We start from the raw sequence: 1,103,596 nt of genomic DNA, 5'->3' as shown, positions 1-1,103,596 counted from the left end.
CACTGGGATTTGCTCTCACAAGAGGCAGCGATGACCACCAGCTTGGGTGGCTGTAAGTAGTTTCAGCCAAACAAGCTCTGTTTCCCCTCCACAGTCAGACACAGGACGGCTCTGACCAGGAACTGCAAGTGGGGAACATTGCTGTTGCGCTCACGTCCTGCTTTTGAGCTTCCCAGAAGAGGCATCTGGTTGGCCACTGTGAGAACAGGATGCTGGACTAGATGGGCCCCCTTTGGCCTGAGCTATCAGCAGAGCTCTCCTTACATTCTTGATAGCACTTTTTTCAGCATTCCCAACTGATGCAAGGCTCAGTTTTAGTTTAATGAGAGGGGGGGGGACCTCAAAATTTTACACTCAGCCAGAAATTACCTAGAAAATTGTTTGGGGGGACATTAGTTTGCTAAAGAGTTCCGTAAAATCCTTCTAGGTGTAAATATTTCCAGAAGTGGATGTCCCTATAAAGTTCAGAGCTGAGTAAGGATTCAATCTGGGATTAACCATTAATTTTTCTGGGGTTGGTGGGTGGAGGGTGGGAATAGCGTAGAGCAATGAAGACTGGGGGGAAGGACCTCTTCACATATTGGAAAGGAAGCCATGTACGAGAGAGGAAAGGGTTGTTCTCTGCTGGTCCCAGGGAATAAATCTGGTAGATTTAAGTTGAACAGCAGGAAAAACTCTTCTCCCCCCCCTTTATTAGATACATAGAAAAATTACATCATGCCATATACAATCCAAAGATCCAAAAATAGTTATACATCACTTTGAGCTAACCACACATTACAAAAATATTTTTCATCATGCTTCAGCTCTGTGCTATTCATAATTCAAGTCATTATGAAATTTCAATGTCTCATCTTCTCTAGTATTTCTCAGATTTATACTGAGTTTGGTAAAACATGGTTGAGCCACATGCTGTAACTTCTTACTCCAGTATACATAAAATAAACACAATTTTTCTACACACAGGTTGGTGCCCGCCCTTCTCTGACTGATTAGATTTGCCAGCTTCAATGTGTAAGCTGTGTCCTATATTTTAAGAAGCCACTCGTCGATTCTACGGGATCTAACTTCTTTCCAGTTGGTTTTCTGGCAGCTATGAAAATGAATTATTAATTCCTGATCTTCAAGTAACAGCAGTTTAACAATGGGACCAATTTCCTATGAAATTAATCTGAGCTTTGAAAAGCACATAGAGCTGAAAAAGTGGAAAGAGTGTCCCTCTTTCAACTTCCTCTTTCAGCACTATGTATTTCTCAGGGGAGAAAACAATGGCCAAGGGAGCAATGAGAGGCTCGGAGGCTGTGTGGGTGTCAGCGGAAGGGGATCTGACAGGCACTGTTCTTGTGCCCATGAGCACCACATTGGTGACCCATGACCTAGAGAGTAGGTGGGCTGTCCCTTTGTTGGAGGACTCAGAGGATGGGTCACCATCCGTTACTGGGGATTCTCTAGCTCTGCGTGTCCTGGATCAAGCAATGGATTGGATGCGACGGGCCTTCAAGGACCACTCCTCCCCAGGTCTGTGGTTCCACCACAGAGTTCCTTTGGGAGGAAGGGTGGGATATAAATGTAATTAATAAATACATGAAAATATCTATATGGATATTGGATTTGTATCATCATCATCATCATCACTATAGCATTTGTGTTTTTACTTTTCCTCCAAGTAGCTCAAGGCACCATACACAGATCTCTTCCTGACTATTTTATCATCACAACAACCCTGCAAGGCAGGTTGATGGATGGATGGATGGATGGATGGACTGCCTTCAAGTAGATCCCGACTTATGGTGACCCTACGAATAGGGTTTTCATGGTAAGCGGTATTCAGAGGGGGTTTACCATTGCTGAGAGACAGTGACTGGCCCAAGGTCACCCAGTGAGCTTCCTGGCTGTGTGGGGATTCAAACCCTGGTCTCCCAGGTCGTAGTCCAGCACCTTAACCACTACACCACCACAAGGCAGGTTAGGTCGGCTATATAGTGAGTGACTAGCACATGTTCTCACTCAGTGAGCTGAAGAATGTAAGAATGCACCCGGTCGGATCAGGCCGATGGCCCATCTAGTCCAGCATCTTGTTCTCATGGTGGCCCACCAGATGCCCCAAACGGAAGCCGAAAATCGGGGCCTCAGTGCAACAGCGTTCTCCCCTCCTGCGGTTTCCAGCAACTGGCATTCAGAGGCGTTTGACAGCGGAGGCAGAACACGGCCATCAAGGTTAGCTTCAGGGCTGAGCAGGGACTTGATCCCAGGCCTACCTTGAGACTTCAACCATCATCCCCCAAAGGCTGCTCCTTCTACCTTCTATAGGAAGTTCGCCAGGAAGAGACTGGTCCCTCCTGCCCTGCCCCAGACATTTCCTCCCCTGGACTCTGCGGCTGTGGCGCACCTGAGATCCTGCCTCCTCACCCCGCTGAGATTCCAGCTCCAGTCTGATCCTGAAACGAATGCTGAAGAGGCTTGCACGGTTTCGCCTCTGTGCAGGGATGACCAGTCTGCATGACTAAGCAAGCTTATTGCAGCAGCTCCCCCCCTCTGCTGACCGGCACAGGACTTCAGTGGGTAGAGAGCACAGAGCAACAGACAGGGCGGCTGGTCCAGAAAAGTGGGAGATGCGACCTGCCCCTCCCCCACCGTCCTGTCTCTCCTAACCGCCCAAATATTCCATCTACATGCGCAAAACCTTTGGTGTACCCCCAATGCCACCCACCCCGAGTAGCCGATCACACAGCACCCCACAAATAACCTAGGATGGTGGGGTGAGAGAAGGATGTCGGCAAAGCCTGATCTATATGTGCCCTACAAGCCCATCACCAGGGCTTCTGGTCTGGAGTGTTCAAGATCCCCTTGCCTACACTGAAGCTTGCTGTGGGCTGTAGCTCAGAGGCAGAGCATCTGCTTTGCATGCAGGAGGTCCCAGTTTCAATCCCCGAGGGCATCTCCAGGCAGGGCTAGGAATGATTCCTCTGAAATCCTTGAGAGCTGCTGCCAGTCTGTGTAAGCAGCACTGAGCAAGGTGGACCAATGGCCTGACTTGATATAAGGCAGCTTCTGATGTTCCTAGCTAATTCCGCCCTTTATTCAGACCCATGAGGACTGGAAACTTACTTTATTTTTTAGAAAAAAGGGCCCTACTGGTCTGACTCAGTATGAAGCAACTTCCTGTATTTCTATGTACTGTCTGGCTAGATAAACTGATCTAACCACCGCAGGCTGCAGATATTCAGTCAGGGGAGGGGTGCCCACAAGAGAGGAAAGATGAATATATAGCAGGGGCAGAGAAAGTGTGGCCCTCCGCAGGTTGTTGGACTCAGACTCCCGTCAGCCCCAGCTAGCATGGTCAGTTGTCAACAACAGTATCCAGAGCGGCCTCAGCTTCCTCACCCACAAGTTATATGAAGGGAAGCTTTTAACAGACGGTTGAAGCCGAGCATGGCCAACACAGCAGTGGTTCCGTGTCAGTGGGGCAGTGGAATCCACTCCGGGCTTTAGTCCAAACTCTCCAAGGAGCTGTCCAAGGTGCACCAGCTGCCACTGTCACATAGGAACTAGAGCAGCCTTTGGGCATGATCCAGCTGCAGGACTCTTCGGGAGAGGCCTCTCTGTGCCTGAGAGATCCCAGAGTCACAGCTGGTGAGAGCCGTCAGTCCTAGACAAAATGGGCCAACATTTGACCCTGAACCGAGGCAGGGGGTGGCCATCACCTGGGAACCACACCAATGGGCCCACATGGCTTCAAGGAACATCAGAGAGCCCCGTCACTCGGTCTTGCTCAGGACTGTCGACACTGACGGGCAGCGCCTCCCCAGGATTTCAGATAGCGGTCTCTCCCAGCCCTATCTAAAGATGCTGCCATTGAGGACTGATTCTAGGACCGTTTGCATGCACTAAACTGCGGCCCTCACCCTTAGGAATATAGGAATCTGCCTTCCACAGAGTCAGACCATCGGTCCGTCTAGCTCAGGACTGTCAACACGGGCTGGCAGCTGCTCTCCAGGGTTTCAGGCAGGGTTTCCCCTCCTCCTCCTCCACCACCATCCCTAGCTGGAGATGCCTTTAGGGATTGCTGCTGGGCCCTTTTGCAGCAGGCCAAGCAGGGGCTCTACCGATGAACTGCAGCCCTTTCCCAAAAATGTGGAGCCAGCCGGATGGGATGAGCTGGAGAGATGTCTTGGAAGAGAGAGAGAGAGAGAGAGAGAGACACCCACGGGTGTGTGTGTGGGGGAATGGATGGACCGCTGTGCATGAGGGAGGAGCGCAAAAGGTCTCCCCCCCTCCAAACACACCCCAATAGCTCCCTTTGCCAGCCCCCCTCGGAAGACTACAAGTCCCATGGTGCCCTTCTGCTGGCTTTGCGCCCCCCCCGCAGCTGGGGCGAGGCAGGAGCTTCCCCTCTCCTTTGCAGCTGCGGGGGGGGTTAGGAGGAGGGGGGATACCCGTCCCCCTCCCTCCCTCCCCCGCGAGCCACCATCGCGCCTCCCCCTGCATTTCCTCCTCCCTCCCGCCTTGCCTCCCTTTGCTGCTGCTGCTGCTCGGGAAGGCCCGCATCGCCGGCGGCTCCCCCTCCCTGCCTCCCATGCGGCTGCAGCCCCCCCGACGGCCTCGCCCCGGTGCCAAAAGGATGCTGGCCGCCTCCCCTCGCGGCAAGAAGGGCGCCGAGGCCAGCTTTTCCCTCCATGCCTTGGTGTGGCACAACCAGCCCCGCGAGCTGGAGAAGGAGCTCAGCTCCAAGCAGGTGGGTGCCCCCCCGCAGGCAGGCAGGCAGGGCTCCCACCCTAACAATAGAGACGGGGGGGGCTGACGCAAGACGAGGGTCCCTGTCGGCAGCCCCGCGGAGGCGTCCCCTAACCCTCCGTCCGTCCAGGGAAGGGGTTTCTCACTGTTCCCTGCTGCAACGATAGAGCCACCTGCCCTCCCCCAGGATGCGTGACTGGGGGGCTAAGGGAGGGGAGGCAGCTCAGAAACCATGATGGGGGGCAGGGAGGGGGAGGAGGCAGAGGAGGAGAGGAACTGGGGGGGGTTGGAAGAGAGGGTGCTCCGGGTGCAAGATGCAACCCCCTCCGTGCACACAGGATGTTCCCAAGGCATTGTTGGCACATTTTGGCATTATACAGGATGGAAGGGGGTGTCGTGGGCCGCTGTGGGTTCTGTGGGCGCTCAGGATCCCTCCCCCCCCCAGTGCTGACACCAGGAGGAGGTCTCCTTCCAGGGTTTGGCAGGGGCGGTGATGGTTTGGCACCCTCAAGGTTCTTTCCTCCCGTTTCCTCCGCCCCCCCCCCGCGGCCATAACCCTCTGGCCGCAAACGGCCTTCAGACTCCTCCAGGAGGTGGCTGCCTCTGAGCCGGCCTTAGAAAAGGAAGGTGAGCATGATGCCTGGGGAGGGGGGGTGAGCACGTGCAGAGAGCCTTTTGTTTGCTGCTGCTGCTGCAGAGGTGCAATGAGACCCAAGTCTTTGGAGGTTGTTTGGGGGGAGGTGTCAAGGTGGCCAAAGGTGCGGTGAGCCCCCACAGTCCAATTTTTCAAACGTTCAGCAAGACCTTGATGAGGTCTCGCAGCATGCAGAGGCTGAGGTAAATTCTAGGCTCAGATGCTGACCCATTTCCACCACAAGTGTTGCAAGCTGCTCCCTCTACCACAGGAAAAGCTCAGTGGGGGCGGGGGGGGGACGTTTATCCAATGTTTGTTGGCACTGTTCTTTGGAGCTTTTTAGTATAATTTTATTAGCCACCTAATTTATTGTTTTTGGGAGGCTCACTCAGGAAATTAACCACGTCGAGTCACCAGGCTGTTGTAGTTGTCTCTGGTTTGCTGCCACAGAGGCCATCATGGGCCCAATGGCTCTGTGTTGTGACTTGCAAGTGCACATCTGTCCTAGTCATTGGGCTTCCCAACGGGCCAGAACTGGGACTCAAGTAGCCACTAAGCCGGTGCTTTGTGTGCAGAAGGTCCTGTGTTCAGTCCCTGGCATCTGCGGGCAGGGCTGGGAGAGAATCCTATCTCAAATCTGGAAGAACTGGGCATGTTTAGCCTGGAGAAGAGAAGACTGAGGGGAGATATGATAGCACTCTTCGAGCACTTGAAAGGTTGCCATTCAGAGGAGGGCCAGGATCTCTTCTCGATCGTCCCAGAGTGCAGAACACAGAATAATGGGCTCAACTTACAGGAAGTCAGATTTCAACTGGACATCAGGAAAAACTTCCTGTTAGAGCCATACGACAATGGAGCCAATTACCTAGAGAGGTAGTGGGCTTTCTGACACTGGAAGCATTCAGGAAGTAGCTGGACAGCCATCTGTCGGGAATGCTTTGATTTGGATTCCCGCATTGAGCAGGGGGTTGGACTTGATGGCCTTAGAGGCCCCTTCCAACTCTACTATTCTATTATTCTATTAAATCTTGGAGAGCTGCTGCCAGTCAGTGTAGGCAATAGTGAGCTAGATGGCTCAATGGTCTGAGGTGGTATAAGGCGGCTTCTGGTGTCCAAAATGTTTTGGACTCACATCAGCCCCAGCCAGTCTGGCCAATGGTAGCCCACAAAATCTGAAGGGCAAATGGCCCCCCTTAAGAGAACTCTGCCAAAATGCCTTTCCTGGAGTAGATTTTTTTCAGAAAATTATTTTCTTACAGTTAAATCCCACCTTTCTTCCATCGTGAGACACCAGGCAGCATACATGTCATTCTCAGAGGGTCACCCATCTGAGCACTGACCAGACCCAGACCAGACAATGATTAGCCTGCTGCATAGCCAATCAGGAATCCCAGTTTGTGATGGATAAGGCTATCAGTTGCTCCTAGGTGCAATAGCTTCAGTATTCAGCATCTATCTTTAGATGCAGTCTACCTCCTCAGTACCAGGTGCTAGGATGAAAGCCTTCATCTTCTGCTTGTGAGCTTCTCACAGGCTTCTAACTGGTGCTGAAAACAGAGTGTTGGATGAGATGGACCCTGTGGATCCGACAAGACAATTCTTGCATTGTCATTTTATAAATCTCTCAGGCCGCGTCAACCTGAGACAGAAGGGCAGGGTGACTGTTTTGGTGAACGGTAGCAATCAAGTTCCAAGTAATGACTTCCACCTGCTAGCGCTCGTGATGTCCAAAGGTGGAACCTCCACAGTCGGAGTCAGTATACCTGCAAGAACCAGAACCAAGGGTTCCTGGAGGACATCGAATGCAAGTGCAGGGTCTGTGATGCAGAATACATAGCTGTGCTGACTAGGGCTGACAGGCGTTGTCCGAAACATCAGGAGAGCACCAGGTTGGGGAAGGCTGAAATAGCTGTCTCTTACGCGCGCCCCCGCCACCCATAGCATCAAAGAAACCCCACCGTTCCCCATATTTGCAGACACCTTTGCTGCTAGATAGATAGATACATCGAAGCCGAAGAGGGGGAAAATCAGGGTGCAAACTGTCAGTAACGGGGCTCGCTTCCACAGTGTATGTAGGATCGCAGCCTTGAACTTCCTGACGGGATCAGGTGCAGGAACGTCGGCCTCTAACCTCCCAGCTCCAGCAACTGGGGCCAAGTGTGGGAAGCGTGGAGGTGAAATGACAAGGGCACCATTTGGCTCTGGAGAGGAGGCTGCTCTCAGGGGCGTCGCCGGCTCCTGCAAGGACTCTGGGAACCGGTGGCCCGCTGCCGGTTGGGGCCGGGCGGGCGGAAGGCAGAGAGCCCACGAATAGGCAACTCAGCCCAGGTTGGTCCCCATCCTCTTCTCCAAGGGCTGGGAAGAGCTGGCAGGCAGTGCCACCCCCGGGACCCGCTGCCAGTAAGCGGCCGGGCAGGTGGAGGTCGGCTGAGGTGGGGGGCGCGCTGCCCCCTCTGCCGGGCAAATGACCAGGGCACGTGGCTGGAGTCTCAACAGCAGCCCTCTGCTTTGTAGTGCAACACACACACACACACACACACACACACACAAGCCGGGTTTTTTTCTGTCTCTCTTCCAGTGTAAATGCAAAAAGGCAGGATGCCGTTGCGAGGTGCGCACCCTCCCGGATCCCGGGGGAGAGATTTGCAGGAACTGGCTCTGCCACGCCCGCTGCCCTCCCCCCCCCGCACACCCTTCTTTCCTCTGAACAATGAAGAGCCCTGCGGCTTGGCTGGGGATTCGCATGTCAACAAACAAGATCACGCGTGAGCCTTTGAGGGGGGGGTTGATGATATTGACTATCGGGGCAGTCCCTGGGCTGGTGCGGGTGGGCGGGCCGACTTTTCGGATCCTGCTTGGTTTCCGAGAGGCCTCAGATGACTTGTTTGCGCTGGGAGGGACCAGTCGAAGCATAAGCGCGTCAGGTATGGCTCTAGAGCAGCCTTCGCCAACCTAGCGCTTTGACTGCGACTCTGATGGGACTTGCAGTCCAAAACAGCTGGGGTGCACCAGGTTGGCAAAGGCTGCTAGACACTCAGACCTTTGGGGACCTGGGCATCTGACTATCCAATGCTGGCCACTAAGAATCTGACATACGCCTTGCGATCAGGGCCGCTGTTTACAACTGCACTTCGCACGGGCTCAGAGACACACCCTTGCTCTGTTCGTTTTCAAGGTCTTAATTCAGATTATGCTTTGTTTACCCGGCCTCTCTGTTTACCCTGATGAAGTCTGACTTCAGAATGATTTCCGCTTTGCCCGTCGTGCTTCTCCTGAAAGGCTCGTAGTCCACAGATCCAATTTCCTGGTGTTTAAAAGGAAAAGTTTTTCAGGACAATTATGGATTAATGCGTCCCTCCTCCTCCTCCTCCTCCTCCTCCCTTCCTGGCGCTTTGTTATGTCTGGCCTCCCCAGAGGATCAGTTCAAATTTGCATAAATGCAAATTTAGCTGCAATCAGGCGTTGCTGTTGTTTTGCTTCTTGTTGGATAGAGATGGATTGGCCCCCTTCGCATCCTTGGAGTCCAGTCCCTCCATCAAAGAGTGCCTGGGGTGATGGTGTCCCAAAGTCTAGCTCACCTACACCCTGGGGAGCTGCTGCCAGCCAGTGTAGACAGAACTGGGCTAGATGGGCCAATCATCGATTCATCATGAAGCAGCTTCCTTTGGGTGGCTTTCCTACACAGAGCAGACCTATTGAAGCTGACAGACATGACTAACTCAGGTTCATTAATTTCAACGGGGTCTACTCTGAGTAGGAATTAGTTGAAGATAACCCTATGTTCTTCTGCACCTGGTCCTCGTTGGATCTGGACTTTCTACATGTGCCTCCGCCACAGAATTACAGTCCTCTTCCCCCCCTACGAAGTGTGCACTGTGGAGAGGATCATACCGGTCTACCTCTCTTGGCTGTCGTGAAGATTAGGACAACGTACGTGAAGTGGTTTTGGATGCCTTCAAATGGGCCTTGGGTTACTTCTGCAGCTCGAGCGAGTGAGCCAAGCTGCATGGTGGAGGTCCAAAAGGCTTTGGCTTGCCAAATATTGGGGAGGAGGGATTTTTTCCTGGCTCCAAAGCATAGCTCACCCCTGACTTCAGCACCTCTTGGCCTCATTTCCATCAGCTGCCACACATATTTCACTCTTTCTGCGCCAGCAGCTGGCATGATCCCTGGTGCCCTCCGTTCCCTGCAGCCACTGTGGGAAGATGGGTTGTTTTCCTTTAATTATACACCTTTTCATTAGAGCAATTAAAAAGAGACAGGCATTGAGAGAGAGTCTTTCTTTTGAGTCTTAATTAACTCTCCTTGCTCTGCAGACAAAATGAAATTTTGCACCTTGACTGCACTTTTCATTTTGCAAAATGAAATTTGCACCCTGACTGATTTGTCTTTTTGCAAAGCAGTTGTGCCAAGAGTGTTCGGTAGCGAGGGATGGGCACTCTGTACATGCTCAGAAGCTTTCCTTTTAATGTGAGTCTGCTTCCCAAAGTCAGGGCTGAGTACTACCAGTCAGAACTAACATCCTTGCTGGATATAGCTCGGTCTCAAACAGCATATTCCAAATATTCCTCCAAAGTTACTAGCCCCTTTGATTGGGGAAAATATTCCCCCACCCCACCCTTAGATATGTGTACTGGTGAGATCTTTCCTCAAACAAAATTTTACCAAAGTGTAGAACTCTGCAATGAAAGACACAGAACAAATAAACATATTGGAGGGGGAAATAGATGGTTGCCCTTCCGGGTCCACCCCTTGGCAACTGTCTGTTGAACACCTCATGCCCTGAACTTTGCAAACTGTTTTTTTCCATGAGACAACCCTGAATCGTAGCGCCTATTATATGCAATTAGCACAGGAGTCCTGGGGGAGAGATTATGAAGCGGGATGGGGGGGCAGGGAGAGGAGAGGCAGTTCTGAAGAAAAAGCATTAAGAAAACGTTCGGGAATATATATCCTCCTCACCTCTTTGCAACTCCCGTCATGAGGGAACTGTATCTCTGACACTTCCCCTTGCAGAATTTGAGGCTTGATAGATGGAGGGAAAGAGGCACCTCAACCTCTGGAGCCTCAGATTAGTTGGCAGCTAATTTTTTTTTAAACAGGGATGGTATTTTGAGCTGCAAGCCACTACAGTATTACCTCAGTTAACAAAGTAGACACGTTCCTGGACATTATTTCTTTAACAGAAACTTTTGTACCAGAGGTAGTCATAACATGGAAAGAACAGGGATAGGTTCCTACACCCACTCAGAGATGGTGGGGGCATCTCCAACAGGGGCTTTAAAGGGTGCCTACTCAGCACCCCCTCTCCCCCTCCCCCTCTGAATTGTAATGGATCCTTCCCTCCCCAGCCCTGGGAGAAAGCAAAGACAGAGGCTGGTCAGATTCCCCTTAAGGCAAAGGCACAGGCTTGAAAGTTTAGCATAGCAAAACAAAGCTGGTCAGTTTCACCTTTTTAAAAAAAGCCTTCCTTAAAAGGAGCTTCCTTCCTGGAGGATTCGTTAACTGAGGTATTATCATATTTTGCACCAGGCTCTGGTTGGCAGTTTCTGAGTTAAAAGATCAAAGTAGATCATCCTGGACTAACTCCCATAATCCCAGAGTCCACCAACATCTGGAGGGGGGCAGCCAGGCTCCCCAGCAGTAGGGTCAATGGAAAGGGACCGGAACACAGAAACGTCTTGGGTATTGCAGCATCTATTCTGTGGGGCACCAAGGCAAGGAGGAACTGGGCAGATGCACAGGGCCCTCTCTGCCCCGCGGGTCCCACCAAGAGTACTGAATCAATTCCTCCTTGCTCCCGGCAGGTGGATATCGAACAGCTGGACCCCCGAGGCCGCACCCCTTTACACCTGGCTACCACCCTGGGGCACCTGGAGTGCGCCCGAGTCCTGCTGAGGCACGGGGCTGACACAGCCAAAGAAAATCGAAGCGGCTGGACAGGTGCGTCCCACCTCTTCCATTTGAACACTGAAACCGGTGTTGTGGCTTTAGAAGGCTGCATGGCACCGGGTCTGCCCAGCCCCAGTATTATCTACTCTGGCTGGCAGCAGCTGTCCAGGGGAGGAGCCAGAGTGGATCCAGCCACAGTTAAGTACCTAATTCCCATTATTACAATGGGAGCGTTAAGCCCACTCCGAATTCTCTCCCACTGGAACGACGCACAGAGCTCAGAAGTGGCTGGATTGTGCTCTTAAGGCACAAGCATGCATGTGCTTGCTCAGAAGTACGCCCAGCTGTGTTCAGAGGCATTTTCTCACTAGAAAATGTGCTCCAGACTATAGCCTTAGGTTACAATTCTGTACACCAAGCAGTGGAGACTGGTGGCTCCGATGTCAGCGGGGCAGTGAATCCGCTCTGGGTTTTAGTCCGAACTGTCAAGATGCCCTTGGACAGTTCCTTGAAAATACAGATGAAAACCCGGACCAGATTCACTGCCCCAGAGCAGTTGCACCTTGGACAGCTCCTTGAAAGTTTAGCTCTTCCAGGCCTCTCTGTAGGGCCCTAGGGTCTCTTCCGAGGCCACCCCCCCTCTTGGATGGAGGGTGGAGAGGGGTGTGTGAGAGTGTGGAGAAAGTAGCCTACTGTACAAAGGTAAATATATATATATCAGAAGAAGGCTAGGACTGGGGAGGGCAGCTGTGAGAGAACTAGAAAAGGTCCTCAAATGTAAAGATGTATCACTGAACACTAAAGTCAGGATCATTCAGACCATGGTATTTCCGATTTCTATGTATGGATGTGAAAGTTGGACAGTGAAAAAAGCGGGTAAGAGAAAAATCAACTCATTTGAAATGTGGTGTTGGAGGAGAGCTTTGCGGATACCGTGGACTGCAAAAAAGACAAATAATTGGGTGTTAGAACAAATTAAACCAGAACTGTCACTAGAAGCTAAAATGATGAAACTGAGGTTATCATACTTTGGACACATCATGAGAAGACACGATTCACTAGAAAAGACAATAATGCTTGGAAAAACAGGAGTAGAAAAAGAGGAAGGCCAAACAAGAGATGGATTGATTCCGTGAAGGAAGCCACAGACCTGAACGTACAAGATCTAAACAGGGTGGCTCATGACAGATGCTCTTGGAGGTCCCTGATTCATAGGGTTGCCATAAGTTGTAATTGGCTTGAAGACACATAACAACAAACAAGACACACACACACACACACATATATTAATTGTTCCACCCACTTTTGTGTGTGGCTCTGGAAAGTGGCCTAACAGGGAATGTTGGGCTGCAAAGGTTTGCGAGGGAGCAAGTCCCATAGAACACAGTGGGGTTACTTCTGAGTAAATTTACACAGGGCTGCAGTGATCCTGCCTTCATCTGCTGATGCAGGCTCACTGCCCTAATTAACGTGTCTTCTGTTTTGAATGGGTTCCTCCTTTGATATCTTCACCCCTGCGCAGCAATAAATATTTGATTCATCGCTTTTAGGAATTTATTAAGTGGCTTTTTTCCTTAACCACTCATAATTCTGTGGTTTTATTGGTGTTTTTTTTTTTTAAAAACTGCTTTGAAAAAATTCTGTTGTAAAGTTGCTGTATAAATCATCAAAACCGCTGAGCCATCCTCTGAATGAATGATGGGACCCAACATGCATCCTTCCAGGGATTTGGCATCCTAAAATTACTTTCAGTTCAGTTTTGAGCGTGCTGAACCAATTACGAAATTAAGGCTGTGTTCAGCTCAGTGACAAGCATTGAAACCCACAGGCAAAGATGCCTTTATTCAGTCCTTTTGGCCTCATTAGATGTCATCTCACGGCAACAGTAAATGTCCTGTTTGTTTTTAACTCACTGGTTTTTAAAACTGGGTTTATCGTTTTCTTTATGTTTTACCTGCCCATTTTTATGGGTTGTAGCCTACTAATGGGTATAGTCGTCCAGGGTCTCGGGGTGGTGGTGGTCTTAGACCCCTTACTCTTTTGAGAGCAGGGTCCCTATGTCTTCAGCATCCTGCAAGCCAATCATAATGAAAGGGGAGTGTGCTAGCCACTGAGAAAATTTTCTAGTATGCTTCCTTGTCCTTTCCTGCTGACCAGAGCCAATCAGATTGAAAGGAGATGAGTCAGCCACTGAGAAGGCTCTTCTCAGTAGCTAACACACTGCCCTTTCATGTTCATGGAAGGCTGTATAAGGGTGTAGCTATGAGAGGGCATAGTGGTGACTATCATAAAGGGACCCTGCACTTCTGAATTTGCTGCTACACTACTGCCAACTAAGGTCTACTCTGAGTAGGATTGGCATTGCATACAACTCTAGGTTTCGATTGTTGCTTTGCATTTTACTGCCGAATACCTCCTTGAGTACTATTGCATGACATAAGCTTGGAGGAAAAGCAAACAAACTTCTTTTTCCTTTATTCCAGGGGCAGGGAACCTTTATGAGGCCAAGGGCCACATTCCACCATGGGCAACCTTAGAGGGCAAGGCACATGCCAGTGTGGGGCAGGGCCAGAGGCAAAAGGGGTGAGGCAATAAATAGACATTTTACTTTCATACAGTACAAGTCTGAAGAGTCTCCATATCCCCTATGTTCGCCTCTCCATCCTCCATTCAGACAAGCATCATCACGATTCAAGGACCTGTTCCAGACAGGCAAAAGCAACTGAGGAGGGGGTGGAGCAGGGCCGCTGAGGGGTGTGGCTTAGTGAGAGTTCTGAGGGCCAGATGGAGAGCTGTGAAGGGCCGGCAGATATATTGTGGTGTTGGCTTCATCAGCTCAGTTTGCAGGATGGAGGTGCAAAGTTATTAATAAGCGGACAGCGATTCCCTCACCCCTCCCGATCAAAGCAGTCACGGATGCAGATCTGCTGGCAAGCATCCGCCTGCTCACTACCTTCCAGCCCCCAGTGACAGTCCTGACTCTTCCTCGCTCCCCCTCCCACAGTGTTGCAGGAAGCTGTGAGCACCCACGACCTGGAGCTCGTTCAACTGGTGCTGCGTTACCGCGACTACCAACGGGCCATCAAGCGCCTGGCCGGCATCCCTATCCTGCTGGAGAGGCTGTGCAAGGTGATGTGTTGTGTACAAAGCAACGTCCTAGAACTCTTGTGTCCTCTTATCATTCCCCACCCCCGCAAAAAAGCAGCTGTGTCTAGTTTCCCCTGTCTGTTGCTTTTTCATAGATTGTACCCCCTCAGGGGCAGGGACCTGTAGTCTTTTATTGAAGACAAATGCACAGCCTCCCCGTGTTCATCCTCTCACTTTGATTCCCCCCGTTATTTTTCTGTTGCAGCTTTTGCCAACCCTGTGCTCTCGTCATGTTTTGGACTCCCATCACCCCAGCGAGCAGAGCTGGAGTCCCAAACAGGGTTGGCGGGTTACAAGCATAAACATTGTCATCTGCTAATGCCTTGTGAGATCAAGCTGTTGTTGAAGGCAGTGGAGCAAGCAGTGGTACAAAAGTTGGCAACCCTGGTTATGCATTTAAATAAATGGCCCTGCCTGCCTTTCTCCACCTCCCAATATGGCATAAGAGAGGTACTGCGGTCCCATGTAGCTTAATTCTCCAGTTCCCACCCAGATCCATTTTTAAAACCTCATACCTAGAATGTTGGGCCAAGGCCAAGGGTGAAGTTAGGCATCCGGTGCCCTTGACCCTGTCTTCTTTTTTTGTTCCAGGCTCAAGATTTCTATGTGGAGATGAAATGGGAATTTACTAGCTGGGGTATGTTTGCATGCAGCTTAAATAATAATAATAATAACAACAACAACAACAACAACAGAATCATAGAGTTGGAAGGGGCCTTGTAGGCCATCGAGTCCAACCCCCTGCTCACAGCAGGAAATCCACAGCTAGAGCATCTCCCGCAGATAGCTGTCCAGCCGTCCACTATGTGGGGATGGGATTCTGGGCTCCACCTCCCGTTCTTGAAGCAGAACACCCTCCCTCTTTAAGCAACATCCCCATGCTCTAATGCAAGGGTGTCTCTGAACATGCACAGAGTGCTTTCCCCCCCCCCCAGGTTTTCAGCAGCTGCCAGGGGTGGGAAACCTTTGTAGCACAACGGGCCAGAGCTTTAACTCCCACCACCAGCACAGGCCAACTCTGACAGGTGAGCAGGACCACCCACCTGTCCATCATTTGATGTCATTGTAACACCAGGTGATTGCTCAGTCCTGGGCACAGTGCTTCTCAAATGCCCAACAGCCAGGAAAGCACTTTGCAAACTCTGGCGTCTCTCACTTTTCCCAGCAGCAAGCAGGGCCCGTTCCCTAATTGTCCTGTTGATAAATTCCTCTGCCACTCAAACCTTGCAACCTCCCATCAGCTCCCCTGTGCAGAATAAAGGAAGATGTGGTTCCCCGTGGCAAGGGAGAGCCACCCGACCATAACCTGCCTCTCCTCTCCTTCCCCACTGGCAGTCCCCTTGGTCTCCAAGATCTGCCCCAGCGACACTTACAAGGTGTGGAAGTGCGGGCAGAACCTGCGGGTGGACACGACCTTGCTGGGCTTTGACCACATGACGTGGCAGCGTGGCAGTCGCAGTTTCATCTTCAAAGGACAAGGTGGGTGGGGCGTGTCAGGAGAGGAAGTCCTGTGGGAAGGCGCCTGGGGGTACCTCCTGCCCCAGAACCCCTCAGGGAAGGGAATGTGAGGAACGGGCAGAGAGAGAGATCTAGTGGGCAGATTTTCCAGTTATGGAGAAAGGGTGGAGAGGCCATACTTTCAGGGACCACCAGAAAGTGAGAGGTGAGCCCGTGGTTGTGGAAGAGGGCAAGATTTAGATGCTTATTTCTATCCCACTCTTCCTCCAGGGGCCTCATGGCAGCGTACATAAGTCTGTTCCCTCCCCTGTTAGCTGTGCCACAACAACCCTGTGAGGTAGGTTAAGCTAGGGGATAGTGACTGAGCATGATCAGTGACTAGTCCTCATTGGGAAGGTTCTACCCAGTGATGGCCCAGCAGCATGCCGATCAAATGAAGTGCCGCAGAGATAGAAAATTCACAAATATATTTGGTTGTAGACCAAAAAAACAAGTGAAATCATCATAAGCACTGTTCCCAAATGTTATCTGGAAGTGTCTTGGTTTCTTTCTTTCTTTTAGTTACAATTGTTTTGAAATGTTGTGAAATATAGCCACCTCGAGGACTTTTAGTGGAAAATCGGAGTAAAAAAATATTTTCCCCCTCTAAATAAATGTTGAACTTCCAGTGTTTGGTGAAGACTTTTATTGTTATTATTTCTGCAGATATTTTAAGTGAGTTTTTCTGCTTTCAGGGTTAATTTGAACCGATTGTTTGTTGTATATTGGGGCCCCTCTCCATTGCATCCCTCTTGTAAGCCCTTTGTACACCGCTTAGAAACTGCAGGATTAAGCGGCATACAGATTATCAAGATAGCAAACTAGCAAACAAATAAATAGACCAGGTTTGGGTTGCACCAAGAGATAATGTCAGCTTACACCCTGCGCAAGAGTGCATCGCTCATTCTCTCTCTTTCTCTTTGTCCCACAGACAGCAGTGCAGTTGTGATGGAAATTAACCATGACCGTCGGGTGGTTTACACCGAAACGCTCACTCTCGCTGCCCACGACCAGGAGGGACTCCTGGCCACGGTGCAACCCACAGAAGAGCAAGTGATGGGCCGCCTCTTGGCTCCCGTCGTCACCACACAGCTGGACATGCGCAACATTGCCTTTGAGAGGTGAGCCAGGATCACACCCGTTTCCGGGAGTGTCAATGATGGGGGACTTCTTTGTGTGTGTGAGTGGGTTGGGGGTCGCTCTAGCGACGACACGTTGCACGTGGCAAATCTCTGCTGTAAGAGATCTCCCCGCTGTTTGAATTTGAGCCATTGCAGGATTGAAGGAAAGCAACAGAGGTGAAAACGGTGCCAGCAAACAGAGCCGGCTCTGGGTTATCTTGTCATTATTACCAGAAGCTACTCCGAGGATCGCTTTGACTCAAAGTGCCAGGCACCGAATTCCTAAACAATTCCTAAACAAATAAAACAAGGCCACCGTGGTCATTCTCCTTGTCTGGGAGGCCAGAGGGGGAAGACTGGGGTGACTCCGACTGCCAGCCACCACTGTGGCCAGGGAAGATAGGAGTGGTAGTCCAGCAACATCTGGACGGCCCTGGCTTAGAAGCCGGAAATAGTTTCCCAGCTGTGCCAATCCTCTTTGGAAGCTGCCTTATGCCAAGTCAGACCAATGGTCCATCTAGATTGCCTACTCTGACTGGCAGAGGCTGGGCCCCCTGTGTTCAAAGCAGGGGCTCTGCCACTGAGCTGGCATCCCACTAGAGCACGGGTGGAGAAAAGCAGCCCTTCAGGTCTCTTTATGTGGCCCTTGGAACTCTTCCCTGGCCACCATCACCCCCTCTACTTGTGCCACCCCCTTCACTGCTTCACACCCTGTTTTTGCCTGGCTGGAGATGCGTCCTTGAACTCTGACTGATTGAGACTGTTGAGAGCCAGTGTGGCCTAGTGGTTAGAGTGTTGGACTGGGACCTGGGAGACCAGGGTTCGAATCCCCTCTCGTCAAAGGCTCTCCAAAAGGTCTGTGGGACCTGGGTGGGTGGTGGGAATCTCCCGCATAAACATCTCTGGCCATCCTCTCTTCCAACTAACGGGTTCCATGTTTGATGCCCTGCAAAGGGGGTGCTTCTGCGGCAGCGTCGCTCTCGGCATCCGAACTGTGTCCAGGGCTGGGCTTCCTCCAGCCTCCGCTGTTTTGAAAACAGACCTCAACCAGCAGGCTCTCATGTTTTGTATGTTGAGTGGTAATTTTTTCTGTGGCTGGCAGCAGTATAGTGGCAAATTCAGAAGTTCAGGGTCCCTTCATATTAGTCACAGCCATGCTCCCCCCCTTTTTTGCTGCTGGGTTCAGAATGTTAATGCCTTCTCCCACAACAACAGATATTCCTAGGAGCCAATCAGCATGGAAGGGGAGTGTGTTGGCTACTGAGAAGAGTCTTCTCAGTGGCTCTCTGACCTCCTTTCACTCTGATTGGCTCCAATCAGCGGGAAAGGACAAGGAAGTATGTTAGAAGACTCTTCTCAGTGGCTAACACACTCCCTTTTCATGCTGATTATCTCATAGGATGCTGAAGAGATAGGGACCCTGCTGGGACCCTGCTCTCGAAAAAGTAAAGGGCCTTAGACCCCCTGAGACCCTGGATGACTATACCCCTGGAGGCTGGGCAAGACAGTGAAGCTTAACTCTGACTGTTGTTTCCCCTCTTGCTGCCAGGAACAAGACGGGTATTTTGGGATGGAAGAGTGAGAAGACCGAGGTGGTGAACGGGTATGAGGCTAAGGTGAGAGTCCCGAGAGGTGGGCTGCCTTCGGAGGAGAAGGGTCTTTGAGCAGAGAGAGTAAGGATGTGGAGGTTGGCAATACAGCTGGGGCAAGGGACGTGGCTTTAATGCTGAGGAATGGAAGCATGAAGCTGAGGTGGAGAGATGATTGGGAGCCACAGGAAACAGCACTTTCCGAGGACCACCACCTGTAACCTGCGGTGTTTTTCTCTCTGTCAACAGGTGTATGGGGCTTCCAATGTGGAACTTATAACCCGAACGCGAACGGAGCATCTCTCAGACCAGCACAAAGGCAAAACCAAAGGTAACCAAAGGCAACAAAAGTCTGCATCGTTCTCCCAAAATCACACCCGTTAATCCTGCTCCCCAACTGCCATGCCACCTCTGCCCAAAGCTAAAATGAGGGGCAATTTAAAGGGTTTTTAGCAGATGAGCTATCTGCTTTTCAAACTGATTGTCGGTCTGGTGTAAAAGTAAAGGGCTGTCGACTCAGCGGCAGAGCATCTGGTTTGCATGCAGAAGGTCCCAGATTTGATCCCCAATGGTGTCTCCAGGTATGGCTGGGAGAGACCCCCCTGCCTGAAACCCCAGAGAGCTGCTGCCAGTCAGTGCAGGCAGTACTGACCTAGAGGGCTCGATAGTCTGATAGAGTCTAAGGCAGCTTCCTGTTTGCAGATGCCGTAGCACTGCGCTGCGGCCTTTCCCCGCGTCTCCTGGCCGTGATGAAGGGCCACAGGCTCCCTGTCCTGGAGAAATCTCTATCGGCTGTGTCTCTTGCAGGCAGTAAAACGCCACTCCAGTCGTTCCTGGGCATTGCCGAACAACACGTGGGCCCCAACAACGGGGTGAGTGATCAGCGAGGGCAGGGGTGCCCGAGAGGCTGTTCGAAGCACCCTTTTCTCTTACAGTTGTTTTACAGAGCAGATGGGGAACCTCAGGCCTGGGGTCCACATTTGGCCCTCCAGGCCTCCCTGTCTGGCCCTCAGGACTCTCCCCAGCCTGCCTTTGTACCCTTGAGTGGGTCCTTTTAGTTTTTTTCTTTTGCTTGGGTAGGATGTGCCCCTAACTTTCGCTTGCCTGGATCGAGGATAAAGAAGTGTGCGTGATAGTATGAAAAGTTTAATAAAAAGTTGAAGTTTTAAAAAAAGAAAAGCGTGCATGAACAAAGGAGCCTACTGCGCCAAGGCAACATGTGCAAAATTGTTGCCCCGCCCATGTTTGCCTCTGGCCCCGCCCACCATTGGCGTGTGGCCTCTGAAAGGTTGTCCAGAAGGCAGTGTGACCCTCAGGCCAGAAAAAGTCCCCCACCCATTTTTTACAGGTAAATAAACTCATCTTGGGATACTCCCCCCCCCAAAAAAAACCCTGCCTCAGTTTCCCAAGCGCTCCCCTACCAAAAGGGTATGGAGTGCTGGCGCCCACTCCAGCTTCTCTGTCTCCTCCACCCCCTTTGCAGGCTCTCATCACGCAGACGCTGAGCCACGCCAACCCCACCGCCATCACGCCAGAGGAGTACTTCAACCCCAGTTTCGAGCTGGGGAGCCGCGACATGGGACGGCCCATCGAACTCACCACCAAGACGCAGAAGTGAGCCTTGGGCGGGTGGCAGGGAGGCATGTCCTTCCTTGGAGGCGAAGGCGACATCAACATCTCCCCTCCCTCCTGCAGGTTCAAAGCCAAGTTGTGGCTGTGCGAAGACCACCCGCTGTCTCTGGCTGAGCAGGTGGCCCCCATCATCGACCTGATGGCCGTCAGCAACGCCCTTTTTGCCAAGCTGAGGGACTTCATCACGCTGCACCTGCCTCCTGGCTTCCCTGTGAAGATCGGTGAGGAGCCTTGCACGGACCCCCCTGTGCAGAATCAGGCTTGTTTGTTCTCGTGCAAGCGTTCATGGCCATTGCTTACATTTATGTTATGCATTTATGCTATGAAATGCTTCCTTCTCTGTTGTTGTTTTGTTAATGTAAGCCTTAGCCTTTCCAGTAGGGCAGATCTACATGGATCCCTGATTGGTTGTACCCCAGTTTAGCTGTCATGGGGAAGGGCTGTAGCTCATGTTAGAGCACCTGCTTTGCATGCAGAACTTCCCAGGTTCGATCCCTGATGGCATATCCAGGTAGGGCTGGGAATGTCCCTTGCCTGAAACCCTGGACAGCCTCTGCCAGTCAGTGTAGACAACACTGAGATAAATGGACCAATGGTCTGACTCAGTTCAAGGCAGCTGCCTGTGTTACCTCTATCTCCTTTCTTCCCCACCAGGCCAGGGATGATGGGAGTTGTAGTCCAACAACATCTGGAGGGCTACAGGTATATATTAGGGGAAAGGGTGCATTAAAAAATATTGGTGGAAACAATATACAAAAATGCATTGGGGGAAATTGCTTGCAAAAAATGGCTTATTAGGGAACACAGCATCCAAAAACGTGGATATTTAGGAGAAATATACTTTTCCTGAGGACTCTTTTGTTTTTTAAAAAAATTGCAAACTGAGGTGGCAGGCTGAAGGAGAAACCAAAATGGATAGGCTGACTGTACCCCTTCTCAATCTCTTTCTGCCCCTAGAAATTCCCATTTTCCATATCCTCAATGCCCGTATCACCTTTGGAAACCTCAATGGTTGCGACGAACCCGTGGTCTCCATCCGTGGGGCCGGCAGCCCCGGAAGCAATGCCCCCTCGCCTGGCAGCGACCGCTCTAGTATAAGCAGTTCCAGCTCTCTCGGTATGTTGGGGGAAACTGTAGAGGGATTGGAAGGAGAGAAACAGCTGAGAGACATTTGAGGGGAAGGGGGATCCCCCCCGAAGGTTCGAGGCAGGAGGGAATTCAATGCAGACAAGGGGTGGGGGACTTTTAATGGGAAGGGAATCAAGCAACAGGCAAAATCCTTGGTGCACCCAAGAGGATAAATAGCATCACTAGCAGTCTCATACCTGGCGTTGCCCTGGAATTTTAAGAAACCAAACAACAACAGGGCAGTTTTGAAACGAGTGGTTAAAATCAGTGCAGTTTTTCATGGGTCAGACCACCATCTTTAATCAAAATGGTGTCCAATTGTCTCCAAACATAAGCAGAAACCTGCTCCTTGATCTCAAGAACCATCATGCAAAATTTGGTTACAGTATGAAATCATAGAATCATAGAATAGTAGACTTGGAAGGGGCCTCTAAGGCCATCAAGTCCAACCCCCTGCTCATGCAGGAATCCAAATCAAAGCATTCCCGACAGATGGCTGTCCAGCGGCCTCTTGAATGCCTCCAGTGTCGCCCACTGCCTCTCTAGGTCATTGGTTCCACTGTCATATGGCTCTAACAGTTAGGTTTTCCTGATGTCCAGTCGAAATCTGGCTTCCTGTGGTTAATATAAGCGGTTAATATAAGTGCACTTTTGAAAGGTTTAGCCCACCATCTTGATTCAAAATGTTATCCACTTATCTCCAAGCGTAGACGAAAGCCTGCTCCTTGATCGCAGGAACCAGCATGCAAAATTTGGTTGCAATATCTTAAGGCGTGTCCAAACGCACAGCACTTCCAAACTATTATCTAGTGGATTCAAGGTGGTGCCATCAGGGTTGGACTTTAGGGCAGATGTCCAAGGCCCAGTTCAGCAGAATGAGCAGAAGGGCCGCCGCCCCCACCAAAAAAAACATCAGATACATTTGGGGGGAGTGGGTTGGAAACAGAGCAAAGGGTGACAGAGCGAGACCTCTCCACTGGGGTAGCTGGCAGGGCAGGGAAGCGGCAGGGGTGGTGTATTGGTGGGTTGTCCCTTCCCCTCCTGCCCAGGTTCCTGCCGGTGCTGCGAGATGGACCCATCTCTGTTTGAGGTCCCACGAGGCTACAGCGTTGTTGGGAGCCACCCGGAGCCCTTGCGGGAAGATGATGACGATCTTCTGCAATTTGCCATCCAGCAGAGCTTGCTAGAAGCTGGCAGCGAATATGACCAGGTAGGGCCTCCACCTCTCTGTCCCTCTCCTTTCCCCCGAGGCTGGAGGGGTAGGGAAGGCCTGCAGAGCTCAGAGTTGGATTTGGGCACAGAAGATTCACAGGTGAAGCCCCTGGCATCGCTGGTCTTGAAGGACCTTCAGGTGCCAGGCCGGTGGAAAGAGCTTTGCCTGGGAGAGGTCTTGCAAATCAGCAGAGAGAGTGTCACTTGCTTAATTAACCCCAGTGGTTCAGGCATTGGGAACTTCAAGACTGGACTACTGCAATGCACTCTGCACGGGGCTTCCCTTGTGCTCGGTCCGGAAACTGCAGTTGGTGCAGAATGCTGTAGCACACTGGCTGACAGGAGGGAGGCCTGTCAGCGTGCTAACACCTCTGCTCAGAGATCTGCACTGGCTGTTTGCCACCAGACTGAGTTTAAGGTGGCATTACTGATATTTAAAGCCCTTAGCGTCTTGGGACCAGTTTACTTGCGGGGTCGCCTTACCCCATACGTGCATCTCTTCGATCTGCAGAACTTGTAAGAGCCAAGCCATGTCCATTTTGCGTTTGTAAGGACCCACGCCTTTAGTGTGGCAGCACTTGTAAGTTTGGAACTCCCTGCCTCTTGACATTCCTGCCTATTGACAGGCATCACCATTACATTATTTTAGACTCCTTTGGAAGGAAGGGCAGGATGTAAATTTAACAAATAAAAGGAAGAAAGAATAAAATAAATCAAGGATGGGGAGCCTTTTCTGGTTAGAGGGCCACATTCCCTAGTGGGCAACCTTTTGGGGACACCATGCTATTGGTGGGCAGGGCAGCAGAGGTGACTCTTTGTGTCTCCTTTGTGTTGCAGGCCAGCGCCCAGTCACACAAAAACCATCTCTCTGTCCAGGCAAGCATTATTAAAGTTCAAAACGACAGGAGGATGGGGTGGAACAGGAACAGTGAGTGGGTGTGGCAAGTCCTGAGAACCACATACGAGAGGTGTGGAGGGCCACATGTGGCCCCTGGGCCTGAGGCTTTCCACCTGTTGATCCAAACAAGGCAGCATCTGGAGTGACCCAGATCTGGCTAGCCAAAGAACAGGGATGTAAACATGCCTTGGTTACAGGAAATCCAAAAGCTGTTTCTGAGTTTTCAAGCAGCTGGTGGCCCCCAGTGGGGCAGTGGAATCCGCTCCGGGTTTTAGTCCTTGAAAGTTCGGACAAAAACCCAGAGTGGATTCCACTGTTCCACTGACATGGAGCCACCGGACTGTTTTTAAGCTTTTGTGCGTGGCTCCGGTTCCTTCCTCCGAGCTTCCAGGTGTGTCCGTGAACTGTGCAAGTGACCGCTGCCTCCGAAACAGGCCATTTCTCACCCACTGCAGGTTACCATTTGGGAAGCCCTGACTAACAGCAAACCCGGCACCCTCCCCATGCCCCAAGATGGGCGCAGAGTGGACAGGTGAGTGCAGGACGCTTTTGATGATATCCCTTAGCCTTTAAAGTCAAGGTCTAATCAGACATGATATGATTCTAAATATATATATATATATAGAAACGAATAGTGGGGAAAATAGTCTCGGCTAATAGCCGACAGAATACACAATAATGCCCAATTTCAAACGCACATGCACTTTACTATACAGGACGTGATACGAATTGTGAGCCCCATAGACAAACTATACATATACTCCCAATGGCAAAACGGCAATAAAATGGAGAGGTATACACATACAGAGATATAAAATGCAAAGGTAAACTGCACGTTATAATTTGTTCAGGTAACGGAGCGCAGCTTTCCCGGGGCCGCCGTGATTACCTCTCTGTCCTTTACTCCCAGGACGCCCCAGCACACCCCGACGCCGACGCCACCCCCCTGCCCCGCCACCCCCCAGCCGCCGCCGCCCTCCTCTGCAGGGAGGGGGCCCATTCCCAGCTACGCCGAGCAACTCCGCCTGGCCATGGAGCTGTCCGCCAAGGAGCAAGAGGAGGCGGAGAGGCGCTCGCGCCAGGAAGAGGAAGAGTTTGAGCGGATCCTCCGCCTCTCGCTCACCGAACAGTAGCGAAGGGGTGACGGGGGGCGATGGGGGGGGGAAGCCAGCTGCTCTCATGCACAAGCCCCTGGCCAGCCTCCAGGGGGCGCCAAAGCTCAATGGACACTGACTTCTCTCTCTCAGCCGTGCAGTGACTGATCAGCCGCGATGCCGGGAAGGGGGCGGTGTGGGGAGGGGCGAGGGGGGGAGAAATAACGACGCGATGGGGGAGGCACGACACGCGGGCCGCCTCCCTGACACTGAGCCATTTTAGCAGCCATCCCCCTCGACGGAGCGGCAGGTAAGTCTTGGCGAGCCAGGACAGGGGCGCGGGGCAGAAGCAGAAATCCATTCCCCCCCCCACACACGTTCTTCTTCCCCATCTCTGTGGAGCTAGCTGGGTGCCTCTGGGCTCATCCCTGCGGTGCAAGGGCCCATCCTCAGGAATGAAAGGCATCCCATCGTGCCCAGGGCAGGGGGGCTGTGTGTATATTTCTGCAATTCTGTGCAACTGCAGGGGCAAGAATAGAGCAGGGTGTGTGAGTGAAGAATTCAATATCGTGTGTTAAATTGGACCTCTTGAGGTTATTTAGCAGGCTCCTGCTTAGGAGAGGGTGTGTACATTCCCTGAGCTAACGTAACCCCCCTGAGTGCCGCCAACTGCTGTTAGGATCTGGGGGGGGGAAGCTTTGGCGCGGTTGGAGGGGAGGATTAAAATTAGGGACAGAGAAAGGTTTAAACACCCTCTCCCCAAGCACCTCTGGCCACCCCTAACCTTGAAAGCACGTGGGGCTGCTCGTTATTTAAATAAATTTGAAAAACCAACAGAACCAGGGGATCATGTTTAGCTTAGCTTTCATTGTCAACCTATCAAGGCTCTAGCCCTCATTGGCACTGAGTGGGGAAGGTGTGGCGTTGTCTTGCGTGGCTGGAAATAAAACCCCAAAGCTGGGCAGAGATCTGGTTTTAGCGCCATCCAAAATGTCTTATTCTCCTCTGAGGAGAAACAATCCTTGCCATGGAATTGTTTCTCAAAGTACACACAGCCCCTGACCCACCCCTTCCCTCTTCTTCAATGCCTTGCCTTGCTCAACGCTTAAAATTAGGGTGTGGATCAGTGCACACTTGTGGGTGCAACCAGGAGATGGTAGGCCGGGGTGGGGGAGCCCCTTTCAGACTGAAGCCCACATTTCCTTGGGGGGCCCCCACATGCCAATGGTGGGTGGAGCCAGAGGCAAAAGTGGGCGGAGCAACAAATGCAAATCAGAGTTCAAGGAAATCTGGCAGCCAGGAAAACATGCTCAAGGAAGGTGCACTGCAGGACCTGTTGGGGGAGAGTCCTGAGGGCTAGCTGGAGAGGCCTGGAGGGCCACATTCCGCCCCAGGGGCTGCGTTGCTGCAGCCCTGAGATAGCCCGCCCCGGCTCATTTAACACAGCCAGGCGGCAGACCCTGACAACAGCCGTTAATTCTGGATTAATTTAACACAGGAATACAGTGGTGCAGTTTCGCATGTGGCCTCTGCGCTCTTGCACCAAGTGCACTTACAACAACCCCCTCCCCCCCAAAAAACCCCAAGTCTTTTGCCTGCCTCTTGACCCTTCCTGTTGGGCCTCAACGCTGTGACACTGTCCACCTGATCCTGGCACATGGCCGCCTAATGCCAAAGGCAAGCAGGGGATCTTTACCCAGCTCTGCCTCAGTGCCAGGCCAGTGGGGTGGGGTGTCGGGCAGTGCCCCCAGCACAAAAAAATGCAGTAACCCAAAGTGGCACGGGTGGGTGGAATGGCTTGCCTTGGCCAGTCAAGGGCTGCTTCCTACAACTGTGCCAAAATACTTGACCTGGGTGATTTTTTGGGGGGGGGAGATGTGTGACGCTTGGGACCCCAAATCTACACCCCTCTTCTCCACCCTCCCAAAATCCCCCCAGGTTCCTTTGCTGACCCCCCCCATACTGGCTTCAATGGGGGGGTCATTGAGGATGGAGGAAATTGGATTGCTCTAACTCTGATTCTGCCTGCCCTCCACCCCTCGCCTGATGTCTGCCCCACTGTTGCTGCAGGAGCATCTTCGATGCCCCCAGGTCATCACAACCCCACTGTTCAATGGTGCTAACCTACACACAAAACACACTCCTGCAAAGACATTCTGCCAGGCAGGGGGTGGTGGATCTGCCCCTCCCCTCCATTCCTAATCCCCCCCCCCATGCAAACAAGACAGGACAAATGTGTCATGCACAGTTGGGGGGGACTGGAAAAGGGGGACTGGAAAAAGGTTCTTGAAAAGCTGACATGCACCGGGGGGGGGGAGCATCATGACCAGCCGGCTCAGGTGTGTTACCTGCACAGAAACACCAATAAAACCTCGTGAACCTTCACTGCCTCCTGCCTCGTTCATTTTTTGCACCTTCTGCGTGCGCCGTCCAATGCTGGTTTTGATTTTCTCCAGATGAACTTATGGAACGCCAGTTGCCACTGTGTTTTATTCCGGGAGGGACTGTGCCTCAGTGGTAGAGCCCCCCCACCCACTCCCTGCTTTGCATGCAGAACGTCTCAGGCTCAGTCGCCAATGTCGGCATCTCAGGCAGGGCTGGGAAGGACTCCTGCCTGAAACCCTGGGAAGCCGCTGCCGGTCCGTGCAGACACAACTGAGCTGGATGGAGCAACAGGCCTGACTCTATATCAGGCCGCTTCCTAATGAAATCAGCCCTTTATTCAGAACCATGAGGACAAGAATCTTGCTTTATTTTAAGGCGGAGAACTGTAGCTCAGTGGTACAGCCCTGGCTCAATCCCAGGCATGCTCTAGGGAAGGCGCTGGAGACCCATTGCTGCCAGTCAGGTGTTGACCACTCCTCCACAACCTGGTGCTCTCCAGAAATTTCGGACTACAACTCCCTTCATACCTGAGCACTGGCCAATGCGGCTGGGGTCTGACTGGCAGCAGCTGTCCAGGATTTCAGGTAGGGGTCTGAGTTGCCATTGGGGGCTGAATCTTCTGCATGCACAGCAGGGGCTCTCCTGCTGCTCTGTGGTTAAAAAAGCCTCTTTAGTCTTATTACATGTTTAAAATCCTGCCCATCCTATCCACAGAGCTGTCTCGTGGCCTCCTTTTATCATCACAACAACCCTGCAAAGTAGGTTAGGCTGAGTGCAACCGGTCTGGCCTGAGCTTGGTGGCCGAGTGGGGATTTGAATCCAGTTCTCCCAGTCCTCTCCAACCACTACACACTACTGTCTTTTGGATGGACGCCGACTTAGAACACAACAGTTTTTCATTTGTCCACCTCCCCCCCCCGTCCCAAACAGAAGAGAGGAAATGTCTGATGAGCACCTTTAACTGCACTTATATTTTAATCAGCATTTGCAAATGAGCGATGGACCTTCTGCCTCGGTTTCCTCAGCACCAGAGAGGCTGCAGCCTTGCAATGCAAGCGTTGGGGGGGGGTCCTCTGCCTGCTCAAATCCAGGGATTCCCCCAATTCCTTGGCATATTGTTACAAGCCTGAGCAATATCCCATGAGGGACTTTGTCCAGTCTAGGTGTGTGTGTGTGTAGAATACATACAGCTCCCCCCCACACCTCCCCACAGGCAGGAGACAGATACCCCCCTGTATTGCTCTCTTGCACTCCCCCTTCCACAAAGGAGCGAGCGCACCCACCATCACGGCTCCAAGAGAACATCTTGCCCTTTCCAGCACGGCGACTTCCCCCCAGCCAACGTTTTCCCCTGCCTGCAGGGTCTTGCTCCCCTCCAAGAATACTTGCCCCTTTCCCTTACCCACCCACCGCCTCCACCTTCATTAGAACTGGACTAGTCTGCAATGGCGCCAAACCTCAAGGTTCAGCTGTCCTACTCACTGCACCCCAAAACATACACACCCCAAGCATGTGGCATGAAACACTCCCACCCATCCCCAAAAAATAATGTGTCCATTCCTTGCAAGGAGAGGGAAGGCTGAGGTAGAAAGGGTGGTGGGCAGGTCCACTCTGGGGTCCCTGGATGCCAAGAGGAGCGGAATGACCTCTGGAGGGGTCAAAGCATCGCCCCTCTGGCACGCCTCTCTGGGGCAGGGGCCCAAGAGATGTCTTCTGCGCCTGCTCTTCTCCCTGAAAAGGCCCTGCTTGTCACTCCAAAGCGACTGAGATTAAAGTCCAAGCTAACAGAGGGGGGGTGTCCGGGCAGAGGGCTGTTTCCAGTAGGTGCTCCCTCCACACACACACACACACTGCAAAGTCTGCTGACCCACAAGAGAAAGATGCAGAACGAGGCAGAATCTGGGTCTCTGGAGGAGGAGGGGGCAGGTATCCTAGGCAAGGCCGATGTGGCGGGGGGGGGGGAACGACACACGCTAGTCCGTCCCATTGGTGAACTGGCACAGTTTGTTTTCTAGGTCAGAGATGCGCTTCTCGTGGGCTCGGACAGTTTGCCGCAGGGACTGGATCTCTTCCAGGAGCTCCTCCAGGGTGGAGTGCTTTTTGAGGGGCAAAGGGAGACAGGGGAGAAGGCAGGGGGAGAAAGAGAGAAGTAAGAGGACTGACAGAAGCTCTCCCCCACTCCCCACCCCCCTGATCTACTCGCTGTCTGGAAAGGCTACACTCTTCATTTCTTCTTTTTTGGGGGAAATAAGTTTCTAGACCTGGTGGAGGTAGCAGTGGCAGAAGCTTGCATAAAAGTTTAGTTCTAGCTTTTCTAGTCTTACATCCTTCCCCCCTAAACACTTGGGCCAACTGCTGTCTCCCAGGACGCCTCCAGCACCCTTTTCAACCATGTATTGGTCTTCTAGTACAAATAACCTATTGCAACTACACTGAAGTACTTCTAACTGCAACAATAATAGTTAGTCACACCTGCAATTTTTCCAACATGAAGCTTTGGAAATAAAATTTAAAAGATCCCGCAAAATTTGTGCAAAATGCTCTCTTCAACTTTGCGTTTCCCCAGCGAGGCCTGTCCACGCACATAAGACCACAGTCTTTGGGGAAGAGTCCATATGCAGCCATTCAGTCCCTCTCAGCTGCCACTTAAAACTTCCCTCCAGGACCATCAACACCTCATTATCCACTACAATGCTTTAGGGTAAACTGAACAGCATCAAAGTGCCTTGAAGGGCATTTTGTGGTTATTTCTTTAACTGCCACCAGGTGGCGCTAACTCTGGTGCAGAGAGAACTCCAGATATAAGAGAGTCACTTTTAATTTTCACCACGCTTATACCTCTCCCCTGCAACACGCAGATGGGATGAGCAGAGACAAACTCACCGAAAAATTAGAGTCGCAAGTAGATCGGCTTCGTCGTGGCCCCGTGGGAGGTCTGCTGTCTAGGATATTCTTTCTGGTGACCTTGAGTTCCCGGTTCTTGACAGGGACGTAGCCATCCCGTAACGACACTAGGATGGGCTCCGCGTCCTTTCCTGCCAGCCACTCATCAGCCTCCAGCGCTGGCTCAGGACCGGGCGTGTCAGGGTATAAGTCATCTTGGAAGAGGTCGGACTGCCCGGAACAGGCAGAGGAGAGACAGAAGTATGAGAGAATCAATACTACACCGTTCCTCCTGCGGGAAGGGCTGTAGCTTCGTGGCAGAACATCTGCCTTGCACGCCGAAGATCCCGGGTTCAAGTCCCCAATGGCATCTTCAGGTAGGGCAGGGAGAAACCTCTGACAAACTGGAGAGCTGCTGCCAGTCAGTGTAGACAATGCTGAGGTAAATAGGATTCAACATCCTACATACTTGCATTCCTGTCCAGCCTAGAAATCGAGCGACATTGGACGCGGCCTTATTCCAGATCCACTTATTAGCCTGTCTTAACGTGATGCAGTCCTCTCTGACTGGCAGCAGCTCTCTCAGGCAGGGTGGGGTGGGGGTTGTTTTTCATCATCTGCTCCCTAATCCTTTAACCTTCCTCAGTCCTGTCAGTCACAGCCAGCACAGCCAACAGTCAGGGGTGTTGGGATTCCAAAATATTTTGAGGCCCCTCAGTTGGGGAAGGGTGCTTTAAAATGGAAAGGAACTCTGAGCTCAGGGGCTGAGTCCTGGCTTTGCACGCAGAAGGCCCTGGGTTCAATCCCTGACAGCATCTCCACAGGAGCCTTCTCTGCTGCCAGTCAGAGCAGGCAATACCAGGCTAAATGGAGAGGGCTGGAGGGCTGCAGTTGGCCCAGCTCTAAAGGATGCTGGACTGTCCTGCTAGATTCAATGGGGCTTTTTCTTTGGACTCTTGCAAAGAGCAGAGGAGGGCCTTTCCTCAGAGTCGCAGGCAGAATGGGATACCTGGAAGTACGCCGTGCAAATGTACTTAAGGGAAAAGGAGGCAGAACACACACATGTACAGTCCCCAGATAACTCACCTTTCGTGGAACAGTCATCACAATGGGCTCACACTTGCGTTCGTGCAGCTTGTAAAACCTGTTTTGGGGGGGAGAGGGGAAGAAGAAAAGGGGTTCACAAAGTCAGAATGTGGCAGGGGTGGGGGACTTTTCTCAGCCCGAGTGCCGCATTCCCTGCTGGACAACGTTCCAAGGGCCACATGCCAGTGGTGGGCGAGACCAGGGGCAAAAAAAAGTGGTCAGAGCAATTAGTGTAAAATTTCCCTTTTGTACAACAGGCTGGTTTCTACACACATACGCAAAAACACTCAAGGAAGGTGTGAAGTGAGGCTAGCGGGGAGGGGCTGACCTGGGGAGAATCCCGAGGGCCAGATAGGCTTGGAGGGCCAGATTCAGTCTCAGGGCCTCACACTTCCCATCCCTCAGTTATGGGATGGGTGCAATCAATGCTTGGTGCTTGCACCTTCGTCACCTAAAGCATCGTTGACCTTTCCATCAGCCTGCCCCGTACACAGAGGTCATTGTTGGGGGCTTTTTTCCAGATCCTCCCCACTGAACAAGATGTGAGGAGTGACAATTGGCCTTCTCTATGGCTATCTCCTCCCCCGCCATCAGCACAGTCCTCTCCCCAGGGAAGCTCACACGGTGCCTTCGTTGTTTTCTTTGCATCTTCAGGCAAATGCCGTTTAATTTTTCCACTCTTTTTAACGTAGCTGGAAATCCAGTCACACTTATCTGCCATTTTCAAGTCTTAGCCGGTTTTTAGGCCAGTACTTTGATTATGATTAAGCCCACCCCGGTTTTTTTTAAAAAAGAAAACAATAATAAACATTTAAACTTACCTTTATTCATAAATCCACACTCAGGAAATAACACATGGGATCTGTTCCTGTTCAGGGTTCCAGCCCTTTTCTAGGACACTCCATTCCACCCCCCCTTCCTCCGTTTGCCATTAGTTTCCCCTAACAGCTGCTCTCTGCAGGATGTTTTTCTACTTCTTTAGATCTTGGCTTTCCCCTGAGCATGCCAAAATCTCCCCGTTTCACTATAATCCATCGGCACTCACCAGAGTTTGTCTCCTTTCCGAAAGTGAAGCCTTGCCCAGTTCAAAGGGATTCCAGATAACCCACAGAGGTGTGCCTGCCTCCCCCCCCATATCTCTAGTGGGGTTCAAACATGCCAGCCATTCCCCCCCCCAGTAGCCATCCTCCATCTCTTGCACCTTGAGCCATACCTAGCAATTTCGCATTTGCTGACATCCAGCCCTCTCTTTGGCATGAAACCCATTCCTCGTTGGGGTTCTTTGCTGCTGTAAGTGCTCAGGTAATGGACATAGGGGGCCTCGTCTGTAATCTCAAAGTACCGGATGCTGCTGTCCCCCTGCACGGAAGCACGAGATTTAGGAGGGAAGGCAGCATTTGGTTGCCTTGTTTGAAAAAAAACATTAATTAGCATGAATCTTACACATTTTAGGGCACAAGGAAAGGCTCACTGCATGCCGTCCTTTTTATCAACAAGGAGGTATTGCAAAGCAGAGCATGGAGAAATATATTAGGCATTCCTCTTACTTTCCTGAAAGGTTAAATGTTTCCTTTGGATATAAGCCCTGGAGGCATCTTATTATCGATGCCTTTCCTCCAAGTAGTTCAGGGCAATGTACGCAGTTCCATCGCTTCCCCACCCTTCCTGTTTTATCCTCATAATAACCCTGCAAGGTAGTTAAGCTGAGAGAGCACATGACTGGCACAAGGTCACCGAAGGAGCTTCATTGGCAAGAGTGGAGAGCTGAACCTCAGGATCCAGGACACTCTAGCTACCACCGGGCCACATGGGCAGATGCTGACCCTCAGACACGTCCTTTGCAAATATGCAAGCCGGAGATGTGTTGGTGCCAAAGGAAAAAGGGACAGGCAGGGCAGAGGAAAGCAAAAAACCCAGGCACCAATTCTGAAAGTAGCGCTTAGGATGCCCAGCACCAATGGACACTGTTCAGGGAATGGGAGGGGGCAGGGGATCTCTCAGTTGAGTTGGTAGGGCGAGGTTTCCACCGCCAAATGCCACCCCTCCCACTTTTACCTTGCCACACAGGTAGACTATGCTGGAATCGGGGTCATAGAAGGGGAGGAGAACTCCATTGCTCGTGTCCATCTCCTGGAGGGCTATGGGCTCCTCGAAGTTCTTCTGTGGGATGGAGGGAGGGAGGGTTCAGGGAACAGGGGGCTCTCACCAGGCTGGGTGCAACGGCACAACAATCACGCACATGCCCAATGGGTGTGGCTTCTCCCTGCCAGTAGCCCAGAAGTACCCAATCAAGGATGGGTCAGATCTCCCCACCCCGAGGCACACTGCCAATATGGAGGGGGGCTGCAACTCTGTAGCAGAGTGCTTGCTTTGCATGTACAAGGGCCCACTTTCAACCCCTTCCAGCATCTGCAGTTTCAAAAGGATTTGCGGCAAGTGAATAGGAATAGGAGTGATAGGAAAAGACTTTTCTAAGCCAGAGAAATCAGCTGCCAGTCAGAGTTGACAACGCAGGACCTTCTGTATGCAAAGCAGGTGCTCTTCCACCCCAAAGGCCATCTAGTCTGACCCTCTGATCAAACTCCTTAAACTAGAGAGACACCTAATTTCCTTGCTCTTAATGTTAGCTATTGGGGGGGGGACACCCTCCATCGTTTTGCCTCAAAGGATTCCAATCCTCAGTCCTCAGAAGGGGCAGAGTGAGGAGAGAGTGCCTCTGAGCATGTGCTGAAGTCCAGGTCATCCTCCAAGCGCAAAGCAGGAATTCTAGGCAAGCTACAGGAAATACCAGCTGTGGAAGGACATGGCAATGCTGCCCCCTGTGGCAACTCTGGGATTAACACCCCTCCTCTTGGGGGGAAATACCCCTTACTTAACTTCCCCGCTCCCCCCGCAGGTCATGAAGGTCCTTTGCTTTCTTCCAACACCCTTTCCAAATTCCTATGCGTTGCCCCCTTAGAACCACACCACTCCCAGCATGCATTGCTACTCCCCCTCCCCCATACACACACACACCACTGCAAATTCACACCACTGCAAGATTTTGGGGATTTAGCATCACCTGTTGAGGGGTGGGTGTGTTGATCAGAATCCAACAGTCCTTATATTCAGGGGAATGCAGTAAAACTGGCCTCCTCCCACAATGCATGATGGGGAATAAAGTCCCCAATGCCATCCTAGCCTATGCAGACTACAGCACTGGAGGACTACATCTCCCAGATAACATCTAAGTATGGCATACCATAAAGCACTCTTTATCAGGGCATTTACCATATTTATCTTAACAGGGGAGGAAAAAAGATCAATGTGTTGTATCCAGCTTAAATTCTACTCAGAGCAGACCCTGTGCCCCACCCCTGAGGGGCATCCCCAAGTGGCAAAACAGAGAAAAAACTACAGGTGAAAATCATGGGCCTATAGCCGTGTCCATTAATTTCAGTGGGTTTACTCTGAGTGTGACTAATGTTAGACACAACCTAGAGTGGCGTGCCTCTGTGATTTAATTTTAAGCTCTTTCCTCTTTCCTGGTTAAGAACCAGTGACATGGAGCCAGGTCTCAGCGGCACGGCGGTGTTCACAGCCTTCCTCTGCAGAGAGCTCTGGGTCCACCTTGCTCTGGGTTTCCTACACCCCTTTCCTGAGACTTGGCATCTTCCTTGAGTATACATGCGGGTTAGACAAATTAATGGCAGATAAGGCTATCAGTGGCTACTAGCCACAGTGGCTACGTTCTCCCTCTACTGTTGGGGGTGGAATGTCTCTGAATGCCAGTTTGCTGGGAATCCCATGCAGGGAGAGTGCTGCTGTTGTGCTCAGGTCCTGCTTGCAGGCTTCCCATTGGGGCATCTGGTTGGCCACTGTGAGAACAGGATCCTGATCCAGCAGCAGCAGAAGGGTCTTATAGGCATTTATATCACCCTGCTCTCACTCTCCATTTGACTTCGCTTGCCATCAGTGACGGCAGCATGTAGTCAAATCTGGCATCTGGTTGGCCACTGTGAGAACAGGAGACTGGACTAGGATGGGGCCCTGTTTGGCCCGATCCAGCAGCAGAAGGGCTCTGATGATGTCTGTGAATGCCTCTGATGACATGTGCCCTGGGTACATCATTCGGGGCTGGGCCCCTGTCTGAACTTTGCAGCTGCTTTTTCCTGGCCTGTCTCCAAAACACGTGCATGCCTGGAGAGGTAGCCACGTTGGTGGAAATGTCCACGTTCCCAGAGATGAGGGTTGGGGTTTTTTTTGAGAAAACACTCCACACCATGCAGCCCAGCTACCGGATCCCAGAGGCCCAACTCCCGTTGGCTCATGCGAGTGAAGCCAGTGGTGAAGACAAGTCCATCATGGGTGAAGACGGCCCGCATGGGCCTCATCCCTTCGTGGGGCGCAAACCTCTCCTGGGTGAGCAGCGGAGAGAAAGGGTTAAGCGTCTCAAGAGGAAGGCAGGACGGGAGAGGAGGAGGAAAGGAGAGAAGGGTGAAGAGACTGTGCTTTGTTTTACAGTGGGGAAAAAACTCACCACCAGATGGAAAAACCCTAGAATTCTGAGGTGATTCTTTTCCCTTAGAAGTGCGCCCCCAAGTGGTAGGACAGGGAAACAACCACAGGTGCAACATTGCTAGTTGATGCAACATTGCAAGTTTTTCCCCTCCACCAGTGGTGGATGGTGGCTCCATGTCAGTGAGGCAGTGGAATCCGCTCCGGGTTTTAGTCTGAACTTTCAAGGAGCTGTCCAAGGTTCAGCACCTTGGACAGCTTCCTGAAAGTTCAGACCAAAACCTGGAGCAGATTGCAATACCCCATTGCCTACAGCATCCTTGTTGCTGAATCTCTGGCTGTGCACACAGCATAGGTTTAAAGCACATTATTTCCCCCAAAGAATCTTGGGAACTGTAGTTTATTCCTCACAGAGCTACAGTTCCCAGCACCCTTAACCAAGTACAGCTCCCAGGATTCTCTGGGGGAAATTATGTGGTTTAAAAGTATGGTGTGTATCCAACTGGCGTCTCCCCAGGTGGAGGCAATGCATATAGGACCAAGAAACCACGGAGGAAATGTCTTTTGCTGAAAAAGCCCAAAAAGTGAACTCAGGCTAAGGACCAGAAGTACCACCAAAATCAGAGTGTTTTTAAAAAAAAGAAAGGAAAAACCAGAGGCTTCCAACCCTTCTCACTTATCTCCGTTCATATCCACATCTCATTGGGAAGCTAGGTGCAGAGCATGGAATGGAAACCAGGGTGAGCCCTGGCAGATTTGCCTGTTCACCTGTGGCGAGTTACAATTGGCTCCAGGGGCCCAGTTCAGGGAAAGTTTTCTGCACAACGGTTGCAGGGGGAAGAGTTGGCTGTTTTTGTTTTTGCCCCTTGATGGCCCATTTTTCCTTTCAGTGTTCAGTACATGTCTCTTTTAGGTGTTAAAACAGAGGTAATGCCTTGGCACCCCTCGCTAAGTACTGGGATATGGGTTCCAGGGTGCTCTCTTTCACTCTCTTCTCCTTCTGCGGACAGAAAAGCCAGGATGGCACACACACACACACATACACACAACACCCACAACACTTTCCCACCGCCCACCACGCCCTGCAGCATCAGTGCACCGGGGGTCCTATTGCCATACCAAGTCCCACAGGGCCAACTGCCGCTCGCTCATCTTGCTAAACCCGGTGGTGAAGACTTTGCCATCGGCCATAAAGATGGCCCGGACGGGGCGGGCGCCTTCGTGGGGCTTGAATTTCTCCTGGCGACGACGGGTTAGCGGGTTAGGACCAAACAGAGACATACACACACAAGACAAACTGTTAGTACAGGTCAAAGAACCAACACTGCGGAGGGAAGGGTCAGCCCCAGCAAAATGGGAACGGAAGGATCATATCCCCGCTGGCTCAGTTCCCACATGGAGTGCTTGCACCCCTTTAAGGGAAAGGTTCACATTTATGTGTGTTGAGAGCGTAAAACTGGGCATGGACTCCGGGCACAAATGAACATCCGAGGGAGGATGCTTTGGGTCTGAGGCAGAGTCAGATCTCATTTTGCAAACTATTTCCCAGTTCACAGATTGCGATAAACTATAGTTAATTGCCATGGATACACTGACAGGGACTGTTTTGCTCTTCCCCCAAGGTAAGGACTGTAGCTCAGTGGCAGAGCATTTGCCTTGCATGCCAAAGGTCCCCGGTTCAATCCTTGGCGTCTCCCAGTAAGGGCTGGGAAAAGCTCCTGCCTGGAACCCCAGAGAGCTGCTGCCAGTCAATGTAGACAATACTGAGCTAGATGGACCAATCGTCTGGCTCTGTGTAAGGCAGCTTCCTATGTTACTATGTAAATCAGCCCTTTCTTGAGAATCATAAGGACTACAGTCTTAGTTTCTTTTTAGGGGAAGAGTCATAGCTTGGGGGTAGAGGATCCGCATGTAGAAATCTCTGGTGGATGCGTGTGTTCAGCCTAATGCTTGGCTTGAGGAGGGTCACACAGGTTGGCGCATGTGCAAAGCCACGCTGTGCTTATCTGTTAATGCCCTTTTGCCATCCCATTTTCATCACAGTTCGAGTGCCTCCCTAACCTGCTAAGGGACATCCACGCTCACCCTTGAAACACAGAATTATTCTTTAGAAAGCATTGTAGAACAGGATGGGGAGAACAGTACCTCTGAGCATGTACAAAGAGAAGGTCTTTGCACACGAACAAAGTTCACCGACTGCAAGCAAGCATCCACTGCCAGCTCCTCTCACACATCTGGAATCTGGGCCACAGCAAGAGGTGTGACGCTTTTAAGTCAGGGATGCGGAACATGAGCATTCCGGCTCCAGATGTTGCTGGACTCCAACTCCCATCGTCCCTGACCATTGGCCATGCTGGCTGGCAAAGGCTACTGGGAGTTGAGAGGCCGGTAACACTGAAGCCCCTTGGACAGCTCCTTGAAAGTTCGGACAAAAACCCGGAGCGGATCCCACTGCCCCACTGACACAGAGCCACCAGCCACCACTGCTGTCCACTCATGCTCAGTGGCAGACAGAGGTCTGGGAAGGTACCAGCTCACGAGTAGCGATTACTCACTGCCACAACCAGGCGCTGCCGGGGGTCGATGATCCGCAGGTGCTTGTCTTTGCAGGTGGTCACAATCAGGCTGCCGTTGTAGTTCCAGCAGATGTTATAGATGAGGTCGGTGTGCAGGTCCTCCAGAGACAGGAGTGCCTCCCCGGTGCCAACGTTCCAGAGGATGATCACGTTATCGCCCCCTGCAGGAGGGAAAGGGGGAATTCATAAATGGCCCAAAGGCGGCAATCGGCCGGCCTCGCATGGCCAGTGGTCAGGGATGATGGCAGCTGGAGACCGAAACATTGGGAGGGCACCAGAAAAGCCCTTCAGCAGTTGGGTGAGGCCACAGGGGGCCCATCGTAGTCCAGCATCCTGTTCTCCCAGTGGCCAACCAGACACCCACAAGCAGGACCTGAGCGCAAGAGCAACTCTCCTCCCCTGTGATTCCCAGCAACTCTAATGAATTTGTCTAATAATCCTCTTTTAAAGCCATCCAAGTCAGCGGCCCTCTTGGAGGAGCGAATTCCATAGTGCTGTAGAAGAAATCCTCCCTGTCCCCATCCTGAATCTTCTAACATTCAGGTTGGGGAAGGCTAATCTAGAGGGAGATGTAGACAGAGGTTTGCTTTGCTTGATTTTTAAAAATCTATATCCCGCCTTTCCTCCAAGGAGCTCAAAGGGAAACGCTTCCCCCAGCCTGGGGCCCTCCCTATGGTTTGGACTACGGGTCCCACCAATCCTAGCTGGCATAGCCAATGGACTGGGATGATGTGGGGCTTGCAAACGATAGCAATCGCGGGGGCAGCAACGAGCCTGAATTTGGGGAGAGGGTCTCACCTGCACTCAGGAGGATGTTGCGTGCCGTGGGATGCCAAGAAAGGATTCCCACACGCTTGGAATGCCCTTCGAGGGTGACGACTGGCTCCGTCATGTTGCGCACAGGGATATAGTCCGGGATCTGCCAGACCTAGCAGGACCGAGAGGTGGTGATAAGAAGGTTCAGTGACTCTGTTTAAGGCATCCTCTGATGTCCCTATGATTCTGATAAAGGAAGGGGTGAAAACAACTGTAGCTCTGGGAGTGGAAGAGGGGTCTCCTAAAAACTATCAGCACCTTTCACAAACTACATTTCCCAGGATTCTTTGGGAGGAAGCCATGACTGTTCAAAGTGCTATGATACTGCTTTAAACGCACTGTGCAAAGGAAGAGGAGGAGGAATTGGGGGGGGGCGGGAGGATAAGAGGAAGCAATCTCCCTCTATCCTTCCCTCCAGCCAACGCCAGGCAACCAACTATTCTTAGTTGCCAAGTCATCATGCGCAGACCTATTCTTAGCCCAAAATGCTGCATCATACTCAGCATGGCAGAAGCCAGGCTGAAGCCCCAGCGCCTTAGCTATAAACAGCCCGGCGGCCTTTTCCAGTGATTTAAAGGGGAACCTTCACACGCTCCGGCTCCCAAAGGAGAAGGTGGCAGCCAACCTGATCTCGCCAGGCGGCCGAGAGAATCAGCAGCCTTAAAACACCACCTAATCCGAAACATCTGAAGAGCCTCGGAAACGATCCTTTCTTTTAATGATTTCTAAATGACACTTCCTAGTCAGTGTCCGAGTGCACGGCCACGGTCCGGGTGAGATCAGGACGCGTGAGCAGGGCCCAGCAACTTAGGAAGCAACCTGGGTCAAAAAATATTTTATACACCTGATGGTTCGGTTCATGATAGCAGTCAATCAAGGATGGGGAGCCCTTTTCAGCCTCATTTCCCTTTTGGGATTCCTGCCGGTGGTGGGCGGGGCAAGCGGCAAATGTGGGCGGAGCAACACATGCACATTTCATCTTTTATACAATAGGCTAGTTTCTACGCACACTCACACAACCTTCTCCATCCAGGTAACTAACAGGCACTATCAAGACACATTCTGGCCTGGCGAAAAAAGACATTCGAGGGTGCGCAGCAAGGCCAGTGAGGGGTATGGCCTGGGGAGAGTCCCAAGGGCCAGACAGAGAGGCCTGGGGGCCACTTTTGACCCTCAGGGCTGAGGTTCCCCCTCCTCCCTGAAGAAAAATCATGAAATTATGTATTAAGTATTATTATAGTATAGTACAGTATTTAAGATTAATTTTATGATGTATTATATTAGTGTTATAAGGTATTCTGAATATTTGATAAGCTTAATTTTAAGCAACATTATATATTATTTAATATATGTAGGTGACACAGTTCCAAATAATCTATTTTACCACTTCCCCTCCCTTTTTATTCTCTATAAGCAAAAGTTATCTCCAGCTTCCTTCTCCACCTTGAGTCTTGTTGTAGAGAGGTAGAAATTATTATTATTATTGTTATTATTATTATTATTATTACCACCACCACCACCACTACTACTACTACTTACTTAAAGTAGTTCAGGATATCCCAGTCTCCAAATCTGATGCTATTGCTCCACTAAGGCCATCACTTACCATGGCCATCACTTACCATGGCCATCACTTACCATGACTGTCGTGTCCTCAGAAGCACTGGCGATGACATTGTCATTGTGGGGGCACCAGTCGATGTCCAGCACAGGGGCCGTATGCCCTGTTACCAAGGGGATGTTCTTGTCCACACGGCCTGTCTGCAAACACACAAGAGAGACGGGCAGCTTCCGGAAAGAGTATCCTTCCTGCCCCTCTGCTGTGAAGCCACCCAGCAAAAGCAGGCCAAACTATCAAAGGTTTCCTGCCCTGTTGAGCAGGTTATGTCCGGCCACAGAACATTACTCAGCAGGGAATAAATAAAGCGCATTCTACATTCAAGTAATGCTAGAGTTGACGAGGGATCAGTCTAATCCACTCTGCTGTTCAGTGCAGGAAAGCCAAAGCATCTCCGAGATATGCCTGTCCACCCTCTCCTTGAGGTCCCTCCAGCAGAACCACTCTTAGGAACGCCCGAAGCAGCCTTATCCTGAGTCAGACCAGTGGTCCATCTAGCGCAGTGTTGCCTTTGCACTGACCGGCAGCGGCTCTCCAGGATTTCAGGCATGGCTCTCTCTCCCAGCCCTCCCAGGAGATGTCATCGGGGACTGAAGCTGGGGGCCTTCTGAATGCAAAGCAGATGCTCTGCCATTGAGCTGTGCTCCTTTTTCTTACAGTCAAGAAGTTCCCCCTTAAATTACATGCCTGTTATATGGGACAACAAGAATGGACTTCATGTGCCCTAACGGTCGCTAAGAATATCATACTGCGAGCCTGGAAAGACAAATACCCGCCAACTAATATGCATTGGTTTGGTGACCTCATAGAATAGTAGAGTTGGAAGGGGCCTATAAGACCATCAAGTCCAACCCTCTGCTCAATGCAGGAATCCAAATGAAAGCATTCCTGACAGATAGCTGTCCAGCTGCCACTTGAATCCCTCCAGTGTCAGAGAGCCCACTACCTCTCTAGGTAATTGGTTCCATTGTCGTATGGCTCTAACAGTTAGGAAGTTTTTTCTGATGTCCAGTCGAAATTTGGCTTCCTGAAACTTGAGCCCCTTATTCTGTGTCCTGAACTCTGGGACGATTGAGAAGAGATCCCGGCCCTTCCCTATGTGACAACCTTTCATGTACTTGAAGTGTGCTATCATACCTCCCTCAGTCTTCTCTTCTCCAGGCTAAACAAGCCCAGGCTAAACATGACCTAAACGCCCTGCCTGCATTTGAACATACTTTCTATAAACGCCAACTTCATTTGGATATGTATTTGGACATTTGGATGGCATATATCGATCCATCAGGCCCTACACATCCATACATTGTAATATTTTAGACCCAGAGACGCGTCATCACCTTTTCTTCCTGCAAGGGTTACAGTGCTGGGCTGGGACCTGGGTGGCCTAGGTTCAAATCCCCACATAGCCCCCTGAACCTTGAGCCAGTCACAGCACCCCTCTCAGCCTAGTCTACCTTGTAAGGATGTTTGGAGGATAAGGGGAAGAATCTAGTATGCTGCCCTGAGTTTGGAGTAACAGAGGGCAAAAATAATAAAATAAGTAAGAACATAAGAAGATCAGAAAAGACCTGCAGCTAGATCAGGCCACAAGGGGCCCATCTGGTCCAGCGTCCCCCCAGTGGCCCAGTCAGATGCTCCAATGGGAAGTCCCCAAACCGGCCCTGAGCAGAGCGGTAGAAGCTCTCCCCACTTGTGATTTCTACCAACTGGTATTGCTGGAACAATGGGCAGCAAAGTCTTCTATGAGCCTCGCTTACAATTTCACAGGGTCTGTCTGCCGTGTGCTTTGAGGCTGCCTAGGCAAGCAAGGGCTGGAAAGTTAAAATCTACCTTTACAAAAAAGCAGAATGCTCAAGAAAGGAGTTAAGGTGCACGTACAGAACACAAAATAAAGTATCATACTAGTGGTTTTATGTTGGTTCTATAATATTTGTGCATTAAATGTTTATTATACTTTCTTTTGCGTATCATGCATGCACCTTAACTCCTTTCTGGATTGCCTGAGTAAGCATATGGAGATGCTCACCAATCTCGTGGGGACAGCATTTTGAAAAGTGATGCTGGCTAACCCTGTGTGCTTCAGGGCTGTGGGAGCATCTGAACAGGTTCTGATAACGCAGGGCCACATGCCCTCCTGGGAAACCTTCTGGGGGCCATATACCAGTATTGGGTGTGGCCAGAAGCAAAAGTGGGCGGAGCAATGGATGTAAATTTTGCCTTTGTACAGGAGGCTAGTTCCTACAAGCACCCCTCTCTGTCCTCCACGCAGGCAAGAAAGGGCCGGGATCAGAGTTCGAGGACGCATCCCAGCCAGGCAAAAATTCCCTAGGAGGATGTGATGCAGGGCCAGTAAGGGGGTGGGGCCTGGTTAGGGTTCTGAGGGCCAGACAGAGACGCCTGGGGGGCCACATTTGGTTTCCCAGCAGCAGCACTGCGTTGTCTTCACTGGGGGCTGGAGGGTGGTCCTGGGTCTCTGGGACTTGAATCACAGCAGCCCAGAGAAAGCCAAGGACGCTTGGTGACCCCCATCCTAGCCACATAACCTTGAGAGCCAGCCACGTCCTAGAGCCATTCTCCCGCGATGAGCTGCGCCGCACAGTAAACAGCCCAGCTGGAAACCTGAGCTGTGGAAAAAATGACCCCCCCACCCCAACTTCCTGCCATCATTTTAATTGTTCCCGAAGTGAGTCATTCATTATTGTGAGCGGAGGAGCTGTCCTCTGACGGGCCAACTGCTCAAGTCTGTCTCTCATCTGCTGCTTGCCATGGCCAGGGAGTGGTAGGAACACTGCGGGCCCGGGCAAGGGTGTTGAGAGGCTGGCGCTTGCGACTGGGCAGCTGAAGAAGAGGGCACCAGTGGGCACCAGTGTGGAAAAGAGAGGGGGGCAATGGAGAGAGCGGGATGTGTTGGGGCAGGATGGCCCACAAAGAAGCAGCTGAAAAATACACACTTTAAAAAAATTAATTGGCATTTTGTACTTTCAAAATGCCCTTTTCATTGAAGACTGCTGCATAAGCCCGCCCTGAAAATCTTTATTTATTACATTTATATCCCACCTTTTCCTCCCCCAAGGTGGCATACAGGGTTGCCTCTCTCCTCCTCGTTAAAAGGTAAAGGTGTCCCCGCACTTGTTGTGTGAGTCGTTTCCGACTCTTAGGGTGACGTCTTGCGACGTTTACTAGGCAGACCGTATATATGGGGTGGGATTGCCAGTTCCTTCCCTGGCCTTTCTTTACCCCCCAGCGTATGCCAAGTACTCATTTTACCGACCACGGATAGATGGAAGGCTGAGTGGACCTCGACCCCTTTTATTCGACTTCTTCCGTTGGAATCGAACTCCGGCTGTGAGCAGAGCTTTCGGCTGAGTTACTGCCGCTTACTACTCTGCACCTCCTCGTTAGCCCTGCAAAAACCCTGTGAGGTAGGTTTGACTAAGACAGTGACTGGCCCAGGGTGACCCTGAGAGCTTCCTGGCTGAGCGGGGATCTGAACCCAGATCTCCCAGGTCCTAGTCTACCCAATGAAGCTGAGGAGTACTTAAGGCGAAAAGATGCCCATTTCTTTGACCCAACAGAAGCAACACAACAGATCAGTACCCAACTGGAGAGAGGTTTATCAGGTGGGGTTGATACCAGTCAACGCCTACATTAAGGTTTTGGCTGGCATGGAACCATGCCAGTCAGGGGTAAGAAATCTCAATCGCAGGCTCAGGGGCCAGATGTGGCTCTCCAGATCTCTCTAACCGGCCCTCAAGACTCTCCCTGAGCCCCCCTACCTTCTGTTACCCGCCCTGTTGCAAACTCTCCTCAAGTGCTTTTGCCTGGCTGGAATATGCCTCTGAACTGTGATAACACTTGTTGCTTGCCTGGCTGAAGGTGCGTCATCTCTCTCTCTGTGTGTACAGAAACATCTGACTTCGCATGGCTGGACAGTCATTCGTTCATTGGCGATCACTCATGGCCGAGTAAGATTGTCTTCCAAGATAAGGTCTTCAGCAGTGGGTCCGTAAGTGATTGTGGAGGCCAATTCAGGATCCACACAGTGAGGACGTAGGTTTCCAGACGGAACTGGTTTGGTTGGAAGATGCCTGTGCGTGAATTTGTTTTGTGTGGGGAGATTGGCGCATGACGATCAACACACAATCTTGACAGGAAAAGGCTTTGATCCAATGGCATGGATTACCACGACGATTGGAAGTCCTTTATCTGCTGCAGCCTTCATCCGCCATCACAGCTGTTGCAACATACACATTGCTATCCTCCGCCTGTTCTGCCGTTGAGGACATTCTTGGATCGTTCTTTGTCTGGTTCCTCTCCCTTGACCTGACAGCCATGGGTGACCCTGCTGGGAGTACATGACTCCTGACGGCATCGCTCACAGGGTTCATTGGAACACGGAAGCCCACTCACCACCACAAGGTGACAATCCAGAGAGGGGAGACTGGACAGTAGCTGAATGTACAAAGGTGAAAGCCACATCCGTTGCCCCGCCCACTTTTTGCCTCTGGCCGCACCCATCACTGACATTCCCCCACCCTTGCAGTAAGTAATTCATGGGTGATTGAAAAGCAGAAGGGATTGCAAATGCTTTAGAGGATGAAGGCAAAAAAACAACCCTAAAGAACTCCACATTAAGAAGTTCAATTCAACCAGACAGCCATGCCAATAAAATAAATTAATGTTAAGTAGATAGCAGACCAACAGAACTCAACAGACAGGAACAAGAATTTGGAAGCAAGAATTAGCACTATATATACTTTACTGCAGGTATGGGTACTCTCTGTAGCCCTCCAAAGTTGCTGGACTCCAACTCCTAGCAGCTCCAACAGTGAGCATGGCCAAAGGTCAGGGGTGATGGGAGTTGGAGTCCAGCAACAATCACAGAGGGCCACATCTATACCCCCATCCCTGATGGAAATGATGATGAAGTTATCCAGGTGACAAAAACCATTGTCCAGAAATTTTGGGTTTGGCCATCATCTTAAATGATGCAAACTAAACAACATTTACCTACATTCACTAGCTTGCATGATCCAAGCTGTGTCTGCAAGTTACTGGGGGTAAAATCTGCCCCTGTTTATATCCATCCCCCTTTCACTTGGCCTGGATTCTGAGTTTTTAACTATTTCCCCAATATACTTCCACGCTTGCCTTTACAGTCTTCACAAATCAAAATCTGGGTTTTGTTTTTTTAAATAAGATTCTCAGGATTCTGAATCTGGGTCTCAAACACCTCTCCACCCCTGGATGCAAAAGAGAATAAGGGGCTCCTGCACCTTTAATATATGTTTATAAGAAGGCATTTCCTGCACAATTAAAGGTACAGGAGTCCCATTGTCTTTTGCATCCAGGCACTTGATAGCTGCCGTGGAGTGACAGGATCCAGAGTGCTGTTGCTACAAGCTTATTTTCAGGGTGCTTCCAGAGAGGGGCTTAATATTGCAAAAAGGTCATTCAGACATTGCAAATGGGTTTCTGGCAACAGTGGTTATTTTAAAAAATAGTAATTGGATTTTCTGTGAAATGGGAAATGGGGGTGGGGAATATGCGCTGGGTTTTTGATACTGAAGATTTTGTGCAGACATCAACAGAAGAACGTAGGAAGAGCCTGACTGCTGGATCAGGCCCAAAGGGGCCCATCTAGTCCAGCATCCTGTTCTCACGGTGGCCAACCAGAGGCCCCAATGGGAGACCCACAAGCAGGGCATGACACACCTCTTTACCCCGACCTGTGCAACAGCAACTCTCCCTCCTTGTGATTTCCAGCAATTGGTATGATTCAGAGGCACACTGCTTGTGGCAGTGGAGGTCAAGAGAGAAGCTGAAAGTTGGACAGGATTCAGACAAGCAAACAAGCAAGCAAAAAAGTAATAAAGAAAAAAGGACAGACAGGTGTTGGATCAAGCTTAGGACCAGAAGTCACAAACCACATAGGGAAAGACTTAGGGGCAAATCTTCACAACAAACTTATATCGGTGTAATCCTAGTTTAAGTGTAGCAGTTTCACCAAAGGATTGTGGGACTGGTAATTAGGTTCTCCAAAGTGCCCACTCCAAAGCTACAGTTCCCAAGGACTGGGCCTTTAATGAGGTGGGGGGGCAGGCGGGCGGATGCTGTGATGTTGTTATTAAAATCTGCTGGTTTTGTCTGCTCTAAGTTTTCCTTGCTGATTTCAGGATGCTTGTTTGTTTTTTCAAGCATTTCCTTCTGTTTCCAAATTTTCTCATCAGTGGCCTGGAATACCCCCTGGTATGAAACTGGGATATAAATCAATAAACAGCAGCAACAAAATAGCAACATGATAAATAGCATAAGTATGTTGTTGTCATATGCCTTCAAGTCAATTACGACTTATGGTGACCCCATGAATCAGCGACCTCCAACAGCATCTGTCATAAACCACCCTGTTCAGATCTTGTAAATTCAGGTCTGGGCTTCCTTTATGGAATCAATCCATCTCTTGTTTGGCCTTCCTCTTTTTCTACTCCCTTCTGTTTTTCCAAGCATTATTGTCTTTTCTAGTGAATCAGGTCTTCTCATGATGTGTCCAAAGTATGATAACCTCAGTTTCATCATTTTAGCTTCTAGTGATAGTTCTGGTTTAATTTGTTAATTATTTTGCTTTCTCATGGTCCATAGTATGCGCAAAGCTGTCCTCCAGCACCACATTTCAAATGAGTTGATTTTTCTCTTATCCGCTTTTCCCACTGTCCAACTTTCATATCCATACATAGAGATCGGGAATACCATGGTCTGAATGATCCTGACTTTAGTGGTCAGTGATACACCTTTGCATTTGAGGACCTTTTCTAGTTCTCTCATGCTGTCAGGAGTCTAGACCAAGAGGCTAGACTCCTAGCAGGGGCACCCAAGGTGGAATGGTCAAAGCTGAGACACCAGACTAAGACGCATCCAAACTCAGAGGAAGGCAATGGTAAACCACCTCTGAATACCTCTTACCACGAAATCCCTATGAATAGAGTATCCAAAAAGCACAAGTATACTTAACACCAATGGCAATAGCAACACGATTAGGGATGGTATCCAGTGTTAGCCATGCTCAGAGTAAACCCATTCAGATTAATGGGCATAATTTAGCCATGTCCATTAACTTCAGTGGGTCTCCTCTGAGTAGCACTGACATGGGAGACAAACCTAGAAGATATTCCTCAAAATCCACTTTGTCCATGAAGCGTCTGGAACAACTTTCCTAGTCCCCTAGCGACTCTTGGTTCCAGGGCAGAAAGCAGGATTTAAATGTAAGAAAATCAATTAAATAAAAGTATCTCTAAGCACGTGTAACTGAAACAATGGAATATTGCTTCCCTGTTTTATAGCCCTGCCTTCATTTCCTTTCCTCTGTTGCTTTTTCCCCACTGTGTCAAATTTTAGGCTGTAGCCTCCTCGGGGCAGAGACCTATTCTGTTGTAAAATACCATGCACACTGATTATGTAAGTAAATAATTATAGCAACTACTACAAGGCCATCAGCTGCTTTAGCCTTCCAGATCACCTGACCTGGATGGGAACTGGGGAGACTATTTTATTCTGACAGATCAGGTGAATATAAGTTTGATAATGCCCACTTAGCACCTTGGCCTACCTGGTGTCAACACAGGTTTCTACCACGCCCCTCAACCCATTTTAACATATCCATTAAACCAGTGAGATGACCTTTTTTATTTAAAAAAAAGTTTTCCAATGTTTTTAATAGGTTTTAAGTTCATTTTTAACTATATTGTTTTAACATTTCGTGTGTTTGCCAACCACCAAGGAAACTGCCAAGGAAACATGGGTGGTTTGCAACTTGCACAGTTCAAGTCGTAACTAGAAATGTAAGATATAAAAATATAATTAAGAAAATATGTCCAATGCTGATTCTACTCAGAACCACTGAAAATAATGGAGATGATTAATTTGGGTCCATTAATTTCAACGGGTCTACCACTCGTAATAAATATTTCCTCTTTGCATGCCCTAAAAGCTACTATGTGAAGTCGCAACATTTAAGTGGTAGATTTATGACTGGAAACTTCAGCTGATTCACTGGAAACAATCAAGCAGGTGACAGCTAACCATACTGGCTATCTTTTTCTTTCTGCAAAGCTATTTTTGTTCTTGTGTCTTCTTGAAAGAAGGAAATGTGTGTGTGTGTACATATTAATTTAAACAATCAGTATTCAACCTCCCATTAAAAAAAAGGCTATCACACACACAAACGCAAATCTCAAAAAAAAAAAATTAGCCCAATATACCCTCTGCTCAAGGACTCGAGGACCTGAACATGTCTTCAACCAGTTCACCCATGAACTGATTGATCAACTGTGATTGCAATCAACTGCAATTAATCAACTGGCAAATCCCTTTAAATCAGTTGGTAGCCTCCACGTTGCAAAGATTTACCAAGGAATAATGCGGCTGGTGTAACACACAGACACAATCCTAATTTCCCCTGGGACCTCACATTTTTAACCTCCCTTTTTCTCTGCCCCCCCTCCCCGCTTACCCCTAACCAACTTTATAGGCACAAAGAGGTTGATTTCCTTCCCAATTAAAGGACATCTCCAGATCTCCTGATAAGCCCTGGGCCTACCCATTCTTATGATAACAGCTCTACTCTCCCCACTTCCACAATGTGGTGGAAACAATCCCCCTGGGAACAGGAAGCGGGCGAGGGGGGGGAGGACTGCCAGGTGCTTGCCTTTCTCTTCCTTCAACCACACACGGCCCCCACAACAGAGGCAGCTGGGACCCACCCTGGGGTGCAGTCATCCTGGGTACTGGGGGGGGAGGTCTTAGACCCCTGACTTTTTTGGGAGCCAGGTCACAGCAGAGTCCCTATGTCTCCAGTGCCCTACGAGCCAATCAACATGAATGGAGAGTGGGTTGGAGACTGAGAAGAGTCCCAAGCCAGCCAGCCTTTGTTAGTTCCTACTTCGAAAAGCCAAGGCCAGTTCTAGAGAGGGAGAACTCATTCTCAGCATGGCCAACGGTCAGGGATGATGGGAACTGGAGTCCAGCAACAACTGGAGAGCCATTGAGTTCAGAACCATGGACAGCTCCTTGGGAGTTCAGACTAAAACCAGGAGTGGATTCAATGCCCCACTGACATCGGACATGCCAGTCTCCATTGTGTACAAGTCATCATGAGTATAGCAACTGCCAACAGCCTCCTCCTCCAAACTTTTGACCCCCTCCCGGCAGAGAGCAGGGAGGCTGTCCACGCAAAACCCAACGTACCTTGGCCAAGGGTAACACCATAAAGGCACCCCCACCGCCTGACTCCACAATGATGGCCAGGAACTTGGGGTTGACGGCGCAGAAGGAGCTGTCCCACGTCACCTTGGAGACCCGGATGTCTTCATACATCTGGTTGGCCTTGACCGGCTGCCCGAACACATGCCGGAATTTGCTCTGACGCACCACCCGTCGGCTCATGGTGGACAGATACTTTTTCTTTGATGAGCAGCAGAAAGAAAGGGTGGAAGCGGGAGAAGACAGAAGGAGAACAAAGGATCAGCAAAGGGCACAGAACAAAAGGCCTGCATAGTATACAATTTTTGTTTTTAAAAGTAGGACCTGCAACAAAATGTTGCAGAATATCCTCACCTCCTAAAGGAAGGGCTCCTGTTCAGGGATCCTGCAGCCCGTGATTTCCTCCAGGTTAATCTATTCCAGTGGCTCCCCAACTTTCCCCCCCTACGGAGCACTTCATTATTTTTCTGTGACCAAGTAAAGTCTGGGGCGGGCTGAGACTTCGTAGCTCAGTTCTTTGAGCCATGAACTCTTAAAACTTGTTTTATTTTTTATTTTTCTTGTGTTTTATATTGGTTTTAATCTTTTTATTGTAGGTCACTTTGGGTTCATTTTGATTAATTTAATTAAATAATAATAATAATAGTACTATGTCCTTAATTAGCGGTATATGCAATTTGTCCTCCACCCGGGAGTTCCGGAAAGAGCTTTGCTGGACTGGACAGAGATCCATCTAGGCCAGCATTGTGTGTCAACAGTAGTCAGACCAGATATATTGTGGAAAAGCAGGGCTAGCTCCTCTTTATTCTCAACACCTGGCATTCAGAGGTAGGTTGCTCCTGCACAGGGAGGTTCTATTAAGTTGTCAAAACTAATAGTCTCTTCCATTCATTTGTCCAGCACTTTTGAAAACCCATCTAAGGCTAGTAGTCATCACCACAACTTCTGGCTCTAAAATGTTATTATTACATTTATATCCCGCCTTTTCTCCAAGGAGCTCAAAGTTGGCGTACATAGTTCTCTCCCTCATTTAGTCCCCACAACAGCCCTGTGAGGTAGGCTAGGCTGAGAGGCAGCGACTGGCCCGAGAGCTTCATGGCTGAGTGGGGATTTGAACCCTCGTTTCCCAGGTCTGAGTCCAACACTCTAGCCACTAGATCACGCTGGCTATAACATGTGTTCACTGTGCCAAGGCTTCCTTTTGTCTGCTTGGCATCTCCTCCCAGTTTCATTGGATGACCCCAAGTTTCAGTATTGGGAAAGAAGGAGATTTATTTTATTAAATTTATATCCCACCCTTCCTCCCACATGGAGTTCAGGGCCCATGGCTGCATTTAAGTTCAATTTGACCAACACAAAAAGGCCTCCCTTGAGACCTATCCCAGGCCGTCATCCTCTGGGAATGTGGACACTCAAGACGCAAGCAAACCCAGAGTCCTTGTCGCAAAGAGGCATGCATGGCCACAATTATTTAGACCAGCGGTCCCCAAAAATCCCCTCCCCCACGAATCCTTTGAAGACCGCTGAGGGTCTTGACAAACCACTTCCCCATTTTGCATCGCAACAAAATGCAAGAGGAGACACAGAAGAAGCAACAAAAGTGCAATTAAAAATAAGTGTGAATGCTGAATGTGGAAGTGCCGCAGACCACCCGGGTGAAGTTCACGGACCACCGGTGACCCACAGACCACACTTTGGGGGCTTAGAGAGGGCCATCCTAGGCTAAAGGCTCCAAGAGGGCTGGTTCCCTGCCCTGAAGGGTTCACAATCTCAAATTCTACATGGGGAGGGAGCGTTAAACAGGGAATGGATATGCACCGGCTTAGGGTTATTAGTTACAACGGGGCAGGAATGGAAACATTTGTGCAAGTCCCTGATGTTGGAGGTGCCTGTCCCTCCATCGCCTCTGACCTCTCAAAAGGCCACGGATGTCCCCCATCCTGCACTCGGGCATGAAGACGAAGGGCTGCATCCAACTCCATTGTGAGCTCCATTGGGTCCAGTGGGACTTACTCTCAGGTAAGTATGTGTTGGATTGCACCCTAAGTCATACACAGAGGAGACCCGTTGAGATCAGTGAGCAGGACTAACTAACTTTTATTATCCAGTGAAATGTACTTACCCATTGAAATCAATGGGCAGGGCTAAATTTACTTTCTTGAGCTATTTAGATACTGCTTAATCACCTGTGTGTTTTTTAAAATGTTTTTATATATCTTTAAATAAAGTGGGGGGGGAAGACATTTACTTGAGGCTCATGTAGCCTCTGTGGCACGGAATGCGTTCTACCAACTTCGATTGGTAGCCCAGTTACGTCCCTACCTGAGTAAGGAGGATCTTACATCAGTAGTACATGCTCTGGTAACCTCACGTTTGGATTACTGTAATGCGCTCTATGTAGGGCTACCTCTGAAGACGGTTCTTCGGAAGCTACAGCTGGTGCAAAATGCGGCAGCCAGACTGCTAACAAGAACGAAGCGGTCTGACCATATAACACCTGTTTTGGCCCACTTGCACTGGCTTCCAATACGCTTCCGGGCCAAATTCAAAGTGTTGGTATTAACCTATAAAGCCTTATACGGCGCGGGACCTCGAACCGGCTCGTACACTACGGTCTGCTACGAAGGCCCTCCTCCGGGTCCCGACTCATAGGAAGGCCCGGAGGGCAGTGACAAGATCAAGGGCCTTCTCAGTGGTGGCCCCTGAACTATGGAATAGTCTCCCCGAGGAGGTTCGCCTGGTGCCGACACTATCATCCTTTCGGCGCCAGGTTAAAACCTTTCTCTACTCTGAGGCATTTTAATTTTTTGTTAATGATTGTAATGTTTGTAATTTGATTTTAGCCTTTGCTGTTTTTAGATTGTGAAATTTGATTTTAGACTGATGTTTTTGTATTATATTGTATTTTATTGTATCTATGTTCACCGCCCAGAGAGCTATTGCTAGTCGGGCGGTATATAAGTTTTAAAAATAAAATAAAATAATTTAAAGTTGGGTTTTCAAAAGATTACAAAGAACAGAATTATCAATGATACAAGAATAATGCAGCAGAAAATATATATAATTCATCACCGCTGTTTCCATGGGGTGTATAATAAGGCACTAAAAGGCAGCCAGCAGTGGTTAAATTCAATTAATCATAAAACCACAATGGGTCTACTCTGAGTAGGATTTAGGTCTGGGTGCAAGATTACATATAATCCTAAAGAGTTATACACACTCACGCACACACGGTGGTTCATGCAAGGCGCACACCCCGGGATAACCCCGCGCCAGCCCGGGCTCATGCACTGAACGCGCACGCATTCACCTGATCGTATGAACGCGGAGGGGGACAGCCCAGAACCTCTTTGCGCGAAGACGAGACCCCCTCCGGGGATCCAGATTCTGCTTTGCGAGAATGGAGAGGGGGGAGGGAAAGGAAGGTCCAAAAAGAAAAATTCTCAATGGGCCCGAGGAGGAGAAGGGGGGGGCGGCAGAAGAGAGGCCGAGGCCGGAGCTCCTCCTCGGCTCTGCGGCGGCTATAGAAGGCGAGGCGCTGCAATGCAACCCCGGAGGTCACTTTCCTAATATAGCCCTGCTTCTGCGGCAGCTCTGGATTTTTTTTTGAGGGGGGGAGGAGACAGGGAGGGGGCTAGCTGGGGGGGAGGAGAGAAAGAAAAGCCTTCTTCCAGGTTGCCGCTGAGCTGACTGTAGTCTTTTTTGGGGGGGAGAAGGACCCCCTTCCCCTCTCCATTTTACGCACCTGCGCCCGCTCTCCAAGGGCGCACGGTGGCAGGGCCAGGGAGCTGTGCCTCACCTAGATTTCCCGGGATCGGAGAAGAGGGGGCGCACCGTCCCGTGGCCTGGGGGCTCCGCTCGCTCTGGCCGGCCCTCCGCAGGCGCTGCCAAGCTGGGTGGCGTCCGGCGGGGCGGGCTGGCACGCAGCGCCTGGCGCAGGGGCCTCAATGCGGCTGGAGGTGCAGCTGCCGCCGCCACCATCTCAGATCTCCAGCGCTCCCCCCATTGAGGGAGGGGGTAACAGCTGCAAGGGGGCCGCCACGCCCCCCTTAGGGAATGGGCGGACACCTCCTGAGGCCAAAGCCAGGCGCTGGAAAGGGGCCTAGGCAAAGGAGAGGAGGAAGGACCCCCTTTAAGGGGGGGGCTAAGATTTCCCCCCCCCCAAGCGCTGCTGGGTGAGCAACCTATAGAGGCCAACTTCTCCTGTTCCTAACAGAGCCCGAAGGCCCAAGTGTCCTCTCTGGGGCCTTGTGTATCCCCACGGATAGATTGCGCCTGGATGGGGAGGTTCCACAAAGCAATCAACAAGGATTTGAAGCATAGGCACCCTGAACAAGCAGGGTGGCTGGGATGAAGCCTCATAGACAGGCAGGAAGAGAGACACATAGGATAGGTCTTCAGCTACATTTTTAAAAAATTGATTAGAAACCTTTTAAAATCCACCCTTCATTGGAGACTTTAAATATGCTCAGGATCACCCTAACCTTGGGCCACATTGCCTATCTGCATGGGGGTAGTGCAGTTTTGGCTACATAAAGCAGGCACACAGGAAGGCTGTAATCTGTGTTAGAATGGATTCTGTCTCTTTCAGAAATAACTGAGCCCCTCTGGAACAAGATAAGACTGCTTGACAGGCCCATGGGGGCCCACCTAGCCCCATATTACTTACTCTGACTTGCAGTGGCTCTTCTAGACCTCAGGGAAAGAGGAGACTTGCCTACTCCTTGTTACCTGATTCTTGAACAGCAGCAGCTGGTGATGTTGTGGCTTGAACCCAGGACATGAAACAAATACATCCAATAATGGACATTGCACTTTAAGAATTTTATTGTATTTTTAAAAGGAATTTTAAAGTGCTTGATCTTTACGTTGCATACCGCCTTGATGATTCCCAGGTGTATGAAAAACAGTTATGAGATGGGAGATACTTGGCTCAGCAATATTTCATGCAAGAAGGATCTTGGGATTGTTGTTGATCACAAGCTGAATATGAGCCAACAGTGCGATGTGGCTGCAAAAAAGGCAAATGTTATTTTAGGCTGCATTAACAGAAGTATAGTTTCCAAATCATGTGAAGTACTAGTTCCTCTCTATTCGGCACTGGTTAGGCCTCATCTTGAGTACTGCGTCCAGTTTTGGACACCACACTTTAAGAAGGATGGAGACAAACTGGAATGGGCAGGAGGGCAATGAGGATGATCAGGGGACTGGAAGCAAATCCCTATGAGGAGAGACTGAAAGAACTGGACAGAAAGAGAAGACTGAGAGGAAACAGGATCACACTCTTCAAGTTCCTGAAAGGCTGCCACACAGAGGAGGGCCAGGTTCTCTTCTCGATCACCCCAGAGTGCAGGACACGGAATAAGGGGCTCAAGTTGCAAGAAACCAGGTTTTGGCTGAACATCAGGAAAAACTTCCTGTTAGAGCAGTGCGACTATGGAACCAATGACCTACAGAGCTGGTGGGTTCTCCAACACTGGAGGCCTTCAAGAGGCAACTGGACAAGCACCTGTTGGGGATGCTTTAATTTGGATTCGTGCATTGAGCAGGGGGTTGGACTGGATGGCCTCATAGACCCCTTCCAACTCTATAATTCTATGATTCTATGCTCTTCCACTGAACAATGGCCCCTTCCTTAAGGCAAGATGCTGTTAGTTGCAGCAACTAATTGAACCTCCATGTTCAGAGGCAGCGTACTTCCAGGAAATGCATGCTGCCATCAACATAGGAAGCTGTCTTATATGCCAGGGCAGGGTATTTGCCCATTCAGCAGTGTCCACTCTGACTAGCAGCAGCTCTCCAGTACCTCAGCCAGGGAAGGGTCATCCTCATCGCCAGCTACCCGAGATCCTTTTAACTGGAGGTGCTGGTGATCAAATCCGGGACCTTCTGCATGCAAAGGTAGGGCAAGGGCATCCAACCCAAATACTCAACAGGAAGGAAATATTTTTTGTCAAATGGGCAAACGCCTGGGATTTAGCTTGAAAGCTCCGATTACACTGCAATTGAATGAACTGTCCGCAAATGTTAAAAATAACCAATGAGTTGCACATAGAAGATTTGCTGCTTTGCAGACTTGCAATGGCTTCCATGTAGCCACCACAGGCACCCCATAAACACCAAAGATAAGATCGTTGTTATGTGCCTTCAAGTCGATCACAACTTATGGCAACCCTATGAATCAGTGACCTCCAAGAGCATCTGTCATGAACCACCTTGTTCAGATCTTGTAAGTTCAGGTCTGTGGCTTCCTTGATGGAATCAATCCATCTCTTGTTTGGCCTTCCTCTTTTTCTACTCCCTTCTGTTTTTCCAAGCATTATTGTCTTTTCTAGTGAATCAGGTCTTCTCATTACGTGTCCAAAGTATCATAATCTCAGTTTCATCATTTTAGCTTCTAGTGACAGCTCTGGTTTAATTTGTTCTAACACCCAATTATTTGTCTTTTTCACGGTCCATGGTATGTGCAAAGCTGTCCTCCAGCACCACATTTCAAATGAGCTGATTTTTCTCTTACCCACTTTTTTCACCATCCAACTTTTACATCCATACATAATGATGATGCTGGACTGCCTTCAAGTCGATTCCGACTTATGGTGACTCCATGAATATTCATAGGGTTTTCATGGTAAGCAGTATTCAGAGGGGGCTTACTATTGTCTTCCTCTGAGTCTGAGAGGCAGTGACTGGCCCAAGGTCACCCAGTGAGCTTCGTGGCTGTGTGGGGATTCAAACCCTGGTCTCCCAGGTTGTAGTCGAACACCTTAACCACTACACCACACTGGCTCTCACATCCATATATAGAGATTGGGAATACCACGGTCTGAATGATCCTGACTTTGGTGTTCAGCGATACATCTCCGCATTTGAAGACCTTTTCTAGTTCTCTCATAGCTGCCCTCCCCAGTCCTAGCCGCCTTCTGATTTCTTGACTATTATCTTCATTTTGGTTAGTGACTGCACCAAGGTATTGATAATGACAAGTCCAATGTCGTCATTGTCAACTTTAAAGTTACATAAATCTTCTGTTATCATTACATCTTCTTGATATTCAGCTGTAGGGTCATAGAGCCCAAATTCTAGAATCCTGTTTGCACAGCCCCCTGCTGGACATTCTTGGGTATTGCTCTAATCGGGATTTGCACACTATAGACATCGTAACTTATTGACCTCTCAGCAACTTTAAAAAAAGGACTTGCTTTTTAAAAAAAATCCTACACAATAAAGATTTACCTTCCTTTATGCTTTTGTTGTTGTCATCATTGCATGTTTAGGTAGAGTAATATGCAGAATCACCTGATAGCTCAGCTTTACATCTGTTACATTTGATTCAGTTTCTAGACCAGTGCCTAGACAGGTTGGTTGGTTGGACGAGGGCTGTTAGGTTGAAGCTGAACCCAGACAAGTTGGAGGCCCTGACAGTGGGTGGCTGCCAAGACTGGGAATTAGGTAAATGCCCTGTTCTGGATGCGGCTTCATTCTCCCCTTAAGGAACAAGTGCTTAGTCTAGAGCAGCCTTTCCCAACCAGTGTGCCTCCAGATGTTGTTGGACCACAACTCCCATCAGCCTCAGCCAGCATTGTCAATGGTCAGGAAAGATGGGAATTGTGGTCCAACATCTGGAGGCACACTGGTTGGGAAAGGCTGGTCTAGAGCCATCACGGGTTACTGGAAGCCCCAAATTGCTGCAGTATCTAGAAGCATCTTTTACCAGCTGTCATGCCAGCCGTGACAGTTCCTGGATTAGAATAGCTTCCCCACAGTGATCTGTGCATTGGTAACTTCAAGGCTGGACTACTGTAGTGTGTTCCACATGGGGCTACCGTTGGCTCAGAATGCTGCTGTAAGGGAGGTCCAGAGGGTGGCAATTACAGAATGGGTTGTCTCTGTAGTAGTGCTGGGGCCGACAGATGGGCAGAAAAGGTCCATTTCTACTGGGCCCAGGGGCCTCAGGGACCCCAAACTCTTAGCTTTCTTTCCTTTTTAAAAAAAGGTTTCTAAGTGTTATTGCTTTTTTAAAACTTTGATTGCAAATTGCTTTGGGACTTTCTTAGGTGAGGAGCAACGTACAAATTTAATAAACTTAACAGGATCAGCCTACCACATTTATTTATTGTTAATTTCTACACTGCCATATCATAAAATATTGAGTTGGTGTACAGAACATAGAACACTATTTAAAACAATGTGTGCAGGTGATGCATGCCTCTCCTGAAGGAGCTGTGCTGGTTGTATGTTTTTATTATTATTATTATTATTATTAAATTAAATTTATATCCCGCCCTTCCTCCCAGAAGGAGCCCAGGGTGGCAAACAAACACTAAAAACACCTTTAAAAATCTTAAAAACAAAAGACTTTAAAACATCTTAAAACATCGCATCTTAAAAACATCTTTAAAAAACAACTTTAAAAACATCTTAAAAAGCAGTTCAAACACAGACACAGACTGGGATAAGGTCTCTACTTAAAAGGCTTGTTGAAAGAGGAAGGTCTTCAGTAGGAACTGAAAAGATAACAGTGATGGCGCCTGTCTAATATTTAAGGGGAGGGAATTCCAAAGGGTTGGTGCCACTATACTAAAGGTCCGTTTCCTATGTTGTGTGGAACAGACCTCCTGATAAGATGGTACCTACCTGCAGGAGACCCTCACCTGCAGAGTGCAGTGATCAAAAGGGAATATAAGGGCTAAGATGATCTTTCAAGTATCCTGGTCCCAAGCTGTATAGGCTTTGTACAACAAAACTAGAACCTTAAACGTGGCCCAGAAGCTAACGGGCATCCAGTGTAATTCTTTCAGCAGGAGGGTAACATGCTGGCGATACCCTGCCCCAGTGAGCAGTCTCACCACTGCATTTTGCACCAGCTGCAGCTTCTGGACCAACCTCAAGGGCAGCCCCACATACAGCACATTACAGCAATCCAGCCTGGAGGTTACCAGTGCATGGACAACAGTGGCCAGGCTATTCTGATCCAGAAATGGCCGCAGCTGTCTTATCAGCCAAAGCTGGTAAAAGGCACTCATAGCCACTGAGGTCACCTGGGCCTATAGCGAGAAATATGGATCTAGGAGCACCCCCAGACTACAGACCTGCTCCTTCAGAGGGAGTACGACCCCATCCAAAGCAGGCAACTGACCAATTATCCAAACTCCAGTCCCACCAACCCACAGTGCTTCCGTCTTGCTAGGATTCAGACTCAGTCTACTGGTCCTCATCCAGGCACTGGTCCAAGGTTTGCATGAGCTCTCCTGATTCAGATGTTACAGAGAAATAAGAGTTTTGGTACTGAGCCTAGTTCAACGTGTTCAGCAGTTACAGTTTTGCCATTAAAAATATTTATGCTCACCTGAAGAATTTACTGCATCTTAATTTTACTGTTCCGTGACCCCCCGTCTGCTGTTTTATTGTACTTTTTAAAGGGAATTTCAACGTGCTTGATGTTTATGTTACATCAGGAAAAATGTCCTAGCTGTTAGAGTGGTACGACAATGGAGCCAATGACCTAGGGAGGAGGTGGGCTCTTCAACAATGGAGGCCTTCAACAGGCAGCTGGGCAGCCACCTGTTGGGGATGCTTTAAGTCAGATTCCTGCATTGAGCAGGGGGTTGGACTGGATGGCCTTATAGGCCCCTTCCAACTCTATGATAAGTAAGAATAAGCAAACCTTTCCTCACTGGGGAGCTGCTCCAGGCCCTTGATAATTTTGGCTGCACATTTGCTGGCTGTACAGTGCTTTTTTGCGGTGTGGCAAGCTTGACAGAATTCCCATAGATGTGCATAAGAGCATGATGCTTTTTATTCTTGCGCCCTTTCCTAATCATCCCAAGGATGGAATCCACCTTTTCTTACACTCTTAAAGTCATTCCCATTCGGTGAGCAAAAGTATTTGGGTCCATCCATACCTAACCACAAAATCCACATTTTCCATATTCATTTGGTGGCTTTTGAGATCCATACATGCCCTGTTTGTGGTCGGATTATTGTGAAAACCCAATTAGCAAGCATCCATGGTGTGGACACTGGCTACTCCCCCTAAGTCCACTCCTTTTCAGTGATTGGTCTATAACGATTGTTTGCTTTTCGCATGCGTTTTTGGAAGAGCGCAGAAATGTGTATTTTTTTAAAAAACCCACACATGCACCGGTTTCTGGATGTGCCATTGGGCGAGGAGCCAAGGGGCTTGACATACGTCAGAGGAGCACCCATGGACTGCCTATTGCAGGAAAGTCTGCAGCATTGCACCCAGACCCACAGACCTTAAGGAAATCTGATTATCAGTTTAGGAAAGCAGTACCTTGTGGAATGCCTCTCCCGCTAGGAACCTACCTGCTCACTTCGTTCAGTATCCAAGGCCCTCCTCCGGGTACCAACTCACCAGGATGCCCGGAGGATTGTTATTAGATCTAGGGCCTTTTCTGTGGTGGCCCCCGAACTCTGTAACAGCCTACCTGAGGAGATACGCCTGGCACCTACGGTACTTTCTTTTAGGCGCCAGGTTAAGACCTGGCCATACTCCCAGGCATTTTAATGTTATTATAATGTTCAATTTTAATGTCAATATGTTCTATTTAATGTTTTTGTTTAATTTGCTGTTGTTCGTCACTGATTTTATTGTATATTGTATTTTAATCCTGTTTTGTTCACCGCCCAGAGAGCTACTCGCTATGGGCGGTTTAAAAATGAAACAAAATAAATAAAATAAAATAAATAAAATAAAATCATCTTGGTGGCATTTCTACTGTGGATTTGTTAATGCAAAAATCTGTACTAGCTCGCAACGTCATATGGACGATGGTGAATGAATGAGGGCACACAGCCGATGATACATTAGTATGGACAAGCTCTTTGTGTCGCTACTCAAGTCTCATTTTCAAGATCTACCTCCCTCCCATCACACCTACCCTGGTGCAGTCTTCCTAACTTTGATTTCCTGCTGATGAATCCCCTCCCCTCCAAAAAAAATCCCCAACTCCGCACACTGCCAATTTAGACAAGACGCACTCAATTCTCAAAATAAAAATTTATTCGGTAACAAGAACATTGAATCCGCACCTGAATGCGAGAGTTCACATTTAAAAACAGCCAAACATCATGTCGGGCAAAAGTCTATGGTACAAGCCACTATTTGGGTGAGTGACAAAAAGAAAGCATTCAAGACTTGCAGCTCCCCAAGCTGTCACTGGGGGGGCTCCAGATTTGCCAAAGAGACACACAAACCCCAACCCCTCAGGGAGAGTGCTGTTTAGAGACAGACACAGATTGAGACAGCTGGCCACAATACGCCTGCCAAACTTGGGTACCAAAATGGACAAAATACCCCCGGAGACACCTCCCCAAAAGACTTGCAATCCGTGCCAAATAGACATCCGGAACCCAAAACGGGGTCTTTCCAGTAGGCAGGTAGCCAGACATGACCCCCGGTTCCTCCCACCCCCAAGCCCATTACAACAGCCTCTGGAAGGGCAGCTTGACCTGGGCTAGGAACACAAGACAGCTGCAGGTGGGCCTTCCCTGTTTGGTCACTCCTTTCTTTACGGGTTTGAAGGTTGCTAGGGAAAAAAAAACTAGCATCAGGCCAGAGGTAGGACCCTAAGACGTAGCTCGGGGAGTTAATACAGGGCGGTTTCCCACCGTTTTTGCATTCTTCCCTTTTGGCTCTGGCCAAGCGGGTCAAGATGGTATTAAACAGGAGTGCCGCATAGTGGGGAGAATCACCCATGGCTGAGTTGTTCTTTATATAAAGAAAAAAGAGCCCCCAGGAAGAGTCTTACGGGGAGAGGCATCAAGGGGCACAGAACTCCATCCTCCCGATTTAAAAATAAAAGCGAATGGACTAGCCAGCTTGCTACTTTGTGCTGTTTTTGGGTGGTGGTGGTGAGAGAATGATTTTACAGGGAAAGTGAACTGACAGCCTTTTGATACCAAGAGAGATTTTGTTGAATGCATGATATAGAAATTATATATCACTGCTTTGTGTACATACAGTTGGCAAGGACCCAACACACACACACATACACCTCTTTGTGCAAGGCTCAACATAAACTTACAGTACAGCTAGGAATTTCCAGAGGTTTGAAATTGGGGGTGGGAGAGGGAGAAGGTTACTTGTTGCCGAGATGGTTGTATGCTTTTGACATCCACAGTGCAAAAAGGAGTTCTGCATAACAGTAACTCTGTACATGGGGAAGAAAAGACAATGCCCTTTTAAAAAACCAGTGATGCTTTGAACCAGCATTATAGTTTTCATAAATAGATATACATAAGAGATAAATTTTTAAAAAAACCTTTGCCAACAGTCACAATACTTTTAAGCAATCCAGTTTTGGGTTTTGAGGCTTTTGGAAAAAGAAATTGCCCACAAAGGATTCTGCGTCAGTTTCTGATCAGTCACTGAGTGCAACGTTGAACACCAGCCTGTGGCTCTAAACAGTTAATGGAAGCTGAGGGTTTAATTCAAGAGGGGGACAGAAGTGGTTAATACTGTTCCCACCTCACCCCCACAACAAAAATTGCTGGCAGAGATGAGATAAAAGGCACAGATTTGGCTTCCAGAAGAGGCCCCGATGGCAACCCTGGTTTCTCAAGCGACGGATGGTAAAATGTTTAATAGGAGTTTCCCGCCCCTGCTAGGCTCCTGGCAGAGAAGCTATCAAGACAATTTGCAGAAATAAAAATAAAGTAAAACACACCATAATTTCTTGAAGAATTCTTAAATTCAGGATGGCAACAGATCAGGGCAAGACATCCACATGAAGCATGCAAAGCATGTCAAGTTCACAAGATGTAACCCTGAATGGGGAAAGGGACCCACAAGCCACTGGATCGCCCCTCCCACCCTCCAAAAAAGTTTTAGACAGAAATGTAAAACAAAATAAAAAAGGAACAAAAAAACCCAATGAATGCAATGAATAATGCATCGTTTGCGCCATGCTCACAAGAAGCCTGGTGAACAGCTAGACGTCCCTACAGATGATTTGCACTCCCAATTCCCTTCAGTGCCAGCCGGCACAGCCGAAAGACCTGGAGGACACCAGGTTGAAACTGTGGCGACGGCGCCTTCACTTCTAGACTCCCTTAATGACGGCAGAAATCCAGTTTCAACTCTCTATGAAAGCGCCCTGAAAAAGTCTTCAAACCAAACGGAAAGGTGGTGGTGGGGAGCGGGGGTGTCCCCCGTTTTCATGCCAGCTGTCCAGTTCTGAAGCTTGGCTCGTTTGACTGAAAAGCAGGTCGCTTCTCAAGGGCCAACCCAGGACCCAGACATTGCTGATCCAACGAGGGGCACGCAGAGCAAGAGCGATAGCCAGGAACAAAAATTGTAACAACAAAAAAAATCCAGTCAGGAACTAGTTCCAGTGGATAAGTGTGAGATGTTGGTGGTACCACAGGAGGGTTATTCTGGCCCCTATTTGTCAGGGCACCCTGGAACTGCCCATCACATAAGGGTTTTTTTTTGGGGGGGGTGACAGTATTTCTTTGCACAACATATTTGGTCTCTTGGGAAGAACAGCTGGCTGAGGCATATGGGAAATAGACTTTTGAGGTGGGGGGGAGAAATGGGAAAAAGTTCTGAGTAGGCTTCTACCTCTCCAGGGAAGCCCCTCGATGGACTATCCAACACCCTAAAAGAAGATGCTTCTCGTTTAAGGGTGGTTTTTTGTGTGCAGGATGCAGAACTGAGATAGTTGTGTATCTGGGGATTTTTTATTTTGCGGGAGGGGGCAGTGCTTCTGCAAATTGTCACAGAGACCAATATGCATCTACAGGGGGAAGGTGGTGGCAAAAAGACCCAAGATGGAGACGGTGGATGAAGAAGTCTGTGAGGGAAGGAACAGACAATCTCCCCTACACCCCAGAAAGGAATAAAGAAAATCCAAAATCTGTCTGGAATTTTGTGACATTTGAAAAGCATCTTTTTGCTAAAAAAAAACAAGGAAAACTTCAATACGGTGCACCCACACGTACAATGCCGTCAGCATCTGCCTTCCAATTTGAAAGGGACCCTAGATTTGTGGTAAGCCCCACCAGGCCAGTTTTGGGAAACTCCTTTCTCCCTTCCCTGTGGCAGGCTTGCAGAGAGCTCCTCACACACGCACAGTCAGTCTTCATGATGCAATACTGTATTGCAGCCTTGCCCATTCTGGGGCCTCTCACATCAGCATGGGGCTGATGGGAGCTGTAGTCCAGGACAGCTGGCAGGGCCCCAGGATGGACAAGGCTGCTGTATCTTAACAGAAGGGGCATAAAAGTAGCCTATGCTTTTCTCAGTAGGAAGGAGGATTTTTTAAAAAAAGATTTCTGGTGCATCAGAAAACAGGTGATGTAAAAAAACAACACACACACACACACACACATGCAAGTGACTGGCTCTTTATCAAAACATGGAAATGTAGGTATGGTTCTTTGGACTGCAGTTTGACGGCGAAGGTCTCAGTGTGCCACAAACACAGCTCAGCTGGGGAGTGTTACTGAGAACCTTAAAAAGAAACAAACAAACCCTGATCTCCAGAAAAATAAAATAGCACACAAGTGTGCCCAGCAGGAGAGCGCGTTAGCATGCACGGTGCCAACAGCTAAAGAGGTCCTTCCTAATGCACTGGAGAGTTGCGCAGTGTAGACAATACAGTGGAAACAAGGGTTGTGCAAAGAGAAGGTTTGGGATTTTTTTAGGAGAAAACATGTATACATTTGGCACGAGGTGGCAAAAAGAATCACCCTTTAAAAAAAAAAAAAAAAGAAATTGAAGAGAGACAAGTGTTGGGGAGGAGGAAAAGGGAGTTAAAGCCGCTCCAGGACACATTTGCAGATTTGCACTAGTCACCACAGAGAGCTGCATTTTTTTAAAAAAGGTGAATCTCACAGCTTACAGAAGAGATGCCAAAGTGTCCCCTCTTTTCCTCTAGAAACAAATGAAAAGCCGACAGAGAGCCTCACCCCAACAATGAGTTACTTACATAAGCGTTGTTATGTACAATGTACGAGACGCAAATATTTTTTCCCATCTTGAGGGGGGCGGAAGAGGGGGGGACAGGAGTGCACAGGACAGGGGAGGTGGGAAGGCAAAAAACATCTCTCCAAGAAGTGTCAGGGAATGACAGAGAACACAAAGGGGTGTGTGTGCATATATATATATATAAATGATATGGCCATATTGTTGAAAAGGCCCACAGCTTTATTCAAGTAATGAAAGGGTTTAAACCCTTAAAAAAAGAGAGGAAGTTTGTTTTAAGAGAACACCCTTTCCTTCTAAGGTTCCTCCTATATTCCTTTCCGCCTTTTGCATCCTGATCTGTCAAAATTGCCTTTTTCTTTTCTTTTTTAAAAAAGTATCTCTTTTCAAACCATTGCTGTGGTCAAAACGGTTTTGGGTGTCCCCAACCAAAGAAAAGGTGCACCTTCCAGAATGTTCATATTACATATTACAGTATTCAACAGGAACATGGAAAATTTGGCACGACGTTTTCAGTGTGCATCTCTCCTCACCAATCGTGCTGACAGGCACTGTGAGGGCTCTGCAGCCCTTCTCAGGAGCAGATGAAACAGGACCAGCCTGCTCGCTATCTGTTTGCCATCCGGTTCACTCACCTGTCAGCATGTGAAGGTGAGTTTGTTTGTTTTTAAGTGAAAAGACGGACAGATTTCAGTGAGCGCAGACTGGGGAGTGCCTTGATGCTGGCTTTGCCACTGGTCCAGTTCAAATGCTGGGAGCCCTCAGCTTCACCTTGGAACATGCATATCCAACCCTAGAGCCCTTCCAAACTCTCAAGGAAGGAAAACGACTCTGACCAAGTGAAAAAGAGCAAGCCAGATTTCCCCCACCTCTCTTCCTTTCTTTTTTGTCTAAAGGAGGGGTGTTCTTTTAAGACAAAGCAAAAAAAGGTTGAGGTTTATTAAGAGTTTAAAATATTGTTTTTTATTAAGAAAAAAAAACACGATCTTGCAGTCACTCGCACAGGGGGGTGGGAAACTATGAAAAACAGCCACCTCAAAACCCACATGCCACAGGAACAGTAAAAATAAACAAACATATAAAAATTAAACCAATAAAGTGCATGTTTCAATATATATTACATCTGCCCCATTTGAAGAACACAAGGGTGTTGCAAAATAAGTCAAGTTGTGGGGGGGGGGAGGAAATGGGAGAAGAAAGGGGCTGAAGATCACATGGTATTGTACAATGGATTGGTTGTTCGTTTCCTGTCATTTGCCTTTTTCAGTCTTCTGGGCGGTCGAGTTCTATCGTGTTGGTACCGGGGGAGTACAGCCAGCCAATGGGGTGTCGCCCACCCTGGCGGCACGACTGCTTGGGCACTAGTCAATTTTGCATCCGGAAGCTGCCGGGCCAGGTTGAACTCTTTGGCATACTGCGCCAGAGGCCTCTCCACTGGCCTGCTCAGAGCAATGCACTCTGTCATCTTAAGCTGCTCCACTAAATGCACCGTGGGCTGAGGAGTCGGGAGGACAAGTGAGGGGGCGGCTGGATCGGGCGTCGGCAAAGCTGGGCCGCCCTGTGAGCTGGTTTCCCTCCGGCTGAGGGTGGCCCGAAGCGGATGCAGACTCCCCGGGTCGGGTAAGTCGTCCTTCGACAAGTCCAGGCGATCCAGCTTGGCCAGTGATGCTGAACGCTTCATCTGGGAAGGGGTGGTGAGGCCCGCTTGCCGGATCTGTGTCTCCAGCAACTTTGCACGCCGCTTCACCAAACTGGTGTCCCTGTCCAAGTCTCTGATGATGTCACTGCTGGAGCTGTGTGGACGGGTGCAGCAAAGGGAAGAGGCGACGGCAGTCCCTGGTGGCCTGGCTGTGTTCACACCTGGCTTATTATGGAGTAGCTCAAAGTCCTCTTGGCTCCAGTGTGACAAGGCGCCCTCACTCCTCCTGCGCAGGGCACCTCCCCTCTCCTCAAAGGCAAACTGTCTGTTTCCAGCATAACCCTCTAGAGGGGCCAGCTCAGGGTCAGTACTTGTACTGTCCTGAGTGACCCCCTCCAGGCAAACAAGCTGCTGGTGATCCAAGGGTGACCAAGGCGGACATCTCACCCGGCTCGCAGAAGGAGAGGTGACTGCGCTGGTCGAACTCTCAAGGGCATCCTCCTCAGGGCCGCCCAAAGAAAAGACTGCCTTCTTAGAGTCTTTGCTCTCCAGCCCTGAAGGCCTTAGCGAGGGCAATGTTCCCACGGAGTTCTCAGAACACATAGCAGCGTTGCAGTTTTCATCGACTGCCAAAGAGGCAGCCGCCATCTTGGTTTTCTCCAGCGCCTCTTGTGCGAGACTCCTTTCTGCCACTGCCTCGTCCGTTCCAACGAGGCTGGGCAACCTGACTGCATGGGTGTACTCTATTATCTCAATCCTTTTTGGGAGGAGGCAAGGGGTAGGGAGCTGGTCGTGACTGTCCAACACAAGCACCATTTGCTGCTCTTTGGCTAACCCTGCCAGCTCTGCCAAAAGGCCGTCTTGCGGGGGAGCTGGTGGTGACAATGATGGCGGTGGTGGTTCAGAGGGCTGTTCCGTACTGGCCCCAGTCTCTGCGTTCCCAACTATCGAAGCCTCCTTATCCCTGGAGAGCTGGGTCAGCTCATGAGACGGTTCTTCACACTTGCCCTTCGCAGAGAGGTCAGCTCCTGAGGAGTCCATCTTGGAGTTCTTTCGGATGGGTAACAGGACAACAGGAAGAGGGTGCTGCAGCTCCTGCTCTTGCCGCAGGCGCTCCTCAAACTCCAAGGTGGCGCGGCGTACAGATCCCGGGCACCATTTTGGCCCAGGGTTCAGATGGTCTTCCGAGGGGTCTTCTGCCAAATCTCCACCTTCTTCCATGTCCAGCTTACAGGAAGGTGCCTGCTGAGCCAAGGCAGCTTCTCGATCCAGTTTCAAAGGCTCACCGGCTGCCTCCTTCGGGACAGAGCTACCCCCTTCGCCCTGCTCGGCTTTCCCGGGCTTGCTTTCCCAGGCCAACTCGGCGGGGAGCTCGTGGATGGTGTTCCTCTTTGACACCAGAACTGGATTGTTCAAGGCATCCATCTTTACCTGTCCCTGCCCTGCTCCCTGGTGGATCGATTCAATCTCTGTGACAATATCCTTAACGGAGATGGCGTTTTCAGAGTGAGACCGCGTCAGGCCACTTGAATGGTTTGGTTCAGAGAGCTTTTAAGGAAAGGGGAGAAGGAGGAAGGAAGAAAAAAAGGTGTTAAAATTATGTCTCAAATGTGGTGTTTCACAAATAAAACACTTCCAACATTCAGCAGCCCAAATTCTGGACGCTTTGACAGATGGGGGATGGAATATTCTGTTCCAAAGGGCCATCCAAACTTGGATCGACACAAAGGGAGGACAAAAAAAGTTTCATGGAATCTGGAGGGAGAAAAAACTTATTGCTTCTTAAGGAACACTGTGTTGGTTTATCAAAGAAAGATCCAGACAGATAGATTGCCTTTGGTGAGGCCTACAAGCGGGCCACAAAGGATCCAGATGTCCTTACACGGACTGGTATTCTGCTGCACCTTTATCATGCCCAGTTGTCAGTCTTACTTTAATCCTCTGTACATTTCTCTTTCACTCTTTTCTTAAAGTAACACGTCTAGCATATTGGTTGTCATTATTACCCTGGGGTGGTGAGAAAGAGAGAAAGAATATGAGAGTGAGTGAGTACGTGTGCGTTGCTGGGCTGAATTTTCAGAAATGTTAAAGTTGGTCCAAAGTTGTATTTGCCAAAATGGGGGGTGGGGAGGAGACACACGAATTGAGCTGCTTCCTCCCTTTCTGAGATAGCGAGTCAGGGGATTTTGAGCGCAGGGGCACAACTTCATCAGTGCACCCCAAATTCCTGACACTGCCAGCTGCCCCATTTCAAAGCCTTTCAAATGAGGCTGTGGCATGGCATTCTGGGGGCATGGTGGACGTTTTAAAACATGGTGGCCAGCAGTATGAGGAGTGGGGGGGGGGGGGAAGCACAAGTGAGTTTTGTGCCCCACCTCCCTCCCCACTTTCATGGCCTCTGGATGGGTCCACCTCAGCCTCCCATCCTCCTGCCCCAGAAATATTCCTGTCTTTCCTGCAGCATCCCTCTGTTGTTCCCGGTCTCTTCCCCCTCCTGCATTCTCAACAATCTATTGTTCTGGCAAGGACTCCAGTTGACAAAGCATCAGGCAGAGAAATGTTCTTGTTTGCCTTCCATACCTTCAGCCGCTCCTCCTCCACCGAGGATCCCTCCGACGCCTGCGGGGAGTTGCCTACAGAGCTGTTTCCCTGAGAGTCTTCTGCAGGGTCAGAAGGCAGCAGTTCCAGTGCCGACACTTTGGAGAGACCATTTCTCCCACCTCCCTGATCCTCCGTCCTGGAATGGGCACAAGTCCGTGTCCTGGTGTCCTGAGAGAGTTCCACAAACTTCTCCAAGGCGCTGAAGAAGTCGATCCTGTCCGTACCAAAGTCTGCCTGCTCAGGCAGGGACGTTACAGGTGGCGGGCTGTGTGAGCTGTGGTTCAAAACGTTTTCCAAACAAGATTCCAGCTCTTCCATCGGCATCAAGTGGATATTCCCATCTCCTTGCTTGAGGGCATCATTCTCTAAATCATCCACCGTCAAATCCGGAAATGCCGCAGCCACCTCCAAGGCTTCTCCCTGCTGCAGTAAGGCATCCGACGTGTTGCAGTTGTCCAGAGGAAATTTCGAGGCATCTAAACAACAGCCGGAGGAACACCCGTTGATGTTGTTCAAGTTCAACGTGTCCTCCATTTGCTCGGTGCCGAAGTCTCTTGGGGTAATCTCAAGTTGGACTACCCTCTCCTTGTGGCCTAAGTTCCCAACAGCATCAGCACCCAGATGGCACAAGTGTTCCATGGGCTGACTGGCAGGCAGCCCCGGAGACATTGGTGGGTGGTGGCTGCAGCTAGAGGTCTTGTTCTCCGAGATCTGGTCTGCCGAGGTGGTTATTTCCTTCTTGCTGACCTCCATCCCGGACTTGCCCATGGGCTCGTGGTGGTCCGAGAGGTCGCTGTCAGAGTGCGATCGCCACAGCTTGTTATGCCGCTGCTTACTGTAGGGAAAGGAAAGTAGAGGGAGAGAGAGAGAGAGAGAGAGAGAGAGAGAAAGAGAGAGAGAGAAAGAGAGAGAGAGAGAGAGAGAGAGAGAGAGAGAGAGAATTAACAATGACTTGGAAAATCGCTCAAAGACAGAATGAGAAGAATGCAGCAGGGGGCTGGTGGGGTGGAAGGCAGGGAATCGAAGCAGAATTTAATTTAATTTAATTTATTGGATTTCGTAGTCGCCCATCTGGCTGGCCATCCAGCCACTCTGGGCGACGTACAAAATGAACAAAATAGCACACAATGACACACCAATACAATAACATTAAAATCTAAAAGCTATGATGTTAAAATCTAGCCCACCCCAAAGGCCTGCCTGAAGAGCCCGGTCTTCACGGCCCGGCGGAAACTCATTGTAGAGGGGGCCCGGCGGAGATCATTTGGGAGGGAGTTCCAGAGGGTGGGGGCCACAATTGAAAAAGCCCTCTCTCTGGTCCTCACCAGTCTAGCTGTTTTGACTGGTGGGATGGAGAGAAGGCCTTTTGAGGCCGATCTTGTTAGGCGGCATAGCTGAAGGTGGAGCCGGAGCCAATGAAAGGCGGAACCAACTAATTTCGCCCCATAAGTTCTACAAGGTCAACCCCGAGACTAATCTGACAGGCAGTGCTGCTGCTTGGGCTGGACTCACCTTCGAGCAACAGGTAAAATTGCAGCAATACAAAAGCCAGGTCTCTCCCCTGCCCCCTTCATCCAGGTAAGCATGAGACACCACCACAGTTCTCAGCCAGGCAAAAGCACTTGAGGAGGGTGCAAAGCAGGGCTGGTGAGGGATGCGGTCTGGGGACAGTCCCCAGGGCTGGACGAAGAGCCCTAAAGGGCTTCCTGCTCCGGCTTTAAGGCAACAAATCATAAGCGGGAGGAGAAATATATTAAGCAAGCTTTCTTGGCACCAAGCGAGGGCAGCCGGAGGTGAGAAGCAGAGAAGTGGCACGATCCCTGTTGGAACCAGGTTCGCGATCTAAATATAGAAATGCTGGCTGGAGGGGGGGAGCTTGTTTTTCGCCCCGAGAGAAGGGACTTCACAGCCACAACACTCAAGTCATGCGCTTTTTGTCTCCAGTCAGATGTTGTGGTGCTGTTCATGCTTAGCCACCTGTTCCCAAAGTCACCTCATTACCCCTGGGGGCAAGGAGGGCACCTCCCGGGAAGGAAAGAAAGACAGGCAATCCGACTGTGTTGTTGTTGATGGGGAGGGCTGCAGCCTGGCCATCGTGGGTGCTTTCCCCAGTTTGCCCCACAGCCGCACTTCCAAACTCTTGCCCCTAGAGGGAGTGTAGACTCCATCTCGAAGCCGGACAGCATGGGAAGGAAGGGAGATGCCTTTGTCTTTGCATCCCTGCAACCCTGAGTGCAGAGATCGTGATAAAAGTCACTTATCTCATGTGCGCTTAAGAGAGGGACAACAGCCCCTCTCGCGGGGAAAAAAGCAAGCCATGCAAAAGCCCACAAAAGACGACACATCAAGCTGCTCAGCCCCTTCAGGGTTGCCACTGAAATGGGGTGCATTCCTAAAGGCGCCTGGATTGGTGTGTGTGTGTATGCCCAACTTCTACTCTCCCTTTCCATGCGATCTAACTCTTAAGCGTTGCAGGGTTGTTGAGGGACACAAAGGTTGCAACATCTGGGGTTTTCCAGTTTACGGAAAAGGAGAGCAAGGGACACGACAGAGGTGAACAAAATCACACACGGTTTGGATAGAGAGAAGTTTTCCTCCCTCTCTCATAATACTAGGCCTCACTGGGGTCATCCAATGACGCTGAATGGTGGAGGGCTCAGCAGGGAGAACATGCTTCTTCATGCAGGGAATAGTTAAGGTATGGAATTTGCTGCTATGAAATACAGTGACGGCCACCAGCTGGGATGGCTTTGCAATTCATGGAGGACTGGCTACCAGTCACAGTGGCCCTGTTCTCCCTCCAATGTGGGAGGCAGCGTGCCTTGGAATACCAACTTCTGGAAATGGCGGGAGGGGAGAGTGTTCTTGCGCTCAGATCTTGGCTGAAGGCTTCCTGTTGGGGCACCCGGTTGGCTACTGTCAGAACAGGGTGGTGGACTGGATGGGCCGCTTTGGCCTGACGCACCTAAACAGCTCTTCTTACGTTTTTCCAAAGGATTAGGCAAATTCATGGAGGAGAAGGCTACCAACCACGATAACCATGTTCTCCCTCCACTGCTGGAGAGTTACACGGAGGACACGTGCACTAATGGCAATTGGTGGCTTCATGTCAGTGGGGCTTTGGAATCCTATCCAGGTTTTAGTCTGAAATTTCAAGGAAGGAGCTCAGGCTAAAACCCAGAGCAGATTCCACTTCCCCACTTACAAGGGGCCACCAGCCGCCACTGATGTGGAGATCACACTGGGATGTGCCCCTGCCTGGACGTTGTGGCTGCATTACTCTGCTCCACCTCCAAACACCTACATGCTTGGACAGGAGTAAATGTTGGAGAAAATGCTCAGGGTTCCTGGGGTGGGGGGAGAGAAGAGAGAAACACTCCATGCGGTTCAGCTAAGCTACTGGATCCCAGTTCATGGGAACTGCAAGCGGGGACAGCTCAGGTCCTGCTCAAGGGCTCCCCATAACGAGCATCCAACTGGCCACTGAGAGAACAAAGGCCTACCTGGGCCTTTAGCCTGATGCAGCAAATGGGCTCTTCTAACGTTAGATTTCTAGGGGGAAACCCACAAGTAGCACATGGGGGGAGGAGGAGAGAGAGAGGGAGAGAGCAATGGGAGAGTGGGAGGAAGGAGGTTCAGCTGAACAGGACTTTGGCGACAGAATGCAACAGGGCCGGATGGGGCATTACAGCCATCATGGTTGGAATGCTGTGGCCCACAATCCCTCTTCTGAAAAGCTGTAACCGGAGAACCAAAGCCCCCCCCAACTTACATAATCAGCGGGCTCTGAAACCCAAGTCCCAATCATATGAACGTGAATCAGCGTTTGACTGCCGGGGGGGGGGGAGGCAGGGTTGGTAAACAAAGCTGCAAGACAGGAGGCAAACAACTTTAGCCAGACTGCGCTCCTTATGCTCATCACGAGAGGCATGTGTTATCTCCAGTACAAGCATGCCTCTGAATGCCATGAGGCTGCTGTGCTCGTGCCCTACCTGTGGGTTTCCTAGAGGCATCTGGTTGGACAATGCGAGAGCAGGACGCTGGACTAGGTGGCCTAGCTCAGATTTCAAAAGCACAAGTTGATAAGCCCCTTGCGCACATCAGGCTTCTGCCATGAACTCACTCAGGTGGACTCCGGTGAGCCTCACTCTCTCCCCCAGCCTCAGTACACACAGACACACCAGATTTGCTGTATGGCAATATTAAGTTGTATCCATCGTTAGACATACCCAGAGTAGACCGGCTGAAATGAATGGGCACGGCTAACTTAGGTCCGTTAATTCTCTGAGTAGAGCTGAGTTGGATGCAACCCTAAGCTCCTGATCCACTTCGCAGGCTTGTTGTGAGGATTACTGGAGAATAAATGAATGCAAAAGGCTTCGAACATTTGAAATGTGGTTTATAATAAATGTGTTGGGGTTTTGTATCATTGTTTTGGCCAGGACTTTGCAGCGGCCCTTGTAGGCTTTGAGTCACAAGCGCCTCCCAAAAGTTAAAAAGTTCAGGCCAGACCAGATAAAACTCCGCCAGCCTTTTCACGCATTTTTGACAGATGCCACCCCAAAACACACACACACACACACACACTTTTCAAAAGGCCCGACATCACAGTGACACCGCCTGGGAGCCACGTGGCAGCAAACTGGGATTTCTTTGGCAGGACAGAAAGTCTCTCTCTCTTTCCGTTCTCTGGAGGTCAGACAGGGACACACGCGCATGGGTAAGCGTTGGAAAGTTTGGGGGGGGGGGGAGAAGAGAGAAGGAAAAACACAGATGTACACACGCAAGACATATTGAGACATTTTTTTTCCCAATCGGATGATGGGATCTCGCATTACAAAAAACAACCCCATCGCTTTTGCACAAGAAAAGGAACTGGAATCCACAACACACAGATACAAGCAAAGACACAGGCGCTCGAAAGCTAGCCAGAAAGCCAAGTTGTTTTGCTGCTTTGGGGAAGAAGGTTGGAGGGGGGGAACACACACACAAAGCGTGCAAAACTAAAGGGCCTTTTAAAGGCTGACCTACGTTGTAATTTGTTCCCACTGCATTTGCATTTTTCCCCATTGCCGTCCATTTTGATACTGACTTTATTTTCACCTTGTTTGATTTTACCGTGAACCAACGTATTTTCTGTTGCATTCTGTAAGATGCTTTCATTGCCCCCTTTTTTCTGCAGGAGAGCAGTTCGAAGATATTCAACTAAAGACTATGCATTTGGGTTCTCCAACAACTCCCTCTCTTTTTAAGTAGGGCTGTTCTATAAAATTAGCTTCGCATCAAAACAATCGAAGTTTCTTTTGTCAAAGCTGAAATGCTGAAGAAGGCGGACGCTGACAACCCATGCAATACCCTGCTGGCTTTTCTACTCTGGACTAACCTACCTCACAGGGCTGTTGAGAGGAAACAAAAAAAAAGTGGGGGGGGCGGGAAAAAATAGGCACCATATTCACAGCTCCTTGGAGGAAGGGCAGGATGAAAATGGCGCAGTTGATTTCATGTAGGTAAATGATGCAGTTAATTTCCATAATGTAACATAATCCCCCTGCAGTGCTTGCCTTCCTGGTGTAAGTCATCCTTATATGCATAGAAGCAAGCCAGCACCCCTCAGAAACCAAAGATGGGAGGGCATGGTGTGAAGTGGGTTCTCCAAACCACAGTTACAAGGGATTCAAGAAAGCAATACATTAATTAGTTTATTATAGAATTGGAAGGGATCTTGAAGGTCATCTAATCCAACCCTCTGCTCAGTGGAAGGGTCTGCAACGCAGCAAGCAAATACAGCATCCCAGACAGATGTCCCTACAGCCCCTGCTTAAATACCTCCTGCGAAAGAGACTCCACCATGTCCCAAGGCACCCCAATCCCCTCTCAAACAGCTCTTTACTGGTAGGTAGCTTCTCTTTAATTTTTAGCCGAAATCTGCTTCCCTGCAGATTCCCACCCAATGGAAAGCATTCCCCTTATTTCCTGGAACTCATGGATACAAGATATTGCAGTGACTGTTAGTACAGATGCCTTCCTACTTTTCTTTTAATAAAAAGGGGGGTTGCATAAATTAATGGAATTACAGCCAATGGCTATTAGCCACAACAGTTAAACAGGACATCCATTGTCAGAAAGAGTGTGCCAGATACTGGGAATAAGCAAAAGGGACGGGTTTATCACTTTTGTGCCCTGCTTGTCACCTGGCTGTCCACTATTAGAGACAGAATGCTGGGCCAGAGGGCCGTTTTGGCCAGCTCAGACTCACCTGGCCAGGAGGATGCCCTGATACTCCTCTAGCTGCCGCATGAAGCTGGGGTTGGGCTTGGTGACCGTGCGGCGGTCCTTCACGTAGTCGTAGGCCCGGTTGAGGTTCCAGCCGTACTCCTTCATGGCATACGCAATCACTGTGGAGGCTGACCGGCTGACCCCCATCTTGCAGTGAACCAGGCACTTGGATCCATTCTTCCTACAAGACGATCATTGCAAGGGGAGAAAGGTATGTGAAAAGTTAGAACGGCCGCTAGCCACGATGGGTAGGCGCTACCCTCCACTGTCTGAGGCAGCTGCCCTCAGAATACCAGTTGTTGGGATTCACAAGTGGGGAGGGTTGCTGTTTCACTCATATCTTGCTTGCAGGCTTCCCATAAACATAATTATTCATTTATTTGTTGCCTAACACAAACATCTCTAGGCTGTTTACATCCATAAAAACCCATCAAATTTAACCATCAGACAGTTACACCCCCCTTCAAAATATAACAGAAGCAGAAATAAGGATCCTAATCATATTCCCTCAGAAGCCTGTGAGAAGAGGTACATCTTAATCTGACACCGAAAGGGTGATAATGCTGGTGCCAGGCGGGCTTCGCTGGGGAGAGCATGCTGGAGACAGAATAAGTAAAAGCTGCATATCAGCTCTTGCCAACCTGGTGCCCTCCAGATGATTTGGACTACTGCTCCCTTCAGCTTCAAGATGGCAATAGGGCAGCCTTTCCCAACTAGCGGGCCACCAGATGTTGTTGGACCACAACTCCCATCAGCCTCAGCCAGCATTGCCAATGGTCAGGAAAGATGGGAATTGTGGTCCAACAACATCTGGAGGCACACTGGTTGGGAAAGGCTGTACTAGGGGCTGCCGCCACTGCTCGCTTCGTTCCCCCACAGGTTGCCAAGCCTCCCCATCCAGGTCACAAAAGCTTTCCCTGTTGTCCATCCCCACAGGTCAGTTGTATGAGAGCATCATTTGAGTGTATCACATCTGGGCACCTCCGTTGACTGCCGTATGGCTGGGCGTCTAGTTCACCCTACTCAGTCGCTCAGCTGCCTCTTTGCTCACCCGGCCGCCCACCTCCCTCTCTTATGGCCTCACTCGCTCGCTTGCTCTGCACCTCGCCCACCATCGTCACCTCCCTTCCCGCTGTAGCCTGCAGTGCCACCTGCCTGTGGCAAAGCAAACTGCAGCATGATTACTTTTCACCTTTTTATGTATATACGAAGATACACACACGTTAAGCACGTGTGAGAGAGAATGTGTGTGTATATGTACACCCACACATGCATAGATAGACAGATGGATAGATAGATACACACACGTGGATATCTATCTCTACAATTCTCTACACATCTTTATATCTCTACACACATACAAGCAGGGGTTCCCACTTTATCATTAAAGTAACACGCTTCATTATTTTTTATATAAGGACTTGCTTTGCTTTGGAGATGAATTTGTAGGTGTCATTCCAGTAAGCCAACAGATCTGTTGCCTCTTCATCGTAAACACGGATGTTGTGGTACTCGAAAACTCCAGGGAAGAAGTTATCAATCTCTCGGGTGACGTTCAAAATGTACCGCACCCTAAGCGGAAACAGAAAGGATGATACTGCTGGGTTAAGAGGAGGAAAGAGAGAGAGACACACACACATTTCCAAAGCAGGGGGAAGAAGATGGCAAGGAAGAAGCTACCCCCCCCCAAAAGCTCCATCTGCTTTGATTTGACACAAGGGCACACAACTGGGATCACATAAGCCTTGTGATGCCAATTTTAACACGCACACACGCCCTTGAACTACTAAAACTGACAGGTGAAGCGAGGTAGAACAGTAGATTCCTTGTACCTTAAAGGTACAAGAGGAAAGGCAATCCTCATTCACTTATGAACTGCATGCATATTAGGGGATGGAGGGGCTCCTAACTGAAGATCACTTTAAGATAGGTTAGATGCCTCTTGCAACAGGGATGGGGAGCCTGTGGCCCTCTGCACGCTGCAGGCCTCTCACCCCTGGGTTAAAGTAACAGAAGTGGGTTCCTAGAGTTGAGAAACAGGCCGTAGAGAAGGAAATGGCTAAGGCAGCCTTCCCCAACCTGTCCCTCCTCTGCCCCAGATGTTGTTGGACTTCCAATTCCCAGCTGATGTAGAAGAGCCCAGTGGTCAGGGATGATGGGAGTTCTAGCCCAACAAGATCTGAAGGGCACATGGGTTGGCTACTCCTGCTTTGAGAGCAACCACTTGGGGACAGGGGTGCTGTCCCTGTCTGCAAAGTAGGGAAGGTCTCAGCAAGGCTGGAGCTAAGCTGTTTGCCCGGGGGGCTTACCCTCGATTCTGCAGATCTTCCAGATTGGAGGCATTCCACTCTGAACCCTGCACAGAGAAGGGAGAAGATATTTGGGGGGCGGGGTGGGTGGAGAGTGGGAAAAAACATACATCAGTCAAGAACAGGGCTGGTTGTACAAATACAGGACAACCACAACAACAACGGGGGTGGAAAGAGTTCCCCAGTTGAAGGCGGTGCAGGCGTTTTTAATTTTTCTGCAAATTTTAAGAGGAGCCCGCTTGGGAGAAGAGAGAGTGCGGGCACGACAAGTGAAGCCATTGAGAGAAGAGATCCTGTTCCCTCGCTGGTGGGTCCTAGCGGCAGAGTCCCCACTTCCCATGCTGAAGGGCCCAGGCTCAGCCATTACTGTAGTGGCAAATCCAGAAGTGCAAGGTCCCTTCACGATACTCACAACCACAGCCACCCCCCCATGTTGGCTGCTGGGTTGAGAATGAGATTCTTGTTAATGCCTTCTCCAACAACAACAGACGCCCCTAGGAGCCATTAAGCACAACTGTTAGCTGTTGTTAGCGGCTGAAAAGAGTCTTTCCAGTGGCCGACTCATCTCCTTTCACTCTGACTGACTCCAGACAGCAGGAAAGGACAAGGAAGCATGTTAGAAGACTCTTCTCAGTGACTAACACACTGCCCTTTCATGCTGATTGGCTTGTTGGATGCTTGGAGACATAGGGACCCTGATCCCAAAAAAGCAAGGGGACTAAGACCCCCTGAGACCCTGGACAACTTCACCTCTGGGTTCAACTCCTGGCAGCATCTCCAGGAAGGGCTGGGTGGGGGGGGGGAGAAGACTCCTGCCTGCAACCCTGGAGAGCTACTGCCAAGCTAGATGGACTGAGAGTCATAGAACAGTAGAGTTGGAAGGGGCCTATAAGGCCATCAAGTCCAACCCCCTGCTCAATGCAGGGATCCAAATCAAAGCATTCCTGACAGATGGCTGTCAATACCAAGCTAAGTAGGCCAGCGGACTGGCTCAGTGTAAGGCCCAGCTTCTTAAGTCTGTTCTGTGGAGAAGGGAACCACAAGGCACCTTGTGCAGTCCTTCCGGCGTCAAGCAAAGACTTTCCTATTTCAACAAGCTTTTGGTACTGATGGATATTAAAGTTAGGACTGCCGGGACCTGCACTGCTAATGCCAAATATCATTACTTTAAATTGGCTTTGATCCTCTTTTAGCTATCAGTTTGAATGGTTTTAATATTGGATATCGTTTAATTCTATTTTAATGTAGATTTGGTATGTTTTAATTATATGTGTTTTTATCTGGACGCCGCCGTGAGTTCCAGTGTTGGAAGGATGGCGGGATATAAAGAAAGAATTGTAATAAAAAAGGATCTTGGCATGCAGGAGAGGTCCCAAGTCTGATCTCTGGCACCTCCAGTCCAAAAAGGGAGGCACGCGATGGGGAAGATCCTTCGCAGCCCAAGACCCTGGAGAGCTGCTGCCTGATAACAGCAGGCCTGGCATGAGCCAACTTTCTGGGTCTTCTCCCCCCACCTTCCTGGCAATGCTTAACAGGGAATCCCAAGCCTTCAAAGTTAACTTGAAAACAGCAGATGGTGAGCGAGGGTCCCTTCCCCCAAAACAAGTGCTGGTGGGTTGGGATGAGTAACAAAGGATTTTTTTTTAAAAAAGGAGAGAAGCAGCAAGGGCTCCGACCCATAGCAGGTTTTGTTGTTGGCTTTAAAATAGCAAGGAGCAGGTTAAGAAATTATTAAAAGGTGAACTGTCTCCCTGCCGACTGATATGAACAGGCCTCCAGGTCCAGAGAGCGGGAAACACTCCGCAGAGCTGCCGATTCATCCGCAGGCGCGGCATCGGGAGACGTGCCTTGGCAGCAGGCAAACTTGGGCGTTGCAAGAGCCCGGAGTTTACACTGCTGGGAAAGGGGACGATGACTGACGGCTCTATCGCCGTTTCCACCCGCAGCATCGCCATCCGCACCGTTGGAAGCGAAGTCCCACCTGCCAGACTGACGCAAGCCCTTCCTGTGTTTGTGCTCAAGCTTTCCCCAGGACCATTCTTCCCGTTGCCTCCTCCCAAAAGAGCGGGAAGGGGGGGGAGGACGCTCCAACAACTTCAGGAATCCGAGTCCCGGCACAGCCAGAGGCATCCGTGAACACAGACTGAACACCTGCCTTGTGGGGAAGCGAGCCGCTGCAGGGACACTCGCGCCTGTCCCTTGTTAAGATGGGCCTATCCACTCCCCCTGGCCTTTGTATTTTGCTTATGTAACGCACCACATTTAACAACAATACACGTACATCAAGTTATTATCTCAGTCTCTGTAGATAAAAGATAATTTGTGCCACTCAGTCATGGTTAACTGTGACCAAGCAGCGGAAGTGGAGGTATGTAGATGACGGGGATGGCGCTATATATGGTAGGGCCAATCAGGCTTGGTTTCTCAGCAAGGAGCAGGTTAAGCTCCTCAAGAACATTCTAGCTGCTGCCAGCAATGGAACGTTGGCAAACATTATGGTTTCTGCAAGGGACATGGAAAAGTCAGTTTGGCTGGGCAGAGAAAGTGTTACAGAAAGCTTAGGGACAGGAAAGGCTGTGTGTAGCTGGCATGATCTGTCTGCATCGGAGAGAGAGAGTGAGAAATGGGACTGGCACAGCCTTTTAATCCACTCTGCCAAACAACCAGCAAATCTTGGCACCTCCTTTCCAAGCCTTTCAATTCCAGCAGGTCATTACAAAAATTCTGTAACTCAAACAATGTCAGTTTTCCTTATTCCTCCTCCCTCCCCCATCCCTCTTCCTTTTGTGTTGCATCTTTCAGATAGGAAGCCTGAGAAGCAGGGCTACCTTGTCCCTTGAATTTATAAGCTACTCTGGAAGCCTTGTTTTTTTGACTGAAGTGCAGAGATTTTTTAAAAAAGGAAGGAAGTACAGAGGCAAGGAAGCTGACAGGGTTCATTCAAGTTTCACAGAGCTCTTCACAAAAAGAGTCAGAGGTGCAGAACAGAATCTAAGAACTATGAAATCAGGAGGTCCCCAGTTCGAATCTCATCTCTGCCACAAATGAATAGGTGGACCCATCAGCAAGTCACACTCCCCCCCTCCCAGTCTCATTTTCAATGTGGGGTGATAAAAGGAGCCTTGCCTCACACCGAGGGTTTAGAAAGGGTTACAACAAGGCAGTGCACAAGAAGCACACACGAAACCGTTATAAACACGGTTCAGCGCTCTCAGTAAGAGAAGACGTATGGAAGACGCGCTCTCTCATGCTGCTTGCCAGACCCTTACCAGAAAGACGTGATCGAAGATCTGCGTGGGGCTGTCCATCTGGCCGAGGATGACGATCATCTCATTATCGATGAACTCCTTGAACTCCCGCAGGTTGCACGCCATCTGCATCTCCAGCTCTGTTCGGATCTTGGGGAGGGGGAGGAGCACAGAGGCTGCCTTGAGACTGGGCGTTACATCCCTCGACCCCCCTCCCCTTGATTTGCCCTCCACTCATACCCTTCTGCCGACCCCCTCCTTTATTTTATGACACATATACCCCCCAGATGTCCAAAGCAAGCTGAAACTGAATGACAGGGAGGCAAAACTCTTAGGAGGTCCCAGGTTTGACCCCTTGAATCTCCAGGCAGGGCTGGGAAAAACCTCCTGCCTGAAACCCTGGGGAGCTGCTGCCAGCCGGTGTCGACAGTACTGAGCTAGATAGACCAATAAAGCGGCTTCCTGCATTCCTATATAATGCAGCCCTTTATTCAGAAGTACAAGGACTAGAATCTTGCTTTGTTTTTAGGGGATGGGCCACAGCTCACTGGCAGAGCATCTCCTTTGTATGCAGGAGGTCCCCAGTGGCATCTCCAGGTAGGGCTGGAACCATGGACAGCCGCTACCAGTCCGTGTCGACCGCACTGAGCTAGATGGACCAAGGGCCTGACCAGTGCATGAGGCACTTTTCTACGTCCTATGCCAGTTGCCCTCTGTTTCCCAGCAGGGAGCTGCAGACTGGGATTAGGAATGAAGGGTGGGATGGGGGTGGTGGTGGGGGCAACCAGGTGTGTGTCCTCCCCCTGCCCATCAGAACACCCAGGAGGTGGCAAAAGTAGCTTCCCCCTCTCTCCTGCCATCCGGGTGCTCCAGGGCCAGCTTTGCTGCCCTGCTTCCCCCTTCAGCTGGGCTTGATGGTGCGCAGCTGGCCGGCTCACCTCCTTGGACGTGATGTTCTCCAGGTCTTTCTGCATCATGATCTCCCTCAGTTTGGTCTTTATTAACCTCTCTGTGCGTTCACGTTCTGTTGGGCTGCAGGGGGGTGGGTGGGGGGAGGAAGGGAAGAAAGAATAGTTTTTGGGCATCTGTTTACTGGGTGGGGGCTGTGGCATCATACGGTCATTTGCCTCGAGACACACTGCAGGAATGGCAATTCTCAAACTGGGGTTGGGAGCCTTTTTCAGACCATTCTGGGCAACCTTCCAGGGTGGGCAGGGCCACAGGCAAAAATGGGCGGAGCAATGCACGTAAATTTTACCTTTGCAGAGTAGGCTAGTTTCGACACTTGCACGCCTCTCTCTGTTCTTCATCCAGACAAGCAAGGGGCATTTCCCAAGTTCAAAGACAGGCAGAGACATGCAAAGCAGGGCTGGCGAGGGATGAGGCTTGGGTAGGAGTCTGAGGGCCACATCAAGAGGCCTGCAAGGCCACGTTTGGCCCCCGTACCTGAGGTTCCCGCACCTGTTCGAAATGACCTCAAAGCACAGCAAGCCACACCGGGGGCAGGAGTTTCAACCCTCGTCTGCCCACATTCATTCTTACATTCATTCATTCTTTCTCCCACCCTTCCCCCCAAGTAGGAGCTCAGGGCAGTGTGAAGACTTAATTTATCAAATCAAGGCACACGGTTCTTTAGAGCACAGGTTGGGAACTTGTGGCCCTCCAAATGCTGCTGGACCCCAGCTCCCATCAATCATCATCCCTGACCTTTGACCATGCTGGCTGGGGCTGATGGGAGTTGCCGTCCCACAGCATCAGGAGGGCCACAGGTTCCCCACCTCTGTAATACAGCCTCAGGACAATACCGAAATAGATGGACCATTGGCCTGACTCTATATAAAGCAGCTTCCCACGTTCCTGGAGTTACTGGGGCCAAGGTCAGCCAGGGAGCCTGGCAGAAGAGCAGGGATCCAAACTTGGACCTCTCCACTCAGACAAGCTAACCAGGCTCTCCCACCCAGATTCCATTCTACAGTCTCCTGGCCCTGCAGAGTTATGCTGCTGCCTCCCTCCCCCCCTGCTGTGGCACCTTCCTTGGAAAGGTAACAGGCTCCACGCTTCCTTATAGGGAATGCACAACCCAGCCAGCACCCGTGGGCACATTCCAGCACCCTCTGCGGCCTTATCACTGGCTGTAAAAATAGCTGAGGCTAATCAGCAAGGATGATGGTACTCTGGGACTGGGAAGCCTGTTAAAAAAATGTCTCACACATATGCCGTTGTTCTGTTCCCAAGAAGCCTCTGGCTGGATCAGACAAAAGTGGGCCCATTTAGGCCAGACGGATGCCTCTGGGAAGCCCACCAACAGGGACTGGAGGCAGCCAGGCTCCCTAGCTGTTTGTCCTCACCATTTGTTGCTCAGATGAAGACTGCCTCTGAATGTGGAAGTCTGATTAAAGCCAGCATTCTCAAAACCTGGTGACCTCCAGATGTTCCCTGTAGTTTGTGCCTATGCCACAGCTCATCAACCCCTAAGTGTATGCGAGAGTTCATAACTGAACAAACGAACCCATCAGTAATAAAAAGTTAACCTCAACATCTGGCTGAGGGGTAATCCTTGCTAAACAAGCCCAGCTGACAGGCGGGACAGGCCGCCAGAGGAAGGGGCATGGCCGCGGATCTACTCACACATCAGTGAAGAGGGCAGGGGAATCTGGCCGGTGGGACTGGACATCTTGCATGGCATTCCATTCGTTGACCGAGGACTGGTCCGAGTTGATGCGGCTCTCGTAGTAACTGACCCAAGTGAGGAAGAGGCTCCCCGGGTAGTAGTTGTTGATCCGAGCCACTTCGCAGGCCTTGTGAAGGCTCTGTAGGGCAGACCTGGGGCCAAGGAGGAAGAAGAGGAGGAGCACAGATATAAGCCTGGTGATGAGAAACAGCCATCATGCGGACACAGATGAGCGATGACTGAATATGTTTTACACCCTCCCCTTATGCACCCAGAGCATCTCCGAGGCAGACCTTAAGAGTCTGTAGGGCAGGTCTGCAAGAAGGTAGCCCCAAGTGCAATAACCTGGCATCTCCAGTGAAACACATTAACACACACAATGTACTCTTTCTATTCCACTGATTGTAGTAACTTTAAAAACACCTATTTTTAAAAATCTGTAGCGAATGTGGCTTGGTTCTGCATTATCTCCTCATAAGCTTCCGGGGTACCTTCCTCTCTCACACCCCAGAGTTCTCCAGAGTACAGTTTGAATGCCAATGCATCTCTCTCTCTCTCTCCCTCCCCCCCCCCACACACACATGCAAAGCTCAATCTCACATTGTGCCAAATTCTTCTCTCTGCACGGAGGATAAGGCTACCAATGGCTATGTTCTCCCTCTACCATCGGAGGCAGGATGCTGGGAATCACAGGTGGGAAGAGTTGCTGTTGTGCTCAGGTCCAGTTTGTGGGCTTCTCAGAAGAGGCACAGAATCATAGAATGGTAGAGTTGGAAGGGGCCTGTAAGGCCATCGAGTCCAACGCCCTGCTCAGTGCAGGAATCCAAGTTAAAGCATATCCAACAGGTAGCATCTGCCTGGCCACTGTAAGAACAGGATACTGGGCTATAATTGGCCCCCTCTGGCCTGTTCCGGCTTTAAGGCTCTTCTGATTTGCCTCATGTTTTTATTCCAAACCATTCTGGAGAAACAGGAATCGTGGGAACCAGCCACACCCATTCCAGCCACCTGACGGGCTAAAGCCCATCATGGGTTGTGCTCTTGTTTAGAAATGTCCCCAGATGCTTTCTAAGAAGGAACAGCCCCCACCGCACTCCACCTATTTTGAGATGACGCTCTAACTTTGCTTTTAACCTAGATCTCTCAGGTCACAGGCAAAGACACACAGTCTCCACACACACACACATTTCAAACTCAATGGGTGACACATTTCGAAAGAGTGAAAGCGATCCCGACTCAGTGAATCCACAAATCTGGAAGGAGGGGCAGGCACGGAGGAGAGGAAGAATCCCAATGAGAACTGGCCTATAAAGGAAAAGGGTTATGCTGCCAGTGAAGGAGATGCAAACTGGACTTAAAAAGCACTGCTTGGTCTTCAGATGCCGAAGAGGAGCCCTTTATTAACATCACCAGCAATTTAAGTGCGCCTGAGACGCCGGGCTCATTTCACCAGCTCTTCTGAAAGGCTTCCTGTCCCTGAGCTGTTCTTGTTCCAGCTGTTGCTTTTAGGAATTGGTGCCCAAGTATACTTTTCGCCCCTCTTCCCTCCCTCTCCCTATTTCCTTATGTGTCATGTCTTTTTTTTTAGGTTGTAAGCCTGCAGGCAGGGGATTGTTTAGTTTTAACTGGTTGTATGTAAAGTGTTCAAGGAGCCTTCTTGGGAGAAGAGCGGGATACAAAGGCTCTGAAATGAATAAACAGGCAGCAGAGGGCTCTCTACTATGGAGGTCCAAGGCTCACTCTAGCCTCCAAGGGCTTCTCATCAGGTACTCAAGAGTAGGCCACGTTTTGAAGAACACCTCTCCCACACCCCGCAAACCTTCTCTACGAAGCTGCATGTAAAAACATATAGGAGCAGAGGCTCTCCTCACCACATGGCTTGCACAGACACCGGCTTGAAGATGTGCAGTCGGTTATCTGTCGAGACGCTGAAGCCCCTGAAAAGAAGGGAAAGAGTGACAGCAGTCAATCAGCAAAATGACTGTGAGGACGCTCAGCGCCAGTCAGAAGAGGCCCGAGTGCTCTTCCTGGTGGGGAAGCGAGGAGGCTGTAGGGCAGCCCTGGCTAACCTAGAGCCCTTCCAGATGATGGCTGGGGCTGATGTGGGGGAGTCGTAGTTCAGGCAGGCTTTTGGGGTGGGCTAGATTTCATCATCATTGTTTTCAGATTTTTAATGTCTATTATATTTGTATGCCTATTTTGTACGTCGCCCAGAGTGGCTGGATAGCCAGCCAGATGGGTGACTAAGAAATTAATTAAATAAATAAATAAATAAAACATCTAGAGGGCACCAGGTTGGCCAAGGCTGTCCTACTGCCTCCTGAAAGGCAATGGGGGGGTGGAGGCGGAGGGAGGCAAGGGCCTACAGGAGATGGTTTGATGGGGGGGGGAAGACTCTTCTTACCCATCGCCGTCCAGATGGATGAGGGCATCGCTCCAGAGTGGCAGGACCAGCCCCATTGTACAAACACTACTGTGGAAAAAAAGAGAGAGATAAGGATGACCCTGTTTTTCACTGCAAGGGAATCCTTTATTTTTTTAAAAAAGGCCATGGAGGAGGGAGGGGCATTTTAATACACCAGCACAGACTTCAGCAGATCCCACTTATTGAGGGGGAGCTAGGCTGTTCCCTAAAAGGTGAGGCGGGTACTCACTGGTGCCAAGGACGTCTCCTGCCCCCACCCAAAGTGGCCTGATGACTTTTGGTGCAATGTGATGCGACGTTATGTGCCTGTTTCAAGCAGCCAAGTCTCAACACAAGTTCAGCATGCTGATCGCCTCTAGGCTGCTTCCCCAGTCAAGCTGAGGCATTGCCTTTCTCCCATGAAAAGTGCACAGAGCAGAAGGAGGAAGTTGGAAAGAGTGACACTCTTTCCTGTTTCCTCTTTCAGCTCTATGTGCTTCTTGCGGCTCAGATTAGTTCTACTGGATCTGACTTTTTGAATCCTTTGGAATTCGAAATCTTTTGGAAAAGCAGAGAGAGAGAGAGAGAGAATGTGATGTCTATGTGTGTACACTTTCTTTCTGTGGGAGGAATGGGGGGCGCACTGTTCTGAGGGAGAGAAGTGACCAGAGGGGCGGCGCCATGAGATTAACTCAAAACTCCAAATGTGCCCACGGGCCTACAAAGCACAGCAACCCCCTATGTAGCACATTATCCACCAATGCCCTTCCCCATGGCCAAGATCCCCCTGTAACATTTGCTCGCACGTAAGGCACATCCCATAATTATTCTCAGCAATGTTACAGTCTTTCGCCCTGGTACATTCTCAACCTGCTTTGTTTCATGATAAGCTTGGTGTGTGTGTGTGTGAGAGAGACAGAGGTGGGAAGGAGAACTGGCGATGGCGAGTTTATTAATTGCCCCTTGAGTGGCCTCTCTTAATTCTTCAGTGTCAGTTTCTGTTCCCACAAAGGAGAGAAAGAGGAAGACTTAATTACTGATCCATTCTCTCTCTCCCTGTGCCCCCCAGTATTAAGGAGTTCATAGCAAAATAGCTATAAAACCCTGCAGAACTTTTTCTGACCAGGGGAAAACAGACAGAGGGCAGGGGGAAAGAAAGAGAGCGCTGGCGGATCACATTCCTTTCATGATGGTATTGTTTTGACTGTCAGTTTGGATGGCTCTTTCCTGCAAGGCACCCTTGGACAGCTTGTTGGAAAGGAGCCACATTCCTATTTTTTATTTTTTTATTTATAATCAACAGAGAAAGCATCACACAGACACACACACCCCCAACACACAGCGAAACACCAGCAGCCAGAAGAGGGCTGCTTAAAGCCATGTGCATGTGGGGGAAATGAGATGAGCTCATGGAAAAAGGGGGGTGGGGTGGGAGAGAAGAGAAAAAGGGCACCTCTGAACGGCCTCCCAAGAGACTGTGGAGATATTTTTAGGGATCTTCTCCACCCTCCGCTTCTACCAAAGACCCCAGCAACAAGGCTAAATTGAGTTTGTAAATACTAAACGGGTCAGAGGGGAGGGATATTTAGTGTCCGAGCAAGGCAGAGAAACCTGAGCAAGGCTGTGAGTGACAGGCAAACTTCTTCCACCGGACCCACACAAACTGAAACAGCATCAAGCCAAACCACTTTGCAGCCAAACTGGAATGAGAGTCAAGAGCAAAGCCGGTGTGTGGTTGGAGCGTTGAGCCAGGAGCTGGGAGAACAGGGATCAAATCCCTGCACAGCCAGGCAGCTCACTGCAGCGACCGGTCCTCACAGCCTACACTACCTTGCAGGGCTGATGTGGGGATAGAGCTTAGAACCCTGTATGCCCCACCCTTGAGCACCTTGGAGGGAAGGTGGGATGCATACGTAATAAACAATTTTTATCCTTCAAGGACATTTTTGAAAGAAGCAGCCCAAAGCCAGACATTTTCACTCACGCCGATTAAGGCTCCGTCTCCGTCATGTGATCTAGGGTATTGTCAGAAGAGCGACAGAGCCCGGGATTATCCCAGTCACTGACCCAATGTGCCTTCAAGCCAGGCCTCACCTAGGCAAGGGGGTCGTGGCTGTGTGCGCCCCACGTTTAAGGCCCGGCTGCTGCCAGGATGATCTGCAGCAATCCCCGCCATCAGCTGGAAGGGGTCCAGCGGCTGTCTCTCTGCGACACGGCTGCTCACCCGGGCAAGCGCTGGAGAGGGGTTTTAAGGCGAAGGGAGTGGGCGTCCCACTCAGCTGCCCTCGTTTCTGACTTGGTCTGCATTCCGACATTCCTTCTCCAAGGAGTGTAAAGTGGCCTGCCTGGTTTCCCCCTCCATTTTACCCCACAATAATAACTCTTCTAGCAAGGTGTTAATGGCTTTTAAGGAAGAGGGAGGCAGCCAAGATGCATTTATCTTGAACTTTTTGGTAACGTTGCTGTACACCGCCCTGAAGTCTTCTGAGAGGGCAGTGTTTAAATACTTTCAATAAATAAATAAATAAATACTTTTTTTTTTTAATGACGACTTGGCATCCAGGTAGTTAGGGATCTTATATCACATGCACATTTATGTGTCTATTTCATACAACACAATCCGCTTCAGCTAGTTGTGGGGAGGGCTGGTTGGCACCAATACCCTATTCCTCCCAGCCCCACTGCCCCCTCAGTACTGCAAAGAGCAGTCCGTCATCCCGCACACACCTACTTTGAGATTTGCACTGTCAACACGCTTCACAGCCTTGAGGAAGAGAAACTTATGCTTTGTGATAACACCACTTTTTGGGGGGAGGGAGAAGAGGGAAGGAAATAGGAGGAAGGAGAAGGACTCCAGCATGCTCATTTAGGACCTAATTCTCAGTTCCCCATCTCAAAAGCTATTGGGAGACCTCTCTTCCTTGATTAATTGCCCAATCCTTCTCAAAAGCCATATTGGCTAGTGGTCATCACCTCTTTGCAAGCTAGTTATGCATCATGTCTGAAAAAGCAGCGCTGTGGAGTCAGAGTCGTGGAGTCAGAAGCCATTTTGGGTGGAGTCGGTAGAAATGTACCGACTGCGACTCCTTCCTAAATGGCAAATGTATATTAACTAGTAATAACACATTTACTGTAGTAAAATGGTAGCACAAGGCATTTCATCACCACCATGTGAATCCAGAGCTTGGAAAAGTTACTTTTTAAAACTACAACTCCCATCATCCCCAGGGATTGGGCTCGTGGGAGTTGTAGTTCAAAAAAGTAACTTTTCCAAGCTCTGGATTCACGTGGTGGGGATGAAATGCCTTGTGCTACCATGTTACTACAGTAAATGTGTTATTACTAGTTAATACACATTTGCCATTTAGGAAGGAGTCGGAGTCGGAAAGTAGAAAAATAGAAGTGTTGGAGTCGAAGGTCTGGCGTACCGACTCCACAGCCCTGTGAAAAAGTACTTTGTTTGTTCTGAATCAATGGTTGAATCTGTTTTATTGGGTGATCCTAATACGATGAGGAGAGAGGCAGAAAATGTTCACTATCCGCCATGAAGAGAAGACGAAGGGGAGATACGATAGCACTCTTTAAATATTCGAAAGTTTCCCACACAGAGGAGAGCCAGGATTTCTTCTCGATCAATCCAGAGTGCAGGACACGGAATAATGGGTTCAAGTTGCAGGAAGCCAGATCTTGGCTGAACATCAGGAAAAACCTCCTGTTACAGTGGTACAACAATGAAACCAGTTACCCGGTGGGCTCTCCCACACAGGAGGCCTTCAAGAGGCAGCTGGACAGCCACCTGTCAGGTATGCTTAACTTGGATTCCTGCATTTTATTGATTGATTGATTGATTGATTTATAACCTGCCCTTCCTCCCAGCAGGAGCAAGGGGTTGGACTGGATGACCTCATAGGCCCCGTCCAACTCTACGATACTATGATTTCCACAACTTCCATATCTTATTTTTTTTAAAAAGCACCTTCCATCGTGCCTTTGCTTAAGCACCCTTTGTTGTCTGGGCTACAGTCCCCAAATGTTTCCACCTTTTCCTCAAGGGGCAGTGGGTCAGGAGGTGGGGGTGGGTAGCTCTTAACTACCAATATCCTTCTCTGAGAACTTGGAAGAACAAAATAAAATGTAAATATACTGCCTTCAAGTCGCTTCCAACTTATGGCGACCCTATGAATAGGGTTTTCATGAGGCTGAGAGGCAGTGACTGGCCCAAGGTCACCCAGTGAGCTTCATGGCTATGTGGGGATTCGAACCCTGGTGTCCCAGGTCGTAGTCCAACACTTGGAAGAACAAGATGCCAAAAATGGCCGGGGAGGGGGAAGCCCACACGTCTTGGTCAACTCTCCCATTCTGACCGACCGCCATACCTGTCGTTACAAGAGAAGTCCATGCCCAGGACAATGCTTTCCTCCGTGTCTTGCCGCCCGTTCGTGGAGACCACAACCAGGTACCGTGTCCGGTTCTGGTACGTGCTTTCCAGTCTTACCGCCTGGGAGAAGGAGGGGAAAAGCTGAGCAGCTGTGCACAGAGAGAACACCCCCCACATTCTAGAGCAGGGGTGGGAACCTTGAAGAGCCACTGACCCACGGGGAGTGTCAACCAGGGGATAGAGCCAAGGGTGTGTGGAGCCAGAACCTATGGTGGCGATGGTGGGGCTTGCAGCGATGCATGATCGTACAGCCCTTCCCCTTCTCTTTCCCCCTCAGCGACGTCACACCTCTGCTGGCTGCATGGAATTAGTCCCAAGGGCCGCACAAGGACCCCGGTTTCCCCATTCAAGGTCTAGGATTGCCCCTCCCCCTTCAGCTAATGTAACGAGGCAGGCAGAAAATCAACAGGGGGACGTTTCCCCACCCCCCACAGCTCCCTGTTGGGAAAAAGCTGCTCTGGTTAACAACCCTGCAATATCACTTCCTGAACAGCAAGCAGCCAAAGGCAGGTCATGCGGGACGGTCCTCCGCCCTCTTCTGGGTCCGGCTCTGGCTGGGTTTAGTACAGATGCAAAGGAATTAGGCAGTAAAAGAGACCCTACTCTGTAGATGCCATTTGTGAATGCTCCTCCATGTCCAATCTCTCTCCCGGCCACCTGAAAACCAGCAACGCTGAGAAAGCTCCTCGAGAATCTATTTCCCTGCTGGGCTAGCTTTTTGCTTATGGGGAGTTTTGGGTTTGTTTGTTTTATCATGAGGTACAAGCTAGCCCAGCAAGGAAATGGCTATTCTAGAACCTTTCTCCCTGATGTGCTTGTTTTCTGCTTGCAGGGAGTTTGTACACAGAGGAGCAGTCGCAAATGGTTTCCAATATCTGCAAGACATTCTACCACCTTGGCTTTTTTACCACCTTGTAAGAATATAGGAACAGCCCAGCTGGAACAGGCCACAGACCCACCTAGTGCAGCCTCCTGGCACAAGAGGCAACAGTTCCCTCTCGGTGTTGTTCTAGGGTATTCAGTGGTATACTGCCTCTGAATCTGGAGGTTCCATGTACCCATCAATAGCCTTGTCCTCCATGGATCTGTCTAACTCCCCTTTAAAGCCATCCAAGTTGGTGTTTGTCCCCACATCTAATGGCAGCATATCCCATATTCTAACTTTATTAATTTATTTACGCATGTATAACCAGCATTTTCATAAGAATGTATCAAGGCAGAGTACAACACATATAAAAATAAAATCAGTAAAAGCAACCATTTAAAAAAAAAAGCATCACTAAAAACAGATCAGTTAAAAAGAAAAAAAAATCAAATTACAGAGGCCTGTCTAACCAACATCCTTCTCACAAGACGTCTGAAAGAAGGGAGAGATGGCTCCTGCCAAACATCTACTGGCAGGGAGTTCCACAGAGCCTGCCACGCTGAAGGCTCAGTCCTAGGTAAGGGCTGGCCAAACCTGAGGGGCCACGTGGGGAACCACCGAGAGAGCCCCATCAGTGATCAAGGTGCAGCTTAAGGAATCAGATGGTCCTTAAAATACTTCGGGCCCAAGCTGTTCAGGGATTTGTGAATTAATGTAAACACCAGTGCCGCTCTCCCTGAGCAGTGGAGTGCTGTTGTGCGTGGAGGCCTTGACCCCGAGGCCTGCCATGCTTTCCCACTTCCCTAGCCACTCTCATCTTGCTCACAGGGCCTTCCAGGAGGGGTTGGGTCTCATCCTGTGGAGGAAGCTGTGCCCAAACCTACTTTAGGAACATGGGCAGCTGCCTTCAACTGAGTCAGACCACTGGCCCACTTTGCTTAGCACTGTCTACACTGGCTGGCAGCAGCTCTCCGGGGTTTCAGACAGTGGACATTCCAGGGATTGAACCTGGGACCTTCTCCGTGCAAAGCAGGTGCTCTTATCACTGAACTGCAGCTTCCCCCTTAAAAATAAGGTAAGATTCTAGTCCTCATGGTTCTGAATAAAGCGCCGATTTAAACAGGAACGTAGGAATCTGCCTGATGACTACTGAGACCATTGGTCCATCTTGCATAACATTGTCTACACTGACTAGCAGTGGCTTCAGGCAGAAGGCATTCAGACAGAGGGTACTCCCAACTCTACCTGGAGATGCCATTGGAGACTGAACCTGAGACCTTCTGCATGCAAAGCAGGGGGTCTACCACTGAGCTATGGCCCTTCCCCGTAGCTCTGTCAACCTGAGGGGGGGGATGCATCTGCCAGTGGGCTCCCAACAGGCTATAAGCCAAAGCCCCCAGAAAGGGGGTCTGGAAGGCCAGTAGGAAGCATTTGGCAGAACATGCATGCCACCTTAAAGTAAAACATGTATTCAACAGCAGCAATTCTGCACTCAGTGTTAACCAAAGTCTAGGCCAGGAGCAGGCAGAATCCAGCAAATATCTAAATTGTGCATTTACAACAGCCAAGAACCACTACCAACAGCACCACTTACGTATTTTGAATGTCTTAACCTTCTAGTCCCAATGCAGGAACAAAGATCTGTGCTGGCACTGAAAATCCCTCAGCACCAGCTGCTGATTAAGATGGTGTCAAACCCACACCCTTTTTCAAACCTTTCTCTGCAGCCATGAGGGCCAGAAACTTGCCTTTTCTTTCCTTTTTTTTTAAAAAAAGAAACATGTGATTTATCTCAGGATATTAGATGTGAGATGTCAAACTTGTCCCTCCACCTCCCAACCCCCTCTCCTGCTGAATCAAGGGAACCACTTCAGCCAGCGTGTGTGTACATATACCTGGACTGAACCTCCACAAGCGCCTTGGAGAATCCCTCCATCCTTCAAGAAAACTGGAGCTCCTCCTTGATTTGAGAAAAACATCTGCTTTGTATACTTCGCAAGAGGCGGAGGGGGAGATAAAAAGCCCCAGTCTGCAGGACAGGAAACGAGGCTGCCTATAAACAGCGCAGGCGGACGCATGGTCCCTGTATGGACCGAGAATAGCCGGCGAGGGTCAGCCAGCCTCAAGCCTCTGGAGGAGCTGACTCAGCACAGGAAAGGCTATATATGCCAGCTCCTGCCCCGGCCCCAGTTCCCCCCGATGCCAAGTTGGCAAGGTACGTACCAGTGCTGACGCGGCATGCCAGGAAGCCAGCGTCACGCAGCGCAAGCAGATTACAAGAAGCCAAGAGGAACTTGCCTCGCATGGCCGATGGATGCCCCCGGGGGGAAGAGGCCACCAGGGCGGGGCAGAGAGTGGGTTACCAGCGGGTGCTCACCTCATCCCCCCCACTTTTTTACAACATACTAGCTTTTCTCCTGGGACAGTCACAATCCCCCTCACCACCCCAGATCATCACAGAATGCTTATTAAAGATGAATTCTGCCGCTGCCACAGGTGGGATGTCTTGATTACGGTGTCTGGCAAAATCGAGGGGCATGAACTTTATTTTGCTTTGCCGTGAGCAGCCAAGCCACAGGAAGAACCACTTCTGTTAATTGGTCGGAACTTCCTGAATGGAGAGCCCCGTGGGTGGCAAGAGGCCTCAGAAGCCCTCTTCTGCAGGCTCAAGATGGCGGAAAGCGGCATTCTTGCACCTGTGCAAATCATGCAAGCCAAACACACCTTTCAACACACGCTCTTATTTTCGTATGATATATTTGGGGGAGGGGACAGGAGGAGACACACCCACCCACCTCAGGAACGTCATCCATCCTCTTCCTTGGATTCTGAGACTGACCATCCGCAACCCGCATGTGCCCAAGTGCGATTTGCAAGCACAGAGAGCTAGAAAATGCAGTTTCCCCAAGAAGATGTGAATTCCGCACCAGCACAACCCCCGGTGGCTTTTCTCTACGGATCTGTGGTCAAAAAGGAACCACGTCTCCAGTTACGACTGGGTACGTGGTTCCTGCACAAGACTCAGCACAGATGCGCAACTCTCACCCTTCCTTCAACTTGCCTGTGGCTAGGTCTGGGCTGATCCCTGCCACAGGAGCTATAATGGAGCATACATGTCCACAGGCAGTGTACCTCTAGATATCAGGTGCCAAACGGGAAGGCCTTGTTCCCCCTTCACCTTGTTGGGCCTCTCAGAGGCACTCATCTATTCACTGGTGGACAGAACACCGGCCTAGGCAGAGACCTTTTAGCCAAGCTGTGGTTGCCAAACTTTAGGGGTCCAGTGGGCACATGGGGGCAAGGGTTAGTGGCTAAAAGAAGAGACAGGACCACTGAATGGTGCGGGCATGCCTCCCCCACATCAGCCACCCCATCAAAGGCGGCAAAAAAGGCACCCACATATTTGCCGTTTTCTTCCATTCAGAATGGACGGGGGTGGGTGTCCAATCCTGGCACCCAATCAAATGGGGGCATGCTTGAGGGGGCATGTTCAACATAGGAGAGGCCAAGCCAGTGCACGCAGGAACTGAGCAGGACGAGCAAGCTGTCTCTCTCGTGCATTATGCATTTTTAAGGGGATATATACTGAGACATCTCACAGGCGCACAGGAGGTACTGGCAGGCACCCTGGCGCCCATGGGCACCACATTGGTAACCCATTGCTTTAATGCGATCCCCTGGGGCTATCTATCCTGCTATGAAGCCAGCAGACACTAAAATGGGAAACGTGGCCCCCTCCCCACCTTTCTTTCCCTCTTTCTCCATTGGCTCCCGCTCACTGCTAGCTCTCCAGAGGCCTGTCTGGCAGCAAGTGGATTAGCATAATCTAATTTGCTTTGCTAAACCAATTTGGGCAGCAATGATTAGCAGGGTGGTTTTGACATAAGTTCACTGTTGAACAGAGCCGGGAGGCCAAAGGGGACAGCCTGGCCTCAAGCCGCTGAAATGGGATATGATGAGTGGCAAGAGTAGGGATGGGAGCAAATGTCTAGGAATGGCAGGAGAAGTTCCCTCCCCGCTTGCTGACCTGGCCTCTTGCGGGCCCTTCCAAGGGGGGGACACACCGTTTGGAACCCAGTCCCTCCAATTCAGGCAGGCGGAGGGGGGATGCTACAGAGGTTTGAGGTGCTGTTTGAGCAAGGTCTGCCTGCCTGCTCTTCCCCTCACGCATCACGTAGATATGTTCTGCAAACGTACGCGGCTAACACTTCTGAAACTCATCCGAGTACCTGCATTTCCCTCAGGGGCTTATTTCTGGCGTCTTAAGCCACGCCACAGTCTACAATCCTTCCTTCCTCTTCTTCAAAAAAACTCTCTCTGCTAGTCAAAACTATTGACCAGTCAGGTGAAAAACACACGGTCTGTTTTATCCAATTTATGCACTCACTGGAACCTTTCTCCGTTGCTTCATACCCCACGCTACTTGCCGTAACATCTAAAACAGGGTCGGCGACTCTCAAGCCCAGGGGCCAAATGTGCCCCTCCAGGCTTCTCTATCCGGCCTTTGGGACTCTCCCCAGGCCATGCCTCCTCACTGGCCCTGCTCCACATCCTCTGAGCGTTTTTCGCCTGGCTGGAAATGTGTCCTTGAACTCCAACTGTGACTCTTGCTTGCCTAGATGGAGCATGCGTGTCTCTGTAGAGAAACCACCCCACTGTGCGAAGGTAAAATGTACATCCCTTGCTCTGCTTCCGCCAAACTGGCGAGTGGCCCCCAAGAAGCTGCCTGAAGGGAACACGGCCCTCAGGCTTAAAAATTGTCTCCCCCATCTCTGAGCTAAACAGATCTCAGCCGCCGTGACCGAGTCCCGCGCAGACAACGGATTTTGTGACACAGCCACCGCCATGCTGCCCTGGCAAAGTACAAATGGCATTTGAGCAATAGTTGGGAAAATTCCAATTCTTTGGGTATTTTTACACCTTGCTACACAAAATAGTCTCTCTCTCTCTCTCCACCCCATGAAGATCCAAAACCAATTCTGCATATTGTGATTAAGCTCTCCAAAGACCCCAGGTCAAAGGCCTTTCCCGGCCTCGACACCCGGCGTCCCCTTAAACTGAAGATGAACCCAGGACCTTTTGCGCACAAAGCATGTGCCACGATCACTCAGTGACAGTTGTCAAGAGGTCTGCACTTTGCTGTCATTGTTCTCGCCCAGCCAGGGGAGTCTTCCTAAGCAGACTGGTTTTCTTCCCCACACGCCCAGACGACTGAAAACTCCGCTGCCCGAAGGACCAAAGTGTGCAAGTGTTTTTATTGACCCTTCAGAGAACGCAGGCACAAAGTCTAGCAGCCACTCTCTCAATGCCCCCCCGTCAAGTTGGGAAGCCAAATAAGGTGTAAATAAGAGCCATTCTTTAGAAATAAAATACTAACAAGCACAACTTAAGTTGCTTCTTTGGGCATCTAAAGAAGAAAGGCCTTCCTTGGCCCAGGAACTGACCACTATTTCTTGCTACCCCAACAGCTCAGAGTATCAATCCAAGTGGATGATCAAAGGGTGACTCCTGCGCAACCTCAGTGCTCCGAATTGGGCGCCGCACAAAGGGGCCCCATTGTCCTGGCCCACGGCACCTCTCGTTGTGCTTGCTTGAACATATAATTTATCAAAATCAGCCCGAAGGAACTGCCCACAGGAAAGAGACAATGCGGCCAGTGATTGCGTAGAACAATGATTTGCTGATCGGCTGGGGGCCGGCGGCAATGCTGAGCACCCACCAAGCGAGACCAGTACAGGCTGTCAAGAGACTGGGGGTTGGGGGAAAGAGACGGGCTCATAATTTGCTCATAGGGACATAAACTGGCTCCAGGATTTGGAGAAGACTTCTGGGAAAGAACATCAGAAGAGCCCTGAAACTGGATCAGGCCAAGGGGGCCGCATCTCGTGCAGCCACCTTTTCTCACAATGGCAAAGGGAAGCCCCCAAGCAGGACCTCTCCCCACTTACGCAACTGCTGATCAAAACATCCGAGACACATCCATTGGCTCCTGTTAGCCAGCAAGAGGCAGGCCCAGGAGCACAGGAAGCTGCGGTACACAGAGTCAGACCATCGGTCCATCTAGCCCAGTACTGTCTGCACTGACTGGCAGCAGCGGCTCTCCAGGGTTTCAGGCAAGGGGTATTCCCAGCCCTCCCTGGAGATGCCGTCGGGGATTGAACCCGGGATCTGCTGCACGCAAAGCAGGTGCTCTGTCAACTGGGGTGAACAGCCCATCCCTGAGGCCGCATGAAGCAAGAGAGCTTCAAGAGTCCTCGGCCAGACGACTTTTCCTTCCAACTCTCAGCGGCGTTTGTAAGCATACTGAGGTTTTGCAACTCGTTGGGCTGCTCTGCATCATTTCAGGCTGATTTTGCTTGCCCTTAAGGGGCCAGGGTTCCCCCTCCTTCTGCAGTGCCAGGACTCCATCACTGGTAGCATCTGAGGTGGAAATGACCACACATACTTGCCAAACCAATCATAAGGACCAGAAACTTTAAAAACGAGATTCTCCAGGTTCTGCATTCTGAGCTCCGCAGCCCACAAAGGCGTTAACGGAGTGCACACAGCGCTGTGTATAAATTACCCAGGCAGATCCATAGGGGGGACACAGAGAGAGAAAGAGGAAGAATGAGATGCCAAGAGCACTTTACTATAGCAAGGGAGAGGAGATGTCCACTGTCGGAGGCAGTATACTTCTGAAAACCAGTTGCTGGGAATCACAAGTGGGAAGAAGGCTCAGGTCCTACCTGGGGCTTCCCTTTGGGGCATCTGGTTGGCTACTGTGAGAACAGGATGCTGGACTAGATGGGCCATTGGCCTGCTTACCAGCAGGCTCATCTGAGAAGACTTAAGGCTTCACACATGAAAGCAAGGAAAGGGGTGCGAGTGCGAGACTTACCAGCCTGATATTGTCTTCTGGACGGAGCAGCATGAACATGGCTTGCAGGTGCTGCTGGAGATCACCTGGGAGAGGGAAAAAAGGATCAAGAACTGGCACAGACCACACGCATACAAACACGCATGCACACACGCTCATGCACACTCAACCCCAAGGCTATCCTCACCTTGTCCCAAGCATTTCCATCTTTAGGGTTCCAGGCCCATGGACAAGGGTCCACCAAATCTCAACACATTTGTCCCTTCAAAAAAGAACCCTGGGAACTGTAGTTGTTAAGGACGCTGTGAACTGAAGGTCTGGAGTAAACTACAGTTCCCAGGATTCTTGGAGCAGAATAGGGGGATGTGCTTCAGTGCATGGTGTATACACAACCTTCAAGAACACATTCAGTCCAGGCAACAGCATCCAAGGAAGGGGCACAGCAGAGTATGGCACAGGGAGAATTCTGAGGGCCGGAGACAGAGGCCCAGAGGGCCACATTGAGGCTCTCCACCTCTTTTACAGGAAGATGCAAGAATGCTCATAATGGTTCGGGACAATAAAATGCAGCGTTAACATACAACCTTTTGTGGTTTGGGGAAATGTTTTCAAGGAAGAGTTCCATTTTGGTAAACACTTTTGAAACATGTTATAATATTTAAAAGCATGTTTACTGACTTGAACCGTATGCAGAAAGTATATAATTATATATAAGGTATAATTACAATAATGAGTTGAGTTTTAATTTTATTTTTGGATTATGGTTTGTTTATGGGTTAAGTATAATTTCTGGACATTAATTACAGTAAAAGGTTAGAATTTACAAAGGTTAAGCGTAACGCTGGATCTTACTTTTTACAATATAGAGGGGAAACAGCGTTTCTGAATGCTTTATTCTCAATTATCTCTTTGCAAACTGCAGTATGTAAATAAAATTTGAAAATACGTTAACATCGCTTAAGACAGCCTTCCCCGACCTGGTGCCAGTGGAGACTGTTACTTCAGCACCTTGGACAACTCCTTGAAAGTTGGGACTAAAACCCAGAGTGGATTCCGCTGCCCCTCTGACATGCAGCCACCAGCTGCCACTGCTTGGGGCCCTCCAGCCGTTTTGGACTACAACTCTTACAGCTGCGGTGGCTGGGGCTGCTGGGAGCTGGGGTACAAAATGGCTGGAGGGCACCAGGTTGGGGAAAGGCTCCCACAAGACGCAGTAATGGCCACCAGCTTGGACGGCTTTAAAAGAAGATTAGACCAATTCATGGAGGACAGGGCTATCAGTGGCTACTAGCCGTGATGGCTGTGCTCTGCCACCCTAGTCAGAGGCAGCATGCTTCTGAAAACCAGTTGCCGGAAGCCTCAGGAGGGGAGAGTGTTCTTGCACTCGGGTCCTGCTTGCGGGCTTCCCCCAGGCACCTGGTTGGCCACTGTGAGAACAGGATGCTGGACTAGATGGGCCACTGGCCTGATCCAGCAGGCTCTTCTTATGTTCTTATGTTCTTAAAGGCTGGTTTAAAACATAAGGCCGTTTTCTGGGGGAGTGTAAAACAGTCAGGACAGCCAATGAGTGATCTGGGTCTTGGGGTGGTGGTGGTGGAGGGGAGAGCAAAATGGAGAGGGCGCGTTACCTGCATGCTTGTTGCGCCGGTGGCTGATCCTGGGGGTCGATGACCCATTTCCACGTGGCAGGAAGAGGGCAGCGCCTTTTACCGTGAGAAAGCTTTCGCTGATGCTGCAATGGAGAGAAAGGGAGGCAGACACAAATGAAGAATGAACCAAAAAGGGGTGTGTGAGAAACCCTCATATATATTGCCAGTCAAGGGACGGGGGGGGGGGAGGGCAGGGAAGGTCCTGGAGCCATCACCTTCTTCCATTCTGTCCAAGGAAAGGAAGGTCGGAGCCAAAACAACAGCCGCTTTTGTTGCCAAAGGGGGAAAGAATGCAGCGTGGAATCAGCCTCTGACTTTTTGTCCGTCTGCCAATCCCTGAATCAGTGGGAGAGCATCTGCTCTGCATGCAAAAGGTCCCTAGTTCAGTCCCTGCCATCTCCAGGTAGAGCTGGGAGAAAACCCTGTCCGAAATCCTGGAGAGCTGCTGCCAGTCAGGGTAGACATTACTGAGCTAGATGGTCTGACGCAGCGCAAGGCAGCTTCCTACGAATGAGCCAAACTGTGGTTCAGAGGCTGTGACTCTGCCGTGGACCTCGCTCCACTCCTCCTCGCCAGTCGCACCCCTAGACCATTTGTGTCTTGCTCTAATCGTAGCGCCGTAACCACACTGAAGAGACGGCGCTGTGTAATGCTAGTAGACCAGGAGGACTGGAGAGACCCAAGTTCAGATCCTCAACTCAGGTGTGAAGCTGGCTGGGGGGCCTCGGGCACACAACCACATATGAACATCAAAAGAAGCCGGCTGCTGGATCAGGCCAAAAGGGGTGTCTGGTCTGAGATTATGCTCTCACGGTGGACACCCAAATGCAGGGCCTGAGCACAACAGCAGCTCTCCCCAACTGGGATTATTCAGAGGCATGCTGTCTCTGACAGTGGAGGTAGAACATCGCCATGCACTAAGCCAACAAAGATCTTTGACGCTGAGGCAGCCCAGGAAAGTTCTGCTGCAAGCCTGCCTTTTGAAAACAATTAAAAAAAAATGAAATACTAAAACAAAAACCACACACACATTTAATGTGGGTGGCTTCTCAAATACACTATCTATGCTTCATTTTGTAGGAAAGACATCTGCAATCTGTTGTGAGATTCATCACAGCTGTCTTGTCTGTGGTTACGAGTCTCACTCCTTCTCTTCCGCAAAATCCGAGGCCCACGCTCTCGTCTCGCAGAGGGCTTTTTTTAAAAGAGTGAATGAGAAACCACAGCACTAAGTGATTCAGACACACCCTGAGCACTGCCAAAAGAGCTCCCTCTGTCCTGTGCTTTTAAAAAAACAACGAGGAGAACTCAACTCGCCAATGTTAAATGCCCCCAAGAGACAGGGAACATCTTTTTAAACTTTCCTTCGCAAGTTAAATGAACCGGGCAAGTCTATTTGGCATCTTGTGCAAGGTTTATTTAAAGAAAAGGAAGTTTAATTAAAGCACCAGGCCACTGCAAAAATGAACCCTATAAATTTACTTATTTATTTTTATAACAGAAAAGATAAAGAGCAGGCCAACTTCACAAACCCTTCTTGGATAGATGCCTGGAAGACAAAATTCTTTGTTTTGTAATCTGTCGTAAGCTGCCCGGAAAACCATCTGATCAAAAAGTGGGGGCATGGCAGGTCCAAAATAAATACATTTAGAACCCCTTAGGAAGTTCAGGAAAGGAAACATTTAGCTTTAAAGTACGCAAGTCAATTTTTAAAAAAGTAATTAGGAAAGTGATTGAAACACACACACAAAAAGTTACCACGAATTGCATGGCCAATCCCATTTAGCGGCCTTGGTTAATAGCTACTGATAGACCCTTTCCCTCCACTAATCGTTCTTTAATTGCCTTCGAAAGCCATCTAAGCCAAGGGCCGCCACCACATCTCCTGGCTATGAGTCCCACAAGTTAATGACTCGTTGCATCTGTCTCTAAACCATAGATGGAGAATCTTTTTCAGAACAAGGGCCACATTCCTGCCTGAGCAGCCTTCTGGGGGGCCACATGCCAATGGTGGGCAGAGCCAGAGGCAAAAGTGGGAGGAACAATGGATGCAAATTTTACCGTTTGTACCATAAGCGAGTTTCTAAACACACTTGCACACCCCTCCGTCCTCCATCCAGGCAAACGAACACTCAAGGAGGGTGCGAAACATGTTTGGTGAGGGGGGTGGCCTGGGGAGAGTGGGCCCAACAGAGACCCCAGAGGTTCTACACCTATGGCCTCCATCAACTTTGTTGCAGTCTAGTACTGTCCCACTAACTCCACATCATATTTAAAATTATACCTAGTCTTTTCCCCATCTTCTGATCCTTAGCTGAAAATCCACATGCTCTTATATTCAACCAGAGTTTAATTTGAATCCAGGATTCACAACAGGGTGGATAAAACGATTCAGACCGGCGGTTCCCAAACCTTTCCAGCAGTCCCTACACTTTTTTTCTCTAGGGATCACTTGGAAATTGCTGAGGATATTGGCGGACCACTTAATTGGGGGGGGGGGCTGTTGTAGCGATTCTAACGTGCTCTGCTAGATGAAGTATGGTTTTAAATTGTATTTTTACAGACATGCCGTGGGGAGCACCTGAATGACGCTTCAGGGGCCCCTGGTGCATACCGCAGACCACAGCTTGGGAACCCCTAACCTTAAGAATGCCTTTAAAATGTTTTTTAAAACATTCGTTAGAATAAAGTGTCTTTACAAAAATAGTAACTTGGTTCAAAATGCAATTTGAGTCGCATAGTGCAACCCCACGTGTTGCCTACTCAGAAGAAATCCCCAGTGAGTTCAATAGGAGTTACTCCCAGGTTAAGCATGGGCAACATGGATCGCAGCCTAATCCGAAGATCCACGATCTCTTAAAACTGAACTATTTCTCTGTTTCATTTATTTTACGAATGTATATCCTGGCCTTTAAGGTGAACACACGTTTCCTGCCAGCTGATTGAATTCAACCACAATAAAGACGAAGGGGAATAAACACAGAAGTTAGCAAAACACAGTGAAATAAAGGCCGCTTCGCCATTTACAAAACCCTTGAGACAGGATGGTGAACCTGACTTCTGAGGGTCAAGCATTAGAACACCAGAAGAGCCTGGCTGCAGTTGGAACAGGCCAAAGGGGCCCTGCCATAGCCCAGTACCCTACTCTCAAAGAGGCCCACCAGATGCCCTCAAGGAAGCCTGCAAGCAGGACCAGAGTGCAGCAGCAACTCTCCCCACTTGTGATCCCCAGCAACTGGCATTCAGGGACATGGCTGCCTCTGACAGTGGAGGGAGAACGCAGCCATTGTGGCTAGTGGCCACTGAGAGCCTTCTCCTCCTCCATGAATGAGTCCAATCCTCTTTTAAAGAGATCTTCCTTACTGGCCGTCACTGCTTACTGTGGGAGCCAATGCCATCGCTTATGCACTCTGTGAAGAAGCCATTTCTTTTGTTTCTTTAGAAATCTTTATCGATTTGCTCATATTTATGGTTATGCCCAATACCTGTTGCTGGGAATCCCAAGGCAGAGGAAGAGCGCTCCCCTCAGTTCCTGCTTGTGGGCTTCCCACTGGCCACTGTGGGAACAGGTGGCTGGACTAAGCGGGATGGGACTCTTTTGGCCTGATCCAGCAGCCCAGGCGCTTCTGCTGTTCTTAAGGGCCCTTTCAACAGCTTGCAATTAAAACTACAGAGCCAGAAACACAACAAAAGCAGAAACCAGCTAACACAGCACAATAAGGACATGAATCACCTTTATCGTGGCGGCCAAATAGTCAATATTGATGACCTTATTCAACCATTCTGCTTCCCACGTCACGGAATAAACCGTGCCCTGCCCAGGATGTTATCAAGGCCTGGCTTCTGAAAGGTTCTGGGCATTAAGCCCACAATCCAGCGCACCTGAACTCATCTCCAGGTGAGAAGCTTTTGAATTCCAAGGGAGCAATCTCACTCAGCATTCCATGCACGGGGATAGAGAAGAGCAGGCCAAACTCAAAGCTACTGGTTTCTCTGTTGGTCCCCTCCCACCGCAGTTTCCACACCAGCTTTCCCTAACCTGGTGCCCTCTGGATTTATTATTATTATTATTATTATTATTATTATGGTACTCCACAAGCTTGGTAATAATTTTGCAGCGGACCACATGATCACACATTTTCGGACTCTGCTCTCAAGTAGTACGAAGTATAAATATAAAGTTTTAGTTGTGAACAGATTATGCTTCTATCGTTATGGCAACCAGTTAACATATGGAACGTTTGCTCAGGGAAACATATGCATTAAAAGTTGACTTTAAGCCAACAACTGGATTCTGCAATTAGACGGTTTCGTTTGGGAATTGAAAGACCAACGCAGCCTGCAGCCTGCCTTCCAACCCACGCAGCTGCAGGAATACCGGGACACAGGAAGTGGCCTCAGACTGAGTCAGACCGCTGGTCCATCCAGCTCAGTGTTACCTACACTGACTGGCAGCGGCTCTCCAAGATTTCAGACAGGAGCATCTTCCCCAGCCCTACCTGGAGATGCCATGGATTGAACTGGGGACCTTCTACATGCAAAGCAGGTGCTCTGCCACCAAGGTATGGCCCTCTACCATCATGCCCATCAGTCCTCAGCGATCATGCTGAAAATGTATGCTTAAAACATCCCCTCTCGGAATACTCTGGGAACAGATGGAGCCACGAGGTCAAACCACAGACCTAACCAGTGCTGTCTACTCTGACAGGCAGCAGCTCTCCGGGGGACTCAAGCAGGGAAGGGTCTGCCCCCATCACCTGCTGTCTGAGGGCCTTTCAACTGGAGGTGCTCAGGTCCCGCTTGTGGGGATCTTTCCAGCTATTGTGAGAACAGGATGTGGGAGCAGATGAGGCCCTTTGACCTGATCTAGCAGCTAGGCTCTTCTGATGTCCTTGTGGGATCGAACCAGAGGCCATCTTGCATACTAAGCCCCTGCTCTGCCTCTGAGCTGCAGTCCTTATCCTACTTGATGCCTCTCATCTTCAAAATCTTCTGCAAAGCTTGACACTTCATCTCCAGCAGAAACAAAGTTAAGTTTCAAAAGCAACAGAGCTTGCTCACATTTGCCTCTTTCTCCCCCGGCCATTCTCTTTCCTCTTGCCTTCTCCGGTGCCAAAAGGTAGAGTGTATGCTCCTCGGGGCGGAGACCTGCCTTTGTTGTTTATGCTGCTCTGCAAGGCACCAAACACACACATATGCCACCAACACCAACTTTGGAAGCTGCCACACTTTCTGCGGCTCCCACCAACTTCAGAACTGGGTGCTTTCTTATCAGAAAGCATTCAAGTATCTAACTGGCTAACCAAGTATCTGAGGCAGGACCTACTGGAGAGGCGAAGTGCAATTTTGCTCTGAAGAATGCGGAAAAACAGAACATTCGTGCACAACTGGGGGGAGAGAGAGAGAAAGAGAGGAAGATTGAAGCCCCAAGAAGGTAAAGTACAAGAACAAGCAAGAAAAGCCGCAATTGTATTCAATACAAAAACAAGAACCCAAAACCGTAAAGAAAAAACAAGCAAACAGGGAAGAAGGTCCAACTTCAAGTGGATTATTACGGGGAGGAGTTGGATAAATACAACCCAAAGGCGCTCCTTGCCTGGAGAGAGGTCAAGCAGAACACACACCTTTGCTTCAACTATGCAAATCTGAGCACCCTACACTCCCGAGATAAGCCCTAGATTACAACTCTGGCACAGATCACTTATTATTTGAAAGGAGAGGCGACAAAGGGGCCATGGATACATACCGTTGCAAATCCACAAAAACAGGATGCTGCACTGGTTGTGGAACTCTTCCACCCCCTCCCACACTGAGCTTTCTCTTTTGCGCTTTTGAAAACGTTTCTAGCCCTCATGATGTGCTTACAAAACATGTAAGTTGTCTCAGTTGTCTTTTCGGCACATGCTGAAGACCCTTCCGCTTTCAGCCAGCCTTTTAAGTCGAGAGATTTATCCCAGTCTGCAACTAGATCGGAACTACTTTTAAAAAACTGTTTTGCATATAGAACTGTTTTTAAACGTTTGCACTGATTTTACATACAGATTTTTTTTTCAATTGAAGATTGTTTCTGCACTTTCCTTGCTTTATGGTTTGTTTGTTTTTTAGAATGGCTTATTTTATTGCTGTAACCACTCAGGGACGTTGAGCTAAAGGGTGGGTAAGAAATCCTGGTGAACTCCAAAAAGAGAGGAGGTGACTAATGAGGCCAGGGGGCCTCGCAAAGCTCTCTTTCCCCTGTCCGTGAAATTATCTGAAAAGGTGAACGTTGACATAAGTAGGTCACTGCTGCAGACAAAAACTAGAAGAGGAACTTGCTTCATTTTCCATGATGTATGCAGATCACAGCTTTCACTCTCTTCCTCTCCCTTCTTGGCATCGAATTTCAGCTGGATTTGCAGGGCAAACACACCTCTGCGAATGCACAGACAGCCAAAGTCCTCGGAGAGAATGGGAATGGGGCAAGCGATGGCCGGAGGAGGACGTTGAAGGGGAAGAGCGAGAGAAACACGCCACGCGTCAGTACCAATCCAGCAAGTGAGACACAGAACAGGGAAGTGGAGTCTTCCGAGAAGGGAAGTCTAGCCTCCCCAAGCGTGGGAAAGTTGCGCCGGCTTACAGCTGCTTGACGCAAACATCTGCATGACCGCAGGTGCATCAAACACACACACACACATTTGTTGATTGGAGACGCTGCCTTCGCTCAAATGAGCCAGAAGTCCTTTGGGGGGCAGGGAAATGCAGCATGCACACCCCATCACCCGGTGGTCAGCACTCGCTTTGGCAGAGATGTGCAACCCAAGAGGTTTATGATGCAGCCTTCAGGTCCAGGTGCTAAGCCAAGCTGGTGCCCTCCAGAGGTTTGGGACTACAACTCCCAGCAGCCCCAGCCAGCGTGCTCTGGAGGGCAACCAGGTTGGCAATGGCTGCTCTGGTCCCTGCCGCTGGGTTACCCGTTGCTGGATAACGTGCCGGGGGACAAAACAGGGAACTGCATTAAATGCATTTTGCCTTCCACGGATTTACGGTTAATCCCGGTTAATCTCAGGGCAGTTGACGGAAGAGAAGGGTTTGTGGGAGTTGGGGAGGTGATTTTGACTGCCAACCCTGGACACAGGTTCTTGCAAGTAGCGGTATAATACATCTGTCAACATGCAAAAAACAAAGGTATAGGCTGGTTACATAAGAAATCTCCGCCACCTGGTTGAACTGAAGCCAGCTTGCTGACTCCAGGTGGAAAAGCTGAAGGGGAGGCCTGCAGGTATTTCTGCCACGGCATGCCAATCGAAGGGCAGCCTTGTAGAGGCACCCAGGAGCTGAGGAACACTTTCTGGTTTTTCACAAACGGGGACATGAGGTGAGCTTCACTCCTGCAGAAGGAAAAGGCTGCTTTTGGAATGCGACACAGTGGTTGTTATTTCATAGAATCCTAGAGTTGGAAGGGGCCTTGTAGGCCATCAGTCCAACCCCCTGCTCACAGCAGGAAATCCACAGCTAGAGCATCTCCCGCAGATAGCTGTCCAGCCTCTGCTTGAAGACATCCAGCGAAGGGGATCCCACCACCTCCCTAGGCAGTCGGTTCCATTGCCGAACCGCCCTTACTGTCAAGAAGTTCCTTCTAATGGCCAATCTGAATCTACGCTCCTGCAACTTAAAACCATTAGACCTTAGTCCTACCCTCTGGGGCAGCAGAGAACAAATCTGTACCCTCCTCTATGTGACAGCCCTTCAGGTACTTGACGAGTGCAATCATGTCACCCCTCAGCCTTCTCTTCACCAGACTGAACATGCCAAGTTCCTTCAACTTTTCCTCATAAGACTTGTTCTCCATACCGGCTATCATCCTCGTCACCCTCTTCTGGACCCGCTCTAACTTGTCTATATCTTTCTTAAAATGAGGCACCCAGAACTGAACGCAGTATTCCAGATGAGGCCTGACCAATGCAGAATATAGTGGGACTATTACTTTCCTCGACCTGGAAACTATAGCTCTGTTTATGCAGCCCAAAACCGCGTTTGCCTTTTTTGCCGCAGCATCACACTGCTGGGTCATGTTCAACTTGCGATCCACTACAATTCCAAGGTCCTTCTCAAATGCACTACTGCTAAGCCGGGTATTTCCCATCCTGTACCCATGCATTTTGTTTTTGTGGCCTAAATGCAGAATCCTGCATTTGTCTTTATTGAATGTATTAATTTCAGCCCAATTTTCTAGTCTATCCAGGTCCCTTTGGATTTTATTCCTGTCTTCCATTGTGTTAGCTATCCCTCCCAGTTTCGTATCATCCGCAAACTTCATAAGGCTTCCCTCCACTCCATCATCTAAGTCATTGATAAAAATGTTGAAGAGTATCGGCCCCAGGACAGAACCCTGTGGCACTCCACTCGAGACCTCCTTCCAGTCCGAAGCAGAGCCACCGACGGCCACTTCTTGAGTATGGTTTTCCAACCAGTTGTGAATCCACCTGACAGTATTTCCATGTAGTCCGCATTTGACGAGTTTGCTAATCAAAGGGTCGTGGGGGACTTTGTCAAACGCCTTGCTGAAATCTAGATAGATGACATCTACAGCATTTCCACCATCTACTAAGCTAGTGACCCAATCAAAAAGAGATGAGATTAGTTTGACAGGATTTTTTCTTGACAAACCCATGCTGGCTCCAATTTGTAAAGGGCTTCATGGCCTGAGGCCATCCAAGCAGTGTACCAACATTTAAAACTGTTCCTACAAACTCTAAAAAAATGATTAAAAACCATTCCTACAGATGTGCAGTAAATATTTTGTAAGTGACAGGGCTGCACCTCAGGGAAAGCCTCCTTAAACAGGTTAAGTTATTATTTATCACCTGCCTCAGAAGAACTCAAGGCTGTGTCAAAATATAGTTAGACAATGCTAAAAATATGCTAACTATTCGAAAACAAAAAGACTGAAATGGATTAATTAAAACAGAAATACACACACCTCTTATTTATTATTTATGAAGCTGAAAAGGGCTGCGATAAATAAAACTGTTTTCAACCCAATAATGTGGTAGACAAGTCACAGAACCAAAAGCTCGCCCCCTGCATTTCTTCACGAACCACCATGATCCGGGTGCGAGTGAGGGACAACTACTCACACAACAGGCAGCTCTCTTTGAGGATGGGCAGTACCCACCTCGCCAAGACATAGAAAAATTCCCCATCCCAAAGGCAGGCAAATGAGAAATGGTGTGTCCAGAGAGCAATGACTCATACAGAGTTAGAGTGGGCAGCCTCAGTACTTTGGGAAAGACCCTCCTCTGCCTGAGATTCCCATCTGCCCTGGCTGGTGGGAGTTGATGTCCCATACTTCTGGAGGGCACCAAGTTGGTGAAGGCTGCAATAGTCAGCTAGATGGACAAATGGTCTGATCTGGTATAAGGCTGCTTCCTGCATAAGTTACAAAACCCCAGCATTTGCACCAGTCTGTCATCCCTGCTAAATTACACACAAAAAAGGGGGTTTTTTTGGGGGGGGGCTGAACAAACACACATTACAAGCACTTCTTTTTTAGCACGGTTGCCTAGAGGCCATTTTTACTCACCAAAGGCAACCAGGCAAGTGCCCAACTCAAAACCCTGTTAAGAAAGGTAACATAACAAAGTTAACTCAAATGTGGACAGGCAGCTTAGTCACTGGACTGGATGTGGCAGATTGCATTTAAAAAAAAACAACAAGAAAAGAGGCAAACGCAATCCCAGCTGCCAACTGGGCCCTTTCAACTGGATTTAAAAACAGGACCCTCAGCCAGCAACATAACCCGGAGTCCAGCTGTTCAGAAGTGCAGACAAAAATAAGGGGCTTGTGAAAATGCCTTTGGCCATGCATTGCTAAGCGAGTCTGAGAGAGATCCTGCAGTCACTCTGAATAGGACGGCGAGTCAACGAGGTCAGGGTCCCACCCCGCTCCATATTAGTCAGGGGGACTCAGACTAGCTATATTTAGGCGAAGCACACAGGAGAGAAAGAGATCAGGGGACTCCTGCCCTCTCTCGAATTAAACCCATCTGGTGTGGAAGCCACTTTCGGGGGGAACGAAACGGGCTGTACTATTCAGCAGCACAGGCACAGAAATGGGGGGGGAGGGAGAGGCGTGCAGAACTCCGGGGGACGGTGGATCAAGAAGCACCTCTGTAAACCTCCCACCGTGGGCTTGACATCACAACCACTCTGGGAACATGGGCAAGCAAGCTGCAGGCTGGGCGAACAAGACAAGGTTTGAGGACTAGAGCTGAATAGCCTCAAAGCGGAGGAAGAAGCCAGCCAAGAGGAACAGGGAGAAGGGATGTTGCTAATGTTTAAAAAAAAAATGAGGAAGGGCCATAGCTCAACGGCGGAGCACCTGCTTTGCATGCAGGTTCAACCCCCGGCATTTCCAGGTAGGACTGAGGATGTCCCCTGTCAGAAACCCTTTAGAGCTGCTGTCAGTCAGTGTAAGCAGTACTGAGCTAGGTGGACCTTCTCGGTATAAGGGCGGCTTCCCATCTTTCCGGCTGGGAAGGGCCGTGGCTTGGTGGCAGACCATCTGCTATGCAAGCAAGAGGCCCCAGGTTGAGTCCCCAACAGCATCTCCAGGTAGGACTGGGAAAAGACCCTCCCTCTGAGACCCCTGGAGAGCGGCTGCCAGTCAGTACAGGCAATACTGGACTAGATGGAGCAATGGTCTGACTCTGTAAATGGCAGCTTCCTACGTTCCACCAACCAGACAGACACACCCACACCAAATTGCTCAGAGGGCTGGACCCATGCAGTGAATCATTCAGCATGGTGTCTTCAAGCCCACACACAGCCTGCAGAACCGAACTCTGTCTTTTCATCAAAAAACAGACTCTTGGCTTTGATCCTGCCTCCCTGGCAAGGTCTCAAGTTCAGTTCCCTTGTGGGTGGGAGGTCCCTTTTTGTTGCTGGGAGACGGAAACCCTTGCTTATTTGACTGCAAAAATCACTCAAAGATACCAGGAGATCCTGATCTAGCTTTCTACTACTCCTTTTCTATACAAACCAGATACCACGGGAAGATGGATCCTGCAAGCTAGATGCTGCAAGCAGTATGAACTATTCATGTTAGCAGAATGCACCTGTAATATATACTTAAAAAAAAAACAACCCTACCAGATTATTACTTTCCAAAAAAGTGTTCCTCTGTTTTTTGATGGCTGGGGATACTTAACATTTATTACCCTCCCCAACCCCTTAGGATGGGGCAAGGTTTACAAGTCCAATGAGAAAAATGCTAAGTACATCAGTTTATTCCACTTGTCATAGTCACAGAGATCTGAGCAGGGCACTGAAGCCGCTGGAAATGCTACTCAGCAACCAAGGAGCTTTTGAAACTTCAGGAGAAGCGTGAAGGCTAGAAACTTGCTTGAAATAGAGAGATTAGATGGTAGAGGATACTGCCAATAACAAAAGGACTTTGTCAAAGAGACATGCCCACCCAGGCTCCTGTGATGCCATCAACGCTACAAAGAGGTTTGCTAACAGCCACCTACCTGGTCAGCTATGGTGAGCAAGGACTGCCTGCAAGTGACCAAGGAGGGACACTTTTGCAAAGTAGCTACCTGGCTCTTTCCTCCTAACTATCTGTGCGCTTACAAATGACAAACATGGGGATGTGTGGGCAGGTACGCATTTGCCAAATTTGGATATTAAACAGTGATGCACACCTTAATAGCAGGGTGAGGACATACCCAGAGGACAACAGCCTACTGTAAAGGGCAATTTCTGCCCTGCGTCACACCAAGACACATTGTCCAAACGGCAGGCATGAAGGACGCATGTCTGAGCGCCGCCCCCAAAGACATTTCCATCGGAAACCCTCAAGACCTATTAAGCGCACCAGCTATGTCTGCTGTAACCAGGCTACCAGCTCGGTTGTCCCTCAGAGTTGCCATGGAGGGCACTTCAGCCGGCCAAAAAATGCCAAATGCCAGCAGTGATCACTGGCTCTCCACAAAAGGGAAATGCATTTCAGACACAAATGTTGCTCTTTATGTTTCGAAGGGGGGCAAAGAATAAATAAAAAAGCCCTGAACAGTAGCAACGGTAGAATTTCAGCAAGGTCACATCAACCCACGAACCTCGCCTAACCCCTTTGAAAACGACAAACCTACGTTCTTTATGAGGCTTTCTTAGAGCTTTGTTCCAAGAACCACCTCGAAACAGGGCTGTCTGCTGCTGCTCTGTGACAAGGTGGGAAACTGAGGCAGAGAGGGGCCCCTGACTGACCCTGTCGCCAAGGAGGGGTCCAAACAGCAGTCTTCCAGGACCGACAGCAGAGTACGATGCAACAATTGTAGCCGTACTATGAACTGATTGCATTGACTAATAAATAGTAAACTGATTGCACTGATTAGCTTGAACCGTCAAGGCTTCATAACATAGGACGCTGCCTCACACCAGCTTGGGCTACCTTGTCTACCTAGCCGGCGGATGGAGAAGCTGTTTTCAGCGCGAGGGCCACATTCCCTTGTGGGGAACCTTCCAAGGGCCACACACCAGTGTCAGGCAGGCAAAAGAGGGAGGAGCAACAGATGCTACTCTTAGCGTTGCAGAGTAGGGTACATTCTAGCTACACAAAAGCCAGAGGTCTTTGACAGAAATAACGGATGCTGGACACCTCACTTGAAGAAGGATGCAGACAAACTGGAACAGGTTCAGAGGAGGGCAACGAGAATGGTCAGGCGACTGGGAACAAAGCCCTCTGAGGAGACACTTAACTGCATGTTTAGAAGAGGGGAGGCATGATAGCACTCTTCCAAGTACTAGAAAGGTTGTCCCACAGAGGTGGGCCAGGATCTCTTCTCGATCGTCCCAGAGTGCAGGACACTGAATAATGGGCTCAAGTTGCAGGAAGCCTGGATGTTGCTGAACATCCAGGAAAAACTTTGCAACTGTTAGAGCCGTACGACAATGGAACCCATGACCTCGGGAGGTGGTGGGCTCTCCGACCCTGGAGGCCTTCAAGAGGCAGCTGGAGAGCCACCTGTCGGGGTCAGCTCAATCCACACACAACAAGGTTGATGATGGTGGGGGTCTCTGTGGCTTCCCCAGTCTGGTGCCTCCAGATGTTGTTGGACTTCAATGTCCATCTTTGTCTCTCTCTCTCTCTCACACACACACACCTCCATCCAGGCAGGCAAGAGGCATCATCACAACTCAAGGGCTGATTCCAGCTAGGCAAAAGGACTTGAGTAGGGTGCACAGCAGGACCAGTGAGGGGTGTGGCCTGAGATGGGGGCAGGGCCTTGGGAGGGTCCTGAGGGCCACGCAGAGAGGCTTGGAGGGCTCCGTTAGGACCTCAGGGCTGAGAATGGGGAAGGGTCGTAGCTCAGGGGCAGAGAATTTGCTTTGCATGCAGAAGGTCCCCGGTTCAATCCCCAAACTGAAAATGTCCCTTGCCTGAATCCCTGGGGAGCCGCTGCCAACCAGTGAAAGCAGTGCTGAGAAAGATGGACCAATGATCTGACTTAGTATAAGGTAGCTTCTGATATTCCCAGCTAATCCAGCCCTTTATTCAGAACCATGAGGACTAGAATCTTAGGGGAAGGGCTGCAACTCAGTGGTAGAGCATCTGCCTTGCATGCAGAAGGTCCCTAGTTCAATCCCAGGCATCTCCAAGAAGGGCTGGGGAAGAGTCCCTGCCTGAAACCCCAGAGAGCTGTTGCCAATCAGTGTAGACAATACTAAGCTAGATGGACCAATGGTTCAGGCCGATTCTATCTACTTCTGATAGGCAGTGGATCACCAAGTCACTTGCAACCTGATCCCCCTCACTTTTTCATAAACCAACTGGAGATGCCAGGAATTGAACCTTAAAGTGTTCTTTTGGGGGGGGGATTTTGAAACCTGTGCCTCTCCAGAGGTTCAAGACTACACTTCCCATCAGCACCGGCCAGTGTGGCCAATTATCACGGGTGGTGGGAAGGTGTCATGTTGGTGAAGACTGTTCTACAGTTCTCTCCATCAGAGCTCTGCCAAGGTTCTTATGAAGAACGTTTACTGCTAACACCCATAAGCCAAAATGCTTATTTGAAAAAGCACTGCGCGAGCACCAGGGGGGTAAAGCGTCAAGCGCCAACGTTTAAAAAAAATAAAGAAATTATACAGCCTCCACAACCCAGCAGGGTTCTGCCAGCTGAAATGCATCTTCTAATCCCCCACACATGCCAAAAAACCCCATAAAGAGCCTCCCGTAAAGAGCCATCTGATGCCAAGATTCAATAGAATTGGTGCTTAAATTGGAAATGCCTTTTCTTCAGCATTGGCTCCCTGGACAGGGATCGGTTTACCAGGAGCACTTTATTCCCAGGATAAATTTCCATCCATCATTCAATGCAGGCTGTTTTCGACAAAAGCACGACAAACGGCAGGACGGGGAACGTCGCCATCGCCGGCGCATTTCGCGGCTCATTCAACGAGGGCAGGTGCGCCATGTCAGCCCTGGTGAGCACAAGAGCTTTGGGCAGTGCGGCCAGGAGTTTGGTTACAAACTGTGTCCGGCTTCGGCTACTGAAGGACCGTCCAAGCAAAAGGGGGGAAAGGCTGAGTTCCTAGGGCAAGGTTCATCCACTCTCAGCACTCAGCCAGGCTACTTATATCACCTGGCTGCAAGGACATGGGCAGCTGTCCACTATCACTTTTAGGAGAAGGGCCATAGGCTCAGTGGGTACAGCACCTGCTTTGCATGCAGAAGGTTCCTGGTTCAATCCCCGGCATCTCCAAGAAGGGTTGGGGACGACCCGTTGCCTGAATCCCCACAGAGCCGCTGCCAATCAGTGTAGACAAAACTGAGCTAGATGGATCAACAGTCTGACTCAGCGGCAGATGCCTATGTTCCTATTTCATCCCTTTATTCAGAACCATGAGGACTAGAATCTTACCTTATTTTTAGGGGAAGGATCACGGCTCTATGCCAGATTACCTGCTTTGCACGCAGGAGGTCCCAGGTTCCAGTTCTGGTATCACAAGTTGAAAGCAAACAGGTGACAGGAAAGACCATTCTCTGCTAGGGATTCCAGGAGAACTGCTGCCAACCAGAGTTGACAATACTGGGGCAAGGCAGACAAATAAGTCTTGACCTGGTCTTCCTGAGCTCCTTAAGAAGGTGATGGCCTTAGGTCTAGGATTCAAATGCAGACTGCCTCTGAAAGTGGAAGCTCCATTTAACTATTTCAGGCTAGTACCAATTCTCATTATCTAACCCTTTTAAAAAAGTGGCCATCCCTGCTATCTTTGTTCATTCCCCCCCCCCAATTTCCTCCTTTATGGTTCCCAGGGGGTCTTGGTCAGGCAGCCAGGGCAAGTCAGCCTTTGTGAAACTCATTTAAAAATCTGCCGTGCAAATGCACCCCAAGATAATGCCTTCTTTAAAAAGGGACTTCCACTGTGGTCCCATGCAGAGTCGTCCGTCGTCCCACCTCCCACGCACAAAATACTACTTATTTGCCTGGCACCTAAATGACATCTTAGATAGGAGAAACACACTTTTTTTTTTTTTTGCAAGGATGTTTGTAGTCCAGCATTTAACAAAAAGCAGAGTCAAGACGAAGCTGGTCATCTTGAGAAAAGAGCATGCAGAGAAGAACGGGAAGAGGGGAGCGATGGGTAGAACAGCATTATAGCGAAATGTTTTCAGTGTTTATTTTCCTTCTCAGCCAGGGACGGGGACAGCCCTGTAGTCCTCACAGTGGCCAACCAGATGGGAACGCAGGACCTGAGTGCAACCAGCACTCCTCTCCTGACTCACAGTTCCCAGCAATGGGGAATTCAAAGGCAGTGGAGGGAGAACTTAGCCATTGTGGCTAGTAGCCACTGACAGCCTTCCGCTTCACGAAAAGGGACAAGTGCATGAAAACACAGAAAGAGAGAGAGAGACACACACAAAGCACTGTTGGCCTTTTGCTTACTGGGATTTTCTGCCTGCTTCCGTCCTGCAAGGAGAGCTGCCTTGCAAAAGCAAACAGGTAGATTCTTTTCTCTCCCCTCTCTTTCTCTTTTGAAGCCACAATCACGCACTCATCAGTCGGCTTAAGGGGCTTTTGTTCCTCTTTTCATTAAACTCACCCGGACAGAGAGGAGGAGGGATTAAAACCTCAGCGCAGGCTGCTCTTGCGGAACAGGCCAACTTTATACAACTCAGAACACCCCTCTTGTCGAAACCGCCACAAGTCAGGGCTAGGGAAGAAAAAATATGTCTTTTTTTTTTACAAAGCGACCTCGTTCCAAGTCAGGCCACTGGTCCATCTGCCTCAGGACTGCCTGCATTGACCAGAAGCAGCTCGCCAGGGTTTCCAGCCTATCAGGAGATGCCAAAGACTGCACCTGGGACCTTCTGGATGCAAGGGAGAGAGGCTCTACCACTGAGCTCCCTCTAAAATTAACACAAGTTTCCAGTCCTCACCGTTCTGAACGAAGGGCCGATTTGCTACGAACACAGGGACCTGTCGTAATCCCAGCTATGACCCTACTACTGAGCTGTGGCCTTTCCTCATAGGAAGCTGACCGACTTGCACAGAGTCGGACCAACAGGTCCATCTAGCTCAGTGCTCTCTACGCTGACTGGCCGCGGCTCTCTAGGGTTGCAAGCAGAGTGTCTTTCCCAGCCCTACCTGGAAATGCCGCTGAGGACTGGACCTGGGACCTGCTGCACGCATGGCAGGGGCTCTATCACTGAGCTACGGCCCCCCTCAATGTAAGCCAGGGGGGCCACTCGGACACACAAAAGACCCGCCATAAACACACACTGGGCACCTCATCGTTTTCCCTCCAGAGGCTTTTCACGTAGGGCTCGGCTGTTCCGATCTTCGTTTCCGCCTCCACCCACCCAGGTCATTGGGACTCGGCGTTCTCCTGAGAGAACCGAGGCAGATTGTGATGTCATCAAGCCCTACCTGGTATCCTCCAGATGTACCAGACTACAACTGCCATCAGCCCCAGCTGGCATAGAGGTGGAGGAGAGTGGCTGCCATCAGCCCCAGCCCCGCCCCATCGAACCCTGAAAAAGTCTTTTGTCTAAATCAAGGATGGGGTACCCTGTGGCTCTCCAGATGTTGCAGGGCTCCAACTCTCCATCACCTGGCATCTTCACACGGGGCTGGGGCAGACCCCCTCTCTGAAACCCTACGGCACCCTTTGCCAGCCAGCTTGGGGTGCCTCGAAGAGTATTGGACGACAACTTCTTGCTGATGGGAGTTACAGTCCAAAACGTCAAGAGGGCCTTTCAACAAAAGTATCGTTCCCAAGATTCCTTGTGGCGAGCCAATCCCTGCCAACCCACTTTGTACCGAACAAACCCTCACCACTCCCCATCTCCCCCCCCCCAATATATTGAACATTACAGTATGGGTCACACATACATTCAGCACTGCCTTGGCCCCTTTTTTCTTCCAAGGAGAATCCCAGACCCTCTCCCCCCCCCCCCGATTCCCTCTGCCTCTGTGCGGCTCAAGACCACCACCACCACCACCCTGGCAACTCTCAAAGCCTGCTCCAAATTGCTTGGGCAGAGCTGCGACATGCAAAAATGCAGCACTGAGCAAACAGGAGCCTGGCTGTGTGTTGTGGCAACGGCGGGAAGGCAACAAGAAAGGCAAGGCGAGTGCGGAGCCAAGGCCAGCCCGCAAGCTCAGACTCACAGGTGGAGGCCAAGAATAGAGCGGCTGCCTTTACATAAGAGGGGGAAGGAAGAGCAGAATTAAGCGGGGGGGGGGTGAGGTTGCAGTGGACAGGCAGTGTCTTGCTAAAGGCAACGGTGACCGTTTTGAAACCCTCCAAACTGAGCCAGCAGTCAGAACTGCAAGAGGACCAGTAACCGGTAACCGAAACCTGGCACAAAACCACCCACAACGCCCTTTGGAACATGCATAAGCTGAATTAGGTTTCCTCGGAAATAATCATCGCAATTTTTTCTTCTTAAACCACACAAGGTCCTAGTCCACTTGAGTGCAGAGAAACACTAAACAGCAGAGACGGGGATCCTCCGGCCCATGGGCCAAATCAGTTTAAACTCCACCCAGGAGCAATCCAATCCCTGCTGAAAGTAGCGAGGGTTGCATTCAGTGCTGAATTTAGACAGCCCTGCTGCTTTAGGTGGACAAGGGTCCCAATGGCCACTAGCCATGATGGCTATGCTCTGCCTCCATAGTTGGAGGTGGGATGCTTCCAAATACCAGATACTGCAAGAGAGGAGAGTTGCTGTTGCGCTCAGGTCCTGCCTGTGGGATTCCCGTTGAGGCATCTGGTTGGCCGCTGTGAGAACAGGAGGCTGGACTAGATGAGCTCCCTTTGGCCTGCCCTAGCAGCAGGGCTCCTCTTACGCCCCCAGTGGGCTCACAACCACCTGGTGCCATGCGATGGCGGGTGACGGACTGGGGGGGGGGGAGACTCACCCACCTGTCAAAAGTGACCTGGAGAGGGGTGGCTGCTTGTTGATCCTGCCTTTTTTGTCAGACAAAAAGAGATTCCCCAGCCCTGCTAAACGGGACAGACTCTGAAACACGAGGAGGTGGTAGGGGGCAGGGAGGGTGGCACGGCCCCTTTGGATGCAGGGGCTGTTATTACAATAAGAGGCCAGAAAACAGTCGTATTCTGGACCTTCACACTCCATCAAACCCTCTCCCTCTAGACAAGGGATGGGGAAACGTGGGTCCCTCCAGATGTTGCTGGACTCTAGCTGCCAGCAGCCTGCATGGCCATCACTGAGGGATGATTGCTGGGAGCTGGGAGTCCAGTAGCATTGAGGGCCATAGATTTCCCCGTGCTTATTTTATTTGCTTATAAGATTGCCTCCCCGCCCTTCACCACAAGGTCCCAAGGTGGTTTGCAATAATATAATATCATTATAAAAAATCAGGTAAGACACTTAAAATGGATTAAAAACCGTTCCAGCTGGAACAGAAGGGTATAAATTCAGCAGAAGTGTGGGTCCCACAAAACAAACACCTTAACTGTCAAAGGCCAGGGTGAAGAGGATTGGAGATAGCCTTGTTCAGGGCATGATGGGATATGTGTGGGGAAGAATAAGGCAATTAGTCCCCTCCAGGAAGGTCATACTTGTATGTGATTTTAAGGTGCATCTTTGCAGGAGAGCAAACAGGAAATTCAGTGGCCGGGGGCAGGCGTCGGTGTTAAGGAAACAGTGGGGAGGAAAAAGACAGAAATAGAAACGGGGAGAACCCTCATCGTTTGCCAGATCAATGATTAACGGACCAACGGTTGCTCAACGCTCCTGAAACGATTCCCGGGAACTAGCTCTGAAAAAGAGCAAGCAATGAGCCCTGCCAGTTGGGCAGAGCAGGAAGTTGCAGTGGCAGGAAGTAGCTGTGGGGCAAAGGTCTCTGGGGTGGGGGAGATGACTGAAGGAACCTGGCCAGGGTGGCACAGGGAGGCAGGAGGGCAAGAACCAAGGATCAAAGCAACTCTCCACCAATCAGCGCCTCCCACTTGGGGAGAGCAAACCACGCACAGCAACTCACACAGAGGTGCGGCAGGCCGATCTGCCAAGTCTGGATCCCAAGGTGAAGCTGCCAGCCCTGAGGGAGAAGGCCAACTGGAAGGCGGCAAAGTGAGAGCACAGGACTGTATAGGCACAGCGGGCAGCCTCTCCTGCAAGATGGTTACTTTGGGGGAGGGGTGGGGGATTTATTACCAACAAGCTATTCATGCACAGTTCAGCCGCCCTACAATTTGATAATTACTAGTATTAATACTGCCAGATTTATTTATTTTTTGTAAATGGAGGAGGGTACAACAGGCAATGCCAAGTGATTTTAAAACAGCCATCCCCAACTCGGCACCCTCTGGAGGTTTTTAGGCTACCAATCTCATCAGCTCCAGCCAGCAAGGCTTGAAAAGCAACGCCAGACAACCCCTGCCAGCCTTCAGGGTCTGCCCCATTCCACCCAGCTGCCCAGAGGCCGAGATTCTTGTCCTGCATGTGACCTGTGGGCTGCGTGCTCCCGGCCCAGGCCTTAGACCCATCCAGCTGCAGGGAAGAACAAGAGGCGACTGTTTCTGCTACTGCTGCCACCGCCCACGGAAGGACAAAATTGTAGCCGGCGTCGTCCACCGCCGCTCAAAGAGGCCTCAGCCTCTTTGTGTCTTTCCCCTTTGTTTTTCTCCACTCCCCTTTTTAAACGGGATCCCAGGTCAATTTTCAGCCAGCTTCCACAGCCGCCTTGGCTCGGGGCTGCCTCTGCAAGCTCACGTTCCTGCTCAGGCCCCACAAAGCTGGGTCAAGAGTTTTGTCACCAGAGAAATGGACGCAGCACGTGGAAGCAATGAAAGGCTTTCCAAGTCAGGCTCCAGGCTGGACAGGTGGTTTGAGGGTGGGGTGAGAAGAGGCACTGAGGAGATCTGGAGCCTTCTGGGGGCACAGCACGAGGCCCGTCGAATCCAGCAGAACTGACACCTCCAAAATTCTCTGGAAGAAGAGGCTAGAGCCCTCCTCACCCCGCTCTTGCCCCCTACCCCCAGCAATCCACTTTCAGAGGTACTCTAACTCTGAACATTATTTGTTTATTGACAGATTATTGCATTTATATCCCACCTTTCTCCCCAAGGAGCTCAAGGTGGCATACATGGTTCTTCCCCCCTTCCCCATCTTATCCTCACAACAGCCCTGTGAGGTGGGTTAGGCTGAGAGACAAGTGAGTGACCCAAGGTGGGTCGGTCAATAATTTTATTACAATCATAAGACGTGTTCAGATTAAAATATGGAGCACAAACAACAGTGCACAGAAGATACCATTTCTCTAATTTAGCTAATACAGCCTGGGCCAAGATCACTCACTGAGCGTCATGGCTGAGTGAGGATTTGAACCCAAAGCCAACACTCCAGCCGCTATACCGCAACTGACCTATGCATCATACATGCCACGACAGAGCCAATGTTTCAGATTGGTTAGAGCTAAAGAGAGTTTATGTTCTGCAGCAAAGGTACACACATCTTCCTCCTGCTCTCTAAAGAGATTAGATAAATAGACAGACAGACAGACAACAACTTAATGGAGGTTGCTCAGGAGAGAATCCTGATAAACTTCACTCCAAAAAAAGCCCTCTGACAGTGAAATTCACCAGGAATCTCTCTCCTGCAAGATTCACCATAAGGAACATGATCAGCACCCTTTGATCCACAAAAACTTCCTTCCCAGGTCGAAAACAACTTTTATCCCACAGTTGAGATCTTAGCATCTTGCAACAGGAGAGGATTAGTCAAGCTAGCATTAAGCAAATCAAAGTGTACGCGCTGTTCCTGAAATTTTAGTAAGGAGTGAGCGCTGTTAAGAGGAAGAGTGTGGATTTCAGTTCTTCAAAGTTCTGGTGGCTCAGGGCAGTAAAATAAGCCACAGCAAGAACATCTCACACACATATACACACGCACACCCCACACACACTGTGTGCGGAAATACACACTGAATGACTGGCAATCCCCAACGCTCACCCCCACGGCTGATTTAACATTACAAGGAGGGGGGAACAGAGAAGGCAAAGAGCTAAGGAAAGAGGTGCAAATTACAGCAATATTTGCCAACCGGGTGCCCCCCAGATGTTTTGGACTGCAACTCCCATCAGCCCCACAAGCAAGGCGCAAAGGCCCTCCCCAGCCTCCAATATATCCTGAGGTACACTGCCTCAGAACATGGAGGATCCATTCAGCTAACATACTGTGGCATCTGAGCAGCAAATTGCCCAAAAGGTGTAGCCCACTCTGTGGCTTGTATCCAATGTTAGACCTGTTCAGAAGTGGACACACTGAAATTAATTGACATGGCTCACTTAGGTCCATCAGTTTCAGTAGGTTTACTCCAAGTAAAACACAGCTGGAAACAGCCCTCTGTTTTATTTTAAAGATCACTTACTGTGGATTTGGGTTTTAATTTTGATTAATGACTTGGATGAGGAGGTGCAGGGAATGCTTATCAAATTTGCAGATGATACAAAATTGAGAGGGATAGCTAATAACCTGGAGGACTGAAACAAAACTCAAAGGGATCTTGATAGGCTGGAGCATTGGGCTGAAAACAAGAGAATGACATTTAACAGGGATAAGTGCAAAGTTCCACACCTAGGAAAAAGAAACCAAATGCACAGTTATAAGATGAGGGATACTTGGCTCAGCAATATTTCATGCAAGAAGGATCTTGGGATTGTTGTTGATCACAAGCTGAACATGAGCCAACAGTGCAATGTGGCTGCAAAAAAGGCAAATGCAATTTTAGGCTGCATTAAAAGAAATAGTTTCCAAATCAAGTGAAGTACTAGTTCCCCTCTTTTCGGCACTGCTTAGGCCTCAGTTTGAGTACTGCGTCCAGTTCTGGGCACCACACTTTAAGAAGGATGCAGACAAACTGGAACAGGTTCAGAGAAGGGCAATGAGGATGATCAGGGGACTAGAAACAAAGCCCTATGAGGAGAGACTCAAAGAACTGGGCATGTTTAGCCTTGAGAAGAGAAGACTGAGGGGATATGTTAGTATTCTTCAAGTACATGAAAGGCTGCCAAGGAGGGCCAAGAATAATGGGCTCAAGTTGCAGAAAGACCGATTTTGACTGAACATCAGGAAAAACTTCCTAACTGTTAGAGCCATACGACAATGGAACCAATTACCTAAGATTCGGATTCCTGCATGGAGCAGGGGGTTGGACTTGATGGCCTTTTAGGCTCCTTCCAGGTATACTATTCTATGATTCTAGTTGTGTTGGTTTTACCTGCTCATGTTTGGAACTCGCTGCCTACTAGCATCAGGCAGGTGCCTTCACTATGCTCTTTCCAGTGCCTCATTAAAAAATTTTGTTTAGGCAAGCCTACCTAGACATGTAGAAGGTGGCATATGCTTTAATCTCTCTTTAGTTTATTGTTGATTATAATTACTTTTTGAATGTTTTTAAATACCTGTTTCTAATGGTCTTTTACTTTTGATGTTCAATCAATCAATCAATCGATTGATACTTTTGATGTTGTATTTTATGCTTTTTGTAAACCACTTTGAGGTTTTATTACAATCAAGCGGTATCTAAGTTTTGTTAAATAAAAATAAATGTTATTTTATTTAGTAAGATTTACAAACCGCTTAGCCAAAGAGCTCTCTAAGTGATGTGCATAGTAAAATTGTAGTAGATTAAAAACAATGACAATACACAGTTGAAATCCACAAAACCATTAAAAAAACAAATATACTAAAATAATGACACACTAAAAACACAGATAAAAATCAGTAAAAACAAATATTGGTTAACTATATGTCGTAACTGACTTGAAGGCACATAACTACAACAAATATGTCTGGGTAGGCTTGCCAAAACATTTTTTTTAAAAAATCAGCAGGCATCTATTTAGTAGATTTTTTAAATTTGTGATTTGTATGAATTGACTGTGTTTTTAATTGTATTGGATCCCGCCCTGAGACTGGCTGCGATAAAGGGCGGGTTAGAGATTTCCTAAATAAATAAATACAGATTATTTATAGCGTGAATTGGTGCACCACAAAACCTAGAAAACGCCTCTCTTTGGAAGGACCCTTAATTTTGCTTCCCTGGACAGAAAAAGCTGAGACAGGCATATTTCAGAGGCAACCCACCCCCAACATACACCCCCCCCCCAGACAAGCAGGCCAAAGGGAATCTGAAGCTACTTGGAGAGATAACTGCCAGTTTCTGACCAAGCAAAGCTTGCAAGCATTAATCTTTTTACAGTGGTTGTAAAATTTTAACATGTCAGATCAACAACAGAGAGGCGCTCACTCGCTCTTTCACAGCCGGCCCAGACGCCACAGTAAATGTGAACAAGATGCGAAACTCAGAATCTTCTTCCCCCCTCCTCTCTTTCTCTCTCTCTCTCACACACACAAATTTGGGGAAATGTCTTTAACATGCTCACCAAAATTTACATGTACAAATCAAAGTAAAATATATAAGAAGTGTTTTAAGGGGGATGGGAGATTTTTCCCACTTGTGCACACTGGGATGCATCCAAATTTAGTTCTGCTCATAGAAGATCCACTGAAACTGAGGGACCTAAGTTAATCATTCCCATTAATTTCAGTGGTTCTACTCTGAGTACGACCAGCGTTGGATACAACCCACTGTGAGTTTTTGTGCGTGTGTGTGAGAGAGAAAGGCACCTTGAGGACTAGTGTGGCTGAAAGGAAGCCTAGACCCTTGGAGAGAGCATGTCTGTTTCACTAGGCAAACACACATAACCACCCTTCTTGTTTGCCTCTCTCTCTGTTTCTGAAAGCGGAAAGGAAAATTACAAGTAATTTTAAACATGAAAACCAGGAACCTGCCTCACACTTTTTCTACAACAGCAAGACAGAAATGCGTAAAGATCACAATGTGAAAGCCAGCAACTGGGCCTCGCAGCGGACCCTCTCACACACTTGGTCACGGCTGCTAATCTCCGAAGAGGATGCGGCAGAACCTGTTCCTGATAACCACAAGCGTTTATCTCCCCGTTCCAGGAGAGGAAAGGGTGGGTACCCCACAGCTGGTCGTAAGCAAAGGGATTTGCACTCCCTGTTCCTCTACTATCAGGACCTCACCAAGCCACTAGAGGAGGAACACTTTGCAACTTAATCACTCTGCCCTCCTCTGCAGGCGCCTTGGTCTAAGTATCTTATCTGTACAACAAACCTGATTTTAAAAAAATATGTTTTAAGTCAATGGTCAGAATCTCCTAAAACTGTGGCTATGCTACTATAGAATATATCAACTAGCCGTGCCAGGCAGATTTGCCTTTTGAAGTTGCCTGGCTGCTGGATCAGTCCAAAGGGGGCCAACATAGTCCAGCTTCCTGTTCTCTGTGGCCAACCAGATGCCTCGATGGGAAGCCTGCAAGCAACACCAATTCTCCCTGCCTGCGATTCCCAGCAACTGGTATTCAGAGCGCACAGATTGGTAGCCTTATCGCCCACAAATTTGCCTAATCCCCTTTTAAAGCCATTTGAGTTAGTGGCCATCCCTAAAACTTATTTTATTTGTTTATCACATTTATACCCCGCCTTTTCTTTTTCACGATAAAAACTCAAGGCGCCTTCCATATGGTTCCCAGGCGGTCTCCCATCCAGGCACTGACCAGACCTGACCTTCAGCAGGGAGCTGGCCTCATATGCCTTCAGACCACAGCCTGGGACTTGTGAGAGCAAATTCCATAGTTTTAACTATCTGCCTTGCGTGAAGAAGCCCCTCATTTTGCCTGCCCCAAATCTCCCACCAACCAGTTTCAACATTCAGCTTTTGAAGTCAGGCGTTACAAAGAAAGACACAAAAGGGTCACATACTGTATTTGTTATAATGCCTTCTTGATCCTGTTCCATTCCCCCACCCAGATATCAAGATCTCCCTCTGCAAGCACGTGGGCAAAGAACTCACTTATCAAGTCAAGTTTCTAACACATTAGGATCGCAAAAGGCACCACAATTTAGGGCTACCGCAGTCCTCTAGCTTCATAACCTGGTCCACGAATCAGTCCTCTGCCTTTGAAGTTCTGCAGCAGAGTTTATCCACTACCTTTGGAATTGCGTAGAGGAGTTTATCAAGTAACTATTATTACTGTTATTATCACTATTTATTTAGATGCTATTTTAAGCCCCCAGGCCCCCAACTAGTACATTAAAAACATTCAAGAGCAGTTGTATGGGATCGGACCATAGATCCAGTATGGGGAGCCTTTGGCCCTTCAGATGCTGTTGAACTACAACTCCCATAAGCCCCAGCAAGTATGGTCAATGGTAAAATTCAGCAACATCTGGAGGGCAAAGGTTACCCCCAGCACCTGTCAAAGATCCATCAAGTCCAGCAACTGAGTCCCAAGGCTGGGTGCCTGTGGACTCCAACAAAATAAGATATGAAGGCGATTCCCATCCTGGTATTTGTCACCTAATGCCTGACACTCAAAGAGGAAGACTGCCTTGGAACATGGAAGCTCTTCTCCACGATCAAGGCTAATGTCTCCTTGCATTTTCCTAGCTCTACTTGAAAGCCATCTAGGCTAGTCCTCGGCGCCATGACCTAGGGCCCTGCACTCCCAAAGTTAATGGTGCTGCGCAAAGATGACATCTGTTTTTCTCCATCTGGCAGATCGCACTGGATGACCCTGAGTGCTATTGTTGTCGTAAAGGGAGAAAAATGTCTTGAGGTGGGGAAAAACCTGTCAGTGACCGAGGCTCTCATACGTCACTCGGTTATGGCTTTCTGTCCATCTTCCCCCATCTCAAATAGGCAGCTCTTGTTTGAGAGGTGCCAGAGGCCGGCAACTGCTGTTGGGAGAGGGGACAGCAAAGGCCTTGATTTCTTGAGCCAGGCAAGCCATCAAAGGGGAAGTCAAGAGGCAACTTTGGGAGCCCTGAAACACAGTAACTAACTGCAACTCATTTTGGGTCAAGGGTGCCCACTTGGAAGGGCCTCCTTAAAAGGCACAACGCTAGCAAATGTCCTGGGATGAAGATGCAAGAGGAAACCAGTGCCGCCAGGACTGGATTCCTGAAATAGGTACAAATAATAAAAAGAGCCACAGTTCAAGGCCGCGGGCAGAAGGAGCATTTGTTACTGGGCTGTGTTCTGGGGTTTCAACTCTGCACTGTCCGCACAAGCCATGCTTAGGGCTGTAGCTGAGAGCTCAGGGGCAGAACCCCTGCTTTGCATGCAGAAGGTCCTGGGTTCAATTCCCAATGGCATCTCCAGGTAGGGCTGGTAAACACCTCCTTGCCTGAAACTCTGGAGGGCCGCTGCCTGTCAGTGCAGACAATACTGAGCTAGACAGAGCAATGGCATAATTCAATATAAGGCACCTTCCTATGTTCCTACAGCAGTAATCCATTGATTCAGAACTTGTGCTAGAATCTTACTTTATTTTTTAGAAGAAGGGACTGCAGCTCGTAATAGTGCACCTTAATCCGAGAGAGCGTCTCCAGGTAGGCTTGGAAATTCGCCTCCCTGAAAAACTGGAGAGCAGCTGCCAGTTGTGTTGATAATACTGAGCTAAGGTAGACCAATGGCCTGATTTGGTATACAGGAGCCTCTTATGCTTTTATGTTCTCAGGGCAAGGCCCTGGAGATGCCAAGTGTGTTTGCTTCTTCTCGGCAGGGCCCAGGAGCTTTCAACAGCCTCACAGCAGGCAGAAATTCAACATGTGTAGCTTCCCCCCAGCACAGAGATATAGCAATGGCGAACACTACATCTGCTGAATTGCAGTATCTGCTGAAGTTGGGGTGGGGAGGAAGAGATGGAAGTGAAACCCCCCATCTCTGGTAGTGGGGCTGATAAGTGCACCTAAAGTTGTCTTTAGAGGCCTACAGCATTTCACTTGCTTCTCCTAGACATTAATCTCAGAAGGCAAAATTCCACTGGCTAATTATTTAACGTGATTGCTCAATTAAAACAAAACAAAAAACAGAACTTCAGCCATTCTAGGAAAGGGCTCCCAGCACACACAAACAGCAATCCTCTCCCTGGATACATCTTGATGCAGACCTCAGCAACACACAGATATCTGCTGCCAGTTACTGACAAATTAATATGCCTGTGCCCCATTTCCGTCCCCCTCCCGAAACAACGGAAAAGCTGCAATGTCAGAGACCAGAGTCTGCTGTTCTGCAGAAGGCAAGAGGCAGAAGCAGAGGCAGAGAGAGAGAGAGAGAGAGAGAGAGAGAGAGAGAGAGAGAGAGAGAGAGAGAGAGCTGGCACACAACATCCTGATTTATCATGAACAGTGACTTTTAATAAAGTCAAAAAGACAAACAAAGCTTATATTCCTGAGCAACACATTTTTTTTGTTCTTCACAAAAGCTCATTCTTTTTGGTATGGTATCCCTTGCCATCTTCATAAGTATCTTAGAACAAGTGACAAGACACCTTCTATTTGAAGCTGGAGGTGCCCAAAATGCTGTGTACAGGACTCTCTTTCCTTCCTAACCAGGATAGACTAGTTCTGTGAGAGCCAGAAGCTTGCTGGTTGCATTTTTGGATACTAGCTGATCCAACCGGGGGGGACGCGGACCTCTCTTGCACATTCAGTCTGTGGAATCAACAGCACTGCCAGGATTTTGAAGGAAATCACGGATGCAGATGGGACCCTACGATGAACTCTGGATTTTGGAATTTCTGCCTGTGGGGGTCCTTTCCTGCATGAAGCCTCGGGGGGACGGGACATGCCAGCTTCTGCTTCCTTCCCCTTTCCTCTGCTGATTCCGTCATGACAGAAGTTTAGATTGCAACCTCCTGGGCGGGGGACCTGATCCCTTGTACTCCGTAAAGCACCAGGCACACCAAGGGCACGATATAAATAAAAGCAACCGCCGATTCTGTCACTAATGAATCTCCCAAGCAAGCATCGCAAGATTCACAAGGCTCCTTAAGAAGGATGTTTCAGAACACAACGGTGCTTGGAGAAGGGGGTCGGCCCAGTTCCTGCATCTGAAAGCAACACGCCTGCCAGGAAAGGCTCTTGGCCTCCCTTGTGTTCTCCAGGCAATCTCAAGAGACACCCGTCCAAAGGAGGAGGCCTCCTGTGCTGGCTAGCATGGGGGAAGTCCGCAGCTCAGTGGAGGAGGGTCTGCCTTGCATGCAGAAGGTTCAATCCCCCCACAGGGAAAATGTCTTGCCTGAAACCCTGGGGAGCGGCTGCCAGTCAGTGTAGACAATACTGGGTTAGATGGACCAGTGCGACTGATTCGGTATATGGCGGGTTCTTGGCTTCCTAAGCATTAAACATCATCCGAAGCAGCTAACCCAGAACTTAAGAGCCTCAGAAGAGCCCTGCAGCCGGATCAGGCCGAAGGAGTTGCTACTTAGTCCAGCAACCTGTTCTCGCAGGGGCTAGCCAGATGCCCCAATGGGAAGAAGCTCACAAGCAGGACCGGAGCAAAACAGCAACACTCCCCACTTGCAATTCCCAGGAACTGGCAATCAACGGCATACAGCCGCCCCAAAGCTTGTTTTCCAGACACTAGTGTTTTAATCGCCAAGGCTTTGTTTGAGGAAGAGGTTGAACTGATGGGGTTTTGCATGGGGGGGAAGAACGGTATTAAAAGGCATCCCCGCTAAGGCTGGCAACGGTCCCATTGTTGTTCAGAGACCGCTCTGCAAGGCCCTGCAACTGTACAAGCTCATTTAGCTGACTTGGAACTTCTTCTGTAGCTATTCCCGGAGAGTCGACAGCAGGAGCCCATCGCTCCGCTTCCCCACCCCTCGCACTGCAGGGGTGGAAGACCATTTGAGAAGCAGGCTAGAAAAGGACCCCTGGAGTTATAGGTGCAGGGAGAGAGTTACAGGGCCCTCTTGTGAGTCCGGGAAAGGGCGTGTGCTGGGACGCAGTAAAGGGAAACCACAGTACCTTTTACCAAATCAAGTGGAAAAAGGAAAGAACGAATGAAAGAAAGGGTGCGCGCTCCCCCCAGCACAGGAAATTAAGAGCACGGAAATAAGACAGGCAGACCAAACATAACTCAAATTAACAACAAGCCTGGATATTTGATATAGGGCTGAAGAACAGCCAGGCCAGCCCAGAAGAGAGAACTCCAAACCTGCTTAAAGGGGGTCAGGCAAGATGAGCCAAAAGGAGAAATAATTCTCTAAGATGCCAAACCTTATAACCAATGTTTAACTGTTGCATGATTATGCTTTAGATAAGCTATTGATAAAGGCCATTTGGCCAAAAAGTGTTGGGCAATTTGTCAAAATCAAGATTTTTTTTTGTATCTTTGAGAATTATTTCTCCTTTTGGCCCATCTATCATTGGATGCTTCCCATTTCTGGTGTGGTTTCAAAAAATTTGCAAGCAAAATTGCAAATTATTATCAGTCATAATGGGCAAATCATTTGCAAGCAAGATTACAAAACATTACTATTATTATTAACTGCCCACTCTTCACTCTTCCAGGGAACTCTGGGAATTGTAGCTCTGTGAGGGGTCATCTAACAACTCTCAGCACCCTTAACAAACTACAGTCCCCAGGATTCTTTGAGGGAAGCCATGACTATTTAAAAGTGGTATGATAGCGCTTTAAATGTATCGTGCAGATGAGGCCTCAAGCATCAGGTCTGCTTAAGTTCTGGTCAACACACAGAGGAATCAGACTAGATCAGCCTAGGCTAGGGGTGGTGGCCCTCTTCCGGCCCAAGGGCCACATCCCTTCGGGGGCCCTGTACCAGTTAAGGGGGGGCAGAGGCAAAAGGGACAGAGCAACAAGTGTAAATTTTATCTTTGTACAACTCACTAGTTCCCACACGTACCTCTCTATTCAAACAAGCAAGAATCACTATCAGAGTGCAAGGGCACATTTCAGCCAGGCAAAGACATTAAAGGCAGGTGCAAAGCAGGACTGTGGAAAGGTGTGGCCTAGGAAGAGGGGGTGTGGCTCCGGGAGAGTCTCCAGGGCCAGACAGAGAGAGACATGGAGGGCTATCTGTGGCCCTATGGTATACGCTAACCTGGTGTCCTCCAGATGTTTTGGATGACAAATCCCACCAGCCCCTGCCATGATCGCTTTAGGGACATAGGACGCTTCCCTACACCAGGTAAGTATTTGACCAGCTAGCCTAATATTGTCAGCTCTGCCTAGCAGTGGCCCTCCAGGGTCACAGGAAGGCTCTTTCCCATCACCTACTAGCCAATCCTTTTTAAGAAATGAAGATGCCAGGGATGGGATCAGGCACCTTCTGCGTATAAAGCCCGTGCTCTTCCCCTCGAGGAAGCCTCTCAGATGCCATCCAACCTGCCCTCTGGATTGTTTTGGGGAAATGATAAATCCTCAAGCAACTGTCTGAGAGCAGGAAATAACCCTCCTCTTCTCTTGCCAGGGCTACAGTCCTGACCATGCTTCCGTGAGGTTAATCCCCAGGGCCCACTGGGCCTTCGACTGGGCTCCAAGCACAAACCTTTGGAACCACGCAGGTTACAGTCCAAAAAAGCACAGGGTTGTATTCAGCCAAATCCTACTCAGTGTAGACCCATCAACATTAATGAACCTCAGTCAGTCGTGCCTATTAATATCAAGGGCTCTACTCTGAGCAGAGCCAGCACTGAATGCCACCCATTGGTGCTTAGGCAGCTACGGCCCATTCAGCTAAGGCAGACTCACTCAGAAGCAGGATCGCTCAGGGGGAAAACTAAAATCGCCAAAGAGCGCTCCTGAGGAGGGGTTTGCTTGACAGCCACCCTTGGTAGCTCTCTCTCTCTTTTTGGTCAGGAGAAAAATCCTCCAGACCAGCCTTTGCCAATGTGGCGCCCTCCAGATGCTTTGGACTTACAGTTCCAGCCAGCAGAGTTTCATTCCAAAACATCTGGGAGGGCACCAGGTTGGCAAAGGCAAGTCGAGACAACACACGGCTGAGCAAACTCGCTTCCAAACTCCCCGTCACGAAGTCGCCTGTCTCAAACCCATTCCCCCTCTCTCCTGCCTTTTGCCCCATCCCCAGGGCGCACGAATTTTCGCTGGGGCGGCGGCGGCACTTTCAACCGATCAGAGAATCCAGTTTCTTCTCCCTCCCCCCAAACAGGAATGGGGGGGAAGAGAGAATCATCAGAGGCTCGACTTCCCGGAGTATCCTCTACTCTTTTGGTTTTTTCTTTACCCGAGACGACTTCTGAAAAAGCTGGCAAAAAAGGTAGGAGGGAAGGAATCAACAGGTTTCCCCCTTGCCGTTCCCGGAGGCACCGCTGGGGCTGGCCCGCGGGAAGGAGAGGAAAAAGTGCGAGAGAGAGGGACAGAGAAGCCGCCCTCGATCGGTGCCTGGAACCAGAACGCAGCGACCCAATCCGCATCAGCCCCCCGGGGGCCAACTTCCTCCCCGCCGCGGCCGGTACTCACAGCTGGTTGATGGCGTTCTGGGAGATGACGGCGTCGTCGGAGAAGTAGGGGATCATCGTGCACGGGGGGCGGCGGCGGCGGCGGCGGCAGCAGAGAGGGCAGGCCGGGGCAGCGGATGGGGAGCTGCTGCTGCTGCCTCCGCCGCCGCCTTGCTGTCTCCGCCGGAGACCGCGCAGGGTCATAGGGGGCTGCCCGGAGCCGGCCGGAGAGCGCGGCGCATGGCCAAGGCGGGCAGCGCCACGGCGCACGCCGGGAGTGGAAGGGCAAGAGGCGAGGCGGAGGCTATAGGCGCTGGCTGGCAAAGCTGCTTGTGCTCCGGCGCCGGCAGCGGCTTCTGGTGTCCCCGGAGCGCCCGCCCTCCTTCCCTCCCCGCGGGCCGGACGCGTCGCGCAGTGCGCAAGAGCAAGTCGGCCCAACCTCGCCTCTTGGCCGGCCCCGAGGCGGGGCGGGGCTCAGCGGGGGTCTCTCGCCGGCCACGAGGAGCAGGAGACGCCGGGGGCGGGCACCTGGCCGAGCCCGAGAGGCCCGACAGCGGAGGCGGCTTTCCTCCCCTCGGCTCTTGAAGGCGACAAAAGGCCGCGGCGTCCTCGGGAGCAAAAGTGTCGCCCGACTCTAAGGGGCGCGGCTGGGGCGCCCCCCGGAAGGGCCTGCCCGGGGTAGCGAGGACAGAGTGATAGCCCTCCTGGATCAGACCCCCGCCCCCAAGAGTCCCTACCCCAACGCATCCGCTTCCCCGCAGTGGCCAACCGCATGCGTTTGGGAAGCCCACGAGCAGCGCTGGTATGCAGAGGCAGCAGATGGGCACCGCGGCTACTAGCCACGGGGAGGGGGGTAGTAGCCGCCGCCATGAATGAGTCTACCCCCCCCCGCTCAAAGCCGTCCAAGTGGCGGCCCCCGCTACATGCTGTGGGGAGCGCAATCCAGTCTAGGAGGATGATGATGCGCCATGTACGTTAAGCCCCCTCCCGGGTCAAAGGGCGGCGTTGCTTCACTGGCAGAGCCTCTGCTTGGCATACGAGAGGCGCTGCCTTCAACCCCCAAGGGCATCTCCAGGGAGGGCTGCGGATGTCCCGTCTGAAACCTTGGAGAGGCGCTGCCGGTCAGTGCAGACATCACGGAGCTAGATGGATCCATGGCCTGACCCGGCATAACGCGGCTTTCTAGGTTGGCTGCTCTGAATCTCCCACCATCCACTTTCATGGGATGACTCAGGTTTTTGGGGGGGAGGGGGGAGAGAACTTAATATCCCGCTACAAGCCAAGGTCACCCAGTGAAATTAACTAGCAGAGGCTTCAAAACAGGCAAAAAGGACTGATTTCTTCACACAGCTAGTTTACAGAACGCACTCCCCGAGAATGTGGCTTTAAAGGGGGATTAGGCAAATCCTTGAAGGAGGAGGAGTTGTAGTCTATAGGTGGCACAACACCTGTCGCGAGCCTCCATGTGTAAAAGCAGTCTACCTTCTGGTAAGTTTGTTAGCCTCCCTGTGGGTTTCTTAGAAGTGGCTGGCTGCTGCTGTAAGCAAGTCCCTGGGATAGCTGGACCTTGCTCTGTCTTGAGACAGCGGCACTCCTCTTACCTTATGAGGACAGCGGGACAGCTGAGGGCCTCCAGCACAGCCAGCAGGGCCGGCGGCCAGGGATAACGGATGAGTGCTGGAGTCCAACAACATCTGGAGGGCCACAGCTGTCCCCCAGCATGCCCCTGCTGCATGCAAGAGATGGAGAGAGGCCTTTATGTAGAAGAGGCACCTCCCCAAGAGAGAGGGGGTATGCCTCTTGGATCTTCCACCAGTGGCTGGACTCCCCCTTCCCAGCAGCCAGCATGGCCAGTGCTCACGGATGGCGAGAGCTGTAGTCCAGCAACATCTGGGGAGGGGCCCCACAGGCTCCGCTTCCACCTCCTATCAGCCCTGACCCATTGGCTGTGCTGGCCACTGAGAGTTAGGAGTCTAACATCAGAGGGACCACACAGGCACCCCCACCCTGCATTAAGGTATGGCCACAAAAACCAGCTGCACTCCTCTCGCTCTCTCCCCCCCCCCCAGCTTCTTAAACATCTAACTTCCAAGAAGAGTCTTCTGTGTCACAGGTGGGGAAAGGAAGAGCGTCCGTTTGTTTGCACAGCATCTGTTAGGACCCAAGGCAAAAAGGGAGGGCTGTGAGGAGGAGGAGGAGGAGGTCACCACAGTTGCGCTCAAGCCCTGTCAGAAGACTTGCAAGGCATTAGCCACTTGCACCTGATAGGCTCCTGCTGCAAAAAAAGGGAGGCGGTTGCCAAGGAGGGTGCATCGCTGAGAAAAAGCAGCTTGCCTGCTGGGTGGGTAGCTGAGAAAGTGGATGTGCGGGCCCTTCCTGGCTTTAATTCAGTCCCGGGGAAATCTTTGTGGCCCTCCAGCCGGGGAAAGGCTCAGTGACACAGAAGTATAATCTCCAGGTAGAGCACCCAGCCTGGAGCGCCACTGCCGGTCAGTGTGGCCAATACTGAACTAGATGTCCTGACTCAGTACCAGGCGGCTTCCTAGATTCCTGTGACTCCATCTCCCATGGTCAAGGATGACGATAGGAGTTGGGAGTCCAGCAACAGCGGAAGGGCCACAGATGGACCCCAGCCCTGCTCGAAGCAGCAGCAGCAGCATCCTCTGCCTCGTGCCAGAGATGGAGGAATGCCTCTTAAGTAGAAGAGGCATCCTGGCCTGGAAAAGGGGCAATGCCGCCTCTTAGATCAGGGATAGGGAACCTGTGGGACCCTCCCAGATGCTGTTGGACTCCAACTCCCAGCAGCCAGCATGGCCAGTGGTCAGGGATGATGGGATCCCACCAACATCCGAAAGGAAGGCCACGCAGGTCTGCCATGCTGCTTTAGTTCATAAGTGCTTGGGAATCAGTATATTAATAAGTCTTTATTAATATTAACGGAAGCGGTGCTGGCAAACTTGTGTGGCCTTCTGGATGCTGGTGGGCTCCCATCATCCCTGACCATTGGCCATGCTGGCTGCTGGGAGTCCAGCAACCTCTGGAGGGCGACACAGCCCCTCTACGTCTGCTTTAAACCAAACCCTGCACTCTGCCTAGCTGGTGATTTCCTTCCTGCCCAGCAAAGAGTCCTGAAAGATGATGTTTCCCTGCGCGCCAGCAATACCGGTCTGGTATTTTAAGAGGGTGCGACATTTCCTAGTTCCCAGCTTCATCTTTTCCAGCAGAGCCTGAGCCCAGGCCCAGCCCTCAAATCGTGTTCTCAGTGGTAGGCGGTAGGGCTAAGTGGCCAGAGACTGCCTTTAGGCATGGACAGAGTGTCCTTCCCTTACCACACAAGATGGGGGAGGGCAGCCAAGCAAGACTGAAATTCTGTCACTTTTTTTTACTTTAAGAAGTCAAGAACTGAATTTTCCAGCATGCTATGCCTCTCCTTGGTACCTCCCTGCCATGAAGAGAGAGCAAGCAGATGGTGGGACTGGCTAGCCCACTCCCCACATACACACTACACAACAAGATGGCAAAAGGTCATAGGAAACCAGGGAGGGGGAGAGAGCCAGCAGGCAAATTCTTGCTTTGGCTCAAACTTGCAGCTAGAAAAGATCACCTCTCCTGTTTCCCTCCCTTCCAAGGATAAATTGTGTGTGTTGTGGTGGTTTTCTTCTTCCCAATTTAACTATTTTATTTTCATTTGGAATTTGAGGAAGATCTCAAAATTTATTTATTTAAAAACCCCAATACACAAGAGATTTTTACTGAAATTACCCCACGTAATTTTTTTAGTAAACACCCTCCTCCCAACTTCTGGGGGGAAAAATCCAGACATCAGATGTGCCCCCTCATGTGTAAATATTTTATGGAAGTCAGTAATGGCTGCTAAGATGGCTATCACATCAAGCTGTCTTGGAAACTGGCCAGAGATCTGCTGTTTAGGAACGACAAGTGTAACAGCCGCCCTGCCTAACTCCCCAAAAGTGATATGAGACACATAGCCTACCAGCTACTTCCTAAGTCACCCACATTTTTTCCCTCTCACTATTAGGCTGTGCACAAATCAACAAACCAACAGATGCTTTTAAAATACTTTGCTGTCAGCGAGCACTTTAATATTTATTTATTTATTTATTAAACTTATATACCGCCCCATAGTCGAAGCTCTCTATTGAATATTGAAGGTTTTTAACCAGTAGTGCAAATGCGATTCTTTGGCAAGAGGACCGGGGCATTATCTGAGGACTGTCAAGTCCACTTTCCCTTTAAGAGGGGGCAACCTCTGCCTCCCCCCCCCCCAATCCCGAGGATGCTGCTGGACTCCCAACTCTCATCAGTTCCAGCAGACAAAATAACTAATGGTCAGAGACAATGGGAGCTGGGAGCCCAGCAACATCTGGAAGGTCGCAGGCTCTCCATCCCTGCTTTAAGGTAACTCAGATCTCAGCCCAACTATACTGCCAGGAAGGGGGGAAAAGCCAGTTTTGCCAGGCAGAAGTCCATCTGTGCAGCATCCCCCCAAATTACACAGCTTCCAGAGATAAGGGCAGAATGAACTATAGTTAATTGCAATTCTCTGCTGGGCTTTAAAAAAAACCCAGCCACTACGTAATGGCACACACTTCTCCATAACAATTAAATCAAAACCAGCACCTGCCACCTGCTCCGGCTAATTAACATTCTAGCCGATGCCTGCGAACAGCCCTGAAGACGTCGCACCCGATTTATTAAGATGCCATCCGGCCACTGGAACGAATACAGCTTCATATCTCCAGCCAACATTCACAATAGGTGAGCCTCTAACTCCGAGGCAAAAACCCAGCGCTGCGGTGACGCATCATCCCAGCGCAGGCACTTGCTCCAGACTGGGGTGGGCAAGCGGCCAGGTCTAGTTGCTGAGGCTGCCAGTTAAAGGATATATCGGCCATTGGGCTGGAAACGACCTTCTTCTCTGCCCAAGACCTCGCGGCTGGGCAGTTTTAGGCCAAGTGGTCTTACGGAAAAGGAGAAGGGGGGCTTTAATGAGTCCTGCGCACAGCTTCCGTTGTGAAGCACGCAAGTAATCCTTTTTTTCTCACTCAATCGCTGGCACCTCCAGGTAAGCCTGAGAGAGACTGCTTGTCTGAAGGCCTGGAGAGCTGCTGCCAGTCAGTGCAGACAATACTGAGCTAAGTGGACCAATGGTCTGACTCGGTACAAGGCAACTTTATATTTTGCTGTATTATTATTACTAATCCTCCTACATTTAGATCCCTCCTTTCCTCCAAGAAGCTTATACGTGGTTCTCCATTTTATCCTCACAACAAGCCTGTGGGGTAGGTTTGGCTGAGAGACAGTGGCTGGCCCAAGGTCCCTCGGTGAGCTTCATGACCAAGAAGAGATTTGAACCCTGGTCTCCCAGGTCCCAGCCCAGTATTCTAACCATTACACCAGACTGTTCCTATGAGAATGGCATCGATCACAAAGCCAACACAGCTCTGCCCCGGGTTCTGTCCCCAGTCACGCTAGAGTGTGACAGAATGTTGACCATGGACATTTAAGATCAGACCAACAAATATTTATTGCTGTTTCTGACTGGATATCAATTCCTGTTTTATATTTCATTTTTAAAAATTATTATTCCTGTCACACACCCATTTGGATAATATAAAAGCTGTTTTTGAAAGTTCAGCTATCTGTAGCGTGAGCAGAGTCCCCTGAATCCATCTTGCATTTGTATGGTCAAGTGAGGGAGTCTGCTAAGGAGCGATACTGGGGCCTCTATATAGACAGCCTAATTGGAAACGGTTAATTTGCCCAAAAGATGATTTTGGGCTTGGAGGTACAGTGCGGTGTTGTAGAATTTCAAGATTTTAAAGAAATTCCAGTCTTATTGCCTTGAATTTCATTTGCAAACTTTCCTCCAGAAAGTATAAGCAATGCTATTGAGGCCAATCCATTCTGAGTCTCACAAGCCATTAACCAGGCAGTGTGACATAGCAGTTAGAGTGTCAGACTGTGACCTGGGAGACCTGGGTTCAAATCCCTATTTGGCCATGAAGCTCACTGAGTGATCTTGGGCCTGCCGTTGTTCCTCAGCCTAACCTACCTCACAGGGCTGTTGGGAGGATAAAATTGGGAGGGGGAAGAACCATGTTTGTATGCCACTTTTGAGCTCCTTGGAGGAAAGGTGGGACATCAATGTAATAATTAAAATAAATTACAATACAGTTTTTTTCATATGGAGAGGGTGTAGCTCAGTGGGAGAGTACCCAATTCGGTCCTCTGACACCTCCAGGTAGGGCTGTGAGAGGCTCCTGCTGAAGACTCTGGAGACCCGCTGCCTGAGCTAAATCAGGACAGGGAACCATTTTTCAGCCTGGGGGCCGCATCCCCTCATAAGCAACCATCTGGGAGCCGCATGCCAACGGTAGGCAGGCCCAGAGGCAAAAGAAGGCACAGCAACAGACAGGACCCTCACCTTGGGCCCCCTCTCCATCCTTCACCCAGGCAAGCAAGAGGACACATGCCAGCCATGGGAAAGCAGTCACAAAGGGTGCACAGCAGGGCCAGGAAGGGGCGTAGCCTGGGGGGAGTCCTGAGGGCCGGGCAGAGAGTACTAGAGGGCCATGTTCGGTTTCCCATTCCTAACCTAGACGGCCTGACTCGGTATCAGGTGGCTTCCTACGTTCCGTATATATAAAGGAAGAGGGTCTAGCTTGGGTCCAGAGCTCCTGATTTGCATGAAGTAGGTTCCTGGTGCAATCCCTGCCCTCTCCAGGCAATATATATATATATCTGGGCCATGGATCATTCCTTTTTCTGTGCAAGCCCTGGAGAGCTGCTGCCACTCAGATGAGTAATGCTGGGTTGGACTGACAAACAGCCTGGTGTGGTGGAAGGGGCCACCTTGCCCTATAAATCCCTGCTCAGCGGCTCCACTCCTCAGACGGCACCACTGAGGGTTAGGCACAGATGTAAGGATGGGCCAATGGGTCAGCGTTAGTTTCTTGTCTTTCCCTTCTGCAGTTTAGTCTTCCACAGTGCAGTCTGCAAAGGTTCTCATGAAAATTCAACATTTTGCATTTTGGTGCAAGTTCCTCCTGATATGCACATCCAGTGTTGCCTGACAGACGCCCTTTTGCAAAACCATTTCCCATAATGCACTGTTGTATGTTATTTTCACTCATGGATACTTTGCATGCACATATTCCCTGAGTCTGTGCCTTTTTGTACACAGGACCTGGCTGGAGAGCTTCACTGCAGAAACCGGAGAGGTGCGAATTTTGCAGGACAGCTGCATTCCGCGTATCATTCTGGGAAGTGCGAATTAGGTAAGTTTGCCTTTACGTGCAAACTCCACTGAATTTCTCCACCATCCCTGTGAGCAGGAACTAGAAACTGGGCTTTTGGTTTTGCAAGCTCCAGCCCTCTGCTGGAAGTGTATTGCATCGTGACGTTTAGGCAGCTACTGGAAGCATTTTTGCTTAAGGAAGCTTTCCCTGAAGTGTGTGGCCCAGTCATTTTAGGGAATATTAACCGTACAATTGCAGAAATGTTTGTAATGCTTTTTTAGTTTACCAAGTCCATAATATTTTGTTGTCATTTTATCATATCTGGTTTTTACCTTATCGCCCACCACTTCGGAAGCTGCTGGGCTTGAAGCAGTTTAATAAATCTAAAACAAACAAGGTGAACCCCTACTGTTCCCAACTGCTGTTTCCCTAGCTGGAATGGCTCTGGGCATGTGCAAAGTGCATGCACTCTCCTTACGCCCAAGTAGTGAAAAATTAGCACCAGCGACTTGAGGAGGACGCAATCAATAGGACGCAACACGGTGCTGGAAAGATGGGTTTCTCAGAGATAGCCTGAATATTTTGAAGGGAATGTGTGTTGTCTTTTCTGCTTGAAGCAAGATGAGTTTCTGACTCGCCATTGCTCTTGGAGGGGGGCGCTAGTATAATTTCCTGGACAGCAGCAAGGTTGGAGGGGATCAGAAATGCTCACAGATGTCTTGTCCTGATAAGAGGCGCAGAAGGGAATGCAAATGAACAGAGATAAGTGGCCTTGCCAACTCAGAGATGGGGAAGGAATCCACTCCAAGGTACATTCTCCAACCAGAGGGGGGGAGCATACCATCTTTCTACACCACACAAGAGGATGGAGGAAATGGCCCCCCAGGTCCTCTTGCCCTCTGTCTGCCTTGGCTAATCATGAAACTAGACACAGACCAGAACTCTGAAGCATCCTGAGATTGTCAAAGTGGTTTAGTCTCTTCCCACCCCCAACTCAAGCAGGCCCCTTGCTTGGCATGCAAAATCCCCAGCAGCATCTCCAGGTAGGGCTGGGAAAGACCCCTTGCCTGAAGCCCTGGAGAGCTGCTGCCAGTCAGTGTAGACAACACTGGGCTAGATGGACCGAGGGTCTGACTCGGTATAAAGGCAGCTTCCTACGTTCACCCAGGGAGGGCCGTAGCTCAGTGCAAAGTCATTTAAATTGCACGCAGAAGGCCCCAGGTTCAATCCCTGGCCGGTCCAGGTAGGGCTGGGAAAGACCCCTTGCTTGGAACCCTGGAGAGCTGTTGCCAGTCAGTGTAGGCAATACTGAGCTAGATGGGCCAAAGGTCTGACTCTGCATAATAATAAATAATAAATTTAGTTGCCAGAAGCAAGGACAAGATGGGGCTCCTCCTCTACATCCAGAGGCCAGCCAGACCGGCAGCTGTCTTACTTCGATGCCAGCAAAAGGGTGGCATCTTCCACCACAGGGCTGTGAGCAGGGAGTTATCTTCTAGCAAGGGCGGTCAAGGTGCTGCCCTCTGGCTGTTGCTGGGCTCCTGACTCCCACCCTCCCTGGCCATTGGCCGTGTTGGCTGATGGGAGCTGGGAAATGTCAACGGTCAGATAACTTGGGAGGTGCCCAGAATGCCTTATGGGACACACACACACAGCGCTGTTTTCCCAGACCTCTCTCTGCTCCTGCCTGTTCCCCTCCTCGCACCCCCCCAACAGCATAAGATGTGCGAGTCAAGCTTTCATTCAGATTTACAGAACAAACTCTTTGACTCTGCAAAAAAAGAAAGATTAAAAAAACCCTCCGCAGTACTTTGCTTTTATCTTTCCAGCCCCCCCTTCTCTCTCTCCCCACCCCCACCCCTGCAGGATCGGAAGAGGAAATCCCAGGACAGAGGTCGGGCCCAGCAGTGGCGGCCAGTCATTTCCGTGGCAAGAAAGTATTTTAAATATGCCAGAATCGTTATCTCACAAGCGCACATGTCAAGATTCAGCCCAGCACATAATCTTGCAACGTAAACGGAGGTGGGGTAACAATACATGAATCTCTCCCCCCCCCCCGCCCAGATTGGGCAGCCACACCATCTTGTAAAACAGCACAAGCAGGGCAGACGTCCTGCCGTGCAACTTAGAGATAGGCAAATCTGTCCGTTTTCAGTTCTCATTTTTCTAGTCTTGAGTCTAGTTCTCCCTATTTTCACAGCAGTTTGAGAAGTTTTTTTTTTAAAAAAAAGTCTCCATGAAAATTCATCAATATATTAGTGTGAATTTCTCCTAATATATACAGGTTTTTTTAAAACACACACGTTTTTACATAGCAATTTCCCCTAATATATTGCATTTTTCTGTTATTTTCACGAATGCACGCAGTTTTATGCAGACCTTACACAAGCACATGCCTTTTTCGTAGACATTACTTGGACGGAAAACTGCACTGCAGAATTCGGAGAAATGGCTGCATTTTGGCTTGTGCATTGTTGCAGAAAGTATGAATTAGGCGAGTTCGCCTTTAATTGTGAACTGGACTGATTTTCTCCCTCTTCCCTCTCTGTATTTCATGTGAACGAATGACCACACACACACACACATATATTGTTTGTTCTTGTATGCCTTCAAGTCAGTTACAACTTATGGCAACCCTATGAATCTTTTTTGGATATATTCATAGGGTTTTCATGGTAAGAGGTATTCAGAGGTGGTTGACCAATTCCTTCCTCTAAGCCTACGGCAACTGGTATTCCCAGGCGGTCTCCCACCCAAGTACTAACCAGGCCTGACCCTGCTTAGCTTCCGAAATCAGAAAAGATCGGGCGTGTTCAGGGTATTATGGCCACACATATATAGGGGGGTCTTTGTCACAACAGCTGCTATAGCACAGTGAGGAGGAGAGCCTGGCTGGGAGTCCAGAGTCTGTGAATTCAAATTCCCGCTCGTATCTCCTGGGTGTCAAGGGCCAGCTAAAGATCACCCCTCAGTGAGTGGCTCAGGGGTGACGTGTCCTGCCACCTGTGCAGCCGTGGGCAAGCGGCATAGTCCCAAGGAGCCCAGTTGCCCCCCAGCTGGCAGTTGTGGACAAGGAAGGGGCTGGCTTGTGCAGCTGTGGCAAGCTGAGCAGGCCCTAGCCAGCTGGGGAGGACCAGCCTCAGAGGGACACAATGGTAAACCCCCTCTGAATACCACTTACCATGAAATCCCTATTCATAGGGTCACCATAAGTCGACTCGAAGGCAGTCCATTTCCATTTCCATTTATCACAACCCTGTTGCCCGGTCAGCACTGCAGAGTATAAATTCATTTAGACAATAATGGGCGAGATCACAGGTGGGAAGCTGAGGCCCTCCCGACGTTGTTGGGACTACATCACTCCTGACCACTGGCCATGCTGGCTGCTGGGAGCTGTACCCCAAAGACTTCTGGAGGGCCACAGGTTCCCCATCCCTGGTCTACAAAAACAAAACAGCAGAGAATCCAGAGTTAAAACAAACCCCTACAAACTCGGGGGGGGGGGAGGATAAAACCATAAGCTGGAGAATGAACCAAGGATTTTCTGCTGGGTTCCTCCAGGAAAGAGTCCCTGCCTGAAGCCCTGGAATGCCGCTGCCTGCCCATCAGCATAGACAGTACTGAGCTAGATGGGCCCAGTGGTCTCACTCCGCATAAGGCGAGTTCCCGAGTTTCTTGTTAAAACCAGCCCCTTTATTAGGAATCATGAGGACTGGAATCTTGCTTTATTTTTAGGGGCAGGGCTGTATGCCGAATGGCGGGGGAGCACTTCCTTTGTGTTCAGAAGGCCCCAGGTTCAACCCCCAACATCTCCAAGGTGTGTATGCTTCCTGTGTAGAGGACAACAGTGATCAAGAGCAGCCAAAATGTACAGAAATGCACAGACACGTACCTCCTGGGCTGGAACCGGCAGTCGTCCTCCCCGCTGTCCGCCTCCTGCATACACAAGAGGGGGAAAAAGGAAATTAAGATGCTTATTAAGAGGCAGTGTGGTGCAGCAGTTAGAGTGTCAGACTAGGATCTGGGGAAACCAGGGTTCAAATCCCTAGTCAGTCATGAAGCCCACTGGGTGGCCTTGACCCAGTCATCCTCTCTCTTTCAGTCTACCCTACCTCACAGGGTTGTTGTGAGGATAAAATCGAGAGGTGGGGAGGAAGAGAAATGCATATGCCACCTTGAACTGCTTGGAGAAAGAGGTGGGATACATATAATACATAAATAAATATTGTAGTTCTTTTAAAAACACATATTTTAAACATTTTCTGCCAACACTTCATCACAAGCAATCCCAGGGTGGAATACAGCAGTTTAAAGAATAATATCCATTAGTGTAATAATATTCAATGAGAAAAAACATCTAAGGGTTGTATCCAGCTACATTGTACTCAGAGTAAACCCACTGGAATGAATGGACCCAAATTAGTCATGTCCATTATTTTCAGTGGGGTTTACTCTGAGTAGGACTACCCGGGAAGCAACCTTATACTGAGTCAGGCCCTTGATCCATCTAGCTCAGTATTGTCTACACTGACTGGCAGCGGCTCTCCAGGGTTTCAGGCAGGGAGCTTTTCCCAGCTCTGCCTGAAGATGCTGCCAAGGGACTGAACCTTCTGCATGCAGAGCACCTGCTCTGCCACTGAGCCGTGGCCTTCCCTAGCACTGGACGCAACCCTAAAAGCAGCCTCTTAAACAGCAAAAACATTTCTCCTTCCTACCGAGCATTAACAGCAATTAAGCACATCTTACGAGGCATAACATTTCTCCGGTGAGGCTGCTTTTACAGACGCGCAGGAAGGAGCTAACGTTGATCACGCTGTAACATCACTGCAACGTGGGCTGCCCTCCCAGGCATCGCTGGACTACAACTCCCTGTTCCCGTGGCCCAAGTGCACGGTGGGCCACAGACGTCCCCACCCCACCCCCAATCCCTGCTGTAAAGACTCCGCTTCAGTCCTTGACATCCCGTTAAAGGGTCTGAGGTAGAAAGACTCGTCAAAACATCTGTCCCTCTGTCTTTTCATTCTTGATGCAGAGCACTCATACACGTCGTACGACCTGGGAGACCAGGGTTCGAATCCCCACAGCCGTGGAGCTCAGTGGGTGACCTTGGGCCCTAGCCAGCTGGGGAGGACCAGCCTCAGAGGGAGGCAATGGTAAACCCCCTCTGAATACCGCTTACCATGAAAACCCTATTCATAGGGTCGCCATAAGTCAGGATCTTGCTGCATTTAGCAAGAGGACATTATATTATTTTAGTTATATAGTCCCACCTGTGTGCCTGGCGCTTTATAAAAAGAGACCAAGCAAATGTTACCCCACAATTTCCTGGTCACAAAAAGTGTGTGTGTGTAGGGGGAGCAGGATTGTTGCACAAGAGCAGCCAATCATCTTTAATTGTTCCCAAGGAAGGGTTGTAGCTCAGTGGTAGAGTATCCTGCTTTGCATGCAGAAGGTCCCAGGTTCAGCCCCTGGCGGCATCTTCCGGTAGGGCTGGGAATGCCCCCTCCCTGAAACCCTGGGAGTCAGTGCAAAGGCAAAATTGAGCTAGATGGACTGACTCTGCTTAAGGCAGCTGCCTATGTTCCTATGTCAATTGTGCAACTGGTTTGTTGTTGCTGAATCCCATCCCAAAACGGTGATAGTCTAGAAGCACCCAAAGGTACCGTTTTCGTTGAGCCGTTTTTAAAAAAAACATGAAACGTTCTCCCTTCCTAGGGCTCACTCACATGGAAGAGATTTGATCAGCTGGATGAAAAAAAAAAAAAGGGCGAACTGTTTTGTATTCTCCTGCAAATGTTTTAATGCCACCTCCTGGCGACTTCCGGAAGAGTAAGGGTGGGAAAAAGGGACGCGCACGCATTCGTGAGGAAGCAATAGAAAACATGTCAGAGAAGGTCAGGAGCGCCGCACACCAGAAGACAAAGCCACGACATGCTGAAGCATCTTCTGTGCACAGTTGGCAAGGAACGGACTTCCGTTTTTCCTCCCTGAGCAGAGTCGAGTGCAAGAGTAGTTCTGTAGTGAAAGAAAATGCCTTCCATCCCAGACAGTGCTGAAACCAGGGTCGAGGATGCTTTGGCAGTCCGAGGGCCACATTCCCTCATGGGCAACTTTCTGAGGGCCACATGTTAGTAGCGGGCAGGGCCAGAGACAAAACAGTGTGTGTGTGTGGGGTGGGAACCGAGTGGGATTGTCAGCCTTGTACAGTAGAAGCCTGAGGTCTCTGCAGGCACCCACACTCATCCAGATGCCATTGGGCTCCAACCCCCATTATGCCTCCCCATTGGCCACGCTGAGTGGGGCTGATGGGAGTCCGCAGGTTCCCCATCCCTGCCTTAAGCTGTGCAGGGCTTTATTTAGAAATAAACAAACGAAAAGCCAACAGCTACCTTTCTTTCTGAGCTCAGTTCCAACTAACAGCCAACAAGGAGCAACGTGCTCCTAAGGGGCCTGCACCCGGTCAAATTCCAGCCACATGTTTGCACCAACTGCAGGTTATCCAAAGTTGACCCAGCCTTCCAGGCACCAGCTTGTGGATCTAACGTGCATTTCGCATGTTCCCAAAAGGCCAAGAACAGCCAGGCACATCTGGTGAGGGTTTCTCCCACACACACACACTCTAGCCCTCCCTCTCGCAAGGGAAAAGCAGTGAAGCACGTCCCAGATATAAAAAAAAACGCCATTCCCCCCCCCCCCCAAAAATTAGGGCAGCACTCCCTACTAGGCCTCACACTTGGCAGGGTAAGCGTCTTCCCCTCCGCCAGCCGCCAAGCCCCAGCTACCACAACGAGGTGTCAAAATGTTCCACCAGCTGAGCGCATGCCCAGTGGCACAAAGCATTCTGGGCTGCATGAGAGGCAGAAAAGGCAAGGCTTTTTCTTCCATCATCCCAAAAAGCGCAGAAGGGAAGGTATGACTCCCACTATGCTCACATCACTGGCCTTCCACTTTTAAGAACATAAGAACCCTTTAAGTGGATCAGGCCCCCTAGTCCAGCATCTTGTTCTCACAGCGGTCAATGATATGCCTCTCTGGAAACTCACAGATACCCCACTGGGAGCGTGCAGGTAGGGCCTAAGTGCAGCAATGTGACTCCCAGCAACTGGTACTCGGGGACGTACCTCTTTCAACACCAGAGGTAGAACGTAGCCCTTTCCTCGCTGAATTGGTCCGATCTTCCTCTAAAGCCATCCAAGCTGGTAGCCAAATACAGGTGGGCTGAGAGAATAGGGGTTTGCTTAAGATTGTAGCAGAAGCAAGATTATCTGGAAATTGTACGGGTTGCCATTTATTGATTTTAAAAGTTTTGTGAACTGCTTTGCGATTTGTAACTTTTATAAGTGAAAAGCAACATACAAGCTTTTTAAATAAATGAAAGGTTGGACCTGGGGCCAGCTCATCCCAGCCCAAAACTGCCTGTCCAAAAGCACCTCCAACTGCCCCTTTCCCAGATGCAAATGAAGAGATTTACACTCTTAAATTTTTGATTTCATTGCCTGCCATATGGGGCGGATGGGAGCCAGGGTCCAAACAGCTGGAGGGCACCAGGTTGGCAAAGGCCGCTTTACTGCACTCCTACAAATTTGTTTTAAATTTGAACACATCCCAATCTTTATCTTCAAAAGGAGGGTTAAGACACAATGACTTTTTAAAATATGGGGTTGTCTTCAACTAAGTCCTAACCTGGGTAGACCTTCTGAAATTACTGAACCTAAGCTAGCCATGTCTATTAACATTGTTATGTGCCTTCAAGCTGATTATGACTTATGGCGACCCTATGAATCAGTGACCTCCAAGAGCATCTGTCATGAACCACCCAACTTTAATGGGTCTATTCTGAGTAGGCCTAGCGTTGAACCTACTTGCCCATCCTTGAATCCTTTTAAAGACACAAACGTCTGGATCAACCAACAGCACATGGAGGAGGACACAGCCCCCCGCGCAAGTCATGTCGAGAGGCTGTCGGAGTCCAGCATGCCTCTCTCAGTCAACCCAGGAATGTGGATCTCATCATTTCTGCCTTGGACCAAGCAAGCAGCAGCACGAGCAGGACGTTGCAACAAACCCTCCAGCCAGAGAAAGGAGCAACCAGGAGAGGCCAAAGAAAAATTACGGGAGTATGCAGAGCATTTTAATTATCTGGGTCCTACACGCTCTCAAAATGCAGGCATGGCCAGGAAGGACTCTCTATCACACACACATCACCAGAGATAGGCATCAGCTACAGGAGAGGTCATGGAAAGATAAGGCAGAGCGCTCCATTTTCCCACGCAAAGCCCCGAGGAACGGAGATATTTGGAAACTTGACCATTTCAGGTCAGGAAGAAGTAGCTGAAGAGCCCTGGCTCACTGGCAGAGCATCTGCTTTGTGCGCAGGAGGAGGAGCTCCCCGGTTCAACCTCCAGTGGCATCTCCAGGTAGGGCTGGGAGAGACTTTCTGTCGGAAACCCTGGAGAGCTGCTGCCAGTCAGAGCAGGCAATTCTGAGCCAATTGGGCCAATAGTCTGACTCAGTAATGAGGCAATTTCCTTAGCGTCTTAATCAGCTTTTTGGGAGGGAGGTGGGGGGCTCGTGCATCTTTTTTTAAAAAAATATATGGTTTTGCTTTCAAGTAAACAGAGAAACAAACAAACAGTGGTGGAGCCCCTGCGTTGCATGCAGAAGGCTCCAGGTTCAACCCCCGGCAGCAGGAACGAAGGTCAGGACACAAAAGTGCCTACAAAATCCAGAATGGAATCAGAACGAGACCTGCTCTCTAGTCCAGGCCTCCGCAGTGCTCCATGGGGACATGCACATCTTCAGATGGAGCGCATACTGCATGGAAGCTTCTGCGGGGTGTGTGTGGGAAACATCTTTCCCTTGGAATTTCCTTGGGACTCGTCCCAGTCTGTATAATTCACAGACCGTGCAGGAAACAGCAGCCGATGTGATCCAACAACTCCCCAGCCATAGCCACAGTGTGCAATTTTAGGGTATGCCTCTAGAGGGAAGCAGACACAAGGCGGAGGACAGAGGTGGCTCCAGATGGTTGCTGGGGGTCCACAGAGGACTGAAAGGCTCTCTCGCTGGTCTGGGCTGGTTTTAGTGACCAGAGAGAGCAAGTATAGCAGGGAAATGAATCCCTCTCACCTATTTTCCTGTTCAGTGGGTATGGGGCATTAAAGTAGATGCCCTTGATTTTAAAACAAAAGTCAGAGGAACATAGCAAGCTGCCTTTTATACCAAGTCAGACCATGGGTCCATCTAGCTCAGTGTTGTCTGCATTGACTGGCAGCAACTATCCAGAGTTTCAGGCAGAAGGTCTTCCCCAGCCCCACCTGGAGATGTCATGGGGGATTTAGTCTGGAGCCTTTTGCAAAGATGCAGCTCTACTGTTGAGGTATGACCCTTTCCCTAAAAAGGGGGGGTATTTGCTACCCACTGCTCCCCAATTGAAAAAGGTAGTGCTGCCTAACAGGCAATGCCAACCATTAAACGGCCACAGTCACCCCTGCTGAAAAAGAGCCACTTAGAAAGCAGTGCTCACGTCAAATTCATGCTCGCCAGGACAATACCAAAAGAAAAATAAGGGAGGGACGAAAAAGGATTTGAAACAAAAAATAAACTTTTTTTTTTAATGTGGAAAGTAGATACTTTGGCTAGTGATTACACGGGATGTCTAGGAAACCACCGGGTTGACTGGAAGCCTTCAGGAGGTCCTCACCTCTGGATGTAAAACATAAACCGCCATGCCCCCCCCCCTTGAGTTCACGCCCTAGCCACAGAGCCAGCCCATGAGAAGGGCAGCCAAGGGACCGAGCTAAGCCCAGACTCACTCCCTGCCAGGCCAAAGAAACTGCAGAAAGGTCACCCAAGTGTCTTGAGAGCATGTCATGGAATCCACAGCTGGACCGTTTGTGCTGGTGTGTGTAAGGCAGCCTTTTGCTAAGCGGGTGCCTTCCAGATGTTTTGGACTACAACTCCCATCAGCCCCAGCCAGCGCAGTGTTCTCTCAGCTTGGGCATAAAATACATTGCACAGGCCTTGACTCAGTGGCAGAGCCCCTGCTTTGCATGCAGAAGGTTCCGTCCCCGACAGCATCTCCAGGCAGGGCTGGGAAAAGAGTCCTGCCTGGAATCCAGAGAGCTGCTGCCAGTCAGTGTAGACAGTCCTGAGCTAGGTGGGCCAATGATCTGACGACAGGGTAGGGCAGCTTCCTATGTCCCTAAACATGCAGGCGCCTGGCTAGCCTCACTAGGCTCTGTTCAGACCATCTTTTGAAGTTTTACGCAAGAGAATGACAAGCTGCATCTCAGAATTAGGACAGCATATGTAAGCCTGCACCAAAGCAGCATTTAGCACCTTGATGTCTAACAAAGTGGCAGAGGGATCCAGGCCAGGGGTTAGGAACTGGTGTCTCTCCAGGTGTTGCTGGATGACAACATACGGCCAGTGGTTCAGAGGATGACTGGCGTTGTAACATGGGGGGCACCAGGTTCTAGTCCCCCACCCCTGGGCTAGGTGCATGATTTGATGATCCCTCCCCATTGGCAGTTTCACACGAGTTCAACCACCAGTCCACTACATCTGCGCACCAATTTGCAATTTTTTAATTTTTTAATTTAAAACTGCTTGAAACTCAGCATTGAAATCCCTCTGCTAGCAGACTCCTCCTGATTCCAAAAAAGAAGTCGTCATTCTCCAATGAAGGAATTTCAAAGGGGTGAGTCCAGGGTGAAGGGAACTTGTTTTATTAAAACTTAAAGAGATTTGATTCCACACATCAGGGGCATGAAGGGGGATGAGGGTTTCGTGCCCTGTTACATGAATTAATTAGCTTAACAATTGTATTGCTAAACCTTATTCTCTCTCAGAATGCAAATTCACAAACATATTTTGGTGCTTTCTTTCGAGCTGAAAACGGCATCAGGGCATTTGGGAGTTGGGACACTCTAAAGCTGGTGGAAAACCAAGCCCTGCATATAGTTCCAGGAGGTAGGAAGGTCAGTTTGCAATGGAATTTGCAAAGATCAAATTCCTCAAGCATGCCTATTACATATTGAGAGAGAAAGAGAGAGAGAGAGAGAGAGAGAGAGAGAGAGATTGCCAACAATGAGCAGGGTGTCAAATGCCAATTCAGTTCAATGAACATCCACAGCAGCAGCTAAGGGAGTGACTGACAGCACCAGCCTAGTGTCATTAATGCCTGGAGTTATGGGAGAAGAAACCCTCATCCCGATTCATGCCCTAAGCGGATAGAATCAAATCTTTTGATAAGCATAAATGTATTCTATTTTTATTTATTTATTAATTAAATTTATATCCCGCCCTTCCTCCTAGTAGGAGCCCCGGGCATAGATTCACAATGGACTCTCCCTCCTTGAAATTCCTCTGATGGAGAACGGCAACTTCCTTTCTGGCTGGGTGCTTTGCCTCTTTTGATAGTCTGCAGAGAAACCAAGCAACTGCGGATGCTCAATAAGTAGCACTATGCCCAAGCCGACCTAACCCTCCCCCCCACTGACATACTTTATTAACACCCTATATAGGTCACAAATGTCTTTTTTTAAAAAGCAACAGCTGGCATCACTCGTTGACTGCCAACACACTCTTTGTGATTCTTTTGCGCCATAAATTAGCACATTCAGGTCAATGATGCAGGGTCCTGCCTGTCGCAGAATTGTAACAGAGAAGACTACTCTGCGGATAGGGCCATGTTTTCCTAATGCAGGGACTGCGCTGACTTTTGTGTGTGTTTTAAAATCCCATTGGGACTGAAAAGTTTGAAACAACAGAAGAAGCTTTTATGACCTTAATGACTTCTCTCTCTCTCACACACACACTGTAAATTCCAGGAAGCAGGACCCTGTTTAGGAAGTGAAACATGAAGACAATCCTTCCTAAACCCACTTCCCTGGGAGTAAGCCCCATTGAATTAAAAAAGGGCTTACTTCCAAGTAGACAGGGGTAGGAGGACTGCGCTGCAAGGGCACCTGCAGACTGACAGCATTTTGCGGAAGGGGGTCAAGCACATGCTGGGAGAGTTAGGCTTCCTCAGCAAAAGTGCAACAAATCTACTTTCCAAAAAAGAAAAATGCATTTAAAAATGCAAAACAGACAAATAATGAACGGGAAGACAGACCAGTAGTCTGACTCCGAACAAGGCACCTTTCTCTGTTTTGATGACGTTTTGGGGAACTGATGGTAAAGTGCCCAATTCCATCAGGTATGGGATTTTGGGAGGGGGGGGAAGGACTTACATTGCAACATTTTACCTGTGGGGTGTAGAAGCCAACAAACCTTAAGAGGTGTGAGAACGCCACGTGTTGTTATTCTAGTGGTTAAAATCTCACCCAGTCCAACCCCCGGTGCTTCTAACGGTGTAATTAAAGGGAGCAAATTACTACCTAGCTCTGCTGGGTTAACAAAGAGAGGCAGGTATCCAAGCAACGGCAGGGTACAGAACGGTCTAGATGTATTTGCAGAGAGCCGAAGGTATTTAAAGAAAGGAGAGAGAGAGAGAAAGGAATATGTTCAGAGAGCCCAACCTCTTCTTGATTGAACCAGGTACCCGGGCGAGCAAGGAGGTGGCAATCAAACAAGAGGCTATCTACACAGCCTGACAACAGGCTTTTTATTTGCATGGCAACAGCCAGGGGCTAGCTTCATGGCCCTTGAAAGCACATCAAAATGACCAGCCCGTAATGTATCGATGGGAGGAGCCCATTGAGGATTTTGCCACATGCCTCACACTCCGGATCATGACCCGTGGGTAGTCCTAGCCTTGCTAAATGAACCACACAAGGGAGATGCAGGCAAGGATGCAGATAAGAGCACACCCATCTTGAAGGAAAGGGGCCGGAGCCCAGTAAGAGAACACCTGCTTTGCACGCAGAAGTTCCCCAGGTTCAGTCCTTGGTGGCATCTCCAGAGAGAGACCTCCACCCCAAACCCGGAGAGCCTTTGCTGCCAGTCAGTGCAGAACATGTGTGGGGAGCCCTTTTTGGCAAGAGGGCCGCATTCTTTTCTGGGCAACCTTCTGGGGGCCGGTTGCCACTGGTGGGTGGGGCCAGAGGCAAAAGCGGGCAGAGCAATTAATGTAAATTTCCTTTCTCTGTCCTCCACTCAGGCAAGCACTGTCAAGAGTTCAAGGACACATTTCCAGACAGGCAAAAACAGTTTGAGAGTGAGGGAGGGCCTGTGATGGGTGTGGCCTGGGGAGAGTTCCAGGGGCCAAACAGAGAGGCCTGGAGGGCCACATCTGGCCCCCAGGCCTGAGGTTCCCCACCCCTGGTGTAGAGAATGCTGAGCTGGATAGACTGATGGCCTGACTCGGTATAAGGAAGCTTCCTATGTTATGCCATTATTACTGCACCAGCAACATACAAAGGCCAGGTAAAGAGCTTATGATCCAGCCCAGACAGCGGAGGAAAATAACAGTGGGAGGGAGGAGGAATGGTGCTGCAGAGAGATGCTTGGCAAAGTGTTTCTCTCCAACCACATCTAAAGCAGAACAATTTATTATTTCCTCTGCAGAAGCCACATTTTTCTACGAAGCTCTTGCTTAACCCTTCCGGCCGTCGTCCTCAATTGCATCCGAGCCTTACACCAGCATTTCTCGAACTTTGATAGGGATGTGCGGCCTCATCTTTCTTCCCCACCTACCTCACCTGAGCTATTTTAACATTTATCCATAAGCATCCACAGAAAGGCTGCAAGACTGACCAGCGGAAGCGCTTGAAATAATCCAACAACCCCACCCCCACAGCTGCTTAAAGCCATTCAGCCTCCCCAGTGGCTTCTCTCCCCACAGGATTCAGTATCTTTTTCTTCCGTGGGGGAAAAGCATTGGGAGGGGAGGGGGGAGATTGTGAGTGACACACACAGTCACAAGGGAAGAGGGGTTATTTTTCCCACCCCAACATATCATATCCTGACTTTTTCTTTAAAAAAAACACCAAGAGCCAGAGGAAAGACCCACACAACCATGTTTCATGCCTAGCCTTTCCCAGAACTAAACTTGCGAGGTGCGCTTTATATTCTTTTACACTCCAAAAGTGAACTCTCCCTCCTTTTGGGGGAGGGGAGCTCAAAATAAGAGGAAGAATGGTCTGCTTCAAGTGAAGCCAACTGCTTTCCTTTTCTGCATGTGCCTGAAAGAAGAAAGCCCAGGGCACCGACTCACACAGAGGAGCAATGAGCACCTTCTTCTGAAGGGCTGCAAATCTCCCATCCCTCTGCACTAGGAGTGAATGAGCCAGTCCCACAACCAGAGATCTTCCTTCCTTTTTTTTTTTTTTGCTTCTTATGCTATAAGCCACCAGGTGTATCAACGGCACTAAAGTTAAATAGTTTCATGGCAAGGACAGTTATGTGAGTGCAGGAGAGGCAGATCGGCGACCCACAGGCTGCCTTGGCAGAACCAGTTTAGATTCTAGCAAAGGGGCCACCTGATCAGAGTTGCAATCATTTAAGAACATAAGAAGAGCCTGCTGGATCAGGCCAGTGGCCCATCTAGTCCAGCATCCTGTTCTCACAGTGGCCAACCAGGTGCCTGGGGGAAGCCCGCAAGCAGGACCCGAGTGCAAGAACACTCTCCCCTCCTGAGGCTTCCGGCAACTGGTTTTCAGAAGCATGCTGCCTCTGACTAGGGTGGCACAGCACAGCCATCACGGCTAGTAGCCATTGATAGCCCTGTCCTCCATGAATTTGTCTAATCTTCTTTTAAAGCCGTCCAAGCTGGTGGCCATTACTGCATCTTATGGAAGCAAATTTGCTGAGTCTTTACTGTGCGCTGAGTAAAGAAGCACTTCCTTTTGTCTGTCCTGAATCTTCCAACATTCAGCTTCTTTGAATGTCCACGAGTTCTAGTATTATGAGAGAGGGAGAAGAACTTTTCTCTATCCACTTTCTCAATGCCATGCATAATTTTATACACTTCTATCATGTCTCCTCTGACCCGCCTTTTCTCTAAACTAAAAAGCCCCAAATGCTGCAACCTTTCCTCTTAAGGGAGTCGCTCCATCCCCTTGATCATTCTGGTTGCCCTCTTCTGAACCTTTTCCAACTTTATAATATCGTTTTAGAGATGAGGCGACCAGAACTGTACACAGTATTCTTTGAGAACTCTTGGGTGGATGCCATCCGCGCCTGGTGATTTGTCAGTCCATTTGTCAGATTTGTCAGATTTGTCAGTCCATTAAGCCTAGAACTTCCTCTCTCGTTACCACTATTTGTCTCGTTCCTCAGAATCCCTTCCTGCAAATGTTAGTTCAGGTTCAGGGATCTGCCCTATATCTTCCACTGTGAAGACAGATGCAAAGAATTCATTGAGCTTCTCTGCAATCTCCTTATCGTTCTTTAGTACACCTTTGACTCCCTTATCATCCAAGGGTGCAATCACCTCCCTAGATGGTCTCCTGCTTTGAATGTATTTATAGAATTTTTTGTTGTTGGTTTTTATGTTCTTAGCAATGTGCTCCTCAAATTCTTTTTTAGCATCCCTTATTGTCTTCTTGCATTTCTTTTGCCAGAGTTTGTGTTCTTTTTTATTTTCTTCATTTAGTTGTCCCATCGAAGTAATGCTTCATACGACATTATTCGTCCTCTAGGATGCACACCTTAATGTGTGAGGGGAGTTGAGAGTGTTGAAGAAGCTGAGAGCAATGCCGTCAGGAGTCTAGAGCAAGAGGCTAGGCTCCTAGCAGGGGCACCCAAGGCGGAATGGTCAAAGCTGAGACACCAGACTAAGATGCATTCAGACTCAGAGGAAGGCAGCAGTAAACCACCTCTGAATACCTCTTACCAAGAAAACCCTATGAACAGAGTATCCAAAATGCAACATGAGATAGTGCTGGAAGATGAGACCCTCCCGCAAGGTCAGAAGGCACTCACGGAACTACTGGGGGAGAACAACGGACAAGTATGAGTAGCGCTGTGAGTAATGTCGCAGCTGGGTCAAAGCCAAAAGGAAGCCCAGAGGCTGATGCGCACAGATGCGAAAGGAGAGTCCGGAGTTGTACGACACACACAATAGGAACATGGAATATGAGAAGCATGAACCAGGGAAAGTTAGAAATTGTCAAGCAAGAAATGGAACGTATCAACATTACAATACTTGGTGTGAGTGAATTAAAATGGACAGGAATGGGACATTTTCAATCAGGCAACTACAAAATATTTTATGCAGGAAATGATAATAATAAATAAAATAATAATAATACATTTTATTTTTCAGCCACCTATCTGTCCGGGTTAGGGACACTCTAGGCGACGAACAACAGAATAAAAGCAATACATATACATCAACATAATCAAATTTTAAGCTAAAAAACCATCCGTTAATTCAATTATAACATAAATTAATCTGTCCCAATCTTGTAGGCCTGCCTGAACAGCCGGGTCTTCAAGGCTCGGCGATAGCTGGACAGGGAGGGAGCATGTCTGAGATCGAAAGGGAGGGAGTTCCAGAGGGTGGGGGCCACAACAGAGAAGGCCCTCTCTCTGGTCCGTACCAGCCTAGCTGTTCTCACCGGTGGGACCGAGAGAAGGTCTTGCGAGGCTGATCTCGTCAGGCGGCACAATCGGTGATTCTGGAGGCGTTCCTTCAGATAGACTGGGCCGAAACCGTAGAGGGTTTTAAAGGTCAACACCAACACCTTGAATTGGGCCCGGTAGACAACTGGTAACCAGTGAAGATCTAATAACACTGGGGTGATATGCTCCCAGCGACGGCTATGCGTAATCAAGCGTGCCGCCGCATTCTGTACCAGCTGTAATTTCCGGACCGTTTTCAAGGGTAACCCCACGTAGAGCGCATTGCAGTAGTCTAGGCGAGAGGAGACCAGGGCATGTATCACCTGAGGGAGCAGATGAACAGGAAGATAGGGACGCAGTCTCCGTATCAGATGTAATTGATACCAAGCTGCCCGGCTCACTGCTGTAATCTGAGCCTCCATGGACAGCTGGGAGTCAAGTATGACCCCAAGACTGCGGACCTGGTCCTTCAGGGGTAAACTTACCCCATCAAGCATCAGGTCAGTAATTCCTAATTTCCTTTTATCTCCCACAAGTAATACCTCAGTCTTGTCGGGGTTCAGCTTCAGCCTATTCTCTCCCATCCATCCACTTACGGATTCTAGGCACTTGGACATGGTGTTCACAGCCAACTCCAGTGAGGACTTGAATGAGAGATAGAGCTGAGTGTCATCTGCGTACTGATGGCACTGCAACCCAAAACTCCTGATGATTGCTCCCAGCGGTTTCACATAGATGTTGAATAGCATGGGAGAGAGGATAGAACCCTGTGGCACTCCACAATGAAGAGGCCAAGGGTCTGAAACCTCATCTCCCAATGCCACCCGTTGCTGCCTATCTGAGAGATAGGAACGGAACCACTGCAGGACAGTGAGAAATGAGAAATCAAGAAGAAACGGGGTTGCTTTAATAGTGAGAAGTGATGTAGCAAAAGCAATTAAGAGCTATTGCCTTAATATCCCATCCAAGTAAAGTAATGCTCAAGATTCTACAACAAAGGCTCTTACCATATATGGAGCGAGAAATGCCAGATGTCCAAGCTGGATTTAGAAAGGGAAGAGGTACCAGAGATCATATCGCAAACATACGTTGCACAATGGAACGGACCAAGGAATTTCAGAAGGAAATCACCCTGTGCTTTATAGATTACAGCAAAGCCTTTGAATGTGTAGATCGTGAAAAACTATGGAATGCTTTAAAAGAAATGGGGGTGCCACAGCATCTGATTGTCCTGATGCACAACCTATACTCTGCACAAGAGGCTACTGTAAGGACAGAATATGGAGAAACCGATTGGTTCCCCATCGGAAAGGGGGTGAGACAGGGGTGTATTTTATCACCCTATTTGTTTAGTCTATATGCAGAACATATACGGAAAGCAGGATTGGACCAAGATGAAGGAGATGTAAAAATTGGAGGAGAAATATCAATAATTTAAGATATGCAGACGGTACCATACTACTAGCAGAAACCAGTCATGATTTGAAACGAATGCTGATGAAAGTTCAAGAGGAAAGCACAAAAGCAGGACTACAGCTGAACATTAAGAAGACTAAAGTAATGACAACAGAAGATTTATGTAACTTTAAAGTTGACAACGAGCACATTGAACTTGTCAAGGATTATCAATACCTTGGCACAGTCATTAACCAAAATGGAGGCAATAGTCAAGAAATCAGAAGGCAGCTAGGACTGGGGAGGGCAGCTATGACAGAACTAGAAAAGGTCCTCAAATGCAAAGATGTATCACTGAACACTAAAGTCAGGATCATTCAGACCATGGTATTCCCGATCTCCATGTATGGATGTGAAAGTTGGACAGTGAAAAAAGTGGATAAGAGAAAAATAAAGTCATTTGAAATGTGGTGTTGGAGGAGAGCTTTGCGGATACCGTGAAAGACGATAGAACAAATTAAACCAGAACTGTCACTAGAAGCTAAAATGATGTAACTGAGGTTATCATACTTTGGACACATCATGAGAAGACATGATTCACTAGAAAAGACTATAATGCTGGGAAAAACAGAAGGGAATAGAAAAAGAGGAAGGTCAAACAAGAAATAGGTTGATTCCATAAAGGAAGCCACAGACCTGAACTTACAAGATCTGAACAGGGTGGTTCACGACAGATGCTGTTGGAGGTTGCTGATTCATAGGGTTGCCATAAGTCAAAATCTACTTGAAGGCACATAACATGGCATTATTTTCTCAGTTCTCAGCAATTTTGCACATATGATCTTGGTACTCTCTGCAACCCCACCTGTAAGGCAGGCCTGTATTACCCCCATATTTCAGCCAGGACAACTGACACTCAGGAGGGGAAAAATTTTATTTATTTATTTATTTAATTAAGCTTATATACCGCCCGACTAGCAACAGCTCTCTGGGCAGTGAACATTAAAAATACAATAAAAATAACACAACACAGTATATCACAATACAAAACTGTACAAAAAACTGTACAGTCTAAAATCAAAATATAATAATTTAGAATTAACAGGAATTAAAATGCCTCAGAGAAGAGAAAGGTTTTAACCTGGCGCCGAAAAGACGATAGTGTCGGCGCCAGGCGCACCTCCTCGGGGAGACCATTCCATAGTTCGGGGGCCACCACTGAGAAGGCCCTAGATCTTGTCACCACTCTCCGGGCTTCCCTATGAGTCAGAACCCGGAGGAGGGCCTTCGCAGTAGACCGTGGTGTACGGGCCGGTTCATATCGGGAGAGGCGTTCCGACAGATATCGTGGTCCCGCGCCGTATAAGGCTTTATAGGTAAGTACCAACACTTTGAATCTGGCCCGGAAGCATATTGGAAGCCAGTGCAAACGGGCTAGCACAGGTGTTATATGCTCAGACCGCTTAGTTCTTGTTAGCACTTTGGCCGCCGCATTTTGCACTAGCTGTAGCTTCCGAATCGTCTTCAAAGGTAGCCCTACGTAAAGCGCATTGCAGTAGTCCAGACGCGAGGTTACCATAGCATGTACCACTGATGTGAGGTCCTCCTTACTCAGATAGGGACGTAGCTGGGCTACCAACCGAAGTTGGTAGAACGCATTCCGGGCCACCGAGGCTACATGAGCCTCAAGTGTGAGGGAAGAGTCTAAGATGACTCCCAGACTACGCACCTGTTCCTTTAGGGGGAGTGTAACCCCATCCAGGACAGGGTATATATCCACCATCCGATCAGAGAAACCATCAGAGAAAAAGAGAGACTTGCCTTCCAAGCTAGCGGCCATCACTTCAGCTTATGGAACTTGCTGCTACAAGACGTTTTTAACAGGCAGGCAGTCAAGTTTATTTATTTAAATGTTTATAAACAGTGCTTTCATATAAAATATAACAAGGTGGTTTACAGACTAAAAATGCAATTATTACAATAAAAATGTCAAAGACATCAATAGGAACTGGTTGGCAAAGAATCTCAGGGTTGAACGGCTTGCCTGAATAATACAGTTTTTAGAAGAGATCTAAAAACAAAGCAGGAATCGCTCCTGCCAAACCTCTATCAGGAAGGAGTTCCACAGGGCAGGCCCTGCCACACTTCAGGCTCGGCTGCTGGAAAAGGCCAGCCAAACCTCAGAGGTGCAGGGGCAGGCCCCAAAATGCCCCTTAGACGACAGCAGCGATCAAGGCGGAACATAAGGAATCAGGCGGTCTTTAAGGTACTTCGGGTTAGGGTTATTTAGGGCTTGGTGAATTAACACAAGAACCTTGAACTGGGCCCATTAGCAAACTGATAACCAGAGCACCTCTCTCAGCAGCGGAGTAATGCGTGTGAGCAGCCTGGCAGCTGCATTCTGCACTAGCTGCAGCTTCCGGACAGGATAACAAGGGCAGCCCCACATAAAGCGTGTTACAGTTAGTGAGACTTGAGGTTACCAAGTTCCCCGGGGTTCAAGCAGCAGCTATGAATCATTTTTCCCTGCTTGTGGGCTTCCCGGAAGTATCCGGCTGGCCACTGTGGAAAGCAGGATGCTGGATCAGACTGACCTTTGGCCAGATCCAGCAAGGCTTCCTAGGCTTATGGCCACCTCCTGAGTTCACAGCAGAGGCTCCATTTCTTTCCAGCCTACAGCACTCCCTCGAATGCCGAACGTGGGTGGCATGTGCCGACAGAAATAGAACCAAATGGGGTCAACTGAGAAAACAAGGAGGAGGTTATCAGCATGTTCTGGGGAAACCTGAGATTTGCGGAAGTATCTTTTTTAAACACACACACACGCACAGTAACAAGGTAATAAACCCACACACTAGTGCAGCAGGATAGGTGGGAAAGACAGTATAAGGAACACTGGAAGCTGCCTTGCACAGAGTGAGAACATTGGTCCATCTAACTCAATATTATCTACTCTGACCGGCAGCACCCCTTGAAAGTTTTCCCAGCCCTTTCTGGAGACACCAGGGATTGAACTTGGGACCTTCCGCATGCATGGCAGATCCCTCCCCACAGAATCCCCTGCTTCTATACAGCTTGTTGTGTCATGGAGGAGGGCATTACATGGCAGGCTGGCAGGAACTCTGAACAGGAACCTTCCTGCTGGGTGGGTGGCGACGCAGAGCTTGGAAAAGTTTTTTTTGAACTACAACTCCCATCAGCCCAACCCAGTGGCCATGCTGGCTGGGGCTGATGGGAGTTGTAGTTCAAAAAAAGTAACTTTTCCAAGCTCTTGATGCGCTGCAACTTGTTCCTGCAGATTCTACTTGTCTTTGTCACCTGACCATTCTCCAAACTTAAAGCGAAACTATGAAAAGCAGCAGAAGCTAGAGGGGAGGGGGGCAACTGTTCCTGAAGTGGGTAGGCCAATTCCCGATCCCACACACATTTGGTGTCAGAAGTGACAAAATGCCGTCTACTTTCCCTAGAGCACAACTCCTCAGTGCTGAGGCAGTATCCCATTGTTCCAACTGCAGAATGAAGCTCGATTCAGACATCCCTCTGGACTCACCAAAAGCCTTCTTAAATCTCTTCCAAAAGTCCCTGGGGGAGTTGCAGGGTGGGGGAGAACCACTCTCCTAATCCCACCTGCCTTGGCACCATCTGTTCTCCCTCCCCCTTTCCCTGCCGCCCTGTCAGTCTGACCAATCCAAAACTCAGGTTCACAGGCCTTGCATCTCCTTAGTAACAGATCTCTGATGGCGGAGTCCTCCCTCAACCAACCCCATAATCTACGTGGTATTTGAGTGCTTTGCAAAGGGGGAAGAGTTTTCTGACAACAGCACAGCAGAGCAGACGGAAAGGGCTCTGGGGCGCGGGGAGGGGGGAAGGAAAGGGGAGAACAGGAAGATGCCCACTGAAACCAGGTGTTCTCATGATGTCACCAAGCGGCTGCCGGGCTGCCCCTCCGCCTCCCTGACTTACGATCTAGCAAGCAGGAGGAAATCAAAGGACGTGCAGAAGGACTTTTAAAAACAGCAAAAGTATAAAAGGTTTTGCAATTTGGAAAGTCACAGGAACATGCACTGAAAAGTGTGGGATGCATGAATGAATGACTAACACCCAGCAAGCAAATCAGGATACAAGCATGACGAAGGCTCGCCTAACTACCCCAAGAACAAATCGGAACGAATGCTAAATAAAGACCAGATACGTGGCTCGTCCAGACTGGTGGGGGTTTTTTTTTTGGGGGGGAGGTTTATTCCGCAACATGTCATTGACACAATAAGGGACCATCAACACCTCATCCCTCTTTATTAATTGTTCTGTGATGATTCCCCAATGTTACCATATTATTGCCATCTGGAGGGGCCATCTTGTGCTATAGCGCAACAAAAAAGGGACAAGAACACCCCAGGACATTTGTGGTATGAGAAGTTGCAGGAAGTTCTGGGACACCTATTGGAAATGAAGCCATATGACTGCCCCAAAACTTTTGCAGGCACAAACATTATTGAAACCAGGATTATGTGTAACTACAATAACAATGCCACCATGAGTACAAATCATCCTTTTTATTGTGCATTCATGACATCTGGAAGGGCCTATAATCTAACTTCTGCAGAAGTTTTGTGCAAGAAAATCAGGATGGAAGCTGAATAAACAGGTCAGCTGGAGGAGAAGAAGAGCCATCTTACTAACACAGCTGATAAAAAGTCCAAAAGAAACAAAAAAAATCTCTTGACAACACTGACGCAGGCCAATCAACACTGAAACAAGGTGAGCCTCCAAAGAGAGAGTGTTCAAAAGCTTGAGTCCAACCTCCAAGTTACAGTTTATAAACAGAAGTTCAGCCCTGCTGGATCAAGCCGGATACCTCTGGGATGAACAGCTCCTTCACCTGGTGCTCTGAGATAAACTGCTGCTGTGCATGGAAGTTCCACTTAGCTATTGTGGCTTAAAAAGCCCTCCCTCCTCCTCTGTAAATTTGCTCAGTCCTTCCAAAAGCCAACTGCTGCATCATGGTGCATAATTAGGAAGTGATTGAAGGAGTGCTTCCTTTCGTATGGTTAAAACTGAACGGCCGAAATGAGTTTATGGGGGCCGGAGGAAGGACATAGCAAGCATCAATGCACGTGCAGGCTCTTTCGTCCTGATCGGAGAGCCACACAGTCCTCGCTTTTAAAATCCAGGCAGCTTAGACGGGTATCTTTGCTGTCAAGCCTTTAATCAGCCTGTGCTCAGCGCCTCTAGTTTCTTCCTTCTGCACGTGCTTTTACTTTCCCTGTGTGGTTAACCCACTTAACCCCCCCCCAGGACTACACAACACACACACGCATATATTTATTAAAAATATTTATATACTGCCCCACACTCAAAGGGTACCTAGACGGGGTACCAAAATAAAAAAAGAAAGCTAAATAGAAAACACGGTTTGGCTTCAATAAAATACTCGTATAGAGTAAATACTCATATGCAGGTCTTTTATCGAACTGAAATGGCATTCTGCACAGTTTTATATTTGTATACATTTATAATACATTGGAAGCTGCTTTATACCGAGTCAGTGTAAAGTCCATCTAGCTCAGTATCGTCTACACTGACCGGCAGTAGCTCTCTAGGGTTTCAGATGGGGGGGCTCTTCCTGCCCTACTTGGAGATGCTGGCGGTTGACACCTCGGACCTTCTGCGTGTAAAGCAGGGGCTCCACCACTAAGCTACGGCCCTTCCCCAATAATTCTTGATTTAAGGCATTTATATACTGCTTAATATTTTGCATTTCTAAGCACACTATACACACGTGCCCACACAAGAATGCCATTGCAGGCCACTAACCGGGCAATGCCTGTAGTCTGGGAAAGAACTCTACAAGGCTGTTTGTGACCAAGTCAAATAGTGACAACCACAGCCTGACAGGGGCTTCCAGGCAAGGAATGCCCTGAGACCTCCTTGGGTGGAGGATATGTTTGACACTCTAACCACTACACCACACTGCCATAGCAGAAAAAGTGGGCTGTGGGGGGGGGAGGAGAATGGCAACAAAAGGATGTCATTTGGGGGGTGTGCCTAACCTGGTGCCTTCTGCCACCAAGCTGTTGTTTTTTTAAAATTGAGTTCAAGGATCTAGTCCCAGAGAAGCGCTAGAACTAAATGAGCGTTGGGGTGGCACCTTCTGCTGCCAAGCTGTTGTTTTTTAAAACCCAATTCAAGGATCTAGTCCCAGGGAAGCACTGGAGCCAACTGAGCGTACCATGCAGAGCTGGCCAATGTTCCGCCGCCAAGAAATTATGCTAACGAGTCACATTATGCAAATCAACACTCAATTATGCACAAGCTGCAGTTCCTTCCAATTATGAGCCATTTTTGAAAGCCCTTAATTCTTGGAGCAGCCAAAGTCATATGTGGGGGGCTGATATGCAACAGTTTGCTTGGACAGAAGAGGCCATTCAGGATGACACTCGCATGGCACATGTAAGGAATGCAGGAAACTGCTTTAGACACCAGGCTATTTCTACATCTAGCCTGGTACTGTCTGTTCTGACTGGCAACAACTCTCCAGGGTGTCTGGCAAAGAGGGGGCCTTCTCCATCAACTGCTACATCTGGGACCCCATGAGGCCCTCCAGATGCTGTCAGACTCCCAAACTCAGGTCACCCAAAATGCTTTCAAAATTCACACTCTTCTGAATTTCACAATGCAGTTTCTCTAGCCATGTAATGTGTGCAAAAGTGCACATAATAGGACAGAGCGTGCCATTAAAAAAAATGCACCCATTAGTGAAACTAACATGCAAGAATGCGTTACATTAGGGGAAACCACTGTGCAAAAACCGTGCAGATGAGGCAAAACTGCATAACAAACATGTGCATGTTAGCAGAAGTACGCACGAGGAAGCTGATGAAATTTTCAGGAGGACTTTTTTTTTAAATGCAACCTGACGTGGAAAGATGGGGAACCGAACTGAAGACTAGAAAAAGCAAAGAAACTAAGAGAAACTGAAATGGACAGACTCACCTATCCCGACTTCCGGCCGAGGCTGTTTAGCTGTAAGCGAGACTTTCAGAGGTGAACAACGCAGGGAAAGAAACAAAAACTCAGAGGAGGAGGAGGAAGTTTGCACCCCTTGCCTCTCCGATTCAGCACAGCCACAGTTTACTCCTGTGTGCGAACATGACTGAGAAGCAGCCACACACACGGCTGCTACCAGGAGCTGGGATGGTCCTGGCTGCTGGCCCATTCTGGGTGCTTGCCTTTAAAGCCCCCAAACGGGGACACCTTTTGAAGGAAGGGTGGGATAGAATTATAGGGTGGTCTCCTACCTACCTCTGCTTAGAGTAGACCCATTGAAATCAATGGACCTGTTTTAGTCCTGCTCATTGATTTCAACATGTCCACTCTGAACAGGACAAGCACTGGACACATCCTGTCATTTTCATCATTGTTGCCTTGGACACTTCCTGAAATAGAGAGACAGGGCACGCATTGATTTATTTATTAAATGTATATCCCACCCTTCCTCCCAGAAGGAGCCCAGGGGGCGGCATTTACTTGAGAACAAGCCATAGAAACAAGCCCATGCCCTGTGGAAGACACTGCAATTTAATAAGCAGGTGGTTTTAAAAAAGATTTAGCATTCACCTCATTCATCCTTCTTCTTTAAAAAAATGAACCTCCCATCCATAAGCATGTCACTGCTTTCAAAAATAAAGCATCAAAGAGAGGAGAGATAGCCACGCATGGCCAAGAGCCAAGTAGGTCGCGTGAGAGTCAATCATGCACTCGATGTCGGGTGTTTCCAGCACCAGTTGCCAGGGACGAACAATCAGGGTGTGCATTTGGGGAGGTGGGGGCGGGGGAAGCACTAAGCGTTCTTTGACTTCATTCACCCACAATCATCTCTAGGCCGGGTCCAAAGGTCCAAAGATGGAAAACACATCTGGCAAGCCAGCCACCGGCGCATAAAACACTCACTGCCCAAAACGTAAGCAAACAAAAACCTATACCCCATGATCCCAAGAAGCTCCAAAGGCCAGTGGAAGACTAGATTTACGTATTTATTTTGTACTTCCCAAGCAAACTTTTTAAAAAGTATTTTGTTTATTTATTTTGATCCCACCCTTTCTTCCAAAAGGGCCCAGGGTGGCAAAGTTCAAAATGTTAAAACAATACAATTTAAAACAAAACATATCTAAAACAATCAAAACCATCTAGAAATGTTTAAAAACAACCCCATACCCTCACAGTTAATAACTGCAGGGTTGCTGTGGCCAATGCCTATCAGCCATCAAATGCCTAGGTAAATGGGAATGTCTTTGAAATTTATCCTGAAAGCCAGTAGTGGGGAAGTTCCACTAATGGGGAACTACTACTGGGAAGGCCCTGCCACGGGTCAATGCCAGCTGGTCTGCAGCCAGGCAGTACTTCCATCGAAGCTTCAAAAGCAACATGTTTTGAACATTGTTTTGTTTTAACTTGCAATGCTTTGAACATTTAAGAGCTCATGTTGTGTAGCGGTTAAGAGTGTGGAGCCAGGACTTGGGAGGTCAGCACTGAAATCCCCATTCAGCACGAAACTTACCAAATGACCCTAGGGCCAGCCACAAGCTCTCAACCCAACCCACCTCACAAGACTGTTGTAAAGATAAGGAGCGGGGGGGTGGAGAAGAGAGGAGAAAACAATGTGTGTCACCTATAGCTATTTGGAGGATTGGTGGGGGATATAATTTGCCATAAACAAATACGGGGGAAAGTAGTGGATGAGGCCACACAAGGTGGGCCAAGGTTTGAAGTTGAAACCAGGATTTGTAACACCACCAACTCTCTATTCCAGGGGCAGCCATTGTGGTGCCCTCCAGATGTTGCTGGACTGCAACTCGCAGCAGCCTGCACAGCCAATGGACAAGGAAGGTGTGAGTTGTAACCACACAACTTCTGGAGGGCCCCACGTTGATTATTCCTGCACTATCCACTAGATTAAATCACCTGCCAGATATTAGCCATGACAGTCAAATGAAATCTCCTTGTGCACAGGCAAGATAACATACTCTGGGCCCAACCAACAAGGGGACACCATCATCCCAACATAGTCATTCTCATGCCTTGCTTATGGACATCCAGAGGTATCCAGAGGGCCACTGACGGGAACACCACCTGACTGGAAGGATCTTCCAGCACATTTCCATTCTCCTTAAGATGCATTTGTTTCGATAGCAGGATTGCTAACCAATTTCATCACCAACGGGAATCCCTCCAACAGAAGAACTCCCCCATACCCCCTGATTTACCTACCCACCTCCTAAGCTGCCCCTCCTTCATCTGAGCCCTGCTGCTTCCCAAACGCTCAAGGACCTCACTCTTTTACCTTACAGCCTCCACTTAGGGAAGTTTCCTACCACGTCCACAGCGCCAACAATGGCATGGCGATCACCAGCAAGTCAGCACAAGCGCGGCAGGGAGGAGCCCTGCCCTGCTCACCTCCAAGTTCAGACAGAGAAAGCGAGCAGGTAAGAAGAGAGGAAAAAGTGAGTGGCGTCATTGCCATCTGTCAAGAAACCGGCCTCAGTTCCGCCAAGGTTCGTTCCACCACCGCCCTGGTCAAGACAGGTCACTCGTTAGGAAGTTACTTCATGTTTAAGACGGAAAGGCAAGAGAAACTCTGACACAGAAATACACAGAAGGAGGTGAGGATCGCTGGGCAATTTCCAACCCATGCATATCCTGCAGCTTCCTGCAGAAATCCCCTACCTTTTCGTACCACAAATACTCTGGGGGTGCATTCTGTGCTGCTTTTGTTGCCCTATAGACCCTCCTGAGAGCCATAAGGTGGAAGCATTGCAGAGCAACTAATAAACCCACCACTAACACACTATTATTGCGTCAAGAGCGTGTTGCAGAATACACCTGCAATTAAAGACACCAGGCTGGAAGGGGTGCTCAGACTGGCTGGAATGTGTCCTTGATAATGCCCCATGCTCACCTGGTGGGAGATGGAGAGAGTGCGCACAAGCACACACACATATATGCACACAAACATAGAAATCTCTGGCTTTTGCAGCCATTTTAGAAAGGTGATAGTCATAGCCCCCCAGACGTTTGTCCACAAGGAAATATGGATCTTGGCCTGGGGAAAAAAGCCACCCTCAGTTCTGCTGTAATGCCTGTCACTATAGGACTGTAGGTCACCCCACTGAGTCTCATTGCTAGGTGAGGATTGAACCTGGATCTCGATAGCCTTGCATAAGCCTCTTTCAACAAGCCTTTTAAGTAGAGACCTTATCCCAGTCTGCATCTGCATTGGAATTGTTTTAAGATTTTTTAAAAGATTTTTTATTTTTAAGATGCTTTTATGATATTATTATTTATTAGATTGATTAGTCGCTTAATACCTGAAGGTCCCCAAGTGACTTACACAATATTAAAACAATAACAAATCAAACACACTATAAAAACATAACAGTAAGCAGCAAGACAATAGAAATAGCACCCCCCAAGCAGCCCCAGCAAGGTTTGGCAGCATATTAAAAGAAATCATCATCTCAATCTAGCAAATGCCTGTGAGAAAAGTCCTGTCTCTGCCTGGCAACGAAAAGATGTCGATGAAGGCACCAGGCAGACCTCCCTGGGGAGAATATTCCACAGATGGGGAGCCACCACTGAAAAGGTCCTCTCCTTTGTCACAACCTTCCCAGCCTCCCTCAGAGGGGAGACCTGGAGAAGGGCCTCAGAGGAAGAGGGTTTGTTTTGTTTTTATGATGTTTTATAGATGTTTTTAGTATTTTGTCATTTGTTTGCTGCCCTGGGCTCCTTCTGGGAGGATGATGATGGTGATGGTGATGATGATGATGATTAACAACACATTCTGCATACAGGTTCAGTTCCTTGGCATTTCTCCAGGTAGGGCTGGGAGAGGCCCTCCTGCCTGGAACCCTAAGGAGCTGCTGCCAGTCAGTGTAGGCAATACTGAGCTACATGGATCAACGGTCTGACTCAGTACAAGGTGGCTTCCTAGGTTCCCAATTCTGAGTTTCCAAATGCTTCAGATCCTGCGCTTCCCAAAAGAGAGGGAAAACTGATGGGGATGAAGGGACTCATCCCCAAGGTCAACAACCGCTTTATGTCTGGGAGCAAAGCCCTTGCTGTTTCTTTTGAGGAAGTACATCTGTTTATTTTCTACTCTGCCTTCCTCTGCAAGCAGCTACTGTTCTTCCCCCCCCCCCAAAAAAGGAGCCTTCCTTGTTAAAAATAAATTTTGGACAACATAGGAGGAACTCCCTCAGAGGGAAGGCTGACAAAGCTGGCTCTTGTTGCCCGCTTTTCTCCAGCTGGGCTGAGTCTACGCAGTGATCAATGATCTTTCAAAAGCAGCTGAACAAAGTTCTTATATATGACAAGATGATTTCAGACACTGCAGTGCACAAGGAGGCAACGGAAGGATTGACAGCTCGATAATTGGGTTTCTAAACAGGATGCTTTAACAAAGAGGCCCTCCAGAGTGGTTTGTGCGTGTGTCTGTTTTTGCAGACATGTTCTGCCACATGCAACTGATGCAATCATAGTGCATTAGGGGTGGATTTATACTGGACTGTCCACACACCTCACTCCGCTTTATTAGTTGTTCTGTGACACTTCCCCAATATTGCCATACTCTTGCCATCTGGAGGGGCAATCACACACTATAGCACAGCGAAGGTGGGACAAAAATGTCCCAGCACATTTGTGCTATGAAAAGTTTCAGCAGGAAACTAAGGGACACACATCAACTGGAAATGACACCGTATGTCTGCCCTAAACCTTTTGCAGGCACCAACAGTACTGAGATCCAGTTTAGTGCAGGGTTTATTTATTTATTTATTTATAGTGCAGGGTTGATTTGATTTAAATTGCTTATCTGAAGGACTCAATTTTAATTATTTAAATCACAGTTTAAATCACTAGTGATAAAGATTCTGTTTAATCCTTTTTCAGGAGACGTACATTATATTTTAGTATAAGCGTAATATTCAGAGATGTAGGTTTCATTATTTATTTATTTATTAAATTTATATCCCGCCCTTCCTCCCAGCAGGAGCCCAGGGCAGCATGAGAAGGTAGGCACACACCTACACCTAATTCAGGCAGTTACTCTGAATCGTTTTCAGATTTTCATAAAGAAATAGAATGATAATTTGGTCATTTTAGTACGAAAGCAGAACGAACTGGTGAAGTCATTCAGGAGATGAACCAGTTCAATTTATCATATTTTTGTCACAATGTGCCAGAATCACCACCACCAAACAGGCTTTTAAATTGTACCAATATGATTGTTTACTCTTCTAGTTTGTTTTTTTCTTCAACAAACAACATTAACAAAACATGGACATGCATTTCCCTTCTACAGCGGAGGAGACATGCAACCATCGTTTCTTCAGACTTCACGACTGCATGAATATGTTTGGTTTTGGTTTCACTTTCTATTTCCCGCCCCCATCCCTTGCATTTATATCCAGACTCCTCCTCCTCGTTCAAATCTATCTCCCCATATTCTCTATTCATTGACCTCTATCTCTGCACTTAGAGAGAGTCAAGGCCGAGAGCGAGCGAGCGCACTTTATGTACACCACCTGTAGAATTGCACTGATCAGGTTATCTCCCATTTCCATAAACTGCTGTTAACATATTCATAGAATATAATCAGAAGTTGTAGAATTAGTATTCATTATATCTTTGACCTAAGCCTTTTAAAATAATTGTTTCAAGAAAATTTTGAAGTCCGATTTAAATTTTAAAAATCCAATTTAAAAAAACATTAATTTTTTATCAGCCCTGGTTTGGTGTAGTGACTAGAATTGTCGGATGAGGACCTGGGAGTGCAGAGTTCAAATCCCTGCTTGGCCATGAATTTCACTCGGTGACCTTGGGCCTGTCACTGTCTCTCAGCCTAACCTACCTCACAGGGTTGTTGCGAGGATAAAATGGAGAGGGAGGAGAACCATGTTTGTACGCCACCTTAACTAAATTAATAATAATTTTAAAGGTTCTCCTGTTTAAAGAGTCATTCGACTCAAGATATCATAAACAGGCAAAGGACAGCAGTTTTCAAACCTGCTGGCCTCATCAAAACTACAAGGAAACCCTCATCCAACACGCCACCCCTGCATATTGCAAAGGATTCTGGGTACGCCCACAAGGCCCCGGGAGACACCAATATATGACGTCCATGCTATAAAGGGCTGCGACGATGCCAACAGGCTGCCAAGACAGCTGGAAAGACCCGAAATTATAAACTGGTCAGCTTGCTTGTTCCAGCCATAAACTGCCACAACACATCGGTCCATCACAGCAAGGATCAGAGAGAGAAAACAAAAGGAAGGAAACGGCACAGAGGAATGTATAATCATAGAACATGGGCAGACAGCCGCAAACAATAAAAATGAAAATGGGAAGCTTCATTTGCTCTCGGGACAACAACCGCCGCAAGAGACTGTAAACAAGCAGCATGTGCTTTGCATGCAGAAGGTCCCGGGTTCAATCCCCAACAGCATCTCCATGGCCATGCTGGCTGGGGGCTGATGGGAGCTGTAGTCCAAAGCCTCTGGTGTAGGACTACAGAATTACTGGTCAAGTGACCAACCAAACATCGTCAACTGAGTTCATTGGAACTTTTCAGTGTTGCATTCACATCCTCCAAAGAGCCCAAGGAGGTGTCCTCTCCCCCTCCTCATTTCATCCTCACCAAAAGTGGGCAGGACCCCAGGCAAAAGCCAGCACAGCCACAGATGTGACTCTTACCTATGCACCATGCAAAAGCCAGAGGTTTATAGAAACACACATACGCACACACACCCTTAGCTCCAACCATCCAAGAAAGCAAGGGGCATTATGAAAATTTAAAGACATGTTCCAGCCAGGCAAAAGCACTTGAGGAGGGCCTGCAGCAAGGCTTTTGTTGTTATTGCTATGTGCCTGCAAGTCGACTACGACTTATGGCGACCCTATGAATGAGTGACCTCCAAGAGCATCTGTCATGAACCACCCTGTTCAGATCTTGTAAGTTCAGGTCTGTGGCTTCCTTTATGGAATCAATCCATCTCTTGTTTGGTCTTCCTCTTTTTCTACTCCCTTCTGTTTTTCCCAGCATTATTGTCTTTTCTAGTGAATCATGTCTTCACATGATGTGTCCAAAGTATGATAATCTTAGTTTTATCATTTTGGCTTCTAGTGACAGTTCTGGTTTAATTTGTTCTAACACCCAATTATTTGTCTTTTTCACAGACCATGGTATGCACAAAGCTCTCCTCCAACACCACATTTCAAATGAGTTGATTTGGAGCAAGGCTAGTGAGAAGAAACATGGCCCAGAGCGTGTCCTGAGGCCACACAGAGAGGGATGGCCATATTTAGCCCCCAGTCCTAAGTTTCCTCACTCTTGCTTTCAATGAACAAATCTGGCAACAGCGACTTGCACTGCATTGTCCAGCTACTGAAAAGTCAATTCTGCCACAAGGAATTTTTAAAAACAAAGCAGAATATCAAAACTCTTGTAACTCCTACAGCTTAAAACTAGGCCAAGAGTACTGCTTAGATGGGAGTCCAACCCCAGCATGCAATGCATCAAAGCCAAAGGGGTGCCACAGAGCACACCACGGAGAGGTACGAAACTGGGATTCAACTCTCGTCAGTGAGTGCTGTGTCACTCAAACCCAACAGTTTCACCCCATGCATCGTAAGGGCAATGATTTTACCCACAATGTGTGTGTGTGGCCATTATTCGATTACAATCCTGGTTTGGGGGGGGGAAAGGTTCAAGGCTGTTAACCTCCACACTGGCACAATCTCAGGGCAGATTTATGCCCTTGCCAAGATAAGCACTCTTTAAAAACAGGGTCTCATAATATTTAAATCTGCTCAGCTGTTCTACAGGAAATCCATGCACCCATCAGTCAGTTATGCCTCTGTGGGGCTCTTGCCAAACACCCCCCCCTTCAATGTTTTGTTCTCATTGATAGCTAAGTGTTTTGGAGTGGGGCGGTGGGGAGACAGAGAAAAACATTGCATATGTTTGTAACCATCGTCTGTACTCCAATCTTGAGAGAGGAGAGGAAAGATGTACTGTGGGCATATAAGCAAAAGCAATTTCAAGAGTCTGTAAACCCATAAGCGCAAAGATGTCCATTTATAGCCAGGGTTGTACACCACCATCTCTTAGAGCCGCACAGATTCTTACTTTTTTGCCGCAGAATTTCAACTGTTTGTTTTAAGTACGCACAGCCTCAATTATGATGTTCAGCAAGCACCCAATTATGATGTTAACTGTGGCCAGATACACACCATACATTTAAAGGACATTCGAAACAACTTATTCCCCCCTCCAAAGAATCCTGGGAACTGTAGTTCACCCCTCACAGAGCTACAATTCCCAGCAACCTTTTAAAAAACTATGGTAAAAAAAACACTAAACCTCCATAGGGGCCCTAGTAAAACCAAAATTATGCAACAGAAAAATGCATGGAAATATATTACATTTCCATGGTCATAGGACTGTAAGAAGAGCAGGTCAGTGGCCCATGTAGTCCGGCATCTGGTTCTCACGTGGCCAGCCAAATACCCCAAGGAAAAGCCCACAAGCAGGACCTGAGCTCAACAACAACTCTCCCCACTTGTGATTTCCACCAACTGACACTCAGAGGCACCCTGCTCAACAGTGGAGGGAGAACACAGCCATCTTGGCTAGTAGCCTTGGTCGATACAGGTCCCAGAATTCCAGCTTTTCTGATGCAGAATTTTGAAACTGTGTGTTTGTTTTTAAGCATGCACAACGTCAATTATGAACACAAGAACTAAAGGAAATCCGTTCACCACCACACAGAACAACACAGTCTCTCTCCCCCACCTCACCCGAGAGGTGTGCCTGACTGACGGAGGGGTGAGTGGGAGAGGAGAGTTTCTTTCTGATTCAGTTGCCATGTGCAAATCATTAGTCACAGGCTCAAGTCAAAACATACTCCACCCTGCAGGAAATTAAAAAAAAAAAAAAAGACATGTGCGTGCACAGAGACACAAACATACACACCCTTTTGGCAAGCCCATTCAGCGTCACCGTAGCTGAACCTTTGGGAGTTTTCATTCTCAATAGCGTCAAGAGCAAAAAAAGCCACAAGTACCAGCCGGAAGCCATGAACCGTCAGAAAGAATCAAAACGGGACATGTCCAGTTTCAGCAAACACTTTTGAGATCATGTCCTTTACTAGTTTCTTCTAAATGCCAAAACACACTTACAAACAGCCCCCAGCTGTATTCTAAAATTCCATGCATAGTTTTGGAGAAGCTTAAAAAAAACCCAACCCTTCGGTTTGCTGGTAAAATTGGACCAGTGCTCAGATACGTGCAGTTTATATTTTAAAGGTGAAGAGCTTGAGAAGTATTCAGTCACCTGACAAGGCACCTCAGTGTTAAACTGGTGGGACTCTGAAACCAGATTTGCTGTCCTGACTTTGGCAGTAACACCCTGGAAATTGCAACATGGCCATGGTGAATGGGAATCACACTGTTTTCACAGGTTCCTAGTTCCTTCAGCGACAGCAAGTACACCAGGTTCCATGTATGACCCTTAAACAGACCTGAAACTGGTTTGAAGACCCATTTTTTCTGTTTTCCCAAAAAGATTTTCCTGAAAAATTGGAGGAAACAGGAAAAGAGGGGGGAACCATTCCCCCACCCAGGCCTTTCCATCTCTATAGTATAGAAATACTTTTACAAATAAATTGATACAGACCCATCAATATGCATGATGCTTTATGGAGTTTTAACGCAGGGTCTCTGCCCCAAGGCACTTACAGTCTAAATGTGGAAGTAGAAAAGAGTGTCAGCTCCATGTTTTTTTTTGGGGGGGGGGCGGGAGGTTTGGACAAGACCCCTTCATCATAACTCAGTGGGAGGGGCTCCCCTATTAGAGATAGAGGGAATACATTTTTCTCTGCCTATTTAACAGGGCTTTTTAAAAAAGTATTACTGAGAAAGCACGAAGTGCTCTGAAGAACCCTTGAAATATAAGGGGCAGCGAGATGGAGGAGACGGAAGCTGAGAGGAGAACGGCGTTTCCCTTGCAAAGTCACTCCCAAGTCCTGACTGCCAACTGGAGAGACGACGGTGGCAAGCTGCCCTGCTGAAGCCAAGCATCAAGGGTGCTTCCTTACAAAGCCAGATTATTGTGCATCCCTTAATGGAATTAGCCAATTGCGAGGTGAGGTTTAAGTGCAAGAAGCCACTGAACTTGGACCAGGAAGCATCCTCCAGACATGGAGGCTCCAGCTGGGTGTGTAAGGGCCGCATCGGGAACCCACTCTGGACATTCTCTTGCACAAGCCCCATTGTGCACAAGGATGGCAGGGGCGGAAAAGCACCGGCCCAGATTGCCTTGTTGCTTGCCATGGGGGCTCCAGTCCTGGGGGTTCTACTTGGGAAAAGGCCGTTGGTGTAAGGATAAAATCCCTACCTCAGTTTTATCCTCACACCAACCCTGCGAGGGAGGGTAGACTGAGGGATAGTGAAGGACCATAGCTCAGTGGTAAAGCACCTGCTTTGCATGCAAAAGGTCCTGGGTTCAACCCCTGGCATCTCCAGGTGGAGCTGGGAGAGACTCCTGCCTGAAATCCTGGAGAGCCTCTGCCAATCAGTGTAGACAATACTGAGCTAGATGGACCAACGGTCTGACTCAGTAGAAGGCAGCATCCAATGTTCCCCTGTTTTGCATGCGTACGGTCCCCGGTTCATCCCCTGCCATCTCCCATTTATTTATTTTTTATTACATTTATATCCCACTTTTCCTCCAAACAGCTCAAGATGGCGTCCAAACATGGTCCTCCTATTGGCCATGCAAGGTGGGTCTGCTGGGAGCTACAGCCCATCTCCGTTTCCTGCTCTGGGTGAAAGAGACTGATACCGGAAAGGGTGCAATTCACATCCAGGTCACCAAAGCTGGCCAGGTTGTCTTTTTTTAAAAAAAGAATCCCTTAAAGCTCTCTGCTGCCCCAAGCATACGTACTCGCGACTCCAGAGAAAACGTCATCGTGCACGTCTCATTAGCATCAGATGCAGCAAGACAAACGCCAGCAGAAGCCAAGTCTAACCATCTACTCCAACGTTATCCAGACCTTCAGCACCTTTCACATCCAGCATAAACCTCTGCCTGGCCGCTCCAGGATTTTCCTCTCAGGTAACGCTCTCTCCCCAACATCCACCGTCAAGGCGTTTTGCTTGGCTCACAAAGTCCCCTTGCGTGTTTTGAGGAACGCAGGAAGCCGCCTTATACTGAATCGGAGCATCGGCCCACCTAGCTCAATATTCCCTACACTGACTGGCAGCTGCTCTCCGGGATTTCAGGCAGGAAATACTAGCTAGAGATGCCATCAGAGACTGAACCTGGGACCTTCTGTGTGCAAAGTGGGGGCTCTACCCACTGAGCGATGACCCTTTCCGAGAGAGACAGCTGAGTGGGACTCAACGAGCATGCTCAGGTCAACATGGACTTATTCTGAAGTCACTTTTGGCCTTAAACATGTCCTCCCCTCATAACGTACAACAATAATAATAAATTAGCCTTGGGTGAATGCTCTCAAGTGCTAGACAAATGTTAAGAGGGCATCGTGGTAACCATTAGCCCCGCAAAAGAGGCCAGCATAATCCCTTTGGGCTGCTTATAAGGGAGAGAGGTTGAAACCCTTGCCCTCCACCCGCCCACCCCTGGTCTCGTACTGAGCTGCAAAGGAGGTATCGGTCACGTCCACACCATACATTTAAAGCACATGGCTTCCCCCAAAGAATCCTGGGAACAGTAATTCCACCCCCCAGGGCTACAATTCCCAGCACCCTTAACAAACTACAGTTCCCAGGATTCTTTGGGGGGAAAGCCATGTGCGTTAAATGTATGACATGGATGTGACCATTCACACAAGGGATTCTCCTGTTTGCAACTCATTTCCCCAGCCACTATACTAGGTAGGGAAGCCTTTGCCAACCTGGTGTCCTCCACAGGTTTTGGACTACAAATCCCATCAGCCCCAGCCAGCACAGCCACTGACAGATCTATCGTTCTTCAAAGGTTTCTCTAACCCCTTTTAAGGTCACTTAAGCCAGTGGCTACCACAACACTTCATGGCAGCAAATCCCATCAGTTAGTTCTGCACTGTTTGAAGGGCTTCTTTCCGTTGGTTCTAAATCAGGGGTGGAGGGACCTTTTTAAGCCTGAGGGCCGCACTCCCTTCTCGGCAGCCTCCCAAGGGCCACATGCCAGTCATGGGCAGCGAGAGACAAAAGTGGGCAGAGCAATGAATGCAAAATTTACCTTTGTACAATAGACTATTTCGTATCCAGGCGAGCAAGAGGCATTAGTAGACTTCATGGACGCATTCCTACCAGTTACAAACACTTGAGGAGGGTGTGAAGCAGGAGCAATGAGGGGGGAGGCCTGGGGAGAGTCCCAAAGGCCAGAAAGCGAGGCCTGGAGCGCCTGAGGTTCCCCACCCCTGTCCTAAATCTTCTGCCAATCAACTTCACCAGAGGACCTTGAAAGTTTAATCTGGAGAGAAAGAGGGACACTCTTTCTCCCCTTCTGCTACATATAAACCCCTCTCATGCCCCCCATTGCCTCCCCCCCTGCAAAACCTAAAAGCCCCAAACGTTGTCTCTGGCATCCTTGACTGTCCCACGCAGGGGCCTCTTGGCAGGTGTCGGGGGCCCTGGCAAACCCTGAACTCACCTCCCTTTCCAGAGCCCTGGAAAAAAAATGCCTTTTGACCACCCTTTCCTCACCGTTGGGTCTCCAGACTTTGCTGGACGAGAGTTCCCATCATTCCCGACCACTGGCCACGCTGGCTGGGGCTGATGGGGAGTTGCAGTCCAGCAACATCTGGGGACCCAAAGGTTGGGCAAGGCTGCTGAATTATCTCCTCCCATGACCAGCAAGGAAGCAGATGGCGGTGCTCCTAACTGTAATCTTTTTAAATTCCCTAATTTTAGCCAGGGGGAGGGGCGGGAAGAGGAGAGAAGAAGGCAAAGGAAGATGCCCTTGCAACAAGGAAAGCAGGCATCTTTTCTGGGTCAGCCGCCTTCTCTGCCCTTTGGGGAAACAATAGGGCCGCTTACTGGGACAAACAGGCTATGGAGGGTGCAGCTGAGGTCTAGACATCCCGCCCAGAAGAACCGTCCTCCGCCTTCAAAAAGGCAGTGGGGAGGTGTGGATGCATTGTGTGTAAACAAAGGCCAGATGCCCTTTTCACAACATGCAGGCAAGACAGGAGAGGTAGCTTTGCTTCTCATTCTTAGCTTCCCTGGCTCTGCCTTTACAGCAGCTTCTAAGTCACCGCAAGCCAAGTCGAGCACAACTCATACGAAACCGTTTGGTAACAGAGGCACGAAAACAGTGGCCTGACACAAACCGGCACCTTGAATCCACCCGGCACTCAGACTTTCTGCCTGGAGGATTCAGGATGGGGTTACTGTACAACAGGAAGGGAAGGGGGGAGTGCAGCCCTCCTGATCTTGTCAGAGGACATCTCCCAGCGTGCTAGCATGGCCAACAGTCAGAGATGATGGGAGCTGGAGTCTGGCAACATTTGGAGAGCCAGAGGCTCCTCCCCCTCCCCCCCCACATCCCTGCTGCATTGGATAGACTAGCGAGACCTGGGTTTGAATTTGTACATAGCCATGTGTGACCAGCTGGTCTCTTGCCTCAGTCTGATCTACCTCACATAGCTGTTGTTGAGATAAATATGATGTGACGATATGATGATAAATGTGATGTGGCCCTCCAGATGTTTGCTGGCCTGTAAGAGCCATCAGCCCCAGCAAGAGAGAGAGAGAGATGCTCAATGAGGTTTTCATGGAAAGCGGTATTCAGAGGTGGTTTACCATTGCCTCCCTCTGAGGCTGAGAGGCAGTGACTGGCCCAAGGTCGCCCAGCAGTTAGCTTCATGGCTGTGTAGGGATTCGAACCCTGGTCTCCCAGGTTGTAGTCCAACACTCTAACCACTATGCTACACTGGCTCTTGAGCTCCTTGGAAGAAGGGTGGAATAAAATAATTAGCAACAATAGGTCGAAGCAGCTTCCTTTGCAACTGCAAAAGCCTGGTCCGCTCACATGCTAGCTGGGGCTGATGGGAGCTGAAGCCCAACACAAAGGACTCAATTTGGCAAAAGCTGGCTTAAGCGTTGGCAACACATTTCTAGGCACAGGTATGCACGCAAGTGTAATGTCTGTTTCTGCAGTCGTGTAGTGTAAGACCTCTCCTTTCATGCCCTTCAGCAAAACATAAGAAGAGCCTGCTGGATCAGGCCAACGGCCCATCCAGCCCAACATGCTGTTCTTACAGGTTGCAGGCTGGACCCGAGTGCAGCAGCAATGCTCTTCCCACTTGCAATTCCCAGGAACTGGTATTCGGAGGCATACCGCCTCCAACATCGGCAGCAGAACAGAGCCATCGCAAAAAAGGAACATACAAGCATACTTTTTCGGTACTAACAGCGACTGAAAAAGGCCCTTTAGCAAACTACAGATTTAACTAGCTACTCCCATTAACGATCTCCTGTAGGAACAAGCTTTTTGGAATGCACTGCCATGAAAAGCACTTACTATCTGTCAAACATCTTAAGGACTAGAAACTTAGATTTCATGCATCACGTGCCACGCGTGGGAGAACAGGGCTAGATAAAACATTGCAGCTGCCCTTAAGGAAAGGCAGACCCGCACAACTAAGGTGTGACCCACCAGGTTGAATGCAGACGGCCAACTGCAGACTCTGTAAGTCTTGCTGCCCGAAAAGGGAGGGGGGAGTTGACAACAACAATTTATGGCAGATGGGCTACATTTGGCACAGCTGATCACAAAATATGCAGGCCAGGAACAAAAAAGAGGCTTTTTAAAACAAAAAACAAATCCACTTTGTCCTCCAAGACATATGCCTACGTTGTTTTCCAGGACAAGAGAAGCCTCAGCCCCCAAAGCAGCCCCAGGCTGCCGAGTTGCTCTGAGCCTGGGTCCAAGTGCTTCAAGGATTCCCCAGTGGCGCCCGACAGCCTTTTTGCCCACCCAGAGCACCCGCAAGGTTCAAATCAAATTCAGCAGAGCAACTCAGCAGCTGGAATTCCCATTCCAAGGGTGTGCTGGTTGGGCTGACCATTTCCTGACAGTGGCTCTCAAAGTCAAAACAAAAGAAGCGCCTGCTGGATCAACCCCATCTAGTCCACCATCCTCTTCTCACAGTGGCCAACCAGATCTTTGTTGTTGTTATGTGCCTTCAAGTCGATTACAACTTATGGCGACCCCATGAATCAGCGACCTCCAATAGCATCTATTATAAACCACCCTGTTCAGAGCTTGTAAGTTCAGGTCTGTGGCTTCCTTTATGGAATCAATCCATCTCTTGTTTGCCCTTCCTCTTTTTCTACTCCCTTCTGTTTTTCCCAGCATTATTGTCTTTTCTAGTGAATCATGTCTTCTCATTATGTTTCCAAAGTATAATAACCTCAGTTGCAGCATTTTAGCTTCTAGCGATAGTCCTGGTTTAGTTTGTTCTAACACCCAATTATTTGTCTTTTTTGCAGTCCATGGTATGCGCAAAGCTCTCCTCCAACACCACATTTCAACCAAATATACCCCCCATGACTGTGGGCGCTTCCAAACAGTTGCTAATTTGGGGTCACATTCAGTCACACACCAGCAAACACAGGTCACTCAGTTATAGATGATTGAGAGGTCTTGGCACACGAGACCCACTTCCCAAAAATATTAGAACTTTTTGTGGTGAGGAAAGCAATGGGAAAGTGCAGTGGAAAGTGTGGGCTAATGCGTGCTCTGACACAGCGTCGTCTAACCTCCCTGCAAACAAATCGGGATGAGAGTTCATTAAACAGCCAACATTTTCTAATCTCCCTGCACAAACAAATCAGGGTGATCACTCACAGGTCGCTTCTTTAGCAAGCCAGCCGGCCTTGCTTGCGCCTGCATTTTAGGACGCTGATAAAGCTCTGTGGCTCTTTCACAGTGTGGCTAAAGATGCTTTGGACTAGCAATTTAGTAATATTTATTGTGATCTTTATTGCCTCGTTTCATTGCTTCGTTTTATTTGCAAAATGCCTGGAGAGCCTTCGGGCAATAAAAGCCCAGATAGGAGTTTTTAAAATGGAAAGGGAGGGGAGAGAAAGCTCTCTAATAGGCCAGCCTCTGAGTGCATCTCAAAGTGACCCTGCGCGGCTCGAACAAAACAAAAAGTGAGGATAAGCAGAAACCTGAGCACCCTTCAGAAAAAATTGTGTAAAGAGAAGCTTCCCCCACATCTCTTTAGCATATTAATTTGCACAGACCCAGCCAGGCATGGTCCATCCCTCAGTTAGCAACTAGGTCGTGGATGGGGAATCTCAGGCCCAGGGACCAAATGTGGCCCTCCAGGCCTCTCTGTCTCACCCTCAGAACTCTCCCCAGGCAACAATCCTTACTGGCCCTGCTCTGCATCTTGCCTGGATGGATGTGTCATGCAGGGCTGTTGGTTGCCTGGATGGACAGAAGACAGAGCGGGCTGTGCGAATGCGAATAGGAAGCAGACGACTGTACAAAGGTAAAATTTACATTCGGTGCGCCACCTACTTTTGCCTCTGACACCGCCCACCACTGGCATGTGGCCCTTGGAAAGTTGCCCAGAAGGGAACATGGCCCTTGGGCTGAAAAAGGTGCCCCACCCCTGCAAGGGTAGTAACAAGATAATAAAGCATAAGAGCATGCTCAATCCTCCTGCCCATCCCCTGTTAAAATGGAAGGCTCCCCATCCAAGGGCAGCAGATGGTACTGCACTGTGGAGCAGATTTGGCCCAAGGGCTGCCGGCTGCCAATTCTGATCATAAAGAGAGGCCGGCTTTGAGGCCAGTAGAAGCACTCATTCTGCATGAACCAAAAGCCTCCTAGAGTCCTCTGCAATCATTTTTTGTGTGGGAGTGGATATGGACAGCGCAATATTTTTATTTTTAAAAGAACAGTCATTGAACAATACAGAAATACAAGAGGAGGGAACAAGAACTCACAGAGGCAGCACAAAACGAGAGGCTGAGGCTGAAACTAGGGATGGGGAGAAATTTGGTTTGATTCTCGTGTTAATGCACTTCTCTGAATTTTGCAATGCACTTTGTCAACTAACCAACCAACCAAAAGCCTACCAAAATTATATTATATTAGGGAAAGGATGCATGAAAATGCACATGTCAGTGAAAAATAAATATACAAAAATGCACTAGGGAAAACTGTTTGCAAAAAAAAAGTATATTAGGCAAAACTGCGTACAAAAATGTGTATATTACAAGAAAAGCACACTAAGACTAATTTCTATGAGGGTTTTTACAACATAAATATATCGCAAACTGTTATGGAAATGTGGCAAACTGAGCTTAATGATTGTAATGTTTGTAATTTGATCTTAGCTTATCCATTTTTTTAGATTGTGAAATTTGATTTTAGATTGTGATGTTTTTGTATTTTATTGTATTTTATTGTATTTATGTTCACCGCCCAGAGAGCTATTGCTAGTCGGGCGGTATATAAGTTTTAAAAATAAATAAAATAAAAATAAAAGATGGGGAAAATGAGAGAAACCGAAATGGTCAGATTTACCCATCAATAGCTACAACACAGGGGAGTAAGACCCATAGAAATGAGGCTTTTGAGTAAACACACATAGGATGATGCTCCTGGTGAAATGTTTTGGTATGTTACGAATGACAGATAGATATCTGTGGTGACAAAGACCAATCGCTTTAGATACAAGTATATCCTTCCTCAAGGCAGAACCTCAAGTAGACAAGATAACACAACTAAAATGGAGGAAAAGCTTCAAATTTTTTACACACCGTTTGTTCCAAAATAAAGAGACTGCTGTCCTTGTTTCTACTAGCATGCACACAAATATACACATCCTGAATTAATAGATGCCGGGGTGGGGGGGAAATCAAATCATAATATTGATATTGAACATGCTAAGTTTTAGTTTCCTTTCTGACATATTATACTGAACTATGTTTATCTCTCTTTTGTGGAAGTAGGTAATCTTGTGTTTTTGTTGCATTTTTCTCAATTATTTCATGTACTGTATTGTACGTATTTTTAATGGAAAGGCAGAATGCCAGTGCAATCCCAGGCGTGTCTGCTCTGAAGTAAGCCCAAGTTGTATGGGACTTATTTCCAGATAATGATGAACAGGAAAGCAGACAAACTATATATTTTAGTAATAAATCAAATGCAGTGGTAGTTTGTGTTTAGAATACAGCAAAAAAAGTGTGTGGTGTTGTAGACAAAAAAGTCTACAACACAACATACTTGGGGGGGTGGAATAAGGGTAAACAGAATATTTGGCACATGTCCACTATCGAGAGTAATCAGGCTAGCAGGTATGAAGAAGGAGGCCTTTTCTGTCATGGCCCCATGTTTTTGGAATGAATTGCCAACTCAGCTCCAACAGGCCCCTTCAGGTGCTTAGGAAAACCATAAAGAACCACTTGTCTTTGTTGACTGTTTTGAGAGATGTTTTTTATTCTCCTGCTACCAAACCTGGTAACTGGAATGTCCTGTATTTTAGTATTTTTGGACCGGATGTTTTTGTCTTATTCTTAGGAACATAGGAAGCTGCCTTATGCTGAGTCAGACCATTGGTCCACCTACCTCAGTGTTGTCCACACTGGCTGGCAACAGCAATCCAGGATTTCAGACAGACAGGGGTCTCTCCCAGCCCTACCTACAGGTGCTGCGGATTTAACCTGAGACTTTCTGCATGGAAAGCAGATGCCCTACCACTGAGCTATTGGCCCTTCTTGCTGGTTTCGAAAACTGGTTTGATTGTTAGAGTTTGTTTGTTTACTTATTAAAGTTATTTATATCCTGCCTTTCAAGAAACAAATCGTTCCAACACATTTAAAAAACCACAACAAACAATACCAACATATGAAAAAGTAATCAGGATCCTTCCCCAGAGGACAGTTGGTGGCAAATTCTTAAGTACATATTTAGTTGTCCTTTATAGTGAAGGTTTTTTGTTATATTTTTACCCTGAACTACCCTTGAGCAGATGTATCCTCAAAGAAAGCCATATATACGTATATGTATGTATGCACATATACACACTCAAAAATTCCCCTCTTCAAAAAATCTTTCTAAGATGTGCATCTTTGCAAAATGAGAAATTAAGCAAAAGGATAAGTAGAAAATTGGTAAATTGAACAGGGAAGACTTACAGCTCAGCAGCGTAGAGCCCATGCTTTGCCTAAGGAAGGTCCCAGGTTCAGTCCCCAGCATCTCCAGGTAGGGCTGGGAAAGTCTGAAACCCTAGAAAGTTGCTGCCAACCAGTGTAGGCAATACTAAGCAAGATGGACCAGTAATCTGACTTGGAATAAGGCAGTTTCCTATTGAAACCAGCTCTTTGTTTAAACCACAAATGCTAGAATCTTACTCTGTTTTTAGGGGAAAGGTGACAGGGCCCTTGTTTTGCATGCAGAATGTGTCGGGTTCAATCCCCAGGAACTCCAGGTAGGGAGCTAGGGAAAAAAGGACTCCTTCCTGCGACCTTGGAAAGCAGCTGCCTGTGTAAACAACATGTACACACCATGCATTTATAGCACACTTAAAGGACATGTCTTCCCCCAAAGAATCCCAGGAACGGTAGCTTACCCCGCACCTAGCTACAATTCCCAGCATCCTTAAACTAGAGGTCCCAGGTTTCCTTGGGGGAAGCAATGCTCTTTAAATGAATGATGGGTATACGGCCCTAGATAGACCAAGAGTCTGGCTCCAAACAGGGCCCCTCCCTATGTTCCTAATTTTGTCTATGTACCTCTGAATACTGTTGGCCATGCTGGCTGGGGCTGATGGGAGTTGGAGGCCAGTGACATCCCAGGAGTGCCACAGATGGCCCATCCCTGCTCTAAGAGGTATTCCCCTTTCGCAGGAGATGGAACGCCTCTCTGAAATGGAGGCATTCCCTCATCTCTTGCAATGCAGTAGGGAACGCTAGCCTACGGCCATAGTACCTTGAACACGCCTGGTCCTGTCTGATCTCGGAAGCTAACCAGGGTCAGGCCTGGTTAGTACTTGGATAGGAGACCGCCTGGGAATATCGGGTGCCATAGGCTTAGAGAAAGGCAATGGTCAGCCACCTCTGAATACCTCTTACCATGAAAACCCTATGAATATTTTCAAAAAAGATTCATAGGGTTGCCATAAGTCATAATCGACTTGAAGGCATATAACAAGAACAAATATAAAGATGTTTTGCTTTAATATGGATGTAAACATGTTTTGCTTTTAAAAAAATATGTTTTAGAGTGCTTTTAGTGTTTTTGTTTGCCTCCTTCTGGAAGGAAGGGTGAGATATAAATTTACCAAGAAAGAAAGAACGCTTTACAGGTGTTTTTTTAAGAAGCACAGCTTTGGCCAAATTGTAAGCCACAGGCTCCCCAGTGCCAGGCCCCATTCTGAAATTTAATAAGGAATAAATACACAAATAATCCTTTACATTTTCTTTAAAAGAGCACCGCTTTGGCCAAATTATCAGCCACAGTCTCCTCAGTGACAGCCCCCATTTTGAAATTTAATAAAGAAATATTAAATAAATAAAAAGGGCCCTTTTTAAAAAGCACAGCTTTGGCCAGTCACAGATTCCTCAGTGACAGCTCCCCCAACACACACACACTTTTGTTGGGAAGGAAGGAGGGGAGTAAGGGGAATGGTGGCAAAGGTTTGAATGAATGAATGAATGAATGAATGGGCTGCAGCTGTCAATGCAGGCCCGGGGGGGGGGATACAGAAGGAGGAGGAAGACGGAGGCGGGAGGGAGACAAAACACTTAAAAGAGAAAAAGGAGCGCAGAGTGGAACGGGGAGGGGGGGGAAGAAGAGAGGGGGAGAGCGCGAGGACGGCGCGCATGCGCAGAGGCGTTCGCCGGACCCTGTGTGTAGCGCCTTCCCCTCACGACGGAGCGAGACTCACCGAGGCGCAGGGGCTGGAGGTGGCGCTCGGGGTAGGCGACCGCTGCACCGTCACCAGAGCCATCAGGGCGCGGCTGGGCCGCCCCGGCCGGCCGGCCTGCCGGGAGCCTTTTACTCCATGGCGGGGCGGCGGCGTCGAGGTTCGGAAGGGGTGAAGCGGCGGCGGCTGAGGCGACCGAGGGGCGGGGGGAAGGGAAGGAGGGCGCGTCAACGGCGGCGGCGGTAACTCCTGACCCGCCAACGGTCCGTCGCCGACTGAGGCGCGGCGGGGCTGGGCCGGCCGGGCACAATGAGGCGCCAGCGCGCATGCGCCACCTGTCAAGCCGGGAGTCCCCGCCCCTCTGTCGCCCCGCCCACACGCCGCCGCTCCTCCCCCTCCTGCAGGCCTTAACCCTCGCGCTTCCGCCTTCTCTGTAGTTGCTGCTGCTGCTGCTGCAAGAGGCCCTTTTCCCTCTCTACGTATGAAACAAGGGCAAGAGTGTCCGCAGGAGAGGGTGGGGCGAGGGGGCGCTTCCACTCCCCCCCACCGAATTCTAAATGTAATCGTGGGTTTTGTCAATGACCTGCAGCAGCAATTCATAGACATTCCCCCCTCACAGGGGTGTAGTGGTCCAGGGTCTCAGGGGATTTAGACCCTTAACTTTTTTGGGAGCAGGGTCCCTATGTCTCCAGCATCCTATGAGCCAATCAGCATGAAAGGGGAGTGTGTTGGCCACTGGGAAGAGTCTTCTAACATGCTTCTTCGTCCTTTCCTGATGATCGGAACCAATCAGAGTGAAAGGAGGTGAGTCAGCCACTGGGAAGACTCTTCTCAGTGGCTAACACACTCCCCTTTCATGCTGATTGGCTCCTAGGGACATCTGTTGTTGTGGGAGAAGTTGTGTGTGGGAAGAACTGAGGAGTGTGGAGATCATAACGGAGAGCAAGCAAGTGAATGAGGGGGCTTGGCTGTGAGGCAACATGGCATGACTATCATGAAGGGACCCTGAACTTCTGAATTTGTCACTACACTACTGCCCCCTTCCCAATATTTCTGTGGATGCTCTTGAGGGAGGGAGGGAGGGTGGATTGGTTACTGGGCTCCAACTCCCATCCTCAGCCCCAGTAGCCAGCATGGCCAATGGTTAGCGGGGACAATAGAAGTTGGAGCCCAGCAAGCTCCCAGCAAGTTGTGGAGAGCAAGAGTTCCGTAACTGCAGAAAAAGAGACAGTGAATCCTGAGGATAGCATCCCATCAACATCATCAAGCGGTTTGGTAGCAGCAGGAGAAAACCGTGCAGAGACTGAATTTGATAATCCAAGCCATATCTCTGACAGTGAGAAAGAAGCAGACAGCAGCATTCAAGCCCGGCCAGATTATTTGATAATCTTAGAAGGGGGTGACTATAATGAAGGGACCCTGCTCTTCTGAATCTGCCACGACGCTGCTGCTCTGCACCATTTCGCCAGGTCTCCATCCGCAGCTGTAGGACTCTGTTGTACCTTTGCCTCCTAGTGGCCAGATGCGGGAATAACGTCATTTATTATCAAGGGAAGGGAGCCCAGGTAAAAGGTAAAGGTGTCTCCGCACTTGTAGTGCAAGTCATTTCCGACTCTTAGGGTGACCTCTTGCGACATTTACTAGGCAGACCGTATATATGGGGTGGGATTGCCAGTCCCTTCCCCGGCCTTTCTTTACCCCCCAGCGTATGCCGGGTACTCATTCTACTGACCACGGATGGATGGAAGGCTGAGTGGACCTTGACCCCTTTTACCGGAGATTCGACTTCCTCCTTCCATTGGAATCGAACTCCGGCCGTGAGCAGAGCTTCGGCTGCGTTACCGCCTCTTACCACTCTGCAGAAAACGTTTAAACACAATCGCCTTGTAGAGTTCTGAGAGCAGAACCAAAGAAATAAACTGGAAAGGAAGGATCTGTACAGGAAGGGCTGCTGCTCAATGGGAGAGTATCTGCACTGCATGCAGAAGGTCCCAGGTTTGTTTGTTTATTATTTGATTTATATTCCCCCCTTCCTCCTAGCAGGAGCCCAGGGCGACAGACAAAAGCACTAAAAACACCTTTAAAACATCATAAAAACAGACCTTAAAATACATTAAAGCAAAACAACTTTAAAAACATTTTTTAAAAGCTTTAAAGACATCTTTAAAAAAGGGTTAAAAAAACATATTGTTAAAAAAAAGGTTTTTTTAAAAAGCATATTAAAAAGCAATTCCAACACAGACGTGTTGCACCTGAAACTCTGGACCAGGGCCGGCACCAGGCGTGACTGGGCCCTTGGGCACCAGCCTGCCCCAAGCTTGCAGTGCTGAAGCCCAACCCCCCTTAAGGCGGTGCGGGGCAGATATGCGCGCCTGCGCATCCCACCTGCCTCTCCTGTCCCTGTGCATATCATGCATGCTGCACACACATACCTGACATCAACCAAGATGGCGGTGGGGGCATCAGTCCCTTAGGGAAGCCTCTGCCACCATTTTGGTTGATGGCAGGCACGTGCACACATCATTCACAGGGATGGGAGAGGTAGGTAAGGCGTGTGCACTTTTTGAGGCCCATGCTGACTGTATTGGGGGGGATGTCTGGGAGCTCCCTTTCTGCTGTCTGCTGCAGGGTCAGGGGCTGACAGCGCCGCAGATTGCAGATCAGGAACACTGCCCTCCCACCCTAAGGAGGGGCCCCTCTGGGTTGCAGAGCCCCTGGCCAGGGCCCGACCTGACCACCCTCTAGCACCGGCCCTGCCCTGGAGAGCTGCTGCCAGTCATTGTGCACAATACGGAGCTAAATGGACCAGTTTGATCTGACTTGGTATAAGGCAGCATCCTATACTCCCATGATCCCCCTTTCCGCTAGGCCAGGAATAGGCAAGCTTGGAGTACGGGACAGACTCCTGACAGCTCACCTGTGTTACGTTTTCATCTTTATTTCACCCCGGAATTAAAACTGGAGGCCCAGCATCACTCCTGAAGAGGTTCACATTTAAAGCAGCCTTTGCCAACCTGGTGCCCTCCAGATGTTTTGGACTGCAGCTCCCATCAGCCCCAGCCAACACAGCCATTGTAGTCCAGATCATCTGGAGGGCAGCAAGTTGGTGAAGGCCAATGTAAGACACCTCTTTCTCAGGCCTCATAAGCTGCTCATTTGAGGCTCACCGTTTGGGGAATTGCTTGCATGGTCTGATGTGACCCGTGGCCTCTCCTGCTCCTTTCCTGATGTGTCCGTAGAGTTTTTCTTTTTGGCCTTGTGTTTAGCAGTAGCCAGGTGCACGGGAAGGTAGCAGGGGCTTTTCTCAGCCCTACCTAGAGAGTGGAGAGCCAGTGTGGTGTAGTGGTTAAGGTGTTGGACTAGGACCTGGGAGACCAGGGTTCGAATCCCCACATAGCCCTGAAGCTCCCTGGGTGACCTTGGGCCAGTCGCTGCCTCTCAGCCTCATGAAAACCTTATTCATAGGGTCGCCATAAGTCGGAATCGACTTGAAGGCAGTGCATTTACATTTTCTACCTAGAGAGTGAACATGGGACCTTTTGCTTGCCAGTCACTTGTTCTGCTACTGAGCTATGGCCCACCCCAGCATAGGAAGCTGCCTCATACCCAATGGTGGCTGGTGGCTCCATGTCAGTGGGGCAGTGGAATTGCTCTGGGTTTTAGTACAGGTTTTCAAGCACCCTGGACAGCTTGAATGTTCAGACTAAAACCTGGAGTGGATTCTTCTGCCCCATTGTCATGGAGCCGCCAGCTACCACTGCTCATTCGAGTTCAGACCACTGGCCTGTTTAGCTCAGTATTGCCAACACTGACTGGCAGCAGCTGTCCAGGGTTTCAGACAGGGGGTCCCTCCCAGTCCTACCTGGGACTTTTTGCATGCAAAGGCAGTGCTCTACCACTGACCTATGGCTCTTTTCCCAAAAGCATCCTAAGTTCTAAGGCATGGGAGCAGTAAATTAGTGTTGACAAACATAGATTCCTCTCTACTCCAGTGGCATATAAATAATCCCATCAAAGTTTGGAAAACATTCACTTTTTGTCCAAGAGGGACAAATAATAAGTTGCAATAATGTTCGGTTTCCAAGGCGTTCAGTCAGCACTATAAGCGTAAATCTGCGCTCTGCTTAAGTCTGTGGCAGTTTTGGTGTGGACACAAGCAAGCCTCAGCTTTCATGCCAAGTTCCTTTCCCGGCAAAAAGTGGCTGCGAAAATGTCCTCCCTCTCCTGCTGCTTGGCCACAAACAAATACCATTCAAGCCGAGCCAGTGACAACATATACAGTACATGTCTTGGGCCTTGCGGCCAGCAGGATTCCAGTGATATTTGAGAACATTCTGTATTTAAAACAACAACAAAAATGCGGAAAGCCATTAAAATGTACAGAAGGAACAGCCAAAAGCAGCACAAGAAGTTTCAAGTGTGCACATTATTTTTTTTTAAAGGGGGGAACACGTAGGGGAAAAGTAAACAGGGAAGGAGGAAACCAGGTGTGTGCCAATGTTGCCCAGAATCCTTTGCAGCCTCAAGGCACATGGGAGCCGTGTTTGCTTTCCAGGTTTTCCATCCCGTGGAGGGAGACTTGGAGGCACATCAAAACCCAGAACCTAAATTGGGTCTGGAGCCAGTTTAATCCTCGAAACTTCCCTGCCAATGATCCTTGGGAATTGTCGTTTTGTGAGGGTGTTGAAAGTTGCCTACTTGGCCACTAATGCCTTTATTTATTTATTCATTTTAAATAAACCATATTTTTAATTGAGCCAGCGCCCAAAGAGCCAGCAGCCATGCCTGAGCCCCTTCACTCCCATGGAAGGACAGACCACCTGAGCAAGGAGGTCTTTAATCTCGGAGTGGCAAAGCTGTGGCTTTCCAGATGTTGCTGATCCACAACTCCCCATCATCCCTGACCGTTGGCCATGCTGGCTAGTGTGGGTGGGAGTTAGAAGCCCGACAACATCTGGAAGGCTCTAGGTTGCTTTAATCTAGTGTGGTGTAGTGATTAGAGTCTCAGACTAGGACATGGAGGACTAGGACTCAGCCATGATGTCCGCTGGGTGACCTTGGGCCGGTCGGTGCCTCTTAGCCTAACCTACCTAACAGGATTGTTGTGAGGATAAAATGGAGGGCACCGGGTTGGGGAAAGTCTACCCTACGGGGCACAGCCTCAGTGCCTATTCCCTGCATTTTCAACAAGTGTACGTTTCATGGTAGAAGGACACAGAGCAAAGCCTCCCCTGAAGACCTGACAGAGGCACAGCAGGGAACGGCCATAGGGCAGTGGCAGACCCCCTGCTTTCCCTGCAGCAGGTCCCAGGTTCAATCCCCCACATACACCAGTAGGGCTTGGAGAGACCTCCTGTCTGAAACCGAGGAGAGCTGCTGCCAGTCAGTGTGGTTAATACTGAACTAGATGCACTGGTGGTCTGACTCTGTATATGGCAGTTTACTATGGTAGAAGACATGGCAGTTCGGGTTTGAGACAAGCTTGAATTTGTAATTAGAGGTGTGCCCTGAGATAAGGATGACTAAAATGAGGCCATGTCTGCCTTGTTGGTTGTATAATGTCTTTACAGGGCAAGCCCGAAGCGTGTATCCTCAGAAGTAAGCCCCACTGAGTTCAGTAGGTTTTATTCACTAGTGTGCTTAGGACTGTAGCTTTAATATACACCTGTTATTCATTTGTAGTGCAAAACAGTTTTCTCTCAGTCCCGTCACCTTGCCTCCCCTCCCAGAGGCTACTTGGCCGTTACTCTGATCTCTTCCCTCCCTCTCTCTGTCTCTTTAATTCTAACAGCCCGGTGATGTAACTGCAGCGAGGCACAACATGAACGCGCTCCCCCTCCTCTCCCCCAGCCGCCTGAGATGGGAGATGACCCACCCCAGTTGCGAGCAATCAGTTGGAAGCCCAGCAAGCCCTGGGGACTGTTGCTTAGCAACATCAAACACACACACACAGGAGTAAAATTCTGCAAGAGCAAAAGACCTCTGGATTCCCGGGTAAGTTTCTTGATGGTTGAAGTTTGGCGGCTCTTTCCTGAATTCCCAGGCACCTCCCTTTCTCCTCGCTAGCTCTACAAAGGTAAGGAAAGACATGTCATGTCCTTGGCATTTCCATGCTGCTCAAGGCAAACTTTCGGAAGAGTCAGAGTTGGGTCTTAGACAGGAGCTGGGGCATTCGGACCCTGCTAGCCGCCGTTTTGTCACGCTGCCCCTGCCAGTGGTAGGAGGGCCCCTGTTTTGCGTGCCAAAGGTCCCAGGTGCAACTTTGGGCATCTCCAGGTAGGCCAAGGAAGGACCGTTGTCTGACACCTTGGAGAGCTGCTGCCAGGAAGTGTAGCCAGTACTGAGCTAGGTGGAGCAGTGGTCTGACTCAGTACAAGACAGCTTCCTATGTGCTGTAAATTGGTCCTTTATTCAGAACCATGAGGACTGGAATCTTTTTTTGGGGGGGAAGGGCTAAGTGGCAGGCACCTGCTTAGCACGCAGGAGGACAGCAGCTTCAGTCCCCAGTCCAGATAGAGCTGGGAAAGACTCCTGCCCGTGGCCCTGGAGTCACTGCCAATCCATGTAGCAGACCAAGGGTGCTGCTGGTGAACTCATGGCCAAAAAAACTGCATAACTGAGGAAGGTTGAAGCTCACCTCATGTGATCACTGGGGGGTGGGGAGGAGAGACAGCTCAAAAGGTTGTCACACAGCCCAGATCCAGCCTTTTCCGTTCCCCTTGCCTCATGCCTTAAGGAGAGACTGTGATCACCTCTCTTCGTGCCCACTCCCTTTGCAGCCCCTACATGTCCACCTCCCCATCCTCGCCCTTGGTGGAAAGCAGGTATCCAGGTGTTCTGCAAAGTAGGTGAGGGCAGAAGGCTGACAACAGGATCATGGAGGGAACAGAGAGAAGTTTAAATGTATGTCCAAATACAGAGTGCGAGATAGCAATCCTACAGCCAAATCTTGTGGCTGCAGGCCTCTAGCGATTTTGTAGTCTCTGAAATGGTCCTCTTCTGGGTCTCCAGAAACCCCTGTTGTCTTGAGAGTGAAACTGAAATTGGCAGCCCGAAAGTGACCTTGGTGGATCTTGAGCCCCATCTATAACGGGACCACGTGGGGGGGGGGAATGTTACATCCACTAGAATCATACCACGCATGAGGAAGGGCTATAGCTCAGTGGCATGGCAGAGCTTCCATTTTGCATGCAGAAGGTCCCTGGTTCAATCCCCGACATCTCCAGGTAGGGCTGGGAATGTCCCCTGCCTGAAACCCTGGAGAGCCACGGCCCATCAGTGTGGACAATACAGAGCTAGATGGACCGATGGTCTGACTCAATATGAGCCAGTTTCCTATATTCCTATTTAAATTAGCTCTTAATTCAGAGACACGAGGACTGGGATCTTGCTTCATTTTTAGGGGAAGAATTGTAGATCAGCGGCAGAGCTCAGACAAAGGTTTCAGGTTCAGTCCTCAGCATCTCCAGAAAAGATCCCTAGTCTGAAACCTTAAAGAGCTGCTGTCAGTCAGGGTAGACAATACTGAGCTAGATGGACCAACGGTCTGACTTGGAATTCCTTTGTCTCTTTTTTAATATGCAGGTTAAAACATGGATGCAGACCCAGAAAAGAGTGAGGAAAGTTCTGAGAGGAGCCCCATCAGGGACGCACCTCCAGAAGCAGACGAAACCAGCCCACAGGTTGCGGTTAGACTGCTGTCTCCAGGGACTGATGCTCAATGGAAGGCCATTTTCTATGACACCATACAACCAAGGGCTTTGGATCTGCAGGAAGTGAGGGTGGACAAAATCCACAAGAGCAAGATGCTAGAAAAAAAGGCGGAGAGGAAAGATCCCCCTGACAGTCAGACCCGCGACTGGTTCAGCGAGGAGATGATGACCCTGGAGACTCGGGCGTACCTGCTCGATAAGCTGCTCCCCACGCTAATCCCCGGTGTGGAGAAACTGCTCATGGTCGCAGAGCGGAAGAAGGTTGTAGAAATGGAGGAGTCTGAGCCCTGCACGTTTAACCCGCTTATTTTCCTGGGAGAGTACCTGATGAGGCACAACCCAGCCTATGATATTCCTGCAATACCAAATCCCTATGTGCGTGGAATGAAAGTCGTTGCAGACGAGATGAAGACCCACGTGCCCGAGACGACGATGCACAAGTGAGTGTCTTCAGCCTACAAATCCAGGGGCAGCTGGTGGGTCCGAGTCAGTGGGGCGGTGGAATCTGCTCCGGGTTTTCATCTGAACTTTCACGGAGCTGTCCAAGGTACTTCATCACCTTGGACAGTTCCTTGAACGTTTGGACTAAAACCTGGAGTGGGTCCCACTGCCCCGCTGACACGGAGCCACCACTGCTACAATCTCCCTTTCGCAAAATGCAGCCAGCAGTCTGGAACAAAGGCTGCTGGTGGGAGAGGGTAGGCAGGGTACAGCTTGTGACCCTCTGAGGTGTTGACTTCCATCAACATGTGATAACATTGAGGCAAAAGTTGTGGATGAATTATGACCCTCAAGAGGAGGCATGCTCAGAACAGGGACTCATGCAGAGTCACAGAGGGTGGGTTCTTTTTTATGTGTACACACTCCAAAAGGCCAGCCTTTTAAGGGCATGAGAAGGCAAGTATGACAAAACAACAAAATGTTTCAGTACATCCTCCTCAAGAATCCCTATAAAAGAAAGGTGCTTGGGGAGACCCTTCTGCTTCTCCCTTCCTTCCCAATATTCCATTTTTTGCTTCCCAACTGACACTCAACATTCCACGGCCCCTGCTCTGTCTTTGTTTTGGGGGAGGGGGTTGTCCCCTTTCAGTTTTGTTTCAATTTTTAAATATGTTCTTCTGCACACCTGAGGATTCACCCAAGCATGCTGATTCCCTCCTGTTGTTTCATCGCAGCCTGTTTTGGCTCCAGTCCTGTTGGCGTTTGCCACACGTGTTTGCTATTAGAGGGAGCCATCCGTCCAAGGGCCCATTTGGTCCAGTATCCTGCTCACTCTTTTTGGTGCTGAGAGAGTGAAAGGACTCCCTCAGTTTTCATGTGGGCATGGGGAAGAAGTGCCCCTCAGCTGTAAGAAATGCAGCGGCAGGGGCAGCGGGGGGGACGGGACGGGACAGGAGTCTGCTTTAAGCCCTGGTGTCCCTGTCCCCTGCAGGCTAGCCCAGATGAAGACGCTGGTCAAAGAAAAACGCGGGCAAAGGGAGCAAGTGGAGAAGATCAAGGCTCACGTGAAAGACATGCGCAAGGAGGCTCTGTCCATGCAGTTCAAAGAATGGACGATGGATTTCACCAGGCAGATACCGCTTATGCTGGTAAGATTGGCAGAAAACCTAGCTGGGACCACTGGTTGGTTTGGAAGTCCCTCTCCTGCCATCTCCTTGGAAGCCAATGAAAGACTGGCCTGAAGGTGGCTGCTGAGGGTCTTGGGGAGGGGGCAGAGAAGTGCACTTGAGGGCCACATCAGACCCTTTGCCGGGGAGGGGGTGGGGAGTAGCAATGCCCTGGTGTTGACAGCACTGAGCTACATGGTCCAATAGCCTGATTTTCCTCTGTAAGCCCATGTTCACACCACACATTTATTCCCCCAAAGAATCCTGGGAAGTGTAGTTTGTGAAGGGTGCTCAGAATGGTGAGGAGACTCCTTTTCTCCTCACAGAGTCACAATTGCTAGAGTGGTTTACCTGTCAGTCCCTCTTCCCAGAGAACTCTGGGAATTCTGGCTCTCTGAGGGGACTAGGGGTTCCTTCACAACTCTCAGCACCCTTCACAAACTGCACTTCCCAGGATTCTTTGGGGGAAGCTGTGGCTGTGTAAATTTATTTATTATTTGTTTATTATTTGATTTATATCCCGCCCTTCCTCCCTGCAGGAGCCCAGGGCGGCAAACAGAAGCACTAAAAACACTTTAAAACATCATAAAAACAGACTTGAAAATACATTAAAACGAAACATCTTTAGAAACATTTTTAAAAAGATTTCAAGACATGTTTAAAAAAAGGTTAACACATATTGTTAAAAAAAGGTTAAAAACATATTAAAAAGCAATTCCAACACAGACGCAGACTGGGATAAGGTCTCACCTTAGCAGGCTTGTTGAAAGAGGAAGGTAAAGTGGAATAATAATAGTGGAATCAATGTCTGGCGTGAAGGTGGCCTAAGTGGCAGGTGCTCTGCTGGTGAGCAATGGCCTCGCCCCTTGCGATGCCCCCTCCAGGCAGACTCTCCTGAGCAATCCAAGTCACAGGCAAGTGGTGGGAGTGAGTAGTCTGTAAGCACAAGGAGAAAATGTCACCAGAGGCTCTGCTGCTGTGGCTGCTGTTTCTCACACTGGGAAAGCAGGGTGAAAGATCCTTGCAGCCCTAGACTAGGCACTGCTCTTCAGACGTAACTCATGCAGAGCTCAATGGGATTTCCCAAATAGAGCAGGGACCCGCTTTTCGGCTGCCCGCTAATACGCCGGTTTTCAATTAGTGTAAGGCTCCACTCATACGGCGCTTGTTCCACTTTCAAAGCGTTTTTCGGCATGACACGCTCAGCAGCTGAGGGTGGGGCGCCATATTATTGATGGCGTTCCACTTTTCGGCGCTTTTAGCTTTTCGGTGGGGGTCTAGAACGTAACCTGCTGTATGAGTGGGGCCCTACTGTACACCCTTTTACAACATAACCCTCTGCTTGGTTGCTTGGCAGCAAGTGCCGTTTTGCTCAGTGGGGCTTGCACCCAGGTAAGTGCACATCTGTAGGCTATATAGGCCTGCAGCCTCGGTCTGAGGACACTTGTTGAGTCAGGGATGGGGGGGGGAAGAAACCTGATACCATTTGCATTTAAAGATAAACATACTTAATTTGCACTTTCCGAAACAATACACAAACTGAAACAAACCCTCCTTTGCCCTTCTCTGCATTTTTCATTGCGGTTCTCCAGCCAAGAAGTGTGGACAGAAGTGCAGATATTAGTGAAAACAACATTAAAAATGCATTTTGCCAGGGGAAATTGCCTTGCAAAAATGAGTATATGAGGCAAAACTGCATACAAACATGTACATTAGGAGGAATTTGCTGATGTATTTTCATAAGGACTTTTTTTAACAAAAAAGAATGCAAATGTTGAGAGTTGAAGACTGGAAAAATTAGAATGTGAGAGAAATCAAAATGGAGAGACGCGCCCATCCTTAAGCAGATCCATATTTTATTACAAATAAATCAAATAGAACAGATGTTGTATAATGCTGCAGTCACACCACCGTTTCTATTCTGTACCTGCAACTCATAGATAACCTATTGTCAAGAAGCCATCTCCAGATATGTGCGTGATCCAGCTTTTGATGTTTCTGTCTTGGAGGGGTCCCACCCTGCAAAGGTGTCCTCCTCCCAACCCAACACAGCAGCATCTGAAGGGCAAAAGGGGCCTCTTGTTGAACCAGCCCTTGAAACAGGTCCTTTCCTTTGCAGATCCAAAGTGCCCTGAAGTCATTCCTGGAGACTGTCTCTTCAGTACCCAATGATGATGGGACAGGTAAAGCCACGTCCATCTTCCCTTGTTTCCACAGGCTCTGGTCCAAAGAACTCCAGTCAGATGGGTTGTTCCTGATTGGCTGGGGCAAGGAAACGATGTATGCACTGCTCTCAGGGACATGGACATGCAATTGGGCACATGGAGACAGGGATGCTGTAAGACCATTTCCTATAGCAGCAGAGGGCTGGACTAGATGGCCTTTGAGATCTCTTCCAACTCTCTGTTTCTATGCATTTGAAGTAGCCCTTTTGATCCCAGCCACAGAGCTTAATTCAAGGACAGGTCCTTTTACCTCGCAGTCTCCTACCCGCAACCCTAAACAACCTACCTCAACTTTCAACAACCTGGTGCCCTCCAGATGTTTTGGACCACAGCTCCCATCAGTCCCAGCCGGCATGGCCAACGGTCAGGGCTGATGTGAGCTGTAAAGTGCAAAAGATCTGGAGGATCCCTGTCTGGCCAAGGAGAACCAATTTCCCCTTCCAGCCAGGCTGTGGCCCTCCATTGCAATGAGCCGTGGTCAGAGGGGTTGGCCTCCAGCAGGATCCTTCCACCAAGGGCTACATTGGAGTTCTGTGGTTGCAACGTCCAATGCAGTGGCTGCTGGTGGCTCTGAAGTCAGTGGGGCAGTGGAATCCGCTCTGGATTTTAGTCTGAGCTTTCAAGGAGCTGCCCAAGGTGCTTCAGCTCCTTGGAAGTCTGGACGTAAACCCAGAGTGGACTGACGTGGAGCCGCCACTGGTCCAACGTAATGTTTTTCTTTGAGAAGCAGAGGAATGACTGGGGTGAAGGTACAAGAGAGAGAGGTCCAGCCCTTTCTCTCCATGCTGTGACCCTGATCCAAATTAGCACCCCGCCCTGAAGGCACAGACATGCAGGCATATTATCCCTATGTTTCCCCCATGAGTAGCTGATAGCCACTTCCGAGGTTAAGTCACAGAGGTAGGAGAGGGGCCTGAGCTCAGTGGCAGATGACTTGCATCGTGTGCAGAAGGCCCAAACGTCGGTCCTTGGCATATCCAGGTAAAGTTGGGAGAGACTCTGAAACCCTGGAGAGCCCCTGCCAGTCAGTGCAGGCAGTCCTGAGTTAGATGGATCCATAGTCTGACTTGGTATATAACGCAGATTCCTAGATGGGGGCAAAGGGTTAAATCTCTCCTCCTCCCACGCTGTTGTCTTGATCCAAACCCTCCTTCCCACAGCTGCTTTTTGAAGACGAAGATTACGTCAGGAGTCCCAGAACTCCCAATGTCAAGTGTAGTTTGGCCTCGCAATTGGAGTTTTCCCAAGGACTGAGGCGCTGCAGCCGCAGCTCACTCAGCGGGACAAACCACGGGTTTTTAAGGGAAGGCTGAAAGCAGGTGGGGGGGGGAATCAGAAAACCAGGGCCATTGCCAGTCTGCCCTAGGGGGATTTGTAAACATTGATTGGCAAACCATATTGCCCGCAGGTCATCAGTTGCCTGCTCTTTAGTGGGAGGCCTGTTCTTCAGGCTTTGCTTCCTGGAGCCGTCCATTTAGCAGAGCCCAATGCACTGAGCGAGCATTAAGCTGTGGTTTATGGGGTCATGAAAATAATTTACTGCCCGTGAATGTCTTTGGGAGCAAGCAGTAAATGGAGTCCACGGGGTGTTCCCTCATTAGTCTCTTGACCCGATGGTAAAAGTGAGAGCAAGCACAGGGCAAGCCCCTGTGGTGGGAACATCTCTCTCTCTCTTCCTCTCTCTCTCTCTTTCTCTCATGTGACATCCCAGGGAAATGCTCCTCTCCAGACCTGCCAGGTCCTTCTCCATGTTCTTCTGCTCAGTCTGAAAAGCAACTCGAAGATCTGGCAATTCGGGATTGAGGAGAAATTGGGCTCAAATCAGATCTGAATACAGACCTACTTAACTGGCACTTTCTGAAGCAACATGCAAATCCAAACACAGAAATATGCGCTTCTCTGAATTTTGGGATGCAAAATTTGATCCCCCAACCAAATAACGCGTACTACAAAAATGTGTACGCTAGGGGACAGATGCACATTCGTGAAAATAATGTATGCATTATATTAGGGGAAACTGCTTATAAAATGTCTATATTAGGAGAAATTTGCACTAGAACGTTGACAAATTTTCATGAGGACTTTTCTAAAAAAAATAATCCACAAACGATGCAGAAATGTGGAGAACGCAACTTAAGACTGGGAAATGAGAAGCTAAGGGAAACCAATATTGACAAATTCATCCATCCCTACAGGCAACTCAAGCCTATGCATGTTTATTTGGAAGTAAGACCCTTTGCATTCAGTAGGGCTTATCCCCAAGTCAAAATTGCAAGCTTCCAAGACACTGTAGAGCTGTACACCAGCTTGCATGTTTACCAAACCCATTTTACCGAACTGAAAGAGGAGAGATCCATCAGGACAGGGTTGCACAAATGTTCTTCAGCCGCCGCTTGCTTGCGGTACAGCAAAAGGAAGAAAAATGCTGCTTAATCTGGACGTACTATTTGGCATCGTCCAACAACGCTAGTAGGCTGGTGGAAGCCAATTTTTCTGGCGCGTGTGCTCCAAGGCAAAGGCAAGGTGGGGTCACTCTTAACAGGTCAGTGTGGTGTAGTGGAGAGAGGCCCTAGTGGCAGACGTGCCCCAGGCTGGCCACCCACCCTGTGATTGTGTCATTCAGGGATGGGGAGCCTCTGGCAAGAGGTAGATGTGGCCCTCCCGGCCTCTGTATCTGACCCTCGGGACTCTCGCTCCAGGCCGCTCCCTTCCCAGCCTCCTTAGGTGCGTCTGCCTATATCCTTGAGCTGTGACCTTGGAGGATGGAGTGATGGGGATGTGTAGAAGCCTTTAACTTTGGTCTGACCCACTGGGCAAAGGAAGAGTCACACGTACTGCTCCACCCACTTTTAGCTCTGGCCCCACCCACTCTGCCACCCGTAGGAGGTTACCCATCAGGGAATGCAGCCCTCAGGCGGATAAAGATTCTCCCCCTGCAGTGGAGACTGGTGGCTCCATTGTCAGTGGGGCAGTGAAATCTGCTCTTAGTCCAAACTTTCAGGGAGCTTCCCAAGGTGCTGAAAGTTCAGATTAAAACCTGGAGTGGATTCACTGCCCCACTGACATTGGAGCCACCAGTCTCCACTGACCCCCTCTACAATTCCTCTTCAGTCATGACGGCTGTCCTAGGGGGTGTGGGGCTCTTCCTCCCACTTGCTTCAGAGGCGGGGCCAAGCAAATGACTTTGTGCTTGGTACCCTTTGGAAGGAGGAGCCTCCCACTGTTCCCATCCTCTCTGATTCGAGACCATGGGGCTTTCACAGAGCTCCAGCTGGGAAGGGTGAGCATAGGAGCCAGGCATCTCTCACCCCTGCACCACTAATGCTGCAGGCCAAAAAGTACTGGTTTCCTAACACAAGTTGTGTGTCAGTTTGAGTCCGCATGGAAAGTACAACGCCCAGCCTATTTAACTCCATCTGCAAATTAGCAGTGAGCCCCTCATCACATAATGCATGGCACTGCTGTAAAGGATGCAGGCTGGAACTGAGCCCACCCACAGTAGGAGAGCCTCCCGTGCTGGAGAGGCCCAGGGCGCAGGCCACTTCTTCCACTTCTGGGCGCGGCCTCTCACACCTCTTTCCTCTTTTGTTAGGAATCTATGCCAGGCCCCTGGAAGCTGTAGGTTCGCTGACGGTGAAGCTGAACGAAGAGGAGTTTGCAGAGGTGAGGAACGGCCTTGCTTTCTCGGATCAAGGGCTGCTACAGAAGAAGGATGTATATCCAGGGCTGGCACCCGAGGGCGGCCAGGTTGGGCCCTGGCTGAGGGCCCCTATGGACCAGAGGGGGCCCTGAAGGACCCCTCCTTAGGGTGGGAGGGTAGCACTCCCGTTCCACAATCTGTGGCAGCGTCTGGTTCCAACCCTGCTGAGGATCACAAAGGGGAAGTTCCTTAGCAGCCCCCCAATACAGACAGTGCAGGCTTCAATAAGCCTGCCCGCACGCCCCACCTACCTCACCAGTCCCTGAGAATGCTGGGCACCTACCTCATCTCGTGTTGTGTCACGTGAATGACATGTGCGCATAGTGTGCATGCTGGCCATCAACCAAGATGGAGGCAGGGGCTTCTCTTAGCGGCTAACGCCCCTTCCACCATCTTGGTTGATGACTGGCATGCATGCTATGCGAACATGTCATTCATGTGACACAACACCAGATGAGGTAGGTGGGACATGCGGGCAGACGCTGCTGGCCCAGGGCAGGCTGGTGCCCAAGGGCCCAGTCATGCCAGCTCCCACTTGAGTGCCGTGAGGGCTAGGAGCCTGAGAGCCCCCCCAAGATATCTAACCGCACTGCTCAAAAGCCATTCTTCACCCCCTCATCAGGGGGGTGACCCTGGAGATGTCAGCCTTGTGTATGCTTTTAGATTGTCCCATGCCCGGCACTAGTTCCATTTTGCAGCCCCTAGTACTGTGGCCCCATTTGCAGGCTGTGGACTTTGGGGGAGGGATTTCTCCAATTTGGGAGGGGGGCAGGTGTTGCAGGCGTTGTGTGTGTCAGGGTGGCCAGCATGGCAACCTCCAGAGTTTGCTGTACTACAACTGCTATCATCATCCCTGAGCATTGGGTCATGCTGGCTGTGGCGGATGAGAGCTGAAACCTAACAACAGCTGAAGTGCACCACATTGGCTGCCCTTGGTGTGTGTGTGTGTGTGTATCTCACACACACATCCCAATACAGCTCCAGTTTCAGTGGACCAGCCTCTATTCCCTTCATCCCCAAAGGACCTGCATGCATCATAATTCCAGGGCATTTTTCATAGGAAAACATGGTGTCAGAGACATTAGGGACAGGCACCATTGGGTAGCTGCTGAGACCCACATCCCTGCCTGGTCCTTCTGCTCTTTGTAGTCACCATGGCCATCTGCCCTCCAAGCAGTGACAGGAAGCAGGAGTCGGAGCATCCTTCTTCATTTCCCTTGTGCTCCCTCCCTCCTCAAGGCAGTTGTGCAGACTGGACCCAGAGGGAGATGGCAAATGAGCAGGTTCCACTGCCTTGGAGAGGAGGAGGAGGGAAGCCCACAGAGAGAGGGACCCACTGAGGGCACCCCAAAATCTGAAGTCGGCAGTGCATGGCAGCCACCAGTAGAGGTGATCAAGGGCTGTAGTCTTAAATATTAGGCAGGTGCTGTTTCTGTCGTCTTTTCGGTGCCTACTGAAGACCTTCCTCTTTCAACAAGCCTTTTAAGTAGAGACCTTATCCCAGTCTGCATCTGTGGTGGAATTATTCTTTCATATGTTTTTTAAAACTGTTTTGTTCTTAAGATGTTTTTAAAGATTTTTTTAAAAAGTTTAAAGATTTTTGTTTTTAAAATTTGTTAAAAAGATGTTACCATGTTTTATCACTTGTTTGCTACTCTGGGCTCCCTTTGGGGGAAAAGGGTGGGATATAAATGTAAACAAATAAATAGAACTGATTTCTACTCAGAGTAGACCCACTGAAATTAATGGACATGACTACCACGGGTTCATTAATTTCAGTGGGTCTACTGTCAGTAGAAATTAGTTGGATAGTATATTAAACCAAAAAGAAAATGGAAGAAGCTGCCTCCGTCACCCAAAGACAGGCAGAGCTCGGCATGAAATGCCCCCACCTGCCAAATACTGGATCCTGCCCCATTCCTGGGCCTGAATTCACCTCCATACATCTGTATCAATCACACCAATGCTACATCCCAGGAGGTCTTCTTCCCACCCACCCCAACACACAGCCACCCCGCCGCCCTCTCCTTTCTTCTCTGCAACTGTCGCTGAGATCCCCCCCATCACCACCGCCTGCTTCTTTCCAGGGTGAATCAGCAGGGAAAATGGAGAGAGACAAGGTCTAGGGAGGAGGAGGAGGAGGAGAGAGGGCTCCAGGTCAATGATGAATTCAGATTTGATGAATTCCGATCTTCCAGTAGCAGCGCTCCTGGGGAGACCGTGTTCTATTGGCATCGTCATGATCACACCATTAGCATTGTTCCTAGAGCATCTGTTGCTGCTCTTGAAATTCTATTAGCCAGCTTACATGGGAGGCTCAGAATATCCCAGAGCACTCTGCAGGCCCCTTGATGGCTATATACCCAGCCTTGGCAAGAGAAGGTGAGAACTTGGCAAGAGAAGGTATATATATATATACCTTCTCTTGCCAAGGTCTAACCTCCAGCGGAGATGAATTGTATTGTGGATGGAGTCACGCTTAGAAAAGCTATGAGTACGAGACTATGGACTAGAAACATGAGCAGCATTTTGGCTTTAGCCACGCCAGTTAGGTATGCATAATCATTACCAAAACTGAGAATGGAGCATATTAAGGCAGCTGGAGTGCGACTCATAACAAGCGGCAACATGTCATCGTTACTCAGCCATCTGCTCTTGAAAGCCATCCATTGAGCATTCTGAAGAGAAACCTTTTAAAAAAAAGATCATTTGTCACATCTTGTTTTAGGCCTGTGATGGGATATTTAACCTCAGAGTGACTGTGTCTACTTCAGGGAATTATCAGCAGTAACTGGCACGCCAAGAACCCCTTTTGTGTCATTACAATCCATCAAGCGCATCAAGTATCTGCAGTTCACAACTGAATTCTAGATTCCTTTCTACGCCATGGGTGAAGAGCCTTTTTCAACCTGAGGGCCACATTGCCTTGTGGGCAACCTTCTGGGGGCCACATGCCAGCAGTGGGCAGGGCCAGAGGCAAAAGAATGTGTGGGCAAAGTATGTGACTTTTACCCTTGTACAGTAGGCTACATTGCCACCACACAAAAACCAGGCAGCAAACAGATGATAAAGCACTCAAAACATCTTAAAAAGAAAACATCCTGAAAACATCTTAAAAACATCTTTAAATATATCTTAAGAAACTATTCCAATACAGATGCAGACTGGGATAAAGTCTCTACTTAAAAAGCTTGTTGAAAGAGGAAAGTCTTCAGTAAGTGCTGAAAAGACAAGAGAGACGGCACCTGCCTAATATTTCAGGGGAGGGAATTCCAAAGGGTGGGTGCCACCACACTAAAAGTCTGCTTCCTATGTTGTGCAGAACGGACCTCCTGCTGAGGTGGTATCTGCTGGAGGCCCTCACCTGCAGAACACAGGGATTGATTGGGTATATAAGGGGTAAGATGATCTTTCAGGGATCAGATTTGTACACACACCTCTCTCCTTCCTCGAGTCAGACAAGCAAGCAAAAGGCATGATTGCAGCTCAATGCACTTGAGAAGAATGCAGGGCGGGGGCAGTGAGAGGTGTGGCCTAGGGAAAGAAGGTGTGGCCTGGGAAAAAAGACCAGATAAGCAGATCTGGAGAGCCACATTCAGCCCCCCCCCTTCCCTGTACATGAGGTTCTGCTCCCTTGGACCAGGAAGCTGCTTTAGAATTAGATAAAGACAAAGGGCCATACTCCAGTACAGATGCAACAAGGTTGCTTCCATGCAGCCAGTTGACGATTCAGTTTAGAAAACCTTGTAAACAGAATGAATGTTTCAGCTGACCCACTCACTAGCAATTCAGGCTGAAGCCTAGAAATAAAACTCCGAAGACCAAACTGGAATTAACCAAATCAACCTAAATGAATTAAACAATTAAACCTAAATGAACCAATGACCTAGAGAGGTGATGGGCTCTCCGATACGGGAGGCATTCAAGAGGCAGCTGGACAGCCACTTGTCGGGGATGTTTTAAGTTGGATTCCTACACTGGGTTGGATTCGATGGCGTTAGAGGCCCCTTCCAACTCTATGATTCTATGAGTCCATTAAAAAATAACGTGAGGCACTGAATTGTACTAATCTAGTCTTACTCAGAGTAGACCCATTGAAATTAATGGCCATAACTTTATTTCCAATGGGTCTACTCTGAGTAGAATTTAGTTAAATGGGGAGCGTTCTTTCCTACGTGTCATGTGCGCACACTGCACACACACCCTGCCCCATCCAGCCACAACAGCAGCAGGCTGAGAAAAAGAAAAAACCGTGCAATAATTCAGCCCAAAGACCAGGATTACGGTTGCTTCCAACAGCCTGTATTGTTTACACTGTGCAGACCACATTTCTTGAACGGCCTTTTTTCTTTTCTTTTTTTTATGCATTAAAAACTCACTGGGTGATAAATCAGAAGTGTTAAAAGTGTCTCTGAGACCTCGGCTTCAAATAAATTACAAGTCAGTAGCTTTAGCAAAGTCAGAGGATTGAGGTGAATGAAGGTGGTCTCCAGAGTTTCACCCTTTCTTCCTCTTCTTTGGCGTCTTCCTTGTTGTTTTTGTGTATTTTTTTGTAAAATAAAATAATGCACAGTTCCAATCAACTCTGGAACCGTTTGCTGCCAGCTTTCTCAGGGCGAGTGAGAATTGTGCAGAATGTTTCCTCGGGGATCATATTATCTGAGGGTTCACCACCTATATGTTTATTTTACTTTTCTGGCCTGCTGTGAGGCTCATATTCTGCGTTCAGAGCTGGCTGCAGTCAAGGGGAGGCCTTCTCTCTTATGTGGCATGGAAACGCAGAATAGCGTGGGAGGGGATATGCTACATCTGGCTGTCACTTTTTTAAAAAATACAGTAGGGCCCCGCTTTACGGCGTTCCGCTTTACGCCGCTTCGTTCATGCGGCGGTTTTCAATTAGGGAAAGGCCCCGCTCTTACGGCGCTTATTCTGCTAATACGGCAGGTTTTTTCCGTCGCGCGCCATTTTGATGTCATTTTCGCGCAACGCTGCGCATTATAGTCTATGGGGCCCCGCTTTACGGCGATTTCCGCTTTACGGCGGGGGCCTGGTCCCTAACCCGCCGTATTAGCAGGGCCCTACTGTAAAGAGGGTTTTATGAATGTGCCGATAATGTTGCTGAATCTTTTTTATTGTTGATGGTGAGCCTCTTTGAAAGGACCTTGGTCCTGAAAAGCAGCCCAAAAATACCTTAAAATAAAATAAATACCACACTGAGAGGAAATATAGCAGGAACAAGTAAGCACAAGGGCCCAGCCCAACTCTTTGAGCGGATAAGTGGCTCCACAATGGCCGGCTGAAGTTTGCTACTTTGAGCAGGAGGAAAGAAACAGCTGTGTTAAGCTTGGTGCTACGTGGCCTCAGTTCTGACAAGGGTGCAAAACGGTCCTCCGCAGTGGACACACGGATAGGTGGCAGCTGTGCAGAAATAGTTCCCAGGTCTTGCGATCATTTCTCCTGATCCAGCTGGCACTTCTTATGTTCTTATTAAAAGGGGATTAGACAAATTCATAGAGAAAGATAAGGCCATCAATGGCTACTAGCCATGTTGGCTATGTTCTTCCTCCACATTTGGAGGCAGAATGCTTCTGAATACCAGTTGCTGGAAACTGCAGGAGGGGAGAGTGCTCTTGCACTCAGGTCCTGCTTGTGGGCTTCCCATTGGGGCATCTGGTTGGCCACAATGACAACAGAATGCTGGACTAGAGAGGTCGCTGGTCTGATCCAGTAGGCGCTTCTTTTGCCCTTATGATGTTCCCATAAAATTGCAGATTCATCCCTTGCTGAAAAGCTCTGATGTTCTAGTCTCCGCCTATGGGTGTAATCATGCAGCATAGCTGCTTCTGCATGGGCTCTGCATTCTCCATTGTGTGCTTCTGCTTTTCCAAATTAGAGCTGCGGGGAGAGGTTCTTACCCCAGAGCTCCATCTGCCTCAGTTTGGATGTCTTATACGTTGCACCAGGAAGGCCTGGCTTTGAATCCTCACCTGGACAATGGAGCTGCCTGGGTGCAGCTCTTGAAGCAGTTGCTCTCTCTCTCTCTCTCTCTCTCTCTCTCTCTCTCTCTCTCCCCAACCTACCTCACAGGGTTGTGGTGAGGATAAAATGGGAGGTGGCCTCAACTATGTACATCCCATCCTGAGTTCCTTGGGGCAGGTCCACACACCATACATTTAAAGCACATCCAGCAACCATTTAAAGCACATGACTTCCCTCAAAGAATCGTGGGAACTGGAGTTTGTGAAGGGAGCCAAGACATTGTAGCTCTGTGAGGGGAAAACCAGGATTCTTGGGGGGGAAGATAGGATACAAATACAAGCAAGGATAATATGGGGGGAATTCAGAGCTAAGGGCGACTTCATTGTTAACGATCTACTGGACAAGGAATGCTGAGAGATGGGAGAAGGGAATTAAATGTGGCTTTATCTCTCTCTCTTTATCTCTCCCCCCTCCCCTCCCTAGTATCTCCTTTCTTACATCAAAAATTTCAGCAGCGACATGTTCCAGCAACTGCTGCAACACCTCCTACAGTGCGCCAACAATGCACGAAACACAATCAGGCACGATGTCTGGAGGCAGATGTTTCTCCAGCTGTTCTTTGACTGCGACCATGGAAAGGTACCTTGATAGAATATTCCCTTTGAAAGTTCACAATGACTCTGGCCTGCCCTCTTCTCCTTGTTGCAAGTAGGGCTGTTGGGACTCAGAAACCCCCTCCCCTTCCCCTGTATATATCTATACTAAGGAAACCCAAATACTGCACAAGGAAAAGATACGTGAACCAGCACACACAATCCCTGTGTTTTTCAAGCTGATCTCTGCAGCCATCAGGACTAGAAACCTGAGGAAAACTCTTTTTCCTCTGGTGATGAGATCAGCAGCGGGGAGCCTCCAGCCTATGGGCCTAATTTGGCCCACCAGGCTGATCATGCCTTTGCCCGCGCTGTTTGATTTCAAACTGCGCAGATTAAAAGGGATCACCCGTCAAACCTGGCCAGTGGGGGAGAGGAGGATTCAGCCTGCTGCCTGGATCCAGTTCTCCAACCCCTGGACTAGATTAAGAATGACAAGTGCAAGGCCCAGGAGATACGCCGGCCTCTTTGGGGCATCCTCAATGTGGGCCGCAGCAACCCTCCCCCAGTCCAAGCAAACTGTTGAACCATCTTCATAGCTATGGAAGCCACACATCCTTTGTAAAGGCAAAGGGGCTGACTTGCCAAGACCTGCTATGATGAGCTGCAGTAGCCACCGTTAGAGCCACCCAAAATGGCTCATCTAATCTCACGCTCCAGTTCCCAAGTGACGGAACCGGGAGGAGAGCATTTTGGTTATATTTGGGGTGGGTATGGAACCTGGCCCACACTGGCAGTGATAATGTACCTTCTGTGTGGCTGGCCGCCACCATTTTTAATTCCCACAAGTCCCGTGGATATGACCCTATATCATTGTCATTGAGCATTTGGGGATTGTGGCAAGTAGAAACAGGGACAGCTGCCAGTCACATGGGGGCTGCCGCGTTCAGCAGGAGGAGCGTCATTGTGGCGAAAGTTGGCTAGGAGCAAACCTGAAACATTTCTTCAGTCCTACAAAGAAGCACCTACAATCCTAGCAGATTGTCAATAGCGTCACAAGCAGGCAAGCGGGCTTGGATCATCCCCCAAAACACTGTGTATACTTAATGCCGTTCCTTAGGCTTTGACCTGGTTTCCTGCCCAGCGCTGTAATCAGTTCCTGCTGAATCCTGACCTCAAGGGAAAGCAGAAAACGCACAGCAAATCTATATGAGACCTCTGTGGTTGCTGAATTTGTCTGTTACTCCACTCTGTCGCTCTCGCTCTTTGGTGCAGCACAGGAGGCTTGTTGTTCCCATTTCCTGTCTTTCATTGGCTTGGTGGCCGGCCTTTCTTTCATGGCACTGAGTGGCGTCCTCTCTCTCTCTCTCTCTCTCGTGATTTCATAGGAACAGAGGGAGAACACAGAAAGGTAGGAAGCTGCCTTATACTGAGTCAGACCACTGGTCCATCTAGCTCAGTAGTGAACTACACGGACTGGCAGGAGCCCTCCAGGGTTTCAGACATTCCCAGCCCTACCTGGAGATGCCATTGGGGATTGCACCTGGGACCTTCTGCGCGCAGAGCAGATGCTCTGCCACTGAGCCACAGCCCTTCCCTAATTTTATGCATCCATATCCTCAAGGCTCTAAACCAGATGTGGGGAACCTCCAGCCCATGGGTCAAATTCGGCAGGGGTCCCAATTTGGCCTGCAAGCCATTTCCCCCAATCCGCTTAGTGGTTCTATTTATAATCAAGTGGTATATATATATTGTCCAATTAATAAAAATTAAAAAACCACACCCATCTGCCTCTCATCTGATGTCATATGTGACACCAAGTGTGGGCAGGTAGCGAAGCGGAACAGACTGTTATAGGATTGGGGGATTAGCCTGGATGATGCCTTTGGGTCCCCCTCCAAGCCTGTGATTCTGTAGCTATAAGGCTGGGATTTGTAAAGGAATTTGCTGAACTGGTCAGACCAGTTCCTTTGTTAGGATAATGGATCTAGCCAAATCTGTCAAGTGTCCCCATTAACTTGTCGAAATACTTGGTCAAGAACAGATGTGTTGCCATAGGAACAGATGGCCAGTGATGCTCTTTCAGGAAGGGGGTAGGCCTTCTCACCCAACCTTATTGGAAGGCCAGGAGGTAGCTTGTGTATTTTAGTCTGCTCTGGAGCTGGGAAGCTGAAAAGAAACGGGGAGGCTTGACTGCTCTGTGTGCTGGACCCCAAGCCATGGCTTTGGAGAGCCCCTCTAGAAAGATCTGTTGAAGTGTTAATGCTGTGAGCCCCTTCCACATGTTTTGCTCAGGTTGTATATATGTGTAAATAAAACCATACATGCTAAAGACACCACAGTCTCCAATCACCGTCATTCCAAGGAAACCGAACCGTGGGTAAGTGCTGGAACCCCTGGAAGTCTCTCACTGCTCGGTGATTGAGGTGCTTGCAACAAGACAATAGCAGCTATATTCCAACAAATCTCTTCCTGTCAGGCTCACAGTATAAGTAGGTCCCATTTCCATCCCAACATTGTTGACCAGTTGATCAGAGCAACCTATAGAGAGAGGTGCTTTACACTTGGGTCAGCTTATCTGTCAAACTAGCCCAGTATTGTCGACTCTGGCTGGGTCTGTCGACTCTCCAGGGTCTCGGGCAGAGAAGGGTCTTTACCGTTACCTGCCACCTGATCGCTTGAACTGGAGATGCTGTCGGGGAGTGAAACTGGGGCCTTGTTTCAACGAGGAATGTGCGGAAAATAGCGACTCTGTTGACCAGGCACAGGCAGGAGACCAGGTCCTTAGGTCTTTTATACAGTGGAAGCTCGTTATAACGGGGCAGGGGACAATACGCATTTTTGCAAGCATTTTTGCCTAAAATCATACCTTTTGTACATTCGTTTCACTCTCATAAGCTTTTTCTGCGTGTGTCTGCACTTTATGCATTATTTGGTTGGAGGGCTGCATCATAACATTCAGAGAACTGTGGACTTCGAAGGATTCTTGCATTTCAGTTTGTGTAGCGGTTTGGGAAGCCGAAACAAATTTCTCCTCCATCCCTTCTTCCAGTGCCCTACATGTCCTGCCCACGATTCAAAAGCGCCCATTCTGAGCCACAGGCAGCTGCCTGGGAGTTTTGGCAACCCAAAACCTCTGGAGAGCACCAGGTTGGCAAAGGCTGGGCTAGAGCAAGGAAGACAACTGCCTCTCACCATTTCCAGCCCCCCCCCCGAGCCCCTCCTTCCCCAGGCACTTCTGTTTGCAGTGCATAAGGAGCTTGGCTCCCATCCAGCCGTCTTGGGCCCCTGCCAGCTCAACTGCCATTTCAGCCGGCCGTCTGGCAGGCAACCCAGGAAGGAGTTCTGAGATGCAAAAGTGCAGAGTTGGTCATTGTCACGCAGGATGGGTCCAGGCTGCTTTTGCTGCCGTTGTTTTAATTGCACTAGGTGGACCACGGTGGTTTTCTAATGGGAAAAAAGATGGCAGAAGGAGACCCATAAAGCAGCGGCAAAAAACATCCACTCATTATACACTTGAAAAACCGCGTTCCTTTGGGGTCGCTTTCCTTTCCTTTCTGCGTGGGCTTCCCCTCCACCTTCCGTTCCAGTCTCCTCCTGAGTTTTCCTGCCTTTGTCATCCCTTTCGCCCTCTCCCTGGGAGAGAAGGGCTGCTGTGTGCTGTTCCCAGGCTCACAAGGCAGGGAGACGTGCGGATTATTTTCCTGTCCCTCTGAGATGAAAGGCCCACTGCTTCCAGGGGGGCCTGGGATCTGTTTGAGATGAGGACAATGACACACCCAGAATGTTTTAAGAGGGCAGGACCCATGGAGGGTGGGAACCCTTTGAGAGCACAGAGGTGACTCTACAGATCAGATAAATTCATGGGGGATTGGCCTATCAAGTGCTATCAACCGTGACAAGTTATGTGGTGTGGTGTAGTGGTTAGCATTGGAGTAAGACATGGGAGATCCGAGTTCAAATCCCCACTCAGCCATGAAGCTCACTTGGGCCAGTTACCATCTCTCCCAGCCTAGCCTACCTCTCAGGGTTGCTCTGAGAATAGGATGCGAAGGGGGAGAACCATTAATGCCCCCATGAGCTCCTTGGAGGAAAGGCAGGATATAAATGTAATAAATAAATAACCCTCCATGCTCAGAAGCAGTATATCTGCCAGTATTAGATGCTGGGGGCAAACAACAGAAGGAAGCCATCTCCTTTATTTTTTCTTTTTTACTGGTATTAATTGAAGTAGTGCATTTAACATTGTATCTAGTTAAGCCCAGAACTGTAGATTTCCTGATTGTTAACATTTTGTGGAGTTGCTGCAAGGCCCTTGGATTTGGCCATCTAGTAGCCTGGGCGGTATCATTTAAAATATGTAGGGTTTTAAATATGTATTCCAAATGTTTTATGTTGGGTGTTCTGTTTCCATAAGGTTGTTACCTGCCCTTGAACCTCCTTTGCAGTTCCTCACACTCTGGTGTTCCAGCTTCAGTGCTCCACTTTTCATCACCCTCTCTGTAAAATGGACAATCCCTCCCCAGGTTTGGGAACACCCTGATTTCACAGGCCATGATCTAATGCGTTTTTACAGTGCTTGGGACCACCCAGAACTCAATGGGAAGTGGCAAAGTTTGAAGTTATGACTGTGTTCCTCTTTCCATCCTAGGTGGGGCTCTTGGACAGACTGAGGATACTATATTTACTGGAGATCGTCTATGACAACTGCCCACTGCTTTACAAGACAGGATTCCTTGACCCAAGGAAATGTAAGGGTGCTGTGAGTGGTCAAAACCAGGGCCGGCATTAGCAGGTGCTGTGAGTCCTATGTGCTTGCTGGGATGGAAGATAATTTTGTTTGGTCTGTATGTTTCAGTAAATGGACTTATTTTGAAGTTCCTGGACTAATATATGGATCAGAACATAATTATCTTTTCGATTTTACACTTCTCTGAATTCTGCAATGCAGTTCTCTGCTCAGAAACATGTACCAAAATGTGTTTAAAAGGCATAATTTAGCATAAGGAATGTGCACATTGAGATAAAATAAGTTTTTAATACATAGGTTATCTTGAAACACGTATTGAAGTATGCTTTGCATGGAATCATGTTCCACGATGGGTCCACGGTGCTGTTCCTCTCTGCAGCCTATGGCACTCTAAATCTCCCAGCTCGTGTTACCTCATCATGGCTGGGATGTCTTTGCCTGTGGGATCTACAGAGGAGAGGGAGAGAAAATATTTAATGTACTTGTTGGTGTTGGTGTTCATTCTCTGTTCCTATACAACATTTCCTGTTTCAGACCAAATCAACAGCGTTGCTCTTTATTATCCTAGGGCCAATTATTGAACTGGACGATATTGAGTTTATTGAGTTTTGGGGGAATATGGAAGACGACGAGCCAGTTATTTCAGAGCAGCCTAGTCTCCAGGTACCAACCCATGAACTTGGATTATCTGAGGAAGCCATTGCCCTCAAGTTGATCCTGAAGGAGATACTGTCTGATGTGGATATGGCTGCATCCGAAACAAGCAATGCCCCAGTGGAGTCAATGGCTGTTGGCCAAGAGGAAGCTGAGTTGGAGCAAAAGGTCAGCAGCGTAGGAAAGGGGAGTGAAGTTGTTCCGGCAACAGCCTCACGGGATCAGACAGAAATCCCGGCTGCAGAGCTGGGACCTGGCAGACCAGCGGTTCAGGAGGAACAAGATCCACCTGCCACAACCGTAGTTGTATTGGCTGCCGAAGAAGCTGCTGTACCTGCCAACGGAGAAGCAGTACCTGCCGATGGAGAAGCCGTACCAGTAACCATCCAGGCCAAACCACTGCAGCCGATTGCGGAAATGGAGGAGGCTGACAGGGATCCGATGCCCAAAAGTTCTGCTCCCGTTTCCCTTGCGAAGATGCCATCTGGTCTACAGCAGGCACCAGACCAAGAACTGGGCCCTGGCAAAGAGGCTGACTCAGAGGGCCATGATGCTGCTGCTGCTGTGAAGGAAAGCAATGCAGAAGGGGCAGCTACACAGGAGGAGCCAAGGAAGGAAGGAGAACCAGGCAGTCGGGCGCAGCTGCACAGGAGCAGTGAAGGAGTGCCGGGCCCAAGCAAACTGCTAGGAGACAAGCCGACAGGTAGGGCCTGTTTCCCTCTGAAGCAGGGTCGGATTCGTATGCTGGCTCTTACGGGTTAACAGATGGCTCTGTCTTCAGTAGAAATGAAGCCAATGTCTGGAGAATGGGAGGGCAACAGCACTGTCATGCAATCTCGTCCAGTCAAACCTAGGAACATAGAAAGCTGCCCTAGAGCAAGTCAGACTCGTTGCCCCTCTCTCTAGTCCATCACTGCCAGGGTCTCTAGCAGCTTGTGGTTAGTGGGGAGGAGAGATTAGCCACGAGCCCGAGTTTGAACAACACACTAGGCTTGGCTTAGCTCAGTGGGGCACAGGAGCCTGAAGGAACCAGGCAAAGTGGCTGCACGCACCTCTCTGGGAACCTGCACATTGGTGCAGTCCCGGTAAACCATAGTTTGGCTCACTGTATTGTGCGAACCAGGCCATTGTCCGTGCCGTGGACTAGGAAACGGCAGTTACCTTGATTTCTAAGATCTGACGAGCTTCCATTTAAAAAAAAAATCAAAACCAAATCTTAACACACTATTTGTACACTGTAGCTAGCAAAGCGAGTTCCAGCTGGCTGGTATGTGTACGTGTGTGCGTTCCATTCCTTTGTGTGAAATCCTGTTTACCGCAAGTTTGCCCTGACCCTAATCCTCTCAGGAAGTTTTTTGTGGATTCTGCTTCTTGGCCTTCCTTTCATAGAATTCCCCCAGTTGAAGTGCCTCTGTTGCTAGGCAGACTTCCCCTACTCAGGGGTAAGGCAGCATGCCTGCCGCACCCAACACTAGGGAACTCGGTTCAGTTCACATTTAAAGACAGCTTTGTCAAATTCTCACTTTCCAAAACTATGTGAGACCTGAACCACAGCCATCTTTTCAAATTCGCCCTTATCCAAAGATTGTGATGCGATTCTTCAACCAAGCAATATTTACAAGAAATGGGAAAATGTGCATGAAAATGAATGTATTGGTAAAAATAATATATGCAAATGCATTATATTAGGATAAATTCCTTGCGGAAAAAAGTGTACATTAGTCAAAACTGTACAAAAATGTATTTATTGGGAGAAATTCTCATGAAAATGCTGAAGAATTCTCGTGAGGATTTTTAAAAACAAAAATTCACAAGTTGCTGTAGAAATGTGGAGAACCTAATTTAAACTGAGGCACAGAGAGAACCGAAATGGACAGCTCCTTCCATCCCTCCCAGCACTGGTCGGCTTCCTGCAAGCCTGGCCTCCTGCTGCCCTCTCCCAGGGCAACCTCCCTAGTGCTCCGCTTGGGCCCGAAGGGGAAGGGCCCTAGCTCAGTGGCCAAGCGTCTGCGTTGCATGCAGCAGGCCCCAGGTCCAGTCCTTGGCATCTCCAGGTACAGATGGGAGAGAGACCCTTAAACCCTGGAGAGCCGCAGCCAGTCAGCGTAGACAGCACTGAGCTAGACAGACCAATGGTCTGGCTCAGTGTAGGGCAGCTTCCTTGATGGAGGTGATCAGCTGGCCTTCTGGGCAGGGGTGTTGCTAGTTACTTAAAAGCCTAATGGCATAGGCCCAGGATAAAAATTTGCTTTTGGGCAAATGAAGATGGCAGATGGCTGGGATCTCACTGGCACTGCTCTTTTGTGGCAGCCCAGCCACCCTGTAAGCAATTTTTAAATATGGTTTAAAAAGGTAAGAAGTGGTGCAAGAATCTGGATCCCAATGCAAAACTCTGACGGGGTGGGGCTGGACCACATCCTAACAATGCCCCTGCTTTTCTAGGCTCTCTAGACAGATCAGAAAATGGATTGTTAATGCATGTTGTAACCGCACTCATTTGTGAGCCTGGCCTCTTTTCCCATCCAGAGACAAAGAGACAGATTTTTAAGTTGGGGGTGGTGGGGGGGGACATAGCTCATTGGCAGGGCACTTGCTTTGCATGCAGAAGGTTCTACTTTCAATCCCCAATGGCATCACAGGAAGGACAGGATATAAATATAATAAATAAATAAATAATGGTTAAACCAAAGGGATCAGGTAGGAGGTGATGGGAAGGCGACAAGAAACCAGTCAGAGGACGCAATACCAGGCATGGCCATGTACCAACCATATCAATGTGTGCATGGGGTACAATAATCTGTGTGTACCCGCCGTAAGGATGGGGGAGAAATTCGATTCAGCTCATGCTTAAAGGAGAACTTACCAAATCCACGCTGTCCAAAACAATACGCGGTAAGCGAAAGACAGCCCTCCTTTGAAATTCACGCTTCTCTGGATTTTGCGGTGCAGCTCTCCAGCCAAGGAGTATGTATGTACAGACATGCACATAAGAGGATGTCGGGTTCCTAAAAGTGCGTATATTGGTGAAAATAACATACAAAAATGTGTTCCGTTAGGGGAGAATGGTTGTGTAGGCATGTGTATGAGGCAAAATTGCATACAAAACTGTGTGTATCTGGAGAAATTTGCACTAAAATGCTGTTGCGTTTTTAAAAATTTGCAAACTGATGTGGAAATGTGGAGAACTGAATTTAAGATTGTAAAATTGTAAAAATGAGAAATTGGAGAGAACCGAAATGGGCAGATTTGCCCATCCCTCACCCACACTCTAGACGCTTGGTTGTGCTCCTGGTATTGGCTAATGGATACATTTGGGGTTCTTTTAAGGTCAGCAGAGGTGGCTTCAAATACTTGGAAAATTTGGGTTGATGGTGTCTGATAATGACCACTTTTTGTGAGCTTTTGGATTTGTATGGGAACTGGCTGAGGATGCAAGAGGTTCACTTAACCCCCCCCCGCTTGACCTCACTGTCTCTTCACATTGTACACCTGCAACCCACATTTAAATCTAGTTTCAAAGCTTCATTTTGGCCAGTTGCCAGAGTTGGGTCATGCGTGTCTAACTAAAGGTGTGACTCATCAGTTGAATTTGTTCAACCAGAATGTTTTATTCAACAAGAGTGCCTACACTCAGGCAGTTAACGAAGATATACATATTCATTATATATATATTCGTAGATACATATATATATATACACACACACTTCTACTTAGAAGTAAGCCCTGTTGAAGTCAGTAAGTAGTGTACGGATGCAGCCTTAGTTACGTTAAGGCTGGACTACTGTAACACGTTCTACCTGGCACTGTCTTCAAAAAGCATCGGGAAACTTAGGTATGTTCAAAATGCAGCTGCAAGAGTTCAGAGCAACTTTTTTTTTAAGCGTGTGACTCCGGCTTTTCTGTACCAGCTGCACTGGCTTCTGGGTCATTACTGAGCTAGTTCAGAATGTTTAACATCCCGAATGGAAAATGAGAATAAAGAACCATGTGCACTTATGTGAGCCTGCCCGTTTATGATGATCAGAAAGAGAGGCCCTCTTACATATCCTGACATCACCTGCATTTTGGTTGGCAGGACCACATGAGAAGGCGTCCTCTGTCACCATGCTTAGTGGTACTCCTTGTCTTGGGAAACTCACCTGGCTCCATCCCTGATGACTTTTCATCACAAACTGACGCATGCCTTGTTCCTTTGGCCTGCTGGATGCCCAATTTGATTTTAGATGGCTCTTGCTTAAGAATGTAAGAAGAGCCCTGTGGGATCAGGCCAGTGGCCCATCTAGTCCAGCATCCTGTACTCATAGTGGTCAACCAGATGCCCCAAAGGGAAGCCGGCAAGCAGGACCTGAGTGCAAACAGCACTATCCAGTCCTGCAGGTATTCAGAAGCATATTTCCTCTGACACTGCTTGATTGTATCTTGTTTTTAATCCACTGACTCATGCCTATTTTGTGTTTTTTTAAAAACTTTTTAGGTGTTTTTAATCCAAGCCTTCTGGGGCACTTCAAACTAGGAAAGGTGGAGTGTAAATGCTGTAAATAAAAAAAAACATATATAAAAAAGTGTTTCATCACACACCAGGGCAGCTCAAAGCAACTTTGAGGCTCCTGTTTGCTCCAAAATATTACAAGCGAAAAGAAACTTGGAATCACTAGCTAGGGACGAAGGCTTTAATAATGATTAGCTAGATTAAACTAGGGCCCTGAAGGTGGCAGATTGCAATATCAGATAGCAAGAATCACTTGTGATCATTTCCTTTTAGGTTTCCAGCAGAGTGATCATGACTCATGCCTTTCATTTATTTAGAAGAGCATGTCTTGGTCAGGGAAAACCTGTTGCTGGGCTTCCCGGAGGGCTGCTAAACACTTCCTAAGCTGGAGTATTCACACTGCTGGTCTCATTGACCTTTCCCTGCTGCTCCCAGATAGGTGCCACACGCTGCCACAGAAGGTTTGCCATGCCACCTTGCTGGGGCTCATCAAGCTTCAGGGCAAATGGATCCAAGCTGTGATAGATCCGGGTAGGGGGCAAACGTGTGGCAAATCCCAGGAGGCAAGGGACATTGGAGTTTGGGAGCTCAGAAATGCTCATATTTTCAAACAGGAGCCCGAGACAGGAGGCTATGAAAGCCGAACTGAAAGCTATTTGAAACCCTAAAGAGAGGGGAAGAAATTAAGATGCTGGGAACCTGGCCCCATCCCTTTCCTGAAACAGCTCAGAAATGCTAGAAAGTGAGAAGAAAATATACTCCGCTATGCTGGGCATATGCCTAGAGTAACACACATCAGTGCAGCCACTGACCTCTTAGTTAGAACTGCCAGGCATGTATGTTGAAAGCTAAAGTAGCTTGGCTTCTGCTTTTTGGTTAGACCTTGTGGCTGTCCATCCTTTCCTATTCACAAACATTGTCATCATCTCCTCCTCCTGTTTTTCAGATCTACTGTCATCACCCATTGGACAAGGCAGCGAGATGTCTGAAAATGCACCTCAGATGATATACGGGAAGATGTGGCCAGGTGATTGCAGCCATCAGCATTGTTCAATATCCAGGGTCTGTAGTTTGCAGGTAACTGTCCTAGACAGTAGTGGCTGGTGGCTCCATATCAGTGGGGCAGCGGAATCCACTCTGTGTTTTACTCCAAACTTTCAAGGAGCTGTCCTAGGGGCTTCAGCCGCCAGCCGCCACTCGTCCTAGGACTGAAGCGCTGCCTCTTGAGCAGTCTGTTTTGTGCTTCTCCCCTACCTCCCAGGTGACCTTCAGACGGCTGATCTGTCCTTCAAGTATACCGACTATGGCAAGGAAATCCGGGAGGACTGGAACAACGAAAACACCAGGTTTCCAGGTGCAGTGTTTTATTAGAACACCATAAAGCAATCTGCTTCAGGTTACACATCTGTTCATTCACAGGAATGTCCCCGTAGTGATGAAAAGGACTTTGCTTCCGAGGTGGGCATGGCCTCCTGGGTCTCTTGAGGCAATCTGGTTGAGGCAAGAGCAAACCCAGAGGCCAGTCCTTCTGCAGTTGCTTCTCGCTGCACCCTTGTGAGTGGAAAGAGTAACACTGGAAGGAGCCACTGGAAGGAGACAGCCAGGGCAGTCTGTGGTTTGGAAAGAGCAGTGTCCGCTTTCATGGGAAGCACTTATCAGGCACCTCCTTGGCATAACTTAGCAGGAGGAGCCTTTATCTAACGTGGAGCAAAATGCTATGGGTTTACTCAGAAGTAACTCCTGCCAAATTCAGTTGGACTTACTCGTGATGTGTGTGTGAGGGTTAGGATTGGGGTCTCAAGCCTAATTGCGCACCACCTCCTGGAACGGGTGGGCAGACTGTGGCCTAGGGGCTCTGCCTAGCCCATAAAAGGGTGTCATCCTCAGACACCTCCCCCGCCAGCTGACCCTGGCAGCTCACATAGCCACAGAGGCAAGGAAAAGCAGCTTGGGTCTGTTTGGAGCCCTGGGCGTGGTTACGGAGGATTCGTGGCAGGGAGAGCAAGGAGAGCATCTGCCTTGGCTACAGGTCCAGTGCCACCCTTGCCAAGGAGCCCAGATGCCTCAAAAGAAGTCATGCCCACGGCCTTGCCTGGTTCAAACGAACCCAGCACCTGGACTAGGCCAGAGGGGGGTGGGCATCCAGTCCAGCATCCTGTCCTCAGGGCGGCCAGCCAGATGCCCCTTATGAGAAGCCCACAGGCAGGAACTGAGCACAACAGCAACGCTCCCTGCCTGCGATTCTCAGGGACTGGGATGCAGAGGCATAGCACCTGCCAACAGCGGACGGAGAAAAGTAGCCACTGTGGCCAGTAGCTGCCGATCACTTTCTCCTCCATGCATTTGTCAAATTTTGTTTCAAAGGCATCCGCGCTGGTAGCCATTACTACCCCTTGTAGTGTGACCATGTGCTGTGTGGAGAAGTCCTTTCTTCTGGAGGCAGCTAGGAGACTGGCCTTCAGTTTCTGAGGGCTGACTAGAAGTGGCCAGCCACTGAGCAGGCTGAGGAAAGGGGTAAGTGCACAGGAACTCAAACAGGAGGCAACTTTGCCCCAGTGCTCACTCTATAGTTTCTATAACCTACCTCACAGGGTTGTTGTGAAGAGGAATTCAGGAGGGGAGAACCATGTACCCCACCTTGAGCTCCTTTGAGGAAAGGCTGAATGTAAATGTAAGAAAGAAAGAAGATACTCTGAAAATGGCCTTCAAGCCAAAACCTTTGCCCACCTACGTTCTAGAAGGACCTGTTCGCACTTGTAACAGAAGTGCCCCATTCTTCCCCATCTCTCTTGTTTCCCCAAAAGCCGGACAATCACGCACCCCTAGCAGACGAGACCCCTTGCCTAAGACAAGCACAACTATAGGAAAAACAGTATTGAGGGCGTTCTTTGGTAAAAACCTAGCGTCAAGGACTGAGCATCAGAACAGTAGGTGGCCACTGAGGCCATGTTGAGGGGAGAATAATGATTGCCCTGTTGCCCCCAGTTTTCCTCCCCCAGCTGCAAAATAGACTCCCCACCCCCTTCACATACTTGTAGATCTTCTCAGTGACTTTTGGTGGGTTACAAAATGACAGCTGTGAGCAGTACAGGGGAAGATTACTTTGACATAGTGCTTGGCCTGCAAAGTTACTGGTTTATAGTCTCACATGATGGAGTGTCTGGCGAGACAGGAGACAACACGTTTCTACCCTGCTCTGCCCGGAGTAACTGAACTGTTGCAGTGGGACAACAGCACAGGGATTGCAAAGCAGCTAACACACCAAAATGCCCCCTTGGAATCCTCCCCTCTCTGCACACAACCAAACGTCCTTTTTATTGGGCATTCATGATGACTCGTGATGGCACTGGGTGGTTATATGTGATCCGGCTTCCAACCCTGTCTCCGCTTGCAAATGATGCAGGGCAGACTTACTGATTCATTTCCAATCAGTGCATGCCCTGTCACTTCCTGCTGAAATCCTGTCACATTTAATGCCATGATTGTTCCGGGTTGTTTGGGGGCGGGGGGTTGTCTCACTTTGGTTGTGCCATAGCACAAGAGCACCCCTCCATTCATCAATAGCAACAACAATTCATTAGATTTATTAGTCACTTGATACCCGAAGGTCTCCAAGCGATTAACGATCGATGCAATAACACTGGAGAAGCACTGCAGGACAACTAATAAAGTAGAGTGATGTGTGGACGGTCTCGTATAAATCCACCACTAATACATCATTATTGCACCTGGAGGGGGCCATAGATTCCTCCCCTCATTCATCTTCACTTGTCAAGGTCCCAGAACACCCACAGCTTCAAATGAGCATTGCACTCTTGCACAGCATGCTTTTTAAAAAAACACATTTCCCCCTTCACTTCTAGACCTGCGCATGAATATGATAGAACTCCAGGCCCGTGGACCTCCTTTTTCCACAAGTACCTTTGATAAGACATCCCTCAACCTGCCACAGTTTGTGCAGCTCATGGAGACCTTTGTTGGTGAAGAAACATCTCTGCCAAACCTGAAAAGGCTTGTGGCGTTTGTGAAGGAAGGTTACGTGCAGACGGAGAAAGAAAAGATCACTCAGCTGGAAAGAGTACATTTATCATTTATTCGATTTATATCCCACCCTTTCTTCCAGTAGGAGCCCAGGACGGCAAACAAAAGCACTAAAAACACTCTATAACATCATAAAAACAGAACTTTAACATATATTACAACAAAACATCTTTAATACATATTGAAACAAAACATCTTTAAAAACATTTTTAAAAGTTTTAAAAACATCTTAAGAAACAAATTCCAACAGAGACGTAGACTGGGTTGTAGAGTCTCTACTTAGTCTCTGTGCAGTCTCTACTTAAAAGGCTTGTTGAAAGAGGAAGGTCTTCAGCAGGCACTGAAAAGATAACAGATGGCACCTGTCTAATATTTAAGGGGAGGGAATTCCAAAGGGAAGGTGCCACTACATGAAAGGTCCATTTCCTATGTTGTGAGGAACAGACCTCCTGATAAGATGGTATCTGCAGGAGGCCCTCACCTGCAGAGCCCAGTGATCAACTGGGTATATAAGGGGTGAGACAATCTTTCAGGTATCCCAGTCCCAGCAAAATCATTTTCCAAACAGCAAAATCATTTTCCAAAACTTTTTCTCAGCTTCTTGTTCACAGAAGCTCCTGAACACACATTACCCATGTGAAGTTTGGTGAAAATCTGTACAGCAAAACAAAACTCCCTCTCATTATGTTTCTGTGGGGCTGGGGAGGGGTGGGTTTTTTGTTTCTGTAAGTACCTTTATGCAAATCCATAAGCCAGGAATGGGCAGCACGTGGCCCTCCAGAGGGTGTTGGACTCCAGCTCCCATCAGCCCAAGCTGGCAGGGCAAATGGTTAGGGATGATGGGAGTCGGAGTCCAGCACCACCTGAAGGGCTGCAGGTCGCCAATCCTTGCCCTAAGTCATATATTACCTGAGCTCAGCCCACCCCAATCCACCCATCTCCATTTTAATTCTGCTTCTCGTAAGGCATCCCAAAGCAATTAACAATGCATATGTAGAATAACTACATATATAAAAACAGTTTTTAAAAACAGTTGTGCCTGTGTCATATACGCGCCCCAAATTTAAAACAACACTTAGGTAAAATCAATTCAGATCCAATGCAGGTATCAACTTTCTTTTAAAAACAACCAAGCTTTGTGCGTTTGTTATTTCTGCTGTTAGTGCTGAGCTTGTGCCCATGAACCACTGCAACTGGTGATCTGGGTTCCCGTCCATCGGCCTCCTTTCTCCCTCAGATCCACCACAATTCATTCTTGGTCCGGCAACAACTCCTTTTGGCTGCACTCTTTGAGAAGTGGGATAATGAATGCTCTGGGTTCTTAGACATGGAGGAGGTGGATGCTGTTCTGTCGACCTTTAAGGAAGGGATGGAGGAAGAGGCTTTGAACAAAGGTAAGGGAAAGACTCTTTGCTACCTCACTGAACCAACTCAAAAAGTAGCCATCTTCTTTGTCAGTTGCCCTTGCAGCAAAAACAACAAAGAGTCTTGTGGCACTTTAAAGGACTACAGTTCCCAACACCCTTAACAAACTACAGTTCCCAGCACTCTTTGAGGGAAGGCAGGTGCTTTGAATGTACGGTGTGTATAGTCTATGCAGTGAAAGGCTGAACTGGAGGAGCAACTTCTTTATCTATATGAACTGCCTTTAAAGTCTGCCAGGGAGAGCGTGCTCTCCGCTGTCTAGTCAGAAAACAAAACGACTAAGGCTACTTCAAGACGGTTGCTATTTTGTGGGAGAGATTCAGTCTCAGAATGGAAATTCAGATTGGACAATTAGAGTGGATTTGACTCTCTTGTGCAAAAATACCCACTTTCAAAAATAAAAAGTCACACTTTTTGCAATTAGGAAAGTAATGGGAAAATGTACCAGAACGCGTAGGATAACCTTCCCGCAAACAAATCAGAACAAATCAATAAATAGCTGGCGGTGTCTAACCTCCCCACAAACTTTGTGCAAACGAATGATGAAGGCTCAATAAACAGGTCTCTATCAGAAGCGACCCCTGCCATGAACGCTGAGCTGGGCAGAGTCTTCACAACTGTGACACCTCAGTTGTAGAACTCATTCCCCAGGGAGTTCTGCCAGAGCCTGACACTTGTAAGATTTTTATTCAGCTAGGCAGACATTTGATCAGATCAGCTCTTGAATTGTGTTCAGTGTGGGTTTAACAGAAATTCTGCTCTATTTTTGTTACAGATTTTACAACTGTTGTTTTGGTATTGTCGAACACCTTGAGCTTTCTTTGGGAAAGGACAATGGGATGTAAACTGACAAAACAGATCAATCCTCATCAGAAAGCTCCTTGCAATGGATACGAGACAGCTGATGATGAGGAAATATGATGTTTTGTCCAGTGATATTGACTTAAATGGGATAATTAGCTATCAGATAAGTCTAGCAAATCCTGAAGCTGAGAGACTTTTGCATGCCATGTGATATTGTGACGGACAGGTGTGTTCAGCTGCCCTTTACCCCAAGAGGCACAGAAACAGGAGAGTTGCCCTGATCCGGCCCTTTAGGCCTCCCCTCCCACACAAGTGACAAGAGCTTCCTTGAGTCTTTGAAGAGGCCTTTTATGTTGGTCAAATACTTTGTTCTCCTAAAAGTTTTTTCCCCCTTATCATCTTGCCCTTTAACCCCATTATAAATATTGATCACAAACGTATGCCATTAACAACAGATTTCACACTTCCATTTATTCTGTATTGATCACCTGTTCACTTGACACACAGAACTCCTGAAAGTGTGTCTTTCCATTGCTAGGATCCCCGCAAATTACCTTTGTGCATGAACTCAAAATCTGAAGACCAGAAATTTTCAAAGTAGAAGAGCGCAGGTGGAAAGAGGGAATAATGAGATGTTTATTTTTATTATCTCTTTTTCTGCTCTTCCTGTTGCTATTAAATATTAGGGAACTTTTTTTAAAAGGATAGCTTTTAAAAACTGTACAAGAGCTCCCTCTTCTGTGCAAAAATATATTAGGATCTTACCTGCTGATGAACATATCAAGCTGCTATTGGGTCAGACTATTGAATTATCCAGCTCAGGGTTTCTACTCTAACTAGCAAAGACTTTCCAAGGTCTCAGGCAGGAAAGGGCCTTTCCCTCTCTGGCTTTCTGAGGTGCTTTAACTGGAGATGTGTGGACTGAATCCCGGACCCTCTGCATGCAAAGAGGGTGCTCTTGTCACTGAGTTACAGTGCCTCCCAAATTTGTGAAATGTGAGATATTAAGATTCCCTCTTTTTTTTGTAAAAGTAAACTCGCGGATCAAATTGTGCCCAACAACCTATCAAAACAGGAATATTGAAATCTATGGCTATTTTCCAAGGCCTCAAAATAAGATATAACCCCCCCAATAGACCCCAATTCACTAGAAAAGACAATAACACTGGGAAAAACAGGAGTAGAAAAAGAGGAAGACCAAATAAGAGACGGATTGATTCCGTAAAGGAAGCCACAACCTGAGCTTACAAGGTCTGAACAGGGTGGTTTATAACAGACGCTATTGGCGGTCACTGATTCATAAGGTCGCCATAAATCGTAATCAACTTGGAGGCACATAACAATAAACCCCATATTGTGTGAACCAAATTTGGAGGGAAGGAACGATGGCCACAAGATGTAGCTGGCCATTGTTGTAGTCATCCTAACAATATGAGTGAAGTGCAGGGTATACATTTTTCATAATGAACAAATAAATGAACAAAGGAGAGCAAGCATCTGCTCACAAAAACTATCGGACGTATTTCTCCTTGACAGCTGAAGGACACTGGTGTGAAGACTGGGATTAGGGGAAAGATGTGCCTCTCACCTGGGACTGCGCTTGTAAAGCATGTGGGGTTGGTTGCTCTCCTGCCTGCCTGACCTGGCCTTCATTTTCTTCTTGCCCATGTAGCCAAGCTACAGCTCCCCATACCCCAGTGGCATCCCAGCGGGATTGTGAAGTTATCCCAAAGAGACTTCCAAACCTACATCGAGCTGGTGGTCTCTGAGCTCACTGGCAACGAAGATGAAGTCCTGGATAACGTCGTGGAGTTTCTCATGATGACGGTGGAGCGGACCCACACAGAGCGGCTGCGAGGCAGCGCACGGCGGAAATGGCTGCTTGCAATCGAGAACTCAGCCCTGACCAACGGAGGGCGCATCGAACCGGTGTACGACGCTGTCTTCAAGGCTCTTTGTCGGGTTGGTGTTTAGGAACATAGCAAGCTGCCTTGTATCATCAGACTGAGCTGTCTAGCTCGGTGCCATTTACAATGAAGGGCCGTGGCTCTCCAGGGTTTCAGACAAGGTCCTCTCCCAGCCCTGCCTGGAGATACCAGGGATTGAGCCTGGGGCCTTCTTAATGCAAAGCAGGTGCTCTGCCACAGAGCCACTGCCCTTTCTCTACCTGGAAATGCTAGTGTGCTGTGGGGCTTTTCAGTTTGGGAAACAAGATTAGATGCATTCATGGAGGAGAGGTTAATCAGTGACTAAATCAGCCATGGTAGAAAACCATGTTCCAATTAGCTATCAATTGACTTACATAACCAGATGCTGGGGAACAAGAAATGTATTCCACTTGCAAGATTCGAGATGCATCTGGCGGGGATGGATGGATCTTGGTCTGATCCAGCAAGGACATTCTCATGTGTGAGGCAAACTCCTTGCTGGAGGTCCTTGAGCAGAGACTGGAGAGCCATGTATTGGGGATGTGCTAGCGCAGAGTATTGGCACCAGATGGCCTACAAGGGCAGTGTGTCTGATGTCTGATCCCATGGAGAATGTGTCAAAGGTTGCTAGACCATGGATAGCTCTGAGTGAGCAACTCGCTCCAACAAGGGTTAGGAGCAGACTGAGGCCTTTTATGCCTGTGTCTCCAGACTACCTTGTCCAGGCTCCACCCCCTTGTATAGAACTTCACAGCCTTAAAGTGCCAACCCTCTAGCCTGAAAACAGGTACTCCTCCTGTTCCATAGCCTCCCTGCTAGTGCACTTCTGGCATCATCAAACTGGAGATGTGCAGTGGGAGACATCTGGTTCCACAGGGGAAGGCACCTCTGAGGGTCCTGGCTCTGGCCCCACAGGGCCTAATGGTATGGGAAGTTCCTCTGGAGCTCCTGCCAGCAGCCTCAGGTGCAATGGTGTCTCTATGTTCCGTAGTCTGAGCCCCGAATCTGACCTGGCTCCCCATCTGGTGCCCCTAAAACCTCCAATTCCATATTCAGATGGCTGCTAGATTAAGAGCGATCATGACAGGCAGCCCTCTCTAACTCTTACAGCTTCTATGAAATTGTGAGATGGTCCCCAAGGGCCATTTGCCTGCTGGTTTCCATGGTTGTCAGGACCTCAAACTTGCACATACGTTAATCCCACAAAAAAGCAATGGGGTCTGTATGCCTGTGAAATGGTTTCAAATGGATAGGCACACGGGTGTGGAGAATGAGGTTCCAAGTAAACGAGGGACATCCAGAAGCCTGTGGCTTGTGTATAAGGGCCATTGGCTAAGGCATCTGCCTTTTGTCTCCAGGACGCAGATAACCATGGAGACTGCAAGAAGATCAGTGCATACATCGCCCTTTTGGAGTATAACCTCGCTTCCCCAGAGCGAGGAGATATTCTCCTCCACTATGTAGCTTGCACAGAAGATGATGTTCCGTGTGTCCTAAACCGATCACTTTTCATGGATATGAAAGGGGTCAGGTAAGACAACACCCACAGAGCTGTTTCCTTTCCCTGGGGGATGTTTTGGTTCCTGGACAAAAATGGCACTCTGTATGGGAAAGATTGCACGTTCAGAATGGGTGACTTTCTGTGACTGGCATAGCATACATTTCTGGTTTTGTGTTTTTATCATGTAGAATCTCTGTATGAGAAAATTGGGTTTTTAAGAAAATCTGAACTCAGCATTCAGGAATATAAAGTTCTTTAATAGCCATATAGTGCCACCTAGTGACAGAACCTAGTATTGCATAACATAAACATCATTAGCTGCATAAAAGCAAAACAGAAGCCGCTTGCCTCCTGCGATGTCAGAGAGAGCAAAGAGACTCCCTGTCCAGTCTCCTTCAAAAACCATAAATGAGAAAGTGGGGCAAACTTCTTCAAACTTTCCCATTAGGGATGGAGGAGAAATTTAGTTCTGTTCACATTTAAAGGCAAACCTACCCTATTTCACACTTCCAAAAGCAATACGCAAAACAAAACGGAGCTTTCTTTTTAAGTTTGCACTTCTCTGAATTTTGCAGTGCAGTTCCCCAGCCAAGTGCAACGCATACAAAATGCACACATTGGGGTAAGCTGCACATAACAATGTATATATGAGTGATAATTACATCCAAAATGCATTATATTAGGGGAAATTGCTGACAGACGTGCATGTTAGGCAAAATTGCATACACAATGTATATTATAATATGCTGATGAATTCTCATAAGGATACTTTTAAAAAAAAAAAATCACAAACTGAAGTGGAAATGTGGACAACTTAACAAGATTGGAAAAATGCAGAAGTGAGAGAAACTGGAAACTGACCGATTCAGCCATCCCTAGTCTTCACTCAATAAACACAAATGGGGGTCAATGCAGAAGAGACCAACCACGCTGGGTAACCTTCCCAGAGAAAGGACGGCTTCAGACAGCAGCGAGATTCATTTCGTCTGACGAGGGGAAGGCCCCCTTGTTAAATTCAAAGGAGAGAAACAGAAGGCCGCAGCAGCAAAATGGAGGTGTAAATTTACTCTCCGTTTATGTGGTAAGATTAGAATATGAAGGCAATGGCTTTAGCACTCTTAGTGAAGGGTTCCTTATGTCCCCTTCTGACATGACACGAGACATGTTTTGTTCAGCAGGTTGCTCTTTCCAGTGATGAGAATGTAGGGAGCATTCCTCTCCATGCCAGCTGCTGCCGTGACGTTTTCTACCTAGACGCTTGGTTCCTCAAAGCCTCTTCCTCCTCCCTGTTTGTCCTTTTCTCTTAGCTTTGCAGCAGCATTAGATGACAAGCCAGTCCACGTCCCCAGAGTTCAGCTGCATGGGAACATCCACTTTTGGAACGAGGACCGCCTCCCAGATGAGAGGAAGGGCTCCTTCTTGGTGCTGCCGCTTGAGGATATCCGAAGGCGAGTCTTTGGCGTTCTTGGACTGGACACACTCCGGGACAAGAATGAGAAGACCATCTTTGTACCCCACGAAATCCGTTTCTATCAGGTGGGGGCCACAAGAAAGCTGTGTGAAGACCTGGCAACATTGTCCAGCCCCCTTGGGAGTGTGACTGGTTGCAGGGGTGTTGCTTTTGGAAGTCCGCAGCTTCAAGAGCCCGTCTTGATATGCTTAGTGTTGCTAATGTTCCATGCTTTGGAATGCTGCATTATTTCCAAATTAATTGTGAGGTTTGTTCTTTCCCAGGCGATTGCAAACTCATTCAGCATAGCCTACCACCACATCCGCACCAAGGAAAGCATCATGCAGGTGATCATCACTGCTGTGGGATGGGTCTCCGCCCGCGTGGGGCATCTCCACACCATCACTGCATACTTTATGGAGCCTGGCGAGAGCAGGGTAAACAGCTAGCAGTTACAAAAGTATGTGGACACTTAGGAAAAACACAAAAGTGTGGTGGGGTAGGGGGTTCTGTTCATATTTTTGCATTTTTTTTTCCTTTTAGGAAGCTGCTTCATACCAGGTCAGACTATTGGTCCATATAGCTCACTGTTGTCTACACTGACTGGCAGCGGCTCTCCAGATTTGCAGACATTCTTAGGCCTACCTGGAGATGCTGAGGACTGATCCTGGGACCTTTTGCGCTCAAAGCAAATGCCCTACCACTGAGCTACAGCCATTCCCAAACCTTTTAACAAGTTGTACATCCTTAATCTCACTCCCCCCACCAGTTGCCAATATTTTTCTGGCAGGGCTCTGGTGCCTCATAACAACTGCCTGATAGGCAGATATTTAGCAGGTAAAGATTTCCCCATGGCTTTGATAACTTGGGAGGCAAAAGCTTCAACGGCTACATTTCTGCCTGTCAAGGGGCTGTAAAAGGCACTGGAGACCTGCCCGAGAAAGGTCTGACAGCTCTGTTCCCCCCACCATGCACATTTGTCTCCCCAGGTCTTATGTGCAGGGTACAGAATAATCAAGGTGGGAGACTGTCCAAGAAGGGAGACCAAGAAAACATAAACCAGAAAGTAAACTCTGTTATCCTGTCCATTCTGTGGTCTTTTCAAAGACAGGATAGATCACTGTGATGCCAAAGTGGACATAGCTTAGACCGAAGTCATCAGCTTCTGACCCTTGGGTGGAGTTTGGTTTAACACAGTGAACTATGGATCATGGATGGTTAATCAGTGCTCCTCCCAGAATCCAGATGTTGCTGGACTCTCCGCTCCCATTGGCTATGCTGGTTGCAGGGGCTGCTGGGAGTTGGGAGCCCCAGCAACATCTGGAGAGCAACAGATCCCCCAGTTCTACTATAGATGAACACACATTTCTTCTTTGCTATGCAGTGCCTTTAGTAAACACCTCGATTAGCCTCAAGACCACTCGGTGAAATAGGCCATTCACGTCATTTTACAGATGTGGGGGAACAGAGGCTGAGAGGCAGCAACTCGCTGAAGAACCCCCAGCGACTCAGTGGGTGAGGAGGGGTTTCAGCCCCAGTCCCTCAGCTCACTAGACCATCCTACTGACTCTGCGTCTTGGAACAGTTGCTCTGGTAAAAGGAATTTCATTTGGCCTGTTCCCATTCCTGTCTGCAGTATGAAACGTGGCCATTAGTCTTTATGACCTCTTTCGCAGCCGTATATGCACTTCTCCTGAAAACTTTAAAAGAGGAACAACAAACGTATTCATTTGTGTTCTATGATCCCTACCGAAAGTATCATGCAAAAAGAAAGGAAAAAGGCAGAGCTGATGCAAAGGCTCTCTGCCGTTCTTCCTTGAACAACCAGCAGGAGGCGCTGGTGCATTACTTGACTCTTCTTTAAAGGCAAGTTCCTACTTTGCAAGAGGCATACTTTGGTGCCAAGATGATCCACCTTTTGACATTAGTCTGCCTTAGCCTTTCCCAACCTGGTGCTCCTCCCAATGTTTAGGATGACAACCCGTCAGACCCGGTTTTCCAGTCTTGCTCAACACCTTTACGTGAAAGAGTGAAATGAGATGTTTCCACAAGGCAGTATTCGACTTTCACTCCTGTCACTCATGCCAGCAGCAATAGGTGTAGGTATATTCGCTATAGGCTAAACATGAAGTCCATTTAATGCTTCTAATTCCAGACAACACCTGGAGTGGGGTGGGGTGGGGAAGAGCCAGGGAAACAGAAGGGAAAAGCAACACAACACTATCACTCAGCAGCTGGTTACTAAAAATGTGTCACTAACTAGAGTTTGGGGGGTGGGATCTTATTTGATTTAATTTGCAGTGTGCAGTCTCGTGAATTAAGAACATTTATGGAATAAGAATAAGCAGGCTGTGCGCTGCGGCCCAGTCAGTGTCATCGTAGCTTAGCAGCAGAGCACATGCTCTGCATGTCTGCGGGAAGCTCCAGATCTGGTCCCTGGCACCTTCCATTAAAAGGAACAAGTAGCAAGCGATGGGAAAGAGGCCTTCTGTCCACTTGAGACCCCAGAGAGCTGCTGCCAGTCAGAGTAGACAGGACTGGGCTGGAAAGGCAAACAGTCTGACCTGGTAAGAGGCAGCTTCGTATGACTCACCTGCCAAAAACTTGCATTGTCCCTCAATTTTTTTTAGTCTTCCTCCCCTCCCAAAGCGTGGTATTTGATGCTGGTCCTACTCAGAGTAGACCCACCCCTTAAATTCAAATTAGGACTACTCCAAGTAGGACTTGGTTTAATACAGTCCAAAATGTTTACCCATCTATTGTGGTGTTTTTTTCCTCTTGGCAAGCTCTTTCCCCTTTCTCTTTTCAAGATGCATGACTACACCTTGCGTAAAGTAATGGCTTCGGATCTGAAAGGGCAGGTGGAGATCCAGCCCCCTCCAGGTCCTGTGCTCAGCAGAAAAGATAACATCTTCAGGTGAGTTTAAGAGTCTAATGACATTAATGATGTGACTAGCAGGTAGAATGCAAGCTTGTAAAAGTTGCATGTGTGTGATAGCGATTGTCCTCAGGAACACAGCACGCAAGGAGGTGTAAGCATTCCCTCCCCAGCCACAATATTGGGGAAACACCCCCCTTCACCAAGCAATGACATACATTTAGGTTAATGTTAGCAGAATCTGGATTGTGTGTGTGAGCGTACTGTCTTTAAGTCGATTCCAACTTATGGCGACCCTATGAAGAGGGTTTTCATGAGGCTGAGAGGCAGTGACTGGCCCAAGGTCACCCAGGGAGCTTCATGGCTGTGTGGGGATTCGAACACTGGTCTCCCAGGTCGTAGTCCTTAACCACTACACCACAGTGGCTCTCTAAGGATTGTGGCCTGCTAATAAACACACTGGCTGCCATCTAGGTCCTGCTGTTGCTCATGTTGTCAGGTGCAACTCTACATGGGCATAGGGCTGTGTCTCCATTCATAACTGGCGCTGGGGAAGTTGCGCTTTCGTGTTTAGGGCTTCCCCACTGGCTCACAGCTACAGTGACAGAGTCAGCTGATTTCCATAGGGGCTTCCACATCCTGTGCTTAGTAACAGGATACAGTAATTACTCAACAACAGTTGCTGTGGAGTTGTCTGGACTTCAGCAGAGCTGCTCCAAGTCTCCTTTGAAGTAAGGAAGGTCTGGAGGCTAAGAGCACGTGGCTGGTTTTCTGGAGGCAACATACTTGTCTTCCAAAGTACTCCATGTTGCTGCTTCAGTCTTTATCATGTCTTCTTAATTTCCTTCTCTCTCCAAACCCTACAGGCTTATCTGTTCAATGCAGCTTTCCAAAGAGGATGCACTTAGCCAAAGAGCTGCCTGCATTCCTTTAGAGCTCTCTGCTTTTTGTTAAATTCAGCAGTTCTTGCCTCGCAGCCTAGCGCTGCTGACCAAGCCCAAAGAAGATTGTGGTCCCACGCCAGCAGGGGGAGTTAGGCTGGGGGTCTCCTTTCTGCACCGGCCAGGCTCCAGAATGCCATGCAACAAGCTTTGCATACTCTAGTGGGCTTGTGTTTCTCAAGCAGCTGCCTCCTCAGCAGCAGGTTGGCTGGGGCAAAGGTCATTGCAGAGCTGGGAAAGGTTCACAACAGGGAAACCAAAATTATCAAGGGGGTTGAGTAACATTTGGGTTTTTTTAAATTAGGAAAAAAGGTGACAGGATTGAAGTGCATAAAATTGTGTATGGTATGGAGAAGGTGAGTAGGGAAGAGTTATTTCATAACAGTAGAACCCAATGGGGCCATCCAGTGAAGCTGAATGTTGTAAGGGGCAGGAAAGTCAAAAGATCACACTCTGGAATTCACTCCCACATGATGCAATGATGGTCACCAACTTGGATGGCTGTGAAAGGGGATTAGACAAATTCATGGAGGCGGGTAAGGTTATCTATGGCTACTAAACACAATTGCTATGTTTTGCCTCTGCTGTCACAGGGAGGATGCCTCTGAATAAGAGCTGCTGGGGAGAGTGCTGTTGCACTCAGGTTGGGGTCGTGGGCTTCCCATTGGGGCATCTTATGTTTTTGTTGCTTCAGGATGCAAACACAGAGTCTGTGATATTGTCATTAGTCTTCTCTTTAATTGTAGAGATTACCTGTTCAAGTGCATAGACTGTTCTGAAGTGGTTACCATGTATGTGTATGAAGAGCATCATATTGCCGTTCCACTGAGAAATCAAATGGGCCAGGCCATTGTGGTGCTTGACCTCAACCTTGGAAACCACCAAAGGCTGCCATCTTTTGAGCACAAGGACCTGCAGAAGATGCTCAAGATAATGCAAGCTGCCACTTGTGAGATACTGAAAGAAGATTCTGGAGAGAAAGATCCACTCTACGTCTTGGGTACTGTGCACCTTAGGCAGCAGAATAGTTCTGCTAGTGCTGCTGGTGGTTGAAGAGATTCAGGGTATTCATGTTAGTCTCCTAAGCATATTAAAAGAAGCAGGAGGGATAGAAAGCCAGACAGCCCTAGAGATAATACGTTATAGCTGGCTGAAACTTGGGGATTAAGAATCTTGAAATAAAACTTCCAGGTTATAGATCTACTTTATGGTTGGGCCGCCACCACCACCAAAAACTGCTTTAGTTAATTTCTAAAAAGAGGCTACCAGAAAAGTTAATCCTCTAAGACCTGGAAGCCCTGTTTGATAATCTCAGATGCATAGAGACAAGCTGTGGTTACTTAATGGCAAAAAATGCACTCTGCACATGCTCAGAACCCCCTTTTTTACTCTACAACATCTTTTACCACTGGTTTGCACAATTAAAGTGGATTAAAGCACTCTGTTGTCCTAGTGCTACAAATCCACTTTTTAAAAAAAAATATAGCAGACTTCCTGCAGTTAAGAAAGTGATACAGAAATGCACTGAAAAGTGAAGTAGGAACAAATTACTAAGGTTAAGATGTATCAACACCAGGTAAGCAAATCAGGATGAATTCTGGATGAAAGCTTATTGTATAACTTCCCTGCAAACAAATCTAAACAAACGCTCAGTAAACACTGGACACTGTATAACCTCACATGCAAGCAAATTAGAATGAATGCTCAATAAACAGGTCATTTGGAGGAACCCTATGTTTCAACAAAAGGGAGCAGTTTCCTCAGGAGAATCTTTGCTTTGTTTCCCAGAGTATAGTCTCAAGGCACATGAGGCCACCATCTTGCTGATGTTAAGCAGGTCTGTGTCTTCTCAGTGCCTAGATGAGAGAGACCACCTGGGAACAACATGCACACTGCTCTGGATTCCATCATGTGAGAAGAAAGGCAGGATATCAGTATAAGAAAACAAATGTAAATCACTGCATATAACAAATGTAAATTAATGCATATATACATGGACTTAAAGGTTGCACTAGAAGACTCAGAAACAAATAATTCTTCAACTATTTGGCTTGTCATCCCAGAGGCAGAGTATGTTGGGGACTGGCGGCGTGGGGGAGTCCTCTTCTACCGATTCATGCTTCAGGACTTGCAGAACTGCATCTGGAATCTCGACCCTTGGTTTTCCTTCGGCGAAATAAGGTGCTTTGAACAGCCTCCGGCCCTCGTGCATACAATACTGAAGTGTGTACTGCTGATTTTGTACCCTCAGTGGGCTGGTACACAGGAGGTTGAGGACTGGAATTGTTGCATACAGGTGAGAAACTGAAAAAAAAGCATTAATTGGGGGGGGGGGAAAGTAGTTTTGCTCCCAGAAAAGATTATGCGCCTTTGGATTATTACTGGGCGAGGTTAATTAGTGGAAGAGGAAGGAATGAAAAGCTAAAGAGCATGCTCCTTCCCATAGGATTCTGGTTGGCCGCTGTGAGAACTGGATGCTGAACTAGATGGGCCACTGGCCTCATCCAGCAGGCTCTTCTTAGGTTCTTAAACAGGAATCTGGGGGGAGGAGGAAACTGGGTGAAAATGTGTCTGGTTCTAGCTGCAGAGGTTCACAAGAAGGACCCAAGTCTACGAATGTCAAGTAAGATATTATACTCCCCGCATCTGCATGTACATTTTTCTTGTTTTCTGTGCTCAAACCATAAGATCTTAGAACACTTCTGAAAAATGCCCAGGCCTGAAATCTGATGAATCTCCAAGGGCAGGGAGTTCTGAAGTGGGGGGGTAACTACCAACTGTCCTTCCCCAGTTTCCTTCTCTTTTCTGTTTTTCATAATCTCAAACTAGGAACTGTTGCAGCCTTTGCCAGCCTGGTGCTTGCAGTCCAAAACATCCAGAGGGCACTGGCTTGGTGAAGGCTGTGCCACTGTATGAAATCAGCTCCCCTACCATCACTAGTCCATGAGTGCAACCTTAGTTTTGTTGGACAGGTTTGTTAAGATCTGCAAGAATGTCAGTTCTGAGTGGTTTGCTGCATGAGGCATGACTTGGACCTTTCTTGAGAGTAAAAACAAGTGTGTCTTTGAGCACCTTAAAGACTAACCATTTTATTATGGCATACTGTTTTTGTGAACCCAGAATCTATTTAATCAGATGCATTTGATTAAATTGATAAATTAGCTAGCATTTAACTACATTCTTTACTATTTTTGCTATAAGAGACTAAGACTGCAATCTGATACATAACTACTCAGAAGTAAGCTCCATTGGGTTCAGTGAGACTTACTTCCAGATAAGTATGTGTTAGATCGCAGCCTAACTCAACTACTGCAAGCCTCTGGAAATTTTATTGGGAATAAAATTGACATGGACACAACTCCTAACTATTTGGAAATGGCACTGTTGATCTTGTGGCTACAAAAAAAACCCCAAAACCCAGAAGAAACTGTCCTTTCTTTTCTTACATCTTCCAGCCCCCCCAGACTTGACACAGCAGCTTCCCTTCTCCTTTGCATCCTGTTAGCATTTTCAGACTAGCCTAGATATCCCAATTGTTCATGATTTTCTTATAATCTTCTAATGCTTTTGTTCTTTGCACCACAGAAAATGGATGGAGAACTTATTGAAAACATTTGCTACTTTGATCCCACTGCTGCCTATGTGGAGATTCGACCAGAGACTCTGTATAGCTGCCTCCTTGGTAATTACACAATGTTTTACATAACTGCAGAACTGTCTAATTGTATTTATTTGTTTATAAAAATAGTTATATACGGCTATTCATAAAAAAATCAAAGCGGTTTACAACATATATAAATACTGTACATGATTAAAACCATATAAAATTTTAAAATCAGATATCATTAGCTAATGATGGCAGAAAGATGTCTTCTCAATTGCCTGCATAAGCCTGGTGACATGATGAGAACAGCATAAGGACGTTAGAACCGCAGCAGAGCAGACCAAAGACAATTGTAGCCCAGCATCTTGTCCCCCACCCTGGGCAGCCAGGAGTCCCAAAGGGAAGCCTGCAAGCAGGACATGACGGCCCGTAGCTCTCTCCCACTGTTGTTCACCAGCAGCCAGTATTCAGAGGCACTCGGCTTCTTCACAGAGAAGATAAAGAACACAGCCATGGTGACTAGCAGTCATTGGTAGTCTTATCTTCCATGAATTTGTTTAATCTCCTTTTAAGTCTATCTAAGCTAGTGACCGTCACCACTACATCTTGTGGCAGTGAATTCCATAAATTAACTATGCTTGGTTTGGACAAGAGGGTAGCAGATAGAAGAGGCCGCACAGACAGAACATAACAGGAAAGCACAGTTTCTAATTCACACGTAAGCCACTGCATAACGTATCCTTTGCCCTCTGTATTCTTTACACCTATTATCCATATGGCTAACTTTGTTCTGAATTTCAAATGTGGATGACAGCATTCCCTTTATTTCCCATTAAAACGATTTTTCTCCCAGCCTGGCTTTGCTACTTGCTAGTGGGCTGCATTAAAGGACATGACTTCCCCCAAAGAATCCTGGGAACTGAAGTTTGTTAAGGGTGCTGGGAATTGTAGCTCTGTGAGGGGTACACTATAGTTCCCAGGATTCTTTGCAACTGTACATTAGGAATAGCCTGAGATGCAAACTCTACCCCTGTTGAGGGGAAAAGTCAAATTTCCAGTCGGTATTCTGTCTATACGGACATTAATATATAACTCAAGAGTTGATTCAATGTGCAACCATAAATCACAGGAGAGACCTGACAATTATCCACTCCAAAGGACTTACTGATGAGGAACTCACTAGCTGCCATCTGAATGTCCACGTACCAGCTTTTGTGCATGCACCAACAGGTCTTAGGAACCATCCCTTCCCACAGCAGTCCTTTATGCCCCAGAAAAGCACTGTTAAGTGAGACATCCTAGTTGTAAGGTGCAATCTTTGAAGTACAGCTGTGTGAACACTGTTGATAAATTTCAGTGGTGATCTCCACAAATGGAATAGCACGTGACACCAGATATCTTCGCTGAATTGTGCAACAGAGGACCTGGAATATGTAGGCTAACTAGCACTTTTTGTTTTTGGTTTTTAAATAGGTACACACAGAAAAGCTGTGTGGAAGTTTGGCTCAGCTCCTGTGGAGTATCTCTACAACTGGGTGAACACCTGTCTGTCATTAATAGAGCTGGCAAAGAAACTTCAGCATCGCCCGAGTATGGGAACATCATCTTCAGTTCTAATCACTCCCACCCTGTCTCGGTCGATTAGGTCATCCCAGATTTCAGCGAACACAACCCAAAATTTAGCTGTTTCTTCAGTTTAAACTTGTTATGTTTAAAGCAAATATTTGATGTTTAAATGTCTCTCTCCTCCTCCCTCCCTTATTGATAGCAGCTCTCACTTAGTGTGTGCGAGTGATTTAAAAGGTGAAATTATACTTCATGACAGCGTCTTTACAAATGTTCAGAGGTAGATGTTCTGATAAAAAAGGTGGGATATGGTGACCTTAAGGGACCAGGTGGATTGCTGCCAACTTCCATTTAATCCTGACAGTAGAAAGGAGGGGATTAAAGGGAAGAGGAATTGCAATGGTACCTCTTTACATGGTTCACAAATGATTAAAAAGAACAGCAGACAGAAGGAGAGAAGAGCATCGGAATTAAACTATTTATTTACCAAAGCTCTGCTTTCTGAAGTGGCTTTTTAGAAGTCATTTTAAGCTTGATATGATGGAGAGTTTGTGTTTCATTTCTTCTGGGGGGGGGGAAACACACCTACACTCTCATTTTAAGGCAACAGGGAGCTTTTTGATTGGCTAGAGCCTGAGATGATGACACACTTCAGTGTTCTGATGCAAGATTTCATCTTTGCAATAATTTATCTTTCAGTAGAATCTTTTTTAAATAAAATTTGGGGAAATTAAAAGTTTTTTTCCCATTCTCCAGCTGACAAAAAACAATGGCATATCTACCAAATATTTTGTAATTTTATATTATAGGTTGCTTTTAACGTTCCCTGATAAATTGATTACAGTGTTATTACAATTTGTGATTCCTCTGATTATCTGATGCTTCAATAACAGCAAGTGAATATCTGGAGGGGGCAGGGCAGGGGGTGGGGTGGAAGGAAGGGGGAGACATTTCAAGTACTTTGCAATTATGCTCCCTGGGAACAGTGTCCTTAGCAAAATGCTGATACCAAAAGGTCTTTGTCACCTCTGCATGTGCTCACAGGCAATTCTGCAAGAATACAAATAGCTTTTTCTAATGAAAAAAAAAAGAGGGGGGTGCCTGTTTATCCCTGCATGGCGCATCTTTAAATGCTGTGTGACAGACAAGGCGATGGACTACTTTGGGGGCACATTGATAGACATCCAAATGAATCCATATACCACCATGGACAGTGGCGGTCCTGTGTTGGTTCTTGCTTCCTCATGAATCTCACTGTGAGGTCCAAAACAAGGCACAGTGAGCAAAATGTATTAGGCTTGCAACCCAGAAATCTTAAAATCGATGACTGAAACCCATGATTCAATCAGTTGATTGTTCTGTGAGTTAAATTTGCATGTGGGTAAAAACAGTATTTCTGAAGCAAGAAGCATATTATGTTTGTTGTTGGATGAAGCACAAATTTGTTGAAGGTAACGCCTTTTGCTTCCCTGGATGGAGAGGAGACTCCCGCGGCTTTTGCATGGCCAGAATGTAGCAGACCACCATGCACTGCGGTCACGTCTATTGCACTTTTTGCCACTTGTCCTGGCTGCTGCTAGCAGGTGGCCCCCTAGAAGGTTGCCCACAAGGCAATGCGGCCCTCGGGCTGAAAAAGTTTCTTCACCGTCTTTCAACAAAAAGTTACCCGACTCAATTTTTTTGCTGAGCCTATGTGGAAATTTCTTCTATATGAAGATAAAAAGAGGGGTCCTTTTTAAAAACCTAAGGCCAGAGCAACTTCAGGCATGTGCAGTGTTACTTGTCCTCATGAAGAAAAAGGAGTTTTTAAAAAAGTTAAAAAGAAGACATAAGACCATATCTAGGACTAGTGATTATTAACATGTTTTGTCTTAATGCTTAATGTCGCTCCTCTGGTCCCAGGTTCATGTGTTCGTACCCCCCAAATTTAAATGAAAATCATGTTAAACAAAAGTTGGCCTGTGATTGCAGAGTTGAAGGGATGCTTATTCCGGCCTCTGCCACCAACCAGGGAATCTAGAGGTATTGGGAGGCCTCCCAGGAAGAGTGTAACAGCTGGGAAAAGATCATCCTGGCCCCATCCATTAGAAGGCGCAGTTGTTCTAATGCGCCCTCACCTCTCCTCTTCCCCTGCCATTCCTTTTTCCTTTGGTATTGTGTCTGACTAGATTGTGAGCTTGCAGATGTAGCCCTGTCTTCTAACATACACATAGTGTTGCCTCAGAACATTGTTGGGTAACATCCTGCCTGATGAAGAGCTCTGGAGAACTCAAAAGCCTGCCACTCTTTTGTGATATTTTGGTTGGTCCAAATCACAATATTGCCCAACCCAACTGTGGATTGTAGACATTTTTAAATAAGTGTTTAATAATGATAATAATGATAATAATGCACACTTAAGTTTCTGCAAAAAATATTTGATTACAAAAGTTCCTTTCTTTTTTTAAATATTATTAAATTATAATAATCACCCTTAATCTTCTGCAGAATTATTTCCCTCATTATAGAAAAGGGGTGTTTTAAATAATAATACACCTTTAATCTTGTGCAGAACTCTTTGCCTCATGACAAAAAGGTCCGTTTTAAGCTTTCCGGTTCTGCAGAGAGTCCCTTCCCATAAAGAAAAAAGAGTGTTATTTTTGTTTTCTAAAATAAATGATGACGATGTCAGGGCAAAGCCCTCTGAGCAAGTGCAGAGTGCCTTTGTCCTCCCCCTGTGGCTGTCAGGTGTGTTTCCATGCTACGCTGAGGGGGCAGAATCTTAGGGAATTTCTAGCTTGTCATAATAAAGACTTAAAAAAAAATAAAGTTGGAAATAACAGAAATATTACTGAAGACCCAGAGCACTTAGCGATTTTTCTGCCTGTTGTAGCCATTGTAATGTACTAGGTAGGTGCTGTATGACTTTTGTGGGTATTTTAATTGCTTCTTTTATTTTCTTAATACACAATCTCATTGTATAATAATAATAATATAATATTTAATTTGTTTGTCGCCTATCTGGCAATTAGCCACTCTAGGCAACGTACATTAAAATGATATAAAATACAAAAATTTCAAATGCAATCACATAATAACAATAAATAAAATATTGGACAGTCATCGATACATATAAAAACAGTTATATTAGCAGCATACGATAGATGACAAAATCATGGAGATTTACCCGTCCCAAGGACCTCATAGGCCTGTTGGAATAGCCACGTCTTCAGGGCCTTGCGAAATACGTCTAGGGAAGGGGCATGCCGAAGATCACATGGGAAGGAGTTCCAGAGAGTGGGGGCCACCACAGAAAAGGCTCTCTCCCTAGTACCCACCAACCTAACTGTTTTGGTTGGCGGGATTGGGAGAAGGCCTTGTGTGGCTGATCTAGTTGGGCGGCATAGTTGGTGGCGGTGGAGGCGCTCTTTCAGGTAAGCAGGGCCGAAACCGTTTAGTGTTTTAAAGGTTAATACCAACACCTTGAATCGGGCCCGGAAGACAACCGGCAGCCAGTGTAGATCAAGTAATACTGGCGTGATGTGGTCGCGGCGGCAGCTGTTGGTGAGTAAGCGCGCTGCTGCATTCTGTATAAGTTGTAATTTCCGGGTTGTTTTCAAGGGTAACCCCACATAAAGCGCATTACAGTAGTCTAATCGAGAGGTGACCAGGGCATGTACCACGAGCGGGAGCTGTTGAACAGGGAGGTAGGGTTGCAGCTTACGTATAAGATGTAATTGATACCAAGCTGCCCGGCTCACAGCCGAAATCTGAGCCTCCATGGACAGCCTGGAATCAAGAACAACTCAGAGGCTGCGGACCTGGTCCTGTAGGGGCAACCTCACCCCATCAAACACCAGGTCAACATCTCCTAACCCTCCCTTGTCTCCCACAAGTAGTACCTCGGTCTTATCAGGGTTCAACTTCAACCTGTTCCTGCCCATCCATCCACTCACGGATTCCAGGCACTTGGACATGGTCTCCACAGCCCTCTCCGGTGAAGATTTAAACGATAGAGCTGAGTGTCATCCGCATATTGGTGACACTGCAGCCCAAATCTCCTGATGATCTCTCCCAACGGCTTTACATAGATGTTAAATAGCATGGGAGAGAGGATAGAGCCCTGTGGCACACCACAATTGAGAGGCCAAGGGTCTGAAACAGGTAGTTGATGCCTATCGGAGAGAAAGGAATGGAACCACCGTAATACAGTGCCTCCTATTCCCAATCCCTCCAGGCGATGTAAAAGGATACTGTGGTCAACAGTATCAAAAGCCGCTGAAAGATCAAGGAGGACAAGAAAGGTGAATTCTCCCCTATCTAATGCCCTCCTCATATCATCAACCAGAGCGACCAAGGCTGTTTCAGTTCCATGTCCAGTCCTGAAGCCTGATTGGTATGGATCTAGATAATCCGTTTCATCCAAGTGTGTCTGCAACTGATTTGCCACCGCTCTCTCAATGACCTTGCCCAAGAATGGTAAGTTTGAAATTGGGCGGAAGTTGTTTAAGATCTGGGGATCCAAGGAGGACTTCTTTAAGATGGGTTTTATAATAGCCTCCTTGAAGGCTAGTGGCATAACACCCTCTTGCATGGATGCATTAACCATTGCCTTGATCCCCTCTCCCAATTTCTCTTTACAGCTCATAAGGAGCCATGATGGGCAAGGGTCATTTAGACAAGAGGTAGGCCTTACAGATGAGAGCATCTTAATTCCACAGAATCCCAACTGTAACATAAGAAATAAAAGCAGCAGCGAAATATAATTAAAAAAATGCAATTACGGATCCATTTTGACGCCTGACATGCGTATTTTTAGCACCCACCCTATTTTGGAATTTTAAGTTTTTCAAATTATTCTTAACGTCGCATTTTAACGCGGTTGTAACCCACCCTGGGTCCTTTGGGTCAAGGGTGGGCAATTAATAATAGTAACTTTAGGACCAACCCTATTGTTGTGAGTTTAGGTTGTGTGTTTTAACTGTTTCTAATGATGTTGTAACCCGCCTTGCGACCTTCGGGTGAAGGGCAGCTACTAAATGTAAATATAAACGTTAATAATAATAATAATAATGGAATCTCAGCCGGGCCGCCACACAGCAGCTGCCGCAGCCTGACGAGGCCCCGAGGAGAGGCGGGGGAAAGAGGCGGGAAAAAGCACGAAGCCGCCGCCGCCGCCGCCGCCGGCCTCCCTCCTCCCCCTCCCCTCCGCCTCCTCCGACGTCGCCAAGATGGCGGCTCCGAACAAGCAGTGAGTGTCGGGGAGGGGCGGGGAAAGCGCCGTCGAGCTGTGGGAGAAGCATAACGCGGGGAGGGGGAAGAAGGGGCACCCCCCAAAAAAGGAGGGGTGAGGGAAGATGGAGGGTGTGCGCGCGCGAGAGGGGCGCCCGAAGATGCCGCTACCGGGTGTGTGCGTGCGAGGCGAAATGGAGGCTCAGGGGCTGAGGGGATGTTGGGGGAGCTGGAGGAGGCGGGGCTTGAGGCGGAGGGGGAGGAGAAGATGGGGGGCTGAGGTGATATGAGGGGCGGGAGGCGATGGGGGACTAAGGGGGAGTTTGTGAGGTGCAGTAGGGCGGGGGGCTTTAAATGGGGGCAGCGAAGAGGGGCGCCCTGACGTGGGAGTGGGGGGGCTGAGGGGGGAGGGAGGAGACCAGGCCTGCTTTGAGTGACCCCCCCAAAATGGCGTGTGATTGCTTGTTTTTCCCCCTCCCAGAGCTCACCTCACCAGGAGCGTCGGCGGTATCCAGTGCTAGGCCTACTCAGAGAAGACTCCTTGGGACTGAGTCGTGGCCATGCACATCTGAGTAGGATTAACGCTGGATACAAAAAGCACAGGATTTAAAAAACCGGGCCTCTGAGCATGTACAGACTCCTCTCTCTCCCGCCACGGCCTTCGTTGGGTTGAGAGGCGGGGAGAGCTTTTTCCTCCTGCAGGGCCGGGACCTGTCTTGGCTTGGACAACATTTTATTTTGAATTTTCTTTGAAAGCGTTGCGAGTCTGACTTGGTCAGGTCAGCAAATAAGGAATTGTCAGTCTAAAAGTGTAATGAAAACAACAAAAAATCCAGTATTTAGATATGAAAGAGAGCAGGCGGCTCCTCCAGGAATGAATAGGTTAAAACAAACAAACAGCAGAGTGGATAAATAAAACCATTTCAGACTTTACTACTGCAGTGCCTGGACAAATAATTGGGGAATTACTTGGAAGGGCCTTGCTCAGTGGCAGAGCAGCCGTTTGGCATGCTGAAGGTCCCAGATTCAATCCAGGTAGGGCTGGGAGACACTCTGTGTCTGATGCCCTGGAGAGCCGCTGCCAGTCAGTGTAGGCAGCGCTGAGCAAGATGGAGTGTTGGCCTGACACTGTATTATAAGGCGGCTTCCTATTTGGGGGAAGGGAAGGAGCTCAGGATTTAAAACTAAGGAGGTGAAAATGGGGTGGGGGAGCAAAAAGATGACCCAGAAGACAGTCTGTGGGATTATATACTGTGCAGTTTGACCCTGTAGAGACAGAGAAAGGGAACTGGGGGTGATGGATGGATTTGTGGAGAAGCTAACCAGTGCAAAAATAAACAGGAGTTCAACATTTCCTTTTTTTAATATGCTGCCATTTACTCCATTTATGTACTGCCGTGACATATGTTTTCCTTCTTTCCCCCACCCAATTTTATCCTCTCAACAACCCTGCAAGGCAGGAATGGGGAACCTGTGGCTGTCCGGGTGTTGTTAGACTACAGCTCTCATAATCTCTAGCCACTGGCCCTGTTGGCTTGGGCTGATGGGAGTTGGAGTACAGCAACATTTGGAGGACCGCATGTTCCCCATCCTTGCCATAATGGAGATTAGGGTCAGAGTGTGACTGGCTCAAGGGTGCACAGTGAGCTTTATGGATGAGTGAGGATTTGACCGGGTCTCCCCAGTCCTAATCGGACTCTTTAACCCGTCCTTCAGCCACCTGATGCCCTCCAGGTATTTTGAACGACAACTTCCATCTGCCCCAGCGTCATATAGCTATGCTGACTGGGGCTGATTGGAATTACAGTACAAAACACCGAGACTGTGCCCGGGTGGAAAGGTTGCCTTCATCACTACATCACACGGTCTCTAGTTTGAAGAAGAAAAAAAGCTGCAGCGCCTATTAATAGCAATTCTTAAAAGCACACACACACCTTAATTATTTTTCATGCAAGCACGTAAACTGCAAGTAGCAGGCATCATTTTAGAAGAGGCATTGTTCTTACTTCTCTCATGCATAGGAGAGGATTCCTCTTTTAAGATGGCACCTCTTGTAAATCTTTCATGGATCATTTAAAAATAAAGTCAGCTGACTGCTTCGCAGACACTGTTTTATTAATATGTGGATTTAATTGAACTCAATTATTGTATTTATTTTTTACAACAAATATAAAAACTATTTAAAAAGAAAATAGTGGCACAGCAAATTAACAGCAGCAGATGCAAAAATCCAGATTACTTGATGGATTGTCCTTTCCAAAAAGCATATTTTGACCTGACATACAAAAACAGAAAGAGTAGATGCTCAACCTTGCTGGTTAATTTCTTTAATTGAGTGATATTATGTTGTTATGCAAATTGGATGGAGAATAACCAGAACTATACAGAAATGTGTTTGATGCTTTAAAAAGTTTTAAAAGAGGATTATACAAATACATGGAAGATAAGGCTATAAATGGCTACTAGCTATGATGACTATGCTCTCCATGGTCGGAGACAGTATGCTTCCGAATACAGTACCAGTTGCTGGAAAATGCAGGAGGGGAGAGTGCTCTTGTGCTGAGGTTGTTTGCAAACTTCCCATAGGCATCTGGTTGGCCACGAGAACAGAATGCCGCACTAGATGGGCCACTAGCCTGATCCAGCAGGGCTGTTATGTGCTTTGTAGTGTAATCGTGATTTAACATAGGGTAACAAAGCCAGCTTTGGATATTCCAGATACTAACTTTCCCTGCTCCCCTCCCTCCCCACATTCTGCAATTCACCACCCCATCCTGGCCCTCTTGTTTCCCACTCTTATCAGCAAATCTAAAGCTCTGTTCCTTTCCCCCCCTGTACATTTCAGGCATAACTACAGCTGGAAAAAAACAACTGGGACTATGGAACACATACTCATTTTTGTTTTTCTCTCCACAGGTATGGACTTATATTTCCCAAAAAAGCGCAACAGAAAACCTTTGTCAAACATGCGGTGTTTATGGATGACTCGGATGACGAGGTTAGTTTCTTTGTGCACTTTTTTTCATCTGTTGTGTTTAAGAGGACAAAAGGTGGGAAATATATTGTAATTATAATTCTAAAAACCTATCTTTTAAGCCATGGAAGCCCCAAATACAGTTTGCAAAAATTCCAAGTGAAAACTAATTTAAAATGGATGTAAACCAACTAAATAGAGATACAGAGTCACTCTGGCAGCAGATCAGTAAATTACGCAGCAATCCTATGCCCGGTTTCTTGGAATTAATCCCATATAAACTCAGCTGGACCTACTTTTGAATTGATCTGTATAGGTGTATGCTGTTTGTCAAGAACAGCCCAGACAGACAACTGAATTCTTTCTGAATTAGGAAGGGTTTAACTATCTTCTTCAAGGCCTGAAAACAGGGATATTCAGGTGTCTCTTGGGATGGAGTTCAACATAGATTTATTTATTTATTTATTTTTAAAACTTATATACCGCCCGACTAGCAATAGCTCTCTGGGCGGTGAACATAGATACAATAAAATACAATATAATACAAAAACATCAGTCTAAAATCAAATTTCACAATCTAACAACAGCAAAGGCTAAAATCAAATTACAAACATTACAATCATTAACAAAAAATTAAAATGCCTCGGAGTAGAGAAAGGTTTTAACCTGGCGCCGAAAGGATGATAGTGGCCAGGCGAACCTCCTTGGGGAGACTATTCCACAGTTCGGGGGCCACCACTGAGAAGGCCCTTGATCTTGTCACTGCCCTCCGGGCCTCCCTATGAGTCGGGACCCGGAGGAGGGCCTTCGTAGCAGACCGTAGTGTACGAGCCGGTTCATAGCGGGAGAGGCGTTCCGACAGATATCGAGGTCCTGCGCCGTATAAGGCTTTATAGGTTAATACCAACACTTTGAATTTGGCCCGGAAGCGTATTGGAAGCCAGTGCAAGCGGGCCAAAACAGGTGTTATATGGTCAGACCGCTTCGTTCTTGTTAGCAGTCTGGCTGCCGCATTTTGCACCAGCTGTAGCTTCCGAACCGTCTTCAGAGGTAGCCCTACGTAGAGCGCATTACAGTAATCCAAACGTGAGGTTACCAGAGCATGTACTACTGATGTAAGATCCTCCTTACTCAGGTAGGGACGTAGCTGGGCTACCAATCGAAGTTGGTAGAACGCATTCCGTGCCACCGAGGCTACATGAGCGCAACCAGAAAGAAAGTGCAGCTCCTCACTTCTGCCAGCCAAATCTGAGAATGCCAGGGCATCTGGCATGGGGGTCTCATCTAATCATGTGGGGGAAAGGCATTTACAAGTTCCCTAGGTAGCGTTTAGGGCAGGATGGCCCTCCAGATGTTGTTGGACTCAATCTCTCATCCCCCCCCCAGCCAGTAGGACCAATGGCTAGGGATGATGGGGGTTGTACTCCAACAATACCTGGAGGACCACAGGTTCCCCATGCCTGGTCTAGGGTCTTCATAATAAGTGGGAGCACTTGAAAATGTTTCCAGAAACTGAAAGGGAAGCCAATGGGGCTTTTTCAAACAGTGTTGTGTGCATCCCTGAAGACAGTACTAGCTAATAATCAGACTACCATATTCTGGGTCAGCTGGAGTTCTTGAATGGTGATGGCTTTTACTGTGCCTCGTTCAAAATGAGCACAAGAGAGAGTCTCCTCAGTAGTGGCGCCCCAGTTTTAGAATTCCTTCCCTCTGAGATACAACTTGCACCAGCTTGTTAAGCTTTTGGCACCAGGTAGAAGCCTGGCTATTCATCCAGGCATTTGTTGGGAGTTTAATTAGTCAGGTTGGATTGTTGCGTATTACTATCTAGTTGCAATTTTGTTTGGTCATGTTTTCTATTGCTGTTTTTATGTATATAAATGTTACTTTCAACTGTTACTTGCTCATGAGTGGAATAGAAATGTTTTAAATGAATAAACATTAAAAAAATTGTTTTCATAGACGGTGCCTTGTAAAGTACACTGCAGTAATTTAATCTGGAGGTTACTAAAGCATGTATAGTAGCATGTATATTTATTCTCTTTGTTCACCCTTCCCACCATATGTGTTTACAGTCCGTCACAGTTTTTGCTGTATTAACAATTAAGGTATGTTATTTTTCTTGTTTGCTGCTTGACTACCTTGAGTATTTGTTTGCGTTATTTGTGTGGAAAGGAACCTATGCTGTACCATTAACATAAAAACTCTTTCTGACATGGAAGAGTCTTCTTTTTTTCTTTTTTGGGGAGGCAGTTGACAAGATAAAAAAAGGAGTATCCTTAATTAAGAACAGCACACAACATTCTTCATATACTTATTAATCTAAAAACCTAGTTTGGTTTTGCTTACCTCTAATTGTGTGAGAAGGCAGGATTATTCCAGTGGATCTGTCTCTACAAAGAAATAAAAGGGTATGGATAATTGCTTTTAGGAGCTGCAAATCAGAAGGCATATTCACAATTAACATTTCACCTTTAAAATTATTACAACCTGAAATCATTACTCGCCACCAGAGTAAAATCAGTTGTTTTTACTACGAGTGCAGATCATTCAGAGTTTATTCTTTTGGCGAGTATTCTCTACTCGCTTAAGTGAGGCTGCAGTCATAAGAACATCAGAAAAGCCTGGCTGCTGGATCAGGCCAAGGGGGCTGGCCTAGTCTAGCATTCTGTTCTCACAGTGGCCAACCAGATGCCCACAAGCAGGACCTGAGTGCAACAGCAACTCTCCCAAGATGTGATTCCCAGCAACTGGGATTCAGAGGTTTACTGCCTCTGACATTGGAGGTAGTATGCTGCTGTTGTGGCTATTAGCCATTGATAGCCATCCAATTTGATGGCCATCACAGTCCTTCCTTTGTATACTAGAGAGTAAGTCCTGTGGAACCCATGAGATTTCTTAGTGGTGTACAGAAATAGGCTGCAGGATAAGGAAGTAAAGCATGTATGAAGCTCTGATGTAATTTAATTCCTTGATGGCATTTCAGCTAGATCACTAGGCCAGTGTTCCTTATTGCTAGCAGAAAACTTTCCTGATTGACTGTTCACAGAAAACTTGACTGTAAACTTGCCCTGTTTAAAAACAAAAATAATTTGTTTCATAGCGATGGTGAGGCTTCCTAATATTACATAAAGCACTGGTAATAATACTTTGTACAATCAATCCGAATCCTCTGGAGTTTTCTGTTAACTCGAAGAAGAAGCTTGGGGTATGGGAGGGGTTTGCATTTAAAGGCTTAATCTTAGGCATATTTACTTTGAAGTAATCCCTTTCACTGTAGGATACAGTGAAAGTTACGATTTAACAGCTACTTTACAAGCTGATTTGAGACCACATTTGACTGAAGAACAAAATAAAAATACTTAATCAAATTTTAAAAATAATTTAACACAATTAAACTACAGATATTTTTCTCTTTCTTCATAAGAATGCAAAAATGTTTGGTTTCTGTGTAACTGTTATTACCACTACATAATCTTTAATATTTCAAGAGAATGGAGAACTGTATTATCTTTCATCTGAAAGTATGCCAGCTTAAGTGCATAAAGGTCAGCACACAGCCTAAAAAACAGCATAGAACAAGTCTGATGCTTTAAGGAAAGTAGTCCTAATCACTAATTTGTATATATGCACATGCAATTAAAATGCCAATCAATTGTTGTAGCTGGTTGACATGAAAATAGCAGGGGAGTGGGACTAGTTTGTAAATTGTACAAGAAAACATGACCCCAGTACACACTGAGGATGTGAGTTTACCTTTTAATTTTAAAAAATCTGTAGTACCCTGTATAGAATCTGTTTTTCCAGTAGAGGGTGCTGCCTGCCATTGAACCTTTATTTAAATACCTGTTACTGTTACTGTTACTGTTACTATTTGCAAGCAGTGTGTAAGAGCTACATATTTTATAAATAGGCTTGATTTTCACAAACGTAGGCTTACTATTGCTTCTTTCAGGAAGCTTCGCAGTCAGAGTTACCAATACATTAAATGTATAGCTGACTCAATATAAACTTTTGGCTGATGCCTAACAATTAGAATTATAATACATAAAAAGGAAAGTGGGGTCATGTCATGCTTTTCTGGTAAAAAAACCTGGTGCTGTTTCTCATATCTTGATTAAAGTGCATGGGTGCCTCTGCAGTATGGTTGCCATGGGCAGCAAACAAAGCGATGCCAGTGCTGGTGAGTGCTGTTTTTAGAAAAAGCCTTGTCTATGAAAAGCAAGGTATTGAATTCAGTTTCCTTTGTCACATTCTGATATGACCTAGAAGAGTCTTGCGGAAGAAACGTGACTCCACAGCAGCTCGCATACTTTTCATGTGAAAGGTGCCAGGACTGGGAAAGACCCTCTGTTTGAAATCCTGGAGAGCTGCTGGCAGTCAGTGTTGACAGTGTTGGCCTAGATGGACCAATGGTCTGACTCGGGTTAAGGCAGTTCCCTTTGTTGGAGAAACAGAGCCCAGGGCAAGGCTATGTAGATGGGATGGTCTCTGAGTTCTGTGGGACAAAGAAAGCCAGCTGCTCATTTGGCAGCCTTAGGGATACCTAGGGCAGGTGTGGGGAACCTTTGCCCTCCAGATGTGGCTGAACTGCAACTTATATCATCCCCGGCCATTGGCCACGCTTGCTGCTGGGGCTGATGAGAGTTGTGGGTCAGCAATGTCTGGAGGGTTAAAGGTTCCCAACACTTGCCCTCGGCCTTTCCCGTGTTTTCAACTTTAATTGAAATAGGTCTCTAACGCTTTTCTTACATTATGTCCTTCTAAGCATTCACAGGTAGTGTGAATGCTCAGAGGTGAGGCAGGTAGTGATGGTGGCGGCAGCAGTGAGAGATGTGGCAGTGGTGGTGAGAGGGGCAGTGGTGGAGGCTGCAGTGGCTGAGAGGGTTGTGGCCTAGGCAGGAGACCCATAGGGGGGAGAAGGGGGGAGCACTGGTGACCTGTGGGGGGAGAAGGGGGAGTGCTGGTCATCATTTAGTGTTGAGTCGTTTCCAACAGACTCAGTACCAAAAATTACAAATCCTCCATTTGTTGACTATAATGCATGCATTCCTTGGTGAATTCTGACTTTTATACTGTGATTATGTATATGTTTATGTATATGGATATTGTTTATATATTTTGTTTTGTAATTTAATTTGATACGGTTTTTTATTGTACCTTGTGTATTCTATTGAAAACCGCTTTGAGATCTTTTAGATAGTAAGCAGTCTATAAATGGAAATAATATAACATATATAATATCTATGGGGCAAGGCAGTAGGTGGGGTTGGCGAGCGAAGCGAGCAGGGACGGAGCCCCTAGTAATAATTAAAAATCTCTATCCTTTTTAAATTATGGATATCTAAGGAAAGTGTGCAGGTAGTATTTAAAAATGTTAGACAAGTTGTTTAGAGATTTACTGTTCCATGTTGACATTCAATGCGCTCCCATTGTATCCTTAGGTCCTCCCTCTTTTCTTCCTGCACACTTTATTTCTGCTCTAGTCCTTACCTGATCTTCTTTTGACTAATGAGAAATAACCAATGATTTACTAACTTCTAGTCTAATGTATTAATTTAAGAGAAGAAGAAACTGTTCTAATGAATCTGCACCATCATTGGTTTTAATGGGATTAGGTGGTTGACCATTGTCTTTTAATAAAATAAAAACTTGATGATGGTAGTTCTGACAGGTTCCCTTGTCTGCAAAGAGTGTGCAGAGGAGGATGACAGCCTCTTAATATTGTCCCTTTCATCAGGTGTGGCCAGGGGTAGGAGGGAGGGAGTAGCTTCCCATGATATTTCACAGCCTACAAAGTAGGTAATAAATGCAGCCACTGCCTTTATCATCAACAACAAAAAATCATTTTTAAAAAACAAAATTCCTTTATTAGTTCAGTAATAATTTTAGGCCTTTCCAAGATAAGGAGCTGCGTTTGGGAGGGGTTTCATTTCCTGGCTGCTGCCTTATCAGCAAAAACTACGCCTTGCATGTCTGAAGATGGTGTATTTATAACTAAACTCTAATAAAGTCCATGGTGGCAAATCTACACACCTGACTTGGCTGTAGTGATCATATATTAGATAGAAAACTTTTGTTCCGTTTAAAAAAATGTTACTATGCATATTTCATTAAGGTTTTCTTTGCAACCTGACTGTATTGAGAGGTAGTCTAGTCTTTCTCTTATAATTCCCAAGTTCTATAGTGAAGCGTAGCGTGTATGGGTATGAACTGTCGGAGAACACAGCAGATTTCAGGGTGGATGCAAGATGCTGTATTAGTCCCAAAGGAGGTAAAATAATGTTTTGAGTTTTAAAAATTATTTATTTGCCCCCATCAGCAGGTCTGGCACTTTACATAGTACAAGAGGGCAGGTCCCTGCCCCAAGAAGCTTCCAATCTAAAATTTGACACAGAGGAAACCACAGAAGAATGGGAAGGAAGAGGAGGCAGGTGTAATTAAGTGGGAGAAATTATGTGATTCTTTCTGTTACGCATACGTATTTACTAGCGTAATTGCAGTAGGGCATGCAAACTAGGAGGTGGAGCCCAGGGCTTAATTGAGAAAAAATAGTTTCAAGGAAAGATTCAAAGGAAGTAAGAGATATAGCACCGCTCAGGTGTTCACAGAGGCAATTCCAATCATCGAAGGCAGCAAGGGAGACAAGGCAGGGAGCGGTTTTGGGCAGAAGTGTTTCAGGTGTAGAAAATCCTGTTTGGTCAAACAGAATTAGGTGATTCAATGTACTACTTAAATTTTTATAATTCTGTAAATTAAAAGGAACTCAGTGACACTTTCATTCACAAATAATGTTGTGAATCTCTTGTGACAAAACTTGTCCTTCAGTTGCTAAATAAGTTAGGTAGTAATAAAGACAGTAAGTGGGATTTCTCCCACCCATTTACTACAGAGTTTAGCTCATAAAAAAGAAGAAGCAAGGATGGTTAAAGCCTGCTGCTCTGCATACCTTGAATAGAAGGGAGATCGGAATAGCCAGCAGTTCTGTCACCCCTCACTTCTTTCCCTCTAAAATCCAAAAACTTTGATGCGTTGCCAATCTGTTTCATAGGACAGTTCGAATCCAGGATGGTCTGTTTGGTCCAATTGCTTAGACTGGGATTATGGTGTTCCATGATATATAAATAGTTGAAACAATTAAAAAAATCTATATAGTCCTCCTTGCTTTGGAAGCAGAACAACCCTATATCCTTATCTCACCCCCAAGAAAAAGAGTTAAGAGGGAGTGATGATTCTCATCCATACTAGTGGCTCTATAGGCAGGGAGTGAGAGAGCTTGTGAAGCTGTTGGAGTGCTTTATAATTTTTAATTTGAAAGGATACTCTGCATCAAGAAGAAAAAGGTAGTTTGGCAGTCTCATAAAAGGCTGTACCAGGGTCAGCAGAGGCATGAAAGAAGGATAGGAATCAAAGAGGGAGAATGAAAAGGTAGAGAATAAAGTAACATTTGGAAAGATTTGGAGCCTTGGGAGCAAACTCTGCAGTTTCATTTCTTTCCCTTTTAGGGACCAACATGTTTCCTGGTGTTTTCAGTGCAGGGTTGAGTGTTTCCCTTTTCAGAGAATATGAGAACTCCAAGCTTTGTGCCTCCAAAGAATACCATGATTGGGGGCAAACAGAAATCCTGTGCCAGACTGCTGACTTCGTACGGTTCTTTAATAAACGACCTGTTGATAAGTAGAAATAATACAAAAGAACAGGAAGTTCCCATCTATCAATCCTCTCAGCACAACAGGAAATTGTCACCCATAAAGCACTGCAAGAGGTGTTTGTGCTGGCGCTGTTTTCCTTAAACTTCCTGGCACGCTGGCCAAACAAACGGCAGGTGGACCTCCTTAGAATTTTATGTACCAAAATTGAGGCCTCTATATTACTTTTATTGTTTGTATAATCTCCAGACACCATGCACACTTAACGCCTACAGGCAGGTCTTATGGGGGAGAGAAAACTATTGTGAATTTGAAATATTTTGATGGAGTGAGAAGATTTATGCATGAATAGAGTGTTTTTCTCTTCTCTTCTCTCCAACATTTCTGGTTGGGTTGTTTGGGGTCCTTTCCTCATGATAAACCTTGCCATCAGATATCCTCCGGATAGACAGCCTACCTTCCTTCAGAGCCAGTAAGCAATACTACTTAATCGGTCATGGGGAGGGCAACCGGCATCTTCCAAAGGTCTGTTCTTCTTTCATGGATGCCAGTGAGGTCTCCATGTGGGTTACAGTCCCCAATCAGCTCGAGACAGGAACCTGTCATAATTTTCTTCTGGCTCCTCCCCTTCTTACTGAGGTGATGCTAGTTCTGTTCCTGTCTCAGCTCGGGCAACAACCTTTGGCTGTTTTCTCTAACTCCTATGACTATCAGCCTTCGGCTCCTCTTTTTCCTTCGTTCTTTCTATACTTGATTTTGTACACTCTGTATTAATTAGTTTAAAAAAGGGGGGGATTACTATCTCTATTCTTCCTTTCTTATCCCTATTTTCTCTCTCGTCTGAGATATGGAAACAGCACCATCTTCTCAGACCACCAGGACAAAAACCCTTAGAGGAACAGGGCAGCACACAGTGGCTACTGTGGTCGGATCCCTGCAAGGCCATAAGGGGTTAGGGCAGCACTCAGCTCCTGCTGCAGTTAGTTCCCGGCTGCCGTCTGTCCCGCCATCCGAGAAAAAGAAGGGACACAAAAAATCAGGGCCGCACCCAGCTCCTGCTGCGGTCAGTTCCCTGCAGACATTGGATATGGCGGAGCATAGGCAAGAAGCCTCGCGTCAGAGCGTGAATTTCACTACTACATTGCGGCATAGCTCTCATCGCCCTTCCGATTCGAACACTCGAGGCGGAGGCCTGCTGCGAGAGGTGAGGCATTCGCCAGTGCCTACTGCCTCCTCAAGCTCCCCAATAAGTTTTCCCGCCGAAAATGCGGCGGCAGCCATTTTGAGTGGCACACAAGAGGCGTGCTCGATAGAGCCCGCAGTCCAGCGCCATCTACTGGAGTAGCTGGAGGACAGCAGGCCGGAGGATGACGAAGTGATGGAAGCCCAGGCGCAGTATGGCCCCCCCGCTTCTCCACCCCAGCTCTCTCCTCAGCCTATGCCAGCTTCCTTAATAACCTCTTCGATGACGCTGGCACAATTATTTTCACCTGATGTAATCCGACAACTTAAGCAGGGGCTATTAGAGGAGGTCCCACCACTTAAAGTGATGCCCCACAGCGCCCACAGTCTCCGCCAGTAGCCGCCCCCCCATGTAAGAGGCCACGCCACGTTGTCAGACAGCCTTCCCCTGACCCGACTTTGGTGGCCGTGGGTAGGGGGTATTATGAGCAGGATCACCAGGATCCCTTATCAGAAACCAATTCTATGGGGTCCAGGGATGACGGAGAATGGACCGACGCCTCAGATACAGAGGCTCAAACTTCGGTCAGACTATTTTTGGAAGTTCATTTTGAACCATTGTTAAAAAAGGTGATAGCTTCCCTGGAGCTGACTGCTCCTTCTGAGGAACAACCTACATCCTCCAGACAGGCTATGGAGCTGCCTACTGTAAAGATTGGGCCCAAGGGCATTCCGTGCCCACCTATGCTGTTGACTAATATTCAACAGGAGTGGGAACTAACACTATACCCCAAAAGGGGGACTAACTGGGCTAATAGACTGTATACCTTAGAACCCAGTGTCATGGAGCAGTTGCGAGCCCCAGACATAGATGGGCCTATTACTGCTCTCCTATCACATTCCATCTTGCCACGGGATGGGGATGCTCATCTCAAAGATCCGATGCAGCGTAAGTCAGATCTGGCACTTAAGCGAGTGCATGAGGCGACGGCGATGTCCATAAGAGCCTCGGTGGCAGCCTCGGTATTCTCTAGGGCATCACTGCTGTGGATTGAGGACCTAGCCCAAAATCAAGACCTAGAGGTTTCCAAGTTACGAAAGTCCATTTTGAAACTCTCACGCTGCATCGCTTTCGTAGCAGATGCTACCATGGACTCCTCACAATTTGCAGCCAGGGCTATGGCCACGGCAGTGGTAGCCAGACGCCTAGTATGGCTTTCGCACTGGGATGCGGACAATGCATCCAGATTTAATCTAGCCACGGCTAAATATACAGGTGGAAAATTGTGTGGGGAAGACAATCTGGCAGAAGATTTGGTGGACAATAAAGATAAAAAGAAAGTGATGCCCTCACAGGGTAAAGACGAAAAAAGGCCATTTCGACGCTATACCCCCACTTTTCAGATGCGCTCCTTTCGTGGCTCAAGGCCCTTCTTTAGTAACAGACAGAGGGATTTCAGAGGCTCCCGTTTTCCTTGGCAAAACCAGAAGCCTCCCCAGAGATTCCACCAGAATAGACAACAATCCTACCAGACTAGGCAGCAGCGTCAACCACAACAACACTTCTGACTCTATACCTGTAGGCGGTCGACTCAATTACTTCCTGAACCAATGGCAGACAACAACAAAAGACAAATGGGTCCTGAGCATTATCAAAGATGGATGCAGACTAGAGTCACACCAGTATCCACCCCCACATTTCGTCTTCTCTCACAGACCGACATCACCACAAAAACACGGGACATTCCTAGAAGAAATAGAGCACCTTCTACAAATCTCAGCCATAGAACCCGTCCCAATAAAGGAACGGTTTTCCGGAGTATACTCCCTCTTCTTTTTGGTGGCAAAAAAGGACAATTCGTTCAGGGGGGTGCTCGACCTCAGGTTTGTCAACCAGTTCCTGAAGCGCAAGACTTTCCGGATGGAAACAATCGCTTCAATCAGGGAGGCACTCCAACCCCACGACTATTTGGTATCCATAGACCTCAAGGAGGCCTACCTGCACATTCCAATTCACCCCAGACACAGAAGGTTGCTCCGGTTTACATACAACAACGAACACTTTCAGTACAAAGCTCTCCCCTTCGGGCTGGCCACGGCACCCAGAATTTTCACCAAGGTGCTGGCAGCAGCACTCTCAGGTCTACGCCTGGCAGGGGTGCATATTTCCCCTTATTTGGACAACCTACTTCTCAGGTCCCGGTCATTTACCTAGGCAAACAAAGACTTAAAGCTTACATTCAGTTTCCTACAGAGCCACGGGTTTTTAGTGAATGTTCTAAAGAGCCACCTCTACCCCACACAATCACTAATACACCTAGGCACGGTGATAGACACCACTGCACAAACTATAACGCTGGCACCACAGAGGATCCGGGCCATCACCGATCTAGCACGCTGCATATGCAGACAACCGAAATTGGACTTGATGCGCCTGGCAAAACTGCTCGGAATGATGGCATCATCTATAGCAGTTACTCCATGGGCCAGGCTTCACTCACGTTCTCTGCAACATCTTCTGATCAAATTCCAGAGAGACATTGCCTCCAGACGACACCACAAGGTTGCCTTACCATACGACGTGCGTCAGTCACTCACCTGCTGGCATCAGGACTCAAATTTGTCCAGGGGGATCCCGATACAGGAGCCGCTCCGGGCAATAATCACTTCAGATGCAAGCCTCGGGGGCTGGGGTGCCCATTATATGGATCTTTTCGTACAGGGACGTTGGAGTCCACCAGAGGCAGCCAGGTCCATCAATTGGCTGGAACTGAGGGCGGCTCATCTGGCGCTGAAGCATTTCTTTCCCAGTCTTCACTGCCCCAATGTATTGATCAAGACAGACAACATGTCGACCAGATCATACATAATGAGGCAAGGAGGGACCCGATCCAAACTCCTCAGCAGAGAAGCAACGTCCATGCTCTCCTGGGCAGAGCATCGCCTTACATCTGTGACGGCGGAATACCTGCAGGGGGCGATGAACGACCGGGTGGATTGGCTCAGCAGATGTCATATATTCCCAGGGGAATGGGCACTCAACAGAAGTGTCTTCCTGATGGTTCAACAGCAATTTGGAAAACTAGAAGTGGACCTTTTTGCCTCGGACGCCAACTATCAAATCCCTCGATTCTTTACAAGATTCCAGACATGTGCGGCAGAACAGACAGACGCACTGACGGCGAGCTGGCCACAGCTTCTATTGTATGCGTTTCCACCGACTCCTCTCATAGCCAGAGTCCTCAACAAGATCAGGAGGGAAGAGGCACAGGTGGTCCTAATAGCCCCATACTGGCCAAGAAGACCGTGGTTTGCAGACCTCGTCCAGATGTCTGTCAAAACCCTGCTCGCACTTCCAGATCGCCACGACCTGTTACATCAGGGACCGGTCCTCCACCCAGACCCAGCCTGGCTTCAACTAGTCGCCTGGAGGTTGAACGGAGCAGGCTATTAGCATTACAGATCTCACCTGACGCAACAGCAACTATCCTGGCGTCACGTAGACCGTCTACGCTCAGGATATACCAATCCACTTGGGCAGCTTTCCTACGTTGGTGTACAGCTCACGACACCGATCCTATGACGGCATCTGCTGCACATATTCTGCAGTACCTCCAGGAGGGCCTTAACCAGGGTCTACGCCCTAACACCCTCAAGCGTCAACTGTCGGCACTTGCATCTGTTCTATCTTTAGACGAAGGGGTTTCTCTAGCGTCACATCCGTTGCTCAAGAGATTTCTAAGAGGGGCAACTGTTATTAGCCCTCCGGTAGTGCATAGATTTCCTTCATGGCACCTGCATACAGTACTGACCACACTACAAAAACCTCCATTCGAACCTCTGCAGACGGTTCCTTTGCGAATACTCACCTACAAAGTCACGTTCCTCATAGCAATCACGTCAGCACGCAGGGTATCAGAGATTCAGGCTCTATCAGTGCTAAAACACCTCTGCACCTTCCATAAGAATAGAGTTGTACTCCGGATCACTCCTGGCTTCATTCCAAAGGTCAGATCTCAGTTTCACCTACGACAGGAGATCGTGCTGCCCACGTTTTGCCCAAACCCTAAACATCCCATGGAAAGGGCATGGCACTCCCTTGATGTGAGGAGGGCGTTGAAGGTATACATCAATAGGGCAGCACAGTTCCGTAGATCGGAATCTCTGCTGATATCATTCCACCGTCCGACTCTGGGCCACAAGGTGTCAAACTCAACTATAGCGAGATGGCTGAAGGCATGCATCTCCTTGGCCTGCAGATCACTCAGTAAACCCGTGCCGCACGGGATCATGGCGCATTCTACTAGGGCGGCAGCCACAACAGCGGCTTTTTCGGCTAATGCCCCATTGGAGGAGATCTGCCGGGCAGCAACTTGGGCCTCACCTTCGTCGTTTACCCGGCACTACAAAATGGACTTGTACGCATCTGCGGAGGCTGCATTCGGTCGTAGAGTTCTACAGCAGGTCCTTAATCAATAGACCCACCCTATGGCCGAGCTTTAGTACGTCCCACGTGGAGACCTCACTGGCATCCATGAAAGAAGGTACGGTTGGACTTACCGTGAATGGTGTTTCTTCATGGATGCCATGAGGTCTCCACGACCCTCCCTATGAGGGGCTGGGAATTCCATCTGCACTATGCGCTATCCGATCTTATTCTGTTTGTCTCTACCTTTGCATTTCTTTCTTTCTATGTTACACTGAGGTGAAGTTCCGAGCTAGCCAAGAAAGAGAACTTGCATCACCTCAGTAAGAAGGGGAGGAGCCAGGAAAAAATGATGACAGGTTCCTGTCTCGAGCTGATTGGGGACTGTAACCCACGTGGAGACCTCATGGCATCCATGAAGAAACACCGTTCACGGTCAGTCCAACCGTACCATCCAGGCTTCCTGTGTAGTTCTCTTGATACATTGTCTGGCTGAGCTAGCCCAAAGCCTGTTTTTTCATGGTGGAAGAATGACACATGGGCTGACTATTATTGGATTTATGCATGCAGCAAGGGCCTGCCCGTCCTATGGTAGAGCCACAGCTGTGCTTTGCATGCAGAAGGTGTCAGGTCCAATCACTGGCATCTCCATAAAAAAAAAAGAAAAGAACCAGGTAGTGATAGGAAAGATCTCAGCCTGAGGCCCTGGAGAGCCTCTCTGCTCATCAGAATAGACAACACTGGGCTAAATAGACAAATAGTTTGTTGTGGTATAAAGCAGTTTCTTACAGTCCTTTTCTTGGTAGGGTAGCAATTTTAAAAATTGCATCCTTTGCCTGCAGCCTGAAGTGGTATGGCCGTCTACTCTGCCACCTTATAATTCTAACATCTCCTTCTCTGGCATGTATAAATCAGACCCAAATGAGCTGGCAAACTCTTATCACACCAGATTGCAACTGGAGATTACATTTTTAATGTTTGTTGTGCAAAACTGCCGGATCGAATCAAAGGTCCATCTTGTCCAGCATTTTCACTGCAGCAGCACTGCCAGGTGTCTTTGCGGAGCTCAGAAGCAATTGGTATTTTGACCTGTTCTTTGTAATTTGTTACAAACTACAAAGTTAGCGGTGAGCAGTGAAAAGTTTTCTGATGATACTAAATTGTTCAGAGTCGTTAATTTATTTATTTATTATTTATTTTCATTTCTAGACCGCCCATAGCTAATAGCTCTCTGGGCGGTGTACAAAACAAGATTAAAATACAATATAGAATAAAATCAGTAACAGAAAGGAACACATTAAACTAAAACATTAAACATAAAACATTGAACATTAAAACACAAAGAGAATGCGAAGAGCTCCAAAAGGACCTCTGAGTGAATGGGTGGTAAAATGACAAATGCAATTTAATATTAACAAGTGTAATGTGATGCATGTTGTGGCAAATAATCTTATTTTCACCTATATGCTCATGGGGTCTGAACTGGCAGTAACTGACCAGGGATGAGAACTTGAGGTTGTAGCGTATAGCTCAATGAAGATGTCGACCCAGGGTGTGGCAGTCGTGAGAAAGGCAAATTCCATGCTAGGGATCATTAGGAAAGACACTGAAAATAAAACTGCTGATATCATAATGCCATTATACAAACCTGTGGTGTGACCACATTTGGAATACTGTGTAAAGTTCTGGTTGCCTCAGTTCAAAAAGGATATTGTAGAATTGGAAAAGGTTCAGAAAAAGGCGACCAGAATGGGAAAGGTTGCAGCAATTGGGGCTTTTTAGTTTAGGGAAAAGGTGAGTCAGAGGCAACATGATAGAGGTTTATAAAGTATGCATGGCATGGAGAGAGCGAATAGAGAGTTTTTCTCCCTCATGACGCAAGACCTCATTGACATCCAATGAAGCTTAATGCTGGAAGATTCAGGACCGATAAAAGAAAGTACTTTTTCACACAGTGCAGAGTTAAGCTCTGGAACTCGCTCCCAGAGGAGGCAGTGATGGCCACCAACTTGGATGGCTTTAAAAGAGGATTCGACAAATTCATGACTACTAGCCATGATGGCTATGCTGTGCCTCCACAGTTGGAGGCAGTATGCTTCTGGATATCAGTTGCTGGAAATCACGGTGGGGAGAGTGCTCTTGTGCTCAGGTTGTGCTTGCGGGATTCCCAGTGGGGCACCTGGTTGGCCACTGTGAGAACAGGATGCTTGACTAGATGGGCCTCTGGCCTGATCCAGCAGGCTCTTCTTATGTTCTTATGACAGAAGCGATAACTGAAGCAAGATCCCTTCCCCCCACTTTTTTACAGCACTTGGTATTTGGCAGTAGACGACCTCTGATGGGGCACACAATTTGCCCTCCCTCATTACCACTTCCTGTTGCAAAGCCTCAGGCAAGCGGTCTTGGATTCAGAACCACAACAAATTAACTTCAAAGATTTGTTGAAACATTTGCTTGTTGCTCCAAGGAGGTGGGAAGACGGCATACTTGAGAGCCATGGAGTGCAATTGAAAACCTAGAGAACCTTTGTTGTTGACAGTTCTGTGTTAGCATAAGGAAAAACAAGGCAAATGGCACTTTTGCAAGAGCAAATTGATACTCAAAGCCTTGACAGCAACTCAGGTTGAATTTGTAGTGGGTGTCATGGTGAGTCAGCTTTCTTCAGCCCACTTGGACATCAATATAAAATTTTTAAAAAGATTACCTGCTGCTAGTTTTCCATTTACTTTTTTTTTTAGTGTTATGAAGTGCTGGTGACAAAAGTTCTTCCACTTGTAAGAAAACCTGATGTTCAGTATGAGTCACGGCAGGATTGGAAAACTACTGCAGCTGCCAAATGTTAAAAAAGATATTTTTCACGTTGCTCTGTCACCTGGTGGTGGTGGAGGAGAAGGAATATTTGATCACTAATGCTCTATAAACAAGTTTAGCAATGGTCTTTGTAGTTAACATCTGTTCAGCAAACACAGGGATTTACAGACCTGTGTAGAATTAGGATATGTGAAGAGATCTGGTGTGCTTCACTTTACTGAGAATCAGGAAACTGCATTCTGTACTAAGTTAGCAGGGTTGCTGCCTCTATTGCCGTTATTAATACTCTGTTTTCTTAGTGCACTGCTGTTTTACCCACATAGCATGTTTTGGAAGTGTTGTGTGAGTGTGTGGTGTCCTGCTTACAATATAGCACCTTGTGGTTACTGAGTTGCTCTTTGCATCTTTAGAACAGGCTGAGACAATTAACTAAGTTAGAGCTGATAGGTGCTGTCTGGGCCCCAATGGCAGCCCAGGACTTCCGCATGAAGTTGCAGCCCTGTGCAACGCCTGCAGCAGCTATGGCAATCCACAGGAAGGATCTATCCTGTATCTAGTCTTCTCAGAGAGGACAGATGTCTTCTGCAGCTGTTGATTTACCTTATTTTGTTGTAGCAATGTACCTACATGATAATAATACAGTATGGTGGTGAACAAAGGGGGCCACAGTTTGAAAACAAAGATTTTGCTTTAAACTGTAAGCAACAATGTCAGCATAAGTAAGCAGCAATTACATCATACTCATTCCCCCAAGTCAGCCTTCAACAGTCTGGGGCCTTCTGGGGTACAAGTTCCATTAGCCCCAGTTAGCATGGCTAATAGTCACGTAGTCCAAATGGTTTGTAGTCTGAAATATCTGGAGAGCAGCAGATTGGGGAAGGATGAGCTAAGGCCATGCTGTTCCAGTTACAGCGTCCCACTGCCCTGTCCCAACTGATGCACTTACCTGTTCAAAACCATAAGCTGATGGAACTTTCTCTGCATCACTGTAAATATAGTTCAGCTGTCAGGTGAAGAGGAAGCTCACTGACAGAGGCTGACCAGGACGGAAGAGGGAATAAGCATTAGGAAAAGGATGAAGGAAGGGTGAGGAAACACTCTCTGCCTGAAACCTTGGAGAGCCTCTGTGAGTCCTTGTAGACAGTGCTGGTCTAGATGGCCAATGGTCTGACTCGGGGTGAGGCAACTTCCTGACCCCAAGCATGGTTATTCTTATACCTCACTGTCTTTACTGGGACCTGGTATGTAACTGTTCATTATCCTCAGGATGATGATGTTACCCCCTGTTGTTATGGGTGTTGTGTGGGGGTGGAATGACTGTGGGTGCTCTCTGCTGAGAGGAGGGATCTCCAGGAGTGGGGAGTGGGTGGTGTTGCCCTACCTTTTGGTGAGAGCATAAGTTTGGGTGGTAGCAGAACTGGGAGCGATGCTGCTACCTGTACACACACACACTCGTGTTTGGTGGGTGGGGTTGTTTGTCTCCCTGGAATATTTGTGTTTTAATCTGTTAGTAGTGATTATGATTTATTTATGTTAGTTATTTTAGGTTACACTAATTTTTTTAAAAAAAGTTTTGTATTGTCTTAGATGTGTGATTTTGTTTTTATGATGTTTATTAAGATGTTTAACAATGGTTTCTTTTGTTTAAGATGGTTGCTTTTAAACTTTTTGTATTGTTTTAAATATGTAATTTTGTTTTGATTTCATTTTACAACACTAAACGGCTTAGAGGCTTCTTTTCAAGTATGAAGCAGTATACAAATAAAGTAATGAATGAATGTGTGTGCACTTCAGATTGCAGTGTTAACCACATAACTCTTCTCAATACTATATGGACAAAGAAGATGTGATATGGGTTAATTTCTGTGACCGGTTAATATCCAGCTGTTTCAATTATTGTTGTTGGTAATTTCATTTCTGTAGATGCAAAGTATGGTGCTTCTCTGTTGATGACTCTCCTTTTCATTATTTATTTGCTTTGTGACTGTTTTCAAAATATACTGATAGTGGCCTCCATTGCAGTCACATATCAGAAGTTGGTCTCTCTGTACTGAGTAGGGTGTCCTCCCAGGAAAGCGTTCTTAGAACTGCAGGCTTATTTATTTTTAAAACTATTGTGGGTTATAACAAACAAGGATGCCATTTTTATATGTAACTTAATTTGGTAAATATTTCTTTTACAGTCTTCAGTGGGCGAGAGCCTTCAACGGGAAGCCTTGAAAAAGCAAGCAATGAAACAAGTAAGTTGGCATAATGCGTATGTGTGTTGGTGTGTATCTATGTACCTTGCTTCCCGATTTCTTGTCTTGCTACACAAACCACATGATGGTGGTTGTAATACTAAATTAATATGGGAATTTGCTCTGTAAATAAGCAAAAAAGATAAATCCCTGTCCTGAAGAGCATACCGTATAAATAGAGTGCTGCCAGTAGCCAAGACAGTGCACACTGTCTCAAAATCTCACTTTCCTCCATTGTGCATTTATGTTATTCTAGTGTCTTAAGAACATAAGAACATAAGAAGAGCCTGCTGGATCAGGCCAGTGGCCCATCTAGTCCAGCATCCTGTTCTCACAGTGGCCAACCAGGTGCCTGGGGGAAGCCCGCAAGCAGGACCCGAGTGCAAGAACACTCTCCCCTCCTGAGGCTTCCAGCAACTGGTTTTCAGAAGCATGCTGCCTCTGACTAGGGTGGCAGAGCACAGCCATCACAGCTAGTAGCCATTGATAGCCCTGTCCTCCATGAATTTGTCTAATCTTCTTTTCAAGCCATCCAAGCTGGTGGCCATTACTGCATCTTGTGGGAGCAAATTCCATAGTTTAACTATGCGCTGAGTAAAGAAGTACTTCCTTTTGTCTGTCCTGAATCTTCCAACATTCAGCTTCTTTGAATGTCCACGAGTTCTAGTATTATGAGAGAGGGAGAAGAACTTTTCTCCATCCACTTTCTCAATGCCATGCATAATTTTATACACTTCTATCATGTCTCCTCTGACCCGCCTTTTCTCTAAACTAAAAAGCCCCAAATGCTGCAACCTTTCCTCGTAAGGGAGTCGCTCCATCCCCTTGATCATTCTGGTTGCCCTCTTCTGAACCTTTTCCAACTCTATAATATCCTTTTTGAGATGAGGCGACCAGAACTGTACACAGTATTCCAAATGCGGCCGCACCATAGCTTTATACAATGGCATTATGATATCGGCTGTTTTATTTTCAATACCTTTCCTAATTATCGCTAGCATGGAATTTGCCTTTTTCACAGCTGCCGCACACTGGGTCGACATTTTCATCGTGCTGTCCACTACAACCCCGAGGTCTCTCTCCTGGTCGGTCACCGCCAGTTCAGACCCCATGAGCGTATATGTGAAATTCAGATTTTTTGCTCCAATATGCATAATTTTACACTCGTTTATATTGAATTGCATTTGCCATTTTTCTGCCCGTTCACTCAGTTTGGAGAGGTCTTTTTGGAGCTCTTCGCAATCCCTTTTTGTTTTAACAACCCTGAACAATTTAGTGTCATCACCAAACTTGGCCACTTCACTGCTCACTCCTAATTCTAGGTCATTAATGAACAAGTTGAAAAGTACAGGTCCCAATACCGATCCTTGAGGGACTCCACTTTCTACAGCCCTCCATTGGGAGAACTGTCCATTTATTCCTACTCTCTGCTTTCTGCTTCTTAACCAATTCCTTATCCACAAGAGGACCTCTCCTCTTATTCCATGACTGCTAAGCTTCCTCAGAAGCCTTTGGTGAGGTACCTTGTCAAACGCTTTTTGAAAGTCTAAGTACACTATGTCCACTGGATCACCTCTATCTATATGCTTGTTGACACTCTCAAAGAATTCTAATAGGTTACTGAGACAGGACTTTCCCTTGCAGAAGCCATGCTGGCTCTGCTTCAGCAAGGCTTGTTCTTCTATGTGCTTAGTTAATCTAGCTTTAATAATACTTTCTACCAGTTTTCCAGGGACAGAAGTTAAGCTAACTGGCCTGTAATTTCCGGGATCCCCTCTGGATCCCTTTTTGAAGATTGGCGTTACATTTGCCACTTTCCAGTCCTCAGGCACGGAGGAGGACCCAAGGGACAAGTTACATATTTTAGTTAGCAGATCAGCAATTTCACCTTTGAGTTCTTTGAGAACTCTCGGGTGGATGCCATCCGGGCCCGGTGATTTGTCAGTTTTTATATTGTCCGTTAAGCTTAGAACTTCCTCTCTCGTTACCACTATTTGTCTCAGTTCCTCAGAATCCCTTCCTGCAAATGTTAGTTCAGGTTCAGGGATCTGCCCTATATCTTCCACTGTGAAGACAGATGCAAAGAATTCATTGAGCTTCTCTGCAATCTCCTTATCGTTCTTTAGTACACCTTTGACTCCCTTATCATCCAAGGGTCCAATCGTCTCCCTAGATGGTCTCCTGCTTTGAATGTATTTATAGAATTTTTTGTTGTTGGTTTTTATGTTCTTAGCAATGTGCTCCTCAAATTCTTTTTTAGCATCTCTTATTGTCTTCTTGCATTTCTTTTGCCAGAGTTTGTGTTCTTTTTTATTTTCTTCATTCGGACAAGACTTCCATTTTCTGAAGGAAGACTTTTTGCCTCTAAGAGCTTCCTTGACTTTGCTCGTTAACCATGCTGGCATCTTCTTGGCCCTGGCGGTACCTTTTCTGATCTGCGGTATGCACTCCAGTTGAGCTTCTAATATAGTGTTTTTAAACAACTTCCAAGCATTTTCGACTGATGTGACCCTCTGGACTTTGTTTTTCAGCTTTCTTTTTACCAATCCCCTCATTTTTGTGAAGTTTCCTCTTTTGAAGTCAAATGTGACCGTGTTGGATTTTCTTGGCAATTGGCCAGTTACATGTATGTTTAATTTAATAGCACTGTGGTCACTGCTCCCAATCGGTTCAACAACACTTACATCTCGCACCAGGTCCCGGTCCCCACTGAGGATTAAGTCCAGGGTTGCCGTCCCTCTGGTCGGTTCCATGACCAACTGATCTAGGGAATAGTCATTTAGAATATCTAGAAACTTTGCTTCTTTGTCATGACTGGAACACATATGCAGCCAGTCTATGTCCGGGTAGTTGAAGTCACCCATTACTACCACCTTTCCTAGTTTGGATGCTTCCTCAATTTCATATCTCATCTCAAGGTCTCCCTGAGCATTTTGATCAGGGGGACGATAGATCGTTCCCAGTATTAAGTCCCTCCTGGGGCATGGTATCACCACCCACAACGATTCTGTGGAGGAGTCTGCCTCTTTTGGGGTTTCGAGCTTGCTGGATTCAATGCCTTCTTTCACGTATAGAGCGACTCCGCCACCAATACGTCCTTCCCTGTCCTTCCGATATAGTTTATATGCAGGGATAACCGTATCCCACTGGTTTTCTCCATTCCACCAGGTCTCCGTTATGCTCACTATATCAATGCTCTCCTCTAAGACCAAGCACTCCAGTTCTCCCATCTTGGTTCGCAGGCTCCTAGCATTAGCGTACAGGCACTTGTAAGCAGTGTCTCTCTTCAAGTGTCTTTGGCACTTGTGGTTAGGCCTGTGGTAATTTTGCTCTTCTGAATTGATATCCTGTGCCCCTGCTCTCACAATGCCTACTTCTAGTCCTACCCCTTTTAAAATTTCATCATTTCTTTGGTTTTTATCCCAGGGGGGAGGTTTATTCCGAACCGGACCTTTCTCAGCTCCTGTCGGGTTTCCCCCCTCAGTCAGTTTAAAAGCTGCTCTGCCACCTTTTTAATTTTAAGTGCCAGCAGTCTGGTTCCATTCTGGTTCAAGTGGAGCCCGTCCCTTTTGTACAGGCCCGTCTTGTCCCAAAATGTTCCCCAGTGCCTAACAAATCCAAACCCTTCCACCCGACACCCATCGTCTCATCCACGCATTGAGACTGCGAAGCTGGGCCTGTCTGGCTGGTCCTGCGCGTGGAACCGGTAGCATTTCAGAGAAAGCCATCTTGGAGGTCCTGGCTTTCAGCATCCTACCTAGCAACCTAAATTTTGCTTACACCCAACCGTATATTTAAGAACTTGCTTGGAACCCTAGGCCACCAGGTATTCCATACAGGTGAGTGAGCAGACTGGTGGAGGGGGGGATGGATGACTCCATCTCTCCTCCCCCAATCTGCTTGATAGGCAGCATATTTCCTTGGTCAGTGGGTCGTGGAGCATACAGGAATGGGTTAACTCCTCCTGCAGGCAGGGTCAAACTGAAACAAAGTGTCAGTTGGCGGTCATCCTTAAAGGGGAGGGAACCACTCCATCTCTCCTCCCCCAATCTGCTTGATAGGAAGCATATTTTTACTAGTCAGCCAGGAGACTAGCAACCTGCACTTCCATGCTAGCCATAGAGGAGGGGTTTCCTTTCCTCTGTGGCCAACATGGACACGTGGGCTACTTCTCTCTTAGCAGGCAGTAGTAAAAAAAAAAGAATTGCAGGCTAGTAACCTTTGTAGGCCTATTTACAAGGCTTTCTTACACTAATGCAAATGTTTAGTAGTAGTAAGTTAATGTCAGTACCTGGGAGGGTTAACGGTTTTCTTATTGAGCTGTCAAGCAGTCTATTTCACCTAGCTGTTGGCAGCAAGAGTTAGGGGGGGGGTTTGGAGGAGGAGCAGAGGGTAGCTCTTTTCATCATAGCATTTTTATATCCCTTGCAATGATCTCGATGTGACGTGTAAATGAATTATTGGGATTATTTGATGTGATTCATACTTATAAATTTACACATCAGTCCCTGTCCTCTTGGCACTAGATTTGGAACTTTATATCAAAGCTTGAATATTTAGTTTTCATGACTTGGTTTGCATAACAGATGGTTCAACTTTTATACAAGTCTGTTTTTCTTGGGTTTCTTTTTGGTTATGCCCATGCTGTTACAGAAAAACAACCCGACTGCAAACCTTGTTGCAGGTTGCCATAGTTTTGGTTATAATTTACAACGCACAATAAAACATAGAGACTAATTTAGCATCCACACAGTAAAAAAACAACAGGAGAGGCAAATTCCTTCTCTGACATCAGACATAGGATTCCTTTATTGAATGAGTTTTGTTACACAACTTGTGTTTCAGAATGGAAGTCTTAATACTATGAGAAGACAAAAGCTTGTTAGAGTATTCAGTAGAAACTTGTCCAGTATTTACCTTCATGCCATACTTGGCTAAATTATGGTGGAGGGACAACAGGCATGGAGTCAAGAAAAATGGTTGTAAAATGGTTGAGTTACACAAACAGAAGGTGGTCTGCAGTTTATGATAAATATGTGAAATAATATCGTTGTAGCTGCCATCTAGCAGAGCCATGTATTCCCCCCCGCCCAGTTGTCTGTGGGGAAGGGGATGCTCACCCAGTTTCTCCCCAGGGCTAGGCGGTAAAGTTTACTTAGACTCACAACAGGGTTTGCTTCAAGAGAGAGGAGAAGCCTACAGACCTTGCTTGTGTGTGCGTAAAAATGTGCGCATGCTTCAGTGTTGCAGTCATATAGTCCTCATAGCGCCACCTCAGCTAGGGAGGCAAAGTGGATTACTATGAGCATGAAGATTGCTCCCATTTTGCCCATCTTCTAGTGTGCGCAGGGAAAACAATAACAAGACCCAAAATATAAAAACGGGGTCTTCAACTGGTGTTCCGTCTTCTGATAAATACTACATGTTCTTAGTTTCATTATATAATTATTGAATTAGTTACAGTTATACATGCACTTTGATACAACACAGTACCATTCTTATATTTTGGATCTTGTTATTGTTGTCTAAGGACCCTTACTGTTGTTTATTCTTCTCCTCCTAGCATTAGCAGGAGCAACAAAACAATGATCTCTGGCTTAGCGTTATATCCAGCCTGGAGATCGTGAATCTCTCTCTCTCTCTCTCTCTGTTTTTTTTGGGGGGGGGGGGCAGAAATCAGAGAGAGCGCTCAGAATGCAGTCAACATAGTGCTGTGCTGCTTTTCCACTAGGACAAACACAGCACAGCACTATGGGGGCTGCCATTTGGCTTCAAAGGTCTGGGACAAGCTTCCAGAATGGAGTAGTGAGGGGTGGAGAAGCAGCTCAGGTCTTTGGAAGTAGAGGCTTGGCAACAAGAAGGAGAAGACTGCGCTTATATAACAATTTGGAAGGCTACACTAACTCCCTAAATGTTTTTAATAAAATGCTCTTGTTTGTAGCTTCTGTCTTAACTGAGATAATTATAGATAACACATTGCTGGACTAGCTTCCTGGAAGATTCTAATGAAAATGCTGCGACCTTTCTTTCCTTCCTTTTAAAGACCAAGCTTGAGATCCAGAGAGCGCTGGCGGAAGACTCTACAGTGTACGAATATGACAATATTTATGATGACATCCAGCAAAAGAAGGCAGAAAGTCATAACAATTCACTTGCAGGGAAAGGGGAAAAAAAGGTCCATACCTGGAAATGAGTATGATGTTTGTCTTGTATCTCCACAACTAGGGGTGATTTTGGGCTATAAAGACCTACAGCTGTGGGTGGTGGGAAGAAGCAGAGGGATGTGGGACTGCTGAGGGGAAGGGAAATGCCTTATGCAGAGTGAGTTTAAGGTTAACACTTGCTATGGATCACACATCATGAAAATTTAGGAAAAGAGGGATCTGCTGTTGTTATTTATCATTCACATAGCACTTTTTATTCTTACACGTTGTATAAACTCTTAAATTAACCCTCATGACCACCCTGTGGGACAGATCTGTATTCCTGTTTCAGACATGGGGCACTGAGAGCTAATACCTTGTGTAAACCTGGGCAGTGATCCCATGATGGAGATAAGGATTTGAGTCTCACAGATCCAAGTCTAAATTCAGTGCATCACGCTGTCCCTTTCCTGTGGGTTTTGTTTGGAGTGCTGGGGGGAAAGTTGCTTTTATCCCTCAGCATCACAAGTCCACAAATGTGCTCCCCAGCTCTCACTCACCCTTCTCTAGAGTCTGTCATGCTGAGCCTCTCCAAGTGTGGGAACTCTCCCAGGCCTTGTGTTGATTTTGGAAAGGCTGAGGAAGTAGCCAGATGTCATCTTTCTGGAAAACGACAGGGAATCTCCCTGACCTTGCACTAAATCTTGGAAGAGGCTCAGCATGATGGGGATGAGTGAGTCCCCAACTTGGAGCTCCGGATTTAAGTGTACCGTTACAAGTAGAATTGGTGGCAAGCACAGATTTTGCCTGACTAGAGAGGCTAGCCAGAATTTGTGTGCTTCTGCTTAAGATCTTTGCCGTAGTACTGGTGACAACAGCATTAACTGCTGCAGAATGTATCCTGCAAATACTCCCAGGACCTCCTGTTTATCTGCCACAGATTACATGATCTCCTTCCATTTCTTCATTGCTGTTTGTCTCTGCAGCCCAAGTACATCCAAAATATACTCAAGGCAGCCGAGCTAAGAAAGAAGGAGCAGGAAAAGCGAATGGAGAAGAAGATTCAGAAAGAACGTGAAATGGAAGGGGATGCATTTGATGACAAAGAAGCCTTTGTGACATCGGCCTACAAGAAAAAACTGCAAGAAAGAGCCGAAGAGGAGGAAAGGGAGAGGAGGGAGGCAGCTGTCGAGGGTGAGGAAGATGGCTGCTTTCAGGGGCGGGGCAGAAAATTGCTCTCATGGGTGCTGGGGGCTGGATTGTCAGACTCTGTGAACACACGCTGGCCTAAATTAGTTTTAAGCAGGTGTTAACTGGCAGGTGGCTGTTGTTCCTGTACACAATGTCTCTGGGAGCAGGTGGCAAGACGGGAACTGTTTGCCCAGTTTGTTTCCAGTTCTGTTTCACTGGCTTGGGATACTCTTGTGAGGTAGGCTGGGGGCAAAGGGAGGGGGAGGTTTGCTTAACACCCATGTAGGGAGCCTTTAGCTCTTCAGACGTTGCTGAACTACAGTTCCCATCATCATCCCTGGCCATTGGCTATGCTGGCTGGGGCTGAAGGGACTTGTACTTCAGCAACATCCAGAGGGCCAAAGATTCCCCTGCACCTGAAGGCTTAAGGCAAATTCACGGGTTCATAGGGAGATCTTCCTCCTTTAAAGCACTAACTGCTGCGTGGCACTGACATCCCCTTTTCACAGCACAAGGTAGAGGGGTGTGTGTGTGTGTGTGTGTGTGTGTGTGTGTGTGTGTGTGTGTGTGTGTGTGTGTGTGTGTGTTAGAGTTGCCATGTTGGGTTTCTTATTTGGACTGTAAATGTATGTATACCAGCCAGATTAGTAGTCAGCAGCTAGATTACCACCACAGATTTCCAGAATGCTCCCTTCATGTCACTTTGAGCAGAAAAAAGCAGCTGCCTGTACACCGCAGAAAAGATAGGGAGGGCACTTCATGAAGCTCACAAGCCCAGTCTCCTGCTGCCCCTCCTCCATTCTAGGAGGCATCGTCCCCCCATAGCCTCTTAATACAAGTAGCAAATGTGGGTACACCCTTAGCTGCTTTGTTCCTGATATCTCCCCACCAACACTATGAAGTAATACACAGTAATAATTCCTGCCTTCCTCTATCCAAGACATTCCCTGATATCAGTGTAAGAAGTTAATAACAGAACACCAGAAGAGCCCTGCAAGCTCATTCTGAAGGCTGGTGGCTGAAGGTTGTAGAAGACCAGCTGGGAATAATCCACGGGCTGTTTGGGCGGCCAGTTGGTAGCTAATAACGGGTACTGCACAGCCTTATGTAGGTGTAGCAGTTTGGAATGGTGGCCCAGGAAGGCTGATCCCTGCCTTCAGTTGGGTCCTGAACTAGACGTTTTGCTTATTAGCAGTTCTGTGTCTCTTTTCTCCTTTTTTAGCATGCTTGGATGTGACCAAGCAGAAGGATCTCAGTGGCTTTTATAGGCACCTACTAAACCAGGCAGTGGGGGAAGAGGAGATGCCCAAATGCAGTCTTCGGGAGGCCAGGTAAGCTTGAAATGCAGAAAAACCAGGTTCTCCTCTGGTTGTAGTGCCAGCATTGCCTGGATTGCAGTGATCTGGAAGGAGCCAGAGCAGAGTCCAAATTGGCAAGCCTCAACTAAGGATGGAGAGTTTTGTACCAGCCAGCGAGTGCATGCTTATCTGGTGTTTTATAACCATCGCTCAGGACTTGATCAGCTTTGACCTTTAACTCCACACTTGGGTGAGGTCAGCTAGGTGCTTCTTCCCTCTATCTGCTTATATGAAGAAGGGCTTTTCTTCAGATGCTGCGATGTGAGTGTAGCGTGTCTAGTGAGGAGCCACCTGTGGCCTGCAAAATGACCCTTCAGCAAGAACATATAAGGGGGATTAAGCAAGTATCTTTCACCAGGGTGGCGCCGTGGCTTTGGGATGTTATCAGAGAGGCCCAGCAGGCTCCGTTTTCTCACACATTTTTCGTTAGGTGTGACCATGTTTATTGCTGTTTGCATCTGTTTATATTGTTCATTTGGTGCTCTCTTTATTTCAGCTGTTCTTAAGTGTTTCATTACTATGCGTCACCTTGGGTACCTTTTTTGATGGAAAAGCAAATGAATGAGGTTTTTAAAGAAAGGGAGAAGCTTATTCATACATATGCAGGGCTTGAGTCCTTAATGCATTTTAGAAGAAAGCTGACTTTAAAAATGTTCATATCCTAGCACGTTGCCTTATATGTTCCCTAACAGTCTGTGTGTATGCTTCTGCACTCAGGCTGACTTTGTGTTCCCTTAGCCAAAGCCAACTCTTAGTTTGCAAGGTGGGTTCATTATACTGGAAGAGTCATAAGTGAAAAATAACCATGAAACACCACAGTGCAGTCATTTTTCAGCTGAATAAATGCGTCATTCAGGTTTGTTTGATGCACTGCTAATTTCTAAGAATTCTTTGGGCTTTGAGTATGCTATGATTCTGCAGAATGGAAAAATGTCCACAGAATTCGGTTTCCTGAAAACCTTAACATTCATTTTTTAAAAAATCTAGCCTTTATGGTTGCAAACGTACGCTTGAAAGTATGTGGGCAACCTATCCTGCTGAAATATTAGATACCAGAGAGGTAGTTGGATAAGGTGGAGCTCTGGTGCCTTTGCCCCTCCCATGATTAGCAAAAACAGAATACATTTTACAAAATAGGAAAAAATGCAGAAAGAATTATGCAAAGTGTGAGAAATTACATAACCCTTTGGCCAGTTGATATTTACAAGTAGCAGAATTTTGCTTTTCCAGGTGAAGAATTTGGATTGCCTGGACAGGGAATTTTAGTGAAATCAAGGGTGTGTATTGTAACCTTAAAAGTTGGCCTCCTTGTTAACCACCACCACCAGACTTGAAACATTGTAATTTCCGTAGTCCTATCAGAGTTAGATAGCTAAAAAATGTACTCCCAGATCTTCTTTTTCTGCATTATCCTGACAAAAGAGGAATATCTTCTGAATTGATGTATAGAAAAAAGTTTTGTAAGGCTGCACCGAATAGCAAACTACTAGTGTCTAACAGTGATACAGATACTATCCTTGAGGCATTCGGAGTGTATTTGCCACTAAAGACTGGATCATCGTTCTTTTTCCTCTGTGGAGGGTTTTAGTTTGTAACAGTTCAGTTGTCCTTTAGAAGGAAGTATCTTCCTATTCTGGTAAATGGAAAATCTTGCAGATCTTGATTCAGTAATATTGAAAAATACTCGTTGCATGCTCACTGCTAATTTGGGGGAAATCCAAAATCTTCATATTCACTGAAGTTAAAACACTCTCTCTTTCTGCTGGTCAGAGCATGCAAATGGTTAGATGGATCATCGGGTCAGAACTCAGCTGCATGTGATCAGTTCACATAACATGGACAGAACAAATTGTTTGTAGTGCATTCAGCTACAGATGGCAGGAAAACAGGTGATGGCAAATACAGCCTTATATGCCAACAGCTTTGACAACCATTTGTCACAAAGAGCAGTGGCAGTTACCATTACTTGTTGTGCCCATCAATTCCACTGGGCAAAAGGAGTTCACACCAGAGTGGGATTTGTCAGATGCCACCTCCAACCAGAGACACCTCAGTTTAACACAAATCAGGAGTTGATCTTTTGATACACAGGTTCTGATTAAGAGACGACTATTTAGCCATGCACTCCATATATTTCAGTGACACTATGTTCATTTCCAATGGCAGCCGGCCAATTGCTTTGAAAGCTCCCAAACGGCATGAAAATGATGGCCATCTCTGTCCCCACCATCTGTTATTCTGAGGAGTTATGCTGTCTCAGAACATGGGGATTCTGTTTTATGAAATCAAAGGTGTGAAAAAAATACAGCAAACCTGCAGTTTTCTGTGCATTCCAGCCAACATAAAAATGCTGTTTTCTTATAAATGTGGGCATGTGCTTTGGAAGATCAGATGTGGCTCAGGATTATTCTGAGTTTGTAGGGAGTGAATTCTATTTTGTGTCTTTAAAAAAAAATCTAGGATAAAGGAAGAAGAACTCAGTGGGAATTCCAGTGACTGCAAACAAGTGAGCAAAAGCCCAAATGAGAGGATGAGACCTGACATTCCTCTAAAAGCAGAAGATAACCCAGATGCAGACAGTGACTTGGAAATGGATACTAGCGATGAGGAGAACAGCACTAACATTCACACAAGCAGCAAAGCTGGTGACGAGAAGGAGACCAGGCAAGGCCACTCCAGCCGTAGTGGGGAGAGTTCCAGGCATCACAAGAGCCGAAGGGACTCGAGGTCATCCAGCGAGGAGAGAACCCGCCAGCCAAAGGTGCCTGCAGGCCCTCCAGAGGAAGAGGAGGGTGGAGGCAGAAAGGAGAAAAGTGGGGAGCACAGGGAAAAGGAACGTGAGAGAAGACACAAAGACCACGAGAAAGAGGAGCGTTCTCGACACGATCATTACAGGAGGCGGGATGAGAGGCAGAGGAGAAAAGACAGGAAAGAGAGGGACGATTATGATAGAGACTTGAGGAAGCAGAGAGTCAGAGAGGACAAGTACTCAGAGTGGGAACAGCAAGAGAAAGAAAGGCAGATAAGCAACAAAGGCCGGCACAGGGATAGGGAAAAGGACAAAGGGACAAGGGAAGATAAAGAGGTGGAGGAGGAGGAGCAGCGAGAGAGGAAAAGCAGCAGCCCTGGGTCCTTGGCAAAAGATCGCCATCGGACCCAGGAAAGTGAGGTGGAGGGAGAAAACTCGCCCAACTCTGAGAGACTGCCAGAGTTGAAACACAAGACTTCAGGGGAGGGAACAGAGCAGGCGGAGAAACCTCTAGAGAGCCAGAGCAAATTTGCAAAGCGTAGCAACGAGGAGACAGTCATGTCAGCAAGGGACCGCTACCTGGCTCGGCAGATGGCACGCGTAGGCACCAAGTCTTACATAGAAAAAGAAGAGGACTAGTTCGTTTCAGGAGGGGCATCTCTGGAGGTGACGTGTGCTCGCTGCTGGTGGGAATACCAGGGCAGCAGGAAATTAACTGCACGTTGGAGTGGAAGTAGTCCCAGGCGGCTCATATCTAGAGGGCCTTAAAAAGAGTGCCCTTCTCTGCAGGATAATGGATAGAGAAGTCTGACTTCTGGACATAGAGTGGATAGCTTGATTTGGGTCTGTTTACACTGACCTTGTGTACCTCAGTCCCTGTCTACACTCTTGTGTTGTTTGAATGCAATTAGCTCCAGCCTTTGCATGATAATCGCCTCACAGAGGTTTCCTTTAGAGTAGGCATGGGGAGCCTATGGCCCTCCAGCTGTTGCTGTGCTACAACTTCCGTCAGCCCTGCTGGCTGCTGAGGATTGGAGCCCAGCAACCTTTGGAGGGCCATAGAGTCCCCGTCCCTGCTCCAGACCATACAGCCCAGCCAAGAGTAATAGGGGAAGGAAAGCATGAAAATCGTATTTGATGAGGATGATAAGTCAGCCCAGCAGCAGAAATGCTTATTGTTTTGTTGGGAGTTTTTGTTTCGGGTTTTATTATTTCTGCTGTACAGAAACACTGAAATAAAACAAAGTGGGTGAATTTTATGCTGTGCTTGGCTCTGTTTTGTATCCATGCTAGATCTTAGTCCTGCCCTTCAAGCATGATAAACCAACTTATACTAGAGAGAGTCAGCAGTACCAGTCATGTCCCTGGCAAGGAGCTTCCTTACATGCAGGCTGTTGAATCAGGCCCTGTGTGTTAGAGACCCCAAGGCTTTATGAAGCTCCCATAAATGACAGTCCTGCCTCTAAGCTTGGCAAGTGAGAACTCTGGCAGAGAGAATGTTTTTATAATATAATTTCAACAAACACTTGGAAACACTGTTCCTTCTTACCTCACCTCCTGGTAACCTCCTCTTCTAACAGTGGCTGCACCAGTACCAAATTATTTTGGAAGTTTGAAGTTTCAAGGGGGAAAAAATCAGACCACTATTGTTATCTTCACTACATTGGCTGTAGCTTGAGAAATTGGTTTGTGGGTTAAAGGGCTCCAATAAGGTGCTGCAGCCCTACATTGCAGATTTTGGGGCTTTTCAAGTATCATGTGCTGATGTTTATCTTGCTGAATTACGTTTTAATTTTTTAAAAGCCTTTTGCTATGGAGCATCTTGTGTTTTTCATCCTGTGCCCTGGGAAGTCACTGGGAAGGCGGTTTGTATCTTGCTGCTGTTATGGAGACAGTAGAGGTGGTGCCTTTGCCAACTCCAGAAATAGAAATGTGCTTTCCTACTGCTTTGTGAGTGTGCTCTCTCTCTTTCCCCTTTGTGGATAATCTTAAAGAATTCTGATGACTGCGACTTTTAAGTTTTTAAGGAGGGAAACAACAAGGGTTGTGTCACGAATAACATCACAGGATTGTCTTTTGATTTAGTTTTGGGCAAACACCACTTCTTAGTTGTCCTTAAAGTGTCTTAGACACCAATAAACTTTTTCTACCTCTTCACTTTTTTACTTGGGGCATTTATTCCCTAAACTTTTTAAAAAGGCAAACCATCTTACAATTGAAGTGAGTCTGCTAAAATGCAGTTGAGTTCTCCCACTTTCCAGCATAATTTCATAGCAAATTTAAACATGATTGTGAGGCGGGAGGACACCTATACTTCTGGGGTCATCCATTTATCCAAAACAACAAGCAATTGTTTTATGTGGTCAGTAACTGATTAAAGAGCAGGAAGAAGACAGGGTTTTTTTTAAAAAAAGGGGATCCTAGAAATTACAGGTCGATTAGCTCAACAGCTGTTCCTGGAAAACTGGTAGAAAGCATTGTGAAAAGGTAAAATAATCAAGCACATAGAAGAACAAGCCTTGCTGAAGTGGAACCAGCATGGCTTCTGCAAGGGTAAGTTCTGTTTCACTAACCTATTAGAGTTCTTTGAGTGTTGACAAGCATATAGATAGAGATGATTCAGTGGACATAATATACTTGGGCTTTCAAAAAGCTTTCGACAAGGTACGTCACCAAAGACTCCTGAGTAAGCGTAGCAGTCATGGAATAAGAGGAGAGGTCCTCTTGTGGATCAGGAACTGGTTGAGAAACAGGAAACAGATTAGGAATAAATGGACAGTTCTCCCATTACAGGGATGTAGAAAATGGAATCCCCCCCAAAGGCTTAGTATTGGGACCAATGCTTTTTAACTTGTTCATAAATGATTTAAACTTTGGGTGAGCAGTGAGGTAGGAAAATTGGCTGATAATACTAAACTGTTCAGGGTTGTTAAAACACAAAGGGATTGCAGAGTTCCAAAAGGGCCTCTCCAAACTAAGTGAATGGGTGGTAAAATGGCAAATGCAATTCAGTGTAAACAAACACAGAATGATGCGTGTCGGGGCAAAAAAATCTAAGTTCTCATATATATGCTCGTGGGTCTGACCTTGGAGTTGTAGTGGATAAGTTGACGAAGATGACCCAGTGTGTGGAAGCTGTGAAAAAGGCAAATCCCACACTACATATAATTAGGAAAGGAATTGAAAATAAAACTGCTGATATAATGCCATTATACAAATCTATAGTTAGACTACACATGGAATACTATATACAGTTCTGGTTGCCTGACATCAAAATGGATATTGTACAGCTGGAAAACGTTCAGAAAAGGGCAACTAAAATGATCTTGGGGCTGGATCAGCTCCCCTGTGAGCAAAGCTTACCAGTGGATAGAAAAGGGGTTTCTCACTCTCTCATCATACTAGAAGCATAGGATAGTAGAGTTGGAAGGGGCCTATAAAGCCATCATGTCCAACCCTCTGCTCAGTGCAGGAATCCAAATTAAAGCAGACCCGACAGCTGCCTATTGAAGGCCTTCAGTGTTGGAGAGCCCATTACCTCCCTAGCTCATTGGTTCCACTGTTGTACCACTCTTAACAGGAAGTTTTTCCTGAGGTTCACCCAAAATCTGGCTTCCTGTGACTTCAGCCCATTATTCTGTGTCCTGCACTCTGGAACGATTGAGAAGAGATCCCTGCCCTCCTCTGTGTGACAGCCTTTCAAGTGCTTGAAGAGTGCTATCCTCTCTTTTCTCAGTCTTCTCTTCTCAAGGCTAAACATGCCCAGTTCTTTCAGTCTCTCCTCGTAGGGCTTTGTTTCCAGTCCCCTGATCATCCTTGTCGTCGTCCTCTGAACCTGTTCCAGTTTGTCTCCATCCTTCATAAAGTGCAATGTTCAGAGAGGGACGCAGTATTCAAGATGAGGCCTAACCAGTGCTGAATAGAAGGGGACCAATACTTTATGCAGTTTGGAAACTATACTTCTGTTAATGCAGCCTAAAATAGCACTTGCCTAAAATAACAGAACCTAATAAGGCAGGGATCAGCAATATATGGCCCTACAGAAGTTGTTGGACTCCAACTCCCATCAGCCTGTGCCAACAAGGGCAAAGGCTGGAGATGATGGGAACTGTAGTCCAGCAACACCTGGAGTGTGTTTGCTATTCTTGATTTATATCACTCCAATATGTTTTGATGAACAAGTCCTCTTACCAGGAATCAATTTTAATAAATTATTCCCCACCAGACATAGGGGGATACAACTGCCATTTTATTGTGATACTAAATTTATTACAGTAACAGTTTACATCGCAAGGCACATACTGATGACTTACAATCCAGCTGGGGACATTAAATATAACTAAAGCAGTAGCATAAATTAATATAGTTGCATTATATACAAGTTAAGCGAGGAATACTTTAGTTTTGTAAAATAAAACTCCAGTTTTAATTTCTCCATACCAAAAGGTAAACACAGTCCCAGTTCATACAGAAAGGGTAGTAGTAGCCTAAGTTAGTTTCCAAACCAGCCTCTTGCACATTTCCCATTCCATGTAATGTGGCCTGTGCAGCAGAAACTTTCATTGGGTTATGTTCATGTACCAGAAATTGATTTCATACTATTTGCTTTGGCATACTTAACAGCTCCATAGATAAGTGTGTTCAGAACAGCAGCATTTGTCAGAGGGCCTAGTAAATTGGAATATCAGCATTGTATGTGTTCAGTGTAGCCCAGTCAGCCAACTAGTTACACCATTGTTAGTTTTTTTGTAATAGAAATACACACACCAATTTAGTGGTCCTATCAGTGTTGTCGGTTTGCAGTTTAGTGCTCATAAAAGAGGCTTTTGAGAGCCTCATTCGTCACTTGCCATCTGTCCCCTGATGCAGAGCTCCCATGGAGTGGTTGCATAAAACTGCAAAATGGCTCTATGCCCACCCCATTAAGAAAAAAGAAAACACAAATTAAGACACTCCTGAAGAATTATTTCTCTGTGTGGCTACGCTGGGCTATGGAAGGGCATTCTGCACGAATGCATCAGCCTGCTGCAACAAGCACCATGTGGATGTGACACTTAGCCTTGTAAGTAACATCTCCCCGGTGCACAATCAAATGAGTAGAAAGGATGGATGCACTCGACACTTGCGCCTGGAGTGGTGGTCAGGTGAAGAGCTGGGGAGTGATGCAAGGGGTGAACCCCCATGTACATTTGGATGCCAACATGTTGTGGTAGGCTGGGCCCTTGCAGTCTTCTGAAATGTCTTGTGACAGGAAGTGGAGAACAGGCAACTCATTCAATGGCTGGCACTTGTTTAAAGGATTCACATAGTCGCCACTGGGTGACTTCACCACCTCCACTGAGGTTGAGCCCTTTCTTAGGACTGAGGTACATGATTAGCAGGATCATGTGATGCGGCTCTTGCAGGGCTCCAACTTCAGACTGCAGGTGGAGGTTGAATGCTCCTCCTCTCATTAAAAGAAAGACACCAAATAATCCCTGCATATAGGTAACTCATCAGGGAGAATGATCTTCCTGTCTCCTCTAACATGCCATTTTTCTGGGGATAGCTATTGGCTCCACTCTTGCCCCTGCTTTTACAGCAACATTTAATTTCCTTTCCTCTCTCCCCAGAAAGTCTCATAGTGGTATAATGCTGCAAAAGCTGCAGCTCTGTAAGCTGAACTCTTGAAGAGGGCTTTTTGGTAACGCCTCTCTCGTAGGGGTTTGAGGTGGACATTCAATCCAGGAAACTCTGTATATTAATTTGGTAAGATGTGGCTAGCAGGACTGGACGAGTTCCTGCATTTCTTCAGCTTCGTCAAAAACAGTGAGGTCCTTAGAAGCAAATACAACAGGGTCTACACAGAGGGTCACATTGAGAGTGATAACAGGTGTGCTGGCACAGACAGATGGGTCTAAATATAATCCTAAATCGCGACAGTTGCTCTGACAAGAGGCTTGAGTAAACCATGCATGCATTCACACAGCCCCCTGCCCTTGTATGGAGTTGTGAATACTCATTCATGCTTGCGCGTCCTCATGTTTCCAAAACAAAGCCAGTGCAGTAAAATGAACTCAGAATAGAGTCTGGTGCCAGGGAGTGCAGCCAGTCTTCAGTTTAAAACATTTGGAGGCCTACCCTTTTGTCACCACGCTTCTGTCTCCATCACAAACGCGCTTCTTGGTGGAACTTCAGTTCTTTTGGGGAAAGAACTTAAAAGCAACAAGAGGGGCAGGGAGCTAGTGTCACCCTTCCCGCACCCACCTCTCCAACTCCCACCAACAGCTATTTAGACAGCATTCATACGGATGTCACCAAAGGGAATCTCTGTGGCTGTTTCTGGAGTAATGCTTTTTAGAATACGCTGTGGAGGAAGAGAAAGAGCGTGTGTTAGTGAGATAGCAGGACACATGACAGGTGGGACAACAGAGCCGGAAGGAAGGGGTGGGCCAAGAGTCTATCCCAGGGTTCCCCTCCTAAAGGTGCTTCACAGAAGACATCAGAAGAGGGGCTCACAGAGCAAGTAGCTCCAGATAAGTGGTGCAGTGAACCAAGCCTCTTAATACACCCAACTGGATTTTCTAGGTTGGTTCAGCTATTTTATTTACCCTGTGGTTGTATCCAACTAAGTTTTATTTAAAGCAGACCTGTTGAAGTTAATTGACCAGGCTGAAAAAGGTTTTCCACCTCTGCTTTAAAGCAAAAAAGAGGAGTGGAATCTCCAGAACTTCCCTGTTGTTGTGGAGCAAGCAGGATTAGAACTGGGTGGGGGTTGTCTCCTCCAATAGAAGTGTTGACTGACATGACCCTGCCTTTAGGATTTCTTTTTTTTAATGTATTAAATTTTATCAGCTGCCCAATTAAGCTGTTCTCAGGATGACATTCAAATTTCATTTCATTTCAAACTTCATTTCATTTCAAAGTTGAGCCAAAAATCAAAAGTGCAGTAAAGCAAATTAAACAGCAACAAACATGACAAATATAAAGCAGACACTTTAAAATGAGAGCTATTAAAACATTGCCGTGATGGATCAATTGGAAAAGTAACCTGTCTCAGGATGACCTCCTCCTCTGAGGGAGAAGCACAGTGACAAATCACTCTGTTGCTTGAGAGTGGTGTGGTGGTTCATCCACTTCGTCAAATGAGGATGAGAAAGAAAAGCATATACATTTTGGCTCCTCCCACCCCTACCCCCCCCCCAATTTTCTTGAACTGCACAGACCTGTTTGCCACCTACCTCTTTAAGTGTTCCTGGAGTAGTTGCCAACCGATAAACCATGTAGGCAGGAATGCAAATGAAGGACGACGTCCCGATACAGTAACCCAAAACCATGGTCCAGTAAGGATAAGTGTAGTTGAAGAGGCGGAGCTCTGGGGGGCTGGACATGATGCTGCAAATGATAAACTGGAGAAAAGCCAAATGTATTTAATTCACTAGGTCTCTGGCCGAGAAGCATCCCCACTGTGAGACAGGATAATAATGTTATTTTGGGATTGGGTGCAAAAAAAGTAGCACAAATCAGAGCTGTAGGTCAAAGAAGCATAGGGGAGGAACTGGAGGATGGGTTGTAGAGAACAGGTGTCGTTTTGTTTTATTTTAAGATATTTATATATGCCTCTTTTCTGGATGGTGGCTTACAATGATATAAACTACAAGCATATATATATATAAAATAATATTACCAAGAATAAAAACTACTTTCTCTCTCTGTTTATTTTACAAAGTTTTTATACTGCTTAACTGTAAATAAAACCTCTTAAGCGGTTTAAAAAAAAGTATCAATACAAGTCAAAGATAAAAGCAAGGATTTTTTTAAAAAAAATTCAAAATATAATTAGTATCAGCTAAAATTACAGATTAAAACACACCAGCTTTCACATGTTTCAGATTAGTTTTTACTGTTTTTTAAAAATTTTAACTGTTTATGTACTGTTTTATCTTGTACGTCGCCCAGAGTGGCTGGACAACCAGCCAAATGGGCGACTAATAAATTTAATAATAAAATAAATAAAATAAAATGTCTGGTAAACTTGCCTAAACAAAAAAGGGTTTAGCAGGTGCTGAACAGAATACTGCAAAGGTATCTCCCTGATGGCAGTGGGCGTGGTGTTCCCTGTGACCAAACCTTTCTTCATGTGTAATTGCCGCCGTCCCTGCCGTTAGGCAGAGTGAGGTGGCTGCCTCCGGTCTTAAAGCTGGGAGAGGAAACAATAGCAAGGTGTTCAGACGGCAGAGCTAGCCTGCTGCCCTCAGATGCAACGGAGGATGCTGTCCCGTCGCAGTGTTAAAGTTAGATTCAAGAGCCAGTCTGGTCAGCTTCTGTATGTAGAATGGAAGGGGTGTGTGTGTGTGGGAATCTTGTCCTTCACCTGAGGCAGCAAAATGCCTTGGGTCCGCTTTGTGTGGGCTTCCTCCTTAGAGGAGATCTTCAGCCATCCTTGTGCATACACATCCACCCTGCTCCTTTCACCCTCTTTCAAGTGTTGGTCTCTCCAGCCACTGCTGTCCCGTTCCCTTCCTGTTCCAACTGATCCTCAAAGACAGGTGGGGAACCCTTTTCAGCCTGAGGGCCACATTCCCTTCTGGGCAGTCTTCTAAGGGCCACATGCAAAAGTACTCTTCTACAGCAGGCTAGTTTTTACATGCACTCACACACCTCTCTCTGTCCTCCATCCAGGAAAGCAAGAGGGCACGATTCAAGGAAATATTTCAGCCAGGCCAAAACAAACAACAGGTTGCAAAGCAGGGCCATTAAAATGTGTGCCCTGGAGACAGTTTCAAAGGCCGGGTAGAGAGAGCTGGATACCCATATTCAGCCCCTGGGCCTAAAATCCCCTATCCTTGATGAAAGAGAACAAGCAAACAGCCAAAAAATTAGAAGCAGGAACAATATGGACTGCCTTTTACCAGCTTCAGCTGGTAAGACAGCTGTGGCTATTTCTGGACTGGGATAGCCTCACCACTGTTGCCCATGCACTGGTAACCTCCAGGCTGGATTACTGTAATGCACTCTGTGTGGAGCTGTCCTTGAGGTTGGTCCAGAAGCTGCAGCTGGTGCAACTGCTCACAGGGGTAGGGTATCGCCAACATGTTACCCTGCTGCTGAAAGAATTGCACTGGCTGCCCATTAGCTTCCGGGCCAAGGTTTAGTTTTGGTGTACGAAGCCATATGCAGCTTGGGACCAGGATACCTGAAAGAGTGTCTTACCCCTCATATATTCAGTTGATCATTGAGCTCTGCAGGTGAGGGCCTCCTACTGATACCATCTTATCAGGTCAGTTCTGCACAACATAGGAAGCGGATCTTTAGCGCAGTGGCACCTTCCCTTTGGAATTCTCTCCTCTTAAATATTAGACAGGCGCCATCTCTATTATCTTTTTGGCGCCTACTGAAGACCTTCCTCTTTCAACAAGTCTTTTAAGTAGAGACTTTAGCCCAGTCTGTGTCTGTGCTGGAATTGCTTTTTAAGATATTTTTAAAGAAGTTTGTAAAGATGTTTTGTTTTAATCTGTTTAAAGCCCTTTTGTTTTTAAGATGTTTTAGAGTGTTTTTAGTGTTTTGTTTGCTGCCCTGGGCTACTTCTGGAAGCTAGGGTGGGCTATAAATTTAATAAATAAATAAATAAAATTTAAAAAATCAGAGGCCACTTAATACGCTCTTGGCATAAACTTCATTTGGTAGAAATTAGACCAAGACATCCAGAGAACACAGATTTTTGCTGGGTTCTCCATTTGTACTAAGCAATTACAGCATCTCAGTATAGTGTTTTTAATTTCATCTTCTCAGGCTCATAAAGTTGTGTGTTTATGTATATGATTGATGTGTACCTTTTCTTCTTCTGGTAATAAAATGGAAATTTAACACACTTTCTTCACCCAAGCAGAGTTCGCCCCCCCTTCAAATCACCATACAGGCCCTAAACCTTTTGCCATCAATTTTGCCATGACACCTCTCCTTTCTTGCTGGATGCTGAGTGCTAACTACCCTGAAAATGCAGGCTGAGTTAATTTAGGAACAGGAAATTAAGGCTTTGTTTAATAGTGCCAGGAACAGCTTTGCCAAATCAGTGGCAGGGACAGTGGCTCTTACTTCTGCCTTTATTTATTTATTTATTTATTTATTTCATTAAACTTATAGACCGCCCCATAGGCGAAGCTCTCTGGGCGGTTCACAAGACAAGAAACATCAGAAGTACAATAAACCTATAACAATATAAACACATTAAATTTTTTTTAAAAAAAGGTGCCATCTGCTTTTGTAAATGTTTAGCTAGGTGTCTCCTGAATGTGTCTTGTCAGTCAGTCAGCTTTTATGCTCTTCCCACTCTCCCCCCACTCCTTGTTACTAGATTTTAAAAAATGCTGTGCCTTTGTTCAGAGAAGTTAGGTCTGATCCCTTTAAAATTTTATTTATTTATTTATTAGATTCATATCCTGCCCTTCCTCCCAGTAGAAGCCCAGGGCGGCAAAACAAACCCTTTTTAAAACAATTGCACAATTCGTGATTTAATATTATTCACTGAAACCCGTGTAAAGATCTGACTGAGCCACAATCCAGAGACCAATGGGAACAGTATATGGCTACGCACTTGAACAGGGCCAGCCCTACTGTTAGGCAGAGGGAGGAGGTCTGAGGCAGCTGATTTTGGGTGTTATGAAAAGCCATCAAATGGATAGTTAATGTATTACCGTAGTGTTTTTACTGCTGGTGACAGGAGAGGCACTTGTGGGATTTACTGCCTTGGGTACCGTCCACTTCGACTTGGAGTGGGGGCGGAGGAGGGAAACACCATCTTCTGTTTTTTGTCTCAAGCAGCAACGTGTCTTGGTGGGCACTGCCCAAGCAAGTGAAGGACCGATGTTTAGAGATGCTACGTTTTGGGTGGCTCTTGTGTTGCCAGGAGCCATGTGGGAAATCTATTCCAGAGGTAGTGGCTTTGCCAAACCAGCTGTGGGACCTGGGAAGAGCCATAGCGCAGCTGGTAGACCATCTGCTTGGCATGCAAAAGGTCCCAGGTTCAGTCCCGGGTGCCTCCCGGTAGGTCTGAGAGAAAGTCCCCTCTGCGGGATCCCTGAAGAGCTACTGCCAGTCAGTGTAAAGTCAATACTGAGATAGATGGGCCAATGGTCTGACGTTGAACAGGGCAGCTTCCAATGTTTCAAGAGGCAGTTTTGTGAGGTAGGGCATTGCGTGTGTGCGTGCGTGTTGTTTTTATGATACAAATGAGGGGGGCGCTTCACTTGCCAACCCCCCCTCGCTTTGCTCCCCAGACAGGCGCTCTCTCTCGCTCTCTCTCTCTCTCTCTCTCTCACACACACATACACACACACACACACACACACAGCGCCCCCCAGGCACTCACCACCACCACATTTAGGCAGCTTCCTCACCTCCCACCTTAAATCAAGATTCTGGCAACAACACACTGGGGCAGGTGCCACTTATACGTTGGTACTGGACAGTCGGACTCACCAGGAGGAATATAGGGCTGACGGCCACCCAGCAGATTCTCCAGAACCATCCAGGGCTGAATCCAAGCATCTCCTTCACGTCACTGCAGAACTGGGTGACACCTGCATATAGTCACATGGGATGAGACCCAAGTTAAGTCGTGTTTTTATGAGTTTGATTCAACAGATAAAAGATACAACAGTGATAGCTTAGACTGTGCCAGCTGAGATTTTCATGCAGACTTTCAAGCTGCACAGCACCCTTCTGCTGCTCTTCCTAACCAAAGAGTTCTGCAGAACCTCAGAGCTCACTTCTGAGTTGGCTCATCATGTATGTATACAGGGTCACTCTAGGTGGGCCTAGAGTGACGGCAGCCAACTGTGCAAAAGGTGAGAGGACAATAGAGGCAAAAGTGGAAGGGAAAGAGTCACAGATAAAGGGCTTCTCCAGGGAGCATTTTTATTGAGTATTCATCCTGATTTGCTTGCACAAAGTTTATGTGAAGGTTTGACTATATCCAGTCTTTGCTGAATATCTGTTGTGATTTGTTTGTGGGGAGATTATATGACAATGAGCATTCATCCTGATTTGCCTGCATGATGGTTATATGCCTTCCCATTAATCATTTGCTCATCCCACATTTTTTGGGGTGATAGAGCACTTGACTCAACTTTTATTATGCAAACCCTACGTTTCCGGTATGCACAAACTACTGACAGTCTGGGGGCAACTGCAGTGGGCCTGGTGTAGGGATTTTAGCAAGGCCCATGTGCCCCACTGGCTGCCTATTGCGAGGGAGGCCCTAAAATGTGTGTGCCTTCCCTTTCTAAACACGTCCTTAGTGTGGACGCTGCCTTACCACTCCACTTACTCAAAAGCGATTGAATGTAACTTTGATGGATTTGCATGAGAAATGTCTGGCCAGCAGGTGCACAGGCACACAGTTAACCTCACCGTAGAACCAAGCCACTGCAATGGATTCCAGGAACACCACGGCTATCACAGCTGGGCCTGTGGCATATTCTTCAAACAGCTTTACCACATATGCACCACCCTGGGGGGAGGGGGAGAGAAAGACAATGAAAAACAAGAAGTTTGCCTCCATTTCCCAGAAGGGAAAGAACTGTGCCTGTACGGCTCATAGAGCTCATCCTAGAGGGAGCAGAGAACATACTTTAGTCTGATGCTCTCTTCAGAACCGGCACAACCTGAGTAATCCTCAGCAGTGTCAATGACCCAATTTCTCCAACGGGCTTTCTTTCTTTTACCTCGCACAATGCAGCAACCATGAAGAAAAAAAGGCCAAATGGGAAATGCAGGCATTTCTCCTGGGGTTTGAATGAGGTCATCCAATGGGACCAATGCCTCTCTGTTTCCACCCCGGTGAGAATGTATTGAAGGTGCACGTCATCATCCCCCACCCCAATGATTGGGAGAAAAGCTGAAGGCAGACCCTTCTTCCTGTTCTTTCCCCCTCGGGATCCAGACTTTCCCAGAAGGGAAGGAAGTTGTGCCTCCAGCAGGAACTGGGGCTCCTATTTTACAGGAAGCGTTCCCATTCAAGGAGCATTTGCTGATAAAGCACGATGCATAATATCAGCTGCTCATGGAACGTTCGTTTATGCTTGGCAACAATGCCTCCCCTATCAGATTATTCGTTATCTGTAGCCCAGCTTGGCGTCTCATCCAGTGTGTTGGCGTCATAACACCACGACATACAATTTGAGACGCCACAAGCCCTTTTTGGAATTAGAGCTGGCGCCGCATGTTATGCAGCGCTGGGTGGGCTTTTCAATGCTCACTATGAATGTCCTAAATATTATTGACACTTAACAACACTCTTGCCATTTTACAGTGTTTTGCAACTGCACATTCAGTTTTAAAACAGCCCCAATCAAGGCTGTATGGAAACGAAGCATTCATAACTGGATTCTAAAGCAAATTCAGAATCTATGGAAAGGCAGGATGTAAATCTAAAGAGAGATCCCCTTGTAGCATTGCAGAGATTGGCACAAATCTTGGATTGCACACAACTGTTTGTGGTCCAAGAGCTGCATTCTAGCATCCTCTGTGGCATTTCAAGAGATCCTGGTGCCTGGAGGTAGGGTTGGAGAGAAATTTGATTCAGTTTGTGTTTAAAGGTGAGCCAACCAAAGCTGCTCTTTCCAAAACAATATCTGAACCAAAATACAGCCATTCTCCAAAATTTGTGCTTTGCCAAATTTTCCATTGCAGTTCTTCAGCCATGTAATGTGTACAAAAATTACTAGTATTAATTAATTAAAAAGTATTAGGGGAAAGCGTGCATGAGAATCCGCACATTAGTGAGAATAACATACATGAATGCATTATATTAGGGAAAATTGCTTTGCAAAAATTTATTAGGAGAAATTTGACTAAAATATTAAGTGTTTCTTTTAAATGCAAATTGCTACAGAAATGTGGAGAACTGAATTTCAAGTTAGAAAAATGAGAAACTGAGATGAACTGAAATTGACCGATTCACCTATCCCTCCTCGAATCTCAGATTGCGCACTGCCTGGCTGGTCTTGAAAATGTGTGCTACTCACAAAGGTCAACGTTGACAGTGCACCCATGAAGCAGGTCACGATGAAGCCCAACACAAACAGCTCCCGGCGCTTGCTCCAGATGTGCGGGAATTCATCCAGGACAGCAGTAATTACCCCTTCCAGGCCTGCAAACTGGGAAAAGCACACTGAGGAGTCAGCAAAAGAAAGGCAGCCTGTTCTTAGAAGATTTGAAGGATTTGGTGTTTGCACTTGTAAAACTGAACCTGTTTTCAGGGTTAAGGAATAACCACACAAGCTGAGGCCAGGCCAGGCAGATCATACACCACCTATGCCTCAAAGGCTACAATCTGATTTTCATAGAATAGTAGAGTTGGAAGGGGCCTATAAGACCCTCGAGTCAACCCCCTGCTCAATGCAGGAATCCAACTTACAGAATACAGGTGGCTGTCCAGCTGCCTCTCGAACGCCTCCACTAAGTAGTTAGTTCCATTGTCGAACTCCTCTAACAGTTAGGAAGTTTTTCCTGATGTTCAGTCAAAATCTGGCTTCCTGTAACTTGAGCATGCCTCCTCCCAAGGGAAATGATGCAGTTCCTTGGTGGAGGCCAGCCACCCCCAGCCAGGCATCCTCCAGGTGTTTTGGACTACAACTCCCATCAGACCCAGCTGCAACTCCAATAGGACCCAGGAGCTGATGGGAGCTGTGGTCCACAATGGCCATGCCGACTGGGACTGATAGGAGTTGTAGTCCAAAACATCTGGAAGGCACCAGGTTTGGGAAAGCTGGTGTAGACTTCACCCCAGAGGAAGGGGGGGGATCTTCCTTGCTTACCAGCTAGCCAGGCATCGGTGTTCCAGCTCCAACGCCAGCTGAGCTTATCCAAAGAGATAGTGTTTCCATTCTTGCTGGGCATGGAATAAGTCTGCCTTCAGTCACCCCCACCCTGGCCCTTCTACTGAACTACCATTGCTTACCGTGCTGTCCAGTCCCAGAGTGATTAACATCAGGAAGAATATAATGGCAAAGAAGGTGGAGGCGGGCATATTTGCGATGGCCTCTGCATAGGTGATGAACAGGAGGCTGGGTCCTGTCAGACAATGACATTACAGAGTCAAGACAGATCATGCCTCCACCCACCTCGTCGCCTTGAGAATAAGACTCCCCACGTGCCTCACTCTGTTTCCTCAGGGATTAATTTTTTTATGTCCTAGCCTTCCGACTTGTAACACAGTGGCCAATGACAATATAAGTTGACACACAGCCATACAGTAGATAAGATAAAAACAAGCCAACCAGCACAGCTGATATTCAGCAGCATAAATAATCAGTCACTCCTCTCAGAGCCAGTTAGGCTGTGACCATGCCTCCCTGCCACCACTAGAAAACAACATTCGCACCACTACCACCACCAGAAAACAATGTTTTAACCTGGCATCTGAAACTCGTTAGGAAGGGAGCCTGTCTGATCTCCTGTGACAGGGAGTTCCACAGCCTTGACGCCATAATAGTGAAGTCTCTGTTCCATGTTCCTACCAATTGCAAGAAGGCATCGAGGAGAGCCCCCCCCAAAGGTCTGAGTCAGGGTAGCCAAGGAGGTATCCTCTAGAAGTTGTTTGACTGCAACTCCCATCAACCCTGACCATTAGCCATGCTGGCTGGGGCTGATGGGAGTTGGAGTTCTACATAGGGAGAGCATGATGGGTCAGGACAGTGGCCATCTGGTCCTGTATCCTGTTTTCAGCCAGATGCCCTAAAGGGAAGCCCGAAAGTCCTACAACTTCTGGAGGGCACGATGTTCACCACCCATGGGTGCTCGGGCAGGATGGTGTTGAAGGAGATAGTTCTTCATGTTACCTGGCCCTAACAGTTAAGACCTAACCCGTTTCAGGCTTTAAATTGTAGAGCAGGCCAGGAACCAAATCAGTCAGCACAATGATGGAGTCTTCCCCAAATTTTTATTTTTTTGTTTATATTGAGCAGTCATGCCGCACCCTTAAACAAATCCCTAGAGCAGCTTACATCATCAAAATACAACAAACAATTAAAATACAATAAAATATAAACTGGCTCCGGTTGAAACTCTAGCTGACGCAGTTTGGACCAGCAGAAGTTTCCGAAAGCTTTTCAGAGGCAGGCCCAACTTAAGGCGTGTTGTGGTGATCTAACCTTTATGTAACTAAGGCATGTGTGATTATGGCCAGTAGCTATACTTTTGCCAACAAAAGCATTGTGCAGAGCCAAACTGATTGGCAGGCTTGACCCTATGGGTGCCTGCAAGGAGCCTGCGGTAGCAAGAGATCCGGGAAGGGAGTGGCTTTGTCCCTTGGTACAAACAGCATTTCATCTTGACAGCCTTCAGACGCCTGTTACAAGCAACTAGCTGGCAGAGCATGTAAGGGCAAAAGGTTACAGGTTTGAGACCATCCCGTGCCTTGTCATTGGCAGACACCAGAGATCTGTATATTTTTCAAGGAGGATGCTACACATAATAGCTAAATTCACGTTCAGAAGCCAGGCCAAACAAGGAAGTAATAGCATGCTGGACTTTGTTCTGAAACAGCCAGTCAGTCTCTGTCTTTCAGCTTCGCTGTCCTCGCATCCCAAACAGAGGCTTTCCCAACTTTGTCTCAAAGACTTCCAACCAAGGAGAATTCCCTACCTCATAGGAAGCTGACTTATACCAAGTCAGACCATTGGTCCATCCAGCGCAGTGTTGTCTATAGCAGCTTTCCCCAACCTGGTGCCCATCTAGTCTAGTGTCCCGTTCTTACAGTGGCCAAGCAGATGCCCCAGTGGGAAGCCCACAACACAGGAGCACTCTCTCCTCCTGTAGCTCCCAGCAACTGGCATTCAGGTAAGAACATAACCTTCATGGTTAGTAGATATCCTCCATGAATTTGTGTGAATCTCTTTTAAAACCATCCAGGTTGCTCTTGCTATGTGCTGTATGAAGGCCTTTCTTTTGTCTGTCCTGAATCTTTCACCATTCAGCTTCATTGAATGTTGCTGAACTTCCATCATCCCTGACCATTGGTCATGTTGGATGAGGCTGATGGGAGCTGGAGACCAGCAACATCTGGAGGGCACCTGTTTAGGAAGGCTGATCTACATTCAGGGTTTTAGCCCTGTCTGGAGTTTCTAGGCATTGACCCTGGGACCTTTCTCCATGCAAAGCAGCCAGCCAGACTGCCCTGATTTGAGAATTAAGAAGCTCTTCCAAGTGTTGGGTTATATCTACATCTCCTGCAATGCTCTCTGGCCAACTGGACATACTGAGCCTCTCCAAGGCTGAGTCTCTTTTGTCTTTGAGGCCCTTGACCATCCCTTGTGGTGCCTTCTTTTTCTAGTTTGCCAGCATCCTGCCATTGTATCAGAACTGGTCAGCCAAGCAAGTGCTTGAGAAATCACCCAATGAGAAAGGAGTTGTGAGAAACGCAGTTGGCCAATGAAACACGTTCCATAGGGACACAGGAAGCTGCCTTATGCCAGGTCAGAATGTTAACCACCTAGTCCAGTACTGTGACTATAGTAGTGACTTTCCAGGCTCTCCAGCAGAAAAGGATCTTCCCCATCACCTGCATCCTAACCATTTTTTGAAAGAAAACTGGAGGTGCCAGGGGTGGACCGTGGGTCCTTGTACATGCAAGCATTGAACATGAGATGAACATTGCTCACTGGATCCAGCCCTTCCTGTACACTCATCTGCATATCAAGACACAGCGGTGCCTGAGGTCCTGCTGTATTAAGAGGGCCAAGCAGACTTCCTTAGGATGCATAAGATCCTCTGCAGGACAACTCGCACCAGAATGTCACAGGAAATACGATAGCACTCAAGGAAAGGGTTACTTATAGCAATTGGGAAGAAATTTCTTTGGTTCATATTAAAGACAAACCTACATAATTCACACTTCCCGGATCAATATGTCACCTGAAACATAGCTAACCTTCAAGCTCACACTTCTCCAAATTTTGCAATGCAGTTCTCAAACCAAAACAGTGTGTACAAAAGGAAGTGTGTACTAGGGGAAGGTGCACACAAAAATGCTTATATTAGTCAAACATACAAATATGCATTATATGAGGGAAAATTGCTTGTAAAAACACATATATTAGGGAAGATTGCTTACATATATTACAGAAAACTGCAAACAAAAATACATCTGTTAGGATACATTTTAGTGGTGACTTTTTAAAAAACAACAACGTAAACTACTGCAGAAATGGGGCAAACCGAACTTAAGAGAGGAAAAAAATGAGAAACTGATTGAAACAGAAATTGACACATTCGTCCACTGCTCCTTACTCACCAGTATCTCTGGCAACCTCTGACACTTCTTGGTTCCTCATCTCAGCCATGTAGCCAAGCACAGTGAAGATGACGAACCCGGAAACAAAACTCGTCATGCAGTTCACTGTGCTGGTCACTATAGCATCCCTGCAATGAAAACCCGCATACCCTTCTGAGAATCAGGACATGCTTACGATACAACCCCCTCCCCCCATACCTGCTCCTTGCACCCTCCAGTTGGGCACACTATTGTCCTGGGATAGTAGGGCAGGAAGGAATAGCATCAAGAGAAGCAGCTTGGAATTGGGTGGCCAGGGCCAGTGGGGATTTATGGTGCTGGTGGGGGGCTGAACCGATGTTGCCGTGTTCCTTTACACCAGAATATAAGAACCCAAGCTCTAGTAAATAATTAGGACCCACAGTATTACTTTTGTTGTAAATTGATTTAACTGATTTTTAATATTGTGTTTTAAAATTGCTGTAATACACCTTGGGTCTACATAGTGAAGAAATAATTGTCGTTCTGTACCTTATACCAAGTCAGACTCTTTGTGCATCTAGCCTAGTATTAACTGCTCTGACTTCAGGGCCTTCCCCATCATCTCTGGGGCCTTGGCTGGAGAGAAATCTTTCTCAGCTCAGTTGCGCAAGTTCCAAGTGGAGACACCAGGGACTGAATCTGGGACCTTTTTGCAAGCAATGTGTGAGCTCTACTACTGAGCTGGGAGTAATTCTGTTAAAATATGCTCAGCCCATTGATTTAAATTAGCCTAGGACTATCTTACAAGCAGCGGCTCTCCAGGGCCTCTGGCAGAGGGCCCTTCCCATCACATGCTGCCTGATCCTTTTCAGGGGTAGCCAATGTGATGCCCTTCAGATGTGGTGGTCTCCATCTACCATCAGCCTCAGTAAACATGGCCAGTAATCAGGGATGACTGGAGCTGTAGTCTAACAACATCTGGAGGGCACCACAGTGGCTGCTCCTGGTCCAGTTTGATTACCAATGACTCCAGGATCTTGGGCAGAAAGAGATCTTGCCCATCACCTACCGGCTGAGGTCCTTCACCTGGAGATGCCACTGGGGATCAAACCTGGGGCCTTCTGCATGCAAACCAAGGGCTCTACCCTCTGAACTAAGGTTCCTCCCTTATGAAGATAGGTCAACCTATTATACCACCTAGCCCAGTATTGTCTGGGCTCTGACTGGCAGGGGCTCTCATACACAGAAGGGTCTTGCATGCATTTATGTACTTGAAATATTTCCTTCCATCTCTTCATTACTAAAAACAATCCTTGAATGGGTTATAATCAGAATGCATGAAAACCTAATGCATAACAATAAAGCCCATCATGTAATAAGACACCAACATGTCCTCTTAACAACAGATTCAGTGGCCAACAATTCACCCAAAGACCTGGGTAAATATATTGGGTGGTATTCAATGCTAGTCCTACACAGAGTAGACCCATTGAACTAAATAGGCAGGACTATCTTAGGCTCCTTAATTTCAGTGAGTCTACCCTAAGTAGAACTTGGTTGAATACAACCCATAGGTCTTTACCTGATGTCAGAAACTCGTCACTAGCCCTATTGGGGAGGGCATTCCACATTCAGGACACCTGTACTGAGAATGCCCTCTCCTGTATCATTGCATATTGAATTTCAGGTCAGTGCAGCACTGCCATTATTGTCCCCATTTTATGTACAGGGTAGGCTCCAGCACTGAGTTGTTTCTTTGTAGATCAGCACGTGCGTTACAGCCCTCCCCTCCCCAATGGTGCCTCAAATTGTGGCTAGAGTGTTTTTTCGCTCCCCAGTAGCTTTCCTTCTTGAGAGAACTCACTGGTAGCAGTTGTTATGAAACTTGTTGTAGCTTGCAAAGGCTAGGAGGACCCCAAATCCTGGGCCAAGAGAGAAGAAAATCTGAGCAGCTGCATCAATCCACACCTAAAAAGAGAGAGAGAAGCAACAGATGCAGCTGACCAAAAGAGTGTCCATAAAAGACAAATGCCAGACAAGCCGTTTTGGATGCTGAGGAGGCCTCCCTGGTTGGCCATCTAGCTAGTGACCACCATCTCTGCAGCTTGTGCCAGTGATTTCCATAGATTAATAATGCAGTGTGTGAAGTTGGGTTTTGGTTTTTTTGGTGTTTGTTCTGAATCTCCTGCCAATCAGTTTCATTGAGTGACTCCCAAGTTGCAGTTTTATGTGAAAGAGAGAGAGAGATTATCCATTTTCTCTACAACTTGCATAATCTTGCAATTTAGTCACCTGTTTTTCTAAATTAAAACGAGCCAAATCCTACAGCCTTCCCTTATAGAGAAAGAGTTCCCTCGCCGTGATTATCCTGCGGCACCTTTGGAGCCTGAGTGAGATCCTTGCTCCATCTCACACAGCGTTGTCTCCCCCAGTAGTCTTCAATCAGGCCAGAACCATAACTCACTAACCCAAAAATGCATTTGGGGAATCAATTCCTTAATTTTTTTTACCATCTGTTTGTATGGTGGTGGTGCTGCTGTTGCGACACACCTTTGATCAGCATCACAACATCAGCAGATTTATTCTTAGCACCTTTCTTAACGGCCTTTATTATTTTTACCGCTGGCACACACTGGGTCGACATCTGAACTACCCTCCTTCACCCATCACCCCAAAATCCCTTTCTTGGCCAGCCATCTTATCTCTCCTATTTTCTCCAGAACAAACCAGTTCCTTTTTACTTCCTGGGCTCAGAGCTGAGCGCTGCCCAACTTCACACGTCTTTTCTCTCCGAGCGGCCGGCAAGCAAAAGCTTCATGGCCAAACAGCAGCACAGAGATGGTAATCTGGTCTCTCTCCTCATTTTGGATACATTCAGTACAATACCAACGCCCTTTATTACTTTTAGGGGAGGCAATGGGGCATTATTGGAGACGTGGCTTTATCAGAGGACGGTGTGTCTTCATTTCCTTTTCATTGAACTCTCTCCTATCAACCGGGAGGCTGCCGGCTGGCAAATATTACAACCCGTAATCTCAGTACTAGCTGTATTTATTACTTAGAGGGCCAAGATCTCTCCCTCCCCCCCCCGAGACTTTCATAACTAAGCAGGGGAAAATGACACTGGCGTGTGCTGTAGATTTCCTGCAGGTTCAAGCCTCCATTTAAGGGTATTTGAAAGCACTCAGAAAGAGGTGCCATTTTTGAAAATGAACATGGTGGGTGGGTGGTGGCACTGGCAGTCTTCAAAAGCACCAGTTTTAAAGGACAGGCAGCTGAGCATGACTAGTCATGTAGCCTTTCCCTGTAGATGTTGCTAGATTTCAAATGCCATAATCTCTGACCCCTGGCCATGTGGGCCGCTGGGAGTATCAGAACACTTGGAGGGTGCCAGATTGGGGAAGGTCGACAGATCCGTGGCTCACCCTGCCCCCCAACCCCAACCCAAGTGCTACAGTCTGCATTTGTCATGGGACTTTAAGAAAGCCGATCCATTCATCTGCTTCCCCCCCCTTCCCCCTTACCTCGGTAGTAAGAAGTTTCTCCCAGTCGGGCTTCAAGTAGTAGAGTACCCCTCTCCAGGCCCCGGGCAAAGTAGCACCCCGTATTAAAAGTATAAAGAGTATGACATAAGGGAACGTGGCAGTCACCCACACGACCTGTTTGGAGAAGAAATCAAGGGACTAAAGGTTTGTTTCTGCTAAGGATCTGCCCAAGGAAAACCACCAATACGAAGGAGGAAAATGATGCTGTGTATTAAAGGCAATGTTAATTTATTAAATGTATAGCCCACTGGCCCCCAAAAGGGTGCCCAACGAGGCCAACAACATGAAATCAGATGAGACCACATCCCAAAACAGTAAAAATGAGTTTAAAAACCTTTAGTGCCTGGATATCTCCATCCCCTTCCAAAGGCCCAGGCAAATAAAAATGTCTGAGCTGGACCAGAGACAAGAGTAGGCAGAGTAATGGCTGTCACGCTTAACTTTGTACAGTAAGTTATATTCCAGCCATGCAGAAGTCAGAGGTTTCTACAAACACACCACATCTCTCCATTCTCCAGCCAGGCAAGCAAGATACATTATTACATATGAAGAACACAAATTCAAACCATTCAAAAGCACTTGAGGAGAGTGCAGAGCAGGGCTGGTGAGGGGAGAGGCCTGGGGGCCAGACAGAGAGGCCTGAAGGGCCACCTTTGCCCTGACCCTAAGATTCTGCACCCATTCTTAAAAAGACAGTCTTTCATTTTGATCATTTTGCATCTCGACCACCACATACAATAACACGTAACTCCTCCTCCTCAATTTGTTGGCCTTACTCTTCACCTTTCCAGATGTTTTGACACCTTTCCAGATGCTGAAGTACACAATGGTGAAGATAAGCAGCAAACAGAGGGTGAGCTGCCAGCTGATCCCTCCCAGGTCATCCAGCCCCTTGGATCTGTGCACTTGAAGAATGTGGCGGCTGAAACAGAAAGGAAATAGCTGTTGGGGCTTGTTTGGGATGCAAACTTTTCAAAGGGGAGCACAAGGAGATGAGGGGAAAGAGGGAGTGTTTGCTTGTGGTCCAAGACCATACTGGGAACCTGCCAACAAGTTGACTGTGGGATGCAAGCCACACAAATGAGAGGTCAGGAACAGGGTAGCCAGCATGGTGCCGTTCAGATGAGGTTGGGCTGCAACATCATCCCTGACTATTGTCCACGTTGGCTGCTGCGGCTGATGGGAACTGAGAGTGCAACAGCATCTGCAGGGCACCATGTTGGCTGCCCTGGTTTGAAGATTTGCTGCTGGACCCGACTATGGGAGAGAGGAAGGGGTAGTCTAGAGACGGCTATATCATGTCGATTTCATGCTGTTCAAAAGGTGGCAGTTATTTACTTCGTTTGGTTCTTTTACTGTTTGGATTTCCTTATCTGGCAATTAAAAAAAATGTACGTACATCTTGAGCTGGGCCTGGATAGAGCTGTTTCTAAGAATCAACTGACATCCCAAGGGGTCCCCAAACTTCTGACAACTCAGGCACACATTTTTCCCTTTAATTAAAATGGGAGGTGTCTGAGGCGCCACTTCATTCTTGTACTCCAAAAGGGTTTCTTTTATACACTATGCTAGTAAGAAGAATCTGTCCTCAGAGAAGCCCCCTCTCTGTGGTCTGGTTTGCAAACGATGGATTGTTAAACCATGGCTTAGCATTATGTACAAACCCTTCCCAGTACTTTAACTGTGGTTTCTGTACTGCCTACAAACCATCATCTTGAACCATGGTTTGATGTTGGTGTATGAACCTTGGTTTGTTTTAACCATGGTTTGGTGTTACTTATGAACACAGCACCCTTTGGTTTGTTTGACTACCCCATCCCAGACACTCACCAATCTATAGAGGCCGTGAGCATCTGGAAAGTAAGCCAAACTTTGGAGAAACCTGTAGTTTGTTTGATCATCTGTAGGATACCTTGTGGTTATCTCATGGCTTGTTAAATAAACCATGACTTAGTGCTATAAGCAAACTAGGCCTGTGTGTTTCCACATGAGTTGCAATCTTGAGCATGCCATCTATTTGGGAGGAGCTGTATCCAGAGCAGAGACTCATACAGAAATACAGTGGGTGGACAATGCTGTTACTTTTCTATATCAAGAATGATAGATTGCACAGTGCGGTTTTGGCAGAATTACCCACACCACCAGCAGAGGTAGCATTGAAGGAGGAAGGAGGTGAGAGTAGAGCAGGAAGTCATGCAAAGATGCAGCAGGTACCCTCCTCTGTGCATGGATACTTTAGGCACTTGGGAGCCATGTGTTTTAGATTTATTTATGGGTTTTAGCAGGGCTCTCACAGCACCCTTGTGTGCCCTGGCACCTAATTAGGGAATGACCGAGGTTGATGTTGCAGAAGACTTCAGAGGCTGTTGCAAGCATAAGGAATAAACCCTTGGCACCGGGAAGGGGCTTAAGAGCAATGGTGATTGGTTTGAAATCATGGTTGCTGTGAAGCCCATAAATCCCTTTGAAGAGCTACAAGTCCCGAGACAAGACTCCATAGACTCAGCAATGGGAGACCCTTAAACCAGACATGCCCCCTACAAATGTACACCTACACATACAGTTGCCATACTAGAGGCAAAAGGGGTGTGGAGGAAGTAAGCTCTGGCAGTAAAACTTGCCGGCAAGCCACCACAGGCCATGTGGTTTTCAGGTCCTGTGTCGCCATCCCTCACACATTTGTAGGGATGTTGGAGAATTCTGACGGGAGTGGAAATTGATGATGTTCACTTATTCATACATGTCTGGAACAGAAATCAGTCCAGCAAACTTTCAACTTGTTACTTTCACCTCAAATGATAACATAATTGATTTTCCTCATTTGCTCTGCATTTCCTTTGCGCTGAAATGAATGGCGTGCAATAACATAGCACTGCTTAGAAATGTAAACGATTAAGCGGTATATAAATGTATTAAATGAATAAACCTATGTAATTTACATAATTAATTACATAAATTACATAAGTCACGTGATTTCCCCAGAGCGGACAATGAGGCGAACAAGTTTGGGCAGAAGATGAACTGCAGCAGAACAGAAACAGCGCTGAATACTGGGCGGAACAGAAAACGAGCCCTTAACATCTCTACTCGTTGGTCGCATTGACACTCTGTGATAAGTCCTTGCTCAACCAGGGGACGTGGCGCTTTGCACATGTACAAAGAAAGCAGAGGACTTAACCCATCCAACCCTCCTCAACGACTTCTTCCACCTTTTTCTGGCATGTCTGTCTCTCCACTTACATGCACTTACGTATAAAATTCTTCTGCCGGGGAGGTTGAGTTGGTGGTCCAGGCGGTGCTCTTGTTGGAGAAGTAGTTTGTGCAGTTGTTGGTGTTCCAAGGGTTTTTGCAGCTGGTCCAGGGCAGCTCACTCGTGAATGAGGAGACGAGGTAGTATAAGGCCCATGCCATGATGGTGTTGTAGTACGAGGCAATGTAGAAAGCAATGATACAGATGGCATAGCCAATTCCTAGGGAGACAGAAAATACCAGCTCGAACGTGAAGAAGACAGATGCCCTGCTGCTACGTTGGGTGTGCATAGATGCTGCTGTGCACACAAGGAGCACAAATGACTTGCTGTGAGTGCAAAAGAGGTTTCTATGCAGGCATGGAGTTCCAGCCCATACCATAAGAAAACATGGATTAGGGCTCTAGCAACAACGTAATAAAATGGCATTGTCAGCCATTTTACACACGCATGTATATTTCAGGAACTATGACCATAGTAAATAGATAACTTGTTATGGACGGAGTTTATTGATTTTGAGGGGCAAGACAGAATTATACATCTAAGATGTGTGAGCTCCATGTGTGCTTGGAAGCCTCCCGCCCACAAGGAGGCGCACACCAGGGGCCCAGTAGCTTTAAGTATGATCCAGATGTTGAGTACAAGTCCTAAGAATAAAAATCTCCTCGTGCATCATGCAGTATCTCCCCGCATGAATTACCTTTGAAAATGGGACAGATCTTCCTCCATATTGAGATGCATCCATTTCGGTGATACTGCCCCAGCACCAGCTCCATGTAGAAGAGCGGGATCCCTCCGAAGATAGCCATGATTGTATACGGGATGAGGAAAGCCCCTGAATCAAAGGGACCAACATTATGACACCATTCAGACAGCCGTTAGATTGTGCAGTTTATGGGAGAGGTGAAAAAAATCCTCTGAAATTGGATCAGAAAATCTCCTTGTGATAAATTTTAGCTCCATTAATTCTGAATGTATCGCTGAAGCCCTCCAAACTTCCATCTACCCAGTAGCGGGCATGGACAATTCTCTGTTATTATTTTGTACTGAACATACTTGGGCTAAGAGAGGAGGACTAAAAAGCAAAAGCGATCAAGTCCATTGCTTCCTTCAGCAATGTAAATGGCATTAATATTAAAACTGGATCCACAGCTACAAGTGAAATTCTCCACTCTGTTTGCAAGCAGAGGAATTGGGTAGGCTGTATTCCTTAATATTTTCAGGTAGAGTGAAATCCTTCAACAGTTCGGGAGGAGCTCGAAAAAAATCTTTTTCAGAAAGTTATTTTCTGAGAAATGTTGGACACGGTAATTTATTTCACTATAAAAAGATTTAAAAAAACAAATGCAAGGAAATTAGTAATCAACCCTTGACCTCCAATAAGGAAACAAAAACCAGACAAATAAGGAACATTTAGGGGCAAGTAAACACTAGCCCCTCAGCCACCCTGAAAAGGAAGCAATAAAATAGGCTGAATCTGCAAATGGGAAGCTTTCCATTTAAAGCCACAGTTGCCCTTAAGATAGTCTTTGCTACTCTACGTTGGACAGACTGACAATGCAACAGTGTATTGTTATTTCAAAAGCTGCCAAAAATCAGCACAGGGAGACAACTCTTAGAAAACACTGGATGCCATGATTGAGTAGCCCATGTTGTGCGGATTCTTTCATAACAAGGGGAGAAAATGAAGGGCTAGTGCTGTAGCAACTATGCACAGCCAAGCCGTGAGCCATTTCTATATTGTGAAAGTTGGATATTGTGACATTTCCAGGCAGTTCTGACTGTGCGAGAGCTGATGGGATGTGCCAGAGGCCAGTCCCCACCAGTCCACGCTATTCATCAGTATATGGCCTGTAGACTAACTGGCCACTTTTTGTGTTTCTGGGCAAAAAAAGAGAGCTCCCACTTCTCCTTAAGACACCTCCAGTATCCTTGGCAGAGCTGAAATAAAATTTCACACAAGTATAGGAATAAACTCTGAACTGACATTTAAAAAAACAACACTGAATATTTTTCTTTTGAAATTAATCTTTGAGAAATGCTCGAGGAGAAAAGACAAGCAAGTCTTAAGTCTGAAACCTACACGGTTAATTTTAAGGCAGATCTACATAGCTGAACATCCAGCGAGTTGCACACAGTGCCACCCCCCCCAAATACGCCCATGTATTGTGTGACCTGCATGGCAGGGGTGTGTGCACTCAGGACCCTCTCCTGTCCAAGTAGTTCCTTGCAAGCAAGGAAACAAAAACAGATGTCAAGACCCAATAAATGACCAGCAAGTGGGCTGTGTTCAGTTTGTGGGTTCAAGGCAGTCATATCAGAGACCAGCTTTCTAGATGCAATATTGTGTGTGCGTGTGTGTTGTTTTATATAACCTATATGTGTGTACTGTCTTCAAGTCGATTCTGACTCATGGCGACCGTATGAAGAGGGTTTTCATGAGGCTGAGAGGCAGTGACTGGCCCAAGGTCACCCAGTGAGTTTCATGGCTATGCGGGGACTTGAACCCTGGTCTCCCAGGTCGTAGTCCAACACCTTAACCACTACACTACACTGACTCTAAGCACCTGTTAATTGGGAATGCTGGGCAAATGGAATCTACCTGAAGTATATACAACGAACTTTATTTCATTGCAAGAAAATGCTTGAAATTGGCTGTAACTTCAGTTCTCACTGGGGCTTTTGTTGCTTGGATTTTCATTTGGTGAACAGGCACTACCCCTCCTGCTCTGCCGCTCCCCACTGCACAAGTAAAGTATATTTGAAAGGGCCGATAGACACTCACCTCCTCCATTTTGATAACATATGTAAGGGAAGCGCCACACGTTGCCCAGATCTACTGCATAGCCAATAACAGAGAGGAGGAAGTCCACTTTCTTGCTCCACGTCTCCCTCTCACCCATCTCCATCAGGTGCTGCTGAGCATCTACCACACAGATGGTAGTGGTAGTGGTCGTGGCAGCAGGAGGTGCCAAGGGGGCACTTTCACTGCCTCCTGTCACATTGCAAAGACTTGGGCTCTGAGCTCCTGAAAGCCCATTGGAAACCGGGCTGGTCGTCACCTCTTTGTCCTCTTGGCTAGGGCGGGTTTGATTTGCTCCCTCTGCCAGTTGACATTTAGCTTGGGTGATCTTGATCAGGAGTCCATTCTCTGTGCAGTCACCCCCTTCCTTACAGTTTGAGGCCTCCTTTAGAGAGGTGAGAGGCTGGGTCTCGTTGGGGGCTGCCTTCTCCATTCCAGAGGTTAGAAGGCAGCGTTCCTGCCCATCTGCAAGTGACTTCCACTAAGACCACCTTTCCAGACACCGGTTAGTTTGTGAGTTCCCCAGCATCAATATCTTGGCTCCAGACCCTGTAACATGTTTGAGGAACACAACACAGCTTAGCATTTTCATTGTGAAGGGAATATAAATTAGAATATGATTATTGATTATGACTGTATGATCTCATTTACATAAACGTCTGTACAGAAATAAACATTTCTTTTATATAATGACATGCAAGAACAATTGTAAATGGCAAGATTATAGAAGGCAATTTTCAGCTATTGTAATTATGCAGGTGACATAAGGCATTTTGCTGTCTGAGGTGAAGAACAAGATGGCACCTATTCCCTGTTCCATGTACAGAATCCAGCTGGAGTGAATCTTAACCTTAATCTTAATACTGATGGTGGGATTGCATTCTCCATCATACCTGGGGCAGCAGGCTGGCTCAGAGGAGAATGGTGGGGGACTGGTGCACTGTCCCTCAGAATCTCCTAAGCAGCTCCTAAGTTGTGGAATTGCCTCGCCACAGAGGTGCCTCTGCCATCTTCATTATATAGTTTCTGCCATATGCTGAAGACACACCTCATTACCTTGGCCTTTGACACCTGAGATATACGTTTTCAGGACCCACCCTATTCAAGTGACTGTAATTTGTTTTAACTATTTTTAATACTGAATTTTCAATTGTTGTAACCTGCTCTGGGACCTGATGGGGTTGTTGTTGTTATGTGCCTCCAAGTCGACTATGGTGACCCTATGAATCAGCGACCTCCAAGAGCATCTGTCGTGAACCACCCTGTTCAGATCTTGTAAGTTCAGGTCTGGGACTTCCTTTATGGAATCAACTTACTTCTTGTTTGGCCTTCCTCTTTTTCTGCTCCCTTCTGTTTTCTCCAGCATTACTGTCTTTTCTAGTGAATCAGGTCTTCTCATCATGTGTCCAAAGTAGGATGACCTCAGTTTCATCATTTTAGCTTCTAGTGACAGTTCTGGTTTTATTTGTTCTGACACCCAATTATTTGTCTTTTTTGCAGTCCATGGTATGCGCAAAGCTCTTCTCCAACACTACATTGTCCAACTTTCACATCCATACATAGAGTTCAGGAATACCATGTTCTGAATGATCCTGACTTTAGTGTTCAGTGATGCATCTTTACATTTGAGGACCTTTTCTAGTTCTCTCATAGCTTCCCTCCCCAGTCCTAGCCTTCTTCTGATTTCTTGACTATTAACTTATCTACACAACATCATTTCTTAGCCACCTCTCCAGCATTCGATTGTGCAGAGAGGAATAGCTTGAACGTAGGATTTGTTTATTCATTCAAGTTTTACTTGATTCAATCAATCAATCTGCAGTTAATCTGAATATGAATGAAACCCTAATTTTGAAGGGGAAAAATCTGCCTTAGTTTTTAGGGGGGAAACATCACAATAGACCCCACCTTAGAAGAAACTTCCTCTTCTGTGTGAGAGTGAAGGAGAAAAGGCTCTTTTAAGATTTCACCTGCCATCCCGACTCTTTTTTTAAAAGTACTTACATTAAAAATAATTAACGTTAATTAAAATGTGTTGCACAATTAGGGGTGTTGTTTAGCTGACTGATAGTTTTTAAAAACTGATTCATCTAACTGATTAATTAATTAAAGTTGTCACACAGAGATAGTCCAAGAAATGTTGGTGCCTCTGGGTGGAAAAATGAAATGGCACCAAATGGTGGCACAGATATAAGATGAAACAACGTTATTATTTCCTGTCCTCTTAATGGCACCTCAAAATGTGTCCCTTAGGCAGGCCCAGACATTGCTGTTAATGGGTCCTAACTTAACTGGGAGTTCTGCTCATAGCAGGCCCATTTAAATGAATGGATCAAAGTTAGTCATGCCTATTAATTTCAGTGAGTCTACTCTAAGACCAGCATTGGATCGGATCCGATATTACCCCTACTGATAAATCTACATTCCCAGAACAAAAAGTTGCTCTTACAGCACTACCCTATACACACCTATGTGTGAGTCAGTACCATTGTTTTCAGTGGGGCTTATTCCCATGTAAGCATGAGGAAAGGCAGCAAAGCACACAACAGTCTGTGCAGCAAGTGGCCGCAGTCCCCATTTCTATTCTGGAGTTGCATCAGTCTGGTTACTTGGTCCGTTTCTAAGAGGAGCCCCGATGGATCATACGGAGAGCACCTCTAGTCCAGCATCCTGTTCCGTGAGTGACAAGGCCCTCTACCCGCCAGTCCAGCTCAGGCAATGGGCCTTTGGTTTCCCAGCGCTTACCAATCACTGACAGCTGCCCCACATTTGCCGGTAACAGTCAGCCTTCTCCTTACTACAGTAATGAAAGACACCATCATTGCCCTCTACCTCCAAAAAGAAAGAAAGAAAGACAATCTAATTGGCACAGAATTTCTTTTTCTTTTAATAGTATGTTTAAAGAATCTGTCCCTTGCTGTCCTCTTTTCAGTTATTGGGTCCACCAGTCTGTTTCGTGAGCTGTCCGCTAGACACAAATACATTGATTTCATGTCAAATTGCTGCTATCTGCTGTCATGGTTTGAGCTGCTCAAAGCCTCGGGCACACCCAGAGTAGCTTTTTGGAGCCCGGCCATTATTTGTAGTAACCTCTCCCTTTGGTTTATAATCAGGTAAGGCCTTGCGCCTCTGGAAAGCTGGCCCAATAGGAAAGAATGATCCAACAGCCACCCTATTTTGCTGGGTGAGCTGTTGCAGTTAGAATTTTTTTGGTCCAAAGCTTGCCTTAATCACCTTCCCCACCCACCCCCAGCCTCTGATCAACTCTATCTACCTAATTTATAGGACATTTGAAGATGCATGCTGGCTCTCACCATTTTGACATGCACTATGTAGGTTACAAAACAGTCTTTAAGAAATAGCATACAAGAAGAACATAAGAAGAGCTCTCTTACTGGATGAGGCCAACAACGGGGGCCCATCTAGTCCGGCATCCTGTCCTCACAGCAGCCAAACAGATGCCCCCAGTGGGGAGCCTGAAAGCAGGACCTGGGTGCAAACACCAGGCAACTGGCATTCAGAGGCTTCCTGCCTCCAGCAATAAACATGATGTAAACATTACATGCAGCCCTCTCATGTCCTCAGCATCATACCCATGTGATTTAAAAAAAATTCTAATGATTAAACATTGGGGTTCCCAGATCAACTCTTTCAAAGCCTCTCCACTCCTTCCTGTTTGAAATAGTCCAACCTGCAGAATTCTAAACTGCCATTTATTGTCCAGTTTCTAGCAGTTTGAATTAAAACATAATTGTCCCGTTGCAGCTTGGCCCTTGGACCTCTGTTCTCCTTAACCACCCTGAGACCGCGCAGATATTGCGTGCTGTGGCGAACACCAAAAACCATGGAAATCTTGCAGATGTTTGGAGGGGGGAAGGCTTGTCGCTCCGTTGCAGAGCCTCTGCGTTGTGTTCAGAAAGTCCTAGGTTCAACCCCCAGTGGAAAGGTTTCAGGTAGCAGCAGGTGACAGGAATTATCTCTGCTCCAGATCCCAGAGTGGAGTCAATAGAGAGCTAGATGGACAGACTGTTTTGAATAAGGAAGCGTTGTATGTTCCTAAGGGAGGGATTGGAGCTTAGTGGCACTTCCAGTCAAAATGGGTAGCAGGTAATGGGAAGCGCCATAGCTCAGTGACAGTGCACCTCCCTTCCATGCAGAAGGTCCCAGCTTCAATCCCCAATGGCCTCTCCAGGTAGGGCAGGGAAAGATTCCTGCTTGGAACCCTGGACAGCTGCTGCCAGTCAGTGTAGACTATACTGAGCTAGCTGGACCAATGTTCTGACTCTGTATAAGACAGCTTCCTATGTTCCTGAGGCCCCTCTCTGCTTGAGATGCTGGAGAGCTGTCGCTGCTGCCAGACAGTGTAGGCAATACTGGGCTAGATGTATATGGCACCTTCCTATATACCTACAATATATTTAATGATAGAGTTGGAGAAGATTCCACAAGGTCCACTAAAAATGAAAGGATCGTTGAGCCTTACCTACAAGGAAAGACTAAAGAGAGTGGCTTGGTTTTTTTTTCTCTCTAGTATACATACTACAAGAGGTTTATAAAATCATGAACTTGGAAAGACTGGGTAGGGAGATACTATTAACTCTTTCAAAAAACCGTTTCTGGTTATCACATAAGTTTAGTGTGCAGTAGGTTAAACAAACAGCTATAATTGTGCACGGGTTCCATTGCCATAACATAGCCCAAGTGACTAAAAACCACAAATACGAACTAAGATCTTTTTCAAAGGCTAGTAAGAATTGAAACTCCATGTTCAGGCAGTATAACTAAGCACCTTGGTCAAAACCTTGCAATGTCCCGAGTGATGCAAAAGTAGCCTCTGAACGCTTTCTGCTCACTTCATAATCGACTCACAGAACACCCTGCCAGAAGATGTTGTGAAGAACAAGCCTAGCATTAAATGGCTTATCTTTTTAAAATGGCTGGGCAAACTAATGGATCTATGGACAGCTTATAGCTAAGTCAGTTAAAAACGGAATCCCCATAATCACATAGAGGACACACCCTTGATTATCAGATGTTGGGGACAAACAACAAAGGGTGCCTGTCTCCATCCACGCCTGGCATTTGAGCCGCCTGGGAGAGGAGTGGGAGGGGGGGAAGGATGGACATTTGGCCAGATACTGTTGTAAACAGAATGAAGATTTGCACCAGCCTTCACCAACCTGGTGCCCTCATCAGTTGTAGCGGAAGGTAGTCCAGAACAACTGGAGGGCACCCGGTTGGTAAAGCTGGGCTTGAAAGTTGGGTTTAAGAGTGGCGAGCCTGGGTTTGAATCCCCACTCACCCACAAACACTTGCTGAATGATCTTTGCCCAGCTTCACTATCTCCGCCTTACCTACCTTCCAGGATTATTAGGGGGGGAAAGGGGGGGGAGAGGATCTACCCCGTGCAACCCACAGAAGGGTTATTAGATTAGAGGGCTGGAACTCCAGTCAACAATCCAATATCAGCATCTTGCAACTCCAGCGGTGTGTGGGCAGTTTGTAAGAGGGGAGGGAGGAAAGAATTTATACCTGCTGAATCCTGAAATTCCTGGGCCCAGAGAGGGCACCACATGTAACCACCTGCTAGCTCCTTTCCCCAGGCAGAGAATCCTGGATCTTGGGCCATGCGCATGTTGCAATTGTCAAACCTTTGTTAATAATCAACTAGCACACAACTATCTCCGAAGATCCCGGGAGAGTAAGCCGCAAAGCTGGAGGCTGAGAACTTTTGCTTTTACTCCAGAGGATCCCACACTCAAGACATCTTTTCAGAGCTCCACCTCTGGAGGGGTGAGACAGGTGCTGGAAACAAAGCTCACCCTGGCACCTTGAGCCCGTCCTGATTTCACAACCTGGGCAGGGGCAGATCAACGCAGAGAGGCAGCCCTGGTGGACTTTAAACTTCCAAATAGAACCAAGAGAGAGTGAGACAATGACCCACCAGTTGCAGGCGCCTGGGGATAGAACTTTCCATAATTCCCACCATCAGCTATCGAAATGTTCCGCTCCACTGCTTGCTGTCCTGAAGGCCACCCTGGGCTCCTGCTGTGAGTCAGATCCTTCCAATGCGTCATCTTTTCTTATATTTTCTATAAGGAACTCATTCTATAATCCTAACTCAATCGCATAAGCAATTTAAGGGTTCACTCCTGGAATTCACTGGCTACCAGAAGAGGAACTGATGGCTGCCAGCTTAAGATGGCTTTCCCCAAAGGAGGCAAACTTACGGAGGAGCAGGAGAGGGCTGTCAACAGCTTTTAGCGACACAGCATCTAAATGGAGCCTCCATATGCAGAAGTAGTATGCTTCTTGAGTATCCTGATAGTAGCGGGCTGGCTGGCTGGCTGCTGTGCACAAAACTCATGGTCTGATCCAGAAAGGCAGTTCTTATAGGGCCATAAGAAGCTGCCTTGTACTGAGTCAGGCCATTTCTCTGTCTAGCTCAGGACTGTCTCTATGCCGACTGGCAGCGGCTTCTCCAGGGTTGCAGGGAGGGGATATTCCCAGCGCAACCTGGAGATGCTGGGGACTGAACCCAGGACCTTCTGCATGCAAAGCATATGCTCTGCCGCTGAGCCAAGGCCTTGCCCCTTAAAGCCCCCTCACAGGCAAAACGTGGTTCGTTCTCTTCCCTTTGAGGAGCTCAGAAAGGCATTGAGGGTACCATCCACCCCTATTTGGTCCTCACAACAATCCTGTGCAGTAGATTAGTCAGCGAGCGGGAGAGGCTGACTGGCCCAGAGTCACCCAGTGAATTTCATGGCTGAGTGAGGAGAACTCAAGATCTCTCCAGTCTTGGTCTGTCATGCTAACCCAGATGGGAAGCTTTTGGCCATCCAGATGTTGCTGCTGGGCTTCAAACTCCCACCATCGCTGGCCATTGGCCATACTGGCTGGTGCTGATGGAGGCCAACAGCATCTGGAGCAGCACAGGTTAGGCACCCTTGCCCTAACCATAATACCACCATGTTCTCAGGACGTCAGTTGCTACCCAGCATCAACTGCCCTCTCCCCTCCATTACTCGTTTGTCCACCCCAGAGCTGCCACTGCAATATCTGGGAGGGGGGAGGCGAGCATTGACACAGACACCACAAGTGATAATTCTCTTGCTGATGAAGTTAGGGATATTTGGGGGGGGAGAACTTTTGCTCAGGCCTAATTTCCACTTCCTGAAACATTACACAAACCAAGATGCAGTAATCTTTTGACATTCGGACATCTCCAAACTTTGTGATGGGTACAAAAACGAGTATGTTAGGTGGGAGTGTGCTAAAAATGCATATATTAGTGTGAAAAGAATAACTTACAAAATGCATTATAATAGGCAAAATTAAGATGCCAAAATGTGTATGTTAGGAGTAGTGCACATTAAATTGCTGATAAATCTCTTTTTAAAAAACAAATTGCAGACCAATGCAGAAATGTAGCAAACTGACCTTAAAGATGTGAAAAATGAGAAGCACAGGAACTAAAATTATTATACAGCCACGAGAGTGGCTGTATACGATAGTCAGCATGGATTTTTCGCATTCTGCAATGTTAAATTGAACATACCCCTCATGCCATTCTGATCCTTCCTTAAGTTCATTACAAAACAAAAACTTACAAAACTTATAGTCCTGAACTCAGAAACGCTTGCTTAACAACCCTCTAAATTTTCATGGTAATACACAGAACAGTCAGAGAAAATCGAGAGGTCAAAGTGAAAAAGAGAGAGAAACCACACCCCTTTTTGACTTTTTTCTGTCAGAGTACTTATAATCAGTTGCAATTAATTAAAAATCAGCCATGTTCACAGAGTACCTGTAATCCTATTACTGACCTTGCCCCATACTTTGACCTTCATCTTCTGCAGTTTAAAAGTTAAAAAAATCCCTGACTGATTTTTAATTTATTTAAGAAATTTTGCATTGAACTGAATGATAGTGTCGGGCATGCTCAGTAAGAACCAACCGTCAGTGTTCTAAAAGTCAGACTCAGCTGCTTGGCTTGCTAATCCCTCCCCTTTTAATTTTTTACCTTTTAATATCAATCAATTTCCTTTATTTGCATATAGCCATAGGCCGTTGCATCATAAAAATAACAGAATAAAAACAATCAGACATGATTTGGCACAAAGGATTACAAGAAAACGTTTTAAAATCAGAAGACTTAAAACTTGAGTACATCACCAAGTTGGTTTCATAGGGAGTTTACGTACGCTGCTCTAAGCTTTTTAGCAGCGAAAGCAAAATTAGCCACTACAATTGTGACCTGCTTGTTATTGTCCATTAATAACTCTATTACTAATTTTGCATTGGGAGACCCCCTGGTGGAACTCAAACAAGAAGCTAAAAAATTTTCTCTGGGGTGCTGATATAAGGGACATAAAAGCATATAATGGGCTAAATCTTCAGGGACTTTACAACCAAAAATACAGAGGCGTTCAGCGATTGGGGTGCCCTTATATCTGCCCTCTAGAATAGCTGAGGGCATGGTTTGAAACCGCAATTCTGTAAAGGCTCTGCGCAACTGAGCACAGGTCAAACTGGTAAGATAAGCGGCCGGGGCGTGGTTAAGTTTAATTTGAGGGAACCAGAGAGAAAAAGAGGCTGCCACAATTGATGCTCTATCTTGATAGGCATCATGATTAAAGATCAAATTGCGTAACTCAGATGGATTAAAGTTTGAGAATTTGTCTAGGGTGAGGTCATAGGTTGTTAGTAATTCAGTAAATTTTGAGGCCCACCCTCCCACACTCTGCGAATCATGCCAACAAAGTTTTGTGAGGGGAGAGTCACCCGTGGAAGATGTTCTTTTCCAATATCGTAGGAAAGCTAAATCAATCCGAGCTGACAGAGAGGATAGACCAAGTTCCGCTCTTATATGGGCTGATGGGGTACTTCTGGGGAGGCCCATTATTTGTTTCAAGAATGTATTTTGGAGGACTTCAAGGCTAGCTTTTTCTGAGTGACCCCAGAGCTCTGAACCATATAGGATTTTAGGGAGGAGTTTGGCTACATAGATTTTTAGCATTGGGTTAATAAGTTGACCACCACGAGAATATAAAAATTTCCTTAATTGGCCACTGGACCTTGCGGCCAGTAACTTAGTCGCCTCCAATTGAGGGCTCCAAAGGAGTTTGTTATTGAAACATATGCCTAGATATTTAAATGTGTTGACCTGTTCAAGTGGTTGGCCATTTAGAGACCAGCTGGATTTAGACCTACTATATTGCCCACATATCATTATTTTAGTTTTAGAATAATTGACATATAGATGATGGGCCTCACAATACTCCTCTAATCTTAGCAACATTCTTTTTAGCCCGATTTTATTTTGAGACAGCAGGACCAGGTCGTCAGCATAAAGCAAAGATGCTATCTTCCTGTTCCCTACTGAAGGGGGAAAGAAGTCAGGGGAGGCCATTGTGGGAATAAGATTGTTAATAAAAAAGTTGAACAAAAAAGGGGCCAACAAACAGCCTTGCTTAACACCTCTTCTAACCGGGATTTCAGTAGAGAGGGCTCCGTTCAAACCAAGGCGGACCCTTAACCGGGTATCTCGATGGAGAGACTGGATTAACCACAACAATCTCTTATCAATGCCTGCCTGATGTAATTTACGCCACAGTAAATCCCTATCAATTAGATCAAACGCTGAGGAAAAGTCTATAAACGCTAAATAAAGGGACTTACACAACCCGGATTTGGTCTTATTTATTAGATGGTGTAGAACAAACGCATGATCAAGGGTACTTCTGCCTTTTCTAAAACCAGCCTGTTCCACATGAATAAGGGAGTGTTTTATATCGCAATCTAGCAGTTTGCTTAGAAGAAAGCGACCATATAGTTTAGATACTACATCTAGCAGGCTGATGGGTCTATAGTTAGATGGATTAGAAGGGTCGCCTTTCTTAAATATGGGCACCACAATACTTGTGCGCCAGCTCAGCGGAATGTTACCAGTGGCATTTATATTTGAAAAAAGTGTGGCTAAAATTGGACACCACCAGGTGGGGTCGGTGAGTAGTAGTTCGGGAGGTATCATATCTTCCCCAGGTGCCTTGCCCGGGCGAAGAGTAGATATTAATTCCCTTATAACTGCACCAGTAACTGGAGGCCAGGGGGGAAGGGAGGAGGGAACATCGCTAACGAAAGGAGGAGTAGGGTCTTTATTCTCAAAAATTTGACGAAAATGTAAAACCCAGGATTCCGGGAGGACAGGAGGAATTGGGACAAAGATATTCTGCATGAGTCCACCCTGTACCAATCTCCAGAACTCTGCGTCATTTCCTTGGAGAACGGCCAACCCCAAGGAACGCCAACTATTAACGAAAAAAGCATGTTTTTTCTCGTTTAGGAGCTTCTCGTATGACTTTTTTAATGAGTGCAAACGAAGCATAACTGCTTCCGAGTGGTCGCGTCTAGAAGCTCTAATCTGGGCGCATAGACCTTTTTTCCTGGTTTCACAGTCCTTATCAAACCAAAGTTTATGACCTTTATAGGATCTATTTTTAACTGTTGATATCAACAAAGGTTTAAGGGCTTTGATGGTATCCTCGTAAGTCCTATGTATGTTCTCTGGGGATGTGAGGGCCTTGTGGCGAAGTTCAGCCAGTACTGGTGAGATCAGTAGTTGCCTTATATCAGATGCCATGGTTTCTGACCATCTGAGACGTCTATGTCCTTGGAGATTGCTAATCAGTGGTGCTGTTATATATGGGTTAACCTGGTGGATAAGGCCATGTAGGGATAGTCTCAGCGGAAGATGGTCGCTGTCTACCCTATCTTCCACTGAAAACTCCTTAACAAAAGTAGCTAGGAGAGGCGATCCCAGGATGTAATCCACCACACTGGATCCCCTATCTGAAATGTAAGTAAAGTAACCCTTGGAAGAATCTAGATAAGTACCATTAAAACAAAATAATTGGAATTTGATCAGTAGATGGAAAAGGGCAAGGCCACTTTTGTTTACAGTTTTATCCCTCGATGTCCGAGATGGTATAGCTGGATCACTCAGCGGGAAATAAAGACTATTGTGGATATTGGGATAACTAACTCCCATTCTAGCATTAAAATCACCACCAATGAGCAAGAGACTTGAGGGATAAATGCACATAAAGTTATCTATAAAACCATTAAAATCCAGCCAAACTTGCTTTGCTAAGTTAGGGCGGAGAGGAGGGAAATACACATTTATACAAATAAGGGATAGGGAGTTAGGGAATGATAATTTTAGGGCCAAGCATGAATCAAGCGTTACTTCTAATAACTCAGCAGCTTGAATGTCCAATGTAGTGGCTATCAGGGTTGCTAAGCCCCCGCTGCCGCGGCCCGTAAATGCCGTTCTCTTTGCAGGCTTAGACCAGACCTTAAAACCCTCAATGGAGAGAGAGTTGGTATCTAGAAGCCAGGTCTCTTGAAGGCAAACAATGTCAAACGTTTGAAGATAGGCAATGAACTCTAGATCAGCCAGTTTGTTTTTCCAGCCAGCTATATTCCAGGATACAAAATTTGTAATGGGAGGTGTTGCTAAGACCCTCTCTGCTGGACCATCGGGTCCAGGGGAGCTGGTGGTGTTGACATTTTGTCCTTGAGATTTTTATCTTGTCATATTGAAGGGCTTCCCAAAATTGTAATTTGATCCAAGCTGTGGTTCTGAATGCAGCCATTAGAAGATCTAGATCTGTTGTTATAGGGGAGATTGCTGACTGGACATGTAGGCTTTGGTGGAGAACCTAATTCCTCAGGCTCCAGATGGCACATGGCTAACCAAGCTGGACCATTTACGGGTTTAGGTTTATCAAGATTCCTAGCAGTTACTGTGCTCCCATCCAATGGAGCTACATTAAAAGGAGGGATCTGGTTTATTTCAGCAATTACTTGTCTAGTAGTATGCATCAGATGGGGTGAGTTGGAGAGATGGAGGAGTTTAGGCGAGTGTGAAGTCCGATCCACTGACTTAGGCTGTAGATCCAACCCTCCATTCACAACTTGGTTAACATTATCGACTTGGAGGTTGGACAGTTGCGCTTTAAGTCGGTCCAGTCTTCGAATTATTGCAAATTGCTCGGTCTTGGGGAGATCACAAAATGACTCCAACAACTGGATATCTTCCGGTTCGAGAGGCTCATCTGAGAGAGTTGTATAGAGATCTTGGTCGGGAGCGCATCCTTCCTGCGAAGCCGTGGTATGAGGGATCAGAGATGGAGAAGATACTAAGCTAACCTGAAGTCTGGCAGTATTAGGAACCTCCCTTTGTCTGTAAACTGAAGGAGATAAATAGGTAGAATGAAGAGGTTGCGGGGAAGCTGTATTCTCAAAAAACCTCGTAATACAGATTCCAGACCTGGCTAGCGAGTTTCTTGAGTCATAGACCATTTTTGCATAAGATGGCTTTGTAAAGGAAATAATAGCTCGCACTGTCTTATAATTGTTGAAAAGATACTCGATACGGGAGATGTCTGAGATGCGGAGTTGACTTGAAAGAAAAGGTTTCAATACTTCCAAGAGCTGCTGTTTACGCTGATATTGCGATTGGATCTGTGGAAACTTAGGGTAATGAAGAAGAACCAGTTTATTCTGAATCAGAGTCAGGTTCCGAGACGCTTGGGCTAGATAGGACTGTGTCTCGTTCTTGTGTAAATTCGAGGAAGATGGAGTACAGGACTCGCTTTCATCACAAAGAAGCTGTGCAGGCGATAGAAGGGACGAACCGATCATTTGTAGGGGAGGGTTTAGAGGGACGGTCTCAGGAGTGGTCCTTTTCTTAATTTTTCCAGTTGAGTTCGTCACTGGAGGGAGCTTAGGAGATATCACTCCCCTAGATTTCTTAACTGTGTTTTATGTATTTTTTGTGTGTGTGTTCATTTTGTATAGTTTTATTGTGAGCCACCCTGAATGTCCTATTTTAGGGTACAGGAGCGGGACAGAAATATTTTAAATAAATAAATAAATAATGAAAGATCACACAATCACATGGTGGTAGCAGCAGCAATGAGTGCTCTGGCCACAGGGTCTCCACTAAACCAGACTTCACCAACCTGGTGCCCTCCATGTGTTTTGGACTGCAACCCCCATTAGCCCCAGCCAGCACAGGTTGGCTCATGGGAGTTGTAGACCAAAACACATGGAGGGCACCAGGTTGGTGAAGCCTGCACTAGACCCTTTGGGGAACACTTCCCTGCTTTGCCTATCTCTGGCCAGCGCTCTCCAACTCTTCTAGCGAACAGCATCGGGGATAAGAGTTTATTACTATCTATTTTTGTTCTGAGCCGTTGCAAAGGTCACTCTTACGCAAACATGGACTGGCTGGCTCTTCTTCAACAGCTGGAAGCACCACTGCTTGCTAATAAAAAGCATACAACCTGGAAAGCATGCCCGGCTTTGGCCCTGCTCTATGACAAGTGCAGCTTAACCCTTGAAAAGGGCTTGGGGAGACATTTGGGGCATGCAGACACCCTTTTGCTTTGTGTGTGTGTGTGCTCAGCTGTGGCACATGGGAAGCCGCTTATATCGAATCAGACCATTGGGCTGCCCAACATAGGGTTGTCTGCGCTGACTGGCAGTGGCTCTCCAAAGTTTTTGGGCAGTGTTCTCTCCCAGCCCTGCTTGGAGATGCCATCGGGGGTTGAATCTGGGACCTTCTGGGTTCAGAGTATGCGCTCTGCAACTCAGCCGTGGTTCTTCCACAGATATAAGGTAAGATTCCAGCCCTTGTGGTTTTGAAGAAAAGGAGAAAAAGGCTGATTTAAATAGTAACATGGGAAGCTGCATTATACAGAGCTGGGCAATTGGCTGTCTAGACTGGTATTGCGTACACTGACTGGCAGTGACTCTCTAGCGTTTGGGGCAGGAATCTTTCCCAGCCCTGCCTGGGATTTCTTGCCAGCAAAGCTGCACATGCATATCACTGAGCTATGGGCTCTTCCCCAAAGGCCGTTTAAATAGTTTGACTTATTCATGAAAAGCTGGCTGGTACAGAGTCAGGTTTTGTCCATTTTAGTTCAGAACTGTCTACACTGACAGGCAGCAGCTCTCCAGTGTCTCAGGGAGGAGTCTATCTCATCTCTACCTGGAGATGCCATCGGGGACTGAACCCGGCACCTTCTCCGGGCTGCCAAGCTACAAACTTTCCATATAGCGGCAAAGGTAAGAATGGGCTCTCAACCCAGGAAGCCTCTTGGCCGATAGTTAACTACAGGGGAGAGAGTTGCCAGGGTCAAACCAGCCAGCATAGTAAACAACATTCATCCATTCATTCATTAGATTTATATCTCGCCCTTCCTCCCAGTAGGAGCCCAACACCTCACCAGCAAGCTGCAGGTATGTGGGAGCTGCCTGTGCTTTTAAGCTGATAATCAGGAAAAGGCTCAGCCTTTCCTTTCCTTTCTGATTTCCTCACGTGAACCAGGCACAGAGTCCTGACACTAAAGACCCCTCCTAGGGCTCTGAAAATCAAGTGTTTCCTTTGCTCATGTTGCTCCCTAAAGCTGTTACCTTCATCACACCTGTGCCAGACCCCAGCTGAAATGACACCCGAACTTTCACCTTATAAGTTTTCCAAACTCATCTCTGCAACCCTGAGGCCTAGAAGCTTGCTTTGAGAAGTAATGGAAGCTGAGAGTCGCTGGCCCTGAATTCTGCACCAATAATCATAACATCAAAAATGTTTCCCCCCCCCCCCAAACTTGGGGTTGGTGGTTGGTAGGAAGTCATAGATGGAACAGTAGGCACAAAGCTGACTGGGCCTCAAGGTATTTTCACATATGAATTTTAAACCAGCATCCCCTTACATCGATTTGTAACATAAAGACAAACCTCCTGCTGGCAAGTGTGAATGCATATTCAGGTTTTTTTCTCCAGCATAAACAACGTTCACAGGCGACATCAACGCTGCAAGGAAATGGGGTCAGAGAGGACCTTTTTAGCACCTTGTGTAGAAATTAAGGACAAACAGACCAGACGTCATTACTCCTGGAGAGCCCACCTTATCACAACGGCTAACTGCATGTCCACAGATGAGCATGGCGTATGCAGACCATGGAGTGGTTAGCACATGGAAAAGAGTGAAGAATCTTCCTCTAACTTGGAAATAAATGTATGTGGATGGCCTGTCTGTTATCTAACTCTGTAGTTTGTGCAGGCTTGAGTGGGGATTACACAGGGTGATTTATTTGCAAAAGGAAACTTCATCACTGTGGACCAAAGCAGATTGCCTTTTAAAATGTATTTTGCAGACCAGGGAGGGATAACTAGGCTTTGAGGCTATTCCATCTGGCTCCTCCTGGCCAAATACCAAATTTTCATCAGTTTAAAAGTCTGCCCATAGTTTCACTTGCAAGGAAAGGAACAATTTTGTTTTCAAGTGGTTAGAAATCAAGATCCATACACACACACATATACTTTTAACGCAGGCCTGTACAATCCTGACTGAGCAAAGGTAAGTCCGTCAGCCATAGATTATGGCCTGACAAGAGGTTGGCAACCTTACTTCATCCATTTTGGCAGCAGAACTAGGAAGTGGAGCATTGTATGGGGTGTGTAGGTCAGTGTTTGGCCTCGTGGCTTACACACGGTACAGGACCAGTTTCATGCTTCCCTCTCTTTTGGATTTTGTACATAACACGAAAGTCATACATCATCCTGCACAGCTGTGCATCATGTTATGCCTGTGGGCACATGTTCCATGCACTGGGAAGTTCTGATGGTAGACTGGCCACTCAAAAGGGCTTTAGCATGCCTTTCAGAAATACACTTCTGGCCTGTTGACCATGGGGAGAAATTCCATTTGATTCAGATGTTAATGAGAAACTACCTGATCTGCAATTTCCAAAACACAGCAATCCTTTGAAGTTCACGCTTCTCCAAATGTTGTGCTGCTCTTCTCCCAACCAAATAATTTGCACAGAAATGCTTGAAAGTGCCCTTAAAAAGGCATAGGAACATGGGGAGCTGCCTTCTACCGAATCAGACCATTGGTCTGTCTACCTCAGTATTGTTTGCACTGACTGGCAACAGCTCTGGAGGGTTTCAGGCAGGTCTTCTTTCCCAGCCCTACCTGGAGATGCCACTGGGGACTGAATGTGGGACCTTCTACATGCAAAGCAGATACTCTGCCACTGAGCTACAGCCATTTCCCCATACATTAGGGATGTGCTAGAATTCCAGCCCAATTTGGATTTGGTACCGAATTGTCCATTGATTTCTTTATTCTGAATCACTGAGGATCGGATTTTAATGCAGCAAATATATGCAGCTATTTTTTTTAAATCTGCTTCTACAACATCAAATAAGAATGATTTTGATAAATATTTATCAATATTTCCTGTAAAAATAACGGTATTTCCTTCAAACTATCTATTTTTAAAGGAAACATTGATATTTCCTTCAAAATATAAACACTTTTAAAATGCCAATTCTAATATCAATTTTTTTAAAACAAAATGATATATCAATATTTTTCCAAGCAAACCCCCCCCCCACTGATCGGTAAAAGTAGCAGCTGGCCGATACAGAATGAACTGGAATCGATGCAAGCCTGTTAGGCTGAGGGAATGCTTGCGGACTGGAACCAGCCAACAGATCCCATCCCTACCGTGCATTTGTGAAAGTAACATTGCTTGCAAAAACCTGTACATTTGGAGAAATTTGGTGAATTTTCCTGAGGACTTAAAAAAAAATCAGAAATAGTTGTAGAAATGTAGAGAACTGAACTTCAGGCTGGAAAAAAAATTAGAAAAAGAAATTAAAATGGACAGATTCATCTGTCATCGCCTGGACTAGTCTGTGGAATAAAGCGACCCATCGAACACTGAACTTTGGGCAAAGTGGAGGAAAAAAGAGGTGTGATGAAGGGATGAAACAGGAACATGTAGAGCGATCTTGTACCAAGTGAGGGTCTTGGTCTGTCTAGTTCGGCAATGTCTGTTTAGATTCATTGTTATAGAAGCCTTTCCCTGAACCTTGCAACTGGAGGTGCCAGGAATTGCACCAGGGGCCGTTCTACGTGCAAAGCATGTGCTATGACTCTTCTGTGCCATATTTCCAGATCGCACTATTTGTCCATTTAGCCCAGCACTGCCTACTCTTGAGTGGGAGTGGCTCATCTCCAGGCAGAGAAGGCTCCCACTTCACATGCTACCCTGGTCCCTTTCCCTGGTCTACCATTTCCCTGGCCAGGGAATGATCCAGGTAGAGTTACGAGACCTCCCCTAAAGGAGAAAAGGATTCATTTCATAGCCAGCTTTTAGCCAGCCAATCTCTGGATTAAGACAGAGGCATCCATCCATCCCCACCTCAGTCGCTATGAATGGGGTTTGCTCTCACTCAACATCTCCCACCCCACACCCATGCCTTTCACCCAGTCAGGGTTGTCTGCGGCTCCAGAACTCAGGAACATTCCTTTCCCTTCTCTGCTCACTTCTGCGCAGTCTTCCACCCATGCCCTCAACCTTGCTTTTTTACAAGTTGTCAGTCTACTTACGAAACAGTTCTCTGCTTGGTTCTTGCTACCCTGGGGAAGTCTCGACTTCCTCATTCATCCTGCCTATTTCTCTTCCCACCCACCGCCGTTCACATTTCAAATGCATTGGGGTAGGGGGCTTTTCCCCCCCTTTGCTTGTGTATTAAGAGCCAGCAGTGTTGAAAGCTTGTTTTTAATATCTTTTTAGGGTCAAATCATAGCTTCCCAGTCAGAACAAAAACAGTCTTTAAAGTTCTTGGTTTCGACAACAAGCTCCAGAGCCAATAGTCCGGAAAAACACAAACCTTCAATTTTCCACAATGAGTCTATGTTTATTGTTATTGTTATTTATTGTGGTCTGCATTCCTGGCGAATCTGTGGAAATTCCAGACTCCTTTGGGCAAAGACTTTTTTCCTGCTATTTTTCAAATTCAAGCTGTGCCCAGTGTGATGGAGAACAGCTCTTGACAGACTCCCAAGGACCTCCTCGCGGCAAAAAACAAACTTCCGTCGTGTTCTGCACCAGACATGGAACATTGGTTGTTTATAGAAAGGGCCAAAAGAAATTTGTGGACAGCAGGAATATGACCTGTTTCTCCCAAGAGGGCCATCAGTTACATCTCTAAGTTTACCGGCCTTCTAATTTTATTATTATTATTATTATTATTATTATTCAGAATGGAGTACTTATTAGAAGCCCATATGGTTATGCACTTCCTGATGTATTCACGTACTGAGCACAGTCTTGTGTAAGGAGGGAGAAATTAAAGTCAGTTCACATTTAAAGGAGAATGTATCAGATCCATACTTTCTGAAACAACATGAGAACTGAAACACAGCCATCCTTCGAAATTCACACTTATCTGAATTTTGCAATACAATTCTCCAACCAAACTGTTTACCAAAATGCATATATTAGGTGAAAGTGGGCACAAAATGAATGTATTGGTGAAGACAACATACACAAATGCACTATATTAGGATAAATAGTTCGCAACAAATGTGTACATTAGTCAAAACTGCATACAAAGATATATTAGGAGAAATTCGCTCTAAAATGTTGAAGAATTTTCATGAGGATTTTTTAAAATTGCAAATTGCTGCAGTAATGTGGAGAACCAAATTTAAGTTTCAAAAACTGAGAAACGGTCAGAACTGAAATTGACAGATAATTCCATCCCCACATCATAAGAACATAGCAGCAGCTCTGCTGGATCAGACTGCATCCTTGTCCCCCACCCCCCACACACTGTGGCCAACCAGATGCTCACTGGGAAGCCCACAAGTAGGAAATGAAGGCAGCATACCCCTCCATCCATTGCTTCCTGGAAACTCTTAGACTGCCTTCTGACCATGCAGGTTCCACTTGGTCTTATCCTTCCATGGAATTATGTAACCCTTCTTTAAAGCCATATAAAGCTAGTGGCCATATCATTGTTCTGTGGCAGTGGATTCTACAAAGGCAGACCATTTCTCCAAATCAGGATGCTGCTGCTACGATTAAAGATCCCTGTCTTGTATCTCAAGCGCTAGTGAAGGTGTATACAACCTTTTATGCACCACAGCATTCTTCTTTAGGCAGAGTTTTGTGAAACTCAAAAAGCTTACATCCTGCTGCCCCTAACCTAAGTTAACACCCAGTAAAATCTCGACCTGCTCTTGCTTCTAACCATCTCAAACAACAGTAGTTTACTCTCCAGCTGGAAACCAGCAATGCTGGTGGGGGCTGATGGGAGTTGTAATCCAGAACATCTGGAGAGCACCAGGTTGGGGGAGGCTGGTCTATACTAGTGTTTCCATTTAAAGCACGAAGCTAAAAAAGCACTGAGGTTTTGCTGAAACAAAATAAACCAGCGTAGAAATCAGTATTCATTTAGGTCTTACACTGAGCCAGACCATTGGGTCCATCTAGTTCAGTACTGCCTACACTGACTGGCAGCAGCTCTCCAGAGTTTCAGGCAGGGATCTCTCCCGGCCCTCCTTGAAGATGCCAGAGATTGAACCTGGGATTGTCTGTATGCAAAACAGGTGCTCTTCCACTGAGCTACAATGAATCATGACAGCATATGCACTCTTGAATCCAAGCTTTTCCATCGATTCCCAAGGAGAGCAGAATCAGGGCATGTTATCAAGATGGGGCATGGCGATTTAATGCCAAGAATTTGAGGACATACATTAGGAAATGCATTTAAATTGACCCAGCAGGTCCCAAAGTCCTAAAAACAAGTCAAAATCGAGTGACAGGGTATATTTATTTCTTGATGGTCGTCTGCCTTAGAGTGGATTGGAAATGGGAAGGCACTCCCATCACTCCACGCTACCTGTGCCTATGCATGCGCCTTGGGGCAGGGTCCTGTCCTTCGTTGTCTGTGCTGTGAAAGTGCCACGTACATCAGTGGCACTGTGTAAAGAAACGAGGAGGAGGAAGAGCCATGCCTCAGTTGATTGAGCATCTGCTTTGCATGCAGAAAGTCACAGGTTCAATCCCCGGCATCTCTAGGTAGGATTGGGAAAGATGACCTGCCTGAAGCCCTGGAGAGCTGCTGCCAGCCAGTGTAGACAGTACTGAGCTAGATGGACCCATGGTCTGAAGCAGCTTCCTACGTTCCTAAGAAGAACCCAACAAGATACTTCTACCCTTTTCCACAGCTTCGCTCCCTTTAGCTTTCCAAATCCTTCTTTATAAAATTATTATTATTATTGTTTGATTTATATCCTGCTCTTCCCCCCAGCAGGAGTCCAGGGCGGCAAACAAAAGCACTAAAAACATTAAAACATCATAAAAACAAACTTTAAAACACATTAAAACAAAACATCTTCAAAAAGTTACTTAAAAAAAGCTATCAAAACATCTAAGATTAAAAACATTTTTTTAAAAAAAGTTTAAGAACATATTAAAAAGCAATTCCAACAAAGAAGCAGCACAGATGCAAAATGTCTGGAAGTCAAAAGTGCCCATCATTTTGCACTTTATAACACATTAGCTACTTTCACAAACCCATTTATGCTGTGAAATTATTTCACTTCTATCCAATACAAATAATGCATGGCTAACTTGTCACCAGAATAAGTCCCTTCAGTTTGCTGTATAGGAAAAAAAACCCTCTCACCTGTTCAGGAGTGTGTGTGAGAAAGAGCTATTGTGAAAATACAAAATAATTTGACACCAGCGAGTTTGTCAAGTAAGCAGCTGCAGTATTTCTGTCTAACCACTTCTAAAAGAAAGGCATCCAATGGATGGGATTTTTTTTTTTTTGCGACTTCTTGTCTCTCCTTTATGAAAAAAGGCATTCTCTCTCTTAGTAAAAAATTGGCTTGCATCTCAGAGCATAGCACTAAAGGGCTGCTGCAATTCCTCGGTCAAAACTGTTGAAACACCCTCCACTCTTTCATCGCTGACACCAGTCATTGAGACAGCAAGCGTGTACAGACAGAAAAACGGAGGAAGGAGTGCATTCTTAAAACCTTCGACTAACTAACTAACTAAATTCAAGAGGTACCCTTGCTTTCCCTCCTTTGAAGTTGTCAGAACGTTTCCTCTCTCTCCTCGCAGTGCAGACGGGACCTGCAGGAAAATTCTGTTTAACTGCAGCAAGGCTTAAAAGCCTCTTGTGCGAAATACATATATATACAGACTTTAGTGCATTACTGTCGCTGTCTCGGATTTTGTAATCAAGGTTGAAAAAGTGAGCAAAATCATCATTAGCCTGCTAAGAAGGCAAAGAAAATCCCTCGCCAGTGTCTGTCTTATAATCACACAGGATAACACTTTTAGACATCTACATTTTTAAACAAAACAAAACAAAGTACCTGGTGTGTCCCAGTGGATTCAGGAGCGCTTCTCCCACACTAGCTCATCCAAGCCTGCCTCATCAAACCCCTACATTTGCTTTGGAGTCTATGGGCCACTTTGCCCTGGGGGCCGTCTTTTTGTACACCCCCTTATTTTCACATGGTCCGATTCCCAGATAATCTGCTGCCAAAGAGCTCTTTAAGATTTTTTTACGTCACTTTCTTTCTTCTGGTTTTTTTTTTTTTATAAAGTCAAATAAACTTTATGCTTTGCCAGGAGGACGGCAGCAGGCTCCAACTCTCCTCCTAGAGGTGGGTGACTCTCTGCACACAGAAAAGCAACCAGCTCGCACAACAGCTCAGCAGAGCAAATGGAGGGCTCCAGGCATGGTAAGGCAAGAGCCTGGGGTTAGAAGCAGGGAGTGCAGCTTGGGCTGCGGCTATAAATGGAGGGGAGGGGGAGAGAAGGGTCTGCAAACTGGGCCAGAGGCTGGCTGGGGGATGATGAAGCTGGCGGGGGGCAGGTATGAGACAAGGGAGGAGGGGTTCCTTTTGTGCCACATTAAGAGGAGAGCAAAAAGGACCCGTTTGTTCGTCATTCTCACCACCACCACCCCTTCTCTGATCTTTACTTCTGTTGCTTTAAAAACAAAAAAATATTAAATAAATACAGTAGATTTGGGGGCCGGGGGAGGACTTGGTCTGAAAAAGCTTTTTGATTTGCTATCAAAAGCTGTTCCTAAGCAGGGCTGGCCCAAGACATTTTGTTGCCTGAGTCAGAGCAGCAAATGATTCTCCGGACCCCCTCCCAAGCCAAAGTGCAAATAATAATAATAATAACAACAATAATTACTATCAGCATCATCCCACCTTACCTGCAAGGGCCTCAAACTGTTGTACATGGTTCTCTTCCTCACTTCCAGTTTTTTCCTGACGACAACCCTTTGAGGTAGGTTAGACTGAGTTACTGGCCCTCAAAGTCACTGAGTGAGCTCCATGGCTGAGTGAGGATTTGAACCTTGGTCTCTCAGGTTGTAGTCCGATACTCTAACCACTACACCATGCTGGCTCTGGTATCCAAGGTACCTGAAAGGAGCCAGAAAGGGGGGGGATTCAAGAAATGCCACTCCCTATCCCTGGCAGTAAAAATACAGCAATAACAGATTAAGGCTGCAGGTAAGTGTGTACTGGATTCAAGCCTAAATAGCTAAGGCTGCAATCCAGTACATGTCTACTCAGAAGTTCAATGGGACTTACTCTCAGATAAGTGTCTATTGGATTGTAGCTTAAGTATTTGCTGCCCTTTCCTGACACCTACAATCTGCTGCCTGGGACATTTGTCTCACCCTGCCTAATGGCAGGGCCGGGCTGGCTTCTGAGACTGACTTGACTGCTTTTAATCACCACAAACACTTCCTCTCCTCCCAGGCAAAAGAACAGAAAGCAAAAATAACTCATATCCATATACCCCACACGCAAAAACATGCCAGCCGCAAATTCCCTTCCATGGAATTATACAGAGGGACCTTAGGTCAGTGGCTGAGCACACACTTCATTTGCAGAAGGCCTTGGGTTTGATCCCCTGGCATCTCTAGTTAAAAAGGGGATCAGACGCCAAGTGATGGGAAAGGCCTCTTGGAGACCCCTGGAGAATTGCTGCCAGTCAGAGAAGGCAACACTGGTCTAGATCGACTGAGAACGCCTCCAGAGTGTCAGTATTTTGCAGAAAGTATTCAGTTGCACACCAGAAAATTAGGGTTGCACAATTAACATTGAAAGCAGCCTTTTGCTGCGGCACAACAAATCCACTTAAAAAAAAGACTTCTTGCAGTTAGGAAAGTGACAGCAAAAGGCACGGAAAGGTGCGGGATTACACAATCAACAGGAAGATGATGTATAACTGCAAGCAAATCACCAAGAGTGCTCATTGTCATATATCATCCCCACAGACAAATCAGAACAAATGCTCAATAAAGTCCAGACATTGTCTGGCTTACCCATAAGCTTTGTGCAAGGAAATCGGGAGGAATGCTCACTAAACAGGTTGGCTGGAGGAGCCCAGAGTGTCTGATTTGGAGTAAGACAGCAGCTTCCTTTGAACCTTTCAAGGCTTTTAAAGAAGCTTTCCAGGTGGAATAGCCTAAGATGTCTCACCACCACCAGAGTCACTCCTAAAAATGAAAAAAAGTCCTGCAGCTAGCAACATTGCAAGGGAAGCCTTGGAGATCCATCCCATTGGCAGCCCTAGGACTCCTGCTACCCCACTGGGGCCCACTTTGGGCTCTTGAGAGAACCGCAGTCAGAGATGTTAAGCGCAGGAGGAGAGCAGGGAGGGATTACAAGTGACCTGCTACAAGCTGATAATTTCACAGCAAAAAGGGGGAATACAATGAAATAAAAGGACAGTCTGGGTGATGTAGTGAGTGGCTAGAGTGCCAAACTAGGACCTGGGAGACCAGGGTTCGCATCCTCATTCAGCCATGACTCTCTCACTGGGTGACCTTGAGGGCCGGTCAGGTCACACTCTTCCTCAGCATCTAACCTACCTCACAGGGTGGTTGTGAGGATAAAATGGAGGCAGGGGGAAGAGCTGTGCAGGCCACCTTGAGCTTCTCGGAGGAAAGGTGGGATATTTATGCTATAATAATAATTTTTTTAAAATAAAAATGTTGAAAGGCGAGGGATGGAAGGGAAGATTTCCCCACTCTAGGGACTATGGAGATGGGAGATTTTGCAGGGATCTCAGCAACAGCAGCAAACCTGAGCATTGAACAGGAAGAAGCTGAACATTTCTCCTTCCAGTCCCCCGCGCTCCTTTCTTCATGCTCCACTTTTGCTAATTCACTGTCCTCATTGTCAACTAAATTTACATAAATCTTCTGTTGTCATTACTTTAGTCTTTTTGACGTTCAGCTGCAGTCCTGCTTTGCTTTCCTCTTTGACTTTCATCAGCATTCATTTCAAATCATTACTGGTTTCTGCTAGTAGTATGGTATCTTCTGCATATCTTACATTATTGATATTTCTCTCTCCAATTTTCACAACTCCTTCATCTTGGTCCAATCCCGCTTTCCATATGATATGTTCTGCGTATAGATTAAACAAATAGGGTGATAAAATGCACCCGTCTCACACCCTTTCCAATTGGGAACCCTTTGGTTTCCCATATTCTGTCCTTACAGTAGCCTCTTGTGCAGAGTATAGGTTGCGCATCAGGACAATCAGATGCTGTGGCACCCCCATTTCTTTTAAAGCATTCCATAGTGTTTCATGATCTACGCAATCAAAGGCTTTGCTGTAATCTATAAAGCACAGGGTGATTTCCTTCTGAAATTCCTTGATCCGTTCCATTATCCAACGTATGTTTGCGATATGATCTCTGGTGCCCCTTCCCTTTCTAAATCCAGCTTGGACGTCTGGCATTTCTCGCTCCATATGTGGTAAGAGCCTTTGTTGTAGAACCTTGAGCATTACTTTACTTGGATGGGATATTAAGGCAATAGTTTGATAATTACTGCATTCCAAGGGATCCCCTTTCTGTGGGAAGCAGATTCCACATCAAGTATTATTATATATAATAAAACCATAAATATACAAATCTGTGATGTGACCACACTTGCAAGACCATATATTGTTCTGGTCGCCTCACCACAAAATGGATATTGTAGAGCTGGAAAAGGCACAGAAAAGGGTAACCAAAAAGATCCAAGGGGATGAAGCAATTCCCCTATGAGGAAAGGTTGCAGCATTTGGGGCTTTTCAGTTTAGAAAAAGATGATTAAAGCGGTGGGATGGCAGATGTTGTCTAAAATTACCAATGATGTAGAAAAAGAAGCCAAGGAGATGTCTCTCCCCCCCCCCCAATACCAGAATCCAGAGAAGCTGAATGTTGGGAGATTTAGGACATGACAAAAGAAGGTTCTTCTTCACACAGTGCAGAGTTAGGCTCTGGAATATGCTCCCCTAAGCTGTAGCAAGTGGCGGCTGACAACTTGGATGGCTTCAAAACAGGGTTAGACAAGTTCACAGAGTGTTAAGCAATCAACAAAACTGTGTGTTCTCCTCCACTGTCGGAGGCAGCCTGTCTCTGGGTGCTGGAGAGTTGCAAGTGGGAAGAGTTGCTGTTGCGCTCAGATCCTCCTTGCAGGCTTCCCTTTGGGGCATCTGGTTGGTTGTTGTGGGAGCAGGAGACTGGACTAGCCGGGACCCTCTTTGGCCTGATCCAGCAGCTGGGCTTTGCGGTAGAGTGTGAGGACTTTGCTGAAAAAGCTTTGCCCCAGAGGTGGGTTTTGAGTAGAGATTTGAAGGCCTTAGAGGGAGAGGGAGAGGGAGATGTCCTAGGCAGCCGCCTCAGGCATTCAGGGCAGCAAGAACAAAGTTGCTTGAGGGGATGCCTCTGAGTATCGGTTAATGGGACCCTCAAGGAGGAGGAGAGCGCCTTTGCCCTCACGCCCTTCTTGCAGGCCCCTTGGTGGCATCTCATTGGCCACTGTGAGAACAGAATGTTGGATTTGGCCCTGATCCACCAGAGCTCTTCTGATGTTCCAGGTGAGGAGGTTTGTGAAACAGGATGAGAATGCTATCCCTCCATCCACACCAGGCTGTTGCTGTGCCACTGATTAGTTATGCTGGCATGTATGAGAATCATAGAAACTAGTGGTTTTGATGGGCTAATTGGCAGAGATGTTTTGAGGCCCACCATACTTGATCTATGCATGACAGGAAGTCATCTCTCAGTGGTGTAAGCCAGATAAAGGTGGCCGGGGGTGGGTGGGGGAGTTACAAGAGAGAGACTCCTGTTCTTAAAACAAATAATGCAAGTAAACTAAACAACATGCAGCACTCTTCCTTTTGCATTGAGTTGTCCAATTTACGTGCATTATTCAGAACTTAATGCTGGGGTTTTTTGGGGGGGAGCTGCTTTTTTGTTACAGAATTTGGGCTTTGTACAAATGTGGCAGTAGGATGCAGGGTGGGTTAGATAAGGGCAAGCATTCCTGATGGCTGTTTATGGAGACACAAATTTAAGTGTGCCAGATGTTCCACATACATTATATACAAGACTTGTGTTTTGTTCATGTAATTCTGCGCATGCTCTGAGTTAGAGATCTGGCGTGCAATTGAGCATGATGAGAACCTCTTAATTTTTATTTTAAAAGGCAAGTTTCTAACCCTCAAGATATATAAACATGGATGAATCGTCTTGGTAGATCAGACAAGTGCATCTCCTCTAGCTCTCACTCACACCATTATCAGAGGGCAAGCCTCCCCTCTTCTATACAGACTGAACAGGAAAAGACTGAAGCAATACAAGAGACTATTGTAAAAAATCCTGAGTGGTACAGCATCTGCTTTGTATTCAAAAGATCCCAGGTTCAATCTCCGCATAGAGTTGGGTATGTCCCGTTCGAAACCTTGGAGAGCTGCTGCCAGCCAGTGTAAACCAGGGTTGGGCAGAAGGTAGATCTGGTATAGTTCTGAGTGGTTTGAAGTAGATAGAAAAGAACTCCCGACTCCCAGTTGTTTCACAACAGTAACAAAATGACTCTCCCTACCCTCAAGTTGTCACGTTGAAATGAAAAAAACCTTCCAGGGGAGGAGAGTAGATATTTGTGTGGAAGGACTGTGAGCTCTGTCAAGCTTTAGTACTAAAAACAGATGCCGGGGCTCAGAATTCTAGTTCCATGCATAAGTCTTTTGGACTGGGCTCCATAGTTGTTTGATGTCATGGTTCAAGTTTAAAAGCTACAACAACAACCCAAAGTAGATCCCTATGAGCATGAAGTCTGCCCACCCTTGTCGTAGACTAGATTTGAGCTGGATGGACCAGTGATCTGACATTGTGTAAGGCTGCTTCCTATGTAAACTAAACAACAGCATTGTACAGTTCTCCAAGAAGGATGTGTGGCTTTCCAGTGCTCTCCCTCTCCTGCTCAGGCTCAGTCTTCATGGACATGCTCATGCAACTTGGTTCACTTCATAAAACAAAATTGTTAATTCACTTGATAGTTGCAGGCTCTTAAGCTCAGCGAGGTAACTGAGAGTGTGCAAAATTGGAAGCAGATGTGGAAGACTGAATAATCAGTCTTCCCGAGGGGGCGGGGTGGAGTTAGTGGATGCAATGTATGACGTCCACCAAAAGAACTTGCTTATTTTAATCTGGAGGCAAATGAAAGTTTTGCACCAAGGTGGCACAAGATGAAGCAGCCACTGCACTTCCTGGAACAAGCTTGGCAAGAAAGCTTAGACTTTGCAAGTATACCCAATTTGAACCTATGCTGTTTACCCCCCAAATAGTCTCCCTATCAGTTGTGTAACTCTGTGCTCCCAAACCCTCATTCTCATTAGACACCTCTTAGACTCCCTGTATGCTCTGGGATTTTCCTGCAGCTCCACATCATGCAAGGAAAAGGCAAATGCTGCAGACTCTGAAAATGCTGATTCCCAACATACTTCATCAGTGGAAATTACTCAACAGTTCAGATATGAAAACGAGGAAAAACAAAACCATCCATTTCTGCATTGTGGGGGCAATATGCAATGGTAGCCCTACTCAGAATAGGCCCACTGAAATCAATGGAGTTAAGCAACTTAATGTGCCTACTCTGTGACTACCATATTATACTCTGTTACTCCAATGTAGACAGATATTAAATGGATGAAAGCATATTAACTTAAAAAAAACTTTTAAAATGACACGTGCAGCGGGCCTTGCTCAGAATTGGAGTTGCAGTGCAAGGGAGTGCTGTTCTTAAGTAGTTTGGCCCAATAGTTGAAGGGATGTGAAATCAATTGCTTTCTACCAGGGCTGTGGAGTTGGAAGCAATTTTGGGTGGAGTCAGAGTCGGTAGAAGTGTACTGACTCCAACTTCAAAATAAAATTAATATTTTAATAGTAATATTAATATTAATTTATTAATATTAATACATTAATATACATTTGCCATTTATAAAGGAGTCAGAGTCAGACAGTAGAAAAATTAATATACATTTGCCATTTATGAAGGAGTCGGAGTCAGACAGTAGAAAAATAGAGGAGTCGGAGTAGAGGGTTTGACATACCAACTCCACAGCCCTGCTTTCTACTCTAAGCTTGGCTTAGTGTTGCCCAATTCTAGTCATCAAAACGTGCAAGATGTTAAATACAATGTTGACAAATGCTATCATACCAGAGACAGAATCTGTGACCAGTTTTCAGTAAAAACCTTTGAGATTGCATCTCTCCTTTCTCCAAACACATTCTAAAATAGCAGTTTTTTCAATTGCTTTGCCAGGTTTCCCTCCAGAGAGTTTTCTCTGATCTGGCATTGTGCTCAGTTCCCCGTGTTTAGCCCAGAGTTCCTCAACCTGGTGCCTTCCAGATGATGTTGGAGAGTACAGCTCCCATCATCCCTGGGCCATGCTGGCTGGGGCTGATAGGAGTTGGGAGCCCAGCAACATCTGCAGCCATCAGGGATCAATGACTGATCAAACTGCAGGTGTTGGGTGTGCCAAACTGGAAGAACGCTCCAATATATGAAAAATTCTTGGCCAGGAAGAACCCCGAAACAGACCCCTTGAACGTATGAAGCTGCCTAACGCCATGGCAAGACATACTTGTCCATCTAGCAGCAAGACTCAGTATTGCCTCCTCTGACTGGCAGCAGCTCTCTAGGGGTCTACAGTAGACAGAGGATATTTTCCATCACCTGTTCCCTGACCCCTTTGTAACAGGAGGTGCCGGGAATTGAACCAGGGATCTTCTGCATGCAAAGCATAGCCTTGGACAATCATCTTCCCAATTTGGCATCAAATTATGCATCAGCAATGTCACCACAGGACAGAAAAGGTCATTCATCCAGGTGTTTTTATTCACACGCTTCATAGCACCAGGTAGTTGTAGAGACAGTATTCAAATAAAACACAGCAAAAAATTTTTTAAAGAAAAAACCCATTTCACTCAGGAACTGGGTGCTCTCGAACTCAGCCTTTGCAGCCATTTGTTGGTTCTGCTGAACCTCATTGGGATTGGTGGGCTGGGGAAAAGAAGATCTCATAGGCTTTTATTCAAGTTTCCGGTGTTTCAAGGCTAAAGGCTGTTGAATTCACATCTCAGTTGGAAAAGACAGACAGATGGAAGATCACGGACAGGAAACATTGCTCTTTGAGATGGTATCCTTTGCTTGACAAGCAAACAGCCAAGCAGCTCAAAACCGCAACTGACAAGCAATTCATCTCTGTTGGGTGGTCGTTGTGGTACACAATCCCACCCCCCACAAGTGCTCATCTCACCACCGTCCTCGGCCTATCTTTTCTACACAAGGTTTGCTTGAAAGAATCACTGCTGACGTTTTAAAATGAGTACATTAATAAAAGAATTTAAAAGAATTTAAAAAACGCAAGGAGGATCATACTACAATGAAAAGCACGTATCAACGCAAGGTTGCAGAGTAGACCCGTCCACAGAAAAGCACTATTTTCTCTGAAGATCTGCAACATACCACTTTTCAACACTGGCACCTCAAGTGGGAGTTTGGCCACAGGGCTGCTTGGCTTTGGCTCTGGGCTCTCCAGATACTCCCATCTTCGCTTCCAGGTTGACCAGAAGGAGGCAGCAGCGAGCCCTTCACCCCCCCTCCGGTCACACACACACATATAACAGTTCACTTGGCAAGAGCCCCCATGGGGTCCCATGCAGGCAGCATGACCGGCTCCTGGTGCATCACGGCCAAGACGTCCTCTGGCACATACTTCTTGTCCACCACCAATTCGTAGACATACTCAGAGAACCAGTCGTCAGTCATGATAAGGTAACCTGGAGGAGAGGCCAGGGCAAGGTCTGTTAAAAGAGGCTCAGCTTAAGAGCGCCTACTGCAGCAATCTGCTCTGCAGGACCCCAGGGCTGCATCGACAACAAAAGGACAGCTGCTCCTGACTGCCCCCTCCCCCACATCTGGTACATGGAGGTAGACTGCTTCTGAACATGACAGACCCATCAATCGTAACAGCTAGGGAGGCCTTGGGTTGAACAGTCAAATTTAAGCCCTTTTCCCTTGCTTCAGTGGGACCAGCGAGTTTTGCACTTGCAGTTTCAATTGTGCTTAGGGCATGAAGGAGATAGACAAGACAAGCTGACAAGTCCAACTTGCCATCCTACATCAAGTTCCTCCCAGAACAAGTTTCCATCTTTCCCCGACTTAAAAAAACGCCACAAGACAAAAACCTACAAGGAGCATGCATGGTTTCATTTGGGTCTTGTATCTGTTTTCGGAAACAGAACCCAGGAGCTTCCAAAAACACAGTTTTATAACCCTGAGGTTTGTGGAAATTCCTGAGTGACTGAGGGAGCGCCCTTCAGGCCTTCTGCAGCAGTGTTGCCTCTGCAGTGTGAATCCTCATCTTTTTTTGAACAAAGAAAGCAAAAAGAGAAGAGGCAGACAGTGGGAAGAGGCCAAAGCACCATCTGCCTGCAAGGGCAGGTCAGAATTTCTGGCCTTCCCTTTTAACAACATGATCATAGTGCTAAGGTGGCAGACACCGAGAGGAACCTGGGGAAGAGGGTGGGGTGGGAACATGCCATGAGACCTGGACCCAAAGCGCCCTAGCGCCCTAGAAAAGGATTAAGTGTTTCCTCCATAACTCATCACCCTCCAGACTAAGCCCACAAGTCTAATCTCGCCTGTGTTGTTTCAGGCAATCCTCTATCAACCCTCTTCAAGGGCTGACGTTGGGCTTGTTATTTTAATCCTTCCCCGCCTAAGCCAGGCTTTGGTGCCAAATGTAACATCCTCATTCCTCTCCTCTTCCTTAAACAAGGGGCCTGCCAGACCACTGCTTGGTCTTCCCAGTGGTGTGTGCAGTCACAGCCCCCGCGCTCTCCCAAGAGGGCAACCGTCCCCAAATCCTTGCCATGGGCCGTGATGGCATTGAGGCAAGGGCTAGAGGTCTGCCCCAGAGAATTTGGCATGGGAGGGCTGCGAGGAGCAGGTGACATGACTTGGACCAACCCCTTAGAAAACCAACAAATCAGAGGCTGGTGCGTCCTGGCACCTGACATCAGGAGTCCCCAAACCTTTTTGGGCTTGAGAGCTCATTTGGAAATTAAGGAAGTGTTGTGGGGACTGCAAAATACCTCTGTCAAAGAAGAAAAGCTGGCAATACTCAGAATCCCCCCAAAAAACATAGGCAACACACCTACACATGCCCCAAGACAAATAAAATACAGATTAAAAAGCAGGCGACCCTCCCCCCAAAACAGGCATTCCCCCATCCCAACAAGGCCCCAAAACATTTTAGTGGGCACCAAGAGGAGTATCTGAAGGTGCCGTGGTGCCCATAGGCACCACATTGGAGACCCCAGCTTTACACCTTTGAGCCAGGGTGAGATTTGTCTTGGGGCTTCCTGAGCAGCAACAGACTTGCTAGGTGGCGTCTTCAGCAAGCCACGGTCCTTTTACGCCTCAGCCCACCCAGCTGTGCCACAGAAATAGCATTACTGCTGCTGCTGCTCTAGGTTATAGGCATGTGATGAGGATCATGAAGGCAAGGGGCCTGAACTCATCCAAACCCTGTGCTCAGAATGCATTTAGAGTATACCTAAGACACGCCATACAAATGGCTCTGCAATGGCATGACAGAAGGCACATTTCAAGCCACATATTGGGTAGCCTCTACTCTGTGAGCCTGGGGCTTTGAAGGCCTGGGGCAAATCGCTCTCATCACGTCCAGTTTCCTTCTCACCCCCTCCCCAGAGTAGGCAGGGCGGACAGACAGTCTAAAACATTTTGCCTGCTTCGTAAATGGAAAAGGGAAGCAGTAACAAGGACTGGCAATTGCCAGGGGAGAGACAGCTTTGCGTGGCGTGCGAGGTCTGAGCTCCCTGATCTGCTTGGGGGCCAAAGGTGTGGCACTAACAGGTAATGCACCTTCAGATCCCATTCATAAAAAATAGGCTCTGCCTCCGAGCCATGGGCAAGACTGAACATATAACACCAAGGCGCTGAGAAGCTCAGGAAATGAACTTGATGCCTGGCTGCCCTGCAAGGAGGCTGGAGAAGGTAAACTTTGAGGAATGCCTATAATCTGGCTAGCTTTTGCAGTGTTATTTTTAAACTTTGAAAGCTCAAAATGGTTTGCACTTGTCTTTTGTGGTTGATGGCAGGGGTGGATGTTCTTTTTTCTTTCTGGTGGTGTGTGAGTGTTTTTTTAAACTGCTGGAGCAACTCTGGTTTTTAGCATGCTCATAAAACCAGACGGGTAAACTAAGGGCTAAAAATAGTTGGTGTGCTGACCTTGAGGCAGCTTTGTGGTTTTTTTTGGGGGGGGAGGCCCACCTGCAACCTGGCTCATTGATACAGTCCTGCCTGCTCTCCTGTTCTTGAAAAAAGCCCTTATTACGCAAACAGAAGCTCTCCTCTCAATGGGAGACATTCGTATAGACACATTGGCACCCCATGGCCTGAACCTGGAGGACGGTACCAGCACTACTTCGCTTCTGCCAAGGAAGCCCCTCTGAGCATTCCATCCTCAAAGCTCTATAACTGCCACCTTGGTAACAGCATGTGTATGTTGGCAGCTGATGAAGGCGGAAGCCGAAACATTTTGGTATTATAATAAAAACCTCTGTTTTGTTAATCACAATTGCGTGCATATATATATGCACGTAAGCACGGAGCAAACAAGTCCTGTGGCAATCCCCAAAGCAACCTCGGAGAGGAAGAGGCAAAGGCACCGTCTGCAGCTGGAATTTAAGACTGGAAAGGGCCTGCTTTTCCCTCAGCGACCGAAGTGCTTCCTGTCAGTTACCCAGGGAAGCTCCCTTCTACCGAGTCAGGCCCTCGGACTGCACAGCCCAGTCCTGCCTAGACCTGGGGTGGGGAACCTGCGGTCCTCCAGGTGCTGCCTGAGTTGCAACTCCTACCCCCCCCAATCATTGGCCCTGCTGGCCGCAGGGACTGATGGGAATTGTAGTCCAACAGCATCTGGGGGAAGTGTCCCCATCATAAGAACATAAAATAGAGCCCAGCCGGATCAGACCAAAGCCCATCTAGTGCAGCATCCCGTTCTCACAGTGGCCAACCAGATGCCTATGCTACACGCTGACAGGCAGCAGCTGTGCAGGGTTTCAAGGCAGGACCTTTCTGGAGATTGACCAAGGGACCATCTGTGTGAAAAGCGGCTGCTCTGTCCCTGAGCTAGGGTTTCTCCCCAACGTATAACAGGTCAAACCATTGACGCATTTTGCCAAATATTTCCTACACAAACTGGCAGCAGCTCTCCGGGGCTTCAGGCAGGCGGTCTTTCCCAGCCATACCTGAAGATGCCATTGGGGATTGAACAGGGGACCTTCCGCATGCAAAGCAGGGGCTCTGCCACTGAGCTACAGCCCTTCGCCTAAAGATAAATAAAGGTTCCAGTCCTCATTGTGCTGAATAAAGGGTTGGCTTATATATGAACATAGGAGCTGCCTTCTACTGAGTCAGCCCATTGGCCCATCTAGCTCAGTGTTGCCCACACTGACTGGCAGCGGCTCTCTAGGGTTTCAGACAAGGGTCTTTCCCAGCCCCACCTGGAGACGCTGTAGGAGATTGGAGCTGGGGCCTTCCGCAGGTGCTCTGCCACTACAGCACTTCCTAAAGGATCATGTCATTTCAGCCACCCTCGTGATCGGCTTGTAAGAGGCCAGTAGCAATATCTGTGTGTCTCAGATGGGAAGGGGGGAAGCTAAGAGACTGAAGGAGCAAGGTGAGCACAGGACTGGGCTGGGGACTTCCTGACTCATAGCCTGTGGTTGAGGTCTGTCAAAAGGGCCTGGCGCTTCACAATGACTTTGGGCACGTAATTAGTAGTGCAAGGGTTTAAGGGCCCTGCCTGCCGGGTCTTCCATCAACACGTGAGGGAAGGGGCAAATAATTGTGATTTGCCACCCTGGGCTCCTACTGGGAGAAATCAAATAATAAATAAATTAATTAAAGAGGTACTCAGCATTGACTCTGCTAGACAAACGGGCTGCTTGTTGTCATCTCAATGGCAAAGGTTTCCCCTCCAAAGACCGTTTTAAGAAAGGCTAATGAACTTTTCCACACAAAATGAGATTACATCAGGAGCTTAAATAACACAGCCCACTCAGTGCACTCTCTCAGCAATAAACCCCATGCAGGAATTCTCTAATCTCTGCCTTATGACCCTGGAGTAATAAAAAGGAGGGAAACACACACACACACCAGCTCAGTGTCCATGGCTGGCTGTGGCAAAGAGCGGCAGAGAGAGGTCTAGGAGCCTCCTTCATTGCTCTCATCACAAACCCAGAAAGTTCAGCATTAGCTGGCCGGAAAGAAACCTTGACCTGGAACGGCCAGAGTAGAATTCACCCAAACCAGACACCACCTAGGTCCCTGGCCAGCTGATCAGGATTTTACCACTGCAGAGAGGCGGGCCCAGCTACTTAGGCTTGAAGCACCAAACTGGCCCAAATTCATGGCCCAGAATTATGCATGCTACCTCCATGTAGAAAGGATCCTGTAGGTCATCTAGTCCAGCCCTCTACTCACACTGCCCCCCCCATCAGACAAGCTAAAAGAAAAGAGGCCAGCTCTGCCTCCCCACCTTCTTTGCAGCCCCACTTCCAGCATCTACATAAACAACACTGTTACCTTTATTCCCACGGTCTTCACCCCATGAGTTCTCCACGCGCCATTTCTCAAAGCAATCCTCCTGGTCTTCCTAGAAAGAGAAATGCAGGGGCACAATGAGGAAATCCCTATGGAAAGCTTCCACCACCATCTGCAAGGTAGATTTATACATGCTTGTGGATGAAGCACCCCCGAAAGAGAAATTAAGTGCCCCAGACGGAGTCGACACCGGCCCTTTCGTTTTAGAAAGCATTTAAAAGCTTCGTTCTCTTGCTCCTTCAGTCATCCCAAATGCTACAAGAACAGTATCCGGACTGTGCAAGGAGTTCTATGGCATGGAAAATATCACAGGGTTATCTAGATGTGTACTTTTATTATGCACGTATGTCTTTAAAATTCTTATCTATATTTGATAATTTTATTACGACTATTTGTTTTTAAAGACACTTTCAGCTCAAGCTGCACTCAGGTCCACCCTGGGCAGCTGGAATGGGTGTGTGGCAGGAACCTTTGAAGGTCAGTCTGGAATTACTTCCAAGCACTCAAAACTTGATCAAGCAACATTCAGCTTAGTTTTGAATGCTGCCAAGGATTAAACGTCCCTCTCGGGAAAAGAAAATTACATTGCAATTGTAGTAAAAAACTGTTTGCACAACAGGTATTTAAAAAAAAAAGCCACCATGATTTAATACCTGCCGTTAGCCTAAAGAAGCTTTTAGCGAGAGTTGTAAATCTGTCAACTGTTTACAAAAACAGCCAGGAGGCATTGTGGTTTTTAATCTTGCCTTCCCGCCGTTTAACGGTTTGGATTTTTGAAGATGAGGAACCACCAAATTTTTAGATAAATCCACTAGCTAGCAAACCCAAGTGTGGCAGAGCCAACCGAGTAATTCTGTTGCTGTCTTTTCAGTTCTTTTACTAATTTTTAATTGATGTTATGCTTGTTTCCCCCCCTTTTTCTTACAATGGTAAAACTGTAAAACACAGTAAATTTAAAAAGCTTTGGAAAACTGTATACCTAAAATACACAAGATATAACGTAGGTAAGATTGTTGTGGTGACAAATGATAAGTACTGGTGCAGGGATCCGTACCTAGCAGCCTGGTCTCCTTGGAGGAAGGGCAGGTGCCTCTGGGAAGGGCCTGGCATGGAGGAGGCCAGTGGTAGCAGCACATCCTCCTTATCAACATAATCCAGATTGTCATCCTCATCGTAAAAGAAGAGTCCTCTTTGTCAACATGCCACTTTAGGATGGGGAAGCCCTGTGGCCCTCCAGATGCTGCTGGCCACCTGTCCTCATTCCCTGATGACAGGGCTACACTGGCTACCAAGGCTGAGGGGTGCCGGGAGTCCAACCATGCCCTGAAGATCCCACGGGCTTCCCCATCCCTGCCTCTATGAAGAGGCATTCCTAGAAGAAGAGGGAATGCCTCTTCTAAGTAGAAGCATCCCTTCATCTCTCCCATGCAATACGGAATGCTAAATTTTCAGAGCAGGGATGAGGAACCTCTGGTGCTTCTCCAGATGTTGATCGACTACAGTCCCCATCATCCCTGACCGCTGGCCAAGCTGGCTGGGGCTAATGGGTGATGGTGGAGTCCAACAACTTTGGGAGGGCCACAGGTCCCCTTGCCACTCCTCTGAATGGGTCTGGTGCGCACTTATGGTCTGAGATCACCATATGTGGGGGAGAGGACTGAGCCCCCACCCGCGCCCCCTGCCACTAACCTTCTCACTGAAGGCAGTGATGACCATGGCATGGGTCATCAAGGAATCCCCAAAGATCAGCCGCTCGCCTTTGTTCAAGTTCTTGAGAGACACCCCGAACACCAGCTTGTAATTAAATCTACAAACAGCCCGCAGGAAAAGATATATTAAGTATGGGAGTTCAGGCATACTGCCTTTGCGAGTAATCTTAAATCGCAGAGTAACGCACTTGTTTAACTGTATACATGAGCATTTAATTCGAGGCACAGCAGGAGTAAACACAGGAGGGGGAGCTTGGGATTTGCAGCACAGGGTGCTCTGAGCTTGGAGACAAACCAAGGAACCAGAGGCAAAGCAAGGTTTCAGGTTGGAGCACACCACAATCCCCAGGGGAAAAGCACGCAGGGTCATGAGCTGATGGCCACCCCACCCCCTGACACTTACATATTCATGTCATTGATGCCCAGCTTGCCGTTGAAGTACTTCCCAACATCGCAGCCGAACCACACTGCCTAGGGAGAGAAGGAGCGACTGACAGTCAGGATCCTTCAAGTTAAAACAAGCAAGCGTGGGAAGAGACTGAACCAGGGAGACTGGAAAAAGCAGGGGCCAAACCTCTCCGTCTCGAATGGAAGCCGCTGCCATTTTCTTCAGGAGCTCAATGGGCTGGTTGTTGTAAAGGGTCTTCCTCCCACCAACCATGTTACCCAGGTACTCCACTGTGTACAGCTGGTTGTATTGGTTCTGGGGTCGAGGGTCATTGACCAGGCAAACCTGTTAAGTCACAAAAAGGCCAGGTTAATGTCAAGGTGGTCACTCCACTGAGCTCTGCTGGACCCAAACCAGAACTGCATGAACTGCCTCCAGCAGTGGCTGGCAAAACTGCCACCGGGTAGCCCACAAGCAAGGCATGGATGGAGACGGCCTTTTCCTGTTTGTCCTCAGCAGACGGCATTCAGAGGTAGGCTGCCACTGAACATGGGAGGTTCCATTTTAGCCATCATGGGCTAACATTAAAACCTATGCTCCACGAATCCATCGAGCCCTTTTAAAAGCTGCTCATGCTAAGTGTTGTGGTAGCACCTTGTAGCAATGAGTTCCACACGTTATTTCCATATTGGGAGCAGAACACATTCAGAGTCTGCCTCACTTGAGTGCTGAAGACACTGCTCATAACTGGCATCTCCAAGACAGCGCTCCTCAGAGATATTTCAGGATGTTACAAGCAACACAAGGCCACTGCTTCAGCTGCATACAACATCGCAGCATAAAGCTCTCCTGTGTACCAAAACATCCCCATCCTCCTCCCTGCCAAGTTCTGCAAGGGCAATGCCAAGATTAAGGAGAAACAGGAAGCTCACAGGCAGCGCTGCCAGTCGCTGGACTGGAGGGAAGTAAAAAAGGCAGGCAGGTGGGAGCTGGCTGAGGGCAGGCTGAGGGTGGTGGGGCAGTGGCCCCCCGTTTGCCCTAATGGACCACCCTTCCCTAGAAGGAAGGCTGGCAATGATGCGAGGAATGCCGTCTTGCAACAGCGAACCTAATTTATGCTTAGTGAGGAATTCCACCTTCAAAATCTGGTACATACCAGGCCTGTCAGGGCTAGCAGATGTGGCGCCGCTCATACTGGATCGGTCTTGTTTTTTGAGGCTCTGGGTCACAATCTTATCACTGTTTGGTCAAGAAATGCTTGCTTCTCCCCCCTTCCCCCCCAGGATATCTAGGAGTTGGAAATTTGACAGACCTGCTGACTGGAAAGAGCACAGGATTTTAGCTGCAATGTAATGTGAGGGGTTGTGGGATTCACTGTGAAAGGTGAATATGGCAGCGACAGACTGGGACGGGTCCAGGAGACCAATTCTACAAGGACGGGTTCAAGCACCTGAACTAGTTAACCCCAGAGGGGGCAAAACTGTGGGGGGGGAGGGTATTGACTGTCTCTACGTATCTAAAAAGGATCATGCGGAGGCCAATGATTGTTTATAGGCTGCCTTTGTCTACTGCATCACCCAACCTTGCTCTCCATGTCAAAGACTGGCTTGACGTGCTCATTGTAGAACTGCAAGGGCGAGACCGGCCCGATCTTGTGGTAGCCCTTCTCCTTATCATAGAACTCCCAGCAGAACGTGTCCGGAGGGCTTCCCAGGCAGATGGTCGCTATTCTGAACACCTGGAGAGGGACAGCACAAGAATGGACGGTAGAACCCAGTTGTCTTCCTTCAAACCGGTCACAGGTAGTCAATTCTCAGGACTTTCACAAACTGCCAATTTGTTTGCTTGCTTATCACATTTGTGCTTTGAAAGCACTCAAGCTTTTAAGATAGCAGCATGCAAGCTAAGCAACATGACACCAGAGGAAAAAGGAACAGAGTGGGAAGAGGAAAAGTAAATTCAGCTACCAGGTTCTTTCATTCTGTCCCCTAATAAAGTCATGTAATAGCCAGGTGAAACAGCCACTAGTTGATGGAGACAATTCTGGGAGAGGAAGAGCCAGACAGCACTTGGCCTCAGCCAGACCAACGGAGTGGGCCTTACTGTCTCACCTCTCCTGTGTGGCAGCCCAGCAGTTCCCAGGGTTTAATTAACGGGAACACCGCAGAGCACTGTAGTGCCTTGGACAGCAGCAAAAATGGCATACATTGTTCTTTGCTGCCCTCTAGAGCAGAGATTTTGCACCAGCACCTGGTCAGCACGGCTCCAAGGTTTCCCAGAAACATAATAAAAGACAATTGACTCCAGTGAGAAAAATTACAGCCGGACATACTTCCTCTGCCTTTGCTCTTTTCATCTTCTGTTGTAGATGAAAAAAGAAGAAGAGTGTGGCTATGTATATAAAGGATAAAAATATCCAGCTTTTTTAGTGATTACATTTTCCCCTCCAAAATGTGAGGAACAGAACCAAAGTGCTGGATGGGGCTGATAGGAAATGTAGGATAGGAAAACACCTGGAGGCTGGTCCAAGCTGTGTTCAGTGATGTTTTTGCCTGGAGAGAAAATTTGAACCCCCCCCCCAGTAGATAAGTAGCTTCCTCCCAGGCAGGGTTCAAAAAAAGGGAATGACACTGCCTCATGTCAGGAACACAGTGATGCAGCTGAAACAAAAAGCGTGATCTTTTACACAATTTTGAGGTGGAGAACACATTTGCCACCCACAGCTGCATACCAGCCACCACCAAAAGTGTGAAACACAGAAGGGGATACATGTAAAATGCAAGCTGTTTACAAAATGCATAAAGAGGTGGTTCAATTTCTCAACCTGTTACTAGCAGTGCTTTTTTTGTCTTTGTTTTAATAGCCAGGCTTCTATTTATCCATGCCAAGACTTATGGCAGGAAACTAAGGAGCACCTGGGAAGCATTGCAACTGGAGCACCCAGGCCAGAACAGTGGGTGGCATTCAACTAAGTCCTACTTAAAGTAGACCCAGTGAAATGAATGAACCCTAACTTAGTTATGCCCATTAACTTTAATGCATCTACTCTGCCCCAAAGAGAAAATTCTCTTTCACCCGGCTGCCACATTTGCATCCGCCAAGGGCAGCTGACCTCCTCTATCATGGTGTCCATTGCTGCAGACAACTCGTCCTTGCTGCCTCCAGTCTCTACCATATTTCGCAGTCGGAGGCAATACTCTCGCATCTGTTTGGGGGAAAAAAGGAAAAAGCAAGTAATTTTCAGAGTCTCAGAATGGCTAAATACCAACCTCTGTGGCATCTTATTATTTATTTAATTTAATTTCTATACCGCCCAAAGCCAAAAGGCTCTCTGGGCGGTGTACATAAAACAGCAGCATAAAATACAAAACATAGAAATAAATAGCAAACTCAACAGAACAAATAATTAAGTAGCATTAAAATACAATAAAATACAATTAAAGTGTAATTAAAATGCCTGGGAGTATCGACACTCATGTTCAGGATATTGGAGCGGATAATGTGCATCGTGGCTGGACACATAATGGACACGTTAACAGACTGGAAAGAGAATGCTCAGGCCACAAATTTGTACCTTTGCACCTAACACCATGTCAGCATCTGAAAGGGCAGCCTACAGAAAAGCAGACTTCCCTGGTCACCTGAGGCACAGAACCGTGATCCTCAAGCAGAGCCCCCACTACTCTTTCTTTGTGGGGTGATGTCTGTGTGTTCAAGAGCCAAAGTCAACTCTTAACAGCTTCAATAGTCTTTACAAACACCAACTCGTCTGTTTGCATATGGCGAGTACAACGTTCTCTGCAGGCGACCAGGTGGGAAAGCTCCTGTAACATCTCTCTTTCAGATCATCACTAAGGTATATAACTTAACTGTCTGTACACAAAAGCCAACTAGACATTTGAATGGGGCTTGTTAATTTTTGTGGGCTTATTTTCAAGTCTGGCCTTAAGTTTCCTAACTGGTGGATAAATCATTATATATTTGCAAGATTGTAGTTAACCACACCCAGAGGTCCATATCTATCTAACATATCTCTGTTTCAGAAGTTTTTAGAGAAGCCAACACTCTTAACATACACACAAAGTACTTCAGTTACCTTGTGGTTCAGAATGTCATTCATCCGTCTGGAGGCCTCGGTTGTGTGTGATTCAGGGAAAAGCTTCTTGGGAACAACGCCATATTTTTCTAGAAAGAAACAAGCTTCAGTTACTGACCAGAATTGATGGGCCAAGAGGAAGGGCCGTTCTGCCTTCTGCACACTCTGTCTGCTGTGCAAGATAAGCAAAGCACCGCGTTTCTTGGCACAATGAAACAGTTTCCATGCAGCCTTCCTCTCTGCCCACATCCTGGGCGCAGGACGACCTTCACACCTGCTGTGCATGCAGAAGGTTCCTGCTGCAGCCCTCCGCATCTCCAGTTAAAAGGTGCTGGTAGCAGGGGATGGCCCTGAATGAGAGCTTGGAGCGCCACTGCCTGAAAAACTAGACAGTACTTATCTACAGGGATGAATGGCTTAACTCCACATCAGGTGGCTTCATATGCCCAATTCATACACTTTTTAAAAACAAAACGTAAAATAGTACCACGATCTTGTGGGGATGTCAGTCAAAAAGGACGCTTGCTCTGTCTTAAAAGGTATCTGAGTAGGACTCCTTTGCAAATGAGACCCCCAGAGGGGCAATAACCAGCTCCAAGGCGGCTAAGATCTGTCACATCAGGACTTGCCGTCCCTGAGCTATGCCTTTAAACCAACTGAAGATGCACTGGCAGCCTTTAGGCAAGTCCTGAATTAATTACACTAGCGCGCAATGGACAGAGCTGTCCCTAAAGGGCCTTTTCATAGAAAGAAATGTGGTTTGGTTCATGCAACCCCCAGAGTGGCCAGATGAGTAGGGTTTCTGAAAAAGGATCCCTGCATCATATGGCAAAAGGACTCCATCAGGGCAGTAGCTCAGTGGCAGAGCCTTTGCTTTGCATGCCGCCAGCTCCTATGTTCAATCCCCAATTGGCCTCTCCAGGTAGTGCTGGGAAAAACCTCTGCCTGAAACCCTTGAGCGCCACTGCCTGTCTGTGTAGACAACAGGCAGATGAACCAATGGTCTGACTCATTAGAAGGCAGCTTCCAATGCCCCTAAAATCCTGCAAGTTCTGGTTCCTAAAACTCTTCAACTTATCACCAATGCACCTCAACAGCTTTAACAGTTCCAGCCCCACCCATGGAATTCTGAAATCTCAACTCGTTTCCTGGTCTTGGCTGAGCAGTCACAACTGCTTAAGATGCTGGACCCTCTATCCTACCACCCACATAGACTGAAAAAGTGTCTTGGCTCAGCTCCTCTTACCAATAAGGTTCACGAGCATGTCCCACTGTCCGCCATCATTGCAGGGATTGGAAAGCAGGAACTGCACCAGCCTCCCCTCAACGGGCTCCTTCTTCTGAGCTGTTTCCACAAGCGCATGCAAGAAGTAATAACAGCGCTCAATCTGGAAGTAACAAGGTCAGAATGCAGTTAGGAACTGCTGAGGTCCATTGAGCCCCGGGCAGACTTCAACCAAACCCACCACATCTTAACCTTCAGACCTTCTACGGGTAAGAGGGCCTGCTTAGTGGTGGCATCTTGCTTATTTATTTATTGGATCTATTATCCACCCTTCACCATAAGGTCCCAGAGCAGGCAACGATAACAGAATTTTAAAATAAATTAGAACTAAAATATAATACAACCTAGTAATACAATTTATATCAAATATATGAATATATATCTAGTGTCAAAGGTCAGAATAAAGAGATGTGTCTTCAGCATGTGATGAAAGGTGTACAGTGGGGACACCAGATGTACCTCTGTGGGGAGGGAAATCCAAAATTAGGACTTAAGCAGCCAAAACCTCTGAGGGTGAGTGCACGGCCTACACCTACATTGCATCCCTGCTTAGAGATACGAGTTGAATGGCCAGGCTGCTGCATTTTCCTTAAACCAGGGCCAAGGAACATCTGTGGCTCTCCAGGTGGTACTGCACTTGAACTCCCATTAGCCCTGACCATTTGGGGCTTCTGCACACAGCACCTCTGAAAACCAGTGTGGCAAAGTGGTTAGTATTGGACTAGGATCTGGGAGACCCAGCCTCAAATCCCACTCAGCCATGAACCTTACTGAGGTGACCTTGGGCCAGCCACCGTCTCTCAGCCTCACCTACTTCACAGGGTGGTTGTGCAGATAAGGTGCAAAGGTGGGAGGATGACGTATGCCACCTTGGGCTCCTTGGAGGAAAAGGTGGGATATGAATACAATAACATAAGATAAAAAATACCTTGTCCCAGAAGAAGAGGTACGACTGGCTGAACTCAAATTCCTCAATGTTGAACTTCTTCATGAAAGGAAGGCGCATCACGTTCAGGCAGGAGAAGATCCAGCAGCGCCCTACGGGGCAGAGGAGACAGGCATTGCAAAGGGTTTGAACCCAGCGGGGATGCATACCATTTCCAGAGTAATAATGAAGCCAAGGGAAAGGAAAGCTCTTAAGGGAGCCTAGATCAAAACGCTGGCTTGTTCAGGAGTCATGGCTAGTGGGAACAGCTTCGACCTCGCAAGAGCTGTGACCAACACCGAGAAGGGGAGAGCTAAGTTTGCATCTCCATCGTTTGGGGAGAAGAAGACCCAGAGGTAACCGCTGCTTGAGGGAGATCACAGTTACTTACCCGAGTTCTTCTGATTGGTGACAGGCTTGCCTTCAGCAGGTATGGCATGCTGGAAAACCTGCTGTGTGTCTTGCACCACTGCCCGCCCCAGGCACACCTCCAGTGGGTCTATGCAGGTGGCAACATTCTGGGCCAACAAGTACCGGGGCTCAGCTTTCAACGCTTGGGCAAAAGCTGCCGTTTTTTTCAGGCTCAACCCTGTAGACGAAACAGGACAGCATTTCAGGGACTCTTCAGAATGTCAGCACCAGAGGGCACGGTCTGGGGTAAACAGAGCAGGGATGGAGCCACGAAGGATGCTGGAAGCGATGCTGGCCAGTCGCAGATGTCTTGAGGCTTGCCTGCTGCTGCTTATAATGAGGGAAAGGCCCTCTGCATATTCCCAGAGGCACTTATTACAAAAGTCGTTGAAGTTTTCCCCCCCCCATTTCAGCATTCTTTCAACATATGGCGTTACTGTGTTCATCTGGAAATACGCAAATTTTTAATTTTTAAATACTCTGCTTTTATAGTCTTATGATTGTGTGGCTATTTTCATTGTGCTAATTTTACTTAAAGGATTTATGAACCACTTAGAGCTCTCTAATTAGTGCACAATAAAATTGTAGATGAAACACAGCTAGAAAAACTCCAGAACCTGAAAGCAAATATACATAAAACCATTGTCATTAAAACACAGATAAAAATCAGTAACACTTTTATAACAAATACACACTTTTTGTAAGCTCTTTTGTGTGTTTCTAAACAAAAAAGAGAGTAGATTATAATGATGATAATTTAAATAATATAAACAAGCTTTCTTAAAACAGGTCCTGAGGCTGCACGCTGTCCCAAAGCAACAATTCCCTGTCCAATGTCCCCCCGCTCCAGAAAAAAACCTTCCTTTTTCTCAGAGAAATAACAGAGGATAGATGGATACATTGGTATTATATGTGGTTTGAAAATGGGATGGGTAAACATTCCTATTCATGGATGTCCACAGAAATTTTGCCAGGCCAGGGTTTGGAGAAGCAAAATTCTGGAGGAAGGGAACAGGCTAGTTTCTATGTATACAAAAGCACCTGTACATTTTGCTTCATATCTCAGTTCCTACAAATTCTAGAAAGTTTAAGCTGGGACTCCAAGCAATAGGGTCCATCCTGGGAGGGGGCGGGAACTGCCACCAGCAGACACCCATATCCTATCCTTAATGGTAGACAGCAAAAACAACTTTATATGAAACGTATTCTAATACTATGTAAATCCCTCTGCCTTTACACCTCTGTAAGGGTGTAAGCTGTTACCACTCCTATAATTACACACACACCCCGATCACAAGGCCTTGCTTGATGCCAAAGACACGTCTCCTGCAAATGCCTCACCCAAGCACAACTAATTGCAGCCTGCTAGGCTTGTTGATCTTGGATAGCTGCTTATCTTTAAATAAAAATATCTTACAAAACATTGATGAAACTTAGAAAATAGCCACTGTTTCCCAAAGGCAAAAGGAGGTGAAACCTGCCTTTTAGTTTTATTTTAACATATTTCTTTCCCACCATTTGTCATAGGAAGATAGGAAGTTGCCTTACACTGAGTCAGACCACTGGTCCATCTAGCTCAGTGTTGTCTACACTGACTGGCAGCAGCTCTCCAGGATTTCAGGCGTGGAGGGCCATTCCCAGCTCTACCTGGAGATGCCGGGGTTTGAACGTGGGACTTTCTGCATGCAAGGCAAATGCACTGTCAATGAGCTACAGCCTGTGTCTAAGAATACAGACCCAAAAAATGCAGGTTACGGATAAAAACACACAGTCAACATGATGTATCTGTGGATGGAGTATAGGACAAAGGGCCTCTTCAACAGCCATGCCCAGATTATGGAACAGCCTGGCTCCCTCATTGCTTCCTCTTAAACCAGCCTTCTAAATAAGCCCCCCAAAGTTACCAGCTGACAAGGTTTCACTAGCCCGATAAGAGGCTAAGTAGCTTGCATTTGTATGCTAGCCCCATACAGGAGGGGGAAGCCCCACCTTCCACAGGTAGCATGCTAGCAAAAAGGAAAACAAAAAGATCGACTTCTACCAGGCAGGAGGAATGGATCGATCACGTCATCTGTTTTCCATTAGCCAGCCTGCCTGCTACTCACCGGCATGGAATTCCTGCTTGCCTGTGGCTACCAGGTGACTCATAAGGCACTTTTATGAAGGTAGTAAACACAGTCTTGTTTCACCAGGCAACTTTTCAGTTGTAGCCTACAGGATTAATGGCTTGATTGCTTTTTTATTACTGCTGTCATTTTTTGACTTGCAAGGCCGCTTACCATGAAAACATCAAAAACCATTCTCCGCAATGCAAATTGGATTATTAATAAATCCAGCAATCTTGAACATACTTGTTTTGTAAATGGTGGAAGCATAAAACCATTTTAAAGGGGGGTAACCTACAAAAAGCTGCTTGAAATAATACCATCTCCTATTTGCTACCGTCAATTTTGCATGTTCTTTATTTGAAATTGTTTTATTGGGAGGGGGTGTTGCGCCTTCAGTTGGCATTGGGGGGGGTGGTGAGATATATCATAAATAAATCCAATGAACCAACGTAAGTACAAAAGAGAAACTCAGTCCTCATAGGTACTCTTGCGTCTGACCAGAAAACCCTCCTAAGCCTATAAATCTGGTGCTGGTGAAAGAAAGGAACTCTGATATGCTCAGGGACATAACTGTACAAGGGTAAAGGGGGATTTTATGGCTGGAAATAGGTGACAGCGCTGACCCTCACAAGTGAGCCCCGGGCCCCAGTAACTTCCTGCTCCAGATCTGGGAGTAGCGAAGGAGAAGCCCTTCTGCATATGCTTAAAGGCACACTGCATCTGCAAATTATTACATCATCTAGGGTAGGGAGGGTGCTGTCGGTTAAAATAGGTTCAGCCCGGGCCCCCCATATCGCAGTGGTATTAGAAAAGGCCACCTGCACATTCTCAGAGGCATGCTATCATTAACCATCACCATTGTGCGCATCCGAGGGCTTAGCAGGGAAGAAAAGTGGGGCACCTGTATTGCTTCGAATAGGTTTGGGGGTGGAAATGTGATCATGAGAACCCTTTCCCTCAACCCCACTAATCTGGCGATGGGGAGGGGAAGGAACTCTGCACACACTCTGAGACACGCTCCTCGGTGATAAGCCTGTCCTTAGGAATCTGCTAGGGTTTGAGGGTGCGGGATGTCTTAAGACCGGAAAGAGGTGCTGGGGCTGAACCCCGGCAGGTGGGCCCCAGTTTCAGCAGCTCAGCCCACCCCCCAGCAGCCGCCCATCCCCATGGCAACGCCACCCCCGGCCTCTGCCCCATCGGCCTCTGCGGTTCCCATGGCAACGCACCTGGGACGCTCATCGCGGGTCACAGCAACAGGATCCACTACGGGAAGGGGGGGGGAGAGAAAGTGCCGGGCACCGGCGCCAGAAGCAGCTCTTAAATAGCCTCGGAAGTAGGAAGTCGGGCCCACGACGGGGCGCGGCAAGGGACAAGCCTCCTTCGCTATTCCCGTCTTGCTTGCTTCTAGAGGGGAGGAGGGGGATTTCGGAGGGCTCGCCCCTTAAAGGAGCCGCTCGGATTTTTCACTGTCACTTGGGAGTTCACTTTCAGATTTATTTATATAAATCATTTTTGAAATCCCGCTTTTCAGCCAAAACCTGATATAGGTTGTTGCTGTTGTTATTTATTAAATTTATGTCTCGCCCTTCCTCTTAGAAGGAACCCAGGGCAAAACACTAAAAACACTCTTACGGCTGCAATCCAACACACACTTAGCTAGGAGTAAATTCCATTGAACCTAACGGAGCTTGCTTCTGAGTAGACGTGTTGGATTGCAGTCTACAACATCTTAAAAACAAAAGGACTTAAAACATTTTAAAGCAAAGCATCTTTAAAAACACATTAAAACATTTTTTTAAAATCTCCCCAAAAAAGCTTTAAAAACATTTAAAAAGTAATTCCAACGCAGATGGAGAGAAAATGCCAAAATTATGTTGCTGTTTAGATTTATAATATTTACTAGATTTGTGTACCCTTTCATTAATAAGCCATCTCCAGGTCGCCTAAGGGAAAGACTCCTTGTCTTGAAGCCCTGGAGAGCCACTCTGTGGTGGTGTCCCCAACACTTTTTCAACGTGTCCACATGGCCCAAAGAGAGGAGCAAGTCCATTCTGGGCAATCTCCCCTAGTGGTTTCATGTAGATGATGTTATGCTTGATCTCCAAGGGTCAAGTATTCCTATATATACTGTGGCTTTTTCCTTTGGTCACTGGAGGCTCTTGTCACTTTTAAGAGATACGGTTTATTCACCCATATATACAGGTGGAGCATAACTGGAAGCTCTCCAGTATTATTCGACTGTAATCTACGGGGTCTGCCAGTGACAGAGAATTTTTATCATTACATTTACATCCTACTTTACCTCCAAGTGCATGATTCTCCTGCCTCCATTTTAACCTCATAACAACTCTGTGAGGTAGGTTAGGCTGAGAGACGTTGACTGGCCCAAAGTCACCTCAGTGAGCTTCATGGCTGAATGGGGGATTTGAACCTAGGTCTCCCAGACCCTAGCATGACACTCTAGCCACTACGCCATCCTAGCTCTCTTCCAGAGATCCCTCTGTACGACTCCGCGGGTCTCAGTCCGAACTCAGTCTAAAACCCTGCAACTTCTTCAAAAGCATCCTGATGGCATCATTCCCCTCAGGGAGGGGCGTCTGGGGAAAGGGAAGCCCCTTTTCCAGGATACACTGGCTGTTTCTTTGAGTTATGGAAAGGCTGCCATTCAGGGCTGTCCTAGCAAAAGGCAATCTGCCATGCTAAGCTTGTATCGCCACCAGTTTGACCCACTTTCCCAGGCTGTTTTTTTTACAACTAGTGGTTTGGGGGGGTGTTTGGTGGCATTAGTGGGATCCTTGAGATCCACACCAACCATTCTCCACCTCCACGCACACAGATCATCTCCAACCTTGGCTACCTCACTGCTTTCCTCTGACTTCAGATCATTTATGAATATCTGCTTTGTTCCACCCTTTATGATTCACTGAGGATTTTATTCTCTCTTCCTGACTCAGTTTGTTTATGACTGATGGGACAGGAGGAAGGAAGGCAGGGAAGGGTGCTGCAAGGCCTCCAAGGAACTTCTTCAAAAAGAAGCGGTGTGTAGGCAGGCGTGCACACACACGCAAATCAAAGGACAGAGATGACCAAGCAGTTGGGCTAGCAGCAGCACTGGCTCAACAGGCTAAGCTTGTTTTTGTTTTTCCCAGGAAACGTTTCTTGTCCTGATTGGAGCTTATGTAGTTTTGAGCAGAGCCTTTGCTAGAGCTGGCAGCAGCCAAGCAGAATTCTTGTCAGCCCTGGCACCCAGACCTCCTGGTGCCTCTTGTAGGACTTCTCCACCTAATAGCCCAGCATGGAGTCACTCTTTGTTCATGAGGTACCTACGCCTACTAGTTATACACATGCCTCTGGTTGGTGTCAGGTGGCCCAAATTTGGGGCAACAAGACTGTAGCAACCCTGAAAAAGAGCCGAGGCTGAAATGCTGCCAACCTCCCCCCTCACTGTTTTGGCTCATCCCGTGCTTTAAGAGCAGCCTGATGCATTCAAAATGGGGGCAACTTCTTTCCATTGCTCATGACAGGGAAAAGGTACCTACCGCTCAGTCCTGTGCACATGTACTCTGCAGTAATCAAGACTTATCTCCAGCTGAGCGTGCACAGGATTGCAAGGGTGGGAAACAGATGCACTGTAACATTTTATTGCAGGTCTCACTTGCATTCTGTGTTCCAAAATCTGTTTAACAGATTGTTTCCCCCACCCCATGGCGTTGCCAGTTCATGTCTTGGATGCTACATGCTGAGGGTATTTTGCATGCCTGCTGAAGACTGTGCCACTCATTCCTCTCTCCAGTGCTGCAAACGTACCTTGTATCAGTACAATGAATCATCACATTTATTGGCCAGGTGTGCGTGAGTCAGAAAATCAGTCCCTGGTTCTGGATCAGGTAGCCAAAGAGGGGCGGGGGGTTGTTTTGCTTTTGCCAGAACCATGTTAAGAAAATGGGCAATTTTCTTCTGATGTGACCATTACTTTTTGTGCAGGGGAAAACAGAATGGGTGACAGGGTCCTGAGGCTGCAGGATTTCTTTGAATAGCCATAGCGCAGCCTTTGCCAACCTGGACTACAACTTCCACCTGTAGTTGTGCTGCCTGGGGCTTGATGGGAATTGTAGTCTAAAACTATCTGGAGGGCACCAAAGCTGCTTTCATGAAACAGTTCCTTGGGCCTTGAACACTTGGGGAGGGGGCAGACCAATCTTAATCAATGTGACTGCCTTTTTCACTAAAACCACTTCACTGCATAAAAATGCAACCCCCCTGTGACAATCTGTGTTGGTTGTCTGTTTTAAAGAGAGAGAGCCCACTTTATGGTGATCTCTCCCTTTGCAAAGGAATAAAGGCAAGCTCTTGCAATTTAACAGGTCTCGTCTCTAATTCCTGATCGGCAAACCTGGGAATTGGGGGCCATAACAGGCAGGCCAACACCTAAGGTCTTGCCCTTTTGTAACACCCCCATCACAAAACAGAAGGATGACCCACTGGCAGAAGAAAGAGACACGCATGAGTAAGAGACATTTATCCACCTCTCCATCCCTGTACAAAGATGCTCTATGGAAACAAGCACATGGGAGAAACGCTTCCCACCCCCAGCAGGCGCAGGTAGGGTGAATGTTCAATGCTGCTGGAATGATGATCTCCTGCTCTGATTTCATCGGAAGCTTCCCGAGAAGGTGGAGAACAAGATAAATAATATATGCTGTATTTGTGGTGTATATTAATCAGTTAAGCAATTAGCAAACCCTATTACAAGGCCTCCATTCGTTTGATTTGGGGCCTAGACCAAATGATCTAGGGCCTGACTCAAAATGGAGATTCCATATGCCTGGAGTGAGTGGGGGAAGACACATCTGCAGTCATTCTTCAGACAGGCATTTGTACTGAAATTTGCTCTTGCTGTATACGTATGCCAGGGGCTGACAGCCTGTGGCTGCCCTCCAGAAGTTGTCAGACTCCAACTCCCATCAGCCTTGACACTTGGGATGGCCCGTTGGAGTACAGCAACGTCTAGAGGAGCACCGGTTCCTCACCCCTAATTTACAGCTTGGGTATTTGAGGAACAACCCTTAATCCTTGACCTTGTAAAATCACTTTGAATTTCCCCAATTGTAAAGCAAAGATATAACACACAGGAGTAACTGTTTGATGGTGGGAAGTGGGGGACTTTTAAAGTAATCAAAGCATTTAAACCACAGCCACACAAGGGCTCCCCTTGGAAACAGGAAGGGTCTTCTGATCTGCGGTGACGGGCAAGAATTGGTCGCTTCAGTGTAGGCATCCCTTCACCTGCAGGGAAAGAAAACAGGTAACACATCTGAGCAGCAATGTGAAAAACCAAAACACGCAATCTTGCCTAGAAAGTTAGATATAAATGTAATAAATAAAAGAAGTGTTGCATTTGGCTGAGATCAGAGCCACAACTTTGCGCTGAGAAAGGGAACATGGGCACAAAAATGGCTAGCAGCGTCATTGTGGCTGTGGGGCCAGTGACTAGTTTTTAGTTGTGCTCACATCACATGATGCTGGTATGCACAATCCTACTTACAAAAAAAAGCATCCCTTGAGAATGCTTCCCTGCACCTGTAGTTGAGTGCTCTGAGCAGGCCCGCAAGTCCTACTTTGGGCTCACAGAGACTAGGAAGCAGCAGCAACATGTCAACAGCCCCAGTTGCCAGATCCTGTTCTGGAGCACTTTTGGGGTTCTTTTAAAGGGCAGCTTCCATCACCTGCCATCAAAAGGATGGCAGCTCCAAACAAGGCCTCTTTTGGGTGGGTGGCAGGTTCGGAGGGCTCTCTCACTGCTGGTGTGTCTGTGTGTGCGTGTGTGGAGGTTCTGGTTGCCTTCCCCGTGAGAGGAAGGGAGGCAAGTGGCTTGCAGAGCCACTGAAGTATAGCTTAAGATGGTGAGCAGACAGTCTCCCACACATCAGTAGAGGATGAGATGCCATCCAGTTTTCTACTTTGGGCTGCAAAATGTCTCCAGTCAACCCTGCCCTGAGTAAACATTTGCAGGACCAGCATTGTCAATGAACCTTCTGAATGAGGACTGATGACAAAAAATACTTACAGTGAGGTGTTGCTTGGCGCCTCACTCGCTTTCCCAAAGCACTTTAAAAAAAAGAGGGTGGGGGGAAGAGAAAGGCATAAGCGTGGCATTAACTTGGCATCCTTGTCTTCTACCGATAAATGTCTGTCTGCCAGCACTGATTTCAGTAGACTTCTTCCAAGTTCAAACATTCAGGAGGATGGGAGCTGGCCTGTGGTTTAGCTAGGGCAGCGATGGCTAGTCTGGTGGCCTTCCTGATATTTTTGGGACTCCCAGCAGCCAGTGTAGCCAGGAGGAGTCGGGGATTGTGGGAGTTGGAATCCAGCAGCATCTGGAGGGCTGCAGGTTAGCCACCATGAGCTAGGAGGAGGTAGCAAGTTGAAATCTTAAGAATGCATACATGAGTAGCTTGGCATCCCTCCTAACACTCAGTCTTTGTCCCTTCTCGGAGTAACTGGAAGCATCTTCCCCTAATCTTGCTGTTCTCACATCTTCCCCCAAGCAGGCAGCAGTGCAAAAACTGAGGGTTGCATCCCACGAGGTCCTCCTCAGAGCAGACCCACTGAAATTAATAGGCCTAAGTCAATCATGCCCATTCATTTCAATGGGTCTACCCTTAGTAGGACAAACATTTGGCTACAACCCCTGAGTAATAATGCCTGATCTAGTGCTGTATTTGGACAGAAAGGCTAGGCACGTAATTAAGCAAATCAAGTCGGCAAATTAAGTCAGAAGGCGACACCTTTGGTTTGAGGGAAGAGGGCTGTGGGTGGGCGATGTTCGAATTTGAATCATGACACTGCCACTGGGTGGGGCAGCAAGGAGCTCACTGAGAGAACGGCACCTCCTGCTGGCTGTTCTCCCGTCTAAGGAAGGACATGCTCAGGTACCTCTTTATAGCTTCCAAAATGTCCCAAAGGGCTACAGCAGCTGCACACCTGGATTAAATCCAGGTGCACTGAACAAGGTTTGGAAATTTGCCTTTCACTAGCAGATGCCAGACAACAGCCTTTAAAAGCAGCCGGCCACACAGAAATTAAGTTTCCTCATGTAGCTCCACCCACTAAATTCCTCCATGTGAGAAAGGTGGCAAGCCCACGCTCCTGAAAACTTCCACACCCCAAAATACAGCATGCGCCAGGGTGCAGGCTGCCTTTGGTGGACGTGCTATCCAGTTCGCCTTCACTTTATTATTTATTTTATGCTTCGATTTATATCCCGCCCTTCCTCCCAGCAGGAGCCCAGGGTGGCAGCTTTCCAGAGCTTTGTTGTTGTTATGTGCCTCCAAGTCAACTATGGTGACCCTATGAATCAGCGACCTCCAAGAGCATCTGTCGTGAACCACCCTGTTCAGATCTTGTAAGTTCAGGTCTGGGACTTCCTTTATGGAATCAACTTACTTCTTGTTTGGCCTTCCTCTTTTTCTGCTCCCTTCTGTTTTTCCCAGCATTATTGTCTTTTCTAGTGAATCATGTCTTCTCATTATGTTTCCAAAGTATGATAACCTCAGTTTCAGCATTTTAGCTTCTAGTGACAGTTCTGGTTTAATTTGTTCTAACACCCAATTATTTGTCTTTTTCGCAGTCCATGGTATGCACAAAGCTCTTCCCAGCATTATTGTCTTTTCTAATGCTACCGCTGATTAAAAAAAACACCAACACACATTTTCCACCCATTTACTCCTACTTTTCCCATCTTTATCTCTGGATGAAGTACTGAAGGATTAGGCAAATTCATGGAGGAAAAGGCTCTCAGCCACGATGGCTGTGCCAGAGACAGTATGCTTCTGAATTCCAGCCACTGAAATCACAAGCGGGGAGAATTGGTGCTTGCCTTCAGGTCCTCCTTGGGGGCTTCCCTTTGGGGCATCTGGGTGGGTGGCCTGATCCAGCTGCAGCTGGGCTCTTCTGGTGTCCCTATATTCTGGGGGCAATTCTTACCTTTGCAATCCTCTTCCATCGAGCCACAATAGCAAAAAGGATAGTGAGGAAGACGACCACAGCTGCAGCAATGACAGCCTCAGTAGGAAAAGGGAGCTTCCTATCTGTTGGGAGAACAAATGGAAGCTCCATCTCAGTTGGGTGTTGGACATGGGCATCGGAAGCAGCCTTATACTAGGTCAGACTATTGGTCCACCTTAGCCCAGAACTGTCTACTCTGACTGGCAGCATCTCTCTAGGGTCTCTGGCAGGTAGAAGTCCTTCCCAGCCCCTGCCCACAGATGCCTCTTTTTTGCTTAACCAGAGATGCTTTACTCCTAATCTACAGTCCCTCCAAAACACAGGAGGCTGCAAAGTTGATGATTATGAAATGCCAAGAGTGTTCTAGGCTGCCCTAGAGCCATAAATGGGACAAGAGTGCAGTAAAGAAGTCCTTTGGATCTCCCTGTGAAAACCACTCCTGGGGCAGAGTAGACACCATGGTCACGATTTTGCCAAATTTTCACAAGTCACTCCCAGATCTCAGATTGTAATGCAAGAGGGACTTGAACACAAACCAGATTCTAAAAATGCTGGGGTGATGCTGGGCAATGCCTTTAGTTCTGTAAAGAGCTTGGCAGTGGGGAGGGAATCTAAAGGCCCAAACTAGGTAGGCATTAACCCTCCAGTCTCTCATCCAAAGAATTCAGCCCTGAGGTGGGGAACCTTTTCCAGCCTGAGGGATGTGTCCCTTTTTGGGAGCTGCATCCCATGGTGGGCGGGGCCAGAGGCAAGGAGCACAAAACAATTGGAGGTGACTTTTACCTTCCTGTAGTAGGCTACATTCCAGCTGTGCAAAAGACCAGCGGTTTACACACTCACCCTCTTCACCCTTCGTGTGAAGGCAAGCATCCAAGGGCACACTGCTGCCAAGCACAAACACTTGATGTAGGCCTCAGCAGAGCTGGTGAGGGGTGTGGCCTGAGGATGGCCTGAGGATCCCCACCCCTGGTGCAGACCATGATGCGCTACATGCCTAGTCAAAAAAGTGGCTTATTCATTACTACCAGGGCCTTGATTCCATGGGCCCCCAGCTGCAAATGCTGAATTGTGGATGAAGGGGGGGGAGGTCCTGAAGGCTTTATAGAGGGCTGGTCCTGCCTTCACAGTGTTAACCAGAGTGAAATCTGACCCTTGGGTACTCCCGGACTTCATATTCTGAGTTTTGAAGATGAACCTGCACAAGGTAATGCCAGCCTGCAACCAGCGCAGGTAGGAAGGGATGACTGGGACATAATGGCAAACATCTGGCAAGAAAATGTAAGCCAGTCAGGCTGCAGACCCCAAATGGCCAGCAGCTCTTGGCTGGTTTCCTCACTGCATGGTTACCTTTGACGACCAGATGGAAATCCCTCCTCTCTGTTCCCCAGTCGGATACAGCCAGGCAGGTGTACACCCCGCCGTCAGATGTCTGGGCTCGGCTAATCGCCAGCTGAAAGAGGTCACTGGTCTGGTAAACCTGGTACCGGGATTTCTCCAGGGCCAGTGTGCGGTTGTCTTTATACCAAACCATCTGAGCAGGAGGATTGGCCTTTGTGTGGCAATTGAGTGTCACGTCGCTCGCTTCCTCGGCTGAGGGAGGGTCTTCTCCACTTAGGACTGGTGAGACTGTGGAGCAACAGCAAAAGATCACACTCAGTACCTCAATGTCTTGATCTGACCTGCCTCCTTGGAGTGAACGTACAGAGGGGAGAGGGGAAGGGAAGCTCCTAAAACCATCGTGTTCCTTAGCTAGCACTGGTCCCAAACAACGGAATACAAAACAGAAGCAATTAAGAACAAGGTTGCTTCTGTGACTGCACAGAGACCATGAAGAAAAAGAGAAACCAGCCCCATAAAGAAAAGATTTAACATTGAATTTCTGGGCAAACAAAAAATCAAATATAAAAATGAATTCATCTTTAGATTCCAAGTTTTCTATTCCCCCCTCAATTCATAAACTGAAAACCTAGGCCACAGGCACAGGGTGCTGCCATTGAGCCTTCCTCAGAAGTCAGACACTCACACAGGACCTCCAGTACCACAGAGATCTTGACAGATCCATCTCGGGCCAACTTGCAGGTAAAGGAAACGCCGTTGTCGTCTGTGGTGATGGAGATGCAGATGTTGCTGGCGTTCACTTTGTTTCCATCTTTCAAGTCGACTTGCCCGTCTCCCCGGAACCAGAGGAGTTCCTCTCCCTGGCTGTGATTCTGGACTGTGCACCAGAGGGACTCCTGTAGGCCAGGCCTCGTTGGCAGTTGATAACCAGTTGTGTTGGCATTAATAGCCAGCTGTATGCCTGGAAAAGGAAAAGGGATGACCGGGAGGTTCAGTACAAAGACATTATTTTGGGCTATGTTAGTCCCATGAAACAACTTAAAGGGAAAAAAAGACAAAGCCCTGAAAAATAGCATTTATAGCAAGTTCCAAAAAATCAACAGACTTTGGTGGAATGAATAAGAACAGGGGATAAGTGACTACCCTCACCCCCTCTTTTAGGCAATCCAGGCGCAGGATCTCTGTTGGGAAGCTCAAGGTGCCATGCCGCCTACCTGTGACAGTGCAAGGCAAAAGTGCCAAGAGGAACAGAGGTGTTCTCCAAAGGACGCCTGCAGTCCCCTTCGAGGCCATCTGCGATGCACCCTGGCCAGGACCTGTGGCAGAAAGGAGGCAGGAGGGTGCCACGGAGGGTTCTGCAGCAGGTTTTGCCCCCATAAAGTTAGAGCAGCTCCCAAAAGTCATCGAAGCCCACCCCTCCCCAATCAGCACCACCCAGGCACCCACATACATATCCACCTACACAGTCCCAGGGCCCACAAATGTACGACCACACAAAGAGAAGACTTCTGTAGCCCTGGTAGTCATTTCAGGGAGTGGCTGGCAGATGGATTTTCTCCCAGAGCAGAAGCTGTGCGAAACAGCCCCTTGGGAGTGTGATCTTTGTTACCCCATCTCCCTCTTCTCCCAAGGCTACCAAACACCAGCACTTACTTTGGGAAAGGCCACCATGCGGGTGCTTGTCTTTCAAATGGAGAGCAAACCATGACCTCCCTGATTTTTATAGGCACCCCTGGTTATATGTCTTTATTGCAGTGCAGAGAGGAGTGATTCAGATGAGTGGAGTTCAAGGTCTCACTCTCTTCAAGGCCTGCCTGGGTAAACACTGGGCGCTTCTCTCTCTCCTGAAAAGAAGCTGGCCAAAAGCCTTTCCTTGATTTATGGGTATGGCTGAGACAATGAGTAACAGGCAGCAAGGGCATGGTAATGGGTCAGCCAGCACTTACTTTGACCCTGAGGGCAGTGCACAGTCTTCTTGCAGGCAGAAGGTCCTTATTCTTGAACAGCACTGGGCTATTTTGCCCTGAGAAGAGAGGAGAACCATAGTGGCCTCTCCCTCCTTCTCACAGCTGTCACCACTGGGGCATCCACAGAACCATCTTGCCTCTCCTGAGGGGGAGTAAGCAGCAGCAGCAACAGCTTCTTCTTAAGCAAACAAGTCATCTTTTCCATTTTGTTGTAACTTAAAAAAAAAAAATTCATCCATAATCCATGATCGTTTTATTTGTTTAGCAATATGCCATTACAAACATAGATCATTCAAAGCTGAAACACAAATTTAGCTCTTAAATTCCTAGCTGCCAGGGCAAATAAGGAAACACGCAGTGAGATATATATTTCTTTGTCTGATAACAAAAAACCCCCACAAACTCACTCGGTGAAACAAAATTTTTCCTACGACTGAATTCAGACAGATATTTCTCACGATGATCTTTATATAAAGGACACTGGGTAACATAATGAATGACATCCTCTATAGCTGTTTTACAAAACACACAAAACTGGTGTTCTAAGGGAGGTTTTTTATAATGACCATCGAGAAAGGCAGAAGGCATGACATTAAACCTTAACTCAGTAAAAGTGATTCTGCGTGGAGCTAAAGTAATTACCTCTAAGTAATTAGCTTTCTGATGGTCTGTGTTAAAGCATGGATACGGCCTGGAGAATCTTGAAAAACAGATAGTTCGCATATCAGCTAAAGAAGCTCTCCTGTACACAAATGGCTTTAACTTTACTTTAGACAGTAACCGAATCTCAGTCAGCTCAGTATCAAATTCTCTAACAAGTGTATGTAAAGCAGCAACTCTCTTTGGGGCATTTAAGCTATGGAGACCAGGCTGGACGGTGACAAAGCTAATATTCTGTTGTGAAAATTTAGGAGATGAAACTGTATTCTGGCTAATCAATAATTGTTGTTGTAATAATCTTATGTATACCCCTTTGTGACGTCTGCCTGAAAAGCCTTATAAAAATGCCTTAAATAAAAGGGATGTCTTAAAAAGCCTTATTTGAGAAGAGCCAAGGCTGGCTGAACCTCGGATCTTACACCTTCTGCCAGTTACCCATGGCAATCTCTCCATTTCTTTGTGCTGCTGAATCAGAATTTAATTACTACTCTAAGCCACAAAGTTCAATAAGGTCCAATCCAGTATGAAACAACGCCTCATCATGCTGCCACCACCACAAGAAGGAGAAGAAACTATTTGCCATTGGTCCATAGAACAGGGAAATAAAGAAATGTATTAAATAACACGCCATTTTAATTCATGCTCAGGGAAACAGATAGCATTATTTTCCAGGAATTGAATGCAAATGCTGACAGCCACTATCATAAAATGTTGCCTTCTTTTTTATACATGTGACATACTTTACCCACATGAGGTGTAGTTCCTGTTCCTGCCTCCTCTACCTCTGCTTTTGATGGGAGATAGGTTCACTAAATCCTCTTGAGCCTGGGCTGGGATATGAGAAGCAAACATGGCAAAGTTGATTGTGATGTTCCTATATATTAGTGTATATATGGTAAGTGCTGGTTGTTTAGAGTATACATGGTAAGTAGTGAAAGAGGAGGGGGAGTGAATGGGCAATAGAATGCTTGATGATTGGCTGAATGTTTAAAATGGCTGACAGTATAAATGAAAGGATGACAGGTAAATCTGGGTGAATGTGAGGTGGTGAATTGTGGAATAGGGGGGAGAAGAGAAAGAGTGGATTGCTCAGTGGGGTTTAGAGAGTTGTTTACCAGGAGGGGGGTGGAGTTCGGATTAGTATTGAGTAAAACCATATGCTTATGTGCCTTAAGAAGAAATCTTGTTAATCTTGTTAGCTTTGTTATCTGTAATAAATACTTAATTTGGTTTACCAAAGGCCTGATCCTTGGCTGGGGTTTCACAGACCAGAAGGGAGGGTAAGGTAATGACCAAGGCTGAAGGGCAACTGTAAGAAATGGTGGCAGCGGTGAAGAGAATAACAATACCAGTATTCAGAGTCTCTGGGAATACTAGTATTGGGACGTTACTGGTGGTTGCCTAGCAGGGGGATCTGTTGAGATCTGTGCTAGAGCGGGGAGAGAAATCATAAGAGAGAGCGGTCCGGACTGGTGGAGTCCCTGGTGGTGCCTAGAGACAGGCAGTAACCATGAGCAGGTAGGAACCTGACAGGGAGAGCCAGGGAAGGACGCCTCACATTGATGCACGCAGATGTGCCATTAAAGGGAGTAACATTCAGAGGACTCTAATGAAACCAAGACAAAGCTACAGGATCTTTGTTATTCCTCAGATCTGATCCGAGAAGGGCTAATTTACTAAGTTTATCCAAAATGAAATGAACAAAAGTCTACAAAAAATCCTACCTTAGATCTAGCCAGTGTAGTACTCGGCTGCGCTGCACACAGCCAAGGTCTAGAGAGCCAAGGTCTGCAGGTGCTGCAGAAGGAAGTCTCCCAGAGAAGGTCAACAATGGAGCCACCCACCCACCACTTCTCAGTTGCTCCTAGGTGCTGTCAGCACTGGAAGGGACGTGGCTTTCTGTGCCTAACTTGGCTAAACACACCATCAATTATTAAGTTCCAGTTCCATGGTTCTCTGTGCTGTAGAATGGAATTGCCACTAGGGGGAGCAGGAGCACAACATTTAGGATTGCTCTTTTCCTGCTCTGGTGTATTGTTAACCCTTGGATTTCCAAACTCTGGGATAAAAGCAGCCTGGTTTAGGGGAACCAAGAGCCTCAGACTCCTGCCAGGGCCCTTTGGTAATGGTGGCCATACTTAGCACTTATGAACACTTTTTAAAAGAAGTGCTTCAAGGGCTTATTGATGTAATCTCTACGACTAAGGTGGGAGCTAAAGGTAAGATTAGGTTACAGGGTTTGGGGTTTTTTTTAGTCACTTGTACTCTGCTTGGAGATCATCGTAATTAAGTGATATATAAATTGTTGAAATAATCAATAAATAATATTCCATTAGATCAGAGTTGAAATTGCCAACTTGGGCTCCTGCTGGGAGGAAGGGCAGGATGGAATGGACTGCCTTCAAATTGGTTGTGACTTATGGCGACCCTATGAATAGGGATTTCATGGTAAGCGGTATTCAGAGGGGGTTTACCATTGCCTCCCTCTGAGGCTAGTCCTCCCCAGCCGGCTAGGGCCTGCTCAGTTTGCCACAGCTGCACAAGCCAGCCCCTTCCTTGTCTGCAACTGCCAACTGGGGGGCAACTGGGCTCCTTGGGACTATGCAGCTTGCCCACAGCTGCACAGGTGGCAAGACACGTAACCCCTAAGCCACTCACTGCGGGGGTGATTTTTAGCTGGCCCTTGACACCCAGGAGACACGAGCGGGGATTTGAACTCACAGGCTCTGGACTCCCAGCCAGGCTCTCCTCCTCATTGTGCTAGATATAAATCAAATAATAAATAAACAAATAAATTTAAATGGAGCCTTTCCAATTCATCGCTCCTGCCCTAAACCACTATCCTGATTTATTACCACTGAAAATTGGGTCAGTTCATGGAAAACTAAGGGACACAAAGGATCACGGCTGTAGAGAGCTAGACCAAAAATTTCCTTTAGGTCTCCCATGGGACGATTATTTTGCAGTTCCGACAGAAAATTAGGCATGCACAATGGAGGTTTCTGCCCCTTCTTTTGAAGTATCTGGCAACAGCCACTGCAAGAAACTGGCATTAGCCAACTGCCCCGTGATCATTTGCAACTCCAGGGCATGAGACAAAGGCCAGCAAGTGGACAGGTGATGAAAAGGGAGTGCTACTTCTGAGAGCTTTTCTTGAGAACGTGTTGAAATAGCCACAGAACAGGATCAATTATGCATTACCAGTCCGGTCTGGTGGATAACTGAGAGCCCCACAACCCCTGAGAAGAAAGGAGATCTGGGGCCCAAGAAGCGGAAGAGAGAAGCTCACGTTTCACATTCTAACTTCCTGGCCTTCAACCTGGATTGGGTTGGGTTTCAGACAGGTGTAAAGGGGAGAGGGCAAGATCAGGACTTGGCAAAGACACAGCAGGTGTCATTTTTGAAAGTACTGAGCGAGGTCTCTTTGAGGAGGAAGAGGAGTGTGGCTTTGGGGGGGGGGAACGGAAGAGTCTGGAAGAGAACAAGGCAAAGGAAAACCCAAACCAAAGAGGGCATCGTCCTCCCAGAAAGTGCTGTGTTCAGGATGAAGAGCCCCCTCGCCTGCAGTTTCCTTCAGAGTGGCTTCTTAGTCTACCTCGTGCACCATTGAAATCCACAATAAAATCCCTCTTGACCGGAGTACAAAACCGCTTTTCCTTTCCACACTATCCCCTCCAAAAACAGGACGTGTGTCTTTAATTCCATCTGGGCCGCTTCTCCTGACAGGAGCCTACCTAGACCTTTAGATTTTCTTCAGGGGCCCTTCTCCAGGTCCCGCCTCGGAGGGCCTTTTCAGTTGTGGCTCCCCATCTCCTTCCTCTCTTTGGGGGTCCAGCTATTACAAGGTACGTTTGAGAACTATGGAAGCAGAAGCGCAGAGCAGGCCTCATGGCTGGCTGCGTCATGGGATGTGTAAACACCCGGGCGGCAAGCACTGGGGTGTGAGTGAGTCATTGCTGGCTTTCATCCCAATCCGAGAACAGTGTCCCTATAGAGGAATTCCTGACGTGTCAATGCCTTCTCCTGAGGCAGCTCCACTTCCTTGATTTCACAACGGGAGCTGACATGAGTGAATCTCAAGAAAACCTCAGCAAACAAACCTTGAAAGGGTTTGGCTGCTTGCAGGTGTTTTGCTTCCCACCTGTAAAACTCCTGGCTGGCACCGAATAACTACCAAGCTGATGGTGGAGTCCCCGTCCAAAGTCTGTCTTCTTCAGTACTGCAGGATCTTCTGGGGCAGCCTTTGCCAACCTGGTGCCCTGAAGGTGTCTTGGACTACAACTCCCAGCTGGCTGCGCATAGCTAAGCTATGGAATTCACTGCCACAAGATGAAGTGATGGCTGGCTACCCACTTAGGCAGCTATTAAAAGAGGTTTAGAGAAATTCAGGGGTTTTATGGCTATTAGTGGCTTCAGCCACGATTACTATGTCCTACCTCTGCTGTCGGAGGCAGGATGCTTCAGAATGCCAGTTGCTGGGGATCACAAGTAGGGAGAGTTGCTGTTGCACTCAGCTCCTGCTTGCGGGCTTCCCACTGGGGCATCCAGTTGGCCACTGTGAGGCCAGGAGGCTGGACTAGATGAGCCCCCTTTGACCTAATCCAGATACATGGCTTTTCGTATGGTCTCTAAGAAAATAGACCCTTTTAAGAAGTTTTTTGGGGGGCGAGGGCATACCTATGTACGACTTTCTAATATATAATTGCTTTGGGAAACATTTGTCTGAGAAAGCAGAATAAAAAAGTATAGCAGGTGAACAAAAAATAATAAACAAAACTTCCGTGTTTTCTCCTCCAGACGTGACGCTGCAGTCGCGGGCAGACCCTTCACGTGAGCAGCTGATTGCGCTTACGCCATCTCTACAATTTCCACGTCTCCCGCTTTCAGCCCCACCCCTCCATTTTCCGTCGTCTCCCCTGCGTCCTCTCATTGGCTCTCGTCACGCTTTCTCTACGCCCCCTTCCTCTGGCCCCGCCTCCCGTCACCCAGCTATTTTTTTCTCTTCTCCGTCCCTTCAAGGGTTACACGGCGCCCTCTTTCGCCTCTAACCTCGCCCTCTGCCTCTTCTCATTGGCCCTCTTCCCGCCTCTCCCTTTCCTATTGGCTCGTTTTCCTCTCCCCCATTGGCGCGCTGCTCTTTTCCCTCCCCACTAATAGGGCGTCGAGTTACCTCCGCGAGCGCTTTTCTCCCCTCAGTGGCGGCGGCGACCTCTCACCCCTGAGGCGGCGATGGCGGGCCGGGGGCGAGTAAGCGGCTTCGTGCCGGGCCGGTTGCCGTTGTTGTTGTTATCCTCGTCGTTGTTGTTATCCTCGTCGTTGTTGTTATCATGGCGGCTGGCGGCGGAAGCGGCGCATATTAAGAAAGCGGAGGCCGCGGCCTCGACGGAGCCGTCCATCGGCGTGGTGGCGGCGATGCGCTACCTGGACGAAGCGGAGCTGGGGGCGTCGCTGCGGCGGCTGGCGGAGGAGGAGGCCCCGCACGGCTTGGCGCGGCTCTTCTCCATCGGCCGCTCGGGCGAAGGGAGGCAGCTGTGGGTGCTGCGACTCAGCGCCGGCCTGCCGGAGCCCGCCGACGCCTCTGGCAGCAGCAGCAGCAGCCCCGGGGACCCGGTGGGCGGGCCTCTCATCCCGGGCCGGCCTCAGGTGAAGCTGGTGGCCAACATGCACGGCGACGAGACGCTGGGCAGGGCCCTGCTGGTGCGTCTGGCCCGAGAGCTGGTCTCCGGGTGGCTGCGCGGGGAGACCCGGGCGCGGCGCCTCCTCAACGGCACCGACCTCTATCTCATGCCCAGCCTCAACCCGGACGGCTTCGCTCGCGCCGCGGAGGGACAGTGCGACGGCGATCAGGGCGCCTCCGGGCGCGAGAACGCCAGGGGCAAAGACCTCAACCGCAGCTTCCCGGACCAGTTCGGCGCCGCCCAGCCGGACCTGGCCGACGTCCCCGAAGTGCGCGCCCTCATGGAGTGGATGCGGCGCAACCGGTGAGGCGAGGGGGCGGGGTCTGCTTTCTCAGGGTGGGCGGCGCCTCGTGCTGATTCCGCTGGTGGGCGGGGCTTCTTTGCTTGAGGGCGGGTTCTTGCATGCTTCAAGATTCTGTTGGGGCGGGGCTTCCTTGCTAGAGATAGGTCTTACGCCGCTACTGGTAGGCGGGGCTTTTTTGCTTGGGGCGGGGCCTCATTGTAAACTGACTGGGGTGGGTGGGGCCTCTGTGTAGTGGGCGAACCCAAGGGTTTGTTGGTTGGCAGGGCTTGTTGGAGGGGATCTCTTCATATGGTGGGGGGGGGGCTTTTTCACTTGTGGACGGGACGGATCCCATCCTGCTAAAGAGACTATACTGCTGAGTGGGTGGTTCCCATGGCCCATTGCTCCTGTTACGCAGGACTTTAGGTTACTTGGTGAGAACAAGGGGAAAGGTTGGGAGGATGTGCTTGGAGAAGACATGATGGCTAACTGGAGGCTTGGTTTTTAGGGGGCGTGAGTGACGGGACCTTGAAAAGTGGTGGCTTGTAGGATAGAGTTGGATAGGAGATGGGTGTGTGGGCAGGGGTAGGTATTATGCTGGATGTAGCTTCATTTGTCACCACCCTTAACATCTCTGATGAAAGGGAAACGTGCAACAGGACCACCAGGGGTTCCAGATAGGCTTGTGAAGCCATTTAATCAAAGCTATGCCTACCTGTCAGTCATCTGGCATTGCTTGACGAGTGATGTCAGTTGGTGGGGGGGGTCAGTTCTGCATTGGCTGTATGCCAACTGTGCTCAGTTTGGCTGCACGTGCCAGTTCCCCACAGAGAACTCACATGTGCAGCTAACGCAACAGGATTTAACACCCACTCGTTGGCTGATCATCATTTCTGTAGGATTCAGTGCAAAGCTCTTCATGATCGCAAAGCGGCTTGCAAAAATAAAAAAATCTTTCTCTGTTTAACAACGCCTTGCTGGGGTTCCCTACCTCTGTTTACAGAGAGTCAGATGGCCCAAGGAAGTGGAACATCTTGGCTGCTGAGAGGAGCTCTAGTTTGTGTGTGGCAGAAACATGGCAATAAGCAATATTGCAGATGGTCACTGCAAAATACCTCTCTTCAAAACTTCATTTATAGCCAAGTATTGGTCTTGATGTTCTGCTGCTTGATTGAAAACAAAAGCCCAGTAAGGAGTTGCTAATGTGGTAGCTGCAGTTCTGTCAGACAAAATCTGGTTTTGTATGTCAGTTGTGGAGGTGTCTGAAGATCCTCCCTGCAGCAATGCACATCAAATTCTAGGCTGTCACCCTGTCCATGCTTAAAATAATTTGGATTTAAAAGAACTGAAACCAGCAAAGCAAGGCAGTCTTTAGTGGTCGCTTTTCTGGCGGTAGTGCTTAAAATGCTTACCATTGCAAAGACGATGTCACTGGGACAAAGCTGAACAAATAAACTAAAGCAGGTATAAAGCTTGTTAAAAGTTTCAGTTGTTTTTCTTTAATAGAAAGCAGTGACCGAGCTGGTGCTCAGCAGTCTGTTAAAAGAGAGCTTTTCTGCTGCTGGCTTGTTTTTTAAAAGCCAAAATGCTTAAATATCAAGTACTTTTGGAAGGAGCCCCAAGCTGAGAAGAAAACGTAAAGATATGCACGCAGTCACCTGTGACCAGGCTAAAGAAATCTTTGCTGGTTCCACTGCACGTCTGTTTCCTAACTAGTCTGCAAACTAATATCCCATCAGTCTGTATCTAGAATGGTGTTGACCAAATTATAGTCATAACTGCTGGGCTTGTGGGTAGCGTAGTAACTGCTGCTTTTAATGTATTTTCATGGTCTGGCTCCCTGTGCATTAGCACCCAATTTGTTTGCCATCTTCATTGCTAATAATGGTCTGAAGCTAGCCAGGCTTTCCTCTTCCCCCCTCCTCCAAAAAACCTCCAGCATCCTGTACCACACTGACTCTGGGATGTTCCTCTCTTGCAAAAAGTTGTTTTGCAGTTACTAAAAAAAACAACCACTGTGCTACTTCTCAACTTGATCTTGGTGCTTTTTTTGAGTGGTGGGATAAAACATGCCCCATTAACCTGATTGCTTCTTTACCCTGTCTTCATCTGTTCTGATGTGTTTCTGTTTAAAACAGGTTTGTGCTCTCTGCGAACCTGCACGGGGGAACTGTTGTTGCAAGCTATCCATTTGACGACTCTGCTGTGCACCAGCGCTCTGGCGTGTATAGCAAATCTGCTGATGACAAAGTCTTCCAGTACTTGGCAAAGGCTTACGCATCAAACCATCCAATAATGAAAACGGGCAGCCCAAACTGCCCTGGGGAGGAGAAGGAAACATTCAATGACGGCATCACCAACGGGGCTCAGTGGTATGATGTGGAAGGTAGGCTGCTTGGGTGAGCTTTGTTTAGCAACGCCTTCTGAAAGAGTACTCTTTATTGCCATTGTGCTCTTGCTGAAATAATGCAGGCTGCATCAAGGTGATGTTATAGTCAATGTTGGGTATTGATTCTACTTGTTTGCATTTCATTTGTTGGACAATAAAAATGATATGTAAAGAAATCATCGGGCTCAGTTGGTGTTAGACATTTGTTAAATATAAGCAAACATCTATAGCTTACTTTGGCATGTTGCAGTTAGCTATCTAGCTGGCTGGGTGTTGATGTTGCCTAACTTGTTTTGACGGAGAGGGGTCCCTCTCTCAGATTTACAAAGCTCTGTAGGAACACTCCTTTGTCCCATTCATATAATGTTGAATATGGCCAGTAAGATGTAAATTAATGGATGCAGCTGCTCCATGAGGCTGCTGTGCCTTGAGCATGTGGCCTTTTGAGCTGCGTTTGCTACTGAAGTTGTTTGTATCCAGAGTATTGAAGTTGTCTGTAGTTGTCATGCGGAGTCCTCCAATGCATGTCGACTTGGATGTAAGCATTGCTGACTTCACTGTAACTTTATGACTAACTGATCCTGATCTTGCTTGTTTTCCTGTTCTGTCGCACATCTCCCCCCCACCACCCCCCTTTTCATATTTTATCTATTAGTTGCAAGTGTGCAGGCAGGGATTGTGCGTTCCTTAAGCCTTGTACACCAAGTGACTGTCAGTATTATGGGTTGGCTCTTCTTTCTATGGCTATTAGTGCACTTCTGATTTTCACCAATGTCTGAGCATAAGGTTGAGCATAAGATTGTAACTCCTTTGCACTAGCATTAGTCAATGGCATGCTGGCTTTTGCCATAATTGGACCGATAGCATCACCTATTTATAGGACTACTTAGTTTTGAAGTGGTATTTAATGTCATTAGGAGTAACTCGGTTATGCCCCCCAAGCTGAAACACAACTCAAGAAGTAGTATCATTTGCATTAGAAAGATTTTTGTAATAGTATTTTCATACAGAGTTCATGTCAAACTACACATATTTACTTGGATGTTTTTAACATCTAATCAGATTTGAAAAACATATTACATTTTTCTTTTTTAATTTCCTCTTACCACTACTTCTAATAATATAATGTTTCCTTAACCTATGTTTTGCATAATATTCTGATAATCATATTAACTGCTTCCTCTGACCCAGTATTTTTAAGCTTTTTCCTTGTAGTTTTCTGATTATTTAATGCATTTTTACCTTTAGCCGAATAGTTTCCCAGAGTGGCTACAGAGATCAGCCATGAGACAGTCCCTGCTCTTAGGCTTACAGTCTAAAATTCAAAACACAAAAGGAAAAAGAGTTTGGAGGGAGGAGGAAAAAACCAAGCTCAGACGCTAGATAATGAGCAGGTGGAATGGAAGCAGTTCAAGAAGAGGAGGAGCCAAGTGTTCTCGGTCTCTCAGCTGAGCCTATGGAATGGCCCTTCTTCCCTTCTCCATCTCTCTTGCTGCAGCCTGAGGGAAATTTATGCTTGGATTTTAAATATTCAAAGTCAAGCCAGAGCTCTTTATACTTGTGTGTTCCTTCCCCAAACAACTTTTTAATTTGACCTGTTAAAAATATTTGGTCAATTGATCAGTATAATGCTTGCCCAACAACAAGAATATTTTGATTGCCAGGTATCATGCCAGACTAACTTACTTTTAGAATTGGCATAGTTTTATTGCTTCACAATTACAGTTAGCTTTAAAAATGAAGGAGTACTACTTTAAATGTGAATCATTCACATCTGTAGAAGGCTTGCTTAGCATTTAAGTAATTTTGTTTTTATAATCAACCTATGTATCAGATGTGTTGATGAATAAAATCTCTCTTTTGTCCTAGTAGCATTAAATGTTTTAGAAGTATTGGGCCAGTCTTTGATCCTTATTTTGACTGGCCAGATGTCCAACCTTGTCTGTGCAAACAGAAGTCTTTCTTCATGCTGTTTACCAGCAGTTGCTGCCTCCTTTTCCTGCTTCCTCTCCGCTACAGACGCACCCGAATGGTGGTGGAAGCTGTGGGTTTACTATATCAACAAGCATCACTGAGTTAAATGGAGTAGGGATGAGCAAATGCTTGTGAGACCTCCCACTGTCCATTGAATGCGAACCAGGATATCCTGAAGGGACTAAATGAATTCAGTTTTCACACTGGCAAGTTTCACTCAAAAGTTCTGCACTGCAGTTTTCGTCAGAGGAAAACTATTGAAATTAATGGACCTGAGATACCCCTGTCCCTTAATTTCAATGGGTTCTACTTAGAGCAGGACTAACATTGGATACAGTCCTCTGTTAGGTAGAATGCAGGTTCATTGACAGCAGTGTCCCCTGTGCTTAAATTGCTGTTTAAAAATGTGTTTTTAAATTTGTATATTTGTTTTTAATTGTTGTAAACCACCCAGAGAGCTTCAGCTATGAACAAACGCAATCAATCAATCAATCAATCAATAGTGATTTCACAGTGTGAGGGCGTCCTTATGGTAAAAACATTGGGTTGTAGTCAGCTATTACTCAGAATAGACCCATTGAAATTAATGGCCCTAAGTTAGTCATGGTCATTAGTTTCAGTGGGTCTACTCTGAGTAAACATTAGTTGAATGCAACCCATTTTAGCCAAGGAAAAGCTGTGTTATTTTCTAACCATCAAGAACATATTGGCAATTATTGATGTTTGTAGTCTGGCTGTGTTCTTGCATATTTTCCGGCTGATGAGCTTTGCTCTCTCGTATTTCATTTCCCACTATGATACTCGGTGATGTGGGTTTTTTGGAAAAATTTGAATTTAAAAATTAAGGTAGTTTGCATCGAAAAACTTTCTGATGCCCTTTAGAGAGTGATCTAATTTAGCAAGTTTGTTTTATTTGTATTTGAAAAACAAAGCTAAAAACTTTGAAACTGCCAAGTTTGCCTAATATTATATTGCAATTTGCAACCATTCGTGGTTATTAATGGAATTTCTGAAATGGAAAAATTTCTGTGGAAAAATAAACCACTGACACATTTTACATCCCAACCTTACTAGTGATGCTGTTTGTTGATTGTGGACAATGCAGTCCAGACCAGCACCTTGGTAGTTGCACATCTCAGGCGGAAGCATTTTTAGGCAAGGACTCCATGGCCTTTAAAAACTCACCCCCAAAGGTAAATCTCTTGCAGCTTGAGTATCGGCACATTTGCCTGGAGGTGAACTAGCTCAGTGGCATTTGCTCTCAAGCAGATAAACCCATAGCATTTATATTCCCACACGTTGTTGCTGTGACGTATTGACATAGCAGCTCCCTGGGTATTTTAGATCAATGGAAGCTACGACGTTTAGCATTTACTGTCTGTAAATATGAGGGCATTATTTGAAAGCGGGTGAGGAACAGTTGAGTATGACTTAGTCAGATACAACCCAAGGCCCAGTGCAGATGTAACACTGCCTGTTTGCCTCTAGCCATGGTTGCAAACCATGGTTAGCATTAACCATATGCTTAGCTGGGCTGGGCTCCTTTGGGAGGAAGGGTGGGATATAAATCTAATATGACCTTTGTTGTCTTGTTGACCTTTGTTTTTATTGTGTTTTTAAACGGTTTTTACTGTACGCTTTAATTTGTTGAAAACTGCTTTTATCTTTTTGAAAAATGAAATAGCAGTTTACAGATGTTTATAAATAAATAATAAACATTTGTGCCAACATAATACTAAGCATAGTTCAAACCAAGGAGGAAGAGAAATTATCCCCCCAGCCGCTGCCACCTCAATTCCTGTGCCCTATGAAAGTTCCATTAAGGAAACAAGTTTCCACCTGAAGCTGCTGCCTGAGGACTGTGGCTGAGAACTCAGTGTTGCCATTAACTGGGAGCTGTCTCACAGAGGAATCTTTTTAGTGAGAGGGCACTTGCTTGGATATCAAGGAGAGCCACGTAGCAGAGAGTGCATGTTTGCCCCAGATCTGCTTCTGCCTGCAACTGTGTGTACCACTTACCTAGGAGTAAGTTCCATTAAACGCTGGGGTTTACTGCTAAACCAGCGTGCCTAGAATTGTACTGTTGATGTGGCTTCAGTGTGTCAGAGCACGTTCACTGTGTGCTAAACAGGAAACGAAGCAATGCCTTTCGATCAGAGGTGACTGCCATGAATGTGGCGTGACGAGAATGGAGCAGGCAGGAGGGGCTAAAAGCTGTCTAGGGAAATAGCTATGCCCCCTCCATTTTCTCTCCTGGGTGGGATTTTTCTATCAGTTTGCACTTCCAAAGAGATTCTTGACTTGAATGGACAGGTTGAGCCTTTTTTCTCTCATATTTCTCCAACCCTATTATCCTCCTCCTCTCCCTATTCTCTCCCACCCCCCAAAATGGATCTGACTGGCAGTTGTTTTTTGGTTTTGATCTGTTGCAATCAACCCCATGCTGCATTTTCTGGAAATGTGTAGAGCCAGCTGAGCATTGTGGTTATTGTGTCAGACTAGGGCAGGTCAGCCCTGGGTTCAAATCTCCACTTGACCACAAAACTTACTGTATGACCTTATCTGTCAGCCTAGCCTACCTCGCAGGGTGGTTGTGAGGATGAAAATGGGGTAGAGGAGGAGGTACACTGCCTTGAGCTCCTTGGAAGAAAGGTGTGGGATGTTTAATATAATAGCTCCTACAAAGGAACATAGCTTGCAGCTTGTTTTCCATTGAGTGCCATCTTTGAAAGAGATGCCTTGGTTATGTAACATGGGTGACTTGCAGAGCATTAGCCTGTGGAACAAACAACAAAAAGCCTTTGTTACTGTGGTACTGAAACCTGTACAAGTTTACATAGGCATTTAGAGAGCAGTGTGTAGGTCCCTGCTGATCTGGCTGGGACCTCTAATCCTGCATTTATCACCAAGGGTTGAACTGCTGAAGGTTAAGAACAGAGAAGATCCTGTCTGATAAAATTGCTCTGCAAAGATGTGAAATGCTTTTGACTTGGCTGAAGGGATGGCAGTTTTTTCCACTTTGGAAAAAAGTATGGCTCCTGCTGAGTCACATTTGGAGCTTAAAGGTGTTGTTTCCTATATCCCTTTCTAGAGGCAAAGCCTTGGGACCTGGGTTTGATTCTTGGCTTAATTTCTTCCACTTTGGCGTGGACAATGAGCTTTCCCAGCCTGGTCAGATAACTGCTAATTTATTATACATTTTTGGAAAGTTGTTTGTTCACTTTGCGTTTAGATACTTCTTAAGTTATTATAACCAAATTTTAAAAGATTTTTCCTGAGATCAAAGAGCAGGCTTTCATCTATGTTTGGGTACAATTGGATCCCAATTGAATTGAGATGGCAGACTGAACTAGAGATGTGAAGGCCCAGGGGAAAAAAATTCAGAGAAAAGACACACACACACCCCCGGCCCCCCAATTTTCTGCTTTTTTTCCCCTGGGCCTTCACGTCTCTAGACTGGATCTTTCAAAACTACACCGATTTTTTTTGTTAAAATTTGCAAGCAACTCCAAGTATGAGGCTGTTAGTTTGAAATAAACGAAAACAAATTCTACTGATGGCAGAAGTCTCTTTTGAGTTTGAATTACTTCAGAATTCTTCTCTTTATATTCCTTAGGTGGCATGCAGGATTATAACTACTTGTGGGCCAACTGCTTTGAAATCACCTTTGAGCTTTCCTGCTGCAAATACCCACCGGCTTCACAGCTTGAGCAGGAATGGGAGAATAACCGGGAATCTCTTCTCACCTTCATTGAGAAAGTAAGACCATGTTTTGGTCCTTTGGGGTGCGATAGTGAACCATCCAGATACCTTTTGCCAGCTGGTTGAAATGTCAAATGATCCTGTTCCTCAGTAGGTGCATACGTGCATTGAAAGGTGATGAGGGGAGAGTGCTGCTGTTACACTCAGGTCCTGCTTGTGGGCTTCCCTTTGGGGCATCTAGTTGGCCGCTGTGAGAACAGGAAGCTGGTCTAGATGGGCTACAGGCCAGATCCAACAGGCTCTTCTTAAGTTCCTATGTACAGCCGTAGCTGTAGGCATGATGCCATTCAAATGCTTCTCCTGTGCATAGCGGTGTTCTGAGGATAGAGAGAATATTTTAGTGAAATACTCCAAAGCCACATTGATCTTAATTCAGTATCGATTTTGAGATGGGCCTCTCAGCAAAAGCGGTGTGTGAAAAACAGCATCCATGTCTCTGCAACAGTGACCAGGTGTCTTCATCTACCATTGCCCTTCACAAGCCTAATTAAAAAAGAGCACAAACTGTCTCTTTGCTGATGTTTTACAGAGTTCTTTTGTAGCAAGGTTGAATGGCAGTCTCTGTTCTGTTGTAGTGGAGGATTCTGTGGGACAGATGCAGTCTCTTCTTTTTCTCCAGGAAAAGACATGGGAAGCGGCAAGCATTTAGACTATAATCTGCAGCAGCATCTCACATTTTGGACAGACCTAGAAGCTGATGGCAGATCTTTGTCTCTTCTACTAAATGTCCTGTAACTCAGATAATAAAATGTGATTTGCAAAAGTACAGGTGTACTTTCAAGTAATACCCAAATATACCAATCTCTGATTCTGTTGAAGCATTGGAGGTGCCACTGGGCTGCATGCCTTTTTTATGCCTTGGTAGTCTAGTTATGGATAAGGCCATGCTGTATATGCCGTTGTCAGACGTGAGGTTGTTTGTCTACAAATTTAATAGAGCTGTCTACCTTTCATGAGGGGTGGTGCGTGTAAAGAACTCTCTGCGTGAAATAAGTTGCTTATTGCGAGGGGAAAGCTGTAGTTGTAGCGATGAGGCAAAGAATGCCATTGTTTTTCATGATGTGCTCCTCTTCGGTCTATTTCACTTCTCATCTGTGCAGGTTCACATTGGAATCAAAGGGTTCGTGAGGGATTCAGTGACGGGGGCTGGCTTGGAAAATGCAACCATTGCTGTGGCTGGGATTGTGCACAACATCACGGCTGACTGGTTTGGTGACTATCACAGACTGCTGGTGCCTGGGACCTACAACGTCACAGCTGCTGTCGTGGGGTAAAGTCTCCCATCTGCTGCTGCCTCTGGGCACTCAGCAAAGCTGCACCTAGTTGGAAACCCCTTCCTGAAACAGAAGAGGCTATTCCTGCTGCCTTGTCTCCTTTTGCCACAAACCATGTGCTCATATTGTTTGTGCAAAGAGAAGCAAGAGGCAGGCAAGGCCAAGGGCAAGCAAGGGCCTCCTTGAGTTCACCTCTTGAGTTCCATGAGTGCTGAGTATCATTCCTGCCCTTAACACTTCTTTTTGGGAGGGGTTTGTGGGGAAGGTTTGGGACTGCATGTTGATAAGCCATTTCGTCTGAGCAAACAGAGTTGGGTTTGGACTTGGGGATCCTGGGGGTCAAATCTCCAGGCGGATATAGAAATTCACTATGTGGCCTTGCCACTTTTCAGCCTTGGCTTCCCACCTGTGAAATGGGAATAACAATGAAGATGCATAAAATATGTAGCATGTTTAGCAAAGTATTTATAAGCGACAGCAGTACAATCCTGTGCATATGTACTCATGAGCAAGTTCTAGTGGGCTCAGTTTGTTTCTTTATATACGTATTTATAATTCACACATTCATAAGAATATATCAAGGTGGAGTGCAACATATACAAGTAAAATAAGTAAAAACATGTTTTTAGAAACAAAAAAATAGTTAAAAAGAAAAAAATCAAATTACAAAGGCCTGTCTGAACAATATAATCTTCACAAGACTCTGAAAGAAGGGAGGGATGGTTCCTGCTGAACCTCGATTGGTAGGGAGTTTCACAGGGCAGGGCCTGCCACACTGAAGGCTGGGTCCCTGGTGGAGGCCAACCAAGCCTCAGGGGCCATGTGGGGAATCACCAAATGTGTCCTATCAGAATATCTCTGAAATGGGGCTTTCTTCCTAGTAAGCATGTTAGGATGCAGCCTGAAAGTCTGGGAGGGCAATCTTCATCCAGGTACTGGTGGCCTCAGATTCTGAATAGAAAGGTTTTCCTGGGTGGAGGTCCTCAGGGTTGCTTTTGGGATGTTTCCAGTCCTTGTACTGCTTGATTTTGGAGTTGGCCGTTATTTCCCATCATCCTAGGCCAGGCCAAGCTGATCTGATTTCAAGCTGAAGGCAAGTTCTTGTATCCATTTTTTTTGCAGCTATCTGCCAGTCACCAAAGAGAATATTGAAGTGAAGGAAGGGAATGCAACTGTTGTGGACTTCTCCATGCAACCTACCATAGCGATGCTGGCCACTGACCTGACCCAGGATGCACCGGTAGCTGCCACAGATCCCGTAACCAACACCACAAACACCACGGAGGCTGACAGGACAGCTTCCCCCCACCAGGTGATCCAGCCGGAGGAATTCCGTCATCATCACTTCCCTGACATGGAGATCTTCCTGAGGAAATATGCCACGGAGTATCCAAATATTGCTCGCCTCTACTCAGTGGGCAAGTCAGTGAAGCAGCTGGAATTGTATGCAATGGAGATATCTGATAACCCGGGCATCCATGAAGCAGGTAGCTTGTGTAGCCCATGACTCTTTCTCCCACTTCTGTGTGTGTGTTTCAGTGAACACTTCAAAGCAGGAAGGATACCAGTGTCTTTGACGGGATATTCCTCCATGGGTGCGGGTGCTGGGGAACTGCTGAGATGCCAAACTTTGTCTGTTTGAAGGCATAAGAGAGCAATTTAGCCGGGGGGTGTTTGTATACATTACTGTGGCTGCTCCTATCCAGCAAAATTCTGCAGGCAGCATCCCTGAACGTTTAGCTGTCTTCCTCCATTGAGCTGGGCAGGATGTGGAGATTACATTGCCCAGGAAGCTGCTTTATCCTGAGTCAGTCCCTTGATCTGTGTTCTCTGCGCTGACAGGTAGTGGCTCTCCGGGGTTTTCCCAGCCCTATCTGGAGATTTCAGTTGGGTATTGAACCTGGGACCTTCTGCATGCCAAGCAGATGCTCTGCCATAGAGTTGTGGCCCTTCCACCAAAGAAAAAGCATCTTGGTATTGGATACCTTGTGCTGGGCTGTGCAAGAAGTTATTGGTTTACAGCAGCCTTTCCCATTTCCTTTGGCTTCTTTCTTGAATCACTGGGAGGCACGTCCCTTAATACAATGCAGCACATAAAGTGGAGAATTAGCTTTATTAATGAATCAACAGCCAGCTCCTGATTCTCTTGCTGCCTTTATCCGATTTTTGTAGATAGAGTATCAAAATCTCTCTTGCCAAGTCCCAATTCTCAGGAACATGTTGTGCTAGCCAGAACTGTGAGGAACCTCTCTCTGGAATAAAGAATTTGTAACCCAGAGAATTCTTAGGTTCAGTAGAACAGTGTGTGTCTGGATAAGGAAACAATGTTATTTTGATTATATTTTACAGCCTGAGTTTAGGATTTTTATTCTGTAGCTTTAGATCTTATTGAGACTCCTTTGGGCCGCTGTTTTCTTAGGGCAAGTTCCATTATTGCTTCTGTTTAATATAATTAGTCCATTGTTTTTGCGTAAATGCCTTAAGTGAGGACCTCATTATCCTAATTGCCTCTGAGACAATTGTCTAGAATTACTCTTGTGTATATATATATGGGAAGACAGTTGGAGAAATTCGTAGTTTATAAATGTGATGTACGTTTTTAAATATAACTTTGTGTGATATCCAGTATTGGTTGTAGTTGAAGTAGACCCATTGAACTCAATGGACCTAAGTAGCAAGACCGTTAATTTCAATGGTGCTACTCTCATTACGACTAGTGGGAGGGTCACATGCCAGGTGCTTCTGTTCCTAAGCTAATCTTTTAAATACCCTTTGCTACATCAGCACTGACACCTGTTGACGTTGGCATCCAATGCCATAATCTTCTGGCATAAAGTCTTGTCCAGCCCAATACTTTGTTTGGGTGCAAGGCATGGTCAAGCGTGGTGTCTCCATGCCAACAATGAGGCACTTGGGATGTGCATACCTTGCTAAGCTTGGGGCCATTTCAAATACTCTTGACAGTCTCTTGCACCCAAAACAGGGGTTGGACTAGGTGCCATTCTGTGCCTTCTCGTAGAGGAGACTCTCCTGAGGTGTGAGTGATCTGCAGTGCCCCAGAGTTTATTGTGGGATGTGCACCCTCTGTTCATTACTCAGAAATTGGCTATTATTAGTCTAGGCATGCCAATCTTTACAATGTTTTGTGCTGTCAGCTGGTCACTTCCTGTTTGGAGCACGGTCGCTCCCATTTTCAGAGTCTGGGAAGAGGCCTCTGCAACCACATGGGGCCTTGGAAGACTGCTCAGGAGGAGGCCCTGCAGTGTTCAGAGCGGTTCAACCTGAAATAAGGCCAGCCTGACAACTGGATAAAGAAGCCCCATTTTGCATTGAGGTGGACTTTGCCACGCTTCATATGTTAATTCTTATGCTCACCAGACTGTCTCGGAGTCGTATCTTTCACAATTACTTTGAACGTTTGTGTGTATTCTTTCCTGTTTTCACTGAAATAGAGTTTCCCAGATGCGCTACTTCATCCTGCTGAAATGAGTTGATGTGGCTTAAACACATTTCCTTCTCTGTTCCCACCCCCACCTTCCATCCAGGTGAGCCAGAGTTCAAGTATATTGGGAATATGCATGGCAACGAGGTGGTTGGAAGAGAGCTGCTCCTTAATCTCATCGAGTACCTCTGCAAGAACTATGGCACTGATCCTGAAGTAACTGATTTGGTCCAAAAAACTCGGATCCACATCATGCCGTCCATGAATCCTGATGGCTATGAAAAAGCCCACGAAGGTAGCTCTGTGTTCTTGGTTTGTGTTTCTACCAGCGGCTTCAGAAAGGCTAAACTTTTCCTCTTGGGAGGCAACAGCCTTCAGTCTTCTGTCCCACACATTGCCCTGCTTTAATCACAGCCTACGTCAAGGGCCCCACTTCCTTGTTTTTCTTTTGCTGTGCCAGAATTTCTCCTCTCCCTTTCTTCGTCGCGTCTTCTCCCTATTCTGTCCTTTAAGGTTAACTTATTCCATTCATCTCCATTTTGATGAGGCACAGTACAAACTTGGCAAGAATCTGGTGCAGGAACTGTTCGTCAGAGCGCCCAATGTTTTAAAATGCTGCAAAAGAATAGTTATTTCCGGAGTGCCTACCAAGGCCAGGCACTTTGCGTAAAGCAAAGATGTGGTGCAAGTCCTGCTTCCATACTTGGCAATGTGCAAGGCGCACAAGGAGAGAAGAGTGGAAGGAATAGGCTGATTCTTGTCAGGCACTTAAATATTTTATCAGTAGTTGCTGGGTTGTGTCAGGGAGGCCAACGCCAGGGCAGGTGAAGTCGGGGCCTGGAGGACATAACCTTGGGCTTATGAAGGGTACTGGAGGAGCCGATGGCCTGGTTAGAGCCTCAGCAGGGCCCTGCAGCATCCTGTCACCGCAGTGGCCAACCAGGCACCTCTTTCTGGGCAGCTCACCAGCGTGCGTCTTCTTTCCTCAGGAGACAGATCGGGGATTGTTGGCCGAAACAACAGCAACAACTATGACCTGAATCGCAACTTCCTGGATCAGTTCTTCCCGGTCACTGACCCTCTGCAACCAGAGACCATAGCTGTCATGGGCTGGTTGAAGACCTACCCCTTTGTGCTCTCTGCAAATTTCCATGGAGGTAAGAGCACACAGGCCCCAGCCTGGTCAGGGCACCTGTAGCACTTCTGTCTTAGAGGGAGGATTGCCCTGCTCTGTATCCTGCATGCAAAGCTTAAGTAAGGAGCCGCGGAGTGAAATTGGCTCTGTCTCTGTCTGCAGAAGCTGCATCCCTTTGAAACGTTTCTGTCTGACCTCAGATGGGGCAGGAGGGGGGGAATCCTTGCAAGAAAACTTGGCAAGTGGCTGAAAGGGCCCTGAGAAACTGCCCAGCGGGGGTGGAGAACAGGATGTGGCGACAGATCTGATTGCTGTTTCCCCCCATCCCTCACAGGGCTGTCCACCTGTATGTCCCCTGATGCCACCATGACATCAGGTGGCTTCTTTGCCCCACTGGTTGGCAGTGCCTGTAAATCCTTTTTGGCTGAGCCAGGTTTTTACCCGTCACGCATCTGGTGTCATACATGGCACTAGGTATGGGCCAGGTGGGCATGGCTTGGCTGAAACAGCTCTGCTGGCCAAGTGGGCAAATGACCTGGTGGGTTTAATTAGGCCCCTGCGGCAGAGGTTCCCCGCCTCAGCTTTACAGTGATAGAATTCGTTGCACAACTTCCGTTGTGCAGCCTTCTAAATCGGGTTCTTAACCTGTGGTCCTTGAACCCTTAGGGAGTCCATGAACGAGGCACACACACACAAAATTAATCCATTTCCACTGCAATAAAATAAACTGCATGCCAAATTTTGTGTGTATATGTGCATTTTTCTGAAGAGGGGGTCCGTAGCTCTCATCAGGGTCCCAAAGGGGTCTGTGATTCTAAAAAGGTTAAGAACCGCTGCTCTAAATACATGCTGCTGCTGCTGCTGCTGCTGATTTACCTGCCCTTCACTCTGAGGTCCCAGGGTGGATTGCAAGAGTTTAAAATACATTGTTAAAAAACAATTAAAAGCAACTTAAAGTCACAAACATCACAAAAAATAGGGTGGGTCCTATATGTATTTATGGTATTGTGAAATAGTTTGGAGATGTTTCGTAGGAAACTATGCATAACTGAAATAAGAAAATAAGTTCTTACTGGTTGTATTTTCTTACTTTGTACTCTCTGGTCTGAGGCCTTCTGGATGTCTGTAATGGAAGCACTCGAGAAGGCGAAGCAAAGCCTTTTTAACCAGTTTTCCCCCCAAATCTCGTTGACTGACCTGTGGTTCCTGAGGCTGCTGGACTGCTATTGCTGTAACACAAAGATGATACCTCTCAAAGTAGAATTTTGTCTGATATCATTTAATCAGTTGTTCTAGGCCAGGAGTATTTGTTCAACTACTAAGTTGCAACCAGTAGTGAAATGCCTTTTGCAATCAGCATCACAGCTTTTCATCGGCTGTTTAATTTTGCAATGCCGTCTCCTGTGGGGGGTTTTAAGGACTAGTGACATGCGCTTGCTGACTTGTTCTCTCTTAGACTTGAGCGAATTCCAGGAGCTGAATTGGCTGCTGCTGCATCTTCGTTGTTGCTTCAGGTTATCTCGCTTAGACCTGTGGTCAGTCCTTGCATCTAGAGAAGTAGCAGGCTTGTTCTTCAGCATGTTGGCAGAACAGCTGCCTTCCGCACTAGGATTAGTTCTCCCATAGAGAGAAAAACCTGCAAGGTCAATGTATTTTCTTTTCTTTCAGGCTCTTTAGTGGTTAACTACCCCTACGATGATGACCAACAAGGAATTGCAACATACAGTAGATCCCCTGATGATGCAGTCTTCCAACAAATTGCTCTGTCCTATGCCAAGGTAAAGTTTCCTCAGGAGTGTACTCCAGGGATCCTGAAATCTGACTCTGGGAGCTCTCGGTTCTTGCAATAGTGCTGTGCCATGGTACTCTTGAAATACCAACATGTTTTCTTTATTCTGTAAACACTGACGTATTAAGTTGCATATACAAGATCATGGCAGGAAGGTTAGCTATGAGAAAGAGACAGAGTGATCATGCGTTGTGAGCAAAGCAAGATGTCCATTTCAGACAGTTAACGGCCGGCACTGTTCGCAGACAGAGCTACGCCTCGTGATGTGGGCTTGTCCGCTCGTTGGGGCAAAAGGGCTTTCCCTGATGGCTTTGGCTATAGTGCTTGGCAGATTTCTGTTCTCTGTCTCTATCTGCACACGCACTAACAATTGTCTTAAAGCCTTTTATTTTGAGGGAAGTATACAAACATTAACAATCAACTCGTCGTGTTTAAACAAAGTCGAGGTACAGTCAAGAATAAAAAGAACTCTTATAGATCACATTGCTGAACACTTGTGTATGTAACCCGGCCATAGAGAGTGATGAGTAGCTGGTGGACGTTTCCCTGACCCCTGAACATTTTTGTAACTAAAAAAAGGAAACCATACTTCATCAAATAGATCACATTTAGAAGTCCCAGTGACTACTCTCCTGTGCTGTGTCAATTTTTCTGAAAGGGCTACATTCCACACCTTGTGAAGCCATCCCTCCTGAGTGGGGTATGTGTGTGTTGCCCTTCCAATGGTTCGCTGTTTCCATGTGAGCTTCCGCTAGGAGCAAGACAATAAGATCTTTATGTGCCACCTTTGGATTTTTGTTGCTTTCAAGAGACAGCAGCTCTGGTACCAGGTCAAGAGTTAAAGATTAGGCCATCATGAGTGCCAGAGCTTCAAACACCTTCTGCCAAAAGTCTGGTATAGCTCTACATTCCCACAGCATATGGTGGAAAGTATTAGTGCACCCCCTCCAACACTATGGCGAGAAATCCTTCAGCACTCGTGATAATCATATTGGGGTCCAGTGCCACCGTTACTGGAGTTTTAGCATAGCCTCCTGGATCCTTGAGGAGATCCAAATCTTTTCCCATTCACCCTCAAATTTTATTCCATGATCCCCCTCCCTGGCATTCTGTAAGCCTTCTGTATCCCCCTTTTCCAACCAGAAATTTATATATTTCTGACCCTGCCTCCTGTAGCGCCTTGTTGGGTCTCACACACATATGTTCATATATTATGAGAGAGCGAAGGCATACTCCTTTTCTCACGAGAGATTTTGCAGATATCACCATCTGTACCCTTTGAAACCAATTGCTTGTGATGCCTTTTAGTTTTTCCTTTAGTAAAGGTTCTGCCAAAGGTTGTCCTTTAACTACGAGATCTCTAATTCTAGAGATCCCTTTCGAGTCCCAGTCCTGGAATTGTTTGTATTTATCTTGGTGACAGAACTCTGGATGATCAAGAATGGTTATGAGGGGATTTGGTGGGAGACAAAACTTTACTCCTGTGCTTCCATATGAGTGTTGTCTTCAGAAATGGATTTTGTAATTTGTGAATTGTTGGCCATGAGGGAGATAATAATGGAACTGCTTGTTTGTTTTGTCTAGCTGTAGCTGCACCCTGGGAATATTGATAGAGCCCTGGATAATTCTAATAAATTGTTTCAATTGAAAAGCACGAAAGATTAGGCACTCCAAACCCCCTTATCTCTGACTCTGTATAATACACTGTTGCCCACTGCTCTCTTTCCATTTGGTTATGAAGTTGTTCAGTAGTTGCTGCCACCACTTGAATGAGGCTTCTGGTATTGTAACAGGACGGGTTTGAAAAAGAAACAGGAATTTGGGAAGATTAGTCATATTAATTGCCGCATTACGACTGAGCCAGTACAATTGTCGATGTTGCCGGCTTAATAGTTCCCTACTCACCTTTCCGTGCAATGTCCCAAAGTTCCATTTCAGTGGCTGATCTGCGGCTTTGGGGATCATCACTCCTAGATAGCAAAAAACCTCATAACAAGGAGCAAACCCCGAGGAATTGAGCAAGTCCTTTTGTTCAGCATGAGTCATATTTATCTGCATACTCACTGATTTAGACTAATTAACCTCCAGTCCTGCAAATGTGTGAAATGTGTGTTGCTCTTCCTTTAGAGGAGCTAATGCGGACACTGGATTACTTAGCATGAGCAGCATGTTGTCTGCAAAGATGTTAGTTTTGTGCTCATCTCCCCCAGTCTTCACCCCAGAAATATCTAAGTTACATCTAATTCGAGCGGCTAGTGTTTCTATGGCTATGGCAAACAAAATAGGGGACAGTGGGCAGCCCTGTTTGGTGCCACGACTGAGGCAAATGTTGGGGGAGTTGAGCCCATTTACTGTGATAGATGTGGAATAAAGCTGATTTATCAAAGAACTTACTTCCAAATTGCATTTTAGTAAGCACCTGTTTAAGAAAGGACCAATTAATACGACTGAAGACCTTGAATGTGTCTAAAGACACAAGAGCTGCTTTGGCTCCAGTGAACAATATTTAAAACCCTCCTGATGGAGTCAACAGTGTTTCTTTGGGGGATAAACCCTGTTTGGTTAGTAGAGATATGTTTCCATATGAACTTGTTCAGTCTCCTAGTCATAACAGCTGAGAGCGCTTTTCTATCAACATAGATTTAATGCTGTAGGGCAATAGGAGTCCACTGTAGTGGGCTTTCTGCCCGATTTAGGGATTACCACCAACCTAGAGTGTTTCCATGCATCGGGAATTCCAGCCCCATTCAATATACTGTTAAACAATATAGTTAACTGGGGTGTGAACTCCGTATGGAACATCTCATGGAGCACACTTGTGAAGCCATCTGGACCTGGAGACTTTCCATTTTTAACCCTTTAATGACCTCACCTACTTTGTCTTCTGAGAGAGGTCTGTTTAAGTAATCCCTGTGCTCCTCTGACAGCCCAGTCATATTTACACTCTCAAGGTAAGCATTGGTGGAGCATATTGATGGGTCATCAGAGGAGTAAAGGGAAGTATAAAAGTTGGCAAATTCAGCTCTCATTAATTGGGCATCATGACAAATAGAACCTGGTTTGGATTTAAAACCCCAGATCATGTTTTTATCTCTTTTACATTTCAATGCATAAGCAAGAAGTCCGAAAGATTTGTCTCCAAATTTGTAGCATTTACTATGAAAATGAGCCAATAGCCCTGTGTATTTTTTCAGTGTCTAGTAATTGTAACTGTCTTTTTTGACTGCAGTTTATGATATATTTTCTGTGAGCCTGTTTTCTTGAAGTCTGTATCCAATTTATGAATGCTGTCTTAAGATTTCAGTGGAGGCTTGCTCTTGTTCTTTCTTAATGCACTAGTTGCACGTATGCAATGCCCTCTGGTGACCACTTTTGTAGTGTCCCAGAGTGTGTGTGGTTCTATATTTGAGGTAGAGTTTTCCTTAAAATAAAGCTCAATTATCTGCTTCAGATTATTCTTAACTATCTCATTGGTGAGCAGTCCAGAATTGAACAACCAAGTATAAGATCTAGGTGGGGAATCTCGCATGCACCAACAATTGTTGTGTGAATTTGGACATTAGAGCCACTGGCCTACACTGGTTGGTGTAAAAAGAAAAAGGCCAGGCAGACCCTTGAGAGCCAGTGTAGTGTAGTGGTTAGAGCGTTGGACTGGGAACTGGGAAACTAGGATTCAAATCCCCACTCAGCCAGGAAGCTCACTGGGTGGCCTTGGGCCAGGCACTGCCTCTCAGCCTAACCTACCTCACAGGGTTGTTGTGGAGATTAAATGAGGAGGGGGAGAACCATGTACACCACCTTGAGCTCTATGGAGAAAAGGTGGGATATAAATGCAGAAATAAATAAATAATTTAAACCTCCACTCATCCATAAAACTTGCTGGATGATCTTGAGCTAGTCACCCTCATTCACTCTAACCTACACTGCAGGATGGCTACAAGGAAAACTGTGTGTGTGGTGTGTGGGGGGGTGTGGGGGGTGTGGGGTGTGTGTGTTCGTTCGTTCGTTCGTTCCCTTGGACCTTGAACAAACTGTTTTTACATTAGTTGTTTACACTACTTGAGTGTATACACCACTTTGTGAACAGAAGTTGGAAAACGGTTTGCAAGTCACATATATAAGTAGTCTGAAGTACGGGACTTGGATTTTTCAGAACCTGAATTCAAAAGCTTTGTGTCTTCTTACAGAGACACTCGTAAACAAGCACACATTAACACCATCTTCTTTGAGCTGTGTCTGTGTCTTCAAGTGCAGCATAAGAACTGGGAAATATAAGCATTAACTCTAGCGCTAGCAGGAAATCCAATTTTCACAGGTGGTCATCCTTTGTTCTTCCAGGAAAATGCACAGATGTTCCAGGGTCACCCCTGTGAAGAGATGTATTCTGACGAGTACTTCCCCCACGGTATCACTAATGGAGCTCACTGGTATAACGTCCCAGGTAAAGCATCTGACCTGGAGGAGTCTGCAGAACCAATCCGGATTGCTGTGGGCTCTGAGTGGATTCCCCATCCACTCTTTGTGGTTTTGCATTGCAACTGGGAGAGAGGCTCCTCTTTTTGACAAACAAGTTTCAGATATGGCAAGAAGCTGTTTTAGACTAAGATGATTGTACAGATCTAGCAAGCTGTATCCACTTGACTTTGGTTGGCAAAGTTTAAAACATAAGCCAGGTATGGGGAACCTTTGGCCCTCCAGATGTTGGTGAACTACAACTCCCATCAGCCCCAGCAAGCATAGCCAAGGATGACTATGGGAGATGTAGTTAACTAACAACCAGAGGACCAACGGTTCCCCACAACTGACGTAAGCTAACTTGCTACATCTCTCTTATGCCTGGGCATAGGTGCCAGGGACAGATTAGCTCTATGTTCTTCCTGACAGTTTTTCCCATCCCCAGCTTCCTCTTATGTTGTGAATTTGCTTGATTTTTGCCTCTCTTTCCAAAAAGAAACAAAAGCATACTTTGTATATTAAAGAACAATCCTGCTCTCGTTTTTGTAGGGCTCATTTTAAGTCTGGGCTGTCTCTCTCCTTTGTACCTAATCCTAGTCTGTTCAGAGGCGGCATTCTTCGTTTCCAAGTGCTCAAGGCATCATCGTGGAGTTAGAATTCCAGCTCTCAGTTCTTAGAAGTGGCAGATTTACTTGTGTGTATCATGCTAACGAAGATGCTTGTTCTGCAGAGGCCTCTGATGGGGATCTTCTGATATGTCTTTGTTCTTCAGGTGGCATGCAGGACTGGAATTACTTGAACACAAATTGCTTTGAAGTGACTATTGAGCTGGGCTGTATCAAATACCCACATGCTAAGGAGCTGCCAAAGTACTGGGAGCAGAATCGCAGGTCTCTGCTGCAGTTCATCAAGCAGGTGAGGGGGTGTGTGTAGTCCTCTCCAATGCTGCCAGGGACAGTTTTTTCCATAGACCATCCTGAGGTACCCATGTTGGCAGAAGAGCTGTTGCTGCATCAGTCTGCTGTGCCATGAATTGTCAGCCATAGGCATGAGGTCATCTCCTTTCTAAAGATGCTATCCTCATCTTGATAAACTGAACACCAAGGCTGCTGTAGTCCAGTAATTTGTTATGGCCACAGACCAGCAAAACTCAATACAAATATAGAGAATACAACAATTAATAACCAAGTACAAATTATAGAATTCCTTCAATCAAGAACCCAATGGGGCTTTTTTTCCTGATCTGCATCAAGGTCAGAAAAAACCTAGCAATGCTTTCAGTAACAAAAGATGATACATTACTTGGACAAAACAGCACTGAATTTATAAGAGATCTTCCTGGAAAACAGCTAATAGAGGGAGCGTTAACTGTCCTTTACAAGGCTCCTGTAGCAAGAGGGTGTTGTTTAAGTTTATTGCCTGCAACTCACTCAAAGGTCCCAGGTCAAGTCACAACGGTTTAAAATACATCATTAAAAACAATTAAAAATGATCTGAAATCACATCACAAAAGATAGGGTGGGTCCTCAAATATGCATCTCAGATGTCCAAGGCCAGGGTGAAGATGTGTGCCTAGAGAGTGGATTGGTTGGGGAGAGAATTGTGTTGGGGGATGGAAGGTTGAATGCAATGGAGAAGAAAGGAGTCTGCTGGAGGGTGAAAACATTGGGGAAGGAGCAGTTGGGATGTGTCAATAAAAGCAATTTGTGGATCTGGGGCCAGGGTGGAGGGTAGATGCAATTCCTTTGGTTATGAATAGGTTTAGGACAGGCCTCCTTAACCTAGGTGCCCTCCAGATGTTTTAGGTTTTAACTGCTATCATCCCCTGCCATTGGCCATCAAAACATCTGGAGGGCACACCAGGTTGGAGAAGCCTGGTGAGTTGTGTGTGGGCACTTCTCCAAATTGACGAAAGCCACTGAAGTGCTACTGTGTGGTGGGCAACAGCAGCATTTTCCTTGGGAACCTCTGTCTGGCAAGCTGCATTTCCTGCTGTACTCACTTTTGATGTTAGTGAGAGAAACTAGTCAGAGTTCAATTGTGCATCTAAAGATGTGCACTATTGTAGTGCCCCCTTAATGATTTGATTGAAGTTTCCACTTTTGGATAAGCAGGTTGTCTAGCTCTGTTCTAAAGGAAAAATGCAGCTTTGGCCAGGATTCACCCCCCCCTTTTCTCATTGATATGGGAATGGGGAACAAAGGTCAACTGTTAATGTGTTCAGGCCTGTGCACCTTGCCATGCAGAGCCTGGTCACAGAACTGAACAGTTTTTCCATTCTCTTTCTCCACCCAGGTCCATCAAGGTGTCAAGGGGTTTGTGTTGGATGCCACGGATGGGCGGGGCATCTTAAATGCGACAATCAGCGTTGCTGGCATCGATCACCCTGTCTCTACATATATGAGCGGTGACTATTGGCGCCTGTTGACCCAGGGGACATACAAAATTACAGCATCTGCCCGAGGGTAAGTCTCGCAGCTCTGCATCTGACATATTTTACCTTTTTTTGAAAATTGGCCAAGGCTAACCAGGAGAGAGGCCAGGTTACTGCTGTGGCTGTAGGGTCCAAGGGGTGCTCCATAAGATTAATGTGGTCTTTCTTTTGAGAGAAATAGGCACTTTCCATGTACAGAAGAGGCCTTTGCACCAGGAGTTGGTCCTTGAAAAGATGTTGTGTGGTAGAGGAAAATAGTTTGGGTTGTAAAGAAACAATTTCATGTCAACTTTAACCTTAATTTAATGTTAATTTTAAATTTAATTTTATTGTATTTTTATTTTTAAGTTGTATTTTAATTTTGTTTTTAATATGTTTTATAATCTACACTTGCTTGTATTTTAATTGTGGTTTTATCTTGTTGTACACCGCCCTGAGAGCTTGTTGCTATAGGGCGGTTTAGAAATGTAATTAAATAAATAAATAACTTGGGATTGGAAATCAGTGCCCTTTTCCAAAGTAGACAGTGAGTCTGTAGGATAAAAAGTTCTATATGTGGTCTAGTGTTAAAACTCATTCTGAGCCCCTAAGGTCTGAAAACGGAAATAAATGTTTTAGGATCAGTTACTGTAATGGCTATTAAGCCGCTTTGCAGGGCAACTGTTTAAAATACTACCCCCTTTATGGTCTTGCTTGACAGTGGCTGAATTAGAGCCTGTGGCACCATCTGTTGGTCAAAGGGTGAAATTCGTCTTCACTTCCCAGCCAGCAACCCTAAAACCCCTGACCCAGTCAGTATACAAGTGCACAGCGCTCCTTGGCAGCTCCTTTGCTCTTCCCTTCAGTTGGACAAAGGAGTCAGCCCTTAACCCCATAGCTTCCCATTGGGTGTGAACCTGGGAGCTAGAGTTAATGGCTTCCATGCACTCCACGATACCAAGCCAACTTTCAGCCATGGGGCAGCGTGGTGTTCTGTCCACTGGCTTTATGGGGAGAGTAAGAACCTAGCAGGTGTCCACTTCTTCTTGTAGAGACACTCTGTCAAGATTTCTGACATATATTTAATGTTTTTGCTGATGTTGGAGTGATGTTTTGTCCTTCCGAGTGTACCTTTCTCCAGAGGGATGTTATTGCAGCAAGCAGAAGCAGAATGTTCAATTTTATTTTTCATACTTCAAATCCCCCCCTCACCTTTGTTTCTTGGAAGGTATAATTCAGAAACCAAGACAGTGAAAGTTGGAGAAAAATCCGCCGTGCAGGTCAACTTTACTTTGACTCGCAAAGACTCCAAAATGGAGGAGGGGGCAGCACCAGACCTCAGTGTGGTCGGCATCGATGGCCCAGTCACCAAGGAGTTTGAGACCTTGATCAAAGACCTCTCAGCAGAGAACGGCTTGGAACGCCTCCTGCTCTCTTCCTCCGCAGATGTCCAGCCTCATCGCTACCGTTCCTACGATGAACTCTCTCAGTCTCTTAGAGGCCTAAACTTGAATTATCGAGAGATCACAAATCTCTCTAGGTAGGTGATGCTTCTGGGTTAAGGTGTATCCTGTTTGTCCTGGAGACACTACAACTTCGTTATAACAGTGGGTTGCATATGTAATCCTAAAAGGAGCATTTGATGAGCTTGGTCTGGGTATTTGTCATAGATGGTGACCCTGTGTGTACTCTCTGCTTAAAAAAATAACAATTCTGCTTTTGCTAAGCATGCAGAAGGGGCAATAATTGATGTATGGCCCTGAGGGTCCTAAAAAGTCCTGTTTTTTTGCTGCCACTTTGGTTTTTGAAGTGTTTAACCACACAATTTGGGGGTAGTGGGGAGGCACACGGGGCTAAAGTTGCTGTTTCTATTGCAAAGCCAAGCAATAGAATTTGGTTTGTTTTTTATCAGCTTGGGCCAAAGTGTTGAGTTCCGTCATATCTGGTCCCTGGAAATCTCCAACAAGCCCAAAGAATCTGAGCCAGAGGAGCCCAAGATCCGTTTTGTGGCTGGCATCCATGGCAACGCCCCTGTTGGCACTGAGCTGCTCCTGGCCCTGGCAGAGTTCCTCTGCATGAACTACAGAAAGAACCTGGCCATTACACAGGTAAGCGGCCGGCCTGTCTGACAGCAGCATCCTGCGGACCTGGACTGTCAGCTTCTAGGTTCTCCCTGTCGGGCACTATGTGGACGATTGGAGCTTGAAGGGGGATGTGTGGGAGATGCAGAACTCTCAAGAGATCCAAAGAGATGCTGAGAGCAAAGGCTGCAGAATTGGATTTGCCAGCCTCTACTTCTTAGAAGGGGTGGGAAAGCTGTGGCTTTTATGGGTGATCTATCAGGGTCAAGAGCACAACCCTGCAAGACTTTTTTTTTTTTAAATCACAATCTGGTTAAGGAATGGCCATGAGTCATTCAAAATAGTCCCAGTGCCACTCACATTTAAAAACAGCTAGTTTTCCCAGGTTGCATTACGGTTAGGGACAAAGGCTGTCTTCACATCACCTATGGAAGAGCCCCAACGTCTCTAGAGTTCCCTTCCCAGACTAAAACCACTGACAGTTGTGGGATGATAGCGTGGTGTGGGGGGGTTCTCTTTCTGTGGAAGAGGGTGTCCTTGTATGGGTTGCTACTCCCACTTGCTCCTATAGAGGCAGGGCTATGCAAAACCCTGCCATTTGTCTGAGGAAAAGCACTTTGGCGAAGCTTGGCCAATTGTGAAAAAAGCCAGCTTCTGACCCCAGATTAGATGAATAGGGTGGGCTGATGATACCTCCCCCCCCCTTACTTGTTCTGTGTGTGTTTCCAGCTGATTGACAAGACAAGGATTGTGATTGTGCCATCCCTGAATCCAGACGGGCGTGAGATCGCTCAGGAGAGGGACTGTACATCAAAGATTGGTCTGACCAACATTCATGGCAAAGATCTGGACACAGATTTCACAAGTAAAGCAAACTATCCTTTCCTCCTTTCTCTGCCAAATCATATTGTCCTAACCAGGGGAGGGATGTCCATTGGTTTACAAAGAGCCACAGTTCTGTCACTGTGCTTAACAATCTGCCTTTGTACATATGAGTTGGCTTTTCATGTCTTGTTGCCTAGGAGTATGACTTAACCCTGGGTGCTTCAGTGCCGTGGCAGCGGCCTTGCAGAACTTGTGTACTGCACACCCTGGCATCTTGGGTAGAGTTGCATTGCTAACCAGCACCTTGCTGAAGCAAGGCTGGATTGATTGCATGCCTCAAGTCGTGAGAACCTCTCTATCTGTTTCATTAGACAATTCCTCTGGGGCAAGAGAACCAGAAACCAAGGCCATCATGGAGAACCTGATACAGAAGCAAGACTTCAGCCTCTCTGTTGCCCTGGATGGAGGATCTCTGCTCGTCACCTACCCCTACGACAAGCCTGTGCAGACAGGTAATGGCTATGCTGTCCTCGGAGTACATTGCAAACGACTTACTGGTCCACGAGAGAGTAGTTCTGGAACCTTGCAGTAAACTAGACATTCAGAACCTAGACCAGGTGTGGGGAATCTTTGGCCCTCCAGATGTTGCTGAACTACAACGCCCATCATTTGCAACAAGTGTGGCCAATGACCAGGGATGATGATAGTTCAGCAACATCTGCAGGGCCAAAGGTTTCCTACACCAGACCTAGACTAATTGGTGTGTCCTTAGTTATTGGTAACGAGACCAGAATGCTTGCTGTCTGCGTTGAGCGGCAGAGGCTGAATTGCATGCTTGCTTGTTAACGTTCACATTTCCTTCTCTCTCTTACAGTGGAGAACAAAGAGACTCTGAGATATTTGGCATCTCTGTATGCAAACAACCACCCTACAATGCACCTGGGGCAGCCTAACTGTCCAAACAAGTCAGGTATGCGCCTGGGGTGCCCTGGACCTTTTGGGGGCCAGCTTGTTGCTTACGAAGGGCGTCTGATTTTACTGTCTCTTGCAGATGAGAACATTCCTGGAGGGGTGTTGCTTGGGGCAGAATGGAACACCCACCTGGGCAGCATGAAGGTATTTCACAGTTGTTACACTTTGGGGGTCTTCTCGCTGTTGGCCAAGTGTAAACCAAAGATGTCTGTGATCCTTTTTGCCAGTGGTGGCTTTTTAATCCGGTTGTCTCTTTCCTGCCACAAACCCTTTTCTTCTTGTTGGTCTCTCAGGATTTCAGTCTTTCCCACGGGCACTGCCCAGAGATTACGGTGTACACTGGCTGCTGTTACTTCCCCAGTGCGGGGCAGCTTCCTACCCTCTGGGCGGAGAACAAGAAATCTCTTCTCAGCATGCTGGTGGAGGTGAGTTTGGACTTGCAACCAACAGTGTGGATGTGTTCAGAAGGGTCGGAACATCAGATTTAAGGATGGGATTCCATGTACCTGTTTGTTGCCGGATATTTATTTGTTTGCGTATTTTTATTTATGAAAGTGTTTCTGTACCACCCTCTCAACATCAACCATTTAAAAGCAGTAGGGGGCAGTCATTAAAATGACTGGCTACTCAGGAAAGCTTTAAGCAGCTGCATAGGCCTACCAGCATAAAAAGGTCTTCCAGAGACCCCTGAACGTCAAAGGGAGGATGCCTGCCAGATCTCTGCTGGAAGAGCGTTTCCACAGCCTAGGACCAGCAACACAAAATGCCTGACTTCTGGTTGAGGCCACTCAGGCCTCTGTAACACGGGGGACAACCAGAAGCGCTCTTCCAGGTGACGTAATGTGGACCCACTTGGATGTATTGAGTAAGCTTAGATGTTGGATGAGGGAGATGCTGGCTTTAAGTTCCTCTTGGCTCTGATGGGCTCGGGCAACCTGCTTTCCTCTCAGCCTAACAGTCCACTCAGCTTTGTTTAATGTAGTGGCCAGTCAAGAGCCTTTGCAGTAGGGCAATGTGGAAATGTAACAACAGGAACGTACGTTTTGGGTCTTGCTTAATTATTGCATTTCTTTTGTGCCGTGGGGAACCTTTTTCATTCTGAGGGCTGCGTTTCCTTGTGGACAATCTTTTGGGGGGATGTGCCAAAGCCAAATATGGCTGGAAGAAGAGATGTGACTCTTGCCTTTGTAAAGTCAGCTATGTTCAAGTTTCTATGCGCCCCATCCCTCCACAATCTTTCCATCCTGTCAAGCAAGAAGTATTATCACACTTGAAGGACACATTCCAGCCAGGCAAAAGCACTTGAGGAGAGCTTAGTAGGGCCAGAGCCAGGGAGAGAAGACTGCAGGGCTGCACTTGGCCTGCAGGCCAGAGGTTCCCCACCCCTATTTTATCCCATAAACCAGAGGAAGATATGTTTCCTTGCTGAATTCGTGATCCCTTCTGAGATGCCTTTCCTTTTTCCAGGTCCATAAGGGAGTCTATGGGTTTGTCCGTGACAGGCATGGGCGGCCAGTGTCTAAAGCTCAAATTGTATTCAACGAAGGGGTGAAAGTCTACACCAAGGAAGGTGGTTATTTCCATGTGTTGCTGGCTCCTGGCTACCATAAGATCCATGCTATAGCCGAAGGCTATCAACAGCAGCACGTCCAGGTATGGGCAAGGGCCACTGCAGCCTCCTTTCTTGAGCCTGGTGGAAGAGATGGTTGAGCCTGCTTTGGCTCGCAATCGGAAGAAAAACAGTGTGAGCCCTGGAGCAATCCTTTTGAAACTTGATGGCTGCACTTGATGGAGAAGCCCAGGAAGTCCTCAGGAGGCGCAGTCTGGGGGGCTGGATCATGAGGGAAGGGGACTGGCCCTATAAGAAAAATGCATGCACTTCTTAAGGTGAGACTGTTTGATGTTCAGCTCCCTGGCCTTCTGGAGGCTCCTAATCCAGCCGCAAGGCATCCTGCCACACCCAAAGCATATGACTGAACCATCTTCAAGCCTGGGAAGCCAATCCCATCCTGGGCATTGAAGCTTGCCAACCCCTGGCTGTTGTAGGGCACATTAGCAATGTGTTGACGTGTGTAGGTGACCATCGTATATTTGTTACCCAACTTGTGCTAATGAGAGAGAGAGAGAGAGAGAGAGAGAGAGAGAGAACACTCGGTGCCTCCTTGAGGTGGATTTATAGTTTGGTATCAAATTTGGGTTGAATGTACTTTTTTTTTTTTTTAAGTAAAATTATGGGTATGCCCCTAGGGCACCTGCTGAGTTGGGGATTTGTCTTTCCAGCCCATTTGAGTTAGACACTTTTTGACTGTTCTCTTCCAGCAGAAAAGTGTGTGCGTCTGTCTGTCTTTAGGGACTGGAACAGAGTTGCTTTTCTCTCCCCCTCTTTACTTATGCTATCCCCCCCCCATACTATTTTCTCCTTATTCCATAAGTAAGGAAGTCTTAGGGTCCCAAGTTGCCTGGCTGCTGGCGCGTGTTGCCTTTTTTTGTTGTTCTCTTAACTCTGGACTTGACCTTGTGTCCGCCCAGCTGCTGAAATAGGTGCCACTTCTTTCCAGGTCTTGGTTCGCCATGACATGGCTAGCTTTCTGCACGTACAGTTTGATATGGACAACAGGATCTTTGGTCTCCCAAGGGAGTTGGTGGTTACAGTAGCAGGTAAGAGACTAGACAATTATTTCCTTTGGGGGGGGATGTTTGACTGAATGCCTTTGCAGGAGGCAAGGGGGGCACGTCACCACGCTGGCCCCTTGAAATCTTGAGCCGTTTTATCCTTCTGTGTCCTCTGTGTGCTCCATGACTCTTGAAACTTACATGTGGCTATATCTTTTTACGTGAACCTATAAAGTATGTTTCGTGTGTATAAGTGTAATGTATGTGCATGATAAAAAATGCATAGAATTATACAGTGTATATGCCAAAGGTTTGAGACAAATTCTGCATGAGTACTGCCCTTGTGAGGCGTCCTTCCCTGGCTCTCCCTGTCAGGTTCCTACCTGCTCGTGGTTACTGCCTGTCACTAGGCACCACCAGGGACTCCACCAGTCCGGACCGCTCCCTCTTATGGTTTCTCTCCCCGCTCTAGCTCAGATCTCAACAGATCCCCCTGCTAGGCAACCACCAGTAACGTCCCAATACTAGTATTCCCAGAGACTCTGAATACTGGTATTGTTATTCTCTTCACCGCTGCCACCATTTGTTACAGTTCCCTTTCAGCCTTGGTCATTACCTTACCCTCCCTTCTGGTCTGTGAAACCCCAGCCAAGGATCAGGCCTTTGGTAAACCAAATTAAGTATTTATTACAGATAACAAAGCTAACAAGATTAACAAGATTTCTTCTTAAGGCACATAAGCATATGGTTTTACTCAATACTAATCCGAACTCCACCTCCCTCCTTCTCCACTCTCTCCTGGCAAACAACTCTCTAAACCCCACCAAGCAACCCACTCAGTTCTCTTCTCTCCCCCTATTCCACTCTCACTCTTCCTTTTATACATTCAGGCATTTTAAACACTCAGCCAATCATCTCGCATTCTACTGCCCATTCACTCCCCCTCTTTCACTCCACTTACCATGTATCTTCTAAACAACTAACACTTACCATATATACATTAATATAGGAACATCACAGCCCTCCCTTCAGATCTTGAGATGCTTCTTGAATCTCTGGTGAGCCACACTGCGGAGGGAGTGAGGTGGGAGTTCTGAAGGGAAAGTCAGCGTCTTCTTCCTGGAAAGAAGCTAGTGCACTTGCCCTGATGCTAATTCTTCTTCTAAAAAACTTATTTTTTTGTGCCCTGATGCTGATGTGTTGGTTCTGATTTCTTTCCCCGACCCGCCATTCCAGGTGCTGCCATGACAGCTCTGATCCTGACAGCCTGCATCATCTGGTGCGTGTGTTCCATCAAGTCCAACCGGCACAAGGACGGCTTCCATCGCCTACGGCAACACCAGGACGACTACGAGGACGAGATCCGCATGATGTCCACAGGCTCCAAGAAATCCCTCCTGAGCCACGAGTTCCAGGACGAAACGGACACTGAGGAGGAGACACTCTACTCCAGCAAACACTGACCTGCCTGGTGGCAGGGAAGTTCCCTGCAGAGACAGATCCTGTAACACTGAGCATTTATTTTCCTCAAGTAACAGACTTAACAGGTGGCCTCCCAAACCTTTGCTCTTGGCGTGTGCCAGTTCTGGTTTATGCACAAGGAGGCAACTCCCTTCTCCTGCTGGCTACTCTTCCAGTCAAGATTTGAACTGGAAGCTTGGTTGCTAGCAAGCCCACTCCAGCGAGGGCATCGCCAGCACTTCAGCAGCCTCTTCCCTAAGCCCTTCCGAGATGTATCACTCCATGCAATTATTTGTGGGAAATTCACTGTAGCTGCCAAGATCTTTGTCTAAGCTGCAGCATTTGGAATTCTTGGAACCTCTTTCTCTTCTGCCTGGGGCAGCCTCAGTGGGCATTTGCAAGGGTCTTAGGAAACGGTGGTCTTTGTCACTTCTTGGAGGAATTAAACTCTTCATCCTCCTGCTGAGAATGACTTCAGGTTAGGTTATTTTGACAGAAGTCTGCTTTTTGGCTACCTGTGACTCCTAGCAAGACAGGAGCATGGTATCATGATGCAAGAATCTCCTCCTCTCTGATTAAGGCTGCAGTTCTTTGGAAAAAATAAAAATGTTTTGCTTTGGTTGAATTCTCTTGCACCAATCCTGCTTCAAAATTCTGCTGTTCACCATTTGAGGATGTAGCATAGCAAAAGATGCACCTCTGTATTTAAAAAAGAATAGCCTCCACGCAGTCTAATACTCGCTAGATTGTGACCCAAAATCCCCAGCTTGGATGCCAAATGGTGCTTTGCAGATCCTTTTTTGGAGTTCAGTGAGCCGCTGTGCAGGCAGCTGGACTGATGGCTTGTGTGACGCTGTATTTGTAGTCTAGAAAAACTATGCCCTCCTAGTGAACTTAATACACCACTGCTTTGAGACCTCACTGGGCCACTCTTAACAAATGAAAATGGGGAGGGGGGGACTACTCGCTGCTCTGACTTTCCTTTTTGAGTACCGAGTCTGTAACTGCAAGTCTGCTCTTCTGCTGAGACTGGATCTTGCAATCCTGCTGTTTTCCTTCGTAGTGTCTCAAAGTATCTCAAAAATGGAGAGACCCAGCAGTGGGCCTGTTCCGGGTGAGAGGCAGGGTAGTGGTTACCGTTCCTCACATCACATGATACAAGCCTTTTTCTTCCAGCACTTTGGTTTGAAATGTCAAGTAGGGGCTTACGTACTGTGCGGAGAGTGAGAAGCTGTTGCGGAGGTGACACGTAAGCATCACAAACTTTGGGGAAGGGGCCGTAGCTCAGAGGCAGAGCATCTGCTTTGCATGCAGAAGGTCCCAGGTTCAATCCCCGAGGGCATCTCCAGGCGGGGCTAGGAATGGTTCCCCTGTCTGAAATCCTGGAAAGCTGCTGCCAGTCAGTGTAAGCAGCAGTGAGCTAGATGGACCAATGCGTCTGACTCAGTGTAAGGCTGGTTCCTGTTTTTCCTATGTTTTAGGTTTCATTGTTGGGCTAGGCCAGCTCCGTCTTTGTGCGTGGGGTGTGTGTGTGTTTTAACCCCACATCATTTCTTAAAGTTTGATCGCTTTATTTCAGGAAGGCAGCAGGGATCAACATTTAGTCGGGTAAATGCTTGCTAGAAGTCAAACATGAAGATGATGAATCGCAGCAGAGTGAAGATGTGCTGTTGAGGTGAGGGGGGAACCGACGGACAGGCTTGTGGTAACGTGCGCGTTGCTGCAGTCAGGCAAGATTGAAGGTCATTGCCCATTTGCAAGTAGATTTCTCTCATCCAGATGATGTCCTCTTCCCACGATGTGCTTTGTGTCGTGGACTCTCACATTCCCTGTGTGGGAAGTGGGGCTTGCAAAGGAGCTGGACTAGCAAAACTGGTCAGATATTAAAAGAGATGATGAAATCTGGGGGAGATTAGCCAGGCTTAGTCATTCACACTTTGCTGGCTTCCTCCTCGGATTTTGGCCTATACCTTCACCTCCACCTCCACAGGCTCTGCTAGAAATGTGTATAGGTCAGCCTTTGCCAAGGTGGCGGCCTGCAGATGTTTTGGGCTCCAGCAGGGGCTGATGGGAGTTGGGGTCCAAAACATCTGAAGGCTGGTATAGGTGGCCTTTCTAAGCTTCTGCTTAGTAGCAGAATGGCCATAGCCCAGTGGCTGAGCATCTGCCTTGGCATGCAGAAGATCTCAAGTTCAGTCCCCTACAGCGTCTCCAGGTAGGGCTGGGAGGGACCCCTGCCTGAAACCCTGGAGAGCCCCTGCTAGTCAGTGCAGACAGTACTGAGCTAGACGGAGCTCTGGTTTGACTCTGCATAAGGCAGCTTCCAGTGTTAGCACAAGATCCAAATCAGATGGTTCTCTGCAACCTCTTAACACTTGCCAGGATCGGCTTCCCTTCTGAAACTTTAAAACCCCCTTAAAAAAAAAATTGTGCTCTGTAATAACAATCAGACCTCTGGCTTCTGTTTACAAGCTTAACAAAGGATTATGCCTTTTGGGGAGGCAGCGGGGCTTACTTCCAAGTACAGTGGGATGATGCCTCGGGGACACGCTTGTTGAGTAGCACCAGAGAAGGTTAACCCTGCTGTCCCTGATGTGGTGCCAGTGGGCACCGCGTGTCCTTAGACATCCCCATAGTGCCCCACCTCAATGTCCCCTGCCCTTCCCATTTTTACTTTTTTAAAATTTGAGGTTGTTGGGGGGGGTGTTGCCTGCCATTTTGGTCTATTCTAATCTGTTTTGGGGGATGTAGGTTTTTGCCTGTTTGGGGGGAGGGCGCTTCTGAGCATCACCACTTTTTGTCCTGTGAAATGGGTATTGTGTGATGCCCACAACAATTTCTTAAAATTCCAAATGTGCCCCTGGGCTGAAAAAGGTTGGAGACCCCTGACTTAACCTTGCTCCCCTTCATATCAGCCAGGACCAAGTGCCTGAGTCTATTAACTATCTTTTAAAGTTGTACCTATTTATCCATCCCAATAGACTGTCATAAGAGGCTGCAACACTATCCTAATCTGCCTTAATTGAAGTTTGACTTTTAATATATAGTCTTGAGCAGGAGCCATGGAAGACGGCCTTTTCATTTTTCTTTTTTAAAAATGGATTCCAAATATCTATCCTTGTCACGTTATGGGGCTTGTGTCAGACCTTCCTAATGCATATTGAGTGGTTCCTTTCCCTGCCATACATCCCCCTCAACATCTCAGCTGGCCATAAGCTGAGTATAGTGCCGGACCTGTTGACAGGATTTGTTCAAAACATAGCTAGAACCACAACTTGGGGGTGGCGAATCTTGCTTTGGTGAGCACGGCTGGCTGCATCCTTCTGGTAACAAACATGTAAAGCTGTCTTTTTAAAAAAGAAATTGTGCCCCTGCTCTCAGCGTGACACCGTCTGCCTTTTGAGAAGCTGGTGTTTGCCTTTCAGGCGCACAAGAGTGGTCTGCAGCTGCTGGCGTACATTTGTCTCAGTCCGTGTTTTTTGTGTGCCGGCTCAAAAGCAAATGTTTAGAATTAGGGGCTTGACTTGAGAATGCAAATGAGTTGGTGTGCCGACTTGGCGCCCACCGCGTTCTCAGGGAGTTGGGGTGTTTTTTTTAAAACATGTACACTGAGCTCTAATAAGTTGTATAAACCTATTTTGTGATTTTTCTTCCTGTGTCTTATTTGTAGCGCTCGTAGTTACTAGTGACGTTCCTTGCTGTGGGGGAGCTTGCATATAGGACGTCTTTTTCTGGATCAAATGTAAAACTACATAGGCAGATTCCTCCTTTGTTCCTGTCTGGTTGCCGTTTGCCTCTAAAGCCAGGGGTGCTGTGGCCTTCCTCATGTTGCTCCACTGCAGTTGCCATTGTCCCTTATCATGGGCCAGGTGGCCTGCTGAGCGTTGGAGTCCAGCAACATCTGGAGAGCCACCGCTCCCCCCTACTGCTCTGAAAAGATTCTCAGATTTGCTTTACTCTTTCCAAATAGCTGCTCCTAACATGCCTCTTCTGGTCACAAAGAAGCATGTCCAAGACTGTCAGTCTCCTTGAAATAGCATGAGAAGGGTAAAACATGAGTCTACCATTGTGCAAGGTCGTGGAAGTGTCGCTGTTGTTTTTTATAAAAGCCTTCAGTGTTTTCATCTTGTTCTGTTCCATTCCTATCCTGCTGTTCATCGCACAGCAATCCCAGCATAGGTTCTGTAACAAAAATCCAGCCATATAACACTCTTCCATCAAACAGAACTAAAATTCCCAACATAGAATGCCTAACTTTCTGCAGCAATAAATTCCCTGACCAAAGAGGTGGATGTTCCTAAACTTGCCCTTAAAATTAGACAGAGTTGATACTACTTTTACTTGGCAGGACAGGGGCAGACATTCTAAAGTGTGTGTGTGTAGAGGGCTGAGCATCCCAAGTTTCCAGATTGGTGTACATGTTCTGGTTTTCTCAAAGGGCGTATAGCTAACAGTGCTGTTACAGGGCAACCCCTGTGTGATATAAATGCAACATGTGAAGCATCCCTTAGACAACCAGGGTGTTGCAGCTGAAGCCCCTTGCAGAGGCTCTAAGGGACTTGCATATACAAAGTTGCTTTATTAAGTCAGGTCACTGGCCTCTCTGCCCCACTGTTGCCTCTTCTGATTGTCTCTGAGTGTCTCTGCAGAGGCTTAGGGGATCTTCCCCCCCCCCCGTTATTCTAGGCCCTTTTTCAATGAGATTTGAGGGTAACACCTACAGGCAAAGTCAGCAGTGGGTGACTACAGGCCTGTGTTTGCAACACAAAATTCCCATCCCTCTGAATTGTGCAAAGGAGTACTCTTTCCAGGGGGAGCTTCTATCACTAATACAGCCACTTCCTCATACTGTGCTACAAGGAGGACAGATTGCTCCACCGCACCCCAAGCAAAATAAGCTAATTGTTAAAACAAGACAAACAGTTTGTCAAGTCTTTAAAGGTGCCCCGTTGTGTGTGCTATGAGAGACTGACACAAGGTGCTTTCTGACTGGAGCTATTACACTGTATGCTTATAATGGATCCTTAGCAGATTGCAAAAGGGTTGTTGACACAAACACAAGTAGATTTTCCCCAGAAAGAGTAAACTCAGATTAAATGGTTGTGAAATAGAGGTTAGCATTTTGAGGACAATAATGTCTGGATGCTGCAAAAAAAAAAAAAGTTTGCGTCAGGAATACCCATTCCACAATAAACAGCCGTGGGGATGGCACAATTGTAGTCTGCCTGTGCCCAATCTTACAGCCTGTTGTATTAAGTTCCACTGCACTCAGTTACTCCTAGGTGTCCATTTGTTTGTTGCTTGAGATAGTTAATACTGAATGAAAGCGAAAATACTTCATGCAGTGCATAGTTAAACAATGGCGTTCACTCCCAATTGAAGCAGTGATGGCCACCAACTTGGATGGCTTTAAAACAGGATTAGATAAATTCATGGAGGAGGAGGCTATTGATGGCTCCTAGCCACAATGGCTGCGCTCTGCCTCCATGGTCAGAGGTGGCATGCTGGAAACTGCAAGAGGGGAGAGTTGCTGTTGTGCTCAGGTCCTGCCTGGGAGCTTCCCATAATGGGCATCTGGTTGGCCACTGGGAGAACAGAATGCGGGACTAGATGGGCCTCTGGCCTGATCCAGCAGGCTCATACGTTCTTGATAGACACATGGCCCACAATCCTGTACTGCTTTCATACAGATGTAGTGTGTGATGGTATCCCCCCCCCCCCAAGAAAAATCATGTGGATTGTGGTTTGGTGGAGGTGCTGAGAATTTCTGTTACTAATCCTGGGTGCCAGGATTTAGGATTTGACCTGAAGTTTCAGGAACATCAAGTGAAGAACTAAAATCTTAGGCTAAGGCTATCAGTATTGGGGTGCAGATATATTTGGGGCTCAGAGACCTTGCCATTCATTCCCTTCCGTGTGCCCTATACCACTGAAGCGCTAAACGTCCTGAACTAACAGCATGCCATCCTCTGTACCCGTTAGCCTCTGCCCTCCCCGCCTGTCTCCTTAGCACCCAGGTTTCATCTCTACTCTGTGGACTCAAGATAGCTGGGTTCGAATCCCCACTCTTCCACAAAGTTTACTGTGTGGATTTTGGGCCAATTGGGTCTTCCCCAACCTAGTCTTCCTCGCACGCTTGGTGTAAGGATAAAAGGATGACAAGAGAAAGCTATGTAAATTGTAATAGGATTATTTAATTTATTATCCAAAATGTTAGAATTTAAAAACAGGACAAAGTGCAAGTGATCTACCAAGAGGAAATTATAAGGTGCTGAGCTCATTTCCAGAGCCCCATAGCACAAAGAATTCCAAGTCATAGTTACTCCAGACTGTAATCCTATGCCTGTTTCCCTAGGAATAAAGCCCATTTAATGGGACTTGCTCCTTCATAGGCATGCCTAGGACTGCGCTGAGGGCTGCAACCCTAAAGTCACTTAGTTGGGAGTACGCCAAATTGAACTCTGGACTTCATGTCTGAATAGAAATGGGGAAGTGCTGTAATTAAATCACATGTTATCTCAACAGTGTCTTATTTGCTACATTGACCTGTGGCACTTTTACTGAGTACAAAAGGGCCTTGCCCCTGAGCAGATTACTTGGAAACGGTGCTGCCTTAAATTCCTTAAGGAAGAAATATGGGATCTAAATAGAAAAAGAACAAAAAAAAAGCCCTGCTCTCTTTAATCTTACTGTTATAAATCCTTAGGAAAAGGCTGTAGTTCAGTGGTAGAGCATCTGCGCTGCATGCAGGAGGTCCCTGCTTCAATCCCTGACAACACTTCCAGGTAAGGCTGAGAGAGACCTTGAAAAGCAGCTGCCGGTTAGTGTGGACATTACTGAGCTAGGTGGATCCTTGGTCTGAGACCGAGTCCCTATGCAGCACCTTCCTATGTTCTTATGGGGTAGGGCCATAGCTCAGTGACAGAGCTTCTGCTTGAAGGCAGAAGGGCCCAGCTTCAGTCCAGTGGCATTTCCAGGTAGACTTCGGGGAAAAGAGCCCCCTCTAAAGCCCCAGAGAATCGCTGCCAGTCAGTGTATACAACACTGAGCTGGGTGGATCAACAATCTGATTTGTTATAAGGCAGCTTCTCGTGTACATCACCTTGAGCTCCTTGGAGGAAAGGTGGGCTATAAATGTCATTGAATAAATGAAACAATTAGGGTGCAGTTCTATGCCCCAGTGCAGTCCTAATTTTATCCTCCTTCTCTCCCCCCCCCCCCCGCTCACTGTAGAATCGATTTTCCGATTGTAAACGGGGCGGGGCGGGGTCTCAGCGACGAAGTTTGCCTTGGGGCGGCCATTGTGGCTGGGAGCCGCCGGGCGGCGCTGCGGGGGCGGTCTGGGAACTTCCCCACCGCCGCTCTTCCGCATCTCTATGGCTTCATACACGCACACATCACTAAACCCAACCGTCCCTACCCCCGGTCTGTAACAGGGCCGTGCTGCCTCTCTATGACCGGAAGGAAAGGGGGAACGAGAAGGCGCTCTGGCCCGCCCAGTCTCTGTACCCCAGCGCGCAGCCGGCCTAGGCCGAGGAGGGCTGACGTTGGACAACAAAGATGGCGGCGGCGGCGGGCAGCAGCAACTACTGGGAGGGTGAGTGGGGTAGGGAGGGGGCTGCAGGGAAAAGAAGAGAGGAGGTGAAACTCGGGGCGGGGAGAGGAATGAGGGGTACCTCCGCTGTGGGGTGGGGGCCAAATTGGGGAGGGGGCTAGGTGAGGTTGGGGAGGTCTTATGGTTCGAGAGGGCCTTATATTCTGGGGGGCAGGAATTGGCCAAGGTGTGGGAGGGAGGGAGGGAGGGAGAAGCCAAAGCCAAGTTCAATGAAGGGAGGGGGCTGGGAAATGGGGTTTGGGGGTGCCTGTTTTCATAATGAAACCTTTTCTCCCTAGCCTGGTCCCTTCTTTCTAGCCAGGGCCAGCAAGCCAAGGCGGCCCACAAGCCAGGCACAAAGGCAAAAGGTTTCCTGCACACGCACACACAAGAACCGACTTAGCCCCCAGAGGTACCCTGCTGCTGAATAAAGAGGTTGCATAGTACTTAGGAGGCTGCCTTATACCGAGTCAGACCATTTGTCCATGTAGCTCAGTATTGTCTGCACTGACTGGCAGCGTCTCTCCAGGTTTGCAGACGGGTGTCCTGCGGCCCTACCTAGAGATACCTGTTGGGGATTGAACCTGAGATCTTCTGCACGCGAGGCAGATGCTCTACCCCTGAGTTACGGTCCGCCCCCAAATAGGTTCTATTTAGGTGCCACAGCTAAGGAGTCCAGATAGATCTGCTTAAAAAGGCAGTGATCCACATTTGTTCTTTGAGTGTTTATTTGAAGTATTTTATCTGTTGCTTTCCTGCTGTATTGGAATAGAGTCTTGTGGGAAGGCATGGTGTGCAACAGCATTCCCACACCCCTAGTGTACTGTTCCTCTATTGATTGATTGATTGATTGCACTTGTATACCGCCCCATAGCCGAAGCTCTCTTCTCTCCCACTCTGTAATTGGTACTTATAGGTATGTTATCTCTGTATGAGGAGTTCTGTTTTGGTCACACTAAAACGGCTGGTAGACCCCCACCCTTTTTTATGGATTGCTGGAGCAGGCTGAAGGCTATCTGCAGTATCCGGTTTTCCTGTGGATTTTGAAATCAGCTTTTTTTAATGTGTGCATTTATATGCTTTCTGCTGTGAAAATACAGCTATCTCCAAGAATTTGTCAAGCAAGGCATGAAGGCAAAAGCCGCTCCCTCCTGGGCCACTGTTTGTCCCCAGCAGATTGGTGTTCAGAGCTTCACTGCCACTAATCCCAGTTTTATTTCTTTATTCCAAAGCTGTACATCTTTTATCAAAAATTAAATAAAAAAGGGCCATAGCTCAGTGGCAGAGCATCTTCTTCACACGCGGACGGGGCCATGTTCAATTTCTGATGGCATCTCCAGGGCAGGAGAAAAAAACCCTTTCTGAAACTCTTGAGAGCTGCTGCCAGTGAGCTACATAGACCAGTGGCCTGACTTGGTAGATGGTAGCTTCCTATATGCAGTATCTGGAGGGTAACAGGCTCCCCAACGCTGACATACATAAATAGTGAACTGTACATTTTCCCTTTGATTCGAGCTGTCCCTGTTTACATTCCAGAAGTTGGTTGCTTTCCTTTCTGATGATCCCTGACAAATCATATCAGAAATATTGTATCTTGTTGTGCCATTGGATTGTGTTGCCTAGGGATTCTCAAACTGTGGTCCGTGTACCACCCGTGTGACCTTCATTCAGGTGATCCGCGGCATACTGGTGGTTGAAGACAGGAGATGGCATATCCATTGCACAAAATTTTCATGTTGTATCTTAATTGCTTCTCCTTATTTCTCATAGTGTATTTCATTGTATTACTCTTTGAGTGTTATGGGGTACGATAAAATACAATATGTAAGGGGGGGACAGAAGCAATTAAAATACCATTAAGAATCATACAGTATTGGAATTAGTACAAGAGGCAGTAAAACAATGAAGTGGTCCTCCAGGAACCCTCAGCAATTTTCACGTGGTGTGTGTTTGCGGGGAGAGTTTCAGAACCACTGGTGTAGCCTCTTTTGGAAATGGAGCAGAATGAAGCCTCTTCCTCTTTGTACTTAGAGGCTTTAGCAACAACAAAGGTGGGGGTGGGGTGCGCACGCACAGGGCAGACTCATTTCTCTTTCTTGTTGTTACAGATCTGAGGAAGCAAGCCCGGCAGCTCGAGAATGAACTGGACCTCAAGCTGGTCTCCTTCAGCAAGCTCTGCACCAGCTACAGCCACAACAGCTCCCGAGAGGGAAGGCGCGACAGGTATAGGTACTACCATCCTCCTCTTTTTCTTTTTACATTTACAGGATTTTGTTTTAAATCTGGGCCTTTCTTAATTCAGTCTGAGTTTTGTTGCTTGGACTCCTGCTTTGTGGCTTGCCTGGTTTGGGGGTTGTTGTCTCTCCCCCCCCCATTTTTAATTGTTTTTCAAGTAGTGACTGAGACTAGTTTGGTGGTGGTGGTGGTGGTGTTCTCAGAAGCTTTAAGGAGCCAGAGACAAGGGCTATTCTACCTCTGGGTTCTTTCCATCTTTTCTTCTGGTGGTTGTTGGGCTGTCCGGCTGCCTATCCTGAAGCTGGGGCACATGTTGGGGTCTGCCTGTCGGCACTGCTCTTTCCGGAAGGGGAAACCGTGCAAGTCAGCATCACGGCAGTTTAAAGGACCAGCTGAAAAAGCCTGGCAACGGCACTTTTTCTTCTCTCCTTTTAAAACCAGCACATGTGCACCTGTTTTTCCCTGGGCAGGTAAGAGCTGGGACCAGCACCGGGGATCCTTGGGCTGCTGTCTAGGGGCCCACTGCTAGCTGCAAATGTATCTTCTCACAGTGCCCCTGATGCAGCATCACTCCAGGACATTGTGGGAAATTAAAAGGGTGGCTATCAACTCGGCCACTCGCAGCACTGCTGCTGCCGCTGCCATGGCCGCCTGCCAGCGCTTGCCGATGGAGGTGTCCCCCCCCCCAAAAAAACCTGTTTGCCCATGCCCCTTTGCCCATGTCCAGCCTGGAAGAGCCACATAGCCAGTTTGCCCTGACTGTGTGCCCCAACACAGCGAGGACAGGGAGCTTCAGGCCTGGGTGCCAAATGTGGCCCTCCAGGCATCACTAACTGGCCCCCAGGACTGTCTCCAGGCCAAACCCCTCACTGGCCATGCTCCACACCCTCCTCGAGTGCTTTCGCCTGGCTAGAATGTGTCCTTGAACTGCAGTCTTGCTTGCCTGGATAGCGTGTGAAAACCCATGGCTTTTGCGTTGCGGAAGTGTCTCAGTCTGCTGTACAAAGTTAAGAGTCTTGTCTGTTGCTCCACTCACTACTGGCATGTGGCCTCTGGAAGATTGCCCATAAGGGGAATGTGGCCCTTGGACTGAAAACGGCTCCCTGAAGCTGCCTTGTGCATGCCCAAAGGCCTCTGTGGGCTCTCCAATATTGCTAGCAGTGCCCCTGTTTAAAAGTGGAATCAAAGCTTTGAGGCTTTCTGTGGGTTTCGCTTTAAAGCGAAATGTGAGAGGGCTGTTTGGAGATACCAGAGCTTGGAAGTAATTTGTTATACGTAACGAAATACTTGTAATTCATTACCTTTTTGAGGAATGAGTGGGTAATTCCTTTACATTTTGATTGTAATAGAACTAGGAGTAATTTTATTACTTTTGTGGAGTAATTGTAATGTTTCCAAGCATTACTTTGGGGCATTACTTGGGGGGGGAGCAGGGGAAGTCTTCTGCTCCTCTGATTTGTGGATGAAAATAATGTGCCTCAAACTGGGCTTCTGTGCAGCGTTGCTCTTCCCTCATGCTATTTATTTATTATTTGATTTATATCCTGCCCTTCCCCCTATGCTATGGGGGTTGTCATGCTCTAGTGCCACCCCACAGGTGCTAGGCGCATTTCCAGGACCCAATTCCCAACGCTGGACAATTGATCCTGGCAAAGTAACCCCCCTTGCCAAGGTGGAGCAAATCAACTACAACCCTGCAAGGTAGTATGTAGTTTGCCACCACCCCTTAGTCTGAGTAACCGCTCTGAGTCAGGGGAAACCCAGAGCCCGGAAATCGTTCTACCAGGGATTTCCAAGGACAAGAGCCAAACGGGTGCTCCTCATCCTGAAGTCCCAAGCAACCACAAAACACAGTGGTCAGTGGCCAAGGTACCAGGTTCAGAGCCAGATTTCCCCTCCTGCAAATAATACACATGGGTAAATAAGAAGTAGCTTTGTTGAATAAAATATACGTGCACAATTAATAGCAGCAAAGCAATTCCTTAAGACCCATACCCAAACAGGGGCTTAGGTAAAGCATACAAGAGAGTTCAGACACAAACCCAAATAACAAAACTAACTAGCCTGTTCCACTTACTGAAGAGGTAGTTGTTGAAAGTCTCACCTCTCCCCAGAGACACATAAGATGGGTAGTTAAATTTTATTTTATTTATTAGATTTGTTAGTCGCCCATCTGGCTGGTTGTCCAGCCACTCTGGGCGACGTAGAGAATAAAAACGTACAAATGCATTAAAACATTAAAATCTCAACAATATTAAAAAACCTGACCCACCCCGAAAGCCTGTCTGAAGAGCCAGGTCTTCAAGGCCCGGCGGAAGCTCGTCATAGCAGGGGCGTGACGGAGATGGTTTGGGAGAGAATTCCACAGAGTGGGAGCCACAATAGAAAAAGCCCTGAGTGGAACCCCACTCAGGTCACCGCCATCTAGATGGAACCCAGGGGGACCAAGGCTCTAGGCCTCGCCCTCGACACTTGAGGAAAAGCCCCTAGTAACAGACCATAGCAATTTAGCCAATCGGGGGGCTTTCTCCTGAGGCAATGCTTCTCCAGGCTTCGCGCCTGACAGGCCCATCCTTCCCTCCGTTCCCAGGCCTGCTTGGCCTTGGGACCAGGCTCTCCGCAGGTGAGCAGGTGCCTCTTCTCAGGCCTCCTAAGTAGCTGGAGCGGAGAAACGAAACATGGGTTTTCCCACTCACTCTGCGGCCCCTCGCCGCACAAGATGAAATCCCCCCAATACGCTGCGTCCGAGCCATGTTACGTTGAGCCGTTCTGAGGACACGTTCATCACAGGCGACGAGGGGGAGAGCGAGACGGGGTGGAGCAGAGAAAAGGACGGTGGTGGTGGTGGTGAAGAATGGAGTGGAGGGAAAAAGGAGCTGGAGGGCAAGGACATGGGTGAAGGAGGAGAAGGAGGCCGCAGCAGAATGGAGATGAAGCACTGGGGAGGTGAAAGATGACTCTCTCGCGCGCGCGTGTGTGTGTGAGATAGAGAGAGGGAGAGAGAAAACTGTGTTTGCATTTGGCACACAAAATGGCCTCCACCACCCTCTCTGGCTACTGGGCTGCATCTGTGGTATTTTAACTTTTTTGCATCTCAGGGGGAAATGCTTGCCTGGGTGGGTGTCCCTGAGTTGGTGGCATTGCCGGGCCCAGGAGGCGGTGAAGTGAGAGAGTTCTGCATGCTGGCTGGGGGGGGGGTTGCGCTTGGTTTGACGTGCAATGGTCTGAGTAGTGGCCTCTGCCTGCCTCCCCACCTCCCTTACCAGCAGAGACACCACCATTGCTATCTTATGGATAAAATGAAAACTATTCTACTACCTCTGTATGTGTTTGCTTATTTTTAATGTTGTTTCAGGCTACTTAGGTGTGCAGCGGTCAAGGCTTAGCACCTTGTAGGCATTTTTTTAAAAAAGTAACTGAAATGTAATTGTAGCGATTACTGTTGAGGAAAAGTAAAGTAATCAGTTACTTTGAAGAGCAATTGTAATTGTGACAGCAATTATTACTTTGTAGGGCCATGTAATTGTAACTGTAATTTATTACTTTGTAGGGCCCTGCTTTTCAGCATTCCACTAATACGGCGGCTTTCCATGAGAGGAAGGCCCCACTCGTACGAGGCTTGTTCTGCTTTCATGGCATTTTTCAGGCATTGGGCGCCATGTGATTGATGGAGTTCCGCTTTTCGGTGGGGGTCTGGAACATTACCCGCCTTATGAGTGGGGCCCTACTGTACGTTTTAAAAGTAATCTTCCAAGTGCTGCCATATACACCCTGGGCAGGGAAGTTGAATGGCGATAAGCAGGGTCAGTGGGGTCTCTGGTAGCAAGCGGCGATCTGTGAATGGCGGGTATCTGTGTGGGGTGCTCCTCTTTCATTTTCCTCGCTACAGATCTTCTTCCAGCATTGCTTTGCTAACAACTTTTGAGTTTCAAAAGCAGCTTGCAGTACATTGAGGTGCTCCCAATTTTTTTGGTCTGGGTGTTGTATAGAATAAGGCCGCTCTGTGCGTAGAATTTCTTGCCGAAGTGTGGGCAGGGCCTTCTGGGTTGCAGGGTCCTCCTCGCGTAACATTTTGTGAAGATTAAGTGTACCTTCTTGCTGTGCCAGAATATTTACAGCAGGATGCCTGTCTGTCTGACCATCTCTCCCTCTTTCATATTCGTCACTCAGCTCTGACACAACCCCTCTCCTGAACGGATCGAGCCAAGACCGGATGTTCGAAACGATGGCTGTGGAAATTGAGCAGCTCTTGGGGAAAGTGAGTGGAATTTCAGTTGATTATGTTCCCAGCCTATGTTGGGACCTTCAAGAGTTTTAATGTGAGCATCTGCAGTGGTTTAAAAAGAGGGCGCTTGACAACAGTGCTATTATGAGTTCACGTGTGTGTGTGTATATGGAGAGAGAGTTGTGTCTAATGCTAGTTCTACTCAGAGTATACCCATTGAAGCTGCTGGACATGACTAACTTGGGCTTACTAATTTTAATGAGTCTACTTTGAGTAGAATTTAGTTGGTTACAACCATATATAATATTTTATATATGTAATGAATTGTAGGTGTATTGTACATTTTTGTTAATGCTTTGTATGAATTTCTTAATGGCATAATGTATTTATGTTTTTAAATGTGTTGCAAGTCGCTTAGAGACCTTTGGATAACAATAATAGTAATAATAATAATAATTTGGAAATCACCGTCTCTCTTTGGTTTAATTTTCTGAAATGGCCCAAGAAGTCATTCTCTGCTCTGAATGGGTGCCCTTCTCTGTTGGGTTTCTTTCCAGGTTTTTGAAGTTGTCCTCCGCTGCTGTGATGTAGTCCTTGTTAACTACTACCTTACCTTACTTTTTTCTGCTGTCATTGAGTTTTGTGTTCTTTCCATTTCTGCGAGACCCAGGCTGCAGAAGCATGATGCGGCACTACAGAAACAAGCCCGCAAAGGGCGTTGGGGTGATGCGCTGCCCTGGCCTCTCCTCCTACTCTTGGTTTGGAGTTATGTGTCAGGGTAGTGCAGGCGTGGGGAACCGTTGGCCCTCCCGATGTTGCTGAACTCCAACTCCTATGGGCCAAGCTGGCTGCTGGAGTCCAGCAACATCTGGGGGGACCACAGGCTCCCCACGCCTGACGTAGTGTAACTTTAGCGCAGGGGTGAGGAACCTTGGGCCCAGGGGCCATATCTGGCCCTCTAGACTAGTCCTCCCTACCCAGCCCTTGGCACTCTCCCTAGGCCTTTTAAACCAGGCATGGGCTGGCATCAGGCTTGTTGGATATACAATAAAACCTGCTTTAGCAGTTGGCGCTCCCAGGAGGCTGGGAAAGAGGACTTAACATCATCGCCCTGCCCAGAAGAGGGAGACAGCTGTGAGCTATCTAGCCTGGTGAGAGGATCTCTCCCCTCTGAAGTATATCTAAGCCGGGTTGCTGAGACTCCTTGGAGTTCTGTTGTCTGTTAGCTTTCTTCAAAGCTGTAAGCTTTGAATGTTGTAAGCTTGCTGTGGGAAGGCAGCATGTACGTAAATCCAATCAATCAATATACTTTAGGTTTTCTTTTGTATTAGAACTTCAAGGTCCGCCATCCAGAACCAGGTGCAAAATGGGGGTGGGTGTCAAATGCAGTCTGATGGCCCAACTCCTGCATCCTAAGAGCCATCTCATAGGAATGACCTACATATAGAAGTACAAATCTGCCTCTGGGTGGCTACAGATCACCAGAGATTCTAGCAGGGAGAAAGGTAAAGGCTGCCTTTGTTGTTGCCGTTGCTGTTGCTAAACAATTAGGAGTCAGAAACGCTTGCTGCTCTGCTGCAGAACATATATATTATGGCGCATATCATGAAACGCATTGAGAGAACAAACCGTGGGGGAAATCTTAGGGCGAGACAGGGAGAGCTCAGACCAATTTACTCCCTGGGTGTACAACACAAATATGCAACTGTGAAGACTGTACATTTTTTGTGTCTGCAGTAACTGATGAGAGGAGAAAAGTCTTAAGAGAATGCTGCATCCTTTTGGGGAGATTCAGAAACTTAGCTTTGTTATATGGTTTTTATTCATTTAGGTTTTGTGTAATTTTGTTCCAATTTGCATGAACTCATTTTATTTCATCCCATTTTTAATATTTCCATTTAACATTCATTAAAAGAGGAACCATTTTTGTTATTTTCTTTTTTTTAAAAGGGGTATGCTGTGAACTGCCAGGGAAATTTGGCCTTTTACTATTTGTGTTGCGGTCTGTTCAGATCTGAGTTAACTACTGTTGTTAAACTTTGTGTTTTGGGATGGTCTGACAACTACATAACAAACAAAGGAATCTCCTACTACTGCAAATCCATCCAGCAATTTGCCAGTAAGCCCCTGATTTAAACTACCCAGAGAGTCTTGCAATGGCCTCCCTGTTCCCATGGTTGCTCTTTACAAGCTCAACCCAAGGGGGAGGCCTGAAAAACATTGGCCCATTTCACCCACACAGGACTTTTAGCTTAATGCTGGGTAGCAAAAGCATTTTTATTCTAAACACTGATGGCTTTGTGTAATTTCACACATGGTCATTTTTAAAGTGCTTTAACATATGTGTCTGATCGAGCAACCACGCTCTTCTGGTGTTCTTAAGGCTGCCTGCTGGAAATTACTAATTTCTCTACCTTTTCACACCTTATTAAATTTCTTCAGGGAGGAGAGAGCTACCAATCAGTGGCCACTAGCCAGAGTGGCCATGTGCTCCCTCTGCTGTCAGAGCTTGTGTGCCTCTGAAATCCAGTTGCCGGGACTGTTTTGCGCTCAGCTCCTGCTTGTGGGCTTCCCTTTGGGGGCATCTGCTTGGCACAGTGAGAAGAGGATGCTGGGCTACGGTGAGCCTTTGGCTTGATGCTCTTCTGATGATCTTAAACGCCAGAACAACACTGAGCCAAAACAGTGATCAATGTCATGGAACCAAAGAGCGAGCGATTAAACATTTGCTTCGGAAGTCTGTACCTCTTAAGAGTATTTTAGAATGCCTTCCATGCCTACCGCCAGGATTTCTGCTAGCTTTGCTCTGTGTTTAAAACAGCTGCTGTGTGCTCCAAAAAGAGGTGATTTTTATTTTCCTTTCCAAATGCACAGTTTACCTTTCCTGTGGAGTTAATTCCAATTAATTGTGTTTCCTCTGCCACAGCTGACAGGGATAAATGACAAAATGGCCGAGTATGCCAACAGCGCAGGAGTGCCATCCCTCAACGCAGCTCTGATGCACACCTTGCAGCGGCACAGAGACATCTTGCAGGTAAGGAGAGCTGGGGTGACGCTCTGGTGGTTCTTTCAGCCCAGGAGGCCTGATTGCGTCAGAGTAAACAGAGGTTAATAGTTGACCTGGCCCGCTTCACACCTCCCATGCAGGAAGAAACCAGCTACCATTTCTGTGTTAGAATTACACCTGAACCTAAGAACCGTGGTCTGTTTCACTCCAAAAATAACCCATGGCCTTTAAGTTGAGAACAAACGATGGCTACAGATTTGGCTTATTTTTATAATTTACATCCTACAGAGTAAGTGAACACACAGCAATCGGATATTAAAAAGTCATTTGTTTTAGAAAGCCTATGGGTTGTAGCCAAGGTAGCGCTAAGTTGAAGTCACTTAATGGTATACTTGTTCCGATAACTTTGTTGCCCGATAGAGCCCTTGTGCTAGTGGGCAGAGAATGTTGGATTCAGCCTTGCATGCACAAGAGTGCCCAGTGGTCAGGGATGAAGACAGTTGTTGTGCAGCAACACTTGGAGCCACCATTTCCCCACTCTTTGTACAGGGTGAAGCAGTCTCTTGGGCAGTGGCGTACCTAGCGTATTTGACACCCGGAGTGGATCATTTTTTAACACCCCCCTCTTCTATACGACCTTGTGTGGGGCCTTAGTGAGGTGGGCCCAACTGCTTCCTATAGATATCTTTTGCCTCCAGGTCTTCTCGCGTGGCAGTTGCTGTGTCAAAGGGGGGGAAAGGGGGAAAGCCAAAAAAGCGAAAACACCCTGCGCGCTGTATAATCCCCTCACAGTCACAACAGTCGGATCTACCACCACCGCCACCTCAACTAAGAAGGTGGATGGCAGAGAGAAAGAGCCTCGGTGGATGAGTAGGATCCGCCGCTCAACCGTCTTTCTTGGCGCGAGTGAGGGAAGCAGCGGGAAAGGGGCTGCCGAGGGAGCTTGGCCACTCTCCCCACAGGCCCTGCACTGTGCCCTCTCAGGCTGAGAGGGAACCAGGCAGAGCCACCTTACGCCAACGGCGCAGCCCGCCAAGTCACTGGGGCTTGAGGGGTTTTTTTTATTAAGGGGGGGACATAGAGGTAAAATGGAATTGGGCAAATAGGTGTGGAGAGAAAAGAGGCTGAGGGAGAAAAGAGCTTCGGCTATGGGGCGGTATATAAATGTAATAAATAAATAAAATGGGAGATGAGGCAAGGCTGAGATAAAAAGTGGAGTTGGAGGTGAGCAAGGGTGTATAAATGGGTGGAGGCTGAGGTAAAAAAGTGGAGGAGAGAGTGGCTTAATGGGGGGAGAGGCTGAGGTAAAAGGAGGAGAGAGTGGCTTAATGGGGGGAGAGGCTGAGGTAAAAAGAGGAGGAGAGAGTGGCTTAATGGGGGGAGAGGCTGAGGTAAAAAGAGGAGGAGAGAGTGGCTTAATGGGGGGAGAGGCTGAGGTAAAAAAGTGGAGGAGAGAGTGGCTTAATGGGGGGAGAGGCTGAGGTAAAAAAGTGGAGGAGAGAGTGGCTTAATGGGGGGAGAGGCTGAGGTAAAAAGAGGAGGAGAGAGTGGCTTAATGGGGGGAGAGGCTGAGGTAAAAAAGTGGAGGAGAGAGTGGCTTAATGGGGGGAGAGGCTGAGGTAAAAAAGTGGAGGAGAGAGTGGCTTAATGGGGGGAGAGGCTGAGGTAAAAAGAGGAGGAGAGAGTGGCTTAATGGGGGAGAGGCTGAGGTAAAAAGAGGAGGAGTGGCTTAATGGGGGGAGAGGCTGAGGTAAAAAGAGGAGGAGAGAGTGGCTTAATGGGGGAGAGGCTGAGGTAAAAAGAGGAGGAGAGAGTGGCTTAATGGGGGGAGAGGCTGAGGTAAAAAGAGGAGGAGAGAGTGGCTTAATGGGGGGAGAGGCTGAGGTAAAAAAGTGGAGGAGAGAGTGGCTTAATGGGGGGAGAGGCTGAGGTAAAAAAGTGGAGGAGAGAGTGGCTTAATGGGGGGAGAGGCTGAGGTAAAAAGAGGAGGAGAGAGTGGCTTAATGGGGGAGAGGCTGAGGTAAAAAGAGGAGAGAGTGGCTTAATGGGGGAGAGGCTGAGGTAAAAAGAGGAGGAGAGAGTGGCTTAATGGGGGAGAGGCTGAGGTAAAAAGAGGAGGAGAGAGTGGCTTAATGGGGGGAGAGGCTGAGGTAAAAAGAGGAGGAGAGAGTGGCTTAATGGCGGGAGAGGCTGAGGTAAAAAGAGGAGGAGAGAGTGGCTTAATGGGGGAGAGGCTGAGGTAAAAAGAGGAGGAGAGAGTGGCTTAATGGGGGGAGAGGCTGAGGTAAAAAGAGGAGGAGAGAGTGGCTTAATGGGGGGAGAGGCTGAGGTAAAAAAGTGGAGGAGAGAGTGGCTTAATGGGGGGAGAGGCTGAGGTAAAAAAGTGGAGGAGAGAGTGGCTTAATGGGGGGAGAGGCTGAGGTAAAAAGAGGAGGAGAGAGTGGCTTAATGGGGGAGAGGCTGAGGTAAAAAGAGGAGAGAGTGGCTTAATGGGGGAGAGGCTGAGGTAAAAAGAGGAGGAGAGAGTGGCTTAATGGGGGGAGAGGCTGAGGTAAAAAGAGGAGGAGAGAGTGGCTTAATGGCGGGAGAGGCTGAAATAAAAAAGTGAAAGAGAAAGTGGCTTAATGGAGGGAGAGGCTAAACCAATACAAACAATAAGAATCCTGTTAAGACTCCAGGCACTACTGACAGAACTTACTTTTTGAGTAAACCTGCTTGGGATTGGATTGCTAGGATGTAATCCTTAACATGTTGACTTGGAAATCAGTAGGATTCACTTCCACTGGCCTTGGTTGGGATCTGGCTGTAGAAGATGTTTTGCTTTTGCAAGGGAGTTGCAGTTCTAAAACTTCAGAGAGCTTCAGCTGTGGGGCGGTATACAAATGTAATAAATAATAATAATAATAATAAAACAGCCATTTCGGGAACATCCAGAAACACACTCCCTGTTCTGCCGGTTCCAGTGTGTCTCCACCTCTCTTTTCTGAAAATGGGGGCACACAATGCGAGTCAAATGCTGCCCCTTTTTACTGTTAAACCTCCTGAGAGCAGCTTGAACGTGTTTTGTTTTTTTTAAATAGCTTCAAAGATAACCCCCTTATTGCCTGCACCCGGGGCGCCCCCCCTTCACCCTTGGTACACCACTGCTCTTGGGTAACTGGCTCTTAATCCGCAGCAGGGTTTATGTGTCTAAACCAAAACCTTGAATCGGGTAGCCAATTGGCAGCCAGTTTAAACGCCTCAGGGCTAGTGTTATATGGTCCCCAAGCGAGAGTCGTAGTAGGTGCAGTTTTGCACTTGCTGCAGCTTCTGAACCATCTTCAAGGGCAGCCCTGTGTAGAGCGCAGTTGCAGTAGTCCAGATGGGAAGTTACTGGAGCATGAAGCACAGCAGGCAAGCTGTCCCTGTCGGGGAAGGGTAGCAACTGATGAACCAGCATTAGCTGGATATAGACGCTCTGCGCCACCAAAGATACTTGGGCTTCCAGCAGCAATATGGAGGCTAACCGCAGGACTACAGACCTGATCTTTCAAGAGGAACGCACTCCCATCTAGGGCAGGTTTGTTTCTTCCATGAGCTAGCAGGGAGGAGCAAAGGGGGCAAGATTGATGCATTCACAGTAAACTATTAACTAGGGGTTTTGTCTGATATGTGAATGAGGCTCCCATAATTGTGACCCTGATCCCGTCGATGAATGGGCTTGCCTTGTGTTATTCACAGCTGCCAGGATATAGGGTAGACAAGCCAGAGTCATGCAGGTGCTGTTGGGAGCTGCAGTCCAGGTTGGGAAAGGCCGTTGCAGGAGTTCTTGGCCCTCCTTTTGAATGGTCCGTAATATTTTGAGCGTCATCCTTAGCTGGGCCTAACTCCCCAGCTCGGCAGCTCTCCACTGGCATCTTGCAACGATCTGACGCCCTTGGAATCTTTTTGTTTTTATTACAGGATTACACACATGAATTCCATAAAACCAAAACCAACTTCCTGGCTGTGCGAGAGAGAGAGAATCTCATGGGCTCAGTCCGGAAAGATATTGAGTAAGTAAGTTAATGCTGTGTGCTGTTCCGATGGAGCGTGGCCTTAAACTGAGCCCACCGAGGGGGAAAGGTGCTCTTTGCGAGCCAGGGATGGGGAACCTTCTTCAGCCCCAGGGCCGCATTCCCTTCTATGCAACCTTCCGAGGGCCGCATGCCAGTGGTAGGCAGGATCAGATGTGAAAGTGGGCGGAGCAATTAATGTGAATTTTACCTCTGCGCAGTCGGGTAGTTTCTGTGCATGCTCACGCGCCTGTCCATCATCCAGTGGCATTATCAGAGGCAGATGGCATATTCCAGCACCCAAGGAGAGGGTGAAGCAGGGCTGGTGAGGGGCATGGCCTGGGGAGAGTGCTGAGAACAAGACAGAAAGGTCTTGAGGACTGCATTTGGCCCCAGGCCTGAAGTTCCCCACCCCTCCCCAAAACCCAGCGCTGGTTTGGCTGATGGGGGGGTCTTCAGCACAAGGAGTTACTCTCAGCTGATGGTGTAGCATAAGAAGTTGCCTCACACCGGGTCAGACCGTTGGTCTGTCTAGCTCAGTATTGCCTACACTGACTGGCAGCGGCATTCTAGGGTTTCAGACCGGGAATCTATCCCAGCCCTACCTGGAAGTGCCCTCAGGAACTGAACTGCCTGCACGCAGAGCTTGTGGCGCCCATGCTGGACAGCTTGCTGTCACCACCAAAGAACTCTGGAGTGAGGGTGTAATGCAGAGCCCTTCAACCCTGGGCCCCCCAGATGGCATTGGACCTTCTGGGGGGGGCAGCAGCACGGGTGAGGGAAGTCCTAGTCCAACAACAGGGGGAGGGGCAAGGCCGAAAAAGCCTGGTGGGACGGCGTTAACTAAGGCAAGGCAGACGTCTGCTGTTCGTGAGAGACTGTGCAGGAAAAAATAAACGCAGTGAACGTTGGTGGGTCCAATAAACACCTAGACTGACAGAGCATGGAATCGCTTGTCACATTAACAAGAAAAATCACCCTCGGGGTTTCTCTTCCGCTTCTCCGAAGCTCTGCAGAATTTGCCAGCGGAGGGAAGCCAGTCCTTGCTGAACATGAGGAGCTGGAGGTGGCTGGGTGGGATTCCCCGCCTGCCTCGTTCCAGGGAAGATTTACTTTCTCGGAGGCCGTTGTTGTGAACTGCATTGAGCCTGGAGCTGGTTTTGCTGTCCCAGCGGCTGCAGAGCAGCGCTTCATGCTCTGGAACAGCAGAGTCGCGTTGGGTTGCCCGATCAGCAGCCAGTCCCTTAAATCCCGCAAGGGGGCTGGAAGGAGCAGCAAGAGGCTGGCCCCGCCTGTCGATTCAACTTTGTGGCGTGGCGAGGGATCTGCTCCGCTGGGGCTCAGGGCCTGCTGGGAGAAGCGAGAATGCATATGAGGGTGGGCCTCGGCCAGGCCGGGCCCTGGCCAGCTCCCCGTGGGCACTGCTGGCTGAGTCAGGGAAGGTGTTGTCTAAGCCAGGGCGTGGGATCCTTGTAAGGGCTGAAGAAGGCTGGCAGGACTGGACCTTCCTGTGATCTGGCCTCTTGGGAGAGCTGCAGGCAATCTTCAAATGGCCCATAGCCTGTTCCATGCTCCTGTGTGAAGTTGAATAGCTCTTGCAGATCACCAACTGCCTTTAACTTTCTTACAATGTTTGCTTTGGGACACTTGATTTGTAAGTGCTCCCTGTGAGGTGGGCTAGCATGACCTCAGGGTTGTTGTTTTTTTCGCTTTTCTTTCAGGTCCTACAAAAGTGGCTGTGGCGTGAACAACAGAAGGACGGAGCTCTTCCTAAAGGAACACGAGCACCTTCGAAAGTAAGTCTGTACCTAGCGTTGGATCCTTCCTCAAAGGGGACCAATGGCAGCCCACGGCGTGTTCACAGCCAGTGGCCTCTAGGCACAACTCGCCACTTCCTACTTTAAGAGGAAGTTTCCAGAAGGGGTTCGCCGTCTTAGATGCTCGCAGCCAGAGTGATCAGAGCCTCACAGCACCTTAAAGCAATGGGGAGTTGGCACCCGTTGGTCCTAGTGGGGCGGAAGGCAGGGAGGCCAGAGGCAGACAAGAGCCAGAGGCAGTTGGAGTAAGAGCCTACTCCCTGCTGCGTTCTGCAAAGGGCAACACTGAGGCTCTGAAGGAGGCAGCAGGACGGGCAGGGCCATCCCTGGGACTTGGGTGCAAGTGAGAAGGCAGGCAGGCATGAGACCGGCTAAGGGCAACGTGGCCATTCTGGCTGGGGCTGATGGGAGCTGTAGTCTAAAACGTGGCTGTGGTTGGTAGTTGAGAACATCTGGCGGGCACCTGGTTGGCGAAGGCACTTTTACTTGAACGCTGTTTTTACTGAGGTGCTAAGAGATGTACAGCCCCATAGCCTACATGCTTCTCTTGTGTTATTTAGCATTTAAGAAAAAAAGCTGAAGGCAGCATATTAATTTGAGCGTGCCTGAAGAGCTGTGCATGTAAATATATGTGCTTCCCAGGGAATAATCACTTTCTTTTTCAATTAAAACTTTGCTTTTATACCTGCGGCGGCAGTTTTCCATCCATTCGACTTGGCATGGTGTCCATTCATCACGTCACCGGTTAATTTTGTGAAACTGCGTTCTTAACATTTCTGCAGAAAAATATGCAGCCGCAGGGTGTTTTCAGGAAAAACCATAGCAGCGTGTGGGCTGCAGGGGGCACCCTTTCCCCTGAGAACAGTCACTTTCCTGTATCTGTCCATGAAGGCAATTTTGTTCTCTTTTGTAATCAACAATGCATGAAAACCTCTTACAGGAAATTGCACCTTTTCTCTCTTTTTTTTTCCTGGTTGGCTGGGACAGACTGAGGAATCTCTGATAAACCTCGCCTGTGCATCCCACAGTTCCCTCTGGGATCCTCAGTGGCATTTAGAAGTTTGCAAGTGGGGAGCGGCCTGCATTGGTTTCCACTTCCTCGGCTTCTGTTGTGGTGGCTTCACAATGGGCAAACGTTGTTGAAACCCAGGAGTGCCGTGAATGTTTGAGTGGCTTCCTGCTGTGAGCCCTGGCATGTCAGGGGAGCGAGAGGGTCAGTTTGGCCTAGTGGGTAGAGCAGGGGTGGGGGACCTGCACCCAGTGGTGGCTGGCAGGGCGGGAGGAAGGGAGCCCCAAAGGAGGAGGACCCAGGGCCTGTGACAGGCAGACGTAGGAGGTGGAAAGGAGCCGTGTGGGGAGGCTTTGCAAGCCCCCCCTTCTACTTTGCACCTCCAACATTGGGGGAGGAGCACAAGCCCCTTACGAGGCTCCCCCTTTCAACCTCCGTAAGAACGTGAGAAGAGCCTGCTGGGGCAGGCCAAAGGGGCCTGTCTGGTCCAGCATCCTCTTCTCACGGTGGCCAGCCAGATGCCCCCAATGGGAAGCCCTGAGCGCATGAGTACTCTCCCCCTGCCTCATGGTTTCCAGCAACTGGTCTTCAGGAGCATTCTGCGTCCAACCGTGGAGGCAGAGCAAAGCCGTTGTGGCTAGTAGCCATTGATAGCATTATCCTGCGTGTATGCTTCTCTGATGTCGCAGGTTGAGAGGAAAAGCCCATGGCAGCCTTTGCGAGCCTTCCTGCGCTCCTCCTTTCAACCGCTGATGTCTGGATTTTGACAGGGGGCGGGGAAACCTACCTGTCAATTGTGGGATGCCCCTGCCCACCTGTCAGAGTTGGCTCGCAGGGGCCAATGAAGATCCGGCCCGCAGAGCGAGAAAGGTTCCCCACCCCTGGGCTGTACATAAAGGCAGAGCAGCCTTGTCCTTCTTACAGATACCTTGCCAGAGCTAAAACCAGTTCTGCCCTAAGAAAAACTGGATTCTGCGGCCTGCGTAAACGATGCAGATGTCCTAATTTTGTCCATGCTGTGTTCCCTAGGGAGGCAAGCTGTTCAAGCAGGGCACCATAGCTCCCCGCCCGCCCCTGTCATAGAACCCCTACGCAGCTTCCTTTCTGACTGTGGAGATTTCAGCAGAAATGGGTCACACACTTTCACTCACGTCTCTGCATCCATAAGGACTAGAAACTTCAGGGGGGGGGTAGAAAGAAAGAAAGCAGAACTTCTCAGTGAGCTGATTCCTGCGCCCAACATCACATTCTGTGGATTTTTAGGGATGTAAAATAATTTTGGCTTGTGTGTGTTCAGCAACTGCTGTACAAACCCCACTGAGACAAATAAGGAGTGACTCTCCCTTCCATTTTCACGATGATGATTTTTGCCCCGAATTGTTTCCTGGTGGATTGTGGCCCCTCGTGCATAATTTGCAAGTACAGCTCACTCAGAGAGGAGCATCTGTCAGGCAAGATACCAAGTGTCCATTTATCTTGAGTATTCTTAATAAAGCAGCACAAGACTTTAGTTATATATTTTTGTATGTTAGCAGCTGATGAAGGCGGAAGCTGAAACGTTTTGTTAATATAATAAAAACCTCTGTTTGGTTAATCACATTTACATAGATATATATAATTGATACTCCATAAATCTGATGACTAAAAAAGGTGTCTCTTCATCACATCTTTTCTAACATGGTTTTTGACGGAAAGCTAATTGAGTCGACTCCCGGGGCTGATTTGACACTTGCTTAATCCATCTCGTGGAGACAAGCCCTCCTTCCCTTTCAGGATGATAGAAGACCAACCACATTTCCTCCCTTCCTCCCGTTAATCGGTTTCTGGCCAGATATGAGAGCCAGTTTTCTCCCCTACTAGCATTCTCTTCAGTGATCTCAATCTATTCTTTCTGGTCCATTTTTTTAAAAACAAATTTGCTCTGGAAAACCTCAAAGGATGAGGCTATCAATGGCTACTAGACACAATGGTGATGTTTGTTGCTGTGAGTGTGTGTGCTAAATTTAGTTTAAAGCACAGTACAGCAGCAGAGAGTAACAGCGGATGTTGAAATGCGAGTGTGCCAACGTGTGCGTGTGTTTACCCAAGAAAGCAGGCTTTTACCCTGCATCAGGATCACTGAGACTTGAGACTTAGTAAAATAAGAAAAGCTACTTTATTTATAGAAATACATAGTAGATAGAAAGGCGTACCTAGTTCTAGCTAAGTTGGAGGTGCAACGTCCAGGCGTGGGAGTTGATCTCATGGCTAGGAGAGAGAGAGCAGAGACAAAGGTGTCTCCTCTCTCTCGGACAGTCGGAGAAGAAGGAAGTGGAAAGGGCAGAAGGAGGAGGGGCAGGTAAGCTTCCCTAAAGGCGTAGAAGGAAGTCAGTCAGAGGATCACAGGTAAAGGTAAACAAGCCGATCCATCTGGAGGACCCTAACTCTATCTTCCTTCTGGAACATACACAAAAGAACAAAACAGGAGTTGTTCTTGCCCCACTTCCAACAATGTTCTCCCTCCCCTGCCGGAGACCAGTATGCCTCTGCATAGCTGGGAATTGCAAGGGGAGAGAGTGGCTGTTGCGCTCAGGGCTGATCCTGGGCTTCTCATAATGGGCACCTGCTTGGCTAGCGTGAGAACAGGATGCTGGACTAGATGGGCCCCTTCGGCCTGACCCAGCAACCTTGACCATCTTTTAGAAAAGAGCCATAACGCACTGAAAGACCACCCTTATTCTTTCTCTGGCAGAAGGAGGCAATTTCAGTCTCCGGTCAGGCTGGGCAGAGACTCCAGTCTGAAACCTTTGGGAGCCGCTTCCAGTTGGTATCGAGCGAGGGTAGTCAACGTGGTGCCCTCTCAATGTCACCTGACTGTAGTGTAGATACATTAACAAACAAATAAATGTGATAAATAATCTCCCGGCAGCCTGCCGGGCAGCTCAGCGTTAAGAGCACTTGCTGTGCATGCAGAAAGCCCCAATTTAATCCCTGCCATCTCAAGTTAAAAGGGTCGAGAAGCAGACGGGGGACAAGACCCCTGTGGGAGACCCCAAAGAGTAGATTAGCATTTGGGGGGGGTTACCTCAGAGACTGAGCACCTGTATGGCATGCAAGAGGTCCCTGGCTTGTTCCTTGACATCTCCAGGTAGGCCTCGGACCCTGGAGAGCTGCTGCCAGTCAGTGTAGGTAATGCTCAGCTAGATGGACCTGAATTGGTATAAAACAGCTTGTACAGTATGTTGCTACTTCTCATTCTCTGGGAGGGGGCGTCGCTCAGTGTTAGAGCATCTGCTTTGCGTGCAAAAGGTCCCTGGTAAGGCCGGGACTGTCTGAAACCCTGGAGAGCTGCTGCCGGTCAGTGTGGACAGTTGGTTTGACTTGGTGTAAGGCTCTTCTTTTTCAGGGGAAGGGCTGCAGCTCTGGGGTATAGAGCCTCTGTTTTGCTTGCAGAAGGTCCCGGGTTCAGTCCCCAGTGGCATCTCTAGGTGGGGCTGGGAAGGACTGAAACCCCAAAGAGCTGCAGCTTCCCTGGAACTGGGGATCCAGGCATTGCTGTCCCGCTGCACGCTCGCACACGTCCAGCTCCCTCTCCTCTTTTCTCACGAAGATGGCTCTGGCAATCCCTGCGGACGTTCACGGCGTCCTGAGCAAGTAGCTTGTCGGTATTGATGTGGTTCCGGCCGGGCTGCTGCGGGGTGGAAGGTTCTGCTGCACTTTCTGGCTGGGAAGCCTTTGCTCTCCCTAATGCAGTTACCTTTGGAAGGCAGGGCTGCAGCACGCAGAGCGGGCAGAAGCTTCCTCTCTAGCCTGGAGCAGAGGGAGCTTCAGTGCGGCAGCTTTAACGATGGTGCGGGAGTAGAAGAAGAGGAAGGCCAAGCAAGAGTTGGGTTGATTCCACAAAGGAAGCCGCAGACCTGAACTTCCAAGATGTGGACTGGGTGGCTTACAACAGATGCTACTGGAGGTTGCTGATTCATAGGGTCGCCTTAAGTCAAAATCAACTTGAAAGCACAGAACAAGAACAAAAGAAATGCGTACCTGTCTTCCGTGTCTCCATTGGGCAGGGAGGTATAAAGGCAGACCTCTGACGTCAGTCTAAGTGCAGCCTGGAGGAGGGCCGTACCTCAGTGGCAGAGCAACGTGCTTTGCATATAGAAGGTCACAGGTTGAATCCCCAGTGGCATCTCCAGGCAGGGCTAGCAAAAGAATCCTGCCTGAATCCCTGGAGAGCTGCCAGTCAGTGTTGACAGTACTGCGCTAGAGAGACCAGTGGTCTGACTCAGTATAAGGCAGCTTCCTGTTTTCCTAGGTAGGCAGATTTGGGTGGAAACAGTTCTTAAGATATCCTAGTCCCAGACCTAGTCCCTCCTGATGTTTTGGACTACAACTCCCATCAGCCCCAGCGTGGCTGATGCGAGTTGTAGTCCAAAACATCAGGAGGGTGCCTGGGTGGGGAAGGCCAGTTTAGATCCTTGAATATTAAACCTAGCTGGCCTCGGAACTGGTCGCCAGGTTAGATGGTGTAACTCCAGAAAGGCATGCTCTGTGTACTTTTATCCCTGCCCAAATTCTAGCGGCCACGTTCTGGGGTGCCAGAAGCTTCCAAAGCTTAACGTTAGTTTGTCGGTAGCCTTTCTGACGTTACGGCTGAGGATGCCGGCGTGAAACTGCTCCTCCTGTGTATGCAGGATAAGTTACGTCTGTTGCGTGTCCTGACGCCGCCTCCCTTAAACCCATTCCAGCTCAGCAGAGCATCTCTCTCTTTCTCTGCGCCCCGCTTGCTCTGCTAATACCCTTTTAGGCAAGCGGAGTAAATAATTCATCCGTTTGTGCGGTTCTCTTCTCCTCCCTCTCTCTCTTCTCCCCCCTTCCCTCTAGCAGTGAGGCTTTCCATCAAACGGAGGCATAGGACTCGGTGATAAATGGACGCGCTTCACCTGCTCGTTCTGCAAAGTGCTGGGCTAAGAGGAAATGAGTTTGTCAGCTCAGCACTCACTTCTCTCTCTCTGTGCGTGTGTTTGAAGAGTCTAGCCCTGAGAGCTTCTGAAGCTTAATGACTTGCACACTGGGTGTTTTTTTATGGGGGGTGCGGGCGAGGAGGAGGAAAAGGAAACAGTAATCTCCTCAGTGAAAGAGCTCGTTTGTGTCGAATGTTGTGGGGTGGGCAATATCAAATAGAGCGGGAACGTAAGGCCCCTCAAATGAAACCAGTGTACCCCAGAAGACCAGTTCTGTGTGTGTGTGATATAAGCAGGGCAGAGGCTGTTGCCTTCATGCCCTCCCTGTGGGCTTCCCTGAACACCGTATGGTCTTGCAGTCGCCTCACCTCCAAATGGACATTGCAGAGCTGGAAAAGGTTCCGAAAAGGGCAGCCTGCCATGATCAAAGGGCTGGAGCGACTCCCCGAGCAGGAAAGGCAGCGACAATTGGGGCTTTTTAGTTCAGAGAAAAGGCGAGTCAGAGGCGACATGAGAAGAGGTATAGAAAATAATGCTAGCAGACGGAGAATTTCTCTCTCTCTCGTGGTACCAGGCCTCGGTGATGCCATCCAGTGAAACTGAATGCTGGGTGGTTTTATTCATTTATTAAATTGTATATACCGCTTGATTGTAAATAAGACCCTCTGAGCGGTTTACAAAACTAAAAACTTAGGGCAGGACAGAAAGAAAGGCATCTTTCTGCACGGAGTTAAACTACAGGATTCGCTCTCACAAGAGGCACTGATGGCCACCAGCTTGGATGGCTTTAAAGGGGATTAGGCAAATTCATGGAAGATACAGCTAAATGGGCTGCTAGCCACGGTGGCTGTGTTTGGCCCCTCCGTTGTTGGAGGCAGTCTGCCGCTGAATCCCAGTTGCCGGAAACCACAGGAGAGGAGAGCTGCTGTTGCGCTCAGGTCTGACTTGTGGGTTTCCCATTGGGGCATCTGGTTGGCCCCTGTGAGAAGAGGAGGCTGGACTAGACGGGTCCCTTTTGGCCTGAGACAGTAGCCAGGCTCTTCCTGTGTTCTTAGAAGCACGCTCCCCATTGGAATCAGGATCCTGGTCCGGATGGCCTGACCCAGGAAGGCAAGTTCTTCTCCTTCAACAGAGGTAAGCACTGTGAGATTCCTCAGGGACCAGGGTCTCCACAGGCAGCCCAAATGCCCACTCAGGCCTGCTGGTCCTCTGAGGCTTGTTGTGGTGTTTCGCTCTTTTAGTTAGCAGCCAAGGGAATGTGCGTTTACACAGTGAGTTTTATTACGTGTGTTTGTGTGTTCAACCTTCCACGTCCGTAGCCCCCAGAGAGCAGGGTGAAGCGTGTGAGCCAGCAGGAAGTGACATTGACCGATTCTGTTCCTGGCCCCCCACTGTTACCCGGGCCCAGGGCAGAGGCAAGTGAACAAGCAGGTTGCGGTGGCGAAGGGGGGCCACTCTTGTCAGGGGACCGCTGGCAGATGCCTGACGTGCCAGCCCGTGGCGCCAGCCTTGTCTTCCTCCTCGGGGTTCCCGTCTTTGGAAACAATTGCTTGGATAGAGGAATACAGTTATATAACTGAGCGAGGCGGGTCCTTGAATTGCTTAATTGGGGTTTTCTGCCTGCTTGTGCATGACGGAGGTCCCTAGTGGCAGGCAAACTCTCCTGGGCTTCATTATTATTATTACTATTGCTGCTGCTTATAAATAACAGTTGTGGAAGGCAGATGGAGCTGGGAGAGTGGGCCCGCTCAGGCATCGTTAGTATAAATAGCAAACAGTCTTTGATGTCTCTCTGTGTGTTTCTGTCTTTCGTCCATTTTCACCAGCAAGGGATTTGCCAAATTAAAAATAAAGAGTAAAATAAAATCAGAACACTAGAACGAATCCAGCATTTTTCAGCCTTTTGAGACCAGGGGGCACTTTATGGGGGACCCACTTCTTCCTATTTCTTTTTACCATGTGTTGCTCAATAGTCATGACCCTTCGGTTAGACTGCAACCCGGCAGGGCAGGCCTCGGGGAGCCTTTTTCCATCCTGAGGGCCGCATTCCCTCTTGGACAGCCTTCTGGGGGCCACATCCCAGTGGTGGGTGGGGCCAGAGGCAAAAATGGGCAAAGCAATAAATGTATTGGCTGGGGCTGGTGGGATCTGTAGTCCACAGCATCCAGAGTGCTCCAGCTTGGTGAAGGCTGGTGTAGGCTGGCAATCTTGCTGTTGTTCCTTGTTTGCGTCCTGCAATTGCCAGCATAGTCTGCAATTGCTTGATTTATAAGAAGGAAGAATGCCTGGCCACTGCACTCTGAAGGTTTGTTTATATTAGATTTTCATAGTATTTTTTACATATAATAAGCAATAAAGAATGGATGCAGGCAAAAACTGGTTACGTACGCACTTGGGTTTTGTTTCAGTTGGTGATGGGGTTCAGCCTGTGGCTTCGTGTCGGAGGATGTGAGGTTTTTCAGTCAACGGAGAGGGGAAGAAGTGGCATCTGGGAGACATTCTTGGGGTAGAGTTCCAGGCGCAACAACAGCAAGCCTCCCTAATGGCCATAAATCTTTATTAGGTTTGTCGTAAACCCACAGCAAATGCTCGGGCACATACTGGTTTTTAAACCAGGCGTGGCAGCCTTTGGGGAATCCACTTTGTTCCTAGAACCCTGGCAGAGCAGGATTCGAACTCTGAACACAGGGCAGCGCCTTATACCAAATCAGGTCATCAGTCTTCCCAGCTCAGCATTGTCTACTCTGACTGGCAGCGGCTCTACCAGGTTTTCAGACAAGGCTTTCCCCCAGTCCTGCCTAGTAACTCGTAGTTTTGGACCTGGGGCATGTCACCTTGGTTACAGCTCCTGTTTAGTTTTGGAGAGGGCTTAGTCACGAGCCCAAGTTGGGGCAACATCCTAAGTCACATCTTGGTGCGGCATGGCAGCCCAAAGGGCCAGAGCTGGGCCAAGTGCCTGCGCTTGTGCTTGGCTTGGCATGAATTAAGGGGCAGGCCTGCAGGAGTCCATCTCGCTGTGCTTTGCCTAGAATTCCTTTATCCTGACAGTGTTCCTCTCCACCCGCTCCCTAGTTTCGCCACCGCAGTCTGCAAAAAGGCTTCACCATAGTCTGGCTGTAAATGGCTGTCAAGCTCCCGCTTGCCAGATTGTGATGCACCTATTAAGAACTCGGACCAAAGCCCACATCGGCACTTTAAACCGGCTAGTAAGACTGCTCATAAAGTTGTCTCCTGTCCCTGCTCTCTCCCAGATAGCCAGAGTGGCACTCTTGCTCTCCCTCTTTCCCAACACAGAGTCCGGAAGCAAGTGGCTCTGCTGTTTTTAACGCCTGCTGACTTGAACTAAAATATACTGGGTTGTTTTTTTCAAGTGCTGTTTGTTGGAACTGCAGAACATCCTAGCTCTTCTCCAGATGGATCCACATTTATTTTATTTTACTTGGAAAAGACATGATGAGGTGAATGTTCCTTGAGGATCTGGCATAATGAATTGTCTTGATGAATGTTCTGCTTGTGGCATGGTGAGGTCATTCGCTTCACACCTTGAATAACGGGAAGGGGAAAGGTTTTGTAGCTCAGTGGTACTTGTAGAAGGTCCCACGTTCAGTCCCTGCTGCCTCCAGTTAAAACATTGGGGTGCTCCTGTTCAGGGTGGCAGCCAGCCATGCTTTTTTTCAGGAGACTCCCTTCTGTCTGCCCACCAACTCTCAGCATTCTGTACCCACTGAGCTCTTTCTAGGGCAGGAGTCTCCAACCTTTTTTTGACCAGAGGGCACACTTCAAATTTTGAAAGAATGATGGAGGCACCAGTCACAAAATGGCTGCCAGGGGGGCGTGGCATAACGCAAAATTGGAGAATAGTCATGATGAAGCTTTTCCTGTCATTAGCGCCTCAGACTGTCTCCCAGTCAAATGAGCTGACGTTGCAAATGCCGCTGGTCTCTTCTGTACCTTGAAAACACACTCAAGAGTCCCAGAAACCTGCCTAGCAGGAGTTGGGCTTAAGCTGTGGAGATGTGGGCTTCAAGCTGATGCCTCTGAAGCTCCCAGGGATTCCAGACCGGGCAGCTTTCATGCTGCGGTGTTGGGCTCCACAGAGGATTAGACAAACTCATGCAGGATGATCAGCGGCTACCACTAGCCGCAATAGCTGCGCTCTGCCTCCACGGTCAGAGGCAGCCTGCTTCCGAATCCCAGTTGCTGGGAACCAGAGGAGGGGAGAGAGAGTTCTCCAACATTCAGGTCCCGCTTTGGGGCTTCCCACAATGGGCATCTGGCTAGCCCCTGGGAGGACTGGGTGTGGGAGTAGATGGGCCCCATTTGGCCTGACCCAGCAGGCTCTTCCTATATTGCTGCCCTGGGCTCCTGCTGGGAGGAAGGGCAGGATATAAATCAATAATAATAATAATAATAATATTCTCCCAGTGTCCTGCAACTAGCAAATGGCAGAATACCGTTTGCAGGACTGGCGTGCAGCTGGTCGTAAAAATAGGGGGCTGGGAAAGGCTTGTCCACATTTGGAAACGAGGGAGGTGTATGTCCCAACAGGTTTTGGTCTGCATCGGTCCTTTTTAAGAATCCTGTGGAGGCGTTTGGGATAAACTGATGGGGAATGGTCCCTAGCTCAGACCAATCCCCAAAAGTAAGACTGGGAATGTCCCCGTCTGAAACTCTGGAGAGCCGTTGCCAGTCAGTGCAGACAGTACTAAGCTCGACAGACCAACAGCCTGACTCTGAAGACAGCAGCTTCCGGTGTTGCTAACCCTGATTAGGATGGCTCTTGGTCCTTTTCTTTTTTCAATTAAAGATCCCTAATCTTCAGATCATTTTCCCTTATGTTGTGCGTGCCATGCCATCTTTCTTACATCTTGCCATCTCATCTTTCAAGCGTGAGATGTGATGTCAGGTGCAGCATCCTGACAGGTTTTCTAGTCCTTATGAATGTAGTTGTGTGTATTCCATGCTTTAACTCTCATCCAACGTTGATGGGGGGGGGGAAATCACACTGTTTTTGAAGTGTGTTTTCTACCCCAATGAGATTTCCAATATAAGGTGGGCTGATATCTTGACCCCAGGAAACATTTGTGTCTGTGGTGTCAGAAGAGGTGCGCTTGACAATACCCAAACACCCAGAGCCAGAAAACACTTATTCCGCAGAGGCAGAACGTTGCTTTTTGTTGACCTGTCCCTATGAAAAAACTGGGATGTTTCTACTGTCCCAATCCGCTAACATTGGCTCGGGTGGTCAGTGCACCCCAATGCATTTGGGGGACATTTTATGCTGCAGGCGTGTTTGTGTTTCCAGAAGGAAAACAGTAATTGGAGCTGTCTGAATCGTGGGAACTTTGAACGGGTGACAATTTGTGACAATGTCCTAGAAAGACTACCCTGCAGGTCTACTTATGTGTAAATTGCACAGTGAAAAGGGCCTGGGGGTGTGATTTTGTCCCACAAGTCTGGATTGGAAAAAAACAACACCAATAAAAGTTGGGTTCAGCAATCTTCTGTAATTGTGCAGATGGAGCCAGTGTGCCTGCTTTGTTTGCATAATTCTGCAGCTTCCATTGAGGTGCTTAATTTGTTCTTGTTTTGCTAATCAAGGGAGGGGCAAAGGCCCTGATCCAGGTGACGGAAAATGGTTATTTAGCACCTTTCTAAGTGTGCTTTTGAAAACTGATCTCCCCACCCCGCTCCCATCTCCCTCAAGGATGAGCATTTCAATGGTAAACCACCTCTGAATACCGCTTACCACAAAAACCCTATTCGTAGGGTCGCCGTGAGTATGTTTTTTTTGTTTTGGAAGGATTTGATGCTACTGGAAGGAGTGGTTAAAGCAGGCACGACTTAGGTGGTGAATGCTTTTGAATGGCTGTTTTTAGTGGTTGTTGATTCCGTTGAGCGTGATGGATTATTCCTGTACTGTGTGCGTTGACTGTTTACCTGTGCCTGCACTGACATCCTGATTTGAATATTATTAGATATACCGTAGCAGTTTCATTTTGTATTTTAATTTTATTTAACAGAAATTCTGTACCACGTATCTATAAAAACCTCTAACTGGATTGCATTATATGGTGAGTGAGTGAGAGAGAGTACGCATGAATATGTGCGTATATACTGTATACTCACGTATAAGGCAAGGGCTGTAGCTCAGTGGCAGAGCATCTGGTTTGCACACAGATTAATCCAGGTTCAATCCCCGGTGGCATCTCCAGGGCTGGGAGGGTCCCCTGCCTGAAACCTTGGAGAGTAGCTGCCAGTCAGCGCAGACAATATAAAGCTAGATGGACCAGTGGTCTCCCTCAGTATAAGACAGATTCCTCTCGGTTTGTGAGATATATAGTATGTATAAAAAAAGATATTTTTTAAAGGTGTTTTCTTTTAATATATTCTAAAGTCTGGTTTTATGGTGTTTTAGAGTGTTTTTAGTGTTTTTGCTTGGCACCCTGGGCTCCTACTGGGAGGAAGGGCAGGATATAAATTTAATAAATAAAATAAATATGTTTTAGACATGAAAGGATTGTGTCTATTTGAGCAGAAGAGTTCAATTCCTAATTTCATTCTTAATTGTGGGCTGAGAGTTTTGCGTGATGCCCCACTAACCTCCCTTTCTTTCTCCCCTCCTTTTTAAAATTAACGTTCAGTCTGATAAGAATCTTTTTTAAAATACACACACTAAACTTCTCCTGTTGGTGACTTTTTAGTTTGTCCTACTGAAGACACAGGTGCCTTCTTTCCTTTCCGATTATTCTTAACTGCCAGCTTCTTTTGCGGGTGCGTCCATATAGAGGTCCCTGGCGGTGTTCCTTTCCAGCAGATTTCTCTGGCTCTGGGCGCTGCAAGGCTGTGAAAAAGCTGAAAGGGGGGGAAAGCTCTGCCTGCTCCATTAGTGAATTACCGGAATTTGTTCTGACAGATGTGGTTGGTGGTAATGACTTACATTAATGCCCGCCGTTTTGTTTTTCAGTTCATTTATCCCCGCTCCTTTGGGGAATCTGCTGCAATTACGTGAGAGGGTCAGTCTCTCCAGGAACTGGCATTCCTGCGAGGGAGGAGGAGGGGAGGACAAATCCTGGCTTGGGCAGCGCAGCCGGGCAAGCCTGGGCAGCTCAAGTGTGAATCTGGGCCCAAATGGGGCTTGCATGGAGTCAAATGGGCAACCTGGGTCAGGCTTGCAGGAGAGTTTTCCCAGCTGGGGCCTTCGGATGAGGAAATTTATTTGTCCTTGTGCACCAGGGAATGAACAGCAGAGGTGTGGTGGCAAACTTTAAAGTGCAGGAGCCCCGTCATCACAGTCCTTATCAATGACCCCGCACAGGATAGTCTATATTGGGGTGGGGCCCAGATTTCTCTCTGTCCGCACACGCACACACAAACACACAACAGGGGAATGTTAATAAGTGGGTGGGACAACCCACCTGTCAGTCATCTGCCATCATTATAGCATCTGATGATTGACAGGTGGATTGCGCCCGCCCACACACCCAAAGTCCCCTGCGCCGCAGCTCTTGGGCACTGGAGCGGCAGGGGCTTTGCCAGTCTCTAGGCTCGGCAAAGCTGCTTTCTGCAGGGATCAATCGCGTGGTCGAGGATTGCACAGCCGACCCTGCCTCGCCTCTACCTGCCCCACACCTGACCTCTAGATGTGGGGCAGGTGGGCGTGGTTTGGGGGAAATCTGCCTCATGGGCCAAATTGAAGGCTGTGCTGGGCCGGGGCCAAATCTGGCCTGTGGTTTAGAGGTTTCCTACCTCTGGTCTATAGCCATGCTCTCCACACACCCCGCCCGAGAGTCTGTAGCCGCACTTATCTTCCTGGGAGCTGGCCCGATGGTTCTGCAAAGGCTGCTCCAGCGCTGCGGTTCTGTGACCATCCCAGTCAGGTCAGATGAGAGAGGGGCGATTTGAGCAGGTGCTGCTACTGCACCAGCCTCTTCCCCTGTCCCCATTTTATTTTCTTGGGTCCCCAAACATTAGGCGCATTCTGTGTGTACCTTCTTGCGTGTATGGTCAGCTTCCCAGCAACAAACCTCCTGGTAGCAGGCCCTTCAAGAGACATCTCATGTGAGAAAGTCCCTGCAGGATCAGGCCAGTGGCCCATCTCGTCTGACACCCTGCTCCCTCAGTGGCCAACCAGATGCCCCAAAGCGAAGTCCCCAAGGATGACCTGGATGCAAAAGCACTCTCCCTTCCAGCAGCTGGTATTTGGAAACATGCTGCCTTCAACTGTGGAGGCAGAACACAGCCATCGTGGCTAGTAGCCATTGATAGCCTTTTCCTCTGTGAATCTGCCTAATCCTCTTTTGAAGCCGTCCAGGTTGGTGGCCATCACTGCCTCTTGTGGGAGCAAATTCCGTAGCTTAACTACATGCTGCAGAAAAAGTCTTTTCTTTTGTTAGTCCTGAACCTTCCCACGTTTAGCTTCATTGGATCTGGTGCAGACGCAGTGCTGATATGCTGCAAACTGTACCTTACATGTCAGAGAGCCGTCTTGGGGGCACTCAGAACCCTACCCGTCCCTTGTCAGCTTTGGTTGAGGCTTAGTGCAGCCTTCCTTAGCCTAGTGCCCTTCAGATGATTCTGACTGCAGCTGCTGGTGGGAGTTGCGATCCTAAACACCATCTGGAGGGCACCAGCTTTGGGCAGGCTGGTGTAGAGTTACCTCTGCACCAACGCTAACCATGGCTGCCGGGGAGTTTGAAGTTGCTTTGCCTTTTGGTATGGGACCCGACTCCCCAAATCGGAACTCCCCAAATGTGGAACTCTTCCCCCCACCACGGTATCTCTGAATGTCTTGAATGTTTGCACAGATTGGTCTCTGCAAACTTGCTCCTTTATCCCTTCTGTTCCCAGAACTGTCTGGGAGCTGAACTTCACAAAGCGAAATCTCCTTGCAATCTTGCGCTTTGATTGGAGATCTGCGCTTCTTTCCATCTGCTCAGTAAACACGAGTTGCTCAGCCTTGAAAGCATCTTTTCATCTCGAGCCATTAACTTTCTTTTTGAGAGAGAGAGAGATCAATGGCTTTTACAGTATATATTCTCTTCCATAACTCTTGGGCTCTGCCTTCATTCACATTGGATGCCAAAGGTGGTGGTGGGTAAAGGAAATCTCCTCACCTAAAGCGGTACATTCAAACAACATAAAAATGAGGATTCTTGCTGATTGGCTGTATTGATATATTTGGAAGGCTGTCGTCATGTGATTACACCATGATGGCGGCCTAAGAAAAAATGTGTGCCTATGTGTATGTGCAGTACTTTACATTATTCGCATTATCCCTCCTCCCCACACACGTGTTCTCTGTAGGTTCTTCTGCAGAATGGAGAAAGTGGGAGCCCTCTGGGCATCCCCAGTTCCCTTCAAGCGTCTGTGCTGGCTCGGTGGCTTGGGGCATGAGCGTGTACAGGAATTGCCGGATGCAAGCTACTCAGCAGAACCTCGGCTGGCCATCACGCTCTCAGTTGCAGGAACGGCGGAATAAACTAGTAGCACCTGCAAAGGATCAAAGGAAGATGGTGCCGTGTTGATGCCGGCCCTTTGCAAGAGATGGAAGCTGGCCCTTTTGTGAAAGTTGTGGCCCTCATTGGAACCCACAGCCTGAAGTTGAGGATTGGCCAGTCCATCATCTAGCCAGGCCAAAAACACTCGGGGAGCAAAGCAGGATTAGGGAGGGGAGGTGGCCTGGTGAGAGTCTGAGGGCCAGGTAGAGGGACCTGGAAGGCCGCAGTCTCACCACCACTTGGTGTTTCTTACCCCTAACCTAGGCGGAGGCAGTTGACTGGCCCCTGTTGAAAACGGAACACAAGGCTAAGTGAATTGGTGATCTAAGGAATGGGGAGCGGGTGGGGTTTTTTTTGCTCCACGAGCCAGATTCTGATCAGCCTCAGCCTTGTGGGCCAAATTTGAGAGATGGGCAGGGCCTCCCACCAATCAGTCACCAGACGTCACATGCAAGGTGCTTTGAAGTCCCAAAGTCAAGCCTTCAAAGCACCTTGCCAAAGCACTGCTAAAACAAAGGAAGGGGGTTGCATTGGAGTCCCCTGCAAAAATAAGGGGTGACCCTTCCTTTTAGTAGGGATTTCCATGTAAACTCCTCCCTGAATCATTTGTGGGGGAAATGGCCTTGTGGGGCAAGGTTCCCCACCCTTGTCTAACACACTGAGGCAGTTTTTCCGGAGTTCCCTTTCTGCTCCCACCCTGAGCCTCTCCAGAGCCACAACTGGCTGCAAATGGAGAAGGTGCTTTGCTGCTTTTCCTTGGAAGATTCCGGCTGCTGCTGCTGTGGTCGTTGTTCCTGGACTCAGGCCACTTGCTTGGCTCAGCATCATTTACCCATCACTTTTCAAGAGTCATGTTTTTTTTTTAAAAAAAACTGATTCTGTAAGATCTCCATCTGTCTTACCAGGTGAAAGAAGAAGGTGGTGGGGTGGGAAGTTACATGTTTGCAGCAGGTGGAGTATCGATTCCTTATTGGCCCTGGACAAAACATGCCCGGTCGCTTAAAAGTCCGCACATGAGTGTTCCTCTGGAAAAGAGCATGCGGCAAACTCCTCTTGAAAGTTTTAGAAAATGACCTGGATTCTCTCACTCTTCTGCCTGCCACCCCATTGCCTTTTGGAAATTTTAAATCCAGCTTTCTTGATGCTGTTGCTAACTACTCCATTAGTGCATATGGTGCTAATTTATTTCTCTTGATCTCAAAACAATGTGGGTGCCAACTGAGAGGCCTCTCTCTGGAGCTGTGTAACACACACACGGACCCCAGCCAGTGTACTTTGTAAAATATTTCAGCTCTAGATCAAAACGGGCGTATGGTGAGTCTCCAGTGACACCTGGAAATCTAGGTCTGCCCAGAGTTCTCTGAAATCTTGCAGCCTGCTTTGACAGCAACTCTGTTCTGAAACTGGAGACTGTTCGGAAACTACTGGCCAAAATATGTAAAGTTTGACCATTAAGGTCACCTCTACACCATGCGTTTAAAGCACTCTTATACCACTTTAACAGTCATAGGGAATCTTGGGAACTGTAGTTTGTTAAGAGTGCTGGGAACTGCAAGTCTGAGGTCAGCAACTGTAACAAACGACAGTTCCCAGGATTCTTTTGGGGAAGCTATGACTTGTCTCAATTAACTTTTCCTTCTTTGCAAAATATATCAAGTGCCTGTTCTCCATTTTAAGGGCGTGTTTTTTTTTCATTCTCTCCCATCTTGAGAGCTACACAAGAATCAGACACAATTAAAAAGCCAATTAAGCAAGTATATCTGGGCATTGTTCTTAATCAGATGTGAAGTTTCGTGGCCTTAAATGTTGCCCTTTGTTTTAATTCAATCTATGGACATTTTTATTAAAAAATTGTTAAGTGTGGCTATGATGGGTGGATGTTTTGTACTTTTGTTAAAATATACTTAATTTAAAAAGAAAAAAATAGACACCGAGCTATACCCACTCTGTTCCTGTCAGCTTAGTATATTAAGCTTAAATAGCTTCCTTATACTGAGTCAGACCATTGGTCCATCTAGATTTATTAATTATTATTATTATTATTATTATTATTATTCCTGGAACATAGGAAGCTGCCTTATACCAATCATTGGTCCATCTACCTCAGTATTGCCTTCACTGGCTGGCAGCAGCTCTCCAGTATTTCAGGCAGGGCACACTCCTAGCCCCACCTGGAAAGGCCGGGGATTAAACCTGGGACCTTCTGCATGCCAAGCAGATGCTCTACCACTGAGCTGTGGCTCCTGTCTTACACTGCGCCCACCTAGCTCTGGGTTGTCTACATTGACTGGCAGCAGTTCTGCAGGGTCTCGGGCAGAGAGAGATGTTTCCCAGAACCTGCCACCCGTTCCTTCGTTTAACTGGAAATGCTTTCAGAGACTGGTCAGGGGAGCTTGTGCAATGGAAGAAGAGACTTTAACCACCGAGGCACAGCCCCACCGCAAATCTCCAGAGGAGTGTTTCCAAAACTCCCAGAGGGCCAAGATGCATCCTTTTGTCTAAACTAAAACTAGAGGCACGCTTCACCCCATAAGCCCAAGATGGTTTTGTGCTTCAGCATGTTATGAAATGCCATTCCTCAGCGGAGTCCCTGTGTTTCTGTAATGGGAAGAGACAAGCTCAGACCAGTGACTCATACAGGGAGGCAACATGCTCTCTTCATGCCTACATTTATTTTGTTTAATTTTTGCAACCCCTCCTCCCTGCATTTCCATTATATTATCCTGAGGCGCCAGGCACACCAAAATAGGTGTCTGTTGGGTTGCACTCCCTCACCCCGGATTGTGTGGCCATCTGCTCCCTGCAAGGGGTTTAAATATATTTTAAGAAAAAATGGAGCAGGTGAGAGTTAAAAAGTGATGTTGCCTTGCACAAGGCGTTCTGCGCAATGTGGACAGGCGGGTTGAGGTGGAGTAGGGGGAGCTTTTGGCATAACTTATCAAATGAGTGCACATCTTCCTTCCCTCCAAATTGGAGGCACAATGCTCCTGTTGGGGCCCGAAAGCTCTTCCACGCGGGAGTCAGCAGGCGAGTTGTTGCAAAGTTTGGGGACTGAGGGGGAAAGAGAAGGGAATATTGCGCTCAGGTCCTGCTTGGAGGCCTCTTCCCTTTTGGGGCATCTGGATGGCCACTGTGAGATCAAAAGGCTGTACTAGATGGGCCCATTTGGCCTGACGCAGCTGCAGGGCTCTTCTGATGTACTTTAGGCTGTCCCACTGGAAATTACTTATTCGTTTAATTGCTTATTTCTGTGCCTTTTCACACCAGATTAATTTCCTTCGTGGAGGAAGACAATCAGTGGCTACCAGCCACAAGGCAGGATGCTGCTCTCCCAAAGACCCCTGGCCCTTCCCCTAAAAGTAAAGCAATATCCTAGTCCTCATGGTTCCGAATAAAGGGTTAAAATAGGAACATAGGAAGGTGTCTTACACGGAGTCAGACCATTGGTCCACCTTGCTCAGTGTCCTCTACACTGTCTGCACATTTCAGCCAGGCAAAAACACTCAAGGAGGCTGTGAAGTAGGACTGATGAGGGGGTGTGGCCTGGGGAGAGGACCCAGGGGGCCACATTTGGCCCCTGGGCCTGTTTTTCACCCTCTGATTTACTGTGATGTGAAAACAAAGCCATTATGTTTTCCTGTCTTTGTCCTAAGTCACTTTGATTTGTTTGTATACAAAATTCTATCCCTTTTAAAGTTTATCTTTTCTCTTGCTTTCAGCTCTGACCGGCTGATGGAAGAGACCATAAGGTAAGGCCCATTGTCTCTAAACTCGCCTGTTTACTGTTTCAATGCGTATAGAACCAGACGTTGCAAGACTCGCCTCTCGCGGCTCCAAAGAACAAGCGGCCACCAGAGTTCCTGAGCCCTTAGCAGCCTTGGGGCAAGCATACCTCCAGGAATGCCTTAGTTCCCAGACTTTGCCCCCAAGAGCCCCCTTCAGAAACTGCTGGTGGTCTTGGCAGACCACTTAATGCTTTTTCTGCCTGTTGCAGCAATGGTCATGCGCTGCGCTAGACGCTGTGTGATTTTTAAATTTCTTTTTTGTGTTTTATTTCTTACGTCGTATTTTATGGTATTACAGTTTGCATTTCATAGAATTTTAATTGCAATTTGGCAGAACACAACAGATAAAATAAGCAGTAAAATACAATCATTACGGATATTCAATGCAGACATGCCGCAAACCAATTGAATGAAGCTCACGGACCACGTTTTGGGAACCCCTGGCTTAGAAAAAGTTTTCTTCGGCACTTTTCTCCTAAAAAAAAGAAAGACAAAAGCACCATACATAGCAACTGACTTTAAACTCCTGGGGGTGCTTGCACAGGAGTAAAATGCTTGTTGCCAGCTATCTTGCACTTGCATTCATTAGCGAGGACTGTTCTTCAACACTTCTCTCCAGCCTGCCATAGTTCTACCCAGGGGAAACGTGTAATGTGGTATCCAGATACTCTTTTCACAAAACCTGCAACCCAGGGATGGGGACCTCAGACCCAGGGGCCGAATGCGGCCCTCCAGACTTCTCCGTCTGGCCCTTGGGACTCTCGCCAGACCACACAGCCCTCCTAGCCACACCATCTCTCCTCTGGCTGTGCTTTGCACCTTCCTCCAGTCTTTTTGCCTAGCTGGAAACGTGTCCTTGAGCCCAGATAATGCCTCTTGGTTTCGTGGATGGAGGGCGGAGAGGGGCGTGTGAGTGTGTGGAGAAACTAGCCCACTGTACAAAGGTAAAACTTCTGGCCCCCAGAAGGGAATACTGCCATGGGGAAAAAAAGGTCCCCACCCCGGCGTAACCAAACAGTCTGGGCCGGCACTTTCATAAAACCTGGGTGCAAACTTAGCGCTTTAGGTGTAACTCTTGTTTATAAACAAAAGTGGCTTAGTACACAGAAACCAAAGTAAACGATTCCTTAGACAAAGTTTCCTTAAGCGCTTCACTCCTCGCCTTTTGTGGTTGCCCCAAACAGGGCTCAAGACTTGTGTCTGTGTCCCAGAGTCCTTTGTTTCAGACAGTTTCTCCAAATACCCTGTGGCTGTTGTTTTCCTCTGAACTGTCTCGTGACAGAATTTTATCAGTGCACAGTGTCAGAGTCTGTGCTGTCTTGAGTCAGCAGAAAGGCAGTTAAGGGGTTTCAGGTATAGATCAGTGGCTGCTACCGGTGAGGCTGAAAGGGGGTTTGTGAAGTTGTGAGAGGTAAGGAACCGACCCTCGCCACCTTTATGCAGACACCGGGCTCCGTTCCGAGTTTCCTGATCCAAAGGCTGCTTGTATTGCAGCCTGCTTGTGTTTGAAAGCAACAGCAGCACTGTTTTGCTGCATACGGCACCACTCCGGTGCTCAGAAAGCGTTAGCAGCCAGGCTCAATTTATATATCCTGGTTTCTGGTGGGGCATATGCAACCGTGTTTTCCTTCTTTCCATTCTTTCTCCCACCCCGCCTTTCCTCTCGCGGTAATTGCAAACATTTGCGTATGTGATTAATTGGCGGTAGTGCCGCTGTCACTTTGGGGGATTTTGCCTGCTAGGAATTTGCCTGTCTCTTAATTAGCTCAGCGCCCAGCAGGAGCACATGATATTCAGCCGAGGCTGAGCGGTGCTGAGTTACGGGTCCTCAGGCAGGTGGAGCGCAGTGCCTCGCGGGGCCTTTTCCGGCTTCCCCGAGGGTTGGGTCTGTTAAAAGGGGATGGCAGTCAGGCGGAGCAGGTGGAGAACTGAGATCTGGGATCTCTCACAAATCACTGAGAGTTTTGAGAGGGGAAGGGCTAGCAGCTCAGGGGCAGAGCATCTGCTTTGCATGCAGAAGGTCCCAAGTTCAATCCCCGGCAGCACCTCCAGGCAGGGCTGGGAATGTTCCCCCCCCTGCCTGAAACCCTTGAGACCCGCTGCCAGCCAGTGTAGGCTATAATGAGATGGATGCAACAGTGGTTTGACTGGGGATGGCGCAGCTTCCTGTCTTCCTATTTCATCCCTTTAATTAGAACCATGAGGACTAGAATCTTACTTTATTTTCAGGGGAAAGGCCACCGCTCTGTGGTAAAGCACCTGCTCTGCATGCAGAAGGCCCCAGCTTCAGCGTCTCCAGGTAGCGCTGAGAATGTCCCCCTATCTGAAACCCAGGGGATCAGCTGCCAGTCAGCATAGACAGTGCTGAGCTAGATGGGCCATTGGTCTCGCTCGGTATAAAGCAGTTTCCTGCGTTCCTGTAAGGTTTGTTGCCTTCATGCTCTGCTGGTGGGCTTTCTGGCAGCATCTGGCTGACCACCATCGGAAACAGGATTCTGGGGAAGATGCACCCTCAGCCTGACCTAGCAAGGAACGTTTGCATTTCTCTGTGTGTGTGTAAATTCAGCTAATGGTCCCCTTCCTTCCTTCCAAACAGTGGAGACTGCTGGCTCTGATGCCAGTGACTCCACTCCGGGTCTTAGTCCGAACGAAAACCCGGAGTAGATTCACTGCCCCACTGACGTCAGAGCCACCAGCCTCCACTGCTTCCAAACAAATATTTCCTTCCCTCTCCTTACGTCTGGTGGAAGCTCTTCCCTTGCATTTGTACACCTCACCACCACCACACTGCATGGAGAAGAGCTTGTCTCTAAATTTTGGAAGCATTTCTCCCCTCCTTCCTTCCTTCCTTCCCTATCCACCCCCTCCCCGCGCTTTCGTCTACAAAACCCTGCCCTTGTTCTTCCTCTCCAGCCCCTTTGTCATGTCAGCTTTCCTTGAAATGAAGCAAAGCAAATGGCCAGCTATGGTCCATGGGCTGCCTAAATGAAGCAGAAATCCCTGTGTGTCATCATCAAGAAAGGCTCCCTGCCTCCTCCTCCACAATTGCTAGGAGCCGGGGGGGGGGGAGGCATTGCAGGCATGCCAGGAAAGTCCGTGTTGGCTCTGTTGGGTTGGCTTCACGTCCTGCAGAAAAGATGGGACAATCTCTCGCTATCAGATAAAGTGGGGGATTTCACAGAGTGGACCTCGCAAGAGAACTCTGTTCCTGCGGCCACAACAGCCCAAATGGATCAACTCTTCCCCCCTCCCATTACTGCCATCACACACATTTCATTGGATCCCGATTTATGTGTATAAATCCCCAGATTCTCTGCTTTATTATCCTTTTATAGGCTTCTGTGTGCGTTTTATATAGCCGTTTTGCTGGTCTTAAGTTGTCTTTTCGTTTTATAACCTTTCAACGATAAGTCGTTTTGTTTCTAGACTTTCTGCCGCTCAGCAATTTTTGAGATATTAATCAGTATGGAAATGCTGTAAAGAAACAAACCTGGTGCCCTCCATCTCTTGCTGGGCTCCCAGCAGCACCCTAGCCGCAGCCCGCCTAGGTCAGGGGTGGAGAGTTGGAGGGCCCCAGGGCCCCCTTTCCAGCAGGGGTGAGCCAAAGTTAAAAGCAAAACTACCGGTATTTCTCTGGGTAGATCATCAAGAGCAGTGGCTCCCAAACTTATTTTCCCCATGGGCCACTTAAGAATTGCTGAGGGTCTCGTGCTGGACTGCTTCATGACTTCTGTGCCTGTTGTCGCTGTTGTAACGCGCCGTGCCAGACGCTGTGTGGTTTCTGATTGTGTCTTTATCTGCTGCTTCTATTTCAGTATTATATTACATTTTGCATTATGTAGAATTCAAAGTGCAACACAGCAAAATACAATATAGGAAATAAACGAAGCAATAAAAATGAAATTAAAAATCAGTCTGAATGTTTAACATGGCTGTGCTGTGAATGAGGCTCGGTCCACGGTCTGGGAGCCCCTGGTCAAGAGAATCCAAACAAAGATGTAAAAAAGCAAGGCCTTTGGGCCACAGAAGGTGGTGGAGCGGAGTTCAGGGGTATTACTAGCTGATCCTCGGCATTTACCCCCCTCTTCTCCTCCCCCCCCCCAACAATCACCCCGTCTCCTCCAGGAAAATAGCTACCGTCTCCCACTGCTCTGAAACAGTCTACATGGTTGATTCTGGAAAAGATGGTTTTGCTGGTCCAAGCATCTCCTAGAAGGTTTCTAAGCAGCTGTTCGAAACGGCTGCTTTCAAGCTTCTGTTCCTTAATGGTGTCTTCTTTGCTTTGCTTTCCCCCCCCCTTCTTTTTCTCTCTTCCTTTTTTAATGCAACAGAAAGCATCTGGCAGCATTTTCCCACTCAAGCGAGGGTAGCGATTGTGGCCTTTGCAGGGAAAGAGTCTGAAATGTATTTAACATTAGCGCTTGGCCTGGGGCCCTCACATCCGCATTGCTGGCTGGCTGGCTGGCAGGCGTTGCAGTGGGCCGATCGATCGGGGTTGTGTTTGCAAGTCCCCAAACCCAGCCCTGCACAGGTCGGGGCGCTCAGTAGTCCAGGATGAGTCGAGGGCACAAGATGCTTGCGGAGTTGGGGAGGAAACGGCAGCCCCTTTGCTCAGCCTGTAAGCCACATTCTCTTCCAGGCAACCTTCTGAGGGCCACATGCCAGTGGTGGGCAGGGCCAGAGGCAAAAGTGGGTGGAGCAACAAATGCATCTTTTATCCTTTGTGCAATAGGCTAGTTTCTACACACACACACACAAACACTCTCCATCCAGGCCAGCAAGAGTCATGATCAGAGTTCAAGGGTGCATTAGGGGAAAGGAGGGCATGACACAGGGCCAGTGAGGAGTGTGGGCTGGGGGAGAGGTCCCCTCCTTGTATCCCTGGAGACCCACTGCCAGTCAGTGTGGACCAAACCACGCTAGACAGGTCAGCGATCTGACTTGGTTCTTATAAGGCAACTTCCTCCGTTCCTGATACTCTCCTTGTAACAAATCTACCCAGCTCTGAATTCCTGCAAAGAGAATCTTTACTGTCTTGATGGACGCACAGGAGAGACGCTCTCCAATGGTCTGGTACAAATCTCTGTGTGTGTTTTTGGAAATGACTTTCCTTCTTTTTCAATTGCCCCCCACTTTATTTTTCATCCTGCTGTTTCACGTGCATTTGCCGACAGCACTTCACAACCTCAACAGACTCCTTCTGTGTTCTTTTCCGCCGCGGAAAGGGCAAAAAATGTCTGCCGCTGGTTGCTCGCCTCCGTCCACTGCTAGCGCGATCCTCAAAAGAGGGCTTCCCCGAGTTCAGACGAACTGGGCCCGTCCCCCTCAGGCTGTGTAACTGTGGAAACACACACAGAGTTGCCGACCTGTGTAGGTATAGGTTCCCAGTTTTAAAAGCTTCCGCGTGTACACACTCAGACACACACACAAAATAATCCCTGATTAGAAATGTACATCTGCCATGGTTTTGTGCCAATTTAAAGGCCGCTTCCTAACTTAGCAAAATACTTCCGGGGGGAAACGGGCCCCAACAAATGAAACTGCACAATTCAGCAAAGGTGTACTTCTGGTCCCTCTTAGCTCTTGATTAGTTTTTCTGAAGATAAAGGGGAAAGGGCTGTGACACAGTAGTAGAGCCCTTGCTGTGCACAAAGAAGGTCCCAGGTTCAATCCCCAGTGGCACCTCCAGGTAGGGCTAGGAAAAAAAACCCTGTCCAAAACCCTGAAGAGCTGCTGCTGCCAGTCAGGGCAGACAGTACTGAGCTAGATGGACCAGTGCTCTGACTCACTATAAAGCAGCTTTCTATGTTCCCATATATGCACACCCAAACACACCACACACACCGTGCTTTCCATAACCTCTCATTACAGCAGCCACTGGTGGCTCTGATTCCCTTGAGCAAGACCCCCCACCATGGGCCCTCCCTCGCTCAGTGAATCTACCTCCTCTCTGCCATGATCACCAGCTGCTGGCTTCCTTGTCCTAGCTACCCCTTGCTTGTTTGCGGGGCAGAGTGCTGATGGGCAAGTGATGTCCGCTGCACCCCCCCTCCTTTCCACTGCATGGTCTGGGCCAGAGCAAGAGGCAGGTGAACAAGCAGGTTGCAACAGTGAAGAGGCTGCTTTTGTCCATGGGCCCGACTGTGCCACCACGTGACGCCGCCCTTGACAATGACTTAAGCATTTCACACCCTCCTCTTCATTTTAAAAAAACACAGATTGGGCTTTCCCTGAGTCTGCATTCTTAAAACATTTTAGATTTTAGTTTGCTTCTGATGTTTTCCTCCCCCGTGGTCTGTCCTCTTGTGGAAAGCCTTGCACTTTTGACCGCTGTTAACTCAGAACAGGAGATGTCTGGGTTGGGCTTTAAAGGCAAGTGAGTTGCCTCTGCAGGTCGTGTTGGTGCCACAGCCTTCAGCCGGCTTTAACAGTCATCTCTGCTGTTTAGGGATCTCTGACAAAGAGGTTCTCTGTGCACCCCATCAAACTACAGTTCCCAGGATTCTTTGGGGTTAAGCCACAACTGTTAAACCAGTGTCAAGGCAAATCCAGCTTGCACTGTCGATATGCCTCAACCCACATACATAGCAGCTTTTTGTTATGTCAAATTGCGGCTTATTCTGCATACCGGTTACATGATCTTTCTTTTTCTTCTCTCTTGCCCCTCACCAGCATTGCCATGGCAACGAAAGAAAACATGACATCTCAACGAGGGATGATGAAGTCCATACAGAGCAAGATGAATACCTTGGCCAGTATCCTTTCAGAGGAAATTCTGTCTGTTTACACACTGAAATCGGCACACTGCGGTTTAAAGCGGCTGGCTGCTGTGATGGGCTGTTTCTCTTCCACCTAAGCTAGCCTTGGGCCCATTCCAGAATACAAATCTACCTTGCGTTTAGCCCAGTTCTCCTTTGGACACCCTCCACCAGCCGCTTGGGGAAAGCGTTCCAAGGAACAAGCAATCCTTTTCAGCTAACACTAGTCAAAGGAAATCACTTAGGTCACCCTTTTGTCTACCTGGCCATCTTCCAGAGGTTATGGACTCCAGTTCCCATCAGCACCTGCTGGTGCGGCCATGTTTCTGGACTCCTGCCACTGCCACCACATTTGTGTCGGCTGAGGCCGAAGGGAAGTCCAAAGCATTTGGGGGCCACTGGGTTGTTGGCCTGGGCTTCTGCAGGTGTTTTGTCTCTTGCTTGTCTCTCTCCTTCCCCCTCTCTTTCCTTCAACGCCCTGAAAGATTTGTCGCAGCTTAGGACAGGGGTTCCCACATTTCTTTCTTCTGCAGACTACTTAATGATTTGTCTGCCTATTGTAGAGGCAGAGCCCGTGTGGTGTAGTGGCTAGAGAAGTGGTTCCCAACCTTTATGAGTATGGGACCCCCTTTTTAAACTCAAAAAATTTTGTGACCCCCTCATGCTATTTGTTGTAATTTTAGTATCTGTTAATTAAAAAAAAAACATAATGAAGTGTTAAGTAATGTCATACCCATACCCAGGGACTCCCAGCCCCACATACACACACACTCACTCACCCACCCACCCACCAGAAAAGGTCCCTCCCCAAATGAATCTGCTCAGATAATTACTTCTGAAACCCACATTCTGAAGAAGAGTGAAACCAGGCCACATTCACACCATGCATTTATTCTGCTATTATCCACTTTAAATACTCATGGCTTCCCCACAAAAAGCCTGGGAAGTATTGTTTATCAAGGGTGCTGAGAGTTGTTAGGAGGCTCCGTTCTCCTCAGAGAGCTACAATTCCCTGAGTGGTTTAACGTTCCAACCCTTTTCTCCCAGGAAACTCTGGGAATTGTAGATCTGTGAGGGGAACAAGGGCCTTGTAACAACTCTCAGCACCCTCAAGAATCTACACTTCCCAGCATACTTTGGGGGAAGCCATGACTGTTTCAAGTGGAATAATAGAGCAATACATGTACAGTATGAATGCAGCCCAAGAGTGTCCGGGTGGCCAAATGATTAAGTGTTGACAGGCTCTCAAATCCATGGTATAACTGAGTTAATGAGAAGGCTGGTGCTGTTTTGCAGCTGTCTGAAATTGCCACTACACTACTGTGGGGCATGGAATTTAAGAACAATTGGGTGCTATATATAAAAAATGCTTCGGAAGTATTTTAATTTAATAATTTAACAGGCTTTTTAAGTTTAAAAATGTAAGGTTATAATACAAACTAATTAAAAGAGCAAGCAACTTAAAAACAAAATATACAACACTGTCCAATGACCTTACACAAAAGAAAGACAGGTTCTCACAGCATTTGGATAAAAGTTACCTTGGGAATGACCGGCCGGCTCTGGAACTCGCCTTTCCCTTCCCCGTGGCAGGCAAGACAGTCACCCCTGGTGGTGGTGGTGGTGGTGTAGCAGCCTCTAGCCTAGCCTGCCTGGTAACCGGCTGAAATGCCGCTCGAGGCCCTGCCACATGGGAGATCCAGCCCGGTGCCCTTCCCTGCTCTTCCTCCACTCCTTCCACGTACTAGCACAGGCAGGGCAGCTCTCCACCTGCCCCGCTTCCTGGTGCCTAGGGGCGGCTCTGGGTGTCACCCCTCTGATGGTGTCACACCCGGTGCGGTCCGGACCCCCCGCACCCCCCTAGTGACGCCGCTGGTAGGCAGGCAGGCAGGATCTTTCCCCCTGCCTCCGTACTTGCGGTGGTGGCGGCAGCGGCATTTCCTCTGCAGTCTGCTCTCTTGCCCGCGGCCCCCGTTTTACTGGTTCACGACCCCCAGGTTGGGAATCACTGGGCTAGAGTGTCGGACTGGGGCCTGGGAGACCCGGGTTCAAATCCCCGCTCGGCCATGAAGCTTACTGGGTGAGTTTGGGCCAGACACTCTCTCAGCCTAACCTACCTCACAGGGTTGTTGTGAGGATAGAACTAGAGAGAGGGAGAACCATATTTATATGCCGCCTTGAGCTCCTTGGAGGAAAGGTGGGATATACGTGTAATAATAAATAAATAACATGGTAATGTGCTGTGCGAGACGCTATATGGTTTTTTAATTGCATTTTTACTGCCACTTGTGTTTCTTGTGTTGTATAGAATGCAAATTATAATACAACATAAGAAATAAAAGAGCAACAAAACTCATTTAGAAACCAGGATGAATATTTCATCTGGACATGCGGCAGACCCACCTGAATGAAATTTGCGGACCGCCGGTGGTTCACGGGCGCCAGTTTGGGAACCCCGGGTTAGACCCAGGCCGCTCTCGTTCCCCTCCATCTTTCAAGCTGAAGAACACGTTGCACCTCTGAAGCCGGCCCCTTCGCCCTCCCCTTTTGCCACCCTTGCACGAGCCCAAACGGAGCATTAACCCTCATTTGGTTAGACAGATGACATCCCGAAGATACGCAGCTTGATGAACCATAAATTCCATTTAGGCTTCTTTATTTTCCCCCCATTCATTCATTTCCACACACCCCTCCTCCTCGCAAACTGGCAAGAACAGAGACCTCAGCAACAGCAAGCGATTGCCCTTAAAAGGTTCTCGAGGGAACAAGAGATAAAAAACCTCTGGTAGGTGTCGCCAGTCACATTTTTGTGTGCCACGAATGGGCAGAGAAGCTTCTGACTGAGCAGGACTCCCGAGCCAAAAGGAGGGGGTGGGTAGCCATCCGTATTGGCTCCACCCGGTGACTGGCCCCTGTGCGAGGCAAGCCCTGTTTCCTTGCTGCGTGACCCTTGCAGGGGATTCTCACAAGACAGGGATGTTCCCGGACTCTGACCCCCAGCATGGCGGATGGCAGGACAGGCTGGGAGTTGGAGTCCAGCAGTGCCTGGAGGGCACCAGGTTCCCTGGCTGCGCTTTCTCTTTTGCATGCGAGAGATGGAAGAACGCCTGGTCTGTAGATACTCTGCAAATGTGTTCATCTCTCTCTCCTCTCTTCGCCTCCCCCACACCCCCAGCTTGCTTAGTTGTTACGCTCTCAAAACAATTATCTAAAGCAGCTAAGCTCCTCTGTATTGCAAACTCAGCCGGTCATTTAGGAAGATTAAATATTAGGATTCTACATAAATGCCAGCCTTACACTTCCTCAACCCTCCCCCCACTTCCAATTATCCTCTTTCCCCTTCTTCTCTTCTGTTGACAAAACACAAGGGCAGGCTTGCTAATAAGCGGCTGTGCAGTTAAAGCCACATCTGTCCTCCTTAATCTTCTTGGCAGTTGGGAAATTTTTCCTTTCTGTCTTTGGTACGCTTGCAGGAGGGGGGAGGGAGAGGGCCATGGCAGTTCGAACGTTCTCTGATCAGGAGTGGCATTTCGGATTTCATTCTTCACAGAACAGGGGCAAGTAACTGAAACGTGGCCCTCTGGCTGGATCTTGGGGCTCTCCCGAGGCCATCGGCACTGCTTTGCGCCGTCCTCAAGTGCTTTTGCCTGCCTGGAATGTGCCTACTGTACGAAAAGTAAGTCCATTCCTCCCAATTTTGCCTTTGGTCCTGCCCTTTCCTTGTATGTGGCCCCTGGAGGGTTGCCCAGGAGGGAATGCGGCTCTCAGGCCAAAAAGAAATGTTCCTCACTCCCATCCTAGAACTGACATGCTTTCTTTAAGGAGAAAAAACCTGACGATCATTGCAGAGCCTACAGGCAGGAATGCTGGGGCCCAGCACAAAATGGCGCTTGCTTTTGACCTTAACTCCTGACTCCCCCCCCCCCTCCCAAAAAAGATCGGTTTCCAGCTGTCAACAACCTGATCCAGCGCATCAACCTCCGCAAGCGACGAGACTCTCTCATCCTGGGTGGCGTGATCGGGATCTGCACCATCCTCCTGTTGCTCTACGCTTTCCATTGACGGGACGCTTTGCACAGAGACTTCTGAACTCCACCTAGCCCAGGAGCGACGGGCAGGCGAAGACTATTGGAACGGTTCCCCCTCCACTGACACAGGCCAAGGATCATGCGGGCAGGGGGAGGGCGTGCTCCCTCTCTCCAAGGCTGGCCACATGTCCCAAAAGTGGCTCCCCTTTTTCTCCCTTGTACGGTGCTCGTCCTTTTCGGTTACAGTTATGCTCAAACATGTGCGTTTCCCCTTCTTTTGAAAACAAATATATCTATCTTGGCTAACGGTGAGTAAAATGTGGCCAGAACTCTGCCACATTTAGAATCACCTGAGACTTTTTTGAAAAGCAATCAATCTTCTTTCTTCCCCCCCCCAAAAAAAAGGCCATACAAATTTTCTTGAGCCCATCTCCCCATGAAGTGTAAGCAAGCCTTCCTTGAATGTTTGTTTCCCGCAAGGAAGATCTTGAGGTGGCTTTAAGCCAGCACACGTTGGCTTTATTATGAGGACAGCTTGAAAATGATGTATAAGTTCTTAAAACTTCAACCTTGTCCAGTCACTTAGTAATTCCTGCGTTACTTTGAGCCACTGCCACCTCTCGCAGGGAGATGCCTTGGAGAGGAATTCTTAAAGGATTTAAGGGGGAAGATCTGGGTGGGGTAGGGTGATGTATCAAATCAATTTTTGAGAAAGAGGCTTTTGGGAGAGTTACCAAAACCCATCATACTGGCTTGCTGTTCTGGCCGATCCTTCAAGGGCAAGGCTTCATGCAAGACCCACTTTTTGTTTCTTTTTTTTAAAAAAATCTATTTTAATTTAGATGAAAAGCTATTCCAAACTTTATTATCTACCGTAATGTTTGTGGGAGGAGGGAGGAAGATGAGGGGGGGGGAAGTCAGCCCACGAGGTGTAACCATCAGGGGCCACCATGTTGACATGGGGAGCGCTTGTACGTTGAATCCCTCTTCGTAAAACTGTTGGAGCGAATGAAAGGCAGAAATAGATTGTCGTGCCAACGTGTAATGAGCCTCGCTTAAAAAGACAGGCACATGCTCATGGATCCTGCAATGTCGTGGAAAGTTGGGGGGGGGATTCTTTCTTTGTGTGTGTTCTGCTCTCCCTGGCATGAATAAGTCGTCTCTGAGATGTAACATTCACACACACATCGACAAAGTGTAAGCCCTGCCCAGTTTCCTAACTAGTTCTAAAGCATTCTACTCCTAACGACAGACACTGGATTTCTTATTTTTAAAACGGGGGGAAAGGGGAAAAAATTGAGTCGGTGCAGAATTCTGTTTTTGCCTCTCCAGACTCAGAAAAGAAATTTTAGTTTTTCCCCCTTTAGCTAAAAGGAACAAGTCAATCTAGGTCAGCTTTTGGTAACCTGGTGCCCCCTGCTGTTTTGGACTACAACTCCCATCAGCCTCCAGCCAGCGCATCCATGATCCCATCATGCCCAGCATCATTTGGCCATGCTGGCTGGGAGCTGATGGGAGCTGTAGTCTGAAACAGCTGGGGGGCACGAGGTTGTCAACAGCTGATATCAAGACCTTGCAACAGTCAACTCTTAACTTAGAGGCTTGCTAATAGACCTGTTTTCAGGCCCAGCAAAAATCTGTGCCCAGGTACTGTTGTGCAAAAAGAAACCATTGAAATTAACATAGAGCTGTTCAGATGGATTCAGAAACTTACCGTTGTACAGATTACTGTCCTTGTTGTACCAAGTTCCCAAGTTGATTTAACTTGATTCTCTTTGGGTTGTGAAGGCAATTTACTGTTAGTGCTGATCTTTTTTTTAATAAAAATTGATAGGGTTTGTATCTTTTGCCTATAAGGAATGGATGGATGGTTTATTGTAGGGAAATGTCTCCAGATCCAAATAAACTCTTGACTAAGCCATTAGAAAACTGCAACAACAAAGATTAAAGGACAAAGTGAATTTATTATCAAATTTCTGCATCCGGAATTGGAAAGAGTTGGCCCTGGATACTCTATTCTGTTCTTTTTACCATCGGTGGTGGTTGTGCTCTGCTGAGATGGGAAGGATTTGGTTGCTTTATGTAGCTGACAAAGTAATAAATTAAGCACTATCCTAAATAAAATGCATTTATTTAATCTTAGAATTGTTCAGTTTTTCCCCCCTTGGACTATAGTAGGGGATTATTCGGTGCATATCTCCAACTGTTAATGGCAGAAGACATGAGATGTGAAATACAGAACTGATGTCTTGGCTAGAGAAAAAAAATGCATACTCCAGGATGTGGCTGAATGCTTCATACAAAATCACACACCCCAGCTCCCTGGATGTAGAAAGCTAGCTCATCAGGGAAAGACCTATATTAAAACCTTGTTCCTCTTGTTTTCTACGTGCAGAGTAGTTTGTTGTTTTTAAACACGGGAGAGCATTTTTTTTTAAGTGATTCCCCTCGCTGCAGTCTGAAATCGCACATTTCCAAAAGATCTCTGCCGTGTGATTTTGCTGAATGTGTAGCTCAGCTTATAGAGGACCGTAAGTTTGCCCTGGTACCTTTTGAATCTGAAGAAAGTAGTTTTGGAGGCCAGGTGTTCTCTCTGAACACTTTCAATAAATACTTCTCCCAAAACTCTTTGGGGCAGGGGGTGGCAAATGTGCCTCATGGTAGCTCAGTGGACCCTCCTCAGTAGCAACATGCCTCTCAAAACCATGAAAGCGACAGGAGAGGGCTGTTGTCTTCACGCCTTGCTTGGGGGCTTCCTGGAGCCATCTGGTTTGGTCAGATGAACCTTTGCTCTGGTCCAGCTTCTGAAAGCTCTCTTCATGTCTACAGATGAATCTGAGACAAGGAAATCCTGGAACACTCGCACGATCCCTGCCAGGCCATTGCTTTTGCAAATTGGACAAGGGTAATTACTTCCCCGAAGAGGCCTAGCCGCTCCGAAGCAAAGCAGCGGGTGCTGGGTGACGTCTCCCCAGTGGCCGTCTCCAGCAAACGTCGCTCCCCCTCCCCCCCCCCCGGGACACAGCCTTTGTTAGTCACAGTCTGATGCAGCCTGGAGGAGATGCATCAGTCACCAAGCCCAGGGAGGGGGTGGCAGGTCCAAGTTCTCTCCGGGCAAGGTTTGTTCTCCAGCTCATAATACTTGCTGTGGAGTCAGGCTTGGGAAAGGATTCTCAAGTACTCTGACGGAGCAGCTGCTGTTTGCCATTTATACGTTGTTACATGCAAGAGACCCGAATGGCTAAACCAGGGATGGGGCCGTTTTCCCTTCTGGGTGACCTTCCAGGGGCCACATGCCAGTGATCGGCGTGGCCAGAGGCAGAAGTGGGCAGGGCAGCAAATGCAGGTTGTGCTCCCTGCCAACACCACCCAGGCTGTTACGTCCTTGGAAGGAGGATGTTCTCCTTAAAACTCCCTGTTTCAACAATTCTTTTGCTGCTGTTTCTTTCTGTTTGGGTCAAACAGTGGAAGCCGGTCCAAGGTTCAAAACAGGATCCAAAGCTCATAAAGCAAAAAAAAAAGGGGGGGGAAGTGTGTGTGTGTGTGTGTGTGTGTGTGTAAAGAAATGAATGAATACGCCTTAACGCTTTTGATGGAAAGGTAGTTCCTCAAGGGGAAATAATCTTTCCAAATCTATTATTCATGGGGACCCATTGGTTGGTTGGTGTATTTATTAATAATATAGAAGGCTGAAGCTGTTGGCGCTCTAGAAAGGAGGTCAGCTCTGCTCTTTTAGCAATCTGGCACTTTGCACCGGCCTGGCTGTTTTCAGGTGGGTTGGCAATTTAGCATCGCACCGGAAAGCTGGGGGTGGTGGGGGAGTCGCTCCTCGGGATCCCTTTCTGCCTTCTTCCATCGTTCCTTTGTGCTTTGATTTGGGTTTTCTCCTCAATGGTACCTGCTGGCTGAGTTCAGGCAGAGGGGAGTTTTGTGACTGAAGGTCACAAGCTGTTTTAAATGTCCAGAAAATGACAGAAGATTTGTGATTCTTGAACAATCTTCCAAATGGGAGCCTGTATATGCCTGTGCTTTGAATCTTCAATATTTCTTATCTCTACAAAGCAGAGATTTCTTTCTTTATTTTAAAAATCCAAGTCTCTAGTCCTCATGGTTCCTAAGATAAGAACAACTTTGAAACTTCCTGCCAAAGGAGGCCTGATGGCCTTCCACCGCTGTGCAGACATTTTGTTTTCTGATAGGCATTTGACCTGCTGAACTGTTAACATTTTAATGTGTCTCTGTGCGGCAGTTGCTTATATAGTGCCATCAGTGTGCATGGTACTTTTACAGAAAAAAGTTCTCTTTCTGAAGGAGCTTACAATCAAAACTTTGACACAGAGGGAGTGATAAAGTGTTGGGGAGTGGAGATAGGTCTTAACCAGGGAAGCAATATATGGTTGTTTCCATTACATGGAATGGTTGCTGGCTTGAATACATTTCGTGCGTCGAAGGATTTCATCAGCAACCTCCTCTTCTCTCTCTCGTTGCTTATTTTGTTGTTCTTTAACATGTTGGATAGACTGTTAAGCACCCTTGAGCATTTATTTTTATGGCTAAGATGTAATAAAATGCTTTAAACAAAAAGGCAATATATTAAAAATTCAGCAAAGGTTCAAAGTCTCCTGCGAAGGATTAAGAACGTCAAAAGAGCCTGGTCTGCTGGATCAGGCCAAAAGGGGCCCATCAGAGTCCAGCATCATGTTCTCACAGTGGCGAAACAGACGCCCCAACGGAGAAGATTGCGAGCAGGACCCGAGTGCGAACAGCAGCGCTCTGCCCGCTTGGGATTCTCAGGGCTCCAACAATGGAGGCGTTCCAAAATTCATTATGGTTTTAATCAAGGATGTCTCAAGTCTACATATTAAGGTTTTCCAAAGGCATAACACTGAAAGGCCAGTTAATTAAAATAGTGTCTTGAGATTGATGTATAAAAATTATTTTTAACCTGCTGGGTTTTACCTGCGCTTGACTATAAATACCTCCTGGGCCTTTCAGACAGGTCCTGGAGCTCAGCCCTGCTGAGCTGATTCCCATTAAGCCATTCAAGGGAGATAGTAAATTGCTTGCTGATAGCTCTGCCCCACACTCCAAGGCACAAGAGCTGCTTTTTTCCCCACTTGCCTTCCCAAAGACTGAAATCTAATTGGGCAAGCCGCTAGAGGTGCAGAGACGGAAACACAAATTTTGCCTTCGCTGTCAAGATCCCTGCTCTGGATCTCATCTGCCTGCCTATAAAGTCACTGGCTGAGGAGATGGGAATCTCCTCATGTACCCAGACTATGCCCAAGCAAAGTAGCGCCCCAAAGTGTTGGCTGGGATTGATGAGAGTTGTAGTCCAAAATATCTGGAGGGCGCCAGGAAACACAGTCTTGTCCAAATGAATTATTTAGTCATTCTCAAAGCAGCCCCCTTAAATGTTATGTGCCTTCAAGTCGATTGCAACTTATGCTGACTCTAATGATTCAGCAACCTCCAAGAGCATCTGTCATGAACCACCCTGTTCAGATCTTGTAAGTTCAGGTCTGTGGCTTCCTTGATGGAATCAATCCATCTCTTGTTTGGCCTTCCTCTTTTTCTACTCCCTTCTGTTTTTCCCAGCATTACTGTCTTTTCTAGTGAATCAGGTCTTCTCATGATGTGTCCAAAGTAGGACAACCTCAGTTTCGTCATTTTAGCTTCTAGTGATAGTTCTGGTTTAATTTGTTCTCTGACCCAATTATTGTTTTTCCCCGCGGTCCATGGTATGCACAAAGCTGTCCTCCAACACCACATTTCAAATGCGTTGATTTTTCTCTTATCCACCTTTTTCACTGTCCAACTTTCACATCCATACATAGAGATCGGGAATACCACGGTCTGAATGATCCTGACTTTAGTGTTCAGTGACACATCTTTGCATTTGAGGACCTTTTCACGTTTTCATTCGTTTCAAAGGTAGAACTGAGTTGGATGCAACTCCTTGTGTAGATGTTCTGGCCTCTGAACTGCGCGGGGAGTCTAAAACTAGAGGGAGAGTATAAACAGTGGAGGCAAGCCCATTAAGGCAAATGGGACAGTGCCTCTCCCAACCTCAGCCTGCCCTCACCTAGCCCTCACCTGCCAGCCTTTCTTCCTTGCAACTACTCCAGGAGGTGGCATTGTCTGCCAGCTGAGCTGCCCTTGGAAAACTCTGCAAAGAGGAGGAAGGGAACAAAAGGAGAATGAATTGGCAGAGCCTGTCATTGGCTCTGCCTCTGTCTGCTATTTGTTTTGGCTCCGCCTACCGTTGGGCTTCCTGCCTTCCTGGGCAAAGTGAGTATCAAGACACACAACCTTGTAAGAGATTGCCTGGGGAAAGCCCTTTGGCTCAGGGGCAGAGCATCTGCCTGGCATGCAGAAGGTCCCCGGTTCAGTCCCCACCTTAAAAACATCTTAAAAAGCAATTCCAACCCAAAGACGCAGACTTTTAACTGGAGATGTAATTGGAGATTGAACCTTGGGACGTCCTGCATGCCAAGCGGGCTCTGCCCCTGAGCTGTGGCCCTTCCTTGGGTATGCTTTAGCATTTTTGTGGGGGGGGGGAGCCTGAGCTATGCATGTCAAGTCAGAAGGCATTAAGGCAAAGCAGCTTTTTAAAGCTGTGGTTGCAACTTCCTTGTCACGTTATCCAGGCTACTGTTTCCCAGACTTCAAATAGCTGCCACATTGTTGCTGTTGCTGATTACACCTGGAGGCAAACCTTGCCAGTAATGTGTGTGAGAGCAGGGATTGCCTGCTCCCAGGGGATCATGTCTCTGCGTTTCTGTCTGGGTCACAAGATAGGTGCATTGCTGACCCAGAAGGACATCAGTTCAGAGCAGTGACTCATGGAGAGGCACAACAGCTAGCCTCTTCTGAAGTCTGCTACACCTCTACAGTCATGGCAAGAAAGACAAGGCTGGATGCAAAAAGCAACTGATATTTAATTTTTATCAGAGGCCTTCCTGGGGATGATGGGGGTGTCTTTTATTTAACTCATGGCTTCCCCATCCCCAGCCAACCTCTTGATCCATGATTTGGAAGCGACTGATCTCAACAGACTCGAGCAAAGCCCAGGTTTTGACCATGCATGGTAGCTTTTATTTTTATATTTTTTCATGCCAAGAAATATCAAGAAAAATACAATACAATCTCTTGCAGAAAAAGAAATGGAAGACAGAAACATTTTCCTCCAGAAACAAAGATACAACCTGGGAAATTCCAAACATCTATATAGAATCTGTAGATGTTAGAAAATAATGGCAGTTTGGCTGTCAGTTTTTTTCTGTCTCTCCCCTTGGGACGGCGGTGTGACTGTTGCTGTCTCCCGTGTTTTCTTGTACAGGACCTGGACCCTGATGCTGGAACCATCTGACCCCTTTGCTAAGTCAATTTAATCAACAAATATCTGGATATTCTAACAATTGGCCCTGGATGGAATCAGTTGCAAAGTGCTCAAACAACGGCTTTTGAAGTCTGGTGGCTACTAGCTGCAGGCATTCCGATCTGCCTCCGCTGCAGGGTGAGGCAAAAGAGAAAAGCTTTGGCAGTTTTGGTTATGGCCAGCCAAAGAGACAGAAGGCTTAGAGTTTTTAACAGCCAGCTGTCTGGTTTGGGGTCTCCAAGGAAATGCTGTTTGCTTTTGGGGAGCCAATGCCGCCTTGAAAGTCTAGAACTCTTTGCCTGCTTCCAATCTGCTCGTTCTGTGTTTTTTTACATAGATATTTTTAGGGAGACCCGTGAACTAGTCTCTCTTCCTGTAGAGTCTGACGGGCACTGGATCCGGCTGTTGGGAGACACAAAAGCAGCTCTTTTACCTCACTCCTGGGATGAAACGCCCTTGCGTCACAAGTTTCAAGCAGAGAACTCGCCTAGCCCTAACCTGGAATTGCCAGGGATGGACACTGGGACTTTCTGTAGGCAAAACAGGTGCTATATCTCTGTGTCACAGCCCATCCCCTAAAAAATAAAGCAAGGTTCCAGTCCCCATGAATCTGAATAAAGGGCTGGCTGATACAGGAACACAGAAAAGTGCCTTATACTGTCAAGCCGTTGGATCCATCTAGATGAGTATTGCCTTTGCACTGATTGGCAGCAGCTCTCCAGGGTTCCAGATGGGGGGGATCTTTCCCAACCCTCCCCAGAGATGCTGCCAGGGATTGAACCTGCAAAGCAGAGGCTCTACCAATGGACTGTGGCCCTTCCCAACTGACGGGGCCTGGATTTTCCCTCGGAGGCTATTTCTACAAAAGCGTGCAAATGGTCATTTAAAAAAAATACAAAACTCTCCCACACAACTCCCCTCCCTTTTGGTGGCCAGACTTTTTGTTTGTTCCTGTTGCTACGCTTCAGAATCAGCCCTGTGCAGAAGAAAGCATACTCGAAACTGTCAGGCCAGTGTCCGGCTTGCTCAGATTTCCCTTCTTCTTTCGCCGGGTATACAGGAGTGGTTTCTCCACCCCGCCCCCAATAGAGAAGCAAACCACCCAGCTGTACAAAACCCAGTTAACTGGTGCCAGTGTGGGGAGGCAGGGGGACAAGGATTCTTCTGCCCAAGAGTTCACTTTGGAAGCAACGAGCCTCATCCGGATGGTACTCTCGATTTTCCTCTGTCCCACTCACGTCTTCGTGGGCGGCAAATGGCGAGGTAGAGTTCCGACGTCGGGCAGGAAAAGAGATTTCCTGGCGTGCTGCCGGTCCCGTTCTCAGGATTGCACATTCATCCCCACCCCCTCCAAGAAATACGAATGTTGTGCTCCAAAAGGCTAAGGGTGAAGATGAGCATGCTGATCTTGTCCAGGGTCAGGGCGGGGGACTCTCCCGCTGAAAAGTCTCTGCTTTTCAGAAATCAGAGGCGCCCCCTACTCCTAAAAAAAAAAATTCTTGTAGGTCAAAGACCACCTCCTTTTTCGCAGGCTTGGCTCATGCTAATTTGATTTCAGATAACCTGGGAAAAAGAAAAGACAGTCCGTTGAGCAATTTTTACAAGCAAGATGGCTGTGTCCCTGTTTAAAGACAGCTTTAGAGTGTAACCTCCTTGCAGACAAAGACTTGGGTTTGTTTTGCCTACGATGCGCTGTCATGGTGCCTATCTTAATTTGTTCCCCAAATTGGTGAGGGTCTTGAGGGAGGTGGGCAGAAGAATTTGGTGGTGGGGGTCTGGGAATTTGCTGATCCAGCACTGGGCACCCTCCTGCACCTAAGCCAGCAAAGGAACATATTGTGATTCGGACCGCTGGTCCATGTAGCTCAGTGTTGTCTTCACTGACTGGCAGTGGTTCTCTACGGTTTCAGGCAGGGGGTCTTTCCCCAGCCGTACCTTATCTGGAGATGCCAGGGATTGAACCCGGGACCTTCTGCATGCAAGGCAGATGATCTGCCACTGAGCTGTGGCATAATCTCATTACGTGTTCCACAGGCCAGGGTTGTGAATGAGTGTCTTTGCGGGGGGAGAAGGTGACCTTACCTGTGAAGTTCATTGTGCAGATTATGATGATGAGGGACCCCAGTATAATGGAGGCAATGCTGAGGAACCTGGCCACGCGCCCCAGCCGCCGTGCGCCATCCACATCCCCTTGCTGGTTGCTGTTCCTAGACTGGCAGAAAGAGAGAGGAGCATCAAGGAGCATCAGCTCCTTGGAAGTTCAGACTAAAACCCGGAGCGGATCCCACTGCCCCACTGACATGGAACCAGCCACCACACTGGTGATTCTCCCTGGTGCTTGCTTGCACATGTCCAAAGCCGGCACTGGAGAGTGTATTCTCCAAGCCAGCATCCTTGAGGTCCTTCCTTGTGGAATGCGTAAATGCGTGGATGTGTTTCCAAGAAAACCATTTCTATATCACCTTTAAAAAGGGCCCTGGTGCAGTTTGTAACAACTTAAAGAGAGCTTTGGAATGAAAACCAGAGAGAGATTAAAACAGGCCAGAATTAAAAACAGAGTCACAGATTGCGAGGATTAAAAAAAAAAACCTCCAGTAAAAGCTTAGTGGAATAAATGAATGTCTTGATCGCTCCTCTTTTATACATGCTATTGGTGAGTATTTTAGGTTGTTTTAACTCTTGTTTTTAACGTGTGTTTCTGTAAGTCTCTTTGAGGCCATCACTATGAAAAAGTGAGAACATGATTCTAATAATAAAAATAGTATCAACAACCCTGAAGGTGGATATAGTATATCAGTGTTGTGTCCTGTAGTCTAAAGGAACTGTAGTTTGATAAGGGTGCTGGGAGTTGTAGCTCGGTGAGGTGTAAACTACAGCTCCTAGGATTCTTTGAGGGAAGCCAAGTGCTTTAAATGCATGGTTGGTATGTATGCAGCCTAAGTCTCTGAGCCCATCTTTGTGAAAAATGCAATTCAATGATGCTGATGTCTGACATATCAGTGATGCATCCTGCCGTGTGAAGGTGCCACAACAATCTTCCCCAAGCTGGCACCTTCCAGATATTTTGGGCCACAACCCTTTACCACCCTAGTTTCCCTCCTCTCTGAACAGTTTGCCAATGTGCTTCTTCAAATGTGCCTAGAACTGGACCCTGTACACCCTGAGGAGTACAGAACAGAGTGGAACTATTCCAAGATCTGGGCACTCTGTTTCTGTACATGCAGCTTATAATTGCATTGGCTTTATTTGCAGCTGCACCATGCTGCTGGCTCATGTTTACATTGCAAGCGGCAAACCTTGGGTGGGGGTGGAGTGTTGTTCTTTTTGCTTGTGTCTGTTCTGCTTTTTGTCCCTTCTACCTCAACCAATGGCTGGCCACTTCCCCCATTACAAGATCTTCCCCCAAAATTCCAGATCTCTCACCTAATCCTCCCTTATAATCTGAGCCCACTTCTTCAGCCGTGCATAATCAAAACTTTGCCTTGGGAATAGTAGGCTTCTTCAATGCATTACGAATGCTGATCAAGTATCGTTGCGTATTGTTTTGCATCAATGATGGTGATAAGTTCTACTCAGAAGGAAACCCTACTAAATTCAGTGGGGCTTGCTCCCAGATAAATGGGGCGAGGATTGCCGTTTAAGCCTGTTTTTGTTAATCAGGGAGATGGGCAGTGTGTGTTTTTGTGGGGGAGAATTTGAGTGATCTTCTTTCAAAGCACGCAGTTCGTAATGGTCCTTTGGGGCTGGTTTTGGCAATCAAATGGCCACAGATGGTGAAAACATTGCGCACTCAATGGACACAAGACAACAGAAGCCAGTGAAGACTTCTTAAAGCTCTTTGCTGCTTTTCTCAACCTCAAAGGGGACCGGAATAATGATCATCTTCCAACAGTCCACCAGGAGACCATCAGAAGAGCCTGGCTGTTGGATCAGAGCAAAGGTCAGGCGTCAACATTGTCATTCACTGGTATGGCACTGTTTCATAGAGAACTATGCTCAAGGTGGCTCACCCCATCAAAGAGTTTGCATCATGTGCTGCCAGTGACAACACAAAATTTAAACTGTGATAAAAAATAAGCTAACAGAAGCCTCTCACATTTATAAATATACAATAAAAGTAAACGATCCGCTGATCATTCATAATAAGATCTAACCATAAAAACACGAGGATCCGACTCAGATGACAGCAACTAAATCTTGACTCCAGCAGCAGCCCCTAAACAAAGCCCCACCCAGGTGGCCCATCTACTTCCATGTCTTCTCCCTTGTAGTGAACAACCAGATGCCCCTGGGAAGCCCCACAAGGAAGCTGCTTTATCCTGAGTCAGACCATTTGTCCATTAACTCAGTATTGTCAACACTGAGTGGTAGTGTCTCTCCCACCCTGCCAAGAGATGCTGAGGACTGAACCTTGGACCTTCTGTGTGCAAAACAGGGGCACTTATCACTGAGCTCCAGCCCTTCCCCTAAAAGTGAGCTTTTTAAAAAGCTTTTTGTAAGCTTCTAGTCCTCATAGTTATAAATAACGAGATGATTTAAACAGGAAGCTGCCTTAGACCAGTCAGAACATTGACAGCGGCTCTGTGGGGTTTCAGGAAGGGGACATTTCCCAAGCCTGGAGAGGCCATTGGGGATTGAAGCAGGCAGTGGCTGGCTCCCATGTCAGTGAGGCAGCAAATCCATCCTGGGTTTTACGCCGAATGTTCAAGCAGCTGTCCAAGGTGCTTTCAGAACCTTGGCAGTTCAGACTAAAACCCAGAGTGGATTCACTGAGCCACTGACATCGGAGCCAGCAGTCTCCACTGAAAGGGAGCAGGGGCTATGGCCCTTCCCCTGATGTTTGTCCCAAATCATACTCAAAAGGTTTACTGATCCTGGCTGTGGAGGCTCAGTTCTTACCTCTCTTGTCCATAGCAATGTCAGAAGAGGCCCGCTAGGTCCACCAACGTCTTTCCCTGCTGTAGCCAACTGGGTGCCTCTGGGAAGCCCATGAGCGGGAGATGACTGCAAAAGTCCTCTCCCGCTCATTGTTCCCTACCTGTTAGTCTTCAGAGGTAGACTGCCTCTGAACCTGGAGGCTCCACTTCACTTCTGCTAGGTCTTCCTGTTTGCCAGTCTTGATAAACAAGTGTGTGCTTTTTTTATATGAGGAGGTTAGCATGGATGGAGCTGGGCACAACCCCCTCTATTCATGGCATCTCCATAACGCCCCCCCCCCCAGCTAGCCTGCTGTCTCTCTGTGGACAGGACTTCTAGGCAGCGGGGCTTGCCTGAGCCACAGGGAGTCTTGAGGTCAGTGGTAGAGCCACTCCTTGCATGCAGAAGGTTCCAGGTTCAACCCCCAATGACATCTCCTGATAGGGTTGGGAGAGACCCCTTGGCTGAAGCTCTGGAGAGTGCTGCCAGTCAGTGTAGGCAACACTGAGCTAGATGAGCCAATGGTCTGGCTCAGGATAAGGCAGCATCTTATGTTCATTCTAGAGCCCCTCCGTGAGTTTCCCTGAAAAGCTTGCCTGCTTTGGAGGGCGGCTACCATGGACAGCTCCCTGCAGAAATCCTCCCCCCCCTCTCTCTCTCAAACTTAACTATACAGTATTAACCCAGCATTGGCCAACCAGGGGCCTTTCCGTCTGCTTTGGACTACAACTCCCATCAGCCCCAGCTAACCAGGCTCCTTTCTCCACACCATCCACAATTGTGCCAAGTTTACGCAACAAATGCTGTCAACCATGATGGTGCCCTCATTTTGCTTTCCCTTACAGGGATTATGTTCTGATACCCCCTTGAAAATTCCTGGCTGCCCTTTTCTCTGCCTTTTCCGCCTCTCTTTTCCAACCCTCCATATCAGCTCAACCTCATCTTCACCCCCCCTCCACTTCTCCCGGTTCTTCAGGGCCTGAACTCGCCCCCCGGAAGAATGTTGAAATCATATAAAGAGTGCCTCTGAGCACGTCAAGCATGCCTCGGCTTCCTCGGCCATCCACTACCTCCTCCCTCGGAGTTAGGTTGCAGGGAGGTGTTTCTGTGTGCTGTTCTTAGCACAGAGGTGGGGCTTGAGAATTGGCACACCGTGTTTTAGAAATGAAGAGATGACCTTTTCCTTCTTCCCCAGGCTATGTATGCACCATACCTTTGAAGCACATTTAACTCACATGGCTTCCCCAACCCCGCCCCTCCAGAATCCTGGGAACTGTAGCATACCCCTCCTAGAGCTACAATTCCCAGCATCCTTAACAAAAGGATTATTTGGGGGGCAGATTGTCCTTTGAATGTGCTTTTGAAGGTATGGTGCATAGGCAGCCTCAGCCGCACTTGCCGTGGGGCCTTGCCGGAGCCAAATCCCCACGGGCAGCTGCAGAGGTCTCCCTGCGGCAGCAGGCACCTCCCCAGGCCTACAAACGAACCTCCTCTGCCCCGAGTGCCTCTCTGCCCTGCCCCAAAGCCAACCCTAGATGCTGCTGCTTTTGGGGGGGAAGAGTGAAAGAACCCCCAGGACATATTTACCCAGACTTAGGGTGTGGCAGGTCAAAAGTGGGCTGAAGCTGCCTCTCAGTATCCGTTCTTCATCCCAGAGGTGCTGTGTGACATTTGGGGGCCCAGGACCCCCACAATAGCTTTGGATTCCCACATCTTATACCCCCGTGACCAAGAGAGTGGTCCCTTTTCAGAGGCACCAGCCTTTTCTCTGGGCTTTTTTATTTTTGCACAACATCCTTTCAACATAGGATGCCCCCCTTTGCTGGTAAGCACAACCGCATGATGGGGATGAAGGGTGGGGCAGTCTCCCTCTCCCCACCCCACCCCTCAGTCAGTGGTTAATGTGCAAAGATGAGCTGCACGGAGTCTAGGCTTTCTGGCTTGGGAGACCCCCCCAGGCCCCATTATCTACCTGGGTGGCAGAAGGTTGTGTTTGTGGGTGGAGGCCCTCTGTGCATGCTCAGGAAAGTCTTTCCTTATTATATATAAATTTATTTACGGTCAAAGACCCATAAGCTTTCCTTATTAGTACATGACATGGCAACAAGTTCCGGGCTGTGTTCTGCCCCTCAATCGTACTGCCTCCTCCCCATCATACAGGGGTGTATCTGACCCATTTACTCAGAGGACACCCTTTTGAATTAATGGACCCAAGTTAGTTGTGCCCGTTGTTTTCAGTGCGTCTGCTCTAGCACTGGATACAAGCTATAATTTTTTACATTCCCCACCCCTAACCACAAAATCCTCACAACACAACCCAGAGGGTAAGCAAGAGTGCCCTTAGCTGCCCTTAACAGCTCTTGACTGGGACCAGGCTCCAGCCAAACCTCTCGCAGTGGCGGCTGGGGAAAGGGTTAGGGCACTGAAATCATTTATTACTATTGTTTGCTAACCAGAAGAGGGGTTTATACACACTTCAAAAAACAACAACCTTGTTTAATTTAGCCTGCAAATCAAACTACTATTATGATGCAATCCAATAGGTCTCTCCCCAGAATTAAGCCACATTGAGTTCAATGGGGCCTTACTCCCAGATCACTTTTAATAATAATAAAATAGTAATAATAATAATAATAATAGATCCATTTCCCAAAGACCCCAGCCTCTATCTCAGTCTCCTTCTCCCCAAATTGCAAAACTCCCCCCTCTCTCCCCAAGGAATGTTTGAAATAAGTGCCTTAAAACAGCTGCTGTGTTTTGAGATTGAAGTCTGCCAGCTAGAGGAGGTTTTCTCTTGTTCATAACGATTGTTCTCCCTCTGATTTTTCTCTTCCCGAATGGGTTGACACGATAGCACCCTTTTCTATCACCCCTCCAATCCGAATTTGGAAGAACCATCTGTCCAAAATGGAGTTTAGAGACTCTAGCTGGCCCGGACACTCCTGTCTTACACTGACATACAATTCTTCTCTTTCCAAATTAATGTCTTCTCCACAAGTTTTAGATGCTGGTACCCCGAGGGGGGAGGCTCTGGGGACCCCCCCCACACACTCTCCCCCCTCCTCCAACGTGCTGGTTCCCCCGGTGCGCCCAGGGCGCACGAGAACTGGAGAGGGCGGTGCGTCTTTGCGCACAGCCCAGAGGGGACGGGAAAGGTCCCTTACCATGATAGAGAAGACCAAAGCCAGGATGTTGAGGGGCCAGATGGGGCAGAAGCAAGAGAAGACGGCAAGCGGCAGGTAGTCCCGCGAGCGGCCCGGCTCGTGCAAGTTGGAGGTGGTGGCCGTGGAGGAGACGCGCCCCAAGCTAAGCCTCGACGGTGAAAGCGACGTATCCTCTAGCTTCCCCTCCGAGCCGGATCGGTAAGGCGGGCTGTGGTGGCCATTCCTCTCTGCCTCGCCCCCGGCCGGCGCTCCGTCGTCCCCGCCGCCGGCAGAGAAGGCCTTGGGGGCTTGCCCGACGGTGATCAGCAGCTTCTCCGTCTCCTGGGAGTCCGCGGGCGGAGGGGAGCCCTCCAGCGCCTTCGCCAGCGGCGCCTCCGTGTTGATGGCCATGGCTGCGCCTCGCCTAGACGCCCATCATCCCAAAGAAGGCGCGCGGGAGCCGCGAAGGGAAGGAGGGAGCCGCAGGCGCCGCCTGGACGGGCGCTTGGAGCGAGGAGGCACGCGCACCCTGGGGTGGTGGCTCTCCAAAGAGGCGCCGCTCCTTTCCTCTTTCTTTCCTGTCCCAGCCAAGCCCGGCGTTCCTCCCCGCCGCGCTCGACTCTCCTCTCGCTAGCTCTCCAAAAGCGCTCTTTGGCCGCTGATTGCCCGCCCCGTCGAAGGGCCGCCCAGGCTGGGCTGTGAGCTCACCCAGGAGGAGGAGCCGGCGCGCCTTCCCTGACGCTCTCGCCCCGAGGTCCACGGACCCGCCGGCGGCAATGGGGAGATGCGCGGGCTAGTTGGGGGCCGGAGGAGGCTGCGCCGCGAGTTTGGAGAAGGGGGTGAGCCAAAGTTTACGGGGCGGGGGCGCAGCGAGACTAGTTCTTGGTTTGGAGGGGCCTTTCCGGCGGGAAGCAGCAGCCCCGGGAAGGCGGGAGGCTGAAGACGGCTCCTTATCTCCAGTTTTTATTCCTCGTTCCCAGCCCTCAGTTCCGTATTCCGTGTCAGCAATTCCGTGTTAGCAGTTCCTCGTTCCAAATTCTGAAGAAGACCCTTGCTGGCTCAGACCAAAGGCCCATTGAGTGATTCTAATCCGGCATCCAGGAGAGCTTGTGATGGTGAGGGGTGTTGAACTAGGCCCTGGTTCGAATCCCCCACTTGGCGGTGATGCTCCCTGGGTGACCTCGGGCCACAGTCATTGGCTCTCAGCCTAACCTACCTTACAGGGTGGCTATGAGGATAAAATGGAGAGGGAGGAGGAGCACGTGTGCCACCTTGAGCTCCTTGGAGGAAACAGTGAGACAGAAACGTAAGCAATAAAGAATGAATAAATCCCGCTGCCTACAGTGGCCAATTGAAAGCTTCAGGGAACCCCCTCTCCCCCAAGCAGGGTGTGAAGTCCATATCCCTGTCCTGCTATTTGCATCTTCGGCAGCTGATATTTAGGGATAGGCTGCCACTGAACCTGGAGGTTCCATTTAGCTGGCACATGCCAAAAGGATGCAAGAGTCCTGGCTGGGAAACTGCGGGAAGGGGCGAGCCTCTGCCCCCTCTCACCACCCCTGGCATGTATGTGGCTTGGTCTTGCCGCCAAAGCAGCTTCAAGTATGTGAAATGGAGAAACACCCCCACCCTGCTCAGTTTCAGTTCCCGCACGCCTGGCTTTGCTCTGTTGTTACACCCTGGTTTCCAAAAACATTTTACTAGTTGTCAGGCTGCTTACCAAAAGTTCAGCTTTGCGCCTGTTGTAGAAGTGCCTTAACAGTTCTGATATCAGGAACATACAGACGTAAGACCCCTGCCTTCTGCTGAGCAGACCGTTAGCCCATCTAGCTCAGTATTGTCTACACTGACTGGCAGCAGCTCTCCAGGGTTTCAGGCAGGGGACATTCCCGGTCCTTTCTGGAGGTGCCTGCTCAGTACTGAACTGGGGAGCTTTTGCATGCAAAGCAGGTGCTCTGCCAGTGAACTATTGTCCTAGAAATTAAAGTAAGATTCCTGTCCTCATGGTTCTGCACAAAAAGCTGAATTAAATAGGAAAATAAGATGTCCTGGACCAGGTCCATTGTTCCATTTAGCTCAACACTGTCTTGCCTTCACTGAATGGTCACAGCTGTACAGGGCTTCCAACCTGGGACCTTCCGCATGCAAAACATGTTCCTAACCACTGAGCTGCCGCCCTATATTGAGTCAGAGCATTTGTCCATCTAGCTCAGTGTCGCCTACACTGACTGGCAGCAGCTGTCTGGGGTTTCAGGCAGGGATCTTTCCCTATCAGTGAGGGAGCAAATGCCGTCAAACCTCATGCAGATTTTTAGCTGACAGCTGCTCTTCCTACCAGCTTTAGAGACTCCACTTGATAAGTGGTGTAGAGCGCCACCCTGTGGACCATATAGGGCATTTTCTGGCTGGGCCACCCACCCACAATTTTTACCTGGGGGTGGCTTTCTCCCTACCTCTACCAAGCAAGGTTTCCGTGCGTACAGAGAACAAAACAGGCTTTAGTGTTGATGCCATTCCCTTTTCTGCTCGACAAAGAGACTTCTGTGAAACACGAAAGTCGGCATGGGTCAGATCCAAAGGGCAGCTTCTCCTCTCCTTTGGTTGCATCCGAGACAGCCATTTCCCTGGACGCCAACTTTGCAGAAAAGCAGACCCTTTTCGAACAACAATGCTCTGGACTGCTTTTTGGTTAATGAGAACCTCTCCAAATATCGGTCAAGCAACAGTGAGAGAACCAGAGGAGGTTATATTATATTGCTTTGGAAAAGCAAACTGGTCCAGCATTCAACACAATAAAACAGATAGCTTTAAGATAACTACACCAATAATGTAAGTGTCCCAGAAATGCAGCTACTGGCTTTATCAAACGACCCTGTTATATTGGTACAGATCAGTCTGTCTTTGATTTCGGATAGTCGAAGGTCGGCCTTTTTTACTCTGAATTAAAATGAGACAAGTGTCAATCATACACCTGAAAAGGTTTTTTTATATATATAATGTGTAAGAGAGATAGTTACTGCCTTCAGCAGAACCTGTCCCTTTGTTGCTCTATAAGAAAACAGGAACCAATTAATTAGGAGGCAAGCCCAGAGCAGTGACTCATGCATAGACACAACAGGCACCCTCCTCTGGGGGGGGGATGTATATAGTTCTGATACATGTCTGAAGTTGGGAGCGACTGAGTCATCTGGTCTCATCCTGACAGAACAGAATCACACACACACACACACGTCGTACTCACTAGTACTAGCTGAATTAGAAAGAGGCTGTCTCAGAGAAGAGAATCATACCAAAATGCTTTGGAGTCTTTGACTCTCTAATTAATCTATATCCTGCGGCACTATTAACATGCTCTAGACTGAGCTTATGGAAAAATGGAAATGGACTGCCTTCAATCCCAACTTATGGCGACCCTGTGAATTGAGTTTTCACGGTAAGCAGTATTCAGAGGGGGTTTCCCATTGCCTCCCTCTGAGGCTAGTCCTCCCCAGCTGGCAAGGGCCTGCTCAGCTTGCCACCGCAGCACAAGCCAGCCCCTTCCTTGTCTGCCACTGCCAGCTGGGGGGCAACTGGGCTCCTTGGGACTATGCCGCTTGCCCATAGCTGCACAGGTGGCAGGGCACATAACCCCTGAGCCACTCCCTGTGGGGGTGATCTTACCTGGCCCTTGACACCCAGGAGACACGAGCAGGATTTGAACTCACAGACTCTGGACTCCCAACCAGGCTCTCCTCCCCACTGTGCTATAGCAGCTGTTCTAGAGCTTATACCCCAAAACAAAACCCTCTTGCAGTTGCTGTTGTTGTTTGATCTTCTTATCTGACCCCTTCTAAGCCTCTTTTAATACCAGTCCTGGTTAGCGCTAACCCCTTTTCCAGTTTTGCCCAGAACTATATCAGTGTGCACAGTGCAGTCCTATATACATCAACTGAGAAATCAGCTCCACTGAGTCCAGTTATTCCCAGGTCAGTGTGTACAGCCAGTGTTGAAGAACCTCATTTATCACCCTGAGGGCCACATTCCCTTCTAGAGGTGAAACAACAGATACGATTCTTACCCTTTGCACAGAGATAATCACCCCCTATTGTGTCCAGTCAGGCTTACTCCCTACCAGTGTTTAGCACGGCTACCCTTTCTATGTTGCTAAGAACACTCCATGAATTTCCCACATTACTCGTTTGAAGAGAAGGCAGCAGCGTCTGGTCCACTTGGGCAAAATAGGGTGCTGCCTCAGCTAGCCCTCACCTGCTTTGCTTCCTTACTTGCAACCTCTCCAGAGGGTGGCTCTGATTGGCTCTTGTTCTGCCTACAGTTGGTCTCTCTGCCTTCTGCCCTGATCCTATTTACTTGGAAGCTCAACAGGACTTATTTCCCATTTTTTGGGTTGTAGGTTTTATGACTCCAGGAAAGAGTGTTTAGAATTGGAGGGGGGGGAGGATTTGATTGCAGAACTTAATCCTCCAGTCATCAAAAGGCAGAGCTGGCCAAAACAGCTCCCCCCTCCAAGGGTCTCTATTGGAGAGGATGTTGGGTGTAGTGCTTGGATGGCGAAGACCCCCTTCAGCACGTCTTTGAAATATTGCCACCTCTAAAGCTGTTGCACAGCCAGGCTGGCCTCCAGTCAGAGCAGGGATTCTATCAGCCCGAGAGAGCTGGTGTGAGATTATTTGAGGAGAAGGCTCCAAGGTGGGTGTCCTCTCAGTCTTGATACCCTGAAGATACAACTCTTCTTGCACATCCAAGGTTGGGACATCATCTTCATATAATATTTGTATGTAGTTCCATCAGAGTATAAGATAGGTCCCTGCCCCCAGGAGGGTACTTTTCAAATCAGCCAGGGTGTTCAAAGGAGGTCTCTGTCCCCAGGAACATACAGTCAAAAAGTTTCCGGGTGTACCTTTACAAATTAGCCAAAGGAACGTGGCAAGGTGGAAAGTCTGTGAACAGAGTTTCTCAAGGGCTGCAAGGTCGATGTTACATCCTAGAAAGACCCTGTCCCATTCCAGCTTCAGGTCAAATAGGCACTGCATTCCTCTAAGTCACGGATGCCCTCACCATCAGGACCGCGCAGGAGAGAAATGAGAGGCCACCGATCTCTTAGAACAACCCATACCTCCAGGGGAAATGTCCAGAAGGGCAACTTTGAATGCCGTCTGCAAGTCTTGGCTGGTAGGCAACTCGGCCTCCAAGGAGGCTATTCCCGCTTGGGCAATAGGCAGGGCTGACTACGTACTTGCCCTCTTTGGGGTTTTCACAGCAGGGGCGGAGAGAGGCTTCTGGAAGCCACTTCCCACATGCCAGAGACACAGTACAGGCCTGAAATGGAGGCACCTCACCATAGCCGGACTCCTGAAGAGGCTGGAAAAGGCTGGGTTGGCTGTCCCAGATGCTCCCTTCGCCACAGGGCCTGAGGCACTCAGCATGGGCACAAGGCCACTCGGACACAGGCCCAGAGCACAGAGGCCGGGAGAGGGAGGCGATCTGGTGGATGGCCCGATGCAAGGTGGCGATCTTGGAGAGGCACTTGCCCCCCAGGTCACGCCTGAGAGCCAGCCGCAGGGCGTCGAAGGCTTGGTTGTAATCCAGGATCCTCTTGCACTCCCAGATGTTGGCGGCCATGCGCCGGGCCTCGGAGCGCATGGGCCGGGCCTTGCGCCTCTCTGGGACTTCTTCAGGGTCTCTGGGGCAGGCTGCGGCCTTGCCCTTGCAAGGCAGCAAGAAGCGGACCCTCGGCTTGGGGACACCTCCTGGCTCCCCTTCCCAGGTGGCCTGCTTCTCCAGGTGGCCTGTGCCTCTCTCAGGGATTGCGCTGGGCATGCTATAGGCACGCACTTCCCTGCAAAGCGCTTGCTCCTCTTGTGCAGAGCTTTGCTTGACAGTTCTGTGCAGCAGGTCCAGGCTCCTCCTCCCCCTCCTCCAGGCTGACATTTAATTATACCATGTGGATTTAAGGCTCAGGTCTCTTTTTATTACCAGCCTAAAGGTGTCCGAGGGGCTCCGGCTCCCAGGAAGCTGCTTGTGTAGACATCACACCAAATCTTTCCTTTTCTGCACCTGTGTGTGGAGCGCAGCAGCCTGCCTCTTTGTCACGCCTTCCTCTCCCAACTTGTTCCTTGCCTACACTGCAGGGCGGGCGGGAAAGATTTCCCGATACAGCGGAATCCTCACCCAAATGTTAATGCAATGTAGGTGATTTATCAGACCCAGTGCATCTATTATATCTTTTGGAAAGTTGTTTGTTCACTGTGGATTTGGGATGGAAGGACCTGTCAGCTTCACTTCTCTCTGTTTCTCATCTTAAATTCGATTCTCCACATTTCTGTAGAAGTTTGCATTTTTTTAAAGAGCCCTCATTAAAATTATTTAACATTTAGTGTGGATTTCTCCTAATAAACACATTTTTGTATGCAGTTTTGACTAATGTACTCATGTTTGCAAGCAGTTCCCAATATAATACATTTTGGCAGGTTATTTTCATTAACATATTCATGTTTAAGTACCTTTCCTTTAATATATGCATTTTGTAAAGATTGTCCAGTTGGAGAACTGCGTCGCAACGTTCAGATAAGTGTGAATTTTGAAGGACGGCTGGGTTTCAGTTCTCATGTTATTTTGGAAAGTGTGGATTTGATAGATTCAGCTTTGAATCTATCAAATTTAACTTAATTCCCTTTTTATTGATTCAGACATTGAGAGTGGCCCACATGCAACCCTATCTAGACAGGGATAACCTGTCTACAGTAATCTGTGCTCTGGTAACCTCCGGGTTAGATTATTGCAATGTGCTTTATATTTGAAAACTGTTCAGAAGCTCCAGGCAGTGCAGACTGCGGCTGCCCGATTGTTGATGGGCTTAAGGTTAACAGATCACATAGCACCAATCCTGTTCCAAAGACTGGCTGCCTGCACACTTCCAAGCCCAATTCAAAGTGCTGGTTCTGACCTATAAAGCTCTTTACTACTCGGGACCCCAATATCTTCTGGGACGCCTCTCCCGATATGAACCTACGCAGGCCCTTTAGATCTTCTTCTGAGGCCCTTCGCCAGGTCCCTCCTCACAGGGAGGCTTGAAGGGCAGTAACAAGGGAGTGTGGTGTAGTGGTTTACGTGTTGGACTACAACCTGGGAGACCAGGGTTCGAATCCTCACATAGCCATGAAGCTCACTGGGTGACCTTGGGCCAGTCGCTGCCTCTCAGCCTCATGAAAACCCTCTTCATAGGGTCGCCATAAGTCGGAATCGACTTGAAGGCAGTACAACAAGGGAGAGGACCTTCTCAGTGGTGACTCCCCATCTGTGGAATATGTTCTCCAAGGAGGCGCCTTGCGCCTTCTTTGACATCTTTTTGGTGCCAAGTAAAGACCCGCCTTATTCCCCGGGGCATTTGATAGGCTGAGATGATGTTGTTTGTATCTGTGTGTTGCCAAAGCTTTCTACGGCTGTTTGGGGTGGTGGCTGTTGTTCTCTTATTTTGTTTTTATGGTATGGTATATTTACTTTTGTTTTTAGTACTGTTGTAAGTCACTGGGTAAATCCAATTAATTAATTAATCAGTTAATTAATATATAATAATAATGATAATGATAATAATGATACAATTGTACCTTTCCCTCTTCCTGAAGACAATAGTGGACTGAGCAGCGAATGCATGGAAATGCCTTTCCTCTTATTTCCAAAGTTCACTTGCTGCATGCTGTTGCCTATGCAGTCAGAGTGGCATTGCCCAAGCACTAGAGAGGGAGGTATCTGCAGGAGCACGGCAGGCTGGCTGGCATCTACAGCAAGAGCACCCTGCAACCTGCACTATTTTTAATTTTTAATTTCTTTAGTGCATTGTATCCCACCTCTCTTCCGTCATGGGACCCTCTTTTTTTAAAATCAATAATAAAAAGAAACATATAGGTGTTAGAAAAAAGTTGCCATTGATTCAATATACCATTGAAGTCCTCTGGCTTCAAAACCCTCAGTTGATGGCTAGGAACCAGATTCAAATTCCCACTCAATCACAAAATTCACTGGATGAACTTGGAGCCAGTCACTGTCCCTCTCAGCCTAACCTACCTTGCAGGGCTATTGTAGTGATAAAACGAGTAGGGGGAGAACTATGTCCGCCACCTTGAGCCCTTTGGAGAATAAGGGGGGATAAAATGTAATATATAAATAACAAATATTTTTTTAAAAAAAGAATGAATTACCCTTTTGGATCAGAGGGGGATCTGTCTAGCTCCACCTACCCACCCACCTCAGTTTCCTGCTTCCAACGATGGACATCCAGTTGTCTTGGGAAGCTGGGCAAGAAGGCAATGACCATCCCCTGATGTTTGTCCCCAGCAGATCTAACATTCTAATATGTATCAAATATTCAAAGATGCACTGCAGCTGAACATGGAGGCTTCCCTTAAACCCGTCTTTTATGATTCTGTGGACATTTCCTTTTTAATACCTAACTGCTCACAAAACCACATGTTCTTGCTGTTATGTTTCAAGAGCAGGCCTCAAGAGATGCTGTCTCTAATCCCAGAGCCAATCAGTGGGTGCTGCCATCACCTATAATTAACATCCCCCCAAGGGGCTAGTCCCTATTGTGTGTGTGTGTGTGTGTGTGTGTGTTTGCTGATGGTTTAGTGAGAAGCTGAGGACTCCTTCCTTCCCACCCTCTTGGGCCATCTGGGGCCTTTGTGGGTCGTTTTCACCTAAGGGGCAGCCATCCGGGTACAGATAAAGCAGAAAGTTATCTTGTGTGCCAATTGCCCCATGCAAAGCAGCACAGTGATGGTCTAGAGATGGGGTTATCTCCAGTTGGGGGTTAGGTTGCTATCATTCTAGCCAGGTAACCCTCAGAGTAGGCAGTCAGCAACTTGGGGGCCTCTGAGGCCAAATGGGCCCCTTGCCCCCAAACAACTGGGTAAAGGGTGGGTGTTGGTGAATATCCTTGGTGGCAAGAGGGTTTGACAACAGGGGTCTAATTTTGCAGGTTGGATTGGGGGGCCCTTGGTCAACCACCTCACCTAGCCCCTTGGCAAATGTGCCCCCCTTCCCCCCACACCTTGGCAAAATGGGATGCCAACAAGGCTAAATCGGTTTGTGCAATTCCCATGAAACTTTGGCTGGATTAATTGTGTGAAGCTGCTCCAGTTGCTTCAGCTGAAGAACATCCAGTCCGTAAACAGATAAATACATCAAGTGAGCAAGGTTGCCATCATTTCCCCCTCAGTGCAGTGGGCAAACAGCATCCCCAAGAGGGCAAATAACACCCCCCCCGCCAGTGCTGCAATTTTATGCAGGCTAAGGATGTTTCTGTTGAATTTCATCCAATTATCTTGATTGATAAAGGCACTGGATTTTTTTTGTGTGTGGGGGATGATGGACCCCTCCCTAATACACTTTGTGCCATCAGTGGCAGCTGGCAGCTCTGTGCCAGTGGGGCAGTGGAATCCACTCCCAGGTTTTGTCTGAATTTCAAGGACCTGTCCCAAGTATCTTGGGCAGCTCCTTGAAAGTTCAGACTAACCCGGAGCGGATTCCACTGCCCCACTGGCACAGAGCTGCCAGCTGCCACTGGGTGCCACCCTCTCCTTTCGCGTTGATTTTTGTGGCGGTGAATTTGTTTGGCCGCCATCCCTGGGAGGAAGGTTGCGTTGTGTTTTGGCTCCCTCTGCTGGGAGGACCCAGAAATGTGGGTGTTTGCAAGCCAAGGAGGTGCCTATTGGTTAGAGGGGCAGCAAACCTGCTGACCTCCATCTTCCCTGACCATTGGTCATGCTGGCTGTCCGGGACAGTGGCAATTGAAGTCCAGCAACATCTGGAGGGCACTGCGCTGGCTCCCTCTGAGTTAGAGTGTCAGACTACAGGCTAAGGGAGCTGGGTTCAAGTCCCTGCTTAATCACAAACTTCCCTGGGATAAAAATGTTGATGGTGTTATTTCCTAGCAGAAGCCGTCTGCCTTGGCAGGAAAGACACAGCAGGGCCTTCCAAAGTGCCTCTGCAAAGTGCAGAGTCAGACCACTGGGTCCATCTGGCTCAGTACTGTCTACACTGACTGGCAGCGGCTCTCCAGGGTTTCAGGCAGGGACTTGTTCCCCATCATTGAGTGAGTGGGTGGGTTGCATTAAACTAAGGTCTATTCAGAGTGGCCCCACTGAAATTAATGGACCTAAGTTAGTCGTGTCTGTGGACTTCAACTCTTTGCAATTAAATCTCCTCTCTTTAAATCCCATGCTGTCACTGAGCCTTCCTGCCGACTTTCAGAGAGTATAACTGGTGTAGAGTGCCACCTTGTGGACCACTAGGGCATTTTCTGGCTGGGCCACCCACCCACAAGAAGAATCTGCAGTTTTACCTCTTTCCCAGCTCTACCTGGAGGTGCCGGGACTTGAACCCGGGACCTTCTCCATGCAAAGGAGGGGCTCTGTACCACTGAACAGCGGCCCTTTTTTAATCATGTGTGTATGCGGGGAAAGTGGGCCTCTGCAAAAACCCTAGAACTGTGTTTTTTTTAAAGTCTGCAACTAAATGTTGCAGCATATGTATCTGCCAGGTGTCCTAGAACTGTATTTGAAGGAGGCCTCTGTTGGAAGAGCTGCCCTGTCCAAGTCTGGAGAACAGGGTGGGGGGGTGCTTGAAGTTGGCCATCCACAGGTAGGAGCACTTGCACAGCAGAACTGAGCAGGTATACACAAAGGTCACCTGGCAACACCTTTCCCCACTATGGCAAGATGTACTGCGGTTCTGTTTCAATTACAGCAATTGTTTCTATAGTTGAAGCCAAACACATAAACTGCAACATGCAAATTTTATGGAAATCAGTGCCGTCTTTTTGAGTGATGAGTGTCAAGTGCCTCTGCCCTCCCTTTCCCACTGCTTCAGTTTCCCTTTGTCTTTTCCAAATGATGGCTCAGTGGCTTCTGGTGGTGTCCACTGTCCTCTTGGGGCTGATTTTGGGTTAGCTCCCGCCTTCATTTAAATTCTCTGTTTTAAGTGCCAGCACCTGCACTTTTGGAACTCCCTCCTCTTAAATATTAGACAGGCACCCTCTCTGTTGTCTTTTCGGCGCCTACTGAAGACCTTCCTCTTCCAACAAGCCTTTTAAGTAGAAATCTTTGTCCCAATCTGCATCAACAGTATTGACACTGTTTTTAAGATTTTTTAAAAAGATTTTTTAAAAGATGTTTTGTTTTTAAGATATTTTCAAGATGTGTGTATGTGTGGGTTTTTTTTGTGTATTGTCTGCCTGGGCTCCTTCTCGGAGGAAGGCCGGGATAGAAATTTATTATTATTATTAATAGTAATAAATTTGTTAAATAAATAATAAAATAAAATTTCTGCAAACTTCAGGGCTCCCCCACGCACGTGGATGACTCCTTCTTAATTCTCAGTTCTCTAATCTCATTGGCACCCAACTACCTGAGTTTGCTATTAAAGGGAGTAAGAGCTGATGGCAAGACCAGTTACAAAATGATCAACTGCAAAGACTTTGCAGTTGGCACAAACTGGGCTTCATCATCCCGTTGGCCTTTGCGCCCACGCGGTGATGGTGTTCCCGGACTTTTGCTGCCCCCATGGAAATGGCAACCCACAGGATCTGGGGCTAAAAGTCATCACAAGAATGCCCCGTGTTGTGTGGGCGCGATGGTCCAAGCAGCTGATGCAGCAGACGTATGTAGGAGGTGAGTCAAGTGGAAACTGTGGGCAACCAGCTCACCAAACCCATAGGCTAATTTTGGCTTTTCGGTTAATTTGTTTCCTGTCCTGCCTGTCAACAGCTCCCTCTGTTCCCCCCCCCCAAGGGTAGAGTTACAACCATCTCCTGACTTGCCTTACACTGAGGAAACTCTCAGTGTTTGTCAACATTCTGCTACTGAACTCTTCCCTCCCCAAGAAGACCGAACGGTTCATCAACCTCTCTGTGACTTCACACAAGTTTGGCCAATGCTCTGCGGGAGGCCTTGTCAGTCTAGAGGCGAGGGAGAAATATTTAAGATGATCAGATATACGTTAAATAGCGTCAACCTGGGACTCCACTTTCTTCTTCAAAAGAAAAGCAGTCTCTGAAAGCTTACCTGCCATTTGGGGAAGAAAGGGAGGCATGCCAGCTTAGGAACAGCTTATACGGAGTCTAGTGGCAGGCAGCGAGTCTTTTTGCAGCCCTGCCTGGTAGGTTCAATCCCTACCAAGGATTAAATCTGGAACCTTCGGCATGCAAAACAGGGGCTCTGCCATGGAACTACAGCCCTTCCTGTGTGTGTGTAACATATCTGTATACATACAGACATCTCCATACATGTGTCGTCATTATTTCATTAAGCACTTTGGCTCTTTGTGGCTCTGGATGGCCGAGCCAGTTTTGGAGCTTACTGGCCATGAGGTGGGCTGGCAAATCAGATCCCGAGGGAGCAAACCAGGCCTAATGCATACTGCTGTGCAAAAAATAAAAAAATCTTGCTGCATCAGCATTGGGAGTCGATCCAGGAGAACACTTAGCCTTTATCACTGAAGGCTTGTTTATTGCTGAACCCTCCCTCTCCCCCCCCCCCCGTGAACGGGTCGCTTCCAATTCAAAGGAGAACCATTACATTTTGATTCAGTGGACCCAAGCAGAGGGCTGTGTGTTTGGCTGTGCATGCACCTGTGCCAGTTCAATATCAACACCCTTTTTTCACATGGCTGGTGTTGCAAGCCATTAGGTCATTTCTTAAAAAAATAATAAGTAGCTGATTTGTTTCCATCAAAGCACCCTGGCAGCTGCACCGCCTTGCAGTGCGGGGGCATTGCAGAAGCCGGAGATGTTATGCAGACCGAGGGCTGTGGAGTGCAGGAAGGAAAGAGGCTCCCTTGGAATAACCTGGTGGGGGGTCCCTGTGTTTGGGCCTGATTCATTCCTGGTTTACTCCAGCGGTGAAGTCAAGAGACAGGCTCCAAACAGCAGCTGGCCCTGGGCTGGGAATTCAGAGGCAAACCTCCATCACCAGTACCGTCCCCCAAACGTCTGACGTGGAAGTACCCGATGGAAGGCGACCGAGATGACCAGAGGCGGCAGGAGAGCAGGTGGAGAAGCACGGGGAGCTGTTAAGGGTGGCAGAGCAAGAAGAGGGTTAGATCTGACTCTTCTGAGAAGAGGGTTGAATGGGAGGTTGCCGGGGTCAAGACTGAGCTCTTGAGATGCCTTTTATTTCTTCAGTTCGGCTGTTACCTGGACGTTGTTCTTGCATTACAGTTGTTGGACCTTATTATGATCAGTGGAGTGTTTAAAGTTATTGTCTATTTATTAAAGGGAGAGGTTTTCATTAGTCTATTATTGATACAAACTATTTAAATTTTGTTAGTGAATTATCTCATGTAAACATTTTTCTATGTTGTGAGGCACTTTGAGCATGGATGACCTATTATGCCTGTTGCAGATCCGGGGTCAGCAACCTTGGGCCCAGGGGCCACTTCGGCCCTCTAGGCCTCTACATCTGGCCCTTGAAACTCTCCCCCGGGCCACACCCCTTCTGCCCAGGCCACACCCTTCATTTTTGCCTGGCAGGAATGTGCCCTCAAACTCCAATAATACCTCTTGCTCTCCTAGATGCAGGACAGAGAGGAGTGTGCGAGTGTTTTCAGTAACTAAAGTGATATACAAATGTAATATTTACATCCATTGCCCTGCCTACTTTTTGCCTCTGGCCACGCCCACCACTGGCATGTGACCCTTGGGGGGTTGTGGCCCTTGGGCTGAAAAGTTTCCCCATCCCAACTAACAGTCTAAATTTGGTCAGGTGGTGACAGAATATATGGGAAGACGAAGGGAGAGGTGAGGGAAACAGAAGGCGACGCTGAAAAGATGTAAGCAAAGGAACTTCAGCTTTGTTTTGGTCAGAGGAAGGAGTCAAGGAAGATGTTTTAGAAGAGAAAATGAGGCGTGTGCATTGGTTTGCAGAGAGGCCGTTCCAGCCATATGGGACAGCAAGGGGAGATAGGTGGAGCTAAAAGGGAATGGGAGGAGCTAAAGGGAACAGGTGGGACTAAAAGGGAATGGGAGGAGCTAAAAGGGAATGGGTGGGGCCATGAGAGGAACAGGCTTTTTCCCTGTGCGCTGAAATGGGTTTTTAATCTACTTGCTTTTAAATCTGCTGGCCTTAAATCCTGACTATTTTATTGTTGATGTGTCGGTGCTTTGTTTTGCTATTAGCTGTTCTGTTCATATTCCTACAGTCCTGACCTACCGTCAGGGGTACAAATCTTTTTAATAAACAAAGTTTTGAGTCGTAGAGATAGGGACTTTGGATCTAGACCCAAGGCAAAACTTTTTTGTGGACATGTGGAAAGTTTACATCTCTGAGTCTATGCATTTTATGCGTCGGTCTGAATGGACAGCTGAATGTGGGCTCAGGTTAGAGTGGTTCTGGACTGTGAGGGGCTGAATATCGTAAACAATTGTTCAGATATTGCAAACTGATAACTGGCCACAGGGTTGTTGTTGTGGGTTTTTTTTTTCAGGGGGAAACATTTCCCTCCCCAGAGAAAGAAAATCTGGATTAAATGGGATGAAAATATGAGCTGACACTTTGATGCCAATGATGTTGTGTGGATATGTAGGCATGAGAAGCCCCAAATCCTACAATAAATCACCCCTCTGGATGGAAGCAACCCCAAGCTCTTTCAGCTAAGAACAGGAGCTCTTAAGAAAAAAAGAATCAAGGTCGATGAAGCTGAATATTGGAAGGAATATCAGGACAGACAAAATGAAGGACTTTTTCACGCGGCACAGGCTTAAACATGTGGAACTCGCTGTCACAGGAGGCAATGATGGCCACCAATGTGGATGGCTTCCAAAGAGGATTAGACAAATTCATGGAGGAAATGGTTATCAACGGCTGCTAGCCACCATGGCTGCATCCTACCTCCAGTGTCAGAGGAAGCCTCCGAGTCCGAGTTGCTGGGAATCTCAAGTGAGAAGAGAGCTGTTGTGGCATGGGATCCCACTTGTGAGCTTCCCCGTGGGGCATCTGGCTGGCCACTGTGACAACAGGAGGCTGGAGTAGATGGGCTCCTTTTGGCCCGATCCAGCGGCCAAAGGACTCTCCTTATGCTCTTAAGCAGAGGGTAGGAACCCAAGGGGGTCGTCCACTGAAGGTGAATGCTAGACAATTGAGGAGAGGCAAAAAAAGGAAGGATTTGTTCACACAGTATATAGTCGAAGTCTGGAATTCGCTCCCAGAAGAGGCAGTGATGCCCACCACCTTGGGCAGCGTTAAAAGAGGATTGGCCAAATTCATGGCGAAGAAGGTAAAGCAACGGCTACTAGCCACGATGGCTCTGTCTACCTAAACTGTCAGAAGGAGCCTCTTGCTGGGAATCACCGTGGGAGAGAGTTCTGTTGCACGAAGGCTTCCGTTGGCCACTCTGTGAACAGGATCCTGGCCCAGATGGGCCGCCTTTGGCCTGATCCAGGGCTCTTCTCATGGGTGGTGTCTAACGTTAGCCCTACTCAGAGTAGACCCATCGAAGTTAATGGACATGGCCAACTCAGGTTCGTTCATTTCAACGGGTCTGCTCTGCGGAGGTTTTACTTGGCTACAAGGGCGTGTTCTAAATCTAAGGTAACTAGAAGGACGTGTTCAGCAAACTATGACTGGCCCAGCCAGAGAGTGGGATTTTTGGATCCCGCCATCAACCTGCAGCGAGGCCGGGATTGTTTTGCACCCTGCCGAGCGTGCAGGCCGCGTATTCGCGGGCCTGGGCGCCTTTCCTCATAAGTAAATCCCAGAACTGAGCGCGGATGCCTCGGCTTGGGGCGGCCTTTTCCAGCTCCGCCTGCTGCGGGGCCGGGGAAGGCGGGTCCCTCTGGGCGGAGAGGGGCCGGCCCAGAAGCGCCGCGAGCGGAAGACGCTCCCGAAGCGGGAGGAGGAAAGTTTGGGGAGGGTTTAATTGTTGTGTGTACGCGGACGGGGGTGGGGGAGCGCTCTCCACTTTTGGGCGGAGGGAGGCTCCATCCTTGGCAAGGGATCCCTCCCTCCCCCGACTTCGGGAGGGCCCGATCCGGCCCAGTTAGCTAGCCGGCCGGCCATGGGAGACCAGGAGGCAGAAAGCGAGGAAGCGGCGGAATTCCAGCGGCACTGGCGCCGCGAGTTCCCGGGAGAAGCGGCGCCGGCGCTGCGCCTGGACTCGGTGGCCGCCATGGAGGAGGAGATGAGCCGGTGCCGGCGGACGCTGCAGCGGCTCCAGCGGGCCCTGGCCGAGGAGAAGTTCAAAGTGGTCTACCTGGAGGCGGCGCTGGAGCGGCGAGGAGCCGGCGGCAAGCCGCCCCTCCCGTCCAGCCCCCGTGCGCCCAGGGCGCACAAGGAGACACCGAGGGCCCCCAGCCCCGACGCGCCCAGGGCGCACAAGGAGACACCGAGGGCCCCCAGCCCCGACGCGCCCAGGGCGCACGAGCAGACGCCGCGGGAGCCCCTCCAAGCCGCGCCCCTCGGCTCTTCGGGAGGGCCCCGCCGCCCGCCGGCTCCCCCGCCACCCCCTCCTCGCCTCTGGAAGCGGCCCCGGGGTCGGGACCTCCCCGACGGCTGCAACTCCACCGAGAGCCATCTGTGCTTGGAGCGGGAAGGCGACTCCCCCGGCTGTGGCAGCGACCCCGAGAAAGGAGGAGGAGGAGGAGGAAGCAGCGACTGGAGCTGCAACAGCTCCGACCACGAGGATGCCTCCTCCGTAGGTAGGTCCCGGGGAGGAGGGTGCCTTTGTATATTTTGCATTTTCTAGATGTGGTAGACTGCGTCTGGCCAGGGAGGCTCCGTTGAACTGATTTGACTGTTTCCTTCTGAATAATAATATATTATGTGTGTATTTATTTGTTTATTACATTTATATACCACCTTGCCCACCAAGGAACTCAAGGTTACCTACAAACATAGTTCTCCTCTTCCCTACATTATCCTCACAACAACCCTGTGAGGTAGATTAGGCTGACAGGCAATGACTGGCCCAAAATCACCCAGTGAGCTTCATGGTCAGGTGGGAGTTTGAACCCGGGTCTTCCAAGTCCCAGTCCAGCATTCTAACCACTACACTGCATTGGCTGTAATCGTAATCATTATCATTATGTCATTCGATGGTGTGGCAGTTTGACCGTATCTTTTGGCAGCAGGTGAGAACGTGAAGCTGCCTTGTACAGAGTCAGGCCACTGGGCCTCCTAGCGTGGTGCTATTTGCTGAGACAAGCACCAGCTCTGCAGGGTCTCTGACAGAGAAGGTTAAGTCCGTGAGAACCTCAGAAGAGCCCGGCTGCTGGGTCAAGCCATAGGGGTCCCATCTAGTCCAGCATCCTGTTCAAGTGGCCAACCAGATGCCCATTGTGGGAAGCCTGCAAGTGGGACCTGAGTGCGAAACCGCACTCTCCCCACCCGTGATTCCCATCAGCTGGCCTTCAGAGGCATCCAACAGAGGAGGTCAACTGTAGCCATCCTGGCTGATGACCTTCTCCTCCGTGGATTTGTCTAATCCCCTTTTAAAGCCCCCCAAAGTTGATGTGCGCCATTATGTCCATGAGAGCAAATGCTAGAACTGCTTCCTTTTGTCTGCCCCGAATCTGTCACCATTCACCCTCATTGGATTCCCTCGGGTTGTTCTGAGCTAGCATGGTCTGCTACCTGATCCTTTTTAACTGGGGGGGGGGGCTTGAACTTGGGACCTTCTGCGTGCAAAATCTGCCTGGCCAAGCTAGCATTGTCTGCTCTGACTGGAGGGGGCTCTCCACAGTCACCGACGGAGGCATTTCTTGTTGGATCTGCTTGCTCAGAGCTGTTGCAGATTGAACCTGGGGCCTTCGGCATGCCAAGCTGGTGTCCCACTGCTGAGCTGTGGCCTGATGGGAGTTGGAGGCAGGACGGCTCTGAATCCCAATTGCCAGAAACCGCAGGAAGGGAGAGTTACTGCTGCGCTCATGGCCTGCTTGCGGGCTTCCCTTTGGGGCATCTTGTTGGCCACTGTGAGAAGAGGAGGCTGGACTAGATGGGGCTCCTTTGGCCTCACCCAGCTGCAGGGCTCTGGTGAGGTTCTTGTGGAGCACATCAACTTCTGAGGGGCCACAGCGGCCCTTGCCTTATGGTATGAGGTTACTCCTGTAGGTGACAGCTTCCGAGGGTGGTGGAACTACCAAAAGGGCCCCCTCTGCTGATCTCAACACCCTAGAGGGTCTGTAGGGAAGGAGGTGGCCTTTCAGTCATTTAGGACTTTCAACACTAGCATAAGCATCTTAAATAGTGCCTGGAAACGAACACTCAACCATTGCAGCTTGCTGCTTTTTCTTTTTTAAAGGAGATTTACAATAGGATATAAATATGCTAAGTAAATACGTAAATTAATACATCCCTGCAGGTATTTCTGTCTTGAGATCTGCCCTGCCGCGGTTTGAAATACCTTTGGAAGAGCTGTGAGGGTGCGTTCTGGTTGCACTGAGGCTGAGTCTCCAATACAGGCTTGTCCTGCGATGGGTTTGGCAGTGTCTGGCAGCAATGTGCATGTACGAATAAGCTGACAGGACTTGGACATTGCGCCCGCCTGGCCTTGAATTTGCTGCTTTTCAAAGGAATCTGTTCACATGTTCTACAGCCAGCTGGCAGGTTAACACGTGAATGAACATTGCTGGATTTCCTCTGCTGAGCAGACTTCTGTTCAGAGCGTTGTATTTAAGGTGACAGGAGACAAAGAAAGTTCTGTCTGTGAAGTTGCATCTGCAATGGACTCTTGACACATACATATTACAGACATCAAATATCTTCCAAAAGGAAGACATTTTCACCTAGGTTCCTCTGGAGCATATATGTGTGTGTGCTCCTATGTGCAATGTCTAGATAGAGCAATGTCTGTGCTAGCTCCAGCCAAGTCAGTTTCATCTTGGAAGCCAGAGGGACTAGCAACTTAACTTTCCGTTTTCTTCTTAAAGCTGAGACTCTCTGGATGCTACCTAAACCAGTTTGTGTTGTGTGTGTGAGACAGAGGGAATGTGTTGCCAAACCCTGCCTGGTTCTTTGCTGACCAGGAAGTTGCAGCTTGCATATTTTGTACTATCCCAGAGGAACTCAAGTTTACTAAAGTTGGACTGATGTGAGCTGGTCTTAATGTGGAGAGCTGCTTCCGTTAGCTCTTTTCTGGGGCGAGATGCTTGTCCAAAGGTCACGGCTGCATCGCCGAATTGTTTATGGTACAGCTGCGTGTTTTGAGAGGAAGGTCGCTTCCAAAGCTGTTGACCTGTGTCTTAAATCTAGATGCTTCCACGTGACTCTCTCTCTTTTTTAATTAACTAAAAGCAATCTTGGCAGGTCTGCTTCGGTTTCTTCCATGTTTGGCCTTCACCAACCTGGTGCCACAAATCTCATTGGCCCCAACAGACCAAGGACGATGGGAGTTCAGCAACATCTGGAGGGCCACAGGTTCCCCGTCTCTGAGCAAAATGCTCACACTTCTTGTCAGACTTTGCAAACACCATTACCTTTTGCTATTGCTATATTTGTCAACTCCTTAGTTATCATTTCAGCTGGTTCTTTATCACTCTTCTAATCTTTGGGCAGAGCTTTGAGACACAGAGTGTCTTGACAGCACAGTATTTTACCACGCAAGTACCAAAACGGGTAGGTTCCTTTGACCTCTGGGTAATCCTATAGATGTCCATCCATTGAGTTTAAGAGGCTTAGTTGCAGGTATGCGGGTATAGGATTGTAGCCTCAGTCTCCCAAGAAACCTGGCTTTAGTTTTCTTTTTGGAAGAAAGTAAGATTCTAGTTCCTATTAGCGATTGGGGGGGATTATTTTCGGATCACATTTAAGTTGAATTTATTGACATTTCACTTTCCAATACGATATGAGAACGGAACACAGCCCTCTTCGAAATTCGTGTTTATCTGAATTTTGTGGTGCTGTTCTCCACCCAAGCAATGTTTACAAAAATTCATATATTGGGGAGGGGGGGAATGTGCATTAAAACAAATGCATTAGTGAAAATAACTTACAAAATGCATTATATTAGGAAATATCGCTTGCAAAGAAAAGTACATTAGTCAAAACTGCATAGAAAAATGTGTTTAGCGGGAGAAATTCACACTAAAATCCTGAAGAATTTTCATGAGGATTTTTTTTTTAAATGATCAAATGGCTGCAGAAATTTGGACAGCCACATTTAAGACTAGTAAAATGAGAAACTGAGAAGAAAAACTGACCGTTCCATCTCTAGTCTTGGGGAAAAAATGGGTATTGATATGTGCCAGCTGTGCAGGGCCCTGCAGAATCTTAACAGGCAGGGATTCTTGAAAAGAAATATTTATAAATTTGACACGTTGGTGTGTAATTTAAAGTAGCTTTTTTCACATACTCCTGATAGGAAATGACACATTTGTGAGAAAGGTTCATCATTCAAATAGAGTCTTACAAGGTAGGAAATTGCTTGCATATTTGTTGGCCGTGCCTTGCAAAAGCTTTTAGGACCATCGTGCATGAGAAGAATTATTGGTTATCAATAGCAGTGTCCTCTTCTATGCAATGATGCGCTTGAGTTATATTAACATAGAAAAAAAGTAGTTGTTTCAAAGTCAACATCTGCATCCCCGCGCCACCTGATAAGGCTCTTCACTGTACAATTGGATGTAACAATTTATGGGCCATTCTAATATTGGAATTAGCTCAAATCCCCACCATACATTTAACACACATTTAAAGCTCATGGCTATTTCCCTCAAAGAATCCTGGGAACTGTAGTTTGTTTAGGGTGCTGGGATTTGTATCTCTACGAGGGGTAAAGTTCAGTGCCCCAGATTCTTTGGGGGAAGCCAGGTGCTTTTAGCATATGGTGTTTGTGTGACCGCACTTTCTGAATAAAGAATGGAAGAGTGCTGGCGAGTAAATATTAAGCTGGCCGCAGATTTTAACTGGAATTTCAGTTGCTTTGAAGATGCAGGCAGCTGTAGGTGGATCGCTTGGCAGTTTTATCTCCTCGGCTGCAGAAGGCAGGCAAGGAAATAATGATCTGATTGCGCTGGAGATTTTCGCCTTGCCAAAAAAGCCACAGCGACCGTTTCCTGAGCTGATGCTGTTGTTCATCCGTTCCCCCCGGCCCCCCATAATATAGTTTAATTGGCTTGTGGTGGGTTTTTTTTAGTGTGCAAAACCAAAATTGAGGAGAGGTGTGCTAGGCTGCATCAAAAATGGGGAAAGGAGAAACAGAAGGCCTGCCCCCTCTGTCATCTGCTTGTGGGCTTCCTGGAGACGTCTGGTTGACCTCTGTTGGAAACAGTATACTAGGCTGGGCCGATTTTTAGCCTGATGCAGAAAGGCAAGGCTTTGGTTCATAAATCCCTGTCACTTCCTTTATTTCACCACTTGGGGGTGCTTTGCAAGCCTTTCTGGCCTGGGAGGGGGGGAAGATGAGCTCTGCAAGCCAGGCTGTGCAAATGTCGCTGCACGCTTTCCGGTGAATGCTAAAGATGCCCCTCTTTACCCTGGCCTTTGAGATGTGTGTTTTCAGGACTCGCCCTATTCCTCTGAATGTAAAGGGGTTTTAATTGCTTTTAATACTGTGTTTTAAATTTCTGTAACCCGCCCTGGGACCTACTGGTGAAGGACAGGCAGCAGCAATAATAATAATAATAATAATAATAACAATAATAATAATAATAATAATAATAATAATAATAATAAAGCTGGAGATCTGCTTGTCCCCTCAACCACACAGCCTGTTGACTATCTCTGTGACCTTAGTGCTTTCTCCCTGCTGGAAACAGCATAATGGTGTCTTGAGCGCTTTCCATTCAAAGCCAGAATTGCAGAAACCTGGAGACCCTAATGCAAGGCTAACCTGTGGCCCTTTTTGATGTCCCTGGATGACAGCTCCCATCATTCCTGAGTATTGGCCATGCTGGCATGGGCTGATGAGAGCTGCAGTCCGACAACAGCTGGAGGGCCACGAGTGACCTCATCACCCCACTCCAGCTGTGTGTGCAAGACCAGGCTTCTTTCAGTTATTTGGAATCTATCATTGCTAACATTCAATGTTAATCTTTTTTTTTTTTAAGTCCTTGTCCGTCACCCTAGCGCAGTTGCACCCTCTGGTCAGAGTTCTAGAAAGGTGGGATCATGTTTGTTCTCTGCCGTGGAAAAGGAGCAGAATGTGCTGAAATATTGAGACTGTAAGGTCCACTGGTCCTTTGCTTATGTTAACTGTGTGTAAAGTGCTGTGAGTCTCTGTGAATCGTGTTTCCCTTGATTGCCACGGGGGAAAGAGTTGAAAGATGGAGACTGCAGTCCTACTTACCTGGGAGTAAGCTCTACTGAATTCAGTAGGACTTCCTTCTGAGTAGACGCGGTTAGGACGGTGCTGTGTGACTCTCTTTGTCTTAATGAATGAAATTGGTGGCTACAGCCTCGAGACTAGCTCTGTACTGTCTCCTAAGCAGAATAAGGCCCCAATGAGCCCGAGTGCCGCATTCCCTTCTGAATAACCTTCTGGGGGCCACATGCCTGGGGTGGCAGGGCCAGAGGCAGAAGCGAGTGGAGCAATGAATGTACATTTTACCTTTCTATAGTAGGCTAGTTTCTTCACACACACCTCTCCCTCCTCCATCCAGGCAAGCTAAGAGCATGGCTGGGGTTCAGTGACAAGTTTCCAGCCAGGCAGAGCACAGCTAGTGAGGGGGGGGGCTGGGGAGAGTCCCAAGGGCCAGGTAGAGAGGCCTGCAGTGCTGCATTCACCCCCTGGCCCTGAGGTTCCCCTTCCCCCTGACTTAGAGGCGACTTGGCCCCTACAAAACTGTGCGGTGCCTTCTGCCAGCCCAGGGCCGCTGTCCCTTTGTTCAGGAATGCCCCGCTGGAGCCCAGCTCGGTTCTTCTCTGTGCCTCCCTCTGTGGCGCTCTGGCAACGGGGCCCGGGGGATCGGCCGGCCACACCTTGTTCTGCAAAAGCAAACAGCACCTATCTCTGGGGTGTGTTTGTGCTGTTGACTCAGGAGGAAAAGGAGGTGGTTGGCAGAGGCCGACCTGGGCTTGGCTCCAGGACAACAAAGCAGCAGCCGTGCCTTGTGGGTACATACCTGCCGTGTTTTCCTCAAACTTGATCCAGGTGGCAGAGAGGGAGAGCCCTTGGGGGAGGGCCGCAGAACACCTGCTTGGCATGCAGCAGGGCCAAAGTTCGAAGCTGCCAGTCAGTGTGGACAATACTGAGCAACACCGGTGGTCTGACTTGGTTGAAGACAACTTATCAGAACCCTGAGGACTGGAATATTTTTTCTTTTCAAATTTAGGGGAAGGGCTGTAGCTCAGTGGTAGAGTACCTGCTTTGCACGCAGAAAGTCCAGAGTTCAACTCCTGGCATCTCCCAAGTTGAGCTGAGAAAGATCCTGATATGAAATCCTGGAGAGCTGCTGCCAGTCAGTGTAGACAATGCTGAGCTAGGTGGACCAGCCATGGATGAAGCAACCCCTTGTAGGCATGTTAAGAAGATTTTAAGCAGCGGCTGGGTGGCTACTTCTCAGGGATGCTGCAGCAGTCCATTTCCTGCATTGGCTGGGTTGGTCTGGATGGCCATTGAGGACCCTTCCAACTCTAGGATTCTTTGATGCCCTGTTCTGGGAGTGCCGCCTCATTGGAGCACCTTGTGCAGAGATATGGCAGTCTCTTCTTTATGGCTGTCTGGTTCCTCCCCCCCCCTCCAAAAAAAATATTTCTGCAGGGGGAGTGGTTGGATGATCTGCGGAGAGACAGCAGACAGATTAACCTTCCCCTAGCAGAGGTTGATTGGCAGACGAGAGCATGCCCTCTTGCAGAGCTGCGGCAGGCAGGCTCCTCTATGGATGTAGTATGTGGGGCTCTGTTTTATTTTATTTTTGAGACACATAATTTGGTACTTGCTGTTTCAGACATCATTAGGCACAGCTTCCCTGTTTTTATTTCCTGTTGTGGCAGCCCACCTTCATGTGTCAAGGTGCCGTTGCTGGAAGAAGCTTCTGACAGCCAGGATCTGAAGGATTTCCCGTGCACCAGAGATCCAGATCTGAGTGCAAAGGAGCCCAAGAGCAGCTGCCTGCAACCTGGTGACCTCCTGATGTTAAGGGATTCCCAACTCCCATCAGCCCCAGGAGCCAACATGGCCAGTGGTGAGGGCTGATGGGAGTTGTAGTCCACAGCATCTGGAGGGCACAAGGTTGGGGAAGCCTGCAGGACTAGAGAAACCCTTTAAGAAAACCACTCTAGACATTTCCTCCTTGGTGATATGTAGAAGCATCTCTTCTGTCTGCCCTGTCAGATGGCTTGCAGCCGTTACAGAGAGAAGGTGCCTCTCTCAGGAAACGCGGCCTCCCCACCTGTCCCTGAGTGATGTCCCCGCGGTTTTGCACCCCCAACAGTGAGAGCCTGTGCTGACAGCAAGCCAGAAATGTGCTCAGCACTCTTGAGAAAAGATTGCAATCAAATCCATGCAGGGAGAGTGAGCTGCAATCCGGTATTTGTATTTTTCAGAGTGAACACATTTCTATCCACAACCTGCCAGACTAATCATATCTCATTTTTTGATTGGGTAACCTTCCTAGTAGACTATGGGAATGCTGTGGACATAATATATATCGACTTCAGCAAAGCTTTTGACAAAGTGCCCCTTGATATTCTGATTAGCAAGATAGCTGAATGTGGGCTGGAAGGAACAACTATCATGTGGATCCATAGTTGGCTACAGAATCGTACTCAAAGAGTGCTTATCAATGGTTCCTTCTCAAACTGGGGGGAGGTAACGAGCGGGGTACCTCAGGGCTTGGTCCTGGGCCCAGTGCTCTTCAATATTTGTATTAATGACTTGGATGAGGAGGTGCAGGGAATGTTTATCAGATTTGCAGATGCTACAAAATTGGGAGGGATAGCCAATACCCTGGAAGACAGAAACAAAATTCAGAGGGATCTTGATAGGCTGGAGCACTGGGCTAAAAACAACAGAATGAAATTCAGTGGGGATAAGTGCAAAGTTCTACACCTAGGAAAAAGAAACCAAGTTATAAGATGGGGGATACTTGGCTCAGCAATACTACACACGAGAAGGATCACAAGCTGAATATGAGCCAACAGTGTAATGTGGCTGCAGAAAAGGCAAATGCTATTTTAGGCTGCATTAACAGAAGTATAGTTTCCAAATCGCATTAAGTACTGGCTCCCCTCTATTTCGCACTGGTTAAGCCTCATCTTGAGTACTGTGTCCAGTTCTGAACACCACACTTCAAGAAGGATGCAGACAAACTGGAACAGGTTCAGAGGACGACGACAAGGATGATCAGGGGACTGGAAACAAAGCCCTGTGAGGAGAGACTGAAAGAACTGGGCATGTTTAGCCTTGAGAAGAGAAGATGGAGGGGAGATATGATAGAACTCTTTAAGCATTTGAAAAGTTGCCACACAGAGGAGGGCAGGGATCTCTTCTCAATCGTCCCAGAGTGCAGGACACGAAATAATGGGCTCAAGTCACAGGAAACCAGATTTTGGCTGAACATCAGGAAAAACATCCTAACTGTTAGAGCCATACGACAATGGAACCAATGACCTCGGGAGGTGGTGGGCTTTCCAACACTGGAGGCATTCAAGAGGCAGCTGGTCAGTCACCTGTTGGGGATTCCGGCCAGCTTCCAGCTCTACGATTCTATGATGCCATAATTCTATTTTACTTTTAATTTTTTGCTCAATTTCAGGCTGTATTTTAACCATGAGGGTGTGCGGCCCTTGCGCTGAAAAGGCTTCCCCACCCCAGGTCAGCACTGGCTGGCAGAAGCTCTCCTGAGTTTTGGATAGGGAAGAGGGTCTTTCTCAGTGCCTCCTCCTTAATCCTTTTTAACTGGCGATGCCCAGTGTTGAACCCGGGCCTTCTGTGAGCAAAGCAGAAGTGCTCCATGTGATGTTCCTATATTAATGTATATATGGTAAGTGTTGTTGTTTTAGAAGATACGTGGTAAGTGGAGTGAAAGAGGAGGGGGAGTGAATGGGCAGTAGAATGCGAGATGATTGGCTGAGTGTTTAAAATGGCTGAATGTATAAAAGGAAGAGTGAGAGTGGAATGGGGGGAGAGAAGAGAAAGAGTGGATTGCTTGGTGGGGTTTGAGAGAGTTGTTTACCAGGAGAGAGGGAAGAAGGAGGGAGGTGGAGTTCGGATTAGTATTGAGTAAAACCATATGCTTATGTGCCTTAAGAAGAAATCTTGTTAATCTTGTTAGCTTTGTTATCTTTAATAAATACTTAATTTGGTTTACCAAAGGCCTGATCCTTGGCTGGGGTTTCACAGACCAGAAGGGAGGGTAAGGTAATGACCAAGGCTGAAGGGGAACTGTAACAAATGGTGGCAGCGGTGAAGAGAATAACAATACCAGTATTCAGAGTCTCTGGGAATACTAGTATTGGGACGTTACTGGTGGTTGCCTAGCAGGGGGATCTGTTGAGATCTGTGCTAGAGCGGATAGGTAAACCATAAGAGAGTGCGGTCCGGACTGGTGGAGTCCCTGGTGGTGCCTAGAGACAGGCAGTAACCACGAGCAGGTAGGAACCTGACAGGGAGAGCCAGGGAAGGACGCCTCACACTCCACTTCTGATCTGCAGGATTAAATCAGTAGCTCTGTGATTCCCCAGAACTATCGCATCAGATTTTCATTTTTTTTTTAAAAAAACGCTATTAAGCATGTAGAGTTCACACATTTTCCTGCACCTGCATTTTGCATGTTTGGCCAGGGTGCTTCTGCAGAGCAAAGGGAAAGACTGCAGAGAAGGAACCTTAAAAAAAGAAAGCAAGCTTAAAGCACAGTTTAAATGCATGAGTGGAACAGAGTGAGGACAGTCAGCTTGAGGGAAACCTAACCCTACAGACGGCAAGGCTGTCTTTTGTTGTGGTGTGACAGGCAGACATTAAACTGGTGGAGGGGGCCCAAGTTTTCTCACTGGAGAAGCATCTAAAAGCATTGCATGGACCCTTGCAGGCCACAAGGTGGTGCCCAGGAGCTTCTTAACAGTGTGCTTGGAAGTGGAGAGAGTCTCAAAAGTAGGAACCTTGGCACAGAATTTTACCGAACCTACGCCGTCCTTGGCAGCAGCCGGCGTTTCTGCGTTCCCTTCATCCCGTCAATAATTGCCGGGGCTTTTGAGACCTTGTGGTAAAGAGGGAAGAGAAGGATGGACTCTCTCTCTCTCTGTGCATTTCTGTCCTTATTATTAGAGGGTTTGTATTCTATCGATTAGCCGTCTCGTTCAGTTTGAAGATCTCCTCTCTGCCTTTGCCGTAGTGAGTAAGGCTTCGTGTTGGCTCTGGAACTGGCCTCTGAATCCCAGAACACACGGCTGAAGCGGAAGGGCCTCTGAGCGTGCACAGAGGGCCTTTTTGCTGAGACACTACTAGCATGAGTAGGTTGGTGCCCTGATTGGAATTGGTGGTCCCAGCTCCCGCGTGGGCTTGAAACAGACTACTGTCTGAGCTTGGTGGTGGTTTTGACTATGTCAGAAGGTAGGTGGTTGTTCCGTTTAGCTCACTGTTGCCTACACTGACCGGCAGCAGTCTCCAGGATTTCAGAAAAGAGTTATTTCCCAGTCCTCTCTGGAGATGCCAGGGGTTGAACCTGGGACCTTCTGCAGGCAAAGCTGGGGCGCCATCACTGAGCTACGGCCCCTTCCCTTAAAAATAAAGATTCCCGTCCTCATGGTTCTAAATTAAGGAATGAAATAGGAAGCTGCATAATACTGAGTCCGGCCATTAGTCCATCTACTATACCATCTGATGCCCTCTGGATGTTGTTGGACTCCAGCTGAAATCATCCCTGACCATTGGTCGTGCTGGCTGGGATTAATGAGTCCAATACTGGAGGGCACCAAGTTGAGGGAGGCTTCTTTACAATGATTGGCAGTACCTCCCCAGGGCAAAGCAGCTGACTTTACTGCAGAGCTGTGGCTCTTCCATAAAAATAAAATAAGCTTCCAGTCCTCATGGTTCTGAATAAAAAGAATAGTTTTAAACGGGGAAACAGGAAGCTGCCTTATATAAAGTCAAGACCTTTGCCTCATCTGTTGGCTGAGCTGACCAGCAGCAGCTCTTCACAGTTTGAGGCTGGAGTCTTTCATAGAATCGTAGAGTTGGAAGGGGCCTGTGAGGCCATTGAGTCCAACCCCCTGCTTAATATAGGAATCCAAATTAAAGCATCCCTGACAGGTGGCTGTCCAGCTCCAGTGTTGGAGAGCTCACCACCTCCCAAGGTCGTTGATTCCCTTATTGTACCGCTCTAACAGTTAGGAGGTTTTTCCTGATGTTCAGTCGAAATCCGTCTTCCTGCAACTTGAGGTCATTATTCTGTGTCCTGCACTCTGGGACGACCAAGAATTGGTCCTGGTCCTCTTCTGTGTGACAACCTTTCACGTACAACCTTTCAAGAGCCCTGTCTGGAGATCCCAAGGACTGAACCCTGGCTCGTCTTTTCTCTCTGGTCTTCATGCATGAAAGCTTGTGGGCAGATGAAGCATCTGCCTTTATCTGGAGTCAAGTCAGCGGCTCGTCTCCACCAAGGCTGCTTTCTCACCAAGCTAAAATTGATTCCCGGTTCCAGCGTAGGGAGGACTCAGTGGTTGAGCCCATGCTTTGCAAGCAGATTTTCCCAGCGTCAGGACCTAGGCTGGCTTGCAATAATAAACATGTCATGAAAATAATTTAAAAACAGCACAGTAATGCAGTCTTTGCTGAACCCAGGGCCCTCCAGATTTTTTTGGACTACAACTCCCATCAGCCCTAGCCAGCAGTGGGGCTGATGGGAGTTGTAGTCCAAAAAAATCTGGAGGGCACCAGGTTGGTGAAGACTGTAATCACTCATTGCACTGCAAAAACCAGCAGTGTGAAAAACAAACACAAGTACAAAAGCAATAGCCAAAGGCTCATATCCTTGTTGAATGGATATAATAATAATAATAATAATAATAACAACAACAACAATAATAACAACAACAATAACAATAATAATAATACCGTGAGCTCGCTGGGGCAATCTTGGGCCAGTTGCTGCCCATCTCTCTTGGCCTATCCTACCTCACAGGGTTGTTGTGAGGATAAGATGTGGGGGGATGGAGAACCGTGTACGCCCACCTTGAACCCCTTGCAGGAACAGGAGGGGGATATAAAAGGGAAAGACAAAAACACACACAAAACGTGCTGATGAATTTGTAAATCCGCCTTTTTGCGTTGCCTCTGGAGAGCAAGGGGGGGGTCTATTGTTGGCGTGTGTCAGTGCGCGCGCCCCAGAGAGTAAAGCGGTTGGCCTGATCCATCTCCTAACGCCTTTCAGTGTGCATCTCTTCGTGCTAATTATGGCACTTCCCCCCCTTTCTCTCTCTCCCTTCCCCCCTTTCCCACCTTATGCTCGTGATTCATTGCCACCCCACCCTCGTGACTCACTTGAGTTGGAGAATGAGAGAGCGTGGCGGGAGGCTGCCAGCCAGAGAGTGAGGTGGTGATGGCGGTGGAGGAAGTGTGGGGTAGCACCCTTGGGAGACTGAGCCAGGCAGCTGACAAATTTGAATCACCCCAATTTTTTGCCGTGCTCCCTGATTGGCTAGATTCACCTTTCTGAATGCTGTTTTTTCCCCTACTGCCCCTTAGCCTGGACTTGAACTGGTATAATAATAATCCTCCTATTTTGTTGTTCTCGGATATTGGCTGGCTTTTATAGAGCCACTTTTTTGGACGATGTTTCTGCGCCCATCCCTGGCCTTGTACCACATAGCTCTCCTGTTGGAGGCTGTTGATTTGATTGCTTGCCCTGCTACAATCATAACCTTGAAATCTGACTTCACCGTTTTGTTGGGAGCCTGTTGGAAAGCGTGCCAGCAGCGCAGGGACTTCTGCGCCCCGTTTAGGTACTCTGATAAGCAATCGCGTGAACAAAAACTGGGTGGTTGTCCCAGGTCGATGGGCTTCACAGTTTGTAGGGAAAAAACTCATTGATGGTGAATGGCCCACGATACTGGTGGCTGAAAGCCGCTAGGATTTCTTGTGGTTTGCAGTGTTGGTTTTTAAGAGGGGGCGTGGAGAATATATATTTTTGCATCCTGAGGGCCACCTTCCCTTCTGGCAGCCTTCCAGGGCCCACATGCCAGGGGTGAGTGGATGAACATACATAAAGCTGGGGTGATGTCATAGCTAGCCACCCATTTTCAACCTCAAATTTCCACCTGTGATATTGGTGTGTGTATGCATCTGTGTGTGTGAGAGACTGTCCTACTCAGCAGGACCGTTGTAAGGGTTTCTCAGAGAATGTATGTGACACCCTTTGGAGCACTGGGGAAGAAGTACGCTTGCATAAATGTTAAGGCCGCAACCAGATTAAAGTGTCTTGGATCCATCAGTTGTACGAGTTTTAATCAGCTAAGCGATGAAGCCAGCTTCAGGTATTTAAACTGAGCTCTGCAGCCGACATTTCAGAGGAGAAATTTCCTCTTCTCTATGTATGTGTGTTTGAGAGAGGGGAAGGGCTGTAGGTCAGTGGCAGAGCCCTTGCTTGGCACACCAAAAGCCCCAAGTTCAATCCCTGGCCTCTCCAGGGAGGGCCAAGAGTGCCCCCTGCTTGAAACCCTGGAGAGCCACCGTCAGCCAGTGTAGGCATACTGAGCTTGTTGGGCTAAGGGTCTCACTCAAGATAAGGCCGCTTCCTACAGCCCTATTTCAACCATTTGTTCAGACCCATGGGGACTAGAATCTTACTTTATTTTTAAGGGAAGGACTGCAGCTCTGTGGCAGAGTGTCTGCTTTGCATATCTCCATGTCGGGCCTGAGGAGATTCCGGCCTGAGACCCAGGGGACCCTCTACCAACCAGTGTAGACAGTGTTGAACTATGTGTGACATGGACATGGACTGATTTCAAGTCAATTCTGACTTATGGCGACCCTATGAATCGGGCTTTCATGGCAAGCGGTATTCAGAGGGGGTTTACCATTGCCTCCCTCTGAGAGGCAGTGACTGGCCCAAGGTCACCCAGTGAGCTTCATGGCTGTGTGGGGATTCGAACCCTGGTCTCCCGGGTCGTAGTCCAGCACCTTAACCACTACACCACACTGGCCCTCATATAATGTGTAAAGCATGAAAAAGTTCTGCTTGATTAAATTGCCCCCACCTTTTAAAGTTAGTCTTAAAAAGTTTAATAGATGAGTGTAAATGATTCATTGACTGCAGCTTTGATACAAACGACCTTGCTGAGGGGGAGTCGAAATGTGAAGGGGCTCTTGAATCATGCCCCCCCATCTGTCCTAGGATAAAAGACTGTGCGCAGCTAGATTTATGTAATTCATAGTTGTTTGTGAGTGTTCAGACACTTGTCATTAGCCAGCTAAGACAGAAAAAGGCCTGCAAGCACGCCTTGCATTTAAAGCACATTTTACTCACATGGCTCCCCCCCCACCGGAGAATCTTGGGACCTGTCAGAACTACAGCTCCCAGCACTGTTAACAAACTATAGTTCCCAGGATTCTTTGCAGAGGTGATGGAATGTGCTTCAAATGCTCACCTCAACACCTCACTTTTTTTTCCTTGGCTCTTATGGTTGGCTCTCAATTTGCCACAACATGGATCCCCCCAGTTGTGGGAACGGTCCGATTCTGAGACTTCGGGGTGCGGAACCGGAGGAGCCTTGATTGTCGGTGTTCCTCGGTGCCCCTCTTGATTGGCGGATCCTTGTGGAAAGGGTAGTTTTTGTGCAGTGTTGGTGTTCCCTGAGATTTCTGCCTGGGTGGGAGACACAGGGGAGGGCGTGCAAAGACAACTGCAGTGCGGGTGTGATGCCTCCGGCATGGATGGACTGGCAGCACTCAGCAAGGGCACCCTCTGTGCCTCAACACTTGGCTGGCACCATGACATATTGGGGTTGACGACTCCTGTTGTTCTTCGTTTCCTTTGGCTAAATGGAGAGATTGGGGGGGTGAGTGGGAGGGGGGGCAGGATGCTCTGCTCCTTTTTTCTGTGGTGCTGTGGTGGGCATTGCATGTGCCATGTGGGATGGCACATGAAACTTGGGAGGTCAAGCTATCTGGCCATCTAGGTTAGCGTGGTCTACTCTGACTGGCAGATGCTGAGGGCGGGGTTGGATATGGGACGTTCTGCATGCAAAACACCGCCTATGGTCGTGGAGTTCTGGTCCCTCCTGGCCAGCGGAGGGAGATTCATTGATGGCTTTGAAAGCTCATTCCCGTGAGCCAAGGCAAAAGCAGGCTAGCTCAGTGCTGATCTGGCTAGCTCAGGCTTGTCTGCACCTCGGAGTCAGTGGTGGCCCTCCAGATGTTGTTGGGACTGCGGCTCCCATCATGCCTTACTGGCTAGGGCTGATGGGAGTTGAGAGCCCAGCAACATTTGGAGGGGCCTCACTGGTTCCCCACCTCTGGTCTACGCTGACTGACAGCGACTCTCCCGGGTTCCAATTCTTTTCCCCAGCCCTACCAGGAGATGCTGTCAGGGATTGAACGTGGGGCCTTTTGCATGTGGAGCATGGGCTCCGCCCGAGAGCTGTGGTCCCCCCCTAAAAATAAAGTAAGATCCTAGTCCTCATGGTTGAAATGAAGGGCTGATAGAAGAACATAGGAAGCATACTGAGCCAGACCATTGGTCTATCTACTTCAGGGCTGTCTACACTGACTGGCAGGACTCCCCAGGGTTTCATTTGAGTGCCTTTCCCTGCCCTGCGTGGGATTGAACGTGGCACCTTCAGCATGCAAAGCTGATGCTCTGCCACTGAGCACCGGCCCCTCTCTGGATGCCTCCGAGGTGAGTGATGGGGTGGCCAGCTTTTGTGTGCACTGAACAAGGTTCCAGGCACTGCCTGCCTGCCTGTGTCTGTCTGCTCTCTGCCCCTCTCTGCCTCAGACCCCCGCCACAGGGTCGCTGAAGGCTGTCTACCCACCCACCCCTTGCCCCATGTATCCATCCATGCCTGGGCTCCCGCAGTGTATTCCTGGCTGGGCTGTGTAGGCAGGGGCGTCTCAGGGCTGGGGATCCACATGCGCCATTCGCGGGCGGTGCTGTTTCTTCTCCCTGGGAAGTAAGTTGCGCGCACACACACACACACACACCGCCGCCGCCGCCACCACCACCACCTCCCCCCTCTCTCTGATAGGGTGGGCTGGGCGTACATCTCCAGCGCCACCCCTAACAGCGAGCATGTGAGCACCAGCCTGGCTGTGGGAATAGCTGCCTCCTTTTCATTCTGTCTCTCCCTCTCTCTGGGAGCCTCTTGCACCCTTCCACCGTTTCCACTCTCCTACCTGTACTCCCCCCCCCCCGTCAGTTGCTGTGTGTGTGTGTTCTTTATTTTCCCTTATTGTTTTTTTAAACCCAGCTTCCAAATTGCAACGCTGCCCCCATCATCTGGTGTGTGTGTGCATCCACATTCCTAACGCCCCCCCCAGCCGTCTCCGTCCCCTCCCCAACCCTCTCCCTTTGTTTTGAGATGCTCTTCTGCCGGGGGATTTGACAGCAGGCGACGACGGAGGCTTCTCTGGCCGGCGGAGCAGGATGGAGCCCTTAAGTCAGCGGGGGCCGCCTCGCCTCTCCTGGATCGACACCCTCTATAGCAGTACGTGCCTAGCGCTTTTCGCGGCTTCCCCCCCCCAGATCTTTTTTTGGGGGGGAGAGGGAAGAGGGATAAATAGGGTCTTTCTCCATGCTTGGGGATGCCAGCCTTCCTGGCTGCGGGCCTGGGTGGCTCTGGGTGCCCTTAAGCGGGCTTGGGGTGGAATCTGTTGGCAATGGGGCTCTACCTTGTCCCTCAGGCCGGGGGGGGTGATACAAGCAAAGCCATTGCCACCCTCTTCTCCCCCCCCTCTCCATTTTGCTCAGCATGTTGCCGTTCTGGGGATAGCATGCGCTGGCCTCATCCACAGAGAGAAAGAGAGACCCCCTCCAGAAATACCTGAGGTCTTGCTCCCAGCGTAGCCCCAATGGAATGCTGCCGTGAAGTCCCCCTTCAAATGCACTGTGGCTTATTTGCCCCCGGGCTGGACTGTTTGGTCTTCTCCTTCCCTCCCCCCAACTTCCTTGGGGACCAGTTGGCTCACCAGTGCTGTGATGTGAAGCAATGGGGGGGGGTGACGGCGGCTCCGAAAAGCAGGCAGGTGTGAGCTGCTTACACAACCAGGCTCAACTCTCTTCGTGGCTCCGTCCGTCAACCCTCCATTTTCCCTCCTTGTTTTGGGGATCCCAGCCTTAGAAGACCCCCTCCCTCTCTCCTCCCCCTCCCAAACACATTTTTGTGCTGGGGGGGGTGTCTCGGTTTCTTTGACACAAAACAGGTGTAATGGGCAGCGTTGGCTCAGGGGAGGAGTTGGGTGACTGAGCTCAGAAGCTGGCCATGATATTAATTCTGAGCTTTGAGACTTTTTCATAATTATTTAATCATTATTATGAATTAGCGTTTTACATAGCAGCCCCTCGGTATTCAAAGCGTGCTTGCCTGTGTTACCTTAGCAAACTGTACACAACAGGCCTGTGAGGTAGGTTGTGTAGTATCATCCCTGTGCACGTGGTATCATCCCTGTGCTGCAGGCGAGGGGACTGAGGCCCAGTGGTGCCCTAGCTGGCTTTAAACCACCGGCTGAGCTCATGACAGAGGAAAGATTTGACCCAGGGGGCTCCTGGTTCACAAATTAGCTGCCACGCCGCACTAACCTGCTCATGGAGATACACTTCCGAGAACCAGCGTGCCGTGTAATGGTTACATGTGCTGAACTGGCACCAGAGGGACCTAGGTTTGGATCCTGTCTGAACTGGGCCAGTCTCCCAGCCCTAGTGTTTCTTGCAGAGTGGTCTTGCAGGGTGGTTGTAAAGGACAGAATACGATGAGAGAGAGAGAGTGTATGCCACTTCAAATTCCTTGGAGGAGGGGTGGGATGATCATGTAACAAATAAATAAAAATGTCAAGCAAGTACTATAAATAGTCCCTCTGAGCATATGCAGAGTGTGCTTTCCCCCCACATTTGAGTACTTGGGATTACAGCAAAAGGATTGATGATAGTCCTGGTGTTGGAGGAGTCAAATGCAACCCTTTTCTCTGATCTTGATTCCCTCACCTTCCCTAAATCTGAACTGTGGGCCCATTCTCTGGCTCCAAAAGAATGGAGTATGCATGGTCAAATTTATAAAGGCTGGGAGATTGTGCTCACGCAGCTCGGGGTTGGCTTTGCCTTTTGTCCTCTCCTACAGCCAGGAAGTGTCAGGTATGAGATGAGAAAAGTCTTGCTGGTTTTAAGGGTGCAAGCTACTTTTTTTTAATTACACAGGACACATTTGAAAAGCAGGTTGCTGCACCATCCAAATAACCAACGCTCTCTGGGCGATTGCTCGTCTGTGCTATTAAATGCTTTCTTCATTTTCTGTTTCGTGCATGCTTCACAGTATTTCAGAACGTAGGAGCTGGATCAGGCCAAGGTGGGGGGGGGGCATCTAGTCCAGCGGCTTGTTCTCCCAGCGGCCAGCCGGATGCCCCAAAGGGAAGCCCCAATTCGGGAGCTGAGCACAACTTTTGCAATTCCCAGCGACTCATATTTGGAGGCATACTACCTCCGTCAGTGAAGGCGGGGCCTAGCCATTGTGGCTGCTAGCCGCTGAGAGCCTTCTCCCCCATGAATGTGCCTAACCCCCTTCTGAAGCCGTCCAGGTTGGTGGCCATCGCTGCTTCCTGTGGGAGCAAATTCCACATTTTTAACTCTGTGCCGTGTGAAGGCCCCACTGGGTTTCAATATCAGGAGAGGAGAAAACCTTCTCTGTCTCTCTCCAATTGCCCCATGCCAGGCATAATTTGATACCCCTTTGTCATATCCCTCTTTTACTCGCCTTTTCTCTGAACTAAAAGGCCCCCAAATGTCACAACCTTTCCTCGCAGGGGAGCCGCTGCAGGTGACCAGAACGGTATGTGGTAGTCCAGGCGCAGCCTCTCTGACGGACAGCTTTCTCTCTGCAGTTACAAATAAGACCCTTTAAATCACGCCAGACTATGTACCAGGACGGAACCGGTTTGGAAGAAAAGCTGACTCAGTTTCCAAACCGTCTTGCCGTCTTGAAATAGAACAGCTAGACCAGACCTGAAGCCCAAAGTGGAGGGGTTTTAATTCCCTGGTTCCTGAGCTGGGAAGTGTTGCGGCGACCCTTGAGCTCTCCTCGACATTTCACGATTTAAGAATTTTAAGTATGATGAGATTTCCCAGAAAAGAGGTGATTTCTCCCCCACCAATCATGTATTCTTATGGGTCTTGTTCTACACCTGCTGAATTATTCCTGGAATCTATATTACTATTATTGTCAAAGTGGCTTCTAAGCAGTTTACAAGCATAAAACCCAGTTACAAACCCACTGGCAAGGCAGTGGTGAGGTAGTGGTTAGAGTGTCAGACCTGGGAGACCAGGATTCGAATCCCAGCTCAGCCATGAAGTTCTTGCTGGGTGACCTTGGGGGCCAGTTGCTGCCTTTTGGCCCAGCCTACCTCACAGGGCTGTTGGGAGGAAAAAATCAGGAGGTGAGCAACCATGTTTGTAGGCCACTTTGAGCTCCTTGGAGGGAAGGTGGGATATAAATGTAATAAGTACGTAAATAAAATAAACAGACACAGTTAAAATATGCTGGAAAATAATTCCGTCAAAACTTTAGAATGAATATCCACAATTAAAATGTGCGAAAAAACAAGCACATTAAAACAGTTAAAATGGTAATTAAAACAATTAAAATCAGGATTTCAGGTCAAGAACTCAACGAGTGCTTGACTAGATTGGTGTGTCTTCCGCTCTGGAGCCCTGATTTTTACATTCTTCCTCTGCCGCTGTGTTACAGGAGAACATTGTCCACTGCCCCTGACCTAGAGCTGTAAAAATTACTTCCCCGTCACCAGGCAGGGAGACTTTTTTAAAGAGGGGGTCTTGTTCACTTGTTCTCCTTGCGGCTTACGTGCGCCGTCAGCTGTGGCCTGCGATGCATGAGCTGCCCTCTGTGTTCTGCTTGAACGTTTCTTCTTTTTCCCACCGCTTCTGTCTGGAGATTTTGAGCCAAGCTGGGTTTGGCTGGGAAACTGGACTCTGGAAGGCCAGGGGAGGAGAAAAGGCCGGCAAAGGTTTGTGCAGGTTAGAGGAGGAGGAGGGGGGCTTCAACATGCAGGAGGAAGGGGATTGATCTTGGCCTGGACACTCCAGATCGTGCAGCTGTGCGCAACAGTGTGCAGATGGGAAAAGCGACGCCTAATGTCCCGCGCTTGTTTTCCTTTGCATCCGTTTCCGCGCATCGTGCAACGCCTCTTATAAGCCTACCTCTTTGGTATTCCCTCTGCGGAAGGAGCGGGTGGCTGACTGTTGATTGGGGGCCGGGAACCTTTTCTTTTTGGCCTGAGCGGGCCGCATTCCCTTCTGGGTGCGTGTGGGTGTGCATGCCAGGAGTGGGCAGGGCCAGAGGCCAAGAGCGGGTGCAGCAAAGCCTAGCGGGCATGGCAAGTGATGTCATTGTCCCCTTTTTGTATGGGAGGCGCCATTCCAGCCATGCCAAAGGCAGAGGTTTTATGTGCAGGAATCCCCCTCCAACCCACGCATACCTCTTCAGCCACCATCCAGGGAACCACGAGGCGCTGTTCCGGTTCAGGGACGCAGCCCGGCCAGACAAAAGCGATCGAGAAGGATGCAAACCAGGAGCGGGGAGGGGCGTGGTTTGGGGAAGGTCCCAAGGGCCAGACAGCGAGGCCTGGAGGGCCGCATTTGGCCCCCAGCCCTGAGGTTCCCCATTCCTGCGGTAGTTGCCAGCAGGCGTGCTAGATGAGGAGGTGTCATGGGGCCTTAGGAAGCTGCCTTATGCCAGGATGAAACTATTTCTGTCCATGTAACCCTGTATTGCCGGCTCTGACTGGCAGTGGCTCTCCGGGGCCGAGAAGGGTGAGGCCAGGAAAGTTTGAACTTGGCCACCTGATGACCTCTGGTGGAGCCCTGCTGGGTTGCTGCAGGGTGAGCTGGGTTAGCCCATTGCCCTGTTTTCCCACAGTGGCCAGCGAGATGCTTGTGGAAACCCGCCCCCCAAGCAAGGCATGAAGGTATCTCCTCTCTCCTGTTGTTTGACCCCAGGATCTGGTAATTTGGGGGGTAGACTGCTTCCAGGCATGGAGGCTCCATTTGCCTAGCACGGCGAATGTTGGCAGACTTCCCCCCCCCCACTTTGTGGCAGTGAGTTCCACAAGCTTCATTCTCTCCTCCTCATCTATATGTAAATAGAGTTCATAATTGTATAAACGTCTATCGTGACTCCTTGTAGTGGCTCTTTTTTCTTTATTATTATTAATTTATTTATTATTAATGCAATGACTAATCATTTTTTCATTTACAAATCACTTCCCAAGAAGCATCGTGAATCAGTTTTGCAGTACAATAAAAAACACGTATAGAACAGTTGGATGTGTCAAAAACCTTTTTAAAAATTGCATGCATATACAAATAATTAAAAGGGTCACCTGTTCCTGTGACTGTAATTCGTTTTAAACTGTTTTTAATGTTGAATTTTAAGTTGCTGTAACCCTCCCTTCTCACATTCCATGTTCCTATTGTGTGCGTTGTACAACTCTCCTTTCGCATCTGAACACCACTCTGAACAGGGTGGCTCATGACAGATCCTCTTGGAGGTCACTGATTCATAGGGTCGCCATAAGTCATAATCAACTTGAAGGCACGTAACAACAACAAGCTGTCCCTAGGACATTATGGTGAAGGGTGGGTAAGAAATAGAATTATCATCATCATCATCATCTAAAACAATAACAATTGCATATATAAAAACAATTTGAAGTAAATTCAGTTACTGACTGGGAGAATAAGCGTTTTTCTAAACTTAAAAAGATTTTTCAACCTTTTGATTTGGCTGCCCCTTAATTGCAGACCCCCCCCCTCCAAATTCTTATTTGGATTCTGCTATTCCCCCTTTGAAAATTTCCTCTCTCTCCCCGTCGCCCCAGCTTCCCATTTGTCAGCATTTTGAGATTCCTCTATAGGTCTCCCGCCAGCATCCTGCAAGCTCGTAATTTCATCTGTTTGCACAACACCATTTTCGTGGCCAACCGAGTGTGCTGCTGCCTCTTAATGTTCATTAACAGCGATCCTGCTTTTTCACGGTCTTAATGAGCGTGGGATATTTCTTTCGCCTGCCTCCCCTCCTTTTGCAGGGATTTCTTGCTATCGAGTTCATGTTGGCTTTTATCAGCTATGTTTTTAAAATCCTGCCTCTCTTACAAGATGCTCAGCTCAGCATGCGTGGGGGCTCCTCCTCCTGCCTCTTCCCCGTTTTTATCCTCACAACAACCTTGTGAGGTAGACAAGGCTGAGGGGCAATGCCTGATCTGTCTCTTCAGGAGCTCTCTTGGTTTTCATTCTGATTATTCTTTGAGGGCGTTTTCCCCCACCATCGCGTCGGGTTGGTTTGGGGCTTGACACCCGTGTTTCCAAATTTCTGAACATTGAAATGCAACTCCCTCCCTCCCTCAAAAAAATTAATAATTTGGAGGCATTCTTAAAACTAGGGGTGGCTGGTAGCTCCACGTCAGTGGAATCCTCTCCGGGTTTTCGTCTGATAGCCCCTTGCAAGCTCAGCCCCTTGAACATCCCCTTGAAAGCTCAGACTAAAATCCAGAGTGGATTCCAGTGCCCTACTGACACGGAGCCACCAGCCACCACTGCTTGAAATCCTCCAGAGCAAGGGTGGAGGGTTTTAACCCAGGGGCCAAATGTGGCCCTCCAGGCATTTCTCTCAGGCCCTTGAGATTCTCCCCTAGGCCGTGCCTCCTCCTCCGGCCATGCCCCTCACTGCCCTTGCTTAGCACCACCCTTTAATGCTTTTGCTTGGGAATGTGGTCCTCCCCATTTATCAACAACCCTGCGAGGTGGGGCATAATAAGTATTGTGCTGACAGGGGAGCCCCCCCCAATATTTCTGCAAAGGGGGACCCCTTTCCTGGTGCTCCTCAGTGTGTCTTCTGGTTACGAAGATCGGGGGTGAGGGAAACTTTATGATTGTGAGGGCCGCATTCTGTCCTGGACAACCTTCCAGGGGCCACTTGGCAGTGGTGGGCAGGGGCAGAGGGAAAGTGGGTGGGGCAACAGATGCGACTTGGGCTTTGTAGACTAGGCTACACTTAAACCACACAAAAGCATTCACATCTGCGTGTCCCCGTTCTCGGCTGGGGACACCCTCCCCGTATGCTTTCGCTTGGCTGGAATGTGCCCGGAAACTGTGATCATTGTCGCATTCGCACCAGATGTTTAAAGCACTCCTCTACCACTAAACAGTCATGGCTTCCCCTGAAGAATCATGGGAACTGTAGTTTGCTGAGTGTTGTTAGGAGACTCCTCCCCGAGCTACAGTTCTCAGCTCCCTTCACAAACTACAGGTCCCAGGATTTTTTTTTTGGAGGGGTGGGGAGCCATGAGCAGTATAAGAGCACTTTAAATGTATGGCCTGGATGTGACGGTTATCACAGTTCAAGGACACGTTCCAGCCAGGAGAAAGCACTTGGGGAGGGTGTTTCCATCCGAGAACAGGGACATGCAGAGGTGCGACAGTCAGACGCGAGGCAGAGACGTGGGAGGCATTCCTCACGCTTCCGAAGATCCTGATCTGAGAATGCCAAGGCACGGATGTGGCTGGGCAGCTTCCCTCGAAAGATTTGGTTCCTCTGCGTCTTCCGTTTTCTAAATGATTTATTTCTCTCTCCCTGGGACCTTGTCAGAGAGCTGCTGCTCTAAATTCTACACACCACTTGGCTCCTTGCTGTTGCAAAGATATTCCAGTGGACAGGGAAAAGGAAGAGAATGTGGATTAAAAATGTTCTTGGCAAGCAGAGTAATTCGGGCATTTGCTGTCTGCAGGATGCCAGGCTGAGGGAGTGCCAAGTACACTCTGGGTACCCAAAACCTGAAAAGTGCTTGGCCGTGCCCATCCTGAGGAAAGCGGGTGTGCTGCTTGTATTCATTTTTGCTAAGCCTAGACCAGGGTTGTAAATAGCTACTCCCCTATGGCGAGCAGAGATTACCTCCAGCCGACCACCCCAGCAAGGAAGCCAATTGAGACAGTGTTGTGTAAATTTAATGTTGTCCATATGCCACAAATATCTTAAAGACATTACCCGTTTCCGGGGGTTAGTGACTTTTTGTGTGTGTAGACTTAATTTGCAAGGCAGGTCTATGGTCCAAATTATTTCCTGGAAAGAAGCTGCCAGAAAATAATTTGCAAAGATTCCCTGCCTTCACCTGGTGTTGTTTGCTGTCCTACCTCATTCTTAATTGAAATTTGGTTGTAGTTAAGAAAAACAGCAGTATATACCTCTGGAGTCATGATTACTCCTGCCTCATCTTTAACCGATAGTTTTACGAATTCAGGAGGCTGCTGTGAGTCAGTGGCCTCTGATGAGATCAGGGATGACTGCCTCCGAATCCCAGTATATATTGGGGGAAAACAGGCTTGTTTTAGCTGAGGGATGGAAGTCATAGTAACGTAATGTAGATCCCTAGAAACTGGTGAGGCTTTGTTAGTGATGCATCCAGAGATGTATAAACGGAGGTAATTACCTCTGGATAATTACCCTGCGGCGATAATCTCTTCTTTCAAACCTTCATTGTGAAAATAAATGATGAGATTAGTAAAGGATGTCTAACATAGTGCCCTCCAGCTGTTTTGGACTGCAACTCCCATCAGCCCCATGGTCACTAAGTAGAGGATGATGGGAGTTATAGTCCAAAACAGCTGGAGGGCGCCCAGTCGGCTGCCCCTGGTTTGGGATGCAGCCTGGTGCCCTTCCCTTTTCAAGTCAATATTTTCTGCGCCTGTTCCCTGATTTGAAAGAAATGTGAATCTTGCTTGTGGGCAGTTCCGAGTGCTGCATTTTTAAGGAGGGATGCATTGTCCATCTAGCTCAATATTGTCTACACTGACTGGCAGTAGCTCTCCAGGGTTTCAGGCAGAGAGTCTGTCCCAGCCCTACCTGGGTTTGAACCTGGGACCTTCTGCATGTAAAGCAGATGCTCTACCACTGAGCTACGTCCCCAACCCCAAACAGGTGTAATTTGCAGGTGAGCAGATTTCAGTTAAATTTTGGAGAAACTTCCTAGCAATAAGCGTTCTTTGAAACAGCCTTCCTTTGTGGGCTCTCCTTTGCTGGAGTAGAGGCTGGATAACCATCTGTGGTTGCAAGATTTCTGCACTGAGCAGGGGGTTGGACTGGATGACCTCTATGATCCCTTCCAACTCAAATGTTCTATGATAGTCATATGAGCTTGAGTCAAACTATCGATTTAAAACTTTGCAAGTGGGTAAAGATAAAGAAAATAGCATCCCTTGCTTCTGAAGTGTTTTTAGGTGATGTACGGATCTGTTGTTATGGCGGATGTCAGCTCCCTTAGGGCAGTCGCTGTCAGGAAGAGGGCCTGTAAATATTGCAGAGTGAATAAAAAATGAATGAAACTTTAGACAAAGTGTAAAAACAGAGGGGGGTGTTTTATAATGTACTGGCCTAAAAAAGTACAAGAAGGTGTAGATTTTTTATATATCATTTTATATATCATTAGCAGCTGGTCTAGCACAGTGGGGACAAGAGCCTGGCTGGGAGTCCTGAGTCTGTGAGTTCAAATCCCCGCTCGTGTCTCCTGTGTGTCAAGGGCCAGCTAACACCCCCCACAGGGAGTGGCTCAGGGGTTATGTGCCCTACCACCTGTGCAGTCGTGGGCAAGCGGCATAGTCCCAAGGAGCCCAGTTGCCCCCCAGCTGGCAGTTGCGGACAAGGAAGGGGCTGGCTTGTGCAGCCGTTACAAGCTGAGCCGGCTCTAGCCAGCTGGGGAGGACTAGCCTCAGAGGGAGGCAATGGGAAACCCCCTCTGAATACCGCTTACCATGAACACCCTATTCATAGGGTAGCCATAAGTCGGGATCGACTTGTAGGCAGTCCATTTCCATTTTTTTTTAATTTTTAGGTACAATATAATTTATTTTTGAACAAATTGAAAGAGAAAATATGCTCTGTGATTATGTGTGGGTTTCTATTATTGTATGCTTTTTACTTTTTGCCACTGAGCATTTCAAGAGTGCATGCTTTCGGGCTGGGGTGGGAAGTTTGTCAGAGAAGCTAAGGGCTTTGTTTCCTCCACCATGTGTAGGCTGCCTTTCCTTAGGGAAAAGAACTGGCGTAATTTTTATTTTTAAAAAAATACTGGACCTAAGGTAGGTGCTTAGGGCAGTGGGTGGTCCTGAGCCTCAGTACTTGGGTGCCTGCTTTCTGGTGGCCGCCTTGGATGTCTCGGGGAGGGTTTGGCCCTGGGCTCCCCATCCTTTTAAGGAAAACCGTTGCTGACTTAGGGACCTTCTAGGTGGGGCGATGCCTCTGTGCCTTTAAGCGTTGAGATTTTGGAGGCTTCAAGGTGTATTGGGCTTTTCTTGCACTCATTGCAGTGGGATCTGCAATAAAATGTTGCAGCATAGGTCATCACTCCGAACAGGAACTCTTTTGTTGAAGGTACCGACCAGCTAGCCAGGCCTGACAAGACAGGAGTGGGGAGCCTCCGGCCCCAAAGGTGAATGCAGGCCTCCAGGCCCTTCTGACTGGCCCTCTGGACTGTCCCCAGACCACACACCGCTCCCCAGACAAGCCTTTCCCCAGTTCTGGTTTGCACCTTCCTTGAGTGTATTTGCCTGGCTGGAAATGTGTCCTTGAACTCCCCAAAATGCCTCTTGCTGGCCTGGGTGGAGGACAGAGAGGTGTGTGTGCAGAAACTTGGTTACTCTGCAAAGGTAAAATTGGCATTTGTTGCTCTTTTGCCTCTGGGATGTGGCCAGGAAGACTGCTTCCTATTTAAACCGGCCCTTAATTCACAGGCATGAGGACTGGAATCTTGCTTTAATTTTTAAGTGAAGAGCTCAGGAGCAGAGCACCTGCTTTGCACGCAGGAGGACCCAGGTTCAGTCCCCAGCATCTCCAGGTAGGGCCTGACACCCTGGAGAGCCACTGCCAGTCCGTGTAGACAGTGGTGAGCTTGAGGGCAGGGTCTGACTCAGTGTAAGGCAGCTTGCTATGGGGCCTGAAGCACTTCAGGTCCTGCCATTCGTTTCCCATCAGTCTCTCTGATCTGGTTTTGCCGGAGCGTTTCCTAGACCTTGCTTTGGTTAACGCCAGAGCTTGGTTAAGGGAACTTTGCATTTCCCTTTGCTTTCTCCCCGCTGCTTTCGAACCCGCTCCTTGCGCTGCATGTTAATGCCAAGAGGCGGTTTGTTTAGCTGGCCCTTTCAGGAGCCGGAGCCTGGGGAGCGTGTTTCTACCTGAATTCTGAGTTTGGGAGTGGGTGGGTGGGTGGGGGTGCACCGCTTGGCAGAAATGACATCTGAGCCAAGATTGGTGGTACCCTCTGGTGGCTTTTCAGACAGGGGTCCTCTCTCTGGAGATGTCGGGGAACCTAGGGCCTTCTACATGCAAAGCAGATGCTCTGCTAATCAGCTGTAGCAGTTCCCCTCAAAATCAAGCAAGATTCCAGTCCTCATGGTTCTGAATTAAGGGTTGATTTATTATTACTACCACTACTACCTGCCCTTCACCAAGAGGTCCCAGGGTGGGTTACAACCGTTTAAAAATACATAATTAAAACAGTTAAAAACAGCCTAAACAGCATCACGGAAAACAGGGTGAGTCCTCAAAAAATAGGAAGCTGTCAGGATACTGACAGATGCAAAGCAGATGCTGTACCACTGAGCTACACAGCTCTTCCCCTAAAAATACAGCAAGATTCCAGACCTTGTGGTTCTGAATTAAGGGCTGATTTAAATAGGAACACAGGAAGCATTGGTCTAACTAGCTCAGAATTGTCAGAGTTTAATGGCAGAGCCCCTGCTTTGCGTACAAAAGGTCCCTGGTTCAATCCCTAATGGCATCTCCGGGTAGGGCTGGGAGAACCTCCTTGTCTGAAACCCTGGAGAGCAGCTGCCAATCAGTGTAGACAACACTGTGCTAGATGGACCAATGGTCTGACTTGGTGAAGGCAACTCCCTATACAATTTCCTACAGAATTGCATCTCCCTGCTAAATTTCCCAAGAGAAATAGTGTGTGTGTGGTAAACAGTGGATGCTTTCATGGTTAGCCCTTCTCAGACTAGACCCATTGAAATCAGTGGATGTGACTAACTTCGGTCAGTGAATTACAGCGGGTCTCCTCTGAGTAGATCTTGATTGGCTATGGCCCGAGGGACGGACTTGTGCGTGGAATGACGGTGAGCTCCGTCCAAATTCCTGGGCTTAACATTCTTAAATTATTTCATTTCATTCTTTCATTATTATTTAATTATTAATAATGATTTCATTTCATTCTTGAATTGTTATCTAATTGTCTTTTGCGCCTGCCTCCAGCTGGTGGATCTTGGGGTTCACGTAAAAAACACACAACCACCCTACCCGCTCCAAAGGAGACCTTGCAGGCACGAAGTCTCCTCACCCCTGCGGTAGCTGATTTGGCGGGGGCCCTGTCGGACCTCCGCAAGTGGGCTGATTATCTAACCCAGCTGGATGAACAGGAGAAGGAAGCATTTTTCTGTCCCCGGGATCCGGTGATGGAGAGCGTGTTGCCCCCCCCCCGCTTTTCCCCTCATTGCTCCCCCTCTTCAGAGAGGGCGATAAGGGTGTGCGGGCGGGCGCATTATTCCCACCCTTGTCCGTGGGCACCTGAGTGTTGTGTTTTTTTCCTATCTCCAGCTGCAGAAATTGCATCAAGTGGGATGTGGTAGGAGGTGGTTGCCGTGGTGACGGCACAGGCCTCAAGCTGCTAGCGATGGGAGTGATGCGTGGGATCCCGCTGGGAAGGCGGGCTCCGTAGCATAAGGGCAAGGGGAGTGTGTGTGTGTGCATGCATGTGGGAGCAGGTTACATGGCGGAGCCTAGGGGAGGGTCCTTGAGGGGCTAGGAGGCTTTAAGGCAGGGGTTGCCAAGGTAGAGCCCTTCAGATGTTTTGAATTACAGTTCCCATCATCCCTTTGGCTGCTGGGCGTCCCAGCAACATATGGAGGGCACCTGGTTGGCAAAGTCTGGTCTGTGTTAAGGATGGGGAACCTGTGGCCCTCCAAATATTGCTGGACTATTTATTTTTGTTTTTGTTATTTATTGCCTGCCCTTCACCCAAAGGTCTCTACCAGGTGTAGGGAACCTTTGGCCCTCCAGATGATGCTGAACTACAACTCCCAGCAGCCCCTGCAGCTAGCATGGCCAATGTGCCAGGAGTAATGAGAGTTGAACACCATCTGGAGGGCCAAAGGTCCCCCACACCTGGTCTACGTCATTGGCTTCATCGGCCAGCATGAGGGTCAGGGATTGTTGCAGCCCGGCAACATCTGGAGGTGATCAGGCTGGCGACCCCTCCTGTCCGGGGAAGGCATGTTGGAAGAATCTAGTGGCAAGTGCCTGTGTCTGTGCGGGGTGTCTGCTGATCTTATGATTTTTCCCAGGCGTTTGATCGACTGCAGTGACGTTGTCTGTTGTTAGTATGGGGGGTGTTAGTATAGGTTGCATGGGGGGTGCTTTATTGTTTCTATAGTATTGATATATTTGGGGTTTTTTAAAGCTGTTGTAAGTTGCTTGGAGACCTTTGGGTAACAAATCTAATTATTATTAATACTAATATTGCTAATTGGGCATGTGTGTTTCAAAGATTTGTAAAAATCCATTTCAGTGCTGTAAATGTTTTTCAACCCTCTTGTAATAATTGGTTATAACTTTTTCGTCTCCTGGATTTTAGGCTTTCTTGGCCCCAAGCTGTGTAGGGCTTTGTGCACCCAAACCAGCGCCTGGGTTTGAACTTGGCCCAGCAGCTAATGGGCGGCCAGTGCAATTCTTTCAGCAGCGGGGTGACATGTTGGCGATACCCTGCCCCAGGGAGCAGTCTCGCCACCGCATTTTGCACCAGCTGCAGCTTCCGGACCAACCTCAAAGGCAGCCCCACATACAGCACATTACAGTAATCCAGCCTGGAGGTTACCAGTGCAAATTGTTAGCCAAAAGGGCCACTCATTGCAAATAAGAGTCTGCATTCTGGTGGAAAGGGCTTTTGTGAGGGTCACAGTTCCATGTGGACAGAAAAACTGAGTTTGGTGGGTGGGGAGACATGCCCGTCCCCCCGTAAAAGTTCTGGCTTTCCCAGCAAAAATAAGTATTAGATGTCTAGAAGGTGAAAATATTGACCTGGGTCAAAATACATCACGTAGAGCTCCCCTTCTGAAAGGAGATGGCATGTTCCTTGGGGGCAGAGACCTTCCTCCTTTTCTTTCTGTGCTTGTTTTATGGCCTTTATATTATTTCTGGGAAGAAAGGAGTCGTTGTAGGTGCAATATTTTTTCTTTCTTCCTCTACCCCCACCCCTATGATACCTTCGTTGTTCTTCCCTGGGAAAGAGAATTTACGATGCAAACTTCAAGCCTCATTTTCCTACAACGGAGAGAAAACAAGGGCAGAGCTCAATGTTTTGGCACCCTTCCTGCATTTCTACATTTGCATGTCATTGCACGATTTTTATTCCAGGATGGTGAAAGATTTTTCGAAACTCAGAAATGTCCAGAAGCATCTATGAGAGACATCTCCCCTCCCCGACACACGCACGCACACTCCCCAGTTCTTCAAACTCATCTATTCCAGTAAGCTGAAGGTGGTTAGTATGTTACTTGGGAAATGCATCCACGTGTTGCATTTTGGGTAAGAATTTAAGAGCATCAGAAAAGTCTGGCTGCTGGAGTAGGCCAAAGGGGGGGGGCATCATAATCCAGCATCCTGTTCTGACAGCGGACAGTGGCGGACTCTTACTTGCAACAAGTGGCCCGTTTGGCTCACAATTTGCACTGATAACCTCTAGGTTGGGTAACTGCGACTCTCCCCTCCTGCGGTTAAAAGAAACTGACATTCAGAGGCAGGCATCCTGCCTCCGACAGTGGAGGGCAAACATAGCGATTGTGGCTAGCAGCCACTGATAGCCTTAAACTCCCCCATGAATTTGTCTAATCTTCTTTTGAAGCCACTTGTGTTCCACAAATTTAACTCTGTGCTGTGTGAAGTATTTTTTGCTAGTTAGTCTCCCACGTAAACGTGGAATCATAGAATAGTAGAGTTGGAAGGGGCCTCTAAGGCCATCAAGTCAAACCCCCTGCTTAGTGCAGGAATCCAAATGAAAGCATACCCGACAGGCGGCTGTCCAGCTGCCTCTTGAATGCCTTCAGTGCCAGAGAGCCCACCACCTCGCTGGGTTATTGGTGCCATTGTCCTACTGCTCTAACAGGAAGTTTTTCCTGACGTTCAGCCGAAATCTGAACATCCTACATCTCCCTTGGGTGAACCCATTCAATTCGGACCATGGAGTGCTGAATGTAGTGGCTGAAAGCAGAAGGTGGAAATGCTTCAGATGATTTTAATAAGTGAGCCAAGCCGCGTGCTCCTGTGTGTGGGAGGGGAAAGCTCAACCCAGAGTTGCTCCTAGCCGGAATAGAGGGGAAATTCATACCTTTTCCCCTAATGCGTTGATGGGAGCCCCCTGAAGCGCAGAGGTAGAATGAATTATGCAGTTTAATTAGATGTGCTCCATTGGTCTGATTCACGCAAGGTGGAGATTTTGGCTGAAGATTTTGGCTGCTTTGGGGGGGGAGGGGCACTGCTCTTGCAAAATCTGGACTCATTTCCTGCCCCATCCTCAAGAACCTGATCATATATCTGCCCCATTTCTAACGTTTTCTGCAACACCGCCTCTTCTCGAAGGGCGCGCCGGTTGGGGCCTTGAGGTTGTCACGGCCAGCTGATGCACGCCATCGAGGATTCAAGGCGATGGATTCGAGGATGCATGGTTAATTGTGCAAGTGTGGGGAAGTGTGTCAGGCTGGTGTGGGGAGAAGAGAGAGCTCAAGATGAAATGGGGCTCACACTTGACTGGGTAAAGAATGGCTGGCTGGGAGGAAATGCATTTGTGGGGGGGGAAATGGTGCTCCTATTTTTATGGACGTCTGTACGGCCATGCACTGTGTATCTATGAGAGCCCCAGGAGACATGATGATGATGATGATTTAATTAATTAATTAAATTTATATAGCCCGCCCTGGCTGCCGATGGAGCCCGGAGCAGCAAACATATCAACAAGACAATTTTACCAAAAAAAAAAAGAAAAGCCGTTTAAAACAGTTAAAAACATGCTAAAACACAGTTGCAGTTAGAAAAATTCTTTCATCAGGGATCTTTGGGTTGCCAGGAACAATCCCCTTCAACCATGAAATGCCTGAGATCTGGAGGGCACCAGCTGGGGAAACCTGCTTTAAGTTTACGTTTGTCTTGCCTGTGTATTTTTTTTGGTGGCAGGGGAGATGATCAGTTCCCCCCCCCGACAGATTCCTATTCCACAACCATAGGAACGCAAGAGGTTGCCTTATACAAAGTCATTGTATTTGTTCATACAGCTTAGTGATGTCTGCTCTGACTGGCAGCGGCTCTCCACGATCTTGGGCAGAGAAGGAATCCACACCTCCACCCCATCACCTGCTACTTGAAAACTTTTAGCTAGAGATGCCAGGGATTGGACCTGGGACATTCTGTGTGCAAAGCAGGGCCTCTACCACTGCTCTTCCCCTCAAAATAAAGCAAGATTCCAGTTCTCATGGTTTGGAATAAAGGGCTGTTTTAAATGGGAACAGAGGAAGCTGCCTATGGTCCATCTAGCTCAGTCCTGTCTGTTACAATGACTGGCAGCTCTGAGTAAGGCACAGGGAGGGTGAGGCTGCAAGTTTGCTAAATGCTGCCTGGTAATAGAAATTCCTTGCATGTAGAAAGCTAGCAGGGCAAAGAGAGGAACTATAGTCCAACTTTTTTTCCTGACTTCTCTCCCCACCCTCCCATATGCAGCAAAGTTTTGTGTGTGGGGAGAGGAGAGAGATACATGTGTATATGTATATGTATATATATGAAATGGAAATGGACTGCCTTCAAGTCATTCCCAACTTATGGTGACCCTATGAATAGGATTTTCATGGTAAGCGGTATTCAGAGATGGTTTATCATTGCTTCCCTCTGAGACTGAGAGGCAGTGACTGGCCCAAGGTCACCCAGTGAGCTTCCTGACTGTGTGGGGATTCAAACCCTGGTCTCCCAGGTCTTGGTCCAACACTCTAACCACTACACCACTCTCTCTCTCTCTCTCTCTCTCTGTATATGTATATTTTTACACTACACCAAGGCATCCTTCATCCTGGTGCCTTCCAGATGTTTGGCATCCTCCCATCAGCCCTAGCCAGTCCAAAACATCTGGACAGTTGGTTTGGGCTGAATATTATTATTATTATTATTAATAATAATAATAATAATTTATTAGTTGCTTATTAACTGAAGGTCTCTAGGCAACTTAACAACAATATTAAAAACAAAAATATATCATATTATAAAAGCAAAACAATAAAACAGCAGAGTAGACCCACTGACATTAATGGACCTACGCTAGTCATGTCTATTAATGTCAGTGGATCTAGTCTGGGTAGGATTAGTATTGAAAACCACCCAGTATAAGCTCCTGTTGTGTCTGTTGGCGGCTGACACTGAGTGACAGGGACTCTCTCTGGTTCCTGTTGGCAGACTTCAACTATGGCACGGAGGACTATGACGCCGAGGGCAACGAGGAGCCCAAAGTGCCCCCTGGCAGCTCGGAGACCATGCCGTACATCGACGAATCGCCCACCATGTCCCCTCAGCTCAGTGCCCGCGGCCAAGAGGGCGGCAGCAGCAGAGACGGATCCGAGAGCATCTCACCTGCGCCTGCGGATGGACTGGGTACCGTGGTGAGCGTTTGGGTCTGGGCAGCTGTTTAATTTCTTCCCGGAGTAGTTGTTGTTGATTTATTATGCATTAGCATAGTTCGATGTTCCAAGCGTTTCATGTTTCTTACATTTAAAGCACCCCAGGAGGCTGCCTTTTTTATTGAGTCAGACCATTGGCTTAACTAGCTCAGTACTGTTGAAAGGGACTGGCAGAGTTTCAAGGGGCGGTGTGTGTGTGTGTGTGTCTTTCCCAATCCTATCTGAAGATGCTGTGGACTTTCTGCACGCAAAGCGGATGCTCTGCCACTGAGCTGCAGTTCTCCCCCTAAAAATAAAGCAAGATTCTAGTTCTCATGGTTCTGAATTAAGGGCTAATTTAAATAGGAACAAAGGAATTGCCTTATGCAGAATCAGACTGTCCATCCACGCTCAGTATTGTCCACACTGACTGGCAGTGGCTCTCCAAGGCTTCAGACATGGATCTTTCCCAGCCCGACCTAAGGATGCCAGGGACTGAACCTGGGACCCTCCAGCATGCAAAGCAGGTGCTCTGCCACTGAGCTTCATCCCCTCACTTAACAACAGCAGCAGCAGCAACAACAGTAGCAACAATAGCAGCAACAGCAGCAGCAGCAGCAACAACACACTACTTTCCAAACTGCATTTTCACAATTTTCTGTGTTGTGATACATAAAATTTTATAGCGCTAGTAGAATGCTGTGATGTTTTCAGGACACAGTCTAAGTCCACCCGTTGCCTTTAAGCCTAACTCAAATTTTCCTCTCTCTGGAATTGGCTTTAAGCAGGATATGCTGAATTTGGGGCAGAATGTGGGGTGGTGGTGGTGGTAGAGCAGATGTGGCAGATGAACCCTTTTTGTTTTTGAGATTTGAGCAGGGGGAGGCCTGGCTGGAATCGATTTGGGTATGCCAATTGTACTCTTGAGCATGCCTTGTATTTGGGTCCAAATTGGCTCTGGCTCACACTGTATCTTTAAGCATTGCTAAAGCCGAGCCACCTCGATCTAGGGCCTTTTCTGTAGTGGCCCCCGAACTGTGGAACAGCCTCCCCGAAGAAGTACGCCTGGCGCCTACGCTTCTATCTTTTTGGCGCCAGGTTAAGACCTGGCTATGCTCCCAGGCATTTTAAGCGTTTATGTTATAATTTTATATTTTTATTTTTTATTTTTTATTTTGTTGCTGCTTGTGTTTATTGTTTGTTGTCTGATTTTATTGTTAATATTTTGTATTTTAACTTTTTTGTACACCACCCAGACAGCCACTCGCTATGGGCGGTCTATAAATGAAACAAACAAACAAATAAATAAATAAATAAAAACCTGGGTTAGCTTTCGCAGGGTTGGCAAACCTTTGGCACTCCAGATGTTGCTGAACTACAACTCCCATCATCCCCAGCAAGCATGGCCCATAGGCAGGGATGATGGGAGTTGTGGTTCAGCAACATCTGGAGTGCCAAAGGTTCACCACCCCTGAAAGGTCTAGAAGAAAGAATCTTTCTACACTCCCTGAAGTTGAAAGTTCGTGTTTTCCTGCATGTTCTGAAAGGCGTAATTGTCAAGGTTTTTTAAGGTAAATTATGTTGGGGATAATTTTTTAAAATCCTTTGTGCAACTTGTGTGGTTAGCACTCCTCAGTGTGTTGATATGTAAAGTGTATCTAACAATATATGTTGCTGGTTTTGTAGTTATTTAAAGCTTCAAGGCTTTATTGTCCTATGGTGTAAATTTAGTTCTTACTGTAGTTCAGATTGCCTTTGAGAAAGGGTCCAGTTGACCCCAAAAGTGCCGGGCCTGAATAAGCGTTTGAGCAATTCGTATCCACGCTGAGATCTTTCTGTTTTACCTTGGCACCTTGAGGTTTTTCCTCTCTCTGCTTTTTGGCACTAACCTCTTGTTTTCATCTCCTGGTTGGAATCAGCCCCGTCTTTAAAATTTGGCTGGTGCTTTATTTATTTTTAAAAAGTGTTATTTTGTGTACACCAGTACCTGAGCCCGCAGTAGTATTTGATTTATTTTTTTAAAAAGACAAAGAACTGATAAGACTCTGTAGAGTTGCAGAGGACAAGGCTGATGCTTTGCATGTGCGAAGGGCAGTTGGTATGGGAAAGAGGGGCTCCTCTTCCCGTATTATGGGATGGCATCAGAGTGTTGATGCAGGGTGCTATTGGCCAGTGTCGGGGCAGTGTCTTCTCCACTTGCTGGGCGTGTGTGGCTGGTGGCATAAGCAGTGGAAAGTATCCTGTACAAATGTGACCGAATGGTACTCCATGTTAGGTGTCACGCTGGTGTTTCAGGTTTGCTGTTTCTCCTTCTTCTTCATCTGGCTCTGAGGCCTTGGACAGAGGGGCCTCTTTCAAATGGCTGCCTGTGAAGGCAGTGATGGGCCATAGTTCAGTAGTAGAGCATCTGCTTTACATGTAGAAGGTCCCAGGTCTGGTCCCCGCCAGCTTTTCCAGGGAGGGCTGGGGGAAACCTCTGTCTGAAATCCCGGAGAGCCGCTACCAGGCAGTGTAGACGTTACTGAGCTATAAGGCCGCTTCTGATGTTCCTATCTAAACCAGTCCTTTGTTCGCAAGCATGAGGGCTAGAATCTTGCATTATTTTCAGGGGAAGGGCCAGAGCTCAGTGGCCAAGCGTCTGTTTTGCATGCAGAGGGTCCCGGGTTCAGTCCCTGGCCTCTCCAGGTAGGGCTGGGAAAGGCTTCCTGTTTGAAACCTCGGAGAGCCACTGCCAGTCAGTGTAGGCTGTACAGACTTAGGTCTTACTCGATTTAAGGCAGCTTCCTGTTTTGCCCTAGTATTGAATCATGTCCCCTCCTGTATGCTGTGGTCTGAGCTAGATGCCCCACCTGGTGGCCATAACATGATACTACGACTTCTATTTTTAAAAGGCTTCTTGCTAGAAAAAGTACTCACCACCACCACCCTGGGCCACTATTTCTGCTTCTGTTTGAATCTGATTTTAAGAATTAATATGCTATACAATGGGCCTTGGGGGGGGGGTCACATCACAGAGGTTTTCGGTGAGGAGGGAGTGTCAAATATGTATATATACCCACCCACCCAGAAAATCTCTGGCCTTTAAGACCCATAGCTGTGTGGATTTGTAAGCCTTAAAACCCGCAAATATTCCCGCTTCCTCTTTAAACTCCCCCAAGCAGCTGGCCCTTTGCATTTAACTCTTTCCTCCCATCTTTTCTGGGTGGAAACTGTGGTTGGCTTCGCTGCCTCTGAGACCCCACAGAGCTGTGGGCTCAGCCTCTCCAGTCAACTTAGAAAGCCTCTGCTAAATCCATCTCTTTCATCCTTAAAGTGCGTTGCACTGGTTCCTTCTCCCACTTGGTGTTGGTTTCAAGGTTCTAGTCCTCATTGTCTTTGTTTTCCCCCATTTGAAAGTTCTCCACCACTTTGCCCTGCCTGTCTCCTTCATCTCTGCCTATGCTCTCCTCGCCAGCCCCCCCGCCGTGGCTTTGCCTCTCTCTTCCTGCCCCCTCCCACAACTCCCCAAATAAACGGTCCTTTCCTGACAATGTGTTATGTTAAATGAGCCTTTGTGTGGTTTTCAAGTGTCTGGATCAGGACTGTGGCACAGGTGGAGGAAGAGGGTGAACCTTTTTGCCCTGTGCTGTGGTTCCGGAATATATTTATCGCCCATAGAAATTGCTCTCAGAGGGAATCTGCCATTGGCTCTATCTGTGAGCCGGAAAGTTCCCGATTCAAATCTCAAATGGCCATTTTGGCCTTAGGCACGATGCTGGGATGTCTTCAGTGCTAGTACTACTGAGAGTAGACCCATTGATATTATTAGACGTGGCTAACTTAAATTTATTTGTTTCATTTCAGTGGCTCTACTATGAGTAGGACCAGTATTTGGTACGACCTATTTTCTCCCTCAGCTCCACCCCCAAATCTGCTAAATAGGGTCATGCTATCCTACTTTACAGGGTTGTTTGTAAGGATGTACCAAGATAATATATGTGACACCCTTTGAATGCTGGAAGAAAAGAGTTATGTAGATGCACAGCTTCTTTTTTATATTCTTATTCTCCTCTCCTAGCCTCCTCGCAGGCTGGCTACCATCTTCTAGAGTCATCTTTTCCCCCCAAGCATTTGGTTAAATTTTGACCCCTTCATATTGATGTTTGTAAGGATTTTATGGATTTGTTTATATATGGTTCTTTGTACGTTTTTGTATTTTTAAATTCCTGCATGGTTTTATGTACACTGTGTGTGTTTAAATCTATGTAATCCTCCGCAGGACCCTCATTCCGGGGTTTATTTATTTATTTATCTACTTATTTATTAGATCCTCCCCACCCTTGGGCGGCTTAAAACTCCAAAAACCAGTTTTGTGCATCCAGTCTAGGTCATAATCCAGGGGATCTGCAACCTCTGTGATATATACAGCATCCAGCACGCCGTTGCCACGAACATAAGCCAGGGAGGGCTGTAGCTCAGTGGTAGAGCCCCTGCCCGGCCTGCAGAAGGTCTCAAGTTCAACCCCCGATGGCATCTCCAGGTAGGGCTGACAGAGAGAGAGAGAGAGACCTCTGCCTGAAAGAGAGCTGCTGCCAGTCAGTGTAGACAGTCCTGAGATATATTGGCCAAGAGTCTAATTCGGTATAGGGTATCTTCCTATGTTCCTAAGTGATGGCATTGTGCAGTTGAAGCCAGTGGCGATGAGCTCTGGGCCAGTTCATACTATTAGGGCTGTGCATGCGTGGTGCTATTCTGCAGCAATCAAGTTTCTAGTCCTTATTGATGCAAATACATTTTTGAATAGTGTGCTGGCCAGTGGCAGGGGCTGGGGGAGAGGAGAGGGAGAGAAATATCAGGCTGAGCAATGGGTTGTGTCTGACTAGGTTTTACTCAGAGTAGACCCATTTGAATGAATGGGCCAAAGGTAGTCATGCCCGTGAATTTCAATGAGTCTACTCCGAGTATATGGCTAACACTGGATGCAGCCTATTGACTGGAGGATCCTACTACATTGTTGATTGCTGTGTCCAGGAAACTTAGTATGAGTGAGCCAAAATAGTGAGATTTTTTTTTAAAAAAACAATACCAACTCCTGTTTGATAAACGTATTTAAGGCTTGTGTATGCACCGACCATACTGCAAGAAAATGATCAACTTGGGATGTGGTTTTTGTTGTTGTTGCAAATATATTGTTTTGTTGAAACCGGTAAAAACAGTAGTAACATTAAATAAACAAATAACATTTCACTGTGAATGAGGCCAAATAAGGCTGAGGATGACATTCTGCTGAATTGGCACGGGCTGTTAATTTTTTAGAGGCGTTTAGGCAGAAGCTGGATGGCCATGTTTCAGGGCGGCTCTCATTGCATCCTGCATAAAATAGGGTAATCGTGGGGGGTGGACTGGATGATCTCTGAGGTACCTTCCAATGCTTTTCTTGGTGCTTCATTTTATTTTATTTTATTTTACCATTCCACAACCTGCATTTCTTCCAAAGAGCGTGCAGTGGTTGTCTTCTCAGGGTCACCCAGTGTGCTTCATAGCTTGAGTGAGAGGCTGAAACTGCCCCCCACAAACATCCAAGTCCGACCCTCTCAACAACCGCTTATGCCACTGTAACAAGATTTGGTGTGCTGGGGTGCAGAATTTAATATCTCCCAGCCTCTTTAACATAGTCTCTTACTCTTTAACACAAGATCGCATGTGAGCCTGAATATGGTTCATGAAGGTGGATTCCTTTGACTGGGAACATGGAATAAAATTGTTTAGGAAGGGGTGTGTGTGTGGGGGAGCAAGCAGCTCTGTCCCCTCCCACTAAAGTAGATTGTTCGAGGAACTCCCCCCCTCTCCTGAGCAACTCCCTGGAGGCCGGCAAAAGAGCTTCATATGCAGACTCCGCGGTCTGTGGCTTGCCTTTTTAGTTGCTGTGTCCGTACAGCTGTACGCAATCACCAGCCAGACTCTGATGACCTTTTCGGGGGCCCATCCATACCGGTGCTTCTTCATGTGTAACTCTGCCCCGCCCCCCGCGATCTCATTCTGGGTTTGCTTCTTCTCAGAATGCACTTTTTGGGGTGGTATTCTTTAGTAAGTAACACAGGCTTCTGTGTTAGACAGAACTATTTGCTGGGGCTGAAGAAGCGCCCTGTGTGATTCAAAAGCCTGCATGTTCTTGTGCGGAGCTGGAAGAACATTTCCGCGAGCCTCCTGTGCCAGTGAAAAGCTTTAGATGCCAGCCCCTCCTGCCGCTTTAAAAACTATTTCAAGTTCGCATTCTCAGGATGCCCTGCAATTTTTTCCTCTTTCCCTTGCCCTTTTGCCATGTTATTGTGGGAGGAGAGATCTGTTTACTGTTGTTGCTGTTGTTTCCATGCGTAGCGCACCATTTCCCCAATAGCATCCATAGATGGCCCCCTGCCTGTCCTCACAACAACCCTGTGAGGCAGAGAACAACTGGTCTAAGGTCACCCAGGAAGCTTCATGGTAGCAATTTGAACGCAGGTCTCTCCCACCCTAGTCCAGCACTTTAGCCGCTGGCTCTCCTTTTGGTAACGTTTCCCTAACGCTTAGCTAGGAAATGGCCCTTTCTTGACATGTCTGTCAAGTAAGCATTGCTGGTTCCCCCCTCCCCACTTGCTGTTGGGCCATCTTTATAACAGCCTTGTGAGGCGAGCCAGTGTCGTTAGCTCCATCTTACAGAGGAGGCTGAGAAAAGAATAATTGTGGCTCAACCTAGAGAGTGGCGTGGCCAGAAATCTGCATTTCTCCCCTACAGTGATCTGAGCTGGTGTCCGGCAAGGGATTGTTTTTTACCTGCTTTTGCAGGGGTGTCTGGGCCCGCTTTCTTCCACGTGAGGGCCGCCGTCAGTCTGCGATCCGGCCCTCCTTCCCCTTTCAGCCATCCAGCGGAGGGAGTTTGCATCTGTTTTTTTCTTTCCTTTTCGGTTTTTGTGTGTGTGTATATATGTGTGTGTGCATCTGGCTTCCTCCTCCCCGCCTCTCCGCCCTTCCTCGCCACAAAAAACAGCCGGCTGCCGCTTCCTCAAAGAGGCGACCCTTCCCGGCTTGCTGTCCCTGCTTCTCCTGGCACTAGAGAGAAACAGCCTTTTTTTTTTGTTTTTACCAGGAGTGTCTGCGGGATCTCGCCCCACCTACAGAGGCAGGCTGGCATTTCCTGTCTGCAGGAGTGCCAACACTGGGCAGGACGGCTCGGGCTCCAAAAAAAAGAAGGAAGAGGCCGGCATGCTGAGGGCACCAGGAAGGGGTTAAGCTAAGCCGGGCCGTTTCTGGCTTGGCTTCTCTCTGTGTGTTCTCCGCCTTTCCCACGGGGAGGCTGGTTTCTTGGCTCTTGCTGCTGGAAGGGCGCGGGGGAAACGTTCACTTTTCCCCAGGACCGGGGTGCTCAGCAATGCCTCCGTTCCCTGGAAGGAGGCACGGCAGCACCAGGCTCCGGAGGTAGAGCTGGGCCTGGCTGCCCCCTGGCTCCTCTAGGGGGCTTCTCCCCGGAGCCGGCTGGGGGTTGGGGGGGAAACACCCTTGCTAGGCCATGCAAGAAGAAGAGGAAGCCATTGGCTATCTCGATAAGGTCCTAGAAGAGGAGGAGGAGGAGGAGAGGCCGGGCACCCCCACCACCCCCGGATTTCCACCCTCCGAAAAGGTGGGCATGGTGTGTGTGTGTGTGTCAGTCACTGCTTCTGCTGTCATTGCGGGCGCTTTCAAGCCCTTGGCAGCGGCCTGAGAGACCTGGCCACAGAAGGCCTACGTTGGGCCAAGGTGGATACCCTGCACTGCATACATATATTTTTTTACTCTGTATATGGGCAGAGGTACTCTTGCTGAGTGGGTCTCCGCACTTTCTAGAGCTCAGCCGATCCCAGGGCTTACCTCCTGTCGAGCTCAGATGGGTTAAAATAGTCTTATAATCTCTCACTCTCTCCCCCCCCCCAAAAAAAACTCTATACAGTTCTAAGATTTTGGGGGATTTGGGCTATCCGGGAATGAGGCCTCGGTGCTGCATGTGTGCGTGTACAGAAATTAGGTTGCCTGTTTAGGATCCCAGCGTGGAATCAAAAGGGTGTCATGTGAGGCCGGGAAGATGGAGGGCAGGGGCTGATAAGGCTGTTTGTTTGGGTTAGGAAGGGAGCAGATGCATTTCTCTGCTGTGCCACTTTCCCAGTCTCCCAACAGCTGCCATCTAAAATTGGTGCCTAGAAGGAACCCCTCCTGCTCTGCCCCTTTTCTAAAATCCATCCTAAGTTCCTCTCCTTCCCCACCCCAAAAATACCCCTACTTTTGGTGCAAAATATACCAGATGCAAGTCGTCGGAGGGGTTCATTTGAGCTCGACGTTCAGCCCTCCCCTCCCCAAGGAAATAAATCTCTTTTCTGCACCGAAGCGGAGGCAACAGTGGCGTGCCTCTGAGCATGAGCAGAGGGCATTGTTGTTTTGCTTTGTTGCTGAGTAATTGCAGGCCTCTCCCTCCCCTTTTGGAGTTTCTCCTTTTTTTCCCGGGATTGGGAAGAAAGCTGACACGTATTGTGCCCTTTATGTGAAGCAACTGGATGTTCGCTTGGCTTTTGTGGTGTGTGTGTGTGTAATACCCAGCTCTGCCGACAGCTGTGCCAAGTCTGGGCTTGCAGCCACTGGGTGGACACGTTCTTTGGACTGCATGATGGCTTTTTTAGGGGGGGGGGAATTCTTGGATCCGTGGGGTGCCTGAGGCCCTGGGTGGGTTGGAGTGGGAAGGGAAAGGGGTTCAAGCCCCAACAAGCCCCACATCAAATGTGCCTGAGGACGACAGGATGGCACGGAGCTTTCTCAAGCAACAAATCCCTGCCCTTTCTAGCTGTACACAGGCAAGCAAAACCAAAAACTTTATCCTGGTTGGAAGGCAAAAAAAAGGCAGTTATTTATGTTTCTTGCATTTTTTATCCACCCCCCTCTTCTTCCTCACAACAACCCTGTGAGGTAGGTGGGGTGGGAATGTCCCCAGTCTGAAATGCCGGAGATCTGCTGCCGGTCAGTGTAGACAGTACTGAGTTAGATGGCCCATGGGTTTGACTCTCTCCAAGGAAGCCTCTGATCTTCCTGTGACTGGCACTCATTTCTACTGCTCTGTCTTTTCAAGCATGTCATCCAGTAATAACCAGTCATTTGGCGCATTTACGTACTGCTGTTTGTAATAATACGTTCCCAGGATGGTTTGTAGTGCAAACGAGCCACCATTAATGCAAAACAAAACAAGTATAAATGCAAAAAAAGAGATCAGAAATGCTTTGAAAAAAAATTAAAAGCCTGGGAGAACAGAGAATTTTTTTGACTCGTTTTTCCCAAATGATTGGCGTCAGTCTCTTTTCCTCTCCCGCATTTTGGAAACCGCTTCGAGGCTCTGTTTACAGTCAAGGGGTGTATACATTTTGTTAAATAAAATACTGTCTGTGGGTGCGTGCAAAAGAGAGAGCGTAGAGGCTCCCCAGTTCAACTTTCTCCTCTGCCACAGACCCTGTCAGGCAGCCTTAAAACTGCCCCTTATCTAATGGAGGGTGATAATACTGGCCTGTTATTGTGGGTTGTTGTGACAATTACTAGGCCAAATATATGTAAAATACTAGTTAGGTGTGTGTGTTTAATCTGCTCCTGTGTGTGCATCTCTCTCTCTCTCTTGTTGTTGTTTAATCCGCTGCATCATACATTGTTTGGTTTGGTGTTTTGCTTTTTAAACATGACGTAAGCTGCCCCAAGCGCTGTATTTACAGTGGAAGGACAGGGTATAAAAATCCGAACAGATGAACAACATTTCCCAGATCATCGCTGGGACATCCTGCCCCCAAGGCAAAAACACACAATTCAATCATTCAGGGGGACCCAGGATTATGTCCTCTCAAGGAAATGTTTCTGAGGAAGGGAAATTGCATATATATTTAGGCGCGCGCGGACACACACTGCATTTTATCTCTTGTCATTACTCATTGGTAGTACCGAAGGCAGTGTGTGTGGATTGGGGCCCTTGGATCTCCTCTTCAGGCCCTGACAAGATTCTGGCAAGGTGGCTGCATTATTTGCCTTTAGGCTAGTGACGGAGGACCTCTGTGGGCCTCCCACTCCCATTGTGTCTGGTCGCTGGCCATGCTGGGAGCCCAACGCCTCCTGGAGAGCTGCAGGTCTCCCCTGCATTTAGACCTGCAAAATGCAGATCTTCATTCCCGGGGCAACTGGACTTTCCTGTTGTAGCTGGGATCCTGGGACCCAGTGGTGCCTAGGAGCATGGTGTTGACTACTCTGACTGGCAGCAGCTGGGTTTGGGGCAGGGGTCTCTCCCAGCCCTACCTGGAGATGCTGTCAGGGATTGAGCCGGGGGCCTTCTGTGGGCAAAGCAGATGTTCTGCCAAAGACCCACGGCTCTTCCTTGCCCACTTGCTAGAAGGCTGGACTTGGTGTCCTGTGTTCAAATCCTGGTCACAAAACTGGTGGGGCAGCCTGGGCCAGGTTGCTGTCTTTCAGTTCAGCCTACCTCGCGGGGTTGTTGTGGGGATGCAATGGAGCAACCTGTTTCATGCTGCCCAGTTTGGAGGATGGAGAAATTCAGTCTCTGCATGCTCAGAGATACTTGACATAATAATTATAATAATAACAATCATCATCATCTTCTTCCTCTAGAGTTGAGGCTTGGTTCTGCTCGCCTTTTAACGTTACACCCTCTCCCTTGCAGGGTGGACAAGATGCCGGCAAAGGCGTGGACATGCGGAGGGTGGTGCTCAAGGATTTCCTGGCCAACGAAGAGATGTACATCAACCAGCTGGAAGCGCTGTTGCTGGTGAGTGCAGCTCTGTGGTGATCCAACCTGGATGGCTTTAAAAAGAGGAGCAGACAAATTCATGGAGAATGAGGCTCGCTACCCATGGCTACTAGCCACGATGGCTACGTTCTCCCTCCGCTGTCAGAGGTAGTGATTGCCTCTGAACACCAGCGGGCTATCGCAAGTGGGGGAGAGTTGCTCTGGCACTCGGGTTCTGCTTGCAGCTTCCCGTTGGGGCATCTGGTTGGCCACTGGGAGAGCAGGAGGCTGGCCTAGGCAGGCCCCTGTCAGCCTGATCCAGCAGACGGGCTCTTCTTAGGGGCTTACGACACTGTCCTTCCCATTTTTGGGGTGTGAGAAATTAGCCTTCCCTCACCCTTGAAAAATTCTTGTGAATGCCCATGGATAGACACCCTTCCTCTGTACGGTTGTCTGATCCTTTAAAACCAGGACAGTGGTCATTGGTTGACCCTCCAGATGTTGCCCCCATCAGCTGCTGAATACCAGTTGCCCTGTCCCTGCTTAAAGAAAGAAAAGAGCCCTCCAAGCCTGTGAAAATCGCCATGTCTTGGGGCAGTGAGTTCCACAGGTTTTAACTTTAGAAGAAATCCCAGACGGCCGCAGCCTCTTCCACAGGCTCCTTTCTGTGGCCTCATGTTGAAAGTGTCCTTCTGGGGCTTATGTATATCTCCTCGTTTCCTCTTTCCAGCCTGACAGACTCAGAGCTGTCTTGACTTGCGTAAGACCCGCGTGAGACGGGGAAGCTGTCGAGCCGGCCCTTCCGTATTTTGGTGCAATATGGGGAACTGCACAAAGGCCTCTTTGACTTTTTGAAGGGCCGTTGTGCTTTGTGGGGGCTTACGTGTGACTTGATGACCTCTTCCTGCCATGGGATTTTCTTTGGGGAACTGTTTTTTTTTTTTTTAAATAATAATCAAAAAACAGAGACTGTTTTCGATACCCACAGAGTTGTCTGGCTGTAGGGTCCCCAGGTACTGATGATCCTTCCTGGCGAGGGGGTTTGCACATGCATCACAAACCGGCACACTGCGATTTCTGTGGGTATCCAGGAAAAAGGACAAAGTGTGGTATATTTTCCACAGGATCCAGTTTCCTTTGGAATCTCTCCTTCTGTTTTAAAACAGAAAGTTCCTAGCCCTCATTGACTACAGAGGCATGCTTGAAGATTGGCGTGGGGCAACCCCTGCTGAAATCTCAGAAGCCAGGGAGGTGGGGGGTGAGATTGACAGCATTTGGGGGGATGAGATTGTCTTTCACACCTCCTAGTTAAACTTGGGATAAATTCTGCAAAATAAGATACAGTTTACTCTGGTGCACAAATTGCATTGAACAGGACTATTGCAGAATTTGGCTTTTTCTGGATGCAGAATTTTAATGGTTGTCCCCAATGTAGTGGCTATTCTAATGTGGCTTCTTGGGGCGGGGAGGGGTGTCATGTGTTGCAGAGCAAGTTAAAGATGGTCAGGGAGCAGGAGGTGGAGAAGAGCTCTCCCTTACCAGTGAGAGGAGACTATGGCCTGGTTCGCATGTAACACTAAACCATGGATTCATAAACTATGGCTTATTCAATGATGACCTGATGTTATGTGTGAACCCTGCTTAGCATCTTAACTATAGTTTGTTTACCACAAACAAACCACAGTCTGAAGCCATGGTTTGTGGTTGGCTTATGAACTTTGGTTTGTTTCAATTATGGGTTGGCATTAACATGCAAACCCCAGCACACTTCCTTTACTGTGGTTTGTTTGACCGCACCACCCCAGATACTCAGAAGATAAGAGCAGCTGGGAAACAAACAGTTGAATTAGATTTAACTTAGCCCTACTCAGACAGCCCTACTCAGAGTAGACCCATTGATATGTAAGTTAGTCCTGTCCATTAACTTCAATGAGTCTACTAGTGTTGAATATCACCCATGGTTTGTTTGATTGTCTGCGGGATAACTTGTGCTTAACTTATGGCTTGTTAAACAAATCATGGCTTAAGCAAGGCATGGTTTAGTGTTCCGTGTGAAGCTCAGCAGTCTAGCTTGACAAAAGGCAGCTCTGTGTGTACAGGAGGGCTAGTCACTTGTACAGACTTCTCTTTGCAAGGCTGGTTCAAAAGAGTGTGTGTGGGGTGTGTGTCACAGTGTTAACTTTCTCTCTGATTGTTCCTTCCCTCTGTGCTCATTTGCTGTAGCCCATGAAGCCTCTGAAGGCCACCGCCACCACCTCCCAGCCTGTCCTCACTATCCAGCAGATTGAGACCATCTTCTACAAGATCCAGGACATTTACGAAATCCACAAGGAGTTCTATGACAGCCTTTGGCCCCAAATTCAGAACTGGGACAGCAGTGTGGTACTCGGCCACCTTTTCCAGAAGCTGGTGAGCACCCTTTGGTTTTTTCTGGCCCTTGGCTTCCTGTGTCTCCTCTGCCAACCTTTATCTCCGCATCGAGGTGACCTCTGTGGCCTTGGCACAGATATAATGCTTCGCTGACTGCGGTTGGCACAAAACGCTTCCTCAACCGCTATTGGCTTGAAATGCTTCGACTGCGGTTGGCACGAAACTCTTCAACCGTGGTTGGCATGAAACATAGGGTGACAGCAATCTTGCCAGCCGCCTTCCAAGTAGAGAACCTAGAGAGGCAAGGAAGTAGCCTTAATCAGGATTAATGCAAACCATACTCAAACTCTGATTTCTCATGCAGTACTTAACCATAGCTTAAGTCATCCACGGGGACCTAAAGGTTGAGAAAGGCTGGTTTTGGTATTACAGGCCAAGAACAGTTAACCATGAGTGAGAAGGGTGGTGGTGGAGTGAAATGTGGTTAAGCATTATATTCACATGTGGCCTTTGTGTACATCATGGCCTATCCCTACAAGGAAAGGCTACAACATTTTAGGTTTGCTTGTTTAGAAAAAAAGATGAATCGGGGTGGGGAATGGAGACATGACTGAAGTTTATAAAATTACGTGAGCAATGAAAAGGGGGATGTCTTTTCTCCCTCTCTCATTATACTAGAACCCGGGGTTATCCAATTAAAACTGATTAGCAAAAGAGTCAGGACAGACAAAAAAAGGACGTCCTCATCCAGCACAGGAGTTATGATGACTGTAGTGGAGCCTCCATGTTCAAGAGCAGTGTACCTCTGGATACCAGCTGTCGGGGAGCATCAGCGAGAAATGGCTGCTGCTTCCATGCCCTGCTCGTGGCCTTTCCGTTGGCGCATTTGATTGGCCGCTGCGGGAAAATAGGATGCTGGACTAGGTGGACCTGGGGTAGCCAACATGGTGCCCTCTAGATGTCAGTGGTCTTGCATCTCCCATCAGCCCCAGCTTAGCATGGCCGTTGACCAGGGACAGGAACTTTGGAAGCTGCCTTATACTGAATCAAACTGTTGGTCCATCTAGCCAATATTGTCTACACTGACTGGCAGCAGCTCTGCAGGGTTTCAGGCAGGGAGTCCCTCCCAGCTCTACTTGGAGATGCCGCTCTACCTCTGAGCTGCAGCCCTTCCCCAGTAATGATGAGAGGGGCCTTTTGGTCTAATTTAACCGGGCTCTTTCTGTGTTCTTTTGCCCACTGACCAGGCAAGTGGGTCGCTTACGGACATTTGGCCAGTCTCCTTTAAGGGTCGGTGGGCACAGTGCTTCTGCTTGTGGGGCATCTGATCCATGTCGTCTGTCTTTTTCCCAGCGAGAGGTTTCACCGCAGGCTGCCTCTGTTAGGCAAAAGGCCTCCTTGCAGATGAGATGTTTATTCATTACATGAAATGAGGTCAGATGGTTTTCCAGGGTGGAAACCTCAGCCTGCGTGCTCCACCTTTTCTTTGGCAGGTTTTAAATATATTATCACAGTGTTTGGAGAAACTGTGGGGGCAGACAAGTTTGCCCAGTTCTTGAGTTAAGAGCAAACTACTTTGCCAGTTATTATCCAGAGCTTAAATCTTGTGGTACTGCTGCTGCTGGGGATGTCTTGTGGATTGGTGCAGGTTTGGGTTGTCTGTGACTTACACATTCTCTCCATCCCCTTCAGCATCCTGCTTGCATTCAGAAACAGGGATGCTGTTCATTGGCAATGGGAACACCTCCCTCTGTTTTTAATTCCTGGAATAAACTCACTTGGATGGATATGTAAAGGCCTGCCCAAATGCTTTCTTTTTGGTTCCTGATCAGAATAAATGTTACAAAATGTGTTGCTCGGCTTTTGAATGTCTTCAAAGTGTATTCACCTTTATGCATTTGCCATGGTCTGTTTTATTGGTTGTTGTTGTATTGTGTGTTTGTTATTTAAGTTATTTACATCCTGCTTTTTGAGTCAGTTTTCCAAGGCGGTTTACAATGGAATCGGTAAGAGATAGAATGGAGCTCGGAGGTCATCTAGTACACCCCAATGGTGGATCTACAAAGCAGGATGCAATTACAGCAACCCTACGTAACAGGGTTGCACAACCTCTGGACCACAGGCCAAACGTGGCCCGCCAGGGGTTTAGATTTGGCCTGCAAGGCTGTTTTCTGAAACCATACCCACCTACTGTCATACACGATGGTCCTGGTTGCATTAGCAAAGGAAAGCAAGCTTTGGCTGTAGCAGATGGGCAGCAGAGTGGAAGCCTCAGGTGCTTTAAAGGACCACGCAGGACACTTTGTAAGCCCTGCATGGTGCTTTGAAGCCCTGACTTTGGGCTTGACGTCACAACCCTCCTTGTGATGTCAGGTGATTGTCAGGTGGGCCGCCCTGCCCCCTTGTCAAATTTAGCCCACGGGTCTAGATCCTGATACAGATCTGGCCCACAGAACCAAACAGGCTCTCCACCCCTGTTGTACAATATAGCAACAATTACAAACAAACAAACAAATATTACATGGAAATGGTTTCTGCCAAAATAGCACTTAGTTAAATTGAAGGCTGTGTTGTTTCAGACAGGCTTGTCCTTGCTTGAAAGGCACACCATACGATTTCACTGTGTCAGGATAACTGCAGGAGTTACTTACCAAGCGCTGGATTTTTCTATACGAGGTAGTTGTTTTAGGAGGGCTGCTGCAGAAGCCGTGATTATAGTATTTGGTGTTTTGGAAGAGTGTGTTCTCGCCTGCTTGTTGAGTGATCCTCAACTATTCAGGGAGGTGAGTTATAAATAAATATGCAAGGCCCTGATTATTGCGATTCGTGGGCCCGTAGCCCTGTGATGAACCTGTAGATTTTCAAACGGGAGGATTTCGGTCAGAAAGTGTGGGTGCCGCATTTTAAGAAGGGCATTGACGAACTGAAGCGTGTCCCCAGGAGAACATCAGAAGAGCCTGGTTGCCAGATCAGGCCAGTGGTCCATCCTCGTCCTGCATCCCTTTCTCCCTGTGGCCAACCAGATGCCCCAAAGGGAAGCCCGTAGACCGGACCTGAGCACTCTCCCCTCCTGCGATTCCCAGCAGCTGGCACTGAGAGGCATGTTGAGGATAGCAAGGGGTCAGGAAACCACATCCTGTGAGGAATGGGAGAGCCTGGAACAAGAGAAGATTGAGGGGAGACACGAGAGCTGTTTGAAGATATATGCGAAGGGCTGTCTCACTCAGAGGACGGAGCGGTCTTCCTCTCTCTGTTGCTCCAGAGGGCCAGACCAGCACCAAGGAGGGGCACTTGCAGGGAAGCGGATTTCAGCTAAGCACTATGGAGCTGTTCAGCAGTGGAACAGACTGCCTCAGGAGGTGGTAGTGAGCTCTCCTTCGCTGGAGGTGTTTAAACAGAGACTGGATGGTCAGAGCTGCTTTAACTGCAGGATTCCTGCGGCGACCAAGGGGGTGAGCTGAATGACCTCTGAGGTCTCTTCCACTTCTAAAGTTCTGTGCTGTTAAGGGCACATCCACACTGTACCTTTAGAGCATCCTTATGCCACTTTAACACGTTCATGGCTCCCCCCTAAAGAATCCTGGAAAGTGTCATTTGTGAAGGGTGCGGAGTGTTGTTAGGAGACCCCTCGCACAGCTACAATTCCCAGCACCTTTAACAAGCTACAGGCCCCAGGATTCTTTGGGGGAAGCCATGAACGTGTAAAGTGGCATAAGGGTGCTCTAAATGTATGGTGTGGATGTGCCCTTAAAAGCACAGAACTTTAGAAGTGGAAGAGAACTCAGAGGGCATCCAGCTCACCCCTTACTCACCGCAGGAATCCTGCAGTTACAGCATCTCTGACCATCCAGCCTCTGTTTAAACTGTTAAAGTGGCTTAAAAAAGTCAAAAAGTGTTGACTGTTAAAGTGGCTTAAAAAACCCCACTGAAATGCGGCTTCTTTTGGTAGAGTGGTGGTGCATATGCATCAGAAATGCTTTTCAATGAAAGCAGTGCAGACAGCTTTTAATGACAAAGGAATGTGTATTTTGTATTGATGTCTTTTCCCCCCAGTTTGGTTGTGACTTATGGCCTAAGGGAATGAAGTTAATGTTTTCCTAATGTTTTTCCTCCCTATACACACACACCACCACGGCCCCCCCATAGGCTAGCCAGCTGGGGGTGTACAAAGCCTTTGTAGACAACTACAAAATTGCGTTGGAGACGGCAGAAAAATGCAGTCAGAGCAACAACCAGTTCCAGAAAATCTCAGAGGTGAGAATTCAAAGTGTGGTTGGCAGTCTCATTTTATTATCCTGTTCTTTCTTTGCACAGGTCAAAGGTAGCATAGATGGAAATTATCCTTCTCCCCCCCCTTCACAACAACCCTGTGAGGCAGAGCAGGGGTTGGGAGAGACAGAGAGAGATTGATTGACTTTCCCAAGGTTGCCCAATGTGATCCATGGCTTGAATGGGGGGTTGTTTTTCTGCCTCAAATAGACAGGATGCTTTATAATTAACACACACACACCCCAAAAAGAGGCAGGTCTTTGCCTCAAGGATCCTACATTGCAGTCAGATCCCTTTGCTATAAAGAAGATGTGCTGATGTCTACCTTCCTGTGCCGTAAACAAAACTGGGTATTAAATATGTGCTTGGGGGTGAATGTGTTTGGTGTGGGTTCAAGTTATACAGGCCAAGCTATCTCTTGCAGCCACATACATTTAAAGCACCATGACACTGCTTTAAACAGTCAGCTCCTCCCTGCAAAACATCCTGGGAACTGTAGTTTGTTAAGGGCGCCGAGAGTTGTTAGAGGTGCGATCTCTGGGAATTAAGAAAGAGAAGAGCTGGGGGCGGGGGAGCAGAAAATACACCTTACCAGCTTTTAGAAAATGAAGGTTTCAGAGTGTAACCCGTTGAAATGAATGGGGAGGACTAACTTGGGGCTATTTATTCCAGCGGGTCTGCTCTCTGAGTAGAATTAGGTGGCTACAACCCTATACCTGCTTAACCTGGGAGCAAGCGCCGCTGAACCCCAGGAGGAGATTTAATTTCTGGGCAGGCATCTGCGGGTGCCCTCCTGCACATTCCCTAAAAAAGGCCTCTTTTTCCCCTCTTGGCAGGAGCTGAAAGTCAAAGGGCCTAAGGGTGTGAAGGAGAGCCACACCTCCGTTACCATGGAAGGTATTGATTTTGTTTTGTGTGTGTATATTGTAGGTGTGTGCGAGTGAGTGTGCAAATTGTTTGGCGCCCTCCTTTGTCTGCCCCTCACTCCACCCCCGCTCCCAAGCTATGGCGACCTTAGCTCACGAAATGATGGATAATATCCCCGATACGCATCCCTTTGTGTCCTTTACGGGAGAGGGGAGGGGGAGGTAAGGGGCTGGGGAGGAGGGGGCCGCACCTCTTTAACATGCGAGCCACGTCTGTCAGCCCCCTCCTCCTCTTCCTCCTCCCCCCACCATCATCACCACCGGCTGCCTTTGTAGCTCTCCTCACCAGCGGACCACCGATGGAACCACCGATGGAGGAGCTGGTAGCGATGCAAGCCGTGCGGAGAGTGCCATGGAGATCCTGTTCATCGTCCGGTTTTGCTGCAACTGTACCTACGGTGGGGTTGTGCCGGATTACCCTTTCCGTCAAACACTGCCCACCCTGGCTCTCTTTTTTGTTTCTTTGATAAGAGCGGGTGGTGGGCAGGGAGGATGGTGTTGCCCGCTCGCGTCTGGGGTCTTCTTGCCGACACCTGGGGAGGGGGCTTGTAAGGATGCTGGCTTCTCCTTTGTCTCTCCTGCACACGGCACTCCGGCAACCAAGCACGGGAGGTTTCTCAGCGCGACTCAGACCTCCTCTCCCCCCCTTTCCAGGTTTCTCCGCTTTGCGTTGGGAGTGTCAACTTGGTGATTTCTTTGTTCCTAAACGGTCCAAGGCTGGGCTCTTCTCCATCTCTAGGGTTTTTCCCCAAAACGAGGAGGGACCAAGGAGGTGATGCCCTTGGAACTACCAAGTCCCAGCGGCGGGCAAGGAAAAAATGGGGGGGGGGCTGTCCTGTTGGTACACCACCAATTTGGGGCCAGCTTTTACCTGATCCTATCTGAGCACAGCTTCTCAGCTTAGCATGGTTTTGTGACCTCTGTTTGAACACAGAGCTCTCTCTAGAACCTGTAAGCAAAGGGGTGGCGGCTACCTGTCTCCATTCGTTCTACTCTCTGCCCCCCAAAACCACCTCTGATTTGCCCCTTCTTTTCCCCATTCATTAGTTGCTTGTGGGAAGTGGGGTCTCATAACCATGACAACGAACGGGGGACTGTGTTGGTGGCCACTGGGCCAGGTTCCTATCTTCCATCATCTTTATTGGGGCGCCGGAGCCCTGCGCCCCACTGTTGGGCATATCCTGTAACTCCTTTCAACATGTGGGTTTCTTTCTCTCTTTTTGTAAAGGGGAGGGTGTTATTTCTGCATGTCTCTCCATGCCTTTTGCCATTGCAAGGCGGCTAGTTTGGAGGTGGGGGTATCGTTAAAGGGCATCAAATTGACAATCCACTTTTTATAGTTTCTCGCCCATGGGGAGAGAAGAGCGATATTTCTGCCCCCAAAAATCACTGGGGCGAAAGGTGGATGCTGCCATTGCTCCTGTACACACTTGCTCAGTAGGTGTCCCTAGTGGGCTGGGGCTGGGATGGAGGGGGGGACTGGGCGCTCTGTTGTGTGAGGGGGTGAGGATGCATTTTTGGTCCGTTTCATGATGAGAGTGTCTGTTCCCTTCAGCTTGGGGAAGTGGCTTTGAGCGGGAAAGGGGGAAATCCATGTTTGCGTGTCTGGGCAAGAATTGAGCAAAGAGGTCACAGGGAAGAGAAACGTTCAGCCTCTTGCCTAATTCTTGATCCGGGCGGCAGATTTTGCTGCTCCGCTAGAGGGCAGCAAATTGTTAATTGATAGTGTAATTGCCAGCTTGGTTTTTTCTGAGTGTTTTCACCACCAAGGGACGTCTGTGTGCCCCCCCTTTTTTTTAAACCCCAGGTACCAAAATGCAGTGGGCCGTCCTCACAGGGGCAGGGGTGACTTCCTGCCGTAAAGAGACAGGAGAGGCTTGGGGGTGTGGGGAAAATTACTCCTCCTGCTGTGCACTTGCCTTTTAAAAATAAATAAAAGGAACGATGATGTAATGTGAAAGTCAGGAAGGTTGAACTGAAACAATACTTTGCCGAACAGCAACTTAATGTGTGTGTGTGTGCTGTCTTGCCAAGTGATGATGAATATTTTGTATATGTGTGTGTGCGTGCAATTAAAATACATAGAATTATTTATTGCAGATTCCAGTTTCAAATGCTTGGCTTGGGGTGTGTTTTTGGAAACACCTCCCCCAACAACAGCAACATAATAATAAAATCCATTTTGCCTCTTCCTGGTCACGCTTCTGATGGGGAAGAAGCCTGGGCTAAAATGAAGAAGAAACTTTAACATGGTTTGGTGTACAATTTTCGCTTTTCCCCCCCATCATTGTTTCGAGGCGACAAATGACAGTCACAGGAATAGGGGGCAGAAGCGGGCCTAGAGATTGAGACTATCTTTTTTGGGGGGGGGCTTAGACAATAGCTGTGGGCTTTGACAGTGGGAGGGATGTGTTCCTTGTGGCACGTGCATTCATTTCGTTTGTTGCCTCTGCGTGATGGGCGGCCATGTTTGTTTTGTGCCGGCTCCCTTTCGTGGGTTGTTGTCGCCCACAATGGTCTACTCAGAGTAGACCCATTGAAGTGAATGCCCCGAAGTTAAGTCATGTCCACTGCTTTCAATGGGCCCACTCTGAGCATGACTGACGTTGGATATAACCCTGTTTCAACATGGTGGCTGGGCGGCCAAGTTTGTTCCAGGTCTGTCCCCTCCACATCTCAAGTGGGAGGGGCCTGATTTTTACAGGGAACTGGAGTGTAAATCTCTCTCCCGCACAGACACACACATGCACACAAAGTGTGTGGTTTAGCTCCCTTCATTTGCAAGGGCACGTGAAAGTGCAAAATGGCTGCCCCCAAAAACTGTTATTTGCTTTTGGCCCACCAGGCTTCTCTATCTTGGTCCCTTCTAGATGTTTTGGACACCGATTCTTATCAGCCCTAGCCAGCACGGCCATGTTTTGGACTATAGCTCCCATTAGCCTCAACCAGCATGACTGCTCAGGGACACGGCTGGCACCAAAGGGTGGCCAGGTGGGGCCCTGGCTGAGGGCCCCTGTAGCCCTGAAGGGCCCCTCCTTAGAGTGTGGGAGTAGCGCTCCCCTTCCACAATCCTCAGCAGTGTCGACTCTTGACCCTGCCACAGATTGCAGAGACAGAGCTCCCAGCCCCCCCCTCCCAAGACCATGCAGGCCTGTGGTGCCCACCCATTCCAACTATCTCTCTTCGCTTTCTGTGAATGCCCTGCACGCTACACGCGCAGCTGCCATCAACCAAGATGGTAGCAGAGGCTTCTCTAAGGGGCTAATGCCCCTACTGCCATCTTGATTGATGGCAGGCATGTGTGCGTGCACAGCGTAGCCATCAACGAAGATGGCGTCGAGGATGTCAGTCCCTTAGAGAAGCCTCCACCGCCATCTTGGTTGATGGCAGCAACCTGCACGCCCAGCCGGCAGGGCATTCACAGAAACAGAAAAGAGGTAGGTGGAGCGGTCTCTCACAGTCTGTAGGGGGGTGCTGGGAGCAGGGGCCCCAGGGCCCGGGGCAGTCTGGCACCCAAGGGCCCAGTCATGCCCGGCACTGGTCCTGCTTAGGGATGATGGGAGTCATAGTCCAGCAATATCTGGAGGGCATTAGTTTGCAAAAGTGTGGCTTATTTTTCTTTGGTAGCAATTCCAAAACCAGCGATAGAACAATATTGTTTCAGTAGGTAACAGAAAGGGTTGGCTGGTGCCTGCTGGAAACTGGTAGGGCAGGGAGCCCAACGGTAGGTGGAGCCAGAGCTAATGACAGGCAAGAGCCAGGGCCAATGAGAGGTGGAGCCAACTAATTGTAGTTTTGCCCCCATCCTCCTCCTCCCTGACTGAGGCCACACTGAGACTGACGAGGAAGAGGAGGAGGAGGAAGATGACAGGCAGGCCCTGGACTGGTTGTAAGTAAGAAGGCAGGGAGGTGGGGGCTAGATGAGTGCCCCCCCGTCTCCCAAATGGACCAGCTCCCACTGGGTTCAGGGGTTACCTCTTTCTGGCGGCAGATCATGGATGGATGGATGGATGCGGTGGCCTCTTTGTGTGGTGCCCCAAGGGGGCCGAAAACGAGAATGGCAACACAGAAAACTCACTCCTGTGCCTCTCACCAGCTCCTCTTTCTGTCTTTTCCTCTACAGCCCTGCTGTATAAACCTATCAACCGCGTGACCCGGAGCACTCTTGTATTACATGTGAGTACCACCCGTTGCTGGAATATGTGGTGGAATATGTGCCTTTCACTACTGCTGCTTTCAGATATGCCAAACGATGTGTGTGCAATTCCGACAAACCTAAGGAATTAATTTGTGCCTTTTTATAATCAAAACTATCCACACTCAATCCTCTTAGACGGGATTTCTTTTCTTTTTTTAAAACTGAGGTGCAGCGCTAGAAAAAATGTCATTGAAGTGGCACCTGCAACAAAATGTTGCAGAGTGGAATGCTTCAGGGCAGTATGTCAACCAGCCAACTAGCCAGCCATACCCTTTTGCATCCCACTCTTCCATTTTCTATCCCCTCCTCCCGCCCAAAGAGATACTTGGTGTTGTGTGGCCATAACATGTTTAGTCCTCATTGGCCTGTTTTGGGGTTCTTTCCAAATGAAGTTAGAGCAAAATTAAATGCAGAAAGTACAGGCAGTTATGTAATTGATTGGGGATCTTTTGCAAAACGATTGTTAATAATACAGAGATCCTGGCATTAGTAAGCCAATTAACACAAAAAACAACAGCACTGCTTAGTCCCAATTTCAGTCTACAAGTGATAGTGTTAAGCTGTTGATGAGTTATAACTCAGTTCTTTTATGTTGCAGTCCCCATTTTGGAGTTCTTTTGTTGAAGGAGCCCACTTTAAGATGCTGCAAGAGTCTTTGAGTTGGTTCTGCTGCAGCAGAATTTAAAAAGGACAAGATTCAAAAGCCAGCAGGGGGGATCTTTTCAGCCTCAGAAGATGCTCTTTTAATGACCTTAAAGACTATCAAGCCTCCCCCTCTGGAAATTCCTGTGTTTGCTAGAAATAAAGACAATTAAGAAATATCACTGACCACACTCACAGGTTTAAAATCTCAAGGTGTGTTCCTCTCCTCGTGCGCTAGGATCTGCTCAAGCATACGCCTTCCAATCACCCCGACTACCCGCTGCTCCAGGACGCTCTCCGCATCTCCCAGAACTTCCTTTCCAGTATCAATGAGGACATTGATCCCCGCCGGACGGCAGTCACCACCCCCAAAGGAGAGGTAAATGGGAGAAGGAGCTGGGGGCTGGGGAAGCGTCAGGCACTGAGAGGTTGGCATAGCAGTGGCAGGAGGGGTCATATTTTGAGAACTTAGCAAGAGCCAGAGGTCCACCTAGCTCAGTATTGTCCTCACTGACTGGCAGCAGCTCTCCAAGATTTAATCCCGGGATGGCTGTGTTATATTCCTCCACTCTCAGAGGCAGGATGCTTCTGAATGCACTGTGTTCCTGGGAAACACAAGTGTTGTGCTCAGTCACTTCACGTGGGGCTTCCCAGTGGGGCATCTGGTTGGTCGCTGTGAGAACAGGAGGCTGGACTGGATGGGCTTCCTTTGGCCTGATCCAGCAGCCAGGCTTTTACGGTCATTTCTGTCACACTGCCCTCACTCTCCATTTGACTTCACTTGTCATCAGTGATGGCAGCATGTCGTTACATCTGGCATCTGGTTGGCTGCTGTGAGAACAGGGCTGCTGAAGGGCTCTTCTGATGTTCTTACGTTCTGTGATTCGCCGCTCCTTCCTCCTCCTCACACGTGCTGTTTTCCTCTTTCTCTCGCGCCTGCAGACGCGGCAGCTGGTCAAGGACGGCTTCTTGGTGGAACTGGCCGAGGGTTCCCGCAAGCTGCGGCACGTCTTCCTCTTCACGGACGTCCTTCTCTGTGCCAAGCTGAAGAAAACAGGCGTGGGGTGAGGCACGGACGCATGTGTGAGAGAAGCGCACGGGGTGGGGATCCTGACCATACCTGCATCTTCCCACCACTCGTGGAGCAACCCCCCCCCCCGAATCTAGCAGAGAGCAAGCGGTGTCCTTGGCATCTGCACAAAAGTCTGGAGGTGGAAAATCCTTCTGCCAGTGGCAGATAGATTTGCTGGTCTTTATAAGGCTTCCTGCATTCTTTTTTGTATTTGACATTCTGAATATTTCTGAGCAAGGATTAATCTTGTCCGCCATTCAGCCAGGTGAGTCTAGGAAGCTGCCTTCTACCGTTGGTCCATCTAGTTCTGTATTGTCTACACGGACAGGCAGCCACTCTCCAGGGTTTCAGGCAGGAATCTTTCCCAGACCTACCTGGATATGCCAATGGGAGTTGAAGCTGGGACCTTCTGCACACAAAGCAGGGGCTGTATGACTGAGCTATGGCTGTTCCCTGAAAAATAAAGCAAGATTCCAGTCCTCATGGTTCTGAATTAAGGGCTGATTTAAATAGGAACACAGGAAGCTGCCTTACATGGTGTCAGACCGTTTGTTCATCTAGCTCAGTATTGCTTGCACTGACAGGCAGCGGCTCCCCAAGGTTTCATTCTTTCCCAGCCCTACTTGGAGATGCCAAGGATAGAATCTGGGACCTTCTGCGTGCAAAAGAAAGTAAGATTCCAGTCCTCATGGTTCTGAATAAATGGTTGAAATAGGAACATAGGAAGTGGCCTTGGCCTGAGTGAGACCCTTGACCTATCTAGCTCAGTACTGCCTACACTGACTGGCAGCAGATGTCTAGGGTCTCAGGCAGAAGTCTTTTTCTCAGCATGCAGAAGAGATGGGGATCTGGCAGTGTGCATTGATGGGGTTGCCCACTGAGCTCCCTGTCCCCTTTCCAGGAAACACCAGCAATATGACTGCAAGTGGTACATGCCGTTGGCTGAGCTGGTGTTCCCATCGCTGGAAGAATCGGACTCATGTCCGCATGTCCACGCCATGCCCGACCACGATCTGGAGGACATGAAGATAAAGATCTCCTCTATGAAGAGTGAGGTGCAGAAGGAGGTATGCCCAGGGCGGGAATGGGAGGGCAAAGTGGCCCTGCTGGATCAGACCAAAGGGTCTGCCAACCACAGGCAGAGCCAGAGCCAATGACAGGCGGGCCCAACTAATTCTAGATTTGCCCCCATCCTCCTCCCTGCCGAGTTCCACAAAGGGCAGCGCTGAGACTGAGGTGAAGGAGGAAGGTGACAAGTCAGGCTGCCCCCTGGACTGGTTGTAAGCAGGAGGGCAGGCAGGTGGGAGCTGGCTGAAGACAGACTGAGGTTGGTGGGGCGGCACCCCATTTGCCCTCATGGACCGCCTTCCACTGTCGTCCATCCCAGTATTCTGTTTCCAGCGCTGGCTGGCTAGATACCTTTTGGAAACTCCACAAGCAGGGTGTGAAGGCAGCACCTCTTTTCGATCATCCGTCTCCAGCACTTGCGTCAAGCCCTCCAATGGTGTCTCTTAACAACTTACCTAATTTATATCCAAGAGAGGAGTGTCGCTAGGGAGGGCCCACGGGGCCTGGGACCCCAATCTTTTTCAAAGTGGCTCAAGTGTTTCTGGGTAGGTCATGAACTCTGGGGAAACAGAATTTTGAAGAGAACAAAGTGACTGGGTAGGATATTAATTTGGGGAAATAAATTTAGTTTTCTTTATCTAGATGTGATTTGGGGGGTCACGAATGGGGGGGAATTGCATGGATCCGGAGCAGGGTCTGTGTGGAAGTTATGTGGGGGCAAATGAATTGCAGAAGAACTGAGTTAGGGTGATCTGGGGTGAGATAAAAATTAACTGAAGGATTTACCCTCGTTTGATTTGAAATTAGTCTGCTTGCCCACTTTGAGAGTTTCATCCCAAATACGCATCTAGGCATTTTTGTTTCTTTCTTTCTTTAAAACCATTTATAAACAGCGTAATGTTTCAAAGATCTCTAAGCAGTGCACAGTCTTAGAAAACAAGCCATGTATCATTAAAACAAGAACAAAAACAACCTCAGACCAATATAAACATCAATACGGAAACACGTTTTTTAAAAAGCATATGAAAGCAAATGAGGCAGAAAACCAGAGGATTCAAACAGGGTCCGATTTTATGGGTTGGGGTACGCCTGGAGATTAGCCTAGCGCACTAGTATATGCACATTTTAGGCAAATTTGTCCCTATGGCCCCGGAATCTTTTTGAAGTTACCCAGCAGTGCCCCTGGTTCGAGGGCAATTCTGTTCCACTCGCTGACAAACTTGTATCTGAAGCTTTCCTCCTCCTCCACAGAAGGCCAACAAGGGTCAGAGCCGAGCCATGGAGCGCCTAAAGAAGAAGATGTTTGACAACGAATTCTGGCTCCTGCTCAACTCCCCGTCCATCCCTTTCCGGATCCACAACCGAAATGGGAAAGTATGTATGGATTGTATATGGGGGCGGGTGTGTGTGAAAGCTCCACCACTGAGCTACAGCCCTTCTTACTTAAATCAACCCTTAATCCAGAACCTCGAGGACTGGAATCTTGCTCTGTTTTTAGGGGAGGGGGGCATAGCTCAGTTTGTGCTTTGCGTGTAGAAGATCCCAGGTTCAAATCCGGACATCTCCAGTTGTTAAACAGGGATCAGTTAGCGGGCAGTTGGGAAGACCCTTCCCTGGAGAGCTGCTACCAGTCCGAGGGTCCTTCAACAGCAGGTGGTGAACGGCAGTACACCACTTCCTTGGGATTTGCAAATATACCCCACTGCTGGCACCACTCCCGCCCTGTGCTACCTTTCTCCCAAAGGTCAACTGCCCTGGAACAGGAGGGGTCACCACCAGATAATGGCTCTTCAGGGTCAGGGGAGGGTGATGGTTTCGCCCTGTCATGTGACCACCGCTTCCACCCCCCCACTACCTTTCTTTCTTGATTTCCCCTCCCCCAATTTCTACAAGCTTTATTGGCAGCGCTATCCCTTTCCTGTGACCGTGACCATCAGCAACCATTCTACCCTATAGTCTCGTTCCGTACGACAGCAGTAGCTGACATGGTGGCTCGTACAGCAGAAGTAGCCAACCTGCTTGCCCTCTGGATGTTGCTGGACTCAAAGTCCCGTTGCTCCTGACCGTTGGGTTGTGCTGGTGGCTGGGAGCCGTCGTTCAACAGCCTCAGGAGGGCACCAGGTTGGCTATCCCTGTTCTAGAGGTTGTGGACTCTCAACTCCCAGCAGCCAGCGTGGCCCAGTGATCAGGGATGGTGGCAGTTGTTGTCCAGCAACATCGGGAAGTCACTGCATTGGCTGCCTTTGCTTTATGGTAACTTCTAAGGTCTAGATGTGCAGGGATTGAACCCAGGGCAGTCTCTTGCAAAGTGCAAACTTTGCCGCTGAGTTGTGGCTCCTTCATAGCTATGTGCTGCCTCCTTTCCATATGACCCACGTGTGATCTCTCGACTGCACTTTGTGGGAGGTGGGGAGCTCCTGTCTGTGCCTCCTGAGCTGAGCGCCATCTTGCTTTTCTTCCAGAGCTATCTGTTCTTGCTGTCTTCCGACTACGAGCGGGCAGAGTGGAGGGAGGCCATCCAGAAGCTGCAAAAGAAAGGCAAGAGTTTCTGGTTATGATGACATTTCTCCTTCTCTTTGGGACAGCCTATTAGTGCCCTCACTGACCGCTAGTGCCCTCACTGACCGCTAGTGCCCTCACTGACCGCTAGTGCCCTCACTGACCACTAGTGCCCTCACTGACCGCTAATATTGCCTGGACACAGTTCAGGAAGGGTGTGGGGTTGGGCAGCATTGTAGACCAAGGCCCTAAAGCCTTCTTTCCGTGGCCTGCTTCCAAAAAAACTCCAACTACCTTTTTGTTCCTGGTTGGTCTGTGCGCTTCCTCCAGACAAGTCCCAAGGGGTTCCAGATACCCTTCTCCACAGTCAGGGCCTCTCCAGAGTGTTGCCTTTCGTGCAGATGCCTTCTGCAACATTGCATTAACGCGATCATAGTGCTCTGTGGTGGATTTATACAGGACCGTCCCCACACCTCATTCCGCTTTATTAGTTGTTCCGTGATGCTTCCCCAATGATGCTGCATTCTTGCCGTCCAGAGGAGCAATCCCGCACTAGAGGGTGACCAAAAACCCTCCACAAATCTGCACATTTGTAGTATTAAAGTTACAGGATTTCAGAAGGAAGTTACAGGACATGCACCGACTGGAAACAAAGCAGTATGTGCCCTCTGAAACTTTTGCAGGTGCAAATGGTACTCAAAGCAGGATTGAGCGTAAACGCCCCCGATAACATCATAGGCACAAATGATCATAAATGCTTGATGGAAAGGACTTCTGGACACCTCCCCCCCCCATGGGTCTCCCCAGGCTTAACTCTCTGCTGCCCCCTGGTGACCTTCTGCTGTAACAGCTTCCAGAGATCTTTTGTGACACATAGCAGGGGACAGGGAGTGTCTCATACTAGGCTCTACTTTCTGCTAAACTGACCTCCTCTTTTATTACCCATTCCCCCACCCCATGACAGATCTCCAGACCTTTGTGCTCAGCTCCGTGGAGCTGCAGGTCCTCACAGGGTCGTGCTTCAAGCTACGCACCGTGCACAACATTCCTGTCACCAGCAATAAGGATGGTGAGCGACGTCTTTGCTCTTGTTTTCTTGGGAAACTTCCCTCCCCCCATTACTACCTTGATGCCTTCCATTTAACTGTGATGCTACGAGATGCCACCTCCACCCTCTAAGAAGTAAAAAAAAAAGCTCTGAAAAAATGGCTCTCCAAAAAATTGTGGAAGGGGTGAATTACCCCAAGTCAGTGTCTCGTGCAGAGGTGCAACAGCCTCCTCTCTGGCGAAAGCGTTTGATGCTCCTGGGGGGTGGGGTCTCTAATTTATTTATTTCTCATGTTGCCTGGGAACAGCGGTGGTGCAATGGTGGAGGCTATTGATTAGTAGAGACATGAAGGCCTTGGGGTGGGAGATCAGAAATATTTGGGGGGGGGAATGTTTCACTCGCTTTTTATTTTCCCCAAACCTTTTTTGTTTCACCCACCCCAAGAAACAGGAAAATGGGGAGGACTGGTTTCCCCCCAATTTTTTTCTGCTTTTTTTTCTTGGTCTTTGCATTTGTGTTCATTAGGGCGAATGGACCACTGGCCCGCCAGCCTCATTAAGCTGGCTGTGCCCCAAGCAAGTGTTGGGCTCTGTGCCCTCCGCCCTACTCGTCTCAAGCGTAGAGTGGGGAAGGAAGTCTTTCTTCACTTACGCTTGTACAGTAGTCGGCCCAGCGTGTGGCAGCCGTGAAAAAGGCAAACTCCATGCCCCCAGGGATCATTAGGAAAGGGATTGAAAATAAAGCTGCCGGTATCATCATGCTGTTGTGCAAATCCTGGGATGCTGCGTACAGTTCTGGTCGCCTTACTTCCAAAAGGATATTGCAGAGCTGGAAAAGGCTCAGAAAAGGGCAACCTGAATGATCAAGGAGTGAATGTTGGAAGATTCAGGACAGACACAAGAACAAGAGGCAGTGGTGGCCACCAGCTTGTATGGCTTTAAAAGAGGATTAGGCAAATTCATGGAGGTTAAAAGGCTATCGATGGCTACTAGCCGTGATGGCTGTCTTCTGCCTCCACTGTGGAGGCAGTAAGCTTCCAAATACTACTTGCTAGGAATCACAAGTGGGGAGAGTTGCTGTTGCACTCAGGTCCTGCGTGTGGGCTTCCCATCTGGGCAACTGGTTGGCCACTGGGAGAACAGGATGCTGGACTAGATGGGCCACTGGCCTGACCCAGCAAGTTCTTCTGATGTTCAAAAATACCACAAAAGCTCCCCCCCCCCAAGATTCTTCCACCACCAGCAGTGGAAGATCGCACAGCCCTTGCCAGTTTGGGTACCAGTCCAGGGCCTGCCCAAGCAACTTGGGTAGCCAATGTGATGCCCTCCTCACCCTTGCCCTAGAAACATCAGGTTATGGGCCACCCTGGTGTTAAAACCTCCATCCTACCACCAGATGGCGCCATGCATATAAGGAGAGACCGGGCTGTGTATCTTCTCCTTGCTGTGTGTTTCAGCTTGGAGGTTCCTGATATCACTGTTGCCTTCCAGTGTTCTCTGGGTTCTCCTTAAAAAAAAAAAATTGTGAGTGTGGAGGCAAATTTTTAAATGCAAGAGCTCATCACGACAGTCCTTGTAACCATCTCCTCAAGAGGAGTCCAAAAATGCAGGCAGCTGCATTGATCTGTTATTTAATTTATATTTATGTATACATGAATGCGTGTCCACACACACTGAGCAAAGAGCTGCTGGCCACGGCATGATAAGCAGTATTGGCATTGGCATGACTGCAATGCTGTGCATAGTGTTCTCCAAGATGGCTCTGTTGACCTTGGTGATGTTTATTTACGCAGCTGCATAGGTTCAACTTGCAAAACAAACTGAGCTCGAACAAAAGACCGTCAGCAAACCCAAATGTGGCCTTTAGCTCTTAATTAGAAATATAAACTATTTTGCAAAGAAGTGTTACCATTTAAAACTGCTGGCATGGAGTAGGAACCCTGTCAAAGAAAAGAAAAACTTGTACCCGGCCTCTGCTTGATTCTTTTCCTCATTATCTAACTTCCTCTAGGCCAGGGGTTCGCAAACTGTGGTCCATGAGCTTCATTCAAGTGGTCTGCAGCATGTCTGCATTAAACATTTATATTCATTTTTATGGTATTACAATTTGAATTTTGTGGAATGCAAATTGTAACCCAATAAAAATGCAATACAAAAAAGAAGCAATAAAAATACAATTAAAAATCATGCATTATCCAGCATACCTAAAACAGGCAGAAAAATAATGAAGTGGTCCGCCCAAGACCACAGGCAATTTTCAAATGGCCCGTGGGAAGAAAGGTTTGGGAACCACTGCTCTAGGCGAACCTGTCATAAACTTGAAAGCCTTGTTATCACCTCATTTATTTGCCAGAGCAAGGAAGGCCTGTGACTTATCCTGTTCCTCTGGCAGATGATGTCATCGCTCCAACTCTGAAGGAAAAAGTCCCAGAGCTGCTCTCCCACTCCACTGCACCATTATTTTTCAGAGCTAAATTGTGACTGTTCCTTCTTCCACTGAAAAACTAGGGCTGTCACCCAGGTAGATCTTAGTTAATAGATGCATTAAATGTGCAAACCTTTGTGCACGCGGCCTTTTGATTTTAGAGGTTCAGTCTAGGCATTTGAGGTGTAGAAGAGAGGGGTGTGCCTTTCTTACGATGGCGCTTGTCTTGGGTAGTTTTAATGAGTCCTTGTATTAACATTTTTTAAAAAAACTGGTGCCTGATTAATGGAGGCACTTTTCTTTTTAAAAAATGGATCAGTCCATTAAACATTGCAGACCTACCAAAGCCGCATTTTAGCAATACCGATCTTGCCAAGAAACTCTTACTGAGTCTGCTTCCTGATATTGGCCCTTTAATTAGTCATTTCCTGGCACTTCCCAGCCACAATTTAATTAACTGCTTCCGCTTAACAGCCTGAGCAGTTGTGCCTTTAGCTTTTTTTTTTTTAAAGTTATGATTGCAATTGAAAAAATCAACGGCGACGAAAATCTGATAGTGACCTCTTTGTTCCTTTGCAGATGACGAATCTCCGGGGATGTATGGCTTCTTACACGTTATCGTCCACTCTGCCAAGGGCTTCAAACAATCTGCCAGTGAGTGCCGCCTCTGTGGGGCAAGGGGGTGCATGTGTGGTTTCTCCCCTGCACCCTTACATGGCTTGAGCCAGCCACAGCTTGGCACGGGAAAAGGCCAGAATTTGTGGCCCAGTCTCTTTCGCACCCACCAAATTGCACCTCCTGCTGGTTGACGCGTGGGCAGCATCGCCCCTTCTGTGAAAGCATCCTTCCTCCTCGGCTTAACGCTTATTAAGATGACGGATGATTTCTAACCGGCCGCCGTTGTCACATCTAACCTGCCATTCATCCCAAAGGCTCCCAGGCTGAATAATACCAAAAGCAATGTTTGCATAGCATCTAGGAAATGTTGCGTTTTATCCAGTGTTTGTCATAGAGTAGGCCCCATTAAAATCAGTAGGCATAACCAACAGAGGTCCATTAATTTCACCGGGTCTACTCTGAGGAGGACTTCGTTAGATGCGACCCTTTAGGATGACTGCTTACTACGTTTATTTATTTATTTTATTAAACTTCTGCCCGCTTGCTCGATCAAAACCTTTCGATCCGTCAATTAATCTCACTGATTTTAAGGGTCCCCCCCCATTAGTTAAGGGAAGTATCCGATCCCCATCCCTGTCTCAAGGTGCGGGTGAGAACAGCCTCTTCCTCTCCTCACGCATCTCTTCTCTTCTTCCTTAGACCTTTACTGCACGCTGGAAGTAGATTCTTTTGGCTATTTTGTCAGCAAAGCCAAGACGCGGGTGTTTCGAGACACCACCGAGCCCCAATGGAATGAGGTGAGCAAAAGGTCTTGCTTGGTTTGCGGGAAGTGGGGGACTAGGAGGCCGGAAAGGCCACGCTGAAGACAGGCGTTGCATTGTGTTTTGTTCGTTTGACATCTTGTCTTGCCCTCTGGTCAATTAGGTTCAGCAGGTAATGGAAAATAACAACAACCCTGCAATGCTTGTTTTGTCCTAGAAACCAAAGTGAGGCAGTTGCGTGTGCGTGCTGTGAAGTGAAGCCCTTCTTATCATAGAATCATAGAATAGTAGAGTTGGAAGGGGCCTATAAGGCCATCAAGTCCAACCCCCTGCTCAATTCAGGAATCCAAATCAAAGCATTCCCGACAGATGGCTGTCCAGCGGCCTCTTGAATGCCTCCAGTGTTGGAGAGCCCACTATCTCTCTAGTAATTGGTTCCATTGTCGTATGGCTTTAACATTTAGGAAGTTTTTCCTGATGTCCAGTTGAAATCTGGCTTCCTGCAACTTGAGCCCATTATTCCGTGTCCTGCACTCTGGGACGATTGAGAAGAGATCCCAGCCCTCCTCTGTGTGACAACCTTTAATGTACTTGAAGAGTGCTTTCATCTTCCATCTTGGGCACCAAACGCCTTCCCTGGCCCCGCACTCCCAAGTAGCACCAGAGAGCTGAATCTATCCACTCTTTTAATTTATTCATTATTTATTTATTTATTACATTTATGTCCCACCCTTCCTCCCAGAAGGAGCCCAGAGCAAATTCCCCTCAGTGCTCCTGACTTATTGGCTTGGACATCAGGGGAAATCTTAAAAGGGTGATTAGATGGAAAGGGTGTTCTGTATACTGGGGGCCACTGTCAAAAAGGCCCTTCTGAACGCCTGCAGGACTGACCAACCCACCCAGCTTTAGATATCTCCTTTTCCTCACCAGTTCTCACCTCTTTCCGTGGGGCTCTTATAGGACCAGAGGAAGATGCCTTATGCTGACTGGCAGTGGCTCTCTAGGCTTTCAGACAGGGGATGTTCCCAGCCCTACTTGGAGATGCTGAAGACTGAACTCGAGAAAGCAGGTGCTCTGCCACTGAGCTATGGCCCTTCCTCTAAAAATAAAGCAAGATTCCAGTCCTCATGGTTCTGAATGGCTGGTTTAAATAGGACGCGTCCTTATGCATGGTGAGACTATTGGCCCATCTAGCCTAGAACTGTCTGCACTGACTGGCAGCGGCTCTTCAGGGTTTCAGGCAGGGGTCTCTCCCAGCCTGTCCTGGAGATGCTTTCAGGGGTTGAACCTTGGATCTTTGGCACGTGTAAAAACAGGGGCTCTGTCCTGGTGCTACGGTCCTTCCCTTAAGAACTGAAATGCCCGTCTCCACTCACTCTCCCCTGCCCGTTCCTCTGCAGGAGTTTGAGATCGAGCTGGAGGGGTCGCAGTCACTGCGGATCCTCTGCTACGAGAAATGCTACGACAAGAGCAAGATGAACAAGGACAACCACGAGATTGTGGACAAGATTGTGGGCAAGGGGCAGGTTCAGGTACGGCGACATTGGCGCGAGGAAGGGAAGTGGGGCGCTGAGCTACATTCTGCACAATTCTGAGGCGAGGTTGCGTCTCTGGTGAGATTGCATTTCTGGAACACCCCCCCCCCCATGTTGCAACTGCTTGTGTGTAGAAAGGTAGCACCTCAAGGAGAGACTTGCTCACATTGGTCTGTCCCTGAAGTTCAGTGACACCATCCCTAGCGTGTAGCATGAAGTGGTGGTGGTGGGGTCCAAGAAGGGGCTTCTTAAAAAAAAAGAAAGAAAGAAAAGGTGAGGCTGTGGTGCTCTCATCAGAGAGTGCCTGATTCATATCTCTGAGGCTGCTTGCGGTGGTGTTGATCTGCAAGAAGATACATGAGAGGAGGTGTGGAATGTTCCTCAAATGTGAGACAGTGTTTTGTTTTTAAATCAAAAAGTCTTCTTGAGCATTGCTTCGCAACAAAGAGGTCTAGAACCTTTCCTTCCTTTTTAAAAGCGAACCCCCTTCAGAGGGTTACAAGCAGCCCTTGCTTCAGGGGTTGCATGCCCTGTCCCGGGACGTTGATCAAGAAGTTCTTTGCTCCTTTGCTTCCTAGAGTGCCAAAGTGGTGCAGCACAACCCATCTCTTGGGTGCCAAGCTGTATGTTCGCAAGTTCTCTGGTTTCTGATAAGGGGCATAAATTGTACAGTAGGGCCCCACTCAAACGGTGGGTTATGTTCCGGACCCCTGCTGAAAAGCAAAAACCGCTGAAAAGCGGAACTCATTGAATAGAATGGCGTGCAATGCCTGAAAACCGCCATAAAAGCAGAACAAGTGCCATATGAGTGGGGCTTTAGTCTAATTGTGTCTAATTGAGACTGCTGCATCAGCGAAGTGCCGTAAAGAGGGGCCCTACTGTACTTGGCTTGCAGAGGGTCAGATCTTCGCATCAAAGTACAATACGTCTGCTCCTGAAATGTGGTGATTTGGAGTGTTAATGCACTTCGGGGTGACTTTGGATCAGCCAAGGAGCCTGGTGGTGGGTTTGTGCAGGTAGAATTCTCTTCTCTTAGGTCTGTGTAAAGGACTTTGCAAGGCAGGCATCCCTGGATGCATTTTGGAAGGAGCCTTCAAGGGGTCTGTATGCAAGGCGGACCTGACCTGGTTCTTTCATTTCAGACATGCGTATTGTTAGTTTTGAATAAGAAGTTTCCTGAAATATTTTGAAACGTTCTTTGTTTTCGTGTTGTAGGAACCTTTCCCTTTTCTTCCCATGCGATTCCTACCTCTGGTCCCAAAGGTTCTGTTAAAGAACTAATGTCCATAAATGCACGTTCTTCGCTAACTGAGGGATTACTGTACTGGCTTCGCCTCACCGACCAACTTTATCACTTCGTTGCTGTAGCAACAGTTGCTAAGACAACTGTTGAGTTTCGTTCTGATTGGGCGAGGAGGATAATGAGAGTGGAAAGAGAAGGTTTAGCGCCTGCAAGGAGAAGATGTGCATCAGGTGCAGAATACTATGAAAGATCTCTTTGTGTAATATTGAGGGAAAGGTGTCTGTATTCGAGGCCTTGTCCTAGGGGGTAGGGTTTTTCCCCCAAGCCCCCCCCCCTTTTATTGGCTTCCATCAGGTTTTTCTGTCCCCTAAGCTATTTGTGTCCTGGGCTGATTGTCTGTAGAGACTGTCTCCATGTGAGCAAAGATCCACTTGGGCTCAGAAGGGAAAAGTCAGTTTTGCTTGGTTGTTTTTCAGCCATTATCTTCCATGATGCATATGCAAGACTAAACAAAAAATAGCAAATGGGCCAAACCAATTTGTGCGCTACATTGCAGGGTTGTTGTGAGGATAAAATGGAGCAGGGAAGGACCATGGTTCCCACCCCCCTTTTAATGCTGACAGGCCTTTGTAGCTATTTTCTTTTACCTTTTTTTGCTTAGCCAGTCACTTTAATGGATGGATGGATTTATATCCCGCCCTTCTTCTCAGAAGGAGTCCACTTCTTAAAAACAAAAGGCTTTAATTTAAAACATGTTAAAACATCTTTTAATCTTTTTTTAAAAATTGTATTTAATTCATTTTATGCTTCAGTATTATACCACCCCCCTGGCATTTTATGATATGACGGTATAGAAATACTTTTATAAATAAGTAAATGTATGCCACTTTGAGTCCTTGGTGGGAAAAGAGGGATATAAAATGGAATAATAAATAAATATCCCACACACACACAAACACACAACTCCCAGCAACCATAACTGCCTCCTGACAGTGGAGGCAAAGCATAGCCATTCTGGCTAGTAGCCATGGACAGTTTTCTCCGCCTCCGTCAGTTTGTCTCATCTGCTTTTTACAGGCGTCCAAGTTGGCGGTCGTCACTGCGACAGCTTCTTGGAGCCAATTCCAGAGTTTTAACTCTGCGCTATGCGAAGAAAGGCCTCCCTTTTGCCGGTCCTGCGTCTCTCCTCATTCAGCTTTGCTGTGCTGCCCCACGGCTGATGCTTTCGGGGTGGGCTGGGGCAGAGGGGAATGTGCCAGATGAGCATGGCACACCAGCCCTGGATTGAAGTGGCAAGATGGGAGATGGGAAGGAAGAGGACCCCCCCCCCCAATGAGAGTGCTGCACAAATAAGCTGCCTTGCACTAAGTGAGGCATTGAGCAGGGGGTTGGACTTGATGGCCTTACAGGCCCCTTCTGACTCTACTATTCTATGATTCTATGAGACGGTTGTTCCATCTTGCTTGGCATTGACTGCACTCACTGGCAGTGGCTCTTCAGGTAGGGGACATTCTTGGCGCTACCTGGGGATGCCATGGGGAGTGAACTTGGGGACCTTCTGCGTTCACAGCAGATGTTCGGCCACTGCGCTCCAGCCCTTCCCTGACGAGGCTTTAAAGGTCTCGGGGTGGGGTGGGGCTCACTAGCCGAGAGCAGCCTCTGTTATCGCAAAGGAGGGTTTGCATCGGCAAGCGTGACAGCTGCTGGGGGGGACGGGGAGATTCCAGCCGTGTGAACTTTGGGGGCGGAGAGGGAGTGCTGAGAACCTCGGGACAGCCAGGCTGCTCCGTAGACGATGCCCAGCAGTGTGCTTGAAGGGGGGGCGCGTGACAGATTTGGGCAAGGCAGGGAGGGCCCAGGGGTTGGTGGTGGAGCCCCTGCTTTGCGTGCAGAAAGCCCCAGGTTCGATCTGCAGCATCTCCAGTTTAAAAAAAGACCAGGAGCAAGTGGAAGTCTCTGGCCAGTCGCCACCCTGTTGCCTTCGAATCGAAACGTGCCGTGGCTGTAGCAAAGCCGTTTAAACTGAAGCAGCTTTGGCCAGAATCCTGCGCGGAGGTCGGTGCCCGAATCTGTGTTGCCCGGCGGCTCTTTTCTCCCAAGTGCCAAATCACTCCCCTCCCCAGGTGCCTCTGACCCCCCTCTGGCCCCGCTGGGAGAGGTGGAGACAAAGGGCCCTTTTGTCTGGCGGAAGGGGCTGTTTCTGTCTCCAATTAGGTGGGAGGCCTGGAGGGGGGGAACTGGGGGGACAGGGAGGAGAGAGGACCCTGGGGTCAATGGCAGGCGGCGCTGCTTTGGCCAGAGAGAGGCAAGCGTGTCTGTAAAGCCCAGGCACAAAAACCCTGGGAAGCAGAGAGGCGCATCGTCTGTCTGTTCCTTGGTGGGGTCTGACTAAAGGGATGTACGCTGAGGGCTCACGTCTTCTGCTTGCTGCTATAATTGTTACGGTTCCATCGGTGGTGGTGGTGTGATTAGAGTGTCAGACTCCCTGCTGGCCCATTTTGCTTGTAATATGCATTGTTGCTTTTCTCCCAACACATAGAATCACAGAGTTGGAAGGGGCATATAAGGTCATCAAGTCCAACCCCCTGCTCAATGCAGGAATCCAAATTAAAGCATCCCCAATAGGTGGCTGTCCAGCTGCCACTTGGATGCCTCCAGTGTCGGAGAGCCCACTACCTCTCTAGGTCATTGGTTCCATAGTTGCATTGCTCTAACAGTTAGGAAGTTTTTCCTGATGTTTAGCCGAAATCTGGCTTCCTGTAACTTGCACCCCTTATTCCATGTTCTGCACTCTGGTACAATTGAGAAGAGATTCTGGCCCTCCTCTGTATGGCAACCTTCTAGTACTTGAAGAGTGCTATCCTATCTCCCCTCAGTCTTCTCTTCTCAAGGCTAAACATGCCCAGTTCTTTCAGTCTCTCCTCATAGGGCTTTGTTTCCAGTCCCCTGATCATCCCCGTTGCCCTCCTCTGAACCTGTTCCAGTTTGTCTGCATCCTTCTTAAAGTGCAGTGTCCACAACTGGACACAGTACTCAAGATGATGCCTAACCAGTGCTGAATAGAGGCGAACTAATATTTAATGCAATTTAGAAACAATGCTTCTATTAATGCAGCCTAAAATAGCATTTGCCTTTTTTGCAGCCACATTACACTGTTGGCTCATATTCAGCTTGTGATCAACAACAATCCCAAGATCTTCTTGCTTGTAGCATTGCTGAGCCAAGTATCCCCCGTCTTATAACTGTGCATTTGGTTTCTTTTTCCTAGGTGTAGAACTTTGCACTTATCCCTGTTAAATTTCATTCTGTTGTTTTCAGCCCAGTGCTCCAGCCTATCAAGATCCATTTGAATTTTGTTTCTGTCTTCCAGGGTATTGGCTATCCCTCCCAATTTTGTAGCATCCGCAAATTTGATAAACATTCCCTGCTTGCACCTCTTCATCCAAGTCATTAATACAAATGTTGAAGAGCACTAGGCCTAGGACCGAGCCCTGCGGTACCCTGCTCGTTACCTCCACCAAATTTGAGAAGGAACCATTGATAAGCACTCTTTGAGTACGATTCTGTAGCCAACTGTAGATCCGCCTGATAGTTGTTCCATCTAGCCCACGTTTAGCTAGCTTGCTAATCAGAATATCATGATGTGAGGCACTTTGTCAAAAACTTCGCTGAAGGCAAGATACATGCCCCTGAATTAGAGATGAAAAATTTCCAGAAATTTTGAAGCCATGGTATTTTCAGAAAAAAACAGTGGAATGCAATATTAGCCCTTTTTACAGATTGAAAGTCCTACAGGAGCATCAAATGTAATTATGTATAAGTTGGTTTGGCATAAAATCATCACATTTGGTATATTAAAAGTACATTTTATTAAACCAATTATTACAAACTGAATTTACTTTTTAAAATTTTTGCTTTTTTTTTTGTAACGAATGGATCTACAAGATCCTAAACTGTAGGGAACCTCTTTCGTTTTGGCAGTTTATGAGGAGTAGGCAAAAAACAATTTAAAAAACCAGAAGAAACCATCAACATTAATAACAAAGATAATTATTTGTCTCCACTAGTCCTCCACAGTGTCAAGCAGACATAAAACATCCCTTCCCATAAAAAGAACTGAGAAAAAGGGGGGAACCAAGATTCAATGAAACATGTTATTCATCATTCTAAAATGAAACATTCCATAATCCATTTCTTCTTAATTTTCAGAAAAACAAAAAAGGCTTTGGAAAAAACTGGTTTTCCCCCAAATATTTCCAGGGTTTTTCTGGGCCTTCACATCTCTACCCTGAATGCCAGCTGCTAGGAATCGCAGGTGGGGAGAGTTGCTGTTGCGCTCAGGTCCTGTTTGCAGACGTCCCTTTAAGGCATCTGGTGGGCCACTGTGAGAACAGGGAGGCTGGACTAGATGGGCCCCTTTTGGCCTGGTCCAGCAGACGGGCTCTTCTGATACTCTTAAGGCCACCCTGCTTTTTGTTCTACCAATAGTTTGAATTGTGCCCTCCCTCCCCACCACACCATCACAGGTCTTCTCACCAGTATTGTTGTTGTTTTAAATGGACCTGGCCCCTCTGCCTCACGAGTGCCTGAACTGAGCAGGGCCTCTGCGATGGGAGGCAGATGCCTGCGGGGAGAACTGTCTGCTCCTGGCCTCCTTTCCTCCTGTAAATCTATGGATTGGGCAGCAGGGAGACTTTCAAGGGATTTACCTGATTGTAGCCATCAGGAATGAGTTGCTTTTGAAGGGAGGGGGGTGTCAAGCTTGGAACAAATATTCATCTCTCTTTTTTTAAAAAGGGTGCCTCTGTGCCACATGCAGAGGGCATTTCCCTCACCAACCAGTCACTACCAGCTGTTAGCCCTGCGTAAAACGGATGGTCCTGCTTGTGGGATTCCCATTGGGGATTGTGGTTGGCCACTGTGAGGACAGGATCCTTCCCCCTTTTGGCCCGATCCAGCAGCATCTTCTGATGGTCTTAATTCTGGCTGGGGAGCTTGCAGTGGTCATTTTGCCTCATTCTGTGTGTCCATGTGTGTTGTGTCTGTCTGCTCCACACATATGACCAACTCCTTCCCATATAGGCTGAACACAGCCTATCCGGTTCCTTCCCCGCTGATGCCTGGATCCTGTGCAGATCAGATGCCCAGTGAAGGATAGACCCCGGGCTAGCTTCATTAGTGCATTGAGGCCCAGGCCAAATGCCATCACCCCCGGCCATTGGAACGTGCGGACTGCTGGGAACTGGAGTCCAGTGTCATGTGGAGGGGGCCCCCAATGTCTCCCAGAGCCCTGGGTTGTAGAGTTTCATGGTTTTGCGGGCATGGGAGGCGCTCTGGAGCCTGCCCTCTCGGGACGCCTCCGATCACTTGCTTGACAGGTGCCTCCAAGCTGGGGATCCAGAGCAGAGGGTGGCGTCAGTTTGGGGGCAAAGCCAGGTGGATCAAATCGGAGGAGCCAGCCTTTCCCCCCCTCCGCCGGGCATTTGCTTCTCATTTGCAAGGGAATGTTCCGAGTAAGCAGAGGGCCAGCCAGGAGGTTGCTGCCGCCGTGTGCGCAGATGTTTGACTCTGCGTCTCCTCTGAGGAGAAGGAGAGAGAGAGACGGAGCCATTGATCAAAGCAGGGATTCTTGACAGTACCAGAGCACTGCAGCCTGTATGTGTGCAAGGCCAGGGTGGGGGGTTCCCCCTTTGGGCATGATCCAAAAATGCAAAGCATGCGCAGTCGAATGCTTGCATATGCCATGCTGGGCATTAGGAGGGACTTAACGTGAGCCAGGATGCATCCTTGGAACCTGGGAGGCAAGTTGCCAAGAACGTTCAAAGAGGTTGCCATTATAATTAGCCCCAATGCCTCATTGCTGCTTCCCTTAATTCAATACAGAGGTACAGAAGTGCCCTGAAGTTGGCACCCCTCTTCCTGTCCCCAAATAAGGGCCGCCCTAAACCATATGTCCCTGCCACCTTACGCGATGACCTAGCATTCTGTCAGAGGAACGTAGGACATTGCCTTGTAACAGGCTGAGAGATGGGTAAGGTCGTGAGGCTTGGCACACTTCAAAGAAATAGCAAGCTGTGCGGGTAAAGGATGGGACGGGGTTCTTCCCCAGGTTCAGAACAGGTTAGATTTGAAAGATCTACTAAAAAGCTATCCCCAATTAAACAGGTGGGATATTATATAAATAAAGCACCATGTGGCATGCTCATTTTCCTGCCAGCCATGCCCCTTTCAGGATACTCCATTCCATTTCCTCCCACAAACTGTTAGTGAGCATTCCATGCCCACCAGTGAGCATGCTGCATCCTGTACCACTAAAAGACAGCGCTGGTCACTCTCTAATGATTTCATTGTGCAGCACCATGATATACTTCAGGAGTGTGGGAAGTTGCCTTATCCTGCATCAAACCTTTGGTCCATCTAGCTCAGTATTGTCTACACTGACTGGCAGCGGCTCTCCAGGATCTCAGGAAGGGAGTCTCTCCCAGCCCTACCGGGAGATGCTGTTGGGGATTCAACCTGAGTCCTTCTCCAGGCACAATGTTGGGGGCTGTGCACCACTGAGTTACAGCCCTTCCCTTAAAAAATAAAAAAAAGATCTAGTTGTCATGGTTCTAAATAAACAACTGATTTACGCAGAGGCTGCCTTACACCAAGTACGAACCATTGGTCCATCTAGCTCAGTATTGTCTACACTGACTGGCAGCAGCTCTCTAGGGTTTCACAGCCCTGCTTGGAGATGCCGTTGGAGATTGAAGCTGGGACCTTCTGCAGGCAGAGTAGATACTCTGCCACCAAGCTTATAGCTCTTTCGGTCCAAACATTTTATTTTTCTACACAAGGCACATCTTGAACACCATGTCCCTCAAGCCAGCACTTGTGAATAAGAAACCGGGGTGTGTATGTCTTTGCAGCCAGAAATAAGTTCTCCAGCACGTACGCACACACCCCATCGCAGGGCCCTGCTGTTTGGATTTTTACATCGCCTGCTTTGGCCGGGAAGCTCTTGAACTGCCGCCCAAGAACTGGAGCTGTTGTTGGAGACTGAACCTGAAGCCGTCTGCATGCAGCGCAGGAGCCCTCTCACTGAGGTGCGAACATTTGTGTTGCAGCACCTGCTTTACAAGCAGACAGCCGCAGTTTCGGCCCTCGGCATCTCCAGCTGAAAAGGATTGTGTAGCGGATGATAGGAAGGACCAGCCTTCCCCATCCTGGGCCCTCCGGGTGTTTTGAACTGCAACTCCCATCACCCCCCAGGCAGCATTTTGGCTCTAGGCCCTGCGTTTTCTCGCGGTGAATGTGTGTTGAAACACTGTGGTGGTGCTCCTATTGGGAGGAGGGGCGGGATATAAATCTATTTATTTATTTATTGCACTTGTATACCGCCCCATAGCCGAAGCTCTCTGGGCGGTTTACAGCAACCAAACATTAAAACAAATATACAATTTAAAACACATATTTTAAAAACAATTTAAAACATAATTTAAAAATTTAAAACAATATAAAACAATTTAAAACACATGCTAAAATGCCTGGGAGAAGAGGAAAGTCTTGACCTGGCCCAGGAAAGATAACGGTGTTCGCGCCAGGCGCACCTCATCAGGAAGATCATTCCATAATTTGGAGGCCACCACAATAAATAATTGTTAGTCACACAATCCCCTTCGTAAACGTGTGTCGGTTTGGTACAGTAATTTGAGTGTTGGACTTAAAGCTGTGGAGGGGACACAGGTTTGCATCTTTGCTCAGCCCCGAAATGTATTGGTGCGACATTGGTCCACTCGCTGTCTCTCTGCCTGGCCTACCTCACTTGGTTGTTGTTTGTGGGAGGGCAAGAAGAATGTAACAACCAAAAAAAAAAAAGGCACTTGACTTAGTTCTGGATCTAGTGATGTTCTTTGCTCCCACATCTACCAGTAACCAGCAACAGCTAAAAGCAGCTTTTTAGCATCCAAAGAATTTACTATGTTTGTGCTTATAACAATCTGGAGGCCAAAGAATGGGGGGGGGGCAGAATCCATCTTGTTTTGGCAGCATGTGGGTCTGGAAGGGGGACCTGGCTTCCTGCTACTAGAGACCAGGTGGCTGGGCTCTGTTTAGAGCAGGTGTTCTTTCCCTGTCATCCATGGACCCCTAGAGGACCCTGGATGGGCTTCAGGGGTCTGTGAACAGGGCACAAGAAATATATATATATATATATATATCAATTTCCAATTCAATAAAACAAAACAAATTGCGTACAAGACTTTGCATGTATGTGTTTGTGTGCCTCTTTCTGGCGAAGGGCTCCATAACTTTCATCAGATTCTCAAGGGCTCCATGACGCCAAAAATATTTAAAATGACTGGTGTAGAGCCTTGACCTGATTGAGCACAGGCCGTTCTTGATGTCACTATCATCAAGAGCTGGTATTCCCCCCCCCCCGCCTCCACAACACACATACACAGCAAATCCCTGTGGGTCGTTTTTGGCAATCCGGTTGTTAAAACAGCTGACCCTCTGCGAAGATCTGTGCCAGGCGGCTTGATTTAAGGGCGAGGGAAATGCTGCCTGGCACTGGAGGGGTTAACCCGGAGGGGGAACAGGGGGGGGGGGAGAGCGAGCGAGGCTGCTCCGAAGGGGGGGCGGAACAGAGAGCTGGTTTCTTGGGCTGCCTTCTGCTCCACCAGACTCCTCTGGCTTCTTCTGCAAGATGCTGGCCAGGATGCTGAGTGTTTGAGAGGGAGGGGGTCCTGGGGGGGTTGAGGTCACACGTGCAGCCCCTCGAACGCCTGGACGACAGCGTCACCACCATGGCCCCCTCCAAGATGCTCCCTGCTTCCCACTAGCCCAGAGAAGGAGGGGGCGCTCTCTTGGAAATCCTTTCCTTTGCTGCTTTTGGGGGGGTGTCCCCTATTTCTGCCCCCCTCCCCGGATTGAGAACAAGATGACGGAAGTCCTGGGGCAGCCTGACTCCCCGCTTGGCTTGGCTTCCGAGCGCCTGGACCGCTGCTCCTTGGAGAGCTTCGAGGACGCCCCTGAGGAGGGCAGGCGGGCCCCCAACACTGGAGCCAGGCTGTGGGGCAGAGTGCGGAGCAAGCTTCTTCGCCAAAAGGTGCATTTGACGTCCCTGCATCTCTGTGCTTACTTTTTTGTGGGGTGGTGGTGGAGGGAAGGAAATAATAAGTGTGTCTCCTGCTGCGGTTAGTGCATAGCTATTGTGGCTTCATGAATTCAATTTTGTTTGTTTGGGAGAGACGGAGGATCATGTTGAGTCTCTCTTTGCAACAAGAATAGTCTCCTTCAAACTTCTCAGCAATTTGTAGCCCTCTCCTCTACCGCAGTCTTGCTATGGGGAGCTTGCCCTACAGCTGTCCCCGTCCCCGCCCCACCCTGCCACGTGAAATAGCCATAGCGTTCCTACCCTAAGGTACTGTTCGTGTCTGCTTGTGGTCATGGCATAATGGGCTGGTGAGCTGTGCATACTGAGATCTAGCCACTTGCGCAGTTCACAGACAAATAGGGCTAAGATTGGGAGGAGAGGATGAATGGGAAGGAGAGGAGGGGTCCAACATTTGCTAAGATGGGGAGCAAGGAAAAGATTCTTTCCTGGGATGGGAATGGGGACTGTTTGGATGCTCTCTGTCTGTCTCCAAATTTCTTACTTTTCTACTAAGAGGTGTTCGGTGACATTCAGCCTTACCCAGGAGCTTCACTTTCCCTCCCCCTTGTTTCATAGTCTCATAAACGTTGGGGGGCGACTATGGTTCTCGAGCAGTGAGGGAGGTGCACTCTGCACATGCTTTTAGAGGGCACTCCTTGCTTTGCCGAACTCGCAAAGAATACGTTCTGGGGGCCGAGATCCCTCCCAGTTCCTCCTCTGCTGCCGGTAGGACTGCAGCTTCCCCAGTTGTCCTCAGCTGCTGGTCAGGTTGCCTGGGTTCAGATTCAGTGAGGACCCTTAAGGGCAGTGGGAATGGTGCCACAACTGCGGCGGCCCCCGTTGGCTCCTTCTTCGTACCACCTGGCTCTCCTCTTCCATTTCCTTTGAGTGCCACTTGTCTTGGCTGTGACCCAAATGGAGCAGCGTCTCTTCCTTTCCCTCGTTCCTGGCCTGCTGACATGCAGGGAATGGGAGAGGGCTTTGTGCAGACAGTCACCAGAGCTAGCTGGCTTTTTTGTTTTGTCCTTTTGAAGGTGGCACGTGGGTCAGAAATGCTGCCTCAGGGCTTCTGGGGGACACCCAAGGACTCATTGCAAGAGGCCTGGGAGAGAGAAAGAGAGAGAGAGAGGCGAGGACGCACACATGCTTATCCTTGCTGGGATCTTTTAGCTGATGTTCCTTGGCAGCGTGCATGTATGTATGTAAGCTCAAGTTTCCTGGAAGTGCATAAAAAGATTGACTACCTTAATGCCTTTACCTGCCTTCCTTGCTGTACCTCAAAGACAGAGCACCTGCTTTGCAGGCAGAAGGTTCAGAGTTCACTTTGTGGCATCTCCAGGTGGGGCTGGGGGTTTCTTGTCCCCCAAATCCTGGAGAGCCACTGCTAGTCATTGTGGACAATACCGGGCTAGGTGGACCAATGGTCAGACTGAATAAAGCAGCTTCCTGTATCCCTGTTGAAATCAGCCTTCAATTGAGAACCATAAGGACTAGAATCTCACTTTGCTGTTTAGGAAAAAGGCTGTAGCTCAGTGGTATGGCACCTGCTTTGCATGCAGCCCCGGTATAAGGCTGCTTCCTACCTTGAGGGATCAAAGTCGGAGAAAGGTAGATCCACACCCCTAGTACTTCTTTACAGGAAGTCCAGAGCAGGCCCTGAAGTTGTTTTTACAAAGTTAAAAGGGGGGACATTATTTTGTTAGGGAATGAAGTTTGTGGATTTAATTAACAGCCCCCAACTTTCACCACGCATCAGCACCCATCACTTGAGCGCTGATGTGCCCCCAGCCCCTTCAGTGTGCACTTCTGTCTAGGTGAAGTTTGGACCTTAACTACATACACCGGGCACATTTAAAGCACATGACTTCCCCCAAAGAATCTGGGGGGCTGTAACTTTAAGGATGCTGAGAATTGTAGCTCCGTGAGGGGTAAACTACCGTTCCCAGGATTCTTTGGGGGAAGTCATGTGTTCTAAATGTATGGTGTGTACACAGCTCTAATCCGCAGGAATGGTTCTGAATATGGAAGTGTGTGTGTGCTCAAGAGTTGTTAATGTGGATTGACAGTTTGAACCAGACTGTCGTATTCATAGTTAGGAAGGAAAAAGTGATATTGGGTGTATGTTTGGTGAGGTGGGGGTGTCTCGCCCTGTTAGCTCACCCTGATGTATGAAGTCGGGGCTCTCTCTTGTCAGTTTGTGACAATGAGGACAGAAAAACCTGTGCCATTCGTTGTGCAAAGTTGGTTTCCAAGGAGCATGAGGTGCAATTGTGCGTGTGGTCTTGATAGATTCTCTTTGTTTTTGCACGGGCTGTCCCAAGGGGAAATGTGCTCTTTACACCCACGGAAACCAGGCTTACAAGGCCAAGGGGGTCCTTATAAGCAGTGTTAATGACTGTCACTGTTCCATGCGGCTTGTCTGGTTGTGAAGCAGCATCCAGGCGCCATTCGCCTCATTTTGGTGTCTCTGTCGCTCAGCTGGCTGGTCTCCAATCAAGTCTGAGACAGTGTCATCTCCTGCTATTTTAACTGCCTAAAGGGCACCCCAGCTCCAGTAGGATGATTTGCCATCAGCAGAGAGTGCCTATTGCCTCCCTGCGAGAGTCACTGCTCTGAACTTGCCTGCTTGCAAAAGCAGTAATGCGCGCAGAGCGGTGACACACTGGCATGCACAGAGTCAGAATTCTCTGCCCACAACTGTGAGTGTTAACAGTTAAGCATGCCATTAATTCAGAGGGAATCCCCTACACCCCAAAAAGAGCCTCAGTTATGGATTTCAGAAACCGTTCTGCAGAAATGCACTACCCTAATTCCAAGTCCCCCTCCCACTTTGGAAAGGCATGACAAGCTATTCCTTCCCCCCCCCCTTGCCAGGGAGCAGAGATCAGGTCGATGGCTTAACTCTCACCACTACCACCCCTTTGTTGCTGCGTTGTCTGCCAGGAGGTCCGGTGGGGTTAAGCTGCTGTTGCCATGTCAACCGTCTGGGATGGGAACTGGAGCAGAGCGGCTGGTGGGATTGGAAGCGCCCAGGTGCCACGAGTCTCCCACAAGGTTGCCTGGGGATGGTGGCGGCTTAATTGGAGGGCGTCTGTGTGGAACTGATCTGGACTGTCGCGTGCTGGAGGACTCCTGGGGGTATCTAGCCGCCAATGGGCATCCCGGGCCAGCTTTGCAGAGCCAATTAAGCCACGGTGTCAATATCTGGAGGTCTCTTCTTAAGACAGAGCCAGCATCCTTTTCTGGCAGATCTATATTGGTTTTACGAATGTAGGAAGCTGCCTTAGACTGAGTCAGCCCAGGCGATGGCCTGTTCATGCGCTGGGTTTGTGCCAGTTTAATTTGCTATGGCTCCTCCTCCTCCTCTGTCTCCAAGTAATCTTGAGAAGTTGAGAAGGGTGATGGGAAAGCAGTAGTGCCTCTGTGTGAGCGCAGAAGGTCCTGGGTTCATCTCAACAGAGGGCTGGGAGGAAAAACCCTGGCCTGAAAACCTGGAGAGCTGCTGCCAGTCAGTGTGGCAGATCACGGACCAAAGGCAGCTTCCAGGGTTCCTGTTTCAGCCCTTTGTTCAGAACCTTGAGGACTACAGCCTTGCTTTTAATTTCAGGGAAAGGCCCAAGAGATGTTGCTGCCCGTGACGCAGTTTCCTATATTCCTACATTAGAGGCCCTTCTCTCTCTCTCTCACCCACGTGTAGGATGCCATGCACGAGATGAGGCTGCAGTCTTAAGTCTCCCTCGCTTCCTTGCGGGTGAGGGGACCTTCTGTGCATGCCCTTGGACACCTTCCCTTCCCACGTTCAGCGTCCGAGCATTTTAGAATTTGGAAGCATGGCCTCAGCTTCTTTGAGAGCGTGTGCTTGTGTGCGTGAGTCCAGGGGGTTCCATTGCAAGGGCTGGGGAGGGCCATGCAACAGGTGGCCGCGCTTTGCAACTGCTGGCGTGAGGCCCGTGATGTTAAGCAGCTGCAACGGAAAGCACCGATTTCCTTCGGTCTTTTGTGTTCCACGTTCTCTAGGGGGGACGGAGGCGGCGAGTCTGCTGGAGATATCCTCTCTGCGTTTCCGTGGGGCCACCCAGAGTCCAGAAGGCGGCACTGAAGGAGAAGTGCTTCTCTCTCTCTTCTCTCCCCGTCTCCCAGCTTTCCCCAATTACGAATGAAATACCACACCACACCCGACGCTAGCCTTTCGTTCTCCACGGAGGCCGGCCAGATGCTTCCGAGAAGGGTATCAGCAAGATGGGCCTTATTTATTGATGGCCTTTGATGGATTTCAGTGGCTGGGGAACCAGGGCCAGCCCTATCGTCAGACAGGGTCGAAGCAGCTGCCTCAGGCCGCAGATGCGGTGGGGAGGTGGAGGCCGTTCATGGCTCCCGGCTGCAACGGAGGCCCTGCTTGAAGGCAGGGGGCCTCCGAACACCAGCTGCTAGCAGTGGCAGGTGGGAAGAGCGGCTGTTCTGGCACCAGGTCCTGCTTTTGGGTTTCCCGTTGGGGCATCTGGTGGGCCACAGTGAGAAGAGGATGCTGGAGCAAGTGGGCCCCTTTGGGCCTCATCCAGCAGCTGATGCCAGAGCAATGGGTGCCGAATGGCTTGTCTCGTGCCCACTGAGCTGCCCTCGAGTATCGTGGGGAAGGCTGTCCCATGACCAGCCTTGAAGTAAGATATTGGGGAGGAACTGCTTTGTCCTTCACCTCAGGCAGAAAAATGTCTTGAGCCAGCCTTGCAGATGTTGCAGCCAGCATGCTCAATGGTCAGGGATGGACTGCAGGTGTAGACCTGGAAGGCCACGCGAGTTCCTCCTTCCTTTGATCTATTTATTACACCGATATATACCTCCTTCCCTCCCCTTCCCCCCCCCAGGAGCAGAGGATGGCATCAATGGTTCTTTCCCCCACCCATTTTATCCTCACAGCAGCCCTGTGAGGTAGGTTGGTGGGGCAGCATCCCAGTCGCCCAAATGGACCAGCCCCCATGGCCTCCTGCCTTGCAGCTTGTGAGCTTTTCCACACTGTGCAAGGTGGACCTTTGGTCAACCCAGCAAGGTTTTGCCATGGCTGCTTTGTTGGAGAGACGTGGTGGTTGGCTGTCTCACCCCAACGTAGCTCGGGCACCCATCTTTCTCCTCAAGTGACGAGGAAGGGTCTGGTGCGGCCGCCTGGTGGCGAAGCAGACTGCCTGCAGGGCTGTTGAAGTTCCCAGACCCCCTCCTGTAGGCTTCAGGGGGGCTCTCTTGTTCCCACCCTCCTGTTCCTGGAGGTCGCGGCAGCTCAGCATTTTGCCGTTCTCCCGGCTCTCTTCTGCTCGCTGGCACACCGCAAGCAGGCTGGCACAGCAGATCTCAAGGGCTCCTTTGGAACCTGAGTCCATCCCAGCATTGCAGGTGTGTGGCAAAATCTTGCTGCTGTTTTGGGGCTTGTTGGTTCATCATCATTATCATCATAATCCATTCGTTAATATGCAGTGGGCCCAAAGTGGCTCCCAGTGTATCAAATTATTTATTATTAATAGTGTATTAATGTATATCCCGTCTTCCTCCCAGAGGAGCCCAGGGTGGCAAACATATCAACAATGTCATTAAAAACATTCTGGGAACGATCGCATCCCAGAGTTTAAGCACGCGCTGTGTGAAGGAGGACCTTCCTTCCATCTGCCCTGTGTCTCACCGCATTCAGCTTCAGCAGATGAGCCCAGTGGGTTCAGGTAGTGAATGAGAGGGAGAGCAGATCCACTTTCTTCCACATTGTGGATAGTCTTATGCACCTCTATCATGTCCCCCCCCACTGACTTTTTTTTCTAGCCTAAAAAGCCCCCAATGCTGCAACCTTTCCTCATAAGAGAGCTCCCTCCACCCCCTTTTCTGAAACTTTCCCAGTTCTACAACGTCCTTTTTGGAGGGGTGGTAGCCAGAATGCCGCATTTCCGCTACGCTGCATCACAGATCTGTATAAAGGCATTACGATATATTGGCAGTTTTATTTTTGACCCCTTTCCTAATGATCCCTAACACGGAATCTGCCTTTTTTTTTTTTTTACAGCTTTTCAAGCTCAGAGAGGGAGGGATAGATAGTTTTCTTTAGTGAGCTGAAGGCGGTTTGAAAGAGAAGCAGGCTCCTTGCAGTATATGCACACCCTCCTCACTTTCACCTCTGTGATTGAACAGGGTTTGCAAGCCTTTTAAAAAATGTTATTTTGGTAAAACCTGTTTGAACAGAGGTGACAGTGGGACAAAAGGAGAGTGAGTGAGTGTACCGCAGCAGCTTTAACCAACCTGGTGCCCTCCAGATGTTTGAACAACTCCCATCAGCCCAAACAGCTGCCCTTGCCGGCTGGTGCTGATGGAAGCTGGAGTCCTTTAAATGCTACAGGGTTGTCGGCCAATGAAGTCTTGTCCCTGCTTGGTGCATGGGTGCAGATGAGTCGTGTCCCCCCCTCCGCCTGCCCCTGCCTTCAGTTCCCCATTTCTAGAGTATTATTTATTTATTTATCCATTCATTATTTGATTTATATCCCGCCCTTCCTCCCAGCAGGAGCCCAGGGCGGCAAACAAAAGCACTAAAAACACTTTAAAACGTCATAAAAACAGAATTCAAAATACATTAAAACAAAACAACATTAAAAACATTTTTTTAAAAAGCTTTGAAGACATCTTAAAAGAAAAAAATGTTAAAGACATACTAAGAAGCAATTGCAACACAGAAGCGGACTGGGAGTATCTCCCCCTTGCACGTGGACCTGCGTGGGTATGAAGATCTCCTTGGCAGGCCCTGCTGGGGGGTCCTTGAGGTGGGCAGGGGACCTGGGATAGGCCCCTCGGAGTCGTGGCTTTGCTTGGCACCAACTCCATCTGTTATGTTTTCAGCCCCAGGGAATGGCTTCTTGTCTGTTGTTATTTCCCCAAGCTTTTAAAAATTGTATTAGTTTTATTCTGATTCTTTTTTCCAGCTTCAAAAGAATCATTCCCCCCCCAACTTGATCTTTATTGTTTGTATTTTTTTACAAAAACCGACAATTACCATCAACTGTTTTGAGAGGGCGCTTATACCTGAAAAATGGCATATAGATATTTGAAATGTAAAGGGGGGGAGACCTACCTTGCAGAGCTGTTGAAATTTAAAGGAGGGAGACCTACTTCGCAGAGTTGTTGTGAGGCATGCACACATGAGATATGGTAAAGTTTGTTTTTTTTCAAAGGAGGCTTGAAACGTAAATTAGGATTGGAGTTTGCTCTGTGGAGTGTCACGCAGCCCAAGACAGCTATGGGACATCCCTATGGCTGAGCCCTGGAGATCAACCTATTGCTCAAGCTTTGGCCCCCTTGAGCACATTTCCCTCTATGATCCGGGTGAGAGAGCCACAGGCGGGCGGGGGGGGGGGGAGTCCCTGAAGGACACATTTATGGTGTTAACCATTAAGCCAACTTGGCTTTAATAAAGCTTTTCTTTTCTAAGTTCGGGGCTGTGCTTACAATGCCTTCCATGTGGAATCTCGGGCACTTCAAAGGGGCTATGTGTGCATGGGGGGGGAAGCTGAGTTTTGGGGCTTGTGATTGCTTCAAATTAAATTCAGGGCAACTGGATCATGTTACCAGGGATGGCGGTTGGAGAGGGCTAGGGTTAACCCCAGCACCTCTTTCTTTCTGCATCCTCGAAATTATTCTGAAAGGCGGCTAGCCAGTTTATTTAAGGCAGTAAATTAAATAAGGAATAGAGTCAACTGGCCTCCTTTGGCTGAAGTGTCTGTGACTAGCAATGGCCATGAAATAGGTGCATGTGGGGGCTTTGGTGGTCTTGTGCTGGAGGGGGAGATCAGTGGATGTGCCGCTGTTTACCAGAGGCTTCCTCAAGGGATTCTGTTCTCTGCCTAGATAAGCCTTCCCTGCCTGTTCTGGCACAAATGGCAACAGAAAGCCAAGACTTTGGGCAAAACCATGCTTGTTTGCCTGACCTTAATTTATGCTGCTCAAGGCACAAGATTTGTGATTCTGATCAAATACTTAATAATGCATGTTTTATGAAACAATGCAGAAACTTGTGTGTTTTGCGAGTTATGGATGTGTTCGATCTTTAGCATGCGTGTGTGCGATTGTAAGCTTCAGTCCAGCCTTGCAAATTCTCACATGTGCTGATGTAAAACTGTTGATGATGCATGCCGGCATCCTGGAATTTTTAAAGAAAAGAATCAGTCCTTTCATTTGCAGTGTGTTGTTGTCTGGAGGCAAAAACTGCTTCACCAGAGGCGACTCTGGCTGTTTACAAGCATGTGTGAAATAATTTGACACTGGCATGGTGGGGTCATTAGTGTGTTGGACTAGAGGTGGAAGGACCCGGGTTCAAATTCCTGCTCAGCTGTGAAGTTCACCAGGTGATTTGGCCCAGTTGCTCTCACTTGTCTCTGCGTCTAACTTACCTCCCAGGGTTGTTGTATGGATAAAAGAAAGGGGCCTTTTTGCATCACCCTGAGCTCCTTTAGAAGAAGAGCGAGATATTTTTTTTAAAAAAAAACCTAATTGCTACATAAACAATCATTATGTCTTCTGGTGGATGAAATAATCCAACTTTAATTAATGGGTCGGCTTGTTGGCTTTTTTTTATAGCCCTTTTGGTTTTGAGGCTGTGGCGTCACAGGGAATGATTGCAGAAGGGATACAGTAAAAGTGGTGTTTGTTTCAAACAGTAGTGGACAGCTTTTTTGCTTATTGCACTACAAATTTCTCTTGGTATCTCAAAAAGACTACTGTACCTGTGCTGATGGTTTGGCAACATGTGGACTGAATCAACTAAATTCCAGCCAGTTCAAAGCCATCGTGATTAGTTGACTTGGACGGTTTTTAATCATTTGATGACCCCAGGGAATTTTTGTGGTTTTTTCCCCCTAGGGATGGAGACAGACAGCCATTTTGGGGGGGGGGGGAGTTGAAGTGGTGTTGGGGAGGCATTGATTCATAGGAACACACGGAGCTGCCTTCTACTGAATCAGACCATTGGTCCTTCCAGCTTAGAACTGTCTACAGCGACAGGCAATGGCCCTCCAGGGTTTCAGGAATGGGACATTCCCAGTCCTACCTGGAGATGTCGTTGGGGATTGAACCCGGGACCTTTTGCATGCAAGGCAAATGCTCTACCACAGAGCTACGGCCCTTCCCAAAATGCCTGGATATGTGTGTCGCACTGAAGGGCCATCCATGCAGAAGATGGAGCGGGCTTGCTCTTCTTTGCTCCAGAGGGTGGGACCCAGTAGAGGCTCCATGTCAGTGGGGCAATGGAATCCGCTCCGGGCTTTACTCTGAACTTTCAAGGTGCTGTCCAAGGGTGATTTTGGACTAAAACCCGGAAAAGGTTCCACTGCTCCACTGACATGGAGCCACCAGCTGCCAATGGCAGGACTGGAAACAAGAAGTAGGAGCAGATTTTGGCTAAACAGTAGGAGAGGTTTCCTAACGTTGAGACACTGGAGCAGGCAGCCTTGGGAGGTGGCAGGCCCTCCTTCACTGGATATTTAAGCAGCAGCTGGGATGCTGCAATTGCAGGATTTCTGCTCTGAGCAAGTGGGTGGGGCTAGATGGCCGTCCAGATCCCTTCCAACTCTGCATATTTGTGATTCTGATCAAAGACGTCATAATGCATCTTTTATGAAACAATACAGTAACTTGCGAAAGCTGTTCAGCCCTGAAAGTGAAGCTGGGATGGGTGTGTTCACGGTGTGGGCAGCGATCCTGCTTTCAAGTTGCCCTGTGGGGTCAGGGGAGGGGAATAATTACCCATCTGCAGCAGCGGAGTGGGGAGACTTTCTTCCTCCATGACTCTGTGTGGGGCTTTCACCCTCCTCCACCTGCCTTCCTCCCCGCCCCCTCCTCCACCCTCCAGGATGGGGGCTGCATGTGGGAGGGAGTTTGTGTATCCCTAGCTGCATGCTATGGAGGTTTATGTGTGTGTGTGTGTGGGGGGCTTCTCCTGGCAGTCTGTGACAGCGCATCCCCTCTGAGGTTTCTGCTCAGATGGCTTCTCCCAAGATACCAGGTGCCCCACAGAGAAACCACATAAGCCAGGAAGGAGGGAGCAGTATCATAGAGCAGCTGTGATGTGAATCCTTCTTGTTGCTCTGGGCCCCCTGAAGAGAGGACTGGGAAAGGGGTAGCTTGGATTCAGACTTTGTCCCCCGTTGTGTTAATTATGATCAAGCAAGACATTTCACACCTCTGGCCTTGTGTTAAGACTGTTTGCTTGAAAGGCAACAAGCATCTGCAGGAAATGAGAGAAAAACCAACAGCCTGGCCCCGGGTGGGTGGGAAGCTCAAATCAACGTGCTTGAATAGATAGGGAATGTGCTTTATTCAAGATGGTTTGCCTCCTCCTCCTTTTCTCTGTGCCAGGTGAGGGGAACTTTTGGGCCTCTCAAGCACAACTCCCATCAGCCTCCGTGAGCACGGCCAGGGAAGACGGGAGTTGTCGTTCAGCAACATCTGGAGAGCCAAAAGTTCCCCACACCTGCTCTGTACAGAAGATGCCCCAGGAGTTTTTTTAAAAAAGGGGGGGTTAGTGGCGCACCTGAAATTATGCAATGAAGGGAGACGGTTCCACAGCCACAGTGCCACTGCGCTGAATGCCCTGCTCTGTGTCTTTTTGTGTCCCAGAAAGGAAACTCCCAAAGCAGAGGCCCCTTGTCAGTGATCCTGCAGCCAACTCAGTGTGGCTTAAACGTGGACTTCAGGCATTCGCAGGAGAGAGGCCCTAACTGCATAGGGTAAAATGAAGACGGTCCCATTCAGCCCCTGGCTCCCCCAGTTTACAAAGAACCAGGTGGTGGGGAAAGCCTTTCCCATCAGCTGCTCTCTGATCCATTTAACTGGAGGTGTGGGGAATTAGAAGCTGGGCCTCCTTCCTGCCTAAGCAGGTGATCTGCTGCCACCACCTGCTATAGACAAGCTCAGACAGGTTGTCTGCTAGCCGTTGTGTATATTTTCATGCTGGGGGAATTCTGCTCTCTGCACAGCCTTTGCCTTGCTCTGGGTGGCTTTTGGTAATGATGCTAGCATCTCACTGAGAGGTGCTTTCGCACATGACGTAGCAGCAAACCCAGGTTTGCAACTCGCTGTATAGAACAGGGAGCTACTGCTGATCATGGCTCCTTGTACCTCTGTGATGCATGTTGAGGTGTCCCGACAGCACAATGTGCGCAGAAGGTTAGTTACACAGAACTCACCAAGATCTGAAAGTCCCCCCATTTTCCCCCCATCAGCCTGGCCACCTTGATCCTGTCTCCTGTCATGCACTAATATTACCCTGGTTCACCCAGCACGAGCCGAACTGATTCGTGTTTGAGAGACTCCGCTCCGAGAGCACAGAGGCCTTCCGGAAATGGCTCAGCCAGTTTTCTCATGAGACCGCAAATGGCCCTTGGGGCCGTGTGGAAGACGTGCCCTTTTTATTATTTTAATAAGCCGTCTCCAGAAATATCCTTGATTCATGGGAGCGTTTCTTCTAGATGATGAAACAGAAGGCTATCTGTCATTTTTTTTCCAGTAGGGCTTCAGTCCTGCTGCGCTTCCCCTGGAGCAAGGGTGGCCCCTGCTTGTGAACCCAACTGACTGCACCCCATCCTCCCCCTTTGGGTTGTAGAGGACAGTCTGCCGCTGGATGGTGGGCTCACGTCTGGCCCCAAAGCCGTCTCAAATCCACCTCAGCTCTTGGCTGTCTTTTGGTGGTCTGCCAGTTCCCAGTAAGCCTTCTCATCTTAGAACTTGGCAGCTGTTTCCCTTCCTGTGGCTTGAGGACTAGAAATCTACTTTTCAACAAAAAGTTGAACTCCATACTCATACTACATCCTGCCCCCTTTTTCTGGGTTCCTGAAGAATCGCAGCATGCTGGACATGAATTAAGTTGCAATCTGTTAAATTAAAAATTATTTTGCAGCGTCGCTGTCTGCCTGCCTTTTCCAGGGGTGGCTGTTTTGGGGATCTCATTCCCTCTCCTCCTGTTCCTTTTTTTGCAGCTGGATCCCCAGACAGTGCAGACGAAGAACTGGCATATGGATGTGATTGAAATGAATGGGGTAAGAGGAGAGCAGGTTGCATGCCACCCCCCATGGCGCTTGCCCCAGATTCCTCCCTTCCCCTTGCCAATGCTTTAACTGTCCCCCTTGGGCACTTTCCCCTCCCCTCCCGGCTGCACGTAGAGAGCTTCTCCATTGCAGGATGCAATCTTGACTGTTGACATCTCCCTTTTCAGATCAAAGTGGAGTTCTCTATGAAGTTCACAAGCCGGGACTTGAGCCTTAAAAGGACCCCATCGAAAAAGCAAACAGGAGTCTTCGGTGTAAAAATCAGCGTCGTCACAAAGTACGTAGGTTGCGGAGCTGCCCTGATCTGGAGGGTCTGCTGCTATTGGCATGGTGGGAGGGAATTCTAGTCTGGGCCTTTGCCGTATATATATGTGTGTGTGTGAATATAGATGTTTTTCAGGGTCTTGAGGCACTCGGGGATAACAATATAAAGTTTTTTTAAAAGAACCACAAAAGCACTTTGAAAAGCTAGCAGAAGAGTAGCGGATAAAGCATCCAGTAAAATTTAAAAGAGGGAGACTGGCAAAATGAACCAGCACGTAGCGGGTTAAAAGCTCTGCTTAAACAGGAACAACAAAAGTTTTCACCAGGCAGCGAAGTGCTACAGAAGGGGCGACACCGTTCTCCTGAGTCAGGAAGTTCCAAAGGCCTTGATGCTGCACCAGAGAGAATCCTCTTGCTCCTTCCTGCCAACTTGTGCCTCAGTTAGGGGGTGGGTGGGAGATGTAAGAGGGACTTTCCAGAGCTCCTCAGTAGATGGTCAGAGTCATACAAGAAGAGACGGTCATTTAGGTATCCTCTTCCAAAGCCATTTTGAGCTGTAAAGGTGATAAGCAGCCCTTTGAATTGTGTGTGGAAACAGCATGCAAGTGCACGGGTTTAACGGCAGTCCCCTTGATGTCAGTGACACATCCTCGCCTCTGTTGCCAAGTTAGGGTTCTAACTCCACCCTTGCTCCTCTGCAAACACTGAAACACGTGTAAGTTTTAATACTAGACCAGAGTGCTTCTAAGTGTGTACAGAGGGCCTTCTTTATTCCTGTGTTTCAGGAGTGGGGAACCTTTGGGCCTCCAGATGTTACTGAACTACAGCTCCCATCATCTGTAGGCATTGGCCATGCTTGCTGGGGCTGATGGGAGTTGTAGTTCAGCAAACATCTGGAGGGCCAAAGGTTGCGCACCCATGCTGAACATCCACAACCAAGGCTGGAATTAGGGGAGAAAAGGGGACGTCCAATGAAGAAGAGGCACAGCACCTCTCTCTCTCTTTTCTACAGTTTGTTTGTTTGTTTATTAATTAATTAAATGTATGTCCTGCCTTGCCTCCCAGAAGGAGCCCAGGACAGCAAACAAAAACACTAAAAACACTTTATAACATCTTAAAAGCAAAAGACTTTAAAACATATTAAAACAAAGCAGTTTTAAAAACATACTAAAATCAAAACCATATTTTTTAAAAAAGCTTTAAAACATCTTAACAAGCAATTCCAACACTGAGGCAGACTGGGGAAAAGGTCTCTACTGAAAAGGCTTGTTGAAAGAGGAAGATCTTCAGTATGTGCTGAAAGGACAATAGAGACGGTGCCTGTCTAATATTTAAGGGGAGGGAATTCCAAAGGGAAAGTGCGACAGCACTCAAGGTCCGCTTCCTATGTTGTGCGGAATGGACTTCCTGATGTGACGGCATCTGCAGGAAGTCCTCGCCTGCAGAGTGCAGCGATCGACTGGGTATATAAGGGGTGAGACGATCTTCAGGTTTCAAAATCAGCTGCTTGTGGCCATTTTTTGGGAGGCGGGTGCTCCAGGCCCTCCTGCCTGCACCTCCAGGTTGCAAATAGAAGAGGCAGGCGTCTTCCGCAAAGGCCCAGCTCCCTTTGTGGTTCTTCTCGTAATTCTCCTAGGCTCTCCCGATCCATCTCTCTTCTCTCCCCCTTCCAGGCGTGAGCGCTCCAAAGTGCCATACATCGTGCGCCAGTGCGTGGAAGAAGTGGAAAAGCGCGGCATTGACGAAGTGGGGATCTACCGGATCTCAGGGGTGGCCACAGACATCCAGGCCTTGAAAGCGGCCTTTGACTCCAGTGAGTTTCCCCTTGCTGCTTTGCTGCCGTTCTTGAAGAGGAAGGCTTGTGTATTTCACATGCACACAAGAGCCCTGTCGGCTCAAACAAAGGGTGCGGCTTAGCCAAGCATCCAACAGCAGCCAGCCACCCCCATCCCCCCGTTCTTTGTATCTGGTGCTCACAGGTATACTGCCTCTGACCACAGAGGTTTTATTTAGCTGTTATTGCTAATATTTATGGTTCATTTGAGAGCATTTCTGTACCGTGTGATGCAGGGGTGGCCCTCAGATGTTGTTGGACTTCCATCAGTAAGCATGGCCAGTGGTCAGGAATGATGGGCGTTGGAGCCCAACAACATCTGGAGGGCACTCTGTTGGCTACTCCTGACTTAATATATAAAAATAGATCTCAGATGGCGTACAACGACTAAAAACACAAAGCGATACCAATGTGCAATAAAACGTACCAAAGGCAGGGCTCAGCTTAGTGATCAGGGAAAGACTGAGGAAGAAATGATGTGTCTTCAAAAGACATTTGAAGCAGGTACCCAATAGCTCTTCTTGAATGATACGAGGAGGGGTGTTCCACAGAACAGGGGCAACAGCAACAAATGCCCTTTTGTGGGCCACCCTGTGTCAATAGCCTGCACGTAACCCTAACTGATTCTCTGTGAAATTGTCTAAAACTTTTGCTGTTTTGAACGCCAAGTTAGCTAGCAGCTATTGCATCATCTTGCAGTTTTGACATCAGATGGCCGAACTGAAAGGAAGAAAGGGAACTAGCTGGACCTTGGTCTGATCTAGCAGGGAATTTTTTTGGGGGGGGGGGGAGAGATCATAGCTTCAGTGGCAGAGCCGCTGCTCTGCATGCAGAAGGTCCCAGGTTTGATCCTCAGCACCCCTAGTTTTAAAAAAAGATCTGGTAGCAAATGGCGGGAAAGGCTGTTCTTTGCCTGGGACCCTGGAAAGCTCCTGCTAGCCAGAGCAGACAATACTGGACTAAGTAGACAAAAGTGTCTACTCTGGTATACGTGGCAACATTTCATATTCTGGCATCCTCTTTGTTTTTTAAAAACGGGCTTCATCTTAATTCTGCCGTAGATAGCAAAGACATCCTGATGATGCTGAGCGACATGGACATCAACGCCATCGCGGGCACCCTGAAGCTGTATTTCCGTGAGCTTCCTGAACCCCTCCTCACGGATCGGCTTTATCCTGCTTTTATGGAGGGTATTGGTAAGAGTGTGTATATGTATGGGGGGGGTTGGGGGGTAGTGGGAAGCAGGATTTCTTCATACAGAATTGGAACTCCAGGCTCGGGGAGTGGCCAAAACCACAAGATAAAGAGAGCAGGCTTAACACAGGTCTTTGGAGTCGAGAGTTTTCCTTTTGAGGCCAGTTCCAGGTGTAGAAGCTCCCAGGTACAAGCTGGGATCTCTGGCCCTCACTTTTGCAGCTCCTCTGAGTGAGAATTAGCCTGCCACATTTTACATCCTACTTCCCCACCCACACCAGCTCAGGACACAATGGAGTGGGGGACTGTTGATCAGGGTTAGAGTCCCTGCTTACATGCAGAAGGTCCCAGGTTCAATCCCCAGAAAGGCCCTAAAAAAAGGAAAGGGGGAGGTCAAGTAGTAGGCAATGGGAAAGGCCCCTCTCTGTCTTGACACCCTGGAGAGCCTCTGCTAGTCAAACTGGGTTGGATTGAACAAATATTCCAATGTTTGGGGGGAGAGTGTCTCTGCCAGCTCTCTCATCCCACCTTTCCACCTCCAGCACTCTCTGACCCTTCGGCCAAGGAGAACTGTATGATGCATCTTCTGCGTTCTCTGCCTGATCCCAACCTTATCACATTCCTCTTTCTGCTAGAACACTTGAAACGGTAAGTTTCTCCCATCTCGAGAACGGGGGGTGTTAGTCTGTGACCTGGAGAAGGCCAGAACGGAGGTTGCCCCTGATATTTCATTAAAAAGACCCCTCCTTTTCAACCCAAAAGGTTCCCAGAGCTGCAAGCAAATCAAAATCTGGCAAACAAACAGAGCAATTTTTTTTAGTAAATTCACTAAAACTGGGCCTGGCAAGGTTAAAACGGTTTTTTTTTTTTAAAAAAAGGATCTCTAGGTAGCCAGGCCAGAGAAGATGATTTCCAGCTGGTGCTGAAACACTAATAGAGTCAGAGCTGGGAGGGCATTCTAAAGACTGGGGTGCCAACACCATAAAGGCCCACAGGAGAGGATCTCCAGTTCCTGGACTGCCTTTGGTTGCGAGATCTTCGGAGAGTTCCAAATCACTGCACCCGCAGAATTCACCCTGTGGGATTGGCTTCAGCAGGATGTAGGGATGACCACCAACTTGGATGGCTTTAAAAGGGGATTAGACAAATTCATGGAGGATCATGAGGCTTTCAGTGGCTACTACCATGATGGCTGTGTTCTGCCTCCACCGTTGGAGACAGAGTTGCTGGGAATCACAAATGGGGAGTTTTGCTGTTCTGCTCAGATCCTGATCTTGGGCTTCCCACTGTGTTTGGCCAATGTGAGAACAGGATGCTGGACTAAATGAGTCACTGGCCTGGTCCAGCTGCAAAGCTCTTCTGAGGTCCTTCTGTTCAGGGCCTGCTGCAAAGGAAATGCCTCCATTTCTACTTTTCCACTCGCTCCCTTGGGGAGGAGCAGAGTCCAGCAGCAGGTGTAACCGGACGGGTCTTTAACTAGAATAATACGAAGAGGAACTAATTACAGGCTGCACAGAAGCATTGCCTACCTTTGTGAATTCAGAGAGGGGTTCAAGGAGGTGGCACTATCATTTGGCAGCCCTCTCCTAGGGGCTTGGCTGTAGACTGAGCCCCCTCCTCCTCCCCCTCCGGCTCACTCGCTCACTCGGGTTGTTGGCTTTTGCTGAGGACATGGAATTGCTGTCAGAGCTGCGGCTTGGCGGAGCAGCAAAAATAGAATGCACCAATGGGAATTTCGGAATTGGGGGCTGGAATCTTTGTGTTAATGGCCATGTGTCGTCGTTCCCCCCCCCCCCAATTCCTGTTTGGTTTCTTAAGAACCAAGCAGGAGAAAACAAAATAAGAAGAAAAAGCAACAGAAAGAGGTTGTTGGCAGGGTGGGGCAATTGCTGCAGCCTGGAAGGAAAATCCATTTGGCTGCTTGCTCTGAAGGGAGGGGGGGGGGCACATCCAGTTCCCGCATCTGTTCTCCTGGACAGCGCTCAAACGGAGCATGGTTTGTGTTACTGGGGGTGCAGCGCAGCTCTCTCCTAACATGGCAATATTTTGACGCTGGTTTCCAAGGCAACAGCTGGCCATGGACCAGCAGTGGTTTCTGGGGAAGGTGTGTACGTATGTGTGTGTGTATGTGCCAGAGGGAGTTTTGGACCGTTCAGAGGGCAAGTTGGTGGTGGTGGTGGTGATTGGGAAAACAAGACTGTGCCACGTCAAGGCAGGAGTCTGGAGGTGGGAGGCGGTTTGCGTTGGGATTGTGTAGCGTTCAGATGTGGAAATAGTGTGTGTGTGGGGGAAGGGTCAGGCAAGGAGAGAGAAAAATGAAGAGAAATTCCATCCTATTTTTCTTTTCCAAGGCGGCGATGGTGGATTCAAACCTTGCTCTAGTTGACTTCAAAAAGCCGTTCCAAAATTGTGTGAGGCTTTTAAAAACAGGCCTCTCTCTCTCTTTGCACAGGGTTGCCGAGAAGGAGCCTATCAACAAAATGTCCCTGCACAATCTAGCCACGGTGTTTGGCCCCACATTGTTGAGGCCTTCCGAGCTGGAGAGCAAAGGGCACCTCAGTTTGGCCTCGGACATCTGGTCTCACGATGTAATGGCACAGGTATTTGGGGGGGGGGAGGAGAGGGTTTGCAGGGTGGGTGCAGTAGGCAGAGGAACTGAGTGTCCTTGGTTGTGCGAGCACCGGGCTAACCTTTCAAAGTTCACCCTTGTCAAGAACTGCTGCCAGTTCACACCGTGACTCAATTCCCAAGTCCAGGGCAATTAATCCCGGACAGGCACAACCCGTGCCTCCCTTACTAGAGCTGAGTTAAACCTACAGCAACCCTGTAAGGTAGGTAGACTGCCACCACCCCTTGAACCTGGTCACCCACTCTGGGCCAAGGGGAAACCCAAAGTGCCAGAAATAGACCTGCCAAGGATTCCAACAGACAAGAGACAAGGATGCACTCCTTGTCTTGGAGCCTTCAGGCAAAATACCCCAATATACAGTAGCGTGTGGCTAATTGGCCAAGGTGCTGTATTCAGAGCCAATTCCCCTTGGAATGAACACGCTGGTAAATAAGATATAGCTTTATTAGAATAAAATATAAGTGCAAAACGTATAGCAGCAAAATAGTTCCTGAAACCAAACACCCCCAAGGGCTAGGTAAAATACAGAGAGAGTTCAAATCACAAACAAAAATAACAAAGCTGTCTAGCCTAATCTATGCTCACACAAGATTGGTAAACCAGCAGAGTAACATCATGGTTCCACATCTCTCCAGAGATGTATAGCCTGGATAGCAGATGGAACCCCAACATCAGGTAGCACCAAAGAACATTGAGGAACAAAGACCCTAAAGTCTTGGTCCTGTTCATATGGGGAAAAGCCCAGCAACAGCCAGGAATTAATCCGCCAGTCAGGGGGCTTTCTGATGATGACATCGTCTGGAGCTTTCGTGCCTAACGATCACGCAGCCACCAATCTTCCCAGGCCTGTGGCATGCGCCCAGTCTTGCGCTGATAAGCAGGTGTTCTTACTTACTGCTTAATTAACTGAGTTCAGCTGCGAGAACTGACTATCTCATGGCCTCCCAGAGGCCCTAATTCAGGCAAGATGTATTCCCCCTCAGTTCCTTGCCATAGAACCATTTTAGAAACCTGGAAGTGTAGAGTGTAGAGGCCATGAAACAAACCTCCTCAGTTAGAACTCGCTTTCTCAGAGCGTGAAAAGGTGGGGAATCTTTTAAAGAGAAGTTGCAGGTGGCTCTCTGCCCAAGATGTGAGCCCAGTTTTCTCCTTGCAGTGTGCAAGACAGATAGTCAGCAAATTAAAACACTGGTTGTGCTGTTGGCTTTTGGGTAGCCTATCTACCTTTATTTTTAAAACTTCCACACGTTTGCCCTTTATCTGTGGAGAACATTTTAAAAAATGCTTTAGTTGTTTCGGGAGGGACAATAGTTTAGCAGTAGTGCGCATGCTCCATGTGGTATCCCTGGCATCTCCAGGTAGGGCTAGGAGACACCCCTGGATGGCCACTGTCAGTCCATCTGGATGGGGAACCTGTGGCTGTTCCAGCGGCTCTTGAACTTCAGCTCCTATCAGCCCCAGTCAGCATGGCCGGAACCAGGCATGACTGGGCCCTTGGGCACCAGCCTGCCCCGGGCCTGTAGCACCATATGCCCCAACACCCCCTCCCAATGCAGGCAGCAAGGGGCTTAAATAGGCCTACCCACCTACTTCCCGCATCAACGCACACCCACCATCACCCAAAATGGCGGGGGGGAGGGGGGAGATCAACCCATTAGGGACACCCCTGCTGCCATACTGGTGGAAGGCAGGCATGCACACAGGGTGAGCTCACTGATGCAACAGGTAGGCGGGGCTTATTGAAGCCATGGTAGTGTTGGGTCACTGGGTCCAGCAACCCGACACTGGTGCAGAGTGGGAGTTCCACTCTAAGGAGGGCCTCCTAGGAGCCCTCAGCCAGGACCCAATCTGGCTGCCTGCTGGTGCCAGGCCTGCCAGCCAGTAGGGCCAATGCTCAGGGGATGATGGGAATGGTAGTCTAGCCCCATCTGGAGAGCTACAGGTTCCCCACCCCTGATCTGAGCTAGATAAACCAATGGTCTGGCTTGATATACTTCAGCTTCCTGTGTTCTTGATGACTACACAGGCACTAGCCAATCAGTGGCATGCAATGGACAGTTTCTGCTGGAGACTTGTAGAAGTGGGTTTTTAATCCCCCCCCCGCAAGTGGAGCTTGATTTGCAGATATGAGAAAGCTATGCTTGAACTGAACACAGTTCCAAACCAGACCCATCACTAAATAAATTTTGCATCTGTCTTCACCCAAATTTCTGCTGGGCTTTCTAATTTGGAGGGGCAGTTTCAAGGACTAGCTAATTAACTGAGGGTGTAGCAACAGCTCCTGGACAGGCTTAACTTTTGTGTTTGAATTCCAGAGACTCCATTTGATGATAGATCCATCTATTGCACTCTCTGTCTGAGGCGCTGGCTGGCTCTTTGCACAAAGAGAGTGAGAGAATCCCAATTTTAATTCACTTTTTTTCTTGTGGCAGGTGCAAGTGCTCCTATACTATCTACAGCATCTGCCCATCTCCTTTGCTGAGCTCAAACGCAACACGCTCTACTTCTCCACAGATGTGTAGCCCCTGGGCTCTGCAGCCGAGCAACAGTTTGTTTCCTATACAGAGGGGTGCAGCACAGACTCAAAACCTGGGCACTGATCCTGCTGAGGACAATGGTGCTGCCCTGGACATACACTGCCCACACCTCATGGGACGATTTTGTACAATCCCTGGCCTCCACCGCACCAGCCCCTGCACTCTCTCTTTTTCCTTTCTGCACGGTGGTCCATGTCTCTCATACTTCTCATGTTCAGGAGTCACTTTTACATAAGTTCGTTGAGCAGCAGAAAGGGAGTGAGCGACAGATGATTTTGGAGACGCGGCTTGTTTCTTTCCAAAAGTCACCATCTTCCAGTTCCAATAGAGCTTTACTGCAGCCAAGTCCCCTCCTCTTCCAGCCCGCCCCACCTCGCCATCCGCAACAACGCCTGACCTTCTCGCACCTCTCCTTTGTGGCCTGCATGTATGGTGCTTGCTTGGATTTTCCTGCTTTGGAGGCTTAAAAGAAACCAAGGACTCCATTTCCCCCCTCCCCCCATCCAGACGACACTCCGCTTTGTCTCACTGGGCCGTGCAGAGGCCGGATCTGGTGGATGAACTCCGCAGTCTCTTCAACCCACCACCACCACCCTACCTGTCGGTCTGCCCTGAAGGAGCTCCACATGGTGGGCTGAAGCTGGCAGCGTTTTTATTTTTTTAAGAGTCTTTGTCTATTCCAGGTCCCTTTTTTTATGCTGGGGAGCCTCTCGTCTTGTGATCCCTACGCTTTGCGGCTGTGCATACCGTGGGGGTGTAAAGCCATCTTCCTCCTTTTTATTCTGTCAAAACGTTCTTAAAGGTATACTGATGGCAGGAAAATGAAGAGAAAGTGGCTGTTTGCTAGTCCTAGATGCGTGCACCAGAGAAAGGGATACCTCTCCCCCCTGCCCCCCAGCTGTGCTGTCCCCTATCGGTTTATTTATGGTTACCTTCTTGGGGCTAATTCAGTCTTAATCCTTACAAAGGAAAGCAGATCTTAATAACGGCAAATGAGAGCCCACCCCCCATTATTTAGCTGGGCAACAGGACACATTGGGAAGGCAAGAGTCTGGCTGCCCTACAGATGCAACCATCAGCCATGCCTTTGCCCATGGTCCATGCCAGGGAGGCAGCTGGTATTTTCTGGCCCTACCTCCTCAACATGGCTTCTCCTGCTAAGGGGCTGTTGGGCTCCTTTTTACCTCTCTCTGTGTGTGTGTGTGTGTGTGTGTAAGTAAGTAAGTGGGGCAGTTCCTCCTTGTCTCATCCAGCATGGCTTATACAGGGTTCAACTAAAGCAGACTCAGGTTGAGTGTGGAAGGGAGGTCTCCCTTGTGGTGGAAACCCCTCCTTAGGGATTTTAGGTAAACATAAAACCCCATTTTTGTTATGTTTAAGTTGAATGTGAAAAGTGCCATTTCAGCCCTTAACAGGCACCCAGCTATGTCCCTGTTTTTCTCTGTGTGTCGGAAATAAACGGCTCATTTGGTGTCTCTTTACGAACCCTCCTCCCAACCTGCTCAAAAATTAGTTGAAAAGATTGACACAATTATCACACGTCCGTTTTCTTTTCTTTTAGGAGCAATTCAGTGGCTTGGAGCTCTTCCCCTCACCCGCTGTAACTACCCTGTCTGGGTTGGCATTTTGCTGGGGCCAGCAGGAGAGGACAGGACTTCTTTCCTCCTCATGTCATTGCCGACCCTTGAGAGGGCTCTGAGTTCCTGTTCTCCATCTTGCTCGCATGCTCCTGGTGCCAAGTGGGAACCCAGCAATGCGCTTAATCTGCTGGATAGGTAGCCCAATGGCTCACCTTGGTTCCACCACCCCAGCTCAAGGAAGTATTGCCGTGCCATGCCTGCCCCTGCGCGTTAGGTAGCTAGTCACACTTTCTGCCCAGGAAGGTAGAAAGTTGCGTGGGACACACAGTTCAGGGGCCAGAAATATTTTACTGGCCAGAGGATTTATTTGGTTGGTTTGGTTTCTTAACCACCCTGCTGCACAGCAGATCTTTGTGGGTCTGCATCTACCTGCATCCCTGTGTCTGTTGTAGCTGAAGTTGTCCCCATGGAGAGTATGTAAGCCAGATTTCCTACTACCAGCATAGCTCTCCCCACCCCCCCAGATAACTGCACTTGTCCTTTTTTCTGACCATGGGAGAGGGGAGACTGGGACTCCTGGAGCTACAGGTAGAGTAGAAACTGTTATAATTGATATTTGACTTGTTTAAGGATATATATTATATATATATATATATTTTTGGTTGTGTTCCGTTGCAGGTTCCCCCCACCCCCTTCTGTAGATGAAAAACTTTAAATGGATGTAAACCATGTGAGGAGATTTTAAAAAAAACTTAATAAAATGCAAAGCCCAAACATTTGCACAAATTACTTCTGGGCTGTTTTGTCATTTGTATGCTGATCAGGGTGTCGAAAAAGATTTGAAGTAGCTGGATTGGGTCAAGCCTGGCCACAATGAAGCACTAGAGGAATACCAGGAAGGCCATCAGCTCCGCGGCAGAGCATCTGCTTTGTGTGCAGAAGCCTCCAGGTGCAATCCCCACTGGCGGCCTCTTCAGACAGAGCTGGGAGAGCCTCTGCCAGTCAGCATAGAGACAAAACGGAGGTAGGTGCTCCAGTGACTTGGTAGACGTCAACGCCCCATGCTTCTAATACAGGGGTAGCCAACAGAGTGCCCTCCAGATGTTGCTAGGCTCCAACTCCCCTCATCCATGACCACTGGCCGTGCTGGTTGCTGGGAACTGGAGTCCAATAACATCTGGAGGGTATCACACTGGCCACCCTAGTTCTGCTATCTCCCTTCTACTACCTCCATAAGGGCCTGCTGGATCAGGCCCAAAGGGGGGGGCATCTCGTCCAGCATCCTGTTCTCATAGTGGCCAACCAGATGCCCCAATGGGAAGCCCACAAACAGGACCTGGATTCCTCTCCCCACTTGCGATTCCCAGCAACTGGTATTCAGGGACATAACTGCCTCTGACAGTGGAGGGAGAACATAGCCATCGTGGCTAGTAGCCACTGAGAGCCTCCTTCTCCATGGATTTGTCTAATTCTCTTTTAAAGCCAGCCAAGTTGGCAGCTTTATCAATTGCAGACTTACCAGATTTCCCTCCTGCAAGGCAGGAGCCAGATTGTGTCATTCGTTCATTCACTCTCTCTCACACAGACATATATATAATCTAGAGACGAATACATCACTACCATACAACAAAACCTATGCAAGTGATTGATACTATACCCTTTATAAATGATTCTGCCAAGTGGAAAGGGGCTGGCCCGGTAGGCTAAGAAGAAGAAAGGGGGGAGCTTGGGAAACCAGCAATATTTCTTCAGCCTTGGAAAATGGCAATATTTCGCCTAGGCAACAAGTGCTGTTGCCATGGGAATGCCACGATGGGTGCCTGGTGTTCTTCCAGCCTCCTGTTCGCTGTCGCTTCACGAACCAGCTCAAAACCCTTTGGTTTTTCTTTTCTTTCCCCAGTTGGCAAATTGGCTGTGGGTGTGACCTGGTAATGCAAGCTCCCAGCAGCTCCCAGTGATGGTGCTGACTGGTAAGAGGCTGCAGAAGGTCCAAGGTTTGGTCCCGGCATCTCCTGTTAAATGGATCAGGTAGCAGCTGATGGGAAAGACACCCTCCCCCTCTTCCAGAGACCCTGCAAGGCTACTTGCCAGTCAGAGTAAGCAACACTGGGCTACAGATGGGCAAAGCGATGGGTGTGGCTTGCTAGATGTCTCTGCTCTGACAGCACCAGGGCAGCCAATGGCACTGAAAGCAAGGGACACACCCCACCCCAGCGACCTTCCAGTTTTAGGAACATGGGAAGCAGCCTTATCCGAGTCAGGCCGTTGGTCCATCTAGCTCCGTACTGCCTACACTGACTGGCAGCGGCTCTCCAGGTTTTAAGGCAGGATATTCCCAGGCCTACTTGCAGAGGCCACTGGGGAACTGAACTGGGATGCCTGGCATGCATGCAAATGTGGCACAAAGCAGATGCCTGGGGAGGAGAACTTGGTTTTCTTCAAAGGCAGAAGTGCCTTGCGAGATACAGCTCCTCCAACTTCCAAGTCACTGGGGCAGGCTGCTCTGAAGTGGCACGGGGAGCTATTTCTCTACCAAGCTTTCTGAGCCATGCAGCTCACTGATGAGCTCCAGGAGAGGGATGGAGAGTTTCACATCTTTGGGGTATCTTCCCATCCTCTCTTTTCTCTTCAGTTCCCAAAACACATTGTAGGGGGTGCTGGAGAGGGTTGAGGGGTCCTAGCTTGACCAGCTCTGTGGGGAAGGCTGGACAGCTTCTTCCTGCTGGGACCCTAACCAGGTTTACATCACCTGTAGCCAAGAGGAGGTGCCTTACTCCTCATTCCTTTAGAACAGGAATCAACAGTTAGCCCTGCTGGATCCATCTAGCCTGGCTCCCAGTTTTCAATAGTGGCCAGCCAAATGTCTCTGCAAAGTGCACAGGCAACAAAGTGTTTGGCATTCAGAGGTATAAGGAGGTTCTGTTTAGCTAATAGATTTGTAGACATTAAGCCCAATTGAAGCAACCTAGGCTAAATTTAAAATCCACTCAAACAACTAGCCACACCATCTTTTACACTTTTGAAAGACTGCTCTTGTTTCATTAGTATCAAACACTTGATAGTGCCCAGAATAAGTTAAATCTTGATTTCTCCTGCATCCAATAAGGTAACGAACCTACAAGTCTGTATTTGCAGCAAGTGCTGCCAGACCGTAACAGCACCCAAGCTTGCCACAGCAAACATATATGCTTAGCAAAAGAGTCCAGTTATGCTGCAGACCTTGAAATTAAGAATTAATTGTACCACTCTGATGATGTTTGAACAGTGCTTGGCTTAGATGACTCGCTGACTCTGCCCGTGGGCTGGATACCTATGCAGGACACAGAGCTCTCAAAAGTTGTTCCTCTTTCCCTCGTCTGTTGCCAGTCCTGGGAAAGGAAAGTTCTTTGCACCAGCTTCCCTGTATGGTTGACACCAGAAAGTCCTCCTTCGTTGGCTCCGGCTGCTACCGTAAGTAATAGTCAATCACTGCAGAGAACGCAGCAAAGCCCCCACAGCCAAGGACCCCGGCTTTCAGGCCAGCTGCAAGGCAAGCGGAGAAGGCAGTTACCACCAAGGCATACACTCGGGCCTCTCTCTTGTAGCTGAGACTATATTGGCGTAGAAAGCAAAGGTCACCTAAACTAGCAGGGTTGGTCCCAGCCCCTTGTAAAATATTCCTCTCCTTGTAGTCCTGTTGAGCCTGACCCTAGAAACTGGGGCCTTTAATAAGGATTGGACGCAACCACTTGGTGGAAAGGCAGAAACAGTACTGACAGCTGTCTCCCCCCACAGAAGTTTAAACCAATCAGATTCAACGTAATAAGCTTAGTTAGAAGCTGTTCAAAAAACCATCTAATGCTTTTAGGGAAGATTAGCACTCAGGCTGTAGGGAAGCAATGGGGAACCTGTGGCCCTCCAGATGTTGTTGGACTCCAGCCCCACCCAACTTGGTTGAGGTCAGAAGTGGTGGGAGTTGTAGTCCAGCAACATCTGGATGGCTACAGGTTCCCCATCCCTGCTCTATGCTTAGGATTATGTTATTACTAGGCCATAATATATATGGCAACAGTTCTGCATGCAGCATTTTGTCATCCTTGGAATCCAGATCAGCCCAGGAACTGCTAAAAGGCAACAGTACTCACCCCGAAAGCCAATGGCTCCTCCAGTAACGCACCCACTCATAACACTGTTCTTCCAGTCAGATTTGCCTCGGTACTACAAAAGCAAGAGAGACAACATCAAGGCCCGCCACATGGACCTCTGCATACAGCATCTACTCTAAATGACTCAGGCCCCAAATGTTTGAAAGACCGCCTCCTACCCTCTCAGGTGTTACGAGTCAGCAGAGGGAGACCTCTTGGCAGTTCCTCCACCTTTGGAAATTTGGAGGGGAGGTGGCCTGGAAGAGGGCATTCTCTGTGGCAGCCCCTATGCAGTAGAATTCCCTCCCCACAGAGGTGCGCCTGACACCTTCATGGTATAGCTTTTGTCACATGCTGAAGATGCACCTCTTTAACTTGGGGCCTTTAACACCAGAGATATATATTTTTAAGATGCACTCTATTCTTCTAATTGTAAATTGTTTTAACTGATTTTAATCTTGTATTTTTATATTGTTGCAACCCGTCCTGGGACCTTATAGTAAGGGCAGATGATGATAATGATAATAATATTTTTGTACAGTGGCTTGAGGTGATCCAAAGGCTCATCTAGTCCAGCACTCTGTTCTCACATTGGCCAACCAGATTGTCCAATGGGAAGCCTGCAAGCAGAACCACAACGATTTCGCCATGCAGACAAAGGGGAACAGTGGCTTTAAGCCCAGAGTGGGTAGCAGCTCACGGTATTAAGATGTAGGACAGGGGCAGTTGCCCATTGCTGCCACCACACCACCCTTTGAATCAGAGAGGAAAATCAATACAGGAAACCAGCAGATCAAAGCCAGGAAGCTACTCACAGACTCCAGCAGGCATTCAGTGCAGGAAAACATGGCACCCACGATGGCAAAGTTCTTAGCGTAGGACATCCCTCTTTGCCCCATGTCTTTCAAGACCTCCTTGGCTGTCGGTGTGCGGTACGGATCCTTGGGGTCAAATCCCACATTGGTATCGATACCAGCCGTGAACACGCCAAAGGCGCCCCCCAGCACGAACCCTGTCAGGTGAAGAGAAACGACAGCAAGGATGATTAGTCCTGCGACATGCTACAAATGTGGGGGAAGAGCTGTAGTTCAGACTGATTTTTCACTGTAATTTTTATTGCTTCTTTAATTTCTTGTGTACAGTAGGGCCCCACTCATACGGCGGGTTGTGTTCCGGACCCCTGCTGTAAAGCGAAAACCCATTGAATAGAATGGCGCGCGATGCCCGAAAACCGCTGTAAAAGCGGAACAAGCGCCGTATGAGTGGGGCTTTAGTCTAATTGTGTCTAATTGAGACCGCTGTATTAGCCAATTGCTGTAAAGCCGGGCCCTACTGTATATAACAACTCTATAGTCAGGCTGTTCCAATGCAACCCCCCGACTCCCCCCACCCCCACTAATGCTTTCTTGCTAATAAGCAACAGTGAAGAAAATGTGCTAAGTGTTTATAAGCAGATATACAAAACTTCATGACTACTATTGAGCTTTGAGGGCTCTAAAGCACCACATCGATTCCTTTATACAGCATTCAAGGCTCAACAGTAGTAAGGATGTTTCCCAGATGCTCCCAAACGACTATGCCTGTATTTACAGCACTGAAATCCTCCCGATTAGTTATACAATCAAATATACTGTGGGCTCTAATGAAACTTTTGACAGGCCTTGCTGCATCATAGGGTTGTATCCAATTTTAGTCCTACACCATGGACTCTCCATTGTGGAGTCCCCCAGGGATCGGTCTTGTCCCCCATGCTTTTCAACATCTACATGCAGCCGCTGGGTGCGGTCATCAGGAGTTTTGGAGTGCGTTGCCATCAGTACGCTGATGACACGCAGCTCTATTTCTCCTTTTCATCTTCCTCAGGTGAGTCTGTTGATGTGCTGAACCGTTGCCTGACCGTGATAATGGACTGGATGAGAGCTAATAAACTGAGACTCAATCCAGACAAGACCGAGACATTGTTGGTGAACGCCTTCCCTGCTCAGATGGTGGATGCTTACCCTGTTCTGGATGGGGTTACACTCCCCCTGAAAGAACAGGTACGTAGTTTGGGGGTTCTTCTCGACTCTTCCTTGTCTCTCGAGGCCCAAGTGGCCTCGGTGGCACGGAATGCGTTTTACCATCTTCGTCTGGTAGCCCAACTACGCCCCTATCTGGACAGGGACGACCTCGCCTCCGTTGTCCACGCTCTGGTAACTTCAAGATTGGATTACTGTAATGCGCTCTACGTAGGGCTGCCCCTGAAGACAATTCGGAAGCTTCAGCTGGTGCAGAACGCAGCTGCCAGATTAGTGACGAGGACCAGTCGGTCTTCGCATATAACACCTGTCCTGGCGCGTCTGCACTGACTTCCTATTTGCTTCCGGGCGAGATTCAAGGTGCTGGTTTTGACCTATAAAGCCTTACACGGCGTGGGACCTCAATACCTTGTGGAACGCCTCTCTCACTATGAACCTACCCGTTCACTTCGTTCAGAATCTAAGGCCCTCCTCCGGGTACCAACCCATCGGGAAGCCCGGAGGGTGGTTACGAGATCTAGGGCCTTTTCTGTGGTGGCCCCCGAGTTGTGGAACAGCCTCCCCGAAGAGGTACGCCTGGCGCCTACACTTCCATCTTTTCGGCGCCAGGTAAAGACCTTTTTATGCTCCCAGGCACTTTAATCTTCTTAACTTTTTTAATCTTTTAATCTGTATTTTAATTTTTGTAGTATTTATTTTGTTTTTGCTGTGCTTTTCGTTGTTTGTTTGTAAATGTTTTGTATTTTTATTATGATATATTGTATTTTATTTTGTTTGTTCACCGCCCTGAGAGCTATTTCGCTAAGGGCGGTATATAAATTGAAATAATAAATAAATAAATAAATACACGGAACAGACCCATTGAAATCAACGGCCGTGCCTAGCTTAGGTTCATTATTTCAGCGGGTCAACTCTGAGTAAAACTTTGTTAGAATATAACCTGTTAATAAGCATAATTTATATGGCGCTCTAAAAGAGCTACATGTACTTGTCTTTGGCAGTCATTCTCGCAACAACCCTATACAGTAAGGCCAGTGTTTGTTAGCCCCATGTTGTAGATGCAGAGCGATCCAACATTATATATAATAAAAATGATCCATAATTATTGTTATAAGCCACAAACATATTGTGGGTCCAAGGAAAACTTCCAACAGGCCTCGTGTCATCACTAAAAAGCACAACTGCCGCAGCGCTCGAAAAGAATTTAATGTGCTTTTCTCTTGCGGCTCTTCTTGTGACAACCCTGCAACGTAGGCCAATGTTGGTTAGCCCCGTGTTGCTGAAGCTGAAAGGGGCAACACTGTAATAATAATTTTAAAAGTCCACAATTATTGTTATATACACCAATGGCCCGAAAAAAGTACTTGATAATAATCATACTTTTGATACTAATACGGAAAATTTATGCAGCGCCCGAAAATGCTCGTTCGCGCGCCAACCCTGCAAGGTAGACCGCTGGTAAGGCCCAAGAGCGAACTTTTTTTTTTTTAAGTAAATTCCTCTTTTTTCTACTCCCCTCACCGACCCACCCCCGACGCAGGCCAGCACCGCCTTGAAGCCGCAACTCTCCATAGCCCGCTCGATCATCTTCTGTTCGAGGCTCTTGGTCGGCGCCGGGAAGCCGCCGAGGGCGGCCGGGTCCAAGGCCCGCGCTTGCCTCGGGCCGCGCTTCTCGCCCACCAAATACTCCAGCAAAAGGCTGTACTGCAGTGCCGGGGCCGGGCCGGGCGTCGCCCCCGCTTCATCGGACCCGCTCGTGCCTGTGGCAGAAGACGCCGCCATGACCGTTCTTCTTCCCCTCAGAAAACGAACACTACAGCCCCCGTCATGCCTTGCGCGCAGCGCCCGGCTCTCCTGATAGGATTCCTTTCCGCAGAGGCTCATGGGAAATGAGACTGCCTGGCTGTTTAAAAAAAAGAACACCGCCTAGGTGCCGCTCTGCGCAAGCGCTTATCTCGCCCAATGGCGCCTCTCGCCTCTCCCAAAACTACGACTCCCGGCATTCACTCGCAGGCGTGTCGGCCGATGCGGATGGGCTGGAGCAGGATGGGGTTTGTAGTTTTTGGGATGGCGGGGAGCGTTGACTTGCGCGAGGTGGCCCTCTGTCGGCCATGCTAGGAGCCGTCGCACAGAAGAGAGTTTGCCAAGGACCAAAGAGGAGCATCTCTGGAAGGGACAGGTAAGGGGGCTTCAGGTGAGACAGGCCTGGAGGAGGCTTTTTTTAAGGGTGGTGCTGTTGGAGAAAAGAGACTCCCAATAATTCTGAAGCGGGGGCTGAGATTGTTTAGGAGTGTTCCATTATTATATTTTATATTCCGTCTATAATTATATTAATATAAATAGTGATATTTCAACTGTTTTGTGACTACTGCTCCCATTGCTCTTTTAGACTTTAATTCTTATGCTTGTTTTCTGGTATGTTTTAAACACGAGTGTTTTTAATATTTGGATGGAATTGTTTTATTGTGTGTTTTCAAGGGCGTGGGCTCTCTAAGTGAATTTGTGTTTCTAAATGCCTTGGGAGCCATTCGGGCATGTAATTTAATAAATAATGGTCACCACAATGTTCTGTTATTTGGGGGGGGCAAAGCTGTCCTAGGTTGCCAACTGACCAGGTCTGCTTTAATTGTCGCGAAAAAAAATAAGGATTGGGAATCTGAGCAGTTGTGTTACTGCGTTTCTGTCAGACTCTTCGTCCGAGGTGGTTTCTCCTATCCTGTTTTTATCCTCGCAACAACCTTGTGAGGTAGTTTAGGCTGAGGGGGCAGCTGGCCCAAGGTCAACCAGTAAGCTACATGGCTGAGTGGAGATTTCAACCTGAATCACCCTGGGCCTAGCTGGACTCTCTCTATCCACTAGGTCTGAAGGCATAATGAAATTTTTAAAAAGGAATCTTTCTGTTACCTAATGGCATTCTTGGAAGAATTGACAATATTTGATCATGGCTGAATAAGATGTGGTCGGTTGACTATATATATATATATGACCAATCAATTGAGTGGTGCACAAATCCTAATTAAAAGTTGAGAGCGAGAGGCAGGTGAGACAGTAAATAAGTTTTTTCAGAGATTTGAAGGAGGTTTGGAAGTGATGGGGCGGAGGACCTACCATTAGATAGTTGATTTACAAATGGTCAGCAAATACTTAATTATTTTATTATTTTACCCCCACCCCACCCCACTCAGGAGGAGAAGCATTTGTGGGATATTCTGCCTCAGCTGTCCAAATAATTTGGACAGCCTTCGCTGCTCTGCATCCGAACTTGGCAGGATGAGGGTGGGGAAGTCACATCCTTTTCTGCTTCACCTCAGGCAACAAAATGTCTTGAGCCCAGCCCTGGCAGGTCTGTTTTTTTTTCATAGTGTACTCGTTTTCACCTCTGAGACTAAACAGGTGTAAATTTTTTAATTGCCTGCCAAACCTGTCTAGACAGAGGAAACAAGACAGATATGTGTGTGTCTGTATGCATCATGGGGCACAGTGGCTGTCTCCAAGATACCTCCAGCCTAAAGCTGGCTGCTATTGTTGTTGTTGCCTGCCCCTCACCAGTAGGTCCCAGAGCAGGTTTCAGAAATTTTAAATATAGTGTTGTGACACCAATAGTTGTGGCTGCCTTATACCAGTTCAGCTTCAGACTCTTTGTCAGTCTAGCTTGGTATGGCCTTCTCTGACTGGCAGCAGCTCTCCAGGGTTTCAGATAAGAGGTCTTTCCTAACTCCACCTGGAGAGACCAGGGATTGGACCTGGGGCCTTGTGTGTTCAAAATGGGTACTCCACCACTGAGTGATGGGCCTTCCCCTAAAAATAAAGCAAGATTCCAGTCCTCATAGAGCTAAGGGGCTCATCCTAACCTGTGGACTCGCATCACAAAGACCAGGACAAGCACTCTTCTTCTGCTTCAAAGAGGAAGGGGGTGTTTTAGCGCTGAGCTGTGGTCCGTCTCCTTTAATAAAAATAAGCCAACTGGGAAGGCTGTACTGGTTTGCTTGTGCTTGTTGCTCTTAGCATTAGAGCTGTGGATTCAAACCACACCTTTCCCAGCCACAGGGAGGCTCTGGATCCATATGCAAGGCTTGGCTAGGGCGAATCATTTTGGGATGAGAGGAGGGCCGTAGCTCAGTGGCAGAGCCCCTGCTTTGCATGCAGAAGGCCCCAGCTTCAATCCCCAATGGCATCTCTTAGTCGGGCTGGGAGAGACTCCCTGTCTGAAACCCTGAAGAGCTGCTGCCAGTCAATGCAGATGATGCTGAGCTAGATGGAACAATGGTCTGACATCAGTGTAAGGCAGCTCCCTTGGTGCCTATGTTTGACAATGCACCTTTTAACTAAAAGCCCCTTATCTAAAAGCCCTGCTGCCAGTCAGAGTAGGCAACGCTGCGCTAGATGGACCAAAGGCTCTGACTCGGTATAAGGCATATTCCTGTGCTCCTCTGAAAGGTTTCCAGAGTCATATCCTGGAAAAACACGTGTGACTTTAAGGGTGGGGACATGTCTTGGTGGCAGTGCACTTTCAGTGAAGACCATTGGTCACAGGGCAAGGAAAGACCTTGGAGGGAGCCACCTTTGCTCAGTGGCGAAGCCGCTGCAGTGAGTCCCAGGGTCAATCTGCATGGCAAAGACCTCAGCATCCCCAAGTAGGGCTGTGAAAGTCCCTTGTCTGAAATCCTGGTGAGCCACTGCCAGTCAGTGTAGTCAATATTGAGCTGGATGGACCAATGGTCCAACTCAGTATAAGACATCTAGTAATCAGGGCCAGCCCTCCCATTAGGCAGGTCTAGATGGACCAATAGTCCAACTCAGTATAAGACACCTTCTAATCGGGGCCGGCTCTCCCATTAGGCAGATCTGACTTGGGATGAAGTTACATCGTACGTTCAAAAAGTTTTTGCCAGTTTCCATGCCATGATGCCGGGTGTGTGTGTGTGTGTGTGTGTGTGTGTGTGTGTGTGTGTGTGTGTGTGTGTGTGTGTGTGTGTGTGTGTGTGTGTGTGTGTGTGTGTGTGTGTGTGTGTGTGTGTGTGTGTGTGTGTGTGTGTGTGTGTGTGTGTTGTTAAAGACCCACGTCTTTCATCGGTCATCCATTCAACATGCATGCTGCGTTACATAATACGGCCAGCCCTGCTGCTGTGACTTGAAGTTTGTGCAAAATGCAGGTTTGCCTTCTAAATCTGGACGGGAGGCAAGGGTTGCAGGGAGCTGAGCAAAGCCGTTCCATCACCTCGTTCGCTTGCATTGTCGGCGGACTTGTTTTCCACAACCCGGCATGTTCCTACCCACCCGGTGCTGAAGAATAATAATTTCTCCTCCCTGCTCCCCCTTTAAATATCCCGTCGCCATGGTGACCACTGGAACAGGGTGCCTCTCTGTCAGAAGGATGCCAGCCTTCCCCTGAGCGACAGTAGCATGAGGGTTGCTGTGGCGAAGATAATGGTTTTGCTATTTTTAATAAAGTGTGTGCAGTTGGCATGGAAAGTGGCACGATTGGTGGTTTGGTATAGGGAACTTGGTGCAGGAGGGAAGGGAGGCTATTCTCTATAGCTAGGGGGATCGCTGTACTGCTTGAGTGAAACAGAGGTTGGGGGGCAGGGTTATAGCTCGATGGTAGACCAGGCCTTGATCTGGATCTTGAGTAGAAAAATTGGGGGAAACTTGACTTTTCAATCTGAGATCCTGAAGCAGGGGTATGGGATTTTTTTCAGTCTGGGGGCCACATTCCTTTCTGGGCAACCTTCTGAGGGCCACCTGCCACTGGTGGGTGGGCCAGAGGCAGAAGTGGGTGGAGCAACAAGCTTAAAATTTACCTTTGTACTGTAGGCTAGTTTCAACACACACTCGGATACCCCTCTCTGTCGTTCATCCAAGCAAGCAAGAGGCATCATCGGAGTTCAAGGACACATTTCCAGCCAGGCAAAAACACTCAAGGAAGGTGTAAAGCAAAAGGCCAGTGTGGGGTGTAGCCTAGAGGGAGTTCCAAGGGCCAAACAGAGATGACTCGGGGGCCGCGTGAATATCCAGCCGGAAAGTTGCAACTAGTCAGAGGAGATGGTTGCGGCCTAGAATGCCTTTTTTGCAGCCCATGATTTGGGCGTCATTGGGTTGGCAGGGGAGCATGAATATGTGCCTTATGATAAACAATTGTCCATCTCTTGGCCATGGATGCCTCCCTTAAGCTCTTAACACTCATGTTTTCTCCAGACATGTAGTGCGTTTGTTATAGAACCAGCATTTTTTCCCTCTCATCTGCCTGAGTGATCCGACTCAACTCTCCCTTGGGACTTTTTGTGTTCGGTATGCCCTTGGTGGGATATATATATATATATATATATATCCCCCCACCCCCTGTCCTGTTTCGTGATGTTCATGCTCCACCCATGCACTGTACCTGCTGTTTCGGAGCGTCCAAAATCTCGAGGCGTTAGCGGTTCAGCTAGTGAGACAGGGGGTGGGGAAGCAGGCCAACAACTCAGCTGTTTTTGTTTTAGCCACATCAGTTTCCTTGCCCAAAGGCAGCCGCCTTATTAAATTCAACACAGACGGCTTCAAGTGTTTTTTATGTCAGCAACTCTGGCCAGATCTTCCTCTGTTTCTCTCTCCACCTCCCCCCCTCACTCCCACTTCCTTCAAGCCACAAAGGTTGGGAGTTTATTATTTGTTTGTTTACGGTATTAGCCCCAAAGGCTGTCCTCAAGCTTGCAGTGGAAAAAAAGACATGACACATGAGGAAAAAGCAATAGGAGGGAGGAGGGGAAAGCAAAGCTCAAGGGCAAATTCTCAAGATACAATCCTTATAACACAGTTAGGAGCAGTAACTCCTTGCCAGAGTTGTTGGTGGTTTGGGTGTCCTGCCCTTGATAAAGAGCGTTGTCTCCCCCCCATCGCCCAATCAGATCTAGGAGCACAACAGGTGACAACATCCCAGCTATTCTGAGTCTTGGTGGAGGGTAGATTCTTCACTGGAGGGGGCTTGATGGAGTTTAGCAACAGTGGTGTTAAGACTTGGGCCTGTAGTTTCTTCTGGGCTGGGCGTGAGGACTGGAAGCTACCCTGGAGAGATTGGACAAAGCTTCAAGAGGCCCTTTGAATGCTGGTACATTGGGCATGGTGGTGGTGGAGGCCTGTTTATTTATTATTACATTTATATCCCACCTTGCCCTCCAGGGAGCTCAAGTGGTGTGTATACATGCTTGTCCTGCACTTTCCTTTTTCTCCTCACAATAACCCTGTGAGGTAGGTTAGGTTGAGGGAGATAGCAACTGGCCCAAAGTCACCCTTTGTGCCTGAGGGAGGATTTGAACCCTGGTCTCTCAGGCCATAGTCTGAAGGCTCAAACCACTGCACCGCATTGGTGTAGACAATGAAAAGCAAAGTCTATCATCACACGGCATGCAATTCATGGAATTTGCTGCCTCAGCAATATGTGTTGGCTGTCATTGGCTTAGATGGCTTTAAAAGGAGGGTTAGACACATTTTCATGGAAGAGGCAGAAAGGTCTACCAGTGGCTCTGTGGGACCTCCAGGTTTATTAGCAGTCTATCCCTGATTGCCAGTTGGCTATTGCCTTTAAGCCTTGCTTGTGGGCTTCCTGTTGGGGGGCTCTGTTCGGCCACTGCAGGAACCAGGATGCTGGAGTAGCGCGGACCTTTGGTCGGATCCAGTCGGGTGCCTCTTGTATCCTTACACGAGGAAGCTCCTAGACATGCAACCGCATCCTCTGGTATTAGATATGATTGCTAAATGGAGCTTCCAGGTTCAGAGGCAGTCTGTCTGAAAAGCAGCTGGCCCAGGAGGCATGACCCATAAACATCCATCTTTGCGGAAAGCTTAAAACACATGCACACACAAATCTTGTCTGGATTGGGACTGAGGTTGGTGTGGGATATAATTGGGCAGATCCACGGAAGAGCCTGTAGGGGTGCAGGACTGAATTTGCACTTGTCTTAGCTGAGCTGTGCTATGCTTTTGTGCAGGTTTATTTTGTACATAAGGAGAGTGTGGCTGCTGTTCCTGCATCCTGTTCTCACAGTGGGCAAACAGATGCCTGCAAGCAGGATTTGAGTGCGACAGCGTAATTCATAATGGTTCTGATCTTACTCTCCATAAGGTTTGCAGTCCTTCCTGTTTTGAATCCTTTGCAGTTTCCATCACGGCATGTGCTTCAAGCCCTCCTCTGGGCCATTCGTGACTCGTTGCAAAAAAAAAAAAAAGAAGCATGTGGGCTGAGAGGAAGATTTAGGGAGGGAAGCAGAGAGAGGTCAAAAGTGAACCAAGAGGCCTGAAGGACTCGAACAAGAACAGAGAATTACAGAAGCAAAACCAGAGTCTGGCTATTGCCAGGCCTTGCCTGAACCCAGGAAACCCTGAAGACTGGCGCAGAGATGTCTCTGGTGAGCAAAGCCGTTCTGCAGGCCGGGGGGACGGAGCTGCCTTTTCCCACTGCCTTGGCATCTCCCTGTTCCAGCCATGCTCCTCTTCATCCTCACTTGAGGACTGTCAGCCTCTGCAGCAGGGGAACCTCAGGCCAGGGGCCAAATGAGCATCTCTCCCCCCTCCAAGCCTCTCTATCTGGGCCTGGGACCTTCCCCCAGCCACGCCCCCTCTCCCCCAGGCCATCAGCACCCTCACTGGCCCCTGCTTCACAACCTCCGGCCCTCTGTGAGTGTTAGGATGTGCCCTTTGATCATTTGATCACGCCTCTTGCTTGTCCAGTTGGAGAACAGAGAGAAGGAGGGGTGTTGAAACAAGCCTACTGCGCAAAGGTAAAATTCACATCAGTTGCTCCACCTACTTTTGCCTCTGGCCACACCCACCACTGGCACATGGCCCCGGGAAGGTCACCCAGGAGGGAATGTGGCGCTTGGGCTGAAGAAAGATTCCCCACCTCTGCTTGCTTGCTTGCTTGCTTGCTTGCTTGCTCTTTCAATCTATCTATCTGTTGCCCCCACAATGAAACTCAAAGCAACTTGTAACATTAAAAAGAGATGTAAAAACGAGGATGAAAACATCCTAAAATATTCACAAGATACATAAAAACAAGATCCAATACCTGACTAAAAGCAGCAGAAAAATTAAACTCCCTGGGCGAATTCGAGTGTTTTTACCTGGCACCTAAAAACAGACAGTGATGGTGCCAGGCAGTGCCTCCCCGGGGAGAGCATTCCACGAATGAGGAGCCACCACTGAGAAGGCCCGTTATCGTGTTGCTCTCCAGACTTGGATGCAGCCAATTGGAAACCATGCCAGGATGATGGGCCCTCAGATTTGAGGCAGATGCTCATTGAAGGCACCTTCTGGACACATGTAGCATCAGAAGGAAAAGTGAGCCAGGCTTTTGTGTGTGGGGGTGTGTGCGCTAGTAATGTCCCTGAGCACCCCAGAAGGAGCTTTGGGAACTAGGTGATGTGAGACATATGCCGGCCCTGACAACTGCGATGAAATTATTGCAACGCTGCACACACAAGGCAATAAATTTGCAAAAGGCAGGCAGAGCACCCTAGGAGCATAGGAATCTGCCTTATCCCAGGTCAAGCTGTTTCCTCATCCAGCCCAGAACCTCCCTCAACCTGGTACCTTCCAGATGTTCTTGGACTACAACTCCCAACTACAACTACAACTGGTCGGGGATGATGGGAGTTGTAATGCAAAACAGGCTGGGGAATGAAGGCTGACTCTGACTACCAGCATTTCTCTAGACTAGAGCACCGTTTCCCAACTAGTGGGCCACCAGATGCTGTTGGACCACAATTCCCATCTTTCCTGACCATTGGCAATGCGGGCTGAGGCTGATGACAGCTGTGATCCAACAACATCTGGTGGCCCACTAGTTGGGAAAGGGTGCTCTAGAGTCTCAGACTGACAGGTCCTCCCCAACATCTGCTAACTGACCCCCCAATGCCAGGAATCAAACTTGGGACCTTCTGGATGCAAAGCAGGTGCTCGACCACTGAGCTATACTGTTCTTATTTGGGGGTAGATCAACCCCCTCTCTGAATTCTTTGTTATGCTCCTACCTCTTTGTGATGGTAGAGTAAAAAAAAAGAAGAATCTGGAAACAGAATGCAGTGCATGACTGTAACTTTTCTAGCTCTATATAGTATATCCTAGAGCCAGTGTGGTGTAGTGGTTAAGGTGCTGGACTAGGACCTGGGAGACCAGGGTTCGAATCCCCACGCAGCCATGAAGCTCACTGGGTGACCTTGGGCCAGTCACTGCCTGTCAGCCTCAGAGGAAGACAATGGTAAGCCCCCTCTGACTACCGCTTGCCATGAAAACCCTATTCATGGGGTTGCCATAAGTCGGGATCGACTTGAAGGCAGTCCATCCATCCATAGTATATCCTGTGACTTGGGCTGAATGCTATGGAGAAGCACCTGACTTGGGCTGGTAAACACCCACTGCCTTGGTCGCCTGGGGTCAGTAAGAACTGCTCTCCAAGGGACCAACCAGCAAAACCGTTCTAAAGGATTCTTCCTCTTTCTCTCTCTCTCCCCCAGGATCCAAATGACCAATAGTTATGTTTGGTGTAGGCAGGGAGGCTTGGTGAAATTTTCTTTCTGCTACTGCTGTGCCTGTCTGCAAGGTCAGAGACAGAGCAACATGCTGCAGGGGGGGCATTGTGAAGTCCCCTTTCTCAGAAGCTTCTTCTTTTTTTGACAAAACATACAGGGAAGATGTCTTGTCAGAGGCAGCTTTGATCCAAGACAGTGCTGGCAGGCCGTGGGTTGAACTGGGCTGTCTTCCAGGCTCCTTCCCTTGCAAAGGCTGCAGCCAAAGGACCTGTGCTTCTCTGCAGAGAAAATGGGATCAGGGCCTGTGTCTCGTCATCTAATGATGGGCCTTTCCAAACATACCCATTGTGGTTTCCAAGTCACCGCCTCTGCTGTGATTAAAGTGTTTTGCAAAGAGGCCACGTATCCCTCGCCTGTCCCATTCCTCAGTTTCCCTTCCTCCGAGCCAAGCCACACCTTTGGGAGGGCAGCACTAGTGATCTGACTCCCCGGTCCTCTCCACTTACGAGTTTGTCAATTCAACAAGTGTGAAAAGCTGCCTTTTATACCACATTGGCTTCTTTGTCCTTCTGGCCTAGTACTGTCTGCTCTGACTGGCAGCAACTCTCCAGTACATCTGGCAGAGGAGGGTCTTCCCCATCACCACCAACCTGGGACCTTCTGCATGCAAAGTAGGGGCTCTACCACTGACCTATGGCCCTATGCCATAAGAACCTAGGAAGGTTCCTTTATACAGGGTCAGACCCTTGATCCATCTACCTCAGTATTGCCTACACTGACTGGCAGCAGCTTCAGTCAGGGGCCATGCCCAGCCCTTCCTAGAGAAGCCATTTGGGATTGAACCTGGGACCTTCTGCATGCAAATCAGATACTCTACCACTGGGCGATGGTCCTTTTTTTCTCAGACAGGGGGGACCCCTGTTCCTTAATGCTAAGTGCATAGTTGCACAGCATTGAGGGAAAGGCACTCAGTGCATGCTCAGAGGGACTACTTTCCTTTATCCTTTCACTTCCTATCAATTAAAGATTGATTTGTTAGCCACCTAATACAGGGCAGTCTCTTACAACCAAGTTTAAAAACAGACAGACCTGTTGAAAGCGGCTATCTAAATTTAACAGATCAATGTATAAAACTTTTTTTAAAAAATAGCCTTCACAGTGCAGGGTGGCAGTGGAACCTTATCAGCAATCCAGAGCAATGCTACCGTAAAGCCTTGATATAGCTGAATCATATTCCATCAAATGGCAGCGAGCTTAACCTGGTGCTCAAAAAAATATCTGTGATGGCCCCAGGAAGGCCCTGCTGGAGACAGCATTCCACGGGTGAGGGGGGTGGGGAACGGCCAAAAGGACCTCTCGCTTTTTGCCATCCTCCAGAAGAACATCAGAAGAGCCTGGTCTGCTGGATCAGGCCAAAGGGGGCCTATCGCAGACCAGCATCCTGTTCTCACAGTGGCCAGCCAGGTTCCTCTCTTCCCCACTTGCAATTCCCAGCAATTGGCATTCAGAGGCATATTGCCTCTGATAGCGGAGGTAGAACATAGCCATTGTGGCTAGTGGCTGCTGATAGCCTTCTCCTCCATGAATTTGTCTAATTCTCTTTTAAAGCCACCCTAATTGGTGGCCATCGCTGCGTGTTAACTATGCGTTGTGTGAAGAAGTCCTTTATTTTCTCTGTCCTAAATCTTTGATGTCCACAAGTGTTCTGAGAAGGAGAAAATCTGTTCTCGGTCCACTTTCTCCACACCATACATCATTTTGTTACACTCAGGGGGTCTTAGACCCTTTACTTTTTTGGGAGCAGAGTCCCTGTGTCTGCAGCATCCCATGAGCCAACCAGCACGAGAGGAGAATGTATTAGCCAGAGACTGTATTAGCTACTGGGAAGAATCTTCTAGCATGCTTCCTTAAGAACATAAGAACATAAGAAGAACCTGCTGGATCAGGCCAGTGGCCCATCTAGTCCAGCATCCTGTTCTCACAGTGGCCAACCAGGTGCCTGGGGGAAGCCCGCAAGCAGGACCCGAGTGCAAGAACACTCTCCCCTCCTGAGGCTTCCGGCAACTGGTTTTCAGAAGCATGCTGCCTCTGACTAGGGTGGCAGAGCACAGCCATTATGGCTAGTAGCCATTGATAGCCCTGTCCTCCATGAATTTGTCTAATCTTCTTTTAAAGCCGTCCAAGCTGGTGGCCATTACTGCATCTTGTGGGAGCAAATTCCATAGTTTAACTATGCGCTGAGTAAAGAAGTACTTCTTTTGTCTGTCCTGAATCTTCCAGCATTCAGCTTCTTTGAATGTCCACGAGTTCTAGTATTATGAGAGAGGGAGAAGAACTTTTCTCTATCCACTTTCTCAATGCCGTGCATAATTTTATACACTTCTATCATGTCTCCTCTGACCCGCCTTTTCTCTAAACTAAAAAGCCCCAAATGCTGCAACCTTTCTTCATAGGGGAGTCGCTCCTTCCCCTTGATCATTCTGGTTGCCCTCTTCTGAACCTTTTCCAACTCTATAATATCCTTTTTGAGATGAGGCGACCAGAACTGTACACAGTATTCCAAATGCGGCCGCACCATAGATTTATACAACGGCATTATGATATCGGCTGTTTTATTTTCAATACCTTTCCTAATTATTGCTAGCATGGAATTTGCCTTTTTCACAGCTGCCGCACACTGGGTCGACATTTTCATCGTGCTGTCCACTACAACCCCGAGGTCACTCTCCTGGTCGGTCACCGCCAGTTCAGACCCCATGAGCGTATATGTGAAATGAAGATTTTTTGCTCCAATATGCATAATTTTACACTTGTTTATATTGAATGGCATTTGCCATTTTTCCGCCCATTCACTCAGTTTGGAGAGGTCTTTTTGGAGCTCTTCGCAATCCCTTTTTGTTTTAACAACCCTGAATAATTTAGTGTCGTCAGCAAACTTGGCCACTTCACTGCTCACTCCTAATTCTAGGTCATTAATGAACAAGTTGAAAAGTACAGGTCCCAATACCGATCCTTGAGGGACTCCACTTTCTACAGCCCTCCATTGGGAGAACTGTCCGTTTATTCCTACTCTCTGCTTTCTGCTTCTTAACCAATTCCTTATCCACAAGAGGACCTCTCCTCTTATTCCATGACTGCCAAGCTTCCTCAGAAGCCTTTGGTGAGGTACCTTGTCAAACGCTTTTTGAAAGTCTAAGTACACTATGTCCACTGGATCACCTCTATCTATATGCTTGTTGACACTCTCAAAGAATTCTAATAGGTTACTGAGACAGGACTTTCCCTTGCAGAAGCCATGCTGGCTCTGCTTCAGCAAGGCTTGTTCTTCTATGTGCTTAGTTAATCTAGCTTTAATCATACTTTCTACCAGTTTTCCAGGGACAGAAGTTAAGCTAACTGGCCTGTAATTTCCGGGATCCCCTCTGGATCCCTTTTTGAAGATTGGCGTTACATTTGCCACTTTCCAGTCCTCAGGCACGGAGGAGGACCCGAGGGACAAGTTACATATTTTAGTTAGCAGATCAGCAATTTCACCTTTGAGTTCTTTGAGAACTCTCGGGTGGATGCCATCCGGGCCCGGTGATTTGTCAGTTTTTATATTGTCCATTAAGCTTAGAACTTCCTGTCTCGTTACCACTATTTGTCTCAGTTCCTCAGAATCCCTTCCTGCAAATGTTAGTTCAGGTTCAGGGATCTGCCCTATATCTTCCACTGTGAAGACAGATGCAAAGAATTCATTGAGCTTCTCTGCAATCTCCTTATCGTTCTTTAGTACACCTTTGACTCCCTTATCATCCAAGGGTCCAATTGTCTCCCTAGATGGTCTCCTGCTTTGAATGTATTTATAGAATTTTTTGTTGTTGGTTTTTATGTTCTTAGCAATGTGCTCCTCAAATTCTTTTTTAGCATCCGTTATTGTCTTCTTGCATTTCTTTTGCCAGAGTTTGTGTTCTTTTTTGTTTTCTTCATTTGGACAAGACTTCCATTTTCTGAAGGAAGACTTTTTGCCTCTAAGAGCTTCCTTGACTTTGCTCGTTAACCATGCTGGCATCTTCTTGGCCCTGGCGGTACCTTTTCTGGTATGCGGTATGCACTCCAGTTGAGCTTCTAATATAGTGTTTTTAAACAACTTCCAAGCATTTTCGAGTGATGTGACCCTCTGGACTTTGTTTTTTAGCTTTCTTTTTACCAATCCCCTCATTTTTGTGAAGTTTCCTCTTTTGAAGTCAAATGTGACCGTGTTGGATTTTCTTGGCAATTGGCCAGTTACATGTATGTTTAATTTAATAGCACTGTGGTCACTGCTCCCAATCGGTTCAACAACACTTACATCTCGCACCAGGTCCCGGTCCCCACTGAGGATTAAGTCCAGGGTTGCTGTCCCTCTGGTCGGTTCCATGACCAACTGATCTAGGGAATAGTCTAGAATAGTTTAGAATATCTAGAAACTTTGCTTCTTTGTCATGACTGGAACACATATGCAGCGAGTCTATGTCCGGGTAGTTGAAGTCACCCATTACTACCACATTTCCTAGTTTGGATGCTTCCTCAATTTCATATCTCATCTCAAGGTCTCCCTGAGCATTTTGATCAGGGGGACGATAGATCGTTCCCAGTATTAAGTCCCTCCTGGGGCACGGTATCACCACCCACAACGATTCTGTGGAGGAGTCTGCCTCTTTTGGGGTTTCGAGCTTGCTGGATTCAATGCCTTCTTTCACGTATAGAGCGACTCCGCCACCAATACGTCCTTCCGATATAGTTTATATGCAGGGATAACCGTATCCCACTGGTTTTCTCCATTCCACCAGGTCTCGGTTATGCTCACTATATCAATGCTCTTCTCTAAGACCAAGCACTCCAGTTCTCCCATCTTGGTTCGGAGGCTCCTAGCATTAGCATTAGCGTACTTTTCCTGCTGAATGGAGCCAGTCAGAGTGAAAGGAGGTGAGTCAGCCACCGAGAAGACTCTTCTCAGTAGTTAACACACTCCGCTTTCATGCTGATTGGCTCCGGGGGCGTCTGTTGTTGTGAGAAAAGGCATTAACAAAGACAGAGAAGCAGAAAGCAGTATTCAAACCTGGCCAGGATATTCCATAATAGTAGGTTGTATAATGTGAGCAGGGGTCTGGCTGTGAGGGGGTTTAACTGCAGCTATCAGGAAGGGACCCTGCACTTCTGAATTTGCCACCACACTACTGATTACGCTTCTGTCGAGTCGCCTCTTTCTTGCCTTTCTCTAAGCTTAAAAAGCCCCCAATGCTGCTCCAGCCCCTTGATCATTTTGGTTGCCTTTTCCACGATACCCTCCAAGCCGCAGATGAGAGGGGCACGGCCCAAGGAGGAGGGATTGGCCAACAAAAAGAGCAATTGTTCCTGGGTGGCTTTCATTTAATTTTTCTTGAGTCTGGGGCACAACATCCGTGGCAAGGCAAAGCCGAGAAATGTCACGTGTGTCCAGTCTACAAAAGCAAATGAAAAGAGGAACCGTCTCAGGTAGCGCTTCCCTTTTCACATCTCTTTTGCCTCTGCAAAGCTTCTGCTTTTTATTAGTGTTATGATGTTTTTCCTCTCTCTTGCCCCCCTCCTCTTTGGGGGGAAGCTTATAAAAATGCTTGCGTGGAAAACAATTCGGTGTCCAAAAATACAACGCTTGGAAATGCAGCCAGGAAGCAGAAAGCTGTGGTGTGAGTTCTTTTTTAACTGATCCCTTGAGCACAAACACTGATATTTCCCCACACACACGCTTGGCTTTCTCTGTTGGCAGAATAATGGAAGCAGTTTAACGGAAACTCTTAAATTAGCAGCAGGACAGAGGGGCAAAGGTGGGAGGAGGAGGAGGAGGAGGAGAGGACTGTGGTCTTTTCTGGCCTTGGCACTGCAAGGCTGATGAACAGGTCTCTGTCAAAGCTTCCAAAACGGAAGACCAGATTTTCTCCCGCAGAAGTCTGCATTCCACCCACGCGTTGCATTCCACAAATGATGGCCGTTGGCCCCGTTTCCCTTCCACTTGCCATGCGGAGGACAGAGGAGGCAGCTCCTCAAAGCACAGAGACATCTCCCCACTGACCCAGCCCTTCCCAAATTACCTCTTTCAGCCCACTGGGAATCTTATTCGGCAAATCTTCTGACTCCTGAGATCACTCCAGGAATTGCCTGTGTGTTTTCATGGGCATATCTGCATCCATGAGGACTAGAAACTTAGGGGGGAAAACACCGGAGCTTAAATTCTCAGGAAGATTAATTCTGCTGGGTTTTATAGTGCCTCTTTAAACTGTTGCTATGTAATGTTATTGTGAGTTGTCCTGGGCTTCCTGTTATGCTGGTGGGGGGGACGGGGGGAGGGTTGAGTGATAAATCTGAAATAATAATCGTGACAGCACATTCTGCGTATTTTTGTGCTCTGCAGACTCTTACCGTATACCCTGCCCTTCTTCAACCTGGTGCTCTCCAGAGGTTTTGGACTACAACTCCCATCACCCCAACTGGCACAGCTGGGGCTGATGGGAGTTATAGTTCAAAACCTCTGCAAGCACCCAGGTTGGGTGCTGAGATATTACACTGTCCAGTCTCCTTATGTAGACCTGCTGAGGAAGTATTTTATAGCCCCATGGTTTGGATGGTGTGTATCTAAGTTCTCCTTCCACTCGCTCCTCTTCGTCCCACAGTCTGTGCTCTTGTTTCACCCTTGAGGATTATTTTGCTTTTTGGAGCTGAGGCTGGGGTCAGCATCCGCGGGCAGCTGTAAGGGCCCCTGAGCCCCTCTTTTCTCTTCTTTTCTTGCCTGACACTCTGAGTAGCACAAGAAGACAGCTGGATCTAGCCACACTCTTCACATTTCCCACAATGCCACTGGCCTAGCTTTGCTCTGAGGAATTGTGGGAAATTTTGTAAAGGGTGTCACATTTTTTGAGGCTTTGATGGGGGCCTGCGGGATGGGTGAGCCTGAAGCCCCAAGAACTTCATCCTGTTTGCGAAAGGCTTGGGCAGAGTGTGGGAGCTCAGGCCAAATGTGGCCCTCTGTGTTCTTTCTGGCTCTTGGGATTCTTCCCCAAGAGAGGCCTCCTCAGGTCACCTCTACCAGATGAGAGGAGGGGCGCTACCAGCAGGCACAGTGCTCGGACCTCCCTTGAAACATGGGGCTTTGGGAATAGCCTTGCTCTGTGGCTAATGGCCATGCAGAACTGGGCCATGCAGAAGCATCACTGGACCCGGAGAAAGGCTCTTGCTCTTGGGCCAAGAGCGTCTGGTTGGTGCCTCACGGTAGGCCATCCCTGGGCTCGCTTGGAACCTATCTTGGCAGGAATTGGCTGGGCTGTTTATAGCTGGAGGCCGCCACATAATTGTACACAGCTGCCTGGAGTTAAACCCTCTTTTACACCCCCTCCTTGCCGTCTTTTTCAGTATGGAAGCTGGCAAATTTTATAATTTGAGAGGGAGAGAGAAAGAGAGAGAGCGCAAACGGCATGGCAAGATAGACTAAACCAGCTGCTCTCGGGAACATGTGAGACGAGGGTGTCCTTTTGAGGTTCTTTAGGCTAGGAATTAGAGACAGCTAAGGAGGGGAGGGGACTGAGGCGCCATAAAATTGCAAGTGGGTTGGAGAGAGCAAGAGAACATGCAAATGGAGATTTCCCCCCCTAGGTCGCCCATTAGAGGCAAGGCTGGCAAAAGGAAGAGCTTCTGCACCCAGCATGGGATTAACCTGTGGGACTCATTGCCACAGGATGTTGAAGGGAATAGTCAAAATGGTAGAGGATAGGTCTATCCTCTGCATGTTGTAGGCCCAACTCTGTGGTACTCCCTCCCACTACAAGTCAACATGGGCCCCGTCCCAGCTGAGTTTTGGATGCCTGGTTAAAACCATTTTACTTTAGGAGGTCTTCTCATAACAAATGCTTCTTTTTGTTTGTTTGAGATTTTAAGTTTCTGGGGTTTTACATTTTTGAGGTTTAATTTATGTTTTAAATTTTTGTAAATTGTGCATTTTTATCATTGTATGCCGCTTTGAGATGCTGATGGTGGAAAGCTGATATATATTTTTAAATCAATCAACCAATAATATAAATAACATCCAAAGACTAGCAAGCCTTGATAGCTGCATAGAGCAGTCTGCCTCAGAGTAGCAGCTGCTGCTCACGAAAAGCATAATGCAGGGCTGCTGACTTAATAGTCCGGTGCTGAGGTCCCAACTATCTCGGTCAATCTTGGATCCAGGCCATCTGGTTGAAGGCTGGTAGAGTGTTACTACATTTGGAGGATCCATGGGGGCGTCTTGTATGTCTTTGATTGGCCCCTGGTTGTCACCTGACTTCCTGGGCCAGGAGGATTATGGGCCGCTGTGTGTTTGTTGAGCCTCCTAGAAGCCTCTGGCTGTTCTCTGCTGGGGACAGGATGCTGGGTTAGATTCGTTTGCTTTGATCCAGCAGGGCTCCCCTGATGTTCTTACCCAATGAAGATTTGCTCAGCAAAACGCTTCCTTTCCTTTGTGCGTTTTAGCGTTCAGTGCCTGTGGGGCAGCCATCCCTCTCTGTTGGATTAACATTTCATCCAAGGAGTCCTAAAGATGAACCCTGCTAAGTTATACTGGGAGTAGACCCATTGAAAGTGATGAAGGTTACGTTTGCCCCTAAGGATTTCAGCCTTTGGCTGGAAAAGGTTCCCCACCCCTCCTTCCCTGGAAATAAGTCTCACTTAACTCAGTGGGATTTACCTCCGAGTAGACTTGCATGGGATTGCGCAGCAAGTCGCTTTCAAAATCAACTTTAGTATCTATAGAAACAAAGCTCAAAATCCATACTTTATTCAACTTTTTGTTTTTAACTATGCTGTTTTAGCAGGACGGCTGTCCTGCTGTTTGAGAACATTTCAAACATGCCCAGGGTTGAACTTGGGTTGTTCTGCATGCAATGCCGGAGCAATACCATTGAGCTATGGCCCTTCCTCTAAAAATAAAGCAAGAGTCCAGTCCTCATGGTTCTGAATTAAGGGCTGGTTTAAATAGGAACGCAGGACGCTGCTTTATACCGAGTCAGACCATTGGTCCATCCAGCGCAGACAGTGGTACCTGGAGATGCCCTCAGAGGCTGAACCTGGGACCTTCCGCATGCACAGCAGGATGTCTCTGCCGCTGAGCTATGGCTGCTTTCCAAAGGGAATCCGTTCAGCTGAGTCACCAAAGCTGAGTGGTAAGAAATTGAGCGATGCTTCTGAGCACAGGATTGCGTTACACTCTCAGGACAAGAAGCCTTTAGAAAGAGAGAGTGTTTTAGTGGGAGATGCCCTTGAAGAACTCTCCATCCATCCAGTGTTGCCTGCTCTGACTGACAGTGGCCCTCCAGCGTCTTGGACAGAGAAGGGTCTTCCTTCTCCCATCGCCTGCTGCCTGATTCGTTTTAACCGAAGATGCCGCGAATGGAACCTGGGACCTTCAGACTCTCTGCCGCTGAGCTACACTTCGCTCCCCACTCAGCATTCAAAGACAAGATTGGGTTCTCTCGCTCTGTGGGGTGCATTTCGCTGTAAAGAGAAGGAGCGGAGGGGACGCCCCTTCTGCTTTGCAAAATCTCCCCCTCCCCAGTAACTCGGGTCCAGGTAGGCTCCCTGATTGGCTACCCTCTACCTTACAGCCCACCAGCAGCAGCCTTGTACAAGTGTGCGTGCGCATGTGTGTGCGGGTACTGAATGCCAAAAAACCGGGGGGGGGGGAGAGAGAGGAAGAACCGGCACCCTCCAAGCTTCCGTCTGTGAATCATTTCTCAAGCAGCCGCTCTCTAGCTCGCTCTCTCTCTCTCGTTGCAATGTGGTTTCCCTACCCGGGAAGCTCCAGCGCTCTGCCTTCTCAGGCTGGCGGGCAGATGCTGCTTGGGGGCTGGAGGCAGACGGAGCTCCTGTCGATGCAGCAAACCGTGGGATTGCCTGGCGCAAGTGAGACTTTTCATGCATTTTGTTAACCTTTTTTAAAAATATACATGTTTAAATACTGCTGTTTATTGGCGAGAACAGGGAGAAAGGCACCTTCGGAGTGGACGCATCAACCGGTGGATTCTGGGGTGCCTGAGAAATACGTTCTGGGGTGACAGATGGTCGGGGGGGGAAGCCCCACTGCAGAGCACCCCCCTCCACCTTTTGACTGCCAAAAAGGGTCCTTAGCTTCCGCTTTTCCTGTGTCCTTCCTCCGGATTGCAGGCGGGGGGGGCTAGGAAGCAGTGGAACATGCCTCCCTGGACCTTGCAGGAACTGGCATATGTGCAGAGATGTTTTTGCCTGATCCTGAGCCCCTCTCCGTGTCTCGTGCATGGAGCAGAGGTCCTGTGCATGTATGTGTGTTACCTAAATTAAAGGACCTGCTGTGGCTGATGTAAATTCTCAGCTGCTTACCCCGCCTCTGCAGAGTTTCCTTAGCAACAGAGAAGCGCTCTCTCTCTCTCTCTCTGCGCCTTTAAAAGCATCTTAAGAGCCCTGCTGGATCAAACCAAAGGCACATCTGTCGTCCAAGATTTCGCCTCCCAGCAGAGCCAGCCAGGCGCTTCAGGGAAGCCGAGGCACCAGGGCGACATCCTGCCCCCGTCCCCGTTGCTTGACTCTAGCCTCTGGCTTTTGGGGGGTACACTATCTCTGAGCGTGGAGGCTCCATTTTAAGTGGAAGCTTTGCTTTCTCCGTTACCACTACCCTGGAGTTGTGGTTTGCTTAGCAACAGCTGGCCTCCAAGAGAGTTGGTCCTTCAGGGCTGTTCCTGTTCTGGATCGCCTGGAATGAGGAAGACAGAAAAGGATGGGATGGGCGCGGGTGGCTTGAGGGCACCTGCTAGAAGGTCCCACGTTTGATTCCGAGCATCTCCACAAAGATGAGGTGGTGACAAGACATTCGGAATGCCTCTCTCTCTCTCTCTCTCTCTCTCTCTCTCTCTCTCTCTCTCTCTCTCACACACACACACACACACACACACACACACACACACACACATATCATGGGCTATGTGTATTATTCAGTGCAGAGATTCAGTCTGCACTAGACAACACTTGAGCTACATAAATAAATATATATCGCCGTCTACTCCCTGGTACTGAGTCAGACTATTGGGCCATCTAGCTCAGTATTGTCTACACTGACTGGCAGCAGCTCACCAGGGTTTTAGACCAGGGTGTTTTCCAGCCCTACCTGGAGATGCCACTGGGGATTGAAGCTGGGACCTTCAGCATGCAAAGCAGCTGCTCAGCTATAGAGCAGTGGTCCTTCCCCTAAAAGCGAAGTAAGGTCCTAGTCCTCACTGCTCTAAATAGTGTTGAAATAGGAGCATAGGAGGCTGCCTTATACCAAGTCAGGCCGTTTGTTCGTCTCCCTCAGTATTGTTTACACTGACTGCTCTCCCAGGGATTTTCCTAGCCCTCCTGGAGATTGCACCAGGGATTGAGTCTGGGACCTTCTGCACTCAAAGCAGATGCCCTGCCACTGAGCCATAACCCTTCCCCTTGTGGCAGAAATTGGCAATATAACTACAATTCCTTGGGTCCATTTTGGGGGGTGGGGGGTGTCCCATCATTCCCGCTCATTGGCCATGCTGGATGGGGGACCGCTGAGAGTTGGGAGCCCAGCAGGCTCTGGAGGGCCACAGATGCTCCCCATCCCCGCCGTAGCTCAGGGGCAGAGCACTTGCCTTGCGTTGGATGACGCAGGGGAAGGGCTGTTGCTCAGTGGGTAGAGCTTTGCAAGCGGAAGGTCTCAGGTTCAATCCCTGATGGCATCTCCATCTAGAAATGGGAAGGGCTCGTGCCTGAAACCCTGGAGAGCCACTGCCAGTCTGTGTAGGCAGTGCTGAGCTGGATGGATAGACACTCTGACCAGGTATGAAGCAGCGTCTTGTGTCCCTGACGGGGGCAGGTGAAAAATGACTGAAAAAATAAAAATGGCTGCTCACCTGCCTGAAAGGGCAAGCGGCCAATCATTGAGGGTGTGGCGGGGAAAGGGGCTTGCTTCTTTTGCTGCTGCTCTTATTGTTGTTGCTCTTATTGTTAATATTTCCTGCAACAAAATGTTGCAGCATCAGTATTCCAAGCCAGGCAGCCTGGCCCTCCTCTAGGGTGCTCCGTTCCATTTCCCCTGCCCCATTGTTTCCCCCATGGTGGCCCTCCAAAGCCTCTATATCTGGCCCCCAGAACTCACCCCGAGGCCACACCCCTTCTCCACAGGACACACCCCTTAGTGGTGCTGCTTCACATCCTCCTTGAGTGTCTGCCTGGCTGGAAATGGGTCCCTGAACTCCTGATCATGCCTCTTGCTCACCTCGATGGAAGAGAGGAAGGGGTGTGCGGAGTCTGTGTAGAAACTAACCTACTACAGCAAGGTGAAATTTGCATTCCTTTGCTCCACCCACTTTTGCATCTGGCCCTGCTCGCTAATGGCATGTGGCCCGCAAACGGTGGCCCTGAACGGAAGGTGCCCCTTGGGCTGGCAAAGGGTTCCCCACCCTTGGGATAATCCCTCGCTGAACAAAGTCTGGGCCACTGGCAGTAGCCTGCTTTCTTGTCCTCCCTCTGGCTGAGTCGCTGCAAAATGTTGTTGTTAAGAAATGTTCGTAGATGTTTTGTTTTTAAGGTTTTTTCAAAAAATGTATTGTTTCCAAAGAACAAAAATGTGACAATATGAAGTGCAGTATTGAGAAGTAACTCCACCCCTAAATGGGTCCACGTGTTCAAAAGGGAGACGTTGTCGTATGAAAGAGACTGAGTCCCCAAAGCAGCAACAACTTCAAATATGGGACAGGAGACATTTGACATACGAAATTAAGTGACATTTTACGCTGTACTGTAGGCGTGTCTGCCACCATCAGGTATGCCAAAGCTGAGCGTGCTGAGGTGGAGGATCTTGGCCGTGTTCGTATTACAAAAGGCGGCCACGACCACATGAAAGTTTGCAGGCTACTCTCAGTTTCGCTGTGAGCTTTTCCATAACAGTGAGGAGTCGCGCCTTTTGATACCAGTGTTGGAAGGGTAGCCCCTTTCAGATCCCTTCAGCATTTAGCCACCCTGAGTCTGGCGGCCATCTGCAAGCGTCCAATTAAAATTTTATTATTCAAGTCTTTGTTGGAACCCAGAAAGAAGATAAAATTGCCAATTGCCGGGTTTGATCTATCACCTGAGATGTAATATGCTGAATTTCATCAAATGTTTTAAAGACGTTTTGTGTTTAAGATTTAAAGAAAATGTTTTTAGCACTTGCTTGCTGCCCTGGGCTCCCTTTGGGAAGAAGGGCAGGATATAAATTTAATTAATAAACATACACTGGGACAGAGAGGGGAAGGAGCAAGGTGGGCATGGTGCAAATGTGCAAGCAGGAGCACCAGATTAGCTCCACCAGCACATTTGCATCAGTCCCACCTCACACACATCCCTCTCTGTCTCAGTATGCGGCAGCAACTCAGTTGGAGGAAGGTCAGCTAAGCGGATCAGCTCCACCACATTGTCCACAACTGACCACCAGAAGCGGTGGTAGGGCCTTCTGGGTGGCGGCACCCCAGCTGGGCAATGTTCTTCCTCCAACCCCTTTGAGATTTGGCGCTGTTAAATTGCAAACTGGAACACTTATGAATGTAGATTAGATATGCAGCTCCTTTTAACTCTTAGGCCAGGGCCGGCAAACCTGTGGCCCTCCAGGTGTTGATGGACTCCCATCGTCCCTGACCATTGGTCACGTTGGCTTCTGGGAGTGAAGTCTAGGGGCCACAGGTTCCCCAGCCCTGCTGTAGAGCTTCTGAGACCTTTCTGGTTAGAACAGAGCTCCCTGCCTCTTTGCTGGGATCCATGGAGATGATGATGATTAAACAATCATTTATTACCTGCTGTCACTATCAGGTCTCAGGGTGGGTTACAACAATTTAAAATTCAATATTAAAAACAGTTCAAACCAGTAACAGTCACTGGAATTGGGTGGGTCCTGGAAGTACCTATCTCAGGTGTCAAAGGCCAAGGTAATGAGGTGCATCTTCAGCATACGGCAGAAACTATATAACGAAGGGGCCAGATGCACCTCTGCAGGGAGCAAATTCCACAACCTAGGAGCTGCCACAGAAAATGCCCTCATAGAATCATAGAATTGTAGAGTTGGAAGGGTCCTCTAAGGCCATCTAGTCCAACCCCCTGGTCAATGCAGGAATCCAAACTAGAGATTCTCCTGGGCCATCATCACCCCTCGAACCTGTGTGGTGGAAATACCATGAGGGCCCCTCTCTGCCAATCTTCACACCCGAGAGCTGTTTCCCGAAAGAAGCCTCTCTATATTTTGGTCCAGGGAGCTGGAGGCTGCATTTGGAGGATTACCAGGCAGTTCTGCTTTGGCTGGTTTTTTGTGTGTGTGTGCATGTGTGTGTGCTTTTCTTCACCTTCCTTCAGCTCTAGGCCTAGATGTCCATGTGGCTCCAAACTCTATGTGCAAAACTCCCAACAGCTGCTGTTCTTTAGCCTCCCAAACTCAAATTAAAGGGGGGGGGATGCCGTTAAGGTCTGAAGCTTTCTCCATTAGAAGCCACCAATGGTTCTCTCTCTCTCTCTCTCTCTCTCTCATGCTAAGGAATCTATTTTTCTGCTTGTTGTCAGCAGCGCTGATTGCATATCGATTATCTGTCAAACACCCGTAGGGTCCTAGTTTGTTAATGTTTTTAAATTGGGGCATTGCTGGGGCCTTGTGTGTGGAAGCAGGCCCTAAGTATCTGGACTGGTGTAATTGTTTACCCTTTTAACTGATTTTTCTCACTGCACATAATTCGGGAGGGGGGGATTTCTTCAGGCTTGGGCCTATGTGGCCCTTGCTTGATGTTTTGGTATCTGCTCCTGTTCCACACACCTAGCTGGGTGCTCCAGCTTAGCTCCAGGGGTGTCGCTCAGTGGCACAGCACCCACTTTGCATGTGGAAGGCTCAATCCTTGGTGTCTCCAGATAGGGCTGCGAACAAGGCTCCTCCTGCTTGAAACCCTGGAGAGCGGCTGTCAGTCAGTGCAGACAATACTGAGGTAGAGGGACCCATGGCCTGATGCTGCATACACCGGTTTTCTGTGTTCACAGAGTTGCATGAGCTGGACTTCAGGAGTTAGGCAGACTCTTGTCTTTGCCACCCTTTGGTCTGTTTCCTGGTCTGGCGTTGGGACTGCTATGCGTTCCTCCAGGTCGTCAGTTGGAATGGAGTTTTCTCTGGGGACCCCAATCCTCTTTCTGTGAAGAGGACTCCTCAGGGCCTAGGCTCGACAGGATTCTCACAGCCGCGCTAGCCGGGGCTGATAGGAGTTGTTGTGGTGCATACCATCTGGAGGGCACCAGGATGGAGAAGGATGGCGTGCAGACGATAATGAGCCAGGTGAACCCCCACGACACCGGTTTACTTCAAGGCCATTTCCTATATTCTTAACTGCTGGAGATTCCGTCCATTTGAAAAGAGGAACTCCAGATCATCAGGCAAAGGGCAGACTTTGCTGGGTACCCAAAAGATAGTGACAATGGCACCAGGCAGACATATCTTGCCTTGAGTGCCACACACAGGGTGCCACCACTGGGAAGTCCCCTCTCTCTGCTAGCCATCCGCCTAATCTCGGCAAACCCGTTTCATTGGGGTTACATCCCTGCAGTGACAGTCATTTCACGCCCTCCTCTGTCAGAGGCCTAGGAAACAGGCTCTCTCAGAGGTCTAGAAAGGCCAGGGCCACTTCCAGCTTTTGAGATTATTATTATAATAATAATTTTTATTACTCAATTAAATTTATTACTCTCTTTTCTTCACCAAAGTGAATCCCTAGCCATAATAAAATAATATTCTTTTAAAAGATTACTTATGATAACAAAATAAGGCACACAAAAAAAGAGAGAGTGAGATGTAACAAATATTTTTCTAGCCTTCCCCCCCCCAAATGCACTAATTATTGAGGGAAAATCTAGCTTTCATGCGATGTCACATATATATTTTTATTAAGATTTGTGGCCATTTTTTAATGTGACAAAATCTGTATTGTTTAAGGGGTGGAATCTTTTTTTACCCAATTACATCTCTTATCTGCTGGCATTTTCAGCTCTGAGCTGAGAGTGTGTGTCACATTTTGAGTACGAGATGTACTTAAAAACAAGGAGCAAAACTCGTCACATGCCAGAAAGTTAACATTTGAAGCCCCCTCATTGAGCTTGAGACCCAGGCTAAATGCCCACCCCGCTTCCCCCACAACCGACCCCTATTAGCCCTGCGAGCATGGTGCTCTTGGACTGCAGATCTGAGCAGAAAGAGCTTATTTTAATTTTTTTAAAATTTATAAACATTTATATACTGCTATTTTAAAAAAATCAAAGCGATTTGCAACATTTAAATACAGAATAAACCCATATAAAAATTAAACGTCATAAATAACTACTGCAGCACAACGTTCTCTTGTTCTCCATCAACAAGCTCTGCCTGCCTGCCTGCTGAAAAGCATTATCTGTGCTGCAGATCATCCACTTTGGCAACCGTTGTCCCCGCTGTTGGCTTCCTTTGCCTGGCAAAGTTTGCAATAGAGGTGAGTCAGACGGGATGGTATCCGTCAAATGTGGTTTCAAAAGGGCTGCAAGAGTCTTTTTCGGCCTCTCGTATCTTGGCCACGCCGATGTTTCCTGGCTTCCACAGACTCCATTAGGGCAGCCATAGCAATCTCCCCACCCCACCGCAAACACATCTATCTATCTATTGGAATAAGGTGGGGCCACAGCAGTAGATCACACAGAGATGCGACAGGAAGTGTCCTCTCAGAGCAGATTACCCTGCTGAGCCTTTGCATCAGGATCAACTGAGCGATCGAATTGTTCCCCATGCAAAGATGTGACAGAACTCCCCCCCACCGCCAATGAAACCTAATTGGGAGGCAAGGCCAGTGACTCATTCAGAGACTTTAAAAACAAGTAGACATAATAAATGTATCAAAATATAGATAAAATCAATAACTTTTAAAACAAATATATGTTTGGATAGGCTTGCCTAAGCAAACACATTTGTAGCAGGCGCCCAAAAGAGTACAATGAAGGTGCCTGCCTGCCCAATATCAATAGGCAGGGAGTTCCAGAGAGTAGGTGCCACCACACTAAAAGATTGACTTCTCAGAGGTGCAGGATGAGCATTATGTGGCGCTTGTAAGAGTGCCAGTTTTGCAGATTGAGTGGGGACATATTGTTGACGTGTGTGCATTGTTGCGTGAAACAGCATACATTACATTGGAGTTAAGTTGAGCAAGAAACTTCTTCAGAGCATTAGAGCATGTTAAGAGTCTTTATTAAGACATTATGGCCAAAGGCTTAAGAATAAATACATGTTGAGTTTCTTCAGTCACCCCCCTTCTGGTACATTTCTCTCCAAAGGTAAATACAGAAGAGAACCTCTCAGTTCAGAGGCAATACACAGAAGACACAGCTTAACACAGATAGCTGCTAGAACTTTTCCCAGTTTATCGTGATGGCTACCATAGCAACGGCCTTGGCAGTCCGTTCCCAGACTGGGCAAAGACATAACTCCCCCTAGTTACAGTTTTTCAGACTTGATGGAAAACAAACTCAGTGACAGGGCGGTTCAATGGTCAACACATATGGGGTCAAGTGAACCTTCAAGTAAACAGATCCCAAGCTGTTGAGGGCTTTACTAATGGTAACACTTTGAATTGGGCCAGGTATATGATCACACTAACATATAAAGCCCTAAACTATTTGGCCCCCCAATATTTGAAGGAGCGCCTCCTCCCACATCAGCCTGCGTCGGTGTTAAGATCCCCATTGGCAGTGCTGCCCCCCTCTAGTTTGAGGTGCGTGAAAGGGCCTTCTTTATGGTGGCCTCCCCAGTTGTAGAGCACCAGCATTGTGTGCTTTCAATGATTGGTTAAGATGTGCCTCTTTTTAACCCTGCGTTGTTGCTCTCCATTGCTGTTCTGTTAATGGGTGGTTTTTGCACCTGTTGGACTTTTTAAAAAAATGACAATGGTATTTTGTTTTTAATTGGGGTGTTTTTTATAACCCTCCCTGGAACCATACAAATACTAAACAAAATATTTTTTTTCGGTGGCATGTCTGTCGCACAAATCTGGGCGCCAGGCATCTGTGAATCCAGCATGCAGTGGATGAGGGAGCACACAGATGTATATATTTAAAACCTGCCTTTTAATTCACTCCCGCCCACTCCCCTGCCTTCAAAAGAGGCTGGTGTTCGTGACATCCGGTGCAGAAAAACCACACTGGGAAAGCAGAAACTGCGGCTTAAGGACCGTAGTCGTGGGACTCCTGCAGGAGACAACCCCCTTAACCCTCTCCTGGGGTGATACTCTTGTCTGTGTGTGTTCATATGGACAAGATGCCTGTTGATAGTAGGGGCAGCAGAGCAATCAAGGTTTCTCTCCAGTGCAGCTTAAAGGCAGGACAAGGCATCTTCCCCTGAGGGGAGAGGACAAGAAACAAGGAACTCCTTCCCACAGCTGTCACCGCTGGGGCATCTGCAGAACCAGACGCAGCAACAGCTTCTTCTTAAAACAAATAAGCTGTCTTCCATTTTATTGCAACTTTTTTAAAAAAAATCAGTACTTGTAATACTTTTATGTAAACCGCTTTGTGAGGTCTCCCGCCTGAAAAGCAGCATATAAATGCCTTAAATAAATAACGATAAATAAATAACAGAATGGGACTTCTGGAGCAGACCTCTCCCTCCCACAAGGTAGATCAGGGTAGGTGGCCTGGGTGATTCAACAGGTAGGGTCAGGAGTGGCTTCTGCCTCCTGGTTTTAGATGAGTGCTTTTGCCTGGCTAGAATGTGTCCTGCAGCCATGATGATGCCTCCTGCTTGCTGGGGTTGAAGGCTGGAGAGAGGTAGATGTCTGTGTGTCTGCCTGTCTGTCTATATAACACCTCTGACTTTTTGTGTGTCGTTGAAATGTTAGAGGTTAAAGTCACGTATGTTGCTCCACCCACACTCTTCCCCACAGTAGCAAGATGGAATGTATTTCTATTCAAATAACGCCATTGCTTCTATATTTGTAATCTATATAGATAAATCAGTGTGAGTAAATTTTATTCAACTCCATACTCCCTTTGACCTTTTCTTTTGGTGATGTGCAAGAGGGAGATTGTATTGTACTGTACCTCTATTCAAACAATAGCAATTATTTCTACACTAAAGCAGACCTTTAGTGCTGTGGCAGCGGCCCTTTGGAATTCCCTCCCCTTAAATATTAGACAGGCACCATCTCCATTGTCTTTTCGGTGCCTACTGAAGACCTTCCTCTTTCAACAAGCCTTTTAAGTAGAGACCTTATCCCAGTCTACGTCTGTGTTGGAATTGCTTTTTAAGATGTTTTTAAAGCTTTTTCTTTTTTAAATATGTTTTTAAAGATGATTTGTTTTTATAAGTTTCAAAGTCTTTTGTTTTTAAGATGTTTTAGTGTTTCCTGCCCTAGGCTCCTTCTGGGAGAAAGGGTGGGATATAAACTTTTATTATTATTATTATCATTATCATTATCATTATTATTATTATTAACTGGTTAGTACTTGGATGGGAGACCGCCTGGGAATACCGGGTGCCGTCGGCTTAGAGGAAGGCAGTGGTCAACCGCCTCTGAATACCTCTTACCATGAAAACCTATGAATGTATCCAAAAAGATTCATAGGGTCGCCGTAAGTCATAATCGACTTGAAAGCACATAAGAACAACAAGAATAATAAATTTGCATCTATACTTATAAATTAGGATGTGCCAAAAATGTCAAACTGTGTGCTCTCTTTCTGCCTTCTCTTTTGGGTGATGCATAAAGGGCCTCCCTTCAACCCAGGATCTTTCAGAAACGTTTGCGGCATCTTTCTCCTGCCTCATGCCCTCCTCCCTTTTCTGTGTCTTTCCTGCAGACTGACTCCCCATTTGGAAGGAAAATGAAGGGTGCAACCAGGCCGTGGAGTGCCGTCTCCAAACAGGGATGCCATGGGACGGAACGAGGGAAAAGTTTGCCCCCCGCCGCCTCCGTGGGCATGAAGCCCTCCAAGTCCTCCACCTCCCTTGCCTTCGACTCTCGGCTCAGCAAGGTGAGCAGGGCAGTGTGTGGGCCATGCAGTCCCTGAACCAAAGCCAGGCCACCCACGGGTGCTTAAAGTAATTGGTCTCAGTCTCTCTCTCTTGTGTAGAATTGGAACTCACGGACATCCAGTGAAGCTGAATGCTGGAAGATTCAGGAGCAGTGGTGCCTGGTGGCTCCATGTCAGTGGGGCAATGGAGTCCACTCTGGGTTTTAGTCCACACTTTCAAGGAGCACCTTGGACAGCTTATTGGAAGTTCCTACTAAAACCTGGAGAGGATTCCACTGCCCCACTGACATGAAGCCACCAGCCGTCACTCTCCAGGAGGATAGGCCAAAGCTGAGTAAACACCATACTTTTAAAGCTCATTTAAATGACAGGACTTCCCCCAAGAATGCTGGGAACAGTAGTTTATCCCTCACAGAGCTAGCACCCTTAACAAACTACAGTTCCCAGGATTCTTGGGGGAAAGTCGTGTGCTTTAAATGTATAGTTGTGGATGCATCCAAAAGGGCCTCTTCACACAGCGCAGAATTAAAGAATGGGATTTGCTCCACGAGAGGCAGCGACGGCCACCAACTTGGATGGCTATAAAAGAGGATTAGACAAATTTGTGGAGGGGGAGAAGGATCTCAGTGACTACCAGCTACAATGACTATGTTCTGCCTCCATGGTTGGAGACAGTGTGCGTCTGAAAACCAGTGAAAACTGGACTAGTTGGACCATCGGCCTGATCCAGCGGGCTCTTCTGGTGTTCCTTAGAAGGCAGGAAGTTGGGTTCACCTTTTTCCCCATGAGCAGTGCTGATTGCTGCTGTTTGGGTGGTGGAAAGCCAAGGAGATTATTACGGGACATCAAAGGGTTTGCCCAGAGATTTGTTCCAGAAGCATACGAGGTCAGGAAGTCAGCCTTCCTTCCCCTTCTTCTCCCTCTCACCACTCCGCAGAAAACCAAACCAACTCCACAGATTTAGGAAAACTCTGCCATAGACATCACGCCCTTCAGATGCCTTGCTTTCCTCAGCCGCTCGGCGGCTTGGCTTACCCAGATGGGGTTGCCTTCCAGTTGGGCCTCCAAATCCTACATTTTTGTGAGTCGGCGTGAGAGAATTAAAAGGGAGCAGTTTGATGTTGACATTGCTGCTGCTGCTGCTTTAGCCTGCAGAACTGTTAGCCTGTTTCTGATTTTTTTCCCCTTTCTGCATTTCCATCTGCTTGGTTAAATACTTCTCTAGAAGAGCCCGGCTTGCCTTGGGTTGTTGAGAGCTTTTTTTGGAAAGAACTGCTTAAATCTTCACGAGAGTGTGTGGGGGGGGTGCTGGCTCCAGGGCAGGATTGAAACTTTCCAGGGGTCCCCGTCAGGGCAAATGTAGTCAAGCCCTGAACAGTGATGCCTTGCAAAGAGAAGCGATGTCAAACGAAGTTGTGAAAGGCCAGAGCTTATTAAGCAAAACATCATGCCTGGGGCTGAATATGGCCGTCCAGGCCTGTCTAGCTGGCCCTCAGGACTCAGTAGACCACACCCCCTCCCCAAGGCACAGCCATTCCCGATCAAGCGCTTTTGCCTGGCTGAAATGTGCCTTTGACCTGCGATGACGCCTCTTTCTGGATGGAGGTTGGAGAGAGATACATGTGAGCATTGTGTGCGTGTGTATAAACCTCTGTTTTTTGCATGCCTGGAATATAGCTTACTTTATGGAAGCAAGAGTCACATCCATTGCTCCTCCCACTTTGGCCTCTGGCCCCGCCCACCAGTGACCAGAAAGATTCCAATAAGCAAAGGCGGCCCTCCAGGTGGAAAAGGTTCCCCAGCTCTGAAACAGAGTGCCGGGGTGGTGGGGTTGTAAGGATAGGAAACAAAAGCAAATAAGCCAAGCGTTGCCTGGCTGCCGCACCAAAGAAGGCCCTGCTTCTTCCCAGATGATGGTACATGGAGGGGGGTTGTTTCATTTCCTGGGCTCGCAAGTCCAGGAAGGAGCAGGGCCGGATTATCCATTAGGCTTAGTAGGCTGAAGCCTAGTGGCCCGGAGCTCTTGGGGGCCCGTGCATAAGCTAAAAAAAATTATCACGGGACAATATCTTCTGAACCACCCGACATCCCCCTGCTTCACTAACCCTTTTCTCTGCTGTTTTTTGCCATTTGCCATCAATCAAGATGGCGGCCAAGGTCTCCCTAAGAGGGCCCCAAACACCAATCAGCCTAGGGGCCCTCCTCAGCTTAATCCAGCCCTGGGAAGGGATGTAGGGGCAATGCAAGCCAAGGCCTCCCTTTGCCTGATGCTCTCTCCTCCTCCAGCTGAAGAGAGCCAGCAGCGAAGACATGCTCATGAAGCCGGGGGTCGTCGCAGGCTCAGGGGGCTCCCGGCTGAAGAAGACCATCACGACGGGGGCCATTTCCGAGCTGGCCGAGAACCGGCTGCGGCCCACCCCAGGTAGGGAAGCACCTGTGGACAGCTGGCTGCTTGCACCCCGTTTCCACCAGGACAACTAAGCTAACCCACTCGTTGGGATCTGATTCAATGCTGCTAGCCATTGCCTGGGACTGAGCGACAAAGGAGGCGGCCTCATATCAGGGTCCAGGTCTTTGCCCACCTAGCCCAGTGCTGTCCACTCTGATTAGCAGCGGCTCTGCACTGTTTCAGGCAGACCCCTCTTTGGAGATGCCGTTGGGGACTGAACCTGCGTACAAAGCAGATGTCCTGTCACTGAGCTGCAGCCCTTCCCCGTAATGGATGGGATTCATTAATGAATGCTAGATGCCTACCAAGCATCACCGCCGAAGGTTTCACCCAAAGGGCATTGTGCCTTTGGGTTGTCTCTTGGAAGAATCATGGAGTTCGGAGTACTACTCTCCCCCTTTGATTTCTGGCTACCTCTGTGAGCTTGAGCCCTAGAGTGAGAGACTAGGGTGAGGCCAAGAGGTTCAGAAGAATTTGGGGGTCAACTGTGAATTTGTTTGGACCCTTGGTGAGAGCCAGGGTGGATGGGCGGATCCCTGGGTGAGAGCTAGGAGGCCAAGAGGTGAATGGGAGGTTGTCAGAAGGAGAAAGGGCTATCATCACTGCCCAATTATGACACTGCTATCAGCATATATTTATTAGTTGGTATTGGTGATTTCATTGTATATTGCGATAAGGTGTGGGGAACCTTTGACCCTCCAGATGTTGCTGAAGTACAGCTCCTATCATCCTTGGCCATTGGCCATGCTTGCTGGGGCTGATGGGAGCATCATCTGGAGGGCCAAGGGTTCCCCAAATGTGGTCTAAAATATAAATAAATAAAAGTGCTGAAAAAGGGTTTCCCCATTCCCTGGCCTTTAATGTGTGTTTGCTGTGGGTCATACAAAAATGAGGAGGGTGAGATGTCCATAAATTCGGGTGCTGCTGTTGTTTTTTGAAAGGGGAGATGAGAGCAGAGGGTGAGTTTGATGGATCAGGAGTGTCCTCTTTAATTGCAATCGCCCTTTCACATTGTTGCAAATGTTGCTCCTTGATTACGTGAGATTCTTCCCTCTCTTTGGCTTTTGTGAATCTTTTTATCAGAGCACCTGCTTTGCATGCAGAAGGGACCAGGTTCAATCCCTGGCATCTTCAGGTAGGGCTGGGAAAGAGCCCTTGCCTGAAACCCTTAAGAGTGGCTACCAGTCAGTGCAGGCAGTACTAGGCTAGATGGGACCTGTGGTCTGACTCAGGACACTTCCTGTGTTCCTATTTCAACCCTTTATTCAAAACCATGAGGAGTGGAATCTTACTTTACTTTTAGGGGAAGGACAGCATCTCCAGCTAGGGCTGGGAGAGATCCCTAAACTGAAATGTGGACAGCTGCTGCCAGTCAGTGTAGACTGTACTGAGCTGGATGGACTAGCTGGAGGCAGCTTTCTCATGTAGCCAGCAAAGGAGAAATGAGCTTGAGTTTTTGCAGCTGACAGAAAGGTCTGCGTATGTGTGCACTGTTGCTTTTGGAGAAGGTGGGAGCTAACTGACGCTGTGTTATATGTTTACCCGGCTGACTGATAGTATTTAGGGAAACAAATGGATGTTACAAATATTTACATACCCTTAAATCTCTGACACATTCTCACTCCTCACATGGGGGCTGATTCTGTCAAAGGTGTGCAGTCCTTCTCCCTGGACCTTCCTGTCACTGGAGATCCGGCAGCATGAAACCATGGTGTGTGTATTTTTTGGCACATCTTGAACAGGGCTTGACTTTGAACTCAGGTCAGGTTTCCCTGTGCTCCCCCCCCTCCCCGCGCCCCAGTCATTTATGCAATCTGACCACTGGAGGGCACCCGTGGTCAGCCTGACCGTGTGAACAACTGTTGCATGGAGCTACCTGCTCAGACTTTGCAAGCGGAAATGCTCCCCGAGTCCTAATACGTTTGGACGAGCTGCGTTCCAGTTTCCTTCTCGCTCCAGCACATGCTTGCAGGCGCTTGCAAAGGCACTCCTGTCTCCGCTGGGATAAATGCAGCAGCCCTGGCCAGCAAAGGAAAATGTACATAGTTTGTCTAGATGAGTTAAGATTCTCCCTGGCCCCTGAGCCTAACCTACTCAAGGCAAATCCATCTCACCCGTCGGAAATTAAAATAGCAACACTAATTATTTGTTCATGTATTATTTCATTTTATTATGACATTTATATCCTACCTTTTCCTCCAAGGAGCTCAAGGGCAGCATACAAACATGGTTCTTCCCCCTTCTGAATTTTATCTTCACAGCAGCCCTGTGAGGTAGGTTAGGCTGAGAGACAGTTGTCAGGGGTGTAGTTGTCCAGAGTCTCAGGGGGTCTTAGACAACTTACTGTTTTGGGAGCAGGGTCCCTATGTCTCCAGCATCCTACAAGCCAATCAGCATGAAGGAGGAGTGTCTTCTAACATGCTTCCTTGTGCTTTCCTGCTGATTGGAGCCAGAGTGAAAAGAAGTGAGCCGGCCACTGAGTAGCTCCCTTGTTATGTTGATTGGCTCCAGGAGATGTCTGTTGTTGTGGGAGAAGGCATTAATAAGGATCTCGTTTTCAACTCAGCAGCAAAAAAGGGACAGGGAGGGGGGGTGGCTGTGACTGTCATGAAGGGACCCTGCACTTCTAAATGTGACACTACACTCCTGACAGTGGATGTGGCCTAAGGTCACCCAGCAAGCTTGATGGCCATGTGGGGATTTGAATCCTGGTCTCTCAGGGCATAGTCTAATACACTCCACCAGTGAACCACACTAGGGTGATTTGTGTTGCCATCCATTACTTCCATTGTGAATGGTCCCTGTTAGGGATATTCAATTCAATTCACATTTAAAGACAAACGTGCCAAATCCGCATCTTCTGAAACAATATGCAAAGTGAGACACAGCCGTAGTTTGAAATTTGCATTTGTTCTCCCGATTTAGCAAGGTGTCTGTCCGGCCAATTTATGTGAACAAAAATGCATATACTGTGGTAAAGCGTGCGTACAAATGCATATGTTCATGGAAATGACATACAAAAATGCATTATATTAGGGGAAATTGCTTTGCAAAACTGTGTATAGTGGGCAAAATTGAGTCTGTGGTGTCGAGGTTAGAGTGTCAGAGGAATCTTCTGTTTGAAGGACTGTACGGTTTAAAGGCCCATAAGAAGAGACATCTGCGGCCTCGAGGGGCAGCCAACCTGGCACCCTCCAGATGTTGTTGGACTCCAGTCCCCGTCATCCCTGACCATGAGCCACGCTGTCTGGGGCTGATGGGAGTTGTAGTCCAACAGCATCCAGAGGGTACCATGTGGACTGCCCCTGAGTTAGCAGCACCTGGATAAATCAGCACATGTGAATTCCCTTCAGACCGGCCCGCTTTTTTGTTTTTTAAGCGATGGGTAAGTGACTACCCTCCTGGAATGCTTTTTGGGCAGGCGTTTGCCACCGATCTGGAATTCAGGCACGCCTTGCCTGCCAACATTTGCGCCCGAACCAGGTTGAATAGACTGGTAGGCCTAGGCTTTGCCGGCAAATAAACAGGCGTTCCGGCGAAGCAGCCTGAACAGAGTAAACAAACCCTCCTTGCTATGTGCTTGCAAGGAGAGGAATGGAGGATTGTGACCGTGGGTGGTGTGTGTGTGTGTGTGTTAAAGCCCCGCTTGGTATAAATGGGCATCTCCTCGCTTTTCTTTCCCCAGTGAAGTCTGGGCTCAGTTGGACCTTTTGTGGGCAACTGTCAGGCCATTCCCAGCAGGGAGAAGTCAGAAAGCCAAGCGCATGCGTTTCAGCAAAGGATGAATCCAAAACCCTTTTCCAATAACCTCAACCACCCTACCTCCAACCTGGGGCCCTGCAGATGTTTTGGACTGCAGCTGGGGCTGATGGGAGTTGTAGTCCAAAACATCTGCAGGGCCCCAGATTGGAGAAGGCTGCCCTAAACCAACTAGGGGACCCAATTTAGCATGCTTGTTCAACTCTAGTATTTAATAAACAAACAAAAAGACATAACACCACTCACGTCATGATTAAATTTTTGAAATCTTGTTGTTTTTAAAAAAGTGGGGGGTGAACTCTTTGAATCACCCCCTGATGCGGTGGAAATGTTTTCTAGTCGAATTTCAAAACTTCACTTGGAAGCTTTTAGACGGGAGATTAGACAAATTAACGGAGGATAAAGTTGTCAAGGGCTACGAGCCACGATGGCTGCGTGCTACGGCCCATCCCCAAAGCAGGTGGGTGGTAACAAGCAGGTGAGGACCATCCTGATCGCTTTCAAAGAAGGGTGGGATATAATTGCTATTAATAATGATTAATTATTGATAATAATTTATTATTTTAAACGATAAAATAGATAACACTCCCTTTTTTTAGCCGGCTTATTGCGCTAAGCCCTGAGCAGGTCAAGGAGGAGACTGCCTCTGTGCAGAGCTATGTGCGGCCTTCATTTCGCTTGGGATTGCTCATCCACAGCTGCCACCACATGCTGCATTCTCATACATGGAAGAGCACCTCTTGTCATTTATGGTCTATGCGCGGCCATGACACCTGGACCAGAAAGCAGCAGTCAGATGCAGGGAAGGCTTGCGCCTTCAACCTTGCCATTTTCTGCATCGCGTTCCTCTTTTTTTACACATTCGCGTATCCCAGCAATAACTTTTTTTAACAAAAGAACATAACTCTTGCTCGCAGTCTTTCACAGTTGGTCAAGAGAGAAGTCTTGGCATTGGTCTGTCTTTTGTCCCTCATAGCTGCTGTAAGGGGTGTGTGTGTAAAATCACACATAATTGTGATTAACAAAACAGAGGCTTTTATTCTTCTAGCAAAACGTAGAATAAAATACAATTACATGTATATTTTTAACAGAATCCTTATAGAAATCTAGAGTGAGCTTGGATGAAGTTCTGTTTGTTGCTTTTAAACTCTCTTTCTATATATATATTCTGTAAAAGAGCAACAGGAAAGCTTAGACCCCTTTGTGCCCAATTTAATCAGCATTTTAATTTCCCTGTAAAATGTGAACAGGCCCTAATTAGTCTCAAAGCAAAGGCCAGGATTCCCTTTGAAGGCCAAGCCTCACCAGGCCTTTTGCGTGGGGGGGCTTGCCTTCCAACCAGGCGTCAGGTTTGACAGGCTCTGGTTTCTTGCGATCTGTCACATCAAAGCAGAATGAGGGGTCTCAGGCGAGGTCCCCGGACCTTTTGGCTCAGTCAGATTGTCTCTTCATTCTTCTGTTGCGAGACACAGGCCAAGGCGTGTGGTAATGAGGCTGATGTGTGTCGTGGCATCCAGAAAAAAATGAGCTCCATGTGGGGGTCATAAAGTGGAAACGCAGGGAGCAGTTTTCTCTCATAGCCGTAGTGGGTGGTTTGCAGGCTCTCTGGAGAGCAGAGGATGACATTGCCACCGGCTACACTTCTTAAGGAAGAGACTGTGGGTTTCAAGACCATAAGAACTGGGGTCTTGCTTTATTTTCAGGGAAAGGGCCGTAGCTCGGTGGTGCAGCATCCTCTTTGCACGCAGAAGGTCCCTGGTTCAGTATCCAGCATCTTCAGTTAGAACATTGCTGCCAGCCAGTGTAGGAAACCCTGAGCTAGTTGGACCAATGTCCTGACTTGATGCAAGGCAACTTCCTATGAATTTGTCATCTTCTAGTGTACTTTTTGAAGGCATCTAAGCTGGTAGCCATCTTCCTATGGGTCTCTGCCACCCCCAAACAAATGCTGCTCCCTAGAGATCTTATCCTCAGCATGGAGGCATGGTGCACCTCTGTTATGCACAGCATTGGCAAAGGCACCGTGCTGGCCAAGAACTTAAGAATGCTGCATGGCACTGTGGTTTGGCTCAACAACTAACCGGATTCTGTCTGTCTGTCTCTTTTAGCACAATCAGTTCCCTGCTCTGTAAATCTTGTCCTCTTTAAAAAAAAAAAAAAGATGATGCAGAGTTTGCAAAACCAAAAGAAAGTAATTCTGTCCTTAAGCTGGACCGTTACCCCAGACATCTGTGGCATTGGCATTCAACGTGTGCCCCTTGGCAGCTGTGAGGATCCGTGTGTGGATGTGTACACATATGTTAAAATGTTTTTAATTTCTTGTTTTTAACTGTTTTATCCATTTTAATTTTAATGTCTTTTGTAAACCTCTTAGAGGTTTGTTTGTTTTTTTACAATCAAGCAATATGTAAATGTTTAGAAACAGATGAAATAAAAGTTAATCTATACCAAAGGGTGGGTGGGAGGTGAAATGGAAATCTCCTTTGCACTCCTAATGCCTTGGCTCCCTCATCATGTACGTATATCATTGGTACAAGACAATGGCCACGGGGGAAGACTCAGCTGAGTGGGAAGGGCTGTAGCTCAATGGGTAGAGCCTGCTTTGCATGCAGAAGTCTCCCACTTCAGTCCCCAATGGCATCTCCAGACCCCCTGGAGAGCCTCTGCCAGTCAGTGTGGACAATACTGAGCTAGGTGGGTCTGACTTTGTATAAGACAGCGTCCTATGCTCCTCTTTGAGGGAGCCCTTTATTTAGAACCATAAGGACTGGAATCTTGGTTTACTTTTAGCAGAACGATCGTAGCTCACTGGTAAAGCACCCGCTTTGCATGTAGAAGGCCCCACGTTCATTCCTCGGCAGCATCTCCAGGTAGGCCTGGGAAGGACCTTGGCCTGAAATGCTGGAGGGCCAGTGCTGGTAATTTCTGAAAAAAATGGCCCACTGGTCTGGCTTGGTGTAAAGCAGCCTCGCTATTCCTGTGATTCCTGTGATATTCCGACATGCTGGTCAGTCTTTGAGCAGGGGGAGACCCCCTTTGGCAGCCTTGTAAACAAACCCAGACAGGTTACCAGCCCTTAGTAAGGGTTGCCATCTTGCCTGCCCATGCAATGCTTGCCTATTGTCAAACGTCACACGTCTTCTGTGACATTTTAGTTGTTATTTGTTTGTTTTTTAAATTTGGAATGTAGAAATTGGAGGTTGACAGTGGGAACAGAGCTGTCTGTTTTTAAACAGCGACGGTGTTCTGCAGCATGAGTTTGGCCTTGGAGGGGCTTTTCAAGATACTTCATCAATGGAGGGGGGGAGGTGTTTCTGTGCCCTGGCAGTACTCAGCTGATTATTTGGTCAGATAAATAGATTAAAAAAAAAAACTATTAAAAAGGTGCCCTCAGGTAACTGAACAGTGGATTGTTGTTTTTAATAGCTATTTAGTACTTGCTACAATCTCTGACCAGCAGATGTTAGCTTGGGCATCCCCAAGCCTTTTAGGCTGGGGGGGCACCACAGAAATGCCCATTTCTCAGGAGGAAAACTGGCAATGCCCAGAATTCGCCACCACCACCAGAGCAGACAAAATACTGACTTATTCTTAGGGGCAGGGCTGTAGCAGAGGCCCCCCGCCAAAGGCTCCACCAGGTTCAGTCCCCAGCATTTCCAGTTAGGGCTGGGAAAGCCTCCTTGCCTAGAACCTTGGAAAGCCACTGCCCGTCAGTGCAGGCAACCCTGAACCAGATGGACCAGTGGCCCCTTCCTAGGTTCATCTTGCGTCCATGTTTGCTGTGTGACTCCTTGGGGCAGGGAGTTGCCCTCCTTTTACTCTTCACCAGTGGTAGCGTAGCGGTTAGAGTGTCAGACTAGGACCCGGGAGACCGGGATTCGAATCCCTGCTCGACCATGAAGATTGCCGGTTGACATTGGGGGGCAGTCCCTGCATCTCAGCCTCCCCTACTTCACAGGCAGGGATGGGAAGATCTATCAATTTTGGTTCTCTTCAGTTTCTCATTTTCCCAATCTTAAATTCAGTTCTCCACGTTTCTGCAGCAAATCGGTGGTGTTGGGTTTTTTTAAAAGAAAATTCTTCAGCCCTTTAGTGCAAATTTCTCTTTTTTTGTAGGCAGTTTTGACTAATGTACACATTTTTGCAAGCAATTTCTCACCATATAATGCATTTTTGCATGTTATTTATTTATTACATTTATATCCCACCTTTCCTCCATGGTTCTCCTCACCCTCATTTAATCTCCGCAACAACCCCGTGAGGCTGAGAGGCGGTGACTGGCCCAAGGTCATTCGGACCCTGGTCTCCCAGCTCCCAGCCCGAAACTGTAACCACTACACCACACTGGCTTTCGCTCAGATGCTTGTTTTGATGCGCACTTCCCCCTAACTTAAGTGCTTTTGTTAACATTGCTAGGTTGGCGCACTGCATCGCCAAATCCGGATAAGTGCAAATTTCGAACGACGGCTGCATTTCGGTTGTCGCACCGTTTCGGAAAGTGTGGGTTTGATAGATTTGGCTTCCGATGCCAACTGAATCGAATGTCTCGCTCGCCCCTGTTTGTGTGTGTGCCCACGCGTAAGGCAGTACTCTTGTTGTGGCTAGTTTTAAAATGCTGCTGCTGCTCTTTCTAAATTTTGTGTTCAACTTTTTTGCTGTGAGCTGCCCAGGGAATGTGTCCTGATGGGCGGCCATGCGAACCTAGTAAATAATCCATGACCATATTTGGGGAAGAGCTGTAGGTCGGCGGCAGGGCCCCTGCCCTGCTCAAAGGGCTGTTGTGAGGGTCAAACAGAGGGGCGCCACCGTGAGCGCCTGGGGGGTCAAGGTGGGGCAATGCAAAAGGCTGCCCGCGCTGAGGATGCTCTGCCAGGGATGACTTTCCAAGCCGCGCCATTGCAGTGCGCGGCTCCTTCCGGCCTTTTCCGCTCTGCCTGCAGTTTGCTCCAGCCGCCTCTGAGCGGCCTCCCTTCCCCAGCGGTGAGTCGCCTCTCCTGCTCCTTGATTCCAGCAGCAGCAGCTGCCCAGATGCCCCGGCCGGCCTCATGGTAATGAAGCGGAGGGCCGGCCCTGGCGGAGAATGCCTCGGCAGAGCGGGAGGAGCAGGCTGCCTTTGCTTCAGGGCCGGCGGCCTTGAAGGGAGAGCCGCCCGCTCCCTCCCTGCGAGGGTGACCGAGCGCGAGCCGCCTCTCCCGGCCCCCGCCCGCCAGCTGGCCCGGCCGAGGATGAGCAGGAGGCGTCCGGGGGGCCCTTAGAGAGGCGGTCGAGATGGGCAACCAGCCAGGGAGGCCAGAGGACGCGGAGCCAGGTCTGTGGCGGGCCGGGGGGAGGCGGGCCCGGCTGGGAGGGGGGCAGGCAGGCAGGCAGGCCGGGCGCCTTTGCTGGGCTCTTGCAGGTGCCACCAAGCGCCACCGTCCACGCCCACCACGGAAGGGTGGCCGGCTGTCGCTCCAGAGGGTCGCGCGGGCTTGGCCGCCTCGCGCGCTCTGTTTGTGGGTTTTGTTTTGTTTTAATGTCCTGGTACATGGAGATCCCCGAGAGTGATGCTTTCCATTCATGAACCCCTTCTCCTGAAGCGATTTATACTGTAACGGCATATATAAACAATTGCATGTAAATGATCTCTCTTTAGAATCGCCGGCTGAGAGTCTGTGTGCTGGAGGGACAGGAGCCCCCTCGAATGGGGGTCTTGACCTGAAGCCCCAACGCCCAGGAAAACTCTCTGCGTTTGTGACTATGTAATATGCGATTGTGAATGGCAAACTTTAATATGATGAATGGAAGCCGTGCTTCTTTTCATGGCTTCTTTTTTGTGGGAGATGTGTGAACAGGCCTCTCCCCAAGGGTGCCCTGGTCTGTGGCAGAACGGTGTCCCCAAAATTTCACCCATTCCTGGACAGCTCCCCAAAGAGGGGTAAGGCAGCGCTGGAAGATGTGTTTGCCGCTGGTTTGATGTCTGACCCATCACCACCATCCTGGTGCTGCATTAAGCGAGCGTTAGACACAGTTGCGAAGGACATGTGGCAAAAAAACCTGGGGATGTCGCAAAGAAGAGCAAGAGTTTTAAAATGGGTTTGGCGCCAGGGGCCTCTGTGGCGACCGCTGTGGCTCAGAGGCAAGCGAGGATCACCTATCCAACTCTGGCTAGCTGAAATGCTGTTGCACTGGGACGCGGGGCCCAATGGACGTGGCCCCCCAGGTCCCAGAGGGCACCAGCCTTGTCATCTCTCCCAGCCAGCACGGTGTCTGGAATGGGGGCCATAGCCAGCGGTGGCATTCAGCTTGTCAGCGTGGGGTGGGTGCATGCACCCTAGGAACAGTTGCCAGGCCTCTGGGAATAGCAATGCAGAGCCCATCGTTTGTGAGAATCTCTTCTCTCTTCCTCCGCCCCCCCTGCATTGTCCTCTTGGAAGGTGCACCGTTATGCATGCTAAGCAGCTTCAGGGAAGTGGGGGGTGGGGCGTCTGGAGAAGAAAAGTGTGTGCCCCTCCTCCTTTGTGGGTTCCCCCCAGGAGCAGCACGAAGGCTTTCGCCTGAAATTAACGGGCTCCTGTTGTGTCTGCAAGCCTCGCCGGCATGGCCAACAGCAACATGTCTGGCTGGCTTGCTGCGCCTTTCCCATTTCTGGGGGGAAGGGTGCTGGGTGGGGGCTTATCTTCAGTGTCCAAGGCCCATGTGAGATTATTGGGAGGACTTTTTTTGCATGGGAGGGGGACAAGGAAATCAGGTGGTGGTGGGGGGAAACGGCCATGCCCTGCAGAAATGCAAATTCTTGCACTTGATGAGAACCTATATGCTAAGAGTGCCCTGGGGGAGCCTTTCCCCACCCCCCAGCCCTTTTTTGTAACGTGCATTTCAATGAATTTGATGCCACTCTCTGATTCACTCAGGCCTTGTAACTGTGCTTGGAATCTGGGCTATAAACTATTTTATGCTGTGTCTGGGGGGGGGGAGTTTTTGTGTGTGCCCACGCGTAAGGGAGAGCTCACTTATTGTGGCTAGTTTTCAAATGTAATTTTGTGTTTAATTTTTTTGCTGTAAGCCGCCCAGGGAATATTTCCTGATTGGCGGGTATGTAAATCGAATAAATAATCCATAATCATATTGGGGAAGACCTGTAGCCCAATGGTAGAGTTCCTGCCTTGCATGCAAAAGGTCCCTGGTTCAATCCCTGGCATCTCCAAACAGGGCTGAGAATCTCCTGCTGCCTGAAACCTTGGTGAGCCGCTGCCAGTCAGTGTAGGTAACAGTGAGCCTGTGAGACCAACATTCTGACTTGATATAAGACAGCTTGCTAAGAGTTTGTCTCCTTCTAATCTGCTTTTTGGAGCCATCTAAGCCGGGTGGTCTGATGGTCTGATTCAGGGTAAGTCAGCTTTGTATGTTCATAATAATAATAATAATAGATGCTATCTTAGATAGCCTTAGCTTTGCACTCGTGTTCTGCCCTACCTTGAAAGTGGCTGCTTTTTGGAAGCATTTCATTTAAAGGCAATGGCAGCCAGCCCCAGAATTTTGGAGGCCCTTAGGAAAGATACCCTCAGTGACTCCCCCCTTCCACTTAATCTGGGAGCGAAGGGGTTTTGCAAACCGCAGATTCTCTGACTGTTACGAAGCGCCCTGTAGTCCCATGAAAGCTGATGCCACCCTAATGATGTACTTGGTCTCTAAGGTGCCATCAGACACTCTTCTTTTTTGCTGAGGCAGGAGAACGTGGGTTCTCTCCCCGTCCCAGGAATCTTTGAAAGAATAGCCCTGTTGGTGGTGAGCTTTTCGCTAGCCCAGGGCACAGCAAATGCCAGCTCTGGCCCTCTGCGCGGCCCACCTGTAGAACTGTTTGCTGTAAAACATCTGTGCTCATCGCAATACAGCTGCCATTTTTTGCTTTTCCATACTGCACCATAGGTTGCTTTTCTGTTGTTCTTGTCTGTGACCCCACCCACCCCCCTACCTGGACACTGACCTTGCGCCTTCCATCCTCCGTCCACCTCCCTTGCCACTTGAACACCTTCCACTGCTGTGAGAACCCCCCGGCCCTAAATGACACCGGCCTGCCTTACAGGGCTGTTGCAGAAAGGATTGCTGAGGTAAAATGCTGCGAAGGACTTTGAACGTGTAGGGGGCATGCTAGAGAAATATTAAATAATATTATGAGCTCACTGGCGTGTGTGTGTGTGAGAGAATCTGCAGCGATCAACTCCATGCGGAGGATTATTAGGAAAGGGATTGAAAATAAGACTGCTGGTATCATCATGCCGTTGTGCAAATCCTGGGATACTGTGTACAGTTCTGGTCGCCTCACTTCCAAAAGGATATCGCAGAGCTGGAAAAGGCTCAGAAAAGGGCAACCTGAATGATCAAGGGGAGGGTGGAGCGAAAGGAAAGGTTGCCACGTTTGGGGATTTTTGGTTAAGAAAAAAAAAGTGAGCAGGGAAGGAGAGATGATAGAGGTGTGTAAAATTATGCACAGTATGGAGGAAGTCATAGAATAGTAGACTTGGAAGGGTCCTCAAAGGCCATCGAGTCCAACCCCTTGCTCAATGCAGGAATCCAACTTAAAGCATCGGTTTGATTTGGGAGGTTGCCACTCCTGTCATCCCTGCTTTGACTCTTGCTTTCCCTCCTGTCAAGCCAGGCAGAAGGGCTGAATATAAATTCCTGCTTTTATTTAAAAGATTAATTGATTTTTTAAAAAATTGTCTTTGCTTATGTGAATGATTACACCCCGCCTTGTGGGCAGAGAGAAGTTTTTCTCCCTCTCCCGTAACACCAGAACTTGTGGGCATCCAACGAAGCTGAAGGTTGGGAGATTCAGGACCTCTTCACGCAGCGCAGAGACCAGCTGTGGAACTCGCTCCCAGAGTGGTGGGCTTTCAAAGGGGATTAGACAAATGCACGGACAGCTCTCAGAGCTGCTAGCCGTGGTGGCTCTGCTCTGCCTCCTCTTTGGAGGCTGGTTGGTGGGGATCCCAAGTGGGAAGAGTGCTGTTGCGCGGAGGACCTGCTTGCGGGCTTCACCGGCCTGATCCAGCAGAGCTCTTGTTAAGTTCTTCGATATTAAGGAAGCAAAGATTGCTTTGTGTGTGTGAGTGTGTGTCACTGTAAATCCTGGATCGATGGAAGCCGCCAACCCCTGCCCCAAAGATGCATCCCTTCCCAACATCTTCTCTCCTCTTCCCACCATCCCCTGCTATTATTTCCACTCTAGCACAGCTTTCGCCATCCTGGTGCCCTCCAGACGTTCTGGGACTGCAACTCCCATCAGCCACTTTGCCAGCCTGCTGCTGCTTTTATTTTAAGCACCCCAAAACACTTTGCATTGTTTTATCTCGACAAATCCTTTCAACAACCACCTTAATAATAATAATAATAATTTAATTTTTGTGTCGCCTATCTGGCCAAGGCCACTCTAGGCGACGTACACAATTAAATTCCAGTAAAATACAATTTAAAATACATAGTAATACAATACAGTCGACAATAAAGGATTAAATTTCAGCATAAAACAGTATGTAAACAACGGGCATTCAGTAATAGTGATAAAAGCTTAGCCCACCCCGGAGGTCCCGAAGGCCTGTCCAAAGAGCCAGGTTTTTAATGCTCGGCGAAATGCATCCAGGGAAGGGGCATGTTGAAGATCGAATGGGAGGGAGTTCCAGAGAGTGGCGGCCGCAAGGTCCCCACCCCCTGCCCCAAAGGCATGTTGTTGCTTGAGGCGAAGGACAAGTTGACGCCTCTCCCCTTCCCCCCATATCCCAACGAGATTGGTGACTGAACCTTCTGTTCCGGCAAGAGTTGTTCAGTTCTTGTGGGCAAGTGGCCATCTTGAAAAGTGCAGGGTGGGAGGCCCTGTTCTCCCAGCACTTCTTCCTTTAGGCCACCGGCTCACTCAGTCCAACGGTAGGGCCGGCTCCATTATAGAAATATAGGGAGCTACCTTGTACAGAGTCAGACCATTGGTCCATCTCGCTCAGTAATGTATGTACTGAATGGCAGGGCTGCACAGGCTGGATCTGCTTCTAGTTTTCGCCATGGAGATGCGTTGCATATGCAGACCCTTCCCAGTCCGTATATTGTGGCTGAATGGTCGAGCCCCTGTGTTGCGTGCAGAAGATCCCAGGCTCAATCCCCGGCATCTCCAAGTAGAGCTGCTGCCAGTCAGTGCAGACAGTAGTGAGCTAGACGGACCGATGATCTGGCTCAGGGTAAGGCAGCTTCCTAAGTTCATGTTTCAGCCCTTTATTCAGAGCCATGAGGACTAGAATCATACTTTATTTTTAGGGGACAGACCACAACTCTCTGGTAGAGCACCTGCTTTGCATGCAGAAGGTCCCTGGTTCAGTCCTCAGCATCTCCAGGTAGGGCTGGGAATGCCCCCTGCCTGAAACCCTGGGGAGTTGCTGCCAGTTAGTGTAAACAGTATTGAATTAGATAGACCCAAGGGTCTGACCCAGTGTAAGGCAGCTTTGTATGCACCAGCAACTTTTTACGCTCTTAACAAAAAACACACAAATCTGGAGTTATGCTCGCTATCGCAGCGGCAACCCCAGGCCTCTGCTAGCTCAGGGCCGTCGGGCTGCCAAACATTCTGGATTCATTTTGGAGACGTTGTTGCATGGAAATGGAAGGAGATGCTCACCTGAAATTGCCCCAGGGCCATTCCAAAAAGCCAATGCCGCATGGCGTGGCCTGGCCCCCACCCTCTCCTCGGAACATACCTGCTGTGAGTTTGGCTGGTCCGTGGAATTTGAATGTTTGCAGCAGAGGCAGTGGGGCTCCTTTTTTAGACTTTATGGTGGCGATGGTGAGATTCCTTTTTAAAGCCATCTGTCCAGGTGCCAAACAGTTGGTATTTCCAAGGTAGACAGCCTCTATGTGTAGAGATTCCATTTTTAGCTGTCGTGGCCTGTGATAGCCTTCTGTGCAATGAATTTGCAGAACTTTTATGAGGGCAAGCTCAGCCCATAGCTGCCTCCATCGAGGCCCTAGGCCAGCAGATTCTGCACATGAATTCTGCTTTGTATGAAGAAGTACCTCTTTTGGCTGGAGATTTGAGACAGTGACTGAACTCTATTGATTTCAATGTGTCTACCCTCTGTTTTAAGTTTTATCTATTATATTGTTTGCTTTTTTTACTGTAATGGTTGCTTAAAACTAATATTTTGCTGTGCATCCTGCTTAGAGGACATTTGTTATTAGACAACCTAAACTATAACCAAAATAAATTGATCAGGGGCGCCACTTTAATTGATTTTTTAAAATTAAATCTATTTTAATCGAAGTAATTCATTGATTTTAACTGTTGTAGCCCTAATAATGTTATAAACCTCTGTTATGTCCCATCCACATTGGCCACACTTAATGATAACCCATGGTTTATTAAACTACGGGTTATTAAACTTTGGCTTAACATTACATGTGTCTTAACTATGGCTTGTTTACTGCCAATATGAAACCTTGGTTTGTTGGCTCATGAACCTTGGTCTTTCAACCATGGGCTGGCGTTGCAGGCAAACCTGGCACCCTTCCTTAACCATCATTTGTTTGGCCGCCCCCACCCCAGACGATTGCCAAGCTACAAAGGCATGAGACAAGAGCTGCTGGGACACCAAGCAAACTTTGGAGAAACAGGCTGTGGCTTGTTTTTATCGTCTGTGGGATAACTCACAATTTGTTAAACAAACCATAGCTTAGCGTTATGTGTGAACCAGGTAACACCCTTCCCCTCCTTCCTCCTGCCTTCCAGGAAAGTCCCAAATACTTTTAGGGAAATTGCTCCAGCGCTTGACCTGTTCAGTCATGCCTTTCTGAACCTTTTCCAGTTCTGTGGTATCTCTTTTTTGAGACAGGGCAATCCATCTCCAAAACAAGAGGATCTTGTCTGTGCAGGTAGGGATTCTCCAGACACCCTTGGTCTGATGAACCACCCCTGCCTAGCAAGGAAACTTTCCAAACTCATTTTACAACAGGATGTGACTACCAAATCCAGCCCTCCTGATTTGTGTGAGTCAAGCCCTGCTTGTCTGGGGCTACCCAGAAGTGCTGGATGTAAAAATGGTCATCCTACGCCTCATTCCGATTAGCCCCCAGAAGCCTCCACCCCACTGCTGCAACTCTGGCCTTGGGGCACGCGAAGTGGTCTGAGTAGTTATAGTTTGGGGATGTGTGTGTCACGCACAGAGTATTTTCCCTTTGCCTGCAAAGCCAGCAGAATGATAGCACTTGGTTGTTTTAATAAAGCATTCTCGAGCGTTCAGAGCTTATTTCGTGTGTTCAGTCGGTAATCCCTGCAAACTAGAAGAGCGCTGTTGCTTTTATCTGCAACTTGCAGGTGCAAGAGAAGCTCCTAAGTGAACACCCAGCTTCTCAACAGGAAACTAGGAAGTTGCCTTGCAGCAGGTCAGGCTGTAGGCTAGCCCAGGTTCCTGTGCTCTGACCAGCAGGGGCGCCCCAGGGTCTCAAGCAGAGAAGGATCTTTTTCCAGCATTTGCTGCCATCTGACCCTTTTCACTGGAGATGCCAGGGATCTGAACCTGGGCCCTTCTGCATGCAAAACAGGTGCTCTACCACTGACCCATGCCTGCTGCCCCACGCCCAGCCCGTCTGTCTGTGGGTTTAAACAGAAGAATATTGTGTTGGGTCTAAGGGGATGCAACCTGGCCTTTGTTGAAAGAGCCCCAGATAGTAAATATTTCTCCTTAGCATGTATACGGTACTTTCCAATGCTCTAAGCGCTTTTCCATCAATTACCTTGGTTTTTTATGGTCTTTACAACAACCCTGTGAGGTAGGTTGGTACGATTATTCTTGTGTCCAAGATGGGAAAGGGCTGAGGCAGAAAGGACAGCATGATCAGCCTAAGACCACCTCTACCTCTACTGTCCTCTGAACGTCAGTTGCTAGAAGCCGCAGGAAGGGAGGATCCTGTTGCACTCAGTTTCCTGCTTGCGGGCTTCCCATTGAGGCACCTGGCTGGCCACTGTGACAACAGGATGCCAGACCAGATAGGCCCCCTTGGCTCCCTGATCTAGCAGCCAGGCTCTTCTGATGTTCAAACTCACCTATACCCACCTTCAGGAATAATTCCGCGAGGTTAACTCTTTTGCTGTTGCCAATTTAACAGGTGAGAGGATCAAGGCTGAAAAGCCAGGATGCTGTGACTAAGGCTACTCATGAATGGCCACCAACTTTGGATGGCTTTAAAAGGGAAGATGACAAATTCATGGAGGATTGGGCCATGAATGGCTACTAGCCACAATGGCTTTGTTCTCCCTCCGCTGGCCTCTAAATACCTGTCACAAATGGGGAGAGTTGCTGCTGTGCCCAAGTCCTGTTGGTGGGCTTCCCTTTGGCACATCTGGTCACGTTGAGACCAGGACGCTAGAATAGAGGAGACCCCCTTTGGCCTGACCCAGCAGCTGGGCTCCTCTTTTGTTTCCAGGCAGCTCTTGTAAGCAAGCCAAGCTGTGTAACGGCCAGGGTGGTGGACGGGAGGGGAGAGGAGCAGCAAAACTGACCACTCCACAGCCACCCAGCCCATTGAAACTAGCAAGGCAGGGAAGAGATTCCTTTCTATTCCTGGGCCCACGTAACGCTGGCAGTCGGCTCTGGAGTGAGGAGGCCACCCATATAAGGACATTGTAAGACGGTATAACTCCAGAATTGTTGGTTCACTAACCCAAGAACAATTTAGATGATGAAACAGAGAGAGAGGGAGGTCCGTTAAGGGACGCAAGGAAGCTGCCTTGTACCAATTCTGAGTCTTTATTAGCGTGTGGCTGCATGTTCTGCCGGTTTGTTTGAATTCAGTGTGCTGGTTTTGACCTGTGTAGCAAGGCACCGGGGGCCAGACGTGGCCCTCCAGGCCTCTCCATCTGGTCCTTGGGACTCTGCCCAAGCCACACCCCTCGCTTACCCTGCTTCACACCCTCCTTGAGTGTTCTTTTGCCCAACTGGAACGTGTCCTCAACATCTTTTAAATGTTTCTAATTTCTTGTTTTTTACTGTTTCTTATTGATGATTTTAATATTTCTTGTGAACCGCTTAGAGGTGGTTTGTTTTTTTTTATTACGGTCAAGTGGTATATAAATGTTGTTAAACAAATAACTAAAATGAACGCAAGTAAACCAGGTTAAAAATAGATAGGATATCTCAGTCTCGTCCTCCTTCCTGCAAAGACCTTTGCAGAAAAGTGTGTCATGACTAATAGCATAGTGGCACATTCAGGAGTGCAGGGTCCCTTCATGATACTCACAGCCACCCCCTCCACCCCCTTTTGCTGCTGGGTTGAGAATGAGATCCTTGTTAATGCTTTCTCCTACAACACCAGATGTCTCTAGAAGTTAATCAGCTCGACAAAGGAGAGTATTAGCTGCTGAAAAGAGTCTTCTCAGTGGCTGACTCACTTCCTTTCACACTGATTGGCTCCAATCAGCAGGAAAGGACAAGGAACCATGAAGACTCTTCTCAGTGGCTAACACACTCCTCTTTCATGCTGGTTGGCTTGTAGGATGCTGGAAATATAGGGATCCTGCTTGGACCCTGCACCCCAAAAAGTAAAGGGTCTAAGACCCCTTGAGACCCTGGACAACTACACCCCTGGTCTTGACCCGACTGCCAAATATATACAGTGAGGAGGCCAGACACATCTTGGAGATGAGGGCATTCCACAGCCTGGGGGCCGCCACAAGGAAGCCCCTTCCCCACCTCTCCCCACCACCCCTCCAACCTCAGAAGGGGGGGTGGCATTGCCAGTAGGGCCTGATCTCAACACCCGGGCAGGTCTAAAGGTCTCCTTCAGATATTTGGAGCCCGTGTTGTCCTCTTGGGTTTTTGCCACCGGGTCCGGTCGGCTCCTCCTCACATCCAATCCAAAGGACCACAAGAGCAGCTGGGGTGCGACCGCCAGAGCGGGGAGGCAATCAGGCTTGCTAGGAGTGGAAAGGAGGGCCCAGACGCAGTGACCCCGGACATCTGATATCAGGACTCTCCCCCTCCACCTCCCCAGAGCTTTCCATTGTTTCTGCATAATGTAAAAGATTGCGAAGGAGGACTGTGAATGGAATTTACAAGGTTATGACTTGGAGGAGGAGGACTGCATGCCAGAAGAAACCTTTTTCCCATGCCAGGATGGTTCAGAAGCAACTACGACAGGTTGTGGCTGACCTTAGCGTAACATTTCCTGCACAAACGGCGCCTTTTCTTTTTCCTTAATAGAAAAGTTACAGTGTGCTTCAAAAGTTGGATTGTATTGCACGCGAATGGGCTGTCCACACAACTTTTGCCCAGGCAGTTCCTTAAGCAGCGTCTTGGATTCCTTGAAATCCCTTGGCCCATGGTTATAAAACTCGTGTGTGCGTGCGTGCGTGCGAACGCAGGGATTGAGGTGTACTGATATATTCCTGATATAAATAGTACAAATCTATACCTGACATACTACTGAGAGAGAAGCAAGGTTAACTGCAGCAAACAATTTTTAAAAAACAAAGGAATTCTACAAATTTTACTTACTATTGAGAGTAATGGCACTTGCAGATGGCCTGTTTATTGAGCATTTGCCCTGATTTGTTCACAGGGAGGTTAGATGACATTGGCTGTTTAATGAGCATTCATTCTGATTTGTTTGCGGGGAAGTTAGATGATGACATTGTGTCAACGCAACAGTTATCCTGCATTTTCCAGTGCCGTTTCCCTGTGACTTTCCTTACCGTGAAAAAAGTCCATTCTTTGAGGGAAGCGGGTTGCGCAGAACCTCCCAATCAGTTATAATTGCACAACCTGAATTTATTGGTATATGATTTAAGAACTTAAGGAGAGCCTACTGATTCAAGCCAATGGGGACCCCTTTAGATCAGCATCCTGTTCTTACAGTGGCCAGCCAGATGCCCCAAAGGGAAGCCCCCAACCTGGACCTGAGCTCAACAGTAGCCCTTTCGGCACTTGTGATCTCAAATGAATTGAAATAGCAAGTCTCCAAGAATTCTTTTAAAAATCGCTATCCATTCAGGATGCAGGCCATAAATAGGAGGCCACCACTGCAAAGGCCATCAAGCTGCCCTTTCTTATCAAGGTGCCAGAGATCAGCAGAACCTCTGAGGCTGATCTTACAGCTTTGGTGAGTGATCCAGTCTCTCCCGATACAGACACTCAGCAGAATTGCTTGCCTTCAAAGGAATGTGCCCATTGCTTCTCTGTATGAGACACTGCTGTAGACTTGCTTACATCCATCTGGAAAATATACCCAGAACAGTAAGTTGCTCAGGATGTGTGTGTGATTTATCACGCGTTCCTAGGCTAATAAAAGGATACCTTTTCTGTGTATAACAGTGAAGTGTGCCTCCAATTTTAATCAGGGAACAAGGAGGGAGTGTTCTTCAGCTCTCTGGTGCCGCTCTGTGGTCTAGGTGACCTTCGGAGGTTGAAACTTCCCTGCCCCAAGGCTGTGGCTTTTGCTGGGTGCCTGCTTTTTATCAAACTGAAAGCCCCTGTGAGGCCCTGCTAAGTTAATGACATTTCACTGACAGCTGGGAAAGTTTGGCCAGGGGGGTTAGGCCATAGTGGGGGGTGGGGAACTCTGTCCTTCATGTCATACTGTCCCCAAAGTAAGGCCTATTGATTTTGACGGGTGTAACTTTCAAAATAAGAATTCTTAGGATTGGAGCCTTTAATTTCCAGCTTTTGATTGTTACAATTTTGCACTTGCAAAATAACCTTCCCTTCTAGTAGCAGGTGGTTCCCTCAGCCCCTATAGAAAACAGGTAGACTTCAGCTCCTTTTGCAGGCTGCTGTTTTGAATGCAGAAGCGGGAACTTGACCTATGATCCTCATTCGAAAGCTCAAAGCAGTTCTGTGTGAAGACCCTGAAAAAGGGAGTGAGGTTTCTGAGCATGTGTGCACCAAAATAAGCGCTGGGACCAACCCTTTACATCAGGGGCTGCCAACATGGTTCCTGTGGGCGCAGTGGTGCTCTTGAGGTCTGTCCCTGGCAACCACGAGGCATCTGAGCCCTCCCACTCGCTGCCCCCCTTGCTTGTGAAGTGATGAAGGGCCACATGCCAGTGATGGGTGAGGCCTCTGTTGTGGAAGCTGCACTTGAAAAGTTCACCCAGCCGGAGGAGGAAGTTGGAAAGGTGACACTCTTGCCCACTTCCTTTTTCAACTCTGTGCTTTTCAAGGTTCAGATTAACTCAGTTGGACCCGACGTTTACCCAGTTGGAAAAACAATATGTTCCTGTCTCCGGGGAGGGAGAAGAGAGGTGGCCAGAGGGGTCGATGCCCATGGCACTCGCTCAAAAATCCAAATGTACTCAGAGGCCTAAAAAGGCTGGTGACGCCTGGATTACACCTCCATGCCAGGAAGCATGATCCCTTGCAAGGCGCACAACTGTTTTCTCCACTCAAAATTTTTCTTTTGTTTCTTTATGTACCAGGTCACTCATGTGACTAAGGAACCAGGGGGAGGCAAGGGTTTGTGTCCATCCCAAACTAATCTTTGGGCCACCGTAACTGAAACACCCGTCCCAGCAAGAGGCTATCCCCTGTGCGGTTTCTCCCAGAACTGAAACCCCCCTATCATTTGAAAAGAAATTAGGAGCTAAGGTCCAGCGTGTGTGTGTGTGTGAGTGTGTGTGTGTGTGTGTGTGTGTGAGAGAGAGAGAGAGAGAGAGAGAGAGAGAGAGAGAGAGAGTCCTCCTGACACACTTTGGACTTTGAGCATGTTACAGTTTGCAACAGGGCAGTCTCTCTTCATCTCCAGCGTCTGACCCCATGTTCCCTTTATTTGGGGGGGTGTGCAATCCTCCTGTTAGGGTTCCCCACAGCGGAGTGCTTTATTTTCCCCCCCACGGGAACTGCATTCCACTCTCTCTGCCTTTGCAACGTCCTCGTCGTCGTGAACCCTGATGTGATTGCTGCCGTGGGATCTGTCCCCGCAGAAGGGTGTGCATAATGATTAATCTCCTGGCACGGAAGCTTGCCTTCTTGACGGGTGAAGGAAATGGAAGAGAGAGAGAGAGAGGCCGACTTAACCTTCAACCAAGCCCAGCTAATTGTTTTGTGTGTTTTTTTCCAGGTGAGAATCAAAACTCAGGACTGTGCCAGCAAGTCCTAAGAATTCCTAGAAAGGGAACTAGTGACGGCCCCGGGGATGCCTTTTGGGAGAGGGGCAGGGAGATAGATCTGTCCAGTGAGCCTTCCCTCCACCCCCACCCCTGCTTTGACAGGTGGGTGGGGCTGCCCACCTGGCAGCCGCCTGAGGTCAGGTGACCCATTTTTGCCTTCGTGGTTTGAAGTTTTACCAAAAGCAACCGTGTGTGTGTGTGTGTGTGTGTGTGTGTGTGTGTGTGTGTGTGTGTGTGTGTGTGTGCGCGCGTGCGCGCGCCAACAATCGGCTGACATTGGGTGTAGGGCAGGTGGGCGTGGCTTGGCCAAAACAGCCTGGTGGGGACAAATAATGGGGAGGCCTGCTGGGCCTGATTAATCCCGTGGGCTGGAGGCTCCCCACCTCCGTTCTGGAGGCTGAAAGGGGTTGTACGAGGGCATTCCTACAGCTCAGCAGTCACAGTGGGATATTCGCTGGAGTTGCTGCCTGCATGGGTGTAAAAGCTCTTAAAGATTTAAGATAGGGTGGGGAAACTTTCAGCCCGAGGGCCACGTGCCCTTTGGGGAAATCTTCCAAGGGCCACATGCGGGGGAGGGCAGAGGCAAAAGTGGGCGGAGCAATGAGTGTAAAGATTACTGCTTCTGCACAGCAGGTTAGTTTTGACACGCACCCCTCTCTGTCGCTCCCCCAGGCAAGCGAAAGGCGCAATCAGAGCTCAAGGACATGTTCCCAGCCAAGCCAAAGCCGTAAGGGTGTGATGCAGGGCCAGTGAAGGGGTGTGGTCTGGGGAGAGTTCCAAGGGCCAGGCAGAGAGGCCTGGAGGGCCACCTTCGGCCCCTGGCCCTACGGTTCCCCCGCACCTGATTTTATGTAACTGGAAGTGGCAGTGGAGTGGCCGACTTCTAGAACGCGTGTGGGGTGGGGGGGGGGAGAGAGATTAAATCTCCAGCTGTAAAGTTTACAGAGTCATCTCAGGCCAATCCCACTTAGCTTAGCCCCTACCTTACAGGGTTGTTATCAGAATAGGATGCATGGATGGTCATGACGTTGTTTACAAGTCTCCTGTCCAGTTGTAGCTATGAGATGCAGATAAACGCCTTGAAGTCTGAATAAACTGGTTATAAATATGACACAGACATACACACAGGCATCCTGTTTGTAGCTTGGTGATACTGGCAGAGCACCGCCTTTGCATGCAGAAGGTCTGAGGTTCAATCCCCAGCATGTCCCAGTAGGGCTGGGATAAACCCCTCATCTCAAACCACGAGGAGCTGCATCCAGTCAGTGTAGACTGACAGCGAGGAACCTCAGGCCAAGGGACCAAATGTGGCCCTCAGTATCTCCCCGTGTGGCCCCTGGGACTGTCGTGCCCCACCTCTCACCAGCCCTACTTCACACCCTCATGGAGTGTTTTCCCCCGCTGGAAATATGCCCTTAAACGCTGATTGTGCCTTTTGTGTGCCTGGATGAAGGCGCGTTTGTTTTCTTAAAAAGTTTACGTGACTGGAATGTAGCCTGCTGGGAAAATGTAAAGAGTCCCATCTGTGCTCCACCCTCCAGTGGCATGCGGCCCCCAGAATCCTGCTCATGAGGGAATGTGGCCCTCTAGTTGAAAAAGCTCCCCCAGCCCTGGACCCTGGGGTAGAGAATACTGAGCTAGGCGGGGCCGCTGCCTGCGTTCTGATGTTTCTACAAAGGTGAGGATTCTTACTCGCTGGTATTATTTATTACTTGAATTTATATCCCACTTTTCCATATAAATATGCTCAAAGTAGCTTACAATAGCACAAAAAATAGTAGGAGTTGGCAAGTGACTGTCTTGCAAAACGGTCTTAAAGCCACCTTAACTTTCACCCAGAGCAAGTGAGGGAGCCTCCCGCCTCCCTCTTTAGGGCTGCAGTCCTGAATGCACTCACTAGAGAAGAAACCCTGCTGAAATCAGAGGGATGGGATTTAGTTCTCAGATGACGTGCTTAGGAGCCCTGAGTGTGCTTCAAGTCGACTATGACTTACGGCGACTCCATGAATGGGTGACCTCCAAGAGCATCTGCCGTGAACCACCCTGCTCAGATCTTGTACGTTCAGGTCTGGGGCTTCCTTGATGGAATCCATCCAGCTCTTGTTTTGGGTGGGTGTGTATTATGTGCGCGTGTGTGTGTGTATATATATATATGAACCTACCTATCTCTCGGAGGGAGGGAGCTTCTTCCGCCCACTCGTTCACTGGCTCTGTCTCTCTGTCTTGTGCAGCGATGCAGGCTGCATCGCTGCCATCAATCAACATGGCGCCGGAGGCTTCAGCCCTGTAGGGAAACCTCGGCTGCCATCTTGGTTAATGGCAGTCCTGCTCACACAGCCGGCACAGCCTCAAAAGATAGGAGAGACAGGCTCTCTGCATCGCCGCAGATTGTGGAAAAGGAGCTCTACTCCTCCCCCATCTTATTGAGAGGCCCCTCAGGGACCTCTGTGGCTCCAGGGGCCTTTGGCCAGGGCCCGACCTGGCCGCCCTTTGGGACCGGCCCTGCTCAGTACCCTTGTGAATTCTGCACAGATCCAGGCAGGGCAGGTTTCAGGGCCTTTTCTTATCTAGCTTCCTTGGAAATCCCCATTCCGATCAGGTTCCACTTACCGGCCTGCAGCTGCGTGGGCCAGGGTTGCTTAAACCTGATACTCTTCCAGATCTAGCTTGCAGAGAGAGGCTGTGAATCTGGGTTTCAGAGAGAAACGTCATTGTTGTGTCCTGCAGAGCCGTTTCCAAGAAACGGACTTCTGGGGCCAACCTTGCTGGACATCTTTCAGGAATTAGATGCACCTCCTTCCCTGCCTCCGTTCCCATTCAGGCGTTCCCTTGCCTTTTGTTGAGTTTCGGTTTGGGAAGGGCCGCAGTGCAGTGGGGAGATCCCCTGCTTTGTGTGCCGAAGGTCCCAGGTTCAGTTCCCCCATGGCATCTCCAGGTGGGGCTGGGAAAGTCCCCGCCCTGGCCCTTCAACTCTAGGATGCTGCGGTTCCCTGGTTTGTAGCAAGCCAACACTCAGAGCCTCATTCCGCACGTTGCTGCTTTGGGCACCGTTGAAAGCCTCCTCTTGGGGAAGCCCCAGTTGTGGCACTCTGGCATTGAGCAGTGGGGTGGGTGACGATGACCGCAGGAGCCCCCTCCCGTTCTGCCCCCTTCTAGGATCTCTCACCTTCTTCAGACCTTTTTTAATTCTTCAGACCTGCTCTGTGAAAATGGTCAAAGACTTAGAAGGAAAGAACTGAATAAAGAAATATCATACGGGTTTTCATCTGTTTCAGCAACGGATTGATTGATTTAAAATCCGCATGTGGGCAAAAAGAATGTTTCTGATGCAAGAAACCTACTTTTATGTTTTTAAGATCATGCACATGCATGTCTTTGCAAGCGCTCCTAATGATTTATTCATTTATAAAAGTATTTATGCACCGCCAACTCATTTAGGGGAAGGGTCACGGCTAATTGGTAGAACTACCTCCTTTGGATATAGGAGATCACAAGTTCAACCCCTGTCATCTCTAGCTACAGTTGGGAAAGACCCTTGCCTGAAACCCTGAGGAGCTACTACCGGTCAGTGTAGACAATACTGAGCTAGATAGGCCAGCAGCCTGAACCATATAAGGCAGCTCCCTGTATTCAGGTTTTAACCTTTTATTCAGAACCATGACGACTAGAATCCTGCTTAAATTTTTAGGGGAAGAGGTGGAGCTCAGTTGACTGAGCACCTGCTTTGCATGCCAAAGGTCCCAAGTTCATTCTTCAGCATCTCCCGGTAGGGCTGGGAGAGACTCCCTTCCTGAGATCCTGGAGAGCCGCTGCCAGTCAGTGTAGACAATACTGAGCTAGATGGACCAAAGGTCTGATGCAGGATAAGGCAACTTCCTACACTCCTGAAGTATATCATGGTGCTGCACAATGAAATCATTAGAGAGTGACCAGCGCTGTCTTTTAGTGGTACAGGATGCAGCATGCTCACTGGTAGGCATGGAATGCTCACTAACAGTTTGTGGGAGGAAATGGAATGGAGTATCCTGAAAGGGGCATGGCTGGCAGGAAAATGAGCATGCCACATGGTGCTTTATTTATATAATATCCTACCTGTTTAATTGGGGACAGCTTTTTAGTAGATCTTTCAAATCTAACCCGTTCTGAACCTGGGAAAGAACCCCTCCCATCCTTTTCCCGTCCTGACCCCCACAGCTTGCTATTTCTTTGAAGTCTGCCAGGCCTCACAACCTTACCCATCTCTCAACCTTTTTGTCTGCAGCAAAGAAAGGTTTGGAGCCTTGTAGATAAGAGGCAGGCAATTATTGGCAGTTCTTATCTGGCAACAATTGCATTAACATCAGTAAAGTTTTACCCAGTTGGAGAAATATCTCTTCCCCCCCTCCCGCCACACACACAATGACGGCTACCAGCACACACACACCCGGCAACATTCCTTCTAGAGGTGGAGTCCCAAGAATCTTTTCCCTTCACCTGCAATCTAGGGAAGGACCTATAACCTGTGCTCTGCCATTCCTGCACATCACCACAGTGCATAAATGGAGAGCCTCCATGTTCTGGGGCAGTGTACCTCTGAATTCCAGGTGCTGGGGACAAATAATTTTCATTCCTCTTTCACCAGCTGGATAATTTTAGACTCTGGACTGAATGTACTTACAGACCCCACCACCACTACCACCATATGGGATGGGCTAGAATTCAGCCCAATTCAGATTTGGTAACAAATTTTCCATTAATTAATTGAGGATCGGATTTAGCAAATTTCCGCAGCTCAATTTGAAAACTTTTTTTAAAAAAATCCAACTCTAAAGCATTGAAAGATAATTTATCAATATTTCTTTTTAAAAGATTGATGTTTCCTTCTAAATACTGATATTTTAAAATATCAACATTTCCTTCAAAACATTGATACTTCCCTTAAAAATATCAGTATTAATATATTTTTTCCAAGCCAAAACAGATGGATAAAAGCAGCAAATAACAGAAAAAGAACTCGAATGGATACCAGCCTGGTAGCTTGATGGGATGCTTTTGAGCCAGCCTTGGCCCATGGAGCCCATCCCTGCTTTAGACAGTCACGCATAGGACTAGTTACGCTGAAGCACACAACTAACATTTATCTTCTCTCCTGATTGCCCCCCCCCTTAAAACTAAACAATGTTTTTAAAAATAAGAAAGACAGGATGATGTGGCCTCTATTGTCTGCCATTCTCTAGGTGGTCATTTAAAGGGGAGGGAACCTCTGAGGTGCAGGCTGCCTGGACTCCAGCACAAACTTTGGGCAAACCCAGGCACAAACGCATTCAGGAGAACAGCTAACAAATCTACAGGGGGGAATCGTGGCATTGCGTCATTGTCTGCAGAATTCAGCTTCTTATGAATCTTGGCTTTCACTTCAAAACAGAAATGGGGGGGAAGCAAGCTTCTAGTCCTCAGGGGTTGCACAGACATGCTGGAAAGGGGGGGGAAGGGGCAGCAGTGCCAAAGAAGTGAAACCTTTGAAGGCTGAATCAGCTTTCCAGGGCCCAAGAAGCACAGCTGCTCATGAAGGATGAGAGCGAAACGTAGGAGGAAGCTCAGACAAAGGAACGGCTGTGATTTGCGTACTTTCCGCTGTTTGCAAATATGGAATCCGCTCCCGCAAGAGGTAGCGATGGCCACCAACTTGGCTGCTTTCAAAGAGGATTGGCCACACTGAAGGAGGAGAAGGCTATCAGTGGCTGCTAGCCATGCTGGCTATGTTCTCCTGCCACTGTTGGAGAGCGTATACCTCTGAGCACCAGTTTGCTGGGAATCACAAGCGGGGAGGGTTGCTGTTGCGCTCAGGTCTTGCTTTTGGGGCCTCTGTTTGTGAGCACAGGATGCTGGACTAGATGGGCCTCCTTTGGCCTGACCCAGCAGCCAGGCTCTTCTGATGTTCAGATTCCAGCTTATTTTCTGTGGGGCCAGAGGGCAGGCATCTTCGCAGACCTTAGGAACGAGGGAGAGATCCGGATGGGCGATAGCAAAATGCAAACAGAAACCAGCCCAGCAACTGCAGAGAGAGAGAGTGTCTTTTTCCATCTGCTCAGGGCTGTGAGCTTTTTTTTCATACCCGCCTGGGGACACAGCAGGCCTGCCCGGGTGTTGGCTGCCTGACTCACCTCTCTGCAAACAGACCCGCTCCAGGCAACGGTGGCAGTGGCTTTTTGGGCCGGCGTGTCTCTCTTGCGCGCAAAGTCCGAGGGCCGCCTGGCGGTGCCCTTCCTTGAGAGTTGGAGCCGGCGCCGTCCAGAGGTTAGGAAGGTCATAACACAGTCGGGAGATCCTTGCGCCTGCGCTACAGCTGTCCCTCTTCAGGGGTGGGGAATGGCTATCAGGGAGAGATGAGGAAGTTTCTTTATCTGGAGTCCACCTAGCTCAGTGAGCAGCAGTCTCTCCCAGCTCTCCCTGGAGGCCCTGGGATTGAGCCAGGGGTCTTAGACATGCAAAACAGGTGCCGTATGGTTCTAGTTCTCATGGTTCTGAATAAAGGGTTATAAAAGGATCACAGTAAGCTGTCTTACACCAGCTCAGACCATTGCTGTGTCCAGCTCACCATTGTCTACACTGACCGGTAGCGGCTCTTCAGTGTTTCAGTCAGGGGGACATTCCCAGCCTCACCTAGATATGCCATGAGGGACTGAACCTTGGACATAGAGCTCTGCCACTGAACTGTGGTCCTTCCCTTAAGATAAGTGGCCTGACAGTGGCTGCAAATTATAGCAGCTGATAAAACCTCCATGTTCAGAGGCAGTGTACCTCCAAATACTAAACACTGGGACCAAATGTCGGAAGCTATCTTATATACCAGGTCAGACTTTTTGCCCATCCAGTGTTGTTTGCTCTGACTGGCAGCAGCTCTCCAGTCTCATGCACGGAAGGGTCTTCCCCATCACCAGCTGCCTGAGATCCTTCTCATGGAGATGCCGCTGGGGGTCGAACCCGGGGCCTTCTGCATGTGGAGCAGGGGCTCCACCACTGAGCGACAGCCCTTTCCTCCCTCTGTGCAGCCAGTGGTTATCTATCCTGCAGGCATTCCCTCTCTTCCCACACACTCACACTTGTCTGTCCAGCAAGGCAGTGAGCTCAGTGGAAACTGCCTTCGTATCTCGCTGCTCCACCCGAGAGGCTGGTTGGAAACTCTCCTATCGGCCTCCTGCCCCTCATCCAAACCCTGCCTTGCTCTCGGATAACTCTCTTATAGTTCCTCCTTGTCTTTCCGTTTCCATAATTGGCCACTTTTTAATTTCCTCTCATTGTTTTTAGCTGTTGTTGCTTTTTAGAAGTGCTAGGATTTTGTTGGCTTGAATTTTTGTAGATGGTTTTATCTGTATTTTGTATTTGTGTTTTTCTATTTGTGTGTAAGCCGCCTTGGGGGCCTTTTTGGCCAAAAGGCGGCTTAAAAATAAACCATAACATAACATTGTTTTCACTCTCCATCTCTGTTTCTGTCTTTTCACCTCCCCCTTTGGCATCTCAAGTTCAAGGTTCTAGTTTTTGTGTACAAAGCCCTATACAGCTCGGGACTAGAATATCTGAAATATAATCTTACCCCTTATATACCCAGCCGGTCACTGCGCTCTGCAGGCGAGGGCCTCCTGCAAATACCGTCTTATCAGAAAGTCCGTTCCACACAACATAGGAAGCGGACCTTTCGTGTGGCGGCGCATACCCTGTGGAATTCCCTCCTCTTAAATATTACACAGGCGCCATCTCTGTTATCTTTTCTGCGCCTACTGAAGACTTTCCTCTTCCAACAATTCTGTTAAGGGGAGACCTTATCCCAGTCTGCATCTGTGTTGGAAATTGTTTTTTAAGATTTTTTTAAAAATATACTTTGTTTTTAAGTTTTTAAAAAAATGTTTTTAGTGTTTTATCGCTTGTCATTTGTCACCCTGGGCACCTTCTGGGAGGAAGGGTGAGATACAAATTTAATAAGTAAATAAATAAATAGTCTTGTTGCATCCCTCCCTCCTGAAGCTCACCACTTGTGTTAGACTCGGCGCTCTGTGGGGTTGGTAGAGCTCTCCATGCCCCTTGTTTGTCGGGCGGCCTGGGCCTCCTGTCAGGCCTTAATAAATTAGTCATTCAGTTCTGCTTCACAGAGACAGTGACCTTTAGCAGAGCAGGGCCGTGTGTGCGCCCGAGCAGGGGAGGTTATATCCCTCTTACTTCTTTCTTCCCCTTTACTGATGAGGCTTTTAACATCGGAAAGGACCACAATAAAATTGCTTTGCTTGAGTAGGACCAAAAGTGCATCTAAGCCGATATTCCGTTCCTCGCGGAAGTGACTCGCACCCTGCATAGGGAGCTGCCTTATTCTGAGTCAGACTGTTGGTCCATGCCGCTCAGTATTGCCTACATGGGCTCTCAGCAGCTCTCCAGGGTTTCAGACAGGTTTGTCTCCTAGATGCCGATAGGCAAAGCAGATGCTCTGCCACTGAGCTACAGCCCTTTCCTTTAAAATGAGGCAAGATGCTAGTCCTCTTCTTTCTGAATAAAGGGATGAACGAAATAGGGACATAGGAAACTGCCTTTGTACAGGGTCAGACCATTGGTCCGTCTAGCTCAGTGTTGCCAACACTGACTGGCAGCAGCAGAATGTCAGGCAGGGGGAAATTCCTAGTCCTAACTGGAGACAACCGGGGGCCTTCTGCACACAAACCAGGTGCTGTACCGCTGAGCTACGGCCTGGGAAAAGTGTGGCCCTTGGGTCTGCTACTTAGCACTGTTGTTAGGGGTGTCTCATTTTCTTCCATCTTTAAGTTCAGTTCTTCATATTTCTGTATCAGTTTGCTTTTGCTTTTTTTTAATCCTCCTGAAAATTTGTCAGCGCTATAGCACATTTTCCTCCTAATATACACACATTTCTTGCAGGCCATTTCCTTTAACACAATGCATTTGTGTATGCCATGTTCACCAGTGCACGCATTTTAATGCACACGTCCCCCCATTGTACATTTGTGTACACGTTGGTCGGCTAGGGAACTGCATTGCCAAAATGCGGAGAAGTGCAGGTTTCGAAGGATTAGCTGGGTTTCACGTATGGCGGGTAGTGCAATTTAGGCGTGTAGAATGCAAAGCAAACGGAATTTCTCCCCTGACCATATACTGCATATATACACATCACCCTCTGTGGCAGTGTTGTTGTGAGGCCTTTGGTGTGCTCCCCACTTCCTTGCCACTGTCGCATCACATTGCTGCATATTGGCTCACCTCCCTGTCTGGACCCATTTCGCTCTACGTCCCAGAGGGGAGAAGGTTTTGCGGAGATTACTGCTTCCTAGCTTAGTGGGAGGGAAAGGGAGCAGGGAGCAGCAGAGCCAGGAGGCTCCAGGGATTGGCAGACGGCCCCTGAAATGGAGGCCTGGGCCTTGGCAGATGCCTGACGATGTTGATCCCTGGCGCCGGGTCTGCTCTGCGTCATTGGAACAACATCAGTTGGTGGCTCTCTACCAAAGCATGGAAGCGATGACCGCATTCCTGGCTTGCGGCAAGTTTAGAAAAACAGGCAACCAGCTCAAGAAGCAAGACTTTGAGGCGCTGGAGAGCACCTGCTCTAGCACAGGAGCAGAGCGTGTGCTTTGCATGCAGAAGGTCCTAGGTCCAGCCACCGAACCCTCCAGATAGGGCTCAGAAAAGATTGCTGCCTGAAGCCCTGGAGAGATGCTGCCAGTCCATGTGGGCCATACTGACCTGGATGGACCGATAGTCTCACTTGGCATAAGGCAGCTTCCTGTGTTCTTATTTAAACCAGCCCTTTATTCAGAACCGTGAAGGCTGGAATCTTACGTTATGTTTTGGGGAGGGCCGTGGCTCAGTGGCAGAGCACCTGCCTTGCACGCAGTAGCTGAATGTTGGGAGGTTCAAGTCCTTCTTCAACACAGCACAGAGTGGAGCTCGCTCCCGCAAGAAGTAGCAACGGGCACCAGCTTGGATGGCTTTAAGAGGGTTAGACAGATTCATGGAAGAGGAGAAGGATCTTAGTGGCTACTAGCCACGACGGCTGTAGGAGGCAGCCTGCCTCTGAATCCTAGTTGCTGGGAATCATAGAATAGTAGAGTTGGAAGGGGCCTACAAGGCCATCAGGTCCAACCCCCTGCTCGATGCAGGAATCCAAATCAAAGCATTCCCGACAGATGGCTGTCCAGCTGCCTCTTGAAGGCCTCCAGTGTCGGAGAGCCCACTACCTCTCTAGGTCATTGGTTCCATTGTCGTATGGCTCTAACAGTTAGGACGCTTTTCCTGATGTCTAGTCGAAATCTGGCTCCCTGCAACTTGAGCCCATTATTCCGATTCCCAAGTCAGGAGAGTATTGCTGTGTTGCTCACCTCCTCCATGTGGCCTTTCCAGAGGGGCATCGGGATGAGAACAGAGTGCTGGACTACCTTTGGCTGACTCTTCTGATGTTCTTCATGGGCAGGAGAAGTGGACAATGAACAGGCCCTCCCTGTAACCCCCCCCTCTCTCCCTCCCCCCCCCCCAGTTTTGCACCAAGGCAAAGGGAGGCACAGTACAGCTCTGTGTTGCGTTACAGGCATAATAAAAGGCCAGAGACAAAGAGCTCAGTGTTGGGGGGTGGGGAGGAGATAGCGCCGGCATTCTTTGGCCACAGAGCCAGCAGCCCACACACACACACCGGCTGCATTTCAGCAGCTGCAGCTGCTGGGAGCCAGCGGAGGGAGTTTCTGAGGGCTGAGCAGATGCGGGCCCCCACCAGCAGCACGCTGCGTCATTTTTAAGAACATAAGAAGAGCCTGCTGGATCAGGCCCATCTAGTCCAGCATCCTGTTCTCATAGTGGCCAACCAGGTGCCTGGGGAAAGCCTGCAAGCAGGACCCGAGTGCTTAGACTGGGGTAGTTCAGCAGGAGAGAGGGCATTGCCCCAGTTGACATGATTTCCTTTTTTAATTCTTGAACCACACTCTGTATTTGTTGTTTTGGGGACGGAAGGAAGGAGGAGGGAAGTAGCTCAGTGGTTATTGTTGTTGTTGTTATGTATTAAATTTATATCCCGCCCTTCCCAGAAGGGACACAATAGAGCATCAGCCTTGCGTGCAGAAGGTCCCAGGTTCAGTCCCCAATGGCATCTCCATGGTAGAGCTGGGGGAAAGATCCACACACCCCTGAAACACTGCAGGGCCACTGCCAATCAGTGCAGGCAGTATTGAGTTAGATGCACCAGTAGCTTGACTCAGTGTAGCATGCAGAAGGCCCCTGAGTCAATTCTCCGGCGGCATCTCCAGGGAGGGCTGGAAAAAGACTCTTGTCTGAATTACTGAACAGCTGCTGCCAGAGTGTGTCTGTCAGGGGCAGCCAGCATGGTTCCTCCTCAGTGTTGCTGGTCTACATTTCCCATTCTCCTTGATCCCTGGCCATGATGGCTGGGGCTGATGGGAACTGGAGTCCAAGAACTCTGCAGAACGAGACGGACCAACCGTCTGACTGGTCGCAAGGCAGCTAGCTATTTCAACCCTGTGTTCAGGACCATGAGGACTAGGATCTTAAGGAAGGAGCACAGCTCTCTGGTAGAGTACCTGCTTTGCATGTCAGAGGCCCCACGCTCAATCCCCAGTGTCATCTCCAGGTGGGGCTGGGAGAGGCTCCCTGCCTGAAACCCTGGAGAGCTGCTGCCAGTCCGTGTAGACAGTACTGAGCTAGACAGACCGATGTTCTGACATGGTATAAGGCAGCTTCCTGCGTTCCTATTGCTGGTGCTGATTTTATTTTTATGTTTGCAACAGCTGCAACCTTGCCCTCTCAGGCCCAGCCCCACTGGCCTGATGGCATAGGCAGAACAACGCTGGGATGCCAGCCCTTTCACTTGGCCCAGAGCTTCAGGGTGGCAGCCGGCATGAGCTCCTGACAAGCCCATTGGCAAAGGAACGACATTGTGTGCCCTTCCCCCTCCCTGGTTGAAAAGCAGAGCCCTCTTGCTCGCGCTGTGGCCGCTCCCCAGTTCATGGCATCTCTCTCTCTCTCCTCCCCCCTTTGCGTTCCCCATTTGGAGTTTGGCAACCGACTGGGACCCTCGTGGGAGCCACAAACAGGAACTGATGACTCAGCGCTGATGAACAAGCGGCCCTGGGGATTTGGGCAAAGCCAGATTTCGCCCCCTCCCCTGGCAAAAAAAAGTTGTCTAGAGGAAGTTTGGGGCCATTGAGAGGGAGCTGGGCCATATAAACCTGGAACAGGTTGGGCTGAAGTTTCCCCAAATGAGGTCATGGAGCTGGCTGGTGCAAAGTGGACCCCAGGCTGCCACAAAAACCAATCTGCTCCCCTTCCCAAAGCCTAGAATTCTTTGCCACCTCCAGCTGACGAAGCTGCGTGAGCCACGCTCCACGCTTGTACAAACGGAATGAAGAAAAAAGCGACATTTGCCAAAAAAGGTGGTGTTGGTGCATTTCCTGGGCGTTTTGTAATTGTTTGGAAAAAGCCAGATGCACGCAACATAACTGAACAACAAGGAAAACTATGCGCTTTCTCTCTCTCTCTCTCTCTCTCTCTCACGGCACCATCAGGACATTCTTATGCCAGGACTGCATTCGCTAGGAGCGAAGACGTGAAGGGAAAAGTTACAGGGATGCGTTGGTGGTGTCTAGGATGTCAGATGCCTCTTTCCACAAGGATGCCTGAAGCTTAGAAGGTGTGCTGTTACAATCACCTCTGTGAGCAGTCTCCTGTCATTACGCAGGATCCGAGTTGTCTAAAAAGAGGCCTCCTTGGTTGAAAACTGGACACCATATGTAGCATTTCAAATAGGAAAAAAGGAAAGAGAGAGAGAGAGAAATTTACACTTAATAACAATCTGAGTAAAATATTACTTTTATTTATTTATTTATTCAATTTGTGTCCTACCCTTCCTCCCAGAGTTGCCCAGGGTGGCAAATACATCAGCAATCATAAAAGCAATTACAAAAAAGAGCTGAAAACATTATAAGAGCAGTTATCTCAGGTTTAAACTTCTCCCCCTTTGCTGGTTTTTTGTCGTTAATAAGAACATAAGAACATAAGAAGAGCCTGCTGGATCAGGCCAGTGGCCCATCTAGTCCAGCATCCTGTTCTCACAGTGGCCAACCACGTGCCTGGGGGAAGCCCGCAAGCAGGACCCGAGTGCAAGAACACTCTCTCCTCCTGAGGCTTCCGGCAACTGGTTTTCAGAAGCATGCTGCCTCTGACTAGGGTGGCAGAGCACAGCCATCATGGCTAGTAGCCATTGATAGCCCTGTCCTCCATGAATTTATCTAATCTTCTTTTAAAGCCATCCAAGCTGGTGGCCATTACTGCATCTTGTGGGAGCAAATTCCATAGTTTAACTATCCGCTGAGTAAAGAAGTACTTCCTTTTGTCTGTCCTGAATCTTCCAACATTCAGCTTCTTTGAATGTCCACGAGTTCTAGTATTATGAGAGAGGGAGAAGAACTTTTCTCTATCCACTTTCTCAATGCCATGCATAATTTTATACACTTCTATCATGTCTCCTCTGACCCGCCTTTTCTCTAAACTAAAAAGCCCCAAATGCTGCAACCTTTCCTCGTAAGGGAGTCGCTCCATCCCCTTGATCATTCTGGTTGCCCTCTTCTGAACCTTTTCCAACTCTAGAATATCCTTTTTGAGATGAGGCGACCAGAACTGTACACAGTATTCCAAATGCGGCCGCACCATAGATTTATACAACGGCATTATGATATCGGCTGTTTTATTTTCAATACCTTTCCTAATTATTGCTGTCGTTGGGGGGCAGATCGAATGTGTGCACTCTCTAGTTGATTCCGAACACCTGGCCTCTGGGTTTTTTTTTAATCTGGGGGGGCGCATGGGGAAACTAGTTGGGAGGCTCTCTCTCTCCTTAACGGATCCTTCCCTATGGAAAAGTTGCTCACAGTTTCTGGCAGAGTGCTTCATGATAGCTAGCCAGGTCACAGCCTGGCCACGCATTCCACCGAGGGTGCCTGGGGCCACTCCGTCAGCAGCAGGCCGTTGGGGCCAGCTCCCATCTGAAGGTCATCTCGCACAGAGGGAAATGGCACCCATCAAATCGGGCGTTTGTTTTTAAGGCTTCACTCCCCCAGTGGAAACTCTTGACTTTGCATGTTGCCTCCCTGCTCCCCCCAGAGTTCCTGCTCACGATTGCTGTAGGGGAGGGTTGGGGAACCTTTTTTTCCTGTTGCAGTTTTAAATCATCCCTTAACTCAGAAGGATGAGGACTAGAATCTTGGTTTGGTTTTTTTGAGCAGAGGGAGCAGCAACAGCCAAAAGTCAGTGGGGGGCACCCCCTTTCTGTCTCCTCCCTCCCAACACAGTAGCTAGCTATGAGAGTTGTAGGTTGCTCTTGCCACAGATCTGAACAGATCAACCCAGGAAGCTACACTTCCATCTAGCTCACTGTTGCCTACACTGGCTGGCAGCAGCTCTCCAGGATTTCTAACCGGAGCCCCCCTCCCCTCCCCAGCCCTATCTGGAGACACCGGGGATGGAACCTTGGGCATTCTGCATGCAAAGCAGGTGTTCTACCACTGAGCTGAGGCCCTTCTAAAAATAAAGCAAGCTGTCCGTCCTCGTGGTTCTGAATAAAGAGCTGAAATAGGGACATAAAAAAGGTAAAGGTGTCCCCGCACTTGTAGTGCGAGTCATTTCCGACTCTTAGGGTGACCTCTTGCGACGTTTACAAGGCAGACCGTATATATGGGGTGGGATTGCCAGTCCCTTCCCCGGCCTTTCTTTACCCCCCAGCGTATGCCGGGTACTCATTTTACCGACCACGGATGGATGGAAGGCTGAGTGGACCTCGACCCCTTTTACCGGAGATTCGACTTCCTCCTTCCGTTGGAATCAAACTCTGGCCGTGAGCAGAGCTTCGGCTGCGTTACCGCCGCTTACCTCTCTGCGCCACGGAGGGTCTTTAAATAAGGACATAGGAAGCTGTTTTATTGTTTAGGCTTATTGTTAAATGTCGAAATGCATCCTCTGTGGCCAAGGTGTCAAAACTCAGCGAAATGTTGTCCTCGAAGCTGGTTTGGCCAGCCAGGAACATCCGAGCAACTTTTTCCAGCACATGTGGAAGCTATATGTCTGTTCTCTCTCTGTCTGGTTGAATTCAAGCGTCAAAAATTGTTCTTTTCAATCCCCACCCACTTAGCATTTTCAGGGTGATGCACTTGGCTCTGCCTAAAGACATCAAGGCATGTGTTGGTAATGTGGCAGCTTTTATTAAATTTCGCAAAACCCAGCTTTCCTGTGAAGCCTCAGACGCTTCCCTGCCGCCCCCCACAGTTTCATGGTCTGCTGCAGCCTTCACCAACATGGTGCCCTCCAGATATTTTGAACAACAGCTCCTGTCAGCCCCACCCAGCACAGCCAAGGCCACAGGTTCACGCCCTGGCATCTCCACAGAGGGCTGGGAATGTCTCAGGTCTGAAACCCCAAAGAGCCGCTTCCAGTCAGTGTTGGCAATACTGAGCTGGATGGACCAATGGTCTGACCCTGCATAAGGCATTTCCTTTGCACCTATTTAAATCAGCCCTTAATTCAGAAGCATGAGGACTAGAATCTTGCTTTCTGTTTAGGGGAGGAAGTGCAGCTCAATGGCAGAGCGCGTGCTTTGCATGCAGAAGGTCCCGGGTTCAGCGCCCAGCTAGGGTTAGGAAAGACACTTTGTCTGAAACCCTGAAGAGCTGCTGCCAGTCAGCGTCAACAATACTATACAGTGGTCTGACTTGGCATGTCCGCTTCCTATGTTCCTGTTTGAAAAGAGTCATAATTTCATGCCTTAATTGCCTTTCCCTTCCTCCTTTCCTAGGTTCCATCCCATCATCGAAGCGTACTGGCATCCCAGCACCCCGGGAGCTGCCGACCGCCGCAGGCAGGGAGAAGGCGGTCCTGAGGCCCCGGAAGGCTCAACCCAGCCCCACTTCCTCCGGCACACCGACGCCCACAAAGCACTCGCGGCCAACCCTCAAGTTCAAGAATGAAGGGGAGGCCGGGGACAAGGCGGCGCTGGAGTCCCAAATCAAGGAGCTCTTGGCCGAAGGCAAGGCGAAAGATTCCGAGATCACCAAGCTCAGGAGAGAGCTGAAGGAGCACCACAACAAAGAATGGGTGAACTGCGGGCTGGACCACAGCGCAAGGGTGTCGCCGGCTGACGTGGGGCCGTTGATCCGGGGCCTCCAGGAGAAGAACATATCTTTCCAGAGGGAGCTCTTGAGCCTGAGGGAAGAGAACCGGCTGTTGAAAGAGAAACTGAGTCACCTGGAGCAGTCGCCCTTGTCGGACACCACGAGCGGCAGCGGCGGCAACAGCAGCCTTCCGACCCCCACCACTCAAGAGTCTAGTTTCGGGACCCCATCTCAGCACCCCGGGCGCGGCCGTGTGGAAGGCGGAACCCCCCATGTCAACGGCCCTCCCTTGCGGAACTCTGGCTCGTCCAGCAGCGACGTTACCAAGGCGTCCCTGTCGCCCGATGCCTCAGACTTTGAGCACATCACTGACGTGCCGTCCAGGCCCCCCTCCTCCGGCAGCAACCCCTTCAAGGCCTGCAGGTGCTCCAGTGCGGGGAGCTCGCCCAACAACATCAGCGACCTCTCCGTGGCCTCGCTGACGGAGAGGATACAACGGATGGAAGAGAACCACCACTGCACGGCGGAAGAGCTCCAAGCCACCCTCCAGGAGCTCTCGGACCAGCAGCAGGTGGTTCAGGAGCTGACGGCTGAGAACGAGAAGCTGGCTGAGGAGAAGGCTCTCCTGGAGAGCTCCTTCTGCCAGCACCGGGAGAGGGCCGAGAAGCTGAGCCAGGAGAACGAGAAGCTGGCGGCCCTCTTGCAGAGCGAGCGGCCGAAGAGCGACGAGAGCCAAGCCAAGTGCCAGGCGCTGGAGCAGAAGTGTGCCGAGCTGCGGGAGAAGGCCCAATTTGAGCGAGAGAAGCTGCTGAACATCCAGCAGCAGCTGACCAGCAGCCTGCGGAGCTTGGAGCGGGAGCACCAGGACTCCCAGGCGGCCGCCAAGAGCCTGAGAGAGGAGAACGAGAGGCTGGGTGCCTTGCTGGAGACGGAGCGGCGGAGCGGTGCCACCCTCGCAAAGACCCTGGAGGACTGCAAGGTCTCCCTGGAAGGCTTGAAGATCGAAAACGGTGCGCTCCGGTCCCAGCTGGAGAGTGAGAAGCGGAAGGCCGTGGCGATGGACGCCATGGGGCATGGCAGCACCAATGTCTCGGGCGTCCAGGAGATGCTGAAAGGGGCCCGGGCGGAAAAGGACCAGCTGGAGCTCACCTGCACAGAGCTCAGGCAGGAGCTGTTGAAGGTGCACAGCGAGGTGAAGACTCTACAAGGGCAGCTGGCCAAGGTAAGGGCAGGAGGGAAAGCTAAGCAGAACCTCCCCATCCAGAGGCAGTTTATCCCTAAATATCAGCTGCTGCCAAGCAACAGTAGAAAGGGGCTGTTGTCATTATGCCCTGCTTCTGGACATCCCAGAGGTTGGCTGCTGGGAAGGGGCCTAGATGGACCTTTTGGGGGTGAGCCAGTGTGGCTCTTCTTACATGTTCTTAAGGCAGTAACGGTGCTTCCCTGGCCCCTGAGGCGTGGGAGGTTCTGGAGAGTATATCTAGTTTGGGCTGGACTGAGATCATTGGTCCTCCTAGTGCAGCACGAACCCTGCTTTGCAGCCTAGGTATCCTGGCCTCGCTGGAAATGTGTCCTGAACTCTGATTGCGCCTCTTGCTTGCTCGGGTGGAGGAGAGAGAGAGGGGGGGGTGCATGTGTGAAAAGTAGCCTTGCTATACACAGCGTTAAAATTAACATATGTTGCTCCGCCCACTTTTGGCTCTGGCCCCACCCACCACTGGCATGTGGCCCCCGGAAGATTGCCCAGAAGGGAGTGCGGCCCTCAGGCTGACCGAGGTCCCTATCTCCACCTGCTCTAACATCCCTCCCTTTACAGAGGCCTTTTAGTGCAATATGTCAGTGAACCTGGGACGTACCGCATGCAAATTTTACTGCTGGACCCCAAGTTTTCAAAAAAAAATGCAGCAGGATTTGAACCAGTGACTAGAGAACCTAAATGCACTGCCCAGGTGCTGCTGAGGAAATTCAGGAGTCCACTGGAGTTACAAGCAGAAACCCCCGGAGATGCAAGCGGCTATCCGGAAGGGCCATAGCCTCAGTGGCAGAGCACGTGCTTTGGATGCAGAAGACCCCAGGTCTCTACTTAGAAGGGTCAGGTAGCAGAGGATGGGAAGGACCTTCGCCTCAGCTATGAGCTGCGTGCAGGGATGTAAGAAGGCATCGTTTTCAGTTCCACCTCATATTCGTCACACGCAGCACTGTTTCCGTTCTGCTGCAAGTTGTCTTCCACTGAAAAGCTGTTGTTGATCTCGCTGTCCTCTGTGGCAAGGTTACGTGAATTACATTGTCATTGCGCAATGCACATTGGGGAAAATGTGCTCAGTTGTGTATTGTTTGCAGACTGAAAGCAACTACGGCAGCGAGGAGAAATGGTGTGAACTGGAGCGATTTTCGTTCCGGACATGGGATGAATAGGTGAACATCAGACATTTCTGCTCCCGTTTCTGTCAGGATTCTCCAACATCTCTAGTAGTGAAACTCCTGCTTTGCATCCAGAAAAGTCCCTTGTTCAATCCCGGCATCTCCCCTTATGGCTGGGAAAGACTCCTGCCACCTGCCAGTCATTATGACGATGCTCAGCTAGGGGGACCAATGTCCTGACTTGATATAAGATAGCTTCCCACATTCCTAAGCGTTGCCAGTCAGTGTAGACTAGGGTTGGCTAACCCAGACTCCAACTCCCATCATCTCTGGCCACCAGCTTTGCCGGCTGGGGCTGGCGGGAGCTGGCTTCCAAACACATTTAGAGGGCCACAGGTTAGCACAAATACCCATCCCTGGTATAGACAACGTGGACCTCCTCTGCCAGGGACAGAGGTTCTTTGGGGATTTGAATGAAGCAATGAAGCACACCAGGTTGGTCCCTTTTCCAAATTTTATGTAGAGGGAGAAACAGTTGTTGTTGTTACGTGCCTTCAAGTCGATTACGACTTATGGCGACCCTCTGAATCAGTGACCTCCGAGAGCATCTGTCGTGAACCACCCTGTTCAGATCTTGTAAGTTCAGGTCTGTGGCTTCCTTTATGGAATCAATCCGTCTCTTGTTTGGCCTTCCTCTTTTTACAGTACACTTACGTCCCTTCGGTTACTGGGAATCCCACTACGCAACAGGCCGGCTCAAAGGGCCAGTGAGCCATGGCACATACCACGATCCTTGTCCACAGAGGGGTCCAATGTTCTGACCTCTCTTGGGACTTCCTATTCTATTTTACTTTCATGGATTCCAATACATTTTGCCAGCTCATGCTTTCCATCACTAATTATCTTATCAGTCACACCTGTGTCTCACAGTGGTGGCTGGTGGCTCCCGTGGCAGTGGAATCCTCATTTTAGTCCAAACTTTCAAGGAGTTTGGCCTAAAACCTGGAGCGGATTCCGCTGTCCCACTGACATGGGAGCCACCAGGAGCCATTGGTGTCTTTGCTATCTTCTTACAGACGTGGCCGACCATCTTTGATTAGCTTCCTCTTGCACTCGGCTGTCCTGTGCTCCCTAAACTTTCCCGTGGGAGCCATGAGAAAATCTAGGCGTGCAGGACCCACCAAGGGGGAGAGAGAGGGGCACTTTTAAGGGAATAATTGCATACATCTCACTCTGTCCTTGACATTACCATGGGTCTTCCTGAGGGTCCCGCCACAGGGCCCAGATGGACCAGTGGTCCAATTTGGGACGAAGTCTGCTGCTATTTATCCGAAATCTGGACAACGCAATAACACGCTGCCTCCCTGCAGAGCCCCAGCTGAAGGGCTTGCGCTTGGGACATGTAACAGAATGACAACAGTGACAGCAGTTTCCTCCTTCCTGGTCCAGCCCTTCCGGGCTTCCTCCGCCTGTCCCAAGCAGATGGACCTCATTAGCAGCTCAGTTTTCTCCGCAAGCCCAGGTGTTTGCACTGTGCGTGGCCAGGGGTGGAGGCGTGGAAGGGGAATGGTGTGTGCCTGTCAGTTCTTTTGGACTCGTAACCCAAGACTGCAATTAACCTTCACTGCTGCCTTGCTTGGAAACACACACACACACACGGTCAGGGAGCGGCCCGTGGGAAGAACTGTTGCTGCAGGTGGGTGAGGGACCCTGCCAAAAATTACCACCTGATTTTCAGGGAAGTGGAAACTCTAGATGGGCTTTTGGCTGGAATTGGCGATGACCACAGCCAACGGGGAGGGGAGGGGAGGGGAGGGGAGGGGCGGCCTCCTGCTCCACAGAGCTTCCTGGGCTGTGTGGAAATCTGCAGAGAAACTGTTGCAGTTTGTTTATTTATTGTCACTTGGGGTTTACTGCTGGAAGTTATTTTGTTTTTTAAACCATACATTTCCTGCATTTTATGCTTTCCTTCCTCTCCGCTCAGACTTGGGTGTTGCGTCCCAATAAGTCCTGCTCAGAGTAGACCCATTGGAAGCAGTGGGGCTAAGTTGACTCATGCCCGTTCATTTCAGCAGGTCTGCTCTCCATAGAATTTAGCTGGATACAACACTGTGTTCTCGCTGAGAGGATAAGCCCGCGTCAGGGTTTTACCATGTCAGACTCATGTGAATTAATGGTTGCCGGTTTTTAATAAATAAATAAACAAATATCCCTGTATGTAGAAAGCTAGCACGTCAGGGGGAGAGTGTAGCATTACCCTTCATCCTGATACGCTCTTTTTCTATGGGCGGGTTTTTACATTTTATTTTAATTGGGAAGCATTTAATACGGCAGGGTATAGTTTGTATCTTCTGTCTATGACAGGGGGCGTGTTTTCAGCCTTGGGGTTGCCTTCCCTTCTGGGCAGCCGGCCACAGGCCAGCGGTGGGCGAAGCCAGAGGCAAAGGTGGGCGGGACAATTAATGTAACATTTACCTTTGTACAGTAGGTGAATTTCTGCATACACTCACTCACCCCTCTCTGTCCTCTGTGAAGGCATCTAAAAAGCATTATCCGACTCTTCCCAGGCCACACCTGTTATCGGCCCACTTTGTACTCTCCTTGTGTCTTTGAACTCTGGTCGTGCCTTTTGTTTGCCCGGATGGAGGACAGAGAGGTGTTTGAGTGAGTGTGTGTAGAAACTAGCTGCTTGTACAACAGTAAAAAACTACATCCATTGCTCCATCCACTTTTGCCTCTGGCTCCGCCCACCATAATATGTGGCCCTCAGAAGCTTGCCCAAGAAGGAACGTGGCCCTTGGGCTGAAAAAGGTTTCCCGCTCCTTCTTTATCTGATAAACACCGCATTGCTACAGCTGTTAAAAGCCACAGCGAAAGAGAAATGTCGGAACCTGCTCAGCGTGGGTGCCCATCTGATCTGGGGAGAGCATCCCAGAGCTTGGGTGGTCACCGCTGAGAAGACCCCTGTTCTGGGGTCCAGTCAATTGGATCTCCATTAGCGGTGGTATTGCCAACGGGTCTTCCCCAGCAGATCTCAGCAGGCAGGATAATATTAAGAGGAATCCTCTCTCTGGTGGTCGGGTCCCAAACCGTCCAGGGCTTTTATGTGTTAAAGTCAGCACCTTGAACAGGGCTGAATGACATAGAAGCAGCCAGTAGAGATGCTTCAGAATCGGGTGTTCCTATGAGCCCGGGTCAGAAAACTGGCCCACACCTGTGCAATCATGTTCTTCACTAGCTGTTGCCTCTGAACTGTCTTCAAGGGTGGGCCTGTGTAAAGTGCATTGCAGTAACCAAGTCAGGAAGTAGCCGTAGCTGGCAAAGACCCCAATAAGACAGCAGCCCTGGCTTATTGTGATGTGCAAACACAACCCAGATACTTTTGTTGTTGCTGTTAAAATGGAATCTGGTGGTCTCTGGGAAATCGGAATTTGATGCTTCCCACCTGTGCTGTTTCTGTGGTATCTTGGCATCACACGGCGCAATCCCGGTGCAGCTCTTCAGCCTCCTCCTCCTCCTCCTTTTCTTATCCACCCCTCCATCCAGATCGAGAAGGAGTGTGGGCAGCTGAAGGAGACGTGCGACCGTCAAGCGGAACAGCTGAGCCGAACCAGCCTCAAGCTGCAGGAGAAGACGTCGGAGAATGAAGCGGAGATCAAGAACCTGAAAGAGACCATCTTTGAGCTGGACGACCAGGTGGAGCAGCACCGCGCTCTGAAGCTGCACGACAACCAGATAATCAGCGACTTGGAAAGTAGGTGGAACAAAGGGGAGAGTGGGCGGAGGAAGAATTTAGGACAGTACGTATTTTTTTTAAAAAAAATTCAAGCAGGCTAGAGTCTGGAGAAACTGCCCGAGATTCCCAATCACTCCCCCAAATAAATTAATAAAAATTCAATTTAGTGCTGCCTGTTTGGGTAGGAAGGAGGTTGGCATTCAGAGCGTGACTTGCTTTCCCCACCACAGCAGGCAAAAGATGTTGTTGATGGTGCCGCCAAAAGCATAAACCATCTGATAAGGTGGGGAGCGACCCTTGCGCAGGGAAAACATAGTTCCAAGACTGCTGTATTGGGTGCTCCCAACAGCAGGTGCTCCGCAGGAATGTTGGATCGCCACCTGCTGGTCAGAGCGCGTTCCACAAGAAGGGACAAGAGCGAGTGAGGTTACAGCTATGATCCTACCAAAAATGGCTAATTAGGGAGCCAGCCCCACTGGACGCAGTGGGACTAACGTCTGCGTAATCATAGGACTGTGCTGTGTAAAAGATGTTATGGGCATCGGCAACATTTCAGGTTTAGAATCTAAAGAAAGTGGGTCCCCTCCCACATTATTTTTAAACTGTAAGCTGCTTGAGGGCAGAGGTCTATTTAAAAAAAAAAAACCCTTACGTAAAGAATGGCACTGTACAAATGCATCATAATAAATAAATAAATTAATTAAATAATGTGAATGTATATGTTTCTTAACATATATAAATAAATAAAATAAAACAATGATCATTAACAGATGTACAGTAGGACTATAGCAAACAGCAGCTCGCTGAGGTGGCTTTTCAAATAGGGTGGAGTGAACAGCTGGAGGATCAGCTGATCAACAGCTGCTCTCCCTGGCAGCCTAACAGAACCTCCATATTTAGGGGCAGTACGCCCGTGAATAAGAGCATGCTGGGAATAGACTGCAGGGACAGATAGCTTGTGGGGAAGGGGCCGTACCTCAGTGGCATCTCCATGGCACGGCTGGAAAAGGCCCCTTGTCTGAGACCCTAGCGAGCCACTGCTGTCAGCCCTGGATAGCAAATTTATTTATTTTATTTATTTATTTTTATTCAGCTTATATCCCGCCCGACTAGCAAACAGCTCTCTGGGCGGCAAACATAGAAACATATACAATAATAAAATACCAGATCAATATAACAAATGTAAAAATACATCATCTAATATAAAAATTACAACATTTACATAAATAACTTAGATTAAAATGCCTCAGAGAAGAGAAAGGTTTTAACCTGGCGCCGAAAAGATAATAGTGTCGGTGCCAGGCGTACCTCCTCGGGGAGACTATTCCACAATTCGGGGGCCACCACTGAGAAGGCCCTAGATCTTGTTACTACCCTCCGGGCCTCCCTATGGGTCGGGACCCGGAGGAGGGCCTTCGTAGTAGACCGTAATGTACGAGCCGGTTCATAACGGGAGAGGCGTTCCTGCAGGTATCGTGGTCCCGCGCCGTATAAGGCTTTATAGGTTAGTACCAACACTTTGAATCTGGCCCGGTAGCATATTGGAAGCCAGTGCAAGCGAGCCAGAACAGGTGTTATATGCTCAGACCGCTTAGTTCTTGTTAGCAGTCTGGCCGCCGTATTTTGCACTAGCTGAAGCTTCCGAACCGTCTTCAAAGGTAGCCCTACGTGGAGCGCGTTGCAGTAGTCCAAACGTGAGGTTACCAGAGCATGAACCACTGATGTAAGGTCCTCCTTACTCAGATAGGGACGTAGCTGGGCTACCAACCGAAGTTGGTAGAACACATTCCGTGCCACCAAGGCTACATGGGCCTCGAGTGATAGGGAAGAGTCTAAAACGACTCCCAAACTACGAACCTGATCCTTTAGGGGGAGTGTAACCCTGTCCAGGACAGGGTATGTATCCACCATCTGACCAGAGAAACCATCCACCAGAAGCATCTCAGTCTTATCAGGATTGAGTCTCAGTTTGTTAGTTCTCATCCAGTCCATTGTCGCGTCCAGACAACGGTTCAGCACTTCGACCGCCTCACCTGAAGAAGATGAAAAGGAGAAGTAGAGCTGCGTGTCATCAGCGTACTGATGACAACGCACTCCAAAACTCCTGATGACCACCCCCAGCAGCTTCATATAAATGTTAAAAAGCATGAGAGACAAGACCGAACCCTGCAGAACCCCATATTGGAGAACCCACGGGGTCGAGCGATGTTCCCCAAGTATTATCTTCTGGAGACGGCCCGCCAAGTAGGAGCGGAACCACTGCCAAGCAATGCCTCCAACTCCCAACTCCGCGAGTCTCTCCAGAAGGATACCATGGTCGATGGTATCAAAAGCCGCTGAGAGATCAAGGAGGATCAACAGAGTTACACTCCCTCTGTCTCTCTCCCGACATAGGTCATCACACAGGGCAACCAAGGCCGTCTCAGTGCCAAAACCAGGTCTGAAACCCGACTGAAATGGATCTAGATAATCGGTTTCATCCAATAGCGCCTGGAGCTGGTCAGCAACCACTCGTTCCAAGACCTTGCCCAAGAATGGAACATTTGCCACTGGTCTATAGTTGTTAAAGTCCTCTGGGTCCAGGGAAGGCTTTTTCAGGAGTGGTCTCACTGCTGCCTCCTTCAGACAGCCAGGGACCACTCCCTCTCGCAAGGAGGCATTTATCACTTCCCTGGCCCAGCCAACTGTTCCCTCCTTGCCAGTTTTTATTAGCCAAGAGGGGCAAGGATCGAGTACCGAAGTGGTTGCACGTACCTGTCCAAGTACCTTGTCCACGTCCTCGAACTGAACCAACTGAAACTCATCCAACAAAATATGACTAGACTGTGCTCCAGACACCTCATTAGGACTAACTGATATAAAATGGGAATCTAGGTCCCGACGAATACATAAGATCTTATGCTGGAAGTGCTCAGCAAACTCATTACAGTGGGCTACCGATGTATCTGCCATGTCCTGTGGGCCAGAATGGAATAGCCCTCGGACAACTCTAAAAAGCTCCGCTGGGCGGGAGAGAGATGACTTAATAGTGGCGGCGAAATGTTGTTTCTTCACCGCCCTCACCGCTCCTACATACCGCTTGGTAAAAGCACAAACCAGCGTATAATTGCATTCGTCGGGAGTTCGTCTCCAACTCCGCTCAAGCTGTCTCCTATCTTGCTTCATCGCTCTCAACTCTGGAGTATACCAAGGAGCTGAATTAGCTCTGCAAAGGAGAGGGCGCGCAGGAGCGATCGTGTCGACAGCCCGGGCCATCTCCGCATTCCACAGATTAACCAGGGCTTCAACAGGAGCGCCGGTCCTATCAGCCAGAAAATCCCCCAGAGCCCTTTGAAAACCTTCAGGATTCATTAGTCTCTGGGGGCGGACCAATTTAATAGGTCCCCCACCCTTGCGGAGGGAAAAGGTCGCTGAAAGTCTAAACTTCAGCAAGCAGTGATCTGTCCATGACAAAGGGAGAGATGTAAAACTCCCCACATCCAGATCACTATCCCCATGTCCAGTAACAAAAATAAGGTCGAGTGTATGCCCCGATATATGTGTTGGGCCACTAACATATTGGGACAGCCCCATGGTTGTCATGGAGTCCATGGAGTCCATGAAGTCCTGAGCCGCCCCAGACAAAGTAGCCTCGGCATGAATGTTGACATCCCCCAGTACTAATAGTCAAGGGGATCTCAACAATACCTCCGAGACCACTTCCGTCAACTCAGTTAAGGAAGCCATTGGGCAGCAAGGTGGGCGGTACACCAAAAGGATTCCTAGTCTGTCCCTCTGGCCCAACACAAGGTGCAAACATTCCAGACCAGTAGTTGTATGGACATGGTGCTTGGTGAGTGAGATGGAACTCTTATAGACCACAGCAACCCCACCTCCCTGACCCTCAGATCTACCATGATGCTGAACCGAATACCCCGGTGGGCAGATCTGGGAGAGACTAACTCCTCCCTGTTCGCCCACCCAGGTCTCGGTTATGCATGCCAGATCGGCTGCCTCGTCCATAATCAAATCATGGACGAGGGGTTTTTTATTATGTACCGATCTGGCATTAAAAAGCAGCAACTGGAGATCCGAGAGTTGGCTGATAGGACAACCGACAACCCTGCGGGTATGAGAAGGACTGGAACAAGGCACAGCCACAACATGTCTGGGCCGCGTTCCCCTTACCTGGCACGTCCTTCTCATAACACCATACCTCCCTCTTCCCTTCACTACGGCGATTGGGGCTCCCTCATGTCTCCCCGCTAGGTGGAAAGATCTCTTCCCCAGGCACATTGTAAACTATAAATACAGAAAGAAAAATACAAAAGACTCAAATACATAAAATACACACTCACTCACAACATACATTCATACAGACACCCACACATCCAGTTCAAATCCATACAACATGCATAGAAAGCGCAGCAGCGGCCACTCCTTCCCTTGGCAGTGATGGTCTCTTCCTCCTGCAGGCCCTGGGTCTCCCAGGCCACCTCAGCCAGCCGGCTTATGTATCCCTCCAGAGAGGGACAGGTGGTAAGAATCAGTCCTGGCTGGGTACCTGGGGCCTGGTCCTGCCAGGCAGAAGTCCCTCAGAGAAGGGTGGTGGAGGTGGTGGTTCCACAGCAGCAGCGGCAGCAGCCTCTCCTTCCCTTGGTGGCGATGGTCTCTTCCTCCTGCAGGCACTGGGTGATGCTCCCTAGATGTTGCTGGACTCCCAGCTCTCACCAGCCCCAGCAGCCAACATGGCCAATGGCCAGGGATGTTGGGAGTTGTAGTCCAGCAAAATCAACATTGGTACAACATCGGCTCCCCTTGCTGTAGATGGACCAAATAGTCCAACATCGCACAAGGCAGCTTCTTCTGGTCTGATTTCAGCCCTTTATTGAGAACCTTGAGGACTAGAATCTCCTTTATTTTAAGGAGAAGGTCCGTCGCTCTGTCACAGAGCGACTGCCTTGCATGCAGAAGGTCACCGATTCAAACATCTCCAGGAAGGGTTGGGAAATACCCTTGTCCAAATAGAGCCCGGAGAGCCGCTGCCAGCCAGCACTGGCTACTCTGACCCAGATGAGCCATTGGTCTGGCTTGGATAAGGCAGCTTTCTGTGTTCTCTTGGCAGTGGCCCTGTTCCCCACCGCTCTTTTATCTGAAAAGACGTCTTCCTCCCTTCACTGTTTTCAGGTAATCTGCTGAAAGTGGAAGGCCAGAAGGCGGATTTGGAAAGGCAGCTGAAGACCCTGAACAAGCAGATGAAGGTGAGAAGGGTGCCCGCCTTTCGGGGAAGGGGCTGAAAGCTCAGTGGCGGAGCCCCTGCTTTGCATGCAGGAGGTCCCAGGTTCAGTCCCCGACGGCATCTCTTGATATAGCTGGGGGAGAACCCTGCCTGAAACCCTGCAGAGCCGCTGCCAGTCAGTGTAGACAGCACTGAGGTAGATGGTCTGACTTGGTGCAAGTCTGGGGCTGATGGGAGTTGTAGTCCAAAACAAGGCCATGCCAGCTGGGGCTGATGGGAACTGTAGTACAAAATGCCTGGGGTGCAGCAGGCCGGTAAATGCCGGTTTAGAATAAACTCTGATGCCCTCAGTATGTTTGGCGCGTTTCCAACATACAAGAGGACTGTCTCTGCCCAGAGAAGCTCACAACATAAACTTGGGAGGGTCCTCCAAATGGAGGGTTCTTTCGCAGTGCCTCCATGTAAAGTGAGAACGACAGCCTTGTTGAGTTGGTTCCCGCCCACCATTTTGCTGACCTTAGCACCCCTCTCCCTGGCAAACGCCAGCAGCTCTTACCCCTGCGGTGCCGGTTCTGTGTTTTCCGGTGAGGCTGAAGCTCTGTCCTCTTCCCCCACGCACCCACCCTTGCTCTAGGAGGAGACTGCCGAGTGGCGCCGTTTCCAGGCCGACCTGCAGACGGCTGTGGTCGTGGCGAACGACATCAAGTGCGAGGCGCAGCAGGAGTTGCGCACACTGAAGCGCCGCCTTCTGGAAGAGGAGGAGAAGAGCGCCCGGCTGCAGAAGGAGCTGGAGGAGGCTCAAGGAGGGAGCGCAAGGTAGGAGAGGCGTTGGGCCCGTGGCTCTTTGCTCGGCACACAGGCGCGCATGGAAGTTACACATTTCCCCCTCCGCTGTCCATGCCGCCGCGCGCACATTCTCTCTCTCTCCATCTCTCTCTATTGTAATTTTCCTGGCAGGTTTTGTTGCATTTTTTTTGGTTCGTTTGTTTGAAGAGCGTGTCTTCTCTGCCATGTATTGCATGTTGTTCAGGACCCTTTCAGGATAGCCCTTCGCTTTCGCCGGCGCTCCTCACCAAATCTACTCCAGCGCCAAAGCACCTGGTTGTTATATCCTGTGCCAACTCTCTGGGATTTGAAGTGACATGGTTCAGGGCTGCCCTCAAGATTCTTTCTCGCTCTCCCAGTGATGCGCATGCTGGGTGCCAGGGAAAAGTTAAGTGAGTTACACAATGAAGCCGTAGCTGAGTGGGTAGAGAGCCCCTGCTTTGCATATAGAAGATCCCCGGTTCAGTCCCCGGCATCTCCAGTTAAAATGAGCAGCTAGGAGGTAAGTGGGGAAGAAAGGCCCTTCTCTGCCCAAGGTAGTTGGCTTAGTGAACCAGTGGTCTACGTCAGGGGAGGAACCTTTCTCAGCCCAAGGGCGGAGCAACAAGTGTGAATTTTGCCTTTTTGTAGAGTAGGCTAATTTCTGCGTGCACACACACACCTCTCTGTCCTCCACCCAGACCAGCAAAAGGCATGATCAAGAGTTCAAGGACACATTTCCAGCCAGGCAAAAACATTCAAGGAAGGTGCAAAGCAGGGCAGTTGAGGGGCGTGGCCTGTGGAGGGTTCCAAGGGCCAGACGGGGATCTTCCCAGAGGGCCACATATTGGCCCCTGAACCCGAGGTTCCCTCTGCCCGTGTTCTGTCTGTAAAGGGGGCCCTGCATTCATCACAGACATTTCTGTGGAGCTCCAAAAGCTAGCATACCCCTGTACTGATACAATTTGCTTCACTAAAAGATGCCCACCCTTTAAGTTATTGATCATTGATTGACATGATTGATGGACATTTGTATTCCGTGCTTTCTCCAAAATGCCAAAATTTTGGCAATTGGCTTTTGAAACGTGTGTGTGTGTGTGAGAGAGAGAGAGAGACCCTTATCTCTTTCATATCTTGGGAGTCAGGTATGTTTTATTCTAACGAGTTCTGGAGGGCCGCAAGGTTGATTCATTTATTTATTAATTACATTTATACCCTGCCTTTCTTTTCATGATAGAAACCCAAGGCGGCTTATATATGGTTCCCATTCAGGCACTGACCAGACCTGACCCTGCTTAGCTTCAGCAGGGTGCTGGCCTCATGTGCCTTCATACCATAGCCTGGGACCATTTACCACAAGATGTGGCGATGGCCACTAGCCTAGATGGCTTCAAAAGGGGATCAGACAAATCAGCAGAGGAGCATAAAGTCTTGCCAGCGGTGGCTAAGCTGGATGGCTGCATGGAACCTCCAGAATCAGAGGCAGTCTACCCTTGAATGCCAGTTTCTGGAGAGCAACCAGAGAAGAGGGCTTTTGCTTTCATGCCTTGTTGGTGTCCCAGATCTGGTTGGGCCTGTGTGAGAAACAGGATGCCACACTAGAGAGGCCTTTGATCTGGCCTTTTGGTCTGATGCAGCGGCCAGGCTCTTCTGATGTTCTTAACTAGCAAACCACAAGCTTGAGCTATCTGTTGCCTAAACACACTCGTGCCAAAAAGAGCCATGACGTGTCTTGTCTGTGGGTGGTCTATTGCACGCTCTCCCCGGAAAGTATAAAGCAAAACCTCCAGTTGGACGCACTTCTCTGCAAACCTGCTTCCCCGTCAGCGTTCTCAGAAGAGGAGATGAAAACTGGCCACTTTTCGTGCCAGCTCAGTGATAATGAAAACGGGGGGCGAGGGTGGGGGACCGCAAAACTCAACCCTAATTCAGTTCTCCCAAAGGGCGTGCTTTTCATTTAAGGAGTCTCTCGTTATGGACCAGCCTCTTGTTCGCTTGCTTGGTGTTTATTTCCCACCCCACCGCATCTGTCTGGCTTACTTGTCGTATCGCAGAATTTATCACATGGAACCCACTGACGGGCAGGGACGCTGGTGCAGTGTTTGGGTCCTCAACGGAGTGCCAAGGCCTGAGTTGCCCTCCCTATCCTTTGCTGCATTGCTTTTGCCGCCCCAGAGAGGGCCTGTGTGGTGTCACTCCAAGGACAACACTAATTCATTGCATATTATAGTGGGCACAACCCCCTTGTGGGACAGATCAGCCTACGCCACCTGATCCTGCCTCTCGGGGGGGGGGCATAATAGTCCTCTGCGACCAGAACTATGGTTGGACCTTTATTAAGCCGAGGAAACCTCCATTCTGTGGCCTGACTCAATTGTGTAGATTTGCATAATTTATTCTGCATAATTTGCATAATTCTGGTTTTGTCAGGCATGGGTAAGGTAAAGGTAGAGGTGTCCCTGCACTTGTAGTGCGAGTCGTTTCCGACTCTCAGGGTGACGTCTTGCGACGTTTACTAGGCAGGCCGTATATATGGGGTGGGATGGCCAGTCCCTTCCCCGGCCTTTCTTCACCCCCCAGCATTATTATTATTGTTAGTCTGCCCTTCATTCAAAGGTCCCAGGGCAAGTCACAATAGTTTTAAAATGCGTCATTGAAAACAACCTGAAAATCACATCACAAAAAATAGGGTTGGTTCTAAAAATACACAATCTCAGGTGTCAGAGGCCAGGGTAAAGAGAGGCATCTTCAGTATTCGCTGAAGACTGACCAGTGAAGTTGCCAGGCGCACCTCTGTGGGGAGGAACCCCTTTCCCACTGAGCGCCCCCCCCCCCAAATTCCGGAAATCTTCAACCAGCCTTCTGATTCCACCACATGCTTTTGATCATATATTCATTCGCCATAAGAGCTAGGAGCTTGCTTTTGTATTTTTTTAAAAGGAAAGCTGGGATTCTCAGTCTACATGGCCTGTCTTGACCCCCGAAACTAGCCTGCTGCCTTGGGGGGTACTGGAGGAAGCTGTCTTGTCACCAGTGTTGGCGTAAGGTTCAGCTGCCCGTCCTGTTGGAATCTTTATGTGGAACGGGGGGGTGGGGAGGCGGCGGCGTCTTGCCCTCCCCGCCCCCAGGCAGCAAAATGTCTTGGGCCAGCCCTGCTGCTCCAGCTTGGAGCACTTGTCCTTTGACCTTCTTTTGATCTGTCCTCATCTCCCACACCGTCACCACCCTTTCCTCCCCCACCCCTCTCGCAAGCGCACATTCTCTTTTGCTTCCGGAGAATATGGAAAGCATGAACCCACGAGGTCTCCAAAGCACACCTGAATGAAAGGTAAGAGGTTCTCTGACGGAGCCCAAAGGGCAAAGCTGCCTTCTCCCAGCCCTATTACCCACCTGTCCTTTTTTGCTGTACATGTCCATGGTGCTTTTTCTTTTTTTTTGGTTTTCATTTTTTTAACCTCCCTTTCTCTCTTCTAGAGTTCAGCTTGCACTCTGTGTCTGTACTAAGCCTTCTCTCATCGTTCTTCGTCCACTGATGTGTCTCGCTCACGTCCCATCCCGTATGTGTTACGGCTGTCCTGTCTGGCAGAGGCTTAAGAAAGCTGCTGAGCTCTTGCTTCATGGAGGCTTCCGAGTGGAGTCTGAAGTTCCCTCTCCTCTCCCCACCTTGTTTGAACCCTTCTCCCTCCCAATCGTTAGCCCGGTCCTGAGGGGCACGGCAGATGCCAGCCCTCTCGGGTAAGAGACAGTTTTGGAGATTGTGTCTGGAGCAGAGAGGAACAGACCCTCATTTTGCAGGGACTGATGTGGTTGGACTCAACGGTGGTGTGGATAACGGTAGGAAAAAGATAGGGCAGAGTTAAAGGGTCCCCCCTCATGGTGCCTGAGCCCTGCCAAAAGCGCTGAGACCCTTTCCAAGGATGACAGAGCTTGACAATCAAAATCTTCAAAACAGGGTTTTTGTATGTGTACTCTATCTCAGTCATCCATATAAACACACACACGCACACTGCATGGTAGGTCACACAGACAGCTCTCTGCAAGGCACAATGGCTGTGATTGCTATGTGTGAAAATGTGGCCTCAAAGAAGCCCTTGCCAATAAGTCCACCCAAATTCTTAGCCAGTTTTAAAATTCTCATTGCCCCATCTGCCTCCGCTTGCCCACTAGATGGTCTGAAAGGGAGAGTGGGTGGGATGAAGACCCAGCTCTCATCCAGTTTCCCCATCTAGTCGCCTGGGGAACGATTGCCCTTGCCGCGAGTGACTCCCAATTCCCATCAGCCCCAGAAAACATGGCCCAACAGTCAGAAACAATGGAAGTGGAACCAGTGCCCCTCCAGATGTTGGGACTTCCATCGTCCCTAACTGTTGGGAGTCCAACAGCGCCTGGAAGTCCACAGATGTCACCAATTGAGCTGCATGGACCAACGGCCTGGCACATCATAAAGGCAGCTTCCCACATTTTTAAGATGTGAGGAACTGGTCTTTCCACATTGCTCGTGATTTTTAGAATTCTGGCTCCTCTGGGCATCCTTTAAAACCCACCTTTGGTTTGTGTCTCTCTGTTTCTACAGGTCTCTGATCCCAGTCAACTAGCCCAGCCCTGGATGAGCACAGCCTAGCCAGGGCTCAGGACCACCACTGGCAACATCCTCTTCTTGAAAACTTGGAGGGGGGGCAAAGAGATTGAAACCTGAGAAAGAAACATCTGAGTACCTAAAAAGAAATCTTCTCCCAGCATTTTCTCCAGACTGCCATTTCTGCCTATTTTCCTTTTATTTGGCAGCCCGGGGGTGGTTGGATATTTTATTCTTGTTGAAGGCTATGTGAAGCAACACCTGTGCGGAGGTGCAGTTTCAGGGTTGCTGCAGGCCCCAAATCTCACATCCTGATGCTTCAAGGTTTTCAATGAGCCGATGCTGAGTGTGGGATCGCAATGTGCACACTTGAGTTTCTCTCCGGAGAGCGTCCCACCGATGCATGTAGCTCTCTGCTCCGTTCTGGGTTTGCCCTGGCTGTTGTACGCACACGGAGCATTTATGGTGGTGCTGGGAATGGTTGGCCAGCGCATCTGAGCTCTCCTCATCCATCCAGTGGTCTTCAACCTGCCTGGCTTTTTCTTGGAGTCTGACCACAGAGACTGGCCGCTAGGTGGCAGAGCCTGACTTGAAAAACCCAGAAGCATTTTCTCTTCTGGATCTTTTTTTTTTTTAAACTACTTGCTGCTTTTCCTGAGAGCTGAAGGCCGGAAAACGACAGGGCAGGGGGGAATGGGGGCCAAAGGAGATGCTGTTAGTAGCTGTATTACAGAGCTATCTTCATACACCCCCATTTATCTCCCTGTACCTGGCAAACGCGCAAGCCATTTGAATTCTCCCGACTTGCAGGGAAGCCGTTGATCTCTCTCTGCCTTGAAGCCGCCTTTCGGATTAATGGAGCTGAAAAGAACATTTCTTAATAAGTTGGGCTTGCGTTGCAGATGTTTCAGGCTCCTGTGCCCACAGGCCAGTAGCGCCATGCTGGTGGCTCGGTAGCCTTTGTGGCCCACAGCCCTTCAGGGTTCTGTCTAGTTCCAGTGAACGGACGTTTCTGTCTGTCACTTGTGAAAGCGATTGGAAGTTTGTGATCTCCACCCCCCCCCCCCCGAAAGTCTTTGGAAGGTTTTACTCAGGGGATTTCTGTGGTGTGGCCAATGCTGATTTCCAGTGCTTTGGAATTGTGTGTTTCTGCGTTTCTGCAGAATTCTTGCTGGGAAATTTGCACAGGTTGACTTTGGGGCCATCAGCTGCCAGCCTCTAAGCCAAGTCTGAATTGGTGCCATTTGACCCTCTAGCCCTAAAGACGTAAGAAGGGTCCAGATAAGCAGTTATCGCCTAATCTCCCCCCCCCCAGCTCGCCACCCCAGAGTTCTTGGCTTGTTCCCTTCCCACTCTCCTTGTCAATGCAGCCTCTGCTGCAAGACTATGACCGGGGAGGTAGGATCTAGTGAAGGTCCATTCCAGCTGGTCGTTTATAAGAACTACTATTTAACTTGAAGAATTCTCACCTTGATTTGATCCCCACATCCCCCGTTTCTTCTTCCATTTGTGTTGTGACTTTCAAATTGTAAGCCTGCAGGCCAGGGACTTGTCTTGTTTGAAATGATTGTATGTTAAGCTGCTCTCGGGGAGTCTTTTTTTCTTTTTGGCTGAGGAGGGGGGTGCAAATGCTCAAAATAAATATATGGTGGAATGCCACCGCAAGGAGAACGAGAGAAAGAGAGTGTGCCTTCCAGCCTGGCCGTCTTCGTGCCACACAGTGGAGTTTTATTGAAGGATGCAAGGCATGGATGGGGATGCGCAAGGTGGGCTTGCGCCGCTTCACATGGTCAGAAGTACCAAGACTAGGCACAGAGAGGTACAGCACCTCTTTGGGTGCATGGGAGTGAGGAGACCCAGAATCACCCTTTCTGTGGGCCTGAAAGCACCATGTCTGGCCAGATCCCACCTGAGGAGACTTGTGTAATACAGGAATGCTATGCGGCTTGATTTCAATGCTGCCACCCTGCCCCGTTACTTACATACGTGTAAACATGCTTGAAATGATGGCAATTTGTTGAATGTGAGAGTGAGAGAGAGAGGGTGGGATAATATATTTCAACAGACCTGTACAAAATTGTGAAATAAATGTGCGGCTAGAAAGTAGGTTCTCGGTGCCTCTTCTCTCTGTCTTTGTTGCGACTTCCAGCATTGCTGGTTTAAAAGACCCCACTGTGCCTTGCTGAAATGTAGACATGGTCACAGCGGGTCTCCTGTGTGTGCGTGTAGATTTCTACTCGGTGGGAACGTTCTCACAGGTGATGCTGGCTGTGGGGTAGTTGTGAGATAAGGCTGCCCCACTGGCTCTGTGAAGCCCCCAGCTTCAGAGGCAGTCTACCCTGGGATACCGTTGGCTGGGAAGCCGCAGTGGGAGAGGGGCTTTGCCGCTGGGAGAAAATGAGGTCCAGAACTGAGCACGCCTTTAGTCGGATCCAGCAGGTGAAATCCTTAGGATCTTTTGGTTCGTCAGTGGCGGCATGTTTTAAACTGAGGAGAAAGCGTGTGTTGTTGTTCCACTGCACAGTGACGCTTTGCAGACATAAAAGTTGAGTGTGCCACGCCCATTCCCCTCACACCCAGTACAAGAGTTTTGGAGCCACAGCAAAGCCTTCTCCAACCTGGTGGGCTCAGGATGTTTCGCACCACACCTCACATCAGCCCCAGTCAGCACGGCCGTGTGAAGCTGAGACTGTTGGGATGTAGAGTCCAAAACATGGCTCTGCTAGCTGGGGCTGATGGATGCCGGAATCCAAAATGCCCGTGCAAAAGCCCCTTCTCTCCTCTGGTCACGTACATTCCCGGGCAGCCCGGGGCTGTCCAAGTGGCAGCTCCAGGCCAGAAGCCTTTCCTTCCCTCCGCCATGCTCGAGCAGAATCCAGCCTCTGCCCTGGCCTTTGTGCACCGCCAAAATCAAACCCAGCTGCATGCCCCCTGCAGGCTTCCCCCACGCTTCAAGCAATAACACGGAGCCGGAAGCAGGCCAGGAGCAGAGATTTGGGACGGTGCTTTGAAAGGGCAGACTCAGCCCCGTTTGAAAATAAAAAATCTGGAGGGATCTCTGTTCTTCCAAATTCTGTTCCTTCCTTCCCCTTATGTTGGATTAGTCAAGGACTCGGCTGAAAGAGCTATTCTAGGGGCTATCTGTCCCCATGAGACCACTTTCCTCTCCCTGATCTTTCCGTTTGGCATGAAACGGGGGATTTGGCAAGGGGAAGGTCAGGTGGTCTGCTGCTCCCAGAGACAGAGTCTCCCTTGAATTCTGAGCAAGTCCCCCTGCTTTGCTTGCCGTTCACTGCCTGCACTTCCCAGGGCCTCTTGTGCTGCAGTGCCAGAAGGGGAAATATAAATCCCCCACACACGCACACCTCCCCAAAGGGTTTGGTGCCTATTAATAGCCCAGCCACAGCCACGCAGCTGTTTGGGAGTGGACTGGGTGCCCGGAGAGAGTGGGAGAGAGACAGAACGGATCTCACAAAGGGGGGGGGTGCTTGGAGGGGGAAAATAAAAGCTCATTCAGTGCAGAGCCCAATGGTCTTTTATTTGCCTTCTGTGTCTGTGCTGTTTTTCCCCCCTGCGCCCATATAAATGATGGGTCATTGAATCGCAGGTGGCAAGTTGTATTGACACCTTTATTCTGAAAAGGCGGAGCGATACAGCAACGCATCTTAAAGACAACCACCCCAAAAGGTCACACACCCCTAAATTTGTTAGTCCGGGGGGGGGGGTCCCTTTGCTTTTTAACTTTTTATTATCATCATCATCTGCATAATTGTGATTTTATCCCGACCTTCAAAGGGAGATACAGGGCAGCGTACTTCGCTCCGCTCCTCTCCAACCCTTTATTCTCTGTGAGGTAGGGTAGGCTGAAAGATGGTAAGGATTGCCCAAGGTCACCAAGAGAGCGTTAAGGCTGGGCCTTAAACTCATTTCTTCCAGTTCGTTGTCCAACGCTCTCACCCCCAGGATCGCCAATGCTGTGCTCTCTCTCTAGGTGATGTTGGACTGCAGTTCTCATCAGTCCAAACTAACAACGGCCAATGCTCAGGGATGATGGGGGCTGGGAGCAACATGTAGTGGGTTCTGTGGTGGTGGCCCCTTCTGTAAGCACTGCACCACAATGTGACTTGCAGTGTTTTCAGAAGGGACCCTCCTATATGTGATATTGCCAAATGGAGGATCCCCAACCTGTGCCTTTGCAAAGCAACACGGGCAGCTTAGGACGGCCAACGTCACTTAGAGGACTTGGGATAAACCGAGTAGAAAACGATGAAAAGGACAGCAGGAACTGTTGGTGTTTGAGCCATAATAATTTGGGGTGGCCTCTCCCTTTTCCTGCTGGCCATCGAGGAAGTCTGGTAGCCACTGGCCATTCACCCAAGGGTGGGCAGGCCTTGGCTCTTCAGATCTGCTCTGGCAATGGACATTCCTTGTACCGGCAGCAGGCATCCTCCATATTAAACGGGCAGGGGAAAGTATACTGCAGAAATGAGGATATTTAACTTTTAGAGAGTACTCTTCACTTTGACATTATCTCTGCGATCCTTACGACGGCTCTGTAATCTGGGGGCGGACCAGTCTGTCAGTTTCAGTTCCTCATATTTCCCATCTTCGATTCAACACATTTCCAAATCAATTTGCAATTTGTAAAAAGTCCACAAATATCTGTCAGCATTTTTAGAGCGCATTTCTCCTAATATTACACTTCTTTTCCCCAAGAGATTTCACTCTAATATATTGCATTTTAATGTTATTTTCACTCTAATACATCCAGCTTTATGCACATTTCCTCCTAATATATGCAATTTTGTAACCCTCCTATTTGGGGGGTTGGAGTACTGCATCACAAAATTCAGCAAATGTCTAAGGACAGCTGCGTTTCCGTTCATGTATCATTTCACAAAGTGCAGATGAGGTTAAAATGCAAGCCAAAGTGAATTTCTCTTCCCCCCCCACAGCCAGAATCCTTTCGCCAGTACTATCAAACGAATAGTTTCAGATCAGGGTCTGAAGCCTCTCTTGTCCTCCTCTGATTTCTTTCCTACAGACCAACATTGGAGGTGCCAGATGCCGTCGAGGCGGATTCCACGAGCCGCTGGCAAGGGGTCTCGGTCAGCCACACGTCGCCAACACCCCCCGAGTCCCTGGCCACCGTCAAATCGTTGATCAAGTCGTTCGACTTGGGGTGCTCAGGTAACCCAAACTGCCATGGCCTGAGAGCCTTTCTTCTTTTGAAATATCTTTTTTGTATTCTTTGTATTGCTTTTATAAATAAAGTATTTATATACCGCTATCTCATAAGATATCCGGGCGGTACACAGCAACATGTATACATTTAAAACACAATTAAAAACAGGACAAGATAATCATTGCAATAACTGCTTAATTAAGGAAGCGTTAAATGGCTGCATAGGCCTGTTGGCATAATAAAAATAAATTATTATTATTATTATTAATTCATTGCCTTCCACAAAATAACAGAAGGTGACAGAAGATGAGTTTAAAACTATACAAAAATTGACACCTTTGCCAGAGACCCGTTCATCCAGCTGGGAAAACTGGTCAGGACAAAAATGTCTTCCATTCGTTTCCAGAAAGTACAGATAGTGGGTGCCTGTCTTATCTCGACTGGGATGCTGTTCCACAAAACAGGGGCAGCCACACTGAAGGCCCCGCTCTGAGTTAACTGCTTTTGATATCTTTGTGACCTGATGGAGAAACTCCCTGCAGTTTGCAGCAACCTACTTGGGTATATAATGGATAAGGCATTAAAAAGGTCTTCAGACAAGAAAAATCTTCATTCATGAGATTGTCATGGCTGTGGGGTGAGGCCACCCTCTTCCTGGGTTCTCAGAAAGGTCGTTTGGTTGGGAGGAACAGCGCAAGCCATCCAGGGAAGCCGTCAGGCTTGGCAGGAAAGCAGGAAGCCATTTTTGTAGTGCTTGTTGGATTAGTTACCCTCCTCCAGATGCCCCCTCCACCTTGAGGTGAGGTAGGAAAACACGAAGCTACCTTATCCTAAGTCAGACCCTTGGTCTATGTAGATCAGTGTTACTTGCCCTGACTGGCAGCAATGGCCCTTGAGGCTTTCAGGTAGGGGAGTCTGTCCCAGCCCTGCCGGGAGATGCCATTGCGGATTGCACTTTCTGCATGCAAAGCAGATGCTCTGACACCGAGCTACGACCCTTCCCCTAAAGATCAAGCAAGATTCCAGTCCTCATGGCTCCGAATTAAGGGCTGCTTTGAGTAGGAACGTAGGACACTCCTCTATACCAGGTCAGACCCTTGGTCCGTCTAGCTCAGTGTTGCCTACACTGACTGGCAGTGACTCTCTGGGGTTCCAGCCGGGGGATCTCTTCCAGTCCTACCTGGAGATGCCAGGGATTGAATTTGGGACCTTCTGCATGCAAAGCAGGTACTCCTCCGCTGAGCTGCAGTCCTTCCCATACGCACTGAATCAGACCTTACTTCTTAGATTAAAATCAGCCCTTCTGGTTTAGATGAGCTTCCCTGCTTCCCGATAGGGGGCAGCCAGATGCCTCCGGGAAGACTGCAGGCAGGCTTGGGAGAGTGTTTTAAAATTCACAGAGGAGCAAGCCATCAGTGGCTACCAGACACAGCTGCTAGGTCATATCCCTCCACTGTTGGAGGCAGTATGCTTCTGAATGCCGCTGCTGACAATTGCACGTGGAGAGAGCACTGTTGTTGCGCTCGGGTCCTGCATGCGGGCTTCCCTTTGGGGCATCTGGTTGGCTGCTGCAAGCCCACAATGCAGATGGGCCCCCTTTGGCCTGACCCAGCTGCAGCCGGGCTCTCCGTGTTCTAACGTGAATAAAAATCAACGGACCGCTCTGCTTCTCTCGCATTTCAGGTGGCCCAGGGCAAAGCGTTCCCACCCACAAGGTCTCTCGGAGCCCCCTCAGCGGCATCCCCACCAGGACAGCTCCAGCAGCGGCCGTCTCGCCCATCCAGGTACCGGAAAGAGCAGCCCATCCCTTCCTTTGCAGAAGTGGGCTTTGGGGCGGGACTGACATCACCGAGTCCTTTATGGCAGAGGAAGAGAGAGAGAGGTTTAGCACGTCCCCACCGGGAAGGGGAAATAGATCTGTTTGTTTCTTTTCTGTAAAGACATCAGATACCAATAGATCAAAGCAAAGCCCTCAGTGGGTGCAACGAGAAGGGCCCCTTTTTTGACCTCTCTGGAATCCAGCGGAGGATGTTGGATTAGTGTCATTTTTTAAAAAAAATAATCTGGTTTTGATCTCTCTTCCCCCCCCCCACACACACATCCAGCTCCCAAGAGTCCTAATAAACAGTAAATAGAGTGGGCATTGGCGCTAATGGAAGGCAGATGGCCAAGAGGTTGGGGTGTGTACAGAGAGCTCTGTAAAGCCGTGCAAGTAAGAGCCCTGCCGGATCAGGCCAAAGGTCCCTCTATTTAAAGGTCCAGTATTTTGTTTTGACAGCCAAAAGCCTCTAGGGCGCTTCTGAAGTGAAGTTGCACGAGAGGGAATGGCAGTTCCCAATTTGTCCCTGGCGCCTTGTATTCTAAGGTAACCTGCTCCTGTAGGTGGAGGTTCTGTTGAGCTGCAACAGCCGGTTCCCTGTGATGGACCTCTCTCTTTCCCTTCACGGATTTGTCTGATCCAGTGGTTCCCAGTACCACAGACCACTTGCAAATTGATGAGGGTCTTGTTGGCGGACCGCTTAATGGCTTGTCTGCCGGTGGAAGCAACTGCAGTTCCATAGAATTCAAAATGTAGCACAATAAAATGTAATATATTATAAGAGGTAAATGAAGCAATGCAAATACAATTAAAAATCAATCTGAATATTCAGTGCAATGGATGTGCTGCCTCCTATCTTCAACCACAAGTCCAGAGACACACTGCGAAACAACTTGGACCAGTTTGGGAACGCCCCTTGTCCTTTGCAAAGGGAAAGATCCATCTCATCTTGAGGCGGTGGAATCCATGCTAATTACATTGTTGTGCCGGGGGGGGGGTCCATTTGTCAGTCCTAACCCTGTTGTCAAGTAGCTTTTTTGATATATATTTTTAAAAAATCCTCTCACCAGGTTTAATGTGTTTTCCTTCCCTCTTTTATTGGGATTGACTGACTGACTGATTGACTGATTTCCGTGGGAACCGCTGTGTAAAGCTGCCTCCCCAGAAGGCAGCACGCAAGTCTCCCAAGCAAATAAAAGCCTTTGCTGGACTTATATTGAGGGAGGTTCTCTGCCACTGATCTGCGGCCCTTCCCCTGAAAATAAAGCAAGATTCCAGTACTCATGGTTCTGAATTGAGGGCTGGTTTAAACAGGAGTAGAGGCAGCTACCTCAGAGCAAGTCAGCCTATTGGTCCATCCAGCTCCGGGGGCCTGGCTGATGCCCAGTCTGGAGATGACCCTCCACGCACATAGCTTTGCTTCAGTTTGGATGCGCCTTTCTCCAGTGGCCTGTTTTGGGTTGATCAAGGCATCTTCCGGGACTGCATATCACCTGGGCTTAAGACAATAAAAAAAAAAATGTGGCCATCCAAATTCTCTGCAACTTCTATGATGCTTGTGTGTCTCTCTTTAATTGCCGTGTTCTGCAACTGTTGCAATTTTGTTCATCCAAAAAGCGTGGCTGCTGGGTCAGGCCAAAGGGGCCCCATCACAGTTCAGCATCCTGTTCTCACAGCGGCCAGCCAGGTTCCCCTCTTGGGAACCCCAAAAGCAGGGCCCATGCGCAACAGCAATAGTCTCCCCACTTGTGATTCGCAGCAACTTTTATTCAAAGGCACACTACCTCCAACAGTGAAGGGAGAACATAGCCATCGTGACTAGTAGCCTTCTGCTGTTGGTAGTCATGAGAAGGCAAGGGTGCTTAAACCTCACTTCCAACGACTGGCTGTCTTACTCAGCCCAGTCTTAGAATTGTACAGTTCTAAGGGACTCTTGTGTTTCAGGCAGTGCCTGAATTAAAAGAAAGGGCATTTTAGCCCAGGATAAGCATCTGCTTTGTACACATAAGGTCCTAGATTCAGTCCTTGGCATCTCTAAATAGTGTTGGGATTAAGGATCAGGAAGAAATGGGGTTCAGTTCACATCTCCTAACTTGTACTCCCCAAAACAATATGTGCGAAACACAGCCATCCTTTGAAATTCATACTTATGCGAATTTTGCAATGCAGTTCTGAAGCCAAGTAACATTTACAAAAATATGTACACTGGGTTAACGGTGCATATGTACATGTACTGCCTTCAAGTTGACCCTGACTTATGGCAACCCTATCAATAGGGTTTTCATGAGGCTGAGAGGCAGTGACTGGCCCAAGGTCACGTAGTGAGTTTCACAGCTGTGTGGGGATTCGAACACTGGTCTCCCAGGTCCTAGTCCAACACCTTAACCACTATGCCATGCTGGCACTCTAACGGTGCATACAAATGCTTATGTTAGTGAAAATATATAAAAATTTGTTATTTTAGGGAAAACGACGTACAAAAATGCATTACATTAGGAAAAATAAGCATTAAAAAATGTCGCTGTTACGCAAAATTGCATGCACAAAATGGGCATGTTTGGAGATGTTTGCACTAAATTGCTGATGGATTTTCATGAGGGCTTTTTAAAAAAAAAAAATAATTTGCAAACTTAGGTGGAAATGTGGAGAAATGAACTTGAACAGAGAGAAACCAAAACCGACAGATTCACCCGTCCCTAGTTGGGATGCTTTTATTTACTGGCTGATAAGATTTCTTACCTATTCTTCACCATAAGGTCCCAGGTGAGATACAGTAAGATAATCATATAATTTATACCATTATAAAAACGAGTAAAATGATTCTAAAGAAAAGCAGCACAACAGTGGAAGAGGTGGGGCCTACCAAAACATATCTTTAAGAATTAAAGGGCAGGGTAAAGAGGCGAGTCTTCGCATACGGCAAAAACTTTACAGTGAAGCTGCCACATGCTCCTCTGCAGGGAGGGAGTTCCACAATCTCAGAAGCAGCCACAGAGAAAGCCCTCTCCTGGGCCGCCATTCCCCGGCACTTCTGAGCGTGGCAGAACGATCAAGGCTAAGAGCTGGGGAACCGGGTTCAAATCCCTGTTCAGCCACGGTTGTTGTGTGGATAATTCAGAGAGGGAGAGAGACAGTCTAATACCTCCTTATGCTCCCTGGAGAAAAAAGGTGGGATATAAACGTAGTAAAGAAAGAAATAAACGTCTTTCAACTTAAGCTTTAACCTCTGTTGCCATGTGACCAACCGAATGTTGTTGTTTTCTCTCTCTTTTTGGTTGCAGAGGCATTCCACCTTCAGCAACTCAAAGCCTTCTGGGAAAGCCTTTTCCAAGCACACTGATCTGCCCGAGCTGCCCTTGGCAGGTAAGTTGTACTCGAGCACAACAATGACAGGAGGGAAAGTAATAAATACATTCTGGGTGGGGGACACCCAGTGCAAAAATAGACTCTGTCTTCTAAAATCAGGTACAACCACCCAGGGTCACGGCTGTCAGAGAATACTGTCAGAAACAGAAATGGAAGCAGGGATTGCTACAATTAGCATGTTTGCCCAAATCCACAAGTGAATATGAGCAGTATTCACTATCGTTGCTTCAGCCCACGAATGTTACATAAATAATTACATAATTGTCTGCATTGTTTTTGACACTTATCTTCCAGTTAAATGCACTGAAGTTAATTATGTCTTTAACCACATAATACATAACTTGTTATATGCCTTCAAGTCGATTACAACTTAAGTGACCCTGTGAATCAGCGACCTCCAATAGCATCTATTATAAACCACCCTGTTCAGATCTTGTAAGTTCAGGTCGTGGCTTCCTTTATGGAATCAATCCATCTCTTGTTTGGCCTTCTTCTTTTTCTACTCCCTTCTGTTTTTCCCAGCATTATTGTCTTTGCTAGTGAATCATGTCTGTAGAATTACAATGTTCCAAGCATATATGGTTCAACATTACCATTTGTTTTGTTACACCAAAACATAATAGAGGCCTCTTTTTTGATAAATTATTTTATCTGAATGATAAAATTGACCAATGCAGTCAGTTATAAAATAACTTACGGATACTGATAAAAATCAAAGTTTAGAAACAAGTAGACATAATAAAAATGTATACAATAAACAGAATGTTTTCTTTAAAAAACATGCAAAATTAGGCATAATGCCATGACATGTCTGGGTAAGGCTGACACTGAAAGGAAGTTTTTAGCAGGTGTCTCAAATGGTGCAGCAAGGGCTGCCTGCCTGATGTCAGGGGGCAAGGGACTTCCAGATAGCGGACACTGGTCTGTTAGAGCAAGCAGGGTAGTGCCCCACCAACCTCCAGCAGCCTCCGCCTGCCTGCCTGCCTGCCTGCTTGCAAGCAGTGCAGGGGAACGACCAGGAAATGTCCCCCTGATGCAAATGTCCTTGTCAGCTTCCCCTCTGTCCATGTCACTTCCGCCGCTGTAGGGCCTTTTTTTAGTTGTTGCTGGGTTTTCCCCCAGGATTAGTCACCTCTTGCTGCTGAGATGGGCAACTTGTTTTACTCTGGCATGATCTGTGACGCTCATGTACGCCTGTCCTTCCTGCAGCCCAGTTTCTTCCTCTTTCTCTCGCTGTGCTCTTCCTGTCCTCCCTCGATGCCTCTTGTGGCTCATCAGATGCTGCTACATCAGAAGAATTAGTGACCCCACCTCCCAGGCTGTGTGGGGGCCCACTCCCCCCCCCAGCGTCCCCTGGTGCCTCCCAGCTTCTCTAGAGGGAACAGCAATAGCTTGTGGGTTCTTCCAACATCTGACAACAGCCAAAGCCACCCTTGTCCAAAAGAGGTTTGAATACCATGCGTTGACATGGGCAACCGTCAGAAAGAGCATCCACCTCAAAGGCGTGATGCTTCTGATGCAAACAGAGGCTTGTGATGCGCTGTCTCATCACACAGCGAGAGCACTGCACATCACATCATTGTGGAGAAACACCTTCAACGTGCTGAAGAAGTTCATACATGTACACTCCTTGCACTGTACAACTGCTAACTAGAAATATTCTTTAAGAAGCATCCACGTGAAGAAATCTGTAAGAAGGCTAAAAACCTACAAGGTAAATGCGATTTTACCAAAGGCAGCAATATTGAAGATCTATTAACCACTATAGAGAAATGCAATCTCTCTGGACAAATAAGGAAATTTGATGAGATTCAAGGACAGTCAAATCTAACATTTAAAATGATGCAAGAGTACATGGCAGTGGGGCAACAGGTGGATCTGCCAATCAGTTGCCAAATCTGTCTGAAGCTGGATTTTTTAAAAAAACCCGCCCTCAAGCTGATTCCATCAGGTCTTACAGTAACAAAGGGCAGGGTTTGACTAGCATCATGTGCTTCAGAAGGAGAGTTGAAGAGAAAACTGGCAGAACAGTGAGTGTGTCTCTCTTTACCATAAGTTGGCAGTAACTAATCAATCCAATGGGGCTGAACACACGCAGCTTTTCTCAGGATGACATCCCTTCCCTTTTTGGGAGGCAAATGCATATAGGACCGAAAAGCCTAAGGAAAGCAAAAAGAGCACATGTCATCCTTCACGCTGGGGAGGCCACATTTTCAGAGCGGCAGCGAGGACATTGGAAAGAGAGGCATTTCCTGGATCCAGCGCTGCACTTGTACAAGACCCATTACCTTAATTGAGCAGATAGACAAACACTTTGGAGGGGCAAAGGACAAGGAGAGACCACAAACGCCTCCTTGCAGCCTTAGAAGCGAATGAGCCAAAATGATGTGAGGCATCTCCACTTTGGCTCAGAGCTGTGCCCACCCATTTCATACGAACCCAAGAAGAGCCCAGCGTTGGATCAGGCCAAAGGGGGCCCATCACAGTCCAGCATCCTGTTTTTGCCGCAGCCAACTGGATGCCCCAATGGGAAGCCCACAAGCAGGACCTGAGCGCTACAGCAGCTCTCTCCCCACTTGGGATTCCCAGCTTACTACCTCCAAAAGTGGAGGTAGGACATAGCCAAGGTGGCTAGTGGGCATTGATAGTCTTCTCCTCCTTTAATTTACCTAGGCAGTGGGCTGAAGGCTGTGGCCTAAAGGCCCGTGAGGCCATCACCTTGCTGAAGCGAAGCAGGTCGGGGTCTGGTCAGTGCCTGGGTGGGAGACCACCTGGGGACCACATAGATGCCGCCTTGGGTTTTATGATGAAAGAAGGGTGGGGATATAAATGTAATAAATAAATAGTCCCCTTTTAAAGACATCCAAGATGTTCATGGGGAGGTAGATTGAAATGTATTTGCATCAGCCACCAATCATTGCAATTTTTAGATATTATTATTATTATTATTATTATTATTATTATTAGAAGAAGAAGAAGAAGAACCACGCTTTATATTAGTCTCAAGGGGATTTATAAACATACCATAAAAAGATAAAAATAGTTTTTAAAACAGTAACCTCCCCCAAAAAACTGAAAAAAACCCCTCAACTAAAGATGCAAAATGAACAAGTAACACAGACATCTTTTCACCAAACATAAAAATGCAGCTAAACAAGTTCACTTGGAAATTTAAAAACATAAATATATGTGTGTGTGTTTGCATATACTGTATATATACATATATATCACACATACACATATATGTATATATATATATATCCTACCTTTGTATAATTTGTATCTTACCTTTTGGAATAGAAAATCCTACCAAGGCAGCTTACAAGTGACATGCAATTGCATATTTGAAAAACACAGTCAGCAATATTAGCATATCAAACCCACGTCTGAATCTGTCCCATGGGACCACTGATGGGAGTTTGCTCTGTCGGGGACAGGGCTTGAGAAGACAGTCTAGCTCACCTCCTCACCAACCTTCCAGGAGCCACATGCTAGTGGTGGGTGGGGCCAGAGGCAAAAAGTAGGTGGAGCAACAGATGTGACCAGCCATGCAAAAAACAGGTTCACACACAGACATGCCCACACCTCCATCTGAACAAGCAAGAAACATTATCCTATTTCTTTTCTTCAAACTATTTTTATTGAATTTTATAAAACCAAAGTGATAACATCTGGAACACCTAAAGATTGGAACCAGAATGAACAAGGATGGAGTCACTCGTAGTACAGGTTATATACTTACAGTAGATCTAATACGCAGCAGAGGACATATGAATTGAGATGAGGAACATAGACGAAGAGTGAGCAATTTGTGAGGGCGCTGCGCCATTAGCATTAACATAACCTCTCCATAGAGACACTTGCCTTGCCGGGGGAGAGAAAGCAGAGGCACGATTAGTCATGTCACTCAAAAAGGGAAACCAGACCCTATCGAATTTAAATATTGTCCTATTTCAAAGACACATCCCATCCAGGCAAAAGCACTTAAACAGGGTGCGGAACAGGGGCAGTGAGGCCTGGGAAGAGGGTTGTGGCCTGGGGAGAGGGCCAGACCCAGAAACCTAGAGGGCCGCATCTGGCCCTCAGGCCGTCCCCGCCTCTGCTTTAGCTGGAGGAGGCCTTAAGGTGGTCTTTGCTTCCATCCCACCCTCCCTCTCCTGAAATGCTTGTTGTAGGGCAGCCTTCTCAAGCCTGGTGCCCTCCAGATGTTTTGGACATCCTCAGCCAAGCACAGGAAAATGTGTGTGAGAGAGAGAGAGATTGTGGCTAAATTTTGTAGCACTGTTCCATTGTTGAGGAGGAGAGAAAGGGGGTTGTTACCTGCTTGCTTTTGTGCATGAGGCCTCCTTTGAAGAGCATCCCCTCTCTAGATGTCGTATCGGGGATTACCAACATGTAAACACACAAACAGGCCGCGGGGGGGGGGGTTAGTGCTCAGGTGTGGTGGCGGCAGAGGGGGACAGGGAGGTGTGCCCTACTCTGACAGGAGCCATTTGGCACGACTTTATTTCTCTCTGCGCCAGCAGCCCTCCTGAAGCACCGACTCTGAGAATCACTGTTCTGTGTGTGTTTGTCTTTTCCCGAAGACTTGCTGAAAGGGAGGAGCGAGGACTTGAAGCCAGACCATTTCCTCCGCAAGAGCCCCTCGCTGGAATCTCTCAGCAAGCCCTCCTCAATGACCTTTGCCGGCAGGATGCTCAACTCCCCCCACAGCGGCTTGAAACCCCCAAGCAAGCTCAGGTAAGTGAGCTGGAAGCTTAACCGGTGAGAAGAAATGCAGAAAGCTGCCTTCTACAGAGCCAGGTCCATCTGGCCCACTATGGTGTGCACTGGCCAGCAGCTGTTCCTCTGGGTTTTCCAGCCCTACCTGGAGATGCCTGGGATGGAGTCTGGGACCTTTTGTGTGGAGTGCAGGTGCTCTGCCACTGGGCCCATGCCCCTTGCAAGCACCGGTTGGTGTTGGCCCCCATTTTTTCATCTGAAGAAAAAAAGCAAGTTCCCAGCCCTTACTTGAGAGGAAGGGCCTTTATCCTGAGGGCTGTTGCTCAGTGGCAGAGTTCCTGCCTTGCACGCAGCAAGTCCAGGTTCAGTCCCCAATGGCATCTCCAGATAGGGCTGGGAGAGACTCTCTGCCTGAAACCCTGGAGAGCCATTGCTGCCAGTCAGTGTCGACAATACTCAGCTAGATGGACCAATGCTCTGACTCGGTATAAGGCAGTTTCCTATGCCCTCCCTCCCCCGGTGTGTTCTTTTAATAACAGATGCCTGCAACAATAGGCATTTCTCAAACGTTTCTCGAAATGCTACATGGCATCATTTCCATGGATCTGCTTGCATGTGTGTTTGTGGGGGGGAGATGGCAGCCCCCATAGGAACATAGGCAGCTGCCTTTCACTGAGTCAGAGCACTGGTCCATCAAGCTCAGTATCGTCTGCACTGATTGGCAGCGGCTCTCTGGGGTTTCAGGCAGGGGATGTTCCCAGCCCTACCTGGAGATGCTGTAGGGGACTGAACCTGGGACCTTCAGCATGCAAGGCAGGGGCCCTGCCAGTGCACTACGACGGCCTTACCATTTTTCAGAGCGAAGCTGGCTGAGCTAGTTAACAGGGGAGGTTCATTAACAAAATATTTCCTCCTTCCTGGTTCTAGCGTGGAGAGGAAGGACCCGCTGGCTGCTTTGGCGAGGGAGTACGGGGGCTCAAAGAGGAACGCCCTGCTGAAATGGTGTCAGAAGAAGATGGAGGGATACTCAGTAAGTAAACAGGTGGCCTCCTTTGTCTCATTGCCTGAGTGGCTTGCTTGTCGCCAAGATTGGTTTCACCAAAAACTTTGTCACCGCGCTGGTCAAACGCCCCCCCCCGTTACCACCGCCCACTCATCCATAAACACAGGAGCCTGCACTCTGCACAGCTATAATCTTCCCCCCCCCCAAGAGTGATCTTCCTTTGCTCTTCAGAGGATGTGCATCCCTGTTTCAGCAGCAAGCACTGATTTCTTTGGCCATATTGAAAGCTCATGCTCAGCCAGGTGGACCCCCACCCCACCCTGGACCCTGAAGGAAGCAACAGAGCTCCATTCCAGCACTTTAGATGGCAGCCCACCCTCAGAGCAGGAAAGGTGGCTCTATTTGTTGCTGTGCTTCCTTGGGCAGTTCCCCAGACAACCTGCGCATTGAGCATTCCTCTTGCAGGGAGAATAGACGACGTTGGCTGTTTAATGAGCAATTTGTTTGCAGAGAGGTTAGATGAGATGTTACACCAAAGCAAGCGTTATCCCACATTTTTCCTTGTCATGTTTCCCTGCATTTCCCAAGTGCATTTTTCCCTCACTCTCCTTATTGCTAAAAAGGGCCATATTTTGGGGAAGCGGGTGTGTTGCACAAGATTTCCCAATAAGTGGCAATTGTGCAGCCAGTGTGTGATTGAATCCCAATCAAAAATTGCAGCAATCTGGAAGCCCCCTTAGTCTCCGTGTGCAAACAAAAAGCAAAAACCTCCAATCCAAAACACACACACACCCCTCTTGGTTCAAAGGACAACAGAATTTATTTGGTTTCTTTTCATTTTTATTTTTGGCTCTCGAAGGGATCCCTGCTGCTCCTGAAGCAGCCATCCAACCCCCCCACACACACACACAAAAGGCATCTGTAATTTTTGGCCAGCGCTTCAGTGAGACTTTAATTTTATAGCTGCTTCACTTCCTAGCACGATTGTCTCCAAAGCAAAAAGGAAGGCCCCCTTCCCCTCATAAGCCAAAACTCTCTATGTGATGATGATGATGATTTGGTAGAGGGAGAGCTGAGCCTGTGAGGTGGGGGCAGCCCATGCATTCCCCAGACGTGAGCTGGCTGGCTTACTTGTTTTCCCCTCAACAGCACAGAAAAGTGGGGCAGCTTTTGCCAACCTGGTGCCCTCCAGATGTTTTGGACATCAGCCCAACCTGACACGGCCGTGTTTTGGACTACATCAGCCCCAGCCAGCATGTCTGTAGCAGCCAGGGCTGATGGGAGTTGCCGTCTGGCAGGCACGAGGTTGGTGAAGTCAACTGTCCTTCTGGAGCCACACTGAGAAGCTCAATCTTCCACAACTCCAGAAATTGTCTCCCTGAAATGCATTACTAATCAAGGTTTCTCCATAATAGAATAGTCTCCTACTAAGTTGGGGAGGCAACTTCCCTCAAGTGAATAGTCTATTCCTTTGCAAAGAAAGCAATCTGCCTCTCTGAATCCCAGTTGCTGTGAATCACAAGTGGGGAAGAGCGGCTGTTGCAATCAGGTCTTGCTTGTGGGCTTCCCAGCAGAAGCATCTGGTTTGGCCGCTCTGGCAACAGGATGCTGGACTAGGCAGGCCCCCTTTGGCCTGATCCAGCAGACGGGCTCTTCTTCCATTCTTATGTTCTTAAGGCTTTATTAGTGGAGTATCTCAGGGATTGCCTAAAGCTTTTAAAAGAGAATTCGCAAACTGATGCAAAAATTTAGTGAACTGAATTTAAGACTGGTTAAAAGAGCTGACTGACACATTTCTCCAGCCCTATTCTACAATTCCGATGGAGAATTGAATGTGACAATTCTATCATCTATCTATCTATCTATCTATCTATCTATCTATCTATCTAATCTAAAAAGTAACACGTAGCACAAAGCGCAGGGAGGGGTCAGTTTCAGCCAGGGACTTCCGCTTTCAATAACAAAACCTTCAGCTTTTGTGCAAAACACGTTCTCAATCTCTGTGACACTAGCCCAGGGCATCCTCGCTGTGCACGTCGGAGGCCTTATGCCGTTGACACCAGCTGTCCTTCCTGTCTCCTCCAGCCTGTTGACGTTATGACACTTTGGATAAGCTCAGGGGATGTGATGTCTTGCACCTCTCAAGAATCTGATTCCTCTTTATCCCAGAGACCCCAAGCGATTTCTTAGCAGAAGGGAGTCTGTGGATTGTCACAGTGCTGGGGGTTTCCCCTTGCGGATCCCCTGAGCTTCATCCCCCCTTTTGGGAAGACAAGGTATGTGGAAACAGAAAAAAGGGTCTCTTGTATCTGGGCTGCTGATGGACTAACTCCTGTTCCTTTGCTCTTGTCTCTTAGTATCATTAGCCTTGTCTTCGTTAATCATGTCATTAGCAGTTGGGCCATTATTTAAGTGCTCCGGCTCTTGTTTATCCTATGAAGAGGAATCATTTGTCAAAGGGCCAAACATCTCCAGATTAAGCTTCTTAGCACAGTACAACATTGTCCTATTTTTTTTTAACTAAATTAAACTAGGGATCAAGCGACACTTGTATCTCTTTTCTCAAACACACATTCTCTAGAACAAGAGTGGGTGCAGCTTTCAATAGCAAGGATGGCATAACTACGTGTTCATTGCAGATTAAACTTTACATGCTGAATTGCCGACCGTTATCCTTATTTGAGCTTGGCAGGCTTCAGCATTGTTTGTTTGTTTACTTACTTAAGTCATTTCTGTACCGCTTTATATTATTTGAGAAACAAATCTCAAAGCGGTTTACAACCTAGATTAAAACATTGTTGCTATGCTGGTGGCTGACTGAAAAATTCTGTTCCTTCTGCTCCAGAGGTGTGGAACCTGTGGCCCTCCAGATGCTTCTGGATTACAGTTCCCATCATCCCATTGGCCATGTTGGCTGCTGGGACTGCTTGGAGTTGGAGTCTGGAGGGCCACATATTTCCCATTGCCTTTCTATACTCTGATGTAGCTGTAAGAACATCAGAAGAGCCTGGGCCCCACCTTGTCCAGCATTCTGTTCTCACAGTGGCTAACCAGATGCCTCAACTGGAAGCCCACAAGCAAGACCTGAGCGCAACAGCACTCTCCCCAACTGTGATTCCCAGCCACTGGTATTGAGATACCGTGTTTCTGACAGTAGAGGGGAAATGTAGCTATCGTGGCTTAATAGCCTTCTCCTCCATGAATTTGTCTAATCTTTTAAAGCCACCCAAGTTGATAGCTGTCCCTAACCTTTGTGGAGCGAATTCTGTAAGTTTAATTCTGCGTTGCGTGAAGTAGTCCTTCCTTTTGTCTGTCCTAAATCTTCCAACTTTCAGCTGTACCAGACTGATGAAGTGGAAGCGAAAAGTGCGTTTCTTGGCCTGAGGAGAAATTTGCTTGATGATCCCTTGAGACAACTAATAAGCACTTTTTTATTGCAAAATGGCATGAGGTTTCTTAGGCAACCTCCTACTCCGTCAGATGCTAAGTCGGAGGCAGAGAAAGCAAATTAGAAGATTAGGTTAAAAGCCGAGCAAGAGAGGACCTTGTTTTCTTTCCGTATTAAAAAAAAAAAAAAAAAAAAAGGTTGTTTTTAACTCTTTTTAATGATGTATTTTAAAACTGTTGTAACCCACCCTGGGACCGTTGGGTGAGGAGCAAGTAAAAAAATTAAACAGTAATAATAAATAGCGAAAAAGTGGAGAATATACATCCCACCCTGGTAATAGCAGCCCAGCTACAGAGGAAATGAAGATTCCTCATAAAGTTCTGAAAAGAGGCAAGGCTCAAACAAGGAGCTGCAGGGGGACATCTTAGAACGATGGGTTAAGGCCGTCCATCAGTGGTGGTATACCCTTGGGGTCAGTGCCTCAGTGTCCTTAATGGGAGGTGCGAGGTACTTTTGGATAAGGCTCTGAATACAGCTGACCTTTTGGCTGCCTGGAAGCTTTAGCTAATCCCTAAAGTAAACACAATGACTCATTAGTCCTTGTTCAAGCTGTAGCCTGTTACCCGTAACTAAAAGGGTTGGGCGAGTTTGAAACCAGCTCCTCTCCAATCTGAAGGAAAGTGGATAGAAGAAAGGTTCTCTCCCTGTCTTGTAATGCTAGACCTGAGGGGTGTCTAACAGGGGTGTAGTCGTACAGGGTCTCGGGGGTCTTAGACCCTTTACTTTTTTGGGAGCAGGGTCTCAGCAGGGTCCCTATGTCTCCAGCATCCTACGAGCCAATCAGCATGAAAGAGGAGTCTCTTCTAACATGCTTCCTTGTCCTTTCCTGCTGATTGGAGCCAATCAGAGTGAAAGGGAAGTGAGTCAGCCACTGAGAAGACTCTTTTCAGTAGCTAACACTCTCCCTTGTCACGTTGATTGGCTCCAGGAGATGTCTGTTGTTGTGGGAGAAGGCATTAACAACGATCTCATTCTCAACCCAGCAGCAAAAAGGGACGGGGAGGGGGTGTGGCTGTGACTATCACGAAGGGACCCTGGCGTCCAATGAAAATGAACGCTGGAAAAATCAGGACAGTATTTCTCCCGACTATGAAACTCGCTCCAACAAGAGGCTGAAGTAGCCCCCAAGTTGGATAACGTTTATAGAGGGTTAGGCACCTCTGTGGAGGGAAAGGCTGTCACAATGGCTGTGCTGTCCTTCCACTCTTGGGCCGCGGTGCCTCTCAGTGCCAGATGCTGGGAATCACAAGCAGGGAAAGTGCCGTAGTGCTCAGGGCCCGCTCGCAGCCTTCCCAACGGGGCATCTGGTTGGCCACTGTGAGAACAAGATGCGGGAGTAGATGGGCTAGGCTCTTCTGATGCTGTGTGGCCTGTTGGTGTGACAGAGGTGATTGGGAGGTGCCTGAAATTGCACACCCACAGGAGACAGCCGCAGTGGCTTTCCAGCTGTGTTCTGAGGAGCCCAGAAGTTCCTCAACAGCACATTTACTTAACAGTGGCAGATCGTCCCTGAAAGATGGGGTGGTGTCTTGCTTGCACAGCCCTACTCAGCCACAAGTGATCTTGAGCCAATCAGACACTCTCTCTCAGCGGTCTCAACCTGCTTCGCAGGGTTGTTGTGAGGATAAAGTAGGGAGCACATGTACACTACCTTGAGTTCCTTGGAGGAAAGGTGACACAGGAAGCTGCCATTATTTAAGGTTGTATCCAGCTAAGCTATACTCAGCATACACCTACTGAAATTAATGATCCCCAGTCAGTCACATCCATTTATTTCAATTGGACTACTCTGAGTACTCTTTCGTAACTACTGTTCTGAATAGCACTAACAGTGCATACAGCTCTCTGAGTTGTATTCAGCTCAGTCCTGTTCAGAGTAAAGATTCATTCATTTAAAAATAAAGATTCATTCATTCATTCAGATTAGTCCCATTGACATTAATGGCCCTAAGTCAATCGTGCCCATTTACTCCCATAGTTCTACTCTGAAATGTTTCCAAAGCAGTGCGCAGCAGAAATGTTTTTAAAAAACCAAAATACAGAGTAGAAACAAATATATGCATAACAATTTAAACAAAAGAAACCCAACCCCAAACAAACCCAGATCTTAAAAGCACCACATTGCACAGATTCCAAAGAGTAACACGATGCAAAATGGCTCAGTCACCCTTCCGGAAAAGCTTTCTTAAGAAGATGCATTTTTTAATATCCGCCTCAAAGCCAAAATGTTTGGCACTTCTCTGAGTTCACTCTGAAGCAGATTCCATAGAGCTGGAGCCGCGGCTTTAAGGCCGGCTGCTTTCTACTCGATGTGAGTCATATCCCTGGGATATACAGAATGCTGAATGAGCCCTCATCAGAGGAATGCAGCTGCCGGACAGGAGTATATGAAGCAAGGCGGTTCCTTGGGTGACCTGGCTTCAAATGCTAAAAGCAAAAACTGGAACTGAGCTCGGTAGCATATCATTAGGCTAGTGGGGTTGGGAGGTGGCGATGGACCCTTGCTATTGATCTATTATATTTCTTGCTTGTTTGGGTGTGTTTTTGATCTGCACAACAACCCTGCGAGGTCAGTTAGGCAAAGAGAGAGTGACACGGCCCAAAGCTGACTGACCCTGCGAGACCCGTGGCAGAGTGTGGATCTAAACTCTCATCTTGCTTTGCCCGTGTAATCCAGCACTCTCTAACCGCTGCACAACAATAATTTAAGACGGCAGGGGTGGGGGCACTCTGTTCCTGCCCCAGGTAAGGGGAAAGCCTTCAATCTTCCCACAAGAGAAAATCCTTTTGTACCTTTGTGGTAGAAAGCTAATCCTCATCTTAGGTGGATTGTGTGTCCGTAGAGAGACAGTTTTGTAACACGCAGCTCACCTGATATGGCTGTGTGGAATTTCCTCATTTTGGTGGAAACTCCTCCGCAAGCGGGTTTCTCATTCTGGGCTTCGATACTGCCACGGCCCATTCTTTTCCAATCCTTCCTGTGTAGCTTTGTGGCCAGTTCTTCAGAAACAGAACACTCCCAACTTAGGATTCTTAGGTTTGAGGGGTGCGCTGGGGCAGAAATGAGCGAATCTGTCTAGTTTGGGTTCTAATTTCTCCATTTTGAAATTCAGCCCTCCACCTTTCCACATCAGTTGGCAATTATTATTTTTTTAGAAAGTCCTCATAAAAAATTGGGGTGAATCTCTCCTAATGTACATATTTTTGTCTGCAATTTTGCCTATGATAACCGATTTTTCCAAAGCGATTATCCCTATTTTCACAAATATATGCACACTTTACCCTGGGGTACACATTTTTGCATACCTTATGTGGCTGAAGAACCGCCTAGCCACACTCTGAGAAGTGCAAATTTTGAAGGGTGGCTGTGTTTCCAGTTCACACGTTTCAGAAAGTGCAAGTGAGGTGGGTTCACCTTTAAATGTGAACTGAATTGAATCCCTCTTCCATCCACAAGGGTAGAGGTGGAGGAGAGGCTTACAGCAGCAGCAAAGCCTCACTGTTTAGTTCCTTACCCTGGGGAGTGATTTAGAGGCCTGTCAGAGCAAAAACGTTCACTGGGCACATATTTCTTACTGGAGACTTCCTGGCTAAGGCCTGTCAGTGCCGTCTCCTGCCCACTTATGATTTACCACAGCATGGCAGTGCTGAAAGCTGTCAGAAGTCAGGCTGAGATAATCCCCCAGAGTTTTGCCTGCGTTATTTCAGAAGCTGCTGCATGCAGAAAAAGGGCCGCAGCTTAATTTAGCAGCTCTGTGAATGGTGTGAAGGTGGTTCTTTTCAAAAAAAAAAAAAAACCCCAATCAAACAACTCCAGTGAAAACTATCTGAACACTAAAAATACAAGGCTGCTGTCTTACGTACCTGGGAGTAGGGATGGAAGCATTGCTTTCCACCCTGCATTTGTCCCGTGCGGCGTGTTTCCATTCCACTGCAGTTTGTCTTCTGCCAAAAAATGATGCTGTTTGCCTCGCTGTCCACTGTAGAGAAATTGTGTCAGTTATGCAGTTCACATAATTAATTACGTAAGTTATGTTGTCATTGTGTTATTCTCCCTTTTCGTTTCAGTGCGAAGGAAACGCTACACATATGGGGGGGGGAATGTAATCAATTATGTGTCGTTTACGCATGGAAAGCAACAGCAAATGCAGATAGTATTCCCTGGATTCATTTCCGTTCTGGACATGGGACGGATGAGCAAACATGGGCAATTTCTGCTCTTGTTTCTGTTTTCGTCAGAATTCTCTGACATCCTTACCTGGGAGTAAGTCCTATTGAAGGCATTAGGACTTAGCGCTAAGTAAACGTGCAAAGGATTGCATTGTAAAAAGCAGGAAGGGCCTAAAATCAAACTTCTGCAAAAGCTTCATTTAGTTTGCTTCCTCTTGAATTACAGTTTCTGCCTCTCCCCATCTTCTCTCTCCTCACCCCCCATTTCTTATTTGTTGTTTTGTTATTTCAATTATAAGCCTTCTGTCTCGGCCTTGTTGACTTTTAAAATATTTGTGCAGGACCGAGTTATGTTAGATGCTTAAGGAATAATAAATATCACCCCTATTCGGGCTGTCTCGATTACTGTGACCAGGCAGCTGCCAATGGATGGTCAGGGACTTTTAATATGAAACAGAACTGATGGTGTCCCTTGATAGCTGGACATCTTTCTTCCCTGCCTTCGGCCAGCAATGCCCTTCAGCTTCTACGAGGGACAGTGGAAAATGGCTTGCGTTTTTAGCTTGAATGGAGAGAGGGCTTTCTCTTTCCTTTTTCTGCAGCTAGCTAGCTTGGGTGGGACATATTGGTGGAAAGCTGCGTAGTCGCTCTGGGGAATCAGAGGGTGCTTCCAAGCTGCCGTTACTTTTGAGTGGGTTTCAGTCATACACCAAGTTCAGCACTGGAGTCTGGTCCATTTGGGCAAATTGGCCACTGTCCCCTCCGACCTCAGTCTGCTTCCCTCCTGGCTTACAACCAGCTCAAGGGGTCGCCCTGGCTGTCCGCTTCCTCCTCAAGTCTCAGTTTTACCCTTGTAGAACTCAGCAGGGAGGAAGCTCTCCCCCTCGTTTGCTCTGACTCCGCCGCCCTTCTGCCTCCATGCCTTCCGTCCAACGGAAAGCTGATTTGGTACTGGTGCTGAGCAGGGAAGGGCCGTAGCTCTGTGGCAGAGCATCTGCCTTGGATGCAGAAGGTCCCACATTCAATCCCCAACGGCATCTCCAAACAGGGCTGGGAGAGATTCATGCCTGAAACCCTGGAGAGCCGTTGCTGCCAGTCAGTGCTGCCAGTACAGAGCTGGATGGACCAAAGGAAGCGACAGGATAATGCACCGGGAAATGTGGGCTAACAATCACTTGGGGCATCGTCTAACCTCCCCGCCAACAAACCAGACCATCGTCTAAACTCCCCGCAACCCTTGTGCAAACAAATCAGGACGAATGCTCAACTCACGGGTTGCCTAGAAGCACCCTGGGAAAGTAGGCGTCTGGATGGCAGCAACGCAGCGGAGCTCTTTCCTTCCTGCCCTGCTTGTAGGCTTCCCCGGAGGAGGCATCTGTTGGCCGGCTGTGGGAAAACAGGATGCTGGCCTGGAGGGCCTCTTGGCCTGATCTGGCAGTGGCCCTTGACTACATGGCCTCAATCGTGCATGGGAAAGAGGTCCTTGTCACCCTCCTCCTCCCACTCCTTCCTTCATTTCCTGGTATCCCATTTAAGATTCCCTGACATTGCTCTTGTCTTCAGCAGTCAAGGTCGAGGTTGACGTCGGCGAGGTCCTTCTTACCCTCCCTGTTGCCTGTGTCCGCCGTGTCCCTCCCCAAATGCCTGTTGCAAGTGGGATTACAGCATGCAGGACCAGGGAGTGGGGCTGGCGTGTCCAGATCCTCCTGGCCTTGTGCAGGCGGAGTGGGAGATGTCCCTTTCCTGGCTAAGATAAGCAAAGTTGGGATAACTTTTCTCTGGTGACTTCCTGTTTTGGACAACCAGAGTTTGCTTCTAACGTTGGCAGTGTTACTTACAGCAACCAGCCAGGATAACATCTCTACAGGTCTTAACTCCCTTGCAAGAAGATCCGGTTCTGTCTTACTTGTTTTGCCTTTTTCTCTCATTCTTCCGCCAAGGTGCTCAGGGAGGCATTTGCAGGCCTCTCCTGTTTTGCCTGGTGTAGTGGTTAGAGTGTCAGACTGTGGTTCAAATCCCCACTCGGGTATGAAGCTCACTGGGGTGGCCCTTCGGCCTGTCACTTTCTCTCAGCCTCACCTACCTCACAGGGTTGTCGCAAGGATAAAATGGAAAGAAGATACGTGTTTGCCACCTTGAGCCCATTGAAATGGCTGGCTACTCAGAAAACATTTTAAACAGCTGCGTAGGCCTGTTTGCACAAAAGAAGCCTTCAAGAAGAGATGCCTGAAAGTCAAAAGCGTGGATATCGTGCTAAAATACAACATTCCATAATCCATTTTTTCTTCATTTTTTTTCAATTTTTCAGAAAAAACAAACAAAAAAGGCTACAGAAAAAAAAGGGGGAAACATTTTTTTTCTCAATTTTTCTGATTTTTTCCCAGGCCTTCACATCTCTAGATCTGATCCAGGAGGATCATCCAGCCTCCCACCAAACAAATCAGAATGAATGGTCACTAAATAGCCAACTTGTCCTCTAATCTCCCTGCAAACAAATCCGGATGAATGTTCAATGAACAGGTTGCCTGGAAGCTCCCCACTCCACCCCAGCCAAGGAATCATAGTCCCTGTCCCCATACAGCAAAATCCCCCGGGGAAGGCACAACATTACTTTTTTTACCCAGGGCAGGAGAGTGGCTTCAGCTATCCGTGCCCAGGGCACTCACCAGCCCCACAGATCAGCCACGCTGCATTCCAAACCACACAGCCTTCCGCAAGATGCTTGGGGGGTGGGGAGGGTGTTTTTGCACCCGTGTGGAGTACGCAGAGATGAGGCGCATCGCCGCAGGTTGACAGATAGCAATGTGCGACTTTTATTCTCCTGTTTTTGAAAAGTGGCAAAGCGAGCTAATCCAATCTTAGCCAAGCTCCTTAATGTAATTAAAATTATGCCAGGAGCATGGGGGGGGATGGTAATTAAGATTTGGGACTTGGGGGAATAGAGCTGTTTTTTCCCCCGTCCACAAGATCGTTGCTTCTCACTACTGCATTGAAACGCTGGACTCACAGCCAAGATGTTAATTTTATAGGCCGGGGGGGGGGGGGGAGGCATCGATCTTGCAACGACAACTTGTATCCAAAAGGCCTTTTATTTTGTATTATTGCCACTGATTGGGGTTGATTGCTCGTTTTATCCTGGGGCTGTCTGTGTGCTACAGGGACATGGAACCTCAGCCCAGTTATCTTGCTTTTTCGGCATAGAGTTGCTGACTTGTGGGGGGGGGGGTGACTTGTAAGCAGCCCTCTGTCTGATACAGGAGATGCACAGCTAGATCATCCTGAGCGGAGGGGCATCCAGCCGTGGCTTGAGGGGACTCTTCCCCAAGGGAGAGACCCTCCCGACCCCCATTTTAGGCAAATTGTTGAGCCTCTTTTGCTGTTGAGAAGTTCCTTCTTAGGAATTGCTTGACGATCAGATCCATCTCTAGTCCATATTGCTGGTGCCAGCAGATGCCTCTGGCAAGCCCACAAGTGGGATCGTTCAAGTATTTCTTCCCAGCGAGATTCCAGTCCTCATGGTGCTGAATTAAGGACTGCATTAAATTGGCTTATTACATTGAGTCAGACCATTAGTCCATCTACCTTAGTATTGTCAACACTGGCTGGCAGCAGGTCTCTAGGGTTTTAGACTGGGGTCTTTCGTTTCCCTGCCTGGAGACGCTGGGGACGGCAGCCAAGGCCTTTAGCGTGCAAAGCAAGTGCTTGGCCACCACTGACAGGAGGGCAGGCAGGGACCAGTTTTTATATAACACCAGGTTCCTGGTTTTGCCAGCACGGTTCAAAATCAAGTCACACAGGCAAAGGCACAGTGCTTGCAAGCCTTGGCCTACATTGTACTCCCAGCTCCCAGTGGCCAACATGGCCAGTGGTCAGGGATGAAGGGAGCTGGAGTCCAACGGCATCTGGAGGGCATCGGGACCCCCCATCCGTTCACAAATATGTGTTTGTTTATTATTGTCACTTATTGCTTGCCCTTCACCCAGAGTGCATTACAACAACCTTCGAATACAGTGTTAAAAACAATTAAAAACTATCAGAATCACACAAAAATAGGGTGGGTTGTAAAAATATGCCTCTCAGGTGTCAAAGGCCGGGGAAAGGAGGTTCGTCTTCAGCAATTGCCTAAAACTGTACAGCGAAGTTGTGAGACGCACCTCGGTGGGGAGTTCCCACAATGTAGGGGCCCTCTCCTGGGCCACTTCACCCCCAAGCAGTCTTCGCCAACCTAGTGCCCTCCAGATTTTTTTGGATAACAATTCCTATCTACCCTGAAAAATGGGAGGGCGCCAGGTTGGCAATGGCTGATGTTCTGAATTGAGCAGGCCTGTGGCCACAAAGACCCGCTCAGTGCTGTTTCTTCCCGCTCCCCTCTGCTATGCCACCTTCCCTTCTGTTCCCTCCCACAGAACATCGACATCACCAACTTTAGCAGCAGCTGGAGCGACGGCCTGGCCTTCTGCGCCCTCTTGCACACCTACCTGCCCGCTCACATTCCCTACCAGGAGCTCAACAGCCAGGACAAGGTGAGTCCCTCCTCCATTACCATCGTCGCCACTGCCACCCATTGGATGGTGGGCAAGGGGGGGAACGTTACCGGAGAGAGTGCCCTCTACTGATGTGGAGTGGAATGGCATAGTTGCAGGGTAAAATAACGATTTGCCCAAGACACACATACCCTCCCAAATCCACAGACCAGGCACTGAGGAATGGCAGAGAGGGGAGGAGTGAAAGCAGGTGGTAGTAATGCTTGTGGACTAGTAACTTTTTAATAATCTGTGCTGGGTCTACTTTTTTTAAAAAATGTAAAATAAATAAGGTTAATGTTTAGCTATTTATAAGTATTTCTAACTAGCAACATTTTAACAATCTGCCCTAATAATTTACTTTAAAATAATACTTTACTTTAAAAAAGTAAAAAAATAAATAAGGCTAATTATTAGCTAATTATAAGTATTTCTAAGTAATACCCTTTTACTCTGGGTCTTCCTTTTTTAAAAAAAACCCACAAATAAATAATAAGATTAATGGTTGCTTATTTTTTTTAAAAAAAATATTTCATCACAAAAGCGACCCCAGGAACAGGGCACAGAATTAATAAATGAGTAAAACCACTTGAGTAAATAATAAATAAATGAAACGGGGCCCTTCTAATGGAGTTCTTTGCTGTTTGTACATATTTATTGTGTTGTGTGTGAATATTATCATTGCTTTAGTTTAAAAAAAGATGCAAAACATATATTGAGAGATCAGAAAGATACAGAGAATCAGTATATAAATTCTAATCAGTTGTATCTAGAAAGGTAAAAGTAATCAATATATATAAATTCTCAGATTTCTGCAGGATGTGTTGATGGCACTTTCTGCGGTAAAGATATAAATAAAAAATAGTATTATTGTTGGTAATGATAGTATGATGGAAGATTTTCCTGTGAGATCTGAGTGTGTGTCCCCCTCCTCATCATAAGTGCCTGCAGGCACCGCATTTGCCACCCATGACCTAATCACCTGTGGCGAATTGAGAATTCCCTCCAGGATACCAGGTAGGGAAACATTTTACAAAAAGTTAGTTTTTGACAAATAATAATGAAAGCTATTTACAGAGCTCCTTTTTATAAAGCTGCACAGGGACTGTTGTTTTTAAGGATGCAACCTAATAGGTGCTTAAAGCCTAAGAGAGGCTAAGCCGTACGTAAACAAGGAGGGCAAATGATATTTAGCTCTTCAAACAATTGCAAGGAAGGAGAAGTGTACATACCGGGAAGGGGTGAGAATGAGGGATGGACATTCCAAGAGGGTGGTATCAGCAGCGCAAAAGCAGCGAAAAGAGACATTTAAAAACTAACCCTGTTCCTCAAAGGCAAGTTTGCACTCATAGGAAATTGCCTTATAGCAAATCAGTCGATTTGTCTTTTTACCCTAGTAATGTCTGCTCTGACTGGCAGCAGCTCTCGGGCAAAGAAGAGTCTTTCTCATAGCTTGCTACCTGAACTTTTTATTATTATTAAATGAAGATATCCAGGACTGGATCTGATACCTTATGCCTGTGAACTCCATCCTCTGCTACCAAGCTATAACCCCTATCCACGGAGACCGCCAAAGTCTCCACAGCGACAATAAGGGCTAGGAACCTGACGGAATTTAAAAATAAGTTGTTTGTGTGGTCTCCTTTCAAGGAATGACTCCTCTCATTGTCTTCCTACTTCTAATAACGCTTTCAACAGGGCAGTAAATGCTGAACAGTGCAATGCTGTGCCTGCCCCACTGAAGTCAATGGGGCTCACTCCCTGGTAAGCTTAAAGGCTGAAAGGTAGTATAAGCACTTTTCAGCGCCTTGGACAGCGCCTTGGAAGTTCGGGCTAAAACCCGGAGTGGATCCCACTGCCCCACTGCCATGGCGTCACCAGCCACATCCAGAGGCTATGGGAGGCTGCTCCGCTGCCATCGCTGCAGTTATAATGTCTTCTGTACCAAATGGGAAGTCACCAGTGGAGTCTGAAACTCATTTCTCACCCCACTTAGGTATGCTTGGATTCACTTCCCTTTGTGGGTTTTGAATAAAGGGACACCTGTCACTTTTCAGTGGAGGGCTGGGTTTCCTGATGAGGAGGTTGCAGTTGCCCTCTTATTTCTCTCCTTTTAAAAATACAAACACAAACCAAAACCAACTTATGTAACTTTTTCTTCTTAACAAATAAGTTCACTTCATTCATATGTAATTCAAGATGGGCAGTTCACAAGAACAGAAACTTGTAACAGGCCAACAAGGAAAGAGACCATTAATACCTTCTCAAAATCATTCCTTTACTCAATAACTTACTGGTTTTATAATTACAAAATGGACAAGGTTTCCAAGCATACCTTCTCTAGGAAATCTGCCACTTCATTTCAATATATGTCAGATCCCCCCCCGGCAATAATTTATGTGTGATAATAATGCTTTGAACTGACTCTCTGATACCTCCAACAGCACAGATAACTTTGACATAATCCTAACGGGTCAGGTTTTTTCTACACAGGTTCCTTCCTCAAGCAACGACAGTTGTAGCTATTTCAAATATTTAGCTATTAAAATGCTGTAGCTGATAGATTACTCTCCAAAACCTGATTGTCCTCCCTTACTGAACGTCCGAGAATATTCAGCAGCCTATGGGCTGATCTAGCTAAAGGGGGGAGGCTGTGCCCCTCCAGATGTGGCTGGGCTCCAGCGCCCATCACTGATTTAAAAGGTCAGGGCTCTCCCACTCCAACAAAAGTTAACAACAAACTATCAATAAAACTTCCCATAGCATGAATGAATGAATGTTTATTTCGGTCCATGACCAGCAAGCTTCCCATAGCAATAAACAAGCAAACAGACTGACTCAAGATTCAGTAGCCAAATCACAAAACACTGAAATTGTCTGTTGTTTTGGCTACCATACACATTTTGCAATCTTCCCTGATATACTGCAGTTTTGTATGTTACTTCCATAAATATATGAGCTTTTGTGCACATTCTCTTCAAATAGATGCATTTTATCCACATTGGTTGTCGAACTGCACTGCAGAATTCAGAGGAGTGCAGGTTTCGAAGGAGGGCTGTGTTTTGGTTCACATATTAGTTTGAGAAATGTGAATTAGGTTGTTTCTCATTAAAATGCAAGCAAAACCAAATTTCTTCTCCGTCCCTCACCGTAATGCAAAAGGCCCTTTCCTGTACCACAGCTGAACAGATGTCTGGTGGCAACTGGACGCGGGATGAGGTGGTGGGCAGGCTGGCCAGCTGATATCGGGGAAAGCATTCCTTCTAGCCTGACATCTTTGTTGTCTCTGCCTCTCCTCTCCCTCTCTCCAGAAAAGAAATCTCCTTTTGGCTTTCCAAGCTGCTGAAAGCATTGGCATCAAACCCAGTTTGGTGAGTGCTTTTGTTCTTTTGGGGTGTGGAGGAGATGAGGCTGGAGTTGGGGGGGGGGGCACATTTACACTTATAGGAAAACAGCGGCTAGGAGTGTGGATAGGGTGGTTTTTTTAATTTCTCTAATCATTCGGTAGGCTTAATGTTTGCAGTCGTTGGCCAAATCTATCAAGGTGCTGTCGACAGAGGAATCCCCACCCCCCCAAAAAGCTAGCAAAAGGAAGGGGCTGATTTAGACCTGGGTAGGCTGCCTGCCCCACACTCCTTTCTGTCCAGAAAAACAGGCTTGAATCCCCAGCTCAGAATGTGCTGCTGAGTATCTGTTTTATTACATTTATTGCCCACTTTTCCTCAAAGCTCAAGTCCCTCCAGTTTTTATCCTCAAGCAACAACCCTGTGAGGTAGATAGGCTTGGCTGAGAGAAGATGATTGGCCCTAAGGTCACCCAGAGATCTTCAAGGCTGAGTAGGGATTTGAACCCGTGACTCCTCAGCTCTAGGTCACCTCCACACCATACTTTTAAAACACTTAGGCCACTTTAACAGTCATGCCCCCCCCCAAAAAAGAATGTTGAGAAGTGTAGCTTAAGAGTGCTGCAAGTTGCAGCTTTGTGAGGGGTAATTACAGTTCCCAGGATCCTTTGGGGGAAGCCATGATGATTAAAGTGCTATAAATGTGCTGTAAATGTGTGGTATGGATGTGACCCTCGTCTGATTTAGTCTGGACCCATGGCACCTTTGTGGCGGTTTCCGATGTGTGGGCAAGCAACATTCTGGCTTACTGCTGAGCAAATGCTCACTCTTTGCTTTTTTATGGCTTCCTTCCCCTCGCAGCCGTACATACCAGTGCTGCGGTGCAGAGGTGTGAAAGAACATGTGGCAACAAGCTGGAATGCGGCAAGCTGGCTTGCCTTTTTTCTCTTTCTGAACCAGAGAGCAGGAGGAGGGCCCTGGAAGACTTACAAAGAGCTTTGAGAGTTACAGTTTGTGAAAAGTTGTTTGCCCAAACGCACAGCTCCAAGTAATGTTTTGTGCACCCAAACACACAGCACCAACTTATTTATTTATTTATTTTTAAGAGCATTTTGGTACCCTTTAGAGTCCTCTCTCATCAACCCTAGAATCTAGCAGGGAACTCTGTGTATTGAAGACCACCTTGGGACTAGACATGCACATTATCATCTGGCCTTGGATGCAACAGTAAAATGGAAGCTCCAGATTCAGGGGCAGTCTATCCCTAAATATCAGCTGCTGGGGAGCAACTGCGAGGGAGGTCTACTGCCCTCCCATCCTGCTTTGCGAGCTTACTTTTAGGGCATCTGATTGGTTCCTGGGGGAAACGGGGATGCTGAACTAGGATAAGACTTTGGATTGATTCAGCCGTAGCACTCCTCTTAAGATCCTCCTCCATCTCAGGGAGGTTTGGGGTGATGGTGGCTCTGTCTCTTGCTTCTCCCTCTGCCAACTCTCCAGAGCCTTGTAGCCAGCTGGAAATTACCCTTCCTCGCACAAATATGTAGCCGCCTGTTCGCCAAACCTCCCCATTGCTGTACGCCCCACCGCTGGGCCCTCCAAAGCTGTTCCTTGTCAGCCTTGCGAATCTTCCCAAACATCACATTGGATCAAAAGCGCTCACCGCTGTCTCCCTCCCCCACTCCCCAGCGTCCCTCAAACAGAACCTTTGATTCGTGTTTTTAAATCCCTTTCTTTAAAAAAAGGTTTACGGCAGGGATTGAATTATGGCTTGGGTGCCACTTGCTCCTTGAAAGCCTCGCCAGCAGTCAGCACCCCCCCACCACACACATCTCTGCTAGAGGAGGAGAAGCAAAAGGCGTCACGTTCTGCAGAGCTCAGACGTGTAAGGTCCGGCATGCCACGATCAGAGAGCCACTAGAAGCTCCGGAAGGCCGGGGGAGGGGGGAAACATCAGCCCAAGCCCTCTGTGGCTGGCACCTTCCTAAATGCTGTGACGGGGCATCCCCAGTGGGGCCATCTATTCAGCTCAGTTCTGCTCAGAGTAGACCCCTGGAAATGAATGGGCCTCAGTGAGCTATGTCCTTTAATCTCAGTGGGTCTGCTCCCAGTAGCACTGAATGAAATCCACAGGGTTATTAAGACTTTAAGTAAGTAAATAATCCAACATATTTTATTTTTAGGGGATGGGTTTGCGGTAGAAGGAGAGTTCACCTGCGGCGTCTCTCTCTGAACTGTCATAGAGGGCGGAATGACCTGCCAGTGGTCCCCACTGCAGCAAAAGTGCTTTGTGTTTCCTGCTTAAGCGTCCTCTTTTCCCCTCTTCCTCACCCTCCCCACCAGTTCTACTAATGCCCTCATCCCTCCCCGCAGGAGCTCAGTGAGATCATGTACACGGACCGCCCTGACTGGCAGAGCGTGATGCAGTACGTGGCCCAGATCTATAAATACTTTGAGACTTGAGTTCCGGAGCCGAGCAGAGGAGGAGGAGGAGGAAGAAGAAGGCATTTGAAGAACACCATGCAAAGCACTTGATCACTTTAAAGCAAAAAGAATCTCTTTCTCTCTCTCTGTTCCTGCTCTCCTGAGGCTCCCAGCGGACATTTCTTGTGCCTCTCTCCATGCAGCCCTGGCTGTGCTCTTAAGATGCAACTGGGAGTGGGTGGGTGAGGGGCTCTGCTGTTTGTGAGGCCAATGGCTCCCTCCCTGCTTGACAGTGCCAAATAGACTTCTTCCCCCCACGACTCCTGTGAATCCCTTGTCATCGGTCAAATTGTTGGCGGCCTTGCTAATAGTTCCACGGTCTGCCAGGGCAGTAGCGGTCACTGCTTTTTTTCGTCTTTGATTTCACAGCAGCACCCTGGTGGTGGCTTCCCCTAAACCCCACCACCACTACAGGCCCCACTGGGGAAAAAACACCTCCCTCCAGCCTTGTGGGTGGAGCCGTCAGAACCGCTCCCCCCCCCGACACACAAAGGTCAGGTGCAAACAATAATGTGGATCCTGGATGAAGGCCGGTTAGAGGGGCGACTGTTGAAGAGCATTGCCCCACACTGAAGCTGGTGACTGCAGGGCATCATAGTTAATGGGACTGCGTTGCTTGGTTGAACCAGCCCACCAATCACCAGCGGGGGCGCCATGGAGAGCTACCCCCTCTTGCAGGGACTGGCCATTTTTACACCCGCCCCCTCCGCAGGCCTTCAGGGAATGTTCGGTTGTTGCACTGTTTATGTACATGGACAAGCAAATGTGGCATCCAGCTCTGCAGGCACCAATAGCTATCTTGGGGAAGGAGGAGAGGAAGAGGCATGTTGGTAGTTTTTTGGGGGCGGGGAGGGGGAATGACTTTCGTGGGCAACGGATTTTGAAAGCAGTGTGGGCTTGCAAAAACAAAATCCTTTCTTGTCCTGCCTGCACTTTTCCCAGCTGTGCCGTGCCGATGAGACATTCCCCAGCTCGAGATCGTCCCATCCAAGCAGGCACAGAGACAGGGTAAAAGCATTACCTGCTGAATTTCCGCCAGCTGTGCACTGGTTGAGTGCAGGAGCCCTTCCAAGGGAGAAAGAAAAGAACTGGCAAGCCTCGGGGGGGGGGTGTCTTTGCAAGTTAAAGTGATAGTGAAAATAACCGTCTCGCTCATGTGGGCTCTTTCAGGTCTAATTAACAAGTGGAGTCTCATTGTGGCAGATTTTATTTGGTGTCAAAGTCCGCATCCCTGGAGGACCCTGAAACTTCTGAGCGAAGCCACTGAGTCAAGGACGGAGGGCTCCTCTGCAAGGTTTTCAGTGCTCTTTAGGTGTGGGCCCTGTGGGTAAAAGCTGGGCTGAGCAGTGCTGAACACATCGGCCTTAGCCAGCCCCGTTTCGAAATGTCTCTGAAGGCCGTCACAAAGCAGCTTGGGCAGGCATCGGGGCATTTCAAGGCCTCCAGTTCCCAGAAGTGCGTGCCACTTGCCTGGGTTCGGTACAGCCTCTTCCATGCCACTTTGGTATGAATCACCGGCTCCTCTCTGAGACTCAGGAGGAAAAGCCTGCCACAGGGGCACTGTGCGTGGGCAGTATGGCCCTTGGGAGCGCCCTTTTTCCCCCTGGGAGATGCTGTTAGAGGAAGGCTTCCTTTCCATGTGTGTAGCCCCGAGGCCTCGTGAGCAGATATTTACACACCTCTGATTCATTTCTGCTGCGCCATCCCCTGCCATGGGGCACCAGAGGGGTGTGTGGGGCACCCCATTGAAAGATCCCGGAGGGTTGGATGATAGCCTGCTCACCCAAAATATCCCCACATCTGCTAGGCTTGTTTCCGTCCCACCCCTCTGCTTCAAAGGTGCCAAATAATTGTTTAAAACTATTTGCTTTTCAAAATGAGGAGGCCTGAGTTTCTGTCTCCTCCTCCCAGCCTAATTTTTTTTTTGTAAGTAATAATCTTCCTACCCACTTGTGATCTCAGTTTGCGCTGGTTGGGAGTGTTCTCCCATTATTAGGTTTTGACACACCACCCCTCCCCGGCAGCTGTGAAGAGAAGGCTTCAGGCAGACCTGGTGCAAGGTTCAGTTTGTGGTGTGAACTGAGCGCTTTTTGATGTCAGGTGCTAGTCCCTGTGGTCCCTGTCAGAAATCTGTAGGCCTTCAGCTAGTGTCTGTCTGGCATTCAGATCTTTCTGGAATTGCTTGCCACCTCTGTGGAAAACTCAGTTAGGTCAAAGGAGCTTACAAATTCTTGTCACCTTTTTCATTGGTCAAACAGACCTTTATTTGGGAGATAAGGGAGGAAACTGAGTCCCCAAGGCCCAGGATAAAGAGGGTTCTTTTGGAGAGTTGTGTCTGGTGCTTGTCTGTAGTCATGTCTACACCTAGAGAGAGAAGCTGGCCCATGGACTCCAGGAGGTAGCCAAGGCAGTGCCCTCCGGACGTTGTGGGTCACCAGCCCCCAGCAGACAGTGTGGCCAATGGTCAGGGTTGATGATGAAAGCTGCAGTCCAGCATCCTCGGGAGGGCACCATGCTCACAATCCCCAATATCGCAGTCCCCCAATCGGTGGGGGGAAGACTTTTTGTGCACATTTTGGCAAGGTCCCACCTCACGAGAAGATCTCTTGTCATCCAAGTGAGCAAACGTAAGGTGGACGGTGGCAAAAAGTCTGAGGTGGTTCTTTCAGGGCATGTTCCTCCCATTTCATCTCAACTGTGCCCTCAGAAATGCTCCTTGTCAACAGTGGTTGGGAAACCCTGGTGGGGGTGTGTGAGAGAGAGATGCCTACAAGGTTAGCATTTCTAGGCCATTGAGTCCCTAGATGTTGTCCAGATGTTGGGCTTGCCTCAGAAATATGTGTTACCTCCAGTGTTGTTTTTTTTGGAGGGGTGGCAGTGGTGGCTGGTCAGGGGAATCCACTCTGGCTTTTAGTCTGAACTTTCAAGGATCTGTCCAGAGTGTTGAGATGGTTTCAACACCATGAAAGTCCGGATGAATACCCAGAATGGATTCTGCTGCCCCACTGACATGGAGCCCCCCAGCTGGCCACTTGCTGTTTGGCTTTGCTCTGCACATCAGTGAATGCAATAGAGGAAGGAGAGGCGAGAAGAGAAGATGGGGGAAGTTAGCGAGGGTGCGAGTTTGGTCGTCTGTTGTCCCGAAGGTCCCGTTTGGTTTTTGTCTCCAGAAAGGGGGAGGGAAGTTGAGTGTTAGGGGGTCTGCAAGGAAATGGAAAAGAGAGTCATCTCAGAAGACGCAAACGCAAAGCATGCAAAGAGGTGGGTTTGCATGCGCAACCGATGTGAGGGGAGCAAAGAGGGCTGCGAGGTGTGGGAGCTTTGCCAGGTGGGAAGTCTCTGTCGGTGTCGTTCGGTTTTGCCCGTCACACCAAGCTGCGCCGTTGAAAGGAAGCCTGGGCAGATTCCATGGCACCAGAGACCACGCCAGCCTCCTCCCTGCTGCAAGTCTCTCCAGTCCTAGAATCGTAAGGGAACGTTTGTAGGGGCAGGTTCAGAATCCACTTTCCCCATTCCTGAACGTTGGAAAACTGGACTTCAGGTTGTTGTCCATCCTACCCCCAATTCTGCCCAAGTTTACCGGCAGTCATGTTTCCTTAGGAGCCCCATCCCCTTTGGGGCCTTCCTCCTCCTAAGCCGAAGTTCAACCAGTTCTGAGGACAGCTGGGGTGATGGTCAGCTGAACCCCCTCAGTTTGTAGCCGCTGAAATGCCATCGCATTTCAAGGCTCTTTCTCCCTGCAGGACTTTGCCATTCCCTCCCCCTGGTTTCACCACCTTCCTCCAACACATGAATTTTGCATGCATTCATGTAGGACTTACTTTTCAGGGGCCAGTGATCTCCATCCAAGTCCTGCCGCCTGCCCCTTCCCTCTACTCCAGAGGTCAGCAGATGTTCTCCCTTGTTGCTCGGTCCTCCCAAAACTGCTAGTTTCTGCACACACCCCTTTTCCCCACACAATTCATCCTTGACGTAGGAACATCAGGTTGCGTGACTGTGTCGTCCCGGGACAAGAACATCTGTGGCCTTCCGGATGTTGCTGGACTCCCATGTCTCATCATTCCACCTACAAGATCTGGAGGACCTCTGGTGGCCCATCCCTGTTGCTTAAAAGCCCACAGAGGAGACATCCTCTGAACATGTCTTATAACTGGATCTGTTGGTGTCTTCAGGTGCTAATGAACTTTCCAAAATACCGTTGATCGATTCCTGCTGGCCGTGAGTGAACGTTTGAGTCCTTTCCTCACACCTCTGCTTGTTAACGTATTTTGGGAGAGCTAGCAGAGTCTGGGTTTCTCCCCTCCCATTAACTTGCGCAGGTGCCAACTTCTGCCAGGCAATGTTTTTTCTTCCTTTGCAAGCGTTCGTTTATAAAAACTGGACATCTCTGTTGACACGGGATGAACCGCCGAGAATCTGCACCGCCGTCCGGTCAGAGACGAAACTGTCTTATTTATACCAAGAGCACACTAGAATGTAGAGACAGTATGAGGCATTCGGTCGAGGTTTTCGATGGGCTATTACCGACTGTTTTTATTTAAGAAGATTAATGTTATTGAAGCATTTGAGGCAGGGTCTGCATAATATTTCTAATAAATTCCTTTTGTTTCTGAGGCTGGCTGGTTGTTGTGGCGGCGCTCTTGACGTGCTCCTGGTCAGCATCCTGTGGTCCCAGAGGCGTACCAAAAGGCAAGGGGGGTTCCACCTTTTTAGACTTTGGACCCCCATTGTAACAGAGGAAACTGCCTTGTCCCGAGTCAGACCATTGGGACAGCTTTGTAGCTCAGCATTGTCCACACTGGCTGGCAGCAGCTCTCCAGGGTTTCAGACGGGGACAGTGAACTTGGGGCCTTCGACATGCAAAGCAAGGAAAGGCCCCAGGCCCATATCTGGCCCCAACATGCCATGCGACGACCACTTTTTAAATCTCTATGGTGTACATCCATTTCTCTCCTTTGCAGATGTCTTGTTCTCCTCTTGTCCGCTCTCCAGTTTTTGAACCCTCTTCCCTCCTGCCCCATTTCTCTTTCTCCTGACTCTTCTCCTTCTCTTTCCATTTCCCCCCTTCCCTCTTGACCTTGTTTATTTCAAAGCATCTTTGCCCTGCTCTGCAGCCGACGAGGGCCCCACAGCAGTGTATGTAACGCCATTTAAAACAACAACAACACAGTCCCCACCCACAGCCTTACAATCTAAAACTCATGACACAAAAGGAAAGGAGGACGAGAGGAAAAGGAGCACATGCAGGCAGAAATTCTCGAAGTTACACTAGCTCCTGGTCTGATGTTTCTCAGATCAAAGGATTTAATGGCCTTTTTGTACCTCTCGTGTATTTTAAAAGAGCTCCGGAATTCTGATACATTCTTCAAGATAATCAGATACCATGGGTTGTAGCCAACAAAGATTGACTCAGAGTAGACCCATTGAACTTAATGACCCAAGTTAGTCATGTCCATTATTTTGAGTGGGTTTACCCTGAGTATGACACCACTAGGCCACGGGTAGAATCATAGAGTTGGAAGGGGCCTATAAGGCCATTGAGTCCAACCTCCTGCTCAATGCAGGAATCCAAATGAAAGCATACTATAGGATAGGTAGCCTGTGGCCATCCAGATGTTGCTGGGCTATAACTCCCATCATCCCTGACCACTGGCATTGCTGGATTCTCAGGCTGATAAGAGCTGGAGCTCAAAAATATCTGGAGGACAATATTTTCGCTATCCCTGCTCAAGATGCTCCAAGAAACCAAGTCTAGCCCGAAGTAAGTCCCACTGAGTCAGATGGGACTTAACTCCCAGGTAAGTGTGTACAGGATTACAGCCTTAAGAATGGTCAAAAGATTTCACGCACATGTTATTCATTTATAATATTTCTAACCCACCTTTCAGCATAACAAATCTCAGGGCAGGATACAATACAATTAAAACACATCCAAATTAAATAACCACATTTTTTTTAATCCAACGAATCACAGGAGCAAAGGAGGCATATGACATCATTTTGTTGTCATTCTTACAACAACCCTATAAGGTAAGTCAGTATTCTTGCTGTCTATCGCAGATGCAGAGCCAAGGCGCTCGGGTTGCATGTGTGTGTGTGATTTGTCAACAAACCAAAGGAGAATTAAAAAAAAACTCCAGAACAAAACACAAATTGGGTAGAGAGAAAAGTGGAAATTCTGTGAGCAACTAAAATCTTACGGGGGGGGGCGATATCACACTTTAATAAGACAAATTAAAACAATACATCCGTGTACATAACTCATCAATAAATTCCTGTGACAAATGATGATCAATACAAAAAGAAAAGCCTTGTGTTCAAAGGGGTTTTGTTAAAGTCCGCAACTGCCTCTTCGCTCAGTGCCGATAAAGTTTAGAGTCCAATCTAAAAAAAAGAGAAGGAAACTGCAAAGAAGCCAAACGCGTTACGGCAAGTCTGGCCTCTTAGTCAATGTGCTTGAGTGTTATGGTCAGATTGCCACTCCCTATTTAATAACAGTTGAGCTGTTGTAAACGTTTTCAGTAACGCTGATGTGAAGGCTTGTAGTGGCCAGCGGCTGATGCATCTAAAAAATAATTCTGCAAGATGCCCCCAATGAGATGTGATTAGGCGGCGCTCCCACAACTGGTTGCTTATATTGCGTGTGATTTGCCTGCAAGCAACTGATGTGCCAGATTCCAGTGGTGGTGTTGGGGTGTTTGTCAGTCAGTTGCCATCCTGCATCATCAGTTCTCTTGGTCGTGCTACAGTGTGACCACGAATAGCTGTTGATGACCTCCATACATTTTTTCTTAAGCTGATTTGTTTATTTTCTGATGGCAGGGGTGGGGGTGGTGGAGGGGATCTCAGGCCGTACTAAATCTTCATATGACAATATCCCTGTTGTTGCCCAGAAGGCAACCTGTTTCTCGGTGGAAAAGAGGAAATTCTAATCACTGTCTAATCAGTACAGTCTCGGGGTGTCATTTGCACAGCCACCAAAAGTGGCTGATGTCCCCACTGCCCCTCCAAGAAATTCCACTATCACTGCCTGTAATCTTCATCGTTTGAACAACTCAAAACACTCTCAGCCTAGTTGGGGCGTCTCAGTGTCCACATTTCTGCATCGTTCATGGTGCTGATTTAAGAACATCTGAAGGTTGAAAAACACTGCCTTATATTGAGTCAGACCAGACTCAATATTGTCTACACTGACTGGCAAGAGCTCTCCGCTGTTGCAGGCAGGGAGTCCTACCTGGAAAGAGCGGTGGGGGAGAAATGTGATTCAGTCTGCATCTGAAGGCAACTTCTCTGACTTTTGCAAGGCACTTCTCTAGCCAAGGCATGTGTACAGAAATACACGTACTAGGGGAAAGTGTGCGTTAAAATGCACTTCTTTGTGAAAATGAGAGCCAGTGTGGTGTCGTTAAGAGTGTTGGACTACGACCCGGGAGAGCAGGGTTCGAATCCCCCCACAGCCATGACGCTCACTGGGTGACCTTGGGCCAGTCACTGCCTCTCAGCCTCAGAGGAAGGCAATGGGAAACCCCCTCTGAACACCGCTTGCCATGAAAACCCTCTTTGTAGGGTCGCCATAAGTCGGGATCGACTTGGAGGCAGCCCATTTCATTACGTCATTTGTGAAAACAGCATCTAAAAATGCATTTTATTATAGAAAACAGGTTTGCAAAACAATGGTATATGAAGGAAAATTGCATAGAAAGATATGCATGTTGGCAGAAATTTGCACTAAAAGGCTGCTGGATTTTCATGAGGACTTTTTTAAAAAATTGCAAATAGATGTGGAGAACCAAACTTGAGAGTGAACAAAGGCGAAATGGAAAGCAATTCACTCTTCCCTGCCCGGAAATGCCAGGGACTGAACGGGGGGCCTTCTGTATGCAAAGTGGGTGCTCTGCCATTGAGCTGGGCGCCTTCCCTGTGTGAAAGATGAATCGGTGGTGATTTGCAGCCATGACTCCGGTGCTGCTAGGGGAGGGTCTTGTTCCCTCTTTGCCAGGACCTCTTCCCGCTGCTGCTTCATCATTGCAGAAAACCGAGGAAAGGAATATGAGAGAGGCTTTGCACTCTGTGTGTGTGTGTGTTTAGAGACAGAAGGAGAGGGGGGTGCAATCTGAACCACCACTGCAAATGAGCCTCATCACCCAATCTAATAGTACGCTAAGAAACGATCTTGGTGTGCACCCTGCTGTGATTCCAACATTTCATAACGGAAAAAACAGGCTTGCTTTTTTTTTTTTTTTACAAAACAAATCTTTAAAATATAAGTCCAAATCTCCCATAGTACCCCCCCCCATGTTTCTGAGAAGCCCCCAAGCAGGGCTTTGAAGACAGCTGCTCTCTCTCTCTGGCTCTCACTCCCTAGGAATGGGCCCAGAGGTAGACTGCTTTGACACAGGCAGCTATCATGGCTGCTGCTGAGAACGGTAGAACAGCCTGGCTTCTGGATCAGACCAGCACCTTGTCCTCACAGTGGCCAACCAGATTCCCAAATGGGAAGCCCACGGGCAGGGCCTTCATGCAACAGCAACTCTTCCCACTTGTGATCCCCAGCAACTGGCATTCAGAAACAGCCTGCCTCCGACAGTGGAGGGAGAACACAGCAATGGAGCTGGTAGCCACAGATAGTCTGATCCTCCATGAATTTGCCTAATCCTTTAAAGCCACTCAGACTGGTTGCCATCACCATAACTTGTGCCAGTGAGTTCCATAAATTAATTCTGAGTTGTGTGGTGTGTCTTGGAACACCAGTTGCTGGGGGATCACAAGTCAGGAGTCCAAAATACCTGGAGGGCACCAGGTTGGGCGGGACTAATCTAACCACTATAACATACTGGCTCCCAGAGCTATTGGGAGGACACTGGCTGCTGTTTTCTCTCGGCCAGTGAGGAGCACAGGGACAAGAGAGGCGAGACGCCAACAAATCCAACTGCACCCCCCCTCAATAGTAACCTTCCTAATCTTGGGGCCTCTGAGCCTTGGCAAAACGGAGAAGGGGAGGAGAGAATCACCAGCTGGGGCTTATCGACTGGCCTTCAACCCAGAGATCGCTATATACAGAGTGCTGCCGCCACAAAGGGAGAAACCTGTTCTGGGATTGAAAATTTCAATGAAAAGCAGATTATAAATACTTAAATAAAAATTACAATATATGGGAGAGGAGGAGGTGACTTTTACTGGAAGGGATTACAATCTTCCAGTGGTGGCTGGTGCCAGTTGGGACTGGTGGAGCAGAAGGCAGGGAGCCCAAATGATAATTGGGGCCAGAGCCCGTGACAGGCATGGCCAACAAAATTCTAGTTGTCCCCATCGTCTTCCCTACTGAGTTCTCCGAGGGCTGAGGCTGAGGAGGAGGAGGAATCTGACAGCCAGGGCCGCCCCCTGAACTGGTTGTAAGAAAGAAGGCAGGCAGGTGAGGCCTGGCTGAGGGGCAGACGGAGGTTGGTGGGACGGTGCCCCACATGCCCTCGTGGACCACCTTCCCCTGCAATCTGCTGAGCAGGCAAAAAGCAGACTCCCGGGACAGACAGCAATAGATAGGAAGGATTCGGCCAACGGTGGAGCGGGCCAGAGTTTTGCACCACCTTGGGCAGGTTCTGTTCCAACCTGTGGGGCTCCCAGGCGCCAGGAATCCCAAATAAATTGGCAGCAGTTACTGGTGCTTACATAACATAAACTGGTTTGCCTCTTCTAGGCATATAGAGAAAGCTCACATTTCAGTGGGTTTTCTTCTTAAGGGTTGGAAATGCACACCATTCAGGGCAGGAGACACATTGCACCATCTTCTTGAGTGGAACATGTTGATCTGTCTTCGGTCATCCAGGCAGCAATCTGTCCACTCGATGGCTTCTAACGTTACCTGTGGCACCAAATGACAAAACAAATTTGCATGACTGCACTGTGTCAGGAATTCTCAACTGCTGCTGTGAGGAGAGAACAGTTAATAGCCAATAAGAAATATATACATTACTTTTGGTTTGAGCATGAGCTTTTTTTCTGTCAGTGCAGAGATGCAACAGGCACCCTCCTCTGAACATGGATAATTCTGATGCATCTCTGCACTGAGACGACTAAATGATCCAGTGGCGCCCAATGTGAAGGCACAACAGGAACTACCTGCCTGCCAGTAGCAGAGACTGATTCAGAAGAAGGAAAGCTAGAACAGTGAATCACATGGAGGCACAATAGGAACCCCCTTTTTAATAGCCTTGGCTGGTAATTTCTGCTGTCTTATCTGATTGCTCCCACTGCAGAGGGATGAAGCAGAATGACCCACTTATCTGAGGAGGGTGCCCGTTAGATCTCTGCTCCAGGCTCACCTACTTCTTAAAATTGGAAACTGTTCTCAGGCCAGTGATTTAGGCAGGTGGGCCTTTTATGTGGTGGCTGCCTTTCTCTGGAATTGCCTAGTGGTCAGGGTGTCAGGCTAAGGCCTGGGGGAGGCCAGGCTTCAAATCCCCACACAGCCACATGAAGCTCACTGCGTGGCCTTGGGCCAGTCACTGTCTCTCAGCCTAACCTACCTCACAGGGTTGTTGTGAGGCTCAAATGAAGAGGGGAGAACAATGTACTCCAGCTTGAGCTTCTTGGAAGGGTTAGGGTTAGGTCTTTGTACCGTGTTGCGAGAATGTTCTTTTATTTATTTATTTGATTTATATCCTGCCCTTCCAGCAGGAAGAAAGATGACTCTGAACCAACCTAAGAAGCAGAGATGCTCCAGGCCTAGTTGTGTGTGTGTGTGTGTGTTGGCAGTGGCATGCAGTCTGCACCCTCTTTCTGTCTGCATGATCCAGAGGAAAACAGCTCTAGCTCCCTGTGCCCCCTCCGCTCCCTCGTAAGACTACTCAGACATATTTCCTGCTAAACTGACATGTGACTCATCCTTAAGACAGTTCTTCAGGCCAGTTGGTATGTCTGGGAAATCCAAGCCAGGCTGTTTGCTGGAGAAGCAGCGGAGTGCAACGGTTACAGCCTTGGCCCAGGGACAGCCAACTTCAAAACCTCAGTTACCCACGAAGCTCTCCAAGTGGCCCAGTTGCCATTGCTCAGCTAGACACACCTACCTCGCAGGGTTGTGAGGGGAGGGGACCCCAGGCCCAGGGGGTGAATGTGGCCCACCAGGCCTCTCTGTCTGGCCCCCTGGACTCAACCCCTCACTGGCCCTCCTTTGCAACCTCCTTGAGCATTTTGCCTGGCTGGAAATGTGTCCTTGAACTCTGATCAGGCCTCTTACGCACCTGGATGGAGAGGTGTCCCATTTTTGCATGGGTGGAATGTACTACACTATGCAAAGATAAGAATCATGTCTATCGCTCTGCCCACTTTCCATCTCTGGCCCCGCCCCCCACCAGCATGCCCCTCCCCCACAGAGGGTTACTCGCAAGGAAATGCAGCCCTCGAGCTGTAAAAAGTGTAGCCATTTCTGAGCTCCTTGGCAGAACAGCAGGATAGAAAATCTAATAAATAAATGCAATACTTGGGAAAGATAACTATCAAATTTTAAGGAGAAGAATGGGTGCTCTTGATGGAGGAGACTAAGGGTCCACCCAGCTCAACATTTTGATTCCAGCAGGGGGCCATGCAAATATCTCTAGGAAGCTCTCAATCTCTGGGTAGATTGCACTGTAATATGGAAGTTCCATTCAGGTGGCCTGGCTAAAAGTCACTGATGGACCTCTCCCCCCCCTCCATGCTTCTAATTCTTCACCGCAAACAGCTGTTGTCAACTTCCACAGGCAGGAGTTGACATCTCGACTTTCTGGACATCCACAGTTAAACTGGTAGTTTTCCTCCCCCTGTGTCAAAGTGGCAGCCAACAAAAGCCGCGGCCTCATTGGATGAGAAACGTGCCGAGCGCAGCTGCACATTGAAGGAGAACCACAAACGAACGCTTTTGTTCAGCAGGGTCAGGCCAGCACTCTTTTTGCACAGTCACTCCTCTGCACGTTTTTGAAGAGTTTCGTTTGTTCCATTTTGTGCCAGCTGTGCAAAAGGCCGACGTTTCCAGAGTGGGGAAACCACACTGATGGGAACGAGGCAGCTTGCAAAGCTCTCATCTCCCCAAAGAGGGCCTGACTCACAGCCTTCCCCAACCCGGCGCCCTCCAGATGTATGGGATTCTCTTCCGCCTCAGCCGACGCTGGGAGTTGCAGTTCAGGACATCTGGATGGCACCAGGCTATCAAAGGCCACTCTGATCCAGTGATGGAGACCTTGTGGCCCTGCAGATGTTGTTGGACTCCAACTCCCATCAGCCCCAGTCAGCAGGGCCAACAGCCAGGGATGATGGGAGTTGGGAGCCCAGAAGCAACTGACTCTATGAACTCTGGCCAGCTCCTTCCCATTCAAGACTCTCCTGATTTGATAAACGGCATCTGCAATACGCACTCTTGTTGGGGAGGGGAAGGGAATAACGCGGTGCAAATTAATTCATAATGTTTGCAAGCAAATGAGAAGTCAAACCGCTTGTGTAATCATTGCCTTCCTTCCCCATCCAGTTTGCTGAAACTCTGGGCTTTCCCCCAGGGATCGACTGCAAGTGGGAATCTCCTCTAGCTGTGGATGCCATGTGGTTGCAGACCAAATGGCCATCTAGTCCAGCGGCCTGTTTGCCAGTGGGGCCCAGCCAGATGTCCTCAGGATGTATCTCTGGCTCTTTGACCTGGCAGATGATATTTAGAGGTAGACTGTGTCTCAATAGGGAGGCTCTATTTACCTGCAATGCCCAGTAGTCGCTTGAGAGGGCTAGCTTCCTTCACACACTTGCCTAAATCCCTAAAAATAAATACATTCAATAGCGGCCATCACATCTTTTTCTGTTATGACCAGCTGACAGCAAAGGTCACTAAAGACTGATACGGCACAATGCCAAATTGAAATCAGAGCAGCCAATAAAATCTATAGCAAACACAGCCTTATAACTGCACCACACGGAAACGTGCCCACAGGCAGGCAGGCAGGAAGACCAACTTTACCTTCAAAACAAAACCAATTAAGAGCAAGCCACTCTGACAGCAAATAGTCTCCACTGGCCTTGTGAAAGTGGCAAAGTGTCAAGAGCTTTCGCATCTTTTTAAAATGTCAATCTAATCAACTCGAATGTTTACCCAATTAATCAACTTGACCCAAAGCATCCACCCCTCTTGTAGGTTGATGGCCTCTTGTAGCCTTTTTTAAACGCTTGCTTAATCAACTCAAATGCTGACCCACTTAATCAACTGGATCCCCTGCCCCATTCCTCGACAGGTCACACCCTGAACAGCTAACAATCTTCCTTGGCCATTGTTCAGCAAAGGAATGAGCTGAAGGCAAACAACGCAGACGGAAGACTCCCCTCCCTGTTTCCATCCTGTCTTATTCATTCATTCCAGCAGCGTCTATCCACTGGGGCCCCCACTACCAAGTCCACCCTCATTACTAGGATCTGTGTCCTCCGAGCTGATCTTCAAACTATCGCTTCTGCAGAGTTGTGTGCAAAAACCCTTTGGGGGGTGTAAGTGTGTGTGTGAGTGAATCACTAGTTTCCAGAGAGCGCAAAAGAGAGAGTCACAATAAACCACATCTTTCTCTCCGATGACAAAAGGAGGAGGAAAAAAACAACAAGAATTGTGCTGTGATCTCCCTGGTGCTTTGGGGCGATTCACACCAAGTGCAATTGTTTGAAGATGGCAACATCCTGTGCGGAACATTAGTGCCGACGCTGCAGCCAGGCCCCACCAATCAAACTCTCACTGTCTCCTCAATACCAGTGCTTTTAGAGGGCCGGCCCTACCGTGAGACAGAGAGAAGTGGCTGCCTTATGTGGCAGATTCTGGGGGGAGGGGGGGCTGCGGCTGGGAGCTCTAGCTGGAGGAGAGACGCCTGTGTGGTACCACGCAGCCTGTCCTGCGCTCACCAAGCTAGGCTTCTGCCAGCGGAGGATGTCAGCCCATTGCCCGTGCGGTTGAAATAAGATTCAGCTGCCAGTTTGGCACTTTTAGGCAGGCAGTCTTCACTTTCAGCTGTTGCTCACGGACTGACGTGCCTCCTTACACGCTATGTTTGTGCATAAACCAGGGATGTGGAACCTCAGCCCCGGAGGCCAAAATGCAGCCCTCCAGGCCTCTCTCCCTAGCCTGCTGTGCAAAGGGAAAATGTATACCCTGCCCACTATGGCCCTAGAAGGGGATGCAGCCCCCTCGGGCTGGAAAAGGTTCCCCACCTGTGGCAGAAACCCTTCATGGCTGCACACATAGTTGCTGGCTCACAGGGCAACCGGTGACTGAAGGTGTGAACTAACCCGACTGAAGGACGGGAGGAAAATGTGCCCTGAAAGGCAACAGATTTGCATGTTCTACAGCAGAATGTTTGGCTGGGAGAGGACATCAGAAGAGCCCTGAGGCTGCTGGGTCAGGCCAAAGGGGGCCCATCTAGTCCAGCATCCTGTTCTCACAACGGCCAACCAGATGCCCTGATGGGAAGCCCACAAGCAGGACCCACACACAAGATCAACTCTCCCCTCATGCGGTTTCCAGGTATTCCATACTGTCTCTGACAATGGGGGGACAACACAGCCACCGTGGCTAGTAGCCATCGATAGCCTTCTCCTCCATGAATTTGTCTAGTTCTCTTTTCAAGCCATCCAAGTTGGTGGCCATCGCTGCCTCCTGTGGGAGCCAATTACTTGGAATTCCATACTCTGCCCTGCGTGAAGAAGTCCTTTTATTTTGTTCTGAATCTCCCGTCATTCAGCTTCATTGGGTGTCCACCGGTTCTAGACGATGAAGGGGAGGCATGCCTAGATGTCTGAAGGGCTGTCTCATGCAGAAGGCAATGAGCCTCTGTAGCGACAGAAGCAGGATTAGAACCAGTGGGCAGAAACTGCAAGGAAGTAGATTTCGGCTCAGGAGACCCTCCTCAGCAGCATTAGGAAATTGTTTTTGCAATTGTTTTTGACATGTATTTTTGTTCACTTTGTTGTAAGCTGCCTTGAGCACAATTTTATGTGGAAAGGCGGCATACAAATAAAAAGATGATGATAAGAGGCTGCACTGGGAGGCGGGAGGCTCTCTCCTTTGCTGGAGATATTTAAGCAGAGACTGGATGGGCATCTCTCAGGGATGCAGTTGTTGCAATTTTTCTGCAGCAGGTTGGACTAGATGACCTCTAAGATCTAAATCTAAAATTCCGCACCGGGCTGCTACTGGGAGGAAGGGCGGGATATAAATCTAATAAATAAATCCAATAAAAACCTAATAAATAAATAATAATAAAATTTGATGGTGTTATCCAGCATAGACCATCCACACATTCAAGGAAGTGCCAGATGATGCATGCAGTTTTCAGAAGCACATTTTTAGGGCTTGAGCTAGCTCAGAATCAAGGGGCCGACTAGTCCAGAATCCTGTCCCCCACAGTGGCCAATCAGAGGCCACCAGGAAACCCACATGCAGGGCATGAAGGCTATAGCCCACTCCCTCTGTAAGTCCCCAGTAACTGGTATGTGGTGATAGACTGCCTCTGAACTGGAGGCTCCCTCATAGCCCTCATGACTAGTAGCCATCAACAGGCCTCTTCTCCAGGATCAATGGACACTCATACGGTTACTAAGATTTTGTTAAGATTGGTTTTTCCTTGGAGTATCTATCATCTCAAGCTCCAAAGGCAGCCAAATACTCTATTCTGGCCCGGCTTAAAGATATAGATCTCCAACGCTCAATTACGGCAGCTACTTCAATATGCTCTCCTATCCATTTCGGTTTGACTTTTGAGCCGCTGATCCGTACTCCTTACTTGGATTTCCTTACTGTCCCTAAATACTGACTAGCCTTTACTAAGGCTAGATTTAATTGTTTGACTTCTGCACTATTATAAGGGAGATTTCGGGGCCTACCGTATGAAAATAGACTGTGCCCCTGCAATGCACAAGCCACTGAAACCCTTTCTCATGTTCTTTTTGACTGCCCATTATACATTATTGAATGTCTTAAATACATAACTCCTATCACAAAAAAGTTTTCACATAAGCCACTCGACGCTTTACTTCCTCATCTGTTGTCAGCCTCAAATAGAGATCTCACTTTATCTGTTGCCAAATTTATCTTTGCTGCCCAATCTATACGGGGGGAATTCTCCCCTCCCGACGAACCTGCTGCCTTTTTGTAATATCGTATATTGTATTATAGTTCCACTAGGATAGTTATTGTATTTTATTTGTATGTTTTGGGTCTATGACTGTAACAATAAAGATTGATTGATTGATACTAAGGTTTTGTTAACTGGGGCATCGCCCTAATTTAAACTCGTTTTCTTTTGCCTCTCCTTCCCGCAGCTTGGCTCGAGACGTATATGTGTTTTATTGTGTTCTCAATATTGTTTTAATCATGACAAAAATATTTGGCGACAAATGACGGCTGTCTTCTTTCTTGCCGGCTGTCTGTCTGTTACAAAATCGGAGTGATAAAACAGCAAGCCACTCTGAGAGGTTCTGCGGCATAAGAATGTTAAACAACGTTGAGTAAATAAATAAAATATCTGAATATTTTGGCCCTGAGCCTTTGGCCGCCAGCAGCATCAGAATCCTGATGAGGCCGAAGTGGGACATCTGCACATCCATTTCATATTTGCTGTTTTGCTGCTATTTGTCTGTGAACCAGCTTGGTGTTCCTTCTTGAAATGAAATGAGGTATGCAAATTCTATTAACAACAACAATAACAACGAAAACTACGGCAACACATTTCCGATTGGTAATTTTTAAATGATGCAAGTGTTCAGAGCCTACAAGGCCCTCCACCAGTGGCTGCCAGTGGCTCCATGTCAGTGAGGCAATGGGATCCGCTCTGGGTTTTAATCCGAACCTTCAAGAAGCCTTCAGCTCCTTAAAGGTTCGGACTAAAACCCAGAGTGAATTCCACTTCCCCACTGACATGGAGCTATGAGGCGCCGCTGCCACAAGAATATTATTACATATCCACCAGCAATCTACTCCCACACTCCCTCTTAAGACGGTGACTAAAGGCCAACTTTGTGGTTCAGCCTCAAGCCAACTTTTTCCAGTATTCAAGCCAGCTCCACTCCACTCCATCTTGCTTCCCATCCTGCCTGACAAAGAGCTCTGGAGCATCTGCAAACTTGCTTGCTCTTTTGTGGCTTGGACGTTTGCATGATTGACATGAGGGCCTAAGAACTAATGAGCCCCCTTTGAATGCAGTTGGACTTACTTCTGAGTAGACTGAGGGGGGTTAGGATTGCAGCACAATACTGCTTTCTCATGAAAAACAAAATTCAACCCAACACACAGTTATAACCTAATATAATTACGGACAGCAGTGCATGTCAGACAAATGCTGTCTCTTGTTCTCTTTTTGGTGCCTATTGAAGACCTTGCTTTAAACGAGGACTAAATAAATTGTTGTTACGTGCCTTCAAGTCGACTACGACTTATGGCGACCCTATGAATCGGCAACCTCCAGTAGCATCTGTGGTGAACCACCCAGTTCAGATCTTGTAAGTTCAGGTCTGTGGTTTCCTTCATGGAGTCAATCCATCTCTTGTTTGGCCGTCCTCTTTTTCTACTCCCTTCTGTTTTCCCCAGCATTACTGTCTTTTCTAGTGAATCAGGTCTTCTCATCATGTGTCCAAAGTAGGATAACCTCAGTTTCGTCATTTTAGCTTCTAGTGACAGTTCTGGTTTAATTTGTTCTAACATCCAATTGTTTGTCTTTTTCACAGTCCATGGATACCATGATACATAAATGCATGGAAGCTCTTAGCCACGGTGGCTATGCTTTCCTTCCATCGCCGGAGACAGTTTGCAGGCTTCCCTGGTCGACCACTGCGAGAGCACCATGCTGGACTCGATGTGCCCCTTTGGCCTGACCCGGCAGGCTCTTCTCATGGACTTAGGACTAACCACGATTCCCAGTGCGTTGCGCAAGCGTTGAGCGCGTCTCTGAGGACATGCAGAGCGCATCCCTCCCTACCCCTCAGCTTCCAGCTCCGCCACGCTGGAGGACACACTTTTGAAATGGTTTAGAGAAGCACGACCGGGAGCCTCTGACTCATACAGCCGCGTTAGGCTCGCAGCAGAAACATTGTCAGGGTGCCTCGCTCGCAGCCTTACGGTAAAAGCATGGGGAGGGCGGAGCCGAAGAGCGCGCCTCGGCGAATCGGAGGCCTGGCTCCGCCGAGGCCCCGCCACGCTCTCTCCCCACGTGCAGAAATAGACGCGCAAGCCGCTCCTCCGGGAGAAGGGCGCCGCGCCTCCTGGCCGGAGAGTTTGCAGGACCAGCCGGCGCCCATCCGGGGAGAGGACGGAAAAGAAGGACGTGGTTTTTTGTTTAATTCTAAGGACAGAAAAAGGGGGCTCTGCAGTGGCTTGTTTTGCGGGGGACAGGAAGCCTGGCAGCCTCGAACTCCTAACTCAACGTTGGACTCGCCTGTTGCGCACCCGCCACATCAGTTTGCTGCTTGGACCCTGGGATGCCTCCAGGAGGTATCCTTTCCTTGCCCTCCTCGCTTGGGCTGTGCCCATTTCCTAGACTTCAGCACTGAGACCGCCACCCCGTGCCTCCATCGGTGCCCTCCGCTGGGCTCAGCTGGCGCTTGGCTCACCCGGTGGCACTTAGTGGAAGAAGGGGCCGGTGCCTGGTGCCTTTTTGCTTCTTCTTTTCCTGGTGCTTGGCTCTGGCAGCAAAGCAACCGCAGGCCTTGTGCCCCCATAAAAAGATTACCAAATTTATTGTGGTGGAAGCTTTCGTAGTCCGTGGTCCACTGATAATGGCTGCAGATGTGTCCCAGCAGGCATGGCAGTGTGGTGGCAGGGTTGGCTAAACTTTGTTTTTTCCATCGGCACGCCTCCCCTGTGTCTGCTGGTAAGGGGAGGTGGTCCTTGTTCCCTACCAGACTTCTCGACTGCTGCTTTTGGGGGGGGGGCTTGTCGCTGACTGCACCATGGCCTTGCCCGGTGTCGATAGGTCCCCCTCCTTCAAATAACCACGTCCTCATCCCACCATGACCCTCCAAAGCATGGATATGGTGTACATCGCAGTGGAGCTGGTGATCGCCGTGTTGTCCATCTTGGGAAATATCTTGGTGTGTTGGGCAGTGGCCATCAACAGCACCTTGAAGAACGCCACCAACTATTTCTTGGTCTCCTTGGCAGTGGCCGACATCGCTGTGGGACTGCTGGCCATCCCCTTCGCCATCACCATCAGCGTTGGCTTGAGGATCAACTTCCACTCCTGCCTCTTCCTGGCTTGCTTTGTCCTGGTCCTCACCCAGAGCTCCATCTTCAGTTTGCTGGCGGTGGCAGTTGACCGGTACATGGCAATCAAGATCCCGCTTAGGTATGGCCGTGCTGGGGGGGGGGGGTACGGGAGGAAAGAAGGCATTTTCCTCAACCAGATCTAGGAACCTGAGCTAGGTTTGTGTGTTGGCTGATTTGCCTTCTGTTGTGTGGCTTGGCTTGCTCACTCGAGCGATGCGTCTCTGGATGAGGGCTGTAGCTCAGACGCAGAGCAGCTGTCTGGCATGCAGAAGGTTCCAGGCTCAATCCCTGGCAGCATCTCTAAGTAGGTCTCAGAAAGACTTTGTCTGAAACTCTGGAGAGCTGCTGCTGGTCAAGGTAGACAATACTGATCTAGATAGACTCAGTATAAGGAAGCTTCCTGTGTTCCTGTTTAAACCAGTTCAGAACCATGAGGACTAGAGTCTTGCTTTATTTTTAGGGGAAGGGCTGTTGCTCAGTGGCAGAGCCCCTGCTTTGCAAGTTGGAGGTCCCAGGTTCAATCCCCAGTGCCATTTCCAGGTGGGGCTGAGGAAGGCCTCCTGAAACCTTGGAGACCTCTCAGTGTGAATAATTCTGAGTTAGATGGGCCAACAGTCTGACTCAGTCATAAAGCAACTTCCTGTGTCCTGTTTCTGCAAGTAAATTGTGGCATGGACGTGGGTCCTGTCTTACAGAAGAAGGTCTGAACTGATGCCTCCTCATCCTCTTCCCCTTCTAACATTGTAAGCAACTTCTGTTTCCTTGCTTTACAGCGAGGGGTGGGTTAGGTTGCATGTCCTTGTTTTCGTTTTTGAACTAGCATTCTCCAAGGATTAAACGCCGGCCTTGGGGATCTGGGTTAAAATTCCACCTCTGTGTCCGAGTCGGTGGGTTAAAGATTCCGGCGTTTGTGAGTCATGCCCCTTCAACAGCAAACCACATGCAGTTGATTAGGATCAGCTTTGCAATCCTCTTCAAATGCTCAGAGATACGTACAGTGGCAAAGCTTGCGCTGCTGAACCACGTGGTGTCTACTGAAACGGTTGGGGTGCCTTGGTCACAGCAACCTGGCTTTTTAACATCAGTCCTCCCCTCTGTTAAACGGACGCAGCAAATGAGTTAAACTCGCAGGGTTATTACTGAGGGCAGACACGGTTGAGGCTGAACAGCAGAAGAGCCCGGCTGCTGGATCAGGCCGAAGGGGGCCCATCTAGTCCAGCATCCTGTGCTCACAGTGGCCAACCAGGTGCCCCAAAGGGACGACCTGAGTACAAGAGCAACACTCCCCACTGAATGATTCCTAGTAACTGGTATACAGAAGCCTACCATCTCGGACAGTGGAGGTAGATTTGGGGGCCCTGATTTAAAAAAAAAATGAACAGAAAAAGATTATTTATAAAGGGCTTCATACACTTTTATAGCGGAAAATGTTTGAAGGTACTTGCACGTGAGAAAATCGCCTCTGAGAGCGAGGTGCCCATCCTCTGTGCTTAAACATGGTAGTCTGCGGTGGTCTAATGGCCGTTGACTAATTCGTTAATGACAGGTCTGTCAGCCACAGTAATGATCCTCCGATTGAGCCTCTATACCCCATTGCAATCTACCTTGGATTACTGGCTCAGCTATAGACTCTTTAGGTGTTCCTGGGTGAGCTTCTGTCCTCTCCTATGCCCATCATATGTATATGTGTGTGTGCGTGTGTGTAAATAACACTGGCCTACCTTATGGGGTTATTGCGAAGCACTACTGAGATAATGTGAAGGGCTCTGAAGTCTTGAAGAGCAACAGTGGCCCTAGTGGCTTTCCCCCAAAACTGTATCTGGGGGTGGGAGTTCTGCCCTGTGAAGCCTAGCGGGCATGGCAAAAACATGCCCCGGATCCATTGCAGAAAGGGTCCCTCTGCAGAGCTTGGAAAAGTTACTTTTTTAAACTCCAACTCCCATCAGTCCCAGCCAGCATGGCCAGTGGATTGGGCTGATGGGAGTTGTAGTTCAAAAAAGTAACTTTTCCAAGCTCAGCCTCTGGAACTTAGCCAACGCTTTGGGATGTGAAAAGTTGATGTCTCCATTGGAGGACAGCTCGCTTGAAGCCTTGTGCAGAGTCTTCACTGTGTGGCTTTGAGCTGTGCCATATGGTGAGGGAGGGCAGAGACCAGGGCCAACCCCTTCGGAGGAGACCTTTGCGCTGTTTGCAGCCAAAACCTCCATGTGAGCATATCCTGGTAGCAAATCCCCTTTAAATGTGAATTCCTCCCCCCCCCATCCCTGGGTAAGGCTATCAATGGCTACTAGTCCTGGCTCTGTAGATCCTCCAGGGTCTGATGCCATCTGTCCCTGAACTGCTGATAGCTGGGGAACAGCAGTGGGAGGGCTAATTATTGCCCTTGGCCACCGTGGAAAATGGGACTGCACAAACCTTTCGTCTGATCCATTGGGTTTATCGGATTTATTTATACATCGCTTATAATTAAAGACAACTCTAAGTGCTTTACAGTTTCCACCGTGCCATTTCTGTACATGATGCTTTGCCGTGTGACATAAAGTCTCTGCTCCCGTTTGCCTTACAATCAAAATATCAGCTGTGGGCTCTGGCGTTGCAAGCCCACGCACCTGCTGTGCCCTCTGTGTCCGGTTGCCCCATGTGACTGGAGGAGGGCCATAGCTCAGTCACAGAGTGTCCGCTCTGCATGCAGAAGATCCCAGGTAGGGCTGGGAATGTACCCATTCTGGAATCCTGGAGAGCTGCTGCCAGTCAGTGTAGACAGTACTGAGCTGGATGGACCAATGGTTTGACTCAACATAAGGCAGCTTCCTAGATTCCTACTATGCTTCTCTGTCTCTCTCTGCCAGGAACATATTTCAGCTCAAGGGCCACATTATCTTCTGGGCCACCTTCTGGGGGCCAAACGCCAGTGGTGGGCAAGGCCAGAGGCAAAACCAGGCGGAGCAATGAGTAAACGTTGCCTTCGTACAGCAGGTTGGTTTCTACACAGACTTGCATCCCCCTCTCTATTAATTAATTAATTTATTTTTATTTATTATTTGATTCATATCCCACTCTTCCTCCCAGCAGGAGCCCAGGGCGGCTATCCTCCATAGAGGATGATCAGAGTTCGAGGACATGTTCTAGCCAAGCCAAAAAAGAGAGAAACAAACCCCAAATAAGGTGTGAAGCGGGGCCAGTGAGGGGTGTGTCCTCGGGAGAGTCCCAAGGGCCAGATAGGAAGGCCTTGAGGACCACATTTGGCCTGTGAACCTGAGGCTGCCCACCCCTGCTCTGTGGAGATGTCTATCATCCGCTGCTAATTTATCCCATGTGCTTTTCATGTTTGAATCTCCTTCTCTGCTGCAACAGCACCCAAAGCGATAGGCAGGCGTGGTGATGGCTTGACCAGTGAAAGAGTTTATGGGGTTCACATCAAAGCCAAGCCCTGGATAATAAGCCGGGCAGGCCTGTTGGAATCTTCCCTGTTCGGGTCTATACGTACGCGGCTGAATGAAGAAGTGCTCTGAACAGCCACGCAACAGGCAGAAATTCAAAGAGCAAGCACGGGCACTTTACTGGTTGCCTTTCTACCCGTTCGGCAGCTGCAGGAGCATCTGTCCAGCTAGAGGAGGGGGAAACTCACAGGCAGCTGTAGACAGGAGAAGGTCTAGTTGCTTTTGGCTAACAGGGCATTGTATAATCACATATTTTTGAAAGAGGAAAGTGATGCATTGCTGGCTCCGAGCGTGTGGTTTGCTGGGGATAAGAGATAAGCTCATCAAAGCCACTGAGGGTTGAAGTTGGAGTTTGGGGAAATTTATGCAGAATCATGTCTTCTCCTCCAAGGCTGGTTGATTTGGTTGTCCCAGGAGAAAATTAGGATGCAATTTCCGGCCTAGCTGTCCCAAGGAGCGACACAAACGCATCAATTCTGCAATTTTTCTGCCACGAATTTGCACAGGAATAGATGTTTTAAAGTGTTCCCTGTATTTTTACTGATGCTGTCTCTCGAACAACAGTGTAATATTTTAAAATATATTTAAATACCTATGTCTTGCTATTTATGGGAGCGGTCAACAATTCCTTTTTTTTTTTACAAAAAAAGTTTTAAAAAATAAAGTGCAGTGTAACGTGATCCTAAGGCTGCAATCCAATATATGTGTATTCAAAAGTAAGCTTCATTGGGTTCAATGGGACTTACTCCCAGGTAAGTGTGTACTGGATTGCAGCCTAAGTCATTTTCAGAGTACACCCACTGAAGTTAACAAAAGTGACTAACTTAGGGTCATTAATTTCAGTGGGTCTACTCAGAGGAGGACTTTGTTGAGCATATCCCAATGGACTTAAGGTTAGGAGACCCATGGAAAGCAACATCATGCTTTTTTGGTATGAAGTAAGACTGGGAAAGACCCTTGCGTGAAATTGCACAGCTGCTGCCAGTCAGTGTCGATAATATCAAGCTCAATGGACCAGCGGTCTAACTTGATACTGGAAGGCATCTCCGTACATTCCTATGGAGGGTGGGAATAGAACATGGGACTTTCTGTGACGGCACCAAGACAGCAGAAATATCCTGCTAAGAGGTATTCACCCGGTTTCATCACAGTTCGCCTTTTGGCGAGTAGCTAAAGCGGTTCATTTTTTTAGTGGGCTTATTTTTGGGGGTGTGATGTTCCCCCCCCCTCAACAGTAGCTCTGTCATACTGTGGAGGGTTTGTTGTTTAAAAATTAGGTATCCTTTTAAATGTTTGGACTTTGTTAGCAGCCTCGAGTTTTGCTTTTTGAAACCAATGTTGAATATGAAGAATAAAAACAAGCGTCGCTCGACAGAAGATTAGTCTGCCTGCTACAGGCTACATCCGTTGCAATCTGATTTGATGCTGAGGTTTCACCGCAGCTTGTATACGAGATGGACTGTAGGAAAACCTGGCTGGATTTGACAAAGCGAGTCCTAGCTAGATCACAGGGCGAGAGTATGAAGGCCGCACCCCTCTCCCATTCTTTGTTCCCAGTATCTACCATTAAGAGGTAGAGTGCCCTGAAGATGGAGGTTCTATTCAAGATCTCCCATCGGCCCCAACCAGCATGGCCTACAACTAGGGGTGATGGGAGTTGTAGTCCAGCAACATTCAGAGGGCTGCAAGTTTCCCATCCTAGCAATATAGAATTTCCTTCCCAAAGCATGTGTCTAATCTTTTTTAAAACAACAAATACCTTTCTAAGCTACTGACTGTGGCATCTTGTGGCAGTGAGTTCCCCAGGCCTCAAATTTTGCATCAAATATGCATATGCCAATTTATTAGGCATAGATGCAGATTTTCCCTGACTTTTTGAGAGAAAGCAGCCTTGCGAGCAAAGTAATTTTTTAAAAAACAGAAGCTTAAAACGAGGATGGGGACCTGTGGTGCACCGCAGATGATGCTGGACTCCCAACAGCCAGCTTGGGCATTTCAGGGATGATCGGAGTTGTAGTCCAGCAACAACTGGAGGGCCACAGAGTATCTGGTTTTCCTCTTTAAAGGAGAGGTATATAGGAAGCTGTCTTATCCTGTCAGACCGTTGGTCCATCTAGCTCAAGACTGTCTACTCTGACTGGCAGCGACTCTCCAGGCTTTCAGGCAGGGGGACATTCCCAGCCCGACCTGGAGACTCCAGAGATTGAACCTGGCACCTTCTGCATGCAGAGCAGATGCTTGACCCACTGAGCTCCGCGACAACTCTTCCAGCTGTGGGACTCCCTCCCCACCGAGCTGCATCGGGCAACCTCACTGAGACACACCTCTTTACCCTGGCCTTTGACACCTGAGAGATATTCTTAGGACCCTCCTAATTTTTTTTTGAGACATTGTGATTTTAGGTTGTTTTTAATTAAGTGTTTTAAAACTGATGTCACCCGCCCCGGGACCTTTGGGTGAAGGGTGGGCAATACATTTTAATAATAATAATAGTTATAATAGTATTAGTTGTAGTAAAAATAATAATTATTATTATTATTGCAGGAGATGTGGGCAAAGGACCAGGGGGCTCACTCAAGACAGCCTCCGGGGACCGGTGGCTGTATGCAGCCAGGATGTGACTGTGTCTTGAAAATGCTAGCCTCCTTAAAAAAATTTACAACAGCCTGCAAAAACAAAACCACAACCCCCTTTTCATTTTTTCCTCTCTTTAGATTTCAGACAATAAACTTAATTGCTCTGACAGGCAGCAGCCATCCAGGGTCTCAGGCAGAGGGTCTTCTCCCATTGCTTGCCACCCCTCTCTAAACTGGAGACGCCAGGGTTTGAACCAGGGGCCTTCCTCCTGCAAAGCAGGGCTCCTCTGGCACTCAGCACCACCACCACCACAACAGGCGACACATCAAGTCAATTGCAACCCACCAGCTATGGATCGTGGGCGGCTAGGTTTATTTTTTTTTAATATGTATGCTGGTTTTACAATACTGCCAGGCCTCACAACAGAAGAAGACTAGCCACGTGGTGGGTCAGTGTTTCCTACAATTATGGATCGGCCTTGTTTCCTACAGTTACAAATTTGCAGAGTTGCCTCCAGTTTATGGGATGAGGAGCAGCTTTGCAGCTGTCCCTCATTCGCCGCACCCATTAATACGTATGTGACAGCCATGGCGGTAGTAAATAGTCCTTGGTAATTATATTTCTTTATTTAAATACATATTTTCTAAATATTTTGTTATTTTTGCAAATATAACAGAGAACAGGGAGTAACCTTGGCAGCTGACATTAACCACAACAAAAATATTCAATACGCGCTGCTAGGCACTGTATGATTTTAATTGTATTTTTGTTGCTTTGGCTATTTCTTACACTTTGCCTTTTATTTTATTAGTTTGAATTCCATAGAATTCTGATGTATACAATGTATAAGAAGGGATCCAAACGAGTTTGCTGGTTTTAAGCTATGTGCTCAAATGCAGAAAGGAAAGTGAGATCTTCAGAGCACTGAGTAGCAGGCGTTGGGTGTTTATCCTTCCAGCCTTGTAACATCTTTGCAACCGTTAAGTGGATAAAGAGCATTACTTGATGCTCTTTTTCACACCACCACTGCAAAGGGAGAGTCTTTCTTGATTGTGGTCACGCCTGACATTGCAGATTGTTGGGGGCGGGAAAGGGCGTGTGTGGTTTCGTTTTAATGGCTCGGTGGGTCATTTAAATCAGCCGTGGGGTGCCTGTGGCCCACAGACCTCTAAGTAGGCCTGCGGGCCAGAGATTTCCCACCATTGGTTTAAAACATTTCCAAAGCAGCTTTCAACTCCAAATTTCCAGGGTGGTTTGTGATAACTAATAGCAAAGCCACAAGAAGTGCGGTTTCCCCATCATCGGGGATATTTTCAGCCAATGTTTCATACAGGTTGATAGTCACTGCTATTTAGTGGGGGCAGATGGGAAACCCCACAAGCAAATGGTTTTTCAAGTTCACGTAAGAATTTTTCCAGATTTGATGAGTGAGCTGTAACGCCATTCTCCCAACAACAGCTGATTTTTGGACAGTGCGCGTGTGTGAACCTTTTCCTGATTATTGGGCAGAGCAGAGGTGTTTAGAATTAAGAAAAACATACAAGTGTAAATATCTTTAACTCCCCCGTGTAGTTTTCAAATCCTAGGTTTGTGACCATGAGGGCTAGAAAGGTTTTTTTTAAAGACTTTTTTTAAAAAATCAAAAACAGAAGGTTGAAAAGCCAATCATAGCACACCTCAGCTTGTGTGTGTTTAGAAGATCACCATTTTAAAATGGTTTTGATGGTGATGGTTTGCATGTTTTCAGTTTTGTGCATCTGCGGCCACAACAGTAAAAGTAAAAAATCTGATCAGGACGCTGGGTTCCACAGTAAATCCTACAAATGTGAAGGATCTGAATGCCCTCGTGTAACCCTGAAGCACTTGAGATGCCCTCCCTTTCTCCCCCTTGCCGCCCCAAACATATTCTGAAAGTCGAGCTGCCGTTGGGGTTGTGAGCAGCAGAACTAGTTCAATGAGATGTTTTTGGTTAGGGAGGGGCGGAAGGTGGCAATTTCAGGGGTGGGGTGACGGGTATGCAGTTCTTGTCCCAGATTTGGAAAAAGGTCTCATTCTAGTGAACATTTTGGATTGCTGTTGGCCTCGGGATGATGACAAGGTTGCTGGCACAAACCTCTAATCCAGGGGTAGCCAATGTGGCACCCTCCAAACGTTGCAGAGTTCTGTCTCCCAGTGGCCCTGGCAACCAACATGGCCAGTGGTCAGGGATGATGATGGCAGTGGCAGCCCAGTGACATCAGGAGGGCACCATGCTGACAACCCTTGTTCTGATCTTTCAGCCTCCATGTTTCTGTCTGTAATGTGGGGGGACTGCCTTCAAGTGGATCCCGACTTTTGGCAACCCTATGAATAGGATGTTCATGGTAAGCAGTATTCAGAGGGGGTTTATCACTGCCTCCGTCTGAGGCTAGTCCTCCCCAGCTGGCAAGGGCCTGCTCAGCTTGCCACCGCAGCACAAGCCAGCCCCTTCCTTGTCCGCAACTGCCTGCTGGGGGGCAACTGGGCTCCTTCGGACTATGCAACTTGCCCACGGCTGCACAGGTGGCAGGGCACGTCACCCCTGAGCCACTCATTGTGGGGTGATCTTTAGCTGGCCCTTGACCCCCAGGAGACACGAGCAGGATTTGAACTCTGGACTCCCAGCCAGGCTCTCCTCCCCACTGTGCTAGACCAGCTCTTCTGTCTGTAATATGGGGGTAATAATTCTTGCCTTTGCAGGGCAAAACTTGTTGTAATGATTATAGTGATAATGTGAATGTTGATCTCAAAGGAAGGATTATTCTCTGCGTGTGGACAGTTACTGAGGCAGCTCATATATTTTGAACCCTCTGAAGTGCTTCATATAAGGCTTCATAGCCTATGGCTTTGTAAAGGAAATGTTGATTATTTGCTAGCTTCTTCTATGGAGCTATTTTTCAAGGCTATACTCTGTAGAATGGCTAAGGTGTTTCCTCTTCCTGCTTAGGAAGGAGGACACAAGTGCCCCAACGACAGTCTCCCTCCAGGACTGTGAATCAGTTGTCTCGTCATCTGTGAAATGGGCACAGTCGTATCGCAACCACCACACTGGTTTTATTATAAAGGCCGAATTCAAGCCTGTAACATGAAAACACACCCGGCTTTGAACATGAATTATTGAGTGGCGAATGCTCTGAGCGGATAAACAAAGTTTCCGAGACACTTTTTTGGAACATTAATGGCTGGATCAATAATTAATAAATTAATCGATGAGAAGGTAAACAAGATCAAAGAGCGAAAAGGCCTCTTTTGGCGTATTAATAATTAAGTATTTTTAAAAAATGCATAAATGGGGGGGGGATTTTTATCCCATTTAGGTTTACAACAATAGTGTCTGTGAGGCGTTTGTTCTCATTTTTCCAAAGTGAAGAACGGAGGCTTAACAGAGAGAGAGAGAGAGAGAGAGAGAGAGGGATGGGGTGCCTTGCTTTGAGGTCGTTGAGTGTTCATTGATTGCCAAGCAGGAATTGATCTGTGGTTTTTAACAACCTCTTTCCTTGTGCCAGGCAAAACCTTGACAGGCAGAAGTGCAACTAGGGAAGCCTATCCTTTAACTGCTGCTTCTCCACACAGAGGAAACCATTGCTGACTTCACCTGTTGAATCCTGGGCTGTGGTTTTTAAAGACACAGGAACATAACTTGCGGGGTGGGTGGATGCGCGCGGAAGCCAGCAACCCAGATTTGGCGTTGAAAATGAATGTCTTCCCGTGAGCGAGATGGACTAGTAGCACTGGTCAGTATTTGCTGCCTGCCAATCCCCCCACACACACACACCATAAGATCCCAGGCTCACAAATTTTATAAATTGTTTTAAACCAATGTTAATATTGTATTTGTGAAATTATTCTGTCCTGCCCTGGGACCTCATGCTAAAGGGTGGGTATGAATTCTTAATAATAATAATAATTTTTAAAAACCAACAAATTCATTTCCCTCGGTCCAGTAGCAATTCTGGTATGCCATTTGGACGTTACCAGCCAGGAAAAAAATACGTGCATGTGTTGCTCATTAGAAGCTAGAACTTCCCTAAGACAAAAAAAAAACCCTCCACTGTGGCAAATGTGTTGGGGTAAGAGATTATCCATTGGTTCAGTCCAGTTTGGATTTGTGCTGGACACAGAAAAAAATGAGGATGTTCCTCTGCTTCTCTCCCTGCTGCACGTCTTCAACCACGGTGGTTAAAAAATACTCTGGTTTAAAGCACCCTCAGGATTTAGCAAATTAGCAGGCCTTCCCGGCTGGGTCAGCAGCTGTATAGCCCTCTTTCCTTTCCCAGCCCAACCCAGGTCAGGGAACTTATGCGCAGTGACCCATCGAGTGATCCCACTAAGCCGATCTTGAACCACCCAAGCCACAAACAGGTGACCGTGGCCAGTTGGATCTTCAAAAAGTAAGAGCATATTCTTGCTCTCTGCGAGTTCTGTGCTGATGGGTGGGTGAAACGGTCATAGCAGGAAGCCTGGTTTCTGTCACTGAGAATTACTTGCCAGAGTTTAAATATATTACCTTTGGTGGGGAGCATTTTGAGTTTACTCAGTTTTATTGACACAAAGTGGTATTACAGCATAAGCAAAAGTGGCTGGTCTCTGCTTCCAAGGAGCTTACACGGCTATGGAGATTGTCTCTTTCCTGTACTTTGAGGTTGCCTTCACCACCCTCCACTTGGGATAAGCCCAAGAAAACTCAGACACGTATCTGAATATCTGTCTTGTGTGAGCCTTCTTCCTATCTTAAATTCCCACTGAAAGCCTTGAGCTGTGGTGAATTCTAAATCTGTTTTGTTTCCAAATTCTAAGCCGGGACTGTTTTCTCTGTGTCTGGATGGCAGCTGAGGTTCAGCAACGCAGACTTTAAACCTGTGCTAAGGTCATGCAAAGCTTGCTGTGGCAGTTTGGGTTCTGGAAGGCTTACTACAGGCCAAGCTTGCTGGATCGGACCGAAATGCTTTGCATTGGCGGCACAGGTTATTTCCAAGTAAATAAGTGTGTGTTGTTTTGATTGCAAGGTAGGAGAGGAAGAAGCGAACGGTCTTTTAAATATTTCCACCACCCCTTCCCTCCTCCACTCCTCCTCCCTAAGCAACTTGACATCTCTCCTTAACTGAAGCATGACATTCCGGCTATGTGGTGACATCTCGTTTCCATGGGAGTCCTAGGGCACACCGGAAGAACGTCGATGCCCATTCATATCCTTGAATGCAGGAAGCAAAGTAGAAGCTCAAATAAGGTAGCAAAGAATGGCCGCCTTTGTGGCGGTTGTGTACACTTCCTGCTCTGTGTGAGAAGGGGAGGAAGAGCCAAGGTTGCCCGTGTTCTCTTAAAAGGGCTGTTCCATCCCCACCTTCGTGGCATCCTCCCCTGTGGCCACACGCCTCCAACACCAATTCAAACCTCTTTCCTAACCTGTTTGGCTTCCTGCAAGTGAAGCCTGAAACAAAAAGTTGCTGTGCTGAGTGCGCAGCCGGCCATGCCCATTGCCACAATGCTCCATTCCGTTTTTGGCGTTTCCCCCCCCCAACACAGACCATCAGCATCCTGTGCCTACTGAGCATGCTGAGTCCTCATTGGGCCATTTTTGGAGTTCTCCTTTGGTGTTTTCCACCCCTAAAACTTTTATTGCACTTTGGGAAACTCAGGGCTCCCCCAAGTCTGCCGCTACGCCCCCCTTGAGTGTAACCCCATTTCAGCTACACTGGAAAAGGACAGACTGCTATATCACGGAACATAGGAAGCTGTCATACCAAAACAGATTGGTCCATTTCGCTCAGTATTGCCTACACGGACTGGCAGTCACTCTCCAGGGTTTCTGACGGAGATGCCGTTGGGGACTGAACCTAGGGCCTTCTGCATGCAAAGCAGATACGCTTCCACTGAGCTATGGTCCTTCCCTTAAGACAGCCTTTCCCAACCTTTGGGTCCCCAGATATTGTTGGGACTACAACTCCCATCAGCCCCTGCAGCCGGCATGGTCAGTGGTCAGGAACGATGGGAACTGGAGTCCAGCAACATCGGGGGACAGGAAGGTTGAGAAAGGCTGCATTAGGACATAGGAACGCACCTAATAATGAATCAGGTAGTGAGGTGTCTCGTCTAGCTTGATAGCGTCTACACTGACTGGCAGCGACTCCCCAGGTTTCAGAGAGGGGGTCATCCCCAGTCCAGACTTGGGGCCCTCTGCATGCGAAGCAGAGGCTCTCCCACTGAGCTACAGCCTGACCCCTCATTTTGGAACTCTGGAAATTATAGTTCTGAGGCAGGGGATGATCCCAGCTGAGTATTTCTTCACACTCCCCTCTCAAACTTATGGGGGCAGTTTGGGTGGGTGACTGCAACAGCAACGAAACCGCTTTACATCTGTAAATGGAGATGCCCCAGCAGCAAGTGTGCATAGCCAAGCAGAGAACAGGACCTTTGTCACGGGACTGCTGCCTGATCGATCAAACACAATGGTCTGGACAGATCCAGGTTCACATCCCCACCACCCGGCCATGAAACGTCACTGGGTGACCTTCGACCAGTTGCCTAACCTACCTCGCAGGGTTGTTGGGAGGCTAGAGGAGGTGGCGGTGGTGAAGAATGATATAGGCTGCCCTGAGTTCCTTGGAGGTCAAGGTGGGCATGCATGGAATTAATAACAACAATGAATCATTAGCAGGTAGCAGCTGAACCGTCATCGAGCTGCTAACCCATCACGTTCATTGATGTGGGAATCTCTGGAATTTTTGTTGTGGTTGGTTGTTTGGAGGGGAAATCCAGCTTTGGTTCTATTGAGTGACCCCCACCTCCTCCGAGTTCATTCCCACTCCCTGCTGTTCCTCACATCCCCCCATTGTTCTCATCTCCCATCCAAGAGCGTTGCAAGGCTTCTATCTGCTTTCCCACAGGGAGCAGAGCAGAGATGAAGAAGCAGAGGAAAAGTCCAGAGCTTGACCTTGGCTTTGACTGAGATCTCTCTCTCCCCACCACCTCCCCTGCAGTGGCTGCCCAGAACAGAATGAACTGTGCTAATGTGCACTTGTGGTTGGGACTGCTTGGGACTAGAAGACTGACAGAAGAATCTGAGGCTATCAATGGCTACTAACCACAATGGTCATGTTTTCCCTCCATTGTCGGATACGGTATTCCTCTGAATACTGGTTGCTGGGAATCACAAGTAGGGAGAGTTGCTGTTGCACTCAGCTCCTGCTTGAGGGCTTCCCACTGGGGCATCTGGTTGGCCACTGGGAGGACAGGATACAGGACTAGATGGGCCCCCGTTGGCTTGATCCAGCAGGGCCCTTCTTAATCTCCAGGCTGAAGGGAGCTTAGCAGTGTGGAGACACTGGGAAGTTACAGGGGATTGAAAACTGAGCAGTAGAGGATCTGTGGACAACCAATCAGGGATCACCTTGTCATTCTTCTGAGCTTCCTGACTGTCCATTCAGAAACAGGATACTGAACTACTTGGAATTTTGGTTCCATGTGCTTTGGAAAGGTGGACCCTGACCTGTTCATCTGATTCCCCCCCCCCCCTGTAATGGCACCTCTGGCTTGGCCCAGCAAACTATGAATGAATATCTAGGGAAGGAACCTTACAGCTAACTGCAATTGGGAAATTCTTGTATTATTGGATGGGGATCTCTATGTTCCATTAAAGCTACATGGAACTGGGCTGATGGTTGTACTCCTATGTTAGTTCTGGATTTGTTTACTTCCAAGCTTCTTAATCATGATAACCTTTCCACAGCATGCATTGGTTGTCAGGAATACAAATAGGTGTGAGCTGAGGTTGAGGACCGGAGTCGTGGCTGCCAATTACACAAAGTTTCCAATGAAAATATGTCAAAAGTAGTAATACGCAGATCCAAGAGGGAAGAAGAGGGGGTGTGTGGTGTGTCTATCACATTTCCCTCCCCTTTTAACATTTCTGATGGTAAGCGTCCCACTCATGTGGGTGAACATAATAAAAGGTTATTGAAGGTCTTAAACCTGTACGGCATAGATAACTGTTAATTCATAAAGCCCTCTCTTGATACATTTGTGTGTGTATATATATATATTGCTTGCAGATACAACAGCCTAGTGACAGGAAAACGGGCGCGGGGCCTCATCGCCATCCTCTGGGTCTTCTCCTTCGGCATCGGACTTACTCCGCTGATGGGTTGGAACAACCGGAACTGTACGACACTCGCAAACGGGAGCCACGAGGCATGCTTATTTGAGGAAGTGGTCCCCATGAGTTACATGGTCTACTTCAACTTCTTCGGCTGTGTCCTCCTCCCTCTCCTCATCATGCTGGCCATCTACATCAAGATCTTCATGGTGGCCTGCAAGCAGCTGCGGCAGATGGAGCTCATGGGTAACTCCCGCACGACGCTGCAGAAGGAGATCAACGCCGCCAAGTCACTGGCCATCATCGTGGGCCTCTTTGTGCTGTGCTGGTTGCCCCTTCACGTACTGAACTGCCTTAACCTCTTCCTCTGGGACTTTGCCAGTTACAAGCCCACCTGGGCCATGAACTTGGCCATTATCCTCTCTCACGCCAACTCGGTCATCAACCCCATCATCTACGCCTACCGGATCCAGGACTTCCGGTGTACCTTCCGCAAAATCCTTTGGCGGTATGTCCTATGCAAGGCCGACGACTTCCCCAGACGTCATCTGGCAGTCAGCAACATCAGTACGTCTCCTGCCTGCATTTGAGGCTGCCGCCGCCACCTCCTTCATTTTGAGGGCACAGATAGACTAGGTGACCCTTGTGCACTCCAAGAGGCTGTGATGACAACTGACCCCTATTTAACTGTTTGTATTGCTGCAGTTCAAATCTATAATATATATTCCTGCATTGAGCAGGGAGCTGGACTGGATGACCTCTAAGGTCCCTTGTTTTCAACTCTAAAAAAAATTGACAATTTATTTTTTCTGTTTGTGTGTGTGTGTGTGATTTTTAAAAAATATATAGTTGCCTCTGAGAGGAGGAATGTTACGGCCACAATACAAGTTGTCTGAGGCCCAAACAGATCCAACTTTGGAGGCAGGGGGGTGGAAGGGAAGATGAGATCTGTATTTCCCTCCTGAAAGAAGTGAAACAATCATATTGAATTCTTGCCTCTGGAACAAGGGCAGATTTTCCAACCCTGCTGCTCTATTTGTTTTCCTTTGTGGATGTCTTTATTTTTCACAGTTCAGAAATAACAATAACGGAGGGAAAGGGGTGTGTGAGAAAAAGATAAGGAGCAACATTTTTTAAAAAAAGTTATAATTTGTTGTTTTGCATAAAGATATAATGTCTCCCCCCCCGTTGCCCCCCCTTTTTAATTAAAAAGACACATCATCAGTTGTTTGATGCTGCTGGTATTCTCCAGTGGGAAATCTTTTTAGGTACGCCAGCGATGGCATTTAAATTGTGTGGTTGCTTTGGGGGGAAAATTGTGATGAAAGGGGCAGAGTTAAGGAGAATTTCAGGGCTGGTAACGGAACAACTGGTTTTAACTCAGAAAAAGAGAGAGGCCTGGTGTAAGTAGTTTCTTTTTTAATAAAAAGAGAGCTTCTGAGGGCAAAAATTTATGTTGCAGTTGATGTACTTTGTTTTAATTCTCCTGTCAACTTAAGCTTGGCATTCAGCAAAAATAGAAACAGAGAGAGAGGTGGGAGGCTGTGTAATCAGGAACAGGCAGTTTCAGGTGGTGGGATTTAAGCAGAGAGTACCCAGGCATCTATCATGGATGCTGTAGTCAAAAGAATCCTGCCGGGGGTTGCATTAGATGACCTCAAGGTACCCTTCAGCTGTACGATGCTGTCATTTCTCTAGCCGGGCTGAACCCTCATCAAGAAAAAAGGCTGGCTGCTGAACTCTGTACACATTACTCTGATTTTGCTCAATGACAGGGCGGCCAGTATGCTCAAGCACCCCCCATCTCAAAAGAGCCAAACTTATTTAGCTATTTCTCTTGCTTCTGAGGCTTCAGCTAATGCTGACCCACAGCCTGTCAATTATTTACTATTACTTTACTTATTTAAATGTTGCCGCGCCTTTCCTCTAATGAGTTCAAAGGGGCACCCGCTGTTATGCTTGTGCATTTTATTCTCACAACAAACCTGCAAGGTAGGTTAGGCAGAGAGAGAGAGGGGGAGAGAGAGAGAGAAAGACAGAAAGAGAGAGACTGGTATAAGATTGCTCAGTGAGCTTCATAGGTGAGCGAGGGCTTGAACATGGGTCCTTTCCCTCCTAGTCTGACACTCCTGCAGGGTGGCAAAAAGCAAGTGGCCCCACCCACTTTGGTGCTGTCCCTGTGCACCACCACCATGCAACCTCCCTCTGCCCAACAGGGAAAACAACAACACGCTATAGTGGTTCTCACCTATCTATATCACAGTGATGTTATCTTTACAGCAATAAGGACTAGAAACTTAAAATGAAGTGGGCAGTCTCAAAAAGCTGAACTCAGAATGGAGTAATATATTGAATGTACCCAGATCCTGCACTCCCACAGACACTCAGCAAACACAAACGGCGGCTTTTGTAAGTCCTGTACAATGTTCAGTTGTGGAACACAGAACCAAATTGGCCCTTTGTGGGCCCCGAAGAATTCACAGCCTCTCTCCCCCCCAAAAAACACACACTTTCAATCTGGTGCGGTATACGTACACATTTTTTTAAACATGACCTTCGTGCCATACAATACTCAAGGCCAAGCACACAACAATTCCAAGACAAAGGCACACACAGACCCCAGGTTCCCAGCAATCCTTCGCAGAAGCCAGGAGGGCTCTTCAGGCGGGCAGTGGGAGAATTATTATCATTCAGAAGTCCCACTTTATTTGAAGCCCTCGCCCCCATCGCTGGGGACCCTGAGGCGCTCCAGGCGTTGTCGACTTCAGACTCTCATCATGGCAGCCATTGCTGGCAGCTGAGGCTTGCTGGGAGTCGGAGGCCATGAACATCTGGAGGATCCACAGACGTCCCCCAGCCCTGACCGAGGCGGCATTCCCTTCTCTTGGGAAGGAGTGCCTCTTCTAAAGAGAGGCGCCCCCCAATCTCCCACCCTCCTCCCTGCTGCTGCTTGGGCTGATGGGAGTCCGAGTCCGCCACGTGGGAAAAGGCCACACAGGCTCCCCCTCCCTGCCCTAGCAGGCTCTCTGAGGCTGCCCGTGGAGGGGCAGCTGCGGAGCGCCTGCGTTCTCCGAGTAACCCGGGCTGAAGCCTTCCTCCTCCTTCCTCCTGCTCTGGCAGCAAGAGTCGTGTCAACTGCTTGTCCGGCACAGTCAGCTCTTGGCAGGCCCCAACGGCCTGGCTGAGGTAGACGGCAAGAAGGTGCTTACACTGCAAGGAAGGGAATGAGCGCCGTGAGCAGCGTGGCCCAGTGCCTGGAGCAGAGGCCGGCAGGGTTGGCAACAAAGGCCGGCATCTTTCCCTCTCTGGTTTTCTAGCAGAGAGTCGGGAGGCACAGGCTTAAAAGCCAGCCTCCATTTGCTGCTGGGGGCTCGGGCCACAGAGGTAGGAACAACAAAAGAGCCTGCACAGCCGGATCAGGCCCAAAGGAGGCCCATCTGTCCTGCAACTTGTTCTTACAGTGGCCAACCTGATACCCCCAACGGGAAGCCAGCAAGCAGGCAATGAACACAATAGCTCTTCCCCTGCCCCAATGTGATCCCTAGGCAGGGGAGGGAAAACATAGCCATTGTGGCTAGTAGCCACTGACAGCCTTCTCCTTCTCCATCAACATGTCTAATCCTCTTTTCAAGCCATCCAAGTTGGTGGCCGCCACTGCCTCTTGTGACAGCAAATGCCAGTTTTAATTTTGTGCGGGATGAAGGAGTCCTTTCTCTTGTCTGTCCTGAACCTCCCAACGTTCAGTTTTGTTGGGCGACTTTCTTGGGCTCTGGTATTATGAGAGAGGGAGGAAACCGTCTCCCTGTCCACTTCCTTCACACCAGGCATAATCTTACACACCTCTATCATGTCTCCTCTTACTCGACTTTTCTCTAAACTAAAATGCCTCCCCCAACTGTAATCTTTCCTATCTTACAGGGGAATCGCTCCAACCCCTCGACTGTCCCGGCTGCCATTTTCTGAACCATTTCTAGCCTTTCCCATCCTCTGCTACCCAGTCCCTTTTTAACTGGAGGCGCTGGGGCATTTGAACCTGGGATTGTCAGCACGCAAAGCAGAGGCTCTACCCACTGAGCCATGTTCTCTAACTACTCATCTTTTTAATTCTGCAGTGTTCTGTTTTCCCTCACAGAAGCTGGAGCGAAACGTAAGCAGTCAGACTTTCCCCCCGCAACCTGGTGCCCCCCACCAGGTGCGGCTGGACTCCAATTCCCATTGTCCACTGAGCAGCTGTTTGATGATGGGGCCAGTAGGAGTTGGGAGTCCAAAGGCTACCTGGAGGCACACTCTCACCTGCCCACCTTGCCCGTCAAACTCACCACAAGGCTGTCGCCCTTCCGCAGGACGGAAAACGTGAAGGCCGGGCAAGTGCAGAAGTGACAGGAGGCATAACAAGTGTAGAGTTTTCCTGAGCTGCCAGCCACCTGTGGGCAGAAGGGAGGGAAAGAAATTATTTATGACAGACACACAAAAGCCCACAGGGTTGTCCTCAATGTTAGTCATATGAAAACCTGAATTTATCAGGGTCAGAAGGTAGAAATTGGAGTCTGTGTCAGACTAGGAAAGAGACAGGTTCGAATCCCCACCCAGCTGCTGAACTCCCTGGAAGACTAAGGGCCAGTCACTCTCCCTTAGACTAGCCTCCCCTCGCAGGGTTGTTGCGAAAGAGATGCATTCAAGCCACACTGAGCTCCTGGAAAGAAGGGTGAGATGTTAATGACGTAACAAAATGGCGAACTCACACAAACACGCTTCACACAGCACCCCGTGTTCTGTCTCTGACGCCAACAGCAGCAGATGCATCAGAGGGATTTTTAAATAATTATTATCTTAAATGAAGTCTCAGATAACGGAAACAAAGAGGAATGGAGACATCTCACAAAGCAGCTTTAACTGTTTGGAATGTGAAAGTTGACGTCTCCAAGGACCAGGCCATTCAGCTTGGTTGTAGTTCGGAAAATGCTTCCAGGATTCTTTGGGGGGGGACAGGACCCTGCTTATATTTTCTGTTCTCATGTTCCTTTGTCAATGTTCTCTGAGGCAGCAGAAGTGCCCCACGGGGCGATGTGTGTGTGTGTGTGTTTATGTCAGGTGGCCTGGTTCCAGAGCGTAGGCCCATCAAATCTTGGTCGGAGGCATTTATTGTCCTGAAGTTCCCGAGCGAGCCAAATCAACATACTTCCTAGCTCAAATATCCTGAATTGACTCAGAATTGGGCACAATGAGAGAGACTGGGGCAGGGGGAATAGGTGCCAGGCAGCCCAACCACTTAAGCGTCCGAGGAAAACCTGGCGCTTGACCAACAGACACATTTGCTACAGGTCCCCGGACCCTCCTCAAAGCACGTAGGAAAGGTCTTGAGTTAGTAGCCGCTGAGGCAGGTTAGAACAGAGCGCCGGACCACCTCCTCAGCCAGGTCCGGGGGAAGGAAGAGATGAAAAACTGGCAGGTGACCAACAGACACAACCAGCTCTCCATGTCATCCGTCACGCAGCTAATCTAGCTCCCGTTCTGTCTAACAAGGCTTGGGAGCCACAGACAATATTTCAGCCTGGCAGGTTTAATCCACTTATTTAATGCTCCGGGGGCAGGCAGGCTGCCAAAAAAAAATAGGTAATTAAGATGAAAGTCCCCCCCAAAAAAACAAATAAATGAAAAATAAATAAAGGAGGCAAATTAGCAGAAGTAAACAGATCAGAGAAGCGAGGGGGTGGAGATTAGGCATCCTCTTCCACAAAGGGTCCCAGAGCACCTTCGGGCAGTTTGGCACCCCGGCTCTCCCCTCGTGTGACCACAGGGAGCGGAAAAGGGGGCCCTTTCTCTCACGGTGCTAGAACCCGACGGGGCCATCCAACAAAGCGGAATGTTGGACGATTCAGGAGAGAGAAAAAAGACTTCTTCAGACAGCGCGCAGTTGAACGATAGATTCTGCTCCCACAGGAGGCAGTGATGGCCACCAACCTGGAGAGCTTCAAAGGAGGATTAGACAAATTCATGGAGGAAAAGGTGATTAATGGCCACTAGCCATGATGGCCCTGAGAGCCAGTGTGGTGTAGCGGTTAAGGTGTTGGACTAGGACCTGGGAGACCAGGGTTCGAATCCTCACACAGCCATGAAGCTCACTGGGTGACCTTGGGCCAGTCACTGCCTCTCAGCCTCATGAAAACCCTGTTCATAGGGTCGCCATAAGTCGGGATCAACTTGAAGGCAGCACATTTACATTTAGCCATGATGGCTATGCTCTGCCTCCGTGGTTGGAGGGAGCTGCTTCTGAATCCCAGCTGCTGGGAATCACCAGAGGGAAAGAAGCACTCTTGTATTCAGGCCCTGCATGTGGGCTTCCCAAAGAGGCATCTGGTTGGCCACTGTGAGAACAGGATGCTGGACGAGATGCCCCCTTTGGCCTGACCCAGCAGGCTCTTCTCGTGGTATGTCCTTAAATTTTATTAATAAATGGGGACTGATGGAGGTGTCTGGCCCTGGTCCTTCGGAGACCCAAGGCTGCTTCCAAGGAAACAGAACAGCAGACAGCTTGTTTCTGCTCACTTGACCAGGAGGGAGCTGTCTGCTGGCATTTCATAAGGAGGAAGCTTTTCAATTATTGCCTTCCCCCCCCCAATGACACCAAAGACGGCGACTGTCTTTGAACACGGCCTGTCGGCCAGGCAGACTCCTCGCAAATTAACTGTGAACTCTCAGAGCTCTTCCCCACCTCTGCTGCACTCCATTTCATCGTTACTCTCATTACAACATCGCTCCGGGATCATATTATCAATGGACGCAGATGTCTTGATGCCAGCTGGGGCTGATGGCAGCTGCCATTCAGAACATCAGCAGGGTGAAGGCTGCCTTAGCTCACATCAGAAGAAACATGGGAAGATGCCTTATCTGGAGTCAGACCGTTGGTTCATCTAGCTAAGTACTGTCTACACTGACTGGCAGTGCCCTTCGGGGTTTAAGGCAAGGGGACGTTCCCAGCCCTTCCTGGGGATGCTGTTGGGGATTGAACCTTGGGCCTTCTGCATGTAAAACATGCTGCTCTACCACGCATCAATGGCTCTTCCCTTAAAAAGCAAAGGAGATTCCAGTCCTCATGTTTCTGAATCAAGGGCAAATTTAAATAGGAATGTAGGAAGCTGTTATATACTGAGTAAGACCATTGCTCATTATCATCTACACTGGCTGGCAGCATTTTCCAGGGTCTCCAGCCCTGTCTGGAGATGCCAGAGACTGAACCTTCTGCATGGGAAGTAGGGGCGCTACCACTGCAGGGCAGGGTATACACTTTGAGGTCTCTTACTTAATGCATGCTGAGGTGCATATTTCAGGGTGAAGTACACCCAAGGCTCACATCTACCTCTATCCGCACTCCCCCCATCCCCTGCTCCTCAAAACAAGCCCCCAAAGAAACAAGACGGCGATGGTACCTGGTAGACAGTCCTTCCGCTGGGTGAGACCATTCGCGTGACCGACTGGCGGTCGACCAAGTCCAAAGCAGGGAGGGCAGAAGCGCCAAAGATGAATTTAAGCCTGGGGAGAAAGAAAAGCGACGGGTTAGGGTTTTTTGTTGAAGCCGTAAAGGTCACTCTACCGTACAAACCACAGCTGGTTTTAAAAGGCATTTAAAGCTCTGGGGATTATGGGAAGGAGAGTTTCGGGAGGGTGTCGAGGACTCTGCATCAGAGGACTCCAGCTGCTTTGCCACACTGCACAGGAAGCAGCCTTATACCCAGTCAGGTCATTGGCCCATCTACCTTAGTATTGTTGACACTGACTAGTTTTCAGGAAACTGTACTTGGAAATGCCAGTGATTGAACCTGGGACAATCAGCATGCAAAGCCGGTGGACGCCCACCGAGCCACGGCCCTTGCTCTAAAGGTAAAGTAAGATTCCAGTCCTCATGGTTCTGAACAAAGGGCTAATTTAGATAAGAACATAGGAAGTTGCTTTATGCATAGTCAGATCCAATGCAATAAAATTAATTATATGCAACATTTTGTGTGTGTGTTCATGTGCATTTTTCTGGGGAGGGGGGTCCATAGATTTCACCAGATTCTCAAAGGGGTCCATGACCCCAAAAAGGTTAAGAGCCATGGCTCTACAGGGGTACAGACAAGGAATCTCTCCCAGCCCTGCCTGGAGATGCCGGGGACTGAACCTGGGCCCTTCTCCATGCAAAGCAGGGGCTTTGCCCCCTCGCATATTGCTTTGGGTTGACTGCTTGATCGTCTGCCATGCTGGCTGGGGCTGATGGGAGTTGTTGTCCACAACATGTGGAGGGCACCACGTTGGCTACTCCTGTACACATGTGGTCTTCTGGGTAAACATGGATAGGATCTGTGTTGTTAATAAGTTAGTTGAAGGATCCCCAGTAGTGATTATTAGCATAGGCTAAAACACAGCCAAATTTCCTGGTCAGCTGTGACGAGCGATGGCCTCTTCCAGGCGACCAGACAGGGAAGCTTATGGGAAGGCGATCTGTTTTTCCTTTGAGGCCACAAATTATTTTACATAGGCATGATTAATGAATGGCGTTTGCAGACTGGGAACTTTAGCAGAAATAATTTGCATCGCTGAACGAACACTCGCCAAACTGATGGGAAAACACCACCTTTGCAAATCCTGAGAGAGCAAGGCGATTGTTGAATGCCTATCCCAAGAGGCTTTAATCCACCAGTGACACTATTACCGTGTACAACCCCACAGACTGGGAAGCTTTAAGTCGTTATTTTAGGCCGGAACATCCTACCAGTTTGGGTTTTGCGAGCATAAGGATGTCACAAACAAACGGTATGCAATTTTGCCACAATGTCCTATTAGCCACTAAAACTTAAAGGAGGAGGGTGTGGGGAACGGGACCCAGTTTGAAAACAGCATCAGAAAGATGGATTTTCTATTCTGGGAAAGCAGATCTAATTCCACCCAAGAGTCCAGGAAGGAACTCAAGGGATTTTAAACCCCATACAGTACAGCTGACCCTAATCTCTACGTCACGGTTGCTGAAAGCCTGGCAGATGGACTTGTCCCTTAAAGCTGGGAATCGGAGAAGGAGAAATGGAAACGGAAACACAAAATAGGTTCCCATCTTTGCAGAAGAGCAGCCAACTGGGGGGGAGGAGGTGAACAAGTGTTCCTTTAGCTGCAGGTTGGGGCCGTGGAAAGAGAGGGTAGTGGTCAAGGACCTGTGGAGGCCCAGGACAACCCCAGTTTCCATGCACAGAATCCGAGCCCCCATTTAAAATTTCATTCTTTAAAAATAGGCCTTTTGTCTTTGCACTGGCAGGAAGCCAGGGTGCTGCTCAAAAATGGAACAGCTGGTGGAGGAAAATCCAGAGGGGAGGGATAGGGAGAGAGAAAAATCTGAGACGGAGGCCGGCCTCTAGCTAGGAGCCATGTCTGCGCATTGGCTGCTCTCCTCTTTATTGCTATCCTCTCTCTGGTGGGAGATTGTGCTTCCCACTGACTGACACTACCTCCCCAGTCTTAACCTTTTCCACTCCCAGACTCAGCTCATTTCTAAGACTTAAAGGAGAAAACAGGTCACACATTTTCAGGACATGTTTCAATAACAGCATGAGGACTAGAAACCTACTTAGTGTTTCATTCTCTCTTTTTTTTCAAATGGTTAGTAGCCCAGTCTTTGTGTGGACTGCTGAACAAGGCAAAAAAAGGGTAGGGTATTGACAGCCAGTGTGGTATAGCTGTTTAAGAGTGTCAGACCAAGACCTGGGAGACCAGAGTTCAAATCCCTGTTCAGCTACGAAGCTTTCCTTGGGTGAACTTGAGCCAATCAGTCTCTCAGCCAAACCTACTGCAAAGGGTTGTTGTGAGGATAAAATGGGGATGAGGAGGACCATGTAGGCCACTTTGAGCTCCTCGGAGGGAAGATGGGATACGGAAATGAAAATGGACTGCCTTCAAGTCGATTCCGACTTATGGCGACCCTGTGAATAGGGTTTTCATGGTAAGTGGTATTCAGAGGGGGGTTACCATTGCCTTCCTCTGAGGTTGAGAGGCAGTGACTGGCCCAAGGTCACCCAGTGAGCTTCATGGCTGTGTGGGGATTCGAACCCTGGTCTCCCAGGTCGCAGTCCAACACTCTAACTAACCACTATGCCACACATAAAACTGACCAACAGGAATGCACTCAGGTGCAGAGGCTTTTGGACTAAGATAATTTCTGACCGTTTTGCCAGCCCCGTTTTCGGCACGGATAAGCAACTTGGAAGGATGCAAACTGGGCACGGAAAGATCATGTGTGAAATTGGCTGTGCGAAGGAAGGGCAGGATGCATAGAGAAGGTGAAACAGTATTCACCAAAAGGAATGCCAAAGCCCACCGACAACTGAGGTTGGCAGCTCTGTCCATTTCGGTTTTTCATTTCCACCTTTAAGTTCAGTTCTCCATATTTCTGCATGAGTTTGTGATTTTTATTTTTTTTAAAGGAAGTCTTCATGAGACTTTTGAGAGCGAACGGTGGTGTAGTGGTTAGAGTGCTGGACTACGACCCGGGTGCAAATCCCAGCGAGGCCATTAAGCTCACTGGGTGACCTTGGGCCAGTCACTGTTGCTCTCAGCCTAACCTACCTCACAGGGCTGTTGTGAGGATAAAATGGAGAGGAACCATGTAAGCCACCTTGAGCTCCTTGGAGGAAAGGTGGGGTAGAAATGGAAGAAATAAATAAAGAAGAAAAAGAAATAAGTGAAAATTCAACAGCATTGTAATGCTCGTTGTTTTTGCAAGTTTCCCCTTATATAATGCATTTTTATATGTTATCTTCACGAATGCCATGTATTTTTATGCTTTCTCCTAATATACACATTTTTGTACACAGGATTTTATGAATGTGAAGCATTTAGTTGTTGGCATTAAGTTAGGTACAAAAATGGAGGTGAAGGAAACAAAAAGGACCAAAGCAACTACTCACGCCATGAGGAGGTCATCAGGGACTGTAAAAAAAAGAGAGAGAGAGAGAGAGAGAGAGAAACCCAACATTAATCTTTGGCTTTCTTCTAGGTGCTGGGAGTGGGCAGAATGTTGGCACTGATCTCCTAGAAAAATCTCTGTGCAGATCTGCAAAAGTGTCTGACCACCAACTGTTTCAAGAGCCACAACAACAGTTTTCCCCCTTCCTCCCCCTCATCCTAAACTAAGGCTGCTAAAATGAAGAAAGTTTGGGGGTGGGGAAGCCGGGGCGTAAATTTTGTGGAAAGGGAACATAAGCTCATTTTCTGCTACTGAAAACTATGTCAGGACCTCAGATCAGATCTGTTCTGGGCTTGCCCACAAAGGCCATTCCACCTGAAGCATGGCTTCATGGAATACAGGAAACTTGTGCCTGATCTTGCTTTTTCCTCCACCCCACAGTTCCTTTTTCCTCGTGTGACATGTCTTTTTAGACTGGGGTGGGGAACGTCTTTCCAAAGGACCAAACTGAACCTGGCAGGGATCCCAATTTGTCCTGCAAGGCCATTTCTCACAAACCCCGCTCACCAGCCTCACACCTGACGTCATTGCACTGAAACCATTGCTAAAATCAAGTGATCATGCAGCCAACCCCAGCAGATAGCTGGTGGGCAGTAAGTTCAAGCCCAATGGAAAAAGCGCTTTGCCAGCGCTATGCTCAGCACTTCCCAAACATAAGGCTGGCAAAGCCCCTTGTGCTGTGATTCCAAAGTGCTCGACACCTGCCTAGCCGGTGGGCACTTCAGAATCGCTGCACAAGGGACTTTTGACAGGGAGCAGGACAGTCCACCTGTCACTGTCTGATGCCATATTGGCATCAGGTAAGCGACAGGTGGGCTGTCCCTCCCACCTGTCAAAGTTGGTCCATGGGGAGAGGGAGTGAGAACAGATAAAGACCAGGCCTGCAGGGCCAAAAAAGGTCCCCCACCTCAGTTCTAGAATGATACCCTAAGGGCAAGGGCCATCTCAAAACTGATTTTTGCAAGCCCTTCTGAGGGCCTTTTTTGCCTAATGGATGGGGTTTAAAAGCCATAAATAAATAAATACATCTCACTCTGCCTTGAGCCACCATTTTGCACGAAGGTTGGTGAACCTCAGGGTTCTCGTAAAAAGCAAACGAGACCCTGCAGGCTTTAAGCCCTGCCCTAGTGAGTTTGTGGCCGATGCAAGATTTGAACCGGCAGCCTCCCACATCACAGCCTGTTCTCTTAGCAGCTACTCTGCACCAGCCTCTTTATCCCTTAATGGAAGGAATGGGGGACCTTTGGCCCTCCAGCTGTTGCTAAACTACAGCTCCCATCAGCCCCAGCAAGCTTGGCCAATGAACAGAGACGACGGGAGTTGTAGTTCAGCAACAACTGGAGGGCCAAAGGTCCCCCACACCTGCCTTATGGGGAAAGGGTGTCGTTCAGAGATACAGCACCTGCATTGCATGCAGAAGGTCCCAGATTCAATCCCAAGGTAGGGCTGGGAGACGCTCCCTGTCTGAAACCCTGGAGAAATGTTGCCAGTCCGTGTAGGCAGTACTGAGCTAGACAGATCAATGGTCTGACTTGGAAGAAGGCAGCTTCACGAGTTCAGGGTTCAGGAGACGTTCGCAAACGTGACTGAGCAGTGCATCTCCACAGAAGAGTGACGCAACCCAACAGTTTTTGTTTTGGCCCAAGCCCAACCCTCAATGTTATTAAATAGGCTTTCTGGTTCTGCAGGCACCACAGAGGATGAGGAGAAAACCTAGATATGTTCAGCTGGGGAGATTCATATTCTGTAGGCTATGGAAATAGCTTCCTAATCCAGAGGGCAGAGAACAATAATATTTCTATGCCTGTCTCAACAACCCGCCAAGGATGAGAGGAAACAAATAGGCTCATGCCAGATCCGCTCTCTTGGTTAGAAGGATGGCATGGTAGCAAGCCGGTGGCGCCCTCTACTGGTGACCAGGGGGGATTATATATATATATATAACTTACCATGTGAAGTCTCGCGAAAAGCCTTTTCAATCTCTTTCAACAGTTCTTCTGCTAGGGCGGGCAAAGTGGCATCCATCACGAGCACACACCATGGGGGGGTTCTCTGGCAGAAAAAACAAGCACACACACAGGCCTGTTATGAAAAGATAATAACAAAGTGATCTTCATTTCCCAGAAGAGGGAGGGGGGAGAGGAATGAGAGAGACCCCCCTATTTATTTATTGTTCATAAATCTTGCATTTTGTTTGTTTTTCATTAAAAGGGAAAGCCTTTCAAATATCTTCCTAATGCCGGGAAACTGGAAACCCCACAAATATTTATTAAGCTTCACCTTTTACTTCACAGAGTTTCAGGCCAGAAGGGTAAAACAAAATAAAAGGCATTCTCCAGTCCCAAATGAGGACCCACAGATCAGCTCTGCCCTCTCGCTAGTTAGGGTCACAGAGAAGGTCAAAGCAGCTGGTAGTACAACCCTAAATTAATTCTGAAGAAAATTGCACCGGAGGTCACAAGTTGTTCTCCCTGCCCCATGGATACAGAAAAGAAGATAAAATCTCTGGATGAAATTGACTAAGCGGATGCCTTCTGCCCCTTTTATTCCTGGCACTGTTGTAGGGACTTCCAGAAGTTGTCAGGACTCCCAACTTCCACCATACCGCCCCCCAGCACTTGCCATGCTGGCTTGAAGGGAGTCTAGCAACATCTAAGGGGCCACAGCTTGCCCCCTGCCCCTTACTTTAGGACTAGCTCAGCAAATTGCCCATCATCTAGATGCTTTTGTGGGGGGAGGTAGTGTTAGAAACAAACAAAAAAAGGAATGAGAAGGAAAGAGAGTGAAATGGGATGGTTTTTGAAGGAAAGAAGAGAAAGTGATATAGTTTAGCTTGGCTGCTGTTCCTTAAAAAAAAAAGGGGGGGGAGTCAATTTCTTCCTGCCCAAGAGATTGCGCTCGATTATTTAAATGCATTGCATGTTTGGCAAATAGAGAGCAACAATTCTGGCAAGAGGCAAAGCCAGAGATCCTGGGATTCTGACCTCTGGGGATATAAATATTTGAGATGAACAGACAGACGTCTGGCACGAGGCTTCCCCTCCTTGCCGGTCAGCAAAACCCAGACAGAGCACCAAGCGGAGGCAGAGGTGCATCCCTGAAAACAATCAAATGTAGCCAAATCCTTGGAACGGGACATCCCCGTGCTGACATGTGGAAACAGAGGCATTAAGAGGGTGCTGGCAAAAAAAGCCAACTGTGTCATCGTAGATTCCTGTACGTCTGGGGCAGCGTTTTTGGAAACAGCAGCCTTATCTTCCCCGTAACAGCACTTCCCAATTCGTGCATCAGGCCATCAGCCATCTAATTTTTGAGATGTGACACACATTATACTTGTAAAAATATATATTATGCACCTGTACAAAAAAAATGAGTAATCAAAAGAATAAAAAATGATATTATTCTTATTGCAGTAGCTTCACTGGATGTCCTCAAGTTCTAGTATTATGGGAGGAGAAGGTTTCTCTTGTCCTTTTCTTTTTGCACACAATGTATAATTACATATATGATCTTAAGAGGCACTCCTTTACACACAAGATAAAATCTATCTTGAATGATGGCAAATGCCATCTTTGTTTTTCTTTTATAATCACCATTTAAATCAAGCCAATGCAGCTATAGCCCATGCAAGTTTGCTTGGAAGTATGTCCCAACGATTTCATAGGGATTTAGTCCCATGTAAGTGTGTGCAGAACTGTAGCAATCCTATGCAATTCTATTACTAGGCAATATGCACCGTTGAACTTAGTGGGATGTACTCCTGAGCAAGCATGCGTTCAAATTTGTGCACTAAACTGACTACACATTGCAGCCTGAGTTCATACGGGTACTTTATGGTACTTCAAATGCCTATGTAATAAAATGTGCAGAAAATTTAAAGCTACGTTGGATTCAACTGTGGAAAGGCATAACACCAGCTTTATAATAAAATTATCAGGGTGGGTGATAGAAATAACGTTGGCGTTCACAAAAAGAGTACTGCAGCTTAGCACTAGTTATTTGGTATAATTTGTACAAATTATCACACTTTGTCAGCTCAAGCTGGTATTTTTTACTTCATTTTTCAGTTCCCTCTCCTCAAAACTCCACTTTTATTTTCTTCTTGGGTTTTTTGTCTGAGGTCTGTAATAGAAGCTTAATACATTACATTGGAACCTCTCTTTTATTTTTTAGTGGATTGAAAAACAGGATTAAAAAGAGTCAAGCTTCTAGCCCTTATGGCTCTCAGAGAAGTTAGAAAACAATCTGGACAACCAGCAGCAGCAACTGTTTTGGTCGCCTTATGCAGCCCTAACCATGTCTACTCAGAAGTAAGCCCTATTGAATCAAACAGGGCTAAAACTCCTGGATTAGTGGGGTGAGCATTGCAACCTCAGCCATTTTTACACATTTTGGGATTCCCAGGCTGCCAAATCGTCACGCCCCACCACAAAGCAATCAGAAATTAAGCCAAAGGATATGCTTTTTTAATTCTGTGTGTGCAATCCTATATTGCAATTATTAATTTAGAATTTAATAGCCATTTTATTTTGCATCATTTCTTTCGGGTGGTAAGCCTGAGGGAAGAGACCTTTTTATTGACATCTAAGGAGTTCCCCCCCCCCGTGGAAAAGCTATGCAAAGATGCTTTAAACAATGGCATATATGTGTTTCAATTATTTATTTCTTTACTATTTATTATTATTATTACTTCTTTCAAATATTTACACAAACATTTTGGAATTTTTACAAAATTGCACATGTGTATTAAATTTGGGATTGTTATAGAAACTTACTGATACCTCGATTCTTTGGGAAAGTGATTACTCGTCTAGTTTAAATATAAAAATAAATGGATGGAGGAGCCTACTCCACCCCCGTTGCCTAGCAACAGCATACTAACCCCTCCTCCCAGCGCTGGCAAAGAACGCACGCGCCACCACAAGGCTCGGGAGAGGCTAACCTCAGTCACGTGACTCCAGATTCTCCTCAGACGCAAGGCGGGAAAAAAAAGGCGCGACGGCAACACCAGCGAAAGATTAAACTGCGCGCTGTATTTTTTCTAAAAAGGGCATGTGCCTTTACAGCCAACCAGTAAGCACTCATCCCGGAAGTGGAGGGGAGAGCACTGAGATAGAGAAAAAAAGTGACAATCCAATATGCTTGAGGAGAAAACGTCTTAACTCCTTATGGCTTTAATGGGTTCTTGTTGTTTTCTCCTCAAGCTCCACGCCCCCAGAGGCGGCAAAATGTAGCTAAACTAAAACGCTATATTTTTCCACCCCGGAAGAGGGCCAAAGCAAAAAAAAAAAAGTCCAAACTTACCCCTGAAGCTACCGAGTAGCAGTTTAAAACATAAGTCTATCAAAACGGAGCGGAAGTCACGTGCCAGGGACCGCGTTTTCATTTTTTCGCTCGTTCCCACCCCCCCTCTTATCACGTGCAGGGGGAGTGACGTCGTCACTGTCAAAGTCACCCACCTCATCTTAAAGGACCATGTCGCTCTCGCTGCTTCTGCTGCCTCGCAGGGGCCTGTTACTGGCGGCTGCCGCTGTGGGAAGGCGCAGCCTGTCGCAGGCGAGGCCTCGCCGGAGCGGAGACCGAACCCGGCCCCATGCAAAGAGCCGCCTGACGGGAACGGCTGGAGCCGCTACCTTGGTGGGCAGCCTCAGCCTATCAGGTAGAGAGGGCGGGGCCAACGGCGAGGGGCGGGGCTTCCACGGTGTGGGCGGGGCTCCCATTGGGCACCGAATGTAGTAAACGTGCAGAGGGGGAAGGTCTGTGCCCTAGAATGTTGAGTTGGCTTAGCCAGCCTGGTTATGATTAGGAGTGAAAAGAAAAAGGAACGAATAATAACAGCCCTTAGTAAGACTTCTGTTCTTAAGGCTTGCCAGGAGAGTTGCTGCTAATATTTACTGCTTTAGTAATCAGCCATTAATTTGTTTTTATTTCGAAATCTGCAAACCGCTTGTAACGTTCAAGGAATATCTGGGCGGTGTATAAAAACTATGAAACAAAAGCAGTGATAGGACAGTATTAAAAAAACACTTCTTCAAAAAAATCAACACTGCAGAATTAAAAATGGTTAAAAATTAGTTTATTTATAAAAAATAAATATTTGTATACCGCTATTAAAAACATCGAAGCGGTTGACAACACGTTTGTAAAAACCCAACAATAGTGAGGCAGCAGATTAGGAGATGTTCCTTAGTGGCCTTGTTTGGTTAGCCCCTCTGCAGAGAAATGTTTCTGTTTTCCCAGGGCTGCAAACAAAAGCACTAAAAACACTTTAAAACATCATAAAAACAGACATTAAAATACATAAACAAAACAACTTTAAAACTTTTTAAAAATGGCTTTGAAGACTTTTTTTTAAAGGTTAAAAATGTGGGGTTTTTTTTAAAAAAAGGTTTAAAAGCATATTAAAAAGCAATTTCAACAGAAGCAGACTGGAACAAAGTCTCAACTTAAAAGGCTTGTTGAAAGAGGATTCATTTTCATGAGGATTTTTTTTTAAAAAAATTGCAGATCGCTGTAGAAATGTAGAAAACTAAATTTAACATTGGAAAAATGAGGAACTGATTGAACCGAAACAGCCAGATCTTTCCTCCTGCACATGAGCCTTCCTCTGCACTGAGACGATACTCAAGGGGACCAGCTTTCTTTCTCTGTTTCTAGTGTTTTCTATGTTCTCCCGCAAAGCGGAGAAAGAGAAGCAAGGAGAGGAAGGCCAGAATGAGGAGACTGAAGAAGACACCATTATTTTTTTGCTGAAGAAAGCCAAGGTGAGGCTCTGGGGCTAAATTGGGAAAGCGGAAGTGAGGCACATGAGTTGGCCCATTGGCCTTGCCAGCTGGGGATGATGGGAGTTTGAGTGCAAAACATCTGGAGAGCACCACGTTAGCCATCCCTTTGCTAAACAGACGGGTTCGCCTGACCTGGTACAAGGCAGCTTCCTCTCTTCTGATGGTTTGGGAAATGTTCAAACTGTACCATACAGAGCATTGGCTGGAGGGTGTGTGTGTGTGTCTGCATTTGCCAGCGATGCGGGTTTTCCGGGGAAAAGTTCAGATGGACAGGAAAATGTTCCGTTTCCATCAGGAAATTTTCTGATTATTATTATTATTATTATTATTATTTATTAAACTTATATACCGCCCGACTAGCAATAGCTCTCTGGGCGGTGAACAACAAAAAATACAATAAAATTACACAGTAATACAACAGAGCATATAAAAAGTACAAAATCTAAAATCAGATTACAACACATTTAAAATTAAAATTAAATTAACTTAAATTAAAATGCCTGGGAGAAGAGGAAGGTTTTAACTTGGCGCTGGAAAGATAATAATGTCGGCGCCAAGCGCACCTCCTCGGGGAGACTATTCCACAGTTCGGGGGCCACCACTGAGAAGGCCCTAGATCTTGTCACCACCCTCCGGGCCTCCCTATGAGTCGGAACCCGGAGGAGGGCCTTCGTAGTAGACCATAGTGTACGGGCGGTTCATATCGGGAGAGGCGATCCAACAGGTATCGTGGTCCCGCGCCGTATAAGGCTTTATAGGTTAATACCAACACTTTGAATCTGGCCCGGAAGCATATTGGAAGCCAGTGCAGGCAAGCCAGAACAGGTGTTATATGCTCAGACCGCTTGGTCCTTCTAAGCAATCTGGCCGCCGCATTTTGCACTAGCTGAAGGTTCCGAACTGTCTTCAAAGGTAGCCCTACATAGAGCGCGTTGCAGTAGTCCAAACGCAAGGTTACCAGAGCATGTACCACTGATGTGAGGTCCTCCTTACTCAAATATGTTGTGGCTGTGCCTTGTTCCGGTCCTTCTCATACCCGCAGGGTTGTTGGTTGTCCTCTCAGCCAACTCTCAGATCTCCAGCTGCTGCTTTTTAATGCCAGATCGGTTCATAATAAAAAACCCCTCGTCCATGATTTGATTATGGACAAGGCAGCCGATCTGGCATGCATAACCGAGACCTGGGTGGGCGAACAGGGAGGAGTTAGTCTCTCCCAGATCTGCCCACCGGGGTATTTGGTTCAGCATCATGGTAGATCTGAGGGTCGGGGAGGTGGGGTTGCTGTGGTCTATAAGAGTTCCATCTCACTCACCAAGCACCATGTCCATACAACTACTGGTCTGGAATGTTTGCACCTTGTGTTGGGCCAGAGGGACAGACTAGGAATCCTTTTGGTGTACCGCCCACCTTGCTGCCCAGTGGCTTCCTTAACTGAGTTGACGGAAGTGGTCTCGGAGATATTGTTGAGATCCCCTAGACTATTAGTACTGGGGGATGTCAACATTCATGCCGAGGCTACTTTGTCTGGGGCGGCTCAGGACTTCATGGACTCCATGACAACCATGGGGCTGTCCCAATATGTTAGTGGCCCAACGCATATATTGGGGCATACACTCGACCTTATTTTTGTTACTGGACATGGGGATAGTGATCTGGATGTGGGGAGTTTTACATCTCTCCCTTTGTCATGGACAGATCACTGCTTGCTGAAGTTTAGACTTTCAGCGACCTTTTCCCTCCGCAAGGGTGGGGGACCTATTAAATTGGTCCGCCCCCAGAGACTAATGAATCCTGAAGGTTTTCAAAGGGCTCTGGGGGATTTTCCGGCTGATAGGACCAGCGCTCCTTTTGAAGCCCTGGTTAATCTGTGGAATGCGGAGATGGCCCGGGCTGTCGACACGATCGCTCCTGTGCGCCCTCTCCTTTGCAGAGCTCATTCAGCTCCTTGGTATACTCCAGAGTTGAGGGCGATGAAGCAAGATAGGAGGCGGCTTGAGCGGAGATGGAGACGAACTCCTGATGAATGCAACTATACGCTGGTTTGTGCTTTCACCAAGCGGTATACAGGAGCGGTGAGGGCGGCGAAAAAACAATATTTCGCCGCCACTATTAAGGCATCTCTCTCCCGCCCAGCGGAGCTTTTTAGAGTTGTCCGAGGGCTACTCCATCTAGGCCTTCAGGACACTGTAGATACTTCGGTGGCCCGCTGCAATGAGTTTGCTGAGCACTTCCAGCATAAGATCTTATGCATTCGTCGGGACCTAGACTCTCATTTTATAGCAGTTAACCCTAGTGAGGTGTCTGGTGCACAGTCTAGTCATATTTTGTTGGATGAGTTTCAGTTGGTTCAGTTCGAGGACGTGGTCAAGGTGCTTGGACAGGTACGTGCAACCACTTCGGTACTCGATCCTTGCCCCTCTTGGCTAATAAAAACTGGCAAGGAGGGAACAGTTGGCTGGGCCAGGGAAGTGATAAATGCCTCCTTGTGAGAGGGAGTGGTCCCTGGCTGTCTGAAGGAGGCAGCAGTGAGACCACTCCTGAAAAAGCCTTCCCTGGACCCAAAGGTTTTCAGCAGCTACAGACCAGTGGCAAATGTTCCATATCTCGGCAAGATCTTGGAACGAGTGGTTGCTGGCCAGCTCCAGGCGCTATTGGATGAAACCGATTATCTAGATCCATTTCAATCGGGTTTCAGGCCCGGTTTCGGCACTGAGACGGCCTTGGTCGCCCTGTTTGATGATCTATGTCGGGAGAGAGACAGAGGGAGTGTAACTCTGTTGATTCTCCTTGATCTCTCAGCGGCTTTTGATACCATCGACCATGGTATCCTTCTGGAGAGACTCGCGGAGTTGGGAGTTGGAGGCACTGCGTGGCAGTGGTTCCGCTCCTACTTGGCGGGCCGTCTCCAGAAGATAGTGCTTGGGGAACATTGCTCGACACTGTGGGTACTCCAATATGGGGTCCCGCAGGGTTCGGTTTTGTCTCCCATGCTTTTTAACATCTATATGAAGCCGTTGGGTGCGGTCATCAGGAGTTTTGGAGTGCGTTGTCACCAGTACGCTGATGACACGCAGCTCTACTTCTCCTTTTCATCTTCCTCAGGTGAGGCGGTCAATGTGCTGAACCGTTGCCTGGCCGCAACAATGGACTGGATGAGAACTAACAAACTGAGACTCAATCCTGATAAGACTGAGATGCTGTTGGTGGATGGTTTTTCCAATCAGATGGTGGATACATATCCTGTCCTGGATGGGGTTACACTCCCCCTAAAGGAACAGGTTCGTAGTCTGGGAGTCGTTCTAGACTCTTCCCTGTCACTTGAGGCTCATGTAGCCTCTGTGGCACGGAATGCGTTCTACCAACTTCAATTGGTAGCCCAGCTACGTCCCTACCTGAGTAAGGAGGATCTTACATCAGTAGTACATGCTCTGGTAACCTCACGTTTGGATTACTGTAATGCGCTCTACGTAGGGCTACCTCTGAAGACGGTTCGGAAGCTACAGCTGGTGCAAAATACGGCGGCCAGACTGCTAACAAGAACGAAGCGGTCTGACCATATAACACCTGTTTTGGCCCGCTTGCACTGGCTTCCAATACGCTTCCGGGCCAAATTCAAAGTGTTGGTATTAAGCTATAAAGCCTTATACGGCGCGGGACCTCAATATCTGTCGGAACGCCTCTCCCGCTATGAACCGGCTCGTACACTACGGTCTGCTACGAAGGCCCTCCTCCGGGTCCCGACTCATAGGGAGGCCCGGAGGGCAGTGACAAGATCAAGGGCCTTCTCAGTGGTGGCCCCCGAACTATGGAATAGTCTCCCCGAGGAGGTTCGCCTGGCGCCGACACTATCATCCTTTCGGTGCCAGGTTAAAACCTTTCTCTACTCCGAGGCATTTTAATTTTTTGTTAATGATTGTAATGTTTGTAATTTGATTTTAGCCTTTGCTGTTTTTAGACTGTGAAATTTGATTTTAGACTGATGTTTTGTATTATATTGTATTTTATTGTATCTATGTTCACCACCCAGAGAGCTATTGCTAGTCGGGCGGTATATAAGTTTTAAAAATAAATAAAATAAATAAATAGGGACGTAGTTGGGCTACCAACCGAAGTTGGTAGAACGCATTCCGTGCCACCGAGGCTACATGAGCCTCAAGTGAGAGGGAAGAGTCTAAAACGACTCCCAAACTACGAACCTGCTCCTTTAGGGGGAGTGTAACCCCATCCAGGACAGGGTATATATCCACCATCCGATCAAAGAAACCATCCACCAACAGCATCTCGGTCTTGTCAGGATTGAGCCTCAGTTTGTTAGTTCTCATCCAGTCCATTGTCGTGGCCAGGCAATGGTTCAGCACATCAACAGCCTCACCTGAAGAAGATGAAAAGGAGAGGTAGAGTTGCGTGTCATCAGCGTACTGATGACAACGCACTCCAAAACTCCTGATGACCGCGCCTAACGGCTTCATGTAGATGTTAAAAAGCATGGGAGACAAAACCGAACCCTGCGGGACCCCACATTGGAGAACCCACGGCGTCGAGCAATATTCCCCAAGCACTACCTTCTGGAGATGGCCCGCCAAGTAGGAGCGAAACCACTGCCAAGCAATGCCTCCAACTCCGAACTCCGCGAGCCTCTCCAGAAGGATACCATGGTCGATGGTATCAAAAGCCGCTGAGAGATCAAGGAGAATCAACAGAGTTACACTCCCTCTGTCTCTCTCCCGACATAGATCATCAAACAGGGCGACCAAGGCCGTCTCAGTGCCGAAACCGGGCCTGAAACCCGACTGAAATGGATCTAGATAATCGGTTTCATCCAATAGCGCCTGGAACTGGCTAGCAACCACTCGTTCCAAGATCTTGCCCAGGAATGTAGTCAAACATTGTAGTCACTGTAGTCAAACAAAGCTCAAGGACACCACTTTAGGGCATCAGAAAATTGACAATTGGCTAAGCGGGCTGTGGATGATGGGAGCTAGAGTCCAACAACATCTGGGGAGCCCAAGCCTAAAGAACGCAGCCCTAGAGAGCAGCGGATGATCGGAGGTGTCAGCAAAGACCCTGATCCTTTAAACACACAGTCGCCCTTTTAAAAAACAGCCCACCCAAAGCTCCTGTTATTACTTTTATTTATTAATTGCCTTCCGTGTATATATCTCAAGGCAATGCATAAAATACAATAACAATAACAGAAGATGAGTTTTAAAACAAAACAAAATGGATACTCTATGGCAGAGACCTTTCCATCCAGCTGGCAAAGCTGGATGGAACAAAAATGTCTTCAGTTGTTTCTGGAAAGTGCAGATTGCGGGTGCCTGTCATATCCCAAGAGGGATACTATTCCTTATAATAGGATCAGCCACACTGAAAGCCGGTAGAGCGCATTTTTGAGACCTTTGGCACTTGCAGGAGAAGCTCTCCTGCAGACTACAGTGACCTACTGGCATTATAAGGGATAAAGCAGTCGCTCAAGTAGCCTGGCCCTGAGTGGTACAGGGCCTTTTAGGTTAGTACCAAAAAACCTTGAATGTGGCCCAGCAGCCGGTGCAAATCCCACCATCAAGGTGTTATATTACCAGTCTGCACTTGGTGGTTTAAGTCTCATGGTGGTGGTTTTTCTCTCCTCTGTAGCTCAGCATCATGAAAGGAGAGTTGGAAGAAGCTGAGAGGCTCCTTCACGAAGCTGCTGGACTCTCGCACCAGTCGGACAACAAGAAAGCTATTATTTATACATACGACACGGTTAGTTCAGGAACTGCTTAAAATCCTACAATGAAGTGACATTGGAGGCATATACATTTTTTCTGGGAGGAAGGGAGGATGTAAATTTAATAAATAAATTTAAAAAATGAATACATGCTTTTAATAATAATAAAAAATAATAATAACTACTTCCCACAAAGCATCCCAAAGCAGTTTATAATCCAATGAAAAACATATATAGAAAAAATGCATAGATAAAACCAGTTAAAATATTTGATATATTGTTGTTGTTATTTATTAAATTTTTGTCCCGTCCTTCCTCCCAAAGAGAGCCCAAGGTGGCAAACAGATGACAGCACTAAAAACATATTTACAAACATCTTTTAAAAACATTCCAGTACAGATACAGATGGGGATAAGGTATCTACTTAAAAGGCTTATTGAAAGAGGAAAGTTGTCGGTATATATATATAGAATCTAACCCATAAAATCAATTCATATCCAATAGATACCAAGTGGGATAAAAATCTTTGCTTAGGAGGCTTGTTGAAAGAGGCACGTGAACAGCCGCCGCAACGGCAGTAGAGAAGGCACTTTTTACTGTTCCTGGGGTTTGCTCTGGAGGGACCCAGTTGCAGGTCCTGCTCCCAGTCAAAGGGCGGTTGGGAAATGAGGATTCAGGGCTCTGTGTTTGGCCTTGGATCTTTGGAACTCCCTGCCCCTTCACTTAACCTTCTTCTTTCCCCAGCCAACAACTTTCCTGTTTAGACAAGCAGTTTGTCTGTGCTGTCTTAAGTTGAGGTTTTATTGTGTTATGATTTTTAGTGCCTTTTTTTTGTAGTGGTTTTGAAAATGGTGCAAGTAGGGCTGTGGGCTGGCTGAAAAAATATCCATTGATGTCTTGTGTGTTAACTATTTGACCTATTGTCAGTTATATTTGCAGAGGAGGGAAAACCAATGTTTCTGAAGCCAGAAGCAGGCTTATTTTGTTATCGGGATGATGCCCTGTGCATCACCTTAGAACAGAGTGGGAGAACTATTTCCAGTCCGAGGGCCACATTCCTTTCTGGGCAACCTTTCAGGGGCCAAATGCCAGCTGGTGAGGGTCAAAGTCTAGAGAGAGGCTGTGATCTGGGAGGGAGTCCCAAGGTCCAAATAGAGAGGTCTGGAGGATCATATTTGACCCCCGGCCCTGAGGCTCCAAACCCGTGATGCACCCACAGATGGTGGAAATATTATCACCCATTGAGTTGGATTGGAAAGGGTGAGAAAATGTCTCCACGTGCAGAAATGGGTGCAGAGCGCAAAATTCAGCAACATTACACTTTAGCTTACGTTCAAAATAATCAAATGTGCGCAAATTTTTGGCCCTTGTTTTCCATCTAGGGCAGTACCTATTGAGATCTCTGCAGGGAGAAAGCGAGAGTGTACGTGCGCAAAATGTCCTCTGAAAGATTCTAAGCAGACCCTTTGTTTGGTATGTTCTAGATGGCGAATTTGGCTTTTTTGAGGGGGCAGCTGGACCACGTAAGTAAATTCCAGAAGACACCCAGTTCCTGTTGCTTACAGACTGGGGAGTGACTGGGACTGGCTCTCCTAGGGATGGGCAAAGCTCTCAATTTTGGTTTCTCACGGTTTCTCATTTTCCAATCTTAAATTCAGTTATCTTATAAAATAATAAAAAAATTAAAGTTCCATTCTCCAACTTTCCACATCAGTTTGCAATTTTTTATTTTTAAAAAGTCCTCACAAAAATGTGTTTGCATTCAAGTGCAAATTTCTTCTGATGGACACAGTTTGCTCGTCTGACAATTGCCCCTTTTGTCCTCAGGCAGAAAAACTTTTCAAAGCGGCAATGAGCTACCTGCTGGCTGGAGACATGAAGCAAGTAAGGATTTTTTTCCTCCACTAGAAACTTGTCCTGATCTGATCCCAGATGCCTGGCATCCTAGAAATGCAGATAATATTTGATGTATGTGAGACAGATTTTTTTTTAAAATTGTGATAATTTGGTAGAGGAGGAAGATGACAGAGCTAAGTCTCAGGTTTAATTGTTAAGAAGCTTGTGTTGTGTTTATTTAGCAACTATTTAATTATTTAAATTTAATTATTTAATTATACATACTTCCCTTCTTCAAAAGGCCACATTTTTACCCACAGTAAACCCATTGAAATTAGTGGACCCGTTAGTCAGGACCATTATTTTCAATGGGCTTACTCTGAGTAGGACTGGCATTATTATTTATTTATTATTTATTTATTGCACTTTTAGACCGCCCTTTAGCGACAAGCTCTCAGGGCAGTGTACAACAAGATAACCATTGGAGACAACCCATAATAAACGTAATATAAATGTATAACATTTATTTGACCTATTATTAAATTTATATCCTGCCCTTCCTCTCAAATGGAGCACAGGGTGGCAAACAGTGATAACACATTAAAAAAATACCTTTTAAAAAAAAATCTTAAAAAGCAATTCCAACACAGACTGGGGTAGGGTCTCCACTGAAAAGACTTGTTGGAAGAGGAAGGTCTTCGGCAGGTGCTGAAAAGATAACAGAGATGGCACCTGCCTAATATTTAAGGAGAGGGAATTCCAAAGAGTTGGTGCCACTATACTAAAGGTCTGCTTCCTATGTCATGCGGAACGGACCTCCTGATAAGATGGTACCTGCAGGAGGCCCTCAGAAGATGATCTTCAGGTATCCTGGTCCCATGCTGCATGCCTCTACAATACAAAAGTTAAGACAGTTATATAAATACAATTCATAATGATGAGCAATGCCTAGTCCATAACACTAGATAATACACAGATGAGTAACAGAAAATAAGCAACTGGGTCAAATAATTCACAATGTCAATAAGTGTCTCATAGCGTAAGTCACCATCTACTCTCCTCAGGTGCACTTATTAAAAATACACATTTAAAACATCATTATGGAAAAAATGGAATATTGCAGACAACAGGACTGTAGTTCTGTGTAATCTGGAGAGGGCCATAGCTCAGTGGTAGAGTATCGGCTTTGCATGCAGAAGACCCCAATGGCATCTCCAAGGAGGACTGAGAATGTCCCCCTGGTTGGGCCGCTGCAGACGATCCTGAACTCGAAGGACCAGTCATCCGGCTCTCTATAAGGCAGCTTCCTGTGTTCGTGTTGAATCAGTCCTTAATTCAGAACCATGAAGACTAGAATCGTGCTTTGTTTTGGGGGGAAGGCCGGTAGCCCAGTGGCAGAGCACCTGCTTTGCATGCAGAAGGCCCCAGGTGCCATGCCTGGCATCTCCAGTTAAGCAGCTGGGCAAGAGTTGCTAGGAAAGACCTGTCTGTACCCGACACCCTAGTGAGGCATTGCCAGTTTGTGGGCTCAGCGGACCAACAGGTGGATCTGGTGATAAGAGGGAGAGACGAGAGCGCCCTGTGCGGCACTGCCTTCTTCCCACGCCCTCACTGGAGCATGCTTCCGTCACGCGCTGATGTGGGGACCCTCCCCAGGGTTTGGAGAAAGGGACGCTGGAACAAGGACAGGCCGGCTCAAACTCCGAATGGCATGGCTTTTGCGGCGGCAGGCAGGGCAACGAGCAATCCTAGCCGGCTCACGTCTTGCAGCCTTCCTCCTCCATCTTTCCCTGCCTTCCAGGACGACAATGCCATCATCGAGATGTCCCTCAAGCTGGCCAGCATCTACGCCGCACAGGAGCAGTAAGTTGAATCTCCCAGAGGTGAGGGGCGGGAGGAGCTCCCCACGGCCCCCGCTGCGGCTTCTGAGATTTCAGTAGTCGTTTCCCACGCATGGGGAAGCCCCATAGCTCAGTCATAGAGCATATGTTTTGCGTGCAGAAGGTTCCAGGTTCAGTCCTTGGCATCTCTAGGTAAAGCTGGGAACATTTGCAGCCTGAAATCCAGAGAGCCGCTGCCAGTCAGTGTAGACAGTGCTGAGCTAGATGGACCAATGGCCTGACTCAGTGTAAGGCCGCAATCCAGTACACACTTACCTGGGAGGAAGTCCTATTGAACCCAACAGAGCTTACTTCTGAGTGGACGTATTGGATTGCAGCCTAAGGCGGCTTCCTGTGTTTTCTATCCCTTGGCAGCCATGAGGCCTACTAACTTGCAAGAATGATAATGACGATGATAAAAATAATAAAGCGGATATTTCCAAGAATCAAAACTGTGTGTGCAAGACCGCTTCCCACGAGGCTCTCTGTGCTTCTACAGCATAGATCCAATTTATTTTATTAATTGTAAGAGATGGGAATTGAGTTCTTGAGCAAGGTTTTAGGCAATACCTAGTGCAACGCCTTCATAAAAGAGGAGTTCCCTTGTGCGTGAGAGGAATCAAGAATGCCTATTAAAATGGCACTTGCCACCTGCATTTTCTCTTATTATTTTTTTTTAATCAAGAGTCCGATGGGATCCTGGAGATTACCTAGTCTAACCCCCTGTCCAGGAATCTTGCACGTACATCATCCCTGACAGGCAGCCACCCAGGCTCTGCTTTAAATACCTCCAAGCAAAGGGGAGGTAGAGTCCACAACCTTGCAAAGGCGGGCTGCTCCACTGCTGAACAATTCATCCAGTTTCTCGTAATGTTTAGCCAAAATCCGCTTCCTGGCCCTTTCCAGTTACTGGTTCAGGCACAATAAAGAACAAGCCTGAGTGACAGTCCTTCAGATACTTGAAGACCACCATCATGTCTCTCCAGGCTAGCCTACCTGGCTCTTTTAGCCATTGTTCCAGGTCTTTCACCATCCTGGTTGCCTTCTCGTAGACATTCTTCAGTCAGCCAATGTCCTAGAACGGGACACAGTGCTCCGAATGTGACCTGACTAGTGCAGAATACGAACATCATTTAAAAAAAAAAAAGCTGCCCGATTAATTAAGACATCTTTTTAGACAATTTTGTTACTAAGTTTGTGAATCGCCTTCTACATACATGTCCCAAGGCGATTTACAGACATATGCTAAAATAATTTAAAATCGTTTTACTTTGTTCCCTGATCTAGGGTTGACAATATTCACTGAAGAGCGGGCTATGAATCCCGTAAATAAATGGAGGAAAACAGTAGAAGAACTACAGGTTTTGAAAGCAGGAAATGAACATCTGTCCTTTCCACCTAGCTCAGGTGTGGAGAATCCTTTGGCCCTCCAAACGTTGCTGACCTAAAGCTCCCAGCATCCCTGCTAGCAGCTGAGAGTTATAGTTTAGCAACATCTGGAGGGCCAAAAGGTTCCTCCACACCTGAGCAGCTGGAAAAGCTTGTTGAAACAAAAATGTCTGCAATTGTTCCTGGAAAGCACCAATAAAGTTTCATTTAATTAATGTAAGCAATGTGGCCTTAAAAACATCCCCACACAGCTAAGGGGATATGATTTAGCTCACCATTTTTGGATTGCGATGGAGTCTCCCCTCCCCACCCCTCACTTATTTTTTTTCTGTTGGTTAGGCACAAGTTGGCCTTGGCTGGCTACGAGTTCTGCATCCTGACCCTGGAAGAGAAGATAGCCAAGCAAAAGGACATGCCCGCCGATGGTTTACCAGGTATGGGAAGGACCATAGCTCAGCAGCAGAGCATCTTCTTTGCATGCAGAAAGTCAATGCAAGGCATCTCCAGGGAATGCCCCCCGCCTGAAGCCCTGAGAGCTAGATGGACCAGCGGTGTGGTTTGGTATTAAGGCCTCTGTTCTTCATAGGAGTTGGGTAGCAATCCATTGTAGCAAGGCGCCAGCTGCCTGCTTATTGTTTTCACCTGAACGTTCTTGGTGTTTGCCAATACTGGGGCTGTGGTCCAGCAACCAACACAATAAACCGCAGGGTCTAAAGCCTGAAGCCTGGTATCATCAAAGACGACAAACACGAATGTCGGAAGAGCCCTGCACCTGAATCAGGCCAAAGGGGGGGGGCCATCATAGTCCTGTTCTGACAGTGGCCAACCAGATGACAGGTGTAACTACATGCTACCCTCACTGATGGCGAGTGAAGTCAAATGGAGAGTGAGGGCAGTGTGATATAAATAAGATCCTGGCAGGTGGATCAGGCCAAAGGGGGCCCATCCAGTCCAGCATCCTGTTGTCACAGTGGCCAAAAGGCATTTCTCTCTGGCGTTTCCTTCCACCAACTAACATCAAGAGTCTGGCTACTGGTTCAGACCAAAGGCCCATCTAGTCCAGCACCCTGTTCTCACAGTGGCCAACCAGATTCCCAAACAGGAAGCCCAAAAGCAGGACCTGAGTGCAGCAGCAATGCTCTCCCCACTTAGGATCCCCAGTACCTGGCATTCAGAAGCATCCTGCCTCCGACAGTGCAGGGAGAACAAAGCCATCGTGGCTAGTAGCCATCGGTAGCCCTACCTTCTGTGAATTGGCTTAATCTTTTAAAATAATTTGTTGGTGGCCCTCAGTGCCTCCTGGGGGAGCAAACTTCATCGTTTTAACTATCCGCAATGTGAAGAAGTCCTTCCTTTTGCTGTCCTGAACCTTCTAACATTCTTTGGGTGGCCCCAAGTTCCAGTATTTAGGAGAGAGAAAAACTTCTCACCCCCCACTTTCTCCACCCCATGCATCGTTTTGTACTCCTCTGTCGTGCCTCTCCCTGCCCTGCTTATTCACCTGTTCCCTAAATTAAAAAGGCCCAAATGTGTTGGTCTCCTTTTTTTCACTCAGAGGGAGGTTTCATGACCCCTCCTGGCCTCCCCTCAACAGCCCTAGGTCTGGCTGACCAAAAGAGTGACTGGTGAGGTCACCAGTAGTACAGTGGCAAGTTCAGAAGTGCAGGGTCCCTTAATGTTAGTTGTAGCCATGCCCCCTTCCTCTTTTTTGCTGTGGGGTTGAGAATGAGATCCTCGTTAAGGCCTTCTTCCACAATAGACATCCCTAGGAGCCAATAAGCATGAAAGGAGGAGAGTGTCAGCTGCTGAGAAGACTCTTCTCAGTGGCTGACTCATCTTTCACTCTGATGGCTCCAGTCATCAGGAAAGGTCAAGGAAGCATGTTAGAAGATTCTTCTCAGTGGCTAAGACACTCCCTTTTCATGCTGATTGGCTCAGAGGATGCTGGAGACACTGGGACCCTGCTCTCAAAAAAGTTAAGGGTCTAAGTCCCCCTAAGACCCTGGACAACTACACCCCTGGAGGTCACCCAGTGAGCTTCACAGCTGAGTGAGGATTTGACCCCAAGGCTGACACTCTAACCCAGAAATGAGCCCCCCCTCCAGCTGACATCCTTGCGGCCTGCCGCCCCAACTGATTTGCCTCCGTCTCCTTGCTACACCCCACTGTCTCTCTTCACCACATTCTTCGTCCTCCCTTTTCTCGTTCCCTGCAGAGGAAGAGAAGGTCGACACACTCCTCCTCCTGGGGATGACCCTCGACTCCTACGCCCGCTTCCTGCTGGCCCACGATCAGGCAGCGGTGGCCCAGAGGATGTACAAGCGGGCACTGCAGATCTCACTGGACGTTCAAGGAGAGACACACCCCCAGGTGAGGGCCAGGCAGTGGGCAGAACAGTTACTTTTAGGGTTGTGGTGCGGGAGGAAAATATGACATCTTTCTCTGCAAGCTAAGCTAGTAGACAGGGGCTATGGCTCCATGGCAGAGCGCCTGCTTTGCATGCTGAAGGCCTCAGGTTTCAGGTGACTGGAAAGATTCTGGAGAGCTGCTGCCAGCCAGAGCTGATAACACTGAGCCAAGATGGACAAGCGTGGTCTGATTTCAATGAGCTTCCTATATCGCAACTTGCATGCAAGTCAGGGATGGGGAACCGTCTTCAGCCCCAAGGGCCACATTCCCTTTTAGGCAACCTCCCAGGGGCCACATGCTTGTGGTGGGCGTGGCCAGAGGCAAAAGCGGGCAGAGCAGCAAATGTAAATGTTACCTTCTACACTCCCACCTCTCCGTCCTCCATCCAAGAGGCACGATCAGAGTTCAGGGGCACATTTCGAGCTGGCAAAAGCACTCAAGGAGGGTGCAGAGCAGGGCCAACGGGGCGTGGGCTGGGGAGAGTCCTGAGGGCCAGATGGAGAGGCACGGAGGGCTGGGGCCTGGGGCTCTCCACCCCTGACGTAAGTAGAGCCACTCCCGAAATGGGTCTCGGTTTGCTATCTAGAGGTCACCTTTGTGATCTTGGGGAGCCAATCTTGCTCTCGCTGGGAAGATAAGGCAGGTTGGCCCAGGATAAGTTTTGACAATAGACCCCCCCACTGCTGCTCTGAACCCCCCCTCCCCCCCCCAACAGACGGTGGTTGTAATGAACGATTTGGCAACCGCTCTGGACGCCCAGGGGCTCTACGGAGACGCCTACGCGCAGGCAAAGAGGGCGTCGGAACTTGCCCAGCAGACAGAGCACCCGGAAGCCCACATTGTGTTGAATAACTTAGCTGGAATCCTCATGCATAAAGGTTAGACGGAAAGGGGGGCGGCTCCAGGGCAGGAGGGGGCAGAACTGGCATCTCGTTGGGAAGCTGTAGCTGAGGGGAAAGGCAACTGCCCCATACCAGCCCACCTCTTGGTTGTATCTAACATTAATCCTACTCAGAGGAGACCCATGAAACGCCCATCAGCCCCAGCCAGCATGGCCAGGGGTGATGGGAGTCCCGCAGCGTCTGGAGGGCACCATGTGGGCTACCGCTGGCCTAGGCAGTCAGATCCTCCGCTCTGCCTCTGAAAGAGGACTGAGTAGAGGCCTTTAAGTCACGGGCTCATTTTCAGGAGGACAAAACCTAAGCTCAAGGGCGAAGAGCCCCTGCTTTGCATGCAGACTGTCCCAGGTCCAATCCCAAATGGCATCCTCAGGCAGGGCTGAGAAAGAGCCTTGTCTGAAAACCCCGGGGAACTGCTGCCAGTCAGTGTAGACAATACTAGCTAGATGGACTGATGGTCTGGCTTGGTCCACGGCAGCTTCCTGCTGTTACATTCCCCTGCTCAGGGCTCCCACCAGTAACTCCTCTCTGCACCAAGCAGGAGGCTTGTGATACCATCCTTGTAGCAAAGCTGAATAAATACCTGCAACTGAAGTAATGGCCTCCTGTCTACCTCTGCCTCAATCTTCCCTCCCCTACCTGTGGATCTAGACTGTAAGCTCCTTGAGGCAGAGGACCAGTACTATCAGGACTTAGTAAAGCACTATGTTTATAAATGGGATTACAGAACTAAATTTTATTTCTGTCGCAGGATATTAACACGGTTCCCCTTTTCTCTGCATTTATCCTCTTCCCCTCCGCAACACACAGAAGATTATTCACAGGCCAGAAAAGTCTATAAAGAAGCCCTGGCGCGGGCAGAGAAGGCAGAAGACATCACTTCTGCCCAATACATTCGGAAAGAACTGGCCGAACTCACGAGGCGGAAGAAGGAAAAAGAGCAGCCGAAATCTACGGCCGATTTTGCAGGAGAGCAGAAGTGAAGGGAGGAGTGAGAGAGAGGCAGAAATGCTTCGAGGCGTGGCGTCTGCCTCCACGTTGCAGGACCCGTGTTGTGGAAAACACAGGCAGACTCGTGAAGCATCTCTGACAAAGAGATCGTGTTGAAGGCCAAGAGGGCGGCAGGATGGGACTCTGGGAGACTGAGGGTTAGTTGTGCAATTAAAACATAACGGTGGGACTAAGCTGGGCTTCTCTGACAATGTCTTTGTGTTTGAATGGGAGAAAAGAAGCCACAGGTTAGATCCCGTCAAATAAAGATGTTTGCAGCTGAGGGATGATTTTTTTTTAAAAAAAAGTCTGCAACGTTTAGTCGGACGATTTCCACAGGCCTGCCCTGGGCACTTCCTTTGCCGAGGGGAACTACCTTGGCATTTATCTCGGAGAAGGGAGGAGGGTGTTGGGGGGCGGGGGAGAAAGTTGAGAAAGCAAAAAGGGAGAATTTGGCTCCCTGCGAGTTCTCCTCCTCGTTCACCGTTCCCAGCAGTCTGGGGAAGTCAGCTGTGGCCAGTTTCATTGTGGGGAAGGGACACAGCTCAGGTGATGCGGCTGCACGATGGTCCCGGCTCCCCTTCCTAGCAGCTCCAGGCAAGGGCTCGTCTTAGGGGATCCTGCAACACCCTCCTGTCTAATCCTAGAAACAGAAGCCTGACCCTCCAGCAAGAGAGGGCCCCTTCTGTGAACAGGCCTGGAAATGGGATGACCTGGCGGCTGCAGGGAAGAGACCTCTTGTGTGTCGCCGTCTCTCTTGTGGCCCATTCAGGAGAAGTCGGTCCAGCTGGTTAAAGCTGGACTTGCAACTCCCATCCTCCCTGCCTATGCTGGCCACTGAGGAGCTGGAGGCCAACTGCCGCTGCAGAGCCACAGGCTCCCCACTTCCTGGAGGAGAAGGCTACTGCCAGTGGCTGCAAGCCACGCTACACCTCTCCACTGTTGGAATCCCAGCTGCTGAGGATCACAAGTGGGGAGAGTGTTGCTGCTGCGCTCAGGTCCCACTTGCGGGCTCCCCATTGGGGCATCTGGTTGGCTACTGGGAGAACAGGAGGCTGGACCAGACAGGCCCCCTTTGGCCTCACCCAGCTGAAGGACTCTTCTGACGTTCTGAAGGCTGCCCTGCTGGAAACAACACATTGTGTTAGTTGCTTCTTTCTATATCCTTTCTCACCATATTAATTTCCTTCAGGGGGGGAAACACTATCGATGGCTAGTAGGCACAAGTATATTCTCCCTCCGCTGTCAGAGGCAGTTTGCCTGTGAATACCACCAGTCGCTCTCAACTCTCTACCCTTCACCCTCCCACCCCAAATTACTAGATTTGCACTAGAGAATTGGCTGCAATACTCAGATGAAGGAAAGCACTGATCAGAAATTATGTGCATTTTAGAAAACCCTGAAACCATGTCAAGTTACGCTGGGTGCACAGCTCAACAGCTTCCTGCATGAGAACATGCCACAATAATTCTGCCACCCTCACCCTCCCGGAATCTCTCACAACATTTCCACTTTGGCTCTAAACAGCATTGTTGGCAGGATAAAGTTTTATGAAAGACCGCCAATTTCACTCGAATGAAAACTGTGTCTCCCCCTGCCCCAAATTAATGCACTGGCACTAGATGGGGTGGTTCAAACACAGATTTTTGTGAACGAAACCATATATTTTTGCTTCTTGTGTATGCACTACAGCAGCCTTCACCAACCTGGTGCCCTCCAGATATTTTGGACAATAGCTCCCACCAGCTGTGCCTCCAAAACATCTGGAGGGCACCGGGGGGGGAGTTTTGCACTAGAGCAGCCTTTCCCAACCAGTGTGCCTCCAGATGTTGGACCACAATCTTTCCTGACAATTGGCAATGCTGGCCGAGGCTGATGGGAGTTGTGGTCCAACAACATCTGGAGGCACACTGGTTGCGAAAGGCTGCACTAGAGCCTGGTTTCAGAGCTTATGGAGAGGTTTGCCAAAAAAAAATAAGTGAAAGACTTCTGCATTTGGATGAAGGGAAATTGCATTTTCTCCAAAGAGGCTACAAAGGCATAAGCCAGGCTCCACCTTTTCCACTCAAAAACACTTTGCCACCCTTAAAATCGTTGCTGCCAAAGGTCACTTTGATCCTTTTGCCAGAGATTAAAAAAAGAAATGTTATTATCTCTGAAGCAAATCTGGATGCCTCCCCCCCCATTCTGATCATACAAAGGCAAATTTACCTCCTCCCTCCAAAAAGGTTCTCCACAACTGTACATCTTGGTTTCTCCCTTGCCCACAACTGCAACTTTTTTTTTTTTTAATTACATTCACCCATAAGTTTAACTTTTCTTACAGGCCAACCTGGTCCAAGACCACAGCAGGATCCAGTGCTTTAAAGAGGCTTCTTGGTCAAATAGTAATTTTGGGGGGTATTTTTTTTTTAAGGAAGGGTATCTAAGTCACAAATCGTACCAGAATCCAATCTTGTATGGTGCTTTAAAAACACACAAACCAACTAGAAAAGGCGGGTGCAACGAAGCGTCCGTTTTGTCACACCAGGAGGAACAGAGCTATCGAAAAAATTCTGTGAAGTCATACAAAAACTGAAAAAGGGAAAATCAAATCTGATGGCTTCCTCCCCGCCCCCACATGCACCCACCTGGCTCGATGAAGGAATTAGTTTTAAAAAAAACAACACCCAGAGCCTTCTGATTTAGGGAAACAAATTTACTACAGCTGCCTGTCAAAGCAACAATTGGGTTTTAAAAACAGCAGACAAGGTTGAAGCCAGAGATTAGTGGGACCAGGGCACCATTCAAGCAATTCCGTGTAGCTGATGAGAGAAGTCTCGCCGCACTTGTGTGTGTGTATTTGAGCGAGAGAAAGGAACTTCACCATTATGTACCCATGCAATATTATTTTCACAGTGTTGCTGAACAAAACCCAACCATATGGGGAGGGGGAAAAAAACATTTACAGCGTGGCAGAATCATTTAAAAAGATCTCGTTACCCCCCAGCAGATGAGTTTTTTTGTTTTTTAAAAAATGTACAGGACACATTTAACGGGGGTCAGTTTTTTAAAAATAAAAATGCTTTCCCACAAGGTCTTGAACAACCACAGAAGGAGGGGGGGAAGTCACTAGAATTAGGTGGGAAAGTGTGAGGCTACACATGAGAAGTAGCTCTCTACAGATCAGGCAACGATGCGCAAAGATGGGGCGCAAGTTAACTGGAACACGTTGCGCATCCGCCCATCGAAATGAACAGGTGCAAAGGTAGGAGATGTCCCAGCTGGATCGCGACGCTTGAGAAAATGCTTGCTTTCTTACAAAAAATATATATATATATATATATATATATATATATATATATATATATATATAAAATGACCCCAAAACATTTATGCAATGATTTGAAACATAAGTACACCAGATACTCTAAAGCAAAGGAGCTGGGGGGGTGGTTAGAGGGGGGAGTGGAAACAAAGCAGAAAAAAAAATATTTACATAAGAATGATTTTTTTTTAAAGAGACATTATGGTAGGGTTCTCTTTACAAATAAAAGATGTCGCTCAGGAATAGGTCCTTTTATATCCTTTCCTTTTTTCTTTAAAAAAACCCACCTCTTTACATATTTATCTTCCAGGTGCTGAGCTTTCCACACACACACACACACACACACACACATACACACACACACACACACACACACACACTTGTAGGCTTGCGTAGAAAGGAAACTCTTTTGACTGGATTGCCCAAAACCCACTCCCCCCCCCCCAAAAAAAAAACAGATTCCTGCAACTTCTTCATCTCCCACAGTCCCCAGCTCTCCTTTGAAAGTCTTTGGGGGGACATGTCATTTAAAAAAAAATACCCAACAGCTTCCAACCCCGCCAAAGAGTATCTTCACTCAGTTCTAAAAAATAGGGTCCTTCCCCTCGCTGTACCCGCTCAGTTCAGTCGTCGCTGTCCGAAAGAGTCTCGTACTGTGCCGAGAGGAGCGGTGCGGGCTCGCGCTCCCAGATCCTGTTGGGCTGGTGAGAGGCGGCCTGGCTGACGGACGGCGGGGCACAGCCAATGGAGGTTGGCGGCGTGCTGCTCAACATCCGCATCGTCAGGGGGTTGTACGGGAACTGTGTGGATCCTGATGGGTTAAAGAAAAGGGATTGAAATGTCCCGTTCCAGCCCGCTGTGGAAACTAAGCGGGAGACAAGATCACGCCGCATCAACTGCCGTAGGTTCGCAGCTCCTGTTGCTCACAAACAGGCGGGGGACAGAATGCACAAACAAGAACGGGGAGAATGCCATTTGAAGGCATACTGAAGAGCCATTCTGCAGGACAGGGCTGTAGCTCAGTGAGAGAGCATCTATAGAAGGCCCCAGGTTCAATCCCTGACGCAATCTCCAAGTAGGGCTGAGACAGAACCCCTGTCTGAAACCCTGAAGAGCTGCTGCCAGCCCGTGTAGCCTATACTGAGCAAGAAGGACTGTCTCACTCCTTGTAAGGCAGCTCCCTATGTTCCCAAGCCCTCTGTTTACCCATTTTTATTTTATTTATTTATTAGATTTATAACCTGCCCTTCCTCCCAAAAAGAGCCGAGGGTCTCACCCACAAGATCTGAGTATTTTGACCTAAAGAAAACGCCGGTGGGGGCCTAGTTCCAGGTTCAGAGGCAGTGTAGTATAGTGGTTAGAGTGATGGACTGAGAAAACAGGTTCAAATCCCCCACTTGGCCACACAAAGTTCGTTTGTTGAGCCTGGGCCAGTCACTCACTTTCAGGCTATTCTGACCTACCTCACAAGGTTATTGAGAAGATAAAGGGGGAGGCATGCACACCACTCTGAGCTCCTTGGGGGAGGGTTTAAAGCACTCTTATACCACTTTAACAGTCACGGCATCCCCAAAGGATCCTAGGAACTATCGTTTCTTAAGAGTGCCAAGAGTTGTTAGAGGAGACCCCCTACTCCTCTCAAAGAGCTAAAATTCGCAGAGTTCCCCAAGAAGATATATTGACTGCTAGAACCACTCTGGAAACTGGAGCTCTGTGGGGGGAGAAGTGGTCTCCTAATGACTCTCAGCTCCTTAAACTACAGTTCCCAGAATTCTTTGGGGAAGCCATGACTCTTTAAAGTGGTACCAAAATGTTTTAAATGTATAGCACAGATGGGGCCTAAAAAGGAACATATAAAAGCTGTGGGCACCAGCCCAGTGGCAAGCAGTTTCACGCCCCTTCACATTTCAGCAAAGTTTATGCTGGCCAAAACTCCCCCCCCCCCGAGTGAATTGTGCCCTTTGTAAAATTAAGACATCATCATCTGTGCCTGAAGCAGCAAAACATTTTGGGCTGTCCCCAATTGTGTGGCTTGGTGGTGCTCTTCAAGGCACAGGGCCTTTTTGGTCGTGGTGCCAATCCTCTTGAACTCCAACGCTTCTAGGCACCAAGGCCAGATCTGGCTTTCGAGAAAGGCCTTTGCGGTGGAGTTGTTTCCATTTTCTCTTCTACCTGTTGTGCTGGGATTGGTTGCCCCCCCCCCCGGGAGATGCTGTTGCTTTCAATTTTTGATGACAGCATGGCTAGTTTTATGCTGTTTTCTGGATTTATTATTTGTAATTAGATGTGTATTGCTGCAAATGTGATTTCAGTTTGGTTGTTAAGCTACTCTGTCTTCTTCTGAAGAGCAGCAGAGTATCTTTTTATTTTTATTTTAATATGATTTCAGTTTGGTTGTATAACGTCCTGTTTTCTTTCAAAGAACAGCAGAATATCCTTTTTTAATTTTTATTTTTAATGCGATTTCCGCTTGGTTGTTGAGATGCTCTGTTTTCTTTTGAGAACAGCAGCATAGCCTTTTATTTTTATTTAAGTACGATTCCAGTCTGGTTGCAAGCCGTTCCGTTTTTCCCCCCAGACCAGTAGTGTCCTAGTTCCTTATTTCATACAATTAACAAAACCAGCCACCCTGAAGTTCTTGCTGTGCTGCACTTGCCCACGCACGGCGAGTCACTTCCTCGCTGCACTTCCAAGTGCCTCAGCTTGCACCCGCCTCGTCTCACCTGTCGAGGAGGGCCGGTCTTCCCAGGACCATACCGGGGTCTGCCTGTGGTAGTCCCCTTCCGAATGCACCGACGAGACCGACGAGGGCCGCTCCGCCCCCAAGTAACCTTGCCCAGGAATGGGAGACTTGGACTTCCGGCTGCCAGATTTCCCCATCAGCTTTGGCTTGCTGACTCCCCCGCCTGGAAAAAAAGAGACGCCGGAGTGAGGGCTGCGTGAGCCAGACCTTCCATATGGACTCCCACATGCAGGTCGCCCACTTCTTTGCAACAGAGGGAGGACACCCATGCACATGGAACGAACTCCCCTACTAATATGGGATGGGGGGGTCGGGTACGCAGTGGACTTGGAGCGCCGCCAGAGATGGGGAAGGGACGCGGCTCAGCGGCAGAGCATCTGCTTTGCATGCAGAAGGTCCAGCAGCCTCTTGTGTTCCTACTGGAATCACCCCTTCATTCAGAACCATGAGGACTGGAATCTTGTCCTGTTTTTAGGGGAAGAGCAGAGCATCTGCTTTGCGGGGAAAGTCCCAGATTCGGCCCCTGGCATCTCTAGGTAGGGACGGGAATGTCCCCTCTCTGAAAAGCCTGGAGAACTGCTGCCAATCAGCAGAGACAATACTGAGCTAGGTGGACCAATGGTCTGACTCAGAATAAGACAGCTTCCTAGCTTCTTACGACAGGTTTTGAGTGGCCCTTGATCACAGGCTTCAGGCTCTTCCTGGACGGCATCTAGCCATGCAGGCCTCAGGGAGAATGTGCACATTAACCTTCCACGAAGAAAAAATCATGCACGTTTCCCAGACAATATGCATAACCTCCAACATGCCTTGGGGAACGTTGCACACGTTGCCTGAATTGTGTATGTTCTCTGGCTAAGAGATGGCTAACCCAGGCCTTCCGACTCCAGATTTTTGGGCTCATGCTGCACATAAAGAATCTACTGGGATCATGCGGTCTGCCCCAACGTCCCCCAAAACGAGCCACAGCGTTTCTTACCCGGACTGGGGGATGGGTTAGCGTCCTCCCTCCGGGCCTCGCTGCTTGTCGGGAGGGCAGAGCTGGTGCTGGCGGAGACCAGGCCCATGGGCTGGGCCATGACAAGGCCGTGGTCCTCCCCTTTGTCGTCGAAGTTGCCCATTAGGGCCTTGCGGATGATGTCCTCCAGGCCCAGGTTGCTGGCAGGATCTGCAAAGGAATGACCTCGAGCACTGACTGGACCTGGGAAGGAAGAGGAGGAGGAGGAGGAGGAGGAGGAAGACACACCTCAGCGAGGACAGCAAAGGTGGCCAGGGAGGAGGGGGAAGCGGTTTTTAGAAGGGATAGAGAAAAAGAGCATGGGAGGAGGAGCGAGAAAGAGCGCAAAAAGGAAGGTAAGTCTAGATGATGCAAAGCTCCGAAGCTTTAGTGAGCAAACTCGGAAGCAGCTGAAAAAATGTCAGCCAGCCAGCCAGCCATGCGAGCAGCTGACATTAGGAGAGGGGTCCGACTGTGCCATGAGGGGAACATGCCCAGGCGAGAGACTGTTACGTGTGTGTTAAAACGCAAGAGTGAGGGGAGTTGCATGCACATGGGCCACTCTGACAAACGCCACCCATGAAGCCCTTCAGGGAGGCCTGTGGTATTTAAGGTTTCGGGAGTCTGGGAAACTCCTTCCATGCTGGTTATTATTTCAAGGGGGCTGAGGGACTCCCCCACACCCAGCATGGAAATCCCCAGCGAACTGGAGAGGCTTTGGGCACATGTCTGAGGGCGCGCAAGCCAGTCGGTCTCAGGCTTTGCCTGGGCTTCTTGGCCCTTGCCGCCACTGTGCGTGAACTGAAAAGGTGGCCTACGAATGCCATCCAACACTCTTGCTATGACGTCATGAGGGAAGCCGGAGAATGGGCAGGAAGGCCGGGAGTGAAAGCCATGGAGTTAGAGGGAGAAAGGCCTTCCAGTTATAGGGAGGACAGCTCTTCAAGCGCATCATTATCATTAGCACCACCACTGGCCTCAGCAAGGGAGAGGGGCCACTCCATCAAGCCCCCGTCTCTCCTGTGAGGATTCTATCCACTATAAAGGCAGCTGTCAAAGAGCATGGTGGCAGGAGCTGCCTTCTCCTCTTGGCCTGGAGATCGGCAGCACTTCGGCCCCTGGATCTGAACCTGGGGGGGCAGGGGGCAGGGGAGGGCCTGCTCTTTATCAAGGGAAAGGAAACCAGAACAGGCCCCAATGTTGGCTATAAAACCAAAAGAGCTTGTGATGGAGCTTTGCTTTTCCCTCCTCCCTCCCATGGGTTTTTTCTTGCGTGTCGTGTCTTTTTAGACTGTGATCCTAAAAAGCAGGGACCATCATAGTCCACTGCTGTAGATAGGTAAATATGATGGATTTTGCCATTGACGTTACAAGGAGCCTGTCCTGGTTGGGTAACATAGGAAGCTGTCTCATACCAGAACACCCTCTTTTGTCTGCCCAGCCTGAGGACTGCTTACTCTGACTGGCAGCAGCTCTCCGGGGTCTCAGGCAGAGAAAGGATCTTTTCCTGGCCTTTGCTCCTTTTATAATTAGGAGATCCTGGGAATTAGGCACCTTTGGATTGGGAAGCACAAAGCTCTATCACAGAGGCAATGCCCATCCCCAAAACAGGGAGTTCACTTCTGTTCTCTTCTACTCACTCATTCCAGTCCCTACAATCACAGGTCGTGGGAAGCTGTTCCACAAGTTACCAGGGGTGGGGGGGTGGGAGAGAGACGGATTAGGGACACCAAATTGCCTGGAAGCAGCACTCAGATACTGGCAATGTTTCACTGCATGTTAGAGGAGAAAAGGTGATCACCAGGATTCACCCTGCGGGAACATGAAACAAAAAATACAGCCCAAAGTCTCAAGTGCAAAAGGAGACCGCTGTCTGGTTGCCGGCCCGAAGCGGCTGGCCCATCCTTGGCATAAATTCCTCAGGAATTAAGGATCTCTCCCATGGGATCAAGAAACCTAAAAACGTCCCAGGACCAAAACAGCTCACTGAAGGCAAGGTGAAAACGAGTATTAAAAAAGCAAATGTGTCAGTACCATCACAATCATGTGCGAAGTGCTAGTTTAGGAACTGGTATTCAGTCATCATTGCATCAGTGTACGCTTCTAGTCCTCATAATTTCCCTTCATTTCCCTTCTGAGGCTTCTCCTCCTCTCTTCCTCCCTCACAGTGTGTTTGGATGCAAACGTTTTGTAAAACTTTACCAAGAGAGCATCCAAACCCTCTCATTACCACTGGCCCCTCGGGAGAGCGTTCTGTGGCAGAGCAATCACAACGCGAGGCAGGAAGAGGGACACTCCTTTATCGTGACGTACTGGGTGGTTTCAGGAAGGCTCACCTGAGGTGGTGACCGCAGGCAAGTTAAATATTTCTGTCCCCGGCTGAGCAGCAGCTGTGGAACAAGAGAAAGACACGATCTCAATTAATCTTAAGGAATCAACCCAAAGGACAGACGCATTAAAAAAAAGCCATCATCCAAATCAGATTTTCTCCTCCCCCTCTGCCCTCCACTCAGTTTTCCCTTAGAACCAGGGAGGGGAAACTTTTTCGGCCTGAGGGCCGCATTCCTTCATGAGTAATCTCCCAGAGGCCATGTGCTTGGGCTTGCGCGGAGCAAATTGTAACTGTTATCCTGTCTCTGCATTGGAACTGTTTTTCAGCCTTTGCCAGTATGCTGTACTGGCAAGGGCTGATGGGAATTGTAGTCCAAAACCTCAGCAGGGGGCAGAGGGCAAGCCTGGAGGAAGATAGGATTAAATAATTCAGCTGCTTTCAGTGCAGAGATGCGACTGTAGGACTCTACTCCCCAGTGCTGGATGACTAGAAGCAGACTACTACAGAACAGTAACTCATGCAGAGAGACAGCAGACAGCCCCTTCAGATGGGAGGGGGATAATCAGAGCAGGCTTTAATGAATGAAAATGGGCTGCCTTCAAGTCGATCCCGACTTATTGCGACCCTATGAATAGGGATTTCATGGTAAGGGGCATTCAGAGGGGGTTTACCATTGCCTCCCTCTGAGGCTAGTCCTCCTCAGCTTGCCACCACTGCACAAGCCAGCCCCTTCCTTGTCCGCAACTGCCAGCTGGGGGGCAACTGGGCTCCTTGGGACTATGCAGCTTGCCCACGGCTGCACAGGTGGCAGGGCACGTAACCCGAGCCACTCGCTGTGGGAGTGATATTTAGCTGGCCCTTTACACCCAGGAGACACGAGCAGCATTTGAACTCACAGAGTCTGGACTCCCAGCCAGGCTCTCCTCCCCACTGTGCCATACCAGCTGTCATTAATGACTGAATGAAGTGTATTTTCCTCAGGGCAAATGAGAAGCTCCCATATATCACACAAAGGCACAACCCTCTTACCCATGTCATTGTCACCTCCACTGCAAGAGTTCAATTTGCGGAAGATCTCCTGTTTCTTAGACTTCACCATCGGCGAGGTGCTCTCAAGTTTGGTGAAGAACGAAGGCAGGTAGCTCATACTCCCCGGAGAACGAGAGTCCGTCCTGACGAGATCAAAGAACGAAGGAATTTTAAAAACATACCAAGAAAGGACTGGCTGTATTTTCAAAAGGCACATGCCTGCACATGTTGTGAACTTTTTAAAAAGCTGGTTAGAACCACCTTTCTGCCAAAGGAAAATAAAAAAGGCGCTCAATACAGAATCCGGTAGTTTAAAATGGGACGACGCAAACTAATCATTCTTGTTAGCATCCAAAAAAACGCACAGGTCAACACCGTCAGGCAAAGAGAGACATCATCAAACCACGACAAACTTTTGAGAACTTAAAAAAAAAAAGTTAAACTGCTGGCAAAAAACTTGAAAGGCAGAGGTTGGGTTCAGCACACATTGAAATGTGAAATGGAAATGGACTGCCTTCAAGTCGATTCCAATTTATGGCGACCCCACGAATAAGGTTTTCATGGTAAGCGGTGTTCAGAGGGGGTTCACCATTGCCTTCCTCTGCGGCTGAGAGGCAGTGACTGGCCCAAGGTCGCCCAGTGAGCTTCATGGCTGTGTGGGGATTCAACCCTGGTCTCCCAGGTCACAGTTCAACACCTTAACCACTACATCATACAAATGTGGAGGCTACCAAATTTTGTCACTCTTGCCAGCGTGGACCCTACTTGAGTGCTATGCATGAGCATAGATAAGCATGCTAAGCTCCATCGTCACGGGTCACGCCTGGAGTTGGAGGGGAATGTTTGAAGTGGGGAGCCCCCTCTACTTGTGGGGGTTCCCCATGCAGTTAACCCAAATTTTGCAGGGTTCTAAACCATGCAAGGCACCTCCACAGCTAGAGAGGCTCCTCGTTTCAGACTTCAGCCTCTCGACTCATGAAGGGGGTTAGTGACCATGGAGGGGGAATGACATCAGGCATAGTGACCCAGGGATGGGACAGGCACAGCGCCCTCATCCCTGAACGTGCGAGACAGGCATAGCGACCTCAGGGTGGACACAGCGCCCTCATCCCTGCACGCATGTAGTATTTACATCTTAACAGCACGCCTGGAGGGGGCTTTGGAGTCCCTTGTTTCACTAGCAATTGAGGTCTCTTGGACAGCAAGCATTTCAGCCTTCCGAATCATCTGGAGGGCCCGAAAATTAGTTTGGGCTGCAGTTTAAACTTGGATGGCTTTAAGAGAGGATTAGACAAATTCATGGAGGATAAGGCTATCAATGGCTACTAGCCAGGCTGGCTACGTTCTGCCTCCACAGTCAGAGGTGGTATGCTTCTGACTACCAGTTACTAGAAGCCACAGGAGGGGAGAGTTGCTGTTGCACTCAGGTCCTGTTTGGGGGCTTCCCATCTGGTTGGCCATTGTGAGAACAGGATGCTGGACTAGACGAGGGGGGGGGGCCCTTTGGCCTGACCCAGCAAACAGGCTCTCCTTGACCACGATAGCTGAGAAAGGAACCTCCACACCCAGAGGCAGTCTATCTCTGAGTACCAGTTGCTGCAGATCACAAGTTAGGAGAGTGCTCTTGCTGAGGTCCTGCTCGTGGGCTTCCCATCGGGGCATCTGGTTGGCCGCTGTGAGAACAGGATGCTGGACTAGATGGGCCCCTTTTGGCCTGACCCAGCAGGCTATTCTTATGTTCCCCACTTTGTTAGAAATATCCAAAGATGGTACTTGTTTCTGTTGGGACACCTCAGACTCTGCGCCTCCCTCTTTAGGTCACGTGGGAGCGCTTTAACTCACGGGCAAGCCCTGCCGAGCAAACAGACGCAACCACCGCTTTGAAGTTCGGCTCGCCTACCTCTGCTCCAGAGGCTCGGATCTTTGGGCGAGGAGCAAGAGGCTGTCTTGCTTTTCGTGCACGGCTGGGGCCTGGGGCGGCGATATCGGCTCGTAGGACTCGGAGGGAACGTGGCTCCGCTCAGGGGACTTCCCAAGCCTACAGAGGTTGCAGTGCAAGAGATAGTGAAAAAAGGCTGGCATACTTGATACAAATTAAAAACACACAGCATCTTCCCCTCCTGAGGGGGGGGGCACTTATTGAACTACAGAGGAGGGAGAGTGAGGATATAGACTGTGGAGGGAGGTTTGTGGGGTCTCCTTTCTTGGGAGACGTTCAAGCAAGTAACGCCTGGGTTGACATCTTATTAAAAAGGCATACAAACCGAAGTGTTTTATTATTTATTATTAAATAATAAATGGTAATGATAAATAATGTTAGCATGTTGTATCCAGTGCAGTGCTAAATGAGGGTCCCGTCAGTGCAAGGATTACCAGTAGCACACCAGAACTTCCACTCTCTCCTCCTGCTCCCCCCCCAGCAGCCCTTAAATTTGTTCTAGGGGTTCCCCCAACTCTCCAGAGCAGATCTGGGGAAGACGCAGGGTGCACACTGGGAGAGAAGAGGGAGGCAAGTCCCACTGCACTACAGGCAATCCTAGCGCTGATGGGGCATGTTAGTAAAATGCTGCCTTTTCTTTATTAATATTTTTATTATCTTTTGTTGTTGTTATGTGCCTTCAAGTCGATTACAACTTATGGCGACCCTATAAATTAGCAACCTCCAATAGCATCTGTCGTGAACCACCCTGTTCAGATCTTGCAAGTTCAGGGCTGTGGCTTCCTTGATGGAATCAATCCATCTCTTGTTTGGCCTTCCTCTTTTTCTACTCCCTTCTGTTTTTCCCAGCATTATTGTCTTTTCTAGTAAATCAGGTCTTCTCATTATGTGTCCAAAGTATGATAACCTCAGTTTCACCACTTTAGCTTCTAGTGATAGTTCTGGTTTAATTTGTTCTAACACCCAATTATTTGTCCTTTTCGTGGTCCATGGTATGCGCAAAGCTCTCCTCCAGCACCACATTTCAAAGGAGTTGTTATTTCATTTTGGACCGCCCTTCACCAGCAATCTCTCAGCAGTACACAACAATACATAAAACTTTACTAACTCCAGCCACCCTACACAGCCTTCCTCTCTACATTCTCCCCTGAAGGACTGAATGACTGGTTCTTCGTAGTGAGAAGATCAGCAATGGCCCCTGATGAAGCTGAGCAAATGACAAGCAGCCAAAGCCAGTTCCAAGCAAATCAAAAGCATCAAAGCCAGTTCTGAGCAAAGGACAAGCACCCAAAGCCAGTATCGAGAGAGCGGGTGAAAGAGACCGAATCTCCTTCCCAATCCAGGGAAGTCTTTTCTGAAATATGAGATGCTTAACATAACATCCACCAGGGGAAAAAATCAGCCCCTCAGCACTCAGAACTTTACCTTCCCCTGTTTTTCTCCGAGAGGTTTTCAGGTGACACTCGGGACCCAGGACGCTGGTGAGGTGCAGACTGGACCTGGACCTCGGGACTGTAGCGGTTGGAGGCCTTCACCCGGTTTGTGGTGGTGATGGAAGTTGGGGCAGAGGTCTGGAATGTGCTAGTGGGAGTCTGGAGGGATGGCTGCGTAGAGGTTTGGTTGCGAGCAAAATCCTGGGTGATGATTTGCTAGAGGGAAAATGGAAAGACAAAATAAAAACAAGCCTGTGAGGAAGGCATTCTTTGACCTGCAGAATTAACAGTAAGCATGTATGATCTGCGCAGACTGGAACACACTGAATTGTGGGAAAGTGGTGTGTGCGTGTGAGAAATTAGACCAACAACATGAAGGATACTCAGTTTTCTGACCAACCATATTGGGTGTTTACTTGGCTCTGGGTGTAAGGAATTTTGGCACAGAATCCCTGCCTTGGTGATGACAACCAGCAAGTTGCCTTGCACCAGTTCAGACCATTGATCCACCTAGCTCAATAGTGTCTACGCTGACTGGCAGTGGCTCTCCAGGGTTTCAGGCAGGAGACATTCCCAACCCTAGCTGAAGATGGCAGGCAATAAACCTGGGACCTTCTGCAGGTAAAGCAAAGTGCTCTACCACTGAGCTGCAACCCATCACCTAAAAATATAGCAAGATTCCAGTCCTCATGGTTATGCATCGAGGGTTGATTTAAAGAGGAACTTACAAAGCTGCCTTATACCAAATCAGACTGCTCTATCTAGCTCAGTATTGTCTACACTGACTGGCAGCAGCTCTCCAGGGTTTCAAGCCGGAGTCTTTTCCAGCCCTACCTGGAGATGCCATTGGGGACTGAATTCGAGAGCTTTTGCATGCAGAGCAAGTGCTCTACCATTGAACTACAGCCCCCATCTATCATACCCACCATCTCCAACTATTCTACCCACCAAAACTATACAGAGCCAGTGGTTGTGTAGTGGTTAGACTGTTGGACAACAACCTGGGTTCTGGGCCAGTTGCTGTCTCTCAGCCTAACCTACCTCACAGGGCTGTTGTGAGGATAAAATGGAGAGAACCATATACGCCACCCTGAGTTCCTCGGAGGAAAGGCGGGATATAAATGTAATAAATAAATAACTTTAAGGGCTGGATTCTCTGTGCTGCATCAGGCTGTATAGGCATATGTGGGGGTGGGGGGTGGAATCACACAAGTTCCTACAATGGCGGTGAGAATCCGGGGGTAGGCCTCACAACAGACAGCCCAAGCACACAAAACCTACACAGATGTGATCGGCGAGGGTGATGAGGCGGTGAGTTCGTGGCACAGGCCCCATCCCGTCACCCTGTGGGGGAGGCAGTTGCTGCTGCTGCTGCGGTGACGGAGAATCTTGCTGAGGTCTGTAAGAGTGGATCGGTCCCTCGTACTGACGGCTGCAGTCTCCTGGTTTCCCCGTCAAAGAAAAAAAAAAGTTATTTCTGTACCGTGTGACTCACAACCCAAGAACTGTTTAGACCCAGGGGACAGGAACCTGTGGTCCTAAACCGTGCTTTTGGGCCTCCAACTCCTATCAGCCAAAGCCAGGTGGCGGTTGTTATATGCCTTGAATGACAACTTATGGCGACCCTATGAATCTTTTTTGGATATGTTCATAGGGTTTTCATGGTAAGAGATATTGGTGGTTGACCGTTGCCTTCCTCTAAGCCTACGGCACCCGGTATTTCCCAGGCGGTCTCCCATCCAAGTACTAACCAGGCCTGACCCTGCTTAGCTTCCGAGATCAGACAAGATTGGGCGTGTTCAGGGTAGTATGGCTATAGGCCCAAAGCTAGGTACAGGGCATATGGAAAAGTGGGAGTTCAGTTAAATGCGCACAAAAATCCATACAAATTTCCATGCCAAATAAATATATATATATATATACATAGAAAACTGATATAGAAATGGGGAGGACTCAACGGGGAGAACGCAACTTAAGACTGGAACAGCAAGAAACAGAAATTCACATCCATCCATACCCCAGCAAGCATGGCGAGCCATCGGGGATGATGGGAGTCTGAAAACATTTGGAAGGCACCAAGGTCTTCATACCTAGTGCAGCTCAAATCCAACCAAGGGGCACAACCAGTCTGGCATCCAGTCCAAACAGAGGCCCCGTAGCAGCTCACAACATCCAATGCCCCTCTTGGATCAAGCTCACAATAGTGGCGTAAAGGCAGCAATCCTTCCCCAACCTCTCATCCGCTGCTCCCTAACAAATAGCACTGTGAGGCATGCTGCCTCTGGACATGGATGTTCTATGGCTAGTAGACCTGTTCCCCCCACCCCACTTCCATGAGTGCTGTCTAAGCTATTTTTGTTTATACAAATCACTTTTCTCTTCCAGGAAAGGAATGACAAAAACAGGGGTATTCAATGTTCGGATTAGAGTCATTGAAGTTTAGACATGGCTAGACATCCTAGGTGCCCCTTCAGTGATTCCCTCCTTTGAAGATAAGGGGGGCTAGACAGTCCCACCCAGGGGCCCTGATGCGCAATATCCCCTTTTCCTGACTTTTGATCTCAGGAAGTAAATAAGAGGTAACAAATAAGGTTCGGCTGCATCTTCTTGACTTTTGCAAATTGCCTGTTTGGCACTGATCTGCAGATCTTTCTCAACAGGGTGTCCCAGGGGCCCACAAGGCTCCCGGAATTCTCTCTGGTTGAACCATTTTAGCTTGACCAAAGTGGAGTTCGTTAATTTCAGTGGGTAAGAGAGAAGGACTTAGCTGAAGGCAACCCATAAACGAGCATAAAATAATCCACTGTTAAAACACAAATTGCTGAAGCCCAGAGTAAACAGTCTTTGTAAAGGTCCCTACACAACAACCACATCATGCCGCAGTGAGTTCCATAAGTTGTGTGACGAAGTCATTCCCTTTTGACTCTGCTGCAGCCCACACTGCCAATTAATTCCACTGGGTGACTCCAAGCTCTACCATTAGGACAAGGGCTAAGACGAACCTTCCCCCCCCCCCCCCCCCCCGGATGGCTTGAAGTTCGCTGAGGATCTTGGCGGACCATTTTAATTATTTTTCTGCCTGTTGCATCAATTGCCATGCGCTGTGCTGGGCGGTGTGTGGTTTTTAATTGCAATTTTACTGCTTCTTTTGTTTCCTAAAGAACCAATTCAATTAAAAATCAGTATGACCGTATAATGCTATAGAGGTGCCACCTCCTGTCTTCAGCCACCGATCCAGACATGCTGCAGACGGCCTGAATGAAGCTCGGTCCACTGTTTGGGAAGCTCCAGGCTAAAATATATGTGGACAGGGGCAGCCCCGTTTGTTTAAACCTGACCCAATCCCATGCAGGGCAGAGGGTGGTCAAACTTACTTTCTGCCTGGCTGATTTTGGAGGGTTCCTGTTGATAAGTCTGCATCTTTTCCTGGGGAGGGACAGGCGAGTTTGCAGGGCTGATCACTTCAATGGCATCTCTGGGGGGTTCGTAACGGTGGGAGGAAGGAACTACATACAACGAGAGAGATGGAGGTCATTTAAAAGGCACCCTGTTTCCAATCCAGCTCTGGTAGTACTAGCTCAGGCCTTGTTGGCCTAGAAACACGATTCTCACTGTGGAAGCACGATGTCCAGAGTTAAATTTTCCAAACAAACTTATGTAAGTGAAGGAAGTGTCTTTAGGGGAGAAGCCATAGTCTAAAGGCGGCACACCTGAAAGATCACCTCCTTCCCTATAGACCATCTTGGTTGTTAAGATCTCTAGAGGGGACCACTCTTGGTAGCTCCACTGCCTTTGGAATTTCGGGGCGAGGAGGCCCAGGAGAGGGCACTCCTAATTTCCAGATGTGCCCCTAGAAAGCTTGAGGACGCTGACTAATCTCTTTATTCATACATGACGGTAAGCCACCTTGTGTGACATAAACCCTTTTGAGAAGACTTTGCTAAAGCACTTTTGAGAACATTTTGTCACAAAGAGGTACAGACATTTTATTTAAACACACACACAGAGCCAGCATGTGACCTGGGAGGGATAGCCGTGCCCCATCACCGTCACCAGGGTACCCTGCCCCTAAAGAGGAAAACCAACAGCCCGGTGAAGAAGGCAGGAAAAGCTACCGTGTGCGGCGGCCGAAGGAGACATACGGCTGCAGGACAAATCCGAGTTCTGGGAGATGCGATCGCGGGCGTCCTTGTCGGAGGCGATCTGCCGCGTGATGATCACGTCGATGAAGTTGGCGGCTGTGATGGTGGTCTTCCCATGCGTCCGCAGCTCCTTCTCGTATATGGAGATGGAAGGCGGGCCTTTGTCCTTCCCAGCCTCCGAGTAGATGCCCGAAGAAGACTGGCTTTGGGACTTGCCGCTGGAAAAGCCTGACAAGGACGTGGCGTAGAGGCCCGGCGGCCCCCTTTTCTCCGCCTCCAACGCCTTCTGCTCCATCTGCTGCTGTTGCTCACTCACTACCGATCTACGGCCCAGGTTCTCCTCCATCCGGCCCCCGTCGTGCTTGCCCTCTTTTGACTTGGCCACTTCCATCTGAGGAGCGGAGGCGGCGGCATCCACTAGGGCAGCCAGGGCATCGGCAGCTGTGTTGTAGTGGGACGTGGGCAAGCCCTGGGTTATGGTGGGAGCACCAGAAGGAAGCTGCCTGTTGGGTCAAAGGAATGGGGTGAGGGTGGGGGGGGAACAGCTCAAGATGTTAGGGTATACCTAGCAAGGGTTTCCAAGGTTGGATCCTGCAAGGCAGCATTATCGTCAAATGATTGCACAGTTTGGAAAACAGGGCAGGGTAACAATAAAGATAATAAATGAAATAAATAAATATTCAACTCAGACCATATTCACACTGTTATTCCTCTATAAACAGTCATGGTTTTCCCCCAAAGAATCCTGGGAAGGGTAGTTTGTGAACGGTGCTGAGAGTTGTTAGGAGACCTCGATTCCCCTCACAGAGCTACAATTGCCAGAAGTCTCTGGGAAGATGGACTGCCTGTTAATCCGCTCAGGGAACTGAAGCTCTGTGAGGAGACTAGAAGTCTTTAAATAACCCTCAGCACCCTTCATGAACTACACTTGCCAGGATTCTTTGGGGAAGCCACGGCTGTTTAAAGTGGAATAAGTATACGGTGTGAATGTGGCCCAAGAGTAGGCCATCAAAATGAATGGGCCAAAGTTATTCACATCCATTAATTTCCATGGATCTACTCAGCGTACAATTACTGTTAGAGACAAGACATAGTGCTGGAAGGGACTTTGGAGGTCATCCAGTCCAACCCGCTGCTCAGGGCAGGAAATCTTGCAATTACTGCACCCCCGACAGGTGGCTGTCCAGCCTCTGGTTAAAGGTCTCCTCCAGGGTAGAAGAGAGTCCACCACCTCCCAAGGGAGGCTCTTTCACTGTCAAAACAGCTTGGACCATTAGCAAGCTTCTCCTGATGCCTAGCTGAAACCAGCTTCCCTGCCAATTTCCAGCCCTTGGTTCTAAGGTCTACCCTCTGGAGCAACAAGATACACACTCCCACCACCTTCTGTGCAACAATCCTTTAAATATCTGAAGGCCACTCTTGCATCTCCCATTCAGGCTAAATATAGCTTCCCTCACACTGAACCAAGAGGTTTCACTTCAATCTGCCGAAGCGGCACTTTTACAGATGCTGCACAATATTAGCCCTGCACTTGTAGGAAATTGACCTTTTAGTATGGCAGCACCTACACTTTGGAACTCCCTGCCTATTGACATCAGGCAGGCACCATCACTGTACTCTCTTTGGCACCTGCCAAAAACGTTTTTGCTCTGGCAAGCCCGTCCAGTCAGGCAGAAGTCAGAATGCACTTTAATATTTTTAGCTTAGCTGCTAGTTTTAATTATATTTTGAATTTTTTTCAATATCTCTTTTTAAATTTTGTCTTTTGTTGACGCTTTTAACGACTGTTTTGGTTTTTTTAGGGCAGGGGGTCCCAAACTGTAGCCTTGGACCACCAGTGGTCCTCAAGTTTCATTAAGGTGGTCTGTGGCATGTCTGTGGAATTGTGGCTGAAGATGGGAGATGGCCCATCCGTTGCGTTAAATGCGCGGATTGATTTTCAATTGTATTTTAATATTTCTTATATTGTATTACAACTTGAATTCCATGGAATCTAAACTCCAGTACAATAAAACTTCTAAGAAATAAAACAAGCCATGAAAATACCATTTAAAATCATACAGCGTCCCCAATTGCTACAAAAGGCGGAAAAATCATCAAGTGGCCCGCTAAGAACCTCACAATTTTTCAAGTGGGCCGTGGGAAAAGAACGCTTTGGGAACGACTGGCTTAGAGGTTCTATGTACAATCAAGTGGCATATAAATGGTGTTCAATAAACAAATAAAATAAAACCACCTCTCCAACTTAATGCAGCCACAAGGAAATAATACATTTTTTGTGCACGCATTGAGAAACTCGTGCCTCAAGGACAGAAACACGTCTTTAAGCGAGGACCGAATGCGGGACCTTTTGCAATCAAAGCGTGTGGCCCCTTCCTCAGAGCAATCATCCCACCTCAGGACCACCTTACACAACTTTGCTTAAACTGCAGGGAAAGACATTCAGGAGCGAACAAGATCCCCTGCTGAAAACAAACCCGTACATGATGCGCAACTGGGCGGAGGGATCCAGCGGGGTGATCACACTCGTCCCATTAGATCCCTGGAAGATACTGGGCCGCTGCTGGATGACGTTCTCCTGGCTCCGGACCGAAGGGGAAGGGGAGCGGACGTAGCCGTGGCTGCTGGGTCTGCCCGGCTGTTCAGCGCCTTAAGAACGTCAAGGGAGGAAAGAGTCAGTGAGATCTGGAAAGGGGGAGGCTTTCCCACATACAAAGCTGCCTTGCGCAGACTCGCATCGTTGGTCCATCTAGTTCAGTACTGCTGACACTGACTGGCAGTGGCTCTACAGGATTTCAGGCAGGCAGTCTTTTCGCAGCCCTACCTGGAGATGCCGTTGGGGATCAAACCTGGGACGTTCCACATGCAAAGCAAGTGCCCTGCCACTCAGCTACTGCCCTTCTCCAAAGCCATTGTCACTGAGCAGGGGTAGCCAAAGTGGTGCCCTCCAGGAGAAGGCCAGCAACTTCTGGAGGGCACTCAGTTGGCTATCCCTGGGGTAGGAAGAGTCTGAGTAGAAAACTGGGAAGACGCTGGTTAAAATCCTAACTCAGCCAGGATGCTAATCAGGAGACATTGGGCCAGCCAGATTCTCAGCAAAGCCTACCTCACAGGGTTGTTGTGAGGATAAATATGGGGGAAGGGAAGAAAGGGGAAATAAAGTCATACAACAATTTGAAATTTTAACGACTTTTCCCACGTGAATGTTGTTGCTTCACAACAGCTTTCTAGATTTGTTTTTGGCAATCTGCATTGTAAGTATCAAACCAGATGCTGATTAATTGATTATAGATTTCTTACCCACCTTTCACCATGAGATCCCAGGGCAGGTTACAACATTTGAAAAATTCAGTATTAAAAACAGTTTAAAACAAATGATCATCTTTTTTGTTGTTCTCATTAACAGTCAGATATTTTAAAAGTGTTAACGGGACAATATTTGACCGGTCTGCTGATCAACCCTCTCCCAAAGATGGAGGACAGACTCCTCTCCAACCACTAGGTGGCAGGCTCTCTGGAAAAAAAAAATTCAGCTGGACTTAAAAGCAAATTTTCTAATGACGCAGCAGTATTTAACCCCAGAGAGTGAGTCAGCTATCAGCAAGGAGTAAGCCAAACAGAGATCATTATCGACTGGTGTCTGTCTAATATTTAAGGGGAGGGAATTCCAAAGGGTCGATGCCACCACACTAAAGGTCCGCTTCCTATGTTGCGTGGAATGGACCTGCTGATGAGATGGAAATGCAGGAGGCCCTCGCCTGCAAGGCGCAGTGATCGGCCGGGTACATAAAGGGTGAGACGATCTTTCAGGCTTCCCTTAGACATATGGCTGGCCACTGCGAGAACAGGATGCTGGACTAGATGGGGGGCCCCGTGGCCTGATCCACCCCCCTGCCAAGCAAAAGCTTTCTTCAAACAACCTTCCTCCTAGCAACAGAGAGTAGATCACCCTGGAAAATTCCTTCCCACTGGCAAAGTAACAACAATCCACACCCCAGGATGGTGTAGTGGTTAGAGTGTCAGACTGGGACCTGGGAGACCAGGGTTCAAATCCCTGCTCAGCCATGAAGCTCACTGAGTGACCTTGGTCCAGTCACTGTTTCTCTCAGCCTAAACCTACCTCACAGGGTTGTGGTGAGGATATAAAATAGGGAGAGGGAGGACCATGTTTGTGTGTTGCCTTGAGCTCCTTGGAGGACAAGGTGGGATGTAAACGTAACAAGTAAACACATATCAAAAACAAAACGCGGATCAAGACGGGGTTCAACTTCCGGGCACTCACCTGGACGCAGGTAGAGCTCGTTGGAAACGGTGGCTATCCTCTCCCTCTCACGCTCCCTCTCACGCTCCCGTTCCTTCTCCCTCTCTCTTTCCCTTTCCGCATTGGCCGCCCCAGAGGCTGCCAAGTGTGAAGGGTGCCCTGGTGAGGAGGAAAGAGGAGAAATGGTTTTTTCAGGGAGGGGGGAGAGGTTGAAGAAAAAAACCAGACAGCTCGTTTGTACAAGGCCTGGATGACACAACAAAGCTTGAACCGGTTTTGCCGTTGTCATGGCTGCCCCCCACCCAAAAAAGAATCCTGGGAACTGTAGTTTGGAGAGGATGCTAGCGTCTGCTAAAAAGCCTCAGTTGTTCTAACATCCAGCCCCCTTGCCTGCTGTCTGAAGAAGGCTTCCAAGGCGGGGGGGGGAGGGGAGAGAGAGGGGGAGAGAAGGGGGAGAGGGGGGGAGAGAGAGGGGGGGAGAAGGGGGAGAGGGGGGGAGGGGGGGAGGGGGGAGGGAGGGGGGGAGAGGGGGGGAGGGGGGGAGAGGGAGGGAGAGGGGGGAGGGGGGGAGGGAGAGGGGGGAGGGGGGGGAGGGAGAGGGGGGGAGGGGGGGAGGGAGAGGGGGGAGGGGGGGAGGGGGGGGAGGGGGGGAGGGAGAGGGAGAGGGGGAGGGGGAGGGGGGGAGGGAGAGGGGGAGGGGGAGGGGGGGAGGGAGAGGGGGAGGGGGAGGGGGAGGGGGAGGGGGGGGAGGGGGGGGAGGGAGAGGGGGGGAGGGAGAGGGGGGGGAGGGAGGGAGGGGGGGGGAGGGAGAGGGGGGGAGAGGGAGAAGGGACACGATTCACCAGTCAGAGCTATGGATTTATCTAAAAAAGCCCGCCACCCCTCCAGCGTCGGAAGCTTCCCTTGGAAAGCCAAAAGCAGCTTCAGAGAGGAGATTTTTGTCAGGATCATTCGAGCAAGAGGAGGAAAAGAGTTTAAAACTGCCCCTCCCCACCCTGCACATGTTCTCCCCCCATGACTGCTATTTACGTAACACAATCCCCCCCCCAACCCCGTGCATGTCAACTGCAAGCACACCATTAACATCACAACTTGTCTGGTCTTCAGGCATTGTGAGAAATGGAACACGATGGGCAGGGGTATGGAAGCACCCGCCTCTGAGAAAACCCAAAGCCAGGGGTGGGGGAAAGCCCAGAGAGGACATCAACACTCCTTCTAGGCATGAAGAACCCTAAGAGAGAACTTGCTGCCAAGTTTTGCATGTGTGTAAACACACACACACAGACACAAGATTGAGAATGTGCCTGACACACTGGGGGGGTGATCAGTGGCAGCCTCCTTGGAACCACGATGGGTGGGTGTCAACGGCTATAAGCACACTTGGCTGCTCTCACCACCACGGTGGAAGGATAGGCAGCCCACCGTCGCTTCGGGGAGGGGGGAAGTGGCCACAGCTCTCATCTGGTGCTTCTGATTGGCCGCAGGCAGATCTCACCTGGAGACATGGAGGGAGGGTTGTAAGGCCTGGTGGGGAACGCCAGCTGTGTTCCAGGGATGTAGGTGATCCTGTCCATCGGGGGGGTGCTGGGACCTCCTGGGTGGGGCACCAAGATGGTGGGAGCCATGCTGTTGAGGTCAATGATTCCTATTTTTTTTTTAAAAAAAGAGGGTGGCAAGAAGTCATTGTGATGTCCACAAGATGACTGTATGAATGTGTGAGACGTGCACCTTGTATTATATATACCAGGGGGTCCCAAACTGTGGTCCATGGCACATCCACATTAAATACTCACATTGATTTTTTAAATTGTATTCCTATTGCTTCTTTTATGGTATTATAATTTGGATTCTAGGGAACACAAATTATAGCGCAATAAAAAAAATTAAAAATCAACACAGCGTCTGGCGCCACGCACTGACAACAGCAACGACAGGCAGAAAAAACCAGGACGTGGTCTGCCCAGACCATCGGCCATTGTCAAGTGGTCCAAAGGGGAAAACGCTTGGGAACTACTGATGTACAGTATCTGAAACATTTATAACCTCCCCTTTCATATAAAACATCACAACGTGGTATACAAACTAAAGACACTCTGTTACAATAAAAACAGTAACGACGTCGATGAGCTGGTTGGCAAAGAATCTCAGGCTTGAAAGGACTGCCTGAATAATACAGTTTTCAGAAGATGTCTAAAAACCAAAGCAGGGATGGCTACTGCCCAAGTTCTATTGGCAAAGAGCTCCACAGGGCAGGGCTGCATATATTAGACACCTACTATACGCGCACGCTGATGATACCGAGAATCATATCATCATCACACCCAGATTATATACGCATACTATATTACATCTCTCTCACACACACAACCCCCTCTGCTTGTCATTCACTCCTCCACTGCCAAATTCTATTATTGTTATTAGATTTACATCCCGCCCTTCCTCCCGAAGGTACTCAGGGCGGCAAACATGAACGAAACAATTCAACAGCGACCAAAAGAAAAACATTCCAAAACACAGATTAGAAACATGCTAAAATACAGTTACAGTTCAGAAACATTCCAAGCCAGCCTTCTCCAACCTAGAGTTCTCCATATACTGCTGGGCCCCTTGCACTTCCGAAGTGCCCAGCAATCAGCCGGTTGTCACACCCTTGGGAAACACTGTGCAAGGGGCTTTGCAGGCACAGCCCCCTTTGGTCAAGCCCTGCCCCACACGCGACGTCAGATACGGTATCAGGTGTGGAGCAGGTGGATATGGCTTGCCTGAAACAGCCTTGCGGGCCAAATGGGGAGATCTGGCAGGCCAAATGTGGCTCGTTGGGCCGGAGGTTTGCCAACCCTGCTTGACAGGCTCTGTTTTAAAAAAAGGGACGTGAACATCTCTCTTCCTCCACGGATACTGAACCCTCAACCCCATTTGGAAAGCCAGCAACCCACACTTGTATACAAGACACATGAAATGACCGAGGTTGGAAAAGGGACAGGTTTTAAATGTCTGGCTTTAAGACAGCCCTGGGTTGTCATCCGGAAAGCTCACGCCTTGGACCAAGTAGACTCACCTCTGGCTCCCGCGTAGGGGAGGGCTAAGGTCTGCTCTCGGGGAGAGAGCCCCCTGGCCAGGTCAGGCCGCAAGTTGACTTGCATCTGCTGGGAGGTGATGTAGTCATTGAGGATGGTCTGCCTTGTGTTCTCCATGGTGTAGAGCTGGTACTGACTCGGGTAGCCCGGGCTGGGCGAGAGCTGCCTCTGGAACATGTAGGCAGTGGCTGCAGTGGGGCGGGAGGGAGATGAAAAAAGGGGGGCAGATTTCAGCTTGGCTTATGGAGTGCAGCTGCTTTGGTTAGAGTGGGAAGACTCTGGTTCAAATCCCAACGCGGCCAGTTGCCGCCTCTTAGCCGAGCCTATTTCACAGGGTTGTTGTGAAGATAAAAATGTGTGTGTGTGTAAAACCATGTACACCACTTTTTGAAAGAAAAAAGCTGGATGTAATGTATGTTTTCAATGTCCCCCTGCAACCATTTTACTCGCCTCTCCATCCCTACAACAGCTGGGCCAGTTATCTGTGCGTTTAAGACAGATGCAGAGAACCCTTTGGCCCTCTAGATCAGCCTTTCCCAACCAGTGTGCCTCCAGATGTTGTTGGACCACAACTCCCATCTTCCTGACCAATGGCAATGCTGGCTGAGGCTGATGGGAGTTGTGGTCCAACAACATCTGGAGGCACACCGGTTGGGAAAGGCTGCTCTAGATGCTGCCAAACTGTAACTCCCATAGTCATCCCTGGCCACTGGCCATGCCTGCTGTTCGGAACTGCAGTTCAGCAACATCTGCGGAGCCAAAGGTTCCCTATACCTGATGCAGAAGCTGAGGCAGGCAACCCTTTTCCTGTCAGGAGCTGCATTCCCTTGGCGGTAATCTGTCAGGGGCGGCAGGAGGGTAGAGGGCGGGGCTGTAGTCTTAATGACATAATCAAATTTGCTCAGCTTTACGGTGACACAACACTCTTGTGGGAAACAGGACGATGGAATAAACAAACCTTGATCCGATGTATCAGGGTTCTTATTATGCTCCTTCCACCACCACCCCTGAGATTCCTGGAAGCAGAAAGCTAGCAGAGCAGGGTGACGAACTAGTTTTCCGCCTCTGATGTACTAGCTCATTTGTTTCAAGGGAAACATTCAAAAAGGTTATCTCCCCCCCCCCCCCCAAGTACAAACTGGCACAGTCCACTCTACCACCTCATTCTGCTGTATCGGTGGAGGGCTACAAGGAGGCGGGGGGGCGTCCCTCAATGGACAGGCCAAAGCATAAAAAGAATACACACACCCCCAAAACAAGCAGGGGTGAGGAACCTCCAAACCCTCAACCTGATTAGGCGCACCAGGTCATTTTTGGCAAACCGTGCCCACCTGCCAATAACTGGACAACACTGCAGAGATCTCTGATCTGAGCATTAATCACCACAGTGCTAAGTTCGGAGATAAGGCAGAGGCCTCACTTCGAACTTAGCACTGTGCTCCCAGCTTGCCACTTGAATCCTCCAATGCCGTACGATGCCAGGTGACTGACAGGTGGGTCAAAAAGGGCCCACAGAGGATGGGCCAGCTCTGGTTCTGACTCGTGGGCTGAAGAAAAAAGATTCCCAAACCTCTGCCTTAAAGGCAAGGAAAAAGAAAAGGTGAGAAACCACCAACACGATGCATTCGCAAGCCTTGCTCGTTGACGAAGGCCCGGCCTGCAAAATGGTAATAAATGTACGTACTGGGGTCCAGCGCCCTGTGGAACTGCATCGCCGAGTCCAAATGTGACGGCAGGTGGCTCCTGTAGACGTCTGGAGTGGAGCCGCGATGGTGGGGCTCGAAGGGGCTATGAGTCACAACGGGATCCACCCCGGGGACAGGGGATTTCGCGGGGACGCTCTCCCTCTGCGTCGGGGTCAAAGTGGACTTCCTCTCATGGTTGGAAGACTTCCCTGAAGACAAGCCAGCTGCGGAAAGGAAATCTGCTCACGGTGAGGAACTAGCCCACTAAGAAGGAGTATTTCCATGTGGCTATTTCAGGTCTAAGAACATCAGAAGAGCCTGGTCTGCTGCATCAGGCCAAAGGGGGCCCCTCTGGTCCAGCATCCTGTCCTCGCAGTGGCCAAGCAGAGGCCCCCAAAGGGAAGCTCCCAAGCAGGGCGTGAGTGTGAGAGCAGCTCTCCTCTCCTGCGGGTTCCAGTAACTGGTATTCGGAAGCATGTCCTCCACAAACCTGTCCAGCCCTCTTTTAAAGCCACCCAAGTGATGAGTCAGATCCATGGGTCCAACTAGATCATTACTGTCTACACTGACTGGCAGCAGTTCTGTTTCAGGAGGGGGCGGGTCTTTTCCCAGCCCTGCCTGGAGATGCCGTCAAAGACTGCGCCTGGGTCCCTGCGTGTCCAAGGCAGGGGCTCCACCACTGAGCTACGGAACTGGCTCTCTCAAAGGGTAGCGGTGAGCCACCAACACGGATGTCTTTAAAAGAGGATCAGACAAACTCATGGGGGGCAGTAAGCCTTTCAGTGGCTACCAGCCACAAAGGCTACGTTCTGACGCCACCGCCACGGGCAGTCTGCCTCCGACTCCCCAGTTGCCGGGAGGAATCGCATGTGGGGAGAGAGTTGATTTTGCGCTCAGGTCCTGCTTGTGGGCTTCCCCTCTGGGGCATACGAGTTGGCGGCCGTGAGATCCAGAGGCTGGAAGAGATGCGCCCCTTTTCGCCGGATCCGACAGCCAGACACTGCTGACGTTGGTGGAAGAAAGCAACAGAGAGAAATGGCTCCAAGCGTCAAGGGCGAGATTACACCGGCTTCTCCTTTCACCCAGAATAACCCGTGCCCTGATGCAACACCTCTGGAGAGACCCTGCAGCCAAAGGGCGACTCGAGACCAAAATCCTAGCCCCTGCCACAGACAGGCATCACACTCTGGCAAGAGCTGGCCAAAGAGGAGTGGGTTTGCTTGCGTGCTTTTGAATTTTTTTCAAACAATGAAGCCTGTTAGGAACAAAACAAGCTGCCCAATATCGGGGTCAGTGTCTTGGTCCCCCTACCTCAGCGTTGCCAAATAATAGATGGGCAATGGGTAATATTTGGCCAGTCTACTTATCTTCTCTCCCTCTTATTCAGGCTGAATGAAGCCTCTGGATTGGCGACGCCTGCTGTAATGATTCAGGGGAGACTTGGCCTTTTGCCTTTGGCCTACTCCACAGGGCAGTGATGTAAGAATATCAGAGGAGGTGGCTCACAGGCCGGGCCAAAGGGGGCCCATCGGGTCCAGCATCTTGTTCTCACAACAGCCAACCAGATGCCCCCTATGAGAACCTGAGCGCAACAGCCCACTCAGCAACTGGTATTCAGACTGCTTCCAACAGGGGAGGGAGAACATAGCCACAGAACCATAGAAGAGTTGGAAGGGGCCTTTAAGGCCATCAAGTCCAACCCCCTGCTCAGTGTAGGAATCCAAATCAAAGCATTCCCGACAGATGGCTGTCCATTGTTGCTAGTAGCCTAATTAGCCCCCATGAATTAGCCCCACACACAACCTTATACAAATCTATCGTGTCCCCAGCTAACTTGCATTTCGCTCAACTACAAAGGACACACACACTTGGTCTGCTGTGTTCCAACTCTGGTCCCCAGCTTCATCAAGCGGTGCCAAGAAACCTGTTGGAAGTGGGGCAAGAGCAACTCCTGTTTGGGTTCCTTTGTTTGCATCCCAGAAGGAAGATCGCGTGAGGGTCCTCCAGCTGGCTAGGCTGGCCTACCTTTACCTGTGCTGTTCTCTACCTGACTTCCTTCTGTTGTAAACTGATATGCTCAGGGAAGCTGACCGGCCCTTCCTTCCCATCTTCTGCAACCTTCCAAGGAGAGAGGAGATATCTCTGTCTTTGCTCTCTCTCCTGACCCATGAGGACAAGGCCCACGTCTGGGCATTGTGCCTCCAGCTTAGTTGGAACTAGATATGCCTTTCCTATCTATTATGTATTTCTATAAATAGAGTAGCTTTTCTTATTTTACTAAGTCTCAGTGATCTAAATGCAGGGTAAAAGCCTGCTTCTAAGGTAAATACACACACTGGCACTCACGCATCTCGGACTGCTGAGGATCTCTGCATATATATACGTATTTCCATAACAAAACCTTGGCCAGAGAACCACCACCCTGGACCTGGTTCTAGGCCAGCAGCTGCCAAAAGCCTGTAAAGCAGCTAGGGCTGATGGGAGTTGTAGTCCAAAACATCTGGAGGGGCAATAGGCTGGGGGAGGCCGCTCTGAGAAACACGCACCTTCCGCTACTCTGTTCATCATCGGAGAACTCCTGGACATGTTCTGATAGTTCACTGGCGTCCTCCTCGCGTTGGCGTCCTCGTAGATGCCGGGGCTCACTTGTGACTTCGGAGCCTCGTGGAGCGTCGACCGGAGGACCGAGGTCCCGGAGCTGACCACCGTGTGGCGGGTACGGACGTCCCCGGAGGGCTTGGCCTCCTCGTACTTTCCTCGTTCTGCCGCCTTCACGTTCTCCGTCACCATTTCCAGCGGCGGCATCCCACGAGGCAGCTTGCTGGGGCCGGTGATCAAGGACTTGACGTTGTGCTTAATGGCTGACTGGCCGGCACCGCTCTCGTATTTGATGGGTGTGCCCTGGGGAAGGAAAGTAGGCAAGAAACCCACAATGTCAGCTAGGCCTCGTTTGGTTTGCAGCTCTGGAAAGTTTACCTCAGAAACTTGACTTTTTATTTTGTACGCAAGTGACTGCTTACACATCTTAGAAGGATTATGGCACGCTGTAGATTTATTTACTTAATTTATCCTTCCCAGTCTGGTTACAACATAGAGCCGGCCATGCTATGAGGCAGAGTGACACGGCTGCCTCAGACAGCGGATGCTGAAAGACAGTTAGTGTGTGCACGCATGTGCCAGGCAGGCTGACCTGCACCCCCTAAGCTAGCCCACTCCCCTCAGGTTCAGTGAAGAGTGTGGAAGTTAAGATTCAACTGCCAGTCTGGTCTGGGCAGCTTTTATACGTGGATTTGGGGGTGGGAAGAGCCATCTCAGACCCTACAATTGCCGGGGGAGACCTTGTTGGTTGTGCCACCACTGGGGGTTGCCTGGTTGGTACTGAACCCATGACAGGGCCTTTTCAGTGGTGGTTCCCTGTTTGTGTAATTGACAGGTGTGCCTGTCTCCCTCATTGTTAACTTTCAGGAGGAACTTCCTAGACTATCTTTCTGATCTAGCCTGTTCTGACCTTCCTTAAGGTATATAAACCGATACTCAGGAAATGAGGTCAGCAATCCTAAGAGTATCAGTTCATACACCTGAAGGAGGATACTCTTAGGATTGCTGACCTCATTTCCTGACTCCTCCCTTTTTCTTCGGCCCACCTTGGGAGGGGAGACATCTTTCCTTTGTCTCTCTCTCCCTCTCCTGCAGAGGTGAAAGAGCAAGCATGGCTCTTTGCATCTCCAGCTTTGCTTAGCTAGAACTAGGCTCTTTCCTATCCAGTCATGTATTTCCAATAATACATGTAAGCTTCCTTGTTTTCCTAAAGCCGGAGTCTCCGTGTGCTTCTGTCCAGGGAAAGCTGTGCTCCTTCAACCAAGATTCACGCACAGCTCAGCCATCAGGCAGAAGGACCCAGATTCAATCCCCGATGGCATCTCCAGGTAGGACTGAGAGAGACTCCCTGCCTGAAACCTTGGAGAGCCACTGCCAGTCAGTGTAGACATTACTGAGCTGGATGAGCTGGTCTGACTCATCTATTTATTATGATTTTATTTATTTATTAATCCTGCCGACAGCCAGTGTGGAGCAGTGGTTAGAGTGTTGGACTATGACCTGGGAGACCAGGGTTCGAATCCCCACACAGCCATGAAGCTCCCTGGGTGACCTTGGGCCAGTCACTGCCTCTCAGCCTCAGAGGAAGGCAATGGGAAACCCCCTCTGAATACCGCTTGCCATGAAAACCCTATTCATAGGTTGCCATAAGTAAGGATCGACTTGAAGGAAGTCCATTTCATTTTTACCCCGCCTTTCTTCTCGTGATAGAAACCCAAGGCGGCTTCCATATGGTTCCCAGGTGGTCTCCCATCCAGCCACCGACCAGACCTGACCCTGCTTAGCTTCAGCAGGGAGCTGGCCTCATGTGCCTTCAGACCACAGCCTGGGACCATAGCCTGATCTAAAAACATTCCAGTTTATCCAGGCACTCCATAGCTGAAAGGCAAAGTTCCTGGCAACCCTGAGAACACTAGATGAACGTTTTAACTGGTTTTAGACTGCTTTTTTTAAAAACAAAAGTTTAGTTATGGATGTGTTTGCTGCCTTCATCTCTTCAGGGAGGAAGGGCAGGATATAAATTGAATACATTGCCACCCTGGGCTCCTGCTGGGAGGGAAGGTGGGATATAAATCAACCAATTAATTAATTATAACTAAAAAGCCTTGCCCTTTGCTTCAGGCAGCAAAATGCCTTGAGCTAGCTCTGTTATGACCTTCAGCACGGACCTTTGGGTCTCAGTGAGAAAAGATGCTTGCTTTTTAAAAAGGTCTGTCCATCTTCCCTGACTTCAACAGGCTTTGACGCCCACCCACCTGAGATATGGAGCCCTCGATGATCGGCCGGGCACTCTGGACAATCTCGGGGGTCTTGCGGTTCTCTTGGCTGAGCAGGTCCTGCCGAGGGATCTCGTGGATGGAGCGCCCCATCTCTTTGATGGTGGTGACCCCGTCGTACGGCTTCCCCTTGGTGATGGCGCCTTCAAAGGACCGCGGCGGTGCCGGAGACTCCCTCTTGATCTTCGGGTACTTGAGGCCTTCCTCGTAGCTCTCGGCTGTTGCCCTCGGCGTGCCTTTCCAGGAAAAGCAGAAAGCCACCCAAAAGCTTTAGTAGAGCTCTTGACAGTTTTTGGGCCTGCTAGCACGGTGGGTTAAAAATGGCGGTTTAAAATACACAACAACAACAAAATCAACGGGCCGAAATTGGACATGGTGCCATTCACGGCAACTAGAAAAGTGTCTGAATTTTATGTAGTTTGGGTATTAATTTATCAACAAAATTAACAATTGTGATAATCATTTTTTTGCTCTTAAATAAATAGCAGGGAGGGGGCGATCTAGATCAGGACCTTGATTGGCAGGGTAGGAGATTGTAACCCTTTCCCTGACCCACTGTGGCCCTGACCCAAAGGCTTCCCCCCTCTTCCCACTTTGCTAGAGCGCTTGGTATTTGCATTCAAAGGAAAGCACCCATTAGCATGGACTGGAGCAAGGCACAAGGCCCCGATCCAGATTGGGAATGCAATACGGGAGAGCAAGGATTTAAAAAAACCCATAGCTCCCTCTCCCAGGGACCAGAGCTGGATCAAGGCCCTTGCGGCAGTGATCTACTCACAAACAAAGAAAGTGGGTTGTATCCGTAAGCCACAGAAATGAATGGGCAGGATGAGCATCCAAAGCTGCCTTACATAAAGCAGGGATGGGGAATCTGGGCCCTCCGGCTGTTGCTGGAATGCCAGCTCCCCTTAACCCCCTCCGCCAGCGTGACCAATGGTCAGGGTGACGGGAGTAGCAGCAATAACCTGGAGGGCCAAAGAGTTCCTGCTAGGAAGAGAGTCAGACCGCCAGGTCCATCTAGGTCGGTGCTGTCTGCATTGACTGGCAGCAGCTCTCCATGGTCTGAAGCAGGAGGCTTTCCCAACATCCACCAGAGACACCCAGAATTGAATATGGGACATTCCATCACAGAGCTTTGGCCCATTTCCCTGTAGCCCTTGCATGGGGCTAGATGTTGCCATTTCTGTTAGATACAGCGCCCAGCACACAGTTATTATTTAAAGATATCATTTTCCTCTCTCTCTCTGTGTACCTTGCATTATAGAGCCCGACAGCACAGTCCTCTCTTTCAGTTCTGAGTGGGGGCTACCCCGGGGAAGAGCTCTGCAGATTAAGCCTAAAGAAATGGAAAGAGGAGTTAAGATGGGGTGCAAAACCCAGCAGTTCCTTGATTTTTTTTTTAATTACCCATGCCATTTCATGCTACACAGAGTAGCAGGTCTGGAAAAAATATATATATATAAAGCACGCACAGAAGCTTGTCTCTCTTAAACCAAACTCATCTTCCCAACTCTGCCTTGGTCTCCTTTGTGAGGAAGGGCAGGATAGAAATGTAATTAATAATAATACCTCACTTGCAAACTTTTTAACCATATAGCAAGGGCAAGGAACTGGATCTGGTGAGCAGGACGGATCCTTATTGTATTATTTATCTAGTTATTTATTAAATTGCTATCCCACCCTTCCTCCCAAAAGGAGCCCAGGGTGGCAAACAGGTGATAAAACATTAAAAACATCTATAAAACTTCTTTAAAAACAAAACATCTTTTTAGAAAATCTTTTAAAAGATCTTAAAAAGCAATTCCAACACAGACGCAGACTGGGATGAGGTCTCTGCTTAAAAGGCTTGTTGAAAGAGGAAGGTCTTCAGTAGGTGCTGAAAGGACAATAGAGATAGCGCCTGTCTAATATTTAAGGGGAGGGAGTTCCACAGGGTAGGTGCCGCCACACGAAAGGTCCGCTTCCTATGTTGTGCGGAATGGACCTCCTGATAAGATGGTATCTGCAGGAGGCCCTCACCTGCAAAGAGCAGTGATCAACTGGGTATATATAAGGGGGAAGATGATCTTTCAGGTATCCTGGTCCCAGGCTGTATTGGGCTTTGTACACCAAAACTAGCTACCATGAACTGGTAGCTGTGGATTTCAGCACAGGCAAAGTTTGACGACAGGTGAGGCAGCCCATCTGTCAATCACCTGACATCACACACACACACCCCTAGGGCCTCAGCCAGTTGACCTTTTAGTGATGCTCTCAACACACACACACACACACAGTTTCAATCTCTCCCAGGACAGAATGTTACCTGCCCTAAAAGGCATGTTCTAAATTTCTTAGAGTAAATAAGTAGAAAGAGGCACATGGTGGCCATTTAACCTTCTAATGGGGCGGAGACCGGGGATTCCCTCATCGACATCGCTTGCTTGATATTTCCTTCCATAGCATCGTACGTCCTCTTCAGTCCCATCTCGTGAGCTGTCCGTGGGCTCCGGGTTCCCTCCCGGACATTCTTGATGGCTGTCAAAACGTAGAAACATGGGTCAAGACATAGGCAGGGAACAAAGTTAAAAGCTTGATGATTAGCGTCACACACACCCCAGTGTCGCGGGAGTTCTTGTCGCGGATGCCAGAGGCACTCCAAGCTCCAGTGGTGGCTGGTGGTTCCATTGCCAGTGGGAGACTGGAATCCGCTCCAGGTTTTAGTCCGCACTTTCAAGGAAGCACGTTATACCTCTCTTTGAAAGTTTGGAATAAAACTCGGAGCAGACTGCACTGCCCCGCTGACACGGAGCTGCCAGCCACCTCTGCCAAACTTACTGTCGTAGGTTATGATGTGCCCGCTCTTGCCCTCATAAATGACGTGGCCCTTGGATGCGCCGGCCTCTTCCCGGGACTTCTCCGGGCTGCTGTCTTCCGTGGCCAACCGGGTGATGGTTCCCTTCAGCAGCACGTCAGCCGCAATCCCGGACTGTGACAGAGCTGGCGTCCCCTGCAATGAAAGCAACAAGACTTAGGAATTGAAGCACAGGGCCAAGCCGTTACACGGAAGGAGAACAGAGGACGCCAGATAATAAACTGCCTTGTACAGAGGTATTGCTCTTGAGAAGCGGTGCCAGAGTCCTGCTCAGCAATACCTGATGATTGGTTATGGAATGTTTTGAGTAGAGGGATGGGAAACTCTCGAGTGATCCGGTACACGGGGGATTGTGTGTTCAGATTAGCTTTGTGTAGTGTGAATGTTTATGTAAATGGTTTTGGCAACTGCATTATTTACGTCCGAGGGGTGGTGTTTTTTTAGTATTCTTGATGAGATTTTCTAAATATATATATATATATATATATATAGCTCCTGTAATTATGTTGCATTTCCATGCTATGTTTTGATGTTTTGCAGAGGATCTGCTTTTATGAGCATTGTTTTCAGATATCTATTGCTGCTTGAGATATTTTTGAGATATCTATTGCTGCTTAGCATCGAATGTGGAATTGTCATCACTGCAACTCTTGACACTTCCATTCCATACTGGATTTTTACATTTTTGTTGGACTATGTAAACTGCTTAAGAGATTTCTGCTGAAAATATTAAGCAGTATACAAATTAAACCAATGAAATAGGGCCCCTCTAAGACTAAGGTTCTGTGTCCAACAGGGGGCAGCCAAAATGGCAACAGCCCTGCTGGGTTTTGACCCCAGCATCTGGAAATCAGATCTACTGCCTCTGTTCCGCTTTAGCCATCACCCAACCTTTACGTTTAAGCCTCTCTCAGCAAGCACAGGAGAGAAATTAAACAGAGGAAGTAGCCTTATACCAAGTCAGCTCAGTCCATCTAGCCCAGTATCCTTTGCATTGACCCTGCATGGAGATGCTGTTTGGGGCTGAACCTGGGAGCTTCTGCAAACGAAGCAGATACTCCCTCCCCTAAAAATAAAGACTCTGGTCCTCATGGTCCTAAATAAAGTGCTGGTTTATACGGAGTCAAACCAGTGGTCCATCTAGCTTAGTACTGTCTGCACTGACTGGCAGTGCCTCTCCGGTATTTTAGGGAGGGAGTTTTTCCCAGCCCGACATGGAGATGCTGGGGACCAAACCTGGGATCTTTTGCATGCAGAACATGAAAAACCAAGGAATCTCTTCGAAAGTTGCTGTTCTTAGGCCATCAGGCATCATACAACGCAAGGAGATACCTGAGTGATGGAGCCTCGCAAGGTCGGCATCGATTCAATGGAAACTTTGCTGGCTGGAGTCCCTCGTGTTATGCTTCCTTCTTGGACAGTCGCTGCCGTACCTGGTTGAAAGTACAATTTTAACACCACTCATACAAATGTAACATGCACACTCATATAGATCTCACTCCTTTTCATGCAACCCCCCCCAAAAAGGAAGCGGATCCCCAGTGCCAGTACTTGGCCTTTCCTCTGGTTAAGGTATGAGGTTGATCAGTTCTTTATTATAAGTATGCGGTTCACGGAATTGTAGAGTTGGAAGGGACCCCAAAGGTCATCCAGTCCAACCCCCTTTCCAGTGGGGAAAATCTGCTGCTACAGCATCCCTGTGAAGTGGCCCTCCAGCCTCAGTTATAAACGTCTAGCCAGGAGAGTCCACCACTTTCTGTGGCAGCCTGTTATACTGTCAAGGTAACACCATTCCTAACACCTAGTCAAAATACCTTTGCTTGTTGTTTGAACTCCCTGGTTTGGGTCCTACCCTTTGCAACATCAGAAAAACAAATCTGCTCTGTCATCTACAGGACAGACCTTCAAATATCTGAAGATGGCTATCGTACTGTCTCTTAATCGACTCCCCTCTGAGCTTGACACAGCTCAGTCAGCCTCTCCTCCTAAAGGTCTCCAAGCCTCTTCTTGCTATTTACTTTCTACCGTTTGTCCAAAACATATCCTATTAAATATCACTTCTACTGAGAAGTCTATAAGCAGGGTGTGGACAGGCACACACACACAACAGGGTGGGGGAACCTGCCCTGGTGTTGCTAGGCTGCAAATCCCATCTTCCCTGACCTCTGGTCATGGTGGTAGGGGGCTCAGAGTCCAACAATGCAGGAACACCGGAAGCTGACTTACGCAATACCAAGTCAGAGCGCTGATGCATCTAGCCGAGTACCGTCTACCCTGACCGGCAGCGGCTCTCCAGGGTTTCAAGAAGGGCTCTCTCCCAGTCCTATCTGCAGACACTGGGGACTGAACCTGGGACCTTCTGCACGCAAGGCAGATGCTCAACCACTGAGCTGCGGCCCTTCCCAAGACACTCAGGAAGCTCCCTCAGACTGTGGTCCATCTGGCTCAGTCCTGGCAAGTGGCTCTTCAGGGTTTCAGACAAAGGAACGTCCCTAGCCTTGTCTGGAGAGACCTGGGGTTGAACCCAGGACCTTCTGCACGCAAGGGAGATGCTCACCCACTGAGCTGAGGCCCTTCCCAAGACACTCAGGAAGCTCCCTTATACTGAGTCAGACTGTGGTCCATCTGGCTCAGTCCTGGCAAGTGGCTCTTCAGGGTTTCAGACAAAGGAACGTCCCTAGCCTTGTCTGGAGAGACCTGGCACTGAACCTGGGACCTTCTGCACGCAAGGGAGATGCTCCCCACTGAGCTGAGGCCCTTCCCAAGACACTCAGGAAGCTCCCGTATACTGAGTCAGACTGTGGTCCATCTGGCTCAGTCCTGGCAAGTGGCTCTTCAGGGTTTCAGACAAAGGAACGTCCCTAGCCTTGTCTGGAGAGACCTGGCACTGAACCTGGGACCTTCTGCACGCAAGGGAGATGCTCTACCAGTGAGCCACGGCTGTTTGGGATGGCCCTCCCTGACACCTAAGCGCTAAAGATGTCATTTCTCCATTTCCACTCAAAAGCAACCTCCCTACAAGAGCGGCCCATCGAGAGACCAGACCTCAGTAAGCTTACCCCGAACCACTCCCTCGTGCTGGGCTCTGACCAAGAGGCCTTCAGGCTGCGAGTTCTGGCTTCTGGGGGAGAATTCTTCTTGTTTGATGTAGGGCATGGGAGCTTTTAGGGAAGACAAGAAACAATGAGGTTGCTCGCCACTGCTCGTAACCTTTTGCAAGGTTGCAGAGAACATAGGCGTATGTAATGGGTGAACACAGGCGTATATAATGGGTGTGGCTTCCAGGGGTTCCAAGCTAGGAACGCTAATCCCCACCCATTTCACAGAATCATAGAATAGTAGAATTGGAAGGGGCCTATAAGGCCATCAAGTCCAACCCCCTGCTCAATGCAGGAATCCAAATCAAAGCAGAGCCTGGCTGTTGGAGTAGGCCCATGTGGTGCAGCATCTTGTTCTTACTGTAGCCAACCAATGCCCGCTATGTGAAGCCCCCAAGCAGGACCTGAGTGCAAGAGCTCTCTCCTCCTGTGGTTTCCAGCCCGGATCCTTTGGCCTGGATCTCCCTCCCCGAACACCTCTACGAGCAGGAGTGGTGCTCTTGAAATGATGCTGGACTACAACACTCATCAGCCTCAGCCAGCATGGCCAGTGGTCATGGGAGGCTCTTCTGACATGGTCTAACATTTCACATGTTCCAAAGCAGAGTCCACTTTCAACTTCTGGCTAGCCACATGCAGGCTGAAGTCAGAGCCTACAAAGCATGGAGTTGAATCCAACTCAGTTCTATTCAGAGCAGACCCACTGAAATTAGTGGATCTTGCTTAGTTATGTCCTTTCTTTTCAATGGGGCTACTCTGAGCAGGGCTAACACTGGATACAACCCCAGGCTTGGAATATACACACGACAGCTAGAAAATTGTTAATGGGAATCATTCATTCATTCATTCTTCTGTTTATATGCCACATTTCCACAAAAAACTGTGCTCAAAACAGCTGAGCAGAGAACGCATCTCAAAACCAACAAGTGCAAAAACAGTTTCATAACAACAAAAATAACAAAACAATAACATAGCAGCAAATGTAATAACAGCAACCAGAAACAACTTTCCAATACTATGAACATAGCAACACGGCTTCTCTTGGCAGGCAACAGTACACTATCGCCAATGTTGCGATTTCATGACGTCGTTTACAAGGACACAACAATTCCCCGCTCCCCTCTCTATCACACGTGTGCCTTCCATGGAATCTTCACCCCAGAGACTCGTGTGGAGGCTACGGTTTTTCCCCTACCTGATTTGGCAGACTCTTGTTGCCTCGGCAGCCCCAAAGAGATCGACCCGACAGAGGGCTTGACTGGATCTTGACTATAAGATGTTTGACTGTGGGATGTTAAGTAAGTGCCGGGCGTTCCCTAGAAGTGAGAGGGGTGAAAAGCAACAGATATGTTGTTAATTCAGTTTGGAGCCAAGACAGATTTGATCACACTGCTGGTGATATACGGAAGCAACAGCTGAACTACACGCTGACGAGCCACAACCACCTCTGCAAACGGACTCAAAAAACCTTGCCTGTGAGTCTCTGCACCACCATTTTTTTTCTTTTCTTTTTTAAGATGTCTTCAAAGCTTTTTGAAAAAATGTTTTTAAAGATGCTTTGTTTTAATGTATTTTAAAGTCTGTTTTTATGATGTTTTAAAGTGTTTTGTTTGCCGCCCTGGGCTCTTGCTGGGAGGAAGGGTGGGATAGCAATCAAATAAATAAATAATCGTTCAAACATTATTATTAGAATCTATATCTTGCCCTTCCTGCTGAAGCAGCCCAGAGTGGCAAACTTGTCAACGCAACATTTTAAAACAACAACAAAAGCAATCAAAAGACAGTTACGGATCAGAACATTCTTCCAACTAGTGATCTCCTCTCCAGGTTGCTAGGGACAGTCTCCTTAGTCATCAAATGCCTGGGTAAAACAGGAATGTTTTTGAATTCCTCCTGGAAGTCAATAATGAAGGAGACAGATGCATCTCATTGGGGAGGGCATTCTACAAATGAGGAGCCACCACTGAAAAGGCCTATATCAGACGGTTTTGAAAGCAACCAACAGAACTTCACCGAAATGGGCTCTGGATAATATATATAATATCACACACACACACATGTAATTGCGATGAACAATAGAGAGGTTTTTATTTTACTAGCAAAACAGTTTCGCCAACTGTTAACATACACGTATACACACATACATACACACACCTTCACATCCTCTAGATGTTTAGGACTTCAACTCTCATCAGGCCCAGAAAGCATGGCCAATGGTCACAGAGAATGGGAGTTGGAGTCCAAAACATGTTGTAAACCACCCAGAGAGCTTCGGCTATGGCACGGTATACAAATGCAATAAATAAATAAATCATCCACACACACCCAAGAGGGTGGAATCAGCAGACTTATGGGATACCCCAAGGTTTGCAAAAGGACAAAAGATTTCATGAAAGTAAGGAGGAGACACCCACCAAAACATCTCAAGGGGGACTGAGCATGCTCGGTGGCCGCAGACTGCTAACCTGACTCTGGTGAGGGGGGAAAAAACCCTTGAAAACCAGTGGAGAATTCAGTTCAGTTTGATTTATGTGTATCGCTTCACACAGGACCCCCAAAGCGATTTACAAAACACAACACGGCACAAGAAAAAATCAATTCAACCAAAGCAAATCTACTACAAAGTGTTTGTCCGCAAAGATCAACAGTGGCAACAAAAATAACCACCCTGCCCACACAAGGACGATCACCAATAATATATGGCAGAAACCCAGACCCATCAGTGGGGTCTAAAGACCAGGGAGAGTAACAAGAAGCTTTTGCCTGATGGGCAGCAAAATCAATTGCAGGAGAGCCTTCCTGGGGAAGGCAAGTTTTCTAATTGCCACCTTCCAAACATCTCTCGGAGAGGGGGGCACATGGAGAACTGTTGAATTCGGGGTCTGAGAAAGGAGCAACTGGGATCCTGTATGGGGATCACTCCACGCTGTAACATTTTGTTGCGCAACCCACAAGATTGTAAGTGAGGGCCTCAATTTGTACGTGGCTCTCTGCGGTTTCAGATGGGGCGATTCCCAGCCCTATCGGGGACCGAGCCTGGGTCCCCTTGCCCTAGAAATAGACCTCACTCATGTGTCTTGCATGATACCTGATGTGCATCTAGTTACAAACACAAGAAGGTGACTTACCCTGAAACAGACCATTAGTCCATCCAGCTCAGTATTGCCTACACTGACTGGCAGCAACTCTCCAGGCTTTTCAGGCAGAGAGTCTCTCTCAGCCCTGCTTGAGGATGCCAGGGATTGGACCTGGGACCTTCTGCATGCAATGCTCCTTCAATGCTCAGCCATTGAAGAGTAAGGCTAGCGGTACTCCCAGTATGAAACACTAGCGAAATGGGTCCTATTAATTACACCAGGGTGCCCAAACTGTGGTCTGCCCCAGGGCAGGTTACAGTGTATTGCCCGTCCCAGGGCAGGTTACAGAAATTTAAAATACAGTATTAAAAACAATTAAAACACATTACACGTTTCATTCAGGGGGTCCGCAGCACATCCATGTTAAATATTCATATTTTTAAATTGTATTTTAAATGGCTTCTTTTGCTTCTTATATTGTATTTTTTAATTGCAATTTGAATTCTTGTTATATGCCTTCAAGTCAATGACGACTTATGGCGACTTATGGCGACCCGATGAATCTTTTTTGGATATATTGGATATTTTCATGGTAAGAGGCATTCAGAGGTGGTTGACCGTTGCCTTCCTCTAAACCTACGGCACCCGGTATTCCCAGGAGATCTCCCACCCAGGTACTAACCAGGCCTGACCCTGCTTAGCTTCCAAGATCAGACAAGATCAAGCGTGTTCAGCATAGTACGGCTGTAGGCATTTGAATTCTAGGGAATGGCAAATTGCAATACTATAAAATACAAAGTCCAAGAAATGAAAATGCAATTGAAAGTTGCACGGCTAGGCCAGCGCATTACAATGGCTGCAACAAGCAGCCAAAAAAAAAACCCCATCAAGCACTCCACCAAGACCACCAGCAATTGTCAAGTCGTCCATGCGGTAAAAAGGTTTGGGAACCCCTGAACTATACAGGCCCCTACCGCCTTACTTGTGAGATGGATCCTCCCATGATGAAGGAAGGCTTCTCTGAGGGCACCACCGTTTTGGAGGATGGGATCAGCGGAGGAGGCGGTCTGGTCGGCCGCGTCGTCGGGGGCCGGACCCCTTCGGGTAGATTGGTAATTACTTGATGAGGAGCAGGTTGGAGAACTTGGAAAGGAGGGAGACGGAGAGAGAGAGAGAGATGTCTTTGTAAACAACGGCGTGAATAAATGAGGACAATGTGTTTCTGGGTAGCTGTGGTTTTTTCCCTCCTCTTTTAAACAAATCCAAAAACGGCAGTGTGCAAATTAAGAACATGTCCAAAGCATATCAGAGCTGAGTTCTGAGCAGGCCTCTGGGCAGTTTTCAAGTTTCTAGCCATCATCTAACAGCTTTTGCCTACTTGTTTTGTCTTGTTAAAAGCAAGTCTCAGACTTGCCTTTTTTAAGCTTTCAGAACATCCACAAATCATTCGAAAACCCAAATCGTGAGAAGGGCAGTTCTTTATTCGTAGAATACACTTACAGCCCATCCCTTTGCACATTTGCTGAAACAGAAGTCTTACTAAACTGGATTTACCCACCAAGTAAATACACACAGGATTGCAACCTTGGTTTCATCCGTAAGGATACGAACATGCGCAGGGGCACAGAAAGCCGCTTTGTACAGAGTATTGTGCTGGTCTATCTAGCTCAGTATTGTCTACACCGACTGGCAGCAGCTCTTCAGGGTTTCGGAGGGTGGGGACATTCCCAGCCCTCCCTGGAGATGCCAGGAATTGAACCTGGGGCCTTCTGCATCCAAAGCAGACACTCTGCCATTGAGCTAAGGCCCTTCCCTGAGAAATAAAGCAAGATTCCCATCCTCACAATTCTGAATAACGGGCTGATATAAATGGGAAGAAAGGACACCGCCTTACACAGAGCTGGATCGCCAGTCTAGAAACGTTAAGGCCCAGAAAAAAACTGGAAACTTTCGGATTAAAACCCATTATTTTCCGTTCTTCCTCCCCTTCAATTTTTCAGAAGAAAAACAAAAAAAGGCTTCAGAAAGAAATGGAAAACCTTCCTCTCTGTTTTCCTGATGTCCCAGGTTTCTTCCAGGCCTTCCCATCTTTAAGTCAATCTAGCCTATCATCATCTACACTGACTGGCAGCAGCTCTTCAGGGTTTCAGGCAGGGAGGTTCTCAGCCCAGCACGGAGATGCTGCCTGGGACCTTCTGCATACAAAACAAGTGCTCTACCAGTGACCTACAGCCTGTTCTTGGACTAAAGGTTCGGATAATTCGAGAATCAAAGCCTGCCCTCCCCTTCATCCCAGCAAGCATCATGGCGACATTCTATCAGGGAGCAGCGTTGGCTGACTGACATTACCTGGCGGGACGCTGTAACGAGCAGTGTTCATGTCGGGCTGCGGGGAGACCTTGCTGACCTCCCTCGGAGACAAGCGATATGGCGAGGCCGATCTCACTGCCGCATTCTGCATCTGCGCCTCCTGTTCCATGGCACGCTTGACATCAGCATAAGGCATGTAGGCAACAGACTTCCCTGCAAGAAAGGGAGCGACTCGAGTCAAGCGATGGCTGCCGGGATTGTAGGCAAACAGGCTTCTCTCTCTTTCAAACATTACAACTCGGACGGGGGCGGGGTGTCACCCAACAAACCTGAGGGTCTGCAGATCTTCTCGTTAATAAAATTGGGGAAGGTATGGTAGGGTTTTGTCATGGCAAGGGGCACTGCAGTGTACCAGTTCAGACCACTGGCCTGTCTAGCGATGCATCATCTACACTGACCGGCAGCGGCTTTCCAGGGTTTCAGACAAGGGAGACTGCCAGCTCTAGCTGGAGATGCCATTGGGGACTGAAGCTAGGGTATCGTGCATGAAAAGCAGATGCTCAACCACTGGGTTAAGATCATCCCACACACGCAAGTGCCTGTCAGCATTATTATTATTATTGTTATTAAATTTATATCCCGCCCTTCCTCCTAGCAGGAGCCCAGGGCAGCAAACAAAGCACTAAAAACACTTTAAAACATCATAAAAACAGATCTTAAAATACATTGAAACAAAACAGCGTTAAAAATATATTTTTTTAAAAAAATCTTTAAAAAAGGATTAAAAACATTATTATTTAAAAAAAACACATTAAGCAATTCTAACAGAGATGCAGACTGGGATAGGTCTCAACTTAAAAGGTTTGTTGAAAGAGGAAAGTCTTCAAAAGGCGCCAAAAAGATAGCAGAGATGGCGCACGGGGTCTATATTGTCATTAAAAGTAAAAAACCACGTTTCTAGCCCTTATGAGTGTGAAGAAACATATGAAAGCATGTGGAACACAGGCAGCTGCCTTGAACATAGTCAATTAGCCCATCCAGCCCACACGCTGGACGCTTTGACTTTTGACACCCGAGATGTATATTTTTAGGACCCACCCTATTTTTGCGATGGCAAGTTGTTTTAAATTGCTTTTAAGGTTGTAATTTTAAATGGTTGTAACCTAGCCTGGGACCTCAGTGTGAAAGGTGGGGAATAAATTAATTCAAATCGTCCTTGTAATCATCGTCATCTTTTTGGCAGCAGCAGCAGCAGCAGCACTCCAGGGTTGCAGGGAAGGAGGCATCCTTTGCCCTACCTGGAGATGCCAGGGACTGCACTTGGGACATTGTGCATGAAAAGTAAACACTCTACGACTGAGCTTCAAAGGCCCTTCAAAGGCTCATCAAAATATGGGACAACGTAGAAAGGAAGGGGAGAGGTTTCCCCCCTTTCTTTCGTAACGCTAGAACTTTAAGGAGAAGGATCGTAGCTCAGTGGGAAGAGCATCTGCTTTGCATGCACCAGGACCCGGGTTCAATCCAAGGCATCTCCGAGTAGGGCTGGGAGAGGCTTCCTGTCCAAATCCCTGCGCTGGCTGAGATCGCCGATAGGAGTTGCACTCTGGAGGGCACCAGGTTGGAGGGGCAGGGAAGGCTGGAGGAGACAATACCAGGACAGGAAGACTTGGGAGGGATGGGTCGTCAGCTGTCCTGGTTGCTGCGGGGACATCCACCTACCGTCCCATTCGACGTTTGGGCTCTTGGATGGGCCGCAGGGGCTGGCAGACCTGCAGCAGTCCACCTCCATCTGCTCTTGCCTCTGCCGCTGCTGCTCCTCCAGCATGGTGGACTTGTGCATGGCTTTGATGTGCTCCTGGAAGAGCGTGTACCCGCTCATCGTCATCCCTTGCAGCGTCGAAGAGACCTACGGGAAACGGGGTGGAGGAAAAGCAAACTGAATGGCATCCACACGGCACAAATGGAAATTGCTTAATCAGCCTGGATCCCGGAGGTGTTCCGCCTCACCAGCCCCTGGGGTAGGCTACTTTGACAGGTCAGCAGAGTTGTCAGTCACCGAACATGGCTTTGATGTCCCCGTGACCCATTTTTCCCCCTTGCAGTGTGGCTTTAAGGCTGAGCTGCAAAGGAACATCCCACCTGACCCAAGCGAGACTTGAAATCACCACCAGTCAGCTGATCGGCGCTGACTTCAAGCCCCGCTTTCAGCAGCGATCAGCTGTGCTGTGGAGTTCCCTAGAAACACTACCCTGGGCTCCTACTGGGAAGGGCAGGATGTAAATGAAATGAAATAAATAGAAATCTCCTAAGCTGATGACCTCCCCACCACCGCCACTGTGCAGTTCTGACACTACTCTTGGGTTTCCCTAACAACCTGCCGACACCTCAGCCCTGACAGTGGATTTCTGTTTTGGGTGGGGCCTGTACCAAACACCACCTACCCAGTCTAGTATTGTTGCTAATCACGTCAGAGGGAGCACAGAGCATAGCTAATTATACTCAGCCAGACTATCGATCCATATAACTCAGTATTACCTATACCAGCCTTTGTCAATCTGGTCCCCCCCCCCCCCAAAAAAATGTTCTGGACTGGAAGGGCTGTAGCTCAGAGGCAGAGCATCTACCTTGCATGCAGAAGGCCTGCAGCTTCATTCCCCAATAGCATCCCCAGGTAGGGAGAAAACCCTGCCTGAAATCCTGGAGAGGCACTGCCATTCAGGGTAGACAATACTGAACCAGATGGACCAATGGATCTGATTCGGTTTAAGGAAGCTTCCTAAGTTCCTGGACTACAACTTTAATCAGCCCCAGCCGGCATAGCCAGTAGCGAGGGATGATGAGAGTTGTAGTCCAACCAGGTCTGCGAAGGCTAGTTTGCACTGACTGGCAGTGCCTCACCAGGGGTGGGTGGGGGTGGGATTCCACTACTGGACCCTTCCAGACGAGAGAACGCTCCCCCACCATGCAGAAGAGAATTACCATGGGGGGTATGACAGCCGCCCGATGCTGAAGTTGCTGCAAGTCCATCGAGCCTTGTTTTATCGCAGGCGATACAAGGAGGGGCCCGGTGGGGTTCAACAGGGACGGCTTCGAGTCCATCGTAAAGATTCTGGATGGGGAGGGAAATGACATGACAGTGCATTGAGCAAAAAAGTGGACTGCACCGTGAGCAGAAAAATTAACACAAGAACAGAGAACGACCAAGGAAAATATGAAGGCAGGTAAGTTTGTTTCCAGCTCATTTGATTTCGCTCCTTTAGTTAACACAAAGGATAACGACAGAGCACCGCCGAGTCAGCATGCTCTTATTTGGCACCCGTAACTGCTTAGATCTGTTGAGGACAGGACCCATTTAAACCAAACGTACCTGAAAAGGATTAAGAAGGAAAATGTACACAATCATAGCAGCGTCTTCGACTAACAATGCACCCAATTGTTTCTCAAATGCTGCATTTGTTGTATTGTGATTCTGTGCGTTGTTATAAATGATGAAACCAATTAATATTTTTTTAAATGCGCAGACAGAAAAAGAGGAAAATTTATACAGCTCAGTCTCCCACCAAACCTGGTGCCTCTAGCATGCTGTAGGTCTACAGTCCCCATCATCTGTGATCACTGGCCAAGGTGGCTGCTGGGAGTTGGAGTTCAACAGCATCTCAAGGGCACCAAGTTGGCAAAGGCCGTCAGAGAGAATTTTGCAAGCTGCTGCGAGTAAAGAAAACAAGCAACATGATCTATCAGAGTTCCACTGATACATGGAATCAGATGCACGGAAGTGTTTTTGTATCAGCGGTGTTTTTAATTATTTATTGACATTTCTGGTCGGGGGGGCATGGGTGATGTACCCTGTGCTTCTGCAACTGCGCCAAGGCAAGCCCCCAAAATCCCCCCGTGTAAGGTGGCAAAAACCTGGCCTGTCTACCATCTGCCACTGCTGCAAATCCAGGTTCACGCTCTAGCACTCTCCCTTCCAATTCAGAACTCTGTCACAAGCAGCCGCTTCTCCCGTCGTTCAGACCACGCAATGTCCCCTTACTCAATCCCTTCACTGGCTAACTTTCCGTTCCTACGCACGTGCCCAACACAAAGGCCGTGTCCTTCCCCTTAAGAGCTCTCCAGGGACCAGCCCTGGCCTATCTTACTGCCCTTTGCCTTCATTCCAGCATGATCATCCTCAGCTGCCTACGGATCTGTCTGCTCCATTATCATCATCATCACGGTATTTATACACTGCATAATATTCAGAATTTCTAAAGGGGTGTACATGTTGTTGTTTTTTAAAGAAACATAATTGTATTTTTACACACACTCCACAGGCTACCTGAATGAAGCTTGCAGACCACTCGTGGTCCGTGGACCACGGTTTAGGAATCCCTGTTTTATGCATTAACAGGCAAGATTCCCCCACTCCTCGACCTGTGGGTTACAGGAAAAGGCTCTCTGCTATACCCTCGTAAAAAAAAAAAATGGAAACAGAGCAACTTGATAGCACTGACATTTAACACCCGGCTCCAGGGCAAGCTCAACTAAGAGCGTTCCGTGAACTGCTTCCAAACCTCAAAATGATGATACAGGAAACTTTCCATTACAGCAAGAGGGCCACGTGTGTCGCTGAAGGCACAGAACACTAGGAGGGAAGAGCGTGGCGGAAGGAAATAACTGGAAATGGAATCCCCTCCACCACCCCCTTGCTCAGCCACACAATACAAGACCACTCTGGAACACGGGTGCAGCGAAACAAGTAGTGAGGCCACCACCACCATCACCAAGACTTGAGGGCTGGGCACGATAGGTCTTCTGAGTGCAACCTAGCCTTGTATTTAAACAACTCGCCTGGCTAAGACAGGCAGCAAGGAATCCTGCACAGGGAAGGGCAGGGAAATCTTTGCAGAGGAGCAAGCAGCCTAAAGGAACACTCTGGATAAAAAGCCTTGGATAAAAAATCTCCCTCTAAATCAGAACGGGAAAACCCTCTTGGCTCCATGGGCCAGATCTGTCTCAGATCCTAGCCTCAGGGGCCAAATTTGCAACCTGACGTTGCAAGGATGTCAGGTGATTGGGCGCTTTGAAATCACAAAGTCGAGGCTTCAAAGCACCACGCAAAGCTTGCAAAGAATCCTGGGCAATTCTGTAAAGCATCGGGGGCTCTGCCTCTTCCACCTCAGCTGATGGGCGGTAGAGCCAAAGCTTGCTTTCCCTTGCCAACACCTCATTGGGGCCGCACTTAAAGGCTCCCGTCTGTGCCTGCCTGACACCTGACGACGGGTGTGGGACAGGCAGGCACGGTTTGGGGAAAACAGCCTCGCGGGCCACATCTGGGGCCAAGATTGCCCTGCGAGCCAGAGGTTTCTCATCCCTGCTCTCAACTGGGAACATATTCGATGGACAAGCGGGATAGCGTAGCCAGAATACACCGCATGGGAATGTGTCTAGCGCAGAGCAGCCATTCTTTGTGTCTCTGAAAGTTCGGCCTTCAACTTAAGAGAAGGTCCTTTTAATTGCCTGGCAGTGCGAATCTCACCTCTGCCTGTCGGGGTCTCCGTCCACGTCTTCGTCGGCACTGCAAGTGGCGCTTGAATCATTGTCCGAGGTGGGGCCCACCCTCTGGGGACTGGCCTCTTGTGCCAGGTTGAAGTCCATCCCTTCCAGCCGCTCCAGATTCTCTTTGCCCATCTCCTCTTCCCTCTCTTTGGCAGCGTTCTCCATCTTTACTTGGACGTCTTCCAGGAGCCTTGCTTCGGCATCCACAGGCTCCGTTTTGGGGTGCGCAGGAAGGACAGGCTTAATATCAGCTGGCTGGCTCCCGCTCTCCATCTCCATGGGTTCTTCCACCTCGGTTGCCACCTCTTCTTTCACCTGCAGCTCGGGACTCTCGTTTCCAGCTGGCTTCGCACTCTGAGCTGCCAAGGGAGGGGATGCACTGGGCGCCACTTTCTCAGCAGGTTCCTGCTCCACTGCTGCCACCTCAGCGGTCATCCTGGAAGCAGAACTGTTCTCGGGAGGGGCGTCTTCCAAGGGCTTGGCAGCCTCCACCGGGGAAGGAGATGGCGCGCTCTCGGTATCAGAGCTATTGTCCACACCTAGAAAAGGCATTAAGTCAAGTGTAAACATCCAAAAAGTAATTAAGGAGCTTTAACGAGATGCCAGATGATTATTGCTTAGTAGGGCTGCCCGAAACACACACACAAAAATAAGGAGAGACCCAGTGTCACGGATGTCGTGCCTCTGGTTGGAGGTGGGTCGTGGGCAATGTATTCTGTGCTTCTGCAACTGCACCAAGGGAAGGCAAGCCATGACAGTTCCCCCAAGGAAGGTGGCAAAAACCTGACCCTTCTGCCACCTTCCACCGCTAAAAATCCTGGTTCATGCTCTAATCCAGTGGTTCCCAAACCATTTTCACCATGGACCGCTTGAAAATTGCTGAGGGTCTTGGCAGACTACTTAATGATTTTTCTGCCTGTTACAGCAATTGCAACGTGCCATACATCAAGGCGGCTTACGGCCTACAAAGACATTATAAAATTAAAAACCAATAAAAACATAATTAAAAGCAACACCATAATAAAAGCATCAACCAATACTACATTGGTTGGAAGGGGGGGAAATCAGGTTAAAAGGCCTGACTACAAAGTTCGGTTTTCAAGAGATGCCTGACAGAAAGAAGGGATGGTTCCTGCTGAACCTCTATTGGTAGGGAGTTCCACAGGGCAGCACCTGCCACACTAAAGGCTCCGTCCCTGGTGGAGGCCAGCTGAACCTCCGGGGTACAGGGAATCACCAAAAGTGTTCCATCAGAAGATCTTGGTGATCGAGATGGAACATAGAGGTGTCAGGCAATCTTTATATTGTTGGACTACAACTCCCATCATCCCCGAGTGCTGGCTGCGGCAGAGGAGAGCTAGAATCCAACGACATATAATGCAGGGACAGGGAGCCTATGGGCACTCCAGATGTTCCTTGGACTACAAATCCCATCATCCCTGGCTTCTGGGTGCTAATGGGAGCTGCAGTCCAACAACATCCATCCTCCTTAAACGGCTCGTTTCCGAAGGAAATCCAAGACAGGCAAAAGATGTCTGGCATTTCAGGAGCTGAACGAAGAGGTCACCCTCGCTGTCTTCTGGGTTCTCTTCCTCGTTGGATGCTTCGATGTCCTCATCTTCCTGTGCAGAGACCGTTGACGCCACGCTTTCGCACTGGGACACCTCGCGCTCCTCGCGGGGCCTTCGAGAAGACTAAAGAGGCAAGAAAAGAGGAAGGTTGCTACTCGATTGTCTACATGGGTATATTCCGACTGCGCCTTCCCATACACACTGGGCTTGTCGCTTAGGTGAGGATTCCTCCCAGCTCTATGGCTTTAACCCCTTAATCCAACCCCAACATGGTCCTCTTTGGGCTTCTTCCCATGTTCTTCTTCTTTTTTTTTTTTAAGGTGCACAGCTAAGAATTTTGTTTGTCAAGCATATGCCGAAAATGTTTGCTTATTTGACAAAATGTATGTGCCAGTTGATTGTAGAAAACCTCTAAGCGGTTCACAAAAACAATCATTAAAATTATCAATAAAAACAGCTATATGAGAAACACTGTAAACAAATTTTACAGGTATTTTTAGGTGATGTTCAAGTGTTTTAATGCTGTAATGAGTTTAATTCTATTTTAAATGTAGATTTTTATATGTCCAAATTATATGTACCCATTTTTAGTTGTAAGCCGCCCTGAGTTCCAGTTTTGGAAAAAGGGTGGGGTATAAATAAAGATAATAATACTAACAACAACAACAAATTCAAACAGCAACAGACTAAAAAAATTAAAATATAAAGGGTTATATTCCAACTAAGTGCAACTCACAGTAGACCCATTGAAATTTAATCAGCCTAAGTTAGCCATGCCCACTTATTTCATATAAGGTGCAAGGCTGCTTTATACATTCTTCTTTCAACCCTTTATTCAGAATCCTGAGGACTAGAACCTTATTTTATTTTTAGGGGAGGGATGCCCACAGCTCTCTGGCAGAGCACCTGCTTTGCATGCAGAAGGACCTGGTTTCAATCTCCCAGAGAAGGGTGGGAGATAACCCCACCCCCTATCCGAAAACCTGGAGAGTGGCTACCAGTCAGGGCAGACAATACTAAGTTAGATGGACCATCTAAGTTAGATGGACCAATGGGTCTCACTTGGGATAAGGCAGCTCCCTATGTCCTGTGCCAGTCTGCTGGCTGTTCCTTTCACACCCACCTAATCTTTTCAAAAAAATATTTTTTTTAATTGCAATTTCATTAAAGAAAGAAAAAGGGGGGGACAAAGAAAAAGAAACTGCCAGATCACATTAACAGAACATTTAAACATTCATACATCCATTTCAGTTTCCACATAGATGCCATCCAAAACATACAAAGCCAGGCGAAGCTGACGTTTAAAGAAAGTACATTCAAATGCAGCAAGGGTGTTCAGGTCACCAAACCATTGCATAGTAGTTGGTGGGCGTTTGCAGGATTGAAGTACAAGCCTCTTTGCGACCATTAGGGCATGTGAAGTCCATTCTTGTCGCCCTGCCCTTAATTCTCGTATAAAGGGAATATAATTTAAAAGAGCATGGGCACTCCACTGATCCGCCCGCTCCCGTCTGATGACGGCCTCGTCCGGCCTCTTGGCGTCTGGGTACCTTGCGCTCTGGTTTCCCACATTAGAAGCAACGCCCTCCTGAGGCTGGGCTGAGTCTGCTTACCTTTTGCTTGTACTGCTGCAAGAGATCGTCGAGTTTGTGCCGCCTTTTATAGTTGAAGTAGAAGTTTTTACACTGGGCCTCGCTCTTCGTCCCCACCATCTTGGCAATGGCTGCCCAGTTGCGCCCATGTTCCACCAACCCTGCCAAAAACAGAAGACACCGTTTTTAAAAAAAGGAATCTAGGAAGCTGCCTTATACTGAGACAGAACACTGGTGCAATCTGGCTCAATACTGTCAACACTGACTGGCAGTACCTCTCTCGGGTTTCAGGCGGGACAATTCCCAGCCCTATCTGGAAATCCCAGGGATTGAACCTGGGACCTAGATGCTCTACCCCTGACCTACAGCTCTTCCTCTCAAAATAAACCAAGATTCCAGTCCTCATGCTTCTGAATTAAGGGCTAAATTAAATAGGAACATACTGAGTCAAACCCTTAGTCTATCTTGCTCAGCTTCTCCAGAGTTTCAGGCAGGGCTTTCTACCTTCCTTACCTGGAGATGCCACTGGGGATTAAACCTGCAACCTTTTGCATACAAAGCAGGTGTTCTGCTACTGAGCTACAGCCCACACCAAGGCACTCGAGACAGTCAAAATCGGCAAGGAAGAAACTGGAGTGGTTCAACGAAGGGGAGACTGTTTACAAAATCTCAGTGTTGCTTGCCTACAACAGGGTTTCCCAACATCTGAGTTCACTGACCCCCTTGATGAGCTTGTAAAGTTGACGTCGACCCCAACCCCAAACTCTTAGGAATGCAAATGAATATCCATGTATAATCAAGGAATATCAATGTATGAGCAACATTTATTAACTTCTTATTTTTATCCCTTTTTTATTTTATTGCTTTTTAAGATGTTTTTAAAAGTTTTTTTGAAGATACTTTATTTTAATATGTCTTAAACTCTGTTTTTAAGATGCTTTAGAGAGTGTTGTAGCGTTTCTGTTTGCTGCCCTGGGCTCCCTCTGGGAGGAAGGGAAGAATATGAATTTTAAAGAGCACAAACCTTTTAAGGTCATTTGATGTCAACGCCAAGGATACCCCTGACCCCAGCTCTCCTGACCCCATAGTGCCGAGGGCTTATCTACTGGATCGTGCAGTCTCTTTGGTTGACATAACCCAATTCTCCCTAGGCTGTAAAGCTGCTAAATCTCACCGCCACCCCCTTGCCGGCATTATGCATAGTGCGGGAGAGAGAGAGAGTTGGGGAGTCTGTGGGACTGAAACAAAGCCAAAAGGAAGGAGTTTTCCAGATGAAGCAGAACTATGTAAGGATCAAATCACACCTGTGGATTTCCCCCTCCTCTTAAAAAAAGCAACCCAGAACTTCCAACCTTCCAATAGCAAAATCGGTGCTCCCATGCCGATAGAAATGGAGACAGAAAACGAGTCCTCTGTGAAACAACGGGGAGTTTATCCCAGCAGGCTTGGAGGCAAAAGCCCAGGGATTGCAGAAGTAAATAATAAATAAAAATCTTCAAGCAAAACCAAAGGAGGGGCCACCGCCCCAAAAAAAACAGACTAGCAAGGCCTAAGCATGCTCAGTAGATACTAGGAATCTAAATAAATAAATAAAACATCCGTACAGAACCACGAGAACAGAAAGCTTGCTTTAATTTCAGGGGAACGCTCAATGATAGAGCATCTCCTTTGGGTGCAGAAGGTCTCAGGTTCTTCTCCAGGAAAGGCTGGAAAAGACCCCCTGCTTGAAACTGGGGGCTCCTACTGGGAGGAAGGATGGGATATAAATATAACAAACAAGCAAACTAACAAACTCTGAAAAGCCACTGCCAGACACAGACAGATCAGGGGTTCCTAACTTTGTTCCCCCGCGGACCGCTAGACCACACCGATGGTCTCGATGGAGCACTTAATTCATTTGTCTGCCTGTTGCAGCAACTGTAATGCACTGTGCTAGATGCTGTATGATTTTTAATTGCATTCTGATCGCTTCTTTTCTTTCTCATATATATATATTTTTTCTTGGATTCCGCAGAATTCGAAGTGCAACAGAGTAAAATACAAGATGAGAAACAAAATAAGCAACAGAAATACAACTGAAAATCAAGATGAATGTTTAATGCGGACATGCCACGGACCCCGTTTTGGGAACCCCCAGTGGAGACAATCATCAAGCTAGAAGGACAAATGCTCTGGCAGCTTCTTCACGTGTCTGCCTTATCATAATGCCGTTGTATAAATCTATGGTGCGGCCGCATTTGGAATACTGTGTACAGTTCTGGTCGCCTCATCTCAAAAAGGATATTATAGAGTTGGAAAAGGTTCAGAAGAGGGCAACCAGAATGATCAAGGGGATGGAGCAACTCCCTTACGAGGAAAGGTTGCAGCATTTGGGGCTTTTTAGTTTAGAGAAAAGGCGGGTCAGAGGGGACATGATAGAAGTGTATAAAATTATGCATGGCATTGAGAAAGTGGATAGAGAAAAGTTCTTCTCCCTCTCTCATAATACTAGAACTCGTGGACATTCAAAGAAGCTGAATGTTGGAAGATTCAGGACAGACAAAAGGAAGTACTTCTTTACTCAGCGCATAGTTAAACTATGGAATTTGCTCCCACAAGATGCAGTAATGGCCACCAGCTTGGATGGCTTTAAAAGAAGATTAGACAAATTCATGGAGGACAGGGCTATCAATGGCTACTAGCCGTGATGGCTGTGCTCTGCCACCCTAGTCAGAGGCAGCATGCTTCTGAAAACCAGTTGCCGGAAGCCTCAGGAGGGGAGAGTGTTCTTGCACTCGGGTCCTGCTTGCGGGCTTCCCCCAGGCACCTGGTTGGCCACTGTGAGAACAGGATGCTGGACTAGATGGGCCACTGGCCTGATCCAGCAGGCTCTTCTTATGTTCTTATGTTCTTAAAAGGTTTAATGACCCTCAAGAATCTATTTGAAAGAACGTATTAGCCACATCTGTCTTTACACACCCAAAAGTCAACAAGATGTTACATTTCCTTGAAAAAGAAAGGTGCATTTACCTTTTTTTGCAACTTCCATCTCTTCTTCTGTCCAGCGGGAGGTCTCCACCGGCTCTGCCGAAGCTGAAACAGAGAGGGGGGGAAGAGAGGGGAGCCCGTCAGATAGCAAAAGGGCCGTGGTGTCAGCGTGATCTGCTAATCTGTTTACATTAAGACCCGCTGGGGCCATTCAGCAAAGATGCCCGCTGATGACAGGAGAGAGGCAGTTCTTATTACACTAAAAAATGAGGGACAGCGGGGGGGGAGTGTGAGATTTCCCTATGAGACTAAGAGAGAGTACATGAGAGGGGTGCAAGCATGCGTAAGGAAGTTTTTTTTTTTTAAAAGGACATACTTATAAAAGGGCCCAGGTGAAACAGTTCTGGCACACGAGACCGCATATCCATAAGAATTTAAGAGCCTGGCTGCTGGATCAGGCTATATCCTATTCTATATTTACATAAGAATGTCACCATGCAGCAGTTCACTTGGCTGCCAACAGCTGGTGCTGTGAACTACACTACAACAGACTTCTGAGAGCTGAGACGGGTAGGCATAAAGGGAGGGGCTGGGTGGTGTCAGCAAGGGGTAAAGGGAGGGAGTGGGAAGGCAGTGCTTGCGGCAAAGCGAGCAAGAGTGCAGCCCCTAGTTCATATACACACACATATGTGTCTATGTATTTATTCATTTACATATACGCCAACATACTTAAGGCATATATAGCGCTGAACTAAGGAGACGAGATTCTACAAATTGATTACAGATGTATCATTGACTTGATTTTCAGTACTGTCAATGATCTGGATTCTTCTTCATTCCTTCATAGACATTTGCACGGCATAACTGGGTTACTGCATTGTTCTTTTATTTAAGGGAAATAGATGCTTTTCAGCCATTTTATTCCCTACGGGGGCCACCAGATTGGAGTCAACAGACCTGAGACTACTGCGAAGAGCAAAACGTTCATTGAATATCTTAAAATACATCAATGCCACAAGTGCACCATCTCCGCAGACGGACTGACCTCATTTGCTTGTTTTATTCACCTCCCGTTCTTCAATCTAGGACAAGACAGTCCTCACCCACAAAAGAAGCTCTTACAGGTCACTTTTATGGGAAGCGCTTGGAGGTGGGGAAAAATTTAAACTATTTTTCATCTGTTGCCACCTGAAGGTCTATCCCTGGTTCTGCTTTTTCTTATCTTACATTTTAGGGCTATGGATAATCCTCTTGACTTATCATCACATTATTAACACTGAATTAATGTTGAAACAACAATGCATTAATTATAATATTATGAGAGAGGCATATCGTGTAACAGTGTTTAGAGCATTTGTTTTGCATGCAAAAGGTCCCCGGTTCGAATCCCGGCAGCTCCAGTTAAAAAAGGGATCAGGAAAGAGCTTCTCCACCTGAGATCCTAGAGAGCAGCTGCCAGCCAGAGCAGATGGGACAGGGACAGGCAGACAAAGATTTTGACCTGATATTAAGGCAGCTTCCTCTGATGCCGAGGGAGGGACCATAGCTCAGTGGGTAGAGCACCTGCTCTGCATGCAGAAGGCCCCCAGGTTCACTCCCCAGCATAGAAATGGGAAAGACTCCCTGCCTGAAACCGCAGACAGACACTGCCAGTCAGTGTAGACAATACTGAGCTGGATGGACCAAAGGTCTGGCTTGGCATATGGCAGCATTCTATGTTCCTATTTAACTCACCCCTTTATTCAGAACCATGAGGACTGGAATCTTGCTTTATTTTTAGGGAAAGTGCTACAACTCAGTGGTAGAGCTTTGGGTGCAGAAGGGCCCCAGTTCAATCCCCAGCACCTCCAGTTTCAAGGACCAGGTTGCAAATGACTGGGAAGACTCCTACAATTGGGACCTTGGGAGAGAGGCTGCCAGTCAGAGCAGACACTACTGGGCTAGGATGCCCATGGGTCTGGTTCAGCAGAAGCAGCTTCCGGTGTCATTTCTGGCTTTGTTAGCTGCCTTGCGGACTTTATTGTTAGAAAGGCAGGATAGAAAAGGTGGTGTCACTGTTTTTTCTTTGAAACAACAACTTGGATTTTTTCCGGAACTGCTTTCCCTGTTCCAAAACAACTAGAGGGCACCAGCTTGGGGAAAGGCTGAAAGGAAGTATTATTTACATCAGTTGAATCTGGGGATGGGAAAGCTCTGGCCTTCCAGGTGATACTAGACCTGACCGCCCGCCAAGCTAGCTGGGCCTGATGGTCCTTTATCAAGCGGCCGGCACTGCCAGGGTTTGAGCACCATCTACTATCTTTTCAGCACCTATTGAAGACTTTCCTCTTTCAACAAGCCTTTTACGTTAAGACCTATCCCAGTCTGTGCTGGAATTGCTTTTAATGCTTTTTTTAAAACTTTTTTTGCCCTAAACAATATGTTTTTTTAACCCTTTTTATTTAAGATGTTTTTAAAGCTTTTTCAAAGAATGTTTTTAAAGTTGTTTCGTTTTAATGTATTTTAAGGCCTGTTTTTATGATGTTTTAAAGTGTTTTTACTGCTTTTGTTTACTGCCCTGGGCTCCTGCTGGGAGGAAGGGCGGGATATAAATTAAATAATAAATAAATAAATACACAAAAATCACATGCTCTACCGGCGACGTATTGCCCCTCTAGCTGCCTTCCTATTTTCCCAAATGCATAGGAAAGCAACTTTTAACTCATTCAGACCTTTCATCCATATACAGTAGCTCCAGACTGCCTACCCTGACTGCCAGCTGCTCTCTGTTATTCCAGATTGGAGGAGGGGAGGATGTCTTTCCCAACCCTACCTGCAGACACCGGGGATTGAACATGGAGCCTTCCGCGGGCACAACAGTTGCTCCAAAGCTCGACATCCTTGAACGAGACGCAAATGACAACGGGTGGCAGAAGGGAGAGGGAGGCATTTGTCGGCACACACTTGAGCCTTCCCGCTGGCCTAGGAGTTTCGGGGGACTACTCACAAGGTTCAGGAGGGGGTGGCAGTGGGGGCGGGGGCTCCTCGGCCGCCGCGGCAGCAGCAGCATTGGCCGCAGCCGCTTCGCTCGTCATCGATCTGGTGATCCGCCCCTTCCGGCGCCCCTGGCTGTTGGCGGTCTTCCGGCCCCGCGGGGCCGCCTGCTCCCTCTCCTCAGGCTCCTCAGGAACAACTTCAATCTTGTCCTTCTCCTTGATATTCTCTCTGAGGAAAAGACGAGCAGGACGGAATGAAGCCAGAAAGCGAGGGCGCGGAAGACTGACGGCCCCCAAGAAGGTGAGAGGTATGAACGGCGCTTCCAGGCCGCTGCCGTTTTGTCGGTGGGGGTTGCTCAACAAATTTAAAAGCTGCACTAAAGCAAATATTGAGAGGGAGAGACAGGCCCCACCCCCACCAACAACGACCCTGCTATGCTCACTTGGAGTCTTCCTTCTCGTCTTTCTCCTCGTCATCTCTTTTCTCTTCTTCTCTTTTCTCTGATTTCTCGGCCTTCTCCTCCTCTATTTTTTCCTCAACTTTTTCTTCTTGGGAAGGGCGCGTGATTTGTTGCTGAAATGGAAAAACATCTGAATTACACAACAGGACCACGGCGGACCAATTACACAACAGGACCACGGCGGACCATGGGATCAGAAGATCTCGTGCGAAAATCTAGGGGAGGGGGATCCTTCTCCTGCACCCCCAAATCTAAGATGCAACCATACGTGATGCTTAACACCAGACATTTCGGGCAGAAAAGAAAAAAAATTGAGATCATGGAACGATCCCTGTGACGAGGTGCACCTGGTGCCAACACTGTTATCTTTCCGGCGCCAGGTCAAGACTTTCCTCTTCTCCCAGGCATTTTAGCATGTGTTTTTAATTGTTGTAAACTGCCCAGAGAGCTTTGGCTATGGGGCAGTATATAAATGCAATAAATAAATACAATACAATAAATAAATGAAATACTCCCATGCTATGAAGACTTGCAAGTAGCGTCACTGCAAGCAATTTGAATCACCCCTACAGACATTGGATGCCCAGCTAGGGCCATGTCCTCAGCCTGGAAGGGAAATGAAGCAACCCTCCTGCAAATTTACAAAGGGTTTCCTTGCCTGGTCGCCTAGAGGTGATTCTTACTCACCCTAGGTGATCAGGCAACTGGCTACCTACACACAGGGGGCTGAATTTTGGCTTCCAGGTTCCCCTCCGTGCCCACCCCCACAAAAAAAGCATTAACAGCAATGGAGCTAATGGTAACTCTCATAGCTGTTTCTTCACCTGCCAACTACTAAACAGACCCACACTGCTGCTGGCTGGAGCTGAAGGGAGTCCAAGCGCAGCAAGACCTGGAGGGCCAGGAGGTCCCTGTCCCTGGGATAGAGGCTCAGACTCCAACCAGAAGAGCTTCCAAGCTCACCCACAGCTCAGTGTCAGAGCGCCTGCCCGGCATGACGTAGGTCCCAGGGTCAATCCCTAACAGCATCTCCAGTCAGGGCTGGGAGAGACTCCCTGCCTGGAACCTGGAAGAGCCGCTGCAGACCAGGAGTTCCCAAGTGGTGGTCCGTGGACCACCAGTGGCCGCAAGCGTCGTCCAGGTGGTCCTCAGCATGCCTGCATTAAATACCCATATTAATTTTTAACTGTTATTTTATAGCTTCTTTTTATTTCTTATTATACTTTATGGGTATGACCATTTGAATGCAAAATGCAATGTAAGAAGTAACTCCTCTCCCGATATGAAGCTACCCAGGCCCCTTCGATCTCCCTCTGAGGCCCTTCTGCAGGTCCCCCTTCTGAGGGTGGTGACAAAGGAGATGGCCTTTTCAGTGGTGGCTCCCCATCTGTGGAATATGCTCCTCAGGGAGGTCCGCCTGGCGCCTTCATCGACGGCTTTTTGGCGCCAGTTAAAGACGGGCCTTTTCTCACAGGCTTTTGCTAGATCGAAATGATGTTTTCTATATAACACGCCGCCAAACCTTCCTGGGGCTGCGTGAGGGGGGTGCTATTGCTATTGTTTTGTTGTTGCTTATTGTTATGTTCTTCTATTGTGTTTGACTTGTTTTCGTTTTAACATTGTGTAAGTCGCTTGGGGACCTTCGGGTGTCAAGCAACATGCATCTAACAAATAAATATACAATTTAAAAAAATCACACATCACCTAGCCCCGCGCCTTACAATTGCTACAACAGGCAGACAATTCATTTAAGTGCTCCGCCAAGATTCTTAGCAATTTTCAAGTGGTCGGGTGGGTGGAGCTTGGTAGCCACTGGAGTGGACACAGTACTCAGCTAGATGGGCCATTGGGTCTGACTCAGTTATAAGCCAGCATCCTACCTTTCCCCCTGTTCAACCGTGGGATGAATTTTGGGCTGGGCATCATCTGTCAGCCTAACGTAACCTCACTAGGTTGTCGGGGGGGGGAAGAGAAGGGGAGGAAATGAGGCAGCCTCAGTTTATACTTCCCTGATCACCTTTGAAGGAAGGATAGGATATGAAACGTGTTGAGATTAAATTGCTTGACAAAACCAGAGGACAAGAGGACTCATTCCAAGCTAAATGACCCTTAAAACACACACACACACACACACACACACACACACACAGAGAGAGAGAGAGAGAGAGAGAGAGAGAGAGAGAGAGACGCAGTTCCTGTGTCAGCTTTTCAGATCAAGGCATTTTTAAAGTAACAGTTGTGTGTCCAAAGGGGCACCCAGTACTAGCTTTTGGACACCCAGCGGACGCAAACGGACACATAAAATGTAATCAATGAACCAAGAACACAAATTCAGGCTGGATTCTAAGTAATGCTCTTTTATTACAAAACATAAAAACAAAACAATAAACCTTTTATTTTCAGTCTTGTCTAATCCCAGAAAAATCTTAAAAGTTCAGGCATTACAGAATTCAGTGTTTTTCGTTTTTACTGTGTGCTTTCCAGCATTTTTTTAAATACTGTACCTTCCTCAAGTTACTGCAAAACAAAACTGAAAATAATCCCCATGCCAGAACATTTGTGTTTTTAACCAATTTTTCTAGGTTCTGAAATTAGATTTATTATCATCATCATTACGGGTTCACGAGTGGGTGGGGATGCTAGTAAGAATTTTGCTATGCTAGTAATTCGCATAAATGCATTTGCAAGGCCGTAGTCACTCCCTTTTTTTTTTTTTTTTAGTTTGAAACACTTTTGCCGCACTCCAAATGTCTGGGCTTGTACGTGGTAGGGAGCTTCCACGTGCAAGCCACCTGAATGAAAAAAAAAAGCACACCCAGTAACAATTCCTTTCAAAATGCCCTGGTTCAGTTTCTAAAGTACCCAAGGAATATATATATATTAATAGGCTCCAGAGTGCGGCAGGGGGCAGAGGGTTGGATTGTATTTCCGGTCCACTGGAAGACCCGAAGAACATCCTTGGCCGCCCAGTTTGTTTAGAGTAACCTAAAGGGCTTGCCAATGCAAATAATCACAAGCTGCCCCCAAATGAGCTGAGGAACACACACACACACACACACACACACACACACACACAGAGAGAGAGAGAGAGAGAGATGTCAGCTTGTGCGAGAGTGAGCAGAAAGAGGAGTGTTTACTAAATTTACGAGAGAAGCAAACTCTAGCAAAAAGCATCTTGCTTTGCAAGTGTAGCCCGGGGAGGTGGGGGGCGCGGGAGGACAAGACAGAACGTTCCTTTTTGTTGTGGAGTAGAGATTCAGAGCTCGCTGGGAGTCTCCAAATCAACAAGGCAGGTGGTTAAAATAGGCAGAGGCAGCCTCAACGGGGGGGGGGGGGGAGGCGGAGGGGAAGTGATCTTGGCAACCTTAAGGATGGCACGCCCGGGGGGGGGGGGGCAGATCAAATGCATGGGACATGATCCACCAGTCTTGCTGCAGGGAGCAAGGAGGTGAAAAGTATCATGGCAGAGCAGATCCTCATTTTATTTACCGTGATTGCTTGGGGGGGGGGGGGTTGAAGAAAATGAGGACAAGATTTGACATTTCCACCCACGCGCCAAAAATGCAGGGTGGGGCAGCCCCAATTAAAGGAAGCACCAACCAAAGAGTGCATCAACTGCATATTTTTCATGCCGACCGTCCTATGCAGTTGTTTCAGTTTTTCCTCGAGCAACCACAGTCATTTTAAAGTTCACTCTGTACTTAATATGTATGGGTTTCTTTTTTAAAATGTTTATATATATGTACACTGCCCAGATATTTTATGAGTGGGCTGTAGATAAATACTTTGATAAAATAAATAAATGATATTAACTGGTGTGTTTTCCTGGCTTTTTATTCAACAGGGATAGTTTTTTTAAAAAGTTTTTAAAAAATTGTTAAAAAAAACCCATACAAGACAACCAGGCACTTTAATAATTCCCAATATAATCTCCCTTAGCAATAGATTATCTTGATGATAATTATGAAGGAGGAAGACGGGAAGGCACTACAAAAACAAGCAAAAGGGATTTTGGGGGAGAAAAGGGGATTACTTTTCAAACACTTTAAAACTAGAAACGTCACTCTTTTTTAAAAACACACAGACATGCTCTGAAGCATTTAGAGGTGAACACCGACATTAGCTGGTTATTCCAAATATTATTTTAACAAGATGTGGAGTGTGCCAAGGTTTAAAAAGGGGGGAGGTCCTCCACCATCTCCCCCAACCCGCCCAGAAAGTTGCCAGAACCTTAGATGCAAAGGGTTAACTTTGCAAAGTTGGAGGGGGAAGAGAGGAAGTCCCTTCTCTCCGCCCCCCCCCACAAAAAGGCAGACAGAGCCAATCATTTGCTTCCTAATTTTAAACATTTCCCGTTTTAAAACAAATCGGATAATGAGATGAAGAGCCGGTTTATCAGGCAGACCGAACGCACAACAGCAGAAGCCAACAAGAAAAAAAAGGCAAGTTTTGGAAAGACAAACCTTCAATCGGCTGAAGCCTCCCTGATCGACGTACCTGCATATCGGCACTTGCTTTTAAAAAACAAAACTCTTTTACTATCCACAGCAGTTGCGGGGAGCAGGCTGGGGAGGCTGCTGTGTGTACGTGTGGGTTTAAGGGGGGGGGAAATAAACGTTTTTAAGGCTCAAAAGGACCAGGGGAAGAGGGGGAAAGTCCCCCAGCCCTCTTAGAAGAGAACTGCCTGACCCAGCCAACTTTTTGATTCCAGCCAAGGGAAGAGAGCTGGCTGGCTCGTTGCACATGCGAGAGGGCGTAATCTCGCCGGGGTCACCCGAGGTAATCCTCTCTGCTGAGCGGCAGACGCTTGATTGGCTGCCACAGAAGCACCCGGGCATTTCTGCCTCGTCAGATCGCCCGGCTGCACCACCTGCCGCAAGAGAGACGTGCAGGGCTGATCCACGAGGGACAGCGGCTTGTGCAGACTGCGTTAAACCAGGGCTGGAGGAGAACAGTCCTCGCTACCAGCCTGGCCTTCTGACGGACAACCAAGCAGCAGACGTGCATCCCCCACATGCCCCACCCAGTCCCCCAAAAAGGGAGAGGGGCATTTTAAATCCGTTTTTGCCTTTTTACATCTGCAGGCTGGGACCCATTTGCCCTTTTAAAATTTTAGTATAAGTGGTTGGCGACTCCAGGTGCTGATCAGCTGGGGCGAACGCCAGACGCAACAACGGTTAGTTGCAGTTCATTTTAATCTTGCATACTGCACCGTTTGCATATTGTAAATCTTGCATGCAAGGTTTTGTTTTATTTCTAAGATTTCTTACCCGCCCTTCACCATAAGGTCCCCGGGTGGGTTGCAACCATAGGATTTACGATTATAAAAACAGATAAAACCGTTAACAGTTTTAAAAACCTCAGTGACCTCTGTGACCAGGAGTGCTCTTTACCAGCTCTGGCTGGTATGCCAGCTGCAACCAGTCCTGGACCGCGACAGCCTCACCACATTGGTTCATGCATTAGTAACCTCAAGACTTGGTTACTGTAACACAGTTTTTGTGGGGCTGCCTTTGTACCTGGCCCGGAAGCTGTGGCTACTGCAGAATGCAACGTCCAGACTGCTCACAGGAGCAGATGACTGGCAACACACTACTCTGCTGCTGAGAGATCTGTGCTGGGTGCTGGTTGGCTACTGGGCCAAGTTCAAGGTTCTTGTGTTAATCCAAAGCCCTGAACAACTTAGGCCCAAAGCACCTTAAGGATCACCTGATTCCTTATGCTCCACCTCGATCGCTGAGATCCTCTGATGGGGCACTTCTGATGGTTCCCCCACGTGGCCCCGGAGGTTCGGTTGGTCCAACCTAGGGACCGAGGCTTTGGTGTGGCAGGGCCTGCCCTGTGGAACTCCCTGCCAGGAGAGGCTTAGCAGGAACCATCCCTCCCTTCTTTCAGATAAAAACTATATTGTTTAGAAAGGCCTTTGCAAAAGGAATTTTATCTTCTTAACCATTTATTTATTGATGCGTTTATGAATGCTTTGCGCTGATTTTATTTTTATACATTGTATATCACCTTATTATTTTTTATAAAATACAGATTATAAATATGCAAATAAATATAAACAAACCCCCTAAAACCTTTCCAAATGGAACAGAACAGTGTAAATCCGGCAAGGGAGGCGGGTCCCACAAAACAACATAGCCCCTTTACCTAGTTTTAATACAGTTTATTTCACATTTAATTTTCCCCATGTTAATTACTGTATTTGATGTCACCTGCATATGCAGTTCCTGAAATTATGTCGCCTTTCCCCAGCGGCATGTGCATATATGCATTCATGTATGCAATTCCAGTCAGACTAAAACATTTAATGAGGGTGCAAAGGAGGGCTGGGGAAAGAGGGCGTGGCCTGGGGAGAGTTCCCAAGGGCCAGGTCAAGAGATCTGGAGGGCCACATTTGTCCTCCAGGCCTGAGATTCCCCCCACGTACAAATTAAGTGGGGACGCTCCAAAGACTCTTCTGAACGGAGGCCAAACGTGCCTGCTCAACCAGGTGACACCTGCCATTAAGCATCAAGCCAGCCCTTCTCTGGGTCTCCTCTCTTGGTCTCCAGTAAGGAGCAGGCTTGTATTTACACAACAATTTTCTCTGAATGCTCTAGAGCGGTGAACACTGCAGAAAAATAAGAAGCCCAAGCAATCGTTCCTAAACACACTACCAAAAAAACCCCAACAATTGATCAACAGCAATTTGAAGATTTCCCTGCCCTCCTCCTCCCGCAAAACACAGATTTTCTACGTGTCAACACCTTGGATCCAAAACAACATTCCTTCTCCCTACCCCGACAGAGGGGGTGAGGCTAATGCAGTCTGCCCTGCTCTCCCCTTTCTGCCCTTAGCGAAGGGTCACTGGACATACAGAAGATCTCAGGTTCAGCCCCTCGCATCTCCAGGTAGGGCTGGGAGAGACCACATGGACAGCGGCTGCCAATCAGCACAGACAGTCCTGAGATAGACAGACCAATGGTCTGACTCAGATTCCTATGGACAGGTTTTGCGTCTCCTCCGTTTCCCCCTCCCCTTTCCCTTGTTCTCAAGATCCTTAGCCTTCCCAAACGCGGAAAGGAACCAAGAGGCCATCTGCTCCAACCCCATGCTCTCCAAACCACCCCGACATCATCCAGACCGCAAGCCATGAGGGGCTCACTTAGCAGGAGAACCAAAGAGCACACTACTGGGGAAGTCAAACAGAGACACATGCGCACCCCAGGCACATCGACCAATCTGACAGACAACAGCCCCAAGAACCAAGGCATATCAGCGAAGTTAGGGGCGAGGGGGAATAATAATAAGAAGAATAAAATTTAATTTTTGTGTCGCCTATCTGGCCGAAGCCACTCTAGGCGACGTACAAACTAAAATTCAGTAAAATACAATACAATACAGATAAAATACAATGAAGTCATTAATCACAGCAGCATGAGATCAGTTAGGGCAATCGATAGATAATAAGTATCCCAAAAAAGTTAGCCCTCCCCGGAAATCCTAGAGGCCTGTCCAAAGAGCCAAGTTTTTAAGGCCCGGAGGAATGTATCCAGGGAAGGGGCATGGCGAAGATCGAATGGGAGGGAGTTCCAGAGAGTGGGGGCCACCACTGAAAATGCCCTCTCTCTAGTCCCTACCAACCTAGCTGTTTTCGTTGGTGGGACTGAGAGAAGGCCCTGTGTGGCTGATCTGGTTGGGCGGCTTAATTTGTGGTACTGGAGGCGCTCCTTCAGGTAAACTGGGCCGAGACCGTATAGGGATTTAAAGGTTAATACCAACACCTTGAATTGGGCCCGGAAAACAACTGGAAGCCAATGTAGGTGAAATAATACTGGCGTGATGTGATCACGGCGGCGGCTGTTTGTAAGCAACTGCGCCGCCGCATTCTGCACCAGTTGTAGTTTCCGGACCGTTTTCAAGGGTAACCCCACGTAGAGCGCATTGCAGTAGTCTCGGGATGTCTATAGACTACTGGGGTTAGTTGTTTTTTAGTTGTTTTGGGGGTCAAGATTTAATTTTGGAGATTCATTTTTGCTGTTATTTGGACTATAGCATATTTTTGTTAAACACTGTTGTGAAGTGTGTGGGGATTGTTTAATTGTATATTTATTGAGATGTTCTCATTAGTTTGTTGTTTATTATTATTGTTTGGCTACTGATATACTGTGTATATTTACATGTTAAAAATAAAAATGCTACTTATTTGCTGGGAAATTGAAGATTTTTATCTAGGCCTTTTTATAAAGTGTTTGGCTCTCTTATTGTGACACATTTAAATGTTTTTTCTTTTCTTTTAATAATGTTATTTGTTACTTAATTTTGAGAATTGCATTATTGTATTTATGCTTTATGATGTGTTATATTCGTGTTTTCGTAAGCCGCCTTGAGGGCCTTTTGGCCATAAGGCGGGATATAAATTTAATAAATAAATAATAACAAATAATAGCCTAATCGAGAGGTGACCAGGGCGTGTACCACCAGTGGGAGCTGATGAGCAGGGAGGTAGGGTTGCAGCCTCCGTATGAGATGTAATTGGTACCAAGCTGCCCGGCTCACTGCCGAAATCTGAGCCTCCATGGACAGCCTGGAATCAAGAACCACCCCGAGGCTGCGGACCTGATCTTTCAGGGGTAAACTTACCCCATTAAGCTTCAGGTCAACATTACTCAACCTCCCCCTGTCCCCCACAAGTAGCACCTCGGTCTTATCAGGATTGAGCTTCAGTCTGTTCCTTCCCATCCACCCACTCACAGATTCCAGGCACTTGGACAAGGTCTCCACAGCCATCTCTGGTGAAGATTTAAAGGAGAGATAGAGCTGGTTTAAAAACTGCGACCCACAAAACTTTACATATAATACATTTTTTTTGTAAATAATAATAATAATAATAATAATGTTAAAATTGCCTTTTTCAGTCGTGAGAAAACCAGCGGCTCGCAACACTCAACGCAACGCACCTGGTTCCTTCCTCGCCGCTTGCCATAGTTCCTTCGCACAAGGGCCTTGTAGTTTTCATTTTTCTTGGTTAAATAGTAATACAAAACACAGTCTGGAACATTCTGAAAATTAGTGAAAAGATTTACTTACTTTGAAAACCCTAAGTGAGGTTTACCATTCAAATGTCTCCGTTAATAATAAAGTCGTTGGCTTGGAAGTGAGAGTATTACACTGGCCCGGGTCACACATAACGCTAAGCCCTGGTTTCTTTAGCCAAACAGCGGTTTGTTTGAATGCGCAGACGCAGCCTAGCAGCCTAACCATGGCTTAATTTCACATCAAACCACAGTTCGTTGTTGGCTTATGAACCAACTTTTCACTTTTAACTATGGCTTGGTGCTTTGTTCACACCCAACAGCCTTGCCTAACCATAGTTTGTCTGACCACCCCACCCAAGATGCTTGCCAAGCTACAGAGGCAAGAGCACCTGGAAAACAGATCATGCCTTGGAGAAGTAAACGGTGGCTTGTTGCTCGACTGTGAGATGACTCGCGGACAAACCACGGTTGAAAATAACCCATAGTTTAGTGTTACGCATGAACACAGACACTCGCACTTCTCTAAATTGATTTCCCCCCCCAACTAAATGGGGTGCATTTAGGGAGCCAAAAGGGAGGTTCCTTCTTGTCCATTTATTCCCCATTATTCTTCACCAGACTCTTTATCAAGAGGACAGATGCAGTAGGGTCAAAACATTGTAATAGACATAAGATGTGGTGGTTACTCCTTGGTTTGACTATGGCAGCCTCAGCATATGAGAAGATGCCTCTTCCTGGCTGGGGGCAGGGGGAATTACTGGAGGGGGTGTCAGGTCATGAAAGGGATACAGAGTCTCTTGCACCACAACCGTGTCAAGGCAATACTGAGAGTAATGGTTAGCAAATAATAGCACACGCAACAATCCCTGTCCAACTAAACCAGGAATGGGAACCCTGTGGCCCTCCAGACATGGTTGAACCACAACTCCCAACTTTTCTGAGCACCGGCCACGCTGGCTAGGGCTGACGGGAGTCGCTGTCCAACAACGTCTGGAGGGCCACAGGTGCTCCACTCCCGGAACAAATCATGGTTTATCAGACAGAGAATAAGCACTGTGCTCAGGGGCTCTCCCCTCTGGCGCCCCACAATGCAATTTCTTAAACTACAGTTTCTCAGAAACACTGCAAAGAGGAGAAAAGGAAGAGCATAGGGTATGAGGCTTGTTTTCAGTCTGACACATCAAGATCTATTGGTTTGAGATGAGGGTGCAATTCAGATGTAACAGCGTATACACAATAAGGCATTTGCAAAAATTAGAGTGTCAGCTCTTTGAGGACAGGCACCTATCTATTGGCTGAGGAGTGCGGACATGAGCCAGTGCTGGTGCATAAATAAATTAGAGTGGGAGGGTGGAAAAGCCTAAAATAAATAAAATGATAAATAAACAAACAAACAAACTTTATGGTAGCAGAGGTGGGCTTTTTCACTGGTGGCACCAGCGCTGTGGAACGCTCTCCCTGCAAGAGGCCCCATCGGTATTGGCATTCCACTGGCTCTTGAAGACACACCTGTTTCGACAAGCATTCCCCAAATCTCCTGGCTCGATCCTCCTGCTTTAATTGTTTCAATTGCTGAGTTAACTTTTGTTTTGCAGTTGCACGCTGTAATGGACTTGTTTTTATTGTGCATGCTTATTTTAATGTTCTGATGAAATTGTTTTATCGTGTATTTTAAATGTGCATAGTCTGTAGCTGGTTTTATACTTGTAAATGCTTAAAAGCCATCCTGGGAATTAAGTGGTATATAAATCAATCAATCAACAATCATGATCGTTAACAACAACCACCCTTCAGTCACTCTGCCTTCCCCCCAAAAAACAGCTCTTACCTTTCTTTCTAAGTAGGATGCAATTAAGCCAAAGTTCTTAGGGTGCTGGACAAACCTGATTTGAAAGAACAGAGAGAAAACATCATGTTCTGCTAGCTAGGCTACAATATCACCTTTTGATATCCAAAACTAAAACCCTAATAATTACCAGGGCTGTGCTTTGCTCTGACCTTTTTGGCAACCTGCTTAAAGACAAATTTAAATATTAGAAAGGAGGGCTCCAAAATATTCATAGCCTCTCCCCTGGCCCCAATTGCAAGGAACTTGGCTCGCCACCCTGCTGGCTTCTGGGATTTTACAAAGGGAAGGGCCATAGCTCAGTGACAGGATCCTCTCACATCTCCCGAATGGCTGAGAAAGACACTTGCCTGAAAACTGCTGCCAGTAATTTCAGAGCATATTGAGCTAGATGGACTGATGGTTTGACTCAGTATAAGGCAGATTCCTATGTCCCAGGCATCACTTACATGATCTGCAAGTCTATATTCAAAGCTATTAGGGGGAGAAACTTGAATTCCATGTTTATTTTTTATTTTGTCAAATAAAGGTGAGCATTTTCAGTATCTAGTACTAACCCATACAAGATATGAAATGGAAATGGACTGCCTTCAAGTCGATCCCGACTTATGGCGACCTACGAATACGGTTTTTGTGGCAAGCGGTATTCAGAGGAGGTTTCCCATGCCTCCCTCTGAGGCTGAGAGGCAGTGACTGGCCCAAGGTCACCCAGGGAGCTTCATGGCTGTGTGGGGATTCGAACTCTGGTCTCCCAGGTCGTAGTCCAACTTCTTAACCACTACGCCACACTGGCTCTCATACAAGATATACACATCCCCAACTGCTAAATCTGAAGTAATAATGAATAATTTTATTCGTATTATCAATAATCAAGACGAATAAGGTTTAAAAAGCTGAGATACGAATGACTTTTTTGCCTCTGCACAAAGATGGTTTACAGCCAACATGGATTTAACTTGGATTCCTGCACTGAGGAGGGGGTTAGACTCAATGGCCTTAAAGGCCCCTTCCAACTCTACTATCCTATTACAGTTACCAGCTTCAGAACAACCCAGATCATCATGGTTTGAAACACTTGATATCCAGTGCCCCACCCACCAGGGTCAACAGTCCGGGACGATGGCAGCTGTAGTCCAGCAACAGATCCGGGACCGCAGGCACCAGGCAACTGATATTTCTCTTGCAAGACACAAATTCCAAACAAAGTAACAAAAATCAAAGTACTTTTCTTTAAAGATCTCCTTCTCGTGGTCGGTCCAGACGTTCATGAACTGCCTGTCCTTGTAGACCTTCATGGGGTCTTCCATCAGCCCATTCATGTTGATGAACTTCACGCGCCTCTGTTCCGCGTCAAACATCATGGGAGGAATGACCGAGAGCTGCCGCATTTGCTTTTCGTTATTCTGCAACCCCGGAGGAAAAGAGAGGCTCGTTTTAAAAAGTACAGTTAGGCCCCCAAGTCGGCCAACGCAGAGCCAGAAACTTTTTTTTTTAAAAGGGCTAGCACTTGTGGTTACAGCCCAGCATTCATTCATTAAAATGACAATTCTCTTTGGAAATGGCATCCCTATCCAGTCCCAGCGGCACTTCTTGGAACAGGAAAGACGGTGGCGCTCTGTCACAAAAAGCTACACTCCACTGCAAACAAATTAAAGGTTTTGCCAATGATGTTTTTAAAAAACCCACATTAGGACAGGGAAACATGCTGTGCCAGACATGGCATGAGATCAGGCCTATAAAAGGCACACTTTCTGGCACATTTTTGTTTGTTTGTTTGTTTATTTATTTATTTAATAACCCACCCTTCCTCCCAGAAGAAGCCCAGGGCAGCAAACAGGAACACTAGCTTCTTAAAAACAAAAGACTTTCGAACATATTAAAACAAAACATCTTAAAAGCAACATCTTACATTCACAGCATGCTGGATTTAAAACGACAAGATGCAAATCCAGGTTCACACACAAGCATGTTTCAGCCATAAGGCTCGCTGCATTGGCCTGGGCCAGTCCAATATCCACCCCTCTGCCTCACCTATCTTACATAAGCTCTGTCGGATCAGGCCAAAGGGGGACCCCACCTGGTCCAGCACTCTGTTCTCACTCCATCCTGAGCAGGGCATGAATACAATGGCATTCGCCCACTTGAGATTCCCAGAACCTCAAGAGGTACACTGCCTCCAACAGTGGAGCTAGAAAATAGCCATCACGGCTAGTAAACTGCTTAGAGTTGGGGGGGGGGGGGTTACAATCAAGCAGAATATAAATTCTGTCAACTAAATAAATAGTAGCCATTGATAGGTTATCGGAAGGAGGTCCATGGAGGACGGTTGGGATGTGAATAGCTCAGACTAATCAAAGTAAATTATACTGGAGACTCAAGGTGTCTTGAGGGACAAGCAGAGGGACAAGTTGGGAACAAACTCCCTTACCAAACCTGCTTTGATGCCAGGACTAACCTTGGAAGATAAAAATGTCATTTAAAAAAAAAAACACCGCTCTGAATTTGTCCAGAATGCTTTCCCTTTAATACCCATCTTATTAGGAAGTCCACTCTGCACAACATAGGAAGTGGGCCTTTAGTGTGATGGCAGCGACCCTTTGGAATTCCCTTCCCTTAAATATTAGACAGGCGCCATCTGTTGTCTTTTCAGCGCCTATTGAAGGCCTTCCTCTTTCAACAAGCCTTTTAAGTAGAGACCTTATCCTAGTCTGTGTCTGCATTGGAATTGTTTTTAAATGTTTTGTTTTTAAGGATGTTTTTAGTGTTTATTGCCTGTTTGCCACCATACGCTCCTTTTGGGAGGAAGGGCAGGATATAAATTTAATAACAATAATGACAATCCTGGGATTACTGGACACGGATTCCAGATATGCCCAGGTCCTGCCAACCATTTTTCCTCTTAAAAAAACCCTAAAAAATAAAACCAACCACTTCCCCCAGTTTTGCAGGAAACGTAACTACAACATCCTGTTCAACAGGGCAGCATAAAAAGGGGCGATCCAAGCAAGCATCTTTGTGTGAGTTTCTTTATAAAAGAGAAAAAAGGGGGGGTTGGATGACTATCAGAGATGCAATAGCTGCAAGATTCCTGCATGAATCACAGGGTAAGACTACACGACTCCTAAAGTCCCTTCCAGCTCTATGTTCTATAAACTTTTATTGAATTGCTATGGGAGATTTTGTTGTTAATTTGTTTGAAGAGTGGGATGCAATATTTGTTTAAATATAGACTGGAAATACACTGATTTGCCCATCCCTACTGGGCATGCGCGCACACACAGAGTTCTCTTTGTCTTCTTTCAAGTCCTTCCCTATCAGGTGATAGCAGATTTGTTGAAAAGTTATGTTGGAACGGCAAAAGAGGAAGGTACAATTAGACCATGAAAACTGCTGGGTGAAATACAGACTCAGTAAATGCACAATTCGTAAAGCTATGAATGACAGACTGTTGGTCATAAGAAAAAAGAAACAATTAGTATAAGGACTATGTTGACATATTAAAGATTATTATGGGAGACTGGCTAAATTAAGGTAAGGAATAAGAACTGGAATGCCCTGGAATGATGTTACATCAAGGAGTAATTTTTTTAAGGGCGAGGGGGAGAATAGAGGCAGAAGAAAATGGAAATGGACTGCCTTCAAGTCAATCCCAACTTCTGGCGACCCTATGAACAGGGTTTTCATGGTAAGCGGTATTCAGAGGTGGTTTACCATAGCCTTCCTCTGAGGCTGAAAAGCAGTGACTGGCCCAAGGTCACCCAGTGAGCTTCATGGCTGTGTGGGGATTCAAACCCTGGTCTCCTGGGTCATAGTCCAGCACCCTAACCACTACACCACACTGGCTAGCAGATGCTAAACAATTATTTTGTCCTTACTTTTTGTTTAAAAGACAGAAGAGGGGGAAAAAGTGAAAATAAACCGTCAATGATCCATGATGCCAAGCTGAAAATGTAGCCCGGCTTCCCCTCCCCCACACCCTCCAACGTTTTAAGAAATCCCCCCCCCCCCAAAAAAAAAAGATTCAGGGCTTTAGAGCCCAGCAACCAATCCCAAACAGCAACCCTAGTGTCAGGCACAGGTAAGACGCTATGTAAATCAAGAGAATTGTAGCCCACCAACATCTGGAGGTCCACAGATGTGCCACATCCCGGACAGAAATACCTTGCAGGGGACTCATGCAAGATGACTGCATCCTCCCCTAGCCCCTAAATTTCCAGGCAGAGCTTAAACTGACGGCCCAGCCCTCTCTCACCTCCTGTTCTGACAGCCCGTCGATGATCTCCGAGATTTCGTGCTCGCTCCGAGCAATGGTCGCCGAAAGGCCGGTCCCTCGCTGACCGACCCTAGGGATGCAATGACGACATCAAAAGAAACCAAGATTGGGAGACAAAACAACATTTTTATGAGAAAAGAGAACCAGTTTTCAGAGTGGCCTGCCTGGCTGGTTTCTTTCAGGGTGGGAGGGAACCTCCAGGGCAACATGCGCACTGGCTGACAAAGGTGCAAGGGAGACCTTTTTAAACGCTCTCTTATACGTAATGCCAGGACCACCACATCAGCAGGAGGTGCAAGACAGGAACCCCCCCCACCCCAAAAAAGGGAAGGGCCTTTGCATATCAGAGGATCAACATGTGAAATTCACACCCCCGCATGACACGAGGCAGCCACTTGCTGAAGGTGGCTTTTAAAAGAAGAGCGTAAGGGAAACCCCCAACCGTTATAAAGAATTCCAATTACAGCCACCCTGCTATTCAGAGGAGACGGACCAGATCAGCCTTTGCCAACCGGAGAGGGTGAATCACCAACTCTCAGCACAATCTACCTAACAGGTTTGTTGTGAATATAAAATGGGGAGCAGGCAGAACCATTGCTCCTTGGAGGAAAGGTGGGATATCAATGCAATCACAAATAAATACAAATTATGAAGTATTTTATATATTTGATACATGTAATTATTTTTTTAAAAAATAATAAAATGTGCAGTCGACACATCAGCAACGGACAGCAATTAATAAAAAAAATAAGTTGATTGAAATAAAAATGCCTTAAAAGAAGAGGCAATTCTGCAGCCGCCCCCATTCCCAATGAAGAGAGCCAGTGTTGGACTAGGCCCTGGGAGACCAGGGTTCAAATCCCCGCTCGGCCACGAAGCTTGCTGGGTGACCTTACGCCAGTCACTGTCTCTCTCAGCCTAGCCTACCTCACAGGGTCGTGTGAGGACAAAATGGAGGAGGAGACCTTGAGCTCCTTGGAGGAAAGGGTGGGATAGAAATGTCGTCACAGCAGCAACGACCCCCCCAGTTTTGACTGAGGGACATTTACCTTTGAAACCTCTCTTGCTGCTCTCTCTGCTTCCGGATCTCCGGGAACTGCTTCTCGTAGTATTCTCGTGTCTTGCTCTCTTTTGCCTTCCTGCGAGGGTTGTTCTCTATCCGGTCCACTTTCTTCTCCCAGGCTTCCATGAGCTGATCGTAACGCTGACAGATCTTCTGTTCCTGGTTAATCGCCCACCCAGACCCCCAAAAAAGTTGATGAGATGAAGAAAGCTCTCTCTCACATACACACGCTTCTACATGCAACGCTGGAAAATCAGCATGTGACACAAAACAGGAAGATGCAGCTTGAACAGAACATTTGCTCGTAACACTAAACCACAGCTAGCGTAAACGACAGCTAGCGTAAACGACAGCTAGCGTAAACGACAGCTAGCGTAAACGACAGCTAGCGTAAACGACAGCTAGCGTAAACGACAGCTAGCGTAAACGACAGCTAGCGTAAACGACAGCTAGCCAAATTAATTCCTTCCGCATCCCTCGATACAAGCTTATATGTGTTCTTGAAGACGAACCATAACTCACTGCTAGTATCTGCTTTAAAGATTGAAGGCCCGTTGTTCAGTCCTTGGCACCTTCAGTTAAAATGGATCAGAGAGGTGATAGCGAAAGGGCCTCTTTTGACCCAGACCCTGAAGAGCCACTGCCACATATGAAGCTGCCTTTATACAAAATCAAGCCCATCAGGCCATCGTCTACATCCAGGGTAGCCAATGTGGTGCCCTCCAGATCTTGTTGGGCTAGAACTCCCATCATCCCTGACCACGGATCGTGTTTACTGAGACTGATGGGAGCGTAGCCCTGGTCTGCACTGACTCACAGCAGCTCTCCAGGATTTCAGGCACGGGGCATTCCCAGGCCTACCTGGCAATGTCAGGGACCTTCTGCAGGAGCCCTGACACTAAAACAATGGCCCCTCAGTAGGACGTAAAGCAACCTCAAGCCAGGTCAGTCTTATAATCTATCTACCCCCTGCCAGAAAGGATAACTTTAAGCACCGAAACAGACACCCTCGTAACTTTATAAATGGCACTTTTATAAGTGCCACGAAGTGTTCATTCCATCCTTGCAAGAAATTGGTCCTTTAGTATGGCAGCATCTACTCTTTGGAACTCTCTGCCCATTGATACCAGGCAGGCACCTTCGCTGTATTGTTTCCAGCCCCTGCTAAAACCTTTTTTGTTCCACCCAGACTACCCTAGTATGCAACTTTAGCATATGGCCTTGATACGCGGTTTTAAATAAGTGTTTTATCATTACCGATTTTTATTTTATATGTTCATTATTATTTCTTAATGTCACTTTATTTTAATGTTTGTTTTTCACTGGTATTTTTAGTGACATTTTTAAACTGCCTATTGTAAACAGAAGCCTTTTCCCCTAGTATAAGCGGTATATAAATATATGGTAAATATTTTTTTTTAAAAATATGAATGACGTCACGTTGTGCCATATTTTTGATGCATATTAAGAGGGGGAAAGAGGCATCTCGTGCCAACACAAGCTACCGGCCATTCTCAAGAATTTATATACAAAGAAACAGAAACAAACCCGTACCCGCTGTTTCCTGGCGTGATTCCTTCTCTTAAAAAAGAGGATCAGCTTTTTTCTCATGACTTGGTTCCTAGGCAAAAGAATATCAGAACATCAGAAGCGCCCTGCGGGATCTGGCCAATGACCTACCTCGTACAGCATCCAACTGGTATTCAGAGGTCTGCCACCTCTGGCACTGGAGAGAGAACACAGCCATCGTGGCCTGTAGATAGCCTTAAGGACATCAACGCCCCTTCTAGGCCGGCACCCTGTTCTCACCATGCCTAGCCAGATGCCTTAATGGGAAGCCCACAAGTAGGGCATGATGCACCTTTTTATCCTAGCCTTTGACACCTGAGATGTATATTTTTAGGACCCACACTATTTTGTGGGTTTTGGTTGTTTTTAATGCTGTATTTTAAAAACGGAATCCTTGGGTAAAGGGCAGATAATAAGTGCCAATGCCAACAACAACAACAACAAAAGCCACTCTCCCCACCGGTACTTCCCAGCAACTGGCGCTCAGAGACATTTACTGCCTCCGAAAATAGAGGGAGAACATAGCCATCATGGTTAGTGGCCATCAATAGCCTGATCCTCTTTAAAGGATCCAAGTTGGTGGCCATCACTGCCTTCAAGGGGGGGATGGAGGGAAATACAAGGCACTTACGTTTTGATGTTTTCATGGTACACTTTTGTGTCCGATGGCTGGTTGTACAGTGGCTGCAGTACAGGGTGTGGGGGGGGGAAGACAAGGAGATTTATAGAAGGTTCTTCAGAACAGGTCGCTCCCAAACCATTGGGAAAGCTTTCAAGCAAACGTCACACAGAGTTTCGTTTACGCATCGCCCCTGGCGTGCAACAGACACAGAGCCGCTGCAACGAAGAACATCCCCAGATTGTTAGGCCAGACCGGCCCAGTCTCCTCGTTGCCTTTAAAGGAATTTCACAACCCTTTAAGGCAGGGGTGATGATTTTATGGTCTTGCCCAGATGTTGCTGGACTCCGCCTGGGTGGTGGGTATGGGGATGCAACATCATCTAGGAGAGCTGCAGGGTCCTCCCTCCCCCCGCACTTCCTGCATTAGAAGAATTAAAAGCAAATCTCACACACACACAAACAAGTTACAGGGTTGCTCACCAGTTCAACTTTGGGGCCGAGGCCTTCAAAGATCTTGTGAGCTTCTTCAGCTTTCTTCTACAAAAACCGGGGAGGGGGGGAGGGAGGGAGGGAGGGGGAAGAGAGGCATCGTTCGCTTGTCCGGAGAATCAGAAGAGTGCGTGCACAGGTACCCACGCACGTAAATCATCAAACAATACAATATAAAGGTTTCTTCCTGCCATCTGCCCCTTAATTCCAGCTCACAGCTCCAATGTTGGGGCAGTTACAGAGAACATTCTACCCCAAGTTCCATTTCTGGCCTGGAAGGGGGCCCTATTTCTTTTCTTTTCTTTCATGCTCTTTCCCTGCCCCTCCCATCTCCCAGTCTTTACAACCAAGATGGAAGACTCTCCCTCCCCACCCACCCACAGGCTTCTACTCAAAAAGGATGAGAGGGGTGAAAAGTCTCTCAGGCCTGATGGTTTGGAAACTCGCACCCAGACCCAGCGGTACGGTCTCCAAACAGCTCTGGGGGGGCCCCCCGGGTTTTAAGGCCTCACGTTCCGGCCAAAAGAGAGCCCTCCACTGAGATCAGCTGAGATCCACTGAGATCACTGAGATCCACTGAGATCAGCTGAACTTCCAGCCCCAACATAGACTGAGCTGCTCCACGAGCTAGAGGGAGCCCCAGCTGACAAAGCGTCAAGGCCCCAGCTGACAAAGCGTCAAGGCAAGTTAAGCAGCAGAGCGAAAAGAGGGTAAGTAGCTCCCATTTATTCCATTATTTAATTGAAGTAAAACAGCTCAGAGCAATAAGTAATAAGGGCAGCCTAAGGTCACCCTGAGCTAGGAGCCAAATCCTGACAGAACCTATATCTTAGGAGACAGATCCTAGGAGAAGGAAGCCCATAGAAAGCTAGTTTTCAACACCACCCTAGCAGGAAAGCTTCAGGGGACACTGTAAACAAGGCTAAATTCCAGTCGGAGAGAAGGGGGAAAAGGAAACTCCACCGACACATACAGGGAGAGAGTCAGCTCAGTCCTTGCTAAAAAGGGCAGCTTCAGCCTTCCTGAAACACAACCACAAGCTCTGTTTCCCTAGGTTAAAGAAAGGTCAGGCTGTTCTAGGTGGGAAAACAACAAACACAAAAGACTTGCCTGGAAGGCGCAGCCCCTTGATTAGATTAAAAGCAGCCAAAAGCTTAAACAGCCCCGCCCCTCGCTCAGGAAGGAAGCCTGTCTTCCTGCCTTCAAAGGAAGGAAGCCTGAGATAATCCTAGAGTTAAACCCCAGCTGATAGTTGAGCCATCAGCCTCAAGTAACACATCATTGGCTGGCAGCAGTAGCTGGGAGGAACCAGCCACACATATAAAGTCAGAGCACCCTAGCGAGGGAGCCTGCTCCACGAGCTAGAGGGAGCCCCAGATAACAAAGCATCAAGGCGAGTTAAGCAGCAGAGCGAGTTCGGCAGCAGGGCGAGGAGGCCAGGGCCCCCCACTCTGCCCGTCTGTTCCCTGACCTCAACTAAACCGCAGTCTCCAACCCATTGACGTCATAAACCTTAAACAAAACTATGCAGGTAAGAAGCCAGCAGGGGTGTGGGGGCTTTCCAGTGTTTTGCACCGCCTGCAGCATGTACGACTATCTGCCTGTTGGACAGAAGTCGTGGGTGTGCTCTCGGTGCAATGAGCTCCTGGCTCTCCGGGAACGACTTCATTTCCTTGAGGCCAAGGTGGCGGACCTGGAAAAGCTGAGAGAGGCAGAGAGGTGTGTGGAGGAGGCCTTCAGGGACGTTATAGCTGTGTCCCACTCCAACGATGATAGCTCTCCTGCTATCATGGACAACGATGGTCTCGGGGAAGGAGAGCATCCAGCTGAGGAAGAGGGAAACGATCCCTTAGAAGGGACCCATTCCTTGGGGGATGAGCAGCTATCCTCTCGTGCCGAGGATATATCTCCAGGGGCTGGAGGGATCCTTGTAGTGGGTGATTCGATCATTAGGAACATAGACAGTGGGGTGTGTGATGGGCGTGTAGACCGCAAGGTGTTTTGCCTGCCTGGTGCGAAGGTTGCGGATATCGCCCGTCGTTTAGATAGTTTGGTAGACAGTGCTGGGAAGGAGTCAGTGGTTGTGGTGCACGTTGGCACCAACGACATGGGGAAATGCAGCTGTGAGGTCCTGGAAGCAAAATTTAGGTTGCTAGGTAGGATGCTGAAAGCCAGGACCTCCAAAGTGGCTTTCTCTGAAATGCTACCGGTTCCACGCGCAGGACCAGCCAGACAGGCCCAGCTTCGCAGTCTCAATGCGTGGATGAGACGATGGTGTCGGGTGGAAGGGTTTGGATTTGTTAGGCACTGGGGAACTTTTTGGGACAAGCCGGGCCTGTACAAAAGGGACGGGCTCCACTTGAACCAGAATGGAACCAGACTGCTGGCACTTAAAATTAAAAAGGTGGCAGAGCAGCTTTTAAACTGACTGAGGGGGGAAACCCAACAGGAGCTGAGGAAGGTCCGGTTCGGAATAAACCTCCCCCCTGGGATAAAAACCAAAGAAATGATGAAATTTTAAAAGGGGTAGGCCTAGAAGTAGGCATTGTGAGAGCAGGGGCACAGGATATAAATTCAGAAGAGCAAAATTATCACAGGCCTAACCACAAGTGCCAAAGACACTTGAAGAGAGACACTGCTTACAAGTGCCTGTACGCTAATGCCAGGAGCCTGCGAACCAAGATGGGAGAACTGGAGTGCTTGGTCTTAGAGGAGAGCATTGATATAGTGAGCATAACGGAGACCTGGTGGAATGGAGAAAACCAGTGGGATACGGTTATCCCTGCATATAAACTATATCGGAAGGACAGGGAAGGACGTATTGGTGGCGGAGTCGCTCTATACGTGAAAGAAGGCATTGAATCCAGCAAGCTCGAAACCCCAAAAGAGGCAGACTCCTCCACAGAATCGTTGTGGGTGGTGATACCATGCCCCAGGAGGGACTTAATACTGGGAACGATCTATCGTCCCCCTGATCAAAATGCTCAGGGAGATCTGGAGATGAGATATGAAATTGAGGAAGCATCCAAACTAGGAAAGGTGGTAGTAATGGGTGACTTCAACTACCCGGACATAGACGGGCTGCATATGTGTTCCAGTCATGACAAAGAAGCAAAGTTTCTAGATATTCTAAATGACTATTCCCTAGATCAGTTGGTCATGGAACCGACCAGAGGGACGGCAACCCTGGACTTAATCCTCAGTGGGGACCGGGACCTGGTGCGAGATGTAAGTGTTGTTGAACCGATTGGGAGCAGTGACCACAGTGCTATTAAATTAAACATACATGTAACTGGCCAATTGCCAAGAAAATCCAACACGGTCACATTTGACTTCAAAAGAGGAAACTTCACAAAAATGAGGGGATTGGTAAAAAGAAAGCTGAAAAACAAAGTCCAGAGGGTCACATCACTCGAAAATGCTTGGAAGTTGTTTAAAAACACTATATTAGAAGCTCAACTGGAGTGCATACCGCAGATCAGAAAAGGTACCGCCAGGGCCAAGAAGATGCCAGCATGGTTAACGAGCAAAGTCAAGGAAGCTCTTAGAGGCAAAAAGTCTTCCTTCAGAAAATGGAAGTCTTGTCCAAATGAAGAAAATAAAAAAGAAGACAAACTCTGGCAAAAGAAATGCAAGAAGACAATAAGGGATGCTAAAAAAGAATTTGAGGAGCACATTGCTAAGAACATAAAAACCAACAACAAAAAATTCTATAAATACATTCAAAGCAGGAGACCATCTAGGGAGACAATTGGACCCTTGGATGATAAGGGAGTCAAAGGTGTACTAAAGAACGATAAGGAGATTGCAGAGAAGCTCAATGAATTCTTTGCATCTGTCTTCACAGGGGAAGATATAGGGCAGATCCCTGAACCTGAACTAACATTTGCAGGAAGGGATTCTGAGGAACTGAGACAAATAGTGGTAATGAGAGAGGAAGTTCTAAGCTTAATGGACAATATAAAAACTGACAAATCACCGGGCCCGGATGGCATCCACCCGAGAGTTCTCAAAGAACTCAAAGGTGAAATTGCTGATCTGCTAACTAAAATATGTAACTTGTCCCTTGGGTCCTCCTCCGTGCCTGAGGACTGGAAAGTGGCAAATGTAACGCCAATCTTCAAAATGGGATCTAGAGGGGATCCCGGAAATTACAGGCCAGTTAGCTTAACTTCTGTCCCTGGAAAACTGGTAGAAAGTATGATTAAAGCTAGATTAACTAAGCACATAGAAGAACAAGCCTTGCTGAAGCAGAGCCAGCATGGCTTCTGCAAGGGAAAGTCCTGTCTCAGTAACCTATTAGAATTCTTTGAGAGTGTCAACAAGCATATAGATAGAGGTGATCCAGTGGACATAGTGTACTTAGACTTTCAAAAAGCGTTTGACAAGGTACCTCACCAAAGGCTTCTGAGGAAGCTTAGCAGTCATGGAATAAGAGGAGAGGTCCTCTTGTGGATAAGAAATTGGTTAAGAAGCAGAAAGCAGAGAGTAGGAATAAACGGACAGTTCTCCCAATGGAGGGCTGTAGAAAGTGGAGTCCCTCAAGGATCGGTATTGGGACCTGTACTTTTCAACTTGTTCATTAATGACCTAGAATTAGGAGTGAGCAGTGAAGTGGCCAAGTTTGCTGATGACACTAAATTGTTCAGGGTTGTTAAAACAAAAAGGGATTGCGAAGAGCTCCAAAAAGACCTCTCCAAACTGAGTGAATGGGCAGAAAAATGGCAAATGCAATTCAATATAAACAAGTGTAAAATTATGCATATTGGAGCAAAAAATCTTAATTTCACATATACGCTCATGGGGTCTGAACTGGCGGTGACCGACCAGGAGAGAGACCTCGGGGTTGTAGTGGACAGCACGATGAAAATGTCGACCCAGTGTGCGGCAGCTGTGAAAAAGGCAAATTCCATGCTAGCGATAATTAGGAAAGGTATTGAAAATAAAAGAGCCGATATCATAATGCCATTGTATAAATCTATGGTGCGGCCGCATTTGGAATACTGTGTACAGTTCTGGTCGCCTCATCTCAAAAAGGATATTCTAGAGTTGGAAAAGGTTCAGAAGAGGGCAACCAGAATGATCAAGGGGATGGAGCGACTCCCTTACGAGGAAAGGTTGCAGCATTTGGGGCTTTTTAGTTTAGAGAAAAGGCGGGTCAGAGGAGACATGATAGAAGTGTATAAAATTATGCATGGCATTGAGAAAGTGGATAGAGAAAAGTTCTTCTCCCTCTCTCATAATACTAGAACTCGTGGACATTCAAAGAAGCTGAATGTTGGAAGATTCAGGACAGACAAAAGGAAGTACTTCCTTACTCAGCGCATAGTTAAACTATGGAATTTGCTCCCACAAGACGCAGTAATGGCCACCAGCTTGGATGGCTTTAAAAGAAGATTAGACAAATTCATGGAGGACAGGGCTATCAATGGCTACTAGCCATGATGGCTGTGCTGTGCCACCCTAGTCAGAGGCAGCATGCTTCTGAAAACCAGTTGCCGGAAGCCTCAGGAGGGGAGAGTGTTCTTGCACTCGGGTCCTGCTTGCGGGCTTCCCCCAGGCACCTGGTTGGCCACTGTGAGAACAGGATGCTGGACTAGATGGGCCACTGGCCTGATCCAGCAGGCTCTTCTTATGTTCTTATGAGCCAGGCCACTGGCCCATTCAGCTCAGTATTGCCTGCACTGACTGGCAGCAGCTCTCTGGGGTTTCAGGCAGGGAGTCTCTACCTGGAGATGCTGGCGGGCATTGAAGCTGGGACCTTCTGCATACCAAGCACGTGCTCGGCCACACAGCTACAGACCTTCCTTGTCTCTTGAGGCTCAAGTGGCCTCGGTGGCACGGAATGCGTTTTACCATCTCCGTTTGGTAGCCCAACTACGCCCCTATCTGGACAGGGACGACCTCGCCTCCGTTGTCCATGCTCTGGTAACTTCAAGATTGGATTACTGTAATGCACTCTACATTGGGCTGCCCTTGAAGACAGTTCGGAAGCTTCAGCTAGTGCAGAATGCGGCAGCTAGATTATTGACGAGGACCAGTCGGTCTTCGCATATAACTCCTGTTCTGGCTCGCCTGCACTGGCTACCTATTTGCTTCCGGGCGAGATTCAAGGTGTTGGTTATGACCTATAAAGCCTTACATGGCGTGGGACCGCAATACCTGGTGGAACGCCTCTCCCACTATGAACCTACCCGTTCGCTTCGTTCGTCATCGAAGGCCCTCCTCCAGGTACCAACTCATTGTGAAGCCCGGAGGGTGGTTACTAGATCTAGGGCCTTTTCCGTGGTGGCCCCCGAGTTGTGGAATAGCCTCCCCGAAGAGGTACGCCTGGCGCCTACACTATTATCTTTTCGGCGCCAGGTAAAGACCTTTTTATGCTCCCAGGCATTTTAATCACTCTAGTCTTTTTAGCTTTTTAATCTTGTATACTAAGTCTTTATTTTTATTTTCTGTTTAAGTGTATTTGTTTTTATGTCATATATGTTTTTGTGATTTTATTATTGCCATGTATGTATTCTACCCTGTGCTGTTTACCGCCCTGAGAGGTATTTGCTAAGGGCGGTATATAAATGTAACCAAATAAATAAATAAATAAATAAATAAATAAATAAGCAAAGGTTACCCATGCTGACCTTGCCTTCCTCTTTGACCTCCTCCCTCTCTTGCACAACCGAGGGGGTGTGGAGAGCCCAGACACACACAGGTCACAGCCAGGCCTGTGTACACTCGGTGTCGCCACCATTGCATTGCACAAGGCAGGCGTTTGGCACCACACCCACAAAACAGTTCCCACGGCCGTGCTCAAAACGCACGCAGGGCAATCCCTATCAGAAGCGGACGGAGAGGTCACTGCAGGGAATGTCCGGTGGCCCAAGCAAGGGGCTTCACTGTCTGTCCCCCTCCACAGCTGACTGGCAAATGCAGGGTGAATGAGGCTGCCTTTTAGAATCCCAACATGCCACAGGCATTCCTGCCCAGGAGGAGTTGGACGCTGACGCAACACAGCCCAGAATTTCTCCAGCCCCGAATTGGCGTCACAGTTTGGCTAGACAGATGAAGCCTCAGTAACCTCAAGGCTTGATTACTGCCATGTGCTCTATGCAGGACTACCCTCGTGCCTGGTCCGGAAGCTCCAGCTGGTGCAAAATGCTAGGCTATGACCGTTGATGGGGACGAACTACCACCAGAATGTAACTCCGGTGCTGAAAAGCTTGCACCGGCTGCCCGTATGTTACCGAAGCAGGCCACATTCACACACGTCCCTCTGCTGGGCCAACGGACATGGGACCCCAAGCGCATGCTTGGTCTGGGCCCTGATCCTCGAATGAACGCCGCAGGTTGACAGAGGGGCTTGCATGTCATAAACCAAGGTTGTCGACTTATTGTGGTTTACTGGCACACAAGTTCGCATGTCTCAATGAGCCACGGATGCCAACCTATTGTGGTTTCTTGTGCACGATGCCCAATCGTTCCTTCCCTGGCACAATCGGGGAAAATGAAACTGCAGTTAAGCTTGGCTTCCTGCAACTACAAGCCCAACACTGAGGCTTGCCGCTTCCTAGTAAGGCAGGATTCGTGAGAGAAAAACAAACCACAGTTTAAGACAGGCTTTGGATCCTAACAGCAGGGGCATGAATGCTGTGCCAGTCGGCACAATGGCGCCCTTGACATCTTCCCGTGGTGCCCACAGAATTCTAAGGTTCCTCCCCTTAACACTCTCTGTCCTGTTGCTAAGGGAGGTTGTGAGGGCAGCCTACCTTCTTCCTCAAAAAGTACATAGAGCTGAAGGAGGAAGTGGGGAAGAGTGACACTCTTTCCCATTTCCTCTTTCAGCTTTATATGCTTTTCAAGTCTCAGAATAATTCTACTGGATCTCTTTCTGTCTCTTGGAGGAGGAATGATCCAGGGGAGAGAAGGGAACAGAGGGCACGGTACCCTCGGCACTCATTCAAAAGTCCAAATCTGCCCGTGGGCTTAAAAATAGATTGGTGACCCCTATTGCAGGGACAACAAACCACTGTCCAGGGTTCAGACATTAACAGGAATTGGTGGCTTTGTGATTTGCTCCTCCCACTCGCCTGAGGGAGGAGTGATCAAGCAGTATGCGCAATAAAACCCCTAGAAGCCAACAACCCCAGCTTGTCACAATGTGCAAACGCAGCCATCTGGTCTCACAGAGGTAAAAAGGAACCCGCACCCAGAACGACTCTCTGCATCAAATATACACAAGGCGTGAAGCAAAAAGAAGCAACTATTACCCGATTCTCGTCATAAATAATCTGGACAATGCTGCGATGCTTCTGTTCCACAGGAGGAGGGGAGACGGGCCTCTCCGGCTCTGGGGGCTTAGCGGCTTCTTCTTCGAGTTGTTGCTAGGAGACCAAAAGAAAAGCAGAAGGTGGGGGAGAGAGAACCAGCCATCCACGTACCACGCTGCTCCCGCTGGGAATGAGTCACCGGAGATAAATACGCCAGCATCTGAATCAACAGTTTGCATCAAGGTGCAAATTTGCAAGGTAAGAACGACAAAGAGAGGGGATTTCGGAACTACCAGCTGTGCCAGTCACAAGCTCAAGACTATTTTTGCTTTCAATTTTTTTTTTTAAGAAACCTTTAAAAAACAAAAACAAATCTGTTCTGAAACACATAAAAAAATGTTGAGCCAAGAAAGACAAGAATTCCATGCCAGGAAAAATGGGGTTTGGCAAACCGGGGTTAAGTAACAATTTGCAACATGGCACACTTGTTTTGCCTACTCTAGGGACAGTCAACATGGCGCCCTCCAGGTGTTGCTGCTGAACCTCCTGCAGCATCCAACACCCCAACCCAGAGTGTTCCATTCCCCCTCCCCCAGCCAAATCTCTCCTCTGCCAAGAACTTCCACACAAATTCCTCATCCAAGGGCCTGTGGAACTACCACGCTCTTCCCCCCTGCCCCCGTCTGACGGCTTACTTGTTTCTTTTTCAGCTTGAGGATCTGCTGTTCCACTTTGGCAATCTCCCGGTCCACCCGGTCCATGCTCTGGATCAGCTCTTCCTTCGACAGCTTGGACGGAGACGCGTTCTGGTCGTCTCCGCATGGCTGGCCCGACATCGGGGACGGCGGCCCTTCATGCTTGCCTCCGAAAGCAGACTCCTTGGAGAGAAAGAAACACGTTAAAATAGGGAGGCGGGGAACCTTGAACCAAAAAATAACAAGCCCCATGTGGAAGACAAGGCAGCTCCTTGCCCAACAGGTACAGAGATATTCGCCCAAGTTGCTTTTAAGTGCCACATGGTCAGCGGCCACGGTTCATTGCCCTGATATCGTTGCCATTACAGAAATATTTGCAAATACAGTAATACCTCCGTTAATCAATCCTCCAGGAAGGAACCTCCTTTTAATGAGGGCTTTTTTTTGTTAAGGTGAAACTGACCAGCTTTGCTTTGGATAAACTTTCCAGCCTGTGCCTTTGCTTTAAGGTGAAACTGAGCAGCCTGTGTCTTTACTTTGCAGTCAATAAACTGACCATCCTGTGCCTTTGCTTTAAGGTAAAACTGACTAACCTGTGTCCTTGCTTTGCTGTCAGTAAACTGACAAGCCTGTGGATTTGCTTTGCATTAAAGAGATTTCTTGCTTTCTCCCAGGGCTGGGGAAGAAAGGATCCAATACGATTCAGAGGAGAAGGAGAGGGTGGGTGCCAGGTAGGCACCCTTTAAAGCCCCTGTTGAAGTTGCCCCCATCATCTATGAGTGGATGTAGGAACCTATCCCTATTCTTTCCATTTTATTCACACCTCTTGTACCAAAGTTTGTGTTAAAGAAGTAATGTCCAAGAATGCATGTACTTCATTAACTGAGGCATTACTGTAAATGTTCCCAGCCAGCGTTACCTTCTTTAGGTCAGACGACCGTAAACCCTCTTGCAGCTGGTGGGCTAACGGCAGGACCGCTGTGGCACTGACCCGCTGGTAGTGGGAGTCGGACATTTGGTCCAGGCGTGGCCTCTTTGGATCCAGTGCATCATGATCAGCTTGCGACGGGCCGGGATGAAACTGTGCCTCGTAGCCAGATCGCCTTTCCTGAGGCCTGAAAGAGACAAGAAAAGCTAAGCCCAACGGCACAGGCGGTACCATAAAAGAAGTAAGAGCCATAACGGCACGCACTCCGGCTGTCCCCGTTTACCAGGGTTGCCATTTTCTAGTATCTGTCCTGAGTAAATTGCAGCCACGTTTCTGCAAATTTCGTGTTGGAAGGGACCTTAGTGGTCATTGTGAGGCGTCCTTCCCTGGCTCTCCCTGTCAGGTTCCTACCTGCTCGTGGTTACTGCCTGTCTCTAGGCACCACCAGGGACTCCACCAGTCCGGACCGCACTCTCTTATGGTTTACCTATCCGCTCTAGCACAGATCTCAACAGATCCCCCTGCTAGGCAACCACCAGTAACGTCCCAATACTAGTATTCCCAGAGACTCTGAATACTGGTATTGTTATTCTCTTCACCGCTGCCACCATTTGTTACAGTTCACCTTCAGCCTTGGTCATTACCTTACCCTCCCTTCTGGTCTGTGAAACCCCAGCCAAGGATCAGGCCTTTGGTAAACCAAATTAAGTATTTATTACAGATAACAAAGCTAACAAGATTAACAAGATTTCTTCTTAAGGCACATAAGCATATGGTTTTACTCAATACTAATCCGAACTCCACCTCCCTCCTTCTCCACTCTCTCCTGGCAAACAACTCTCTAAACCCCACCAAGCAACCCACTCAGTTCTCTTCTCCCCCCCAGATTCCACTCTCACTCTTCCTTTTATACATTCAGCCATTTTAAACACTCAGCCAATCATCTCGCATTCTACTGCCCATTCACTCCCCCCCTTTCACTCCACTTACCATGTATCTTCTAAACAACCAACACTTACCATATATACATTAATATAGGAACATCACAGTCATCTAATACAAATCCAAACTGCTAAGTACAGGATCTCCAGTGCAGAATGCAAGAAGGGCATCCCTGACAGGTGACTATCTGGCCTCTGCTTAAGCATCGCTGGTGAAGGGGCACAGGCCGCCTCCAGAGGTGATCTGCTCCACCGGCAGACAGCTCCCAGCATCAAGGCACCCTGCCTAATCCAACAATAAGATATTTATTTATTTATTTATTTGATTTATATCCCGCCCTTCCTTCCAGAAGGAGCAAGACAATCAAGCCAGAGGGTCAGCCTGCTGGAGAATTACAACTGTTTAATGCTTAGGATCAGAGGCACCTGACGGCTCCACGTCAGTGGGCAGTGGAGTCTGCTGAAGCACCGTGGCCAGCTCCTTAAATATTTGGACTAAAACACGGAGCAGACTCCACTGCCCCACTGGCATGGAGCCACCAGCCGCCACTGCTTAGGATAGCAGGAAACTGTTTTACACTAAGTCAGCCTCTCCATCCATCGAGCTCAATATTGTCCTCAACGACTGGAAGCGGCTCTCTGTGATTTGAGGCAGGGGGCCATTCCCAGCCCTCTAACCCGGAGGTGCCAGGGATTGGACCAGAGACCTTGTCCATGCAAAACAGATATTCTACCACAGATCTATAGCTCTTCGCCTAAAAGTACAGCAAGATGCGAGTCCTCATGGTTCATGGATCTTAAGGCCTGGTTTAAATAGTTCGGAAGATAGGAAGCTGCCTTATACCGAGCCAAGCCATTGGTCCATCCAGCTCAGTATTTTCCACACTGACTGGCAGCAGCTCTCCAGAGCAGGGCCGGCACCAGAGGGCGGCCAGGTCAGGCCCTGGCCAAGGGGGCCTGAGGGGCCCTTGAAGGGACCCTCCTCAGGGTGGGTGGGTAGTGCTCATTTTCACAATCCAGGGCAGCATCGGCTCTTGACCCTGCTGAGGACCACAGAGAGGGAACTCCTAGGCACCCCCCTACTACCGCGCAGGCCCATGACATGCCACCTACCTTTCCCTTGAAGTAATGCTAGCTCCACTGCGGGCACATGCCTGCCATCAACCAAGATGGCGGCAAGGGAATCAGCCCCTTAAGGAAGCCTCGGCCACCATCTTGGTTGATGGCAGGCATGCGCGCACAAATTGGCCAGCATTCACTTCAAGGGAAAGGTAGATGGGGCATGTGGGCGAGTGCCAGGGCAGGCTGGTGCCCAAGGGTGCCGGCATGCCTGGCGCTGGCCCTGCTCCGGGGCTTCAGATGAGAAGTCTTTTTCCCCAGCTGTATCCGGAGGCACCAGGGATTGAACCTGGGGTCTTTGGCACACTATTGAAGATGGAAGATGGAATTAATAGGGATAATGGCTATTGAAATTATTGGACCTAACAGATTTTGATGAGATGGATTAATCGACATGTTTATTTGGACTATGGTTATGACAATAAGATTATTATTATTATTATTGAGATGGATTAATCGACATGTTTGGAGAAAAATTGATAGATATATTTCTTAAAGAATTGAAACCTCTCTTTGACTTTTTGTGGAAAGAATAAAGTAATGTTTATGAGATTTGATGATTAATTAAGATAACTACTGGAGGAAAGTGATTTTATAATATAATTTAAGAGACAGGATTGTTATATATTGTAGACCTACAACTGATTTGATCTGCGACAAATGGGAAGTCAACATTTTATTTTTTTGTTTAATCATTTTTGTTTTGTTTTGTTTTTTGTCTTTGAATGTTTTATGATTTTGTTTTGTATGTTTTATGAAAATTTGAATAAAAATTATTGTAAAAAAAAAAAGAACCTGGGGTCTTTGGCACACAAAACCAGTGTTTGGCCACTGAGCCATAGCCCTTCCCCAAGTATATGTTACGTAAGCGGTTGCTGGAATGACTCGGGGGGGGGGTCAGAATTCCAACCTCTAAAATTATTGTGTTCTTAAGCCCAGAAAACTGTGCCGGGCGTCCTTTCATAAAGCAGACACACACAGGCAGCTGTGTTTGCAAAACATAACCAGCTGCTTTCTACAAAATGGAAACCACTGGCCCATCTTGTTTATACATTAACCACATTTATTATATAAGCACATTGAGGTGGCTTGCAACATACAAAGACGCAATAAAATTTAAAAACCAATAAAAGCATCATTAAAAGCAGTAATAAAAGCATCAGTGAATAGCCTACGGGTTAGAGAGACCTTCCATTTTACAAAGGCCTGTCTAAAAAGTTCAGTCTTCAAGAGATGCCTGAAAGGAAGGAGGGACAGTTACTGCCAAACGTCTATCGGTGTATCTCAGTTCAGTACTGGATACACCGATGACACTTCCCACATTTTCTGACCCGGAAACCCATCTCTAACTCAAAGGTGCATTTGAGGGACCCATTTCTGATGGTTTTGGACCACGAATTTTGCAAGGCAGTAGCCCCGCCATCTCCAACCAGGCTGCAAGCCAGCAATAGGTGGCCCCAGTCTTGCTGGTCAAAGGACAACGGTCCCCTACCTATCGGAGCCAGGATGATATTCAGACAGCAAAGAGGGCCGGCGACGAAGTTGCTGCTGCTGTTGCTGCAGGAGCTGGGTAGCCTGGCTGACTTCCAGGTGAGAAGCACGGAATTCAGGAACAGCAAACTCCTGTGGAAAAAAAAGCGAGTGCGCTAGTTGCGTCAGGAAGAATATCCCCAATGCGGAGGGTGGAGGAAGCTTCCAGCTGAAGCAGGGTGGTTGCCTGCAAGTCACAGGCTCCTCGAGAGCAGCGCTTTCCATGGCAACTCTCCCTTGGCATGCCGTCCAGGTAGCAGACTGCAACTCCCATCCACCCCAGGCAGAATGGCCAACGGTCAGGGGTGATGGCGGCTATAGTCACACCGGCATCGAAGACATCCAGATGGAAAGCAGGGCTCACAGAATCAGCTCTGCTAAAAGGCTGGCTCTAGCTGGTGCCATCTGCCCCTGAACTGTGTTCATTTCAGCTGGTCAGGATAAGAACAGCTATTTGGCTTTTCTATTTGGCGTTTGCCTTCCCCCCTCTTCCCTCCCTGTCCCTTTTTCTTTTTGTGATGCGCCGTTTAGATCAACAAGCTAGCGGGCAGAGATTGTCTGGTGGTGTTCAAGCCACTCTGGGAGCCTTCGGTCTGATCCGTCAAGGCTGTTCTGATGGAGAGATGTGAAGGCCCAGAAAAACAATGGAAAATCCTGGGGGAGAAGCGTTTCTTCTTCCCCAGAAAAAAAAATAATTTTTAAAAAGCCTTCAGAAAAAAAACTGGGGGGAAATATCCCCCACCGCCAATTTTTCCATTCCTTCCCAGGCCTTCACATCTCTAATCTGATGTTTTTATGTCTGAGGGTTGGCACGCTGGCCACCTGCCAGGTCAAATATTGACAAATGACCAGCCATTGTGTCATCAAGGCTGAAGAACACAACATGGAATAATTTCTTTACTCCCACCCCAGAACGGAGGGGCAGATTCTTCTCTTCTCAACAACCAAAGAAGTTCATGCAACCCACTAAAAACTAGACCTGCTTCAACCTGCACCTCCACCTCCTCGGGCCATGGGTTGGCACAGCCATCAGTTAGCTGGTCAAATATTGACAATTATTTGAGGAAGGTCAAATATTTTCAACATTTTCCAGGAAGCCATGATTCTGGCGATAATTAAGGATCTGGCCCATTCCCTCACTAGGCAACAACTTTTATAAAAACTCAAGGGGTGAAGGTGGAGCTTTTAAAAAAGACAATAATTGTTTCCTTTGCCTTAACTTTTTTTAATTTGTTTAATTTTTAAACTGTAGCCACCAGCCTTCCTTGACCTCTTTTTTTCCTTTTAAATTAACTTTTGCTGTACACTTCCCCGAGCTCTATTTAGAGCAAGGATGGGGAAACTTGCATCTAAACTGTTCTAATAAAGTTAATTTAAAAAGAAAAACCAGCCAAGACCCCATCCTGAGGCTTTACAGTGGTTTCGGACTCCATCTCCCATCAGCCTCGGCCAGCACAGCTGTTTGGCTGGGGCTAATGGGAGTTGTAGTCCAAAATGTCTGCAGGGCTGCAGATTGGATAAGGCCAACTTGTGCTCGGTCTGACCATTCGTCCGCCTATCCCAGAACTTTCTCCTCTGACCAGCCGTGACTATCCACCAAAAATTGGCAGGGGGAGTGTGATGTTCCTATATGTGAATGTAAACCTGTACGTTTTCGGCCCAGCTTACCTGAAAGAGCGCCTCCACCGCCACCAATTATGCCGCCCAACTAGATCAGCCACTCAAGGCCTTCTCGCAATCCCGCCAACCAAAACAGCTAGGTTGGTGGGTACTAGGGAGAGAGCCTTTTCTGTGGTGGCCCCCACTGTCTGGAACTCCCTCCCATGTGATCTTCGACATGCCCCTTCCCTAGAGGTATTCCGCAAGGCCCTGAAGACGTGGCTTTTCCAACAGGCCTTTGAGGTCCTTGGGAAGGGTAAATCTTCATGATTTTACCATCTATCATATGCTGCTAATATAATTGTTTTTATATGTATTGATGACTGTCCAGTACTTTTCTCTACTGTTATTAATATGTCTGCATTTGATATTGTTGTATTTTATCTCATTTTAATGTACATCGCCTAGAGTGGCTATTTGCCAGATAGGCGACAAACAAATTAAATATTATTATTATTATTATTATTATTTAGCTACCTGTGAATATCTTGTTTACGGAAAATCAATAAAATACATTTTTTTAAAAAAACAGGAATGGCCAATTGGCCAGATATTTTTTTGACTGTCCGAACACCCAACCCTGCCCAGATTGGCTAAGTTACTCATGCAGTAAGGAAAGGATACCCAGAAAGCAGACACTTTATAGAGGCATCGCTCAGGATTCCTCCCCTCCCAAGAAGGCATGCCATCCCTCCTCCCCTCCCCTCCCTGCTGCTTGCCTGCTGGTGTCGGCCGCCAGGAAACGTATACTGGACCGAGTGCGTCTGATAACGGTTCTGGTCCGTGCTGAACGCTCCTTGGTTCGGAGGATAGCCTGAGCTTGACATTCTCAGAGGAGGAGGGCTCTTCGCTACGCGAAGAGATCAAGACCGGCAAGCAGTCAGGTTTCCAGGAAACAGTCTATGAAAATATTAAAACTGACATCGTTAAAAAAGGGCCCAGAGGCAGACGGTAAGAAACAGCCAAACGCCCAAGAGGTCACCGCCATCCCCAACAGCCACGGGTGATTTCAGCGCAGTTGCAATTGCCAGTGAAGCACTCACAGGCCTGAGTATGGGCTTCAGGCTTGACAGATCTACTTTGGGTTTTTGCTACAGCCCTGGGTGCAAAAGATATACAAGCCTGGATTGAAGGACAGGGTTAAGCATTCCTAGCTGAGGAATTGGTTTTCACAGTCCTTTCACACAAGAGTCCAATCCTGCTTTAGCTTTCTTCATTTCAGCCACTGAATTTAGGCAGGGGCAATTTTTTGTTGCGGTTAGAGAGTAAGAAACCCTCACCCACCTACCAAAAATCAGCCCAAGGGTCTACCAGAGTGCATCCCAATCTACCCCTGCCATCCCCCTGCAGTAAGATGAGCCTCCGAGTGCATCCTGTGGACTTTCCCAAAAGGACCTGCTTGCACAGCCATAGCCTGTTCCTTGGGGTGCCTTCGCCCCTAGCCTGGTATCTCAGGACACTGCTTGACCAGACCGTTGGGACTGTATAGCCCGGGGATGCCAACCTTTTGAGGCTCACGGACCACCACTTCCATCGCCCCTGCCCTTTGGCGGTGCTGGCTGCTGGGAGTCAGAGGCCACAACATCTGGAGGGCCACCCGCAGATGTTCCTTGTCCCTGAATTACAAAGAGGCATGCCCCTCTCTCAGGAGGGAATGCCTCTTCTAAACAGAGGCATTCCTCCATTGCTCATATGCAGTGTGGAATGCCACTTCTTAGATCGCGGCTGGGGAGCCCTGTCGCCCTTCAGATGTTGCCGGCCTCCAACATCCATCATCGCTGGCTGTTGGCCACATTGATTGCTGGGGCTGATGGGAGCTTGAGTCCAACAACATCCAGAGGGCCACAGTTACTCATCTCCGGGGTGGAGTTGGAAAAACACCACCCTGCACCACAACAACACCCCAACAGCTGCACCTCCTGGTCTGGCCCAAGCCAGCCACCAGCGGCACCCGCACAGGAAGCCGGCCACCCACATTAGTGACGATTTAAGCAGGAAAATCACGCTTTCCTAACTGATCTCCAATCTCACACACAGCCACACCATACAGGACTTTCCCCACAAAGGATTCTGGGAGCTGTAGCTTACCCTTCACAAAGCTACAATTCCCGGCAGCCTTAATAAACCACAGTTCCCAGGATCCTTTGGGGGAAGCTGTGATGCGTCCTTCCCTGGCTCTCCCTGTCAGGTTCCTACCTGCTCGTGGTTACTGCCTGTCTCTAGGCACCACCAGGGACTCCACCAGTCCGGACCGCGCTCTCTTATGGTTTACCTATCCGCTCTAGCACAGATCTCAACAGATCCCCCTGCTAGGCAACCACCAGTAACGTCCCAATACTAGTATTCCCAGAGACTCTGAATACTGGTATTGTTATTCTCTTCACCGCTGCCACCATTTGTTACAGTTCACCTTCAGCCTTGGTCATTACCTTACCCTCCCTTCTGGTCTGTGAAACCCCAGCCAAGGATCAGGCCTTTGGTAAACCAAATTAAGTATTTATTACAGATAACAAAGCTAACAAGATTAACAAGATTTCTTCTTAAGGCACATAAGCATATGGTTTTACTCAATACTAATCCGAACTCCACCTCCCTCCTTCTTCACTCTCTCCTGGCAAACAACTCTCTCAAACCCCACCAAGCAATCCACTCTTTCTCTTCTCCCCCCCCCCCGATTCCACTCTCACTCTTCCTTTTATACATTCAGCCATTTTAAACACTCAGCCAATCATCTCGCATTCTACTGCCCATTCACTCCCCCTCCTCTTTCACTCCACTTACCATGTATCTTCTAAAACAACAACACTTACCATATATACATTAATATAGGAACATCACAGAAGCCATGTGCATTAAATGTATGGTGTGTATGCACGCACACAGACGAGATGACTGAGCACATAGATTTTTGCAGATTTCTATCTTAACCAATGTCACTTGGCTCGCAGGTGGCAAACCCTTGGATTTTACCCATCTCTAAAAGGCGCAACTCAGCATTCAGCAGTTCTAAATGCATCCAACGACACATCTGTGTGTATATTTCCGAGAAAGCACTCATTTAAAAATGTTTAAAATATGTACTGTCGGGAGGGATTTAGCAGAAATTGTGCAGATCAATACAGAAGCAAAACATTAGGATGGGCAGAAAACATGCTAAGATGGGCCTGGAGCAGGAAGAGGCTGATTCGCCTATCCCTCGGTCGCCACAACTGAGCAGATGTGCAAGACCCTCAACCGAAACGTGAGCAAAATCTATTCACTGAATCAGTCTCTGCTCCCAGGAAGGATTTCTTTGAGTTCTGTGCTGCCCGATGACCTGGCTCAAAACCAGAGAGCAAAGTGCAGCACAGCCCAAAATGGCAGGATCCCTTTTGTCATTTTGACCCACAGGCACACACACAACATTAAACTTGAGCTTTGGAAAAAGCAAACAGGGACAATCACAGAAATGGGCTGATAAGTTTCAAGCCCTCAAGGAGCAATCTCCATTTTGCAAACAAATTTCACTCCGTCCTAAAGCAAGGGATATGTCGACGTGATACCAGACTGGTGATGACAGATTTCAACTCCCATCAGCCCCAAGCCAGCGTAGACAACTGTCGGGAATGACGGGAGTTGTAGTCCAACAACTTCCAGAAGGCAGCACTTTGGCGACCCCTGTCCTACCCCCTTGTAAAGGGAACTTCAGTTCCCACGCAGGACACCTTGGCCAGTAGATTTCATGGAAGATACAGCTATCAATGGCTACTAGCCGTGCTGGATACGTCCTTCCTCTGCTATCAGAGACAGGATGCTTTTTAATAACAGTTGGTGGTAATCACAAGTCAGGAGAGTTGCTGTTGCACTCAGGTCTTGCTTGCGGCCTCCCCATCGGCTGGCCACTGTGAGAACAGGATGCTGGACTACATAGCCCCCCCCTCTAGCCTGAGGCAGTTGCAGGGGTCTTCCAGCTGATGTTCTGAGAACTGCTCAATGGTGAACATCCAGCTGATGTTCTGAGAGCTGCTCAATGCCCACACGTTAACGCTGGTGGTTGAAGAGGAAATGGAGCCTTGTTGGGGGGGGGGTCAACATCTCAGCCCAGCACTCATAGCCATCACAGCAGCTCTCTGCCACCACCAGAAAGTAGAGATCTCCCCAGGGAAAATGCGTTCCATTTGGAAAGCAATTCTAACAAATAGCCACAGCAGGCCCAGCAACACTGTAGATGCCTCAAGAGTTGTTTAGTATTAGTAGTCTTGGTAGTATTATATGCTGGCCCCTGCCCTTCCAGTCCCCAGAGGTCTGAGCTTAAGCTGGTGTGAACGTATACATTTCATGCTAACGCAGTATGGGGCTTGCACAACCACTGCTTTGCAGACAGTCAACGTAGCCGAAAACCTGAGAAGGGGGAAAGAGAAAGGTCCGTGCAATCACAGAACCAGCAACCCAAGATTTGTCAAGGGGCGAGGGAAGCTGGTTTGCTGGGAAATTCACAGGATACAAAGGGGAGCAAGACAATCCGCTTTCACCAAGCTGATGCCCTCAAGGTGTTCTGGACTCGAACTCCCGTCAGCCCAAGCATTGCTTGGGGCTGACGGGACCTGGAGTCCAGCGCTCTGCTGCCAGGAGAGGCTGTCTCACCGACCCCTGCGAGTCGTCGTTCCAGCCAGCAACTCCCAACTTCTGCTGTTCCCATCAACGCTGTACTGATTTTAAACTTTATTATTATTTACTTTATTATTATTAAACTGGCTGTATCTTTGCATTGAGCACCCCACGTTAGTTCAAAAAGGAGACTTTTGAGTTTGAAAGGAGCTGACTCAGTTCTACTCAGAGTAGTCCCGCTAGATGCTGGGAATCGCAAGTGGGAAAGAGCTGCTGTTGCGCGCAGGTCCCGCTTGCGGGCTTCCCATTGGGGCACCTGGTTGGCCACTGTGGGAACAGGATGCTGGATGAGATGGGCCCTCTCTGGCCTGATCCAGCAGCCAGGCTCTTCTGAGGTTTTTAACAGACCTAAGTTAGTCATGCCTATGGCCATACTACCCTGAACACGCCAGATCTCGTCTGGTCTCGGAAGCTAAGCAGGGTCAGGCCTGGTTAGTACTTGGATGGGAGACTGCCTGGGAATACCGGATGCCGTAGGTTTAGAGGAATTGGTCAACCACCTCTGAATACCTCTTACCATGAAAACCCAATGAATGTATCCAAAACAGATTCATAGGGTCGCCATAAGTCGTAATCGACTTGAAGACAAATAACAACAGTCATTCCCAGTAATATCAATGGGTCTACTCTGAGTATGACTAATGTTGGTTCCAACTTCCTGACGTTTAAGGCTGAGTACACACCATACATTTAAAGCACATTACTTCCCCCCCCCCAAAGAATCCCAGGAACTGTAGTTTGCCCCTCACAGAGGTACAATCCCCAGCACCCTGAACAAACTATAGTTCCCAGGATTCTTTGGGGGGAAATAATGTGCTTTAAATGTTTGGTGCGTACACAGCCTAAGATACAACATATGCAAGAACACACACCAAAGTCAAGAGAGTGAAGGAAGAGGGTCTGCTGGGGCAGAGGAGGCAGGCAAGGGGCCCACACCACAGAGGCAAAGGGGAGAAGTCCAGACACCAGGGTCCCAAGCCTCAGCAGCAGCAGGACACGTCAAGGGCAGAGACGTGCGGACACTGCAAGAGCACAGAATGAGCGCCGAATCGCTCACAGATTTCCACTTCTGGAGAACTTCAACTTTTATTTATGTAAAAGAAGTGCACTTTACTAGACCACATGGATTCAAAGATACGCTTGGAAGTACGGCGATGACATCTGGGGCAGCTGACCAAGTAGGCTTCCGGAGCCTCGCGCAGGGCTTCGCAATATTTACTCAACAGTTGTTAGCAACCTGCTTTTCCTTCTTCTTTTTTTAAGAGCACCTTTGCGTCTTATTATCAAGATGGGCAATGCATTGTGGGGTGGCTTTTTGTTTGTGTTTTGTTTAATGTCAGCTGCTGCGGCAAGCCTCCCCACCCCCACAAACGCGTCTAGCCTCCTGTAATTGCGAGGATCCCTATACAAAGCTCCAATTAACACTAATGAGGCAGGCCTGGGTAAATCCCCTCTAGAGGGAACCTGATCAGCTTCTGCCAAGTCAGTGTGGAGGGTGGAATTTATTTTTGTTTCTCAGGACGGCACCTAGAACACATTTCCGCCTTCGCTGCCCCCAACTCCCTCCCCTCAATTAGTCAATGCAAAGACCCAGCCCTCGACGCGCTGTGGCCTAGATCCGTAGCCCTAACCGAGGGCTTGTGGGTTCTGCAACAGGAAGCCAGAGCTCTCCTCTGAGGTTTCACCGTTTCCTTTCCTCTCCCCCACCCCCGGCCAGCTTCGCTCAGGACGCTTGCAAAGAATCTGTCCCCGCAGCAGAGAGAATGCCACGTCCAGTTGACCCGATAATCCCATATATTTCAAAAATAGCACCACTTAACACTCGAGACAAAGGGACCTACAGCTAAAGCAGAAAGGACCCCCCCTTAAAAAAAAAATCCTCTGCCACCATTAACAGCTGTTAGGAACTGTCACCCACCCATGGCCGCCCTTGTCGAGATGCACAGAGAACGCAACTCCAAAGCATCCTGGTTGGCCAGTGTAAAGAGCCCCACAAAGCCCTCTGCTCTAGAGAGGGCAATGGTGTCTCAATGGAGGTGCCAACAGCAAACACCCTTGAGCAGGGTGCTCTGGGGGGTATAGGCTGCCCAGGGCAAGGCCACCTAAGCCACCTGCAGGAACATAGGAAACAAAAGGGGGCTAAACCATGGTTTATGAAATGGTGGCTTCCTTAACCCTGGCTTGTTTGATCGTCCAAACCCCGTCCAGGGAGGTGTGCTGATCAAGATTGCCTTAAGCCACTTGGAGGAGCACAGAAAACTGACTTACAACAGGGCAGACTATGGCTAGGTTCGCATGTAACACTAAGCTGCAATTTATAAAACTATGGTTCAGTAAACCATGGTTTGCTTGATCGTCCAAATCCTTCCCAGAGGCTTAACTATGGTGTGTATGCTGCCAACAAACCACAGTCTGAAGCCACAGTTTGTTGTTTGCTTGCATACCTTGGCTTGTTTCAACTATGGTTTGGTGTCTTGCACAAACCTGCTCTCTTCCTTAACCATGGTTTGTTCTGCCACCCAAGACGCTCACCAAGCTATAAGGGCACGAGGCAAGAGCAGTAGAGGGACCTTCTCCTAAAAAGGTCCTTAAACCAGCTTCACAAGATCATCATCATAATTTTTGCTCCAGCAACTGAGCACTTTGGGGGGCATCCCCCACACACACACTTCCTTGTAGAGGAGGGACACAGACTAGCCTCACTTTCAAAACAGAATGAGACCCCGGCATGTCTCTGTGGGGGAATTTAAGGGAAGAGACTCAGACCGAGAAATGTGAATAAGTGGTTTGTCTGGACATTTTTCTTTTCTTTTCGATAGGGACAGGGAGAGGAGAGAAGAGGTGGTACAGCACAGTGGATGACAAGTCAAGAAGTCCCTGGTTAAAATTACACCTCTGCTGTGTGTTCACAGGGTAGCTTTAGGTAAGCAACTATTTACTCAGTGCATGCACTGGAAGGAATCCACACACACACACACATCTGAACAGCAGAGATAAGTGAGAACTGCAACAAACTGTTGCAGCACATGTCCGCTTCCTCAAAAAGTCACTTCTGTTCAGGGCTTCAACTTAGCCTGAAACATGACCCCATAGTGCTGCATTAGGGGAAGGGGGAGGACATTTTTCTTCTTGCTCACTTGGCTAAGGCCCCTCTCCCGCTGTGCTACACAGCACTACCAGGGGCTCAGATTTAGGGCTCGCTGGCAGCCCCAAAGCAGCCTTTTTTTTATAGCTATATTTGCTGTGGTGAGTGAGAAGGGGGAAAAAGCCCTCTGCCCCTACAAAAGATTCCAATCCTCATGGTTCTGAATGAAGGGCTGATTTAGACAGGAACACAGGAAGCTTGCCTGAGGCCGAGTCAGATCCATTGTTCCGCCTAGCTACAGACTGGCAGCAGCTCTCCAGCATTTCAGTCAGGGGGCAATTTCCAGCTCCTACCTGGAGATACCATCAGGGACTGAATGTAGGCAGAACAGGCGCTCTACCACTGAGCATCCTGAAAGCTCACAAGTTCTTCCAGGCCGCTTCTGGGGTGCTTGAAATCTTATTTCTCTTTTAAAAAACAACCATTTTTTTTTTAAAAAAATAGTCCGTTTTATTTAATATGAGATAAACTTGACGGGCCCCTTAAAAGAGATCATCTTGCGGGAAAGCGGCATCTCAGCACGATACAGTCCAACAAAATAAAAACAGACATTCCTGGTCACCTGAAACTGAATCCATTATCGGTCAAAAAGCCGGCTTTCCCAGGGGAAAAGTGTAAATTAGAGGCAAAAATACTTAACTTCTTGGAGGCCAAGCTAGCTAAAATATGGCCTGCGCACTGATCATGCGCAAATTATTGTGCAAACTGTAGACAGAACCGCAAGCCAGAGGAGCATGGCTATTTACTTTCCATGTCATGAGGAAATATCGCTCTGATGCATTAACTACCACCGTGCGCTTCTAGAACGTTCTGGCCACCAGGGCGGCAATGCCAAGTTTGCTACATATATTCTGTTATTATTTAATGTTTGATTTTAATCGTATGTTATCTCTCCCCCAGGACCTTTGGGTGAAGGGAGGGCTGTTAATATGGGGCTGCATCATACTCAAGGGTAGACCCACTGAAATCCATGGACACAACTAACTCAGGTCCATTAATTTCAATGGGTCAAGTAGGGCTGGGAAGACCTATGTCTGCAATTCTGGAGAGGCACTGCCAGTGTTGACAATACTGTGCTTGTACTGCCTTCAAGTCGATTCCAACTTATGGCGACCCTATGAATAGGGTTTTCATGAGGCTGAGAGGCAGTGACTGGCCCAAGGTCACCCGGGGAGCTTCATGGTTGTGTGGGGATTCAAACCCTGGTCTCCCAGGTCGTAGTCCAACACCTTAACCACTACACCACACAATTAGACCAATTGTGATAGACCAATTATCCAGCTCCTTGTGTTCCTATGAGTAGCTGAACACAGCCCATGGAAAATAAAATCCTAAACGCACTTACTAAGCCCTGTGGAACACAGTGGGACTTATGTCCAAGTATGCAGTTACGCTATCAAAGTCTTTCCACTATGAGGTCTCGCTCAGTGTCCTTATATGTGCGCACATGGAGCCACACAGGAATCACTAATTTCACAACTGCACCCTTGGGAGTCATACATTGTAAATTACAAGAGGCACGGGGGTCTGTACGGTCAGAGGTGCTGATCGCGTTCTTTGGGTAGTATCAAAATCCCACTTTGTTGCCAAATCGATTGCTACAGCAACCCAGTTCACGTGCATGTCCTTCAGGAAAAAAAAGTCTGAGAAAGACTGAAGAATCAGCAGAGTCTCTGACATTAAAAAACAAAAAGTCATCTACAGGGACACTCAGGAGGAACCAAGGAAGCACTTACGATGCTCTGAAAAGCCCGTTCTTTCTTGAACTAGTACAACCCTATTGGGCGCTGCTGCATGGAATGAGTTTGCGCAAGCGTCACAGGCACCTACTGGACAGTGCCTGTGACATCACTGATGACAAGCAACCAGCCTTTTTTGCACCTTAATAAATTTTGTTGCGGGGGGGGGGCGCCTCCTTTATGGAACGGTTCCCGGAGTCTGCTCTTCCCTGCTCTGTCACCACCACAGCGGAGGGCTCACAAACTCCTAGTTAAAATAAATGCATACCAAGGAGACTGCCTTGCATCAGGGTCAGACTCCCTCAGCATTACCTACTCTGGCTGGCTCTTTGGAAGACAGTCTCATCAGCTGGAAGTATTTAAGATTAAAACCAGGGCCTTCTGCCTGCAGAGCAAGCACTCTGCGACCCAACGACAGCCCTTCCAGGCACTGGACCATCGAGCTCAAAATTGTCTACAGTGACTGACATCAGCTCTCTCTCGCCAGGATTTCAGAGAAGGAATCTTTCCCTACCTAGAGATGTCGGGAACTGAACCTGGGTCCTTCTGAGTGCAAATCAGATGCTCTCCCACTGTGCTACAGCCCCCTGCACATCTACGAAGCCACCTGCTTCAAAACCAGACTTGTGGTCCCTTCAGCTCAGTATTGACTACACCCCACAGGTGGGCAGGCTTTAGACTTGTAGGAGTGTCAAGCTGGGGCCTGGGAGACCAGGGATCAGATCCCCGTTGGGCCATGAATCTCAGTGGGCGACATTGGGCCAGTCACTGCCTGTCAGCCTAAGCAACCTCACAGGGTTGTTATGAGGATAAAACAGGAAGGGGGAAAACCATGTTTGTACACCACCTTGAGCTCCACAGAGGACAAGGTGGAATATATGTGTAACATCATCAATAATAACAACAGCAACACTCCCAGTTAGCTTTCTTCATTTTCAACAGACTAATTCAGGTGAGGAAACTCAGTTTGTTGCTCCTGTTGTCGAAGCAATTTATTTAAAAGCATTGATGCATCACTTAATATTCCAAAAATCTCTATGCGGTGTTGGGAGTCAGAAGCTCTTGCTGATCTACCGCAAGTCAGCCAGACATCCACTGGTACATCCTGATCTACCTTCTGCCCAGCCCTGGCCAACGCCAACTGGCAACAGCTCTCCAGAGCTTCAGATGGGAGTCCCCCCCCCCCCCAAAAAAAAATCTACCTAGAGATGCCAGGGACTGAACCAGGCCTGGCCTGCCACGCCAAGCTCACGCTCTACCACTAAGCTCCACCCCTTCCCCATGATGTATGGTAAATGTACACATCTATACATGGACTCCACAGATAGCAAGCTGATCAAGCTTCCCTGCTATTTGAAGGAGGCAGTCTGAATGAAACTGAAGGGAAATTGATAAGAGCGGACAGCTTCGCTACCCCATCCTCTCTGGATGTAGAGGGGTAGAGCATCTGCCTTGGGAGCAGAAGACCCCCAGATTCAAAACCTGGCATCTCCAGGTACAGCCGGAAGAGACCCCTGCCTGAAATCCTGGAGAGCCTCTGCCAGCCAGTGTGGACAATACTGAACCAGATGACTCGGTATAAGGCAGCTTTCTGTGCTCCTGTTTAAATCAGCCCTTCACTCAGAACCATGAGGACTGGAATCTTGCTTTATTTTTTACGGGGAAAGGGCTGTAGCTCAGTGGTAACAGCATCTTCTTTGCATGCAGGAGATCCCAGGTTCAATAATCAGTGGAATCTCTTAGGGCTGGGAATGCCTGCCGCTTCTGAAACCATGGAGGGCTCTGCACAGCAGGCACAACTCTGTGTGTCAAATCCAGGCTCCAGAATCTGAAATGACCAGCAGCAACAGCTTTCACCCTGACAGGATTCTTCAGCGGCTCTTTCTCAGCTAGCGTTGGAGCGAGCAGGAAAAGCCCAAGAGCTGCTTTTGCTTTAAATCCATGAAGACACTCAGACTGGGACACCTTTGCCCAGCGATCAGCTGACACGCCATCCCGGAATGCATTGGGACCTTTCACAAAACTGGAAGGCACCCAGCGAATCGCCACGCCTGATCAAACTACCCAAAGAGAAGGGGAGGCCAACCCTGCAGGAAACACAAACACAAACCCAAATCCACAAAAGGTTGCCAGTCCACCCTTGCCAACGCACAGCGCGAGGAGAAGAGCCGAAAGGAGGCAAACAGCCACCTCTCTTCCAGTTTGCAACGGCTTCCTTTCCTCGGAAAGCTTGGAGCTGCTGGACACCCAACGCCCAGCAGTCCCAAACCGCCGGGTCATAAATTAAGTTTATTTATGGGAACGTCTACACCGCTCAGCCTATAGAACACCACAGTGGCGTACGTTTTAAGATGGGTGCAGGAAACCTTCAGCCCTCCAGATGTTGCTGAACTATAATTATTATTTATTAAATGTATATCCTGCCCTTTCTCCCAAAGGAGCCCAGGACAGTCGACCGTGTTGCCCTTACGAAAAGCAGGCATGGTGGATTGAAGAGACTTGGGCTGCAATCCTATACCCATTTTCCTGGGGTAAGCCCCACTGAATTCAAGGGGACTTACCTCTGAGACTATTCACAAGTTACCAGTCTTAACACACACAGGCTCCAAACTACAACTCCCATCAGCCCCAGCAAGCCTGGCTGATGGGCAGGGATGATGGGAGTTCTGTAACATCTGGAGGGCTCAAACGTGCCTCGCGCCTGATATATTATTATTAATGATATTTATCAGTCGCTTTTTTCCAAAATGGAACTCAAAGCAACTTACAAAAAAAAACTGTGCTCAAAATGGCTTACCACAAAAGCAACCAGTTACAAAAAACAATTTCATAATAAAATAATACAACGGCAGTAATAAAACAATAATAAAGGTCACAGCAAACACAAAAACCTTTTTCAATACTATAAATATACCATTACATTCTTTAGCCGGCCACGTTACACCTCTTGGCAATATAGCAAAAATAAAAGGGAATTAAGACAGTTTCAGCTTTGCTCCTAGAAACACCCCACCCATGACGTTACTCGCAGCCTCTCCTTGCAGGCCCTCCAAAGGCCGGAGGTAGTGGGGTAGCTGGAAACACCACATTCATGATTTTATGCACGGTAGCATAAAATGCACAGTAGCTGATGGCATACCCCACCAGCAAGGCCTTAAACCTGCCCCGGTTGAATACGGGCAGCCGGCACGGGTCTTTCAGCGACAGCGTTACAGGCCGATATTAGGCTGCTCCAGGCCAGAGGCCGAGACGCTGAGTTTTGAACACGGCAGCTTCTGGTGTTGGGTGTCCAATCGCTTCTGGAGGGTGCTGCGCCAGGTGTCATCATGCGGGGTACCTACAGGAGCACCTCCACCACCCCCTTACGAAAAAGTGATGCCCGGTCCAAATACAGGATGGGAAGAGTCCTGAAGTGGCTGAAAAGGAACTGTGCCACTTCATATTGTGGGGGGAGGCGGCAATCCCACCTGTGCATGCTCCCCCATCCACACATGGAATAAAACCCACAGCAAGTAATAATGGCACCAGGACAAGAAGTTCAAGTGCAGACCTTTGGTGCTGTACTGGGTTTATATCGGCAGGGAGATTTCCCCTTAAGGGTGCATTCAAAAGTGTCAATTCCCCACTCCCCCCGCCCCCCCCAGGCTGCCTTATAATCTGAAGTAACACAACCCTGTTTACTACCTCATTTTTCGGCGTTTATAGATCAGCCCCAAATCTCCTCCTCTTCTCCGTTGGCAGCCAGTGGAACATAGGAAACCTGCTTACAGAGTCAGACCACTGGTCCATTTAGCTCAGAATTGTCTGCACTGACTGACAGCAGCCCTCCAGGTTTTCAGACAGGGAATCTTCCCAGCCCTACCTGAAGATGCTGTTGGGGGATTGAACCTGGGACTTTCTGCATGCATGGGAGGTCCTCTACCAGTGAGCTATGGCCCTACCACCCCAGTGGCCTCCGAGATCTTCTCCTCAGTGTCGCCTACCTCGCGGGGTTCTTACCTTTTTTTAAAAAAATAATAATTTATTTTTAATTGTATTGTTTTGCTCCTTTACTGCCTTGGGCTCCTTTCAGGAGGAAGGGCGGGACAGAAACTTAATATAAACAACATTTATAGCTATCGCTAGTCGGGCGGGATATAAGCCTAATAAATAAATAAATAAATAAATTTAAAGAGTGCTTAAAGAGATCAAGGCGTTTCAGAAACACCAGGGCAACCCTGCACGGCGGGCTGGCATTACCTCCGTGTCGCAGATGTGGGGGACTGAGGCAGACTTTTGTCTAACGCTGCCTAGAACCGCAGGAGAAATTTGCATGGCTGCTTTTCAATCAGATTGGTCCATCTAGCTCAGGGAGTGGCCAACGTGCCCACTGGGTGTCCTCGAACTCCCAACTCCCATCACCCTCCACTACCGTGGCCGATGGTGGGGAACGATGGGAATTGTAATCTGCAAGACCTGGAGGGCACCAGGTTGGCTACCCCTGATATATCCCTGTTACTGTATGCTCTGCCTGGTGGTGGTTCTCCTGAATCTCAGGCAGAGTGGGGCCGTTCCCTTCATGGTCTAGAGCAGGGGAGGAGAACCTCAGGCCTGGAGAGGGGGGGAACAAATGCAGCCCTCCAAGCCTCTCTGTTTGGCCCCTGGAACTCTCCCCAAGCCATACCCCCTCACTGGGCCTACTTCGCACCCTAAGCGTTTCTGCCTGGCTGCAACACATCCTTGAATGCTGATCATTGCTTCTTGCTTGCCTGGAGAGAGAAGAGTGAAGCATGCATGAGGGTGTGTAGAAACTAGCCTATGGCACAGGCATGTGGCCCTCGGACGGCTATCCAGAAGGTAATCCAGTCCTCGGGCAGATAGCACAGAGTGCAGCTGCAAGGTTAGAAAGTGGGGCAGCCCAATTCAAGGTATCAGCACTAGCATACAAAGCCCTAAACAGCTTAGGATCCAAGAAGGTAAAAGAGCAACTCCCCCAATATTAACCATCTCAGACCCTCTGATCAGCAGGTGAGGCCTTGTTGGTGGTGCCACCACTGGAGGCTCCTCGGTTGGACATGACCTAGGTTGACAGGGCCGTCTTGGTGGTGGTTCCCCTGTGTGTCTGTCTTTCTCATTAATGACTTTCAGGAGGAAGTTTAAAACATTCCAGTTCCGCCAGGCATTGGATGGCTGAAAGATACTGTTCCTGGAAACCCTGAGATCCCTGGTTCAGAGAATAGTTTTAATATAATTTTTTTTTAATCATTTTATTATGGATGCGTTTGCCTCCCTGGGCTCCCTCAGGAGAAAGGGTGGGATCTAAGCTGAATAAATAATCATCATCATCATCACATGTCACCTGACCCTTTAACTGGAGAGGCTGAAGACTAAACCCCGGACCTTCTACATGCAGAGCATGGGCTCTCCCACACCAAACTCTGGTCCCTCCCAGCAGCTGTGAGATTTGAAAACGGGGATTTCCGGGTTCACAAACCCAGTCGCCTAGACACTCGCTTACGCTAGCTCTCGCCAAGTTAATAAATCAATCAATAAATCACACACACCCAGCCATTTTGAAACATTGACACAACGCTCTAAGCCAGCATAGCTAGAAATATCTGTAAATCATTGAAAAGTCCAAGAGGGAACAAGGGGCGCCATTCTGGACAAAAAGGGGTGAGAGAGGAGGGGGTCGAGGAGTAGCTCTGGGTGGCTGCTGTGACCTTCAGAGCGAGTTGCACTCTGAAGGGAATGCACGTCTATGCAATGTCAATCAAGACCCATAAGTGGGATTGGGGGGGAGGGGGGGAGAGGGAGAGAGAGGGAGAGGGAGAGAGAGAGAAGCAAGTAGCTTCACTGCAGATAGCATTCTGCAACATCACCAGGGGATGTAGCTCTAGAAAGAAACCTCTTTCCCCCACCCAGGCCTCAATCGCTCAAACCCAGCAGACGCTCACGGCGCTCTCAGGAGTCCCACAAACAAATGAGCCCAGCCAGGATCAACTCTGGCAATGCGCGTGCCCCAACTCAGGCCGGCAGCAGCCCCAACAGCTCAGAGGGGGATGCAGTTTTCAAGCTGCAGCTCCTCTGAACGAGGCTGCCTTTAAGGGTGGGCGACCAGAGAAGAGAATCGAGCGAGATGCACTCCCAACCGGCCTCCAGAGTCTAGACAGCCACACGAATCACCCAGCCACAGAGAGATGACTATGGACGTTGGGGACTTCCCCTAACCAGAGCCTTTCATCCGCACCTCTGGCAAATGTCACAGCCCATGTTGAACCCTGCCTCTCTGAGGTATTGCAGCCTCTTCCTGGTCACCGTGCCAAGCACAGACTTCTCCAACCTGTGCCCTTCAGATGTTGTGGACTGCAACGCCCAGCATCCATGGCCATCAGCCCCATGCTGGCTACTGACGGGAGCTGAGCAGTCCAAAACATCAGAAGAGTCTAGCATCCTGCTCTCACAGGGGCATCCGGCAGTGGAGGCAACATATAGCCACTATGGCTAGTAGCCACTGATAGCTGTAACTTCCATGAAGCCCAGTTGCTGAGTTCTGTTCATCTGTTTGTTTTATTAATTGTATTTACACCCCACCTTTTCCTCCAAGGAGCTCTAGGTGGTATATGTTGTTCCCCCTTTTCTCATTTAACCACAGCAACCCTGTGAGGTAGGTTAGGTTCACAACATGGCCGGGCCAGCTGAGATCTGGCTGGTTATCATGAGTCCTGGCTGGGTCTCCCCACTCTCACTCACTTGCCCCCTTGTTACAAGAGCCTCCCACACAGGCCCAATAGAAATCCCATCAATAAAACACATTTGATGGACTGCATCCAGTCAAGCTCTACTCCACCTCTCTGAGCCGTGTCCATTAATTTCAAGGGTTCTACTCTGAGTAGGAGCCAGACTGAGCACACCCCAGCTGGTCTTACCACCACTCCATGAGATGTTCACAGACTTTTCCATGTCCCAAGCACTTCCACCCCCACACACCTATGTCTGGTTTTACTGCACCCCGGTTCCTTCCTTTCCAGATTCTCTCCCACCCATCAGCAATTTTCAAGTGGTTTTGGGGGGCGAAGTTTGGGAACCACTGTAATAAATAAGTAATAAATAATAATAATAGCTCTTCCCCAGCCTGCCTACTATTCTAAACCAATTATCACTCCCCACTCTCTACCAACTTCCTGGCCTCCACATACAATTTATTCAGCTTCCTTCTTAGTCTACCCTTCCCCTATCATGTTGACTCAGCCCTCTGCCTGCTACCACCCTTTCAATAGCTTTCAAGCAGCAAACTGGATAAAGAAACCGGGCACTGTATTTTTCAAAAGTGTACAGCTGGCAGGGGGCTGTTGGGCATTGTACTCCAACACATTAGGAGGGCACCGGGTTGGTGAAGGCCAGTCCTCTTGCCTACCTACCCTGAGGATTAATCCATGGGAAATGCATGATGGGACAACAACCTAACAACCCCACCATGCCCATTTACTCTGAGAGAAAGCTACCATCCTGAGATGCCTCTTCACGAGTAGGCCCCAATGCATATAGCAAGGCTTACTTCTGAGTAAACAATGCATATGGAGTACACTGTAAAGCTATCCTCATTTTAAAAAACACATACACTTAACAGGGAGCAAGATCCATGGAAAGCAATAGAGATGACTTCCAAACAAACATGCTTAAGAGTCCAACAAAGAGTTTCTTCATTGTCCACCTCCTCTCCCCACCGGTCTAATCTCTTTCTCCCAGCGCCAATGCAATTTATTTACCCGCCTTACCCCTGCAAACATGATGTTGTTGTTGTTGTTGTTGTTGTTGTTGTTATTATTATTATAATTATTATTGTTATTGTTATCCCATTCTTCCTCTGAAAGGAGCTCAGGGCTGCAAACACATCAAAAAAAGCCAAGAAAATGAAAATCTAAAAACAGTACCACCCTATAAAGCTGCCATCCTAAAACACACAGGATTGCACCACAGGCTAGTCTGACTCAGAGCAGACCCATCAAAATTAGCAGGCATGACTAACTTTGGTTCATTCATTTCAATATGTCTACTCCAGGCAGAATGCACCCCACGCTTGCTGGACAGCAAGCCTACCTGCCACCCTGAAAGGCAAAAGGGGTTACTCCCAAAGAAATATGCTTAGCATTTTGAGCAATTTGGCTGAAATCCTGCACCCCCTTACCTGAAAGTGAGCCCCATTGGGTTTCATGGGGACTGGCCCCAGAGCATGTCCATCTCTTTCTCCTCTCCATACACACCTCTGAGGAAATATATACAAGGACTGGCCTACAAGGCCGCCATCCTCACAACAGATATACCAGTGCTTACTTCTGAGTAAACATGCTGAAGAATTCAGGCTCTTCAGCTGCACTCCTACACCCACATACCTGGGAAGAAAGGTTGCAGCCCTAACCCCATAACCCCTCTTACCTGGGAGTAAGCCCCAGAGTTCAACAGGACTGACTCCCGAGTCAACATGGCAAGGTCTGTGCTGTAAGCCCCACTGACCTTAAGGGGGGGGCTTACTCCCAAGTAGGCATGTATTGGACTGTGCTTCCATCTGTTCAGGTTGCATCCCCTTTAAGCCATACTCCAGAGTAGGTCCACTGATATCAACGGGCACAACTTCACTCCATTATATTTAAACGGGTCAGCTCTAAGGATGGTTAAATGTTGGATGTCATCGACTATCCTCTCCCACCCACCCCAATCTGCCCATTTACCCCACCTATAAAGGACCACCTTACAGGGCTGCCACACTTCCGGGGGGGGAAGCACTGATGGAAGGCAATGGGGCCGTCCTTTCCCAGTAACAAACATGCTTGGGATCCACCCTAGGCTTGCACCCTAACCTTTAACCATGCTCAAGAGAAGACTCACTCACATCCATGGAGACAGCTCACTTCGCTCCATTAGATTTCAGTGGGTCTCCTCTGACTAACGTTGATCACAATCCTCTCTGCCCCGTTCCACCAATACTACCAACTTAACCACCACCCCACCAGCCCTGAGCAAGCCCATCCAAAGGACCGCCCTACAGGGCTGCCACAATCCCTGGGGGAGGCGGGGAGGGCCCCCACGCAAGGCCAGGAGGCTTCCCTCCCACAGCAAATCCCCCAACCCTTCTCTGGATCTGGCCTTTTCTTTGAGGCTTGCACCCTTTCACACACACCCCACAGCTATAACACGAGGGTAGACCCATGGCAACCAAAGGACACGACTCACGTTTCAATGGCTCTACTCCAAGAAAGGGATAAATGTAGGATCCAGTCCACTCTCCTACTGCCTGTTTAAACCCTAACCCAGCTTCCCTATAAGGCTTCCACACTTATCCGGGGGGGGGGGAGAAAGAGAGAAAAAGGGCAACACCCCCCACACACGGAAGGCCCCGAGGCTCCTTCCCTAGAAGCAGCAAGGAGCGGGCTTCTCCTCCTTGCGCCCTTTAAACGCCCCCTCCCACTTCGCCATACTCGAGAGTAGACCCACTGCAGTGAGACTTTTTTAACAGGGTCTAAATGGGTCTACTCCGAGTAAGAACTGAGCTGGGTTCAACACCTCCCCCACTTACTTTACCCCCTTTGTACCCCTCTTTAAGTTCCCCTCCTCCCACTCGAATCACCCCTCCCCCACCCGACCTGTCAGATACCTCCCCTCCCCCTCCCCCCCCCCCGCTGCCTTCCCCCCTCCGTCGCCCTCCGTCCCCCCTCCGACTCGCCGGGCGCCTTACCTCATTGCTGTCGCCGTCCTCCTCCTCCTCCAGCAGCACCTCGGCAGCGGAGGCGGCAGCAACACCACCGCCAACTTGGCTCGCTCCCTCCCTCCCTGCCGTCCCCTCCCCCTCCCTCCGTCGCCGCAGAGGCTCCGCCCCCTTCCCTCCGCGAGCGGAGTCAGGGCAGCTGCGTATAAAGGCAACGCTATTTAGAACGATAGTAACACCCACCCAGCTCGAGCAAGAGCACGGCGCGTATTTCCTCCCGACCCCCTCTTTAACTCTGCTTTCTCCACCCTGGAGAGAGGCAATAAATGTGTCTTTGGTATGGCGGCTCGGATTAGACGCGCTCACTACCCCTCTTCCAGGACCTGGGTGATGGCGCCGCAGCAAACGCTCCCCGCTGAAGGTGTTGGGGAAGGGAGAGCAATACACCCGTCCCCGGCCAATAGGGAAAAAGGGGTGAGAGGGGCGTGGCCCTGAGCAACCGGCCAATGGAGGAGAAGGGTTGAGGCAGATGCGATAAGAGTGGGAGAGGGGCTCTGAGGAGGGGAGGATGTAGAGGTAAGGAAGGAGTGTAAAGTGACGCACCACATGAAACTTCCGGGAAACGATTGACAGCTAAAGGTGCTCTGTGGCAGGGTTAGCCAAACTGGTGCCCAGGGCCGGCCGGGGGAGGAAGCTGGTATAAATTACCGGGACTTGGCGGTACGAAAGGGGGTCCGGGGCCTGATTATGTTGCATAAGTTTTTGTCTTTCTCTGTAGTATCATTATTTGTGTATTGTTTTTGACATCCATTGTAAAATTGGTGAATTTTTTTAAAAAATAATAATGATATAAAATATTAAAGTGTAAAGATTTTTAGCCGATCTGCCCTTGCTGAAGGGCCTGAAAAAAAGTTCACCAGGGCCCGAACCTGCTCTCCGAAGCCTTGTCGGTGTCCTCCAGATGTTGGTGGACTCCAATTTCCATCAGACCCAGTCAGCACAGCTGAGGGCCAAGGAGGATGGGAGTCAACACTTGGAGGGCACGACGTTGGTTATCCCTGCTCTATGGGAACCACAGGCAAAAAATCTAGGATGTCACAGGAAATGGAGCTACTGCACCTTTAACTGGGAAGCTAGGAATTAAAGGTGCAGGAGCCCACTCCACCTTTGCAGTTGGCCACCCCAGTATGGGTGCCATCAGGATAGGAGTTCAGCCCCCCTCCCCTCATCAGAATGAGGTAGGGGGTGGGGAAAACACCCTATCTTAAATGCTGCAGAGCTGCTGCATCAGTGTAGGCAACACTGAGCTAGATAGGCCAACAGTCTAACTCAGTGTAAGGCAGCTTCCTCTGTTCTTGTGCTGCAATCCACTGGCAGCTGCTAAGCTACACTAGGTGAAATTCTGTCTTCACAGGAGGCCTCTTCTTTCTTGTCTCCATGGCTGCCCTGTTTTTGGAGTCCCCTTGATTTCAGATTTAAAGTCTTTTGTTGGACTTACTCCTTAGCATATAAGCTTAGAATTACAGCCTTGATTCTCCCCCTTGAAATCAATGGGGCTCCACAGTGCTTAAGTATGCCTCGATCCCTATTTTGGAACAGTGTGTATCAATATAATCAGAAAACAAATGCTTTCATTCTGTCGCATAATGTGTTGTTATATTTTACTACTCCTTGGTCCGTGTTTCAAGACAGGTCGGGTGGGCGGCCGACATTGCCGTGGACCCCGGGCGCCCGTCGTGGCTGACTCGCGCACATGTTAGATTTTTTTCTACATTCATATTTGTATATTTAATGTATTGAATTTGTATATTTGTGTATACCTGCGCTGGCCTATGGCCTTGCAATAAAGTATTTGAATATTTTACTACAGATGTTCAAAATGTGTCCATTTTTTAGAAACAGTATACGTGCATTCAAAGTGATGAATTATCTTGTGCCTTAATCGCCATTGACAGGGGGGGAAATCTGCATTTTTTAAATTTGTTCAGTAGTTTAGATCCTGCCCTTACTGCAGTATGCAGTGCAGGGTAGTTTACCACAGGGGTAAATAAAGTACTATTACATAATCAATAAAAACAACTTTAAAACCAAAAAATAAAACACAGTACAGTAAAACAGCAGTGCTAAGTAACTATATAGCAAACCACTTCACGGAAACAACTTCTTCAAGATCCAAATGCATAGACAAATAACCATGGGTTGTACCCAATGCTGGTCCTAAGAGTAGGCACTTTGAAAATAATAGATATGACTAACTTGGGTCTATTAATTTCAGTGGGTCTATGCTGAGTAAAACTTAGTCACTGAAACTAATAGACATTACTAACTTAGGTTCATTCATTTCATTGGGTCAACTCTGCGTAGGACTTAATTGAATACAAACCCATGTCGTTACTTGTTTCTTGAATGTTTCTATAATCAGAACAGATGGATGGTCATATGAGAAAGGTTATGTAATATTATTTGTTAAATTCATATCCCACCCTTCCTCCTGAAGGTACCCAGGCTGACATGCTGATTCCAAAAGACAGAATGAGGAGTGCCTACTGGCACATGTCCTTTTCCCCATAATTCATTGTGCATGAGACAAACCCCTGGGTGGAAAGGGTGAGTTTTAACTTCCTGACTGTTCTCTGATGAAAAGAACTGCAGGCTGATAGCCAGCAAGGCTCTGTCTTCCCATCCCCCTAAATGCACTTTCTCAAACAAGGTCAAATCACTATACCTTATCATCAGGGTTGGGCTTTTGGTTTTTTTTAAAAAACGAACATAATCTCTGCACCTTTAAGAGCTGTGTAAAAGGTGGAAATCAGCATAGAGATGATGGTCAAAAGTTCAACATTGCTTTCTTGCCTGTTATGTGGCTGTTACAAAGCATATAATTCCTGTCCATAAAAAAAGGTGACAAACCTATTTATAGTTTGCATTGGCTGCTGGCCAATACTTTGCAAAAGGACTCTCTGTGCAGAGTGGCAGTGAATGCATAAAGAAATATGAAAGCTTACCCCCACCCCCAAGTTTTTTTTAAAGCTATTAGTGATAGCTTTGTGTGTTTCTCTTGTTTAACCATCTGTGTATCATTCAGGGTTAGGATATCAGTCTGAGTGGGGAGGGAGTCAGTCCTCTGTAGGGCTTATTTCTGAGTAAACATGCATAGGATTGGGCTGTCGGTTTGTCCATTTGTAAGAATAAAATTATAATGACCTACTTGCTTGAGGTGTGGAAGTGCAAAATCAATAAAAATGTATGGGCAACACTGAAAATCAAGGCTAGAACCCCAAGCTTATTTACATGGAAGGAGATCCTACTACAATCTATGGGTCTTACTTCCAAGTAGTTGTGGTTAGGTAGGAGCAGACAGCAAGGTTGCCAACCTATACATTTTCATCCCATTGAAATACTTGCAGTTTGCATCTGAGTAAATATGCACAGGATCAGGCTGTAGAAGACATACACACAGGTACATAGTATTTACCCCAAATAGAATGGCCAAATGCAAACAACCACCAGGGCCCCTGCACTTTTAATAACTATGTAGAACTATTAAAGGGACAAGAACCCTGGTCCGCTTTTACATCTGGCCACCCTACCTCGAAAATTCCATGGATTGCAACAGGACTTTCTCCCTGGTAAGTATGCATAGGATCACAGCCTTAAATAGTAAGCAGAAAGAGCTTGTGAGGGACAAAAATGAAATAAAATGAAGCATTCCAAAGGCTGCATACTGCCTGGCAGTGGAAATAGAACATGGCCCTCGTAGGTTAAAGACTAACACATTAATTATGGTATCAGCTTTTGTGGATCTCAGTCCACAATCTGATGCATGCAGTGTTATTATTCGTTGCAGGTATATACACATAGATATAGGGTTTTTTTGGGGGGGGGTTTAAACAGTGAAGTCAAAATGAAACGAAAGGCAGAAAAGTGCAGACCCTTCCAACCATGTGCATATTATATTTCTGTAACTCAGGATCAAACTTCTTGCATCTAATGAAGAGGTCTGGGAGATTGATGGGCAGTCAGGGGGAGGATCTTGTTTTTTGCACACACTGCCACCTTTTCCACAACCATTTATGTATATGGGGCCAGTTCAGGAAAAGCAGCACCATGATTCTGAATCACGCCTCTTCAAGAGCGGGGCCCTTTTGCACAGCCGGAACCATTGTTTGGCGGCACTAGTTTCTACCCGGATTCTCTCTGTGGCCCTCTCACTCTTTTTTTTCCCCCTCGTCAGCGTTATGGCGGCAACAGAGCTGCTCGCCCTGTTACTTCCCCTGCCTTTACTATGGCTGGTTTCTTCCTGGTGGCTGAGGCGGTGCCACAGAACGAGGTGGCGGCAGCGGGGGGATGGCCGGAAGCTATTAGCCACCGGATCGGCGGATCGGCGCGAAGATGACGCGCCACGTGCCCTGTTTGTGACGGCGCACCCTGATGACGAAGCGATGTTTTTCGCCCCCGCCATTCTCAGTTTAGCAGAAGCCCGGCTGTGGCTGCTCTGCGGGTCCACAGGTGAGGAGGAGGGCGGCGCGGCGTTGCCTAGCAGCCGTGACGTCGGGGCCCGCAATGCTAGCATCCCCCGCCGGGGTTGTGCGTGTGACGTCACCGTGGCCCAACGTTCAGCCATTTTATGTAGCGGTCAGAAGCGCGCGCACGCGCTCCACAGAAAATGTGACGTCACAGTACTACTATTTCTATGTATATTATTTATTTTATGTAGCGCCTTTGTAAGTGTGAATTCATTTTATGTGATAATTATTTATTTTATATAGCCCAAAAAAGGGAGAATTTGGTCAATCTCTGGAATACAGAGGTGACCCTGGAGTGGTGGACACTATTGCTCCAAAGCGTCCTCTCCCACCAGGGAAGGCCCATAATTCACACTCAAACCTTGAAAAGAGAATGGAAATGGTCTGTCTTCAAGTCGACCCAGACTAATGGCAACCCTATGAATAGGGTTTTCATGGTAAGTGGTATTCAGAGGGGGTTTACCATTGCCCTCCTCTGAGGCTGAGAGGCAGTGACTGGCCCAAGGTCATCCAGTGAGCTTCGTGGCTGTGTGGGGATTCGAACCCTGGTCTCCCAGGTTGTCATCTGGCGCTCTAACCACTACACCACACTGGCTCTCACTCAAACCTTGGGCCTGATGAAACGGCAGGGACGACAGCTGCAACGACAATGAAGAAAAACTTAATCTGCTTCCGACTGAACACAGGCTACAGTTCATTTTCTAGCCTATCATGTGACAGTGATGGCAGCAAAGAAAGTTCTGCCACCATTGCGTCTGCTCGGTGCCATCCGGTGATGATTTTCCGGGTGGTCCGGGGACTTTTGGTCTCTGGCCCTATTTTAGACTCTTGAGCCCTCAGTCTCTCGTTACAACATGTTTGCAAGGCACTTTGCAGATAAAATTGCTCGCATTCGGACTGAGTTGGACTCCTCATTAACTAATAATAATTTAATTTAATAATAATAATAATAATTTAATTTTTGTGTCGCCTATCTGGCCAAGGCCACTCTAGGCGACGTACACAATTAAATTCCAGTAAAATACAATTTAAAATACGATTTAAAATACATAGCAATACAATACAGTCGACAATAAAGGATTAAATTACAGCATAAAACAGTATGTAAACAACGGGCATTCAGTAATAGTGATAAAAGCTTAGCCCACCCCGGAGGTCCCAAAGGCCTGTCCAAAGAGCCAGGTTTTTAATGCTCGGCAGAATGCATCCAGGGAAGGGGCATGTCGAAGATCGAACGGGAGGTAGTTCCAGAGAGTGGGGCCCGCCACTGAAAATGCCCTCTCCCTAGTTCCCACCAACCTAGCTGTTTTCGTTGGTGGTACTGAGAGAAGGCCCTGCGTGGCTGATCTAGTCAGGCGGCTAAGTTGGTGGTACTGGAGGTGCTCCTTCAGGTAAACTGGGCCGAGACCATATAGGGCTTTAAAGGTTAATACCAACACCTTGAATTGGGCCCGGAAAGCAACTGGAAGCCAGTGTAGATGAACTAACACCGGCGTAATGTGATCACGGCGGCGGCTATTTGTAAGTAAACGGGCCACCGCATTTTGTACCAGCTGTAGTTTCTGGGTCGTTTTCAAGGGTAGCCCCACGTAGAGCGCATTGCAGTAGTCCAGTCGAGAGGTGACCAGTGCATGCACTACCAGTGGGAGCTGATGAGCAGGGAGGTAGGGTTGCAGCCTCCGTATCAGGTGTAGCTGATACCAAGCTGCCCGGCTCACTGCCGAAATCTGAGCCTCCATGGACAGCTTGGAATCAAGAATAACCCCGAGGCTGCGGACCTGATCCTTCAGGGGCAATCTTACCCCATTGAGTTCCAGGTCAACAATACCCAGCTTTCCCCTGTCACCCACAAGCAGTACCTCGGTTTTATCAGGATTGAGCTTCAGCCTGTTTCTTCTCATCCATCCACTCACGGATTCCAGGCACTTGGACAAGGTCTCTACAGCCAACTCCGGTGAAGATTTAAACGAGAGATAGAGCTGCGTGTCATCAGCATATTGGTGACACCGCAGCCCAAATCTGATGATACCACCCAGCGGTTTTAAATAGATGTTAAATAGCATGGGAGAGAGAATAGAACCCTGTGGCACTCCACAAGTGAGAGGCCAAGGGTCTGAAATCTCATCCCCCAATGCTACCTGTTGATGCCTGTCAGAGAGAAAGGAACGGAACCACTGTAAAACAGTGCCTCCTATTCCCAACCCTCCCAGGCGATCTAACAGGATACCGTGGTCAACGGTATCAAAACCCGCTGAGAGATCCAGGAGGACAAGGAAGGTGAATTCTCCCCTATCCATAGCCCTTCTCATATCATCAACCAAAGCGACCAAGGCTGTTTCAGTACCATGTCCAGTCCTGAAACCCGATTGGTATGGATCCAAATAATCCGTTTCCTCCAAGTGTGCTGACAGCTGATTTGCCACCACTCGCTCAATGATCTTGCCCAAGAATGGTAAATTCGAAATAGGGCGAAAGTTGTTCAAAACTTGGGGATCCAAGGAGGACTTTTTCAAGATAGGTCTTACAATTGCCTCCTTGAGGGCTGGTGGCATTACACCCTCCTTCAAGGATGCATTTACCACCACCCTAATCCCTTTGCCCAATCTTTCTTTACAGTTCACAAGGAACCATGATGGGCCAGGATCAGTCAGACAAGTGGTAGGCTTTACAGTTGAAAGTACCTTGTCCACATCCTCAGAAGGAAGAGGCCGAAACAGATCCCATGAAACCGGATTGCAGCTGGCCAACTCAGGATCATCTATCGCATCCACGGCATACGGAATCGAGTTCTTTAGGTGTTCGACTTTATCCGCAAAGTGCTTTGCCAATTTGTCACAGGAAGCCTTAGAATGTTCCAGGGGTTCCTGAGCGACTGGACCGACCAGGCTTCGGACCACCTGGAACAGCTTCCTGGGACAGCACTCTGCGGATGCAATAGAGGCAGCAAAGAAATCCTTCTTTGTTGCCTTTGTTGCCACCTGGTAGGCAGCTATTGCTGCTCTAACCTGTGTCCGAGCATCTTCAGAACGGGATTTCCGCCACCGGCGTTCTAGTCGTCTCACCTCCTGTCTCAGACTACGCAACCGGGGTGTGTACCACGGTGCTGTCTGAGTTATATTCAGGGGGAGATGTTCCCGAGGCTTCCTCTGGTCATTTTTCTATGGATACTTTTCAGCCTGAGGATGTGGACAGGATTCCGGGAGAATCGAAGGCCACTACTTGTTCTCTTGACCCTTGCCCATCCTGGTTAATCAAATTGCCAGAGTTGGAGTGATTGGCTGGGTGGCATATTTAATTAACACCTCCCTAAGGGAAGGGTCTATGCCAACATTGTTGAAAGAGGCTGTGATAAGACCTTTGTTAAAGAAGCCTTCGTTAGACCCTGCGGATCTTAACAACTTCCTCTCCCCTTTTTGGGCAAGGTGATTGAGAGGGTAGTGGCTGCTTAGCTCCAAGTTTTCCTGGATGAATCATACTATCTAGACCCTTTTCAATCAGGCTTCAGGCCTGATCATGGGAGAGAGACTGCCTTGGTTGCCCTGCTTGATGACCTACGCCAGGCATTAGACAGGGGGAGTGCATCCCTGTTAGTGCTGCTGGACCTCTCGGCGGCCTTCAATACGATCAACCATAGTAATCCTTCTGGGCCGTCTAGCTGGGATGGGATTGGGAGGCACTGTTTACTACTGCTCCACCCCCCTGGCCATTGGCCTACGGGGTACCTCAGGGTTCCATTCTGTCTCCCATGCTCTTTAACATTTATATGAAACCGCTGGGAGAGGTCATCCGGAGATTTGGAGTACAATGTCATCAATATGCTTTAAGTTCTTCCCTTACAATTCCCTCCACAACCTAGAAAATGCAGGGCGCGCACCTGTATGACTTGGCAGCCATTGTGTGACTGGTGCCCACAGTGCTGTCTCCAAATTCCAAATGTGCCTGCTGGCCCCCAAACGTTAGCAACCCCTGTAGCCTCTCACCTTCATATCCTAGCAAACCTGGCAGCCTGTAAGGTGCCATAGGATTCGTTAACTTTTTGCGGTAGCACACTAACATAGCCAGTGTTTTTGAAACCCAGGAAAATGTCTTAATGTTCCCTCCTCGACTCTGTTATTTTAACAGACGCCGTCGGGCAATGGTTGCTTTTCATTTTTCACCGGGGGGGGGGGAGAGATTCTCTTTGCATTCCAAACTGTGGCAGAGAATGTGACTCGTTTTCTTTGTTGTTTGCAGGAAATTACTACAGTCAAGGGGATATTCGTAAGAAGGAACTCCTGGAGAGTTGTACAGTACTAGGGATCCCTCCTTCCAATGTGACTGTCGTTGATCACAGGTAACTTTCTACACTTGAAAGCAGTGGGTCCCAGACTGCGGTCCGCGAGCTTCGTTCAGGTGGTCGGCAACATGTCAGCATTAAATATTTTTTCTTTTTATATGGTGTTTTATGGTATTACAGTGTGAATTCTATGGAATGCGGAATGTAATACAATGAAATACCATATAAGAGATGAAAGAGGCAATAAAAACACAGTTCAGGATCATGCAGCACCTAGCGCAGCACACTGCAATTGCTACAGCAGGCGGGAGAACCATTCAGTGGTCCACCAGGACTACTGGCAATTTTCAAGCGGTCTGGGGTGGGTGAGGTTTGGAAACCTCTGCTTTCAAGGACTGGCCAACAGGACCTGAGCGCAACAGCCTTCTCCGCAGTAATGATCCCCAGCAGCTGGTATGGAAAGGCATCCTGCCTCCGACAGCAGAGGAAGTACACAGCCTTTGTGGCTAGTAGCCATCGACAACCTTACTTATTATTATTTATTTATTTAATTTTTATCCCGCCCTTCCTCCCAGGAGGAGCCCAGGGCAGCAAACAAGGTACTAAAAACACTTTACAACGTCATAAAAACAAATCTTAAAATACATTACTCTCCATGAATTTGTCTAACCCCCTTTTGGACAAATCTGAAGGAGAGAGGGCTGCTGCGCTCATGTCTGGCTTGTGGGCTTCCTGTAGGTCTGTGGCTGGCTGGCCGCTGTGAGAACTGTTTGCTGAACTAGATGGGCCTCTTTGCATGTTCTTCTGTTACTTAAGAGGTCATGCCGCCCTGGGCTCCCACTGGGAGAAAGGGACTTCAAGCCCGCATGCCAAATGTGGCCCTCCAGGCCTCTCTGTGTGGCCCTCAGAACTCTCCCCAGGCTACACCCCTCACTGGCTCTGCTTTGCACTCTGAATGTTTTTGCCTGGCTGAAATGTGTCCTTGAACTCTGATCATGCCTCTTGCTTGTGTGGGTAGAGAGAGGTGTGGGAGGGTGTCTACCAATGTGCTATATAATTGACATCCATTGCTCCGCCTGCTTTTGTCACTGGCCCTGCCCACCACTGGCATGCGGCCCTTGGGAGGTTGCCCAGGGAGGAATGCGGCCCTCAAGCTGAAAAAAAGTTCCCCACTCCCGTCTTATGCGCTTCACATCAGTTTTTTTTTAAGAACAGGACAGAACTGGTGGGAACGGGGTTCAATTATTTTATTTATTACTGCGTTTATATCTTTCACCTTGTTCCCCAAGGAGCTCAAGCATACCTGATTCTTTTCCTCTCCCCATTTCATCCTCACAACAATCCTGTAAGGTAGGTGAAGCTGAGAGATAGTGACTGGCTATCACGTGAGCTTCACGGCTGAGTCAGAATTTGAACCCAAGTCTCTCAGGTCTCAGTCCGATACTCTAATCGCTACAGAAGACACGCACTCCCAAACCCACTGAATGTGTCAGTCCGGATGATGCAATCCCCACCCAATTAGGGAAAGTGAGAAGAAGAAGTGACTCACCCTTGTGGCTTAAGATCTACAGAGGATTGCAAGCCCCAGTGATCCTGTGACTGCCTTGAGCGAGGAAGGTCATGCAGGGCAGGGAACATCAAGGCACGAATGTAAAAAAACATACACTAAATGCATTCCATTTAGATAAATGAAGGCTTTCAGTGGGTGAGGCTGTTAAACAATAGATTCCCACGGAGTAGGGCTGTGGGTGTATAAATTCTCTGTCTAGCCAAATATATAGCGTGATTCAGTGGTGGCTGGTTTCTCCATGTCAGTGGGGCAGTGGAATCTGTTGAAGCGCCTTGGACAGCTCCTTGAAAGTTCGGACTAAAACCCGGAGCACATTCCACCTGCCCCACTGACATGGAGCTGCCAACCTCCACTGGCACGATTTATTCTGCTTCTGACCTTGGGAAATATCAAGCAGCTGCCGTTTCGATCCAGAGGAATATTGCAGGCCTTTCCCCTAAACGTCTGGCCTTTAAACAAAAAAAAGTCTCTAGCCCAGAGATATGGCCTTTCAGATGTTGTTGGACTTCAAATCCCAGGAACCCAAGAAGCCAGCTTGGCCAATGGCCAGGGATGAGAATGTGCTAGAATTCCACCCAATTCGGATACTGAATTTTCCATTTTCATTGCAGACTGGATTTCAATGTCGCAATTTTCTGTGCATGTTTTCGAAAAATATCAAAAACATATTCCTCTAAAACATGAATATTAAGAACTATGACTTCATTGATATTCCCTTTCAAAATATCAATATTAATATCAGAGCTTGGAAAAGTTACTTTTTTTGAACTACAACTCCCATCAGCCCAATCCAGTGGCCGTGCTGGCTGGGGCTGATGGGAGCTGTAGTTCAAAAAAGTAACTTTTCCAGGCTCTGATATCAATATTTTTTGCAAGGGCGGGGGGAAGACAGATCGGTAAAAGCAGCAGCTAGCGGACAAAGAATCAGTACCGGCCTGTTAGGTCGATGGGATGCTTTTGAACTGGCACCAGGCGACAGATCCCATCCCTACTCAGGAATAGTGATGAGAGGTGGAATCCAGCAAGAACTAGAGAGGTGCACATTCCCCACCCACCCTGATCTAAGAAATAACATGCAAGAGACAGAAGAATGCCTCCGTTTAGGTGAGGCATTCCTTCCCCTACAGAGGGGAATGCTGATGGACTCCACCTCCCAGCAGCCAGCATGGCCAACCGTCAGGGATGATGATGGGAGTTGGAGTTCAACGACATCTGGAGGGCTGCACTTTTGCCATCCCTCCTTGTTACCATTTCCCTTCCAAGTGCTGAGATCACTGCACGGGTGCAAGAGTCGCTTCTCCGTTTTCTCCTGTGCCTTTTTTTAGTCTCTTTCTTCTTGATGTTTCAGATTGTGATGCTTCCGGAGCCTCTTTGCTCCAGTGAGGAGGTCCCTTTTTTTTCCCCCTGTCGGTTTTGGGCAATCGAAGCGATTCAGGGATTTCCCCTTACGGGATTGAGCAACAATGGTGCGGGGGGGGGATAGAAGTGTTTCCCTAGAGGAGGTTGGCAAGTGGGGATGGGGGAAGCACACGATAGGAGGGAAAGGGCCACTGGCAGAGCAACTGCTTTGCCTGCCGAAGGTTCTGGGTGCTGTCTCTGACATCTCTAGAGAAGGCTGGGAAAGACCGTTGATGGAAACCCTGGAGAACTGCTGTCAGTGGGTGCCAACAGTCCTGAACTAAATGGACCAATGGCGCGACTCAGTGTAAAGGCAGCTTCCTCTGTTCCTGTTGAAATCAGCCCTTAGTTCAGAACCATGAGGACTGGGATCTTGCTTTATTCTTAGGGAAGGGCCATAACTCAGTGGCGGAGTATTTGCTTTGCATGCAGAAGGTCCCAGGATCGATCCCCAGCATCTCCAGGGAGAGAACCCTGCCTGAAACCTTGGAGAGCTGCTGCCAGTCAGTGCAGACAGTACTTAGCCGGACTATCCAATGGTATGACTGCATAAGGCAGCCTCCTGTGTTCCCCCTCATGATCCCCTGCGACTGGTCTTTAAAGGCGATTAGCCATGCTAGCTAAGCGGGACCTCCAGCCTTGGAGACAGTACACTCTGAAATCCAAACGCCTTGGGGCAGGGTAGCGGTAGTGCTGTGGCCTTCTGGCCCAGCTTTGCACGAGAGTGATCTCCTGTGAATGAGAAGCCAGTTGGTTCCAGCTGCTCTTCCAGAAGGCATCTGGCAGCATGCCAGTCTAGAGATGGACCCTTTCCCCGATCTGTCTATCCTCTTGTGCGGCAGGGGAACTGTTTGCACAAGGGCAGTCTTTGATTATCAGCAGTTGCTCCCCAAAAGCCAGACTCTCTCTCCAAGGCGCGGGCCGACTGCCGGTCCGCCCTGTCGAATGTAAAGAGGAGACATTTCCAAGGGTCTTTTCTGCCCTCCTCCACCCACCCAGCTGAATTAAGTTAGCTTAAAGGAAATGGAAATGGACTGCCTTCAAGCCGATCCTGACTTACGGCGACCCTATGAATAGGGATTTCATGGTAATCGGTATTCAGAGGGGGTTTACCATTGCCTCCCTCTGAGGCTAGTCCTCCCCAGCTAGCTAGGGCCTGCTCAGTTTGCCACAGCTGCACAAGCCAGCCCCTTCCTTGTCTGCAACTGCCAACTGGGGGGCAACTGGGCTTCTTGGGACTATGCTCATGGCTGCACAGGTAGCAGAGCATGTAACCCCTGAGCCACTCACTGCAGGGATGATCTTTAGCCGGCCCGTGACACCCAGGAGACACAAGCGGGGATTTGAACTCTCAGACTCTGGGCTCCCAGCCAGGCTCTCCTCCCCACTGTGCTATACCAGCTAAAAGGAGAAGACCCCAAATCCTCTCACTTCTACAACCAAGAAGAGCGAGCCACCCTTTACAGCGACATCTGCAGTTTATCTTTGCAACAAGACACAGATACATATCAATATTGCAGCTTCTGTCCGATGACGCCCAACCTGGCCCCATTCCCTGCCAGAGAAAATCACAGACGAGGTTTGTGTAGGCGAGTGAGCTCCCCATGCCTGGTATAAACTGTATCCCAGCTGCTTCCATAGTTTTGATGACCTCTGCCTTTGGTTGAGTTTTAATTTCTCTCACTCCTCCATCCCACGAAATTGATCCCAAGCTCTGCACATGTGAACAATTCCATAGCTTTAGACTGAGTCAGACGCTTGGTCCATCTCGCTCAGTGCTGTCTACACTGACTGGCAGCGGCTCTCCAGGGTTTCCGGCAGAGAGTGCAACAACAAGTTTATTGCTCATTAGCCAATCTGCCCATTTGCATACACAATAAAAGTGACAACAAAATAAGTGTCTGCAAAATGCATTAACCCATGATAAAATGTGATTTAAAAATTATACCATTACAACTGGTGAACATGTTTGTTGTTGTTATGTGCCTTCAAGTCGATTACGACTTATGGTGGCCCCATGAATCAGCGACCTCCAAGAGCATCTGTCATGAACTGCCCTGCTCAGATCTTGTAAGTTCAGGTCTGTGGCTTCCTTTATGGAATCAATCCACCTCTTGTTTGGCCTTCCTCTTTTTCTACTCCCTTCTGTTTTTCCCGGCATTATTGTCTTTTCTAGTGAATCAGGTCTTCTCATGATGTGTCCAAAGTATGACAATCTCAGTTTCATCATTTTGGCTTCTAGTGACAGTTCTGGTTTAATTTGTTCTGACACCCAATTATTTGTCTTTTTCACAGTCCATGGTATCTGCAAGCTCTCCTCCAACACCACATTTCAAAGGAGTTGATTTTTCTCTTATCCGCCTTTTTCACTGTCCAACTTCCACATCCATACATAGAGATTGGGAATACCATGGTCTGAATGATCCTGGCTTTGGTGTTCAGTGATACATCTTTGCATTTGAGGACCTTTTCTAGTCCTCTCATAGCTGCCCTCCCCAGTCCTAGCCTTCTTCTGATTTCTTGACCATTATGCTGCCTTCTGTTTACATCCTCTCTGCTGATTCTGATTGTCTGGTTAATGAACCCTCCCCTCTCCCTTCCTCCTCCTCCTCCTCCTCAAGCACAAAACCCCAGTTTGTGTTTGAAGTGGGAACAGGCGGCAGAGAGATTTTGATTCCTACAGGAAAGTAGGTCAGTGGTTTCTCAGTGTTTTGGGTTTTTTATTGCACTCGGCAGACCAGTGTGGTTCTCGTTTAGGAGTGAACTCCGCTGACTCTGCAGATGGTCAATTTCCTCTTCCCAGAATCCAGTCCTCAGACCGAGCTCCTCCTGTAACCCCTGCGGCTTCCCTGCTGATTGAAAAGCAGGCAAATATTTAACGAAGGGCAGCCCAGGAGGTGGGCAGTGTTGGCTTTGAGTTCCAGCCTTGCCAGGGTCACAGGCAACTAGCAAGCAACAGACGAACAAAGACAAGTATGCTGGCCCAGAATAGAAAAAAGGCAGGATATTTTAACGAGGCTACAGTCATTTCTGCGTCCAGCGCTGGACAGGTTAAGAATGACAGCACCCTTGAAAGGTCCACGGCCAAATCTGGCTGGCTTTGAAAGACAAATGCACGGGGGATCGTGGTGTCAATGGCTGCTAGCCAGGACAGCTGTACTCTCCCTCTACTGTCAGACTGATTGCCAGTTACTGGAAACCTCAGGAGGAGAGAGTTACTGTGGCGCTCAGGTCCTGCTTGTGGGCTTCCCGTTGGGGCAGCTGGTTGCCCCCTGTAATAAGAACAGAGGGCTGGAGTAGATGAGGCCCTCTTGGCCTGCGCCAGCAACCCAGGCTCTTGCACTCAGTCTGGGAGGTTCACAGCCTTCACAGTCCACTTCCCTTTTAAATTTCCAGGAATTCTGTCCTGCTGGCCAGGACTGTCGGGAGTTGTCGTTCAAAACATCTGGGGGCACCTGGTTGGGGAAGGCTGACTTAATGACTCTTCCAGTCTGGTGAAAACACTCTACAGGCCAAAACTACTGTTTCTGCCCTCCCCCCCATGGCCTTGGCAAGGAAATTCCCAGACTTTTTTTTTTTTTTTTTTAATGGAAACAGAGTTTGGCTCAAAAGAGCTGAACAGGGCGAACTCTGAGCAGCACAGACAACAGGCGAGGAGCTTTGCTTGCCAGCAGTTCCTGGAAGGAACGGAATTTCACAACCAGTCCCGCGCAGATGGGATGCTTAGTTTAAGAGAGGGAAAACATTGTGTGGTTTAACGCAATGAGGGACCAGTTTTCTGCGGGAGGATGTTGTGCTGTCGGTCGCATAGAAGCACAACCGCTTCACCGGGAGGGGGCAAAACTTGCAAGCAGCCACAAACTTCTTCCCAGCCTTTCTGCCCCTGCCCCCACCTGAATCCATTGCCAAGATTTTAGGCCATAAGGAATTATGCATCACAAGAACATCAGAAGAGCCTGGCTGCTGGGTCAGGGCAAAGGGGGCCCATCTTGTCCAGTGACCGGTTCTCACAGTGGCCAACCAGAGGCCCCAATGGGAAGCCCAAAAGCAGGGTCTGAGAGCAACGGCAGCTCTCCCCCCACTTGCGATTCCGAACAACTGGCATTCAGAGACGAACTGCTTCCAACTGTAGAGAGAAAACATAGCCATTGTGGCTCATAGCCACTGATAGCCTGGATGGATGGATCGATGGACTGCCTTCAAGTTAATCCCAATTTATGGCAACCCCGTGAATAGGGTTTTCATGGTAAGCGGTATTCAGAGGGGGTTTACCATTGCCTGGTGACTGGCAGTGACTGTCCCAAGGTCACGCAGTGAGCCTCATGGCTGTGTGGGGATTCAAACCCTGGTCTCCCACATTGTAGTCCAGCACTCTGACCACTATACCACACTGGCTTATCCTCCATGAATTTGGAGGACGTCAGAAGAGCCCGGCTGCTGGATCAGGCCAAAGGGGGCCCATCTGGTCCAGCATCCTGTGCTCCCAGTGCCCAGCCGGATGCTCGAATGGGAACGCCCCAAGCAGGACCTGAACACAAGAGCAGCGCCCTCTCCCCACCCATGATTACAAACAAACTGGTATAACATAGCCCTTGTGGCTACAAGCTATTGGCAGCTTTTTCCTCCCCCCTCCCTCCACTCCCCCCTCCACATGCACCCGTTAGTATCTGAAAAGGAATAACTGGATAAGCTCTAGAAATAGAAACTCCTTTGCAAAAAGATAAACATGATGGCTTTTCGCCCAGCTGATGAAAGAGAGTGAAACCCATGAAAGGGTTAAGATCTCCTCCTAACCTTTCCTGGCTTTGCTGCCTTCCCACCCACCCCCTTTTTTTCTTTCCTTGATGAGCCAGGGCCATGTGACTATTGTAAACAGCTTTTGAGGCTTCCTTGCAGGCCAGAGTTGAGAAACTGCAGTGCATGCTGGAAGCGCAACTGGGGTTACTCTAGATCGCGGGAGAGGAGGAGGAGGAGGAGGAAGCTCTGGTGGCAGATGGTGTGCTAGTTCCTATGGCCAAGCCCGTTGGGTTGCACGATGTTTGCATTAGAGGGAGAGAGAGAAAGAGCCAGCCGAAAAATAATTTTCAAAACCCTAAAGATCGCTTGCCTTGACTCCGTTCAAACAGCCGCCTTTCTTCCTCTCAAAGAGAACTTGGCTGCTCCCAGAGGAGACCATAGCTCAGCGGTAGAGCGTGGAGGAAGGGCCGTCGCTCAGTGGTGGAGCAGCTGCCTTGCATGCAGAAGGTCCCAGGTTCAGTTCCCCAATGGTATCTCCGGGTACACCGGGAGAGAATCTTGTCTGAAACCCTAGAGAGCCACTGCCGGTGTGAACGATACTGAGTGAGATGGGCCAACAGTCTGACACGGTATATGGCCTGTGTCCCTAGGAGACCGGTGGCTTTGAGCCCTACCCAGTCGTTGCCGTAACCGACCGGCGGGATTTATTTACGATTGATTTTATTTGTTTCGCATGTTAATAAACCGCTTCGCAGCCCAAGGCCGTCAAAGCGGTGTGTGAGAAGATTAAGAAAAAAAGAAAAAACCGTAAAACTACAAGCAATTAAAGCCATTCCTACAGATGCAGTGTTAATATTCCATAAAATGACTGGGCCACACCCCTTGGGGGAAGGAAGCCTTCTTAAACAAAAATGTCTTTGGTAGGTGCTTAAACATCATGTCTACACGCTTGGCGCCTGGCTAACTTTGGCAGGTAAGGGATGCCAGAGGGCTGGAGCAGCAACCTGGATTGTGACTGGCGGTCCGCACTTTTGGGAGACTTGTGCCTTTTATTTATTTATTTAAAATATTTCTATCCCGCCCTTCTACCCTATAATAGGGCACTCAGGGCGGCTTACAAAACTAAAATCAAACCTGTACATAATAAAATTGTAAACAGTAAAATCACATAAACATTAAAATACCTAAAATATGAACTTGTTCCTGCCATGCCCTTGCGCGCCCATCGATCCTCATCAGCAAGCCCCCGAGACACTGGCGTCAGACGAACGCCAGATTTCACATCACGATAAAGCTGTTGTATCATCTCCGAGAAAAGATCTCGGGCCCCTTGCCGGGAAATGGTGCATTTATTCATGATGATATTGCGCAATGACACAAATCGTTGGAAGGCGCTGATACTTGGAAAGCATCCCGCAAAGCAGGGCACATCCTGAGAGTGGGAGAGGGTTTCTGTTGTCGGCTCAAGGGCTGCCTAAGCAAGAGGCGCCCAAGGGCCAAACTTTTGCAATGTTTAATACTGGGCTTGCCTGCTGCCATTTTTTTTTTTAAACTCCTGGGCATATTTGAGTTGTTTTAACTTTCTTCCCCTTCAAGTTTGTTTGGTTGTAGCTCATTGTTTGCCCCTGCCTCCATTTCCTCTTCCTGTTTTCTTGCGTCATGATTATATTTAGATTGTAGGCTCCTCAGGGCAGGGAACCTGGCCTCTCGTTCTACGTAAAACGCTCTGACAGCGTTGCGATTTTTGCAGCGGAAGGTCATGCCATCAAAGAGCCTTGGGCAGCAGTGGAGTTTTTGTTCCTTGTTAAGCATTCAAGTTGAGATCTCATCCAATCTCAGCGTAGGGGACCTTAGGCCCAGGGGCTGAATGTGGCCCTCCAGACCTCTCTATCTGGCCCTTGGGACACATGCCTCGCAGGCACCATCCTCGGGTGCTTTTGTTTAGCTGGGATGCGCCCACGAACTCTGATAATGCCTGTCACTTTCCTGTTTAGAGAGATGGGGGGGGTTGCCATGTGCAGAAAGCTCCATGCACTTTCTGTGGCTGGAACATGGCCCACTGAGCCACGGCGAAGAGCCACGTCTGTTGCTCCGCCCACTTGTTGCCTCTGGCCCCACCCACCTCCTGCATGCAGCCCCCTGGAAGGTTGCCAGGGTGGGAATGCAGCCCCCAGGGCTGAAAAATGTTCCCCATCACTGGCCTGTCTAATTATCCTGCTCCTTTAATCGTGATATCCGGCTTATTATCTGAATTACCCTTTTATTACCCGAATGTCACAGAAAGTTCCCGGAAGATCTGATGAATGTTACCTATTGTATCTTCTGTCATGTCAGAATTCCCAGGTTGCAGCTAAAGTGCCCAGTTGATGGCTGAAGATAACTTTTAATCTTTTACCAGGGCTTTTACACCGGAGTGTAAAATGCTTCTATATTACACTATAACTATATTGCATTTTATATGGCACTAGATTGGACTGTATTTTATTTTGTTCAGGATTTTAGGTATTGTGTTTTACATGAGCTGGTCAGTGACTGAAATCTATCTATCTATCTATCTATCTATCTATCTATCTATCTATCTATCTATCTATCTATCTATCTATCTATCTATCTATCTATCTATCTATCTATCTATCTAGTATTGTTTGTAATTTAACTATATTCATATAAGGCTGGCCAGCAACATGGCCCTCTCTGTATCTGGAATACGTGTTAAGCTAACCACAGGGCATTCCTGGGTTAAGCTGATGCAACTTGAACTTTAACCTCTTGCCTCATGTTCTGCCCCGGCATCCTGTCCAGTTTCTGTGACACCCCCCCTCCCCCTAGTCTTTTGGCATTGATTTAGACCTGTAAATGTTGGCCTGTAAATGTTCTGAGTTTTGCCCGTTTCATAGCCATGTGATTCATATCTTGGATCTGTTGCAGTGAGGGGGTCGCCTAGATGAGAACATAGAAAACTGCCTTATACGGAGCCAGGCTATCTAGCTCAGCATGGTCTGCACTGACTGGCAGCAGGTTCCAGGCCCTGCTTGTCAGGGACTGAACCTGGCAAAGCAGGGGCGCTGCCACTGGACTGTGGCCCTTCTCCTAAAAATAAATCAAGATTCCAGTCCTCATGGTTCCGAATGAAATGGGAACATCCAAACCTGACTTGCTGTGAGTCAGAGTATTGGTCCATCTAGCTCAGAGTTGTCTACACCAGCAGGCAGCATCCCTCCACGGTTTCAGGCAGGGGTCCCTTCCCACCCTACCTAGAGATGCTGTCAGGGATTGAACCTGGGACCATCTGCATGCAAAGCGGCACTCTCTAGGCTAGCCACTGATCTATGGCCGTTCCCCACATCACAGGACAGGAAGCAGGGGCGTGGCAGCGCATGTATGTGGGGTGCGGTGAGCTCGCCCCTTGGGGCAGGCTCCCAAGGCTGTGTTTAAAGTGCTCCTATATTTCCCTGCCTGTGAGTTAACCCAGCAGACGCCGCATCCCTCCCAAGCTCCAGAATGGTGAAATCTGATTCCTCTTGGCTGTGCTGTTGGGAAACTCACTGTGTCCCTTAGGTCAGGATGAGGCCCCTGGCCAGTGTCAGTGTGGGTGCGTTTTGACCAACAGTTGTGCCGATGTTTTCTTCCCATGTTTTATGCAACAGTGCCATCGTTTGATTGGCTGGCGGAGATGAAGCATCTCCTACTCTCCCTCATTGGGTTCGGAAATGCACCAGCAGGGGCTAAACAATCTACTGCTGTGTCAGGGCAAAGGGGGCCTGTCTGGTCCAGCATCCTGTTCTCAGAGTGGCCAACCAGATGCCCCAATGGGAAGTCCGCAAGCAGGGCCTGAGCACAAGAGCACTCTCCCCTCCTGCGGTTTCCAGCAACTGGGATTCTGACCGTGCAGGCAGAGCGGAGCCTTCCTGGCTAGTAGCCATTGATACCCTTTTCCGTGAATTTGTCTAATCCCCTTTTAATGCCGTCCAAGTTGGGGGGCATCGCGACTCTGTAGCTGGGGAGGGGGTTTAGTGGCTGGGGGAGAGTCCCAAGAGCCTTGGCCGGCTCCTTGAGAGTTGGACTAAAACCCAGAGCGGATTCTGCCACCCCACTGACATCAGAGCCGCCACTGGTCTCTAGGCCCATATAGAGAAGCCTGAAGGGTTACGCTGTGGGCCTGACATCTCCATACCCTCTTTTAGCCCCTACAATGTCTGGGACCGCTTAGGCCGCTTTCTACCCCCCACCCCACAGGGCAATCTTTCAGGTGGGCTTTTGCGGCTCTCGCTTTTTCTCTGCAAGTTAATTTTGGATCGCTGTAGCCTCATCGCGCTCCCCAGGGGATTTCCATCTGCCACCTCCAGCTGTTGGTTTCCATTGAACTTGAGTGACCCTGGTCTGTCGAATCTAGTCAAAACCTGCCCAGCAGCATTTGAGAGGCAAACTCAGCATGTCAGATGTGCTGCAAAGGTTGCTTTAGTAGTGGGGTAGGGATCCTCAGGGCCGTGGAGGGGCAAATGTGGCCCCCCAGGCCTCTTCACTTGGCCCTTGGGAGTCTCCCCAGGCCACACACCGCTCACCAGCCCTGCATCGTGCCCAGTAGCATAGTTGCAAATTCAGAAGTGCAGGGTCCTTTCATTATCATCATGCCATGCACCCTCACAGCCACACGTCCTCTCCCTCGAGTCTCCCTTGATCTCCATGTCATCTCATGAGTCCACGCTCCACTGCAACAGACGTCCCTAGGAGCCAGTCAGCATGAAAGGGGAGGGTGTGTGTTAGCTACTGAGAAGAGTCTTCTCAGGTGCTGACTCCCCTCCTTTCACCCTGATTGGCACGAAAGGACAAGGATTCTCCTCAGTGGCTAACATGCTCCCTTTTCATGCTGATCGGCTGATCCTTAGGGACCTAGCTGGGACCCTGCTCCCAAAAAAAGGAACAGGTCGACAAGCCACCGCCACCCTGGACAACTGCATCCCTGATCGCACTTTCCTTGAGTGGTTTTGCCTGGCTGGAAATGTGTCCTTGAGCTCCAATCCTGCCTGTTGCTCATCTGGCTAGATGATCCAGATACAAAAGTAAAAATGTCATCCCTTGCTCCTCCCACTTTTGCCCCTGGCCCCACCCACCACTGGGATGTGGGCCCCAGAAGTATTAGACCCCTCTAACCCTGTCTCCGTGCCCACTGGTTGGTCTCAAGGCCTTTAATATGAATGTATCAAGCCACCTTTTCCGGGCAACAGACCCTTGGCCTGCCTGTCTCAATATCGTCTCCTCTGAGTAGCTCTCGGGAGTCTCAGTCAAAAAGTCTTCCCCAGCCCAACTCCCATGAAACCCTTTTTAGCTGGAGACGCTAGCGGTTGAACCTGCGATCCTCTTCCAGGGACGGAGGAGGCATTTGATTCAGTTCACATTGAAACAAGCACCTACTCAATTCTCACTTTCCAAAAAAGGAAGAGAACCGCAACACAGTCATCCTTGGAAATCTCCACCGCGCTGAATGTTGCAGTGCGGATCTCCAGCCAGATGACACCAACAGAAATGCTATAGGCAAGCGTAACAACTGCACATATCAATGCAAACAGCCTGCAGATATGCATTATATTACAGCAGTGGGTCCTAAACATTTTTTCTTGCAAATTGCTGAGGGTCTCGGCGGCCCACTTCATGATTTCCCTGCCTGCTGTAACAATTGTCATGCGCTGTGCTAGGTGCTGCTTATATTGCCTTTTAGTTTTCTTACTGTTTGCATTCCACAGAATTCTAACTGAAATATAGAGCACACGTTGTAAGGAACAAAAGGACCAATGAAATCACAATTAAAAATCCGTATGAATATTTAATGTGGCACATCGTGAACCACCTGAAAGAAGTTCGCGGACCACTGGTGGGCCACAGACCACTGTTTGGGAATCCCTGGCTTGGGGGAAGTTGGTTTGCAGCAAATGTGTATATTTATCAAAATTGCATACAAATACGTGTACGTTAGTCAAAATCCCCAGGAAAATGCTGGTGAATTTTCATGTGGACTTTAAAAAAAAAAAGAGAAACGGAAATATTCCCCCGTCGCCACCCTCTCCGTGTAAAACCTAGAGCTCTGAGCCCTTCACCTTTGAACAGGATGAGGGACTTGGACACTTGAGTCCTACGAGGAATCCTGGTTGAAAGAGCTAGCTGTGCTTCTCTTGGAGAAGGGACAACGTTAGCTGGAGTCTTCAACGATCTGCAGGGCTGTCTCCCACAGAAGATGGAGCAGATATGTTCTTGTCGCTCCAGAGGGCAGGACTATAGGACCAAGGGATGGGAATTTCAAGGAAGCGGATTTCCACTAGACGTTAGGAGAAACTTCATAACGGTACGAGCTATTCAGCAGTGGGACAGCCTGCCTTCAGAAGGCGGCAGACTCTCTCCTTCACTGGAGACCTTTCATCAGAGGCTGGATGTCTGCCTCACAGGGATGTTGTAGTTAACAATATTTCTGCACAGAGCAGGGGATTAGACTCAGTAGTCTCTAAGGCCCCTTTCAGCCACATGGCTTCTATCCAATGTTAGTCATTCTCAGGGTAGACCCACTGAAATTAATTGACATGGCTAACTTTGGCCTGTTCATTTCACGGGGTCCGGAGAACTTGGTTGTATACGACCCTAAGATTCTGTTGTTCATTTGAAGCCACATTACACTGTCTCAGTCCATTGAGACCCCATTTATTGACTCTGACTGGCAGCAGCTGTCCAGTGGGTGGGCCTCTTCCCCAACACCTGCTAGCTGAGGACCTTTTAAGAGGAGACAGCAGGAACTGAACCTGGGGCCTCTCTTTGTTTTTGCTGTTGTTATTCCCAGGGATCTTCCAGACCATCCATCTGTTGAATGGGACACGCGTCTGCTCTCCGCTCTGATTCTTGAGCATGTCAAGACCAACCGGATCAACCTGGTAATGAAAAGTCTCCTCATTCTTTTAGGGTGGGGAACTGGGGGGGGCATATGCGGCCCTCAGGAAGTTGTCAGCAGCTGCAGATGGAGTCCAGCAACGGGGGGGGACACACAGAAGTTTCCTCCATTCTTGTTTTGGGGGCTGCTGAAAGTTGGGTTGCTGAGTACTCCAGACACTGTGTCTTGGCCCTGAAACTACCTTGGGAGGTCCATTTGACTCCACTTTTCCCTTTCTGTTTTCCTGCATCTTGTCAAGACTGCCTTATTTCGCTTGCGTAATTTGCTTTCCACAATCTGCTTTCCACAATGCTTTCCGTGGTGGATTGTGAATGTTAGTTCTTCATAACAATTTTTTTTTTAAAGGAAAGTGCGTCTTTGGTTTCTTTTGATTCTTATTTCTGTTGTAGTAAAGTTGTGTTTTGTTTTTGATTTTTTTAAAATGTTTTTGCATGGTCCTCAGGCGGAAAATGGTGCAGGAATGTAATGGTTTGAAAACACTGAGACTGATGAGAATGCCTTTGAAACCACCGGGTGATATCCACTCAAGTCATGCTCAGAGGAGACCCACTGAAATCCATGGACTTAAGTCCACTGATTACTCTGAGTAAGATCATCTATAGATGTCACCCAGTCTATTTTATTTATTTAAAATATTTATGTGCAGCCTTCCCTTTGAAATCAGAAGGCAGCGTACGGCAACAAAGTAGGCACGCTGCATGGAATCCTCCAGAGTGCATTCATTGACATGGAAGTGCATTGAAGCGCACACCGTAGCAATCTCCATAGCTGTTAGAGGGTGAAGCTGTTCCCTTCTCTCTGCTCTGCGGAACCCCCAGGCGAAGACAATGGCAGCCAACGGCTTTCCGTTTCAACCACACAGTTGAGAAGTTGCAGGGTGGACTGTGTAGCCTGGTCCATGCACCGGCCAAAGTGGAATCCGTGAGTGCAACCACTGCTTATCCAGCCCTCCCAGGACAGAAGACCAGTGAGGTCAGATGAGGTGGAAATAACTCGTGGTGAGCTGGAGGGGGAAATTCCTTAGATTCCCTTGCAGGATAAGTCACACAGACTAGGGGAATCTCTTGTTGACTAAATTCCTCTGTCATCTAGAACCAGCAAGACCGTCTTACAGCCCCAGCAGGTTCTGAAACGCGAAGATTGATCTGCACTGTGTCGTCTCCCTGTTTTTCACCCCCAGCTCCCACCCTCCCCCAGTGGTGTCGTCAGTCCTTCTCTCAGCCAGCCCGGGAGTCAGTGGGAAAAGTTAAGTCTCGCCTGGGGAACCGCACGGGGACAGTCTTCATCCAAGCACAATACCAGATAGTACAAATGTGGAGGAAATCTTGGAGTTTTACGTCCTCCGAGCCAGATCAACATTTATGGAACTTGGGAAGGAAACACAGGAAGCGGTCTCGTACGGAATGAGGCCATGCAGGCTCTGCAGAAGGCCTTCAGTTTGTTTTGTTTGGCCTCCTGAGTAATGCTTCTCCCTTCCTCGCTGTTTGGAGGCTGGAATGTGGCGGACAGTTGCATACAAGGCCCCAGCCCCCTTGTGACAAGGTTCCTCCAAGATATAACCACGGAGCCCTTGATGCTCGTTGGAATCCCAAAGGTTCCAACACATCATGGCCACTAATGCCCTTGAAGGCTTTGCCGCCTGCTGAAATGTCTGGGCTTGGTAATCTTGGATAAGTAGGACTCGTTCCCAGGAATCTGAGATGGCCTTTGAATTGCTCAGGCTCAAGAACAGCCAGCCCTAAAGATCTCTATAAAGGTGGAGACAAATTGCTGAACATGGGACACTGGAGCATAGCAAGCTGCCTTATACCAAGTCAGGCCAATGGTCCATCTCGCTCTGTATCAGCGACACTGGCTGGCAGCAACTCCCCAGGGTTCCTGCAGGGTTCTGTCCTAGCCCTCCCTGGAGATGCCATTTTGGACTAAACGGCGTGCAAGGCAGATGCCACTGAGCTACGGCCTAAGAGTCTGCATGTGCATGGTGTGTGTGTGTGCCAGCTGCGGCCACACCCACTTTTGTTTTGGCCCCACCCACTGCTGCCATGTGGCCCCAGAAGGTTGGCCATGAGGGAATGTGGCCCTTGGGCTGAAAGAAATTTCCCCAGAACTTGTATGGAGGGCAAATTTTGTCCTAGGATCTGCTCCAAAGCCCTTGCGGCTGTGGAACTTTGATACAAGTCGGCTACATAAACTGGCTACATAAAGTCGGCAACATCAGTACCTCGGCACAGTCATTAACCAAAATGGAGATAATAGTCAAGAAATCAGAAGAAGACTAGGACTGGGGAGGGCAACTATGAGAGAACTAAAAAAGGTCTTCAAATGCAAAGATGTATCACTGAACACTAAAGTCAGGATCATTCAGACCATGGTATTCCCGATCTCTATGTATGGATGTGAAAGTTGGACAGTGAAAAGGCAGATAAGAGAAAAATCAACTCATTTGAAATGTGGTGCTGGAGGACAGCTTTGCGCATACCATGGACTGCGAAAAAGACAAATAACTGGGTGTTAGAACAAATTAAACCAGAACTATCACTAGAAGCTAAATGATGAAACTGAGGTTATCATAGGGCTCATCCAGACGACTGTAAAATGTGTGACATGATCGCTTTGTGTTTTCATTATTTTTCAGTCGTCCATATGACACTGCACGCTTTTGCACATTTTCGCGCAGTTAAATCCGCTCCTGCAACACTGCAAATCATGCGATTTGCTTTTTTAATTATTGGCCTATAAATGGTTTGCTAGAGCGTCTCAGCCACCCGCAACCATAGAGACTGGTGGTCTACTTTCCTAGACATGACACATCGTTACTTGCTGTTCTGGAGAAATAAGTGGAATTGCAATCATGTCTATCTCCAGAAACGTTAAAGGTAGAAAAGCATACAGTCGGTTTTGCGAAATATCGCAAATACAAACAAACGAAAATAAGGAATTATAGGCATATAAGTGGTTTGCATGTTTCTTTTATCAGAGGGAACACCGCCAAGCCTGTGCTGGACGCTGCAGTGCAGATTGACACAGCAGCACGCGGGGCTGTTTGCCCGCATTCCCTGCCTGAGCCAAGAGCGGCCACCCGTGGGGGGGGGCTGTTTGCTTCCCTCAGGGGCAGCATTCCTGCCACCAAGCTGCATAACGGTCCGGGGCTGAACCCTGCAGTGAATGAGCCCAAGGGTTATAGGGGGATTCGCCCGGCGATTACAAGTGCTGATCCCTTGCACTGCCCACAATCCCCCTGGATGGTCAGGGGCACCTGGCTACACTCCCCCCCCGGCCGGCGCTGCTCCAGAGTGGTGAGCAACAAGGAACTCCATTACAGCCACTACTACCAAACCATCAGGAAACTCAAACTTTCGCATTCGTACGTTCAAGCGCATGCGCCTTGTTGTGCTTTGTTGCAAAGGGGGAGAGGAGCATACGTCATATTTTTGCGGACCAATTGGCTGATAGGGGGGATTGTTATGGGCGGAGCTGGGAAAAAGCGAGAAGAAGTACAGGTCCTCTCGCTGCGTGTGTGGGTGCAAAAAAAGCATTTTTTTTTTATTGGGAAAGAGCGAACAAACAGGCAAAGTGAGGACTGTCAGATGACGAACCAGATACGGAAAACGTGGATTATCCCTCTCCGTTTGGATGAGCCCATACTTTGGACACATCATGAGAAGACATGATTCACTAAAAAAGACAATAATGCTTGGAAAAACAGAAGGAAGTAGTGGACTTCCAGGAAGGGTTGCTTTGCCTGTGCTGCCTCTGAGCGAGCTCTCGTCTCAGAAGAAGCTTTTTCAGCTTTAAAATTAGTCAGAACGCTCTTTTTGACTGATAAAGATTTTCTCCCGGGCAGGGAGAAATGTAGAGATCAACCCCAAAGCCTGTTTTTGTGGGGAGGACTGGATTTCATTTATTTATGAGAGAAAGTTCAAACTGCAATGCCGGACGGACTTTCATCAAGCTCTAGCTGATTACAGCGACACATTTATCTTTTCTTTAAAGAAAACGGACTTTAACAGGCAGATAAGCATCCTTCTTTCTATCTTTTTTCACTTGGCTTAAATTGGTGTAGCAAAAAAGAGATTTGTCAGTGAATCAGCTGTGAAGAACTTCTAGGTGAGGTTTGGCTTTTCTCTTTCACTAACGAAATTAAGGAGGAAAGAAATCGAAAAAGCTTATCTTTGTTTTTATCGCAAAAAGCTGTCCTGGAGGTGCATTCTAAAGATATCAACGGAAGAGGGATTTCTATTTCGAGGAGGGGGGGGGGAATTCTTTTTGGTCTATTTCATTTTGACGAATCTGCTTGTTCACGACGCCACTAATTGTTTTGATGTTGGGAACTAAGTTTGTTTTGTATTCCTGAACACATAGAGATAAGGCAGGCTGTATTGTCTACACTGATACAAGCAAGCCTGAAATATTAACCCAATTGTGGCTGAAATAATTTTTGTCTCTGTGGTTTTAAGAATGACAACCAGGAAAGTGAATGAGACCATGGAAGAAATTATGTTTCAGAAAATAATGGGTGAGATTGAGATAACGAAACAAACCCTGAGACAGGGTAGACAGGAGATGAAAATTGAACTTAACAAAATGACGCAGGAGCTTAAAGAAATAGTGGATTCTGTGAGAGAGGAGTTTGATGGGATAGGGAAGCTACAAGCCCTGGAGATTGGAACAAATGTGAAATTGGAAAAAGATTTGGAGTTTATGGATGTTAGAAATAAAGTTGACTGTTTGGAATTCAACGTTGTCTCTGAAGAAATTAATGAAGATTTTGGTGGTAAAGTTATCAATGTCTTGGATAATTTTCTGGACTGGAACGATGTGATGGAGTTTGACATAGAAAAAATCTATGGAGTTGGCTACAGATATGTGACAGTGGAGAAACTCTTAAGAGATGAGCCAGTGCATATTGTAAAAAAGAAGAACAGAGATATGACTTTGCAGCAATACTTCAGTAACACATTCAGAATTCTTGACTGGAATGATGTGATGGGGCTTGACATGGAAAAAATTTATGGAATTAACTACAAATATGTGACAGAGCAGAGACGCACCCAGAGCAGAGATGTGACTTTACAACAATATTTCAACAACATATTCAGAATTGATGGCAAAGACATATTTGTGATGGGGGAAATTCCCATCAGACTCTTGTTATATGACTATGGCTACAACTGCAAGATCATCATGGGATACTGATAATGGATGAATGGATACTGAAACCACTGGATTTAACAGGACTATTGAAGATGGAAGATGGAATTAATATTGATAATGGAAGAATGGTTATGGAAATTATTGGATTTAACAGATTTGACGAGATGGATTAATTGATATGTTTACTTGGACTATGGCTATGACAACAAGATTATTATGGGATATTGATAACGGAAGAATGGCTACTGAAATTACTGGACTTAACGGGATTATTGAAGATGGAAGATGGAGTTAATATAGATAATGGAAGAATGGCTATTGAAATTATTGGGCCTAACAGATTTGAATTAGATGGATTAAGCGACATGTTTATTTGGAGAAAAATTGAAAGATATATCTTTCAAGGAATTGAAACCTCTCTTTGACTTTTTGTGGAAAGAATAAAATAATGTTATGAGATTTGATGATTAATTAAGATAACTACTGGAGGAAAGTGATTTTATAATATAATTTTAGAGATAGGATTGTTATATATTGTAGACCTATAACTGATCTGCGACAAATCGGAAGTCGACATTTTATTTTATTGTTTAATTGTTTTTGTTTTGTTTTGTTTTGTTGTCTTTGAAAATTTGAATAAAAATTAATGATAAAAAAAAGGAAAAACAGAAGGAAGTAGAAAAAGAGGAAGGCCAAACAAGAGACGGATTGATTCCATAAAGGAAGCCACAGAACTGAACTTACAAGATCTGAACAGGGTGGTTCACGACAGATGCTATTGGAGGACACTGATTCATAGGGTCACCATAAGTCGTAATCGACTTGAAGGCACATAACAACAACTACATAAAGTGGTGTTGTGAATCTGTGGGAGCCCAGAAGAAGTAGGTGGACTTTGGGAACAGGATTCAGCTTCCTGAGAATCCCAGCTTTTAATAGGTTTCTGGCCCTCATGGTTGTCTGCTGAAATCTTAGAAGGCAAGCGGGTGACTGATACAGATTCCTAGTGCTCACAGATAGGGTTATGGTGCCCTGACTCTCTCCTTCACCCTCCCAAGGACCAATGAAATGAGAATAAATTACACAACGTTGTAAAATAGGATGTAAAGCAGAGAAGTGCAGATTGGCTTCTTTTGGATAACTGTTGGCTGCAGGATCCAGCTTTTCTTAGCACAAAATTTGGATTTCCAGGAGGCAGGGCTTTATTTTATTTTCATGTTTAGCCTGAAGGAAACACAGCCTTCCTGTAGCTTCTCAAAACCCAATGTTTTGGTGGTGCTGCCTTTTGTCAAGAGAACTGGGCCTGTCGATGCGACATGCGGACGGAAGAAGCAAAGACTGGTCAACAAGGCGTTTGTGAACTTAGTGAAAGATCCTCTGCAAAAGGGAGGAGTTGTGATGAGAGAGGACATCTTAATTGGCAGACAGATTTGTGCTTTGAAGGCCCTTCTTCCCTGTCACGTCACAGCTTGTAACTTCTCTGTTTGCTAAAGGAACCCAGATTTTATTTATTTTTCTCATTTATAGACCACTTACTAGCAGATACAGAGCCAGGTTCAAGGTCCTTGTATTGAACAGTTTAGGTCCCGGGTATCTTAGGCACCACCTGAACCCTTGTATCCCAGCTCCATCACAGAGATAATCTGCAGGAGCGGCGTTGGTCATCCCCCAAGTTGGTGAGGTTCATTTAACATTGACACGAAACCAAGCCTAACTTGTCTTCGGCCCAGTTCTCTGGAACACTCTGCCAACACAGATTCAGCAGATGTCTTCTGTTTTAACCTTTAAGCTCCTGCTGAAAACCTTTTTGTTCCACCGAGCTTATGCAGGCAATTAAGAAAATGTCTTTTTTCAATAGCTGACCTTTATTTTTATATATATATTATTGTATGGTTGTTTTTTAACTTCTTGTAAACCTCATTGAAAACGGGATTGTGTACAACTGCCCTGACAGCATCGTGACCACATATCATCATGAATGCATGATGGCGGAGCCCTACATAAGATGAAGGAAAGGAATAGAGTAAACATACATGTGTGACGCATGCACAATGCAGTCCTGGTGGGGCGGTGTTTTTGGATCCCCCCCCCCATGAAGTGCATCTGTCTCTCTCATGATTGACTTTCGGGAGAAATTTAAAAACATTCCTGTTCCATTTGATGGCTGAAATTAGCAAGAGTGGTGGTACGTGGTTGCTTTTCAACGTTTTTAGACGCTCTTATATGCTTTTAAAATGATTTTAAATCCCTCCCCCCCCCTTTTTTTTTTAATTGTATGGTTTTGACGGTTGCTGCTCTGGGCTCCTTTTGGGGGGGAAGGGCAGGGTAGAAATGTAATAAAGACAGAAAGAAATCAAGTGAAAGTTACTTGGCAGGCTGGCAAGGTGCAGACTGAGGCAGTGACTCCGCCAAGACTGACTTGGCTTTCCTCTCGTGCCAGGCAGAAGCAGGAAGGAGGCCCTCAGAAGGTGGCGGCAGGGGCCACGCCTCATGCCCTCAGCTTGGCTCGGGGCGCTTGGCTCGTTCCCCTCCCTCCTTGCAGAGCAGGGTGGCACAACGCGTTTGATCCTCTTTCTCTGACCTTTCCCCCACTGCCTCTGGCTGCCCGTCTTGTGCAACCAGGATGCAGCCTACGCCAGGGCAAAGCTGCTTCCCATCACCCAAGGAGTCAAACCGGACCAGCAAGGAGCGAGGGAGGCCCTGTTGAATTTCCTTTCTTTTTGCAAACGCCCCAGCTTCTGCCCCGGCCGACCAAGGAGCCGCCTGGTGCCCAGGGCTGCCACCTTCTGGCGCAGCACGCGTCGGTCGGCGGTGGGAAGCCGGGCAAATCTGTCAGTCTCAGTGTCTCTCCATTCCTCATTTCCCTCCCCCCCATCTTCAGCTCAGCTTGTGCCATTTCCTGCCGCTGGATCAGGCCAAAGGGGCCCGTCTAGTCCAGCATCCTGTTCTTCCCCCAATGGCCAACCAGATGCCCTTTATGGGAAGCCCAATAGCAGGATCTGAGCACAACAGCGTTCTCCCCTCCTGCGGTTTCCAGCAATGGGCATTCAGAGGTGTACTACCTCCGACAGTGGAGGCAGAGCATAGCCAGCATGGCTAGTAGCCAATGATAGCCTTATCTTCCTCCATGAATTTGTTTAATCCTGTATAGCCGTGGTGTCCAACACAGCTGCCACTGGCCACAGTTGGCAAAATGGCCACAGTTGACTGGTGGCGAATGGGTGCTTTACTTCTACCACCTATTTTTAAAATAACTTCTAAAATGAAATTCTTTTACACATGTACTGGTTTAAAAAAGCGTCCACCCTTAACAATCACGGATTCGTCCTTGAGTCCTAATCACTTTTCCAATTTTGAAAAGTACAGAATTGTTTTTTAATTCATGTAAGATCCATTTCACTTTAACATTAGAGTTCTCAACTATCTCAAGAACGTTTGAGGCTTCTTTGTTTTGGAGAGGCACCTTTTCAAGATGTATACCACTTTACTTCAAAGCACTCAACATTTGAAAGATGGTTCACGTGTTACAGTGTGGACTTATATTTTAAATGAAAATGAGTTTGCAGTTCGAAATACATTTATTCTAAAACTGTTTTCAGTTTTTGGTTCAGCCTAGCTCTATGATTCAACTTTTTCTGTGGTTGATGATGATGATGATGGACTGCCTTCAATTCCGACTTATGGCAACCCTGTGAATAGGGTTTTCATAGTAAGCAGTATTCAGAGGTGGTTTACCGTTGCCTTCCTCTGAGGCTGAGAGGCAGTGACTGGCCCAAGGTCGCCCAGTGAGCTTCATGGCTGTGTGGGGATTCGAACCCTGGTCTCCCGGGTTGTAGTCTTAACACCTTAACCACTACACCACACTGGCTCTCTTCTGTGCAAGAGGACAGAATGTGGAGTCCCACAGGGGTCAGTTCTGTCCCCCATGCTTTTTAACATCTATATGAAGCCGCTGGGTGTGGTCATCAGGAGATTTGGAGTGCGTTGCCATCAGTACGCTGATGACACGCAGCTCTACTCCTTTTCATCTTCTTCAGGTGAGGCTGTCAGTGTGTTGAACCGTTGCCTGGCTGTGATAATGGACTGGATGGGAGCTAACAAACTGAGGCTCAATCCGGACAAGACTGAGATGCTGCTGGTGGGCGGTTTCTCTGACCAGATAGTGGATATACACCCTGTTCTGGACGGGGTTACACTCCCCCTAAAGGAACAGGTTCGTAGTCTGGGAGTTGTTTTAGATCCTTCCCTGTCACTTGAGGCTCAAGTAGCCTTGGTGGCACGGAATGCGTTCTACCAACTTCGGTTGGTAGCCCAGCTACGTCCCTATCTGAGCAAGGAGGACCTAACATCAGTGGTACATGCTCTGGTAACCTTGCGATTGGACTACTGCAATGCGCTCTACGTAGGGCTACCTTTGAAGACAGTTCGGAAGCTGCAGCTCGTGCAAAACGTGGCGGCCAGACTGATAACGAAGACCAAGCGGTCTGAACACATAACACCTGTTCTAGCTCGCTTGCACTGGCTGCCAATATGCTTCCGGGCCAGATTCAAAGTGTTGGTTTTGACTTATAAAGCCTCACACAGCGCGGGACCACAATATCTGTTGGAACGCCTCTCCCGATATGAACCTGCCCGTACACTGCGTTCTACATCGAAGGCCCTCCTCCGAGTTCCGACTCGGAGAGAGGCTCGGAGGGTGGTAACAAGAACTAGGCCCTTCTCGGTGGTGGCCCCTGAACTGTGGAATAGTTTCCTCGATGAGGTGCGCCTGGCGCCGACTTTGCTATATTTTCGGCGCCAAGTTAAAACCTTCCTCTTTTCTAAGGCATTTTAATCTAATTTTAATTTTAATTTAGTTTTGAATTTGCTATAATTGATTTTAGACTTTACATTTTCTTATATGTGCTCTTGTAGTATTATTATGGGTTCTTATTGTATGTATCTGTATTTTGCTGTAAACCGCCCAGAGAGCTATGCTAGTCGGGCGGTATAAAAATCTAACAAATAAATAAATAAATAAATAAATAAATAAATAACTCTTCCCCACGTAGGCGATTCCCAGCGACTGGCATTCAGAGGCACTTAGTTAAACTGTGGCATTGGCTCCCACCCAGGAGCCAGTGATGGCCTCCAAGGTGGATGGCTAAACAACAGGTGCAATAGTATAGTGGCAAATCCAGACCTGCAGGGTCCCTTCATGTTAGCCATAGCCATGCCCCCTCTCCCTTTTTGCTGCGGGGTTGAGAATGAGATCGTAGTTAATGCCTTCTTCCACAACATACATCCCTAGGAGCCAATAAGCATGAAAAGGGGAGAGTGTCAGCTACTGAGAAGACTCTTTCCAGTGGCTGATTTATCTCCTTTCACTCTGATTGGCTCCAGTCATCAGGAAGGTCAAGGAAGCATGTTAGAAGACTCTTTTCAGTAGCTAAGACTCTCCCTTTTCATGCTGTTTGGCTCACAGGATGCTGGAGAAACTGGGACCTTGCTGGGACCCTGCTGTCAAAAAAGTGAAGGGTCTAAGACACCCCCCCAAACACAGGACGACTACACCCCTGTGGAGGAGTATGCAGTTATGAACAGCTACTAGCCACGATGGCTGTGTTCTCCCTCCACTTTTGGAGGCTGCTGACCACTGAACACCAGTTGCTGGAAATCACAAATGGGGAGAGTTGCCGTTGCGCTCAGGTCCTACTTGCGGGCTTCCCATAGACATCTGACTGGCCGTTGAAAACAGGACACTGGACTAGATGGGCCTCTTTGGGCCTGACCCAGCAGGACTTTCTGATGTCCTTATGGAAAGGCATCCTGCCTCCGACAGAGGAGGTAGAACATGGCCATCATGGCCAGTAGTCATATGCCATGGCTTTGTCTAATCCCCTTTTAAAGCCATCCAAGTTGGTCGCCGTTGCTGCACCTTGTGGGAGCCATTTCCCATAGCTGTGTGAAGAAGCACATGCGGGGGGGCTTTCACCCCCAAAGTAGCTTCTCAGTCTTTCCAAAAAAATCAGTGCACAGGATCAGGCTTCAGGGCCCAAAGGCTGTGAAAACAGCATCTCTGATCCCCTGAAGGCAGAGCTATTGAGGCGTAATTTCCTGCCTAAACCTCAGTTGTCTTTGATTTAGTTCTCTGGCTGCCTCAGTGACAGAGACAGGAAGACAGGGCCTCTTCCATCCCCTCTCCCAAAAGACCTGCTCCATGAGACTGGCCCTGAGCTGTTTCTGTAACAGCTGGCACACGACTATTTCACTTGAAGGACGGGCATCCACGTTTGCTTTTCTCTTTCTCTCTCCCTCTGCCCTCCACATCCTCTTTTCCTTTTGTGCCACGTCTTTTAGATTGCAAGCCTGCAGATGAGGACGGTCTTGTTTCAGCTGATTATGTGTAAGCTGCTCTGGGAATCTTTGATGGGGATGCTGAAAAAATGGGTTGAAAATGCTCTAAATTGGTGATTCTTAACCTTTTTGGGGTCATGGACCCCGCTGAGAATCTGAGGAAAGCTATGGACCCCGATGAATAAATATATACAATTAATTTTATTGCATTGGAAACTGATTTTGTTTGTGTGCCCAATTCACAGACCCCCTGAAGCCCAACCATGGACTCTAGCTTAACCCCCCCCCCTTAAATAAATAAACTTTTTTTAAAAAGCTTCTAATTGGAATATATCCGCTGCCTTTCAACCATATATATTGCAGGGTCAGAAATGAAAATCCCCAATTTTTGCTTTGGTTCTCCTTAGGGATTTCTCATTTTCCCAATGTTAAATTCAGTTCTCTACATTTCTGCAGCTATCTGCGATTTTAAAAAATCCTCATTAAAATTCTCCACCATTTTAGTGTGAATTTCTCCAAATAAACACATTTTTGCAAGCCATTTCTCCTTATCATATCATGCCTTTTTGAATGTTATTTTCACTCATGTGTTTATTTTTATGAACACTTTCCCCTAATATATGCGTTTTTGTAAATGTTGTTTAGTCGGCGAACTGCCTCCCAAAATCCTAATAAATGCGAATTTTGAAGGATTCCTGTGTTTCGGTTCTCATATTTTTTTCAGAAATTGCAAGTTTGATAAATTCTGCTTGGAATGCGAACTGAATTGAAATTCTCACCCATCCCTTGTTCTCCTTCCTACCTCTCTTCCCCTCCCACCTTTGCAGGTCGTGACTTTTGATGCGGGAGGAGTGAGCGGGCACACGAACCACAAATCCCTTTACGTCGCCGTCAGGTACAGTCTACTCGCCGACACTGACCGGTGGTCTGGCTCTATAAGGCAACTTCCTGTGTGCCCATATTATCCCAGCCTTCTGAATGTGTGTGTGTGGGGAGGGTAACTGTCAGGATTCACTTGTCTCTGGGGCTGGACAAATCCCACCCCACTCCCCCCACCCCAGATCTGCTCGAGACCTTGAAGAGTTTCTTTTGCTGCTAATAACGGTCTGTCTGATCCTATATATGGCTGGGTGACTTAATCATAGTGGGAGCACGTGTGTGTGAGGGTGGCTGGCTGGCCGGCTGTTACGGAGGGGTCTTCTCTGCTTTTTCTTTTATGGTATAATACAGGAGTTCCCAAACCATAGTCCGTGGACCACCAGCGGTCCGTGAGCCTCACCCAGGTGGCCCGCGGCGTGTCTGCATTAAATATTCATCTTGATTTTTCATTGTGCTTCTGTTGAGGCTTTTGTTTCTTACCTTGCATTTTCTGGTGTTACAGTGCGAATTGTACAGAAAGCTGTAACACAGTGAGATTTGTGGATTTTTATATATATGTTTTTGTACCGATTTATGTGATTTTATTGTATATACTTTCTGTTGTACACCGCCCAGAGAGCTATGCTAGTGGGGCGGTATAAAAATTTAACAAATAAATAAATAAATAAATAAATGCAATACAATAAATAAAAGAAGCCATAATGATGCAACTGAACATGCTGCAGCACCCAGCCCGGGGCATCGCAATGGCTACAGCAGGCAGGGAAGCCGTGAAGTGCTCTGCCAAGAGGCCTTCAGCCTTTTCCAAGTTGCTTATTGGGGTTGGGAACCACCTGGCATAATATATTTATTTGTGTTTTAAACAGCGTTGTAGGTCGCTTGGAGACCTTTGGGTAACCAGTGACTAACAAGCCTGATAAATAGTAGCAGTAGTGGTAATAATAATAATAATAATAATAATAGTAATAATAATAGTAGTAGTAGTAGTGATAATAGTAATAATAATAATAGTAATAATAGTAGTAATAATAGTAATAATAGTAATAATAATAATAATAGTAATAATAATAGTAGTAGTAGTAGTAGTAATAATATTAATAATAATAATAATAGTAATAATAGTAATAATAATAGTAATAATAGTAATAATAATAGTAGTAGTAGTAGTAGTAATAATAGTAATAATAATAATAGTAATAATAATAATAGTAATAATAATAGTAATAATAGTAGTAGTAGTAGTAGTAGTAGTAATAATAGTAATAATAATAATAGTAGTAATAATAATAATAATAGTAATAATAATAATAGTAATAATAATAGTAATAATAGTAATAATAATAATAATGGTGTGTGTGTGAATGGTGTGTGTGTATAAAAAAATGGTGTGTGTGTGTGTAAATGTTCCCTGCCTCTGACAATCCCCATCTCAAGTCACTGCCAAATTCCCAACTCTTTTTTATTATTTTTAATTCCAGCCACAGCGAGTCCAAACTCTAAAAACAAACATTCCCAAAATGGCAACACGGAGCTTAGCTAAGCTGCCTGCCTGCCACCTCTCCCCTCTTTGGCGGGGAGCCAAGCCGAGCCACTCCTGTCCTTTGCGGACTCCAAGGGGGAAGTGGAAAAGAGCTTAAGTGCTCTCCTCCTCCTCACCCCCCCGCACCTCCCTCTCTCTCTCTCTCTCTCTCTCTCTCTCTCTCTCTCTCTCGTCTGTGTCTGCAAACGCAGCAGAGTCCATTCCCATCTATAGTCTTAAAAGGAGGGTATGAACTCAATGGGGAAGGGTCCCCTCCCCAACGGAGAGAGGTTGTGCTCAGCCCTACAGCTCCCCTTTTGGGCAAGGAAACTGCCTTATGCCAAGTCAGGCCAAGTTGCTCCATCAAGGTCATTATTGTCGACACTGACTGGCAGCAGCTCTCTGGGGTTTCATGCAGGGAACATTCCCAGCCCTGCTTGTAGATGCTGGGGGCTAAACCTAGAATCTTCTGCATGCAAAGCAGATGCTATACTTGGTCTAAGGCGGTTCCCTGCGTTCCCATTTAAATCATCCTTTAATTCAAAACCGTGAGGACTAGAATCTTGCTTTATTTTTAGCTCCGTGGTAGGTTATCTGCCTTGTATCCAAAAGCTCCCAGGTTCAATCTCCGGCCTCTCCAGATAGGGCTGGGAATGTGCCCCAGCCTGAAACCCTGGAGAGCTGCTGCCAGTCAGTGTGGTCAGTACTGAACAGAATGGACCAATGGTCTGACTTGGCATAATGCAGATTTCTGTGTTCCTCAGGCAGGCAGTTTAGATGAGCCTGCATTTACTCCCCCCCCCACCTCCCCAGCATGATCACCAGGGCCACCAAGGAGGATTTTGGTGCTCCACTTGACAGAATGGGCAGGGGGGGCTCCAACTGGCCCTGATACACACCCCGAGTGTTTTTGCCTGGCTAGAAAAGCGTCCTTAAACTCTGATTGAGCCTAGAAAGTAGCCTACTGGACAAAAGTAAAAATTATATTAATTGCTCCGCCCATTTTTGCCTCTGTCCCCACCCACCACTGGCATGTGGCCCTCAGAAGATTTCCCAGTAGGGAATGCGGCCCTTGAGCCGAAAAAGCCTCCCTGACCCTCCCACCGATAAATGAAACAAATTTCATCAAATGAGCCTTTGGTTGATGAACCGGTGTCACTGTGATAGATTTAAAAATGTCAATCCTCCCGGAGATACCCTCGCAACGTTCCTTGGGGAACGAGGCTCTGTAGCACAAACGTCAGTTCTGTTGAAGCGAGCTAGATTCCCCCGCCCCTGAGTATATGCATTGAGCACTTGACTGAGTGGCAACCCCGTAGAATGTTTACTCACCGTTCTGCTGTTTGTAATTCACAGGTACCTGCATTCAGAGAAGAAGCTTCCAGGAGGTACGTGAAGCCATGCAAATAATTTAAACATTTCTGCACTAAAGGAGGTGTGATTTCTCCTGCAACATTCATGTGCATGTGTGAATGTTTGCTCGTAAGCTGATTTGCATCCTGTATCCTCGGCCGTTAAAAAAGGGGCCCTCGGAGCTGTTCACATTAAATCAAGAACAGAGCGCATGTCGTTCAGCGGCACCAATGCCAGGCAGGAACCTTTCTTTCGGTTGCGTTTTTTGGCTTGCAAAATGCTGCAGTGCATCTGCTCGACGCTCTCCGACAAATCGCGTGATGCGCCCCGCCCACCCCAACAAACGTACGTATCCTCCCTGCTTGTAGAAAACTAGCGCTCAAAGAAGAAGGGTGGACCCAGGACTCTTCATCCTGACGTGCTGGGTGTTGATACTGGATCACGCGAATCCCCCGCCCCCAGCATTCTAAGAGTGGTGTGGTTCCAAGGAGGCTGTGTATCACTTTGGTTCTTCTAAACCAGTGAAGTTGATGGACCCTAGTTCACATCATCCCTGACTGTTGGCCATGACAGCTGGAGCATCTGGAGGGGCTATACATCCCCGAAGCCCATTCTTGCCCAAGCGCTGGTAACCTCTAGGCTGGATTACTGTAATGCGCTGTATGAGGGGCTGCCCTTGAGGTTGGTCCAGAATCTGCAGCTGAAGCAAAATGTGGTGGCGCAGCTGTCACTGAGGCAGAGTATTGCCAACGTGTCACCCCGCTGCTGAAAGAACTGCACTGGCTACCCATTAGCTGCTGGGCCAAGTTCAAGGTGCTGGTTTTGGTGTACAAAGCCCTACACAGCTTGGGACCAGGATACCTGAAAGACCGTCTTACCCCTGATATACCCAGTCGATCACTGCGCTCTGCAGGTGAGGGCCTCCTGCAGATACTGTCTTATCAGGAGGTCCATTCTGCACAACGTAGGAAGCGGACCTTGAGTGTGGCGGCACCTACCCTGTCAAATTCCCTCCCAAATATCAGACAGGGGCCATCTCTGTTATCTTTATGGCACCTAGTGAAGACCTTCCTCTCTCAACAAGCCTTTTAAGTAGAGACCTTATCCCAGTACACGTCTGGAATTGCTTTACATATTTTTTAAAAAGTTTTAAAATATGTAAATATGCTTTACATATATTTTTTAATGTTTTTAGGATGTTTTTAGTGTTTTGTTGTTTTTTTGCCACCCTGGGCTCCTTCTGGGAGAAAGGACATCATCATCATCATCATCATCATTATTGTTATTATTATTATATTGCATGCATCTCAGAAGAGATCAGGTCATTTGGCCTATTTTGCTCCACTCTCTCTTGCTCCTCTCTGTCGGCCACCCAAATTTCCCCAGGGAAGTTCACAAGCAGAGCAGATCACCTGGCTGATGTTGCTGTATATGCTGATGGCGTTTTAAAAAGCAGAGATGGGGAAGCTGTCACCCCCTCCAGGTGTTGCTTGGCGACACAACTGCTATCCTCCCTGACCATCAGACCTTGCTGGTTGGGGCCAACGAGCCGGAGTGGGAGTCCAGGGACATCTTGGAGAGACCCAACCTCCCCATCCCTGGATCAAACGTTGCAGTCCTCCTCAGTATTGCTGATGAATAACTAATCAATATTAATCAGGATAATCCATAATTATCAATTAAATAATTGAGGGAGAAATGTGTTGCCCTCCAGTGAAGCTCCAAATTTTGCTGTCCAAAGTGGTCTGCCCCACCTCGCCCAGCAGCAGGGCCGGGCACCAGATCATGTCTTTAGCTACAAACGGGAGGAAAAGTAGGTCAACTGTCTGTATCAAAGGACGGAAGGGGAAGCTATGGCCCTCTATATGTTGTTGGACTACAGCTCCCTGACCACTGGTCATGCTGGCTGGGATATTGGTCACCTCCAGCATCTCCTCCAAAACCTCTGGGTCTTCTCGGAATGGCTCTGGCTCCGCTTGGGGTGTCGAGGCAGCCCTGCCGCTTCCCTCGAGGGGTCCTTCTGCCACCCATGGAGCCCGGCAGCCGCTCCGATTGACGTCACCCTCTTGCTTGACCCACAACTGCCCAAGGCCCGGGGAACGCCCGCCTTGCTGCTTCAGGCTCAGCTGCTCCAAATATAGATGCAATTCCCAGTATGTCTTAATTTGATCTGGCCGGCATGAGAGGCCGTCGCATTAGAAGGGCTTAAGCGAGGGGCTGGGGAGGGGGGGCAGCAACAACGTCAGGGCCTGGAGGGCAGCCGGCAAAAAATGTGTGTCTCCACCGGAGCCACATGGTCGCTTGCCTATTAAGTTGCCAAACGGCAAATACCAAAAATCTGGGCAGTTTCCCTGTTTTTCCCAATATGTGTTTTGCTTTGTATCTGTTTACTCGCTTTAAGAGCAGAATGAAAAGGGGGGGACACACTCTCACATATACGCCTTATCTCTCATCATGCCCTCCCCCATTCACCCCCAAATCTAACTTTCCAGGGACCAAAGTGGACATTTGATCCCAAGTATGGGGTGAAGCACTGCCTGCTCTCCCAGAGGATCTGACTGGTGCAACCAGCCCCCTCCCATATTTGAGAACTGAGTGACAAACCTTGCTCAGCTCAAGGGCCACCTTCCATTCTGGGCATCCTTCCGGAAATGACTGTGAATTTTACCTTTGTACGGTAGGCTACTTTCTTCACATCTGCACGTGCTCCTCTCTGTTCTACATCCAGGCAAGCCAAAGGCACATTCGGAGTTCAAGGACGCATTTCCAGCCAGGCAAAGCGCTCCGATAAGGTGCGAGCAAGACCGGTGAGGGGGGTGGCCTGGAGAGAGTCCCAAGGGCCAGGTAGAGAGGCCTGGAGGGCTGCATCTGGCCCCTGGGCTGGAGGTTTCCCCCCCCATTCCAAAGGGCTAAGACAGGTGCCCCAAAACGTCACGAGAGTAACGAAAACAGCAGCTGCTTTAAAACGTTACAGAGGGCCCTGTGTTTAGAAGCAGCGTGAAATAGTTGTCAGAGTCTATTTAAAAGTCAGTAAAGGAGGAGCCCTTTGAGGGGGCCACTACACACCACAGAAAAAAAGACCCCGTCTCTTTTGCCCATTGGTGGAGTAAATCCAGATGAGAGGACCGCGACCTGGGCAGGTACACATGGGGTCGGACACAACTAAGTTCTAGTCAGAGTAGACCCATGGAAATTAATGGCCCTAAGTTAGTTATAACTTCATCCATTTGGACCTCTGAAGCCCTGGATATTGTCTTTGCAGAAAGGGCAAAACCTGACGCCCACCCTAGCCTGGGCAGCCTGTCAGCCACTGACGGGGGTGCCCTTGGAAAGGCACGGAGGCAAGTCTCTCTTGGCCCTCCCAAGAGCAGCTGGAGGGCTGCAGAGGCAAAACAACTAATCCTACGACCCCGAGGGCACTTGCCGCTTGTAAATCTTCTGAAAGAGTCGGGTTTGGCCAGACATGGTGTTTTTTTTAGGTTTAGGGCCGGAGAGCGCCATCTGCTGGGAACGTCCATTTATTACATGGGCGCGTGATCTTGCTAGCATAAACAGAGCGCTGGCTGGGGCCGATGGGAGATGTTCGCCCGAAACATCTTTCTGGAGGGCACCAGGACGGCGAAAGATGGCCTAGAGGGTAGCTTGCAAAGTGTTGGTCTAGCACATCTGTAGTGGAGGGGCTGTCCCTGTTCACACCATGGCTGTCTAAATGAGGGATGAAGAATGTCTAGCCTGGGGGCCATATGCGGCCCTCCAGGCCTCCCTATCTGGCCCTTGGAACTCTCCCCAGGACACACCCCTCACTAGCCCATCCTCCGTGAGTATTTTTGCATGGCTGGAAATGTGTCTTTGAACTCTGATCATGCTTCTTGCTTTCCGGGATAGAGGATAGAGAGGGGTGTGAGAGTGTGTGTAGAGACTAGCCTATGGTACAAAGGTAACATTTACATGCGTTGCCCCACCCACTTTTGCTTCTGGCCCTGCCCACCACTGGCATGTGGCCCTCAGAAGATTGCCCAGAAAAATCCTTGGTCTGTATTATTTTCGGAGCAGACCCATTGTAATCAATGGGCTTAAGTTACTCAAGTCCATTGATTTCCACTTTATGTAACAAAATTTATACTAAAAACACCTGTTTGCAAAAAACATAAACATTTTCGATAAAACCGTTAAAAACAAGTAATTAGAAACATTTTAAAAACAGTTTAACAACAGGAACAGGCTAACAAGATTGTAACACATTGACATCTGTGGTTCTGGATAGGCTTGCCTGAACACAAAAAGGTTTAAGCAGGTGTCGAAAGGAATCCAGCGAAGGGGCCTGCCTGATGTCAATAGGCAGAGAGTTCCAACGAGTAGGCACTGCCACACTGAAAGAACCATTTTCTTTACAAGAGCAGAACAAGCATTGTGTGGCACTTGTAACAGTGCATGTTCCGCAGATTGAAGCGCTCGAGTGGGCACATAAGGGGCAAGGCAGTCCCACAAGTAAACTGCTCCCAAGCCGCTAAGGGCTTTATGGGGTTGGCGATCACTCGTGGCCGAGTAATATTGTCTTCCAAGATAATTTGGTTGGAAGACGCCTCTGTGTGAATTTGTTTTATGTGGGGAGATTGGCGCACAACGATCAACACACAATCTTGACAGAAAAAGACTTTGATCCAATGGCATGGGTACCACGACGATTGGAAGTCTTTTATCTGCTGCAGCCTTCATCCGCCTTCACAGCCATTGTAACATACAGATTGTTATCCTCCACCTGTTCTACCATTGAGGACTTTCTTGGATCGTTCTTTGTCTGGTTCCTCTCCCTTGACCTTACCGCCATGGGTGACCCTGCTGGGAGCACATGACTCCCGACGGCATCGCTCACAGGGTTCATTGGAACACGGAAGCCCACTCACCACTACTAGGTGATGATCCAGCGCTTTATATACCAGTAGTATATAACACCTTGAACTTGGCCCGGTAACAAACTGGCAACCAGTGCAGATCCCTGTCAGCAACCAGGCCGCAGCATTCTGCACCAACTGCGGTTTTAGGTCAAGTGCAAAGGAAGTCCCAAATAGAGTGCATTGTAGTAATCCAGTCTTGGTCAGCGGGGCTACTCTGAGTATGACTGATATCAGATGTCACCCATTATGATTATGTTCCCAGGTATCTCTGTCCTGCTTTTTAATATAATCAAAGTAGCATCCAATGTAGAATAAAATGGTAAAGCATTTGAAACAGGAAAGCACAGAGACAGAACTTCACAGAGCTCACAGTTGGTTTACCTCAGAATAATCAGTATTGGCAAAATCAGCATCAAATATTATAAATATTTTAAGTTACATTGATCTAATTTTAATAATGTTTATTGTATTGTTGATTGTATTTTAATATTATTTTGTTATTCATTGTATTTTTATACTATTTTACGTTCACTGCCCAGAGAGCTATTGCTAGTCGGGCGGTATATAAATTTAATAAATAATAATAATAATAATAATAATAATAAAAGAGGAGAGCATCCAGACAGCAGGAATGAAATTCCAGTCCTGTATACACTCGCCTGGAAGGGAGCTCAGTTGACTGCAGGGTTTTGTAATCTCCGGTGCTGTTGTAGCAAGATAGCATAAAACTAAGTAATAGATTTTATTATGTACTCTGCAGTTTTGTCAGAGGGGGTGGCAAGCTGCCCTAGGGATGCCAACTGATGTTGAAGTACCAATCCTAGAAAATGAAGAAACTGACCCCATTGGGCTTACTTCCAAGTATAAGGTTGCGCTGGAGAAACCTATTGGAATGATATTATAGCCTTCAAAAGACATCTAAAGCTGCAATCTCCTGCACACTCAACCTGGCGGAAAGCCCCACTGAACACCATGGGATTTACTTCTGAGTAAACATGCATAGGATTGCACTGTAAAAGCTGATAGGATCTCACCAGCCCATCTGCTCTCTTCCTCCACCCAGGTTGCCAGGTCCTAACCCTCAAGACAGTGAACCTTTTCCGGAAGTACATATCTGTCCTAGACGCCCCCATCAGTTACCTCTGGAGCAAAGATGTCCTCTTTGTGCTGACAAAAGAGGAAGCCGACTTGGCCAAGGTGAGAGCCTCACATGGGCAAACATTCAACCGACAGGCGGTTGGGGGTCACCACCGAAAAGGCCAGGGACAAAAAAGGCTTCCCTTATTCTCTGCCCTCCCTTTCCATATCCCCAATTGGACCTTTCCTAATGGCTGCACCCAGAGCATCCCTTTGAGGTCTCTGTAGGCCTGACTCAAGTTGCAATGATAAACGGGGACATCGTACTCTTATCCTTCCAGAGAGCCATGCAGTGCCACCGCAGCCAACTCCTCTGGTTCCGGCGCCTCTATGTGGTCTTCTCACGCTACATGGTGATCAACTCGCTTCGCGTCCTCTAAGGAGAAAAGGACTTCTCTCAAGACACCAGGAGCGATTGTGGAACCAAGAGAGGCTGAAGGAGAGTGGTTCTCCTTAAGGCTCTCACTGAATCAAGGAACGGAACAGCACCCTTCACCAGACACTGGTGGATAGGAAACACGCAGCCAGCCACCCAAGCCTGGTGTGCAGTTTTCCATGCGGCTGTGCACGGTCTTCCATGCGGCTAAGTGAGTGTTTTTTTCCATCCAGCTGCCATATTGCTGAGATGACAGAAGTCAGGGAAACTCATGACAGGTCTGCATCCGTTTCCACAAAGATAAGCAAGATGGAACCTCACAACATGCTGTACGTTAGACCAGAGAAAGGGGTGAGAGGGAGCATCTCTTCCAAAATCATTTCTGTTTACCTTTTCTTTTACAAGAATATAAATTTTTTATTGCATTTACGAACCACTTCCTAGAAAAAAATCTGGAAGTGATGAACAATAAAAACATCAACAATAAAATTTTCATATATAAAAGCAATTAAGAATTAACTTGAAATAATACATAATAACTGGATAACGTCAAGTGTGGAGGTTAGTGGGGGGGGATAGGTATCTATTAGGACGGGGGGAGAGACCAGCAATAGGTGGAACCAGAGCCAATGACAGGCAGAGCAAAAGCCAATGAGAGGTGGAGACTGGCTGAGGGTGGACTGAGATGGTTGGGGCAGTGCCCCATCTTGCCCAAGTGGACCGGCCTCCACTGTGGAGACTATTCTGCTGAAACAGTCACCAAAACTGAATATTGCTTCCCATCCTAGCCCAGTAATTTAATGGAAGCCCCCAGCGGAATACATGGAAGGTAGGCTTGAAAGACACATCGTCAAAATCTCTCATTTGCTTTGAACCTCAGCAGGTGATCCTTGGGTCAGTCACACTTTCTCAGCCTGACTTGCCATACAGGCTTCTTGCGGAGATCAAGCGGGCGCAACCTTCCCACGCACCACGTGCTGAGCTTCTTGGGAGGAATAGGCAAGACAGCAAGGATGGGGAGGGTGCCACCTTCCACATTGGCCTCCAGTTCCTATCTTCCCTGACCACTGGCCATGCCAGTTGGGGCTGCTGGCTGCTAGAGGTCAACAACCCTCCAGATGGCCACAGGTTCTGTGCATGTGTTTACAGGACCAGTGTAGCATAACAGCCACTACAGTGAAAGAGCCAGGTTCAAAGTCTACTCTGCTGCGAAGCTCTTCTTGGGTAGCGTTGGGCCATGCACTACCTCTCTCAGCCTAACCCACCTCACAGGGCTGTTGTGACGAGAAAATGTGGAGAGGAGAAGAGAACCGGGTAGGCCCACCTGGAGGAAGGGGCGGGACAAAAGCACAAATTGATAAAAACATGATTAGCCACATTGAGGATCTGGCCTTCAATCTCCAAACCTCATCTACCTAGTCGTACTTCATTAGTTGAACCCAAGACCTGATAGGCTACATTATTTCCATCCAGGACCCTGCATATGTCTTATGCTTCCAGCCTCCACCTTCACTTTACTTTGGAGTCCCGAGGCCCAGGAACCACCACTCCTGCCCACCTTGTTTCTGTGTCTTTCGTTAAAGCCCACCGGGAACATAGGAAGCTGCCTTTTCTCAAGTCAGACCGCCGGTTTGTTTAGTTCTCTAGTGGCAGTGGCTCTACGGTCCTGATTCCATTCAGACTAGCTTCCAGGTAGGAGAATAAGCAGCAGAGTATGGTTTGTTTTACAAAAATACAAGTTTTATTTCCCAAATGTATTTGAAATGGGGATCTCTTGCTGAGCAATCCCGGACAGATGGGCTGGGGGGGGGGACAGGGAGGAGAAGAAAACCACCAGCTCTGGGGCATCCACGATTCCAGAATAAGCTGGGTCACTGTTTGGACATGCACCTGATGGAGGGGTGGGCCTTCACAGCTTTCTCCCATTCCTTGCCATTGATCGCCTCCACGGTGACGCTGCTCACAGTTCCCTCATCCAGGCAATGCGGAGCAATGCCTGAAAGAGAGAGAAGCCGTATCAGACAAAGCAACTCTACGACTCATAGAAACGTTCCCCGATGCCCTGAACGGTTGTATTACCATATGCACCAGGTATGGTGAACCTGCGCCACATGGATGTTGCTGGACTCTCAACTCCCAGCAACCCCCCACAGGCAGCATGCCCAGCCACTGAGGATTATTGGAGTTGGAGCCCAACAACGTTTAGTGGGCACAGGTTCACCATCCTTGGTATGTACTGATAGTGAATTCAGTTCTTCAAGTGCTAGCCTTAAGGAATTATTCATACACAGGAGGGAGGTATTGGCAGAATTGGGGGAATTGACAAGGTTTGGAAAAGTACAAAGATCTTTTAAAAATAACCCTTGAGGGGCACTCCCCCCCCCCAAAAAAACAGCCCTATTAGGATGTAGCATCCTCAGCAAGTACAGAATGCCGACTGCTTGATTAGAGGGTGGTGAAGAAAAATTGGGTGGGAGAGGGAATGGAACCCTGAACAGGAGCACTCCACACAGCAACCTTTTGTTGCAGGTCCCACTTGTTTTTTATTGTTCCCTCGGTATCGCTTGGTGAAAGCTACGCAGAAAGCAAAGCAAGACCCTTCTCAAGCCCGCCCCACATCTGCTGCTAACCATTCCGTACCATAGCCATCTGGATTGGAGCGGGGCGTGTAGAAGCTCTGGACGCCACACGTCTTGCAGAACGTGTGCTGGGCACAGTGGGTGTTGAAGGTGTAGGTGGTGAGGCTGTTGGTGCCCTTTGCAAAACAAAACAGAGCATCATCACTGAGCATTTCTATACAAAGTGCTTTGTCCAGTGTGCAGAAAGCATTTTGCATCAATGACTGCAGGAATCCTTGCAACGCCCCTGTAAGGTAGGTCCATATTGGATAACTGTAATGCACTCTCTGTGGGGCTACCCTTGAGACTGGTCCAGAAGCTGCAGATGGGGCAGAATTCAGCGGCTGAGGTACTGACATGAGCTTCTGGCTGGGCACACATTAAAACTGGGTTGAAAGAACTGCTCCGATTATTAATATAGCATCAATGACTACTAGCCAGGTTGGCTATACTTCTCCCTCCACTGCTGGAGGCAGTATGCCTCTGAATGCAAATTGCTGGGACTTGCGACTGTCTTCACGCATGGCTGGCGGGCTTCTCATCATGGGCATCTGGCTGGTCGCTGTGAGAACAGGATGCTGGACTAGATGGACTTTTGGCCTTATCCAGCAGGGCTCTTATATATTAAGATACAAAGCTCTAAACATACAGGTCCTCTAAAGGAGCACCTTCCCCTATATAAGACCATCAGAGGAGACCTTGCTGATAGGGCCATGACCAGCTGAATGTCACCTGGCAGCAATATGAAAGCAGGGCTTTCTTTGTGGTGGCTCCTAGCCTGCCATGCCCTCGCCCGTTATTCAGGAAGCACTGATGGTTGGGTGTGTCCATCATTTAGTGAAAACTTAATCTGCTTGGACTTCTCCCTGACCAGAAGCACTCTGACCTGCACAGAGAACAGAAAGACAAACAGCTCTCCATAATACATACATGAGATATGGTTTCCCTTGTTTTAAAGGCCACCTCCTTCCCTACAGACCCTCTCGGGTGTTGAGATCAGAAGAGGGGGCCCTTTTGGTAGTTCCGCCACCCTCTGATATTTGGGGGCCTGTGTCCTAGGAGAGGGCATTCTCTGTGGCAACCCCCAAGTTGTGGAACTCCCTCCCCACTGAGGTGTGTCTGCAGGGGTGTAGTCATCCAGGGTCAGGGGGGTTGTGCCATAGACCTGTTACTTTTTTGGGAGCAGGGTCCCAACCAGGGTGCTATGTATGAGCCAATCAGCATGAAAGGAGTGTTAGCCACTGAGAAGACTCTTCTCAAGAGCTAACACACAGCCTCCCCTTTCATGCAGATTGGCTCCTAGGGATGTCTGTTATAACAGCGTGTGGACTCGCAAGATGACAAGGAGAGCAAGTAAGACGAGAGAAAGTGGAAAAGGGAGCACGGCTGCGAGGCAGTGTGGCATGACTATCATGAAGGGATCCTGCACTTCTGAATTTGCCGCTACACCACTGTGCGTCTAGTAACTTCATTGTACACCTTTTGGCAAATGCTGAAGACACACCTCTTTACCCTGGCTTGCAACCCTTTTAGGACCCACCCTATTTTCTGTGGTATTTCTGTGGTTGTTCTTCAGTGTTTTTAATTACGTGTTTTTAAATTGTTCTAACCCACCCTGGGGCCTTTGGGTAATAAAGGGCAGGTAATAAATTCCAATAATAATAATTCAATTATTTTTAATATGTCATTTTACTTTTGTAAACCACTGAGATTTTTGTTAGGATCGGTGGTGTAGATATATAAAAGAGCAGGAAAGAAATCATCCCAGCATTGCAGATGGAGGGATGGCACATAAAGACTTGAGAGAACAGCCCAGCAGATGGGAGACTGGGCTCCCCCAGATGCTAAAGGACTTGAACTCCCAGCAGCAAGAATGGCCAGTGGACAAGGATGATGCTGGGAGTTTGTAGTGCAAAAACATCTGGAGTGCTACAGGATCCACGCCCGTATTTGAAATAATTTGTGGCCAAGATTTGAGTTTCGAACAGATACTTGCACTGTGGACACACTAGTCACTTCAAAAGTAGCTAAAATGGTTTTTCTGGCTGCGTTTTGATGCGTCCCTGCCCTCGTCTGTACACACCTCCCATTCCCCACTGCCGACTTCAGACCTTTCAGGACAGCCCACAAGAAAGTGTTGGACCTGTTGCTGTCCAGTTGTGAAATATATCTGAAGCTGATTAAAAACAAATTAAAAACAAAAAACTGCACTCCAGCTGATCCAGCCAGGTTTTAAAGTAACAAGGGGCGGAGTTTGACCAGCGTGGCGTGCCGTTTTCAGAAAACAGGTGGAGATGCACTGAAACAGGCACAACAATAAGTGCAACTCTATCCTTGCTGTCTTTTTCTAAACTTTTACACCTTTCAAATATACGTGTATAAATAGGGTTTGGAGGATGTGGTTCAGATTTGGGGGTGGGGGCTTATGTACATATAATATTTGTGGTTTCAGTGTAACTGATGTCATTTTCCAATGTATCTATGTTGCCTGTTCATTTGTGTTTGCAGCTGCTGAAGACGGAGTCGTGTCGAGCTACAGTGAAGAGTTCTTGTATCAGTCTTCAATCTCCTTTTTTTTTTTGCATTGTTCATGCAGACTGCTGAGATGAGGAGTCCCTGAACATCTGAGCGGCAGCCGCAGGTTCCACACACACCCAGAGCCCTGAAACAGCTGCTGCCAGCCGCTTTCATTGCCAAGGTGAGATCTGAACCGCCAGCTTATTCCTTGATAGGCAGCCAAGTTTCTTTGCCACTTCTGCCCAGCCACAGAGGGCAAAGGGCAGCAATGTGCAAGGGGCAATCGCAGTTGTAGGTGGAGACTGGCAAATGAGCAGTAAGGAACAAAATGAGGAAAAGGTGTGAATCCAGCCTGTGTCACACCTCGACCGGCTCACCAGCTTACCTTCAGCAACTTGAAGTGTGAGGCAGGAACAATGAAATGCTTGTTTTGCTTCTTGACACAGATGCTGCAACTGGAAAGTACGGGGCAGGGAGGGAGAGAGAAAAAATATGAATAACTCGGGACCTGGTTACCCGAAAGACCATCTGCCCCTGTGCAGACCTCTAAGATTGCTTAAATCAAACGCTCCCAAACTGGAAGGACTTGAAGCCTCTTGTGGTATGATACAATTTGGCAGTTGGCACTGACAGAAAATTTTGCACAAAAGATAAAGATTGCAAAAGGTAGAAAACGAAAGGACATGTTTGTCGCAGAACAGTGTAGTTTTTATTTTCCATGCTAATGAGCCAGACTGCAATATCCAAGGTTCCCAAGGTTTTCCTCAATCTATGGATTTTGTAAAGGCGAATCGCTCTTTTTTTTTCTTTGTATCTTGGTGCAGAAAAAAATGTATTTTTCAATATACTTTTGTTGATTCTCAGTGGGCAGCCAAGATATTCTTAATTTCCTGTTTTTGTACCCTGCAGTTTCAGTTGTTATATCTAATTTTTTTTTTTAAGTTCCCAGACTGGTCCGCAAGCTTCATTCAGGTGGCCCACGGCATGTCCACATAAAATATCCATCTTGATTTTTAACTGTCTTTTTATTGTTTCTTTTATTTCATACAATGTATTTCATTGTATTGCAATTTGAATTCTGCGGAATGTAAATTGCAACAGAATAAAACAGAATCTAAGAAATAAAACAGCAATCAAATTGCTACAACAGCAGAAAAAGATCAGCAATTTTCAAGTGGTCTGTGGAGGGAAAAGGCTTGGGAACCACTGATTTAGATTCTTTCAGGATATTCTACTAGTGGCACCGCATCCTACAGAATATCACAGGGCTTTGACCTGAAAATGGGTGTTTTCTGCTGTTCTTCTTTGGTGGAATGTCTTTCCCTCTGCTAGACATTTCTGTAAATATAGTTTGGGTAGACCTGTATTGCAAATTTTGGATAAGTGCAAATTATGATAGATGGCAGAGTTCCTGTCCTCATACTGTTTCAGAAAGTGCAAATTTGATCATTCGCAAACTGGGTTGATTTCCCCCCCATCTCTACACTGATTGTGGGGCATCTGTCCCCACAAGCGCAAAGATCATTATGCTGAGGAAGGCATTTGTTTCTCGAGGTACATTTTTTATGCTCCAAAGGAAAACAAACAACAAGCCCTGGAATTAGAAGTGTAACTCCGGCATGAAATCTAGGCAGGATGGCAAAGCCACACATTCCAGGCACAATGCTCTCCACTTGCAGCTGCTGCGTAGTCATGCTTTTACACCCACAAGCTCGCTGGGTGTTGATGTGCTTCCTACAAGCTTCTCACAAACCCCCCTCGAAAGGGGAAAGTGTCCATGGGGAAGGAAGAGGGATCACTCACTTGCAATCGAAGACATGGAGGTCGGCTGACGCCCAGACCTCAAAGCGGACGGCTCCACAGTGACAGCCCCCCGTGTGTTTCACCAGGCCCTGGTACTCGCTAGAGAAAGGGAGAACGGAGATTTGTCACTGTCTGTTCTGTTTCTGAATCAGCAATCCTTGCCCAATTTAATTATCATTTTTGGAACCACTGGAAGGCAGAAGTGCTTTGTGCCTCTCACTGGGGGAGAAAAGCAACATGCTGTGGCCCTCAAGCAATCTGGTGAGCTTCTTTAATAATCCCATGGATTAATAACAAACTCTTGCCCTGAGTATGGATCCTTCTGTTGCCAAAATGGCACAGGGGGGACATATTGGCAGATTCAGGGGGCAATCCCAGGGTTTACAGAATTACAGAAAAATCTTTGGGGGGGGGAACCCTAAATGGGTGGACATGCACACACACACCGAAAATACCCCAATGAGGGCTGAGCATGCTCTGTGGCCACAGAATGATGACTGATTTCAGGCAGGGGAACAGAAAACCACTCAGGGACGGAATGGAGTCTTCTGGAAAAGAGCATGGCCGGCTGGGCAGCCCCCTGAACAACAGTTCATTACTGATCCCTATGGCCTCATGTTCCTCCAGCTCTTTTGCCCTCGGCCCGTTGTTTATCTTTAGCCTAAACGGACTTTTGTGTAACTATTTAAGGCTGCAATCCTAACCCCACGTAGCTGGGAGTAAGCCCCACTGAATTTGACAGGACTTACTTCTCAGCAGACGTCGTTAGGATTACACCGTAAAAAGATAGACCTGGGAATGCCATCTCATCTATCATCACTGTTACTAACGTTATGACTGCGATCACTACTAGCAGAAGTGGTGGCAATATATTATTACTACTATGAATTATATTGTGAAATCTACCACTTCTGGCACGTGGTTGTGATTTGACAACACTATCAGCACCAATAGCAGAGTCCTTTTGTTAAGATCAAGCATGTGTAGTTAAAATCACAGCGTCAGAAGAGTCGTGCAGCCCATCCAGTCCAGCATCCTGTTCTCACAGTGGTCAGCTGGATGTCTCTGGGAAGGACCTGAGCGCAGCAGCAACTCTCCTCTCCTGTGGTTTCCAGCAACTGGGATTTGGAAGCATGCTGCGCTGATACAATGCCGTCCTTTTGACATGACGCATTATGGCATTTCATAAAGAATAGGAACAGAAGAAGTTGTAGTGTGTACACTGATTGGCAGCAGCTCTCTAGGGTTTTAGGCAGGGGTCTCTCCCAGCTCTACCTGAAGGGGATTAAAACTGGGACCTTCGCCATGCAACCAGGTGTTGAGCTACAGCCCTTCAAAGAGGGATAGCTCTCTGACCCAATGAGCTTCCAATCTACGTTTTGGCCGTGGAGGCGAACAGAAAGAAAACAGAGAAGGAGTGGCATGCAGCGGAGACAAAAACGAAACATTTAGTGTGACGAAATGTTACCCCAGCCTTTGCCAGCCTGATGCCCTTTCTCAGATGAAATATCTAGATATCCGACACACAGCTCTCAAGGGGCACTAAGACAGGTATGTGACCTGTTTTTAGTGGCTTCGCATTTTATCTTTAAAATTTAAATAGTGCAAGGGAGGCTTGTGCAATTGAGATGTCACGTTTATTTATTTATTAAATTTATACCCCCACCCTTCCTCCCAGAAGGAGCCCCGGGTGGCAGGTTTTAAGATACTTACAAATATTTCAATTTTTAAAAAATCCAAGTAAACCTTTGGTTTTATTGTTTATTCCAGCTATTTATATACTGCTTAATCACCAAAGTGTTTAAACATGTATATGTAATTGTGATTAACAAAACAGAGGTTTTTATTGTATTAACAAAACGTTTCAGCTTCCACCTTTGTTAATGTGATAAAAACCTCTGTTTGGTTAATCACAATTACGTTCATATATATTTTTAGGTGATTAACAGAATCCTTATAGGGATCCAGAGCAAGCTTGAGTGAAGTTCTGTTTGTTGCTTTCAAAACTGTCTTATGTGTGTGTGTGTGTGTATATATATATATATATATATATATATATATATATATAAACAGTGAATAGTATCAATTAAACTTAAGCATAAAGCACAGGATTTGTTTGACTATAGCGTTGAAATCACGTATAGTAGGTCTTTCTTTCTTCCTAATCAACACATTTCAGGTCAAATGCTTTTAGCTACAGGGGGAGGTGGGGAGGGTTTTGAGATTCCCATTCCCAAAGCGTTACAGGGCAAATCTCTAACCATGTAACCATGTCTCCTCAGAACTAAGTCCTACTGAACTCAATGAGGCTGACCCCCAGGCAGCAAGTGCCGTTAGGACTGCGTCTTCCAACACGCCTTTTAAGTAGATCACTTTATCCCGGTCTGCATCTGAATTGCCACTGTTTTTAATTTGTTTTTAAAGATGTTTTATTTTAAAGATGTTTTAAAACATGATTTTTAGTGTTTTATCACAGCTGTTTACCACCCTGGGCTCCCTTTGGGAGAAAGGATGGGATATAAATTTAATCACCCCACATCACATCTTCAGGGGAGCATCAAATTTCCCTCACCCCCGGACATTTAATTAAAAAAAAGAAATCCCGACAAAACCGCGTTCTTGATTTAAGGGGGGGTCTTCTGCTTAGAAGGGCGGGGCTTCCACCACGTAGTGGCCCCTACATTTGCAGAGCCCCCGAAGCACCCCCAAAACAAAGCGCTTCCCCCAAACGGGAGGAGGCGGCTGCAGCCAGCAAGTCAACCGCGGGTGATTGGCGCTTTCATTGTAGGGGCGCGCAACGAAACCAAACCCTCGCGAGCCATGCACACTAAAGGGGGGTCGGGGCCCGGATCGTGCCCCTTGCCTCCCCTTTTACTCACAAGGTATCCAGCAAGAGCTTGGCCGCCTCCTCGCAGCTCACCCTCTGGCGCTTTTGAAACTGGAGCCAGCGTTCCTTCTGCGCCCCCAGGGCCAGGGCGCACAGCTCGTCCGGGCTGGCGCCAGGCGCCGGACGCTCCGCCGCCTTCGGGGGCTTCTGGATCGGCGGCCCCTTGCCCTTGGAGGCCCGATCCCGGGGGGAAGGGATCGAGGCCGGAGGCGGAGGCTTCCTCCCCCCAGACGGGGGGCCTTTCCGCGTCGCGGTAGCGGCCGGGGTCTTCCTCGCCTTCCCCATGCTTTGGTCGCTCCGTCCCTGCTGCGCTCCCGGGCTTGGCCGCTCGACGGAGCTCCAGAGCCGCGCCAGCTCCTCGGATGGAAAGCCACGTGGAGAGAGGAAAAGGCGAGGGGGGGGGAAGGAGCTGGGGGAGGGGGCTCCTTTGGGGCTGCCATTCCCCAAACCCCCAAGCTGGCAAAGGCGTAGCAAGCACTGAGCCATATGTCGGCCAATAGTCATACCGCCTTTATCAGCACCGACTGGGGAAAAAAGGGGCACAAAATTAAAGGACGGTGCAAGCTTCCGAGTCCTGCAGAGTTCTTCACCAGGCTAGCGTTAAGCAAAGGGCAGGGGTGGAAATGCGGGGGTGGGGGAGAGGAAAGAAGCTGGTTTGATATGGAAGGCACCCGAGTGCCACCCTGGGCTCCCTTGGGGAGGAAGGGCGGGATGGAAATTGAATAAATAACAAGTAAAATTCTGCACTGAGTCTTTAAGATGGTGCATGAGGAGGAGATGGCAGGTTTGCCACAAGAGGTGGGGGTGGCCGCTGTTTGATCCGGCTTGAAAAGGGGGTTGGACACCTTCATGGAGGAGGAGGGGGGTCTGTTGTTGCCTACTAGGCATGCAGGCTCCGTGGAACCTCCAGGGTCAGAGGTAGGTTATCCCTGAATACATTTGGTACCTACGGAAGGCCTTCCTGTCTTGCCAAGTCAACATCTTTCCCAGCCTGCATCTGTACTGGAATTGCTTTTCAGAGGTTGCCATTGCTTTGTCGTTTGTGCGTTGGTTGCCCAGGACTCCTTTGGGAGGAAGGGCGGGATATACATTTCATAAATGATTGCAACAAAACAATGAGGGATTGCACCATCATCTGGATGCCATGGGTTTCGATCAAGCCTTCTGGCATTTGGTCTTGTATGGAAGGAGCACAACGCACCTGGTCCAACAGACCAGGCCGGTCCATCCTGTTCCGCCCTTGTCCAGCCTCACTCTTCCAGGAAGCCAACACAGGCAGAACAGGCAGGCATCAGTCCTCCCTCACTGCTGTTCCCCAGAACCTGGTGTTCAGGGGTATCCTTTTGCTGGATGTGGAGGTTCCACTTAGGCTGATGGCATTTGTGACTTTCTTTGTGACAACTGGCTGAGTGAGCTTAAAGCCAGTTGGTCTTGCCTCTGAACAGGATGCTAGATGCCTGAGGGTTGGGACTAGAGATGTTTATGTTTGTTTGTTTATGATTAATTAAATGTTTATACCACCCCATAGCCGAAGCTCTCTGGGCGGTTTACAACATAAAAAATCAATATACAATAAACAGTTCATATTTGGTACAATTAAAAGGAAAACAATACATCACATTTTAAATAAACATAACTAAACAATAAATCTCAACAATGTACATAACATAATAACAGAATAAACAAACCGAATATAACAGTTATAAAAATGTCTAAAAATATTCTCCAATATCCCATTCTGTTTCTCCCCACCTAACCCCACCTTCTATAACATTTCACCTAGAGACGTGAAAGCCTTGGGGGGAGGGGAACAGAAGAAATTAGGGGGGGGGAGAAGCAAATCCCCCCATTTTTTTCTGGGCCTTCACATCTCTAGGTGCAACCTTCATCTTTGCCACACTTGCCTGCCTTTACAAGCAGATACACAAGGGAAGGGCCAGTTCTTAGCCACAGACAAGATTAAGTGACAGCTGCGAGGGCGCACTTGAGAGAAGTGGAAATGCTGATTTTTAAAAGGTGGCAACGGAGAGATGTGATTGATCCCTGTAGGATGGAAAGGTTGTGCTTTGGGGGAGTTCTGCCGCAAGAACTTTCAGAGTGGGAGACCCTTGCTCAGTGGGTAGAGCTCTTGCTTTACCCACGGAAGGTCCCAGGCTCAGTGCCGCTGCCTCCAGTTAAAAGCATTGGAGGTGGAGGCTCTAATGTCAGCGGGGCAGTGAATCCGCTCCAGGTTTTAGTCTGAACTTCCAAGGAGCTGTCCAGGGTGCTGACATCAGAGCCTCCACTGGTTAAAAGGTTACTCATGAGGGGATGCGGCCCTCAGGCTTAAAACAATTCCCTACTCTCCTTTTGAAACTGAGCGCCCCCCATTTTTTTATTATTAATAAAATTGGATTTTTTAAAAAAAGGAAATAAAATTTAAGCAACATTTAAAATGATGGCAATTTTTTTTAAAAAAATTAAAAAATTAAAATGAGCAGCCCCAAACATTGTGTCTGTTCCTCAGAGAGGAATTGCCCCAGCCCACCTGGTCATTTTGCTCCAACCATTTTTGCCTCTAGCCCCACCCACCACTGGCATGTGGCCCCTTGAAGTTTGCCCTGAAGAAATCTGGCCCTAGGGATGAAAAAGATCCCCCACCCCTGCTTTTTAGGATCACAAAGAGCCAGTGGTTAGACTAGAGTGTTGGACTAGGACCTGGCAGAGACCAGGGTTCTAATCTCTGCTCAACCATTAAGTCCATCAGGTGACACTGGGCCAGTCACTCTCAGTGTAACCTACCTCAAAGGGTTGTTGAGAGGAAAAAATGGAGGGGAGAAGTGTGAATGCCACCTTGAGCTACTTGGAGGAAAAGTGGGGTATAAATGTAAGAATTAATAAATGAAGCCTCTTGCCAAGGCATTCTATATGTTGCAGGAGTGACTCAGCTGTAAATTAGATAATCCGTGCCTTCCTGCCAACCTCATGTCAACAGGTCCTCTCACGCACCCATTCACTTCCTGTGGCTCATTTAATGGGGGGAATGAGATCACCACTAATCATGAGAACCGGATGTCATGAACCCCAAATCCGAACCCCAGACAGTAATTAGCTTCCGTTTCCCTGCTAGCTCCAGCAGCTCTTCCTGGGAGTCATTTGAAAGCAGCTATTTGTAGGGCTCAGTCAGCTCAGGAACGGGTTTTTCAATGGCAAAGCGCAGCCGTAACAAAGGCAAGTGTGCCTCTGAGCATGTTGTCTGCTGCATGAGAATATCCCAAGCCTTGATGGTGGCTGGGGCACATTCCTCGGCTGGAGGACTGCATTGCAAAATTCGGAGAGAAGTGTAAATTTTGAAGAGGGGCTGCGTTTTGGTTTGTGTATTGCTTCAGAAAGTGCAAATTAGCTAGATTCGCCTTTACATGTGAACTGAATTGAATTTCTTCCCTATCTGTAGGTGTGGCCCAGTATGGCATTAGCAAGGGTCACAGATGGAAGCTGGACAGGCAGGATGTATCTTGTTTTTTTCAGACCCTGTTACTGGTTACTTGACAGAATACAGGTTTTTTTCTGGTCAGACCTGGGGGGATGTCATAAGGAAACAAGGGTGGGTGAGATCACTTCCCTGGGGGCAAAGCAAGTTAATAAAAAACAGATTCCAGCAGCTGCATGGACTGGCAGGGACTAGCTCAGTGCCAAACTTCCACATCTAAATGACAGGAATGGGACATTCTGGGGGGGAAACGCTACCTGATTTCCACAAGCTGCTTGATCCACCCCCAGGTGATAAATCCATTTTTGAGTCTTCCAATCCCTTAATTCAGATGGAATTCCTGCATTGGCTCAGATGTGTGTTCCATTTAAAAATACCTCACTTTCCGTCCTGATTATGTGCATATATTTGCAGGAAATGTTCAAAGGGACTTTTCTAGCTGAATGAAAAGGTCTCTGCATTAGATGTTCATGTTCTATTGTTTTGAAATCTATCTTCAGTTTTGATCTTCTTAGTGTTTTTACAACTATTTTAATGAGGTGTTCCAGACATGTAAAGGCAACATCAAAATCATCACCAGCTAATGTACAGGCTTCCCACTGGGGCATCTGGTTGGCCACTGTGAGAACAGGATGCTGGGCTAGATGGGCCTCCTTTTGGCCTGATCCAGCAGACCAGGCTCTTCTGATGTCAATGATGGAAAAGGTGCTCAGAGCTCCTTGGAAGTTCCTTTCCAGAAAGAAGGCACAGAGTGAAACACACACACACACACACACACACACACAAATGCCTGAGGGCTACAGAGTCATAGACTATTTAATACTGTAGGAACTGCTTGTAAAAAGGGAAAATAAATGCAAAGTATCTTGAAATAACAAGGCCAGGGTTGGGTTTCCAGCAGGTAGAAAAGGAGCCTGGAATAAGTGCTTTCTGGTGTTGCGCTTCTAAGGAACCCAAGGGTTAACTCCAAAACTTTTTCATTTCACTTAAACCCTTCCGTGTGTATTGACAAATTCCAGTCCACGCCCTGAACTGCTCAGGAGAGATACAGGCCTGAAACACTCCCCCAAGCTAACATAGCTGGTCAAACTTGTTTGCGTTTGATTCGTACCAACCAAGTATCAGAAATAAAAGTCATTTTAAAATATATGTCTTCTCCAGCCACTCCTTGATTTCCATCCCCCACTATCATATTTCAGTGTCTGCTTGTATGTTTTATCAAGATTCTAGTCCTCATTTAACACTCAATACTTGTGTCTTCTCCCTCATCTTTCTCTTAGTCTTATCTCGCTCACTGTTCTGTCCTCCTTTGGGCTTCCAGAGGTGGACTATAAAGTATTTTTCCCTTAGGAGGTTTATCCCAGTCAGATGCATCTCATAGAAATGGCAAATGTATTATTATTAATATTTCAGTTTCTTACTCGCCCTTCACCATAAGGTCCCAGGGCATACTGCAGACATTTAGAAATACAACATTAACATCAGTTTAAAATAAATTACAGTCAAAAGACTGTAAAGGGCTTGCTAAATTCCCATTTAACAACAAGGGCACAGTTTGCTTCCCGTCAAAACAGTCTGTTTTCTCCATCGGTAAGACCTCTGAATGGAAACATGGAACAAAATATTCTTGTGTCCCAGAATAAGAACAGAAGAGAATGACCTTGGCTGAATCAGGCCAGAGTTTAGTTGCACAGCACTTTGCCCTCAACAGTGACAAGCTGGGAAGGCCAGACGTTTACTGTATTGGTTTTTCAGCCCTACGAGGAATTCTTCAGAACCGTTCAGCCCAGCCAAGCCGATGGGAGTGTAGTCCAGAACATCTGGAGGGCACCAGTTTGGCAAACACTGTAGTAGGAGAGTATTCTGATTGGGAGAAGAAGGGAAGGCATCAAAGGGCGAAAAGAAAGGTCTAGAAATTGTGTTACCTCATGACATTCAAAGTTCACTTCTAAGGATAAGCTGTGGCTCAGCACAGTAGGTATAAAAGTACCGTTCTCCCCCTTGCCCTTGTGCTATCTTAATAGGCATGCTGACATGGCAGTGACTCAGCAGAACGAGATTTCTGGGAGAGCTGCCCGCTTTGTGATTCAGGCCACTGGGCAGTGATGCCAAAAAGGCATCCAGCCCCCACGTGGGATGCCACCCGCCTGCAACGAGCGGCCGTCGTGCAAGGGAGCCATCTGTGACCTTGTGTCATTCCTGTTCCATTTGGACAAGGGGTTGTTCCCGGTGGAGGCTACTGGCCTCCTATCTGATTAGACTCTGGCCGCTGAAGGAAGGAAACTAGGTTGGAATGAGGCATGTACACTCATTTGTCCAAATGTCCTGCATACATTTTTTAAATTAAATTTAAGAACATCAGAGGAGCCTGGTTGTTGGATCAAGGCAAAGGGGTCCCCATGCGGTCCAGCACCCTGTTCTCGCAGTGGCCAACCAGATGTCCCAAGGGGACACCCGCAGGCAGGACCTGAGCACAACAGCAACTCTCCGCATGTGTGATTTCCCAGCATTTGGCATTCAGAGACCTCCAACATTGGACAGAGAACATAGCCATCATCGCTAGTCGCTACTGAAAGCTTTATCCTCCATGAAGTTATCTTGAGATATAAGAATTTGTGCAATGAAGTTGAAGGTTGATGCAGTTCTCAGTATCTTAATATCTCCCACAAGGTTAGCCGTGTTGGTTTATACAAGCAGCAAAACAATCTGCAAATGTCTACGTCAGTAGCGTCTTGGCAAGTCTGCCGGCACTACGGTTAGGGTCAGGGTGCTCTTTGCTCAGAAATGGAGACAATAATCAAGAAATCAGAAGAAAGCTAGGACTGGGGAGGGCAGCTGTGAGAGAACTAGAAAAGGTCCTCACATGCAAAGATGTATCACTGAACACCAAAGTCAGGATCATTCAGACCATGGTATTCCCGATCTCTATGTATGGATGTGAAAGTTGGACAGTGAAAAAGGCGAATAAGAGAAAAATCAACGCATTTGAAATGTGGTGCTGGAGGACAGCTTTGCGCATACCATGGACTGTGAAAAAGACAAATAATTGGGTGTTAGAACATATTAAACCAGAGCTGTCACTAGAAGCTAAAATGATGAAACTGAGGTTATCATACTTTGGACACATAATGAGAAGACCTGATTCACTAGAAAAGACAATAATGCCAGGAAAAACAGAAGGGAGTAGAAAAAGAAGAAGGCCAAACAAGAGATGGATTGATTCCATAAAGGAAGCCACAGACCTGAACTTACAAGATGTTAACAGGGTGGTTCATGACAGATTCTCTTGGAGGTCACTGATTCATAGGGTTGCCATAAGTCGTAATCGACTTGAAGGCACATAACAACAACAAACTATATAAAGGTGACTGTTAGAAGGAGAGTTTAACTTCCATTTGGGAGCTTTAAATCCTAATAAACGTCAACACTGCCAGCTTAAGTTCAGTATTCTGCTAACTGGACGAAGCAGGAACACAAGAGATAGTTTATTAACATGTTTAAGGGTGATTGTTGTTTTGCAGGGGGGGAAAGGGGGAATGGTGAGTCATTAACACGACACCTTCCAGAACAGAAAGTGTTGCCTGAGCTATGTTTGCTTCAAGCATATTCAATGCCACACTGAAAAATAAATGGATCCCAAAATGCAGCTGTGACCTGACAGCACATTTTTGGACACATTGTTGAATCAATGTTGGTTTAGATTGGCCTATCCAACCTTCCAGGTTTCACAGAACCCTTCAGCAGGCCATGTGATGATCTCTGTGAAACTAGAAAGTTGGCATATCTTTCCTCTGATTTATTGGACAACAACGCTAGTGTAATTTTTAACCCATGAACACCTCCTGCAGCTTTCAAATGAAATTATTGTTTAGAAACAAGTGACATTAAAAAAAAAATCCATTTTCAAATGCTAGCTGCCCTGTTCAGTCACACCGAAATCCGTGAGTCTGTGTGTGTTTTACTGGAAATATCTCATATTTATTGCAGTCCCATTTTTGGTTAGCAGACATTTTGGCCAATGATTCAGACCTGCCCCAGATAGACTTGTCTGGGCACGTTAAAGAGTTCATCTCATAGCTGGCATTTCCAAGCTGTTAGATCACATGAACTCAGCTTTCAGCTGCTCAGAAAGAAAGAAAATACACAGCCCTGTGAGTTTCGCCCAAGTGCCTGGGTCAAAACAAGGCCAAAACAGGGCAAACACGGAAAGGGATATTTATTTTTTCCACCTAATTCTAAAAATTAAACATAATTCTCCATCCTTGCAGAGATGGCTGAATACCACCAAAAATATCAGGTTGTATCCAGTGCTAGTCATAGTGTAGACTCATGGGCATGACAAACCTAGATCCATCCATTTCAATGGGTCTACTCTGAGTACAGTATTGCTAACATTGGATACAAGCCATAAAAATGCAACAGATATTTTTCAAAGCCTGAAAAACTTTGCAAAATTGTCATCAGGAAGAGAACAACAGAATCCAAACAAGGAGAGTCTGTTGGCATTTGTGCTGTGAGGGGAAGACAGTAGTTTCTGTAATCCACACAAGTTGAGTTCTCCTGGGAAATGAATGCTGTGCCAATCCAAACATTATCTGTCTTTGTCCGAAGCAAAAAAAAAGAGGCAGAGTTAAAAACAAAAATGAAAAAGTATAAATTATCCGCAGGAAATACTCCCACCTCCACCCAGTCAAAACTGGCCTTCTTTGAACAGCAATCCTGTGTGCAACCACAAAAAGAAATCTGAGTGTTTTCACCCACTGCATTCTCTTAACTGCTTTTCTGAGGAAAAAACAAACCATACACTTGCTTTTTAATTGTGCAGAAAAACATGTCATTAAGTCAGCAGTGGGGGATTCTGCATGCACCCTTGTGACTTGCCTGCATACAAAATCTGTGTACAAGAACTTTCCTGTAAACACACACCAAACCTCCTATCGAAAACAAATTAGATGCTTTTATAATGCTACCCAGTGACCTAGTTCCTAAATGCCCTCATTTTTTTCTTTCTGGGAAATCCTAAAGCACCAACATGATCAAGCTGGTCATAAGATCTGGATATTTATTTGTCAGCCTTGCAATGATTGATGTGCTACAGTCAGCTGGTGCTTGTCAGGCATTTAGTCACCCAGAATTCTCAGCGTAATATATAAAAGGAAACATGTCGTAAAGGCTTTCCAGAGTTGGTCATCTACATTCTAGAGCTTTCCCATGAACGATTTGGCACCAGCTATGTCCACAACATGTGGTGGAACATGAAATGGAAGGTGGACAGGCTTGTCTGTCTCTAGTGAAATTTATAATAAGCATAATTCTAAAATCCTACAGTTTCAAGAATATATTTTTATTTATATCCTTTTTTTTAGCACTAAATGATTAATCGTTGTTACTTGCCCAGGCTTTTAAACCATTTGTGTTTTGAAAAATCTGGCACTGTATGAATTCTGATGGGGCAGCTGCAAATTTGTTTTGTCCCTGCTACAAAAGGAAAGTTTCTATGCTGCATTTGATTGCATTTTGTGTTTTAAATATATTGCATTTTTTTTTCTTGTTGTGTGGGCCACACAGGAAATGTACGCTATTGGGTAGCCTGTTCAAATTTAGTAATTAAATGAAGCTCATTGTGTGACTTTGGGCCAGTCACTACTTTTCAGCCTAACCTACCTCACAGGGTTGTTGTGAGGATTAAAGTGGGGCAGCAGGAGCGTTGCTCCTTGGAGGAAAGGTGGGATGTGAATGTAACAAATAGTACATAAGTATTGGTATCTAATGCTTGAGTTCATCTGCATCACAAGTCAATAGCCTATACTGACAGATGGGGCCACCTATTGATTTGGACTTCTGAGGGGGTCAGTTTGTAAGACAAAATGCAGATTCCAGCCCCCAGACTTGAGGTCAATATAGAAGTTTACACAAGCACAAGGGGACTTTCATATCTATTAAAGTCAGGTTGTAAAGGCGTTTCAAACAAATGAATGAATAACCCAGCATTTTCAAACAATTTTGTATCTAATCCTTTTTTAAAAAAACATATCCATCCTGTTTTCTTCTAGAGACATCCTATTTTTTTTAACAGGTAGTGCTACAATAATAGCATGCATGTGCTATTATGTTGCAAAATTCAGGGTGCTTCATGCCTATAAACCCTAGGCAGGGAAGCTGGTGTGGTATAATTGTTAGAATGGCAATCTGGGAGATCAGGGTTCAAATTTCTGCACGGCCATGAAGCTCCCTGGGTGACCTTGGGCCAGTCACTGCCTCTCAGTCTAACTCTACCTCACAGGGTTGTTGTGAGAATAAAATGGAGAGGGGGAGAACTAGGCATGCCACCTTGAGCCCCTTGGAGGAATGGTGAAATATAAATGCATGCATGCATTCATAAATAAGATAGCTAGTTGCGTGACCACATTTCAGTGTATTCAGCAAGATTTGCATCCGGCTGCAGTATTAATTTCAGGCAGGTTCAGAAGAGGAAACCATTTGCAGGGCCTAGAAAGTTGTTTCTTGCAGAAAGTCAGCACGAGAAAACACCACCTTGAATTTCAAATTGAATTTGAACACTGAGGGTCATTTCATCACTACATAATTATGGCAGGGTGGTGAATAGGTTGAATGCAACAAAGCCCTACTCAGAGTAGACCCATGAGGTTGTACTCAACTTAGTCCTGCTCAAGAGTAGACTCAGTGAGATGAATGAACCTACGTTAGCCATATCCATTCCCTTTCATGGATCTACTCTGAGTAGGACTAGTGCTGAACACCATCCACTGAAATAAGCTTACATAGCTTTGCACAAGTGATGTTTTTGTGTCAGCGATTCCAGGAACAAAAACATAATGGCATCAAGGAGAAAAACATATTTATCTTCCAGGAGTAAGTGCCTCTAGTGACTAGATGGGTCAACACGATAAATATCTTAAGAAATAGACTTGGGTTATTCTTTAACCATCTTTTTCTATGCAGACTAGGTGATAACTGAGTGTGAAAAGATCCCCCCCCCGACACAATTTAAAAATATATTTATAAGAAGAGGGAGTTCTACTGAGCAGGAGTGACTCCATGTTCAAACCTAGAGTTACAGGGCATTTTTGGTGATATTATGTTGTTGGTTTTTGTTTGTGTTCTCTCTCAAAATCCCTTACCCCCCATTTTTTTGCTGATTAGAAATTCTCGTTTCTCTGCTCTTAATTTCACTTTTGACCTTTTTTCACTGTTAGTTTTGTACACCACTGGTGATATCTGGTGTGTTTTCAACTGATGCCTTCCCATTCTTCGTAAAGAAAAGGATGGTATACAAAACTTCTCTATTACAAGAACCAAATACCTTTCAAAAAAAGAAAAAAAGTAGCAGCCCCCGTGACATTACCATTACCATTTGTATGTCGCTCTGGGAGCCCTTTGGGACCGAAGTGCAGGATAAAAACACCTCAGCTAATGACAAAATAGATAAATGGTGAGGGCTTTGTGAAGGGGTGGGGAGCCAAATTCCCCTCAAGGAAAATATGTGTGGAAAGAAAACAGGGAAGGAATTCCTGCCTTCTTTTCTATTATTTTATATATTTTACACTTCTTTTTATACTTCTTCCTTTTGTTTTTGCTGCCTTGCTTTTCCCGTTTTAATTATTGTCATCCCCTCAGAGACCCTTTCCCGCCATTTTGCCCAGTACAAGCCCCCCCCCCGCTCAGAGGATGCCCACCCCCTCCGTCCGTTTGCCGTTTTCTTTCCTCCTCCGCATGCGCAGAGCTACCCCCCCTTCCTCTGCAATCTGCTGCTCTGAAGCGGAGGGCCTTAGCAACAAAGGTGACCTCACTCCGCACCAATCAGCGACGAGTTACTCATCATAATCAACCTAGAGACAGCGTTCCTCCTCCCTTTTTCCCGATTCTTCCAGAGCTTTCTGACCCAAGCGGCTCACTCGGGAGCCAATCAGAGACGGAATTCTTCCTATCTACCAATCTTCGCCTCATAGCTCTTTCATCCCGCCTCTCGTCCTCTCTGAGCGCTAGAGCCTCTTTACCTTTACTTTCATATCCCTCCGCAACTCATCCAGCCTTATTTTATTGTAGGGTGTCTTTACAAAAGACATCAGCGACGTCCTTCCTTATCCTTTTCTTTCCCCCTCAAGAGTAGGGAAGCGGGAAGTCACTCTTTGCTGTTTTGCCGAGGGACTATTTTTCTTGAGCGGAAGGATACCGGACGCCACCGAGGGGGCGGAGCGATGAATCATAGCAGCTTATAAATACCAGTGGGCGAAACCGTGACGGGCATATTCGAACTAAGGGGCTTACTCTCTGAAGTCGGTGGCCGGGTTTGCGTTTCTGAAATTTAACATTTTTTTCTGAGGCGATTCTAGCGAAGCGGTAAGATAGCTGAAGGAGTGTGTGGCTAAAAATGGAGGGGTGAGAAGGAGCCCGCTGTCCGCGGGCGGGCGATGGTTGTTCTCCCTCAGGCGGCGGCTCTGGGGTGGCGTCACTGACGCCCTTTATGGCGAGGCACTGCCTGTGACGGGGAGGGTCGAGAGGATCTCATGGGCAGCGCCCTTCTCCAGAGAGGGGATGGGGTGGCTTCGTGGCGGGCGCGGCTGAGGGAGCGGGGCGCTTCCGGCGCCCGTGAGGTAAACAAGCGCTAAATACGTTGTTTAATTTTAAGGTGTGTCTGATAAAGGTTTTTGGACTGTGTCGCCTCACCAAACGAGGTACAAAGCTGTATAGCCATAGAAACAAAATAAAAGGAAAAAGCCTTTTAAATGGGGGTGGGGGCACATAAATTGGGGACTTGTGTGAAAAATAACTACAAAAATTAAAGAGGGGCCAAGTAAGAAAAATAAAGGGAAATCCTTTTTTTAAAGATGGGCAGAACCCAAAAATTGTAGCGTGTTAAAAACAGGTATAGGTCCAAGTAGGAAAAAGGCCCTTTTTTAAAAAAAATGGGGAAGCACAAAACTTGGAGCCTTGTGTGAAAAGCAGTTATTAATATAAAGAGTCCAAGTAGGAAGCAAAAAGAGTGACATTTGGGGTTTTTTAAAGGGGGAGAGGTGAGTCTTTGGGTCTTTTTTCCCTTTTTGATAATGGCCATTAGTTCTGGCAGTTCCACTATAGTTATAGAAAGATGGTGAAATATCTCTGGGTTGTGTTCAACTCAGTTTTGCTCTTAGTAGTAGTCAATGGACCTAGATTAGTTGTAATCCATTAATTCCAATGGGTCTACTTGAAGTAAAAGTGAGTTGAACACAAGCCATGGCATTCTATGGACTGGCCATAGTAAGAAATTTTATGGGTCTTCTATGAGTCTGCTTTATTTGCTTGCTAAATTTATGGCCTGCCCTTCCTCCCAGATGGAACCCAATTTTCTATAAAAGGAAAATTGGATGTAAAGCATTAAAAGGAAATACAGGGTGGCTTTTGAGGGGAGCTTGTCTGGTGGGTGTGCTTGTGGGCAAAGGCAAGTAAAAATAAACCAAATCAAATAAACGTTCTTGTTTACTTGAGATTACTAAATCTTGAGATAAAAGGGGCTTCAAAAGGTGAGCCTGCTCAGCCCCTTGATGATGCAGTGAACCCAACACCACTTGGGTGTTGTAATAATGGGCTTCCTGTGCCTGTAACAGGCTGGATCAGATGACATTTCAGGGTCTAGGATTTTATGTCAAGTAACAGTTCCTTACCTTGATTTGGTTTACACTTTTAAACCTTGCTTTTCTATCTAGAAACATGGAAGGCGTAGGATGGTTAGTATTTGTTGATGCAACTAATAAAATACTAGACAATTGTACAGCAGATCATCATTAGTTAAGATGGATGGATGCTAGGCATAGTAAATGGCTCTGCAATAGCAGTGTTTTACAACAGCCTCCATATGGAACTGAAAATAGCATGTACCCCTTTAAATTAATGCATTTAATTAGAACATTTCACCAGATTCAGTGGGCATGCATTATTTTCCAATAGTGCCTAAGCTTGCAGGCAGGCTGCTGGCTTCTCTCCTCTTCTGGCCCCCCATTTGTTTTTCCAAGCATGTCAGTAATAAAATTATGAGGTCTTGGCGCTGAAATAACTGTTAAGCTTCTTGAGTGATCTTGAGGTAGTGACTCACAGCCTATATGATCTCATGAGATTTGTTAGGATAAAATGGGGGCATACACCATGTATGGTATCCCAAAATCCTCAGATGCAGGATGGGAGAAAAATGATCTCCTTAATTCAAAATGGTGGGACTTGAACTTCCGATTAAAGAGCTTTAAGGATTCAGCTTTCTGACTGTATTATGCAAGATTTAAGATGGGGTTCCAGTTCAGTTGGTGTGAAGGAAAGCATCTTAAAATTGAAATGGGACGGCAAAATAGTTGAGGAGCAATAGCACAGCATAAAAAAAAAATGGGTTGTCTTGAGGAAATTTTTTTTGCAATGGAATATTTTATATTGTATTGCCTGGAACACAGAATATTTTTTGTTGCCATTCCCCAATGTAGCCATTGGCAATGTTTTGATGATGAGATGGATAGGACTTTGTTATTCCATAAAAGTGTGTTCTGACATAGATTTCTGGTTTTTTGTGTTCATTATTATTGGATAACATTTTTCTGAAATGGCACAATAGGTTGTAGCAATTAAATCTGATAAGGAGGTTCTCATCATGTTGTGTCATTGCAGTTAAAAAATGCAGATCTTTGTCAAGACTCTGACCGGCAAGACCATCACGCTGGAAGTGGAGCCCAGTGACACCATTGAGAATGTGAAAGCTAAGATCCAGGACAAAGAAGGCATTCCCCCTGACCAACAGAGGCTGATCTTTGCCGGCAAGCAGCTGGAAGATGGCCGTACCCTTTCTGACTACAACATCCAGAAGGAGTCCACCCTCCATCTTGTGCTGCGTCTGAGGGGAGGCATGCAGATCTTTGTCAAGACTCTGACTGGAAAGACCATCACCCTGGAAGTGGAGCCCAGTGACACTATTGAGAATGTGAAGGCTAAGATCCAGGACAAAGAAGGCATTCCCCCTGACCAACAGAGGCTGATCTTTGCCGGCAAGCAGCTGGAAGATGGCCGCACCCTTTCCGACTATAACATCCAGAAGGAATCCACCCTCCATCTTGTGCTGCGTCTGAGGGGAGGCATGCAGATCTTTGTCAAGACTCTGACCGGCAAGACCATCACCCTGGAAGTGGAGCCCAGTGACACTATTGAGAATGTGAAGGCTAAGATCCAGGACAAAGAAGGCATTCCCCCTGACCAACAGAGGCTGATCTTTGCCGGCAAGCAGCTGGAAGATGGCCGCACCCTTTCCGACTATAACATCCAGAAGGAATCCACCCTCCATCTTGTGCTGCGTCTGAGGGGAGGCATGCAGATCTTTGTCAAGACTCTGACCGGCAAGACCATCACCCTGGAAGTGGAGCCCAGTGACACTATTGAGAATGTGAAGGCTAAGATCCAGGACAAAGAAGGCATTCCCCCTGACCAACAGAGGCTGATCTTTGCCGGCAAGCAGCTGGAAGATGGCCGCACTCTTTCCGACTATAACATCCAGAAGGAGTCCACCCTCCATCTTGTGCTGCGTCTGAGGGGAGGCATGCAGATCTTTGTCAAGACTCTGACCGGCAAGACCATCACCCTGGAAGTGGAGCCCAGTGACACTATTGAGAATGTGAAGGCTAAGATCCAGGACAAAGAAGGCATTCCCCCTGACCAACAGAGGCTGATCTTTGCCGGCAAGCAGCTGGAAGATGGCCGCACCCTTTCCGACTACAACATCCAGAAGGAGTCCACCCTCCATCTTGTGCTGCGTCTGAGGGGAGGCATGCAGATCTTTGTCAAGACTCTGACTGGGAAGACCATCACCCTGGAAGTGGAGCCCAGTGACACCATTGAGAATGTGAAGGCTAAGATCCAGGACAAAGAAGGCATTCCCCCTGACCAACAGAGGCTGATCTTTGCCGGCAAGCAGCTGGAAGATGGCCGCACTCTTTCCGACTACAACATCCAGAAGGAGTCCACCCTCCATCTTGTGCTGCGTCTGAGGGGAGGCATGCAGATCTTTGTCAAGACTCTGACTGGAAAGACCATCACCCTGGAAGTGGAGCCCAGTGACACTATTGAGAATGTGAAGGCTAAGATCCAGGACAAAGAAGGCATTCCCCCTGACCAACAGAGGCTGATCTTTGCCGGCAAGCAACTGGAAGATGGCCGCACTCTTTCCGACTATAACATCCAGAAGGAATCCACCCTCCATCTTGTGCTACGTCTGAGGGGAGGCTGTTAAATGTTAAACTCTTGATTTGCGAGTTGCCAATAGCATTTGTTTACACTGTAGTTGTTTAATGTCTTAATATTGTAAGGTAAATGCAAGTTTCAATAACTGCTGGACTGTTGTGTAAATGCTAAATAAAGTTTTCTGTTGCACATTACTTTGGTATTTCTCATGAATAAAGCATATGGCACAATACAGCATGGTGCTCAAGAACACTCTTGTTAGATGTTAGACATTGTGCTGCTGTAGTTGTGTCTTAACTACAGCATTCTAGGTAAGAAATCAAAGAAGCATATAGCCCAAAAGAAAATTCTGAAGAAAAAAATAAAATTCTGTAACTTGATCTCAAAATGAACTATCTAAATCAGTAAAAATCCAAAGATATTGGTCTACTTTTTTGCCGTTCAAATGTGGGTGTAAACATAAGAGTACTGAACATAAAACACTTGCATCTACAGAGTGCTGAAACACTGATCAGGCCAAAGTGCCTCCAGTTCTTTTGACACAATTCAGTAAACTTAGTAACTGGCAATGTTCTTTCTGGTCAGTTTGGTGGCTTGAGCTTTCTACTGTATGGGGAAGAACAAAACTGGATGGTCAAATCATGTACACAGCTTTTCTTGATCAGGTGTTACTCAAGTGTTGTGATTGGTGCTTGGGGGTTCCTAGAAAAAAAGGTTTAAAAGCATATTAAAAAGTAATAGTGTATAATGTATTTAGCATTAAGGGCTTGCACATGAAATTAAGGGAGCTGATGGTGCTCTTAAAAATAGCTACAGTAATAACTGGTGATAAGACAGTTCCCATTGTCCACAGAGATTATTTATTTATTACATTCGTATACCACCCCATAGCTGAAGGTCTTTGGGTAGCTTACAATAATTAAAACATAAAGACAAATTTAAAAGTTTGGCTGACTTGGCAGGTAATGCTTGCTTTGGTTGAAGACCAAAGGTGTGTAATATTTTTTTTTTAAAGAGCAACTTGAAAGGGCATTGCTTTGTGTTCAGTTCATGATTGCAACAATTGGGGGCATTTTTCCTTTTCCAAGGTGGATTGACAAACAACATGGGGATGTGCTCAGCTTGAAAAGATGGTTAACATTAGCCTGCATAACTAGGAGTCGAGGACACAACAAACCCTTTGACTGCCTTATAATGCCAAATGTAATTTGAATATTTGCCTGCTCTATAAATAAAGGTGGTATGCTCCAGTGCAAGTATGCAATGTCACATGGAGGCCCAATAGAGGATTCACAGTCTTGACGGGATTTGCTCAGCTTGAAATCTTGTACAGGCAAAGGGGTGACAACCAGTTGTTCAGTGGTGCTTATTCCTGTAAAGGTGAAGGTGTCCCCGTACATCGTTTCCTCCAGTTCCTTCCCCAGCCTTTCTTTACCCCCCAGCATATGCCGGGTACTCATTTTACCGACCACGGATGGATGGAAGGCTGAGTGGACCTCGACCCCTTTTACCGGAGATTTGACTTCCTCCTTCCGTTGGAATCGAACTCCGGCCGTGAGCAGAGCTTCGGCTGCGTTACTGCTGCTTACCACTCTGCGCCACGGAGGGTCTCACATGTGATTAACATGCTGGTATATTCCTCTGGCAGCCATGTAACAAGCTTCTGTCCCTCGTCCGAGTGCCCTCTCTAACTTCTTCCTCGCTTCTTTCCTGTGGGCTTCTGGCATGTCCTCTATTTCTTCTTCACTAATTTCATAACCAAACATATCAATCTATGGAGGCAAAAGAAAACGTTCAGCAGGCATTTCTGCTTTAACGGAATATTCATAAACGTTCTTGTAGCTGATAGGGGAAATGTTAAACGTTGATAGGGCACCTCAGGTCTGGAGGCCTCATGTGGCTCCCAAGCTTTTTCTCTGGTCTTCCAGACTCTTCCCAGGGCCACACTGCCAACTGGCCCTGTTCTACACAGTCCTCAACTGCTGCTGCCTGGCTGGAGTGTGTCCTTGAGCTGTGATAATGCAATGATTGGGAAACTGGTTTTTTTCCATGGCTGGAAAGCAGCCTACTTAGGCAAAATTCCATACACTTTTGCCTCTGGCCCTGCATGTCACTGGCATGTGGCCCTTTGGCTGATCCCCCACTCCTGGCGTAAGGGAAAGATAGAAGGCTGTGGGAAGGAGAATGCAATAAAGGGAATTAGGGAAAGCCCACAGGGATAGGCCAGGGTACTTTCAGCAAGGCAGAGAGAAGGAAGAGTTAGGCAGTGCTGGGAGACAGGAGTGGGAGTGAGGTTTATTGCTGACACCTATAACAAAAAACTTCTTTAGATAATATATTTTGTGGTGGACAACATGTACTGGCTGCCAACCTTTTACTGATGCCAGAATAATCCCTTCCATCTTGGTGATGTTTTTCCTCTCATTAATTGTTGCATTTCCATTGGTGGCCTTTAACTGGTCATTTTAAAAAGTGGGGTATGAAAGAAGGCTTTGAAATACCTTTGCATTTTTGCAATCTTCATTGTAATCCCAAAGATGCTTCCTTGTGGCTGCGTCGAAGCGCTCGCTTTCTTCTGTGCTCAAACCATTAACCACTAAAGAAATGTTTTAGATTTCAAACGCCAAGGTTGCAACTTTCCCTGTTTAAATCTAGACACTAATTTTTAACTAGGTAATGGTTCAAGCTGTCTCAATGCAACTGGCATTTCCAAGCTTCTTAATTCCAAGCAGGAGTCGCTTTTCAACTGGAATGTTAAGAATTGTCTTGCTAGATAAGACACAGATTCATCTAATCTAGCATACTGTCTCCACCCAGATGCCATTCAGGGCTTACAATCGGTGCAATGGCAAGAGCCATCCACTATCCTTTGCCCCTAGAATCTGGTACTAGGAAATGCTGTGCCTGTTGACATGGAGGGTTTATTTTGGTTATCGCAGCTAAAGGCCAGACAGCTGTATTCCCAGGTCATTATGATTTCTCTGACCCTTTTAAAAGCCATCCAATATGGCCCTAGAATTTGTACATACTTGTTTGGGACAGGGAGAAGGATGCAAACTTTTCCACACAACACATAACTGCCACGGGATATAGTATTATGTATCTTGGGCAATAGGAGTGGAGGCTTGGGTGGTTGTTCTGGATCATGGAGATTACAAGCTGGATACGTTCCGGCAGTTTGATGCCTCATTGGTGGGATTCCTGGCAGCCTACAGGCACAGGTCAGTGACGTGCATGGAAAGGGAGACTGCAGTCCACATCCACAAACCCTAATCCCCGACAGAATCTCAAACCATTACTCCAAACTGACGCACACTGAAATGGTTTTCCTTAGTCAATTCCATCTCTAACCAGACGGTGTCACCTTTGTGTCACAAAAACAATCCTCGATATCTCCCTCCCTTCACGTTTTATGTTCACTGGTTCTAGTCTGTGACCGCACCATAGGGTGTACAAGGGTCTCTTAGGAAATTAGTAAGGAGAACGACATGACCATCCCCAGTGGTGGTTGGTGTCCGTGGGAAACAGTAGGGCGAAAAGCAGAGAGCCCAGCAGTAGGTACAGCCAGAGCTAAGGACAGGCAGAGCCAACTTAATTCTAGGTTTGTCCCCACCCTCTTCCTCCTCCTGAGTTCTAAAAGAAAGAGAAAGTTGACAGTCGGTGCCAACCCCTGGTTGTAAATAGGAAGGCAGATAGGTGAGCAACTTTTTAAATCATGTTTTTAACCCTTTTTAAGGTGTTTTTTTTAATTGTTTTTAATGCTGTTTTGTATTAATGTATTTTAAGATCTGTTTTTATGGAGTTTTAAAGTTTTTTGGTACTTTGTTTGCCGCCATGGGCTCCTGCTGGGAGGAAGGGCGGGACACAGATTAATTAATTAATTAAAGAAGTGAAGTTGATGGGGCCATTCCCCTTTTGCCCTAATGGACCAGCCTCCATTAGTCTGTCCTAAACCTATAAACTTGACCCTGAATTGAGCTCTACCGTAACGAGAGAGTGAAAAAATGGTCTGTACTCTCCATGCTGTTCATTATTTTATAAGCCAGTATCATTGTGCTTGTTCCTGTTCCATGGCACATTTTTTCCATTTTTAAAAAGCCCTATATGCTTTTCCTTTCAGGGAAAAATTGAAATGGACTGCCTTCAAATCGATCCTGACTTATGGTGACCCTATGAATATGGTTTTCATGGTAAGCAGTATTCAGAGGGGGTTTACCATTGCCTCCGTCTGAGGCTAGTCCTCCCCAGCTGGCTTGGGCCTGCTCAGCTTGCCACAGCTGCACAAGCCAGACCCTTCCTTGTCCGCAACTGCCAGATGGGGGGCAGCTGGGCTCCTTGGGACCATGCAGCTTGCTCACGGCTGCACGGGTGGCAGGGCACGTAACCCCTGAGCCACTCACTGTGGGGATGATCTTTAGCTGGCCCTTGACACGTAGGAGAGACAAGCAGGGATCTGAATTCACAGACTCTGGACTCCCAGCCAGGCTGTCCTCCCCACTGTGCTATACCAGCTGTTACCCTTTCAGGGAAGGTGTCCCTTAATAATTAAAGTTGCCAGTAGCAAGTGTGGTCTCTCAAAAACCTTGGCTACTTGCTGGCTGTTACGATTTATCCTTCTTGGTCTGGTCTAACTTGTTATAAAGGGGGAGGAGCTCATTTTAACCAACAGTCTTCGCATCATCCAGTTGCAATGAGTTCCACAGGTGTCAGTATTTGCACTTCAGACAACCGTTGCTTACTTAAATTGGCTGCCTCCATTATGTGCTTCAGCAGTTCGAGTGTAATGGTTCTTGCTGCTTTACTCCCTCCATCGATGGCCTTGTATTTCTTATCTGCAGCTACTGTGAAAGGTTGAAATGCAAAAGCTACATTATGGGATGGATCTCTCTACTTAACTTTCTCACTCATATCCCACTTTTCACCCAATGTGCTGCTCGTATCCAGAGCTCCTTTGCTTCAGCAATAGAGCTGTTCCATTTTCTGGATGTACCAGGTTTGCCAGTGTTTATAACTAAAGTTTCTAGTCAGTAAGAACAAACGTTACTAGCCTCTCTACTCATACAGGCCTATATTGTTCATTGGCATCTAAAAGAGAGAAGACAAAATACATCCAGCTCTCCTTCATTTTAAGATTGTTCGCTGCCTGGTTGGCAGGAAGTAAGTCATGCTCACCATAGGCGACTAGTTACAAATCCGTTGGAATTAAACAAGACTCAGGACCTGATTAATAACCACATGCTCTGCACTAACCTGAGTCTGACAAGCAAAAGTGAGCCAAAGAAGCCTGAGATGGTGTCTGGGATTGCGGAGAAGGCGCAGGGGCGAGGAGACTGTAAAGCAGGATGTGAGAACTTCTGTAAGTCTTCCAAGGAAAGCACTTTTACAAATCCCTTTGTTCTGCTGTGCCCATTGAGGAGGGACAGGCACCAATCCCCCAGGTGTTTAGGGGAGCAAACATGTTGCCAAAGTCTATGAGCAATAAATGTGTAAGAGGCATAAAATACTTTATTTGGCCCATCGCGTTTTGAAAAAAACCTTCCTCGGGGCCACTTTAAGAGACAATCTACACATTGTGCTATTAATGCCCCTTTTGAAAAATAAAAGAAGTGTGCTTAGCCTGGCTATTTAGATTTTGAAGACAAAGCAGCACCCACAAGGCCCTGATCTGGGTTGGACCTCCATACCAGTATTCTGCTGAAAATCAGAATGCCCCCATCCCAGATTTCTCCAGCCACCAAAGTTGTGGCAGTAAACAACACCCCTGGGGGTAAATAACTGTGGGCATTTTCACATATGTGTACATAACTTTGATTGGTCACAACCTGGACTGTGCGGAATGTTCTTTAGAGGGTTGGTAAACTGATGCAACCGGGGTCTGCTTAGATGGCTTTTTTGGGTCTGTAGGACACTAACAGCTCCTTACCTTCCAGCAGAATAGGTCTCCGGTGACGGCTGCAAAAGGGAGACAAAACGACAGTCTCAAAACCTGAACAAGCAATGAGATCTCGGAGGGGTGTGTAAGTTAATAAAAGTTTATTTTTATAACGCTGTTCAGCATGGAGGTACAAAAGCTAAAATATGCAAGTATAAAATGATAACGTCTAGGAAGGCGGAGCCTGACTGACCCATCTCTGTTGTAAGGAGAGTGAGCAAGATTGTCGTGCAAGATGTAAGTTTGGTGTCTAGAAAGACCCTGTGCTGGCTCCAAGGCCTTTTTCTTTTTTTGGGGTGGGGAATCTTGGGTATGACACCCTCAGTGGTTGCCCCTCTGTGTGAATCTACCCCCCTCAACTGCTACTGTTACCAGCTGTCATTGATCCTCTGCCTCCTCACTTTAAAATTGTTAATATCCCACCTTTTCATCCAAGGAGCTCAAGGTGGCGTACCTGGTTCTCCCCTTCCCCCATTTTTATTCTCATAACAATCGTGTGGGGTGGGGTGGGTTAGGCTGAGAGATAGTGATTTGTGAGCTTCCTGGCTGAGTGGGGGATTTGACCCTGGATCTCTAAGGTCTTAGTCTAGCACTCAGGTCCAAGTGAGGGGAAACTTTGGTCCTTCAGATGTTGTTGGACTACAGCTCCCATCAGCCCCAGCAAGAATGGCCAATGGCCAGTGATGATGGAAGCTGTAGCTGGAACACATACATAGAGAGCTGCCATACCAAGTTAGACCATTGGTTCATCTAGCTCAGGATTTGTCTGCTCTGACTGGCAGCGGCTCTCCAGGATTTCAGACAGGGAGTCTTTCCCCAGCCCTACCTGGAGATGCCAGGGATTGAACCTGGGACCTTCTGCATGCAAGTGAGCGATGGTCCCACAATTCATCTAGCCACTGCACCACACTCCTCACCACCACCACTATTCTTTGGTTGCTCATCCCCTGTGGGCCACAGAGCAAGAGAGAGGTGAACAAACAGGTTGGAAGGGGGAAGACACAGGTCCAAGAGGCTCAGTGGGCCCTCTTCTTGGGTGTGGGCCCTTGACCAGTGCCTGACCATGCCAACCCTTGACACCAGCCCTGGAAACACTGCAAGGGAGAATCTTAAAATCAAACTCTGTGAGTATGTGGGACCTCCAGATGTCATCAGGCCAATGGTCCAGGGATTATGCGAGTTGGAGTCCAGGGGCATCTCAAGGGCCACGCAGGTTCCCCATCCCCATTATCCTCAAGGTCCCTTGGGCATAAGTCCGTAGCAGTAGGTGTGTTAATTAAAATAAGACCCCACTTTTATTTCAGTATTACCATCTTCCTGTCCATAAGCTTGTGGATTTTGGCCTGAAGCCCTCTTATCTGCTCCTCTGCCTTTGTCTGCATTTTGTAGCAGACCTGCCTCTCCTAAAATATGCAAATTTGAGAAGTTAAACCTTTTAAGAAAGAGAGAGATCTACAAGAGCAGGCTTTTGTCTTTTGAGGCAAAAAATTAATTTAAAAAAATAGCCTCTGAATGATGCCACCACCACCAAGCTGCAGAACTGGACTCTGCAGCCTTTTGGCCTGGCAGTAACCCAGGCTGGAGAACAATCATTTTTATTTTGCTTTGTTTTCAGAGAGTTGAGGGGTCAAAAGAGGGGTCATTGCTTGTGGTGTGTACACTCATCCCATCTGGAGGGCACCAGGTTGGTGAAGGCTGAGCTAGACCATCAGAAGCGAAGCCTCTTTCTCCCCACTATTTTTCATTGTCCCCCACTGTTCCACAGAACTATGCCCACTCTGCCCCTGTTTCTCTTAGACCTTCTTCTACCACCATCCCCTTCACATTGGCTCCTTGGTTATACGTCCCATGTCTTTCCTTCTGCCACTTTGCCCTCTTACCTTCTGAGCAATGAAATGCAGGCTGTGGCACAACCCTGCTCTGCCTTTGGGTCAAGTGTCTCTTGGCTCTCGTACTTCCTGAGTTTACAAATGGAGGCTAAAGTGGTACAGTCCTCAAGCGGCTCTGCTTCTAGGCCAAATGTCCCTTAGCTTTCCAACCTCCAGAGTGCCCAAATGCTATCTGAAGTGCTACAGTCCTACCTACCCTGCTTATAGGCTATGGAATCCGCTCCCAGAGGAGGCAGTGGGGCCACAAACTTGGATGCCTTTAAAAGATCAGAGAAATTCATGGAGGAGAAAGATATCAATGGCTACTAGCCACATGGCTATGCTCTGGTAGTATGCTTCTGAATACCAGTTGCTAGAAACCGCAGGAGGGGAGAGTTGCTGTTCTGCTCAGGTCCTGCTTTTGGGCATCTGGTTGGCCACTGTGCTGGACTAGATGGGCCACTGGCTTGATCCAGCAGGTTCTTCCTATGCTCATAAGATGTGAATTTCAAGTGTCCCTTAGCTGTCCGAATGCAGGCTAAAGCAATACAGCCCTTAAGAACATAAGAAGAGCCTGCTGGATCAGGCCAGTGGCCCATCTAGTCCAGCATCCTGTTCTCACAGTGGCCAACCAGGTGCCTGGGGGAAGCCCGCAAGCAGGACCCGAGTGCAAGAACACTCTCTCCTCCTGAGGCTTCTGGCAACTGGTTTTCAGAAGCATGCTGCCTCTGACTAGTAGCCATTGATAGCCCTGTCCTCCATGAATTTGTCTAATCTTCTTTTAAAGCCATCCAAGCTGGTGGCCATTACTGCATCTTGTGGGAGCAAATTCCATAGTTTAACTATGCGCTGAGTAAAGAAGTACTTCCTTTTGTCTGTCCTGAATCTTCCAACATTCAGCTTCTTTGAACGTCCACGAGTTCTAGTATTATGAGAGAGGGAGAAGAACTTTTCTCTATCCACTTTCTCAATGCCATGCATAATTTTATACACTTCTATCATGTCTCCTCTGACCCGCCTTTTCTCTAAACTAAAAAGCCCCAAATGCTGCAACCTTCAACTCCCCCCACCTCTACACCCAACATCCCTTTCCTCCTGAGTTCTGATATGAACTCTAAAGAACAGTCAACAAGCCTTTTCAGTAGAGACCTCATCCCAGTCTGTGCTGGAATTGCTTTTTAAGATGTTTTTAAAGCTTTTTTTTTTTAAAGGTGTTTTAAATATGTTTCGTTTTAATATGTTTTAAAGCCCATTTTTATGCTGTTTTAGAGTGTTTTTTGTGTTTTTGTTTGCTGCCCTGGGCTCCTACTGGGAGGAAGGGCAGGATATAAATTTAATTATTATTAATAACACAGTCCAGCTCCAGCCATGCAGTGTAATTCTGCTTTTGGTGCGGCTTGGGAGTTTTGTTGTCTTCAAAACCGCATGGGGAACACATCATACACGTGGGGAACTGAGGACAGCAGGCAGGGATGTCCAGACCAGAGCTGCTCACTAACTCCCCTGCATGTAATAATAACAATAACATACATTTTTATCTATTTCTCTCTACATTTCTCTCATGTCTGGAGGAGGTACCTGTAACAGCTGCTCTTCCAAGTGGACCTTCTGCATTTCAAATGTTCTCTTCTTCTCCTCTAAAAGCTGGAGGAATCGAATCTCCTTTTGCCTACAATGCCATTAAACATCTTTTTTTTTTCTCGTTTTGGCAGAGACGCTCTTAGCTAATTACATCAGAGACAGGCCTCCCATTTTCCTGGGCCCGTACTCTGTAGGATGCTCAGAATTGTGGTTAAACCAGCTCTTGAGTAGCACAGGGGTCCCCATTCTTTTTTGCGCCTCAGGGGCACATTTGGAAATCTGAGAAACACCACAAAACTATTTTGCTGGGGAAAAACACCGATGCTCAGAGCCCACCCACTCCAAATCACATATACACACACCAAAACAAAGCACAGATAGAAAAGCACACACACTCCAAAAAAACAGGCAACCTATCAACCAAGGAACATCCCCCAAACAAGACAAAAAATCCTCAAATTGAAAATAAAAATTGGAAGAGTGAGGAGGATTTGATGGGCATACAGGAGGGAGTCTTGAGGGCACCATGGTGCCCATGGGCACCACACTGAGGACCTCAACCTTAGCATCTGAAAATGAGGGTAACTGCAGATATTGTTGTCAGGGAAAGTCAGCCGTTTACCTCTTCTGCTCTTCCTCTCTGAACCTTTGAAGCCTCTCTTCTTGTTGCATCCTTTCTATGTGTTGCCTCTGCAGCAATTCGCGTTCCTCTCTGAAAATCAGGAAACATCCTGTTTGCTGTATGTCTTTTTTCTCCCCCCTGCCTAGTTGAGGCCCCGGAAAAGCCCCTGAAACATTGTCAACGTTCAGGAGGGGTGGGAGAGGATCTTTGTACAGACAAATAGTGCCAGGTAGGCCACTCAGGGGCCAAATTTGGGGGACCTTTGGCCCTCCAGATGTTGCTGAACTACCACCCTCCCATCATCCCTCGCCATTGGCCACGCTTGCTGGGGCTGAAGGCAGTTGCACTCAGCAACATCTGGAGCGCCAAAGGTTCCCCAAATGTGTGTTATTCTGTGACACTTCAGTTGCTCAGAATAAAGGGACTTTTTCAAAATAAAAGAGGCAGTTAGCCCTCAGCCATGCGCGCTATTGAAACCCAGCCACTTCCTTGTCTGCCAAGCTTTGGTGGATCTCAAAAGCCAATTTGTTTGGCATTTGAAGAAGAATGGCAAATACCATCCCTGATGATGTCACCGACGCTGATGATGTCACTGTCTCTGCCTATCCCTGTTCCGTTTTACCACTGGGTTTCAGACTAGAATCTTTCCCGGCCCTGCCTGGAAATGCCAGGGATTGAACCTGGGGCCTTCTGCATGCAAAGCAGTTGCTCTACCCACTGAGCTAGGGGTTTCCCAAATAGGAACACAGGAAGCTGCCTTATCTGGAGTCAGATCATTGGTCCATCTAGTTCAGTATCGTCCACACTGAGTGGCAGCAGCTCTTCAGGCCACAGCCCCTTCCCTTGCACCTTTCATGGGCCCACGTGACAAGAGGGGCTCTCTTAAGCACCTGGTCCGCTTCCTGTCTTTTGGCCTTGTCCTCGGAGGTGCTACCACTCGGGAGTCTCTGTAGTGCCATGGAGGGAAAGCTCAAAGGGGTGGGGGTGGGGAGAGAGAGAGAGAATGAATGAATGAATGAGAATTGTCAATTCCCCCCCCCACACACACACACACATAATGAATGAAAGAATGACAGGCGGGGGGGAAAGATCATAATTTGACACTTGCTAAAAACACGCCTGTGTATTCAAGAACCTTTTCTGGTGTTTAATGTTGGGGGAAAATGAATGGTGCTCTTGGACTTAAATCAGATGTATTTTACAAGGATGCGAGGAAGGAAAGAGCCTAAACAGAAGAACTCATCAAGGGCTTACTTTGGGTCGGGTCATGGACTGGGCAGAGTTCCTTGTTTCCTCTGTGCAACTGGCTATACAATTCTTCAGAGAAGTGCTTCTCCAGCATGCCTTGAAATGCTTGCACAGCCAGGGACGGTCCCCACGTCTTCGGTGTTGCTTCCAGTTCCACCAGCTGCAGCAAAAAACAGGCAAGTGAGTAATGTTTTGTCTTGGGAAAAGTGGGGGTTGGGGGGTAGTACCGTTCAGTGGTGGCTGGTGACTGGACCTGGTGGGGTGATCATGGGTGGGTCACCATGTTAAAAAAAATGTGTGTGTGTATATATATATATATTTCAGATATACATATATAAAAATATATATATTGCAGTGGAGTGCAGAAATAACTGCTCTGTTAAAACTGGTAGTTGAAAGGCTACAGAAGCTTAAGGTTTATTATTACAAACAGGTAAAGTCATGCATGCTGAAGCAGTCATGCGGCCTCCCTTTGGGGAGTCATGACTAACTACCTGAGAACAAACACAGGAAGAGAAGGGAAGAGAGAGAGGAGCAAAGCCTGCGGAATCAGCAGAGGGAGGAATAGATTGCCTTTCTGACTATCTTTCCCCCTCCCCCCCCCTTCAGGTCACTTGCAATGTGTATTGGTGCTTTACTCCCAGCACATCCAAGGCAGGGCCAATGAGCATTAGAAAATGCAGTGGCTGAATTAGAAAATGGACTGCAATTAAAACCATTTTTTAAAAAAAGCCATGCAAAAATAAAAGAAATTCAATACATGACAGACTTTTTTTAAGAAAATTCTATACACATGCAAAGATGGCTGGAGTTAGAAAAGCACAGGAGCATAGAAAGCTGCTTCATGCTGAGTCAGACCATGGGCCCACTAGCTCAGCACTGTCTACAGGACTGGCAGCGGCTCTCCAGGGTTTCAAACAGGAGTTGCTCCCTTGGCCACATTCACTCCGTGCCTTTATTCCACTATTATTCACTTTCAAACAGTGAAATCCTGGGAAGCGTCATTCGTAAAAAGTCCTGAGAGGAGACTCATATCCTCCTCACAGAGCCACAGTTCCCAGAGCGGTTTAACAATCAATCCCTCTTCCCAGGATTCTGGGCTCAAGTTACAGGAAGCCAGGTTTTAGCTGAATATCAGGAAAACCTTCCCAACTGTTAGAGCCGTACGGCAATGGAACCCATGACCTAGGGAGGTAGTGGGCTCTCCAACACTGGAGGCATTCAAGAGGCAGCCGGACAACTACCTGTCAGGGATGCTGTAAACTGGATTCTGCAGTGAGCAGGGGGTTGGACTAGATGACCTTAGATGGACCTTCCAACTCTACTATCCTATGATTCTTTGGGGCAAGCCATGACTGTTTAAAGTGGAATAAATGTATGGGGTGAATGTGTCCCTGGAGGTGTCAGGGACTGCACGTGGCGTCTTCTACATGCAAAGCTGGTGATCTTCCACGGAGTTACAGCCTTTCCCCATGTAAAGATGGGCTGAGGAAACCCAATAGATCTCCACCGGAGGGAAGTCCCCTAATCTTAGGCTGTAGTCCTTTCCCCTGGTTCTTGTTTTCACCAGTTCTGTATTATTCCAGCCTTGAACTGCAGGAACTTGTAAAGCACGTGTTACGCTAGATCTCGGAAGCAAAGATGATACGTACGGACTGACACTTGAGCAGTTGCCCTCGGAGCAGGAGGACAAAAATGGTGGCGAATGCAGGGAGGCCGTTATACGCGGGCCGTTCAAGTCCCAGAACGATCTGGTCCCAGACGTACAACAGAGTGTCCATGTTTAAGTAGCCTGGAAGAAAAAGATGCAGGCAATCTCTCTAGCTTCCTCGAGGCACAGCCACCTCTTTGGGAAAGGCAGGGGGTCAGCAGCAGATCACAAGCTCTGCATGCAGAAGGTCCCAGGTTCAACTCCCAGCTGGGGGGGGGGGAACCCTTCTCCTAGACCCTGGAGAGCTGCTGCCAGTCAGTGTCGAGAACACTGAGCTGGTTGGACCAATGGGTAGAAGGCAGTTTCTTTGTTCCGATGTACCCAGCACATACTGGTAAAATATTGGGGATTTTGCTGCGGCGAACAGCAGAATTCATCCTTTGTGAGGAACTATAGGACTACAGAAGCACCAGAAGAGCTCTGCAGCTGGATCAGGCCAAAGGCCCATCTAGTCCAGTGTCTCGTTCTCACGTTACCCTTTTCCCAGAAACCGCATAGAGGTTTCCTTGAGATCAAGGGGCATTTATATTTTGTTATTAAATCAATAAATTGTGGGGGGAGAGATGTTAATCAAATAAATAGCCAGCCAGATGTCCCCAGATGGGAAGCTCACAAAGAGGATGCGACTGCCACAGAAGCTCTCTCCGCTTGCCATTCCCGGCAAACGGCATTCAGAGGCACACTGCCTCTGACAGGGGAGGTGGAGTCTGGCCCTTGTGGCTAGAAGCCGTCACCCTCATCCTCCATAGATCCTATTTTAAAGCTGCCAAGTTGGTGGCCACCTTTACACCTTGAGGCAGCAGATTCTGTCGTTTTAATTCTGCGCCGCTGTGTGAAAAAATCCATCCTTTTGTCTGTTTCGAATTTCCCAGTGTTCAGCTTCATTGGAATGATCTCCCGAGTTCTGCTATTATGAAAGAGGGTAAAGGAAGGGGTCTCTCTCTCTCTTTTTAAATACGCCTAGGAGGCCTCACCAACAAACAGCGTGTTGATAGCTGGCTGAATCGTACGGCTCAGTCCCCTCAGTAGGGCGTCTTTGGAGTCTTCCTGTGGAAAACAACAAGAAATTCGGGACTCTACAAATTATTTGTGTTAGAACACTTTATAGCCCCGAGTGGCTCAGCAAGCAGTTTACAGGGAAAAAATATCTCAATGAAAATGAAACCCAAGTCTGGTATCGGGAACAGAAATGGCTCTGTGGTGAGAGGTGGCATTTCCTGGCCTCGCCCTTGATCCTTGGTGTTGGTCTCTAAGGCAAGGGGTCATGACCCCCAACAGCAATCAAAAGCCCAGTAGCTCAGTGGCAGAGGATTTGCTTTGCATGCAGAAGGTCCCAGGCTCAATCCACAATGGCATCTCCAGGTAGGGCTGGGAGTTACTCTGAAACCCTGGCGAGCTGCTGCCAGTCAGTGTAGACAATACTGAGCTAGGTAGACCAGCAGTCTGACTCCCTAAGTTCTTAAGATTTGGAGGCTGCAGACTTTCTAAGTAAGGAGCCAAACCAGGTGCAAGGCTCTCAATGAGCCCCTAGAAATCAGGAAACCACTGTGGCTGGTGAATGTGAGCCCCCAGAAGAACCTCCTGTGTCTGTTATAGGGCCAGAGCCTGAACCTTCCCCAAGACCTCACCCGTCCAGTGGTACAGAGAGTGCACCACGTCTTAGGAAGTTAGGGAACAGAGGAGGAGGGCCCATCTTCAACCCAGAGGGTCGGCCCTTTAAGAATCTAGAGTTTGTCACAAGGGGGCGGAGCCTGTAGGGAGGTACCCTGAGAGGAGGAGCTGAAAAAGGCTCATTCTGGTCTCAACCTTTGTTGGAGGAAGCTGCTCCCTTGGAGCAAACTGTGGTCCTGCAATGTTTCTGTTGCCACTGCCTCTGTGAGATCCAGCATTCTGCTGGAACAGGGCCAGATCTCGCTCAGCCTGTGATGGGGGCAAGCCTTCCTTTGCTGGCGTTGCCAGGTAACAGCGCCCACCATTGCTTGCCGTAGATCCACCAGCCTGAGCCTGCAGAGATCCGCTGAGGCCCTCCTACGTCCTCAATGTCATACAGCAGCATGCAGTGTCTATGCCAGGGTCAGGGGGACCTTTTTCCAGCCCAAGGGCCATGTTCCCTTCTGGGCAACCTTTGAGGGGCCACAAGCAAATACCAGAGGAGCAAAATGGGGGTTGGAGCAATCCTCCGCGAGGAGCGGTTGCAATGTTTGAGGCTGCTGAGTTGCAAAAGAAGGGTGGGAAAACATTTTAAGCTGGAGGGCATTAGTCCCTCGTGAGCAACTTCTTGGGGGACTACATGCCTGTGGTAGGCAGGGCCACAGGGAAAAAGTGGGCAGAGCAACAAATGCACATTTAACCTTGCAGGCTAGTTTCTGCACAAACACACCCCTCTCTGTCCCCTGTCCAGGCATGGAAGAGGCATGATCAGAGTTCAAGGACATGTTTCCTGCCAGGCAAAAGCTCCCAAGGAAGGTGCGAAGGAGGGCCAGCGAGGGGTGTACCCTGGGGGCCAGGTGTAGAGTCCTGGAGGGCTGCCTTCGACCATCGGGCCTGAGGTACCCCACCCTTGTTCCATGCCCTCAAGATTCCAAATCCTGTCTTTCTGGCTAACAGCTGCATCTATGTGAGAGTGCCTAAGCAGGTATGTTTGGGGGCCAAATACACATTCTGTGGGGTTGGTTTTTATGTGTGTGTGCTGCATCTCTCTTTTGTAGAAGCTGGATTTGAAGACATCCGTATCAGGAGGACCAGTATGCAAAAAAAACCCCACCCTTCTTGCTTTCATCCCAAATCTTTGTTTGGGTTAAGTTGACGGCAGTGGCATCTGGTGGCCGCAAGTCAGCGGGGCAGTGGAATCCACTGTGGCTTTTAGTCTGAACTTTCAAGGAGCTATCAGAGGTGCTGATTGGGCAGCTGCTTGAAACTTCGGGCTAAAACGTGGAGCAGATTCCGCTGCCCCACTGACTTGGGGCCACCAGCTGGTTGGCCAAGAGAGGGTCGATGCTTACATTTCAATTTGTGTTCCTTCTGTCTGATGTTCAAAGGGGAGTGGCGTTGATTTGCTGTTGGGGGTAGGGGAATGGAATAGAGTATCCTGAACGGGAGCACTGCGGCGCAAGTCTGGTATCAGGAACAGAAATTGTCCCCGTGGTGACAGGATGCCTGAGGTGGCATCCCAAAGCAGAATTACCTGGTCGTGCATAAACGCTCCCCAGGGACCTCGCCAGGTTGCTGTCTCTTTGCTCTATCAAGGAAGCCATTTCTTCCACGATGCTGACCCGGCAAAGATCCTAGGCAGACATCATCACATCAGAATAGTAAATCAAAATATCCTTGTTTAGTCCTTTGAATCCAGCAGCACCACTTGGGGCCAGCTATTTTTACATTTAATACAGCAGCCTTTAGGGATGGGAGAGAATTTCGATTCAGTTTGTATCTGAAGCTGAATCCATCAGATTTGCACTTTCCAGAACAATAAGAGAACTGAAAATCAGCCACTCTTCCACAGTCACACTTATCTGAATTCTGCGATGCAGTTCGCTAGCTGAGTAACGTTTGCAAAAATGCATATATTAGAAGGAAGTGTGCATGAAAAAGTATATATGAGTGAAGATAAGTTGCAAAAATGCATTATGTGACACAAAACTGCCTGCAAAAATGTGTTTATTAGGAGAAGTTTGCCCTAAAATGCTGGAGGATTTTCATGAGGTTTTTTTTAAAAAAAATTGCAAATTGCTGCAGAAATGTGGAGAACTGAATTTAATATTGGACAGAATGAGAAACAGAGAACTGATATTGGCAGATCTTTCCATCCCTAACAGCCTTTCCCAACCTGGTGCTTCCAGGTGACATGTTTGTTGCGCATTCATCCTGATTTGTTTGCAATGGGCCTCAAATGTATAGGATTGCGCCAGTGGTCATCTTTTTGTGAAACTAACCGTTGCGCTGGTTTGCCTCTGCCCCTCCCATCTTCTTCTGCCTTCTAGGTGGTCATTTGGGGAGCGTGAGGCCTGAACTTTGATCCCCAAGGTTCACCCCCAGCGGGACAGGTGATCTTCTGCATGGAAAGCAGAAGGTACATAACTGAGCTCTCCCGAATCATTTACAGACAAGAGGTTGGCCTGCGTACCTGGCTGGTGGCAGAGAGTCTGGTAAGCTGAGGGTGTAGCTTCATGAGAGTAATAAATTCTTCAGCCAGGATGGCAGAAACAGAGTCCACAGACATGGCTGGAGGACCCGAGTCCAAAATAGCTTGCAAGAGAGGCACCGGCAGAAGATAATCGTGGTCTTGCAGAGGTGCGGATGTGCCCTGAAGCTTGTGGTAATAAGAGAGCACGTTCCTCAGGCACTGGGCTGCAACTGACAGTGAGAGGTTTTTAAAAAGCACTTCAGTCGCAGAAGAACATCAAAAGAGCCTGTTTAATCCAGGTGTGGGAAAACCTTTGGCCCTCCAGATGTTGCAGAATTATTTATTTTTATTTATCTGTTTTAGTATTGCATTTCTATCCCACCTTGTCCTCCAAGGAGCTCAAGGCAGCATACAAAATGGTTCTTCCCCTCCCAGTGTCATCTTCACAACAATCCTGTGAGGTAGCTTAGGCTGAGAGACAGCAACAGGCCCACAGTGAGCTTCATGGCCAAGCAAGGATTTGAATCCTGGCCCTCCAGGTCCCAGTCCAGCACTCTTACTGGCTCACCACCACACCACAGCAAGCCTGGCCAATGACCAGGGATGATGTGAGGTATATTTTTAAGTTTTTGTTTTTTACAGAAAAAGAGAGATCTACATTGACTGCAGAAAAATATACAGCAATCACAAGACCAAAAGAAAAAAAATCGCAGGATATACTGCCTACAGGTAATGGAGTATACTAAATCCTTTTTACACTTATTGCTGTCAATAATCGGAGTCCCTCCCAATTCCTCCCATATATTAACTAGAAATTAACAACTAAACTAATTAACTGACTAACCAAACTCTGCAAAGGAAGCCATACAGGTAAGTATTTAAAGAGGTGTTAAAGCTGTCAAATGTTATGTATCCAGTGATTTGCTTTATGCTGGGAGCCAGACCATCATGTGTCTGGAACTGCTGAGTGGGGCGTAACATTATCAAATTCCATTCATTTCCTAATGCATATCAGCACCAAGCAACGATTGATACCATAATACAGTAAATGTGATCAAGCATTCCATACCCGTACATATTGTGCTGGAGGTATCATATTTTTACCTTCATCATTAACAAAACAAATGAAACTATACCATTCTCCTATAAAATAGTCCGTTTTTGCTTGCCCCCCTCAATACCTTTAATTTGGCGGTGATTTTTTCCGCCACAGTCAGTTACCAGACTTTGTTATGCCAATAAGCAGCTGTGGCTCTGATAAGGTCCCTCCAGAACCTGGCTAGGGTTAATCGAGGGGCTGTCAACAGATACCTGACAAATGCTTTGCATTTTAAGTCCGCATTATTCCTGTCAAACAGATTAAGTAACAGCAATTGGGGGGTCATGTCCAATGGCGATTTAACTACAGCTTTAATCTAGATAAAAACCATTTTCCAAAATTCCGTCGCCCCGGCACATGACTGCCACATATGATAATATGCACTCTTCATTTGGCACCCTCTCCAACAAATTGGAGAAGCAGACACACTTAAAACAGTCAGAATGGTATGCTAATTTAAGTATTTGTTCTTTAACTTGTGTTGCAAGGGTATCTGAGGCTGGTCTATTCCACAATTTTATCCAGTCCTGATCTTCTATAGTTATACCTCTGTCATTTTCCCATTGCTGTCTAAGGCCTGTGAGATTGCCCATAGCTTTATCTATTAATAGTGTATAAACGTCAGAGATTTGACCTGTAACTGCAGATGTTGTGTTAACCACTATCATTTCAAAAGCTGACAGCTTTTTCGTTGCTTGTGGCTTTCATTTTTTCCTTTGTTAGAAAAGCTGTCAGTTGTCACTACTGAAACCATTCTAAAGGAACTTCATTTACGATTACCCTAGTTTCTTCCTCAAATAACATCCTTTGTAAAAATCCCTTAGCCTATAAAGGCCCTTAATCTTCCAGTCTTGCCACAGAAATATTTTATATTTATTTAAAAAATTGTGGATGAAAGAACAAAGGTGTCAGTGGAAAGACCCATGAGAAAATTTTACTCTGTGAGACCCACATTGATATAAAGCTGCTGTGATGGGATTGTCCTGTATTTGAGCTATGGTTTATTCTGTTGTGTATTAAAATAAAGAGTTTATAGTGTACCCTTTAAAAAGTCTGTTTTCCATTGATGTCCATCTCTTTTCCTCATCCTCTCTCTCTCTCTCTCAAAAAAGTGGTATAATTGATTAGCTTCATAATAAGAGCGCCTATAAGGTATCCCCGAGCCCTACTCCCCACCATCCTGTTTGCCTGTAACGATGTTGTCTGATCCAGGGCGGTTTCTTTTTAAAAACAAAAGATTCTGTTTCTTGTTGCCAGATATTCAGTTGCATGTCTGGGATCCATATTGGGAAGGAAATAAAAAGGTTAATTTAGGAAGCACTGTCATTTTAATTGCAGCTATTCTAGCCAATAAAGATAAATCTAATTTTCCCCACACTTTCATTAAGGCAGTGATAGCAGACCAAACTGGTCTGTAATTGACTAAAAACAATTTTTTAAAAATCCCTTGTTATTGGTACTCCTAGATACCTGATCTGATTTCTGTGTAAGGAGGTGCCCAGAGAAAAGGCCACCTTTCTCTAAACGTCAGTGGGAACTTAGTAGCAAAGCATTTCAGATTTTTTATAGTTTGTAACCCTGATATTAAATGAAACTTGTCTAGCTCATCGTTTTGGGATGATGTGAATTGTAGTTCAGCAACGTCTGGAGGTCCAAAGATCCCCACACACCAGATCTAATCTATCATCTCCTATTCCTACCATGACCATTCAGATGCTTTGGGAAGCTAACAGGGAGCACGGGAGTGCAACAGCACCCATAGAATGCATCCCAATAAGCTCTCTTTGGAGCAGACCCATTGAAATTAATGGACCTACGTTAGGCATGCCATTAATTTCACGTGTCTATTCTGAGTAGGAATAATGTTAGATACAAACCAGATTTGCCAAAGCCCCACATGTTGAATGTTCTTTCTGTGCCTGGAGGCAGATGTGCATTTTTAAAGAGAGTAGAAAGTGTGAGAGAGTAGAATCATAATCATAAATAACAATTACTGTACATTAATAACAATGTGTGGAATATTTTTACATCCAATGCTAGTCCTATTCAGAGTGGACCCATTGAAAATAATGGGCCTGGTATTTATTTGTGGGCTTAAGTAAAACTTTATTGGATACAATAATAATAATAATAATAATAATAATTAAGCCTAACACATCAATAGCAAAATATTGTTGCTGATGTTTTTCCTATTGATTTATTAGACTCATTTTAATTGTTGTTTTATTCTGGTTCCTCCTAAGTCCCTTTTGAAAAGCGGGGTATAAAATGATTGAGGTAAATAAATGATCAATGATAAAAATAATATACAATATGGGATGGGCCACAAAATATCGGAGTGTGTGGACTGTGGAGTTGCCCCTTTTCAGGATACTCCATTCCGTTTCCCCTCTCACCTGGTTTCACATTTCCACCCCCCCCCCAACAGTCAGTCAACATTTTGTGGCTTCTGAGAATGCTCAGTTCTTACTGGTCTGGTTCCCAATTTTTATCCCTTTAAAGATCTTGGACTTTTCCCTAACGCTGCTGATACTGCCATCTTGGAATCATAGAATTGTAGGGCTGGAAGGGGCCTATAAGGCCACTGAGTCCAACCCCCTGCTCAATGCAGGAATCTTGTGCACAGATATTTGGGGGGATGGGGGGGTATGCCTAACCAGCAGCACTCAGCACCAGAAATGCAGGGTCCCTTCATTATAGTCACAGAAATGACACCACCCTTTTCTGCTCCTGGGTTGAGAATCGGATCCTTGTTAATGTCTTCTCTCACAACAACAGATGTCCCTAGCAGCCAATAAGCATGAAAAGAGGGGAGAGTTAGCTACTGAAAAGAGGCCTCTCAGTGGCTGACTCACCTGTTTTTACTCTGAGTGGCTGCAATCAACAGGAAAGGACAACAAAGCATGATAGGAGACTTTTCTCAGTGCCTAACACACTCCCCTTTTGTACTGATTGGCGCACAGGACATTGGAAACATTGGGACCCTGCTCCCCAAAAGGTAAGCGGTCTAAGACTCCCTGAGACCCTGGATGACTACACCCCTGCTCAACACTGAACATTATAGAAGGGGAGACAGAATGACTGCAGTACACCCTGCAGGTCTCAATGCTTGCTTCGTGCCACCTTCAATGGGCTGGAAATGTCTCCAGCCTTCTTTACAGTTCTCATGTGCCCCATGCAGTGGTGTGACCTCACCGTTCTTGGTTTTTAGGGACTGGAACGTTGGCTCGGCATCCAGCAGGGCTTGGCACCTCAGAGAGATCTCTCTGTCCTTCTGGAAAGTGGCTCTGTTTGCCGCCAGTTGAGAAAGATACTCCAACCTTGCTGGGGAATGAGAAGAGGAGCAGACAAAAGGCATTGGGCGGTGAGACAAATGGGTGACATGTTAGTTTATTTTACTTTTTGCCAGACTGACCATCTAGATGCAGTTGTTGCTGCTGTTGTTGTTCATTCAATTAGTATGCTGCTTTTCCACACAAATGCACTCAAAGCAGCTCACAACGCAATTAGGATAAATTGCTTGCAAAAAATGGTATACAAAACATTGGTTATATCAATATCATGGTCTGAAGGTATAAATAGGTTAGATATAACCAGCTAAATATTGCAAGAGATGCTCAGGAGGGCCCTGATGTTGGGAGGGGAATGGTATAAGGGGATTAACTCTTTGCCCCACCTTCTGTGGGTCCAAGCCAGATCCCCTGTCACTAGGGTTGGGGTAGAAATTTGATTCAGTTCGCATGTAAATGGCCAAATGGACCAAATTTGTACTTTCCGAAACAATTGGAGAACCGAAACACGGCCATCCTTTGAAATTTGCACTTATCTGAACGTTGCAAATGCAGTTCTTCAACCCGGCAATGTTAACAAAAGGGCATATAAGATGAATATATTGGTGAAAATTACAAACAAAAATGCATTACATTAGGTTAAATTGCTAATTAATTAATTTTGTTTTAATGTATTTTAAGGTCTTTTTATGATGTTTTAGAGTGTTTTTAGTGTTTCTGTTTGCTGCCCTGGGCTCCTGCTGGAAGGAAGGGCGGGGTATAAATAAAATAATAAATAAATAAATAAATAAAATAAAAATGTGTACATTAGAAGAAATTTGCACTCAACTGTCATTGTTTTATAATTTTTACCGTTTGTATTGTATTATTATGATGTATTTTATTGTAACTGAGTTGTACGTCGCCTAGAGTGGCCACTGGCCAGATAGACGACACATAAATTAAATTATTATTATTATTATTAATTTTCATAACAAATTGCTGCAGAAAGGTAGAGAACTGAATTCAAGATTATAAAAATGAGAAACAGAGAATGGAACTTGACAGATCCTTCCATCCCTATCTGTGACTAATTTTGCATTACCCCCCCCCCCCAAAAAAAGATCCATTGGAACCTTTTTTTTGACAATCCATATTGCATGGTTATGTGAGAGAGAATTAACCAACGCGTGTTGTGTGTGAGTGTGGGTGGCCACATCCACTTCAGCTCTGCCCGACCACAGGCGCGTGGCCCCCGACACATTCCCCTGTGGTTATTGTCGCCCTCCTGTAGGAAGCAGCTTCCTCACCCCTGCTGTTCATCCCTACTCACATTGATGCAATCTTCTACCCACTCATCTGGAGAGACACCGAACTCAATGGGGCTTACTTCTGAGGAGACACATATAGTGTTGCACTCTACAATTAACCGGTCAGTAGGCCAAACGTGTGTTGCATGTGGTTGGATTTTTAACCAAACAGGAACAAAATTACTGTGCACAGAATTACAAGCTTGGAGAGTGGGAAGGAGATAAACTTTGGGGACAGTAAGATTTTTGGGCCTGTGAGCAAATTTTGAAATCTGAGAAACTGTTGTGGGTACCACCACAAAATAGCTGCCATGGATGCTTTGATACTCACAAAATGGCTCATGTGGAGGACTTGAGGCCCGAGTCACTATTTGCCCCCATAAAACATAACAAAACAACCCATTTCACAGAAGGAAAAATGAGAAGACGCATAGATGAGGGAGAACCATGTTGTCAAATCTCATCCAGAAGTCTCGAGAGTTCCCCTGCATATTTTAAATAACTGATAAATAAATACCCTTCGTGTTTGAGAGGTAAAGCTTCCAGGTGAGGCTACGCAAATCAGCAGGTAAGGGCTGGTTAAAAAGAGAACAAAGTCTTCCTTTCAGCCCTGGCCGTTCCCTCAGCAAGGTAATCTGAAAATAAATAGTTGAATAATTGAGCATGGCTGAACTAAGACTTTAATACAGCACTCTCGTGTTCTGTAGTCTCTCTGATTTTGCAAAAGTAAGAGTCACATTCATTGCTCTGCCCAGTTTTTGCCTCTTGTCTACTGCTGGCATGTGGCCCCCAGAAGGCTGCACACACAGGAATGCGGCCCTCAGGCTGACAAATGGAATGGACTGCCTTCAAGTCGCTCCCGACTTATGGCAACTCTACAAATAGGGTTTTCATGGTAAGCGGTATTCAGAGGGGGATTACCATTGCCTTCCTCTGAGGCTGAGAGGCAGTGACTGGCCCAAGGTCACCCAGTGAGCTTCATGGCTGGGTGGGGATTCAAATCCTGGTCTCCCAGGTCATAGGCCTGCACTCTAATAAATTAACCTCCATAAATAAAATTACAGAAATTAGGGTTTAGCGTGCCAGGCAGGGACTGGGAGACCCAGGTTCGAATTCTTGCTTAGCCATGAAAGGGTGGCCTCGGTCTGGTCATTATCTCACACCCCAGGGGCAGAAAGATAGCTATGCAAACAGTATTTTTTGCTTAGGAAACAAAGCCTCTTCTCAGCTATTTTTTGCTCTACTTGAATCCATCAGGTTGGTCCTGGACAGAGGTGTAGTCATGCAGGGTCTCAGGGGGTCTTAAACCCTTTACTTTTTTGGGAGCAGGGTCCCTATGTCTCCAGCATGCTACAAGCTAATCAGCATGAAAGGGGAGTGTGTTAGCCACTGAGAAGAGTTTTTAACATGCTTCCTTGTGCTTTCCTGCAGATTGGAGCCAATCAGAGTGAAAGGAGGTGAGTCAAATGCTGAGAAGACTCTTCTCAGTAGCTAACACTCCTCTTTCATGCTTATTAGTTCCTAGGCATTATCAAGGATCTCATTCTCAATCCCACAGCAAATAAATGGAGAGGGGGCATGGCTGTGATTAACATTAAGGGACCCTGCACTTCTGAATTTGCCACTACACTACCAGTCCTGGATAGGATAAAGTGGCCTTGCTGACTTCCCTAGCAGCTACTGAGAAGAAAACAATCAGTTTTACGTACCACCCCATCTTTAAGGTGATTCAGCAGCAGGGCTGGCTTATTTTTCACCCAGCCATCTCCCTCCTGAATCTCCCGGGCAATCTGGCTGTAAATCCCTTCCTCTAGGGAAGCGTTAACCTGCAACACCAGGGACTTATAAGCATCACCTAAAAGAGTATCAGAGAATGAGCTGATTATTTATCACAGTTCTATTAACTCCTTCCAAGGAGGGTGCATATTGTATCTCCTCGCCCTCTCTCCAATTCTACCCCGTAAGTAGGAACATAGAAATAATTGTGATTCGGTTTGCTTTTCAGTGCAGACCCATCTAATTCACACTTTCTGAAAGAGTACACAAATGGAAATGCAGCTATCCTTTGACATTTGCTCTCCTCTGAATTTTGCAGTTCTCCAACCAAAAATGTGTACGTTAGGGAAAAGCGTGCCTAAAGATAACGTACATTCATGTCAAAATAACACACCGAGATGCATTCTGTTAGGGGAAATGTATCCGTTAGGCGGAATTGCGTACATGACACAGCCAGTTCGGAGCAACGCCCACTAAAATGCTGACGGGTTTTCGTGGATTTCTCTCTTTTTTTGAATCGCAAAAGGAGGATGAAATCAGGGAAACCACACTTAAGACTGGAAAAGGGAGAAAGAGAGAAACCAAAACTAGCTGGCTGAAACAGAGAGCAGCTGTCCCAAGGTCACCCAGTGAGCCATGCAGATGAATGGGGATTTGAACCCAGGTCTCACTTGAGAGCTTTGCTGCTCGAAAGCATCCCCCAGTGGCAGGGAAGGCAAACTGCAGCTAGCCTGCCCACGAGGAACCAGGTGACCTGGAGAGCCAATAGGGATGACGGAGCCCCCTATATAAGAACTCCCCTAGCTCTGGCTGCTCAGTGTGGGGTAACGTGCCCCTGGGAGAAGGTACTCAGCAGATCCTGGTGCCCTCTGGTTTCAGCTGGACACATTTCTTAAGCACCTCACCCCCTCTGTTATCACCAGTATCAGTGAACTGTTTAGCAGCCTGGTTCCCTAAAGTCACCTCCTTGGATGGCTCTGACAGCTTTTTCCAGCATGAAAGCTTTCTCTGTGTCTGAGAGGTCCCGGAAGGCGCTGACATGGTTCTCGGCCATTTGCTGCTGGACGGCATCGGTCAGCCTCATGGTGAAGTCTTCCCATTCCTGATCAAGAGGGAAAGAGCCACGCAACATTTACAGGGGGAAAGGAAGAGAGAAGAAAGGTTCTCCTGTTGGATTTCTACCTGTTTGATGAGAGAAATAAGCCCCCCTGTGTATTTGGGGGGTGGTGAGCAACACAATCTGGGTTGCCAGCTTCTTTCCCTGACCCCGCTCCAGTGCATTTAACAGCTTCTTGACATGCTGTGTGTGTGTAAGAAATGACCTTTTTGGAAGTAGCAACCTGGGTTGCCAACTTCTTTCCTTGGCCCTACTCCAGTGGAATTTAACAGCCTTTTTGACATGCAGGGGGAAAGGACCTTTCTGGAAGCAGCAAACTGAGTTGCCAATTGGCCCTGCTCCTGTGCATTCAACAGCCTCTTGGCATGCAGGGGGAAACAGCTTTTGGTGGCTGGATTTCAGTGTTTAAGGCACACAAACAGCAATACTAGAAGCTGGAAACGACTGAAAAGCCTGCGGCAAAGCTGGGGAACCTGCGCTTTTGTCCTTGGGACTCCTCGGCCCCCCTGGACCCACGTACAGACGGCCCTCCTGTCCTACCTGTGACTTCTCAACGCTGAGCCGCGCCGTCTGCAGCCAGGCCAAAGCACTTGGGGAAGCAGCCACGGATCTCGACTGCCTTTCTCACAAGGACTCAAGTGGTGCTTAGAGATCTGTTGCTACAACAGCTCCTTTTTGTTTATTTTTTTAAAACTGGAACCGGTTATGGCATGATGCCATTGGAGAGGAGGGCAGCTGGCCTGCCGTAACTGCCCAAAGATTTTTCCTTTCGTGTTATTTATTTATTTAAAAGCCGATCTAAACCACTTAATGTTTCTTTTAAATCTCTCTTATTTTTTAGAAAGAGCCAGTGTGGCTACTGTTACTGTTTCAAAGGGGAAATGAAACTATTCTTGCTGCAACAGACTAATGCAGCCGCTTCGCTGGGGCTGGGCACTCTTTTTGGCACAGTGTCTGCACAGTTTATGCAGATGCCTCCCATTCAGGGTGGAAAGTGTTTCTCATCCAAGAGAGGCCATCCTTGCGCTACGTAAGAAGAGCCTGGCCGCTGGATCAGGCCAAACACCCATCTACTCCAGCATCCTGTCCTCACAGTGGCGGACTGCATGTCCCACACGGAAGCCCACAAGCAGGACCTGAGTGCAAGAGCAGCTGTCCCCCACTTGTGATTCCCAGCAACTGGCACTCAGGTCTGTTGCATCCAAAACTAGAGGTAGTATATAATAATCGTGGCTAGTAGCCACTGATAGCCTTCTCCTTTATTAATTCACCTAATCCTTTAGAAGAACCTTAGAAGAGCCTTGCTGGATCAAAGCAATGGCCCGTCTAGTTCAGCCTGTTCTCTCAGTGGCCATCCCAATGATGCCCCAATAGGAGGCCGCCCACAAGGAAGACCTAACAGCCTTCTCTCCACACCTGCAATTCTCAACATCTGGCATTCAGAGGATTCTGTGAATCTAAATGAGTTTTAAACCTGACGAACACAGACGGACTCCCATATCGGGTTCCATTCTTTTGCATCGAGAGACACGTTCTTGCTTTGGCTCCTGGGGTGTGTTGTTTTTGTTGGCGCTGTGAAAATAAGTTGAGGATCTGCAGGATCTGTTACCCTTTTGCGGCACCTTATTACTTTGAAAGTGAGAGCCAGTGTGGCGTAGTGGTTAGAGGGTTGGACTATGACCTGGGAGACCAGGGTTCGAATCCCCACACAGCCATGAAGCTCACTGGGTGACCTTGGGCCTGTCACTGCCTCTCAGCCTCAGAGGAGGGCAATGGGAAACCCCCTCTGAATACCGCTTACCATGAAAACCCTATTCATAGGGTTGCCATAAGTCAGAATCAACTTGAAGCAGTCCATTTCCATTCTTTTTCACAATTTCTTTTATTGAGTTTTTAAATAATAATGAACACCATCTATTGCAGCAAAAAATATAGACAATAACAATAATTTTAAAAAAGATTTAGTTAAATGAATGATGATCTAGTCTCATATTTTGATGATAAGTGTTCCAATAACAAAAAAATGGAGAGAAGCGTTCATTTAATAAGTGATTATTAATTTCTCCTCATCTTCTGCTTTCAACCAAATTTGTTCATGTTTAAGAATCTCTATGCTGTATGCCAAAAATACAAGGCCTTTTTCCAACAAGCTTTCTCAACGGAGGGCTTGTTTGTTTTAATGTCAGCCTGCATCTGTTTTGGGTTGTTGTGAGAGGGAAATGATGTGTACACGCCACCTTAAACTTCTGACAGGAAAAAGACAGGGACAAGAAGGTGTGATGGCAATCTGCTGGTATGGAATCCATGAGGTTAACAAGCCATTAGCTTCAGCTGCTGGTGATGTTTCCAGGAACCGGCTAATGGACACCTTGGCAAGCATGATGGCTGGCAGAGACAATAATATCAAACGTTACAAAAGAAGTCTAAAAATGGGTCTGTGGCCGTGTGTGTATGTGGGGCAGACTGTTTAAAGTAGCTGATGGTGATGATGATGATGATGGTGATGATGGTGATGATGGTGATGATGATGGTGATGGTGATGATGGTGATGATGGTGATGGTGATGATGATGGTGATGATGATGGTGATGATGATGGTGATGATGATGGTGATGATGATGGTGGTGATGGTGATGATGGTGGTGATGGTGGTGATGGTGGTGATGGTGGTGATGGTGGTGATGGTGATGGTGGTGATGGTGGTGACGGTGATGGTGGTGACGGTGATGGTGACGGTGATGGTGGTGATGGTGATGGTGGTGGTGATGGTGATGATGATGATGATGATGATGATGATGATGATGATGCGATTCACAGAATTTAAGATAACAAGAACAATAATAATAATAATAAATTATTGAATTTATATCCTGTCCTTCCTTCCAAAGGAGCCCAGGGTGGCACACAGAAACAAAACAATTTAACACGAAAAAGGAAAACATTCCAAAACAGAATTACAATTAAAAAAATTTCCAGAACACAATTAAAAGTATTCTAAAACACAGCTTAAAAACATTATTTTATCGGTGATCTTCAGGTTGCCAGGAGCAGTCTCTTTCAGCCATCAAATATCTGGGTAAACAGGAATATTTTCAAATTCCTCCTGAAAGTGATGGAGACAGAGTCACCTCACTGGAGAGGGCATTCTGCAAATGGGGAGCCACCACTGCAAAGGCCCTGTCACAGGTCATTGCCAACCAGACAGCCCTTGGTGGCTGCACCAACACCACCACCAAGTCCTCATCTGCCGATTGCAGGGTCTGAGATGATTGATAGTGGGGAAGGTGCTCTTTTGGGTCCGGAGCCATGCAGGTCTTTATAGGCTACTACTATAAATATATTAAATATATTTTAATGTCTGTTTTTATTATGTTTCATAGTGTTTTTGTTTGCTGCCCTGGGCTCGTACGGGGAGGATATAAATTTAATAAATAATAATACCTTGAATTGGGCCCAGTAGCTCACTACATCCTTCCACTGTGCAAAACAGCCCCAACAGAGTGGAAATGTTTGGCATATATGCCCCATCTGCATTATACATTTAAAGCAGTATTACACCACTTTAAATCATTATTATTTCTTTAGGGACACAGGTCCTTGCTTAAGGATCCACTTCTTGGCACTGACCTTGAAAGCAATTTAAGGGCATGTGAAAATCCATTCTCTTCATTATGGTCTTTTTTCACCACCACCTACACAGACGCTTACGTAAAGTTGGACAGTCTTCCACATAGGGGTGGGGAAGAAATTTGATTTGGCTCACATTTAAAAGGGAACTTATATAATTTGTACTTTCCAAAACAATACATGAGCTGAAACATGACTGCCTCTGAAATTTGCACTCCTGCAATGCAATTCTCTAGCCAACTAATGTGTACATAAATGCATATATTAGCAAAAATAAGTGTCTGTCTGCGCATAGCACATACATAAAGCCTAAGCGAGTTGCAACTTCTGCTACAGCTAACTGGAAAAGCCCCCCAAGGAAAGCGAAGAAACAGACACACACAAACGCCAATCTCAAAGGCTTTCTACTTGATGCCACACAGCCTTGTCTGTGTTTTTTACTGGCTTCCTCTTTTCATTTCTGCTTATCGGCTTGAGGGAAAGCACACTTGCTTCCTCAAGAAGTAGGTTTGGTAAAGGGCGTTCCAGAATGTGGTGTCTTCCTGCCCCGACTGTGGGTTTTCTAGAGGCCTTGTAATTGACACCAGAGGCAAAGCCAGAGGGGAAAAAAGGGAATTTATAAAGACTATAAGAATTTATACGTCCTCACAAAAGACCTTGTGTGACTACAATCCTCCGCCTTGGATAGGCAGGAGTTAAAATAGACAGATGTTAGCAATGTTCCAGCGTCTCCAAATTGTGGAGCGATGCCCACATCGCTCGGCCTTCTAAGTGCAATTTTCATTCCTTCTGTGGGAACCGGCGGTCAGCAACCACTTCCTTTGGCTTTTATCTGGAGCTGTGATCATCATGTTCACAGCATCGTAGCATCAGGCAGTTTTGGAACCCGTAGGTCTCCAGTTCAGGTTGAACCGAATGCCAGGCTGAAAAGCCAGATCTTGAGTTGGTGTGGATTTCACGGGAGCCAAGGTCACTTTTTTTTTTACTGGTATTGATGTTTGACAGAAGAAGCAACATCTGGAGACCAGCAATGGAGGGCTTGTGAAAGCAAAACAGCTGACCTTTGCCATCGCTCATGAACGGCTGGACATAGTTTGCTCAGCAGGCTATAGGAGGCCTGTGTGTTAAGACAGGGTGGACCTTCTCTGAAGTAAGTACATCACTAACAGTTATTTTGGTCTTTTCTGTCCTCCACCCCACCCCTCCACATCAAGCCTCGCGTAACTCAACATGCAGAGCGTAATTTGACCTGGGGGATGTCCCCAGAGCCTACGGCTGGTATGGGCGACCTCGGGCCCTTTCAACCTGGCCCCTGGAACTCTCCCCAGACCACACCCTTTCTCCCCCCCCCGCTCCATACCCTTCCTGAACTATAAAAATTCTGCTTGCATGCCTGGATAGAAAGATATGTGGGTGTTATATATAAAACCTCTGACTTTTCTGTAGCTGGAAATGTGCCGTCACATCTGTGGCTCTGCCGGCTTTTTCATCTGGCCTTGCCCACTATTGGCATGTGCTGCCACCCTCAGAAGGTTGTCTGTGAGGGCGCTGGGAGTAAAGCACCAATGCTTGTCACAAGTGACCTGATCCGAGGGGTGGGGGGAACAAGACTGCTGAGTCCTTCTCTGAAATTTGTCTAGTCCTCTTTTAAAGCCATCCAAGTTGATGGCTGTCACCTCATCGGATTGTGCACCTCAGATGAAAACTCTTCTAGGTCTCCCTTCTGTTTGCACATGTTGCAATTGCTTCTGAAATCACATTCCCTTCTAAGTGCACACAAGGCAGTCTCGATAATGGATGCTGCTGTTGCCTTGCGACTCCATTAGTTCATGCACGTTGCAAGGCCCGTCCTCTTAAGCATGGCTCCAGCCCTCAGCTACATCCCCTTTATAGTTTCTGTTTGAGTGTGTGTCTGATGCTGGCTGTCCCAGACGTCTCTGGAATAATGGATTACTCAAGCAGAAAAAATAGAAAAGACCTGAATCAACATTTTATTATGCAATCACAGGGCCACAAAAAAAAGGAATGAACCCTCTCACCTGCAACCAGGCATGGAGGGGAGGAGAGAGTTTATTCAGTTCGCATTTAAAAGTCGATTCTACCCAATTTGCAGTTTCCAAAACCGCAATCACATTTCCCCCAAGAGTTGTAGAAGACCAGGACACCCGAAGCACTGTTTACTGCAGAAGTGCCTGTGCCACCTGGCAAGGAGCGCCGTTCCAGCCACACATGAGAAAACTGCCTGCAGCAGCTGCAATCCAGTAGGTGAGGAGCCACATTCTGTCTATGTCAGAGTGTATGTCTCGCCCCCCCCCCCCCGCACCCAAAAAAGACTTTGTTAAAAGGAGCTTTTTTTCTGGAGGATTTGCTGAGGTATTATTATATGTGGTCCGCCAAGACTCTCAGAAATTGGTCCACGGGGGGGGGGGAGTTCAGTAACCACTGGCTTCTATCTATAGTCTAATATACTACTAACAGCACAGTGGGGAGGAGAGCCTGGCTGGGAGTCCAGAGTCTGTGAGTTCAAATCCCCGCTCGTGTCTCCTGGGTGTCAAAGGCCAGGTAAGATCACCCCCACAGGGAGTGGCTCAGGGGTTATGTGCCCTGCCACCTGTGCAGCCGTGGGCAAGCGGCATAGTCCCAAGGAGCCCAGTTGCCCCCTAGCTGGCAGTGGCAGACAAGGAAGGGGCTGGCTTGTGCAGCTGTGGCAAGCTGAGCAGGCCCAAGCCAGCTGGGGAGGACTAGCCTCAGAGGGCCCCCTCTGAATGCCGCTTACCATGAAATCCCTATTCATAGGGTCGCCATAAGTCGGGATCGACTTGAAGGCAGGCCATTTCCACTACTGGCTTATAGCACAATCCTGTATGTGTTTTTGCAGAAGTCCCGCTTGTTCAGGACAGCAGCTTATTCCCAAGTTGGGATGGGTGAGGATTTTGATTCAGTTTGCAATATAGCCAAAATGCACACTTATCCGAATTTTGCAAAGCAGCCCTCCAACTAGCCGATGTTTACAAAAATGCATGTAATAAGGGGAAATGCCCTTAAAATGAATATGTTGGAGAAAATAAACAAAAATGCATTGCATTGTGGGAAATTGCTTGCGAACGTGTACATGACACAGAACTGCCTACAAAAATGTGTCTACTAGGAGAAATTCACTCAAAAACGCTGAAGGATTTTCATGGGGATTACTTTTTTGAAATGCAAATTGCTGCAGACATGTGGAGAACTGTATTTAAGGTTGGAAACGTAAGAAGCTGAGAGCACTGAATCTGACAGATCTTGCCATCCCTTCACCCAGGTAAAGTGTGCACTGGGTTGGAGTCTTGCAGAGCAATCTTGTGCATGTTTATTCACAAGTGAGTATGTTCAGATGGCAGAGGGACACACTGAGTAGTCTCCGATGAGAGTCTGAATATCCATGCAGGTTTGTGCAGGTATTTAAGGATCTATATACACAGTAGTTGAATGGCAAATTCAGAAGCACAGGATCCCTTCATGACAGTGACAGCCACACCCCTCCATCTTTTTTCTTTTTTTTCTTTTTGCTGCTGGATTGAGAATTAGATCCTTGACAATGCCTTCTCCCACAACCACAAATGTCCCTAGGAGCCAGCGAGGATGAAAGGGTGGAGTGTTAGCTATTGAAAAGAGTCTTCTCAGTGGGTTACTCACCTCCTTTCACTCTGACCGGCTCCATCAGCAGGAAAGGACAAGGAAGCAGGTTAGAAGACTCCTCAGTGGCTAACGCACATCCCTTTCATGCTAATTGGCTCCTAGGATGCTGGAGACATAGGGACCCTACTGGTCCCCTGCTCCCCAAAAGGTAAGGGGTCTAAGACCCCCTGAGACCCTGGATGACTACACCACTGTATATACATCTCTGGTCCTGGGCAGTGAACTTCCATCCTTCTGGACCATGGGGTGTGCTAGACCAGAGGTTCCCAAACCTTTTTTCCCCGTGGACCCCTTGAAAATCACTGTGGGTCTTGGCGGACCACTTAATGATCTTTTTGGCTGTAGCAGCAGCTGCAGTGCACTGTGATAGATGCTGTACAATTTTTAATTTTATTTTCATTTCTTATATATTTTATTTCTTATATATTGTATTTTAGTCCATGGAATTCCAATTGTAATAAAATACAATGTAAGAAATGAAGCAATGAAAATACAGAGAAAAATTAATATAAATAGTTATTGTGATGGATGTGCAGTCTCCCGTCTTCAACCACAAAACCACAGGCACCCTGTGGACCTCCTGAATGAAGCTCATGGACCACTGAGCGTCTGCGGACAACAGTTTGGGAACCCCTGGGCTAGACCCTTTTCAAACAGACTTTTCCCGGTGGTCCTGAGGGCTAGAAACTTGGTTATCCTGTGAGTGGGTTTTGTTTGGCTTTGTTTGCTTTTTTTGTTCACTAAAAGCCACAGTTAATCTCCCACTTGTATTGTCTCAGGCCATGTCCAATCTATGCGCTATACATTAACAAGTTCTTCTTGTGGTGCTTGGTTCTCCTGCCAGCAACTTCGACAGGGTGATGCAGAACCGCCTGATATTGGAGACATACGATGGCATATCAGACAATGCAGAGGCAGGTGAGAAGCAGGCAGAGGGGGCGAAGGAAGAGTCATGGCCGTTGGAGACTTTGTTCCAGAAGGAGAGTCGAGCCTCCCCGAAGATTAAGGTTAACCTTAATTATCGGCCTGGTCTTGTGAGGTAAGGAGTTGCCTTCAGGAGTCAGCCCATCTACTGTAGGGGTGGGGATCATCTGCAGTCCTCCAGAGGTCAGTGGACAACAACTCCCAGCATCCCTGACCATCGGCCATGCTGGCTGCTGATCCATGTGTTTATCGACACTCTCAAAGAACTCTAAAAGGTTAATTAGACAGGACTTCCAGAAGCCATGCTGGTCCTTCTGCAGCAAGACTTGTTCTTCCATATGTTTGGGACTTCAGTCATTTCCACCAGTTTTCCTGGAAAAGATATTAAGCTAACCAGTCTGTAATTTCCAAGATCCCTTTCTGGATCCCCCCCCTTTAAAAAATGTGTTACATTCTAGTCCTCATATATGGAGGCTGATATTAGGGACAAGTTACATGTTTTTTGTTAGAAGATCAGTAATTTTTTTGGCTTCCAAAATTTTGTTATTAAATATAAGAAATTGCAGACAATATTACATTTACACTGAGAAAGTAAAAGAGCATCATGAGTGAGCTGTCTGATACTCCACAGCTTTACAGAGTAACTAAAAAATACAGTGAAATTTGTTTATTGATTTATTTATTAAATTTATATCCTGTCCTTCCTCCTAGAAGGAGTCCAGGGTGGCAAACAAAACCACTAGAAAACATCTTAAAAACAAATGATTTTAGAACATATTAAAACAAAACATCTTTGAAAACATATTAAAACAAAACATTAAAAAAAGAAAGCTTTAGAAACATCTAAAAAAATCATTCCAACACAGTCGCAACCTGGGATAAGGTCTCTACTTAAAAGGCTTATTGAAAGAGGAAGATCTTCAGCAGGCATCAAAAAGACAACAGAGAAAGTTAACTTCAGTTGCATCCAAATTAACTAATACGTCAACCATAATATCCAGTTCTACTCTTAAAATCCAAAAGAAGATCAGCATTTTCACATTTTTTCCCACATCTTTAAGGACACAAATGGTTCCTTCTAGGAGGAAGGGCCAGACAGAACCTTCTGCATGGAAAGCAGATGTTCTACTGCTGAGCTGCAGCCCTTCACAGACTATTCTGGCCGAACAGGGACTTAATTCATTCTGCTTTTCTTCCACAGAACAAAGGATGCCTTTGACCGGGACTGCATATTTGGCGCTGTCGTCAGGGGAAATCCTGAGGAGCTACAAGGGCTGGGGGATTATTTGCGAGCAACCCGCAAATTTCTCACCGACTCTGAATATAAAGGTAGACGTGAGCTTTCCTCTTCTCAGAAGTACAGCTTTGGAGCTTGTTTTTATTTTTTTAATTTAATGTATATTAAGAATAGGCAAGCTTCTTAAGCTTCACAGAACTGTTTGCAAGATAGATGAGGACCAGCAGCGTGCAGAAGACAGGGAGCGGAGCTTGGGGGGGGGCAGGGGGATGATTCTCTAAAATGGAATTATTTTCTAGGGTAAGTTGTGTAATTTATCACTAACTAACAGTGTCATGCCTGGCATCACTCGAGAATGGTAAGAAACAAAAAAGGCATCTCCATTTTGATATGAGTGGTTAAAGCCAGTGCAGTTTTTAAAGATTCAGTCTGCCATCCTGATTCAAAATGGCGTCCAATTGTATCCAAAATTTGAAGCACGGTTATCTTTCAAAATTCGCTCTTCCATAAATGTTGGAACGCCCTTCTCCAACCAACAACAAAAACCCTTCTCTTCCAGATGGAAAAACGCACAAGACCTGCTTGATGAAGGCCCTGCTGAATTTAAAAGGTGGGGCGAACCCCACGATCCCTTTGCTGTTGAAGGTAGACAAGGAGACTGAGAACTCGAGCCCTTTGATCAATGCTGCTTGCAGTGATAGCTACTACGAAGGTAGGGACTTGAGTGCGGGGGGATGGCATTTTTCTAAAATGCTTTTAAATATGTTTTTAAACCTTTTTTTAAACTGTTTTTAACCTTTTTTAATGTCTTAAAAACATTTTTTTAAAAACTTTCAAAGATGTTTTAAAGTATTTTAAACTCTGTTTTTATCATGTTTTAAAGTGTTTTTAGTGCTTTTGTTTGCCACCCTGGGCTTCTGCTGGGAGGAAGGGCGGGATATTAAATAAATAAATAAAGCTTCCCCCACTTGTGTGTAAGAGAACATGTTTATTGGCCAAAATGAGTGAAGCTTGGATGCTATGGCCATTCTTGTGTCCAATGCTGGTCCTCCTCAGAGGAAAAAATGGAAATGAACTGCCTTTGAGTCGATTCCGACTTATGGCGACCCTATGAATAGGGTTTTCATGGTAAGCGGTATTCAGAGGGGGTTTGCCATTGACTTCTTCTGAGGCTGAGAGGCAGTGACTGGCCCAAGGTCACCCAGTGAGCTTGAGACCCATTGAATTTTTTAGTTAGGCCTGGTTAAGAAAACATCTTAATTTGCATTGCAAGTTTTGCATCCTGCTCCAGGAGTACATGAAACCCTTTTACAGCCCAAGGGCCACATTCCCTTTGGGGACAACCTTCAGGAGACTGCATGCCAGTGGTGGGTGTTGCCAGGGGCAAAAGTGGGCAAAGCAACTGGTGTGACTTTGTACGATTAGCCACATCCTAGCCATGCAAAAATCAGTGGTTCCAGACAGGCAGAACTACTCTGGGAGGGTGCAAACCAGAGCTGATGAGGGTGTGTGTCCAGGGGTGGTTCCTGAGGGCCAGGCAGAGAGGTTTGGAGGGCCAGATTCAGCCGCTGGGCCTCATGCTTCTGCTAGCCTAGCCCTACATTAGACTTCTGCAACACAGTTTTCTTGTGACCTTTTTGTTCCGCCAGGCCATACGGCACTCCACATTGCCATTGAGAAGAGGAATCTTGATTTGGTCAAGCTGCTGGTGGAGAATGGTGCTGATGTCCACGCCAAGGCCTGTGGGACCTTTTTCCAGCAGCAGAAGAAAGGGGTGTGCTTCTACTTTGGTACGCCAACATGCACAAAGTCTGCTTCAGAACTTGGGAAGTTCTTTTTGAAAAGGAACTATTTCTAGTTCAAGTGCAACATGTACTGAAAGGAACTAATTCCAGTTCACCATCGCCCTTTTACAAAACAAACGAGTCTGGTTCACGTTCAGTTCACAGCTTCACAATCCAACTTCATGCAAATGATCCTCGGCCATTTTCCCCCAGCATTTAGAATGCTACAAGCTGCTGTGCTGAAGTATAAAAAAACTGAAGAAGAATATTAGTATTATTACTAATAATAATAAACATCAGCGGTTTTTTGGTGACAGTAGTCACCATTACGGAGTACCAGCACCTCCTTTTTTGCTGTCCACAGCAGCCATTTTGTGCCGGCACCTTAACACTTTCATAAATATATGGTACCGGCCCCTCATTTTTTACCAAAAAACCCCAGTGTTGTGGATGATGATATTTATATCATGCCCTTCCTCCCAAAAGGAATCCAGGGCAGTGAACAAGTAGTGATAAAACAATGAAAACATCTTAACAAAACACTGTAAAAACAAAAGACTAAAATGTCAAGTTGGAATGTGGATGGTTTAACTTATTTCCCCCAAGAATTATGGCCTTTAAGCTTAAAGACACAAAGAGTCTAAAAAAAATCATGTCAGAGAAGGAACGTGAAGGCAAACAAGAAATTGTTCAAAGTGAACTTAATTCACATTCAGTTCACACTTTCAGGTGTGGTTCAGAGAGCTTTGAACTAATTCAGCGAGCTTTGTTAAACCAAACTAGTTCATTCCAAGTACTGGTCTGCTCTCACAGAGCCTTGAAGTAGAGACTGGTGGGTGTGATGTCAGTGGGGTAGTGAATCCACGCTTGAACTAAAACCTGGAGCGGATTCACTGCCCCACTGACTTTGAAGCCACCAGTCTGCACTGCCTCTGCTCCTTTTCCCAGCTTTGACTTCCTCTTTGCCTCCTCCAGGCGAGCTTCCTCTCTCCTTAGCCGCTTGCACCAACCAGCCAGAAGTCATCAGGTATCTCCTGCATAACCCCCACAAGAAGGCCAGTCTGATAGAGCAGGATTCTCTGGGCAATACTGTCCTCCATGCCTTGGTGATGGTGGCCAACGATACAGAGAAGAATACGGAGGTGGTGATCAAGATGTACGACGAGATCCTGATGCACGGCGCCAAGATCAACCCAACGTGGAAACTGGAGGAAATAGTCAACTGGCAAGGGTTGACCCCTTTGACACTGGCTGCCAAGATGGGCAAAGTCCAGGTAAGCTAGTGGGGAGCTCATCTTCAATTGCATGTTAGCAAAGTACTAAGTACTTAAATAATGCAGCTGGAGTCCAAAGAGAAAAGTCCTGACAACACTTTACTGAGCAGACTAAATTAAAAAACAGTGTGTAATTTGAGGAGAAAGGAACAGAGAGGTTTTGTCATTCTTAGATCAGACCTTGTACATGTAATGGAGACATAACAACCAAAACATACAGAGGAAAACTCCCTCAAAACTACGCAGCCAATCAGATAAAGTACTGCCTTACTGAAGATCATGCCTGGTTGCTGAGCAACACCTCTACCCACCCCCCTCGACTAGTTGACTTTACCACTAAGAGAATTAACCCTTAAGTTACAATCTGGATGATCTCCACAGTTGCACTTGCAACACTGTATTTGCTTGGTTAATTCCAGAACTGAGGAGCCTGCGACCCTCCAAGTTGTTGCTGATCTCCATTATTCCCCTGACCATTTGCTATGCTGGCTGCTGGGAGTTGGGAATCCAGCAACATCTGTAGGGCACCATGTTCTGAAACACACTGTCAGCCAATTGTATGGGATTGAGCCAAAGCAAGGTGGGCCAGGGTCGTTATCTCCTATATTGCAGGCAGAAGTCTGAGACTGAGGGTTGTAGCCAACTGAGTCCCACTCAGAGATGACCCATTGAAACTGATAGACCTAAGTTAGTCATGCCCAGGGGTGGAAGCATCTCTCCATTTCGGTTCTCTCAGTTTCTCATCTTTCCAAACTTAGATTCAGTTCTCTTTATTCCTCCAGCTATTTGCAATTTTTTTTTTAATCCTCGTGAAATTTTTCCAGCATTTTAGTGCGAATTTATCCTAATCCATTGTTGTAGGCACTTTTGGCTAAGGCACACGTTTTAGCAAGCCATTTCTTGTCATGTGCATTTTTACGCATGCTTCCCCTAACATATGCATGCTTGTCAGCATTGGTTGGTGGACAGCATTGCCAAATTCAAATAAGTGCAGATTTTGAAGTCTGGCTGTGTTTTGGTTCCCACGTTGTTTCGGGAAGTGCGGATTTGATAGATGCAACTTGAAATGTGAACTGAATTTAATTTCTCACTCATCCTTAACTAGTCCTGTCTATTAATTTAAATGGGCCTACTCTGAGGAGGACTGACACTGGACATAACCCTGACAGAACAACTTGGGTAAGGCTACTTAGCACATTTTTGGCAGGATGATGAACCTCAGTCTTGGAGGACAAATGCGGCCCTCCAGGCTCCTCTGTATGGCTCTCAGAATTCTCCCCAGGCCACATCCTCACTGGTACTGCTTCATACCCTCCTTGGGGTGTTTTTGGCTGGCTGGAATGCCTCCTTGAACTCTGGCCATGCCTCTTGCCTGCCTGGATAGAGAGGACAGAGAGGGGTGTGTGAGTGTATGTAGAAACAAGCCCTCTGTACAAAGGCAAAATTTACATTTCTTGCTCCATCTGGCCCTGCCCATCACTGGCATGTGGCCCCTGGGAAGTTACCCAGTAGGGAATGTGGCTCTCGGGATGAAAACTGTTCCACACCCCTGTCCTAGGGGATGGCCTAGGCGTAGAAGACCACCATCGTGCTGAAGCTTAGGAGGTCTGTGTCTGGTCAGTGCCTGGATGGGTGACCACCTGTGAACAGAAGGACGCTGCCTTCAGTTCATCACTCCGTGGTGACCAGTGACAGGGCCTTTTCAGTGGAGGCGCCCCATTTGTAGACTGCCCTCCCCAACGAGATATGACTCTCTCCATCACTACTGACCTTCAGGAGGAATCGGAAAACATTCCAGTTTACCCAGGCATTTGATGGCTGAAAGGGACCATTCCCAGCAACCCAAAGATCACTGATGAAGCTTTGTTTTAGAATTTTTTCTAAAAAAAAAAAAAAAAAATGCTTTTAATTAATACTTTTAATTGTAATTATGCTTTGGAATGTTTTAAACTATTTTTATTATTATTTTTTCTTGTGAAACGGTTTTGTTTATGTTTGTCTCTGGGCTTCTTCGGGAAGAAGAATGGGATATTATTATTAGTATTAGTATTAATAATATTAATATTATTATTATTATTAATAATAATAATAATAATAATGGTGGGGACAAGGCTGTAAGGAAATAAAGTAAATGTATAAAGGAAGGAATGTCTTCTCTTTTTTTGACGGTCTTTCCTAGATCTTCGAGCACATTCTTCATCGGGAAATCAAAGAACCTGAATTCCGCCACCTTTCACGCAAGTTTACCGAATGGACGTATGGGCCTGTCCAGATCTCTCTCTACGACCTGTCCTCTATCGACACCTGTGAGGAGAACTCAGTGCTGGAAATCCTCGCCTACAGCAGTGACACTCCGGTGAGGCCAACTTGTCTGCTTGAACACCCCCACTGTGGGATGCCCTCAGTTGTCTTCTGCTTCTAGAATTCCCTCTCCAGGGACAGCTGTATGGCCAACAGCTAGGGGTGATGGGAGTTGAACCAACAAACCAATGAATGACTTTCTTTCTCTTACGCTCAGAACCGATACAAGATGGTGGTTTTGGAACCTCTGAACAAGCTGCTCCAATACAAATGGGACTCCTATGCGGCCAGGAGATTTTACCTCAGTTTTTTCACCTATCTGATGTTCATGGTGGTCTTCTCAGCTGTTGCGTACCACCGGCCTCTGGATGGGAAGGTAACAGCATCTTTGATGTGTGTGTGAGGGAAAGCGAACAGGAGTAGTTCTCTAGGCTAGTACTAAGGAACCTTTAGCCCGTAGGTCTAATTAGGCCCAAGAGGCCGTTCCCATTTGGCCCATGAGGCTGTTTTGGCTATCACTATCTTTGCAGACCAATCCTGAATGCTGCAAGTTTCCCTGGCCTTTCCGATACTGGATTTAAAACAAAACACGTGCACATCTAACTTTGTTTTGCTAATGTGAAACTGATCAGCTTGCCTCTTGGCTTTGCTAACTTGGAACGTACAAGCACTGGGCAGAGGGAAAGCCCCTTTCCTTTCGAAAAGGAAAACATTGTTAACAATATTGTTATTTTTTTTTTAAGAGGGGAATACAACTGGAACTGTAAAAGCAAAGGATAGCAGCAAAATTACTAACCTGAAATGGAACCTCCTGCCAGTTCGATATAATGCAGTCAAGCAGGCACCAACAAGCAGATCCCATCCCTAGTTGTGTCCAGGCCAAAAAGGGGTTTGCAGGCAACCAGCTGATCGGCACCTGTAAAATCCTGTGCATAGCGCTCTATGCAAGCCCAGATGATTGTCGGAGTTCCAAAGAGGTGTATAGGGTTGTCTGCAAACACCAATGATCAGCTGATTGTCAGTGCTTCACTCTTCCTCAGTTACTTAAGTTCTCTCTCCATCCCTTTTAAAAAATATCTTTCCAGCCTCCTTTTCCAGTGACACTCGCTGCTGGGGATATGTTGAGGCTGTTTGGCCAGGTCATTGTGCTCACTGGAGGCGTGTATCTCCTCGTTGCTCAGGTAGGATGGCATACTTTTTCTTGTTCTTCCTGCTTCAGTTTGGCATGTGTTTGATGCCCTTTGGCGTCTTACTTCGGAGACAGACACTAGCCAGGGCTGTGAGTAGAATGCAGTGACACAGAAAGACAGCAGAAAATAGGGACAGCTGCAGATTCATATTCTGGAGCATCAGACCTTTCATTTTAAAAGAATGAAGAAGTTTCTAGTCCAGTGCTTCCCAGACACTTTCTCCCACAGAACACTTGAAGGTTGCTGAGGGTCTTGGCAGACCACTTCACGATTTCTTTGCCTCTTGTAGCAATTGTAATGTGATGTGTTAAATGCTGTGTGGTTTTTAATTGTATTTACATTGCTGCTTTGATTTCTTACATTGCATTTTACTGTGCTGCAATCTGAATTCCATAGAATTCAAACTAAGTATTCTTCACAAACATGCTACAAGCCACGTGATTGAAGCTTGTGGACCACAGACCACGGATTGGGAACCCCTGATCTAGTCCTTAAGGTTGCATGCACTAGTTTGGTTTGCACGTAACCATGGTTTATTTAGCCTAACTATGGTTTGTTTTAATGTGCAGACCTCCCACAGCAGGCTAACAGTGGTTCATTTTCTGCCAACAAACCAGAATGTGAAGCCATGGCTTGTGGTTGGCTTGTGGCTGCCTTCATAAGCCAACCAATGGCTATTATGCATGCATGCAGTTCCTTTTTGCTTGTGGCTACCAGGCCCATGCTTAAATGCAAGGCTGCAGTTTAATTAGTTAAAAATCTGGGGTTGGGGTCAGAATGAAGCATAGGGTTAGATTAATTCATTGAGGGAGGACCCTTCTGATAAAAATGGGGTTCTGATTAATCAGACAGCAGACACGTACAAATATGCACATGTGCATATGTAACGCACAATTGCAGACACACATAAGAACCTCAAAGCCTGGCTGCAGCTGGATCAGACCAAAGGGCAGCCCATCCTAGTCCAGCATTCTGCCAACCAGATGCCCCAATGGGAAGCCCGTGCCCTGTATGAAGAAGTCCTTCCTTTTGTCTGTCCTGAATCTTCCAACATTCAACTTCGGAGAATGGCCCTGAGCTCTAGAATTAATGAGACCCTTTCTCTCACTGTGAATAGGTTTTGCAAGATTTTCTGGCCCAGAGGTGAAATCGGGATGAGTGAATATCCATACCATGGGCGCAGTGATCCTTCAACTTGCCCTCCCTCTCTCTTTTAAATATTTTTTTTTCCAGTCTAAAGGGATTGGTGGGTCAGCGCGTAAATAAATATTCCCTCACCTCCTCATCTGTTCCCTGCTGCTCAGTGATTTATTTCTGCACCTCCTTGGGGTGCCTCGGTCTGCCGATCTGACAAGTGTCCCTGTTCGTTTGCTTTGTTAGAGTCTTTACCTGTGGAGAAGGCGCCTGTCGCTGACAAGCCTGCTCGCGGACAGCTGCATCGAGATTTTACTGTATGTTGCTGGGGAGAAGGGGGGCAACAGGCAGTTTTGGAGGGAGGTGGTTTAAAATCCAAAAGTTCTCTGTTTCTTTCTGTAATTGGACAGAATTGGTATACCGCTTAATTGTAAATAAAGCCTCTAAGTGATAATCATCTCTGCTTCCCACCCTCCTCCTTTTTCTCGCAGGTTGGTGCAATCACTGGCCCTGCTGCTTGCAGCGCTGACGTACCTTGCAGGGTTGGACGAATATGTGCCTCTGATGGTTTTCTCCTTGCTGCTTGGCTGGATAAACATGCTGTATTACACCCGGGGCTTCCAGCAGACCGGGATCTACATTGTCATGATACACAAGGTTGGTATGACAGAAATCCAGTACTTCTGTCTCTGACTCCGGCCTAGTCCTCATGATCTCTAAGCTCACTTGCAGGGCTGGCCCTGACATTAGGCAGAGAGAAGCAACCACCTCAGGCAAAAGATGTTCAGGGGCAGCTGCAGCCCGTAGCTGTTCCACCTGAGTCTCCAGCCGTTCCCCTCTGTCGCTCATGGCCTGGCCTGGCCCTGCAAACAAATAAAGAAAGAAAGAATATTCATGGCTTCCCCCCCCCCAAGAATCCTGGGAAGTGAAGTTTGTGAAGGGTGCTGAGAGTTGTGAGGAGACCCCCCCATTCCCCTCACAGAACTCCAATTCCCAGAATTCTCTGGGAAGAGTTGGTGATTGTTAAACCACTCTGTCCATCTAGCTCAGGACTGTATGCACTGACTGGCAGCATATCTTCAGGGTTTCAGGCAGGGGTCTCTTCCATTCCTACCTGGAGGTGGCAGCATGGATTCAATCTGGAATCTTCTGTATGCAAAACAAATGTTCTCCCTCTGAACTACAGCCCTGAGGCTCCTTGGTAACTTCCATCCTGCTCTGCGTTTCAGGCTATTCTGCGGAACCTCCTTCATTTCCTCTTGGTCTATGTGGTTTTCCTCTTTGGCTTTGCAACGGGTGAGTCTCTACTTGTCTCCATGGGATGGAAAGGGCAGCAGATAGAATTCCACCTTCTACGTCCTCTATTGTTCATTTTTTTCAGATGCATCCCAGATACTGTGCAAAGATTTTATAATCTTCCTCTTGAAATCAGTGTGGTCATTGCTCTGGCTGAACAACTGACATATAAACAGTAGACTTTTAAGGGGACTAGCTGATCCTGGTGCACTGTTCACCTCTGTTTGGTGTCTGAGTTGCATGTGTGCCCAGGGCCGGCGCCAGAGGGGGGCCAGGTCAGGTCCTGAAGCGCCCCTCCTTAGGGTGAGCGGGCAGCACTCCCATTCCAATCACAGAATCACAGAAAGGGAGCTCCCAGGTACCCCCCCTTCAACCGTGGAGGCCCGCAACGCCCGCCTGCATACCCCACCTACCTCTTCCATTGGGGTGAATGCTGGCCGCACTGTGCGCATGCCTGTCATCAACCAAGATGGTGGTAGAGGCATCAGCCCCTTAGGGAAGCTTTGGCTGCCACCTTGGTTGATAGGCATGCGCGTGCAGCGTGGCCAGCATTTACCACAGCAGGAGAGATGGGTGCAGGTGGGCGCTGTGGGCCCAGGGCAGGCTGGTGCCCAAGGGCCCAGTCATGCCTGGGGCTGGCCCTGTGTGTGCCAGTGTGTGTATTTACCTAAGCAGCAGGCTTTTACCCTGCATTAGATCACTGAGACTTAAGACTTGATAAAATAAGAAAAGCTACTATATTTACAGAAATACATAGTAGATAGGCAAAGCATACCTAGTTCTAACTAACTAACCAAGTTGGAGGCACAATGCCCAGACTTAGGTCTTGCCCTCATGGCTCAGGAGAGAGAGCAAAGACAAAGATGTCTCCTCTCTCCTCGCATAGTCGAAGAAGATGACAAAGGAAGGAAGGGCCGGTCAGCTTCCCTGAGCATATCAGTTTACAACAGAAGGAAGTTAGGTAGAGAAGAGCACAGGTAACAGTAGGCAAGCCTAGCCAGCTGGAGGACCCTCACGCGATCTTTCTTCTGGAATACAAACAAAAGAACCCAAACAGGAGTTGCCCTTGCCCCACTTCCAACATCTGGTTCCCATCCGTATCTTTTGTAAACATGGGTGTGCAGGGCAGGAGACATTTTGGAAAGACACCTTGGTTATAAATGCTTGCATGTCTCTGATCACGGCAACATGCCCTTCCCTTCTTACACCGCTTAGTGATGGGGGACCACTGCCTCACAATGTGGATGGAGAGGGGGGGAAATGTCTATGTTGTGTATGTCCTTGCTTACTTTTGTTTGCTACTTTCAGTGGAGGCTGGTCTGTTGGAGTGACTGGGGCACTGCCCCACCAGCCTTGGTCTGCTCTCAGCCAGCCCAAACCTGCCTGCTTTCTTACTTACATCCAGTCCAGGCATTGGCCCTGCCTGTCTGATTCCTCCTTCATAGTCTCCGTGTCGCCCCTTGTAGAACTCAGCAGGGAGGAGTAGGATGGGGAAAAAACTAGGATTAGTTGGCTCTGCCTGTCATTGGCTCTGGTTCTGCCTATGGTTGGGCCCTCTGCCTTCTGCCCCACCAGTCCCAAATGGACACCAGCCCCCACTGACCACTTTGGAAAATACTAATAAACATTTTTTTAAAATCTCAGGAACTGCTGGTTGGAGGAAGTGGAATGTAGTAAACAAGCCAGCCAATAGCAAAGATTTGAGCAGCAAGTCTGAATAAGATTGGGGGGAGATACGGTTGGGGGAAGAAAATTCGCTTACATTAACATTGTAACACAGAACCGACCTAATCTACACTTCCTGTCCGAAATGCACATATCCTTCCAAAATTTGCCCTTCTTTGAAATTTGCACTGCGATTCTCCAAACAAGTGGATTATTACAGGAAAGCTTGCCTAAAAAATGTGCATGTCAGCAAAAGCAACGTACAGAAATGCAATTACGTTTGGGAAATTTGCTTGCCAGAATGTGCATATTAGACAAAATTGCATAGAAACAAATGTGCATATTTTGATTTCTCGTTCCAGCCCTCGTCATCCTCACCGGGGAGGCTCCCCAGCTAGCCCAAAACGGGTCTGTCCCGCTCAGCAATAACGGTAAAGACCAAGCCATGTATACCGGGCTGCTCAAGACCTCCCTGGAGCTTTTCAAGTTCACCATTGGGATGGGAGACCTAGAGTTCCACGAGAACGTGAAGTTCAAGTACTTTGTGATGCTCCTCCTCCTCTTCTTCGTCGTCGTGACTTACATCCTCCTGCTCAACATGCTGATTGCCCTGATGAGCGAGACGGTCACCGACGTCTCCACATATAGCCAAAGCATCTGGAAGCTCCAGGTGAGTCCAACCTCACCTGTGCCTTCTCTGCTTGGGTGGGCCTTAATTTGAGTCAGGGCCAGATTAAGCAATAAGGTGTTTTCCCCCCAGCTTTGTCTCTCAGCATTGACCGGCACAATCGGCATTGCTCACCGCTCAGGGAATGGTTAAACAAATGCGGTAAATAACTGAATGAATAAATTCCTTGCTCCCAGCTCTTGATCCTACTCGGAGATCTTCTTGTAGCTCAGCCTTAAAAATAGATTTAGACATAAGGAGAGCCACATTGGATCAGAATGAGGGATGGAAAGATCTCTCAATTTCGGGTCTCTCAGCTCCTCATCTGAAATTCAGTTCTCTGCATTTCTGCAGAAATCTGTGAATTCCTTTTTTAAAAAATCCTTGTGAACATTCGCCAGCATTTTACTGCAAATTTTCCAGAGCTTGGAAAAGTTACTTTTTTGAACTACAGCTCCCATCAGCCCCATCCAGTGGCCATGCTGGCTGGGGCTGATGGGACTTGTAGTTCAAAAAAAAGCAACTTTTCCAAGCTCTGCGAATTTCTACTACTGAGCACATTTTTGTAGGCAGTTTTGACGAACACACACATTTTTTGCAAGCCATTTCTCGTCACATAACACAGTTTCGTACGTTCTCCTCAGTTGTATATCCATTTTTATGCACACTTCCTTTAATATATGCATTTTTTTGTGAACGTTGGTTGGCAAACTGCATTGCAAAATTCAAATAACTGCAGATTTCAAAGCATGGCCGTGTTTCAGTTCTCACGTTGTTGTGGAAAATGCAGATTGGATAGATTCAGCTTGAAGTAGGAACTGAATCAAATTTCTTACCCGTCAGGCCAAAGTCCCATCTAGTCCCCCATCCTGTCCCCACAGTGGCCAACCAGATGCCTATGGGAAGTCTACAAGCAGGACAGCCCTCCAGGGCACCTGCTTCACATGCAGAAGGTCCCAGGTTCAGTTCCTGCCTCTTCCTAATAGGGACTGGGAATGTCCCCCTCTGCCTGAAAACCTGGAGAGCCCCTGCCAGTCAGTGTCAGCTATACTGAGCTCGATGGACCCAACAGGCTGACTCAATATAAGACCAACTTCGTCTGTTCTTTTTACAGCTTTCTCCCACTTCTCTTCCCTAACAACTGGTATTCAGAGGCATACCACCTCCGCCACGGGAGGTGGTACACAGCCATCATGGCCAGTAGCCATTTGAGTGCCTTACCCTCCATGGATTTACCTAGGGAGACTCGGAGGGTGGTGACAAGGGAGAGCCCTTTTCAGTTGTGGCTCCTCATCTGTGGAATGCACTCCCCAGTGAGGTCAACCTGGTGCCTTCATTTTCATCTTTTTGGCACCAGGTAAAGACTTATCTCCCCCCTCCCCGAATTTCGTAGACTGAGTTGATGTTGTTAGTTATTAGAGTGCTGCCAAAGATTTCTGTGACTGTATGGGGGGTGTTTTTATTATTTGTTTTTATTGTATGGCAAGTTTATTTTTCTTTTTATCAACGTTGTAAGTTGCTTGGAGAGAGCCAGTGTGGTGTAGTGGTTAGAGTGTTGGATTATGACCTGGGAGACCAGGGTTCGAATCCCCACACAGCCATGAAGCTCACTGGGCGACCTTGGGCCAGTCACTGCCTCTCAGCCTCAGAGGAAGGCAATGGTGAACCACCTTTGAATACCACTTACCATGAAAACTCTATTCGTAGGGTCGCTGTAAGTCAGAATCAACTTGAAGGCAGTTCATTTCATTTTCAAGTTGCTTGGAGAACTTCGGGTAGCTAATAAATAAATCTAATAAATAATAATAATGCCCTTTTAAAACCATATAAGTAGGTGACCATCACTGTCTTGCAGTCGCAAATTGCATGTACCGAAATGTTCTTCATAAACTGTATCTGCAGAGAGCCATCACCATTCTGGAGATGGAGAGAAACTGGCTGTGGTGTTGGCAGAAGAACCGGCGATCTGGCTGTTTCCTCTCTGTCAGCTCTGAAGAAAAGAAAGACGAGAGGTGGTGTTTCCGGTGAGTTAGGCCATGTGGCCCGCTCTGTTGCACAGCCATAGGGACCCTGTGTGATGGTTGAGGTGGGTCACATATTTTCATTTATTACTTATTGATATAGCTGTATATCTCTGTATATGTTTTACCAAGAATGCCAGGTCCCTGGCCTAGATCCTTGCCCCAAGGGGCTTACCATTTAGAAACAGAAAACATGGAAATAGGGCTAAACAGAAGAAGGTAGTGGACCATTTCAGTTTCACACAATTAGGTTTAGTTACAGTGAATCAGGGATGAGGAACCTGTGGTTGGACTCCAACTCCCAGCAGCCCCAGCACCCAGCGTGACCAATAGTGAGGGATGATGGGAGTTGTTCAGCAACATCTGGAGAACCACAGTTTGGAGACCTGGGTCTCATCTCCTTAAATATTAGACAGGCGCCATCTCTGTTATCTGTTCGACACCTGCTGAAGACCTTCCTCTTTCAAAAAGCCATTTCAGTAGAGACCTTATCCCAGTCTGCATCTGCTGGAATTGCTTTTTAAGTTCTTTTTAAAGTTGTTTTTTTAAAGATTTTTAAAAGATGTCTTGTTTTTACTATGTTTTTAAAGATATTTTGAAGTCTTTTGTTTTTGAATTGTTTTTGTTTGCTGCCCTGGGCTCCTTCTGGGAGGAAGGGCGGGATATAAGTTTAATATATAAATAAATAAACCATGCCATACATATAAAGAGCTCTTATACCACTTAAATAGTCACAGTTTCCTCCCAAAGAATCCTGGGAACTTTAGATTGTTGAGGGTGCTGGAAACTAGCTCTGCGAGGGGTCTCCTAACAACTCTCGGCACCCTTCACAGACTGCAGTTCCCAGGCTTCTTTAGGGGAAGCAATGACTGTTAAAGTGGTATAAGAGTGCTTCAAATGTCTGTTGTGGATGTGACCCTAGTCCCAAGGAAAGCTCAAAGCCGTTAATAGCCAACAACAGAAAAACAATTAATGTACCATGTTAGAATAATAACTGGCGTAGCAGCACATCAAAAGAAAAAAAACCCTGACAGAACTGAGTTCATATCTGAGATGAGTCAACAATACAACACATCAGTTGAATTTATTTAACTGTTTGTTCCAAGTGACAATAGTGTTCATTTCAGCCGGCAGCGCAGTAAATATAGCACAGTCATTACAAAATGTGTCGGCATTATGAAGCTGCTGAAAATGCAACTTGATCAGCAGAACGCAAATAACAGGCCACAAAACTACCCAAAGAAGCACAATCCTGGGTGTGTGCTTGCGCGCCGCTGAGTGATAGGATTCAGACAGTTCATGATTCCTTTCTGCATACGTGTTTTGCAGAGTGAAAGAGGCACAGTGGGAAAACTGGAAGAAAGAGTTGGGGGTCCTTAAGGAGGATCCTGCAGACTCGAACCGCTCTGAGATGGAGCCACAAAGTAAGTAATAATGAGCAACGCCCGACTCCAGGGGGTGGGAACTTGTGGCCCTCCAGATGTTGTTGAATGACAACACCTAGCAGTCAGCATGGCTGATGGTCAGGGACGATGGGAGTTGTAGTCCAGCAACTTCTGGAGGGCCACAGCTTCCCCAGCCCTGCCCTGCTCAAAGGCTTGCTTACCTTCCTGTCTTGCCAGCCATGGGGCAAGTCTCTGAGGCAGCCTTTCCCAACCAGTGTTCCTCCAGATGCTGTTGGACCACAACTCCCATCAGCCTCAGCCAGCATTGCCAATGGCCAGGAAAGATGGGAACTGTGGTCCAACAACATCTGGAAGCACACTGGTTGGGAAAGGCTGCTCTGAGGCATCCTATGAACTGCACTAGAGGTCATTGGACAGCACTACAGCTCCTTCTGTAGCTCTCTTTCGACTGGCCACCAGGTGGCGACGTTGCTTTGTCCGAATGGCGACGCCCATTTTGATCCCAGGAGAAAGCTTTATGTCTGTTTGCAACTGAGTGAGTTCTTCTAGTAAATAAATAAAAGGAATTTTTAAAAAGTAAGATATTTTTCTACACTTTACTAGATTTTCTTCTCTTTTCCTTGCCATTGATTGATACATCTCTTTAGCAGTCCTGGAAAAAAATATTTCAAAAAAAGTATTCTGACTAGCAATGGCTCTCCAAGGTATCAGACAGAGACAGGCCTTCCCCATTACCTGTTTCCTAATCTTTCTACCTGGAGATGCCAGGGGATGACCCGAAGACCTTCTGCATGCAAAGCAGGTGCTCAGATCTACCACAGAGTAGAAGTAAGAAAATGAAGTAAGATTCTGGTCCTCATGATTCTGACTAAAATGGTGAAATAGGAGCATAGGAAGTTGTCTTATACCAAATCAGACCACTGGTCCATCTAGCACAGTAATGTCTGCTAAGTGACTTGGCAGAGCAGCCAGTTGTCCAGGATCTTGGGTAGAGGTCTTTCCTTCTTCTGTTTCCTGACTGCCCATCAGCTACCGGGCCAAGTTCAAGGTTCTGGATTTGATGTGCAAAGCTTTACACAACTTGGGACGAGGATACTTGAAAGACCGTCTTATAACCGAAGTATTGTTTCCAAAACCAAAGTATAGTTTCCAAATCGCATGAAGTATGAGTACCTGTCTATTCAGCACTGGTTAGGCCTCATCTTGAGTACTGCGTCCAGTTCTGGTCTCCACACTTCATGAAGGATGCAGACAAACTGGAACAGGTTCAGAGGAGGGCAACAAGGATGATCAGGGGACTGGAAATAAAGCCCTATGAGGAGAGACTGAAAGAACTGGGCATGTTTAGCCTGCAGAAGCGAAGACTGAGGGGAGATATGATAGCACTCTTCAAGTACATGAAAGGTTGTCACATAGAGGAGGGCTGGGATCTCTTCTCGATCATCCCAGAGTGCAGGACACGGAATAATGGGCTCAAGTTGGAGGAAGCCAGATTTCGACTGAACATCAGGAAAAACTTCCTAACTGTTAGAGCCATACGACAATGGAACCAATGACCTAGAGAGGTAGTGGGCTCTCCAACACTGGAGGCATTCAAGACGCAGCTGGACAGCTATCTGTCGGGAATGCTTTGATTTGGATTCCTGCATCGAGCAGGGGGTTGGACTTGATGGCCTTGTAAGCCCCTTCCAACTCTATTATTCTATGATTCCATGATTCCATATGTACCCAGTCGGTCACTGGGCAGATACCATCTCATCAGGAGGTCCGTTCCACACAGCGTAGGAAACGGATCTTTAGCGTAGCGGCACCGACCCTTTGGCATTCCCTCCCCTTAAATATTAGACAGGCGCCATCTCTGTTATCATTTTGGCACCTGCTGAAGACCTTCCTCTTCCAACAAGCCTTTTAAATAGAGACCTTATCCAAGTGTGTGTCTGTGTTGGAATTGCTTTTTAAGTTGTTTTTTTAAAGAGTCTTTGTTTTAATGTGTTTTAAAGTCTTTTGTTTTTAGGATGTTTTAGAGAGTTTTTGTTTGTCGTCGTGTTTCCTCCTGGAAGGGCAGGATATAAATAAATAAAACCTGGCCTTTCTGCATGGGGCCATCTGCGTCCAAAGCAGGGGCTCTGATGCGAAGCTATGGTCCCTTTTCCTAACACAATCTGAGTTCTTTGAGGACTTGCTTATTATCCCTGCTTGTTGGGCTTGATGAATGCTTTCCAATTCTGTCCCCTGTTCCAGAGCAGAGCCTGTGGAACCGGATGTCTCGGGCAAAGGCCCGCTCAGCTACATCAGAGGCGGAGGAGGAACAGATGCCCTTGCGTGCCATCAGCCACTGAGCGAGGCGAAACCACAAGGAGGACGTGATGAATTGCTTAAGGAACATGAACAGCTGCCTCCCCGCTAAGTTCCTTATACTACAAACTTTAAGAGCTCAGCTGACAGCAGCAACAACCCAAATCACTGTTGAGGCCGTGACTCAGGACCACATGCCACGCCTGTTGATTGAATGCGTGTGAACAGGACAGCCTTGCTTTGAAGGACTGTGAAGGACGCCCTGCCTTTCATGTGTGTGGACAGGAAGGCCTTGCTTTAGAGGAAGGATCATTCAGTCTCCTCCTGTCAAAGAGTTGCGTCCAAAGAACATCAGGAGAGCCTGGCTTCTGGATCAGGCCAAGGGGGCCCATCTAGTCCAGCATCCTGTTCTCACAGATGCCCCAATGGGTGTTGGATTGTGTCTGCGTTGTTGTGTGAAACAGCATACATTACGTTGTAGTTAAGTTGCTCAAGAAACCATTCCAGAGGCATTAAATCATGTAAGAGTCTTTATTCAGACATTAAGGCCAGCGGCTTTAAGATCCCCCCCGCAGGAGAGAAGTTCTACTACGTTCAAAGTACAAAACTACTACAGACAGCTCAGCAGACAGCAGCAATGGTAAAAGCACTTTTTCCCAAGCTGTTATCTCGTTACCATGACAACCACTGTCTGGCCTTGCTTCCCAGACCATACTAGATAAGGCTGCTTCTCACACTTCTCCAAAACTTGCAGGCTTCATGGAAAACAACACAAGGTAGTAATGCCTATCAGTGACAGCCCAACAATGGGGACCTCACAGGCCAGAACCCAAGAAAAGAGCACTCTCTCCACTCGTGATTCCCAGAAACTGGCATTCAAAAGCATACCGACAGGGGGGATAGAACACATCCACTGTGGCTAGTAGCCATTGATAGCCATGTCCTCCATGAATTTGTGTAATTTCCCTTTTAAAGCCATCCAAGTTGTTGGCCGGCACTGCTTCTTGTGGCAGCAAATTGACTGTATTGTTGATACACCCTGCAAATTAAGCGCAATTCCACTCCACATCTTCTCCAGCCCCTTGGTTCCGTGACCCACATGCAGTATGAGGGAAAAGTCAAAAGGGCGAGGTTGCATTTGCATGAGAAACAATCTAATGCATACCTTTCTAACCAATTGCAAACCGAAAGCCAGCTGTCCTTCAAAATTTGCCCTTATCTGAAGTTTGCTGTGCAGTCCAACGTGTTCAAAGATGCATACATTAGGGGAAAGTGTGCTGGAAAATGCATTTTTATTAGTGAAATTAAACATACAAAAAGTGTAGTGTGTTAGTGGACATTGCTTGCAAAGATATGTATATTAGTCAAAAAGTACATACATAAATGCACTATCAATGTATCATCAACAGGTTGCAGTGTGCTGTATGTGCCTCTAATAAAACACCAGCCTGGAATGGGCCCCAAGTTTTAAAAATGGGGAGTGGAGATACTGAGGCTCACACAAAAGACCTGGGGCTCCCTAACAAGACTTCTGCTCATGTAGGAATCCTCCACGTCTTTTGTTTCTTTTTCAGGACAGAGACTCAGGATGGGAGTTGATTGTGTTATCAAGCATTTCCCTCTGTTTTTGCAAACACAGACTTCATAATAAATAGTGGTCTTGATTGCAAGCCATCTCTTGGCTCACACCAGGAAAGAGAACCTCTTAAGACACCCAAATTAAGCCTGGCTCTGCACAGATGCTACTTTCTGCTTCTGTTGATCTTGCGATCTGTCATTCTTAATTTAGCCTGACACATTTCAGTGTTTGATAAATAAAAGATCAATGGACTTGTATTTTTCTGTCTAATGAACAAAACTGTTCATATTCTGCTGTCCCTGAGGAGGCACAAACCTCTTTGCCTCAGACCTAACCAACGTTTACACACATTGTGTAATATATTCATAATTAACAGAAAGGGTGGCTAACCTATTTTTGGCCAGACATTGAAAGCACATGACTTCCCCCCTCCTCAGAGAATCCTAGGAACCATAGTTTCTCCCCTGACAGCACTACAATTCCCAGCACTCTTAACTAACTACAGTCCCCAGGATTCTTTGGGAGGCAAAAATGTGCTATAAATGTATGGTGTGAATCTCCCCACTGGAAATGACACTCTGCTGTTTATTTTCCCTATCCAACGCTGCTGCTCTTTTCGCTGAAGCAACACAGACATCCTGCCTGCAAAGAGGGTGCTCTGCTGTTGAGCTATGCTTAAGAGCATCAGAAGAGCCTGGCTGCTGCATCAGGCCAAAGGCAGGTCTGGTCCAGTGTCCTGTTCCAACAGTGGTCAACAAGATGCCTCTTCTGGGAAGCCCACTGTCCCGCCCAGAGCCGAAAGAATGAGGCTGGAGCGTGTGTGCAAGTAAATCTCATTTTATTAGAGTGATGGATACATCAAAAGCATTGCGCTTCATAGAAAACTCTAGGCTAACTCACTAAAGTCCCTAACTATACTCTAGATACGCTCTGCAGCGTGTGAAGGAAGTTGACTCAGCGAACCCCCCCCTGCGAGCAGCAGGCTTAAATAGGAAATGTTTTCAAACATAACTATGACTCCTCCGTAACTCCTGTCTTTGCCCTGTCCGTTTCTCGCGGCGGCGGGAACGAGGAGACAGGGGCCGTGCCTCCACTTACTCATCCGAAGACACCTGCTCCCAAACAACAGGCTCGAGGTCAAGAGGCGGTGCCTCATTGAAATCCTCCTGGGAACTGCTTCTGAAACTTCCTCCCACAAGTCCTCTGCATCAACTGGGGGCGGTGCGCTCGGCTCCTCGGGAAGGGCGTTACTCGTGGGAAATGGCTGAAGAGCAGGCTGCCCCCCTCCCGCACGCTCCTGCTGAGACACAACAATCCCCAATTCTGCTTCTTCTGGCTGCGGAGGTGCCTGAAACTCATGCCTCCCCCCTTCCTGTCCCTTCTGAGTTGGCTGCAGCGCAACACCCACAAGCAGGACCTGAGTGCAAGAACAACTCTGTCGCCACTTGTGATTCCCAGCAACTGGTGTTCAGAGGCTCAGTACTTCCAATACTGGCTAAACCAATCTTTTTGGGCCCCAGGGGCATGTCTGGAAACTCTTACAGACACCACAAAATATCCATTTCACTAACACAGACACGCAAATTCGCAATTCTCAGAACCCCCCATAAGCAAAATACTTACGCATACCCCAAAACAAAATTACATGAACCAAAAGGGAGATTTCCCACCCCCTAATAGGCAACCCCTCCCAAGCAACAACAACTTTTTTTCAAAAGGGGAGGAGCAGGAGGCCTTGCTAAGCACTGAGGGAAGAGGGAGGTACTATCTGAGGGTGCTGTGGTGTCCACAAGCACCATATTGGGGACCCCAGGTCTAAATTCCTTTTAAAGCCATCCAAGTTGGTGGCTGCGGTGTAGCAGTGAGTGTGTTGGACTAGAACTGGGAGATCAGGGTTCGAATCCCCACTCTGCCATGAAGCTCACTGGGCGACCTTGGGCCAGTCACTATCTCTCTCAGCCTAAACTACCTCCCAGGGTGGGAACCTACCTCAGGATGAAATGGTGAAGGGGGAGAAAGCGCATATGCTGCCGTGGGCTCCTTGGAGGATAGGTGGGATATAAATGTAATGCATAATTGAATAATAGAAAATCTTCTTGGCAGCAGATTCCATAGTTTGACTGTGTGCAGAAGTCTTTCCTTTGGTGTGTCCTGAATCTTTCAACTGTGGATGATCTCCATGTTCTGGTATTCTGAGAGGAGGCTTCTGCTTCATGCAAATGTGCAAAAACAAATATCGGTCTGCATAGTAACCTAGTTTTATCTTCCCTGACTGCAGCAGCAGCTCTCCAAGTGTCTGAAAGAGACAAAGGCCCTTCCCCACCCACCCCGCTCCTTAAAATCCTTTAAATTGGAGCTGCCGGGGGTAGAAGCTAGGACCGTTCTGCATGAAAAGCTCCCCAGGGTAGGGATAAATCATAGAATTGTAGAGTTGGAAGCAGCCTATAAGGCCATTGAGTCCACCCCCCTGCTCAAGGCAGGAATCCAACTTAAAGCATCCCTGATAGGTGGCCCTCCAGATGCTGTTGAACTCCCGCTCCCAGAAGCGAACTTGGCCGGTAGTCGGGGATGGTGGGAGTTGCAGTCCAGCAACATCTGCAGAACATAAGAACTCCTGCTCTGGGTGGTGGACATGGTCAGCAACTGGCAACCTCTAGATCAAATCTGCCCCTTGGATTATGTTGGTGTTGGCCCATTAAATGCCAATGCCAGAAACGAGAAGAGGAAATGAGGGGGGGAACCAAGTTTGGGGCCTGCTCTGGCTATAATCACCTTCCACTCTCTCTGAACAAAACACCAACTATTATTATTTATTTTTCCAGGGCAGGTTGCAACAATTTTAAAAGCACATAATCAAAAACAACTTAAACAACATTGCATATGGCCCATTGCCAGAGGATGTTGATTGTCAATGCATCAGATGATAATGAATGCAGCCCCAGTGCAGGTGCAAAGCAGAAATCCCACCTGCTTTTGGGTGGGCTTGAGAGAGAGAGAGATAGGTGGAGTCTATGAGATGGCTTTTGATGCAGGCCATAGTTCGCTTCTCCGCAAGGTCTTGATGGCTCGACCACATCTTGAAACTCACGTGAGGAAACCCACAACAGGCTTGTCTCGAGTTACGTCTCGGCAACAGAAGTGCAACAGCAGTCATTCTGGGAAAGGCTTCCCCGTTCCACTCCAGAGGCGGCTGCTTCTCAGACGTTTTTGTATTGCTCTTGCACCATTTCGCTGGAGGCATCTCCATCATGATCACTCTTCAGCTGCTCCTCCTGCTTCTCGGTGAGTCAATCTTCTCTTTATATTCTACATCATTAAGAGAGAGAGAGACCAATTAAAAAAAAATAAAGTTGCGTTGGCGCAGCAACATTTTTCTCCCCCAAACATCAACGTTAGAAACATGGGATGCTGCTGTACATTTGACTCAGAGCATCGGTCCCCCTCGCTCAGTATTGTCTAAGCTGACTGGCAACAGGATTTCAGAGAAGCATCCCTCCCAGCCCTACTTGGAGATGCCGTGGATTGAACCTGGGACCTTTGCGTGCGAGGCAGGTGCTCTGCCACTGACCTACAGCTCTTCCCCTCAAAACAAAGCAAGTTTCCAGTCCTTGTGGTTCTGAATAAGGGCTAAATTAAATAGGAACCTAGGAAGCTGCCTTATACCGTATGAGACCTTTGGTCTATCTAGTGCAGTGTTGTCGACACTTGACTCGAAGTGGCTCTCCAGGATTTCAGGTGTGTGTGGGTCTCTCCCAGGCCTACCTGGAGACGGCAGGGTTTGAACTTGAAACCCTCCGCCAGAAATGCAAATGTTCTACCACTGAGCTCTTGCCTGGACTGTTTGGGAGATGAGTTTTAGGTAGGTAGGTTGGCTGTTTCAGTCCAAACTAGGGATGTCAATTCTCCACATTCCTGCAACAATTTGTGTGTGTGTGTAAAATCCTCATGAAAATTCTCTAGCATTCCAGTGCAAATTTCTCCTAACACATTTCTGTAGGCAGTTTTGACTAATGTACGTATTTTTGCAAGCACTTTCTTGTCATATAATGCATGTATGTTATTTTCACCAGTATGTTCATTTTACACACACTTTCCCCTAACATATAAATTTCTGTAAACACTGTTCCAGTGGAGGTGACTCCATGACAGTGGGGCAGTTGAATCCTCTCCAGGTTTTGCCAGGAGCTGTCTAAGGTGCTGTAACTTATTTTTGAAATAGGCTGCAGTAGCTTGGATAGCTCCAGGAAAAAAACCTGGAGTGGATTCCAGTGCCCCACTGACATGGAGCCACCAGTCTCCACAGCATTGTTCAGTTGATGAACTACATCATAAAATTCAAACAAGTGCAAATTTTGAAGGACAGCTGTGTTTCGATTCTCATATTGTGCAAATTTGATAGTTTGGGCTTGCAATGTGAACTGAATCAAATTTCACACCCATTTCTAATCCAAACATACCTTTTCATGCTTTCCAAACAGAAAACCTTCTTTCAAAGTGGCTTGTAGTCATTAAAAAAAACTTTAAAAGAATCCAGCCAGTAATAAGACCAGTGATGAAGAAAAACCTTGTATAAACCAGTTTATTTATTATTTTATTTATATCCCACCCTTCCTCCCAGCAGGAGCCCAGGGCGGCAAACAAAAGCACTAAAAACAATCTAAAACATCATAAAAACAGACTTTAAAATATATTGCAACAAGCATCCTTAAAAACATCTTAAAACATCTTTACATTTTAAAAAAAGCTTTAAAAACATATTTTTAAAAAGCTCTAAAACATATTAAAAATCAGTTCTAACACAGACACAGACTGGGATAAGGTCTCTACTTAAAAGGCTTGTTGAAAGAAGGTCTTCAGTAGACGCGGAAAAGATAACAGAGATGGTGCCTTTCTAATATTTAAGGGGAGCAAATTCCAAAGCGTCGGTGCCACTGCACTAAAGGTCCATTTCCTATGTTGTGCAGAACAGACCTCCTGATAAGATGGTATCTGCAGGAGGCCCTCATCTGCAGAGCACAGTGATCGACTGGGAATATAAGAGGTAAGTCAGTCCTTCAGGTATCCTGGTCCCAAGTTGTATAGAGCTTTGTACACCAAAACCAGAACCTTGAACTTAGCCTGGTAGCTAAGAGGTAGCCAGTTTAAGCAACATTATATGTGCCAACAGGGAACTCAGTTTTCCATGCAAAAGTCCTTGTGTAAACAAAACATCTTCCCCCAACTGCATGCACAACAGAGATATCAACAAGCTTTAGGAAGCCTCAGGTTTTCCAGATGTTGTTGTTAGTTTGTGTTCATTAATTGCCGCCCTAGGCTCCTACTGGGAGGAAGGGTTGGATATAAATAAACAAACAAATAAATCACATATCACTTAATGCCAAAATAGGCTTCTGTATTATCACAGAAGAACTAATTCAGTTCACATTTCAAGGTGAACCTAACTAATTCACCCTTTGCAAGACAACATCTGAACCAAAACTCGGCCACTCCAAAATTCACACTTCACCAAATTTTGCAATGCGATTCTCCAGCCAGGTAATGTGTACAAAAAAAAAAAAGCATATACTGGGGTAAAATGTACCTAAAGATGCATATATTTGTGCAAACAAGACCCAAAACTGCGTGACATTAGGGGAATTGCTTTTCAAAGAAAATTGTATATGAATTTCTATCATTAAAAGAAAGGCAGGGAATAAATGTAATAAATGAATAAATAAAATAATAAATATATTAGGCAAAATTGTCTACATATATATTAGAAGACAGTCACGCTAAAATGTTGAAGAATTTTCATGAGAGCATTACACAAAGAGATAGCAAACTGGAATGTGGAGAACTGAACTTTCAATTGGAAAAATTAGAAATGGAAGGAACCCAAAATGGACAGATTTGCCCATCCCTAGGAAGACTTGTAGCTCAGCGGAAGAGCACCTACCTTAGTTTAGAGAAAAAGGCGGGTCAGAGGAGACATGATAGAAGTGTATAAAATTATGCATGGCATTGAGAAAGTGGATAGAGAAAAGTTCTTCTCCCTCTCTCATAATACTAGAACTCGTGGACATTCAAAGAAGCTGAATGTTGGAAGATTCAGGACAGACAAAAGGAAGTACTTCTTTACTCAGCGCATAGTTAAACTATGGAATTTGCTCCCACAAGATGCAGTAATGGCCATCAGCTTGGATGGCTTTAAAAGAAGATTAGACAAATTCATGGAGGACAGGGCTATCAATGGCTACTAGCCATGATGGCTGTGCTCTGCCACCCTAGTCAGAGGCAGCATGCTTCTGAAAACCAGTTGCCGAAAGCCTCAGGAGGGGAGAGCGTTCTTGCACTCGGGTCCTGCTTGCGGGCTTCCCCCAGGCACCTGGTTGGCCACTGTGAGAACAGGATGCTGGACTAGATGGGCCACTGGCCTGATCCAGCAGGCTCTTCTTATGTTCTTATGTTCTTACCTTGCATGGGAAGGGGCCCAGGCTCAATCCCCAACAATTTCACGTCAGGCTGGGAATGTCCCCTGTCTCAGGGCGCTTCCAGATTGTCACTCTTTTTCAGGTGGGATCCAATCACATAGCAGCAAATCCCAGCTGTGCAATTGCAGGTGATTGTCAGGTCTTGCGCAACAAATCCGCTTCCTTTGAAAGATCAGACTTTTTTGCAATAATGAAAGTCAGAGGAAAATGCACTGGAAAAATGTGGGCTAACACTTGCTTTGACACATCTCATCTAACCCCAGCAAACAAATCAGGATGAACGCTCAATAAACAGGTCATGTGGAAGCACTCTCAAATACTGGGGAGACACTTTTCAGTCAGTGAGACTAGGGGAGGATCCCCCTCCCCCAGACTTGTGGAATTTCTCTTGTGTTTTACTATAACCCCAGGATCCACCAACTGAATCCAGGTGCAGAAGACACAAACATAGGAATTAAAGAGCATCTGCAAATTTGCATTAAAACACACATACATACCCTGCATATTAAATACTGAGAGACATTTTACGTCATGTCTGGTTTGGATCTGAGCTACAAAAGGCTCCCTTACCACAAAAACCACTGTGCTCTACAAGACTTCAGCAAAATGAGACAGAAGTCAAAGTGAGGATGGATTCAGAATGTAAGCTTCTCATTCTTGAGATGATTGTATGCACGGAAGGCTCTTCATAAAAGGCTGCACATTTTTAATCGTCAGCACATCAGTCAACTAAACTTTTATAGTTGATTAACTAAACAGGTGGCCCATTTCAATCAGTGAGGCTGACAGCTAAGGCTATCCTTGCTTTTTTCCTTGCTTTTTTTTTAAATCCTACTTTGTTCCTGGTGTGTTACTGACATAGGAAATAATGTTTTAAAAGGTGGTATATTATTCAATTGTTTGATAAATTTACTACCCTGCCCCTTCTAATAAAAGTTTTCTGGGGATGGGGTCTTAGTGATATCAATAAAAAGAAGTCAACATTATTTATTTGTTTGATCCATTTGCTACCCTTTCCCTTCTAAAAAGAAATGTTTTCCTCGTCTTCCTCTAAGCCCTAAAGCCTCTGAAAAGTTTCAACATCGACACCAGCAAGAGGTGGGTCTCCATGTCTGCACCCCCTCACTTTGGACAGCGGGTTTTCCAGCACTCAGATGGGCGACAGAGCTGGTAAGGAAAAAGTCCCGAGGCTGATTGGGAGGCAGAAGGAAACTGTTCCAATTGGCAGAGGTTTCCAGAAACACATGCAGAGTTTCATTCATCAGCATGATGCATCTACCAAATCCCCAAAAGACAAAAGATCTGTAGCACATTAGATATGTTCATTGGTTTACCGATGCCAGAATGTGTGCCTTATCTAGAACTGTTTTGTGAATTGCCACTGGGCAGATGGTATAGATTGGCGGAGGGGAATTCAATTTTGTTTGCATTTTAATAAGGAACTACCTAATGCCCACTTCTTGAACCAATACACAAACCGAAACATGGAAATCCTTTAAAAAATTCACTTCTCTGAACTTTGCAATGCAGTTCTCCATTTATACAAAAATGCAGATGTTAGAGGAAAGTGTGCATTAAAATTCATGGGTTTAAATCCTCATGAAAATTCATCACTATTCTAGTGCAAATTTTACTAATAAACATATCTGTATGCAATTTTCCCCAACATGGACATTTTTGCAAAGCAGTTTTCCCTAGCAGAAAGTCTTTTTTTGCATGTGATTTTCACCAATGCATGCATTTTTATCCACCTGCCTCTACCCTAGTGCATGCAATTCTGTACACACCACTCAGCTATTCGAAGGAGAGCGAAGTTTGAAGGATGGCTGTGTTTCAGTTTGTGTGTCGTTTCAGAAAGTGCAGACTGGGTAGGTTCACCTTTAAGTAGAAAAAGGGTCTTTTCAGTCATCTGTCCCCTGATCTCTTTTAAACTGGAGTTGACGCGAATTTAACTTGGGACCTTCTGCATGCAAAGGAAAGCATTTGCTTTTACATTTGGCTCTGGCTCCTTGCGGAGTTAACATTATTGCTAGGGTTGTGCTGGGGTAAGGAGTGTCTCTCCAAACAATGCACAAAAATGCTAATTTGGATTGGACTGCCTTCACATCGATCTCAACTTATAACAGCATAGAAGCCTGCTCTGGCCCAGACAGAGCAATACACAGAGCTGCTTTCCTGTTCTATATCCTGTCTGAGGGCTGCGGTGAGAGATCCTTAATCTGTTAAATAAGCCTTTTCACAGCGTGTGGGTGTAGTACACAGACTTATAGCAGATCAGCGATGAGCCCTGATATCTCAATGGAACATCCACGTTCAGGAGTGGTCTACCTCCGGGTACTAAACGCCAGGGACAAGCTCCCAGATGAGCTGTTCCCTTCATGCCCTGGCTGTAGGGTGGTTGTGTGTCCTACTTGATAGAGGGCTGTCCTCTTCTTTGAAAGGCAATGAGAGCACAGCTCTCCATTTGAAGGCGTCTTCCATTTCAGGAATCTTTGCCTCTCCACATGTCGTTGGACTCTAACTCCCAGCAACCCCTGCAGCCAGCGTGGCCAATATTTAGGGATAGGTATGGGTGAATTTGTCTGTTTTTGTTTCTCTCAGTTTCTATTCTGGACATTTCTAGATCTCTTTGCAATTTAAAAATAAAAGTTCTCATGAAAATTTGTCCACTTTTGTGTGCAAATTCCTGCTTCTCTGTGTTTTCAAATGCATTTCCCACCAAAATACGTATTTTTTTGCAAAACAATTTTCCCTAAGAGAATGCATTTTGTGTGCGATTTTCACCAATATATGCATTTAAATACATTCTTTACCCTAGTATATGCATCTTATTTGTACACGTTACTTGGCAGGAGAAGGGCATTGCATTTCAGAGTAGGAACGGAAGAGAAATTGTATTGAGTTCGCATTTAAAGCCAACTTTATCAAAATTCACACTTCCTGAAACAACAGAACCAAAACCCAGCCGTCCTTAAAAAGTCACACTTCTCCAAATTTTGCAATGCCATTCTCCAGCCAAACAGTGTTTGCAAAAGTGCATCTATTAGGGGAAAGTATGCACAAAACAAATATATTGGTGAAAACAACATACAAAAAGAGGTTATTATTATTTATATTATATAAGAAGAAGAAGAAGTGTAGTAATAGTTTGATGCCCAAAGGCCCTCAAGTTATTTACACAATGTTAAAACAGAAACAAGTCAAACACACTATAGAAACATAACAATAAGCAACAGCAAAACAATAACAGTATTTATTTATTTATTATTTCAATTTATATACCGCCCTTAGCAGAATAGCTCTCAGGGCGGTGAACAAACAAGATAAAATACAATATATCATAATAAAAAAGCATAAAAACATATACAAACAAACAGCAAAAAAACACTACAAAAACACAATACGACAAAAATTAAAAAATACAGATTAAAAGATTAAAATGGTTAAGAAAATTAAAATGGTTAAGAAAATTAAAATGCCTGGGAGCATAAAAAGGTCTTTACCTGGCGCCGAAAAGATAGAAGTGTAGGCGCCAGGTGTACCTCTTCGGGGAGGCTGTTCCACAACTCAGGGGCCACCACAGAAAAGGCCCTAGATCTAGTAACCACCCTCCGGGCTTCCCGATGGGTTGGTACCCGGAGGAGGGCCTTAGATTCTGAACGAAGTGAACGGGTAGGTTCGTATCGAGAGAGGCGTTCCACAAGGTATTGAGGTCCCACGCCGTGTAAGGCTTTATAGGTAAGAACCAGCACCTTGAATCTCACCCGGAAGCAAATAGGAAGCCAGTAGCACCCCCCCAAGCAGCCCCAGGAAGGTTTGGCCGCATATTAAAACAAAACATCATCTCAATCTTACCAAATTCCTGGAAGAAAAGGCCTGCCTTTCCCTGGTGCTGAAAAGACGTAAATGAAGGCACCAGGTGGACCTCCCTGGGGAGCATACTCCACAGATGGGCAGCCACCACTGAAAAGGCCCTTGCCCTTGTCACTAAGGGATAAATTGCTTACGAAAATGTATTTATTGGGAGAAATTTGCACAAAAATGCTGGGGAGTTTTCATGAGGATTAAAAAAAAAAAATAGCAAATTGCTGCAGGAATGTGGAGAACCAAATTTAAGATTGGAAAGATCAGGACCGGAGGGAACCAAAATTGACAGATCCTTCCATCCCTAATTCAGAGAAGTGGAAATATTGCATAGTGTTTTGGGAAGTGCAAATCAGGTACGGTCACCTTTTAAACTCAAACTGAATCAGCTTTTTCTAGCCAGGGATGGTGATTGGGAGGTGGAGTCCAGCAACATCTGGAGGGTCACAGGTTCCCAATCCCTGCTCTATTCGGAGAGTTGTGCAGTTGCACTCTGGTTTAAAGATAAAGAGCCTAAAAGAGGGAGGGCTTACCACTGCACAGCAGGAAGGTCAGGCAGGCATACATCTCACGTGGTCACTGTTTTCTTCAGTATGGTGAGAGATGGATTGTATTTCTAGTGAATGATTTAGAGAATGGGATCTATACATATAAGTTAGCATATGCACATTTTATGCAAATGGTATGCAAATCCCCCCCTCTTTTTTCTTGGTGATGCCTAAGCAGGTCACTCTTATTTTGTTGGGAACTGTCAAGGTCCAGAGTTACACAAAATGCTTTACTAGGTGGACTCTTGGGGTTATTGCTAATTCCAGCCCTACTCCGAGGAAACCCATTGAAAATAATGAACATGACCCATTAATTCCAATGGGTATACTCTGAGTAATTGTTAGTTAGACACAACACTCGGTGTGTTCGGATTACACCATTCGTATGCCCACTGAACTTTTCTCTGATCCCTGTTTGCTAAGAGACTCATTTGTGTTTTTTTGTGTGTGCGTTTAAAAAGGATTTTAGCCACTTCCTTGGGGCCAGGTGATTCTGGCAGGCTGTTTAAATGCCATCTGCAGGATGAGATCCGCTGTGAGGTGGCCAGCTTGGGAGGTACGTATTAGGATTCTTATTTGTTCATATTAATTAATTTTTACCCTGTCGTTCTTCAAAAGTACACAAGGCAAGGTGGCTTACGCAGAGTCAGCACAGTGCAAAATAAGATAAAAATAAGGCCTTAAAAAACCCCTTAAAATATAACTTAAAAAAAAAACCTAAAAAACAAGGCAGAATACAGCCTAAGAAGAGCCTGGTAGATCAGGCTAAAGCGGGCCCATCTTTTCCATCATCCTGCTCTCACAGTGACCGACCAGATGCCCCAATGGGAAGCCCACAAGCAGGACCTGAGTGCAACAGCAACTCCTCCCCGCTGCGATTCCCAGCAACCGGCATTCAGAGGCACACTGCCTCCAATAGTGAAGGCAGAACACAACCGTCGTGAACATAGCCATCGATAGTCTTATCTTCCCTGAATTTGGCTAACCCTCTTTTAAAGCCATCCAAGTTGGTAGGCATCACTGCCTCCTGTGGGAGCAAATTCTACACCTTAACTATGTGGTGTGTGAAGAAGCACTGTCTTTTTTGCTTGTCCTGAATCTTCCAACATTCAGTGGCCCCTTAGTGCTTTGTTTTTTTTTATTTTGTAAATCTTGGGGTCCAACCAAATATGATGATACCTCCTATTTATTTTATTTTATTAGATTTGTATACCGCCCGACTAGCATTAGCTCTCTGGGCGGTGTACAACAAAATATAAAAATACAAAAACATCTCAAAATCTCATAATAAATACAGCATAAACATATATAAAACAAGGAATCAGAAACAGTTACAACAAAATTTAAAACTAAAACAAGTTACATATTAAAACGCCATAGCAAAGAGGAAGGTCTTAACCTGGCGCCGAAAGGACAGCAATGTCGGCGCCATACGCACCTCTTTGGGGAGACTGTTCCACAATTCGGGGGCCACCACTGAGAAGGCCCTAGATCTTGTCACTGCCCTCCAAGCCTCCTTATGAGACGGAACTCGGAGAAGGGCCTTCAATGTAGAGCGTAGTGTACGGGCAGGTTCATATCGGGAGAGGCGTTCCGACAAGTATTGTGGTCCCGCACCGTATAGGGCTTTATAGGTTAAGACCAACACTTTGAATCTAGCCCGGAAGCATATTGGCAGCCAGTGCAAGCAAGCCAGAACAGGTGTTATGTGTTCCAACCACCTGGTCCCCGTTATTAATCTGGCCGCCGCATTTTGGACAAGCTGTAGCTTCCGAACTGTCTTCAAAGGCAGCCCTACGTAGAGCGCATTGCAGTAATCCAGTCGCGAGGTTACCAGAGCATGTACGACTGATGTTAGGTCCTCCCTGCTCAGATACGGACGTAGCTGGGCTACCAGCCGAAGCTGGTAGAAAGCATTCCGTGCCACCGATGCCACTTGGGCCTCAAGTGACAGGGAAGGATGTAAAAAGACTCCCAGACTACGAACCCGGTCCTTTAGGGGGAGTGTAACCCCATCCAGGACAGGGTGTATATCCACCATCCGATCAGGGAAGCCGTTCACCAGCAGCATCTCAGTCTTGTCTGGATTGAGCTTCAGTTTGTTAGCTCTCATCCAGTCCATTATCGCAGCCAGGCAACGGTTCAGCACATTGAGGCACAGTTTTGACCACGTGGATTGGCACTCACCCCTGAACATTTCTCATAGAAGGAGAGATTCTGAGTGATGCTGCAATATGATGTTTGAGCCTTCCTTTCCTGTGGTTCTTTCCAGCACAATTTCCTCTCTACTTTGCTGGTACGTGAACTTTCACTTTTTTTCTTTCTTCTCCCTCTCAAGAAAAAATTCAGAAATTGAAAAAGCTGCAGTCCGGGATTGCTATAGCCCAAAGCCCGGAACAAATCCTGGTAAGTTGCAGAGAGGTTGGAGTGTTCTGCTTTTGTAAAGACACTTGCCTCAAGCTCCCCAGCATGGTTAAGATGACGGTCTCTTGCAACAAAGTCTAGCAGCCCAACTAACCATCAAGGAGTCAGTGGGCCAATAGCGTTTTCTATCCCATCGCTGGGCCATCACCTGGTGATTTCTTACTCCATTAGTTCTCTCCACGCTACACCATCTAGAAATATTAAATTAAAAAGACCTACGTGCTTTAGGCTTTTCTAGTTCTGCTGCTGTACCGATCTCTTGGGCTCCAATGGCCTGTTTTTATAAACAAATTGTGCAAACACAATTGCAATTTGTAATATTTTTGCAAGTTTTAAATCGGGTGGCAAATACAGCAACAACAATGCCCCCAATAAAGTTTTGTTGTTGTTGTTATATGCCTTCAAGTCTATTACGACTTATGGCTACCCTATGAAAATATAAGGTGTATATTCAGAACACCATAATTCCCAAAGTTCCGTGTGTCTAGTGAGGCACCAGTGCAGGAGTTGCTTGCAGAGAAGCCCAAGATAGCAAATCAAGGACTCCCACAGGAAAAAAAACCCTTAAAGCCCTAAATAAAATACAAGATAGATACAAATGCATAATGCAAATACATAAAGCCACTAAAAGGAATTTACTCTTCTATTCCCTCCTACACACATAAATTGAAATCCCATTACCTAATTCAAGAGCCTAATTCTTACTCCATGGCATTAGTAGTTCCTTTCGTCACCAGCTCTTCCTCTTTCTGATTTACAACTCACTTGATACAGCCCCTTCCTTAAGGTTTCCCCACCCAGTGGGCCAAACCGATAATCCATAGGGGTTACACTGCCGCCTTTTATTTCAGCCCCTCAGCAAACCCTCTCCCACCAAAGACTACCCCAACTCACCCAAATAGTCCTGAGTTTGGCTTTATATACCTTTCAGACAGGGCAATTCGGCCAATCAACTTGCTTCTGATGGAATTCTGACCAATACTGGCCCACCATTGGCCTACAATTGTGAACCATTAGACATGAACGGAATGTCCACAAAATGGCCAATCATAAAGTGGCCCCTTTGGGACACAACTGCCCTGTGCATAAAAGCCTAAATCTCACACACACACAGCTATCTCCCTAGCAACAGCTAAACAAACATCTGGAGGGCCACACGCTTGCCCATCCCTGTTATACGCATTATATTAGGGACTGCCAACATGGTGCCCTTCAGATGTTTGCTGGACTCCAACTCCCAGCAGCCTGAGCAGCCAACATGGCCAATGGATAGGGGTGACGAGTCCAACAACATCTGGAGGGCACCAGGTTGGCTGCTCCTGCATTAAATCTTCCATCCGTGGTTAAAATACAAGGTTCCTCTTCTCTCCCAGTTCCCTATTGACATACTAATCGGTATTTAAATAATTAGAACTGTCTAAGAATAAAATTTTACCTCACAAAAACGGGTATCTCTGCACTAGCGTGGGAAAGGCTACCTCAAATGAAAGAACCTGATATGGCAACTATTTTCGCCCCCGAAATATACTCTTTGCTTCTCAGTTCCCGTCTCACTTTCCTTGACAGGTTTGTCTCCAGCACCGGCGGCGCCAGCGGCGCAGGGCCACAGAGGAGCTGAATGGGCTTTGTGTCCTGCTTGCAGCTGGGTTCCAAGAGAAGGCGTTTATCAACCTCACGGACATCAGTATGAAAGTAGCAGATGTAGATTTGGGTTTAGCTATGCAGGTCATCGTAGTGTATGGCTTAAGAGGTGTAGAAGAGAACTGGCCCCACCTGCTGAGCTGCCAGTTTGTGTCCAGTTCTGCCCCTGAGCCACCATTTCCCCCTGAGCTGCCATTTTGCACCTAGCTCTGCTCCCCATGCCGCCATTTTGTGTCCAGTTCTGCCCCTGAGCCACCATTTCCCCCTGAGCTGCCATTTTGCACCTAGCTCTGCTCCCCATGCCGCCATTTTGTGTCCAGTTCTGCCCCTGAGCCACCATTTCCCCCTGAGCTACCATTTTGCACCTAGCTCTGTTCCCCATGCCGCCATTTGTGTCCAGTTCCGCCCCTGAGCCATCATTTCCCCTGAGCTGCCATTTTGCACCTAGCCCCATTCCCCATACTGCCATTTTGTGTCTAGTTCTGCCCCTCAGCCCCCATTTCCCCTGAGCCACCACTTTGCCCCTAATCCCGCCCCCATGCCGCCATTTTGTGTCTGACTCTGCCCCTCCCTAAGCTGCCACTTTGCACCTGGCCTCACCACCTGAGCCACCATATTTCTTTATTTTACTTGTTTAACAAGATTTATATATAGCTTAACACTATTTTTAAACAGAAAGACCCACTCTTCTAAGTGGTTTATGTAAAATAATAGAAAATATTCATAAGAAACTGGTGATTAAAATCATCAGAGTTTAAAAACAAGCAGACGTAACAAAAATGATCAAAATATGAAGTCAACAGTTTTAGAAACAAATATGCCTCACGAAATTGCGTCTGACTCTGCCCCTGAACTGCCACTTTGCACTGAGCCCCACCCTCTGAGCCGCCATTTTGTGAATGGCTTTGCCTCTGAGTCACCATTTCCCACTTGGCGCTGTTTGGTGGATCTGGGGTTCCTTGTTAAAATGAAAGTAGATTCCGCAAGTCTCAAGTCTGCTTCGTGGGCTGGTCCGCATGCCTCTGGCGCAAGGAAGACTCTTTCGGATCCCCCTCGCGACCCTTAACAACATTACCTTTGGGTTTGTTCACATGTTACATTGAACACAGGTCCAAGTTACCTGTACACTAAAGATGGGTGAATCTGTCCGTTTCTAATTTTTCCACTCTTAAGTTCAGTTCTCTAATTTTCCACTTCCGTTAGTGATCTTTTGTAAAGTCCACATGAACATTCATCCACATTTTCGTGCAATTTATCCAGATATAATATACATGTTTTTATGCAGTTCTGCCTAATCTAGACATTTTGGCAAACCAATCTTCCCTAACGTGATGCATTTTTAATGTGATTTTCATGAATCGATGCATTTATGTGCATATCTTACACTAGCATATGCTCTTTTGCACATCTTACTTTGCTGGAGCACTGCCTTGCAACATTTGGAGAAGTGCAAATTGTGGTTGTGTTGGTTATACTTGTGAACTGAATCTAATTTCTCCCCCGTACCTATGCCACCCATGTACACATGAAAGAATACATACTTGTTGATTTGTACTATTGCGTACACAGGTACAGTTGTTGACTGGAGTGTATAAAGTAAGGAGAAATTCGATTTGGTTTACAGTTAAAGTTAATTTACCAATTTATATTTTCCAAAACAATATGAGCCATCCTTCAAAATTCACACATCCATATTTTGCGATGAAGTTCTCCTACCAAACAGCGCTTACAAAAATGCATATATTAGGGGAAAGTGTGCTTAAAAATGAACGTAGGGGTGAAAATATACAAAGATGCATTATATGAACGGAAATGGGTTGTAAAAAATTTGCACACTAGTCAAGAAAAATATGTTTATTAGGAGAAATCCACACAAAAATGCTCTGTAATTTTCACGAGGATTTTTTAAAAATTGCCAGCTGAATTTAAGATTAGAAAAATGCATAACTGAGAGCAAGAAAACTGGCAGATCCCTCCATCCCTAGTGAAGCCCTTTTGGCCTTGTCCTATCTTTCCCATGCTGCTTTCAGCTTGCTCCAAAGGAATTGCCTATCTGCAGCCATCCACAGATTGTGCTACGGTATACTCCTCTTCCTTCAAATGCCGTAACTTTCCCAACCTTTGGGTCCCCAGATATTGCTGGACTACAGTTCGCATCATTCCTGACCATTGGCCATGCTGGCTAGGGCTGATGGGTGGTCCAACAGCATCTGGGGGACCCAGAGGTTGGGAAAGGCTGCTTAGAGGGTTGTTGTTATTATTATCTGTATTTGTGCTTCCTGTAGTTGAAACCAAGCAGAACCAGGGGGGCCAGGAGCGAAAAAGAAGGGACGTTAGCAGCAATGGAATTGGCAGCGTCAACCGCAACCCTTTTAGTTTGGCTGCCAGCAGCAACTGCCATCAACCAAGGGGGTCTCATGTATGCAGAGGTGAGATTGAAAGCTGGCAACATTTTTGTTTCATTTATTACACTGGGTTGCTGTAAATTAAAGTCACTTAGCGGCATAATTGTTCCACTGGCGAAGCATTTTGTGCTGGGAAATGTTGTTGCGCAAGAGAACGCATCAGCAAGCTGCTGGTAACTTCGTTGTGTGATAGGTAGCGCAATTTGTGGCGCTATGAGTTTCAGCTAATGCAGCTGTTGCATTGGATTCCTCTGTGGCTCAATGTTGAAACATGCCCATCTGTTCGCGCAAGAGCCCGCAAGAGCGGATACGATTGAATTTATATAATTTACATTACATTTACATTTGCTTTGGGGTTTCATCAGTCATTCACCCACATCCCTACAAATCTATAATCCCCTGCACAACTTATTTTTTTAAATTTTATTAAGAACATAAGAACATAAGAAGAGCCTGCTGGATCAGGCCAGTGGCCCATCTAGTCCAGCATCCTGTTCTCACAGTGGCCAACCAGGTGCCTGGGGGAAGCCCGTAAGCAGGACCCGAGTGCAAGAATGCTCACCCCTCCTGAGGCTTTCGGCAACTGGTTTTCAGAAGCATGCTGCCTCTGACTAGGGTGGCACAGCACAGCCATCGTGGCTAGTAGCCATTGATAGCCCTGTCCTCCATGAATTGGTCTAATCTTCTTTTAAAGCCATCCAAGCTGGCGGCCATTATCGCGTCTTGTGGGAGCAAATTCCATAGTTTAACTATGTGCTGAGTAAAGAAGTACTTCCTTTTGTCTGTCCTGAATCTTCCAACATTCAGCTTCTTTGAATGTCCACGAGTTCTAGTATTATGAGAGAGGGAGAAGAACTTTTCTCTATCCACTTTCTCAATGCCATGCATAATTTTATACACTTCTATCATGTCTCCTCTGACCCGCCTTTTCTCTAAACTAAAAAGCCCCAAATGCTGCAACCTTTCCTCGTAAGGGAGTCGCTCCATCCCCTTGATCATTCTGGTTGCCCTCTTCTGAACCTTTTCCAACTCTATAATATCCTTTTTGAGATGAGGCGACCAGAACTGTACACAGTATTCCAAATGCGGCCGCACCATAGATTTATACAATGGCATTATGATATCGGCTGTTTTATTTTCAATACCTTTCCTAATTATCGCTAGCATGGAATTTGCCTTTTTCACAGCTGCCGCACACTGGGTCAACATTTTAATCGTGCTGTCCACTACAACCCGAGGTCTCTCTCCTGGTCAGTCACCGCCAGTTCAGACCCCATGAGCGTATATGTTAAATTAAGATGTTTTTGCTCCAATATGCATAATTTTACACTTATGTGTAATGTTCCTCCAAGGAATTCTAGTATAACTAGTTCCTCCCTCTACCATTTTATCCTTACAACAACCCTGTGAGGTAGGTCAGCCTGAAAGAGGGTGACTGGCAGGGGTGTAGTTATCCAGGATCTCGGGGTGTGTATGTCTTAGACCCTTTACTTTTTTGGGAGCAGGGTCCAAGCAGGGTCCCTAAGTCTCCAATGCCCTACAAGCCAATCAGCATGAAAGGGGAATATGTTAGCCACTGAGAAGAATCTTCTAACTTGCTTCCTTGTCCTTTCCTGCTGATTGGAGCCAATCAGAGTGAAAGGAGGGAGTCAGCCACTGAGATGACTCTTCTCAATAGTTAAGACTCTCCCCTTTCATGCTAATTGGCTCCTATGGATATTTGTTTTGGTGGGGGAGGGCATCATCAAGGATCTCATTCTCAAGCCAGCAGCAAAAGAAAAAAAGGGGGCAGGGTGTGGCTGTGACTATCATAAAAGGATCCTGCACTTCTGAATTTGCCACTACATTACTGGTGAGTGGCCCAAGGTCACTCAGTTGAGCTTCATGGCTGAGTAAAGATTTGAACCTGGGTCTCCCAGGTCCTAGTCTGACATTCTAACCCATTTATAATTATTCTCTTTTTCTTTTAAAAAGATTCTACAGATGGAAATTTTGAGCTTGGCTACAAAACCCTTAAAGCTAACAACAACAATAACAACAACAATTACTACATGGAGGATGAAGAGGAGGATGAATCCTGTAAGTCAGGGGTGGACAGAAGGAAATAATGGTCTACTGGTAGATCTCTAGGTTCAACTGGCAAAACACAGTGAACTTTAATAAGAGACCTTCAGCAAACCTAATTAATTAGAAATGGGAGCAATCTTGCAAAGAAGTGTTACCATTTAAACCGCTGGCATGGAGTAGGAACCCTTTCAAAGAAAGGAAAAAGTAGTACCCAACCTCTGCTTGATTATTTTCCTCATTATGCAACTTCCTTGAGGCCAGTGATTCCCAGACGCTTTTCCTCACAAACCACTTGAAAATTGCTGAGGGTCTTGGTGGACTGCTAAATTATTATTTTTTGCTGTAGCAATTGTAATGTCATGGAATTCAAATTGTAATACAATAAAATACAATCTAAGGAATGAAATACCTTCTTCTTTCAACAAGCCTTTTAAGTAGAGACCTTATCCCAGTCTGCATCTGTGTTGGAATTGTTTTTTAAGATATTTTAAAAGCTTTTTTAAAGAGGTGTTTTGTTTTAATATGTTTTAAAGTCTTTTGTTTTTAAGATGTTTTTAGTGTTTTTGTTTGCCACCCAGGGCTTCTACTGGGAGGAAGGGTGGGATATAAATTTAATAAATAAACGAACAAATAATAAATAAATAAAAGAAGGAATGCAATTGAAAATCAGTATGAATATTCAGTGCAATTAATGCGTCATTTCCCATCTTTAGCCACAAATCCATGCACCTGCTGTGGACAATCTTCACTGAAGTGGTCCACGGCCGGTCCACAGACCACAGTCTGGCAACCACTGTTCTAGATGATTTGTGGTCAGATCAAGCAAGGTTTTCTGACGGTTTAACAACAGCAACCATCTTCTCAGTGCCCCTTCAGACATCCTTTTTATTGTACATTCATGATGATTGAATGAAATAAATTAAATAATTAAATTAAATTGTGTGAGTGTGTGAATTATCCAGTTTTGTTTCATTTTATTACCCTGCTTACTTAGGGTAGCAGTCTTGACCAGGGATGCCAATGAGGCCAAGAACATGAGAAGATCTCTGAGCATGTACAGAGTACATTTTCCCTTCACTACTGAGCAACCACTGCAGTACACACGCATTTGTGCTTAGGGAGCAGGGCATCTAGGTTATAGGTTGGGTGTGTCCTAGGTCGTTCTGAGCCCCGAACATCTCATTTTTTGAAATTATGTACTAAAATTATTCCAATAACGGCTCTGGATTAAAACTTAATGTCATCTCCTTTTACAAGTTGTCTGTTTATCTTTTTCCCGGCAGACCTGCGGACTGAAATTGCCTTCGTCTTGGACGGCTCTGGGAGTATCGACCCGCCGGACTTTGAACGGGCCAAGGATTTCGTCTACAGCATGATGAAGACATCCTACGAGAAGTGTTTTGAGGTGACTGCCTCTCTGCTGTTTTGACGGGGGCTCTAGATCCGTCGGTCTACATTTACTGAATTGTGGTGCACATCTCACTCATGCTGTGATGCGAGGAGAGTGCCAGGAACCAGGATGGAAGATAAAGAGCCTAGCCACCTGTGTAAATTAGGGATTGAAGAACCTGTCAATTTCAGTTCTCTCAGTTTCTAATTTTCCCAAGCTTTAATCCACTTCTCCAGGTTTCTCCAGCAACTTCTGATTTTTTTTTAAATAAGCCTCATGAAATTTCTTCAGCATGTTAATGCAAATTTCTCCTAATAGACACATTTCCGCAAGCAGTTTCTCATAATATAATATGTTTTGGTATGTTATTCTAACTAATATATTCATTTTTATACACAATATATGAATTTTGTACACATGGTTTGGTTGGGAACTGCATCACAACATTTGAATAAGGGTGAATTTCGAAGGATGGGCGTGTTTCGGTCCTCATATTGTTTCAGAAAATGCAAATTTGATAAATTCAGCTTTAAACAAGAACTGAATCAAATTTCTCCGCCATCCCTAGGACAAATGTAAAAATCACATTCCTTGCTCCGCCTGCTTTTGCCTTTGGCCCCACCCACTGCTGGTATGTGGCCCCTGGGAAGTTGCCCAGTAGGAAATGTGGCCTTTGGTCTGAATGTCACCCATGAATGCCGTCCCCTCATGTACATGATGTTTCCTTTCATTCCAGTGTGTCTTTGCCTTGGTCCAGTATGGAGATATTATCCAGACGGAATTTGACCTGCGGGATGGCAAGTCCTCTTCTACTGCCTTAGAAAAAGTTAAAGCCATGACTCAAGTGTGTAAAGTGACCCGGACAGCATCTGCCATCCAGCACGTCCTGTGAGTTATGAAAAGCCTTGAGGAAAAGCTTTGTGTAACCCAGACGTCTGCTGCTGAGATATCTCCCCCAAAGTCTGCAAGCTGAATAATCTTTCCCCCCCCCCTACTTTAAACAGAGATGCTATCTTCAGCTCAAGCTATGGGTCTGAGGAAAATGCTGCCAAGATCATAGTTGTGCTGACAGATGGCGTGAGTTTCATGGACTCCTTGCAACTGGAAACAGTGATCAATTCGTCGAGGATGGTGGGCATCGAGCGTTATGCCATTGGGGTAAGCTCTGGATTCTGCAAGGGTCTTGCATTTGCTGTTCACTGAATGTTTCAGAACCTGCATTCTTTGGCAAGGCAATCATTTTTGGTTGTGTGTGTGTGTGGAACATTTAGTGGTTTGGTCCATGGACATACGGATGACAGCGGTTCAGTTTGAGCACAAATCTTTTCCATTTTAAAAGGTCCCTGTAATTGAGGTTGTTATGAGGAGGATAGGTCTTTCAGTGGCTGACTGTACTAGCAGCAATTTCAGCTCTCTGAGTGTAGATCCTTATTAAGGAGAAATTCAATTTAGTTTGCATTTAAAAGTGAACCTTCCTAATTTGCACTTTCTGAAACAATATGTGAACTGAAACACAGTCCTTAGAAATTCACCCTACTCCGAAGTTTGCAATGCAATTCTCCAGCCAAGTAAGATGTACAAAAGCGCATATGCTGAGAAATGTGTACATTACTGAAAATAACATATAAAGATGCATTGTGTGAGGGAGAATGCTTTGCAGAAATGTGTACATTAGACAAAATTGCGTACAAAAATTGTGTAGGTTAGGAGGAATTTGCATGAATGTGCTGACAAATTTTTCATGAGGATTTAAAAAAAACATTGTTGCAAACAGATGAGAAAATGCAGAGAACTAAAGTTATTTGAAAAATGAGAAACTGAGACAACCTGAAATTGTCAGGTTTGCCCATCCCTAATCCTTGGGCTCATTCATATGGGAGCTAAACTTTGCAGTGAAGCTTTTGCCACCGCAATAAATTTGCAAGGTTCACACTTCCTACCTTCAATTCCACTGTTTTTCTTTCACAGAAGTAGGCAATCCTCTGGAAAGGTTTAGTATCACTGTTTCCTTGTGGCCCCGCCCTAATTTTATATGATTACTCCCTCCAGAGAACCAATATTGCTAATGGAGAAGGGGAGAGGGGTTTTTTGTCAGTTTCATTGTTTCTTATCAATTGCAGCCCAGGGGTGCAATTGACACGAAACTGTATGAAACTGAATAGAGTGGGGAGTGAGTGAAAGGCAGAGAGAGGGAGCGGGCGACAGAGAGAGAGGGAGCCGGCAATGGGGCATAAGAGAGCCCACCCACTAAAAAAAATTGAGGCAAAGAACCTACACGGAGGAGTGCAGCAAACCTGAGACTTTTTTCCTTTCCTTTTCACCTTAAAATTGGATTGGTTTGATATGGGAAAACTGTGATAGCTGCAGGTTGCCTGCAACATCATGTGAACCATGCATATTAAACAGGGATGCAATTAGCACCAATCTCACAGTAAGTCGCCGTGTGAACTAGCCCATTATGTAGCCAAAACAACCCTGGCTGAGGCTGATGGGAGTTGTAGTCCAAACCATCTTCAGGGCAAGAGGTTGGAAGAAAGCTGGTATAATCTGTAGTAGTCTGCCCTTCATTTTCTATTTGGGTGTTCCCTAAAGGTGGGGGAAGCCTTCGACAACGTTAAAGCGCTGCAAGAGCTGCACTTGATCGCCTCCGACCCAGATGAAAGACACATCTTCCGTGTGACCAACTATTCGGCCCTGAACGTAATCCTGTCCACTCTGCAGCAGAAGATCATTGGCATCGAAGGTGAGGAAGGAGGGGAAGCTTTGGGGGCACCTTCTTGACCTTCTTCCAAGGACGATGCAAAACTGCGTTAAACCCTAAAGCCTAAACAGAAGGTGAGCTGAAGTAGAAGGGGAAGAGCCAAAGGAAAGCGAAGGAAAATGAGCAGGTGCATGTTCCCTCTTCGATATATAGTGTAATGTCTTGGGTAGGAGAATGAGCTATGAGCCAGGAGATCCTGAGATGAACATCAGAAGCTGTCTTAGACCAGGTCAGACTCTTGATCCATCTAACTCAGTATAAATATAAAACAAACAAATAAATAAATACTTTTTTACTTTCAAAAACCTTTATCAAAATAGACCAAAAGAGGTTGCCAAACTTTTTTTTTAATCCACGGACCGCTCGAAAATTGCTAGTGGTCTTGGCAGACCACTTAATGATTTTTCTGCCAGTTGCAGCAATTGTAATGCTCAGCGTGATTTTTCAGTGTATATTTTTGCTTCTTTGATTTCCTGTAATGCAATAAAATACAAGTTGCGTTCCATAGAACTCAGTTTGTAATACAACAAAGAGCAGCATAATAAATAAAGGAAGCAATAAAAATACAATTAAAATCCATATGAACGTGTAATGCAAACATGCTGTGGATCATCTGAAGGAAGCACACGGACCACCCGACAGTTTGGGAACCTCTGGATAACAAAAGGCTGAAATACAATAAACAAAACACCAGCGTGTGAATGTGCAAGTGGTCCCTTCTTGGAACAGATGCAATGAAGTTTACCCCAGTACATCACCAGGCCAATAGAGAAGAGTAATTCCTTGTCTTCTTTTCATCTAACCCAGTACTGTCTGCTCTGACTGGCAGGAGCTCTCATGGGTCTCAGGGCAGAGAAAGGGCCTTCCCATCACTTGCTATCTGGCCGTTCTAACTCAGGGCTGCTGGATCACCAGGCGTTGCTAGACTCCAGCTCCCATTGGACATGCTGTTTGAGGCTGATGAGAGCTGGAGTCCAGTGACCTCTGGAGAGTACCATACTGGCTACCCCTGTTCTGACTAGCAATGCCTCAGATTGCATGTGGGATCTTCTGTCTGCAAAATTTTTTCTCTACCACTAAATTAAGATCCCTTCTCTAGGTCTAGAGTAAGCTGCCTTCCACTGAGTCAGACTACTGTGTTGGATGTTGTATCTGGCGCAAGCAGATGCCCAGGATGCAGAACAGTATAGTGACAGGCTAGATGCCAGTTGAAGCAATGAGCCAGACAAGTAATAAGTTTTAAGAGTCACTTTACTGACAATAGAATATATCACAAGCTCTCTCTCTGTACAAACTCCTCGACCCCACCCCAACTGGCCAGATCTGCTAAGTCTTATAGATAAGGCCAGCTGGTTGCCTTGGATACTTGTCCTTGAGATCTGCACGGACTCTGCTTCTTGGCCTTGTAACTCTGCTGTGGAAAAATACATTCAGGCACTCTTTCTTTGCCAACATACTGGTCCATCTAACTTATTATTGCCTACCCTGACTGGCAGCGGCTCTCTAGGATTTCAGGAAGTGGACATTCCCAGCCAGACCTGGAGGCACTAGGGACTGAACCTGGCTGGGACCTTCTGTGTGCAAAGCAGGTGTTCTACCACTGAGCTACAGCCCTTCCCCTAAAAATAAAGCAAGATTCCAGTCCTCATGATTCTGTATAAAGGTCTGATTTAGATAAGCAGGGCCCCTGAAAGACCACTGAGCTTCATGGCCCCACCCCTCAGAAAATCACTGGCTTTTCTTTTGCTCATCAGGAACAGCGGGTGCCATCTTGGAATTTGATCTGGCTCAAAGTGGCTTCAGTGTTCACCTCCCGGATGAGGTAAGAATGTGTTGTTTTTCTTTAAATGATTGGGTGGGCAGATGTAGGCTTCAACTCTTGAAGGGGACAGACCACCTCTCTCCTTCAGCAAGAGCCCCATCCTTGACAGGAAGGTACACCACAAATGGAACAGGGGATTTCTCCACAAAGCAAATACTCAGCTTTGGAAAAGGGATTTTCCTCAGGAAAGCCAGCAGGGGAGGAAATGGTTAACATCTCCCCGTTCCCTCAATCCACAATTGTAGGGATCCCAACAATTGTAAGCCCACCCGTCAGCTGATGCTGTTTGAATCCCTTTTTTAAAAAATGCACAGACTCATTTAACTTTGGGTATAGTTTGGAATGTGTCTCCCTGATCCTGGGGTGGAGCCACTGTGTTCCTCCAGATGTTGTTCCAGATGTTGCTACAATGATTAGGACAAGTATTTCTTCACATAGCCTGCAGACTATGGAATTCACTCCCATGAGAAGCTGGAGTGGCCACCAACTTGGATAACTTTAAAAGAGGATTCGACAAATTATTTATTTTAACACATTTTATATGCCATTCGGTTGCAGAAAACCTCTAAGTGGTTTACAAAAAAACCTTAACATTATCAATAATAAAAGCAAGTAATGAAAACATTTTAAAAACAATTAAAACAGCAATAGACTAAAAAGATTTGAACACCTCAACATTAGGACAGGCTTGCCTAACCAAAAAGGTTTTAAGCAGGCGATTAAAGGAATATAGTGAAGGTTCCTGCCTGATGTCAATAGGCAAGGAGTTCCAAAGGCTTCAGTTCAAATTCATGGAGGAGGCTATCAACACTACTAGTAGCCACAATGGCTGTATATTAGTATGCCTCTGAATAACAGTGGGGAGAGTGGCTGATGTGCTCAGGTTCTACTTCCCAGAAGAGGCATCTGGTTGGCCACTGTGAGAACAGGATGCTGGACTAGTTGCCTCTGGCCTGATCCAGCAGGGCTCTTACGTTCTTAAATTAACTCCCATCATCTCTGACCATTGCGCCATACTGGCTGAGGCTGATGGGAATTGGTGTTCAACAACATCTGGAAGGCCCAGAGTTCCCTATCCTGGGGGTAGCCAGTAATGATCTAAATTATCCAATTATCAGACTTGGTACAAATCAGCTTCCTGTGTTCTTACTGGGAGTGATCACATATGGAGGATGTAGGAAGTTGTCTTATGCCAAGAAGAATATTGATCTATCTAGTTCAGTATTGATTAGGGATGGAAAGATCTGTCAATTTCGGTTCTCTCAGTTTCTAATTTTTTCAATCTTAAATTCAGTTATTCTGTTTGTTTTTTAAATCCTCATGAAAATTATCCAGCATTTTAGTGCGAATTTATCCTACTAAACAGGCAATTTTGGCTGAACATACACATTTTTATAAGCCATTTCTCTTCATATTATGCATTTTTCCATGTTATTTTCATCCATATATTCATTTTTATGCACAATTCCCCCTAATACATGCATTTTTGTAAACATTGCAGGCTTCCCCCAGGCACCTGGTTGGCCACTGTGAGAACAGGATGCTGGACTAGATGGGCCACTGGCCTGATCCAGCAGGCTCTTCTTATGTTCTTATGTTCTTATTTTTCGGTTGGTGAACTGTATAGCAAAATTCAAATAAGTACAAATTTCAAAGGATGGCAGTGTTTTGATTCTTAGGGCTCGTCCAAATGACTGTTTAATCAGTGATCGCTTTGTGTCTTCATTAATTTTCCATGGTCCATACGACGTCGCCCGTTTTCGCAGATGTTATAGCGTTTAAATCGGCATCTGCAGTATTGCAAAAAATGCGATTTCCTTTTTTTAAACCGGGAGTCACCTGCTTCAACATAGCGCTAGGATGCAATACCCCGGACTTTAGTGATGTAGGCGGTTCATGGGCGGTCCTTGGCCATTTCCCCACACCCCTTCCGTAATTCCCATCCAATCACCTTTGCACATGTGCGCGAATGTCTGGGTAAGAAGCCCGGGAAAAGTGAACCAATCAGGAGAGGAGCTGGGAAAAAGTGAGAAGTACGGGTCCTCCCCGCTGCGTGTGCCAGCGCAAAAAAGCGTTTTTATATCGGCAAAGAGCGAACAGACAGGCTAGTGGGGACTGTCAGATGACAAAGCACATATGGAAAACATGGATTATCAAGGTCAGTCTGGACGAGCCCTCATGCTATTTTGGAAAGTGCGCATTTGATGGATGCTGTCCTGGGCTCCTGTTAGGAGGAAGGGTGGGATATAAATCAAATAATAAATAAATAAATAGATAGATTCTGCTTGAAATGCGAACTGAATTGAATTCATGGGGAGCACATTCCACAGACAGTGTTTGGCTGGCAAACTGCATTGCAAAATTCAAACAAGTGAGACTTTCAAAGGACAGCCGTGTTTTGGTTCTCCTATTGTTTCGGGAAGTGTGAATTTGATAGATGTGGCTTGAACTGTGAACTGAATGGAATTTCTCACTCATCCTAGTATTACCTGACAGTGACTCTCCGGGGCAGGCTTGGGGAGGATTTATGGACCTTCAGGTGTTGCTATGTCCATCATCCCCAACCATTGGCCATGCTGGCTGGGGCTGATGGGAACTGGAGTCCAACAACGCCTGAAGGGCACCACGTTGGCTGTTCCTGTCCTAGCATTATGAGAGAGAGTTAAAATCTTCTCTCTTCTTTTTCGCACACTGCGTAGTATTATCTTTTAGCCACAATGACTGGATGACCTAACCTGCATTTTGCTATTCTCTCTTTCAGCACTCTATATTTTTTGGCGCTGTGGGGGCATTTGACTGGTCTGGAGGGGTTCTTCTGTATGACACAGCAAGCGAGGCAGCGGTTTTCTTGAACGAATCGAAGGAGGCTGCAGGTGCAAATAATGGCTATTTGGGTAAGTGCCCTTCTGGAGAACAGAAGTCAGTTGTTCTATAGCTCTTCCAGACTTTTGGGAACCCAGGATGCTGCCTTATCCTAAGTCAGGCCATTGGTCCATCTAGCTTGCTATTGTCTGCCCTGACTGGCATCGACCCTCCTCAGGTAGAGGAGTCTTTCCCAAGCCTACCTGGAGGAACCAGGAATTGAGTGTGTGACCTACTGCGTGATAAACAGGTGCTCTACCACTGAGCTATAGCCCTTCCCCTAAAAAAAGAACAAACTTCTAGTCCTCATGGTTCTGAATTAAGGGATGACTTAAAATAGGAACATTTAATAGGAGCCAGACCATTGGTCCATGTAGCCCAGTATTGTCTATATACTGACTGGCAGTGGCTTCAGGCAAGGGGTCTTTCCCAGCTCTACCTGGAGACGCCAGGAAATGAACCCAGGGCCTTCTAGAACAGATGCTCTGTCTCTGAGCTACTGCCCTTCCCCTTTGCTTTGATTGATGGGATTCTGGCTGTTACCTAGCCCTGATCGACTGGAAGCACAAGGATAAACAGATCAATACTACTCCTGGCCTGAAGGAGGACATCAAGATGGTATATATCTTTATTGCTGACAGAGCCATCTATCTTTCCTCACATATTAGGATTCGGGGGTGGGCACAAATCCAGTTTTCTTTCATCTCCCTGGTGTTCACTCTGAGCTGCATTCGCAAGGCTTAGTGCTGACCTGGCCCTTCCATGGGGGAGACGAGACGGCACAAAGGGGCTTATGTTGTGTGGAAAGGGTTAAGACAAGGGGGGAACGTGCGGCCCTCCAGATGCTGTTGAGCTATGTAGCGGCAGGTGCCCTTCAGGACTGGTAGGGCGGCGGGCACGGTGACCAACAGGAGGCGGAGCCTGAGTCAATGGCCGGAGAAGCCAGAGCCAATGGCAGTTGGACCTGCCCCCGATTGGCTGTAAGCAAGAAGGCAAGCTGGCTAATGGCAGACCAAGTTTGATGGGACTGTACCCTGACTGCCCTAATGGACCAGCCTCCGCTGTTCCACTCGAACTCCTATCAGCCAGCATGGCCAATCATCAGGAATGGTGGGAGTTGTAGTCCAGCAACATCTAGAGGGCTACAAAAGTCCTCCATCCCTAGCTTTAAAAGTCATGAAGGAGGTGGCTGCTAGCCACGATGGCTCTGATCTACATCCACTGTCGGAGACAGTACGCCTCTGAATGCCAGTTGCTGAGATCCACAAGTGGGGACAGTGTTTTTGTGCTCAGGTCCTGCTTGCGGGCTTCTGACAGGAGCATCTGGTTGGCCACTGTGGGAGCAGGATGCTGGACTAGTTGGGCCTTCGGTCTGATCCCGCAGCCAGGCTCTTCTGAAGTTCTTAGAAAGAATTAGACAAATTCATGGAGGGTAAGGTTATCAATAGCTACGCATCTCCCTCCATGGAGGCAGCATGCTTGTGTATAGCAGTTGCTGGAGATCACAAGTGGGGACAGCTGCTGCTGCACTCAGGCCCTGCTTGTGGGCTCCCCATTGGGGCACCTGGTTGGCATCTATGAGAGCAGGATGCTGGACAAGATGGGCCCCCTTTGGCCCGATTCAGCAGCCGGGCTCTTCTTAGGTTAATATGGCTGTGTCGTTCTACCTTTGCTGTCAGAATGTGATCAAGGCCGGGAAGATGAGAACCCAAAATGGACAGATTCCTCCATGCCCTACGCATAGCCATTGGTGTGTGAAAGCTCCCCTCCCTTTTCAAATCATCATCTTGACCTTGTGTCAAAATTCTCTTCTTATTTTTGCTATTGCCAGAAAGTGTAACATTGCCTGCCAAGAGATATAATGTTGCTGTGTTCATGATATTGACAAGATCTTTTTGTTTGCTTGTACATTTAGTGTTACATTGTTTTATTATTTTTTGTTATTAGGAAACTGTTTTTGCAATTGTTGTTGTTGAGATGTTCTTCTGTTCACCTCCTTGTAAGCCACTTTGAGCACGATTTTTTGGTGCAAAAGTGGCATACAGATAAAATAATGAATGAATGAATGAATTCTGTTTCTGGCCTGTTCTGCTCCAGGCTACAGCATGGGTGCAGTCAAGACAGGACACAGCGCTCTGGTTGTAGCTGGGGCCCCCCGGCACAGCATGACAGGAAAAGTAATGGTCTTTGAAGGAGCCCATTTAAAGCAAATCCTCCCAGGGGAACAGGTACGCTGTTTTTGCAGTGCTTGCACTAAACCCTGCTCACCTCATCATTTGGCCGTAGGTGTTTTCAAACTCCTCCCCCCAACCACTTGAAAATTGCTGGTTGTTCTCAGTAGATCACTTAATAAACATGCTGTTCTGCAAATCAAAACACATACATAATTTTATTATAATAACTGTAGCCATTGTCTTTAATTAGTGTTTTTTTTTGGGGGTGGGGATGAATCAACAGCAGCAGAATAATATTATAAAACTAATTGGCCATAGGCTTAGCACCTTGTTAGCCTGTTCAACAATGTGGCCCTGGTCAGTTCTTCTGTAGCCTTTTGGAAGACTGCCTGAATGAAGCCCACAGTAGTATGTCTCCAAATACTGGTTGCCTGAAACTGCAGGAGGGGAAAGTGCTCTTGGGCACAGGTCCTGCCTGGGGGCTTGCCATGGGGGCATCTGGTTGACCACTGTGAGAACAGGACACAGGGCTAGATTGGCCTTCATTGGCCTGATCCTGCAGCCAGGCTCTTACGTTCTCATAGACCACAATTTCAGAACCTCTAGTATGGATCCATTTGGTATATTACTTATATCTTTGGTATTTTTACATACTTATTGCCAGCTTCTTTGCATTTTGGAATTAACCAAAAACAAACAAGCTTTCCCACAGAGATTTCCTATGCCAACCTGACCACTTTCAGCCTATGCAGGTTTACTCAGGTCCCCTTGTGTTCAGTGGAGATTATTTTTAGTCATGTCCATTAACTTCAATGGGTCTACTGTAAGTAGGACTAGTGTTAAACAACACTCTTTTAACTCTCCTTTCTCCTCGAGAAGCTTAAGGTGGTGTACCCAATTCCTCCCCATTTATCCTCCCAACAACCCTGCGAGGTAGGTTCAGCTGAGAGACGGCGGCTGACCCAAGGTTACCCAATGAGCTTCATGGCTGAGCGGGGATTTGCATGCGGACTTTCCGGGCCTTAGTTCAACATCCTGAACCATATTGGCTCTCACCTAGCTTACTCCCTGTGGCTCTCCAGATGTTGTTTGGACTCCAAATCGCATCAGCCCTGGCAGCCAGCGTGGCCACTACTCAGGGATGTTGGGACCCAAGAGTCCAACAACAGCAAACTCAGCTTGTATGGTTTTAAATGTGACTTGCCTTGAGCCCTCGAGAGCAAAACCTTCACCTCCCATTTCTTCGGCTGCAGATTGGATCCTACTACGGCTCTGAGCTCTGTCCGTTGGATATAGACCAGGATGGGTTGACAGATTACCTGCTTGTCGGAGCCCCTTTTTTCCACATGCACGGAGAGGAAGGAAAGGTTTACCTTTATCATTTGGATAAGGAGGTAAAACGTAGTGGTCCATCCTACAACAGCCACATATGACACCTGGCTGCTTACTCAAAGTTTGTATTGCATTTGGGGGGGAGGGGGGCTCGAACCTGAGCCCACATCAAAGCAGATTTGCCAGTCCCAATACTGAACAAGTGCACAACTCAGTGACGAAATGACAAGATTTATTGATTACAGCTATGACCCTCCCTGAAAAGCGATGATGGACTGGCTGACTCAATGGCGGCTGGTGGCTCCATGTCAGTGGGGCAGTGGAATCCGCTCTGGGTTTAAAACCAAAGCTGAAGCACCTTGGACAACTCCTTGAAAGTTCTGGCTAAAATCTGGAACGTATTCCACTGCCCCACTGACTTGGAGCCACCAGCTGTTACTGATCCAGACTATAAATGCCATATCTACAGAGGAAAGCTAGTAGCAACCTCCTGTCCAAGTAGGTCTGGTCCCCAGTGACACAACTAGGAAACACCCCTCTCGGGTCTTCAGGTGCTCTGGAAGTTGCACGCTTGTTCTGTCCCCAGAGCAGAGGACAGAGCCGTACCCACAAGCATAGGCTTGCAAGTGTCCTTTCTCCCTCCTCCCAGTAGCCTTTCAGCAAACGGGCACTTCCCTTCTGGGAAGAGATCCATCAAGAGTTCACGAGTTAGTTCATGAGCTCTCCTTCTCGCCAGTTCTTATCTGGCATTGCTAGGTAACCAGCAGATAATGAGGCGCCTGTTCACATCCCACATGCCAGCCTGGCACAAACAGCTAGATTAAAACAAAGAACAGCAAGAAATGCTCAGTGAGAGGCCAACTGAGACTTGTTTTGTCATTATTCAATACAGGAATCTCTATAGCACTGCATGTATGCCCCTATGTAAAGTTCACACATCCCATCCACCACAGAAGTCTCATTGTGAACGTGCAAGGCCCTGAAGAGGTTAGGACCAGGCTACCTGAGGCAGAGAGAGAGATTTTATCCTGTAAACCACCTGGTTCCTATTTGTGGTAGCTCACCAATTGTGCAGTCAATAAGCAAGCGGTGTGGTGAGAATCTCTCCTGCCAAATTCTAGATGTCTGGACCAGCTTGCCTGAGCAAAAACGTTTTGAGCAAGTGCCTCAGACTATAGCGAAGGTGCCTCCCTGATGTCAATAGGCAGGCAGTTCCAAAGGGTTGGTGGTGCTAACCCTAAATAATTAATATAATATGATATAATATGAAAAAATATGATATAATATAATATATGTTACCCGGAGGTCTCCATGCAACTTGCAATACTGTTAAAAACAAAAATAAATATAACATACCATAAAAATGGAACAATAAAGTAACCACATGTGACGCCCTTCCCTGGCTCTCCCTGTCAGGTTCCTACCTGCGCGTGGCTACTGCCTGTCACTAGGCACCACCAGGGACTCCACCAGTCCGGACTGTCCTTCTTTATTGTTTCTCTCCCCGCTCTAGCACAGATCTCAACAGATCCCCCTGCTAGGCAACCACCAGTCACGTCCTAATACTAGTATTCCCAGAGACTTTGAATACTGGTATTGTTATTCTCTTCACCGCTGCCACCATTTGTTACAGTTTCCCTTCAGCCTTGGTCATTACCTTACCCTCCCTTCTGGTCTGTGAAACCCCAGCCAAGGATCAGGCCTTTGGTAAACCAAATTAAGTATTTATTAAAGATAACAAAGCTAACAAGATTAACAAGATTTCTTCTTAAGGCACATAAGCATATGGTTTTACTCAATACTAATCCGAACTCCACCCCCCTCCTTCTCCACTCTCTCCTGGCAAACAACTCTCTCAAACCCCACCAAGCAACCCACTCTTTCTCTTCTCCCCCCCCCCAGCCAGTTCTGTTGGAGGCCACAGAAAGCTTGGGCAGTGCACTAATACAAACAACGTTGTCTCAGTTCATCAAATGCCTGGGAAGAAAAATATGAATCTTTAAGGGGCTCCGAAAAGAGTCAGTGAAGGCGCCAGGCAGACCCCACTGGGGAGAAGGGATGGAAAGATCTATCCACTTCAATCTGTCAGTTTCGGTTCCTTCTGTTCCTCATTGTTCCAAACTTAAATTCAGTTCTCCATGTTTCTGCAGCCGTCTGCAACTTTGTTTTTTAATCCTCATTAAAATTCTCCAACGTGTTAGTATGCAATTTTCCTAATAAACACATTTTAATAGGCAGCTTTGACTAATCTACACATTTTTGCAAATAATTTCTCACCATATAATGCATTTTTGTATGTTATTTTAACTCGGATATTCATTTTTCTGCACACTTTCCCCTAATATATGCATTTTGGTAAACATTTTTTGGTTGGTGAGCTGCATTGCAAAATTCAAATAAGGATGGCCGTGTTTGGTTCTCATATTGTTTTGGAAAGTGCAAATTTGATAGATTGGGCTTGAAATGTGAAATGAATCAAATTTCTCGCCCATCCCTACTGTGGAGCCACAACGGAAAAGGCCTTATCTTATAAGTATACTGGTCCCAATCTGCTAAAGGCTTTATATGCTAATCATAACACCTTGAACCTGGCCCTGTAATTTCCAATAGGCAAAGGCAGCAGAGACAAAGGGCTTAGTTGTAAACTCACCTTCTCCGCCCCCTCTTTTTCACTTTTTTCCAGACTAACCTCTTTGCTTTGCAAGGGTTTCTGAGCGGCCAGCTTGGGACTCTTTTCTCCCGGTTTGGGTTTGCCATTGCTGCCATCGGGGACGTTGACCAGGATGGTCTTGGGGATGTTGCCATTGGAGCACCACTCGAGGATCATGGATCAAACCCTGCCTCTTTCGGCAGCGTTTACATCTATAATGGTGCTAGAAAGGGGATCCGGGATCCCTTCTCCCAGGTAGGAGGGCCTTGTGCCATCATAACTCCCAGAAAGAAACAGTGAAAGGGAGGGAGGGAGACATCTTCCAGATAATCTCCTCACTGAGCATTTATCCTGATGTGTTTGCAGGGAGATTAGGTTACATCCACCCCATATATTTAAAGCACGTAGCTTCCCCCCACAGAATCCTGGGAAGTGTAGTTTGTACTGGGAATTGTAGCTCTGTTCTCAGGATCCTTTGGGGGAAGCCATGTGCTTTAAATTTGTTTTCAATGTAAGGGTGGGTGAGCTGGACAGCCGCCTATCAGGTATGCTTTAAGTTGGATTCTTGCATTGAGCAGGGGGTTGGTCTCGATGGCTTTATAGGCCCCTTCCAACTCTATGATTCTATGATCTTTTTGGGAAGTGGGCTTGTTGCAGAAGAGCTCCAAATTAACTTCCCTTGTGCAACCTGTATTTGCTGACATGTGATTGAATCCCACCCGAAAATAGCAACAGTCTGGGAGCAGCCTGAGTGAATGAGTGAAAGAGGGAGAAATGTACTGGCTAGATTACTGTTTGCCAACCTTGTGATGCTGAGATGCATTCCTACCCCCTCCATAAAAGATAAAATAAAATATGGTTTCACTTCACTCTTAACCCCAGATGGTGTCTGTGTAAGAATAACAAGCCTAAACATCTGTTTCTCCATAACTGGAAAGAGGCAAGCCCAGAGCAGTTGACTCATGCAGAGACACACCAGAGAGTCTCCTTTGTGGGCGGGTACTTTGTGTTCAGCTGGGTGAAGGGGGACTTTAATTTTTATGGAAGTTCATTTTATTTCTCATAGCCCGCTAGCCAATCTCTCACAGCACACAGTTTGAATGTCCCACGTAGGAGAAACTGTCTTCCACAATTTATTTATTTAATTATCTTCATTTATTCATTACATTTAGATCCCAACGTCCCTGCTAGGAGCTCAAAAGCAGTTCTCTTCCCCAACCCCATTTTATCCTCTCAACAACCCTGCGAGGTGGGCTAGTCCGAGCGGCAGTGACTCACTCTAGGTTGCTCAGTGCGCTTCGTGGTTAAGTGGGGATTTGAACCCCGGTCTCCCAGGTCATGGCGACTGATGGCTCCATATCAGCAGGGCAGTGGAATCCACTCCGGGTTTCAGCACAAACTTTCAAGGAGTTGTCCAAGGTGCTGAAACCTACTGCCAAAATAGATACAGTGCCTTGGGCAGCTCCTTGAAAAGTTCAGAATGAAACCCAGAGTGGATTCCACTGTTCCACTGACATGAAGCCACCAGCCACCACTTTTCCCAGGTGCTGGCCCAGCATTTTTACCTCTGCACCGCACTGGCTCTCCAGTGTGACACACCACTGCCTTCCTCATTTCCCCCTTCTCCTTCCAGAGGATAACAGCCGCTGAAACTGGTCCGTCAGGGCTCATGTATTTTGGAAGGTCTGTGGCTGGTGGCTTGGACTTCACTGAGGATGGCCTCCCAGATATTATCATCGGCTCATTAGGCAAAGTTACTCTGCTCCGGTAGGTAGCAATGAATGATGCCTTTCAGAGTTTTCCAGGGAAAATGTAGGCAAAAACAGCTTCCGGGATGCAGCAGCCTCGAGACGAATTTTCCTGTGGTCCAAAAACAACTTTTTCCTGCTGTCGAAAAAATGTTTCCAGCTGGTAACGTTGTAATCAGTGTGTGAAATAAATTCAGAACTCACCCTTTGTCCCTATGGTCGTGGGGTATGTGTGTGGGGCAGAACCCTGTTGAGTTCATGCTGCGTGTGATTGCATGTGTGAGCATTTGAGCCAAGGTCCATTTCTCTTCCACTCTGAGCACTCACAGCTCCTGCGCTGAGCCCATTGAAAGGCTTATGCCAAAGCTCATGTACATAGAATTGCAACCTTCATTTCTAGGGTACCCTTCCCTAACCTGGTGTGCTCTGGATGTAGCTCGACTCCAACTCCTATCATCCTTGACCTTTGGCCATGATGGCTAGGCCTGGTGGAAGGTGAAGTCCAACCACCTCTAGAGAACACCAGGCTGGGGGAGGCTCTTCTCCAGGGGAAGCCCAGGGGAAAGCTCTTTTAACCTAAAAAATAAATAATGGCAATTAATGAAATTGTCCCCAAGTAGCCATAATAGCAACAGTGATTTAAAACAAACAGGAAGAGGTACCAACACTATAGACTGTCCCAGGTAAATTAGGAAGAGTTGCATTGCAAGTTTCTGAGCTGACCAAAATCGTGTCCAGCAGCAGCTCCAAGGACGGAGAATATGCAGCCTGTGCGCCAAATCTGGCCTGCCACTCCTCTCAGTTCAGCCTCAGGCCTTCTCCCTAGCCCATACCCCCTCACCCTAGCCCAAGAGGGTTGCTGTAAACCGCCCAGAGAGCTTTGGCTATGGGGTGGTATACAAGTGCAATAAATAAATAGATAAGAGGGGTGAATCCTTTTCAGCCCGATGCCCACATTCCTTTCTGGGTAACCTTCCAGGGGCCACATGCCAGTGGTGGGCGGGGCCAGAGGCAGAAGTGGGCAGAACCACAGCTGTGAGTTTTTACGTTTGCACAGTATTATTGTTTCTACATGCCCTTGAATGCAGCCCTCTGTATCCTCCAGCCAGGCAAGCCAGAGGCATGATCGGAGCTCAAAGGTGCATTCCAGCCAGGCAAAAACACTCAGGGTGAGAAGCAGGGTCAGTGAGGGGTGTGGTCTGGGGAGAGTCCCAAGGGCCAGATGGAGAGGTGCTGGAGGGCCGCATTCAGACTCCGGGCCTAAGGTTCCCAACTCCTGCCCAATGTCACGGCCCTTTTGCCTCCCCAACTCCATGGCCTCCTCTATGCCAGCCCTCTTCTGCTCCCTACACAGTCATCCCCGCATGGACGCATCAGAGCTCTCTGCCTTTGCTTTGCCAGCCTGACCGGCTCCTGTACCACCTGCCGAGAAAGGCAGTCATCTTTGAAATCTGAGGCTTCCCCTTGTTTTTGCTTTCTAAAGTCAAATCTATCTTTCTTCTCCTCTTCCTCTGTCTAGCTCCAGACCCGTTATTCGACTGGAACCCACCATGCAATTTAGCCCAGGGAGAATATTCAATTTCCACAACAGCAGCATGGTCACTGCAAAACTGTGCTTCTATCGGGGTTTCCTTCTTGAGACCGCACAGCCAGGTAATTAAAATTTGGCAACCCCGGAGGGCCTTGTTTATGCCGCAAAGCAGCCAGAGGTTTTTCTGTTACAGTTGATACTTCATTATCCAGAGCTGGCTTTTGACAGATAAAGAGTTAATCCCCTGGTGACAAACAACATCTGAGTTATTTTTCTGCTGGTGTGAGGAGGTCACCCAGCTCTGCCAAGTTTATTTTATTTATTATTTGATTTATATCCCACCCTTCCTCCCAGCAGGAGCCCAGGGCAGCAAACAAAAGCACTAAAAACACTTTAAAACACCATAAAAATAGACCTTAAAATACATTAAAACAAAACAACTTTAAAAACTTTTTTTTAAAAACTTTAAAGACATCTTTAAAAAAGGGTTAAAAACATATTGTTTAAAAAAAGTTAAAAATATTAAATGTTAATTACAAATATTAAATATTAGTTACACTTCTTTATAAGTTAAAAGGAGATTGAGCAGGCATTTCACTCCCTCCCATTTTCCATTTCCAACGGAGATTAAATATTCTGTCGCTTTTTTTTTGGCACTGCCTTCAAGTCGATTCCGACTTATGGAGACCCTATGAACAGGGATTTCATGGTAAGTGGTATTCAGAGGTGGTTTACCATTGCCTTCCTCTGAGGCTGAGAGGCAGTGACTGGCCCAAGGTCACCCAGTGAGCTTCATGGCTGTGTGGGGATTCGAACCCTGGTCTCCCAGGTCATAGTCCAGCACCTTAACCACTACTAGGGATGGACAAATCTGTTGTTTTAGACTTCTCAGTTTCTTGCTTTTCCATTCTTAAGTGCTGTTCTCCACATTTCCGCAGCAGCAGTTTGCAATTTCTATTTTTAAGTCCTCATCATGCATTCATCAGCATTGCCATGGGTATTTCTCCTAGTATACAAAACTTTTGTGCTCATGTCCTGCTTGTGGGTTTCCTATTGGGAAATCAGGATGCTGGGCTGGATGGGCCTTTGGCCTGAGGCAGCAGCCAGGCTCCTCTGATGTTCATAAGGCTATCAATGGCTACTAGCCATGATGGCTATGGTCTCTCAGAAGATGGTGCCCTCCCTCCCGCTGCCAATGACAAGTGTTGATTTCTTTCTCCTAGGGATGGGCAACCTCCTGCTTCACTACACTGTGGATTTAGATGTTGAGATGGAAAAGAAAAGAGCCCAGTTTGAAGACCAAACAGTCACCACCACCAGCAAGGTTGCCTATGCAGAGAATTCGTGTTATGCACTGCATCTGTACATCCTGGTAAGCATAGGAGGAAGCAAGTCCTGCACCAAACAAAGGCTGCAGTCTTGGGAAGGTGGGGGAATGCAATGGTGGAGTTCCCCCAGATAATAGACCTGAGACCTGAGAGCCCAATCTTTGCTGCAAAATCAAAGTGCGTTGAGGATAGGTTGAGCTCGGTTGGAGAGCCTTTGGCTCTCCAGATGTTGCTGAACTACCTCTCCCATCAGCCTCAGCCAGCATGGCCAATAGTCAAGGCTGATGAGCGTTGCAGTCCAACAATATCTGGAGGACCAAGGGTCCCCCATTCCTGATCTAGCGAAACAAAACCTCCATGTCTAGAGGCACTCTGCCTCTTTGCATCAAACTCTGGGGACAATGAAAGCGGAAAGCTATCTGTTTATGAGCTTCTCATTCTGGAGATAGAACGGGCAGTTGCACTGAAATGGGGTGTGATTTGGAATTCAGGATACAGGAGGGCAGAGCATCCAGTGATGGAACATCTGGGTGTCAGGTTTGATTCCCGGCATGGGAAATACCAGATGAAAAAAGAAGAAAATATTAAGCCCACCTTCTAAGATGAGCAACAACACAAAATGTCTAAGTCTGTAAAAACGTCTAAATCTACAAAATAGAATGCCGAAATTAATAGAACAAAAATTAACTTTAATTTCCTCAGAGAAATGGTGTCTATATAAAGATGCAAAAACAACAAAAAATAAATAAATCAACAAATAAAATATCTAACATCTCATTCTTATATGTAATTATATCCAAATACCAGTTGATATAGCCAGCTGTGGTGTGACAAACCAAGACATATAACAGTTATATTGTAGGCCAAACGCGTTTCTAGCCTATGACAGCCTTCTTCAATGGAAACTGAAAACGACCATTCAAAAGAGCTTTTTGAGCTTGGCCAGAGCATATATAAGTCTAGAAGGCTGCCTTTGCCCAGATCAGGCTATTAGATTATTATGGGAACAAAGGAAGGATTCACATCCATCTCCGTCCAGGCAAGCAAGACTTCATCACCCTTTCAGGACGCATTCCAGTCAGGCAAAAGCACTCAAGGAGCGTACAAAGTAGGGCCAATGAGGGGTGTGGCCTGGGGAAGAGTCCTGAGGGCCAGATAGAGATAGCTGGAGGGCCGCATTTAGCCTCCGGGCCTGATGTCCCACCCCATCCGGGCTTCATAAACTCAGACTGTTTAAAGTTTTCACCTTTTCTATTTTTATGCCAGCCGTGCCGTTATGACTGTTTCTCTAGCGTTGTCCTCCGCCTCGCTTACCAGCTCCACGGCCCCGAGGAAGACCTGGCTCACCCTGTGCCTATGCTTGACATATACCAGGAATCTGAAGTTTATTTCCAGGTAACAAGTTATAGGTAATGATTGGGGGTAGGGTCTTACTTGTTAACTCAAGGCAGAGTGCCCCAGGGGTGGCCTTGAAGGTTAAACCCAGAAATGCACCTGGAAAACATGTCAGTGAGCTGTCTAATGTGACTCCCACTGAAAGCACCTTGGACAGCTCCTTGAAAGTTTAGACTTAAACCCGGAGCGGATTCCACCGCCCCACTGACATGGAGCCACCATCTGCCACTGTTCCACAGCTAATAATAATCTCTTCTTGTTATTTTTACTCTGCCCACCCTTGTCATAACGTCAGTTGCCGTTTGCAGAGGACTGCAGTGACAAATCCGTCTGTGCGCCCTGCTTGAGCTTGGCCGTCGAAACGGAGTGAGTCCTCTGAATGTGTTTTACTTTTGGCATGTGTTCTTGTCTGGAACTTTCCAAATGTGGGGGAGTGCCTGCGAGTCTCATTGCAGAATTATTATTATTATTATTATTATTATTTATTAAACTTATATACCGCCCGACTAGCAATAGCTCTCTGGGCGGTGAACAACAAAATACAATAAAATGAACAATATAATACAATAACAATAAAGCAATCAAAAATCAATAACAACAAACATAACAAGAAGATAAATTAAATTAAGTTAAAATGCAAAAAGTTAAAATGCTTTGGGAAAGAGGAAGGTTTTAACTTGGCGCCAAAAGGATAACAATGTCGGCGCCAAGCGAACCTCCTCGGGGAGACTGTTCCACAGTTCGGGGGCCACCACTGAGAAGGCCCTAGATCTTGTCACCACCCTCCGGGCCTCTCTATGAGTCGGAACCCGGAGGAGAGCCTTCATAGCAGAACGTAGTGTACGGGCCGGTTCATAGCGGGAGAGGCGATCCAACAGGTATCGTGGTCCCGCACTGTATAAGGCTTTATAGGATAACACCAGCACTTTGAATCTGGCCCGGAAGCAAACTGGTAGCCAGTGCAAGCGGGCCAGAACAGGTGTTATATGCTTGGACCGCTTGGTCCTTGTTAACAATCTGGCCGCCGCATTTTGCACTAGCTGTAGCTTCCGGACTGTCTTCAAAGGCAGCCCCACGTAGAGCACATTGCAGTAATCCAAACGTGAGGTTACCAGAGCATGTACCACTGATATAAGGTCCTCCTTACTCAAATAAGGATGTAGTTGGGCTACCAACCGAAGTTGGTAGAACGCATTTCGAGCCACCGAGGCTACTTGAGTCTCGAGTGAAAGGGAAGAGTGTGATTCTAATTAGCAGGACGCTGTAAGGGCTTCGAAGTGCAGCTCCTATCAGTGATAACACAGATGCCAAAGGATGAGTTCACGGCCAGTTGGAAAAACTCGGGAAAGGACTCTCTTCACACAGGCCACCTCCTCACCCAGAAGTCTGAGCACAAGAGCCACTTCCTGAACCGAGCAATCCTTCCTTAACAGGGGCTGATACGCACAATCCTGCATTCAGTACCGTTTGAGCCTGCAAAAGGTTCGGGGTGCACATACTGCTTTGTTTCCAGATGGTGCACATCCCGTAACTTCCTGCTTGAAATCCTTTTCATGCCACAAATGTGCCGGTTTATTATTTTGTGCCGCTCCAGTGCAAGAGTGCCCCTCCAGACGGCAATAATGCAGAAACATTGGGGAGCCATCGAAGAAGAACTAATAAAACAGGATGCTGTGTGGACAGTCTAGTATAAATCCACCATTAATGCACTATTTTTGCATCAATGACATGTTGCGGAAGACATCTGCATCAAAGACAGCATCTGGAGGGGCCCAGAGAGAGGTTTTCCCTATTATCTGGGACCTTAAGAACATAAGAAGAGCCTGCTGGATCAGGCCAGTGGCCCATCTAGTCCAGCATCCTGTTCTCACAGTGGCCAACCAGGTGCCTGGGGGAAGCCCGCAAGCAGCACACCTTCAGCGTGCAAGCAGATGCTCTATCACTGGGCTGTGACCCTTCCCCAAAAGTGATGAGGGACAGGCTAATGCATGGCAGCGGCTCCATGTCAGTGGGACAGTAGAATTGACTCCAGGTTTTAGTCCGAACTTTCAAACTCCTTGAACGCCCCACTGACATGGAGACACCATCCACCACCAGGCTGACAAAAGCTTCATAATATGCTTGTTGGTCTTTACGATGCCCTGGGACATTGTGTTGCGATTACAATGTCTGTATGTCCTGAGATATTATCTCACACTTCGTTACAGGAAGGAGCTGGTGGTTGGCTCCACCAAGGAACTGGCAATGAACATCCATCTGGCAAACAGTGGTGACAACTCCCATTTGACATCTTTGGTTCTGCAGTATCCTTCAAATCTCCGTTTTACAGATGTCCAAGAGGTATTGTCTTTGAACTCTCCTAGTGTTTGTCTTTTGTACCCCAAATCAGGGAAAGGCTGCAGCACACTGGTAGAGCACGTTTGCATGCATAAGGTCCCAGGTCCAAATCCTCGTCATTTCCAGGTAGGGCTCAGAGACACCACCCCCATCTGAAACCCTGAAGTGCTGCTGCTGCCAGCCAGTGTAGTTGGGAAAATGTCAGCCTTTAATTCAGAACCATGAGGACTGGAATCTTGCTTTATTTTCCGGGGAAGAGCTATAGCTCAGTGGCAGAGCACCTACTTTGCATGCAGGCGGTCCCAGGTTCAAGCTTTGGCATCTATAAGTAGGGCTGGAAATGTCCCCTGCTTGAAACCCTGGGGAACTGCTGCCAGTTAGTGTAGACAGTATGGAGCTAGATGGGCCAATGGTCTGACTCTAATAAAGGGACTAGTTATATGTTTGCAAACGGCAGAGTAGAAGTTAAAAAAAATGAAAGGGCATGTCCTCCTGTGGTTTTTGATTGTTACATGAACATGGCTCAGTAGTAGAGAACACCTGTTCCGCGTGCCAGAAGGGTTAGATCAAGTAGAAGGTGATAGGGAAAGACCCTGTCTCTGCTTGAGATCCTGCAGAGCTGCTGCCAGTCAGAGCAGACAGCACTGGGCCAGACTGACCAGGGATCTGACCTGGTGTAAGGCAGATTCCTGTGTTCCTCGCTATCTCCCCAGATGTCCCAATAACCTCCTGTTTCTGGGGCATGCTGATCTGAAGGGGGATTCTTATTTTTAAAAAAATGTCTTGACAGATTTCCTCTCCGACCATTGACTGTGACACCTCTCAGCCAACCTCAGTTTCATTCTCGTCTCTGCACTGCAAGGTTGGACATCCTGTGTTCAAGAAATCTACAGTAAGTCTATCACCAGAGTAGCCACCCCCCTAAATTGACGTCTGCCTCTTGCCTTCAACACCCCTCCCTGGCCATTGGCTGGGCTGTTTTATTTATTTATTGTACTTATATACCACCTCATAGCCGAAGCTCTTTGGGCAGTTTACCGTAACTAAAAACATTAAAACAAATATATAAATTTAAAAACACACCTTTTAAAAACAATTTAAAACACAATTTAAAAATTTAACACAATTTAAAACACATGCTAAAATGCCTGGGAGAAGAGGAAAGTCTTGACCTGGTGCCGAAAAGAAAACAGTGTTGGCGCCAGGCGCACCTCGTCATATGGATCATTCCATGATTTGGGGGCCACCACTGAGAAGGCCCTCTCCCTGTTGTGTGACATCATGGAATGTCCGCCAAGCATTCTGGCTGCTCAGGCAGAACCTGTTGAGGAGAATATTGATATATTGTGGAAAAGCAATACGTAGTTTAACTGGGAAAAGGCTTACCACCATCCCCAGAGCTGCCATTTTGTGTTATCCCTCCCCAAGGCTACCATTTTGTGACCAGAGCCCACAGCACTTTCTCAACATTCCATGTGTGCCGCAAACGCTGGCAACCCATGAGAGAACAACCAAGTAACTGCCCATCAAAGTTTAAAATTGGAAGGTTTCATTTTTTTGATTCATTTTGATTCGTTTTTTGATTCAATATCTAATTCTCTCTCTCCCTCGTGTGTTGCACAGGCCAATTTTTCAGTGATCTGGCAACTAGATGGGAAGCCGTTCCCCACAAATTTTGCTAACATCACTCTTAGCATTACCAAGTAAGTGGTTGCTCTCCCCTGAAAGCAATTGACATCAACAGGGCAAATGACCGTGATCAACATGTTAAAAGAATTTTCTATGTATAATGTTTTATTAACACACATCGCCAAAGTAGATTGGGACAAGCTTGAATCTAAAACTTCTAGAGGCCACTACTGGGTGGGGGAGACTGTTTGAAAGTAATGGAAATGGACTGCTTCAAGTCGATCCCAACTTATGGAGACCCTATGAATAGGGTTTTCATGGTTAGCGGGATTCAGAGGGGGTTCACCATTGCCTCCCTCTGAGGCTGAGAGGCAGTGACAGGCCCAAGGTCGCCCAGTGAGCTTCATGGCTGTGTGGGGATTCGAACCCTGGTCTCCCAGGTCGTAGTCCAACCCTCTAACCACTATGCCACACTGGCTCTCACTTTCAAAGCAATAAGATACTGCAAAAGGGTAACAGATCCTGCAGATCCTCAACTTATTTTCACAGCGCCAACAGAAACAGCACACCCCTGCGAGAGGAACATTCCCTCGGTGTGAAATACGCCTTCATCGCCATCCTCAGCAGGTAAACAGCCTCCAGGAAGAGCCAAAGCAAGAACATGTCTTTTGACGCAAAAGAATGAGACCCGATATGGGAGTCCGTCTGTGTTCGTCAGGTTTAAAACTCATTTAGATTTACAGGATCCTCTGAATGCCAGATGTTGAGAATTGCAGGTGTGGAGAGAAGGCTGTTAGGTCTTCCTTGTGGGCGGCCTCCTATTGGGGCATCATTGGGATGGTCACTGAGAGAACAGGCTGAACTAGACGGGCCATTGCTTTGATCCAGCAAGGCTCTTCTAAGGTTCTTCTAAAGGATTAGGTGAATTAATAAAGGAGAAGGCTATCAGTGGCTACTAGCCACGATTATTATATACTACCTCTAGTTTTGGATGCAACAGACCTGAGTGCCAGTTGCTGGGAATCACAAGTGGGGGACAGCTGCTCTTGCACTCAGGTCCTGCTTGTGGGCTTCCGTGTGGGACATGCAGTCCGCCACTGTGAGGACAGGATGCTGGAGTAGATGGGTGTTTGGCCTGATCCAGCGGCCAGGCTCTTCTTACGTAGCGCAAGGATGGCCTCTCTTGGATGAGAAACACTTTCCACCCTGAATGGGAGGCATCTGCATAAACTGTGCAGACACTGTGCCAAAAAGAGTGCCCAGCCCCAGCGGAGCGGCTGCGTTAGTCTGTTGCAGCAAGAATAGTTTCATTTCCCCTTTGAAACAGTGAGGCTCCTGCTTTGCATGCAGGAGATTGCAGGGTCAGTCCCCGACAGCGTCTCCGGGAAGGGCTGGGGAAGAGACTCCCACCTGAAGTCCTGTGAAGCCATTGCCAGTCAGTGTTGACGAGGAGCTAGATAGTTCCAACTATGTATAAGGCAGGTTCCTTGGTTCCTATTTAAATGGGCCCTTTACTCAGAACTATGAGTAGGATCTTGCTTTATTTTTAGGGCAAGGACCAGAGCTCAGCGGCAAAGCACCTGCTTTGCATGCGGAAAGTCCCAGATTCAATCCGCAGCATCTCCAGAAAGCGTTGCTGCCAGTCAGTGTAGACAATACTGAGCTAGGCTGACCCATGTTCTGACTCAGTTCAAGGCAGTGTCCTATGTTCTAATTGTTCAGTTAATTGCTCACCTTTCACCATAAGGTCCCAGGGCATGTTGCAACAATTTAAAATAAGGTTTTTAACCCATGTAATACAAAGCACAGCTAGAATAATAGAGTGGCCCCCAAAAACATTCATCTTTATAGCATCAGCGTTCTCAAATTAGAGCCCAATTCATCTAATGAAGTGAATTCCAGCCCACAAAAAAAGCAGATGATGTAACAAAATGTGTTCGCTATGGGACTGTTTGTAAAACCCCTAGCAGGGCAACACCATGTTATGTAGACCAACCACAATGTCACAAAATCACAAGCACGCTTTTGAGTAATCAGCGCTCACTAGTCTGTAATGTTTTGGTTGAACTAATTAAGGCATTGCTCTACTGTGCTTCCTCCCCCCATACACACACACGGACCAACACTGCTTTTTTTCCCCTTCGTTATTGGCAATCTACTTTCACTCTGCATCTCAGAAATCCCTTCTCTCTGAAAATGCAAGGAGATATTAACATAAGAGCCTGGCTGCTGAAAAGGGCCAAAGGGGCCCCATCTAGTCCAGCAGCCTGTCCTCACAGTGGCCAACCAGATGCCCCACTGATAAGCCTGCAAGCAGGACCTGAGGGCAACAGCAACTCTTTCCCACTTGCAATTCCCAGCAACTGGTGTTCAGAGGCACACTGCCGGGGTGGTGGTGGACTTGATGGCCTTATAGGCCCCTTCCAACTCTACTGTTCTGATTCTATGATAGCAGAGATAGAGCATAGCCATTGTGGCAAAAGCCCTCCCCCCTCCAGTGGTTTCCAGCAACTTGTATTCGGAAGCAGACTGCCATCAAGATGCTAGTGGAGGAAAGATCTCAGCCTAAGCAGAACAGGGTTGTTTTGACTTTTTTCCTACCTTCTACCAAAGCCCCTTGTGCCTCCACCACAACGGACAGAATACTGAGCTCTTCTTCGCGTTTCCTCCCTTTGGAGAAGTGGCCAGTGTGGCATCTTCCAAGGTTTGGGCTCCCAAGTCCCAGCCTGGCCAACAGTCAGGGATGATGGGAGTTGGAATTCAACCGCATCAGGAAGACTGATGGCTCCTCCTGCCTCAAAGCCTTGTGCTGCCATAGAAATCTGATATCCTATAAAAGCCTCTGAGGGTGGATCTGAAGAGATCCAAGGAACCCCACGATTGCACCAGTGTGTGCGCACATGTTGTGCAACATTCAAGCTCACTGTGCTCCCCATGCACTGATTATGCGTGGTTTTGAAAGGGACAAACAGCCATCTAACTAATTGATCTTTTAAATATTTGCTCATAGGCCGCTTTCAACCGTATATGTGAGCGTGGGCGAAGGAGCCTCTCAGAGCACCCACTTCACATTTAACGTAGGTACAAAGCCACTGACTTTGACCGATTCATGCTTCAAAGGGATCGATGCCAGTTCTTACCCCTTCTGTTTTTTTTTTTTAAAAAAAAATCTTTATAGATCAACAGGAAGAACCAATTTGGGACACAGCTTCAGTTGCTAATCTGGGTCCCCGTCGTCACAGACAACCACCGGATTGCAAGCATAAAGAATGCAGCGGGGATGCAGGTAACAGTTTTCCAGCTACGAGCACCTATGCAAGCATGAAGCTGCTGTGATGGCCCAGTGCCAGGCTCTCCTCCAGTGCCTCCAAAAGGGCATTTCCCTAACCAGTGGGGGTGGTGCCCATTGGCACTGGCGGGGCGGAAGGCAGGGAGCTCAAAAGGTAGGCGGAGCCGTCATTGGGATGCACAAAGCCTGCACATTCTGTCCCCGTCCTCCCTGCCGAGACCACTGACAATCTGGACTGGCTGGCTGGGGGCAGACTGAGGTCGGTAGGGCAGTGCCCCATTTGACCAGCTTCCACGGTCCCCTACCCTGTTCTGGCTGTCCAGGAGCCTTTAGGCCCTGCCCAGATCTTTCCAACTGCAGCACCAGGAGACTCCCATCTCTACGATGCCTCCGGTGAGACCTCCCATCTGCCTGCTCAAACTTCCCTTTTGCAGAATTATCAGCATTAGAGATGCTTTTTCCCCACCCACCCCTGTAAGTTATTATGGGATAGCAGGGTGCTGGTCCAGAGTGAGCACAGGCACAGCACCCTTTTCCTAGCCTGGGAATGATGCAACACCTGTCCAGGGAGATGCAATTCATTTTTGTGACCTCTGGGTTTGCTAGATTAAAAACTACCAGGCGAGGAGATAGAGAGGAGAGCCCCTGAACCTCAAGAGTCCTGCTAAGCCTTTTGAGCAGAGATGCAGGGTAGAATTTATAGTACACAAATTATATTTGATCCAGCCATTACAAAAAATATCATTAAAAATACATACAGATTGGGCCCATATAAATTTTTACCAATATAAAACAATCATTTATCAGATTTAATACTGTAAAAGTTAAACTAGCAAATGCATGTTACAGTCTTTAGTTTTGTTTTAAAACAAGCTACAATGCTAAAGGAGTAAAATCCTACAAGACTTAAAAAAAGATTTAAAATAGTGGCTTTCATTAAAAGCATGTGGAACTAAAACTCTAAATTAAAATGTGCTGGATCTAAAGGGTTTTTTTTTTAAAGACATGTATTAAGGCAAAACACAAACCAATTAACTTTGAAGATGTGCTGCAATTTACAAAAAGTTGACTTAATATTAGAGAGGGGAGAGAAAGCTTTTATAAAATGCAACAAAACATTGTGTGTGTATTTATAAAAGCACTTAAGATTCTCCATCTGCCAACCCCAAGGATCAGTTTAATCACTGGAAGAAGCTACTTGTGTTCAGCAAGTCTGTGGCAGACCCGAAACCGAGAACCTCGTCACAGAACCGCTTCAGCTGTTTCTGCGCCTGTCTCAAGGCAGGCGCTGTTGGCTTCTTTCTGTAAGACACCTCTTTCAAAAGTTTGTCGGCTAAGTAGTGAAGCCATAAGATGTTGCTGTGGGGAAAGTAGTCAGCCCAGCTGTTTGCATTCTCCTCCCTCATCTGCCTGTAAATGTCAAACTGATAGTCGCCTCTCCCTTGGAAGATTTCCTCGTCAGTGGAGAGGTCACAGTACACCGTTAAACAGTCCTTCTCCAACCTTGAAAAGGTGTAGTCAATAATGTTCACAAGGATTCCTTGCGTGGGGAGCGTGTGGGTTACCCCATTCAACGTAAAGCTCACCTCCTTTAAGTTGGTTTTCTTCACCAGCACGTTGCCCCAGTGGAGATCTCGATGCTCAAAGTGCAAGGCTTCCTCGGCTACGGCCAAGGATGCTGTTACTTGATGCAAGATGCTCTTGGATGCCGCCACAGAGGTCAGCTGCCGGTTCCGCATGCTTTCCAGGTCCATGCCCCCAAACTCAAACTCCAAGACCATGAATAGCTGCTGGTCTCCAAAGAAGTCCGGCCGATCGTTTTCAGACTCTCTCACCCTGTGGTATTCATCCCAGGCCGTCAGAAGCTGGTCAGGGTAGGCCCCTTGCACACAGTGTACAGAATACAGACTGATAAACCCAGACGTTTGATGAAACTCCTCGTCTGCCAAAAGGCTGAGCTCTTTTGAAATGATGATCTCGGGTAAGATCTCCCTGAAGGTCTTTTGAGGCTCTCCATTCACTCGGTCGCTCCCTTCAATGGGGATTATTTTTAAAGCTGTGACCCCTCTCTCACCTTCTGTCCTGAAAACCTCTCCAAATACACCTTCTCCAATTTTCTCACATTTTTGCATCTTATCAGGGGGGATGCATTCCTCGAAGGAGATGGGACCCTCCTGCTGGCATTCCCCGTATACTTTTTCCTCATCCGTCAGCGTCACCTCCAGCATAGAAAAAGAGGTCATGGGTGACAGTAGGACCATAGAAGAGGCAGGACAAATTGAGTAACCCAGTTTTTTAGTGAAGGGGGTCTTGGGGGGCTCCCTGACAGAAGAAAAAGAAGTGCTGGCGATGCTGCTGCAGTTTTCAGCTTCGGAGACAATAATCTTTTTCTTATGAAGGGAGAAAGAAGCTCGAATCCTGCGCCACAAGCTGGAATTCTTAAACGAGGACTCCGGAGACAGAAAAGACAAGGAAAGGTCATCTTCCATTTCGTTGCACTTCAGGCGTTCCTGAAGGAAGGAAGAATCAGCCTGGTGTTTCCACCTCACATTTTTCTTGTGTGTCAGTTTCTTCAGCTTTCCTCGCTGCTCCCACCGCCTGGAACTAAATCCGGAGATGCAAGCTTTCCTACCAGTGCCTACAGCACGAGCTGTGGGGACCACCTGGCTGCTGCCACTCCTGGTGTCAGACACTCTAGGTAGGCCAGTGGGGGAATCTGAATGCAAGATAGCTTCTTTCTTCCAGGAAAGGTGGTCCGCCACTTGTTTTCCAGTGGAGTGACTAGCCAACCAGTTTGGTACCACTTGATTGTCCAGGAGCACAACAGGCTGGAGATGGGGGCTACTTGGGTCCTTTTGACCTTTGTCCTCCTCTTCTAAGAGAGCTCCATTTAGCTCACCAAATGTCTGCAGGGGACTGGAACACACCTGAACTGAGACACGCTGTCTCTTGTGAACAAGAGGTGCTGCATTTTTTGGCAAGGAGAGGGCAATCTTGCCATCACACATTTGGGCTCGCAGCTGAAAAGCTCCACGAGAAGAATGTAACAGCTTGACATCAGTATTTGGCAACTCGGTCGGCTTCTGGCCACAATCTGTATCAGGACTGTGAAGACAACCAGGGCTAGTCGCAGAGCATCCCAGCGAGGTTATGAGCCCTTCCTTGTCTCCCGAGGGCGCTTTGGCCTGGCTACAGAAACTGCGAGACTGCAAGGCTGCATGGCTTTCCAAGGGTGTGCAAGGCAAGCTGCTGAGGCGCAGCAGGGACAGTGGAGGAGGCCCAGTCTGGGAATCTCCCCGCAGAGGCTTCTGCTGCAGGGCGCTGGACTCTTCCTGGGCTAAGAGCTCAAAGCTGCCTTCCATCTTCCCGGTGTCCCTGTTTACCTTCAGTGAGCTCAGCTCAGAGAGGGCATCACTGCTACGCCAGCTGTCGACCTTCAACCTCTCCTGTGGACTGATGCAACAGCAGCAATAGCAGTAAGAGTCAGGGCTGCCCTGCAGGGCACTCTCTTCCTCCTCCAAATCCTTTCTGGCCAGCCGAGAGGTCAACAGGGGCAGCTCGGGGGTGCTCGACAGCAATGGGAACTGTCCTCGCTGGCGTCCCCAGGGGGCTTCTACGAGGGGGCGCCGCTGGGTGATGTTCCTGCGCAGAGGGGTGGGGGGCACGAAGGCGCTGGCTCCTCCCTGGGCCTCGGCCTTTTTCTGCAGGGCCTGATTCTCTTTGGCCCCCACTTCCTTCTTCTTCTTGGCTGCGCCCTTCCTGCGAGGGGGCGGCTTCTTCCGCTGCTGGGCCCTACGGAGTCCTTTAGGGGGCAGGAAATCCGGGTCTTCAAAGCAGAGGGAGGGCGACGAGGCCGTGGCTGAGGTGGAGCTGGCGCTGGAGCTGAAGAAGCGCCTGGGGTCCACCTGGGGCGAGATCCAAGGGGCGGGCTTCGGCGGCAGGCGTCTCAAGGCAACAGCAGCGTCCGCCCGCCCCCGGCCTCGCCGCCCCCGCAGCCCCGAGTAGGTCCTCAGCAGCCGCGGGCGGAGCTGCTCCATGCGAGCGCGGAAGCAGACCCAGCCCGACTGTCCCCTTCCCCCACGGGAAGTGGCCGGCCGGAAGCGGGAGGGCGGGATCCCGCGAAGTGGCTTCTGTTTCTCCCCCGCCTTTCTCCCATTGCTTCCTCAACCAGGCCAAAACAGGTCGCTCAAGGCGCCCGCCGCCATTTCAAACCCAACTCTCGCGATGCCGGTTTCGTTTAGTCTCGCGTCTCACCCCCCCTCCTCCTCGCGAGGCTTCGACGGTAAATATCGCCCAATCGGAGGGCACCAAGCGAAAGCCGATCGAGGACCCAAACTCTCGCGAGGTCGCGGTTTGTTTGTTTTTAAGGCTTCTTGCAACGTTCGGAGCGCGCAGCCAATGGGAGGAGAGAAATTTAAGCGCGCGCGCTGGTTCGGATTTGTTTGGTTTCTTTGCTCGTTCCGGGTCTCTTTCCATATCTTCCCGTCTCTATGGTATGGCTCTGCATCTCCATTTCCGGCTCTAGGAGTTTGTTGTGTGGAGAGCAACAGCCACTCTCCATTTTGAGTGGCCAGGCGGTGGAAAGTTGCCTCAGTGGCGTGTGTGTAATTTGGGAGCTAGACTGCAATCCAGTGCATGTCTACTCTGAGGTGAGTTCCACTGGGTTCAGTGGGTCTTACTCCCAGGTAAGTGTGTACTGGATTGCAGTCTTGGTCATGCCCATCAATTCCAACGGGGCTATTCTTGAGTAGTCGACAATGCAGCCCAATATTTATTTCATTTTATTTATCTCGGGTATTTATAACCTTGATATTCAAAATTTCTAAGCGGCGTACATAAATGTTATAAAGGAGAGGACCCATACAAAAAATGAGTAAAATTCATCACACAGAAAATGACTTTAAAATGTCTGCTGAAATAGGATACATTTACATCTTGCCGTTGCATGGTGTAAAAAACCAACCTGAACAATCAGGATTTTGACTTAACTTGGGTCCATTAATTTTAGTGGGTCTACTCAGTAAGAGACCCTCCGTGGCGCAGAGTGGTAAGTGGCGGTAACACAGCCGGAGTTCGATTCCAACGGAAGGAGGAAGTCGAATCTCCGGTAAAAGGGGTCGAGGTCCACTAAGCCTTCCATCCATCTGTGGTCGGTAAAATGAGTACCCGGCATATGCTGGGGGGTAAAGAAAGGCCAGGGAAGGAACTGGCAATCCCACCCCATATATACGGTCTGCCTAGTAAACGTCGCAAGACGTCACCCTAAGAGTTGAAAACGACTCGCACTATAAATGCAGGGACACCTTTACCTTTTACTCTGAGTAAAATGTAGTTGGCTCCAAACTCTAGGTAATATTCAAATTACTAATACTATGGATTGCAAATACAGTTGTCCACAATAAATGACACATTAAGCAAATCAATAGTTAATATCCTTTGCTGTTGATTTATTTGTTACATTTATATTTTAATTTTTCTCCAAGAAGATCCGTTTTTCCTTGCAACAACCCTGTGAGGTAGGTTAGGCTGAGGGACAGTGACTAGTGGCCCTATATATTTAAAAACAATTATAAATAAAGCTCTTTCATTGCCTCCCTCAACAGAACATAAACTATATGGTTGAGCATTTATCTTGGCATTCTTTCATTACAGTGCATAATAAACATGTAATTAATAAAACAATTACAGCCAGGTTGATGAGGGTCCTTGGAGTGCAAGAACACCAGCATGCAGGTGCTGGGGTTTTATTGTCTGCTAATTTACTTTTTTCTCTGTACGTACATATGCATTCAAGACTAGATTTTTTTTTGTAACATTCAGTTTATTTTATGCTTGATAAAGAGTTAGCGTCTCGCCAGGAATCAAATCCCCACACCAGGGTTCGAATCCCCACACAGCCATGAAGCTCACTGGGTGACTTTGGGCCAGTCACAGCCTCTCAGCCTCAAAGGAAGGCAATGGGAAACCCCCTCTGAATACCGCTTACCATGAAAACCCTATTCATAGGGTCGCCATAAGTCGGGACTTGAAGACAGTCCATGTCATGTGTCAAAGTGTTAGGCTTTCTGCTAATAAATTAATAGTGGCAGCTGCTAGGCTGTCAAAAGCTACATTCCAAATTGGTCGTCTCACCCTTCAACTGTAACATAATAATTATAGACTACACTGTAGGCTAGCAATAACCACTTCCTCCTTTTAGTGGTGTGGGGTTCTTGTGTTCTTACCTGTGAACCCTTCAAAAAGTAAGACAAATTCATGGAGGATCAGTGGCTAGTTGGCCACTATGGCTATCCTTCGTCCACTGTCAGAGTCATTATGCCCCTGAATACCAGTTTCTGGGAATTGTAAGTGGAGAGAGCGTGTTTGCTCTCAGGACCTGCTTGTGGGCTTCCCATTGGGGCATCTGGTTGCCCACTGTGAGAACAGGGAGCTGGACTAGATGGGCCACTGGCCTGATCCAGTAGCCAGGCTCTTCCTGTCTTCTTATGTTAAAAGAAACAACAGTACACAACTGAAATTCTGTATGACCTTAAGTACTGTGGGTTCTATGTATCCAAGTTTTACTCAGAGCTGACATGTTGAAATCAATGGATCAAAGTTAGTCAGGTCCCTTAATTTCAGTGAGGGCTCCTGTGAGTATGACTTAATGTTGGGATACAACTCTGTATTATTAATTTGTTTCTCTTCTTCCATCAGAACACCACTGTGTGCAGAACTGAGAGTGTTTTGAGCCAGGACGTCTGGACAGATCTTGGATCCACAGACTCCAAGGTAAAATGGTGGGGAAGATGTTCTGTTTGCGGATATGTTCCTGCCTTTTTGCCTCTCAAAGGCAGCTTACAGCATAAAATTTTGTACAATCAAAAAGGGGTGGGTGGGGAGGGAGAGACAGAGAAATTAAACAGGAGTCACACACACCCCTCAGAAAAATCTGTTTAGCAGGAAAGGGTATAAACCAGGTGTGGCCCTCCAGGTGGTGCTGAACTATGACTCCCATTACCCCTGGGCGTTGGCAATGCTTGCTAGGGCTGATGGGAATTGTAGTTCAGCAACACCTGAAGGGCCAAGGTTCGTCACTCCTGGTATGAACATTTTTAGCAACCTGGGTCTGAGGGTTACAATCAAAGGTTGCTTCCACCATTTACATTTCCAAAACAGGAGCAACTGGGGAAAGTGTTCTGTGCTATTAATGCACAGTTGGTTGGTGCATAATTTGTGGCAACGAAATATGTTCGTTTTTTATTGTGGACCCAAGAGTCTTTAAATCAGGGCGTTCCCAAACTTTTTTGTCCTGTGGACCACTTGCTGATGGCCGTGGTGGACCACTTAATGATTATTCTGCCTATTGTAGCAATTGTGCTGTGCTGTGCTAAATGCTGTATGGTTTTTCATTATATTTGTATTGCTTCTGCGAAGGCAGAGTTGCATTGTGCCCTGTAATTATCTCTCTTGCTTGGTATGTGCTGTGTTTTGAAAAAATATAACTCTGGTGTGTTTCTCTTTCAGGACAGCGAGAGAGTCTCATACCAGCTAGTCAACTGCAGCATCACATCAGAGAAGGAGGATGTGGTTGTGACGGCAGAGCTACCTTTAGCTAATTCCATACAGGTATACACTGGGAGAGGGGAAGATCCATTATTGATTAGAATGGCAGTGTGGAAGCTCTGGCCTGTGGGTCAAATTTAACCCTCCAGAAGTTCAAATTTGGCCCGGGAGGCTGTTTTCCCCAAACTGTGCCCCATCCTGGATTAGTATTTGTATTAGCATTAATTAATTAAATTTATATCCCACCCTTCCTCCCAAGGGAACCCAGGGCAGCAAACAAAATAATTTAACAACACCGAAAAGGCATTCTAAAAACAGTTTCAAACATTCTAAAAAACAGTTGCAGATGAAAGCATTCTTCTGTGCAGTGATCTCCAGGTTGCCAGAAACAGTTTCCTTCAGCCATCCAATGCTTGGGTAAACAGTTTTACATTCCTCCTTAAAGCCAATAATGAGAGAGACAGACACTCCTCACTGGGGAGGGCACTCCACAAATAGGGAGCCATCACTAAAAAGGCCCCGTCATGGGCACCACCACCACGGCCTCATGTGAGAACATCAGACTGTGTCCAACTCAGTTTTACTCAGTTTTGAAATGAATGGATCCATATTAGTAATGTCCATTATTTTTAATGTGTCTACTCTGAGTAGGACTAGCACCCATACTGCCTTATCCTGAATTGGATCCTTGGTCCATCTTCCTCAATATTGTCTGCACTGGCATGCCCCGCTTTAAGTATTGGAAATTATGTGGAACAGCTTACCTGAAGAGATACGCCTGGCGCCTATGGTATTTTCTTTCAGGCGCCAGGTTAAGACCTGGTTATACTCCCAGGCATTTTAATGTTAATGTTCATGTTTAATATTTTTAGTCTTAAATTTGCTGATATTTGTTATTGATTTTATTGTAATATTATAATATTGTATTTTAACCTTGTTTTGTACACCGCCCAGAGAGCTACTAGCTATGGGCGGTTTATAAATGAAATGAAATAAAATAAATAAATAAATTCCACTTTGGAATAGCTAATGTTGTTATGGCTTGTTCCCTTTCTTCCTTTTAGATCCTAAAAGACAGAACTGACTTGCTGGTTCGAGGGGAAATTGATTTCAACAGGAACCTTTATGTGGGGCTGAATGCAGAACATCACAAAGCAGAGGTGACTAGGGAGAGGCGAGGGGCCTGGGGCCTTTTCCACAGGGAAGGATGAGAGGAGAATCAAAGCTGAGACACAGGGCTCTTCTTGATTGTTAGCACCAGGGCCGGCCCTGTCATTGGGCAGCAAGGCGACTGCTCCATGCAGCTGATTTTGGGTGTCACAAAAGGGCAGCAAATGGTTATTATATTGAGATTTCATCTTTGTGCTTAGATCTCCTAAGTGGCTTTTGCCTCTTTGTACGTAGATCAAGGTTATCTTGTTGAAGGAGAAAGTGTTTGATTTCGTTCCGGTCATCGTTGGAAGCTCTGTCGGTGGCTTTGTCCTCTTGCTTCTCATCATTGTTGCCCTTTGTAAGGTCAGTATTCCTTTCACAGAGCCTCTGGTTCTCATTCCTTTGTGAATATGTTTTTGAAATAGACTAGATCATTTCAGAATGTTGTTGCTGGGAGCACGTGGTGCTTCTTTATTCTCTGTGTTGCCAGACTTGTCGGGGTCTGAGTTTGTGAGCGAGCGTCAAAGAGGTTGGTATAGACACCAGGCACACGTGTTCCATATCCGGGAAGGGGCATGGGCCAGTGGCAGAGCCCTTGCTTTGCATGCAGAAGGTCTCAGGGTCAATCCCCGACATCTCCAGGCAGAGCTAAGGAAGATCTGGGCCTAAAACATTGCGGGGGGGGGGCACTGCCAATCTGTTTAGGTCAGGGATACCCAACGTGGCATCCTCCACATGTTGCTGGACTCTTAATTCCCATCAGCCCCAACCAGCATGGCCAATGGATCAGGGAGGCTGAGAGTTGTAGTTCAAAAACATCTGGAGGACGCCATGTTGGCTGTCCCTGGTGTAGGCAACATTGAGCTAGGCGGACCAATGATCTGACGTGGTATAGGCTGTCCACTGTCAGAGGCAGTGAATGCTCCTGAATACCAGTTGCTGGAAACTGCAGGAAGGGAGACTTGCTGTTGTGCTCAGGTCCTGCTTGCGGGCTTCCTGTTGGGGCATGTGGGTGGCCACTGTAAGGAAAGGATGCTGGACTAGACGGGCCCCCTTTGACCTCATCCAGCAGCTGGGCTTATCTTCTTATGTAGCTCTGGACTCCAACTCCCATCCTCCCTGACCATCGGCCACGCTACCGGGGGCTGATGGGAGTCAGAGTCCAAAAAAACCTCGGGAGGGCCACAGCTGTTCCTCATCCCTGGTCTAGAGCTAAGCTCCGTTGTTGCAGGCGTGTGCAAAAGGGTTTGCATTAGAACTCTCCCCTCATGTGCTCACACAAGCATGCAACACAAACGTAAAATAATAATAATAATAATAATAATAATAATAAATTTAATTTTTGAGTCGCCTATCTGGCCGAAACCACTCTAGGCGACGTACAACATTAAATTCAACAATACATAATAATACAATACATAATAAAATACAGCGCAGTCAACAATAACCATTTTAAAAAGCGGCAGTACAGGGCCATCAATAGACAGTTTTAAAACAATATAAAGAAATTAGCCCACCCCGGGGACCCCAAAGGCCTGTCCAAAGAGCCATGTTTTTAAGGCTCGGCGAAATGTATCTAGAAATGTAAAAGATATTATTATTTTTTATCTTTAAAAATAAAATTCGAATTACAGAAAGAAGTTTGCTGGATCCCCAGTGCCTTATTTCTGCTTTTTTCCCCACCTCCTCCAGTGTGGTTTTTTCAAAAGGAATTACAAAGCTATGATGGAAGAGCAGCGTGACTCCTGAGGGCAAAACGGAGCAAGACATTCTAGAACGGAATTATGGGTAATCTCTCTTGAAACCGCGAGACAAAATCAGATTGGGACTCTTAATTTTGTTCTTTTTATTAATGTTATCCCATTCTATAGGCTGGGATGGGATCCTCCGTGTAAGTCTTGTGTTCTTGAAAGCAGCTGTTACAGATCTAATTTGGGGATCTTGCAGGCTTTTGTTTTGCAATCTAGTCCTCCACTTTGGGTTAGGCTACAGTCATCTTGAGTTTGTGATCGATTTGTCCGTCCAAGTGTTCCTGCGCATCAGATACCTCGTTCAACATTCCATCTTAAGTCTGTCACCAGATGCAGAGTCTGTGGTTTCACGATCAGCCAATGATTTTCCTTCCCCCAGTCCCCCTTGCTCTGTTTTTACCATCCAGCCTGAATGACTGTAGAGCTCAAAAGCTTGCCTGCTAATTTTCGTTGTCCTAATAAAAGTATTGCCCTAACGTGGATTTTGAAAACGGCCAAGTCTTTGATTCTGAATCAAGTAGAATAATAATTCATTTCATGGTAGGAGTGAATTTAATTTTGCACAGGCCCAGGTTTGTTTATGATGGTTCCAAAAGCACCTGCCTACAATCTGCTTTGGTTTACTGGATCTTTGGATCCTAATTTTAAAATTTTATCACAGTATGCACATCAAGGCTGTGATTCTTCTCGATTCTTTAGCTCGTTCTAGTTGTGATGATGTACACCTTGCTTGCAGGCCCACACAGACAGGAGGGCAAGCCATAACCCGGTGGCAGAACACCTGCTTTGCATGCAGAAGGCCTCAGGTTCAAATCCTCAATGGAGTCTCCAAGTAGGGCTGGGAACATTTCCCGTCTGAAACCCAGGAGAGCCGTTGCCAGACAGTGTAGATCAGGGATAGCCAATGTGGCGCCCTCCAGATGTCGTTGGACTACAGCTCCCATCTGCCTTGACAGCCAGCATGTCCAATGATCAGGGATGGCTGGAGTTAGGAGTCCAGCAACATATGAAAGGGCTTTATTCAGGATTGTGAGCTCTATTTGCTGACCTCTTTTGTTTTTTAAGGCTGTTTGATGATTGGGAAGGGATGTCACTGACGAGCTGTGCTGTAAATAAATATTCCTCTTTGTGTCCAGACAGCTGTAAAACTCAGTTTTTTCCCTGGATGCATCTACCTCCTGGCCATTTTCTTGTGGTTGGAGTGCCGATTTCAAAAGCAGCTTGGGCACTTGCTGCTGTGCATTTACATGTGACAGCTGGACACCACCACCCTTCTTGCTCCAACAAAGTCAACCAATGGTCCCCTCCCCCCCAAAAAAGGAAAAGCCCACCTGCACAAACGTGGCCTTTTGAAAAGAGCTGATATGGACTGGGAAAGTTGTCAGAATTCCTCCTCTTCAGTTTCGTTCTCCTGTCCGTTGCCGGAGGCAGGCTCAGTCCATCTGAAGATGTGTGCATGGAGAGTCCCTAGTTAGGACTGTAGGGACAGCCTGACACTGCTGCCCACAGAAACCTGCATGTCCAGTTGACCTTGATTTTTAACCTCTTGGCTTTCTATACGTGCCTGTTTGATGCTTTCCTGTCTCTCTGTGTGTAATCAATAGCAGTCACAAACAACAGCACTTTCCTGCATTCAGGTTTGCCTGAGAGTCTCTCTCTCACACACAGTGTCCCTGGCTGTTTTCATTATCGATCTGAGACGACATCGGAAGAGCCCAGCTGGGTCACACCACAAATGCATCATCTTGGCCCAACAGCAACCCTTCAGTTGCCTCTGAGAAGCTCACAAGCAGGATGTGAAGACCAAAGACCTCCCCGCTTTTATGGCCTGAGCATCTGAGGTAGACTGCCTCTGAACATGGAGGCTCTCTTCTTATCGGCCCTGGCTAATGAGAACACAAGAAGAGGAGCCCTGCTAGATCCGACCGCTACCCCTTCCCAAAGGTTCTATCTAGTCTAGTATCCTGTTTCTCACAGTGGCCAACCAGATGCCTCTGAAGGTATGAAGGCAGCAGCCCATCCCTATTGTTGCTCCCTGGAAACTGGTGATTCAGTGGTAGACTGCTCCTGAACCTGGAGGATTTATGCAGACACTGAGAGCGCTCTCCCCCTCCATAAATGTGTCTGGTTCCCTTTTTAAAGCCACTCAAGCTTATGTGGGCATCGCCACATCTCCAGGGTAGCAAATTCCTTACATTTGTTGCATGTGGCGTGAAGAAGTATTTCCTGGGCTGTCCTCAGCCTCCTGCCAGTCCATTTTGTTGGATGATCCTGAGTTTAAGACCTGAATAGAAAACTTCTCTTTATCTTCTTCATAGCATACATAATATTATAAACATCAAGCATGCTCCCCCAACCCATTGGGCTTCAATCCTACACTTACGTGATATAGGATTGCGTTCTTTTTTAAAAAAACAACCCAAAACTTTAAACTTTGTATGGAAGGTGTTCCCACTTCCTTGAACATTTTGGTTGTGCTTTTCTACACTTTGTGAGATTGGGGGTCCTATGTTTTATCTCTTTATGACATCTGCACAAGACTCTTAAAAGAAACCCCCTGACTTAGCTGACTTTTCCATACCTCATTGAGTTTCCTGCCTGTGTTTCCTGTTTGTTATGCCTTGCTGGCATTCAAGTCTTGGCCACAATTCCCCAACAGCAGACACCGAACCCATCCAGCATTAGAGAGAGGCTCTCTGTGAATTGCATTTGATACTGTCCTCCATTTGTACAGAAACCTTATACAAGCCACAGCGCGACATTTGTCAGTAGTAGCTCTTTCTCTTTCATGAGCCCTACGCGCCATTTAGTGACTGCCTGGGGAACCTTTATCATGGCTTCCTCCAAGGTGTGAAAGTAAGCAAAACAATTCTGCAGTTGGATGACTCTTTGGGGGTTTAGAAACACGTGGCTCTTTTTCTTTGGTGGTGGTTTGATGCAGGCTTGCTAAATTGGAAGCCCCTAAGCTGTGGGATTTCCTCCATCAAGAGGTGCTTCTGGTGTTGGAAGTGGGGCAAGAGCAACTCCTGTTTTGTTCTTTTGTTTATGTTCCAGAAGGGAGATAGAGTTAGGGTCCTCCAGATGGATAGCCTTTGTTTACCTTTACCTGTGATGCTCTGACTGACTTCCTTCCATCGCAAACTGATATGTCTTGGGGAGCTTATCTGCCCCTCCTCCTCCTCTCTCTCTCTTCTTCGACTGATCGAGAGAGAGGAGACCCCTTTGTCTCTGCTGTCTCCCTTCTGAGCCATGAGGGCAACTCCCAAACCTGGGCGTTGCATCTCCAACTTAGTTAGTTACTTAGAACTAGCCATGCCTTTCCTATCTCCTACGTATTTCTATAAATGAAGTAGCTTTTCTTATTTTACTAAGTCTTAAGTCTCAGTGATCTCAATGCAGGGTAAAAGCCTGCTTCTTAAGTAAATACACACACTGGCGCACACGCATCTCAGACCGTTGACAATCTCTACTAATATCTATACAAATTTACAAAACATCTGGCACCTTCACTGTAAAGCTTCCATCACACGCAGAAGACGTACCTCTTTCCCTTGGCCTTTTGACACCGAGATATGGTATACTCTAGGACCAACCTGCTTTTTTTTTTTTTACTGTAATTGATTATAAAATTGTATTTTAAAATCCTTGTCCACTGTCCTGTAAGAGGCAGTGATGACCACCATCTTGGATGGCTTTAAAAGAGGATGAGGCAAAATCATGGAGGAAGCCGTGATGGCTATGTTCTGCCTCCGCTGTTAGAGGCAGTTACGTCTCTGAGTACCAGTTGCTGGGGATCAAAAGTGGGGATAATTCTATTACGCTCAAGTCCTGCTTGGGGGCTTCCCATTTGAATCATCTGCTTGGCCTCTGTGAGAGTAAGATGCTGGACTAGATGCCCTCTGGCCTGATCCAGCAGACTCTTATGTTCTAAGCAGTCATCATCGTTGCAATCACCCCTGACTATTGGCTATGCCGGCTGGGGCTAATGGGAAGTACAGCCCACCATCACCTGGAGGGCTACAGGTTCCCATCCCTGAGCTAAATGAGTAAAATAATCTCCTTCCTCCGTCCTTCAGGTTTGTAAGAGGTTGGAAGGATGCTCTTAGCACATACCATGTATGTGCTATGAAAATATATATATACATTTGCAGTCAGATCATCCCCGGCAAGTCTGGGGACAGCATAGAAACTGGCTGTCCTTTGGCGGCTGGCCAAGCAGAAGAAAGTGGTTTGGTGGAGTATATTTGAGAAACGGGAGATGGGCCAGTTCTGAGAGCAGGACAGGTTCCTTCCTGGCACGTTCATCCAGAATGTTCAGTTGCACACCATTAAATCCCTAAGTGACTGCCTTGAGCCATTCTGTTTGCCAAATAAGAGCTATGTATCAGCAAGGGCACTTCCGCACAGCGCATCCTGCGGGATGGGGTGTGTAAGTGTGTTGCTCATCTTCAAATGGCTCTATCTGTACTGTTCCTTTGCTGTTTTATGACACTTCCCCTTTTGCAAATCTGTCTGGGGTGTCTTTGGCTGCGTACACTGCCTATAAAGCAAATTCAAAGCACACAACCCCCCCAAAGTATCCTGGGAACTGTAGTTTACTCCTTAGAGAGCTACAATTCCCAACTCCCTAAACAAACTACAGTTCCCAGGATTCTTCGGGAGGGGAAAGGTGTTTTATAGATATGGTGGGTGCACAGGTTCAAGCAGGAAAATGCAAAGCAAAGCACTGAAAAATCAAAGGGTCTCATGTCAGCGCAACTTTGACTCACCACAACTGGAGCTGCGTATCTGCCAGCCAGTCTCCATTCCCTGCCTTTTGTCAAGATGCAAAACTGCAGCTGGGCCTCTGAGGGAGCATTGCTCAGTGGGTAAAGCCCTTGCTTTGTATGCAGAAGGTTCCACCAGGTTCAATCCCTGCCATCACCAATTAAAATAGGGGTGGGGAACCTCAGGCCTCTGGGCCGAATATGGCCCTCCAGACCTCTGTGTCTGGCCCTCAGAACTCTTCCAGGGCCACACCCCTCACTGGCCTTGTTTTGTGCCCCGAGTGTTTTTGCTCAGGTAGAATGTGTCCTCGAACTCGGATAATGTCTCTATTTCCCCACTGGGGTTGCTTGAAGGAGGAGATGACGGCAGGCTGAGGAAGGCCTCTCTGAAGGCTGCAGTAACACAAATCAGGGTGAAAAACGACAGTGTCCAAAAGAGATGCACGATCAGCAAAACGTCCTTTTCGGGAATACAGGAAAAGTGAAGGGAGAGAGAAATGGGCAGAAGTTTTCCTCTGCACAATTTCTGCTTTGACCTACGCCATGGTTTTGGAGTCGCTGTCAAAGCTCAGATGGCTGGGGCCTCGGCACAGGGAAAGAATATTTAAAACGGGGAGAGAGAACCTGTGACCCTCCAGATGTTGCCGGCCTGCAACTGTGATCACCACAGCCCTTTGGCCACACTGCCTGGGGTGACAGGAGACACATTCCAACAACGTCCACATGGTGTCCCTATCCCTGATAAAAAACAACAACAGACACTGGAGGGGACAGTATCGTTTTTGGAGATCAGCAGAGGTTAGACCCATAAGTTGACCCACTCTCTGAGGCATTGCATTCTCAGCCTGGGATTTTAGGACTGGGTGGTCTCAAATTCAAAACGTCAACCTTCCCGGTGTGTCTGTGAGAGTCTGACATCTATTCAGAGGCTGAATAAGCCACTAGAGGACCCCAATACTGGCTTTATAAATCCTTTCAAAGTTCTTGATTTAAATGCCTCTTTGAATCTGGGGGAAAGTGGGGTGTGGAGGGTGCCAATTGGCTAGCATCTGTGATGTGGCGAACCTTGAAAGTCTTTGCACAACAATCCTTAGCTTACGTTTTTAAATTGGGCATATTGGCTAGCCCCAGTGACATCCTGAACCCACCTTTTCCAGTCCAGGAAGAGCTCTCCTAGCCTTTCCACAGCCAGTTCTCGTTTGTTTGTAATGCCTTCTCTTGCTTCTGATGGATGAGGATCATTAACTAAAGGAGTCGGGAGAATTTATCAGTGCGGAGCAAGCCAAGGTTGCCACCCATCAAGATGTAATGGATTAAACCTCTGGCACACCTCCGGAGAAAGCAATGTAAGACTAAGTAAATGACAGCCAACAATGTTGAATCAATTTAGTGTCGGCTATTGAAAGGTCTTGGTGAAATGCATCTTTGGGCAAGGCAAGTCATAACATTTTTAAAGCAGCGGAAGCATCCTCCCCAGATTTGGGGCCTCCAGCAAAATGTTCCAGCATGGCATCCTGCTATTCAGGATTGTAGCCAGCCAACCCACCAGCCAGATACTCCATTCCATTTCCCCCTACCACCTGGCTTTCTGTTTCCTCTCCTAACAGGTCACATCCCACACCATACATTTAAAAGCTTATGGTTTCCCCAAAGAATCCTGGGAACTGTAGTTTGTTAAGGGTGCTGGGAGACATAGCTCTGTGAGGGGTAAACTACAGTTCCCAAGATTCTTTGGGGGAAGCCACGTGCTGTAAATGTACGGTGTGGTGTGGATAGATCCCCCAGTAGAAGTCCTTCTGCAAAAGACAGATCAATCCAGCTAAAGAACGATGACGCTCTCTGTTCTCCATCTCGTAAGTCGTAGCTGGGAATTAAACTGGAAATTGAAAAACCAGAGAAATACTTCTTGCTCAGCAACCCTCCGGCCCTCGATGGCCTGTTCTTTCTTTCAAACAAATAAATCAACCACTGGCTTGTACAGGAGGAAGGCCACAATCTGAGCAACGAACAAGAGCGCCAGGATGTTGAATAACGCCAAAAGGGGCCCTTTCTTCATGATGAGGCTGTTATCGTCCCTTGCAGCCATCTCCAGTAAATCGAGTCCCCGGCGTACATAAGGACAATGTCAGCACTGCAATACACATTTGTCTTTGCAGTGTGGTTAATGCCTTAGCTCACAGCCCTGGAGACTCTGGGTTGTTGCTTTTCAAAATATAATTTTATGATAATGATGGTAATAAAATACACACACATATATATATATACACATACACCACATTAAAAATGAAAACTACACATAATTAAACCAGAAGATATCCATGACCAGATACTAGCATGGGGGAGAGATCCGATACAGTTCACACTGAAAGCCGAATCTATAAAATTTACACTTTCTGAACAAAGATGAGAGCCAGAACCCGGCCATCCTTCAAAATCCACAACTTCTCTGAATTTTGTGATGCAGTTTGCCAACTAAACCATGTTTACAAAAATGCAGCTATAAGGGGAAAGTATCGATGAATGTGGTCACAAAAACATACAAAGTGCATTATGTTAGTAGAAAGTGCTTGCAAAAATGTACACATCCGTCAAAACTAAATGCAAAAATGTGTTTGTTCGGAGAAACCCTCGCTGAAATCCTGAAGAATTTTCATGAGGAATTTAAAAAATGCTTTCAGAAAATGCAAATGTGATCGATTCGGCTTTCAATGCAAACGGAATCCCAATTCTCCAGCAACCCTAGAACAGGAACATTTTTGCCTAAAAGCAGAGAATAGTATCCCTTCGAGAAGGGCAAATTGGGTCGTTTCTCTTTCAGAGGCACACCAGGCTGAACGCCTCCTCTGTCCCTTATGGAATCGGATGCAAAAGCACCGCAGGCTGGAAAGCCTCAAGACCTCTGACTCAGCCGTGAGATTCCAGCACAGGCTGCAAAGGGAGGCAATTCCTCCTGCTGTACCTCAACCAACCAGACTGCCTGCATACCTCAACCGCAAGTGCTTTGCTCGGCTGAGCTCTGGTGCCACAGCAGATCCAAAGGAAAAGGAAGGCAGGATTCAGCATCGGTGGGTTCGAAAAGAGGCCGCCATCTCAGGTTTCCAGGGATGCACTTGTGGCTAATTCCTCCCCCCTCCCCAAATCTGTCATTTTATTATTATTTTCCCCCTCCCCTTCTCCTTCAGATGTGCCTCCCATGCTGAGCTGACCAGGAGGATGGGGCAGGTTGCCTGGAAGGCTCTGTGCCTCTCGCTGTTTGATTACAAAACGGAGAAATATGTCATCGCAAAGAACAAGAAAGTGGGGATCCTTTACCGGGTGGTCCAGCTGTCCATCATGGCCTACATCTTGGGGTAAGGAGAGAATCATTGCCATATTTATTTTGTGTCGCTCCAAGAAACGGGGGGGGGGACCCAGACCTGCCTTCTAGATTATGTTTCTGATGTCTGGCTGATCTTATTGTCCGGTCCTTTGCCGGCTGTGCGGCTCAGCTCGAAAGCTGACATGCAGGGATCGGTCATCGGAGCTTAGGACGCTGCCTTATACCTAGTCAGACCGTGAGGTGTTCTAGCCCAGGGTTGCTGACTCTCTGGCAGCAGCTCTACAGAGAGAAGGAGGCTCTTTCGCGTCGCCTGCTGGCACCTGATCCTTTGAAACTGGAGGTGCCATCTGAACCGGGGACTTCCTGCATTCAAAGGAGGGGTTCCGCTTTAGTGGCCTGCTCGTGAGATTCCCTGTGGCGTATGGGGGGGGGGGCTGGCCGGCCACTGTTCCGAACCCCGTGAACCTTTGTGCCAACCTAGCAGGGCTCATCTTATGATTTTAGCAACCAGAAATGGTGGGAGGAATAGGTACACTTTTTTAAAAAAGCACTGGGGTGTTTTATGATTTCCCCAACCTGCACCGAGCTCATTGACACCAGTCTGCCATCTGGACTCGTGGAGGAACCAGCGTGATCTCTGTGTGCAGGGGTGGGAGACCCCAGGTTTTTAGGCAAGATGCCATCTGGGGGGCCCCTTTCCATCAGGCAGGGTGGGGCCCCGATCCTTGGCCACCTAGAGATAAGGAGGGAGGAGTAGGTGGCGTGAAGTCTTTCATTGTTGCTGGGTCAGCAGTGCCCCCTCCCCTGCCCAGGATGCCAACTCCTGCCACCCACATGGCTTTGCTCAGTCAGTTTGTGCCTGTTCTTCTGAAAGGCTTTGTTCTTGGAAACAGTTGGTTCACAGTCCACGTGGCAGGTGTGTGCAGTGTGCCTGCGTCCCGTTGCACCCAGGGGCGGCTCCTGGTGGGCCATTGGTCATTGGACAGGCACAGGTAAAACGCTTCCCCTTCCCCCCGTCCGGGACTCCCCGGCGTACGTCCATTGCTTGTTGTTCAACTTGCATTTGCCCCTCCCTGTGGACGGCGCACAACTGGAGCATTTGCACCTGCTGTGTAAAAAGTCCATGTGCATCTTATTCCAAGAAGTAGACTGCCCCTGAACATGGAGGTTCCACCTCACAGTCCTGGTTAATAGCTGTCAACATGCCACATTAGCTGCTGCCTAATTCATGGAGGACAAGGACTGTCAACGGTTATTAGCCAGGACAGCTAAATTGAACCCCCACTGTCAAATGCAGTCTATCTCTCCAGACTAGATGCTGCGGACAAACATCCAGGGGAGGGCTGCTTCCTTCTTTGTGCCCCACCTGGAGGCGTCCTAGAAATATCTGGCTGTCCGCTGTTGGTGACAGGACACTGGGAGAGATGGCTGAACCTTCCCCTGCTCACCTGCAGGGCCCTTTCAAGGTTCCTAACTGTGCATCACCCTCAAGAGAAAGCAGGCTCTGTAGATCGGTGACCAATTTTCCATGACATTGTAACTAGCGTTGAATTCCTACGGAGAAAAAGAGCTCAGTTTGTCATTCTTTTCCTAATCACTAATGTGTGGAGACTGACCGGGTTGTATCCAATTCTAGTCCTACTCAGAGGAGACGTATTGAAGTTAATAGGCATGACTAACTTCGGTTCAATACTTTCAGTAGGTCCACTCTGAGCAGAACGAAGTTGGACGCAATCCTATGTAGTTGTTCAGCGGTGATGTAGGAAATGGACTCTGGACATGCTCAGAGACATTGTCATCTCTTTATCTCAGGAGTACTGTCTCCAGTTGTGCGCACCATATTTTAAGAAGGACATTGCGTAACTGGAGCATGTCCAGAGGAAGGTTCTGTCTTTCCTGAGGGCAGGATTAGAACCGGGGGGGGGGATTTAAGGGGAAGCAGACTTTGGCTAAACATTAGGATGTGGATCCTGATGGGGAGAGCTGTTAAACACTGGAACAATGTTAGATAGAGGTGTTGGTGGACTCTCCTTTGCTGGAGATATTGAAGCAGAGGCTAGCCAGCCAACTATCAGGGATGCTGTGGCTGCATCATGCATTGCAGATCCTGCCTTGAGCAGCGGGTTGGACTACATGACCTTTAGGGGACCTCCCAGCTTAAAAAAAAAAAAATTAGCACAGAGTACAAGAGGTTTCGCTTTTGAGATGGCTGATGACCCAAATCTCCCGTAGGCATTAAAGGAGAACAAATTGCTCCTGTATAGTCAAGATGCCTCGCTGATGCGTGGGTGCTCAAGATGCGTTGTCCTCTTATTCAAGGAACGTGGAAGTCAACCAGCATACTTTCCGACACAGCTGTCAGGATTTAATTACACTTTGCGTTTAATTCCCTTGTTTCCTCTGGGCTGAGCATATTAGTAATTTAAGCTACAGGTGTGCAATAATCCCTCTTTCATTTAGAAGGACCCCCCCCCGAAGGTCACCATCTTTCTCAACCCCCTCCGCACAGTTACTGTGCCTTTAGGGACTGTGTGACAGGTGGAAATTCAACAGGGAATACTTTGCCCTTCACATGGAAAATACAGTGACTCATTTTTCAGGTGTGCTTGGAATTCCAAAACAGGGAAAGCAGCCGTGACAAAACCAGGATGTGCATCGAGAGGGATAGAATCCTGGTCATACGGTGCCTTCCCAAGGGAGGCACTGACGGGTGCTCAGGTGCCACTGGTTGCGATTCTTAGGACTGGTCATTTCCGTCTGGAAATATTCCTGGAAGCGAATCCCCGCCCAAAGAAATTGTTCCTGGGTTGAATCCGGATGTTTAATTTCACTCAGGCCAAGAACTGACTTCTCTTGGAACATAGGAGGCTGCCTTATATTGAATCAGACCCATTGACCCATCTAGCTGAGCCCTGTCAAGCTGAAATATAGGCCAGCTGCGAAAAAGGCAAACTCCATGCTGGGGATCATTAGGAAAGGAACTGAAAATAAAGCTGCCGGTATCATCATGCCGTTGTGCAAATCCATGGTGTGGCTGCGTTTGGGATGCTGCGTACAGTTCTGGTCGCCTCACCTCCGATAGGATATTGCAGAGCTGGAAAAGGCTCAGAAAAGAGCAACCTGAATGATCAAGGGGAGGATGGAACGACTCCCCTACGAGGAAAGGTTGCCACATTTGGGGCTTTTAGTTTAGAGGAAAAGGACAGTAAGGGGAGACACGATAGACATGTATAAAATTAGCATGGCATGGAGAGAGTGGATAGAGAAAAGTTTTTCTCCTTCTAGCATAAGACTAGAAATCGTGGACATCCCACGAAACTAAATGTTGGAAGATTCAGGACAGGCAAAAGGAAGGACTTCTTCACGCAGTGCATAGATAAACTCTGGAATCTGCTCCCAGAGGAGGCAGTGATGGCCACCAACTTGGATGGCTTTAAAAGAGAATTAGACAAATTCACGGAGGGTAAGGCTGCCGATGGCTCCTAGCCATTGTGGGAGGCAGGATGCCTCTGAATGCCAGTTGCCGGAAACTGCAGGAGGGGAGAGTTGCTGCTGCACTGAGGCCACTGTGCGAACAGGATGCTCAGCTTATGTTCTTAATGTTTTTCTGTCTACGCTGACTGCAAGCAGCTCTCCAGGATTTCAGATGGGGGTTTCAGCTGAGGGGACTTTCCCAGCCCTGTCTGGAGATTGCATTTAGGACTTTTGGCACGCAATGCCGGTGCCCAGCCACTGAGCTAAAGTTCTTCCTCTAAAAATAAAACAAAGTTCTAGTCCTCATGGTTCTGACATAAAGGCCGATTGAATAGGAACCTAGGGAGCTGCCTTAACACTCAGACATTTAGTCCATTTTGTCTGCACCGGCTGGCAGCGGCTCTCCAGGATTTCAGACAGGGGTCTCTCCCAGCCCTACCTGACCCCTGGAACCAATGTTAATTGGTAATTTAAAAAGAGTGCCACAGAGCGCGTCTAGAAGGCCCCCTCCCTGTCGACTGTTCCTTAACCTTCCGTGGTCTTTTCAGGTGGGTCTTTGTGGTCAAGAAGGGTTACCAAGATGCAGACACTTCCATCCAGAGTTCCGTCATCACCAAGGTGAAAGGCGTGGCTTTCAGCAACACCTCGGAGCTGGGCGAGAGGCTGTGGGACGTCGCAGACTACGTCGTTCCCCCGCAGGTAACGAGGCGGGCTGGTGCATGCTGCCTGATAATTTCCACTCCGCTCCCCCCTGACAGGAAGCAGCAATTAAGCTTGGCTTCCCACGACATCCAAAGCCCGGATCCTGGTTTGCTTCTCCTTTTATAGGGTGGGTGAGAATTGCAATTAAGTTTTACACTTCAAGCAGAATTTATCAAATTCGCATATTCCGAAACAATATGGGAACTGAAACACAGCCATCCTTCGAAGTTGCATTTATTAGAATGTTGGGATGCAGTTCGCCAACAAAACAATATTTATAAAAATTCAGGTATTAGGGGAAAGTGTGCATAAAAATGAATATATGAGTGAACTTAACATACAAAAAGGCATGATGTGGTGAGGAATGGCTTGCAAAAATGTGTACCTTTGTCAAAACTGCCTGCAAAAATGTATTTATTAGGAGAAATTTGCACTAAAAGGGTAGAGAATTTCCATGAGGATTTAAAAAATAATAATAATCCACAGATTGCTGTGGAAATGTGGAGACCTGAATTTAACATTAGAAAAGTGACATACGTGCTCCGTAGCATCAGGACTTTTAGCCAGCCTTGAACCATGGTTTCTTGTTGATTAATGAAATCCTGCCGCCTTGGGGATTAACCCCAGTTTATTAGGGATGGGGGAAGAATTCGATTCAGTTCACATTTGAAGGCGAATCTGCCTAATCCGCACTTTCCGAAACAATGTGAGAATCCAAAAAGCAGCCGTCCTTCAGAATTTGCCCTTCCCCGAATTTTTCAGTGCGGTTCTTCAGCCTGGTAATCTGTCCAGAAACGCATACCTTAGGTTAAAGCATGCATAAAAATGCATAGATGAGTGAAAATGATATTTAAAATGTGGGTGGTTGTTTGGGGAAATAGCTTTGCAAAAAATGTGCATATTTAGGCAGAATTGCAATAAAAGATGCCGATAAATCTTTTTACGATGGCTTTAATTTTTTTAAAAAATCACTAGCTAATGTGGAAATTTGAAGAATCGAATTTAACATTGGGAAAATTAGAAACGAAAATTGACAGATTTGTCCATCCCTAGCACAGATATGGTGGCCACAGGGGCTGATGGGGGCGCCATCACATTGCAGCGAAGGGCAGACTGAGGCAGGAGAAGCAAAAACCCATTTCACAGAAGGCAAAGTGGTGAGACCTGGGAGGCAAGAACCTTACCCAAGAAATTGCCTACAGCTGCAATCCTGTGCGTGCTTATGTAGGAGTAAATTCCATCGAACTCAGTAGAACTTACTTCTGAGTAGGCCTACCTTGGATTATGCTGTCTATCCTCTCAACACCCCTCTTTCTCAGGGAGTCAGATGCAAAAAGAGACCAGGCTTGTGCATCTGTATTCCTGTGCTGCTGTGAGGCCCTTTTCCTCTCTAGGCACCTAATTAAATTAGTGGGAAGCCTGATTAGGCTAATGCAGAGATGTCTGAGCTTTTGGTAGATATATATCATGGCAGAGTGCAGAAATAACTGGTCTGTTAAGACTGGTCATTGAAAGAATAAAGAAACTTAAAAGTTGATTACTACAAAGAGGTAAAGTCACAAACGCTGAAGGAGCCATGCATCCTGTACTCAGAGAGCCATAGCTAACTAACGGAGAACAAAGACAGGAAGGGAAGGGAGGAAGGGGAGGAGCAAAGCCTGAAAAAGTAACAAACACTTTAGAGGAGGAATCAGCAGAGGGAAGAAGAGATTGCTTTTCGGTCTATTCCCCACCACCACCGGTTCAGGTCACTTGTAACATGCATCAGTGCTTTACTCCCAACAAGTTAGGGGGTCGACTTCAGGCCTGAGCCTTGATGTCTTGCCCCCTTAAAAAATTGCATCTTTGGGCCTGTGGGCCTTTTCAGTATTCTCTGGGCCAGTGAATTCTCCCTGGATTCCTTGTTGACTTTGTTTCAAAGTGAATGCATATCAGCATTTCAGGCTGCCCTCCCCAGAGATGTAATTTGGCAGGCACTCCATGCCAAGTATAGCTCCTGATGTAGCAATAAACGGAGACTGCAAGCCAAGCCAAAGGATTTTTTTTTAAGTAGAAAAACCAACTGCAGGCCACAAATTAAACTGCTTTTTAAATAGGCCTGTAGCTTGAAACAGGAGGTCACGGAGCAGACGGATATGGACTATGATTGATGCTGATGTTGCTGTCCTTTAATGTCAGTACCTCTTAATAATGTGCCGCTAGCAAATCGCCCAACAGCTGGTATAGCACAGTGGGGAGGAGAGCCTGGCTGGGAGACCAGAGTCTGTGAGTTCAAATCCCCGCTCGTGCCTCCTGGGTGTCAAGAGCCAGCTAAAGATGACCCCCACAGCGAGTGGCTCAGGGGTTACGTGCCTGCCACCTGTGCAGCCGTGGGCAAGCGGCATAGTCCCAAGGAGCCCAGTTGCCCCCCAGCTGGCTGGTGCAGACAAGGAAGGGTCTGGCTTGTGCAGCTGTGGCAAGCTGAGCAGGCCCTAGCCAGCTGGGGAGGACTAGCCTCAGAGGGAGGCAATGGGAAACCCCCTCTGAATACTGCTTACCATGAAAACCCTCTTCATAGGGTCACCATAAGTCGGGATCGACTTGAAGGCAGTCCATTTCCATTTCAGCAAATCGCCCAGAGATCTAGCACAGGAGCATCAGAAGAGCCTGAGTTACAGGATCAGACTAAAAGGGGGCGCATCTAGTGTAGCCTCCTGTTCTCCCAGTGGCCAACCTGATGCCTCAATGGGAGGCCTGCAAGCAGGACCTGAACGCAACAGCAGCTCTCCCTGCTAGTGATTCCCAGCAACTGGCATTCAGAGGCACACTGCTTCTGACAGTGGAAGGAGAACGTAGCCATTGTGGCTAATAGCCATTGACAGTCTTTTCCTCTGCGAAGGACATAAATCTGGTGTGAAAAGGAACAGAAATGAGCAATTAAAACAATTCATAATTTCCAGCAGAGTAGCCCTAAGAACATCGGAAGAGCGTGGCTGCAAAAAAGGAGGCCCATCTAGTCCAGGATCCTGTTCCACCAGTTGCCAACCAGACGCCCCCAATGGGACTCCCGTAAGCAGGGCATGAATGCAACTGCACTGATCTCCCCACCTGTGATTCCCAGCAACTGCTATTCAGAGGCATTCCTATCCACCCCCTTCTTTTAGTCATTAGCTTGTTCCTAGCAAAATTCCGAAATTATTTTCCCCCCCCTGCAAACTCTTTTCCCAACCTTCTCTCTGTAGGGTGAAAGCGTCTTCTTCGTGATGACCAACTTGATTGTCACCCCAAACCAGCGCCAAGACACCTGTGCTGAGGTAAGGCGTGTGAAGACACAGGCGCTGGGGGCGTTATAGTGGGGCAGGGCAGCGGCACTGGAGGCAACATGTAAGAGCTCAGCTGAGATGATTCAGACACAAAGCACAAAAATTGCCAACGGAGGGGGCGTAAGAATGCTGGGATTCGATAGTCTTGAACAGGGACAGGAACCTTTGGCCAGTGCCAGTTCGAAAGCATTTCTGTCGACCTAACAGGCCGGTTTCGATTTGACTTTTTTCTTTGTCCGCAAGTCGCTGCTTTTACCAAGCCGTTTCCCCCCTTTGCAAAAGATATTGATATTAATATTGATATTTTGAAAGGAACCATCAATACTTTTAAAGGAAACATCATTGTTTTGAAAGGAAATATCAATAAATGAAATATCAATACAATTAGCGGTCTTAATATTTATATTTTAGAGGTGGTTTTTTTTTATAAGATCCGTTTTTGAAAACAGCCGTGGACAATCGCTACGTAAAAATTCGATCTGCAATTATAGAGAATAAGTTAATTAATGGAAAATTTGGTACCAAACCTGAATCGGGTGGAATTCTAGCATATCCCTAGTCTTGAATTCCCAAGAAGAAAACTGAGATCTCATGCTTTTTAAAAATGGTTGATAGGTTCACTTTTCTGCCTGACCAGCTTTCAGTGCCTTAATGTTCAGCAGGTGCAGCTCCCCTGTGCACAAGCGCATACGCTCACGCCCTTTGAGTACTTCCTTTGAGAAATTAGATGACTCTCTCTGCATAACAAACATTCACCTTGATTTGTTTGCGGGGAGCTTAGATAATGTTGGCTTAATGAGCATTCATTCCGATTCGTTTAGATAACATTGCGTCAAAGCAAGTGTTGCCTCAACACTTTCAAAGTGCCTTTCTGCATCACTTTTTTTACCGAAAAAATGTCCGATCTTTTGGGGGAAGTGGGTTTGTTGCACGCAAGACCTCCCAGTCAACAACAGTTAGGAACCCAGCGAGCTGCCTGTGCTGACTCCGACCATCTAGCTGAGTACTGTCTGGACTGACTGGAAGTGGCTTTCCAGGTTCTCAGGCAGGGAGCCTCATCCCATTCCGACCTGAAGATGCCAGAGACTGAAGCTGGGGCCTTCTGCGTGCATAGTTGTTCTACTGCTGAGCTATGGCCTTTGCCCAATTGCGCTATCTGCATTTGCCAGTTTGTGATTGAATTCCACCTGAAATAGCCGCAAGCACCTGAAAACTGGGATTTGACAATCTGGAATTCCCAAGTCGAAAACTGAAATCGAGTGGCTTTTGTTGTTGATGTTGTTAGATTCACTTTTGTGCCTGAGCAACTACTCTCAGAGCCTTAAAATTCAACAGGTGCACATGCAGCCACATCCCCTGCAAACTACCTTCTGGACTGTACCCATCTAGTCTTACTCAGAGGAGACCCACTGAAATGAATGGACCTAAGACAGTCATGCCCATTCATTTCAATGGGTTTCCTCTGAATAGGATGGGCGCTGACAGAAACCCTCTGGATCTCCAAGTCAGGAAAAGCTGCAGTGCTGAATTTCTGCCTGCGGAGGAAGGCATAGGAGGAGCCTTGCCAAAAAGAAAAAGCTGGCAGCTCTCCTTATGTGTGGCATTCTGATCTTTGTCTCTGCAGGAACGCTTTGTGCAACGCATGATAGGAAAATGCTCTTTTGTTTCCAGTCTTCCGACTCAGTTTCCCATCTGTAAAAATGGAAACGTGTTATAATGCTTATAGAGGCCTGCTAAGGGATAAGGCTGGTAAAGCTATTGAATGCTGTGCGATTTCTTATTCATGATCAAGCCATGATGAGATTGTACAAACATCGGCAGAGCCCCGCAGTTGGATCAGGCCAAAGGAGGCCCATCTCTTCCAGCATCCTGTCCTCCCAGTGGCCAGCCAGATGCCCTAATGGGAAGCCCACAAGCAGGACCTGAGCGCAACAGCAGCACTCCCCCTGCGTGGGATTCCCAGCATTCAGCCTCTGGCAGTGGAGCGAAAACATAGCCATTGTGGCTAGTAGCTATTGATGGCCTCCTTCATTATAAACCCTTTGAGCCAGAAGAGTGGAGGTTGCACCCTCACACACACACAAAGAAAGGACATTGACGAACCTCCAGATGCACTATAGATCACCTTTTGCCAACCTGGTGCCCTCTTGTCACTTTAGAGATTCCCAACAGCTCCAGCTAGCGTGGGACAGAATGTCTGTGTGGGGTAGTGGTTAGAACATCAGACCAGGACTGGGAAGACCCTGGGTTCAAATCCCCACTCCGCCATCGTACAGGTCTCTGTACAAATCTTGTGCCGGGCGCCTGCCTTTCCCCCTAAACCGATTGAGTCTTCCTTTCCTTATAGAGCCCTGGCATTCCAGACGCCCTGTGTTACTGCAACAATGACTGCCCTCCCGGAGAAGCCGTGGTGGCTGGCAACGGTAAACCCATTTCCAAGCGGTTTCTAAAGTTCCCATCCATGTATTAGCATGAAAGTCGGGTTTAGAAAGGAGACACACACACACGCACAATCGCACAGGTTTGCTGCACGATGGATAATTATGCCTTGAGGAAGCGCTTCCGTTGAGGCAGGGCTGGCCTTAAGGGCAGGCGAGCTGGGCAGTTGCCCGGGACGCTGAGCGCAGGGGCTGTGTTTTTCGAATGTACTGTCTGGAGTGAGCTAGGGTGGCAAAAAGCAAGCGTCTGCCACCTTTTTTGTCACCTTTTTCTTCTTCAAGGTTCCACAGGTTGTTTAGGTACTCACTCCAAAAATTATCTTCCTGCAATTAGCTTTAAAGTATGTTTCTTTTTCAGATTCCATGTTGATGTCATTTGTGCTAGGTTAAATTGATCAGCGGCACGCAACTTTACTTTGGTAGATATATATTGCAGAGGAGTGCACAAAAAACTATTCTGTTGGGACTGGTCATTGAAAGAATAAATAAACTTAAGGATGATTATTATGAAGAGGTAAAGTCATAGAATCTTAGAATGATAGAGTTGGAAGGTGCCTGTAAGGCCATCGAGTCCAACCCCCTTTTCAATGCAGGAATCCAGCTTAAGCATATGTTTAGAAAACTAAGCAGTGTTTATAAAAATGCATCATAAATCCTGAAGCAGCCATGCATCTTCCTCTCAGGAAGCCATGACTAACCAGCTGAGAACAAAGACAGGAAGAGAAGGGAGGAAGGGGAGGAGCAAAGCCTGCATAAACAACAAACACTTTAGAGGACGAATCAGCAGACGGAAGACTAGATTGCCTTTCTGTCTATCGTCGCTCACTGGCTGAGGTCACTTGTAACTTGTGTAGGTTATTCTCAACAGAGGCAACCCGACTGAGCACTTAGCGGCTAACCCTAAGTCTTAACACTTCAAATACAATAAACACTGCAACCACAATATAAATAATAATAGAATAAAGCTGTAAGCTGCAAGATACCTTTTTTATTTATACTTTTCTTTATTCATGGATATTCCAAGATGAAGTATGCAAGAAAAAAATAGATTTAGGAAAATTTGCAGTATCCCATGAGAGCTGAACATTCTCCATCTCTCCTCTGTCGATCTGGTTTTGTGGTTTAAACTTTGGTATTGTTGAGTTGTTGTTTTAGGTAACATTTAAATCGTTGGGGAAGCCACACTGCTTTTCAAAGGTGTCAAGGCTATAAGAGTGCCAAACGATAAACGGAATAATTAATTTCTCCTTTTAAAAGTGGGCTGCTGCTGTTTTAATTCTTTGCCAGGGATGGGGGAGAAATTTGATTCATTTTGTATTTAAAGCCAAATCTATCAAACGTGCACTTTCGGGAACAATATCAAAGCCAAAACACAGCTGTCCTTTGAAATTGGCACTTACTCAATTTTTGCAAAGCAATTTTCCAACCAGGCAACGTTTACGAAAAGGCATCTTTTAGGGGAAAGTGTGCCCAAAAAGCAACATGGTGGTGAAAATAACAGACAAAAATGCATTATATTAGCAGTTGGTCAAAACTGCATGCAAAAATGTGTATTGCACTAAAATGCCTTAGAATTTATCCCACCCCCACAAAGAAATTATTCAGGCGGAGCCTAACAGCTATTGCGTTGGCTAATTTCTTTTTTTCCATCACTTTGTTTGACCCACAGGGGTCAAGACGGGCCGCTGTTTGAAACTTGGGAACAGTATAAGTGGGACGTGCGAAATCCTAGCTTGGTGTCCAGTGGAGAAGAAAGGCAGACCCAAGTTCGTTCCAGTTTTCTTTATTTGTAAAAATCACTTTAAACTTTAAATACAGGGCAACTGTATTTGGGAGAATCATTCATCCGAGCAATCGGTGCTTTCCTTTAGGAAACCTCTTCTGGCAAATGCTGAGAACTTCACTGTTTACATCAAGAACTCCATCCGCTTCCCCAGATTTAAATTCTCCAAGTAAGTATCTATTCCCATGCCATTCGCCTTCCATAGCAATGGCAGAAGAATTGCTTTCTGCTTGGACACGGATGGCTTTTGCAAAAAAGAGTAGCCGAATGCACATAGGAGAGATCTGGCAGTAATAGGAGATGGTTGGAGGAGAAGTCTGCCGTTCCCTCTATTTCCAACATTCAGGTCGTGAGTGCCAATCATTATTTAGCCAAAATGGCACCAGATCCACGTGCAAGAGGGAGATATCAACAGACGTGGCGGACCTCCAAAGTTTGCAAAAGTACACAAAAATCCTTATGTGGGGAAAAACTAAGTGGGGAACTCCCCCCCCCCCAAAAAAAAGTATTGAGTGTGCTCAGGTGTCACAGAATGATAACTGGTGAGGGGAATGGAAGAACGGAACTCCACATTGCAGAATTAGGTCACTTAGATCAGTGGTTCCCAAACATTTTTTTCCCTAAGGACAACCTAAAAATTGAGGATTTTGTCAGATCACTTAACAATTTTCCTGCCTGCTGCAGCAAATTGCAATGCGCTGCTCTAGGTGCTGTACAACCTTGAATTGCATTTTTATGGCTTCTTCCATTTCTTTGTATTCCGTAGAACTCAAATTATAATACACTAAAATACAATCTTGAGAAACAAAAGAAAATACAAAAATACAATAAAAAATCAGTTATGACTATTTCATGCGGCGGATGTGGCGTCTCCTGCCTCCAACCACCAATCCGCAGACACGGCGCTTGGCCACTTGAATGAAGCTCGCAGACCACTGGCAGTCCATGGACCACAGTGTGGGAAGCCCTGACTTAGATCATCTGGGGAAGTTCTCCTTGTGATGCTGCGCTCTGCCCAAGAACCTTATTTATTTCATTATTAGATTTATATCTTGCCCTTCCTCCCAGCAGGAGCCCAGGGCAGCAAACAGAAACACTAAAAACACTTTAGAACATCATAAAAAGACCTTAGAATACATTAAAACAAAATAATGTTGAAGAGCAAAACAAAAACCCCAGCTGAACTTCTTGCACTCCCCAACGCAGAACCAACGTTCTCGACACCACAGACGACGCCTACCTGAAGATGTGCCGTTATGGACCGGACCAGCCGTATTGCCCCATATTCCCTCTGGGGAACCTCGTCAGGTGGGCCGGGAGCGACTTTCTGGAAATGGCCTCAGAGGTATGAAGGAGGTTGTCGTTCCACCTCCTTTGGGAAAGCGCCACAGATCAGGGGCAGAGCACCTGCTTTGCATGCCGAAGGTCCCAAGTTCAATCCCCAAAGGCATCTCCTGGTAGGGCTGGGAACGTCCCCCTGTCTGAAACCTTGGATAGCTGCTGCCAGTCAGTGTAGGCAATACTGAGCTAGATGGGGCATCTAGCCACACGATTCAGCATTAGGCAGCTTCCTTTGTCTTAATTTTGCACTGCAGTTCTTCAGACACGCGATGTGTGCAGAAATGCATTTACCACGGTGAAAATGTGTGCAAATGTGCATCCGTTGTTGAAAAGCAACATACAAAAAGGTGTCATAGAGAGCCAGTGTGGCATAGTGGTTAGAGTGCCGGACAACGACCTGGGAGACCAGGGTTCGAATCCCCACACAGCCATGAAGCAAACTGGGCGACCATGGCCTAGTCACTTCCTCTCAGCCTCAGAGGGAGGCAATGGTAAACCCCCTCTGAATACCGCTTACCATGAAAACCCTATTCATGGGGTTGCCATAACTCGGGAGCGACTTGAAGGCAGTCCATTTCCATTAGAGAAAAAGGCTTGCAAAAGCGTGTGCGCTAGGCAAAATTGTATATTTTTAAAAATAGGCGTATTGGGAGAAATTCACGCAAACACTGATGTGTTTTTATGAGGACTTTCAAAAAGAGTTCACAAATGAAGAGCTGAACTTCTGACTGGAAACATGGGCAAGCGTGACAGGCTGAAATTGACAGATTAAGCCATCGCTATGAGGGACCCAATCCAACTGGGGCAGCTTGGTGGAGAGGCGGGGGGGTCAGGCAGGGATCGCAGGGCCTCTTGGCTGTCTAATATGGAACCAACGCGCCTGCTGAAGCAAACCTTGTCTCTTTTTCGTTAAGGGTGGTGTGATAGGAATTCAGATTGAATGGGACTGTGACCTTGATAAACCTCCCTCTGAATGCAACCCTCACTATTCTTTTAGCCGGCTGGACAACAAGTTTACAGAGAAATCCGTCTTGTCTGGATACAACTTCAGGTAACGGACACAGGGGAGGATGCATCCAAGGGTGCCTTTGGGGCTGCGGCTAACAGGGCTGTGATGTTTACAGAGCAGTCCTGCACATGTTTACTTGGAAGTAAGTCCCATTCAGCCAGTGTGGTCAGAGTGTCGGACTAGAACCTGGAGGACCTGGGTTCAAATCCCAATGCAGCCATTAAGCTCACTGGGGTGTCCTTGGGTCAATTGCAGTCTCTCAGCCTAACCTACCTCACAGGGTTGTTGTGAGGATCAAATGGGGGGAAGAAACAACATATGTCACCTTGAACTCCTTGGTGGGATATAAATGTGAAAATAAATACATAAAATAAAATAAAAACTGAGTTCGGTGAGACTTACTCCCAGGTAAGTGGGTATAGGACCACAACTTTCCCACACAATCTCAATCTTTTTTTAAAAGTATTTTTTATTAATTTTCAAAATAAACATATTCCATTGCCAATACAAGTGTTGGAAATTAGAAAATATAAATAAAGTTTATCTCAAAAAACTAACCCTTTCCCCTCCAACCTACCCTACCCCACCGTCACCCATCATTGCACTTCTAGAAAATAAATGTTGCAACATTCTGTCTCCATTTCAATTATTTGTACATATTAAAGAGTCTTTGCCAAATCTTTTACGCAACATAAAAAGGAAAAGCAAAAATCAAGTGTCAATATTGGATTAGTAGAGTTTTAAACTACTCCGAGTCACTATTGCAACTCTTAGGCATTCCAGATGTGGGTCTAATACAAGGGTAGCTTTTTACCATGTTTATTTTGATGTGTCTACTCAGAAGTAAGTCCCACTGAGTTCAATGGGGCTTGCTTCCAGGTGAGTGGGTATAGGATTGCAACTTTCCTGCACAATCCTATATGTGTCTGCTCAGAAGTAAATCCCACTGAGTTCAATGGGGCTTATTCCCAAACAAGTAAATGGGTTTAGGACTGCAGAATCAATTGATTAATTAGTCTATTTTTTATTTTTTTAAAAAAAACCCTTTTGATTGACTACCAGTGAACTGGATGACCCTTTTTTAATAAATAAACAAAGGAATGTTGATTTAATTTTAACATGCGTCCTTTTTTTAATGAATTAATTGTAATCAGAAAAAAAGGATAAGAAGCTATTTCTCTCTCCCACCAGAAGGCACGAGTTTTTTAAGAAGCTCCGTGCTGTGACATATGCATGTGTAAAAACAAAATATGCTTCACCCCTTTAAGAAAAGGAGAGAAAAGAAGAAGAGTATCCAGGCTTTGTTGCAGAAGTCCCAGGACTTCTCAGCACACATGCAAACATGCACCCACATGGGCTTCCCCTTAACAACTCCCCAGACATTTTGGGTGAAATTACTCCAACAACGTTCTGCTTTCCGTTTTTCAGATTTGCCAAGTATTACCGGGACGCGGCTGACGTTGATTTCCGCGTGCTGATCAAGGCCTACGGGATCCGCTTTGACGTCATGGTGAATGGCAAGGTAAATGCTCTTGGAGAAATGCATTTGGCTGGCCTCGTATCTTACCCTTCAGCTGGGGTCCCGGGGCAAAGTGTTTGCTGGCAGTTCCCCTGCCTCTGCGACTGGGATTCGTAGGCTTACTGCCTCTGACAGGGGAGGGGAAATCTAGCCATCGTGGCTAGTAGCCTTTAGAGATGTAAGGAGGCAGCGATTTCCGAACCGTCCCGCGTCCGTTGCCATCAGCGCAGTTTCTGTTCCACTGCAGTTTGGCTTCCTCTAAGGCCTACTTTATTGTTCTTGCTATCTGCTCTGGCCGAAAATAACGAATGAATTGCGTGATTGATTTCAATGCATTTCAGTTGAAGGAAGACGTGAAAAAAAAGACTGAATATTGCTCATATTGGCATGATTTCTGTTCCTAACCTCAGACAAACAGAATTCTTCAGCCATTGATAGCCTTAACCCCCTCCCCGAATTTGTCTAACCCTCCTTTAAAGCCATCCAGGTCTGGTGGCTGCTGCTACATCTTGTTCGAGCGCATGCCATCATTTAACTTTGCCTCTCCCTGCCTGCAGCTGCGGTGATTTAGTGCATTCCCAGTATTGCTGGACTGCAAAGCTGGAATCTAGCAACATCTGGAGGGCACAAGGTGAGGGAAATTTGGAACAGAGGATCTGGATCTTGAATGAGGTGTTGAACCAGCAGAGGATGGCTGTGTTGGTAGGGCTTGAAATGAGAGAGATGACTTCAGCTGTCTCTAGACTGTCAGTATTTTGTGGGAAGGATTCCAGAGCATTCTGAGAAATTTAAGATTGCCCAATGAAAGTGGCTTAAAGTGCTCAGTCACCCTTGCCCAACAAATCCATTTTAAGACTTTTTGAAATTAGGAAAGTGACGGGGGAAATGCACAGAAAAATGTGGGATGAACAAAGTATTAGCAGGAACACCCTGCAAGCAGATCAGGGTGAAGGCTCATTGTTGCATAACTTCCCTGCATACACATCCAAAGAAACGCTCAATAAAATCCAGACACAATCTAACCTCCACGTAAGCTTTGTGCAAGCAAATCAAGATGAATTCTCAATAAACAGGCCATCTGCAGGAGACCTTCATTTTTCTGGGGGAACTGGCCAGACAAAACTGAGCTCTCTTGGAGGTAAACTCATCAGGCTCAAATGACTGGCTTTGAGTTTTGAATCCTCGGCTGAAGGCTCAACTCGCACCCTTTCCCACATTTTCTTTCAGGCGGGGAAATTTAACATCATCCCGACGATAATCAACGTGGGATCAGGCGTCGCACTGATGGGCGCGGTAAGTCAGTCCTAGTCAAGTTAGATCCAAGAGATTTTTGCTTTGATCCAGAGATGGTCACTCAAGTCTGTTTGTTCCCTTCTCCTTTCAAAAAAGACGATTCCCACTGTTTTTGTTAGAAATCTGCAAGTGTATTCCTCTCTTCACTAAAATTAAAGGGGCGGCTCACTCATGGAAGGGCAGACTATGCACACTTTGAAGTTATATGCAGGGCCTTTGGTTTTGGCTCCCTGCCTTTGCAACACTGTCCAGTGGTCCAGTGCCATCTTTGTTTTTCCTTTTGGCTCTTGAGTTAAAAGCTTTTCATTGGCCCAAGCCTTCTAGATATTTCACAGCACAATCTGTTGCATGTTTACTCAGAAGTCACCGTCCCTGGATTAAGCATGGTTTATTCTCAGGTAAGAGCGAGTATCAAAGGAAGCCTTTGTGATCCCCTGTAGATGTTGCTGGACTCTAGCTCCCATCATTCTTGATGGGAATTGGAATCCGACAACATCTGGAGGGGCACAGGTTCCCCACTCCCTGTTGTAAACACCCAAATCTACTGTTGGTGTTTTATGGTGGAATTATGGAGCTAGCTCATTCTCTGTCACTCCAGAAGGCAGGACTAGAACCAACAGATAGAAATTGCAGGAGATGTGGATTTTGGCTAAACATTAGGAGAAAATTCCTGATGGGAATTGCTGCTTGATAGCAGAGCGGAGAGCCTTGGGAGGTGGTGGGCTGTACTTTGTTGGTGGTATTGATGCACAGGCTGGGTAGCCATCTCTCAAAGCTGCCGGAGTTGCATCCTGCATTCAGCAGGGGGTTGGACTAGATGATCCTTGGGACCCCTTCCAATTTTAAAATTGTATAATTCTTTTCTGGTCTGCTATTTTACCATGACATTTTTTCTGTGTGTTATCTCATTGGCTTAATTTCATTAAGCTGCTGTGAGAGTTAAGGTTAATAAGTACTTGAAATAGAACAAAATGAAATGAGTGTGCAGGCAGTTGCAGATAAGAGACTTAAAAAAATTATTGAAATGTGTAATTTATGTTGTGTCAGAATTTCATTGTTTGTTTCCTTAGGGTGCTTTCTTCTGTGATCTGGTGCTGCTCTACCTCATCAAAAAGAGCAATTTTTACAGAGGAAAAAAATATGAAGAAGTGAGGTACGTTGTTTTCAGATGCAAAGCTAAGCTGCGTGCTGTGATGATGATAATTTAAATTGATATCCCCCCTTCCCCCCAAAGGGAGCCCAGGGCGGCAAACAAACGACAGAACACTGAAAGCATCTTTAAAACAAAACATCTTAAAAATACAAACAAAGTATCTTTAAGAACAGTTCCAATACAGATGCAGGCTGGGATAACGTACCTTGTTGAACGAAAAGGCTTGTGACGACAGAGGCTTTTGAATTTTCCACCTTGAAGCAATATGCAAGTCCTGACGATCAGCTGATCATCAGAGAGGGCAAAAAAATGGACTCAGCTGATGTCATTGTGATGCCAGGTGATTGACAGGTGGGTGGCCCCGCCCACCTATCAAACTTGGGCCCCAGGAGTGGGGGAAATTGTCCAGATCCTGCCCCCCTCCAGTTTAGCTAGTTTAATTTACAATCTTAAACTGCCTCAGGAGGACTTTAACCTGAAAGGTGACATGCATGTTTCTTATATAAATAACCCCCCTCCAAAAAAATAAAAATAAAATAAAAACCCAGAGCTTGGAAAACTCACCCCACGGTGAGCCCTAAACTGAAACAAAAAAGAAGATTTCATAATGGGGCATTATTATTATTTATATCCCACCCTTCCTCCCAGAAGGGCGGCAAGCAAAAACACTCTAAAACATATTTAGAAATAAATCTTTAAAACATCTTTTCTAAAAAACAACCCCAAAATCAATTAGCAATGGTGTAGTGGTCCAGGGTCTCAGGGGGGTCTTAGACCCTTTACTTTTTTGGGAGCAGGGTCCCTGTCTCCAGCATCCTGTGAGCCAATCAGCATAAAAGGGGAGTGTCTTAGCCACTGCTTCCTTGACCTTTCCTGTTGATTGAAGCCAATGAGAGTGAAGGGAGGTGAGTTAGCCACTGAGAAGGGTCTTCTCAGTGGCTAAGACTCTCCCCTTTCATGCTTATTGGCTCCTTGTTGTTATGTTGTTATGTCGATTACGACTTATGGCAACCCTATGAATCAGCGACCTCCAATAGCATCTGATATAAACCACCCTGTTCAGATCTTGTAAGTTCAGATCTGTGGCTTCCTTTACGGAATCAATCCATCTCTTGTTTGGCCTTCCTCTTTTTCTATTCCCTGCTGTTTTTACCAGCAGTATCGTCTTTTCTAGTGAATCAGGTCTTCTCATGATGTGTCCGAAGTAGGATAACCTCAGTTTCATCATTTTAGCTTCTAGTGACAGTTCTGGTTTAATTTGTTCTAACACCCAATTATTTGTCTTTTTCCCGGTCCATGGCATGAGCAAAGCTCTCCTCCAACACCACATTTCAAATGAGTTGATTTTTCTCTTATCTGCCTTTTTCACTGTCCAACTTTCACATCCATACATAGAGATTGGGAATACCATGATCTGAATGATCCTGACTTTGGTGTTCAGTAATACATCTTTGCATTTGAGGACCTTTTCTAGTTCTCTAGTTCTATTGGCTCTTAGAGATGTCTGTTGTGGGACAATGCATTAACAAAAATATCATTCTCAACCCTGCAGCAAAAAAGGAGGAGGGGCATGACTATGACTAACGTGAGGGGATCCTGAACTTCTGAATTTGTCACTGTACTACTGATAATGAGCATTAGTACAATCCATTCTAAGAAATGACATTATGGACTAATTACTTGGGAGAGTCACCATGCCTTCCACCGCCCTCCCCATAATAAATAACTGTTGGGCTCAGTCCATTAGAATAGCAGAGTCAACATCCTCTGCCAAACAGCCACCATTCTTCTCATGTGGAACGATGCCCAAATTATAAGAGATCGTCTGGAAGGAGCTGCAGCTTCTCAGTTTTTTCAAGACCTGACCCTCTGCCCTTCGTTTAAGAGTGGAAAGTGGGTCTGAATAATTCATAAATTTGTCTGTTTTTGAGCCACACGGATTGGTCCGGAACAGATGCAGCGGAGAGAGGAAGAGGAGAGCATCCCAGGAGAGCCATATATTTTAGTCTGGCAAACCCAAAATCACTTAATGTGGCATCCTTGCTGCGTGTGTTAAGTGCTTTGTTTTATGCATTAGAATGTTTTGGGTTTTTAAAAACAGGAATCCATATATTGGTGAATGAATTTAAATCTGTGGTTTTCAAATTCTGCTCCTTTGGGGAAACCCTCTCTCCGTATTGAAGGAAACCCTCTGTCTGTATTGACTTTGTCTCCCATGGGAGACAGTGTGAGCTGGGAGGGCAGCAACCAGGCCAAGAGTTGGCCTCTTGTTGAACCATGAGTCTTAATGGTGCCTGATAATCTGACTTCTAAAGCCAGCCCTGCGAGGCATAGTTGTGTGATGTGTATTTTGCAGGCGATAAATAGTTTGCAAGGAGACCCGGTCTCCTAAGTCTGACCTGGAAGCTTGGCGAGTGGGCAGACGTCAGAGGGGATCACCTGACCACCTTGGGTGTATTGGTGTTTGCAGACTCTACAGGGCACCCTTCAGGTTTCTCTTTACCACCCACAAAGCCTCAGAGCTCAAGGTGTTGAAAGCTGAAAGAACCTTGGGCCAGCTCCTTGAATAATAATCATAAATAATAAAATTTTATTTGTTAGTCGCCCATCTGTCCGACTTAACGGACACTCTGGGCGACTTACACAATATAAAATACAATATAAAACATAAGCATACAACAATCATAATATTAACATCAGTTTATCTAAACTATCCTTCAATAATACAGCATAATAACCTAACCCACCCCAGAAATCCCATAGGCCTGCCTGAATAGCCAGGTCTTTAAGGCTCGGCGAAAAGCCATCAGGGAGGAAGCATGTCGAAGGTCAAAAGGAAGCAAGTTCCAGAGGGTGGGGGCCACGATCGAAAAAGCCCTCTCTCTGGTCCGCACCAGCCTAGCTGTTTTTACCGGTGGGACCGAGAGAAGGTCTTGTGAGGCTGATCTTGTTTGGCGGCATATTTGGTGATACTGGAGGCATTCCTTCAGATAAGGTTGGACTTAAACACGGAGTAGATTCCACTGCCCCACTGACATGGAGCCACCAGCCGCGACTGCTGTAATGACATTTCCTTTGCTCCTTGTTTTCTTTTGGTTGTTTATGCCACAGATCGAGCGTTAGGAAACCTTTACCGGAAACGACGGTCAACGGGAACCAGAGTTCTGACTCTCTCTCCAGGCCGGATCAGCTGAGGCAACTGCAGACGGTTGAGACTTAACATCAAAGCTGCTGATTGGCAACCCCATTCCGCTAAGACTAATAGGTGGGGGAAACAAAGCAATCCATGAAGCCAGAGCTATCATTTATCTCATGGACAGGTGGCAGAGAGCAGGAGAAAGTGGTTAACCCCTAGCCCTTTCAGGCTCCTCAAAGCCTTACTTTCTGGAGAAGTTCTGCCATACCCTGCGTCATCTACGTCAATCGATGCAGGATTTTACATTTTTAAAACAACAACAACTAAAAACCAAAGGCAAAACAATGTACATATATATTTGCGAGATGGAGATAATAGAATTAAGTTTATTTCTGTGTAGCAAATGGGCAGCCATCTTGAATATAGCTGGGCCCATCCATCTTGGCCTGACAGTTGGGCAGCCATCTTGAATATGGCAGGATCAATCTGTCTCAGTCTGCCAAGAGGGTTATTATTTCCAGGCTCAGCTAGTCTTTGTCTCCATAGGTGAAATAATCAGGACGTATCCTTCAGCGCTCCTGACAGACAGCTTATGTAATTATTCCTGGAGGAAGGTGACTGGTTAGCAAGATGTCAACCACCTGTTTTTCATTCCACGAAGTCTTCTGCATTCCATCCTGCAAACATGATAAGCCTGTTTTAAGGTGAACAGTTCCAAACAAACTCTTGTAGTCAGTCATTTCCTCTGTGTGTTGTGTTTTGGGGAGGGGCGCACATCGCATTAAACCAACAAAGCCTTCTCATCTTCATGATAAGGAAATCCTTCTGCCTGACAAAGGTTGGCTGTGCATGTGCCAGAGACTTCCTGCGTCTTGTCAGGGAGAGACTGGACCCTCGCTCTTCGCAAAGGAACATTTCATGAACTTTTATAGGTCTTAAAAATGTTTCACAACTTTGCCTGTGCAGATGGCAAGACGACAAGAATTAGGTTGCTTCCAGATGACTTGTTTGCTGAGCGATTGTCTTGATTTCTTTGCAAAATCTTTGTGGGGAGGTGAGATGAAACTGGATCTTTGTTGAGCATTCATTCTGATTTCTTTGCGCGGAGGTGAGACGATGCTGTAGCAAGCAAATGCTCTCCAGTGCATTTTCCTGTATTGCAAAACGTCCGATTTTTAGGGTTTTGTTGCTCAACAGCAGATCAACGATAAATTGCACAACAATTTGTTGGCATGTGACTGAATGCGAGCTGAAAACAGCAACAGTCTGGAAGCACCCTTCAATAAGGAAGATATGTCTAGGACTATGTCAGTCTCACTCCTGGCTGTGGGATCTCCAGAAATCTCCCTCCGCAGAAAGAAAGGGTTTGGTTAATGATAGCAGGTGCTCTAGGATTGGTGCCAGTGGGGCAATGCGCCATCATTTGACGAGTGTGGAAAATCATGGGCCGCTCAGTTTAACCCATAGGAATGTGAGGAGTCAGGAGGCAGCGCTAGGATTTATGAAAGCCAATGGGAATAGACTATCATGCTGAGGACTGAGTCACGCAAACCTACCCGACAGTTAGAGTGAGCTGGTTCTGTGGCATTTCAAGAGAGCACTATGCGCTCTTTGTTCCAAGATACGTGCCATCCTCGTGTTTTGCAAGAGATGAGCAACTGTTTTCACTTCTAGATCTTTGAGAATTTCCCCCACCTTTCCTTTCTTTACGGATCTTTTGTTTTTGTTGTTAGGACAACAAACTCTGGACTTTCCTTGGGGTCAAGTCACATACTGTTTCAGTAACAGAAGCAGAAAACGGTTTATCTGCTTTTTTTTCTGAATGATTGGCAAACTGCCTGCTGCTATAATGCTATAAGAGTTCTCGAAGTGGTGCCTGTGGGCACCATCAGACACCCTAGGGGCTCTGCCAAGCCCCCTCCTCATTTTTTATGTTAAAAAAAGATGAATTTTTTGGCCTTTTATTTGGAGCGGATGCCTATTTGGGAGGGGCGAAGAGTTGCCTGCTTGTTTTTGTTTCTGCGTTTTTTTGGGGGGGGTGTATAGTCATTTTGCAGGGAGGGTCTGAGATTTGTCGGTTTTTCCTTTTGTGAAATGGGTATTTTCTTAGCATTCCAGATGCATCCCTGGGCCCATAAAAGATAGCGGACTTTTGCTGTAATGAGTAGAGTGTACATAAAATGGGGGGGGGGAGAGAGAAGAGAGTGTTTTAAAAAGCAATGCTTGTTTCTCTCTCATTGATCAGTATTAATCTTTGATAACTATGAACAAAATGTACCCGTGTACCATAACAAGGATGCTTTTAGGACGTTTAAATGGGCAGAAATATTTTATGCAGGGCCGTGCCAAATATTTTCCTCTGCCTGCTGCTTCCTCTTCATGAATTAGACATTTGGGCAATCCTAACCAATCAGGGAGCACATAGCGAACAAGCTGACATCTTGATGCTGTGTCTGATGTGATTATGTCACTGGACATCAGTAAATAACATACTAACTTAGGGGTGGCTGACCCCCAGCCTGGAGGCCTAATCTACCCATTCCAGGTGATTTTTGGTGGCCTCCCAAGACCCCAGTTTTGTCAGCTACAGCAATAAAGGAGACATGCTGCTGGGTCGGGCAGTTTAAAAACCTCTCCACCCAGCCCAGTGTCTTGATGAGAGTGCAAATTGCCACTTCCCCAGTCATCAGACTGATAATTTTATGAGAAGGAAGTGACAGCCCTTTTCCTCAGCTGACCTCCACTGATCTGTGGTGTGTGTGTGTGTGTGTTCATGGGAGTGCGGGCTTGCCACACCCACTTGTGTTCACACTGACTGTTGGCATGGGCCCCCCCCAAAGGGTTGGGCAAAGGGGAATGCAGCCCTTGGGCCCGAAAGAGTTAGCCCATGTCCCAACCAATCAGATTTTGCTAAGTGATGCCATCGCTCAAGACAAAGGCAATTTAAAATAAATGAGCCCCTTTTCTCAAGGAGTGCCCCACGTGGCTGAAGTCCACAAAACCATGGAGCAATTTTGGCTCAGCTCTCAGTGTCATGTGCCATTGCTAGTTGCTGCTCATTTAATGTGTAGGATGTAAACAAGCAGACCAAGAACAAACAGCAATATAGAGCTTTACATCTTAAGACATTATAAGAACAGGGCCTGTGAGCCTGTTATTTATTTGTGTAATTTATTTATTATTAAATTTATATCCCACCCTTTCTCCCAAAGGAGCCGAGGGCAATGCAAACTGTGTATGTATGTATGGCCAGATTAGGTTTGCATGTTCTTAAGGAAGAGCCTGGGCTGTAGCTGCTGTTGTCATTTGCAGATTTAATTAAGAAAACTTAATTATGCACCCAGGTGACTAACTGGCCAAAAACGTCAAGTTGCTCTAGGGCAGGCATGGGGAACCTTTGGCCCTCCAGATGTTGCGGAACTACAACTCCCAGCTGCCCCAGCAAGCATGGCCAGTGGCAATGATGGGAGTTGTAGTTCAGCAACATCTGGTGGGCCAAAGGTTCCCCACACCTGCCATCAAACCTATTTTCAGTAAAGGTCGAGGCTCGGTTGTCATGAATGTGAAGTGACACCATCGTAAATGCGAAGGGAAGGGCCCTTTTGCCTCACTGGAAAGGGCCACACCAGTTTTTTGTTGTTGTTATGTGTCTTCAAGTCGATTACGACTTATGGTGACTCTAGCTGATGTCTAAAATGCTGACTTGCGTTATCAGACATTGCCTCTCCCGTCCTCCCTTTGGAATGCACTTTTATCAAGCCAATGCATGGAAAGGACTTTGGTGTTTCCCAATATTGCACATTTATGAAAGTCCTGCATCACCAATGGGATCGCGGCAGGATCTGCAGTTAACGGTGCCCAGTCCAACGCAGGTGCTTAGGACACACTTGAGATTCATTATAACTTGAATACACATTGCTGTGAAAGGAA

At 47.8% G+C, this 1,103,596-nt stretch overlaps 26 protein-coding genes, 1 long non-coding RNA gene, 1 other non-coding gene and 5 pseudogenes across 90 annotated transcripts; 17 read left to right on the top strand and 16 right to left on the bottom strand.

Moving 5' to 3' along the window:
• The first annotated feature begins 4,453 nt into the window (after positions 1-4,453).
• ANKRD13B (ankyrin repeat domain 13B) lies at positions 4,454-24,764 on the top strand. Of its 4 annotated transcripts, none has more exons than XM_061605034.1 (15): positions 4,485-4,735; positions 11,176-11,311; positions 14,265-14,389; positions 14,999-15,044; positions 15,743-15,886; positions 16,836-17,025; positions 18,575-18,641; positions 18,864-18,945; positions 19,422-19,486; positions 20,098-20,228; positions 20,310-20,467; positions 21,204-21,362; positions 22,424-22,584; positions 23,940-24,016; positions 24,395-24,764. In XM_061605034.1, the coding sequence occupies exons 1-15, from the start codon at positions 4,577-4,579 to the stop codon at positions 24,615-24,617; spliced, it is 1,923 nt and encodes a 640-aa protein (XP_061461018.1). In that variant the 5' UTR covers positions 4,485-4,576; the 3' UTR covers positions 24,618-24,764. The 4 variants fall into 4 exon arrangements, 3 of the variants coding, with proteins under 3 accessions (XP_061461019.1, XP_061461018.1, XP_061461017.1); XM_061605033.1 differs by having other exon boundaries at positions 19,317-19,486; XM_061605035.1 differs by lacking the exon at positions 11,176-11,311 and having other exon boundaries at positions 4,454-4,735; positions 19,317-19,486.
• A 3,151-nt stretch (positions 24,765-27,915) lies between these two features.
• On the bottom strand, positions 27,916-53,703 carry CORO6 (coronin 6). 3 transcript variants are annotated; one of them, XM_061604751.1, is made up of 11 exons: positions 53,494-53,703; positions 49,680-49,895; positions 40,460-40,582; positions 38,804-38,933; positions 37,985-38,166; positions 35,210-35,329; positions 32,988-33,092; positions 32,146-32,291; positions 30,933-30,990; positions 29,847-30,077; positions 27,916-29,059 (listed from the first exon to the last, which is right to left on the bottom strand). In XM_061604751.1, the coding sequence occupies exons 2-11, from the start codon at positions 49,875-49,877 to the stop codon at positions 28,937-28,939; spliced, it is 1,416 nt and encodes a 471-aa protein (XP_061460735.1). In that variant the 5' UTR covers positions 49,878-49,895; positions 53,494-53,703; the 3' UTR covers positions 27,916-28,936. The 3 variants fall into 3 exon arrangements, with proteins under 3 accessions (XP_061460735.1, XP_061460736.1, XP_061460734.1); XM_061604752.1 differs by lacking the exons at positions 35,210-35,329; positions 53,494-53,703 and adding exons at positions 36,549-36,668; positions 53,005-53,481; XM_061604750.1 differs by lacking the exon at positions 53,494-53,703 and adding an exon at positions 53,005-53,477.
• Positions 53,704-60,699: 6,996 nt separating this feature from the next.
• On the bottom strand, positions 60,700-184,837 carry SSH2 (slingshot protein phosphatase 2). Its single transcript, XM_061605339.1, has 15 exons — positions 184,550-184,837; positions 142,561-142,604; positions 99,583-99,686; positions 97,976-98,040; positions 90,169-90,290; positions 85,793-85,861; positions 85,260-85,325; positions 83,346-83,540; positions 81,656-81,749; positions 80,739-80,867; positions 77,470-77,516; positions 76,582-76,732; positions 75,141-75,337; positions 68,864-69,719; positions 60,700-67,831 (listed from the first exon to the last, which is right to left on the bottom strand). The coding sequence occupies exons 1-15, from the start codon at positions 184,610-184,612 to the stop codon at positions 65,855-65,857; spliced, it is 4,179 nt and encodes a 1,392-aa protein (XP_061461323.1). The 5' UTR covers positions 184,613-184,837; the 3' UTR covers positions 60,700-65,854.
• Positions 129,945-154,284, top strand: LOC133374420 (uncharacterized). Of its 3 annotated transcripts, XM_061605337.1 has the most exons (6): positions 129,945-130,136; positions 131,037-131,225; positions 138,614-138,707; positions 140,535-140,690; positions 142,404-142,485; positions 144,384-145,381. In XM_061605337.1, the coding sequence occupies exons 1-6, from the start codon at positions 130,064-130,066 to the stop codon at positions 144,468-144,470; spliced, it is 681 nt and encodes a 226-aa protein (XP_061461321.1). In that variant the 5' UTR covers positions 129,945-130,063; the 3' UTR covers positions 144,471-145,381. The 3 variants fall into 3 exon arrangements, 2 of the variants coding, with proteins under 2 accessions (XP_061461321.1, XP_061461322.1); XM_061605338.1 differs by lacking the exons at positions 142,404-142,485; positions 144,384-145,381 and adding an exon at positions 154,213-154,284 and having other exon boundaries at positions 129,947-130,136; XR_009759889.1 differs by lacking the exons at positions 129,945-130,136; positions 131,037-131,225; positions 142,404-142,485; positions 144,384-145,381 and adding exons at positions 131,262-131,472; positions 136,045-136,185 and having other exon boundaries at positions 140,498-140,861.
• On the bottom strand, positions 141,385-141,503 carry LOC133374551 (5S ribosomal RNA; annotated as a pseudogene).
• On the top strand, positions 183,575-183,693 carry LOC133374541 (5S ribosomal RNA; annotated as a pseudogene).
• On the top strand, positions 184,507-237,153 carry EFCAB5 (EF-hand calcium binding domain 5). 4 transcript variants are annotated; one of them, XM_061605333.1, is made up of 22 exons: positions 184,507-184,580; positions 190,320-190,522; positions 192,113-192,680; positions 193,673-193,829; positions 195,967-196,030; positions 199,665-199,735; positions 206,235-206,390; positions 210,996-211,095; positions 211,663-212,451; positions 217,184-217,264; positions 217,499-217,591; positions 220,101-220,315; positions 221,516-221,672; positions 224,180-224,469; positions 225,794-225,966; positions 227,244-227,472; positions 227,671-227,823; positions 230,197-230,303; positions 231,952-232,205; positions 233,269-233,501; positions 234,791-234,887; positions 236,283-237,153. In XM_061605333.1, exons 3-22 carry the CDS (start codon positions 192,121-192,123, stop codon positions 236,507-236,509), a joined length of 4,206 nt encoding a protein of 1,401 aa, XP_061461317.1. In that variant the 5' UTR covers positions 184,507-184,580; positions 190,320-190,522; positions 192,113-192,120; the 3' UTR covers positions 236,510-237,153. The 4 variants fall into 4 exon arrangements, with proteins under 4 accessions (XP_061461317.1, XP_061461320.1, XP_061461318.1 ...); XM_061605334.1 differs by lacking the exon at positions 184,507-184,580 and adding an exon at positions 186,367-186,523; XM_061605336.1 differs by lacking the exon at positions 206,235-206,390.
• Positions 237,154-241,506: 4,353 nt separating this feature from the next.
• Positions 241,507-275,568, top strand: NSRP1 (nuclear speckle splicing regulatory protein 1). The gene is made up of 7 exons (XM_061605050.1): positions 241,507-241,605; positions 244,503-244,584; positions 262,812-262,868; positions 268,912-269,043; positions 269,998-270,205; positions 271,425-271,533; positions 274,021-275,568. Exons 1-7 carry the CDS (start codon positions 241,586-241,588, stop codon positions 274,946-274,948), a joined length of 1,536 nt encoding a protein of 511 aa, XP_061461034.1. The 5' UTR covers positions 241,507-241,585; the 3' UTR covers positions 274,949-275,568.
• A 2,976-nt stretch (positions 275,569-278,544) lies between these two features.
• On the bottom strand, positions 278,545-324,751 carry SLC6A4 (solute carrier family 6 member 4). Of its 5 annotated transcripts, XM_061604723.1 has the most exons (15): positions 324,639-324,750; positions 324,257-324,467; positions 302,123-302,689; positions 300,038-300,172; positions 299,340-299,559; positions 296,873-297,011; positions 296,069-296,203; positions 294,409-294,512; positions 292,584-292,711; positions 289,251-289,363; positions 288,316-288,447; positions 286,700-286,799; positions 285,767-285,867; positions 281,530-281,697; positions 278,545-280,655 (listed from the first exon to the last, which is right to left on the bottom strand). In XM_061604723.1, the coding sequence occupies exons 3-15, from the start codon at positions 302,571-302,573 to the stop codon at positions 280,581-280,583; spliced, it is 2,001 nt and encodes a 666-aa protein (XP_061460707.1). In that variant the 5' UTR covers positions 302,574-302,689; positions 324,257-324,467; positions 324,639-324,750; the 3' UTR covers positions 278,545-280,580. The 5 variants fall into 5 exon arrangements, with proteins under 5 accessions (XP_061460707.1, XP_061460706.1, XP_061460704.1 ...); XM_061604722.1 differs by having other exon boundaries at positions 324,257-324,751; XM_061604720.1 differs by lacking the exons at positions 324,257-324,467; positions 324,639-324,750 and adding an exon at positions 323,400-323,804.
• A 6,458-nt stretch (positions 324,752-331,209) lies between these two features.
• BLMH (bleomycin hydrolase) lies at positions 331,210-349,299 on the bottom strand. The gene is made up of 12 exons (XM_061604968.1): positions 349,179-349,299; positions 345,825-346,022; positions 345,437-345,546; positions 344,470-344,611; positions 343,224-343,312; positions 342,240-342,332; positions 340,710-340,865; positions 339,314-339,472; positions 339,143-339,210; positions 338,720-338,837; positions 337,013-337,082; positions 331,210-332,175 (listed from the first exon to the last, which is right to left on the bottom strand). Exons 1-12 carry the CDS (start codon positions 349,189-349,191, stop codon positions 332,024-332,026), a joined length of 1,368 nt encoding a protein of 455 aa, XP_061460952.1. The 5' UTR covers positions 349,192-349,299; the 3' UTR covers positions 331,210-332,023.
• Positions 349,300-352,059: 2,760 nt separating this feature from the next.
• On the bottom strand, positions 352,060-365,916 carry TMIGD1 (transmembrane and immunoglobulin domain containing 1). Of its 9 annotated transcripts, XM_061605348.1 has the most exons (10): positions 365,095-365,916; positions 361,649-362,684; positions 360,665-360,754; positions 359,244-359,479; positions 358,512-358,613; positions 357,983-358,258; positions 357,307-357,585; positions 355,939-356,042; positions 354,020-354,060; positions 352,060-353,238 (listed from the first exon to the last, which is right to left on the bottom strand). In XM_061605348.1, the coding sequence occupies exons 5-10, from the start codon at positions 358,588-358,590 to the stop codon at positions 353,235-353,237; spliced, it is 783 nt and encodes a 260-aa protein (XP_061461332.1). In that variant the 5' UTR covers positions 358,591-358,613; positions 359,244-359,479; positions 360,665-360,754; positions 361,649-362,684; positions 365,095-365,916; the 3' UTR covers positions 352,060-353,234. The 9 variants fall into 9 exon arrangements, with proteins under 9 accessions (XP_061461332.1, XP_061461327.1, XP_061461330.1 ...); XM_061605343.1 differs by lacking the exon at positions 361,649-362,684; XM_061605346.1 differs by lacking the exon at positions 361,649-362,684 and having other exon boundaries at positions 360,674-360,754.
• On the top strand, positions 365,053-397,095 carry CPD (carboxypeptidase D). Its single transcript, XM_061605341.1, has 21 exons — positions 365,053-365,905; positions 368,024-368,271; positions 373,865-374,007; positions 375,111-375,280; positions 376,407-376,771; positions 378,830-379,021; positions 379,716-379,883; positions 381,530-381,639; positions 385,989-386,091; positions 386,878-387,020; positions 388,401-388,570; positions 389,747-390,058; positions 390,431-390,626; positions 391,329-391,464; positions 391,796-391,936; positions 392,299-392,394; positions 392,476-392,540; positions 392,690-392,821; positions 393,864-394,049; positions 394,955-395,054; positions 396,246-397,095. The coding sequence occupies exons 1-21, from the start codon at positions 365,154-365,156 to the stop codon at positions 396,470-396,472; spliced, it is 4,155 nt and encodes a 1,384-aa protein (XP_061461325.1). The 5' UTR covers positions 365,053-365,153; the 3' UTR covers positions 396,473-397,095.
• Positions 397,096-403,894: 6,799 nt separating this feature from the next.
• GOSR1 (golgi SNAP receptor complex member 1) lies at positions 403,895-451,547 on the top strand. 3 transcript variants are annotated; one of them, XM_061605028.1, is made up of 9 exons: positions 403,898-404,067; positions 406,173-406,287; positions 410,470-410,557; positions 413,451-413,558; positions 417,474-417,565; positions 419,287-419,361; positions 438,551-438,580; positions 445,289-445,371; positions 449,312-451,547. In XM_061605028.1, the coding sequence occupies exons 1-9, from the start codon at positions 404,031-404,033 to the stop codon at positions 449,434-449,436; spliced, it is 753 nt and encodes a 250-aa protein (XP_061461012.1). In that variant the 5' UTR covers positions 403,898-404,030; the 3' UTR covers positions 449,437-451,547. The 3 variants fall into 3 exon arrangements, with proteins under 3 accessions (XP_061461013.1, XP_061461012.1, XP_061461011.1); XM_061605027.1 differs by having other exon boundaries at positions 403,901-404,067; positions 406,173-406,293; XM_061605029.1 differs by lacking the exon at positions 438,551-438,580 and having other exon boundaries at positions 403,895-404,067; positions 406,173-406,293.
• A 5,018-nt stretch (positions 451,548-456,565) lies between these two features.
• On the bottom strand, positions 456,566-465,469 carry TRARG1 (trafficking regulator of GLUT4 (SLC2A4) 1). Its single transcript, XM_061604898.1, has 3 exons — positions 464,865-465,469; positions 458,866-458,995; positions 456,566-458,346 (listed from the first exon to the last, which is right to left on the bottom strand). The coding sequence occupies exons 1-3, from the start codon at positions 465,252-465,254 to the stop codon at positions 458,327-458,329; spliced, it is 540 nt and encodes a 179-aa protein (XP_061460882.1). The 5' UTR covers positions 465,255-465,469; the 3' UTR covers positions 456,566-458,326.
• Positions 465,470-480,622: 15,153 nt separating this feature from the next.
• On the top strand, positions 480,623-583,106 carry ABR (ABR activator of RhoGEF and GTPase). Of its 3 annotated transcripts, XM_061605232.1 has the most exons (23): positions 480,623-481,530; positions 515,456-515,658; positions 526,343-526,447; positions 528,632-528,817; positions 532,925-533,032; positions 533,884-533,944; positions 538,097-538,149; positions 539,052-539,192; positions 539,756-539,877; positions 540,787-540,952; positions 542,205-542,327; positions 543,416-543,491; positions 544,417-544,521; positions 547,504-547,578; positions 548,242-548,339; positions 549,704-549,835; positions 572,211-572,270; positions 572,447-572,556; positions 574,217-574,356; positions 575,439-575,573; positions 576,114-576,219; positions 578,024-578,171; positions 580,633-583,106. In XM_061605232.1, the coding sequence occupies exons 1-23, from the start codon at positions 480,891-480,893 to the stop codon at positions 580,720-580,722; spliced, it is 3,183 nt and encodes a 1,060-aa protein (XP_061461216.1). In that variant the 5' UTR covers positions 480,623-480,890; the 3' UTR covers positions 580,723-583,106. The 3 variants fall into 3 exon arrangements, with proteins under 3 accessions (XP_061461216.1, XP_061461217.1, XP_061461218.1); XM_061605233.1 differs by lacking the exons at positions 480,623-481,530; positions 515,456-515,658 and adding an exon at positions 522,682-523,291; XM_061605234.1 differs by lacking the exons at positions 480,623-481,530; positions 515,456-515,658; positions 526,343-526,447; ... (11 more) ...; positions 548,242-548,339; positions 549,704-549,835 and adding an exon at positions 559,779-560,172.
• A 2,220-nt stretch (positions 583,107-585,326) lies between these two features.
• On the bottom strand, positions 585,327-590,340 carry TIMM22 (translocase of inner mitochondrial membrane 22). The gene is made up of 4 exons (XM_061605254.1): positions 589,989-590,340; positions 587,257-587,453; positions 586,442-586,514; positions 585,327-585,839 (listed from the first exon to the last, which is right to left on the bottom strand). Exons 1-4 carry the CDS (start codon positions 590,239-590,241, stop codon positions 585,763-585,765), a joined length of 600 nt encoding a protein of 199 aa, XP_061461238.1. The 5' UTR covers positions 590,242-590,340; the 3' UTR covers positions 585,327-585,762.
• A 194-nt stretch (positions 590,341-590,534) lies between these two features.
• SPECC1 (sperm antigen with calponin homology and coiled-coil domains 1) lies at positions 590,535-714,852 on the top strand. 8 transcript variants are annotated; one of them, XM_061605237.1, is made up of 15 exons: positions 590,535-590,638; positions 618,846-619,019; positions 621,306-621,441; positions 659,166-660,703; positions 665,389-665,596; positions 670,745-670,818; positions 671,431-671,612; positions 681,221-681,366; positions 683,045-683,145; positions 686,462-686,543; positions 691,133-691,286; positions 692,196-692,298; positions 704,296-704,412; positions 707,724-707,783; positions 710,129-714,852. In XM_061605237.1, exons 2-15 carry the CDS (start codon positions 618,870-618,872, stop codon positions 710,216-710,218), a joined length of 3,141 nt encoding a protein of 1,046 aa, XP_061461221.1. In that variant the 5' UTR covers positions 590,535-590,638; positions 618,846-618,869; the 3' UTR covers positions 710,219-714,852. The 8 variants fall into 8 exon arrangements, 7 of the variants coding, with proteins under 7 accessions (XP_061461221.1, XP_061461223.1, XP_061461225.1 ...); XM_061605239.1 differs by having other exon boundaries at positions 590,544-590,653; XM_061605236.1 differs by lacking the exon at positions 590,535-590,638 and adding an exon at positions 596,822-596,843.
• On the bottom strand, positions 693,134-760,276 carry ZSWIM7 (zinc finger SWIM-type containing 7). 6 transcript variants are annotated; one of them, XM_061605253.1, is made up of 9 exons: positions 760,059-760,276; positions 756,549-756,651; positions 754,541-754,562; positions 751,040-751,142; positions 747,932-748,036; positions 719,953-720,098; positions 699,584-699,699; positions 698,591-698,719; positions 693,134-694,704 (listed from the first exon to the last, which is right to left on the bottom strand). In XM_061605253.1, the coding sequence occupies exons 2-9, from the start codon at positions 756,622-756,624 to the stop codon at positions 694,700-694,702; spliced, it is 702 nt and encodes a 233-aa protein (XP_061461237.1). In that variant the 5' UTR covers positions 756,625-756,651; positions 760,059-760,276; the 3' UTR covers positions 693,134-694,699. The 6 variants fall into 6 exon arrangements, with proteins under 6 accessions (XP_061461237.1, XP_061461231.1, XP_061461232.1 ...); XM_061605247.1 differs by lacking the exons at positions 693,134-694,704; positions 698,591-698,719; positions 699,584-699,699; positions 719,953-720,098 and adding an exon at positions 746,134-746,822 and having other exon boundaries at positions 760,059-760,272; XM_061605248.1 differs by lacking the exons at positions 693,134-694,704; positions 698,591-698,719; positions 699,584-699,699; positions 719,953-720,098; positions 760,059-760,276 and adding exons at positions 746,134-746,822; positions 759,904-760,003.
• Positions 728,442-745,009, top strand: ADORA2B (adenosine A2b receptor). The gene is made up of 2 exons (XM_061605246.1): positions 728,442-729,564; positions 743,569-745,009. The coding sequence occupies exons 1-2, from the start codon at positions 729,230-729,232 to the stop codon at positions 744,200-744,202; spliced, it is 969 nt and encodes a 322-aa protein (XP_061461230.1). The 5' UTR covers positions 728,442-729,229; the 3' UTR covers positions 744,203-745,009.
• TTC19 (tetratricopeptide repeat domain 19) lies at positions 760,029-776,780 on the top strand. 3 transcript variants are annotated; one of them, XM_061605244.1, is made up of 10 exons: positions 760,029-760,258; positions 761,281-761,363; positions 767,019-767,129; positions 768,579-768,617; positions 768,922-768,978; positions 770,732-770,793; positions 772,539-772,633; positions 774,415-774,569; positions 775,324-775,486; positions 776,318-776,578. In XM_061605244.1, the coding sequence occupies exons 1-10, from the start codon at positions 760,075-760,077 to the stop codon at positions 776,488-776,490; spliced, it is 1,122 nt and encodes a 373-aa protein (XP_061461228.1). In that variant the 5' UTR covers positions 760,029-760,074; the 3' UTR covers positions 776,491-776,578. The 3 variants fall into 3 exon arrangements, with proteins under 3 accessions (XP_061461228.1, XP_061461227.1, XP_061461229.1); XM_061605243.1 differs by having other exon boundaries at positions 761,257-761,363; XM_061605245.1 differs by lacking the exon at positions 775,324-775,486 and having other exon boundaries at positions 761,257-761,363; positions 776,318-776,780.
• A 2,400-nt stretch (positions 776,781-779,180) lies between these two features.
• Positions 779,181-888,433, bottom strand: NCOR1 (nuclear receptor corepressor 1). Of its 8 annotated transcripts, none has more exons than XM_061605353.1 (47): positions 888,236-888,433; positions 869,499-869,679; positions 867,083-867,213; positions 863,522-863,717; positions 862,603-862,785; positions 861,908-862,021; positions 853,638-853,694; positions 853,168-853,220; positions 852,522-852,588; positions 850,954-851,126; positions 849,884-849,974; positions 846,856-847,034; positions 845,614-845,668; positions 843,657-843,809; positions 834,745-834,875; positions 834,313-834,530; positions 831,369-831,431; positions 828,381-828,520; positions 826,764-826,890; positions 825,177-825,735; positions 822,635-822,764; positions 821,375-821,561; positions 819,695-819,868; positions 818,328-818,488; positions 815,464-815,584; positions 814,230-814,331; positions 812,503-812,603; positions 811,134-811,305; positions 810,693-810,833; positions 809,569-809,652; positions 808,296-808,552; positions 805,989-806,343; positions 803,442-803,681; positions 801,739-801,945; positions 800,176-800,325; positions 798,702-798,839; positions 796,903-797,068; positions 794,393-794,922; positions 793,652-793,783; positions 791,559-791,719; positions 790,270-790,493; positions 788,806-788,943; positions 786,906-787,048; positions 785,881-785,934; positions 783,527-783,748; positions 782,528-782,710; positions 779,181-780,615 (listed from the first exon to the last, which is right to left on the bottom strand). In XM_061605353.1, exons 2-47 carry the CDS (start codon positions 869,604-869,606, stop codon positions 780,428-780,430), a joined length of 7,659 nt encoding a protein of 2,552 aa, XP_061461337.1. In that variant the 5' UTR covers positions 869,607-869,679; positions 888,236-888,433; the 3' UTR covers positions 779,181-780,427. The 8 variants fall into 8 exon arrangements, with proteins under 8 accessions (XP_061461337.1, XP_061461336.1, XP_061461340.1 ...); XM_061605352.1 differs by lacking the exon at positions 888,236-888,433 and adding an exon at positions 888,023-888,131; XM_061605356.1 differs by lacking the exon at positions 888,236-888,433 and adding an exon at positions 888,023-888,131 and having other exon boundaries at positions 783,527-783,715.
• On the bottom strand, positions 791,979-792,098 carry LOC133374524 (5S ribosomal RNA; annotated as a pseudogene).
• LOC133374547 (5S ribosomal RNA) lies at positions 817,979-818,097 on the bottom strand (annotated as a pseudogene).
• On the bottom strand, positions 819,084-819,154 carry TRNAP-UGG (transfer RNA proline (anticodon UGG)). The gene has a single exon. It is a non-coding gene; the product is annotated as a tRNA-Pro (tRNA).
• On the top strand, positions 873,788-873,906 carry LOC133374522 (5S ribosomal RNA; annotated as a pseudogene).
• Positions 888,434-892,164: 3,731 nt separating the features above from the next.
• On the top strand, positions 892,165-933,568 carry PIGL (phosphatidylinositol glycan anchor biosynthesis class L). The gene is made up of 7 exons (XM_061604891.1): positions 892,165-892,501; positions 896,752-896,851; positions 911,323-911,413; positions 923,748-923,815; positions 926,675-926,706; positions 932,630-932,763; positions 932,985-933,568. Exons 1-7 carry the CDS (start codon positions 892,231-892,233, stop codon positions 933,081-933,083), a joined length of 795 nt encoding a protein of 264 aa, XP_061460875.1. The 5' UTR covers positions 892,165-892,230; the 3' UTR covers positions 933,084-933,568.
• Positions 933,569-934,797: 1,229 nt separating this feature from the next.
• On the bottom strand, positions 934,798-943,408 carry CENPV (centromere protein V). The gene is made up of 5 exons (XM_061605516.1): positions 942,897-943,408; positions 940,018-940,116; positions 938,600-938,669; positions 935,720-935,834; positions 934,798-935,075 (listed from the first exon to the last, which is right to left on the bottom strand). Exons 1-5 carry the CDS (start codon positions 943,406-943,408, stop codon positions 934,951-934,953), a joined length of 921 nt encoding a protein of 306 aa, XP_061461500.1. The 3' UTR covers positions 934,798-934,950.
• An 11,218-nt stretch (positions 943,409-954,626) lies between these two features.
• Positions 954,627-958,777, top strand: UBB (ubiquitin B). Of its 2 annotated transcripts, none has more exons than XM_061605123.1 (2): positions 954,627-954,734; positions 957,024-958,777. In XM_061605123.1, the coding sequence occupies exon 2, from the start codon at positions 957,031-957,033 to the stop codon at positions 958,630-958,632; it is 1,602 nt and encodes a 533-aa protein (XP_061461107.1). In that variant the 5' UTR covers positions 954,627-954,734; positions 957,024-957,030; the 3' UTR covers positions 958,633-958,777. The 2 variants fall into 2 exon arrangements, with proteins under 2 accessions (XP_061461107.1, XP_061461108.1); XM_061605124.1 differs by lacking the exon at positions 954,627-954,734 and adding an exon at positions 954,966-954,988.
• A 3,245-nt stretch (positions 958,778-962,022) lies between these two features.
• Positions 962,023-1,012,527, top strand: LOC133374342 (transient receptor potential cation channel subfamily V member 2-like). Of its 12 annotated transcripts, XM_061605111.1 has the most exons (27): positions 962,025-962,279; positions 962,704-962,773; positions 963,648-963,939; positions 964,517-964,600; positions 969,792-970,014; positions 973,947-974,180; positions 975,526-975,690; positions 976,311-976,397; positions 979,979-980,131; positions 981,331-981,468; positions 988,871-989,015; positions 990,010-990,130; positions 992,388-992,582; positions 993,669-993,796; positions 994,264-994,416; positions 995,354-995,494; positions 996,464-996,762; positions 998,942-999,118; positions 999,281-999,439; positions 1,000,149-1,000,244; positions 1,001,634-1,001,704; positions 1,001,879-1,002,044; positions 1,002,617-1,002,683; positions 1,004,711-1,005,018; positions 1,006,918-1,007,039; positions 1,008,366-1,008,460; positions 1,010,684-1,012,527. In XM_061605111.1, exons 13-27 carry the CDS (start codon positions 992,404-992,406, stop codon positions 1,010,779-1,010,781), a joined length of 2,259 nt encoding a protein of 752 aa, XP_061461095.1. In that variant the 5' UTR covers positions 962,025-962,279; positions 962,704-962,773; positions 963,648-963,939; positions 964,517-964,600; positions 969,792-970,014; positions 973,947-974,180; positions 975,526-975,690; positions 976,311-976,397; positions 979,979-980,131; positions 981,331-981,468; positions 988,871-989,015; positions 990,010-990,130; positions 992,388-992,403; the 3' UTR covers positions 1,010,782-1,012,527. The 12 variants fall into 12 exon arrangements, with proteins under 12 accessions (XP_061461106.1, XP_061461105.1, XP_061461095.1 ...); XM_061605114.1 differs by lacking the exon at positions 963,648-963,939 and having other exon boundaries at positions 964,517-964,596; XM_061605115.1 differs by lacking the exon at positions 963,648-963,939 and having other exon boundaries at positions 975,526-975,614.
• LOC133374345 (uncharacterized) lies at positions 967,839-969,552 on the bottom strand. Its single transcript, XR_009759868.1, has 3 exons — positions 969,477-969,552; positions 968,587-968,676; positions 967,839-968,052 (listed from the first exon to the last, which is right to left on the bottom strand). It is a non-coding gene; the product is annotated as an uncharacterized LOC133374345 (long non-coding RNA).
• A 2,960-nt stretch (positions 1,012,528-1,015,487) lies between the features above and the next one.
• ITGAE (integrin subunit alpha E) lies at positions 1,015,488-1,070,911 on the top strand. 2 transcript variants are annotated; one of them, XM_061604766.1, is made up of 32 exons: positions 1,015,488-1,015,598; positions 1,019,842-1,019,956; positions 1,023,660-1,023,754; positions 1,025,537-1,025,604; positions 1,027,189-1,027,306; positions 1,029,549-1,029,692; positions 1,031,643-1,031,747; positions 1,033,019-1,033,140; positions 1,033,862-1,034,013; positions 1,034,130-1,034,283; positions 1,035,718-1,035,868; positions 1,037,641-1,037,708; positions 1,040,470-1,040,602; positions 1,042,668-1,042,798; positions 1,043,998-1,044,138; positions 1,046,760-1,046,981; positions 1,048,360-1,048,493; positions 1,049,994-1,050,127; positions 1,051,229-1,051,377; positions 1,052,600-1,052,728; positions 1,053,024-1,053,094; positions 1,054,936-1,055,068; positions 1,055,856-1,055,957; positions 1,056,689-1,056,768; positions 1,057,244-1,057,321; positions 1,059,705-1,059,771; positions 1,059,873-1,059,980; positions 1,066,680-1,066,754; positions 1,067,490-1,067,591; positions 1,068,593-1,068,688; positions 1,068,933-1,069,043; positions 1,070,373-1,070,911. In XM_061604766.1, the coding sequence occupies exons 1-32, from the start codon at positions 1,015,565-1,015,567 to the stop codon at positions 1,070,427-1,070,429; spliced, it is 3,579 nt and encodes a 1,192-aa protein (XP_061460750.1). In that variant the 5' UTR covers positions 1,015,488-1,015,564; the 3' UTR covers positions 1,070,430-1,070,911. The 2 variants fall into 2 exon arrangements, with proteins under 2 accessions (XP_061460750.1, XP_061460751.1); XM_061604767.1 differs by lacking the exon at positions 1,046,760-1,046,981.
• Positions 1,060,680-1,064,230, bottom strand: HASPIN (histone H3 associated protein kinase). Its single transcript, XM_061604768.1, has one exon. The coding sequence runs from the start codon at positions 1,064,018-1,064,020 to the stop codon at positions 1,061,165-1,061,167; it is 2,856 nt and encodes a 951-aa protein (XP_061460752.1). The 5' UTR covers positions 1,064,021-1,064,230; the 3' UTR covers positions 1,060,680-1,061,164.
• Positions 1,070,384-1,103,104, top strand: P2RX5 (purinergic receptor P2X 5). Of its 3 annotated transcripts, XM_061604771.1 has the most exons (15): positions 1,070,384-1,070,468; positions 1,078,016-1,078,262; positions 1,078,380-1,078,547; positions 1,082,539-1,082,689; positions 1,085,914-1,085,985; positions 1,088,342-1,088,417; positions 1,090,102-1,090,198; positions 1,090,304-1,090,384; positions 1,091,422-1,091,560; positions 1,092,471-1,092,607; positions 1,093,994-1,094,087; positions 1,095,312-1,095,377; positions 1,096,448-1,096,530; positions 1,099,642-1,099,795; positions 1,100,213-1,103,104. In XM_061604771.1, exons 1-14 carry the CDS (start codon positions 1,070,465-1,070,467, stop codon positions 1,099,748-1,099,750), a joined length of 1,524 nt encoding a protein of 507 aa, XP_061460755.1. In that variant the 5' UTR covers positions 1,070,384-1,070,464; the 3' UTR covers positions 1,099,751-1,099,795; positions 1,100,213-1,103,104. The 3 variants fall into 3 exon arrangements, with proteins under 3 accessions (XP_061460755.1, XP_061460754.1, XP_061460756.1); XM_061604770.1 differs by having other exon boundaries at positions 1,099,642-1,103,104; XM_061604772.1 differs by lacking the exon at positions 1,070,384-1,070,468 and adding an exon at positions 1,072,259-1,072,272 and having other exon boundaries at positions 1,099,642-1,103,104.
• The last annotated feature ends 492 nt before the right edge of the window (positions 1,103,105-1,103,596 follow it).

This window comes from Rhineura floridana, chromosome 21 (genome assembly GCF_030035675.1).
Source record: "Rhineura floridana isolate rRhiFlo1 chromosome 21, rRhiFlo1.hap2, whole genome shotgun sequence".
NCBI classification, from domain to species: Eukaryota; Metazoa; Chordata; class Lepidosauria; order Squamata; family Rhineuridae; genus Rhineura; species Rhineura floridana.
Note: the sequence above shows the minus strand (reverse complement) of the source record. Positions and strands in the feature narration are given on the sequence as shown.

Excerpts from the sequence above, each read along its gene's own strand:
- ANKRD13B (XM_061605033.1), top strand. The coding sequence starts at position 4,577 with ATGCGGCTGCAGCCCCCCCGACGGCCTCGCCCCGGTGCCAAAAGGATG. Across the intron at positions 4,736-11,175 it reads AGGAGCTCAGCTCCAAGCAG|GTGGATATCGAACAGCTGGA; the intron begins GTGGGTGCCCCC and ends TGCTCCCGGCAG. Across the intron at positions 20,229-20,309 it reads CTCACCACCAAGACGCAGAA|GTTCAAAGCCAAGTTGTGGC; the intron begins GTGAGCCTTGGG and ends TCCCTCCTGCAG.
- CORO6 (XM_061604751.1), bottom strand. The coding sequence starts at position 49,877 with ATGAGCCGACGGGTGGTGCGTCAGAGCAAATTCCGGCATGTGTTCGGG. Across the intron at positions 38,167-38,803 it reads CAACATCCTCCTGAGTGCAG|GGGGCGATAACGTGATCATC; the intron begins GTGAGACCCTCT and ends TCCCTCCTGCAG. Across the intron at positions 33,093-35,209 it reads AGTTGGGCCTCTGGGATCCG|AAGAACTTCGAGGAGCCCAT; the intron begins GTAGCTGGGCTG and ends TCCATCCCACAG.
- LOC133374420 (XM_061605337.1), top strand. The coding sequence starts at position 130,064 with ATGTTTTGGATGACAAATCCCACCAGCCCCTGCCATGATCGCTTTAGG. Across the intron at positions 130,137-131,036 it reads AGGACGCTTCCCTACACCAG|GGCGCACGAATTTTCGCTGG; the intron begins GTAAGTATTTGA and ends CCCCATCCCCAG. Across the intron at positions 140,691-142,403 it reads ATCTTGCAACGTAAACGGAG|GGGCAGGGCTGTATGCCGAA; the intron begins GTGGGGTAACAA and ends CTTTATTTTTAG.
- SSH2 (XM_061605339.1), bottom strand. The coding sequence starts at position 184,612 with ATGGCTCTGGTGACGGTGCAGCGGTCGCCTACCCCGAGCGCCACCTCC. Across the intron at positions 142,605-184,549 it reads CCTCCAGCCCCTGCGCCTCG|GAGGCGGACAGCGGGGAGGA; the intron begins GTGAGTCTCGCT and ends TTGTGTATGCAG. Across the intron at positions 90,291-97,975 it reads CAGAAGACAATATCAGGCTG|GCGGTAAGACTGGAAAGCAC; the intron begins GTAAGTCTCGCA and ends TCCTTCTCCCAG.
- EFCAB5 (XM_061605333.1), top strand. The coding sequence starts at position 192,121 with ATGGATGCAGACCCAGAAAAGAGTGAGGAAAGTTCTGAGAGGAGCCCC. Across the intron at positions 192,681-193,672 it reads CCCGAGACGACGATGCACAA|GCTAGCCCAGATGAAGACGC; the intron begins GTGAGTGTCTTC and ends TGTCCCCTGCAG. Across the intron at positions 224,470-225,793 it reads TCTTCAAGGCTCTTTGTCGG|GACGCAGATAACCATGGAGA; the intron begins GTTGGTGTTTAG and ends TTTTGTCTCCAG.
- NSRP1 (XM_061605050.1), top strand. The coding sequence starts at position 241,586 with ATGGCGGCTCCGAACAAGCA. Across the intron at positions 244,585-262,811 it reads TGGATGACTCGGATGACGAG|TCTTCAGTGGGCGAGAGCCT; the intron begins GTTAGTTTCTTT and ends TTTCTTTTACAG. Across the intron at positions 271,534-274,020 it reads TGCAGTCTTCGGGAGGCCAG|GATAAAGGAAGAAGAACTCA; the intron begins GTAAGCTTGAAA and ends AAAAAAATCTAG.
- SLC6A4 (XM_061604722.1), bottom strand. The coding sequence starts at position 302,573 with ATGGAGAAGGCAGCCCCCAACGAGACCCAGCCTCTCACCTCTCTAAAG. Across the intron at positions 281,698-285,766 it reads TCAGCCCTATATTCCTCCTG|TTTATCATTTGCAGCATCAT; the intron begins GTGAGTCCGACT and ends GCTTTTCTCCAG. Across the intron at positions 280,656-281,529 it reads CTCCAGGAACACTTAAAGAG|CGTATTCTAAAAAGCATTAC; the intron begins GTAGGTGGCAAA and ends CTTCCTCCACAG.
- BLMH (XM_061604968.1), bottom strand. Across the intron at positions 339,473-340,709 it reads TCTTTGACATGGAGAGCAAG|GTTTGCCTGGTCAATGACCC; the intron begins GTTGGGTGATGC and ends GTGACTTAACAG. Across the intron at positions 339,211-339,313 it reads CTTCCATTCGAGACGGAGAG|GCAGTGTGGTTCGGCTGCGA; the intron begins GTTTGGCCCCTG and ends TTCTCTCCCTAG.
- TMIGD1 (XM_061605344.1), bottom strand. The coding sequence starts at position 358,590 with ATGGCCTCGAAGGGGACTGCAGGCGTCCTTTGGAGAACACCTCTGTTC. Across the intron at positions 358,259-358,511 it reads TTTGCCTTGCACTGTCACAG|GCATACAGCTGGCTATTAAT; the intron begins GTAGGCGGCATG and ends TTCCTTTTCCAG. Across the intron at positions 357,586-357,982 it reads TGTGGTACTGGAGGTCCTGT|TCTCACCAGTCCTAAGTGGA; the intron begins GTGAGTGTCTGA and ends GTTGCTCCACAG.
- CPD (XM_061605341.1), top strand. The coding sequence starts at position 365,154 with ATGGCGGGCCGGGGGCGAGTAAGCGGCTTCGTGCCGGGCCGGTTGCCG. Across the intron at positions 368,272-373,864 it reads TCAGTGGTATGATGTGGAAG|GTGGCATGCAGGATTATAAC; the intron begins GTAGGCTGCTTG and ends TATATTCCTTAG. Across the intron at positions 394,050-394,954 it reads ATCAACAGCAGCACGTCCAG|GTCTTGGTTCGCCATGACAT; the intron begins GTATGGGCAAGG and ends ACTTCTTTCCAG.
- GOSR1 (XM_061605027.1), top strand. The coding sequence starts at position 404,031 with ATGGCGGCGGCGGCGGGCAGCAGCAACTACTGGGAGG. Across the intron at positions 419,362-438,550 it reads GAACACGAGCACCTTCGAAA|CTCTGACCGGCTGATGGAAG; the intron begins GTAAGTCTGTAC and ends TCTTGCTTTCAG. Across the intron at positions 445,372-449,311 it reads CAAGATGAATACCTTGGCCA|ATCGGTTTCCAGCTGTCAAC; the intron begins GTATCCTTTCAG and ends CTCCCAAAAAAG.
- TRARG1 (XM_061604898.1), bottom strand. The coding sequence starts at position 465,254 with ATGGCCATCAACACGGAGGCGCCGCTGGCGAAGGCGCTGGAGGGCTCC. Across the intron at positions 458,996-464,864 it reads CTTTGGTCTTCTCTATCATG|TCTAGGAACAGCAACCAGCA; the intron begins GTAAGGGACCTT and ends TCTTTCTGCCAG. Across the intron at positions 458,347-458,865 it reads CTGCACAATGAACTTCACAG|GTTATCTGAAATCAAATTAG; the intron begins GTAAGGTCACCT and ends TCTTTTTCCCAG.
- ABR (XM_061605232.1), top strand. The coding sequence starts at position 480,891 with ATGGGAGACCAGGAGGCAGAAAGCGAGGAAGCGGCGGAATTCCAGCGG. Across the intron at positions 547,579-548,241 it reads GGGCTTCAAACAATCTGCCA|ACCTTTACTGCACGCTGGAA; the intron begins GTGAGTGCCGCC and ends CTTCTTCCTTAG. Across the intron at positions 576,220-578,023 it reads CTGCTAGAACACTTGAAACG|GGTTGCCGAGAAGGAGCCTA; the intron begins GTAAGTTTCTCC and ends CTCTTTGCACAG.
- TIMM22 (XM_061605254.1), bottom strand. The coding sequence starts at position 590,241 with ATGGCGGCGTCTTCTGCCACAGGCACGAGCGGGTCCGATGAAGCGGGG. Across the intron at positions 587,454-589,988 it reads GGTGCTGGCCTGCGTCGGGG|GGTTCGTGCTGGGGGGCGCC; the intron begins GTGGGTCGGTGA and ends TTCACCTGACAG. Across the intron at positions 585,840-586,441 it reads AGGAGCCATTGGCTTTCGGG|CTGGCCTGAAAGCCGGGGTC; the intron begins GTGAGTACTGTT and ends CTTGCCTTGCAG.
- SPECC1 (XM_061605236.1), top strand. Across the intron at positions 671,613-681,220 it reads GCTCAAGGAGGGAGCGCAAG|ACCAACATTGGAGGTGCCAG; the intron begins GTAGGAGAGGCG and ends TCTTTCCTACAG. Across the intron at positions 692,299-704,295 it reads AGAAGATGGAGGGATACTCA|AACATCGACATCACCAACTT; the intron begins GTAAGTAAACAG and ends TCCCTCCCACAG.
- ADORA2B (XM_061605246.1), top strand. The coding sequence starts at position 729,230 with ATGACCCTCCAAAGCATGGATATGGTGTACATCGCAGTGGAGCTGGTG. Across the intron at positions 729,565-743,568 it reads GCAATCAAGATCCCGCTTAG|ATACAACAGCCTAGTGACAG; the intron begins GTATGGCCGTGC and ends TATTGCTTGCAG.
- ZSWIM7 (XM_061605247.1), bottom strand. The coding sequence starts at position 756,624 with ATGGATGCCACTTTGCCCGCCCTAGCAGAAGAACTGTTGAAAGAGATT. Across the intron at positions 754,563-756,548 it reads TTTTCGCGAGACTTCACATG|TCCCTGATGACCTCCTCATG; the intron begins GTAAGTTATATA and ends TTTTTTTTACAG. Across the intron at positions 748,037-751,039 it reads GCGGAAGGACTGTCTACCAG|GTGGCTGGCAGCTCAGGAAA; the intron begins GTACCATCGCCG and ends TTCTGCCCACAG.
- TTC19 (XM_061605243.1), top strand. The coding sequence starts at position 760,075 with ATGTCGCTCTCGCTGCTTCTGCTGCCTCGCAGGGGCCTGTTACTGGCG. Across the intron at positions 767,130-768,578 it reads TTATTTATACATACGACACG|ATGGCGAATTTGGCTTTTTT; the intron begins GTTAGTTCAGGA and ends GGTATGTTCTAG. Across the intron at positions 768,618-768,921 it reads TGAGGGGGCAGCTGGACCAC|GCAGAAAAACTTTTCAAAGC; the intron begins GTAAGTAAATTC and ends TTTTGTCCTCAG.
- NCOR1 (XM_061605353.1), bottom strand. The coding sequence starts at position 869,606 with ATGTCAAGCTCAGGCTATCCTCCGAACCAAGGAGCGTTCAGCACGGAC. Across the intron at positions 862,022-862,602 it reads TCAAGCTGAAAAAGAAACAA|CAACAACTCGAAGAAGAAGC; the intron begins GTAAGCCGTCAG and ends TTGGTCTCCTAG. Across the intron at positions 852,589-853,167 it reads TACCATGAAAACATCAAAAC|GAACCAAGTCATGAGAAAAA; the intron begins GTAAGTGCCTTG and ends TCTTTTGCCTAG.
- PIGL (XM_061604891.1), top strand. The coding sequence starts at position 892,231 with ATGGCGGCAACAGAGCTGCTCGCCCTGTTACTTCCCCTGCCTTTACTA. Across the intron at positions 892,502-896,751 it reads GCTGCTCTGCGGGTCCACAG|GAAATTACTACAGTCAAGGG; the intron begins GTGAGGAGGAGG and ends TGTTGTTTGCAG. Across the intron at positions 923,816-926,674 it reads TCCCTTTACGTCGCCGTCAG|GTACCTGCATTCAGAGAAGA; the intron begins GTACAGTCTACT and ends TGTAATTCACAG.
- CENPV (XM_061605516.1), bottom strand. The coding sequence starts at position 943,408 with ATGACTATTGGCCGACATATGGCTCAGTGCTTGCTACGCCTTTGCCAG. Across the intron at positions 938,670-940,017 it reads CTCCATGTCTTCGATTGCAA|TTGCAGCATCTGTGTCAAGA; the intron begins GTGAGTGATCCC and ends CGTACTTTCCAG. Across the intron at positions 935,076-935,719 it reads CTCCAATCCAGATGGCTATG|GCATTGCTCCGCATTGCCTG; the intron begins GTACGGAATGGT and ends TCTCTCTTTCAG.
- UBB (XM_061605123.1), top strand. The coding sequence starts at position 957,031 with ATGCAGATCTTTGTCAAGACTCTGACCGGCAAGACCATCACGCTGGAA.
- LOC133374342 (XM_061605121.1), top strand. The coding sequence starts at position 992,404 with ATGCAGAACCGCCTGATATTGGAGACATACGATGGCATATCAGACAAT. Across the intron at positions 996,763-998,941 it reads CCAAGATGGGCAAAGTCCAG|ATCTTCGAGCACATTCTTCA; the intron begins GTAAGCTAGTGG and ends GGTCTTTCCTAG. Across the intron at positions 1,000,245-1,001,633 it reads TGTATCTCCTCGTTGCTCAG|AGTCTTTACCTGTGGAGAAG; the intron begins GTAGGATGGCAT and ends TTGCTTTGTTAG.
- ITGAE (XM_061604766.1), top strand. The coding sequence starts at position 1,015,565 with ATGATCACTCTTCAGCTGCTCCTCCTGCTTCTCG. Across the intron at positions 1,037,709-1,040,469 it reads GTGTTCACCTCCCGGATGAG|CACTCTATATTTTTTGGCGC; the intron begins GTAAGAATGTGT and ends TCTCTCTTTCAG. Across the intron at positions 1,066,755-1,067,489 it reads TTGGATCCACAGACTCCAAG|GACAGCGAGAGAGTCTCATA; the intron begins GTAAAATGGTGG and ends TTTCTCTTTCAG.
- HASPIN (XM_061604768.1), bottom strand. The coding sequence starts at position 1,064,020 with ATGGAGCAGCTCCGCCCGCGGCTGCTGAGGACCTACTCGGGGCTGCGG.
- P2RX5 (XM_061604771.1), top strand. Across the intron at positions 1,082,690-1,085,913 it reads ACTACGTCGTTCCCCCGCAG|GGTGAAAGCGTCTTCTTCGT; the intron begins GTAACGAGGCGG and ends TTCTCTCTGTAG. Across the intron at positions 1,090,385-1,091,421 it reads CCCAGATTTAAATTCTCCAA|AACCAACGTTCTCGACACCA; the intron begins GTAAGTATCTAT and ends TCCCCAACGCAG.